General features: G+C 39.6%; 1 protein-coding gene across 9 annotated transcripts; it reads right to left on the bottom strand.

The window, feature by feature from the left end:
- Window positions 1–70,705: 70,705 nt before the first annotated feature.
- On the bottom strand, window positions 70,706–870,796 carry LOC130911219 (roundabout homolog 2-like). Of its 9 annotated transcripts, none has more exons than XM_057829032.1 (30): window positions 870,020–870,796; window positions 499,991–500,317; window positions 240,568–240,725; window positions 240,366–240,486; window positions 237,470–237,608; window positions 220,797–220,933; window positions 218,264–218,275; window positions 208,035–208,159; window positions 202,648–202,819; window positions 192,990–193,195; window positions 186,074–186,155; window positions 184,920–185,085; window positions 184,656–184,822; window positions 179,180–179,301; window positions 171,276–171,507; window positions 158,964–159,088; window positions 158,719–158,890; window positions 151,160–151,348; window positions 148,852–148,878; window positions 137,522–137,564; window positions 127,522–127,649; window positions 125,247–125,519; window positions 122,323–122,448; window positions 107,339–107,492; window positions 103,883–104,146; window positions 99,332–99,546; window positions 82,890–83,048; window positions 82,524–82,781; window positions 78,941–79,135; window positions 70,706–75,722 (listed from the first exon to the last, which is right to left on the bottom strand). In XM_057829032.1, coding segments are annotated over exons 1-30 (4,620 nt in total). In that variant the 5' UTR covers window positions 870,144–870,796; the 3' UTR covers window positions 70,706–75,720. The 9 variants fall into 9 exon arrangements, with proteins under 9 accessions (XP_057685015.1, XP_057685020.1, XP_057685016.1 ...); XM_057829037.1 differs by having other exon boundaries at window positions 78,941–79,090; window positions 870,020–870,655; XM_057829033.1 differs by having other exon boundaries at window positions 82,524–82,778; window positions 870,020–870,654.
- Between the last annotated feature and the right edge of the window lie 109,303 nt (window positions 870,797–980,099).

Below are 980,099 nucleotides of genomic sequence, written 5' to 3'. Positions count from 1 at the left end.
TCAAGATGTTTATTTCTTCCGCCATCATTATTTTTTGAATAATATTTAGCTGGTACCAAGTGAAAGAAGCTGGCCTCGTCTACGGATCATCAGTTAAACAGGTGTCCAAACTTTTTGCAAAGAGGGCCAGATTTGGTGTGGTAAAAATGTTGGGGGCTACCGTGGCTGATTTACATAGAACAATATATTTAAACAAATTTTAGCAAGCCCTTCTGTGTGTCACATTTGCTTTATTTTTTTTTTTTAATTCATAATTTCAACAATCTCGCCTTTGTAGCGTTCTCTTTCGACACTCGGGCTCTTGCGAAATACTGCTGCTGTGAAATGAAACTAGCTTCAAGTTGCTATAATTTCTCGCTGCGTATCTTCCCTGTAATGTTGTTGTACATGTCAGCATGTCTTGTTCGATAATATTATCGCGTCACATCGAACTCTTTGAAAACAGCGACTGTCTCTTTACAAATGAGGCAGACACAGTTGTTGCATATTTTATTGAAGAAATAGTCCAATATCCACCTATCCTTGAAGCGTTGGTCATCGCAGTCAACTTTTTTTTTTTTTTAATTGATTGTCGCCATTTTAGAAAATTGGAAGTAAAGGGTCACACGGGGTAATGTTGCTTAGAGTGCTGGTCTTAAAGTTTTTCAAAGTTTCGTGAGAATAGGCTGAGTTTCTGTGGACAAGATAGTTGTAGATATCAGGGTAGCAGATGTCAGGCAGAGACGGCGAAGACAGCGGGTCGAAAAATATCGATTTAGACATCAAATATGGTATCTGGCGAATGGATCGACCAAAGCTTTTCCACATAATGCCTTTTATGCAACACATCCAATGAGTTTACAGCGTCTGAAAGCACTGGGGCTTTCATGAATTGCACTATAAATTGCACGATAAATTGAGACCGTTGAGAATACGGACACACAATGACGGACAATATGGCCGCACAATACAGCGACACATCATTGTGTGATGTGGTGATTGAGGTCTATAAGCTGCCTAAGTCCTTGAAAAAATCTACTTCCTTTTAATGGCGAGCAAAGGGTCATCATGGCAACAGACAGAGACGTGTGGACATGGGCCCTAAATTGTAATCTTACAAAAGGTCTTGAAATTAGTGACCAACCTGAAAAGAACTGGACATGTGTAAGTAAAATGAGTGACTTTCCATTGCCACTAGTTGGCGCTACAGAGTTGATGCGAATGGCCCCCTACAGGACCCTTCAGGGTACGACTCTTTGGCACAGATATGTTGTATGTCTGCCAAGTTATGACTTCAGAATTTGTGGCGAGACAAAATGGCGACGGTCATTTTCACTTACCTGTTTGCACCCCTCCGCTTCAACGAAACCACAATATTTTTCATCAGGCACCTGAACACGTCTTAAGGCTTCTCTGAAACAGGTTTGAGATTGATAGATTTTTTTCCCTTGGAGGAGGAGCCTGTCTCATAAAAATGGCATTTCCTGTTCTCACTAGGGGGCGCCTGGCCTAATAGGTAATATTTCAATGCAGTCGTGTTCAGGCTGGGATACCTCACATACATGCCAGATATGAAAAAGAGTGAACGTTGTATGAGGGAGTTATTAGTCATTTTCTGAATTTGGTGTTTTGCCAAAAAAATGGCCAACTTTGGCACCCCGCCCAGGTCAGGCCCGTGAATGAAAACTCAGTTTTGAGAACCTAAGATCTCATACGTCTCATGAACATTCTCACCAATTTTGAGGAGGATACAACTAACACTCTAGGCCCGAAGGTCTCAAATGTGCACGCTGTTAATCGAGAAAAAATTCACATTTAATCCAAAATACCCAATTTCCTGTTAGGTTTGGAATATGGGTGCAAGATACTTTTTGGAGCAGTTTTGCACAATGTATCGACTCCCCAAATTTCATCGCTCTTCGTTAAAAAAACCTAAATGGAGAGGCCTTTTTTAAAAAATTCAAGGGGGCGCCACTGAGACATTTTGTTCCTTTTTTTCGCAATGTTGCAAAATAATCGAAATTTACGCGAAGCCGCAGTATGTGCAAATTCTGGTGAGTTTTTGAGCATGTTCAGGCCTCCAAAATGGCCATTTTCATTTGCCGAGGTGAATAAATAATAAGAATCCTTTGCATCACATTAAGGCTCTCGCACATTTAGTGCTCGGGCTCTAATTACGGTTGAAGTAGGCAATGTTTTGACAAAGTTAAAACTGCAAAATTAAAGCAGAGGAACTCACGAAATCTCCATAAATGGATTCAGCAAGATGTAGATGAGACGCAGATGAGACAGTATGATTTTTCTTATCAATTCGTTGATCATTCATGGACAACATTATAACCTGTCAGCCTGTGTTGACATGAGGTATAGATTGATACGCCGGCCACTTGAGTGACTAAAACGAGATGAAATTACACATTATATTACATTTGCCGAATGCAGAAGGGCTGACACGGATTTTGTTGTTACAAGGAAATACTACAAGGTATGTATTGTACATATAAACAAAAAATAGTATGTCATTCTTTTTTATAGCAGATAATGATCGTAATAAAAAAATAAAAAAAAACATTTGGACAACTTGATTCCATTTGTTTCATTTAAAACGATTGGTGCATGTGCAAAATAGGTCAATAAATCACAATTTGTAAAATGTTTAGAAAAATATTAACGAAGGTTGAGCATACGAGGAATGTGTTATCAGACAGCAGAGCTTAAGGGAGCCAAACTTTCACCCGACATTACGAGACCCTCGGTGGCATTCAGACGGGCTTTCTCCCGCTGTTCTCGGTAATTCCAGCTCCAATAGCTTATCTTAAAGTTGCTGGAGTTAAAAAGTTTGTACCGTATTTTTCGGACTATAAGTCGCACCTGAGTATAAGTCGCACCCGCCATAAAATGCCCAAGGGAGAGGAAAAAAACATATATAATTCGCATTTTGGGGGGAAATTTACTTGATAAAATCCAACACATAGAACAAATATGTCATCTTGAAAGGCTATTTAAAATAAAAATACAATAGAAAACAACATGCTGAATAAGTAAACAGTATGATAATGTTACATGATGCATGAACAACAAAATGCGAACGTGGCCGGTATGTTAACGTAACATAGCTATTAAGAGTTATTCAGATAACTATAGCATAGAGAACATGCTAACAAGTTTACCAAACCACCAGTGACACTCCAAAGCACCAAAATAACATTTGAAATGATATAATAATGTGTTAATAATTTCACACATAAGTCGGTCCAGAGAATAGGTCGCATCCCCAGCCAAAATATGAAAAAAAACTGACTTATAGTCCGAAAAATATGGTAGTTGGATCTTGGGATCGAGTTGACAGTCCGCCGCAAGGCGAACCACCGTCTATCCCAGCCCCTGGGTCTTGGCTGCCCTCGGGTCTTGGCCGCCCCCGGGAGTCGAGCTGTCCATCATCAAATGCATGTAGTCTCGATATTTGTCCATCAATGTACAAGTCGTCTACCCTTGCCAAACAAAATTTTCAGCTGTAAACAAACGAACAAAAACTTAGTAGTAAAAACTGTTAAACTTCATAATCACAATCATCATCGTGATATCAATAGCAAAAGTAACAAGTCGTTTCATGTTCCAGATTTTAGGTTTCATATTTTTAATTCAATTCAATTTTATTTGTATAGCCCTATATCACAACAAGGTTGTCTCACAGGGCTTTGCAGATACAGTAGATGAATTAGATGAAGTTCATGTCCTGGGCATCCCCCATCCTTAGACCCTCCATGGTGGCAAGGAAAAACTCCAAAAACCCAGTGGGAAAAGAGAAACCTTGGGGAGAACCACAGTCAGGAGAGATCCACTCCCAGGACGGACAGGCCATAGATGCACCAGGACTGATGATGGGTATTACAGAAGGAGTCCAGTTTGTAGGGATGCAATGGGGTGAGGGAACAAGAGGGGGTCCATCTAGCCAGATGAGACAGGGGGCAACGAGGACATCCATCCAGCCAGGGGTCAGGATAGTCAGGCGGGTGCGGCTGAAGAATAGCCCCTCCCCCAGAGGGGAAAGGGGACACCTCATGACTAGTGATGAAGAGACTAGTCAACTAGATATTAGAATTAGAAAAGAGAAATAAAGTAAAGACAAGTGGTAGGTAGAGTGAGAAACAGGGGATAGGACTCAGTGGCTGTACTTTCCCCAGCATTATAGCTTCTAGTGCAGCTTAGACTGAACTGTGAGTCCAGTCTGTTTTCAACTAGCCTGACCATAAGCTTTGTCAAATAGGAACGTTTTTAGTCTAATCTTAAATGTACAGACTGCGTCGGCCTCTTTAACCCTTGAGAGTCGAAGGACGCGCCGGCGCGTCCTCAGCGCACGTCGTCTTTGAAGTGCCCTCACGTTTTATTTACGTCACCCACATGCCGTTGGTTGGTCTCGTTTTAAAGTTGCGGTTTACTCTCGTTATTATTTGAAGTCAATCGACCAACTAAAACGTGAGATATTGTCATTTAAGTTTTATAGTTTTATTGCCCTCTCAAAAAATCATTAAAACGCTGCATGGATCATTTGTTTATGTCTATATTTCCATCATTTCTTGTCCTTTTTCAAAACGGAAGCTCCATGAAAAAATCACAAATCAAACGAACCCTTTCGAAGTCACAGTGGAAGCACAAAATGCATTTTTTTTTTTTTTTTTATAAATATAACTGCCGTGCGAGGTTCTACCGAACGAGAGGGAGGAGTGTTCTGAAGCAGCGAGGTGGAGAGCGACGGCCGTTTGGATCGAGCAGCGACTTTGTGTGACTTTGAGAATGAACGGAAAACTAAATTTAGCGCAAGCAATTGTGCTTTTTGATCAACTTGAGGAAGAAGGATGATCCAAATTCGTCATCATCGTCTTCTTCGGAAGAGTCCTCGAGTGAAGATAGTGACGGATTTGAACACGTGGGTGACGCCATCGACGAGCAGAGGTAAGCCAACTCATTTTTTTTTTTTTAATGCTGAAAAGGTTTCTTTTGAAAGTTTCTTTTGATATTGCAAGACAAAGTTAATTTTGATGCAATATTAGTGTGTGTTTGTGTATATACAGTAATAATAAAATGTGCATATCAGATCAAAGTCGTACGTGCACTGTGGGTATCCCAGGCAGGAATTTATAATTTGTGGTGTTCTTCTTTCTATATGAAGATTAGGGATGTAGCACATATTCAGCTATGGTATTCTTTCTATTGTCATACATATAGATTTCCATTATTATTTATTGCTGTATATATTTTTATTTTATACTTTATTATTTTCATAAATACTGACTTTTTTCATGTACATTTATAGTGACAATGAAAGTAAAGTGAAATGAAAATGGAAGGGTGGAAGGAGGACCGACACCCCATGGAAGTGTGGGCTGTGTGATGTAGCCCTGTGTCTAATTCCAGGACGAAACTGCTTTTCGGAGTGGCATGCCTGAAAAAAATGTAACTTGTTTATTGTAAATATTTTTGAAAATACTTTTTTTTCCCAATGTTATATATATATTTTTTTCCCCCACAATCAGTCTTCTCAATTTGTGTATATAAATGTGTGTTAAAGAAGCTTGATTGTGTGTACATAGTTTTCATCAGGTGATGGGCCGCAATACCTAAACTCATAAAGAGATGGCCTCTAAACACTTTTTGTGTTAGATGGTATATATTTTTTCACTGTTCTTCACTGTTTGGTCTGCTGTATATAACCTGTTTTGACTAGAGCATGTATAAAGGCAAAAAACGCCTATGGCTATACCTGTTGTTTATGTTGAATTGTCAAATATAAGACTATTTACTCTAAATTTTTTTTGGTTGAATATTCATCCTAACATGTTGAATAAATATTACAAAGTTTCAAAACGGTTCGTTACGCATGTTTGTGTTAGGACAAGGCAGGCAAAGTTGACTTGGACCAAAGTGCGAGCCGGAAACAGATGAAGCGTGAAGTGGTATTTATTGTACAATGGCGATGGTTATGGCTGTGGCTGGGCTTCAGGCTGTGGCTGTTGTTCAGGCTGTGGCTGTGGTTCAGGCTGTGGCGGCTTGATAGGTGGTTGTCCTGGTGGCAAAGAACAAGATTAATCAAGAGATCTAGGAACAATTGTCAAACACTACAGGCGTATTTGGCCGATGTACCACTGGTGATTGGCAGAATCATCTGGCACCTGCTTGCTGCCCAGGCCGCTCCTTATAAGCAGTGTAGATCACTGATGAGCTGCAGGTGCACTCCCAGGTGAGCCAAGTTAGAAGTGATATCTTACATCAAAACAGGAAGTGTTATAACAATAAAAGCCAGCAGAGGGGAGTGTGGGCAAGGACCACCACAGTACCCCCCCCTCAACGGACGCCACCGGGCGGCCTGCCCGGCTTCCCAGGGTTGGCAGCGTAGAAATCCCGCAAGAGGGACGGGTCCAGAATTAAACTTCGGGAGATCCATGACCTCTCCTCAGGGCCATAGCCCACCCAATCTACCAGAAACTGGAAACCACGGCCGCGAGGCCGGACATCCAGAATCTTTGAGACAGCAAATGCCGGGTGGCCATCAATGAGAAGGGGTGGGGGAGGTGCAACAGCCGGAGGGCAGAGGTCACTGGAGGAAACCGGCTTGATCAAGGAAACATGAAAGGTGGGGTGGACATTCATAGATGCCGGGAGGTCCAAACGAACAGCAGATGGGTTAATGATCTTTGTTATTTTGTAAGGGCCCACGAACCGGGGGGCCAATTTGCGTGACTCCACCTGCAGGGGAAGGTCCCGGGCAGACAACCAGACCTCCTGACCCACCTTGTACTCTGGCACAGGTGAACGATGGATATCGGCCAGTCTCTTGTTTTTTTCAGCGGTGCGAGTGAGGGCTGCCCTTACAGTACCCCAGATGCCCCTAATCCTGCTAATGTGGTCCTTCACAGCAGGGACTGCTATTTCCTTTTCCTGCTCCGGGAACAAAGGGGGCTGAAATCCATTGCAAGCCATGAAAGGAGACATACCAGTGGCCGAGCAGACGAGCGAATTATGTGCATACTCTACCCATGGAAGGAAAGTGCTCCAGGAGACCGGGTGATGGGCGGCAACACACCGCAGAGCAGCCTCGAGGTCCTGGTTGGCCCTTTCTGCCTGGCCATTGGTCTGGGGATGGTATCCTGAAGAAAGACTCACTGCCGCACCCACAGCCTTGCAGAACTCTTTCCATACCAATGAGGAGAACTGAGGACCACGATCTGAAACAATGTCTAGAGGGAGGCCATGAAGCCTGAAGACATGCTTAACCAAAAGATTGGCGGTCTCAAGAGCGGAAGGTAGTTTGGGAAGGGGAACATAGTGAACAGACTTGGAAAAACGATCGATGACAGTAAGGATAACTGTATTACCTTCAGATGGGGGCAGTCCGGTGACAAAATCCACTGCAATATGGGACCAAGGCCGACCGGGAACAGGGAGGGGACATAGCAGACCAGCGGGTGGCTGATGAGAGGCCTTTCCCCGAGCACAGACTGTGCAGGCCTTGACAAATTCGCGGGCATCTTTGGCCATTCCAGGCCACCAGAACGATTGTCGGAGGAAACAGAGGGTCCTATGAATACCTGGGTGACAGGTTAGTTTGGAAGAATGGCTCCATTCCAGGACTTGAGATCTCACACCAGATGGGACAAATAAGCGGTTTGGGGGACCGTTTCCTGGATCAGGATTAGCCTTCTGAGCTTCCCTGACCACCGACGTAATCTCCCATCTAGCTGCACCAACCACGCAGGCCGAGGGAAGAATGGGTCCAGGATCTACTGTGCTCGGACATGAAGAATGCAGCCGTGACAGTGCATCGGGTTTGCCGTTACGCGAGCCTGGGCGGTATGACAGTGAAAAATCGAAGCGGGCAAGGAACAGTGATCTGTCCAGATGAGGAATGGAATCTTGGCGCCTTCCAGCCAGTGACGCCATTCCTGCAGGGCCAAAACAACCGCCAGCAATTCCCGGTTTCCAACATCATAGTTCCTTTCAGCAGGGCTGAGCCGTCGGGAGAAAAAGGCACATGGGTGGAGCTTGTGGGTAGTGGGGTCTCGCTGGGACAAGATGGCCCCAACTCCGGTGTCGGACGCATCCACTTCCACAACAAATTGTTGCGAGGTGTCGGGGTGTTTGAGAATGGGAGCAGAGGTGAAGAGTGATTTTAACTGAAAACGCCTTACCAGCAGCTTCGGACCAGGCAAAGGGGTGTTTGGTGGAAGTGAGTTGAGTCAAGGGGAGGGCCACCTTGCTGTAGTCCCGGATGAAGCGACGGTAGAAATTGGCAAAGCCTAGGAATCTCTGAAGCTCCTTCCGGGTACTGGGAGTTGGCCAATCAACAACTGCTTTGATCTTTACTGGGTCAGGTTTGAGGTGCCCCTGGGCGATTATGTAACCCAAAAAGCTCACTGAGGACACATGGAACTCGCACTTCTCTGGTTTAACAAAAAGCCTGTTCTCCAGAAGTCGCTGCAAGACCATCCTGACATGGAGGCGGTGCTCCTCTGGGGAACGGGAAAACACAAGTATATCGTCAAGGAAGATGAACACAAAACGATTCAGAATGTCTCTGAACAGGTCGTTCATGAGTCTTTGAAAGACAGCGGGGGCATTTGTTAGACCAAATGGCATTACTAAGTATTCAAAATGACCAAGGGGAGTGTTGAACGCAGTCTTCCACTCGTCCCCCTCACGGATTCGGACGAGATGATATGCAGTTCGGAGATCCAGCTTTGTGAACAACCTGGCATGACTGAAGGGCTCAAAAGAAGGGTCAATTAGGGGCAATGGGTACTTATCCTTTATTGTTACTTGGTGTAGGCTGTGGTAATCAATGCAGGGGCGAAGAGTGGAATCTTTTTTCTCCACAAAGAAGAACCCAGCACCGACTGGAGAGGAAGAGGGGCGTATGATACCAGAAGCCAAGGAGTCCCTGATGTAGTCTTCCATGGCTGCTCTTTCAGGACCGGATATGTTGTAGAGTCTGCTTGTGGGAAGGGGAGCCCCTGGCAGGAGATTAATTGCACAGTCATAGGGACGATGGGGAGGCAGAGTGTGGGCGAGGTCCTTGCTGAACACCGTAGCCAAGTCATGGTATTCAGGGGGCACATTGGTGAGGTCAGGAGGCACTGGTGGACCTGTTGGCTTACTTACTGGTCTACCAAGTGGGTGCGCCGAGCCAAGACATTCCAAGTGGCAGCGATTGCTCCATCCCACGATCTTTCCCTCCGTCCAATTGATGTTTGGGTTGTGGTGTTTAAGCCAGGGGAGACCAAGGATGACATGCGCTACTGGTGAGGAGATGATAAACAATTGTATTAATTCATGATGATTTCCAGAGACTTTAAGCATGAGAGGGACCGTGCGATGAGTTACTGAGAAGAGCTTTCTTCCATCCACTGCTTCCACCACTTTGGGGGCCTTGAGGGGTTCGAGAGGGATTCTGGCTTGATTCGCAAAACCTTCGTCCATAAAACTGTCATCCGCACCAGAATCTATAAATACCTGAAGTTGCATAGCGTCCAAGCCATTGGAGATGCTAGCAGGGAGTACGAGTCGCGAGCATGAGCCGGAATCGGAGGAGGTTTGGCTCACCAGGGTGCTCCCTTTTATCTGGTTAGCCCGGACTCTTGGCTGAGCAGGGCAGGTGATTGCCAAGTGTCCGGTTTGGCCAAGTTCCATGGCTTCTTCCAACGGAAGAGGGGATGTCGGTCGCGGAATGTTGCTGGGGGATGGTTTGATGGTATCGGCAGAGGGTGACATGAATGGCGGAAACAGACGTGACTTAATAGCTTTCTCCCTCTTACGTTCTCTCATGCGATTATCAATCTTAATTGCTAGGGAAATTAGCTCCTCCAGGGTGGAAGGCTCATCCCGTGTCGCTAGTTCGTCCTTTATGTCTTCCGCCAAATTACGCGAAAAGACTGAAATTAAAGCCAGCTCACCCCAGCCACTTTCGGCAGCCAAAATACGAAAAGAGATTGAAAACTCTGCCACTGATTTAGAACCTTGCTGAAGGGAAAAAAGGCGATATCTGGCCTCTCGCCCACAAACAGGGTGATCAAACACTCTGCGTAGTTCTCCAGAAAAAGCCTCGAAAGAATTTAGCACTGGTGAATTGTTCTCCCAAAGTGCAGTCACCCACTGACCAGCTTTTCCCCTCAAGAGGTTAATACAAAAAGCAACTCTAGCGGCATCAGAGGAATAACTAGAAGGTTGCAAATTAAACACTAGATTGCAGTTAAGTAAAAAACGACGGCAAGAGCCCAACTCCCCGGAGTAACATTCAGGAGTTGGAATGAACACGTCCGGCGGTAGGGGGGGCGGTAGGCCACCAGTAGTACTACTCACAGAAATAGTAGGGCCGGCCCTGGAAGTGGTGGATTGCAGTGTCTTGACCCGTTGCAAGTCCACAGATATTCTCCGGAGAGTCTCTCCAAGGCTACATAGCGTGTGCTCATGCTTACCTAGCATGACTCTCTGGTGTCCGAGGGCCTCTTGGAGGGTGTCGGCGGTCGCTTGGTCCATTTCCAATGGCCAGATGATTATGTTAGGACAAGGCAGGCAAAGTTGACTTGGACCAAAGTGCGAGCCGGAAACAGATGAAGCGTGAAGTGGTATTTATTGTACAATGGCGATGGTTATGGCTGTGGCTGGGCTTCAGGCTGTGGCTGTTGTTCAGGCTGTGGCTGTGGTTCAGGCTGTGGCTGTGGTTCAGGCTGTGGCTGTGGTGGCTTGATAGGTGGTTGTCCTGGTGGCAAAGAACAAGATTAATCAAGAGATCTAGGAACAATTGTCAAACACTACAGGCGTATTTGGCCGATGTACCACTGGTGATTGGCAGAATCATCTGGCACCTGCTTGCTGCCCAGGCCGCTCCTTATAAGCAGTGTAGATCACTGATGAGCTGCAGGTGCACTCCCAGGTGAGCCAAGTTAGAAGTGATATCTTACATCAAAACAGGAAGTGTTATAACAATAAAAGCCAGCAGAGGAGAGTGTGGGCAAGGACCACCACAGTTTGGTTGTCAATTGGACATCAATATTAAAAATTTTGACAAAACGATTTTGGAATTTTTGGTCTTTTTGGGCCCAAAATGATGATTTATAATTGGTCAGTGAAGGAAACAACAGTTTGGACATGAAGTTCAAGGTGTCACAAAAAAGGGACCAAACCAGGCCATCGTAAACAATTCTTTCTTTGAATAATAAAGGCAACTTCAAAGGCATGCAAAATCAGACAAAATAGGCCCAGACCTTAAAGGGTTAATATTAGCTGGAAGATGATTCCATAAGACAGGAGCTTGTTAACTAAAGGCTCTATCTCCTACTGTACTTTTAGAGACCCTGGGAACTACAAGTAAACCCGCATTCTGAGAACGGAGTGTTCTGCGGTATGGAACCAGAGTATCTGTGAGATAAGATGGCCCCACACCATTAATGGTCTTTAAATGTAAGAAGGAGGATTTTAAATTTAATTCTAAACTTGACTGGAAGCCAGTGAAGCACGGGGGCGATGTGCTCTCTTCTATTAGTTCCTGTTAAAAGTCTTGCTGCTGCATTCTGGACTAGCTGAAGACCTTTTAGGGAACTTTTAGGACAAGCTGCGAGTAAGGAGTTACAGTAATCCAATCTTCATGTAACAAACGCGTGAATTAAATTTTCTGCATCGTTTTCGGACAGAATATTTCTAATTTTGGCTATGTTGCGCAGGTGAAAAAAGGCTGCTCTGCAGGTTTGTTTAATATGAGCTTTAAATGATAGGTCTGGGTCAAATAGAAATCCTAGGTTTTTAACTGTGGTGATGGAGGCTACACTCACATTGCCCAGAGTGACTATCTGGGCAGTTAGAGAGTCTCTCACACTTTTAGGGCCTATTATAAGGACGTCTGTCTTTTCAGGGTTAAGTAAGAGATAATTAGTGCTCATCCAGGTATTTACATCTCGGATGCAGGTACTTAGTTTATCCACTTGCCTGATCTGATCAGGTTTAATTGATAAATACAATAGTGTGTCATCAGCGTAACAATGAAAATTAAGTTATGTTTTCTGATGATATTGCCTAAAAGCAGCATATACAACGTATACAAGATGGGCCCAAGGACTGACCCTTGCAGCACACCATAACTGACTGGAATACGGTGATGATTGCTTGTTTACATTGACAAACTGGTACCTGAATAGGATTTAAATCAGCAGAGGGCTGCTCCTCTAATGCCTATGTCCTATTCTAGTCTCCGCAATAAGATATTATGGTCGATTGTGTCAAAAGTTGCATTCAGATCCAACAGAACCAGAATTTTAGAGAACATAACTTCCATAACACAGTAGCAGCATGACTAAACGAACACCCAGGACCCGTGATATATTTACAGCCTGCAGTTTCGATGTCTCCATCTGGTGTTACCCAGCACCCATGGTTAGTGATACGAAGCATTGAGGGACTGGCTTGGTTCTACATCTGCCTTCATGAAGAGAAAATCCCTGTGTTCATGTATGTGGACACATCCAACTTTGTGGCTTTGCAGGTACTGGAATGCCTCGGAGCTTCCTAATGGCGTTTCCATCCACTGTCATAGAGTCCATAAAATACGATAATATTTTACTTGTGGTCACCCTCGGCCACTTCTTCATGTTGTCTACCCATGTCGAAATGGCAGAAGGATGCGGTATTTCCAAATCGTGGTTTTTCAGGGTTTTTAGTGAGTGATGCCACTCCAGCGCCACTGAAGTCAATGGTAAAAAACTGAAAACGGATGTTGTAGGCAGACATGAGGAAGTAAAGAGGAAGTACTTCGGAAACTATACAGTAGGTAATTTAGATTGTCTTCCCATATGTTGTAAGGATAGAATTGACCCTACCATTATTAAGTGAATTACAGTACTTTCATTATGTTCAGACTTCCATTGACCCCTTTTCACTTGCTGAATGTGCCAGTCTTTCTTTCCCTCAAACGCATGTTTGATTGGCTGATGACTTGAACCCCCCCCCCACACACACACACACACACACACGCGCATTCACAGCCTCGACAGAAATACAAAATGATGCCTGCTCCACCCCCTTCCAAGACAAGGGATAATAGAAGGTTTTTTTTCCGCCAGCAGCCACTGTAAGTAGTGCAAAAAGACGTCAATGTTATAGAAGTGGGGAACAGACCACTAATTTTGCTACTGTAAGTCCGACTCGCATCAGACTTTGCATAACATTAATCTCTTCGAACTTCTCAAACTCGAGGATGAAGCTGCTTTGAGAGAAATATCCTCCCACATGTTTTCTACTGTTAACGAATTACCGTAATTTTCGGACCTGAATATATGCAGCCACCCACCATATTTGACCCGAAACAGCATTTGTTCATAGATAAACCGCACCGGATTATAAACCGGAGCTGTGTTCACTGTATTATGGGACATTTACACCAAAAGATATTAACCGGTAAGACTTTGACAGCCGCGTCATAAGACTATCATAAGACCGTCAAAATTATGACATGACACTGTCATGAGCATTAATGAGTGCTTATGACAGATGTCATTTAGGCTAGGTTCATACTACAGGTCTTAATGCACAAATCCGATTTTTGTCATATGTTTTTTTGGCGTGCCGGTTCAGACTGCCTTTGTCCATTGAGACCATTCAAGTATTACGCATGCACACTAATTCGCAGTCCAACACGTGCTGAGCAAGACGACCCGCATGCCCAGAAGCATCAAAACAAATGACCACACGTGCTGGCTGTCATCCGTCATTCGAGGGATATCATATTTTGCTTTTTAAAAAGAGGACACAAATAACAGACATAAATAATCCCAGTTTAGGCTTATATTCAAAGTAAATCAATAGCATGCACGCACTGTCCGTGCATGTCATACACACATACGGGCAGTTTGCCCCGACTCTCGGCCGTGTAAGCCATGTTGAAATATTGCTTACTGTATATGGAGCAGACAGAAAACCGATCATTCTCAGGCTTATCCTCAACCCATTTTTATTTTTTTTATGACTGTTGTCAAGTCCGACCCTTCCTAAAAAGCCATGTTCAAGGCAAGCTAGGCACTAATAACGCACAGCTGCACCGCTACCGTAGCGTCTCTCTCGCTTTTTCATGACATAATTGCTGCATACATTCCGATTTGAGAGACTGGACAGTACAGACCGCCACGACAGTCTGGAAAAATGTGGCCCAGATCGGATTTGAACCACATACGAAAGTGACCCAGATCGGATTTGAAATGGTCCAGTTCTATGCAACTTGTCACGTTCAGATCGTCAAGTTAATGCCTCACTCGAGGCGGAAAAACACGAAAAAATCGGATTCATGCATTAAGACCTGTAGTATGAACGTAGCCATAGTGTCATCCAGCAAATTACAGTGCCTTGCAAAAGTATGCGGCCCCCTTGAACCTTGCAACCTTTCACCACATTTCAGGCTTCAAACATAAAGATATATAATTTTAATTTTTTGTCAAGAATCAACAACAAGTGGGACACAATCGTGAAGTGGAACAAAATTTATTGGATAATTTAAACTTTTTTAACAAATAAAAAACTGAAAAGTGGGGCGTGCAATATTATTCGGCCCCCTTGCGTTAATACTTTGTAGCGCCACCTTTTGCTCCAATTACAGCTGCAAGTCACTTGGGGTATGTTTCCATCAGTTTTGCACATCGAGAGACTGACATTCTTGCCCATTCTTCCTTGCATAACAGCTCGAGCTCAGTGAGGTTGGATGGAGAGTGTTTGTGAACAGCAGTCTTCAGCTCTTTCCACAGATTCTCGATTGGATTCAGGTCTGGACTTTGACTTGGCCATTCTAACACCTGGATACGTTTATTTTTTAACCATTCCATTGTAGATTTGGCTTTATGTTTTGGATCATTGTCCTGTTGGAAGATAAATCTCCGTCCCAGTCTCAGGTCTTGTGCAGATACCAACAGGTTTTCTTCCAGAATGTTCCTGTATTTGGCTGCATCCATTTTCCCGTCAATTTTAACCATCTTCCCTGTCCCTGCTGAAGAAAAGCAGGCCCAAACCATGATGCTGCCACCACCATGTTTGACAGTGGGGATGGTGTGTTCAGGGTGATGAGCTGTGTTGCTTTTACGCCAAACATATCGTTTTGCATTGTGGCCAAAAAGTTCAATTTTGGTTTCATCTGACCAGAGCACCTTCTTCCACATGTTTGGTGTGTCTCCCAGGTGGCTTGTGGCAAACCTTAAACGAGACTTTTTATGGATATCTTTGAGAAATGGCTTTCTTCTTGCCACTCTTCCATAAAGGCCAGATTTGTGCAGTGTACGACTGATTGTTGTCCTATGGATAGACTCTCCCACCTCAGCTGTAGATCTCTGCAGTTCATCCAGAGTGATCATGGGCCTCTTGGCTGCATCTCTGATCAGTTTTCTCCTTGTTTGAGAAGAAAGTTTGGAAGGACGGCCGGGTCTTGGTAGATTTGCAGTGGTTTGATGCTCCTTCCATTTGCAATATGATTGCTTGCACAGTGCTCCTTGAGATGTTTAAAGCTTGGGAAATCTTTTTGTATCCAAATCCGGCTTTAAACTTCTCCACAACAGTATCTCGGACCTGCCTGGTGTGTTCCTTGGTTTTCATAACGCTCTCTGCACTTTAAACAGAACCCTGAGACTATCACAGAGCAGGTGCATTTATACGGAGACTTGATTACACACAGGTGGATTCTATTTATTATCATCGGTCATTTAGGACAACATTGGATCATTCAGAGCTCCTCACTGAACTTCTGGAGTGAGTTTGCTGCACTGAAAGTAAAGGGGCCGAATAATATTGCACGCCCCACTTTTCAGTTTTTTATTTGTTAAAAAAGTTTAAATTATCCAATAAATGTTGTTCCACTTCACGATTGTGTCCCACTTGTTGTTGATTCTTGACAAAAAAATTAAATTTCATATCTTCATGTTTGAAGCCTGAAATGTGGCGAAAGGTTGCAAGATTCAAGGAGGCCGAATACTTTTGCAAGGCACTGTATGTCCCTTGAAATGGATGGAAAAGATCCACTCTGGACATAAATCGAGTTTGTGACGAAATTTGCCAGATGACACTTAATGACATCTGTCATAAACATTCATTAATGCCCATGACAATGTCATGTCATAATTATGACGGTTTTTTGAGGCCGCTGTCTAATAAAGTGCTACCCAAATAAATCAACAAAAAAGCCACATTGGACTATAACACGCAGGATTCAAAATGAGGGAAAAAAGTAGCGGCTTGTAGTCCGAAAATTACGGTAAACTGTAAGAAATGTAGTGATCCAAGTTCCCTCCCTAGTTTTTATTTGATTTATTTGGTCTTAAAGCAGCCCAATGGAGCTTTCATTTTTTGTTGCTATTTAGGTGTAAAATGACCAACTTTTGGATTTATGGTCTTAATAAGAACAAATAGTAATTACTTAAAGTAAATGGAATAATCTCACGCAGTAAACTGTTAACTAGGCTTTAACACTCAAAACAAGATGGAGAAAATTATTCTACTAGATTTAACAAAAAAAATATCAGATTAAGACATTATAAATTTGCAGTGTGAAAGTTTGTATAAGTCAATACAGATTTATTTTGCATTATTCATTTAGTTTATGAATTAATTAGGCTCATAGTAGTAAGAAAGGTCGCTCTGACCCCCGTCCACTCAATCTGTTTGGTTTTATTAATGTCCTGTCCCCAGCAAAAAGTGTACATGCAGGTTATGCTGTTATATGGTCCCTACCAATATTGAGACCAAAACTAGCCTTTCATTCTAACACACTGATATTTTTCACAAAATGATGCTATTGGTCTTGCCCCATTATGTGTGCTGTTTTTATGCATTAACCAATTCAACTCAGTCACTGCCAGATGTTTTCAGAGCAGCCAACCCAATACTGAAAGCTATTTTGGAGCAATTTGATAGATTTTTCAAAGGTTCTTCACTATATACACCAAATTCATGTATTATTTATAGGTCAAAGCTCTGCTTACAGTTCTTCTCATTTCATTTTTTTTTTTTTTTTTTTGTAAATGTACTTTATTCATCTTGTTTTAATATATTGTTTTCTTAATTAAATGTGTAGTTCGCTATGTTTTATAACATTTTTTTCAAAATTACAAAATTTATGTTGTCATGAGTGCAAGTGCCACTCCCATGAGAAAATAATCCCTGATGCACATAACACGATTGCTGAAAAGTGCCATTGTTTTGCTTACTAATTGAAATTTTCTGAACATTTCATCTACTTACAAAAAGAATGCCGTGGTCTATTTATTTTTCGCTCCGAGGGGTACGAGACATGTTTGTGACTGATGCCCCTACTGCTGTTTGGAGTGCAGATTTATGGCAGCACCGCATGTGTCAACCTAATTTGCACTCCTACCTTTTTGCCCATTAATTGTGGTTTCTACATGCTTAATGGGCTGTTTGCATATCAATACATCTGCCTGTTGTGACAGGTCCGGTGATCGATTTAAACAACGAGCGTTTAGTATGCACAAGCAGTAGTACTTTATGCGGCTCAATCTTACCCCTGAAAGTAGAAGAGTCAGATAAATTGCATTTCAGGTCGTAAAAATTCAACGATGTGGCATAAAATTGCATTTGTGTCTTTCTATCTTGTTTAATATTGCACTACACTATACTTCTGTTGCAACTGTGGCTGAAGATGAACCTGTCTTTGGCAACCATAGCAACATAAGAACAGCTTTAAATTGTAGAATTTGCAACGTATTTCAAAATGTAAAGCAAATTGCTTGAACACTAGATCCCTAATGTTGACACCTAAACTCCTTACATGCCAAATCCTACATGTCAGCCTAAAATTTACCTCAAAATGCACCATCAAAGCCCAAACCCTATTCTCTACCACTAACCCCCTAACCCAGGGGTCGGGGACCTGTGGCTCGCGAGCCAGATATGGCTCTTTTGAAAGCTGCATCTGGCTCACAGACAAATCTTTAACTCATTTGCTCCCAAAAAAGTATGAATATGTTCTATTTTTAATTGTTTTAGTGTCCCAAAGACGTATTTATACATCTTTTAGTTTTTTTTTTTTTTTTTCACAAGAGACATCTCTAGGTTCTGATGCAACTTAGCTCTGAAGCACAACGCTGAAAATCCATTTTAAAGCAATAAAACTGGCCACTGAAGGGCGGTAGCGCATTTGGTAAGACCTGCAACCCGATTCAACCGAACGAAGGGTCGGGCCGCACGGCCGGGGCGCCAGCGGAAGACGACCGAATGGACGTACAGGATGCCAGCCGGCGGACGACCGAGCAGAACAACCTGGAGGATGCCCAGGATGGCAGGCGCTGGACGACCGAGCAGAACGACCGGGACCAGCACTGCAGCGGACTATGCCATTGAGTCCGTGCTGCTCGCCGAGCAGAGCTCGTATCGCCGTGCTAGGCCGCTCGCGTCCCTCGCATCCTCCAGTGTCCCGCGAATCAACCGGAAACGCGCACGGCCAAACCAGTTCCCCCCCAGGAACACAAGTTCCCCAGGCGAACTCTGCCACGAGGCAGTGGTCACCACAAAAGAAAGACTCAAAGAAATCCATCTTGATGAGACAGACGGCGATGAGGGAAAAGTTTACCCCGGCTGTCGCAGCCACAACAGCGTCATCTCTCAGTTCAATAGTTTAGTTATGTGTAAATAAATTGTTACTTTGCTATCAAAAGCTCTGTTTGTCTTGTTGTTTGTTATTTTGTAGAAGGAAAACATTATTCAGATGTTTGGGGTGTCACAAAAGCTAAAAATAGCTGTGTTAAAGTCAAAGTTATGTTTGAAATGTATGCTTTTACAAAAAGCTGAATTTCTGTGGAAATTGGAAAATTGCTCAAACTAAGCTATTTTCTAATGCTGATATCTAAAGAATCGAAAAAGATATGAACTTTCTTTTTTCATGCTGAAACAAGAGAGTCTAATCTTTCTTTCGGTGGGTTCCATGTTAAATAGCAATAAAACAGAATTTTCTGTGGGCTTTGCAAAATCAGTCAAAATCCAGTAAAACGGCCTGGAGCGAAGGGGGTTGCTCCTCCGGTGAAAATGGCTGGGAGTGAATGAGTTAATTTTCACAGTCATGTTTACTTGCTATCCGAATGTTTTATGTGAATGAGAGAAGTAAGTATAGTGTTGAAGTGTGCCTTAACAATGTATAAACCTTTTTAGTAGATGACAGTTCCCCAGCTAATAATCTCGTTGTATTCACAAGCCGACGCGAGCTAACCGCTAGCTGCCGAGTGCTAATCGCTAATGCTAATCGTTGGCCCCTTTGGCTACATTGTCGAGGCTTAGAGTTTTTTATGTTTCCAATTCACTTATTAATTAATCTTATTTCCTTTCCTGCTTAATGTGTAGGCTGAATGTTGTCAATGATGAGCATTGTATGCATTGTGTGAGCAATGTATTTCATTTTTATTGTATTTAAAGTTGATCTGTTAATTTAGGCAGATACTAGTATGTTTATACAGTATATGCTCGTGTATATAATATCACTGACATGTTGCATAATGTCATACTGTATTTGCAGAAAAACTACACACACACCTAGGCTCATCATCATTAAAGTAAACAAAATAAATCCTGAACGGCCTGTTGATTCTCTGAACGGAGTCACAACTTCATAACTTTACCGGCTTTATTCCACGCACCCACAGAGAAATCCAAATTAGCGCTCTTTTTCATACATGTCGTTGTGTCTATCGATCTATTTATCTCTCAATCAATCGAGACACTGTTCAAGTGGCGTTGAAGTATTTTGCTTTCGAAAATAGAGTCCGATGTCCGTGAGATCAGTTTTCAGTTTTGTTTTCCGTGTTCTCAGCTAATTTTAGAAACCCTTTTGAGAAGGTGGCAAAAAGAAAAAAAAGACGAGGAGGATCGGACTTTTCAGCAGGACATAAGGACATAAATGCGGCACTGTTTTTTTTCTCTCGCTTTGGATGGGTCAACAGATGTAAGCAATTTATCCCAGTTCAGTGTGATTGCAAGGTTTTGACTATGAAAGGGACGACAAGAGGGGAGGATTTGTTCAAGTCCTTCACTTAGTCCGCTAAAGAAAAAAATCTACCGATGGATAAACATGTTTTGTTGTGCACTGATGGCGCTCCGTGCGTGGTGGGGAAAAACAGGATTCGTGGTGCATCTTTGTGAACATGAAAAGAGACGCATCCTACGTTTCTCAATGCCTGTATGAAGCTTAACCCCTCCAAGTATCAACCAGACTTAAAAGCCATCAGCAAAACCATCCAGCACCAGAAGTTGCATTAATGGTAGGAAATACTCATCATTGATTAGCAACAGCATAACAGTGTTATTAAAAAGAATTCAGAGACTATGTGTACCTTAAAAGTGTAGAACTTAAAATATATTGTATTTTTAGTTTTAAACATATTGTATGGCTCTCACGGAATTACATTTAAAATTATGTGGTGTTCATGGCTCTCTCAGCCAAAAAGGTTCCCGACCCCTGCTCTAACCATATACCCCATACTAATCACCATTACCTTAATCCCAATTTCAAATTTGAACCTAACCGTCACCAAATTGCTTTGAAGTAAAATGGTTTAAACACTGTGAAAAATAAAATTACAGTGGTACTTCTACTCATGTCTCTACAAACGTTATTTTCAGGTGATGACACATTTAAATGGGAAAAATATTGCCTCCTGTTCAGAAAGGGCACTTTCACATCAGACCAAGAGGACCAGGGTCCAGTTGGAGAGCTACCTTGCAGCAACACTTGCAAATGAGTTGTTGAAAAGCTTCAGAATTAACATTGCATCAACCGAACTAGCATCACCTCGACAAAAGGCATGCTTGGACAAAAGAAGAGGAATTACCTCCCTCCTGGGGTGTGAGAGAGCGCAAAGCGTCACAGCATGGTGCTGTGATGCTGCACGTAATTAATGTAGCATAGCATTATTTAAACATATTAAACTGTATATAGTGGGGCAAATAAGTATTTAGTCAACCACCAATTGTGCAAGCTCTCCTACTTGAAAAGATTAGAGAGGCCTGTAATTGTCAACATGGGTAAACCTCAACCATGAGAGACCAAATGTGGGGGAAAAAAAGAAAATCAAATTGTTCGATTTTTAAATAGTTTATTTCCAAATTAGAGTGGAAAATAGGTATTTGGTCACCTACAAACAAGCAAGATTTCTGGCTGTCAAAGAGGTTTAACTTCTTCTAACGAGGTCTAACGAAGCTCCACTCGTTACCTGTATTAATGGCACCTGTTTTAACTCATTATCGGTATAAAAGGCACCTATCAACAACCTCAGTCAGTCACACCCCAAACTCCACTATGGCCAAGACCAAAGAGCTGTCAAAGGACACCTGAGACAAAATTGTAGACCTGCACCAGGCTGGAAAGACTGAATCTGCAATAGGTAAAACACTTGGTGTAAAGAAATCAACTGTGGGAGCAGTTACTAGAAAATGGAAGACATACAAGACCACTGATAATCTCCCTCGATCTGGGGCTCCATGCAAGATCTCACCCCGTGGCGTCAAAATGATAACAAGAACGGTGAGCAAAAATCCCAGAACCACAAGGGGGGACCTAGTGAATGACCTACAGAGAGCTGGGACCACAGTAACAAAGGCTACTATCAGTAACACAATGCGCCGCCAGGGACTCCAATCCTGCAATGCCAGACGTGTTCCCTTGCTGAGGTCAGTACACGTCCAGGCCCGTCTGCGGTTCGCTAGAGAGCATTTGGATGATCCAGAAGAGGACTGGGAGAATGTGTTATGGTCAGATGAAACCAAAATAGAACTTTTTGGTAGAACCACAGGTTTTCATGTTTGGAGGAGAAAGAATACTGAATTGCATCCAAAGAACACCATACCCACTGTGAAGCATGGGGGTGGAAACATCCTGCTTTGGGGCTGTTTTTCTGCAAAGGGACCAGGACGACTGATCTGTGTAAAGGAAAGAATGAATGGGGCCATGTATCGAGAGATTTTGAGTGAAAATCTACTTCCTTCAGCAAGGGCATTGAAGATGAGACGTGGCTGGGTCTTTCAGCATGATAATGATCCCAAACACACAGTCAGAGCAACAAAGGAGTGGCTTCATAAGAAGTATTTCAAGGTCCTGGAGTGGTGTAGCCAGTCTCCAGATCTCAACCCCATAGAAAATCTGTGGAGGGGGTTGAAAGTCCGTGTTGCCCAATGACAGCCCATAAACATCACTGCTCTAGAGGAGATTTGCATAGAGGAATGGGCCAAAATACCAGCAACAGTGTGTGAAAAGGTTGTGAAGAGTTACAGAAAATGTTTGGCCTCTGTTATTGCCAATAAAGAGTACATAACAAAGTATTGAGATTAACTTTTAGTATTGACCAAATACTTATTTTCCACAATGATTTGCAAATAAAGTCTTTCAAAATCAAACAATGTGATTTTCTGTTTTTTTTCCCACATTGTCTCTCATGTTTGAGGTTTACCCATGTTGACAATTACAGGCCTCTCTAATATTTTCAAGTGGGAGAACTTGCACAATTAGTGGTTGACTAAATACTTATTTGCCCTACTGTATATATATCCATCCATATATACATATACTAGTATATGGCGGAAAACACTCAGGTGACTTAAAGTTCCGCTCTGAGACCCCCTGGGTGCGCTCAAAGCGGACCGAGACCCACGATTTTTGAGCGAACCCTTTACCCAGAAACTTATATCCTTATTCTAACATGAACCCCAGCCTAACCCATGAAAGACAAGAACAATGTTTTAATTTTGATCAAACCTTAAAAAAAAAGGCTAAAACCAAACTGTACGAGCACACAAATATTTTAAATAGAAAACAAATCCAGTTAAACAGTTCCCGACATCAAAAAACTATAATAGATGAAACATTTTATACATTTGCTGTTACTCAAAATTCATCCCGTCTTAAAAAAAAAAAAAGATGTCTCATTTTCACATATTTGCATTATTTAATCGTGAAAGACTAAACAAGGTCATGGCTAGCGTAAAAACTCATTTCTTTTTAGTGATTGTGTCTCGTGTCTGATGACCCAAACTGCTTCATTAACATCCTTCCCAAATGAGGAGCTAATTAAGCTAACATCTGCGTGGCTTCATCTTTGGAAAACGCACGTTGCAGATGTACATGTGAAAAAAATTCTGTTTATTTATTTATTCTTGTACTTTTTTTCAGTCTTGGTTTCAGTAAACGCATGTGCTGCAGATCAGGTGTCTTCAGAGTTCTGATTTTAGACAACAGCTGAGAGTAAATCTTGAGATACTTTATATTTGTTAATCTTTCGGCTTTCTTTAATGAATTGAAAAGAAATGGTGATAGTGATGTGATGTTGTAATTTCATTTACACTTAAGAACATGTTATTTCCGTCGACGTACTTCCGATTTGCTGTTTTACATAACATAGAAAATGGCCACTCGCACCTAGCAAACGAATGCGAATGTGTTGAACTGTCATGCCAAGTTGTTTTAAATTTAATTTTTCAATACTTTATTCATAGTGTGAATATATTATCCCTTTTTTTGTCAATTCTCGGTATTTGAGACACCAGAACTGTGACTTGAGTCAAAACATGGAAGCAACCCAGATAGCAGACCGACATTGAACAAGTGTTGATTTTCAATCAAAATCATCAGTATAGTTGACATAGAAATTTTCTGCGAACATTGTTGAATCAATGTATCAAATAAAGTGGTATGAAAAAGTATTCGAACAGTTTGTAATTTCTCACATTTCCGCATAAAATCACCATCATATGTGATCTGATCTTTGTCAAAATCACACAGATGTCAAGACAGTGTCTGCTTTAACTAAACCCTCTGCCTAAGGAGACTTAAAAAAAAACAATTGAAACCAATTTTTTACCAAACAATTTAATTCAGGTGTGTGCCCAATCACTGATGAATGGTTTAAAGCTGCCCTGCCCACTATAAAACACACACCTGGTAAGAGTTGTCTTGATGAGGAGGATTGCTTGATATGCATCATGGCTAGGTCAAAAGAGCTGTCTGAAGACCTGCGATCAAGGATTGTTGATTTATATAAAGCTAGGAAAGGATACAAGACCATCTCTAAAAATCTGGATGTTCATCAATCGACAGTCAGAGAAGTTGTCTACAAATGGAGAGTTTGACACTGTTGCTTCTCTCTCAATGAGAAGCCGTCCTCCAAAGATGACGCCAAGAGTTCAGTGCAGAATAATCAGACAGGTGAAAAAGAACCCTAGAGTCTCTGCTATGACTTACAAAAATAAATGGCCAAGTCCAATATCTCTGTGCACACATCAACTATATGTAAAACTGGAGCCAAGAATGGTGTTTATGGGAGGACTCCACGGAGGAAGCCACTGCTGTCTAAAAAAAGCATTGTTGCTCGTTTAATGTTCGCAAAAAGGCCAGTGGCGCCTCCAGAAATTTTTCATAGGGGTGGCCAGATGAGGCCACTTAAAATCTTGGGGTGGCCAAAACTAAAAGCCATAATTTAAGGTTTTCATTATATTATTTCAGTAAAAATGTCAGGGGAAAACTATCAGAAAGACTTAAGGACACGGCTACTGATATACTTTGGTGTATTGTGTAATATTTGATGTCACTAATAATTTAATGTGCATAGTCCATAACTGTCCAGTCAACATTTTGAGTTCCACAACAATTCTGTTTTATTGTGTTATGTATATATTAGGCATAAGGTGTACATTTAACTAGGGCTGTCAAATGTATAAAATTTTTAATTGAGTTAATCACAGCTTAAAAATTAATTAATCGTAATTAATCGCAATTCAAACCATCTCTGATATATGCCATATTTTTCTGTAAATTATTGTTGGAATGGAAAGATAATACAAGATACATATATAATAATAATAATACAATAATACATATATACATTCAACATACTGTACATAAGTACTGTATTTGTTTATTATAACACAAATCCAAAAGATGGCATTAACATTATTAACATTATTTCTGTGAAAGGGATCCACAGGTAGAAAGACCTGTAATTCTTAAAGGATAAATGTGAGTTTGTATATTGTGACTATGTATGTAAATGTAAATGTAAATGTGATGGTTTACATACTTATTTTTCCCCATCTGTCATTTTCTGCATACTATCCTCATTAAAATATGAAAACCTATAAATGTTTGGGTGGCTTTAGTTAAAGCACTGTTTTTTTTTCATCTGTGCGATACTGACAAAGATCAGATCACATTTGATGGTGATTTTATGCAGAAATGTGAGGAATTCCAAAAGGTTCATATACTTTTTCATACCACTGTACCAATGACACATGGCAGCGACGTTGAAACAACGTTGTTCTATGTGTAACCCAGGTTAACACTGTCACCAAATTAAGAGCCCATTGATAAAGACAACCTTAAAAAGATTACATTATTAAACATTAAATTGGAAAGTTGTTTAAAAATCTATGTTTAAAAAAAATCAGTATACTAACAATTATTTGATTTAAAAGAAATAAAAATTAAAGATTTCCGCTACGCTTTTATTTTGAAAATCTTAATTGGCGAAACGCACTAACCTGTAGAATGCACACTTTCACCGCTATTGCTAATGCTCGTTCATAATTGAGGAAGAGATTAGGGAATCGGTGAGTCCACTTAGAGTACTGCTAAAAAGATTAAAATATCATCAATATATGATACTAAAACATTTTTTTTTTACCGTGAAAGGTGTATTTTTGGATTATTCACAAGCACTGTTCATCTTGGTGACAAACTGCTTGCTGAAAGGGACTTGGTGAGTTCGAAATTTTACTTTGTTATATTTGGTGAATATTGAGTTCATATTGTATTAGTCAGTGTATGCTAAAAGTATTAATTCGTGATATTTCTGTCACACGATTGTTGAAAACCGAGAAAGGGTGGTTAATTGAACGTATGACGTCGCAAAATGTCTCCTTTTTCTCTAGCCTAGCCACCTGCTCTGTCAGTTTATAAACTACGTGTGTCACTGCACTTTTGTCGACTTCACTCGACGATAACTTTACTTTTAGTCATGCTTAGAGCTCTTTAGTGTGCGAATTAGTTTATTTATTTATGTATTTTTGTGAATTCGATAGGCTATTAAAGTTTGATTCAGAAGTGACGGAACAATTGTTGGAGAGAGAAATTCCAACCGAGATACAAGATGGCGAACTAATCCAAAGACGAACCATTGAACTATGCCTCACGCAGGAGCGAGACGCACGCGAGACTTCGGTTTGACATCCTTCAATCTGGTAGGATCCACCATATTTTTTGTTGCCCCAGCAGAGGATTTTTCCCCTCCTCTGGATCACTAGAAAGCAGCCAAAAAGACTGTTAAAAAAAAAAAAAAAAAAAAAAAGGACATTGATACAGCGAAAAGACAGACTCCTTTCTATTGGAGCTGTTCAGCCTTTTGCTGAATTATTTTGAGTTTACTATTTTTGTCAATTTTAATTTTTCATGCATCTGTCTTTAATACTTTAAGTGTTATTGACTTAAGAATTTTGTTGATCAACAAAAGCAAAACCATTTGATGGAAATAATTGAATATTGAAACTCAAAATAGAAAGCAAACGTCTTTAAAATTGAGGAGATTGAAGAAATCAATTGATTAAAAAGGAAAATTAGAAATCTGAAAAACAAAAACAACCCGGGTTGATAGATCCTAAAAATAATCAAAAATAACTGATTATAAGATAGGAAAAATAGTTGATAAATAGATCCTACAAATAATAAAAAATAACTGATTATAAGATAGGAAAAGTAGTTGATTGATAGATCCTACAAATAACGGTAATCAAAAGTAACTGATTATAAGATAGGAAAAGATCTTAACGGGAAAAAACTGACTCATTCAATCAGGGAACAAATTTCCTTTTTTCGAAATTTGTAATTTTCAATTCTTGGTTAATTGTATGTCCATTGTATGTATGTTGTATGTGTTGTTTTGTATATAAAAAAATAGGCCGGCAGTTCAAAACCATAACTTGTCAGAGTCATTTATTTGATTTATGCATATACTGCTTCAGTAATTGAACCTAGAACTAGCCCATAGCATAAATAATTGACTGTAATCACGTCATAGGTGTTACATATGATATGTCAGTCGATAGTTGGGTTAATGTTTTATAGTTGATGAACTAATGTTGACAAATAGTTAATTCGTGATTGACTGGGAAATATGATTGGAAAGTCATCGAATTATGGATGAGCGGGAGTTTTGGTTGAAAAATAGTTGTGTTCTTGGTTGACCAGGAAGACAGCGACTCACCTCGAATGAACTCCACTGGAAATGCCTCATTTAAGGATAGCCATATTTAAAGGTAAGCCTGCTGCACTTTTTCAGTGCCTTTAACAGCAATGACGGTATGGAACGGTAGAAAGAACTGCGTTTGTAATTAATACTTGTATATAAAACCCTTTGCCTGTCGCAATGTGACAAAATTGCTAAAATTGTGAGAAAGTGTGGCATTTGCTGTGATTGGCATTCAAGCGAAGACCTACTTAGCTTGAATGTTAGCTAAGTAGAAATTCAGGCAAACTAAATTCCTTTTCCAATTCAAATACTGAAATCGCTAGATATTACACAACCGAGCCTAGTCTAAATGAATTTATTGAATACAAAGACAGTGCAGGCATTTTTCCATTGTAGCTAGCACCTTTCTCACATGTAGCCCTAATTTGGTTTGAGATTGGTTGAGAAACTCACTTCACCACAAAATACTGAAGCATGTTAAACTAACCCATGATATCTGCTTGAATTCCATGATATGAATTGACAGCGAATGCCGTTTTGTTTGTATTCTTCAGATTCACTGAAGAAGCAGATGGGGATGGACGTGTCAGAATATGCATTCGCTGCTGTTGTGCAGAAGTTGCCCCGCTATGCTCCATCCCGCGTTTGGTGGCGAAGTTCACAGCGAAGCTCGTCAGACTGAAAAGGAGGCATGAGTTGAAATATGTTTCCTAAGCGTTGTTAAAAATAATTTGAAATCGAGACATGTTTTTACTTTAATTATTTATTTAATATAAGTCGGCCTAGCTGTTTCTTCCGTCTGTAAATAAAGCAGGACCTTAAATAAAGGCATATTTGAAAGCAATAATAGTGTCATGGTTGAAAATGAAGGAAAACATAACATTTATTCAGCGTTCTTCCAATACTATTAATAATCAAAATGACATTGAGGTTTTTTAAGGATTTCAATGTTGAAACAACATTAACTGAGGGTGCAACAGTGGTGACAAATCAACGTCGAGTGTCAATGTTGATTGAACGATATAAGATCGAGAGCGGAATGATGATCAAACACCTTTTCAAAGTCTGTCCGCTATCTGGGAAATCTGACTCTTCACATAGAGGTCCTTTCAGTTCTTGTACACTCCTTCTAAGCAGATGGGGGACACCATGATGCTTAGCCTGGAGAAGAAAAACTCCCGAGAAGAGCATTGAGTGTAGGCCATCTTCACACAACCATCTGCTGGGCCAGACTTGCGCTCTATCTCCTTATGTTGCATAGTCTGTTGAGTCTCGTTTTTTCGGGGGGGGGGGGGGGGGGGGGGGGGGGGGGGTTTGGACAGCACAGTGTCAATGTTGTATCATATGTCATGATACTCTTACAGCAACTATAAGAAAAGAGAAACTCTGGACTGGTTGCCTGTGTAGATATATTTAACACACTTACCGTCACTCAGTAGGAAATGAGCCAATGTGGCCTGGACCAAAGTCATGCTACTGTATGTTTATTCAATTTTTAAAAATACAATGGTACCCCTACTTACGAACATCTCTACAAATGGAATTTTCAGGTCACGACATGCCTCGAACGCAATATATTTCCTCCTGTTACGGAAAAAAAAATTCAGGATACAAGAGCCAAAAATGCAGTACAGTACTGTAAAAGATACGTATGTACTTTCTGCTTTTAAATGTTGCGCCATAAGATCCTGCTGCCCTACTTGTCATTATCTTTCCAATCATGCTTCAGTAATGCGATTCTGTTCTCTTATTGGCCTATTGTTGATGACGTTTCAATTTGGGTGTCACTGTATGATGACGTGCACAGGCGTGATGGTGTTGTTGTTATAGCGGGCTCGACATCTTCGCTAAAAGAGCAAAAGTCTTTTCTTTTGTCTCACCAACAGGCATGAAAATCTCTCACCTTTCGGCGAAATTCGCCGTTATGAAGTCAAAAAGGGTAACCTACATGAAATGCGTAGATCCGGCAGAAATTATTTTTGGGAAGGTGGGGGGGGGGTGTTTGGGAGATTTTATTTAATTATTATTATTATTATCATCATGTGATTAATGTAAACTGAGCACTTCAGAAATCAGTCCTTTAAAAAAGTGACACTTGGACAATTAGCAAATCCTTCGGCTGCTTCGCTGACGAGAACCAATCATAGGCCCAAACTGCGTTCCATTATTCCAGTCGTGTGCACGCGCACTCTTTAAGTGTACATGGAGTGCTTGGAGAGCCTTTGGTTGCATTGCAAAGATGCGAAAACAAAAAGCAGGCCTTATCCACACCGGGGCAGACCAGAGCGCAGCGTACACACTTGCCTGCATTTGCCAGCAGATTGAATTTGATGAGTAATGGTTTCAATCGTTTTCATATTTTGCGATATAATGAAGTTACTGCCATTTGTTGCAGCTTGCGTTGAACATCCCAGAGCTAGGCAAATCTCCCGTGAAAAAATAGCTCCCGTTAAATTAGCGTCAAGCTTGTGTATTTAGCGGTAATATAAACGAAGAAACACACTGTTGAGTCAAATTAAGCGGCATGCTCTTGGATGGAGGGGGGGCGCCTCGCATTGCTCCCGTCGTCCGCCTGCGTGTTTAATGTATTTATTCAGATTTTATATTGGAAAAAAAGATACATTTATAAGACATGCCCCCCCCCTCCCCAAAGTATCATTTATAAATGGCATTTAAGCAATTCAAAATGTAAGAATTATGAAAAGTTTTAAACATGTTACTACCCCACCGAATTATTTTTAAACAAGAATAAAGTAGTAATAAAATATTTGGCTTTATTAAATGCTTCATAGTGAGTCTACTCAAACCCTCTCAGGCTGCTCACTTTGTTAAAACGATGGTTGACACATGTGCAGATATTTTCTATGATTTAATTTTTTATTGAGTTTAAAAAAAGTAATAATAAATAAAATTTTTGTTTGAAGCAACTCATTTTTTGATTGAATAATAAAGACACAAATGTCCTAGCCAAAATGTGGCCCTAACGCAAAAACAACATTACTTCAATGGAAAAAGTTCAAGAAAAAAATCAAAGAAAAATGGTTTTCAAATGCTTTTTTGTCTAATTTATTGTTGTAATCAAAAACTTTTTTTTTTTAATTGAAGGGACTGTTTTGGGATTAAAAATATTTTGATCGAAGCAAATTTTTTTTTTTTTTGATTGATTGAATAATAAAGACACAAATCTACCTCCATAGTTATTGAGAAAGAAATTAAGAATGCTTTAAAAATAAAAGCCACCGGGGAGTCTGATTTTTTTTTTTTTTTTCCCCAAGATTTATATTTTATTATATAGACATGCCTCGTAAGGAAAGGAGATTGAGGGATAAAACAAGGAGTTGGATGAGGCTGCTAAAGGGAGTGGATACCTCATCAGCTGAGTGAATGGCACACTTGGTAAGAATAAGTTTGCAAGGATAGTCGGGTATAAAATACAATCATAAACACAATGACAATTGATTATTAGGTGCTAGAGTTGTTAAGTATGGATAATAATGAAATAATAGTTTTGAGAAAACTGTGCCGTTGGTAGCTCAGTGACCATCTGATGTGGTTTTTTTCTCAGATGAACAAGTTGAGGCAGGAAATTTTGATGCAGAGGTTGAAGGAAGAAAAGAGGGAGACTGACTGAGTCACACCCAGAAAGTGTTGATGACAGTGTTGATTTCTATTCACTGTTGCCCCCTCCCAATTAAAGTATGTGACAGTCGAAGCCAATTATTATATAAAGCTGGTTAAAAATGAAGTTATGTTGTTTGAAGGTGTATTAAATACTTGTTCGTGTGCCCCTTTTGATTTACGAGCACCCGCCCCTCCACCGGTCTCTGTATGGCTCTGCTGAAACACAGTGTGGGTCGACAGAGCTCAATATTTTGTTGGGTTATACAGTGTATCGAAACATATTTCCTCCACACCGTTCTCACCTTTTTAATCACTGACCCATTTTCATGCCTGCACCAAGAGTTTTTTTTTTTTTTGTCAGCCCACACAAGGTTCACTACATTAGTAGCACATTAGAGCACAGGTCTCCTCGCGTTTTTGTATCATGAAGAGTGAGATAGGAGTAAGGGACGCACTTTGTCCCGTATTATGATGAAAATTGAAAATAGTGTTTTATTTGTAGAATGAACAAATACTAGTATGGTGCTTTTCAAGAATATGTAGGAGGGCTAATTTCCCCGCCTCTCCTGCTTTCTGAAGAACGAGCTGACAGAACAATGACAATCCTGCTCATCTCATTGGTCGAGGAGGTACTGTCACTTGCCATGAGGAAAACAGAAGACAACAAGCGTGGGAGATAAGAGGTTTGACTGAAGCGCGAGTAAAAAGCATGTTCAAAATGATGATCACTTGTTCTTTTCTGTGTACTTTATTTTCACTATTTGTATTATAGTTTTGTGTTCTGTCAATTATGTTTGCGAAACTGTTACTGGTGCGGAGGTGACTTTAAACGTACCTAAATTGTTAAAAAGAAAATAAACTTCACCTCAATGGTTGCAAATTTTAAAAAGTATTTTTAAAAAAAAAACAAAAACAAAAAAACAACAACAACAACTCAAAAACGCACCCCCAACTCCTACACACAAAAGGCTTCAGACCTTAAGGGTTGAACAGTTTTACATTTTTTTAAATTTAGCATTACTGATGTTAATTTTGTTTGTACTAAAAATGCATTGCTGATGATTGTTTTCAATATGTACCTAATGAATTAAGTTTTGAGTAAAATTGTAGTACTATATAATTTTAGTTAGAAAAAAAAATCACTTATCACATCGAAAAAAATAATCAACTGGTGACTGTTATCGGGCTGGTTGGCTCCACAAATGACGTGTACCTTATATTTTGCTACAATGCAAGCTAACTATATATAAAATGTTACACATTGTTAACATGTGACATTTTCATTTTCGTCTCGTTCTCGTCTTGTCAGACGAAAACTGGCATTCGTCTCGTTATGTTTTAGTCACCCACAAGACATTTTTAGCTTGTTATCATCTCGTTATCTTCAACAAAAAAAGTTATTTGACAAAATATTTTCATTATCGTTGACGAAAACAACACTGGACCTGCAGTCCCAATGAACTGAATTGTAATCCCGCAAACTGGTTTGGACATGGACTTCATTATGTATTGACATGACATATTTCCCATTTACTGCGCCACTCACGCCTTCCTAAAGGGGGCCTTCCAACACTGCGCTTCATTTATTAGCAGCCGATCACATGCCCCGAGCTAACACCGGATTTAGGTTGAAAAAGTATGAAAGCTGTACTGCATACAGAAAGGATGGTCTCAGGAGTGATTTGTTCGAGAATTCAGGTTAATAGTTATATTTTTCGTACCATGCATGCATTTTGAAACGTTGTGGGAAAAAATCAATGGGAGAAATTAGCCACTCCAGCATTGGCATTATACTTTAAATATTTACGCAAAATAAATGCTGTCTGCACTTTTTTTTTTTTCTTTTAACCAAGATTTGAGACTAGTACGTCCATATATATAAAGACTTCAAGGATTTAAGCATTTATTCACAAGAATTTTCACTGGAAAAAGCTCTTTGTTTTACATATGGCGGCCGCTAATTTCCTTACTGACTACCATCATACTTTGCAATAATTACGTAAAATAAATGCTACCTTCACTTTTTTTTTGTTTTTGTTTTGTTTTTAACCAAGCATTGAGGCTCCAGTACGTCCATGTCTATGAAGAATTCAGAGATTTAAGCATTTATTCACAAGAATTTTCACCGGAAAAAGCTCTTTGTTTACATATGGCGGCCGCTAATTTCTTTATTGACTACCCTCATAGTTCGCAATAATTACGTAAAATAAATGCTACCTTCATGTTTTTTTTTTTTTTTTGCTTTTAACCAAGCATTTAAACAGTTTTACGTCCATATCTGTAAAGAAATCATGGATTTAAGCATTTATTCACAAGAATTTTCACCGGAAAAAGCTCTTTGTTTACATATGGCGGCCGCTAATTTTCTTACCAACTAGCCTCATAGTTCGCAATTACGTAAAATAAATGCTACCTTCACATTTTTGTTGTTGTTGCTTTTAACCAAGAATCGAGACTGTTTTAACGTCCATATCGATAAAGAATTCAGGGATTTAAGCATTTACTCACAAGAATTTTCACCGGAAAAAGCTCTTTGTTTACATATGGCGACCGCAAATTTCCTTAATGCCTACCCTCATAGTTCGCAATAATTACGTAAAATAAATGCTACCTTCACGTTTTGTTGTTGTTGATTTTTTTAGCTTTTAAACAAGCATCAAGACTGTTTTACATCCATATCTGTAAAGAATTCAGGAATTTAAGCATTTAGTCACTAGAATTTTCACCGGAAAAAGCTCTTTGTTTACATATGGCGACACGCAAATTTCCTTAATGCCTACCCTCATCGTTCACAGTAATTACAGAAGATAAATGCTACCTTCACGTTTTTTTGTTTGTTTGTTTGTTTGTTGTAGCTTTCAACCCTTTAAGGTCTGGGCCTATTTTGTCTGATTTTGCATGCCTTTGAAGTTGCCTTTATATTTCAAAGAAAGAATTGTTTACGATGGCCTGGTTTGGTCCCTTTTTTTGTGACACCTTGAACTTCATGTCCAAACTGTTGTTTCCTTCACTGACCAATTATAAATCATCATTTTGGGCCCAAAAAGACCAAAAATTCCAAAATCGTTTTGTCAAAATTTTTAATATTGATGTCCAATTGACAACCAAACCTGCGTAACGAACCGTTTTGAAACTTTGTAATATTTATTCAACATGTTAGGATGAACATTCAACCCAAAAAATTTAGAATAAATAGTCTTATAGAGCCTACCCACGTACCACGTGCTCGCTGTATGGTTCCGCCCACTTGTCCGTCAAAACATAGTGTTAACCTGTTACGGCTACGTACATTTCTCCTATTTACGGCGTGTTTTTCTGCTCCTTAACATTAATAATCAAAATGGTGAAGGCGTGAGTGGCTGTTGGTTGCACTAACAGAGAAGATGGAAGGAGAGACTTGAAGTTTTACCGTATTCCGAGGTATCCAAAGAGGAGAGCGAAATGGACGGCTGCAATTCGACGTGAAAACTGGACACCAAAAAATCACCACAGACTATGTAGTAGTCATTTTATATCCGGTAAGATGCATTTAATATATATTTAGAGGGTTTTGGCCTGACAACCACAATTAAGATCATTGCTAGGCTAATCGCCGACAACATACGACGTAGTACGACAGTTTCAAATTCAAGATGTTTGTGACTTCCCTTTCTTCCACCATCGTTATTTTTTGAATAATATTTAGCTGGTACCAAGTGAAAGAAACTGGGCTCGTCTACGGGGCTGACAAATAACCACAATTAAGATCATTGCTAGGCTAATCGCCGACAACATACGACGTAGTACGACATAGTTTCAAATTCAAGATGTTTGTGACTTCCCTTTCTTCCACCATCGTTATTTTTTGAATAATATTTAGCTGGTACCAAGTGAAAGAAACTGGCCTCGTCTACGGGGCTGACAAATAACCACAATTAAGATCATTGCGAGGCTAATCGCCGATAACATACGACGTAGTACGACATAGTTTCAAATTCAAGATGTTTGTGACTTCCCTTTCTTCCACCATCGTTATTTTTTGAATAATATTTAGCTGGTACCAAGTGAAAGAAACTGGCCTCGTCTACGGGGCTGACAAATAACCACAATTAAGATCATTGCTAGGCTAATCGCCGACAACATACACGTATGTATGTAGTGAGTGCTATCGCTAAACCATATAAACATTAAAAGCCCTAGCTCCATTGACAAATGACATGAAATACATTAGACTTGACAGTGGATGTTAGCAAGAACAAAAGATTTTGAATTGAAAATTTCGTAACTCACCTTCCGAGCACAAGATTCCTGCCGAATTTTCGTGGACGAGGACCTGTTTCACCCAACCAGCAACGTAGCATCTATAAGCCTCCAAGCTCTTAAATTTTTTCAAACTTTCGTGAGAATAGGCTGATTTTGTGTGGACAAGATAGTTGTAAATATCAGGGTCAGGCAGAGACAGTGAAGGCAGCCGGTCAAAAATCATCGATCTAGGCATCAAATATGGATCTGGCGACTGTATAGAACGAAGCTTTTCCACATAACGCCTTTTATGCAACAGATCCAGTGAGTTTGCGGCATCAGAAAGCACCGGGTCTTCCATGAAATGCATTTTAAATTCCGCCATCAATTGAAAACAATGCTAATACAGAGTCAAAATGACGGACAAGTGGGCGGAACCATACAGCGAGCACGTGGTACGTGGGTAGGCTCTATATTTGACAATTCAACATAAACAACAGGTATAGCCATAGGCGTTTTTTGCCTTTATACATGCTCTAGTCAAAACAGGTTATATACAGCAGACCAAACAGTGAAGAACAGTGAAAAAATATATACCATCTAACACAAAAAATATTTAGAGGCCATCTCTTTATGAGTTTAGGTATTGCGGCCCATCACCTGATGAAAACTATGTACGCACAATCAAGCTTCTTTAACACACATTTATATACACAAATTGAGAAGACTGATTGTGGGGGAAAAATATATATATAACATTGGAAAAAAAAAAAATTTCAAAAATATTTACAATAAACAAATTATATTTTTTTCAGGCATGCCACTCCGAAAAGCAGTTTCGTCCTGGAATTAGACACAGGGCTACATCAGACAGCCCACACTTCCATGGGGTGTCGGTCCTCTTTCCACCCTTCCATTTTCATTTCACTTTACTTTCATTGTCACTATAAATGCACATGAAGAAAAAGTCAGTATTTATGAAAATAATAAATTATAAAATAAAAATATATACAGCAATAAATAATAATGGAAATCTATATGTATGACAATAGAAAGAATACCATAGCTGAATATGTGCTACATCCCTAATCTTCATATAGAAAGAAGAACACCACAAATTATAAATTCCTGCCTGGCATACACACAGTGCACGTACGACTTTGATCTGATATGCACATTTTATTATTATATACACAAACACACACTTATATTGCATCAAAATTAACTTTGTCTTGCAATATCAAAAGAAACTTTCAAAGGAAACTTTTTCAGCATTAAAAAAAAAAAAAAAGTGAGTTGGCTTACCTCTGCTCGTCGATGGCGTCACCCACGTGTTCAAATCCGTCACTATCTTCACTCAAGGACTTTTCCGAAGAAGACGATGATGACGAATTTGGACCATCCTCTTCCTCAAGTTGATCAAAAAGCACAATTGCTTGCGCTAAATTTAGTTTTCCGTTCATTCTCAAAGTCACACAAAGTCGCTCGTTCGATCCAAACGGCCGTCGTTCGCCACCTCGCTGCTTCAGAACACTCCTCCCTCTCGTTCGGTGGAACCTCGCACGGCAGTTATATTTATAAAAAAAAAAAAAAAAACGCATTTTGTGCTTCCACTGTGACTTCGAAAGGGTTCGTTTGATTTGTGTATTTTTCATGGAGCTTCCGTTTCGAAAAAGGACAAGAAATGATGGAAATACAGACATAAACAAATGATCCATGCAGCGTTTTAATGTTTTTTTGAGAGGACAATAAAACTATAAAACTTAAATGACAATATCTCACGTTTTATTTGGTCGATTGACTTCAAATAATAACGGGAGTAAACCGCAACTTCCGCACTTTAAAACGAGACCAACAACGGCATGTGGGTCGCGTAATTAAAACGTGAGGGCGCTTCAAAGACGACGTGCGCTGAGGACGCGCCGGCGCATCCTTAGACTCTCAAGGTTTAACCAAGCATCAAGACTGTTTTACGTCCATATCTGTAAAGAATTCAGGAATTTAAACATTTATTCACTAGAATTTTCAACGGAAAAAGCTCTTTGTGTTTCCACTCGGTCAGCTTTGACTGAGATAGGCCCCCTATGAATCGGCCCCACGCCTCGTGTCCTGGCAATACATTATGAAGTCTATGGTTTGAATTGTTCCAGTTTAAAACTGAATTGTCCTTGAAGCGTATCGCACCCTGCATCTCCAGATACGTATTGAATCATCCTCAACGGAGGGATGTGCACACAAAAGGTTGTGGGTTTCAAATTTGGCTTTCAAGGATTTGAGAATTCATGCCAGGGTTCTCTGTCTGTACAGGTGTACCTAATGTTGTGTCCCATGAGCCTCTTGTTTGATAGTTGGCTGCCTGAGGAAGTCACTTGGCAAACTCTCAATTGTGGCATTAAAACTCCATCAGTGCCCAATGAAGACTGATGGCTTTTGTTGGTGTAGTGACATCTGCACAACACTGTGGATCACTTCAACTTCTCAGCATTGGCTGCTGGAAGGGGACAAAAAAAAACCAAAAAAAAAAAAAAAAACCCCGAAGACTTAAAAAAAATAGAAGGCCACAAATAGAGAAGAAAGGACATAGTTGAAAAGGGCAAACCATTCGTCACTTTCTTGTCCAGGAAAGAACAATATCATTAGTCTCCTGACATTTCAATATGGTATTAACCTTTCTACTGCTAACTATTCATCCAGTTCATTAGTCTATTTTCTTTTTTTTTTTTTTTTTCTTTTGATAAAATAATAATCGATACAGACGACCCCAGGCCAATCAAACGTGCTTCCTTTATCTGCTCCGAACAATGAAGGCCACTCGCATAAGGTGTGAAAAGAGGCTGAGATGGCTACACGCCAGCTAGGAAAAATCGATTGGATGAAAACAATGAGTCAAGGCCGCAGCAACACTGTGAAAATTTGTTAAATGAAAAATATTTACTCTTTTTCACCAGGCAGAATCAATTATTGCCTTGAAACTCTAATTCTAATTCATTGAATAAGATGTATTCATTGCAATTGTATGCAACTTACTATAATTAAGCTTTTGTATTGGATGTCATTAGAATGTGCAGGTGTCCTTAATGACATGTCTGCTGAGATGTTTGACCTGATGGAACTATCAGCATGTCTTCTGAGCTTTCCATTTTCATCTTGCATGCCCCGTATTAGGTCCAAGTTTTAATCACCTGGACATAATTAGAATGATTCCTTGTCTTAATATATATTTCAATCCATCTGTACAATTCCGATATCCTCCCCCCAACTATCTTCCTCACTAGATCGGCAGCAATTAAGCACCATGTTGAGAGAACGAGGAAATTACTTCTTTTGTGGTCTCATTTTTCACACGCGTCAACAATTAATGCATCACGACAGTGTGTGTACACAAAACCCCTATCACCCCCCCCTATATATTTGCATTTTACACCTTCACTCATTAGCCACACGCTGTTATGAGATGAGGGGTCGTCTTTAGGGCACAGCAGTGCTGAACCGTTGCAGAGGCGTGGCAAGCAGACAGGCAAGAGAGGAAAATGCTCGGAGCCCCGGCTGCTAGGGGCGCCCCGACAACTGCCAAGATGTACTCCACAGAAACGACAAGAATTAGCCATTAGAAATGACACAGTGGTGTCGTTTCAAATGATCAATGGCGTACCGCAAGCAACACGTCACTTTTGCACATTAATATTCATGACGTGAGCAACAGTGGCGGTCTTGGCAATTTTGGGGCCTAAGGCGAACATATCTAGGGGCCCTCTTCATGGGTCAGGGGTTAAAAAGGTGAGAAGGGTGTGGAGGAAATATGTTCCGGTACACTAGGGCTGTCCTAAACGACAAATTTTCTCCTGATTAGTCAGCCGACTAGTTTTACGATTAGTCTACTAATCTAATAGTTTACTTTTTTTTTTTTTTTTTACTAATTTAGCAATGAAATTTTTGTTGACACTTATTAATTCACAAAACCATTTTGGAACACTTAAATTCTTTATTAAATTACAAATAATCATGTAAATAACAATAATTAATCACAAATAAGCAATGAGGTTAAATGCTGATAGGATTTACTAGTGCAAAAGAATGGAAAGTAAACAGATTCAGAACACTGACTTTGCCTTTCCAACATTATTCAAAACAATTCTTTAAAAAAAAAAAATCTAGCATTATTATAGTATACTACTATATATAATAGTAATATAATAATTATAATAATTATTCATTGCCAATCATATTTGTCATAGTGTCATTTGAAAGCTATTCTTAGTGTAGAATCTGTATTCTGTAGTATTTACTCTAAATATTATAATATTAATTCTGAAGTATGTGTGCTTAATTCCAGAAACCGTTATTTATATGACGAACATGACGCGCTTTTATTTTGAAAAGTTCACCGGAGGTACGTTCGCTAAACTGCTAACCGAAAGCGTTACACTCCGTAGAAAAAAACATTCTTCGTCATTGCTTGTGGTGTCACTAATAGATTTAATTTTTTTTTTCGTTAGCAAATGCTGTTAACCAGCTGTTGAGTGTTATTGTATGACTGATTGGAACTGTACTGCATTGTTTCGCCACAGGGTGTGCTGTCGTATATTTTATGTTCGGTGTGAAGAAGAAGAAAGTTAAAAGAGGCATTAGCGTCCTGTTCTCAACTTCTCCCTCACTCACTGCACTTTGGCTCTCATGGAGAGCACGTTCGTTCATCTGTTAGAAATAAACGATAGCCGATGTGCAAATTAGCAAGTGAGCGGTAAAAATAGCGAGCTTGGTGTGAAAAACGCGGGAGAGCGAAGTGAAGCTAACGAACAGCTAAGCGGAGCTAAGCGATGGTAAACGAAGCTAAGCGAAGCTAAACGGCTCTAAATGAAGCTAAGCGACTCAGTCCGTCGTCGTGGAACAGTCCATTGTAGTGTGTGTGTGTGTGTGTGGGGGGGGGGGGGGGGGCGATAATATAAATGCGGCATTCAAATGGCTTTCTTTTTTGTTTTGTTATTTGTTTGTTTGGTATGCTGGCATAATTATACATGACGAATAGTTGGGGGTGCTACTGGCTCCGGTGGCCCAAGCCCTTGTTCGTTGGGGCAAGGGCAGCTGGTTGGGAGCCTCCTACTGGTTGGGGGCCTAAGACTTTGCCTGAAAAGTAGATCCGCCTATGGTTAGCAATTGCTGCTAGGTGGGTCAACCTCCCGTTTGTCCTTAATAGTAAATACATGGAAATAGTGTACAAACAAGTTGTTTACTGAGCTAAACCTACCAATTCTGTCCGAAAATGATGTCCGTGGTGCCCAATTCACTGGTAAAGATGTGGAAGAATATAGAAATGTTCAGTTAAAGAGATGGCTTGAGTGTCGAGGGCTGAAAAAGACTGGGATAAGAGCCGATCTGATCCAGAGTTAGCTTTTTTATGGACAATTTTTTTCTTGTGTGCATTGCCTTTCGCCACTGACAATGACATTCTCCTGTTTCAACAATCTATCCTTTACCACCATATGCCATTTCTTTCTTATATTTTATATCCTCTGGTTGTCTTACGTCTTTGACCTTTCTTGGGGGCAATTTACATTGCTGTTTTTGTGTAGCGATCGCAAATGCTACACAGTGACAGCCAACGAGCACTTTAAATTTTTTCATCATCAACAAATCATAATTCTATCATTAATTGACATTCCCCTCTTACTAAAGGTGTTGTTTTTACAACAGAAAAGGCAACAGTGGCAGTCAGGTATCATTTTAATTTTTTTCAGGTCATTCTTTGTCAGCACGGCAAAACGCCACGCTGAAAAATAAGTAAAAATATCAAAATAGCTTACCTTTTCTTCCTCTGTAGGACCATGGCCCCCAAAAGAATGTTTACTGCATATAAAATGGCTTCACTTTGCTGGCATTAAAACTGGTCTTTTGGACGTCCGCGCAAGTTGATCCATTCTTCACATTTTTTACTCCCAGTTTTTGGTTTCGGGAAACGTATGAAGAAAAGATCCTTCATTTGTCGTAATGTCTAGAGTCGTTTGAACAAGTTCCATAGCAACAGTGTTTGATCGGCATGTTCTTTTTTTTTTTTTTTTTTTTTTTTTTTAAAGATTAACGGAGAAAACAAGCAGAAATAACATGGATTGCATGCGAGGGCGTGTCTATAATGGCCAACTTCCGCGTTACGATGGCGACGTCACAGACTAAAAATAGCATTCGTGTGGTACGCAATTCAAAGGGGGCTTTATCAATGACACCGCCTTAGCAATTACCCTCATGCGAAGCCTCCACTCCATCTGTGGCAATCTGCACTTGACGCCATTATTGGGGACCTCGCTTATGTTTCGTATTGTATTGTAAGTGTATTGATAATCAGACTATTTTTATGTATATGACTTCCCACTATGTCTGGTTTACTTGAAAAAATGAAAATGAGTTATCCTTCTGGAGCTGAAAAGAAAAAGCAGAGAAACGCAATGGAAGAAAAAAGAAAGATGGTGGTAAGTGCATTGCTGTCTACTGTTATTGACTGGTTGTGTCCCTATTACGGACTCAATAGAGCAGGGGCTGAACAAACTATTTCATTCCACAAAGGGCCGTGGTGGGTGCGGGTTTTTGTTCAAACCCATCATGAGGACAGCACTGAAATCTCATTGGTTAAACCAGTGCTTCTCAATTATTTTGTTACACCCCCCTCAGGAAGATGTAAACATTTCACGGCCCTCAACTCTCTGCAACAACTGTAAATAGTACCATTTGACTTATGCCCTATATTCTGCTTGTTTTCCTTAAACTATGGTATAAGTGCGATTTATTTTGTATTGGGTGTGTTAGAGTAATACAAACAGTCAAACAGTAAATACGAGAAACAATACTATTCCCTGATTAATTATATTAACTGTGTTAGGGTAATGCAAAAAGTTAGACGGTGCCTACGAGAAAAGGTACGATCTCCTTCACTCTTTGGCTGCCATTGATGGCAATAGAAGTCCAAACCATTTTAACTGGGATGGGCTGGAAGCCATCATTCGATCTAAGTGGGACATCACTGAAGGGCTACATGTAAAATGCACGGCTCAAAATACAAGCACTTGTACTGGACTAAAAATACTGCGCTGGTAAAAAATTGATACATTTTAATTTTTGACAGCAGTAGAAAATAACTGAAATGTTACTCTTCCAAACATTTGGATCTCTCATACACACTATATTTTCTCCTCTTTGTTGTTGGTATGGACGCGTTGTGATGACATCACAGATGGCCTGACTTTCTTTCATTTCCTCCTGTCGTTTATCATTACCCAGTAGACTGCTGCTATCTCGTCCTCGCAACACAGATCTGTGACGTGTCTACCCAGTCCATCCATGAAGTCCTGAATTAGCTGAAAAGCCAGTTTATCACACTCCTTTTTTTAAGTAGAGACTGTTCAATCAAGGAAGGAAGCGAGAATAAAGAAGAGAACATGGATGTTTGAGGTTTTAAGCTTGGCTACGAAGTAATTCAGTCCAATTTTACCTTTCTGCCATAAACATAAGCTATCTATCTTGATCTATTGTCAGCCTTTTTGGAACATTTAACCTGGACCTTGACCTCCTTCGCATCCTCGCTTTCCTTCTTCCGTGCTGACCCTGAAAGATGCGTCCCATTGCTTCATCACTGTCAGTCCTCTTCATTCTTAGTGATTTGCAACAGACCATTTATGCAGGGGCAGGAAAAAAAATCCATCTATTGATCAATCTGTTAGTAGCTCTATTCATCTGTCAGTCAGTCCGTCTATCCATCTGATCAAGGAAAGTTAAAAAAAAAAAAAAAAAATTCAATCCTAACCTTTGTTTGAAACTCTAATCTACATTTAAAACGCTAAATGTAAAATGGAGACTCTACTGTCGAATATCGGTTTGAACTCATAAATTAAAATCCTAAAGTGCAAAACAGAGTTTTTGGATGTTGATTTTGGGTCAGCTCCTGTGGAGCCATTCCGACTCAGCTTTGAAAGTGAACAGCTCTGAATGAAGAACCCTACATTCAAACCCCAAACCAGTTGCAGTGGTGTGAAAAAGTCTCTGAACCTTTTGGAATTTCTCACATTTCTGCATAAAATCAAAACCCAAACATTTCTAGGTTTTCCTATTTTAAGAGGATAGCATGCAAACAATGACGGGGGGGAAAAAAGTCGGTGAACCCTCTGCCTAAAGAGACTTAAAGAGCAATTGAAACGAATTTTTGGCAAACAATTTAAGACAGGTGTGTGCCCAATCACCGATGAGTGGTTTAAAGCTGCCATGCCCACTATAAAACACACACCTGGTAAGCATTGTCTTGATGTGAAGCATTGTTTAATGTGCATCATGGCTCGGTCAAAAGAACTGTCTGAAGATCTGCGATCAAGGATTGTTGGTGTGTACAAAGCTGGAAAGGGATACGAAACCATCTCTAAAAGTCTGGTTGTTCATCAATCGACAGTCAGAGAAGTTGTCTACAAATGGAGAGAGTTTGGCACACTGTTGCTTCTCTCCCAAGGAGTGGCTGTCCACCAAAGATGACACCAAGAGTTTAGCGCAGAATACTCAGAGAGGTAAATTTAAAAAAAAAAAAAAAAAAACCTGGAGTATCTGCTAAAGACTTACAGAAATCACTGCCACAGTCCAATATCTCTGTACACACATCGTGTATATGTAAAACTATGGCCAAGAATGGTGTTTATGGGAGGACTCCACGGAGGAAGCCACTACCGTCTACAAAACACATTGTTGCTTGTTTAATGTTCGCAAAAAGGCACTTGGACACTCCACAGAGTTATTTGTGGACTGATGAAGCCAAAATTGAATTGTTTGGGAGTAACATACAACGTAATGTGTGGAGGAAAAATGGAACAGGTCACATACATCAACACCTCATCCCCACTGTGAAGCTTGGTGGAGGGAGCGTCATGATTTGGGGCCGTTTTGCTGCCTCAGGGCCTGGACAACTTGCAGTCATTAATGGAAGAATGAATTCAAAGGTTTATCGGGACGTTTTGCAGGAAAACCTGAGGCCGTCTGTCAGACAGTTAAAGCTAAAAAGAGGATGGATGCTGCGACAAGACAATGATCCATAACACAGAATTAAATCAAATTCAGATTGGTTTCAGAAGAACAAAATACCCTTTCTGGAGCGGCCAAGTCAAAGTCCAGAGTTGAACCCCATTGAGATGCTGTGGCATGACCTAAAGACAGCGATTCATGCAGTTTTGTAGTGAAGAATGGGCCAAGATTAGTCCTGATCGATGTGCCAGACTGATCTGGAGCAACAGGAAGCATCTAGTTGCAGTAATTGCTGTCAAAGGGGGGGTGCACAAAATATTAAATGTGATGGTTCACTTGCTTATTTTCCCCCCCTTCTGTCATTGTTTGCATACTGTCCTCATTAAAATATGAAAACCTATAAAAATTTAGCCTTGAACTCCAGACTCACCGCTGTTCCAGCTATAGAGTCTGGCGACCGTTCGGTGGATCAAATTCCCAGGGTGGAGCAAGCCACAGCAAACAGACAGCGGCGTGGACCAATCAGCGACGGGCGGACGTGACGTTGGTAAAGCGACAAGAAACTTTAGCGCGAGGACATAAATATACGAGGAGAGCGGAGAAGTTTATTCAACATGGCTACCGCGAGACAGTTGCTGGGGTTTTAGTGACTGGATGTCCTTTTGGTCATTTAAAACTGAATTTACCGTGGAATGGAACATATTCTCGGCTCTCCCGTTCTTCATCTGTGTTGTTGTAGAGACGACTTCCGACACGCAAGAGTGATGTTGCTCGTTAAGAATACGTCACGCAAATAAATCTGATTGCACAGTCGATTTCATTCGGGCTCGAGAGGCCATTAAGGGGCTGGATCCCAGACTATTCTCACTGTGTTTGAAAAATACAGGGAGAACAGTCTGGTCATGGCAGGAAAATAAATGTTTGGATGGTTTTAGTTAAAGCAGACAGTTTTTTTCATCTGTGTGATTTTGACAAAGATCAGATCACATTTGATGTTGATATTATGCAGAAATGTGAGAAATTCCAAAAGGTTTGAATACTTTTTCACACCACTGTATTTCCTTGATCTGGACACTACAGACTTTTACTGTGCTTTTTGTATTACTTTATGTAACAGGGCTCTCTTTGCAGTACTTTACGTAAGAGTTTGCCAGGTCTCATTTTCATCCCCTATGGGCCGGAAAGTGTCCCGTCAGCTCGGCTTTGTTCACATCACGGCACTCACTGGATCACACGGCGTGAACGTTCTTCTGGTTCCCCTGTCAGTTGCACCAGGACCCGACCTCCACGTCCTCGCTAGTTTGTCTTGTGTTTGTTCAGCCGTGAGATGTGCGGCAGCAGCGTGAAACTTCATGGAGGAAGTGAGTGGGAGCTGCGTCGACTAAGTCTCAACAGTAACCGTTTGTGCTCCAACTCCAAACACTGCTTTATCAGATCAGCTATTCCCGTTTTATTCCTCCCCCATAGCTTATCTTGCTAAGACATTATATAATGAACCATGTCAGTGCCAGTGTTTATATAAATTATACATAACCCAATTAGCCTACATAATGATCTTATTTAAAAAAAAAAACAACAACAACAACAAAAACTGGAAAATGAAACCCTCAGACAGCAGTCAGCAGACAGACAAGTGTGTCAATATTTTTGTTTAATGACGATCCACACAGACACAGGTAATTTTGTCCTCACATAGAGGTACAGTTTGGAATTTAAAAAATGACGAGTAAATGCACAAGCCTCAAATCTTAATCCAGCTACTACCCATAAACTCTAAAAACCTTCTCTCCTGGAGATACATTTGCTGTCAGTCCTTCATCACAATCATCGTGGGGCCAGTTGTCCTTAGTGTTTCTTGGTCATACTTCTTACATCAATTTGGGCGTGATTGGTACATGCATTTGCGGATCTATTATTAAGGCGAAGTAGGTGATCGCCTTAGGCCCCCAACCAGTCGGGGGCCCCTAACCAGCTATCCCTTCCCCAACGAGCAAGGGCCTGGACCACCGGAGCCAGCAGCATCCCCAACTATTTGTCATGTATAATTATGTCAGCATACCAATCAAACAACAAAACAAAAAAGAAAGGCATTTGAATGCTTCATTTATATTATCTCCCCCACACACACGCACTACAATGGACTGTTCCATGACTACGGAATGAGCATAACTATAGAGTAACAATCAAATTTTTTTATTGAAGTTGCTAAGCCTGTCGTGATATGCAATGAATCCATTTATCGCAAGGTAAATAAAAATGAGGGTGGTAATTTTCACGGCAGCATTTTATCACCACATGTGTGCGTGCATACATTTGTGCGTGCGCGAAGATGACATATGAGACTCCAGTTTCTTTCGCAAATGTTTATTGGTCAATCAACACGCCGTAGAATTACAGTTCAGACATAAAAATTAGGAAACACATCTATATTAAACACTGTTAACGTTAGTATCGCTACATTGAGGCTAATGGGGAAAAAGACAACCTACTTAACCTGCTATAAAACATTGTCAGTCTTCTCCAAAACGCAAACTTGTGGTTAAAAGGTGACACTTCAAACATGAAAAATCGCTGGTTAGCAGTGTCATACGCTGGTGATATGATGTAAAGAGCAGACGTGACTTCTGCGGCGTAGAATAACTTTTTTAATACTCAACAACACTTGCGCGCTTCACACTAGATATCATGAACAAGCAACTTAGATGCGCTCCGTTAGATCACTCCAAGTCCCATGCCATTGGCTGCGTGAGTTCGGGTGATCATGGGACACGTAGTCCATATACTACAAACAGCATTTGCTAACAAAAAATGAAAAAAAAAATCTATTAATGACACCACAAGCAATGACGAAGAGTGCTTTTTACAGAGTGTAAAGCTTTCAGTTATCGGTTTAGCGAACATACTTTCAGTGAACATTTCAAAATAAAACCACACCATGTTCGTCATATAAATAACGATTTCTGGCGTTAATCCCACATGCTTAGAAATATAATATGCAAATACTATAATACTACAGAATTCAGATTCTACACTAAGAATAGCTTTAAAATGACACCCTTCATGAAAAACATGATTGGTAAAGAATAATTATTATTATTATAATATTACACATATTATACTTTTTTTTTTTTTTAAGAATTGTTTTGGTGTACTTGGGATGGTATTCATCATCCTTCTTCCCCAAACACTATCAGTGGAATTAAGAACGTAAAGTTCAATTTTAATCTCATTTGACCACATGACTTTCCCCCATAACACCTCTGGATCATCCAAATGGCCATTGGCAAATTTAAAACAGGCGTTGACATATACTGGTTTTAGCAGGGAACCTTCCGTGCCATGCGTGATTTTAATCCATGACATCTTAGTGTATTACCAACAGTAACCTTGGAAATGGTGGTCCCAGCTCCTTTGGGGTCATTAACCAGCTCCTCCTGTGTAGTTCTTGGATGATTCCTCACAATTCTTAGGACATTTGAGACCCTATGAGGTAGATCTTGCATGGAGCCACAGTCTTAGGGAGATTGTCAGTCATGTTTAGCTTCTTCCATTTTCTAATAATTGCTCCAACGGTGGATCTTATATCACCAAACTGCTTGGCAATTGCATCATAACCCTTTCCAGCCTTGTAGAGGTCTACAATTCTGCCTCTGGTGTCTTTGGACAGCTCTTTGGAGTGTATGGTGTGGACAGGTGTTTATATGCAGATAATCGCCTCAAACAGGTCAAAAAGTCAGACTCAAAAATTCCACCTGTCCGAATCAAAATGTATGTTACAGAGTTTGAAAAAACCTTTAAACTTCACATTGTGTGACCTTTTTTGTTTTTTTTGGGGGGGAGAAAAAAACAAAACCATGAAAAATATCACCAGCTACTTTGCCAAGTAATTAATTACTCTTACATCCAGTTAACTGAGTTACTAACACAATTACTTTTTGGGAGAAGTAATTTGTAACTGTAATTAATTATTTTAAAAGTAAGATTAACAACACTGGTGCTGATGAGTACAGATTGGGAGGAGATCACTTTATTTATGGTTTAGTTTATGGATGACTTGACACATTATGCAAGCATTTTGAAAGTAGTTGTGTTCTTTTAGTCTCACAAGGTCGTGGTGGTGGTTGTGGTGAAATTAGTTGGAGCATGCAACTCGGACCATGTTAGGGCACGTAGTGTTTTTCTGTAGTGTTTCAAGCTTTTATAGGTTGGAAATGTGTTGCACTATATGATATTACAATATTTTAAATGTGGTTCAAATAAAGATTTATATAGAGCGAGAAGGGGAAACACCTACAAATCTCGATTACACCCTCTGTTGGTCATCCAAAAAAAGCAATACGGATTATTCATAAGGCAAAATGCACAGCACATACACACTAGTTATTCATCAAATCCAAGTTATTGAAGCTGTATGATTTAACAAATTTCAAAATGGGACAGATGATGTACAAAGCCTCATCTAATAGCCTTCCGTATAACTTGCAAAGTCGTTTCCAGGCTAGGGAATCGAAATACGATTTGAGGGGAGAAAATGTGTTTAAACTTAACTATGCTAGAACAACACTAATATCATTTTCGGTTCCTTACTTTAGTGTAAAGCTTTGGAACAAACTAGATTCTGCTGTGACCAGCCCGGAAAACACCTTAAAGTCTGGATATTGTGGAGGATAGCTAGAGTAGATGGTGGCTGCTGTGTCTGACCACACTCGAAGTGGAACGATATCGAGGATGTTTCCTTTTGGTGCGCTGCTGGCAGCTACTTTTCTGATTGTACCAGGTGGGACAGTGATCGCTGGGACGGTCCTTATGAAGGACCTAGCGACGCTAGTCCCCCAGGCCATGAGTCCACAACCGGAATGGCGGTACAACCTACTACGAAGCTGCGCAACCTTGAGATGAATGTTCGTCGGGAGTCAGAATGAAAACTGCGACGAGGATTAAGTCGACAAAAGGAGGGTGGCGGACACGGCCTACCATCGGTCCTCAGCTATTTCCTATCTTCTGGATCGAATCAACTGAATAAACTAAATACTGAATTAGGAACTAATCTACTGGATCTAATCAACATAACGAGCACATTGCCACGATCGACAATGGACTATTGGGAAAATGAACAATCAGAGGGGATGGTTACTATAAAACAAAACAAAACTTGTAATGACTACGAAATCTGAATGTCAAAAATTGATATTCGATATTTTCTGCGTCCTATATGGTATACAGGGGACGAGTTTCAATAAGCTTCGGCTTCTCCCGTCAGCCCTTTTCGGGTTGAATTAATTGTAAACACATATAAATGCTGTATGTTTGTTTGGACTTGTCATGCCTGAAGGGGAAAAAATATATATATATAAATAAATAAATAAAAAATAAAAAGTGCGGAGATTGGGATAAAATGTCGCAATTTAAAAAACAGCTGCATATTTCGACAGTTTATATGTGAGCTCATCAATATGTTTTTTTTTAATTAAGGTACTCATCAATATGGACCCCCAGGAATTTTGTAGAGCAGACTCTTTCAATGGTTTCTCCATTAATGTTCAAGCAGATTTCTTTGATAGGCTGTTTTTTATAGGAGCGAAACCCAATGTCATTTGTTTTATTGATATTTAGAGAGAGTTTATTACATTTTAACCATGTGTCTATTTTCCTTAGTTCACTATTTATGGTTTGCTCAAGTTCAGAGGGATTTTTATGGGAAAATAATAAATTTGTATCATCAGCAAACACCGTATTGGCCCGAAAATAAGACTGTGTTTTTTGCATTGAAATAAGATTGAAAAAGTGGGGTTCGTCTTATATTCGCGGTCTAGACGTTATACCCATTCACGACGCTGGATGGCGGCAGATACTGTTTCATTGAAGCGATGTTCTGTAATGACACATCTCAGTTACTCTCAAGTTAAACCAGTTTGCATTATTTTATTGCACTGTTTTTCCTCATTCAGATTTGTTTCAAGACTACAGTTACAGTCAGAGGCGTAGCGTCCCATTAGGCATATGCAGGCAATTGCCTAGAACCCCCAGCCAGCAGGGGCCCCCAGAGGGCCAACAGGATTGGCACACAAAGATTAAGCACACTCAGCTTCAACGCACTGTTGTAGCTACAAGTATAGGGAGTGGTTCAATACCATGGAAACATTTGGCAGATTATCTAACAATTCTGTTATCAGTTCCAATTAGTTTACATGTTTAAGCAAGTCCAATCAATTTTATCACTGCATGTATGTACAAAGAGTGATTCACCAAGAACTTTATGAAAAGTCCTTTCTGTAATAGTTTATGTTGGTTTTCACAGGCCACCTCATTATTCATGTGACTACTTAAAGAAATGGTGATTTTTCCAAGAAAGTCTATTAATGGGTCTATCGTATTCCTCGTTGAATACTCTATAAGAAAAAATATAACATATATGCATCTAAAATAATCCTAAACGATTTTATTAGCAATTTTAATACTCCTTTTAGCAAGGTTCCTTGGGGATGCGGTATGCTGCTGCGTACGTTCCCATAGCAACCAGTCCTGTTATTGTCCTACGTCACAAGCATTGCATATTCTGAGAACCAGAATAGGCGTAAGCGTAAGGTGCACATTTCGAGCAGAGGACGGCCAACCCACCTGTTAGAGGATTAATCTGTGCCTCCATGAATGAATGTAAGTATTTCCTCTTCATGCCATAAAGTTCTTATGATAAGTTCTAATGAGCGTTCTTTACATTATATTCGCATTGCACATTTGCTTTAAGAAGGAAGGTGTTCGTTTAGCATCTTAAAATGATGTTGTACACCCATATGAGTGTAAAGTGCTTAGTTTTTGCCACTTTTATGGCCAAGATGACCACACACAGCGCGCACTCGAACCCCCCTCACCTTCATGTTCATTTTACTGCGCAAATATGTATGTGTGTCACGTGACTCAGAGTGAGACTGGGCGGCGATCGGGCCTTTTTTTAATTGGCAAAATGAAGAGAAGTTATTCGTCTGGAAATGAAAAAAGGAAAAAAAAAGCAGAAGGCAAGGCAAGGCAAATTTATTTATATAGCACAATTCAACACAAGGCAATTCAAAGTGCTTTACATCACATGAAGATCATAAAAATCACATTTAAATCAATACAACGTAAAAACCAAGACAAAAGATCGCATTTAATCACAGAATAAAAATAAATAAATAAAAATAAAACAAAAATAAAAACAAAACAAAAACTACTACTAATAATTGAAATCAGCAATGGAGATAAGCACAAGAGGAACAGAAAGCAGGTAGATTGAAATATATAGACAGTTATGGATATGCAGTGCTAAACAAAAGTGGTTTTAACCCTGATTTAAAAGAGCTAACAGTTTGAGCATACTTCAGACGTTCGGGTAACTTGTTCCAGATGTGAGGAGCATAATAACTAAATGCTGCCTCACCCTGCTTGGTTCTTGTTCTTGGAACATGCAGAAGACCGGTTCCAGACGACCTTAGGGGTCTAGATGTCTCATAGGAATCTAACAAGTCAAGCATGTATTTTGGTCCAAGGCCATTAAGTGTTTTGTAGACGAGCAGTAGTACTTTATAGTCTATCCTTTGACTCACTGGAAGCCAGTGTAGCGATTTCAAAACCGGTGTAATGTGGTCCAGCTTCCTTGTATTTGTGAGGATTCTGGCTGCAGCATTCTGTACTAGCTGCAGCTTCCTGACTGATTTTTTATCAAGACCTGTAAATATACCGTTGCAATAGTCCAATATGCTGAAAATGAATGCATGCATAAGTTTTTCCATGTCTTGTTGAGTCAGAAGCCCCTTAATCCTGGTTATATTTTTTAGGTGGCAATAAGCGGATTTAGTGACGGACTTTAGATGGCTATCAAATTTTAGGTCTGAGTCAATAATTACGCCAAGGTTTCTGACTTGATTTGTAGCTGTAAGTGACATTGTGCTAAGTTGGCTGCTTATCTTTGACCTTTCCTTTTTTGGCCCAAAAATGATCACCTCTGTCTTCTCCACATTTAACTGGAGAAAATTCTGGCACATCCATTCATTGATTTGATGAATGCATTTACTCAGGGAGACTAAGGGACTATAATCATGTGGGGACACAGAAATGTACAGTTGTTTGTCATCTGCATAGGCGTGATAGGAGATGTCATACTGTTCCATTATCTGAGCTAACGGAAGCATATAGATGTTAAATAAGAGTGGTCCAAGAATTAACCCTTGAGGGACTCCACACGTGAATTTGGTTCGTTCTGACTGATAGTTTCCGATTGACACAAAGAAATCCCTATCATGTAAATAGGATGTGAACCACTGAAGAATAGTGTCAGTAAGCCCTACCCACTGTTCCAATCTGCTGAGTAGTAGGTTGTGATCAACCGTGTCAAATGTGGTGCTGAGATCCAATAGTAGCAGAACAGATGATTTGCCTGCATCGGTATTCCGACGAATGTCATTTAGGACGAGGAGAAAAGGAAGCAAGACAGCAGTGAGTGTACTATGTTACTGTAGTTTTATGTCCTAATGTATCTGAAGCACTGCAGACTAGTAGTAGTAGTAGTATTTTTATGTCCTAAACCAAATAACCGCCTTGACTTGTTGTAACTAGCTTGTTAGCGTCTGCTAACAGCATTGCAGCGTGCTAGCGTTTCTTCATACATAAAGTCCCCCTTACTTGCACATGCTCAAAGGGCCCCATGTTGGCTGTTGCCTGGGGCCCCCGGGGACCCTTGCTACGCCTCTGGTTACAGTTAGACTTCACTTTGATGGTTAATGCAGTTATTGCAATTTTGTTGTTTTATCACAATGGATTGGTTTATTAACATTTCAAAAACCAGAAGCCATTCATTTACGTATGTGATTGCACTTCAGTTTACATATTTAAATGTTCAGCTATTAAGATCTGAATGAGGCAAAATAACATACTTTTTCTCTCAAATTTAAAATATTGTATAATCATTTGTTTCAGATGTACTGGAATTATTTTCTGTATAAAAATTGGTGTTCAAAAAGTATTTTTTTCAAACAAGTCTTGAAAAAGAGGGGGTCCTCTTATAATCAGGGCCGTCTTTTATTCGGGCCAATACGGTAGTACTTTATAAAACACGGATGGGGAATTAACAAAGTCATTAATGTACATGATGAAGAGGAGCGGCCCTAAGATGGAGCCTTGGGGGACTCCATGATTGATGAGTTTGTATGATGATTCTGAATTATTTTTGTTGACATACTGATGCCAGTCAACGCTAGTGCGAAGCGTGCTAAAGAAAATACAACTTGGAGCATGTACTGTATGAAAAAAAAAACCCTCAAAAGAATATTTCTACTATAAGTAACTTGAGTACAACCCTGGCTGTGGAATGAATTAATCTCTTGCGTCAACATACACGCCACTGAATGAGTCAATCAATTGGCAAATCTCTGAATTCTCTTCATGCCAAGCTTAAAGCTGATAGTGAGAGACTGTACAATGCTACACAGGTTTTATTGCTTCGGCAGAAATAACCATCCGTACGGAAGGTGCAAGAAAAAAAAACCAGCATCGTTCCCATGCATCTTCTCATCATTCCACCGTCTCCTCGTGTTAATTTGCTGCTTCAGTGACACACATCATTGAGGGGGGGGGGCACCTTTTTATGCCCTCCTCCCACCCTTCCTTTGTACAAGTCATACACCCACGCAGCATTCAAATTATGAAGCATAATAACGACAACGATGCACTTATAAAGGCTTTGCTTCCTGCCTGACATGAATGCCGCCATCGTGTTCACGGCACCCACGCGTGCACCGACCTCTGCCACCCACCCACTGCCGTCGCCCTTTCCATATCTCATCTTTAGGAGCAGAGACACGTACCGAGCTGCTGGGTTGAATTATTTCATTTCCATGAGAAAAAAATGCTCGTTTGTTATCATGTCACACATTCAGAGGTGGCCCATATTACAGGCTTTCAAGGAAGGAAGGTGAGTGGGTTCCCCTTCCCCGAGACAAAGTGCCATCATTACTCATTCAGTGATTCATGCACATGACTTATTTTTCTGCTCTCAGCTGCTTTTGTTGTCAAACAAGCCAAACACTGAAGAAAACATTCAAAAAATGAGCTAAATGAGCTGTTTTCCTTGTTGTAGCCAAATGAAAATTAAACCTTGTGCTATTTTATGGCAATCTGCACAAACAAATGTCTCTCCTGAATTCTTGCAATTATTATTATTGTTTCATTCTCTGTTTAACAAGGTAAGCTTTTTGAGAACAGTTTCTAACGTCTGATGCCAACCTGGAGAGAATTTAGGAGTCAGGATTCAAACTGCCACTTGACAACCGCTTTACAACTGAACCACCACTTTGTAGACCGCAGCCATAGACTTTATAATTATATTGACGGGGCGCGTGGCCGATTAACCCTTTAACACCTAAGCTTTTTTGGCCGAATTTGCATGCATTTGATGTTACCTTTATATTTCAAAGAAAAAATTGTTTACAATGGCCAAGTTGGGTCCCTTTTTTCAGGACACCTTGAACTTAATGTCTAAACTGTTGTTTTCTTCACTGACCAATTATAATCCACATTTTGGACCCAAAAAGACAAAAAAAAAAAAAACCCAAAAGTTTTTTCAAAATTTGTAATGTTGATATCCCATTGACAACCAAACATGCTCGACCAACCGTTTTGAAGCTTGATAATATTTATTCAACTTCTTAGGATAAACATTCAGTGGAAAAAATAAGATTGAATAGTTTTATGTTTGACAATTCAACACAAACAGCAGGTATGGTCATAGGCGTTTTTGGCCTTTACACATACTATGGTCAAAACAGGTTATATACTGTGCAAAATAGTGGGGGGAAAAAAACTATATCATCTAACACAAAAAGGGTTTGGAGGATATCTCTTTGTGAAGTTAGGTGTTGTACCCATCACCTTATCAAAAGTATATACGTACACGCAATCAAGCTTCTCGAACACACATCTACATAAAAAGTGAAAAGATTATAGTGAAGAAAAAATATATATATAACATTGAAAAAAAGTATTTGAAAAAATATTGGCAAGTAGTTCAGTTCAATTCAAATTTTTCAGGCATGCGACCCAATAGTTTTTTTTTTGCGCACTCAATAAAGCTTCTTCTTCCAATGTCACACCGCCTACTCTTTCGCCGTTTGCGCGCTGCTGTCACTTCTACCCGCCAAGACGCCGACTCATCCCAAGAAAACAACGACAAATACGGATCATCTTCTTCTTTGAGTTAATGAAATAATGCATTAGCTTGCGCTAAATGTAGTTTTAGATTCATTCTGCACGTTTCAAAGTCGCTCGCTCAAACCAATCGGCTGTTGCTTGCTTCGCATGCCTCCCTTTCAGTAGTTGGCGCCTCGCTCAGAAATTTATTAAAAATGATCACATTTGGTTCGTCCTTCCTGACATCACAACGGCTCTTGGGATATGTAGTCTTTTGTGCTTCTTTCGGTTTTGAAAAAGGACAAGAAATGATGGAAATATGGAGATGGATACATGGTCCGTGCAGTGTTTTAATGCATATTTATGAGTGCAATAAAACTATAAAACTCAAATGACATTATCTCCCATTTTTCTGGGATGATTGACTTCAAATAAAAACTGGTGTGGACATCAACTTCCGCACTTTCAAACGAGACCAACCAGCGGCACGTGGGTGACGTAATTACAGCGTGACGAAGCTTCAAAGCCGATATGCGTAAACACGTCGCTGCCGACACGTTTGGTGTTAAAGGGTTAATAGGGGGCCTGCATTGTTGGCGTGGCCATCCAAGCTGATCGAGTGGAATCACAAAGAGCTTTTTCCGTTGAAAATTCTTGTAAAAAAAAAAAAAAAAGCTTAAATCCCTGAATTCTTTATATTTATGGACATATAACAGTCTTGATTCTTTATTAAATGCAAAGCAAAAAACGTGCATTTACCATTTATTTTACAAAAATATGTCAAAGTACGATGCTAGTCTGTCATTCTATGTGAACAAATCACTTCTGAGACCATCCTTGGTCAAAAACGGTCAAAAAAAAAAAAACGTTTACGTGAATAGGTTGAAGTACAATGCTAGTCTGTCAGTCAATGTTGCGGCCGCCATATGTAACCAGAGCTTTTCCGGTAAAAATTCTTGTAAATAAATGCTTAAATCCCTGAATTCTTTATAGATACGGACGTAAAACAGTCTTGTATCTTGGTTAAAAGCAAAAAAAAATGTGCAGGTAGCATTTATTTTACGTAAATAGGTCGAAGTACGATGCTATTCTGTTAGTCAATGTTTCTGCCGCCATATGTAACCACAGCGTTTTCCAGTGAAAATTCTTGTGAATAAATGCCTAAATCTATGAATTCTTTATAGATATGGACGTAAAACAGTCTCGATTCTTGGTTAAAAGCAAAAAAAAAAAAAAAAAAAAAGTGCAGGTAGCATTTAGTTTATGTAAATATGTCGAAGTACAATCCTACTCTGTCAGTCAATGTTGTGGCCGCCATATATAACCAAAGCTTTTTCCGGCGAAAATTCTTGTGAATAAATGCTTAAATCCCTGAATTCTTTATAGATATGGGCGTAAAACAGTCTCGATTCTTGGTTAAATGCAAAAATAAATGTGCAGGTAGCATTTATTTCACGTAAATATTGCGAACTCGAAGTATAATGCCAATGCTGTAGCGGCTAATTTCTCCCATTGATTTTTTTTCACAACGTTTCAAAATGCATGCATGTTACGAAAAATAAATAATTACCTTGAATCCTCGAACAAATCATTCCTGAGACCATCCTTCCTTTTTGTATCCGGTACAGTACAGCTTTCGTATTTTTTCAACATAAATCCGATGTTGGATAATTGCATGTATCGCTGCGACCGACTGCGAATAACTGAAGCCGATTGTGGGATGGCCCCTTACATGAAGGCTTGGCGGACTGAAGGTCGAATCTGACCCGTCAATATCATTATGAAGTCTATGCTTATTTCATTGGCTCCCGTTAAAGGCAATAGACACCTAATGATCAATTAGACGTGTATCGCTGTCAATGGCACTGAAACATGGGCATTAACTGACACCTTTTCAGTTTAATTGCAGAAGTGGCAAATCTCTTAGGAACAAAAATCTTCCAAAATGATCAGTGATTATAATTAAAAAACGTTCATGTTGCACTTAATCGAACAAGGCTTTTCATTTGCTTTTAAAATAAATATATATATATTAACGCAGCAAACAGATGTCCCGCTATTAAAGACAATTAAAGCAGCAGCTACGCCATCTGATGTCTTCCATGATGAACAAACTAACGAGCGCCAACCAACAAATTTGGAGACAACAGCAACGTCAGACTTTTGTTTTTCTTTAAATAAGTTATTTACCGTATTGGCCCGAATATGACTCCCCTAATTATGAGACAACACCCTCTTTTTCAAGACTCAAGTTTGTAAAAAAGACTTTTTGAACACCAAATTTATTTTTCTACAGAAAATAATTACAGTACATCTGAAACAAATGATTATAACAATATATTTGAGAGAAAAAGCATGTTATTTTGCTTCATTCAAATCTTAATATCTGAACATTAAAATATGTCAACTCAAGTGCAATCACATTCGTAAATGAATGGCTTCTGGTTTTTAAAGTGTAAATAAACCAATCTATTGTGATAAAAAAACAAAATTGCAATAACTGCATTAACCTATCAACCATCACTGTAGTCTTGAAAAAAAAACGGAATGAGGAAAAACATTGCAATAAAATAATGCAAACTGGTTAAACTTGAGAGTAGCTGAGATCTGTCATGACAGAACATTGCTTCAATGATATCTGGTGCCATTTAGCGTCGTGAATGGGGAGAGTAGCTGAGCTCTGTCATGCCAGAACATCGCTTCAATGATATCTGGCGCCATCTAGCGTCGTGAATGAGTATAACGTCTTGACCGTGAATATAAGACGACCCCCTCTTTTTCAGTCTTATTTCAATGCAAAAAACACTGTCTTATATTCGGGCTAATAGTGTAATTTTTTTTATTTACACATAGCATTCACATTCAATTAATTTCTTTTGTATTTGTATGGCATTTGTAGACCACAGTTTCTGCCTCATGTTGCCATGGAAACAACTTGGTTTCATGTGGCATTCTTTTGTATTAAACAGACTGATTTTAACTTGAAACCCCGAACTGAATTCCCCTTGAAACCTCCCACCTCGGTAAAAGAAGCCCCAGAAGTGTTTTAAAACCCTGCGACACCGTTGTTTGCCACTAAAGGCGGCCTTCAAAACAGAGCAATATCAAAGTAAAGCTGTTTAAAACCACACACTTTTATTTTGGATTGTATGCGGAGGCGGCACCATCGTTTTGGGCAATGTTCACAATGTCTTAGAGTGGATCATAAGTGGAAAACACGCTGTTACATTTTTTTTTTAACTTGAATGTAGAGTTGAAACTTGAACACATTGCAGTTTTGTGATAAAGTGATGAATGCAATTTACCAGTGTTGTTTTGGTCTGTTTGCTGCCTCAGGGCCTGGACAACTTGCAATCATTAATGGTAGAATGAATTCAAAAGTTTTTCAGGATGTTTTGCAGGAAAACCCGTGGCCGTCTGTCAGACAGTTGAAGCTAAAAAGAGGATGGATGCTGCAACAAGACAATGATCCATAACACAAAAATCAACTTCAGAATCGTTTCAGAAGAACAAAATACACGTTCTGGAGTAGCCAAGTCAAAGTCCAGACTTGAACCCCGTTGAGATGCTGTGGCATAACCTAAAGACAGCGATTCATGCTGATCTGCAGCTACAGGAAGCTTCTGGTTAAAGTTATTGCTACCAAAGCGGGGCCACAAAATATTAAAATGTGATGGTTTACGTACTTATTTCCCCCCCTTCTGTCATTGTTTGCATACTATCCTCATTAAAATTCTATAAATGTTTGGGTGGTTTCAGTTTTTGCAGACATTGTTTTTTCATCTGTGTGATTTTGACAAAATCAGATCACATTTGATGGTATTTTTTGCAGAAATGTGAGAAATTCCAAAAGTTTCAGATACTTTTTCATACCACTGTTAATACAGTTTCCTTTCCCTTACACTCACACAAAATAACTTCATTCACAAAATAATGCAGAGCTAAAGTCATTTCCTTCACTCAAGACACCTTTATCACTCCAGGCGTGTAGAAACTCAACTTTTCGAAAAACTGTGTGGAGTCAAAGTCTTACTTTCTAAAACTGACAACAGAGCCCATCAAGTTTCCTAAATGCAGGATGACTGGATGCCCATATAATAGGGGTGTGACAAAATATCAAAATAGTGATATATCGTGATACTTTGTATCCCAAAAGGTTATCAATATGCTCCTGTCAAGAATTGAGATATCGTTTCATAAAGGTGTCAATGTTTAAAAAAAACCAACAACAACAACAACAAAAAACATCAAGTTGCTACCAAAATCTTCAACCAAAATAGTGTCTCAGTTAACTCTAAGGCTGCCAGTGACTGTGCTCGACGCCCAATCCATTTCGACAGGGAACGTTCGTTTATTCAAAACCAGATCATTCACAGTCATTCGGTCAGATTTTCGGGGCATTAACAGGTCACTTGCTGTTCATTTTAGGGCATTTCAAGGTCATTTCCTGTTGCATTTGAGTCACTGCCTATTCATTTGGGTGATTCCCAGGTCACTTCCTGTTTTGTAACTCAAAATAAAAAGGAAGTTACTGTAAATCAACAGCTACAGTGGGGCAAATAAGTATTTAGTCAACCACTAATTGTGTAAGTTCTCCCACTCGAAAATATTAGAGAGGCCTGTAATTGACAACATGGGTAAACCTCAACCATGAGAGACAGAATGTGGGTGGGAAAAAAATCACATTGTTTGATTTTTAAAGAATTTATTTGCAAATCATGGTGGAAAATAAGTATTTGGTCAATACCAAAGGTTCATTTCAATACTTTCTTATGTACCCTTTGTTGGCAATAAGGGAGGCCAAATGTTTTCTGTAACTCTTCACAAGCTTTTCACACACTGTTGCTGGTATTTTGCTCCATTCCTCCATGCAGATCTCTTCTAGAGCCGTGATTTTTTGGGGCTGTCGTTGCGCAACACGGACTTTCAACTCCCTCCACAGATTTTCTATGGGGTTGAGATCTGGAGACTGGCTAGGCCACTCCAAGACCTTGAAAGGCTTCTTACGAAGCCACTCCTTTGTTGCCCTGGCTGTGTGTTTGGGATCATTGTCATGCTGAAAGACCCAGCCACATCTCATCTTCAATGCCCTTGCTGATGGAAGGAGATTTTCACTCAAAATCCCTCGATACATGGCCCCATTCATTCTTTCCTTTACACAGATCAGTCGTCCTGGTCCCTTTGCAGAAAAACAGCCCCAAAGCATGATGTATCTAATTGGAAATAAATTCTTTACAAATCAAACAATGTGATTTTCAGTTTTTTTTTTCCACATTCTGTCTCTCGTGGTTGAGGTTTACCCATGTTGACAATTACAGGCCTCTCTGGTCTTTTCAAGTAGGAGAACTTGCACAATTGGTGGTTGACTAAATACTTATTTGCCCCACTGTAAATGACCTTAAATGGCCCAAAATGACGTCATTGCCTGGCATTGGCTGCCACTTACCTCCATAGATGTTCAATCCGTTTGAAGTGGGAGGGATGGCAGCGAATGAACATGCTGCCACCCTCCCAGTTCAAACGGATTGGACGTAACTCATTCCAATTCACAGCAGAAGCTTGTTTTTCTGTTAATTAGTTGTTTGTAGAATATCCTAGAATGATTTCCTGACCAATGTATCGATAATCATTGTATCGCCATATCGTCAGATCATTGTTATCATGAGCTTTGTATCGCAAATTGTGTCGTATCGTGAGGTAACAAGAGGTTCCTACTCCTACTTTATAAACGCATAGGCCCTACAAACAAGAAGTAGATTGGAGAAAAATGCATTTTAGCGTCGCAGAAGTGAGAAAGTGTTGGAGATAAACTAAGCGCAAAAAGTTGCTTAGTCGGCAAAAGAGAGCAGAACCCATTAATGATTCCTGCTGAGCGACCTGACCGCGTTCCCCCCGGAGCGCCTGCACAGGAAGAGGTGTGAAATGGGCCGCTGATGAGTTTGTTTAACGGGTCAGAATGAATGCGCTGAACCTTTGAATTCACAAAGCGTCCACGCCATCAAAGGAAAAATGTCTTTTCTCACTCAGCGTGAGCTCGTCACGCTTTTACTTTTTCACGTTTGTTCTGCAGCCACAGCACAACAGCAACAAAAACTTGTGTGCTTGCAATAAAACAATCCACATTTTCAGGTTACAAGGAATGCCTGACTAATGTGGATTTTATTAACTTATGTAAATGCATGAATAAAATATTTTCATACCATCCCCTTCACACGTACTTGTATATGAAAGTACTTTATTTAGAGTTGCGGATTTAGGCCAAAATGGGTCATAACTAGAAATGTGACCGAAAATTTGGCGCCGAAAACCTTCGGCCGAAAATAGCTAAAATTGCATTTTCGGTTTCCTGTTTAAAGACTGAAAGTTTACCATTGAATAGTGTGAAGAACCGTAGTCCTCTTGTGATGTCATCAAAATACGGCGAAAACCAAAACTACTGGCTTAGAGCTAACATTCCTCAGTTAGGAAGTATTTCGAGGTATCAAAGAAATATAATTTATATGATAAATTTGCTTAATCGCTGTTACACGCGCACTCAGAGGTTACTTTCAATTGAGGTCCTGCGTCACATTGAGTATAGTGCATTTGAGCCTGTTCGTGAGTATTGGAGTTTAATCAAGCGAACGGTATATAAAGAAGTAGTATTTAAATTAGAGGTCGGAATCTTGGAGCACCTAATGATTCGATTATGATTCAGAGGCTATGATCCGATTATAAATCGATTATTGATGACCCCCCCCCCCCCCCCACACACACACACAGTTATTAGCTGCTTTTAATGTTTCGTACATTAGGTACAAAAATTATACAAAAATCCTCTCAGGCTTAAATAAACGACTACTTCAGTATCAAGACAATCAGTTCAAAACAAATAAAATACTCAAGTCCTCATTCTGTATCGGCAGCTTTACACTATATTCAATTCAATGTCAACCATTAAAGTGCCTGTGACAGCATGAAAAAAATCTTAAATAGCATTATTATGTATGTGAATTAGAATCATATTTTGAGACGATTCAACTATACACAACCATTTGGCAAAGCGCAGATGACGAGAATTTAGTCTTTTAATCTGCCGTTTAGACCCGCCTGTCATAGCGCTCTAGCATCCCCAGCTGGAGGATGACGTCGGCAGGGTCAAGAGTTCATCTGATTTCGAATTCAGTCCATTCAGGGGGAAGATTCAGAACAAGGAAAATATGACAAAGGGAGCAGCAAAATGTCATCGTTTCAATCTCTCTACTCCAATATTTTTACAGGATATTCTTTTTATCTATGTATTTTTCCCCAATTGCTAAATAAGTGGTATGGCCATGACAAATAAGTCTTGTGCTAAATCAGGGCTGGGCAAACAAGGGCCGTAGTGGGTCCAGATCTTTGCTTCAACTGATCTAGCAAGGAAAGTTTAACCAATGAGGTTTCTGCTGGAACGTAAAGCACCTGACTGCGATCAACTGATTGCGCTTGCAAGACACCAGCAGTGGCGCCACCAGGAGGTGGCCACGGCCCCCCCTATAAATCTGGCCACCCCGCTTGCCAGTATATTGTTAGATTGTTGTAGCATCAGTTATGCATTTCATTCCATTTGATCCCTGTTGGGAAGTACTTTTTATTTTTTTGTTCATTCAGTAATCATTATTTTTGTGTCACATTAACATTGTGTTGGAAAATATCCAGTTAAGATATGATTGCCTCTGTACTTGCTTTTATTTGTATCGGCCAGCACCTGCTTTTCCCCAGTAATTATTTTGTTTTGTTAAATGTACACCTTATGCCTAATATATACATAACACAATAAAACAATTGTTGTGGAACGCAAAATGTTGACTGGAAAGTTATGGACTATGCACATTAAATCATTTAAAGATGTCGATCGGGTCCGATCATGTCATTTTCAAAGTATCGTAATCGGCAAAAAAATATCCGACATGCCTTTTTTTAATATATATATATATGTTTTTAATTAAATCGTTTTCTAATTGTATTTAACATTACAGACAGAATGTCTTACACTCATCCAGAGTCTTTAGTTTTGGCTTAAAGTAGGGCTATCAAATTTATCGCATTAACGGCGGTAATTTTTTAAAAAGAGTAATCACGTTAAAATATTTAACGCAATTAACGCATGCGCTGCACGACCCACTCATGCATTGTCGCATTCAATCTATAATGGCGCCGTTTTACCTATATATAGAGCTAAAAGGCAGTAAATAATGAGTAGAGTGAATTTTGGCAGTTTTTGGAGCCTTTTTTTAAATGGCTAAAGCCTTACAATCCCTCTCTCAACAATTAGATATACCGTGGGAAGCAATGTGGGGAAGAAAGGAAAGTAGTTGATCTTTTTCTTAACAACCTATGTTATTTCCCAACGCAGAGAAGATATATCAATGGGTGCCACTACGCACAGTCAGGGTTGCACTTCCTATCATGCATTTGGGCAGAACAGTTAAATGGCTACAGTATCATTTATTGAAAGCTCAACAAATACACTAGATGGCAATATTTAGTCACAATATACAAAGTCACATTTATCCTTTAAGAATTACAAGTCTTTCTATCCGTGGATCCCTCTAACAGAAAGAATGTTAATAATGTAAATGCCATCTTGAGGATTTATTGTCATAACAAATACAGTACTTATGTACTGTATGTTGAATGTATATATTCGTCCGAGTTTTATTCATTTTTTTCTTAATGCATTGGCAAAATGTATATGATCGGGTAAAATTATCGGGAATGATTGGAATTGAATCGGGAACAAAAAAAAAAAAAAAGAGCAATCAGGTCGGGAAATAAGGGGATCGGCAGATACTCAAACTAAAACGATCGGGATCGGATCGGGAGCAAAAAAAAAACATGATTGGAACAACCCTAAAATCATTAGTAACATCAAATATTACACAATACACCAAAGTATATCAGTAGCCATGTCCTTAAGTCTTTCTGATAGTTTTTCCCTGACCTTTTTACTGCTATAATATGATGAAAACCTGAAATTATGGCTTTTAGTTTTGGTGTGCCACCCCAAGATTTTAAGTGGCCCCATCCAGCCACTCCTATGAAAAATTTCTGAGGGCGCCACTGGACACCAGATTGGTAAAAAGGTTTCCTCTTGATGGGTTGGAACAGAAACCCGCACCCACTGCGGCCCTTTGTGGAATAGTTTGCCCACTCATGTGCTAAATGGAATATGAAATATTCAAAATGCATCTATTTAGTACAACAGGGAAAAATTACTGCGTAATGGTCAAAACTGTCGACTTCTTGCACCTCTCGAACGATATCTTATGCCATCGGAGTTAGTCTGGCTTTTGTCATTTCCCTGCCCTAGCTTCGGAAAGCATAAACAAAAAAGGAGGCGTGACAGCTAGCCGACATGCTAATCCGAACCGAGCAACGTTTCCAAGTCTTATTCTCACCTTTCTAAAACGAAAAAATTACACAAAAACTACCCTGGATCATGTCACACGGCGGCGGGTGTCGATTGTCTTCACCGATTGGCAACTTCCCGGCGGCGACACCTCGTCGTTTCCCTGCTGCGGGCAGGAGTGCTCCTTGCAGGGGAAGAAGCTGGAGAATGACCGCCGGACAAACCGGCCGACGTCGGAGGAGCGCGTAGCTGCCCGGGCCCAACCTGAGGATAGTCGTCTATTGGTGGACACACGAAGAGGGCAGAAGGGCTGGAAGTCTGGACGATATGGAGAACCGCAAACGAGAGTGGGGGCTGCATAAGCATAAGCCCAGGACAGGAAAACGCATTCTCGGCGGGCACGCGAAGAGGACCGAGGGGGATGTGCGACAAGCCGCCGCCGGTCGTCAGCCGAGTGGCCTTCTCGGTGGACGCATTGAGCATTGTCAGTCACAAAATGCAAGCCACCTCCTTATTAAAATGTGTGCCGTGATCCCAGTATTTGACATAATACAAAACACGTAGTTTACTCACTTCCTCGAAAGTCCAATGCTCCCACAGTTGTCGGACTTGTTTTGGCAAATCTCCACTGTGAACGGCAACTTTTTGAATACCAAAAAGGCTCACACGCCTCTCCCTGGTGCAGCAACAAAAACCTGCAACTTATTTGGCTGACGTGATGCGAAAAATTACAATTTAATCTGCAAAATTAGATGAATCTGCAGTCCACCTGCATGCTACAAAGCACTGCTATATTGTGAGATGCTGACCCAGATGATGTCACATTCCTATTCACCCTCAATCCAGCAAGTCAATGATTTTAATGGCGCTGGATTAAAAAAAATTGAATAGATGAATCGATCGCTTCCACACACATCAAAGCGGTCGATTTCGTTCAGGAGCTAAAGATACCACATGAAATATGAAATAAACATGCTTTTTGCGGTCATAGGCACTTTTAAAGTTGTTAAAATTGCTCCTGTTAACCCATAATTTCCCTTCTGTCAACTTTCGACATGTGAAAGTTTCAAAACTTTTATCATTTAACGAAAGATTCAAGTCAAGATTTTGCTGCCTTAGGAGTATTTTGGATAAAAAGTTAATTAGGTTCGCTCGGAAAAGGTTCGCTACAACAGCCTTCCAGAGAAGTCTACTGCTTTAAGATGGCGGCTGTTTACTAACGCCGCCGAGTCTGTCATTTCGCATCCAGTTCTTTATACATGTGATATCTACCGTAGCATTATCTGTGGGTAGTTTGTAGTGGCTCTCGGCCGCAGTCAGGTATTATTGTTTTGCGTGGCATGAGTTGAGCCACAGCCGTGAGTTGAGCATGATGTTTACTCTCGGTCCGTTCCTTATTGCGTCCTGAAGACTGCGCTGACTGTGCTTTACTTGGCTTATTTCAATAATCAGAATTTAGATTTTTGTGAATCGTTCTTGAATCTACCACGGCCGAATCACGAATAGTCTAAGAATCGGAAATTTTGCACACCTCTAATTTAAATGCACATTTGCTGTAGTTTAGTACAATAATTTTATGGCACGACCACTTTCTCTTTTTGTAAGATTTTTTTCACAGGACTTCCACACTCCATGTGCCAGACACCGTTAATCCGCGTGGAGCGACTTCGTCTGGCTTCGTCGCCGATAGAACTTGCCTGACTCTCAATCGATTCCATTTGTTGCACAAGAAAACACTGAGTCTTATTTTGAGGAGTAGAAAAGATTCTAATAGCCTTGTAAAGAGGTTTATTAGTTTCGGCGAGAGCGGAATAGTTTTTTGTTGTTGTTGTGAGCGACAGTTCCACACAAACATACATCGAGATCTCATTTAGCTTAACAATTGAAGGCATGAGAGCCATTTTTCGAGTGTCCCAAACTTCCAAGTAAGCGTATTTACCAAGGTTTCATTGCCCAGTGACGTGTGTGAACAGAATGCTACAAGGGTGCTGGAAGGCAATCACAGCAGGGGGTGCTGAGGATCTTTTTTAGTGTTTCTCAACCAAAAACAGAAGTTTCGGTCCAAATTTGTCATTCTCACACGTTTTCTCCATACAAGGTGTGCCCAATAGCAGTACGCGCATGCTGAATAGTTTACGTACTACTACTAGGCTTCTACAAAGACACCATTCAATTTCACATACAGTGTGCGTCGGGAGTTTTTGTATTGGAAATAAAATCACCCGTGTATTATCACGCAAATCAGTGCAGCTAGGCGGCGCAATGTCACACTTGAACACATTTGAAAACTAAAAGGTCCAATAAGCCTCAGTTTAACACCTCCTTTTCACAACACTAAAATAAATTGAGGAGCCTGGATATAAATAACTCTCTGACTTCGAACTGAATTTTAGAAAACTTTGTTGTTTTTGTAAAGAAAAAAATGGCTAATTTGTTTTTGCACCATGTTAACGCCTCCTTTTTCAAAGTTACCTTGTCCAGTTGAGCCTTATTCAATGTGACACTGTAGCAAGGAAGTTGGTGACCATATTATTAACAACAACAACAACAAAAATTTCAACGTACAGTGATCTTTCGCGAGTTCGCTCTTCAAATTCCGCGCCCTCAGTCTGTCGCAGATTAGCTGTCTGAGCCAATCGCGTAGTCTCACTCTGACCCCCACCCTCCCTTTCCCTGCTCTTTGTTGGTCAGGCAGTGCACTGGAGTTGCTTATTAAAGTTAACGATGATTGACAGACAGACAGATTGGAAGGTTTGATCTTGCCAGATGCTTACTTCAAGTCAATCATCGTTTAACTCGTTTAAAAAAAAGTGAAAAAACGTGTCTTATATGTATCTCTTTCCAATGCTAAATCTGAATGAATACACACAAAAAAATTAATTTGTTTTGGTTTTGCTACTTCGCGGTTTTTCACTTATGGCGGCGAGTTCTGGTCCCCTTTAGCGGCGAAAAACGAGGGATCACTGTATATATTTAATCCCCAAAGTTAAATACTCTATTGTTTCAATATGTTTTATTTATTTTTCCACAAAAAAAAAAAAGAATCTACCAACAATGGGCACCACACCACTTCTCGTGCCACTGGAATGTTATGACAATGCCAGTACCTTTGCTATGGAACGCGTTCAGAATTTGCCACAAAATGCTCACTGCTGTCGGGAACACACCCTTCCATCGGGTTTCAGAATTTCACCTTTCAAACTAAATTTCTCGAGTCCCCGGGGTTGTACAACCAATGCCAAGGCAGAGGACATCAATCGTAAAATAATGAAATAAAATAAAAATAAAAAAAAATAATAATAATATAATGGTAACACTTTACAATAAGGGTCCCTTCATTAACATTAGTTAATGCATTTTTAGACAATAACTCATGTTTAAGTAACATGACAATAATTCATTTAATCCGCTAACATTTATTAATATATTAATTAACATGAGTTAATGCATTAAGTTAATGCATTAGTTAATGCATTTTAAGACAATAGCTAATGTTTAAGTAACATTACAATAATTCATATAATCCCTTATTTAACATTTAGTAATATATTAATTAACATTAGTTAATGCATAACCAGACAGTAACTAATAGTTTGGTAAAATAAAAAAAAAAAGGCCTATATAGGGTTAGGGTTTGTTAACTTAAGCATTTATAATTTCTTAGTTAAGGGACACTATGTGCTACACTTAACAATAAGGGTCCAAAAAACATTAACTAATGGTTAATTAAGGTTAAGTAATACTTATGAGGTACGTTCACGTGAAATAATACCATACTTAAGGTTAGGTTATAATATATAATATATACATATAATAACATTAATTTACATATACATTAGTGCATTAATAAATAGTTATTAAAGTATACTGGAACTAGTAAGTGATATTTTAAAATGAGAAACATTGCTCTGTGAGTCCTTGGGTGCTGCTAACCCAGTACTTCTCAAATAGTGGGGTGCGCCCCCCCAGGGGGGAGCAGAGCGATGCCAGGGGTGGCGCATGTGACCTCGGGGAACATGTTTTTTTTTTTTTGCCGTAATAGAATAACGTGTATTTGCACATCCACTCAGTGGGTGGCAGTGGCGCTCGCATTTTCAGAGTGCGCGCAGTATTTTTGAACTAAGCAAGAGCACACAGAAAAGAGATATGAAGAGGTGTGCGCCGTTTTCGAAAGCCGTTTTCCGGCCAGACTCACGCAGCGACCCACTGTCTTCTCCAGTTCTCACGTGTCCGCCCGAGAAGTGCCATTTTCGACATGGGATCGTCACGACGACCGCCCTCAACTACGGTTCTCCCTCGGCCGCAGAGAATGCGCTTTTTTCGGGCCGTTTGCCTTTTGGCTTTGACTTTTAATGCAGTGGGAGATGAGAGAAGACCACTGTTTACCGCGTCCAAAAATGATTATAGCGCACAGCCGGAAACCAGATCAATTAACACGCCACTTAAAGTCATTAGACTTCAATCTCATTGATAAGCCGCTTGATTGTTTTTCAGCGAAAACGTACCGAATATTGCCAACAATCTTCCCACTTTGTTAGTGTTATATCAGTAAACCAGTGAGCACTGTTAGCATGGTCAGTGCAAAATAACCCCACACCATTGCAAAGGTGATTCTCTGAGCAGCGAAAATAAAAACTGTCCTTCTGTCCAAAGACATTTTTTTTTTCCTTCTATTCAGCTTTGTTTTTTCGGTCAATTTTTTTGGCATATTGTCCTCATGAGTTAATGTTTCTAATCAATTTGAATTTGTTATTATTTACTGATTTTATTACTTTTTTTTTTCAGTATCAAATGGTCAAAAAATGTACCTTAAGTGAATTTTTATAGTTTGGATGTCTTTTTTTTTCATTCAAGCAAATTGATGCACGTTAAGTCTTTTCTGTTACAAACAAAACAATGCTAATAAAGTTACTTTATTATAATTGGATCTACGCTACTTTTTTTCTTTAATAGGAAAAAAAGGACACAATGTTAGGCAGAGGCGTACCTTACCTTAAACCATTACAGAATGTTTTTTGGACCCTTATTGTAAAGTGTAGCACATGTGTCCCTAAGTAAGAAATTATAAATGCTTAAGTTAACAAACCCTAAACCCTAACCCTTTATAAGCCTACATATATTTTTAATTTTACCAAACTATTAGTTACTGTCTGGTTATGCATTAACTGATGCATTAACTAATGCTTTAGTTAATGCATTAACTCATGTTAATTAATATGTTAATAAATGTTAGATAAGCAATTATATTAATTATTGTAATGTTACTTAAACATTAGTTATTGTCTAAAAATGGAATTAACTACCGTATTTTTCGGACTAGAAGTCTCACCGGAGTATAAGTCGCATTTTTGGGGGGAATTTACTTGATAAAATCCAACACATATAACAGATATGTCATCTTGAAAGGCAATTTAAAATAAAAATACAATAGAGAGCAACATGCTGAATAAGTGTACAGTATGATAACGTTACATGATGCATGATCAACGAAATGCGAACGTGGCCAGTATGTTGTTAATGTAAAATAGTTATTAAGAGTTATTCAGACAACTATAGCACAAAGAACATGCGAACAAGTTTACCAAACCATCAGTGTCACTCCAAAACACCAAAATAGCATGTGAAATGATATAATAATGTGTTCATAATTTCACATTTAAGTCGCTCTAGAGTATAAATCGTACCCCCAGCCAAACTATGAAAAAAAACTGCGACTTATTGTCCGTAAAATACGGTATTTTTAATTTTTTTACGAAACCATTAGTTACTGTCTGGTTATGCATTAACTAATGCATTACCTAATGCTTTAAGTCATGCTAATAATTAATAAATGTTAGATAAGAAATTATTTTATTATTGCAATGTTACTTAAACATTAGTTATTGTCTAAAAATGGAATTAACTAATGTTAATTAAGGGACCCTTATTGTAAAGTGTTACCAGTTTCAGCCAAGAATTTTACTTTCAGTACACCCCTCGTCATAACAGGTTGTAAGTTGTTTTAGCCGGGCTAAACCAGATTGGACCAGTTTGCACTCGCCTGAACCGGTTGACACTTTCATAGGACATTTTCATAAAAAGTATATAAACTCTAGGAGACGTTTCGTCATTTTTCAAAAATATTTTATTTGATATTGAGGCGGGTACAAGGGGGGAAAAAAAGAACATGAATTCATTTTTATCTTACAGGAACATGGCGAGATGTGTACGACCGTCAATTCTTTTTTTTGGACGAGGAGGACATGCAAGTGAATACAGAAGAAGGAGGACGAGGAAAAGATGGCTTACAAAGCAAATAAAGGGACTGTAGAAAGGACGGCGGATCGGGACTGTACACAAAGATTTCACCCGACCACTTTTTTTAACCAGCATTTTTTTCCTTTTCAATTTTTTTTCTTAAGAAAAAGGCAACACACACAAAGGCTACAAAGAACCAACAATATCAAGAGAAAAAAATAAAACCCTAAATTCTTTGGCTCCTGCGCACTGTAACCACTTCACGCAGAGCCTTGCGCACTCGACTTTACAAACCCAAAAACAAAACCAAAAAAAAGACACGTTTCTTACACCACATATCGTTATGCATATTTCACGATGGACTTTTTAATCAGCATTGTCTTTTTAAAATAAATTACAAAATGAAGCCGTGGTTGTCAAGTAAAAGTGGGGAAACAAGATCACTGGACATTTGAATTTCAATTTGGTCTTCTTAATTGTCGGAATGTGGGGGCTGCTTATGAATAGACTATGCATACATATGTATGTATATATAAATATACACATATATACATAAACACAAGCAGATGTAAAAGAACCTGAGATACTCTCTTGCACCTCATTTCAAGAAACACTGGCCACTGTGTGGGTTAAGAAAACATCACAACCTTGAGACCCTTCAGCAATTAAAAAAGCTTATACATTAAAAATAAAACATTTAAAAAAAGAAAAATCCTAAACAGTGAAAACATCGAAGAGCAGCAGAGTTTTGGTAAAAGGCAAAGAAAAAACAAGGACAACATCATCTGATGTTTTCTTTGTGTTTGTGCATGTGTATTGATGCAAAGCTTAGTCAGAATTTATGAGTTGTACATTATGAAAAAAAATACATTGGCATTTTTTTAAACTTTCAATTTTAGACATATTCACATTAAATTAGAATTCTCTTGTAATTTTCGCATCAAATCATAATTGTTTTGTATTTGACAATTCATACTGGATTTCCTGTAGGAAAATCATAGCATTGACACTTTTCAGTCACTTTATGGTCTGATTTTTTCCCTCCTTACAACACTCTGACTTTTATCCCTTTAATAATATTCATTTTTACAATAACATTACAACTGAAGTTGCAAAATGGAATTTCATTCTCATAAAAAGTAGCATTTTGAGTGTAAAGTAATAACAGTAAATTGTTAAAAACACTATTGTAAAGCAGCAGAATTTAAAGGGGAATTTTTGACATTAGGTTTAATTGTCGAGTTAGCGGGGGTATAATTAGTCGGTGGAGTTGCTTTCAACAAATTCCGTGTAGTTTGTTCGTTTTTTTTTTTTTTTTGGTGCAGGGATCCGGAGTGGCTAAGCTAGCATGAGACAATGGTGCTTGCTAGCATGCCAATAAAACAAAACGATATTAACAGATCTAACTGTTCAAATGAAGCCATGTTGTGGTCAAAGAGTAAACAATACGGTGCTTCAGGGTGACTGATTGGGATAGGCAGTCTCCTTCGTTCCAACAAAAAAAAATCAGCGGCTAAAAAAACGTGATATCACTCCGCTCTGCTTACCTCGACAGCCTCTAGCCTGCAGAGCTGCTGCATTACAAATGTTCCTGTTCATACAACAGACATGCACTGGCTTTTTTAAAATAACTTTATCCTGAAAACATAACCAACACTATTGATTTCATGGGTCATCGGCAGAGGTGGGTAGAGTAGTCAAAAATTTTAAGTAAAAGTACCGTTACTTCAAAACAATATTACTCAAGTAAAAATAGTCAGCCAAAAAATTTACTCAGGTAAAAAAAATATTTGGTGAAAAGAATACTCAAGTAATGAGTAACATTGTAAGTAACTGCTTAAAATGTTTGATTTTTTATTTTTTTAGCAATTTAAAAAAAAAAAAAAATTTTAATCTATGTGAACTATTATTATAGCTTGGTGAAGAATAAGATTATACCCGACACAAGCCGCATTAAGAAATAAAAAAAAATAAATAAAATAAAATCATTGAATTCTGGCGAGAGAAAAATATCCAGGAATGAAGCATCATTCATTCAACGAGCATGAATGCCCACTAGTGGGGAAAACATATTGCCTTTTATGAAATTAAAAGTCCGTGGTCAGTCGGTGCCAAATAAAAACTGGGAGAGAGGTTAAAATCTGCACTTTTGAGTAAGGGAGTGCCAAAAATCAATTATAGATGCATTGTGATTCGACCCGTGACAGTTCGATTACGATTCATAAATGTTCAAAAACGATTATTTTTCCCTAATAACTCTGACAGCCGGTCATAGCGGAACAAAATTCAATACACGTCTGCCGCCTGGATACCTTTAACGAACGCACGCACAACGTTATGATGGATGCTGCCGGTTACTAAGCGAGAGATTTACTCCTTTTCAAAAGACTGGAAAATAGATTTGTGTATGAGACAGGCAGGGACCCGGCAGTCGCGCTTCTGTGCGCAAGTTATTTTTTTAGAGCGAGAGGGGAACAGAGATAGTTCGTTGCTCCTTGTCTTTCAGTTGTCCAGCAGCAGTTTTGAGTCGTGTCAATTGAAAAATTTCCTGAGTGTGTTGCCAAGACCCGTGTGCGTCTATAAAAGATGAGTGCAGGAACCCTCTTGTACCGTTTGGCCTTTATTGTTGTTGTTTTTGAGATGTTAACAGGAAGTTCCGGGCGCTAAGCTAATTAGCTCATTCGCTAAAGTCTATTTCCATGTCCATTTGAGCATTGTCTGTTGGTGTGCAAAAGTTACTCCATATGCAGAACGTGTAAAACCATGATTAAGTACAGCGGTAACACTACAAACATGCGAAATAGTACAGAAATCTGGAAAAAAAGTATATTGGTTAATAGAAGTCTTATTTCTAAAGACACTTTGTTTCCAGAAAATGTGGAATTCATTCCACCAGTGTAAAATTGTATTGTAAAATGGTTAATGTTTTTGCACTTTCTTGTGTAAAAAAACAAAACAAACAAAAAGCAATTTAAGGGCAGCTTTTTGTTGTATCGGCACGTTTCCATCGTTCCTGTTGAATCATTAGGATATTCTAAATAAGTAGTGGACTTAAATTTGTTTGGCTACTTTATTAATTAGTAATGTGTGATGCATCGATAATCGTGATAACCGTGATCATCATCAATACCGTAATCATCGTTCAATAATCGAATCGTAGCACCCTGAATCGTAATCGAAACGAATCATAGGGTGCCTAAGATAGCACAACCCTACTTTTGAGTCATAATGATGGCAGCTTTCTATGCCAAATACTTTTACATTTTTTACGATGGTTTAAAGACGTTACATGATTGAACAGGCCGCTGTGATCATAGAATGGCAAGCTTGAGTCTGATTAGGATAATGAAGTAATGTGAGTATTGTTGTGACGTCTCATTGGTGAAACTGGTTGAGCCACTTTTGGCACATCTGGCAAAAATAAATATATGAAATCAAATCTTACATGCAAAATAAAGAGGAAAAAATGTAATGTCTAGTGTAGCCCGAAGTAGCTGAGTAAGAGTAGTGTTTCTTCTTTACAAATCTACTCAAGTAGAACGTATGGCTTAGTAAAACTACTTTTATAAGTACATTTTCCTCAAAAAGTTACTCAAGTAAATGTAACGTGTTACTACCCACCTCTGGTCATTGGTGATTCTCATGTGTTGTTTTTTTATTGGCATGCTAGCTAGCAATTGACTCGCGCTAGATTAGCCACTTCGGAGCCCTGCAACTAACAAATAACTAACAAACTGCATGGAATTTGTTGAAACCAACTCCACCGACTAATTAAACCCCTGCTAACTCGAAAATTAAGATGAATATCAAAAGTTTTGAACTTCCCCTTTAACTGCTGTGTATATTTGTGTTTGGTGTTCCAACGTCCACGGTCCGTCTCTATCGGGATTTAACAAGAAACCTTCTAAAAGCTGCACACAGGCGGCCAATGTGCAAGTGACTCGAATGAGGGTGGATAACATAAATTTCGGAGCATAAAAAGTTTAAGTTCTCCCCAAAAATATAAATCCAAAGTATAAATTACATAATAAACAAAACAGATACAAAATTAACATGTAAACATTTTGGAGATGCTTCACATTTGCCCAAGTGCTGAAACATCACCTCAGTGTGGTCAAATGTTTAAAACTAGAGTTAATAACAAAATAAATACCCCCAAATGAGTATTAAATGTGTAATTGGTCGCCTTAAAGTGACAGTTTTCTTTCCGAGCCCCAAGGACTTCCTGTCTGCCTCACCTTGTCGCCAATCTTTTAAAACAAAACATCTCTCTGTACATTTCTCTGTATATAATTCTCTTCTTCTCTTTACAGTACAGAAACTCCTCTTCACATCATTTTCTTCATGTCAGCAGGAGCTATGGTCTTTTTTTTTTTTGTGCTTATCACCAAAAAGTTGCAGTGCAAAACAACAATAATTAATAATTAATAATAATAATTATAATAATTAATGGCAACTTTTTTTAAAAAGAAAATTTTATGGCACAGCAGCCACACCGTTCACATATAGTACAACAAAAACAATTAAAAAATAAACTGTTGGAGGCTTGCATAGCAACAGCAAGTTGAAAGAAGATATTTACACGGAAATTCTAAATTAAAAAAGGGCGGTCACCAGAAAGTGTGTGTTTTTTCAGACAACCCCTCCCTCCCCAAATACAGTAAAGTTTTTCCTCAAAGACCAAAACCATAGTGAGATGTACAATATGTCTGTGTCTATACATCGTACGTCGAACATGTACACTTGTGACACCCCGTCGTTCCTACCACCAGGATGTCCTTCTTTCAAGGAAGAGGACAAAACGAGAATTGGCAAGACGTCATTGTCGCCTTTGATGAGAACATGGACATGAAGGGTCCACCATCATTTTTTTTCGTCAGATCTTCGTCAAGTGAAACACTCTGCAGGGGGGGAAAAAAAAAACACTGAATAAACGAAAAGCGTAAACCAATCTTAAAATAAGACTGCCCTAAACTATTCAGAAAGATTTTGTCGCTTTTAATAAAGCCCTAAAACATTCAGAAAGATTTTGTCGCCAATAATAATAATAATTTAAAAAAAAAAAGATTTGGCAATTTGAAATGGTAAAACCATAGACTTTATAATGATATTGACTGGACACATTCCCCAGACACTGCGCCACGCCTTCAAGTAGGCCGCTTCAGTCAGTAGAAATCGGTCGCAGTTATTCTCAAACACATGCAGCAATCCAACACCGGATTTAGGTTGAAAAGTACGAAAGCTGTACCGCGTACACGCAGGAAGGATTGTCTCAGGGGTGATTTGTTCGAGGATTCAAGGAAATTATTATATTTTTCGTACCATGCATGCATGTGGAAACGTTGTGAAAAAAAATCATGGGAGAAATTAACCGCTAAGGCATTGGCGTCATAATTCGCAATATTTGAGTAAAATAAATGCTAACTGCCCGTTTTTTGCTTTTAGCCAAGAATCGAGACTGTTTTACATTCATATCTATAAAGAAGTCAGGGATTTAAGCATTTATTCACAAGACTTTTCAATGGAAAAAGCTCTTTGTGGTGCGACAGTGGCTTAACCCTTTAGCACCTAAGCCTATTTTGGCCGAATTTGCATGCCTTTGATGTTGCCTTTATATTTAAAAGAAAAAAATATTCACAAAGGCCAGGTTGGGTCCCTTTTTTCAGGACAACATAACCTCCATGTCCAATCTTTTGTTTTCTTCACTGACCAATTATAATCAACATTTTGGACGCAAAAAGACAAAAAAATCCCAAAATCTTTTTTCAAAATTTGTCATGTTGATGTCCCATTGACAACCAAACATGTTCGACCAACCGTTTTGAAGCTTGATCATATTTATTCAACTTGTTAGCATAAACATTCAATAGAAAAAGATAAGACTGAATAGTCTTATGTTTGACAATTCAATACAAACAGCAGGTATGGTTATAGGCGTTTTTGGCCTTTACACATACTATGGTCAAAACAGGTGATATACAGTGCAAAATAGTGAGAATTAAAAAAATAAAAAAAGATAGAAATAAAAAAATAACATATAGTGGGACTAATAAGTATTTAGTATAAGTATTTAGTCAACCACTAACTGTGCAATTTCTCCCACTTGAAAATATTAGAGGCCTGTAATTGTCAACATGGGTAAACCTCAACCATGAAAGGCAGAATGTGGGGAAAAAAACAGAAAATGACATTGTTTGATTTTTAAAGAATTTATTTGCTAATCATGGTGGAAAATAAGTATTTGGTCAATAACAAAAGTTAATCTCAACACTTTGTTATGTATCCTTTGTTGGCAATAATGGCGGCCAAACGTTTTCTGTAACTCTTCACAAGCTTTTCACACACTGTTGATGGTATTTTGGCCCATTCCTCCATACAGATCTCCTCTAGAGCAGTGATGTTTTGGGGCTGTCGTTGGACTTTCAACTCCCTCCACAGATTTTCTATGGGGTTGAGATCTGGAGACTGGCTAGGCCACTACAGGACCTTGAAATGCTTCTTACGAAGCCACTCCTTTGTTGCCCTGGCTGTGTGTTTGGGATCATTGTCATGCTGGAAGACCCAGCCACGTCTCATCTCCAATGCTCTTGCTGATGGAAGGAGATTTTCACTCAAATCTCTCGATACATGTCCCCATTCATTCTTTCCTTTACACAGATCAGTCGTCCTGGTCCCTTTGCAGAAAAACAGCCACAAAGTATGACGTTTCCACCCCCATGCTTCACAGTGGGTATGGTGTTCTTCAGATGCAATTCAGTATTCTTTCTCCTCCAAACACGAGAACCTGTGTTTCTACCAAAAAGTTCTATTTTGGTTTCATCTGACCATAACACATTCTCCCAGTCCTCTTCTGGATCATCCAAATGCTCTCTAGGGAACAACAGACAGGCCCAGACGTGTCCCCCTGCTGAAGCCAGTGCACGTCTGGCAGTGCAGGATTTTGAGTTTTGTGTTACTGATAGTAGCCTTTGTTACTGTGGTCCCAGCTCTCTGTAGGTCATTCATTAAGTCCCCTGTGTGGTTCTGGGATTTTTGCTCACCGTTTTTGTTATCATTTTGACACCACGGGGTGAGATCTTGCATGGAGTCCCAGATCGAGGGAGATTATCAGTGGTCTTATATGTCTTCCATTTCCTAATAATTGCTAATAAAAGCGTTTTACCTATTGCAGATTCAGTCTTCCCAGCCTGGTGCAGGTCTACAATTTTGTCTCTGGTGTCCTTTGACAGCTCTTTGGTCTTGGCCATAGTGGAGTTTGAAGTGTGACTGACTGAGGTTGTGTACAGGTTTCTTTTATACCGATAATGAGTTAAAACAGGTGCCATTAATACAGGTCACAATTGGAGCCTCGTTAGACCTCGTTAGAAGAGGTTAAACCTCTTTGACAGCCAGAAATCTTGCTTGTTTGTAGGTGACCAAATACTTATTTTAGACTCTAATTTGGAAATAAATTGTTTAATTTTCTGTTTTTTTCCCCCACATTCTGTCTCTCATGGTTGAGGTTTACCCATGTTGACAATTACAGGCCTCTCTAATCTTTTCAAGAAGGAGAACTTGCACGATTGGTGGATGACGAAATACTTATTTGCACCACTGTATTTACGAAAAATAAATGCTAACTGCCCGTTTTTTTGACGCAGACAGGCCCCCTATTTATTGACCTCCGCGCCCCATGTCCCATCAATATACTGTATTTCGAAGTCTGTGGAAAATCACTCCAAAATATCACTCTGTATCACGCTATGAGTTTAAATGTTCCTGATTCGATCACTCGATTTGTCGAACTAACTAGTTGATGGATTCATCGACTACTAAAATAATCGATAGATGCAGCCCTAGAAATAATTAATTTCACCTAAATTCGCAGAGTAATTATAAAATTACAGTTAATTTCCTAAAACCTATGCACGTTAAAATAGAGTGTCAATGAATCCCCCCCAAATTGAAGACTAATATGTAATACAAAGATGAACTCATAAAAACATGACTAATGTTTAGGCTATCACGAGCCCACCTCCCAAATTGCGGCATTTAAAAAATAAATAAATTTTAAAAAACGCTGTAGCTCCCTCAACAATTGCACATTTAAAAAACTGGCTTGCGTGTTGGTCAAACTTACATAACTCTCCTGAGTACTGCCCCTGTCCATTGGTCCCCAGGAAGTCTGCGTGCTCCATGGCCGTCCACTGCTGTGGCTGCCGCGGGCCGTCTGTCTTGCGGGGGCCCGTTGAACCCTTGGAGGAGGTCGTCCCCGATGAGCTGTGGCCACCTGGTGACGGGAAGGACGGTTTATGGTATGGCAGGCATCCGTCCTCTGAGGACACAAACATTGAGACACCATCAAACACCGACGTAAGGAATAGGTTGAAAAATTTGGCGCATTTTCTTTTGCCACGACATGATCACTGCATTGATGTCTGCACAGCTGACATGAAATTGAATGTGGCGAGGTCAATATGAATTATGAGACCTGAACGAGGAAAATCAACGGATAAATAAATATATAGATCTGCAAAAAATTCTCTCAGCTCGTTGTGTTAAAATGTGCAAACAGTAGGACTGCTAGAGTGCGTAAAAACAGGACAGCAAGATTTTGGGAGGGCCGAGAGAACAACGGGCACAGTAAAACTCCTGCGATGACAGCAACAACAGCAACTAATGGTCTGTTTGCAAAGTCACCAGCCTCACTACCGCCAATGAAAAGCAGATAAATGCATGGGGGTCCCGCAGAGTTCTGACGAGCTCGCCCAGATGGGGAGATCACTCTGTCTGCCGCCGTCACGGGGACAATAAAAGCCAAAGTCATTTCATCCGTTTGCGCAGAGCAACGCCTGCCAAACGTTGGCCGCGGCATTGACGAGGGAGGCGGGGAACAGGGGGGTGGCGGAGCATTTTTGAGGCTGAGAGGAGGTGAGGGACACAAGGGGACATTTGGGGGGCCAGCACAAGTGTCAGACAGTGCCATCTGTTGACGACACTGTAGCATGAGCGCTAGCTTTCACAAGGACCAAAAAAGGAGAGAATCCCCCCAACTGTTGGGATATGAGACTGTTCGATGAAGCATAAATGTTAAATTATGCCTTGAAACACAGCACAACAATAGCAAAAGCATTTGTTTCATGCATTCATATCGAAACAAATATTTTTGCGGATGAGACACCAAAAAAGATCATTCATATCATAATATATTGACGGAACACGGGGTGCAGGGCCGATTAATAGGGGGCCTATCTCCGTCAAAGCTGACCGAGTCGAAACACAGACAAAGAGCTTTTTCCGTTGAAAATTATTTTGAAAAATTGCTTAAATCATTGAATTATTTATAGATATAGACATGAAACAGTCTCGATTCTTGGTTGAAAGCAAAAAAACGGGCAGTTAGCATTTATTCTAAGTAAATATGTTAAATGTGCTGCTCGTCTTTAAGCCGCTGTGGCGCCACCTTACCACTACAAAAAGCTTTTCACGTTGAAAGTTCTTGTAAATAAATCTGTAAATCCCTGAATTTTTAATAGACATAGAAATAAAACCGTCTCGTTTCTTTGTTAAAAAAGCAAAAAACCGGGCAGTTAGCATTTATTTTACGTAAATATGTCGAATGTGCTGCTCGTCTTTAAGCCACTGTGGCGCCACCTTATCACTACAAAAAGCTTTTCACGTTGAAAGTTCTTGTAAATAAATCTGTAAATCCCTGAATTCTTTATAGACATAGAAATAAAACAGTCTCGTTTCTTTGTTAAAAAAGCAAAGAACCGGGCAGTTAGCATTTATTTTACGTAAATATGTCGAATGTGCTGCTAGTCTTTAAGCCTCTGTGGCACCGCCTTATCACCACAAAGAGCTTTTTACGTTGAAAATTCTTGTGAATAAATGCTTAAATCCACGAATTCTTTATAGATATGAACGTAAAACAGTGTCAATTCTTGATTAAAAGCAAAAAAAATGGGCAGTTAGATTTTATTTAAATATTGCGAATTATGACGCCAATGCCGTAGCGGTTAATTTCTACCATTGATTTTTTTCACAACATTTCTATATTCATGCATGGTACGAAAAATATAATAATTATCTTGAATCCTCGAACAAATCACTCCTGAGACAATCCGTCCTGTTTGTATGCGGTACAGCTTTCGTACATTTTTCATTTTGGATCGCTGCATGTGTTTGAGAATAACTGCGACCGACTTCGACCGACATAAGCGGAGTGTGGGACGGCCCCTTACTTACAGGCATGGCGCAGTGTCTGGGGAATAATATCCCTATGAAGTCTATGTTCAGATGATAACAAAAACTAATTAAAGTAACTAATTAAATTATTGCATTTGGAAGTATTCCCCCCCTCCCAAAAAAGTGCTTGTCAAAAGTACAAGCAATTTTGAGCAATTTCAATACAAAATTCCTGAATTTTAGTTCGATTTTAGGACAGAATGTTTATGTCTTTAATTATACGTCTGGTTTGGACTGACATTCAATCGCGGATAATTGCCCGGTTAAATCGTGCTCCTTATTGAAAGCGTTCTCCAACTTGCGGCGTTGCATCAAATTAGAGCTGAAACGAATACTCGAGCAACTTGAGAAACTCGAGTTTAAAAACTGATTCGAGTAATTTTATGCACCTCGAGGAATCGTTAAATTTTGCCAGCTCTAAGCATCACGTTTTGCCCGGATTACTTTTAATGCGGGACAACGCGCTGACGTCACGTGCGTAGAGGAAGAAGCAATTAAAAAAAAAAAAAAACTTACTGCAGCCGACAGCCGCTACAAACTACGCTGACGTTGCTAAAAACTACGCCCGCATGATGCTAGTGTGGTAGCAGGTAGTGTCCGATGCGTCTCATAGATATCGCATGTATTTAGGACTAGATGCGAAATGACAGACTCTGCCGCGTCTGGGCAGCGTTAGTAAACAACCGCCATCTTTAAGCAGTACACTTCTCAGCACTAATAAATATAACGTTACTGTCACTCCCTCACGTAACGTTAGCCCTTCGGAGGGCTAGGTTTCTATTGATTATGACCACTGTCGATGCGTGGCTAACGTGTCTTACATACAGGCTTTATTTAATCTGTAAAAACACAGTGCTGTAGAGTGATGAGGGTGTAAAATTAAAACATAATAAAGCTAACTGTCAGTTTTAGCTCAGTAGTCATTGCTGAATAAAACACCAAGTAGCACTGTTCCCTAATGTGCTCCAATACAGCAGGTACATATTATACATTTATTTTGAACACTGCAAAAACTCAAAATCCTATCAGTACTTACAGTTTAGACTAACTTAAAACTTAACTAGAACTTAAAAATAGTTTGACACAAATGGCAATTCAATTGAAACATGTGGGAAAAACACATAGCTTTCAAGTGATGTGTGTTATCAAGCGTAATTACATTTTTAGGTAAGAAATATGTTTTTTTTTAATAAGATTTTTTGAGTGAAAGCAGTGAAATTTTTTTATAGTCACATCTGAGATGCAATTGTTGGCTGTTTTCTACAATGTACATTGGAAATAAAGACATTGATTGACTGAAAATGGTTCAATATTGGATTAAATGTCTTTTTTTCTCATGTATATTTATAATTGCTCTTTACCAAAAAAAAAAAAAAAGTTTTACCCAATTACTTGATTTATCGATAGAATTTTCAGTCGATTACTCGATTACTAAAATATTCGATCGCTGCACCCCTACACCAAATCTCACGTACCAGTCTTATAACCTCTGCGCACATCGTCGCCTCTTTCTGCAGAGCCCAGTCGCTCTTGAGCCTGCCGGTGATGCTCCAGGGTGGCACGTGTCATTTGCCTGTCATCCGCCATAGCGGACAGTGGTCCCGACATGGGCGGGCGCTCCAGAGACGTCGCCTTTCTCTCCGGAGGGGGGATCATGCTGTTGATGCAGCGCCCTGTCTGGGCTCGGGCTTGGCCCTGGCCAGGTGGAGGCTCAGGAGGGGGAGGTAGGTCTGCTTTTGAGAGTGAACACACGTGAAACGTCAATGAAATTGCTGCATAAACAGAATGAAGAACCTCCAAAATACAGATCGAGACCTGTGATTAAATCAATTAGTACCCACCGTCTGCGCCGGCATCTCTGCGGTGGGGTGCCGTGCCTTGGTTCCGGGGTTTGCGTGCTGGCCTTTGGGCCCTCGGGTGGCCCAAGCTATGACTTCCTACTGTGCTGCCATCTGTTGAGAAAGGACTGCCAGGCCGGTGTCTTTGGGACAAGCCTTTATCTGTGAACAGACACACAAAAAAAGCAAAGGGAGGCTGATTAGCAATGATGTTGTCGCAGAGGATCTCGGTCCAGAAGGCGAGGGAGGTTGCAGCCATCAGAGTTGAAAGCCAGGTAGACTCATTCACAATCTAAAAGTGCCATGCACAAGGTCTCAAAAGTGTAAAGAATAAACACCAGGAGAAGCCTTTAGAGAGCAGAAAGGATGAAGATGCGCCCCCACAGAGGTAGAAAGTCAGCGCTCTTGCCAACACACCGACCTCTTTTACACCGACCACGCTTGCTGAGGCTGGTGCCGTCCAGCTGGTAACCTGCTTTGTCCGCAGCGGCCACCAGGGCCTGGGCAAAGCTGCAGTGGGTAAAGATGGAGCCGTCAGACGAGCTACCCAAGCTGGAGTGGTGGCTGGAGAAATTGCGCTCGTCCTCAGAGGCCGAGCCCCAACCGTTCACCATGGAGCCTGGAACACCGCAGTTGGTCCGTAGGTAAGATTTTGTTGGGAATACTTGTGTTCAACTGCTAATGGCTGAAGTAGCTCTCATAAAATAATCACGCAAGTTAAAACCATCTAATTGCAATTAAATACCGGGATTTAAACGGGTAGACATTGGGTCCAAAAGCAATTTTTCAGGTCCACGGACACGGAGATAATGTTCGGGTTTTAAAATCTCGCCCCCATTCCTCCCCCGCACAGAGAGCAGCGAGTCGCCAACACGGAACAAGTCTGAAAGTGTTCAACCCGGATCATTCCCGGAATATCTCCCTATGTCTCAAAGCCATGACACGGGTAAATCCCACGTCATTTTACACAGGAATTTACCGGGCTATAAGTCTGATTGGGGCTTGAGGGGTCTAATGTATTACGGTTTTATATAGGGTTACAAGCCAAAACTGATTGTTCAGCCTGAATCTTACGGTTTAGGAAAACAGTTTGGGAGGGAAAAAACGACTGAAGAAATATTGTTGACAATATTAATGTATAATAATTCATAACAGATGAAATATTTACTTTTGCAACACTATGTACTTAGAGCAACATTTGCAGTTTGTCGGAATAATACAAGAGTAACAAATGTTTATTATTTATTTTCTTTTAAGGAAAGTGAAATATTACCGTATTGGCTCAAACATAAGACGGCCCTGATAATAAGACGACCCCTCTTTTTCAAGACTCAAGTTTGAAAAAAAGACTTTTTGAACACCAAATTAATTTTCATACAGAAAATAATTACAGTACATCTGAAACAAATGATTATAACAATATATTTGAGAGAAAAAGCATGTTATTTTGCCTCATTCAAATCTTATCTGAACATTTAAATATGTAAACTAAAGTGCGATCACATTCCTAAATTAATGGCATCTGGTTTTTGAAATGTAAATATACCAATCTATTGTGATAAAACAACAAAATTGCAATAACTACATCAACCATCAAAGCAAAGTCCAACTGTAAATGTAATCTTGAAACAAATCTGAATAAGGAAAATCATTGCAATAAAATAATGCAAACTGGTTAAAGAGCATACGACAGGAGAAAAAGTCTTAAATGGCATTATTATGTGAATTAGAATCATATTTTGAGACGATTCGACTATATACAACAATTTAGCAAAGCGCAGATGACGAGAAATTAGCCTTTTAATCTGCCGGTTAGCCACGCCTACCATTATAGGGCTTGAGCGTCCCCAACAGATGGATGACGTCAGCGGTAGACTGGGCTCATCGGTTTTACTATTCAGCCCATTGAGGGGAATTATTCAGAACGAGGAAAACGCGACGAAGAGAGCCGCAAAATGTCATTGTTTCAGTCTCTCTACTCCAATATTTTTACAGGATATTCTTTTTATTCAAGTATTTTCCCCAATAGCTATATTGATGGCTTGAGAAGGACCAGTCAGCCCGTCGAGGGGGAACTAATCACAACGAGGAAAACGCGACGAAGAGAGCTGCAAAATGTCATTGTTTCTGTCTCTTTACTTCAATATTTTTACAGGATATTCTTTTTATCCAAGTATTTTCCCCAATTGCTAAATAAATGTCATGGTCATGACAAATAACAGTCTTGTGCTAAATGGAATATGAAATAATAAGAATGCATTTATTCAGGACGACATGGCAAAATTACTCCATAATGGTCAAAACTGTCGACTTCACCTTTACTGTCGCACCTCCCGAACGATATTTTATGACACCTAAATCGGACATATGTAATTTCCCTTCCCCGGCTTCGGAGAATGTAAACAAACCAAAAGGCGTGACAGCTAGCCGACATGTTAACCCGAACAGAGTGATGTTTCAAAGTCTTGGACATGCTAACCCGAACAGAGTGATGTTTCAAAGTCTTCGAAGCGGAAAATCACACATGACGAGCCTAGATTTATTGACATGACGACTGGGTTGTCGATTGTCTTCGCGGATCGGCAAACCGCCCGGAGGAGGGTGGCTGCAGTTGTTGTGCAGCTAACGTGCTGCTAATGTGCATGAGTAGAGCTTTTTACATGCCTATCAATGATCAAACGTAAGTAGTCCTTTATTTAAAGAAAGTTTGTAGTGTTTACTTTGTAATCGCTGTATTCGTATTTGACATAATACAAAACAAGATGTTTACTCACTTCCTCGTAAGTCCAATGGTCCCACAGTAAATTTCCACGGTGAATGGGAACCTTTTGAAACTCCAAAAAGGCGCATACGCCTCTCCCTCATACAGAATGATTTTTCTGCAGCCGTTTGGCTGGCGTGATGCGAAAAATAAACGTATTAATCTGCAAAATCAGCTGAATCCTTTGTCCTCATACACAACAGTACGCTGTACAGTGAAGAGGACGCCTTCTACCGTACACGTCACAGCGCCCTCCTCCTCAATGCAAGACCGAAGCCGGAAGTCACTCATTTTCATGGCGCGGGATTAAAAAAACTAAATAAATATAGCGATCGCTTCCACACACATGCAAGCGGTTCATATTATTCAGGAGCATAAAATGCCGCGTTTATTATGAAATAAACATGCCTTTTCGTGTCCCGTGCACTTTAAACTAGTAGCTGAAATTTGTCATGAAAGAACATCGCTTCAATAATATCTGGCGCCATCTAGCGTCGTGAATGGGGAGAGTAGTTGACATCCGTCATAAAAGAACATCGCTTCAATGATATTTGGCGTCATCTAGCGTCGTGAATGGGTATAACGTCTAGACTGCGAATATAAAACGACTCCCTCTTTTTCAATCTTATTTCAATGCAAAAAACACCGTCTTATATTCGGGCCAATACGGTAGTTTGCTGTCTTTTGACGAAACAAATACATATGTAGTACTTGAGCGATCAAGTATACATTTCCTATTTTAAACTATGCCCCACATGGTCATTCAGTGGACTGGCATGACCAGTACAGCGGCTTGTTGTCTTGTCATGAAACTTTTCACAAATGAAGAAAAAAATGTCACCAGTTTGTCATGGTGTACCCTTTGACCCAACTTTGACCTTCCTCCGCCCTCCTCCCGCATTTGCCTTGTTAGCACTCTGCGCCCCCCAATAATGTGAGCAGAGCACTTGGGCAGACGCCACGTAAGAAACGTGTGCCAAAGCAGGCCCACTGAAAGCTGTCATATTAACTGACTGCTCTCGCGCTCGCCAAAATCCCACATTTTTACTGGCGGGCGGATGCCCCCCCGTTTCTCTAAAAGTGGTCTTGACTTAAAAGGTATACAGAGCACAAAAGATACAGTCCCTTTTCATACACAGACAGCAAAAACCTCAAGCTTGAACCTCAAGAAAAAAATTACAATTGTCCATGTTGATAGTATAAGATGTAGATACAGTACTGTATATCATTAACTGTAATTCAAAAACACATTTAATTTCAGATCATGCAGTGATTCAGACTCTTTACTGGTCCGTTGTGGTGAAAAAGGAGCTGTGCCAAAAGGCGACACTCTTTATTTACCCTTCCATCTACGTTCCTACCCTCACCTAGCGTCAGTGTCATGATCGAAAGAACAAGATCCCGGATACAAGTGGCTGATATGAGTTTCCTCTGCAGGGTGTCTGGCATAAGCGGAGTTTAAGAGCGGGCCAGCCCTCCCGGTGGCCGAAAATTGTCATCGCATGTAATTGACTTTCTATATATGATTTTAAAATTAAGAGTTTTCTGTCTTCTGATATAGTGTCTATATAAGTTGTTAAGCAATGGAACAAATAACAAAAATGAAATGAACAAAAAAAAAGGAATAAAATATAAATATAAAATATATAACAAAAAAACATTTTTAAAATGGGTCACATTTTTTTTTAGAACAGATCATGTGACTAGCACCTTAGACTGTCATTTGCTTTGTTTAGCAAAAACCACCCGAGGACTGAGGACAAGATGGATATATGTAATTTTTTCATACCTAAGCTTTCAAAAGCGACAACTACTACTGAGCATTAACCAAGGATTGAAAATGTGGACGGTGAGCGGAGTTTCAATTTGCCCCACTAAAGACGCACAACAACAAGTAAAACAGAGCCTCCCCCGGTGTCTTGCCAATGTAGTTCTCCCGTCAAAAATTGTGTCCCCTGGCCGCGAGAGCGAACGCACACACATTAGTTGTAAGTTATGTCGACTCAATTATTTAAAGCCAGAAAAGAACCACAGTTGTACATTTTGGACATCAATGTTTATTTAACTGGAGAAACTCTATAGAGGACTTGAATTACAGTAATAACAGTTATAGGTCATCCTACGAGTAAAACAGTGAAGTATTTTATGTTTACTATAACATATGGATGTGGATGTGTTTACTTCTGTGGTGAAGGGTCATATGTACAGAACTTCAAAAGTTGTGTTATAGAAGCCAACCAATGCTTGAGTAGCTCAAGCTAGTGTGCTATGCTATACACATATTAGTTGTGTATATAAGTTTATTGTGCAGTTTGTTGTATATTGAGTATTGGATATGTGTATTTTTCTGTTGTACTTTCACAATATTAAGACCAGTGTCTTCCCATAAAAGCAAGGAAAGACCAAGCCTTGTGGTTTATGGAAGTGCATTCATTTTTAGCTGGCTGTCGGGCAGTGCAGAGCGAACCGCACTGTTTTGTTCATGTCATTTAGAAAAATCTGATGAGATCAAAGGCAAATCTATGTTGAATCCCCCACTAGTTTTTTTTTTTTTTTTTTTAAACCTCCAGGTGTTCAAAAACTTAACTCAAACTCAAAAAAGGTTATACATTTAAAAAATTATTTATTATCGGTTATCGATATAGGTATCGTCTTTGAGGAGCAGGAAGTTATCGATATCGGTTTCAAAAAATGGATATTGTGCACCCCTATTTTTTTTATGGATGGGCCATGTTTTAAAACCTCATAGATAACTACATCACCAAAAATCAAATCAGTGCAGCGCAAGGGATACAATTTTTGATGGGGGTAACTACATTGGCACGACACCGGCGGGCGTACCAAATTCAATGGATGACATCTTGCCGAAAAGTATAGCTGTCCTAAGCAGCCTGATTTAGAATTCCCCTAAGAATGATGGGAAACAAAAACCGCTCATTTTCAACTTAGTATTATAAGTATATTTGTTGTAAGTTAATTTTATTGTTGACATTGCGTTTCGGGGTCATCAACATGTTGTGCCCGCTCTGCCCCAAAAGTCAAACTCCGCCTATGGTGTCCGGGCTCTTTTAGAGATAGGGTGAGAAGCTTAGTCATCCTGGAGGGACTCAGGGTCGAGCTGCTACTCCTCCGCGTTAAGAGTAGCCAGCTGAGGTGGCTCGGGCATCTGGTTCGGATGCCTCATTGACTGCTCCCTGGAGTGTTCCGAGCATGTCCCACTGACGGGAGTCCCTGGGGATGACCCTGGACACGCTGGACAGACAACGTCTTTCCTCCGCGTTAAGAGTAGCCAGCTGAGGTGGCTCGGGCATCTGGTTCGGATGCCTCATTGACTGCTCCCTGGAGTGTTCCGAGCATGTCCCACTGACGGGAGTCCCTGGGGATGACCCTGGACACGCTGGACAGACAACGTCTTTCAGCTGGCCAGGGAACGCCTTGGGATCCCACCAGAAGAGCTGGTTGAAGTGGCTGGGGAGAGGGAAGTCTGGGCTTCCCTGCTAAAGCTGCTGCCCACGCCCCAACCCAGGATTAAACAGTAGATAATGAATGGATTGATAGAGGTTCCACAAGGAGAATAAAATACAAATACAGTGGTACCTTAATGATTGTCTGTGACACAAAATAGCATGTTAATTTCATATTACAAACGATATTTTATGCTCCCGAATGAAATGGACCGCTTGGATGTGTATGTGATCGATATATTTACTCAATTTTTTGAATTCCGCGCCATGAAAATGAGTGAATTCCGGCCGGAGTCTGGATTGAATTGAATTGGATAGAATGCGAATGTGATGTCGGCAGACTAATCATTTTCACAGCACACTATTACTACAGTATGCAGAATAACTGCGTATTCAGCTGATTTTGCGGATTAATTCGTTTATTTTTGCGTCACGCCGGCTCAATGTGCTGCAGGCTTTTGTTGCTACACCAGGCTGAGTGGTGTGAAGCTTTTTGGATTTTCAACAGCTCCTGTTCACGGCAAAGAATGGGCAAAACAAGTCCGACAATCTAGAGACCATTGGACAGATAATGAAGTTAGCATGTCGCTTAGCTCACAAGCCTCCTGTTTTTTTACACTCTTTCCTCTGTTTCCAAAGCCGGGGCAGAGAAATGACAAAAGCTGGAGTAGCTCCGGTGGCATAAAATACCGTTCGGGATGTTTAAGAAGACGACAGTTTTTACCATTATGCAGTAATTTAGCCCTGTCGTACTGAATAAATGTGTACTGAATAAATGCGTTTTTAATATTTCATATTCCATTCGGCACAAGACTTATTTGTCAATACCATACAATTTTTTTAGCAACTGTGGAAAAATACTTAGATAAAAAGAATTTTCTGTAAAAATATTGGAGTACAGAGACTGAAACAATTACATTTTGCTGCTCGCTGTCGCATTTTCCTCGTTCCGAATCTTCCCCCTCAATGAGCTGGATTCTAAATCATCTGAAATCGTTACTCTGACGACGTCATCACCCAGATGGGGGCGCTAGAGCGCTATAATGACAGGCAGGGCTAAACAGATTAAAAGACTAATTTCTCGTCATCTGCGCTTTCCCAAATTGTTGTATATAGTCGCATCGTCTCAAAATATGATTTTAATTCATATAATAATGCTATTTAAGATAAGTCACAGGCACTTTAAACTTACATTTTCAAAATCACAATTTACCTCCTTTATTATCTTGCTTTCATTTTTGCGTCATTATGATGCAAAACACCATTGTCAAATAAACCATGTGTTGAAATAAGAATGTTTTACAGTTTAAGTTAGGAGCAGACTTGGAAAGGATGATGATGCAGTCCAGACCTCACATCAAAAGAGACGAATGAACTCATCTTTTGCAGTATGGATGGTAATGTGATTATAATTTATTTAGATACACTGGGAAATCCCCTTCAAAGAGCTTCCACTTCAAGAGTTGCGCCTTCTCCGGCAAAGGTTGCAACATACTTTCACTTCTGCTGCAGTCAGAAAGTTCTGAGATGAAAGCAAACTTCTCAAAAATATATGCTTGCGTGAGGTAGAGGAAGCTATCAACCGCCCACCCTCTCAGCCACCATTTTTTCTTCTTCTTTTTTTTTTTTTTTTTTTTTACAGCTGAAATCCAAGGTGGTAACTACTTTGAGCCCTCCATCTTGCCTCCTTTTATCCTTCCTTTTTGAAATTCCTTTTCAGAGTTTCTCTACGAGACAGAAAGACAGTGATTTCCACCGGGTCCAATCCTGCCGTGAAGAATAGTACAGATAATGAAGTGGAGGCAGTGGCAGGCAAAAGCTGCTAGAGCTTTGGAGGTGGAACACTGCCTCAGCATATCACATCACAGAATGACTTTTTTTCCTCCGTACGTTCTTTTTTTCCCCCGCTAACAGGCACTTTCTACTGCAGCGCTTCCATTCGGAGAAATAGCGGCGCAATCAAAACTGACGGTATTGTAACGCAATTTGATAAAAATTCAATCAAGTTTTCTCTTTAAGCTCAGGGGAAAAGTTGCTCTGGGTTCAAAACCAATTTAGGATTACTTATGCCACTCAACTTGAAAAGAATACAGGTCTTAAAAAAATTAAATATTAATTGACTTCAACTAATGGGAGCCAGTCCCAGCCATGGTTTGATCCCCCAATGCTGTTAGGCGGCCATACCTTGTCAAACCAGCTGGTGTCTTCCTGATGGTAACATTTAGAGGTGAAAAACAACTTTGAAAAACAGATTACCAAATTTTTGGACTACAAGTCGCACCAGCCAAAAAATGTGCAATGGAAAGGAAAATAACATATATACCATATTGGCCCTGATTATAAGAGGACCCGCTCTTTTTCAGGACTCAAGTTTGAAAAAAGACTTTTTGAACACCAAATTATTTTTTATACAGAAAATAATTACAGTACATCCGAAACAAATGATTATAACAATATATTTGAGAGAAAAAGCACGTTATTTTGCCTCATTCAAATCTTAATATCTGAACATTCAAATATGTAAACTAAAGTGCAAGCACATTTGTAAATGAATGGCTTCTGGTTTTTGAAATGTAACTAAACCAATCTATTGTGATAAAACAACAAAATTGCTATAACTGTATTAACCATCAAAGTGAAGTCTAACTGTAACTGTAAAAACTCACCTTTTTGAACTAGCTTTTAACTTATAATTATTTTCTTTGTTTTGTTCTGTTCACGTTGTTTGCGGTTTCTGTTCCTACTCTAAAGCGTCTTTGAGCATTGGAAAAAGCGCTCTACAAATAAAATGTATTATTATTATTATTATTATTATTAACAAATCTGAATAAGGAAAAACATTGCAATATAATAATGCAAACTGGTTAAACTTGAGAGTAGCTGAGATCTGTCGTGACCGAACATCGCTTCAATGATATCTGGCGCCATCTAGCGTCGTGAATGGGGAGAGTAGCTGAGATTTGTCATGACAGAACATCGCTTCAATGATATCTGGCGTCATCTAGCGTCGTGAATGCGTATAATGTCTAGACCGCGAATATAAGACGAGTATAACCAGAGTATAAGTCGCATTTTTTAGGGGAAAATTATTAGGGCCCGAGCACTAGACGTGCGAAGGCCCTATTGTTTTGCAAAGGATTATTATTATTTTTTTTTTTTTTTTCAGGGCAAATGAAAACGGCCAATTTGGAGGCCTGAACATGCACGAAAAGTCACCAAAATTTGCACATACGTGCGGCTTCGTGTAAATTTCGATAATCTTGTGTCGTTTTGAAAAAATGTCAAAAAATGGCTCAGTGGCGCCCCCTTGACCCTTAAAATTTTCAAAAAGGCCTCTCCTCTCAGGTTTTCAACGTAGAGCAATGAAATTTGGGGAGTAGATACCTTATGCCTAACTGTTCAAAAAAGCCTCTTGCACCCACATTCCAAATCCAACAGGAAATCGGGTATTTTGGATCAAATGTGAAATTTTTATCGGTTCACAGTTGGAGTTTACAATTGGAGGCCTGAACGTGCACGAAAATTCACCAAAATTTGCAAATACATGCAACTTTGCGTAAATTTTTATAATCTACAAAAAAATTTTTAAAAATCGCTCAGTGGCGCCCCCTTGAAATTTAAAAAAAAGGCCTCTCCTATTAGGTTTTTTCAATGTAGAACGATGAAATTTGGCGAGTCGATATATTGTGCAAAACTGCTCCAAAAAGTCTCTTGCACCCATATTCCAAACCCAACAGGAAGCCGGAAATTTTGGATCAAATGTGAAATTTTATCGATTTACATTTGAGACCTTGTCGCTGAAGGAAATAGTTGGATTGTCTTCAAAATTTGTCAGACTATTCAAGAGACATATGAGATCTTAAGTTTTCAAAATGGTGAGTTTTCATTCAAGGGTTTGACCTGGGCGTGGTCCCAAAGTCGGCCATTTTTGGGCAAAATACCAAATTCAGAAAATGATTAAAAACTCTGTGATACAACGTTCGATCTTTTTCATTTCTAGCATGTATATGAGATATCCCAGCCTGAACATGACTGCATTGAAATATTACCCATTAGACTAGGCGCCCCCTAGTGGGAACAGGAAATGACCTCCTTTACGAGACAGGCTCCTCCTCCAAGGGAAAAAAATCTATTGACCTCAAACCTGTTTCAGGGGAGCCTCAAGACATGTGTTCAGGTGCCTGATGAAAAATATTGAGGTTTCGTTGAAGCGGAGAGGTCCAAACTGGAAGTGAAAATGACCGTCAACAATTTGTCTCGCCAAAAACTTTGAACAGTCATAACTTGGCAGATATGCAACATATCTGCGCCAAACTTCCCGTGTTTGTTGAGGGTCATACCCTGAAGGTTCTTGTAGGGGTCATTTGCATCAACTCTACAGTGCCGACTAGTGGCGACAGAAAGGAGTTTTAAAAAAGGCCTTTCCTATTGGGTTTTTTCAACGTAGAGCAATGAAATTTGGGGAGTAGATACTTTATGCAAAACTGCTCCAAAAAGTCTCTTGCACCCGTATTCCAAATCCAACAGGAAATCGGGTATTTTGGATCGAATGGGAAATTTTCATGGGTTCACAGTAGGAGTTTACATTTGGAGGCTTGAATATGCACAAAAACTCACCAAAATTTGCACATACATGCGGCTTTGAATAACGTTCGATAATCTTGCAATGTTACGAAAAAATGTAACAAAATGGCTCAGTGGCGCCCCCTTGAATTTTTCAAAAAGGCCTCTCCATTTAGGTTTTTTTAACATAGAGTGATGAAATTCGGAGAGTCAAAACCTTGTGCAAAACTGCTCCAAAAAGTCTCTTGCACACACATTCCAAATCCAACAGGAAATCGGGTATTTTGGATTGAATGTGAAATTTTTATCGATATACAGTGTGCACATTTGAGACCTTGGCACGGAGGGAATTAGTTTGATCATCCTCAAAATTGGCAAGACTGTTCATGAGACATATGAAATCTTAATTTATCAAAATGGTGTGTTTCCATTCACGGGCCTGACCTAGGCGAGGTGCCAAAGTCGTCCATTTTTTCGGCTAAACGCCAAATTCGGATAATGACTGATAACTCCCTCATACAACGTTCAATCTCTTTAAATCTGGCATGTGTGTGAGGTATCCCAGCCTGAACAGGACTGGATTGAAATATTACCAATTGTGCCAGGCGCCTCCTAGTGGGAACAGGAAATGCACTTTTTCATGGGACACACGCCTCCTCTAAGGGAAAAAAAAAAATCAATCAACCTCAAACCTGCGTAAGGGAAGCCTTAAGACATGTTCAGATGGCTGATGAAAATTATTGAGGTTTGGGTAAAGCAGAAGGGTGCAAAAGGAAAGTGATTATGACTGTCATCATTTTCTCTCTCCACATATTTTGAACAGTCATAACTTGGGAGATGTAGAGGGGGGCTGTCTGCCACCACCCCGACCTGCATACCGTCCGAGTTTGCGTGGCGTCCGAGTTGCGCCAAACTGCGAGGGCCCGTTCAGTCCTGCTTGCAGGCCTAGTTTATCTTTTTGCTTCCTTTTTAAAAAAAAAAAAAAAAATTTTTTAAAACAAACTCTTGCTGTGCTTCTTATTGAATAATGGGTATTTTGGATAATTATTTTACTGTTTTGAATGTACTTAAAAATGAATGAAAGCGGTTGGTTGTAGTTTTTTTTTTTTTTCCCACACAAACATGCAGGTGTGGACGCAATTATTTTCCCCCGACGTAATAGGGCAGAATTCTCATTTTTTAAAAAAAACCCTGCTACGTTTAGACATGGCCTTAGCTTGGGGTGGGGATGTATCAAGTATTCAAAAAAGTACAAGTTATCCAATCTTCTCAATATTTGTCAGACAGTTGCGGGAACACGAACATTTCTTAAGAACATAAAGTCTGGTCCCCATTCGTCTTTATTCTGCTGTTTTACATATTCCTCAGTATGTCTAGTTGAGGAATGATACCTTATGTTGTAACTCTTGAGCAATGCATATTTCTCTGTGCATACAATATACGTATTTTACAAGCATAAACAATGAACGTAAGTTCGCAGCAGTGTTTCTCTCTCTCTCTCTCCCTCGCCCAGAGACTCTGCGTAGCTGTCAGTCTTCTTCTGGCGTGTGAGCGCTCATCTTCGCGTAAACAAGTGGGCGTGAAAGCGCCACAAACTAAAAGCATGCATTTCAATATAAAAAAGTCAATAATACAATTGAACACACATTGACAAAGGCAGAACGCGAACGTGGCCATAGCTATTAAGAGTTATTCAAATAACTATAGCATAAAGAACATGCTAACACGTTTACCAAACCATCAGTTTAAGTGTAAGGACGCGGGTGGAATACCCCACAGCAACAGAAAAGATGATATACACGGGTGTTGCCTCTGTAGAGATATTTTACAAGCATAAACAATGAACGTAGGTTTGTAGCCGTGTTTTTCTCTCGCTAACTCATCCATTCACTCAGAGCTGCGTAGCTGTCAGTCTTCTTCTGGCGTGTGAGCGCTCTTCTTCACGTAAACAAGTGCGAGTGCGCCCACACGTGGGCGTGAAAGTGCCACAAACTAAAAGCATGCATTTCAATATGAAAAAGTCAATTATACAATTGAACACACATTGCCAAAGGGCAATCTTATATGATGCATGACCAACAAAATGCGAACGTGGCCGGTATATTAACGTAACATAGCTATTCAGATAACTATAGCATAAAGAACATGCTAACAAGTTTACCAAACAATCAGTGTCACCCCAAAACACCAAAATAACATGTGAAAAGATAGAATAATGTGTTAATAATTTCACACATAAGTCACTCCTGGGTATAAATCGCACCCCCAGCCAAACTATGAGAAAAACTGCGAATTATAGTCGAAAAATACGGTATATCCACACAATGTTTGTGATATGCTGCACAATGCTCTATGCAAACTACCAATTTTGTATTTGTCTAAAACAATGACAAATCTATCGAGCCTTGACAGGAAGCGTACTGTTATTTGTACAGCCAGCGAACAGTAGCCGCTATAAATCTTCTGCCGTCACCACTGGCACCATTTCTATCTTCCCCTTATCCCCCCCCTGCTATGGGTGTCAAGCGACAGGATGGGGGGGTTGTGACCGACGAAGAGATAGATTAGAAGAAATAGTGCTGTCTTCGGAGTAATACAGTGCAGGCGAGATGCGGCAGATTAGGGCGCCATCGCCACTTTATATTCCCTTAAATACATCAGTTGCAGCATGTGTCAGCACAAGCAAAACCACTGTTCCATCATGCAATGGAAAAGTACTTTACCCGCCACTGACGGGTCGGAGCAGCGAGCCAAACCTTTTATTCCCTTTGGATATTTTCTGCTTCTCCTTTTTTCTCTTCTGCTTTCAACCCATTTCCTGATAGACTTTCTCCACTTAAATTGGTCAAAGGGGAAAGGCGTCCCTCGTTTTACATCGCACCAGCCAATTTGATGGCCAAACGCTGGTTGTTTCTTTTATGTGGTCTTTTGTGGCGGTCAGTGTGTTAGCGGTAGTGGCCATGTCGTGCCCTTCATATGTCCCAACCCTCCCCTCTCTTGACAGATGGCAGTAAAAGTTTTCAGAGAGTTGTAAAAATGGAAATGGTATGGAATGGAAATACTGCCACACGTGAATTTTATTTCAAATCTCCTTCATGAGATACAGCCGCACGGCGCCAGACACCCTTTTAATTTCCCTCTCACTTGCCTGTTTAAAATTCATGGACTTTCTTATCGTCTTTTTTTTTTTTTTTTTTTTTTTGGGGGGGGGGGGGGGTAGGGGGGGTGATAATTATAATTCCCCAGAGTGTGCCAGAGGTGCTTAAAAACTTGATGGAGGGACATTGCTTGTTCATGTTCTTATATAAATTAACCCATTGCAGAGCCATGTGCAACACGCCGCATGAACAACAACAATCAGGAAACTGTCACAAGAGATGAGAAAACAACTGAGACGTGACGCCGCAGCATATTCATTAATGTTGGGAAAAAAAAGAACTGAGGAAGACTGAAACACATTAAAGACTGTGAAATTTTAAAAAACTGACACGTTAAGAAAAGGCAGCCTTAAATACAAGGGCGTACAATGGGGCAAATAAGTATTTAGTCAACCACCAATTGTGCAAGTTCTCCTACTTGAAAAGATTAGAGAGGCATGTAATTGTCAACATGAGTAAACCCTAACTATGAGAGACAGAATGTGGAAAAAAAAAAACAGGAAAACACATTTTTGGTTTTTAAATAATTTATTTCCAAATTAGAGTGGAAAATAAGTATTTGGTCATCTACAAACAAGCAAGATTTCTGGCTGTCAAAGAGGTCTAACTTCTTCTAACGAGGCTCCACTCATTACCTGTATTAATGGCAACCGTCTTAACTCATTATCGGTATAAAAGACACCTGTCCACAACCTCAGTCAGTCACACGCCAAACTCCACTGTGGCCAAGACCAAAGAGCTGTCGAAGGACACCAGAGACAAAATTGTAGACCTGCACCAGGCTGGGAAGACTGAATCTGCAATAGGTAAAACGCTTGGTGTAAAGAAATCAACTGTGGGAGCAATTATTAGAAAATGGAAGACATACAAGACCACTGATAATCTCCCTCGATCTGGGGCTCCATGCCAGATCTCACCCCGTGGCGTCAAAATGATAACAAGAACGGTGAGCAAAAATCCCAGAACCACACAGGGGGACCTAGTGAAAATTATGTCCGCCAGGGATTCGAATCTTGCACTGCCAGACGTGTCCCCCTGCTGAAGCCAGTACACGTCCAGACCCGTCTGCGATTCGCTGGAGAGCATTTGGATCATCCAGAAGAGGACAGTGAATGTGTTATGGTCAGATGAAACCAAAATAGAACTTTTCGGTAGAAACACAGGTTCTCGTGTTTGGAAGAGAAAGAATACCGAATTGCATCCAAAGAACACCATACCCACTGTGAAGCATGGGGGTGGAAACATCATGCTTTGGGCCTGTTTTTATGCAAACGAACCGGGACGACTGATCTGTGTCAAGGAAAGAATGAATGGGGCCATGTATATAGCGATTTTGAGTGAAAATCTCCTTCCATCAGCAAGGGCATTGACAATGAAAATGATTCCAAACACACAGCCAGGGCAACAAAGGAGTGGCTTCGTAAGAAGCATTTCAAGGTCCTGGAATGGCCTAGCCAGTCTCCAGATCTCAACCCTACAGAAAATCTGTGGAGGGAGTTGAAAGTCCGTGTTGCCCAACGACAGCCCCAAAACATCACTGCTCTAGAGGAGATCTGCATGGAGGAATGGGCCAAAATACCAGGAACAGTGTGTGAAAAGCTTGTGAAGAGTTACAAAAAACGTTTGGCCTCCGTTTTTGCCAACAAACGGTACATAACAAAGTATTGAGATTAACTTTTAGTATTGACCAAATACTTATTTTTCACCATGATTTGCAAATAAATTCTTTAAAAATCAAACAATGTGATTTTTTCCCCCCCACATTATGACTCCCATGGTTGAGGTTTACCCATGTAAAAATTACAGGCCTCTCTAATATTTTCAAGTGGGAGAACATGCACAATTAGTGGTTGACTACATACTTATTTGCCCCACTGTAAGTTTGCATAGGGACGGAAGGGCATACCAAGGGGGCAACTGGGTATGTTGTCCCGGGCCTCAGGACCATAGGGGCCCCTGAATGACTACTTTACATTAACATATTTCTTTTTTATTTAAATCATTGTCTGATTAAATATTATGTTCTACTCGATATATACATAAAAACTTTAACATATTCAATACTTCAAATATATATTTTTTCCCCTTTTTTTGCACAACGCCCCCACCCTGTCTTAGCAGAGAATGGTTTGACCCCGCTCTGGCGCACTCAAGTGCTACACATTTTCTTGTCTTTGCCAGTGACTGTAGCTGGAGGAGAGCGAGCCTTCAGTAAAATGAAAATAATAAAAAACTACCTAGGCTCCACCATATGGATGTTTCCGAACTGCGCTTTATGGTAAATTGCGGGGCTCTCAACTCCACACCGTAGTGTGGAGTGGATGGGTGGACGGCTCGCTTGTCGTCACTTTGTCCGGAACTTCCTTCAGGATGGGTAATTTAGATTGCCTTCCATAAAAAATAGTACATTTGCAAAGACTACAGTAAATGCACCACATGTTACACTAATTCATATATTGTAAGACTGCCCTCAAAAACTGGTTGAAAACATCTGCCCACCTGTCAAAGAGCTGTCCAGGTTGTCCATGCTAGACCCCGGCGTGTGCTCGATTCCACGGGGATGCCTGGCTCCGTACCCTTCATCTTCCTCGTCGTCGTCTTCCTCGCCTTCGTCGTCCGGCAGGTCCGTCTCCATGTCGGACACCATTGTGCTTGACACATAGCCCACCGGAGGGGCCGGAGCCTGGGGCGGAAGGGCCCCCCCTTGAATGTGCCTGTCAAGCAAGGAATGTTAGAATTATGAGTGGGAACCTCTTGGTCCCTCACGATATGATACGAATTGCTTTACAAAGCTCACAATAACAATGATCTGACGATATGGCAATACAACGATTATCGATACATTGGTCAGGAAATCATTATTCTGCAAAGAACTAATAAACAGAAAAACAAGCTTCTGCTGTGAATTGGAATGAGTTTATCACTAGTAGACATCCAATCCGTTTGAACTGGGAGGGTGGCCGTCCCTCCCTACTTCAAACGGATTAACGTCTCTGGCCTTCAGTTGCAGCCAATGCCAGGCAATAAGGTAATTTTAGGCCATTTAAGGTCATTTACCTGTTTATTTTCAGTAACCTCCTGTTGATTTTGGGGTATTTTATGGGTCACTTCCTGTTTATTTTGAGTTACAGAACAGGAAGTGACCTCGGAATCACCCAAATGAATAGGCAGTGACTCAAACTCAACAGAAAATAACCTTGAAATGCCCTAAAATGAACAGCAAGTGACCTGTTAATGCCCCGAAAATCAGACCGAATGACTGTGAATGCTCTAGTTTTGAATGAACGAACGTTCCCAGTCTAAATTGATTGGGCGTCGAGCACAGTCATTGGCAGCCTTAGTTAACCGAGACCAGAGGCGTCGCATCCTATTAGGCAAACCAGGCAATTGCCTAGCACCGCCAGCCAACAGGGGCCCTAAGAGGGCCAACAGATTTAGCACACGCAGCTTTACTGCACTGTTGCAGCGACAAGTGTAGGGCGTGTTTCCCAGGGCAGCTGTGGTTACAATAGAAGCTTACATCCTCTGAGTGTGGAGTGAATGAATAACACAATGGGGGTGGGGCACTTTGAGTGTCCTAAAAAGCGCTCTATGAGAGCGAAGCGTTATTAGACTTTTATTAAATATGCTATTGCTCCAAGTCCAACTGTCCCCCTTACTTGCACACGCTCGAAGGCCCCATGTTGCCTGGGGCCCACGGAGACCCTTGCTACGCCTCTGACTGAGACACTATTATGGTGGAAGATTTTGGTAACAACTTGATGGTTCTTTTTTTTATTTTATTTCATTTAAAAAAACATTGACACCTTTATAAAAACGATACCTCAATTCTTTACAGGAGCATATCAATAACATTTTGGGATACAAACTATCACGATATATCACAATTTCGATATTTTGTCACACCCCGAGTAAGAACCAGAATAATCATGCTGTATAAGCATCCCGCTAATTCTACCGAACATACACGATGACCCATTAATGTGGAATGCAAAGAAGTGTGCGTTCCAGAGTCGGAGGAGGGCCGTCGTGCTCTACATTGCTTGTGTTTGATGTTGGCGTGTAATTACCAACATTCTTGTTTTGTCACAAAAGCTCTCGAACCAACTTAGTCATTAATGCAACTAACATGACATCTAGTTCCTGACAATAACCACTCGCTCTGTGCATGATTACCAGTGAATATCCGAATATCAGCATCTGTTCATCCTTTTCAGAAAGAAGCATGGCCTTTATCTGACTTGCATGAGCACAACAGCGCTGGAATGTATTGCATGTTCGTGTGTGTAAATACGAAGACATGGGGTCTGGAAGCACAGTAGCAAGAGTGCCATTAAAATGAAATGATTAATGGGTTTATCTCCACTGCACACACAGGCGACACAGAGAGTAAATGTTAGAGCAGCAAAAGAATCAATCCTGCTGCCGCTGGCGAATATGCGTACAGTAAGCGTTTTAAAATCCCATACAAATATACGTACAGGTTGTGTGTTTTTTAAAATGTCAGGCTGAAGTAGCAGTTTATATTTAATGGTGTGAGTGCATTTTTTTCGCTTGCTGCAGGCATTTTCTCTCCCAGAGAGAATTTGTGCATCGTGTTCTTCAGAGAATTTTACAATTTTCTGGGGGAAGAAAAATTTTGAACAGGAGGGCCTTTTTAAAAAAAATAATAAATAAATAAATAAATAAATAAACAGCAAAACCCTAACTGGAGGTGATAGCAAGTGAGAGCAGAATTAAAGACGCCACAATTTTAATGTGATATTATCGCGTACTTCCTTTTGATCCAAAAACTCCATGTAGCATGTATCACTGAGTGTCAAAATACAGCTGTGAATGGCCACAGCTGGATTTTTGGGGGATTTTATGGGTGAAACATGGTAATATAACAAGGGTCGCGATGCAGAAATCGCAGACATCAAGGAGTGGTTGAGATTTTTTTTCTACATATATTTACCCTTTTAAACGTTGTTTTTAATTTTTCTTTGTTTGGATCGATTATTTATCATCTAATATATCGGAGAAAATGCGACAGTAACAAAAAAAAATACAATTAAGCGATAGTTATGAGGTACATATCCGTGACTTTTTTACAGACACCATTTTTTTCCATTGTGACATTATTTGCTTAAAAGTTTAAAATATGCAAGTGAATAATTTTTTTTAAGTCGTTTTTTTATTTTTAAACAAAATATTGGACATCAATTATTTATTATATATATTTATTAATATTTTTTTTAAGTCTTTTTTTTTTTTTTTTTTTTTAAACGAAATATGAGACATCAATTAATGATTCTAAGTTAAAAATGACAGACATTTTGAATAATAAATATAAATAATTACCTTCGTTTTATGGCTGGGTTGAAACAAAAGCAGTTGCGCGATGTCTGTAAACAGGGGTTTCCAGGGTAAGACGGACAAATTAAAAATAGTTTGGGGGCTTAATGCGCCACGAATCTGCTATGGCAGCATATAGACATATTGTTCTATCAAAAAAACAGTTGTTTTGGCTTAAAATACAGCAGTTTCTTTTAAAAAGGAGTGCAACAGCAGAAACTGCTTTTTCAGTTTTCCACCATATATATATATATATATATATATATATATATAAACAAACTAAACTGTCCGTTTTACCCTGAAAACCCCCGTTTACAGACGACGCGCAACCGCTTTTGTTTCAACCCAGTCATAAAACGAAGGTAATTAATTATATTTATTATTCAAAATGTCTGTTGTTTTTAGCTTAGAATCATTAATTGATGTCTCATATTTCGTTTAAAAAAAAAAAAAAAAAAAAAGACTTAAAAAAAATATTCACTCACATATTTTAAACTTTTAAACAAATTATGTCACAATGAAAAAATGGCGTCTGTAAAAAAGTCACGGATATCTACCTCATAACTATCGCTTAATTGTATTTTTTTCATTACTGTCTCATTTTCTCCAATATGTTAGATGATAAATAATCGTTCCAAACAAAGAAAAATTGGAAAAAAAAACTTTTGAAAGGGTAAATATATGAAAAAGAAGAGCTCGACCACTCCTTGATGTCTGCGATTTCTGCATCGCGACCTTTGTGATATGACCATGTTTCACCCATAAAATCCCCCCAAAATCCAGCTGTGGCCATTCAAAGCTGTGTCTTGACACTCGGTAATACATGCTACATGGACTTTTTGGATCGAAACAAGGTAAGTCTGCGATAATATCTCGTTAAATTCATGGCGTCTGTAATTCTGCTCTCGCGTGCTCTCACCTCCAAATAGGGTTTTGCTGTTTAAATTTTATTTTATTTTTTTCAAAAATGCCTTCCTGTTAAAAATGTTTTCTTCCCCCAGAAAATTAAGATTTTAAGCTTTCCAATGATGTATCACACATGCGTATAGCACAATTTTGAAATTTGACCAAATTGGAGGTCTCAGAGCGGAACTTCAAGTCACCTGAGTGTTTTCTGCCATGTATATATATATATATATATATATATATATATATATATATATATATATATATATATATATATATATATATATATATATATATATATATATATATACTGGACTGTCTCAGAAAATTAGAATACACAATATTCTAATTTTCTGAGACAGTCCTGTATATTGTTCTATGTAAAGGACGTCAGCCAAGGTCGGCCCCCCACATTTTTACCACGCCAAATCTGGTCCCCTTTGCAAAAAGTTTGGACACCCCTGCTTTAAATGGTGGATTAATGTACAGGACTGTCTCAGAAAATTAGAATATTGTGTATTCTAATTTTCTGAGACAGTCCAGTATATATATATATATATCACTTTTTCAAAGTTTACAACAGGTTTGTGACAGTTGACAATCATTGTGAAATTGTAAGATGTTGCTTGTTCGCTGGTGCTGTAACGCTCGAGTGCTGTAAATGCTTACTTTAGTCTATTCAAAAACTTGCTGTAACGCTTGAGTAACGCTCGAGTGCTCTAAATGCTTACTTTAGTACAATATACAATACAAAAACGAATGAAGCAAGCAATCATAGTTGAGTGTACGGTGTTGTTATTATGTTACCATGTTTGCTTGGCCATGTCCATTTGGTAGGCTCGGGTCAGCTCGTCCAGATGTGCCTGGAGCATGGGCTGCATCTCGTCCCGTGGCGACGGGGTGAGGGTAGCCGTGGACTGCTGTCCGAAGGAGACGGCGGCTGGGGAAGACGCCACCCCCCGGACGGGCGGGGTGGGCACACGCTCCTCCTCTTCTTCCAGCTCATCCTCCAAGCCCTGATGGAGGTACGTCTGCACCGGCATCGGCGGACCCCAACCGTCGCTCTCATACCTGATCGGGAAATAAAATGAATTTCAGGAGAATAATTTCTTTAACAAAAGTATGCAGAGGACACACCTAAATATGGGAAATTTCATGTTTACCTAACTCAGTGCTTCTTAATTATTTTCTATTATGCCCCCCACCAAGGAAGACGTAAACGTTTCGCGCCCCCCCAACAACTCTCTTCTGCCACTCTAAATAGTACCATATGTCTCTAAAATTATTATTATTATTATAAGTATAAGATCTGCATATAAAAAAGTAATATAGATCAACTTAGAATAAAGGATAACTTTATTAAAATTGTTTTGTTTGTAAAGGAAAATACTTTTTGGAAAAAAAAGTCACATCCTAACTGTAAAAATACATTCAAGGTACATTTTTGACAATTTCATACTGAAAAATAAAATTTAATAAAATCAATAATAATTAATTCAAATTGATTAGAAACATTATCTTGTGACGACAATATGCCAAACAATTTGAGCGAAAAAAACAAAAAATAGAACAAAATGAAAGTGTTATTGGACAAAGGGCCAGTTATTGTTTTTGCTGCTGGCAGTATCAGCTCCTTTGCTATGGCATAGGGTTTGCACCGGGTATGCTAACAGTGCTCGCTGGTTTACTGATGTACAAAAGGGGACGATTGCTGGTAACATTTGGCGTTTTTGCTTAAAAATAATCAAGCGGCCAATCAATGGGATCGTGGTCTAATGTCTTTAAGTGACTTCTTAATTGATTTGGCTTCCCGCTGTCCACTGCAAACATTTTTAGACATAGTCAAGAGACTGGTCTTTCCTGGTCTCCTACTGTATTAAAAGTCAAAGCTAAAAGCCAAACGCTACATACGCTTCGTTATATATCCTTGTCTATCTCTTCATATCTTCAGTGCTCTTTGTTGTGTGCTCTTGTTTGGTTCAAAAATACTACGCACAATCTGAAAATTAGAGTACCATTGCTACCCACAGTGGGTGTGCAAGCACACTTTATTCTAATACGGCAAGAAAATATGTTTCCCCGAGGTCACACACTTCACCCCCGGCATGGCTCTGCACCCCCCTGAGAGGGCGTGCCCCACTATTTGAGAAGTACTGACCTAACTGTATGGGATTTGCTAGTTCATGACTCATGATAGAAGGAAGAAAATTTACATAAAAGAAATTTGTCAGTGCACCCTAGTGTAGAATAGTACACCTTTAATCTGCTGCCATGAAGAGATTTACAGCACACATTGCCCCTCATTTGGCACCCAACCTAATAAAGGAGATGACTCTCCGAGATAGGAAACAGAGAGCAAGGGGACATGTGAGCTACCTGACAGAGGCACCCCAAAAGAGATGTTTCAGTGTTCGTGACATTCAAGCCATCATCAAGACTCCCATGTGGAATCAGGCAAATAGATTCATTTGAAACCATATGTGTTAGTTGTGGATTTATTCTGCATTCATGAATGCGTCCTATAGATTAGGGCAGTGTTTTTCAACTTTTTCTGAGTCACGGCACATTTTTACATTGGAAAAAATCTCGCGGCACACCACAACCCAAAAATGTAACAAAATTACTTTCTGTACAGTATATTTAATTATAAATTGTTTTCTCAATATTTTTTACTTACTCAGTATGAAACCTGTGTCTGTTTAGATGAACACAATATCCTGGCGGGAATCTTATTCAACAGCTCTCTGTACTTCTCTATTTTTTTTTTTTTTTTTTTTTAGCAGTTAGACTTGAAAAGCTCAGAATTATCAGAGAGGGGGACTTTACCAATGTCTTTAACGCCTTCAGGGCCAAGCATCTCGCTGACAATGGCTTTGCAGGCAGGTAATATTAATATCTCTGCCACAGTGTGGGACTTTTTGGATTTAGCAACAAGTTCAGCAGCAAGGTAACTGGCTTTGAGGACTTTGTAGTTTTTCTCAAAAAAGTTGCCTGTCTCTCTGTGTTTTCATGAAGGCCAACAAACTAGTCCATCGACTTGTTTTGAAGCGATGGGTGTTTCATTTGGAGATGACATATAAGCTCGCTTGGCACCATGGCGCTGTTGGATAGCTGCTAGTGTCGTGTTCAAGAACTGCTCGGATTTCTAGCCATCAGCCACCTTCCTGTCCTCAACAATGTGTTGGAATAAAACACGGGGAGGATTGTCCCATATGGATAAAATGGAAAGGACACTTTCGTGTATATTGACACTTGACGAGGCAAATCAAATGATGTACAGTGCCCTCCATAATTATTGGCACCCCTGAAAAAGATGTGTTTTTTAGCTTTAATATTTTTTTTTAATTCAAATAATATGGGACCTTAATGGAAAAAATGAGAAAATCCAACCTTCAAGACAAGTGCATTCATTCAGTGGGGAAAAGAATCCCACATAAAGAAAAAATTATTTGACATCAAATAATGTGTGTCACAATTATGAGCAAGCCTGGTGTTAATACTTTGTACAACCCCCTTTTGCCAACAAAACAAGGTCTGGGGACTGAGATGGCCATTGGAGGAGCTTGATTTTGCGTCTGGTGAACCATTTGTGTGTAGATTTGGCCATATGTTTAGGGTCATTGTCTTGCTGAAAGACCCAGTGACGACCCATCTTCAGCTTTCGGGCAGAGGGCAACAGATTTTGATTTAAAATGTCCTGGTATTTCAAAGCATTCATGATGCCATGCACCCTAACAAGGTTTCCAGGGCCTTTGGAAGCGAAACAGCCCCACACATCACTGACCCACCCCCATACTTCACAGTGGGTATGAGGTGCTTTTCAGCATGCGCATCTTTCGTGGCACGCCAGACTCACTTAGAGTGTTTGTTGCCAAAAAGCTCAATCTTGGTCTCAGGACCGTGTGTATTTTTGTGTGAGACCAAGAAGACCGGTTGAAAAACACTGGATTAGGGAATGGGTCTGGAGCCATATGCACATTATTATTTTTTTAATGTTATAGATGCTTCTCTTTGCTGCAGATGCACGGCTTTACAAATATCAGCAGTGGTGAAAATATGAAATTCTTGGACAAAAGTATTCCGAAAACTGTCAATTTGACAAAACACAAATTTTGGGTTACATTTTTTAGAGGTAAGATCGGGCCTAAAAAACCCAGCCCGACCCGGCCTGAGCCCGATCAATTATCTTGATTTGCAGGCCCGTATCCTGTATCCTACCTCTAACATTTTTTGCCAGTACTGATATGATCTCATTAAACCTACCCGTCGTGGTGCTCATTGGGATAGTGGTCCATGTCTGTGCCAGGAAGCGGGTGAATGGGGGGAGGGGGTAAGGGGACATTGGCCCAATTGGAACCGTTGACTTTCGGGGGCTTAGAACCGGCCTTTGTCTTCTTCTTCTTTCCTCCCTTGCCACCTAAAACAGACCATTTCTATTAGAGAACACGTAGTAGTAAATATAAATCAGACTACACAAAGAAATTCTTATCCAATTAGAGGCAATTTCAGCACAGGCAAAAAAAAAAAAAAAAAAAGACGAAAACCCTTGAAAATGTCAGTGAATTGGAGGCTTTCAACAAGCTGCTGCCTACACACAAAAATTCAAGGTTGCCTGATGAAAAGCATCCTCCCATTGATCGATTGGCTGAAAAGCCTCCGATCTCCATAGAAACAGCAGCGAGGAGCCGTTGACAGACCTTGGTGCTCCACCCATCTCTCACCCAACCTTCTTTCACTCCACGCTTTTGGTTCCACAGTGGAAAAAAAAAAATCTCACTCTCTGCCGCATCATCATAATGAATGGCTTGTGTGGAGTCGGTGTGGTCCTAATGCAATTCGCCCAGAGTCTATTACTACTTTCATTTCTTTTATTACACCAGAGAGCCACTAACCCCATCCATTTTCACCCGCATCCTTCCAAAAACTGATTCCCCTTCTGTCCCATCCGTCTTTGTACAGCTGCCAGCTGGGTCAGCAACGTGTTTTATACAAGAAACCCCCTTTTTTCCCCTCCTCTGTTAAAAACACACTTCAAAGACTAATTTTGTCGTGGTTCATGCAGTATTATCCCTAAAAGACACCCAAAGGAAATTTTATGCTATTCAAAACTCATTTTCAAGCCATTTTAGATCTGTCACATGAATGTAGTTCCATTTTAAACACTGTTTGGACAAAAAATGTTAAAGTAACACACACAAAAAGGTTAAAATGTCGAACAATGTATTATGCAAAATACCAAAATTTGACTTTGCTACAATACATGCGTAAAGTACATTTACATCTTTGGTAAAACCGTACTACAGATAATATCTAAAAATAATAATAACCAAATAATGAATAAGATTGCAAAAAAATCAAAATGTGAGGAATAACAGACCAAAATATTACTCATTCACTGTCTTTGAAGGATCACATATCAGTCCCCTTGACAGCGATAGAAATTGCATCCATTTTGAATGGGAGGGCTGGCAGCAAATGGATTTAACATTTATTGCCATCAGGAGCAGCCAGCAACTTAATTCACAAAATAACGTTCATGATGTCAAAGAATAGTAGGAAAGTTGTTGATATATATATGTATATACTGTATTTTTCGGACTACAAGTCGCACCTGAGTATAAGTCGCACCAGCCATAAAATGCCCAAAGAAGAGAAAAAAACCATATATAAGTCGCATCGGCGTATAAGTCGTATTTTGAGGGGATATTTACTTGATAAAATCCAGCACATAGAACAGATATATCATCTTGAAAGACAATTTAATATAAAATACAATAGAGAACAACATGCTGAATAAGTGTACAGTGTAATGTTACATGATGCATGAACAACGAAATGCAAATATACTGTCCTCACCAGGACGCTACGGCTCGGTTCTGGCTATACAGTGAGCTAAACTCCAAAATGACTATGGTGGACGTCCATATAATTTGCTGAATCAATTTTGTCCTTGATACCAAACAGGTTCGCATCAACGTAAATAAATGATAATTGGGTGCTATTACAGCAATGACACAAACGTTTAGCATGAGTTCGCTAGCATTAGCACATCGTTCAAACTACCACACAACTGGCTCTAAGTGTCCGATTGTGGGTGGAGAAAACAAAACAACAGAAAAGATGATACACACAGGCGTTGCCTCTGTAGAGATATTTTACAAGCATTAACAATGAACGTAGGTTCGCAGCCGTGTCTCTCTCTCTCTCCCTCTCTCTCGCCCACTCGCTCTCGTAGCTGTCCGTCTTCTTCTGGCGTGTGAGCGCCTTTCTTCACGTAAACAAGTGCGAGTGTGCCCCCACGTGGGCGTGAAAGCGCCTAAAACTAAAAGCATGTTGCCTGGCACAGCCAGACTATTCTCCTTGTATTTTTCAAACACTGTGAGAAATAGTCTGGGACCCAGCCCATTAACGGCCTCTCGAGCAAGGTACAACATCAATCGTCCAATCAGATTCGTTTATTTGCGTGACGTGTTCTTAACGAGTAACGTCTCTACAACAACACAGATGGCGAACGGGAGAGCCGAGAATATGTTCCAATCCGCGGTAAAAACCAGTTTTAAATTACCCAAAACACATCGAAACAAGTCATTGACAACAGTCAACATGGCTCGCGCTAGTCATTTTGAATAAACTTCTCCATTCTCCGTTCACGCTAATTACTTGTCGCTTTAACAAAGTCACGTCTGCCCGTCGCTGATTGGTCCACTCCGCTGTCTGTTTGCTATGGCTTGCTCCGCCCTCGGAATTTGATCCGCCGGACGGTCGCCAGAATCAATCTCTGGAACAACGGTGAGTCTTGTATACCAGGCAAAAAGCATGCATTTCAATATAAAAAAGTCAATAATACAATTGAACACACATTGCTAAAGGCAGAACGCGAACATGGCCATAGCTATTAAGATTTATTCAGATAACTATAGCATAAAGAACATGCCAACAAGTTTACCAAACTTTCAGTGTCACTCCAAAACACCAAAATAACATAAAAAATGATATCATAATGTGTTAGCAATTTCACACATAAGTCGCTCCTGAGTATAAGTTGCACCCCCAGCCAAACTATGAAAAAACTGCGACTTATAGTCCGAAAAATACGGTACATTGATTATGTACACTGCTGGCCAAAAGTATTGGCACCCCTGCAATTCTGTCAGATAATCCTAATAGAAACTAATAGCCAAATACATCATCAATTACTGACAGTTAGGGAAAAAGACTAGTTCGTTATCATCCAATAATTCACACTCACCTTCTATTTGCAGCAAAGTGACGTTCAGTGAAATATTGCAAAAAGAACAAAATTTATTGTATTATTATATTAGATATATTTTCTATGTAGGTTTAAATCAAACGACTGTAAATCTACTAGTGTGTAACTGATCAGATGTACACGAGTCCTTTTCTTCAGTTTATTCTACTGGAGTTTGAACCAATTCTGTTGCTGTGGCAGTCAGGTGTGCTGACTACTGATTCTGACTACATTCTAGCTTCAGCTGCTAATACACTCTTTTAAGCTCTCGGGGAGTCATGTTATCCTAACCTTCTAAACTAGGGGTGTGACAAAATATCAAAATGGTGATTTATCGTGATACTTTGTATCCCAAAAGGTTATCGATATGCTCCTGCAAGAATCGAGATATCATTTTAAATAGGTGTCAATGTCTTAAAAAAAAAGAAAAAAAAAAAAAAAAAGAACCAACAAGTTGCTATCAAAATCTTCAACCATAATAGTGTCTCAGTTAACTCTAAGGCTGCTTTGACGGTGCTCGACACCCAATCCTTTTAGACTGGGAACGTTTCAGGGTATTTATAGGTCACTTGCTGTTCATTTTAGGGCATTTCCAGGTCATTTCCTGTTGAGTTTGAGTCACTGCCTATTCATTAGGGTGATTCCCAGGTCTGTAACACAAAATGAACTGGAAGTGACCCATAAAATACCCCAAAATCAACAGGAAGTAACTGAAAATCAACAGTTAAATCACCTTAAATGGCCCAAAATTAACTCATTGCCTGGCATTGGCTGCTACTGACGGCCATAGACGTTCAAACGGATTGGACGTCTACTAGTGATAAACTGTTTCCAATTCACAGGAGAAGCTTGTTTTTCTGTTTATTAGTTCTTTGCAGAATAATGATTTCCTGAACAATGTATCGATAATCGTTGTATCGCCATTAGTGCTGCAGCGATTAATCGATTAACTCGAGTATTCGATAAGAAAAAAAATATTCAAATTAAGTTTTTTGCCTCGAGTATTCGTTTAATTAAAGTGGCGTTGTAATGGTTTATTTTGTAAGTGTTTACATTTAGTTTTATTGATTAGGGTGGATACAATGCCCTCTGATCTGGCTCATTTCACATGGCTGAATAATTGCTCCCTGTTAAGACCAACGTAAGTTTTTGTTTGGGCTAATGTTTTTTAATGCATTCGTTATTTAGTCTATAGGTATAGTTAGCCGTTTTTGTTGGAATATGAGTCCGAACCATTTGTCAAGAGCATTGTAAAAAAACCGTAAGTATTGTATAGCATTTAAGCTAGCGAACTTTTGCTATGTAAGTTAGCCAATTGTTCTTTTGTTGTACATAGATCCTCATTTTCATTAATTCATTCATTTTCCATGTATTTATTTTTTTATACCGTTTGAGGCTCATCCCAGGTATTTTAATTTTTCATGTTCTTTAAGCGATTACTCGATTATTCGAACTAACTAGTTCATCGATTAATCGACTACTAAAATAATCAATTGCTGCAGCCCTAATCGCCATATCGTCGGACCCTCGTTATCGTGAGCTTTGTATCGCAAATCGTATCGTATCGTGAGGTGTCAAGAGGTTCCCACTCCTATTCTAAACACAGAGCACCTTTTCCAATAAGTCTGCAGATAAAGGTGGTGGTGGGGGGGGGGGCAATGAGAGAAGGTGCGACATGATGTTACCACCATCAAAACTGGTTACATATCAATTCCAATATCATACATAACAATATTTTTATTTGGTAGCATTTTTTAGGTTTTAAAGTACATTTTCCAATCTTAAGGGTTGGAGATAGGCTTTGGAATTAGAATTTCAAAGTATATTTAATGCAGATTTGATACTCCTCGTGAATTAAATGCTTCTTCAGGGCGACACTTGACTTGAGCAATAAACATCAGCAATAATACAAATGACCCTCTTCTGGTTCTTCTTGGAAAAAGGATGGTGGTCTGGCACCACAGTTACCCTCCAAATATGAAAAGTACAGAGCGCGAGGGCTGCGGCCGGGCAGCGAGACATGAGTTACACAAGTAGTCGAGCCATCTTCTCCGACGTACAAACCAAAGGGGCCTCTCTGCTCTTCAGTGAGCTTTCTAAATATAGTCACCCTTTTTCATATTTATACCCCAAGGTTTTTGGGCACTCCCAGCATACCGAGTAAGTGCAGGATGTGCGGGCCTGACTCCCGCTCTGTTTTCATTGGGTGCTGAGATGGGGAAGCCGCAGGGCAGCGACTCTGAGCCGCACATAACTCGTGAGCGGTGACGGCTATCAAAATAACCATAAAGCATCTTGTATTTTATTTGGCTTGGTGGACAAAAAAACAAACAAAACAGTAAGGTGAGATGACAAAGAATATATACGCTATGCTTACGACAGCACTAACACACACAGCACATGCACTGGAACTTTGGAGCAGTCCAAGTTGTTTGGTTTGGTTGGTTCATATCCGTATGTGGACCGAAATAACAGGTTCTCGTGGGAATTTGCTTGGAAATTGTACGGAACGTTAAACACTATTATTTTGTAACATAGCATAACGAGTGTCGATAATGCATCTCCGCATGGAGGAAGATGGCGTATATGCTATGTTATTAAAACATCATTGAAAGTTAGATAGTTTGCCACACAAATGCAGTCTACACCCATGAGTTTTGCAGGATTCAAGACATAATTATCAAACACAAATTCACCAAAATATAATGCCCACTGTATATTAATAGTGCTACTGATCACTAATATACCCTACCCACCGACGTCACAAAACCACGTGCTCGCTGTGTGGTTCCGCCCACTTGTCCGTCATTTTGTCTCTGTATTAGCATTGTTTTCAATTGATCGAGGAATTTAAAATGCATTTCATGGAAGACCCGGTGCTTTCTGATGCCGTAAACTCACTGGATGTGTTGCATAAAAGGCGTTATGTGGAAAAGCTTCGTTCTATACAGTCGCCAGATCCATATTTGATGCCCAAATCGATGTTTTTCGACCCACTGTCTTCGCCCTGTCTGCCTGACATCTGCTACGCTGATATTTACAATTATCTTGTCCACACAAAATCAGCCTATTCTCACGAAAATTTGAAAAACTTCAAGAGCTTGGAGGCTTATAAATACGTCGTTGCTGGTTGGGTGAAACAGGTCCTCGTCCACGAAAATTCGGCAGGAATCTATCTTGTGCTTGGAAAGGTGAGTTACGAAATTTTCAATTCAAAATCTTTTGTTATTGCTAACATCCACTGTCAAGTCTAATGTATTTCATGTCGTTTGTCAATGGAGTTAAGGCTTTTAATGTTTATATGGTTTAGCGATAGCACTCTCACTACATACATACGTGTATGTTGTCGGCGATTAGCCTAGCAATGATCTTAATTGTGGTTATTTGTCAGCCCCGTAGACGAGGCCAGTTTCTTTCACTTGGTACCAGCTAAATATTATTCAAAAAATAACAATGGTGGAAGAAAGGGAAGTCACAAACATCTTGAATTTGAAACTATGTCGTACTACGTCGTATGTTGTCGGCGATTAGCCTCGCAATGATCTTAATTGTGGTTATTTGTCAGCCCCGTAGACGAGGCCAGTTTCTTTCACTTGGTACCAGCTAAATATTATTCAAAAAATAACGATGGTGGAAGAAAGGGAAGTCACAAACATCTTGAATTTGAAACTATGTCGTACTACGTCGTATGTTGTCGGCGATTAGCCTCGCAATGATCTTAATTGTGGTTATTTGTCAGCCCCGTAGACGAGGCCAGTTTCTTTCACTTGGTACCAGCTAAATATTATTCAAAAAATAACGATGGTGGAAGAAAGGGAAGTCACAAACATCTTGAATTTGAAACTATGTCGTACTACGTCGTATGTTGTCGGCGATTAGCCTTGCAATGATCTTAATTGTGGTTATTTGTCAGCCCAAAACCCTCTAAGTATATCTTAAATGCATCTTACCGGATATAAAATGACTACTACATAGTCTGTGGTGATTTTTTGGTGCCCAGTTTTCACGTCGAATTGCAGCCGTCCATTTCGCTCTCCTCTTTGGATCCCTCGGAATACGGTAAAACTTCAAGTCTCTCCTTCCATCTTCTCTGTTAGTGCAACCAACAGCCACACACGCCTTCACCATTTTGATTATTAATGTTAAGGAGCAGAAAAGCACGCCGTAAATAGGAGAAATGTATCTAGCCGTAACAGGTTAACACTATGTTTTGACGGACAAGTGGGCGGTACCATTCAGGAGAGCGGAGTTGTGACGTCACGTGGGTAGGGTCTATACATGTAAGGCTCCTATTTTGAATGTGGGTTTTAGCCTTGGGTTTGGGTTTCAGATGAGGTGTTTGATTTAAAATTTGAGTATCAAGTCTAGCCGCAGTTGACGCCAACAGCAAAACATGAACAGAGAACGTAAAATCTTTACCGAACGTTTGTGCATTCAGGTAGAGCACGCAAAATACGTCCGCCACATCAGAATCCGATTCATTACATAATTACAGGAATTATTATATTATTATTATTACAATTTTTATTTAGAATTTATTCATAACTTTTGTATAATAATTTGTTCTGTTATCTGTCATTGCCAATTGTAATAGTACAATCAGTGTTTACTAAGGAATTAGTGCAGGTTTTTGGGCTGTGGAACGAATTAATGGAATTATAATGTATTCTTATGGAAAAATCCTGCTTGACATACGACCATTTCGACTTACCAACAAGGTCCTGGAACGAATTAAATTCATATGTAAAGGTACCACTGTATATTGCAGGTTGAATTGAAATAATTATTTATATTGCGCAATGAAGCTAATAAATAGTTGAGATAATTGGAACGTTTCACTCTAACTTTTAGGTAGAATTCAGTAAATAATTTGAGGCAAAGAAAGAAATGTTACTGTGTGTTTCAAGTCCATTTGTCTTCTGGATGTAAGCAGTAGAATACACATTGTTGAAAACTATACTGTACAGTGGTACTCTACATATGAATTAATTCCATTCCAGGACTTATGTCGAGCAACAAACACTCTAAGTGGGTCTGGCGTGCCACGAAAGATGCGCATGCTGAAAAGCACCTCATACCCACTGTGAAGTATGGCGGTGGGTCAGTGATGCTGTGGAGCTGTTTCGCTTTCAAAGGCCCTGGGAGCCTTGTTAGGGTGCGTGGCATCATGAATTCTTTGAAATATCAGGACATTTAAAATCAAAATCTGTTGCCCTCTGCCCTAAAGCTAAATTATGCTAATTGCTCATTCTGCGGGTAAAAAATGTTATCTTTAGGGCATTCTGTACCTAACCTAAATATATATTGTTCACTCACTTAGTACTTCAGATTAAGGCAGAAGAGGTTGGGCTTCCACCAAATGACATTGTAATTTACCAATATAGTGTTAGTGTGGCAGGTGGTGGTGAGGGACACCATTAGGGAAGGAAGGGAAATGAGGATGGTACTCTCACCACTCTAGCCAGCCGAGCATCTCAAATGGTAAGTACGAGTGTGCATATGTACAGCTGTCTGTCAGACTCTTATATATATATATATATATATTTAAGCGGTGAATGAATAAAAAAAAAAAAAGAGGAAAACTGTTTCCAATGAGGGTTTCATGCAAGTCTTCCGCTTGAAAACTGTGGTTAGTGTTTAAAACCCAAGATTTCAAATAGGACTATGTGTATTAGATTAATCAACAACTATTTTGTTTTGTCGATTAGTCGGAGACATCGTCGAATTCTAAATTGTCTTATCTTTAATGTTGTATTTTTTTTATGTGTATTTTTTTAAAACATGTTTTTTCAAGAGATTTTTTAAGGAAAAGGAAAACCTACAGTGAAAATTATGCTTCATTTTATATTTTTTAAATCAAAAAAGGAAAAAAAAAATAATTCATGAATTTATACATGCATTAATTGTGTTTATTTTGTAATTAAATATATATATAAATATTCACTGCTTGATGTAGCTTTCGATGAAAACATAGGATTAACTTTGTAATTAATCAATATTACATACAGTGGTACTTCTACATATGAGGTTATTTCGTTCCAGGACCTCGTTTGTAAGTCGAAATGGTCGTATGTTCAGCAGGATTTTCCCATAAGAATCCATTATAATTCCATTAATTCGTTCCACAGCTGAAAACCTACACTAGATCCTTAATAAATACTGTTGGTACTATTGCAAATCGCAACTACACGGAGCAAAACAAATACTGTAAATTATTAATAAAAAATGGAATAATAATATAATTATAGTAATAATAATAATAATACATGTAATAATGTAACGAAACGGGTTCTAATGTGGCAGACGTATTTTGCGTGGTGTACCTAAATGCACCGCGTGGCTGACGTGTCAGCGTGAGGGAGGACTTTTTACTTTCACTTCACTTGTTCAGCTGCGCGGACAGTAGGCATGTTGTGTTGCACAAGTTCTGAAATAAATGAATAAAAACCTGACGAAGCTGGCGATTTCTTTGGCGATGTTACAATAATAATTGTCACTAGAAGCGTGCGAAATTTCCGATTGTGAGATTATTAGCGATTCGGCCGTGGAAGATTCGAGAACGATTCACAAAAATCCTAATTATTGAAATATACCAGGTAAAGCGGAACTAAAACACCGTCAGCGCAGTCTTCGGGACGCAATGAGGAACGGACAGAGAGTAAATATCATGTTCAACTCTTGCCGCTACATTAAAAAAAACAAACAAAAAAACAATAATACCTGACTGCGGCCGACAGCTACTTCAAACAACGCCCAGTTGCTAGTTGCTACAAACATACGGCCACATACGGCTATAGTATATATCACATATATGTAGAACTAGATGCAAAATGACAGACGACGGCGCCAGTAGAACATGTAAAAAGAACTAGATGCAAAATGACACACTTGCCGTTTAGTAGTTGCCGCGTTGTTAACAGCCGCCATCTTAAAGCAGTAGACTTCTCTAGAAGGCTCTGTTGTAGCGAACCTAATTAACTTTTAATCTAAAATACTCCTAAATCGGCAAAATCTTAACTTGAATCCATCTTTAAATGATGAAACAGTTTTAAAACTTTGACATGTCGAAATTAGACAGAAGGAAAATTATGGAATAACGGGAGAATTTTAACAACTTTAACGGTTGATTCACATTATTAAATTAATTGAATGTAGTTTAAAGCTGCTGATACAGAATGGGACTTGAGTATTTTATATACTGTTTTAAACTGTTAACATGATACTGAATTATTAGTTTGGTTTAGCCTGAGAGGATTTTTGAACAATTTTGAAACTAATGTACAAAACAATAAAAGCGCGGGCGGGCGGGCGGTTGGGGCGATGTTTGGTGGGGTGGGGGGGTTAACATCAATAATCCAATTATAATCGAATCGAAGCCTCTGAATCGTAATCGAATCATTAGGTGCCAAAAGATTCCCACCTCTAATTGTCACCTTAACTTATAAAGGCCTGCGAACGGAGGATGACCGCCGAGACCATAGACCGTCTACGGGCGTTTGGTTGAGCCAGTAAATGGATGCGCACCCCACGCTCATATATTTTTTTTTATATCATTTCCATCTTCATCTCAATGGTAAGCCTCACCTTTTTACTTGTTCACCACCTGCACTAACATTGTTGGAACCCATGTTGATTTTTCACGTTTTCAAAATCCTAGGTGAGTCCGTCTTGCTGGAAAACAAAAACTGCGGCGCTGTCATAAATCATTGTATTTCGAGCATATCGTCGGATGTAGAAACAAATGGAGAGTAGGGCTGTCAAAATTATCGCGTTAATGGGCGTTAATTAATTTTTTAATTAATCCCGTTAAAATATTTGACGCAATTAATGCACTAGGCCCGCTCAGACAGATTTAAATGTCAGTACCGTGAAAGGCCAACTTGTTAATTGTGTTTTATGGAGTTTTTCCGCCCTCTGCTGGCGCTTGGGTGTGACTTGCATATGTTATGTGGCGTAATGTCTCCCTCTGCTGGCGATTCAGTGCAGCTGATTATTTGGGCTTCGGCGCGCTTTTCTGACGTGATTATACGTCGACGCGAACTCACACTAATAGACAGTGCTATTCAGACCAGCTAACGTCCGCATCCAGTATTCAGTGGCAGTTCTCATAGCCCATCACACTGTTTGTGTCTAATACATGCATCGCTTGTGAGTTATATTCCTCCTTTGTTTATATTCATGAGCATTAGATAGTTATTGATGATGTGTATTTGAATTTGTTCACATATATGGTGAAATGCAGTTACATTATTAGATGCTTGTGAGCTAATTGGCTAGTGCTACTGCTCAAATGGACACGTGTGTGTACATTTTATGTTATTTTGTGATTTATGCAAGTTATTGACACATTGCCTTGTTATTTTCAGTTTTACAAAAATACAAGAAACGTGCTCTTGTCAAAAAGAGATGACTTCAGTAAAGCCCATGCAACTTTGCCACACCGTCTGATTTCTTTTTGGAACTTATGTTCGCTATCTGTCAATTTGTGTACTCACACACATTGAGAACAGAATAGGGCTACTAGTTTATTTTTTGATTGAAAATTTTACAAATTTTATTAACACGAAAACATTAAGAGGCGTTTTAATATAACATTTCTATAACTTGTACTAATATTCATCTTTTAAGAACTACAAGTTTTTCTATCCATGGATCACTTTAACAGAATGTTAATAATGTTAATGCCATCTTGTTGATTTATTGTTATAATAAACAAATACAGTCCTTATGTACCGTATGTTGAATGTATATATCCATCTTGTCTTATCTTTCCATTCCAACAATAATTTACAGAAAAATATGGCATATTTTATAGATGGTTTGAATTGCGATTAATTGCGATTAATTACAATTAATTAATTTTTAAGCTGTAATTAACTCGATTAAAAATTTTAATCGTTTGACAGCCCTAATGGAGAGTCAAATTTTACATAGGATGTCGAAAATATCGTGTGTCGAAGCCATTGATGTGGAGGTACCACTGTATTTACAAATACTTGCTTTTGCTTTGAAAACAGTTAAGATGTCATAAGTACAACTTTATCCAGCGCATAGTTGAATCCAATGCACATTTACAGTGAAAATGTAACGCACTAAATGGAGAACATTCAATAATATGGTTTATATACAGGAGTACACACAAGTGGTCCGCATGCGCGCATGTGTACTAGACGTAGACAAACGCGCTGGCACTCAACGGCTTCCATACGCTTTTGCGTACCGATGGCTGACCACTGACCACTGTATTTGCAGCAGACACGAGAAAATCACTTCTCGAAATGTGACCCACTTAGTAATTATTTCTGTGTTCCCCCACCCCCGTCAAAAGACAGACACGACAGAGACGTCACCGGAGCTACCGAAAAAAAGGACTTTTGCTGAAAAGTAGCTGCAGGAGGTACCATGGCTAGAAGCAAATGATGCTCGCACAGAAATGTGGTGCAAAATGTGCCGTGAGAATCCCAATGTCACTGATAAGAGCAGCGCATTTTATGTAGGGTCAAAGAATTTTAGCCATCCAAACTTTGAAAAGCACGAAAAAAACAGAGAGCATGTGGCAATTAAGCAAACTATCAATGTCAGACAGGACCCCACTCGCCCTATGGACAAGTGGTGGAATAAAGTTAATGAAGAACAGCGTCATGCACTGACAAACGTGTTTTTGCTCGCATTTCACAAAACTAAACATTCACGTTCAATGAGCTCTTATAAGGAGGACATCCCACTTTTACAAAGGCTTGGAGTTAATGTGGGAGCCGCATATGAATGCCCTTTATTTTGAATTAGTGCTTTTATCTTTATTTCTTTGCATTTCACTTCAAAGTAATGGCAATTTTGTTGTGCCAGTTGATGTTAATCAAGCGTTAATTGTTAATATAATTAATTAAAGGTAATTGGCTCTAGTAAAGCTTGTCATAATTTTATCGCATCAGGCGGGTCGGCTCTCAAGCTCAATGAGGACCAAGTCACATCTCCAGGTCCTCCTCTGAGAACCTGGGCTAGAAAAATATGTGCATCCCTGTTTATATACCAGCCGATTAGTCGACTAATCGCAAAAATAATCTATGATTACCGTATTTTTCGAACTATAAGTCGCAGTTTTTTTACATAGTTTGGCTGAGGGTGCGACTTATACTCAGGAGCGACTTATGTGTGAAATTATTAACACATTATGATATCATTTCACATGTTATTTTGGTGTTTTGGAGTGACACTGATGGTTTGGTAAACTTGTTAGCATGTTCTTTATGCTATAGTTATCTGAATAACTTAATAGCTATGGTGTTCTGCCTTTGGCAATGTGTGTTCAATTGTATTCTTAACTTTTTTATATTGAAATGCATGCTTTTAGTTTGTGGCACTTTCACGCCCACGTGGAGGTGCACTCGCACATGTTTGCGTGGAGAAGAGCGCTCACACGCCGGAAGAAGACGGACAGCTACGCAGTGTCTCTGAGCGAGTGGGCGAAAGAGAGAGACAGGGCTGCGAACCTACGTTCATTGTTTATGCTTGTAAAATATCTCTACAGAGACAACGCCTTTGTGTATCATCATTTCTGTTGTTGTTGTGTGTTTTCCACCCGCGATCGGACACTTAGACCCAGTTGCGTGGTTGTTTGAACGATGTGCTAATGCTAGTGAACGCATGCTAACTGTTTGTGTCATTGCTGTAATAGCACCTAATTATCATTTATTTACGTTGATGCGAACCTGTTTGGTATCGAGGACGAAATTGATTCAGCAAATTATACGGCCATCCATCGTCATTTGGGAGTTGAGCTTGCTGTATAGCCAGGACCGAGCCGTAGCGTCCTGGTGAGGACAGTATATTCGCATTTCGTTGTTCATGCATCATGTAACATCATACTGTACACTTATTCAGCATGTTGTTCTCTATTGTATTTTTATTAGGGCTGTCAAAATTATTGTGTTAACGGGTGGTAATTAATTTTTTAAATTAATCACGTTAAAATATTTGACGCAATTAACGCAAATGCTCCGCTCAGATTAAAATGACAGCAGTGTAATGTCCGCTTGTTAATTGTTACCTGTTTTCTGTTGTTTGGCGCCCTCTGCTGGCGCTTGGGTCCAAATGATTTTATGGGTTTGGGGAGTGAGCATGGTGTAATCACATCAACAATGGCGAGCTACTAGTTTATTTTTTGATTGAAAATTTTACAAATTTTAATAAAACGAAAGCATTAAGAGGGGTTTAAAATAAAATTTCTATAACTTGTACTAACATTTATCTTTTAAGAACTACAAGTTTTTCTGTCCATGGATCGCTTTAAGAGAATGTTAATAATGTTAATGACATCTTGTTGATTTATTGTTATAATAAACTAAAACAGTACTTATGTACCTTATGTTGAATGTATATATCCGTCTTGTGTCTTATCTTTTCATTCCAACAATAATTTACAGAAAAATATGGCATATTTTATAGATGGTTTGAATTGTGATTAATTATGTTTAATTAATTTTTAAGCTGTAATTAACTCGATTAAAAATTTTAATCGTTTGACAGCCCTAATTTTAATATCAAATTGCCTTTCAAGATGACATATCTGTTCTATGTGTTGGATTTTATTAAGTAAATTTCCCCCAAAAATGCGATTTGTACTCCGGTGCGACTGATATGTTTTTTTCCTCTTCGTTGGGCATTTTATGGCTGGTGCGACTTATAGTCCGAAAAATATGGTGGTCAACTATCAAAACCATTGTTTGTGGCAGCCCTGGTGGACAACAATTAATTGGGTCATGGCATTAATTTGAGAAAATGTAATCTTACAAGAGCATGGAAGCAGTGGAGGCTGAGAGACAGCGCAAAGCATCACTGGTGAGAGATGGTGTTAATCAAACCCGCCATGGATGTCAGCTTTGTACATGCAAATTCCAAATCAATGAAGCAATTAGAAGAGCTGTCAATCATAAGGCGGAGAACCCCCGAGGGGGCCGGGGGGGCTGTCCCGGACGCGCGAAAAAAAGAACCAACCAACCTGAGAGACTGCCGCTTCGCTCTGAGCTGTTGTGAGAGCTGGTGGTGCTGAAATCTTGCGATTGGTTGTGTGGAATTCGATTAGACAGCCCGTCGGTCAGTCGGTAGTCGGGAATGAAAAGAAGGGCTACAAGTGGGGAGTTGAAGAGGGCAACAAAAACAAAACAAAAGAAAAGCAAAGCATCACAGTGGCGTCAGGTGACGGGAAGCACGAGCACATGCAAACGCATGCAGTTAGAGCACTGGGCGAGCAGGATAACAAGGTCAATAAGGGTGGGGATTTAACCTTTGTGTTTGCTGTCGGTCGAATTGATTCGTGTTATTTTAACTCATATGCTGCTATTGATGTCACCATCAATGGCACTGAAACAAGATCATCCACTGGCAGCCCTCCCAGTTCAACGGATTGGATGTTTATGGCCGTCAATGGTAGCTAATGAGTTAACCACACTGCTGCTGGATAAAGTGGGCCCATTCGAAAATTCACATTCAGGAAAGAACACATTTTATTTGGATCTGACAAAAGTATTAATTACCTCGTTGAAAAACTAACGCGTATACAAATTCCATCTGCATTTTTTTTCTTGTCTGCAAAGTTATTAAAGCAGGACTGACACACATGGGTAAAAAATGGGTCGAGATCTGAGGGGAAGGATAAAACAGAGGGCTAACAGATGTGTTGGCTTATGTTGCTGACGCCCACAAATTATTTGTAATATTTTTAAAAGGAGGATTAAGAAATGAATTTGAATTCACAAGGTATATCAAATACATTGAACCAATTGATAAGGTAAGATGCTAAAGGAAGTCCGTAGGGCCAATAAATGTACTGTATTAGTTGTCGTAGTATAGAAACAGACATACAAGTAAGTTCCAAAAGACACCGTATGTCTTCCTTCACGGATACAGTGGTATGAAAAAGTATCTGCACCTTTTGGAATTTCTCACATTTCTGCATAAAATCACCATCAAATATGATCTGATCTTTGTCAAAATCACACAGATGTAAAAGCAGTGTCTGCTTTAACTAAAACCAATCAAACATTTATAGGTTTTAATATTTTAATGATAATAGCATCCAAATAATGACAGAAGGGGGACAAATAAGTAAGTGAACCCTTTGCCAAAGGAGACTTAAAGAGCAATTGAAACACATTTTTAGCAAACAATTTAAGACAAGTGTGTGCCCAATCACTGATGAGTGGTTTAAAGCTGCCCTGCCCACTGTAAAACACACACCTGGTAAGAATTGTCTTGATGAGAAGCATTGTCTGATGTGCATCATGGCTTGGTCAAAAGAGCTGTCTGAAGACCTGAGATCAAGGATTGTTGAATTTTATAAAGCTGGGAAAGGATACAAAACCATCTCTAAAAGTCTGGATGTTCATCAATCGTAGGAGAAGTTGTCTACAAATGGAGAGAGTTTGGCACTGTTGCTTCTCTCCCAAGGAGTGGCCGTCAACCAAAGATGATGCCAAGAGTTCAGCGCAGAATACTCAGAGAGGTAAAAAAGAACCCTAGAGTTAAAGTTAGAGTTAAAGAATATCACTGGCACAGTCCAATATCTATGTGCACACATCGACTAGATGTAAAACAAGAACTGGCCAAGAATGGTGTTCATAGGAGGACTCCACAGAGAGAGCCACTGCTGTCTATAAAAAAACTTAGTTGCTCGTTTAATGGTCGCAAAAAGTCACTTAGACACTCCACAGAAGTTTAGGCAAAATATTGTGTGGACTGAAGAAACCAAAGTTGAATTGTTTGGGAGTAACACACAACGTCATGTGTGGAGGAAAAATTGAACAGCTCACCAACATCAACACCTCATCCCCACCATGAAGCATAGTGGAGGTAGCATCATGATTTGGGGTTGTTTTGCTACTTCAGGGCCTGGACAACTTCCAATCATTAATGGAAGAAAGAATTCAAAAGTTTATCAGGATTTTTTGCAGGAAAACCTGAGGCTGTCTGTCAGACAGTTGAAGCTAAAAAGAGGATGGATGCTGCAAAAAGACAATAATCCAGAACGCAGAAGTAAATCAACTTCAGAATGGTTTCAGAAGAACAAAATACATGTTCTGGAATGGCCAAGTCAAAGTCCAGACTAGAACCCCATTGAGATGCTGTGGCATGACCTAAAGACATCAATTTATGCCAGACAGTTTTGTAGAAAAGAATGGGCCAAGATTAGTCCTGATTGATGTGCCAGACTGATCTGCAGCTGCAACTGAGAAAGCTTCTGGTTGAAGTCATTGCTGCCAAAGGGGAGAACCACAAAATATTAAATGTGATGGTTCACAAATTTATTTTCTCCCTTCTGCCACTGCTTGCATGCTGTCTTCATTAAAATATGAAAACCTATAAATGTTTGGGTGGTTTTAGTTAAAGCGTACACAGTTTTTTCATCTGTGTGATCTTGACAAAGATCAGATCACTTTTGATGGTGATTTTATGCAGAAATGAGAAATTCCAAAAGGTTCAGATACTTTTTCATACCACTGTATATAATCATGTTATTCATAATGATAAAAAGTGGAAACATTTGTCACATACCCGTGCAGATTTTATGGCTACAAAGTAAATTCAATTTGTTTTTAGACACTTAGCAAATGAGATCATACATATGCATTAGATTACAGCTAAGGAATACTGATTTCACCATTTACAAGTAATTAATATGTTTATGTGTTGGAATACGAGTCAAGCATAAGTGAATTATAAATCACGAAGGAGCCAAAGCTTGTTTATTCATGCTTGGCGGAAATGTAAAATGACTTATAAAAGAAAACCTCACCCTGGCTATACTATAAAGTGTGGTTATAAATGACTACAGAGGCTTTGCATGGAAAAGAGTTTAACCGCCTTGTTCAAACCACTTTTGAGAGAAGACTATAATCGGAAAATCCCATGCCGCTTCCGACTTACTGTTGTTGCAGGTGTTCTTGTCGGGTAGCGAGTAGCCCAAGTTGGCCATCTCCTGCTTAGCCTGGAGCGAGGCCTTCCATTGAGCCTCAGGAAGATCCACGGCCAGCTCGTGGATGCTGCTCGTGTGAAGGATTTGAGTAGTGGCGTAAGGGGTGGCCTGTGACGCTTGGCCCGGGCTGCTGTAGTTGCCTTTGGTAGTGAAATCGATGCTGCTGTAGATGGCTCCGTCTGAAAGCATGGTGCCTGTTTTGTCACCTTGGTTGCTTGTGATATCTGCAAGATGGAAAAATTTGGGGAAATGTAGAGCGCAAGTTCCAGAGAGCAAAAAACCAGGAAGACACAGATGTTACTGGATTTTCTGACATTGTGGTCTTTAGTTGCGCACTTTCCGAAACTAGTTTCTTCATTGCCTTCCACGTAATTTTGCCAATAAAAGTAATTTATCGGCGGAATAATGCCAACATTTTTCTGTCGTTCCTTTTCAAACAAGACTTATGATACCTGATATTGCTATGTAAGTTGAGTGGGTAGCGAGTCTGGAGTCCTAAAACGTCTAGTCCCAGCAACCTTGATAATGCCTCTAAATATAGATGTCCCGATCAATTGAGATGGATCGCTTCCGATCACGTCATTTTCAAAGTATCAGAATCGGCAAAAAAATATCGGACATGCCTTTTTTTAATATATATACTGTATATTTTTTAATTAAATCGTTTTCTAATTGTATTTAACGTTAGAGACAAAATGTCTTACACTCATCCAGAGTCTTTAGTTTTGGCTTAGAGTAGGGCTATCAAATTTATCACGTTAATGGCGGTAATTAATTTTTTAAAAAAACTAATCACGTTAAAATATTTAACGCAATTAACGCATGCGCTGCACGACCTACTCACGCATTGTCGCGTTCAATCTATAATGGTGCCGTTTTACCTATATACAGAGCTAAAAGGCAGCGTAAAATGAGTAGAGTGAATTTTGGCAGTCTTTGGAGCCTTTTTAATTGGCTAAAGCCTATCAATCCCTCTCTCAACAATTAGAAATATCGTGGGAAGCAATGTGGGGCAGCAAGGTAGTAGTTGAATTTTTTCTTAACACTCTATGTTATTTCCCAACGCAGAGAAGCTATATCAATTGGTAGCACTACGCACAGTCATGGTTGCACTTCCCATCATGCATTTGGGCAGAACAGTTAAATGGCTACAGTATCATTTACTGAAAGCTCAACAAATACACTAGATGGCAATATTTAGTCACAATATACAAAGTCACATTTATCCTTTAAGAATTACAAGTCTTTCTATCCGTGGATCCCTCTCACAGAAAGATGGTTAATAATGTAAATGCCATCATGAGGATTTATTGTCATAATAAACAAATGCAGTACTTATGTACTGTATGTTGAATGTATAAAGTCGTCCAAGTTTTATTAATTTTTTTCTTAATGCATTGCCAAAATGTATATGATCGGGAAAAATTATCGGGAATGACTGGAATTGAATCGGGAGCAAAAAATAAGCAATCGGATCGGGAAATATCGGGATCGGCAGATACTCAAACTAAAACGATCGGGAGCAAAAAAACATGATCGGAAACAACCTATCTCTACCTACCTCTAATGCTTTGTCGGAAGAAATCTAATTCATTGCTTAACTTTAATTTTCTTGTATGGTATATTAGCTGAATTACAAGGTCAATTTTAAAGGCCGACAAACCCTGGATTGGTCGACAATCCATTTATTATAACAAGAATCAGGTTTGTGAACCACTGCACTACCAATTAAGAAAAGACCAATGAAGGCGAACTTTCCTGATGATCCATTAAGGAAATCTCCAATCCTAGTGTCTAAAAGCCCCTCCCTTCCATATTTGTATGCCTCAAGCACATCAGTGGCTCTGAGTCAGAGTGAGCCCGGGAAGTGGCAAGCATCTCCCACCCTGCGTGCATGCCCAACCAAGGGAAGATGATGTAGAGCCACAGCGGAAGCGTCTGCATCTGCGCCAGCCAAGCTGAGCCTGTCCTTCACGACTGGCTGCGCCACACCGTCCTTTCGCACAGCACATCCCTCCCCCACAACCACCATCAACACCATTGCCACTACCTCCCATCTGCAGCTCGGCGGTATGGGGCTGTGACAGCAACAGGATGAAATGTTCTCCATTAGTCACCCCGGTGACAGGGAAGGGTTTACACTGTGTGTGTCCTATGCATATATGCACAGGATTCATCCATGTCGACATCTTGTAGATAAAAGCACGGAAGAGAAATCCCTCTCACCTCCTCGGCCAAAGTTGGTGAGGTCATTAGGTCCTCCGGAGCTGCTGTTGACAGGCAAGCTGGTGGCGGGCCAGGAGTCAGCCAACCAGGGGTAACCTGGGTCGCTGGGATTGAGTAAGCCTGGTCGACTGAAAAGTAATGCAAGAAGAGAAAGCAGAGTTTAGTACAGAAAAGTCGGAAAATCCATTATCAATATTTTAATCTCAGACAAATACCTAACCCCTAACCTCTACTGCAATTATTCATTATACTGTACATACAGTGGTGCAAATAAGTATTTAGTCAACCACTAATTGTGCAAGTTCTCCCACTTGAAAATATTAGAGAGGCCTGTAATTGTCAACATGGGTAAACCTCAACCATGAGAGACAAAATGTGGAAAAAAAAAAAAACAGAAAATCACATTGTTTGATTTTGAAAGAATTTATTTGCAAATCATGGAGGAAAATAAGTATTTGCTCAATACCAAAAGTTCATCTCAATACTTTGTTATGTACCCTTTGTTGGCAATAACGGAGGTCAAACGTTTTCTGTAACTCTTCACATGCTTTTCACACACTGTTGCTGGTATTTTGGCCTATTCCTCCATGCAGATCTCCTCTAGAGCAGTGATGTTTTGGGGCTGTCGTTGGGCAACAAGGACTTTCAACTCCCTCCACAGATTTTTTTATGGGGTTGAGATCTGGAGACTGGCTAGGCCACTCCAGGACCTTGAAATGCTTCTTACGAAGCCACTCCTTTGTTGCCCTGGCTGTGTGTTTGGGAACAGTGTCATGCTGAAAGACATAGCCACGTCTCATCTTCAATGCCCTTGCTGATGGAAGGAGATTTTCACTCAAAATCTCTCGATACATGGCCCCATTCATTCTTTCCTTTACACAGATCAGTCGTCCTGGTCCCTTTGCAGAAAAACAGCCCCAAAGCATGATGTTTCCACCCCCATGCTTCTCAGTGGGTATGGTGTTCTTCAGATGCAATTCAGTATTCTTACTCCTCCAAACATGAGAACCTGTGTTTCTACCAAAAAGTTCTATTTTTGGTTTCATCTGACCATAACACATTCTCCCAGTCCTCTTCTGGATCATCCAAATGCTCTCTAGCGAACTGCAGACGGGCCTGGACGTGTACGTTCTTCAGCATGGGGACACGTCTGGCAGTGCAGGATTTGAGTCCCTGGAGGCGTATTGTGTTACTGATAGTAGCCTTTGTTACTGTGGTCCCAGCTCTCTGTAGGTCATTCACTAGGTCCCCCCGTGTGGTTCTGGGATTTTTGCTCACTGTTCTTGTTATCATTTTGACGCCACGGGGTGAGGAGGGAGTTGAAAGTCCGTGTTGCCCAACAACAGCCCCAAAACATCACTGCTCTAGAGGAGATCTGCGTGGAGGAATGAGCCAAAATACCAGCAACAGTGTGTGAAAAGCTTGTGAAGAGTTACAGAAAATGTTTGGCGTCTGTTATTGCCAACAAAGGGTACATAACAAAGTATAGAGATGAACTTTTGGTAATGACCAAATACTTATTTTCCACCATGATTTGCAAATAAATTCTTTAAAAATCAAACAATATGATTTTCTGTTTTTTTTTCCTCCACATTCTGTCTCTCATGGTTGAGGTTTACCCATGTTGACAATAACAGGCCTCTCTAATATTTTCAAATGGGAGAACTTGCACAATTAGTGGTTCACTAAATACTTATCTGCCCCACTGTATATCTCGCTGGGAATTAAAGAATCAAGAACAAAAAAATGAAAGCAGTCAACATACAAATATGAAATCCACCATATGTAAGCAAGTTGTCAGGTGTTGCGCTTGAAAAACGAAAGAAATACAGCGATATATTTTTCCCTTTCACAAAGTCAGAATTCCATCAGGCACAAATCACTTTTAATCTCTGCTGTTTCTCACAACAAGTCTTTGTCACGCAAGAACATTAATTAATACATTCACTTTCAATTTCCTTAAATGTTTTCTTTTTTATATATTTTGCAGCATTTTCTCCATCAACCTCTCACAGCGATGTCTAGAAAGCCTTAAATTTCTTTTGATGTGACATCAAGCGCCCACCGTGACGAATAGGACCCGGTGTGTGGGATGCTGGTAAAAACAGGAGCTGGGTAAAACGGGGGCGGGTGGCTCCATTGAACAGGTGTTCTGTGCCTCCTTATAGAGGACGTGAACCATAAAAGTCAGCCATTAAGAGTGTAACCTGTCATGGGTGACAGCACCGGGGCCATTAAGGCCAATTTACTGTACGCTCACGTCTGCACTTCATTAGTGTGGGCGACACAAAAAGAATTTGAGTGCCCCCCCCCCCCCCCCCCCCCCCCAAAAAAAAACTTCACCTTTCTATCAAACAAAATTCTGACAATGGCTAATAATTGAGGTATTCACAATCTTATCAATAATATCCATTGTTTTCCTTGAACCGAACTTAACCTAACCTAACCTAACCTAACCTAACCTAACCTAACCTAACCTAACCTAACCTAACCTAACCTAACCTAACCTAACCTAACCTAACCTAACCTAACCTAACCTAACCTAACCTAACCTAACCTAACCCAGTGTTTCTCAATTATTTTCTGTTACGCCACCCCAAGGAAGACGTAAATGTTTCGCGCCCCCCCCCAAACTCTCTGCCGCCACTGTAAATAGTATCATTTGTCTATAAAATTACTATTATAAGTACGCCTCGGCCTAACATTGTGTACTTTTTGTTCTATTAAAGTAAAAAAGTAACATAGATCAACTTATAGTAAAGTATAACTTTATCAACATTGTTTTGTTTGTAACAGAAAAGACAACCTGCAATTTGCCTGAATTAAAAAAAAAAAAAAGTCACATCGAAACTGTAAAAATACACTCAAGTTACATTTTTGACCATTTGATACTGAAAAATTAAAATTTAATAAAATCAATAAATAATAAGAAATTCAAATTGATTAGAAATATTAACTCATGAGGACAATATGCCAAAAAATTGACAGAAAAAAACAAAACTGAATAGAAGAAAAAAAAGAGTGTCTTTGGACAGAAGGACAGTTTTATTTTTGCTGCTCACAGTATCACCTCCTTTGCAGTGGTGTGGGGTTATTTTGCACTGAGCATGCTAACAGAGCTCACTGGTTTGCTGATATAATACTGACAAAGCGGGGTGATTGTTGGTAATATTCGGCACGTTTTCGCTGAAAAACAATCAAGTGGCTTATCAATTAGATTGGGGTCTAATGTCTTGAAGTGGCGTCTCAATTGATTTGGCTTCCGACTGTCCGCTATAATCATTTTTAGACGCAGTAAACAGTGGTCTTTCCTCATCTCCCACTGTATTAAAAGTCAAAGCCAAAAGGCTGGAAAAAAGCGCATTCTCGGCGGCCGAGGGAGAACCGTAGGTGAGGGTGGTCGTCGTGATGATCCCAAGCCGAAAATGGCACTTCTTGGGCGGACACGCGAGAATGCAGAAGACAGTGGGTCGCTGCGTGGGTCCAGCCGGAAAATGGCTTTCGAAAATGGCGCACAGCTCTTCATATCTCTTTTCTGTGTGCTCTTGCTTAGTTCAAAAATACTGTGCGCACTCTGAAAATGAAAGCGCCACTGCCACCCACTGAGTGGATGAGCAAGTACACTTTATTCTACTACGGCACAAAAAAAAAAAAAAAATGCATGTTCCCCGAGATCACATGCGCCACCCCTGGCATCGCTCTGCGCCCCCCTGGGGGAAGTACTATTTGAGAAGTACTAACCTAACCTAACCTAACCTAACCTAACCTAACCTAACCTAACCTAACCTAACCTAACCTAACCTAACTTAACCTAACCTAACCTAACCTAGCCTAAACTGAAACTAAAATTACTATAACCTAAACTCATGATAACTCTAAAGTAACCAAAATGTAACTTTAACTTAATTGCAAACAATAATCTTCGAACCTCCCTAGCCTAAAACAAACCCCAAGCCACTGATAGCCACTGATACTTCATTCTCGCCTTCATCGACCATAAATGTGTTCTTTATATTCCTTCTATTCATATCCCATTTTTTTCCCTTTTCATCCAGAACTAACAAAAGAAAGAAAACCTAATCCACATCTGACTGTACCTTGTACCATAACCTGCTGTTCATCTTCTACTTCTATTGACATACATTTGACTCAAAAACAAAGGCTATTCGAGGGGCAAATGGTCACATCAAAAAATCTGAATTCAACCTGTAACTGAACATGACTTTGTATCTATCACTGAAGGGCTCAAAACTAGAACACACACAATCTAGTATTAGATCCACATGAGGGAAACGGCCAAAACATGCTTTCATTCTTCCTCACCTTGCACCCGTCACCCCTTATTTAAAGCATTACTTGGTAACTTTTCAGTTTTGGTGGATTTTAGCGACTCCGGTGGACAAAAGCTGTCGTGCTCTGCCTTAAGGAAGTCTGCGTTTCAAGCGCTGCGTTTTCCATGAGGACCAGCGCACACCCAAACAATGTCGTACAATCAATCAATCAATCAATCAATCAATCAATCAATCAATCAATCAATCAATCAATCAATCAATCAATCAATCAATCAATCAATCAATCAATCAATCAATCAATCAATCAAAAATCATTCTCCCGGTCGCCTGTAGATGGATCAAACAACATTTTTGTTCCCAGTGGCTGTGTGAAAGATCAATAGTGATAAGGTAATGAATCCAGTTGTGGCTAAACAATACTAGCAGCATATGACTGTAGTATGGCTAAAACTAATCAGCGTTGACGAAATCGGTTAAGCGTGGGGGGGTGTCACGCCAGATGTTTATTGGCCCATGTTTATTCATAGACTTCATAATATATTGACGGGACATGGAGCATGGGGCCGGTTAATAGGGGGCATATCTCCATCAAAGCTGACCAAGTGGAAAGCCGAGCTTCTTACGTTAAAAATTCTTGTGAATAAATGCTTAAATAATTAAATTTATAGATATGGACGTAAAACAGCCTCGATTCTTGGTTAAAAATAAAAAACAGGCAGTTAGCATTTATTTTACGTAAATATGTCGAATATGCTGCTAGTCTTTAAGCCACTGTGGCACCGCCTTTTCACCCTAAAGAGTTTTTCAGGTTGAAATGTCTTGTGAATAAATGCTTAAATCTCTGAATTCTTTATAGATATGGACGTAAAACAGTCTCGATTCTTGGTTAAAAATAAAAAACAGGCAGTTAGCATTTATTTTACGTAAATATGTCGAATGTGCTGCTAGTCTTTAAGCCACTGTGGCGTCGCCTTATCAATACAAAGAGCTTTTTACGTTCAAATTTCTTGTGAATTAATGTGTAAATTCCTGAATTCTTTATAGATATGGACGTAAACCAGTCTCGATTCTTGGTTGAAAGAGCAAAGAACCGGGCAGTTAGCATTTATTTTACATAAATATTGCGAATCATGATGCCAATGCCGTAGCGGTTAATTTCTCCCGTTGATTTTTTACACAACGTTTCAAAGTGAATACATGGTACGAAAAATATAATAATTACCTTGAATCCTCGAAAAAAGTCACTCCTGAGACAATCCTTCCTGTTCGTATGCGGTACAGCTTTCGTAGTTTTTCAACCTAAATCTGGCGTTGGCGTCCTGCATGTGTTTGCGCATAACTGCCACCGACTTCAACCTACTGAAGCAGAGTGTGGGACAGCCCCCTACTTGAAGGCGTGGCGCAGTGTCTGGGCAATGTGTCCCGTCAATATCATTATGAAGTCTATGGTTTATTCTGTATATCCAGGAAGCCTCCCTCTTTCCCTCCTCAGAATTTTTTGGGGTCTCTTTTGTTGCTCTCCGATCTTTACAGAATTCACGCGAAAGCGTTTGCTTCGACATCCGTTGCTATAATGAATGGGGAGAGAGGGTAGTGACGTATGTTTATAGTTTTTTTTCATGTGGCAGGGTTCCTGCTACCCTCCTCAAAGTTAATCAGTGCCAGTGAAAGCGATACAGACCCCCCCTCCCCCCAAGGTATAAAAGAGCTGTCATTTAACCAGTTGTCAGTCGACATGTTATTACAAATGTTATAAAAAATATTTTATAAAGGTTGAAACATGACTGTATTTTTCGGACTACAAGTCGCACCTGAGTTGAAGTCGCACCAGCCATAAAATGCCCAACGAAGAGAAAAAAAACATATACAGTATGTCGCACTGGAGTATATGTCTAATTTTTGGGGGAAATTTACTTGATGAAATCCAACACCAAGAACAGATATGTCGTCTTGAAAGGCAATTTAATATAAAAATTAGGGCTGTCAAAATGATCGCGTTAACGGGCGGTAATTAATTTTTAAATATTAATCACGTTAAAATATTTGACGCAATTAACGCACATGCCCCGCTCAAACAGATTAAAATGACAGCACAGTCATTTTACACACAAGTAACAAGCCAACTTGTTACTTGTGTTTTTTGGAGTTTTGTCGCCCTCTGCTGGCGCTTGGGTGCGACTAATTTTATGGGTTTAAGCACCCATGAGCGTTGTGTAATTATTGACATCAACAATGGCGGGCTACTAGTTTATTTTTTGATTGAAAATTTAACAAATATTATTAAAACGAAAAAGTTAAAAGGGGTTTTGATATAACATTTCTATAACTTGTACTAACATTTATCTTTTAAGAACTACAAGTCTTTCTATCCATGGATCACTTTAACAGAATGGTAATAATGTTAATGCCATCTTGTTGATTTATTTTTATAATAAACAAATACAGTACTTATGTACCGTATGTTGAATGTATATATATATCCATCTTGAGTCTTATCTTTTCATTCCAACAATAATTTACAGAAAAATATGGCATATTTTATAGATGGTTTGAATTGTGATTAATTACGATTAATTAATTTTTAAGCTGTAATTGATTAAACATTTTAATCATTTTAATTTGACAGCCCTCATAAAAATACAATAGAGAACAACATGCTGAATAAGTGTACAGTGCATGAACAGCGAAATGAGAACATACTGTCCTCACCAGGACGCCACAGCTCGGTCCTGGCTATACAGCGAGCTAAACTCCCAAATGACGATGGACGGCCGTATAATTTGCTGAATCAATTTCGTCCTCGATACCAAACAGGTTCGCATCAACGTAAATAAATGATAATTAGGTGCTATTACAGCAATGACATTAACGGTTAGCATGCGTTCGCTAGCATTAGCACATCGTTCAAACAACCACACAACTGGCTCGTCCGATCGAGGGTGGAAAACACACAACAACAACAGAAAAGATGGTCCACACATGCGTTGCTTCTGTAGAGATATTTTAAAAGCATAAACAATGAACGTAGGTTCGCAGCTGTGTTTCTCTCTCTCTCTCTCGCCCACTCGCTCAGAGACGCTGCGTAGCTGTCCGTCGTAAACAAGTGCGAGTGCGCCCCCACGTGGGCGTGAAAACGCCACAAACTAAAAGCATGCATTTCAATATAAGAAAAGTCAATGCTACAATTAAACACACATTGCCAAAGACAGAACGCGAACGTGGCCATAAGTATTAAGAGTTATTAGCATAAATATAGCATAAAGAGCATGCTAACAAGTTTACCAAACTATCAGTGTCACTCCAAAACACCAAAATAACATAAAAAAATGATATCACAATGTGTTAATAATTTCACACATAAGTCGCTCCAGAGTATAAGTCGCACCCCCAGCCAAACTATGAAAAAAAAACTACGACTTATAGTCCGAAAAATATGGTACTTAGTGTTGCTTTAAAGCAGGGATGTTTTTTCTCTGTGGTACTGTGTTGCTCAGGTGTAAGAGACTGCAGAGCACCATTGCTTCGCAGTCTGGCTGCCTAGTGTGCCCTTTTTGTCTTGGCTCCAGTGGGAGCTGATGAGCTGGCTTGGAAGGGACTACAGCAGGTGGGCAGACGCCTCTAGCTCCAAGGACGAGGTGCTACAGGTTCTAATGAGAACAGAGATGGAGGCGTCTGAATCCACAGCAACCCTGGCGAGCTGTGATGGGTTCCTGAATGCCAAAGCAGGGCCGCGGGGGGAGACAAGTCATTCAAATTGATGGCTGTGCACCAGACACATCCTCACCACCTACTGCTATCACTCTACCGTGACCTCATCGACCTCCCTCTACTGAAAGTCGAGGTTTAACGGATGGGCCCAATAGGGTTTTGTGAACCCTTCTGCACAAAAGTCCACGCTAAATAATTAGTCTAACTTGTCCTTCTGCGTGCGCATGTGCGTCCCTCCTCACAACATACCCAGTTTGAAAGACGAGCACCTGACAGCTGAATGGCTGCGTCGTCCTTGTATCCGTCACACTGCAGCACTCCCGCTCGAGATAATTAGAATAAGACTGATTTCTACTGGGGATATTTGTTATACACACTCTGTGTGTGGATGGCGGGGGGTGGGCGGTGGTCATACATCTAATGAAAAGTTGACGACTAACTTTTAATCCCCTGCCAGAGTGAGAACTGATGGCAACCTTGGTGGATCAAATCTCATTGGTATCCAGTTCAGCCGATAAGCACCTCACCATAAATATACCAAGCATGATGATATTTAACGGAGAGAAAGTTCATTAATCAGGTGTTTATTGTCTCCGTCAATAAACTGTATGGAACTCAGATTAAAAGCACTGATGCGAGCAGGCGTCTGGATCAATGAGAATTCATTCTGAGAGCTATCGTTCAGTGTTCAAAGCCTGGAATTGCCATGGCAACAATGTCAACACAATAGCACACCTCGTTCTCGCAGTCTTTAGAAGTGAAATATCGTTGAAATATTGATCAAAGCTAAAATCGGAAGTTATTCTCATGTCTCGTAGAACTATGGAATAAAACTAGGGCTGTCAAACGATCAAAAATTTTAATCGAGTTAATTACAGCTTAAAAATTTTGGACATATTATATTATATGTATATTAACCGATATTGTATTATTATTTCATACAATACTTTATCTTACTTCCTTGACATTCCTCCACTGAAAGTTGATACAGTATTTTAATATATCCTGTTTATATGAAAAACAGTTCGGCCAAACACTGTTTTTTTTATGACAGCACTTATTTTAATGTCTGCACAATGGGTTTGTAAGTTTTTTTTTTACAGAGTTAGCAAAATACAGTCGCTAAAATAACTTGCAGATGAACCAGTAAATGTAGCCAACCTGTTGGACGTCAATTCTGGGAGCAGTCCTATTGACACAAGCCATGCGGTACAAATGCAGAAGAATAGCGAGCCATGGGAGACACCCAAATGAGCACAGAGGTAACTGATGTCATTGAGATATTCTCCGCAGACCTTTCACTAACATGCACACGAATGGAGTGGTCTGTACAGAGAGAGGGCAGGGAGACGCGCGCGCGCACAAGCATACACCTTTCCCCTGGGTAATTATTTTTACATTATTACACGTGCTCAGATCCCGGCCGCCCACGCGAGGTGACAGGCAAATTCATCACTCGGGAGGGCTCCTGGCTTCGCCCGCAAAGATAAATGACAAAATAAAAGCCCTCTCTGCTTAAATTGTTTCGCTTAATTCCTCTGAGGAGATTGATGAGTTCATCTAGCGATGCATGAACACAAAGATGGGGCCGGAATGTATATTTTTTGTATAATGTGCAGCTTTTTTAGGAGCTGAAGGAAGCATAAACATCTGTCGTGTGGCTCACAGGCAGCCCGCAGTGGGGCTTCTTGACGTGTACTGTATGTTGTGGATACTTTGAATTACAATGTGCAGAGCTTAGGGTGGAGGATGACAAATGGAGTAATAAAGTTCCTGCCCAACTTTCTGTGTTTTTGTGGCCCCCAAACAAACAAACATTCATTATATGGTCAAGTAAATTTCTGATGTATTTATGCATTTATAATATAAAATATAACATATTAAACATAATGTGTTGTATGACTTTTGTTGTAATTATCCCATAATAGAAGGTGGGCATCCGTGGCTTATATGTCAACCAATACAGCTTTCTTGTGAAAATTTTGTGGGTTTTTACTCACCTCCCGTTGCTCATTAGACCACCGTCGACTCTCTGGAATGTAACTACAGAAAAGGACAGAGAAAAGAAGAAGTATATTAAATTTCCATCACTGTCTTCAGTAAAAGTATATATACACACTGCTGGCCAAAAATATGGGCGCCCCGGCAATTTTGTCAAATAATCCTCAATTTCTCCCAGAAAATGATTGCAATTGCAAATGCATTGGTAGTTATATCTTCATTTATTTTGCTTGCAATGAAAAGACAGAAAAGAGAATGGGGAAAAAAATCCAATCATTATCAATTTTACACAAAACTCAAAATATGGATGAGACAAAAGTATTGGCACCCTTTGAAAAATCATGTGATGCTTCTCTAATTTGTGGAATTTACAGCACCTGCTACTTACCTGTAGCACATAACAGGTGGTGGCAATAACTAAATCAAACTTGCAGCCAGTTAAAATGGATTAAAGTTGACTCAACCTCTGTCCTGTGCCCTGAATGTTCCTGTGTCTACTGTGCGCAGTGCCATCAATAAGTGTAAAGCCCATGGCACTGTGGCTAACCTCCCTAGATGTGGACGGAAAAGAAAAATTGACGAGAGATTTCAACGAACGATTGTGCGCATGGTGGATAAAGAACCTCGACTAACATCCAAACAAGTTCAAGCTGTCCTGCAGTCCGAGGGTACAACAGTGTCAACCCACACTATCCGTCGGTGTCTGGATGAAAAGGAACTCTATGGTAGGATACCCAGGAAGACTCCACTTCTGAACCCAGAGACATAAAAAAGCCAGGCTGGAGTTTGCCAAAACGTACCTGAGAAAGCCTGAGAAAGTTATGGAAGAATGTTCTTTTTTTGGTTCTTTTTGGAAAAAGGCATCGACGTAGAGTTTACAGGGGGGGAATGAGGCCTACAAAGAAAAGAACACGGTCCCTACAGTCAATCATGGCGGAGGTTCCCTGATGTTTTGGGGTTGCTTTGCTAGCTCTGGCACTGGACTGCTTGACTGTGTGCATTGCATTATGAAGCCTGAAGACTACCAACAAAATTTTGCAGCATAATGTGAGAAAGCTGGGTCTCCCTCGAGGTTATGGGTCTTTCAGCAGGAAAACACATTTCAAAAAGCACTAGAAAATGGTTTGAGAGAAAGCAATGGAGACTTCTAAAGTGGCCAGCAATGAGTCCAGACCCGAGTCCCATAGAATACCTGTGGAGAGATCTTAAAATGGAGAAGGCACCCTTCAAATCTCAGAGACCTAGAGCAGTTCGCCAAAGAAGAATGGTCTAATGTTCCAGCAGAGCATTGTAAGAAACTTATTGATGGATACCGGAAGCGGTCGTTCGAAGTTATTTTGTCTCAAGGTTGTGCTACCAAGTATTAGGCTGAGGGTGCCAATACTTTTGTACAGCCCATTTTTGGAGTTTTGTGTAAAATGATGATTTTTTTTCTTACTCTTTTGTGTTTTTGTTTATCATTGCAATCAAAATAAATGAAGATATTACTACCAAAGCATTTGTAATTGCAATCATTTTCTTGGAGAAATTGAGCATTATCTGACAGGATTTCAGGGGTGCAAATACTTTTGGCCAGCACTGTATATAAAAGAAACAAAAACAAGGACAATATTGAACACAGTGTATTATCGCTTCGCAGATGTTGGAGCCACCATGTCTTGGTCAAGGACATGACAAGCAAAACTCATTTTGTCTTCTTTTTGCTACTGGCTTATTATCATCAGGTGCATGATTAAATCTAAAGAAAATGATTAAAAAAGGCAGCGGGATCATTAATCAAACTGTCTGAATTTGCAGGGGCCGCAGAGATAACAAGCAGCAGCTAAAAAAGTCCAAATGAGACGTCTGAATTGGAAGCTTGTTGTCTCCTGATGACAAATGTTATGACACGCTCTAAATTAAAACCCTAACTCACTTAAAACCCTAATGCAGCATTGAAATCCAAACTTGAAACTAGGGTTGTTCCGATCATGTTTTTTTTCCTCCCGATCCGATCCCGATCGTTTTAGTTTGAGTATCTGCCGATCCCGATATTTCCCGATCCGATTGCTTTTTTTTGCTCCCGATTCAATTCCAATCATTCCCGGTATTTTTTCTCGGTCATATACATTTTGGTAATGCATTAAGAAAAAAATGAATAAAACTCGGACGAATATATACATTCAACATACAGTACACAAGTACTGTATTTGTTTATTATGACAATTAATCCTCAAGATGGCATTTACATTATTAACATTCTTTCTGTGAGAGGGATCCACGGATAGAAAGACTTGTGACTTTGTATATTGTGACTAAATATTGCCATCTAGTGTATTTGTTGAGCTTTCAGTAAAGATACTGTAGCCATGCCCAAATGCATGATGGGAAGTGGAACCATGACTATGCGTAGTGCTACCAATTGATATATCTTCTCTACGTTGGGAAATAACATAAGGTGTTAAGAAAAAGATCAATTGCTACCTTGCTTCCCCATATATCTTCCCAAGATATTTCTAATCGCAGGGAGAGGAATTGATAGGCTTTAGCCAAATAAAAAAAGGCTCCAAAGGCTGCCAAAATTCACTCTACTCATTTTATGCTGCCTTTTATCTCTCTATATAGGTAAAACGGCGCCATTACAGATTGAGCGCGACAATGTGTGAGTGGGTCGTGCAGCGCATGCATTAATTGCATTAAATATTTTAACGTGATACATTTTTTAAAAAATTAATTACCGCCGTTATCAGGATAAATTTAATAACCCTACCTTAAGCCTAAACTAAAGACTCTGGATGAGTGTAACATATTATGTCTGTAACGTTAAATACAATTAGAAAAAGATTTAATTAAAAAATATATGTATATTTAAAAAAGGCATGGCCGATATTTTTTTGCCGATTCCGATAATTTGAAAATGACGTGATCGGACATCTCTACTTGAAACCTTAACTGAATTTTAAAACGCTTAACTTGGAATGGAACCGTCTTAGTAGCGACCACTTAAAAAGTGTCTACTAGTATATCAAATCTTTGATTTCAGGAAGCGCTGAGTGATTTTTTTTTGACGGAAATCATCAACTCATCCCCCCCGCCCCCAAAAGAAAAAAGAAACCAAGTGATCTTCTGATGTTTGTCATTTGCTCCCACTTGTTCAACACGCACAGATGAGACAGTGTGCTGTAAATTCCTCCACAGAAAGCTTTCTACACTGATCAAGGGGATGTCGCAACAAGTTCAAGCCGGCGTGAGTACCCAGAGGGGACGTGGAAGGAAGGAAAGACGTAAGGGTGTCTTTGGAGAGGGCAACGCGGGAAAGGGAAACTCCAACATCAGCCTTCAAGAGTAACTATCATCACTTGGTTGAAATTCATTACATCAAAGCAGCATCTGTTTCTGGATCGAATCCTTAAAAAGAAACCTCGGACTTAAAGAGTTTTAGGCTATAAGAGGCCACAATTGTTCTCTTTTACTAAAATATGTTATAAAAAACACATAAAATATAGCTATTGATTTAAAAATCTATAATATTTTGTACATTTTGACGTACGGCGGGCGCCATGTTTTATGCGCGCAATGGACGAATCTTATGAACAATAGGACTTTTGTCTTTTTAATTTTAAGTGGGCCAAATCAATTACAGTATATTTAAAAGTAAATTGACGGAAATTGTTGCTGTATTTTCATTCTTTTAATAAGCCATGTAACTTGTTATGATCCAAGGTTTTGAACAGGAGTGATACTGGTGTGTGGCCATGGCGTACACATCTGACGTTGCTCACAGTGGTCCTCAGTTTTCTCAGGGAGTTTGTGTGTCTGATTAGACACATGAAAAATCAGAGGGAACATTGCCTGTGTTCTACAATTCCTTCCTACGTGGCGAGACATCCCACACATGTGCAAATTGGTTAAGAGCGGCGGGTACTTCCTATTTGTGTTCTATTTGAGTCTTTTATTACCTTTTCATTGCGTTAAAATACTTTTTGCATGTGTTTCCTTCTCATTTTTTTAGCATTGTGTTTTCTTGTGGTAGCTTTAAAACAGATTGTTAATCTGTTGGCCACATTAGTCAGGTTGCGTATTTAAACCACCCTTATTTGATATTACTACATTTAAGGTTTTTTTTAAGGCGTCTTTAGTACAGTATGTTCTGTCTGTATGCATCTAAACAAATTAGGGCTGTCAAAATTATCGCGGGTAACGGGCGGTAACTAATATTTTTAATTAATCACATTAAAATATTTGACGCAATTAACATACATGCCCCGCTCAAACAGATTAAAATGACAGCACAGTCCAATGCCAACTTGTTACTTGTGTTTTTTGGAGTTTTGTCGGCCTCTGCTGGCGCTTGGGTGCGACAGATTTTATGGGCTTAAGCACCCATGAGCATTGTGTAATTATTGACATCAACAATGGCGGGCTACTAGTTTATTTTTTGATGGAAATTTTTTTACAAATTTTATTAAAACGAAAACATTAAGAGGGGTTTTAATATAAAATTTCTATAATTTGTACTAACATTTATCTTTTAAGAACTACAAGCCTTTCTATCTATGGTTTGCTTTAACAGAATGTTAATAATGTTAATGCCATCTTGTTGATTTATTGTTATAATAAACAAATACAGTGCTTATGTACCGTATGTTGAATGTATATATCCATCTTGTGTCTTATCTTTCCATTCCAACAATAATTTACAGAAAAATATGGCATATTTTATAGATGGTTTGAATTGCAAGTAATTATGATTAATTACGATTAATTAATTTTTAAGCTGTAATTAACTTGATTAAAAATTTTAACCGTTCGACAGCCCTAAAACAAATCAAGTTGAAAGCGCATGGTAGTATTTTGGGTGTCAAACTCACCTCTTGTCTTTTTTTCCCTACATTCGCCTAGTCTCATCCCGTCTTTCCTGTTCATTTTGCTTTTGCTGCTCGTTTTGTGAAATCTCCACAATGCGGTCATGCTCATTAACGTTCCTCTCGGGTTCAAATTGAAAGGGTTGAATTAATGACATTTTTATTTTGCTAGAGTCATACTCTGGTAGCCCGGCAGCGTAACCCAGGGACATCACCACCATGCGACGTCAACAACAATGGCGACCTACCAGTTAATCTAATTTTATAAATTATATAAAAATGAAAACATCAAAAGGGGATTTAATACCAAAATATTTTAACTCATTATAATAGTGCTGCAACGATTAATTAACTCGAGTATTCGCTTAGAAACGAAAAATCGAACTAAATTTTGTTGCTTCGAGTATTCGTTTAATTAAAGTGGCGTTGTAATGGTTTATTTTGAAAGCATTTCGTATTATTGATTAGGGTTGGTACACTGCCCTGTGGTATGTCTCTTTTCACATGGCTGAATCCAACTGCTCCCTGTTAAGACCAACGTAAGCTAAGTTTTTGTTTGAGCTAATGTTTTTTAATGCATTCATGATTTAGTTTATAGGTATAGGTTTTTTGTGGGAATATGTGTCTAAACCACTTGTTAAGAGCATTATAAAAATTTTTTTTTAAAAACTTTAGCATTTTATAGTACTTAAGCTAGGTGAATTTTTCTATGTAAGTTAGCCAATTGTTCTCTTGTTGTACATAGATCCTCATTTAAAAAATATATATATACCGTTTGAAGCTCAGCTCATGTATTTTTTATTTTTCATGTTCCTTATCCGATTACTCGATTATTCGAACTAACTAGTCCATCAATTAATACACTACTAAAATATTCGATAGCTGCAGCCCTACATTATAACGTTTATCTTTTAAGAACTAAAGTCTTTCTATCCGTGGTTCACTTTAACATATCTTCAAACCTTATTTTGAATTGCTCACCCTGTTTAAAAAAAAAAAAAAAAAATCAACTTAAACAGCTATGAACCCATATTTTGAAACATTACCCTAACTCGAAAACCTTTCTTTATTTTTTTTTTATTTTTTAAATTCGAACCATGCTAATTCGACATTGCAAAATCAACTTGAAACCTGTTTTGTAATCCCTCATTGAAAGCCTTAACTCATTCACTCCCAGCCATTTTACCCAGAGCAAGGCCCTTCGCTCCCGGCTGTTTTACTGGATTTTGACTGATTTTGGAAGGCCCACAGAAAATTCTGTTCTATTGCTATATAAACATGGAACCCACCAAAAGAAAGATTACTCTTCTTTCAGCAGAGAAAAAAAGTAAGTTCATATCTATTTCAATTCTTTAGAACTCAGCATTAGAAAATGGCTTAGTTTGAGCAATTTTCCAATTTCTGATGAAAAAACGGAGGAAATAAGATTTTTGTAAACGCATACATTTCAAACATAACTGACTTTAACACTGCTATTTTTTGATTTAGTGACATCCCAAACATCTTAATATTGCTTTCATTTTACAAAATATCACAAACAACAACACAAATAGAGCTTTTGATAGCAATGTAACAATTTATTTACACCTAACTAACTGAAAGATGACACTATTATGGCCGTGACAGCAGGTTAAACTTTTCCCTCATTGTTACCTGTCTCAAAAAGATGATTTTTTTTTTTTTTTTTTTTAAGTCTCTGCGGGCTTTGCTCGCGAGCAGCATGGACTCAAAGGTACAGTATCTAGTGGTCCCAGTCGTTCTGCTCGGTCGTCCGCCACCTGGCATCCATTTGGTCCTTTTCCGCCAGCGCCCTGGCTTTGCGGCTTGGTCGTCCGTTGCCGGTTTTTTTGGGTTGCGGGTCTTACCAAATGCGCTACTGCCCTCCAGTGGCCAGTTTTATTGCTTTAAAATGGATTTTCAGCTTTGTGCTTTGGAGCTAAATTGAATCACAACCCAGAGATGTCTCTTTTAATTAAAAATAAACAAAACGTAAAAGACTTATAAATAAGTCATTGGGACACTGAAACAATTAAAAATAGAACATATTTATCCGTTTTTGGGAGCAAATGAGTTAATCATGCCGCAATTTTCCATTTAAAACCATATCCCTGCTTGAAACAGTTGTTTTCTCAAAACCACTATTTTAAAGTCTTAAACTTGTCTTGAAACCCTAACCCTTGTTGAAAAACTTTCCTTTTTTGCATTGTAATTGAAAGCAACATCTCTTTAAATTAATAACTGCAATCCCAAAAACACTTTCAAGCGGCTTGACGTCTGCGGCCTCTGCCACCGTTTCTGATAAGCGCCTCATCCCACTATGAATGCAGATGAATCCTTTTTAATCAGTGCTAAAGGCAGGCAGGGCATCATCAGTGTATGTAAAAAAAAAAAAAAAGCCATCAAATCTCCTCATCTACTGATTTACCTTCTCTCAAGATGACAGTTTTAGGAGGCCAAGACAGGACACTCGCAATACATCAAGTTGTTGTCAATACCGGGAAGAGCAGAACCACTCTTCAGACTAATGTTGTAAAAATCACCTCACTAATCTTGCCACAATGTTTGACCTTGTTCAGAATTTTTAAAAAGCAGATTAACCACTAAAAAGCGTAACGTAATATCTGATGTAATACACATAAAAAAAAAAAGAAAAAAAAAATACCTGAAATTTTGAGCACGGATTAAAGTAAGTGAAAATAAATATAAATCTAACAAGGTATTTTGTGTCTCACTTATTTTGAAACATAGACTTCATAATGATATTGACGGGACACCTTCCCCAGTCACTGCGCCACGCCTTCATGTAGGGCGCCCTTGTCCCACACTCCGCTTCAGTCGGTCGAAGTCGGTCGCAGTTATTCTCACACACATGCAACGATCCAACGCCGGATTAAGGTTGAAAAAGTACGAAAACTGTACCGCATACAAACAGGAAGGATTGTCTCAGGAGTGATTTGTTCGAGGATTCAAGGTAATTATTATATTTTTCATACCATGCATGCATTTTGACACGTGAAAAAAATCAATGGGAGAAATTACCGCTAGGGCTTTGGTGTCATAATTCACAATATTTATGTAAAATAAATGCTAGCTGCCCGTTTTTTTGTTGTTGCTTTTTTTCAACGTAAAAGGCTCTTTATGGTGATAAGACGGCCCCACAGTGGCTTAAAGACTAGCAGCACATTCGACATATTTACGTAAAATAAATGGTAACTGCCAGTTTTTTTTTTTTTTTGTTTTTTTTTTTTTTTGCTTTTAACCAAGTATCTAGACTGTTTTACGTCCATATACATAAATAATTCAGGGATTTAAGCATTTATTCACAAGAATGTTCAATGTGAAAAGCTCTTTGTGGTGATAAGGCGGCGCCACAGTGGCTTAAAGACAATCAGCTCATTCGACATATTTACATAAAATAGCCTAAATGCTAACTGCCCGTTTTTTGTTTTTTTTTTGCTTTTAACCAAGTATCGAGATTGTTTTACGTCGATATATATAAAGAATTCAGGGATTTAAGCATTTATTCAAAATAATTTTCAACGTAAAAAGCTCTTTGTGGTGATAAGGCAGCGCCACAGTGGCTTAAAGACTAGCAGCACATTTGACATATTTAAGTGAAATAAATGCTCACTGCCCGTTTTTTTTTTTTTTTTTTGCTTTCAACCAAGAATCGAGATACGTCCATATCTATAAAGAATTCAGGGATTTAATAATTTATTCACAAGAATTTTCAATGTATAAAGCTCTTTGTGTTTCCACTTGGTCAGCTTTGATGGAGATACGCCCCTATTAATCAGCCCCGCGCCCTGTGTCCCGTCAACATAATAGGAAGTCTATGTTTGTAACTATCCGACAGTATCAGTAAATTATAAGGTTGTTCCGATCATGTTTTTTTGTTCCCGATCCGATCCCGATTGTTTTAGTTTGAGTATCTGCCGATCCCGATATTTCCCGATCCAATTGCTTTTGTTTTTTTTTTGCACCAATTCATTTCCAATCATTCCCGATAATTTTTCCCGATCATATACATTTTGGCAATGCATTAAACTTGGACGAATACATACATTCAACATACAGGACATAAGTACTGTATTTGTTTATTATGACAATAAATCCTGAAGATGACATTTACATTATTAACATTCTTGCTTTGAGAGGGATCCACAAATAGAAAGACTTGTAATTCTTAAAGGATAAATGTGACTTTGTATATTGTGACTAAATATTGCCATCTAGTGTATTTGTTGAGCTTTCAGTAAATGATACTGTAGCCATTTAACTTCTGCCCAAATGCTTGATGGGAAGTGCAACCATGACTGTGCGTCGTGGTACCAATTGATATATCTTCTCTGCATTGGGAAATAACATAGGGTGTTAAGAAAAAGATAAACTACTACCTTTCTTCCCCACATTGCTTACCACGATTATTCTAATCGTTGGGAGAGGAATTGAAAGGCTTTAGCCATTTAAAAAAAGGCTCCAAAGGCTGCCAAAATTCACTCTACTCATTTTACGCTGCCTTTTAGCTCTATATACTGTATGGGTAAAACGGCGCCTTTATAGATTGAACGCGACAATGCGTGAGTGGGCCGTGCATCGCATGCATTAATTGCGTTAAAAATTGTAATGTGATAAATGTAAAAAATATTAATTCTCGCTATTAACGTGATAAATTTGATAACCTTACCTTAAGCATAAACTAAAGACTCTGGAAGAGTGTAACACATTATGTCTGTAACGTTAAATTAGAAAACGATTTAATTAAAAAATATATTAAAAAAAGGCATGTCCGATATTTGTTTGCCAATTCCGATACTTTGAAAATGACGTGATCGGACCCGATCGATCGGGACATCTCTAGTAAATTATATTGTAATTTATTAAATAGATTCTAAATCATGATTTGCTATTTTACTTTGTAAAATGTAAAAAAAGACAATTGAGTTTATGGAAATTATACTTAAAGATTTCTTGAAAAAATGCATACATATACAGTACACATTGACAATGTACAGTAAATTGCTGTTATTTTAGTCTTTATTTTCCTTTTCAATTTTTTTTTCAAAATGTGAGGTTTTCGTTTCAGCCTCTAATGCAGGGGTGTCCAAACTTTTTGCAAAGGGCGCCAGATTTGGTGTGGTGTGGACCCGACCTTGGCTGACGTCCTTTACGTAAAACAATATATTTAAGCAAATTTTAGCAAGCCATTCTGTGTGTCACATTATCTTTTCGACTCTCGGGCTCTTGCGAAATACTGCTGCTGTGAAATTAAACTAGCTTCAAGTTGCTTCAATTTCTCGCTACGTATCTTCCCTGTAATCTTGTCGTACATGTCAGCGTGTCTTGTTTGGTAATATCGCCTCATATTGAACTCTTTAAAAACAGCGACTGTCTCTTTGCAAATGAGGCAGACACAGTTCTTGCGTATTTTAGTGAAGAAATAGTCCAATTTCCACCTATCCTTGAAGCGACGGCCGTCGCAGTCAACTTTTTTTTTTTGTTGATTGTCGTCATTTTACAAAATTGGGAGTAAAAGGTCACATGTGGTAACGTTGCTTATAGTGCTGCTGCCTTTTAGTGGGTAAATGAGGAGCAGCATTTAGTGTTAAGCTAGTTCTTAGTTTTTAGTTAAACTACTTCATATGCTTGTAGCAGTACTGCTCACCAATTTATTAAGTCTGTGTGCGGGCCAGACGTTTTATGACAGATGATTTTATGACAGAGGATGGGGGCCGGATGAAATTTGACCACGGGTCGCATTTGGCCCCCGGGCCGGACTATGGACATGCCTGCTCTAATGTGTCCTTGCGTGACTTCATGGAATCACCTTAATTACTTTAATTTAGTAAAGCTTACCAAAACATTTTTTTTTTTTTTTTTAAACAAACAAAAGATTAGACAAATATAAAAACTAACTGATGCAAGGTTCAGTTTGGAACGATGGAAATAATCAGCCACCATTAATTTTCCCAGGCAATAGGCATTTTTTTTTTTTTTTTTAACAAAAACCACTGGCCGTAACACGCCCCCACACAAGCAAAACCCAGTTGGCAAACACATAAGAGACATTTATTGGCCACAGCTGATAAGAAACAAGTTCCCAGTTTTTTTGTTTGTTTGTTTTTTTGCTCAAGGTCCACATTACACTATTAACCAAGAACTAAGCAACAATCACAACCCACCCCCGCCCCAAAACTAACCAAATTAAATCATAAACAGTTTAATTTTAATCAAACAAAAGGTCGAAATAAAAACAACAATATGGCAGGACAGATAAAAAAATGTCTGGAGGGCCCAATTCAAAAATGAAGCTGACTGTACATGGCCCCGAGGCCCTACCTTACCCAGTCTGCTTCATCGTCCTTGTAGGATTAGTGTTAGCTGTGAGCATTAGCCTGGCAGATTTTATAAGCGGGCAGAGGCGGACACAGGGTAGGGGGGTGAGCTTTGTGGAGGGGTGAAAAGACGGGACAAATGAACAGTACCTGCAGGGGTGAAGGTGAAGGACTGAACTGCAAAACAAGAAGACAGAGAGGTTGTGTGTTAAAAGCCTGCAGAGAAAGCAGACGCTGCTTTGGGTGAGGTGGGCATGGCTGATGTGGTGAAGGTGGTCTGAGTGGTGAAGCTCGTGTAGGTGGTGGTTTGCAACCCTAACATAAGTTTCAAACACTGACAGAGGCTAGAAAGTGCTAAAACCCGCATTTTCAACTGTAGCGTGTGTTTGAACTCATTGTTCTTGTTTTAAGTACGAACTTAAATCCAACACAGTTGTTTGATATACTTATTAAGGTTTGAAACTCTAGGTTGACATTGGAATTTAAAACACAACCCAGACTTTAACGCCATGCTTAATTTACTACCTCAACTCTGTCTTGAAATACGATACCAAAACCCAATCTAAAACCCTAAATTTTGTTTGAAACCCTAACCCAAACTTAAAACAAATTTTGAAATCATGGCTTTGTCTCGTTACCCAATTTTTATACTCTAACAATTAGAGGTTCTAAAAAAATTTTGATCATTTTTAAAAATGAAAATGACTCAACTAATGTAATTTTACATGTAAAAATGAATTTGGCACTCGAATCTCCATGTCTTTTCCCATTACATGGTTATTTTTAGAGGCGTGCAAAATTTCCGATTCTTAGATTATTCGCGATTTGGCCGTGAAAGATTCGAGAACGATTCACAAACATCCAAATTTCGATTATTGAATTATACCAGGTAAAGCGGAAATAAAACACAGTCAGTGCGGTCTTCAGGACGCAATGAGGAACGGACCGAGAGTAAAAATCACGTTCAACTCATGCCGCTAGATAAAAAAAAAAAAAAACAATAATACCTGACTGCAGCCGTCAGCCGCTACAAACAGCGCCCAGTTGCTAGTTGCTACAAACATACGGCAACATACGGCTATGGTAGATATCACATATATCTAGAACTAGATGTGAAATGACAGACTTTCCCGCGCTAGTAAAAAGGCGCCATCTTAAAGCAGTAGACTTCTCTAGAAGGCTCTGTTGTAGCGAACCTAATTACTTTTTATCTAAAAAAAAAATCGGCAAAATCTTGACTTGAATCTATCTTTAAATGATGAAAGAGTTTTAAAACTTTCACGTCGAAAGTAGACAAAAGGGAAATTATGGAATAACGGGAGCAATTTTAACAACTTTAACGGTTGATTCACAATATTATATTAAGTGAATGTAGTTTAAACTGCCGATACAGAATGGGGACTTGAGTATTTTATTTACTGTTTTTAACGGTTAACTTGATACTGAAATAGTGGTTTGTTTAGCCTGAGAGGATTTTTGAACAATTTTGGAACTAGTGTACAAAAAATTCAAAGTGTGTGTGTGTGTGTGTGTGGGGGGGGGGGGGGGGGGGGTCGAATCGTTAGGTCCCCAAAGATTCCCACCTCTAGTTATTTTATCTAAAACAATGCATCAGTCTGGGTGTGAGGTCACAACCTAGCTAGCTAGCTAGCTAGACAGAATGTTAAAATGGCAAAAACATAATAGAAAGCAATGGATAGCATGTTAGCAGACTGAAAAAAATCTGTCACTTATTTTTTTATGGATTTGTGTCAAAAATATGGTCTACTATCATTTTAAAATACTAGCTGTGGTATTTTATAGCATCTTTATATGCTTGAAAGCCAACCCAGGTTTTGAAAGTTAACACTCTCATTGAAACCTTATTCGAACTTAATTTGAGAAAATGATATGAATACCTATCTAATTAAAAGATACACTCAGACTTTGACATCCTAACATTTGCTTTGCACCTAATCTGAAAGCATATCCTTTGCGTGAAAGTCTGACAAAGGATTTAAACCTTAAATCTGTCTTGGAACTCACATTTAAACAATTACTTAGGAAGGTGGAGATCCCTTAAAAATGTGCTATTGGGTGGCTTAATTGGCTTCTATTGATTGCATCTTAATCAATGGCAATAAACGAGATAAAGTCCTGCCAGTGTGCACAGCCAAAGCCTGAAAAGCAGCTGGAGCTGAGAGGCCACACAAAAGCAATGAAAAACAGAAAAAAAACACAAAATGTCACAAACACAAATGAAGAGCAACATAAACTGCCTTGCACTTATTAAAAATAGTGAATGTCAGACTGCAAAGCCTCCTTTTTGAGTGTGGGTTCAGAGAGGGAGAGGAGAGTTGAACCAGCTCGACCTGGCCGAGAGGGTTCATCCCGCCCACTCGGTTTGAGCGCCCTTTGGCCACAAAACAACACATTAGGTGGGTGAGTGTACTCGGCCTACAGCGCCAGTGGTCCCAACCTGCATAGTTGCTCAGACCCTTCCTCTTCTTCCTCCGCCAGTACAGCCAGATACTGAAGCCCATGAGGATGACCCAGCAGGCGCCCCCGATACCGGCAATGAAGGCCGGCTGCTTCACCACGTCAGTGATCTGCTCTGTGATGCTATTGTTGCGGTTCCCGTGGATGATCACGTCCTGGAAAGCCTTGCCTGCATATGTGGAGAAGTGAAGAAAGCAATCAGGCAAGTGCAAAAAGCAGGTAGGCTAACAGAAATGCCAGCCATGCCAAAATGGAACATACTGTACAAGCCAATTGAGGATTTACTGGCATTAAGGCTACATTTGAAACATTAAAAATCTAACGAACACCCGCCATAGACTCCACCATGAGTTGAAAAGACAACTCCCACAGACTTTTCGTCACGCCTTCCCGTAGGAGGCCGACCCATACAGCGTTGAGGTGTCTTTCACTGCTCACTGTGATAAATTCAAATACACGCCGTGGCCCTCGGGTGGCGCCCGCACGGCGTCTCCGCTAGTCTGCGTGGCTGTCGCGTGTTTGGTGGGGTTCGCACGTGGCTGGATATGATTGGGCGCACTCAGGTGGTCCCAGTGCTGGGATTGGCGATGGGGCAGCATAGAGTCGGTTGCCGACGGGCTTACACTTACAAGGGATTCACACGATTACTGGTTTCTAGATCACAGAGCTGATTTGCGTACACTCCACCCCTTCCAATCACTTAGCTTACAGATTCCCCCACCCCCTCCCCTTCTTTCCCTGGTCAACAGGCCCCCCACATGGTGTCAACCGGAAATACATCTAGCTGACGATAGCACCAACATATTCAAAGTTAGTGTCGGCGTTCAATGTCTTTCTTGTTGTTGTGTTTTTTTTCTTTTCTTTTCTTCTGTTCCCCAATGACTCCTTCCTGTTCACTGCTTTGCCATAATAAACAAGGTATGTTGAATGATCACAATGGGAGTATGTCATACTCTCAATGTGAAACATTAAAACTGTTCAGACCAACCGGACACTTAGACTTCCTTTCTCCGTGTCAAACAGCTGAACAGGACAGGTTAGAAAAAAAAAACGCTGCGTTCTAACACCGGATTTAGGTGGAAATAGGACGAAGCTTTTACTGCATACAAGCAGGCAGGAGTGTCTCAAGATTGATTTGGTCGAGGATTTAAGGTAGTTATTATATTTTTCGCACCATGCATGCACTTTGAAACGTTGAGAATACAATGAAATGAATGGAAAAAAATTAGCCTAACTTTAGTTATAAAACTGCCCGTTTTTTTTTTTTTTTTTTTGCTTTTAACCAATAATCTAGACTGTTTTATGTTCATATCGATAGAAATTTCACGATTTAAGCATTTATTTGCAATAATTTTCTACTTTTATAAGCTCTTTGTTCTGTGACGGCTGCCATGTTGGATTAAACAATACTGTAACTTTGGCTTGAAATATTTACGTAAAATGAATGATAACTGCCCGATTTTGCTTTTAACCAATAATATAGACTGTTTCACTTTCATATCTTTAGAAATTTCACGATTTAAGCATTTATTTGCAAGAAATTTCTACTTAAGAAGCTCTTTGTTTTGTGACGGCCGCCATGTTGGAATAAACAATACTGTAACTTTGGCATGAAATATTTACGTAAAATTAATAATAACTGCCTGTTTTTTTTTTTTTTTTTGCTTTTAACCAATAATCTAGACCGTTTTACCTTAATATCTATAGAAGTTCCGCGATTTAAGCATTTATTTACAAGAATTGTCTACTTAAAAAGGTCTTTGTTTCATGACGGCCGCCATATTAGATTAAACAATACCATAACTTTGGCTTGAAATATTTACGTAAAATGCATGATAACTGCCCGTTTTTTGCTTTTAACCAGTAATCTAGACTGTTTTATGTTTATATCTATAGAAATCCTGCAATTTAAGCATTTATTTGCAAGAATTTTCTACTTAAAAAAGCTCTTTGTTTTCTGACGGCCGCCATGTTGGATTTTGTATCGCTACACAACAGTGGAACTCAACCCAAATAAGTTGTGATTGTATATAGATAAGTGCAAATTTTGCTTTTTTTGGAGTAAAATTAAGATGATTCTGCATGCTTTTCTCAAGTATTAAATTTCTGATGTGAAAATTGAGTGATTTATTTGCTGTTGAAAACTTGCACTAAAGTAAAAAAAAAAATTAAGTTTTTTAAGTATTTTGGGCAAAAAATTATATCATATGTTAAATATTGCTATTGACCCTGAAAATATAGGTGATTATCGCTGCATTTAGTGATTTTAGTGGAGATTTTTCTAGCGTCAAATTTGAGAATTCTATAGCAATTTTAAGTTTTGCTAAAGTTGTATATAAAAAAAAAAATCATCGGGATTTTATTAGGGAACGACTTTGAATTTTTTGTTGGACTGTCAAACGATTAAAAATTTTTAATCGAGTTAATCATAGCTTAAAAATTAATTAATCGTAATTAATCGCAATTCAAACCATCTATAAAATATGGCATATTTTTCTGTAAATTATTGTTGGAATGGAAAGATAAGACAAGACGGATATATACATTCAACATACTGTACATAAGTACTGTATTTGTTTATTATAACTAATCAACAAGATGGCATTAACATTATAAACATTCTGTTAAAGTGATCCATGGATAGAAAGACTTTTAGTTATTAAAAGATAAATGTTAGTACAAGTTATAGAAATTTGATATTAAAACCCCTCTTAATGTTTTCATTTTAATAAAATTTGTAAAATTTTCAATCAAAAAATAAACTAGTTGCTCGCCATTGTTGATGTCAATAATTACACAAACTCATAGGCGTAAACCCATAAAATCAGTCGCACCCAAGCGCCAGCAGAGGGCGACAAAACACCAAAAAACAAGTAACAAGTGCACATGACACTGCTGTCATTTTAATCTGTTTGAGCGGAGCATGTGCGTTAAATGCGTCAAATATTTTAACGTGATTAATTAAAAAGATTAATCACCGCCCGTCAACGCGATAATTTTGACAGCCCTAATTTTTTTATGTCGCTGCTCATGGAGACTCATATATGTCTCAGGAAGGTGTTTGTTTTGGGTTTAGTTCGCTAGCGGCTTTGGTTTTGAAAATATTTAAATTTTAAGTTTTTTAAAATAGGCACCCTACGTATCGGCCCCGAACCCCGTGTCCCGCAACTGATAGAGAAGTCTATGCAACCGCGTATGAATTCTTGACCCTGGCTTGAAAATCTACTTTGTTGCATGTTTCTACACACGAATATCAGTCTTGTGCTCAAGACCACACGATCAGAGACCAAGACTTGCCAGGAACCAAGACGAGACCAAGAATATGAAAATCAGTTAAAACGAATAAAACAACACTGATTTTTTTTAGTCATTTATAGAAGTGATGCAATGTAAATAACAAAAATTGAATGTATTAGAATTTTTTTTTACAAGTAGTTTTTCTTTTCCTTTCCTTCCCACAAAATGTGGCCTTGAGACAAGTCTTAAGAGTAAAAACACATATGATTACTGAGGTGATGAAAGCACAACGACTCTGTAAAGCTTAGTTTTTGATACGACTTTAACATTGCTATGGTGCCAAAGTAATCCAGTGCTGTGGAAACGGGGGTCAGGACATTTTTTAACCTCAAAGAAGATGTGCTGATTTTCAGTGAAAGATATCGATCAAAGGAGCAGGACACGGATTCACGAAGATGTGCACTGAAGTATAACACGGTTAAAAAGAAAAAAGAAAAAAAAACACACAACAAAGCCTATAAGAAAACTCCCTGGGTGGGCAGCTTGTTTGCCGAGCTGAGCTTCTAATTCACTCCACAGCCGCTAAAACACAGCTACGATAAATGAAAGCGGGAGAGAGAAGACTTATCGATCTGTTCGTACGCACGCTTGACACTTTTTATGGCTCCTGGAAAGGTTCGCACGCGCTGACCGTATTGACACAGGAAACACGCTAGGAGAGATTCAGGCTGAGCTCTTATGGAAGGATTATGGAAGTGACGCTGGGGAAATAAGACCAGCTACAGTATGAGTTATGGATCATATTATACGAAAAGGGGGAAAGTTAGTTGAGTCAGGAAAGTATGTAGGAGCAATGGACACTTCATTAGGTACAATGGAACTTTTATTGTCATGAGTAATAAGTCACTGCGCAGAAGAAGAAAACAGGCTTAGACTAACGTATTACTTGCTACGTTAGCAGCATGTCATGTAGAATTGTACTCGTTCATACTTATAGCCTAGTAGTAGTATAACCACCACTCCCTAAAACCATCCGCACCTGTTCTGATCTTCCCACATTCAAAACATTGTTAAAAACTCCCCTTTTTAAACTGTCTTTTAATTTGTAATTCTTTTCTCTATTGTTATGTACTGCCCATGTTGTGTGAGCTTTATTTATATATTTATTTATTTATTTATTTCCTCGACTGTAAAGCACCTTTGAGCACCGGTAAAAGCGCTCTATAAATAAAATGTATTATTATTATTTTATTCTGCCAATTTGATGCCGAACACAATTTGCCTGCAACTATTGCTGATCACTTCTCAGAATTAGTAAAAGAAATGTTCCTGACTCAAAGACTGCATTGGTAAGTTAATTTTATCAATTTATAATTGGACACATTAACAAACTACCTTCAAGTCAAAATGAATTGCCAGCTGAAATGCCATGAAGTGCAGCCATCAAAAGACATGATAGAAATTGCCAAAAGTGCTACATACAATTATAACAAAAGTCACTTTTAAATTTTAGTAATCATGATGAAGCTGAAGATATTGTTCCTTGATTGCACCAGGTTATATGTTACATTATTACCAATAAATTCATATTATTTTATAAATTGAGTTTTATTTTTGTTTCATATTGCACGCCATATAAAAAGTTGTAAGATTAGTCACCAATTTGTAAAGGCATACGTAGGGATGGGAATCGAAATCCGATTCCAATTCGGAACCGGTTCCGAGTGTTTCGAGGCCTCGACATCACAATGAAAAAGCCTTAACGATCCCTTTAACGATTCCTAAAGACGCGTATTGCGTCGTGACGTGTCTTGTTGTCCAGACGCATCAAACTAGCATGGCGCCAAGAACCACTCACTCCAAAGTTTGACTACACTTCACCAGGAAAGCGGGTGAAAATGAAAGGTTACGACGGGTAAGCACGAGCATTGCAGCCATAAACATAACAATGACAGCACGTAGGTTCAAACGCTCAAAAGTGTGTCTTCACTTCACGAGGGAAAATTACAACAAAGCGACTTGCAGTCATTGCAAGGTGGAGATAACTGCATCGGGAGGGAATACGACTGCGCTGTCCTCAAAGAGAGGCTAAGGCTCAGACCTGGCTATACAGCTAGCTAAACTCCCAAATGACGATGCAGAAGACGTTGGTATAATTTGCTGACTTTATTCAACCATCACTTGAAGAGTGAAACTAAGAATAGAAATGAAACAAATCAATTTCGTCCCCAATAACAAACAGGTTTGCATCAACGTAAATCAGCGATGATTAGCTGCTTATAACAGTAATAACAAATGTTTAGCATTCGTTCGCTAGCATTAGCACATCGTTCAAACCACTACACAACTGGATTTGAGTGTCCGATCGCGAGTGGAAACACAACAACAACAACACAAAAGATGATACATACAGGCGTTGCCTCTGTAGATATTAACATTAACAAAGAACGTAGGCTCGTAGAAGTGTTTCCCTCTCTCACTAACTCGCTCACTCGCTTGGATGCGGCATTTCTTCTTCGGGTGTAAGCGCGCTCTTCTTCACGTGAGCGCGTTCTTCTTCGCGTGAGGAAGCGCAAGGGTGCCCCCACTTGAGCGTGTAAGCACCACAACAACTAAAGGGCATGCATTTCAATGTAATGGTAAATAATACACGTTAACCCAGCAGTTCCCAAACTGCGGCCCGCGGCCCAAATACGGCCCGCCTCCACATTTGGTCCGGCCATTTTGAATTTTTTTTTATCTCAATCGTGTTATTTATTTCCTGGCCTTTTCCTTGAAGAATTCCGAGAGGGTTATTTGGTTATTATCTATTTAATTAATAGTGTTTTTATTATTATTATTATTATTTTTATTTTATTTATTTTCATTCCGTGAAGAATCCAGAAAGGGTTATTTGATTGTGGCTTTCTGAAAAACAATAATTTTTTACATTTATGCACTTCTGTAATCGTCACACTTTTTCTGTTACAAACTGACCCCGGCCCCTCATCAGAGAAGGAAAAAGTTTGGGGACCCCTGCTTTAACACATATTGCCAAAGGCAGAACAACAACCTATCTGCCAATATATACCAATATTTTTTATTTCTATTAGATAAATGTTTCAGTAAAATGTTACACATTCTTGTGTATTTGCCACTTATTGCCACAGTTAACATTGACGCTTTGGGCCTCTTTTGATCTTGTTGTGAGTTTGTAAGGTTGTGACTTCTGATTAAACAAACTCGATACCAATCAAAACATTTGTTCTTCTTTTCCCCCAAATTAGAATCGATAAGAGAATCGATAAAGAATCGAATTGTTAAGCAATATCGATAATGGAATCGGAATCGTAAAAATCCTATCAATTCCCATCCCTAGGCATACGTCACTATTTGTAAGATTGCTAACGGCCTCGGGTTGACAGGTATGGCCAATTCGTATGTGGTCTAAATCTGATCTGGGCCACATTTTTACAGAATGTGGCGGCGGACTGCCAAAGTCTCCCAAATCGGAATTCATGCAGCAATTACATTAGCAAAGAGCGAGAGCAGCACGCAAGACAGCAGCAATGTAGCTATTGATTAGCATCAATGCCGAATTTGAACTCGTCTTTTACTACGCACGAGGCGGGCTTGACCGCAGTCATATAAAAATACAATGAAGAAAAGAATAAGCCTGATAATGCTCGGTTTCTTACTGTGCGCCAAATTAGCAATATTTCAGTACTGCTTACATGCTGAGTCAGGGCAAACTGACACACACACATCAGGCTTATGTGTGTGCCTCATGCACGCACAGTGCGTAGTTATTTATTTTTTTATTCTGCTGCTCATGCCGGTCGGTTTGCTCAGCCAGTGTTGGACTGCGAATTAGTGCGCATGCGTAATACTTGAATGATCATCAATCTGAACATATATGATAAAATATCGAAATTGAGCATTAAGACCTGCAGTATGCACCTAGCATTAGTAATGCGTTAGTGACAACACTAATAATAGTAGTAAATCCAAAAACTGCTTATCAATTTTTTCTGCAATAACAAATTTAATATTCAGTCACGGTGATGCAAAATGTGTCACGTGACGTATGTACTTTGGCGCTTTGTGACCTGGAATTGCCACCTAGTACATTTCAGTCAGGTAGTGAAGAAATATGGGTCACACAAATCGGTTTAAGCAAATAAGTACCAGTATGTTGGCATTGTGTGGATATGGCCCTTTCCCCACACACTAAGACATTGGTGGTAGTTGAAGGGTAAAATGAAAGTATTGAAGGCAGATGCGCTGTATTACAGTGTACACTATTTTTCCCAAAGTCCTTACCAATGACAATAGACTGGGGTTCACTCTTGACTCCCACCCCTGCGGTTGTGCTGGCAGCCACTTCCACCCGGTAAACCACACCCACTTGCAGCCCGCCAACTACCACCGAGCGAATAGCTGCGTCCACCGTCTTGTTGACGTGGAAACGTGTTTCGTTCCCAAGGCACCAAATCTGAAGTAAAAACAGAAGAGAATGATGATGATAATTCCAATGCAATCACAGTTTGCCTTTGCTGTAAACTAACCTTGTATTCTTGGATGATACCATTCTGATGGTCTGGCGGAGGGGGGTCCCAGGAGATGCTGATAGACGTGCTGTTCTGGTTTCCAACGGTGAGAACTGTCACCTGCTGAGGTGGAGCACTGGGGGCTGCGAATCAGAAAACGATACAAGTGTTAAGACAAACTAGCATTCAACTAATAGAACAGTGCTCAGACTACCGCAAGTTTGGTACGACTGAAAACTTGATGTTCCCCCCAAAAATATTTGTCATACTACAAAAAAGAAATCTTATCATGAAAAGAAGATATTACTAACTAGAGATGTCCCGATCCGATATTTGGATCGGATCGGACGCCGATATGGGCAAAAAAATGCGCATCGGTATCGGATCGGAACACGGGAAAAATTCCGATCCAGACTTCCGATCCAGTTTTTTTTTAAAAGTCCGGTCCGGGTTTTCCAGCGCACCGGTTTACATAATCCATTCCAGTTTTTGCTTCAATTTCCCTAAAATCCGCTCCGCATTTTACGGCACATCTTCAACACACTACATTTACATTACCGTCTCCCAATTTACCGAGAGACTTTATCAGTAAAAATGTCAGCTGTGTGGGATCATTTCACCTTAAAGGACGACAAAGACGAAGAGGCAGGGAGCAACATATGCCACAATAAAGTCAAGCGTAGTAGTAAAGCTGTAAGAAGTTTTAATACAACCAACCTAATCAAGCAACACAAACAATATGAGGAGTATGTTAAGAAAACCGAAGACAAAAAGAAAGGTCCTACGCAACTAACACTAGCAGAAACTTTTGCTATGCGTGACAAACTGGCACTCGACAGTCCCAAAGCCCAGGGAATAACAGGAGTCATTGCCGAAGAATTCATTCTGGATGACGAGCCATTATCTCACGTGAGTAAAGACGCACCATCCAACACGCGATTCGGCCGTGGAAGATTCGAGAACGATTCACAAACATCCAAATTCCAATTATTGAAATATGTCAAGTAAAGCGGAACTAATACACAGCGCGGTCTTCGGGACGCAATGAGAAACTGACCGCATTGCGTCCTGAAAGTAAACATAACTTGTCTTAGACCCCCGGGTAATGCCAATGCTCAACTCACGGCTTTAGCTCAACTCATGCCGCTGGATAAAAAACACAAGAATACCTGACTGCTGCTGATAGCCGCTACAAACTACGTCAACATCGTTTTACTGGAGATAATAGATATCATATGTATATAGAACAAGATGCTACACGACAGACTCGACTGCGTTAGCAACATTGAAGTATTGAAAACCAGATGTGTTAGTAAACAGCCGCCATCTTAAAGCAGAAGACTTCCCTAGTAGGCTGTTGTGAACCTTCCAAGTGAACCTAATTAACTTTTTATCTAAAATACTCCTAAATCGGCAAAATCTTGACTTGAATCTATCTTCAAAACAATTTTAAAACTTTCACATGTCGGAAGTAGACAGAAGGGAAATTATGGAATAACGGGAGCAATTTTAACAGTTGATTCTCAAAATTAAATGAATTGAATGTAGGTTAAAGCTGCTGATACAGAATGGGGACTTGAGTATTTTATTTACTGTTTTAAAATGTAAACTTGATACTGAAATAGTCGTTTATTTAAACCTGAGAGGCTTTTTATACAATTTTTGTAACTAATGCACAAAACATTAAAAGCATCTAATAGCTTGGGGGATTTGTGGGATTTTCCACTGAGGTTGTTGGTGTGTTTTGCTTTTTTAAGACAGTTTACAATATTATTTGCACGTTTTACTGACTGACTATGCCATTTCTGTTTGTTATTTATAATGTTTTGTGTTTGTCACTGAAAAAACAGGACAGTTTCTTGTTACCAACAGTTATGTGTTATTCATACTCACCGAATTCAGTTGGCTAGTTATCAAGAGTACTAAAACCTTTTTCAACATGAGTCTGACAACTAAGTAAGGAGGCTAAATAACTTTAAACTTTAACACATGCTCAGATAGGTCGGTATTGGTATCGGCCAGTATCGGTATCGGATCGGAAGTGCAAAACAATATTGGTATCGGATCGGAAGTGCAAAATCCTGGATCGGGACATCCCTATTACCAACAGTCCAAGTTTATTCGCATGGGTCCAATAGTCTCGTGGACTAATGCCTTAAGGCAATCTCTTGGTGGAAGTAGTTTATGGCCGTTCTTGTTTTTACTTATTTGTCTACCTCCCTACAAAAATGGGAAAATAAATAGCAGTTTGCCGCAGCATGTATTAAAAATAATGTTTTCTCATTTCCGCAGTGGGGCGGAAGCAGAGCTCAGAATACTGACAGGTCAATTACTCGCACACTGCCTCTCGCGCACCTCGCCACCATCCAAAATGGCACTTGTCACCCGGTAAATCTCTGCTCATCCCTCAGCGCCGCTGGCCACGTGTTCCTAAGATGAATGGGTCCCGTTATGAACCCGCCACCTCAACCAGATTAGAAACAATCTACCCGGCGAGAATCTGATCAAACGGCCGCATTAAATCCAGAGGACGGAGCAGTGGGGCTCGGCGTGCGGCGGGCATCGTGGGCAATGTCGTTCAAAGTTAATGGCATGAATGATTTAGCGACTTATTATCATGCATATTTGTGCTAAACAATTCACATTTTTCATTAGAGGCCGCCCTCAGAGGGGGTGCTAATAGAGCCATTAACCGTATGATGTATGGATGGCGCGAATGTGACCTCCTGTCTCTCATGTCAGTGCCACCGTCGTGCTGGATAATGAAGAAATACAAACAAATCATATCACCGCGCGCGCACACACATGGTAAAAACGCCAGTGGATGATGGGTGGGCATCAACACAAATGAGTTGGCTAAAGGTACCCCTGAGGGTAGTGAACCAGACTGTGCCAGTTATTCATGATAATCACTTCCTTATACACGGGGCCGGCCCAGGCCATTTGAGGGCCCTAAGCAAAATAATGCCAAGGGGCCCATATTTTTGGCCAACCATTTCGTCACAGTGTACTGTGAAACCCATACATGCAATCCAACACATACGTCCATATTTTGTATATTAATCATATTTTGTTGCACTGCATACTTCAAACTTCTCACCCCAAATGACATGTAATGACAAGAAAATGGATGTTTGCATGGATGAACGGCAATACGCGCCACATTATTCGCGATGCTCTATCAAAAACGTATAAAATGAGGTTGCCAGATTGGGGGCCCCCTAGTGGTCAGGGGCCCTAAGCAGCTGCATAGTCTGTGTATAGGCTGGGCCGGCCTTGCTTATACAGGATAAAAAATGGTAATAATCCAAAACATGGACAAAAGTCAAAGTTACGTACACAACTGGCCGATTTAATGGAATGGAAATAGAAATTGCATTTTTTTTCATGCGCCAGCTTATAAGGACGGAAAATGGCGTCAAAGTTTTAAGGATCGTTGTGAGGATTCGCTGTGACAGAGTGGATGCGAGAGCCCACTATTTATAATTGTTTCAGTGTCCAAAAGACATATTTATACATCTTTTACGTTTTTTTTTTGTTTTGTTTTTGTTTTTCAACAAGAGACATCTTTGGGTTCTGATTCAATTTAGCTCCAAAGCACAAAGCTGAAAATCCATTTTAAAGCAATAAAACTGGCCACTGGATGGCAGTAGCCCATTTGGTAAGACCCACAACCCTACTCAACGGCAACGAACGGCTGGGCCGCATGGCGCCGGCGGAAGACGACCGAATGGAGAACAACCTAGAGGACGCCCGGGATCCCAGGCGCTGGACGACCGAGCAGAACGACCGGGACCACCAGTGCAGCGGACGATGACGTTGAGTCCGTGCTGCTCGCCGAGCAGACCCAGCAGAGACTCAAAAAAATCCATCTTTATGAGACAGGCGGCGATGAGGGAAAAGTTTACCCGGCTGTCACGGCGACAACAGCTTAATCTCTCAGTTAGTTATGTGTAAATAAATTGTTACTTTGCTATCAAAAGCTCTATTTGTCTTGTTGTTTATGTTATTTTGTAAAAGGAAAACATTATTTAGATGTTTGGGATGTAACTAAAGCAAAAAAAAAAAAAAACTTAAAGTCAAAGTTATGTTTGAAATGTATGCTTTCATAAAAAGCTCAATTTTCTGTTTTTTCATCAGAAACTGGAAAATTGCTCAAACTAAGCTATTTTCTAATGCTGATTTCTAAAGAATGGAAAAAGATATGAAATTACCTTTTTCCTGCTGAAAGAAGAGAGTCTAATCTTTCTTTTGGGTTGGGTTCCATGTTTATATAGCAATAGAACAGAATTTTCTCTGGGCCTTGCAAAATCAGTCAAAATCCAGTAAAGTGGCCGGGAGCGAAGGGGGTTGCACCGGTGAAAATGGCTGGGAGTGAATGACTTAATCTATGCTTCCTCTCTAAAGGACCATCCTGGGAAATAAAAACTTAGCCACCAGCGCCAGCCATGACTTCCCTCCGTACAGAACAATAAAATAAATAGAGACCTTTCATCTGACAAAAATCACTCCGAGGGAAATCTGTGTGAGTGCTGGCTAATGGTCAGCGAGTTTTAATCACTCTCAAAACTTGACTTCTCAATCCATCTTCGCGGAGTCTCGGCGGACACCAGAGAAGCAAGCTCGTATAGCCTATAAGCTTGGAGCAGGCTTTGCAGCGGACAGTGTTGGAGTTAGAACTGAAATAGATAGTGGTCAATCTCACTGAGGGACCAAGTCGCAGATAGGGCTAAAGCGAGAAGAGTTATCACCACTGGTCATAACAATGACACACAGGTTCTGTAGGCCTTGGGGGAGGCAGGTTAGCAGGTTTTCTCTTAGCTTCGTAGCTGTGTTGACGACAGTTCCACTACAACAGTTGGCAAGTAGGTTGCTGCTGGAGATACGGTCTCTTGGAGGAAAGGTGTGGGGGGTAAATGGACCTGTCACCATGACGGAATGTGAACAACACACGTAAGCCTTCATGTGGTGAGGCGAGATGGCCTTGGTCCTCAGAATAGCCTGACAATTACTTTTAGGTCTGTTGTGGGATGGTTTTTGAACAACACTGAATGTTTTAAATAATAATTTGTAGTTTCAACATGTATTTACAGGCACATAGTGCTATTCTATTTATGATGAATGTTAACACTCCCCTAATCAGTGATTCATGCTACCACCACTTTGCTTTGTAAAAATAAAGATTATGACAACATATATATATAAAAAAAAAAAAAAATCCCGACAGAAAAGTCTTTAACATGCTCTGTCAAGCACAAAAGGCACTACAATTACCGCGATGAATCACTTTTATTCTCAATGAGTAGAACCTTGCACAATAGATATAACCACAAGAAATAATCCAAGGAATCCCTCCTCCCCCAAAATACTGCTTATGACCATAAATTTGTCTCACAGCAAGATGTTTTTTTTTATTATTTGTTCCTCATGCTGACCACACGCCATTTCAACCCTAATATATGTATATACATATTTTTTTTTATATATATATTAGAGCTGAAACGAATACTCGAGCAACTTGAGTAACTCGAGTTTAAAAACTGATCCGAGTAATTTTATTCACATCGAGGAATCGTTTAATTTTGCCAGCCCTAAGCATCATGTTTTGCCTGGACTATTTTTAATGCGGGACAACACGCTGACGTCACGTGCGTAGAGGAAGAAGCAATTAAAAAAAAAAAGAAAAAAACCTACCGCAACTGACAGCCCCTACAAACTACGCCGACATTGCTAAAAACTACGCCCGCATGATGCTAGTTAGGTAGCAGGTAGCGTCCGATGCGTATCATAGGTATAGCATGCATTTAGGACTAGATGCGAAATGACAGACTCGACTGCGTCTGGGCAGCGTTAGTAAACAGCCGCCATCTTTAAGCAGTAGACTTCTCATTGCTAATAAATATAACGTTACTGTCACTCGCTTACGCAACTTTAGCCCTTCGGAGGGCTAGGTTTCTATTGATTATGACCACTGTCGATGCGTGGCTAACGTGTCTTACATACAGGCTTATTTAATCTGTAAAAACATAGTGCTGTGGAGTGATGAGGGTGTAAAATTAAAACATAATAAAGCTAACTGTCAGTTTTAGCTCAGTAGTCATTGCTGAATAAATGTGCTCCAATAGTATCATACATTTGAATACTGCAAAAACTCAAAATCCTACCAGTACTTACAGTTTAGACTAACTTAAAACTTAACTAAAACTTAAAAATAGCTTGACACAAATGGAAATTAAATTGAAACACGTGCGAAAAACACGTAGCTTTCAAGTGATGTGTGTTACCAAGCGTAATTACATTTTTAGGTAAGAAATATGTTTTTTTTTTTTTTTAATAATATCTAGAAGTTTTTGGAGTGAAAGCAGTGAAATTTTTTTCTTGTCACATCTTAGATGCAATTGTTGGCTGTTTTCAACAATGCACATCGAAAATAAAGACATTGATTGACTGAAAATGGTTCAATATTGGATCAAATGTATTTTTTTCTCATGTATATTTATAATTGCTCTTTACCTTAAAAAAAAAAAAAAAAGAAAAAGTTTTATCTGATTACTCGGTTAATCGATAGAATTTTCAGTCGATTACTCGATTACTAAAATATTCGAAAGCTGCAGCCCATATATATATATGTATGTATATGTATATATACACACATATATAGATATAAATATATATACATATACACACACACACACACACATATATATATATATATATATATATATATCAGGGGTCGCGTTAACCGAATATTTTCCGTCGTTGACCGATTTTTTAAAAACGGTGACGGAAAAAACTGAAGTCCATCCGTCATTTTGACCGGTTGCAATTCACACCCCAGACCACAGGGTGGCGAGTGAGCATATTAATTAGCTATTGTCTCTCTTAATGCATGACGTCGTTGGCCTTACTCTGAAAAATGTCAAGGCAACTGAGTGTCCGAAGTTTCTTCAAAAAGCCCCAAAACGACGATGGTGTTGATAAAAGAGGTGAAAAAACAGGGACTGCACAAGCGGGCACGCGATTCAAGTCCATGCACACCAGGAGGAAAGTGTGAGACTACATTCAGGCCACCTACTGGGGCCAGTCAGCTGTTTTTGTCACTGCGGAGAAAAAGTTACATATTCATCTGCTTGATGTGTGATGGCACGGTGTGGATTCTCTGTTAAGCTTGTTCGGACAGAATATTTATTTAAAATGAATGAAAACTAAATACTATTGAATATGTTGAAGCGGTATGCAATGTTAAGAGTCTTGTTAGCTGTAGGCGCACTATCCTATTCCCCTCACTATCCACTCGCGGGGGCCTGCGCTTGTCAGTGATGTTCCTTATTCTCGCTATATGATTATACAACTTTAACATTTGTTAATAATACGCTCTGTGTGTAGTATCATCCATCGCTTTTCCTTTTTAAATGGGCACTTATAAGCGAACGCAAGATGTAACAACGGGAACATTTTTAAACAGGCATTTCACGGGAGAGCATTTCGACTCTTTGGCCAATCATATAGCGAGAGCGAGTGGATAGTGAGGGGACCGCGCGCGGCTCTTAAGTGTCTCTGTCACGTGACTGTCGTAGCCGGTGTAGGTTCACTATCCTCTTCCCCTCACTATCCACTCGCTCTCGCTATATAAGCTATATAATTGGCCGAGGAAATGCCTGTTTAAAAATGTTCCCGTTGTTACTTCTTGCGTTCGCTTAAAAGTGCCCATTTAAAAAGGAAAAGCGATGGATGATATTCCACGCAGAGCGTATTATTAACAAATGTTAAAGTTGTATAAACATATAGCGAGAATAAGGAACGTCACTGACAAGCGCAGGTCCCCGCGAGTGGATAGTGAGGGGAATAGGATAGTGCACCTACACCGGTAACGCGCTCGGCCAAATGGACACACAAGTACGGAAGGTGAATTATGCCAAACAAAGGGTCACCACAATGTCATTATCATCATTTTAAAAATTTGACGGGTAAAAATAGATTATGACCAGATTTTTCTGACCCTGTCAGTCAAAATGACAGACAACGAAAAAGTCTAGCGCAACCTCTGATATATACTGTATATCAGTGTTGTTGGATGCACATATTAGCATTGTGTTTTTCTGAAGGAGGTGAAGCTAAAACGGAGATCATGATTTTTATTACAACTTTTCTGTACTTGTTTTTTGGGATTGTGAAATTTAATTCCCTTTGAATTTAGCAAAGGTGTATCATGAAGACATACCTCGAAACTTAACAGGCGCAACAACTATCTGCCTTGCAGATTAAAATAGAAACTACTGTGTTACATTAACTAATTTACTTGCATATCTACGAGAGCCAGAAAACATGTGAACTTAACCAACATGCCAACTTACGAAAATGGCAAGGTACAAGCATGAGCCTGTAACATAAGCAATGGCAATTGACAGCCGAGAGCATCGGTGACTGATTCAGTTCAAGAACAACCACAAAGGTACAATTATATGAGTGACTTTTCAGGAGCAGGAAAAAACACATGTTGGGAAAATCCCCTGCATCCAAGTACATTACAACGATCTGATGAAAGCATATTTGACTGACTGCAATGTTCTTCAAGGATTGTCTGGTCACGCTCATAGGAGCTGTCGTGCTTCAGCAAAAGTAAAACTTTCCTCAAAACTCATTTGGACTTCAGAAAACGTCATTATTTTAAAGGTTTCGATTGAGGGAAAAAAAAGGTTTGTTTTAGTTTCATCTTCTGTTGATGCTAAGAATGTTAGCATTTACTTCTTTACTGCTGAAGATTTGAAGCGCTGCCTTTATTTAAGTATCAAAATATGAAGCTAAGTTAATCACGAATATTACGCGACCATAGATGAATTATAACATGCATAATTTCCACAAATTTCGGTAAATTTCTGCAATGTAGTTAATAGTAATATTCTTATTTTTGCTTAACAAAGGACCTATTTTTCAAAAGCTTAGAACTAATCTTACCACAAGCTTTTGGTAAATCCTAAAAATGATCATCAAAACCTGACACCACTCATATTCAACAGCATAGGCAGAACACACTTATCACCTATTAGCGTAATTTTCAGAATTTAAGCCTCTTCTTTTTTTCCCTCATTTTATTTGTTGATTTATTTGGGTTAATAGATAACACTTCGACAGCGACGTCACAAGACTGCCATAAGACCATCATAATAATGACATGACACTATCATGGGCATTAGTGAATGCTTGTGTCATCCAGCATATTATGTCACTAACTCCATGTATGTCCAGCTTGGATCTTTTACATCCATTCAAAAGTGAGATAATTTGCCGGATAACACTAAAAAAACATCTGTTATAAGATGGGCTGTCAAAATTATCGCGTTAACGGGCGGTAATTAATTTTTTAAATTAATCACGTTAAAATATTTAACGCAATTAACGCACATGCCCCGCTCAAACAGATTAAAATGATTAATCTCTGCTTGTTACTTGTTTTTGGGTGTTTGGCGCCCTCTGCTGGCGCTTGGGTCCAATCGATTTTATGGGTTAGTACCATGACTGAGCATGGAGTATTTATTGACATCAACAATGGCGATCTACTAGTTTGTTTTTTGATTGAAAATTTTACAAATAAAACGAAAACATTAAGAGGGGTTTTAATATAAAATTTTTATATCTTGTACTAACATTTATCTTTTAAGAACTACAAGTCTTTCTATCCATGGATCGCTTTAAGAGAATGTTAATAATGTTAATGCCATCTTGTTGATTTATTGTTATAATAAACAAATACAGTACTTATGTACCGTATGTTGAATGTATATATCTGTCTTGTGTCTTATCTTTCCATTTCAACAATAATTTACAGAAAAATATGGCATATTTTAGAGATGGTTTGAATTGCGGTTAATTACGATTAATTTTTAAGCTGTAATCAACTCGATTAAAAATTTTAATCGTTTGACAGCCCTAGTTATAAGTATTTATTAATGCCCGTGACGATGTAATGTCATAATTATGATTGTATAATGACAGTCTTATGACACAACTGTCATTACAGTGTTACCAAATACCATAAATTGCAATTAATGAAACAACTGGAACAGTAACTGAAGAAATAATTAGCACAGAACATGGATTTTGATTGTTAGTTACATCTCTAGCGCCGCAATGCATGCTAGGAGGCATGTTGGATGACAAACGTGTTGACAGCAGGTGGCAGCAGAGGTTGCCGGTCTCCCCCAAGGGGCCAGTGATGGCCAAATGAAGCTTCTTGAAGCAATGAAGCAATGCCTTCATAGTGGTTAATTTGGTTTTATGACGGTCGTATGATGTCGCTGTCAATTAAAGTGTTACTGGGTTTATATCTTTTGCTGTAAATATCCCATAATTCCGTGAGGACAGCTGCGGCTTTTAGTCCAGTGCGGCTTACCTATGAACAAATGCCGTTTTCGTGCAAAATTTAGTGGGTGGCGGCTTATAATTTAAACTGTAATAACTTTTACTGTTTGTTTTTATTTCTATTAATGGCCAGGCTCCATCTTATTTATCGGAAATTTTAACCTTCCGTAACTCTGGCAGGACTCTTTGTTCGACCGGCCAGCTTCTCTTACATGTTTCGTGGTCGAAACTTAAACGATGGGGAAGACGATCTTTTGCGGTTGCTACCTCTAGGCTGTGGAATAGCCTTCCTCCTGAAATCCGCACCACAACGGATCTAGGTCTTTTTAAGTCTCGGTTAAAATCACACTTTTTTAGACTCGCCTTTTATACGGATTAGGATAGCCTGGTTTTATTTGCTTTAAGGTTTTTAATGTTTTTGGTTTTTATCGGTTTTATTGTTTTATTTGCTGGACTTCTATTGCGGTGAGCTGTTTTTGTTTCATTTCTTTTTTTCTTAATGTCATTGTATCATCCTTTCCTGCCTTTTATTTATTTTGAGTCATGTTTTGTTGTAAAGCACTTTGAGGGCCTTTCAGGTTTTGTAAAGGGCTATATAAATAAATTTGATTGATTGATTGATTGATTGATTGATTGATTGATTGATTGATTGATAATCAGGTGTGCTTTATAGTGCGAAAATTATGGTACCTGTTTGTCTTAGATGCCTGCCTCAGGTTACTTACGTTTGGGAGTACCATCGCTGTGACTGCCCTGGCCGTTTAACTGTGGTTTTATTTTGAGAAGCTTCCAGTCAGTTGATCATCCCCTCCGCCCGCCGGCTGCCTCCTCTCCCAACGTGACGTACGCTGACTGATGCCGGACGAGCAGACGTCGTGGCCGCCGCTGACTGGCCCCCCGAGGAAGGGCGCCAACTTCAAAAACTAGCCGCTGTCAACATTCTAGGAGGTCGCATTGACAGCATTTGTGCCGCGGTCCTCCTTGCCAGCTGTTTGCTCGTCATCCATCCACTTGTGCATTTGATCGCTAGCTAGTTACACTTCTGCTTTTTTTGGTGAGGTCTTTTGTGTTATTTTGTTATTGGATCATTTTTTTGTTCACACTGTACATAGAAAGCACCGAAGCAGTAGGGGTAAGCTGCCATTTCTGATCAACCCGTTTTCTCCTGTTTTGTTTAGTGTAGAAGCCAGGGTAGTGGCTGTCTTTTTGTTCCTTCTTTTTTACGATCAGGGTTTAGTTAGCGGGTGGGGTTGAAGTATAGATTCATTTTGTTTGTTTTTTTGGCCTGGGCTTAGCCTAAAGCCAGCTTCTTCCACATTTTGCATTCCTTGTTTATTGCGAGTTTGACTTGTGTAAATAAATTGTGTCTACTTGTACACGTGTGACTCGTTTTATGTTACACCTTTAGCGAGCCGTCCGTGGGACGTAACAATCGCCTAAAATTACTTCTAAAGAAAAGATGATCAACTTCCTGTTCAATTTTGGGCATGGAAAACAAAAATGGGAATGTTTCTCCAAATATTTTTCTGAAGATCCAATCACTTGAGGAGTAGTGCGAAGTAGTGTGAGTTTCTGTAATCCTGTATAAGGTTTATTTTTTAAAAAATTTCCTTAGTGGGTCATAAAGAAGCAATTCTGTCATGCAGAGACTTGTTTGTGTGCAACACCACTCTATGGCCTTGTCAAAGCTTGTACGAATCAAACTTGCCCATCATCTTCACATGACAGCATATGTGAGTGCTCCGATCACACCTCGGGCCTACGCCTGCCGGGTGATAGATTCGAAAACTGGATATACAAACGCGCCAATACACAGTCGTAAACAACCCTCATAAAAAAAGGCGCGACAGGCAAAAATGTGTTTTGTCTCAGTTTCCGAGAGATATGATGGGTGTCAGCCTCGGGTGGGCATGAGTCAGCCGTCACATCCCGCAACAAAATGCATCACTCTTAGCAGTCTTTTCGTCGTACCTTCCTCGGTGGTCCGCGCAGTCTTGGATTCACTGTCCATGCCTTGGAACTCGTTGAAGTAAGGTCGGGCCTTGATCTCATACACGATGCCTTTCTTCAAAGATGACAGGACCACGCCGCGCTCCGACGGGACCTTGACATCCTGCGTCTGCCAGTGTCCTGGCGATGGCAGCCCAGACGTCTGCCTGTACAGGACTCGATAACCCTGGATGAATTGGGATTGGCGATCCACCTGAAGTAGGCAGAAGAGATGGGTTGCAGGAATGAGTAAAAAAAGGCATATTTTTTAAATTTATATTGAAGGTTTTGTTCCAATTTTGAAAAAAAATTTAGTGTCTTTTAGAGGTGCACGATAATTATCGGTCCGATAATTATCGGTCCGATAATAGGAATTACGACGTCATCCCAATAAATCCGATAACATAATATATTATCGGCCATATTACTAATATTTTTGGCACAGTGTCGGAATGGGATTTGTGCGTTTGTTTCCACTCCTGTTTTACCAGTATCCAAAGTTTTGTTACTGTCTTTGTTTTGTTCATTATAATAATGTTCATGTCATCATGAAAATTCTGGTTCGGTCAAAAGCAAATCTAAGCTGAATCAACCACTAGTATTTTTTACCTACAGGTGTTCAAAAACTCAGGTGAATATACATTGAAAAATTATATATATATATTATCGGTTATCGTATCGGTATCGGCCTTGAGGAGCAGGAAGATATCGGTATCGGTTTCAAAAAATGGATATCGTGCACCCCTAGTGTCTTTTATTCCTTTATTGCACATGACACTCCTTTTAATTGATTAGCGCAAATAAGTAAATAGTGTTTGTAATTTAATCTTTCATGAAATATTGAGAGGTTTAACATATGTTTGTGATTTAATCCAGTGATCCCCAACCTTTTTTGCACCAGGGACCGATGTGATGCGGGCCTTTTTTTCACTAACCGGCAATGTGTGGCAGAAAAGTACAGTAAATATAAAATAACACGGCGGGGCTAAAAAAAAAAAAAAAAACATTAAGTGCAGGGAAAATGTCATTAACCATACGCTGAATCAACCTTCTTTTTAACAGCGGCCTCACTTAAAGCATGACGTCAAATATCTTTGGTCGCAGGCATAATGAGTTTTTTCTCCAATTGTGAAATGTTTCTCGGCTTTAACAATATGATTTGCCCCGATGTACGATGCTCTCAGTGCATTCACTTTTGTTGCCTTGTTTGCTAGCTTTTAGCCACATATTATGCAGAATGGACTTGGTTGTAGCCTCCTCTTCTGGCTCAGCAGTTAGCCTTTTCCCCGAAAAAAAAAGCTGTCCAAAGACGTCGGTTTTTCAGTCATTTTCGCTAATGTGCGGGCTTATTATTTCCGGGAACAAATCTGATGTGCCTACGTCATTATCGAGGACAAGCGTACATAAGCATAAAAAAAATCAATGCTGTTGCTAGCTCCAATGAATTTCAATGATGACATCCTATCCAGTTTTACTATTTAATCTATTGACTAATCAGAGCAAAACGACTGGAAGTACTCCGTCCGCCATTGCTGAGGTGTGCCGCCTGCAGCACACAGCCAACAGCAGCTAACATTACTGTTTATATTGACTGATGCAGGGCAAACGCCCCAGTAATGGCGACCACATACAGTGGGGAGAACAAGTATTTGATACACTGCCGATTTTGCTGGTTTTCCCACTTGCAAGCCATGTAGAGGTCTGTAATTTGTATCATAAGTTCTCCTCAACTGTGAGGGACGGAATCTAATACAAAAATCCAGAAAATCACATTGTATAATTTCTAAATAATAAATTTGTATTTAACTGCATGAAATAAGTATTTGATACATTACCAACTAGTAAATATTTCGGCTCTTAGTTCTTTTTTAAGAACCCCTCCTGTTCTCCACTCCTTACCGGAAGTAACAGCACCTGTTTGAACTTGTTACCTGTATAAAAGACACCTGTTCACATGCTAAGACAAACAAACTCCAACCTCTCTGCAATTGCCAAGACCAAAGAGCTGTGTAAGGACATCATGGATAAAAAAAAAAAAACCTGCACAAGGCTGGAATGGGCTACAGGAAAATAAGCAAGCAGCTTGGTGAGAAGGTAACAACTGTTGGAGCGATTATTAGAAAATGGAAGAAGTTCAAGTTGACGGTCAATCTGCCTCATTCTGGGGCTCCATGCAAGATCTCACCTCGTGGGGCATCACTGATCATGAGGAAGGTGAGGGATCAGCCCAGAACTACACGGCAGGACCTGGTCAATGACCTGAAGAGAGCTGGAACCACAGTCTCGAAGAAAACCATCGGAAACACATTACGCCGTCATGGATTAAAATACTACAGCGCACGCAAGGTCCCGCTGCTGAAGCCAGTGCATGTCCAGACACGTCTGAAGTTTGCCACTGACCATCTGGATGATCCAGAGGAGCAATGGGAGAAGGTCATGTGGTCGGATGAGACCAAAATTGAACTTTTTGGTCTAAACTCGGCTCGTCGTGTTTGGAGGAAAAAGAAGGATGAGTACAACCCCATGAACACCCTCCCAACCGTGAAACATGGAGGAGGAAACATCATTTTTTGGGGCTGCTTCTCTGCCAAGGGTACAGGACGACTGCACCGTATTGAGGGGAGGATGGATGGGGCTATGTATCGCCAGATCTTGGCTGACAACCTCCTTCCTTCAGTGAGAGCCCTGAAGATGGGTCGTAGCTGGGTCTTCCAGCATGACAACGACCCAAAGCACACAGCCAAGGCAAGTAAAGAGTGGCTCCGTAAGAAGCATCTTAAGGTCCTGGAGTGGTCTAGCCAGTCACCAGATCTGAACACGATAGAAAATCTATGGAGGGAGCTGAAAGTCCGTGTTGCCCGGCAGCAGCCCCGTAACCTGAAGGCTCTGGAGAAGATCTGCATGGAGGAGTGGGCCAAAATCCCTGCTGCAGTGTGTGCAAACCTTGTCAAGGACTACAGGAAACATTTGGTATCTGTGATAGCAAACAAAAGTTTCTGTACCAAATATTAAGTTTGATTTTTGTGATGTATCAAATACTTATTTCATGCAATTAAATGCAAATTATTTAAAAATCATACAACGTGATTTTCTGGATTTTTGTATTAGATTCCGTCCCTCACAGTTGAAGAGAACTTATGATAGAAACTACAGACCTCTACATGCTTTGCAAGTGGCAAAACCAGCAAAATCGGCAGTGTATCAAATACTTGTTCTCCCCACTGTAGACAAATCTCTACTCGGATTAGTCAATAGAGTAGACAGTAGAGCTGGGAATCTTTGGGCACCTAACAATTCGATTACGATTACGATTCAGAGGCTCCGATTCGATTATAAAACGATTATTGATGCACCCCCCTCCCTTTTTTTTTTTTTTTTTATAAAGTTTTGTACATTAGTTCCAAAATTGTTCAAAAATACTCTCAGGCTAAACCAAACTACTATTTCAGTATCAAGTTAACATATAGCAGTAAACAAATATACAAAAATAACATTAAATAAAAAAACTCCAGTCCCCATTCTGTATCAGCAGCTTTAAACTACATTCAATCAATTTAATGTTGTGAATCAACCGTTAAAGTTGTTAAAATTGCTCCCGTTATTCCATAATTTCCCTTTTGTCTACTTTTGACATGTGAAAGTTTTAAAACTATTTTAAAGATAGATTCAAGTCAATATTTTACCGATTTAGGAGTAGTTTAGATAAAAAGTTAATTAGGTTTGCTTGGAAGGTTCGCTACAACAGCATTGCAGGGAAGTTTACTGCTTTAAGATGGCGGCCGTTTCCTAACGCCCGCATCTAGCTTTTTGCAGATGTGCTGCTACCGCTACCGAGTCTATATTGCATCTAGTCCTATATAAATGATATCTACCGTAACATTATGTAGCTTAGCTGTACTTGTAGCAGCTTTTCGGCAGCAGTCAGGTATGTTGTTGTGTTTTTTATCTCGTGGCATGAGTTGAGCTAGAGCCGTGAGTTGAGCGTTGGCATTACCCGAGGCGCCGGTTAATGAGAAGCAGGATGTTTAGCTACTCCCGCTCCGTTCCGTCCCGAAGACCGCGCGGCGCGCTGAGTGTGTTGTACTTCCGCTTTACTTGGCATATTTCAATAATCGGAATTTGGATGTTTGTGAATCGTTCTCGAATCTTCCACGGCCGAATCGCGAATAATCTAAGAATCGGAAATTTTGCACACCTCTAGTAGACAGGCATATTGATGTGTCAAGAGGCGGTCATTAACAAATAGTTTATCATTTCTCTGTACCCCGGAAGCAAATGCGCCACAGACCAGTACCAGTGCTCGGCCCGGTGGTTGAGGATCCCTGATTTAATTCACTGTGGTGTAAAACTTTTTCGTTTGTAACTGTATTGCATCTCAGTTTTGGCCATTCAATCAGTATGATCACACCTGGGAACTGCATAACATGTCCTCTAAGCATGGCCACATTATAAAGAGGACAAGTTTTTTTTTGTGGTAGTGCACTACCTCAGATTGCTTTCACGACACTTTAGAGGCCGTTACTAATTTAATGGGTGCTTTTATCACTGGCTACAGCTACGCTTAGTTTAATGAACGCCTTGACATTAACGCACGCCGGCTGCCTGAAGAGTTACCCCCGTTAGCCGTTTCATAACGCCACCTTGAAGGACGCATGTGTGTATTCGAAATACCAACCAGCACTGAACGACTGGGAATTTGACGGGGATGATAAGAGCAAACGTGTGCCATTAAATAAAGACAAGATGCCCCCCAAACCAAAAGTAACCCCCCCTCGCTCAATGCACTCGGGCAATGGCCACATCATTCATCGTAATGGCTTGTTAACTGTACAAGCAAAAGCCCAGCTTTCCAAACGACATATTAAACAGATGCTTTTTTTTCGCCAGAGTAAATCAGTGAAATGGGATCGGCTGACTTATTAATGGAATGTTTTGGGAATATAAAAGCTCTGAGCGGAGGTTCTCACTGTTTACTGAAGGTGTGCCACACACTGATTGATGAGGGTAGGTCGCGTTTTACGTTTCAATGGATGTCTTTGTCGTTAAAAAAAAAAAAAAAAAACGCCTTCATTTTAAATTAGCTCCGCGAGTCCCGAGGTAAGACTTATTACTCGGGTAAATAAACATGTCAGCAGGAAAACTGCTAATGTGGCATGCGCGCACACACGTCAATAATAGATGCATATACTATACAGGTATGTGCGTCGTGTTGACTTGAGTGATTTATACAATAATAATAAAAATAAAAAATCACTTGAGAGGAATTTGTAGCTGCTCGGTAATTTGTCTCATGCGACAGAATGCGCTGATGCCGTGAAATGTAAGCGTTTGTGCATACGGTGAAGAAAGGAAGATAGATGCGTCATATCATAGCAGGAAAAATACTGTTTACTAAACACTTTATTACCATAAACATTCATTTCTGTCAGAATGAAAATAGATCTTGGGTACTAAAATTAAGATTGAGCAACAACAAGATGTTTCTACATATATTTTTCTAATCGGTTCTACTGTAGGTTAACCCTTTAAGGTCTGGGCCTATTTTGTCTGATTTTGCATGCCTTTGAAGTTGCCTTTATATTTCAAAGAAAGAATTGTTTACGATGGCCTGGTTTGGTCCCTTTTTTTGTGACACCTTGAACTTCATGTCCAAATTGTTGTTTCCTTCACTGATCAATTATAAATCATCATTTTGGGCCCAAAAAGACCAAAAATTCCAAAATCGTTTTGTCAAAATTTTTAATATTGATGTCCAATTGACAACCAAACATGCGTAACGAACCGTTTTGAAACTTTGTAATATTTATTCAACATGTTAGGATGAACATTCAACCAAAAAAATTTAGAATAAATAGTCTTATATTTGACAATTCAACATAAACAACAGGTATAGCCATAGGCGTTTTTTGCCTTTATACATGCTCCAGTCAAAACAGGTTATATACAGCAGACCTAACAGTGAAGAACAGTGAAAAAATATATACCATCTAACACAAAAAGTGTTTAGAGGCCATCTCTTTATGAGTTTAGGTATTGCGGCCAATCGCCTGATGAAAACTATGTACACACAATCAAGCTTCTTGAACACACATTTATATACACAAATTGAGAAGATTGATGTGGGAAAAAATATATATATATAACATTGGGGGGAAAAAAGCATTTTCAAAAATATTTACAATAAACAAGTTAAATTTTTTTCAGTCATGCCACTCCGAAAAGCAGTTTCGTCCTGGAATTAGACACGGCTACATCACACAGCTCACACTTCCATGGGGTGTCGGTCCTCTTTCCACCCTTCCATTTTCATTTCACTTTGCTTTCATTGTCACTATAAATGTACATGAAAATAAGTCAGTATTTATGAAAATAATAAAGTATAAAATAAAAATATATACAGCAATAAATAATAATGGAAATCTATATGTATGACAATAGAAAGAATACCATAGCTGAATATGTGCTACATCCCTAATCTTCATATAGAAAGAAGAACACCACAAATTATAAATTCCTGCCTGGGATACCCACAGTGCACGTACGACTTTGATCTGATATGCACATTTTATTATTATATACACAAACACACACTTATATTGCATCAAAATTAACTTTGTCTTGCAATATCAAAAGAAACTTTCAAAAGAAACGTTTTCAGCATGAAAAAAAAGAGTGAGTTGGTTTACCTCTGCTCGTCGATGGCGTCACCCACGTGTTCAAATCCGTTACTATCTTCACTCGAGGACTCTTCCGAAGAAGACGATGATGACGAATTTGGACCATCCTCTTCCTCAAGTTGATCAGAAGCACAATTGCTTGCGCTAAATTTAGTTTTCCGTTCATTGTCAAAGTCACACAAAGTCGCTGCTCGATCCAGCAGTATCCAACTGGCCGTCGCTCGCCACCTCGCTGCTTCAGAACACTCCTCCTCCCTCTCGTTCGGTTGAACCTCGCACCGCAGTTATATTTATAAAAAAAAAAAAAAAAAAAAAACGCATTTTGTGCTTCCACTGTGACTTCGAAAGGGTTCGTTTGATTTGTGTTTTTTTCATGGAGCTTCCGTTTTGAAAAAGGACTAGAAATGATGGAAATATAGACATAAACAAATGATCCATGCAGCGTTTTAATGTTTTTTTGAGAGGACAATAAAACTATAAAACTTAAATGACAATATCTCACGTTCTAGTTGGTCGATTGACTTCAAATAATAACGAGAGTAAACCGCAACTTCCGCACTTTAAGACGAGACCAACCAATGGCATGTGGGTGACGTAATTAAAACGTGAGGGCGCTTCAAAGACGACGTGCGCTGAGGACGCGCCGGCGCGTCCTTCGACTCTCAAGGGTTAAATGTGTACTTTACCACCTATTCATGTTCATTTACACGTATGAAGCAAACTATAAGAATACATATAAAAAAATACCTAAGATGACCTTATAAGCATGGTCTTGTGTCTAATGCACATTTATGTGTTAAAACGAGTACACTGAAGAATTGAAAAAAAAAGACAATATAATAAGAAAAAAATAAATATTTAAATGAGACCTTATGGATTTGTTAATTTTTTGAACCATTTTGCACTCAAATCGGAAATGAAAATAGGAAGAATGTGTCAATTCACACATTGATCTCTAGTTTGCACTGTAAAGATTTAACAACCAATATTTTTGCATTACAAGTGTTTAAGTACTTTTTGTAACTTATCCATATAGGTTCATACTATTAAACTTAGACTACTTTTAGAGCGTTAGGCATGGCTGACAAAATTTATTTAGTTGATCACATTGTAGAGCGCTGAAATCCCCCCAAATCATTATCCATTAATTCCTGTTTCTGGATCCTTAACCAACCAAAATTGTTTTTGCATTCTCTTTTTTAAACTCACCGTCCATGTGACTTGGATAGCCGTGGGACTCAAGACCACGGGGTTGTGCAAGCGAACGATGACCTCGCCGAGCTCTTTCTGAACGTGTCGGTGGTCCACACCTTGAGCCGGAGGACTGATGTCTGCGATATGAGAGAGATTGAGAACAGGGCTTGAACTGATGAAACCTGCAAACTTGCTAAATCCACTGAAATGCAAAGAAAACTGCTTTTGGAAAAGTTATACTGATAACACACACCCAAAAACATAGATTTTACACACGCATTAGGGCTACTGCATTAAACTTACTGTAACAAGGCACACATGTGAAACTGATTTTGATTCAAAATTGCGTATTTTTTCAATTATTTGAAAAATAACAGTTTACAAAAACAACTAGAGCTGGGAAAAATATCATCTGGTGATATATTGCAATTCTTTAAGTAATGATCCGAGTATTAATACTTTTTTTATCAGTATCGATACTTTTTTTTTAATATGCTGCGCCAACGCAACGCCGGCCACAAGCCGACAAACTAGAGATGTCCCGATCCGATCACTTTCTGTCCTGCTGCTTTTCTTGGTTTGCAGTGTTAACGATGAGTGACAGCTTTGATGTTGCCAGAGAAGCCTGGGAGCGCTATACTTGAAAGACGCCGCATCGCTGAACAGATATCGAGATCTCATTTAGCTTACCAACTGGAGGTGTGAGACCCATTTTTCGAGTCTCCCATACTTCCAAGAAAGCACATTTATCAAGGTTTCATTGGCCATGAAGCCCACCGAACAGAGTTCTACGACTACGCCGGCACCTCGCGTTCAGAATTTGTCACATAATGTTCCCTGCCGCTGGGAACGCACTAGGCCTGAACGATATTGGAAAAAACTATTGCTGCGATTTTTTTGGGGGTTTGCGATATATTGCGATATTATATTGCGATATTAAAAAAAATGTATATACAGTGCCTTGCAAAAGGCACTGTATATACATTTTTCAGTTTTTTATTTGTTAAAAAAGTTTAAATTATCCAATAAATGTTGTTCCACTTCACGATTGTGTCCCACTTGTTGTTGATTCTTGACAAAAAAAATTAAATTTCATATCTTTATGTTTGAAGCCTGAAATGTGGCGAAAGATTCAAGAGGGCTGAATACTTTTGCAAGGCACTGTATATTTTTTTCAAGAAATTTTCACAAGATGACTTAAATAGCTGTTTGGAAAGACTTTAGATGAATGACCATCACCACAGTGTACAGTCATCCCTTGTTTTTCGCGGTTAATGGGGACCAGAACCCGCCGCGATAAGTGAAAAACCGCAAAGTAGCGCACCCCCCCATTTTTTTTTGTTTTTTGTGTGTGTGTGTGTGGTTTTTTTGTGCCCATGCATTTATTCAGGTTTAGCATTGGAAAGAGATACATATAAGACATGTTTTTTCTCACTTCTCCCCCCAAAGTAATTTTAAAAATGTATATAAATAAATGGTTTTTAAGCACTTCAAATGTCATAATTATGAGAAGTTTTAAACATAACTGTCCAACCAAATTTTTTTTGAACAAGAATAAAGTACTGTAGCAGATAAATGCTTGGCTTTATTAAATGTTTCTGTTTATCTACTTTAGCTGTGACCGTTGAAGTGACATGTAGAAATTTCAAACTCCTCATGATCACTTCTGGCATTTAAATGTCTCCAACGTCCCCACAGTACACACATTCATTCCAGCGCGGCTTCCTTGCAACTGTTTAACAAGTTAAACGATGATTGACAGATGCCCGTGTGAAGTCTGCTTCTTTGGCCAGATCAAAGCCATTGTTGTGCAGCAGTGACTGAGAGGATCAAAAGGCTGGGAGAGGGAGGGTAGGAGGCTGTGCGCAGACCAGAAAGTGAGGCGTATGTGGATCAAAAAAAAGAAAAACTATCGCACGTGCTTGCGATGGGACTATCGCGCACACGCACATCGCGATGGCGATGTTTAAACGATATATCGTTCAGGCTTAGAACGCACCCTTCAAGGAGTTTCAATCGGCACCTTTCAAACAAAATATCTCAAGCCTCGGGGGTCGTAGAACATTTTGGAAGATGTTTGAGTACTTGTGAGAAGTACCATATTTTATTTCCGCCTGATTGTAAACAACAACAAAAACAAAAAAGACCAAAACAAAAGGCATTAATTGGAAAATAATTCTGGTAATTTCCGGAATATAACGCGCACTTTTTTCCCCCAAAATCAACTTGTAAAATCATGGTGCGCATTATAAACCGGTACATGGATGAAAACAGAAATATATATACATATATATATATATATATATATACATACAGTATATAAAAAGCGATTTTTAAAATTTTTTTTATTGACACGGCCATGTTGTGTTGAATAAACGTATGCGGCGATCCATTGTCCACCATTACGGTACGTGACGTCACCATTTTGTTTCGGTAATACTTCACTCTGATCGGCCGAATGATTTCGTCTGAGTTAAATTCTGCTTTTTTCACTCTTCATAAAGCACAGTATTTAGTTTCTTGAACTCATTTGAGTCAACGTTTATTGCAGCTCCGCAACTCGGACCATAACAAACGTAACAACACAGACTTCCTGTGTCCGTCAACTATATCTGTCCCTCGGGAAACTCAAACCCAAATAACAATAGTTCCTATTGTAACTGTCGTGTCGACAGCGATGAGCTCTCACGGATTTCCGACTTACGTTCTCACTTTCATTTTACCGTATCAGTCCATGGAGGAAACATTTATTCATCATGATGAAACGAGCAAGTTATACAGCAGCCTTTAAAAGAAAAGTCACATCTGTTTTGTTTTCTCCTGGATTCTGGTGAGTTCAAGAAGTTGTCAGATCATATTTTTACCGTACATATGGTCAGTTTACGGTAATGTTTTGAACTACCAATGTGCTATGCTTGTTTCACCAGTCAGTAAAATGACATTTCTGTATCTGTACACGAGCTCTGTTTTCTTCTATTCTTCTATTTAGTGGTGCTACAATTATGGTGCGCATTATGTATGGGTACAATAATTTTTCCTAGATTTTACAAGTAAATTTGGGGTGCGCGTTATACACGGGTGCGCCTTATATTCGGGAAATTATGGTAAATAAAATAGTATTTTTAAAAAAAAAATGAAATTAGAAAAAAATAATAATTGCATTCACGTGTATTATTCGGCCTTTCGGTTTTCAGCCAAGTGTTTCCAGTACTCGGTTTTCATTTTTGGACAAAAATGGCTTTCGGTACATCCCTAATTTTGAACCAATCAGAGCTAACTATCCATGTTGATCACATGTCAGTATGTTAGCCAACGGACAACTGAGTCCAGGGTGGTTTGCTGCGCGCACGTACACATCGATGCAGCACGTCACACTCAGTTGCCATCATATTTTCGGGATCAGAGCATTGTTCCGCCCCGTTCCGGCCCCAAATCTTTTACCGGAACGGCGTAACGGTCCTTTCCGGCCCACTTTCACCCCTGCTGCTATCGTTATGTCTGTGTTTAATTTACAGGCAACAACAACAACAAAAAAACATGAGTGATGAAGAATATTTTTTAACAGACACGAATCATAGCCAAAGCAATCATGCAGGACGGGCCAAACGCGGTTAACAAATAAATAAATAACGCCAACGTCAATAAACACGTCTATATATTATTCAGAACCCTCTACCTGCATGAAGATGACATTTAAATTGACTCTGCTTTTTATGAAGAGCACGCACTCGCTTTGACGGTATTTAGCCGAAAGGCTGATTATCATATCAATGTAATCAGGAGACTGCGGCCTGGCCGCTACTGTAATAAAATCTCCAACGAGCCAGGAGGTAGTCATTTCTCTCCCTTATATTCATTAACATACCGGCAACAGTCGTAACTCAGTTAGGCCGTCCAAAAGCAGACATACTTATTTTACATAATTGCTTAAGTGTAGGGAGTAATGAGGGCAGAGATGGAGGAGTTTGACCTCTGGGAAAGTTCTGCTGTATTTCAGTGCAAAGAGGATGATCAGTATCACATTTTGAAGTGCTGGGATGCGATGGGTGGGCTATATTGACCTTCCCCTATGAGACAGTTGACAGTCTTAAAATAACACTCTCCAGATTTGGGGGCCGTTTACATGGTGACTCCAGGGGTCGCGTTAACCGAATATTTTCCGTCGTTGACCGGTTTTTTAAAACGGTGACGGAAAAAACTGAAGTCCATCCGTCATTTTGACAGGTCGCAATTCACACCCCAGACCACAGGGTGGCGAGTGAGCATATTAATTAGCTATTGTCTCTCTTGATGCATGACGTCGTTGACCTTACTCGGAAAAATGTCAAGGCAACTGAGTGTTTGCCTGGCACGGCCAGACTGTTCTCCCTGTATTTTTCAAACACTGAGAGAAAAGTCTGGGACACAGCCTCTCGAGTAGGTACAAAATCAATTGACAAATCAGATTTGTTTATTTGCGTGACGTGTTCTTCACGAGCAACGTCACCCTTGCGCGCCGAAAGTCGTCTCTACAACACGGATGGCGAACGGGAGAGCCGAGAATATGCTCCAATCCGCGGTAAATTCAGTTTTAAATGAGCTAAAACACATCGACACGAGACATTGACAACAGTCTGTCTCGCGCTAGCCATGTTGAATAAACTCCGTTCTCCTTGTATGTTTACTTCCGCGCGCAAGTCCCTCGTCCTGCCCTCGTCGCTTTGCTAATGGCACGCCTGCCCGTCGCTGATTGGTGCACTCCCCTGTCTGTTTGCCTCTTGTTAAGCTTGTTCGGACAGAATATTAATTAAAAATGAATGAAAACTAAATACTATTGAATATGTCATTATTATCATTTTAAAAATGTAAGTGACGGGTAAAAACAGATTATGACCGGATTTTTATGACACTGTCAGTCAAAATGACAGACAACGAAAAAGCCTAGCGCAACCTCTGGGTGACTCTCTGAGAATACGAAAAATTTCAAATTTGCATTTACATGGGCCCGTCACCATTCGAACAATGTTGAAATTCAGCATGAAAATGATGTAGTATTCATGCCAGGCCCTAGGGGGCAGTGCAGACTACAAGGTGACAGCGAATCATGCACTTTGACCCCAACAATCGACGCAATGGCATTTTTCTTTTGTTCAAAAAGGCACAAAAATGGGAACATTCAACATATTTGATGTAAAAATATTATTAAAACAGTAAATTAAAGCCGACATTCTGCCATATTTGCTGGTTTTAATGTAGCACCACTGCGCACGCCCAATGTGACGTGTACGAGTGCTGACGTTATCGGCGCGGTCTCGCGCCGCGGGAGCTTTTGGTATTCATACGGAGCAAGCCCCTCTCAAACCCCCGCAATCGAATTCTTCCACTTTGGAGGCAGGATTCAGAATTTTTCGACACCATATGCACGTGAGGTAATTCTGCTACTCAGTCATTGCGTCTTTGTGTCGCAGAGTCGCCATGTAAACTGCCCCTAGAACTCGTGATGACAAAATACCTTGTGTTCTGACGGGCTCCGACATGGGACTCGGATCGCTCACGCCCTGGCTGTTGACCGCTCGGACCATGAACAGGTAGATAGTGTTGGGGCGTAGACCCTTGACGGTGAACTGGGTGGTCTTCACGTGATCTGCGACTGTTTGCCAGCTGTTGCTCACTGACTGGCTGTATTGGGTGACAAGAAGTGTGTCAGTCGGTGTTTAAGAAAAGGATCTGACAGGTTTTCCCAAACGTATCTAATAAGGTAAAGGATGACACAAACCTGAAGGCTTCGATGACAAAGGAACTGACGGGCGACGCGCCAACCAGCCCGGCTTGCCAGGATAGAGAAACGCTGTTCTTGGTGACATCAGTAACCTGAGGTTTGGAAGGCGGTCCTGGGAGCTCGTCGTCATTGTGGTTCTTTGTAAGAGCTATGCCGCCAGCCTCTGCATTACATGACGCCATTTATTTCACTTAGGTTTGATTTTTGATATTAGGATCAGGGGTTGGATTGCAGTTGGTATCGGCATTTCTTGAGGGTATGGTTACGGTGAGTTATTCTAATGCAGTGGTTGTTAACCTTGCTAAAAGTACTGAACCCCACATTTTTCACATGTGGATTCACCGAACCCTTAGAATTAGATAATAAAGCAATTTTTTTTCAAAATTCAAAACTGATGTATCTAAGCTAGTAGGCTAATAATTTAGTAAATATCCATTCAAAATTCTCTTCTTTTGTACAGCATGTTTTATAAACAGGTCAAAATTTGAGACCACACTGCCTATTGGTCTGTTGTATCCCCCTCATACCAAGTGTGCGTCAGCCTTCCACTGAGCAAACCAGTTCCTCCTCCCATCAGATCAAGGACTGGCAGTTAAAATGAATGGATTAAGCCTGTAAATTGGGAGCAATGCAGTCCAGAACCTGGTCTAAGAAGCTACTTTGCCAAGATTTAATCAGCGTACGAAAATAGGACTTTGCATTTCTTTACCATCGCTGAACCCCTTAGACTTACTCACCAACTGAACCCAGGTTAAGAACCACTGGTCTAATTTAAGGGTTTTGCTTGCAAACTAGGTTGGCGTTACTAACAAGGTTCAGGTTCAGTATCAGGAATTTGAGGAAAACAATTACTGTCCATTTTTTAGGTAAGGTAAACTCAGTCCATCACACACCGACTAACTGACAATGACCGAACTATTGTGCTCCAGGTTTTAAACTTAGGTGGACCCCAAAGCTAGACCAACATAACAGCAGTCAATCAAATATGCTATGTCATATCACATGAGGGTTTACATTACATTTCTTGATACAGAGTGAGGTATAGCCATACCAGTTTTCATAGTTACATTGTTTTTTCTTTAAAAACTTAAATTGCCATGTAGTGTAAATGCACGCTGACAAAGATGAAAATCTCCAGGGTCATAAAGTACCTTTAACATCGAGGAAGGCACTCCACGACGTCTCTCCGCTGGAGCTTGTGGCCACGCATGTGTAGATCCCAGAGTCAGAGAGCTTTAATACAACAGACAACATTTTGCGTCATTGAACTCAAAAATGTATAACCCTTACAGTGGGGCAAACAAGTATTTAGTCAACCATTAGTTGTGCAAGTTCTCCCACTTGAAAATATTAGAGAGGCCTGTAATTGTCAACATGGGTAAACCTTAACTATGAGAGAAAGAATGTGGAAAAAAAAAACAAAATCACATTGTTCGATTTTTAAAGAATTTATTTGCAAATCATGGTGGAAAATAAGTATTTGGTCAATAACAAAAGTTCATCTCAATACTTTGTTATGTACCCTTTGTTGGCAATAAGGGAGGCCAAACGTTTTCTGTAACTCTTCACAAGCTTTTCACACACTGTTGCTGGTATTTTGGCCCATTCCTCTATGCAGATCTCCTCTAGCGCAGTGACTTTTTGGGGCTGTCGTTGGGCAACACGGACTTTCAACTCCCTCCGCAGATTTTCTATGGGGTTGAGATCTGGGGACTGGCTAGGCCACTCCAGGACCTTGAAATGCTTCTTACGAAGCCACTCCTTTGTTGCCCTGGCTGTATGTTTAAGGCTGAGTTATACTTCCGCGTCAGACCTGCGCCGTCAAGGAAGACCCGAGTTACGACCCTGCGTCGTAGCCTGACGCGCGCCTCTCGAATTTTCTAACCTTCGCGTCGCGTAGACGTGTATGACGTGGCGAAAACGGACTGTGATTGGTCCGCTCAGACTGTTGTTTCCGGTTTAGCGCGAAATCACCGCCATTGTAGAATAGAATCAAACATTATTTTCTACACGCAAAAATGGACCAAGCCGACGGGAGTATCATCGAAGAGCAAGTCTCGTCAAGACATTATTGTGATTGCCACATGGCAAGGTCGGCGATTGAAAAAAAAATGGAAAAAAAAAAAATGGAAGAACCACCGAGACGTGTGTGTTCGGAATCGAGTGGCCACACGAAGCGGTGACCCAGTCGGCCAAAAACTGCCAACTTTTTATCACTTTATGTCGTATTTTTGGTTGGTGCACTTCATCATTTATTGTGTACATATGTTTGCTGTGAGTCTGTGACTTATTTACGTGTCACACTTCAAGTATATGAAGAATAAAGCACAGATTTGGTGTCAAAAGAGTTGTTTTGATCTTTAATTTTCAATAACAGACAGTTCACACATGATACATCATCACTGATTGAAAGTGCCTTGGTGCTTTTTACGATAACGTTAAAATCAAGGCAACACAGTTTGGGAAGTTCCATAGATGCCAGAAATCTGCTATGGCTTCCCACTGGCTGGTTGTAGGACACGGCAAACAAATCGGGCTGGAGGGCTTTGCAGACCTTGAACGCAGTGCTCGACGCCAGTTTGAAGCTAGCCGCCACAGCTAGCTCTCTCCACCCGAGTCTAAAACTCTCTGTGCGGCATCAAAAGTCGGCCAGACCGCCTCGAAACCATCTTCTGCGTCGCCTGCCCCTCAACATTTGTATGTTCAATATTTATTCAGTGTTGATGAGCAGAATGTTTACTTTCAAGAGTTCCGTCTTGCATTGTTTATTTTTTCTCCGACTAGCGGAAGTCAACAAGCATGCCCCAAAACCGTACAAACATAACGCCACACCCCTCTAGTGGCTTGGCGGTGAAATACAGAGCAACGCGTTCCCTCACTGCAGAACTATCGAATGACGCCGTAGTCGCTGTGCCGTCACCGCAACGCGGGAGTATAACTCAGGCTTTAGGATCATTGTCATGCTGGAAGACACAGCCACGTCTCATCTTCAATGCCCTTGCTGATGGAAGGAGATTTTTACTCAAAATCTCTCGATACATGGCCCCATTCATTCTTCCCTTTACACAGATCAGTCGTCCTGGTCCCTTATGTCTTCCATTTTCTAACAACTGCTCCCACAGTTTATTTCTTTACACCAAGCGTTTTACCGAATGCAGATTCAGTCTTCCCAGCCTGGTGCAGGTCTACAATTTTGTCTCTGGTGTCCTTCGACAGCTCTTTGGTCTTGGCCATAGTGGAGTTTGGAGTGTGACTGACTGAGATTGTGGACAGGTGTCTTTTATACCGATAATGAGTTAAAACAGGTGCCATTAATAAAGGTAACAAGCGGAGCCTCGTTAGACCTCGTTAGAAGAAGTTAGACCTCTTTGACAGCCAGAAATCTGCTTGTTTTTAGGTGACCAAATACTTCTTTTCCACTCTAATTAGGAAATAAATTCTTTAAAAATACAACAATGTGATTTTCTGTTTTTTTCATATTCTGTCTCTCATTGTTGAGGTTTACCCATGTTGACAATTACAGGCCTCTCTAATCTTTTCAAGTAGGAGAAATTGCACAATTGGTGGTTGACTAAATACTTATTTGCCCCACTGTATATTTCATCTCCATGGCTTCACGCAACACTAATGGGAAGCTGTTCTCTGAAACATGTTGAAATCACTCGTGTCCCAATGCCGTAAAAGCGTTGGCGGTGACTTTTACGAGCTACCCTTGCCTTCCGAGTGCTGACGCTAATTTCCTAATGAATTTCATTTCCTACTCAGCACCCTTCCATCACATCCCCAGCTTTCCCCTCCACATTTCACTGCCATCCCGCCGACCATAACAAAGCTAATTAATTTAGGGTGGGCCGCAGAAGCCTCCTGGACCGACGACAGCTGGCTATTCTGTTGGTCCTTCCATCCCTTCTCAGAGCTTTGTTTTGCTTCTGTGTGTGTTCCTTCCATTCATTCAATAACATGTCAGTGGTCGTCAGCTCTGTCAAGCGTAACAGATATTCCACTGAGACCTCACAGTGCGGAGACGAAGATGCGAGCCCTTTAAATTTAATCTACTCTAAATGTTAGTGCGTGTGGACATGTGCACGTGTGTATGTGCATACATGTGCTGTGTATCCTCCAGATGGATTCCATCCAAGCTTGAGTCCTGTTAGAGCTGTCGGTCCAGTCAGTAATACAATCAAACTATTAAGGCCAAAAATCAATGCGGCCAATTCATCTTTTTAAGACTTTTTCATGTCAATCAACTCGATGGCTTGTGTAAAAGTGTGTGTGTAAAAAGTAAAAGCGTAGCGCGATTACATACCGGCCAGACCATTGGGTACACCAGGTTAGTCTTAGTTTTTAACACTTTTAAGCAAGCGTATGAATGTAATTCACCTTTTAAAAAAATAACTATGTAAATTATATTTTATTGTACTTTGGTGTTAAAATTATTTAAACAAATGTTAGTATTGTATATCATTATCATCCATTCATTTTTTTCTGATTGCCATTTTTATTAGAAATGTTTAATCATTTAATAGAACAATTGTAATTATTACAGATTTTTGTCATTTTAATACATTCATACTATGGAAACAATTTATTGTACAATTTATTTATTATACAATTTCTATAAAATATGCCATATTTTTCTGTAAATTATTGTTGGAATGGAAAGACAAGACGGTTATATACATTCAACAGACTGTACATAGGTACTGTATTTTTTTATTTTGTTTATTATAACAATAAATCAACAAGATGGCATTAACATTAACATTCTGTTAAAGCGATCCATGTATAGAAAGACTTGTGGTTCTTAAAAGATAAATGTTAGTACAATTTTTAGAAATTTTATATTAAAACCCCTCTTAATGTTTTCGTTTTAATAAAATTTGTGAAATTTTCAATCAAAAAATAAACAAGTAGCTCGCCATTGTTGATGTCAATAATTACACATTGCTCATGGTGCTATGTGGTAAAATCAGTCGCACCCAACCGCCAGCAGAGGGAGAAAAAACACCAAAAAACGGAACAAGTGGACATGGCCCTGAGCTGTCATTTTAATGTGTTTGAGCGGAGCATGTGCGTTAATTGCGTCAAATATTTTAATGTGATTGATTTTTAAAAAATACCGCCCGTTAACGCGATAATTTTGACAGCCGTAAAAATGACTGTATATAACTTTTTTAACTGTACTATACTATTTCAATATATAAATTTAAAACATGATAATTTATTATTTTTTATGTTAATATAATGGGATTATTTATTTATTTACCTTCTTTTTTGGGGGGTTTCTTTATTTATTTGTTAAATCACTTAAATCCAGAATGTTAAAAAACAAAATCTATTGGGAAGAGGAGATTTACCGTAATTTTCGGACTATAAACCACTACATTTTCCCCTCATTTTGAATCCTGCAGCTTATAGTCCAGTGTGGCTTATTTGTTGATTTATTTGGGTTAATAGGTAACACTTTATTTGACAGCGGCGTCATAACACTGCCATAAAACAGTCATAATTATGACGTGACACTATCATGGGCATTGATGAATGCTTAGAGCAGATGTCATTAAGTATTATCCGGAAAATTATGTCGCTAATGCCGGATGACACAAAATGACATCTGTCATAAGCATTCGTTAATGCTCATGATAGTGTCATGTCATAATTATGATGGTCTCATGACAGTTTTATGGTGCTATTGTCAAATAAAGTGTTACCAAATACCATAGCTAGCAATTAATGAAACAACTGGAACAGTAACTGAAGAAATAATTAGCACAGGACATGAATTTTGATTATTATTTACATCTGTAACATTGCAGTGCATGCTAGGAGGCATGTTAGATGACAATAGTGTTGCTTCATTTCTAATTGTGTATCATATTGCCTCTGTAAAGCCCTTTGAGACATCTGTTGTGATTGAGGGCTATACAAATAAAATTGAATTGAATTGAATTGACAGCAGAGGTTGAATGTCTCCACCAAAGGTGCAGTGATGGCCAAATGAAGCTTCTTCAAGCAATGAAACTTTGAACCAATTGGCTGCAAAGCTTCATGGTGGTTCATTTGGTCTTAGTCTTATGATGCCACTGCCAAATAAAGTTTTACCAGTTAATATCTTTTGGTGTAAATATCCCATAAAACAGTGGGGACAGCTCCGGTTTATAGTCTTATCTATGAACAAATGACATTTTCATGTCAAATTTGGTGGGTGGCGGCTTATAGTCAGGTGCGACTTATAGTCCGAAAATGAAAGTAATCATATGTTCATTATTATGGTAATATCACTAGTAACACGCTGTATACATTATTAACACTAATACAGTATATGGCGGAAAACACTTACTGTGACTTTAAGTTCCGCTCAGAGACCCCCAATTTGTCCAACTTTCAAAATTGTCCCAAATGCACGTGTGATACATCATTGGAAATCTTAAAATCTCAAATTTCTGGGAGAAGAAAATTTTGAACAGGAGGGCATTTAAATTTTATTTTTTTTATTTTTTTAAACAGCAAAACCCTAATTGGAAGCGACAGCATGCGAGAGCAGAATTAAAGACGCCACGATTTTAACGAGATATTATCGCATACTTACCTTGTTTTGACCAGAAAACTCCATGTAGCATGTATCACCGAGTGTCAAGACACAGCTGTGAATGGCCACAGCCGAATTTTGGGGGGATTTTATGGGTGAATCATGGTGATATGACAAGGGTTGCAATGAGGAAAATCGCAGACAACAAGAAGTGGTTGAGGCTTTCTTTTTCATATACAGTGCCCTCCATAAATATTGGCACCCCTGAAAAAGATGTGTTTTTTAGCTTCTAATATTTGTTTATTCAAATAATATGGGACCTTAATGGAAAAAAAGAGAAAAATCCAACCTTCAATACAAGTGCATTCATTCAGTGGGGAAAAAATCCCACATAAAGAAAAAAATATTCGAAACAATGTGTGTCACATTTATTAGCACCCCTGGTGTTAATACTTTGTACAAGACCCAGTGACGAGCCATCTTCAGCTTCCGGGCAGAGGGCAACAGATTTTGATTTAAAATGTCCTGGTATTTCAAAGCATTCATGATGCCATGCACCCTAACAAGGTTCCTAGGGCCTTTGGAAGCGAAACAGCCCCACAGGATCACTGACCCAGCCCCATACTTCACAGTGGGTATGAGGTGCTTTTCAGCATGCGCATATTTTTTTAATTAAAAAAAAAAAATATTTATTAAAATTAAAATTATTAAATTAAATTATTAAATGATCAAATTATTAATTTATTAAAATTAAAATTATTAAAATTATTATTATTATTAAAATTATTAGAAGCTAAAAAAACATCTTTTTCAGGGGTGCCAATAATTATGGAGGGCACTGTAGTTACCCTTTTAAACGTTATTTTTCAAATTTTCTTTGTTTGGATCGATTATTTATCATCTAACATATCAGGGGAAATGCGACAGTAACAAAAAAAAATACAATTAAGCGATAGTTATGAGGTAGATATCTGTGACATTTTTACAGACGCCAAATTTTTCATTGTGACGTAATTTATTCAAAAGTTTAAAATATGCGAGTGAATAATTTTTTCAAGTCGTTCTCTTTTTTTAAACTAAATATTGGACATCAATTAATGATTCTAAGCTAAAAATGACAGATATTTTGAATAACAAATATAAATACTTACCTTCTTTTTATGGCTAGGTTGAAACAAAAGCGGTTGTGCGACGTCTGTAAACGGGGGTTTTCAGGGTAAAACGGACAAATTAAAAATAGTTTGGGGGCTTAATGCACCATGAATCTGCTATGGCAGCATATAGACATATTGTTCTATCAAACACACCAGTTGTTTTGGCTTAAAATACTTAGTTTCTTTTAAAGAGGAGTGCAAGAGCAGAATCTGCTTTTTCAGTCTTGTCTGTGTTTTCCGCCACATACATATGTTTAAATTATGTATTTTTTGTAATTACATATTAATAATCATTTTCAGTAATTTTAGATATTTGTATTCTGATATGCAAAAAATCACAATGAAAAACATCCGATTCTGAATGTTTAACATACTGATTCTTACCTTAATGTTGGTAATCTGCAGACTGCCCAATTCCTGCAGGGACATACGGGGGTCCTTCCCCAGCAAGCTGACGCCATCCTTGAGCCAGCTGACTGAGGGGATGGGGTCGCCCGACGCCTGGCACTTGAGAAGGGCGACACTGTCCACACTCAAAGTCTGGTTGGAGGGGCCTTGGCGGATGATGGGCGGCGGTCTGTCTGACAAGACTGCAACATAAGAAACCGCAACATGAAGAGATTTGAGAGAGGTAGTGGTGGTCTTGCCTGACTATAGCAATATCCTGTACAGATTAGCAGTGGGCACTTTCCGCCTTATTTTTAGACACTACTACTACAACCAGACGAGTGTGTTTGGCTGCCAGTTCCTGCCAAGTGACTCAGTGTGGTTGGGAGAAAATGCATCGTTATGGAATAACACTAGATCCAACATGGGAACCAGCACATGCTAAATACAGGGTGACACATTGTGTCTGTTTTCTGTCATAGAGTCTATGCTGTATTTAAACTCATAAATTGTCTTATCACCAACTAGAATCGGACACCATAAAATACGAACATTTTCCCACAGCTAATGAATAGCTCCAGTGAATTGATCAAAGTGACAAAAAGAGAAGGTCAGATTGGGATTCCTTGTATGAAATAGTGGGTATGTCAGAGGGTGAATTCGGGGGTTAACGGCAGTGCAGCTGCATAGTCCCTCTAGCATATCACACAAGCAATATTAATTAGACACTATGGATTAATGACGCCAGACCTCCAGGGGATAATTAGCCAGTCCACTACCTCTATAACCTTTCAACATGTTATCACACCCTTCCCTTTTTCCTCTGTAACAAAAGGCTTCTTTTGAGTTATGAGAATTATTCCAAATCCACAGAAGATTTAATGCCCGCCAAAAACCAAGTGACTCAGCCGAATCGTGGTGCAGTATGAGGAGTTTGGCACCTACTTTCACACGAGTGGCTGACCATTGGCAAGTGATTTTGATGCAATTTGACATTTGAATTGCAGGTGAACAGTGTTAAAATGTTACAAAAGTAGCAGCCTAACCTCAAAAATGATTTCTCATCGCATTATTTTTCACAACAAAAATGTCAAAACGTATAGAGTTTTACAATAAGAGAATTAATTTGTTCCATGCCCATTAGAGATGTCCCGATCGATCGGGATCGGGTCCGATCACGTCATTTTCAAAGTATCGGAATCGGCAAAAAAATATTGGCCATGCCTTTTTTCAATATATATATATATTTTAAATAAATCGTTTTCTAATTGTATTTAATGTTACAGACATAATATGAGTCTTAGTTTAGGCTTAAGGTAGAGATAAAAGGCAGCGCAAAACGAGTAGAGTGAATTTTGGCAGCCTTTGGGGCCTTTTTTTAATTGGCTAAAGCCTTACAATCCCTCTCCCTACAAATAGAAATATCATGGGAAGCAATGTGGGGAAGCAAGGTAGCAATTGATCTTTTTCTTAACACCTTATGTTATTTCCCAACGCAGAGAAGATATATCAATTGGTAGCACTACGCACAGTCATGGTTCCACTTCCCATCATGCATTTGGGCATGGCTACAGTATCATTTACTGAAAGCTCAACAAATACACTAGATGGCAATATTTAGTCACAATTTACAAAGTCACAAGTCTTTCTATCCGTGGATCCCTCTCACAGAAAGAATGTTAATAATGTAAATGCCATCTTGAGGATTTATTGTCATAATAAACAAATATAGTACTTATGTACTGTATGTTGAATGTATATGTTCGTCCGAGTTTTATTCATTTTTTTCTTAATGCATTGCCAAAATGTATATGATCGGGAAAAATTATCGGGAATGATTGGAATTGAATCGGGAGCAAAAAAAAAAAGCAATCGGATCGGGAAATATCGGGATCGGCAGATACTCAAACTAAAACGATCGGGATCGGATCGGGAGTAAAAAAACATGATCCGAACAACCCTACAACCCTGCCACAATTGTAACGCAAACCACTCAGATGTTAACTCAAACTTTCACCACTGAAATGAATGGAAATGACATTAATCTGTTAAAGCACTTGAGACGTCAGAGGATTTTTTAAACATTTTTTTGTCGAATACAAAATGTAGTCGATAGTATTGAACATTTTGAAAAGATACAGTAATAAATCCTATATCACGGTAACGCTGTATTTACAATCATATAATATTATATTGTTCAATGTATTTCTTGTTTTGTTTGTGTATGTGTTTCTTTTCTTTTTTCTTTTGTATTTCTTTTCTTCTGTCCCCCCATAATCCCTTCCTGTTCGCTGTTTTGTCATAATAAAAAGGTATTTTGAATGATCACAATGGGAGTATGTCAGACTCTCAATGTGAAACATTAAAACTGTTCAGACTATCCGGGCACTTAGACTTCCATTCTCTGTGTCAAACAGCTGAACAGGACAGGTTTAAAAAAAATAATAAAAAATACAATCATATAATATATCTATGGATGGAAAACCAAATTTTTCACTAAAATCCGCAAATACACAGTATAGTACAGTAATTTGGCAAATACCCATTCAAAATTCTTCTCTTTTTCTTTTGACAGCATGTTTTATAAACAGATCAAAATTTGAGACCACGCTGCCTATTGGTCTGTTGTGTTTAGGGATGGGAATTGATAGGATTTTTACGATTCCGATTCCATTATCGATATTGCTTAACGATTCGATTCTTTATCGATTCTAATTTGGGGGAAAAGAACAACAAACGTTTTGATTGGCATCGAGTTTGTTTAATCAGAACTCACAACCTTACAAACTCACGAGATCAAAAGAGGCCCAAAGCCTCAATGTTAACTGTGGTAATAAGTGGCAAATACACAAGAATGTGTAACATTTTACTGAAACATTTATCTAATAGAAATAAAAAATATTGGTATATATTGGCAGATAGGTTGTTGTTCTGCGTTTGGCAATATGTGTTAAAGCAGGGGTCCCCAAACTTTTTCCTGTGAGGGCCACATAACTTTTCCCTTCTCTGATGAGGGGCCGGGGTCAGTTTGTAACAAAAAAAGTGTGACGATTGCAGAAGTGCATAAATGTAAAAAATTATTGTTTTTCAGAAAGCCACAATCAAATAACCCTTTCTGGATTCTTCACGGAATGAAAGTAAATAAAATAAAAATAAAAACATAATAATAATAATTAATATTAAAAACACTATTAATTAAATAGATAATAACCAAATAACCCTCTCTGAATTCTTCAAGGAAAAAGGCCAGGAAATAAATAACACGATTGAGAAAAAAAAAAAATCAAAATGGCCGGACCAAATGTGGAGGCGGGCCGTATTTGGGCCGCGGGCCGCAGTTTGGGCACCCGAAGAAATGCCGCATCCAAGCGAGTGAGCGTGCTAAGTGAGAGAGGGAAACACTTCTACGAGCCTACGTTCTTTGTTAATGTTAATATCTACAGAGGCAACACCTGTATGTATAATCTTTTGCGTTGTTGTTGTGTGTTTCCACTCGCGATCGGACACTTAAATCCAGTTGTGTAGTGGTTTGAACGATGTGCTAATGCTAGCGAACGAATGCTAACCATACTGTTATTAGCAGCTAATCATCGCTGATTTACGTTGATGCAAACCTGTTTGTTATTGGGGACGAAATTGATTTGTTTCATTTCTATTTTTAGTTTCACTCTTCAAGTGATGGTTGAATAAAGTCAGCAAATTATACCAACGTCTTCTGTATCGTCATTTCGGAGTTTAGCTCGATGAGGACAGTGCAGTCTATTCCCTCCCAATGCAGTTATCTCCACCTTGCAATGACTGCAAGTCGCTTTGTTGTAATTTTTCCTCGTGAAGTGAAGACACACTTTCGAGCGTTTGAACCTACGTGCTGTCATTGTTATGTTTATGGCTGCAATGCTCGTGCTTAACCGTCGTAACCTTTCATTTTCACTCTCTTTCCTGGTGAAGTGTAGTCCAACTTTGGAGCGAGTGGTTCTTGGCGCCATGCTAGTTTGATGCGTCTGGACAACAAGACACGTCACGACGCAATACGTGTCTTTAGGAATCGTTAAAGGGATCGTTAAGGCTTTTTCATTGTGATGTCGAGGCCTCGAAACACTCGGAACCGGTTCCGAATTGGAATCGGATTTCGATTCCCATCCCTAGTTGTGTTCCCTCCTACCACATGTGAGTCAACCTTCCACTGAGCAAACCAGTTCCTCCTACCATCAGATCAATGACTGGCAGTTAAAAGGAATGGATTAAGATCAAGAGCCTTTCAAAAATCCACCTTAATTGTTGCCTGCTTTGTCTGTCTGTATTATTGTAAAAGAGCTATCGTTGCCAAGGCATACTGTTTTTCCATAAGAATTATACCAAGCAGTTAATTTGGGTACAATAAGATAATACCATATAAGCAGCACTTTAGGGGACACAATTTTCGAGGTGTGTGAAAGTGATTAATAGACTGCAACTGGTTTCTAAGGCTAGGTTCATACTGCAGATCCTAATGCACAATTCTGATTTTTCTGTCATCTTTTTTTTTTTTTTGCGTGGCCTTTTGTCCATCGAGCCCATTCAAGTAGTACGCACGCACACTCATTTTCAGTCTGTCCAGTTCAGGTCAGTTGTGGTTGGTCATGTCACTTTCTGTGTTAGTTATCAGTTATTTAGTTATTAAAGGGAACCTCGGACTTAAAGACTTGTAGGCTCTAATAAGCCACAATTGTTCTATTTTACTGACATATGTTCTTAGAAACATTATTATTGCCATTGATTTCAAAATCTATAATATTTATTACGTTTTGACCTACGGAGTGCACCATGTTTTATGCAAGCAATGCACACTGGGGGTGACGACGCGGTTGGGTTGGACTGTGAGAAGAGAGAGAAGCTAGTATGATGACCGGCATAATTTAGTCACATTCTGCTGCTGGTCAGATTGTTTTATTACAGAGAAGTGGGATGAATTCCCAGGGTCATACCTGCATCAAATTTTAGCTCATCAGCAGTGTCTTTAAACCGACCCTAGGCGGCTTGCCAAGATATTGACTTGCTGCCAGTTGACAGTTGTTATATCCCTTCATTGCCAGTTGCATCATTGTCGTGTCTTTTTCGTCTGTCTGCCTCTCACCATGGTTTTCCCTCAGTTTTTTTTTTTTTTTAAATTTATCCTGACCTACTGTCACGGACCATTTTTGTGTCTCCCTTATCGCGATCGCGTGTTTTTTTTTGTGTGTGTGGGTTCAATACACACTTTTACGCAATCCCCATGTTATTGTTGTCAGCTTGCTGTCTGAAGAGAGCTGCGTTTTCTAATTCAGTGGTCAAGCCAGCCGTACTTTCTTTTTAGTCGCGTTTCCCTTTAAGGTTTCAACGCACAGACAGCACATGTGGGTTGCGATTGCTTTATAAGTAAAATCATGACTAACGTCATGTGGACGTATAATCCTGTGGTCTACGTGCTCGTCTGTCGCATCGGAAACGCTGGTGCGAATTCCGCTGGAGACCTTCATTTAATTGCTTTTGCTGCTTGCTTTGTTGTGAAATATTGAGAGTGCTGTCCTGCTCATCACTTTTCTGCTTGGTTTCAAATTGGAAGGGCAGAACCAACGACGTGTTTATGTAGCTAACGAGCGACACTGTGGAAATATGGCAGCGCTTCACATTGACGTCACCGCCCAGAGTGCATTGTGTCGTCAACAACAATGGCGAGCTACTAGTTGAACTAATTTTTCAAAATTTTAGAAAACGAAAACATTAAGAAGGGTTTGAATATCAAATTATAAAACTCATACTAACAGTTAATTTTTAAAAACTACTTTATGTCCGATTCCCTTTAAAATAACATAAGATGTACGGTATATAAATAAATATCATAAATATAAAAAAAGAAGTGGGACAGCTTCTTCTTTTCCAGACACTCCCTTTTATCTTTACATAGACCACCTGGCTGACACTAATGTTGTGGAAGAATGGTCTGGATGAGAATGCGGCCGCACGTTTTGGGAATGCGTGGCCGCATTCCGAGCCTGATGGATGTGCTAACGGAATGTGGGACCATAGATGGGAGGTTGGACCAAGGGGCCTTGGATTTCCGGATCAGGAATTTCTCATTACGAATCTCCTTGAACCTGGCGGACACTCCATCAGTAAATCACACAGCGGCAGCATCAACTACAGCTGGTGTGGCCGTGACCCCCTCCTACCTGACACCCTGGTTTTCCGCTTTCACCAAGCCACCCGTCTATGTCACCGGGTTTGTTAATTCTGAGTTCCTAGCCAGACAGAGGGCGTTCATCTATCTCGCAATCACAGTCACTCAATCACAGACTCTCTCAAGCAAGCAATCGTTAAACCTGAAGTCTTAAACTCAAGGACGATGCTTTAGTCCCTCTTCAAAGCAGAAAAATGATAGACGTTATACTCTGTCTTGGTTTGACTAACTGTCAGGATTATAACACTACACTATTGGAAGCACTGACCTTCATTTGCAATGTAAATTTTAATATTTGTATCCTGGTATATTATTCTATTATTTCCAAAGGTTTATTTTCTTTATTTATTGGAGTTTCTATTGTCTGCACTGCTTCCTATCAGGATCAGCAGACCCGTGCCGCCCATAAGGCGAGCTAGGCAACTGTCTAAGGGCGCAGCAGCGTCCAGAAGGATGTCAAGAAAAATATTTAAATAATATTTGATGATAGCAGTATTCAAAAAAATTTACGCAAACAATAAAACTAAAAAAAACAACAAAACCGTTTGTATTAAGTCTTTAAATAATAAATCATTTTTGCCCGTTCACTTTTTCCTGTACCTTCTGCCCGTTTCACTTTTTCCTGTGATGCGATTACCGTAATTTCCCGAATATAACGCTCACTTTTTTCCCCCAAAATCAACTTGTAAAATCATGGTGCGCATTATAAACAGGTACATGGATGGAGACAGAAATATATATATAAATTATATATACTGTATATATAAACCGATTAAAAAAATTTTTTTTTATTGACATGGCCACGTTGTGTTGAAGAAATGTTTGCGGCGATCCGTTGCCGACCATTACGGTACGTGACGTCACCATTTTGTTTCGGTAATACTTCATTCTAATCTGCCGAATGATTTCCTCTGTGTTAAATTCTGCTTTTTTCACTCTTCATCAAGCACAGTTTCTTGAACTCATTTGAGTCAACGTTTATTGCAGCTCTGCAACTCGGACCGTAAAAAACGTAACAACACTGACTTCCTGTGTGTGTCCGTCAACTATATCTGTCCCTCGGGAAACTCAAACCCAAATGACAATAGTTCCTATTGTTACTGTCGTGTCAACAGGGATGAGCTCTCTAAAATTTCCGACTCACGTTCTCACTTTCATTTTACCGTATCAATCCATGTAAGAAACATTTATTCATCATGATGAAATGAGCAAGTTATACAGCAGCCTTTAAAAGAAAAGTCACATCTGTTTTGTTTTCTCCTAGATTATGGTAAATTGGAGAAGTTGTCAAATCATATTATTACCGTAAATATTGTCAGTTTATGGTAATGTTTTGAACTACCAATATGCTATGCATGTGCTGTGTTTCACCAGTCAGTAAAATGACATTTCTGTATCTGTACACGAGCTCTGTTTTCTTGTATTTTTCTGTTTATTGGTGCTAAAATTAGGGTGCGCGTTATAAACGGGTACAATAATTTTCCCTAGATTTTACAAGTATATTTGGGGTGCGCATTATACACGGGTGCGCCCTATATCCGGGAAATCACGGTATTTCACCAAAGACCAGAGTCTCACCACCCAGCAGACCAGCGAGCTATCTGAAGGAGCTATTTTAGCCTCTGCAATTGAGCGACATTACGGTGACAAGTCAGCTTTATGAAAAGACAAAAGCCCTCTGGGTCAGAAGAAAAAGAAGAGAGCACGAACGTGAAGAAAAACAGAGGTTTGTTGTGATGATTTTTTCAATAGCATAAGCATGTATACTTAGCGCAACTGCAAGCTAATGGTTATTTACATAGAGTTTATATGACTTACTGCTAAAGCAAAATTATACTGTATCATTAGCCAGGCTGTTATTTTCAGATATATTTTCAGTATTCAACCAGCTGTGGATTAGTTTGAGTTAAATTTACTCCCCCTCCCATTTTAGAGAAATTTGGACAAAGTCTATGGGGGACTAAAATTGTCTTGCTTATTTTCATGTAATGTGAACCACTTTTACCTTGTGTTAAATTGTGCTTTTCTAATAAATTTGCCTTGCCTAAAAGTGCCAAGGTTAATTGAATAAATACACTATTAAAATATGCAATTAATAATTTTAAACTTCTGTGGTATGAGGGACTAAAAGTGCCAAGGATTTAAATGCAAACATTTGTTATTAAATGTGTCATTAATTCGTTTAAAATGGCGATCATGTTCATGTACAAAAATATATATATATATATATATATATATATATTTTTGTTATCATATATTATTTAATTCCTTATTATTGGATAGTCCTGTGTAGTTGAAGTGCTTCAAGAATTTATTTTCTTTATTTTCTCTACGCCCATCAAAGATAGTGACCGGATCCAATAGACAGGTACAGTAGGTTGCAAGAATTTAGGCGCTATTATGGTTATGTCATGCAGGTTTCACAATCAACAGCTATTTGACTAATATAATGTAACATTCTTCATTCTTAACTTTCTTCTCTTTGTAGATGCTCTTCTGAACGATTTTTCTTCTACCTCTGTAAATCCTGGGCCATCTCTTACAGTGGACTTATCCACATCAGCACCAAGTCCAAGCCCACCAAGTCCAGGAAAGAAGTGCACCTTCCAAAACAACTGTCATATGCATGTGCAATAGATGCTTTTGCATCAGTGAAGACAAGGTGAGTAAGGTCATAGGTCAAGGTGACAATTTTTTTTTTTTTTTTTTTAAGTGTTCTGCGTGTAATAAAAATAATTGTAATAACAATTGTAATTTATTTTATTCATTTGTTTTTGAAGTGTTTTTTATTGGTGATTTTGAATAGTTATTGGAGTATTTTTCTTTTAATTTTTGCACTTGTTCGTTGTTGTCTTTTTTTATATAATAAATTACAAAGAGATAATGTGCTTTTTCAGTGTGAGTGTTTAAATATAAGTGGTGAAAATAGGGGGGGGGGGGGGCACCGCCAAAAAATATGTTGCCTAGGGTACCAAATTGGTCAGGAACGGCCCTGAGGATCAGATGACAGCCGCATGTGGGTCCATGTGAATCTACATTAAAAATGACCTTCCACTAGTTTTTTGTTTTTAGGTACATAATATTCATAGTCCTGTGTTTTTCAGTACATAGTATTTGGTTCCAATTCACATTTCCAGCTAAAATTAAAGTCTATAATTACATAACAGTAAATAATGTGATATTTTTCCTGTATAAGCTGATTAGATTAAGAATTGGTGATTAATCGACCATCAAAATCGTTTGTGGCACTCATTCTGGGGAATAATACCAACGACATTTTAAGGACCATAAAATCTGTCTAGCAACAGCCTGACCAAGAATATGAGCAATTCTGTTCCTCTCCATTACCTTTCGACATGTTTCCTTACATGTTTCAGTGGTTAAGTTTTTAAAGGTGCCACTTTTAGGATTTATTAACATCACCACCTAAGGCAAAATCAGAGTTAAGCAGGGCTTTACCATCTGTGACTTCTAGCTGTGCCTTGGCCAGGATGCTACCTGCGACCGTCAATGCCTGGCATATGTAGTACCCGGCGTCACCCCGCTGCACCGACGTGATGGTGAGGGCGCCACCCGTTGACACGGAAAAGCGGCTGTTGGGCTGCTGGGGCTGGTTTGGAAATAACAAATTCTGTAAGAAAATAAATGGCAAAATTAGTCAATGGATGGCATCCGAAAACAATCAGAGCCAACTTTCAAAAGACAGTCATTGTAAAGTTTCTTCACCCATGACACATCACCATTAATGGAATGCAGTGAGTTAATATACTGTACCTCCTTTAAACAATCTGCATGTTGTTCTGTTTCAAGTAGATTGTAGTATTTTCAACGCAAGAACGCTAACATGTTAAATTCAATACATTCAAATCATTTGAATGCAACAAATTAACAACTGAAATGATCCATTTTAACAAATTACTACTTCTCTCTCTCGTTTAACACTTCATTATCCTCAAGAGTGAGCAGGTGGGGAAAAAAACCCATCATTTTTTGTCACTTGTTCTAATTAATGAGGCTTGTTTTGGCAGTAAATAATTACCATAGCACCTCAGCGGAACTTGCCCGCCTCCATCAAAGTTCAGCGGTAGCAGTCAGACACTTTCTAAAAAATGTTAATATGCTTGTGAGTCAATGTCAGATGTTTGGTGGGAAACATCACGCCAACTAGTGATGACACGCACCTCTTGTGAGGAGCACTTTGACAGCTTGCAGGCTACAGGTGAGTGTGTGAATACATGCATGTGTGTATGTCTGTGTTTGAAGTGTATCCACGGCTGAATCATATCACCGGGCTCATCGACAAGCCCCAACTGGCTCCTAATTGGCGCTGTTGTCAAGTGTTGCGAGGACTCCCAGGTATTTGAATGGTTTAACTGCTCCAGTGAGAGATGGGATCGTTCTTATCAGTGCAATGGGTAACTGTGAAAAGCGATTAGCGCTATAGGCCAGGCACGGCGCCGATGGGTGCGAAAAATTGTGCATAAGCGGTAAAGATACTGATCAAAGATGAACTGTGAAGATCTGTGTCAGTGTGTGGAGCGCTAGAAAATCCAAAGCATTGCTTTAATAGTTAAATTTTTACTGTACGATTGGTTTTAATTGGTTCTACAGTCGTGACAGAGAGGGTCTGGTCAAAAGTGCTATGGTTCAGATGAAAAAAAAAAAAATCGTAAACAGAAAAATATATCAAAAACATTAGGTGAAAACTAGTAGGGGTGTAACGGTACACAAAAATCTCGGTTCGTTACGTACCTCGGTCTTGAGGTCACGGTTCGGTTTATTTTCGGTAAAGTACGAAAACAAAATGCAAAATATGAATGTGCTAGTTGTTTATTACACACTTTTGTGCTTTCAACAATAGGAACATTAGCCTATACAAAGCTAGAATTCTGCTCAAAAAGTAGCGGATATTTAAAGATAATCCAACAACAATTTGCCTTTCAGACCCCGCGTATTGGTCAGCTTTCCTTCTGAAAGAAAGAAGAAAAAAAATGTCCTGTGCTAAAGAGAAAAGCAATCCCAATGACAAAGATTTTAACATGTATTTTACAAATGAAATCCCTCAATGAAACATTTTTTTCCTATGAACGGTTTTAAACAGTTTTATTGGTGGATTTTCTCAAGTTAGAGCGCCACACAGAAATTAATAAATTTGACTGTGTAAGCAGGATGTGTGTATTATTCTTATTATTTAATTACAGGTCTTTTATCTCATTTCAATTTATTTTATTTAAATGGGCTATTATTTATTTTATAATGTGTTTATATTTTACAAATGTGTCTAGTATTCATTTATAGTTTATATTTTATGTTGTATAACTGTAGTTCCTACGTGAATATTAGTTCCTACTTGTTTTGTTTTGGTAGGACCGTAGGAGGGTTTTGTATTGAACGCAGGGCCGAGTTGGTTATTATTATAGCAAAGAAGACAGCAGTAAATCAACAAAGACAAGTCAACTATGCCCCGATCTACCACTCAAGATATCTGATGGACTCAAAAAGTAGGTTACGATTGCATATTAGTTTGAAAATCGACAGGATCCATCGTATTTTTACTCGAGTGACTTCCAGCCCGATCCTAGCTACCAGTAGTAGTATTGACGCAGGAGGGCCGGGCACTGGTGTGCATTGGCTGATTGACTCTAACGCCCGCGTTTCACTGCGTTCTCGCGGCAGCCACGTTGTCGCGCCGTTGACGTTTCTGGGTTATACTGTCCTACCGTGTTGGTCCTCATTATAGTAGAGAAGACGGAGTAAATATAATCTACACAAAGAAACTGTAATCCGATCGACTCACAGCCCGAAAAGTAAGGGTTATATTACGTCAGAAACTCGTTCGGTACGCGTCCGTTCCGAACCGAGCACCACGTACCGAAATGGTTCACTTCTATTACATGTACCGTTACACCCTTAAAAACTAGACTTAAAGTGCCTGTGACGGCAAAACGCATTTTTATTTCAGATTCCACACGGTATTTTATTTTTCCTGAATGAAATGTAATGCTTGGATGTGTGAGGAGCCAATTGATATATTTATTAAATATTTTTTTAATCCTCCGCCATGAAAATGAGTGACTTCCGGCCACAGTCTGGATTGAGGAAGAAGGCGAATGTGACTTCAGCTAATAAGGGTGTGACAAAATATCGAAATGGTGATATATCGTGATACTTTGTATCCCAAAAGGTTATCGATATGCTCCTGCATAGAATCGAGATATCGTTTTAAAAAGGTATCAATGTCTATTAAAAAAAATGAATAAAAAGGAACCACCAAGTTGCTACCAAAATCTTCCACCATAATAGTGTCTCAGTTAACTCTAAGGTTGCATTGACGGTGCTTGACGCCCAATCCATTTAGACTAGAAGCGTTCGTTCATTCAAAACTAGAGCATTTACAGTCATTCTTTCAGGTTTTCAGGGCTTTTACAGGTCACTTGCTGTTCATTTTAGGGCATTTACAGGTCACTTCCTGTTGAGTTTGAGTCACTGCCTATTCATTTGGGTGATTCCCAGGTCACTTCCTGTTATGTAACTCAAAATAAACAGGAAGTGACCCATAAAATACCCCAAAATCAACAAGAAGTAACTGAAAATCAACAGGTAAATGACCTTAAATGGCCCAAAATTACCTCATTGCCTGGCATTGGCTGCCACTGACGGCCAAAGGCGTTCAATCTGTTTGAAGTGGGAGGGATGGCAGCGAATGAACATTTGTTCATTCGCTGCCACCTTCCCGGTTCAAATGGATTGGACGTCTACTAGTGATAAACTCATTCCAATTCACAACAGAAGCTTGTTTTTCTGTTTGTTTTCTGTTCTGTCGTTTGTAGAATATCATTGAATGATTTCCTGACCAATGTATCGATAATCGTTGTATCGCTATATTGTCAGATCATTGTTATCGTGAGCTTTGTATAGCAAATCGTATCGAATCGTATCAAACCGGAGGTACCATGGGGTTCCCACTCCTATCAGCTAATCATCTAATAAACTAGTCATCTTCACTATACAACCATTACTATAGTGGGCAGAACAACTGTGAATTCAGCTGATTTCGCGGATTAATTCGTTTATTTTTCGCATCACGCCAGCCCAATGTGCTGCACGCTTTGGTTGCAGCACCAGGGAGAGGTGTGTGAGGCTTTTTAGGTTTCAAAAAGATCCTGTTCACCGTGAAGAATGGGCAAAACAAGTCCGACAACTATGGGACCACTGGATGGATGAGGAAGTGAGTAAACTACGTATTTTGTATTATGTCACATAATGGGATCATGGCACATGTTTTAATACGGATGTGGCTTGCATTTTGTGGGTGACAATGCTCTCTGTCCACGGAAAAGGCGAGAGTGGCCTCCTCCCTCGGCTGACGACCGGCGGCATGTCGCACATCATGGTCGCAGGCCGATATGCACCTGTGCCTGGGCAGCCACGTGCTCTTGTCTGCGGTTCTCGATTGTGTAGAGACTTCCAGCCCTCTTGGCCCTCATCGTGTGCCTCCCGATAGAGCTCTATCCTTGGCTTGGGCTCGGGCCGTCACGCGCTTTGACGTCGGCCGGTTTATCCACCGAGAATGCGCCATTTTCGGCGTTCATTCCCCAGTTGCGTCCCCGGAGACGAGCACTCCTGCCGGGGGAACGGAGAGCTGAAACTTGCTCGCCGCCGGGGGTTGGCCGATCGGTGAAGGCTATCAGCCCTGCCGCCATTTGGGAAATGAGTCGGGGTAGTTTTGTGTGATTTTCCGTTTTCAAAAGGAGAGTAAGAGACTTGGAAGAGATGTTTGGTTCGGATTAGCATGTAGCATAGCTCTCACACCCCTCTTTTGTTTACACTTTTTCCTTGACTCCGAGTCCCTACTGGGAGAACAGGACTAACTCCGGTGGCATGAAGTACCATTCGGGAGGTTTAAAAAAGTCAGCAGTTCTGATCATTATGCAGTAATTTAGCCCTGTCGTACTGAATAAATGCATTTCTAAATATTTCAGATTCCATTTAGCACAAGACAATACAATTTAGTTAGCAATCAGGGAAAAATACTTAGATCCAAAGAATATCCTGTAAAAATATTGAAGTAGAGAGAAAAAACAATGATGACATTTTACAGTACGCTCTAGTCATCAGCCTCGTGTTTGTTGTCGTTCTGAACCTTCTTTCTCTTCCAAATATGACTCAAACATATACCACAGGCTTCCTCTGGAACGACAATATCACTTGAAAGATCCACACTTGAACCAGAATTGCTGAAAAATGCTTCCTACTCCATTGAGCTAAATTCTGAAATCACTACTCCACCGACGTCATTACCGAGATGGAGGCGCCAGAGCGCGATAATGACAGGCGGGACTCATTTCTCGTCATCTGCGCTTTGTCAAATTGTTGTAGATAGTTGAATCGTCTCAAAATATAATTTTACTTCCAATAATAATGCTGTTTAAGATTTTTTTTTAGTGTGTCACAGTTACTTTAAGAACCAAGTAGCACACCTTATTTCAGTTCAACATGCTACCTATTTTTCCACTCAGAAAAGCTTGCATTTCCCAGCAAAATAAATAAAATGTAGATTTCAAGTGATATTTTTTCTTTAACACCATTGCTCAAGTTACATTTGAATTGTCAGTTTGGATAGGTTCATTTCAGCCTTGTAGGCATTTTATTGTGTTTCCGTGTTAAAAGGTCTCAATAATACTTTCAATTTGGTTGAAGATGTGTTTCTGTAGTATATATTTGTCTAACGTTTCTCATCTACTGTTTGATCCGGGTTTACCTGTCCAGACTATACTTTGGTGAACTGAAGTAATAAAACACCTCTATGTCGAAAAATGGAATTGTGTGCGGTTTTTTGCTCTTACTTGACTTCCTTCCTTTTGCCAGAATACTGCAGGCTGAGGGTTTCCTTTGGTCTCGCAGGGAAAAGTGGCAGTACGTCCTTGCGCCACAATCTGGTCTCTCGGACGGATAACAAACTGCGGGGCAGCTGAAATAAAAACCAGTGAAGTTAGTATTACCAACTTGATGGCAAATATCAGGGTGGTGGATTACTGGAGGTTTAGGAGACAAGCAGTAGACCACATTGTCAAAGCAAAATCCATGCCGCCTCAGCTCATGGATTTTGCTTTGGACGTCAACAACCATTGCCATGGTACCAGATTGGGCCATTCATCCAAAGAATGAATGGCAGTTATATTGACAATCAAAGAGGGAGTACCATTTACATCTGAGACAACATATGACTATGAACATGTGGTCTTTTCTGAGTCGGTGCAAAGGGAGTTAAATTCAAATGTTTTTTAAACCTCGCTGTCTGACAAGTTAAGTGTCAAACTTTGAAATCGAACTGCGAAAAGCCGTCGCGGCCAATACGCGTCGGCTCCATCAGACTCATGCCAGAACCACCGTAACGCACCGCCAGTCGGGCCCGAGTGAGACGTCTCGGAGCTGACAACTTGACAAAGGGGTTTCGATTATTAAGTAAAAGGGAAATGATCTACCTAGATTGAAAATTTAAAATAAAGGTAAAGGAAAGGAATTCTACTCAGTAAAGAAAACAATGCAGTTCAACCTCTAGATGACTGGATTTTGAGTTACTTTCTGCAGAAAGTCACCGACATCTAGTTTATATTTAAGTAATGAATGGCTGTCAATAGGTACATTTCTGTTGCGCTTGTCTCTATCTCATGTCTATCCAGTAAGTCTGTTGACGTGAGAATCTCTGATCTATCAAAAAAAAAAAAGTTCACTCATCTGATTGGATTTTGTAAACTGTGACTTAAAACCAAGTCTGGTATGGAACCCCAAAAGGATCAAAATTAGATAAATAAAAACATTTTGAAACAAATATCATATTGATAAATAACAGAAAATTTGTGTAACATTAAATTGTAAAATAAGGTAATATTATTATGAAAATAAAGAACATTTTTCACAAAGTATTTTTTTTTCTTAATGCCTTTTCTCACAATAGCATTTTTTAGTTCATAATGTTGTTTTTAGCACAATAAGATTTTACAAGATTAAATGGTGTTATACTTGTATAGCGCTTTTCTACCTCTCAAGGTACTCAAAGCGCTTTACACTATATTGCCATCTACCTACTGGTGACACAGCACCAGGAGCAATGCGGGGTTCAGTATCTTGCCCAAGGATACTTAGGCGAATTCATCAGGGTGGAGAATCGAACCCACAGCCTCAGGGGACAACTACTCCACCACTGAGCCACGCCATCCCCAAGTGTGTATGACACTAAAAAGCATGTTTATTTAGTATTTCACGCGGTGTTTTATGCTCCTGAATGAAGCGGACCGCTTGGATGTGTGTGGAAGCGATCGTTTTGTACATTAAATATTTGAATCCGGCGCCATGAAAGTGAGTGACTTCCGGCTTCAGTCTCGGGTTTAGGACGAATGCGAATGTGATGTCATCCAGGTCAGCATCTCACAATACAGCATTGCTTTATAGCATGCAGATGGACTGTGGATTCAGCTGATTTTAAACCCTGATTAATACGTTTATTTTTCGCATCACGCCAGCCAAATGACGGCAGAAAATTGCTACTGCAACTGCGAGAGGCGTGTGAACCTCTTCAAAAGGTTCCCATTCACCATGGATTTTGGCCTAAACAAGCCCTATAACTGTGGGACCATTGGACTTATGAAGAAGTGAGTAGACCTCGTATTTTGTATTATGTCAAATACTGGGATCATGGCACACGTTTTAATACGGAGGTGGCGTGCATTTTGTGGCTGACTGTCCACTGAGTATGCCACTCGGCTGACGGCTTGTTTGCACCCCCCGCCCCCCATACTCGGCTTATTAGCCTCTTCGTGTGCCCGGTGTTCCGTCAAATTTTCAACACAATCAGCAATTGCAACTTTGTGTTAAAAATGGCTGCGAATACAGCGATTACAAAATAAACAATACAAACTTTCTTTAAATAAAGGACTATTTACTAACGTTTGATCATGAACGGACATGTAGAAAAGTTCTCCTCAGACACATCCTACCATGTTAGCTCCACGCCGCTCTCTAACTGTTTATGTCTTCGCCGTGTAGTAAAGCATTATTTTACGCCATATTCGTGTTGACCATGTGGCAGCTACGCGCTCCTCCAACATCGGCCGGTCTGTCGGGCAGTTCTCTCCAGCTGCTTCCCCGGCGAGCTCTCCTGTCCGCAGCAGGGGAACTAGCTGTAACTGGCTTGCCGCCGGGCGGGTTGCCAATTGGCAACCCCGCCGCCGTGTGACATGTTCCGACATGTTTTGTGTGATTTTCCGCTTCGAAAAGCGAAAATAAGACTTTGAGACGTCACGACGGTTCGGGTTAGCATGTCGGCTAGTTGTCACGCCTCTGAGTTTGTTTACATTCTCTGAAGCCGTGGAAGGGAAATGACAAAAGCCGGGCTAACTACGGTGGCATAAAATATCGTTCGGGAGGTGCGACAGTAAAGTCGACAGTTTTGACCATTATGAAGTAATTGTGCCATGTCGTACTGAATAAATGCATTTTTATTATTTTATATTCCTTTTAGCACAAGACTGTTATTCGTCATGACCATACCATTTATTTAGCAATTAGGGAAAAATACTTCGATAAAAAGAATATCCTGTAGAAATATTGGAGTCGAGAGACTGAAACAATGACATTTTGCGGCTCTCTTTGTCGCATTTTCCTCGTTCTGTATAATTCCCCCTCAATGGACTGAATTCTAAATCAGATGAAACCATGACCCTGCCGACGTCATTCTCCTGTTGGGGACGCTAGAGCCCTAAAATGTTAGGCGTGGCTAAACAGCGGACTAAAAGACTCATTTCTCGTCATCTGCGCTTTGCCAAAATGTTGTAATATAGTCCAATCGTCTCAAAATATGATTCTAATTCACATAATAATGCTATTTAAGACTTTTTTTTTTTTTATCTTGTCGTATGCACTTTAAAAGCGTTTTTCACAAAGTAATTTTTTTTAATAATGTCTTTTTTCCACAATGACCTTTTTATTTCTCAATGTTGTTTTTCAGCACAATAAGATTTTACAAGATATAAAGCGTTTTTCACAAAGTAATTTTCTTCATTAGGGATGGGAATTGATACGATTTTTACGATTCCAATTCCATTGTCGATATTGCTTAACGATTTGATTCTTTATTGATTCTCTTATCGATTCTAATTTGGGGAAAAAGAAGAACAAACATTTTGATTGGCATCGAGTTTGTTTAATCAGGAGTCACAACCTTACAAACTCACAACGAGGTCAAAAGAGGCCCAAAGCCTCAATGTTAACTGTGGCAATAAATGGCAAATACACAGGAATGTGTAACATTTTACTGAAACATTTTTCCCATAGACATAAAAAATATTGGTATACATTGGCATATAGGTCGTCTTTCTGCCTTTGGCATTATGTGTTGAAGTGTATTATTTACCATTATATTGAAATACATGCCTTTTAATTTTTATGTTGCTTTCATGCTCAAGTGGGGGCGCCCTTGCGCTTCCTCACACGAAGAAGAAAACGCTCACGTGAAGAACAGCGCGCTCTCACGCGAAGAAGAAGTGCCGCTACAAAGCATCCAAGCGAGAGAGCGAGTTAGTGAGAGAGGGAAACACTGCTGGGAGCTTACGTTCTTTGTTTATGTTTGTAAAATATCTGCAGAGGCAATGCCTGTATGTATCATCTTTTGCGTTGTTGTTGTGTGTTTCCACTCGCGATCGGACACTTAATTCCAGTTGTGTAGTGGTTTGAACGATGTGCTAACGCTAGCGAACGCATGCTAACCGTTTGTGTTATTACTGTATTAGCAGCTAATCATCGCTGATCTACGTTGATGCGAACCTGTTTGTTTAATGGGGACGAAATTGATTTGTTTCATTTCTATTTTTAGTTTCACTCTTCAAGTGATGGTTGAATAAAGTCAGCAAATTATACCAATGTCTTCTGCATCGTCATTCGGGAGTTTACCTAGCTCTATAGCCAGGACCGAGTCTTAGCGTCTCGGTGAGGACAGTACAGACGTATTCCCTCCCGATGCAGTTATCTCCACCTTGTAATGACTGCAAGTCGCTTTGTTGTAATTTTTCTTCGTGAAGTGAAGACACACATTCGTTTGAACCTACGTGCTGTCATTGTATTGTTTACGGCTGCAGTGCTCATGCTAAACCATTGTAACCTTTCATTTTTACCCTCTTTCCTTGTGAAGTGTAGCCAAACTTTGGAGCGAGTGGTTCTTGGCGCCATGCTAGTTTGATGCGTCTTGACAACAAGACACGTCACGTCACGTGATGACGCAATGCGCGTCTTTAGGAATCGTTAAAGGGATCGTTAAGACTTTTTCATTGTGATGTCGAGGCCTCGAAACGCTAGGAACCAGTTCGGAATTGGAATCGGATTTCGACTCCCATCCCTATTCTTCATAATGTCTTTTTCCACAATTGCCTTTTTATTTCATAATGTTGTTTTTCAGCACAATGAATTGTGTTCTGTCCATCACATAAGGCGGAGGCAGTTAAGCGATTGGCTGGATCGTGGAGTCTGGTTGTTAGCATTTGGTAGTGTCGATGAACTGTTAGGTAAACTTCCAGAAAGCATCTCATATAAAAAGCACTGCCTTTCATTACTATCCAGCTGGTTTGCAACTTCTCTGGGTTACGCTACCAAATGCTAACGCTAGCCAGACTACACTATCTAGCCAGTCACTTAACTGACTCCTCCTTATGTATTTGATTGACAAAAGACAATTTATTGTGCATATAAATGACATTACTAAATACAAAGGCGATTGTGGAAAAGGCATTATGAGAAAAATTACTTTGTGAAAAACCTTTTTGTAAAATCATATTGTGCTGAAAAACGACATTATGAAATCAGAAGGCTATTGGAAAAAGGCATTATGATATAAAATAAAAAACATTACTGTGTAAAAATGCTTTTTATCTTGTATAATCTTTTTCATAATAATATAAACTCATTTTAGATTTTAAGGGCCATATTATATTTTGTGCTCGTTATTTATCAAAATGGTATTTCTTTCAAAATTTATTTAATTTTGGCCCTTTTGGGGTTTCATATGTACGTACCCAACTGTGTTATTTTTGTTCCTATGCTTATTTTTCTGTTACGTGTTTCACTAAATTGTTTACAATGCAATGGGTAATGGATTTACTAGACAATTACTGCACTGCAACATTGTGTCCCCTCCCATGCTTCTTATTACTTCTCAAGTATGACAAGGCAGCTGGTTCCAGTAAGGTCCAACTCGGTCCCATTTGGCTGCTTTTGCTGTGTAATCCCTCCGTCAGTGAGGATCTGTGTGTCTGTGCGTGGAGGGGGGGATGTATTTGTGAAAGACACACACACACATCCACACAGTTGGGAATGGTACAGATGGCCACAGATTTACAGCCTTCTCGCTTGGCCTTGTGCAGCTTGGATATCTTGTGGCTCTCAAAGCCCGGGACTGATACTGAGCTCCTAAATCACACTCTGGTGGGGACTCCACTCCCTCCCTGCCTCCCTCGCCTTCCGCCATCCCACACACTGGATTGATAAACACATCAAAAAACCTGCGACGAGCCGACTTGTCCTTTCTCACGCTCTCTCCTTTTCGCCATTTTGAATCATTTACTTCTTTTACAACTAAATCTAACAGCAATATTTATTATTCGATACTTTTTTAACCCTGTATGGATGATATGACTATTTATTAAAAGGACAAATATAAAACATTGTGAGCATTAGCTAACGACTATGACAATACAGGTAGTCCCCGGGTTATGACGTACCCGATTTACGTGATTTCGACTTTACGATGAGTGTCTTCCGCCACCTCTCAGCATTGATAGTAAGTACAGTATTATTTGTCATTTAATTAGCTATTTATTAGGTTTAATTAATCTAAATGGTCAATCTCTAAAGGAATTGCGATGCATATCTGGTATTTCATTATACTACAGTATAGTATGTGCGGTCTGTTTTCCTTTCTTGCACTCACGCTACGCCAGTGCTAGTTTCTGTTAATTTCGAGCGTTGCTTTCACGTTGGGAAGCGGAGGTGAAAATAAGATAAGACTTTATTAATGCCTCATTGGGGAAATTCATGCATTGCAGCAGCCCAGACAGCGTACAATCAAATGAATAACATATCGCCAAACTATAAGAACTATACAAAAGGTATATACAAACAGTGTTGTTAATCTTACTTTAAAAAAGTAATTAATTGCAGTTGCAAATTACTAAGTAACTAGTAATTGTGTTAGTAACTCAGTTACCTGAATGTAAGAATAATTAGTTACTTGGCAAAGTAACTAGTGATAATTTTCATGGTTTTTTCTCAAAAAACAAACAAACAAACAAACAAAAAACAGATCACACAATGTGAAGTTTAAAAGGTTTTCTGGACAATTGGCCCTAGCCCAATTCTTTACCTAAACTTAACTAGACACAGGGGTATTGCGGATATTGCGATAACAAGATAGCAACCTTTGCTATGTGTGGGAGTCATTTAATGTTGTGAATTAACCGTAAAAGTTGTTAAAATTGCTCCCTTTATTGCATTAGTTCCCTTCTGCCTACTTTTGACATGTGTTAGTTTTAAAACAGTCTCGTTTAAAGATAGATTTAGGTCAAGATTTTGCCGACTTAGGAGCATTTTTCATAAGAAGTTACTTAGGTTCACTAGGAAGGTTCTCTACAACAGAGCCTTCCTGAGATGTGTACTGCTTTAAGATGGCGGCTGTTTACTAACGCATCTAGTTCTTTATTATACATGTTGCTAATGGAGCCATGTCTGTCATTTGCGTCTAGTTCTGTACATATGTGATATCTACCGAAGCATCATGTGGGCGTAGTTTGTAGGCGATCGGCTACAGTCAGGTATTATTAGAGCCACCTAGCATAGTAGCATCGAGTTTGCAACGGCATCACCCTCCCTTTCCTCCTCCCCACTCCTGCTCTGCTCTCTCGTCTACGTGAGTCCGTCTTTCTCATTTTCTCGCGTCAGTCAACCAACATAGTAACGCATAGTAACCCACGCCTTTCCCACTTCAGTAACTATAACAGCGTTGCCAAGATGAGAAAAGTAATTCATTAGATTATTCACTACTGAAGAAAATAGTAACGTTAGTAACGCCGTTATATTCTAATGCCGTTATTAACAACACTGTATTCAAATTACCTACGACTAAAGTACAAATGGAATCAAACGACTGCAGATCAGCACTATGTCAGGAACATACAAAAACAGTACCTGTCATTGTTCTTATGTTTAATGTACAGTTAATTATGAGCACAGACCTCTGTTGTTATAAAGTCTAGGCAAAGAAACGGTTAACGGCGTGGGCTAGGCGATACCTCCCACCCTCTCTACCCCCGTTAAATCACTATTAGCCCGCTAGCTTATAAAGCAGCGTTCGTTTTCAGGGTTAGGACCGGCTTGACCGGTGCCACTGATAGCAGCCGTTTTCCAAGATTTGAAACTTATTATTATTATGCAGCCATTGAGGTATGTTTTAGTAAGCAAATATGTCTCTATTGATTTAATTTATAGCATTATTGTATGCTTTTTGTCACCATTATACAGTGGTACCGCTACATACAAAGTTAATTTGTTCCAGGACCTTGTTTGTAAGTCAAAATGGCCAGATGTTGAGCAGGATTTTCCTATAAGAATACATTATATTAACCTGACAAAGCTGGCGATTTGTTTGGCGATGTTACCACAATAATAATTGTCAGCTTAATTTATAAGGACTGGTGAACGGTGATCGGAGGAGGACCGTGGAGATGTATTGTTGAGCCACTTCACGGATGCGCACCTTACGCTCATATTTTTCTTTAATTTGCATCATCATTTCAATGGTAAGCGTCACTTTTTCCTTGTTTCACCACCTGTACCAACCTTTTTTTAAACCTGTGTTAATTCATCTCACAAGAAAATCCGCCGTGTGTTCCTGTGCGGTGCTGTCATGTAGTGGTCTTTCGAACATGTCGTCGGATGTAGAAACAAATGGCCAGTCAAATTTTACGTCGGAAGATCGTGTGTCGAAGCAATCATATGTCGTGGTACCACTATATTATATTTCTAATCATGTATTCATAGTTTTACTGTGACAAATTAATAAATGTCAAAGAAAAACTATGGTGTGATCGGTGTTACCAGAGGGAAATAGTATATTTATCTATCTTAGTTTTTACCGTACTTTCGGACTATAAGTTGCAGTTTTTTTCATAGTTTGGCTGGCGGTGGGACTCGATGGTGGGATCGACTTATGTGTGAAATTATTAACACATTATTATATCATTTCACATGCTATTTTGGTGTGACACTGATGGTTTGGTAAACTTGTTGGCATGTTCTTTATGCTATAGTTATCTGAATAACTCTTAATAGCTATGGCCACGTTCGCGTTCTGCCGTTGGCAATGTGTGTTCAATTGTATTCTTGACTTTTTTATATTGAAATGCATGCTTTTAGTTTGTGGCGCTTTCACGCCCATGTGGGGGCGCACTTGCACTTGTTTACGTGAAGAAGAGCGCCAGAAGAAGAGGGACAGCTATGCAGCTCTGAGCTAGTGGGCGAGTTAGCGAGAGAGAAAACACGGCTGCAAACCTACATTCATTGTTTATGCTTGTAAAATATCTCTACAGAGGCAATGCCTATGTGTATCATCTTTTCTGTTGTTGTTGTGTGTTTTCCATCCGCAATCGGACACTTAGACCCAGTTGTGTGGTAGTTTGGAAGATGTGCTAATGCTAGCGAACGCATGCTAACCGTTTGTGTCAATCCTGTAATAGCACCTAATTATCATTTATTTACGTCAATGCGAACCTGTTTGGTATCGAGGACGAAATTGATTCAGCAAATTATACGGACGTCCACCGTTTAGCTCACTTTATAGCCAGGACCGAGCCGTAGCGTCCTGGTGAGGACAGTATATTCGCATTTCGTTGTTCAGGCACTGTACACTGTACTTATACAGCATGTTGTTCTCTATTATATTTTTAAATTAAATTACCTTTCAAGATGAAATATCTGTTCTGTGTGTTGGATTTTATCAAGTAAGTTTTCCCCAAAAATGTGACTTATACTCCGGTGCGACTTATATATGTTTTTTTCTCTTCGTTGGGTATTTTATGGCTGGTGCGACTTATACTCAGGTGCGACTTGTAGTCCGAAAAATACGGTACTTTATTTATATTAATATGACATACTGTATAATACATGTTTTGGATAGTTAGTTGAGATTTAGGGGATATGTAGGGGTATTTAAAGGGTTAATTCCAACTTCTGTGGAAATTCGGGTTACGTCGCCATCGTAGGACTGGAACTCATTCATAACCCTGGGACTACCTGTATTTTTTATGGTATGCTAGGCTTATGATAAGTACAATAGTGTTCAAAAGATTAAATATTTTCGTGGCCAGTAAAATTGACAGATCAACCAGGTCACCTCTCATCGACTGTCAACACCAGAATTACTAGAATATTAATTCGTAGAGTTGTAAACAAATCAAATCAAAATATGCTGTAAAAATACAGAAAGGTTCTGTTAACATCAGGTCTAGTGATGCTAACCTATGTAGCTTCAGTGTCAATAAAGGAATGCCTAAATTGCCACTACCGCTGGTTCTTTTTGTTTATCACTATGACTTGATTCAGATTTTTACTTGTGTTTGACTCTTTTTTTTGTCTGCCAAGGTTGGAAAAATTAGTTGATCAAAGTGGGAAAATGGAAGCATTTGATAGTTTTACAGCTGGGTTTTTAGTTCAGACCACATTAATGACATGTGAAACTGTTTCCTGTCCACTCCCCAGGAAAAAAAAAAACATTGGGTCCCATATTTAATTCATGACCAGTCACATTGTCAGGAGTGATGAATAGACAGACAGACAGGCAAATGACCACAGGAAACCACATTTAAAAGGTCCAACTGCAGCTTTCTAATTTTTCCTATGGGGGGTGGATAACAATCGTAAGAGAATAGCAATGTGATTGGTCAATTGATTCGGTGATGTGTGTTAAAATCAAAGGTGCATTGGGATGCAAAGACAACATGCGGCATGGATTCAAATCAGAAGGATGGTTACTTACCGACACGGCCGTCTGGAGATGCGACAATGGAAGAGTGGACACATAAACATACAAGAAAAAAAAGGAAAACAAATCAAAGACATTTAACAAAAACAGAAGATAGAAAATATATGAAACCAAAGTCAGAATGAATGACATGTTGAAATAAAGCAAGACAGGAAAGGTCCAGATTTTGCTCGCAAGACACCCACATAATCATGGTTTGGAATTTGTGAATGTAAATAGATTTTAGGTTTTATTCTGGTACGCATGTTCTGATATTAATTGAAAAACAGTTTTTTGTGTCAAAGTAAAAAATATAGAAATGGTGCATTGGTGTAATCTCATGGCATCTTGGTGTCATGGAGTCATGCTGAAGTAAAGAAGGAGCTTCATTTAGTCGCTGGACCTTTTCTGTCTTTGTCAATGAACACTACAATGCTATGTGTGGTTTGCAAAAAGCCAGGCGAGGGTGCGAAAACCTCAAGCGTGCCAATATTTTACTTTTAAATCCCTAGATTCAGCAGAAAGAGTTGCCCCCCCTTCACGGCGCCTTAAAGCGCTCCTCCATTGGGACCTTCAACACTTCTGGTTTAATGGTGGCAAGAGTGCCGACAATAGCGGGAAATTATGGTTAGGACCTTTTTATTAACCCCACAAAACCCCAGGTGAGGCATTGGCGCAGGTGCCGGTAAACTGTGAAATAGCTTCACCAGTGACTGGTTGATTGCCGAGACGACGACAACCGCAGGAGAGAAAAGAAAGGGGGGGTGAAGTGGGATGCCAAGAAAATGTAAATAATTAAACAGATTCATAGACTGCTAAAATCTCTGTAATTCCACGGGCGTCAGCATTCAATGCAAACCTTTGGGTTTGGCCATCTGAATGCTCTGTTTGTTCTAGTTAGAAGTGTAATCAACAAGAAAAACAAAGAGAAGGTGAAAGGGTGAAAAATGCTTATTATTCTTCCTCACACTGCAAAGAAAAGAATACTTAAAAACAAAACAGGCTCAAACATTGATTAGGCATGAGAGTATATATCAGCTTTATCAAATATTTTTGTTGCAAGTTCTGAAGGAAAAAGCATTTTTTGTGAAGATTTTTTCCATTTCGCTACAGTTATCATTCAGAAACAAACGAGGTCATTTGCTTTTGACAGCTCAGGCCTTGCAGCTTTTCTAAACATATTATTCCGTTTGGCATGTCTCGCCAATTCAGAAGCTTAATGGCCGTCACACTGCTCCGACATGTATGTTGAATACAATTGACATTATCCATGGCAAGTTTCTTGAAACAAAAGCTGTACCACCACTTACGAATATACCAAAGCTCAGGCATTTGCAGAAAATCTATTGGTTGGTTTTTACTGTACTTGAAATTGACTGAATGCTTTGCAGAGTGATTAAGCTTTTCTCATTGAGACAATGTTTTACAACGACTTCAAAAGAATATGATTATGCCATAGACTTCATATTGACATTGACACATTCTCCAGACACTGCGCCGCGCCTTCAAGTCGGGGGCCGTCCCACACTTCGCTTCAGTCGGTCGAAGTCGGTCGAAGTTAATCTCAAACACATGCAGCGATCCAATGCCAGATTTAGGTTGAAAAAGTACGGAAGCTGTACCGCATACAAACAGGAAGGTCTCTGGAGTGATTTGTTTGAGGAGTCAAGGTAATTATTATATTTTTCATACCATGCATGTATTTTGAAATGTGAAAAAAGGGTTCAATGGGAGAAATTAACCTCTACGGCATTTGCGTCATAATTCGCAATATTTACGTAAAATAAATGCTACCTGCCCATTTTTTATTTATTTTTTGCTTTTAACCAAGAATCGAGACTGTTTTACATCATTTTAACATTTTAAAAAGAGATTAAAAAGACACTCACCAAGTCACCGCACTAAATGCTAATGCTATGCTAACGCTACTAGTTTAGTGTTTGATGATCAATCAGCACAGATCTATACAGGCTAAAGCAATACGAAATTGCCAAGAAAACAAAACTTACCAAGCACCACTTGACATGTGTTTCACAAAAGGAGCCTGGAATGAGCACATGCGTACTCACCGCCGGTGAGTAAGCCTGTGTGTGTGTGAGGCGCAGCAAATCACATGAGTGACACGGCCAAACACTGCTAAGATGCGTGCCAACTACACATACCATAGGAAAATATCACACAATGTGAACTTATGACGGACACTATGGCGAATTTTCATCTCGTTCTCGTCTCGTCAGAGGACAACTGGCATCCATCTCGTTATGTTTTAGTCCCCCAAGACACATTTTTAGCTCATCATTGTGACGTCATCGCCATGAAAAAATTGTCGTTGACGAAATATTTTCGTTATTGTCATCATTGACGAAAACAACACAGTGGCCAGCTGAAGGCAAGAGAACGATATGCTTACGAAAACTGAGCTGTCAACTGTCGATGGCCTCGTATTTGTATGCATAGAGAAGTCTAAAATATCTTCATTTACGCGCTGAAATGAAGGACCTAACCAATTTAAGGATTCAAGGTTTCTACCTAAACGAGCTTCCGTTACCTCGTACGGTAAGAGTGGCAGAAGCCTCCAGCTTGCCGACGCGGTTCTCTGCCACACAGCTGAAGGTGCCCTCGTCGCTGACTGATGCCTTCTTCACCCTCAGCACGTAGTCGTCCTTGTCGTATTTGATTTCATACCTGTCAGGTGTAACAGACTCAACGTGAGGTCTCAGGAAAAAAATAAGGACAACCAAAGTCCGGCTACTCATTCTAACAAATGGAGTTTGCAAGGCAGATCAATTATTCAACGACGTTTGCTCGGAACCCTGCAAACATCTTCAATATTCATGAAGTGTTTTTTTTCGCAGGGAATGCGTGGTGCATCTTCATAAAGGGAAAGGCGGCCTAGGTCTGACTGAATGCTTTGAGTAAGCACACAAAAGGCAAAAGTGTTTTCAATTCGACAGCAGTAATTATATATGTGTGCATTGTATAAGCTGTTGACAAGATGAGCATGTGGTGAAGAGGGAATGGAGGAGGTTGCTGTGCTGGCTTGAAAAATGTCTGCTATCTTTAATTTACTATAATAAACCAATTGAGATGTATACAAAAGGGGATGTGTGAAGACCAATTAACAGAATGAACAGAATGAATAGCATTGCGTGCTTTTTCACCAAGTGGCATGGTTCAGTTGTTGCGTAGGCAGTAGCACAGTACAGACAAGTGTGCTCAATCCACCTTCCGTTTCAATTTATATGGAACAGTCTAATATTCTGGGAACCCATGATATAAATATGACATTAAAAAAGTACTTTGATAGAAGCACAGCTTTAGTAGCTTCAATTTCAGAATACTTTGGTGGTGATAGCAACTTCTTCAATCTATTAATGTGAACTAATGGGTACGTGAGGCCGAAATATTTTGGGGCCGTTTTTCTCTGACCAAATTGCAAAAAAGACTGTAAAACTGAACATGGGGACACTCTAAGGCTAGGTTAAAACAGCAGGTCTTAATGCACAATTCCGATTTTTTGTCTTATCTGTTTGTTTGTTTGTTTTTTTGCCGTGCCTGTTCAGACTGCATTTGTCCATTGTGTTCGTTCAAGTATTGGGCATGTACACTATGGCTAGGTTCATACTGCAGGTCCTAATGCATTAATTCAGATTTTTTCGTGTTTTTCCCGATTCGAGACATTAACTTGACCGTCTGAACGGGACAAGTCCCATAGAAGTGGACCATTTCAAATCCGATCTGGGTCGCTTTTGTATGTGGCGTAAATCCGATCTGTGACACATTTTTCCAGAATGTGGCGGCGGTCTAAACTGCTAAGTCTCCCAAATCAGAATTCATGCAGCAACTACTTCAGCAAAGAGTGAGAGGCACGGAGGATGGCAGTGATGTAGCTGTAGAGGGAAGAGGCGAGCTTGACAACAGTCAGGAAAAAAATAAAATGGGGGAATGCTCGGTTTTCTTTCTGTGTGGTAAATGTGCAGTACTGTAATTCAATATTGCTTACATGGCCGAGTGTCGGAGCAAACTGACTATGTGTGTGCGTGCATGCAAGACGCACACACATACGGTGCAAGCACTTTATCAATCCTTATAAACTTTGGATATAAGACTAAACGGGATTATTAATGTCCGTTACTTATGTCTTCCTTTTGGAAATTGAAATATGATCACCCTGGAATGACGTACAGCCAGCATGTGTGGTCATTTGTTTGAATCTTCTGCGCATGCGGGTCAATTTGCTAAGCGCGTGTCAGACTGTGAGTTAATGCGCATGCGCAGTACTTGAACATGCTCAATGGACAAAGGCAGTATGAACAGGCACGCCAAAAAAACAAATCGGAATTGTGCATTAGTACCCGCGGTATGAAGCTAGCCTAACTCGCAGTCCGACATGCACTGAGCAAACTGAACTGCATGCGCAGAAGCATCAAAACCAATGACTACACATGCTGGCTGTACGTCATTCCAGGGTGATCATATTTTTGATTTCTAAAAAGAGTTTGCCCCGAATCGGCCATGTAAGCAATACTGAAATATTGCTCATTTGCCGCACAGAAGGAAAACTGAGCATTATCAGTCTTATCATTTTCTTCATTTGATGTTTTCATGACTGTGGTCAAGCCCACCTAGTGTGGAAAAGCCGCGTTCAAGCTAGGCGCGAACGCTAATGCACAGCTACATTACTGCCTTCCTGCCTGCCGCTCTCGCTCTTCGCTGCATTAATACCAACTTGGTAGACTTGACGGTTCAGACCGCCGCCACATTCTGGAAAAATGTGGCCCGAATCGTATTCAAACCACATATGAAAGTGACCCAGATCGGATTTGAAATGATCCACTTCTATGCGATGTATCCCGTTTAGACTGTCAAGTTAATGCCTCACTCGAGTTGGAAAAACACGAAAAAATCGAATTCATGCATTTAGACCTGCAGTATGAACCCAGCCTAATATAGATCATTTCTAACTCTACAAAGTTAAAATACGAGTGGAAACGCAGAAGCACAATCTTCATTTTCAGGCAGCAAAAATGTCTACTGTATTAACCCGAACTGAACTGTGTGGTGGAACTGTAGCTTCATTTTCTTTCATTTCTAATACACAATTTGGATTTTTATGATGCTATGAAACTCAATAATCCGTGTGTGTTTTCAAAAGTTACGCAGCACTCGAGAGTAACTTATAAGGTTCATTGTTGCTTTTGTCCGATGGAGTGGGATTTCATTATACATAGTCATAAAACAGTGATGGACTGTATTCTTTTAAAAGCCCACTGTGTGTACCATGTGCTAGGAAGTGAAGTCGTTTACCGTGGGTGATTCTTTGCACAATTACATCTGGCATGAAAGCACAGTTTGCGGCAATACTTTTTGGAACATTGTCACTACAGTCCATTTCCCCCAAAGCTGGAAAAGCCATACATAGTCCATACACTACATAGAGTACATCATGCACAGTACACCACCCTCCTGATGGCCGCTTGCCACCAGAAGCTCAATCCATCTAGTTGATCCGCGGAATTGTTTTTCTTTCATGACATTTCTCCAGTGAGCGTTCAAAGGCCGCTTTATTGGGAGCGAATTCCTGGCTGCTCCCTGCCAGTTCTACCTCTCTAGCACAGGTACTTAAGAAGCCATAATGATTATTTGACTGAGTCATGGTTGAATGATTTGTTCCTGACAAAGGGGAAGCAATAGTGGATGTATTGTGGGGAGCCGAAAAGTGATGTTTCAGGAAAAAGAGCTGGCTTGAAGGAATGGGAACACTATAGAAGCTAAAGGGTAGTTATTGTCTGCATATTTTAGCTTTTAAATTCTAAAATACCCCCATATGTATGTGCAGTACAGAATATCATGTCTTCATCAACATATTCCTCTACTTGATTCCAAAACACCAACTGAATCTGAGATGTTTTACTAACTTGACTTTTTTGGTTTGTTGAATGGAATCATTTCATGAGGGGAAAAAATATCAGATTGCCTTTTAATAAAATCATGTTGGTCAGTATTTGATTTTGTTTTTCAATTAACTTTTTTTTAGGTGTTAGGGATAGAAAAACACAAAAATATAAATAATACAATAATGTTGATTATTGTCATTCTTAAAAATTTTTTTAAAAAATCATAATAATTTTCTCTTATAGACAAGTTTCCTGAAATAGGGGCAGTGCCGTCTTGGAAAATTTCTGCATCGAACTTCCGGTTTAGAAAAACTTCATGAGTTGTGGTTGAAGTTAGCAGTGTGTTTGCGAGGTTAAAGCCTCACAATCAAGCCAGAGGAACCCACGGAAACTCCGAATATGGATTCAGCACGACGTAGATGAGACGTAGATGAGATTGTATGATTGTTCTTATCAATTCATTGATCATTCGTGGACAAAATTAAAACAACCTGTCAGCCTCTATTGACGTGAGTTATAGATTGATACGCCAGCCACTTGAGTGACAAAATGAGGTGAAATGACAAATTATATGACATTTGCCGAATGCGGATGGGTTGACACAGGTTTTCTTGTTACAAGGAAACAGTATTAGGTATGTACATATAAACAAAAGCAGTATGTCATTCTTTTTAATTGCATATATTGATTGCAGTAAAACATTTAGACCAGGGGTCCCCAACCTTTTTTGCACCACGGACCGGTGTGATTTGGGTCTTTTTTTCACGGACCGGTGTCCTGTCAAATTTTGCACCCTTCTAAAATTTTGCTCCCAAAGCTTTTGTGGCATTGAAAAAAGCCCTCTTTTATATTCAGTTGGACTCTCAATGTTATGCAATGGTGCTAAAAAACTATTTACATCATAAACATACATGTGCAACACGGAAATGGCGTAAATTAACGCTTAACGACACGGCAAAGTCGTTAAGAGAGAGGGCTACGTGCAGTTATTGTGTGCACCTAACATGGCAAACGTAAGTTAATATTTCTTTCTTTAAAGAAAGTTTGTAGTGTGTACTTTGGAATCGCTGCATTCGCGGTCCTTTTTAACGTTACGCGCATGCCAACTTTGTCAGAAAAATACAGCAAATATAAAATAGCATTTGTTTTTAGCCCCGTCGTGTTAAGTGCAGGGAAAAAATACAACTCACCCGCTGAATCAGTAGGAGGCCTGAGTTTGTTTCGTTGAGACGAGATGGTCCCGAGATGGGAGAGTGAGAGAAGCTAGCATCACAAATACACGATGTTGGAAATTGTAGCACAGTTTTCAGCACGCTCCTAGCGATGTCAGGATATTCCGAAATGACTTTAATCCAGAACTTCGGTAGAGTTGTTGTCTCAAATGTACGTTTAAGGTCGCCGTGATTTTGCGATCGCAACAAGCTGATATTCCTGTTGCACAGACATGCTTGAATCACTCGATTTATTCACATACGGGTCACGAATTCATTCCTTCGCAGTTCGTGGGTCTTTAGTGATTGGGAAGTAGCATAAATGTTGTTTTATTCGAGGTTGTAGGCACATCTTCTGGCTCGTCAGGTTCCCTTTTCCCCGTAAAAAGTCTGTCCAAAGACGTCTGTTATTCAGTCATTCTAGTGTAGGGGCTAATTATTTCCGGGAAGCAATGTGATTGTCGACGACCTACGTCATCCGTTATTATCGAGTCCAAGCGCGAATAGATATACAAAACGAGATTTAGTGCTAACAGCCCAATCAATGCATTTCTATGACGACCTCCTATCCTGTAGTTGTATATCGAGAGTAGACAGGGATATTGGTGTGTTAAGTGGCACAGGCCAAAGTCAATTGGCCAAAATGCAGTCGTTAATAAATTATTTATTATTTCTGCGCGGCCCAGTACCAAATGTGCCACAGACCGGTACTGGTCCGCGGCCCGGTCGTTGGGGACCCCTGATTTAGACAACATGATTCCATTTCTTGTTTTATTTAAGATCATTGTACATGTGCAAAACAGGTCAATAACTTAAAATTTATAAAATTATTAGAAAAAATAGCAGACGAGAATGTGATATCAGTCAGCAGATCTCCGGAGCGGCTTGAGATTCTCGCCAAACTTTGACCCGACATAACGCATACCCTGGGCGGCCTACAGACAGGCTTTTTCCCCGCTGTCCTCGGTAATTCCATCTCTAATAGTGTATCTGAAAGTTGCTGCAGTTAAAAAGCTCGTAGTTGGATCTCAGGATCGAGGTGAGACACAGTCTCCAGCAACCCGAGCCTCCTGGCCACCCATGGGGAAAACGCATGTCGTCCTGATATATGTCCATCAACGTACAGTAAGTAAGGCACATCAACTAATCTTCCCTTACCTAACAATGTTTTCCACCTGTAAACAAACGAACAAAAAACTTGTAACACTTGCTTTTATGCATTGACATAATTGTGCCATCTTCACATACTGATTAGCAGCAGGCTAGCAGCAGTGTCGTACATAATATTAAAGATCATCATAATTACATTCAAGGCGGCACGGTGGCTGAGTGGTTAGCACGTCTGCCTCACAGATCTGAGATCAAGGGTTCAATCCCGGGCTTCGGCCTTCCTGTGTGGAATTTGCATGTTCTCCCCGTGCCTGCGTGGGTTTCCTCCGGGAACTCCGGTTTCCTCCCACATTCCAAAAACATGCATGGTAGGCTGATTTAACACTCTAAATTGTCCCTAGGTATGCGTGTGTGCGTGAATGGTTGTATGTCTCCTTGTGCCCTGCGATTGGCTGGCAACCAGTTCAGGGTGTCCCCTGCCTACTGCCCATAGTTAGCTGGGATAGGCTCCAGCACCTCTGCGACCCTCGTGAGGAAAAGTGGCATGGAAAATGAATGAATGAATGAATAATTACATTCATTATCGTAATAACAATATCAAAGGCAACAAGTCGTTTCTTGCGCAAGTTTTTAGCACAGGACACATGAAAATGCAGACATACCTTCTATAACACAGTGGCAACATGGCTACAAAAACACCCGTTTTTTGTGGTGGCATGAGTTTGGTTCCACATCCGCCTTCATAAAAATGTTCTCCTCCCCTTTCGTTATGATGGCAGATGGATGCGGTATTTCTAAATTGTCTTTTTTAAAGGATTTGATGAGCAATGTTACTCCAGCTTTACCGTTGTTTTGAATGGACACATTCTAAATGGAAGTTGCTTGCAAAAATAAGGAAGTAAAGCGGAAGTACCTCAGAAACTTGTCTATACAATTTTTTTGTCCTGACTGAAAATTGAACTTTGTACCACAAAAACAATCCTCTATCCTCAATAACTTAGTAAATCCTCCAACACAGATCCAATAGATATTTTCGGAGGTTACTTGGAAAAAATACCGTATTGGCCCGAATATAAGACGGCCGTGATTATAAGACGACCCCCTCTTTTTCAAGACTCAAGTTTGAAAAAGACTGCTTGAACACCAAATTCATTTTTATACAGAAAATAATTACAGTACATCTGAAACAAATGATAATAACAAATATTTGAGAGAAAAAACATGTTATTTTGCCTCATTCAAATCTTATTATCTGAACATTTAAATATGTAAACTACAGTGCTATCACATTCATAAATGAATGGCTTCTGGTTTTTGAAATGTAAATAAACCAATTTATTGTGATAAAACAACAAAATTGCAATAACTGCATCAACCATCAAAGTCTAACTGTAACTGTAGTCTTGAAACAAATCTGAATAAGGAACAATTTGCAATAAAATAATGCAAACTGGTTAAATTTGAGAGTAGCTGAGATCTGTCATGACAGAACATCGCTTCAATGATATCTGGCGCCACGTAGCGTCGTGAATGGGGAGAGTAGCTGAGATCTGTCATTACAGAACATCGCTTCAATGATAACTGGCGCCATCTAGCGTCGTGAAGGGGTATAATGTCTAGACCGCGAATATAAGACCCCCTATTTTTCAGTTTTATTTCAATGCAAAAAACACCGTCCTATATTCGGGCCAATACGGTAGATAGTATCAGTAAACAGTATCCCTCATTCATCATTTGATTTAATTTTATATTTGCACAATAATCCGGTATTATTCATAATTTTCTCCATTGTAAGAATAAAACTGTCAAAATAAAGCACTGTCAGTACATACTGCTTCAGTTTATCTACTAGATCTATCACTCATGGGTGCTTGGTTGTTTTGGTTTTGCGTCCAGAGATCAAAGGCAGTTTTTATGAACTTCCAATTTTGAGTCTGAATCTCACTATGATTTGCTGAGGCCACATTGAATAAGACACAACAAGGGAACAGTAGCTCTTTCTGTGACCAAAACTCTGTTTTCTATTACAGTATGAATGCCATTACGGAACAGAGCCAAACTGACTCTTCTTTTCCACTTTTCCACTCACACTCACTCACAGAGAAAAGTAGAAAATCACCCAAGACATCTTTTTGGAGTTGTGGGAGTGTAAGCAAGTGTCAAGACAAGAAATGTACTTTCCCATCAGATGTGTTTAGCAAAAAGTGCCTCTGAGATGAAAACCCCTCTACAGTAAATGTAAAATTCCTCACGTGGTTTAAGAGAATCAGCATTTACTGGAGAATAAATTAGGATTTTCCTTCCGAATATAAAATTGCTGTGACATTTTTTTGCTAAAGGGAACCTTGGACTTAAAGACTTGTAGGCTCTAATAAGCAACAATTGTTCTCTTTTACTAAAATATATTACAAGAAACACATAAAATATTGCCATTGATTCAAAAATTGTAGTACATGTTTAGTACATGTTTTGACCTCTGGAGGCTGCCATGTTTTATGTGCGCAATGGACGCTCGGGGTGATGACGTAGTTTGTCACCGATAAGACCAACACTTCCGGTCTTCTGCAATTCCTCCTGCACAGTGAGACGTCCAACACATGTGTACATCGGTTAAAAGCGGCGAGTACTTACTATTTGTGTTTTTATTGAGTCTTTTATTATCTTTTCATTGCCTCAAAATAATTTTTGCATGTGTTTCTCTCTCATACTTTTAAACATTGTGGTAGCTTTGAAGCAGATTGTTGAGCTGTTGACTACATTAGTCACGTAGCATATTTAAACCACCCTTATTTGATATTACTACGTTTAAGTATTTTCTTAAGGCATCTTTAGTATGTTTGTATGGATCTAAACAAAATAAGCTGAAAGTGCACGGTGGTACTTTGGTGTCAAATTCGCCTATCATAAGATATTTCGCCGGTGTAGCACATTTTGGCAAAACACCGGTTTTGTCATACTCTTGTCTTTTCTTACCCCGTCTTTCCTGTCCATTTTGCTTTTGCTGCTCGTTTTGTGAAATATCAGTGCTGTCATGCTCAAAAATGTTCTTCTCGGGTTCAAATCTGAAGGGTTAAGCAGATGACATGTTTATGTTGCTAGAGCAGGGGTCGGGAACCTTTTTGGCTGAGAGAGCCATGAACACCACATTTTTTTAAAAATGTAATTCTTTGAGAGCCATACAATATGTTTAAAACTAAAAATACAAGTAATGTGTGCATTTTATGTAATTTCAACACTTTTAAAGTACAAGTGTTTGGGTTAGTCACTGATTTTTTTTTTTTTTTTTTTAAATAACAACGTTACGCTGTTGCTAATCAATGATGAGTATTTCCTACCATTAATGCGACTTCTGGTGCTTCATGGTTTTGCTGATGGCTTTGTAGTCTGGCTGACACTTGGTGGGGTTAAGCTTAATGCAGACATTGAGAAACTTAGGATGTGTCTCTTTTCATGTTCATGGAGCGCCACAAATCCTGTTTTTCCTCACCACGCACGGAGCACAATCAGTGCACACAGAAACAAGTTTATCCATCGGTTGATTTGGACAACTCTCGTTGTCCCTTTCATAGTCAAAACCTTGCAATCACGCTGAATTGGGATACATTGCTTACATCTGTTGACTCATCCTAAGCAAGAGATAAAACGGTGCCGCATTTATGTCCTTCACTTGCGTTGCCTCAAATTTTATTTGACATTGTGACGGTCTTTATCCGAAAAGTCATCAAAAACTCTCCAGAAAGGCAAATTCCTCTGTCAGTTCCTGCTGAAAAGTACGATACTCCTCGTCTTTTTTTCTTTTTCCTATCTTCTCAAGAGGGTTTCTAAAATTAGCCGACAAATGCGGAAAATGAAACTAAAAACGAGAGAAGTTTACTTCACACACATGCGGACATCGGACGCTATTTTCGAAAGCAAAATGCGGCAACCCCACTTGAACAGTGTCTCTGCCTTATCTGCATTTCCAATGCGATTGATAGATAAATATATAGATAGACACAACGACATGTACGTTTGCCACTTTCCCACTAAAATTACTGCGAACTGGCTTTCTAGTCACCGGTTGTAGTATACGGACTACATGTCCCATGATCACCCTGGGCTCATAGAGCCAATGGTAAGGGACTTGGGGGATCTAACGTAGCACATCTAGGTTGCAATTTGATGATATCTAGTGCAAATTGCACGAGTGTTGTCGAAGCATTAAAAAACATACGCCAAAAAAGTCACGTCTGCTCACTACTACACAACACCAGCATATGCCTGGTGACCGTCGCCGTTTCGCGCAATGCGCAAAGGAGTATGACGAAACTTTTTTTTTTTTTTTTTTTTTTTAATAATTAAAGACTTGTCTGCGAGCCAGATGCAGCCGTCAAAAAAGCCAGCTCTTGCTCGCGAGCCATAGGTTCCCCCAACACCCACACTAGAGTCATACTCTGGAAGCCTGGCAGCGTAACCATGTGACGTCACCGCCCTGCGACCTCAATAACAATGGCGACCTACTAGTTAAAACTAATTTTACAAATTGTATGAAAACGAAAAAATCAAGAGGGGTTTTAATACCAAATTATTTTTAACTCATAGTAACGTTTATCTTTTAAGAACTACGTGTCTTTCTATCTATGGATCCCTTTAAAACAGAACAGGCCCACTCATATACTGACGAACCGATACACGTAAGGCAGCAAGATTATTGACACTCCTTGAGCCAGCAGTTAATACAATAAACTTGACACAAAAATAGGATCTTTGCACTATGTGAAACGTTTGTGACAACATCATCTTGTGGGGTTATTTTGCTGTATGAGGGATGGTTACACTTCACAAAACACTGTAGATGCCGTAATGAAGAAAGAACATTACGTTGTTATACAGTAATTTACTATATATCTTTCAAAATGCAAATTTTCCTTTAAATTTTATCGTTTGTGGAAGTGTGGGGGGCAGAATGCTTTCAGCCTCATACACTAGCGAGAATCTGTCTACTTCCTTCAGCCCACTCTCGGTGTTGTTTCATTTTGACTCATTTCATAACAACTGACCTGGACCTTACCTCAAAACAGATCAAAAGTGTACGAGAACCCAACGACCTATGGGAGGGAATCAATTAACTGCACACTACCCTCAGCATGGCTCTGAAGCGGAGTTGAATCGCTCGAGTTCTTTTCCTTTTTTTTTTTTTTTGGCGCCCAATTGCTGGGACCAAAAGTTCATCAGGTTTTTTAGTGTGGCGAAAATAAAGATGCAATCTGCTCAGGGTCGCTGTGTCACAGAGAAAAATACTAGTATAAGAGACTATTTGCTGCCAATGGGTTGGAAATGAAAAGGAAATACTGGAGGAAATCAACTTGATTAGAATTTCTCTTGTTTGGCATTTTTTTCCTGTAGGAATTTTAGGTCTGAATTTCAGTTTTGTGGACTTCTAAGCCGATTTTTTTTTTTTTTTTTTTCTCCACGTTTGCACTAAACTTTTTAACCTGGCCTCGGATTAAAATGAAAAAAAATAAAAAAATAAAAAATAAAAAATGAAATAGCAAATCTAATGAGTGAATGATTAAAAATAAATAAAATACATAAAAATGCACACAAAAAAATTGAGAAGGATGAAATAATGGGTTGATTCAAGTAATACAAAATGATATTAAGGAAACTGTTAAACAAACAAAAAAAAAAAACCCGAAAAAAAAACAATGATTTTGTTTGTGAGGCAAACAAAAAAAAGACATTTTTGAAAAAATGACGGTGAAAATACAATTTGATAAGGTCATAAAAATAAAATATTATTATTATTTCTTTATTTTAAGTTTTAAAACTCTAAATCTCACATAACTAACACTTTAACGATATAAAAATGAAGCTAGCCAGCTAGCAGCTATTCCGAGCAACTACCGTATTTTTCTGACTATAAGTCGCAGTTTTTTTTCATAGTTTGGCTGGGGGTGCGACTTATACTCAGGAGCGACTTATGTATGAAATTATTAACACATTATTATGTCATTTCACATGGCATTTTGGTGTTTTGGAGTGACACTGATGGTTTGGTAAACTTGTTAGCATGTTCTCTATGCTATTGTTATCTGAATAACTCTTAATAGCTATGGCCACGTGTGGCGCTTTCACACCCATGTGGGGGCGTACTCGCACTTATGCGAAGAAGAGCACTCACACGCCAGAAGAAGACTGACAGCTACGCAGAGTCTCTGAGCGAGTGGGCGAGAGAGAGAGAGAGAGAGAGAGAGAGAGAGAGAGACGGCTGCGAACCAACGTTCATTGTTTATGCTTGTTTATGCATCATTTATTGCTTGTAAAATCTCTACAGAGGCAACGCCTGTGTGTATCATCTTTTCTGTTGTGTGTGTTTTCCACCCGCGATCGGACACTTAAAGCCAGTTGTGTGGTTGTTTGAACAACGTGCTAATGCTAGCAAACACATGCAAACTGTTTGTGTCATTTATTTACGTTGATGCGAACCTGTTTGGTATCGAGGACGAAATTGATTCAGCAAATTATACGGACGTCCAGCATCATCATTTGGGAGTTTAGCTCACTGTATAGCCAGGACCGAGCCGTAGCGTCCTGGTGAGGACAGTATATTCGCATTTTTTTTGTTCATGCATCACGCAACATCATACTGTACACTTATTCAGCATGTTTTTCTCTATTGTATTTTTATATTAAATTGCTTTTCAAGATAACATATCTGTTCTATATGTGGGCTTTTATCAAGTAAATTTCCCCCCAAAATGCGACTTATATTCCATTGCGACTTATATATGTTTTTTTCCTCTTTGTTGGGCATTTTATGGCTGGTGCGACTTATACTCAAGTGTGAATAGTCCGAAAAATACGGTAACTTTTTTTCTGCGTGGTAGCTGTCACTTAGAAGCACTTCTGAATCAATAAATTGCTTATGCAGAATAATTTCAATGCATACAGTGGGTGTTAAGGTTGCACGAGTCTGCTAAAAACAGCATTAAAGGCAAGTCGCAGGCTGCAATAGGTCTGCTTGATGATTCACCTCTGTATAGAATCTCATCTCACATGCTCTATATGTACAATTAGCCTTTTAAAGATGTGATATCTTATTACCTGAGTGGTGTTTTCAATATCATATGTGTAGTGTATTTCCTCACTTTTTGTTCTCCACCATTCTATAATATTCCTTGCATCCATGTAATGAAGCACTCCAAGGAATATATAAGCTCAACCGGCCGTTGAAATAAAGCATCTGTTATGATTTGACAACTTCATTTGCCGTTTATGGATCTTTTCACTGGCTTGTGCCAGATTGCTGTTTTAATTGTTTCTGCATGCGTGCACGCCTTACAATCCTCTGTGGGGTTCTTATAATATTGCAGCAACTGGCCTGATATATTTAGATCATATTACCCAAAAAATGTACTCAAATGAAGACTGTGATTGTGAAAAGGAGCAGCAGCTGATAGTGTCCTGGCGTGAAGAATGGGCCAGCCAGTTTGTATTGCAGCCTCTGACATTATGAATGTGCTATTTGCTCAGCTGAGGCTCCAGCTTGCCTTCTCTGACATCCATGCAAACATGCGAAAAAAATTGGACAGCACATAAGGGAACAAGTGCCACACTTCTGCAATTTATTATTACAAGCTGAAGGCCTGTCAAGGCGCCACTCAACTTGTTATTGTTCTTCATGTGGACTCTAACTTTGAAGTCCGACTCCTCAGTCATTCGTCATCATCTTGAAGCCTGGTAGCTATGTAGCATGGGCCAATATGTATTGATTCTTGGATTTTATTTTTTTTTTATTAGGGTTGATTAATTAAATGCAGCCTAATGCCTATATTGCCTGTAGACTGCAGTTAACCAATAGAGGCCATGTGAGCATTCCTATGAAACACTTGTATTCATAGGAAGGACAGGATCGTATTTTAGAAAAATGGAACAGCTCACCAACATCAACATCTCATTTCCACCGTGAAGCATGGTGGAGGGAGCATGATGATTTGCTGCCTCGGGGCCTGGACAACTTGCAATCATTAATGGAAGTATGAATTCAAATCTTTATCAGGATGTTTTGCAGGAAAACCTGAGGCCGTCTGTCAGACAATTGAAGCTAGAAAGAGGATGGATGCTGCAACAAGACGATGATCCAAAACACAGAAGTAAATCAACTTCAGAATGGATTCAGAAGAACAAAATACAAATCCTGGAGTGGCCAAGTCGAAGTCCAGACTTGAACCCCATTGAGATGCTGTGGCATGACCTAAAGACAGCGATTCATGCCAGACATCCCAGGAATCTGAACTACAGCAGTTTTGTAGAGAAGAATGGGCCAAAATTAGTCCTGATCGATGTGCCAGACTGATCTGCATCTACAGGAAGCATCTGGTTGAAGTTATCGCTGCCAAAGGGGGAGCACAAAATATGAAATGTGATGGTTCACTTACTTATTTTTCCCCCTTCTGTAATTATTTGCATATGATCCTCATTAAAATATGAAATCCTATAAATGTTTGGGTGGTTTTAGTTAAAGCAGACACTGTTCTTTCATCTGTGGGAATTTGACACAGATCAGATCACATTTAATGATGATTTTATGTAGAAATGTGAGAAATTCCAAAAGGTTCAGATACTTTTTCATACCATTGTATCCTAATGTCATAATATTATGATTCTCATTAAAGTTTTACTCTTCTTTGACAGCACTGTTAAACTCTAACTGAAAACATTGTCTACCACACGTTTTTAAAAGCTGTTAAATGCCAGGGACAGACAAAACAAATTATTTTAACTTCACTTACCTTCTATGGCAAGCTACTATTATTGTTATCATGTTTAACTCTTATGCGACTGACTGATGTCTGTCCCATATGGTTCAGTTTTTTGGTCACTCATCTTACTCTGTGAAACCATTTCCAGCGCGAGCTGCCTTTCACAAACTTGTGTAAGTTTTTTTTTTTTTTTTTTCATATCTAAGGGCAAAAAGTCCTGGCAGCCAGTGGAAAAAAAGAAAACCTTATCAGACGCAAACACGCCGCCCACACGTTATCCTTGAGGATGATGTAATCAGCATCTGGAGCGATCACTGTTTAAGTCAGCGGTGTCATATCGATTCCACAAAGGTGCCGCAGTAGGTCCTGGTTTTTGCTCCAGCACAGACAGTTCAACCAATGAGGTTTCTGCTGAAAGAAGCAGCACCTGACTGCAATCAACCTGTTAAATTTGCAAGACACCAGGTTGGTGAAAAGGTAATCATCTCATTTGGTTGGAATTAGGGTTGTCCCAAATGACTAATTTTCTCCCGATTAGTCAGCCGACTATTTTTACGATTAGTAGACTAATCTAATAATTAATTTAAAAAAATTTTTTTTTTTTTTTTTTAACTAATTTAGCGATGAAATTTTTGTTGACGCTTATCAATTAACAAAAATATTTTGGAACACTTAAATTATTTAATGAAGTACAAATAAACACGAAAATAATCATGATAAATCACAAATAAACAATGAGTTCAAATGCTGATAGAATTAACTAGTGCAAAAGAATGGAACGTAAACAGATTCAGAACACTGACTTCGCCTTTCCAACATGATTCAAAACAATTCTTAAAAAAACACCTAGCATTAATATTATAGTATAGTACTATATTTAATAGTATAATAATAATTCTAATAATTGTTCATTGCCAATCAGATTTTTCATAAAGGGTGTCATTTTAAAGGTATTTTTAGTGTAGAATCTGAATTCTGAAGTATGTGGGATTAACTCCAGAAATTGTTATTTATATGACGAACATGACATGCTTTTATTTTCAAATGTTCACCGGAAGTACGTTCGCTAAACAGCTAACTTCAGCTTTACACGCCGCAAAAAAAGCACTTTTTGTCATTGCATGTAGTGTCAGCAATAGTTTTTTTTTTTTCTTTTTTCATTTTTTTCGTTTGCAAATGCTGTTAAGCAGCGATTTTTCATGTTTGAAGTGTCACCTTTTATCCACAAGTTTACTTTCACGAGACGACTGCCAATGTTTTATAGCAGGCTAAAGTAGGTTGCCTTTTTTCCACCATTCACCTCAGTGTAGCAGTGCTAACGTTACAGTGTTTAATATAGATGTGTTTTCTTATTTTGTATGTCTGAACTTTAATTCTACATCGTGTTGATAAGAGAAAGGAACTGGAGTCTCATATGCCATCAGCATGCACGCATGTGCGCAGCGATAAAACGCAGCCGTGAAAATTACCGCCCTCATTTTTATTTGCCGTGCGATAAATGGACATTGGACTCATTGCATACCGCGACAGGCTTAGCAACTTCAATAAAGCATGTCGTTAGTTAGTTAGTTAGTTAGTTAGTTAGTTAGTTAGTTAGTTAGTTAGTTAGTTAGTTAGTTAGTTAGTTAGTTAGTTAGTTAGTTAGTTAGTTAGTTAGATGTACTTACAAACTGGGTGACGGCGCGTTAGGTGTTCATTCACGGCTGACCCGAGCCAAGCTTGGCATTGAAGAGACAGGACACAAGAGTGTACCTTCCTTTGTTTCTTGGAAATCAGTCAATGTTTTGGACACTGTGGTGCGCTTTTTTGACTTTGTGCAGCTTTCCCCACTTGCATACAGAGCGTCCGACATTCTGAACTTTCCACGCATATATTTTTTTAACCCTTCATTAACCGTCGACGGGATGTTGTGCTCGTCGACGGATTTACGTCAGCGATGACGTTGACTATGTCAACTAGTCGGGACAGCTCTAGTTGGAATGAAATTCAGCACCCATTGCGGCACTTTGAAGACCGGTTTGACACCCCTGGTTTAAGCCCGCAATGACATTGATTTTTACTGTTTCACCCCAGAGACTCACAAGAGCCCATGCACAAGTCATAGTAACTGTGAAAATGTATGGAGTTTAGGTCTCCCAAAATATATAATCTGCATATGTGGGCAAAAAAGGTTGAAACAAATTGTTGTATTTATTAGTTTTGGAAAAAAAACACTCCTGTGGGTGTTTTATTTTGAACGTCACAGGTTGGTCAGCTTACCTCCCACGAGGAACATCGACATCGTCCCTCCTCCAGCGCACGTTAGGCTGGGGGTCTCCCTGCACCTGGCAGCGGAACTCTACCATCTCATCTTCAAGCACTACTTGGTTGATGGGGCGGCGGAGGAATGTCGGTCGCTCTGCGAATGTAGAAATATAGTATGCCGTTTTAAAAAGATAATGTACAAAGTACATCTTTGATGGTTACTTTGGGTAAGTCCTGTAAACAAGACAATAGACGTTAGGCCTTGTTTTAGACTGGAAAAGACCGAGCAGCTTACCATATAGAATTTGATAGAGTAAACCCATTTCGCATACTATAAACCATATCTCCTTAAATTAAAATGCAATCTTTTACACATAAAACGAGCAGACATGACACAGCAAAATAAAATAATTTTCACGTAGCACACGTCAGCAAGTGAAACTCAACATGTGTGCTACATACAAATTAGTTTTGAGCAATAAAAGTCGGAATGGCTGATTCGACACCTTAAAGGCCGAAACACACAGAGTCCGCCGCGCTACGCTCAGCTCCGTTCCGAACGACGCAACAAATATGTTTGTATTGTAGTCAATACGAAGTAGTACACATGATCGGCTCAGCTCTGATCCGGATGCGCCTGAGTCCGCCTCTCCGATCCGTCAAAACTAAAATACGTACGAGGTCTATTTTCTTGTCCGTCAACCTGTGGCCGGATCAAGCCCTGCTGTTTAGCACGCACCAAACAGGAAATAGAACGGCAACAATATCCGATCTTTAAAAGTAAATAATGTTATAAAAGTATTATGCATCTAATTTTAACCATATTTTATTGAAATTTACACAAAACAAAATATATACACGTGCAAGGGATGTACGGTGCTCGTGTATCTCCAAACAATATATTTTAAAATGACAAAAGGAAAAGACATTCTTCCTATTGTAGCGTCACTCGAAAGCGCTGCATTGGTCGTCAGCGCGACGTATTGGTGTTTTCGATGAAAGCGATGTTCTGTCATGAAAGATCTCAGCTACTCTAAGTTTAACCAGTTTGCATTATTTTATTGCAATTATTTTCCTGATTCAGATTTGTTTCAATACTACAGTTACAGTTAGACTTCACTTTGATGGTTAACCCTTTAACACCTACGCCTATTTTGGCCGAATTTGCATGCCTTTGATGTTGCCTTTATATTTCAAAGAAAAAACTGTTCACAATGGCCAAGATGGGTCCCATTTTTCAGGATATCTGAACTTCATGTCCAAACTGTTGTTTTCTTCACTGACCAACTTTAATCCACATTTTGGACCCAAAAAGACAAAAAAATCCCCACATTTTTTCCCCAAAATTTGTAATGTTGAAGTCCCACTGACAACCAAACATGCTCGACCAACTGTTTTGAAGCTTCTTAATATTTATTTAACTTGCTAGGATAAACATTCAATAGAAAAAAATAAGATTGAATAGTTTTATGTTTGACAATTCAACACAAACAGCAGCTATGGTCATAGGCGTTTTTGGCCTTCACACATACTATGGTCAAAACATGTCATATACAGTGCAAAATAGTGAGAAAAAAAAATTATATATGTTATCCAACACAAAAAGGGTTTGGAGGATATCTTTTTTTGAAGTTAGGTATTGTACCCATCAAAGGTATATATGTACATGCAATCAAGCTTCTCAAACACACATCTATATAAAAATTGAAAAGATTCATAGTGAATACAAAAATAATAAAAAACATTGAAAAAAAAGTATTTTCAAAAATATTGACAAGTAGTTCAGTTCAATTCAATTTTTTTTAGGCATGCGACCCAATAAAGTTTTTTTTTTTTTTTTTGCGCACTCAATAAAGTTTGTTTTTGAACATGTCACTAAACTGCGTCATATACAACGTCACACAGCCTACTCATCCGCCGTTTGCGCGCTGCTGTCACTTCTACTCGCCGAGACGCCGACTGATCCGAGGAAAACAATGACAAATACAGCTCATTCTATTCCTTGAGTTAATGAAGTAATGCATTAGCTTGCGCTAAATTTAGTTTTCGATTCATTCTGCACGTTTCAAAGTCGCTCGCTCAATCAAACCGCGCCGTTGCTTGCTACGCGTGTCTCCTTTCCCTTAGCTGGCGCCTTGCTCGTCAATTTATTAAAAATGTTCACATTAGGTTCGTCCTTCTTGACATCACAACGGCTCTTAGGATATGCAGTCTTTTGTGCTGCTTTCGGTTTTGAAAAAGGACAAGAAATGATGGAAATATGGAGATAGACACATGGTCCATGCAGCGTTTTAATGCATATTTATGAGTTCAATAAAACTATAAAACTCAAATGACATTATCTCCCGTTTTACTTGACTTCAAATAAAACCTGGTGTGGACATCAACTTCCGTACTTTCAAACGAGAACAACCAGGGGCACTTGTGTGACGTAATTACAGCGTTACGAGGCTTCAAAGATGATATGCGCAAACGTGTCGCATCCGACACGTTCGGTGTTAAAGGGTTAATGCAGTTATTGCAATGTTGTTGTTTTATCACAATAGATTGGTTTATTTACATTTCAAAAAGCAGAAGCCATTCATTTACGAATGTGATTGCACTTTAGTTTACATATTTAAATGTTCAGATATTAAGAATTGAATGAGAAAAAATAACATGCTTTTATCCTCAAATATATTGTTATACTCATTTGTTTTGGATGCACTGTAATTATTTTCTGTTTAAAAATTAATGTGGTGATCAAAAAGTCTTTTTTCAAACTTGAGTCTTGAAAAATAGGGCATCGTCTTATAATCAAGGCCGTCTTATATTCGGGCCAATACGGTAGTTGCTCCTGATTTTAAGACACACAGAATGGTAAATGGTGTTATACTTATATAAGAGAACAGTCGGTGGAAATCAAGCTTACCAAACACGGTAACTTGTGCTGTCTCGCTGTCGCGCTCTCCCACCATATTGGTGCCCACACATATGTACATGCCGGCATCGCTTTTCCTTGTGTTTGAGATCATCAGCTTCCCTCCACGGATCTAAAAAAAAAAAAAAAACATAAAAATGGAATGTTTTGTCCTCAAAGACATTGTCTTTGAATCAGTGTGTTGGGCACTCACCGTGACTCTGTCATCCTTATCCTCAATACGCACTTTGTCCTTCTTCCAGTAGATGGTGGGTTCGGGGTGACCTCTTGGAGGAATGCATTCCAGGATGGCTGGCTCGCCCGCTGCCACCACCACGTCGGTCGGGTTCTGCCGGAAGTCGTCTCGCAGCACTAAAAGGGAGGTTGGAAAATGACAATCTTAAGCTATGTGGATCATTACCATCAATACCATTTCTCTGGCATGTCACTCGCATGATAGCCCTCTGTGTTATGTGTGTCAGACTGAAGGTCTGTATTGTCTAATTTACCAATCAATTCATGAACTCTATTGATCAGGTCAAAATTGTTGATCCACAAACTGATGATTTCTTGGACCCCTTACTGTTGAGTGAACCATATTAATCCTGACTCCTTAAACGACACAAGGCAAAGACACGGGAAGATAATAGGAGGTAATGGGGGTCCCAATGGAGGGAGGAGAACAAACACAGATGGAGTGCCCTGAAGCTGGATGCCATTCACATGTGAAGGATAATAAGGGGGTTGCACATACATGAAGCCCCCTACAGACTGGTGTTGAAGGGGAGAAAAAAAACACTGTAAGTCTGATGCATAAAGGGTCTAATCACCCTCAGGTCGGCCTTTCATCATAGCCAGAACAAACGCTCATCATCAAAAGTGGTCGTCACACATACGTACGTACATGCATACCCACATGTTTGTACACACATTCAGACATGAATGCAAATCAAAGATGCTTTCAACATTCAAGTTAGGTTTCAAACTGATTAGTTTTTAACTCATTTGCTCACAAAAACATATAAATACGTTCTATTTTTAATTGTTTACGTGTCCCAAAGACGTATTTATACATCTTTTACGTTTTTTTTCACAAGAGACATCTCGGGGTTCTGATTCAACTTCCAAAGTACAATGCTGAAAATCCATTTTAAAGCTATAAACTGGCCACTGGAGGGCAGTAGCGCATTTGGTAAGACCTGCAACCCGATTCAACGGAACGAACGGCTGGTCGCACAGCTGGGGTGCTGGCGGAAGACGATCGAATGGACGTCCAGGATTCCAGGCGGCGGACGACCGAGCAGAACAACCGGGAGGACGCCTAGGATGTCAGGCGATGAACGACCAAGCAGAACGACCGGGACCACCAGTGCAGCGGACGATGCTGTTTACCCCCGCCTTCGTGGCCACAACAGCGTCATCTCTCGGTTAGTTATGTGTAAATAAATTGTTACTTTGCTATAAAAGCTCTATTTGTCTTGTTGTTTATGTTGTTTTGTAAAAGGAAAACATTAGTCAGATGTTTGGGATGTAACTAAAGCAAAAAATGTTGTATGTATAATGTTAAAGTCAAAGTTATGTTTGAAATGTATGCTTTCACAAAAAGCTTAATTTCTCTGTTTTTTTCATCAGAAATTGGAAAATTGCTCAAACTAAGCTTTTTCTAATGCTGATTTCTAAAGAATGGAAAAAGATATTTCCTGCTGAAAGAAGAGAGTAATCTTTTTTTCGGTGGGTTCCATGTTTATATAGCAATAGAACAGAATTTTCTGTGGGCCTTGTAAAATCAGTCAAAATCCAGTAAAACGACCGGGAGCGAAGGGGGTTGCACCGGTGAAAATGGTTGGGAGTGAATGTGTGAAGCTTAAGAATACAAAACATGTAATGGTAGTAAATCTAATCCTTTGTCGAAACCTTATCTTAAAACCCTAACCTAGGCTTTAAACCTGATTGAAAAGCCTTACCTTGAACGGTGGCCCTAATTTCAAACCCTAAACCTCAATTGAAATGAGAAACCTTGATAACCTAAAACCCTCATTTCAAACCCTAACTCTTTCTCGAAACTCTAAATTGACTCCTAACTATTGCTTTAAACCTTAACCTTGGCTTCAAACCCTATATTGAAACCTTAACCCTTGTTTCAATCCCTTTTTTAAAGCACAACCCAGGCTCAGAAGAAGAATTAAAGAATCCATAGTCCCATTGAGGGGGGTCACACTGACCTCTTCCCGCTACCTGCTCTCAAACCCCCACCCCCTCCAATGAATCTAATGGCACTTTGGGAATCCCGGATTCCGCAGCCGCATACCTCCTACGGATGAAGAGGTCCGCAAACTGCTTGGAGGATGTTTGAAGATGCTTGAGGGGGGCTAAATTAAGGGCTGGCTACAGGTCCTTATGTAGATTCCGAAGGGGTGATTGTCGCCGGGATTATAAAAGGGGATAACTGACCGATGTGCCCTTCTTAGCCTCTCCACAGAGATATGCCCCTCTTATATATTTCCACTGGGAACAGCGGACGCTTTCAAACCAATTATCCCGAGGTACAGAGTAGGACTTTGGTGTGATGTGAATGCAAATGGAGGTACTCCACAACAGAAGGTGTGTTTCCATGTCTCCCCCATGCAGGACTTGTAAGGTAATTAACCAAAGACCCTAAACACCCCTTTCCAGTATGATGCCCTCCATTTTGTTTGCTTTAGCCATGGATGAACACCGTTGTTTCGTAAAAGTATGGACTGGTGTATGCCACGCACAATATGTTGTTTGTGTTTAACTGTTCCCCTTCATTCAGTCCTGATGGCACCCAAGGGAGTTGAGTCACACACATTAGGTGGATGACTGAACGCTAATCTAATTTTATTTTATCTAATCTGCACATGACTACATGCATCCAAAAACTCGCAATAAAAGCAACAGCCAATGAAAGCTTGATCCTGAGCTTCAAACCCGAATTAATGTGCTTCCAAATTTTTAATTTGGTAAATCTGGGTTGCCTTGATACACCAATTACAAACCCTTATTTGGAACGCTAAACCGAGGCTATAAAACCCAATTTGAAGCCACAATATTTGCTCTGTTTCAATTGTTTTTGCTGTTGTTATTTTCAATTCAATTGCTTAGTTTTACTTCTATTTCCTGTCCCAACTGTCTTTGTTTTTTAACTTTTGTTGTTGTTTTAATGTTATTTTACGTACCACTTTATCTCTGTTTGTGGCTCTTTGCATGATGTAGCAGGGGTCCCCATCTGCCGGGCCGCGGACCGGGGCCGCATAGAAATAATCATTTAATAACGACCGCATTCTGGCTGAATTAACCCTGTGCCCCTGCTTAACACACCAATATCCCTGTCTACTCTAGATATAATACTACGGGATAGATTTGAATGTCGTCATAGAAATCCATTGATTGGACTGCTAGCAGTACAGCTTGTTTGTGTATATAATATATCTATGTGCGCTTGTCCTCGATAATAACGTATTGCTAGGCCGCGGGCGCAGCACACTTGTTCCCGGAAATAATTAGCCCCCACACGAGCGAAGATGTCTGAAAAACAGACGTCTTTGGAGATATTTTTACGGCGAAAAGGGCACCTGACGAGGCTACAACCTCGAAGACCCACAAACTGCAAAGGAGTGGATTCGTGACCCGTTTGTGAATAAACCGAGTGATTTGAGCATGTCTGTGCAACAGGAAGATCAACTTGTAGAGATCGCAAATGACGGCGACCTTATTAAACGTACATTTGAGACAACAACTCTACCGAGGTTCTGGATTAAAGTCATTCTGGAATATCCTGACATCGCTACAAGAGCATTGAAAACCTTGCTACAATTTCCAACATCGTATCTTTGTGAAGCGGGCTTCTTAATTAATGTTTAACGACGAGGCAAAGTCGTTAATGGTGAGAGCGGTGTGAAGTTGTTGTGTGCAGCTTACATGGCAGGATGCATCTGAGGAGAACTTTTCTACAAGTCCTTTCATGATCAAACGTAAGTTAATATTCCTTTCTTTCAAGAACGTTTGGAGTGTTTACTTTGAAATCGCTGCATTTGCTCATTTTGCGGCTTTGTTTAACGTTAAGCGCATGCGCAGAACCGCATCAATGCAATTTTTGATGGGTTGCAAAATTTGTCAGAACACTGGTCCGTGAAAAAAAGACCCAAATAACACCGGTCCGTGGTGCAAAAAAGGTTGGAGACCCCTTATGTAAAGCATTTTGAATGACCTTGTCTGAATTTGTGCTATACAAATAAATTTGCCTTCATATAATGAATTGAAAGCCTAACCTAATCCAATTCAAATTTTAATCAATTCTAATCATGAAGTAAAAACAGTTACTCATTTTTGGACTATAAATTCAGGGATATGAACAAAGATTAAAACCCCATTTTGAAAACCTAAAACTTTCATTGGAAGCGCTAACCATTAGTTAAAACGTACTTGGAAGATCCAGTATGACTTGATTAATTTGAAACCCTAATTTTCAAACCTTAATTTGAAACCTTAAATTCATCCCTCTTCAACATTGCTTATCCTGTCGATGGTGCCTTTCCAAGTTGACATCAGGCAAGAAGGAATACAGTGATCCCTCGTTTTTCGCAGTTAATTGGGACCAGAACCCGCCCTGATGAGTGAGGAACCGCGAAGCAGCGCAACACCTCCCCACCCAAAAAAAAAAACAAACAAAAAAAAAAAAAACAAATACAATAACATTTTTTTTGGGGGGGGGGGGGTGTCAATGTATTTATTCAAATTTAACATTGGAAAGAGAAACATATAAGACGTTTTTTTTCCCACGTTTTTCCCCAATGTATAATAATTATTAAAAAAAAAAAAAAACTATATATATATATACCGTATTGGCCCGAATATAAGACGACCCCGATTATAAGACGACCCCCTCTTTTTCAAGACTCAAGTTTGAAAAAAGACTTTTTGAACACCAAATTAATTTTTATACAGAAACGACCACGGAAAGCTTTTCTCTGACTGTGAGCATTTTTTAGGCGATCTTTTTGAGCTCTCCATCTCCGTACATTACACTCTGTGACACCATATTTCACAGCCGCTTTGCAGTTGTTTGAAGACACCGCCTCATTTATCACCATCAACTTGAAGTTTGCGTCATAACTTCTCCTCAGCTGCCGGTGTTCTGCCAAAATGTCCTACATCGGCGAAACGTCCTACATTAGTCGAATTTGACACCTAAATTACTACCGTGTGCTCTAAACTTGTTTTGTTTAGATGCATACAGGAATAACGTACTAAAGAAATGCCTGCAGAAAATACTTAAATGTAGTTATGTCAAATAAGGACGGTTTAAATACGCTACGTGACTAATGTGGTCAACTGCTTCAAAGCTAACACAAAAAAACACAATGGTTAAAAGTATGAGAGGGTAATACATGCAAAAAGTATCTTTGAGGCTGTGAAAAGGTTCTAAATAACTAAATAAAAACAAAAATAGTGAGTACTCGCCGCTTCCAACCGATGTGCGCATGCGTGTGAATGCATATGCAAGCGCCCTGAGCATTGTGTAGGACGTTTCGCCGCGTAGTAAGGAATGGCCAAACACCGGTTAACCTGGCCAATCTTCGACCCACTTTTCTCCAAATTGTCGCGAAGTTTCTCCATTTTCGGTTATCTCTTCTATTACCGGTATTTTCTTCTCTTTTCCTTCTTACCACTTTCTTCTTCGTGTCAGGGGTTCGCTTTGGCCGCCCGAGTCGCGTTCAGCATTCGATTCATTGATGACTGGCGCCATCAAGCGTCGTGAATGGGTATATGTCTAGGCCGCAGTTTTTTTTTTTTTTTTTTTTTTTTTTTTTTTTTTTTTTTTTTTTTAGGCCGCAGTTATAAGACGACCTCCTCTTTTTCAATCTTATTTCAGTGCAAAAAACATCGTCTTATATTCGGGCCAATACGGTATATATATATATATATACAGTATATATTAGGGCCGTCAAACGATTAAAATTTGTAATCGAGTTAATTACAGCTTAAAAATTAATTAATCTTAATTAATCGCAATTCAACCATCTATAAAATATGCCATATTTTTCTGTAAATTATTGTTGGAATGAAAAGATAAGACACAAGACATATACACATACATTCAACATACGGTACATAAGTACTGTATTTGTTTATGATTAAAATAACTCAACAAGATGGCATTAACATTAAAACATTGTCTTAAAGCGATCCATGGATAGAAAAACTTGTAGTTCTTAAAAGATAAATGTTAGAACAAGTTACATAATGTTTATATTAAACCCCTCTTAATGTTTTCATTTTATTACAATTTGTAAAATTTTCAATCAAAAAGTATACTAGTAGCTCGCCATTGTTGATGTCATTACACCATGCTCACTCCCCAAACCCATAAAATCATTTGGACCCAAGCGCCAGCAGAGGGCACCAAACAACAAAAAACAAGTAACAAGTAACAAGCGGACATTATACTGCTGTCATTTTAATCTGAGCGGGGCATGTGCGTTAATTGTGTCAAATATTTTAACGTGATTAATTTAAAAAATTAATTACTGCCCATTAATGCGATAATTTTGACAGCCCTAATATATATTTATATATATATATATATATATATATATATATATATATATATATATATATATATATATATATATATATACATTTAAACATGTTACTGTCCAACCGAATTATTTTTAAACAAGAATAACGTAGTAGAAAAACGCTGGTCTTCATTAAATGCTTCAATTGAGTGAGTCCACTCAAATCCGCTCAAGCTGCTCACTTACACACAATGAGTTGCCATAGAAACTGTTTAACAAGTTCAACGATGATTTACGCATGTGACACTTTTGAAGTTTGTGTCTCTGGCATGATCAAACACAAAAATCTGTCAATCATCGTTTCACTTTGAAAATCAACTCCAGTGCATGTGCTCGGGACAGCTCATCTGTATTTTTTCATATATTTTTTTTAAATTGAAAAATAATCTGCGATGGACTGAGGGCCCGAAGTAGAAAAGGATCACTGTACTCGACCTTTAACTGGTTGGACTGTGTGGGAACTCATATCAAACTCAGGGTTTCGACCCCTATTTCAAAATCCAACCTTGACTTGAAATCCCAAACTGACAACCAACACCTTGTTTGAAGCTCCAACCTTGGCTTGAAACCCTGTTTTCAAAGCTTAACTTAAAGGCTAGAGCAACAACATCCCAAGTGAATAAAGACTGGTATATCGCTACGTCAACATCATCAACACCAATCAAATGTATCACCTCTAGGGGCACACTATCCGTACACACAGATGCTTTTCAATGTTCTGGAGGCGCATGACTCAATGCTTTTGTTTTAAAAGAACAAAGTATGCTGGCTGATAAGCGAGCGTGTATTTGATGTCAGGAAAGTGAACTCGCTCTTGCTCAATGGCCCTGAAGGCATGCAGACCTGGATCAACGATAATTGCATTTCTATCCACTACGGGAAAGACTCCCAAAAACACCTCGCCTCCTGCCGAGTTCCAGGATTCCACAAACTCTGCCGTCTCGCTTATTAATATTTATATATTTTGTTCCATTTACACCCCCTGCACTCTGTTGGCAAGCGGTATGTGCAAATCGGGCTGCAGGCTAAACAGGATCCGTATCTGAGAAGTACTAATCTCCCTGTATTTTTATTTATGTATTGGGCAAATATGAAAGGAGTGGGCTGGTTCGAACACTGCAAAGCGCAAGTGCAGATCTTCCGCTTGGCTCGCCAGCAACACCTTGAACTCAAGACACTGCAGAGCAGCCCTTGGGTTGTGGGTGTAAGGGGCGGGTGCAGGAAGACGGCCAGAGGTCGTTGCCAAAATTGCTGAAAGTAGACTCCCACACGTGTGTTACTTCGTAGAGCGAATTTTCACATCATTAATGATATGCTAAAGGGAAGTACAAAGAAATAAGTAGTAAAACACTAGGACATCAACATTGTCAGGACGTAAAAGTGTGAGGAAACTAAAATATAAACTTAATCTGACTTGAAACCAAAATTTGGACCACTCATCCTTGCAAAGTTGAAACCCTAAAGTAGGCTTCAAAGTAGGGGTGTGACAAAATATCGAAATGGTGATATATCGTGATACTTTGTATCACAAAAGGTTATCGATATGCTCCTGCCAAGAATCGAGACATCGTTTTAAAAAGGTGTCAATGTCTAAAAAAAAATAATATAAAGGAAACCAACAAGTTGCTACCAAAATCTTCCACCATAGTAGTGTCTCAGTTAACTCTAAGGCTGCATTGACGGTGCACGACGCCAAATCCAGAGCATTCACGGTTATTCTGTTTGATTTTCAGGGCATTTACAGGTCATTTCCTGTTGCATTTGAGTCACTGCCTATTCATTTGGGTGATTCCCAGATCACTGCCTGTTCTGTAACTCAAAATAAACAGGATATGACCCGTAAAATACCCCCAAATCGACAGGAAGTAACTGAAAATCAACAGGTAAATGACCTTAAATAGCCCAAAATTACCTTATTGCCTGGCACTGGCTTCCACTGACGGCCATAGACGTTCAATTCGTTTGAAGTGGGAGGGATGGCAGCGAATTAACGAATGTTCATTCGCTGCCACACTCCCAGTTCAAATTGATTGGACGTCTACTAGTGATAAACTCATTCCAATTCACAACAGAAGCTTGTTTTTCTGTTTATTAGTTGTTTTTAAAATATTATAGAATGATTTCCTGACCAACGTATCGATAATCGTTGAATCGCCATATCGTCAGATCATCGTTATCTTGAGCTTTGTATCGCAAATTGTATCGTGAGGTACTGTGGGGCAAATAAGTATTTAGTCAACCACCAATTGTGCAAGTTCTGCTACTTGAAAAGATTAGAGAGGCCTGTAATTGTCAACATGGGTGAACCTCAACCATGAGAGACAGAATGTGGAAAAAAACAGAAATCGCATTGTTTGATTTTTAAAGAATTTATTTCCAAATTAAAGTGGAAAATAAGTATTTGATCACCTACAAACAAACAAGATTTCAGGCTGTCAAAGAGGTCTAACTTCTTCTAACGAGGTCTAACAAGGCTCCACTCGTTACCTGTATTAATGGCACCTGTATTAACTCATTATCGGTATAAAAGACACCTGTCCACAACCTCAGTCAGTCACACTCCAAAGTCCACCATGGCCAAGGCCAAAGAGCTGTCGAAGGACATCAGAGACAAAATTGTAGACCTGCACCAGGCTGGGAAGACTGAATCTACAATAGGTAAAACGCTTGGTGTAAAGAAATCAACTGTGGCAGCAATTACTAGAAAATGGAAGACATACAAGACCACTGATAATCTCCCTCGATCTGGGGCTCCATGCAAGATCTCACACCGTGGCGTCAAAATGATAACAAGAACGGTGAGCAAAAATCCCAGAACCACACGGGGAGACCTAGTGAATGACCTATAGAGAGCTGGGACCACAGTAACAAAGGCTACTATCCGTAACACAATGCGCCGCCTGGGACTCAAATCCTGCAATGCCAGACGCGTCCCCCTGCTGAAGAAAGTACACAAGTAAAGTTGATTACTGAATTGCATCCAAAGAACACCATACCCACTGTGAAGCATGGGGGTGGAAACATCATGCTTTGGGGCTGTTTTTTTTTTTTTTTTTTTGCAAAGGGACCAGGACGACTGATCTGTGTAAAGGAAAAAATGAATTGGGCCATGCATCGAGAGATTTTGAGTAAAAATCTTCCATCACCAAGGGCATTGAAGATGAGACGTGGCTGGGTCTTTCAGTATGACAATGACCCCAAACACACAGCCAGAGCAACAAAAGAATGGCTTCGTAACAAGCATTTCAAGGTCCTGGAGTGGCCCAGCCAGTCTCAAGATCTCAACCCCATGAAAATCTGTGGAGGGAGTTGAAAGTCCGTGTTGCCCAACGACAGCCCCAAAGCATCAGTGCTCTAGAGGAGATCTGCATGGCGGAATGGGCCAAAATACCAGCAACAGTGTGTGAAAAGCTTGTAAAGAGTTACAGAAAACGTTTGGCCTCCGTTATTGCCAACAAAGGGTACATAACAAAGTATTGAGATGAACTTTTGGTATTGACCAAATACTTATTTTCCACCATGATTTGCAAATAAATTCTTTAAAAATCAAACAATGTGATTTTATGTTTTTTTTCCCCAACATTGTCTCTCATGGTTGAGGTTTACCCATGTTGACAATTACAGGCCTCTCTAATATTTTCAAGTGGGAGAACTTGCACAATTAGTGGTTGACTAAATACTTATTTGCCCCACTGTACCAAGAGGTTCCCACTCCTACTTGAAAGCCTCGTTTGGAACCCTAATTTGAAATATTAATCCCCGTTTTAAACACATTCTTGAAAGATTAATTTAAAACTGAAAGCATTGTTTAAAGCCTTAACCCTGGCTTGAAAGGCATACAATACTGATTGATTAATTACTATAATTAATGGATTAATTATATCTAATGATTTCATCTTTTGCTGGCTGAATGTGGTCAGGCAAAGACGGTGGTTGAGGTGTGATATTATGGTCCAGCATACCCACCTAATATTACTCATGTCGCGGCTATGACACTGCTTGTCAGTAAGATGAGTGGGCAGCCTTGACTGAGGCATCCTTGTAGCCTGCATACTCTGATAAGTGCTGACAAGACACATTCATGCACAGTAGTGCACCTATTGGATGGTTAGAGGGCACCTTCACTGAGACACCAAAGACCAATCCCTGATGGAAAATTAGCAAAACTAGTTTAACCAATCAACATGGAACCAGTCGGACGTATCTGTGTTCTTCAATTCTCTCAGCTTTATTTCAAGATTTTAATTTTCTAGGGTGTAATAACACACAACAAATGCTTCATACACATCCTGCATACATTTTTCCAGGCTTTGAGTTTGTTAAACTTGGTCTGGAATAAAATTTGTTGATCCAAGAATTCTTTCAGAAGATAAAAATTTAATGGGGGCTAACCATTTCCTTTTTGTTTTCTCATTCGTCAAAACTCATTATTTGAGTTGATCCATTTTTCCGACCATGCTTGCTTTTCTTTGTGTTAACAACAGCCCTCTACCTCAGATTGGTTTAACTCTATATTAGCTCATCATAATTCTATTTGCGTTTGTCTTGTACCACTTCAAAAACAACTGCTGCTCTGATAAATTAGCTCAAATGATCTAATAGTCAAAGCAAAACTTTGGGTATTTGACAGCAATCATTATTGCATTATCATGAGAAGAAAAGTAATTTAATAGATGAGCACATTAGTGACAAAGCTTAGTAACATTAGTCACTAACAATATTTATTTAATAGCTACTCCCATCATTACTCCATGTACATTCATAGAGTTTTTACAGATACTCACAATTCCTGGCAAATTACTTGAGAATGTTACACATTCTTGCGTATTTGCCATTTATTTCCACAGTTAACATTGATACTTTGGGCCTCTTTTGACCTCGTTGTGAGTTTGTAAGGTTGTGACTTCGGATTAAACAAACTTGATACCAATCAAAACGTTTGTTCTTTTTCCCCCCCAAATTAGAATCAATAAGAGAATCGATAAAGAATCGAATCGTTAAGCAATATCCATAAGGGAATCGGAATCGTAAAAATCGTATCAATTCCCAACCCTACCGCCTGAGAGTCTCTCCTATGAAGTCACCTACTTGAGAATAAGTTCGAAATTAGATCTATAATAAACTGTAAGATTGCATTTTTTTTTTATAACACATCAAAATTTGTGCGTTTTTCTTTCTTTCTTTCTTTCTTTCTCTTTCTTTCTTTCTTTCTTTCTTTCTTTCTTTCTTTCTTTCTTTCAGCGTACAGAAGAAGCCTACGTGCTTTTATAAAAACTGTTCTCGGGTCAGGGGGCTAAGAAACAAGAGAAGCAGATTAGAACAGCACTTCAAGCCTAGAGGCCTACTCCTGCACCAACCGTCACAGTCTGATTGGAAAATCACACATACACACCCTCGCACACAATATCTGGACTCACTGTAAAGAAGTAGCTTGGAGCTATGATATAATTTCATTGGAGTGGAGTCCTTACAAAGAGTGCTATTACAATGTTTCCAATTCTGCCCTGAGTGGCGAGTTAGTATATATGTCACCAGACAAAATAGACCAGCGTGTTGTCGCCATTTGCAGTAGTCTTGATGCTGAAGGCAGGAGAGGGATAATAACACACTCCATAGAGGAGATGGGCTCAATCTGTTTTCGCCTTCCTCACTGACCTTTGTACTCCTGCAGTCCAGATGCAGAAATTACCCCCTCAGCATGACAGCCAGCAGCAGGTTAAAACACATACACACACCAGAGGGAACAGCTGGAACAAAATCGCCATTTGAGAGACTTGTCATTAGCAAACGTCTTTTTCATCCATTTTCTACATTTTTTTTTCTCCAGCCCGGATGTGCCACTGTGACTGAGGCGTTGCATTTTGCACCATCACCCTCACAACCCTGCTCATTTTCAGTCATCACTCTGACTGTAGATGAAGCAATGCGCACGCTTTCACTGAACCGCGGCCGACTGAGCACCCCGATAGCATCTCCCAATGCCTTCTTCCTCTATCTAAACCGGGGGGACAGTAAATAACACTGTCACTTTTTAAAGTGATAAGATGCGGCCAATGAGGTACGGATGACACTGATACCTCAGTGGGAGAAATTCAAAAGGAGGCGATATGATGGTATGAAATGTGCATCTTTTATATATGTAGGTGCCTCAGAGGCAAGATGGAAGAGCATATGCGCTTTGATGAAAAAGAGGCGAGACAATAGACACAACACTGAGGTGTGATGAGAGGAGGCTTATTCAAGGTCAAACTGAAGAAGCGGTAAAGACTCCAGAGGTTCTGGTTACACGGATGGTGAGAAATTTTGAGAACACATTGTGCTCATTTAGGAAAAAAAGAGAAGTAAACAGCTTCATGCAGTTATTAACTCATTCACTCCCAGCGATTTTCACCAGCGCAACCCCTTTTGCTCCCGGCCGTTTTACTGGATTTTGACGGAGTTTGCAAGGCCCACAGAAAATTCAGTTCTATTGTTATATAAAAATGGAACCTACCAAAAGAAATATTAGACTCTCTTCTTTCAGCAGGAAAAAAAAGTAAGTTCATATCTTTTTATATCAGCATTAGAAAATGGCTTAGTTTGAGCAATTTTCCAATTTCTGATGAAAAAAACAGAAAAATTGAGCCATTTGTAAAAGCATACATTTCAAACATGACTTTAACACAGCTATTTTTCACTTTTGTGACATCCCAAACATCTGAATAATGTTTTCCTTCTACAAAAAAACTTAAACAACAAGACAAATAGAGCTTTTGATAGCAAAGTAACAATATATTTACACATAACTAAACTACTGAACTGAGAGATGACGCTGTTGTGGCCGCGGCTGTATCGGCAAATGGGGTAAATTTTTCCCTCATCACCATCTGTCTGTCTCATCAAGATAGATTTTTTTTAGGGCTGTCAAACGATTAAAATTTTTAACCGAGTTAATTACAGCTTAAAAATTAATTAATCGTAATTAATCGCAATTCAAACCATCTATAAAATATGCCATATTTTTCTGTAAATTACTGTTGGAATGGAAAGATAAGACACAAGACGGATATATACATTTAACATACGGTACATAAGTACTGTATTAGTTCATTATAACAATACATCAACAAAATGGCATTAACATTATTAACATTCTCTTAAAGCGATCCATGGATAGAAAGACTTGTAGTTCTTAAAAGATAAATGTTAGTACAAGTTCTAGAATTTTTTTGTTAAAACTCCTCTTAATGTTTTCGTTTTATTAAAATTGGTAAAATGTTCAATTAAAAAAAAATAAACAATAGCTCGCCATTGTTGATGTCAATAATTACACCATGCTGACTCATGGTGCTGATAGCCATAAAATCAGTTGGACCCAAGCGCCAGCAGAGGGCGCCAAACACCAAAAAACAAGTAACAATCGGATATTACACTCTGCTGTCATTTTAATCTGTTTGAGCGGGGCATGTGCGTTAATTGCGTCAAACATTTTTAAATGATTAATTAAAAAAATTAATTAATAATAATAATACATTTTATGGCGATAATTTTGACAGCCCTATTTTTTTTTCAATCTTTCTTTTGTAGTGACCACTATCTCATAACATAATTCACCTAGGGAACTTGTGTGGGGCATGTGCCTTATGTTTACATCGTTCTCCACATTTTTCTCACGCTTTTTAGTTCTTCCAACTTCCATTTCCTGACGACAGTGATCCCTCGCTACTTCGCGCTGCAAACTTCGCGCCCTCAGTCTATCGCGGATCCGTGTCACTGTCGCTCCCTCCGTCTTTGCCCTCTGATACCTCAGGCAAGCACTGCGTGCATTGGAGTTGCTTATTGAAGTTAACGATGGTGACAGATGATTGCACCGGTTCTGGTCCCCATTAATCACGAAAAACGAGGGATTACTGTATTTCTCTTCATTCATTTCATTTCATGGTCTGATATGAATTCGTACCAAATGCGCTACTGCCCTGCAGTGGCCAGTTGTATTGCTTTAAAATGGATTTTGAGCGTTGTGCTTAGGAGCGAACCTGCATCAGAACCTAGAGATGTCTCTTGTGAAAAAAAAAACCCCGTAAAAGACGTATAAATACGTTTTTGGGACACTGAAACAATTAAAAATAGAACATATTTATACATTTTTGGGAGCAAATGAGTTAAAGGCTCCACACACTCTTTTCCAGATGCAAATACTTGTTGTTAACAAACTTGACCCTACCCAGATTTGGTGGACAAAAAGCTGAGAAATCAGCTGCTCCCCATCTGCTTAGGACAGTGGTTGTCAAACTTTGTTTTACTTTAGTTTTTGTTTAGTTTAAAAGCTGCACTCGAATAATGATTCAAAAAGTTTTTTACTCAGCGGTTCTCTTTGGTGACTCACTTTATAGGAATGATTGAGCAAGCCCACTACACATAAAAACACTCATAATTTTCATTTGTTCTGTTTAAGGAAGTGCCAAAAAAATCGATTTTTAGATGCATCGCAATTCGACACGTGACGTTTCGATTACGATTCATAAATGTTCAAAAACAATGATTTTCCCTTTTAACTTTATGACAGCCGCTCGTAGGGGTACGAAATTCAAGACACGTCTGCCGCCCGGACACCTTTAACGGACGCACGCATAAAGTTATGATTGATGCTGCCGGCTAATGAGCGAGAGATTTACTCCTTTTCAAAAGATTGGAAAATTAATTTGTGTATGAGACAGGCAGGGACCCGGCAGTTGCACTCCTGTGTGCAAGTTATTTTTTAGAGCGAGAAGGGAAGCGAGATAGTTAGCTGCTCCTTGTCTTTCAGTTGTCCAGCAGTAGGTTCAAGTCGTGTTAATTGGAAAAAGTCCCCAGTGTTTTGCTAAGTCCCGTGTCCGTCCATTAGAGGTGAGTACACTAACCCTCTTGTAATGTTTAGCCCAGCGGTGTCTAAACTTTTTGCAATGGGGGCCAGATTAAAATGTGTGATTAAAATGTGGGGGGCCGACCTTGGCTAACGTCCTTTACTTAGAACACTATATTTAAGCAAATTTTAGCAAGCCATTCTGTGTTTCACATTTGCTTTATCATTTTTTTTAATTATTAAATTTCAACAAACTCGCAACTAGCCTTTGTGGTGTTCCCTTTCGATTCTCGGGCTCCTGCGAAATACTGCTGCTGTTAAAATAAACTATCTTCAAGCTGCTTTAATTTCTCGCTACGTATCTTCCCTGTAATCTTGTCATACATGTCAGCTTGTCTTGTTTGGTAATATCGCCTCACATTGAACTCTTTAAAAACAGCAACCCTTTGCAAATGAGGCATACACAGTTGTTGCGTATTTTAGTGAAGAAATAGTCAAATTTCCACCTATCCTTGAAGCGTCGGCCGTCGCAGTTAACTTTCTTTTTTGTGTTGATTGTCGCCATTTTAGAAAATTGGGAGTAAAGGGTCACGCGGGGTAATGTTGCTTAGAGTGCTGCTGCCTTTTAGTGGATAAATGAGGAGCAGCATTTGTGTGTAAGCTACTTCATATGCTAGTAGCAGTGCTGCTGACCAATTTATTAAAATCTGTGTGCGGGCCAGATGTTATTGATTTTATGACCGAGGCTGGGGGCCGGATGAAATTTGACCAGGGGGCGCATTTGGCCCCGGGGCCGGACTTTGGACATGTCTGGTTTAGCCTTTATTATTGTTGTTTTTGAGATGCTATTAGTTAGCGCCGAGCGCTATGCTAATTAGCGACTTCGCTAATATGTATTTACATGTTGCGCATTGTTTGGTGGAGTACATAAGTTACTCCAGATGCAGAATGTTTAAAACCACGATTAAGTACAGCGGTAACACAACAAACGTGCGAAATAGTACAGAAATCTGTGAAAACAAAGTATATTGGTTAAAAGAAGGCTTATTTCTAGAGACAATTTGTTTGTTTCCAGAAAATGTGGAATTCGTTCCACCAGTGTAAATTTAATTGTACTGTTGAGATAAATAAGAACTGCTTTTGAGACAGCTAATGTTTTTGCACCTTCTTGTGAAAAAGAGTATCTCAAGGTCAGCTCTGTGTTGTATGGGCATGTTAAGAAATAAGTACTGCCTTTATTATGGTTAATATATTTGCACTTTCTTGTGTTAAAAAAAAAAAAAAAGAGTTTAAGGGCAGCTTTTTGTTGTATGGGCATGTTTCCATTGTTCCCATTGAATACGTAGGATATTTTAAATAAATAATTGACATAAATTTGTTTGGCTACATTATTAATTAATAATGTACGATGCATCGACAATCGTGATAACCGTGATTATCTTTAATACCGTGATCCACGTTCAATAATGGAATCGTAGCACCCTGAATCGTGATCGAATCGAATCGTGGGGTGCCTAAGATGGCATACCCGTAGTTCAGCTAATTATCCTACAGGGGCGCCAGTTTTGCCAAAACACTACCAATAGGGGCAAATTGGTTGTAATGTCTCCAAATTCAATGTCATTACAGCAGGATTTTGAAAGCTAAGTATTTGTTTGAGGTGCTAAAAAGTGCACCCAAAAAACGAATGTTGCTGCTGTAAAACCATAATTGACTTTTAATGGACCTTTACCCTTCACAGGCCCCAACAATGGAAATACAAACTCACACTGCAGCTCTCTGGTAATGTTTAGCTCATTAAAATGCTAGCTAAAACTCATTAGAAATCACTTGAAGAAGTAATAGCTTCATTACGGTAATGTGCTGAAAAGCAAAGGAAAAGACAAGAAACAAACGGAGACGGCAAGAGACAGCTTTTCTAATCATTTAATTGAGTTGTGAATGGAACTCATTTGCATAATAAATAATGACGTGTCGCAGCCTTCATTGCAGTCGTTAACGCTACATTCTATCGCCTCCCCCAAAATCATTCTGGAGGCTTTTCACTTCTTGTTGACGCTTATGATTGTGTTTTTCGGGGTGGGGGTAGATGATTTGGCTAGCGGGGTTGGGGTTGGCACATGCCTCCAGTGTGCCGTATCCCATGCTGGCTGATACTGATGAACAATGTGCCCGTGGGACTTTGTGCCCACTCCGATAAGGTCCGACGCCGAGTGTGACGGCTGTGCTCAAGTCTTGAGTGGACACTTTGCAGCCAGGAGGGGGTAAAAAGACATGAAGGAGAGCGAAGGAAGGCAAAGGAAGAGAAATGTTGTTGGCGTAAGGGGGGGCAGGGATTGATTTCCTGCCAGCGTTGGCGGAGGGCAGCACAGATTTCGTTCGGGAGCGGGTGCTTCCTGTACTTCAGGGTGTGAAGAGGAAGTCGAGTGAAACGAAAAATTTAAATCTGGATGCTACATTTGAAAGCTATAAAAGAAGGTTCATGGTCTAAGCATCCTACTGTATATATTCAACTATCCTTTCCTGTTTTTTTTTTGGGTTGGCAGTACTGTTGGGATGATGTACCTTCTTTATATCAGGCGACAAGAGTAGGGTGACCATATTTTTTGATTTACAAAAAAGAGGACACTCAGCCCAGCCTCAAGATACTTGAATTTTACTCAAAGTTCACTCAAAGATGCCTATGTAACTTTAATATATTTAAAGGGTGCCTCCCCTGTCTGGATAAAAAAATGCAGTTTTATATTTAAAAAAAAAATATATATAGCTATATTGTATATAAAGAAACAAATTCAAATTCTCAGAGGTTACTCAACAGGCTTTATTATTCCTAGAAAAAATAATCGAACAATAAAAACACAAAACAAAAAAAATGCGATATAAATAATGATTAAAAAAAAAAAATATATATATATATATATATATATATATATATTAGGGCTGTCAAAATTAGCGCATTAATGGGCGGTAATTAATTTTTTAAATTAATCACGTTAAAATATTTGACGCAATTAACGCACATGCTCCGCTCAAACATTAAAATGACAGCACACACAGAGAAATGTGTACTTGTGTTTTTCTGAGTTTTGTCGCCCTCTACTGGCGCTTGGGTGCGACAGATTTTATAGGCTTCAGCACCCATGAGCATTGTGTAAGTAATTATTGGCATCAACAATGGCGTGCTACTATTTTTTGATTGAAAATTTTACAAATTTTATTAAAACGAAACATTAAGAGGGGTTTTAATATAAAATTTCTATAACTTGTACTAACATTTACCTTTTAAGAACTACAAGTCTTTCTATCCATGGATCGCTTTAACAGAATGTTAATAATGGTAATGCCATCGTGCTGATTTATTGTTATAATAAACAAATACAGTACTTATGTACCGTATGTTGAATGTATGTATCCATCTTGTGTCTCATCTTTCCATTCCGACAATAATTTACAGAAAAATATGGCATATTTTATAGATGGTTTGAATTGTGATTAATTGCGATTAAATAATTTTTAAGCTGTAATTAACTCGATTAAAAATTTTAATCGTTTGACACCCCTAATATATATATATATATATATATATATATATATATATATATATATATATAATAATGCAGACCCATGGAAATGTAGTTCAGTCAATACACACACACAGTTGGCTATTTGCCGACTAAACATTTTTATATATTACTATCACGACAATTGTTGTTGACATTGGTATTCCCACTCAATTGTTATTCACATTCAATGTTCTTGATTGCACACAAACAATAACCAAAATAAACTGACAAACAATTCAACCAGCACGTTTCCAAACGCAGTAGTTTAAAACTACATTTCCCACAATGCCTAGCGCGGCTTAGCTCACTGACAGCTACCCTGTTAGCGAGCACCGGTAGCCGAGGCAAAATGAAACATTGCTATAAAAGTTTACAATCTTGGGCAGCGCAACGATGCGACACCAAACGGGACTTTACAGATCACACCAGTACAAAGCCGAAAAGTAAGTTTGGCAAGTGTACATACCGATAGCATGTGAGCTCATGTCGTGACAAAGGTTTGTTTGTGAATTAGAATTCACAACTGATGCCATGATAAAGCTAGCCTGTGACTGCGCACGCATGTGCAAATTTGTATCCAAAGTAGAATAAAGGTATTTTTGTCTTAATTACTCTTGTGGGTACATGAGCATTTGATTATATGCGTATTGTTCGTAATAAAAGTCTTAACAACTGGGCAGGCTCTCTGGGAACACATCACAGGCAGCTCAGTACTGCAGTATTCTGTGCAAAGCATCAGTCAGTTTGAACAAACACTAATTGCTCCCGTGAAAAGTAATGAAAACCGGACATTTTCATGAATTTATAAAACCCCGCCGGACAGGATGTGGAAAGTGGACATGTCCGGGCTTTTGTTCACCCTACAATAGAGTATCATTTAAAGGTAACATTTGAAGGTCATTTGATGGTGTCGACATTCAAAGACTCCTTCAAGCGTGAGATTCCACATTTCCTGAAGCTGATCAAACTGGTAAGTTCCTACTTCTGTACTACATTTTATGGCTACACACAGGGGTAGGGTTAGGGGTTGATTCTAAAAGACTCCCACAAGCGTCCAATCCCTAGAAAGTTGAAAACATTTGGGGACTTCTCGCCTCATTGACATGTTGCTTGCTAAGAAGTGGAACAATCGAAAGAAAGAAGAAAAAAGAAGTCCTGTGCTAAAGAGAAAATGCAATTACAATGATTTTAACATGAATTTTACAAATAAAATGTCTCAATGAATCTTTTTTTTTTCTCATGAAAGGTTTTAAAAAGCATTATTAATGAATGTTCTCAAGTTAAAGAGTGACTTCCGGTCTGCCCGATCCTACCTAGTTCAATTGATGCAGGAGGGTTGCGTCTCGCAACAAATAATAAACTCTACCGTTTGTTTCGGGTGTAACGCGTTGAACGCTTGTGGGATGCGTCTGAAACGCTGGACGCCTCACTGGAGAGGTGGTCCGGGCATGTCCACCTGCGGGAGGAGCTGCGGACGACCCAGGACACGCTGGAGAGACTACAGTGGGGCAAATGAGTATTTAGTCAACCACGAATTGTGCAAGTTCTCCCACTTGAAAATATTAGAGAGGCCTGTAATTGTCAACATGGGTAAACCTCATTGTTTGACTTTTAAAGAATTTATTTGCAAATCATGATGGAAAAAAAGTATTTGGTCAATACCAAAAGTTCATCTCAATACTTTGTTATGTACCCTTTGTTGGCAATAGCTGAGGCCAAACGTTTTCTGTAACTCTTCACAAGCTTTTCACACACTGTTGCTGGTATATTGGCCCATTCCTCCATACAGATCTCCTCTAGAGCAGTGATGTTTTGGGGCTGTTGTTGGGCAACACGGACTTTCAACTCCCTCCACGGATTTTCTATGGGGTTGAGATCTGGAGATTGGCTAGGCCACTCCAGGACCTTGAAATGCTTCTTACGAAGCCACTCCTTTGTTACCCTGGCTGTGTGTTTGGGATCATTGTCATGCTGAAAGACCCAGCCACGTCTCATCTTCAATGCCCTTGCTGATTGAAGGAGATTTTCACTCAAAATCTCTTAATACATGGCCCCATTCATTCTTTCCTTTACACAGATCAGTCGTCCTGGTCCCTTTGCAGAAAAATAGCCCCAAAGCATGATGTTTCCACCCCCATGCTTCACAAAGGGTATGGTGTTCTTTGGATGCAATTCAGTATTCTTTCTCCTCCAAACACCAAAACCTGTGTTTCTACCAAAAAGTTCTATTTTGGTTTCACCTGACCAACACATTCTCCCAGTTCTCTTCTGGATCATCCAAATGCTCTCTAGCGAACCGCAGACGGGCCTTGACCTCAGCAAGGGAACACGTCTGGCATTGCAGGATTTGAGTCCCTGGCGGCGCATTGTGTTACTGATAATAGCCTTTGTTACTGTGGTCCCAACTCTCTGTAGGTCATTCACTAGGTCCCCCCATGTAGTTCTGGGATTTTTGCTCACCGTTCTTGTTATCATTTTGACGCCACGGGGTGAGATCTTGCATGGAGCCCCAGATCGAGGGAGATGATCAGTGGTCTTGTATGTCTTCAATTGTCTAATAATTGCTCCCACAGTTGATTTCTTTACACCAAGCGTTTTACCTATTGCAGATTCAGTCTTCCCAGCCTGGTGCAGGTCTACAACTTTGTCTCTGGTGTCCTTCGACAGCTCTTTGGTCTTGGCCATAGTGGAGTTTCGAGTGTGACTGACTGAGATTGTGGACAGGTGTCTTTTATACCGATAATGAGTTAAAACATGTGCCATTAATACAGGTAATGAGTGGAGCCTCATTAGACCTCGTTAGAAGAAGTTAGACCTCTTGGACAGCCAGAAATCTTGCTTGTTTGTAGGTGACCAAATACATATTTTCCACTCTAATTTGGAAATAAATTCTTTAAAAACCAAACAATGTGATTTTCTGTTTTTTTGTCCCGACATTCTGCCACTCATGGTTGAGGTTTACCCATGTTGACAATTACAGGCCTCTCTAATCCTTTCAAGTAGGAGAACTTGCACAATTGGTGGTTGACTAAATACTTATTTGCCCCACTGTATGTTTCTCGGTTGGCCTAGGAACGCCTTGGGATCCCGCCAGAGGAGCTGGTTGAAGTTGCTGGGGAGAGGGAAGTCTGAGCTTCCCTGCTAAATCTGCCGCGCTTGCAACTCGACCCTGCATTAAGCGCTAGATAATGGATGGATGGATGGATTTCTAATAACTGTGTCCAATCCGAAATGTTGTTAAAGTTAATAGTATGTTTTTTTTTTTTTTTTTTTTTTTTTTTTTTTAAATAATATTTTGAAATCAAATTCTTTACAGGGCATTTACGTGCATGTGAACACCAATCCAATGACATTGAAGTAGGTATTGCCCTTCCACTGCGAAAGATAATCCTCAGTATTAACAGAATGGATTCCAGCACATGCACACAAAGAATGACACAGAGAGACATATGAAAAGTGCGTGGCACACTTTACACAACAATTTCTATACGCAGCAAAGCCCTATGTCCTATTTTTGCAGTCTTCTATCTCCATATAATCATTAATTGCCTCTTTTTTTCCATTAAAAAATTATATTTTACAGCAGTCTATATTTTACACTGTTCGGTTGCTTCCTGTTTTATTGTTTTGCTCAGTAATTGGATTGGCAGTAACGGGCTAGCGAGCAGAGTGAGCTTTTAGGAGCTTATAAAAAGGTGTCACTCGCCGTTTTAATTAAGCTCTCGGCGGGAGATGAGCGCCTCTTATCGGACTTGCTGGTATGATCGCATGACAGTGCAAAAGTAATGCTTGCTAACAGGGAAGGGTTTCAATTTAACCAAGATGGAATAGAATCGTTTTCTAAATACGTTCAAATGTTTTGGTTTAATATGTATTTAATATGTATGCATTTTTATACTACAGTATATTTTTGAAATATTTTTCTACATCTATTTGTGAATTTTGCAAGTAATTCTTGATGATTTACCTTTTTTTTTTTTAATATATATAAAATTGCTGTCTCCTATTATGTCTATTTTTAAACATACATTTTTTAAAATTCATTTTGGTGGATTTTTAATGAGAAAAATCTGTGTTTTAGATATAAATTTGATATAAAATACTGCCTTTTTTGCCATAATATCAGAAATAGACATCATAATGATACTGACGGGTCACATTCAACAGACACTGCGCCACGCCTTCAAGTAGGGGCCCGTCCTATACTCCGCTTCAGTCGGTCAAAGTCGGTGGCAGTTATTCATCACATGCAGCGATCAGACGCCGGATTTAGGTTGAAAAAGTACAACAGCTGTACCGCATTCAAACAGGAAGGATTGCCTCAGGAGTTATTTGTTCGAGGATTCAAGGTAATCATTATATTTTTCGTACCATCCATGCATTTTGAAAAAAATCAATGGGAGAAATTAACCGCTACAGGATTGGCATCATAATTCGTAATATTTACGTAAAATCAATGCTAAGTGCCTGTTTCTTTGCTTTTAACCAAGAATTGAGACTGTTTTACATCTATATCTATAATAAACCCAGGGATTTAAGCATTTATTCCCCAAAAAATTCTACGTAAAAAGTTCTTTCTTGTGATAAGATGGCGCCAAAGTGGCTTAAAGACTAGCAGCACATTTTACATATTTACGTAAAATAACCAAGAATCGACACTGTTTTACGGCCACATCTATGAAGAATTCAGGGATTTAAGCATTTATGCCCAAAAATTTCAACGTAAAAAGCTCTTTGTTGTGTTACCGCGGTGCCACAGTGGCTTAAAGACTAGCAGCACATTCAACATATATACGTTAAATAAATGCTAACTGCCCTTTTTTTTGCTTTTAACCACGAATCGAGACTGTTTTACATCCACGTCTATGAAGAATTCAGGGATTTAAGCAATTATTCCCAAAAATTTCAATGTAAAAAACCTCTTTGTTGTGATAAGGCGGCACCACCGTGGCTTAAAGACTAGCAGCATATTCGACATATTTACGTAAAATAAATGCTAACTGCCCGTTTTTTGGGGTTTTTTTTTTGCTTCAGACCAAGAATCGAGACTGTTTTACGTCCATATCTATAAAGAATCCAGGGATTTAAGCATTCATTCCCAATTTCAACATAAAAAGCTCTTTGTTGTGATAAGGCGGTGCCACAGTGGCTTAAAGACTAGCAGCACATTTGACATATTTACGTAAAATAACCAAGAATCGAGTGTTTTTTTGTCCATATCTATAAAGAGTTAAGGGATTTAAGCATTTATTCCCAAAAATTTCAACGTAAAAATGCCTTTGTTGTGTTAACGTGGCGCCACAGAGGCTGAAAGACTAGCAGCACATTCGACATATATACGTTAAATAAATGCTAACTGCCCTTTTTTTTGCTTTTAACCACGAATCGAGACTGTTTTACATCCACGTCTATGAAGAATTCAGGGATTTAAGCAATTATTCCCAAAAATTTCAATGTAAAAAACCTCTTTGTTGTGATAAGGCGGCGCCACCGTGGCTTAAAGACTAGCAGCATATTCGACATATTTACGTAAAATAAATGCTAACTGCCCGTTTTTTTTTTTTTTTTTTGCTTCAGACCAAGAATCGAGACTGGTTTACGTCCATATCTATAAAGAATCCAGGGATTTAAGCATTCATTCCCAATTTCAACATAAAAAGCTCTTTGTTGTGATAAGGCGGTGCCACAGTGGCTTAAAGACTAGCAGCACATTTGACATATTTACGTAAAATAACCAAGAATCGAGTGTTTTTTGTCCATATCTAGAAAGAGTTAAGGGATTTAAGCATTTATTCCCAAAAATTTCAACGTAAAAATGTCTTTGTTGTGTTAACGTGGTGCCACAGTGGCTGAAAGACTAGCAGCACATTCGACATATATACGTTAAATAAATCCTAACTGCCCTTTTTTTTTTTTTTGCTTTTAACCACGATTCGAGACTGTTTTACATCCACGTCTACAAAGAATTCAGGGATTTAAGCAATTATTCCCAAAAATTTCAATGTAAAAAGCTCTTTGTTGTGATAAGGCGGCGCCACAGTGGCTTAAAGACTAGCAGCACATTCGACATATTTACGTAAAATAAATGCTAACTGCCCGTTTTTTTTTTTTTTTTGCTTCAGACTAAGAATCGAGACTGTTTTACATTCATATCTATAAAGAATCCAGGGATTTAAGCATTCATTCCCAAAAATTTCAACGTAAAAATCTATTTGTTGTGTTAACGTGGCGCCACAGTGGCTTAAAGACTAGCAGCACATTCGACATATTTACGTAAAATAAATGCTAACTGCCCGTTTTGTTTTTTTTTTTTTTTTTGCTTTTAACCACGAATCGAGACTGTTTTACATCCACGTCTATGAAGAATTAAGGGATTTAAGCATTTTTTTCCGAAAAAATTTCAACGTAAAAAGCTCTTTGTTGTGATAAGGCGGCGCCACAGTGGCTTAAAGACTAGCAGCACATTCGACATATTTACGTAAAATAAATGCTAACTGCCCGTTTTTTTTTTGTTTTTTGTTTTGCTTTTAACCATTAATCAAGACTGTTTTACGCCCAAATCTATGAATAATTCAGGGATTTAAGCATTTATTTATAAAAATTTCAAAGTAAAAAGCTCTTTGTGTTTCCACTCAGTCAGCTTTGACGGAGATAAGCTAATAAGTCAACAGGACACCGTTGACACCCACTTTTTAGTATTCAGCTCGCATATAATGTGTTCTTTGTTTGTGTTTATTTGGCAATTTGTATTTGTCTCATTTGCTCTCGGTTGATGGTCATTTTTAAAGCAAAGTGTGATGTCTACCGCAGTAAAGTGAGAAGGATGTCAGGCGGCGGAGCCAGGAAGGTATTTATTTCCACATCAATAACTTGCGTCCACTTAAAGGATATGTGAATGTGCTGCCAGGGATCTTAAATGGAGTGTGAAAAGAAAATGTGCATGTCTTTACAGAGACGTGAAAAAACTGACCAAAGTATTTCTGCATTTTATGTCTGATAATATAATAATATATAATATAATATAATAATATAAATATATGAAAATATAATATTCTTGCCCCATTATTCAGCATTTTTCCTTTAAATAGTTCTAACATTTTTTAGGTTTTTGTTCAGGTCATCCTATCTAATATTTAGGATTTTTGGTTTTTTCCTCCTTTATTTCCAGCCTTATTTTTGTATGTACTTGCACAGAGAAGAGAAAGATGATTAAACTGCAGCATTTGTTTGTGTTGTTGTCTCGTTGTTCTCATTGTGACAATGCCCCACCCATCAGCCTTGTGCAGTCAAGTGGTGCAGACGCAGTTTGCCGAGCAACACAGAGCAAATTGGAATCTTAAGAGGGGGAAAAATGAGCTTGTACTACTGTATGTCATGCAGTAGTGTTTTTTTTTCTTTTTTAGGAGCGACAATGTGCAACAAGGAATGGCTTGCTGTTTTGAGTCCTCTTCTTGAGCTGCAAATGGCACGCTTGGATCGTCTTTCCTTTCGATCGATACTGCCCGAGGGGGTAAAATCCAACACCTCCACTGTAGATTACTAGTGAAACATATGCCATACGGTGAGAACCTTTTGGTCAACCGGCAAATGAAACATAAAAGGTCAATATAGCCCAAACGTAGGATTGTGAAGCCTGGATTCAAGTCGGCACTAAATCAACTGCAGTCCACGTGCGGAGACGTTTAAAAAGATTTATTGATCGCTTTCTAGATCTGAACTCTGGCAGAAGAGCAAATATTATATAGCTAGGGTTCATATAGCCAAGGTTAACTTTCAAACGTGTATAGTACCTTGGCACATGAATTTATAGTGAGGGGCTGAGATACGAGAGAACTGATTGTTTTTGTTTATTTAGCATATCAGAGACTTTTTATAGGATTTGGAGAGAAAGTCTGAGAGGCCAGACTAGGATGGTTTAGGCATATCCAGAGGAGAGATAGTGAGTATATTAGCAAAAGGATGCTGGATTTTCATATACCAGGCAGAAGGTCTAAAGGACGACCAAAGAGGCGGTTTATAGATGTAGTTATAGAGGACATGAAGATAGTTGGTGTGAGCACAGAGGATGCAGAGGACACAGTTAGATGGAGTAAACTGATTCGCTGTGGCGAACCCCGAAGGCAAAAGCCAAAAGGAAAAGAAGATTTACTTTAAAGGGTATGACAACACCTGGGGAAATGCTAATATTCTATCATTTATCCATAAACGCATGCCTTTTGGATTCATATCATGCCACTTCATGTAATTACACATGTCGCAACACCAAGAAAATGATAGGAAATTTGGATCGATTGTCAAGCTAAAAGGACCCGCCCACGAGATCCCGGAAATCTAGCATATTGTGTGCGTGACGTCACTACAAGGAAACAACCGGCTCAGTGCTTGGTACTGAATGGCGGCGATGATAGCAGACAATTTTGTTTCTAGTTGCAGCGACGAATCCGACGTAACGAACATTCTTCAAATGGTGCCGAGGAGAGTTATGAACCTTTCTTTGGTGTTATCAATTTGAGCCCAAATTAAAGTCAATGCAGCCTAATGAAAGGATCATTGAGAGGAGTAATCACACTGATGAAACACCGGCAACATCGTGTGGGAAACACCGAATGGTTTGTTTTGCATTTCTTTTTTGTGAAGCTGATACACCGTGACCGCAAAATAATGTAATGTATGGAATAATTATCATTCATTGTGCTAACATAGGTTTTCGCTCTGCCAACAGACACACATATGAATGGGATTCGAGGATTTGTTCTATATATTTTACGAGCGATAATTTATACATGTGTCCAGTCCTATATCCAATGCGTCATATGTTTTTATTATAAAAGAGTACTCACTCTGGCCATTTCGAGCTTGGCTGCTCCGCTCCTTTGGTTAGCCTGGGGTGGTCTCATCAGAGCCAGTCGTCCTCTTTCTTGATATCGCGGGACATTTAGGTGGCTGCGCGTGTATGGTGGCTGCTTTCATCAGCAATTTCTTAGCAAAACCTGATTTCATTTGTCCATAGTTCGAATAGCTTTCAGGTGTTAAATGCGCACCACACAAAACCGTGCCGGAGGCTGGGTCTGCAAAATTAGCCCTCTTAGCACGGACGAACTTTACTCATTGTCTGCGTAGTCCAGCTATTTTTCTCACGTTTGGGAACTCATGGGTACTACATTGCAACAAATGGCTATTTGTAGACCACAGAGCATGACAGGTTTGAACCATTTTAGCGATTTTTTGACAAAACACGAACGCAACTCTCTCGTCGATAAACAACGAAGGCACCTGCTTCGACCTTTTGTTTCCTTGTTGTGATGTCTCCGCCCCATTCGGCTGTTTCCGGAATACTTTCGGAAATGTTGGTAATTTTCGATTTATTTTCGATAATTGCTCATGAATGCGATTTATTTATTTTTGTTAACTTTATCAATATTTGTTATCTTGCCACATAACGGTTCTATTGATATCTCACAGCTCCTTAGTGTTTTAATACCCTTTAAAGATGGGCTATTGTGTGGCATAGACTTCATAATTGATATTGACGGGGCACGGGGCCTATTAATAGGGGGCCTGCACTGAGCTTTTTACGTTGAAAATTATTGTGCATAAATGCTTAAATCCCTGAATTCTTTATAGATAAGGACACCAAACAGTCTCGATTCTTGGTAAAAAGAAAAAAAAAACGCGCAGGTAGCATTTATTTTACGTAAATATGTCGAAGTACAATGCTAGTCTGTTAGTCAGTGTGGTGGCCGCCATATGTAAACAGACCTTTTCCGGTGAAAATTCTTTTGAATATTGCTTAAATGCCTGAATTCTTTATAGATAAGGACGCAAAAGTCTCAATTCTTGGTGAAAAGAAAAAAAAAACGTGCAGTTAACATTTATTTTACGTATGCTCGCACGGAAATGCGGTACAAAATGTGCCGTGAGAATCCCAATGGCGCCGATAAGAGCAGCGCATTTTATGTAGGGTCAAAGAATTTCAGCCATCCAAACTTTGAAAAGCACGAAAAAAAACAGAGAGCATGTGGCAATTAAGCAAACTATCGATGTCAAACAGGACCCCGCTCGCCCTATGGACAAGTGGCGGAATAAAGGTAATGAACAGCGACATGCATGTGTTTTTGCTCGCATTTTACAAAGCTAAACATGCACGTTCAATAAGGTCTTATGAGGAGGACATCCCACTTTTAAAAAGGGTTGGAGTTAATGTGGGAGCCGCATAATGCCCTTTATTTTGAATTGGTGCTTTTTATTTCTTTACATTTCACTTCAAAGTAATGGCAATTTTGTTGTGCCAGTTGATGTTAATCAAGCATTAATTGTTAATGTAATTAATTAAAGTTAATTGGCTCTAAGTAAAGCTTGTCATAAATTTATCGCATCAGGCGGGTCGGCTCTCAAGCTCAATGAGGACCAAGTCACATCTCCAGGTCCTCCTTTGAGAACCTGGGCAAAAAAATTATGTGCACCCCTGTTTATATTGTATATTTTATGTAGTATAACTTTAGTTCCTATGTGAATATTATTTCCTACTTGTTTTGTTGTGGTAGGAGGGTTTTGTGTTGAACACGGGGCCGTGTTGGTTATTGTTATAGCAGAGAAGACAGCAGTAAATCAACGAAGACAAGTCAGTGCCCTGATCTACCACTCAAGAGATCTGATAGACTCAAAAAGGGTGTTACGATTGCATATTAGTTTGAAAATTGACCGGATCCACCGTATTTTTACACGAGTGACTTCCCGTCTACCCGATCCTAGCTACCGGTAGTAGTATTGACGCAGGAGGGTCGCGTCTCACGTCAAATAAACTGCCATTCTTTTTTCGTGCGTCGTGTTGAGCCGCTTTTGGGACACGTCTAACATGCGGACGCACTGGGACAGGTGTGCATTGGCTGAGTGACTTTAACGCCCGTGTTTCACTGCGTTCTCGCGGCAGCCATGTTGTAGCGCATTTGACGTTTCCGGGTTATACTGTCCTACCGTGTTGGTCCTCATTATAGTAGAGAAGACGGAGTAAATATAATCTACACAAAGAAACTGTAACCCGATCGACTCACAGCCTTGAAAAGTAAGGGTTACATTACGTCAGAAACTCGTTTGGCACACCTCCGTTCCGAACCGAGCACCACATACCGAAACGGTTCAATACAAATACATGTACCGTTACACCCTTAATTATCACATCATTTTTCTTAACGTAAACACTAAACAGTATGCAAGGGCTAAAAATGCGTGGATATCAGAACCACCTTCATGAAGATGAACCAAAAGTGAGTGTTTTACTAAAAATGGAAATATTTCAATTGCAATCTAGTAGCAATGCTGATACAGCAGATCACTGCTCCATTACACTCATGTAAACAAACGATCAATTTCAGTTGTGAGCCAGCACACGCACGCACACACCCCTACACACACACGTGCACACAGCAACTACGCAACAAATTCACTCACGTTTGCTACGAAGAGATTTATCGCAGCTGATCCCGGCCTGGCGTCGTCCCGCCGAGGACCGCTACATATCGCAAGGCGGAGGCGGCGTGACAGGCCTCGCTCGCTTGTTTCGCAATCCAATTTGTGCTAATTGTGTTACGGTGGGAGTAATTGTGTTACTTGCATCTGTAATGGGCTCTCCGGCTTGCTGCACTTGCATATTGTATACATTTACACCGGCCTGATGTAACATTCTAATATGGGGGGGATTTATTTAAAATAGAGACTGGATAAGCATTCTCTCTTGTCTGAGGCAAAGGCATACAATCGAGTAGATTTTCAAAACAGTGGGGCTGTGGGTAGCTGGGTAGGTTGTGGGGCGTGGATCAAACAGAAAAATCCACATTTCCTTTTGACCACCTTTTACGATTGTATTAATCGGTGATGCAGCTGTTTCCATCTCGGCTAGGTTAATCTTTTCAACAAAGGAACAAAGATAATGAGAGAACTCGTAATCTGGAGCTCTGTATACGCAAGAGTTGTGTCAACAGTATCGACGCCACTGCGGAAGGGATGAGATATCGTCCGAGGGCTCCCGTGACCTACATAGCAAGGACAAGACAGCAGCTCCACAACAGCAGCAGTGATCCCGCAGCTCTCAGGGGCACACATTCTGCAAATCATCAGTATGCATTTCCATTTCCATCCCACGCCGTGTCCTTTATGGCTGGCTTTCATATCAACAGATTGCAACTATCCTACATCACTCACTCACAAAATATAGTATTATCAATAGCTGCCACGCAACACGCAATCAATAGTCATTCCTGCTGACAATTGTCAAATAATTCAATGGGCTATGGCTGCTGGGCTAGAACTTGTAAAAGAAAGTAATCACACTTTGTACTTCAAACAACAATAAGTAATTTTTCAACCTTCATAAAATATTTTCATAACATTTGTGATAATATGTTGACTGACAACTAGTTGGATGGCACCTCTTTTATATCTTGAGGGGGTCTGTATCGCTTTCACCAAAACTAACTTTGAGGAGGGTGGCAGGAACCTTGCCACACAAAAAAAAACTACAAACGTGCAAACTACTTTACGGCATACGTTACTTCCCCCTTTCCTCTTTCATTATAAAGACGAAAGTCGATGCAAACAATTTCGCGCGAATTCTGTAAAGATGGCAGAGCAACAAAAAAGACATGGCTGAGTCTTTCAGCATGACAACGATCCCAAAGGAGTGGCTCCGTAGGAAGCATTTCAAGGTCCTGGAGTGGCCTAGCCAGTCTCCAGATCTCAACCCCATAGAAAATCTGTGGAGGGAGTTGAAAGTCTGTGTTGCCCACTTGAAAGTCCGTGTTGCCCAACGACAGCCCCAAAACATCAATGCTCTAGAGGAGCTCTGCGTGGAGGAATGGGCCAAAATACCAGCAACAGTATGCGAAAAGCTTGTGAAGAGTTACAGAAAACGTTTGGCCTCCATTATTGCCAACAAAGGGTACATAACAAAGTATTGAGATGAACTTTTGGTATTGACCAAATACTTATTTTCCACCATGATTTGCAAATAAATTATTTAAAAATCAAGCAATGTGATTTTCTGTTTTTTTTCCACATTCTGTCTCTCATGGTTGAGGTTTACCCATGTTGACAATTACAGGCCTCTCTAATATTTTCAAGTGGGAGAACTTGCACAATTATTGGTTGACTAAATACTTATTTTCCGTACTGTACATGTGTTTTATTGGGCCTTTCGGTTTCGGCCAAGAATTTTGCTTTCGCCACATCCCTAGTTTAAAGCAGCATTTTTTTGTTACAAATTCAGATTTCGAGCTTCAGTTATGGTTTTAGAAAAATAGAAAAACCCGAAAAATCTTAAGTATTTATACTTTAGCTACTACTACCGATGGAGAAAATGGCTGTAAAGTGCTGGTTACAAGAGAGAACATGTATAGGATTAAATATTGTGTAATGATTAAAATAGCCCAGGGGTGCTGTGCTTTCCGCTGACACTGAGTGTCATTGGGAATCTATACATCATTAAAATGATGACTGGCTTGCTTAGTCTGTGCTTTTTGGAATCATCCCTCTGTTACATGATTGTTATCGCATGTAAATCTTATCTCAGAGACAGCATTGAATCAATACTAATTGGTTGCTCTTTCAAATTAGACACACTGGACACACCAATGCATTTATGCCGGTTTTTGACACTTATCAAAACCTTAACGACGTGCTCTCCATTGCACATGAAAACCTAACTTGTTCAGGTCTATTTTATTTTCATTCATTCATTCATCTTCTGAACTGCTAAACCTCAAGGTGGTCTTAGGGATGCTGGAACTTATCTCGGGTAACAACGGGCAGTTTATTTATTTATTTATTTTTTTAATCAAACAGCATACATCATACAGTACCTGCATGCACAGACGGAAACTGAGAAGAAATAAAATTACAAACCAACTGTCAAGTAGCAGTCCAATTTCTCCATTGTGGTGACTTTTTATTATTTTGTTGATTGTTATTAGTCGTGTTCATTTCTACTGTTCTAGGCGGTGGTTACCATGGACCAGTGCTTAATTTGTAAATCATAAGGTGCCGGAACGCAAAGTACATATGACAGCGCAGGGATGACGAGACAGGCACAGGTCCCAGAACATACGCAAAAAATGGTGCTGAAAAAAACACGCAAATGCCCACTTGCCATGCTGTGGGACTTACAAGCCTCAATTTCAGATAATATCCATGGTATAAATGTTATGACAATAGTTTACAATTATTTAGTCTATACTCTGCACAGCCAGCAATTAGTTTCTCAACAGGTCTAACGTGTAAAACATAAAAAAACAGAGATTACAATAAACAGGTGGGTTTGAGGAAGCTGTCTGATTGTTCAGTTGCCATGTATTAATCACGACATACCATGGCTGGATGATTAATACATGGCTAGGGCCTCCTCACTAAATGTATCACTACGCCATTATATTAGTGCCTTGAGTCTGTGGTTTACAAACATATTTATCCTTTAATTCAATTAACCTACAACACCTCCCCGAAGGACGAACCGAACGTAGGAGTGACAACGAATGAGCCACGGAAATCACTGGTCCACATCTTATTATTTCTTTACACGAGAGGTGCCGGATCTGCTCAAATAAGTCCCGGAACACAGGGAGGCCAAAATCAAGGGGTGCCGGATCTCTACACACGTACACGTCTACATTGTGCATTAAGCCCTCCTTTTAGACTGCTATTTTATTTTACTGATGATATTAGGTGTACCTAATGGAGTGTCCCGTTAGATGATGGAGAACCATTTTACGCTCAACTAATGTTTGCCTTTGGGTAAAACTGAACTTTTTATTACCACATTAGATGCTTTGAACCTATAAATTTCCAGGATATCTTCAAACAATAAAGTCTCCCCCTGCCTCGGGCGGGACAAAAACATAAATGGCCATGACTACATCACGGAATCCTTTCAACGGCAGAGACGATTCCATCAAGGCTCGGATCAAAGGTGACTGTTCCTGCCATTTAGGATGGAAGGTGCAATTTTTCCTCTGATTAATTCCGGGTCCTTGAAAGGTCACTCGCGTACAGTGACATTTGAAACGGTCATGCCTCACACCAGAGAGCTCGACGCAAGGGAGCTGTTAGGAACGTCGGTGATGTTTGCAGTCGCTGTTTTAGTCGCCACTCAAGCCGCATTGGGGGTCCCCGTGACTCCCATAGCAGGTGTCCGTATGCGTGCACATGTGCAAGCGTATAAAGAATAGTATGCTACATAAGTGTGTTAACCCTCCCATTCTAGCTCTATGGCTGTGTTTTCAGAAAATAGGAACAAGCAGACGCACTACCCCATGGGCAATAAAAGAGCATTGTGAGTTTGTGCATGCACTTTTATCAGCTTTCTCTGCTGGGAAACATCCATAGGCGGAGTTTGACTTTTGGGGCAGAGGGGGCACAATATGTTGATGACCCCGAAACGCAGTGTCGGCAATAAAATTAACTTTCAAGAATATTTATAATGTAAGTTGAAAATGAGCCTTTTTTTGTTTCCCATCATTCCTAAAGGGAAATCAGGCTGCTTGAGGCTATACTTTTCGCCAAGATCGTCATCCACTGAATATGGTACGCCCACCGGTGTCGTGCCAATGTAGTTACCCCAGTGTGGGTGGAGCCACTGCACTGCACTGATTTGCTTGATTTCCGTGTTTTGCTGATGTAGATATCTACAAGGTTTTAAAACAGGGGTCCCCAAACATTTTCCTGTGAGGGCCACATAACTTTTCCCTTCTCTGATGAGGGGCCGGGGTCAGTTGGTAACAGAAAAAGTGTGACGATTGCAAGAGTGCCTAAATGCAGAAATATATTGTTTTTCAGAAAGTCACAATCAAATAACCCTTTTTGGATTCTTCACGGAACAAAATAAAATAAAATAAAAATATATTATATTATAATAATAATGTATAATAATAATAATAATAAACAATAACACTAAGAATTAAATAGATAATAACCCTCTCTGGGTTCTTCACAGAAAAAAGCCAGGAAATAAATAACACTATTGAAAAAAAAAAAAAAAAAAAAAAAAAAAAAAAAAAAAAAAAACGGTCTCTGGTATTGTTCAGGGGGCCGGACCAAATGTGGAGGCGGGCCGTAGTTTGGGAACCCCGCTTTAAAACATGGCACATCCATCAAAAAAAAACAACATATTTTTCTGTCGAATACCATAACATACGTACTGAACGTTAAAAAAGGCAACGTTTCACTGTTTTACTCGTAGGATGACCTAGAACTGTTCTTACTGTAATTCAAGTCCTGTATGGAGTTTTTCCAGTTTAGTAAACGTCGATGTCCAAAATATATAACTGTGGTTCTTTTTTGGCTTCAATTAATTGTTTAAGTTGACGACCCTCATACCTAATGCGTGCGTGGTAACTACATTGGCAAGACACCGGTGGTGGCTCTGTTGTACAATTAGCGTCTTTAGTGGGGCAAATTGAAACTCTGCTCACCATTTTGACGGTAGTCTCTAGCGTTTCATGGTCCACATTTTCAATCCTTGGTTCTTGCTCAGTAGTTGTTGTCGCTTTTGAAAGCTTAGTTTAAAAAAAAAAAAAAAAAAAAAAGTATAGCCTATCCATCTTGCCTTTTCGGTCCTCGGGTGGTTATGGCTAAGCATACAAATGACCGTCTAAGGTGCTAGTCACATAATCTGTTCGGAAAATAATATTGACCGATTATAAAAATATCTTTTTTTGTTCATTTCATTAATTTGTTTTTGTTTTATTGCTTTACAGCTTTTATTGATAATATTTTATCAGAAAATTCTTAATTTTAAAATCATATATTGTATAGGAAAGTCAATTACATGTAATGAAACTTATCGGCCACCAGGAAGTGGAAGAAGTGAGTAAATTTTGGGGTATTGATGTCAAAGGTCATAGGGGTCAGAAAATGAATTTTGATATTTCTCAACGAATAAAGGGATTATTATCAAACTTGCAGGATATGTTTGTGATATGAAATGGAAGATGCCATCACACCCCAAAGGTAATGAGGCCAAAGGTCACGGGGGTCAGAAAAGGAATTTGGCAATGACTCAAGAACAAAAAAAGGGATTATTATCAAACTTAGAATACAATATGTTTATGATATAAAATGGAAGATCTGGTGATATAAATTTGGGGGTAAAGAGGTCAAAGAGGTCAGAAAAAGATTTTTTTGTGATAACTCAACAAAAAGATATGAATAATATGAAACAGAAGATATCAATACATTTTAGAGGTGATGTCAGAATAGGAATTTCAAGATAACTCAAGCAAAAAAGAAATTATTATCAAATTTACAAGGTACATTCAAATGTGAAATGGAAGAGGTGAGGTCTAAACATTTTAAATGTGGCAGACATTGCACAACGGTTGACTCTCGCTAACCTACTGCAATCACTTTACAGTATTTTCACATCTACAGGCAACAACAAACAGCTACTGCTAGGGCATTAATTTTCTCAGCATGGCTCTGTCTTCATCTTCCACGAATATTAGGTGTTTAGTATTTAAGATTGTACCATAATTGCATCTCCTAGTAAAAGTAAGAGACAGAAATGAATGTTCTTTTTTGTGGCTGTGTATGAAATTGTATGTCTTGACACGGAAATTATGCTGTGGCACCAATCACTTGGTCCATTTTTGACATGGCTTAGCAGTTTTCCCATTTTTACTAATATTCATAATCGATGGTAGCAAATCTGCCGCAATATCTGTCAGCTATAATTAAAATTGTGCTAATTGCTTGACTTCAGGAAGTTTTGCCAATGTGGCAGAGATTGATACTATTTGATTAGTAAAGACCAGCTGATCATTTCCAATTTCTATTAACATTATTGAACACCAGAGGAAATTTGAGTGACTTTTCTATCAATATTATTGACGTTAGCGCTCAATGCAAATTAGAAGCTATGAAGAGAGTGGAAACTAGTTGGAGTGTTTTTGTTGTTCTCCATCTATCAGTATTCAGCCTGCTGCCATGAATAACTGAATAACAGGAGCCATGATAGCACAAAAAGCTGTCTTTTTCATAACGCATGCTGAAAGTGGGAGGGAAGCGATGTTTTAAATGCAGAGCAGGCAAACTGCTCATGCATGACTGCTTCCTCTATGTCCGTTTCCACCCATCACAGGAGAAGACAATGACAATAATGGCACTTTTATAACACGTCTTCCATGAACGAAAGTCGCCAGTGGGAGAAGGCATGTTTGTTGTGTTTGATTTAAAAAGTGGGGCAAGATAGTCTCACTGAGCTACTCGCACACTTCTGAATTAAATACAAGGGGGCCAAAAGCAGGGGTGGAGGTGAAGGGATGTGCGAGATGAGGGCCGTGTGGAAATAACAGAAAGGTGACATGCAAGCACTCTGCCTAGTGTTGTGTTTTCCATGGATGCAAAACAAACAAAAGCATTGTAGTGCACGCTAAAAAGCAGTCATTAACACATAATTTCGCAACATAAAGGCGCTCACGTGACTTTTAGTCGATCAACAAATTGCTCACTAGCTATTACCATAATCGCTTCATGGTTGGCCATACTTTGTAAATGCATGTGCTATTAATGCCAGCAATTACACGCTTTAAATGCAAGTAGGGTGACGAAGGCATTCATCCAAAAAGGTTGTGAGGGACCAAAAAGCTCATTTTGTCATTAGAACAAGTTGGATCCAAGCAGCTTGGGTAGAAGATGTTTTTCATTTTTAATTCTGTACTGGGGTAAGGTAACATTTTTATGCGGCTGTACTCTATTTAAATCTACTATTGTGGCATTGTCGACTTTAACTTAACCCCTTCTTGCCAAACGTATCTAAGTGTATTTTATACACTTAGAATTTCATGATTTTGAGACTAATTCAGAATCTTGAAAGATATATGATGGGAAAAAAAGCAGGATTTAGCAAGTATTATAGATATTAGAGCGCTTATTACACATATTATTTTTACAAATTTGAAAAAAAGGTTTAAGTAAGACCTTATTTTTCAAATTTTGTGATTCTCTGATAATTGCTTCATATTGCAGGAATTAAAGCAGTGGTCCCCAAACTACGGCCCGCGGGTTGTTTTCAATAGTGTTATTTATTTCCTGGCTTTGTTCTGTGAAGAACCCGGAGAGGATTATTTTGTTATTATCTATTTAATTAATAGTGTTATTATATTATATTATATTATATTATATTATATTATATTATATTATAGTTATTATTTTCATTGTATTTTCTTTTGTTCCGTGAAGAATCCAGATTTGATTGTGGCTTTCTGAAAAACAATACATTTTTTCCATTTAGGCACTCCTGCAATCGTCACACCTTTTCTGTTACAAAGTGACCCCGGCCCCTCATCAGAGATGGGAAAAGTTACAGGAAAAAGTTTGGGGACCACTGCATTAAAGGGTTAAAACTTGAAACGCCTAAAAATATATCATTAACTTAATTTAAAACAGTAGTAAAATCATTATTGTGGTCAATACAGTATAAACTGATGGCCAAAAGTATTGGCACCCTCAGCCTAATACTTGGTAGCACAACTTTTAGACAAAATCACTGGGAGCAACCGCTTCCGGTATCCATCAATGAGTTTCTTTCAATGCTCTGCTGGAATTTTAGACCATTCTTCTTTGGCCAAGTGCTCCACGTCTCTGAGATTTGAAGGGTGCCCTCTCCAAACTGCCATTTTCAGATCTCTCCACAGGTGTTCTATGGGATTCAGGTCTCGACTCATTGCTGGCCAATTTAGAAGTCTCCACTTCTTTCTCTCAAACCATTTTCTAGTGCTTTTTGAAGTGTGTTTTGGGTCATTGTCCTGCTGGAAGACCCATAACCTCTGAGGAAGACCCAGCTTTCTCACACTGGGCCCTATGCTGAGAAAAATATGTTGGTCGTCTTCAGATTTCATAATGCCATGCACACGGTCAAGCAGTCCAGTGCCAGAGGCAGCAAAGCAACCCCACCCCAAAACATCAGGGAACCGCCGCCATGTTTGACTGTGGGGACTTTCTTTTCTTTGAAGCCCTAATTTTTTCCCCCTTGAAACGCTATGTTGATGCCTTTTCCCAAAAAGCTTTCTCAGTTTTGGCAAACTCCAGCCTGGCTTTTTTATGTCTCTGGGTCAGAAGTGGGGTCTTCCAGGGTATCCTACCTTAGAGTCCCTTTTCATTCAGACACCGATGGATAGTACGGGTTTACATTGTTGTACCCTTGGACTGCAGGACAGCTTGAACTTGTTTGGATGTTAGTAGAGGTTCTTTATCCACAATCCGCACAATCTTTCGTTGAAATCTCTTATCACTTAACTCACTTATTGATGACACTGTGCACGTTAGATGCTAGAGGCATGCAACATTTCCATTTCTTATATTATTTGCGATTTGGCTGTGGAAGATTCGAGAGCATTTCACAAACATCCAAATTCCGATTATTGAATTATACCAGGTAAAGCGAAACTAAAACACAGTCAGCGTGGTCTTCGGGATGCAATGAGGAACGTACCGAGAGTAAATATCATGTTCAACTCATGCCGCTAGAGAAAAAAACAATCATAACTGACTGCGGCCAACAGCCGCTACAAACAACACCCAGTGGCTAGTTGCTACAAACATACGGCCACATACGGCTATGGTAGATATCACATATATGTAGAACTAGATGGGATTAACAGACGACGGCAGCGTTAGAACATGTATTAGAGAACTAGATGCGAAATGACAGATTTGCCGGTGTTAGTAAACAGCCGCCATCTTTAAGCAGTAGACTTCTCTAGATGGGTCTGTTGTAGCGAACCTAATTAACTTTTTATCTAAAATACTCCTAAATTGGCAAAATCTTGACTTGAATCTATCTTTAAATCATAAAACAGTTTTAAAACTTTGACATGTTGAAAGTAAACAGAAGGGAAATTATGGAATAACGGGAGAAATTTTAACAACTTTAACGGTTGATTGACAACATTAAATTAATTGAGTAGTTGTAGTTTAAAGCTGCTGATACAGTATGGGGACTTGAGTATTTTATGTACTGTTATTAACAGTTAACGTGATACTGAAATAGTAGTTTGGTTTAGCCTGAGAGGATTTTGGAACAATTTTGGAACTAATGTACAAAACATTAAAGGTGAGGGGTGCATCAATAATCGATTTATAATCGAATCGAAGCCTCTGAATCGTAATCGAATCGTTAGGTGCCCAAAGATTCCCTCCTCTAGTAGACACAGGAATTCAGATCTTTGGAAATGAACTTGTAGCCTTGAGATTGCCCATGCTTCCTCACAATTTTGCTTCTCAAGTCCTCAGACAGTTCTTTGGTCTTCTTTTTCTCCATGCTCAATGTGGTACACACAAGTACACAGGACAGAGGTTGAATCAACTTTAATCAATTTTAACTGGCTGCAAGTGTGATTTTGTTTTTGTCATCACCTGTTGTGTGCCACAGGTAGGTAGCAGGTGCTTTTAATTACACAAATTAGAGAAGCGTCACATGATTTTTCAAATGGTGCCAATAATTTTGTCTGGCCCATTTTTGGAGTTTTGTGTAAAATGATAATGATTTTTTTTCCCCATTCTTTTTTGTGTTTGTTCATTGCAAACAAAATAAATTAAGATATTACTACCAAAGCATTTGTAATTGCAATCGTTTACTGGGAAAAACTGAGCATTATCTGACATAATTGCAGGGGTGCAAATACTTTTGGCCAGCAGTGTATGTGTGAAAACCACTTCAAGGTCATAAATATAAAACAATCAGATTACAGTATTTTTCGGACTATAAATCGCAGTTTTGTTTTTTTTTTTTTTCATAGTTTGGCTGGGGGTGTGACTTATACTCTGGATTAACACATTATTATATCATTTCACATGTTATTTCGGTGTTTTGGAGTGACAATGATAGTTTGGTAAACTTGTTAGCATGTTCTTTATGCTATACTTATCTGAATAACTCTTAATAGCTATGTTATGGTAACATACCGGCCACGTTCGCATTTCGTTGTTCATGCATCATGTAACATTATCATACTATACACTTATTCAGCGTGTTGTTCTCTATTGTATTTTTATTTTAAATTGCCTTTCAAGATGACATATCTGTTCTATGTGTTGGATTTTATCAAGCAAATTTCCCCCAAAAATGCGACTTATACTCCGGTGCGACTTATATATGTATTTTCCCTCTTCGTTGGCCATTTTATGCCTGGTGCGAGTTATACTCAGGTGCGACTTATCGTCCGAAAAATACGGTATATATAAAAAAAAAAAAGACACTCAATGTGGTTGTGCTTAAGATGCTGTGAGAAAATTCCACATTGAGAGCTAATAGAGGTTCCATGACTAATACATTTGTGAGACTGAAATGGCTTCGTAGTGAACGCCTTTTTGAGAACTAATGGCTGTTCTAGTCTTCAGTGGAGCATCTCTGAACACTCTCCCATGAGCCCTTGTTTCACTGTCAAACTGGCCCCTTCATTAATAGCAGACACTTAAATGAACACATGGGCTATCAATTAGCTAGGCCAAGGCCATGCACTGAGTGCTCAGTTAGGGCGGATGGAGGCTTGGAAGAAAGCGTTCAGGACATATGTTAGACGTTTATGATGGATAATGTCGTGTCGCCCCTTGTTTATTTTTTTAATATCTAGAATGTGCCCACTTGAGTAATTGTTGCTTATCCATCTGGGAGATGTCTTTTATCTTCCTTTGACCATAAAAACAAGGCAAGACAAGCGTGTACAAAGCAATACTAAAAAAAAAAAAAAAAAAAAAATCAATAAATCAATAAAAAAACAAATAAATAGATTTTTAAAAATAAACTTTTTCATTAAAAAATACTTAAAGTATTGGCACGGATAGAGGGTAGATGAGGCAGGATGATCACTTTAACATTTGCGATAAGCAGACTACAGTAGCATGGATGTATGGATTTACACATGATCTTGCGCATCCATCTCATGTGTCCATCTATCTCACCCGTTTCACTGATGAGTTAATTTCCCTCCCATCACCCGTTGTCTGAGCGCCTCTTGACGAGCCGCTAGATTCTCCTAACAGGACCCTCTCGCTCGGTGCGATTGATCGACTCTGCACCAGGCTGTCAGATGCGATCGATACGTCATTCCTTCAGTAACAAGAGAGCGCTCGTATGCCGCCTCTTCCTTCCCTCCTGCATTGCGTTACCCCCCAACTACGGCTATCTTATTATGATTTCTCGCCGCGAATCGATGTGGTAAAAAACAGGCCCAACGTAAAGCACAATGCAATTAAAGCGGCGGCTAATCTCCTTGTTGATTCCTTGCTGTCTCCTGCACTCTGCAGCCAGCAAATCAAACACAAATGATATTTAAGAGGATTTTGCGCTGTGGTTTGGACTTCTGTTTAGTATGTTTTGAATTTGGGTGTAAGGTTGGATACTTGAGCAAAATTAAGGCACATTCTGCACATTGTGGTCCTAACTGTAAGCTTATCAAATACAGAGGGGCAAATAAGTATTTAGTCATCCACCAATTGTGCAAGTTCTCCTACTTGAAAAGATTATAGAGGGTTGTAATTGTCAACATGGGTAAACCTCAACAATGAGAGACAGAATGTGGACAAAAAACCCAGAAAATCCCATTGTTTGACTTTTAAAGAACTTATTTCAAAATTAGAATGTGTTATGGTCAGATGAAACTAAAACAGAACTTTTTGGTAGAAACACAGGTTCTCGTGTTTGGAGGAGAAAGAATACTGAATTGCATCCGAAGAACATCAGACCCACTGTGAAGCATGGGGGTGGAAACATCATGCTTTGGGGCTGTTTTTCTGCAAAGGGACCAGGATGACTGATCTTTGTAAAGGAAAGAATGAATGGGGGCATGTATCGAGAGATTTTGATTTTGAGATTTAATTTTACACCTTATGCCTAATATATACGTACATAGCACAATAAAAAAATAATTGTTGTGGAACTCAAAATGTTCGCTGGACTGTTATGGACTATGCACATTGTATCATTAGCAACATTAAATATAACACAAAAAAACAAAGTACTGTATATCAGTAGGCGGGTCCTTCAGTCTTTCTGATAGTTTTCTACTGGACTGTTTACTAAAGCAAGTGGCCAACCCTCTGAGAAAATTCTAGAGGTGCAAAAATCAAAGAGAAAAAGACAGAAGCATTTTAAAATGTTTACTGTTTATAGGCAGACTGGATTTTGGATCTTTTTTCATCAGAATTGTAAAGGCATCACCTCATTGGCAGAAGAATTGATAAGCGCTGTTCAGGAATGAATTGACAAGAAATCATGCATTCACAAGGCTAATTTTGTGAGAACGATGCTCTTAACGATGGAATATTACCCTTTTATGCTACAATGCTCCAGAAAACATTATATTTCCTATTCGTGGTTCCAAACAGTCTCATCTGTTTGTGGCGAGAGAAAGATCATTTCTGCAATGTCATCACATTAGCATTTGGTGCAGAGAGGCCAAAAATAGATGCCGGGCTAATTTGATCATTGAATCAAAGATTTAACACATCTATGCAGTCTGGCCTGGGGTTTGATGGGTCCGTCTGTCTGCTTGGTGGTGCGCAGGGCTGTGCAGGTCGGCAATGTGGAACAGCACAAGCAATTAACAGATCCCTCCGTGCACCGGCTCGCTTTGTAGTTCGGCTTTTGAAGGAGGTGCGCTCGGCCTGATTGGTGGCCCCTCTGATGTGTTGTTTGCGAATCTTTCAATAGGGGGAGAATTGCTAACGAGGCCTCATCTATTACGTTGCCATTTGAGATGTACTGTAATTAGTCTAATAAATGGTGGAGATGGACTGGAGCCCAGCCAAACAAGAGCCGCTCAATATGGGCTCCTGTGTTCACCACCGGGTGGCAACAGCAGGGAGATGAAGTGGAAGCAGACTCCCTTGAGGCAGGGAGACAGGTCTGCTATTCAGAGAGTCACAAGGCTAAAACTAGCTGGCAGCGATTTGGTCCGTTAATTACAAAGCTTGCTAGTAAGTTTAGCTAGGCGGATGGTTAGTTAGTCAGTTTGCAAGCTATTAAGGTGGTCAGACTGTTCAGTAAATAACTCACTAGTCATCCAGCATTTTATTTATTTATTCATTTATTTTTGTGGTTAGCATTTTTGCTGTTCGGGTAGCAACAAACGTTTTATAAATAGAGTCACCAGCCCTCCTATTCTAGACATTGAGGCTCTAACATGATGGATTAGTCAGGATTCGAGTCGCGGCCAATCTTTTCCTCGGGTCACAGCGGGGTCGGGTCAGGTGTGACTCTGTTAACCGTTTTAACCGACCTTTCACACCCAGGGGTTGAGTTCCCCCAACACAGGGTGGGAAGGGGCCTCACGGGTCGCAATTGTTTGCATTGGACCTCAAGAGTGATTTACTCGATCATAATGAGCCGTTTGTCTTCAAATTGAAGGTGGGTGGCCAGATCTTTCTTCTTGGATCTTTCTGCTTTCACGCATGAGTCTCTACATTGCAATGACAGGTGGTAAAAAAACAAACACGGCCCCTTTCCTACTCAGTCCACGACATGATGAAAGTGGAAATGGAGTGTAAAGAGGAAAAGGTACTCAATGGAGACAGCAATGTGTTGGTCCATTCGGACTCCTTGACATGAGCAGCAGCTGCTGGCATCAGTATGCAACACTGATCAATCAATGGAGCCCGGAGGACCTTTCCACTCTCTCAACATCATGGCCTGGCCATTAACGAGCAGATCTTAAGGGCTGTCCACTCTTGCTCGTAGACACGTGCTGGAATTACCAGCTGTGAACCAACGCAATGTTTAGGGGGCGAAAGAAAGTTTATAAATCTGCAAAAGCAAGTCGATCAGAGGCTGAACAAAGAATCGAACACAATCAATGAGAGGGGAAAAAAATGAAAAGGTAGCCAATGTGTCAGAGAAAAAATATACAGGGTGTCCATAAAGTCTCTTTACTACAGCTGGGAATCTTTTGGGCACCTAACGATTTGATTACGATTATGATTCAGAGGCTCCGATTCGATTATAAAACGATTATTGATTCATCCCCCCTCCTTTTTTTTTTTTTTTTAAATGTTTTGTACATCAGTTCCAAAATTGTTCAAAAATCCTCTCAGGCTAAACCAAACTACTATTTCAGTATCAAGTTAACATATAACAGTAAACAAATATACAAAAATAACAGTAAATAAAAAACTCCAGTCCCCATTCTGTATAAGCAGCTTTAAACTACATTCAATTAATTTAATGTTGTGAATCAACTGTTACAGTTGTTAAAATTGCTCCCGTTATTCCATAATTTCCCTTCTGTCTACTTTTGTCAACGTTTTAACACTATTTCATCATTTAAAGATAGATTCAAGACAAGATTCTGTCAATTCTGGAGTATTTTAGATAAAAAGTTTATTAGGTACGCTACAACAGAGCCTTCTAGAGAGGTCTACTGCTTTAAGATGGCGGTTCTTTTCTTTTGCCAGAAAGTCTGTCATTTCGCATCTCTGTTCAATAATACATGTTCTAACACTGACGTCGTCTGTCATTTTACATCTAGTTCTACGTATATATGATAACTACTGTAGCCGTATGTTTGTAGCAACTAGCAACTGGGTGTTCTTTGTAGCGGCTGTCAGTCGCAGTCAGGTATGATTGTTTTTATCGAGCGGCATGAGTTGAACATGATATTTACTCTCGGTCCGTTCCTCATTGCGTTCCAAAGACCGCGCTGACTGTGTTTACTTCACTTTACTTTACCTGGTATAATTCAATAATTGGAATTTGGATATTTGTGAATCGTTCTCGAATCTTCCACGGCCGAATCGCGAATAATCTAAGAATCGGAAATTTCGCACGCATCTACTCTTTACCATTTCAAAAATGTATTAAACATGCAATTGATATTTTATTCAGATTTGTTCTATTGTATTCAGCGTTTATTTGTATTTTTTTACCTCTTTTAATACACTTCTACATGGGCACCATTAGTTGCACGAAGCACAAATGACTGTTCTGCAAATGTTTACCTTGACCTTTTAACTGAATGTGTAGCACCAAAACTGAATGACCTTCAACCAACCATTCTTTTTCAGCAAGATGGTGCACCACCACATTGGGGGCTGCAAGTTCGTGGGTTCTTAAATCAAACATTTCCAGACCTCCTAAATCAAACATTTCCAGACCGGTGGATTGGAAAGGGTGGGCCAATTCCTTGGCCACCACGTTCACCAGATACTGTATCACTCCCCTGGACTTCTTTCTATGGGGCTATATTAAAGATATCGTGTATCGAACAAAGATAAGGGACATTAATGACCTTAAGAGAGGGATTACTGATGCCATTGCCACAATTGATGAGGGCTATGCTACAGCGAACATGGCAAGAATTCGAGTACCGTCTTGATGTGCTTCGTGCAACTAATGGTGCCTATGTAGAAGTGTATTAAAAGAGGTAAAAAAAAAACCTCCAATAAATGCTGAATACAATAGAACAAATTAGAATAAAATATCTAATCAATTGCATTTTTAATACATTTTTGAAATGGTAAAGAGACTTTATGGACACCCTGTACTGCCTCTTGTTTGGGTCTACACCAGGGGTCCCCAAACTTTTTTCCAGTGAGGGCCACATAACTTTTTCCTTCTCTGATAAGGGGCCGGGGTCATTTTGTAACAGAAAAAGTGTGACAATTGCAGGAGTAATGTAAAAATGTAAAATGTAAAAATGTATTGTTTTTCAGAAAGCCACAGTCAAATAACCCTTTTTGGATTCTTCACGGAACAAAAGTAAATAAAATATTAAAAAATATATAATATAATATAATTAGGGCTGTCAAAATTATTGCGTTAACGGGTGGTAATTAATTTTTTGGATTAATCACGTTAAAATATTTGACGCGATTAACGCACATGATCCGCTCAGATTAAAATGACAGCACAGTGAAATGTCATGTTGTTAATTGTGTTTTTCGGAGTTTTGTCGCCCTCTGCTGGCGCTTGGGTGCGACTGATTTTATAGGCTTCAGCACCCATGAGCATTGTGTAAGTAATTATCGACATCAACAATGGCGGGCTACTAGTTTATTTTTTGATTGAAAAAATTAACAATTTTTATTAAAACGAAAACATTAAGAGGGGTTTTAATGTAAAATGTCTATAACTTGTACTAACATTTATCTTTTAAGAACTACAACTCTTTCTATCCATGGATCGCTTTAACACAATTTTAATAATGTTAATGCCATCTTGCTGATTTATTGTTATAATAAACAAATACAGTACTTATGTACCGTATGTTGAATGTATATATCCATCTTGTGTCTTATCTTTCCATTCCAACAATAATTTACAGAAAAATTTGGCATATTTTATTGATGGTTTGCATTGCGATTAATTGCGATTAATTATGATCAATTAATTTTTAAGTTGTAATTAACTCGATTAAAATTTTTAATCGTTTGACACCCCTAAATATAATATAATATAATAATAACACTATTAATAAAATAGATAACCAAATAACCCTCTCTGGGTTCTTCACAGAAAAAGCCAGGAAATAAATAACACAAGTAAAAAAAAAAAAAAAATTTTTTAATTGTTCAGGGGGCCGGACCAAATGTGGAGGTGGGCCGTAGTTTGGGGACCCCTGGTCTACACACTCGTAAATTAGAAGCCAAGCACCTGGACAGGTATTCTATTCCCGCTCATTTGAGTGCACAAACACAGTGAAAAGCCATTCAAATGTAAAAGAAGGAATAAAAAGGACAAAGGCTGTAATATTCTAACAGGCCATATTAATTACAGGCATGGTAAAACAATAAAAAGGTAAACAACAGTAAAAGCTGAAGGGGAAAAGGGCTTTTAAACATTTAAGCACGGCGGTGGAGGATGCCGCCGGCTGACCTGTAATGGCAGAGTGAAAAGGGAGGTGGCAGCGGACTTATAAAAGCGTCATAAAATAAGGGAGAGCGTAACCTCACTTGGTTAGCAATTTGCTGTAATCCACAAAACATTTTAACAATAAAATTTGTCAGAATAAAGGTAATGATGTTAAAAATATTTAATGTTAATTAATCTATCTGAAATCCCACCATACACTGCTGGCCAAAAGTATTGGCACCCCTGCAATTCTGTCATATAATGCTCAATTTCTCGCTGAAAATGATTGCAATTACAAATTCTTTGGTAGTAATATCTTTTATCATCATTTATATCATTTATTTTGCCTGCAATGAAAAAAAAAAAAAAAAACTATAGAAAAATTAAATAATCATCGTTTTCCACAAAAATGGGCCGGACGAAAGTATTGACACCCTCAGCCTAATACTTGGTAGCACAACCTCTAGACAAAACAATTGCGAACAGCCACTTCCGGAATCCTTCAGTGAGTTTCTTACAAGGCTCTGCTGGAATTTTAGACCATTCTTCTTCGACTAACTGCTCCAGGTCTAAGATTTAAAGGGTGCTTTCTCCAAACTACCATTTTCAGATCCGCCCACAGGTGTTCTATGGGATTCAGGTCTGGACTCATTGCTAGCCACTTTAGAAGTCTCCAGTGCTTTCTCTCAAACCATTTTCTATTGCTTTTTGAAGTGTGTTTTCCTGCTGGAAGACCCATAACCTCAAAGGAGACCCAGCTTTCTCACACTGGGCCGTACATTATGCTGAAAAAAATGTTGGTAGTCTTCAGACTTAATAATGCCATGCACACGGTCAAGCAGTCCAGTGCCAGAGGCAGCAGAGCAACCCCACCCCAAAACATCAAGGGACCTCCGCCATGTTTGACTGTGGGGACCGTGTTCTTTTCTTTGAAGGCCTCGTTTTTTTCCCCCTGTAAACATTATGTTGATGTCTTTCCCAAAAAGCTCTCTTTTGTGTCATCTGGCCAGAGAACATTCTTCCAAAACGTTTTTGGCTTTCTCATGTAAGTTTTGGCAAACTCCAATCTGGCTTTTTTATGTCTCAGGGTCAGAAGTGGTGTCTTCCTGGGTATCCTACCATAGAGTCCCTTTTCATTCAGACGCCGACCGATAGCACGGGTTGACACTGTTATACGCACGGACTGCAGGACAGCTTGAACTTGTTTGGATGTTAGTCAAGGTTCATTAAACCTACAAGCTCTAATCCAACTAAGGGAATCAAACTACGACCTGAGAGGAACCAGATTGTTTTCCTATTGGGCAACTAGGACAACATTAAAATCTTTCTCGATTACGAACATTGGGGCTCGCCTATGGAATACACGTGATGCAGCGTTTACGATTATAAAATCATTGAGTTACTTCAAAAAGATGTACAAAGAAACTATCATAAATCGTTACATGGACCAAAATGAGACATAGCTGCACTGCACACACACATTCGCAACAAATTGTTCCCACAACAAAAAGGCAAACAAAGGATGATTAAATGTCAGGGACAGAGACTAAGACATAACATTGCATGCTGAAGATATGCCCTCCAGCAAATTTAGATCACTGATCTGCTATAGCAACGTGTGCGCTGTGTTTAACCTGCTGTGAGATGGAGCTCCTTGACTGGACACTAAGCTCATTGGACAAAATATTTTCTACAGTGATCAACCTATCCAATGAACCTACTCAAATTGACAATATTGCGAAATGCCATGGAAATCAATGACTTTTGGAAAGATATATGAGTAAAAAAATGGACTATGCAACATTAACATGCTAGACTGTGCGTCCCGGGCTGTTGGGGGATGGGTATCGATAAGCATATGCTTTTTTTCCCGTCTTCCTTTGTCTGTCATCGTCTTTTGGGGCAAATTACTCCATGTTCTGTGTCAATGTTTCTCTTTCTTGGCCAAACTATCCCACACTCTGTAACTGTCAATGTTACTGATGATGATGACAATGACAATAAATTCATTCATTCAATTATCCACCATCCGCACAATCTTTCGTCGATATCTCTCGTCAATGTTTCTTTTCCATCCACATCTAGGGAGGTTAGCCACAGTGTCATGGGCTTTACACTTATTGATGAAACTGCGCACAGTAGACACAGGAACACAAGTCTTTGGAGATGGACTTGTAGCCTTGAGATTGCCCATGGTTCCTCTCAATTTTGCTTCTCAAGTCCTCAGACAGTTCTTTGTTCTTCTTTCTTTTGTCCATACTCAATGTGGTGCACACAAGGACACAGGGCAGAGTTGAGTCAACTTTAATCCACTTTAACTGGCTGCAAGTGTCGTTTAGTTATTGCCACCACCTGTTATGTGTCAAAGTTAAGTAACAGGTGCTGTTAATTACACAAATTAGAGAAGCGTCACATGATTTTTAAAAGGGCACCAATACTTTTGTCCGGCCCATTTTTGGAGTTTTGTGTAAAATGATGATTAAAGAAAAAAAAAAGAAGAAGAAAAAAAAAAACATTCTCTTTTGTGTTTTTTCTGTTCAAGCAAAATAAATGAAGATATTATGACCAAAACATTTGTAATTGCAATCATTTTCTAGGAGATTGAGCATTATCCGACAGAACTAAAGGGGTGCCAATACTTTTGGCCAGCACTGTATCTGATTGGACTACATGTGGGTAGGAGCTTCTCTAAGTCCTGCGTCCATACCTATATGGTTCTTGAGTTAATATTTTAATTGATTCATGTTAGAGGATCTGGTATTTAATAACTGACTGAAATAAAAATTGTAGGCAAGTCCATTAATATGGTGAACACGTTGGTCATCGTGTGAAGATGAGTTGCATCTATTATTGGCTGCTCCACTACATTAGATAACTTTTCATTATCGTGTTTGGTTGTTTGTTTGTTTTCTTTCCTGACAAGGCGCCAAAGCATATCAAACACTAAAATGTTCGAAATGGGCATCCTTAGAAAAAAAAATTGAGAGAAGGGCTTGGGACAGGACAACTCACTCACCTACCATCTACACTGTGACACTACACAACCATGGGGGAGACGTTCTAATTTTACTGCTGCCTGACACCCATTCAGCTTGAGTGATGAGTGGCTAGGGGTGCACGTAAGCATACAGTGCACGTGTGGAGAAAATAATGGTAAAGCGGTAAACTCCAAGTGAGGTTGCCTGTGTTGACAGGCCCATTAACTGGCCTCTGCCTGCCATTTCAGTCTTGTGTCACGCCGGACCATTCCAGGGGAAATATAGTGGGCTCACAACATGGCTATCTTGGCCTTCGGTACACTCCACCGCGCTGTCGGCCCCCCACTAGGGCCATCCTTATCCACTGTCTGCTTACCAATGAGAGAACCAAACTGCCTTCGTGTAATTGGATTCAATTTCACCTGTCATCAGGTACTCTTCTCTATAAGGCTTGATGAGAATATGCACAGAGCCTTCGGGGCAAGTTAGAGGCAATGGAGGAGATGCGACCAGAATTGTGGGGGAAGCCCCCATGGGGATCAGGAGACCTCCACTGAGATTGACCGAGATGAAGATAAATAGACCATTTTGGTCCATCTATGAAGGGTTCACGTTGGGAAATGGTGGTCGGTTGATAGACTTGAAGCCTAATTGGCTGCATAAGTGACTTTTTAATGATTCCATTAATTGTAAAACACAGCGTTGTTTTCGTCAACGATGACGATAACGAAAATATTTTGTCAATGAACAATTTTTTTCATGACGTGACGTCACGATGAAATGCTGAAAACCTGTCTTGGGAGACTAAAACATAACGAGATGGATGCCAGTTGTCGTTTGACGACATGAGAACGAGTCTTAAATTTACAATGTGTGATATTTTCTTATTGTACGTGTAGTTAGAACACATTTAGCAGTATTTGGTCATGTCACTCGTGTGACGTGCCGTGTCTCCCGCCCCACACACAGGCTTAGGCGTGTGCCCATTCAAGTGCTGCTTGGTAAGTTTTTTTTTCTTATATTGGCTACGCCATGTTTCTTTAGATCTTTAATGGTCTGTGCTGAGTGATCATCACACACTAAACTAACTTGGAGCGTTATCATAGCGTTCACGTTAGCATGGGCATTTAGTGTGATGACTCGGTGTCCTCTCTCGGAAAACATTTTACATACAGTTCGTGGCGTCTAGTTGAGTTTAATTAATAGCAAATAATGTGCTGTTTTCCTGCTGAGTGTGTATTATCATCACGAAAATGTTAATGTCCTTGTAGACTACAGTTACTGTATGTGCTCGTCTGTCATGTCCATTCGAAATTGTTGGAAACCTTTTATTTATTTATTCATGGAATAAAGGTTTATAGACGAAAACATTTTGAGAATTATCGACTAAAACTAGACGAAATTTGAGTTTTCGTTGATTAAAAGTAGACGAAGAGGAACAGAAATGACTAAAATATGATTAAGACTAATACAGTGGGGCAAATAAGTATTTAGTCAACCGCTAATTGTGCAAGTTCTCCCACTTGAAAATATTAGAGAGGCCTGTAATTGTCAACATGGGTAAACCTCAACCATGAGAGACAGAATGCGGGGGATATAAATCACATTGTTTGATTTTAAAGAATGTATTTGCAAATCATGGTGGAAAATAAGTATTTAGTCAATACCAAACGTTCATCTCAATACTTTGTTATGTACCCTTTGTTGGCAATAATGGAGGCCAAACATTTTCTGTAACTCTTCACAAGCTTTTCACACATTGTTGCTGGTATTTTGCCCCATTCCTCCATGCAGATCTCCTCTAGAGCAGTGATGTTTTGGGGCTGTCGTAGGGCAACACACTCTTTCAACTCCCTCCATAGATTTTCTATGGGGTTGAGATCTAGAGACTGGCTAGGCCACTCCAGGACCTTGAAATGCTTCTTACGAAGCCACTCCTTTGTTGCCCAGGCTGTGTGTTTGGGATCATTGTCATGCTGAAAGACCCAGCCATGTCTCATCTTCAATGCCCTGCCCTTCAATTCCTGCTGTTGGAAGGAGATTTTCACTCAAAATCTCTCGATTCATGGACCCATTCATTCTTTCCTTTACACAGATCAGTCGTCCTGGTCCCTTTGCAGAAAAAAATGCCCCAAAGCATGATGTTTCGACCCCCATGCTTCACAGTGGGTATGGTTTTCTTCGGATCCATTTCAGTATTCTTTCTCCTCTAAACACGAGAACCTGTGTTTCTACCAAAAAGTTCTATTTTGGTTTCATCTGACCATAACACAGTCACTCATTCCTCTTCTGGATAATCCAAATGCTCTCTAGCGAACCGCAGACGGGCCTGGACGTGTATTGGTTTCAGCACGGGGACACTTCTGGCAGTGCAGGATTTGAGTCCCTGGCGGCGCATTGTGTTACTGATAGTAGCCTTTGTTACTGTGGTCCCAGCTCTCTGTAGATCATTCACTCGGTCCCCCTGTGTAGTTCTGGGATCTTTGCTCACCGTTCTTGTTATCATTTTGATGCCACGGGGTGAGATCTTTCATGGAGCCCCAGATCGAGGGAGATTATTAGTGGTCTTGTATGTCTTCCATTTTCTAACAATTGCTTCTACGGTTGATTTCTTTACACCAGGCATTTTACCTATTGCAGATTCAGTCTTCCCAGCCTAGTGCAGGTCCACAATTTTGTCTCTGGTGTCCTCCGACAGCTCTTTGGTCTTGGCCATAATGGAGTTTGGAGCGTGACTGACTGAGGTTGTTGACAGCTGTCTTTTATACCGATAATGAGTTAAAACAGGTGCCATTAATACAGGTAACGAGTGGAGCCTCGTTAGACCTCGTTAGAAGAAGTTAGGCCTCTTTGACAGCCAGAAATCTTGCTTGTTTGTAGGTGACCAAATACTTATTTTCCACTCTAATTTTGAAATAAATTCTTTAAAAAAAATTAATGTGATTTTGTTTTTTTTTTTCTCCACATTCTGTCTCTCATGGTTGAGGTTTACCCATGTTGACAATTACAGGCCTCCCTAATAATTTCAAGTAGGAGAAGGTGGTTGACAATTGGTGGTTGACTAAATACTTATTTGCCCCACTGTAAGTATTTTCGTCCAAAAGACTAAGAGTCATACGAAAATTAAAATGGCTGCCAAAAACAATACCGGTTGGTGAAATATAAATATTTAGTGTGCAGCTTATTTCTGAATATTCAGAAATTCCAATTTTGCTGGATTACAATGAAACACTAGGGCTAGGACACTAAATAGCACTTCAACGAGAAATAATATCTCTACCCATGCTTTGGAAGCTAGGTTCGGTGAAGATCTATATTCAGGCACCACTAGAAGAAGAAAAATTATATAAAAATCCGAAGTTTAGCCAAGCACAACACAAATTAGCTTAACTAATTGCATTACTGTCTGATAAGCGGCAAAGTGTTTCTCTATGCTTCACACCCAAAGATCAGCCACATTAATCAACACATGTATCAAGAATGGTGTATGAGGCTACCTCCATACAACAGAAGAAACAGGCTAATTTAAAGAAACAAAAATAATTCGAAGTGATATTATTTGTTATTCTAGGGACATTTTGAGCACTAAAAAAGTTATGAATTGCTTCACATTGGGTGTAAAAAAAAAAAAAAACACATTCTTCTTCTTTGGCCCTTAAAGCCTAAAAACTACTGAAAAGGAGTGACAATCCAACTGCGTGTTTGCCTATGGTCGGTCAAGTTGTTTCACCAAGAATTGGGTACAGTACACCCACTCTAAGAGAGGAAACTAATCTGAGTAATGTTTTGAACATTGACCTCCAGCAGCCGGAAGGAAATCGATCACACGCCTGAATTCATGCTTAATCATAGCACCACGGATTAACTCCAACACAGGAAGATTTGTAGTGTGTTGAGCGAAAACAAGAGAACAGTGTGAACGTTGTAATTCAGTGTTATGGATTGAAGACACCCTCAGACAATAACCCTGCAGAGAGGAGTGTCAACATGCTTCCTCAAACAACAATACCGAGTGGACGTGACAAAAGATGGCACGAATAAGAATGACTCTGCCGTCTGCCGTTGGAGGCTTCCTTCAGTTCTATTGAGACAGGGCCCACTGTCAGCCGGAGGGCTTTTACTGCTGACTGACAGGACTAATCATGCCTGGCCTCTGATTGGAGAAGAATGAGACACAGATAGCCATTAAGGGAATCCATCTGAGAAATGGTTTTAAAGCCTATGATTTGCTACCAAGGCAACAGATGGAAAACATTCATTGTTGTAGACTTGGGCAAAGTCTGAAATAATACTAGGTCACAGGACTGTCAAACACAATTTTCTTTAAAACAGTTTTTAAAGGCCTAATTGTTGATTAAAAAAGGGTAGAACAAACAAATATTCTATTTAGCGTATTTTTCGGACTATAAATTGCAGTTTTTTTTCATAGTTTGGCTGGGGGTGCGATTTATACTCAGGAGCGACATGTGTGAAATTATTAACACATTATGATATCATTTCACATGCTATTTTGGTGTTTGGAGTTACACTGACGGTTAGGTAAACTTGTTGGCATGTTATTTATGCTAGAGTTATCTGAATAACTCTTAATAACTATGGCCACGTTCGCGTTCTGCCTTCGGCAATGTGTGTTCAATTGTATTATTGACTTTTTTATATTGAAATGCATGCTTTTAGTTTGTGGCACTTTCACGCCCACGTAGTGGTGCACTCGCACTTGTTGACGTGAAGAAGAGCGCTCACACGCCAGAAGAAGACGGACAGCTACGCAGCTCTGAGTGAGTGGGCGAGTTAGCGAGAGAGAAACACGGCTGCGAACCTACATTCATTGTTTATGCTTGTAAAATATATCTACAGAGGCAACGCCTGTGTGTATCATCTTTTCTGTTGTTGTTGTGTGTTTTCCACCCACGATCGGACACTTAGAGCCAGTTGTGTGGTTGTTTGAACGATGTGCTAATGCTAGCGAAGGCATGCGAACGCATGCTAACCGTTTGCTGTAATAGTACCTAATTATCATTTATTTACGTCGATGCGAACCTGTTTGGTATCGAGGACAAAATTCATTCAGCAAATTATACGGACGTCCAGCATTGTGATTTGGGAGTTTAGCTCGCGGTATAGCCAGGACCGAGCCGTAGAGTCCTTGTGAGGACAGTATATTCGCATTTCGTTGTTCATACACTGTACACTGTACACTTATTCAGCATGTTATTCTCTATTGTATTTTTATATCAAATTGCCTTTCAAGACGACATATGTGTTCTGTGTTGGATTTCATCAAGTAAATTTCCCCCCAAAAATGCGAAATACTCCGGTGCGACTTATGATTTTTTTTCTCTTCGTTGGGCATTTTATGGCTGGTGCGACTTATACTCAGGTGCAGCTTAAAACACAAATATGTTCTTCTACAATTTGGTTGAATTAAAAACAGGCAAAACAAACAATTGTGTCAAATTATTCAACCCACAACTTGAACAAAACTACAATATAATGCTAAATGATGATTTCAATTCCTTGCAGAAAAGGTAGAGTTTACTTAGATCAAGGGCAATGTTTTATTCATAAAAAATGTATTTATTAAAGGGTACCACGGATAGAAAGATATGTATTTCTTAAAAGATAAATGTTAATACGAGTTACAATAATTTGATATCAAAACCCCTCTTAATGTTTTTTTTAAAATACAATTTGTAAAATCATTTTAATTATTAGGTCGCCATTGTTGTTGGTGTTGCAGGACGGTGACATCACATGGGTACGCTGCCAAACTTCCACAGTATCACTCTTTAACTACATAAACATGTCATCGGTTCTGCCCTTCTAATTTGAACCCGAGTGAAACATGAATGATAATGACAGCAAAAGCAAAATGAACAGAAAAGACCGGATGAGATGAGTAGCGTTCATGTGTCAAGTTCGCCAGTGACAGCACTCTCTTCCTCTAGTGAAGACCAGGAGAGTGTTTGAAGATCTTCACGATAAACTTGTGTGTGATCAAACTTATTCCAATATTATTATGGAGATAGTTAGCATCCAGAGCTGTTGTGTGCTTTTCATATGATTAGGGTATACAGTGAAACACAGCAGTTTGACTATTTTTGCAGACAGCCCGTGCATCACAGCACACGAAAACATTGATGCAGTTTGCCTGTACCAAGACGTCTAATGTTGCTAATGACATCTTACCTTATTTTTGTTACCTAAAAGCAGATGTCCAGATTGTTGATGATCCTGGCGGTGTTCTCAGATTTATCAGACTTATCAGATGTTGCTCCAGAAGCTTGCTTCCCCGTGAATAAGTAACACGTAAAACAAATAAATGTATTAAACTTAGTTTGACTGCTGGCTATTCGAATCATTTTCTGCCCAAAGGATTATAATGACGCCTTATTTTGCACATTGAGATCTATGAGAAAGGTGAGTGGACACAGTCGTTCAGATTCGTAGTTCAGTTTATTGGCATAAGCTTCGGCAACTCCTCCTTCATAACATACAATTGAGCGTAAGTATCATATAGTGAAAATACAACAAAAATAATATTCATATCTCTCAAAAAATAATGTTCAAATTAAGATGCTGGGAGCCATTGTAAGGTGTCTTAGCTTCTCAACATACAATTGAACATCAGGCACAGTGGACCCTTACTGGGGAAGTAAAGGAAAACTACAGCGTCAGTCAAATGACAAAACTCACTCATTGGCTTGATCTCTAATTAAATTAAAACTAGCCAATGACACCTTGTGGCATATTTAAATCACTACCTTACATCGTTAAAGAGTAACACTGTGGAAGTACGGTCACTGTGGCCATGTGACGTCACGGCCCTGTGACGTCAACAGGAATGGCAAGCTACTAGCTAATTTTTAGGTTAAAAATTTGACAAATTAATTAAAATGAAAACATTACGAGGGGTTTTAAATTCAAATTATCATAACTTGTACCAACAATTGTCTTTTAAGAGCTACGTCTTTCTATCCGTGGTTCCCTTTAAGAAATAAATTACACATTATACCACAATTAATGCATGATTCATTTTCGTCAGGCAGCGGGGCAATGGTAAACTTAATCGTCGAAATGAATTCCAAAGTGCTTGTTTAGTACACGACGATGTATTAGTGATACTGCAAATGAGACTACAGACTGCATGTTGTGGCGGCTTTGTAAGGCCTCTGGCTGACGTAGCGGGAAGCCTACACAAAGCAAGGCAAGCGCGATTACACTTTCTGAGAAAATGAAGAGACAAAAGACAAAACGGGACGGACAACAAAACCGTCCGGCTTCAGGGGAGAAATGGGGTCTTTATCTGGAGGCACCATGTGGGAATGATAATGACCATCTTGGATTCAAACGAACAAGCATTCATCTTTAACCCCCAAAACTCCTAATCCCCCTAACACCCGCAGGAAAAGGGGAGAAAATGGCGCTTTGAAGGCCACGCATGGGGATGAAACAAAAGACAAGCCATTCCTCGCCTGCTTCTCGTGGCGAATTAACAAACCCTCGGAATTCCATCCATCTGCTCTTCAGCATTAATACCCTTTTTTTTCCCCCAAACATATACCTTTTAACTGCTTTCCCCGCCCGCTTTACTTGCCTTCAATCACACTAATACCTTTTCCCAAGTGATGAATCATTCAATTCTTTTTTTTATTTCCTCGATTTATCATAGCTAGAAGTCCAGTCTGGTCTGCACCCCAACCCCCAACACACACACTGTGCTTTAGGCTGCTCCAACTGTCCCCTTCAACAAACCAACATTCTTTCCTCCCCACGCTGCCCTTAAAGCAGCCATCAGGAAGAAGAATGGCACAGGTTAAATGGGTCCTTTTTAACCCTTTGACTCTTGATCTCCCAACACTAAATACTACTGTCAAAAGTGAATTAAAAGAACACTTTGTTCTAGTGTAGAAGACATACAGACTGACTCACCTCTGATTGGAAAATAGCCTGACCAAACTCCATCTCCAAGAAAGGCTTCAAATCCTACTACAGGCTTGAGGCCCTAATTTGAAAATCAATAGTGATCCCTCAACTACTTTGCGCTTCAAACTTTGCGCCCTCAGTCCATCGCGGATTATTTTAAAGAAATAAATAAATACAGAGAGCCATCCAGATCCGATCACGTAGTCTCATTCTCCCTCCTGTTGCTCCTTGTTGGTTAGGCAGTACACTGGTGTTGCTTATTAAAGTTAATGATGACTGACAGATGTTTAATGTCTGATCTTCCCACAGATGCTTGAAAGCTGAAACTTCAAAGCGCAATGCATGCGTCAATCGTCTAACTTGTTAAACAGTTGCTGTGGCAACTCATTGTGTGTAAGTGAGCAGCTTGAGCGGATTTGAGTGGACTCACTCAATGAAGCCTTTAATAAAGACAAGCATTTTTCTAATTTATACTTGTTTAAAAATAATTCTGTGGGACAGTAACATATTTAAAACAATAACGGTACACAAAAATCTCGGTTCGGTACGTACCTCGGTTTTGAGGTCACGGTTCAGTTCATTTTCGGTACAGTAAGAAAACAAAATGCAAAATATAAATATGCTAGTTGTTTATTACACACCTTTGTGCTTTCAACAATAAGAACATTAGCCTATACAAAGCTAGAATTCTGCTCAAAAAGTAGCGGATATTTAAAGATAATTCAAGAACAATTTGCCTTTCAGACGTATTGGTCAGCTTTCTTTCTTAAAGAAAGAAGAAAAAAAGAAGTCCTGTGCTAAAAAGAAAAGCAATCCCAATGACAAAGATTTTAACATGTATTTTACAAATGAAATGCCTCAATGAATCATTTTTTTTTTCATATGAACGGTTTTCAAAAGCTTAATTGGTGGATTTTCTCAAGTTAAAGAGCCACACAGAAATAATTTAATTTAATTGTGTAAGCAGGATATGTGTAATATTATTATTTAATTACAGGTGTTTTAGCTCATTTCAATTTATTTTATTTAAACGGGCTATGATTTATTTTGTGTTTGTATTAGGGCTGTCAAAATTACCGCGTCAACCGCCGGTAAATTTTTTTTTTTAATTAATCACGTTAAAATATTTGACGCCATTAACGCACATGCCCCGCTCAAACAGATTAAAATGACAGCACAGTGTCATGTGCACTTGTTACTTGTGTTTTTTGGAGTTTTGTCGCCCTCTGCTGGCGCTTGGGTGCGACTGATTTTATGGGTTTCAGCACCATGAGAATTGTGTAATTATTGACATCAACAATGGCGAGCTACTAGTTTATTTTTTGATTGAAAGTTTTACAAATTTTATTAAAACGAAAACATTAAGAGGGGTTTTAATAAAGAATTTCTATAACTTGTACTAACATTTATCTTTTAAGACCTACAAGTCTTTCTATCCATGGATCGCTTTAACAGAATGTTAATTTAATGCCATCTTGTTGATTTATTGTTATAATAAACAAATACAGTACTTATGTACCGTATGTTGAATGTATAAATCCGTCTTGTCTTATCTTTCCATTCAAACAATAATTTACAGAAAAATATGTCATATTTTATAGATGGTTTGAATTGTGATTAATTACGATTAATTAATTTTTAAATTGTGATTAACTCGATTAAACATTTTAATCGTTTGACAGCCCTAGATTATATTTTACAAATGTGATGTAGGATTCCTTTATATTGTATATTTTATATTGTATAACATTAGTTCCTATGAGAATATTAGTTCCTACTTGATTTGTTGTGGTAGGAGGGTTTTGTATTGAACACGGGGCTGTGTTGGTTATTATTATAGCAGAGAAGACAGCAGTAAATCAACAAAGACAAGTCAACTGTGCCCTTATCTACCACTCAAGAGATCTGATGGACTCAAAAAGTGGGTTACGATTTCCTATTAGTTTAAAAATCGACCGGTTCCACCGTATTTTTACACGAGTGATTTCCGGTCTGCCCGATCCTAGCTACCGGTAGTAGTATTGACGCAGGAGGGTCGCGTTTCACATCAAATAATAAACTCTGCTGTTCTTTTCACGTGCGTCGTGTTGAGCCGCTTCTGGGACGCGTCTAACACGCGGCCGCACTGCGACTGGGGTGCATTGGCTGATTGACTTTAACGCCCGCATTTTACTGCGTTCTCGCGGCGGCCACGTTGTCGCGCAGTTTACGTTTCTGGGTTACACTGTCCTACCGTGTTAGTCCTCATTATAGTAGAGAAGACGGAGTAAATATAATCTACACAAAGAAACTAACTCGATCGACTCACAGCCTTGAAAAGTAAGGGTTACATTATTCGTTACGCCTCCGTTCCGAACCGCACCATGTACCGAAACGGTTCAATACAAATACATTTACCGTTACACCCTTAATATATACACATTTTTCTCAATTATACTTTGGGGAAAAAAAGAGAAAAAATGTCATAAATGTATCTCTTTCCAATGCTAAATTTGAGGAAATGAAAAACAAAAAAAATTGTGGGGGGGTCTCTACTTTGCTGTTTTTCATTGTTCACGGGTGGTTCTGGTCCCCATTAACTGCAAAAAATGAAGGATCACTGTATGCAACCCTAGTTTGAAGCTTTATACCCAGACTAGATACCCTAAACCATGTTTAAAACCCAGTGATTAAAACACTAACCATGGCTTTGAAAATTAATTTGTAACCCTAGTTTTAACCCCTTAATCAGTCTAGTAACCCTGATCCTGGCTTTAAAACCTTATTATTGAACTAATACCATTAAAAAAAAAAAAAACTTAACCCGTATTGGAAACCCAAAGATTGGGTGTGACACCCCAATTTAAAGCCTCATTTTTACCCTGAACGAAACATTCTCATGTACCAATGCACAAATGTCACCAGGAAACACCAATGCAAGAAAAAATGCTCAATTTAAAAGGAATGAAAACTCTCAACAAAAGCAGATATAGGTCATAGTGTGAAGGCAGCACAATTCCACCCGTGCGCTAAATCTGATTATGTGTCAGAAGTGAAGGCAGCAAGCAAAGCTAAATGACCCGACAGATGAGTAAGTGGATAAATAAAGGAGTGAATCTCGCAGTGGCTGCCTGCCACAAGCGCCAGATTATTTGTGTACACAAGCTGCCGCGCTGCCACAGGCTTCGTTCGTTTCCACACTCGGCACAAATTACTGTACGTTCGCTTGAGTTCTGCGTTGGCGAGCTAATTACACCTTGGTTCGCTCTCCATCGCTTTACTGGCTGATGAGGTGAGTCACCAGGGATGCAGATGGAGATGTCAGTTTCTCACCTGAAGGTCTCTCATGCCAAAGATTTAATGGAGAATGGGCTTCAGTGTGGCAAAAAGGATTGGTGTAGCATATAATCGGGCTATTATTAGACCTGACGTTTCTTCCCTAAACACATTTATGGTACTATCCCGTCATCCACTGAGGGGGCTTCTTACATATGAAATTTCACATCCTCCTTTCACCCAAGCCGGATCAAACCACTTTGAGCAAATATAGTTTACAGGTTCTAAAGTGCAACACGGCTTCAAAACCTGCATCTAAATCCGTAAGTGCAACATATTCTTCAGTAAAGTGTACTACGGTCCTAACCTTAACCACATCCCCTTTTAAACATGGCAATCCAAACTTTGACTCTTACTGGACTGAGCCGTTTTGAAGAAATGTACTTTACAGATGACAAACAGCACGTTACTTTAAAAAATTAATGAGTTATAGTTACTCACTACTTCTTACAAAAAGAAACTTAGTCACTGAATTACTCTTTAGTAAAAGTAACAAGTTACCAGGGAGAGTAACTATTTCCGTTACTTTAAAAAGAAGTAAGAATTTGAAATTTTCTGAGCAGTATTCAAGTCAGTTGAATAGAGAAGAACAGACAGGTAGTTGTGTTATTGAACCTTGTAATATTTATTGCACCTCACCAGCAACAGATTTATCCTACACTTGAAGTGCAACAAAATTAAACAGATTTGAATTGCTTACCACATATGTCAAGAAAAAGCTTTGCCCCGGGACATAAATTACACTTTACATGCACATTCTTTCCTTTAATTTCGACCAACTTGAAATAGTGTTAATATCTCCACCTCATATAGGACAAATTTTCCTCTGAATGCTCTGCCATCATATCCCTCTGCATCTGTTTTGCCTGTGTGTTTGCCGCACGCGCTGTTCCAGTTTTTGTGCGAAAACACTGGCTCTGAAGTTTTTGTTTTATTTTTCCCCCGGCTCTGAAGTACGTGCGCCAGTAGGCTCGAGTGTTTACGTCACAGAATGGGGGCTCACGTGAGATTTGACAACAACGCAGCCATATTGGATGCAGGTCTGACTCGCGGGACATTAAACTTTAACTTGCCAGTTCGATAAGGTGACAAACCCGTTACTAAGGCGAAGAACAGGTATGTGATCAAACTTAAGGATGTGAACAATGTTGACCCTTACGAGCAAGCCGAAGACAAATGGAGTAAAGATGTCAACGGGCTTTCACAATAACGCGAAATGGACATTCTGCTGTATTTATTGTTTGGAGTATGTTACTAAACTCATCAGCGATTCCGAAATTACAAATCGCTACAAAGCTACGAACAGTTTTGCTGCGGATGGGTGCAGGACCTGCACATTATGACCGTATGAAACGGCAACTCCATCGTTCTTGCAAAGGTAGGCTATGTGTTTTTACTATTTTCATTGCCATGAACCTGAACGCACCCCACGTCTTGGATGACAAATAAACACAGCAGAGTAGACTCGCTACGGCTGGTAGTTTCTTCAATTTATTCAAAGTAAGTAACACACCGCTTTTGACCGTCAGTAACGGTAATGGCGTTGTAACGGCGGAAAAAATAATTAGTTCGATTACCCCGTTACTGAAAAAATAACGCCGTTACATAACGGCGTTATTCCCAACACTGATGACAAATAATCCCACAACAGACTCTTCCTATCCCAAACCGTTCATATGGGAAGATGCACAAAAAGGACACTTCAAAGAAGCTATTTAAAACTTTTAGCAGGGGCCCATTTGGACAGCATACACATACACACACCCGTACACACACATACAATCAACTATGGACAGTATTAAAATTCTGGTTACATTGGATTTGATATGAGACACCTTAGTAATGTTATTCAAAGAATCAGCATATTATACATACATTAGGGTGACCATATTTTGATTTCCAAAAAAGAGGACACTCGGCCCGGCCTCGAGATACTTGAATTTTACTGGAAGTTCACTCAAAGATGCCTATATCACTTTAATATGTTTAAAGCGTGCCTCCTCCGTTATGGACAAAAAAATTCAGTTTTATTAAAAAAAATATATTGCCATATAGTATATATTATATACAATATGGAATTAAGTTTTTACTCAACAGGCTTTATTCTTACTAAAACATAATAAAAACGCAAAAAAAAAATATGATGCAGACCCTTGGAATATAGTACAGTCAATACTAGGGGTGTGACAAAATATCGAAATGGTGATATATCGTGATACTTTGTATCCCAAAAGGTTATCGATATGCTCCTGCCAAGAATCGAGATATTATTTTGAAAAGGTGTCAATGTCAATGAACCCACAAGTTGCCACCAAAATCTTCCACCATAATAGTGTCTCAGTGAACTCTAAGGCTGCATTGACGGTGCTCGACGCCCAATTCATTTGGACTGGGAATGTTCATTCATTCGAAACCAGAGCATTCGCAGTCATTCTGTCCAATTTTCATGGCATTTACAGGTCACTCGCTGTTCATTTTAGGGCATTTACTGGTCATTTTCTGTTGAGTTTGAGGCACTGCCTATTCATTTGGGTGATTCCCAGGTCATTTCCTGTCCTGTAACTCAAAATAAACCCATAAAATACCCCAAAATCAACAGGAAGTAATGTACAGGTAAATTACCTTAAATGGCCCAAATGATCTCATTGCCTGGCATTGGCTGCCACTACCGGCCATAGACGTTCAATCAGTTTGAAGTGGGAGGGATGGCAGCGAATGAACGAATGTTCATTCGCTGCCACCCTCCCAGTTCAAATGGATTGGATATCTACTAGTGATAAACTCATTGCAATTCACAGCAAAAGCTTGTTTTCTGTTTATTAGTTTTGTCAGGAAATCATTCTTGGATATTCTAGATAATGTCTGAGTTTAAAAAAAACAGAGCAGTATATTTGGACAGTTTATTTGTATCATCAATATGGTTTTTAAAATTAAAGCACACATCAATATGGACCCCCAGGAACTTTGTAGAGCCGACTCTTTCAATGTTTTCTCCATTTATGTTTAGGCAGATTTGTTTAGTGGCTTGTTTTTTTTTTGGAAGCAAAACACAATGTAATTTGTTTTATTGATATTTAGAGATGTATTACATTTTAACCATTTGTCTATTTTCTCTAATTCACTATTTGCTCAAGTGCAGTTGGATTTTTATGGGAAAGGAACAAATTTGTATTGTCAGCAAATATTACTTTATGCAAAACGGATGAGGAATTAACAAAATCATTTCTGTACAGGTTGAAGAAAAGCGGCCCTAAGACGGAGCCCTGGGGGACTCCATGTTTGATGACTTTGTATGATGATTCAGAATTATTCATGTTGAAATACTGATGTCTTCTAGACAGATAACTACGGATATTGAGTTTGTTGTGGACTACTCTTTCTAAAACCTTGGAGAGGGTAGGCAGAATTGATATTGGTCGGTAATTGCTCAGACAATTTTTATCCTCAGATTTAAAGATTGGTGTGATTCGTGCAATTTTTGAGGGACCACTCCAGAGAGTAGAGATTATAGATGATCTTTATTCAGGAGTCACACAGGGTGTCCATAGCACAAAACCGACAGAAAAATGACATAAGAAAACTCAGGAGCAGAAACTAGAAAAGAAAGAACATTAAAAAGGCAAAAACTACATCTATAACTATTTGTAGGGTAGATTGATGCGGTGTGTAAGAGGTGCAGTAATAATGTTGGAGATGCTTTTCAGATGCTTTTTCCTTAACCATAATCCCTCAAACAAATGGACTCGAGAAGTACAAAAGGGATGAAAATGTTGCATAAAAAGGGATGATAGATTACTTGCATTTTCGTTCCTTATGTGGTCCCATTCTGTCACCATTCTGTCTGTGGTAACGCTGGAGTAACTTGATGCGCTGTAAAAACAGCACTGCCAAACTTCCTTCTGGCTTGCCCTGTCTGTCCTTTGTGCCAACAATCACAAGGAGCTCTAATTCAACGGCACTCTTTGAAAGAAAGACTGGCCAAACAAACACTTTCGTGCACAGCCTCCAGTCGGCGAACAGTGTTGTTTCTTAAAAGGAAGATGAGGGGAAAAATGAAAATGAGTACAGATGATTGCCCTTCGTTCTCGAGACATTATTCCTCATTGTGTAACCATTAATCCAATTGAGTACTTCTCTTAATATATGGGCAGACACAATTTTTCTCATTAGCTTGGCTGTAGCATAACGTCAATGATAAAAGTGGTTGGTTGAAAATGTGCTAGGAGATGGAAGCTGATGGTGGACCTTGTGGGTAATTGAGTTCCCCATCCTCTCATTAAAGTGGTAAAGCAATACAGAATAGAAAAAAAAGTTGTCACACTGAGCAAGAGGAATGGGCCACTTCCTAAACATTTGTACTTTGTACAAAATGTTTGGCAGGTAAACAGCATTTCAAGTCACTTTTTTTTACCAGATACTGTGGACATTGTTGTCAGGGCGCAAAGTTGAGGGTGCATAGAAGCACTTTGATGAACTGGTTAATGATTGCAAGAATGAAGCAATCCAAGGTCTCTTGCGTTGACATAGATTATTTTAGCCAAATTTACCTTGTGTTTTCTAATTGCCCTGCAGACTTAACCTTACTTAGTAAATACAGCATGTATGTGTGTGCGGTCTGTTAAATGTAAAGGTTATGGGATATCATTTCCAAAATGTCCTCCACGAAAGACTGGTGGTTTTCAGTCTATCTAGACATGAAGTGACTGGAAAAATCTGTCGCGTAACATAGTAACTCAAATAACAACTTTCCCTGAGGCAGTCAGGCGACAATTGCAGGAATGCATTGTAGTAGAGCTGTAGCTATCCATTATTTTAGTAGTCGATTAATCTTTCAACTAGATAGTTTTGAATAATCAAGTAATTGGATCACGAGCATTCAATGGTTTGCAGAATAAATTTTAGGAGATTAAAACAAAGGCTTGCTCAAGGTTGCACTTTCAAAAGAGCATTAAATGCCAAGTCATAATGAAATTACCGAGTGTTTCTTCAAACTATGCATAAATGCACTTTCATTAAAAGATACATTTAAATACCTGAGCTTATCACCAAACGGAATAAAAAATAAATACATGAGAATCTACAACGAGAGAACAATTGGTTAACTTGCATAGCAAAGTCGGCTAGCTTAAATGCTATAAAATGCTAACTTTTTTTGCTAGCGGCAAAATAAACTAAATTACTAATGCATAAAAAAATAAACGAAACCGACAAAAACACCTTATGTTGATCTTAGCAGGGAGCGGCTGGATTCAGCCATGTTAAATGAGTTATGTCATATTCACTGTTTCCACTAGAGGACAGTGTATCCACCCAAATCAGTAAAACTAAATGCAAACACTTTCAAAACAAACCAATACAATGCCACTCTAATTAAACAAATACTCGAAGCAGCAAAATTTACATTTGAAGCTTTGTTCTAGTCGAATTACTCAAGTTAATCGGTTAACAGTTGCAGCATTACATTGTAGCTTCAATTCCTCACTAAATCACATTAAATGAATGAATCAAAATGACACAAAGCTTACATTATACTAGATCCAACAGGTTTCTTAACCTCCTCCTGGTCAGGTTGCCAGAAATAAACCCACAAATCCACACTCACTCATTCTAAACAACTTCTGGATAGTTTGCAGCTTTTATTCAGACAGTAAAAAAGAAATATGTGGTTTTGGCACAGACACCAAGCGCTTACAGCACGGCTGAGCTGCCGTCTGCTGCGCGAGACGAAAAAAAAAAAAAAAAAAATCAAGCCGCAAAAGTGCGACTGGGGAAGATGACAACGAGCTGAAAGGGTCAGCTAAGAAAGCTTGATGATTTTCTATCCAAAAAGTGAGCATACGGGTACTTTATTTCACACAGGGAAATGGGAATCAACTTTTAAGTATTCATTTGATTAGTGATAACAGACAGCAGCTCAACCGCGTCATAACCTGTTTGCATTAGCAAAGAAGCCCTGATGAATTCCGACTCTGAGGGGGTGACATGTTGCCATATCAATTTGCAGAATACTCAGCATGAGCCACACTGACCAAGAGAATATTTGACAGTATGCTCATATTGCTTATATATATAGAGTGAACACTAGGGTTGGGCATTATTTGAATTTGAACGGTTCCGGTTACAATTCCGATTCCACGTTTTTATTCCGGTTCCAAATGATTCTCGATTCCGATTCTTTTAACAGGCAGGGTCAAAAAAATTGCAAAGTTTATATTAATTTCTTAACTTCTCGATTATTTTTTTTAATTAGATGAACTTTCAATTAAGTTTGCTATGAATTTTTTACAGGGCTATTTTCAACTTGTATATGGTGGAAAACACAGACACGACTGAAAAAGCAGTTTCTGCTTTTGCACTCTTTAAAATAAACTGCTGTATTTTAAGCCAAAACAACTGTTGTGTTTGATAGAAAACAATGTGTATATGCTGGGATAGCAGATTCATGGCGCATTAAGCCCCCAAACTATATTTAATTTGTCTGGTTTACCCTGGAAACCCCCATTTACAGATGTTGCGCAACCGCTTTTGTTTCCACCCAGCCATAAAACGAAGGGAATTATATTTATGATTCAAAATGTCTGTCATTTTTAGCGTAGAATCATTCATTGATGTCTAGTATTTCATTAAAAAAAACAAAAAAACAAAAAAACACAACTTTAAAAAAATTATTCACTCGCATATTTTAAACTTTTAAACAAATCTATCGCTTAATTGTATTTTTTTTTGTTACTGTCGCACTTTCTCTGATATGTTAGATGATAAATAATCAATCCAAACAAAAACAAAAAAAAAATAGGAAAAAAAAAACGTTTAAAAGGGTAAATATATGAAAAAGAAAATCTCGACCACTCCTTGATGTCTGCGATTTCTGCATCGCGGCCCTGTTATATGACCATGTTTCACCCATAAAATCCCCAAAACATCCAGCTGTGGCCATTCACAGCAGTGTCTTGACACCGAGTGCTACATGCTACATGAATTTTTTTGATTGAAACAAGGTAAGTATGCGATAATTTCTCGTTAAAGTCATGGCGTCTTTAATTCTGCTCTCGTGTGCTCTCACCTTGAGATAGGGTTTCGCTGTAATGCCAGCAATATGAAGCAATTATCAGAGAATCCCAAAATTTGAAAAATAAGGTCCAAATGAAACCTTTTTTTCAAATTTGTAAAAAGAAAAGTCAAAATGAATATGTGTAATAAGCGCTCAGATATTTATAACCCTTGCTAAATCCTGTTTTTCTTGTGGAACCTGTAGATGCATGTGTTGACTTGCATCCATCATTTTTTTTTTTTTTTCCCCAAAAAAGAAATGTGAAAATTCTGAATTAGTCTCAAAATCATGAAATTGTAGGTGTATCAAAAATGTGATACATTTGGCAATATAGGGTTAAAATTTCTTTTTTTTTTTTTTCTTTAAATGCCCTCCTGTTCAAAATGTTTCTTCCCCAAGAAAATTGAGATTTTAAGCTTTCCAATGATGTATCACATGCATATCAGACAATTTTGAGTGGGGTCTCAGAGTGGAACTTCAAGTCACCTCTGCCATATAAATATCAGTCTTTGAACTTGAATATAATGCAGTTTCTTTCCACAGGAGTGGTCTTTCACAAAGATATATTTAAGATTATTTTTCAAAAGCTCATGGAGAAAACATTTACACATATTCTTTTGCCTATGTTTTAGAGTGTCTTATGCTTCAGGCATTTATTGTATTGCATCATTTGTTTCAAGTCGTATTTCTACCACTATTCAGTTACCTTTTTGTCATTTATGTGAAGCGAAGCAACATGTTTTTGTGCTAAGCTAAATTAGCCACTTCATTTGATTTGCTGATAATGGAGGTAGTCTTCATGTGGCTTCTCCTTCGTAGTGTTCGGCAGCTATTTTTTCTGTCGGCGGTCACGGCATCGAAACTTCGAATGTTTCCAGGAGAACCGGAGTGTTGGTCCCGGGTCCTCGCATTCTGAATAACCATACGCTACCTTGAAAGCTATCACAAGCAGTGTTGTTAACTCATTCACTCCCAGCCATTTTCACCGGAGCAAGGACCTTCGCTCCCGGCCGTTTTACTGGATTTTGACTGAGTTTGCAAGGCCTACAGAAAATTCTGTTCTATTGCTATATGAACATGGAACCCACCAAAAGAAAGATTAGACTCTTCTTTCAGCAGAAAAAAACTAATTTCATATCTTTTTGCATTCTTTAGAAATCAGCATTAGAAAATAGCTTAGTTTGAGCAATTTTCTAATTTCTGATGAAAAAACAGAGAAAATTAGCTTTTTGTAGACGCAAAAATTTCAAACATAACTGACTTTAACACGGCTATTTTTTGCTTCAGTTACATTCAAAAACATCTGAATAATGTTTTCCTTTTACACAATAACATGAACCAGCCAAATAGAGCTTTTGATAGCAAAGTAACAATTTATAAACACTTACCTAACTGAGAGATGGCGTTTGGTGGCTGTGACAGCGGTTAAACTTTTCCCTCATTGCCGACCACTGTCTCATTCGCCTGGGGATCTTGGGGGGGGGGGGTTGGTTTGGCCGTGTGCGGCGGACCTGAGCAGCAAGCCTGCGGAGGGGCTCTGCTAACTTACTAGCACGGTCACCATAAAGTTGTACTGGTTGAATCGGGTTGAGGGGTCTTACCAAATGCGCTAGTGCCCTCCAGTGGCCAGTTTTTTTGCTTTAAAATTGGTTTTGAGGCTTGTTTTTTTGTTTCTGAGATAGATCGGAAGCTATAAATGCTTCTTGCAAAAAAAAAAAAAAGCTAAGCTAAATTAGCCACTTCATTTGATTTGCTGATTATGGAGGTAGTCTTCATGTGGCTTCTCCTTTGTAGCGTTCGGCAGCTATTTTTTCTGTCGGCGGTCACGGCATCGAAACTTCTAACGTTTCCAGGAGAACCGTAGTGTTGGTCCCAGATTTCATTGACGCTCGATGCCCAACCCTAGTGAACGCCCATATAGATCCCTAACTCATGTGTTCGCACGTTCATACATGATTCATGCAAGAATGAGTCATGCTGAGAAATGCAAGATTTCATTTTAACCCTGATGTCAAAATCTCACGAAAAGCACTAATGTCCCTGGGTCCATTTGACTCTTACTTATTATTACTTTTAAATAATTGTCAGACAATTTATAGTGTTATTTGGCTCTCATAAACTTAATATTCATCAATTGAAATATACTATAAATTATGTACATTAACTGTACGGACATTGGTTACATCATTTTGTTATAAATGTTTAAGTACCTAAAGACCGCATTTTCAAGATCGCAACTCATGAGAGTTTTGCAACTGTTATATAAAAAGTTAAAGCACATTTATATTTCAATGTTTTCGAACAGTGAGCAATCCAAACGAGAAATCAAAATTTTACTTCTCTTGAATTTGTGCCATTTGCCAATATCTGATCCAGAATCCACATGAAAAAGCCATAATACTACCCAAAACACACTCAATGTCAGGAGCACACACGCGAAAAGTTAAATCTGTCAGACGCTGGAAATTTTTGGATCGCTTACTGGCTTGGAAGGGTTCAAACACACACATAGACACACAACTCAAGCGTCAGCAAGTGTGGATGTCCAAGAAAAAGATGGTGACGAACAACCAAGACTTGCTGCACCGCTTCTGCCAACAATCACAAAGAAGCTTCTGAAACACTGCGTTTACTGATAGTCATTTACAGCCTGTCATATCATCAATTACCTCCGGAGAAGAATCATAATAATAAACCTTTGGTTTTATTAAAGGCTGATTGTTTTGACAGTTATTGAAAAATTTCACTTAATCACCTTCCAAGTACGCCTTGGGGGACACAAAACTGAGAATCCAACTCTTAGTGTGTCCATTTAGCAATATGGGATATTGAGTGGGGCAAATAAGTATTTAGTCAACCATCAATTGTGCAAGTTCTCCCACTTGAAAATATTAGAGAGGCCTGTAATTGTCAACATGGGTAAACCTCAACCATGAGAGACAGAGTATGGAAAAAAAAAAAAAAAAAACAGAAAATCACATTGTTTGATTTTTAAAGAATTCCAAATTAGAGTGGAAATAAGTATTTGGTCACCTACAAACAAGCAAGATTTCTGGCTGTCAAAGAGGTCTAACTTCTAACGAGGTTAACGAGGCTCCACTCGTTACCTGTATTAATGGCACCTGTTTTAACTCATTATTGGTATAAAAGACACCTGTCCACAAGCTCAGTCAGTCACACTCCGAACTCCACTCTGGCCAAGACCAAAGAGCTGTCGCAGGACACCAGAGACAAAATTGTAGACCTGCACCAGGCTGGGAAGACTGAACCTGCAATAGATAAAACGCTTGGTGTAAAGAAATCAACTGTGGGAGCAATTATTAGAAAATGGAAGACATACAAGACCACTAATAATCTCCCTCGATCTGGGGCTCCCTGCAAGATCTCACCCCGTGGCGTCAAAATAATAACACGAACGGTGAGCAAAAATCCCAGAACCACACGGGGGACCTAGTGAATGACCTGCAGAGAGCAGGCTCCACAGTAACAAAGTCTACTATCAGTAACACAATGCGCCGCCAGGGACTCAAATCCTGCACTGCCAGAAGTGTCCCCCTGCTGAAGAAAGTACATGTCCAGGCCCGTCTGCGGTTTGCTAAAGAGCATTTGGATGATCCAGAAGAGGACTGGGAGAATGTGTTATGGTCAGATGAAACCAAAATAGAACTTTTTGATAGAAACACAGGTTCTCGTGTTTGGAGGAGAAAGAATACTGAATTCCATCTGAAGAACACCATACCCACTGTGAAGCATGGGGGTGGAAACATCATGCTTTGGGGCTGTTTTTCTGCAAAAGGACCAGGGCGACTGATCTGTGTAAAGGAAAGAATGAATGGGGCCATGTATCAACAGATTTTGAGTGAAAATCTCCTTCCATCAGCAAGGGCATTGAAGATGAGACGTGGCTGGGTCTTTCAGCATTACAATGATCCGAAACACACAGCCAGGGCAACAAAGGAGTGGCTTCGTAAGAATCATTTCAAGGTCCTGGAGTGGCCTAGCCAGTCTCCAGATCTCAACCTAATAGAAAATCTGTGGAGGGAGTTGAAAGTCCGTGTTGCCCAACGACAGCCCCAAAACATCACTGCTCTAGAGGAGATCTGCATGAAGGAATGGAGCAAAATACCAGCAACAGTGTGTGAAAAGCTTGTGAAGAGTTACAGAAAACGTTTGGCCTCCGTTATTGCCAACAAAGGGTACATAACAAAGTATTGAGGTGAACTTTTGGTGTTGACCAAATTCTTATTTTCCACCATGATTTGCAAATAAATTCTTTAAAAATCAAACAATGTGATTTTCTGTTTTTTTTTTTCCACTTTCTGTCTCTCATGGTTGAGGTTTACCCATGTTGACAATTACAGGCCTCTCTAATATTTTCAAGTGGGAGAACTTGCACAATTAGTGGTTGACTAAATACTTATTTGCCCCACTGCATATGGTGTAATGCAACCAAAGGAGCCATGAAAAAAAGCTATTGGGCTATGGTCCAGCAAGATGGAGACCGTCTGGTTGACCTCGGTTTCTCTCTGAGGAGATAATGGCAAAAAGGGTCAAGAGAATTATACCCAAGCAAGAGCAGACATTGGATTTAACAAGCAAGGATGATTTGTTGAGAAGAGTGAAAGCAAAACCGAAAGAGGGAGTAAAGCAACATTGCTACCAAGCAATGCTTTGAATTTATTTTGTCAAAAGATAACACGTTACTTGTTAGGAGTGTGACAAAATATCGAAACGGTGATACATCGTGATACTTTGTATCCCCAAAGGTTATCGATATGTTTCTGCCAAGAATCGAGATATCGTTTTAAAAAGGTTTCAATGTCTAAAAATAAATAAATAAAAAAGGAACCAACAAGTTGCTACCAAATCTTCCACCATAATAGTGTCTCATTTAACTCTAAAGCTGCATTGACGGTGCTCGACGCCCAATCTATTTAGACTAGAAACGTTCGTTCATTCGAAATCAGAGCATTCACAGTCATTCTGTCCGATGTTCAGGGCATTTACAGGTCATTCATTTTAGGACATTTTCAGGTCATTTCCTGTTGAGTTTGAATCCCTGCCTATTTATCTAGGTGATCCCCAGGTCATTTCTTGTTATGTAACTCAAAATAAACAGGAAGTGACCCATAAAATACCCCAAATTCAACAGGAAGTATCTGAAAATCAACAGGTACATGACCTTAAATGGGCCAAAATTTCCTCATTGCCTGGCATTGGCTGCCACTGACGGCCATAGACGTTCAATCCGTTTGAAGTGGGAGGGATGGCAGCGAATGAACGAATGTTCATTCGCTGCCACCCTCCCACTTCAAACGGATTGGACGTCTACTAGTGATAAACCCATTCCAATTCACAAAAGAAGCTTGTTTTTCTGTATATTAGTCGTTTGTAGAATATCATAGAATGATTTCATGACCAATGTATCGATAATCGTATCGTCAGATCATCGTTATCGTGAGCTTTGTATTGGAAATTGTATGGTATCGTGAGGTACCAAGACATTTCTACTCCTATTACTTGTTGCTTACTCTTAACACTTCGCCTTTACCCTCTAATCGCCAAAGTGGCATAATATTTGCAACTCTTGGCTTGTTAAAGTCAGCCATGTTATTGTCGCAATTTTACCACTATAGTGGTTAAAGGGTTGCTGAAGTAGCCTGAACTAGCGTCTTTCCTTTTGCCTTATTCTAACATGAAACCCTAACCAAACTGCACTCAACCACTCAAAGACCCATGGCTTATGGGACCTGTCGATGTGAAAATGATGCCTTTTTATGGCTATAATGGAGCAGGACACAAGGACCAGGACCTCGCCTCCGTAGGGCCAAGACTACGTGGCTGAACCAGCTGTTGAGGGCGGAAGGATCACCGCAAATAAAAGTTTAACGACTCTTTTGACACAACACGGTGCAACTCTGTCCTCCATATGGAGTTGCGGGAGGCCAGGCTTTCTGCCCTATCTCCGCAAGGGGACTCATCAAACTTCTCAGCTGCTCCGCACTAACTGCGTCCATCTGCTGCCAAGTATCCCACCCAAACAGGGACTCGCATTCTGAATAACCATACGCTACCTTGAGAGCTATCACAAGCAGTGTTGTTAACTCATTCACTCCCAGCCATTTTCACCGGAGCAAGGACCTTCGCTCCCAGCCGTTTTACTGGATTTTGACTGAGTTTGCAAGGCCTACAGAAAATTCTGTTCTATTGCTACATGACCATGGAACCCACCAAAAGAAAGATTAGACGCTCTTCTTTCAACAGAAAAAAAAAAGTAATTTCATATCTTTTTCCACTCTTTCCACTCTTTAGAAATCAGCATTAGAAAATAGCTTAGTTTGAGCAATTTTCCAATTTCTGATGAAAAAACTGAGAAAATTAGCTTTTTGTGAGCGCAAAAATTTGAAACATAACTTTGAGTTTAACATGGCTATTTTTTGCTTCAGTTACTTCCAAGACATCTGAATAATGTTTTCCTTTTACAAAATAACATGAACAACCAGCCAAATAGAGCTTTTGATAGCAAAGTAACAATTTATTCACACTTACCTGACAGATGACGTTTGGTGGCTGCGACAGCGGTTAAACCTTTCCCTCATTGCCGACTGTCTCGTAAAGATTGAAATTTTTTTAGTCTTTTTTTTGTGGTCACCACTGTCTCGTTCGTCTGGGGAACTTGTGTTCCTGGGGGGGGGGACTGGTTTGGCCGTGCGCGTTTCCGTGCAGGACACTCGAGCGTGCGGCGGACCTGAGCAGCAAGCCTGCGGAGGGGCTCTGCTAACTTATTAGCACGGTCACCATAAAGTTGTACTGGTTGAATCGGGTTGAGGGGTCTTACCAAATGCGCTACTGCCCTCCAGTGGCCAGTTTTCTTGCTTTAAAATTGGTTTTGAGGCTTGTTTTTTTGTTTCTGAGATAGATCGGAAGCTATAGATGCTTCTTGCAAAAAAAACAAAAAAAAAACGCAAAAGACGTATAAATACGTTTTTGGGACAATGAAGCCTTTAAAAATAGAACATATTTATACGTTTCTGGGATCAAATGAGTTCATAACGGCGTTAGAGTATAACGGCGTTACTAACGGCGCTATTTTTTCCAAGTAGTGAGTAATCTAATTACTTTTCTCATCTTTGCAACGGTGTTACCGTTACTGAGGACGTAAAGGCGTGTGTTATTATGCGTTACTACGTTGGTTGAATGACGTGAGAAAAGTCTCATAGACATGGACTCAGAGAGAGCGCAGAGAGGGAGTGAGGAGGAGGGTAGGGAATTGTGATGTCGTTGGAAACGTGATGCTAAGTGACTCCAGTAATACCCGACTGTAGCCAATAGCCTACAAACTATGCACACATGATGGTACGGTAGATATCACATGTATATAGAACTAGATGCGAAATGCCAGACTCGACAGCATCAGCACATGTGGAGAACTAGACGTGAAACAATAGACTCGCCATCGTTAGTAAACAGCCGCCATCTTAAAGCAGTACACTTCTCAGAAAGGCTCTTTCGTAGTGAACCTTTCTAGCGAACCTAAGTAACTCTTTATCTAAAAAAACTCCTAAATCGGCAAAATCTAGACTTGAATTATCTTTAAATGATGAAACAATTTTAAAACCCTAACCCATGTCGAAAGTAGACTGGAAGGAACTAATGCAATAACGGGTGCACTTTTAAGAACTTTAACGGTTGATTCACAACATTAAATGACTGCCGAACGTAACAAAGGTTACTATCTAGTTATCGCAATATCCGCATTACCCCTGTGTCTTGTTAAGTTTAGGGTAAATAACTGGGCTAGGGCCACTTGTCCCAAAAACATTTTGAATTTCATGTAGTGTGAACTACCGTATTTTTCGGTAAGTCGCAGTTTTTTTTCCATAGTTTGGCTGGGGGTGTGACTTATACTCTGGAGCGACTTACATGTGAAATTATTAACACATTATTATATCATTTCACATGTTATTTTGGTGTTTTGGAGTGACACTGATGGTTTGGTAAACTTGTTAGCATGTTCTTCACGTTTCTTTTAGTTACCTGAATAACTCTTAATTGTTATGTTACGTTAACATATCGGCCACGTTCGCATTTCGTTGTGCGTCATGTAACATTATCATACTGTACACTTATTCAGCATGTTCTTCTCTGTTGTATTTTTGTTTTAAACTGCCGTTCAAGATAGGGTTGCCACCTTTCAGAAATAAGAAATACGGGACGCCCCCCTCGCGCCCAAAGCTGTACAGGCAGAGATAAAAAAAGGGACATCCCCAAAACTCCTAAAATGCATAGAAATGTATCTATTCATTTATATTCCTTATTGATTCAATACGGAACGCAACATTTAATTCCCAATTTCGGATTGTTCCTTATTTTAAGGGACAGGTGGCAACTCTAGTTCAAGATGACCTATCAGTTCTATGTGTTGGATTTTATCAAGTAAATTTCCCCCCCAAAATGTGACTTATACTCCGGTGCGACTTATATATGTTTTTTTTCCTCTTCGTTGGGCATTTTATGGCTGGTGCGACTTATACTCAGGTGTGACTTATAGTCCGAAAAATATGGTTAGTTTTTTTTTTTTTTTTTAATGAAAAGAACCCCCGCCAAAAAACATGAAAAGTAAGACCACTTACTTTTCCAAGTAAAAAATTACTCTTCCATTAAGGTAACTGAGTTACTAACTCAATTACTTTTTTTGAGAAGTAATTTATAACTGTAATTAATTACTTTTTTAAAGTAATATTAACAACACTGCTCACAAGTGCCAAATAAGCTCAATTTACTCAAATTCATCGGACCCTAAACTTCCTAGCTCTTCTTTCCTTTGCGCTCCCCTAGGAGCCCAGCTGGGCTTAAACACACACTAACGGGTGTCCTCCGAACAAATATTAACTCCTCATCCAGGGAGGATTGAGTAGAATCCTATTTCCCAATTGAGTAATTTGTGAGGCGATAGAATTGATGAGGGTATATCCTATTAGCAGCATTAGTTCTAAACCCATTTGTTCCCTTTAGCCTTTTTGCTAACTGTCACAGACACCTCTTCTGAATTAAGGAGTTTCACAGACACAAATATCTATGCAAATGCTATATTTTAAGTAGTATTTAATGTGAATGTTTACTTACCTTTAGAAGCCCAAGAGCATTGTTGTAATGGAAAAGGTGTCAGTAGCAGACATGAGGGGAAAAGAGAAAAAAATAACTGTTAAAACAGGAAAATGTCACAAAAACGTTGCGATTATTTCTTCCAAAAGGGTTAAAAATGATATTAAAAAGATAGTATTCCCTCTTGTGCATTCTGTGCACTGCCGTCTCCTTTCCTTGCATCACGTCTCCTCCTGACATCTGCTAATCCAACCGACCCCTGACCTCCCAAGGAATTGCACTCTCTCAACCTTGACCATTTCCATTCTTTATCCCGCTATGCTTTATGCCTGGCAGATCCCTATTAGCCATTATCATTCCCTTCATCCAATTCCAAGAGAAACAATTTAAATTCCCGTGTGCTGACATGCAGTCGCGGGCTCAACGCAACCAGGGTACATAAGCTGAAAGATTTTATGTGACTGTAGCGAAATCAGGGATAGACTACCCAAGTGTAGGCTTTATTTCTTTTAGGCAGTTCCACAGTTAATATCTAACCAGAAACTCCCATATGGATACTACTTTTTCCAGATGATGTTTGTACTACATGTTAGCTCGGACCCAGTTGGTGATGTCTGCACATTGTGCCACCTGCTCAGAGACCGATGCCAGGTTATTTCTATACGTATGAACATATGGCGTGTCTAGACTGCATCTCCTAGTGGATGGGAATACAAAGATTGTCCACGGGACATCAAACTTATTGCATCCCTTAGTTGAATTTGCAACTCTTATACACCGTTCTCCCTTTTGCTTTGAAGTTGTCATCCATTACCCAACAACGTCGGCTGGTCCTGTATGATTATGAGAATATAATAAGAAGTAGCTCCCTCCATTAAGGGTGACATGAAAAGCCGAAGCAGCTATAAAATTGTTCCTGCCAACTCAGTGGGCTGTGTAAGCTCTTTGACGCTGCATGTCAGAAAACATGATTTTAAACAGAAGCATTGCTCTACAGTGGCGGAGATTAATAGGAGGTATAGCCAACTCTGTTGATTTTTTTTTTTTTTAGCGCTTTCTGGTATAATAGCCTATTAAAGCAAAATGCAAGTGAACCAGGCCGGGATACATGGACTGTCTGATACCACCCTATAGACCTCCGCTTTCCCTCTTGAACCAATCATTTAATTATTCAACTAATTACCGTATTGGCCCGAATATAAGACGGCCCTGATTTTAAGATGACCCCCTCTTTTTCAAGTCTCAAGTTTGAAAAAAGACTTTTTCAACACCAAATTATTTTTTTTACAGAAAATAATTACAATACATCCGAAACAAAATGATTATAAAAATTTGAAAGACAAACCATGTTATTTTGCCTCATTCCAATCTTAATATCTGAACATTTAAATATATAAACAAAAGTGCAATCACATTCGTAAATGAATGGCTTCTGGCATTTGAAATGTAAATAAACCAATCTATTGTGATAAAACAACATAATTGCAATAACTGCATTAACCATCAAAGTGAAATCTAACTGTAACTGTAGTCTTGAAACAAATCTGAATAAGGAAAAACATTGCAATAAAATAATGCAAACTGGTTAAACTTGAGAGTAGCTGAGATCTGTCATGACAAAACATTGCTTCAATGATATCTGACGCCATCTAGCGTCGTAAATGGGGACAGTAGCTGAGAGCTGTCATGACAGAACATCGCTTCAATGATATCTGGCACCATCTAGCATCGTGAATGGGTTTAATGTCTTGACCGCGACCCCCTCTTTTTCAGTCTTATTTCAATGTAAAAAACACCGTCTTATATTCGGGCCAATACAGTTTTACTAGTGCTGTCAAATTCAATGTGTTAACGGGTAGAAATTAATTTTCTAAATTAATCACGTTAAAATATATGACGTAATTAACGCATGTACGGAATGACCCGTTCATGCGTTGCCTCAAACAGTTTACAATGACGCCATTTTAGCACATTGAGCGCATAAAGGCAGTAAAATGTGAGTGGACACAGGTGTTCATTGGACCATGCCTTTTATTGGCATAAGCTTTGCCAACTTTTTCACATCAAACATAACTATTGTGGTGAACGACATGGGGAAGAATGACAGGAGACAATCTTTTTCTTAACACGCTTAATTGAACACAACGCAGAACATACTGTATACAATTTGCAGCCACCACTGACAGTCATAGTTGTCCAACTTCCCATCATGCATTTGGGTGGAAAAGTTAAGTCGCTACAGCATCATTTAGTGAAAGCACAACAAAAATAATATTCTTATCTCTCAAAAAAAATAATGTTCACAAAAAGAAAAGCGCTCAATGCAAAGAGAACTGACATTCCCAATCAAAATAGCTATGCAAAATACACCTTAAACCTACTCAGACTTTGCCTTGGCTGGATCTCTAATTAATTTAAAACTCGCCATTGACACCTTGTGGTGTATTTCAATCACTACCTTTGTAGATAAAGAGACTGTGGAAGAACGGCAGGGACCCGATGTGACGTCCCGCTCGGCGACGTCACCAATGGCGAGTTATTAGTTTATTTTTTGGATTGAAAATTTTACAAATTTTATTAAAACGAAAACATTAAGACGGGTTTTAATATAAAATTACTATAACTTGTGCTCAAATTTATCTTTTAAGAACTACAAGTCTTTCTATCCATGGATCCCTTTAACCGAGAGAATGTTAATAATGTTAATGCCATCTTGTGGATTTATTGTTATAATAAACAAATACAGTACTTATGTACAGTATGTTGAATGTTTGTCCATTTTCTGTCTTATCTTTCCATTCAAACAATAATTTACAGAAAAATATGGCATATTTTACAGATGGTTTGAATTGCGATTAATTACGATTAATTAATTTTTAAGCTGTGATTAACTCAATTAAAAATTTTAATCGTTTGACAGCCCTAATATTACACCAATGTTACACTGAAATCAACAGGTGTTTATTTTGCACATAAAACCAGCAACACTTTTAGTGTTTAGAAATACTGTATTTGACCAATAATTAGATGTTTAGCTAATTTGTGAGTTTATTTTAAAACACAACAAAAGCACAAAAACATCTTACCTCATTTACAACCATTGCTGGTGCAAAAGAGGTAAAATTGTTGAATTGAAGTTTAACTGGGAAAACTGGCAGTGAATGATGAACACGCACCTGCTACTGATAGCAGATACACATCTTAAATCAATTCACTCATCTATACCTACCTATCTCCCAACTATATATGTGCCGATTAGCGGTTTCAAGGTATACCATGGTATGAAAACGTCAGTTTCAAAACCGCAAAAATTTTCCAATATACAGTCCCTATGTTTTTAGCTGGTTTTTATGTCCCAAAAATGCAGGGGGAAATCCCTCGCTTGAAGCTGCAAGGCTCAAACCTCCCCCGCCGGTTGTTGCTCAGCTGTGCTACACGGTGGCTGGAGGAGGTGAAACTCCTGAACTTCTTCCCCTCATCGAAGAAAACATAATTGCTGGTACGGAAATACTTCGGCTACAGAAAAGTTACAGACGGCCACAGCTTAGAGGAGGAGGGCCAACCGACATGTAAAACATGTTTGCCTTGGGTGGCTGCTAAGGAGGCAATACCTCCAATATGATTTCGCATTTATACAAAATTAAAGGTTAGCAAACACTGTCATAAATGCTTCCCACTAGCTACGTGAGTTAACTCAGGTGTTTAGTGTCTCTAGCAGTGGTAAGACATGTTTTTTTTTCTCTCTGGAAACTGTCTGTGTTGACAAAGAAAGTGTGTGTATAGTGTGATACGAGTCATACACACATGCTTCATATGGGAAATAATTCAATTATTTTTTTCTGATGGTAATAATGTTGAGCTGTGGCTGTACACTGATCTAAAGGAGCTGCATTTATTTTAATTTCATACATAATATTTCAGTTATTTTTGTTGTTGTTTTTTTTTAACTTACTTTAGCTTATCATTATAATTATGTTCCAATTTGCTAATATATTTTGATTTAATACAAATCCTGTTTTCTGGGTGTTTTTTTTTTTTTTTTTGGAAACACATATCTCAAACATTTTCCTAAGGTTATCATAGTGTCACAATCTCAGACCGGCACATGCCTACTTTTCACCTGAATAATTGATTAACAATAGTATTTTATATTGATGTGTGTTTTCCACTGGACACCTTTTGAAAAACGGACACCTGGCCATTTCGGAGATACTTGCATATATTTTCCATGGTATGCAATATTACTTTCCACAACTGCAACAAAGATGAGCTGAGAGTAAAGAGAGAGGAAACGGCACCGCCCTCATCTCATTTAATGCATTTCCTCCTTCTGACGGGCTGGTAGAGCTGAAGTGATAGAAGTGAAGTACTGCAGAGAAGTGGATTTGCGTGGAAAATAGCCAAAAGGACGTTGGCTTCATCTCTCTCAGGTCAGCGTACTAAGCGCTTAGAGAAACTACCATCATTCCTAAGTAAGGATAACCAATCAATTTCGATAGCCGCCCCAGGGCAGCCACTATCCTGGACCTGCCACTCCCTATTTTTGCCGGAAAGAGGGAAGCTTATGTGTTGAGTTGATCGGAATTAATTGCTTGAGATGTGACCTTGCACAGTTAGCGGGAGGGTTTTTATTTAGAATTGTTGCAGTTGGAAGGGGATTCTCTGGGCGATTATCTTACAAGAGGAAGGTATACAGCCCAACTTTCCTGTGGGACTGAGAAGATAAGAGCCCCCTATTAGAAGAAAAGGGAAAAGATGCGGATTTAAACCTCCTGGTATATCAGTTGGAGATGGAAACCCATATCCCCATTTATTTGCAATGAAATAGGTTGAAATATGTTTTCATGTTTCAATCTAAAAAGTTTAGCTACAAAAATCAAGCGGAGATCTTCAATTTTAGTCCCCTTGGAAATTAGTGCAAGGCAATCGTTTGTACTAAAACAAATGTTGTATGCTTTATTTTTTTCTCCCTGATCATTGAACTGATATTGCATCTCAAAGTAGACAGCTGAAAATAAAATGATCTGTAAAAAACTCCACCCAAGTAAAGTGATAAAAACACATGGTATTGATTCTCGAATATGTTGTTCAAATTTGGTAGCTTTTGTCTTTCAAGGACTCCAGGTAATAGACAAACAAACTTCGGCTTCAATCTGAAACAGCACGTTCTGTGTCCTTTCTCGGAAGGCTTGCACCGACTTTTTTTTGTGGGTATTGTCATAGCGACAGGGGTGAAAGTAGGCCAGAACGGTCAGGAACACAGTTACGGTATAAGATTCAGGGCCAGAACGTAGTTCCGGTATAAGATTCAGAGCCAGAATGCTATTCCGGTAAACAGTGCTTTGATTCCAAAAATATGACAGCAACTGTCAAAATGCTATGTAAAAAAATATATATATATATTAAAAAAAAATGCCAAGCTGCTACACATGCATTTCAGCTCCAAGAAGAAAACAATCTAACAACATCAGATTTACAAACAAACACAAGTGTTAACAACAAGCATAATAAAGTGCTTGCGTAGCGTAATCCGTTTCCACCAATATTCATTATTGATTTTATTCCACGGACGGCATGGAGGTTTCCCCAGCTGCTGCAGTTATTCGAGTCTGACGATGATGAGCTACGTCAATGTGCTAATGCACGCAGCAAAGCAAAACGGCTGGACTCGTTTATCCGTTCAATTGGCTGACATACTGACATGTGATCAGCAGAGATGATTAGCTCTGATTGGTTCAAATGTGCATGTTTTCTGGAATAGCAAAAAAAAAAAAAAAAAATAGCTAGATGAATTGATGCGACAAAAAAAGGGCAATGCAACATAAAATGGATCAAATCTTTAAGAGCAATGAAAGAGTTGAGGAGACTTATTTATCATATTTAGTTTTATTTACTCTGATGGGGAGGTTCAGAACATCTTAGCTGTCAATGTGCACTTTGGTCTAATATTTGTTCATTTATGTTAGGCTACTTATTCATTTCCTTATGATTTAAAAAAGTCAATGTTTGCGCAATCTTCAAAATATATTCCATTTCACTCTGCATAATATGAGTCATTTGTACTTATTTTTCTGAATGTATGTTACTTATATCTTTATTATAAAAAAATAAATAAATAAAAAAAAAAAGAGTAAATGTTTACATCAACTTCAATTTGAATATATATCCTATGTTCTTAAGTACCGTATTTTTCGGACTACAAGTCACTCCTGAGTATAAGTCGATCCAGCCATAAAATGCCCAACGAAGAGAAAAAAAACATATACAAGTCGCACCGGAGTATAAGTTGAATTTTGGGGGGAAATTTACTTGATAAAATCCAACACATAGAACAGACATGTCATCTTGAAAGGCAATTTAATAGAAAAATACAATAGAGAACAACATGCTAAATAAATATACAGTGTACAGTGCATGAACAACGAAATGTGAATATACTGTCCTACGCTACAGCTCGGTCCTGGCTGTACAGCGAACTCCCAAAAGACAATGCTGGACTTCCGTATAATTTGCTGAATCAATTTGGTCCTCGATAGAAAACAGGTTCGCATCAACGTAAATAAATGATAATTAGGTACTATTAGTAATAAGTAACAGGTTAGCATGTGTTCGCTATCATTAGCACATCGTTCAAACAACCACACAACTGGCTCTAAGTGTCCGATCGCGGGTGGAAAACACACAACAACAACAGAAAAGATGATACACGCAGGCGTTGCCTCTGTAGAGATGATTTAAAAGCATAAACAATGAAAGTAGGTTCGCATCCGTCTATTCTCTCTAGCTAACTCACTCACTCAGAGCTACGTAGCTGTCAGTCTTCTTCTGGCGTGTCACATAAACAAGTGCGAGTGCGCCCTCACGTGGGCGTGAAAGCGCCACAAACTAAATGCATCCATTTCAAGATAAAAAAGTCAATAATACAATTGAACATACACTGCCATAGGCAGAACGCGAACGTGGCCATAGCTATAAAGAGTTATTCAGATAACTATAGCATAAGAACATGCTAACAACTTTACAAAACCATCAGTGTCACTGCAAAACACCAAAATAAGATGTGAAATTATATCATAATGTGTTAATAATTCCACACATAAGTCGCTCCTGAGTATAAGTCGCACCCCCAGCCAAAATATGAAAAAAAACGCGACTTATAGTCCGAAAAATACGGTAGTTAAAATTGAGATTTAGCATTTAGTATGTGAGGAAATGAGGGAAAATACAAATTAGGAGAGTTTGTTAACTTTTATTTTGCAAATCATTAAAAAATACAATTTTGAATGAAAATCAGTTTTTGTATGTGTTATAGAAATAACTGCTAAAACAGTTTTCTTTGCATTTCAGTAGTTAAAGAGGTTTGAACCCCCCCCCCCCCCCCAAAAAAAAAAAAGGAAAGAAAATTTCGGGCTCCGTGGCGACCTTCACGTTGGGGAGTTCCGGCAAGAAATTCTAGCCACTTTCACCCCTGCATAGCAGACATGCCTACCAAAGTGCATGTTGCTAAATGATACTGGCATTAGCGCATTCATTCATCCTCTGAACCTCACAAGGATTGCGGCGGTGCTGCAGCCTATCCCAGCTAAAAACAGGTAGGATGAACGACACACCCTAAACTGGTTGCCAGCCAGTCACAGGGCCTAGCATCATTAAACCAGTTAAAATAAAACAAAAAAAAATGGGGGGGGCGGCGTCACTAAAACAATTTAGCAAATTAAGCTTGAAAAATGCTACCCGCTACTTTTTTTCATTCATTTTGAATCCTGCAGCTTATAGTCCAGTGACCAGTAACCGGCTTATGTATTAATTTATTCGGGTTAATAGGTAACACTTTATTTGACAGCAGCGTTATAAGATCGTCATAATTGTGACATGACACTATCATGGGCATAATTGAATGTTTATGACAGATGTCATTAAGTGTCACTAACTCTAGTTATGTCCAGCTCTGATCTTTTATATCCATTCAAAAGTGAGATAATTTGCCAGATGACACAAAATGACATCTGTCAAAAGCATTCTATAATGTTCATGGCAGTGTCATGTTATAATTATGATAGTCTTATGGCGCCACTGTCAAATAAAGTGTTATAAGAATAACACTAACTAAAACCATAACTAGCAATTAATGAAACAATTGGAACAGTAACTGATGAAATAATTAGCACAGAACAGGAATTTTCATTGTTATTTTCATCTGTAGCGCTGCAATGCATGCTAGGAGGCATGCTGGACAACAACAGTGTTGACTGCAGGTGGCAGCAGAGGTTGATTTTCTCCCCCAAAGGAGCAGTGATGGTCAAATAAAGCTTCTTGAAGCAATGAAGCTTTACATCCAATTGGTTCAAAGCTTCATGGTGGTTCATTTGGTCTTATGACAGTCGTATGATGCCGCTGTCAAATAAAGTGTTACGGGTTAATTGGTTAATATCTCTTAGTGTAAATATCCCATAATACAGTGAGGACATGTGCGGCTTATAGTGCAAAAATTTCAGTACAACTGATTATTACAAGGGAAAAACAAAAATTAAGGTTTGTTCTTAAATTGGTTTATGTTTTTTAATTTTTTTGCATTTTTAGACCTAATCAGTTCTAGCAAGATGCCAGCATTGTTAAGAAAACAAGATGACATGTTTATACTTGTGCACACCCTTTTTTATGTAATCAGAAGTACAACATCCATCTTGAGCCAATTATCTTTGCTAAAATATGCACTAGTGAACTTCAAAGAAAAGATGATACATATTTGATATAATGACATGGTTTTTGCCCCGAATCCTGTTATGAAAGCTCAACTGTGGCTTCTTTTGGGTCTTGTCGCAGTAATTAAACAAGAATCCGTGATGTCTTTGCTGTTATTTTTATGCCAGCCGTCCGAGTCAGGATGCAAAGCAACTCTGCGCGGTCTGCTTGCGGTTCCTGGAGTGAGCCTTGGCATGGATGTGTGTTACAAATACAGCTCTTTCCATCCTTAACTCTACTGGGGCAACACCACGGGCGAGTCTTCTGTTCCGACGGCCCGCATTTGACTCTGACCTTATAACGATGTAATTTTCCACAGTGAAGAAACCAGGTCTACACGCACACTGCATCTTTTTATTCTTGCTGGTCCACATCTGCTTCTGTGTTGGTTATTAGTGTGCACTTAAAAATACACATCCAAAAATAAGGCATCTGCACATGATCAAAGTCTTTGTGCTGTGGTTAAAACAAAGTCGAGAGAGATCCAAGTGGAGCGGGAAGCACAAAAATGTTTATCTTGAAGTGAAAGACAGGAGCTTGGAAGGAGCTGACAGTACATAAAAGAAAAAGAAATACTTTCTATGGTTTGCAAATTAAAAAATGCAGTAAATAGAGTATTTGCACACAAATCATTAACAGACAAACAGAAGGGAAATAAGGTGAATTTGATATTGCTCGTTGCGCCTTTGTTTGCGTTAAGACTCCCGTTTCTGTCTCCTCTCGCAATAATAAAATATATTTAGCATGTTAACACACGCCTAAACAAACACCCACAGCTGCGTGAAGGTCAAAGGTGAGGGAATGCATAATCAGGATGAGCTGTTCAATGATAACTGCTGTAATATAACATCAGCGCTTTGCTGGTAAATCAATTTTTTTTCATGGCCCATACCAATAAAGTGCATTAAGATAACGCTAAGCTGTATGTGTTGAAATTAGCCGTTGATGGGAGATGCCATCTTAACATTTGAAGAATTGTGCTATAAATAAATATATGTCAATGGATTTTTTTCTGGGCCATAGCAATAAACAACATTAGGATTAAAACTAAGATCTATTTAATGTATTTAGCCATCAATAGAAGACACCATTTTAAAAACTTTGAAAATGGTAAAACTGTGCATGCATGAACAGGGTCCGATCACGTCATTTTCAAAGTATCGGAATCGGCAAAAAAATATTGGACATGCCTTTTTAAAATATATATATATTTTTTAATTGAATTGTTTTCTAATTGTATTTAACGTTACAGACATAATGTGTTACACTCATCCAGAGTACTTTTGGCTTATAGTAGGGCTATCAAATTTATTGCGTTAACGGCAGTAATAAAAAATTTTAAATTAATCACGTTAAATAATAAAAGCATGCGCTGCATGACCCACTCATGCATTGTCGCGTACAATCTATAAAGATGCCGTTTTACTTATAGATAGCGCTAAAAGGCAGCATATAATGAGTAGAGAGAATTTTGACAGCCTTTGGAGGTATTTTTTATGTGGCTAAAGCCTTACAATACCTCTCTCAGCAATTAAAATAACGTGGGAGGCAATGTGGGGAAGAAAGGTAGTAGTTGATCATTTTCTTAACACCCTATGTTCTTTCCCAACGCAGAGAAGATATATCAATTGGTGCCCCTACGCACAGTCATGGTTGCACTTCCCATCATGCATTTGGGCAGAAGTTAAATGGCTGCAGTATCATTTACTGAAAGCTCAACAAATACACTAGATGGCAATATTTAGTCACAATATACAAAGTCACATTTATCCTTTAAGAATTACAAGTCTTTCTGTCCGTGGATCCCTCTCACAGAAAGAATGGTAATAATGTAAATGCCATCTTGAGGATTTATTGTCATAATAAACAAATACATTACTTATGTACTGTATGTTGAATGTATATATTCGTCCGAGTTTTATTTATTTTTTTCTTAATGCATTGCCAAAATGTATATGATCGGGAAAAATTATCGGGAATGATTGGAATTGAATCGGGAGCAAAAAAAAAAAGCAATCGGATCGGGAAATATCGGGATCGGCAGATACTCAAACTAAAACGATCGGGATCGGATCGGGAGCAAAAAAACATGATCGGAACAACCCTAACTATAACTAATTACTTTTTTAAAGTAACGTGCCCAACACTGATGATTATAAACAAGATGAAAAATGAATGTCAAACTTGAAAAAACACTTATCCACTGTGAAGGTTGAATGATTTTGAACACAACTGTATATGTATTAAAATATATGTTAAGTATTGATAGGCAACATGTTTTGCGGTATTCCATACGGTCTTTGCTAAAACCCTTCAATTACCTTCTCAAGACCCCTCCCCAACCACGAGGCAGCTTCCTTGCAAAAGGACAGCATCAAGTAGCAATGGGCCGCCTGCCTGAAACTGCCAACATGTCACCACAATTACAGACGGTACCTGCCCCGCCGGACCCACCCACACTCGAGCGGGAGCCTCATTACTTCCACTGGCATCCACTCGGCCGTGAGCTGCAGTCGAGGGCCTAGCCGTGAGCACTTTGCGGAACTGAAGCAGAACCACAGGAAGGGGGAAAAATGTTCCAGTGATTCTGCTGTTTGGAGAGCCAATTAGATTACAGAAGGGCAGGTCTGTGGTTAAAGAGCACCAATTCACAAAACATCTGCTGCCAGGCTGCCAAAGTACACATGGTAAACGTCTGGAGCAGCAGACAGGCAACTTGATTGAATCTCGTGTATAAATGCTACATTGAACGGAAATGAGCGCCATCTAAAAATACTCGTCTTCGAGAGGACAAACGATTACTTGCTGTGTTTAGCTTTTTCTGCAGATGAACCCTTTCGCTTGGCACTGGCACAAAACCTCCAGCTGCGCCTTTGCCGCCATATGCATGAAAAAGGCCCATCAAATAACATATTTCTTTCATTCCAGGCAATTTCCCTAATCCGTGATGAGCTGCAGGGGAGAGGAAACATTATGGCTGGATGGCGGGGGAAAGCAGGTGGTGCAGACACGGGACTTTTGTCGAGTAGCATGTTGCTATGGGTGAGTAGGGGTTTATCTCAATGCATTATTGGGGATTTCTGAGTTGCAAAACATTTTTATTAGATTTTTGCTCCAAGAGAAACATCTAAAAAGTCTTGAAGTGCAACCTAAGGTCTATGAAGCCTCTCATTATCCCTAAAAACCTGGTAAATGAAGTATAATACAGCAAACTGGCTTGTTATAAAAGCTTCAACACAATTGCACTACCGCCAGTGCATCTAGATGGAAAGTTGCCATTCTTTGTTGGAGAAAAACAGAAGGTGATGGTCTGATGACTGGTGGATTTTTTTTCATAAAGTTGAGGTCAGGGTGGTAGTTCTTTGGTTGAAGGGGGGTGGCCTCCAGAAAGAGGTCTGTCTAATGTCTGTCAAGCCACCACAAGCAAGTTTCTGACAGCTCTGAGACGTGAACGGCAATAACGAGGTACAGGGGTGGATTCCACTGTGTCAGCATTTTAATTCTCTGCACTCTGACAAACCTCTGGGCTCTGGAGGGAGACAAGGAGAGGCTGAAAACAGGAAAAGGAGAAAGGGAACAAGCGTTCTGATGGCAGTAGTGTGGAGGTGCCAAGGGCAAGCTTCTTTTTTTCAGTTTGTTTTTGTTAATTTTATTTATTTTTATTTTCTTTTTAGCAAATATCATTTCAACTTGCGATCTGTGATGGAGTCATCTTTTATGTTGTGACTGTAAATATTTAGGGTAAAGTTGTTTTTTCTTTGCTTCAAAGATAAATTACTACTTCAAGATTCACATTGTATCATGGATACTTTATGTTTAAAGCCCGGATTCTTTGGGGGAACTGATATTCACCACCTCTCCGTAAAGTAAAGTACATTTGGATAGACTTCAGATAACCTACGAAACTAATTGGGACAACGGTATTGAAAAGCTTGATAGATGGATTTGCGATGTCTTTAGCAAAAAGACAAGTAACATGATGGTAAACATACAGTGCAGCGAATGCACTAAACTTAAAGTGTCGGCAACCCAAAATGTTAAAAGAGCCACATTGGAGCAAAAAAAAAAAAAAAAAACATACAATATGTCTGGAGTCGCAAAAAAAAAAAAAAATAAAAAGAATGAAAGCCTTATAATGAAGGCATCACATTAACAACACTGGTCATAATTAATACAAAACCTAGCCCTCCGCTAGGCTAACGTTACGTTAGCAAGGCACAGTAACGTTAATCGTATTTATTAGCGCTACGTTAACGTAATTTTATCTTGTCCCGGGTATCGTTCCTCCGCTCTCGGAGTAAATATGGTGCCTTCAGTGGAACGGGGGCTAGGTGGGTTTTTGGAGCGGTCATCGGTCGCAGGGTCAAGCTGGGGCTGTGGAAGCATTGGCCGGGCCGGGCAGGGGGAGTGTTACGCAACAGGGGGTGCAACAGTTCAGTTAGCCCACGGTTCGGTTTGTACCTCGGTTTTGGCATCATGGTTTCGGTTCGATTTCGGTTTGCGTTTTGCTTTTTTTTTTTTTTTTTTAAACTGCTTTTATTTTGCTTTTAATAAAATGAAATAAACACTTAAAATGTAAACATTTTCGACTGCTAAAATGCCTCTTAGCTCTTTGGCTAGTGTAGTGACTGACTACTGAAATACACAGTAGTAAAAAAGTTAACTTGGCAAAGTAACTGGTGTTACTTTTCTTTTTTTTTTTTCTTTTTAAAAAAAAAAAAAAAAAAAAAAAACATAGTTACCTTTGCTATGTTTGGAGGTCATTTAATGTTGTGAATCAACCGTTATAGTTGATAAAATTGCTCCCGTTTTTGCATTACTTCCCCTCTGTCTACTTTCGACATGTGAAAACTTTAAAACTGTCTCATCCTTTAAAGATAGACTCAAGTCAAGATTTTGCCAATTTAGGAGTATTTTAGATAAAAAGTTACTTAGGTTCGCTAGGAAGGATTTTAACATAGGAGCCTTTCTGAGAAGTGTAGTGCTCAAACATGGCGGCTGTTTACTAATGCTACCGAGTCTGTATTTTCACATGTAGTTGTATATGCATGAGATATCTAGGCGTAGATTGCAGGCTGTCGGCTACAATAAGGAAATATTGGAGTGACCTAGCCTAGCATCGCGTTTGCTAAGCGTCACAACAAACACTCTTCCCTCTCCGTGTGTCTGACTTTTCTCGTGTCATTCAACCAGCGTATTAACGCACATTGTCTCGTTGCCGAAACGGTGACAAAATCCGAACAGAAGAAAAAAAAACGTAATGCACGAAAAACGTACAGATTTTGAACGTAACGTACGGCATACACATTTAAAAATCAGTGCTCACTTGTACAAATTATGCCGAGACCGTACAACTTGACAGGTATGAATTATAGTGGACCGTCACAGTTGGGTAGTAGCACTCTGTAGCATGGGACGTGCAACTATCAGTGGTCAGGGCGAAACTATGTGCTTTAGCGAAATCATCTTCGACGACTGCGTGCCATTTCATAAATGTCGGGGATTACGTTGTTGGAGAAATATGTCGGCGAGGGAACAACGTAACGTAGGTCAAGCGTTGCAAATAAATTAACGACGCCCACCGTGTGTTTTCAACTCGTGTCATCTTCGGGGTTGTCCTTCTCTGAGAAAGTGATATCTGTGGGTGATGCCGGCTAAGGTGCCGGAGTCATGTTATAAGTGTTGCCATTAGCATAGGGAACAAGCACTGAGCAATGCTTGCAAATTGTTTAATATTTTTTTCAATATTTTCTCTCCCTCCGCATTGTAGTCCACGGGGAAACCGAAATGTTGCCACACGGCAGATTTGAAAGAAGCCAGTGCTTCCTCAAAATGCGGTCTCTCCACTCCTCCGCTCGCCATAGCTTTTTGTTTTCTTTCTTGTTTCACTTCCACTTCGCTCGTAAGCGAGAGAGGGTGTTACTCGGCTTCTATTACACAGGTGCTTGACAGCAATCGGACATTTACTCGTAGGGCGGGAATTTCTCAACATCTGTGCTTCACGTCACACACAGGCACACAGAGCTCGGCCAATTCATTCCACAAGCGTTCGGAATAAATTAATTGCAAAACCGAAAAGGTGCGGTTCATAAAGGCGTATTGAACCCTACAGGGCGAACCGTACGGTTCGGTTCTGAACCGCAAACCGTTGCACTGCTAACTGTCATACAGTGAAAACATGAAACAGTGTTCGCCTTGATATTCAGCTGGAAATGCTCTCACACTTTTGAAATTTTCAGCTTTTTCTAGGTGCCTTTCACTTCATTTTCATCGGCTTCTTCGTCGTTACCTCTATATTCATGCATGGTTGAAATCAAATATATGTGCTGCCTCTCCCCTCTTCCTCTACACACGTGACATCAGCGCGTTGAGCCACATTAAAGTAGTCCAGGCAAAATGTCATGCTTAGAGCAGGCAACATTAAACGATTCCTCGAAGCGGAGAAAATGCCTCAATCAATTTTTAAAATCGAGTTACTCAAATTATTCGAGTAATCGTTTCAGCTCTACTTTGATGTTGTCGTTAAACCAGGTAATTTCATTCTCAAGCCATTAAATCAACCGCAACTGGAATTTTCTGTCTTTCTTTTAAAAAAACAGAAATGCCTTGTTGCAATGGAGGTAATTTTTGAGAATGGAGAAGACACTAGTTAAATGGAGCTTGTCTCTTCCTCTGCATATGGAATACCAGCTACAAGGGAGTTTCCATTACTTTTTGGCAAACAATTTTGGCACTGACAATAAATAGTGAGGGAGGGAGACAGTGGGTTGGAAAGGGGGGAAATGAAAAATGGCCAACTTCCAAGTCTCCTATCCTTCTCTTTATCTGAACCCTGCCCTCACACTCTGCCTGGCTGCCCGCCAGCAAGACTGATTTATTATTCCTGCATACTGGTTGCATCCTCTCGCTGGCCACTTTTCAACAATATTGCTTTCTGTGCTCCTGTTTTATGTAGCATGTCTCCTACAGCAAACATCATTACTCGCACTGTCTGCATGGCACATCACATGCATCTGCCTCTTCTTTTATAAAAAATATAAGTAATAATAATGTTATAAAACAATAGGGGAGGTAACAGTGGATGTAAACATCAAGGTTATGTGGCAGATTTGGGAAAACATTTGAAAGAAATCTGATCTGATCATTGTAGTTTGTTGTTTTTGATTGTTTCAGTAAAAAATGTTTACACCATGCCTGTGTTTAGAAAAGTATGGCCTAAAGACTAAAATACTGACGGGCAGAGGTGGGTAGTAAAGTGTTATATGTACTTTTTGAGAAAAATGTGCTTTTAAGAGTAGTTTTACTAAGCCATACATTTTATTTTTACTTGAGTAGATATGTGAAGAAGAAACTCTACTCTTACTCCGCTACTTGGGCTACACTAGTTGATACATGTTTTCCTCTTCATTCTACATATTACATTTTACTTCTTACTACTTTTTTGCCAGAGACGTCAAGAATGGCTCAACCAGTTTCAACAATGAGACGTCACAACAATAATTACCTTACTCTATTATACCAATCAGACTCAAGCTTGCTGTTTTATAGTCACGCCGTGTTCAATCTGTTCAATCACGTAGTGTCTTTAAAGCACCGTAAAAAATATAAACTAAAAGTATTCGACATAGAGCGCCGCCGTGAACATGACTCGAAAGCACGGATTTTAATCTCTCTCCCAGTTTTATTTGGCACCGATTGACCACTGAAAACAAGAGATATGATCCTTTTAATTTCTTAATACTAACTATGAAGGAACTATACACTATTCAAACTAACAACTATTTCCTCCACTAGAGAGCACTCATACTCTTTGGACGAATAATGCTTAATTACTGTAGATTTTTTTTCTCTCGACTGAATTCAGTATTTTTGTTGTTGTTTGGCTTATTGTGGTTATGTAATATGTTATAGTTCAGTATCATAATAACAGTTCATTTACATAGATAAGTTTGAACTGAGAAAAAAAAATACCATTGTTTAACCTTTTAATACCGAACGTGTCGGCGGCGACGTGTTTACGCATATCATCTTTGAAGCCTCATCACGCTGTAATTACGTCAACCACGTGCCGATGTTTGCTCTCATTTGAAAGTGCGGAAGTTGATGTCCACACCAGTTTTAATTTGAAGTCAATCGACCATGTAAAACGGGAGATAATGTCATTTGAGTTTTATTGTTTTATTGTACTCATAAATATGCATGAAAACGCTGCGTGGACCATGTGTTTATCTCCATATTTCCATCATTTCTTGTCCTTTTTCAAAACCGAAAGCAGCATGAAAGACTACATATCCCAAGAGCCGTTGTGAGGTCAAGAAGGACGAACGTAATGTGAACATTTTTAATAAATTGCCGAGCGAGGTGCCACCGAAGGAAATTGAGACATGCGAAGCGAGCACCGGACGGTTGGATTGAGCGAGCGACTTTGAAACGTGCGGAATGTATCAAAAACTAAATTTAGCGCAAGCTAATGCATTATTTCATGAACTCAAGGAAGGGGATGAGACCTTTTTGTCGTTGTTTTCCTCGGATGAGTTGGCGTCTCGGCGAGTAGATATATATATATATATATATATATATATACAGTGCTGTGCAAAAGTTTTAGGCAGGTGTCCTGCCTAAAACCTTTGCACAGTACTGTATTTTTTTTTAAAAAATCACTATTTTGCACTGTATATAACTTGTTTTGACCATAGGATGTGTAAAGGCCAAAAACGCCTATGACTATACCAGCTTTTTGTGTTGAATCGTCAAACATAAAACTATTCAGTCTTATCTTTTTCTATTGAATGTTTATGCTAACAAGTTGAATAAATATTATCAAGCTTCAAAACGGTTGGTCGAGCATGTTTGGTTGTCAACGGGACATCAACATGACAAAATTTTGAAAAAGGATTTGAGGATTTTTTTTTGTCTTTTTGTGTCCAGAATGTTCATTATAATTGGTCAGTGAAGAAAACAACAGATTGGACATGGAGTTTATGGTGTCCTGAAAAAAGGGACCCAACCCTGGCCATTATGAACAATTTTTTCTTTGAAATATAAAGGCAACGTCAAAGGCATACAAATTCGGCCAAAATATGCTTAGGTGTTAAAGGGTTAAACAACCAACATACTTAGCAGTTACTTACAATGATACTCATTACATGACTATTTTTTTAGCCAAATACTTTTGTACTTGAACTTTAGTACATTTCTTGGATGATTACTTTTATTTTTACTTGAGTAACATTATTTTAAGGTAACGCTCCTCTTACTTAAGTAACATTTTTGGCTACTCTAACTCTGCTGACAGGTGAGCGATGGTGATAGAGTAGGCACAGAGGAGTGAGTCTATCACTTCTTACTCTTCCCATCAGAGGCCCTGATATGAAGTAGAAACCTGGGAATGAGCGAGCAGGCGCTTGGGAATTGGGAATCATCACTTATGCACATCTGTGCAGTGAGTTGTGGCTTCAGAAAAGATAAATCTACCGTCGGATGACAGATGATGGATATGACAGCCTGGAATTGCCACCAATTGCAACCATCGCGACACCAGTCTAGACCACATGACCCCGGCCAACCAACCCCCACTCCACCCTTGTTCTTATCAAGAGACTTGCCTACCCCAGATTGACATGTACGTACAGGCCACCTCGATCTTTTCAACACTGGAACTGATCTGGTGAAATGGGACATCTAACAATCTCCGTTTAGATCAAAAGCAAAGCAACTCAGATGAAAAAACCCTGGCAACAATAAGATTGGGGAGGGATCCCTGTGTGTTTCAGATCACAGTGCTATCACACTAGGAGTGCAATAAGCCCCCATAATGACAAGAACCCAAATGAAAACACACAGAGATCAATGCGGGATATTGCAGTGCGTTGATTTCCTATTGAGAATTCATGTGAGAAGATTTGTTTGGACAGATTTCCATTACATGAGTGTAATATTCATTGTGAGAGAGAGTATAGAATGTAGTCCAAAAATCAAGCACGTCCGTATTCTCTTCTTCTATGACGCGTGATAATGACCTTTTAAATCACGCTTGACACTTTAAAGCCGTCACAAGGCAGACTCTCTAGCAATATCCCGAGCAGTGATATTAAAACCAGTTCTGGTAATCTTATTGCTTTGTTTGATGACTTGCATTAGGGAACCCATCCCCCTTGTCATCTCATCCCCAGCCACCATATAGCATCCTGCTTTCCCCCTGGAGATCATCCGATCCCACCCAGATTTGCCCTTGTCCTGACACTGGTTGCTATTGGTGCTGTTGCCAAGGGCAGGCCACAACAAGGTGGTTCAGAGTAGAAATTGCACGACAGTTCTTTGGATATTTGTGCGGATTGAGCGTCACAACATGTCTGATTTATTGCCGCTCTCTGTGAAGGTGAAGTCAAATGAGGTGCCAAAACCCATGGTGTGAAATGTACAATGTGGTGCAAGGGCACACGTCAGGCTGATGAGACTCTCAGACTTGAATCGAGTGAAAAGGCACCACAACAGGTTTGCTAATTAGTGTAGCACATATGTCTTCATAATGACACGAAATCACCTGAGCATAGCAGTGACCATACGGCGATGGTCGGGTGGCAAAACAGCCTGAAATACTGCTGGGGAGTGGAATATAAAAAGGACATTATATGCAAAAAAGGCTTTCACAGCTAAAACACGCATGACACAATTGCGAATTGTGTTTGTAGTCTCCGGTGGCATAGTTAGGTGTTGCACCTTGGATTAGAAGTGGCTCTAATTGGCCCGCTGGGTACCATTGGGAGTGGGGAGGGGTCTTGTCGTGACAGTGATTTCCTGCTCAAATATATCATCCACGCTATGTGTATGAAGTCTCAACACTATTTGACTCAATGCTAAGTCTTTTGTCATTTGTGTGAGTATTTACCGATATTGATTGGAACATTTTTGTTGTGGACAAAAGTGTTCACTCCAACATAACACAATCATTTGATCGCTGCATGCCATTATAGCATAATAGGCTTGCATACACGGAGTTTAAGCCCCCGCACCCCACGGTGGCCGAAGAGTGTCTATGCATGTAACTGACTTTCCTATATATGATTTTAAAATTAAGAGTTTTCCGGTAAAATGTTGTCCATAAAAGTTGTAAAGCAATAAAACAACAAAATTGAATGAAATGAACAACAAATATATACATCTTTATAACGGGTTACAATTATTTTCCAACAGATCATGTGACTAGCACCTTAGATGGTCAGCTATAACCACCTGATGACCGAAGAGGCAAGATGCATATATGTAATTTTTTCAAACCTAAGCTTTCAAAAGTGACAACAACTACTGTTTTTTTTCGTGGTTAATGGGGACCATAACCCGCCGCGATAAGTAAAAAAGTAGCGCCACGCTGCAAAAAATACATTTTTTTGTTAGGGCTGTCAAAATTATCGCGTTAACGGGCATTAATTTAGTTTTTTAAAATTAATCACGTCAAAATATTTGCTGCATTTAACGCACATGCCCCGCTCAAACAGATTAAAATGACAGCAAAGTGTCATTTCCACTTGTTACTTGTGCTTTTTGGAGTTTTGCTGCCCTCTGCTGGCGCTTGGGTGCAACTAATTTTATGGGTTTCAGCACCATAATTATTATTGACATCAACAATGGCGAGCTACTAGTTTATTTTTTGATTGAAAATGTTTATTTACTTTACTACTTTTTTTTTTACTAAAATTTTTATTACTTTATTAAAACGAAAACATTAAGAGGAGTTTTAATATGACATTTCTATAACTTGTACTAACATTTATCTTTTAAGAACTACAAGTCTTTCTATCCATGGATCGCTTTAACAGAATGTTAATAATGTTAATGCCATCTTGTTGATTTATTGTTATAATAAACAAATACAGCACTTATGGTCAGTATGTTGAATGTATTAATTCCGTCTTGTGTGTTATCTTTCCATTCCAACAATAATTTACAGAAAAATATGGCATATTTTATAGATGGTTTGAATTGCGATTAATTACGATTAATTTTTAAGCTGTGATTAACTCGATTAAAATTTTTAATCGTTTGACAGCCCTAATTTTTGTGTGTGTGTGTGTGTGTATGTGTGTTCAATGTATTCATCCAGATTTAGCGTTAGAAAGAATATAGAGCTATAAGACAATAATAAATAATAATAATAATAATTAAAAAAAAAAAACAACTTTTCTATATATATTTTAATAAATGGTATTTAGGCACTTCAAATGTAATAATTATGATACGTTTTAAAAATGTCACTGTCCCGAACTATTTTTAAATAACAATAAAGTAGAAAAATGCTCGTCTTTAATAAACGCTTCATTGAGTGAGTCCACTCAAATCCGCTCAAGTTGCTCACATCCACACAATGAGTTGCCACAGCAACTGCTTCACCAGTTAAACGATGATTGACGCATGCGGCGCTTTGAAATTTCGGCTTCCAGGCATCTCGGCAAGATCAAACCTTAAGGTCTGTCAATCATCGTTAACTTTAATAAGCAACTTCAGTGCACTGCCTGACCAAGAAAAGGAACAGGAGGGGGAGAGAGACTACGTGATTGGGACAGCTCATCTGTATTTATTTATTTTTTAATTGAAGAAAAAAAAAAAATCTGCGATGGACTGACGGGTGCGGATTTTGAAACGCAAAGTTACGAGGGATCACTGTACCACCATTAGTTCGGTACCAGTTAGGTTCCTGTTAGTTTTATGCTATGAGGCTTTCCAAAATGGCAATTCATTAGTTATGTTCATCTTAACTAAAACAACAACAATTTTGAGAGAGCCATTGCAATGCCTGAACAATTGGTTTGGTTTACTTTGGTGCGGTTACTCCCTTGAGAGGATGTTGCCTTAGTGAGAGAGGCACAGCCACTGTAATGATGCTAGTCGGGCATGTAGAGGCTTGTTCTCTGTCCCAACTTCCAAAGGGTTACTACATGGAGGGGGGGGGGGGGGGGGGGGGGGAGCACTGAGCTAAAAACACTCAAGGGAACAATGTACTCCCGGGAACTTTCCTTATTTCCAGATTGGATTACATAAACCAGGGAACCCGCACAGGTTGACACGGGTGGGTCGGTGGGAGAGGGCAGGTCGGTGTGGGGGGTTCAATGAGTGTCGTCAGGGAAAAGCCGTACGTGGCACAGACGGAAGCTACGCGTCCTCAAACCCACCACTTAAGCAAAGAGGCACGCTGAGATTCAGATTGGAAGGCTTCAAATTATACCCGAGAGCCTGCAGCTTAGTTAGACGGGAGGGGATTAACGTCGACTTCACATCAAGAGCTTTTCTGGTTGCAATATCCATAAGAAAAATATGCACACACGCACATGCAATTGCTAGAGTTGTCCTCAACCCCAGCGGCGGGCTAGGACAGGAAAGGCAGGGTGCCAACAATGTTAAAACGGTTCATAAACTCTGAAACAGCACTTGGAATTGAGGCCATGCTATCCCTGGGATTCCCCAAGGAGACTGGCGCTGTTTAAAAGAGCTTACCAAAAGTGTAGATCAGTGGTTTGGACAGCAGTAGATGCAGATTCAAGAAATATTATTGAGGGTGGGAGGACAATAGACAAAAAAAGAGAAAAAGAAAAACTGCGCAGTGCATGAAATAAATAGGGAAATCCTAATCTCCACAGCATACTAGGCTTAAACTATTGTGTGGCAAAAGCCTGGTAAATATCTTTGGATTCTTTAGTAATAAACCCCCACCACTGCTACATCTCAAACTCTCTCGGGGGTTTCTGTCTGAGCCACCATATTGTCATCGAAGACCTTGCTGTAGTGAGAAACCCCATGATCACGTCCCAAGAGGTTGGACTATTACGCAGAGGACCGGCTGTTGCGTTGCTCATACAAAGGTAGAGGAAAAAAAGAGGGAAAAAAGACATATTGCCGTCTTAAAATTTGAGAGTTTAAGGGTTCAGGGTTAGGATAAGGTTTATGGTCAACGTTGGTGGTTCAGTCTTTAATCATCTTATAGCTGTGTTCTAAAGTATTCAACCCCACTGCTGTTTAGTGCTTTGACATTTCTGACAGTTTTTTTTTTTTTTTTTTTTTAATCTCTTTCGTAGATAAAATAAGGATTTAAATATAATCTAGACAAATGTAATTGTCAAATTTACAAGTTTTAATTTGATCTGATTAATAATAAAATGAAAAAAATAAATGATACAGCAACACTATACTGCAGTGGGGGTTGAATCACCTTAAACACAAGTTTAAGGAAACTATTTTCCCTATACTGGAAACTAGGGGTGTGACAAAATATCCAAGTGGTGATATATCGTGATACTTTGTATCCAAAAAGGTTATCGATATGCTCCTGCCAAGAATCGAGATATCGTTTTAAAAAGGTGTAAGTGTTTAAAAAAAAAAAAAAAATCTTCCACCATAATAGTGTCTCAGGTTAAGAGCACCATTGACGGTGCTCGACGCCCAGTCCATTTAGACTGGGAACGTTCCTTCATTCGAAATAGTGCTGCAGCTATCGATTATTTTAGTAGCCGATTAATCGATGAACTATTTATTTCAAATAATCGAGTAATCGGATAAGGGACATAAAAAATTAAAATACCTGTGCTTAGCCTCACACGGTATGTACTGTATATATATAAAAAAGATCTATGTACAACAAAAGAACAATGGGCTAACTTACATAGCAAAAGTCCGCTAGCTTAAATGTTGTAAAATGCTAACGCTTTTTTACAGTGCTCTCAACAAATGGTTCAGACACATATTCCCACAAAAAATGGCTAAATATACCTTTAAACTAAATTATGAATGCATTCAAAAAAATCATTAGCTCAAAAAAACACTTAGCTTATGTTTGTCTGAACAGGGAGCAGATGGATTCAGCCACGTGAAATGAGGCAGACTAGACGGCCGTGTTTTCACCCAAATCAATGACAATAAATACAAACACTTTCAAAACAAACCACTACGACACCACTTTCATTAAACGAATACTCGAAGCAGCAAAATTTAATTTAAATCTTTTTTTCTAATCGAATACTCGAGTTAATCGATTAATTGTTAATTCGACACCAGAGCATTCGCAGTCATTCTGTCCGATTTTTCGGGGCATTTACAGGTCACTTGCTGTTCATTTACAGGTCATTTCCTGTTGAGTTTGAGTCACTGCTTTTTCATTTGGGTGATTCCCAGGTCACTTCCTTTTCTGTAACTCAAACAGGGAGTGACCCAAAAAATACCCCAAAATCAACAGGAAGTAACTGAACATCAATAGGTACCGTATTTTTCGGACTATAAGTCGCAGTTTTTTTTCCTCATAGTCTGGCTGGGGGTGCGACTTATGTGTGAAATTATTAACACATTATTATATCATTTCACATGTTTTTTTGGTGTTTTAGAGTGACACTGATGGTGATGTTAGCATGTTCTTTATGCTAAAGTTATCTGAATAACTCTTAAGAGCTATGTTATACTAACATACCAGCCACGTTCGTGTTCTGCCTTTGGCAATGTGTGTTCAATTGTATTATTGACTTTTTTATATTGAAATGTATGCTTTTAGTTTGTGGCACTGTCACGCCCAAGTGGGGGTACACTAGCACTTGTTCAGATGCCAGAAGAAGACGGACAGCTACGCAGCTCTGAGCGAGTGGGCAAGTTAGCGCGAGGGAGAGAAACACGGCTGCGAACCTACGTTCATTGTTTATGCTTGTAAAATAGCTCTACAGAGGCAACGCCTGTGTGTATCATCGTTTTCTTGTTGTTGTGTGTTTTCCACCCGCGATTGGACACTTAGAGCCAGCTGCGTGGTTGTTTGAACGATGTGCTAATGCTAGTGAACGCATGCTAACCGTTTGTGTAATTGCTATAATAGCAGCTAATCATTATTTATTTACGTCGATGAGAACCTGTTTGTTATCGAGGACGAAATGGATTTGTATTATTTCTATTTTTAGTTTCACTCTTCAAATTACGGTGTCATAAAGACGGCCAAAATAAAGTCAGCAAATTATACGGACGTCCAGCATCGTCATTTGGGAGTTTAGCTCGCTGTATAGCCAGGACCGGCCGTAGTGTCCTGGTGAGGACAGTATATTCGCATTTCGTTGTTCATGCATCATGTAACATTATCATACTGTACACTTATCCAGCATGTTGTTCGCTATTGTATTTTTATTTTAAATTGCCTTTTAAGATGACATATCTGTTCTATATGTTGGATTTTATCAAGTAAATTTCCCCCAAAAATGCGACTTATACTCCGGTGCGACTTATGTTTTTTTCCTCTTTGTTGGGCATTTTATGGCTGGTGCGACTTATACTCAGGTGCGACTTATAGTCCGAAAAATAAGGTAAATTATCTTAAATTGCCCAAAATTAACTCATTACCTGGCAATGGCTGCCACTGACGGCCATAGACGTTCAATCCGTTTAAAGTGGGAGGGATGGCAGCGAATGAACGAATGTTCATTCGCTGCCACCCTCCCAGTTCAAATGGATTGGATGTCTACTAGTGATAAACTCTAATTCACAGCAGAAGCTTGTTTTTCTGTTTATTAGTTGTTTGTAGAATATCCTTGAATGATTTCCTGACCAGTGTATCAATAATCATTGTATTGCCACATTGTCAGATCATCATTATTGTGAGCTTTGTATCGCAAATCGTATCGTGAGGTACACAGAGGTTCCCACTACTGCTGAGACCCCAGACATTAAGGAGGGCGACTCAAGAATTTTCCCACTATGCAAGCAAGAACTTTCCCACTATGTTGCGCTTTAAATTAATTGATTTCAAGCTGAATAGTCTGCTAAAGACGAGGCTTTAAACAGCCCCCGTCTCTCTTGAACTATCCACTGGAAGCCTCTCTGGTGGATACTTAAAAAAAATAGAGGCAGGGCCTCAAGATGGAAGCACTATAATCATCTCCCTCTACATGTACGGGAGATGGGTTGTGTCTGGGTGGTCGGAAAAGGGAGGAGCTGGGGGAAGATGCATCCAAAACGAAGGGGCTTTTCTGTGTAGCTTGACAGCGCCTGTGTGTCTACGGCAGATGGACTATTGTCAGCAGAATCCTGGGGAGTGGGTGCCCTGTGTGCCCTGGGTGGCCTATTCTTTATCACGTACTTCACCTTTCTGTCCTCAGCCTTGGGCTTGGCACCGTACTTCTCCTTTTTTGTCTTTTATTATTTTCAGAGAGGTCATTTTTCTCTGTTGGTGTTGTCTGAGGGACACGTCGGACAGACAACAGAAGATTGCTGATTCGACGCGTTTGGCGGTCTGTCCGTCCTCCAGGATACACACACAAAAAAAAAAGCAAGAATCATGGGATGAAGACAAATAATGGAAACACCTTAAAAAACAACAAAAACTAATTTAATATGGTGTAGGTCCGCCTTTTGCGGCAATTTCAGCCTCAATTCTCCCAGGTATTGATTGATACAACTTGTGAAGTGTTTTCAAAGGAATTTTACGCCATTCTTCAGTTAGAATACCATCTCACTCTATTAGAAACGATGGTGATGGAAATGGTAGTCTTAACTGAATCTCTAAAACTGACCATAAATGCTCAATAATGTTGAGGTCTGGAGATTGTGCCGGCCATACGAGATGCTCAACTTCATTAGAATGTTCCTCATGCTATTCATTAACAATTATGTTTAATGATTATAATGCCAAAATGTTAGGTGTATCCATTATTTTGTCCAACCCCTGTACATAGACGTCATAATATATCGACGGGACTATCTCTGTCAAAGCTGACCGAGTGGAAATACAGACAACAAACTTTTTACGTTGAAAATTCTGGTGAATAAATGCTTAAATCCCTGAATTCTTTATAAATATAGACGTAAAATAGTCTCGATTCTTGGTTAAAAGCAAAAAAAAAAAAAATGGGCAGTTAGCATTTATTTTACGCACCGTATTGGCCCGGATATAAGACAGTGTTTTTTGCATTAAAATAAGATTGAAAAAGAGGGGGTCGTTTTATATTCGCGGTCTAGACATTATACCCACCCACAACACTAGATGACGCCAGCTATCATTGAAGCGATGTTCTGTTGACAGAGCTCAGCTACTCTCCCCATTCACGACGCTAGATGGCGCCAGATATCATTGAAGCGATGTTCTGTCATGACAGATCTACGCTACTAGTTCAGGGTTCACTAAATCCGGACCTCGGTGCCACTTTTCCTGTCGTGTTTTCCACGTCTCTCTCCCCTAACACACCTGAATCAAATGATTATGTCATCAGCAACCTCTCCAGAAGCCTGATAATGATCCTGATTATTTTAATTCGGCTGTGTTGAAGGAGGGAGACATGGAAAACACGACAGGGAAATTGGCACCGAGGTCCGGATTTAGTGAACCCTGTACTAGTTTAACCAGTTTGCATTATTTTGTTGCAATGTTTTTCCTTATTCAGATTTGTTTCAAGACTACAGTTACAGTTAGACTTCACTTTGCAATTTTGTTGTTTTATCACAATTGATTGGTTGATTTACATTTCAAAAATCAGAAGCCATTCATTTACGAATGTGATTGCACTTTAGTTCACATATTTAAATGTTCAGATATTAAGATTTGAATGACGCAAAATCACATGCTTTTTCTCTGAAATATATCGTTTTAATCATTTGTTTCAGATGTACTGTAATTCTTTTCTGTATAAAAATTAATTTGGTGTTCAAAAACTCTTTTTTTCAAACTTGAGTCTTGAAAAAGAGGGGGGTCATCTTATAATCAGGGCCGTCTTATATTCGGGCCAATACGGTAAATATGTTGAATGTGCTGCTAGTCTTTAAGCCATTGCGGCGCTGCCTTATCACCACAAAGAGCTTTTTATGTTGAAAATTCTTGTGAATAAATGCGTAAATCCATGAATTCTTTATAGGTATGAACGTAAACAGTCTCAATTCTCGTTTAAAAGCAAAAAAAAAAGGGCAGTTAGCATTTATTTTACGTAAATATGTGGAATGTGCTGCTAGTCTTTTAGCCACTGCGGCGCCGCCTTATCACCACAAAGAGCTTTTTACATTGAAAATTCTAGTGAATAAATGCTAAAATCACAGAATTCTTGATAGATATGAATGTAAAACAGTCTCGATTCTTGGTTAAAAGCAAAAAAAAAAAAAAAAAAACAGGCAGTTAGCATTTATTTTACGTAAATATTGCAAATTATGACGCCGTAGCAGTTAATTTCTCCCACTGATTTTTTTCACAACGTTTGAAAATGAATCCATGGTACGGAAATAATTACCTTAAATCCTCGAACAAATCGCTCCTGAGACAATCCTTCCTATTTGTATGCAGAACAGCTTTCATACTTTTTCAATCTAAATCCGACGTTGGATCGCTGCATGTGTTTGAGAATAACTGCGACCGACTTCGACCGACTGAAGCAGAGTGTGGGACGTCCCCCTACTTGAAGGCATGGCCCAGTGTCTGGGGAGTGTCCCGTCAATATCATTATGAAATCTATGCCCTCTATGTAATCTAAGATACTGGTGTTCACTGGGCAATGCAAACTAGCCATAACAACCTCATTGAAAAAATGGAGAAAATGCAAGTCGAAATTACTACTAAAGTCATCTTACTATTAGGGGTGTAAATAACCAATTTCATTATAATTTCCTTAAAATGACTTGAGATTCTATGCTAAACTACTTTCCAAAATTATTTCGTACTCAGTTCTTTGGTTTATCTCTGGACACTTCAGTGTCATAGTCGTCTATGTCTATATCAGCTAAAAAGATTAAAAAAAAAGGAAATGACTGATAACGAGAGCAAGTACACCTCACTGAACCACCGACATGCATAAGGGCATTGCAGAGACATCAAATCAAAGCCTCCTCCTAATGATCAACCTGGAAGAGCATCACGATGTCTTAAATAACTCAGGCCATTAAATAAGAATCTTGCTACTTGAGCCATATGGTAGCATTTTTCTGCCTCTCTGTGGTTTTCTGTCCCTGCTCTGTTAGAGCCATTAATTACATCACTACTTTAAAGATGAAATACTGTATATCAGGGCAATTCAGAGCGATCCGTTTACAGCCCTTAGAAAGGTTTCCAAGAACACCAAAGACGTTAAAGTTGGTGTCCTGTATCCTCCATGTGGGTGAGACTTTGTTGGGGAAATAAAAATGAAAAAACTCCCATAAAATTCCAGTTTCAAGTCTTTGATGTTGTCTACTTGAGTGTTACAAGGTTGAATGAGGTGCCTCGAATAACAATCCTTAGATGTGCATGTTAATACCTTGAATCAGCAAAGGCTCGTACAGGGAAGTTATCCAATAAATCCTGGGATTATTTACGATTCCCTATAAAAGCTCCCGTTAATTACAGCATTTGAGACTTAAAAATTACAGATTGTGAAGCTCCTGCTATACTTAGAGTAGGAGAGGCATTGCCTGGCTACTCAATGAAGAGGAGAAGAGGAGAGCAGAACAAGAGCAGGAGCAGGATGAGGCCTCATTGACTGATGTGGTTCATGGCCTGGTGCTTGAGTATGGCCCTAAAATGGAGCCATGTGGTGTGCCAGCGTTGGGCATGAGCAGCACACCAAAAGGGTTTATTAACAAAGACCATGTTTCAATCAAATGGCTTACATTTTTTCCAACTATGATGGGATGGAAACAATACAGCACAGTGTCATTGCAATTACCTCCGTAAGCTAAATTTCAACTGTACATTTGTTAAAGGCAACCACGGATAGAAAGACTTGTAGTTCTTAAAAGAAAAAGGTTTGAGTTAAATTAATTTGATATTGAGACCCCTCTCGATGTTTTCGTTTTTATACAATTTGTAAAATTAGTTTATTTAGTTGGTCACCATTGTTGTTGACGTCACAGGGCGGTGACATCACTGGGTTATTCTGCCGGGCTTGCAGAGTATGACTCTGGCAACATAATCATGTCATCTGTTCAGCCCTATAAATTTGAACCCGAAGGGAACATTAATGAGCATGACAGCACTGTCAATATTTTACAAAACGAGCAGCAAAAGCAAACTGGAGAGGAAAGACGGGATGAGACGAGACGAGAGTAGGACAAAGCTGGTGTTCTGCCAAAACGTGCTACACCGGTGAAACGTCCTAAACCCAAAGAGCTACCATAGGCTTTTAGCTTGTTTTGTTTAGATGCATACAGACAGAACATACTAAAGATCAGAGGTGGGAATCTTTGGGCACCTAATGATTCGATTACGATTCAGAGGCTCCAATTCGATTATGAATCGATTAGTGATGTACCATCCCCCAAAGCTTTTAATTTTTTGGACAGTAGTTCCAAAATTGTTCAAAAATCAAAGTTTTTAAACTTCTGGATTTTAGACACTACCAGTGTTGTTGATAACGGCGTTAGAATATAACGGCGTTACTAACGCATTATATTTTCTTCCAGTAGTGAGTAATCTCATTACAACGCCGTTACCGTTACTGAAGCTGGAAAGGCGTGCGTTACTATGTTGGTTGAATGACGCGAGAAAAGTCTGAGAGAGACGGACTCACGGAGATGAGAGAGCAGAGCAGGAGTGGTTAGGAGGCAAGGGAGATGTAACGCCGTTGCAAACGCGAAGCTAGTTGGCTCCAATAATACCTGACTGTCGCGGATAGCCTTCAAAACTACGCCCACATGACGCTACGGTAGATATCACACATTATAGAACTAGATACAAATGGCAGACATGGCGGCATTAGCAACATGTATAAAGAACTAGATGTGTTAGTAAACAGCCGCCATCTTAAAGCAGTAGACCTCTCTGGAAGGCTCTGTTGTAGAGAACCTTCCGAGCAAACCTAAGTAACTTCTTATCTAAAATGCTCCTAAATCGGCAAAATCGTGACTTAAATCTATCTTTAAATGATGAAACAGTTTGAAAACGTACACATGTCGAAGGTAGACGGAGGGGAACTAATGCAACAATGGGAGCAATTTTAACAACTTTAACGGTTGATTCACAACATTAAATGACTTCCACACAGAGCAAAGGCTACTATCTAGTCATCGCAATATACGCAATACCCTTGTGTCTAATTAAGTTTAGGGTAAAGAATTGGGCTAGGGCCAATTGTCCCAAAAACTCTTTAAACTTCACATTGTGTGACCTGTTTGAAACGTGAAAATTATCAACACTGACTTTGCTAAGTAACTAATTACTCTTACATTCAGGTAACTGAGTTACCAACGCAATTACTTCTTGGGAGAAGTAATTTGTAGCTGTAATTAATTACTTTTTTTGAGTAAGATTAACAACATCACACTACTAGCATTCACTCGTCGTCCGCTCGCCATTTATTCGGCAAACACATTTCCAGTCATACATAAACATACTTAACGATTAACATATTTCTGAACTATATTAATACACAGTAAACATCACAATCATCCTAAAATAAAGCAATCCGCTTAGATACACAGTCAAATTATACTCTTTCTCTCACCTGAAACAAGAAAAAAATTACTGTACTAGTTTACAATGTCCGTCTCGCATTGCTACAAAGACGGCTCATTTCGTATTCACTCTAAAATGCAAACATTTATTGCCCATGCACGCCAAGAAGCCAGCGCTTCCCCCTGCTGGTTCAAAACCCTAAGTACAACAGTCTTTTCAGGATGAAATTTGTGTATATTTTCCACAAACATAACAAAATAAGATGAAACAATTTAATCATAGGGTGAGATCGATCTGTGGACACAACAAAATATTAAAATAACTACTTTAATATTATTTATTATTTAATGAATTTAAATTATTATTATTTATATAAGTTATTAAAAATAATTTAGAGGCTTATTGCATTTTAAAACATAAAATGCACATATTACTTGTATTTTTAGTTTTAATCATATTGTATGGCTCTCACAGAATTAGACTTAAAAGTCTGTGCTGTTCCTGGCTTTCTCAGCCAAAAAGGTTCCTGACCACTGGGTTAAGGTAACCTACTTTAATCTGATGCATTTCAAAGTATTTGAAACAATTCTTGGAAGGACGAGTAGCGATTCTCAGCATGTTCTTTGTTTGCGTAATGCTAACCTTAATTACACTTAATTGTGTGTTTAGTTATTTGATTCTTTTAGCATCAAAGGAAGCCCAAATAAATTCATGTCTTCACTCGTAGGTTAGTGGAACAGTATGATATACAAGGATATTCATTGCGTTGTTTGTGGATTTCATTTGAGGCAAAAATTAATTAGGAGGTTACTGAGGACTTAAGCCACAGTAGCGATAAACAGTCACTTAGAACCTATATGTTAGGATGTAGGCGAAAAAGCTTTGTAAATTATCGGCCTCCCATGTGTTAGGGACAAGGGCTTAGTTTTGGTCTCAACATTGGTGGGGACTATATAACAGCATGACCTGCATGTACGGGACATTAATATGACCAAATGCATTGGGTGAACGGGTGTCAGCGCTACATTTCTCACAAATATGAACCTAATTAATTGATAGGTTAAATTAACAATGCAAAATAAATCTGTATTCACTAACATACTACATATTTACGATGCTAACGTTCATATGTATTGGTTCAGGTGATATACCGTCCGATTCAAACATTTTTCAAAAACTACTAAAGAAAAATTTTTTAAAATTCCAGAATGTCTGGATTTTATTACTAAATTTAAATGTTCAATATTTGAACATAACATAAATTACATTACAATACACAATAAAAACAAACTTCTTAATAACCTCTAACTATCTAGGAATGAAAAAAAAAAAAAACATTTGTCTTCAGACCACTCAACATTGTCTAAATAAAGAGATTAAATATAACTGAACAAACTTCTTAGGGAATAACAAAAAAAAAAAGAAAAAAAAGAAAATTGAGCCAACTCTACTGCTTTTGTCCACAAGCACAGCCAAACTCAACAAAAAAATAAAAGCTCCTTCGGGTTGCTTTAAACTCACATAAATAAAATAAAAATACAAATTGGGGAGAAGGGGGTTAACCTCAAATCACTACATTACTCACAGTTTAATTAACGTTAACGTAGAAAACATATACAGGAGGACACTTCTCTCTAAGCAGCTTTCTACTCAATTTTTGCAGGTAAGCAAATTTACACAGTTTAATGTTATGCTAACTCCGATGCAGGTCGGAATTTCAGTAGCAAAATTAGTGGTGTGTTCCTCACCTCGACAACATTGACGTCTTTTTACATAATTGTATTTGTTGTATTTATTGTATTGCATTGTATTTCTGTCAGGACTGTGAATTCAAACGTGCGTTTGAGGAACAAAAATGGAGTTGCACATTCAGCAAGTGAAAAGGGGTAAATGTAAGTCTGAACATAATGAAAATAATTCACTTACTAATGGTAGGTTCAATTCTATCCGTACAACATATGAGAAGACAATCTAATACGTAACTGAACTCATTAAATAATGCAAATAAGGTTGCTTATGCCTTATGCTTATGCCTCACCATTTACCCGTACAACAGCTCCAGTGGAAGAACTTGTAAATAGTTTCAGTTCCAGTGTGATGACTGTAATTGACACTATTGCCCCGATTAAGACAAAAACTTTGTCGAGAAAGAAGAGGTCACCCTGGAGAAATGCCATACTAGCTTTAAAACAAAAGCAAGATTGTAGACGAGCAGAACGCAGATAGCGAAAAAACAAACTCCTAGTTTTTTATGATATCTACAAAGAGAGTCTTCGCAAATACAACCAGGAACTGAAAAATGCTAGACAGTCATATTTTTCAGAGATCATTAGTAGAAACACCAACAATACTCGCACACTATTTTCTGTTGTTGACAAATTGACAAACCCACAAGCATAAATACCTCAGGAATTGGCATCTGAGGTGTCCTGTAATGATTTCGCAGCATTCTTTACACACAAAGTACTAAAGATTAGACAGACTGTGTGCAACTCCAGATTAACAATTGTTACACTAAATGCCTCCCAAAATGTCCCCCACGTCAATCTTAGACAGTTTAGCCTCTTGGACTATGCCACTTTAACAGAGATTGTGTCAAAATTAAAGCCCATAACATGCTGCCTTGACATCCTTCCTTCAAACTTTTTCAAAACTGTTTTTCATTGCATAGCCCCAGACATACTTCGGATTATAAATACTTCTCTCCAAACAGGAGAGTTTCCACAGACTTTAAAAACTGCAGTAATAAAACCTCTCCTAAAAAAACCTAATCTGGATGCCTCAACCATTAGCAATTACAGGGCAATATCAAATCTGACATTCCTGGGGAAAATTATCGAAAGGGTTGTGTTCAAACAGATCCAGACTTTTATGATGCAAAACAATCTTTTTAACTCATTTCAGTCTGGATTTGGGCCACAACACAGCACCGAGACCGTGCTTATCAAAGTCCTAAATGATATTCGTCGGAATACCGATGCAGGCAAATCATCTGTTCTGTTACTATTGGATCTCAGCGCCGCATTCGACACGGTTGATCACAACATACTACTCAGCAGATTGGAAAAGTGGGTAGGGCTTACTGACACGATTCTTCAGTGGTTCACATCCTATCTACATGATAGGGATTTCTTTGTGTCAATCGGAAACCATCAGTCAGAACGAACCAAATTCACGTGTGGAGTCCCTCAAGGGTCAATTCTTGGACCACTCTTATTTAACATCTATATGCTTCCGTTAGCTCAGATAATGGAACAGTATGACATCTCCTATCACGCCTATGCAGATGACACACAACTGTACATTTCTGTGTCCCCACATGATTCTAGTCCCTTAGTCTCCCTGAGTAAATGCATTCATCAAATCAATGAATGGATGTGCCAGAATTTTCTCCAGTTAAATGTGGAGAAGACAGAGGTGATCATTTTTGGGTCAAAAAAGGAAAGGTCAAAGATAAGCAGGCAACTTAGCACAATGTCACTTACAGCTACAAATCAAGTCAGAAACCTTGGCATAATTATTGACTCAGACCTAAAATTTGATAGCCATCTAAAGTCCGTCACTAAATCCGTTTATTACCCTCTAAAAAATAAAAAACCAAGCAGGGTGAGGCAGCATTTAGTTATTATGCTCCTCACCTCTGGAACAAGTTACCTGAACGTCTGAAGTATGCTCAAACTTTTAGCTCTTTTAAATCAGGGCTAAAAACGCTTTTGTTTAGCACTGCATATCCATAACTGTCTATATATTTCAATCTACTTGCTTTCTATTCCTCTTGTGCTTATCTCCATTGCTGATTTCAATTAAATCTGAGTAGTAGTAGTTTTTGTTTTATTTTTATTTATTTATTTTTATTCTACTTGTGATTAAATGTGATCTTTATGTATAATATTATTTCCGGTTTTGATTGTCTTGGTTTTTACGTTGTATTGATTTAAATGTGATTTTTATGATCTTCATGTGATGTAAAGCACTTTGAATTGCCTTGTGTAAATTTAATACATTTGCCTTGCCTTGCTTAAAAGTTGGTGGGGACAATTTGAGCATCCTGAAAAGTTGGTAGTGTTATGTCCCTATCGTCCCTATGCCAACGCCCTTGGTTAGGGATAATATTTTCGAGTTGGGATACTTGGGTAAATTATCTATTGGCACTAAGTCAAAATACAAGCCCATGGATTCATCCAAAAATTAGCTGCTTAAGAACCCAAAACAGATGACAACCTGTTAAATTAGCCTCCCAATTTTCCACTGCCCCGTAATGAGGCTCTAACAAGCGTTAAATCTCCCTTAATTATTTGACTATACGGGCAGCATTAGAGTTTTTTTTTTTTTTTTTTAACTTAACAAGCCACATACACCAGAATGGCTCCCACTGTGTGACATATCTTCTGCCTTATTGATCACCTCTTTGCAGGGTCTGGCCAGGCCGTGAAATGCAGACAGTGGGATGCTAAAGAGGGTTAATCCCGGTCAACTCCGCACTCATTATCTGAATTATCAATGGCCTTTAGTGAGGGAAAAAAAAAAATACTGCAAAATGTGCGGATACAGGGGTGGTCCCCATGTGTTGAGGGAGATAAACCCACTCACTCCCACCACCTCTCCAGAAACGCCCCAAAGCTGCTGAGCACCCCTGAGGACGTCCCTGGTGTCATAGGTCAAGCCAGTGGTCAGATTTAATGCACTGCATAGTGTCAACTCCATCATATGTTCATGTGAATTCTTTTTGACCATGTAGCATTCAATATCAGGACAATTTCCATGTTGGCTGATGGGTGCTCTACTCTCTCTTTTGTGTGTTATTCAATGTGAAATTCATCAGTTATCTAGGGAGGTGAAATATAATTTATAATTTGGACCACTCTGTATATATAGCCTATAATGTTTCCGAGTGACTTTGTAGAGGTCATGGACTCCATCTGAGGTGCTGTTTGTAGAGGTCAGGCCTGCCATTTTTCATTTGCACGCATATGGCCTGAGGGCCTGCGGTAGAGGAGTGAGGTGCGATGTTACACCAGCTCAGACTGCTGATGCCGTGTTGAGAAAGAAAGTCCCTCAGGTGGAGAAAAAAATACTCAACTCTACAGGGCATCTTTACAGGCTTAGCATAAAACTTGACTAATCCCTGGGATTCTACCTTGTTCCAGCCTCGCTTAACAGCTGCCTACTGACTGCATCTGTTTTCAAGCAATACTTACCAAACTGGTATCAGACACTTAAAACAAACCTAATTACAGCGCAACAATGGTGTAATTTGCACAAAATGGCTTCCGCAAAACCAAAATGCATGAGGTCCTATTGAAATCAGAGTACGGTTCTTTCAGACTTCAGACAGACACCAAAGTTCATGTTGTTGATCTGTGGGACTGGTTTATGTGTCTCATTCTATTTTTAATTCATCCCCTCAAAATATTCAGCTAACTTTAAAAATCTCTGTAATCTGGTACCCACATCTTCCTGTATACCAGCTTCCGATTGTGGCTCATTCAGGCACATTCTTTATATGGACTCCATCATTGTAAACAACAATAAATGAGAAAGAATCATTTAAGAAGATTCCATGCATCATGATATTCAAGGCAGATATGTCCACTAATCTACATGTTGAACAATGAAACGTATTGTGGACTAGAGGCGTGCGAAATTTCCGATTCTTAGATTATTCGCGATTCGGCCGTGGAAGATTCGAGAACGATTCACAAATATCCAAATTCCGATTATTGAATTATACCAGGTAAAGCGGAAGTAAAACACAGTCAGCGCGGTCTTTGGGACGCAATGAGGAACGGACCGAGAGTAAATATCATGTTCAACTCATGCCGCTAGATAAAAAAACAATCATACCTGACTGCGGCCGACAGCCGCTACAAACAACGCCCAGTTGCTAGTTGCTACAAACATACATACGGCTACAGTAGATTTAATATATATGTAGAACTAGATGCAAAATGACAGACGACGTCGGTGTTAAAACATGTATTATTGAACAGAGATGCCAAATGACAGACTTTCCGCCGTAGGTAAACAGCCGCCATCTTAAAGCAGTAGACCTCTCTAGAAGGCTCTGTTGAGCGAACCTAATTAACTTTTTATCTCAAATACTCCTAAATCGGCAGAATCTTGTCTTGAATCTATCTTTAAATGATGAAATAGTTTTAAAACTTTGACAAAAGACAGAAGGGAAATTATGGAATAACGGGAGTAATTTTAACAACTGTGTAACAGTTAATTAACAACATTAAATTAATTGAATGTTGTCCAAAGCTGCTGATACAGAATGGGGACTGGAGTTTTTTATTTACTGTTATTTTTGTATATTTGTTTACTGTTATATGTTAACTTGATACTGAAATAGTAGTTTGGTTTAGCCTGAGAGGATTTTTGAACAATTTTGGAACTAATGAACAAAACATTAAAAAAAAAAAATAATAATAAAATAAAAATAGGAGGGGGGTGCATCAATAATCGTTTTATAATTGAATCGGAGCCTCTGAATCGTAATCGTAATCGAATCGTTAGGTGCCCAAAGATTCCCAGCTCTATTGTGGACTTAATTCTACTTGAGTTGTCCGATATTATTGGGTGATAGAAGAAAACATTTTGAGAATTGTCGACTTAAACTAGACGAAATTTGAGTTTTTGTTGACTAAAACTAGATGAAACGAACACATTTTGAAATAACTTACAGTATACCGTATTGGCCCGAATATCCCATTGGCAGTGTATCAAATACTTGTTCTCCCCACTGTATATATTTTTTGCATTGAAATAAGACTGAAAAAGTGGGGGTTGTCTTATATTCGCGGTCTAGACAATATACCAATCCACGACGCTAGATGGCGCCAGATATCATTGAAGCGAATGCTGAACTTGTGGAGTAATGTTCTGTCATGAGCGATCTTAGCTACTCTCAAGTTTAACCAGTTTCCATTATTTTATTGCAATGTTTTTCCTTATTCAGATTTGTTTCAAGACTACAGTTACGGTTAGACCTCACTTTGATGGTTAGTGTAGTTATTGCAATTTTGTTGTTTTGTCACAATGGATTGGTTTATTTACATTTCAAAAACCAGAAGACATTCATTTACGAATGAAATTGCACTTTAGTTTACATATTTAAATGTTTAGATATTAAGATTTGAATGAGGCAAAATAACATGCTTTTCTCTCAAATATATTGAGAATCATTTGTTTCAGATGTACTGTAATTATTTTCTGTATAAAAATTAATTTGGTGTTCAAAAAGTCTTTTGTCAAACTTGAGTCTTGAAAAAGACGGAGTCGTCTTATAATCAGGGCCGTATTATATTCGGGCCAATATGGTAAATGACTAAGACTAATAAGTATTTTCGTCCAAAAGACTAAGACTAAGACGAAAATTATAATGGCTACCAAAAACAACACTGGAGAAGTTATCACCAGTTGGTTTTCATATGTCAACCTTTTAACTCATCCACTACGCTGAAGCTGTGTGCCTTTGCATTTGGACTTGATCCGAAAAACTGATGTTTGCACTATTTTGATTTCAACAATAAATATAGTGGTGCAATACAGGCACTCTTTTTCACAGAAGGTTTATTTAGAAAACCTTGAAGTTGTTACATTTATCATTAATAAAGCATTCAGTGGGGAATCACAATAAATAGTCATTATATATTAAGTCCACGACTGCATATATCGGTATTGGCTTCATATTGGTATCGGATTTTTGGAATTGGACAATATCGGGATATCAGTTAAAAAGTCATTATCGTACAACTTTAATTTCTACTATCAATACAGGGACGGTTACTGGAATGGGCAATAGTGCAGAGTGACGGAATACAACACTCAGCATTTGACCCTCTCCCTGGAGCTAATATGACTACCCCCTCCCTCCGACCAAGCAACTCGATTCTTTACCACAGCCTCAGGCTATGGACCCCTAGCTCATTAGGGGGTGCTGACAGGTCCAGTCGTCACCATGATCCCTCATCATTAAACCATGTAAATATGCCTGTCACACATACGTACGTGTATGCCACTGACACACACGTATGACAGGGCGGGTGAAAAGGGGTTCCAATTGCATTCACCTGAGATATTAGAGGCACTAATACTTGTGTCACCGAGAAGGTCCTGCTCATACATATGATAATAAACGCATGCATGAAAATAAAATCATATGAGATGCTGTCTTCTGACGCTCATGCAGTTGAAGTGGAATAAGGAAAGTCGCCAATAAAAAGTTACTATAGTAGTTTTATCAAAAGAAAACTGATGTTTGGATCAAGAACAGCATCATTAGCACTGACTCATCTCAGGTGTCTAGGCATGTCTACCAAAATCATTACTGTAGGTAATCTTGACGTGAAATGTTGAATCGATCCAAATTGCTTAAAAAGAACCACTGACAGAAAGACTTGTACTTCTTAAAAGATACCGTATTGGCCCGAATATAAGACGGTCTTTTTAGCATTGAAATAAGACTGAAAAAGTGGGGGTCGTCTTATATTCAGGGTCTAGACATTATACCCATTCACGACGCTAGATTGTGCCAGATATCACTGAAGCGAATGCTGAACTTGAGGAATAATGTTCTGTCATGACAGATCTCAGCTACTCTCAAGTTTAACCAGTTTGCATTGTTTTATTGCAATGTTTTTCCTTATTCAGATTTGTTTCAAGACTACAGTTACAGTTAGACTTCGCTTTGATAGTTAATGCAGTTATTGCAATTGTGGTGTTTGGTTTATTTATTTCAAAAACCAGAAGCCATTCATTAACTAATGTGATTGCACTTTAGTTTTAATATTTAAATGTTCAGATATAAAGATTTGAATGAGGCAAAATAACATGATTTTTCTCTCAAATATATTGTTATAATCATTTGTTTCGGATGTACTGTAATTATTTTTTGTATAAAAATTAATTTGGTGTTCAAAACGTCTTTTTCAGAACTTGAGTCTTAAAAAAGAGGGGGTCGTCTTATAATCAGGGCCGTCTTATATTCGGGCCAATACGGTAAATGTTATTATGACTTATAATAAGTTGATATACTAACCCCTCTTAATGTTTTTGTTTTTATAAAATTAGTTTAACTAGTAGATCGCCATTGTTGTTGACGATGCAATGCACCTTGGCTGGTGACGTCACTGGACAGTGCTCCTACTGTGTCACTCTTTAGCTACATATAATGTTGTTGGTTCTGCCCTTCCAAATTGAACCGAGCGGAAAAGTGATCCGCAGGACACAAATGTCGATATTTCACAAAACTAGCAGCAAAGCAATTAAATGAAGGTCCCCAGCGGAATTCGAGCCCGCTTTTCCCGCCGATAGACGAGCGTGTAGACCACAGGACTATACTTCGGTATATCGTTGGAGTCATGATTTTCCTTATAAAGCAATCGCAACCCACATGCATTGTCTGTCTGTGCGGTAAAACCTGAAAACGCAACTGAAAAGAAAGTGCTGGCGGCTAGCTTGACCACGGAATTACAAAACACGGCTCATTTCAGAAAGCAAGCAGACAATGAGAATATAGGGATTGCGTAAAAGGGTTTATTGAACACTCAGAAAAACATGCGATTGTAAAAAGGGAGGCACAAAAAGGGTCCGTAACAGTAGGTCGGGATCAGTTTAAGAAACCCGGTCAGAGGCAGATATAAGGGATATAAAAACTGTCAAATAGCAGTAAGTCAATATCTCGGCAAGCCGCCTAGGATCGGTTTAAAGACACTGCTGATGAGCTAAAATTGGACGCAGGTACGACATTTGGAACTCATTCCACAGCTCTGTAACAAAACAATCTGACCAGCAGCTGAATGTGACAGAATCACGACAGTTGTCATACTAGCTTTGCCTATTAGCTAGCACAGCTATTCTCCCAGTCCAATCCAACCGCGTCATCACCCCGAGAGTGCAATGCGCACGTAAAACATGGGGATCTCGGTAGGTCAAAACATGTACTAAATGATATAGATTTTTAAATCAATGGCAATAATATCTGTTTCTGATAACATATTTTAGTAAAAGAGAAATATTGTGGCTAATTAGAGCCTACAAGTCATTCCGTCCATGGTTCCCTTTAATGTCTCTTTTTAAAAAGACATCCCCACATGCTAGAAAGCATGTGTAAGGCGAGGTAGGCGAAACAAAGGCAGAGAATATGGAGGGCCAAGCATCTGGCGGGTCCCCACTGAAGACTGCTACATGTATAATTCACACTCCTTTCCTTTCCTGCAGCCATGTAAACGAGCCCAGACATAGCATATGGAGACCGAAGAAGGAAGTAGGAGAGGGTTTAAGATTGGCAAAAATACAGAATGAGATGCCACAGGCGGAAAAGAGCTAATGTCGAGGGGGTGCGTGGGCCGGGAAGCAAGCAAACAAGTCTGGCTTGTTGGTTTAACCGCATGACAAAATTCACGCACTGTTCATTACATATTGTGGAAAACTTCCAGCCACAGAAATGAGATGTTTGTCATAATTTTAGAGTAAAGTGAGCAGTATATACTTACTATACATACTATAGCAATACGTTTTTAATTTTGTGTCCATACGTTTTTTTACAGATGCAAATATCTAAATCAGGGGCCCCCCAAACTACGGCCCGCCTCCACATTTGGTCCAGCCCCCTGAATTTTTTTTTTTTTTTTTTTTGTCAATAGTGTTATTTATTTCCTGGCTTTTTTCTGTGAAGAACCCAGAGAGGGTTATTTGGTTATTATCTATTAATAGTGTTATTATATTATATTATATTATATATTTTAGGCTGTCAAACGATTAAAATTTTTAATCGAGTTAATCAAAGCTTAAAAATTAATCCTAATTAATCGCAATTCAAACCATCTATAAAATAGGCCATATTTTTCTGTAAATTATTGTTGGAATGGAAAGATAAGACAAGAGGAATATATACATTCAACATACTGTACATAAGTACTGTAATTGTTTATTATTACAATAAATCAACAAGATGGCATTAACATGATTAACATCGTTAAAGCGATCCATTGATAGAAAGACTTGTAGTTCTTAAAAGATAAATGTTAGTACAAGTTATAGAAATATTATATTAAAACCCCTCTTAATGTTTTCGTTTTAATAAAATTTGTAAAATTTTCAAACAAAAAAATAAACTAGTAGCTCGCCATTATTGATGTCAATAATTACACAATGCTCATGGATGGTGCTGAAACCTATAAAATCAGTTGCACCCAAGCGCCAGCAGAGGGTGACAAAACACAAGTAACAAATGGACATGACACTGTGCTGTCATTTTAATCTGTTTGAGCGGGGCATGTGCGTTAAATGCGTCAGATATTTGATTAATTTAAAAAATTAATTGCCGCCCGTTATAGCGATAATTTTGACAGCCCTATATATTATATTATATTATATTATATTATATTATATTATATTATATTATATTATATTATATTATATCTAGGGCTGTCAAAATTATCGCGTTAACGCGTGGTAATTGTTTTTTTAAATTAATCACGTTAAAATATTTGACGCAATTAACGCACATGTCCTGCTCAGAAATATTCTGCCTTTTGGTAGGTTTTACAGCAAGGCTATTTGTGCTGTCCAACAGCGAACTCTTGTGGTCGCTTTGCGACATGGTTTATTGTTTTCAGTCCAGTTCAATATGGCTGCACGATGTCTCGGGCTGATAATGTTGTGCTTATATGATCCTTGGACAAGATTTGTCCGTAAGTATGGTTGTTGTAAAGAATGTACATATTATGTTAGTAAGCGAAATGTTATATTTTTTGTATGAGACGCTTTTTGTTTATGTTTAGTGAACCTGTATAGCGTGCTAAGCTAACGTTGTTGCTAATGCAATGCTTGTGTACTTTTTTTTTTTTTTGTAGTTTTACGACGGTCTAAAGAGGACAATGGTTTGAGGCCATTTTATTAATAAATCAGATGGAAAAGGAAGAAGTCTAATTATTAAGGCGTCGTTCACTAGCTGTCTAGCTTTGGAAAAAGTAGACGCTTTGGAGTGAGGACAGCATAGACAGATTTAAATGACAGTAGAGTGAAATGCCCACTACAGTCCTTATGTACCGTATGTTGAATGTATATATCCATCTTGTGTCTTATCTTTCCATTCCAACAATTTATTTTACAGAATATATATATAATTTACAGAAAAATATGGCATATTTTATAGATGGTTTGAATTGCGATTAATTGCGATTAATTATGATTAATTAATTTTTAAGCTGTAATTAACTCGATTAAAAATTTTTATCGTTTATATCATATTATTATTTTTATTGTATTTACTTTTGTTCCGTGAAGAATTCAGAAAGGGTTATTTGATTGTGGCTTTCTGAAAAACAATACATCTTTACATTTAGGCACTCCTGCAATCGTCACACTTTTTCTGTTACAAACTGACCCGGCCTCTCATCAGAGAAGGAAAAAGTTATGTGGCCCTCACAGGAAAAAGTTTGGGGACCCCTGAACTAAATACTAAATGCACGTGAGAACAGACTGCCTGGAGATAAAGCTCGCATCAATTATTTTTAAACAGCGAGTTATGAATACAAGGTGGTATATTTATAAAGATTTAGTGAGGGACCAATTGACTCACAAGAGGGAAAACAAAAAAATGGGATATAAATAGATATAACTCACCTGATAGTTGACAATTGCAGCAGCACACCAGGCAACATGAAAGACACAAAAAGAGAAGATAAGTTTAAGCGTATTAATTAACAATTCAACAAATTTAGCACAACACGAGCGGGTCAAACTGAACCACATGAAAATGTAAAACACCCCCATTTTTTTTTTTTTTTTTTTTTAATGACCATTGCAAGAAATCCATGTGATGTGCTCATGATGTGTTTATTTTATTCCAGTTAGTGCAATGAAGTGTGAAAAATAAATTCTGTTTCACCGCCTTTAGAGTCACACGAACAATATCCGACATATTTTTCTACAATTTGTTTTGATATCCGCACACAAAAAGTGGGAGTTGAAATAAACACTGACTGAATAATTAGCATGGGGTTTGGATATCACAATGGTGATCATTTTGGGTCTGCTGAAATAACAAATGTAACAGGAAGTTTCAAGGTCTGCTTATAAATGGACATCAAATATTTATTGGTCTCACCAGGAAGATTAGATTGACATGAGATCCAATACGTCCCTAGAACAGGGGTTAGAATTACATGGAAGCCCCCACTAAAAGGGTTACATCATCCATTCCAACTCCAAGTTATAAATCCAACCTTGCCAATGAAATGCATGGTAAGAGGCAATAACGATGATACTTTCTTTATTAAACCATATCAAATTGAATTAACGGTTAGCGGCTGCTATTTTGAGGAGCAGCTCATTACTATTCCTCATGGACTGCCTTTGAAGTGTTGCATAAGGAACGCATTTATTGACGATGGTGGGGTGACAGGGGTCAGTTGTAGCTGGTGGTCTCCATGCCGACCTTTCCTGTGTATGCCTGCAGCAGTAGCAGATGAAAATCTGCATGTGGTTACGTACCTCCTGTTTCTTTTGCTGTCACTGAATGGTACACAGATGTCACTACAAAGACTTATTTTTTAGGTTGTTGAACTGAAGGGATTTGGGTATTGAATTAGTGTACACTGAGGAAAATAAGTATTTGAACATCCCGCGATTTTGCAACTTCCTCCACTTAGAAATGATGGGCAGATCTTTAAAAAAAAAAAAAAAAAATCACAGTATATGATTTTTTTTTTAACACACAGAGTTTGAGCTTCCTCTAAAGATTTTCTATTGGGTTTTGATATGCTTTTTTATAAAGCCACTCCTTGGTCATTCTGGCTGTCTGCTGCGGGCAATAGTCATGTTGTAAGACACAGTCACGAACCATTTTCAATGCTCTAACTGAGGGTAGGAGGTTATTCCCTAAAACTTCACAATATGTGGCCCTGGCCATCCTCTACTTAATATAGTGCAGTCGTCCAATCCCATGTGCAGAAAAACACCCCAATGCATAATGCTACCACCCCCATGCTTCACAGTAGGGATGGTGTTTTTTGGGATGGTGATCATCATTCTTCTTCCTGTAAACACTGAGTGAAATTTTGATCTCATATGACCACATGACTTTCTCCCATGACTCCTCTGGATCATCCAAATGGTCATTGGGAAACTTAAAACAGGCCTGGACATGTGCTGGTTTAAGCAGGGGAACCTTCCGTGTCATGCATGATTTTAAACCATGACAACTTAGTGTATTACAAATAAAAACCTTGGAAACGGGTTCCAAGCTCCTTTCAGGTCATTGACCAATTCCTCCTGTGTAGTTCTTGGCTGCTTCTTCACATTTCTTAGGATCATTGTGACCTTACAATGTGCATGGAGCCCCAGCCCGAGAAAGATTGACAGTCATGTTTAGCTTCTTCCATTTTCTAAGAATTGCTTCAACATGGATCTTATACTGTATCATCAAGCTGCTTGGCAATTGTCTCGTTACTCTTTCCAGCTTTGTAGAGGTCTGCAATTCTGTCTCTGGTGTCTTTCAACAGCTCTTTGGGGTGCATGGAGTGGACAGGTGTTTATATGCAGCTAGCCGCCTCAAACAGGTCAAAAAGTCAGACTCAAAAAGTCTACCTCCACGCCATTTATTTATAAGAATAAGTGGACTTTTTAAAGGCGATTAACAGGTCTTTCTCACAATTCTAGCTAATAAGCAGGTGTTCAAATACTTATTTGCAGCAGTATAATACAAATGAATTGTTAACATATAAGCAGTGTTGGGAATAACGCCATGATAAATAACGCCGTTTTTCAGTAACACGGTAATCTAATTTTTTCCGCCATTACGGTTACTGACGGTCAAAAGCGGTGCATTACATACTCTGAATAAATTAAAGAAACTACCAGCCATAGCGAGTCTACTCTGCTCTGTTTATTTGTCATCCAAGATTTGGGGTGCGTTTAGGTTCGAGAATAGCGCACGTGCTTTGTGCTTTTTCTTAGCAAAGATGTACCACACAGGACGTGCTGGACACTCTGTTTCTTTAATAGCACATAAAACTTCAACATTAACACAAAAGTACGGCTCTCGGCAGGCCGTGTCTCTAACTCACTCCCGCATCATGTGAGCAAAACAATATTGGCGCCGTGTGCACTTTAGGGTGCCTCGGATAATTCTGTATCAGGATTTTACAGCACGTACATCTTATGACTCCAAGCTGTTTGTCCCTGCTCATTCAATTAGACAATGCTTTCCAAAGCTTGCCAGCGTTTCTGTTTTTGTTACACCTGAATGCTAGCCTCGTTCCCATCCCCCACTGTCAGCCAGTAAGAATGCTGCTTCCATCTTGAGGATGGCAGACGATTTGAGGGTGACAGGAAGAGTAGGGGGACAAGGCTACCTGAATGCACCACCTGGATAGATGCGATGGAAGTGATTGTGATTGGCTGAGAGTTAGAGTCATGTGTCATGTTAAGCCAACCAGAGCTGGTGTTTTCACACACAAACCGGAACAGCGCGTGCGGCAAACACACACACGCAAAACAGATGCAGAGGGATACGATGGCAGAGCATTCAGAGGAAAATTTGTCCTTTACGAGGTGGAGATATAAACACTATTTCAAGTCAAAATATTTGAAGTACAGTAGGCTATGTCTACTTGACCAGTTGTCTCAGGTTGTGGGAGTTAGATTTAATTGATTAAACTCGCTTTATATTGTTTATTGCTGATTGTAATTTTATTATATTGTTTACTGTTTATTTTTGTTGCACTTCAAGTGTATGATAAATCTGTTGCTGGTGAGGTGCAATAAATATTACAAGGTTCTATAACAACTACCTGTCTGTTCTTCTCTATTCAACTGACTCGAATACTGCTCAGAAAATTTCAAATTCTTTGACATACAACTTTTTTTTAAAGTAAAGGAAATAATTACTTTCCTTGGTAACTAGTTACTTTTACTATAGAGTAACTAAGTTACTAACTTAGTTACTTTTTGGAAGAAGTAGTGAGTAACTATAATTACTTTTTTAAAGTAATGTGCCCAACACTGTTTATAAGTGGTAGAACTTGAAAAATTGCAGGGTTTTCAAATACTTATTTCCTCACTCTATGTCCAAATTTTGTGAAACAACAATAAAATGATCATAGCAAACATTTTTAATCCCCTATCCCAGAATCTTACATAAGACCGTTTTACCCGCAGACACTCAGGAAGTTTGATATTGAACAGCCGAGCCCGTCAAATAAATTTATAGTGCGTTATTCTGTTGTTTGAAGGCCAAGTGACAAATCTGAATACCCCCAATTCAAAACATACCACATACCCACAAACAATTGCATGCGGATACAGTCTGTCAACATGTTTATCAGGCTGTCAGTCATTTGCCAGCAGCACCATCACCACCACAATGTTACAAGCGCGCCGGCATTGTTCTGTCATAATCTTGCCTCTAACTGCTAATTTTACTAGCGGCAGATAGGGCAGTAAAGTGACTTACTTCAAAAGACAGAAGGAGGAGGGGACATGGGCAAACAGATAAAAAGCACGGTTGGATAATGGCGACACAGTGGCCTCGGCGTGCTTTTAGCACTAAATAAATATACCTACGAACGGTTAATGCAGGTCGGCAGGGATGATATTTGATAAGCACGCTGAAGTAGATGCTATCAGGGCAGCTCGCTACAGTAGGAGCATTTAATTCCCGTGTTCTGCTCCACTTCAACAGGCAATGCTGGCACTCGTCCTTGTCTCAAGATCTGTTTGTTTTGTTAGATTAAGAGGAACACTGCAGTGCAGGGTTGAATTTTTTTTTCATTTTTTTAATTTATTGATGAGCACTTCCATTTACATGGGTAGTTTTTCCAGTTCAATACATGATTATGGAAAAATACATTTTCCAAAACAATATCTAAGTTCCTCGTGGGGGGTTAAACTGCCATTTCCAATCATTAACAATCGACATTTTAGGAAAAATATGCAGTTTAAGACATCCTCCATACATTTTTTAATCATTGAAATGCCCTGTCATTAACCCTTTAATGCCTGCAATATGAAGCAATTGTCAGAGAATCACAAAATTTGAAAAATAAGGTCTTAATGACACTTTTTTTTCACATTTGTAAAATGAACTTACAGCAGAAGAATGAAGATAGCTTGTTTTTCTGTTTATTAGTAGTTTTGTAGAATATCCTGGAATTATTTCCTGTCCAATTTATCGATAATTGTTATCATCGTTATCGTGAGCTTTGTACCGCAAATCCTATCGTGAGGTACCAAGAGGTTCCCACCCCCACTGTAAATAAGATCAAATTTTAGTTGACACAGTTCACAAAGAAGATCTGAGCTTATTCTAGACGAGGATTTTTTTTACGACTGTTGTAAAATATGTCTGTGCAAGCATAAAAGAGCATTTTAATCTGGTTTAGGGTTTAAGCCTCATTCAGGCCTACATCTTGCACTTGAAGCTTCCTACTCGTGATTGCCTCTGACAGGACGCATGACTGGAAAAGAGGGGTGTCCAAATAATCCCCCTAGTTGACCACGTGGCCTTGCTTAACCTACTTTTGGAAAGGCAGGCATAAGTAATGACCTCATCAAAAGAAGAGGAAATGGGGTCCAGCTGAGGAAAACATTGCCTAGCCTGGTTGGAAGCCCGGGACAGGTGCAGAGGTCAATAGACTTCCTTCCATGACCAAAGTCAAACAAGCGCTTTGTGTTGTTTCTACGTAGACAAACTCCGCTGTTACAATTCCAACAAAGAATGCAAACAAGATGCATACACGCGTGAACACTTTGAGCTCTCCCCTACCATCTAAGACATTGGTCTCGGCGGGTGCGGGGATGGCAGTGAGGTGTGAAGACTCTGATGGGATCACCAGGAGCCGTGGCCTCTTTCATCCAATTACTCAACGATCCGGCCTCGGACTAATCTCCTTTCCCGAAAGCACCGAGGGTCGGAATCCAGGCAGAAAACAGCAGGTCGCCCACCGGGCCACGCGAGCTAATCTTTGGGTCGCTGACATGTGTTCGCTTCATTGCTTTTATACATACTAATACATGTCTGTGTCTAGCAGGTTTGTATAAATCTATTGAACCTCCAGTTTTCTCAAAAGAAAAACATACTGTATGAGGTTTGGATTTTACAGTGAATAGGAAAAGACAGCTTAGGTGTTGAAATAAAGAACAAAACCATGAAAAGCAAGACTAAACTAGGGCTTCTTATACTGAAAAAAAAAAAAAATACTGCACAAATAAGAAAGTCAGATACAAATTGAATGTAAGTTACTTTCTCAATCATGTTTCCATGTACATGATACATTGACCAATTTTAAGACGAATTTTCTGATAACAATGTGTCAGGTTATAAAGGGTAGAGCCGGGCGGTTTACTTAAAATTTACCGTTACCGAAATGGTTCACGATAACCGACGTAATTTTGACCATGTTGGTAAATTCGTTTTTTTTTTAATGAAACGAAAAAATACCATATTGGCCCGAATATAAGACGGCCCTGATTATAAGAAGACCCCCTCTTTTTCAAGACTCAAATGTGAAAAAAATGTTTGAACACCAAATTAGTCAGTTGCGTCAGTTGCGGGGGACAGTAGGCATGTTGTGTAGGAAAGTTCTAAAATAAATGATTAAAAACCTGACGAAGCTGGCGATTTATTTGGCGATGTTACAATAATAATAATTGTCACCTTAACTCACTGGTGTCAAACTGACTCCATAAAGGGCCAAGTCGGTGCAGGTTTTCTTTCCAACCAATGAAGAGGACACCTTTTGACCAATCTGATCTCTTACATGGGTAATCAGTTAAACTTTGTCAGGTGCTGCTTGTTTCAACAGAAAATTAATTGGTTAAACTGTTTGCGCGGTATCGGTTGGAACAAAATCCAGCACCCACTTGGCCCTTTGTGGAACTGGTTTGACACCTATGCCTTAACTTATAAAGACTGGCGAACGGAGGAGGACCACCGAGCTCGTAGCCATTCTACGGTTGTATTGTCGAGCCAGTTTATGCAAGCTGATAGCACGCTCATATTTCCCGATCATTTCAAACTTCATTTAATGGTAAACCTCACCTTTTTTTTCACCACCTGAACTACATCATGATGATTTCTCTCACAAGAAAATCCACCGTGTGTCCGTCTTGTGGGAAAACAAAAACATTGCCGGGCTGTCATAAATCGTCTTATTATGAACATGTCGTCGGATGTAGAAACAAATGGCGAGTCAAATTTTAAGTTGTCTGATACTCGGTCCTCTGTTTGAAGTGTACTATTCAAGCCCCTCTTGCTGTAAGTCATTTGTGTTACAATGACTTTTTTTTCCCCCCCACAGTGGCCATAGCAATATTTACAATGCTGTACATTGTTCATGTCATACAAGTCGTTCTAAATGTTCATACTTGAATGTTTATTGTTTATTATGTTTTAATTACATGTACAATTTGAAAATGTTAAATTGAAAGCTGGTAAATAAATCAACGAGAAACGGTTAATTTGTATTTCATGCATTGATACAGATTTTCAAAATACTATGTCACAGTCCGCTTGGGCGAATTTATCGTCATTTATCGTTATCGAGGTAAATCCACTTAATTTATCGTGATAAGTATTTAAGGCCATATCGCCAGCCCTATAAAGGGGTATTCAAACAGGCCCTCAAGCACCACAGTGGGTGCGGGTTTTTATTCCAACCTATGAAGGAGATAGCTTTTCTACTTGGTTAAATTGTCTGTGCTGAATCAGTCGGAATAAAAGCTTGCACACATAGTTTGTCCACCCGTTGTTAATAACATACAAAGATGTATGTACTTAAGTTTGGAGTGTCTCAGGTTAATCTCACTATGTTGGTATTACTTTCACTCAAAAATAACATGAATAGCTGAAATACACCACCTAATCTTTTATCTTCTACTCATAAACTATGCTAATCTTAAATCTAAAATGATGATTCAATTAAGATGACATGAATAATTTTGCTAAATGGGAGGAAACTGGAGAACCACAGGGAAAAAAAAAACATGTTGGCTCCCGGATTCAAAGGGAAAAAAAGTTTAATGGCCTTTGCAGAATGTAAAACAGCAACTACATATGTAAAAGGGTAGATCCAATCAAAGTCAGGTCAGTGTCGCTTTGCTTGTGGATCCGTCATCGTCCATCCGTCAGCCACCTAATGAGAATTAACACCTCAAAAAACAGGACGGGATTTCCATAAATTAATCAAGATTGAAAATGACTGATGGCTCTAAAGGCACTACTAAAAATACTGAGCGGCCCACAGGCCTGCCTTTGATCCCCGAGCTCAAATTCAATTGATTCTAACGCTTTCAGACAGCTTCCTCTGTGTCCTTCAGATCCCAAGCAATGGTTTCATCAGGCCCTCATTGCACGGCTCTGCCTAGAGCTATCTGCATGGAACCCCCCACCACCCTTAACCCCCAGTTTCATAATCCGGTATTAGAAGAAGCCAGCATTTCTGTCTCAACAAATAAGCAAGCAAAGGTGTTTTCCCAAAATATGTTAAAGGCCTTTTCACATCATCGAAGAATAAAGCATTCTGTGTGAATTCCGAGTTGTGCATCATAACATCCTGCCTGGGTGGTAATGAATTTTTGATTTTCAAGCCGTGGCAGAATGGTTTAATTTACTGTTTAACTAGATTGGTACTCAGCAGAGCGTAGACCCTTTTTCCGACCCCCCGCCGAGGCCAAACAATCCTAATTTGGATCAGCTCCCGTGCTATAACTCCGTATGTTGGAATCTTGTCAAATAGAATTATGTAGTATCAATTGAGAGTGTAAGGTAATACTGAGGATATTAAATGCAAAAAATATACCTATAAAAAGATGTTCTAAGTAGGGGTGTCTTGGATCTGATCATGTGATCAGAAATCAGGTCGATGGCATCGTTTTCCATTTTCTGCAACACTCCCGGAAAAAGCCGAAAAGGAAGTACTGTAAAGAGACTTTTTTTTTTTCGGTATTGGATCGGGAGTCTGTATCGGCAGATTATCAAAATCAGGTGACTCGGACTCAGGTGCAAAATATGCGATCAGGACATCCCTACTTTTAAGTCAGTATTTTTAAAAATAAAAGTAGTTTGGCTTATTAATTCTGAAAAGATTCAAGAAAATTATGGGAAATCACCTCAATATGAAGAATCCTCTCCTGATGGCACAAATACTGCCTCTCAAATGGATGTAGCTGTTTAAACAGTCAATAATTCAGTGTTACATGTGTGAATCTGTGCAATGATGGTTTGTTTGTATTTATCCTTGTGTTTATTTACTTAGTGATTTTTTGTTATATTGATATGCATGTACAGTTATGAATTATATGGAGATGCGTCTTATGTATAAAATTCATTGTATTTTGAATGTGTAAGGGTGGGAACCTTGTAAGCTATACTTCTTCTCACTCCTTTTCAGATGTTTTTGTTATTTCAAATAATAATTTTTGTGTGGATTATTTTGTTTTAACACTTGAAATAAAATCAATCAATCAATCAATAGCTGAATGTTTTGGTTTTTGCCATTCTCAACTCAGTAATGGGGAGAATATGTGCATAGTTCTTGGTGATTGAATGCCCAGGAGTACAAATATAGGTCAGTTTGGAAATGTGGTTCAGAAAAGCAGATTCTCAACTTCTATCTATATCACCATCATATTCAACAAACTATGTGACGTCTAGTTCATCTCAACCTTACAGAGTGAATCTCAGGTTTTAATTTTCTAAGGAAAACTCCTGTCAAGACAAATATTGGTTCAGTGATGGTACAGTGCAGGAATCAGTGAGTAAGTTTGGCCCTGGACAATTTTTTCCCCCTGACAATTCAATAGCGGGCCAATCTTACGTTTTCATCTTGCAAGCCTAGCATTTGCTACTACTAGAATGAATAGATAAAAATATTTCTTCCCATTTATATTACTTATTTTTATATACAAACAACTCTTAATGAATATAATCACTTACACAGTGAAACAATTTCCGTTTTAAATAATAAAACTCGTCAAAGGCCCCCCGCCACCCCATTGAAAAAAACCCAACAACAACAAAACCCCAAATTTTTGGGTTTCGAACAGCGAATATGCGGGATTTCACCAATTATGTATCAGTGGAATTCTGTGGCTAACACATGTGGCGTCAACATGTTGCACAAACAAAAAACAGCATTGACTCTATGCCTGGTAGAATCCAACTGACTGCAGCCAGGCGGCCAGCCTAGATGCCTTCACCACAACAGTTATCCCTCAAGGGCAAAGACGCTGGGTATTTGTTACCCTGGCCATACTGTCACAACCCCAAAACAGCTGCTCCTCATCCTGTAGCCGACACTCACATCTGGTGTCAAGGCTGCCAAAAGGCCTGACAACAAAGACTCCATCTCTAATCCAGCAATCAGGATAGCCCTGCTTTTTTTTTTTTTGGTCAACATACGGTCATTTCAATGTAGCTAAAGGGGAACGTTGACCTCCATCATTCTAAGGGCTGAGCACCTGTCCGCCACGTATCTGAGGGTGCTCCCCCCACGCTTAAAGGTGAAACAATATATTTCTTTTTATAGCAGAGCTTAAGGTCTCCTCCAACAAGCCTCCGACACTAAATTACTCCACACAGCATCACCCGGGCACCCATTAGCCGTTTCAATCTGGCTGCCTTTACCATGACAAGCCCCATGGCCATTCAGAATGGTAATGATGGTGTGTACTCCTCATGCCATAGTCTCCTAGAAATGCAACCCCCCCAAAGATGTGAATCACATATATACCACTCTATATTCAACATTGGTCATGGCATTTTTGTGCGGACTCTGCATGCATGGTATTGACTTCTCCAGTGGGGGTTGTCTTCAAGAGGCAACCCTTGAATCTTGACGTCAACCCCCCCTTGCCTCTTTCTGTCTCTGAGCAGACTCCCCCATCCATTAGCGACGGAAAGGGGCGGACACCCTGTAAATTATAGACGAGCCCCACCAGTGAACAAAGGCCCGTCCATTCTGCATTCACCCCCAGATCTGCATTCCTTTGTGGGCATTTTTGACAAAACGTGACAACATTCTCTCAAAATAAATGAAAAACAACTGAACCGTATGGACGAGTTTCCTGAGCGAAAACTGGGCGGCGTCATCTTTGAAATTTTTTGCTACGGACTTCCGGTTTAGGCAGAACAACATGAAGTGCGATTGAAGCAGTGTGTAGATAAAGTTAAAACTGCAAAATCAAACCAGAGGAACTCATGTATAAGGGTGTGACAAAATATCGAAATGGTGATATATCCTGATATTTTGTGTCCCAAAAGGTTATTGATATGCTCCTGCCAAGAATCGAGATCGTTTTAAAAAGGTGTCAATGTCAAAAAATAAAAGTAAAAAGGAACCAACAAGTTGCTACCAAAACCTTCCACCATAATAGTGTCTCAGTTAACTCTAAAGACCGAGTTATACTTCCGCGTCAGACCTGCGCCGTCAAAGAAGACCCGAGTTACGACCCTGCGCCGTAGCCTGACGCGCGCCTCTCGAATTTTCTAACCTTCGCGTCGCGTAGACGTGTATGACGTGGCAAAAAACGGACTGTGATTGGTCCGCTTAGACTATTGTTTCTGGTTTAGCGCGAAATCACCGCCATTGTAGAATAGAATCAAACATTATTTTCTACACGCAAAAATGGACCAAGCCGACGGGAGTATCATCGAAGAGCAAGTCTCGTCAAGACATTATTGTGATTGCCAAATGGCAAGGTCGGCAATTGAAAAAAAAATAAAAAATGGAAGAACCACCGAGACGTGTGTGTTCGGAATCGAGTGGCCACACGAAGTGGTGACCCAGTCGGCCAAAAACTGCCAACTTTTTATCACTTTATGTCGTATTTTTGGTTGGTGCACTTCATCATTTATTGTGTACATATGTTTGCTGTGAGTCTGTGACTTATTTAGGTGTCACACTTCAAGTATATGAAGAATAAAGCACAAATTTGGTGTTGAAAAGAGTTGTTTTGATCTTTAATTTTCAATAACAGACAGGTCACACACGATACATCATCACTGATTGAGAGTGCCTTAGTGCTTTTCATGATAACGTTAAAATCAAGGCTCCCAACGCAGTTTGGGAAGTTCCATAGACGCCAGAAATCTGCTATGGCTTCCCACTGGCTGGTTGTAGGACACGGCAAACAAATCGGGCTGGAGGGCTTTGCAGACCTTGAACGCAGTGCTCGACACCAGTTTGAAGCTAGCCGCCACAGCTAGCTCTCTCCACCCGAGTCTAAAACTCTCTGTGCGGCATCAAAAGTTGGCCAGACCGCCTCGAAACCGTCTTCTGCGTCGCCTGCCCCTCAACATTTGTATGTTCAATATTTATTCAGTGTTGATGAGCAGAATATTTACTTTAAAGAGTTCCATCTTGCATTGTTTATTTTTTTCTCCGACTAGCGGAAGTCAACAAGCATGCCCCAAAACCGTACAAACATAACGCCACATCCCTCTAGTGGCTTGGCGGTGAATTACAGAGCAACGAGTTCCCTCACCGCAGAACTATCGAATGTCGAATGACGCCGTAGTCGCTGCGCCGTCACCGCAACGCGGGAGTATAACTCAGGCTTTAGGCTGCATTGACGGTGCACGACGCCCAATACATTGAGACTGGGAACGTTCATTCGAAACCAGAGCATTCTGAGAGTCATTCTGTCCGATTTTCAGCGCATTTATCGGTCACTTGCGGTCCATTTTAGGGCATTTATAGGTTATTTCCTCTTGAGTTTGAGTTACTGCCTATTCATTTGGGCGATTCCCAGGTCACTTCCTGTTCTGTAACTCAAAATAAACAGGAAGTGACCCAAAAATACCCCAAAATCAACAGAAAGGAACTGAACATCAACAGGTAAATGAACTTAAATGGCCCAAAATTACCTCATTTATGGCAGTCTTTGGCTTCCAAAGACGGCCATAGACGTTCAATCCATTTGAACATACAGTACATTAGTTCATTCGCTGCCACCCTCCTAATTCAAATGGATTGGATGTCTACTAGTGAAAAATTTCCAATTCACAGCAGAAGCTTGTTTTTCTGTTTATTAGTTGTTTGTAGAATATCCCAGAATTAGTTCCTGACCAATGTATCAGTAATCGTTGCATAGCCATATCGTCAGATAATCGTTATCGTGAGCTTTGTATCGCAAATCGTATCGTAAGGTACCAAGAAGTTACCACTCCTACTCATGGAATCTCCAAAAATGGATTCAGCACGACGTAGATGAGGCTATGGGACTTTTTTGCTGCGTGAACTCCTGGAAGCGCTTATACAGTGCTGCTCGAAAGTTTGTGAACCCCACAGCGATGGTCAGATTTTTTGTAAAAAAAACTAAAATAACCTTATTAAATGTTAAGTTATACCCAAATCCACAATACTGACATTCCAAATAATGGACTGAAACAAAAGAAATAGTTATATTGTCATTCTTTATTTAACAAAAGTGGTTGATTTAAGAAAAACTCAGATATCATGTGTGCAAAAGTATGTGAACCCCTTCAGTTAATAGGATATTGCGCCTCCTTTTGCAGAGATTACCTCAACCAAACGGTTTCTGTAGTGACTAATCAGCCTCTCACATCTACTTTGGGGGATTTTTGCCCATTCTTCCTTGCAGAACGCAGTCAGTTGAGAGAGGTTTGATGGGCGTCTGGCATGAACTGCTCGCTTCAGGTCCCGCCACAGCATTTCAATGGGATTTAGGTCAGGACTTTGACTGGGCCAGTCCAGAACACGAATCTTCTTCTTTTTCAGCCATTCCTTGGTTGTATTGCTGGAATGCTTTGGATCATTATCATGTTGCATGATCCACCTTCTGCCAAGCTTTAACTTCAAAACAGATGGCGTCAGGTTATGTTCTAGGATTTGACAATATTCCTCAGAATTCATGATTCCCTGGACTATGTGGAGTTGTCCAGGTCCTGAGGATGAAAAGCAAGCCCAGATCTTGACATTCCCACCTCCATGCTTCACTGTTGGGAGAAGGTTCTTTTGGTGGTATGCAGTGTTGACTTTTCGCCAGACATGGCGGTTTTGGTTGTGACCAAACAGTTCAATTTTGCACCTACATCAGTTGATGAAAACTCTTTTTAATTTAGTCTCGACAACACAACAGTTAAAAAAACAAAAAAAAACTACTGAATTGATTGATTAGGAAATCAGGTTGAAATAATAGAAAATTCCAAAATGTTGAGGGGGTTCACAAACTTTTGAGCAGCACTGTATATGTGGTTGGAAGTGGAATGTTTTGATCAGCCACCAGCTTGTAGCTACAAAGCGCCAGTGTGGATCTACCTCGCCATACGCCTTAAATCGAAAACAGCAGCAGACAATAAGGATGTGATTTAACCTAAAGAATCCACCTAAAATATTGTATGTTTGTTCTTATCACTTTGTTGATTGTTCGTGGAAAAATTCTTACAATCTGTGCACCCTGTCATATGCGGTGTAGATTGATACGGCGGCCACTTGAGTGACCAAAATGAGGCGAAATTACAAATAATGTTATGGTTGCCCAATGCGGAAGGGCTGACACAGATTTTGTTCTGACAAGGAAATACTACAAGGTATTTTTCATCTGGTTATAGTTATTGTATTATGAGTTTCTCACACATGTACTGTACATATAAACACAAATAGTATGTCATTCTTTCTTATTGCAGATACAATAAAACTTTTGGACAACATGATTCCATTTCTTGTTTTATTTAAAACAATTGGTGCAAGAACAAGAACCAAGCAGGGTGAGGCAGCATTTAGTTATTATGCTCCTTACCTCTGGAACAAGTTACCTGAAGGTCTGAAGTATGCTCAAACTGTTAGCTCCTTTAAATCAGGGCTAAAAATGCTCTTTTCTTCAGCACAGCATATCCATAACTATCTATATATTTCAATCTATTTGCTTTCTATTAAAGTTGCACCGATACCGATACCAGTATCGGCAGCGGGCGCCGATCCGGCCCGAATTGATGGTATCAGTATCGACGAGTACCAACATTTAGGGCGCCGATACCATCTACTGGCATCACTTGAATGCAAATATTCTGTCCTCCCAACGTGAGGTAACTTCCCAAATCATTACATCTGTAAGTCTTTGTCTCGCCATTACCAAACAAAATTTACACCTTCGTCTTCGATATTACGGATGTACACTACAATGCATATCCGTGATGTTTCGCTGCTCATCTAACATGGCATTCACAAACGATTAGCATACGTAAGCTAACGTTTGCTGTTGTAGCGCCGATGGCATCAGAAACATTAAGACCGTGGGAGACTAAGCAAACTCATGGTTTCATGATGAACAATGAGTGGCAAATTAAGAGCACCGTACTTCAAACTCGTCCTGTTTATGAAAGTCGATTGTCATATGTTGTGCAGTAACGAGCAGAAGTGACTTCTGTGGCCAGAAAACACTGAAGCGGCGCAGCGCGCACTCTAGATATCATCAAATAGCAACCTAGATGTCCTAAGTTAGATCCCATGCCAACTCTCACGCGCACACACTAGATATCATCAAATAGCAACCTAGATGTTCTACATTAGATCCCATGCCATTAGGTGCGTGAGCCCAGAGCGACGCTTAGTCCATATACTACATTGATGAAATAGAAACCACCATGACTGAATGGAAGTTAAGCAGGCCAAATCAATCCATACCAGTGACTCTTGATAATGCTGCAAATACTGTTAATTCAGTACATGTTACAGATGGACTCGGACCACAAATAGGATGTTTTGCTTATATGGTTAATATAGCTGCTAAGAGAGCTGCAGCAATCAACAGTGTGCCCCACTTTACAAACAGTAGAGATTGTTCTCAGCACTTATATACAAAATTTCGTCAGATCAGTAAGATGTAAGCACATAAATATTATGCACTAAAATGCTTGTTTATATGATGGCACTGTTATTTTTGCTTGTTAGCAAATAAAAAAAAAATATATATATATAATAATAATAATAACAGTTGTATTTTCTGTTTCAGAGCATTAAATGTATTGAATTGTATCGAAAATCGTACCGAACCGTGACTTAACTGTATCGTTGCATCCCTTATACTGTACGTACACACACACATATATATATATATATATATATATACATTTATATATGTTTTTTTTTTTTTTTGCTAACATAGTGGTATCGGAATGGTATCGGTATCGGCCAATACTGCACGGTATCGGGCCCAAAAAATGGTATCGGTGCAACACTACTTTCTATTCCTCCTGTGCTTTATCTCTATTGCTGATTTCAATTATTGAAATTAGTAGCAGTATTTTTTTGTTTATTTTTTTTCTTATTCTATACGTGATTAAATGCAATTTTTATGTATAATTTTATTTCCTGTTTCGATTGTCTTTGTTTTTACGATCTATTGATTTCATGTGATTTTTATAATCTTCATGTGATGTAAAGCAGTGCTGTATAAATAAATTTGCCTTGCCTTGCCATGTGCAAAATAGGTAAATAAATCACAAATTATAAAATTAATAGAACAATATTGACAAAGGTGAAGGCCCATAGTTAGCTGGGATTGGCCCCAGCATCCCGTGACCCTAGTGAGGATAAGCGGCTCAGAAAATGAATGAATGAATAAATGAATTTTGGTTGTGGTGACTATTAGCCATTTCTTCATGTTGTCCTCCCATGACGGCAGATGGATGCAGTATTTCCAAATTGTCTTTTTTGAGGGATTTTGATGAGTGATGCCACTCGAGCTCTATTGTTTTTTTTTTTTTTTTGGGTTAGAGAACTTGGAAAACGGAAGTCGCGAGCAGAAATGCGGAAGTAAAGAAAATGTACCTTGGAAATTTGTCTACACTTGAATCACTCCATTTTAGGGTAGGGGGTGGATCTGCACTATGTACTGTGACAACCAAAAAGGAAGTCAAGGTGTCACCCATTTAGAGACTTTTCCAATACCTCTAGTGACTGTTTTGAAAGAAGTGACTTGTAACTAGTCCAATGACTCTATGCGGCTTTATTCGAAAATATGAGATATCCTCAGGAGCAGGAAATGTTCACCCCTCCGTGTCCTGACTGCAAATCAATGATGCTTGCACTTGAGCCACCTTTGGCAATTTTAACAATATCCTCATCCCATAAGGCAAGTACTCATAAAGATTCGATTGGATTCTCTCCCAGAGGCTGACTATCATCACCAAGCCACCAAATTACACTCAATACAAATACAGCCTCTCAACAGCCACCATGTCGACAAATCATACGACAAAACATCCAGTTACGTGCCTTGAATCTGTGCTAACACTGCATGCTTACAGAGAAGGTTTTTGATGTAACTTTAATAATAAGGTTAACCTCAAATCGAACAATAGGGCGGTGTCTGTGCACTTTTTAAACAGCAGACAGTTACAGCTGACCTTAGCAAGCCAGAAGATAAATCGGCCTATGTTTGCACAAAGCAGCGTTTATGAGAACAATGAGTCTGAATCATCTGCTCGGGGAAAATGAATGGCGATAATTAACATTGCCCCTCTCACAGCATCCTTTCCCATTAAAACTTGAATTAATGGAAGCACCAGATAAAGACGTGAAATATTCTCTGTCACCCCGATTCTCATTTCCAGAATGAGTCAATTCTTAAAAGGTGCCATTACCGATTATCCTATTTTTTATATGCAATCCAGATGGGATTGAGCGTCATAGGCTCAAACTGACGTCTGTCTGGTTGAGAGTATCTGTCGGGTACAGTCCCAGACTGTGACCAATAAAGTATATCCAGAGAGAAAATTGAATTTAGGATGAGCTAAAAAGTGAGAGGGTTTTCAAAGGTAACACAGCATGAAGCGTCCTCTCAGCCTCTCTTCAGCTTTGTAGTCTTTCTTTCCACCCTCATCCATGAACCCCGTGACCGCCTGGGTGAAGCTGCATTGCAAGGCCTCCAGGTTTAAATGAGATGCCTTCACACCCACCTATATTCCCCCTAGATGCGCTTCCGTCTAATCCTCAAACACTGTGTACGTGTTCATCCATTAGCAGCCTGGCCCGGAGGCCTGTCTGCCGCACCCCCCGACCTCTTCGCCCTCTCCACGGAGAAGATCGGGTTAATATTATATTGGTGAAGGGAGACATTTCTTATTTATTGAAAGGCAGTCTAGCATGAAAGAGTGTTTGCAGGGCAACCCCAGTGAATTACCTGACCCCGTCTCAGCAGTCTATGGCAAGATGGAGGCCCAACCAGAAACTACCTGCAGAACTATGTGGCTTTTCGATGCTAACAAACAGAGCTCTGGCGTCGTAAAGTCGAAATCACGCCAGTTGTGTACGTCGTAACTAGATATGTCCCGATCGCGTCATTTTCAAAGTATCGGAATCGGCAAAAAAATATCGGCCATGCCTTTTTTTTAATATATATACTGTATATTTTTTAATTGTTTTCTAATTGTATTTAACGTTACAGACATAATATGTTACACTCATCCAGAGTCTTTGGTTTCGGCTTAAGGTAGGGTTATCAAATTTATCCCGATAACGGAGGTAATTAATTTTTAAAAAATGTATCACGGTAAATATTTAACGCAATTAATGCATGCGTTGCACGACCCACTCACGCATTGTCATGCTCAATCTGTAATGGCGCCGTTTTACCCATTTAGAGAGATAAAAGGCAGCCTAAAATGAGTAGAGTGAATTTTGGCAGCCTTTGGAGCCTTTTTTTAATAGGCTAAAGCCTTACAATCCCTCTTCCTACGATTAGAAATATCATGGGAAGCAATGCAGGGAAGCAAGGTAGCAATTGATCTTTTTCTTAACACCTTATGTTATTTCCCAACGCATAGAAGATATACCAATTGGTAGCACTACACACAGGAATGGTTCCACTTCACATCATGTATTTGGGTTGAATGGCTGCAGTATCATTTACTGAAAGCTCAACAAATACACTAGATGGCAATATTTAGTCACAATATACAGTCACAAGTCTTTCTATCCGTGGATCCCTCTCACAGAAAGAATGTTAATAATGTAAATGCCATCTTGAGCATTTATTGTCATAATAAACAAATACAGTAATTATGTACTGTATGTTGAATGTACTCTATATATTCGTCCGAGTTTTATTCATTTTTTTCTTAATGCATTGCCAAAATGTATATGATCGGGAATGATTGGAATTGAATTGGGAGCAAAAAAAAGCAATCGGATTGGGAAATATCGGGATCGGCAGATACTCAAACTAAAACGATCGGGATCGGATCGCGAGCAAAAAAACATGATCGGAACAACCCTAGTCGTAACCTGGGGACTACCTGTATTCATTTTTTCAAAAAATGTATTACCATATTTTTCTGACTATAAGTCGCACCTGAGTATTAGTCACACCAGGCATAAAATGCTCAACGAAGAGGAAAAAAACATGGCGGGAAACACAGACAGGACTGGAAAAAGCAGTTTCTGCTCTTGCACTCCTCTTTAAAAGAAACTGCTCCATTCTAAGCCAAAACAACTGTTGTGTTTGACAGAACAATATGTCTATATGCTGCCATAGCAGATTCATGGTGCATGACGCCCCCGAAATATTTTTAATTTGCCCATTTTACCCTGGAAACCCCGTTTACAGACGTCGCGCAACCGCTTTTTGTTTCAACCCAGCCAAAAAGGTCATTAATTATATTTATAATTCAAAATGTCTGTCATTTTTAGCTTAGAATCATTGAAATCTTAAAAAAAATATTCACTTCCATATTTTAAACTTTTAAACAAATGACGTCACAACGAAAAAAATGGCGTCTGTAAAAAAGTCACTGATATCTACCTCATAACTATCGCTTAATTGTATTTTTTTTTTTTGTTACTGTCTCATTTCCTCCGATATGTTAGATGATAAATAATTAGGGCTGTCAAATGATTAAAATTTTTAATCGAGTTAATCACAGCTTAAAAATTAATTAATTGTAATTAATCGCAATTCAAACCATCTCTAAAATATGCCATATTTTTCTGTAAATTATTGTTGGAATGGAAAGACACAAGACGGATATATAAATTCAACATACTGTACATAAGTACTGTATTTGTTTATCATGACAATAAATCAACAAGATGGCATTAACATTATTAACATTCTGTTAAAGGGATCCATGGATAGAAAGACTTGTAGTTCTTAAAAGATAAATGTTAGTACAAGTTATTGAAATATTATATTAAAACCCCTCTTAATGTTTTCGTTTTAATACAATTTGTAAAATTTTCAAACAAAAAAATAAACTAGTAGCTCGCCATTATTGATGTCAATAATTACACAATGCTCATGGATGGTGCTGAAACCTATAAAATCAGTCGCACCCAGCGCCAGCAGAGGGCGACAAAACACAAGTAACAAATGGACATGACACTGTGCTGTCATTTTAATCTGTTTGAGCGGGGCATGTGCGTTAAATGTGTCAAATATTTTAACGTGATCAATTTAAAAACTTAATTGCCGCCCGTTAACGCGATAATTTTGACAGCCCTATATATTATATCATATTATTATTTTTATTTTATTTACTTTTGTTCCGTGAAGAATTCAGAAAGGGTTAATTGATTGTGGCTTTCTGAAAAACAATGAATTTTTACATGTAGGCACTCCTGCAATCGTCACACTTTTTCTGTTACAAACTGACCCGGCCCCTCATCAGAGAAGGAAAAAGTTATGTGGCCCTCACAGGTAAAAGTCTGGGGACCCCTGATCTAAATACTAAATGGTACGCGAGAACAGATTGAATGGAGATAAGGCTCGCATCGATTATTTTTAAACAGCGAGTTATGAATACAGGGTGGTATATTTATGACAATTTAGTGAGGGACCAGTTTACTCACAAGAGGAAAAACAAAAAATGGGATATAAATAGATATAACTCACCTGATAGTTGACAATTGCAGCATCACACCAGGCAACATGAAAGACACAAAAAATGAGAAGTTTAAGCGTATTAATTAACAATTCAACAAATTTATCAATCCATGGATAGAAAGACTTGTAGTTCTTAAAAGATAAATGTTAGTACAAGTTATAGAAATTTTATATTAAAACCCTTCTTAATGTTTTCGTTTTAATAAAATTTGTAAAATTTTCAAACAAAAAGTAAATTAGTAGCTCGCCATTGTTGATGTCAATAATTACACAATGCTCATGGATGGTGCTGAAACCTATAAAATCAGTCGCACCCAAGCGCCAGCAGAGGGCGACAAAACACAAAAAAACAAGAAACAAATGGACATGACACTGTCATTTTAATCTGTTTGAGCGGGGCATGTGCGTTAATTGCGTCAAATATTTTAACGTGATTCATTAAAAATTTAATTACCGCCAGTTAACGCGATAATTTTGACAGCCCTATAAATAATCGATCCAAACAAAGAAAAATTGAAAAAAAAAAAAAAAACGTTTAAAAGGGTAAATATATGAAAAAGAACATCTCTACCACTCCTTGATGTCTGTGATTTCTGCATCGTGACCCTTGTTATATTACCATGTTTCACCCATGAAGTACCCAAAAAATGCGGCTCTGGCCATTCACAGCTGTGTCTTGACACTCGGTGATACAAGCCACATGGAGTTTTTGGATAGAAAAGGGGTAAGTACGCGATAGTATCTTGCTAAAATTGTGGCGTCTTTAATTCTGCTCTCGTGTGCTCTCACCTCCAGTTAGGGTTTTGCTGTTTAAAAAAAATGTTTTTTTTTTTTCAAAATGGCATCCTGTTCAAAATTTTTCTTCCCCCAGAAAATTGAGATTTTAAGCTTTCCAACGATGTATCACACATGCATATAGGACAATTTTAAAATTTGACCAAATTGGGGGTCTCAGAGCGGAACTTCAAGTCACCTGACTGTTTTCCACCATATATAAGTCGCACCGGAGTATAAGTCGCATTTTTGGGGGAAATTTACTTGATAAAATCCAACACTTAGAACAGATATGTCATCTTGAAAGGCAATTTAAAATAAAAATACAATAAAGAACAACATGCTGAATAAGTGTACAGTATGATAATGTTACATGATGCATGAGCAACGAAATGCGAACGTGGCCGGTGTGTTAACGTAACATAGGTATTAAGAGTTATTCAGATAAGTATAGCATAAAGAATATGCTAACAAGTTTACCAAACCTTCTGTGTCACTCCAAAACACCAAAATACCATGTGAAATTATATAATTAGGGCTGTCAAACTATTAAAAATTTTAATCGAGTTAATTACAGCTTAAAAATTAATTAATCGTAATTAATCGCAATTCAAACCATCTATAAAATATGCCATATTTTTCTGTAAATTATTGTTGGAATGGAAAGATAAGACACAAGATGGATATATACATTCAACATACGGTACATAAGTACTGTATTTGTTTGTCATAACAATAAATCAACAAGATGGCATTAACATTATTAACATTCTGTTAAAACGATCCATGGATAGAAAGACTTGTAGTTATTAAAAGATAAATGTTAGTACAAGTTATAGAAATGTTATTTTAAAACCCCTCTTAATGTTTTCGTTTTAATAAAATTTGTTAAATTTTCAATCAAAAAATAAACTAGTAGCCCGCCATTGTTGATGTCAATAATTACACAATGCTCATGGGTGCTTAAACCCATAAAATCAGTCGCACCCAAGCGCCAGCAGAGGGCGACAAAACTCCAAAAAACACAAGTAACAAGTGGACATTGCACTGTGCTGCCATTTTAATCTGTTTGAGCGTGGCAAGTGCGTTAATTGCGTCAAATATTTTAACGTGATTAATTTTAAAAATTACCGCGCGTTAACGCGATAATTTTGACAGCCCTAATAATAATGTGTTAATAATTTCACACATAAGTCGCTCCAGAGTATAAGTCACACCCCCAGCCAAACAATAAAAAAAAAAACTGTCACTTATAGTCCGAAAAATACGGTACTGTATGTATTTTATCCTCTTGGAAAAAGCAAAAAACAAATGAATAAATAAGGTCAGTAGAAGTTCAATTCAAATTTAAATGAATTTGATCTTTAGCGTTATTGCATGAATGTGCCTATAATAAAAAACTCAAAATTGTTTTAAATGATTAAAAATCAACACGACCTTTGATTCAAGGGTCATTATAGTGGCGGAGCCACGCAATGACAAGAAGCACTTGATCGGACGACTGCGAACTCACAAAGGACAAAGAGGGTGTCGAGACAGGAAGTAATCAGGAAACTAAACACACTGACGAACGAGTAGCATTCAAGTGAGGCGGCGGCACGTTATCATAAGTGTGCAAAACATGCCGGCCTTTAGTAGTCTTACTAAAAGCCTCCACAGAGACAATCGTGTCAAGAGTGCTTATCATCATCAAACTCCACCAGACTGAGTACTGCTGCCTAAGTGCCGCCATCGGAAGAAGTCTCTACATTAGTTCCATGCTATCACCATCCTTGGCACATACTTTTTAATCATTTACCGCAAAATGTCGTGTATAGTATGCAGTTTTATGTGTAATGCACCATCAAAATCACCCTTCATTGCCAATCGTGGCCTTGTGGAAGCTGCATCTTGGTTGTTTTTCCTTTGATATGCAGGAGAACTTAGGTTTCAAATGTATGTTCTTAACTGTTATATTGAGAGAAGCCATAGACTTCATAATTATATTGATGGGTCAGATTCGACCTGCACTGCGCCACGCCTTCAGGTAGGAGGCATCCCACAATCCGCTTCAGTTATAAGCAGTCAGTCGCAGCGACACATGCAGCGATCCAACACTGGATTTATGTTGAAAAAGTACGAAAGCTGTACAGCATTCAAACAGGAAGGATTGTCTCAGGAGTGATTTGTCCGAGGATGCAAGGTAATTATTATATTTTTCGTTTTTTCACAAGAATTTTCAACGTAAAAAGCTCTTTGTTGTAAGGCTGCTGTATCAATAGCCACGTTTACATGTTGACTTTTATTCATACCAATTCAAATCATTCCGAATGGAAATTTCACATCAGCTGTTTACATGTCACTTCATCTATTCCGATCCAGCGTTTACATGTGACTGCCTTTATTCCGAAAGGACGTTTGACAACTGCCGTCTGACATGCGCAGATTAATCAAAACAAAGCGTCACGTTGCAAAACATGGAGATCGATCGTCAGATCAGCTGCTGTTTTAACTTTGCGAGTGGAAACAAAACTTCAGAATGATACGCCGTTCATTTAAAAAGTTGTGTGGGTGCGCTGTGCGTGTGCTTGGAAGCCATGTTGCAAGTGACATTACTTACGCAACAAGACACCATTCCGCTTCCCTGTTTACATGATATAATTTTACTTCTAATCGGTTTGGGAAAAGGAATATTCCACCCCTGTGAATCGGAATGAAATTCCATTCGGTTTGGGCCTGTTCATTCCGAATGAGGTGTTTATATGGAACACATTTATTCGGTTTGAACAAATATTCCGATTGTAATTGGAATATTTGGCTCCATGTAAACGTGGCAATAGTCTGATAGACTAGCATCATTCTTCTTTTTCTTTTTTTGCTTTTAATCAGGAATCGAGACTGTTTTACGTCTATAGCTGAAGAATTCAGGATTTACACAATTATTCACAAGAATTTTCAACGTAAAAAGCTCTTTTCTGTGATAAGGCGGCACCACAGTGGCTTAAAGACGAGCAGCGCATTCGACATATTTACATAAGATAAATGCTAACTGCATGTTTTTTGTTTTTTTTTTGCTTTTAACCAAGATTCTAGACTGTTTTAAGTCCATATTCTATAAAGAATTCAGGGATTTAAGCATTCATTAACAGAAATTTTCACCGGAACAGCTGTTTACATAAGAGGGCCGCCACATTGACTGGCACACTAGCATCGTACTTTGCCATATTTACGTAAAATAAATGCTAACTGCACTTTTTTTTTTTTTTTTTTGCTTTTAACCAAGAATCGAGACTGTTTTACGTCCATATGTACAAAGAATTCAGGAATTTAAACATTTATTCACAGGAATTTTTACCAGAAAAGCTCTGTTTACATATGGCGGCCGCCACATTGACTGATCGACAAGCATCATACTTCGACATATTTATGTAAAATAAATGCTAACTGCACATTTTTTTTGCTTTTAACCAAGAATTGAGACTGTTTTATGTCCATATCTATAAAGAATTCAGGGATTTAAACATTTATTCACAGGAATTTTCACCAGAAATGCTAGTTTCAAATATGGCGGCCGCCACATTGACTGACAAACTAGCATCGTACTTTGACATAATTACATAAAATAAATGCTAAGTGCACGGTTTTTTTGGGGGTTGCTTTTAGCTAAGAATCGAGACTCTTTTACGTCCGTTTCTATAAAGAATTCAGGGATTTAAGCCCCCGCGCCCTGTGTCCCGTTAATATGATTATGAAGTCTATGGAACACCTTTCCTAAGGTTTCTTTCGTATCATCCCAAGGCCACCTGCACACCCATTGATCCATTTGAACTTGTCGAAGCTGGGCAATTACAAATTAAAGTAATTGGCCCTTGCACCCCTAATGACTGACCATTTACCAACTCGGCACAACAGAAAAACTTAGGGATGGGAATTGATAGGATTTTTACGATTCCGATTCCATTATCGATATTGCTTAACGATTCGATTCTTTATCGATTCTCTTATCGATTCTAATTTGGGAAAAAAGAAGAACAAACGTTTTGATTGGCATCGAGTTTGTTTAATCAGAAGTCACAACCTTACAAACTCACAACGAGATCAAAAGAGGCCCAAAGCCTCAATGTTAACTGTGGCAATAAGTGGCAAATACACAAGAATGTGTAACATTTTACTGAAACATTTATCTAATAGAAATAAAAAATATTGGTATATATATATAGGCAGATAGGTTTTTGTTCTGCCTTTGGCAATATGTGTTAAAGCAGGGGTCCCCAAACTTTTTCCTGTGAGGGCCACATAACTTTTCCCTTCTCTGATGAGGGGCCGGGGTCAGTTTGTTACAGAAAAAGTGTGACGATTGCAGAAGTGCATAAATGTAAAAAATTATTGTTTTTCAGAAAGCCACAATCAAATAACCCTTTCTGGATTATTTATAATAATAATAATTATAATTAATAATAAAAACACTATTAATCAAATAGATAATAACCAAATAACCCTCTCTGAATTCTTCAAGGAAAAGGCCAGAAAATAAATAACACGATTGAGAAAAAAAAAAAAAAAATTCAAAATGGCCGGACCAAATGTGGAGGCGGGCCATATTTGGGCCGCGGGCCGCAGTTTGAGGACCACTGGAGCACGCATACACCCAAAGAAGAAATGCCGCATCCAAGTGAGTGAGAGAGGGAAACACTTCTACGAGCCTACGTTCTTTGTTAATGTTAATATCTACAGAGGCAACGCCTGTATGTATCATCTTTTGTGTTGTTGTTGTTGTGTTTCCACTCGCGATCGGACACTTAAGTCCAGTTGTGTAGTGGTTTGAACGATGTGCTAATGCTAGCGAACGAATGCTAACCATACTGTTATTAGCAGCTAATCATCGCTGATTTACTTTGATGCAAACCTGTTTGTTATTGGGGACGAAATTGATTTGTTTCATTTCTATTCTTAGTTTCACTCTTCAAGTGATGGTTGAATAAAGTCAGCAAATTATACCAACGTCTTCTGCATCGTCATTTGGGAGTTTAGCTAACTGTATAGCCGGGACTTTGTACTGTGGAGACACACTTTCAAGCGTTTGAACCTACGTGCTGTCATTGTTATGTTTATGGCTGCAATGCTCGTGCTTACCCGTCGTAACCTTTCATTTTCACACTCTTTCCTGGTGAAGTGTAGTCAAACTTTGGAGCGAGTGGTTCTTGGCGCCATGCTAGTTTGATGCATTTGGACAACAAGACAGTCACGACGCAATATGCGTCTTCAGGACTCGTTAAAGGGATCGTTAAGGCTTTTTCATTGTGATGTCGAGGCCTCGAAACACTCGGAACCGGTTCCGAATTGGAATCGGATTTCCATTCCCATCCCTAGAAAAACTAGTGCCACCAGCTTGCTGTGTGTCACATATTCAAACCAATAACACGACACGTTTGTTAGTGGAAAAGAAAATTGAATCTAAAAGTGGAAACCTCTTGGTACCTCAAGATACGATACGATTTGTGATACAAAGCTCACGATAACGATGATCTGACGATATGGCGGTACAACGATGATCAATGCATTGGTCAGGAAATCATTCTAGGATATTCTACAAACAACCAATAAACAGAAAAACAAGCTTCTGCTGTCATTGGAATGAGTTTATCACTTGTAGACGTCCAATCCATTTGAACTAGGAGGGTGGTCATCCCTCCCACTTCAAACGGATTGAACGTTTATGGCCGGTAGTGGCAGCCAATGCAAGGATATGACGTAATTTTGGGCTTTTTAAGGTCATTTTCCTGTTGATTTTCAGTTACTTCCTGTTGATTTTGGGGTATTTTATGGGTCTCTTCCTGTTTATTTTGAGTTACAGAACAGGAAGTGACCTGGGAATCACCCAAATGAATAGGCAGTGACTTAGAAAATGACCTGTAAATGCCCTAAAATGAATAGCAAGAGACCTGTAAATGCCCTGGAAACCGGACAGAATGACTGTGAATGCTCTGGTTTCGAATGAACGAACGTTCTCAGTCTCAAAGGCCGTTTACATGGTGACTCTCGGAGAATAAGAAAAATTTCAAATTTGCATTTGCGTCTCCATTCGAACAATGTCGCAATTTCGCATGAAAACGATGTAGTATTCATACCAGGCCCTAGAGGGCAGTGCAGATTTACAAGGTGACAGAGAATGATGCACTTTGACCCCACCAAGCTCCCTCAGCCCGGAAAAAAAATATGCCCGCCCACTCGAAGCAATGGCATTTTTCTTTTGTTCAAAAAGGCACAAAAATGGAAACATTCAATATATTTAAAAATATTATTAGAATAAAGTACATTAAAGCCAACATTCCGCCATATTTGCTGTTTTTATTATTTATTAGCACCGCTGCGCACGCCCAATGTGACGTGTACAAGTGCTGACGTTATCGGTGCGGTCTCGCGCCGCGGGAGCCTTTGATATGCATGCCGAGGAAGCTCCCCTCAATCCCCCGCAATCGGATTCTTCCACTTTGGAGGCAGGATTCAGAATTTTTCGTCTTCGCCGACAACATATGCACGTGAGGCGAGTCCGCTACTCAGTCAATGTGTCGCAGAGTCGCCATGTAAACTGCCCCTAAATGGATTGGGCATCGAGCACCGTCAATGCAGCTTTACAGTTAACTGAGACACTATTATGTTGGAAGATTTTGGTAGCAACTTGTTAGTTCATTTTTCTTTTTCTTTTAGACATTGACACCTTTTTAAAACTATCTCGATTCTTGGCAGGAGCATATCGATAACCTTTTGGGATACAAAGTATAACGATATATCACCATTATCGATATTTTGTCACACCCCTAATTGAATCTGTCATATAATAATATGAAAGATGGATTGAATCTGGCTCAATACCTAGAATTTTGCTGTGAAAGATCAATTTACGCAACCATTGCACTCCGTTGTCTCGTCGTCTTATACGCAACGAATTGCCGTCAGGAAAAGAAAAACAGACAAGATTGTTATTAGGAATTGTTGAGGATTTGCATTTATTTTGTAAGACCTTAGGATATCCTGCTATCAAAGCACCACTGCACGGTTTTCGACTATTTGCGGCTATTCAGTTGTGATGTTGATAGCAGTAAGGGGGCATTATCCACTTTATTAAATCACCTCTTTTTGCTCAGGGGCATGTTGATGTTTTCACTTCAAAGATGCATAAATATTCACAGTGCCTTGTAATTGATTGCGCTGATTCTTGGCTGATAAGGTAGCACGATTCCAGGATGGGGTTTGAGTTAATAGCTCGGAGGTTAGATTGGGGAGGGGTTGGTTGGTGCGAGTGTATAGCCCCTGACCCGCATACTTACTCCGCTTTTGACAGAGCTGCAGGCCACAGTCGATAATGGAATATTCAGGTGAACGGAAAAGCGAGAGAAGTGTGATTCATTGATGGAATAAGGAAAAATATGCTGATGTTTTATTGTGGATTAAAAAAAAAAATGCTAGCAAAGGTTATGTAGCCCTCTCTTTAAATTGTGTCAGCACACTGTAGTGAGAGGACTCCATCATGTATATTTCATGTTAGCTAGCCCTCAGTCGAACACAAGACACTCAAGCGTTCCTAGATTTCCATACAAACAGAATGCAGCATGTGCATGCAGGCACAAAATGTTCATGCATCCAGTGCAAAAATGTCTAAAATGTCTTGTAGATTACTTATAGTATCAATTTCTACATTTAGAGAAAATTAAATAATATTGTGAATTGATTAATTAGGTTAAACTGAATCATTAAATGAAACAAGGTCTACTCTCGAGTCAGTAGCCACGTTTACATGGAGCCAAATATTCCAATTGCAATCGGTTTAGATGTTCAAACCGAATAAATGTGTTCCATATAAACACCTCATTCGGAATGAACAGGCCCAAACCAAATGGAATTTCATTCCGTTTCACAGGGGTGGAATATTCCTTTTCCCAAACCGATTAGAAGTAAAATTATATCATGTAAACAGGGAAGCGGAATGGTGTCTGGTTGCGTTCTTTCTGCACATGCTCCGTACTGACGTGGTGACGTCACTTGGTGACGTAAGTAACGTCACTTGCAACATGGCTTCCAAGCACACGCACAGCGCACCCACACAACTTTTTAAATGAACGGCGTATCATTCTGAAGTTTTGTTTCCACTCGAAAAGTTAAAACAGCAGCTGATCTGACGATCGATCTCCATGTTTTGCAACGTGACGCTTTGTTTTGATTAATCTGCGCATGTCAGACGGCAGTTGTCAAACGTCCTTTCGGAATAAAGGCAGTCACATGTAAACGCTGGATCGGAATAGATGAAGTGACATGTAAACAGCTGATGTGAAATTTCCATTCGGAATGATTTGAATCGGTATGAATAAAAGTCAGCATGTAAACGTGGCTATTGATGTCACCAACTTAAAACCAAATCAAATTTCTATAGCCTGTTACAAAAACCCGAAAGATCCTCAAAGTGCTTTGCAACAACGATAATTATAGTTCATTAAAAATAAAAGATGGGAAAGTACCGTATTGGCCCGTATATAAGACAGTGTTTTTTGCATTGAAATAACACTGAAAAAGAGGGGGTCGTCTTATATTCGAGGTCTAAACTTTATACCCATTCACGATGCTAGATGGCGCCAGATATCATTGAAGCGATGTTCTGTCATGACAGATCTCAGCTACTCTCAAGTTTAACCAGTTTGCATTATTGTATCGCAATGTTTTTCCTTATTCAGATGTGTTTCAAGACTACAGTTACAGGTAGACTTCACTTTGATGGTTAATGCAGTTATTGCAATTTTGTTGTTTTATCACAATAGATTGGTTTATTTACATTTGAAAAAAAAAAACAGATGCCATTCATTTAAGAATGTGATTGCACTTTAGTTTACATATTTAAATGTTCAGATATTAAGATTTGAATGAAGCAAAATGACATGCTTTTTCTCTCAAATATATTGTTATAATCATTTGTTTCGGATGTACTGTAATTGTTTTCTTTAATATAATTAATTTGGTGTTCAAAAAGTATTTTTTCAAACATGAGTCTTGAAAGAGAGGGTCTTCTTATGATCAGCGCCATCTTATATTTGGGCCAATACGGTATTATACAATGACATAGAGAAAAAAAAAAAAAAAAACACGAAAGCAAAAACAACACATCGCGATAAAAGACAAAACAGCAAATAAAATAAGACAAAAAAAGAGATAAACGAAAGAATTAAACCAGGCTACCCTAGTCTGGAGGAAAGACGGGTCTAAAAAAGTGGGTCTTTAACCGCGATTTAAACAAACCAAGATGTGCAATGGTGCGGATTTCAGAAGGCAGGCTATTCTACAACCTGGGGGCAGCAAACGCAAAAGATCGATCACCACACTATTTAAGTGTTGATCTTGGAACTTGCAAAAGAAGCTAGCTGGTAGAATGAAGAACCCGGAGCTACGGGCTACGAGTTACGGAGGGTTAAAATCCCCAACAAATAAGAAGGAGACTAAAGAGAACTAAAATTAAAAAAAAATAAATAAATAAAAAAATAGAACGTAGTCCCCGGGTTACAAATTCTGTGATTTCGACTTTGCAACGCGTGTCTTGTCTTTTTCTTTTGTTCGTTTGTTCGTTTTTGTTTTTAAGTCACGTAACATTGTTTCATCGGCCACCTCTCAGCACTGATGGTAAGTACAGTATATTATTTAATGTTGTCATTTATTAAATCTAAATGGTGATCTCTACATTCATCGCTATGCATATCTGGTATTTCATTATTCTACAGCGTATACAGCGTTTATTCCGCTCTGAGACCCCCAATTTGGCCAACTTTCAAAATTGTTCGATATACATGCGTGATACATTGGAAAGCTTAAAATCTCAATTTTCTAGGGGAAGAACAATTTTGGACAGGGGGGCACTTTTTTTTTTTAAATGTTTTTTAAACAGCAATATCTGGTGGCGAGAGCACGCCAGAGCAGAATTACAGACGCCATGATTTTAACGAGATATTATCGCGTATTTACCTTGTTTTGATCCAAAAACTATGTAGCATGTATCACTAAGTGTCAAGACACAGCTGTGAATGGCCACATCTGGATTTGTTTGGGATTTTATGGGTGAAACATGATAATATAACAGGGGTCGCGATGCAAAAATCACAGACATCAAGGAGTGCTCGAGATTTCCTTTTTCATATATTTACCCTTTTAAACTTTTTTTTTTTTTTTTTTTTTATACAATTTTTCTTTGTTTGGATCGATTATATATCATCTAACATATCGGAGAAAATGCAGTAACAAAAAAATTACAATTAAGCGATAGTTAAGAGGTAGATATCCGTGACTTTTTTACAGACGCAATTTTTTTCATTGTAACATAATTTGTTTAAAAGTTTAAAGTATGCGAGTTAATAATTTTTTTAAATTCTTTTTTTATAAACGAAATATGATACATCAATGAAAGATTCTAAGCTAAAAACGACAGACATTTTGAATTATATAATTAATTACCTTTGTTTTATGGGTGGGTTGAAACAAAAGCGGGTGCGCGACATCTGTAAACGGGGGTTTTCAGTTTTCAGTCAAATAGTTCGGCGGCTTCATGCACCATGAATCTGCTATGGCAGCATTGTTCTATCAACCACAACAGTTCTTTTGGCTTAAAATACAGCCGTTTCTTTTAAAGAGGAAAGGAAAGGTCAAACATAAGCAGGCAACTTAGCACAATGTCACTTACAGCAACAAATCAAGTCAGAAACCTTGGCGTAATTATTGACTCAGACCTAAAATTTGATAGCCATCTAAAGTCTGTCACTAAATCCGCTTATTACCACCTAAAAAATATAACCAGAATTAAGGGGCTTCTGACTCAACAAGACATGGAAAAACTTATGCATGGATTCGTTTTCAGCACATATTACACACACACGCACACATATTTACGGGTCTTGATAAAAAATCAGTCAGGAAGCTGCAGCTAGTACAGAATGCTGCAACCAGAGTCCTCACAAATACAAGGAAGCTGGACCACATTACACCGGTTTTGAAATCGCTACACTGGCTTCCAGTAAGTCAAAGGATAGACTATAAAATACTACTGCTCGTCTACAAAACACTTAATGGCCTTGGACCAAAATACATGCTTGATTTGTTAGATTCCTATGAGACATCTAGACCCCTAAGGTCGTCTGGAACGGGTCTTCTGCATATTCCAAGAACAAGAACCAAGCAGGGTGAGGCAGCATTTAGTTATTATGCTCCTCACCTCTGGAACAAGTTACCTGAACGTCTGAAGTATGCTCCAACTGTTAGCTCTTTTAAATTAGGGCTAAAAACGCTTTTGTTTAGCACTGCATATCCATAACTGGCTATATATTTCAATCTACCTGCTTTCTATTCCTCTTATGCTTATCTCCATTGCTGATTTCAATTATTATTAGTAGTAGTAGTTTTTATTTTATTTTTGTTTTATTTTTATTTATTTATTTTTATTCTATTTGCGATTAAATGCGATCTTTTGTCTTGGTTTTTACGTTGTATTGATTTAAATGTGATTTTTATGATCTTCATGAGATGTAAAGCACTTTGAATTGCCTTGTGTTGAATTGTGCTATATAAATAAATTTGCCTTGCCTTGCCTTGCCTAAAGAGGTTTTGCAAGAGCAGAAAGTGCTTTTTCAGCCTTGTCTGTGTTTTCCGCAATATGTGGTCTGCTTTCTTTTGTTACACTCGGACTTGTTTGAAGACACTCCAGCGCTGTTTCCTGTTAGTTTCGAGCGTTCTTTTCACGTTGGGAAGCGGGGGTGAATGTCAGGTAACATTTCATGAAGGCAGAGAAACGGTAAACGGCATGGGCTCGGGGATAGTCGCTCGCTATTAGCTCGCTAGCTTATTGAGCGGTGTTTGTTTTCACCGCTGGACTGGTGCCACTAATAGCTGTCATTTTCCTTGTTGAATTGCCCACGATTTGGACCTTATTTCCATCGGTATTATTGTGCAGCCATTGAGCTTTGTTTTTGTTAGCAAATACTGTATGTCTCTATTGATATACTTTATAGCATTATTGTACTTTTCTTTGTTATTATTGTGTTTTATTTTCTAATGGTGTGTTCATAGTTTGACGGTGACAAATTAAAAAAAGTCAATTGTATGAAGAATTATGGTATGATCGGTGTTACCAAAGGGAAGTAATATCTATTACATTTTTTCCTTCATTTTATTAATATTGATGTATAATACATGTTTCTGGATAGTTGGGTATTTAGGAATACTTAAAGTGTTAATTCCGACTGAAGTGGAAATTCGGGTGACGTAGCCAGCGTGGGAACGGAACTTGTTCGTAACCAGGGGACTACCTGTATTTTCAATTGCATTAAGTCGGAAAATTGAGATGAAATCATTAGGTTCATATTTATTAGACAACCTCCTAATGTACAAACTGTCAAAAATGGTTTAGCAATTCTTACTAAAGGGAAGAAAACTTGCCTGGGATAAGAAATGGATTAAGTGCAGCTTTGGGTAAATAAACCTTCTAGTGTGGAGCAGTTGACAAAGCTATTATGATATTAAACCTTCTCAAGCTTGCTCCCTTGACTCATAAACAGACAATCACATCCTACGCTGGCACCAAATTGGGAAATACAGTGCTTGTGTTGCTGTTGTTTTACACAGATGATATGCAACATCTCTTAACACATTGTGAGACAGTGAATAAAGAAGTATATTGTCCACCCCCCACCTTCATCAAGTGCCTGAAACCAAACTCCTCAAGCAAAATAGGTCAGGGTAAATTATTCAGAATGATCAATATTGACACAAGTTTCACATTTTATCGCAATAAATCTTTCACTATGTCACCGACAGGGAATTGTGTCACACAAAATTAGTGGAATTGCTTCACTTTGGCTCATTATTATTAATGCTTGAACATACGACAGCATGCAAGAACAGGAAGTACTGTATCGAACTTTTTTTTTTTTAAATTCCTCAGGAAATAATGTATTTCCCCAATGCCCTTTTATGCATATTTCAGGGTACTTGCAACATTTTACAAGTCCAATTTAATGTTATTTAAGACATTTTTTAGACCTTAAAAATATAATTTAAGACCAAAAAGTGTTCTGATGATTTTTGATGAAGAAAAAATATATATATATATATTTCACTGTAAACACAGCGCTGCTGCCACAGACTGCTGGTGTTTTTCTCCTCTCATGTGCGACTCGACAGCTTGGACCCCCATTGTCCCTAACGAAAGTAACGAAGTCTTTTTGCAGACTTTGCATCGGGCACTGCTGTTATTTTCACTAGATGCCAACCACCTATTAAAGAAACCATCTTCCAACCATTTTTGATTAAATTTATACTTCCCCATCTCTGCATATTCCCACTCACCTCTACAACCGCAAATAACCAGGAAATGGCATCGTGGCGACAACTCTATTCGCTGACGTACACTGAAGTTGCGGACAAAATTTATTAATCCCAAACTCTTGTATTTAGTGAACACCCATTACTAAAATAAATACACATCATTAGAAGTTTTGCAACATATTACAGTATTTAACCTGGAGCATATTCTGGAAATTTAATAGCTACTGCAATTTTCCATTAAATTAAAGACAATTCAAGACCTTGATTATTTGGGTTTTAAATTGAAGACATTTTAAGACTTTTTAACAACCCGCAGCCCTGTATTTGCTTAACTCATTCACTCCCAGCCATTTTCACCTGAGCAACCCCATTCGCTCCCAGCCGTTTTACTGGATTTTGACTGATTTTGCAAGGCCCACAGAAAATTCTGTTCTATTACTATATAAACAGGGAACCGCCAAAACAAAGATTAAACTCTCTTCTTTGAGCAGGGAAAAAAAAAAAAAAAGTTCATATCCTTTTCCATTCTTTAGAAATCAGCATTAGAAAATAGCTTAGTTTGAAAAAGTTTCCAATTTCTGATGAAAAACAGAGAAATTGAGCTTTTTGTAAAAGCATACATTTAAAACATAAGTTTGACTTTAACACAGCTAGTTGTTGCTTTTTTGAAATCCCAAACATCTGAATAATGTTTTCCTTTTACAAAATAACAAACAATAAGACAAATAGAGCTTTTGATAGCAAAGTATCAATTTATTTACACATAACTAAACTATTGAACAGAGAGATGACACTTTTTCCCTAATCACCGCCTGTCTCATCAAGATTGTCCTTTTTTTTTATCTTTCTTTTTTAGTGACCACTACCTCATAACAGAATTCACCTCGGGAACTTGTGGTGGGCATGTGCCTTGTGTTTTACATCGTTCTCCACATTTTCCTCACGCTTCTAACTTCTTCCAACTTACGTTTCCTGACTATTTCTCTTCATTAATTTCCTTTCATGCTCCGATATGAGTTCTTACCAAATGCACTACTGCCCTCCAGTGGCCAGTTTTATTGCTCTAAAATGAATTTTGAGTGTTGTGCTTTGGAGCGGAAAAAAAAAAAAAAAAAAAAAAAAACGAAAAAGACGTATAAATGTTTTTGGGACACTGAAACAATTAAAAATAGAACATATTTCTATGTTTTTGGGAGCAAATGAGTTAATGTGTATTTATATTTCAAATGGCAATATTAAATAGAGGGAAAGAATATGTATACTGTAAATTTTCTGACTAAACCCACACCTAAACAGCATTAACCAAATTTCACAAGAAAGCTTTATTGCTTCATATATAAGCCACACTGGATTATAAATAGCATCTCTTCACGTTATATTATGGGATATCTATATGAAATCTAAACTTATACAGTTAGTCCCCGGATACGACGTACCAGATTTATGTCATTCGTCTTTACGGTTCCGGAGGCTCATCCACCGCTTTGTCTACAGTCGGTTATTTAAAAATATATATATACATGATAATTAAAACAGACGTCTTTAAGTGTCACTGCTATAACACTGTCATCAAACAGTCATAATTATGACATGAGACTGTCATGAGCATTAATGAATGCTTATAACATATTATTTTGTGTCATCCGGCAAATTATCTCACTTTTGAATGGATGTAAACAAGCTGGACATAACTGGAGTTAGTGACATAATTTGCCAGATGACACAAAATAATATGTTATAAGCCTTCATTAATGCTCATGACAGTCTCATGTCATAATTATGACTGTTTGATGACAGTGTTATAGCACCACTGTCAAATAAAGTGCTACCAAAATCCTATAACTGGCAATTAATGAAACAACTGGAACAGTAACTGAAGAAATAATTAGCAAAGAACATGAATTTTGATTGTTATTTACATCTGTAGCGCTGCAATGCATGCTAGGAGGCAAGTTGGACAACAACAGTGTTGACAAAAAGACCCAAAAAGACATGCAGCCCAGGGTAAATACAATCAAATGTACTAAATACAACCACAAAATATGAATAAAAATATGAAAAATATAAAACTAAATCTTTTTTTTTTTTAATCACAAAATTAAATTACATTTAAAAAAGTAATCAAACACATCCATCAAAATGTATCTATAGGTCTTAGAAAGAGTTTAAATGATGTTCCAAGGAAATTAAATATCATTAAACATATATTGAAATGAATCCCTAATTAAACATATTTAATCAGATAACTAAAAGCAACTTAAATTTAATATAATTGGATAACAGAAATAATATAATATTGTAATTCAAATAAAAAAATCAAATGAGATCTGTTCAAAGCAAATTTAACCATTTAATTAAAGTACCCCAAGGCAGAATAGGTCACAATAAATAATTCAGACTGATCAATATTTACAGAAGCATCCCATTTACTGCACTAAATCATTGCACGCTGAAATTCATTGAATTTCACCTATTATGGATGCTTGCATGAACACCCTAAATAAATAAAGGAAGTGTATTTTGACATGAAGTGAGTGTACAGATGAACTTGTGAATATTTCAAGAGGGGCTGCATGAGGTGGAAGAGGAACTGGTAGCAGGTTGGCAAATGTATGCCAGAGATGTTTATACCTTTCAATAAGAGAGCCTGAATGAAAATCAATCCCCCTCACCCTGCTTGAGATGGCCAATCAAAACACGATGTTTAAATGGTTCCCCCTGGATGACGCAAGGGGAAGGTGTCATCCCCGCCGCCGCTAAATATCACTACACCCAGAGGTTCTCGGCGTGGATAAATGAGAAGCGGCACGTCGAACACACTTAGCAGTTAGCAGTAAATCAAAGAGCTTGTGTTTGTGTGAATACGTTTATGTGTACCGTTTGAATCTTCCTCCCAACCTCTAGTTTGTATGTTTGTTTCTTTGGCACAATGGAATTGAATCAAAGTGGACTGTTGTCAGTTTTTGGCTGACATGCCCCTTATAAAGTTTTTTATTTAATTATATTAAAGTAATTCATTGTGTTTTGGCTAAGTGTTAAATCACCCGAGATTATTTTAAGTTTACATAAATGTCGGGTCAAAGTTGATTGTTAGAATAGATTACGTCACATATAAACCATTAACCAAGGATCCGCAACTGTAATGACAAAAATGTGCACGTAAATATCGCAATTGACTTGGATGACCCAGATGAGGATAAGCAGTACCGTAATTTTCGGACTATAAGCCGCTACTTTTTTCCTTCATTTTGCATTTTATAGTTCAGTGCGGCTTATTTGTTGATTTATTTGGGGTAATAGGTAAACATTTTTGACAGCGGTGTAATAACACTGTCATATGGCCATCACAATTATGACATGACACTATCATGGGCATTACTGAATGCTTATGTCATTAAGTGTCATCCGGCAAATTATGTTACTAACTCCATTTTCCAGCTTGCATCTTTTACATTCATTCAAAAGTGAGAAATTGCCAGATAACATTAAATGACATCTGTTATAAGCATTCATAAATGCTCATTACAGTGTCATGTCATAATTATGATTTTCTAATGACTACCTTATGGTGCCACTATCAAATAAAGAGTTACCAAATACCAGAACTAGCAATTAATGAAACAACTGGAACAGTAACTGAAGAAATAATTAGCAAAGAACATGAATTTTGATTGAATTTACATCTGTAGCACTGCAATGCATGCTAGGAGGCATGTTGGACAACAACAGTGTTGACAGCAGGTGGCAGCAGAGGTTGACTCTCTCCCCTAAGGGAGCAGTGATGGCCAAATGAAGCTTTGAACCAATTGGCAAATGGTGGTTCATTTGGTCTTATGACATTCGTATGATGCCGCCGTCAAATAAAGTGTTGCCGGTTAATATATTTTGGTGTAAATATCCCATAATACAGTGAGGACAGCTGGGGCTTATAGTGCACTGTGGCTTATCTATGAACAAATGCCGTTTTTGTGCCAAATTTGGTGGGTTGCGGCTTAATAGTCAGGTGTGTTTTATAGTGCAAAAATTATGGTATGGCGGAAAACACTTGGGTGACTTGAAGTTCCGCTCTGAGACCTTCAATTTTGGCCAACTTTCAAAATTGTCCGAAATGCATGTGTGATATGTCATTGGAAAAATTAAAAATTAAAATCTCAATTTTCTGGGAGAACAAAAATTTTCAACAGGAAGGCATTTTTGAAAAGATTTTTTATTTCTAAACAGCAAAACCCGAATTGGAGGCGAGAGCACGCGAGAGCAGAATTAAAGACGCCACAATTTTAACAAGATATTATCGCGTACTTGTTTCGATACAAAAACTCAATGTAGCATGTTTCACAGAGTGTCAAGACACAGCTGGGAATGGGCACAGCTGGATTTTTTGGGGATTTTATGGGTGAAACATGGTGGTTTAACAAGGGTCGCGATGCAGAAATCGCAGACAGCAAGAAGTGGTTGAGATTTTCTTTTTCATATAGTTACCCTTTTAAACGTCTTTTTTTTTGATCAATTATTTATCATCTAACATACTGGAGAAAATGTGACACTAACAAAAAATAATAATAATAATACAATTAAGTGATAGCTATGAGGTAGATATCCGTAACTTTACAGACGCCAAATTTTTCATTGTGATGTAATTCGTTTAAAATATGGGAGTGAATGATTTTTTAAAGTTTTTTTTTTTTTTTTTTTTTTTTTTTTAAACTAAAATTTAGACATCAATTTATGATTCTAAGCTAAAAATGACAGACATTTTGAAGAATAAATATGATTACTTACCTTCTTTTTATGGCTAGGTTGAAACAACGACGACCGTTAAAGGGGGTTTTCAGGGTAAAACGGACAAATTAAAAATAGTTCGGAGGCTTAGTGCGCCATGAAATTGCTATGGCAGCATATAGACATATTGTTCTATCAAACACAACAGTTGTTTTGGCTTAAAATACAGCAGTTTCTTTTAAAGAGGAGTGCAAGAGCAGAAACTGCTTTTTCAGTCTTGTCTGTGTTTTCCGCCGTATATAAAATTCATGAATGAAAATAATTGTCTTCTAAATTAGGAAATAGGTCAATTTGACCCAGGGGATGTTAACACCTTCGTTTTACGGTCCCCCATCATGCAAGTCACCCTGACAATTTAGAGAAATAGCATTGGTTGACATTTAATAAAATACAACAACAACAACAAAAACATTAGGAGCCATGATGCTAAATTGTACAGCTATTTCTTCTTAGAACGTGACGTTTCATCATTTTATTCCTCCTTACCTGCACCAAATGAATAAAGGAGTCAAAGCGGTGCATTTAATGGGAGTCGACACTATGGGTGGGGGAGAACCTAACCTCTCCGGAGACAACACGGCAAATGAGCTGATAATTAAATTTTTAACTTCATTAGTGAAAGTGTGGAGTAATAACTGGCACAGTCGGACCGCCGTCTACATCTCTATCCTACGGTTGTCTAAACTAGTGAGAGGAGCTTGTCGACACCGCGGGAGACGGAGGACACATTCTCATGCAATCTTAACGCCGGCTTGTCGTTTGAGTTCACTATTGGGTTTACCGAATACAGAAGGCATCTGGCTACAGGTGCATGCATGCGTGTGTGTGTGTAGGATCAGGCAGCTTTAGCCTCCAGCTGCTGATGCCACGGCCCCCACCTTCATGCTCACTGATCCAGGTAATTACCTCGTCCAACTGACCCTCACCTACCGTACACACACAGACGCGCACGCGATCTCACAAACAGCAGTACGCTGGCATAACAACGGTGTAGAGGTTCTCTAACTTTTTACATCAAGTTGCACCAAAAATATACTCAGCTCTGCAAGAACTAATACCATAAATGACATTTAAATACAGTACAAAAGTAGTAAAAGAATCTTTCCACGGTCTTAAAAGTCCAGACACTTCAGATTTTCAATATTGAGGTGAAACAGTCCCACACACCTCCCAGGAAGTGCTGAGGTTTAAAGGGAACCACAGATAGAAAGACTTGTAGTTCTTAAAAGATAGAACGAGTTAAAATAATTTGATATTAAAACCCCTCTTGATGTTTTAGTTTTACAATTTGTAAAATTAGTTTAGTAGGTTGCTATTGTTGTTGATGTCGCATGGCCGTGACGTCAATGGACTACGCTGCCAGGCTTCCATAGTATGACTAGTGACAGAAACATGTAATCTGTTCAGCCCTTTCAATTTGAACCAGAAAGGAACATTAATGAGCAGGACAGCACTGTCGATATTTCACAAAACGAGCAGCAAAAGCAAAATGAAGAGGAAAGACGGGATGAGACAAGACAAAAGTAGGTCAAAACCGGTGTTCTGCCAAAATGTGCTACACTGGCGAAACGTCCTAAAAGAGACGAATTTTGCACCCCAAAGTGCTACTGTGCGCTTTCAGCGTGTTGTGTTTAGATGCATACAGGCAACATACTTAAGATGCCTTAAGAAAATACTTAAATGTACTAATATCAAATAAGGGTGGTTAAAGTATGCTCTGTGACTAATGAGGTAAACAGATCAACAATCTGCTTTAAAGCTACCACAAGAAAACACATTGCTTAAAAGTATGAGAGGGAAACTCATGCAATAAGTATTTTGAGGCAATAAAAAGGTAATAAAAGACTCAATAAAAACATAAAAAGTAAATACCGCTTTTAACCAATGTGTGCATGTGTTGGGCCACTCGCCGCGAAAAAACCATGGCAAGCAACGAAGGGATCAAGAATACAAACTGTCAAATGGCAGCAAGTCAATATCCCAGCAAACTGTCCAAGATCGGCTTAAATACACTGCTGATGAGCTGGAATCGGATGCAGGTACAATGTCGGGAACTCATCCCACAGGTCTGTAACAAAACAATCAACGAGCAACTGAATGTTACAAAATCATGCCAGTCGTCATACTAGCTTCGCTTGCCTGTTGGCACAGCTAAGTCCAGGTCAACTACGTCATCATCCCGAGCGTCCGTTGCGCGCGTAAAACACGATGCCCTCTGTAGGCCGTATTATAGGTTTTTAAATCAATGGCTATATTTTATGTGTTTTATATTATTATTTATATATTCACCCCTGGTTCTAAGACGGTTAAACTGATAAGAATTCATAGATTTGCTCTGAAATTAATGTTAAAAAAATAATAGAAGAGTAGGGACAGACTAAGAGTATCAATTTGCAAACAAAAAGTAACTATTAATTTCCACTATTTATCAGTGGCAAATGTCCAGGTGTTTGAAATCGCTTTATTCCTTCCACCATTCAAACACTGGCGAGCCAACGTGTGCCAAAGTACTCCGCTACCATCTTAATTTCAATCCCCACTTTTGATGGTATTAAAAGTCTGTCAGTAGTTTTTCCCCCAGCAAATAAGATCAGCAAAACACATTACAGTTCACCATTGTGGGGGGTTGAAGTAGATTTACCTTCTCTTTTACAAATGATATCAAATCAAGCAAAGGGAAAATCTGTCAGCTGTGAAATTACAGCTTCTCTCTTGTTTCTCCAGAAAGAAAGCAGAAGATGGCAACTGGAGGGCTCAGCATGGCTCCCATCCTGGCTCGTCGAGGACAATCTCGCTAAGGTTGATTGAGTACGCAGCCCAACCTTGGCCCCCGATGATGGCGGCCACCAAGGCCAGCAAAGGGTCACGACCTTCTCTCCTGGTCTCACCTCCAGGGTCACTTGACTCCAAATGTCTCTCTTTGTATTTACTAGCGCAGACAGCTTTATGTTAGCAGCGATTATTGTTGATTACCCCAGGCAAAAGTGAAAGTGAAACAACTGTATTTTGGCATGTTAGTTCGAAATAAGTAAACATTTTGTGGAGGAGTACTGTCTGTTTAATTTCAAGGTTTATTGAAGCAACCTGAAAATTGAAATAATATTTAAGCAATGATATCCGCAAAGCATAAGCACCAAATACATTCTTAGTTAGTCTGAAAAATGAGAATTTTTTTTTTTTTTTTTTTTTTTTTTAACTGCAGAGACCGTCACCAAAAATCAGAGGTGGGTAGTAACGCATTTCATGTACTTCATCACATTTACTTGAGTAACTTTTTGAGAAAAATGTACTTCGAAGAGTAGTTTTACTAAGCTATACTTTTTACTTGAGTAGATTTGTGAAGACAAAACGCTATTCTTACTCCACTACTTTGGGCTACACAGGAGTCGTTACATTTTTCCTCTTTATTCCACATATTAGATTTATTTTTATTTTTTTGCCAGCAATGCCAAGAGTAGCTCTACCAATTTCACCAATGAGACGTCGCAACAATAATCACGACTCTATTATACCAATCAGACGCAAGCTTGCTGTTCTATATTCACACTAGCCGGGCGGGGGGATTTGTGGTGCATCAATAATCGATTTATAATCGAATCGGAGCCTCTGAATCGTAATCGAATCGTTAGGTGCCTAAAGATTCCCACCTCTACTTTTCCATGACTTTATTAAAAATGTCTTCTATCAACTGGGCTTTATAGCAAATATGGAAGGAAAGTATGCATGTACACTAGAGATGTCCCAATCGATCGGATCGGGTATGATCACGTCATTTTCAAAGTATCGGAATCGGCAAAAAAATATCGGCCATGCCTCTTTTTAATATATATACTGTATATTGTTTAATTAAATCGTTTTCTAATTGTATTTAACGTTACAGACATAATATGTTACATTCATCCAGAGTCTTTAGTTTAGGCTTAAGGTAGGGTTATCAAATGTATCCCGATAACGGCGGTAATTAATTTTTTTTTTTTAATGTCACGTTAAAATATTTAACGCAATTAATGCATGCGCTGAACGACCCACTCATGCATTGTCGCGCTCAATCTGTAATGACGCCGTTTTTACCTATATAGAGAGATAAAAGGCAGCGTAAAATGAGGAGTGAATTTTGGCAGCCTTTGGAGCCTTTTTTTAATTAGCTAAAGCCTTACAATCCCTCTCCCTACGATAAGAAATATCATGGGAAGTAATGTGGGGAAGCAAGGTGGCAATTGAACTTTTTCTTAACACCTTATATTATTTCCCAACGCAGAGAAGATATATCAATTGGTAGCACTACGCACAGTCATGGTTCCACTTCCCATCATGCATTTGGGCATGGCTACAGTATCATTTATTGAAAGCTCAACAAATACACTAGATGGCAATATTTAGTCACAATATACAAAGTCACAAGTCTTTCTATCCGTGGATCCCTCTCACAGAAAGAATGTTAATAATGTAAATGCCATCTTGAGGATTTATTGTCATAATAAACAAATACAGTACTTATGTACTGTATGTTGAATGTATATATTCGTCCGATTTCTATTCATTTTTTTCTTAATGCATTGCCAAAATGTATGTGACCGGGAAAAATTATCGGGAATGATTGGAATTGAATCGGGAGCAAAAAAAAAAAAAAGCAATCGGATCGGGAAATATCGGGATCTGCAGATACTGTAAACCGATCGGGAGCAAAAAAACATGATCGGAACAACCCTATTGTGCACTCTACACCTGTCCTTTTGGCCCATTTTCATTCCATTGCCAATCCACCATGCAGTGGCTGCGTCAGCTGGACAGGACTGGACTAGGGGGGGGGGGGGATCAATGCTGGGGGAAACAGCATCATAATGACTCGGATTAATGATGAAAAATTTGGTGTCATCCAGCCAGCTCCTGGTTATTTATCACATGGGGAACGTGGAGGCTTTGCCAATAGTTGCCTCTTTGCCTGACCTGGCTGAGAGGAGAAAGAGAAGGAGGAGGAGGAGGAAGTGGGCTGGCCGAGTGCAAATGTGGCTCCAGCTGGAGGCCTAATGGTGGCGGTCTCTGGGGCATTCATCCAGAAGAGGATGGATATGCTGACACCGATGCTGAAGCTGTTGCTCCTACTGATTTTAATAAGCTAGAGTAAAGGGTCTATGCAACTGCTGTTGCTAAAGTGTATGGTTTATCAGAAACTGAAAGACTGGACACTTTGTCTTGAATATCCTACACCTATTCTCCATTACAAGAGCTGATAACAGAATGTCTGATTCTGTGGGCGGGGATTTATTCGCAACCTGTGGGCTCCAGATGACTGGGAAACAAGGATTTTACAAGTCTGCTCTGCCTCCAGTATTATGTCTGAAGCCTGCAAATTCTCGGCTCAACTTTAATCCCCAAATCTCATGTTGGTATTTTACAAGCGGGACGTTGAGCCCAAACTGGCTTAGATTGGTAATGGGAAAGGGTTTTGTTGGTGATGGTAAAGGAAGAGAACTTAGGGCTCTTTCACATTAGACCCTGGGTGTCCAAACTATTCCAAATAGGGCCACAGTGGGTTCTGGATTTCATTCCAACAAAATGAGACGACACGTTTTCAACAATCTGGTGTCTTACAAGTGGAACAAGATACATTTTGAAACTTTTTTTTCGGAAAATTGCCGTTTACAGGCGAACGGAAAATGTTTCGGGGCCGTTTGAAAAATTCCCATCGTCACGCGAAAATTCCAGTCGTGTTGATACTTGAACAGTACCGTATTTTTCGGACTCTTAAGTCGCACCTGAGTATAAGTCGCATCAGCCATAAAATGCCAAACTAAGAGGAAAAAAACATTTAAGTCGCACCAGAGTATAAGTCGCATTTTTTGGGGAAATTCACTTGATAAAATCCAACACATAGAACAGATATGTCATCTTGAAAGGCAATTTAAAATAAAAATACAATAATGCACAACATGCTGAATAAGTGTACAGTATGATAGTGTTACATGATGCTTGAACAACAAAATGCGAATGTGGCCGGTATGTTAACTTAACATAGCTATTAGGAGTTATTCAGACAACTATAGCATAAAGAACATATAGGCAGAGTTTGATTTTTGGGGCAGGGGAGGCACAACATGTTGATGACCCTGAAATGCAGTGTCAGCAATAAAATTAACTTACAAGAATATTTATAATAATAAGTTGACAATAAGCGTATTTTGTTTCCGATCATTCTTGAGGGGAATTCTAAATTAGGCTGCTTCGGCAATACTTTTCGCCAAGATCGTCATCCATTGAATAGGGTACGCCCGCCGGTGTCGTGCAAATATAGTTACCACAGTCAAATAGTGTATCCTCTGAATGGAGCCATATGGAGGTAGATTTGTGTCTTTATTGTTCAACCCACGATAAAGTTGCCTAAAAAAAATATATATTTTCAAAAAGAAAAATCACTTCAATCAAAAAAAGAAAAATTTCAATCATAGAAAACGTTTTTGAATGAGAAAAAATATTTGAGATTGAAAAATTTGCATTTGAACACTTAATTTTTCATTGAAAAAGTTTTCTTTGAATGAAGCAATCCTTTTTGTGTTTGGGCCATTTATGGGTAGGAAATTTGGGTCTAAATGATTCAATCCCAAAAAAATGTTAATTCAATCAAAAAAAAAATAAAGTATTTTCAATCAAAGAAAAAAAATCATTTGAAAAATAAAATTGCCCTCCCCTAATTTTTTTTTTTTTTTTAATTTTATGCAAGGCAAATGACCATCTAAGGTGTTAGTCACATGATCTGTTTGAAAAGTAATTTTCATTTCATTCATTTTTGTTGCAGTTTTATTGCTTTACTTTTCAGCCTCCGGGGGAGCCTGCCTAACCCTGGTCCCCCCTTAAAATCCGCTTATGAAAGAACATGCTAACAAGTTTACCAAACCATCAGTGTCACTCCAAAACACCAAAATAACATGTGATGTAATAATGTGTTGATAATTTCACACATAAGTCGCTCCAGAGTATAAGTTGCACCCCCAGCCAAACTATGAAAAAAACTGCGACTTATAGTCCGAAAAAAAAAGGTACAATAAAGTTGCAGAACAACATTATCTGGGCCTTTCCCAAAAGGGAAAGACCCAGATAATCAGTTGACTGCAGTCAGGTGCTGCATGTTTTAGCAGAAACTTGGAAAATTGATTAAACTGTCTGTGCTCGATTGGTAGGAACAAAAACCAGGACCCATAGCGGCCCCCTAAGGACTGGTTTGGACACCGCTGCATTAGACCAAGAGGACCAGGGTCCAGTTGGAGAGCTACCTCGCAACAACACTTGCAAATGACTTGTTGAAAAGGTTCGTATTCATACTGCGCCAACAAATTTTCCGGGTAGCATCACATGGACGGAAGGCGCACACATTGATTGGACAAATTTAGAAGAGAAAATACCTAAAGCGGATCGAGACCCACTATTTTTGAGCGGAACAGAGTTTGTTTGTTTGGTCCGAAGTACGGTTCGGATATGCGTTCACATTTCGAAAACGAAGCGGACTATCTAATAAAAATAACTCTGGTCCGTTTAAAAAGGACCAAACAGTGCTCGTGTGAAAGCGCCCTTACAGTCTTTAGCTTTTTTATCTTCACATTGCATTGCCCACAGTGCTTTACAGGTTCGTATTCACCTATTCTCAGAGAAAATTATGCCACGATGGGCATCGGCAAACTGACTTGGAGCAATTAAGGGTTAAGTGTCTTGTCCGACGACATAGACAAAATGAAACCACTGACCCTTTGTTTACTGGATGACCTGCTTTACTAACGTTTTTACCTTTGACTTTTACAGGCATGCAAACTGGTTCGGGGTGAAAAAGGTGACAATAACATGGACACACGGCATGCGCGGAAAAGTGCATTTCATAGTGCAACCAGAGACATCTCGAATTAAACACAGTACATAATAATTTAACTAGGGGTGTCAAACGATTAAAATTTTTAATCGAGTTAATTACAGCTTAGAAATTAATTAATCGTAATTAATCGCAATTCAAACCATTTATAAAATATGCCATATTTTTCTGTAAATTATTGTTGGAATGGAAAGATAAGACACAAGATGGATATATACATTCAACATACGATACATAAGTACTGTATTTCTTTATTATAACAATAAATCCACAAGATGGCATTACCATTATTAACATTCTTTTAAAGCGATCCATGGATAGAAAGACTTGTAGTTCTTTTTTTTTTTTAAACCTGTCCTGTTCAGCTGTTTGACACAGAGAATGGAAGTCTAAGTGCCCAGATTCTGAACAGTTTTAATGTTTCACATTGAGAGTCTGACATACTCCCATTGTGATCATTCAAAATACCTTTTTATTATGACAAAGCAGCGAACAGGAAGGGATTATGGGGGGACAGAAGAAAAGAAATGCAAGAGAAGAAGGAAAAGAAACACATACACAAACAACAACTAGAAATACATTGAACATCTAAACTAGTTACTAATATGCTGGTGCTATCGTCAGCGAGATGTATTTCCGGTTTACACCATGTGGGGGCCTATTGGCCAGTGAAAGAGGAGAATGGGGGTGGGGGTGTCTATAAGCCTATAAGCTAAGTGATTGAAAGGGGTAGAGTGTACACAAATCAGTTCTGTGATCTAGAACCCAGTAATCGTGTGAATCTCTTATGAGTAAGCCCGTTGGCGACCAACCCTATGCCGCCGCATCGCCAATCCCGGCACCGGGACCCCCGACCCGAGAATGCCCTACCACATCCAGCAGCACGCAGGCCCCACCGGGCGCGCGACAGCCACGCAGACGGGCGGAGAAGCCGCGCGGGCGCCAACCCAGGGCCACAGCCCCCACCCAGCCAGCCCGGGGAGGGAGGGAGGGCGGGCGCGGGGGCGGGGGGCCATGCGAAGCCCATCCCTCCTCCCGCAGCCCAGCAAAGGAGCCATCGTCCCCCCCCCCGGGACCCAGGGTGGTACCCCGGGCCACCCGCGCACCCATCAACCGGCCTTCAGGGATGGCAGGAGGGGACGCACCACCAACCCCACGCCTACACCCACCCCCGCCCGCCCACCCGGGCCACGAGCCACAGCCACAGCCCCCCAACCGGCACGGCACGCCACGGGACCCCCAGCGGCCCACCAAGCCCCAGGCAAGGCAGGGTCCCCCGCCGGTGCAGGCGACACCCCGCTGATACACCGGCGCCCAGTCAGCGACCCGCGACGGAGCGCAGGGCGGATGCCCAGCCAGAGAAGAGAGGGGAAGGCGGAGGCAGGAGAACGCCCAGGAACTGCCACGGGGCGATGCAAGATCGGAGACCCGACCCCCCAACCTACTCCCGCGGCCGGCAGCCGAGGCAGAGGGAAGGCCACACCCCAGGAGCCACGCCATATAAAAAAGTGTGGGACCCACCTACCACCCTATTACTGTGGCTGCCAGGTTCCCGACTGGCAGCCATCACCCAGCACCGTGATGGGGGTGTGAGGGGAGGGTAGTGCAATGTATGCATTAAGATAGGAGAGCTTGGCTTGGGGCAGTGGGACCGCAGCACGGAGCTTCTGCCCAGCCACCCGTCCAACCGCCCTTTGCCAGAGCTCTCCTGTGGAGTATGATGTGTGGTGCATTTAAAAAAGGTGCAGAGATGGTGGGGCCTGTGGTGAGGAGGCAGCCGTGAGGTACCCCCACCCCCAACAGGTCCCAACCATCCCACAACCTTGGTGTGTGGTGCATTAAAAACAGGGGGGAGCCGGGCCGGGACTGTAAAGCCCCGTCCCAACTCTCCCCGGAGAAATGTATGAGCATGTAAGTGCCAAGGTGAAAAATATTTACAGTGCCGAAGTGAGAAGTGCGTGAGTTAAGAGGCAGGCTCCCGCGGGCGTGGCCCCGTCCACCAGAACCACCGGCCGCAGGGCAGAAGAGGCGTCAGGGCGCCGATCAATCTCCGCCCCAGACCACCCACGGCGCCTCCGCGACCGCCCCCCCCCCCCACCCACCGAGCACCCACCCCGCACTCCGAGCAGGCGCCACACCAAGCGCCGGCGACCAGGGGACGTCCACCCCACCGGCAAGGGACAGCAAGCCTCACCCAAGGCCCCGCGGGCCCCAAGAGGCCCCGCCAACGACCCCGCCGGCCGGGGGGCAGCAGCGGCCGCCGCGGCCCAGGGAGGCGGACAGGGCCGGAAGCAGACCAAGGGGACGGAAGCGCGCCCCCCACAACCCACCCCCGGGCCAGGAGGGGCGCGCGGCATGACACCAGAGGGCACCTCCCCGGCACCCGGTACAGGGAGACGCGGCTCCGGCCGGGCGGACCTGAGAGGGAACCATGGCTGCCGCATGCACCCCCCGGCCCCCACCCCAACTCCACCCCACCCCACCCCGGCCGGCCGGGGAAGGGCCGCGGCCCCGGACCGGCACCCGCGCGGCCCCCCCACCCGCCCACGACACCAGCGCGCGCCCGACGGGACCCCCGCACAGCCAGACGCAACCAGACAAGCCCCGGCCGAAAATCCCGGGGGCCAAGACCGGCGACGGGACGGCCCAGGGCAGGACGCCAACAAACTCCACCTGTAAAGCTGACAGAACAAGAGGTTTATCAAACACCATTAGATGTATGCCAAGGACCGGTGAAGTGTATTATTTACGCATAGTTCCTTAATTGTTCCAAGTCTGATAAGTAATATATAGGGTGTTCCAAAAAAAAGTTGCATATGTTCCCCAGCAGCTGGAAACCAAATTGTCTATGAGTATCCTTGTAAAATAAGCCCATTGACCGACTAAACTGTGAAGGAAGAAAGTGTATTTATTACATGCTGTTGGGAGTGTACAAAACAGTTTGGATTTAAACATGTCCTGTTTCCAGCTGCAGAAGGATGCATACAACTTCCCTGGACACCCCGCATACATCAATTTATGTGTACATTTTTATTATTTTTGTGGCATTCCTTCGCAGGTGAGAGAGAATCCTTATTCTATGTTCATCATTCTTGCGACCGTTTCCCACTGTTGTTCGTATTTGTCCATTTTATTTGTCTGTTTGGCAGATATTTTCTCTAATGTTATATATTCAATGATTAGATTTAGCCATTGGTTAATGCTAATGTTTTGTTTGTTTTTCCAATTCAACAATATTGTTTTTTTGGCTATCGTTAGACTTGCTAGTAGTGGACGGGTTTGATGGATAGAGATATTCACTGTATTCAGATCGCCAAGCAGACAAAGAGTTGGAGACAATGGAATCCTGCAGTTCAATAGGAAAGAGAGTTTCTTCGTTACCTGTGCCCAGAAATCTTGTATTGGTTTACATTGCCAAAGAGCATGAAAGTATGTATCTGAAGTATCTTCGTTGCAGTTTGTACATTTATCGGATTGGGAGAACCCCATTTTGTGCATTTTAGATTGAGTAATATGCCATCTGTGCAGTATTTTGAACTGTATAAGCTGAAGGTTCTTATTCTTTGTCATTATAAATGTATTTTTACAGATGTTGGACCAATAGTTATTATCTAATGTTACCGAAAGTTCGTTATTCCATTTTTCGATTGGTAGGCAAGTAGAGTTGTTACATGAGAGGGCTTTATATACTTTTGAAAGTATTTTTTTTTGTTGAGGATGTATATTTATTATTTTATTTACGAAAGGTGGTGGGTCTAACGTACCCGTTAGTGATGGAAATTTGCTTCTGATGGCTGCCCTGATTTTATTGTATTGCAGGAAATTGACCCCTTTGATCTGGAAATCTTGCATTATTTTTTCATATGACATGAATGTATTATCTTTAAACAAATGCTGTAACTGGTTTATTCCCGTATCATCCCATGCGCTGAAATAAATAGGAATTTTATTAACTCCAAAGTCTGGGTTGTGCCAGATTGGTGAGAATTTACACGGGGCTTGTTGTGATTGCGTAATTTCCATACCTCTCCACCAGGCTTTCAAGGTACATGCTATCATTGGGTTTTTGAAGCAGCTATGGTGCTTAATACTAGAGCTAATAAAGGGGAGGTTTGCCAATTGTATTTGGTTGCAGTCTGTTTGCTCTAATTCTAGCCATGACTGTTGTTCAGTGTTAAGATATAACCACCTAATAAGATATTGTATTTGATTTGCTATATAATAGTGTTGGAAATTAGGGGCCTCTAGACCCCCCTCTGGTTTATTTCTTTGCAATTTGGCAAGGCTAATTCTGTTTTTCTTGTTTTTAAAGTAGAATTTTGTGACGGCTGAGTCTAGGTCTTGAAACCATTTTTGAGTGGGTTTAAAGGGGATCATTGAGAACAAATAGTTTATTTGTGGTAATACTTTCATTTTGACTGTTGCTATCCGGCCCAAAAGTGAGATGGGTAGATTATTCCAGTGTGTCAAATCTTCACATATTTTTGCTAAGAGAGGTGTATGGTTTAGTTTAGTTAATTCTGTAAGTTTTGGTGAAATGTTGATTCCAAGATACTTTATATTCCCTATTGGAATATTGTGATTTTGATTTGCAGGATTCCATGAGTTTGTTGATAAGGGCATTATAATTGATTTCGACCAATTTATAGCATAATCTGATATTTGTGAAAATGTCTTTATTAGTTCAAAAGTCTCATGTAGGGAGGATTCTGGTTTTTCTAGATATAATAGTATATCGTCTGCGTATAAGTTAATTTTGTGTTCTGATGTGCGCGAGCAAATCCCTTTGATATTAGCGTTTTGTCTTATTGCAATTGCTAATGGTTCAATAAATAGAGCGAATAATAGGGGTGAGAGTGGACAGCCTTGTCGAGTTCCCCTTTGAAGACAGAAACTTTGTGAAATGACCCCGTTTGTGTTTACAGTGGCTTTTGGGGCGTTGTAGAATATTTTTATCCAGCGGATAAATGGCTCACCGAAGCCAAATTTTTCCAAAACTTTGAAGAGAAAAATCCAGTTGACTTTGTAAGAAAGACTTGTAGTTCTTAAAAGACAAGTTATAGAAATGTTATATCAAAACCCCTCTTCATGTTTTTGTTTTAATAAAATTTGTAAAATTTTCAATCAAAAAAATAGTAGCCCGCCACTGTTGATGTCAATAATTACTTACACAATGCTCATGGGTGCTGAAGCCTATAAAATCAGTTGCACCCAAGCACCAGCAGAGGGCGGCAAAACTCCGAAAAACACAACAAGTACACCTTTCACTGTGCTCTCATTTTAATGTGTTTGAGCAAGGCATTTGTGCGTTAATTGCGTAGAATATTTTAACGGGATTAATTTAAAAAATTAATTCCCGCTCGTTAACGCGATAATTTTGACAGCCCTAAATTTAACATATACAAGTCTAAATCTGTCATCCTGAAATCATAACATGTAATACGCATTAAGTAGCTAATTATACAAAATCTAAATGATAAAAATATAAAGTATGTCCCATTTGTATTAAGCAGAGAACAGCTGTACAGCATAAAATATGAATGTACAGGTACGGTATAAATTCCATTCACTTATTAAGCGCAGGAATTGATCGAACGACACGATTGAATAATTTATGAAGACTATTATAGGCCATTACTCAAATTTTTAGCTTGAAGAAGTTAACAATTTTTGACATTAATCCCTTACCTGGCTGCAATTTCCAACGGGTCTGGTGTTCGGACATCCCTTACTACGCGGCGAAACGTCCTACACAATGCTCAGCGTGCTTGCGCATGCATCCACACGCATGCGCACATGGGTTAGAAGCGGCGAGTACCCACTATTTTTGTTTTTATTTAGTTATTTAGAACCTTTTCACTGCCTCAAAGATACTTTTTGCATGTATTACCCTCTCATACTTTTAGCCATTGTGTTTTTTGTGTTAGCTTTGAAGCAGTTGACCACATTAGTCACGTAGCGTATTTAAACCGTCCTTATTTGATATAAGTACATTTAAGTGTTTTCTGCAGGCATTTTTTTAGTACGTTATTCCTGTATGCATCTAAACAAAACAAGTTTAGAGCGCACGGTAGGACTTTGGGTGTCAAATTCGACTAATTTAGACGTTTCGCCGATGTAGGAGATTGTCAAGAGATGTTGTCAAGAGATGAGAGTGGCGGTGATAGGTCTAGGTCATAGGACTAGAGTAGTTTTGAGCATGGACTACGGTTTTGAAGTTAACGGTTTCACTCGCTCGTTGACATGCCCCCCCGCTCCATTTTTTTCTCCTCGGATCTACGTGATTCAGAAGAATGACCCATTTTGATTTCAAAACGGCGAAATTTCGCCAAAAGGTGGCAAGTTTGCATGCCTGCTTTTAACTTGCATGGGGTATGGTAAAAAGTTTTACGATCTTTTTGAGGGTTTACGAGGGCCAATTTATTATTGTAAATTTTTTTTGCCTTTCCCGCTTCATTGTGTTGATATCTCCTGTAGAAGAAGACGACCACGCTCTCCACCCAACATCAGTGATTCCTTAGCGTTCTGTCTACTGTGTCGTTGTAAACGGCATGCGGACATGGCACTAATGGACACAAGGACACGATCCAGGAATGTGGAGCATAAGCAGATATCGCGACCCAAAGCTGGGATAGCGGGGAGCAATTAACTGTGCATCACAGGAAGAGCACAGGTGTGTGCGCTGGTGATAAGGACACCGGCGCAGCCATTACTCATCAGGCAGCCACAACTGCAAATAGACTGCCAGCGGATGACGACTCGACTCTGGCAGCTCGCTTAAGCTTTTTGCATTTTTCCCCTTTTGCTGGAGAGAAGAGTGTGTGGCGGAACAGAGTGGATAACGGATAAATAGCAATGAAAAGTGCATTTCATCATGCCGGAACGGACAGGAGGGTGGTGGTGGCGGTGGGGGGTGTGGGGGGGTTATTGGTTTATGCAACATTGGTAAGGGAAGAAATCCAGTTTGCTTGCTTAACTGTATTGCTTGGGAACACTTGTATAGAAAAAACAGTGGAGTTTACCAAGGAATCGAAGAATTAAGGAAAATTTAATCCAAATTAATTCAGAATATCAACATAAACTGACTCAAGAAGAAAGAGGAATCCAAATTAAACCTTGAACACATACAGTGGGGCAAATAAGTATTTAGTCAACCACTAATTGTGCAAGTTCTCCCACTTGAAAATATTAGAGGCCTGTAATTGTCAACATGGGTTAACCTCAACAATAAGACACAGAATGTGAAAAAAACAGAAAATCAAATTGTTTGATTTTTAAAGAATTTATTTGCAAATCATGGTGGAAAATAAGTATTTGGTCAATACCAAAAGTTCATCTCAATACTTGCTTATGTACCCTTTGTTGGCAATAACGGAGGCCAAACGTTTTCTGTAACTCTTCACAAGCTTTTCACACACTGTTGCTAGTATTTTGGCCCATTCCTCCATGCAGATCTCCTCTAGAGCAGTGATGTTTTGGGGCTGTCGTTGGGCAACACGGACTTTCAACTCCCTCCACAGATTTTCGATGGGGTTGAGCTCTGGAGACTGGCTAGGCCACTCCAGGACCTTGAAATGCTTCTTATGAAGCCACTCCTTTGTTGCCCTGTCTGTGTGTTTGGGATCATTGTGATGCTGAAAGACCCAGCCACGTCTCATCTTCAATGCCCTTGCTGATGGAAGGAGATTTTCACTCAAAATCTCTCAATACATGGCCCCATTCATTCTTTCTTTTACACAGATCAGTCGTCCTGGTCCCTTTGCAGAAAAACAGCCCCAAAGCATGATGTTTCCACCCCCGTGCTTCACAGTGGGTATGGTGTTCTTCGGATGCAATTCAGTATTCTTTCTCCGCCAAACACGAGAACCTGTGTTTAAACCAAAAGGTTCTATTTTGGTTTCATCTGACCATAACACATTCTCCCAGTCCTCTTCTGGATCATCCAAATGCTCTCTAGCGAACCGCAGACGGGACTGGACGTGTACTTTCTTCAGCAGGGGGACACGTTTGGCAGTGCAGGATTTGAGTCCCTGGCGGCGCATTGTGTTACTGATAGTAGCCTTTGTTACTGTGGTCCCAACTCTCTGTGGGTCATTCAGTAGGTCCCCCCGTGTGGTTCTGGGATTTTTGCTCATCGTTCTTGTTATCATTTTGACGCCACGGGGTGAGATCTTAAATGGAGCCCCAGATCGATGGAGATTATCAGTGGTCTTGTATGTCTTCCATTTTCTAATAATTGCTCCCACAGTTGATTTCTTTCTTACCTATTGCAGATTCAGTCTTCCCAGCCAGGTGCAGGTCTACAATTTTGTGCTTGGTGTCCTTCGACAGCTCTTTGGTCTTGGCCATAGTGGAGTATGGAGTGTGACTGACTGATGTTGTGGACAGGTGTCTTTTATACCGATAATGAGTTAAAACAGGTGCCATTAATACAGGTAACGAGTGGAGCCTCGTTAGACCTCGTTAGAAGAAGTTAGACCTCTTTGACAGCCAGAAATCTTGCTTGTTTTTAGGTGACCAAGTACTTATTTTCTACTCTAATTTGGAAATAAATTCTTTAAAAATCAAACAATGTGATTTTCTTTTCTTTTTTTTCACATTCTGTCTCTAATGGTTGAGGTTTACCCATGTTGAAAATTACAACCCTCTTTAATCTTTTAAGGTAGGAGAACTTGTACACTTGGTGGTTGACTAAATACTTATTTGCCCCACTGTAGGTATGTATCATAAAGAGTAACTCAATTTCACAGAAAATAAAAGTATAATGCTTCAAACTGCCTCTATAGAATAAGATTTTTACCGTGGTCCTGTTGATGTGCAGATATTCTACTTCATCAACAAGATCCAGTGGTTCATCTGCAGTCACAGCAGGGCAGCATCAATGTGCCCCAACTTTCTTAGCTTTGCCGTTCTGACGGTCAGCACATCGTCACTGGGCTTGAGGGGGGCAGAGGACATCCTGTCTTTCTTGTCCGCCCGGTTGGCGATTCAGCACGACAAGCAGATGCGAGCTGCTTTGGTGTGTCACAGCATGCATATGGATATACGGGTTCAGGCACTTGACAAGGGATTGAGACCTGCAAAGGTATTGGCGGCGCTCTGGGACAGGGGGAAAAGGGCATCTCTCTGCAGAGACAAACTCATTGTCATCTTTGACATTTGTCTGCTTCGAGTCAGTGTGCTACCTTTTCAATTCGCCCTGCGTGTCGCAATGACATGATGTATGGAGTAGGACATGCTGGTAATCATTTCAATGTGCGGACAAAGGCAATGAAATGCCACTCGGTAAAGCACAGACCTCCACTGATGAAGATAATCCTGGACCCTGGCCATTGCACAGTTTTGTGGACCAATCAATCGATTTTCTGAGGGGATTTTTCTAACTAGGGTCAAAGTTTACTCATTTGCTCCCAAAAACGTATAAATTTGTTCTATTTTTAATTGTTCTAGTGTCCCAAAGACATATTTATACGTCTTTTACGTTTTTTTTGTTTGTTTGTTTGTTTGTTTTTTTACAAGAGACATCTCTGGGTTCTGATTCAATTTAGCTCCGAAGCACAAAGCTGAAAATCCATTTTAAAGCAATAAAACTGGCCACTGGAGGGTGGCAGCACATTTGCTAAGACCCGCAACCCGATGCAATGGCAACAAACGGCGGGGAGCCGGCAGAAGACGACCGAATGGGGAACAACCTAGAGAACGCCCGGGATGCCAGGCGCTGGACAACCGAGCAGAACAACCGGGACCACCAGTGCAGCGGAAAATGCCATTGAGTCCGTGCTGCTCGCCGAGCAGACCCCACAGAGACTCAAAAAAATCCATCTTTATGAGACAGGCGGCGATGAGGGAAAATTTTCCCCGGCTGTTGCAGCCACAACAGCATTATCTCTAAGTTAGTTATGTGTACATAAATTGTTACTTAGCTATCAAAAGCTCCATTTGCCTAGTTGTTAGTTATTTTGTAAAAGGAAAACTTTATTTTCAGATGTTTGGGATGTAACGAAAGCAAAAAATAGCTGTGTTAAAGTCAAAGTTATGTTTGAAATGTATGCTTTTACAAAAAACTCCATTTCCCTGTTTTTCATCAGAAATTGGAAAATTGCTCAAACTAAGCTATTTTCTAATGCTGATTTCTAAAGATTGGAAAAAGATATGAACTTAATTTTTTTTTCCTGCTGAAAGAAGAGAGTCTAATCTTTGTTTTGGTGGGTTCCATGTTGTTATAGAAATAGAACAGAATTTTCTGTGAGCCTTGCAAAATCAGTCAAAGTCCAGTAAAACACCCGGGAGCGAAGGGAGTTGCACCGGTGAAAATGGCTGGGACTGAATGAGTTAACTGGAGTTAATTTAAATTTACGAGGGATGTGCCATAACCAAAAACCGAATATTGGAAATACCTGGCCGAAAAACCAAAAGGCCAAATAATACACATGTATACAAGTCTTTTTTTTTTGTTTTTTTTGTTTTTTACTTATTCTATTTCATTGTTTTCCTATTAATGCCCTTTGCGGTGGCCTTTTTGTCTTTTTACGATCAGGCGGAAATAAAATAATGTCCCTTCTCACAAGTACGCAAAAATCTTCCAAAATGTTCAACGACCCCTGAAATTCGAGATATTGTGTTTGAAAGGTGCAGATTGAAACCCATCGGGAGGATGCATTACTGGCGGCAGTAAGCATTTTGTGGCAAACTCTTAACACCGCGTCCTATAGCCGAGGTGCCGGCATCATCGTAGCATTCTGTTTGGTTTTGCTGCAAGCGAGGGATTTCTTCCTGCGTTTTTGGGACATAAAAAAATACTAGGGCTATCAAAAGTATCGCGTTAGCAGCCGGTAATTAATTTTTTTAATTAATCACGTTAAAATATTTGACGCAATTAACGCACATGCCCCGCTCAAACAGATTAAAATGACAGGACAGTGTCATGTGCACTTGTTACTTGTGTTTTTTGGAGTTTTGTTGCCCTCTGCTGGCGCTTGGGTGCGACTGATTTTATGGGTTTCAGCACCATGAGAATTGTGTAATTATTGACATCAACTATGGCGAACTACTAGTTTATTTTTTGATTGAAAATTTTAAACTTTATTGAAACGAAAACATTAAGAGGGGTTTTAATATAACATTTCTATAACTTGTACAAACATTTATCTTTTAAGAACGAGTTCTTTCTATACATGGATCGCTTTAGCAGAATGTTAATGTTAATGCCATCTTGTTGATTGTTATAATAAACAAATTAGTGCTGCAATGATTAATCGATTAACTCGAGTATTCGATTAGAAAAAAAATATTCGAATTAAATTTTGTTGCTTCGAGTATTCTTTTAATTAAAGTGGCGTTGTATTGGTTTATTTTGAAAGTGTTTGCATGTAGTTTTATTGATTTGGGTGGCAACAATGAATATGATCTTATGATCCAACTCATTTCTCATGGCTGAAACCAGCTGCTCCCTGTTAAGACCAACATTAGCCAAGTTTTTGTTTTAGCTAATGTTTTTTAATGCATTCATGAGTTAGTTTATAGGTATATTTGACAGTTTTTTTTTTTTCGTGGCAATATGTGTCTGAACCATTTAAGAGGATTGTACAAAAAAAAAAACTAGCATTTTATAGCATTTAAGCTAGCACGCTTTTTCTGTGTAAGTCAGCCAATTGTTCTTTTGTTGTACATAGATCCTCATTAAAAAAAAAAAATTCTATACCGTTTTAGGCACAGCTCAGGTATTTTAATTTTTCATGCTCTTTATCCGATTACTCTATTATTTGAACTAACTAGTCCGTCGATTAATCAACTAGTAAAATATTCCATTACTGCAGCCCTAAAACAAATACAGTACTTTTGTACAGTATGTTGAATATATATATCCGTCTTGTATCTTATCTTTTCATTCCAACAATAATTTACAGAAAAATATGGCATATTTTATGGATGGTTTGAATTGTGATTAATTACGATTAATTAATTTTTAAGCTGTGATTAACTCGATTAAAAGGTTTAATTGTTTGACAGCCCTAAAAAATACCTAATACTTATGGACGGTATGATGGAAAATTTTTACGGTTTTGAAACTGTGTCGCTTCCACACCACGGTATACCTTGAAACCGGTAATCGGCACATGTCTATTGCTGACCCCTGTTATAGAGTTTTCATGAAACCTGTTTTTTATCATTTGGAAAACAAGCAGTAGGCCTAAGCAGATAGTCAACCCAGAAACTCTGGCCTGTGCGGCAGATGTGCTAACCACTACATCAAAGTGCTGCCAAGCGGAAATCAGTACTTAAAGAAAAGTGCTGCAATGAGAACTAGAGTTTGATGGAGATCGGTTGAGCAGTTTATTTTTATTTATGTATATATATTTTTTTTAGCATAATCCTACTCACAGACAAAACAGAGGAACAAACATCAGAAAGCATCCTTTGCAGAGCCAATTTCAGTGTTTGTACCAAAACATCATTTCCATTACTTATTTTCTTCTCAATGAAAAACAGCTTACGGATGCAGATATCAACCACCCTTTGTTCCCCACTCAAACTAGGCTCCGAAAACCCACGGCAGCTTTTCGCAGTTCAATTGCTGGCAAAGAAGAAATAAAAACTGGGTCTTATTTGACTAGAGTGGCGGAGGCGGCGCTGAGGCTATAATTCACGGTGGAAAACAAATCTGGCGCGGTTAAAATATGCAAATGGAATATTCTTGGACTACTTGCACAGACAACGACAAGCAGTGCAAACAAGGAGCAGAAAAAAGCTGGCTGACACCTCAACAGAACTACCCCAAACCCCCTCCCTGAAACCACCAATTGCCGACCCATCACCTGCTTGGCACCGCCTTAGTTTAATTAGCTGGCGGTAATCAAACTGCGTGCAGATTAAGACCCCTTAAAATACTGTAGGCAGATGATAAATCCTCAGGAGAGACAAAGGCCTTGCTGAGCAAAACAAAATGCTGAAACTGTTTATTATGTTGACTTGCGGGTGAAGATTGGAAGCGAGAGACGGGGGAGGGGTTTTGTTAGGGGGCTTATCGCCAATATAAAAAATTTTTTAAAATCCGTGAGGAAGAGTGAGTGATGTGAAAATCCCCAAACACAGAAGAAGAATGTGATAAATAGACAAAATAACTGTGTTAACCAGTGTTGTTTTTGGCAGCCATTTTAATTTTCGTTTTACTCGTCTTTTGGACACAAATACTTATTAGTCTTAGTCATATTTTATTCATTTCAAAATATGTTTCGTTATTGTCTCGTTTTAGTCAACCAAAACTCAGACAAATTTTGTATAGTTTTAGTCGACAATTCTCAAAATGTTTTCGTCTATGAACTTAAAAGTTTTAGTCTATAAATAAATAAATAAATTAGGGCTGTCAAACGATTAAAATTTTTAATCGAGTTAATCACAGCTTAAAAAAATAATTAATCGTAATTCAAACCATCTCTAAAATATGCCATATTTTTCTGTAAATTATTGTTGGAATGGAAAGCTAAGACACAAGACGGATATATACATTCAACATATTGTACATAAGTACTGTATTTGTTTATTATAACAATAAATCAACAAGATGGCATTAACATTATTAACATTCTGTTAAAGCAATCCATGGATAGAAAGACTTGTAGTTCTTAAAAGATAAATGTTAGTACACGTTATAGAAATTTTATATTAAAACCCCTCTTAATGTTTTCGTTTTAATGAAGTTTAAAATTTTCAATCAAAAAATAAACTAGTAGCTCACCATTGTTGATGTCAATAATGATTACGGTGCTGAAACCCATAAAAGCAGTCGCACCCAAGCGCCAGCAGAGGGGGACAAAACACCAAAAAACAAGTAACAGGTGGAAATGACAGTTTGCTGTCATTTTAATCTGTTTGAGCGGGGCATGTGCGTTAAATGTGTCAAATATTTTAACGTGATTAATTTAAAAAATAATACTAATAATTACCGCCAGTTAACATTATAATATGTAAATAAATAAATAAAAGGTTTCCAACAATTCTGAATGAACACAATTCTGAATGAACATGACAGTTGAGCACATAACTGTAGAGTCTACAAGGACATCACATTTTCATGATGATGATTAAAGACGCACCGATACCGATGCCAGTATCGGCAAGGGGGGCCGATCCAGCCCGAAATGGTGGTATTGGTATTGGCGAGTACCAGCGAACAGGACGGCGATGCCATATAGCCATGCCCACCATTATAGGGCTCTAACGTCCCCAACAGATGGATGACATCGGCAGGGTAATGGTTTCATCTGATTTACAATTCAGCCCATTGAGGGGGAATAATTCAGAACACAAAAGGTCATCGTCTCTCTACTCCAATATTTTCACGGGATATTTTTTTTTTTATTGAAGTATTTTTCCCCAGTTGCTAAATAAATGGTATGATCATGACAAATAACAGTCTTGTGCTAAATGGAACATGAAATAATAAAAATGCATTTATTCAGTACGACGGCAAAATTACTCCATAATGGTAACTCCATAAGGGTAAAAACTATCAACTCCACCTTTACTGTCGCACCTCCCCAACGACATTTTATGCCACCGTATTTAGTCAGGCTTTGTCATTTCCCTACCCCGGCTTCGGAGAATGTAAACAAACCAAAAGGCATGACAGCTATGCGACATGCTAACCCGAACAGAGTGACGTCTCAAAGTCTCATTTTCGCCTTTCAAACTGAAAAATCACACAAAACTAGCTTGGCTCATAACACACGGCGGCGGAGTAGTCAATAGGCTTTGCCGATCGGCAAACTGCCCGGTGGCGAGCAAGTTACAGCTCGTTCCCTTGCTACAGACAGGAGACCTCCCTGGGAAAGCAGCTGGAGAGTACCGCCGGACAAACCGGCCGTCGTCGGAGGAGCGTGTAGCTGCCACATGGTCAACACGAATATGGTGTAAAATAATGCTTTACTACACAGCCAAGACATAAACAGAGAGCGGCTTGCAGTTTTTTTGCAGCTAATATGGCAGGATATGGCTGAGGAGAACTTCTCTACATGTCAGTCCATGATCAAACGTAAGTAAATAGTCCTTTATTTAAAGAAAGTTTGTAGTGTTTACTTTGTAATCGCTGTATTTGTGGTCATTTTTCTAACACAATGTTGCCATTTCTGATGGGGTTGAAAATTTGACAGAAAATCGGGCATGCGAAGAGGGCAATAAGCAGAGTATAGTGAGGGTGTGCAAACAAGCCGCTAGTTGTCGGCCGAGTGGCATTCTGGAAAATCAGCCACAAAATGCAAGCCACCTCCGTATTAAAACGTGTGCCATTGAGATAATACGATGTTTACGCACTTCCTCGTATGTCCAATGGACCATTACACAGTACTAGGGCTTGTTTGGCCAATATCTGCGGTGAACGGGAGGCTTTTGAAACCGAAAAAGGCTCACACGCCTCTCCTTGGTGCAGCAACAATTCTCTGCGGCCGTTTGGCTGGCGTAATGCGTAAAATAAACAAATTAATCCACAAATTCAGCTGAATCCGCAGTCCATCTGCATGCTATATAGCAATGCTGTATTGTGAGATGCTGACCCGGGTGACGTCACGTTCGCTTTCGTCCTAAATCCGAGTCTGAAGCTGGAAGTCACTCATTTTCATGGCGCGGGATTCAAAAATTGAATCTATAAAACCATCGCTTCCACACACATCCAAGCGGTCCATTTAATTCAGAAGCATAAAACACCGCGTGAAATATGAAATAAACATGCTTTTTGGTGTCATACGCACTTTCAACAAAGTCTGGAGCCAGGAGAGGACACCAATGAATAAGCGTGTGAGTGTTGTAGCACGTCACACAAGTGGCACGACCAAACACTGCTAAATGCGTTCTAACTCCACATACTAGTGCAAAAAGAAAATATCACACATTGTGAATTTCTGATGGATACAATGGCGAATTTTCATCTCGTTCCGTGTCATCAGACGACAACTGGCATCCACCTGTGATGTTGACGAAAACAACACGGGTCCGAACACCACGCAAGGTATTAAGGTGGGTTTAAAACTAGTCAAGGTTAGGGTATGTAATTAAAGATTCGGGCCAGGGTTAAGTAAGGGTTTCAAATTAATCTATCAAGAATAGGATTCTTGTTAGGAATCCAACTAGGGTTCGAGTTTCAAAGGGATATCGCCAACTACTGACCTGGTTAGCATATTACACCTTCCAAATTTAACAAGGTTGTTGCGATGAAAACCGTTGGGTAGGGTAAGACCATATCCACTATCCAATCTAATCCACTTTTACTGTGTTTTATAAGAACCTTCCCAAGAGGCATACTTGCTGAAAAATTAATGTCCATTAAGAAGGGAAGATTTGCTTACAGCTCCATAAAAAGCACAACACCTAATCAATACGGAGAAGCTCCTTGGCCACGATAAAGACACCTCGTGGTTTTCTCTTTGCATTAACTATGTGGTGCTGGACAAGAATGTTGCCTTTGTAATTACGCTTTAAAAAGGTGCCGCAAGAGTAAATTCATTACACAGCCAACTTGCCCTACAAGCCCACTCTCTCCATCTTTTGTCTGACCCAGCACGATGCGTACAGACAGGGCCCGGAGACACGCCAGCATAGTCAGCAAGCTTCCCCGTAGATCAAGCATCCCTACGGGGCTCCAACCCCCAACTTGGCCCCTTTCTCATTTGAACCCTCCATGTAAACCCTAATGTTGAATACATGCAAAGAAAAGACACATGGTATAATACAGTGAAACATCCATTCATCTTGCTTCGGGCTGCTTTTTTCTTTCCACGAGCTTCCCGACAATGACCCCAATATTTCCCCCACACACATCCATAAGAGGTGCAGCATGCAAATAGTGATCCTGAGGAGAAGTCCTATTCCATATTTTGATGTGCAGTGATCCCTCGCTACTTCGCGCATCAAACTTCGCGCCCTCAAACCATCACAGATTTTTTTTAATTTAAAAAAAAATATATATATATATATATATATATATAACATACTAGTATAAAATAGGGCTGTCAAATTTATCGCGTTAATGGGCGGTAATTAATTTTTTTAATTAATCACGTTAAAATATTTGACGCATTTAACGCACATGCCCCGCTCAAACAGATTAAAATGACAACACAGTGTAATGTCCACTTGTTACTTGTGTTTTTTGGTGTTTTTTCACCCTCTGCTGGCGCTTGGGTGTGACTGATTATATGGGTTTCAGCACCATGAGAATTGTGTAATTATTGATATCAACAATGGCGAGCTACTAGTTTATTTTTTGATTGAAAATTTTACAAATTTTATTAAAACGAAAACATTAACGGGTTTTAATATAAAATTTCTATAACTTGTACTAACATTTATCTTTTAAGAACTACAAGTCTTTCTATCCATGGATCGCTTTAACAGAATGTTAATAATGTTAATACCATCTTGTTGATTTATTGTTACAATAAACAAATACAGTACTTCTGTTCCATATGCTGAATGTATATACAGTATCCGTCTTGTGTCTTATCTTTCGATTCCAACAATTATTTACAGAAAAAAAGGCATATTTTATAGATGGTTTGAATTGCGATTAATTAATTTTTAAGCTGTAATTAACTCGATTAAAAATTTTAATCGTTTGACAGCCCTAGTATAAAATAAATTAATGCTGTGTTTTATAGAGCTGTAGTCTCACACTTTGGCTCCTACCGCCGTTTACATGGTGACTCTCCGAGAATACGAAAAATTTCAAATTTGCATTTGCATTTGCGTCTCCATTTGAACAATGTCGCAATTCCGCATGAAAACGATACAGTATTCATGCCAGGCCCTAGGGGGCAGTGCAGATTTACAGAGCGACAGAGAATGATGCACTTTGACCCCACTAAGCTCCCTCAGCCCAGAAAAAAATATGCCCGCCCACTCGAAGCAATGTCATTCTTTTGTTAAAAAAGGCACAAAAATTGAAACGTTGAACATATTTAATTTAGAAATATTATTAAAACAGTAAATTAAAGCTGACATTCTGCCATATTTGCTGTTTTTAATGTTTCGTAGCACCGCTGCGCACGCCCAATGTGACGTGTATGAGTGCAAAATTAACGGCGCGGTCTCGCGCCGTAGGAGCCTTTGATATGCATGCCGAGGAAGCCCCCCTCAGTCCCCCGCAATCAGATTCTTCCACTTTGGAGGCAGGATTCAGAATTTTCCGTCTTCGACGACACCATAAGCACGCGAGGCGAGTCCGCTACTCAGTCATTGCGTCTTTGTGTCACAGAGTCGCCATGTAAACTGCCCCTTAGTCAGGCAGTGCACTGGAGTTGCTAATTAAAGTTAACGATGATTGACAGATGTTAAGATCTTGCCAGAGACGCTTGGAAGCCGAAAAATCAAAGCACCCGATGTGTCAATCATCGTTTAACTTGTTAAACAGCAGCTGTGGCAACTCGTTGTGTGTACGTGAGCAGCTTGAGCGGATTTGAGTGGACTTACTCAATGAAGCATTTAATAAGGACACGCATTTTTCTACTTTATTCTTGTTTACAAATAATTCGGTGGGATAGTAACATGTTTAAAAAATATTGTAATTATTACATTTAATGTGCTTAAATAACATTTATTAAAATATATATTGAAAACACAAAAGTTTTTTTTTTAATTATTATATTTTGGAGGGAAGAATAGGGAAAAAACATGTCTTGTATGTATCTCTTTCCAATGATAAATCTGAATAAATACATTGAACACAGATTTTTTTTTGGGGGGGGGGGCGGTACTTCGCGGATTTTCATTTATCGTGGCAGGTTCTGGTCCCCATTAACCACGAAAAACGATGGATCTCTGTAAAACCAAAATGCGATTCTGTTTGGGGGGAGTATGTAAGCTGCAGTCCTCGCTAAAAAGAGGCAGAGGTCAATACAAAAATTGATGCCATTGATTCCCCGAGAGTCGGAAAGGTAGAGATGAAATGGAGTGGCAGGTCGCGGAATACTGGTTGATGACCAAGGGCAATTGAATAAAGCGTCAGTCCTTGAGATTGCCGCATAATGAAGCACTGCACGACAATGTGAATCAATGACTTAAGAAAAAATATATATATACAATAATAATAATCTTTTTCTTACGTCAAACCGTTTCACTCTATGACTGTGTTTTGCAAACAGACTGAGTACCGTATTTTTTGGACTATAAATTGCAGGGTTTTTTTCATAGTTTGGCCGGGGGTGCGACTTATACTCCGGAGCGACTTATGTGTGAAATTATTAACACATTATTATATCATTTCACATGTTATTATATCATTTCACATGTTATTTTGGTGTTTTGGAGTGACACCGATGGTTTGGTAAACATGTTGTTTATGCTATAGCTATCTGAATAACTCTTAATAGCTATGGCCACATTGTGTTCTGCTTTTGGCAATGTGTGTTCAATTGTATTATTGACTTTTTTATATTGAAATGCATGCTTTTAGTTTGTTAGCATGTTCTTAATGCTATAGTTATCTGAATAACTCTAAATAGCTACAGTGGGGAGAACAAGTATTTGATACACTGTCAATGGGTTTTCCCATTGGCAGTGTATCAAATACTTGTTCTCCCCACTGTATGTTACGTTAACATACCGGCCACGTTCGCATTTCGTTGGTCATGCATCATGTAACATTATCATACTGTACACTTATTCAGCATGTTGATCTCTATTGTATTTTTATTTTAAATTACCTTTAAAGATTACATATCTGTTCTATGTGTTGGATATTATCAAGCAAATTTCCCCCAAAAATGCGACTTATATGTTGTTGTTTTTTTCCTCTTCATTGCGCATTTATGGGCTGGTGTGACTTATAATCAGGTGCGACTTATAGTCCGAAAAAAAATTTCCTAACTTAGGTTGAGGTGAAAGTGTGCTAACACAATTTAGGTCCGCCTTCTTTTCTGCGTTTTCTCCTCCACAGTCCTTTGACTATGATTTTCTTATCCAATTTTGTGAGGGATGCACTGTTATTATTTTTAAAAACATCTCCCAGCCCAAGACTCTGCATGCTATTGCTTATGCTTTTTAATTTTTTGAGATGTTACGATACAAACCCTCAGAAACCAAGATCAGCATTTAAAATATGGCCTTCGCAATCTGCTTTGTTTAATGGGGTATTCACTGCCATTATCCTTCACAGTATAGTATACAGTAAGGGTGTAACGGTACATGTTTTTGTATTGAACCGTTTCGGTACGTGGTGCTCAGTTCGGAACGGAGGCGTACCGAACGAGTTTCTGACGTAACGTAACCCTTACTTTTCGAGGCTGTGAGTCGATTGGGTTATAGTTTCTTTGTGTAGATTATATTTACTCCGTCTTCTCTACTATATTGAGGACCAACACGGTAGTACAGTATAACCCAGAAACGTCAACGGCGCGACAACGTGGCCGCCCTGAGAATGCAGTGAAACGCGGGGGTTAAAGTCAATCAGCCAATGCACACCAGTCGCAGTGTGGCCGCGTGTTAGACACGTCCCGGAAGCGGCTCAACGCGACGCACGCAAAAAGAACGGCAGAGTTTATTATTTGACGCGAGACGCGACCCTCCTGCGTCAATACTTTTACCGGTAGCTAGGATCGGGCAGACTGGAAGTCACTCGTGCAAAAATATGGTGGATCCGGTCGATTTTCAAACTAAAATGCAATCGTAACCCACTTTTTGAGTCCATCAGATCTCTTGAGTGGTAGATCGGGGCACAGCTGACTTGTCTTTGATTTACTGCTGTCTTCTCTGCTATAATAATAACCAACACGGCCCGTGTTCAATACAAAACTCTCCTACCACAAAAAAACAAGTAGGAACTAATATTCACATAGGAACTAAAGTTATACAAAATAAAATATGCAATATAAATGAATACCACATCACATTTGTAAAATATAAACACATAATAAAATAAATAATAGCCCATTTAAATAAAATAAATTAAAAGGAGCTAAAACACCTGTAATTAAATAATAAGAATAATAGATACATCCTGCTTACACAATTAAACTCATTAATTTCTGTGTGGAGCTTTAACTTGAGAAATTCCACCAATAAAGCTTTTGAAAACCGTTCATAGGAAACAAAAAAATGATTCATTGAGGCATTTCATTTGTAAAATACATGTTAAAATCTGTCATTGGGATTGCTTTTCTCTTTAGCACAGGACTTCTTTTTTCTTCTTTCTTTCAGAAAGAAAGCTGACCAATACGCGGGGTCTGAAAGGCAAATTGTTGTTGGATTATTATCTTTAAATACCCGCTACTTTTTGAGCAGAATTCTAGCTTTGTATCGGCTAATGTTCCTATTGTTGAAAGGACAAAGGTGTGTAATACACAACTATCACATTTATATTTTGCATTTTGTTTTCTCACTGTACCGAAAATGAACCGAACCGTGACCTCAAAACCAAGGTACGTACCGAACCGAGATTTTTGTGTACCGTTATACCCCTAGTATACAGTAATAAAAATGGTATTTGCTACTGATCAATCCATCAGATTTGAGCTGAAACGAGTACTCGAGCAACTCGAGTAACTCGAGTTTAAAAACTGATCCGAGTAATTTTATTCACCTCGAGTAATCATTTATTTTGACAGCTCGAAGCATCACGTTTTGCTCGGACCACTTTTAATGCGGGACAACGCGCTGTCACGTGCGGAGAGGAAGAAGGGGGGGGGGGGGGGGGGGTGACTTACTGCAGCCGACAGCCGCCACAAACGACGCCGACGTTGCTAAATACTAGCCCGCACGATGCTACGTTGGTACAGGTAGCGTCTCATAGAGATCACATGTATGTTGAACTAGATGCTAAATGACAGACTCGGCCGCGTCTGGGCAGCTTTAGATAACAGCCGCCATCTTAAAGCAGTACAGCGCTAAGCGCTAATAAAGAGCGCTAAGCGCTAATAAATAAGATTAACGTTACTGTTCTGAAGTAACGTTAGCCCTGCGGAGGGCTAGGTTTCTATTAATTATGACCACTGTCGATGCTTGGCTAACGTGTCTTACATACAGGCTTTAACATAACATAGCATTGTGGAGTGATGAGGGTGTAAAAAAAAAACTTAATCATGCTAACTATCAATTTTAGCTCAGTAGTCATTGGTGGATAAAACACCAAGTAGCACTGGTGCTAATGTGCTCCAATACAGCCTGTATCACACATTTATTTTGAACACTGCAAAAACTCAAAATCCTATCAGGACTTGCAGTTTAGACTAACTTAAAACTTAACTAGAACTTAAAAATGGCTTGACACAAAGAGAAATTCAATTGAAAGACGTGGGAAAAAATCCAAACTTTTAAGTGATGTGTGTTATCAAGCATAACGGCATTTTTAGGTAAGATATATATATATATTTTTGTAATAAGATCTAAAGTTTTTTGAGTGAAAGCAGTGAATTAGTCTTTTTTTTTTAGTTCTAGTTCCATCTGAGATGCAATTGTTGGCTGTTTTCAACAATATACATCGAAAATAAAGACATTGATTGACTGAAAATGGTTCAAAATTAGATGAAATGTCTTGTTTTCTCATGTATATTTATAATTGCTCTTCACCTAAAAATATATTTGTTTTATCCGATTACTCGATTAATCAATAGAATTTTCAGTCGATTACTCGATTACTAAAATATTCAATAGCTGCAGCCCTACATCAGATACAGCCTTGCTTTGGTGGACAATTTTTTCCCCTGCATTCTACTTTTATGGCTTCGAAAGCCCACTAATGTCAGACATGTCAAATTTAGTGACACCTCAAAAATCTCACATGTCTGGGCTGTATTGACAGCTTCCACGTACATTATTAAGTATGAACAACAACTCTTCTAAGTGATCAATCCGTTTTGAATCATTTACCAGCAAGCCATATTCCCTACATCTCTGAGAATCACACAACCATGTTACAGCCCCTCTATTACTGTATGTCTGTCAGTGTATCTGCCTTTGGGAAAGAATGAAAACAAAAATGCATTCAGCCTCTCATCTCCTCTTCTTCCTCAGCATGTCGGCCTGTGTGTCTGTGAAGATTCATCATGCATCCTTAGGACTCGATCAAGAGGAAAACACCCTCCCTCTTGCTCTGCCTCCTCCGGCTCTTCTTGCCCTCATCCAACATTAATGGTTCTTGGTTTTTTAATGAGGAAGTGAGTGTCCCTGTGCACCATGTCCGTAGAGGGCTTGCAGTGAAAGGGGGGTAGGGTTAGGGTGGTGGGGGATGCCGAAAAGATGTACTAGTGAAAAAAAAGAAAAAAAAAACATCCCCTGGCTCTTGAGCCTCAAATGCCAGCCTAGTGGGATAGGATGGAAAGAAGCAATGGGGGTGGTGTTTGTTAGGCCCAGAGAAGAGTATGTTCGGAGGGTGTATTCTCTCGGTAAATATTGCCATGCCCTCAATCAGCCCACAATGAGGAAAACAAGCCAACTGCAGCGATCTGATCTGGCTGGCTTGGATTAGACGAGTCACGTATGAGTTCTAGCACGCATTGTGAGCCAATAAATGTTTTTGTTTTCTTAATTTTCCAATTTAATTCCTCCATTGTTGACAATTGTAGTGTCCTTCTCTCCCTAAACATAACATACACCTTCAAGACAAAACTTCACAATGATGAGTGATAGCTAATCTCCATTTAAGTGAACCACTACATCATAGTAATACTCCCATTCATCTTAATACCTAATGACTCAGGGGTCAGCAACCTGCGGCTCTGGAGCCGCATGTGGCTCCTTTGCGCTGCCCTAGTGGCTCCCTAGAGCTTTTTCAAAAATGTTTGAAAATGGAAAAAGACTGGGGACGAAAATATAGTTTTTGTTTTAATATTGTTACTATAGAAGGACAAACATGATACAAACATTCTTCTAATTAATTAATATTGTAATGAAGTTAAACTTGAGGCCGCATTGTACAACAGAGTAGTCACGTGGTGCGTCATTCTCTATAGGATGAATCGAAATAAACACTTAAGCATGGAGGCTCATTATGTATTTGTATAGAGCTGCAGCTATTCATTATTTTTAGTCATCGATTAATCTATCAATTAGTTCGAGTAATTGGATTGGGAACATAGGACATTCTTGGAGTTGTAAAACAAAGGCTTGCTAAGATTGCTCTTTCAAAAGAGCATTAAATTAGAACAGAAAATAAAAATTTTCGAGTGTTTTTTCAAACTTTGCAGCTAGCACTTTCATTTCACAAGAGCAATAAATGCATTTCTAAATAAATTATAATACCTTAGCCTCAAACGGTCTAAAAAAATAATGAGGATCAAAGTACAACAAAAGAACAATTGGCTAACTTGCATACCAAAAGTCTTCTAGCTTAAATGCTATCGAATGCAATGCTCTTAACAAATCGTTCAAACATATTCTCACGAAAAACTGCTAAATAAACCTCAAAACTAAATTATGAATGCATAAACAATCATATTAGCTCAAACATAAATTGACAACCTGATGTTGGTCTTAACAAGGAGCAGCTGGATCCACCCATGTTAGATGAGTTTTCTAAAATTGACTTCCCACTAGAAGGTAGTGTATCCACCTAAATCAATAAAACTAAATAGATACATACATCATGGGTATCCTTCATTATAAGGCTTATAGAAGACTAATTTTTTTGCGGCTCCAGACAAATTTGTTTTTTGGTCCAATATGGCTCTTTCATTATTTTGGGTTGCCGACCCCTGCCTCGTGTAGTTGTGTTTCTGGGTTAACATTTCCAATGTATAAAGTAGTTTAATGCGTTTAGTTCATGGGAGTGTGGCTGTTTGTCATTACTCCCCTTGCTATCTAGGTGCTGAATCATCTCGGCAATCACTCACTCGCTCTGGCGTGTTTTTTTTTTTTTTTTTTTTTTTTTAATATCTTAGATTTATGGTTTAATAAGCACTTGGTTGCTCTGTGGAGAATGCTGTTGCTTGTTGTAGAGGCATCACGGCTAAATTAAAGCAACCTTTTTTGCAAACTAAAGGAAAAACATGGGCGGGAAAATTTATGTCACGAAAGTGAACTTTTATTATGTTGAGACGTTGTGTGCTTTGGCGTGGTTTATTTTTGGAAGGATCGCAGGGGTCATTGTCCTTTGTCACCGATTCTGTTCTTAACTTTTATGGACAGCATTTCTAGGCGCAGCCGAAGCGTTGAGGGTGTCTGGTCTGGTGGCCTCAGCATTGGATCTCGTCTCATGATGTGGTGCTATTGATTTCATCGCGCTGTGACCTCCATCTCTCACTGGAGCAGTTCACAGCCTAGTGTGAAGTGGTTGGGATGAAGATCAGCACCTCCAAATCTGAGACCATGGTCCTCCGCCGGAAAAGGGTGGCGTCCCCTCTCCCGAGTCGGGGATGAGATCCTACCCCAAGTGAAGGAGTTCAAGTATCTTGGGGTCTTGTTCACGAGTGAGGGTAGGAGGGAGCGGAGATCGACAGGCGGATCGGTGCAGCATCTGCAGTGATGCGGACTCTGCACTGGTCCATAGTGGTGAAGAAGGAGCTGATCCAAAAGGCGAAGCTCTCGATTTACCAGTCGATCTATGTTCCTGCTCTCACCTATTGTCTTGAGCTGTGGGTCATGACCAAAAGAAAAAGATCCCGGATACAAGCGGCTGGAATGAGTTTCCTCCGCAGGGTGTCCGGGCTCTCCCTTAGAGATAGGGTGAGAAGTTCGGTCATCTGGGAGGGACTCTGTGTTGAGCCGCTACTCCTCCGCATTGAGAGGAGCCAGTTGAGGTGGCTTGGGCATCTGGTTCGAATGCCTCTCTGGAGAGGCGTTCCGGGCATGTCCCACCGACAGGAGGCCCCGGAGAGGACCCAGGACATGCTGGAGAGATCATGTCTCTCGGCTGGCCTAGAAATGCCTTGGGATCCCGCCGGAAGAGCTGGTTGAAGTGGCTAGGGAGAGGGAAGTCTGAGCTTCCCCGCTAAAGCTGCTGCCCCCACAACCCAACCCCGGATTAAGCGGCAGAGGATGGATGGATGGATGGATGGATGGATGCATGGATGGATGGATGCATGGATGGATGCATGGATGGATGGATGCATGGATGGATGCATATTCTGGGGTTTTACCCTTTCAATATTGATTTTCTTTATAATAGTGGCTCTACTTTTAATGCACAATAGAACCAAAAAAAAAAAATGTGTGTTTAAGTATAAGCATGACCATTGATGTCACTAACGCATTACTAAGTAACGCGTCATTGTTATCTGATTACTTTCTTTCAGTAACGAGCAATCTATCGCGTTCATTTTTCCAAACCAGTAATCTGATTAGTTTCCTTAGTGTCTGTGCGTTACTATTTTGTTATTGCCTCATAATGTATGTAGAATGAATATTGTAGTCATGTACGAAGAGCATTTTGAAAGTCAGAAAGGAATCGCTCATAGTTACTTCCTGTTTTGGTTTGGAGTCACACACACTAAGTGATTTGAGACTGAGAAAGGCATGTGGAGCGAGGTTGCACATTCGAGCCGAGTGCAGCCACCATTTTAGATGTGCGAGGGAATGTTGATCTGTGTGTATCCATGAATGAACGTGAGTATTTTTCCTTCATTCTGGAGGTTTCGAGCGATAGGTTGGAGCCGCTAAATGCGCGGCCGCTTCATGGCTTTGCTGTTGCAATGGCGGGTAGTCGGGGAGCATTGTGAACATCATATTCGTGTTGCACATTTATGACTTGAGGCCACGTGTTTGTTTAGCATCTTTGTGATGTGTTGTAAGTCCGATTGAGTGTAAAATGCTTAGTTGCCGCCACTTTTTGCGGCCAAATTGACCGTGTGTGTCTACGGCGTACTTCTGGGTTGTGCACGCGAATTTGCGCCCGCCCCCACCTTTGTGTTTATTGCACTGTGCAATTCATTTGTGTGTTGTTGATTATCGTGCAGTCAATTTGCATTGTTTAACATTGGCACTGATAAACTGTTAAACCTAACCCCTAAACCCTATCCTGAACTTCAGAATTTTTGACATAAGGTTTAATCATTTGTATGTCTCCGGAGTGGCTAAGCTAACACGAGTCAATGGTGGTTGAAATCAACTCCATCGACTAATCAAACCCCGGCTAACTCGAAGATTAAGTCTCATGTGAAAAATTCCTATCCCTTTGAATTCAATTATCGGAAAGTGCGATGACATTTTTCTGATGTCATTCTTATGTTAAGGCAGCAAAGGGAGAAAAATTGATAAAAAGTAACAGAAATTACCTTTAAAGTAACTTAGTTACTTTGATGATGAATTAGTAAAGTAACTACTTTATTGTAATTACTTTATTGAGGCGTAATCAGTAATTAAATTACTTTTTCAAGCAATCTGAAACAACACTGAGTATGAACAATATTATATGAACATTATACCAATATTATAATATTATTATATTTCATTATTAATGAATGAAGAAGCGATGAAGATTTTAAAAAAACCGTAATGAACAAATGTTAAATTGTACTATAATGTTAAAAACTGAACAGCATTTAGACATAATAAGAAGGAACCTACATCGTGAAAATTTCTACTGCTGTACAACAACAAAGGAACACATAATAAGTCCAAATAAAGATCTTAATGTGAAAGATGAAAGCAAATATGACTGGACAGCATTTTCACAACACGCGACCTTTTTGTAATTTGTTATTCAAAAGACACTCCCAGATTAAGCAAACCTTCAGGCGTCAAAAAATAAATTAAAAAAAATAAAAACTAACTCCATACTGTGCGCCGTGTATTAGCACACAGTCCAAACATGCGTAAGACACTTGTTTGATGCACCGCTCAGCCGAGCCCCCGCGCTGTGCTCCGCGTGCTACAAGCACATGGCCCGCATTTTGAAATGATGTGCAACAAAGACACTGAGATGCTGGTAGCCAATTAAATAAAGGAAATGGCCTTCATCATTGTATGATTAATGGAGCGCTCCATTAGTGTGGGATAATGCAACCTCCAACCCAGCATCACTTCTTCCCTACCTGTGTGCGTGTGCGTGCGTGTCTGTCCCCAGGGTGTCGTAGCTGGAGGTATTCATCTCTCCCTCCTCCCTCCCGAGTGATAATTCCGCGGTTATTCAGACAGGAACGGGACGGGGCGGCGGCTGGGCCTGTGATAAAGCACTGTGGCCTTTAGAAATTCATTTACAGACGCTATTCATCGCATTCCCATTCAGTGGCGACGAGACCTGCCGGGCACGCTGGGAGAGTTGTTACCGAGCTGCGATTCGTGCACTCAAGACTCGTCTCAATGTGACAATTATTTTCAAAAAAAAAAAAAAAGAAAAATAGGGTGGCACAAAATGGGAGAAACAGCCCCATCCAAGTAATTCTCCTGCATAAAGGGAGTTACAACTTAAGTGCTCTAGGATGGAATGGAGGAGATAAAATGTGAATGTATGCATATCGGGGGAAAAAAACAGAAAGAATACTTTTTTTTTTTTTTTTTTTTGAACGGAAGAGATTCACGACTTCCTGTTTAAAACTGTACAACAGACTGTTTGGATTGCTAATGATTGGGATCCAAGTCATTTCTGTTCAAACAACAGTGGTACCTCTAAATACGAAGTTAATTAGTTCCAAGACCTTGTTTGTAAGCCGAAATTGTCGTATGTCGAGCAGGATTTTCCCATAAGAATACATTGTAATTCCATTAATTCTTTCCATAGCCCGAAAACCTACACTAAATCCTTAATAAATACTGCTGGTACTATTGCAAATGGCAACTACACATAGCAAAACAAATGAATTATAAATAAAAATTGGAATAATAATACAATATAATAATAATAATAATAATTCCTGTACTAGTGTAACGAATCGGGTTCTAATGTGGCAGTTGTGTTTTGCATGCTGTACCTGAACGCACCGGATGGCTGAGGTACTGAGATAGGTGTGGGGGAGATTTTACTTTCACTTTTAATGTTGTTGTTGGCGTCAACTGTGGCAGACAGTAGGCGTTTTGTGTTGCACAAGTTCTGAAAAAAATGAATAAAAACCTGACGAAGCTGGCAATTTCTTTAGCAATGTTACAATAAAAATTGTCACCTTAACTTATAAAGACTGGCAAACGGAGGTCGTAGGAGGACCGTCAAGATTGTAGACATTCTACGGCCGTGTTGTCGAGCCAGTTCACAGACGCGCACACCACGCTCATTTCCATCTTCATTTCAATGGTAAGCTTTTTCATTTTTTTCACCACCTGCACTAACCTTCTTGGAACCCATGTTGATTTCTCTCACAAGAAAATCCACCGTGCGTCCGTCTTGCGGGAAAACTGTCACAAATCGTCGTATTTCGAGCATGTTATCGGATGTAGAAACAAATGGTCAAAAGTCAAAATTCATGTCGGATGTCGAAAAGATTGCGTGTCGTATGTCCAGGTACCACTCTAGTTTAGGTTTGTGTAAACCATTTCAAATGCAATGCGGGTTCTATTACGCTGACAGCCATTATCAGCTAAACAAGGCACACATTGAGAGTCTCAATCGAAAATGGAGCCTTATTATTATTGAAATAGATTGCCTGATTTGGTAGAGCAGAATCTTTAGCTGCCTAAAATGAATAAATAAATAAAATTAAAATAATTTTTTTTTTTTTTTAAAAAGTTGACATATGTGATGGTTTTTAAATATGATTGAGAAGACACACCGATGAGAATGCATTCGTGCACATCATATCATCAATGTCGGGCCAAAACCCCAGAAATCCAAATCGGCAAACACAAACTTAAACGATGCAGTATTTGGTAACTCGAGCAGAAAGGCATTTTTTGATATTCTGAAAAGTACCGTAATTTCCCGAATATAACGCGCACTTTTTTTCCCCAAAATCAACTTGTAAAATCATGGTGCGCATTATAAACAAGTACAGGGATGGAGAAAAAAAAAATATACAGTGGGGAGAACAAGTATTTGATACACTGCCAATGGGAAAACCCATTTTAAGTATTTGATACACCCAAGTATTTGGGTGTAAACCCACTGTCCCCATCTCCCCACTGTCCCCACTGTGTATATATATATATAAAGACCGATTTTTTTTTTTTTTTTTAATTGACACGGCCATGTTGTGTTGAAGAAACGTATGCGGCAATCCGTTGCCGACCATTACGGTACGTGAAGTCACCATTTGGTTTCGGTCGTTGCGAGCTAGGGAAGGAGTCGGAGGCTCGAACAACGGAGCTAATCCGTGTTGCTTTATTGACATTTAGGCTGCAACAAAATACGGTAGCAATGTCTGTCTCACATGCAACCCGCGGAATATAACTATCTTTCCGGCTGTTCCCTCAAAAAAATACCTCCTCCCGGGAACTATACAACGTGCCAACATAAGTTCCGCCGCTGAATTCTGTTATAACTCGCTACACGGTAATATTTCACCTGATTGGTCGAATGATTTAAGGTTAATATCTGCTTTTTTCACTCTTCATAAAGCACAGAATTTAGTTTCTTGAACTCATTTGAGTCAACGTTTATTGCAAATGTAACACACAGACTTTCTGTGTCCGTCAACTATATCTGTCCCTCGGGAAACTCAAATCCAAATAACAATAGTTCCTATTGCTACAGTCTAGTGTAGAGCGATAAGCTCTTTCCGATTTCCGACGTAAATCCTCACTTTTATTTTACCTTATCAATCCATGGAAGAAACATTTATTCATCATGATGAAAGTTATACAGCAGCCTTTAAAAGAAAAGTCACATCTGTTTTTTTTTCTCCTGGATTCTGGTAAGTTGAAGAAGTTGTCAGATCATATTGTTACCGTACATATTGTCAGTTTACGGTAATGTTTTAAACTACCAATGTGCTATGCTTGTGCTGTATTTTACCAGTCAGTAAAATGACATTTCTGTATCTGTACACGAGCTCTGTTTTCTTGTATTCTTCTATTTATTGGTGCTAAAATTAGGGTGCGCGTTATACACGGGTACAATAATTTTCCCTAGATTTTACAAGTAAATTTGGGGTGCGCGTTATACACGGGTGCGCCTTATATTCGGGAAATTACGGTAGTGCTTTTGTGTACGCCTGACAGCGATGATATGAAAAATTAATAACCATGTTTCTGCTATCACAACGAGATCAACTACTAGTCCAAAAAGCCTCCATCAAATTTAGAATGCTTCCTCTTTCAGACTTCATTGCAGTCTATTTAGATTGTGGTCCGTGGTACAAATTATTGTCGGTCATTTGTACAAGTTAAAGGACCCAAAGAGTGGCTAACAAAACCTCTGGCCTTCTACATCAAAACTTTTCAAAAGGATTATGGTTGAGAGATGAGTATTCCTAAAGGAAGGATTAAGCGTAATCCAAACCGGAATCTGTTTTACCATGTGGAATGGTTTCAGTCTAATAGCAGGCTGGAACATCAAATGTCCTCTAGCATGGTCCCCCAACTGCCCTTCAATGACCGGGTCACACCCCCAACACAAACACACCTCCCAAAAACATCTGTTCACCAAAGTAAACCTCCCACCCCCTTCCGTCTCTAAAGAGCACTCTGCAGCCACACCCCTCCGCCATCAAGTCAAACTCCACTTAGCGGTCCATCCAGACTGGACCCCCACCACCCACACCCCTAAGCAGACCACTCCAGCTGGCCGCTCTACATCCATATGTACTCCCTTCCCCTTCAGCCAAAGCCTCAGGATAGTCCCCCAAAATTAGGGGGTGAGACAGTCTTGGCTCCACAACACAACCCCCACAGAAGTTTCTCCATTGCCAGGCATGCTGATTGGACCCCAACTGCTGGCGCCTGCTAATCGGTGATCCACTCTTACAATCACCCAAAATCCACCGTGCATCCAACCACTACGGAAAATAAACGTGAATATGCGAGCATTAATAGGCATAGCCGTGCGCTAATTGCACACTGGAACAGGATCATGTCTAATCTCAGAATCCATTAGGCGCCAACTGCTGCCAAGGCAGGCAAATAAATGACAACAAATGCGTGATTTTGTCAAGCGTGAAGCAAATGGAGACCGACAGCAACAGGAAGGGTTTGACGCAGCGACGTGGCAGATGTTACTCACACCTGGCAGGGAGGGGGACTGATGATGAGGGAGTGGTTGGTATGACATTTTTATGGTTATCATCACTAGGGCTGCAGCTATCCATTATTTTAGTAGTCGATTAATCTATCAAATAGTTCGGATAATCGAGAAATCGGATTGGGAACATTTAAATGTGTTGCAGAATCAATTTTATGAGATGAATAAACCAAGGCTTGCTAATATTGCATTTTCAAAAGAGCATTAAATGCAAATACTAAATAAAGTTTGAGTATTTTTTCAAACTATGCAGAATTGCACTTTCATTTAAAAATAAATTAAAATACCTGAGCTTAAAATAAATAAATCAGGATCATACCAAAAGTCTACTAGCTCAAATGCTATAAAATGCAAACTTATTTTTTACAATACTCTTAACAAATTGTTCAAACACATAATCCCCCCAAAAACGGCTAAAAATGCCTATAAACTAAATTACGAATGCATACAAGAACAGCTCAAACAAAAACATACCTTATGTTGGTTTTAACAGGGAGCAGCTGGATTCAACCATGTTGAAGGAGTTATGTCATATTCACTGTTCCCACCAGAGGGCAGTGTATCCACCCAAATCAATAAAACTGCAAACACTTAAAAAAAAAAAAAAAATTCCAACGTCACACTAATTAAACTAATACTTGAAGCAGCAAAATTTGATTCAAAGGTTTTTTTCTATTCGAATTACTCGAGTTAATCGATTAATCGTTGCAGCACTAATCATCTCCACATATTTGGCCCTTTCAGAGGTGTGATGGCAAAGATGGGAAGTAACAAAGTAGCTCTTGCTCTTCAAGTAATTTGAGCTTTTCTATCATTTAATCTTTTGGTATAGTGTACTTTTATGCTCACTTTTAAAATCTACTTTGAAAAGGTCAGTGAAAAATGCTATAGAGATGTCAATGAGAATTTGAGGACTTGAAGTAAGGCTGCAACAATGAACCAATGAAATCGATAAATGAATTAGTTGCCAACGAATTTGATCATCGATTTTTGCCGGCAGCTATGAGCAGTCCCGTTTGGGTCCTTGTTTGTGTGTACTGTGAGGCAATGCACGTGCCAGTGATTAGGGCAAAAGATAGAGAGCTCACTGCTACACTCAGGTTGGGTTACTGAATAAATAACATTACGAAGTGTCGAGCGACTATTCTAAGTACATAAAACATGTTTTTGTAGACAACAGTTAAAGCAACACTAGGTAACATTTCAACCTTTATAAAATAGTTCGTAACATTTGTGATAATATGTCCACTGACAACTAGTTGGATGACACCTCTTTTTATCTTGAGGGGGTCTGTATCGCTTTCACCAACAGTAATTAACTTTGAGGAGGATGGCAGGAACCAAGAAAAAATACAAATATGTGCTGACTTCTCTACGGCATACGTCACTTCCCCCATTCATTATAAAGACAGAAGTCAATGCCAACGCTTTCGCGCAAATTCAGTAAAGATGTCAGAGCAACAAAAAAGAAAAAATTTTGTCTGAGGAGGAAAAAGAAAAGAACGGCTACCAGGATATACAGAATAAACAATGGCCTGGCTTTCACTCCCTGGTGCGAACCCACACACCCCCGCCCCCAACCGAATTTTAGCCACACGGTTGCAAACCATCATATGCTATTGTTTAGCCACAAATGGATTTATTACCTTATTACTTTTCATCCTTCACACAGCCGCTGGAAAGAGAAATATTGTTTAATCAATCTGCAGGCGACCGGTAGATTATTTTTGACTGATTGGTGATTTTATGACACTTTTCGGATGTGTGCTGGTCCTCATGGGAAACGCAGTCTTCCTTAAGGCAAAACACTACCTCTTTTGTCCACTGGTGTCGCTAAAATCGACCAAAACTGAAACCTTCCAAGTGTTACTTTACGTCAGGAAGCTGAAATAAAATATTCTTTTTGAAGGAAATACCCATTCATTTTGTCTTCATTGTTACTTAAAAACACGCCTAAAACAACTTCACGTTAAATTTTGAAGGTAATTGAAAAAAGTGACATTTACCCGATAAATTGATTATTCATTTAATTAATTGTTCGCTTAAAGAATAATCATTAGTTACAGTCCTAACTTAAAGTATTATTTGGAAAAACAAGACCAACAGGGATATGGAGAAACACAAACCAGGCAGCATTATAACAAAAAATTAAAAAATGACAGCTCAGCTATTTGAAAACTTTTATTTTCTGTGACTACAAAAGACAACATTAATAAAATAAAGCATTGGCAAAGTCCCAAATGAGCGTGTCACAGGGAAAATTCATTGCTCATTGTTTCATTGATCCTTTGCAAGCTTTCATCTATCATAGACCCGTTCAATATGTTAGTGGCTGAATAGTTGTCGCCACCACATCATAATTCTTCACACTGACAGTGGAAAGCTTCACAATGCAACTTGACCAAAACAAACACATGTTAATTCCGAAATCAATCCTATAGCCTAGTAATTAAGCATCCAAATGAGCATGGAAGTTGATGTTGTAGTGGTACACTGCGGCAGCGGCGGGAAACACGTCTAACATCTGTTTCACATTAATGATTCCTGGTGCCGCTCACAAGCTACTCTAATATTCACAAGGGCTACCAGCTAGGAGAGTAATTGGGATGTTTTTGCAATGTCTTCCGATGTAGCGCCAACATACGAGGCAACACAGAGCTTGCTTGCACATTTTGCAACCAAAGACTCATCAAATATGTACTGAAAGCATGGAGTTGTGGCCAAAAAATCTGCGTGCTGCGATTAACGGGAAAATAATTAGCTATTTGATATTCCACGTTTTGAAATAGTTTAAAAATGCTGAAACAAATTCAGTTCAACAGCTCTTATTTGATTTCCAATTCAATTGTCAGAGCAGGTAATGTGACACGAAATTTCCACGAACGTTTTTGATGGCTGACATCAATTCATTCTTGAACTGATGTTAGAAGAAGAAGCAAAAAATTTTGTAGGAATGTGCCGAAAGCAAAATTCTCGGCCGAAACCGAATATTGGAAACACTTGGCCAAAAAAACCATAAGGCCGAAAAATACACACGTTATACATTTAAAAAAAAACAAAAACATATATATATTACACATATATATGTAAAATTCTTGTGAATAAATGCTTAAATCCCTGAATTCTTTAAAGATATGGATGTAAATTAGTCTCGATTCTTGGTTAAAATAAAATTTAAAAAAAAAAAACATGCAGTATAATTTATTTTACGTAAATATGTCAAATGTGCTGCTCGTCTTTAAGTCACTGTGGCGCCAACAACAACAACAAAGAGCTTTTTACATTGAAATTCTTGTAAATAAATGCTTAAATCACTGAATTCTTTATAGATATGGACGTAAAACAATATAAATTATTTGTTAAAAGAGTAAAGAATCTGGCAGTTCGCATTTATTTTACGTAAATATTGCGAACTATGATGCCAATGACGTAGCGGCTAATTTATCCCATTGATTTTTTTCACAGCGTTTCAAAATGCATGCATGGTACGAAAAATATAATAATTACCTTGAATCCTCAAACAAATCATTCCTGGGACAATCCTTCCTGTATGTATGCGGTACAGCTTTTGCACTTTTATCCTAAATCCAGCGTTGAATCCCTGCATGTGTCGCTGCGACCGACTACGAATAACGTATTTTTCGGACAATAAGTCGCAGTTTTTTTTCATAGTTTGGTTGGGGGTGCGACCTTCAATCAGGAGCGACTTATGTGTGAATTTATTAACACATTATGATATCATTTCACGTGTTATTTTGGTGTTTTGGAGTGACACTGGCTTGGTAAACTTGTTAGCATGTCGTTTATGCTATAGCTACGTATCTGAATAACTCTTAATAGCTATGGCCACTTTCGTTTTCTGTCTTTGGCAATGTGTGTTCAATTGTCATGACTTTTTTGTATTGAAATGCATGCTTTTAGTTTGTGGCGGTTTCACGCCCAAGTGGGGGCGCACTCACACTTGTTTACGCAAAGAAGAGCACTCACACGCCAGAAGAAGATGGACAGCTACGCAACATCTGAGCAAGTGGGCGAGAGAGAGAAACACTAGTGCGAACCTTCATTGTTCATTGTTTTTGCTTGTAAAATATCTCAACAGAGGCAACGCCTGTGTGTATCATCTTTTCTGTTGTTGTTTTCCACCCGCGATTGGACACTTAGATCCAGTTGTTTGGTTGTTTGAACGATGCGCTTATGCTAGCGAACGCATGCTAACCGTTTGTGTCATTGCTGTAATAGCAGCTAATTATCGTTTATTTACGTTGATGCGAACCTGTTCGGTATCGAGGACGAAATTGATTTGTATTTTTAGTTTCACTCTTCAAATGATGGTGTCATAACGACGGCCAAAATACAAGTCAGCAAATTATACGGACGTCAAGCATTTTCATTTGGGAGTTTAGCTCGCTGTATAGCCAGGACTGAGCCATAGCGTCATGGTGAGGACAGTATTAGAGCTGGGAATCTTTGGGCACCTAACGATTCGATTACAATTCAGAGGCTCCGATTCGATTATAAAACGATTATTGATGAACCCCCCCTCCTTTTTTTTTTTTTTTTTTTTTTTTTTTTTTATGTTTTGTATATTAGTTCCAAAATTGTTCAAAAATCTTCTCAGGCTAAACCAAACTACTATTTCAGTATCAAGTTAACATATAACAGTAAACAAATATACAAAAATAACAGTAAATAAAAAAACTCCAGTTCCCATTCTGTATCAGCAGCTTTAAACTACATTTAATTAAATTATGTTGTGAATCAACTGTTACAGTTGTTAAAATTGCTCCCGTTATTCCATAATTTCCCTCCTGTCTACTTTTGTCAAAGTTTTAACACTATCTCATCATTTAAAGATAGATTCAAGACAAGATTCTGCCGATTTAGGAGTATTTTAGATAAAAAGTTAATTAGGTTCGCTACAACAGAGCCTTCTAGAGAGGTCTACTGCTTTAAGTTGGCGGCTGTTTACCTACGCCGGAAAGTCTGTCATTTCGCATCTCTTCAATAATACATGGTCTAACACTGACGTCGTCTGTCATTTTGCATCTAGTTCTACATATATATGATATCTACTGTGGCCGTATGTTTGTAGCAACTAGCAACTGGGCGTTCTTTGTAGCGGCTGTCAGCCGCAGTCAGGTATGATTGTTTTTTTTTATTAATCTAGCCGCATGAGTTGAACATGATATTTATTCTCGGCCCGTTCCTCATTGCGTCCCAAAGACCGCGCTGACTGTGTTTTACTTCCGCTTTACCTGGTATATATAATTCAATAATCGGAATTTGGATATTTGTGAATCGTTCTCGAATCTTCCACGGCCGAATCGCGAATAATCTAAGAATCGGAAATTTTGCACGCCTCTAGACAGTATAGTCGCATTTCGTTGTTCATACATCATGTAACATTACCAATACTGTACACTTATTCAGCATGTTGTTCTCTATTGTATTTTATATCAAATTGCCTTTCAAGATGACATATCTGTTTTATGTGTTGGATTTTATCAAGTAAATTTCCCCCTAAAATGTGACTTATACTCCGGTGCGACTTATAGTCTGAAAAATACGGTAACTGAAGAGGATTGTCGGATGGGCCCCCTGCTTGAAGGCGTTGCACAGTTGCTGGCCGAATTGACCCGTATCTATGATTTTCTTAATCTTTGTATGATTATCATGATATTAGAGTCTGGAACCAGCACATGTCTGGTTATAAGTTAATCAAATTATTTGAAAGGAAACTACACTACTAAATATACAAAGAAGACAAATGGATGAGGTTTGTCACGCTTGTGCAGGAACTTCACAAAAGGATCGCATTCCATTTACACCAGTATCTTCTGCTGGAATCAAAATCAAGTTAGCCATCTCGATCATTAATTGATTGTTAAATTTTCCAATCATTACTCAATGATTGCTTGAGACAGCCATCCCTAATAAGTTTTTACAAGAACATTAATTGCATCCTAAGTCATTCAGCTGCAGTAAATGATGCTTTCTTGGCGGGCTGTTTAACAACAAAGTAATGTGAAGTCGGCCACACAGATTAATGCTTGCTTGGCAGACTAATGGCCTCGGTGCTTTAGATGCGAGAGCAATCGCCTGTACTGCGCCATGTATCAACACTCGCTGACGCGCCCATCCCATGGGCGAGCACCGCACCGCGCTTAGCCCCCCCCAACCCCAACATGCCAACATAATGAATGAACGGACAATTGAAGGCTTGCTAATTGATTACGGGGAAAACAGTATTACTCAGCCGGTGATGGCAGCTCCGAGGGGTTAAGAGACACTTTGTCGATGCTTTATATTGCACTAAGTCCAAGCCAAAAGGCCTTTGAATAGCCCAGCCTGCATGTCTTGTAATGGGGTAGTATTATGGTACACGTAATAGTTGTATTCTTCCATTATCCGCTAACTTGTTTTACTGCTGTAATTTCCATAAATTCAACAGATGAACGTGTTGTACATCTTTGCTGCGGGCGTACACCAAACCCAACCAGGTGTGTCCGCTACTGATGAGAGAGCACACAGGGATTTTTCAAGGCTTAACACCTCCGGGCTTTTGTGCAACGAAGTAGAGAGAAGCCGCTAAGGTAAGAGGTGCATGTAGAGGACCATTGTCTTTGATTAACTAATTAGGAGACATTATCAAAGCTAAACAGAAGTCATTACCAATGGGCTTTGGTGGGGAAGCGCTCATTTCCCCACAGACCGCCAGCCTTTCCTCCTTTCCAAGCTTTCCACCCGCTCGGCCACAAGCTCAAGACACTTATTACAACCATACCAAGTGATAATGCCTTTCAATGGTGAACTTTAATTGACTTTCATGTGAAGAAAGCAATGCAGCTCATACTATTTAAGTCACTGATAGATCATCTGATATGCTACGAGACATCCAGATAATTGGAACCAAATTGTTAACCCCCAGGTTAATGTTTTTTTTATTGTTCGTATGCTTAATGTACATTATTGTAATTAAATCTTGAATTTCAGTCAGATTTAATCGGTAAACCTCTTCATGATGGCGCCACATGCATTTCTGGATAGTCAGAGACTGATTGATCTCTGAAGGCAATAATATTTAGAAACGTCTGTCTCCGAACCTAAAGGTGGTGAGTTCGAACCGTTCGATCCCCTGCCCTGTTGATCATATTGAAGTATCACTAAGCAAGATATTAAATACAATAATGCCCCTGATGCTGCGTCATCTACAGCGGTATGAAAAAGGATCCGGACCTTTTGGAATTTCTCACATTCCTACATAAACTCACCATCAAGTGTGATTTGATCTTTGTCAAAATCACACAGATGTAAAAACAGTGTCTACTTTACCTAAAACCACCAAAAAATGTATACATTTTCATATATTAATGAGGATAGCATGCAAATAATGACAGAAGGGGGACAAAAGAGTAAGTGAACCCTTTGCCAAAGGAGACTTAAAGAGTAACTGAAACCAATTTTTTTTAACAAACAATTTAAGTCAGGTGTGTGCCCAGTCACTGATGAGTGGTTTAAAGCTGCCCTGCCCACTATAAAACACACACCTGGAAAGAATTGTCTTGATGAGAAACATTGTCTTATGTGCACCATGGCTCAGTCAAAAGAGCTGTCTGAAGACCAGCGATCAAGGATTGTTGATTTATATAAAGCTGGAAAAGGATACAAAACCATATCTAAAAGTTTGGATGTTTATTAATCGACTGTCAGAGTAGTTGTCTACAAATGGAGAGAGTTTGGCACGGTTTCTTCTTTCCCAATAAACGGCCTTCCACCAAAGATGACACCGCGAGTTCAGCTTAGAATACTCAGAGAGGTAAAAAAAGAACCCTAGAGTGTCTGCTAAGACTTACAGAAATTACTGGGACAGTCCAATAACTCTCTGCACACATCAACTATATGTAATACTATGGCCAAGAATGGTGTTCATGGGGAGGACTCCACACAGGAAGCCACTGCTGTCTAAAAAAATATTGTTGCTCTTTTAATGCTCGCAAAAAGGCACTTGGACACTCCAGAGAAGTTTTGGCAAAATACTTTGTGGATTGACGAAATCAAAGTTGATTTGTTTGGGAGTAACACAAAACATCATGTGTGGAGGGAAAATGGAACAGCTCACCAACATCAACACCTCATCCCCACCGTGATGCATGGTGGATGGACCATCATAATTTGAGGCTGTTTTGCTGCCTCGGTGCCTGGACAACTTGCAATCATTAATGGAAGAATGAATTCAAAGGTTTATCAGGATTTTTGCAGGAAAACCTGAGGCCGTCTGTCAGACAGTTGAAGCTAAAAACAGGATGGATGCTGCAACAAGATAATTGTCTTAAACACAAAAGTATATCAACTTCAGAATGGTTTCAAAGTCCAAAATTTTAAATGTGATGGTTCACTTACTTTTTTATCCCCTTCTATCATTGTTTGGATACTATCCCCATTAAAATATGAAAACCTATAAATGTTTTGGGTGGTTTTAGTTAAAGCAGACAGTTTTTTCATCTGTATGATTTTGACAAAGATCAGATCACATTTGATGGTTGCTGATGATTTTATGCAGAAATGTGAGAAATTCCGAAAGGTTCGGTTACTTTTTTATAACACTGTGGTTGTGAATGAGGAAACACTATGAAAGCATTTACTGTACCTTCATGGTAGAGAAAGTCTATGAAGTGAAAGCATGTTTACCATTTTTAACATACACTTCGTCATGTCACAGTAAAGCGTAAAAGAAATGCAGCCAAACGTGGCACAATTTTGTAACGGAAAAATTCTCGGAAACGTCTTGGAGTTTACATTTCTTGTGTCGGGCAAGTGCAGGCTGCACGCAGCGCATGTTCATGCAGTTAGGCAATGAGAGGTATAACTGTAATCAAAAAAATATCATAATTTGTTCTAATTATAAGTAAAGGACAGGTATGAAATTGCAATAAACAAAGTTTTCAAAGTGTTGATCATTTCATGTTGCTACTTGAAATTCACAGGAAGAGTTGCAATCTTGTGAAGACTGAGAACACCAGTGCAACCATAATGTTTAGTTTATGGGTTACCGATAAAACGTGATAAAAATTTCAGACGGTTCCATTTTACAGTTTGAAATTGAAACAAGAATTATGACCATGTCGTAATTTCAGTATCTCCAGGGGGGAATGCAGTAATTTTCACAGCATCCACAGTACACCACTAAAGCAGACTACATATATTTGTGTATATCACTCTACTTTAATATTCTACACCACTGAATGTTTGGGACATTTGGTCCATTTTGGTACTGTTAGTATATTGTCTTCTAATTGTCCTCCAATATTTTTTGTTGTATTCACCAATGATGTACGTTCACTGGACTCGGTTGAGGGCAGTTCCCACTAGGCCTGAACGATATTGGAAAAAACTATTGTTGCCATTTTTTGGGGGTTAGCTATATATTGCGGTATTATATTGCGATATTTGAAAAATATGTTTTTTCACTTTTTTCCCCCCAAAGTATGATCTTAAAAAAGGCATATATTATTACATATGATATATTTTAATAAATGTTTTTAAGCAATTCAAATGTAATACTTATGAACAGTTTTAAACGTTACTGTTCCACCAAATCATTTTCAAACAAGAATAAAGAACTGTAATAGAAAAATGCTTGGCTTTATTAAATGCTTCTGTTTACCTACCTTGGCTGTGATTCCTGGAGTGACATGTATAAATTACACTTCACTTCTAGCGTTTATAGCCACGACATAACATGTCCAGCTGCCTCAAACGTCTCGACACACACACATTCATTCCAGCTCGCGCTTCCTTGTGCAGCAACTGTTTAACAAGTTAAACAATGACTGACGTATGAGGCGCATGTGAAGTCGGCTTCTCTGGCAAGATCAAAGACAACCATCTATCAACATCGTCAACTCATTTGCTCCCAAAAACGTATGAATACGTTTTATTTCTAATTGTTTCAGTGTCCCAAAAACCTATTTATACGTCTTTTACGTTTTTTTTTTTTTTTCACAAGAAACATCTAGAGGTTCTGATGCAAGTTCGCTCCAAAGCACAATGCTCAAAATCCATTTTAAAGCAATAAAACTGGCCACTGAAGGGCAGTAGCGCATTTGGTAAAAATTCATTTTGGATGTTGATGAGACAGGCGATGATGAGGGAAAAGTTTACCTCATCTGCCGATACAGCCGCAGCCACAACAGTGTCATCTCTCAGTTCAATAGTTTAGTTATGTGTAAATAAATTGTTACTTTGCTGTAAAAAGCTCTATTTGTCTTGTTGTTTATGTTATTTTGTCGAAGGAAAACATTCAGATGTTCGGGATGTCACAAAAGCACAAAATAGCTGTGTTAAAGTCAAAGTTATGTTTGAAATGTATGCTTTTACAAAAAGCTTCATTTATCTGTTTTTCATCAGAAATTTATTTAAAGAATGGAAAAATATATGAACTTCCCTTTTTTTTCCTGCTGAAAGAAGAGAGTCTAATCTTTCTTTTGGTGGGTTTCATGTTTATATAGCAACTGAATTTTCTGTGTGCCTTGCAAAATCAGTCAAAATCCAGTAAAACGGCCGGGAGTGAAGGGGGTTGCTCCGGTGAAAATGGCTGGGAGTGAATGAGTTAACTTTTATGAGCGAGTGCCACAGTGACTAAGGAACAAAGAGCTGGTAGAGGGAGGGAGGCTGTGCGAGCGCATGAAGTTTGTGAGATAAAAAAACAACCTAAAAAACTCGCACGTCTTTGCGATGGAACTATTGTGCATGCGCACATCGCGATGGCGATGTTTAAACGATATATCGCTCAGGCTTAGTTGCTCAGTCGAGCTATTAATGGTTAAGAGAATGTATAGATATTTTTGCATTATTGTTTCTTTTTGTACTACTTCCAGCATTATTTTGCACATGCACCTGTTAATCCTGCCACTTTTTGCGAGTAAATCTCTTCTGATGCATTCCTTTTAGCAGTATTGATATAATACTGATAACCAGGACTGCTGTACGTGTGGGCTATAGTGGTGGTAAGTTATTTCCATACTGTTTCACTGAGATATCCTGGTATGGATTGCTGTTGTTCATGTGTAGCGAGTGTAGATGATGATCTGAAGGCATCACACCAGGAGAGGTGGTAGAAGGCGAAACAAAGACAAGGCGGCTCGGTCAGGACGGATCCTTCCGACCTAATTAAGTCCTTTGGGCCTTTGGGCTCCGCTGATCAGGGACTTGTTACAGGAATCCGGTTTCATGGTTTCCAAACAAGAAGGTTTCAGAGAAGGGATTTACAGTCCTTTGGGAGCCTCTGCTAACCTTTCTGTGACTTTTGTGCTTTTCTATTGGTTGTTGTCCCCCCAAGTGTTCTTATATGTTGAGTCCAATTATGATCAGACGGAGACACGAGTTGAGTGCGACGATTTAAGTATGATGATCCTTTGTGAAATTTGTAATGAATTGACCGTGTCTAGTATTCATATGAATATACGCATAATTAATTAAGCATGGAATAATGGTCTGTCCACATTAGATGGCATACACAGAGATGGCTTTACAATTCAAATGTCCTTGCTTCTGATCGGGCTCGTTTAAGCGAAACCGCCTGTATGTGTTTGACCATATACTTCACTATCAGTTGACGGGAAACAAGACACAGGGCTGCGCCGTAGTGCGTAAGCGGATTTTAAGGGGGGGCCAGCGCCCCCCCCGTGGCCGGAAAGTGTCATTGCATGTAATTGACTTTCATATATATATATATATATATATATATATATATATATATATATATATATATATATATATATATATATATATATGTATATATATTTAGAAAAACTGTAAAGCAATAAAACTGCAACAAAACTGAATGAAATGAACAAAAAAAAATATTTTTTATAATGGGTCAAAATTATTTTTCTAACAGATCATGTGACTAGCGCCTTAGACGGTTATTTGTTTTGCATATAATTTTCATTAAAATACAAAAATTAATATTAGGGGAAGGCAACTTATTTTTCAGTTGAAAATAATTGAATGATTGAGACACAAATGTCCTACCCTTAATATGGCCCAAACACAAAAAGGATTGCTTCAATCAAAAACTTTTTCAATGAAAAATTAACTGTCCAAAGACAAATTTTTCAATCTCAAATATTTTTTTGCATTCAAAAACTTTCTATGATTGAAATGTTTCTTTTTTTGATTGAAGTGATTTTTCTTTTTAAACATAGATATTTTTTAAGCAATTTTTTGATTGAATAATAAAGACAAAAATGTCCTAGCCAAAATGTGGCCCAAACACAAATCAGCACTACTTCAATTAAAAAAAAAAAAAAAAAAAAAAGAAATCAAAGAAAAATAGCTTCCCCATGCATTTTTTTCTGAGTTTTTTGAGTTTCAATTTTTTTTTTTTTTTACATTCACTTTTTTTAATTGAAGCATTTTTTTGGTTGACAGTATATATTTTGATTGAAGCAACTTTTTTTTGATTAAATAATAAAGACACAAATCTACCTCCATATGGCTTCGCTCAGGGGATACAATTTTTGACGGTGGTAACTACATTGGCACGACACCGGCGGGCGTACCATATTCAATGGATGACAGTCTTGGCAAAAAGTATTGCCTTAGCAGCCTGATTTAGAATTCCCCTCAAGAATCATGGGAAACAAAAAAAAAACGCTCATTGTTAACTTATTATTATAAACATTCTTGTAAGTTAATTTATTGCTGACACTGCGTTTTGGGGTCATCAACATGTTGGACCCCCCCCTGCCCCAAAAGTCAAACTCCGCCTATGCCGTAATGGTCCTATTTTTAAAAACTTAAAATTCAAATATTTTCAAAACCAAAACCGCTAACGACCTAAAACCAAAACAGACACCTCCCTTCGGCATATATGAGTCTGCAGGAGCAGCGACATCAAAAAATTAAAAGTCGATTCCTAATAACATCACGATTAATCCTTTTTATATAAGTATAAAGAAAAAATCCTAAAACAGCTATAAAATTGTCAGATTTTAAGCTAGATGCACAAAAATCACCAAGTGCAGAATTATAAACACCTACATATATTTTCAAGATCAATTGAAATTGGGGCTGTCAAACGATTTAAATGTTTTAATTGAGTTAATCACAGATTAAAAATTAATCATAATTAATTGCAATTCAAACCATCTCTAAAATATGCCATATTTCTCTGTAAATTATTGTTGGAATGGAAAGACAAGAAGGATGTCCGACCGCGAAGGAACAATGTAACGCCGGTCAAGCGTTGCAAATAAATTAACGAAGCCCGCTGTGTGTTTTCTCTGGTGTCATCTTCGGGGTTGTCCTGCTCTGTGAAAGTGATATCTGTGGGTGATGCAGGCTGAGGTGCCGGAGTCATGTTATAAGTGTTGCCATTAGCATAGGGAACAAGCGCTGAACAATGCTTGCAAATTTTTTATTTATTTATTTTTTTTTCCCAATATTTTCTCTCCCTCCGCATCGTAGTCCACGGGGGAACCGAAATGTTGCTTCACCGCAGATTTGAAAGAAGCTGGTGCTTCCTCAAAATTCGGTCCCTCCACTCCTCCACACGCCATAGCTATTTGTTTTCTTTCTTGTTTCACTTTCACCTCGCTCGTAAGCGAGAGAGGGTGTTACTCAGCTTCTATTATACAGGTGCTTGACAACGATGGGACATTTACTTGCGGGGCGGGATTTTCTCCACAGTGGTGCTTCACTTCACACACAGGCACACATAGCTCGACCAATTCATTCCACAAGCATTCAGAATAAATTAATTGCAAAACCCAAAAGGCATTGTTCATAAAGGCGTATTGAACCATACGGTTCGGCTTTGAACCGCAAACCGTTGCACTGCTAATATATATATTTATATATACACACACATATATGGCGGAAAACACAGACAAGACTGAAAAAGCAGTTTCTGCTCTTGCACTCCTCCTTAAAATAAACTGCTGTATTTTAAGCCAAAACAACTGTTGTGTTTGATAGAACAATATGTCTATATGCTCGCATAGCAGATTCATGGAGCATTAAGCCCCCAAACTATTTTTAATTTGCCCGTTTTACCCTGGAAACTCCCGTTTACAGATGTCGCGCAATCGCTTTTGTTTCAACCTAGCCATAAAACGAAGGTAATTAATTATATTTATTAAAAATGTCTCATTTTTAGCTTAGAATCATTAATTGATATCTAATATTTCGTTCAAAAAAAACCAAAAAAACAATAATAATAATAATTCACTCGCATATTTTAAACTTTTAAATAAATTACGTCACAATGAAAAAAATGGCGTCCGCAATAAAGTCACGGATATCTACCTCATTACTATCTCTTCAATGTTTTTTTTTTGTTGTTGTTACTGTCGTATTTTCTCCAATATGTTAGATGATAATTAATCAATCCAAACAAAAAACTGGAAAGAAAAAAAAATAATAAAAGTTTAAAAGGGTAAATATATGAAAAAGAAAACCTCAACCACTCCTTGATGTCTGCGATTTCTGCGTCGCGACCCTTGTTATATGGCCATGTTTCACCCATAAAATCCCCCAAAAATACAGCTGTGTCTTGACACTCAGTGATACATGCTAAATGGAGTTTTTGGATCGAAACAAGGTAAGTACGTGATAATTTCTCGTAAAAGTCATGGCGTCTTTAAAGTGCCTGTGACACGAAAAAGCATGTTTAGTTCATAATACACGCGGTATTTTATGCCCCTGAATGATATGGGCCGCTTCGATGTGTGTGGAAGCGATCGCTATTTTTATTTAGTTTTTTGAATCCCGCGCCATGAAAATGAGTGACTTCCGGCTTCGGTCTTGCATTGAGGAGGAGGGCGCTGTGACGTGTACGGTAGAAGACGTCCTCTTCACGCTACAGTGTACTGTTGTGTATGAGGACGAAGGATTCAGCTGATTTTGCGGATTAATACGTTTATTTTTCGCATCACGCCAGCCAAACGGCTGCAGAAAAATCATTCTGTATGAGGGAGAGGCGTATGCGCCTTTTTGGAGTTTCAAAAGGTTCCCATTCACCGTGGATATTTACTGTGGGACCATTGGACTTACGAGGAAGTGAGTAAACATCTTGTTTTGTATTATGTCAAATACGAATACAGCGATTACAAAGTAAACACTACAAACTTCCTTTAAATGAAGGACTACTTACGTTTGATCATTGATAGGCATGTAAAAAGCTCTCCTAATGCTCATTAGCAGCAGCACGTTAGCTGCACAAAAACTCCAGCCACCCTCCTCCGGGGAACGAACTGTAAAATGCTCTCCGCCGGGCGGTTTGCCGATCCGCTGAGACAATTGACAACCGGGTCGTCATGTCAAATAATCCAGGATAGTTATGTGTGATTTTCCACTTCGAAGACTTTGAAACATCACTCGGTTCGGGTTAGCATGTCGGCTAGCTGTCACGCCTTCTGGTTTGTTTACATTCTCCGAAGCCGGGGAAGGGAAATGACATATGTCCGATTTAGGTGTCATAAAATATCGTTCGGGAGGTGCGACAGTAAAGGTGAAGTTGACAGTTTTGACCATTATGGAGAAATTTTGCCATGTCGTCCTGAATAAATGCATTTTTCTTATTTCATATTCAGCACAAGACTGTTATTTGTCATGACCATGCCATTTATTTAGCAATTGGGGAAAATACTTGGATAAAAAGAATATCCTGTAAAAATATTGAAGTAAAGAGACAGAAACAATGACATTTTGCCGCTCTCTTCGTCGCGTTTTCCTCGTTGTGAATAGTTCCCCCTCGACGGTCTGACTGGTCCTTCTCAAGCCATTTGGGGAAAAATACTTGGATAAAAAGAATATCCTGTAAAAATATTGGAGTAGAGAGACTGAAACAATGACATTTTGCGGCTCTCTTCGTCGCGTTTTCCTCGTTCTGAATAATTCCCCCTCAATGGGCTGAATAGTAAAACCGATGAGCCCAGTCTACCGCTGACGTCATCCACCTGTTGGGGACGCTAAAGCCCTATAATGGTAGGCGTGGCTAACCGGCAGATTAAAAGACTAATTTCTCGTCATCTGTGCTTTTCTAAATTATTGTATATAGTCGAATCGTCTCAAAATATGATTCTAATTCACATAATAATGCCATTTAAGACTTTTTTTCTCGTGTCATATGCTCTTTAATTCTGCTCTCGGGTGCTATCACCTCCAGATAGGGTTTCGCTGTTTAAAACATTTTTTTTTTTTTAAATTAATACCCTCCTGTTCAAAAATTTTCTTCCCCCAGAAGATTTTAAGCTTTCCAATGATGTATCACACATGCATATCGGACAATTTTGAAAGTTGGCCAAATTGGGGATCTGAGAGCGGAACTTCAAGTCACCTGAGTGTTTTCTGCCATATACACACACACACACACACATATATATATATGTATATTAGGGATGTAAAAATTATCACGTTAACGGGCAGTAATTAATTTTTTTTAATCACGTTAAAATATTTGACGCAATGAACGCACATGCCCCGCTCAGACAGATTTAAATGACAGTGCAGTGAAATGCCCACTTGTTAATTGTGTTTTGTGGAGTTTTGCTGCCCTCTTTTGGCACTTGGGTGCGACTGATTTTATAGGCTTCAGCACCATTGTGTAAGCATTGTGTAAGTAATTATTGACATCAACAATGGGGGGCTACTAGTTTATTTTTTTTTATTGAAAATTTTACAAATTTCATTAAAACGAAAAAATTAAGAGTTTTAATACAAAATTTCTATAATTTGTACTAACATTTATCTTTTATGAACTACAAGTCTTTTTTATCCATGGATCGCTTTAACAGAATGTTAATAATGTTATTGCAATCTTGTTGATTTATTGTTATAATAAACAAATACAGTCCTTATGTACCTCACGTTGAATATATATATCCATCTTGTGTCTTATCTTTCCATTTCACCAATAATTTACAGAAAAATATGGCATATTTTATAGATGGTTTGAATTGCGATTAATTATGATTAATTAATTTTTAAGCTGTAATTAACTTGATTAAAAAAATTTTAATCGTTTGACAGCCCTAATATATATATTTTTTTTATTTATTTATTTATTTTTCGTTTCTGGAGACATTGAAAACCGAGCCAAGCCTTACTTAAAGCTGTGTTTTCTTGTAGCCTGGAGCAGAATCGTGTAAGGATGGAGGGGGAGGGGGGGCACAGGAGCCACCTGATGCCATCATGGGTCCTCATGTGGCCTCCTTTTGTAGACCAGAGTGCCAGACCAAAGAGAAATGCAGAGACAAAGAAGAGACACGACTCTTTGCGGGACACCCTTGTGCCATCACATCTCCTCACAAAGCCATCATCTGGCCCCTGACGCCTCGTTAGCCTGCACCCTGTAGCCCTCACGTGGCAGAGGGCTTGACTACAGGCCCCCTGCTGGCTCCGGCCCTTTGCTACAAGCATGGTGTTGGCCATTATGAAATGCACACATAGCATACAGGGCTGTAGAACAAAGCACAGGAGGAGACAGGCAAGTGCAATAAAAAAACACCTGTATAACAAGGGTTTCAAGGTTGTTCGAGAGCCTTTTTCATTGGTATCTGCAAAGGTTGTTAAAGCTGATCCTTTCAGATGATGTTCACAATAAATATGCCTCAAGTGACTGGTGAGGTTCTGCTCCTGCGCATGCTTTAAAAGAATTGTTTATTCTACGAATGAAAAAAATTTATAGCTATTTGTTTGTGGAAACAAAACACGGCCATTTGAAATTTGGCAGTCATTTTCACCACTCCTCACAACTTCATGTGAAGCAGTGTTCCTTATCGCATACAAGAATCAAGCCAAATAAATATACAGGCATTCATTCTTAAAAAAAAAAAAAAAAAAAAAAAATAGCATTGGAATGTGGCTCCAAAAGCCCAGTGAAGCTCATATTGATGCAAATAAATGAATTTCTGCCAGGAGCCAAGCATTATCCATGAATGCAAAGCCTAATAACAGCCGAAATTGAGGGATAAACACTCTGAACACAGACACGCTACATGGAGTTATTGCAGAAATATCCATATCGGCAGTGCTATTGGACACAATTTCATGTGATATTGTGATTTTAGGTGCAGATAAGGTATCAAGTACAGCGGATCATTATAAAATGCATCGAGAGTATATTCCCAACATTACAGAAGTACATAGCCCCAAGACATTACTGCCAATATGCAATTTGGCCTGAAAAAAAGGCTTAAAGGTGCAAGCAACCATGATCATATTGTACCCTCTGACTGTCAAGGGTACACAGAAGTTGAGTTGTTACAGCCACACATTTACTTTAGTAGGGGGCACCTATTAATCTTTTCTGAGTGTGGTCAGCATCACAGACAAAACATTTTCGTACAGCACTCACCTTGTGAAGTTAATAGGGGTGTGACAAAATATCTAAATGGTGATATATCGTAATACTTTGTATCCCAAAAGGTTATCAATATACTCCTGCCAAGAATCGAGATATCGTTTTAAAAAGGTGTCAATGTTTAAAAAAAAAATTTTTTTTAAAGGAACTAACAAGTTGCTACCAAAATCTTCCACCGTAATAGTGTCTCGGTTAACTCTAAGGCTGCATTGACGGTGCTCGACGGCCAATCCATTTAGACTGGGAATGTTTGTTCATTCGAAACCAGAGCATTCAGTCATTCTGTCCGATTTTCAGGGCATTTACAGGTCACTTGCTGTTTATTTTAGGACATTTACAGGTCATTTCCTGTTGAGTTTGAATCACTGCCAATTCATTTGGGTGATTCCCAAGTCACTTATTGTTCTGTAACTCAAAATAAACAGCAAGTGACCATTCAAATACCCTCAAAATCAACAAGAAGTACTGTAACTGAAAATCAAGCACATATCACCTCATATCAATCTCAAGCACATACTGTATTGATCTTTAAATGTACATTTGAAGGCGAAGTGGCTGGTTTCCTTTGATGTTACAAGCATGTTATTCTAGGACTTTTACGTTAGTCTCTGCAGGGGGGAGGGTAGCCAAAAATTGTACTCAACCAAGAGTAGCGTTACTTCAAAATAATATTGCTCAAGTAAAAGTAGTCATCCGAAAAATGCACTCAAGTACAAGTAAAAAAAGTATTTGATGAAAAGAATACTCAAGTAATAAGTAATATTGTGAGTAACTGTTACATTAAAAAAAATAAACAATGGTATTTTTTTTCTGACCACAAAGCTATCTTTATGAACTGTTGTTATGGTCCTGGGCAACAACACATCACATAACTACACTAAGCCAAAGAAAAAAAAGAAAAAAAAAATCATTGAATTCCGGCAAGAGAAAAAAAAAAGACAGAAATGAAGCATTATTTGTCCAAAGAGCATGAGTGCCCTCTAGTGGAGAAAATAGTTCCTAGTTTGAATAGTGAATCGCTCCTACATAGTTAGTATTATGAAATTAAAATGATCATATCTCCTGTTTTCCATGGTCAATCGGAGCCAAATAAAGACTGGGAGAGAGGTTAAAATCCACACTTTCGAGTCATGTTGAGGGCAGCGCTCTATGTGAAATACTTCATTTTCTACGGTGCTTTAAAGACGCCACATGATTGAACAGGCTGGCTTAATCATAGAACGGCAAGCTTGCGTCTGATTGATATAACGGAGTCATGTAATAACTGTTGCGACGTCTCGTTGGTGAAATTGGTAGAGCTACTCTTGGCATTGCTTGCAAAAATTATATATATACAGTACGTAAATCTAATATGAAGTGCAGAGAGGAAAAATGTAATGACTCTTGTGTAGCTCAAAGTAGCAGCGTAAGAGTATCGTTTTTTTCTTCACAAATCCACTCAATCAAAAAGTATGGATTAGTAAAACTACTCTTAGAAGTACCTTTTTCTGAAAAAGTTACTAAAGTAAGTGTAAAGGAGTATATGTAACGTGTTACTACCCATCTCTGGTCTCCTGTGCGAGCTATTGCCATATATTTCTGGACAAAAACAATTTATAAAACCTATTTTGGTGTCTACCCCCCATGAACTTGACTATTACATTCTTTCCCTTTCAACAGCTGTCGCCTCACATGTTGCCATCCTGCTACCTGCCACTGTTCATCACCAACATCAATCAGGCCTTCCATGCTGCGTTCTAATGGGTTTGCACCCACCACCATCCCCCACTTGGACCATCAGCCCTCTCAAAATTACAACAAGGAAAGGTCACCCCATCCAATTAGAGAATCATCTAGGATGCAACACTGGAGGGTCATTCCCAGATCCCTTGGAGCACATCATAGATTCTCCATTTGGCCGAGAAGGAACAACCAGCACTGTTTGGAGTCTGACTGGTTGACTGATTGCAGACAATGGGCAAGATGTATACCATGGTCAAGATTGATACCCAGTGTCGCGGCATTTGAAAGTGCAGCAATTGGTTTGTCCCGTATGATGAAGTGTGTCATTGTCGGTTCATGTACTGACCCCATGGCGACCTCCCTCTAGGGCCAAATCGATAGGTCTCTGATCGGGATTAGATCAAGCACCACCTAATGATTGCATCCTCATTACTATCGGAGAAAGTTGTGTAGCCTCACACTTTGGAACCCATGGTGGATTTAGCATCCACTAGCGAAGAAGAGCCTTTGGAGCCACTGTTTATCTTGGTGCAGGGGAGACGCACAAGAGAAGGAATTATACACACACACATACACACAAAGAAGGATAGGGTGGGTCAGTGGGCTTTGAGCCAATCTGGGCCAATTAGGGACAAGTGACAGCACAGCTACATGCTCTTGACACAACTAGACCATAGAATGCTTCCCCGAACAGTACCCACACCCCATTTCTGTCTAGCTTGAAAAGCAACTATTCTGAAATAAGACAACACTCCACCACATCTGCTGACAAAACAGCTGAGGATGAAGGTTTAACACTGTAGTTACCCCCGGTCCTCTATCCCAAACCTCCAGCTTGACTTCTCTGTCCGCTATGCTCGACCGGCTCTTTTGACGTGTGACGTTGCTGAGCAGCAATTTCGCCGCCCTCTGACCCCTTGGTTTAAAATTTGTGAACCTGAGACAAGAAGCCAACAGCTTGATAGTGGGGGCACATGGATTAAGGGGCAGGGTGCGTGGGGTTGGGTTGGCTGGTTCAAATGACCACTGGCAGCTGTGATTGCCACACTGCCTTCTTGCTGTCAGCACATAATGATGCCTTCCCAGAGTCCAAGGAAGTGGGAAGCCACCTGGTTGTAGGCCTGTTGGTGACTCCGGCACTAGGTCTTGTGATTAATGAGACTGGAAACAGCGCGACAGGGAGCTTGGCAGGACACACCACACCAAAGCTAACACCTAAAAGCCACCTCACGATCTTTGTTAGGCATGAAAAAACAAGCCCAAAAATGCAGGCAAACACTATCCAAGCTGCATCCTCATCTTGTTCACCCTTGACTAAGCATCAAGTGCATAAAATATGTGACTACTTCTGCTGGGTGGGTGGGGAAGAGGCAAGCAATGTGGCTGATGGGGGATGAGGGACAGTCAGTGGGAGGTTGTGGGTCACACTTCACGCCTGCCACTCAAAGAAGTTAATGATACAATGTTACCAAGCCCAGTACATCCCACTGTGAGTGACAGAGGATGAGGGTGGCGGTCATACTGGTACACTGATGTAGTCTGGAAAGGTGGAATGCAAATGTGGGCGAGTTAATAGTAAGTAAAATTGAAAGAATAATTGAACAGGACTTTGTTAGTTGGGGTCCCTCTGAGTCAGAGTGTTTTAACCAAGCTCTGAATTTGTAAAGTTGAGTGATAACACAATTTTTTTGTGGTTTTCAAACTCCTTCAGCATGCTCTGTGTGCAATCAATGATGAAAACCTGTTTGGCAATCCAAGGTCAATTGCGTGTCTATGACTACATGGTCCAAATTTTGTTTAAAAAAAAAAAAAAAAAATGACAAGAACGAAAAAAAATCCAAAACATCTTTGACAAGTCTGTCTTTGGGGGACCCCTTAAAATGGCAAATATCAGCTTTGAAAAGGTTGCTGTATATCAAAATGGGAAACGTTTGCATTTTTACATACATGGTTTCTTTAGACTTTTCATGATAAACGCACCTACTGCATTTTATGTTGTCATATCAACTGACTTTGAAACTAATTAAAAAATATATACATATATCCGAGGCCAACCTTTGAAAGGGTTTTGAAAAGGACAAAATGACAAAGAAATGGCTGCTCCAAAACTAAAATGGAAGGCTCCAAGTTTTTTCAGACAGTGGTAGTCAAGTATAGCAGGTTTACTTACGATAAACATCTTGACCAAGCCTCCCATTTCTACGTTGATCTGGATTAAGGTTTACTTATGATAAACATCTTGACCAAATCTCCCGTTTCTACGTTGATCTGGGTTAAGATTTTCTATATAAATATATATATTTTTTTTTTTAATTATCAGGGTACCCTCTTAAAACTGCATGATTTGGCCATTATCGCCGCGCCTGTCAGCTTTGAATTTGAGACAAACAAAATCACTTTTTTTTTCTTCCCTAGCCAATAACATCTTTGGCTTCATCTGCGTCCTTTATTGAACTAAGCGACCGATTCCACTTGTATTAGAAAAGTGTGCTAATTTAATTTTCAATAAACTGCTATCTAGCCATTTGATTTGTTTTCACCGGTAGAATAGAAGTGTGTTGGCCTGCTGGTTTTAAATTGTTATCAATGACAGCCAGTTAGGGAGCAGCAATTTAGAAAGATGTGGAACCAATAGAGGGAAGAAGGAAAGGGGGAGGATGTTCAAGGAAGACAAGATGCTGAGAACTGATAACCAGTGCAAGGGTGGCAAAGGTCTGGTGTATCCCTGAAGTGTCTGAGGTCCTATTGTCATGTAAAAACAAGCGTGAAAGAGTCGGAAGGGTTAAGACTGGTGGACGTCACAATAGCTTTCGGGAGCCATTTGTCATAAAGCAGGAAATGAGCTGAAACTGACAATGATTTATGTAGGAGTTTGCCACATTCACATGAGAAGCATAGAAGTGTAGGAACAAACACAATGACAGATGCCTCATATCCCCCCGGCCTGAAAATGAAAGATGTCTGCTTTTCTTGGTCTGACAAGAGAGGAACCACTACTGGAGATGTTGCCGTTTTCGGCGCAGTTCTTAGGCCTCCTCGGGGTCGGCTGATGGTCAATCGATGGCCAGTCAGGGGTCGTGTCTAGAGCAGTGCCAAAAGGTCACATATCTGGACCCATCCAGGTTATTAACATGCCATGTATGGAGATAAATCATGCCGACAACTTCCCTGTCTTAGGGATTCCACTGGTTTGATAGGAGCTCTTCCTCCCCCTAGTCTTTTAACTTGTGGACAGAGGTTTTCATTTATACATGTATCCATTTATCTTTATATGATACCACTTACCTGTCACAAGCTAATCACAACTGCAAATGTTTTGTTAAAAAAAAAAAAGTGACATAACTTCATGAATTTTGGATTTGTTCCAAGTTTCAATCCATCCATCAACCAACAGTCAGTCTACTAATTGATTATTTGCTTTATCATTAAAGTAGGGCTGTCAAACGATTACACATTTTTAATCGATTTAATCACAACTTTAAAATTAATTAATCGTAATTTATTGCAATTCAAACCAACTCTAAAATATGGCATATTTTTCTGTAAATTATTGTTGGAATGGAAAGATAAGACACAAGACCGATATATACATTCAAAATACTTTACAAAAATACTGTATTTGTTTATTATAACAATAAATCTACAAGATGGCATTAACATTATTAACATTCTTTCTGTTAAAGGGATCCACAGATAGAAAGACTTGTAGTTCTTAAAAGATAAATGTTAGTACAAGTTATTGTAATTTTATATTAAAACCCCTCTTAATGTTTTCGTTTTAATAAAATTTGTAAAACTGCCGATCAAAAAATCCCTGCCGTTTTTCCACAGTGTCTTTAACTACGTAGGGTAGTGATTGAAATACACCACAAGGTGTCAATGGCGAGTTTTAAATTGCTTAGAAATCAAGCCAATGAGTGTGTTTTGTCCCTCGACTGACGCCGTAGTTCCCTGTTTCCATTGTACTTCACAGGTATTTGAGTCCTGGCTTCACAACGTACGAGACCTCTGATAGTTTGTATATTGTGACTAAATATTGCCATCCAGTGTATTTGTTGAGCTAAACGAAATGTTTGAAAAGAGTTTGACCAAAGTCTGAGTAAGTTTTAAGTGCATTTTGCATAGCTATTTTGATTGGGAATTAACATTATTTTTTTAGGGATAGGATTATTTTTGTTGTGCTTTCACTAAATGATACTTATGTTTGTTGTGAAGAAGTTGCCAAAGCTTAAGCCAATAAACAGCGTGTCCACTCGCCTTTCTCTGCCTCTTAGCTCTCAATGTGTAAAAGACGGCGTCACTGTAATCTGTTTGAGGAAATGCATGAGCGGGTCATTCCGCGCATGCGTTAAATGCGTCAAACATTTTAACGTGATTAATTTTTAAAATTCCCGCCCGTTAACGCAATAAATTTGACAGCACTACTATAAAGCTTGCGTTTTGTGTCAATGTGTGTAAGTTGCAGTGCCAAAACATTCTCAATTAAATCAATAACACATCAGTTGCATGAACTAACAACTACCTAATTGCAAATGTATCCAACTATGCATACTTACAATATTTTTCGCAAGCTAACACTAAGTAACAGCAGCGGCAGCCAAATCGATATTCATAAAGTGTCATAGTTATAATTCACAGGTATGGTCCACATGCACACCACAGGGACCTTTTAAAAGGAAAAAGGAAGGGGGGAAATGAAAATGCAAATGACACAGTTGATGCCAGTGTAGATATGTTGGGCAATTAAGTCTTTCTTTGCTTCATTACTACGTAATGTCCTGAGGTTCATTTTTCTCCATAACTATGCCATTTAGCTCTCAGACGGCACAATGTTCACTTTGCTACTGAGTCTAAAAAAATTTTTCAATGTCAGTTTGTAACCATGCATTAGCACCAATGACTTTAAAAATCCATGTTTAGAAATGAAGTGGATATAAACATTAGAGCATTACGATCAGAAGAGTTAACAAGCCGCAAAAACCTTGTTGATGACTCAAAGTTAGTCCGATCAACCACAACCAAAAGCCAGAACTTAGGGCTGATGCATTCCTTGTAATACTGTCTGTTAAACAACAGATTTCTCCGAATCTTATGCCAGCGGTATCTTTCTAAACATACCCTTTTCTTTAAGCGTAGACAAAGAGAAACACAGGAGGCACCTGCATGTGCGTTAATAGCTTTGCCCCGGACGGTGTTGAGCGAGAAGGCCAGCAGCAGAGGCTACGAGATAAGATTCTGCTTAGCATTTGAATGGGCTTTTTCTGATTTCTATTCAGTTGGCCTTTTGCCACGCTTAAGTGATCTGTGCAAGAAGGTCTGCTTTTCTTGCACGGCCAGCCAATGTGTAGTCTCGTATTTGGCTATAAGGCAACGCATGTCAACGCTACCGTTTTTGGCTGACCGGTCGTCAGTCTTGGTCACAGCTAGTCACGCTCGCACCTGCGCAAGCAGGTGGTCACGCATACCGCAGCCACGATTTCCACTCTTTCTGTGATGTCTTCTGTCTGCACCTGGTCACTATGCATTAAGAATGTATGAAGTAGCCTAAGGCATTCTTAAAGGGAACCTCGCACTTAAAGAGGTGTAGGCGCTAATAGGCCACAATTGTTCTCTCTTAATAAAATATGTTTTTAGAAACACATTGAATATTGACAGTGATTTTAAAATGTTTAATATTTATAAAATGTTTTAACCTACCGAGGGCGCACTGTTTTATGTGCAATGGACGTTCGGGGTGATGAGGTAGTTAGCCTGAACTGGGAGAATAGCTGTGCTAGCTAGCTAGCAAGCGAAGCTAGTATGACAACTGGCATGATTTTGTCACCTTCTTACAGAGCTGTGGGATGAGTTCCCGACGTCGTACCAGCATCAAATTCCAGTTTATCAGCAGTTTCTTTAAACCAATCCTAGCCTGGTTGCCGAGATATTGACTTGCTACCATTTGACAGTTTGTTTTCTCGATCCCTCCTGTGAGAGAATTTTATTCATGCTTAAAACACAACCATTATACATTTCATATTTTGTATGCATTTGCATGAGAACATTATAGCATAGAGTATTATTGTTATAATAATCTGTTGTAATATTTTTGAGCGTGCCTTCTCATAGCCTTGACGATCGTAGACGGTATCACCATATGCCCAAATATGGACTGCTATGCTCTGTTGTTTTCCCAATGTACCCTGATTGAATGCAAGGGAGTACAGTGGTTTCTTATCTTCGTTCGACTCGGCACCAGTGTTCAAGGTCTCAGCTCAAAGATGTTTTTGTATGAAAAAATACTAAGGCTTGTGAGATGATGAGTTTCGTTTCTCGGGGCGCTTTGGCACCGCCCTTTTTAACAGTATAAATGTCCAGCTTCTTTTGTACAGCTTCGTACTTTCTGGCTGATCTCAGCTCCTAGCTGAGTCATATCATTTTGTACATGTGATATATCATGTTATACAAAAGTCTTCGAAGGCAAAGCAGGCAATCCATGGCTGTCTGATTCATTATTCTCATTTTGTTATCTGTTGATACTTGTCTCGGCGTTTAAACTTGAGCTTCCCTGACACCTAGGTTGTTGCCTTGGTTTTTTTACGTGGTGAGACATCCAACGCATACGCACATCGGTTAAAAGCGGTGAGTGTTTACTACCGTAATTTCCCGAATATAATGCGCACTTTTTTTCCCCCAAAATCAACTTGTAAAATCAACTTGTAAAATCATGGTGCGCATTATACACTGGTACAGGGATGGAGACAGAAATATATATATATATAATACATATATAAAGACGATTTTTTTTTTTTTTATTGACACGGCCATGTTGTGTTGAAGAAACGCATGCGGTGATCTGTTGCAGACCATTACGGTACCTGACGTCACCATTTTGTTTCGGTAATACTTCACTCTGATTGGTCGAATGATTTCGTCTGTCTTAAATTCTGCTTTTTTCACTCTTCATAAAGCACAGCATTTAGTTTCTTGAAATCATTTAAGTCAGCATTTATTGCAGCTCCGCAGCTCGGACCATAACAAACGTAACACAACACAGACTTCCTGTGTCCGTCAACTATATCTGTCCCTCGGGAAACTCAAACCCAAATAGCAATAGTTCCTATTGTTACAGTCTAGTGTAGAGCGATAAGCTCTTTCCGATTTCCGACGTAAATCCTCACTTTTATTTTACCGTATCAATCCATGAAAGAAACATTTATTCATCATGATGAAACGAGCAAGTTATACAGCAGCCTTTAAAAGAAAAGACATCTGTTTTGATTTCTCCTGGATTCTGGTAAGTTGAAGAAGTTGTCAGATCATATTATAACCGTACATATTGTGAGTTTACGGTAATGTTTTGAACTACCAATGTGCTATGCTGGTGCTGTGTTTCACCAGTCAGTAAAATGAAATTTCTGTATCTGTACACGAGCTCTGTTTTCTTGTATTCTTCTATTTATTGGTGCTAAAATTAGGGTGCGCGTTATACACGGGTACAATAATTTTCCCTAGATTTTACAAGTAAATTTGGGGTGCGCGTTATACACGGGTGTGCCTTATATTCAGGAAATTACGGTATGTGTGTTTTCATTGAGTCTTTTACTACCTTTTCGTTGCCTCAAAATACTTTTTGCATGTGTTTCCCTCTCATACTTTTGAGCATTGTCTTTTCTTGTGTGAGCTTTAAAGCAGATTGTTGATCTTCTAACCACATTAGTTACGTAGCGTATTTAACCCTTTAAGGTCTGGGCCTATTTTGTCTGATTTTGCATGCCTTTGAAGTTGCCTTTATATTTCAAAGAAAGAATTGTTTACGATGACCTGGTTTGGTCCCTTTTTTTGTGACACCTTGAACTTCATGTCCAAACTGTTGTTTCCTTTACTAACCAATTATAAATCATCATTTTGGGCCCAAAAAGACCAAAAATTCCAAAATCGTTTTGTCAAAATTTTTAATATTGATGTCCAATTGACAACCAAACATGCGTAACGAACCGTTTTGAAACTTTGTAATATTTATTCAACATGTTAGGATGAACATTCAACCAAAAAAATTTAGAATAAATAGTCTTATATTTGACAATTCAACATAAACAACAGGTATAGCCATAGGCGTTTTTTGCCTTTATACATGCTCTAGTCAAAACAGGTTATATACAGCAGACCAAACAGTGAAGAACAGTGAAAAAATATATACCATCTAACACAAAAAGTGTTTAGAGGCCATCTCTTTATGAGTTTAGGTATTGCGGCCCATCACCTGATGAAAACTATGTACGCACAATCAAGCTTCTTGAACACACATTTATATACACAAATTGAGAATGCTGATTGTGGGGAAAAAAATATTTATATAACATTGGAAAAAAAAGTATTTTCAAAAATATTTACAATAAACAAGTTAAATTTTTGTCAGGCTTGCCACTCTGAAAAGCAGTTTCGTCCTGGAATTAGACACAGGGCTACATCACACAGCTCACACTTCCATGGGGTGTTGGTCCTCTTTCCACCCTTCCATTTTCATTTCACTTTACTTTCATTGTCACTATAAATGTACATGAAAAAAGTCAGTATTTATGAAAATAATAAAGTATAAAATAAAAATATATACAGCAATAAATAATAATGGAAATCTATATGTATGACAATAGAAAGAATACCATAGCTGAATATGTGCTACATCCCTAATCTTCATATAGAAAGTAGAACACCACAAATTATAAATTCCTGCCTGGGATACCCACAGTGCACGTACGACTTTGATCTGATATGCACATTTTATTATTATATTCACAAACACACACTTATATTGCATCAAAATTAACTTTGTCTTGCAATATAAAAAGAAACTTTCAAAAGAAACTTTTTCATTATAAAAAAAAAAGAGTGAGTTGGCTTACCTCTGCTCGTCGATGGCGTCACCCACGTGTTCAAATCCGTTACTATCTTCACTCGAGGACTCTTCCGAAGAAGACGATGATGACGAATTTGGACCATCCTCTTCCTCAAGTTGATCAAAAAGCACAATTTCTTGCGCTAAATTTAGTTTTCCGTTCATTGTCAAAGTCACACAAAGTCGCTGCTCGAACCAAACGGCCGTCGCTCGCCACCTCGCTGCTTCAGAACACTCCTCCCCTCTCGTTCGGTAGAACCTCGCGCGGCAGTTATATTTATATTAAAAAAAAAAAAAAAAAAAAAAAACACATTTTGTGCTTCCACTGTGACTTCGAAAGGGTTCGTTTGATTTGTGTTTTTTTCATGGAGCTTCCGTTTTGAAAAAGGACAAGAAATGATGGAAATATAGACATAAACAAATGATCCATGCAGCGTTTTAATGTTTTTTTGAGAGGACAATAAAACTATAAAACTTAAATGACAATATCTCACGTTCTAGTTGGTCGACTGACTTCAAATAATAACGAGAGTAAACCGCAACTTCCGCACTTTAAAACGAGACCAACCAAAGGCATAAGGGTGACGTAATTAAAACGTGAGGGCGCTTCAAAGACGACGTGCGCTGAGGACGCGCCGGCGCGTCCTTCGACTCTCAAGGGTTAAACCACGCTTATTTGATATTACTACGTTTAAGTATTTTCTTAAGGCATATTTAGTATGTTCTGCCTGTATGCATCCAAACAAAACAAGCTGAAAGTGCACGGTACTACTTTGGGTGTCAAATTCGCCTCTTGTCGGACATTTCGCCAGTGTATCACATTTTGGCAGAACACCGGTTTTGTCCTACTGTCGTTTAGTCTCATCCTATCTTTCCTGTGCATTTTGCGTTTGCTGCTCGTTTTGTGAAATGTTGACAGCGCTGTCCTGCTCAATAATGTTCCTATCGTGTTCAAATTGAAAGGGCTGAACAGATTACATGTTTATGTCACTAGTCATACTCTTGAAGCCCGACAGAGTAGTCCAGTGACGTCACTGCTTTATTGTTTTATTTGCTGGACTTTTATTGCGATGCGCCGTGTTTGTTTTATTTTTTTTTGTTTTATTTTTTAAATGTCATTGCATAATATTTTCCTGCCTTTTAGTTATCTTGAGCCATGTTTTGTTGTAAAGCATTTTGAGGGCCTTTTGGGTTTTGTAAAGGGCTATATAAATAAATTTGATTGATTGATTGATTGATTGATTGATTGATTGATTGATTGATTGATTGATTGATTGATTGATTGATTGATTGATTGATTGATTGATTGATTGATTGATTGATTGATTGATTGATTGATTGATTGATTGATTGATTGATTGAGTTCAACTTTTTTGATGTAGATTTGAAAGCCGAACAGAAAGTGTACTAAGAGTCACAAATGAAACCAAGACCTTGTATCTCTTCCTTCCTCTACGAGTTGGAGTCCAACAGGTCTAGGGCAATCGGGAAACCACTTTGTCTTGATCACACAAGGTGAGCCTCAACTCGATGCCTGACTTCCTATTGTAACAATGCAATGGTCAGGCTGCAAACTGTGAATAAAATCAATACTTTATGAGAGTGATCAGATGCTGTATCACTTTCAAGTGGTTGGAGAGGAAGCAAATGACAGGGGGAGGAAGAGAAAGAGTGATAGTGGGAGATGAGACAGGAGAATCAGGTTTCAAACCCTGGCCTGCAGCTGTCCAGGGCAATAAGTGTCCCTTAGAGCGAATGTAATCTGAGCTCAATGCAATTTTGGACTGTGCCGTAAAGAAATCACTAAGTCATAACATATCCGGGGATGCAATAACTCTGAATGGTTATGGTGGTGTGTGGGAAGATTTAATTATTAAGCCAACTGAAACCTATTTGAACAAAGCCAGAGAAATGGCACCTGTTTTAGTAAATGGGTAGTATGTGATCACAGCCTCTCCTTCTGCCTAATTCCATCCTTTTAACCATTCATCTACCTCTCCATCATCTATCCCTATCTATCCTTCCACGCAGACTACATAATGAGGCTGAAATGCAGTCTCCTCCACTCCCATGGGGCTACTTTCATGGGGGATCTGTCCTTAATAGCTGAAAGAAAATCATTTTACTTTAGCTATTTTCGTGTGTGCATTTCAGGTACCTTTACCATCCACACGAGCAGAAATAATGCGGTCGGTGAACACCTTCAAGCCAGATTACGGAACGTATGGTCGCAAGATGTGTAACCAAGGACATGATGCCATTTTCAACCACAAAGCCACACATCATCTCGCCCCCCCCCCCCCCCCCCAAACGCAGAAGGATCAATTCCAACGATATCCACTTCAAAGCCAAATCGTCCAGCACCTGAACTTCAACCCTTAACGCAGTAACCTTTTTCCTCGCGCTCTGTATGATGGATTATCATTTTCCACCGGACTCCAGGGGTCTCTGTGTAGGTGCCCGGGGGAGAGGTTGCATTTTCTGGCCTTAAGAATTATGGTACTAAGGTGGGTGGGGAGAGCAAAAGGTTCTTTAGGGGTCACAAGATCCAGGCAACCCATGTGAGATCTACAGATCTCTGACTGAAGGTCAGAGTTGTTCATTAATAGTATTATGACTGAATTGTTTTCTGACCCACTCGTCAGCAAAAAAAAAAAAAAAAAGACCCGTTATATTCTGCTGTAAGTACTACAGCCTGATAGAACATACTGAACGAAGACTTTGTTCAGTCGTCAAAATAATTCTGCTTCATTGAAGAAAGGCAAATAAATCACACTAATTCATTCAATCTTAAATGTAAAATCTGAGCGGAATTCAGCCATTAAAGCAGAAGCCTTCGAGCAAGTCTGTGCTTTGCAGTTAGTCAATAATCTGCCTGTAGGTTCATATCAATAATTTAGAGTGGTGTCTGCTGGCCAGCAGGCAGGGGCAAGTTCATTTAAATCTCCTATTACACATTTTTTGTGACTCACTGCATGTTAAAACCACCAAAAAAAGCACTCGCCAAAAATAGATAAAATTAAAATCCGTATTTTAACCTCTCACGTCAATTACTTTGAGCACATCTTCTTGAAATTCCTGCTCCCTTTTTTAGCATCACAGCAGGGTCAACATATTTAAACTACATATGGCGGAAAACACATACAAGGCTGAAAAAGCAGTTTCTGCTCTTGCACCCCTCCTTAGAATAAACAGCTGTGTTTTAACCCAAAACAACTGTTGTGTTTGATACAACAATATGTCTACATGCTACCATAGCAGTTTCGTGGCGCATTATGCTAGCGGACTTTTTTTTTTTTTTTTTATTTGTCCGTTTTACACTGGAGACTCCCGTTTAGAGACACTGTGCAATAGAGGTGTGCGAAATTTCAGATTCTTAGATTATTCATGATTCGGCCGTGTAAGATTCGAGAACAATCCACAAACATCCGAATTCTGATTATTGAAATATGCCAAGTGAAGCGGAACTAAAACACAGTCAACGCGGTCTTCCGGATGCAATGAGGAACGGACCGAGAGTAAACATGCTCAGCTCATGGCTCTGGCTCAACTCATGCCACTAGATTAAAAAAAACAATAATACCTGACTGCGGCCGACAGCCGCTACAAACTACGCCCACATAATGCTACGGTATATATCACATGTATAAAGAACTCGATGCGAAATGACAGACTTGGCGGTGTTAGCAACACATGTATAGAAAACTAAATGCAAAATGACACACTCGCCGGCGTTAGTAAACAGCCGCCATCTTAAAGCAGTAGACTTCTCTGGAAGGCTGTTGTAGCGAACCTTCCAGTGAACCTAATTAACTTTTGATCTAAAATACTCCTAAATCGGCAAAATCTTGACTTGAATCCATCATTAAATGATGAAACAGTTTTCAAACTTTCACATGTCGAAAGTACACAGAATGGAAATTATGGAATAACGGGAGAACTTTAACAACTTTAACAGTTGATTCACAACATTAAATTAATTGAATGTAGTTTAAAGCTGCTGATACAGAATGGGGACTTGAGTATTTTATTTACTATTTCCAAATGTTAACTCGATACTGAAATAGTAGTTTATTTAATCCTGATAGGATTTTAGTACAATTTATGCAACTAATGTACGAAACATTAAAAGCAGCTATTGGTGGGGGGGTGGCTTCAACAATCGATTTAAAACGGAATCGTTGCCTCTGAATTGTAGCTGTAATGAAATTGTTGGGCGCCCCTAGATTCCCACCTCTACTGCGCAACCGCTTTTGTTTCAACCGCGCCACTAAAAGAATTATATTATTTGAAATGTCAATCATTTTTAGCTGAGAATCATTAATTGATGTCTCGTCACAATGAAAAAAAATCGTGTCCGAAAATATGAGGTAGATATCAGTGACCTAACTATCGCTTAATTGTTATTTTGGTTTTATTACTGTTGCATTTTTTCCGATATTTTTTATGATAAATAATTGATCCAAACAAAGAAAAATTGGGGGAAAAAAAAGGTAAATATTTGAAAAAGAAAATTTTGAACACTTTTTTTTTGTCCATGATTTCCGCGTCACGACCTTTGTTATATTACCGTGTTTCACCCATAAAACCCCCACAAAGTCCAGCTGTGGGCATTCACAGCTGCGTCTTAACACTGATTAAGGTATGTACGCGATAATAGCTCATCAAAATCAGCGTGTCTTTAATGATGCTTGCTTATGCTCGCACCTCGAGTTACCGGAAAGCCACAAAAACACGTACATTGCAGTCGAACGCTAGCACGCGACTTATGGACATACCAGGCTAACTGACCAGCGTGCTATCCATTATCTTTTTGACCTTTGTTGCAGTTTGGATTGCTTATTATAGGATTATTTCGATGTATTAGATACATTAGATGTTAAATCATAAAGCCTAGGTGCTAGGCTTCAAGGCAAAATACAAGAAATAGATTGTGTTATGTACTAACATTTACATGTTCCCTTTATGCATATGGAGTCTTTTATTCTCAGTCAAAGCAGTCATGCATTCACATTCTTTAATCATAATTGAAAAAATATTTTAAAAACCCACTGCAAAAATGAACATAATACACTATTGGAATTTAACCCTTAAAATTCCCCTGGAAATGTTTTTTCTTTGCACAGATTAAAATCAAGTCAAATCAAAAAATGTATGCAGTAAAGTTAATCATGAAGCTAACTCACTGTTTAGTCACGTTTATTTACAAAATAAAACACTGGGCTAAATTAAATCTACATTTACTCACACACCAATTTCCTTTATTATTGTATATCCACCCACATGTCTAAGTGCATTCATATTGATTATCACAGACTTGCGTAGACAAAGGGGTATCATCTTGATGTTTTCTTTATTTATTATGTACCAGAATAGATGTCCCAAAAACTTTTTTTTTTAATATGAGAAACTTAAAGAAAATTTCAATCTACTTTAGAATGTGAAAAAAAATGCCCTCCAGTTCAATTTTTTTTCCTTCACCCAGAAATTTTTTAAGCTTTCCAATGATGTATCACACATGCATATAGGACAATTTTGAAATTTGGCCAAATTGGGGGTCTCAGAGCAGAACTTCAAGTCACCTGCTCTTGCACTCCTCTTGAAAAGAAACTGCTCTATTTTAAATCAAAAGAACTGTTACGTTTGATAGAACAATATGTCTATATGCTGCCATAGCAGATTCATGACTCATTAAGCCCCCAAACTATTTTTAATTTGTCCGTTTAACCCTGGAAACTCCCGTTTTCAGACATCGCGGAACCGCTTTTGTTTCAACCCACCCATAAAGAGAAGGTAATTATATTTATTATTCAAAGTACCTGTCATTTTTAGCTTAGAATCATTAATTGATGTCTCGTATTTCGCTTAAAAAAACAAATGACTTTGAAAAATTATTCACTCACATATTTTAAACTTTTAAACAAATTATGTCACGAAAAAAATGGCATCTGTAAAAAAAATCACGGATATCTACCGCATATCAGGACCAGCCCAGCCTATACGCAGACTATGCAGCTGCTTAGGGCCGCTGACCACTAGGGGGCCCCCAATCTGGCAATTGTTTGATTTATATTTTGTTTATTACAGTTTGCCTTATTTGACTTTTGTGAGTTTTGATACTTGATTACAAGCTTAAAAAAATAAAAGTTCTTCCTTAACTTCTTTCTTTCCTCTTTTAGAAAAAGGTTTGGCGCTATCTACTGTAAGTACTGACAATCATTTGGGGTGAGAAGTTTGAAGTATGCAGTGCAACAAAATCTGATTAATATACAAAATATGGACGTACGGGTTGGATTGCATGTATGGGTTTCACAGTACACTGTGACGAAATTGTGAGCCAAAAATATGGGCCCCTTTAAATTATTTTGCTTAGGGCCCCCAAATGGCCTGGGCCGGCCCTGCTCATAACTATCGCTTAACTGTATTTTTTTCGTTATGGCGTATTTTCTCCGATATGTTAGATAATAATCGATCCAAACAAAGAAAAAAAAAAAAAAAAAAACGCTTAAAAGGGTAAATATATGAAAAAGAAAATCTCAACCACTCCTTGATGTCGGCGATTTCTGCATCGCGACCCTTGCTATATTACCATGTTTCACCCATAAAATCCCCCCAAAATTCAGCTGTGGCCATTCTGTGTCCTGACACTCGGTGATACATGCTACATATAGTTTTTGGATCGAAACAAGGCAAGTGTGCGATATCATTAAAGTCACGGCCAGTGGCGCCCCCAGGGTGTGGCCACGGCCACCCCTATCAATTTGTTGGCCACCCCACTGGCCACCCCGCTTGCCAGTATATTGTTTGATTGTTGTAGCATCAGTTATGCATTTCATCCCAAATGCAAATCTGCCAGCACCTGCTTTTCCCCAGTAATTATTTTGTTTTGTTAAATGTACACTTTATGCCTAATATATACATAACACAATAAAACAGAATTGTTGTGGAACTCAAAATGTTGACTGGACAGTTATGGACTATGTACATTAAATCATTAGTAACATCAAATATTACATAATACACCAAAGTATATCGGTAGCCGTGTCATTATGTCTTTCTGATAGTTTCCCCCTGACCTTTTTGCTGCAATAATACAATGAAAACCTGAAATTATGGCTTATAGGCTACGTTCATTCTACAGGTCTTAATGCACGAATCCGATTTTTTGTCATATCCGTTTTTTTGGCGTGCCTGTTCAGACTGCCTTTATCCATTGAGACCGTTCAAGTATTACGCATGCGCACTAATTCGCAGTCCGACACGCGCTAAGCAAGAAGACCCGCATGCGCAGAAGCATCAAAACAAATGACAGACGTCATCCGTCATTCCAGGGATATCATATTTTGCTTTTCAAAAGGTGGACACAAATAACAGACATAAATAATCCCCGTTTAGGCTTATATTCAAAGTTTATATGGATCGATAGCATGCACGCACTGTCCGTGCACGTCACACACACATACGGGCAGTTTGTCCCGACTTTCGGCCGTGGAGGCAATGTTGAAATATTGCTCACTTGGAACAGAGAGAAAACTGAGCATTCTCAGGCTTATCCTCAACCCATTTTTATTTTTTATGACTGTTGTCAAACTCAGCCTTTCCCCAAAAGCCGTGTTCACTGCAAGCTAGGCGCTAATAACGCACAGGTGCATCGCTACGGTAACGACTCTCTCGCTATTTGATGACGTAATTGCTGCATTAAATCCGATTTGCGGGATTGGACAGTACAGACCGCCGCGACAGTCTGGAAAAATGTGGCCCAGATCGGATTTAGACCACATACGAAAGTGACCCAGATCGGATTTGAAATGGTCCCGTTCTATGCGACTTGTCACGTTCAGACCGTCAAGTTAATGCCTCACTCGAGTCGGAAAAACACGAAAAAATCGGATTCGTGCATTAAGACCTGTAGTATGAACGTAGCCTTAGTTTTGGTGTGCCACCCCAAGATTTTAAGTGGCCCCATCTGGCCACCCCTATGAAAAATTTCTGGAGGCGCCACTGGTCACGGCGTCTGTAATTCTGCTATCGCGTGCTCTCACCTCCAGATAGGGTTTTGCTGTTTAATTTTTTTTTTTTTTTTTTTTTTGAATGCTCTCCTGTTCAAAATTTTTCTTCCCCCCCAGAAAATTGAGAATTTAAGCTTTCCAATTATGTATCACACATGCATATAGGACAATTTTGAAATGTGGCCAAATTGGGGGTCTCAGAGCAGAATTTCAAGTCACCTGAGTGCTTTCCGCCATAAACAATAAAACTATAAACTGTGACAATGGACCACTTTGAAAACGGTGATCAAACTTTGACGTCAAAGTGTGCCCACAAGTGAATGCAAATTTCTTGAAATGGTTATCACATTTGAGCATTTGCATTCCCCATTGGTCTTGGATACTTGCTTTCGATGAGATCTATGACAAACTTGATCACAATAAAAATGCCTGTCCGTAGCGTGTGCTCTGTACAAATGAAGACACCCACTCTTACGTATTTTGAGCTGTTTTTATGCAAATATTTATTCTTTTCTCAAAGTGGAGAGGTGAGGGCACAAAAATGGGGCAATGCCAAAAGCAAGGCAGACAAAAGCTATGGAGCCTCATTGTTGGCGGTGGAGAGGCCATCAATAACAGTGTCACTATAAAAGAGTGAAAGCAGAAGAGTGTGAGAGGAGGCCGTATAATGGAACAAAAACCACGCAGCCGATGGGTGCTTCGTCTTTGCCGGGCACTAATGGGCGTGAGAAGAGGCGAGCTCAGCATTCGTGCGCTGACAGCTCACTTCTTCCTCTGATGGGCAGCACGGTGTCCGTGTTTAATCCGCTTAATAAACTTTGGTGTGACTTAATGGTAAGAGAAGAAAGAAGAGCGAGAAAAAGGTTAAAGCCTTTCAGGTTGAAATAAGTTATAAAAGCACACACCAGTCTTTTTTTTTTTTTTTTTTGCACAGGTATCCGAAATACAACTTGAGTACAGAATGAGTATTTTCACAACCAGTGGTAAAAAGGCACAAAAATACATTTTATCGTTGGATGCTTGTTGAAATTTGCTCCGATGAGCTTTGAATCTCCAAGTGCGAGTGTGTGAATCAAAACTGATAATAACACCTTCTTCACCCGGGCTGCACGGTCACGGAGATGACATCTCTAATCGGGAATGTGTCCTTGCTCGCACTTTATCGGAGGAAGCTGTTCCCCCACACCAATGCAGCACCCTCCTATCTGGTGACAACATTCTCACCTTTTCTGCTTTAGGTAACGCATCACAGCATATTTATTTGAAAAACCAGTTTTACTCAACAATGTGAATTTAGGTAAGCATGTCTACCATTGGTAGATCCAGTAAAACTGAAAAACGAAATACAGTGGTACCTCTACATACGAAGTTAATTCGTTCCAGGACCTTGTTTGTAAGTCGAAATGGTCGTATGTCGAGCAGGATTTTCCCATTACAATACATTATAATTCCATTAATTGATTCCTCAGTCCAAAAACCTCTCCTAAATACTTAATAAATGCTGCTGGTACTATTGCAAATAGCAATTACACAGAGCAAAACAAAGAAATTATGAGTAAAAATCATAAGAATATAATAATGCCTTTAATTATGTAACAAATCGGGTTCTAATGTGGCGGACGTGTTTTGCGTGCTGTACCTGAACTAGAGGTGGGAATTTTGGGGCAACTAACGATATGATTACGATTCAGTGGCTACGATTCAATTATAAATTGATTATTGATGCAACCCCCCCTGCCCCAGCTATTAGCTGATTTTAATGTTTCGTACATTAGATAGGAAAATTGTACAAAAATCCTATCAGGCTTAAATAAAGCACTATTTCAGTATGAAGTTAACAGTTCAAAAGAGTCAATAAAATACTCAAGTCCCCATTCTGTATCAGGAGCTTTAAACGACATTCAATTAATTTAATGCTGTGAAACAACCGTTAAAGTTGTTAAAATTCCATAATTTCCCTCCTGTCTACTTTCGACGTGAAAGTTTTTTAAATGTTTCATCATTTAAAGATAGATTCAAGTCAAGATTTTGCCAATTTAGGAGTAGTTTAGATAAAAAGACAAAGGAGGTCTGTTAGGAAGGTTCGCTACAACAGCCTTCCAGAGAAGTCTACTGCTTCAAGATGGCGGAAGTTTACTAACGCCGCCACGTCTGTCATTTCGCATCTAGTTCTTTATACATGTGATATCTACCGTAGCATTATGTGGGCATAGTTTGTACGCCTATCTTGGAGACCAGTGTTTGATTCCCACTTTGAGGGTCACATCAGGAAGGGTATACTTCGTAAAAACATGTGGCAATTCTATCCTATAAGACGACTGTTTCACTGTGGAATCCCCTGAGGAGATAAATCCGAAAGGGTGGATGGGACTTAAAGGTGAAGTCATTGAAGAGATATTTCCGATTGCTACCAAAGTTTAACCAAAATGTGAGGATTTTCTTTCATTTATTTATTTATTTTTTTTTTTAGTCCATTTAATAGTTGAATGTAAGTCGTCAGCAATTACTTACATCACTTGCAGCTAGGCATGTGCCGGTATGAGATATTGACGGTATGATAACCTTAAGCAAAAATACCGCGGTTTCACGGTATCACGGTATTGCAATTACAACTCTAAAATGTGTTATTTGGGTTAAAATGGGTTAAAAAAAAACTTTTTTCCATTGAACAGGATTTTTTTATTTTTCAAAACATATTTGCAAATTGGAACATCAACATGAATGTACTGTTAAATAAATAAAATAACAAAAAATAAATAACTGAAATATTTTAAATGAAATTGAAATAAATAGACTCAGCCCACAGCCACAGCTCAAGTTGCTCAACATTAGAACAAGAACACTTCAGTAATATAGAACTGTGCTTAAACAATATATGATCGAATTGATTTGATGTAAAAAACACACCACTACTACTATTAATAAGTTGAATATTAATGGAGAGAAAGAGCCTGTGTGTATGACTCGTATTATTATTTACACATTATACACACAGAGCAAAAAAAACCCACAGGCTATATTATGAAAATGTTATTTTCAATGGCGGAAGACTTTACAAAAGTAGGCTAATGATAGAGAGGAAACTACTAAGCCGTTTTGGCATGCTAACTAGCCATGTTACCTGCCTCATTAACAAGCGTACATTATAGTAATTTTTTTACCATTGCTAGACACTGTAAACATGCTGGAGTGAACTCTTGTAGCTCATGACGGCATTTATTTACCGTAGTTTTCAGGCTCTAAGTCGCACCCGAGTATAAGTCGCAACAGCCATAAAATGCCCAACGAAGAGAAAAAAATATAAGTCGCACCGGAGTATAAGTCGCATTTTGGGGGGAAATTTACTTGATGAAATCCAACACATAAAACAGATATGTCATCTTGAAAGGCATTTTAAAATAAAAATACAATAGAGAACAACATGCTGAATAAGTGTACACTATGATAATGTTACATGATGCATGAACAACGAAAAGTGAACTTGGCCGGTATGTTAATGTAGCATAGCTATTAAGAGTTATTCAGATAACTATAGCATAAAGAACATGCTAACAATTTTACCAAACCATCACTGTCACTACAAAACACCAAAATAACATGTGAAATGATATAATGTGTTATAAATTCTACACATAAGACGCTCCAGCATATAAGTCGCACCCCCAGCCAAACTATGAAAAAAAACTGCGACTTATAGTCCGAAAAATACGGCACCTTAAATTTTGTGTAAAGTGACGGATGACAGTCATGTAAATGTGAAATCATATTGGAGGTCCTGCTGTCCTTCCTCCTCTAAGCTGTCAGTTTCTTTTCGGTAACCGAAGTACCCCATACTAGCGAATTTGCCTTTTTTGAGGGGGGAAAAACTCAGGTGGAGCTTCACCAACAGACACAGGACAGAGCAGCAACCGGAGGGGGAGGGGTGAGCGCACCCACTCCAAGCCACAGATTTGTCGCTGCATTTTCGGGACATATCGCAAATACCGTATTACTGTTTGACGGAAAATTTTTAGTGGTTTTGAAACCATGACATTTTTATACCATGGTAAACCTTGAAACCGGCACAATTCTACTTGCAGCCCGTGTTGAGCAATAGCTCTTACGTACGGTATATTGGATCCCATTAGAACATGCAGGTGTTCCTAATATTGTGGCTGGTGAGGGCATATTTAAATACAAATTAGGCCCAACTAAATGTTCTGATTTTACATCCTAACTGTGGCATGCATCATTAATGTGTGGTAATGATTACATTGTTGCTTGGATCTTCATTAGCTTTCATTATGACTCGAGGAGTTCCACGTGGGATTAAATGAGCGTGCCGGTTTTTTTTTTTTTTTTTCTGTCTTGGCTGTTTGCGTGTTGATTGTGTGCACTTGCCACAGCCACCATCACATTTCTGAAAAATCATAATGAGCCCAGATGAGCTCTTGTGAAAGACTTAAACCTGGCTCCCCACCTGCTCTGCTCCTCCCGGGCCGCTCCCTCTCTTTATTAGCTTCTCCTCCTCTTCCTCTTCGTATGTTTACTACTTCCCTCACTCTTCCCTCTGCTCCATTTCCCTGCTAATTACCTCACCGAATGCAACCGACCTCACCGCTTAATTGGAGAACCGGTACATTAGGTGATATCAGTGGAGACTTTGTTTGAAAGAAAAAATTTCAACCCAATCCCATTTGAGGAAGCATTTAGAAAAGCATCTGTTTCATTTGCATATTAAGTCATTTCCTCACAAATTTAAACAGTTCCCAGGTGTCTTAATAAAAATGTCTGCGACACGCGAGCAGCCAGTTTATGGAACTTCGTGGTTATTTGGATATGTCAGCATATTGATTGTGGGTTTTTATGCTTCTGTTGCTTTCACCAATACTGCAGCTTTGCTTTGCATTATATACAGTGCCTTGCAAAAGTATTCGGCCCCCTTGAATCTTGCAACCTTTCGCCACATTTCAGGCTTCAAACATAAAGATATGAAATTTAATTTTTTTGTCAAGAATCAACAACAAGTGGGACACAATCGTGAAGTGGAACAACATTTATTGGATAATTTAAACTTTTTTAACAAATAAAAAACTGAAAAGTGGGGCGTGCAATATTATTCGGCCCCTTTACTTTCAGTGCAGCAAACTCACTCCAGAAGTTCAGTGAGGATCTCTGAATGATCCAGTGTTGTCCTAAATGACCGATGATGATAAATAGAATCCAACTGTGTGTAATCAAGTCTCCGTATAAATGCACCTGCTCTGTGATAGTCTCAGGGTTCTGTTTAAAGTGCAGAGAGCATTATGAAAACCAAGGAACACACCAGGCAGGTCCGAGATATTGTTGTGGAGAAGTTTAAAGCCGGATTTGGATACAAAAAGATTTCCCAAGCTTTAAACATCTCAAGGAGCACTGTGCAAGCCATCATATTGAAATGGAAGGAGCATCAGACCACTGCAAATCTACCAAGACCCGGCCGTCCTTCCAAACTTTCTTCTCAAACAAGGAGAAAACTGATCAGAGATGCAGCCAAGAGGCCCATGATCACTCTGGATGAACTGCAGAGATCTACAGCTGAGGTGGGAGAGTCTGTCCATAGGACAACAATCAGTCGTACACTGCACAAATCTGGCCTTTATGGAAGAGTGACAAGAAGAAAGCCATTTCTCAAAGATATCCATAAAAAGTCTCGTTTAAAGTTTGCCACAAGCCACCTGGGAGACACACCAAACATGTGGAAGAAGGTGCTCTGGTCAGATAAAACCAAAATTGAACTTTTTTGCCACAATGCAAAACGATATGTTTGGCGTAAAAGCAACACAGCTCATCACCCTGAACACACCATCCCCACTGTCAAACATGGTGGTGGCAGCATCATGGTTTGGGCCTGCTTTTCTTCAGCAGGGACAGGGAAGATGGTTAAAATTGACGGGAAGATGGATGCAGCCAAATACAGGAACATTCTGGAAGAAAACCTGTTGGTATCTGCACAAGACCTGAGACTGGGACGGAGATTTATCTTCCAACAGGACAATGATCCAAAACATAAAGCCAAACCTACAATGGAATGGTTAAAAAATAAACGTATCCAGGTGTTAGAATGGCCAAGTCAAAGTCCAGACCTGAATCCAATCGAGAATCTGTGGAAAGAGCTGAAGACTGCTGTTCACAAACACTCTCCATCCAACCTCACTGAGCTCGAGCTGTTTTGCAAGGAAGAATGGGCAAGAATGTCAGTCTCTCGATGTGCAAAACTGATAGAAATATACCCCAAGCGACTTGCAGCTGTAATTGGAGCAAAAGGTGGCGCTACAAAGTATTAACGCAAGGGGGCCAAATAATATTGCACGCCCCACTTTTCGGTTTTTTTATTTGTGAAAAAAGTTTAAATTATCCAATAAATTTTGTTCCACTTCACGATTGTGTCCCACTTGTTGTTGATTCTTGACAAAAAAATAAAATTTTATATCTTTATGTTGGAAGCCTGAAATGTGGCAAAAGGTTGCAAGGTTCAAGGGGACCGAATACTCTTTCAAGGCACTGTACCTTGTAGTGCTAGCGGCATTAGTAAGAAAAGTAAATTGCCATCTCTTCCCAGGTTGCAGAGATGGAGTGTGAGATAATAGGTGAGTGTGCATGTATTTATTCAGGATTCACTTTTCCTTTACAGAGGCAGCAAAAAAATGGATTGTGTAATAATTCATCATATTTTTCGGACTACAAGTCGCACCTGAGTATAAGTCGCACCAGCCAGTGGCGCCCCCAGGGGGTGGCCATGGCCACCCCTAGAAATTTGTTGGCCACCCCACTGGCCTCCCCGCTTGCCAGTATATCGTTAGATTGTTGTAGCATCAGTTATGCATTTCATCCCAAATGCAAATCTGCCAGCACCTGCTTTTCCCCAGTAATTATTTTGTTTTGTTATATGTACACCTTATGCCTAATATATACATAACACAATAGAACAGAATTCTTGTGGAACTCAAAATGTTGACTGAACAGTTATGGACTATGCTATTCATTAGTAACATCAAATATTACACAATACACCAAAGTATATCAGTAGCCGTGTCCTTAAGTCTTTCTGATAGTTTTCCCCTGACCTTTTTACTGCAATAATATAATGAAAACCTGAAATTATGGCTTTTAGGGGCAGTTTACATGGCGACTCTGCGACAAAAAGACGCAATGACTGAGTGGCTTACTCGCCTCACGTGCATATGGTGTCGGCGAAGACGAAAAATTCTGAATCCTGCCTTCAAAGTGGAAGAATCCGGTTGTGGGGGGCTTCCTCGGCATGCATATCAAAGGCTCTTGCGGCCAACACCGCGCCGTAATGTCAGCACTCGTACACGTCACATTGGGCATGCACAGTGGTGCTACTAAACATTCAAAACAGCAAATATGGCGGAATGTCGACTTTAATTTACTGTTTTAATAACATTTTTGAATTAAATATGTTGAACGTTTCATTTTTTTTGCCTTTTTGAACAAAAGAAAAATGACATTGCTTCGAGTGGGCGGGCATATTTTTTTCCGGGCTGAGGGAGCTTGGTGGGGTCAAAGTGCATCATTCTCTGTCGCCCTGTAAATCTGCACTGCCCCCTAGGGTCTGGCATGAATACTAAATCGTTTCCATGCAGAATTGCAACATTGTTCAAATAGAGACGCAAATGCAAATGCAAATTTAAAATTTTTCGTATTCTCGGAGAGTCACCATGTAAATGTGCCACCCCAAGATTTTAAGTGGCCCCATCTGGCCACCCCTATGAAAAATTTCTGGAGGCGCCACTGGCACCAGCCATAAAATGCCCAACGAAGAGAAAAAAAACATAAACAAGTCGCACCGGAGTAGAAGTCGCATTTTTGGGGGAAATTTACTTGATTAAATCCAACACATAGAACAGACATGTCATCTTGAAAGGCAATTTAAAATAAAAATACAATCGAGAACAACATGTCAAATATGTGTTCAGTGTACAGTGCATGAACAACGAAATGAGAATATACTGTCCTCACCAGAACACTACGGCTCGGTCCTGGCTATTCAGCGGGCTAAACTCCCAAATGACGATACTGGACGTCCGTATAATTTGCTGAATCAATTTCGTCCTCGATACCAAACAGTGGCCTATACTACGAAGCCGGTTTTCTGGCTTAGCAGGGTAACTTCGAGAGTAACTTTATCACGTGCGACGTAAGTTCGCGGCTATGCGAGACTACGAAAGGTGGATATGTTGGAACCGAGAAGTGTTGCCATGGCAACACACGCCACACGCCAAACCTGGTCGTGTCAGAGTTAGATCTTGCTTAACATCAGGATTCCAATTAACCACGCTCTATTTAAACAGCACTCCTCTGCGGACGTGTCCTTCTGACAATGACATCGTACTTGGACGACCCATACGACATTGGCGCGCGGATTGTGAGGGGCTCTCTCCGGAGGGCACGGGTATTTCGGGACCGCCAGAATCCGCTGGCGTACCCGGACGATGTACTCCACGAAAGATATAGATTTTCAGCTGAGGGACTATGTTACCTGTGCCAGCTGATCGAGTCGGACATAACTAATGTAACCCGCCGAAGTCAAGCCCTCACAACCGCGCAGATTGTGTGTGCCTGTCCGTGCGCTCTTTCGCCAGGGACAATACATGTATTCCATCGGTGATGCTGAATATCTGCGTAAGAACACTGTATGCCGTGCGATTCGGAGTGGGGTATGGAAACGCTTCAAATTGATGCATTTATAATAATCATAGAAATATGTAGACTATTTAAACATTGAGAAAACTTGCGTTTTTTCTGCCAACTCGAGGAGATTAAATTAAATGTCAAATCCACTGATAGGACAGACGCACAAATATAAAAGATATAAATGTTTATTGAATATGCATCTTACAGTCTTGTTTAACTGTGAAAAATCGTTACAAAAGACGGGCTTTTATTTACGCAACAACGCATGGCATCCTCGCATTTACTTCTTCTCCTGAGTCCTTAAAAATATATATATATTTTTTTTTTTTTTGGGTGGGGGGGGGGGTCGGGCTCTGGCCTGCAAATCAAGTTTATTGATCGGACTCGGGTCGGGCTGGATTTTTTAGGCCCAAACTAAAAAAAAGAACATACGTGTTCGTACAGTCAAGGGGACTAAACATACAATCATCCTGTTTCGTGTGGTGATGCGTGACAATTATTTCTTACTGTTAATGTACCAAATCTTATTTTATTGTCCTGACAGCAGGCTTTATTTCTTTTCATGGACATAAGTAAACTGGCATATTGACGCATGCACAAATCACACGATCTGTAAATTCGCTGTCAACAGACCCGTTGCGCTCTACTCGCCGAAGCGGTGTTGGATTTCGCGGTGAGGGTGGATTTTAATTCCTCATAATTCCGCATGATCATCGCGCATTCCTCCTCCGTGAAGTAAGGTGCCCGTGTCATCGTCACAAGTAGTGTTTGACTCTGGTCACCGCCCCCTTTTATGTGAACGCGCAGTAACTCTGACTGGGTTGACACAGGTTCGACTAATCAACCTCATAATCAGCGTCGTAGCACCGATTGACCACAAACTAGACAACCAGGTTTTGTCAACTCCGGTAACCCGATGGTAAACTGGATTACTTCTGGGGAGGTTGAACTCGGTTCGTAGTATAGGCCACAGGTTTGCATCGACGAAAATAAATGATAATTAGGTGCTTTTACAGCAATGACATGACACAAACGGTTAGCATGTGTTTACTAGCATTAGCGCATCACTCAAACAACCACACAACTGGCTCTAAGTGTCCGACTCTTGGGTGGAAAACACACAACAACAGAAAAGATGATACACACAGGCGTTGCCTCTGCAGAGATATTTTACAAGCATAAACAATGAACGTAGGTTGGCAGCCGTGTTTGTCTCTCTCTAACTCGCCCACTCAGTCAGAGCTACGTAGCTGTCGGTCTTCTTCTGGCGTGTGAGCACACTTCTTCACGTAAGCAAGTGCAAGTGCGCCCCCACGTGGGCGTGAAAGCGCCAGAAACTAAAAGCATGCATTTCAATATAAAAAAAGTCAAGAGTACAATTGAACACACATTGCCAAAGGCAAGTTATTCAGATAACTATAGCATAAAGAACATGCTAACAAGTTTACCAAACCTTCAGTGTCACTCCAAAACACCAAAATAACATGAAATGATATCATAATGTGTTAATAATTTCACACATAAGTCGCTCCTGGGTATAAGTCGCACCCCCAGCCAAACTATGAAAAAAAACTGCGACTTATAGTCCAAAAAATACGGTACACTTGACAGCAATTCTAAGACCCAAATAGGTCGGTATGATACATCATTTCCCTTTTTTTGAATTTTCATTGTGTGTTTCTTTGCCGATTAATCATGCATTACTGTCACATGAACATTACTCAAAACGAATATAGAGTTACCTCTACATACGAAGTTAATCTATTCCAGGACCTTGTTTGGAAGTCAAAATGGTTGTATTTCGAGCAAGATTTTCCTATAAGAATACATTAAAGTTCCATTAATTCGTTCCACGGCCTGAAAACCTACACTAAATCCTTAATAAATACTGCTGGCACTATTGCAAATAGCAATTACACAGAGCAAAACAAATAAATTATAAATAAACATTGGAATAATAATGTAAAAATACTAATGATAACTAGAAACTGCAATTTCTGGAGAAATTACGATGGGGCTTTGATGTGATAGATACAGATCTATCATTTCACTTCCTTTTGATTTGGGAATATTTCGGGGACACATTCTGTTGATATGATGTCACTTCCAGTTGATCGATTTACTTGGGCACCAGTTAAATGTCAGTGAGCTGTAATAGTAAGTTTTTGTTCAAAAACCACAACCAGTTTTTTCTGCCATTGAAAATGAACGGGAAATTTGGACGTACATGGCCGTCAATGGTATGGACGTGGATGGCTGTCAATGGCATCGACTTACTTGGGTGCCAGATTAATGTCAATTGGCTGTCAAAGTTAAATGGTCAAAAATCACAAAGCACTTGGTTTTCCTTCCATTGAAAATGAATGGGAAATTTGGACGTATATGGCTGTCAAATCACTGACATCTTATTAGAAATGAATGGGCAAGTTTTTGGCTAATTTTGGGGGAACTGTCGATTTTTTTTCCAAATTCTTCAAATTCTCAAACTTTTATACCCGTTACCGTCCTGGAAGTTTTGATGTGTAAATTTTGTGATTTGGTCAAAAATTGTTGGACAAGTAGCGTTTTGATTTTTTTTTTCTTTTCAAATAACCTGTGTTTACGGGTGAACGGAAAATTTGGGGGGGGGGGGGGGTTGGTCGTCCAAAAAAATCCCTACATCGCACAAAAAATTCTGGTCATTTCGATATAGGAACGGTGCCGATCGGTCAAACGGTTAGAGCTGTGCGGCACGCAGAAGCAACGCCATTCAAAAAAAACAAAAAGGAATTTCACTATAGAGGCCTTTGCTTTGCAAAGCCCTATCTAATAATAATACCTGTAATAATGTAACGAATCAGGTTCTAATGTGGTGAATGTGTATAGTGTGATGTACCTGAACGTGGCGTGTTGTGTTGCACAAGTTTTTAAAAAAATGATTAAAAACCTGACAAAGCTGACAATTTCTTCGGCGATGTTACAATAATAATTGTCACCTTTGCTTATAAAGACTAGCGAACGGAGGTCGGAGGAGGATCGTAGAGATCGTAGACATTCTACGGCCGTAATGTCAAACCAGTTCACGAACGCGCACACCATGCTCATATTTTACGATCATTTCCATCTTCATTTCAATGGTAAGCGGCACCTTTTTACTTTTTTCACTATCTGCACTAACATTCTTGGAACTCATGTTGATTTCTCTCACACGAAAATCCACCGTGCGTCATAAATCGTCGTACTTCGAGCATGTCGTTGGATGCAGAAACAAAGGGCAAGTCCAATTTTACGTCAGATGTCGAAAAGATCGTGTATTGAAACGATCGTATGTCGAGGTACGATTGTACAGTACCTTTCAAAAAATGAACTCACATATACTAAAGAGAATGGATTTATATCGTCCTTGGAAAAAAAGAATACAAATAGAAGTTATTGTATCTTAAAGTTTTGTACAAAAGACATCCAGTACAATCGCCATACAAGGGAAAAGGCCAACTTAAGCCTCATTTGTCTAAAATGCAGCCCTGTGCAAGTCAGAAGGCTGAAATAGCATAAAACTATTAAAAGTGCAACTGTTCGCCCTTTCTACTTGTATACTCAGGTGCAAGGGTGTGTAACACTACTTGAAGACATGGAGCCAATTAACATTTACCAAGCGAAGCTCTAGACCCAGGTGTGCAGTGTCACACTGATAGACGCTCACACACACATAGATATATATAGATATGTATACCGGACCAGCAATTTATTCAGCAGCACTGCAGCTAGCGTTCCTGACACACTGGCTTCACAATGATTTATGAAGCTGCTCATTGACCCAGTTCATTCGGAAAAAGAGAAAAGGGGGGCACATCCTTCCTGTTAAGCGACAGATCTATCGCGCCGTGCTGACTCTCGGGCATTTTTGCAGGGTTTGAGATGACATAGCTGCTCACTGAATGTACAGTACTTGTCTTTGAAAGCAAAATGGAAGGAAAACAAAGCAGCCCAAGAACACGGTTCTAATCTGAAGTTGGGGTGTGTATTGCCTCACATCTAGCGATACGATTCGTATCACAACTCACAGGTCATGATTGAATTCAATCCCGATTAATCCCGATACTACGCTTGAAGATGATTATTGCGATATTTGTATACCACTTTAGAAAAAAACAAATCAAAATGGACATGAAAGCATATGAGCAGTTTGACTTTTGTGGGGTGGGGGCAAAACATGAATAAAGAAATTCCAAATATCCATCTTGACTCTAAGGTGCTAGTCACGTTATCTGTTTGAAAAATATTTTTGACCCATTAAGAAATATTTTGTTGGATTTTTGTTGCATTGTGTGTATTTCATTCATTGTTATTTCATTGCTTTACAACTTCTATAAACAACATTTTACCAGCTACGTCTTTATATTAAATTCATATATATATATAGGAAAGTCAATTACTGGAATGACATTTTCGGCCACTAGGGGGCCCTCAATCTCTGCGTATGCATAAAAGCAGATTTTTGTCAATTTATTCCAGAAACCTTAAACTGCTTTTTTATTTATTTATTTGTTTATTTATTTTTACAAGAAAGTGCAAAAACATTAACCATTTTAAAGGGAGTACTTATTTCTCTCAACAACACAATAAAACTTACACAGGTGGAATGAATTCCAAATTTTCTGGAAACAGTGTCTTTAGAAATAAGACTTCTTTTAACTAATAGGCTTGTTTTCACAGATTTCTGTTCTATTTCACAGGTCGTGTTACCGCTGTACGTAATCATGGTTTTACACATTCTGCATATGAAATACACGTTAGCGAATTAGCTAATTAGCTTAGCGCTCGGCGCTAACTATTAACATCTCAAAAACAACTACAATAATGGCTAAATAGTACAGGAGGGTTCGTGTACTCACCTCTTATAGATGCACACGGGTCTTAGCAACACATTCAGAACATTTTTTTAATTGAAATGCCTTAAAACTACTGCTGCACATCGAAAGACAAACAGCAACAAACTCTCTCTCTTCCCCTCTTGCTCTAAAAATAACTTGCGCAGGGTCGTGCTTCTGTCCCTGCCTGTTTCATACACAAATTTATTTTCCAGTCTTTTAAAAAGGAGTAAATCTCTCTCTCAGTAACCAGCAGCATCCATCACAACGTGCGTGCGCCAGTTAACGGTGCCCGGGCGGCAGACGTGTCTTGAATTTCGTTCTGCTACGAGCGGCTGCCATATAGTTATAAGGGGAAAATAATAGTTTTTGAACCTTTATGAATCGTAATCGAATCGTCACGTGTCAAATCGCGATGCATGTGATCATCGATTTTTTTGGAACTCCTCTAATTGTTGTTGAAGTCACAGGGCGGTGGCTTCCAGAGTATGACTCTAGCGACATAGACATGTCATCTGTTCAACCCTTTCAATTGAAACCCGAGAGGAACGTTAATGAGCATGACAGCACTGTCAATATTTAGCAAAACGAGCAGCAAAAGCAAAATGAACAGGAAAGACTGAGACGAGAGTAGGAAAAATAAATAGTGGTCTGCCAAAATGTGCTAAACCGGCGAAACTTCTACAAGATTAGAATTTGAGCTTGTTTTGTTTAGATGCATAAGGAGAGAACATACTATACTACTAATATCGTTTTTCAAATTGTAAAAATGTACCAATATTTCTGAATTATTTTCGTGGTCTTATTTGTATTTATCTCCAAACAAAACTTCATTAAAATCATTGTTTTACATATTTCCCCCAAAAAATACTAATGAAAATCTCCACAGCAGAAGAAAAACCCAGAGCAGTCCATTGCGCCATTCAATGCATTTGTTAGTGTTGCACATAATATTTAAAGAAAACATGGTTAAGACCTACTCCCCAAGATGACTCCTATTAATAATACAGAGAGAGGTGTCTCTTAGAGGCGTCACCCAACCCTCCCCCATCCAGTCTTCCCTTCCTTTTTCCTCCACTTTTCCTTTTTCCGATGGAGCCCAGCGTGATGTCCGACGTTCAACAGCGAAACTCCTCTCTGTGGACACCGACTTCAATCTGTTTCAGAGCTGCAATTCAATTATCTCACGAGGGTCCATGCTCAGCCACTCGTGAACAGAAAGAGGGGGCTGGGGTAGCGGGTGAAGGTGTGCAAAAGGGGGTTAGGGTGTGTAGAAGCTCAGGAGACACGGATGGCTGGGAGGGGACTGATCAGAAGCGCAAAATCATTTTAACATGGATTTAAACGTTACTCTTTCTTGTGCCATTAGCTTCGGTTTTACAATCACTAGAGGGATGTCAGGGCCTGATAAAGCTAATCACGTAGGCAAGCTAAAGGCAGGGAGATTAGGAGGCCCCGCCATCCGTCCACCAAAACAAAATCCCTTAAACCCTTCCTGAAGGTTTTAGTTGAAAGCAAAACATACATAAAGACCTGAAAATGAGATAACTGAATGACCAATAATGTATAATATTGTTGGTGGTACGTATATGCAGTGGTATGAAAAAGTATCTGAACCTTTTGGAATTGCATAAAACTGCATAAAATCACTATTAAACGTGATCTGATCTTTGTCAAAATCACACAGATGAAAAAACGGTGTCTGCTTTAACCAAACCACCCAAACATTTATAGGTTTTCATATTATAATGAGAATAGTATGCAAACATTTACAGAAACGGGAAAAAAATCACATTTAATATTTTTTGGCCCCGCTTTTGGCAGCAATAACTTCAACTAGATGCTTCCTGTAGCTGCAGATCAGTTTGGCACATCGATCAGGGCTAATTTTGGCCCAATCTTCTCGACAAAACTGCTGTAGTTCAGTCGGATTCCCGGAATGTCAAAAGAATCGCTGTCTTTAGGTCATGCCACTGCATCTCAACGGGGTTCAAGTCTGGACTTTGGCTTGGCCACTCTAGAACGTGTTTTTTGTTCTTCTGAAACCATTCCAAAAATGATTTACTTCTGTGTTTTGGATCTTTGTCTTGTTGCAGCATCATCATCTTTTTAGCTTCAACTGTCTGACAGACGGCCTCAGGTTTTCCTGCAAAACATCTGAATAAACTTTTGAATTCATTCTTCCATTATTGATTGCAAGTTGTCCAGGCCCTGAGGCAGCAAAACAGCCCCAAAAAATGATGCTCCCTCCACCATGCTTCACGGTGAGGATGAGGTGTCGATGTTGGTGAGCTGTTCCATTTTTCCTCCACACATTAAATTGTGTGTTACTCCCAAACAATTCAACATCAGTCCACAAAATATTTTTGTCAAAATGTCTGTGGAGTGTCCAAGTGCCTTTGTGCGAATATTAAACGAGCAACAATTTTTTTTAGACAGCAGTGGCTTCCTCCGTGGAGTCCACCCATCAACACCATTCTTGGCCGTAGTTTTACATACAGTTGATGTGTGCACAGAGATGTTGGACTGTGCCAGTGACTTCTGTAAGTCTTTAGCAGACACTGTAGGGTTCTTTTTTACCTCTCTGAGTATTCTGCGCTGAACTCTTGGTGTCATTTTTGGTGGACGGCCACTCCTTGGGAGAGAAGCAACAGTGCAAAACTCTCTCCATTTGTAACAACTTCTCAGACTGTCCATTAATGAACATCCAGACTTTTAGAGATGTTTTTTTTTATCTTTTCCCAGCTTTATTCAAATCGACAATCCTTGATCGCAGGTCTTCAGACAGCTCTTTTGACCGAGCAATGACGCACATGAGACAATGCTTCTCATCAAGACAATTCTTACCAGGTGTGTGTTTTTTAGTGGGCAGGGTAGCTTTAAACCACTAATTATTGATCAGGCACACACCTGACTTAAATTGTTTGGTAAAAATCTGTTTCAATTGCTTTTTAAGTCACTTTAGAAAGAGGGTTCACATACTTATTTTTCCCCTTTCTGTGATTGTTTGCATGCTATCCTCATTAAAATATGAAAACCTATAAATTTTTCAGTGGTTTTAGCTAAATGAGACACTTTTTTTTCATCTGTATGATTTTGACAAAGATCAGATCACATTTGATGGTGATTTTATGCAGAAAAGTGAGAAATTCCAAAAGCTTCAGATACTTTTTCATACCACTGTATTCCAAAATGTTTCAAATATCTGACAGTTTAGTATAACTCTGACCTTTTGCAATTTATTTCTTAGATCTTTTTTTTTTTCGCTTTTCCCTTCAGGGTCGTCTGTAACAGAAAAACCGGTACCAAAACACAAAAAGTCCAGCAGAAGTTTAATTGACTTTTTGTGCTTTTGTATTGGTCTTGCTTAGACAGAACTCAACAAATGCTGAATTTCTTAGCAGGGATGTCATGTTTATGACGATTCATTACTGCGCGATTACCAATATACAGCGTCCAGTATAGAACAGAATCTACAATTTGCCATTTTGGAAAGAACAAAACTTCCAATTGTTTGGAATTTAACATTGCACATTTATCTTTTGCACATTATTTTCCTTTAATAGCAATCAGTCTCTCTGAAGGGCTTACAAACTAAAATAGAAGAGTGCTGATGCTCAGAGGCGTCACGTCCCATTAGGCAAACCAGGCAATTGCCTAGGGCCCCCAGCCACCAGGGGTCCCCAGAGGGCCAACAGATTTAGAACACGCAGCTTTACTGCACTGTTGGAGCAACAAGTGTAGGGAGTGTTTCAATACCATGGAATCATTTGGCAGATTATCTAATGATTCGGTTATCAATCCCAATCAGCAGTAACCATGTCACATAGATTATACATGTTTAAGATAGTCCAATCAGTTATTAATACCACTTGATTGTTTTAAGAGTGACTCACCAAGTACTCTCTGGAAAATCCTTGCCGAGTTGTTTAACGCTGATTTTCACAGGCCACCTCATTTTTCATGTGACTACTTAAAGAAATTGTGATTTTTCCCAAAAAGTCTATTAATGGGTCTATCGTATTCCTCGTCTAATACTCTATAAGAAAAATACAACATACATGCATCTAAAATAATCCTAAACTATTTTATTAGCAATTTTAATACTCCTTTTAGCAAGGTTCCTTGGGTATGCGTACGTAGCCATAGCAACCAGTCCTGTTATTGTCCTTCGTCACAAGCGCTGCGTATTCTGGGAGCCAGAATAGGCGTAAGGTGCGCATTTCAAGCACAGGACGGCCACCTGTTAAAATGTGTGTAAGTACATCCATATGAGTCAGTGTAAAGTGCTTAGTTTTCGCCACTTTTATGGCCAAGATGGCCGTACGTGCACGCACTCGCACCCCCCCACCTTTGCGTTCATTACACTGCACGAGTATATATGTGCGTCACGTGACTCGGAAGGGCCCCATGTTGCTTGTTGCCTGGGGCCCCCGGGAACCCTTGCTACGCCTCTGCTGATGCCTTTACTAGAGATACACATTTTGAGTCTAATCCTGAAAGTTTTAGCTTCCAAATTTCTCATTGAAAGGTGAAACTAGACACGGATGGTGATCTTTGTTTTTGTTGTTGAAACTACTACGGTTTGACATACTGGAAACAATTGAGGCTAAAGTATTAAACTTCACAGCTATCCATTTCTTCCTAAATAATTCAGCAAATTATTTCAGGTCACACATCTTGTATGAATCTATACGTCAATGGTACAGCCAGTCATTTTGTTTTTTACCTATGACATCTACCATTGCAGCCCATGTAGTACAAGATGTTACATTTTTTATAATGTTTCCCTGAGGTCATTCATACTCTGCTTTTTGTATGCTGGTAATTGGCCCAACCTTAGCTGTTTTTATTCGACACTGGATTATACAACAGATAGTTCATGGAATAAGGCAGAAAAATACGACAAGAAGGTAAAACCAAAAATGATTCACTGACTCAATTTTTTATGAATCTTCATTTAGACCCAGAGAGCTCTTCTTATAGCGATCAATAGATCAAGCTGCTGTTGCAGTGTCACACCTGGGGGGGCTTCTTGTAAGGCCCGTGGGAAAGCAGGGGGACTAGATCAAAAGGTGGGAATCACCCCCCACTATATTCTCTAACACATAAGCCAATTTCCTCCAGATCACAAGTCGGGAATAACTGGAAAATACACTTAAAGGTAAATAGAAGATACTACTCAGGGCAAAGGAGCACAAAGAACCACCCATTGTGTCGTTAGAATCAGTCACAGCCAGGTAGTACAGTTAATTAAACCTTAGCCATAACCTTTAAAAAAAAAAAAACATTGCAGAGGAATTATGTTTCCAATACAAAGTAACAGGATGCCTTGATTCCCTGATCCCAAAAGGAAGCCCACCTGAAGCCCTTCTTCAAAGGTCATTTGATCTAAGGATCACATTTTTTGCCCGTCACTCACAACTGACACAACTCACAGAGCCTGGGTAAAAAAATATCCATTACAACTTTGATCCCCGACTGGCGGATTTGCGTCCATGTTCTGTGAGCTGCCTACTAAAGACACTCAATGTTTAAACTCTGCTGTTGCAAGCGAGGAAATTTCCCACCCAAAACAGCAAAATAGCCATGTTCCTCAGTCATATGTCCTTCAGAATTCTTGGTGAGTCTTGTTATTAAATATTAAGGGTGTGACAAAATATCGAAATGGTGATATATCGTGATACTTCGTATCCCAAAAGGTTATCAATACGCTCCTGCCAAGACTCGAGTTATCGTTTTAAAAAGGTGTCAATGTCGAAAAAAAAAAATAAAAAGGAAAAAGTTATAATAGTATCTCAGTTAACTCTAAGGCTGCATTGACGGTGCACGACGCCAAATCAACAGGTAAATGACGTTAAATGGCCCAAAATTACCTCATTGCCTGGCATTGGCTGCCACTGACGGTCATAGACGTCCGATCAGTTTGAAGTGGGAGGGATGGCAGCGAATGAACAGTTCATTCGCTGCCATCCCTCCCACTTCAAACGGATCGAACGTCTACAAGTGATAAACTCATTCCAGTTCACAGCAGAAGCTTGTTTTTCTGTTTATTAGTTGTTTGTAGAATATCCTAGAATGATTTCCTGACCAATGTATCAATAATCGTTGTCTCGCCATATCGTCAGATCATCGTTATCGTGAGCTTTGTATCGCAAATTGTATCGTATCGTGAGGTACAAAGAGGTTGCCACTCCTATTAAATATATTTGTCAACCAAATGCCATATTTCATCAATCAGAATTGTTTCAGAGGACAATATTTTTCTAAAATGTTGTCATAATTAGCCCTTGAAATGGTTAAAAAGACCATTAACGATCCACAATGATGTAAAATCCTCATATTGCTTTTCAATTTGGTACAGCCATTGCTTTCATGATCTAGGCAACTAATGTTTGTGAAGCTAATTTTTAATTGACATTCCAGGGTGCGCTACTAGATGAAAATTCAGGAGTCTTATTTAGGACGCCTGAAATACAAATACCGTGATTTCCCGAATATAACGTGCACTTTTTTCCCCCAAAAGCAACTTGTAAAATCACGGCGATCCGTTGCCGACCATTACGATACGTGACATCACCATTTTGTTTCGGTATTACTTCACTCTAATCGGCCGAATGATTTCGTCTGTGTTAAATTCTCCTTTTTCCCCTCTTCATAAAGCACAGAATTTTGTTTCTTGAACTCATTTGAGTCAACTTTTATGGCAGCTCCGCAACTCGGACCATAACAAACGTAACAACACAGACTTCCTGTGTCCGTCAACTATATCTGTCCCTCGGGAAATTCAAACCCAAATAACAATCATTCCTATTGTTACTGTCACGTCGACAGTGATGAGCTCTCTCGGGTTTCCAACTTACGTTCTCACTTTCATTTTACCGCATCAATCCATGTAGGAAATACTGATTCATCATGATGAAACGAGCAAGTTATACAGCAGCTTTTAAAAGAAAAGTCACATATGTTTTGTTTTCTCCTGGATTGTGGTAAATTCAAGAAGTTATCAGATCATATTATTACCATACATATTGTCAGTTTACGGTAATGTTTTGAACTACCAATGTACTAGGCTTGTGCTGTGTTTAACCAGTCAGTAAAATGACATTTCTGTATCTGTACACGAGCTCTGTTTTCTTGTATTCTTCTATTTATTGGTGCTAAAATTAGGGTGCGCGTTATAGACGGATACAATAATTTTCCCTAGATTTTACAAGTAAATTTGGGGTGTGCGTTATACATGGTTGTGCCTTATATTCAGGAAATTACGGTAATCCTAAGCACAAGAGTTTAAACAGGAACAGTGATAAAACTAAAATAAAGATAAAAATCTCAAATTTAGCAAACTAAATATTAGTTGCGTGTAATATCTCCTGTCTGGTGATACGATTCCTATTACGATTCATAGGTTTTATATCAATTTATTCTTGAAACCTAATCAAGCACTCAAGTAAACATGTTTTTGCCTTGTCACGTTATCTCCATCTCCGCCATGTTGAAACTTATGTTCCGTAGCGCCATATCCTGCGAGACTATAGTCTAAAGAGGCCACCCAGGATAACTCTTGCAAAATGTTGTTGCTTCAGCAGAGGGCAAGACAAGGCAGCTGCGCACTGCCAACTAGTGGACAGGAGTAGAAGTGAAGCCAGTGTATTGTTTCTTTACAACAAAAACACACAAGTCAGGATGAGTAGAGACTGATTCGGAATCGATACGAGAATTGCGTGATGTAATATCACAATACATCTCAGCACCCTTGCTAAACATAGTGGAGACACACATATTTGTGTTAGGAATTTGTATCTTTGTATCATGTACCTTGTATCTTTCATCCATTATTGAGAGTAATTACTACTACTAAGTATAAACTGCATTCCGTCCAATTGCCCTTATAAACATTTTTTTTTACCAAAGAAACAAATGCAACAAGAGGGTTACCTTGTATACAGTAGGTGGAATATTTAAAATCTAAAGAACAAACACTAGTCAATTCTCAAATTTAAGACGAAATCTAGAATGTACTGAATAGCACTCCAAGTAATCATTGCTTTTCCCTCGAATGTACTGAATAACACTCCAAGTAATCATTGCTTTTCCTTGACCTCCACTCATTATGTATAAATAGTGATAAAACACATGCACAGAGAGTAATCATTCAAGCAAATGACTTCCATTTTATGAGCTGAAAGAAATAAAGGGAAGCAGGGCATGAAGGAAACAGCTTCAGGACTCACATGCTACTTCCAAGGAGGCGTTGCGACTGATGGCCTCGCCCAGGTAGTTGCGGGCCACACACACATAGGCGCCCTCATCGGGTTTGCTCCGCCGCCCGTGCACGATACGCAGAAAGAAGAGCGAGCCGCTAGGCAGCAGCATGCGGTGCGAGCGCGGGTCGTCCTTGTCCGTCTCCACCCGTTCACCATCCTTGTACCACTCCACTGTGGGCGTGGGCCGGCCCTCCGCTTTGCAGTTGAGGGTGGCCGGCTCACCCTTGGACACGATCAGATCAGAGGGGTGCTCGACGATCCGAGGTGGTGAGTCCTCCTGGCGCAGACGGGATCCTAGAGGAGTGTGGGGAAATGTAAGCATTTAAAGTTCAAGAAACTGTACAGAATGGACATGTGATTTCACGCCAAAACCGACTCAAATAAAGTCGGCACTGTCAATGTCTGCAATTGAGGGAATCTTTTAACATCAGCTCCAAATATTATTCATGGCTCATGTATTTTCATGTGCCAGCTCGAAAACATTTGTGACTTAATATTTTTTTGTTGGTCAGTAATAAATTCAACTTTTTTTTCAGTTACCAAGTGTTGTACTCAAACTATACAATCAAAGACTTGCCTGAAGCCAGAACTCAATATGACAGGCTGTAGTGGACCACACATACACGTGGACATTGGTGTTTCAACTTAAACTTGAAAATTCAATTTAATAAAGTCACAAAAGAAAACAAATATAACATCTTGGGCCCGACATTAAAGAGGCCAACACAACAAAAGGCTTCAACCAAACTGACCTCTACACACATCTCTGTGGCCGTTTAAATCAGGGCGGACTCAACTAACGACCACCTGAAGGAGGTATGACAAATTAACCAAACATTGTAAACTTAATAAAACGACAACAGATGGAAAATATACATATATTCTAACAATAATTAACTAATGTGCATTTAAACAAACAGTGAAAACTACTCCAAACAGTCATAATTAAAATCAACTTCAATATCCTCCCTTCAGAATGGTAGGTGCCAGATCTTACACAGCTGTGGTCGTTACCTCAAATTGACGAATAAAATCCAGTAAGTATTCAGACAAATATTCACTAAAGTGTGCTCCCATTTGGAAAATACATGTCCAAAAATATCACATAAATAATTAACTAAATCTTGAAACACTAAATTGTGGTGGTAGTGGTAGCCGCCACACAGGCAATACAGGACAATAGAAATCAATTGTTTACTCTGTTAAGGTTGCAGAAATTATAGGGGTGTTGGAATGTTAGTAACACAAAAAACGAATGTTTTTTCTTCTCTTTAAAAACATATAATTTAAAGACAGATAATCCCGAAACTGCCAGCCAGTCAGGTCCAAGATAAGACTTCTGGGAGTCGAGACTGAGACAAGACTAAGAAATTAAAATATTGTCCTGAGACAAAGCGTTACAACACTAACGTTTAAGGGGTGTAACGGTACACAAAAATCTCGGTTCGGTACGTACCTCGGTTTTAAGGTCACGGTTCGGTTCATTTTCAGTACAGTAAAAAAACATAATGCAAAATATAAATGTGCTAGTTGTTTATTACACACCTTTCAACAATAGGAACATTAGCCTATACAAAGCTAGAATTCTGCTCAAAAAGTAGTGGGTATTTAAAGATAATCCAACAACAATTTGCCTTTCAGACCCTGCCTATTGGTCAGATTTCTTTCTGAAAGAAAGAAGAAAAAAGAAGTCCGGTGCTAAAGAGAAAAGCAATCCCAATGACAAAGATTTTAACATGTATTTTACAAATGAAATGCCTCAATGAAACATTTTTTTTTCTTATGAACAGTTTTCAAAAGCTTTATTGGTGGATTTTCTCAAGTTAAAGTGCCACACAGAAATTAATAAATTTAATTGTGTAAGCAGGATGTGTGTATTATTCTTATTATTTAATTATAGGTGTTTTAGCTCATTTCAATTTATTTTATTTAAATGGGCTATTATTTATTTTATAATGTGTTTATATTTTACAAATGTGATGTAATATTCATTTATATTGTATAATTTATGTTGTATAACTTTAGTTCCTCTGTAAATATTAGTTCCTACTTGTTTTGTTGCGGTAGGAGGGTTTTGTATTGAACACGGGGCCGTGTTGGTTATTATTATAGCAGAGAAGACAGCAGTAAATCAACAAAGACAAGTCAACTGTGCCCCGATCTACCACTCAAGAGATCTGATGGACTCAAAAAGTAGGTTACGAATGCAAATTAGTTTGAAAATCTACCGGATCCACCGTATTATTACACGAGTGACTTCCGGCCCGATCCTAGCTAGTAGTATTGACGCAGGAGGGCCACGTCTCGTGTCAAATAATAAACTCTGCCATTCTTTTCGCATGTGTCGTGTTGAGCCGCTTCTGGGACGCGTCTAACACGCGGCCGCACTGCGACTGGTGTGCATTGGCTAATAGACTTTAACGCCCGCATTTCACTGCGTTCTCGCGGCAGCCACTTTGTCGCGCCGTTGACGTTTCTGGACTGTACTACTGTGTTGGTCCTCATTATAGTAAAGAAGACGGAGTAAATATAATCTTCACAAAGAAACTGCAACCCGATCGACTCACAGCCTCGAAAAGTAAGGGTTATATTATGTCAGAAACTCGTTCGGTACGTGTCCGTTCAGAACCGACTACCACGTACCGAAACGGTTCAGTACTATTACATGTACCGTTACACCCTTAGTAACGTTAAAAGTCTCACAAGACAATACTTGGCAAGCTTTTCAGAAAAAAAAAAATATATATATATATATATATATATATATATATGAAATCAATATAGATTTTTCTGGTGGTGTTATCACTTGTTTCGGAACTACGACTCACTAACTCACTAAGCAACACTATGCCTTGGGTTAGACAAATGCATAAAAAACCCATAGCAGATCTTTTAATCAGCATTTGAACCCGGACAAAAAGCAACCATCTGCTCTTCTCTCCGCTACAAGCGCAAGCTTGTGGGTAATTGGACCCAAGGGTGACCAGTGAGCGCAAGCATAAAAAGTGCCCACATCGCTGCTATGTACACAAAAGATATTTCACGAGGAGGTGCAAACAAGTAAAAACTGTTGAGTCCACCATTGTCAAGATCAGCGTGTGATGTGAATATTTATGCTGAGAGGTCTCGGCTCGTGTCAAAAGCTAATCCCCCCCGAGGGGGTGGCGAACCTTGCCCTACTCCCATTTTTATTAGGGCTGGCAGTGGGTGAGCACTGGGAGTCTGGAAGCTAAGATAATACTCTCAGTATTGTGTGTGTGAGTCTGAGTGTGTGTCCATTTCCTGTGACGCTGTATTGCTGTAACATGTTTAAATGGCGAAAGCCAGGGGAACCATTCAATGATCAAAAAGCCGGAGGTCTGCCATCAAACAGTGGAGATGATAAATGAGAAACGGAGCTTTAAACTTTTTACTTTCATCCGGTTGACAGCTAAAATGTTAATACCAATTCTGTTATGGTGTGGGGTCACATTGACTCATGTTGGCAGGAAAACATGTTGAAGTTTTAAACTGGAAATTATATAATTATAATGAAAAAAAGCTCTTCATCAGGGGTCCCCAAACTACGGCCCGCGGGCCGGCGCCTCCACATTTGGTCCGGCCCCCTGAACATTTTTTTTTTTCTTTTTTCCCAGTTGTGTTATTATTATTATTATTTCCTGGGTTTTTTCTGTGAAGAACCCAGAGAGGGTTATTTGGTTATTATCTATTTGATTTATATTATATTTTGGTCTGTCAAACAATGAAAATTTTTAATCAAGTAAATCACAGCTTAAAAATTAATTAATCATCATTAATCGAAATTCAAACCATCTATAAAATATGCCATATTTTTCTGTAAATTATTGTTGGAATGGAAAGATAAGACACAAGATGGATATATAAATTCAACATACAGTACATAAGTACTGTATTTGTTTATTATAACAATAAATCAACAAGATGGCATTAACATGATTAACATTCTGTTAAAGCGATCCATGGATAGAAAGACTTGTAGTTCTTAAAAGATAAATGTTAGTACAAGTTATAGAAATTTTATATTAAAACCCCTCTTAATGTTTTCGTTTTAATAACATTTGTAAAATTTTCCAACAAAAAATAAACTAGTAGCTCGCCATTGTTGATGTCAATAATTACACAATGCTCATGATGCTGAAACCCATAAAATCAGTCGCACCCAAGCGCCAGCAGAGGGTGACAAAATACCAAAAAACACAAGTAACAAATGGACATGACAGTGTGCTGTCATTTTAATCTGTTTGAGCGGGGCATGTGCGTTGAATGCGTCAAACATTTTAACGTGATTAATTTAAAAAAAAAAAATAATTACCACCCGTTAAGGCGATAATTTTGACAGCCCTATATATCATATCATAATATAATATAATATAATATAATATAATATAATATTTGATTGCGGCTTTCTGAAAAACAATACATTTTTACTTTTAGGCACTCCTGCAATCATCACACTCTTTCTGTTACAAACTGACCCGGCCCCTCATCAGAGAAGGAAAAAGTTATGTGGCCCCCACAGGAAAAAGTTTGGGGACGCCTGTTTTAGAACAAATACTGCATAGAGGAGTTCCATTTCTGAAAAAAAAGGCTCCTTGCGTCAATAAATTTAATAAACTATTTTCAACAGAAGCCCCAGGGGGTACATTAATAGTACATTAATATTCCACCCACTTTATTTCATACTAGTTTGACTTTAGAATTTTCCAGGCATGAATATTGGTCAGGGGTTAAAAAGGTGAGAAGGGTGTGGAGAAAATATGTTCTGGTACACTGTACAACTAGGGCTGTCCCAAACGACTATTGTTCTTTCTTTTCCAATTAAGTGTGCAAGAATATATTTTATTCATGCTTATAAAACACATTACTGGTGTGATACTATATTCATTTGTTAGACTGTATTCATCCATGTTCATGTGCTGTATTTTTTTGAACATAATACGAAGTGGTGTTGTTGACTGTGTTATCAAATTTTCCCTCCCTTTTGGTGCCAGCCACGGCCAGGTTCTCAAGGTCGTAAGCTGTGGAAAATCACCAGTGTCGATACTTAAGTTTCACTCTCGTTTTTCCAGGTATCGTTTCACAGTAAGCATCCAGTTTTGAGAAACAACATCAAATAAGGCACTTCCCAAACTGTTGCTATTCTGAACTAACCAATCACTGCACGCTATGTACTCACTTTCTGCATATTCATGTGTTACCATGTATTATCATGTCATTTTGCCAAATAAAAAGCGTGCACGCCGAGAAGGGAGTCAGAGATCGTCCCCGTGCACGTAAACTGAAACTCGAGTGGCTTCTGACTGGGATGTGAGATTTCCGTTTCCTTGTGACTGTCCTTAGAATAGAATACTGGTTGTGTTTTATTTCCTAACATTAAGTTTTGTTGACACAGCAAGCAATTCACAAAAGCATTTCAGAACACTTAAATTCTTTATTAAAGTGCAAATAAACACCTAAATAACAACTATAAATCACAAACAATGAAGTCAAATGCTAATAGCATTAACAAGTGCAAAAGAATGAAATGTAAACAGGTTATGAAGACTGACTTCGCCTTTCCAACATGATAAAAAAAATTATTGAAAAATATATCTACCAGTAGCAATGCTAATGTTTACAGTGTTCAATATAGATGTGTTTCCCTTTTTTGTATGTCTGAACTTTAATTCTATGTTGTGTTGATGACCAATAAACATCTTTGAAAGGGACTGGAGTCTCATATACCATCAGCACACACGCGCGCACGCGCTGCGATGGAACACAGCCATGAAAGAAAAACACCCTCATTTTTATTTACCGTGCAATAAATGGACTCATTGCATATCGCGACAGGCTTAGCAACTTCAATAAAACATGTCGTTGGTTAGTTAGATGGACTTACGATCTGCCAGCTTGTAATTGTCTCCTGTCGTCTTCCAAAATTACAACGGAGTGACGACGCTTTAGGTGTTCATTCACGGCCGACGTGCACCCAAGCTTGGCATTGAAGAGACAGGACACAACAGCGTACCCTCCTGTTTCATTGAAATAAGTCAATGTTTTGGCCACTCTGGTGCGCTTTTTTTGGCTTTGTGCCGCTTTCCCCGCTTGCATACCAAGCGTCCAACATTAAAAAAAAATCTCCTGACCCCCAACCCCCCCTTAAAAAAATTTCTCCTCGGATCTACACAATTCACGTAGGTCACCCTTTTTGACTTCAAAACGGCGAATTTCGCCAAAAGGTGAGAGATTTTCATGCCTGATTTTCTGTCATTCACCCAAAAAATAGCGCTACACAAAGAGTTATTCTAGTAGAGGCTGCATTCTTTTGGTGAATGGTTGAACAAACAGCAGGTCACATTGACCCGTGAATATTTATGTTCAACAAATACAAACATTACATGAGCACTATCCCGCTTTGTCCAGAAATTTGCTGTTGCTTTTGTTGGTTACTGAGCCGAGTTGACGACAGTGCCCTACCCTGAGGCAGCACACAAGGCTAATAGAATGCAGTGTACCACATAGACCATTGTGCATATGTAAGGGCTAATCTCAGAATGGAGTGAAGGGTGAAAAAAAAGAAAGTGGGAAAGGCCAGTGCTTTGTCTGGATAGATATGCACATGTAGCGCTAGCCCATCCACTTAAATCTCCCTGGGGGGGAGAAGGGACAAGCTGCACTCTCCCCAATCGTTTATAGTTCGTCAGGTCTGTGGGAGTGCCAACACTGTGGCTGCTTCTTGGAAGCGGGTTGAAACTTCACTGTTCGGGGATCCGACATCAGATGGTGGCATATTGACCCACGAACAGAAGGTTGTCTGTACTCCCTTCTGCCTAATTTGTGATAATTCCTCCTATTTTCCTGCCATTGATTGATGATCAGGCCTTGTATCTTGCTAAATGAGTCCTCAGACAGGGCTTAAAAGAACAGGTATTGCAGCTACCCCAGTACCTGATTCAATCCAAACATAATTAAAATAATGCAGTTGGAGAAAATGTGAAGCCTAAGGAGAAATTATTCAACCTAACTTCAGCAAATTCTTTAGAGTATTTTAGCGCTACAATGATTAATTGATTAACTCGAGTAATTTGATTAGCAAAAAAGCTTTGAATCAAATTTTGCTGCTTTGAGGATTCATTTAATTAGAGTGATGTTGTTATGCTTTTTTTTTTTAAGTTTTGCATTTAGTTTTATTGATTTGGGTTGATACACTTCCCTCTGGTGGCAGTAGTGAATATGCCGTAACTCGTCTAACGTGGTTGAATCCAGCTGCTCCCTGTGAAGACCACCATAAGGGATGTTTTTGTTTGAGCTAATCTGTTTGTTTATATATTCGTTATGTAGGTTAGAAGTATATTTAGCAGTTTTTTGTGGGAATGTGAGTTTGAACAATTTGTTAAGAGCTTTATGAAAAAAAAAAAGTTTGCATTTTATAGCAATTAAGTTAGCGGACATTTGCTATTCAATTTAGCCAATTGTTCTTTGGTTGTACTTAGATTCTCATTTGTTTTTTATACCGTTTGAGGCTAAACTTAGGTATTTTAATTTGTTTATAATTCATTTATATCTCTTGTGAAATGAAAGTGCGACACTGCATCGTTTGAAGAAACACTCAGGAATTGATTCACATTTTCATTTTCTTTTCAAAGTGCAATTTTCGCATGCCAGAATAAATTTGTTTTACATCTCCTAAAAATGTATTCTGAAACGCATTAAATGTTCGTAATCCGATTACTCGATTATTCGAACTATCTAATTGATAGATTAATCGATAGCTGCAGCCCTAGAGTATTTCCACGAAAAAGAGGGCCCTTTTTCAAATGCCAACAATATGCTATAGGTGCCATAATTATGACTGGCTCAAATTCAGCAATGCACTCTGCAATAGTTGCCACTAAACATTTTCTTGATTGTCCATTAATAGTTGTAGATTAATTTAATAGTTCGTTAGTTGATTCATTAATGGCAGCCGTACTCATCAACTGTGCAAATTACGATACAAAGTATTACGTCAAAAACAATGTGACAGTTGTGTGATTAAGAGATGTGGTAACTTTTAAAATCCAGGGTTTCCCCAACATAGAAAATTTGTGGCGCACCACCACACCAAAATAAAAGCCGCCACGCTTTGAAAATGGGATGTTCTTTTTTTTAAGATACATTCTAATTTATAATTTGTATAATTTAACAATACGTCTAAACGAATATCTATAGCTCATAATTTATGCACTATTTGCCAGAAGTCGTATGAAATAGCACGTCAAATACAAATTGTTCCATTACACGTTTTATTTTGAAAATCACATTGGTTCTCCTGTTGCAAGCGTAAGTCTGACGATGGTGGCGCGGAGTCAGGAGAAAATCCACAGAAAGGTCTTTCAAGTTAATGGATGTAGTTCTGGTTTAAACCAGTGAAAATGACCTTAATTTTGACATTGACATGACATTTAGGTTCTTTTTGGTGTGTTTTTTACCCAAATTGTCACATTCTAGCATAGCATTTGTTCGTTGCTAATGTCACTGGTAGTAATTTTTAGATGAGTATTTTGAAGTATTTAGAAAAGATTTAAGTTGTCAAATGACGAGGGTCCATCAACAGAAGGACTATTATTGTTGTGATAATGTAGTGCTTATTAGGGCCAAATTAAGAAAAAGAAAAGAGATGTAAGTCATACTATTGCTTCGAGGAAAAACAGTCATATTATTAAGTATGAGTATGTAATGTAATGTCATCAGCTACACATTTTACGTACATGTACCATAGCTGAGAGCTACGACAAAGCATTAGTATGAATCGTTCTATTGATTTTAATTTGAGGAAGATGAGGCAAAATATTAAGGATTTCCTTATTTGTTAAACCGATTCTAAAACACAAGACGCTTTCAATATTGTTGATTTTAGCGGAGGCGGCAACATGCTACGTGAAGTACGTAGCTGCTTATTCAGCTACATTAGCCCTACCTAATAATACGATTTTTAATCTCATACTATTGATTCAACATTCATTCTTGTAGTAATAGTTCCACATTTTTTATCTTGCCTCATCTACATCAAATTATTATCCATAGAATGATTCATGCTAATGCTTCATCGTAGCTCCCAGCTAAGGTACATGTACGTAAAGTGCGTAGCGGTTTGCGGCTATATTACACCTACGTAATAATACTTACTTTCCTTTCGGAGCAAATTTAATCTCGTAGTCATTTTATTTATTTATTCGGCCCCAATACTCCATTGTAAATGTAGACAGTCACGTTTCCAAATATTTCATTAGCCTGGCTATTGAAATATTACAAGCAGATCTTTGTTATGGTTCTTGGTGGAAAAAAAAAAAAAAAATGTTTTAAAAAAATTCTCATTAGTCATGATATGAAGCAATTTCGCCGCGGCACAACATGTGGGGCTGTCCGACTTTGATGCAGCCCACACCACCATAGCTTCAAAAAAATCCTTGGGGAAACCCTGAAATCAACGCCTCAAAATGTGTGCTGTACTCAAGTCAAACCAAATAGCGCAGTGTCTTCCCCTGTCTTTCTCTGCAAACGCTAAATTGGGATGACCATATTTTGATTTCTAAAAAAGAGGACGCTCAGCCCGGCCTCCAGACACTTGAATTTTACTCGAAGATCACTCAAAAATGCCTATATGACCCACTTTTTCAGGCTTTATTCTTGAAAAAAAAAAAGGAAAAATGATTAAATATAATGCAGACCCATGGAAATGTAGTCCAGTCAATAAACACACACAGTAGGCTATGTGGCAACTCAACAATTTTTTAAAATTACTATCACGACAATTGTCGTTGACAAATTGTTATTCCCACTCAATTTTTATTGTCATTCAATGTTGTAGACTGTACGCAAACAAAAACCGAAATAAACTGACAAGCTATTCAACCAGCATCTTTCCAAACGCAGCAGTTCAAATCTACATTGTCCATTATGCCTAGCGCGGCTGAGCTCACTGATTGCTACCCTGTTAGCGAGTGCGGGAGCCGAGGCAAAATCAGACTTAACGATAAAAGTTTACAACCATCGGCAGTGCAATGATGCGACACCAAACGGGAATTTACAGATTACACTAGTACAAATCTCCGACAGAAGTCAACAGTTGCCATTACATACGTATTTATCGTAAAAAAAAAACAAAAAAAACCTAAGAACTAAGAAACACAGCTATTCAGAATATAATAATAGCATTCAACCAAATAAACTAACGCAGAACAATTACAAGAATCATACAATATGCTGCATCTCTGTGTACACATATAACCCTATACACAACAGAAGACACGTGATCGACATTAACAGGAGATAAACTTACAGAAAGGTGCATGGAGCCACGTCTTTTAGAGCTTATTGAACTCTTTACTGTAGTCTGATCTTTCACCAAACCGTCAGTAGATGGTGGTAATTCCCCATGAAACAAAGGGTAAACGGCCAACAAAAAAGAAGATCTATTCCTTCCCTACTAGTAGGAGCCATGTGAACGCAGGCAGGCGCTGCCCCTTAGCGGCCGGAGAGATTCTCTTCAAAATTGGTCCCATGAATTATCATAAAAAACTGACATTTTCTTGAATTTATGAAACCGGCCGGACGCTCCGGAGGGCACGTAATAAGAGGACTTGTCCGGGCAAAAGAGGACGTTTGGTCACCCTAGCTAAATGCTGTTTCTGTTGCTCTTTTTAATGCAGTCATTACTGTTGTGCAATCAGGCACCCTCTGAGTTTGCGGAAAGGGCACTTTACCAGGTCTCAAACACACACACACACACACACACACACTCAAATCAAAATGTTGGGGTCACCCACCCAAACCACAAACCAACAGCCTTCTGTTTGCAATAAAACTAGAAAGAGTTTAACAGCCAGTCATCCAACACTGGAGCTAAACAGAAACCCACAGATGAGCAGATAGCTAATGAAATCAGAGAAGGATTACTGAACCAGAAGCCTGCTTTGTTTTCTTTCAGATTACTTATATCAGCTTCACTGGAGTCTGCTGTAATTTTCCTAAGAAATACAACAAAACAGCAAGCGTCAAAAAAGCTTGGGGGGGTTTAAAGTTTAGTGTTTTTAAAGCTCTGAATGGTAAAACACAGCATCTTTGCCAGATTCTAATGACCACAGAGCTACATGTGGTCTTTCCCATTATTCGTCTCACATATTTATTCATGTGCGCAACAGAAGGCGGTGAACCTTTGATGATCATTGTCTAATTACTTTCATTAGCTCCTCAGAGAAATTTGAGCCCACAGACCACAAAACAATTGATTGGCGAGTGCTGGTCTCCAACAGGGCATAGAAAGAAAGGAAGGTCTCCCTTAAGACATATTCTGCCAACAGAGATGCACTAGTGATACTGGTTACCAATAGTAACCACCTACCCTGCCCCCCCCAAAAGTTTTAGTTGCCATAAAAACAGAACAATTCAGCCCAAAAAGAAATGGCTTGCAGAGAAGCAAAAAACCTGCCAGGATAATAAAATCTTCTAAAAATCTAAGGAATAACTCAAAGATTGTCATGGGATGACTGATGCACTTCTACAGACTGTCTCCTTCCCATCCTTCTACCAGACTCATATCCGTCATGTCACTGCAGAGGGAAGTGGCTACAGCAAGGGAATGATGTTATTGACCATGCGTGACTTTGGAGCTGTCCGCCATGACACTTGAATGAAACTGGTCGCTAACCTGAGATTAATCTTCTCACTTTGTCAAATATGAACTGTACCATATTCCCATATTGTGGTTAGAAAGGATCATTTCTGCAGGTGTAGCGTAAGACATGCATGGGAATATTTAATTTTCATTCATCCCAAGAATAACTCCTATGTGTACGCCAATGACGGACGCCTAGCCTCTCTTGATGAGATCTGTTCTACGTGTTTGCTCTGCATACTATCACCCCTTTGTTAGTCAGTCTGCCCTCGAAAGATCTATACTCTACAAGCAAACACAGGGGTAATCCTAGAAGCTACGCTATCGCATCCTGCTTTGCCTCCCAACAACGATCAGATAGAGTTGCACTCAGACGGTGTATTTCTAGACACGGAGTATTGACTTGGCGACGTGATTTGTTTGCCCTCTTCTTTCCCTTTACGGCTAGAATTTATTCATGTAGACGCGTGTGAGAAAGAGAAGATCTGATTCTTGTATTTCAACAAACTTGGTTAGTTTACTCTCACTCCACAATCTCGATTGCAAGCTTGATGCTATCTGTTTTTTAAGCAATCTGGTCTTTAAAAATGTGAAAGGTTGCGAAAGTGAATGTTAAGAAAAATCTTATGAACAAAGTGGAAATATATATTTAAGCATCACTTTACACAGGCCTGAAAATGGGTCAGGGGTTGTTTTCCGAAATTTCCAGGTTCGCGGTGAATCGGTAACAGGCACACTTTTGCAAATTAGACAATGTTTATTGATTAGAAAATGCAGAATAAATGAGATTTATTGATTACAATCCCACAAGAGCAAGCAAACACGCATCAAAAACAAGAACAAATGGCAACGATGACACTAGATTTGAGTTTATCAATCCCAGAATCCCCGCGTTACCGCTACAGCAAAACAGAATGTCCCTTAGAAATGAAAATCGCTTACCGTGACAAATGAGCGGGGAGGCAACACACTCCGGCAAGGCGCCAAAGGAAGTCCGCCAGCGGGTCACGTATGGATCGCCCGGCTTTGTTCCTTCACCGCCTTACAGGAGTGTGTTGGCTCCCCGCTCATTTGTCACGGTAAGCGATATTCATTGCTAGGGGACATTTCTTTTTGCTGTAAAGGTAACGCGGGGATTCTGGGGTTGACAAACTCAAATCTAGCGTCATCGTTGACATTTGTTGATACTTGTTTGCTTGCTCTTGTGGGATTGTAATCAATAAATCTCATTTATTCAGCATTTTTCTAATCAATAAACATTGTCTAATTTGCAAAAGTGTGCCTGTTACTGATTCACTGCGAACCTGGAAATTTTGGAAAACAGGGGTTAAAAAGGTGAGAAGGGTGTGGAGGAAATATGTTCCGGTAGGGCTGTCCCAAACAACTAATTTTCTCCCGATTAGTCAGCCAACTATTTTACAACTTTTTTTTTTTTTTTTTTTACTAATTTAGCAATGAAATTTTTGTTGACGCTTATTAATTCACAAAAACATTTTGGAATACTTAAATTCTTTTTTAAAGTACAAATAAACATTTAAATAACAATAATTAATCACACATGAACACTGAGGTCAAATGCTGACAGTAGGCCTGAACGAATTTGGAAAAAGCAATCATTGCTATTTTTGGGGAGTTTGCGATATTATATTGCGATATTAAAACGAGAAACATTTTCACCAAATAACTTTATAATAATGTTTATAACTCAGTTTAATCCAGGATCTGCACACTTGCAGCGTTCATAAAGTAAAACAAAAGTTTAAATGTTGAAAAAAAGGAAAAAAAATTGCACGTCCTGCGATGTGACTATTGCGCATGCGCACATTGCGATGGCGATGTTCAAACGATATATTGTGCAGGCTTAGATGATAGCATTTACTAGTGCGAAAGAATGGAATGTAAACAGATTCAGAACACTGACTTCGCCTTTCCAACATTATTCAAAACAATTCTTATTAAAAAAAAAAAGTCTAGCATTATTATTATAGTATGCTACTATATATAATAGTATTATAATAATTATAATATTAATTGCCAATCATATTTTTTTTTTTAGAAAGGGTGTAATTTTAAAGTTATTCTTAGTGTAAAATCTGAATTCTGTAGTATTATAGTATTTACATATTATGGTATTAATTCTTAAGTATGTAGGATTAACTCCAGAAATCGTTATTTATTTATATGACAAACGTGACATGCTTTTATTTTGAAATGTTCCCCGGAAGTACGTTCGCTATACCGCTAACAACTTTACACTCCGCAAAAAGCAGATAATGAAGCAGATCACTAAAAGATTTTTTTTTTTTTCGTTTGCAAATGCTGTTAACCAGCGATTTTTCATGGTTGAAGTGTCACCTTTTAACTGCAAGTTTGCGTTTTGGAAAAGACTGCCAATGTTTTATAGCAGGCTAAAGTAAGTTGTTTTTTTTCCCCCCATTAGTCTCAGTGTAGCAATGCTAACGTTTACAGTGTTTAATATTAGAGATGTGATGCCGATCGATCGGGTCCGATCACGTCATTTTCAAAGTATCGGAATCGGCAAAAAAAATATCGGACATGCCTTTTTTTAATATATATATATATTTTTTTTTTTAATTAAATCGTTTTCTAATTGTATTTAACGTTACAGACATAATATGTTACACTCATCCAGAGTCTTTAGTTTAGGCTTAAGGTAGGGTTATCAAGTTTATCCCGATAGCGGCGGGAATTAATATTTTTAAAAATGTATCACATTAAAATATTTAACGCAATTAATGCATGTGCTGCACGACCCACTCCCGCATTGTCGCGTTCAATCTGTAATGGCGCCGTTTTACCTATATAGAGAGCTAAAAGGCAGCATAAAATGAGTAGAGTGAATTTTAGCAGCCTTTGGAGCCTTTTTTTTAACTGGCTAAAGCTTTACAATCCCTCTTCCTACGATTAGAAAATTGTGGGAAGCAATTTGGGGAAGTAAGTTAGTAAGTGATCTTTTTCTTAACACCCTATGTTTTTTCCCAATGCAGAGAAGATATATCAATTGGTAGCACTACGCACAGTCATGGTTCCACTTCCCATCATGCATTTGGGCATGGCTACAGTATCATTTACTGAAAGCTCAACAAATACACTAGATGGCAATATTTAGTCACAATATACAAAGTCACATTTATCCTTTAAGAATTACAAGTCTTTCTATCCGTGGATCCCTCTCACAGAAAGAATGTTAACAATGTGAATGCCATCTTGAGGATTTAATGTCATAATAAACAAATACAGTACTTATGTGCTGTATGTTGAATGTATATATTCGTCTGAGTTTTATTCATTTTGTTCTTAATGCATTGCCAAAATGTATATGATGGGGAAAAATTATCGGGAATGATTGGAATTGAATCGGGAGCAAAAAAAAAAAGCAATCAGATCGGGAAATATCGGGATCGGCAGATACTCAAACTAAAACAATTGGGATCGGATCGGGAGCAAAAAAACATAATCGGAACAACCCTATTTAATATAGATGTGTTTTCTTATTTTGTATGTGTGAACTAATTCTACGGCGTGTTATTGACCAATAAACATCTGGACAAAACAACTGGAGTCTCATATGTCATCTACACGCACGCACAAATGTATGCAGGCTCGCGGTGATAGATAAAACGCAGCCGTGAAAATTACTGCCCTCATTTTTATTTACCTTGCGATAAATGGACTCATTGCATATCGCAACAGGCTTAGCAACTTCAATAAAACATGTCGTTAGTTAGTTAGATGGACTTATCCACCCCCCCCTAAAAATTTTCTCCTCGGATCTACACAATTCACGTAGGTCACCCTTGTTGACTTCAAAACGGCGAATTTCGCCAAAAGGTGAGTGATTTTCATGCCTGTTTACACCAATGCCAGATCCAAAATTCTGAATTTCTGCAATGTTGTGATAGAAAATTGAGTGCTAACATTTCGGTGCTTTTGTTTTCGTACAGTGCATGATAAAAGCTGCTTTGGAGAAATAAACCTAAAAACTCCAAACACTAGAGCGTGTGGCTTCTTGAAAATGTTCCGCTGAGAGAGGAGATGAATGGCATCAATTGTTTCTCGCTTCTCCCTCATTCATTGTAATCGCCTCACCTGCATTGCCGAACGCTCTCAATGGAGAACGGAAACAAGTATGTGTTTGTTACTTCAAGAAATAATACTCATGTCAGTGACATGAGAGGTGTTACCGAGAGAGTAATAGGGTGGGCCGACGTGAGACCGTACTGCTTTAAATCAATGAAGACAACCTGCCTACTTTCCACATCATTCTTTGCTTCACATGTGAGAGAATCTGCCTTCTTTCGCTAGCCAGGGGAGGAACCGGAGTAATGCTTTATTTGTTTAAGGTGCAGCCTTGTAACTAAAATATGGCTCATGATGATAAAGAGAAGGAATAAGACCTTTTCACAGTGATTGTAAAAAAAATGGTGTCATGCCTAGGGGTGTGACAAAATATTGAAATGGTGATATATCGTGATACTTTGTATCCCAAAAGGTTATTGATATGCTCCTGCAAGAATCGAGATATCATTTTAAAAAGGTGTCAATGTCTTAAAAAAAAAAAAAAAAAAAAGGAACCAACATATTGCTACCAAAATCTTCCACCATAATAGTGTCTCAGTTAACTCTAAGGCTGCCTTGACGGTGCTCGACACTCAATCCATTTAGACTGGGAACGTTCGTTCATTCGAAACAAGAGCATTCAAAGTCATTCTATCAGTTTTTCAGGGTGTTTATAGGTCACATGCAGGGCCAGCCCAGCCTATACGCAGACTATGCAGCTGCTTAGGGCCCCTGGCCACTAGGGGCCCCCCAATCTGGCAATTGTTTAATTTATATTCTATTTTGTTTACTACAGTTTGCTTTATTTGACTTTTGTGAGTTTTGATACTTGATTACAGCTTAAAAAAAAAAAAAAGTTCTTCCTTAACTTTTCTTTCCTCTTTTAGAAAAAGGTTTGGCGCTATCTACTGTCAGTACTGACAATCATTTGGGGTGAGAAGTTTGAAGTATGCAGTGCAAAAAAATCTGATTCATATACAAAATATGGACGTATAGGTTGGATTGCATGTATGGGTTTCACAGTACACTGTGACGAAATGGTGGGCCAAAAATATGGGCCCCTTTGCATTATTTTGCTTAGGGCCTCCAAATGGTCTGGTCACATGCTGTTCATTTTGGGGCATTTCCAGGTCATTTTCCTTTTGAGTTTGAGTCACTGCCTATTCATTTGTGTGATTCCCAGATCACTTCCTGTTCTGTAACACAAAATGAACAGGAAGTGACCCATAAAATACCCCAAAATCAACAGGAAGTAACTGAAAATCAACAGGTAAATAACCTTAAATGGCCCAAAATTACTTCATTGCCTGGCATTGGCTGATACTGATGGCCATAGATTTGAACTGGGAGGGTGGCAGCGAATTCGTTCATTCGCTGCCATCCCTCCCACTTCAAACGGATTGAACGTCTACTAGTGATAAACTCATTCGAATTCATAGCAGAAGCTTTTTTTTTGTTTATTAGTTGTTTTTAGAATATCCTAGAATGATTTCCTTGACCAATGTTTCGATAATCGTTGTATCGCCGTATCTTCAGATCATCGTTATCGTGAGCTTTGTATCGTTAACTGTATTGTATCGTGAGGTACCACAAGGTTCCCACTCCTAGTCATGCCACACGGGCTGACAAATATACCCCAAGAGAATTAGAAATAAACCTGTCTTCCTTGCAAATCCAACATTAGAAACAGTTTTCATTTGTCAGTGCTTTTCGGATACAAGCAGCCGAAATGAGTTTCCATCACAGGGCGTCCGGGCTCTCCCTTAAAGATTAGGAGGTTGAGAAGCTCGGTTATCCGGGAGGGACTCGGCGTCGAGCTGCTACCTCTCTGCGTTGAGAGGAGCCAGCTGAGGTGGCTGAGGCATCTGGTTCGGATGCCTCCTGACGTCTCCCTGGAGAGGTGTTCCAGGCGCGTCCCACCAGCGAGAGGCCAGGGGCGACCCAGGACACACTGGAGAGACTATGGCCTGGGAACTCCTTGGGATCCAGCCAGAGGAGCTGGTTCAAGTGGCTGGGGAGAGGGAAGTCTGGGTTTCCCTGCTAAATCTGCTAACCCCGCGACCCGATAAGTGGTACGGTGGGTGGATGGACGGACGGTCGGAGTTCTTTTCATATAGAACTCAGGGGCAGTTTACATTGCAACTCTGCGACACGAAGACGCAATGACTGTGTTGCGGAGTTGCCTCGCGTGCATATGGTGTCAGCGAAGACAGAAGGCAAAGATGAAAAATTCAGAATCCTGCCTCCAAAGAGGCAAGGCAAGGCAAATTTATTTATATAGCACAATTCAACACAAGGCAATTCAAAGTGCTTTACATCACATGAAGATCATAAAAATCACATTTCAATCAATACAACGTAAAAACCAAGACAATCAAAATCGGAAATAAAATTATACATAAAAATCGCATTTAATCACAAATAGAATAAAAATAAATAAATTAAAATAAAACAAAAACCACTACTACTAAAAATAATTGAAATCAGCAATGGAGATAAGCACAAGAGGAATAGAAAACAAGTAGATTGAAATATATAGACAGTTATGGATATGCAGTGCTAAACAAAAGCGTTTTTAGCCCTGATTTAAAAGAGCTAACATTTTGAGCATACTTCAGACGTTCAGGTAACTTGTTCCAGAGGTGAGGAGCATAATCACTAAATGCGGCCTCACCCTGCTTGGTTCTTGTTCTTGGAACATGCAGGAGACCGGTTCCAGACGACCTTAGGGGTCTAGATGTCTTATAGGAATCTTACAAATCAAGCATGTATTTTGGTCCAAGGCCATTAAGTGTTTTGTAGACCAGCAGTAGTATTTTATAGTCTATCCTTTGTCTCACTGGAAGCCAGTGTAGCGATTTCAAAACCGGTGTAATGTGGTCCAGCTTCCTTGTATTTGTGAGGACTCTGGCTGCAGCATTCTGTACTAGCTGCAGCTTCCTGATTGATTTTTTATCAAGACCCGTGAATATACCGTTGCAATAGTCCAATCTGCTAAAAATGAATGCATGCATAAGTTTTTCCATGTCTTGTTGAGTCAGAAGCTCCTTAATTCTGGTTATATTTTTTAGGTGGTAATAAGCAGGTTTAGTGACGGACTTTAGATGGCTATCAAATTTTAGGTCTGAGTCAATAATTATGCCAAGGTTTCTGACTTGATTTGTAGCTGTAAGTGACATTGTGCTAAGTTGCCTGCTAATCTTTGACCTTTCCTTTTTTGGCCCAAAAATGATCACCTCTGTCTTCTCCACATTTAACTGGAGAAAATTCTGGCACATCCATTCATTGATTTGATGAATGCATTTACTCAGGGAGAGTAAGGGACTATAATCATGTGGGGACACAGAAATGTACAGTTGTGTGTCATCTGCATAGGCGTGATAGGAGATGTCATACTGTTCCATTATCTGAGCTAACGGAAGCATATAGATTTTAAATAAGAGTGGTCTTCAAGAAGAATTAGATTGCGGGGGGCTATCTCCGCATGCATATCAAAGGCTCCCGCGGCGCGACACCTCGCCGATAACGTAAGGACTCGTACACGTCACATTGGGCGTGCGCAGCGGTGCTACTAAACATTAAAAACAGCAAATATGGCAGAATGTTGACTTTAATTTACTGTTTTAATAATATTTTTAAATTAAATATGTTGAATGTTTCCATTTTTGTGCCTTTTTGAACAAAAGAAAAATGCCATCGCTTCGAGTGGGCGGGCAAATTTTTTTCCGGGCTGAAGAACTTTGGTGGGGTCAAAGTGCATCATTCGCTGTCGCCTTGTAAATCTGCACTGCCCCCTAGGGCCTGGCATGAATAATACATCGTTTTCATGCGGAATTGCAACATTGTTCGAATGGAGACGGGCCCATATAAATTCAAACATGAAATTTTTCGTCTTCCCGGAGAGTCACCATGTAAATGGCCCCTCAGTGAAGTGGGAGTTCAACTATCCATTCCAGGATTGCAAATACAGTGATAGAGTCTGACGACAGATTATGCAGTTTACATGGTGACGCTGCAACACCAAGACGCAACAATTGTGTTGCGGAATGGCCTAGCCTTTAAATGGCAACAGCGAAAACGTAAGGCGAAGACCCAAACCTTTGATTCCGGGCGCCAAAGTGGAAGGATTCGATTGTGATTGCGATTTAATTTACTGTTTTTCATCATATTTTTGATTTAAATATGTTTAATGTTTGCATTTTTTGAGCCTTTTGGAGAAAAAGAAAAATGCCATTGCGTGGAGTGGTATGTTTTCTTCCGGGTTGAGGAGGTTGATGGTGTCAAGGAAGTGCATCATTGGCTGTCGCCTTGTAAATCTGCACTGCCCCGTAAGGCCTGGCATGGAATCTACATCGTTTTCAAGCAGAATCATGACGTCGTTCAAATGGAGAGGGAACGATATAAATACACACATGAAATTTGTCGTATTCTCGGAGCGTCACCATGTAAACGGCACTTATGTTTTCAACACACACATGTGCCATCTCAGTAAGTCTTTAAACTTCACAATATTGTTGTATCCCTACAAATAGTTGATACATGAAGCATACCATAGCATCTTTAACATTTTCTCAATAAATAGGCGTGGCAGTAATGCCATCATGACTTTGTAAAATTTCTGGCAACATCCCTAAGAATTGCTCTCCAAACACCAAGGGCCTCAATTAGTGGGTTGCCAAACCTCACAACAATTGACAAAAAAATTCACAATTTACTCATTTACTTTCGTTACTTCAAATTTGCACATCAAATCCAACACCTCAGTTCTACGTATATTGCTTATGCACAGGGCAGTAGGTATGGTATTACTTAGGCGGGTGTTGCAGCTAAACTACTTCGCAGTTCAAATGTTCAAGGGCGATATTAAGGCTTCATTCCAATCGAGAGGTTGACTGGGAGCCAGCAGAAGCATTAAATCAACTAAGAAACTCGCCATGATGCCATTTATGAAGCAGCTCTAGGAGGAAATACTTTGAAGCCCTATCATAGCCTATACACCTCTTAATGATTTAATCAGGCATTGAACTGCCCACTTAATGGCTCCCCTGAAAACCTAATTGTGGACAATGTGGGAAAATTTCACGCCAACTAAAGAACCAGTTTGGGTAAAGGTCAGGGTCCCCAGAAACATTTCATATCAATTTTGCTTAACTACAAGTACTTGTACACAAAAGCTAGGTGAAATTAGGCCGCCTATAGAAACATTAGCATATATTAGCACGTGGGTTACACAACAAGGATATTTAGAAAAGTAGTGCCTAAAAATACGCTGTCTGATAACCAAATCAGGACTAATAAATGCAACTGGGAGACACAAAATATAAAGATGTTATTATTCAATCCCATATTAAACAAAAAATAGCGCTGCACTATATACAGTGGGGCAAATAAGTATTTAGTCAACCACTGATTGTGCAAGTTTTCCCACTTGAAAATATTAGAGAGGGCTGTAATTGTCAACATGGGTAAACCTCAACCATGAGAGACAGAATGTGGGAAAAAAAACAGAAAATCACATAGTTTGATTTTTAAATATTTGCAAATCATGGTGGAAAATAAGTATTTGGTCAATAACAAAAGTTCATCTCAATACTTTGTTATGTACCCTTTGTTGGCAATAACAGAGGCCAAATGTTTTCTGTAACTCTTCACAAGCTTTTCACACAGTTGCTGGTATTGTGGCCCATTCCACCATGCAGATCTCCTCTAGAGCAGTGATGTTTTGGGGCTGTCGTTGGGCAACACGGACTTTCAACTCCCTCCTCACCCCCTGGCGTCAAAATGAGAACAAGAACGGTGAGCAAAAATCCCAGAACCACACAGGGGGACCTAGTGAATGACCTACAGAGAGCTGGGACCACAATAACAAAGACTACTATCAGTAACACAATGCGCCGCCAGGGACTCAAATCCTGCACTGCCAGACGTGTCCCCCTGCTGAAGAAAGTACACGTCCAGGCCCGTCTGCGGTTCGCTAGAGAGCATTTGGATGATCCAGAAGAGGACTGGAAGAATGCGTTATGCTCAGATGAAACCAAAATAGAACTTTTTGGTAGAAACACAGGTTCTCTTGTTTGGAGGAAAAAGAATACTGAATTGCACCATACCCACTGTGAAGCATGGGGGTGGAAACATCATGCTTTGGGGCTGTTTTTCTGCAAAGGGACCAGGACGACTGATCTGTGTAAAGGAAAGAATGAATACAGCCATGTATCGAGATATTTTGAGTGTAAATCTCCTTCCATCAGCAAGGGCATTGAAGATGAGACGTGGCTGGGTCTTTCAGCATGACAATGATCCCAAACACACAGCCAGGGCAACAAAGGAGTGGTTTCGTAAGAAGCATTTCAAGGTCCTGGAGTGGCCTAGCCAGGCTCCAGATCTCATCCCCATAGAAAATCTGAGGAGGGAGTTGAAAGTCCGTGTTGCCCAACGACAGCCCCAAAACATCACTGCTCTAGAGGAGATCTGCATGGAGGAATGGGCCAAAATACCAGCAACAGTGTGTGAAAAGCTTTTGAAGAGTTACAGTAAACGTTTGGCCTCCGTTATTGCCAACAAAGGGTACATAACAAAGTATTGAGATGAACTTTTGGTATTGACCAAATACTTATTTTCCACCATGATTTGCAAATATTTAAAAATCAAACTATGTGATTTTCTGTTTTTTTTTCCCACATTCTGTCTCTCATGGTTGAGGTTTAACAACGTTGACAATTACAGGCCTCTCTAATATTTTCAAGTGGGAGAACTTGCACAATTAGTGGTTGACTAAATACTTATTTGCCCCACTGTATCTGACATCTATCGAAACGGTATCAGCATCTTAGTGATAGGATGTTTGGTCACAAGGTCAGGAGCTTTGCCATATTTTTACCTATGGAACATCTGTTTTATAAAAAGATTGCAAACTAAATCACTGTCAATAACTAGCAGACAAACTCATATAGGCCAACATGAATACAGTTTGTGTGTGTGTCACAGGTGTTTATTGTGTTCGTACAGGTGCGTGAGACAGGTGAGGGCATGGTCTTACCCTTACGGTGGCCTCAATCTGCACAGGTGCACGGCCATGTTTGAATTCCTCCCCCATGACAGACACTAGAGCCAATCGGTGCATACGTGCGCCAAGCACAACAAAGTTTTAGCATCTTTAAGTACAAATGAAGGTCATAAATTTCCAACCACCACAGACACTTTGTTGTTCAGTGCTGTCCTTTGAAGGGGAAAACAAAAGATCTGAGACATTTTGAGCCTAAATTATCTGCTTGCACACTGCCTCCTACCTAGCATTAGCATTAAAATTAGCATTCCTTTGATGAAACCCCATTCCAGTCAGTGCTGTCGTGGCAGGGGTCCCTATTGCACTACATAGCAAAATCAAACATTCTTATTATGGGAAGAAAAGCCAAACTGTGTCAAGAAAAACACACGCTGAACATCAACATTAAAAGACAATAATTCAATGAAAACACTCGACCAAACTGTTAGCATGGCAATGCATTACGGAGGGCTAACTTCCATGTCAAGAATTTGACATTACGCTGGTCAAACGCAGTATTACAATAGTGGATAATAAGCTGCAACTGGTAAATTACCAAAAATAGAGAAAAGTAAAGCAATACAGGGTAACAACTTAAACAAGTGCAGTCTTGATATGACTCTACATGTCACTACAGCATGTCCTGAATAAACCATCACTGTATCACCATGCTACCATCAGTGTTGGGAAAATTCATTTTCTACATGAACTAGTTCAAATTGCAGTTCACAAATTTTAAAATGAACTGTTCAGTTCATAGTTCATAATTCAAAATTTTGAACTAAAGTTCATGGTTCCAAAAAATGAACTTTTGTAGTTCAGTTCTTTTTGTTCCCCAAAAATTGTTGCAAGCTATTATTGGCAGTGTCCATATAGAACCACAGACAGCAATTCATGTATCCTTTTTAATACTGAAACTATGTGTCAGATTCATCTTCATATTCAATTTCAAATCCTTGTCCAACCAGGGTTTACACTAGCAATGAGTGGGCAGCCCTCAGATTACTGGGATTTCCATGCTTTGCTGCCACTCATTCAGTCCACACAATAACAGCTCTACAGCTTTTATTTACAGTATATTTTCATAAGCATAAGCAAAACCTTGCTGCTATTGTGCTGCCACAATATACTGTAGAACTAGGTTGTCTAGCTGCGGCTGGAAGAGACAGAAAACGGGGCCACTCTGGTATGCTGTTAGTGGTATTTGGGTGGCAGAGGTACTGCTCTGGCCAACCGTTGCCGTCTCTTTCTTGATCGCACATGCTCGCAGTCGCAGATATCTAGCAAGGCTTGTCGCATGCTTTATTTCGATGTGCCGTTTAAGGTTGGCTAAAGACTTACCGACGTACGGAGGGTCTTCTTCAATCCAGGTGGACAAAGTTTACAAGTAAACGTTATATTTTTGCCATCCGGGTCGGTACTGACTTTTTCGTAAAACTCTTTTAAATGCTGGTACTGTGTAGAAAGTTGCTCTGAGCGGGCCGGGTTTCAAGAGCTGCCAGTTTCTGTGTCCATGCTGCCGTTGTTGTGATGACGTATTTGCTTAAACAATACGGCCGTGACAGGCAGCTTGGGTTGCCAGGTTGGATAATTTTCCGCTATTAAGGTTAATTTTTTTATTGTGTGTTTTTAGCCTATGGCTTTATATGCAGTTTTGTCGGTAAGGCTCTAAATGTGATAAACTCATGAACGAAGTTATGCGCACCGCTCACAACCGCTAGAATGAGCGCGTTCACAGTAACGTTCATGAGACAGAAATATGATGCGTTCAATTCACGTTCGCCGAAAATATGAACGTGTTCATGAACGATCGTTCATTGAACGCGTTCATGCACAACACTGGCTACCATTATATTAACGCTCAATTATATGCCTGCGTATGTAACTTTAGCTTATTGGACTAGGGCTGCAGCTATCGAATATTTTATTAATCGAGTATTCTACTGAAAATTCCATCGATTAATCAGATAAAACATTTTTTTAGGTGAAGAACAATTACAAATATACATGAGAAAAAAAGACATTTCAACAAATATTGAACCATTTTTAGACAATGTCCTTTTTGTAGATGCAGTGTTGTTAATAATGGCATAGGAATATAACGGCGTTACTAACGGCATTATTTTCTTCAGTAGTGAGTAATTTAATTGATTACTTTTCTCATCCTGGAAACGCAGTTACCTTTACTGAGGCGGGAAAGGCATGCGTTACTATACGTTACGATGTTGGTTGACTGACACGAGAAAAGTCTGAAAAAGACTGACTCATGGAGACGAGAGAGCAGAGCAGGAGTGGGGAGGAGGCAAGGGAGTGTGACGCCGTTGCAAACGCGATGCTACTATGCTAGGTGGCTCCAAGAATACCTGACTATAGACCCTACCCACCGACGTCACAAAATCACGTGCTCGCTGTATGGTTCCGCCCCCTTGTCCGTCATTTTGTGTCTGTATTATCAATGGTCTCAATTGATCGGGCAATTTATAATGCATTTCATGGAAGACCCGGTGCTTTCGGATGCCGTAAACTCACTTGATGCGTTGCATAAAAGGCGTTATGTGGAAAAGCTTCAGTTTATCCATTCGCCAGATCCATATTTGATGCCTAAATCGATGTTTTTCGACCCGCTGTCTCCGCCGTATTTGCCTGACATCTGCTAGCTAGCCTGATATGTACAACTATCTTGTCCACACAAAATCAGCCTATTCTCACGAAAGTTTGAAAAACTTTAAGAGCTTGGAGGCTTATAAATACTTCGTTGCTGGTTGGGTGAAACAGGTCCTCGTCCACGAAAATTCGGCAGGAATCTATCTTGTGCTTGGAAAGGTGAGTTACGAAATTTTCAATTCAAAATATTTTGTTATTGCTAACATCCACTGTCAAGTCTAATGTATTTCATGTCGTTTGTCAATGGAGTTAGGGCTTTTAATGTTTATATGGTTTAGCGATAGCACTCTCACTACATACATACGTGTATGTTGTCGGCGATTAGCCTAGCAATGATCTTAATTGTGGTTGTCAGCCCAAAACCCTCTAAATATATATTAAATGCATCTTACCAGATATAAAATGACTACTACATAATCTGTGGTAATCGTTTGGAGCCCAGTTTTCTCGTCAAATTGCAGCAGCCCATCTCGCTCTCTTCTCTCCGGGTCTCTCGAAATCCGGTAGAACTTCAAGTCTCTCCGTCTTCTACGTCTATCTTCTCTGTTATTGCAACCGACCGCCACACACGCCTTCACCATTTTGATTATTAATGTTAACGAGCAGAAAAACACGTCGTAAATAGGAGGAATGTACGTAGCCGTAACAGGTAAACATGATGTGTTGACGGACCATTGGGCGGCACCAGTCAGGAGGAAGGAGTTGTGACGTCACGTGGGTAGGGTCTATAGCCGATAGCCTACAAACTACGCCTACATGATGCTTCGGTAGATATCACATATATACAGAACTAGATGCAAAAGACAGACACAGCGGCATTAGCAACATGTATAATAAAGAACTACATGCGTTCGTAAACAGCTGCCATCTTAAAGCAGTAGACTTCTCAGGAAAGCTCTGTTGTAGAGAATCTTCCTAGCGAACGTAAGTAACTTTTTATCTAAAATGCACCTAAATCGGCTAAACTTAACTTAAATCTACAGTATCTTTAAATGATGAAACAGTTTTAAAACTTACACATGTCGAAAATAGACATAAGGGTACTAATGCAATAACGGGAGCATGTGTTGATTCACAACATTAAATGACTTCCACACATAGCAAAGGTTACTATGTAGTCATCGCAATATTCGCAATACCCCTGTGTCTAGTCAAGTTTAGGGTAAAGAATTGGGCTAGGGCCAATTGTCCCAAAAACTATTTAAACTTCACATTGTATGACCTGTTTTTTGTTTTTTTGTTTTTTTTTGTTTTTTAGGAAAAAAAACATGAAAATTATCACCAGTTACTTTGCCAAGTAACTAATTACTCTTACATTCAGGTAACTGAGTTACTAACGCAATTAATTTTTGGGAGAAGTAATTTGTAACTGTAATTAATTACTTTTTTAAAGTAAGATTAACAACACTGTTTAGGTGTACATTGTTGAAAACTGCCAAAAATTGCTTCTCAGATGTAACTAGAGAAAAAAAAACCGCAAATTCACTACTTTCACTCAAAAAACTTAAAATCTTATTAAAAAAAAAAAAAAAAAAAAAAAATCTTACTTCTTACGTAAAAATGTCATTACGCTTGATAACACACAACGCTTGATAACACACATAACTTAAAAGTTAAGTGTTTTTCCCACGTGTCATGGAGTAAAGTGGTGCCTTCTGTGAAGCGGGGGTTAGGCGGGTGGGTCGGGTTTAGGGTTTGGTTAGGGCTTAGGGGCCGCGGGGAGCCGAGGCCAGGCACAGGTAGTGTTACATGTTAGTGAATACATGAAACAGTGTTCGCCATGGTGTCCAGCTTGAAATGCTCCCACCATTTTGACATTTTCTGCTTTTTCTTGGTGCCTTTTTCTTCGCTTTCGTCAGCTTCTTCGTCGTAACATCTATATTCATGCGTCATTGAAATCAAATATATCTGCCGCCTCTCCTTTTGTCCTCTACGCACGTGACGTCAGCGCGTTGTGCCGCATTAAAAGTAGACCGCGTAAAGCGTCATGCTAAGAGCTGGCAAAATTAAAATATTCCTTGAGGCGGAGAAAATACCTCGATTAACTTTTAAAATTGAGTTACGCGAATTAATCGAATAATCGTTTCAGTCTTTGGTCATCATCTCACTATATCGTTCTATCTTCTGGCGACACACTATTTGCCAAAGTTTATTGACTTTGTCTCTCTTTCACGGCAATGCAGCAAAAACCTGCCAGATGTCAGTCAACAGTAAAGCCAAGACGCCATAAAACCTTCTGTTTTGCTTAAAATTTCCGAAGCTCAAGTGTGATAGAATATGGAGGAATGAGATTCCATAAATCAAATCTACGGCTACTCTTTTAAACATGGCTAACATGACTCATGAGTTATTCTAATTGTTCCTTTTTGTATTCTGTTAAAAAAAACACTAGACTATGTTCAAATAAAAATCTAATCTCATGCAAGCATTAGGTCATTTCTGTTTTTCTTCCTTGGTCTGTAAATGTCAGGGTTATGCTTCACTGATGCTTAATAAAGCAAAGGTAAAACGCGGGCAAAAAGTGTTCACGACCCTGCAATATTTGCCGGTCCTACGGAAAAAAAAAACAAAGAAATAAGCCACTGACATTTCCCCCTTTCTTCTACTTTTGTGAAAAGGTAAAATCATTACAGCGGGAACAAGGCCCAGTGCTGGCTGCTGAAATCCGAGCCTCCCTGTTGCCAGATTTGGCTATTAGCAGATCATAGGAGCTGACAGACCCCAGTGTTACCACTCATGTTGATCCCAACCGAGCACAGGCTCATTCGCACTCTTCATTTGCTCATCTCGCCACTCGCTTTGCTCCTGTTTAACTCTAAATGCCTCTTTACCAAGTCTTTGGTCTTGATCGCCGCTCACTTTTTGATGCTAATCAAAGAATAAACACTGGGAGTCTTGACGAGAGTTTGGCCGACAGTTAGGGGGGGCAAGTGTTTCCAGTGGATCTCAGGATGAACCTTCCTCATTACACCGCGGCCCCATTCGGGCAAATGAGCCGCCATTATGATAACGCAGCCAAAATGCGGTCCACTGATGCAGAACGATCACATTTGGGGCGCAGCGAGACACGGCGGCGGCTCTCCGTCGTGCCTTGGCCCTCACTTTGACTCAAGGAGGCATTAATCCGAAGCTCGCATGACATTCGATTTTACTGTTGGCTTCCAATGTACATCCTCTCCATTTTTTCCTATGATATTTAATACGCCTGTTATGTGGGGGTTAAAACTGACCTATTTTGAAAAGTTGAAAACAAGTTTAAAATTTTTTTGTGGTTCTTGTTGATATTTTTGGTTGTGGGTTGGGGGGGTATGTATAGTTACCGATTACCGCTGTTCAAGTTTCTTTCCAAAAGAATAGTGTGGGGTTCCCTGTTTTGTCTTTTTTCGGTTTAATCTGACACTTTTTTCGAAATGAAAACATTAACCCAGAAAAATGTGTAATTGTTCCTGAGAGAACACCTAACAGCCATTTTCATTTGCAGTACTTTGGCAACTAATTTATTATGAAGTTGATTGTAATGTCAGTTAAAATTATTATAATAATGCTAATGCATATGTTGTTGTTTATAGCACAGCTCATTAGGGCTGCAGCTATCGATTATTTTAGTAGTCGATTAATCGATGAACTAGTTAGTTCGAATAATCGAGTAATCAGATAAGGAGCATAAACAAATAAAATACCTGAGCTGAGCCTCAAACAGTATAAAAAATAAATAAATAAATGAGGATCTAAGCTAAGTACAACTGAAGAACAATTGGCTAACTTACATAGCAAAAGTCCACTAGCTTAAATGCTATAAAATGCTTTTTTTTTTTTTTTTTTTTTTCACAATGCTCTTAACAAATGGTTCAAACACATATTTTCATCCAAAAAAAACAAAACAAAACAAAAATGGCTAAATATACCTATAAACTAAATTACAAATGCATAAAAAAAAAAAAAAAAAATGAGCTCAAACAAAAACAGCTTATGTTGGTCTTAACAGGGAGCATCTGGATTCGGCCATGTTAAATGAGTTCTGTCTAAATCACTGTCGCTACTACAGACCAGTGCATCCACCCTAATCAATAAAAGTAAATGCATACACTTTCAAAACAAACCATTACAACGCCACTTTAATTAAACAAATACTTGAAGCAGCAAAATTTTTATTTGAATCTTTTATCTAATCGAATTACTCGAGTTAATCGATAATCGTTGCGGCACCACAGCTCATATTAATCAAGGGAAATTATTTTAAAGGAACGTAACAATAGGGTTCACCACTTGTGCGTTAATTATTAGGAGTGGGAAGCTCTTAGTACCTCATGATACGATACCATTTGCGATACAAAGCTCACGATAACAATGATCTGACGATACAACGATTGGCGATACATTGGTCAGGAAATCATTCTAGGATATTCTACAAACAACTAATAAATAGAAAAACAAGCTTCTGCTGTGAATTGGAATGAGTCTATCACTAGTAGACGTCCAATCCATTTGAACTGGGAACATTCGTTCATTCGCTGCCATCCCTCCCATTTCAAAAGGATTGGCCGGTAGTGTCAGCTAATGCCAGGCAAATGAGGTAATTTTGGGCCATTTAAGGTCATTTACTTGTTGATTTTCAGTTACTTCCTGTTGATTTTGTGGTATTTTGTGGGTCTCTTCTTGTGTATTTTGAGTTTCAGAACAAGAAGTGACCTGGGAATTACCCAAATAAATAGGCAGTGACTCAAACTCAACAGAAAATGACCTGTAAATGCCCTAAACTGAACAGCAAGTGGCCAGTAAATGCCCTGAAAATCGGACAGAATGACTGTGAATGCTCTGGTTTCGAATGAACGAACGTTCCCAGTCCAAATGGATTGGGCGTCAAGTACCGTCAATGCAGCATTAGAGTTAACTGAGACACTATGGCTAGGTTCATACTACAGGTTTTAATGCACGAATCCGATATTTTCGTGTTTTTCCGACTCGAGTTAGGCATTAACTTGACGGTCCGAACGGAACAAGTCACATAGAAGTGGACCATTTCGAATCCGATCTGAGTCACTTTTGTTAGTGGTTCAAATCTGATCTGGGCCACATTTTTTCAGAACGTGACTGGCGGTCTGAACTGTCAAGATTCCCAAATCGGAATTCATGCAGCAATTACGTCAGCAAAGAAAAAGAGGCACGGAGGACGGCAGCCATGTAGGCATTAGCGCCTAGCTTGAACTCTGCTTTTAAGCACGAAGCGGGCTTGACCACAGTCATAAAAAAATAAAATGAAGAAAAGAATAAGCCTTACAATTTTCGAATTTCATTCTGTGCGCCCAATGCCCAGTCGGGGCAAACTGACGCACAACCGTCATTTCACGCACACACGTCAAGGCTCATGTGTGTGCGTGTATGCGTTCTATCAGTCCATATAAACTTTGAATATAAGACTAAACGGTGATTATTAATGTCTGTTATTGGTGTCCTCTTTTTGGAAATCAAAATATGATAACTCTGGAATGACATACAGCTAGCATGTCACATGTGTAATTTGTTTTATGCTTCTGTGCATGCGGGTCTCTTTGCTAAGCGCATCTCGGACTGTGAATTAGTGCACATGTGTGATACTTGAATGGTCTCAATGGACAAAGTCAGTCTGAACGGGCACGCCAAAAAAACAGATATGGCAAAAATTTGTGCATTAACACCTGTAGTATGAACCTAGCCTATAATGGTGGAAGATTTTGGTGGCAACTTGCTGGTTCATTTTTATTTATTTTAGACATTGACACCTATTTAAAACGATATCTCGATTCTTGGCAGGAGCATATCAATAACCTTTTGGGATACAAAGTATCGCGATATATCACCATTTCGATATTTTGTCATACCCCTATTAATTATAACATTTGATTAGGCTCTGCAACCACATACTTCCCCATAGACTCTTGTGGATTACAGTTTCTCTGAAAACAACCGTGAAACCGCAACCTTAGCTGCCAAGGCGGTCGGGTGGGGGCCATGGACTGCCGAGGCCGCAAAAGACCTACATCCACAGTTATTTATCTGAAAAGTGCAGGTTTCCCACTTTCAGCATCTGTCAGCATGACGTCATGAGAGGCCCGGAATAGCACAGCCACAAGGTCATAAGAGCAGGCTCTTATCCACCTGAGAAAGGAACTCAACAGCTACCGACTAATGGAGTCCTAGAAGTAGATACTGGATTACTTTAGCTCTCAGCGAGAATGTGCACTTGTCACACTTTTTTGCCATTGAAAAGGATAGACGTCAAATTCAGGGGTGAAACGAATCTAACGATACATCCATCTGGATCAATACATCGCTTGGCTAAGCAATGCAGGAATTAACTGCAAAAATTGATCAACAGCATCATCTTTTAGAAGTGGAATTCTCAAAATTGTCAGATGAAATGTTGAAATTGCAGAACATGTTAACATCATATCATCTGATGGACGAAATCAAATCACGACAGACTTTGTAATATCGGCAAATAATGCTTCACCCAAATAACCTATATTGTATCGTATCTAGTGTTGCAAAACTTAATCGATTAACTCAATAATTCAATTAGAGAAAAGATTTGCATTAAATTTTGCTGCTTCAAGTATTTGTTTAATTAAAGTGGCGTTGCAATGGTTTCTTTTGAAAGTGCTTGCATTTAGTTTTATTGATTTGGGTGGATACGCTGCCCTGTAGTGGCAACAGTGAATATGACATAACTCATTTCACATGGCTGAATCCAGCTGCTCCCTGTTAAGACCAACATACGCTGTTTTTTTTGTTTGAGCTAATGTTTTTTAATGCATTCGTAATTTAGTTTATAGGTATATTTAGCCTCTTTTTTTTTTTTTTTTTTGGAAAATATGTGTTTGAACCATTTGTTAAAATATGTGTTTGAACCATTTGTTAAGAGAATTGCAAAAAAAAAAAAAAAAAAAGCATTTTATAGCATTTAAGATAGCTGACTTTTGCTATGTAAGTTGGGCAATTGTTCTTTTGTGGTACTTAGATCCTCATTTATTTTATGTTTTTTTTATACTGTTTGAGGCTCAGCTCAGGTATTTTCATATTTGATTTCATATTACTCGATTATTCGAACTAACTAATTTATCGATTAATCGACTACTAAAATAATCGACAGCTGCAGCCCTAATCGTATTTTCATGAAATTGGTGATTTACACCCCAAGTTGAATTCATTTTGACTGGCAGTAAGCGTTCATTCAATATTGCCGCCAATGACAGCGAAGAATTAACAAGTGAAGCGAAACCTGACTATAACACAACTAACGTGCGTATCCTAAACGTAACGTCTCTTACGTAGCATCCATGGATAACGTCTGACGATGTATAAGCCCCGCCCCTACCCATTAATTTACAATGTACACCCCCTTCTTGAGTCACAACAACATCTCTCGCTCACCTTTTCTCGCCCCGTGTGTTAATCACAGCGCCTGACGCCATTCACAAGCCTTGGCTTTGTTGTTGGAGAATACAACTCCAGACCCCTTTTTTGTCTGCCTAAGTGGACTCTTAGAGGGGAAAGCCCCTCCCAAAGACCCCTCAGATTACCTCTAAAAAAAGGATGGAAGGGGGTGGAGTGGAGAGGGGGCACGTGATTAGGAAGATCCACCGTGACGAGCAATGCCATAGGCCCACTGCTTAGCAACCGGTGGCCCAGCACTAAGAACCCCGAGAAAAAGTACAAGAGAGGGTGGGTCTCCTATACTGTATTTCTGAGCCCTATTGCCCTATGCAAATTTTTTTGGGTTAGGATTAACCGAAATATCCGAGAGCATCCTGCATCTAGAGTTTTTGGGGACTCCGTAGACAAAAGACAGAAACATTCCTTAATCCATCTTTATCGTAACAAACACAAGTGTAGAAGCAGCTGCGATGAACAAAAGCAGCCGTTGACGGGTAGCGGGATTTTGCATTCAATGTACAACAAAAAAACTTTGCATGAACCGTTGGCTTGTATGAACAGAAGCGCCTGACCAGCTATTTGGACTCTTTGAAAGCAGGTGTTTGTGCAACAAGGTGCTGCTGGCGATAAAGTTGACTCAATGTGACTTCAAAGTCTTTAAAAAGCAATAAAACCCGCTGTCGACGTCATTCAGACCACCTGTGTGAGTCATGGTTTCATTCCCTTAAGGTCTCGGTAAAGCGTGAATCACGACGGAGTAAACAAATAGGCACCGCCTTAATTCCACCGGCTGAGAATATAAACAATTTCATATACTTAAAAGATGAATCACCTCACCAGAAAGTAGAAAAACCTCAAAGCCATTGAGTCAGCCTTCCAGTTTTTATCATTGCCTGCCATCGACAGCGATGGTCGTCCAATCCATTTTGACTCAGAGGGGATAAGGTTTTGATGCATTTATTGTGTTCTAGTCATGGGGTTGCTGGTTCAAAAGCCAACATGGGTGGATTTTTGGCAGGGTTATCAGTACAAAGACCATGGAAGATTTGAAACAAAATTCAATTAGCTGTTTATAGTTGATAATAATTTGAGGAAACAACCACTTGGGACAAATTTGGCCAAAATCAAGCCTCATAGTCACAGGTTCTTTCCATGAAATCACATAGCAGTCTACGGCACATATCACCAGCAGTTGACAACGCCTTCATTCCACCGTGAGCCCATCCAGATTTCAGAGAGGTGCTTTCAATTTTATTATAATTCAAATACCAGAAAAACTGTATATGCTCATATCCCAGAGGCAAAGTGATATTGACCAAACAGTGTACAGTGTATTCTCGAATAGTGGAAATCCATGCAGTATTCACAACAGGTTCAAACAACCTTCTTTTGCATTTCACTACCACCACCACCACCATCACCATCATCATCATCATATTCAACAGCAGTTACACTTTATATTCATGTTTTAATTTTAAAATGTTGGCCCTGCATGACAAAGTCAAAAAGTTATTGTTTTTGCTTAGAGTTTTTCTTTTAAATTTGATTATTTTCAAGTCCATTCTGTCACTTTAGTATAATCATATACATCACTTTTTGACTTTTATAATAGAATTATTACTTTAACCTTGAAAAATACGATTGAATGCAAAATTCTGATTTTGTCATTTGAGTTATGGAAGAATTTGGTTATTTCATACATGGTGTCTCATTTTACAAGGGAGAACTACAAACTTTTAGACATTAAGCAAAACCAATAGTTGTCTCTAAGTAGCCTTGGGTTTAAAAACAAAACAAAAACAAAACAAAAAAAACACGTGTTTAACTTACCATCCACTTGAAAGCACAATAATCCACCCACCAGGATGAACGCGAGTGGACTCATTCTAGCATATTAAAACATCCACGATTGGCGCGCAATTCCTCCAATCTTGAACAGTAGGGGGGAATTAACAATGCGTGGATTTATTCCGAGTGAAAAATGACAAAACGACAGTTAGTGTCCTCAAAAAACGAAATGATCCATGAAAAAAGTAGGTCATCCGGCTACTAGGGCTCGTTCCTCTCAAGTCACGTCTCTCTCGGGTTGTGAGTCCCGTTTCGGTCCAGATACTCACGGGGTCCTGCGAGCCCTGCAAACCACTGGAAAAAGTCCACTCAAGGCACCGCGATCGCTTATGCACTTCTTCAGCTCCACTCGTCACACGCGCCCCGGACACCTTACTGCCGTCGGACGTCGTACGTCGGGTGCAGTGACGCACAGCGCGTGCATCAACCGCAACATTCCCCAAAGACAACAGCAAGTTTTTCAACAGGAAAACGAATCCCTCCTGAGCGAGAAGAGTGCTGAAACAGGGTGGTAAGTGTTGGTGAGTCTTATCAGAAGAGCAACAATAACAAAAACATATCTTCCTGTCCTTGTGCCGCCGACACCTCCTTCTTGGACGCACGTAGCGCGCACACTCTTTGCGCAGCCGGCATCGCCCGCACACCAGCAGGGGAAGGGATGGGAAGCAGTAACGGGCGGGGGATGATTAACACTAATAAATCCACTTTGTGACCATCTTCTTTGGAAAGGAGACTTTAAAGGGTTGTATATACTCTCAGAAACGTTTTACGTGTTACTTACAGCTGATTTTGTAGAATGATTTGTTGACCATAATCAAGGGCGTAGTTTTGGTCTCAAAATTGGTGGGGACTATATAATAGCATGACCTACACTTTTTGCTGGGGATGGGACATTAATAAGACCAAACAGATTGGGTGAAAGGGTGTCAGGGCTACATTTCTCACAAATATGAACCTAATTAATTGATAAGCTAAATGATCAATGCAAAATAAATCAATTGATTTCCATACTACATACATACTATACTAAATTTCATATGTATTGGTTCAGGTGATACACTGTTTGATTCAAACATTTTTTCAAACTACTAAATAAACATTTTGAAAACTTCCAGAATAAATGTCTAGATTTTATTAGCAAGAAAATGCAGTCTTCTTTCAGGTAAAACACTACTGCTTTTGTCCACAAGCACAGCCAAACTCAACAAAAAAATGAAAGCTACTTTGGGCTGCTTTAAGATCACATAAATAAACTTCAAATCGCTACATTTCTCGCAATTTAATTAACGTTAACGTAGAAAACACATACACGAGGACACTTATCTCTAAGCAGCTTCCTACTCGATTTTTGCACATTAGAAAATTCACACAGTTTAATGTGATGCTAACTCTGATGCAGGTCAGACTTTCAGCAGCAAAATTAGTGGTGTGTTCCCCACCTCCACATCCAAATCACTTACCGTGACAAACGAGCGGGAGCCAACGCTCCGGTAAGGCGGCGAAGGAAGTCCGCCAGCGGGTCACGTACGGATCGCCTGGCTTTGTTCCTTCGCCGCCTTACCGGCGCATTGGGTTCCGCTCATTTGTCACGGTAAGCGATTTTCATTGCTAAAGGAACACCTGGTTGTGCTTTAACGGTTTCGCGGGGATTCTGGGATTGACAAACTCGATCTAGCGTCATCGTTACCCTTGTAATGCTTGTTTTTGATACTTGTTTGCTTGCTTTTGTGGGATTGTAATCAAATCTCATTTATTCTGCATTTTCTAATCAATAAACATTGTCTATTTTGCAAAAGTGTGCTTGTTACTGATTCACCGCGAACCTGGAAATTTCGGAAAACATTAAGCAAGTGATAAAGGGTTAAATTTAAGTCTGAACATAATCAAAACAATTCACTTAATAAGGGTAGGTTCAATTCTATCCGTACAACATATGGGAAGATGATCTAAATTATCTATATAACTGAACTCATTATATAATGCAAACAAGGTTGCTTAAAAGTCAGTGGGGACAATTTGAGCATCCTGGAAAGTTGGTAGTGTTATGTCCCTACCGTCCCTATGCAAACCTACGTCCTTGACCATAATCCATTTTAATGCCAACCCCTAAACGGGTTTTAATAACCCATTTTGGGTTAATTTCAACCAAACTGCTTGTCAAAAAATAACCAACTACAACTTGGATTAATTAACCCCCACCCCCCAACATTTGGGTTAAGAGCTAACAAATTTGTGTTATTATCAACCAAATTTCTGGTCAAAACGTGATCAGAATTTGGTTCCAAATAATCCAAAACGCCAGTCAATCCCTTTTTCATATAAAGAACTAACCCAATTGTTTTTTAGAGTGAAAAAGCGACACCTTGGAATGTGGGTGTGTGTTTTCAGCAGTGGAATTATAGAACAAAACAAAGAGGGGAAAATACAATTTTACTCAGACACATGTCCTTGAAATGTTTTAAGAATAAAAGCCGTATTTTTGCACCATTGCTTCTTCTAATTGTTTTTTGTTTTTGTTTGATATGAAGTGATCATTTGCTGTGGACACTACATTTGGGCCTGAACACTACAATAAAGATCAAATTTGGCTTTTAAAGTAGTTTTTTAGCGCTAATGTAAACCGGTTTATCATGTGATAATGTTGTTCATCATGTGCACATCTTGAATTATTAATAATTAATGACTTGACTGACCAGAGAGAGCCTCCCTCTGTACCCCGCACCCCTTAAAAAATAGTAATAATAGAACCATGCCAAAACAATGCAATGGGATTTCAATCTAAAGTATTCTCGTTATTCTAATGATTCTTTATGGCTGGCACTGACACACTGAGGCAGCAGTTGTGACACAAGCTGTTGAGGTTCACAGAGAGGGAAGGAAGGGGGGAGGAAGGAGGAAAAAGGGAAGGGCTGCGGTGCATGTGGTCTGCCCAGCAACCTCCTCCTCATGATAGTGAACTTTGAGCTCCCCCTACTGGTGAGATTAGCAACAACCCCCAAGGCCGCCCCTCCATACTATACAAACTATATAAATGATCTTTTTAAAAAAAGAAATATTCATGAAAATATGAATGTTCAGTTCGAGCTTAGCATTAGGTTTATTATTGTCGTTGTGGTGTAGAGCTGCACTGCATCACACTGAGAGCTGTTTTGAATATTTCAGTGACCTTGTTGAGCAACATAATGGATTTCCCCTAAATGATTTTGCCTTAAAGCACCACCACAATGGATTAGCCATAAAATAGTCAAGACGTGATGAAAATGAAGATGTTTGGCTTTCATCTTAGCAATAATATTGCTGCAATTCTGAAATGGGAGGTGGCCTTGAACACGACAAAAATATTCAAACATTTTGCATTTTCATTTTTCAACCTAATGGTTGAGGTGTTATTTGATAGTTAAATGATATACCTTATTATTGAAACAAACATGTAGAAATACACAACAGGACACCTTTATTCACTACAACTACAACAACTAAAAAAAAAAAAGTCTTTAAAGCAACACTAGGTAACTTTTCAACCTTTATAAAATATTTTCATCACATTTGTGATGATATGACGACTGACAGCTAATCGAACGACACTCTTTTATATCTTGAAGGGGTCTATATCACTTTCACCGATACTAATTAACTTTGAGGAGGGTGGCAGGAACCCTGCCACAGAAAAAAAAAAAACTACAAATGTGCTGACTACTTTACAGCATACGTTACTTCACCTTTTCCCCATTTATTATAAAGACGGAAGTTGATGCTAACGCTTTCGTGCAAATTCTGCTAAGATGGCAGAGTAACAGAGACAAAAAGTTTTGTCTGAGGAGGAAAAAAAAGGGCGGCTACCAGGTTATACAGAATAAACATTGGCCCAGCTTTCACTCGCTGGGTTGATGCCCCCCACCACTCCCCCCAACCGAACTCATCAGCGCTGAAGAGTTTGGGTAGGATAGGGGGATTAGCCACACGGTCACATGCTATTGTTTAGCCACAATTAGATTCATTACCTTATTCTCGCTGCTCAGCCTTCACCGTGTACAGATTCACTCTCTGAGCTCCTGAAGCACTCTTATCTTAACCGATAAGCGCTCAGGGCCAGCAAGCTCGACTCCCAGTATGGCTCCAAAGAATTTGAAACCTGGAGACTTCGATGAAATAAAATCCTCCATACAGAAGTTGGTGAAACCTGGAGACTTCGATGAAATAAAATCCTCCATACAGAAGTTGGAGGTCTCCTTGACTGGCCCAAAACCAGAATCAAGAAATTGTCAGAGAGCTCCAGTTAATTCGCGCTGAAAACGAGAAACTCAAGCAGACGGTTGAGGAGAGAGATGTTCGCATCAAGAGACTGGAAATTTTGGCTGATGATCTCGACCAGTGCCGACGCGCAAATGAGCTCATCATTTCTGGATTACAACTGACGCCTGGCCCAGGGGACACAGTGGCGCAACTGGCAATTGCTAAGCTGAAAGAGTATGAAATAAACATGGAACCGCTGGACATCCGTCGCTGCCTTCTGCTCCCATCTGGGGGGAGAGTACCGGCGACGGTGCTCATGAAGCTGGCAGACCACAAGACCAAGACTGCCCTGCTTAACCAGCACCGCCACCTGAAAGGGTCGAAGATTTTTTTGAATGACAACTTGAGTCGCCGAAATTGCAAGAAAAACACGTCAACTTAAGAAAGCTGGGAAAATAGCCAACACCTGGGTCTCGGATTGCAGTCAAGCTATTACGAGTCTTGACCAGCTGACTACAATAGCTGGATAACTGTAAATACCACACCATGCCTGAATGTGCGTCTTTAGTTGTATGGGGGACGGGAAACTGATAAGCATATGCTTCATCCCATCCGCCCTTGTCTTCTTCTTCGGTTCCTTCGGGCAAATCATATCACATTTTGTAATTGTCAATGATTGTCAATGATACCGATGATGATGACAACAAAATTCCATTCATTCATTCATTCATTCATTCATTCATTCATTCATTCATTCCTTTTCATCCTTCACACAGCTGCTGGAAACAAACGTTTAATCCATCTGCAGGCGACCATCATGATTTTAAGACACTATGCGGGTGTGCGCTGCTCCTCATGGGAAACACAGTCTTCCTTAAGGCAAAACACTACCGCATTTGTCCACCAGCTTCACTGAAATCGACTAAAACCTAAAAGTCACCAAGTGTTGCTTTAAGGGTGGAGCTAAAAAGGCGTTTGTGGTCATAAAAAATTGTTACTTGTATTAGCTTTCTCAACGGGCACCACTGATTAGTAGAACATATAGTCATTGGGTAAATAAGAGCCCTTCAATCAGCTGATTTTTGTATCTATAAAATCTGTTGTGGTGTTTGTAAAACGGCAAAATTAAAAATGAAAAATGGCCCAAAAATGCAGAGGAAAAATTACAGTTATCCCTCACTACTTTGCACTTCAAACTTCGCGCCCTCTGTCCATCAATTTTCAATTAAAAAAATAAATACAGATGAGCTGACCCGAGCCAATCGCGTAGTCTCACTCTCGCTCCCTCCCTCTCTCTCCCTGCTCTTTGTTCATCAGGTAGTGCACGTACATTGGAGGTGCTCATTAAATTTAATGATGATTGACAGATGTGTTTCATCTTGCCAGAGTCACTGACTTCAAAAGCGCCGCATGCGTCAATCATCATTTAACTTGTTAAACAGTTGCTGTGGCAACTCATTGTGTGTGTGTGTGTGTGTGTGTGTGTGTGTGTGTGTGTCAGTCAGGCATGAAAATGGGTCAGGGGTGAAAAAGGTGAGAAGGGTGTGGAGGAAATATGTTCCAGTAGCGCTGTCCCAAACTAATTTTCTCCCGATTAGTCAGCCGACTATTTTTACAATTAGTCGACTACTAATTTTTTTTTTTTTTTTACCAATTTGTCATATAAATCGTTATTTATATGACAAACGTGACGTGTATTTATTTTGAAATGTTCACCGGAAGTACGTTCGCTAACAACTTTACACTCTGCAAAAAACACTTTTCATCATTGCTTGTGGTGTCACTAATAGATTTAGTTTTTTGTTTTGTTTTTTTTTTCTTTTTTTTCGTTCGCAAATGCTGTTAACCAGCGATTTTTCATGTGTCACCTTTAAACCGCAAGTTTGCGTTTTGGAAAAGACTGCCAATGTTTTATAGCAGGCTAAAGTAAGTCGTCTTTTTTTCCCCATTAGTCTCAGTGTCCCAATGCTAACGTTTACAGTGTTTAATATAGATGTGTTTCCTTATTTTATATGTGTGAACTGCAATTCTATGGCGTGTTGTTGACCATTAAACATCTAGACACAACAACTGGAGTCTCATATGTCATCTACACGCACACACAAATGTATGCACGCACGCGGTGATAAAACGCAGCCGTGAAAACTGCCGCCCTCATTTTTATTTACCTTGCGATAAATGGACTCATTGCATGTCGCGACAGGCTTAGCAACTTCAATAAAACATGTCGTTAGTTAGTTAGTTAGATGGACTTACAACCCCTGCCCCTAAAAATGTTCTCCTCGGATGTACACAATTCACGTAGGTCACCCTTTTTTACTTCAAAATGGCGAATTTTGCCGAAAGGTGAGGGATGGGAGGGAGGGTGTGTTCCAATTATAGAGGAATCACACTCCTCAGCCTCCCCGGTAAAGTCTATTCAGGGGTGCTGGAGAGGAGGGTCCGTCGGGAGGTCGAATCTCGGATTCAGGAGGAGCAGTGTGGTTTTCGTCCCGGCCGTGGAACAGTGGACCAGCTCTACACCCTCGGCAGGGTCCTCGAGGGTGCATGGGAGTTCGCCCAACCAGTCTACATGTGTTTTGTGGATTTGGAGAAGGCGTTCGACCGTGTGCCTAGGGGAATCCTGTGGAGGGTGCTCCGGGAGTACGGGGTACCGAGCCCCTTGGTAAGGGCTGTTCGGTCCCTGTACGACCGGTGTCAGAGTCTGGTCCGCATTGCCGGCAGTAAGTCGAATTCGTTCCCAGTGAGGGTTGGACTCCGCCAAGGCTGCCCTTTGTCACCGATTTTGTTCATAATTTTTATGGACAGAATTTCTAGGCGCAGCCGAAGCGTTGAGGGGGTCCGGTTTGGTGCCCTCAGCATTGAATCTCTGCTTTTTGCAGATGATTTAGTGCTGTTGGCTTCATCAAGCCGTGACCTCCAACTCTCACTTGGAGCGGTTCGCAGCTGAGTGTGAAGCAGTTGGGATGAAGATCAGCACCTCCAAATCCGAGACCATGGTCCTCAGTCGGAAAAGGGTGGAGTGCCCTCTCCGGGTCGGGGATGAGATCCTGCCCCAAGTGGAGGAGTTCAAGTATCTTGGGGTCTTGTTCACGAGTGACGGTAGGAGGGAGCGGGAGATCGACAGGCGAATCGGTGCGGCGTCTGCAGTAATGCGGACTCTGCACCGGTCCGTAGTGGTGAAGAAGGAGCTGAGCCGAAAGGCAAAGCTCTCGATTTACCAGTCGATCTACGTTCCTACCCTCACCTATGGTCACGAGCTTTGGGTCGTGACCGAAAGAACAAGATCCCGGATACAAGCGGCCGAAATGAGTTTCCTCCGCAGGGTGTCCGGGCTCTCCCTTAGAGATAGGGTGAGAAGCTCGGTCATCCGGGAGGGACTCGGCGTTGAGCCGCTACTCCTCCGCGTAGAGAGGAGCCAGCTGAGGTGGCTCGGGCATCTGGTTCGGATGCCTCCCGGACGCCTCCCTGGAGAGGTGTTCCGGGCATGTCCCACCGGCGGGAGGCCCCGGGGACGACCCAGGACACGCTGGAGAGACTATGTCTCTCGGCTGGCCTGGGAACGCCTTGGGATCCCGCCGGAGGAGCTGGTTGAAGTGGCTGGGGAGAGGGAAGTCTGGGCTTCCCTGTTAAAGCTGCTGCCCCCGCGACCCGACCCCGGAACAAGCGGAAGATAATGGATGGATGGATGGATGGATTATAATGGTGAATTTTTCTATCCAGATGGAGGAGGCACATTTTAACTATATTAAAGTGATAGGCATCTTTGAGTGAACTTCGAGTAAAATTCAACCATCTTGGGGCTGATTGTCTTCTTTGTTGGAAAATCAAAATATGGCCACCCTCGTTTATAAATGCACCATAGACATAGTGCGGACAGTTATAAAATATTTTCCGAATTACAAGGCAAAAAATTATCCGTCCTAGTGTAGATGTAGCCTTAAACATACAGTGGGGCAAATAAGTATTTAGTCAACCACTAATTGAGCAAGTTCTCCCACTTGAAAATATTAGAGAGGCCTGTAATTTTTAATGTGGTAAACCTCAACCCTGACAGACAGAATGTGGGAAAAAAAACAGAAAATCACATTGTTTGATTTTTAAATAATCTATTTGCAAATCATGGTGGAAAATAAGTATTTGGTCAATACCAAAAGTTCATCTCAATACTTTGTTATGTACCCTTTGTTAGCAATAACGGAGGCCAAACGTTTTCTATAACTCTTCACAAGCTTTTCACACACTGTTGCTGGTATTTTGCCCCATTCCTCCATGCAGATCTCCTCTAGAGCAATGATGTTTTGGGGCTGTCGTTGGGCAACACGGACTTTTAACTCCCTCCATAGATTTTCTATGGGGTTGAGATCTGGAGACTGGCTAGGCCACTCCAGGACCTTGAAATGCTTCTTACGAAGCCACTCCTTTGTTGCCCTGGCTGTGTGTTTGGGATCATTGTCATGCAAGACCCATTCACGTCTCATCTTCAATTCCCTTGCTGATGAAAGGAGATTTTCACTCGAAATCTCTCGATACGTGGCCCCATTCATTCTTTCCTTTACACAGATCAGTCGTCCTGGTCCCTTTGCAGAAAAACAGCCCCAAAGCAAGTTTCCACCCCCATGCTTCACAGTTGGTATGGTGCAATTCAGTATTCTTTTTCCTCCAAAAACGTAAACCTGTGTTTCTACCAAAAAGTTCTATTTGTGTTTCATCTGACCATAACACATTCTCCCAGTCCTCTTCTGGATCATCCAAATGCTCTCTAGCAAACCGCAGACGGGCCTGGACGAGTACTTTCTTGAGCAGGAGGGACACGTCTGGCAGTGCAGGATTTGAGTCTCTGGCGGCGCATTGTGTTACTGATAGTAGCCTTTGTTACTGTGGTCCCAGCTCTCTGTAGGTCATTCACTTGGTCCCCCCGTGTGGTTCTGGGATTTTTGCTCCCCGTTATTGTTATCGTTTTGATGCCACGGTGTGAGGAGGGAGTTGAAAGTCCGTGTTGCCCAACGACAGCCCCAAAACATCACTGCTCTAGAGGAGATCTGCATGGAGGAATGGGCCAAAATACCAGCAACAGTGTGTGAAAAGCTTGTGAAGAGTTACAGAAAACGTTTGGCCTCCATAATTGCCAACTAAGGGTACATAACAAAGTATTGAGATGAACTTTTGGAATAGACCAAATACTTATTTTCCACCATGATTTGCAAATAAATTATTAAAAAAATCAAACAATGTGATTTTCTGATTTTTTCCCACATTCTGTCTCTCATGGTTGAAGTTTACCCATGTTGACAATTACAGGCCTCTCTAATATTTTCAAGTGGGAGACCTGGCACAATTAGTGAATGACTAAATATTTATTTGCCCCACTGTATCTTGCCACCATTGTACTTCCCTAATTAGACAAGGTTTTGCCAGTTTTAAGATCATTTAGGGATAAGTTCAAGAGGCAAAAAAAAAAAAAAAAAAAAAGGAAAAATACACAAATTGCTTAATTCATTAGTAGTTGACCACAACTATGCAAGTTATTAATGGACTTAGCCCCCCCAAAGGAGTTTTAGTAATTACAAATGAGGCAATTCCAATAGGGTCCCTCACACTTTTATGCTCAGGCCCCTTAAAAAAAAAAAAAGTCAACGCAGACAAAGAGCTTCAGAAGCAGCACTGAGATGCTTAGATGTGGCTATGCTATGATTTATACTGTCGAACAAAGACCCCCGCAGTCAAAGAGGTTTTGCTCCGGGCTGTGCTGTGAAAATCATCCTCTCCCAATAAAGAACACACAAGAGCAACAACATGACAGTGGCGGCTTTGGCGAGAGGAACCACTTCTGTGGCCTTTAATAACAGCTCTGACAAGCATACAAGGATTCCTCTGTTAAGTTTCCACAGTGGCATGTTGCAGCTTGTTCTACTAAGGCCAACAAAGTTGCTCCAAAGTTTGTTAGTCAGCAGCTAGCAATTTTCAGTCGGCTATACGCATTTGTCTTTGGTCATCTTGTGAGTCAAATAGAGATGTTATTAATGAAAGCTGTGGGCAACCACAATTGTAAATATTTAGAAGGAATTATCAATAAAAAGGTGCCTTGAAAAAACAATTAACTAGAGCTGTCCCGACTAGTCGACATTGTCGACGTAAACGATGACGTAAATCCGTCGACGAGCACAACATCCCGTCGACGGTTAATGAAGGGTTAAAAAAATATATGCGTGGAAAGTTCAGAATGTCTGACGCTCGGTATGCAAGCGGGGAAATCGGCACAAAGCCAAAAAAGCGCACCAGAGAGTCCAAAAAATCGACTTATTTTTAAAGAAACAAAGGAGGGTACACTGTTGTGTCCTGTCTCTTCAATGCCAAGCTTGGCTGCACGTCGGCCGTGAATGATAACGACAGGAGATTGTAAGTCCATCTAACTAACTAATATGTTTTATTGAAGTTGGTAAGCCTGTCGCGATATGCAATGATTCCATTTATCGCATGGTAAATAAAAATGAGGGCGGTCATTTTCACGGCTGCGTTTTATCGCTGCGTGCGCGTGCGTACATACATTTGTGCGTGCGTGCTGATAGCATATGAGACTCCAGTTCTTTTCTGTCATCAACACGCTGTAGAATTAAAGTTCAGACATACAAAATAAGAAAACAAATTTATATTAAACACTATATACGTTAGCATTGCTACATTGAGGTGAATGGGGAAAAAGACGACCTACTTTAGCCGGCTATAAAACAGGCAGCCTTGTCCAAAACTTGCTGTTAAAAGATGACACTTCAAACATGAAAAATCGCTGGTTAACAGCATTTGCAAAAGGAAAAATTACTCTTACTACTATTACTGACACCACATGCAATGACAAAAAGTGTTTTTTTTTTTGCGGAATGTAAAGCATAAGTTAGCGGTTTAGTGAGCGTACTTCCGTTGAACATTTCAAAATAAAAGCATGTCATGTTCGTCATATAAATAACAATTTCTGGAGTTAATCCCACATACTTCAGATTCTACACTAAGAATACCTTTAAAATGACAACCTTTATGAAAAGTCTGATTGGCAATGAATAATTATTATAATACTATTATATACAATATACTATAATATTAAATCTAGGTATTTTTCTAAGAATTGTTTTGAATCATTTTGGAAAGGTGAAGTCAGTGTTCTGAATCTGTTTACATTCCATTCAATTCTATCAGCATTTGAACTCATTCTTTGTGATTTATTATTGTTATTTATCTGTTTATTTGTGCTTTAATAAAGAATGTAAGTGTTCCAAAAAAAATGTTTTTGTGAATTGATAAGCGTCAACAAAAATTTCACTGCTAAATTAGTAAAAAAAAAAAAATGTTTTTGTGAATTGATAAGCGTCAACATAAATTTCATTGCTAAATTAGTAAAAAAATAAAATAAATAAAATTTTTAATTACAAGATTAGTCGACTAATCGTAAAAATAATCGGCTGATTAATCGGGAGAAAATTAGTCGTTTGGGACAGCCCTACAATTAACCTAACTCTGGAGGTTTTCAAGATACGAGGAATTGTCAGGTTGGTTTCATGCTTTGACTTGTGAGCCGAAACTCATCTCACAGGTAACGGATGTGATCCTTCAAATTGTGATCCTTCAAAACGTGTCTAAATCTGTTTGTTACTTATTCTAGTTAAGATTTTCTGTCAAACTGATAATAAAACGAAGAAATTTACAAGTTATGAGGGTTTTGGGTAACAAGCGTAGTGAAGGAACAAATTAAACAAGCCAATATTGGAATTAATAATGATAAAAAGTAGTTTTCCAGACAAATCCTTAAATGATCATTCAGCTCTGATGTAATGTTCTACACATATAGTAAAAGCAAGAAAAGCAAAAAAAATGTTATTTAGACAGATAATACAGGGTTTCCCCTAGGATTTTTTGAAGCTGTGGTGGTGGGCTGCATGTTGATGACCCCGAAACGCAGTGTCAACAATAAAATTAACTTACAAGAATATTTTTTAATTAATAAGTTGAAAACAAGCGTTTTTTGTTTCCCATCATTCTTGAGGGGAATTCGCTTAGGACAGCTACACTTTTCGCCAAGAACGTCATCCACTGAATCTGGTACACCCGCCGGTGTTGTGCCAATGTAGTTACCCCCGTCAAAAATAGTTTGCCCTGGGCGGAGCCACTGCGCTGCACTGATTTGTTTTATTTCCATCTTTTGGTGACGTACTTATCTGTGAGGTTTTAAAAATGGCCAATCCATCAAAAAAAACGTTTTCTGTCGTATATCGTAACGTACGTACTGAACGTAAAAAAAGGCAGTGTTTTACTGTTTTACTCGTAGGATGACCTATAACTGTTATTACTGTTATTGAAGTCCTGTATGGAGTTTCTCCAGTTTAATAAACGTTGTTGTCCAAAATATATACCATATTTTTCGGACTATAAGCCGCACCTGAGCAGGGGCGGACTGGGACCAAAAAGCAGCCCTGGACTTTGACTCAGACCAGCCCACAAGAATCGCTGTACGAAGGGAAACACAGACCCTCTCGGGGGGTCCGGGGGCATGCCCCCCTGGGAAAATCTTTTTTTTTTTTTTCTTACATTTTATTGTAAAATACGTAAATTTCGTGCAGGGTTAGGGGTTAGGGTTAGCCACTCCTGAGTTGCCTTGGCTGTGTGCTTTGGGTCGTTGTCATGCTGGAAGACCCAGCCACGGCCCATCTTCAGGTCTCTCACTGAAGGAAGGAGGTTGTCAGCCAAGATCTGGCGATACATAGCCCCATCCATCCTCCCCTCAATACGGTGCAGTCGTCCTGTACCCTTGGCAGAGAAGCAGCCCCAAAAAAATGATGTTTCCTCCTCCATGTTTCACGGTTGGGATGGTGTTCTTGGGGTTGTACTCATCCCTCTTTTTCCTCCAAACACGACGAGCCGTGTTTAGACCAAAAAGTTCAATTTTGGTCTCATCCGACCACATTACCTTCTCCCATTGCTCCTCTGGATCATCAGTGGCAGTGGCAAACTTCAGACGTGTCTGACATGCACTGGCTTGAGCAGCGGGACCTTACGTGCGCTGTAGGATTTTAATCCATGACGGCGTAATGTGTTTCCAATGGTTTTCTTCGAGACTTTGGTTCCAGCTCTCTTCAGGTCATTGACCAGGTCCTGCCGTGTAGTTCTGGGCTGATCCCTCACCTTCCTCATGATCAGTGATGCCCCACGAGGGGAGATCTTGCATGGAGCCCCAGAATGAGGCAGATTGACCGTCACCTTGAACTTCTTCCATTTTCTAATAATCGCTCCAACAGATGTTACCTTCTCACCAAGCTGCTTGCTTATTTTCCTGTAGCCCATCCCAGCCTTGTGCAGGTCTATTATTTTATCCCTGATGTCCTTACACAGCTCTTTGGTCTTGGCCATTGTGGAGAGGTTGGAGTTTGTTTGTTTGAGCATGTGAACAGGTGTCTTTTATACAGGTAACAAGTTCAAACAGGTGCAGTTACTTTCGGTAAAGAGGGGAGAACAGGAGGGGCACTTAAAAAAGAACTAAGAGCCGAAATACTTACTAGTTGGTAATGTATCAAATACTTATTTCATGCAGTTAAATACAAATTTATTATTTAAAAATTATACAATGTGATTTTCTGGATTTTTGTATTAGATTCCGTCCCTCACAATTGAAGAGAACTTATGATACAAATTACAGACCTCTCCATGGCTTGCAAGTGGGAAAACCAGCAAAATCGGGAGTGTATCAAATACTTGTTCTCCCCAATGTAGGTGGCTCTATTTAGCCAAATATTAATTTATGCCACCAAATGAATCTGGAATGGCGTCAAAGTTTGATGACAATTTCAAAGATTCTCAAGAAAACTCGAAAAAAAAATAGCCCCCGATACCTGCTTTACTGATCGACAGGAACTAGTTTGGTCATCGCAACAATTCTTAATTGAAAATGAACTGAGTTGGCAGAGGGAATTGTTTCAGTACATACTCCTTTGGAATGAATCTACCGTATTTTTCGGGCTATAAGTCGCAGTTTTTTTTCATGGTTTGGCTGGGGGTGCGACTTATACTCAGGAGCGACTTATGTGTGAAATTATTAACATATTATGATGTCATTTCACATGTTATTTTGGTGTTTTGTTGTGACACTGATGGTTTGGTAAACTTCTTAGCGTGTTCTTAATCCTATAGTTATCTGAATAACTCTTAATAGCGATGGCCACGTTGCGTTCTGCTTTTGGCAATGTGTGTTCAATTGTATTATTGACTTTTTTATATTGAAATGCATGCTTTTTGCTTTTACGCCCACGTGGGGGCGCACTCGCACTTGTTTACGTGAAGAAGAGCTCTCACACGCCAGAAGAAGACAGGAAGAGTGGGCGAGTTAGAGAGAGAAACACGACTGCGAACCTACGTTCATTGTTTATGCTTGTAAAATATCTCTACAGAGGCAACGCCCGTGTGTATCATCTTTTCTGTTGTTGTTGTGTGTTTTCCACCCGCGATCGGACACTTAGAGCCAGTTGTGTGCTCTTTTGAACGATGTGCTATTGCTAGCGAATGCATGCTAATCATTTGTGTCATTGCTGTATTAGCAGCTAATTATCATTTATTTACGTTGATGCGAACCTGTTTGGTATCGAGGACGAAATTGATTCAGCAAATTATACGGACGTCCAGCACCGTCATTCGGGAGTTTAGCTCGCTGTATAGCCAGGATCGAGCCGTAGCGTCCTGGTGAGGACTAGGGATGGGAATCGAAATCCGATTCCAATTCCGAACCGGTTTTGAGTGTAAAGGGGCCTCGACATCACAATGAAAAAGCCTTAACGATCCATTTAACGATTCCTAAAGACGCATATTGCGTCGTGACGTGTCTTGTTGTCCAGACGCATCAAACTAGCATGGCGCCAAGAACCACTCGCTCCAAAGTTTGGCTACACTTCACTAGGAAAGAGGGTGAAAATGAAAGGTTACGATGGTTTAGCACGAGCTTTGCAGCCGTAAACATAATAATGACAGCACGTAGGTTCAAACGCTCGAAAGTGTGTCTTCACTTCACGAGGCAAAATTACAACAAAGCGACTTGCAGTCATTGCAAGGTGGAGATAACTGCATCGGGAGGGAATGCGACTGCACTGTCCTCACCGAGACGCTAAGGCTTAGTCCTGGCTATACAGCTAGCTAAACTCCCAAATGACGATGCAGAAGACGTTGGTATAATATGCTGACTTTATTCAACCATCACTTGAAGAGTGAAACTACAAATAGAAATGAAACATATCAATTTCGTCCCCAATAACAAACAGGTTTGCATCAATGTAAATCAGCAATGATTAGCTGCTAATACAATAATAACACAAACTGTTAGCATGCGTCTGCTAGCATTTGCACATCGATCCAAACAACTACACAACAGGATTTAAGCGTCCGATCGCGAGTGGAAACACACAACAACACAAAAGATGATACATACAGGCGTTGCCTATGTAGATATTTTACAAACATTAACAAAGAACGTAGGCTCGTAGCAGTATTTCCCTCTCTCACTAACTCGCTCACTCGCTTGGATGCGGCATTTCTTCTTTGCGTGTAAGCGCGCTCTTCTTCACGTGAGCGCGTTCTTCTTCGCCTGAGGAAGCGCAAGGGCGCCCCCACATGAGCGTGAAAGCACTATAAAAACTAAAAGGCATGCATTTCAATATAATGGTAAATAGCACACTTTAATTGTTAAAGTGTATTATTTCCCCAAACTATGGCCCGCGGGCCGGATACGGCCGGCCCGCCTCCACATTTGGTCCGTCCCCCTGAACAATACCAGAGAGCATTTTGATTTTTTTTTTTTTTTTCCTCCTCAATAGTGTCATTGATTTCCTGGCCATTTTCTGTGAAGAACTCAGAGAGGGTTATTTGGTTATTATCCATTTAATTAATAGTGTTATTATTATTTATTATTATTATAGATATATATATTTTTATTTTATTTACTTTTGTTCGGCAGGCGGCACGGTGGCTGAGTGGTTAGCAAGGCTGCCTCACAGTTCTGAGATCAAGGGTTCAATCCCGGGCTTCGGCCTTCCTGTGTGGAGTTTGCATGTCCTCCCCGTGCCTGCGTGGGTTTCCTCCGGGAACTCCGGTTTCCTCCCACATCCCAAAAACATGCATGGTAGGCTGATTGAACACTCTAAATTGTCCGTAGGTATGAGTGTGTGCGTGAATGGTTGTATGTCTCCTTGTGCCCTGTGATTGGCTGGCAACCAGTTCAGGGTGTCCCCCGCCTACTGCCCGTAGTTAGCTGGGATAGGCTCCAGCACCTCCGCGACCCTCGTGAGGAAAAGCAGCATGTAAAATGAATGAATGAATTACTTTTATTCCGTGAAGAATCGAGAAAGGGTTATTTTATTGTGGCTTTCTGAAAAACAATAATTTTTTACATTTAGGCACTCCTGCAATCGTCACACTTTTTCTGTTAAAAACTGACCCCGGCCCCTCATCAGAGAAGGGAAAAGTTATGTGGCCCTCACAGGAAAAAGTTTGGGGCTCCCTGCTGTAATACATATTGCCAAAGGCAGAACAACGACCTACAGTGCCTTGCAAAAGTATTCGGCCCCCTTGAACCTTGCAACCTTTCGCCACATTTCAGGCTTCAAACAAAGATATAAAATTTTAATTTTTTTGTCAAGAATCAACAACAAGTGGGACACAATCGTGAAGTGGAACAAAATTTATTGGATAATTTAAACTTTTTTAACAAATAAAAAACTGAAAAGTGGGGCGTGCAATATTATTCGGCCCCCTTGCGTTAATACTTTGTAGCGCCACCTTTTGCTCCAATTACAGCTGCAAGTCGTTTGGGGTATGTTTCTATCAGTTTTGCACATCGAGAGACTGACATTCTTGCCCATTCTTCCTTGCAAAACAGCTCGAGCTCAGTGAGGTTGGATGGAGAGTGTTTGTGAACAGCAGTCTTCAGCTCTTTCCACAGATTATCCATTGGATTCAGGTCTGGACTTTGACTTGGCCATTCTAACACCTGGATACGTTTATTTTTGAACCATTCCATTGTAGATTTGGCTTTATGTTTTGGATCATTGTCCTGTTGGAAGATAAATCTCCGTCCCAGTCTCAGGTCTTGTGCAGATACCAACAGGTTTTCTTCCAGAATGTTCCTGTATTTGGCTGCATCCATCTTCCCGTCAATTTTAACCATCTTCCCTGTCCCTGCTGAAGAAAAGCAGGCCCAAACCATGATGCTGCCACCACCATGCTTGACAGTGGGGATGGTGTGTTCAGGGTGATGAGCTGTGTTGCTTTTACGCCAAACATATCGTTTTGCATTGTGGCCAAAAAGTTCAATTTTGGTTTCATCTGACTAGAGCACCTTCTTCCATATGTTTGGTGTGTCTCCCAGGTGGCTTGTGGCAAACTTTAAATGAGGCTTTTTATGGATATCTTTGAGAAATGGCTTTCTTCTTGCCACTCTTCCATAAAGGCCAGATTTGTGCAGTGTACGACTGATTGTTGTCCTATGGACAGACTCTCCCACCTCAGCTGTAGATCTCTGCAGTTCATCCAGAGTGATCATGGGCCTCTTGGCTGCATCTCTGATCAGTTTTCTCCTTGTTTGAGAAGAAAGTTTGGAAGGACAGCCGGGTCTTGGTAGATTTGCAGTGGTCTGATGCTCCTTCCATTTCAATATGATGGCTTGCACAGTGCTTTTTGAGATGTTTAAAGCTTGGGAAATCTTTTTGTATCCAAATCCGGCTTTAAACTTCTCCACAACAGTATCTCGGACCTGCCTGGTGTGTTCCTTGGTTTTCATAATGCTCTCTGCACTTTAAACAGAACCCTGAGACTATCACAGAGCAGGTGCATTTATACGGAGACTTGATTACACACAGGTGGATTCTATTTATCATCATCGGTCATTTAGGACAACATTGGATCATTCAGAGATCCTCACTGAACTTCTGGAGTGAGTTTGCTGCACTGAAAGTAAAGGGGCCGAATAACATTGCACACCCCACTTTTCAGTTTTTTATTTGTTAAAAGTTTAAATTATCCAATAAATGTTGTTCCACTTCACGATTGTGTCCCACTTGTTGTTGATTCTTGACAAAAAAATTAAATTTCATATCTTTATGTTTGAAGCCTGAAATGTGGCGAAAGGTTGCAAGATTCAAGGGGGCCGAATACTTTTGCAAGGCACTGTATATGCCAAGATACCAATATTTTTTATTTCTATTAGAAAAAATGTTTCAGTAAAATGTTACACTTTCTTGTGCATTTGCCACTTATTGCCACAGTTAGCATTGAGGCTTTGGGCCGCTTTTGACCTTGTTGTGAGTTTATAAGGTTGTGACTTCTGATTAAACATACTCGATGCCAATCAAAAGGTTTGTTCTTTTCCCCCAAATTAGAATCGATAAGAGAATCGATAAAGAATCGAATCGTTAAGCAATATCGATAATGGAATCGGAATCGTAAAAATCCTATCAATTCCCATCCCTAGTGAGGACAGTATATTCGCATTTCGTTGTTGATGCACTGTACACTTATTCAGCATGTTGTTCTCTATTGTATTTTTTTATATTAAATTGCCTTTCAAGATGACATATCTGTTCTATGTGTTGGATTTTATCAAGTAAGTTTCCCCCAAAAAGACTTATACTCCGGTGTGACTTATACATGGTTTTTTTTCTCTTCGTTGGGCATTTTATGGCTGGTGTGACTTATACTCAGGTGGGACTTGTTGTCCGAAAAATACGGTACGATCACAAAAAGGTAGTCAAGAAAGATTCTAAGGCTTTTTTGTCTATCTACCTCATGTAACTTAGTGTCAAAGTTTGGCCATAATTTTGAGATTTTATCATGAAAAAAGAGGTGCGAGGGCCCCTTCATCACTGCTTGCTGCTTTAATTTTACTTGCCGTGGTATCAATGAGGACATTTGTGCTATCGCCCATCACGTCTCATCAGGGTGGCTGATGGAAAAAGGGAGGGGGATTGCAGAAAGGTCATTTAGTAAGACGAAAAGCCCGCCTTCAAACATAAACAACGGAGAGTATGGCTCCACTGACGGAAAAGTAACTAGAGTATAATTCTCCCCCCACCTCCGCGAACACCCCCTCTAATGCAGCCATTTCAATCAGCCTAGCAACGACAGCAGCTGATATATTTCACCAGTTCCTAAATATCAGCAAACGTGAATTTATTTTAATTAAAAAAGGCGACTCTGGTGGAACTTAAAGCCATAAAAATGAGATGTAGGGCAGATTTAATGTAATCTTGTGCTCAATAACTATTGTGGTGCCAGCATCAGCAATACCAAACAAACAGGGTTTTTCAATGGATGAGATGAACCGGTCATGAATTAAGGCGATGTCCCCAATTCCCAACAGGGATCATTTGTTATTTTAACGAATCAAGGCACACGCATTGTCACTTTGCTGCTAAGTTATGTGTTTGTAATCGGATGAAAAGTATAATAAAATCACTCCCATTGTTGCGCTTGTACCATCTGCTTGTATATCGATGGATCCCTGGCAGATCTTATTTATTATAGAGATTGTGTCTTACAGAAGCACTGCACAGAAAAAAATTCCAGCTATAGAAATTGTGGGTGTAGGCTACCAAAAGGTAATTCGGAATGTGATTCGGAATCACTGAACCACCCTTAGAAACCTTTCTAAACCGCACAATCAAAGTTTTAGAGCTTCATATGAGTTAAAACAAAATTAACCACAAGGCCTTTTTTTTTTTTTTTTTTTTTTTAAAGAACCCAACTAGAGCTGTCCCGACTAGTCGATGACGTAACTGCGTCGACGGGCAAAACATACCGTCGACGGGTAATGACGAGTTTAAAAAATTTACATGTGGATAAAGTTTAGAATGGCGACGCTCGCGATACAAGCGGTTGTTAATGGAACCCCCAAGGGGCCGCTGTTATTTCAATTTGACCGGCGTTGTCAGATTGAGCAAAGAGGGAGAAAGTGGGCGAGCGAGCGAGAGAGAGGGAGCGAGATCGGTGAGTTGGAAAAGTGCGAGGGTAGCGCCGAGTTGAGTGGCTTCATCCCCTACGTTTTTGTTTTGGTCAATAAAAGTATCCATAACAAGCCATCTGACGCCTCTCGGTGTTTTTATGTACGCCGCCGCCTTCCTGAGGAGGAAATCGGACGAACCCAGACAAACCGACGACAATGAGCCAAGTGAATCGCCGGTGAGGAGTTGAAACACCGCAAATTTCCAAAAAGGGCAGAGTTGGTAACACGTGAAAGCGGCATTAAGCCAAAGAAGTGCACCAGAATAGCCAGAGCCTAGAATTATTTCAAGGAAAATATGGAGGGTGCCACTTTGTGTACTGTTTGCTAAGCTGAGCTCGCATACCACGGTAGCACGTCGGCTATGAACGAACACTTGAAGCAAGTTGCCTTTATGTGCTTCGTATCAACGTGCATTTTTATTTAATAAAATAATTAATATAATTATATATATATTTTTAAAATTATTATTAAATTTATTACGATCATGGAAGCTCCCACTTGGGCAAAATATATACATATATCCTGTATATACATAATATAATAAAAATATATATGGAAACAGCACTGGCCTGCTTACTGTAATCCATGACTGCACTAATGTTAGTTATTTAATATTATAAAGTTTTACATATAGTAGTATACTATAAATTTAATACTATAAATTTAATTTTTTTTTTACTGTGGGTATGTTAGCCTTTCATTCAAAATAATTGTGGTAATATTTCAGTGTGCCCTCCACTTGATCTATTTTCAGATTAAAACAAAAGTTGAACAGATTTTCCCATCCCCCAAAAATGCTCACACAAAGTATTCTGAAAATAGTTGTCTGGGACATTGCAATTCATTTTAACATTTAGAAATATATAGACAATGACATACCACAAAAAGAGTAAGAATTGTTTTGACTCGTGTTAAAGAGGTGAAGTCACAGTGTTTCCGTTTACATTTTTTTGCACTAGTTAATGCCAGCAGCATTTGACCTCATTGTTTGTGATTTATTTTGGGTATTTATGTTATTTATACGTTAATAAAGAATTTAGGTGTTTCAAAATGTTTTTGTGAATTAATAAGCTTGAACAAAAATTTCATTATTAAAGTAGTAGTAAAAAATAAATAAATTAAAAAAATTATTAGATTAGTCGACCAATCGTAAAAATAGTCGCCCCTGACTAATCGGGAGGAAATTAGTTGTTTGGGACAGCCCGAAACCCAACTAGGGCTGCACCTATCGAATATTTTACTAATCGAGTAATCGACTGAAAGTTCTATCAATTAATCGAGTAATCGGATAAAACATTTTTTTTTTTTAATTTTTTTTAGGTAATGAGCAATTATAAATATACTTGAGAAAAAAAGACATTTAATCCAATATTGAACCATTTTCAGTCAGTCAATGTCTTTATTTTCGATTTACGTTGTTGAAAACAGCCAGCAATTGCATCTAAGATGTGACTAGAAAAAAAATTCACTGCTTTCGATCAAAAAACTTCTAGATCTTATAAAAAAAAAACATATTTCTTACATAAAAATGTAATTACGCTTGATAACACACATCACTTGAAAGCTATGTGTTTTTCCCACGTGTTTCAATTTAATTTCCATTTGTGTCAAGCTATTTTTAAGTTCTAGTTAAGTTTTAAGTTAGTCTAAACTGTAAGTACTGATAGGCTTTTTTGCAGTGTTCAAAATAAATGTATGATACCTGCTGTATTGGAGCACATTAGGGACCAGTGCTACTTGGTGTTTTATTTAGCAATGACTACTGAGCTAAAACTGACAGTTAGCTTTACTATGTTTTAATTTTACACCCTCATCACTCTGTAGCGCTGTGTTTTTACAGATTAAATCAAGCCTGTATGTAAGACACGTTAGCCACGCATCGACAGTGGTCATAATCAATAGAAACCTAGCCCTCCGAAGGGCTAACGTTACGTGAGCGAGTGACAGTAATATTATATTTATTAGCGATTAGAAGTCTCCTGCTTAAAGATGGCGGCTGATTACTAACGCTGCCCAGACACAGCCGAGTCTGTCATTTCGCATCTAGCCCTAAATGCATGCGATATCTATGAGACGCATCGGACACTACCTGCTACCACACTAGCATCCTGCGGGCGTAGATTTTGCCAACGTTGGTGTATTTTGTAGCGGCTGTCAGCTGCGGTAATTTTTAAAAAATTTATTGCTTCTTCCTCTACGCACGTGACGTCAGCGCGTTGTCCCGTATTAAAAGTAGTCCGGGTAAAACGTGATGCTTAGAGCTGGCAAAATTAAACGATTCCTCGAGGTGAATAAAATTACTCAGATCAGTTTTTAAACTCAAGTTACCCGAGTTGCTCGAGTATTCGTTTCAGCTCTAAACCCAACCACACGGACAAGCATGTCAGTAAAAAACAGTGTTGTTAATAACGGCGTTAGAGTATAGCGGCGTTTCTAACGGCATTATTTTTTTCAGGAGTGAGTAATTTAATTAATTTAGTTTCCCATCTTTGGAACACCTTTACCGTTACTGGGGATGTGAAGTGGCTCATTACTACAATATGGTTGAATGAAGCGCAAGTTGTCTGATTTTGTCACATATCCACCTGCCTGCCCTGGAGAGAGCAGAGCGGGAGGGCGAGGAGGGAAGGGGCTGGTAATGGCGCGTTAGCATAGCATTCAGGTTCTCGTTAGCATTTGCATTTAGCATGGCAAGCATCATCTTAAACTCTCGGGCATTTTTTTAAAAATTGAATTCGTGGCGCAAAGGTGGGGGACAATTAATTGAAAATAATGCACTGTTTTCCTGCATAGTGTGCATTATTTTTTTATTATTATTATTTTTTTTAATTTAATCTTTATTTTATCAGGCGGTCTCATTGAGATTAATATCTCTTTTACAAGAGAGGCCTGAGCACAAAGAAACATTCACAAATATCAAACAACACAAAGTACACTAACGGAAACAGTTACAATAATCAGTAAAAACATCAGACAAAAGAGATTTAAAATCACCAAGATGAATGATTGACTGTAGTTTAAGAGTACATTGCAATTCGTTCGTATTTACCTGACATGTTTCGGCGAACGCTTCCGCCTTCGGACTCTGACGAAGGCGGAAGTGTTCGCCGAAACATGTCAGGTAAATAAACCACTTACTATTGCCTGAGATGAAAGAAAAGTTTTGACGAATTTATAAGTGTAGGCAAAATGAACTCAATACAACTATGATCAGGGATTGCCATGAGTTAGCTTTCTGCTAACGTCGCAAGCTTCTACTGTTCATTCAACAACACGATCGGGGTTTTATCTCAAGTTACCTTTCGGCTAACGTCGCTACCTTTTACTGTTCATTCCACAACAGTTGGCAGCTCTGTTTTGACAAAGTAATCAGCATCTATCCAAAAATCACACTTACTTTTTTGCAAATCCTTGATCATAAGCAGACCGTTTGAAGAAGCAGGCATCTTCGAAATGTTTGTAGCAGAGAACACTATTCAATGATGGCGTGAAATTCATTCGCTTCGTGCGAACGAAAGATGTCCGTTTACGTGCCCTGCTATCCTTTGGCCACTCATACAATTTTTCTTTAGATTGAGAACAATCCATCGCCACACACCGCCATGGCATCTTACCAAGAAGCAATCCAACAATACTGTTCTATGGCGGACATCCCTCGCAGTTCTCTGTGTGACGCAATTTTCGAAGATTTCCGAAGATTGTCGAAGAAAAGCATTTTTGTTGTCAAGGGCGTTGCTATGGGTTAAAGAATCTGGAAGGGTTGTGTTAAAAAAAAAAAAACGGCAATATGCTCATAATTGTTTAGCCATTGATATTATTCAAAAACATGGTTGGCCAACCTTACTTCACATTTGGTCTTTAACCTTCACCGAACCCCTGAGGCTTACTCACCGAACCCCAGTTAGTGATCCTCTAACTTAAATACATGTAGGCTCTAACAAAACACAATTGTTCTCTTGTACTAAAATATGTTGTTAGAAACACATAAAATGTTAAATCAATGGCAATATTTTATAATATTTAGTCCATATTTTGACCGTTAGTTGGCGCCGTGGTTTGCGGGTTCGCAGTGATGACGTCATTGGGATCTTTCGTGTTCAATAATTGCTTATTGCTGCCTAAACTCTAAATTTTCTGGATCCGACGGTCCCACCGCGTCTGCAATATTGGTTTCGGATCTGTCCATTTTTTTGATTCGTCGGTCCCACAGCGACTTTTCGGATCAGTCTATTTTATGGAATCGACGGCCTAATCGCGGCTGCGACATTGCCATGGTATCGGTCTAATTCCTGGATCTTCGAGTGCGTAAAAAACGCAGATTTGGATTACTATTGCTATCTTTTTTGTTGACTATTCTTCGTGGGAGTTTTCCCCAAATCATACTAAATAATTAAAGCACTATGGCACGCTACAGTGACGACAGTGACTCTGACGTGGACCTTACAACAGTGTTGGGAGTTCGTCAGGGAACGCGTGTTTTCGTACTGCTGAGCTCCCGAGTGAAGAGTGGTCAAGGTGGAAATATTTTTTGTGAATAAATGTGCATAAGTGGAAGCTTCTCCCTTTTTTGGTACTTTTATACACGTATCCTAGCTACCACGCGTTACAATGTACAAGACATGGATTACACAAGGTGTGCTCTTTGGCCTGTACTGTAAGCACACAACAGCTCTGGATGCTAACAATCTACATAATTATATTGGGATAAGTTTGAAAACGCAATATGCTTACCTTGAATATCTGCTAATAAAACCGGACAGCATACACTCTCGCTCACAATCGGACTTCCCAACAGGACTTTCTCGCATCACCAGTTTTACCCAACTTTTGTCTTATCAGGTATTTGCTGCACGCATCTTTCCCTGAAGCTCGTCTTGTGAACGACCGACAGTGCTGTCCTGCTCTTCACTTTTCAGATCTGGTTCAAATAGGAAGGGTAGAACTGATGACATGTTGGGAAAGCTAAGAGTGACACGCTGGAATTTCGGCAACGGGACCAGTGACGTCACGCACTGCGACGTAACAAGAATGGCGACCTAAAACTTAAAATAATTTTACAAACTTTATTAAAACAAAAACATTAAGAGGGGTTTTAATATCAAATTATTATAACTCATACTAACATTTATCTTTTAAGAATTACTTGTCTTAAAAACAGAGGATCCCTTTAAGAACCACTGTGCTAGACTGTTGCCTTGTTTCTCTCCGTCTGAAGATAAATAGAACTGGATTTCCAAAAACATAATCTAAAAGTACAAGAGAAGCGACATGTTCCAGGGGACATTTGCTGTTGCGATCTCAATGCAAAGCACAAACAGGCTGCTGTGATTAGATGTGCACTTGCAGCCAACCTGGGAACTGGGGGGGTTAGACGAAAGTGTTTTTAATTGTGTGCCAGGTCAGAGGTTCAGGTAGCAGCATCACTCATGATCAGATGGGAGTGGTATTTGGGGAGCTCTTAGCGGGATCTCTTTCATGGTCCAAGTATGGCTTCACTGGCTCAGAGCGGGGATGATTAGGAGCTGGATGTTGGCGGGCGTCTGTGGAATGGGGGTGTGAGGGTACGGAGGGGTGATTAATGTAGATGTCAGTAGCGGCCCTCCCTCCTGCGCCGCCTCCTCGGCATGCGTAATGACACCTGGGGAAGGCGGAATAGGCCCTACCTGCCGCCCGGGCTCCCTGAGCAGGGCATGATTCTTCCCCATGATCCTCCTCTGTCAGCACTCCTGTCAGCGGGCTCAGATCAGGGACCCTTATTAATGGCCCTCTATGTCAAACACAGATATTAAGCTGTGCTCTGCAGCGCACTATCCTTTGGCAATAACGCCTACAAACACACACAAAAATCGGCCCTGTGCGGCACATACATACTTTTAGCCTCTTAACATTTACGGATTTATTTGAAAGGAGCTCATGGGTCTATTACATGTGTAATTTCCCAGCCTTTAATCCACATGATAGCGGAAAAGTGACAAACCTCACCGTCCCTAAGATGTATTGGCCAACGGTGCAAATGATTGCCGCTCAGGACGAAATAAGGTCTATGTAGAAAGGTATATTGCTACAGTGTTTCATTTCCACCCACGCGTTTGTGGCATGCGGAACACGTCGCATCAGCCAGGACTCATCGGCCCCATCTATTTCTTTGGTGTATATTACTATGTTGGCAACATGACACATGGATGTGATGTATGAGAATAGTTGAGAGACAAAAGGAAGGTGATTTGACTGGAAAGAGGCCTCAGTTAGCACTTCTGAATGTTAACAAGCTGACAACAAACAGCATTGCATCAAATCTTATAGTTACCTGGTCTTTCCTTTGGAAAGATCAGGTATATGTTATTCTGTTTTTTTTTGTTTTTTTTTGAATGGGAATCCTTCGGCGCGCCGCGCAGCCCGAACCGCTTGACCGATCGGCACCGTTCAAGTGTCGACACGTCCGGAATTTTCGTGCGACGCAGGCTTTTTTTCAAACGGCCCCGGAAAATTTTCCGTTCGCCTGTAAACGGCAATTTTCCGAAAAAAAAGCAATTTTCAAAATGTATCTAGTCCTACAATTTTTGATCAAATTACATAATTTAGTTATCTATAAATTTGGGTACGGCGAGGGGCATAAAAGTTGTATACAGAATTTGGACAAAATTTACGGTTCCCCGGAAATTTGACAAAAACTTGCCCATTCATTTTTAATGAGAAAAAAAAGTATCAACATGCATCTAGTCCTACAATTTTTCACCAAATCACACAATTTGGGCATCAAAAATTCCAGGACGGTGAGGTCCATAAAAGTTATTAACACAATTTGGGAAAAAAATATACGGTTCCCCGGAAATTTGCCAAAAACTTGCCCATTCATTTTTAATGGGAAAAAAAAGAAAAGTTTCAAAGTCTTTCTAGTCCTTCAATTTTTGACGAAAACACACAAGATGGGCATCAAAAATTCCGGGACGGCGAGGGGCATAAAAAGGGCTAATAGGGATGTTTTGTCTCTTCTCAACATTTTTCTAAGGACTTCCTCAGCATCTTAGCCTTAATTCACGACCGGCCCCCTCCTCTGACCTCGTCTGTGGAATTTCCCTGTTCAGGTGAAAAACATCTTTTTTGCCACGCTAATGAGCTGACCTACATTCCCCCTTTCCTCAAACACTTCTGCTTGAAACCCATCACAATTGTCCTCCCCCGGCACGTGACAATGGACCTCGACAACCGGGAGGCATTCGTGACAGAACAGGATAAACAACGGCTGAGCGATGAGCAAGCCAGTTTGCTAATGAGTGAGAACTAAAAAGTCTTGGTGGGAGTGAAAAGGGAGGAAGAAAGGCACTCAAGTATCTCCTTGGCATCCTTATCATTAAGCAAACGGTCTTCCCACACAGAACCCGCATCTGCATGCCTCATCAAGCAGGGCTCCGATGCCTCTGGTCACTCATTTTGCCGACTAAACAACTGACCAGGCAGAAAAAGTTTAAAAGCAACACGCTGGGAGCAGTCGGTGGACAGTTTCAGATGCAGTCAGATGCTGTTGTGCTACTCGTCAAGACGGTAAAATCGCCCACTAGGGTCGTATTGAGCCAGCCTGTCTGAGTTCATTACCAAGAAGAAGAGTTGCATAAAGGCAGGGCTCGTTTAATGCCACAATCTATGTAAGAGAACAAATGAGGATCCGCTTCAGGATGGTAAAAAGTCTCTAAGACACATAAGATGGAATAAAACGTCCGTTAAAACAAATCACCGTATTTTTCGGACTATAAGTCGCACCTGAGTATAAGTCGCACCAGCCCCAAAATCAGTGGCGCCACCAGGGGGTGGCCACAGCCCCCCCTATATATTTGTTGGCCACCCCACTGGCCACCCCGCTTGCCAGTATGTCATTAGATTGTTGTAGCATCAATTATGCATTTCACCCCAAATGCACCTGCTTTTCCCCAGTCATTATTTTGTTTGTTAAATGTACACCTTATGCCTAATATACAGTGGGGCAAATAAGTATTTAGTCAACCACTAATTGTGCAAGTTCTCCCACTTGAAAATATTAGAGAGTCCTGTAATTGTCAACATGGGTAAACCTCAACCATGAGAGACAGAATGTGAAAAAAAAAAAAAAAATCACATTGTTTGATTTTTAAAGAATTTATTTGCAAATCATGGTGGGAAATAAGTATTTGGTCAATACAAAAGTTCATCTCAATACTTTGTTATGTACCCTTTGTTGGCAATAACGGAGGCCAAACGTTTTCTGTAACTCTTCACAAGCTTTTCACACACTGTTGCTGGTATTTTGGCCCATTCCTCCATGCAGATCTCCTCTAGAGGAGTTATGTTTTGGGGCTGTCATTGGGCAAAATGGACTTTCAACTCCCTCGACAGATTTTCTATGGGGTTGAGATCTGGAGACTGGCTAGGCCACTCCAGGACCTTAAAATGCTTCTTACGAAGCCATTCCTTTGTTGCCCTGGCTGTGTGTTTGGTATCATTATCATGCTGAAAGACCCAGCCACGTCTCATCTTCAATGTCCTTGCTGATGAAAGGAGATTTTCACTCAAAATCTCTCGATACATGGCCCCATTCATACTTTCCTTTACACAGATCAGTCGTCCTGGTCCCTTTGCAGAAAACCAGCCCCAAAGCATGATGTTTCCACCCCAATGCTTCACAGTGGGTCTAGTGCAATTCAGTATTCTTTTTCCTCCAAACACGAGAACCTGTGTTTCTACCAAAAAGTTCTATTTTGGTTTCATCTGACCATAACACATTCTCCCAGTCCTCTTTTGGATCATCCAAATGCTCTCTAGCTAACCACAGACGGGCCTGGACGTGTACTTTCTTCAGCAGGGGGACACGTCTGGCGGTGCAGGATTTGAGTCCCTGGCGGCACATTGTGTTACTGAGAGTAGCCTTTGGTACTGTGATCCCAGCTCTCTGTAGGTCATTCACTAGGTCCCCCCGTGTGGTTCTGGGTTTTTTGCTCACCGCTCTTGTTATCATTTTGACGCCATGGGGTGAGGAGGGAGTTGAAAGTCCGTGTTGCCCAACGACAGCCCCAAAACATCACTGCTCCAGAGGAGATCTGCATGGAGGAATGGGCCAAAATACCAGCAACAGTGTGTGAAAAAGCTTGTGAAGAGTTACAGAAAACGTTTAGCCTCCGTTATTCCCAACAAAGAGTACATAACAAAGTACTGAGATGAACTTTTGGTATCGACAAAATACTTATTTCCCACCATGATTTGCAAATAAATTCTTTAAAAATAAAACAATGTGATTTTCTGCCCCCCCCACTTTCTGGCTCTCATGGTTGAGGTTTACCCATGTTGACAATTACAGGTCTCATTAATATTTTCAAGTGGGAGAACTTGCACAATTAGTGGTTGACTAAATACTTATTTGCCCCGCTGATTACATAACACAATAAAACAGAATTGTTGTGGAACTCAAAATGTTGACTGGACAGTGATGGACTATGCACATTAAATCATTAGAACATCAAATATTACACAATACACCAAAGTATATCAGTAGCCATGTCCTTAAGTCTTTGTGATAGTCTTCTTCTGACCTTTTTACTGCAATAATATAATGAAAACCTGAAATTCTGGCTTTTAGTTTTGGTGTGCCACCCCAAGATTTTAAGTGGGCCCATCTGGCCACCCCTATGAAAAATTTCTGGAGGCGCCACTGCCAAAAATGCGCAATGAAGAGGAAAAAAAACATATACAGTAAGTCGCACCGGAGTCGCATTTCGGGGGAAATCTAATTGATAAAATCCAACACATAGAACAGATATGTCATCTTGAAAGGCAATTTAAAATAAAAATACAATAGAGAACAACATGCTGAATAAGTGTACAGTGTAGAGTGCATGAACAACGAAATGCGAACGTGGCCGGTATGTTAATGTAACATAGCTATTAAGAGTTATTCAGATAACTATAGCGTAAAGAACATGCGAACAAGTTTACCCAACCATCAGTGTCACTCCAAAACACCAAAATAACATGTGAAATGATATCATAATGTGTTAATAATTTCACACATAAGTCGCTCCTGAGTATAAGTCGCACCCCCAGCCAAACTATGAAAAAAACTGCGACTTATATCCCGAAAAATACGGTATACTAAGACACTCGGTGAGTGTCCGTGTCATCTCCGTTTAAGTCTTCCCAGGAAATTGCTTGCACACGTGAGGGCTACCCGTTTCAATCCCAGGATTTTAAGGGTGTTTAGGTATGTGTGAAAGGGGCTTTAGTCAACATATTTATGTATAACATTATATCTAACAATATTTTTAACAGAAAATTGTTATTTTTATTGCTTATTATGATTGTAGTGAATAGGCTAAATGTCCCTGGTTGATGTGGTTTAGATCAAGTATGACTGCAAAATGACTCACAAACAATGTCCACGAACCAGAGGCTGAGCTGCACTGTGTTTGACAGAAGAAAGCAGTGACAAAAACATGAATTCACTAAAAGCTTACAGAGTGCAAAACATTGACGGCTTCAAACAGAACGTCCCGCCCTCTCTTTCCAATCAATTGACGGCTGTCTGCATCGGTGCTTCGGCAGTAATCGTTCTCCCGTGAAAAGTGAAAAGTGATTTACAGCCCCAGGTCAGAATCAACCTCAAATGGAGCATTTGGGGGAACCCCCCTATTTTCCAACCAATGCTGCACCAGGGACACAGTGACCTTTTTGGGGAGAAATGATAGACCTACCCCCAACAATCCCCCTAAACCGTCAGTCAGACAAATATTAAGCAACGTGGACTGTACTGACCTCTTCACAAATGCATACTGTATATTAGCTAAGTTCACAAATGTAGAAGAAAAAGGGCAATTTCAGTCAAATGCAATCCTTATTATACAAGTACAGTTGTAATTGACCACAATTTATACAGTGGGGCAAATAAGTATTTAGTCGACCACCAATTGTGCAAGTTCTCCTACTTGAAAAGATTAGAGAGGCCTGTAACTGTCAACATGAGTAAACCTCAACCATGAGAGACAGAATGTGGGAAAAAAAAAAAAAAAAAAAAACAGAAAATCACATTGTTTGATTTTTAAAGAATTTATTTCCAAATTAGAGTGGAAAATAAGTATTTGGTCACCTACAAACAAGCAAGATTTCTGGCTGTCAAAGAGGTCTAACTTCTTCTAACCAGGTCTAACGAGGCTCCACTCGTTATCTGTATTAATGGCACCTGTTTTAACTCATCGTTACAAAAGACACCTGCAGAGAGCGGGACCACAGTAACAAAGGCTACTATCAATAACACAATGCGCCGCCAGGGACTCAAATCCTGTACTGCCAGACGTGTCCCCCTGCTGAAGAAAGTACACGTCCAGGCCCGTCCTCGGTTCGCTAGAGAGCATTTGGATGATCCAGAAGAGGACTGCGAGAATGTGTTATGGTCAGATGAAACCATAATAGAACTTTTTGGTAGTAACACAGGTTCTCGTGTTTGGAGGAGAAAGAATACTGAATTGCATCCGAAGAACACCATACCCACTGTGAAGCATGGGGAAGGAAACCTCATGCTTTGGGGCTGTTTTTCGGCAAAGGGACCAGGACGACTGATCTGTGTAAAGGAAAGAATGAATGGGGCCATGTATCGAGAGATTTTGAGTGAAAATCTCCTTCCATCAGAAGGAGCATTGAAGATGAGACGTGGCTGGGTCTTTCAGCATGACAACGATCCCCAGGGCAACAAAGGAGTGGCTTCGTAAGAAGCATTTCAAGGTCCTGGAGTGGCCTAGCCAGTCTCCAGATCTCAACCCCATTGAAAATCTGTGGAGGGAGTTGAAAGTCCGTGGTGCCCAACGACAGCCCCCAAACATCACTGCTCTAGAGGAGATCTGCATGGAGGAATGGGCCAAAATACCAGCAACAGTGTGTGAAAAGCTTGTGAAGAGTTACAGAAAACGTTTGTCCTCCGTTAATGCCAACAAAGGGTACATAACAAAGTATTGAGATGAACTTGAGGTCTTGTATGTCTTCCATTTTCTAATAATTGCTCCCACAGTTGATTTCTTTACACCAAGGGTTTTACCTATTGCAGATTTCGTCCTCCCAGCCTGATGCAAGTCTACAATTTTGTCTCTGGTGTCCTTCGACAGCTCTTTGGTCTTGGCCATAGTGGAGTTTGGAGTGTGACTGACTGATGTTGTAGACAGGTGTGTTTTATACGGATAATGAGTTCAAACAGGTGCCATTAATACAGGTAACGAGTGGAGCCTCGTTAGACCTCATTAGAAGAAGTTAGACCTCTTTGACAGCCACAAATCTTGCTTGTAGGTGACCAAATACTTATTTTCTACTCTAATTTGGAAATAAATTCTTTAAAAATTAAACTTTCAGTTTTTTCCCCCCACATTCTCTCTCATGGTTGAGGTTTACCCATGTTGCCAATTACGGGCCTCTCTAATCTTTTCAAGTAGGAGAACTTGCACAATTGGTGGTTGACTAAATACCTATTTGCCCCACTGTATTATCGGGCCTATTAATGATATTTTTGGCACGGTGTCGGATTGGAATGTGTGCGTTTGTTTCCACTCCTTTTTTTTTTTTTTTTTAACCTGTCCTGTTCAGCTGTTTGACACAGAGAATGGAAGTCTAAGTGCCCAGGTTGTCTGAACAGTTTTAATGTTTCACATTGAGAGTCTGATATACTCCCATTGTGATCATTCAAAATACCTTTTTATTATGACAAAGCAGCGGACAGGAAGGGATTATGGGGGGACAGAAGAAAAGCAACACAAGAGAAGAAAGAAAAGAAACACATACACAAACAACAACAAGAAAATACATAGAACATCTAGACTAATTATTTAATATGCTGGTGCCATCGTCAGCGAGATGTATTTCCGGTTTACACCATGTGGGGGCCTATTGGGCAGTGAAAGAGGGGGACGGGGGTGTCTATAAGCTAAGTGATTGAAAGAGGTAGAGTGTACACAAATCAGTTCTGTGATCTAGAACCCAGTAATCATGTGAATCTCTTATGAATGTAAGCCCGTTGGCGACCAACCCTACGCCGCCCCATCGCCAACCCCGGCACCAGGACCCCCAACCCGAGCATGCCCTACCGCATCCAGCAGCACGCGAGCCCCACCGGACGCGCGACAGCCACGCAGACGGGCGCAGAAGCCGCGCGGGCGCCAATCCAGGGCCACGGCCCCCACCCAGCCAGCCCGGGGAGGGAGGGTGGGCAGGGGGTTTGGGGGGTCAAGCACAGCCCATCCCTCCTCCCGCAGCCCAGCAAAGGAGCCATCGTCCCCCTCCCGGGATCCAGGGTGGTCCCCCGGGCCACCCGCGCACCCATCAACCGGCCTTCAGGGATGGCAGGAGGGGACGCACCACCAATCCCACGTCTACCCAGCCGCAGCCCCCCAACCGGCACGGCACGCCACGGGACCCCCAGTGGCCCACCAAGCCCAAGGCAGGGCAGGGCCCCCCGCCGGTGCAGGCAACACCCCGCTGATACACCGGCGCCCAGCCAGGGACCCGCGATGGAGCGCAGGGCGGATGTCCAGTCAGAGAAGAGGGGAAGGCGGAGGCAGGAGAATGCCGAGGAACCGCCACGGGGCGATGCAAGATCGGAGCCCAGATCCCCCACCCCACTCCCGCGGCCGGCAGCCCAGGCAGAGGGGAGGCCACACCCCAGGAGCCACGCCATAAGGAAAAAGTGTGGGACCCACCTACCACCCTATCACTGTGGCTGCCAGGTTCCCGGCTGGCAGCCATCACCTAGCACTGTGATGGGATTGTGAGGGGAGGGTAGTGCAATGTATGCATTAAAATAGGAGAGCTTGGCTTGGGGCAGTGGAACCGCAGCATGGAATTTCTGCCCAGCCGGCTGTCCCACCGCCCTTTGCCGGAGCTCTCCTGTGGAGTATGATGTGTGTGGTGCATTAAAAAAAGGTGCAGGGATGGCGGGGCCTGTCGTGAGGGGACAACCGTGAGGTACCCCCCCCCCCCCAACAGGTCCCAACCATCCCACAACCTTGGTGTGTGGTGCATTAAAAACAGGGGGGAGCCGGGCCGGGACTGTAAAGCCCCGTCCCAACTCTCCCCGGAGAAATGTATGAGCATGTAAGTGCCAGGGTGAAAGATATTTACAGTGCCGAAGTGCGAAGTGCGTGAGTTAAGAGGCAGGCTCCCGCGGGCGTGGCCCCGTCCACCACAACCACCGGCCGCAGGGCAGGAGAAGCGTCAGGGCCCCAATCAATCCACCCACGGCGCCTCCGCGACCGCCCCCCCCCCACCCACTGAGCACTCACCCCGCACTCCAAGCAGGCGCCACGCCGAGCGCCGGCGACCAGGGGACGTCCACCCCACCGACAAGGGACAACAAGCCCCACCCAAGGCCCCGCGGGCCCCGTTGACGGCCCAGCCGGGAGGGGGGCAGCGGCAGCCGCCGCGGCCCAGAGAGGCGGACGGGGCCAGGGACAGACCAAGGGGACGGAAGCGCACCCCCCACGACCCACCCCCGGGCCAGGAGGGCCGCACGGCATGACACCAGAGGGCACCTCCCTGGCACCCAGTACAGGGAGACGCGGCTCTGGCCGGGCGGACCCGGGAGGGAACCATGGCCGCTGCATTCACCCCCTGGCCCCCACCCCAACTCCATTCCACCCCGGCCGGCCGGGGAAGGGCCGCGGCCCCGGACCGGCACCCGCGCGGCACCCCCACCCGCCCACGACACCAGCACACGCTCGACGGGACGGGACCTTTGTTTCCACTCCTGTTTTTCCTGTATACCAAGTTTTCTTACTGCTCTGGAGGCCGTATTTTTCCTTCACAGAGTTTGCATTTTGCAGTGTTATGTTTACAAGTTCTTGAGAGGCCTTTTGGTTATGAAGTGCGTTATAAATAAAATGTATTATTATTATTATTATTAGTATCGATAGGCTTGCTGTTCTCTAATTGCCAGGTTAAGAAAGTTGTTTCATGGACCAAGACGACAAAAGTCTCCTCTCCAGTTGCACCAAATGTTTTGTTTGCTGACAAAGCACAATACCTGTTGGGTTTATGTTTGTTTTATATCAGTGCTCATTGATCCGGGGAACACATTGTCAATGATATTGACTGATTGATTGTGATCGACTCAAATTATATTTATTTGAAAAAATTAATATGGGCACTTTATTTGAAGTCAAAACTGTTTTTGTTATATTATTATTATTATTTATATTATAATAATGTTCATGTCATCATGAAAATTCTGGTTCGGTCAAAGGCAAATCTAGTCACTAGTATTTTTGACCTACAGGAGTTCAAAAACTCAGGTGAATATACATTGAAATATTATACATATGTTATTGGTTATTGTATCAGTATCGGCCTTGAGGAGCAGGAAGTTAGCGATATCAGCATCGGTTTAAAAACATGGATATCGTGCACCCCAAACGTTACACACAAAAACTTGAAACATTTCTACACAAGCTGTGAAAATTTGAAGTCATTCCAACAAAAATCGTCAAAAATATTGGCCTATGAAATGGAGTCAAACATTTTGGAACACACTCTTCCACCAGCCGACCTACCCGCACAGAGAGTGCCGAGTCGGTAACACGGGACAAGTCTGTGAAAGTGTCCAACCCGCGTTTTTCCCGGGATATCTCCCCATGTCTGAAAGTTATGACACGATCAAATCCCGCATCAGCTTAAACGGGAATTTACCGGGATATAAGTCTGACAAGGGCTTATGTGACTGTTTCTCTTGCCAGTTACTCATAGTGACATATACCAAGCGTATAAGAAATATAATTTGAGCAATAATCGACAGAGTCAAAATCCGCCTTTTGTCTCTGAGCCGCTATATCACACGTAGTATGGATCGTCACGGCACCCTCTAATGAAGCCAGGTTTGTTCCGGCTCCATCCCTCAGGGCCACAGCGGCCTCATACCCTGGCCTTGCCACTTCACACTCTAATTGCTGCCTCATAAGCAGCAAATCCACTTAACAGCAGCAGCATATTGATCGCTGGCAAGCACGCACCGAGGCGGCCGGGCACCTCTCGGCCTTGGGTTGCCGGATGAGGTGCAGGGAGGGAGCTTTTACAACCTGAGGGACAGCCTGCGCCCAATAAAGAGCAGGTCCCTGTGACAAAATAAATACCAAAAGAGGGTCAAAGTAATGCAATTACTGCTCCGCAGCCCTGACCCCGACTTTAGCGGAACAATAGGCGGCAGGATGAAGCGCGTGTCATTACAGAGCCAAGCCAGGCGACCTGTTCAATTTGCTTCAATAATGAGCACTGAAGAAGCACTTCCCTCCATCCCAGCAGAGCCATTATGACAGCAAGCGAACTTCGCACCTAGACGCAAACACACCTGGAAGCTGAGGATGGCAAAAAGAGATGCCTGTAAATTTCCAATCAATACAAGAGTGCTACCTTTGCAGTTAAAATGCTTCCCATTAATCTAAATTTCTCAGCACAGAACATGCGCCGTCAATTAGTACCTTTATGCCAGCTGTTTTGGACCATTCTATCCTTTATAAATCAACAATAGAACACTGGTTCATTTCACAAAACGTTTGAACAAAACGTGTGTGTATTTGTAAAAAGAAACATAGTCAGAATAAAAGTGACTTTGCTTCAGGTAATTATTCAATCGCAATCAAAATGACAAACAGAGAACTACTCCATAATATTTATCTTAAAGTGCCTACGACAGGATAAAAACAAGTCTTAAATAGCATTATTATGTGAAATAGAATCATATTTTGAGACAATTCGACTATATACAACAATTTGGCAAAGCGCAGATGACGAGAAATTAGTCTTTTAATCTGCCGTTTAGCCACGCCTACCATTATAGGGCTCTAGCGTCCCCAACAGGAGGATGTCGGCAGGAGAATGATTTCATCTGTTTTACTATTCGCCCAATTGAGGGGAAATAATTAAGAATGAGGAAAATGCGACGAAGAGAGCTGCAAAATGTCATTGAAGTATTTTTCCCCAGTTGCTAAATAAATGGTATGGTCATGACAAATAACAGTCTTATGCTCAATGGAATAAGAAATATTAAAAATGCATTTATTCAGTACGACATGGCAAAATTACTCCATAATGGTTAAAATTGTCCACTTCTTGCACCTCCCAAACTATATTTTATGCTAGCGGAGTTAGTCCGGCTTTTGTCATTTCCCTGCCCTGGCTTTGGAGAGCGTTAACGAAACAGGAAGCGTGGGAGCTAGCCGACATGCTAACCCGCACAGAGTGATGTTTCAAAGTCTTATTCTCGGCTTTTGAAACGAAAAATCACAAAAAACTATGACATGACTATGACTAACATGTCACACAGCAGCGGGGGTTTTCAATTGTCTTCGTCGATCGGCAACCCGCCCGGCGGTGACCAAGTTACAGCTGATCGGACTCGTTCCCCTGCTGCGGGCAGGAGAGCTCATTTGCCGGGGAAGCAGCTGGAGAATCACCGCCAAACATACCGGCCGACGTTGAAGTCAACACGAATATGGCGTAAAATAATGCTTTGCTACACGGCGAAGACGTAAACAGTGAGAGAGCGGCGTGCAGTTGTTGCGCAGCTACCATGGTAGGATGTGTCTGAGGGGAACTTTTTTACATGTCTGTCTCTGATCAAACATAAGTAAATAGTCCTTTATTTAAAGAAAGTTTGTAGTGTTCACTTTGTAATCGCTGTATTCGTGGCCATTTTTAACACAAAGTTGCAATTTCTGATGGGATGGAAAATTTGACAGAACACCAGGCCCACGAAGAGGGCAATAAGCAGAGTATACCACTCTCCCGGCAGGCACGCATTCTCGGTGGACAATCAGCCACAAAATGCAAGCCACCTCCGTATTATAATGTGTGCCATGATCCCAATATTTGACATAATACAAAATACCATGTTTACTCACTTCCTTGTAAGTTCAATGGTCCCACAGTAGTAGGGCTCATTTTGGCCAATATCCGCCATGAATGGGAACCTTATGGGAACCTTTTGAAACCCAATAAGGCTCACATGCCACTCCCTGGTGTGGAAACAATTTTCTGCAGCAAATTTGAGTGGCGTGATGCGAAAAATAAACGAATTAATTCGCAAAATAAGCTGAATCCACCGTCCATCTGCATGCTATAAAAGCAATGCTATATTGTGAGATGCTGACCCGGTTGATGTCACATTCGCATTCCTCCTCAAAACAGGAAGTTATTCATTTTCATGGCGCGGGATTTAAAAAATTGAAGAAATAAAACGATCGCTTCCACACACATCCAAGCGGTCCATTTCATTCAGGAGCATAAAATACCATGTGAAATATGAAATACACATGCTTTTTGGTGTCATATGCACTTTAACCTCTCAACCTTAAATGGCGTACCGCAAGCAACACGTCACTTCCGCTCATTAGCCACCGTTTGTCCCTAATAGGAAATGAATGGAAATCATGTACAAAGGAGATGTTTAGAGAGCTTAACCTACCAATTCTCTCCGAAAATGATGTGCCTGGTGCCAAATTCACTGGCAAAGATGTGGAAGAACATAAAAATGTTCAGTTAAAGAGATGGCTTGAGTGTCGCAGGCTGAAAAAGACGAAAAAAACGAGCCGACCTCAGCATAGCCGACGCGACTGACAATGACATTCTCCTGTTTCAACTAGCTATCCTTTACCATCAGCCCTGTCTTTCTTATTTAGCCTCTGGTTGTCCTACGTCCCTTACCGTTCTTGGAGGTAATTTAGTTAGCTTTGTGTAGCAATCGCAAATGCTTCTTAGTGACAGCCACCGAACACTTTTAATTTTTTTATTGATAAAAAATCTTAATTCTATCATTTATTTACACTTCCCCCTTACTAAAGTTGTTATATATATATATTAGGGCTGTCAAACGATTACATTTTTTAATCGAGTTAATTACAGCTTAAAAATTAATTAATCGCAATTAATCGCAGTTCAAACCATCTATAAAATATGCCATATTTTTCTGTAAATTATATATTTATATTCTGTAAAATAAACTGTTGGAATGGAAAGATAAGACACAAGATGGATATGTACATTCAACATACGGTACATAAGGACTGTAGTGGGCATTTCACTCTACTCTCATTTAAATCTGTCTATGCTGTCCTCACTCCGATGCGTCTACTTTTTCCAAAGCTAGACAGCTAGTGAACGACGCCTTAATAATCAGACTTCTTCCTTTTCATCTGATTTATTAATAAAATGGCCTCCAACCATTGTCCTCTTTAGACCATCGTAAAACTACAAAAAAAAAGTACACAAGCATTGCATTAGCAACAACGTTAGCTTAGCACGCAATACAGGTTCACTAAACATAAACAAAAAGCGTCTCATACAAAAAATATAACATTTCGCTTACTAACATAATATGTACATTCTTTACAACAACCATACTTACGGACAAATCTTGTCCAAGGATCATATAAGCACAACATTACAACGTAGGCATCAACCCGAGACGTCGGCAGCCATATTCAACTGGCAAAAAAACAATAAACCATGTCGCAATGCGACCACAAGAGTTCGCTGTTAGACAGCACAAAAAGCCTTGCTGTAAAACTTACCAAAAGGCAGAATACTGTCTGAGCGGGACATGTGCGTTAATTGCGTCAAATATTTTAACGTGATTAATTTAAAAAATTAATTACCGCCGGTTAACGCGATAATTTTGACAGCCCTAATATATATATATATACAACAGAAACGGTAACAGTGGCAGTCAGATACCATTGTAATTCTTTTCAGGTCATTCATTGTCAGACAGAAGCAGTACGGCACAACGTTACGCTAAAAAAATAAGTTAAAAATATAAAAATGGCTTACCTCTTTGTCCTCTGAAAGACCATGCCAACACAACAAAATGTTTACTGCGCATGAAATGTGAATGGATTCACCGAGCTGATATTAAAGTTCCGCGCAAGTTGATTCGGTCTTCACATTTTTTCCTTCCGAGTTTTTGGTTTCCGGAAACGTATGAAGAAAACATCCTTCATATGTCGTAATGTCTAGAGTCGTTTCTACAAGTTCCAAAAAAGCAATGCGTGATCAGCATGTTCGTCTTTGAAAGATTACAAGAGAAAAGTAGCACAAATTACGTTGTTTCTATGCGAGGGCGGGTCTATAATGTTCCACTTCGGCTTTACTTCCGCTTTACGATACGACGTCACGGTCTAAAAATAACATACGTGCGGTACGCCATTAAAGGCGATATAACAGTGCCATCTACTGAGATCTGCTAGTAATTACAGTTTTGACAAAGCTGAGTTTCACAGACAAGTTTCGTGGGGCCCTTTGGTGGGCTTATCTTTCAATTAGATGCCACAAAGAACAATTGAACAAAAACATGACAGTTACCAGCTGTGCATTGAAGGCACGGTCTCATAGCATTCAGTGTCAGTTCCTCAGCAACCCAGCATACACCTGCATGTCGACTGTCCATGACAGCTTGACCCGCTCTGCCTATCCTGCCCTTCCCGACGACGCCAGTCTCCAACCTGATCACCCTGCTCAGCATGACCTACTCAACCCGACAACACCATTTCTCCAATTCCTGATGATTTTCTTTGCCCAAAAAAACTCAAAACCTCAAAAACTTAAATTATAGGCGCTATAAAAGTGCCATCTACAGAGATCTTTTAGTAATTACACTTTTTACAAAGCTGAGTTTCACAGACAAGTTTGGTGGGGCCCTTTGGCGAGCCTATCTTTTGAAAGATATCCTTGATATTTAGATGTTGATGAAAATAAATGGATTCTAGTTGACGAATACAAAAGGTTTGCAGTATAATACAATATATGTACAGTATGTTAAGTGGATGTATAAAAATGTATTCAATCATGCCTCTTGCCAGTCATTTGTGACAATAGAAATAAACAGAGCAACAATAAATTAAAGAACACCAAAACCCATCAATGCTGCCTTTTTCATGCGCCGAGTGACGGAATGAGGTCAAGAACGAGAAGCTTAGCGCTGCTTCCGCCAAAGATGATTATCCTCCCTCGTTCGTACGGCGAAACATCAAAGTCGAAAGCAATCAAGATTTGGTATTTTTTAATTCGGTAATCTGCTTTAACGCGGGACTAAACGATTCTTCTATCCCGCCTTTGTTGTCTTAATCTGGCTTATTTTCAACCCCCGACGTCTGCTCCTCCGAGAATAGCTTCTTTATCCCGATCGCAGTGATTTAAAAACGGCATGATAGACATATACTTTCGTCTAAACCCATTTTGTTGTTGAGTTTTAATGAAACCACGTAACAGACACTATTCCTTTAATTAAATGGGTCAAGAGAGAAAAGATGAAGTCATAAAATCAGAGAGAACTCACCTAGACTCGCACTTTCTGCCATTCAGCAGTGCCTCATCATTATTAGAAATATATATATGGCAGAAAACACTCAGGTGACTTGAAGTTCCGCTCTGAGACCCCCAATTTGGCCAACTTTCAAAATTGTCCGATATGCATAGGTGAAACATCATTGGAAAGCTTAAAATCTCAATTTTCTCAGGGAAATTTTTTTTGAATGGGATGGCATTTAAAAAAAAAAAAGAAAGAAATTAAACAGCAAAACCCGAACTGGAGGCGAGAGCACACGAGAGCAGAATTAAAGACACCACGATTTTAACGAGGTGTTATCGCGTACTTACCTTGTTTTGATCCAAAAACTCCATGTAGCATGTATCAATAAGTGTTAAGACACAGCTGTGAATGGCCACAACCAGCTTTTTGGGGGATTTTATGGGTGAAACATGGTCATATAGCAAGGGTCGCGATGCAGAAATCGCAGAAAACAAGGAGTGGTCGAGATTTTCTTTTTCATATATTTACCCTTTTAAACCTTATGTTTTCATTTTTTTTTTTTTTGAATCGATTATTTATCATCTTACATATTGGGGAAAATGCGACAGTAACAATAAAGGAAAAAACATTTAAGTGATAGTTATGAGGTAGATATCTGTGACTTATTTACAGACGCCAATTTTTTCATTGTACGTAATTTGTTTAAAAGTTTAAAATATGCGAGTGAATAATGTTTTAAAGTCTTTTTTTTTTTTTTTTTTTACTTAATATTAGACATCAATAATAATTCTAAGCTAAAAATGACAGACATTTTGAATAATAAATAATAATTACTTACCTACTTTTTATGGCTAGGTTGAAACAAAAGCGGTTGCGCGACGTCTGTAAACGGGGGTTTCCAGGGTAAAGCGGACAAATTAAAAATAGTTTGGAGGCTTAGTGTGCCATGAATCTGCTATGGCAGCATATAGACATATTGTTCTATCAAACACAACAGTTCTTTTGGCTTAAAATACAGCAGTTTATTTTAAAGAGGGGTGCAAGAGCAGAAACTGCTTTTTCAATCTTGTCTGTCTTTTCCGCCATATATATATATATATATATATATATATTTTTTTTTTAGAGCTGTCAAAATTATCGCGTTAACGGGCGGTAATTAATTTAATTAATCACGTTAAAATATTTGACGCAATTAACACACATGCCCCACTCAGATTAAAATGACAGCAGTGTAATGTCCGCTTGTTACTGGTTTTTTGTTGTTTGGCGCCCTCTGCTGGCGCTTGGGTCCAAATGATTTTATGGGTTTGGGGAGTGAGCATGGTGTAATGACATCAACAATGGCAAGCTACTAGTTTATTTTTTGATTGAAAATTTTACAAATTTTAATAAAACGAAAACATGGTACATGATAAATACAAAATTGAATTCAGTAATGAGTAAAATCACAAAACTGATGAGTATATACAATAAACCACTTATTTAGAAGTAAAAATACAAGGGCTGTCAAAATTATCGTGTTAACAGGCGGTAATTAATTTTTTAAACTATTTACATTAAAATATTTTACGCAATTAACGCACATGCCCCGCTCAAACAGATTAAAATGACAGCACAGTGCAATGTGCACTTGTTACTTGTGTTTTTTGGAGTTTTGTTGCCCTCTGCTGGCGCTTGGGTGCGACTGATTTTATGGGCTTCAGCATCCATGAGCATTGTGTAATTATTGACATCAACAATGGCGGGCTACTAGTTTATTTTTTGATTGTAAATTTTACAAATCTTATTAAAACGAAAACATTAAGAGGGGTTTTAATATAACATTTCTAGAACTTGTACTAACATTTATCTTTTAAGAACTACTAGTTTTTCTATCCATGGATCGCTTTAAGAATTACATTGGAAGTAAAAATACCGTATTTTTCGGACTATAAATCACACCTGAGTACAAGTCGCACCAGCCCAAAAATGCGCGATGAAAAGGAAAAAAAAAACCATATAAATCACATGGGAGTATAAGTCCCATTTTGGGGGGAAATTTACTTGATAACATCCAACACATTGAACAGATATGTCTTCTTGTAAGGCAAATTAAAATAAAAATACAATGAAGAACAACATGCTGAATAAGTGAAAAGTATGATAATGTTCCATGAAGCATGGACAACGAAATGCGAACGTGGCCGGTATGTTAACGTAACATAGCTATTAAGAGTTATTCAGATAACTATAGTATAAAAAATATGCTAACAAGTCTATCAAATCATCAGTGTCACTCCAAAATACCAAAATAACATGTTCAATGATATCATAATGTGTTAATAATTTCACACATAGGTCGCTTCACAGTATAAGTCGTACCCCCAGCATAACTATGAAAAAAACTGCGACTTACAGTCAGAAAAATGTAGAAGTGCATGTGCATTTTTTAGTGCATTTGAGTACAGTGAACTCATTAACATGTTCGAGAAACTAGTCTGATATGATTTGAGCTTTATGACGCAGCGCGGTAGCCTGCTTGAAATAGCAATCAGAATACTGTGGTCATTAAGGGATGGACATGGTCAGCAACAAGACTCAGAATGTGGGATTGCAACAATGTTCAGGATGTACTAAGGGGCCCAAAGTTTGTCAATAAAATTTCCCTCACATCATTGTAACACCATCACCAGCCTGAACTTTTTATTAGGGCCCGAGCACTAAGCGTGCGAAAGCCCTATTCAAATGCAAAGGTTATTATTATTTTTTTCTCGTCAAATGAAACTGGCCAATTTGGAGGCCGGAACATGCTCAAAAACTCAAAATTTGCACCTACACGTGGCTTTGCATAAATTTCGATAATTTTGCATCGTTGCGAAAAAAAAAAAAAAACGTAAAAACTGGCTCAGTGGCGCCCCCTTGAATTTTTAAAAAAATGCCTCTCCATTTAGGTTTTTTCGACGTAGAGCGATGACATTTGGGGAGTTGATACCTTGTGCAAAACTGCTCCAAAAAGTCTCTTGCACCTATATACCAAACCCAACAGGAAATCGGATATTTTTGATTGAATGTGGAAATTTTATCAATTTACAGGGTGCACATTTGTGACCTTGGTGCCTAGAGAGTTAGTGGGATTCTTCTCAAAATTTGTGAGAATGTTCATGAGACATATGAGATCCTAAGTTCTCAAAATGGTGAGTTTTCAATCAAGGACCTGACCTGGGCAGGGTGCAATTTTTTTCTGGGCAAAACACCGAAGTCAGAAAGTGACTAATAACTCTCTGATAAAACGTTTAATCTTTCAATGCCTGGCATGTATGTGAGGTATCCCAGCCTGAACACGACTGCATTGAAATATTACTCATTCGGCCTTCTGCCCCCTAGTGGGAACAGGAAATGCCTTTTTTTACGAGACAGGCTCCTCCTCCAAGGGAAAAAAATCTATTGACCTCAAACCTGCATCAGGGGAGCCTTAAGACGTGTTCAGGTGCCTGATGAAAAATATTGAGGTTTCGTTGAAGCAGAGGGTCCAACAGGAAAGTGAAAATTAAGGCGCCATTTCGTCTTGCCAAAAATTTTGAAAAGACATAGCTCGGCAGACATAAAACATATCTGCGCCAAACTTCCCGTGCTTGTTGAGAGTCTTACCCTGAAGGATCCTGTAGGGCCATTTGCATCAACCCTACACCGCCAACTAGTGGTAACAGAAAGTCACTCATTTTACTGATACATGTCCAGTTCTTGTCAGGTTGGTCATTGTAGTTACAAGAACTTTTGTAAGACTACAATTTTAAGGCCCATGTCCACGTTTCTGATGTTGCCGTGATGACCCTTTGTTCGCCATTAAAAGGAAGTATATTTTTTAGAGACTTAGGCAGCTTACAGAGCCACGGAATTTGGCACACTTGGTCAAATTTGCCCAATTATAATATTCATTTTGGTTTTGAATAAGGGCATCATTGCACAGCTCAGTAGCGCCTCCTTTTTTGAAGTACTCTATAATAAGGTTTTTTTTTCCCTCCTAGGTGTGTAAATTTATTTCTCATCCCAAAAAAAGGCGAGTTTCAAGCAGTTTAGGTTCTCATTACATGATCAGAAGGGGGCGATCTGCCACCACAACGACCTGCGTGCCGTCCAAGTTTGCATGAAGTCTGAGTTGCGCCAAAATGCGTGGGCCCGTTCAGTCCTGCTTGCAGGCCTAGTTTTGTTTTATTTCTTGTTCTTGGCTTTCTCATTTGACTACCAAATGTTTTAGTTTTACCTTGGTCTCGGTAGGTTGAGGTTTTGGGAAAGTCTTGGTCTTGGGGAGTGTGGTCTTGAGGGCAAAACTATTTTTTTAATACTGTAATATTCAAATTACCGAACGAGAGCAGCAACAGAGTATTTATTTGTCCGTAGGACAAAACTAACCAATTAGCGATTTTAACTAACAGCTGCAGATATTCAGATAAATAAAAGTCATCAGGCATCAATGAGAGTGACCATGACCAGCGGCTTTCAACACAAATGGGGCCAGCGTGGCCAGTGAACAGCAAGTGTTCCTTTTTCCGTCTGTTCAATTATAAAACACCTGAATAGTTTACGTTCTATGACACCTGTCTAGAAAGGTGTCAAGACAGGAACACTAAGTGCTTCTGGAAAAAAAAAAAAATTAAAAAGCAGAAGAAAAAAGACTGTTTGCTACGGAACTCAGCCTGCCGTTTTGTGCTGTTGGTATTAAAGGCTTCGAGAAAACAAAGAAGCAGCCTTGAATCTACAAGCTTATTTATAGTTCACTGCATGCTGCGCCATTGAGAAGGCGACCCTGAGACTTTACTGTTTGCCATCAAGGTCCAACACATAAAACTGAAAAGTTCATCTCGGCTCTAAAGTCGTGATGTTGTTATACCTTTACAACGAGAGGAGATGGAAGGCCACGGACAACGTTTTTACTAGCCAACTTTTAAAAAAACATGGGCGAGTACAAGCTATAGGATAAGACCTGTAAAATATATCCATGTCTGTATGTACAGGTCAGTTCTTCCTTGCTGTTTCCTTCCTTTTCCTGGTTGAGATATTTTGTATATTTCCATTGTGCAAGGTTCTGGATATTCTAAATAACTCATGAAAGCTGCCGATACCAAGTTTTCCAGACAGTACGAGTACTGCACTGAGATCGCTGCTACAAAGTAGTTATGTGTACTTCATAATAATTATTCGCTATTTAGCTTTGTTGCAATTGACGATGATAAACAACAAATTTATTTGAACTGGATTTGAAATGGATCAATTTGAATCCATTTGATAGGAATGACATCCAGTGATCACTCTTAATTTTATGGCACCAATATATGACAGGTTAGTAATGATATCTGGAGTCAAAGTAATGGAAATTAATTAGAGTACAGATGCAGAATAATGGCTGAGATACCAACTAGGCCTGAACGATATTGGAAAAAACTATAATTGCAATTTTTGGAGGGTTTGCGATATATTGTGATTAGGGGTGTAACGGTACACAAAAATCTCGGTTCGGTACGTACTTCAGTTTTGAGGTCACGGTTCGGTTCATTTTCGGTACAGTAAGAAAACAAAATGCAAAATATAAATGTGCTTGTTGTTTATTACACACTTTTGTGCTTTCAACAATAGGAACATTAGCCTACACAAAGCTAGAATTCGGCTCAAAAATAGAAAATACAATATTCTGAAATGTAGATATTTTGAAAAACAAAATAAAAATAACTTTGGCTAAGACTTTTTCTTTAAAATAAATATCTGATGTGCAAAATTGAACAGTTGCAACACTAAAGTGAAGAGTTGTTGCATCTATATTCTTTTTTTAAATTTGAATTCCCCACCCAGAGGGCCAACCATCTTCCATGTTAACATTTAACCGTTACCCACACTGCTCACTGCACTTCTGAGTGGTGCGACGGCCCTGGCCGTTTAATTGTTATCTTTTTTGAGACTGTCAGTCATCTGATCACCGCGTCCGCCAGCTGGCTGCCTCCCCTCCCAACGTGGCGTACTCTGATTGACGCCGGACGGGCAGACGACGTCACCACCGCTGACGGGCCACCCGAACTAGCCGCTGTCTGACATGTTTCCATTATGCAGCGCTTTGTTTACATTTGTGGCAATAACGACACTTGCTTTACTGCAGCTAATCCGATACATGGTAATACGGCTCTATTAGGCCGTTGTTTGAGCTTGCATACCCGCGTGTGTTGTATTGTGCCTGAGTCTTGTTAACCAAATAAAGGCAGCGTTAACAAAAGTCATCTGACCGCTCGTCATTTTACAGTCAACAGAGTTCGCAACTTGGCATTTGACAGCATACGTGCCGCGTACCCCCTCACCAGCTGTTTGCTCGCCATTCATTCACCTGTGCATTTGATCGCTATTTTGTTACACTCCCACTTTTTCCGTGAGGTATTTTGTGTTTATTCGTTATTGGATCGTTTTTGTTCACCACTGTAAATAAGAGCACCGCAGCAGTAGAGGTAAACTGCCGTTTTCGTTTAACCCGTTTTGTTTAGTGTAGAAGCCAGGGTAGTGGCTGTATTGTTTTTTTCCTTTTTTTATCAGGGTTTACTTAGCGGGTGGGGTTAAAGTGTAGTTTCATTTTGTTTGTTGTTTTGGCCTGGGCTTACGCTGAAGCCAGCTTCTTCCGCATTTTGTATATTTTGTTCATTGCGAGTTCGACTTGTGTGAATAAATTTGTGTCCACTTGCAACTTGTGTGCGTGGCTCGTTTTATGTTATGCCCTTAGCAGCAGCCGTCCGTGGGACGTAACAGTGGGATTATGGGAAGCATGAGCGGGCATTCCGCGCTTGCGTTAAATGCGTCAAATATTTTAACGTGATTAATTCAAAAAATTAATTACCGCCCGTTAACAGGCTAAAGGACTATCAGAAAAACTCGTCAAAAACTCGTTCCCTTAATTGTGATATTATATTACGATATTAAAACTACAAGAATTTTCACCAGATAACATTAATAGCTCTGTTTGGGATAGGCCTGAACGATATGAGAAAAAAATGAACATTGCAATTTATTTTGCCAAGGCTCCACACTTACTTTTTGCATTGGTTGCACCTAATGTTTTTCCAAGGGTGCACCAGCACAAAATGTTGGCGCACCCACATTTTTCATTGCATCACCTTTAACGCCACAGTTTTAATTACTTCCCAAAACATTCAAATAATTCCTTTATTCATTCATCTTCTGAACCGCTTATCCTCATCCACTCGCTTAACTCCAGGCATAAGGCGGGGTACACATGAACAGGTTGCCAGCCAGTCGCAGAGCACATACAGTGGGGCAAAAAAGTATTTAGTCAGCCACTAATTGTGCAAGTTCTCCCACTTGAAAATATTAGAGAGGCCTGAAATTGTAAACATGGATAAACCTCAACCATGAGAGACATAATGTGAAAAAAAAAATAAAAAAAAACAGAAAATCACATTGTTTGATTTTTAAATAATTTATTTGCAAATCATGGTGGAAAATAAGTATTTGGTCAATACCAAAACTTCGTCTCAATACTTTGTTATGTACCCTTTGTTAGCAATAACTGAGGCCAAACGTTTTTTGTAACTTTTCACAAGCTTTTCACACACTGTTGCTGGTATTTTGGCCCCTTCCTTCATGCAGATCTCCTCTAGAGCAGTGATGCTTTGGGGCTGTCGTCGGGCAACACGGACTTTCAACTCCCTCCACAGATTTTCTTTGGGGTTGAGATCTGGAGACTGGCTAGGCCACTCCAGGACCTTGAAATGCTTCTTACGAAGCCACTCCTTTGTTGACCTGGCTATGTGTTTGGGTCATTGTCATGCTAAAACACCCAGTCATGTCTCATCTTCAATGCCCTTGCTGATAGAAGGATATTTTCACTCAAAATATCTCGATACATGGCCCCAATCATTCTTTCCTTTACACAGATCAGTCGTCCTGGTCCCTTTTCGGAAAAACAGCCCCAAAGCATGATGTTTCCACCCCCATGCTTCACAGTGGGTGTGGTGTTCTTCGGATGCAATTCAGTATTCTTTCTCCTCCAAACACGAGAACCTGTGTTTCTACCAAATAGTTCCATTTTGGTTTCATCTCACGATTCCGATCCTGTGAAAAATGGCATGATCGGATCGGGGACATCCCTAATTTGTTTGTTTAATCCAGGCGTGCTGTATATAAAAGGGATCCAGGATGTGGACACTTGCTGCTTTTATGAAGTAAAACAAAAGTTAACATGCTAAAAAAAAAAAACACACACAAAAAAACAATTGCATATCCTGCTATGTAACTATTGCGCATGCACACATTACGATGGCGATGTTCAAACAATATATTGTGCAGGCCTAATACCAACACCAGTATTTGTAATAGTGTGGCCTCATTACATGGCTGAAAGAGAATATTCGGGGCAACAATAAATGTGCCCAGGTCAAATGCGGCAATTCAAAACATGACAAATGGTCAGAGCAAAGTGTAACGATGCCTGAGAGGCAGTGTCATACTGGCTTTGAGAAGAAAACAGCTTTTGCTTTAATAAGGCTGGTTGTTCCGAAAGCAACTATTGATTTCCACAGTGACAGCTCGTCGGCCGCTGACTGACCCATTCTAGATCTCCGCTCCTCGTCACCAAAGCTAAATTGAGCTACAAACAAGTTGGCTTTGTCACTGAAGATCCCAGCTCGGCGCCGAACACAATCACAGGCCAATTTATTTCCATCAGTCGGAACTTTATTTTCCTTCATTCCCCCTCTGGAAATGTGAAATTTCACTATAATAGATCCATGACTTGACAAGCCTAACGCACAATTCCATTTTTATTGCCTTCATCCTGATGAGAGATTCATTTAGTGTTTTTAGGGTAGGGATTATGTCACAAGCCACTTAACTCATTCACAGTCATCAACGGAAGTAGATGCCTAATCCATTTCAACTGGGAGAGGCTCCCAGTCCGAATGGATTGGACGTCTGTCATAGTCCAAGGCAGCCAATGAGTTTGAATTTCCAAAAGAAAAAATATTAGAGAATATATTTAAAAATCCAATACATTTAAAGTAGGGCTGTCAAATTTATCGCGTTAACGGGCGGTAATTAATTTTTTTAATTAATCACGTCAAAATATTTGACGCTATTAACGCATGCACAGAATGGCCCACTCACGCATTGCCTTAAACAGATTACAATGACATTGAGAGTGAAGAGAATGCCACCGGCCGCTTGGGGGCAGCGCGGTTCCATACTAATGTTATTCCTTCTAATACTGGGAGAATTATTAGTTGTGAGACGTTAATGCTGTTGCATTGTGCTATTTGTGCTCCACACATACAGTTGTGGTCAAAATTTTACATACACTTGTGAAGAACATAATGTCATGGCTCTCTTGAGTTTCCAGTTATTTCTACAACTCTTGATTTTTCTCTGATAGAGTGATTGGAACAGATACTTCTTTGTCACAAAAAACATTCATGAAGTTTGGTTCTTTTATGACTTTATTATGGGTTAACAGAAAAAGTGATCAGATCTGCTGGGTCAAAAATATACATACATGGATCTGAAAAAGCGAGTCATTGACTTGAACAAGTCAGGAAAGTCACTTGGAGCCATTTCAAAGCAGCTGCAGTTCCCAAGAGCAACAGTGCAAACAATTGTTTGTAAGTATAAAGTGCACGGCACTGTTTTGTCACTGCCACGATCAGGAAGAAAACGCAAGCTATCACCTGCTGCTGAGAGAAAATTGGTCAGGAGGGTGAAGATTCAACCGAGAATCACCAAAAAGCAGATCTGCCAAGAATTAGAAGCTGCTGGAACACAGGTGTCAGTGTCCACAGTCAAGCGTGTTTTGCATCTCCATGGACTGAGAGGCTGCCGTGCAAGAAGCAAGCCCTTGCTCCAAAAGCGGCACCTTAAGGCTCGACTGAAGTTTGCTGCTGATCACATGGACAAAGATAAGACCTTCTGGAGGAAAGTTCTGTGGTCAGACGAAACAAAAACCGAGCTGTTTGGCCACAATGCCCAGCAATATGTTTGGAGGAGAAAAGGTGAGGCCTTTAACCCCAAGTACACCATGCCTACCGTCAAGCACGGTGGTGGTAGTATTATGCTGTGGGGCTGTTTTGCTGCCAATGGAACTGGTGCTTTACAGAGAGTAAATGGGATAACGAAGAAGGAGGATTACCTTCAAATTCTTCAAGATAACCTAACGTAATCAGCCCGAAGATTGGGTCTTGAGCGCAGTTGGGTGTTCCAACAGGACAATGACCCCAAACACACATCAAAAGTGGTAATGGAATGGCTAAATCAGGCTAGAATTAAGGTTTTCGAATGGCCTTCCCAAAGTCCTGACTTAAACCCCATTGAGAACTTGTGGACAATGCTGAAGAAACAAGTCCATGTCAGAAAGCCATCAAATTTAACTGAACTGCACCAATTCTGTCAAGAGGAGTGGTCAAAGATTCAACAAGAAGCTTGCCAGAAGCTTGTGGATGGCTACCAAAAGCGCCTAATTGAAGTGAAAATGGCCAAGGGACATGTTACCAAATATTAGCGCTGCTGTATGTATATTTTTGACCCAGCAGATTTGATCACTTTTTTCTGTTCACCCATAATAAAGTCATAAAAGAACCAAACTTCATGAATGTTTTTTGTGACAAAGAAGTATCTGTTCCAATCACTCTATCAGAGAAAAATCAGAGTTGTAGAAATAACTGGAAACTCAAGAGAGCCATGACATTATGTTCTTCACAAGTGTATGTAAACTTTTGACCACAACTGTATTTCTGTAGGTTTAATTTCTTTTAGTGGCAATTATGTGTCTCTTTTTGGTATTTTGGGCAAGATATGTACAGAGATATACTGTATATGTTATAAAGGCGAGTGGACACAGGCGTTCATTGGACCGCACCTTTTATTGGCATAAGCTTCGGCAACTCTTTCACAACAAACATAATTATCATTTGGTGAAAGCACAACAAAAATAATATTCCCATCTCTGAAAAAAAAAAAAAAAAAAAAAATTAACAAAAAGAAAAACACTTCGGTCTGTAGTAATGAGGCCCTATTCTCACACAGTTAAACAACAATGCAAAGTGAACTGGCATTCCCAATCAAAATAGCTATGAAAAATACACATTAAACTTACTTAGACTTTGGTCACTCTATTCTTATTATTGTTATTTTTATTCTTATTATTATTATATCAACTCTACTTTTGATTGAAAATTTTACAAATTTTATTAAAACAAAAACATTAAGAGGGGTTTTCATATGAAATTACTATAACTTGTAACTATAACATTTATGTTATAAGAACTACAAGTCTTTCTATCCGTGGATCCCTTTAACAGAAAGAATGTTAATAATGTTAATGCCATTTGTGGATTTATTGTTATAATACAGTACTTATGTACAGTATGTTGTATGTATACATCCGTCTTGTGTCTTATCTTTCCATTCCGACAATAATTTACAGAAAAATATGGCATATTTTAGAGATGGTTTGAATTGCGATTAATTACGATTAATTTTTAAGCTGTGATTAACTCGATTTAAAATTTTAATCGTTTGACAGCCCTAATTTAAAGGAAAAGATACATCCAAGGTCATCCTCCACTCTTGGTGGCAAAACATTTCAGCATGCAATGCTGCGGTCGACGTGGCAAATTCATAGCTCAAACCAATTTCACCCGAGGAATCAATATGGCTGAAATATTGGCTTTTTATGAGTTGCTACATATAGCTATGGGCCAAGTCTGTGCAGTAATGTGTTCATTCAGATTTGATTTAAACAGCCATAGACTGAAGGAAAGTAACTTACAAGACAACGATGGAGGATTAAAACAACAGCTGTGACTATTATCATTACAGTATATTCAGACAACAACGTTCACCGCAAATGATCCAGAATAATGTAATGTCGCAGCAATGTGAACAGGCAGATACTGCTCGCTTCACTGGCATGTTTGAAAGGGGTTATGCAAGTACAGTGGTACCACTACATAGGCAGTTAATTCGTTCCAGGACATAGGCGGGGTTTGACTTTTGGGGCAGTGGGGGCGAAACAGGTTGATGAGTCCAGTGTTGTTAATAACGGCGTTAGAATATAACGGCGTTACTAACGGCGTTATTTTCTTCAGTAGTGAGTAATCTAATTAATTACTTTTCTCATCTCGGCAAGGCCGTTACCGTTACTGAGGCGGGAAAAGCGTGCGTTACCAACATAGGCAGAGTTTGACTTTCGGGGCAAGGGGGGCACAACATGTTGATGACCCTGAAACGCAGTGTAAGCAATAAAATTAACTTACAAGAATATTTATAATAATAAGTTGACAATGACCGTTTTTTGTTTCCCATCATTCCTGAGGGGAATTCTAAATCAGGCTGCTTTGGCAATACTTTTCGCCAAGATCGTCATCCATTGAATATGGTATGCCCGCCGGTGTCGTGCCAATGTAGTTACCCCAGTCAAAAATTGTATCTCCTAGGCGGAGCCATACAGGGGTAGATTTGTGTCTTTATTATTCAATCCCAAAAAAAGTTGCTTCAATAAAATGTTTTTTTAAAAAAACATGCTTCAATCAAAATAAATATTTTCAATGAAAAAAAAAGTCGCTTCAATTAAAAAAAAAGTGAATGCAAAAATAAAGTTGAAACTAAAAAAAATGCATGTGAAAGCTTTTTTTTTTTATTATTTGAGTCAAGTTTTTTTCTGATTGAAGTAATGTTTATTTGTGTTTGGGCCACATTTTGGCTAGGACGTTTTTGTTTTTATTATTCAATCAAAAAATAAGTTGCTTCAAAAAAAAAAAAAAAAAAGTATTTAAAAAAAAAATCACTTCAATCAAAAAAAAAAAAACAAAAAAAAAATTTCAATCATAGAAAGCGTTTTTAAATGCGAAAAAATATTTGAGATTGAAAAATTTGCATTTGAACACAAAAATATCAAAGAAAAATCTTTTTTTGGGGTGGAAATTATATGCAAAGCAAATGACCGTCTAAGGTGCTAGTCACATGACTTGGTCGAAAAATAATTTTGACCCATTATGAAAATATATTTTTTCATTTTTGTTCCAGTTTTATTGCTTTACAACTTATATATATATGTATAGGAAAGTCAATTTCATGCAATGAGACTTTTCGGCCACAAGGGGGGCCCTCGCCCCCCCTTAAAATCCGCTTATGGTTACTAAGCGTTGCGATGTTGGTTGTCTGAAAAAGACGGACTCACAGAGACGAAAGAGCAGAGCAGGAGTGGGGAGGAGGCAAGAGAGTGACGCCGTTGCAAACGCGATGCTACTATGCTAGGTGGCTCCAATAATACCTGACAGTAGACGATAGCCTACAAACTACGCCCATATGATGCTTTGGTAGATACCACATATATACAGAACTAGATGCAAATGACAGACACTGCTGCATTAGCAACATGTACTGTATACTAAAGAGGTAGATGCGTTAGTAAACAGCCACCATTTTAAAGCAGTAGACTTCTCAAGAAGGCTCTGTTGTAGAGAACCTTCCTAGTGAACCTAAGTAACTTTTTTTCTAAAATACTCCTAAATTGGCAAAACTTAACTTAAATCTTTGAATGATGAAACAGTTTTAAAACGTACACATGTCAAAAATAGACAGAAGGGAACTAATTCAATAACGGGAGCAATTTTAACAACATTAACGGTTGATTCACAACATTAAATGACTTCCACACATAGCAAAGGTTACTATCTAGTTATCGCAATATCCGCAATACCCCTGTATTTGGTTATTAAGTTTAGGGTAAAGAATTGTAGTAGGGCCAATTGTCCGAAAAACCCTTTAAACTTCACATTGTGTGAAAAATGAGTGTTTTTTTGTTTCCCATCATTTTTGAGGGGAATTCTAAATCATGCTGCTCAGGAAAGCTATATTTTTCGCCAAGAGTTATCCATTGAACATGGTACGCCCGATGGTGGTAGAGCTGTTGTACAATGAGCGTCTTTAATGGGGCAAACTGAAACTCCGCTCACCATTTTGGCGGTCCTCTCTGGCATTTCATGGTCCACATTTTCAAGTCTTGGTTCTTGCTCAGTAGTTGTTGTCGTTTTTGAAAGTTTAGGTTTGAAAAAATTACGTACTATATCCATCTTGCCTCTTCAGTCCTCAGGTGGTTTTGGCTAAGCAAAGCAAATGACCGTCTAAGGGTCTAGTCACATGATCTGTTCGAAAAATAGTTTTGACCAATTATTAAAATAATTATTGTTGATTTATTTTTGTTGTTTGTTTTATTAATTTACAACTTATATAGACAATATTTTACCGGAAAACTCCCGGCATCCCCCCTGACTCCCCCTTAAACTCCGCGTATGCTCCAGGACCTGGTTTGTAAGTCAAAATGGTCGTATGTCGAATAGGACTTCCCCATAAGAATACATTCTAATGGCGTACCGCAAGCAACACGTCACTTCCGCTTAATAATATTAATGGCGTTAGTCAAGGCCGGCCCAGCCTATATGCAAACTATGCAGCTGCTTAGGGCCCCTGACCACTAAGAGCCCCCAATCTGGCAACCTCATTTTATAGGTTGTTAATAGAGCATCATGAATAATGTGTCGCGCATTGCCGTTTATCGGTGCAAACATCCATTTTCTTGTCATTACAATCTGGCAACCTGGGGAGTGACGTTGAACCTGCTTTGCAATGATTGGTGCTCAAACTTGCTTGAAAAATAGATGCATAAATATGTCAAAGAGAATGTACCCTTCTGGAGCAGAGAAACAAAAAATCTGATTAATATACAAAATATGGACGTATGGGTTGGATTGCATGTATGGGTTTCACAGTACACTGTGACGAAAAATATGGGCCCCTTGGCATTATTTTGCTTAGGGCCCCTAAATGGCCTGGGCCGGCCCTGGCATTAGTTACTGTTGCTACGGAACCTGAGTTTGTCTCACCACCGTTTGCCTGCCCTCGCATAGAAACAATGTTAATTCTGCTACTTTTCTCCGGTAATCTTTCAAAAATGAACATGCCGATCACTCATCGCTTTTTTGGGAACTTGTAGAGACGACTCTAGACATTACGACATATGAAGGATGTTTTCAACATACGTTTCCTGTAACCAAAAACTGGGAGGAAAAAATGTGAAGAATGAATCAACTTGCGCGGACTTTTAACGGCAGCTTGGTAAATCCATTCACATTTCATATCCAGTAAACATTTTGTTGGGTTGGCATGGTCTTTCAGAGGACAAAGAGGTAGGCCATTTTGATATGTTTAACTTATTTTTTTAGTGTGACGTTGTGCCGTGCTGCTTCTGTCTGACAAAGAATCAGCTGAAAAGAATTCAAATGGTATCTGACTGCCACTGTTACCTTGTCTGTTGATGAAAAAAAAAAAACTTTAGTAAGGGGGCAGTGTAAATAAATTATAGAATTAAGATTTGTTATCAATAAAAAAATTAAAAGTGTTCGTTGGCTGTCACTGAGTAGCATTTGCGATCGCTACACAAAGTATAAATTAACCCCAACAACGGTCAGAGACGTAGGACAACCAGAGGATATAATTTATAAGAAAGACAGGGCTGGTGGTAAAGGATAGTTTGTTGAAACAGGAGAATGTCATTGTCAGTCGCATAAGAAAAAGGTGTTGATTATAAAGCTAAGACTATGCTTAGGTCGGCTCGTTTTTTTGTCTTTTTCAGCCCTCTACACTCAAGCCATCTCTTTAACTGAACATTTTTGTGTTCATCCACATCTTTGCCAGTAAATTTGGCACCAGGGACATAGTTTTTGGAGAGAATTAGTAGGTTTAGCTCTGTACACATCTCCGTCGTACACGATTTTCATTCATTTACTATTGGGGACAAGCTCACATTTGTCCCACGCTTAGCAACAGTAGCTAACGTCATGAATATTAATGAGCGGAAGTGACGTGTTGCTTGCGGTACGCCATTGCCACTGCTAAATTAGCACATTGTTTTACTATCTGAATAACTCAGCACTTTACACTGACACCGACAATAGGGTTAGCGGTGCCTTGCCTGGTCAGCCAGCAAAAAAGCAGCCAAAGAGCAATTGTTATGGCAATGAGATTCCATCCAAGTCAATAGATTTACATTATTAACATAGTGCTGCTTTAAAGCCTGCTGGAATGAGCGTCACTGACCCAGCCCCCCCAGCAGTGTTACACTCATTAACGACCTCAATTTGCCTTAATGGGTTTCTCTATCACGAGTTCCATCCGTCCATCACGCCAGACTGTATATTTCTGCTCATGTAATTAATCCATTCATCTCAGAAAAGACACGATCAATGCGGTCCCCGGAATGAGAACCGGCCACGGGACCCCGGGCGAGTGAAAGAATGTGACGACAGAACTATGTTTAGTTTGCTTGCATTGACGGAATAAATGTCGCGCACAAGCCTTCAGCCTCTAATGCGTGTTACAAAAGTCAATACACATTGAGCTCTGCTCCGTATGATAATGTTTTTCCGAGTAAATCTGCCTATTATGTTTCCAAGCTAAATGTCATGCGTGGCATGTACTAATATCAAAAAATCAATTCCAAATATATGTATCAAAAGGGAAACTAATGGAGTAGTTTCTACTGGAACCATAATATTGAACATGATGTTTTTTGCTTAAAAAAAAGAAAATACATGTTTGGGTTGATTTGATTCATTTTGAGGTGTGTTTGCTGTGTGGCAATCATGTACCACAGTCACTCCCACTGACCCCAACGTTGAACCCCACTACCACCACCCTTCTAGATTTGGCCTGAGGATCAATAAGTAATTTTTTGGGGCTGATTAGTTTGCAGCAGGAAGGTGGTTACTGTCGTCTCTGTCCTGAGGATATAATCAAACACTACAAAAAAAAGAGGTAATATCGCTGCTGTTCTTGGCCTAATAGTATGGCACGCGATGTGTTTTTAAAGAGGATTATTAGAGGCAATGGTGTGGAAAAAAAGAGTAGCGAGCAAGGGAACAATAGTAATATTAGTTGTGCAGTGTTTGTTGTTTAAACAGATACACTGGTACCTCTACATACGAAGTTAATTCGTTCCAGGACGTTGTTTGTAAGTCCAAAGGGTCGTATGTCGGGCAGGATTTTTCCATAAGAATACATTATAATTCCAATAATTCGTTCCACAGACGAAAAACCTACACTAAATCCTTCATAAATACTGCCGTTACTAGGGGTATAACGGTACACAAATCTCGGTTCGGTACCTACCTCGGTTTTGAGATCACGGTTTGGTTCATTTTCGGTACAGTAAGAAAACAAAATGCAAAATATAAATGTGCTAGTTGTTTATTACACACCTTTGTGCTTTCAACAAAAGGAACATTAGCCTATACAAAGCTAGAATTCTGCTCAAAAAGTAGCGGGTATTTAAAGATAATCCAACAACAATTTGCCTTTCAGACCCCTCCTATTGGTCAGCTTTCTTTCTGAAAGAAAGAAGAAAAAAGAAGTCCTGTGCTAAAGAGAAAAGCAATCCCAATGACAAAGATTTTAACATGTATTTTACAAATGAAATGCCTCAATGAATCATTATTTTTCTCTTATGAACGGTTTTCAAAAGCTTTGATGGATTTTCTTAAGTTAAAGCGCCACACAGAAATTCATAAATTTAATTGCGTAAGCAGGATCTGTGTATTATTCTTATTAGTTAATTTCATCATTTCAGTTTTCATCATTTCAATTTATTTTATTTTAATGGGCTATTATTTATTTTATTATGTGTTATTAGGGATGTCAAAATTATCGCATTAACGGGCAGTAATTAATTTTTTAAATTAATCACGTTAAAATATTTGACGAAATTAATGCACATGCCCCGCTCAAACAGATTAAAATGACAGCACAGTGCAATGTCCACTTGTTACTTGTGTTTTTTGGAGTTTTGTCGCCCTCTGCTAGCGCTTGGGTGCGACTGATTTTATAAGCTTTAGCACCCATGAGCATTGTGTAATTATTGACAACGATAGCGGGCTACTAGTTTATCTTTTGATTGAAAATTTTACAAATTTAATTAAAACGAAAACAATAAGAGGGGTTTTAATATAACATTTCTATAACTTATACTAACATTTATCTTTTAAGAACTACAAGTCTTTCTATCCATGCATCGCTTTAACAGAATGTTAAAAATGTTAATGCCATCTTGTTGATTTATTGTTATAATAAACAAATACAGTACTTATGTACCATATGTTGAATGTATATATCCATCTTGTGTCCTATCTTTCCATTCCAACAATAATTTACAGAAAAATATGGCATCTTTTAGAGATGGTTTGAATTGCGATAAATTACAATTAATTTTTAAGCTGTAATTAACTCGATTAAACATTTTAATCGTTTGACAGCCCTAGTATATATTTTACAAATGTGATGTAGCATTAATTTATATTTTATATTTTATGTTGTATAACTTTAGCTCCTATGTGAATATTAGTTCCTACTTGTTTTGTTGTGGTAGGAGGGTTTTGTTGAACACGGGGCCGTGTTGGTTATTATTATAGCAGAGAAGACAGCAGTAAATCAACAAAGACAAGTCAAGTGTGCCCCGATCTACCACTCAAGAGATCTGATGGACTCAAAAAGTGGGTTACGATTGCATATTAGTTTGAAAATCGACCTGATCCACCGTATTATTACACAAGTGACTTCCGGTCTGCCCCATCCTAGCTACCGGTGGTAGTATTGACGCAGGAGGGTCACGTCTCGCGTCAAATAATAAACTCTACCGTTCTTTTCGCAAGCGTCGTGTTGAGCCGCTTCTGGGACGCGTTGGTTGCCAGTATTTTAACGAACTTCTTGCGTTTCTTGTGGTTCAAGGACAATGATCCATCAAGCGACATTTTGGAGTACCGGATGACAGTCCACGTTTTTGGTAATAGTCCATCACCTGCAGTGGCCATCCATGGTCTCCATCAATCTGTCCAACTCAGTGAGCTTCATGTTGACCCCGATGTCAAAAGTTTTGTCATGCGAGATTTCTACGTCGATGACGGTTTAAAGTCTTTGCCGACAGTCAAGGCTGCCATCGATCTGCTAAAGAGAACTCAGGATGTTCTCTCCAAATCCAACCTGCGACTACACAAATTTACAGCAAACTGCAAAGAGGTCATGGAAGCTTTTCCAGTTTACATACGGCCTTTTTTTTTTTTTTTGGGTGTACCGTCATATCTTTTGCATTGTCGCCGTATATTTAACGGTCAACTACTGGCGACCACAGCTGCCAGTATTTTACCAGAAATTTTACAGATTTTTTTTAACAGTATTGGCATGAGCATCCATATGCTCATTTCCATGGGGATAGCACTGTTAACCGATTGACAGTAGGGCGCAGGTTGTTATGCAGATATTTGCATGCGCACCTCGATGCTGATCCTGCAACCTAATTCAAACAAGCCAACTCCCCGGAGGGGTCTTGGGATTCACATCAGGCAAAAATGGGCCAAATACATGTACAATTGTCGTTTATGTATTCTCTTCGGGTTCGAAAATCAAGATAAGACCTTTGAACTACACCATCAGGTCGTAAATCAGTGGTCTTGCAAAGTCACAAAGACTTATTTAGTACATCAAAGCCATGCGTTCTCAGTCTTCTGTGTGTAAATGCATGATCAACTTTCATGTGCCGGGGTGCTGCAGAACCACGTTAAAACTACCCTCCCCTGGGTCCCATAATCTGGCCCATAAATTGGGTGAGTGCTTAACAGCAAGTTGGGGACTGGTTGTCGCATATCATACTTTAATTTAAATCTGAGTACACCTCTAATGATTTATGAGCAGGTTGTTAAAAATTACAGATTGGATGTGCGAGATAGCGACTTGTTGGGATGATGTTTGTCCATGCATGAAAATGATTGGCCATTTTTTAAGGTTAAGCCACATGTAGAGGCTAAAGTTGAACATAGGGTTGCTACAGAGAACAATCTTAAGGGAAACCTCAGAGTTAAAGACTTGCAGAACCTAATAAGCCACAAGTTTCCCCTTAAAATAAAATATGTTATTAGAAACACATAAAATATTCCCATTATTTTAAAATGTATAATATTTAGTACATGTTTTTACTTACAGAGGGCGCTATTTTTTAAGCGTGCAATGGACGCTCGGGGTGATGAAATAGATTGCCACTGTCACTTGACAAATACTACCGGGTTACTGCATTTCCTTCTACACATGCCCTCATCTGTTAAAATCAGCGATTAGTTACTATTTGTGTTTTTAGTGAGACCTTTATTACCTTATCAATGCCTCAAAATACTTTTTGCATGTGTTTTCCCTCTAATACTTTTAAGAATTGTGTTTTTTCGTGGTAGCTTTAAAGCAGATTGTTGATTTGGTGACCACATTAGTCACATAGTATATTTACACCACCCTTATTGGATTATACAACATTTAAGTATTTTTTTAAGGCATATTTAGTATGTTCTGTCTGTATGTATCTAAACAAAACAAGCTTAAAGCACATGGTAGTACTTTGGGTGTCAAATACGCCTCTTGTAGGACGTTTTGCCAGTGTAGAACGTTTTGGCAGAACACTTTTCCCCCCCTACTCTCGTCTCGTCTCATCCAGTCTTTCCTGTTCATTTTGCTTTTGCTGCTCGTTTTGTGAAATATAGACACTGCTGTCATAGTCATTAATGTTCCTCTCGGGTTCAAATTGAAAGGGTTGAACAGATGACATGTTTATGTTGCTAGAGTGATACTCTAGAAGCCTGACAGTGTAACCATGTGGCGTCACCGCCCTGCGACGTCAACAACAATGGCGACCTACTAGATAAACTAATTTTATAAATTGAATAAGAACAAAAACATCAAGAGGGATTTCAATAGCAAATTATTTCAACTCATAATGACATTTATTTTTTAAGAACTACAAGTCTTTTTTTTTTTTATCCGTGGATTTCTTTAAAAATTACTTTGCTCTCCAACTAGCTACCTCCAACAAACCATTAAATAGAGTAAAAATTTGATGTTTTCTTCTCCCTTTAAAAAGTAGATATTGACTGCAAGGGACTACAAGGTCTAAGGAGATCATCAATGAGATAGGGAAGATGTATAAAGCAATGAGGCTGGTTCTACGGGATAGTGGATTTGACAAGGTGGGCTGAAGATTTGTTTATCGTCAAAAACTGAAAGTAGTGTAAACAACTTTTAAACAATCTGCTGCCAATGTTGTGTCACTCATCCCTAATAGGCACTGAACATTAATAGGAGGGCTCTTGATAATATGCAGACCCAACTGGAGTGCATTTACTCAAGTATTACTCTGGTACGGCTCCCGTTGAACACATAACATGAAATGGCTCTTCCCCAGTGTTTAATCTATTTGGTGTCAAAAGACCAGCTCCCAAGGGAGCCACAAAAGGAGTTGCTTCATGAGCTGAAAGCGCACTACACCACCTTCATAGATTTATCACACAAATGACCAGGTAACCAAAATTAAGCATTCCTTCCAATTTTCCTGTTTCGCCCCCCCAAAAGATAAAAAAAAAATCAATGTTCACCGTGACAATACATGCTCTCTCTTGTCTATACAATTGCTATAAGAACAGTAACACTGTTGGTATGTTTTGCCAAATAAACTTGCAAAAATTTGCAACTCATTTTCGTCCCATGAGATTTCAGCATCTCATAGTTTTAGGGCTGTCAAACGATTAAAATGTTTAATCAAGTTAATCACAGCTTAATTAATTCATCGTAATTAATCACAATTCAAACCATCTCTAAAATATGCCATATTTTTCCGTAAATTACTGTTGGAATGGAAAGACACAAGACTGATATATACATTCAACATACTGTACATAAGTACTGTATTTGTTTATTATAACAATAAATCAAAAAGATGGCATTAACATTATTAACATTCTGTTAAAGCGGTCCATGGATAGAAAGACTTGTAGTTCTTAAAAGATAATGTTAGTACAAGTTATAGAAATGTTATTTTAAAAACCCTCTTAATGTTTTCGTTTTAAGAAAATTTGTAAAAATTTTCAATCAAAAAATAAACTAGTAGCTTGCCATTCTTGATGTCGCCGAGCGGTGACGTCACAAGGGCTCCCTGCCGTTCTTCCACAGTGTCTTTAACTATGTAAGGTAGTGATTGAAATACACCACAAGGTGTAAATGGCAAGTTTTAAAATTATTTAGAAATCAAGCCAATGAGTGTGTTTTGTCCCTCGACCGATGCCGTAGTTCCCTCTTTACTTCCATCCAACGTATGTATATCATTTGAGTGCTGGCTTCACAACGTACGAGACCTCTGATCGTTTGTATACTGTGACTGAATATCGCCATCTAGTGTATTTGTCGATCTAAACGACAGCTAAACGAAATGTTTGAATAGTTTGTCCAAAGTCAGAGCATCATTAATACAGATAGAAGCGCTTTTCTTTTTGTGAACATGATTTTTTTGAGAGACAGGAATATTATTTTTGCTCTGTATTCCGTCCTCAATGTCTCCGAGTACACAAATTGACAGATAGCGAACAACAGACGCTCCAAAGAGGAATCAGACGTTAAGGCAAAGTTGAATGGGCTTTACTGTAGTCATCAATTCTCTTGACAGGGGCACATTTCTGATTATTGTAAAACTGAAAATAATAAATATTGATCCAATAACTAACCAAAATAACACAAAGTACACACACACACACATTTCCATTTGATCAGTAGCACTAGCCAATTAGCTCACAAGCAACAAATAATGTAACTACATTGCACCATATATGTAAACAAAATGAAATGTACATCACCAATAATTACACAATGCTCATGAATATATACAAAGTAAGAATGCAACTCACAAGTGATGCATGTATAAGAGACAAACAGTGTGATGAGACAACGAGAACTGCCACTGAATACTAATACATAACAAAGTATTGAGATGAACTTTTGGTATTGACCAAATACTTATTTTCCACCGTGATTTGCAAATAAATTCTTTAAAAATCAAACAAAGTGATTTTCTGGTTTTGTTTTTTCACATTTTGCCTCTCATGGTTGAGGTTTACCCATGTTGACAATCACAGGCCTCTTTAATATTTCCAAGTGGGAGAACTTGCACAGTTAGTGGTTGACTAAATACCTACGGTATTTGCCCCACTTTATATCCCACTTGGCAGAGCATAAAATTCTGACCATGAAAGGGCCACTGCCAATTCTGTGGTGGAATGGCAATCAAAATTTATTTACATTTTTCCAGTACAGCCACAAAAAAAAAAAAAAAAACATGGCAAGTTCTGCATTAAAGACATGCACTTGCATGAAGTTGTGAATTTTCGGACCTGCCCATCACAAATGACTGCAATTGAGTGCCACTATGAGTTTATGCTAAAAGGTTGAAAGCCGTTTTTCTTGCTCAATGTGCTACAAGACTAGTGGAGGGTGGGTGAGGCATAGAAAAGAGGCTCTGAGGAGCACCCACCGTCATGGCTATGGTTTTACAAGCAGCGCCCAAATGAAAGCAATTACGTCGTAATGCGCACCATAAACCTGAAAGAGAAGGGCCTCAGGGAGGTTCTTTGGGGGGCAGAGGGTGGACGGGACAAAATACATTTACATGCACATAGCTTTAAAGTGAGTTCATGGCCATATTAACAAGAAAACTGAATTAGGAATATACAGACACTCAAAGTCGTATCATGTAATCGTATCAGCCCCCTACCCACCGTTGCCTGATGGAAACCGTGGGGAACCTACGCGTAACGGAAAGGATTTCAAACAATCTCGATTCCCATTTCAGGGGGTTAATTGCTTGGTGCAATGCCAAAGTGATGCAACGAGAGAGAAAATTTCACTGGGACTGTTTCGATTGAATCCAAAGAAAAACCTTGAAATGCAGCAGCCTACGAATCTCGTCGAGTGTGATCACAACAAAGCCATGTTTTGCCAAAAAGCCGACAGTACGCAAAGGTCAGCATCGTGAAGTGGTGTTATGATGTCCAGCTATGAAAGGAGATAAGTCCATTACAGATAGGGGAGCATGAACTACATGGAAGAAACACAGCAGTTTGGTGCCGAGGCATAGCTGTAATTTTAACAAGGGCTGAGTGATGGCGTAATAGAAGCTGTTTCCTTTTCGTGACCCCACCTCGTCCGCTGGCTAAAGGCGGCCATAAATAAGAAAGACCTAATAATGATGACAGGCTGAGCAAAGGCCAATTGGATGACCCAAATCTTGGCCAGTTAAAACCTATAATAGCTACTAGGAGTGGGAACCTCATGTTACCTCACGATACGATACGATTTGCGATACAAAGCTCACGATAACGATGATCTGACGATATGGCGATACAACGATTATCAATACATTGGTCAGAAAATCATTGTAGGATATTCTACAAACAACTACTAAACAGAAAAACAAGATTCTGTTGTGAATTGGAATGAGTTTATCACTAGTAGACGTCCAATCCATTTGAACTGGGAAGGGTGGCAGCAAATGAACATTCGTTCATTCGCTGCCATCCCTTCGACTTCAAACGAATTGAACGTCTATGGCCGTCATTGGCAGCCAATGCCAGGTAATGAGGTAATTTTGGGCCATTTAAGGTCATTTACCTGTTGATTTTCAGTTACTTCCTGTTGATTTGGGGGTATTTTATAGGTCACTTCTTGTTTATTTTGAGTTACAGAACAGGAAGTGACCTGGGAATCACCCAAATGACCTATAAATGAACAGCAAGTGATCTGTAAATGCCCCGAAAAATCGGGACAGAATGACTGCGAATGCTCTGGTGTCTGGTGTCTTAGTGCTGCAACAATTAATCGATTAACTTGAGTATTCGATTAGAATAAAAGACTTAAATTTTGCTGCTTCGAGTATTCGTTAAATTGAAGTGGCGTTGTAATGGTTTGTTTTGAAAGTGTTTGCATTTATTTTAATTGATTTGGGTGGATACACAGCCCTCTAGTCTTCCTCATTTTACATGGCTGAATCCATCTGCTCCCTGTTAAGACCGACATAAGCCAAGTTTTTGTTGAGGTAATGATTTTTTTGAATGAATTCGTAATTTAGTTTAAAGGTATATTTAGCCATTTTTTGTGGGAATATGTGTCCGAGCCATTTGTTAAGAGCATTGTAAAAAAGCATTTTATAGCATTTAAGCTTGCTGACTTTTGCTATGCAAGTTAGCCAATTTTTCTTTTGTTGAACATTGATCCTCTTTTTTTATATACTGTATATACCATGTGAGGCTCAGCTCAGGTATTTTAATTTTTCATGTTCCTTATCAGATTACTCAATTATTCAAAATAGTTAATCGATTAATCGGCTACTAAAATAATCGATAGCTGCAGCGCTATTTCGAATGAACGAACGTTCCCAGTCTAAATGGATTGGGCGTCGAGCACCGTGAATGGCAGCCATAGAGTTACCTGAGACACTATTATGGTGGAAGATTTTGGTAGCAACTTGTTGGTTCCTTTTTTTTTTTTTTTTTTCAAACACTGACACTTTTAAAAACGATTATCTCGATTCTTGGCAAGAGCATATCGATAACCTTTTTGGGATACAAAGTATCACGATATGTCACCATTTCGATATTTTGTCACACCCCTAATAGCTACAATATATAAATGGTGAGATGCTATTTGGCAAAAACACACAGCAGTAGCATTAATATCTCTTACTCTGAACAACTGCATTTCCACAGAACTTTCATGCTTCTAATCAAGGGGCATCAGAACAAGACAGTCTACTATTGACTTTTGACGGCAATTAACGTCCAATCCTTTTGGATTTGACACCCATTGCTCTCAATTGCCTAAAATTTCACCCATATTAAAGCGCAATCTGTCCATGTTATTCGCAATCTGAACCTATGATTTTTTAAGAATTTGCCATCTTTTATAAGCTTTTAATTTCGTGGTTTCTTTCAACCAGTGGCAGCCCGCTCATAAACAATTTTCAGTAACACTTTGCAATAAGCAGACATGAAAATCTCTCACCTTTCGGCGAAATTCGCCGTTTTGAAGTCAAAAAGGATGACCTACGTGAATCGTGTAGATACGAGGAGAAAATTTTTTAAGGGGGGGGTCGTTTGTAGGCATGTGCCAGTTACCTTCACGGATTACCATGCTATGAAAACGTCGCGGTTACAAAACCACTAAAATTTTCCGTCATACAGTAGTACGTATTCGTTATTTTTCATGTGTCGAAAATGCAGCCAGAATTAGCTTGGCGCGGCAGCGCTTACCCCTTCCCCTGTTTGATGCTGCGTGTGTCAGTGACGCTATTCCAGCAAACCCAAAAACAAGCACTCCAAACGCAAGGCGTAAATTCTTCAATTTATTGATCTCTCAAATCGTGGTAACTGAAATATACCAAATGAATACATTTAAAACGTTGTACACTCGTATTTTTCCACATGTGAGTAGCTTCAACAGTTTAGCTTCATGAAAAAGTTCGTCAAAAACAAAACACACATTTTCCTTTCAAATTCAATACACAAAGTTACTAAAAACTTACAAAGACGAATGATAGGCAAGGCTTAGCTAGGACAGCAACTTCATTGAGGTTAATCACACACAGCCGCTGAGAGAGAAACAAGTTTGTATGCGGGGAGGGGAAAAAAAAAAAAAAAAAAAAAAAAAAAAAAAAAGAGCGTCAAAGATCGCTAATTGCGACAGATGATCTTGTACTAAGCACAAATTCACATTCGCTGGAGGAGGTAAAGTATCACTCCCAATTGTTTTTAGATGAATGCATTTGCCAGCATATTGAATTTAGTGAGTAATGGTTTTCGTTTTCATATTTTGTGGTATGACAAAGTTACTGCCGTTCGTTGCAGCTTGCGTTGAACACTGCCGGAGCATCCGGTGAAAAAATAGCTCCCGTTAAGGTAGCGTCAAGCTTGTGTATTTAACGGTAATATAAAAGCAGTGTTGTCAATAACGCGGTATCGTAATGCGTAACTAATCTGATTACTTTCTTTCAGTAAAGAACAATCTAACGCGTTCATTTTTCTAAATCAGTAATCTGAGTAAAATTACTTTCCTTGATGCCTGTGCGTTACTATTTTGTTATTGCCCCATAATGTGTGTAGAATGAAGAATACTGTAGTCATGGGAGTGACATCACATGTCACATTTTTTAATCGGGGATGGAACAAAAAGGGTCACATGTATTACCATGATGCGTGAGCGCTGGGAGTTTGCGGCCAAAACAACATAGCCTTGCTACCTCGCCAGGATGCAATGAAATAGGCAGGAGATATACTACAAATGGCTGCATTTGCACACTGGAAACACAGCCATTACTTCACATTTTTGTCCAGTAAAGATAACAAAAATATCTCAGTGCGCTGCAAACTTTGCGCTGGCTCAAAAAGACTGTCCACCGCTATAAGCATCCAATTCAAGCACCACTTGGAATTACAGCACAACAGGTAACACGACAGCCAGGACTTTTTGATACTGCTCGTGCTCAATCCTCGGTTCAAGCTCAGTTGTTGTTGAGGGATTTGAAAGCTTAGGTTTAAAGAAATTCTAAATATCCATCTTGCCTCCTCAGCTGTAGTTTTGGCTAAGCAATGCAAACGGCTGTCTCTAAGGTTCTATAGTCACATGATCTGTTCGAAAAATAATTTGGACCCATTATGAAATACTTTGAAGGATTCCTGTTCATTTTATTCATTTGTGTTGTTTGTTTTATTGCTCTAAAACTTTTATAGACAACATTTTAAGGGCCATATTCAATGGTCTTTATTTTAAAGGGGAAGTTCAGAATTTTTTACATTAGGCTTAATCTTTGAGTTAGCCGGGGTTTAATTAGTCGTTGGAAATTATTTGAACAAATTCCATGCAGTTTGACAGTTATTTGTTAGTTTCAGGGCTCCGGAGTGGCTAAGCTAGCGCGAGTCAATGGTGGTTGAAATCAACTCCTTCAACTAATTAAACCCCCCTTAACTTGAATATTAAGCCTTATGTGAAAAATTAAAATGGTCAAATTCGCCACATGTAGGCAGGGGCGGACTGGGACTAAAAAGCAGCCCTGGACTTTGACTCAGCCCAGCCCACAAGAATCGCTATACGAAAGGAAACACAGAACCCCTAGGGGGGTCCGGGAGCATGTCCCCCCGGGGAGATTTTTTATTTTTATTTTTTTTTACATTTTATTGTAAAATGCACCAATTTCGTGCACTTTGAGAAAAAATTTAAGAAAATGTGTCTAGACTGTGACTGTCTGACTTGGGGCGCTCAAAGTACTGCAAGTCTGAACTGGAGTTGGATTCATTTTCTGTACTAGCTCTATGATCAACCTGAATAAACAAATTAAAGAAATTATTTTTCAAAGCAAGTTTTATGTATCCAATTGATTATAATATATCTCTATATATCTCTGTCTATAAAATGACTTCATTGTTTATGCCATAATTCAGTGGTCTCCAAACTATTCCACATAGGGCTGCGGCGGGTGCAGGATTTCATTCTAACAAAACAAGACAACACCTCTGCACCGATCTGGTGTCTTACAAGTGTAATCAGTTGATTGCAGTCAGGTGCTGCTTGTTTTAGCAGAAACTTCATTGGTTAAACTGTCGGTACTCGATCGGTTGAAACAAAAACCAGGCCCCACAGCGGCCCTTGAGGACCGGTTTGGAGACCCCTGCCATACAAATAATAAATTTCAATGAAAATACAATAAACATTTCAAGACAAATCCTGTATACATAACCTTCACTGGAAAGTATTAACCAGAAAACAAAACGATATATAAATGATTAAAAATATACTGTATATTATATCAGTTTAACTACCTAAACTTTAAAGTAAACCCATTCATTTTATTAATATCTTGTTATATTTCTTCTGAATTAATATTGCTATGCTGCGTGTGCATACATTGTTTTACGGCTAAAATATTTTTTCTTAGGAGTGGGATAGTAGGACTAGCATACTGTAACTTGACACGATTGCAAACGGGTACATCGACTAGCTGGCACTAACCCTTTAATTGTCATTTATTTCATTTAAAATGTAGCTACCTGGTGGATAACAATTGCCAGTATACCGAGCAAGTAACCCTCTTCATCCCAATTTACTTGCCCTGCGCTTGTCTGGGGAACTTCCACCAGCTTACCTCCCTCTTCTTTTCTCTCTCCCTGCACCGGCTGCACGTCAGAGTGGCTGCCGCTCCCTCTCACCATCGCCGGGAGCTGGGCTGTTGTTATCCGACGTGGCCGTTGCAGCCAGACTGCTGCTTGCTGCTTGCGAAAATATTTGTCGACTTATGACATTTTAATGCTTTACTCTCCAGTTTAATTTTTTTCTCCCTAACCTTCTCCGCGCCATCCTGCTCTTTTCTGTTTTTTTTGCCACCACCATCCATATTGTGCATTAACGCTCGTCGCTATTTTGCTTCCACAAGGAAGGAACCAATGAAGGCTACTCTGTGCTTTCTTCGTTCCTAGTCTATCAGATTGGCAGTGAACAGCCAGGCGCATTGCTGCCACCTGTCGGATTGGATGTGAACTGTAGATAATCAGAGGATAGAGGGGATAAAAACAGTGATGTATAATGAATGGCGGCCGCCGGCCGTCCAGGGCACCGGCTGTTCTGTGATCCTCCAGAACCCACAGATTACCAGTCCGCCCCTGCATGTAGGACGTTTTGCCGACGGCGGACATTTAGGCAGAATGCCGGAACATATTTCCTCCACACCTTTCTCACTTTTTTAACCCCTGACCCATTTTCATGCCTGAATAAGGGTCCCTTAATTAACATTAGTTAATGCATTTTTAGACAATAACTAATGTTTAAGTAACATTACAATAATTCATATAACTGCTTATCCAACATTAATATATTAATTAACATGAGCATGCATTAGCTAATGCCTAAACATACAGTAACTAATTAGTAACTAAAATTAATTAAAAATTAGCTAATGCCTAAACATACAGTAACTAATTAGTAACTAAAATTAAAAATTTAAATTTAAAAAAATATATACAGTGGGGAGAACAAGTATTTTGATATGGGAAAACCCATTGGCAGTGTATCAAATACTTGCTCTCCCCACTGTATAGGCCTAGATGGGGTTAGGGTTTCGGGTTAGGGTTTGTTAACTTAGCATTTATAATTTGTTAGTTAAGTGACGCATGTGCTACACTTTACAATAAGGGTCCAAAAAGCATTCAGTAATGGTTAATAAAGGTTGGGGGGGAGGGGACTTAAGCATTTAGAATTTCTTAGTTAAGGGACACATGTGACACACTTTACAAAAGGGTCCAAAAAATTCAGTAATGGTTAATTGAGGTTAAGTAATACTTATGAGGTACGTTCACGTGAAATAATACCATACCTAAAGTTAGGTTAGCAGGACCCAAGGACTCACAGAGCAATGTTTCTCATTTTTAAATAACAATCACTTACTAGTACCAGTATACATTAACAACTATTTATTAATGCACTAATGTAAATGTGAATTAATGTTACGTATTATATATATTATATATTATAACCTAACCTTAAGTATGGTATTATTTCACGTGAACATACCTCATAAGTATTACTTAACCTTAATTAACAATTACTGAATGTTTTTTGGACCCTTATTTTAAAGTGTAGCACACGTATTCCTTAAAACAGGTCCCCAAACTACGGCGCGTGTGCTGGATATGGCCCGCTTCCACATTTGGTCCGGCCCCCTGAACATTACCAGAGAGCATTTTGATTTTTTTTTTTCCCCCCAATAGTGTTATTTGTTTCCTGGCTTTTTCTGTGAAGAACCCAGAGAGGGTAATTTGGTTATTATCTGTTTAATTAGTAGTGTTATTATCATTATATTATTATATTATATTAGTATTTTTAATGTATTTACTTTTGTTCCGTGAAGAATCCAAAAAGGGCTTTTTGATTGTGGCTTTTTAAAAAACAGTACATTTTTACATTTAGGCACTCCTGCAATCGTCACACTTTTTCTGTTACAAACGTACCCCGGACCCTCATCAGAGAAGGGAAAAGTTATGTGGCCCTCACAGGAAAAAGTTTGGGGACCCCTGCCTTAAGAAATAATAAATGCTTAAGTTAACAAACCCTAACCCTATATAGGCCTATATATTTTTTATTTTATTTTACCAAACTATTAGTTACTTTCTGGTTATGCATTCACTAATGCATAAACTCATGTTAATTAATATATTAATAAATGCTAGATAAGCAATTATATCAATTATTGTAATGTTACTTAAACATTAGTTATTGTCTAAAAATGCATTCGTCGTCGTCGTCTCCAGCTTATCCGAATCCGGGTCACGGGGGCAGCAGCCTCAGCACAGAGGCCCAGACAGCACCTCTCCCCAGCCACTTCCACCAACTCATCTGGGAGAATCCCAAGAAAGTTCCCAGGCCAGCCGAGAGATATAATCCCTCCAGCGTGTCCTGGGTTGGTCTCCTCCCAGTTGGACATGCCTGAAACACCTTCCGAGGGAGGCATCCAGGGGGCAGCCTAACCAGATGTCCAAACCATCTCAAATGGCTCCTCTCGACATGAAGGAGCAGCGGCTCTACTCCGAGTCCCTCCCGGATGACCGAGCTCCTCACCCTATCTCGAAGGCTGAGCCCGGCCACTCTGCGAAGGAAACTCATTTCAGCCGCTTGTATCCGCGATCTTGTTCTTTCGGTCATGACCCAAAGTTCATGGCCATAGGTGAGGGTAGGAACATAGATTGACCTGTAAATCGAGAGCTTCGCCTTCCGGCGAAGCTCCCTCTTCATCACGACAGACTGATTAAGCACCCGCAACACAGCGGACGCCGCCCCAATTCGCCTGTCAATCTCACGTTCCGACCTACCCTCACTCGTGAACAAGATCCCGAGATACTTAAACTCCTCCACCCGGGGCAGGAACTCACCCCCGACCTGGAGCGAGCAATCCACCCTCTCCGGCTGAGAACCATGGCCTCAAACTTGGAAGTGCTGATTCTCATCCCAGCCGCTTCACACTCGGCTGTGAACTGTTCCAGCGAGAGCTGGAGGTCGTTGTGTGATGGAGCCAGAAGGACCACATCATCCGCAAAAAGCAGATATGAGATCCTCCCACCACCGAACTCGACCCCCTCCACCACCCGGCTGCGCCTAGAAATTCTGTCCATGAAAGTCACGAACAGAACCGGTGACAAAGGGCAGCCCTGGCGGAGTCCAACCCTCACTGGGAACAGGTACGACTTATAACCGGCCACACGGACCAGACTCATACTCCTGTGGTAGAGGGACTGGATGGCCCCCTAGCAGAGGGCCACGCCATACTCCCGGAGTACCCCCCACAGGGTGCCCCTGGGGACACGGTCATAAGCCTTTTCCAAATCCACAAAACACATGTGGACTGAAATGGCAAACTCCCATGCCCCCTCAAACACCCTCGCGAGGGTAAAGAGCTGGTCCGTGGTTACACGGCCAGGACGAAAACCACATTGTTCCTCCTCGATCTGAGGTTCAACTATCGACCGGAAATAATGCATTAACTAATGTTAATTAAGGGACCCTTATTGTAAAGTGTTACCCAATTTTCAGACAATTTCCCACAGCACACCTGATGATTTTAAACGGCACACAACTAAGAACCACTGTTATCCATAATAACTAATTCCATGTCCACCAATTAGTTTATTAACCTTTACAGACATCCATTTGGCCAAACCACACAATAAACACCATAACAGATAGGGGCCGCATCTCATCTTCGCCTCATTCAAGACTGAGCGCCTTATCTTCAGGAAAACACATTTCCGACATAGTTTTTCCTGCTGACTACAGGCTTGTAGGGCTTAAGCCCGAGTTCAGCGCACCGCGTCTCCCATTTGTAAGTGCTGCATCTTCCCCATCCCCGCCCGTCTCAACCTGAGAGGAAGCCTCAACAACAGGCCAAGACACTGGGTCTGCACCAACGGTTATTTACAGAGCATGTCGAGTTATTAAATTTTAAACCCACTAAGAAGAGCATATTCCGACAATGAATTATAAATGACACAGTCTAGAGTCTCATATTATGACCTCTATTCCAGTAAACCTATCACGGTGGTTTTTACTCAATCGTAATATCAACTGAGAGAGTGAGCAAAAAGGTATATATATGATAGCAGTATGAAGTGGAATTTAATCCTGCTGTGAATTGCAGGGTGCAAGGGTTTGCGGGTCTTAAACCTCCGCTAATTAAGAAATCATCACATGGTCTGAAACCAACAATTTTATTTGTTTGGTCTTAAGGGAGTTGAATTGGATTGCCCGTTTACCATCTGTCCAAAATTGGAAAATTCATTAGAGACCCATTGTCCTTCAGTGAAATTATATTTTTACTCGGTAAGCCCTTGAGTTGGGAATTACAGAGCTCTTCTCCTGACAACATTATAACACTGTTTCAAAACATTTATTTGGAACAAAGTCACTGTTATATTGCTCGAAGAAAATTCATGCTAATCTTTCTCATTGTTATTAAAATAGCATCATTTTTCACCTATTGGAGAATAGCTTCATTTCATTAATAACGGCATTTAGCTCATTCGTTGCCATTGACTCCAACAGATGTCTAATATTTTTTAACTGGGAGGACTGGCAGTGAATGTTCCAAGCTACTAATACTACTACTCCAAACAAAAAATCTAGTGTTCCAAAATAGCAGTATGCATATACACACACACACAGATCCCACATACAGCCATGTGAAAAAATTAAGACACCCCATTAAATGTTCAGTTCTTTATTAAGAAATGGTCACATATCAATGTCTGATCTTGTTTTTCTTTATCACCGAAAAAGAAAGTAATTTAATTGCAGGTAGACAACAAAAATTAACATTGTTTTACTCTTTGAATCAAATATATCAACAAAAACACTTATTCTGAGGAAAAGGTAAGGACACCCTACCGCATAATATTGAGTGCAGTGGTTCTTAACCCTTTAACACCTAAGCCTATTTTGGCCAAATTTGCATGCCTTTGATGTTGCCCTTATATTTCAAAGAAAAAAAAATGTTCTGATTGGCCAGTTTGGGTCCCGTTTTTCAGGACACCATAACCTCCATGTCCAAACTGTAGTTTTCTTCACTGACCAATTAAAATCAACATTTTGGACCCAAAAAGACAAAAAAAAAAATTCCCAAATCTTTTTTAAAAAATTGTCATGTTGATGTCCCATTGACAACCAAACATGCTCGATCAACTGTTTTGAAGCTTGATAATATTTATTCAACTTGTTAGCGTAAACATTCAATGGAAAAAGATAAGACTGAATCGTTTTATGTTTGATAATTCAACACAAACAGCAGGTATGGTCATAGGCGTTTTTGGCCTTTACACATACTATGGTCAAAACAGGTTATATACAGTGCAAAATAGTGAGATTTTTATACATATGGCGGAAAACACAGACAAGACTGAAAAAGCAGTTTCTGCCCTTGCACCCCTCTTTAAAATAAACTGCTGTATTTTAGGCCAAAAGAACTGTTGTGTTTGATAGAACAATATGTCTATATGCTGCCATAGCAGATTCATGGCGCACTAAGCCTCCGAACTATTTTTAATTTGTCCGTTTTACTCTGAAAACCCCCGTTTACAGATGTCGCGCAACCGATTTTGTTTCAACCTAGCCATAAAAAGGTAATTATATTATTTATTCAAAATGTCGGTCAATTTTAGCTTAGAATAATTAATTGATGTCTAAATCAACTAAATCTACTGGTAGTTCCCAGGGTTTCTAAAAGTACTGTCGGAGCTAGAGCCTTTAGCCACCAAGCCCCTGTTTTATAGACTCATCTTCCAGCTAATATTAAAGAAGCCGAGACAGTCTGCACATTTAAGATTAGATTAAAAACGTTCCTATTCGACAAAGCTTATGCTAGTTGAAGTCGGCGTAGACTCACAGTTTAGTCTAAGCTGCTCTAGAAGCTATAATGCTGGGGGAAGTACATCCACTGAGTTCTATCTCCTTTTTCTCACTTACCTACCACTTGTCTTACTTTATTTCTATTTTCCAATGTTAATATATAGTTGTCTAGTCTCTTCATCACTAGTCACCCGGCGTCCCCTTTCCCCCCTCCCCTCTGGGGAGGGGCTATTTTTCAGCTGTAGCCTCCTGACTGTCCGGACCCCTGGCTTGATGGACGTCCTCGTTGCTACCCCCGTCTCATCTGGCTAGATAGACCTCTTCTTGTTCCTTTAGTCCACTGCATCTTTACGGACTGTAACTTCGCCTGCTAATTCCCATTAGCAGTCCTGGGGCTTCGTGTCTATCCGTCCTGGGAGTGGATCTCTCCTGACTGTGGTACTCCCCAAGGTTTCTCATTTTCTCTCAAAGACTCTGGAGTTTTTGGAGTTTTTCCTTGCCGACATGGAGGGTCTAAGGATGGGGGATACCCAGGACTTGAACTTTATTTATTCATCTTTGTTGCTTCATTTGCTGTTTCTGATTGTGTATCAAATTGCCTCTGCAAAGCCCTTTGAGACAACCTCGTTGTGATCCAGGGCTATACAAATAAAATTGAAAATTGAAATTTTAGTTAAAAAAAAAAAAAAAAAAAAAACGAATTTAAAAAATTATTCACTCGCATATTTTAAACTTTTAAATGGATTGCATCACAATGAAAAATTTGGCGTCTGTAAAAAAGTCACGGATATCTACCTCATAACTATCACTTAATTGCAATTTTTTTTTTTTTTTTTACTGTCGCATTTTCCCGATATGTTAGATGATAAATAATCAATCCAAACCAAAAATATTGAAAAATAACGTTTAAAAGGGTAACTATATGAAAAAGAAAATCTCAACCACTCCTTGTTGTCTGCGATTTCTGCATCGCGACCCTTGTTATATCACCATGTTTCACCCAAAAAAAAAACAACAAAAAAAATCCGGCTGTGGCCATTCACAGCTGTGTCTTGACACTCGGTGATACATGGAGTTTTTGGATCGAAACAAGGTAAGTACGCGATAATATCTTGTTAAAATCGTGGCGTCTTTAATTTTGCTCTCGTGTGCTCTCGCCTCTAATTAGGGTTTTGCTGTTTGAATCTTTTTTTTTTTTCCAAAATGCCTTACTGTTCAAAATTTTTGTTCTGCCAGAAAATTGAGATTTCCAATGATGTATCACACATGCATTTCCGACAATTTTGAAAGTTGGCTAAATTGAGGGTCTCAGAGCGGAACTTCAAGTCACCTGAGTGTTTTCCGCCATATACATCATCTAACACAAAAAGGGTTTAGAGGATATCTCTTTGTGAGGTTAGGTATTGTACCCATCACCTTATCAAAAGTATATACATGCAATCAAGCTTCTCGAACACACACATCTATATACAAATTGAAAAGATTGATAATGAAGAAAAAAAAAAATCAAATATAACCTTGAAAAAAAGTATCTTAAAAAATAATGACAAGTAGTTCAGTTCAATTTTCTCAGGCAAGCGACTCAATAAAGTTTTTTTTTTGCGACTCAATAAAGTTTCCTCTTTCACAGGACACAGAGCTACGTCATACACGTCGCACAGCCCACTCTTCTGCCGTTTGCGCGCTGTCACTTCTACTCGCCGAGACGCCAACTGATCGGAGGAAAAACAACAACAAAAACATCTCATCCTCTTCCTTGAGTTATTGAAATAATGCATTAGCTTGCGCTAAATTTAGTTTTCGATACATTTCGCACGTTTCAAGGTCGCTCGCTCAATCCAACCGGCTTCGCATGTCTCCCTTTCCATAGGTGGCGCCTCGCATTTTATCAAAAATGTTCACATTAGGTTTGTCCTTCTTGACCTCACAACGGCTCTTGGGATATGTAGTCTTTCGTGCTGCTTTCGGTTTTGAAAAAGGACAAGAAATTATGGAAATATTAGATAAACACATGGTCCATACAGCGTTTTAATGCTTATTTATGAGTGCAATAAAACTATAAAATTCAAATGACATTATCTCCCGTTTTACTTGGTCGATTGATTTCAAATTAAAACTGGTGTGGACATCAACTTCCGCACTTTCAAATGACAGCAACCAGCGGCACGTGGGTGACGTAATTACAGCATGACGAGGCTTCAAAGATGATATGAGTAAACATGTCGCCGCCGACATGTTCGGTGTTAAAGGGTTAACCTTGTTGTTCTACTGAACCCCACCAATTTCACATGCGCATTCACAGAACCCTACTTTAGTGTTAAATAAAAATGTTTTTTTTTGGTTCGGTTTGTTAATGGATACAAATCAAAGAGCAGGCAGAGTGCCCTTATCCCCAAATTTGGCTCTCTTCACCATGAACTCAGCAAACGTTGTGTTCTTATATTCCCCATCTCCATGAAGCTTCTCGAAGTGTTCCTTTAGTTTTGCCGGTGCGAGGCTAGAGTTGCTCAACTTGGCATTGCAAATCATGCAGCTAGGATGCTGACTTCCATCCCGTTCCTGATACATGAGAATCCATATTGTACATATTCTTCCGACCACTTTCTTTTTGCACGACAAAGTTAGAATGGCTTAAAATATGAAGAAAGTACCCGTATTGGCCCAAATATAAGACAGTGTTTTTTGCATTAAAATAAGATTGAAAAAGAGGGGGTCGTCTTATATTCGCGATATAGACATTATATCCATTCACGACGCTAGATGACATCAGATATCATTCAAGCGATGTTCTGTCATGACAGCTCTCAGCTACTAGTTTAACCAGTTTGCATTATTTTATTGCAATGTTTTTCCTTATTCAGATTTGTTTCAAGACTACAGTTAGACTTTGATGGTTAATGCAGTTATTGCAATTTTGCTGTTTTATCACAATAGATTGGTTTATTTACATTTCAAAAACCAGAAGCCATTCATTTACGAATGTGATTGCACTTTAGTTTAAATATTTAAATGTTCAGATATTAAGAGTAAAATGAGGCAAAATAACATGTTTTTTCTCTGAAATATATTGTTATAATCATTTGTTTCGGATGTACTGTAATTATGTTCTGTAAAAAAATTTATTTGGTGTTCAAAAAGTCTATTTTCAAACTTGAGTCTTGAAAAAGAGGGGGTCATCTTATAATCAGGGCCGTCTTATATTTGGGCCAATACGTTATTCAAATTAGACTTATGGTGAGCGGTCGTTTCCTTTCGACCAATTTTCAAACCACTGAGTGCATCTTCAAGCACACAGATATGACCAAAAGTATCTCCCCTCTTAAAGTACAAGAGTTCAATCAGTGCTTCTATTTTTTTATTTTTGCCAGTCGTAACCCCCCCCCCCCCCCCCCAAGAAAAAATGCTTCAACTCAGTACTTCCACTTACTCTAACTTATTGTAATTGCAGTGTGCGTATACGTCATCTGATTTCCCCAGCAGCTGCAAGAAGTTTATAGACTATTTGTTTTGTATTTTGCATCACTTGCTGTAAATTAGCAGCCTCGGAAAGAGAAGGTTCGACTGAGAAGATTGGAGAGGAATGCGTGTTTTGGTTGAAGGGAAGCAGCTGTTTGAAGACTCTAAACACTTCCATGATGACGGCCATGCACACTTGACAATGATGACCCTGAAACTATTAGTCTGAGAATCTGGGATTTGACATCCATGCCCTGCTATTTGGCCGTAATGAGAGGCAGGGGCGCCGTATAGGGGTGAAAAGTGATATTGATTCTAAGGGCCCATGCCCGTATGGGGCCCACAAAGAAATTTAGAACATTAGGGAATCGTTTGCAAAATAAAATATTAATCATTATAAATTTAATAGAAATAAAACAAAGGGTTGCTTTTTCTTGTTTTGTTTTTGGCAAAAAGTAAACACCCAGAGAGCATATGTATTTCCAGTCACCCCCCGCCCCAACCCCCGTATCTTCATTAAATGGTTTGGTCCGCCCTTCCTTCGATCAGATCGGGAGCAGCGGTGCACATTTACACTAGTCAATGACTAGTCAATGAGTGTGTGGTACTGCAAAAATGTTTTCAAAACAAAAATCGGGTAATCAAAAGAGGAAAGAAAAGAAAGCAAAACAGGAGAGGGGTAGAAAAGGCCAACAGGATGTGACAAAGTACTTCACAAAGGAAGGTTGGAGTCTTGTGTCAGTGTAGCGCTGAAAATTAACCTGTTATCTTAGCCCACTCTAGCCCCATCTGGAACCTCGCGATGTCTATTACAAAGCTCTGAAGCGAGGAATAGCTGAGGTCTGTCATGACAGAACATTGCTCCAATGATATCTGGCGCCATCTAGCGTCGTGAATGGGTATAACGTCTAGACCGCGAATATAAGACGACCCCTTTTTCAGTCTTATTTCAATGCAAAAAAACAGTCTTATATTTGGGCCAATACAGTAATTTGATCAGAAAAGAGGCAAAGATTCTGTGATCCACAGACTTGAATGACATACTATTTGTGTTTATATGTAAATGTGTGATGAGCTCATAATATCATCACTATAATCGAACCAGATGAGCAATACCTAGTAGTATTTCTTTGTAACAACAAAATCTGTGTCAGCCCTTCTGCATTCGGCAACTGTAATATTATTTGTAATTTTGCCTCATTTTGGTCACTCAAGTGGCCGGCGTATCAATCTACATTTCATGTTAACACAGGCTGCACAGATTGTTGGAATTTTGTCCACGAACGATAAACAAAGTGATAAGAACAAACGTACAACACAGAAAGTCCTCATCTAAGTCATGCTGAATCCAGTTTTGGAGATTCCTTGGGTTCCTCTGGTTTGATTTTGCAGTTTTAACCTTGTCTACACACTGCTTACATCAACTGCACTTCCTGTTGTTCTGTCTAAACCGGAAGAAAATGTCAAAGATGGCGCCGCCCATGTTTCGGAAACTTGTCTATAAAATTAATGTTTTAGCAGGTATGGGTACTGAAACTGGATCACCCACTGATTCAAGGTACCAGATTTTCTCATTGGCCTATTTTAAGAAGTTGCTTAATTTCGTTTAACTAATAATAATAATAATAATAATAATACATTTTATTTCTAGAGCGCTTTTCAAAACACACAAAGACGCTTCACAAGAGACATGGAATCCCAGTACGATAAAAAGGTATTAAAAGGATAAAAAAATTAAAAGCACAATAAAAAGAAGTAAAAATATAACAGCCAGGGGTTATGGTGGGTAAGAAAGAGTGAACAGGTGTGTTTTCAGTCTAGATTTGAAAAGTGATAGAGTAGATATGCTGCGAAGATCAGGGGGTAGGGAGTTCCAGAGCTGGAGGGCGCAATGACTAAAAGCTCTGGAACCAAAGCTGGAGAGGCGGACACGGGGGACGGAGAGGGGAAGAATAGTGGTAGAGCGAAGTGAACGGGTTGGATTGTTTAGACGGAGAAGATCGCAAAGGTAGGGAGGGGCCAGGGCATGGAGTATTTTGAATGTGATGATGAGGATCTTGTAATTGATTCTTTGTTTGACGGGAAGCCAGTGAAGTTGACGGAGGATGGGGGTGATGTGGTGTGTTGCGGGGGTTCGAGTGATGAGGCGTGCTGCTGAGTTCTGGAGGAGCTGCAGTTTCTGGAGGGACTTGTTAGGGAGACCGAAGAGCAGTGAGTTGCAATAATCGAGCCGGGAGGTTATTAGATTACAGACCAGAGCGGAAGCAGTATGGCGGGTGAGAGAAGGGAGGAGGGAGAAAAGTTGCGAAAGTGGAAATAGGCTGATCTGGTGATGCTGTTCATATGTGACCGGAAGGAAAATGTGCTGTCGAGGATGACACCCAGACTCTTAACCTGAGACGAAGGAGAGATCGGTAAATTGTTGATGGTAATAGAGAACTTATGGACATTAGAGAGCGTTGCGGTGGTACCAACTAAGAGGACTTCTGTTTTGGAGCTGTTAAGTAGGAGGAAGTTGGAGGAGAAGCAGGAGTTAATGTCATCTAAGCAGAGGGTGAAGGAGGAAGATGGGAGGGAGGCGGTTGGTTTTGAGGATATATAGAGCTGGGTGTCATCCGCATAACAGTGAAAGTGAATGTTGTATTTGCGGAAGATGGAACCGAGGGGTAGAATGTGGATGATGAAGAGGAGCGGCCCCAGGACAGAGCCCTGGGGCACACCAGCGGAAACAGGGAGGGAACTGGATTGATGGGGGCCAAGTTTGACGAATTGTGTGCGGTTGGAGAGGTAGGAAGTGAACCAGGAAAGGGGTGTGTGGGTGATACCAATGGAGGAGAGTCGGTTGAGAAGGATTGTATGGGAAATTGTGTCGAAGGCGGCAGTGAGGTCGAGGAGGACGAGAATTGATAATAAACCCGAGTGGGATGCTATGAGGAGGTCGTTCGTAATTCTAAGTAAGGCTGTTTCAGTGCTATGGAGGGGGCGGAAACCGGATTGAAAGTGCTCGTAAATGTCATTGGTTTTGAGATCTAGGTACACCAATTTAAAGGGAATGAGAGGGTTCAGTTTGATTGGCAGCAAATGGAATCAAAATAGAAATAATCTTTCAAATTCACCTGCATTTGCACATAATTATCAACAACACCCCACAATGAAAATTCTTGAAACAGCTGATGAAGATCAAGTAGGCCTAATCACGGTTTCAACTCTGGGTAACTTCTTTTTTTACCTAATCTGGTTTGGTGGCAAGATGCAATAAGTTGCGGCATACTGGTTGGTACAAGTAAAAACCACATGATGTCATATATATCTCCTCAGGGTGTTCAAATTTGAGCAGAGCAAAAAAGAACATCAGCGTGGCACGTGTGATGCATCTTTCTGGCAGTAGCTTTCTTCTTCAGACACACCCGTCAGCATGGTGGAGCCACACTGTGCTGGAGCAAACATGCTATTTACCACGTCATGCGGATATGATTGTGTTTGTGGGTAAATGACTGGTGGTTATCATAAGTAGTGAAGGCAACTGTGCCTGCAGAAGGTGAGAGTCATGCTGAAAAAAAAGATTACCGTTACAGCTCCCTCCCCCTAACTGGATAGCTGACATTATTTTTGCAACACACCATTTGAGGCGAAACACATCATATGCAGGTTTCCCTTCCGATAAAATGTGAGAAGCAAGTCAGTGTTTGTAATTGCATTATCATCTGTGACATATAGGTATTTAAAAAAATAAGTCAATTCTGTCATGGCAGTGGTCGGGTTTCACATGGTTTATAATTGCTCGATTTCCATTTAAATGAGGTTCACAACACACTGTTGGGGGGCCGAGAGATGTTTGTGCTTTCATGACGTTGAGCATATTAACAAAGGCAGAGGACATTTGAAATCTTCCGCTGTGAGGTGAAAAAGATAAACTAGGAAATTGCAATAAATTTAAAGGGCAGTTACATTGTATTCAATGGCTGAAATTGCACGATGGAGTTCAACTGACCCAAATCCATCATGTAGCCCATAAATAGTTTATTTTACAGCTTGGATGTGTTGTTTTTAGGACACAAACAATACTGGCGAGGGGAAACAGGGAAAAATACAAACGGTAACACTAATTATGTTATAACTAGTTAATAGATAATTAGTAAACTTAATGAATGATTTATTGTTGATTTGTTAAGTGTTTATTAACAGTTAACAATGTAAATGATGCCTTATAGTTAATATATGATAAATAATCTGATTCTTAATGAGTAATAAATGACTTGTAAGATGTATATCAATGATTTATACCTGCACCTTATAAATTAGTAATAGAGTGATCGCTCGTCTTTCGTGGTTAATGGGGACCAGAACCCGCCGCAATAAGTGGAAAAACTGCGAAGTGGCACCCCACCCCACCCCCCATTGTGTGTGTTCAATGTATTTATTCAGATTTAGCATTGGAAGGAGATCCATAAAAGACATGTTTTTCACTCCCCCCCCCCCAAAAAAAAATATAATTAAAAAACAACAAAAACCTTTCATATACTTTATATTTTAATAAATTGTTTTCAAGCACTTGAAATGTAATAATTATGATAAGTTTTAAGCATGTTGCCATCCCATCGAATTTTTTTTTAAACAATAATAAAGTAGAAAAATGCTTGTCTTTCTTTCTTAACAAGCTTCTGCTGTGAATTGGAATGAGTTTATCACTAGTAGACGTCCAATCCATTTGAACTGGGAGGGTGGCAGCGAATGAACCATTCGCTAAACATGCACGTTCAATGAGCTCTTATGAGGAGGACATCCTACTTTTACAAAGGCTTGGAGTTAATGTGGGAGCCGCATAATGCCCTTTATTTTGAATGAGTGCTTTTATGTTTATGTCTTTACATTTCACTTCAAAGTAATGGCATATTTGTTGTGCCAGTTGATAATCAAGCAATAATTGTTAATATAATTAATTAAAGGTAATTGGCTCTAAGTAAAGCTTGTCATAGTTTTATCGCAGGCGGGTCGGCTCTCAAGCTAAATGAGGAGGACCAAGGCACATCTCCAGGTCCTCCTCTGAGAACCTGGGCAAAAAAAATATGTGCACCCCTGATTATGATGGAAGATTTTGGTAGCAACTTCGTTCATTTTTATTTTATTTTTTTTTAGACATTGACACCTTTTTAAAACGATATCTCGATTCTTGGCAGGAGCATATCGATAACCTTTTGGGATACAAAGTATCACGATATATCACCATATTTTCTCACACCCCTAGTGTGTACTGTAGGATGCGAGAGAGTCGACGGCAGTGTCCGCTGACATACACAGTATGATATGAATGGGATACCATACGCGGTGCCCAGACTACCGTAAGTGCTACATCCAATTTTCTTTGGATGGGCAGAGTGTGTCCGTGGGCGGGCACTGCCCACCCCTGCGTCCCCCCGGTAACGCCCCTGCCATGATTGATCAACTTATCGCCAATTATCACATTAATCAACTATTTTGGTGGTCAAATGTTTGGAGACAAAATTCTCTTTTGAATCTCTCTTTTTTTAGCATCTTAATTGTCAATATTGTCGCATGCATTTGTCTTTTATTCTCCCCTCCACATTTTTATATTTAAAAAAAAAAAAAAAAACGTAATTATTTTTATTCATTTATTTGAAAAATTATCTTTTAATTAAAAAATAAAAATAAAATTTAAAAATAAACGGTAAATAAGCATACTCTCATATCTGTAGTCCTCATTGATAATCTTTGTCATTAATCAAAATTAGAATACTTTGTTTTTTCTGCTTTGTTTTTTGTTCCACTCAGGGGTCACGTTTACCGAATATTTTCCGTCGTTAAGCTGGTTTTTAAAACGGTGACGGAAAAAACTCAAGTCCGACCGTCATTTTGACAGGTTGCAATTCATACCCAAGACGACAGGGTGGCGAGTGAGCATATTAATTAGCTATTGTCTCTCTTAATGCATGACGTCGGTGGCTATTCTGTCAGAATATTGTAGCGTCACCGGGGTCTGGCGGCGGCACCGTGATTGACACATCAACGCGAGGTTCTTATTGGTGCACCCGGTGTGCCAGCGCGTCATCCAATTGGTGGACTAGATTGCCGCCTGTGTATAGACCCCAATCACATGACGTCACAACTCCGCCCCCCTGACTGGAGCCGCCATATTGTCCGTCAGCTCGTCGTGTTTACACATTACCGCTACGTACATGCCTCCTATTACGGCGTGTTTTTCTGCTCGTTAACATTAATAATCAAAATGGTGAAGGCGTGTGTGGCGGTTGGTTGCAGTAACAGAGAAGAGAGACGGAGAGACTTGAAGTTCTACCGTATTCTGAGAGACCCGAAGAGGAGAGCGAGATGGACTGCTGTAATTCGACAAGAAATCTGGGCACCAAACGATCACCACAGACTATGTAGTAGTCATTTTATATCTGGTAAGACACATTTAATATATATTTAGAAGATTTTGGGCTGGCAACCACAATTAAGATCATTGTGTGACGTTGGTGATTGGGGTCTATATAGTTGCCTCTTTTTCTTTGGGGGCGGAGTTGTTGTTTTGTTGGTGTTGTTGGCGGTAAGCAGAGTAAAAAGAGGGAGAAAAATACCACGACTTCAGTGTTTAATTTTTCGCCGCCAAGCAAGCGTTACAATATATTAAAAATGAATGAAAACTAAATACTATTGAATATGTCATCATTATCATTTTAAAAATTTAAGTGACAGGTAAAAATAGATTATGACCGGATTTTTATGACCCTGTCAGTCAAAATGACAGACAACGAAAATGTCTAGCGCAACCTCTGGTTCCACTATACATTTTCAGCTACAATGTTAATCCCAGTGCAATGAAAAGTAACATGTACGCTACATATGAGCCGGTTAGTCGAGTATAAATCTACGTTTGTGGAAGCCCTAGTGTCACTGGCAATGACAAGGTTAAACTACAAAGGCCCCTTTAGTCATTTTAGTTACGATTACATCCCGACAAACTCTTTATCTTTGCTCCAGTAGCAGAGTAAACAGTTCTTGGCAATACAAACAGCAAGTGAGGCGCTGACTACAGGACCCCTTACAAATGGCTGTGATTGAACAACAACAAAACAGAGCATGATCCCCGGGTCAGCCGAGCAATGCGCAGCGTTCTCTCTTCTCTTCTGCACTAGTTTCATCCAGCACTCCTGACCACTCATTACAGAGGCTCGGCTTTCCCCAAAGAAGCCATTATGTGGTCCCCAAGTGTACTCACATGCCGCGTCACCGTCGCAGAAAACAGGAGAAGGTGGATTAGGTGGGCAGCAAAAGTGGCTTATTTCCAAGTGACACACCGTGGCTTGACACAAACACAGGGACCGAGTAAAGCACAGTAGTAGGATTGGAAAAAGATGAGAAACTGCAGTAGAGAAGGCTGACTGGTTTCTACTGTAAAACACAAACATAGTTATTCTCGCAGTCGGACATCCGGGCATTATATGTCGTCAAGCGTCGCCATATTGAAAAGGGGGCAAAACACGAGTCACAAGCAGTTGCTCTGTCGTGCATTGTAGCTCAAACGCGTGGAACCTTTGTCCTATTTGCGGCCTTTTTTTCTGTCGGAATGTCTAAAAGTTGCTGTGTTGCGGGTCGTAACACAAGGAAGAGTTCGGAGCCGCATTTGAAGTTCTTCATTCTTCCTCATGAGAAGAAAAGAAGTAAATGGCTGAAAGCAATCAATCGAGGAACAGTAAAGGAAGACGATTCCGTGGACCATTCTCGCCTGTGGCCCCAATTAGCTGCTAGGATTCAATAGACTAGGCAGTGGTTATTATTACCATAACCGACAACTTGCAAAGCGTTATTTTTGTTTTGCCGTGAACTGCTCTGATTGGTCCATCGGTATATTATTGGCCTGGTGGGAATTGGTTATTTTGCCGTGACGTGACTCATGGACGGTGTTTTTGCCTCGTGACACCCCATTTAGCTCTACCAAGGTTCATGGCTAAATAACGCTTGGAGGGGAATTATCGGTTACGGCAGAAATAATCACTTTGTATATACTACCAATTTTCTCAGTTCCTCACAGTACATATTCCACGTATTATTGCAAGTCATTGTTGTGGTCCCCAATTAAAAATAGTCACTTTTTCTCTAGGTGCTATGGTCAACATGGAGAACCACCCATATTGCATCCATTGACTGAAATGCCTTACCATTTATTTTTATTTGTTTAAAAACAAAAAATGCCTACAATTGATGAAGGTCAACTTACTGGGTAACATTATGAGGTAGTTGTAGATGTTTCCGAACTCCACTGCAGGCCATTCCTTTGGATTGTTTATCCAGCTATCAGCTGCGAATTTGTATGAGCAGATTTGCAAGCCAATAAACGCTAATTTTAAGTTGTATCGCCTCCTCGCGTCTGTCGGTAATGACTCGTGATAATAATAAGTCATGTTAAAGACGTTTTTATGAAAAAAAGACGCAAAACACAGCTGAAATATACGAATTTCAGACGTTTGTCTACGGATGTTTACCTGTGGGTGCCCCCATTTCAAAATGTCGACACGTTGCTATGCGAGATGACGTCATCGTGACATCACGCCGACTGCGAGAATAGTTCTTAACACATTCATTCCAATTGACAGCAATAGACATCTAATCGATTTCAACTTGCAGGGTACATTCATCAAGCGTGACCCAATTTAGAGCAACGTCTGAGAATGGTTTTTCTTCTAGATGCTCATTTCTAACACCCACACCCTCATATCGTCGTCCACGACAGCTTTTCTTCTTCCGTCACGTCAAGGACAATCAGTCTCAGGCTGTGTTCAAAATGGATGAGATGACTCGTTTTGAATGTCGGTGAATGTACTGTAGTCAGTGCTAGATTCCTTACATTCATGCTACATGTGAAAATAGGGCCTTTGGTCTCACATGTATTATTTCAATACTTATTTTTACCTCCAACTTATATAAAGTACCAGTATATTAAAAAAAATGAAAAATAGGCAGGGTTTCCCCTACAGTTTAGATATTGTGGCGCACCGCCACAACAAAATAAAAGCCGCCATGCCATGCAAAAGAGATGTTTTATTTATTTATTTATTTTTTTTAAGGCCGTTTCAAACTAATGGCAAACTACCGTAATTTCCATACCATTGAGCGCCCCGGATTACAAGCCTCACCCAGTACAATATTAAAGGAAAAAGCATTTTGTACATACATAAGCCTCTCCTGACTATAAGCCGCGTGTACCCACATAGTAAACTGAAATATTTATAAAGAAATACACAGTTTTCTAAGTTTAAATACCATATTTTAACGAATCGGGTTATGGTACAGCGCGTGACTTACAGGTAAGGGAGGTGCGGAAGAGCAAGAGACGTGCTGTTGTTGCGGGTGTGTCTGTGTGTGCGCGTCGGCTGCTAGAGGCAGCAGTCGTGTGTTGTTCGACGAGTTTCCAAAATAAAGAATTTCAACCTAACTTAACGGGTTACTCTTTGTCATCGTTACAATACCTTAACTTTTCTTTCCAAACAGCGCCAGCAACGCGGCACTTAGCTGACTCCTCAAGCTCACTCCTTAGCGTGTCGTCCTCTTCGTCACGTAGCAGACCGGCTTTTCGAAACCCGTTGGTGATGGCGGATTTTTTTTCACGCTGCTCCACGCTGTCAAACTTTTGAAAAGTTGCTCTTCGCATACAGCCACTTTTGTAAACGATCTGACGCCGCTGGCCATCCAAGCCTTCAATTCAACTCGGCACGTCATATCCATTTCTTCTAGCATGATGCGGGTATGCTAATTCTACTAATGCACAAAGATGAGGGTCTGCTACTTTTATTTGTGCACAAAGCACAAAGTTAAAATACGGGTAAGAGTGCCAACTAGCGTCTTCCTCGACACATATATTCCACGTGTCTTATGCTTGCATTTTATGCTCGAGTGCTCCTGGCGGTCATTAGAAAAATTGATAAACTGGCCGCATCATTGCATACGCCGCAGGATTCAAAATGAGGGAAAAAAGTAGCGGCTTGTAATCCGGAAATTACGGTAATGTAAGGGGCTCAACGGCAACCTATTCATTGTGTATTGTAATGTCCGTAACTATACGAGCCCACCTTAAAAAGTGACGATCAGACGGGGAGCTGGGACATAGAGGGAAGCGAGGAAGAGATAGCGGTCGCATGTCGTGGAAGCCCGCCGTTATTTTGTTATTCCTTTTCTTTATTATTGTTGCCACAATAAAGTGGCTAAGCCAATACAGACTCCTGTCCTTCTTCCTCTCATCCGGGGCACTACTGTATTTTGGATCGGACTTTTCGGCGAAAGTGAGCAGTTGACGGCCGTCTTGGACTGAAAGGCATGTTTGAATGAATTTGCGCTGAGCGGCTGGTCAGAGTGTCGCCGTGCTAATGTGTCAACAACTCATTCAATCGCAGAAAATGCAGGGCTGTTACAGCGGACGCATATGTGCAATCACGGCTGACGAACCCTTGATAAATGCGCTTTTTTCCCCCCAAGTTTCACGAGCTCCGGGACACTTGAAAAATGTCTCTCATACCTCTCCTTGCTAAGCTAAATGGTACCTCGATGTGCGTTTGTGTGGAAAAGTAGTTCACGAACAATGACAACAACATAAAAAACTATTCACTTTCTCACCGAAATTAGTAAAACTCTTTACACGGCAATTAGAATTTCCCCCTACACCTTGAAATGGCTCCATTACAAGGACGTAGGTTTGTTCTCAATATTGGTGGGGACGCTATAACAGCATAACCTGCATGTACACTTTTTGCTGGGAACAGGACATTGATAAAACCAAACTGATTAGGTGAACGGGGATCAGGGCTTAATTTCTCACCAATATGAACCTAATTAATTGATAGGCTAAATGATCAATGCAAAACTAAATTTTTAATGACTTGTACTAATTTTCACACTGCAAATTTATAACGTTTCAATTTGATGATTTTAAAAAAAATCTATTCGAATAATTTTTTCCATGTTTTTTTGAGTGTTAAAGACTAGATTACAGATTAATGGGTCAGAATACTCAATTTATTTTAGGTAAATATTACCATTTGTTCTTATTAAGCCTATACATCTGAAGGTTAGTAATTTTCACCAGAACCAAGGGGAAAAATGTTTTCAAATAATGTTTTGAACAATATCACTTGTTGAATTAAGAACATTCCTGACGAAATAAAAAAAAGGTTTTTATTTATTTTTTATTTTTTTGCTTAAAATAAGTGTGTTAAAAAATAGCTGTCTGAAAATAATCTTATTTCAAGAAATCTGAGTAAAATTTACTTAAAGAACTGGCAGATAATTTCACTTATTTCTAGTAGATTGAAAACAAGGGAATTTAGTCATCTGCCAATCAAACGTGCGTTTGAGGGGGAAAAAATGGTGTCGGTGTAAGTCTGAACATAATTAAAGTAATTCACTTAATAATGGTAGGGTCAATTCTATCCTTACAAAACATATGAAGACAATCTAAATGACCTCCATAACTGAACTCATTATATAATGCAAAAAGGTTGCATAAAATTTGGTGGGGACAATTTGAGCATCCTGAAAAGTTCCTAGTGTTATGTCCCTAACGTCCCTGTGCAAACCTACGCCATTGGTCCATTAACAGAAGTACTATTACTGTTGTGTTAATGTAGTACATGTTAAGGCCAGGGAAAAGGAAAAAAAAGGACTACGAAATGTAAGTCATACAATTGCTACGAGAAAAAACATTCGTGTTATTACGTAGGATAATGTAACTGTCATCAGCTACGCATTTTACAGTACGTACATGAACCGTAGCTGAGAGCTACGACATTAGCCTGGCCCATGAAATATTTCAAATAGATCTTTGTTATGGGTCTTTTTGGGAAGCAAAATGTGAAAAAAAGTCGTGATATGACGCAATTTTGCCGTGGCACGACATGGTGAGGCAGTCAGACTCCGATGCAGCCCACCACCGCAGCTTTAAAAAAATCCTAGGGGAAACACTGATAGGCATGAAAATCTCTCACTTTTTGGCGAAATTCGCCGTTTTGAAGTCAAAAAGAGTGACCTACGTGAATTGTGTAGCTCAGAGAACATTTTTAGGGGGGGTTGGGAGATTTTTTAAATGATAATTATTATCACCATTATGTTGTGATTAACTTAGTAAGGGTGCGCCAAAAACGATTATTAGATTCTTCTTCTGTGCTCATTATTTTTTAGAGCGAGAGTGGAAGAGACATAGTTCGTTGCTTCTTGCCTTTCATTTGTCCAGCAGTAGGTTCAGGTCGTGTTAACTCATTTGCTCCCAGAAACGTATAAATACGTTCTATTTTTAAATGTTTCATTGTCCCAAAAACGTATTTATATGTCTTTTGCGTTTTTACAAGAAGTATCTATAGCTTGGGATCTATTATGAGAAACAAAAAACAGGCTCCAAAGCCATTTTAAAGCAATAAAACTGGCCACTGGAGGGCAGTAGCGCATTTTGTAAAGACCCGCAACCCGATTCAACAGCAATGAACGGCCGGGCAGCACGGTCGGAACGCTGGCAGCATGATGCCAGGCGGTGCTCCGACCGAACAAAACAACCGAGAGGACGCCTGGAAGGCCAAGCGCTGAATGACCGAGCAAAACGAGTGGGACCCCCAGTGCAGCAGCTCGCCGAGCAGACCCCGCAAAGACGCAAAAATACTCCATCTTTGTGAGACAGACAACGATGAGGGAAAAGTTTACACAGCTGACGCGGCGATAACAGCGTCATCTCGGCGACAAAGCGTCATCTCTCAGTAGTCATGTGTAAATAAATTGTTACTTTGCTATCAAAAGCTCTATTTGTCTGGTTGTTCATGGTATTTTGTAAAAGGAAAACATTATTCAGATGTTTGGGATGTAACTAATGCAAAAAATAGCTTTGTTAAAGTCAAAGTTATGTTTGAAATGTATGCGTTTACAAAAAGCTCATTTTCTCCGTTTTTTCATCAGAAATTGGAAAATCGCTCAAACTAAGCCATTTTCTAATGCTGATTTCTAAAGAATGGAAAAAGATATGAATTTTTTTTTTCTGCTGAATGAAGAGTCTAGTCTTTCTTTTGGTGGGTTCCATGTTTATTTGCAATAGAACAGAATTTTCTGTGGGCCTTGCAAAATCAGTCAAAATCCAGAAAAACGGCCGGGAGCGAAGGGCCTTGCTCAGGTGAAAATGGTTGGTAGTGAATGAGTTAATTGTAAAATGTCCCTGGTGTGTTGCTAAGTCCCGTGTGCGTCTACAAGAGGTGAGTACACGAACCCTCTTATAATATTTAGCCTTTAATGTTGTTGTTTTTGAGATGTTACAAGTTAGCGCCGAGCGCTATGATAATTAGCGACTTTGCTAACATGTATTTCCATGTCAAATTGTGCGTTGTTTGGTGGTGTACAAAAATTATTCCAGATGCAGAACGTGTAAAACCAGGATTAAGTACAGCGGTAAAACTACAAACATGCGAAATAGTACAGACATCTGAAAACAAAGTATACCACCTTGAGTTTGACATGTAGCCTATAATCTGCGAAGACTCACACAAATTTACACTCCCAACCGAGAGTGTACAAACACTACCATGACGATTTCTCACTGTTGCCCATCCTGCAGTGTGACTAATCACTTCATTTCACATCGTGTCACGCAGGAATGTAAAAGAGAGGAAACGCTAACACAATAACAGAGCTTTCTGGATTCATGTGGTCACCTTCGCCGTTACAAATCTAATGTCCCTTAACTCCCAAAACCAGCCCAGTTTAACGCTGTTGGCTGACCTGCCTTGATTGTAAATCGAAGAACCAAAAGAGCTGGCCACTGAATAAGAATTATTATAGAGACAGAACATGTGTTATCTTGTCAATCATCTCTTCTAGCGAGCAAGTCTTCCCCTCTGTCAATATTTTGTCGTTAACGAACAGGTGTTGTAATACGCGCCTGATAGTTTACACCCAGGCAAACAAGTGAGCAGACGCAAGACCCCCGATGCATTGCTTAGCCACATTACCCGATTCACATAGGCCCAAATTTGATTACAGACTCATTACCGGCTAGATCTCGGGCATGGAATCATGGTGCTGCATCATAAAGTGTTCATTTAATGCCAGATGAACCGAGCTACGCTGTCAAACATGGCTTGACTTTCATGGTAAGACATGAACAAAGCATTCAGTGGTTATAATCTAGGTTAACATTGATAAAGAAGACCAACTATGCGTGCAAGGCTGCATTTATCAATTGGCGATTTTGTGTTTTTTATCATTTCAATCGAATAAATTTGTACGCTTACCTAGTTCCATAAGGTACCATCCAGGACGAGCGCCAAAGGGGGGAAAAAAAAAAAGAAAAAATTGAAGTTAGTTTTCAGGGTTGTTCTTTTTAGATATGGCAATCAGAAAATTGGAATTGTCATCACAGGTTGACACCACAAAGAAATGTTCCATTAGAAACCATGGACAATTTTAGTTTTGCTATGAGAGCATTAGGGCAATAATATTATGAAACATCACCGTTTTTAACCCAATTACAGCATTTGTCCAAAATAGAGACGGAATGTTGTCATATATGATGTTAATTTTAATCATGTGTTAATCAAGCCAGATCATTTAAGAGAAAAATTTACTGAAATACCTCAATAACTGAGTGACTGTCAACCAAACTAAGGCATTTCACAAAAAGATAGGTGTGTCATGGTAACACTTTATAATAACTATCCGTTTTACTAGTTAATAGATCATTGGTAAACCGTTGATAAATGATTTATTGTTGATTTGTCAAGTATTTGTTAACAGTTTGTTAAGCATTTACAGGGTGTTCCAATATGGTTGACCCCATTCTAAATGCCCATGCTAGTTGATGGATCTTAATAAAACGATATACACTTCATGTTGAAGGTTACACACAAAAACTTGAAACGTTTCTACACAAACTGTGTTTCAGGTTAAGAACTGCCATTCACCTCAAAAGAAAAGGCATTTTGATAAGGCTTTTTGCAGGTGGCGTTCATATTAAACATTTATGAAAATCTGTCACAGAACCAACAAATATTTGTACTTTTCTTTGTAAATTTAACCAATAAAACTTATGACCTTCAACATAAAGTGTATATAGTTTTATTAAGATCCATTAACTACCATGGGCATTTAGAATGGGGTCAACCATATTGGAACAACATGTAAATGCTTAACAAACTGTTAACAAATACTTCACAAATCAACAATAAGTCATTTATCAACGGTTTACTAATGATCTATTAACGAGAAGAACGGATAGTTATTATAAAGTGTTACCTGTGTCATATACCATATGCATTTTTACAAGGGCTGTCAAATGATTAAAATTTATAATCGAGTTAATTACAGCTTAAAAATTAATCGTAATTAATCGCAAATAGAACCATCTCTAAAATATGTCATATTTTTCTGTAAATTATTTTTGGAATGGAAAGATAAGACACAAGATGGAGATATACAGTGCCTTGCAAAAGTATTCGGCCCCCTTGAACCTTGCAACCTTTCGCCACATTTCAGGCTTCAAACATAAAGATATAAAATTTTAATCTTTTGTCAAGAATCAACAACAAGTGGGACACAATCGTGAAGTGGAACAAAATTTATTGGATAATTTAAACTTTTTTAACAAATAAAAAAACTGAAAAGTGGGGCGTGCAATATTATTTGGCCCCCTTGCGTTAATACTTTGTAGCGCCACCTTTTGCTCCAATTACAGCTGCAAGTCGCTTGGGGTATGTTTCTATCAGTTTTGCACATCGAGAGACTGACATTCTTGCCCATTCTTCCTTGCAAAACAGCTCGAGCTCAGTGAGGTTGGATGGAGAGTGTTTGTGAACAGCAGTCTTCAGCTCTTTCCACAGATTCTCGATTGGATTCAGGTCTGGACTTTGACTTGGCCATTCTAACACCTGGATACGTTTATTTTTGAACCATTCCATTGTAGATTTGGCTTTATGTTTTGGATCATTGTCCTGTTGGAAGATAAATCTCCGTCCCAGTCTCAGGTCTTGTGCAGATACCAACAGGTTTTCTTCCAGAATGTTCCTGTATTTGGCTGCATCCATCTTCCCGTCAATTTTAACCATCTTCCCTGTCCCTGCTGAAGAAAAGCAGGCCCAAACCATGATGCTGCCACCACCATGTTTGACAGTGGGGATGGTGTGTTCAGGGTGATGAGCTGTGTTGCTTTTACGCCAAACATATCGTTTTGCATTGTGGCCAAAAAGTTCAATTTTGGTTTCATCTGACCAGAGCACCTTCTTCCACATGTTTGGTGTGTCTCCCAGGTGGCTTGTGGCAAACTTTAAACAAGACTTTTTATGGATATCTTTGAGAAATTGCTTTCTTCTTGCCACTCTTCCATAAAGGCCAGATTTGTGCAGTGTACGACTGATTGTTGTCCTATGGACAGACTCTCCCACCTCAGCTGTAGATCTCTGCAGTTCATCCAGAGTGATCATGGGCCTCTTGGCTGCATCTCTGATCAGTTTTCTCCTTGTTTGAGAAGAAAGTTTGGAAGGACGGCCGGGTCTTGGTAGATTTGCAGTGGTCTGATGCTCCTTCCATTTCAATATGATGGCTTGCACAGTGCTCCTTGAGATGTTTAAAGCTTGGGAAATCTTTTTCTATCCAAATCCGGCTTTAAACTTCTCCACAACAGTATCTCGGACCTGCCTGGTGTGTTCCTTGGTTTTCATAATGCTCTCTGCACTTTAAACAGAACCCTGAGACTATCACAGAGCAGGTGCATTTATACGGAGACTTGATTACACACATTTGGATTCTATTTATCACCATCGGTCATTTAGGACAACATTGGATCATTCAGAGATCCTCACTGAACTTCTGGAGTGAGTTTGCTGCACTGAAAGTAAAGGGGCCGAATAATATTGCACGCCCCACTTTTCAGTTTTTTATTTGTTAAAAAAGTTTCAATAATCCAATAAATGTTGTTCCACTTCACGATTGTGTCCCACTTGTTGTTGATTCTTGACAAAAAAATTAAATTTCATATCTTTATGTTTGAAGCCTGAAATGTGGCGAAAGGTTGCAAGATTCAAGGAGGCCGAATACTTTTGCAAGGCACAGTACATTCAACATATGGTACATAAGTACTGTATTTGTTTATTATAACAATAAATCAACAAGATGGCATTAACATTATTAACATTCTGTTAAAGCGATCCATGGATGGAAAGACTTGTAATTCTTAAAAGATATATGTTAGTACAAGTTATAGAAATTTTATATCAAAACCCCTCTTAATGTTTTCGTTTTAATAAAATTTGTAAAATTTTCAATCAAAAAATAAATTAGTAGCCCGCCATTGTTGATGTCAATAATTAAACAATGCTCATGGGTGCTTAAGCCTATAAAATCAGTCGCACCCCAGCGCCAGCAGAAGGCGACAAAACTCCAAAAAACACAAGTAACAAGTTGGCATTGCACTGTGCTGTCATTTTAATCTGAGCGGGGCATGCGCGTTAATTGCGTCAAATATTTTAACGTGATTAATTTAAAAAAATTAATTACTGCCCGTTAACACGATAATTTTGACAGCCCTAATTTTTACCACACAAAAGTGCACTTATACGCGTATTTTCAAAACATAAACATTTGGCATTAATCATGCATATTTTTACCATGTGTCAAATTAACCAAATTAGAGGGTTTGACCTAAAAATATACTCAACATGCATCAATGTGTCAACCAAATTAAAGCATTTTTACATATATTGCAGTATAAAAATTAGGGGTGTGACAAAATATCGAAATGGTGATATATTGTGATACTATGTATACCAAAAGGTTATCGATATGCTCCTGCCAAGAATCGAGATATCGTTTTAAATAGGGTTGAGATCTGGTCTATTTGCAGGCCATGACATTGACTGGATGAGTCTTTCTCCAAAGAATGCTTTAACAGTTTAAGCTCTGTGGTATGATGCATTGTCATCTTGGAAAATGACAAACATATTTTCAATTGAAGGGATAAGAAAGCGGTCTAAAATTTCAATGTAAACTTGAGCATTTATTGAAGATTTAACCACAGCCATCTCCCCAGTGTCTTTGCCTGACATGCAGCCCAATATCATCAAGGACTGAGGGAATTTTGATGTCTTCTTCAGGCAATCATCTTTGTAAATCTCACTGGAACGGCACCAAACAAAAGTAGGGCTGCAGCTATCGAATATTTAAGTAATCGAGTAATCGACTGAAAATTCTATCGATTAATCAAGTAATTGGATAAAACATTTTTTCTTTTTCTAGGTAAAGAGCAATTATAAATATACATGACAAAAAAAGACATTTAATCCAATATTGAACCATTTTCAGTCAATCAATGTAGGGCTGTAGCTATCTAATACAGTGGTACCTCTACATACGAAGTTAATCCGTTCCAGGACCTTGTTTGTAAGTCGAAATGGTCGTATGTCGAGCAGGATTTTCCCATAGGAATACATTATAATTCCATTAATTTGTTCCACAGCCCAAAAACCTGCACTAAATCCTTAAAAAATACTGCTGGTGCTATTACAAATGGCAATTACACGTAGCAAAACAAATAAATTATAAATCAAAATTGGAATAATATAATAAAACGAATAATAATAATTCCTGTAATCGTGTAACGAATCGGGTTCTAATAAGGCGGACGTGTTTTTTGTGTACCTGAACGCACCGCGGGGCTGACGTGCCAGAGACGGACCGGTGAGCTTGAGTTTCACTTTCACTTTGAATGTTCTCTTGAGAACACCGTCAATTGCGGCAGACAGCAGGCGTTTTGTGTTGAATAAGTTGTGAAAGAAATGATGAAAACGTGGCGAAGCTGGCGATTTCTTTGGACATGTTACCACAATAAGAATTGTCAGCTTAACTTATAAAGACTGGCGAACGATGGTCGGAGGAGGACCGTGGAGATGTATTGTTGAGCCATTTCACGGATGCCCACCCCACGCTCATATTTTTCTGTCATTTGCGTCTTCATTTAGAAGGTAAGCATCAACTTTTTCCTTGTTTCACCACCTGTACCAACCTTTTCTGAAACCTGTGTTTATTTGTCACACAAGAAAATCCGCCCTGCATTCGTCTGCGGTGCTGCCATTGTCGTCGTATTTCGAGCATGTCGTCGGATGTAGAAACAAATGGCGAGTCAAATTTTACGTCGGATGTCGAAAAGTTCGTGTGTCGAAGCGATCGTATGTAGAGGTACCACTGTATTTTAGTAGTCGTTTAATCGATGGACTAGTTAGTTCGAGTAATCGGATAAGGAACATAAAAAATTAGAACACCTGAGCTGAACCTCAAACATTGTAAATTTATTTTTAACAAATGACAATCTATGTAAAACAAAAGAACAATTGGCTAACTTACATAGAAAAGGTCCACTAGCCTAAATGCTATAAAATGCCAAAGTTTTCTTTTTTACAATGCTCTAAACAACTGGTTCAGACACATATTCCCACCACAAAAAAAACGGCTAAATATACCTATAAACTAGATTATAAATGAATTAAAAAAAAATTAGCTCAAACAAAAACTTAGCTTACGTTGGTTTTAACAGGGAGCAGTTGGATCCAGCCATGTGAAAAGAGGCAGACCAGAAAGCAGTTAATCCACCCTAATCAATAAAACTAAATGCAAACACTTTCAAAATAAACCATTACAACGCCACTTTAATTAAAGCAATACTCGAGGCAACAAAATTTAATTCGAATATTTTTTTCTAATCGAATACTTGAGTTAATCGATTAATCGTTGCAGCACTAAACAAAAGTTCCAGCATCATCACCTTGTCAAGAGTCAAGAATCTGCATTGGACAAGGTGTCAAGAGTCAAGAATCTGTATTGGACTGTGTGATGATGCTGGAACTTTTGTTTGGTGCTGTTCCAGTGAGACCTTAAATAGCCCAAAATTACCCAATTGCCTGGCATTGACTGCCACTGACGGCCATAGGCGTTCAATCCGTTTGAAGTGGGAGCCACCCTCCCAGTTCAAATGGATTGGACCTCTACTAATAATAAACTAATTCCAATTCACACTAGAAGCTTGTTTTTCTGTTAATTAGTTGTTTGTAGAATATCCTTGAATGATTTCCTGACCAATGGTTCGATAATCTTTGTATCGCCATATCGTCAGATCATCGTTATCGTGAACTTTGTATCACAAATCTTATCGTATTGTGAGATACTAAGAGGTTCCCACTCCTAATAAACATATACTGAAATATTGTATATAGTGACGTTAGTAAAATGACGAGGGCAGGACGAGGGACTTGCGCGCGGAAGTAAACATACGAGGAGAGCGGAGTTTATTCAACATGGCTAGCGCGAGAGACTGTTGTCAATGACTCGTGTTGATGTGTTTTTGGTCATTTAAAACTGATTTTACCGTGGATTGGAACATATTCTCGGCTCTCCTGTTCACCATCTGTGTTGTTGTGGAGACGACTTCCGACGCGCAAGAGTGACGTTGCTCGTTAAGAGCACGTCACGCAAATAAACGAATCTGATTTTTCGACTGATTTTGTACCTGCTCGAGAGGCCGTTAATGGGCTGGTTCCCAGACTATCCTCTCAGTGTTTGAAAAATACAGGGAGAACAGTCTGGCCGTGCCAGGCAATATACTGTACCATGTGCATTTCTTTCAACAGAGCATTTATCTCCCCCAACCAGGAAAGTTCAGAATTTTGTTCTGTGCCATGATTATTTTCCCCACATATTGACCTAATTTCTGCAACAATATACCGAAATACTAGGTTTTGCCATGCCTTGAGTTGACTTCTGTTAAGTTTGTGCCCCAGTGTGTCTTGTACATGTGATTACCCACTGATTTAACATGTTGTGGCCTGCTCCTTGTGTGTGTTGACCAATCCGCTGCCTCTTGTGTCACCCACCTGTGCCTCATTGTCTCGTTACCCCATGTCTGTATTTAGGTTCCCCATGTGCTGTCTGTTCTTGAAGCGTCATTGTCCCAGTGTCTATTTCAGTGTCTCAGCCCCTCGTATTCCTGTAACCTCATCCTGTTTGGTTTTTGTTTTTATGCTAGTCTTTTGTTTGCCTTTCTGTTCTCTTTTTTTGATTCCATTGTCTTTTGTTTGTACTTTGTTTTTGTTAACTTCAATTAAAGCAGTTTTAGTCGTATCCACCACCCTCTTGCCTTGCCTCTCGATATGCTCCCACCAAGAATCCATTCAAAAAGGTGTCACTGGGGAAAAAAAAAAAAACCTGGTTGATACCAAAATCTTTCAGTAGAATAGTGTCCAAATTAGCTTACTGGCTGCTATTGACAGCACTAGACATTCACTTTATTTTGACTGAACCGGACGTCCAGCGCTGTCAATGGCACTGAAACCAGAGCATTGAGTCAGACTTGTGGGCACTTACAGGTTACTTACTGTTGATTTTGAGTCTCTTCTTATTTATTTGGGGACATACCGTAATAGAGTCGGTTCCTTTTCAGTAATCCAAAATTAATAACGAGTAAAGGCCCCAAAAGTAAAACCAAGTAATTAAAAATTTGCAGGAAATGACGTGAAACCCCCAACAAGATAAACTCTAGTTTATCTAGTGATAAACTCATTCCAATTCACAGCAGATGATGAAAATACCTTGTTTCTCTGTTTATTACTTGTTATGTAGAATATCCTTGAAGGATTTCTTCTATGTATGTATCCTGTACTGTATGTATTCCATGTATCGATAATTGTTGTAACGCCATATCGTGAGCATTGTATTGCGTATCGTATCATGAGGTACCCAGAGGTTCCCATCCCTAAGAAATACCCTTTCTGCCATGTGCATTCTTTCTACTGTAAAATAAAATTTAAGCTTCTCTCTAAAGAATGCTAAAAAAAAAAAAAAAATTCACTCATTTGCTCCCAAAAACGTATAAATACGTTCTATTTTTTGTTTTTGTTTTTTGTTTTTATTTATTATTTATTTATTTATTATTTTTATTTATTTTTTTCAAGAAGCATCTTTAGGTTCTGTTGCACCTAAACTGCAATCCACAATGCTCAAAACTCGTTTTAAAGCAATAAAACTGGCCACTGGAGGGCAGTAGCGCATTTTGTAAGAACTCATCTCGGGCCAACAAAGGCAGTGAAGAAAAATAGTCAGGAAACGGAAGTTGGAGGGATCTTGTGAAGACGCGTGAGAATTTGAGAAAAATGTGGAGAACGATCGGGAAAAAAAAGACAAACGGCACTGGAGGAGTGTTTTGAAAAGAAAAACGAAACAGTGGTCAAAGAAGGATTAAAAAAAAAATCTATCTTGATGAGACAGACTGTGACGGCCACAACAGCGTCAGGTTCCACACGTGTTCTGCGGAGCCCACGTTGAGTTACTCCTGAGCCCGAGGTTGAAACCAACGATGAAGATGGTGAAAAAAGTGAAACCGATCTTGATCCGGACTCATCACATTACTGGGAGCCACCTCTTTCATCCGGGAGCAGCCAAGAGCCTTCCCCGTTGGTATGTGCGCAAATAGTCCAACAATTCAATAGTTTAGTTATGTGTAAATAGTTACGTTGCGATCAAAGCTCCATTTGTCTTGTTGTTTATGTCATTTTGTAGAACGAAAACATTATTCAGATGTTTGGGATGTCACAAAAGCGAAAAATAGCTGTGTTAAAATCAAAGTTATGTTTGAAATGTGTGCGTTGACAAAAAGCTCATTTTCTCCGTTTTTTCATCAGAAATTGGAAAATTGCTCAAACTAAGCTATTTTCTAATGCTGATTTCTAAGGAATGGAAAACGATATGAACTTTTTTTTCTGCTGAAATAAGAGAGTCTAATCTTTCTTTTGGTGGGTTCCATGTTTATGGAGCAATAGAACAGAATTTTCTGTGGGCCTTGCAAAATCAGTCAAAATCCAGTAAAATGGCCGGGAGCGAAAGGCCTTCCTCCGGTGAAAATGGCTTGGAGTGAATTAGTTAAAATGAATAAAATATTTCCAGTGAAGCTTTAGCTTTGCCGAAACAAAATAGCAACCTTTAAACTTTCTTCCACATTCACAATTTATTGTGTCCAGTTGGCAAACCCTAAACAATCAAACATTATTCCATAATTTAGCCCCAGTCCTAATAGGCTAGGTCATCATTGCATGTAGAGAATCGCCATTGTGATCGAATCAATAGAAATGGAAGGCAAGCGTCGTGACCACTTTACTGCAAAGGATGAAGGCAGCATCATCTTTCATGTTAACAGTCGACTGCCATTTCCTTTTTTTTTTTTTTTTTTTTTTTAGCCGGCAAAGATCTGTTGAGGAGCCACAGTGGGTTCTAATGAGATGTCACTTGATTTAGGGCCAGCTTGGCTGCAAGACTACACTGTAGCCCCCCAGCTCCCGCCAGTCGATAGGAATCAATAAGGCCCCCGTGCAATTATTAATACAGTCCCGGGCAGTTAGATGCGAATGAGACAGATGACATACAGACTAGATTGATCGAGAGGAAAATGGATTTCATAAAAGCGCTCAATGCCTTCATTATATTGCACACAATGGTCACCGCATTGTAATTCCATGTAGAAACATGAAGGGGAAATTGACTTGATAAATGTTGTGTTATAACAATGCATTAAACTACAGAGTGAAATCATTTTTTAAAAATGTAGTGCACCTGCTGGAAAAAAAAAAAAATCAATTTTCCACATCCAAATTGAAGCACAAATATTTTTTCCTATCACTTTGGCATTATTACGGCGAAATAAATGTTCATTTTAGTGCTTTCCCATTCTTGTGTGTGTTTACGTGAAAATTGGTTGGAATTTATGTGCGCGATTCCTCAGAATTGGCTCAAAGGCACCCCTAAATTTTTCTGAGGGATAAAATCTATCGATAAAGCTAAGTTGAAGTTAGTAACATGAAATCTGGTCGACATGTATGTGGACTCACTTCAAAAGAAGCATATGATATACAGTGGGGTAAATAAGTATTTAGTCAACCACCAATTGTGCAAGTTTTCCTACTTAAAAAGATTAAAGAGGCCTGTAATTGTCAACATAGGTAAACCTCAACTATGAGAGACATATTGTGGAAAAAAAAAACAGAAAATCACATTGTATGATTTTTAAAGATTTCCAAATTACAGTGGAAAATAAGTATTTGGTCGCTTACAAACAAGAAAGATTTCTGGCTGTCAAAGAGGGGTAACTTCTTCTAACGAGGTCTAACGAGGCTCAACTCGTTACCTGTATTAATGGCACCTGTTATAACTCATCTAGGACATCTGTCCACAATCTCAGTCAGTCACACTCCAAACTCCACTATGGCCAAGACCAAAGAGCTGTCGAAGGACACCAGAGACAAAATTGTATACCTGCACCAGGCTGGGAAGACTGAATCTGCAATAGGTAAAACGGTTGGTGTAAAGAAATCAACTGTGGGAGCAATTATTAGAAAATGGAAGACATACAAGACCACTGATAATCTCCCTCGATCTGGGGTCCAATGCAAGATCGCTCCCCGTGGCGTCAAAATGATAACAAGAACGGTGAGCAAAAATTCCAGAACCACACAGGGGACCTAGTGAAAGACCTACAGAGAGCTGGGACAACAGTAACAAAGGCTACTATCAGTGACACAATGCGCCGCCAGGGACTCAAATCCTGCACTGCCAGACATGTCCCCCTGCTGAAGCCAGTACACATTCAGGCCCGTCTGCGGTTCGCTAGAGAGCATTTGGATGATCTAGAAGAGGACTGGGAGAATGTGTTATGGTCAGAAGAAACCAAAATAGAACTTTTTGGTAGAAACACAGGTTCTCTTGTTTGGAGGAGAAAGAATACTGAATTGCATCCGCAGAACACCATACCCACTGTGAAGCATGGGGGTTGAAACCTCATGCTTTGGGGTTGTTTTTCTGCAAAGGGACCAGGACGAGGGATCTGTGTAAAGGAAAGAATGAATGGGGCCATGTATTGAGAGATTTTGAGTAAAAATCTCCTTCCATCAGCAAGGGCATTGATGATGAGATGTGGCTGGATCTTTCAGCATGACAATGATCCCAAACACACAGCCAGGCAAACAAAGGAGTGGCTTCGTAAGAAGCATTTCAAGGTCCTGGAGTGGCCTAGCCAGTCTCCTGAGCTCAACCCCATAGAAAATCTGTGGAGGGAGTTGAAAGTCCGTGTTGCCCAACGACAGCCCCAAAATATCACTGCTCTAGAGGAGATCTGCATGGAGGAATGGGCCAAAACACCAGCAATAGTGTGCGAAAAGCTGGTGAAGAGTTACAAGAAAACGTTTGGCCTCCGTTATTGCCAACAAAGGGTACATAACAAAGTATTGAGATGAACTTTTGGTATTGACCAAATACTTACTTTCCACCATGATTTGCAAATAAATTCTTTAAAAATCAAACAATGGGATTTTCTGTTTTTTTTCCCCCCACATTCTGTCTCTCATGGTTGAGGTTTACCCATGTTGACAATTACAGGCCTCTCTAATATTTTCAAGTGGGAGAACTTGCACAATTAGTTGTTGACTAAATACTGATTTGCCCCACTGTACATGTGAAAACAATTTCCCGGGTCGGCTGACACAGAGATGACACGGATATTTACAGAGTTGTGTCTTAGTATAATGTCCGGGACTTTCCCAGGAAGCGGTTTGTGGGAAAGCAGGGGTTAAATTCACGGGTCACAGCACGATGGCTGATGACGTAAACATCACGGTGGGCCGATCGTCACTTCCTCTTTCTTCACAGTACAACAAAAAGTGGTACGCAATCATCGCATTTATCAACATAGCAAGCTGGAAATGGCAAAATTAAACTGAAAACAGAGAAATGAAATTGCTATTGGATCATAGAGCTGAGGAAGAGTCCATCTTCCATCTTTGGAAAGTGTGTGCAACTGCGGAAACAAGGTTGTACCTCAAAGCAAAAAACAATGGAGGGATGACTTCAAGGGTTTATTAAATACAAATAAAAATACATGTAATCGCGGAAAAGGGGAATAACACAATGGGTCGGTGACAGTGGGTGGACGGGGATCATTAGTACTAACCTAAGCGGTAGGCAGAGAGCTGATAAGACAACAAAACAAATACTCTCAAATACCAGCACAATGTCGGGGATTTCAAAACAAGGGTGACAGACGAACAAGCTAACAAATGCACGAAATTCAAGAGTACAATCTGTCGAATGGCGCCCAGCAAGTTAATATCTCGGTACCCTTCTCTTGGATCGCCTGGGCTTAAATTCAGTCTTGATGAGCTTGAATTGACTGCGGGTATGACGTCGTGAACACACCATGCATGCACTTTAAAACGTGGGGAAAAATTTAAATGAATGGCAAAAAAAAATTGAGTAACTTTAGCTTGAAATATTTACGTAAAATGAATAATAACTGCACGTTTTTTTGCTTTTAACCAAGAATCTAGACTGTTTTACGTTCATATCTATTAAAATTCCTGGATTTATTTACAAGAATTTTCAACTTAAAAAGCATTTTGTTTTGTGATGGCCGCCATGTTGGATTTTGTATCCATACACTTTTTGCGGAACTTTACATTCAAATAATGAGGTCATTTTTGGCTAACTCCCAGTTTTTGGCAAATTTTGGCAAAATTTGGTCATTTAGACATTTCTGCGTCCATTAAAAAAATATATATATATAGTCTTTTACGTGTTTTGTAATGTAAAAATGACGTGGGTCAGATAGCCGGCAAAACGTGCTGAGGCAATAGTGACATTGGAATTTAACCTAAAGAAGTTGTGATTATATATAGAAAAATGAAAAATTAGCCTTTGTTGAGTATAATTAAGATGATTCTGCATGCTTTCCTCAAGTATTAAGTTTCTGATCTGAAAATTGAGTGATTAGCTATTGAAAATTTATGTCAAAGTTGCACTAAATTAAAAAAAAAAAAGTCGCTATTTCGGGCAAAAATTTATATGTTAAACATATTTATCCTGAAAATATAGGTGATTATCCCTGCATTTGGTGATTTTTATGCATCTAGCGTAAAATCTGAGAATTCTATAGCCATTTTAAGTTTTACATAAAAAAATAATCAGGATTTTATTAGGGAACAACTTTGGAATTTTTTTTATGCCGCTGCTTGTGGAGACTCATATGTGCCTAAGGGAGGTACCTGTTTTGCTTTTAGGTCACTAGCGGCTCATGTTTTGAAAATATTTGAATTTGAAGTTTTGAAAACTTCAAATTCAATTCAAGCTCCATTTCCCGTCGACTGATAGCGAAGTGTATGGCCAAATATTTCCTCTGATTGGAGATCAAAGATCAAGTGTACACGGCAATTAGGATCTCTTTCAAAAATTGCTGCGGTTAGCATGAATTCTAGGATGATTTTATGTTGTAAGTTTGAAGCACTAAAAAAATGAATGTTATCTAAATATTTCACAGCATCTTTAAAACAGTTGAAACCCAAAAGATTAATGGTTTGTAAAAGAGCAACCATAAAAAACACAGAAAAATATCAACAAAAGAATGCTTTGAGAAGAAAGTTCATGCTCGGAGAGACCCAGTCAAATTCTTGACTTCAACTCGCTAGAAGATATGTGAAATGAATGAGACATTAAGAATGACTGCATTCAATATGCAGCCTTCACAGAAACAATGCAGTCAATATCGCACATCCATCACGTTGCTACTGGAGACCGAGGTTCTCGCTTGTCTGAGGGAGTCTCAGGTGTCTCTCCCAAACGAATATTCACCCCGCAGACAAAAAAGAAATCCTGGCTCTCCCTGTGGACCCGGTGGTACTAAATAACAGCGCATTAGCAGCAGTAAAGGCAAACACAGCATTGGGCTTTGTTTGAATAACCTCCAACTCTCCGGCTCAACGCAGCGAGTGCTAATAAAGCCGGCTTAAGAGTCGCTAAACCCGACAGCTTCATCACTGAGAGAAGAGATTCAAACCAGGCGATATTTTGTTGTTGACCCTGTGCGTCTTTTATTTATTTAAAGGTGCACAATGTAGGATTTGCTCTTCAGCTATTCTTGAAATGCCCATAATATTTCAAAAGATTTTAAAGCAACATGTTTTGGGAAAATACTTCTAAAACGTATTTTCCCATTTTAAAAGACTATTTACGCGTCGCAAATTTGTTCCTGTTTTGCTTCCGTGTTTATCATCTGCCAATGATTAGACCAGTTCCTAGTGTTTGTCCAGGTTGCCACAGTTCTTTAGGCACCGTAAACTACGACTGCGCCAACTATGACAAATAGTCTGAATTACTATATGTCTACCATTCAAGCAAAAAAACTAGAGATGTGACCAGAAATAGTTAAAATGTCATTTGCGGTTAAAAGCAGGGGTGAGAGTGGGCCGGAACCGGCCGGAACTCTGTTCCGGCAAGAGATTCGGCGCCTGAATGGGGCGGAACGGTGCCGTGATGCCAAAAATATGACAAACTGTAAAAAACCCATGCTAAAAACAACCTGTCTGGCTGTCACACAAGCATCTCCAAGAGGAAAACGATCTACTAAGGTCAGGTTAACATACACAAGGGTTAACAACAAGCATAATAAACTGCTTGTCTAGCGTCATCCTTTTCCAGTGATATTTATTGTTTATTTATTCCACGGACAGCACTAAGTTCTCCCAGTGTGTTGTGTCGATGTGTGCATGCGCTTAGCTAACCACCCTCCCTGGCTGGGACTCCAGTTGCCGGTTCAATTAGCTGACTTACTGACATTTGATCAGCATGGATAGTTAGCTCTGATTGGTTGAAATGCACATGCAAAAGAACCACCTTGTTGAATTAATGCGATAAAAAAGGGCAATGTAACGGAAAATGGATCAGATCTTTAAGAGTTGAAAAGACATTTTAGTTTGTCTGATGGGGAGGTTCAGAACAAGACGTTAATAACTCTAATGCCTGACCCCAGAAATAATGAACAGAAAATTCAGATTTTTTGAATTTGAAAGCTTTGAGGTCCTTAAACATAAAAAAAATATAAACATTTTTTAAAAATTAATTTGTGTATATGTTCTCTAATTTATATCCTAATGTATCATAATTGTATCAAATATAACTAAAGTGAGATTGAACACAATATTTTTTTTTTTTTTACTGCAATGAGGTCCAAAAATGCTCATCTCATATGTGAGACATTTGGCAGTCAAGTTTATGTGCACTTTGGACTAATTTTTGTTCATCTTTATTCATTTATTTGTTTCATTTAGGCTACTTATTTCCTTCATAATATATATATATATATTTTTTTTTTCTAAAGTCAACATTTATGTTGTATTCAAAATATATTTCGTTTCACTGTGCATAATGTAAGTCATTTGTATTAATTTTTGTCAGTTATGTTACTTTAAAATACATTTTGAATGAAAATGTTTCTCATGTATGTCTTGTTACATTAAGTTTAATGCAGTAGCATGTGTAAAACCATTTTTTGTTTCATTTCTGTGGTTTTAGGAGATTTGAACCCCCCCCCCCCAAGAAAAAAATCTCAATTGATTCCACTTTTGCACAAAAAAAGGGCAAATCTTATTTCGAGGAATACAAGGGATTGTAATAACCTTTGAAAGAGCTTTACTAGTTTCGGCGAGAACAAAACAGTTTTTTGCTGTTGTTGTGAACTACAGTACCACTCAAACGTACATCGATATCTCATTTACAGTGGTATGAAAAAGTATCTAAACCTTTTGGAATTTCTCACATTTCTGCATAAAATTACCATCAAATGTGATCTGATCTTTGTCAAAATCCCACAAATGAAAAAAAACTGCTTTAACTAAAACCACGCAGAAATGTATAGGTTTTCATATTTTAATGAGGATAGTATGCAAATAATGACAGAAGGGGGGAAAATAAGTAAGTGAACCGTCACATTTAATATTTTGTGCCCCCCCCTCTTTGGCAGCAATAACTTCAACCAGACGCTTCAGATCAGTCTGGCATATCAGTCAGGACTAATCTTGGCTCTTTTCTCTCTACAAAACTGCTGTAGTTCAGTCAAGATTCCTGGGATGTCTGGCATGAATCGCTGTCTTTAGGTCATGTCACAGCATCTCATTGGGGTTCAAGTCTGGACTTTGACTTGGCCATAGTGATGGCCAAATGAAGCCTTATGAAGCTTTGCAGCCAATTGGTTTGCACATGTAGCAAAGCTTCATTGTGCTTCATTTACTCTATGGCGCCATCAAGTGGTCTACAAGCCCAAGAGGTCAACATTGTTAAGAATTCAATGGTTATTTGATTATGAGAAAGATATGAATGTGCTTATGTTAGTAATTTAGTATGTGAACAAAATAACAAAACAAAAATAACAAAACAAGTACTAAGGATAATTTGTTATTCATTTTTGTTGAGAAATAATAGCTTTCCCACAGTGGCTGGCTTTAAACGGTTTCTTTTTTTTGGACAATATTTCACCAGCTTTAGAAAATATTCTTCTTTCACAAGGCACAGATGAAGCTGGGGTGCTGATAAATGTGAGTGTCAGTTTTTATAAATTTGGGTAGGTATTCTTTTGTGCCTCCCAGTACACTAATGGATTGTTCATTCTGTTGATGTTTGGTTCAGATAGGTACACACACTCACATTTATATTAATGTAGTTCTTCTCCCTTACCTTATTAAAAGCAATCAAATGAAAATGTTCCCATACAGGGGAGGATCGCTTTTTTTTTTGCGCAATTTCCATCGCAAGCAAAGGACAAGGCTCGAAAAAAGATTGCACTGGTTGCACTGTTGCGCACAGATCATGTAACAAGTACAGGAGCCCGAAATGCACAAAATGTGAGATAACAGGCGATCGCCATTGCGTTTTGCAACCAATTTATACCGTAGTCTGTAGCCTACTGTGTTTGCAATGCGCGCCGAACGTCGGATCACTTCCGAAGCGTACATCAGCTTCAGCCGGCCGGCGAGGCTTCTCACGTCATCATTTCCGGGTTCTGCCGAAATGACGCGCGCCTCGCTACAAGCCTCGTGGAAACACCCCTCCCATTACTCGACACAAGCTTCGGAACCTCGGCCCATTTCGTCCCATCACTACTTGGCCACTCCAGAACGTGTATTTTGTTCTTCTGATACCATTCTGAAGTTGATTTTCTTCTGTGTTTTGGATCATTGTCTACCATTGTCTGTGTTTTGGATCATTGTCTGACAGACGGCCTCAGGTTTTCCTGCAGAACATCCTGATAAACTTTAGAATTCAATCTTCCATTAATGACTGAAAGTTGTCCAGGCCCCGAGGCAGTAAAACAGCCCCAAATCATGATGCTACCTCCACCATGCTTCACGGTGGGAATGAAGAGTTGATGTTGGTGAGCTGTTCCATTTTTCCTTCACACATGATGTTGTAAGTTACTCCCAAACAATTCAACTTGGGTTTCATCAGTCCACTATTTTTATTTTAAATTGCCTTTCCAGATGACATATCTGTTCGGTGTTGTATTTTATCAAGTAAATTTCCCCCAAAAATGCGACATACTCCGGTGCGACTTATATGTTTTTTTCCTCTTCGTTGGGCATTTTATGGCTGGTGCGACTTATACTCAGGTGCGACTTATAGTCTGAAAAATATGGTAGTCTGTAATTGAAATTAAAATGGATGGAGCAATGAAATAGTCTTTGCGGATGCTTTGTGGAAGTTCTTTGCCTGGTTGCTTATATATGTTGAGAAAAGTAGCCCTCCCTCACCTCTGGTGATATAAACTAACTTGGCTCTCGAATCATGGCTCTTTTAATCACCATTACTAAATGCCGGCATTATTACATTGAAAACATCTTGTATAAAAATTAAAAAATAAGATACCTTCTGCAGAGGACTCGTCGCTTGCCACTTAAAGTTCTTTTCCTGCACTTTCTACGATGTGAAGCAGTATTCTGGCAACCCGAAGGGGGAGGGTTTTGTGCCAGTCAATATTGTGATCTAGTTGCAGTAGCAATTTTGTCCAACAATCCTACATTGTGTACCTTTAAGTCCAGTGTGAGAGAATTTTATTCATGCTTAAAACACAACCATTATACATCATATTTTGTATGCTTTTGTTATGCTTGCATGAGAACATTGCAGCATAAAGCATCATTGTTATATCAATCTGTTTGAGTGTGCCTTCCCATAGACTGTATCACAATATGCCCTGAATGAATACAAGGGAGGACTGTGGTTTCTTATCATCGTTCTAGCCGGGACCGGTGTTCAAGGTTTCAGCTCAAAGATGTTTTTGTATGGAAAAATACCCAGGTTTGTGAGATGATGAGTGTTTTTTTCTTAATTTTCTTAATTTCGTAATTTTCGTTTCACGGTGGGCTTCCGCACCGCCCTTTCAACAGTATAAATGTCTAGCCTCTATTGTACTTCTTCGTACTTTCTGGGTGATCACAGCTCCTGGCTGTGTCACATCGGTTTGTACCCGAGAGCTCTTGTTCATAAAGTCTTCGAAAAAAAGCAATCCATGGTTGGGGTCGTATTCATTTCTCTAATCGAGCTATCGAGGTAACACTTGTCTTGGAGTTCAAAGTTGAATTTCCCTGACATCCAGGAGTATACATGTTATTTGAAAACAACTTCAACAACATCTGGATGAAATGGTGTATTTGATACGATTTTAGCAATAATGCTTATCTTACTAAAATAATTTTTGATTTATATATGCTTGGAATGGTTGAGATTTTGGAGGTTAAATCTCGTTTTGTGTGTGTTCTACTGTATGTTTATATCGCATCAATTAAAATTAATTTAAACAAAATTCATAATTTGTGAAAAATAAATTTATCCCAGAATCGATTAGAGAGATTTTCTGTTTATCTAATAAAATAGTTATTGACATATATATGATTGATAATTGAAATTATTGTTTATGATGATTTCTTTGGTCCAACTTTCAAAACTGGATAGAGAATTCTAATCCAAATAATACCACACCAGTAATTGCACATCATATGCGGGATTAGATGAGGAGGGGTAAAATTCACACACATCATTATTATAATGATACAACGTTTAAGCGTCTGACTACAAGCGGAACACTGTTTAATTAACATGTAGACGAGGGTAGCATCACGGCAATCCCCCCTGCTGGGGTTTAAGTTGAGCTTTAGCAGGAAAATATATGTAATGTCAAGAATGTGTTGCAGCTGAGATATCAATGCAGGTTGCATTTGTACACGTTTATTCTGTGCATGAACTGCTGTGTGAAACCAGCAAAAACTACTTATTGATCTGGCTTTGCCTCATGATTATGATATAATAGAGGCTGACTCCCCATCATCCCTTTAATGAAATTAGCTCGTGTCTTAGCAGAAAAATGTCCGTTGGCAAAGCGAGGCGACAAAGACTATCATCTTCAAAAGGTTACTCGCTGAATGCAAGTTCATCGCTGTCCCGCAGCCACAATCGTAATGTTAGAAGGCGAGGGCTTCAATTACGTCTCAATTTAATTTCAGCTCATTAACTCAATGTGATTGCTGTATTTTAATATTATAATAGCGGGCCAAAACTCATTTGTCATAGAGATTTCAGCTAAGTGAAGATTTGCTGTTAGAGTTGGCTGTTTGTGACAAAAGGATATCTATCGGTGATGGTTGGAAGAAAACGAATATAAAATTCAGAAATATTAACTAGAAATAAATGGTACACTTGCTGAGTTACAAGAGCCTCAGGCCCATACGGTGACATCACAGGAGGTGCTTACACTGTCATGAGGCCACACTCCCTAATTCAGTGTTTTTCAACCTTTTCTGAGTCACGGCACGTTTTTACATTGGAAAAAATCTCGCGGCACACCACAAAAAGAAAATGTTCCAAAATTACTTTCTTTACAGTAAATTTATTTAAAAAAAAAAAATATATATATATATATATATATATATATATATCAGGGGTCGCGTTAACCGGATATTTTCCGTTGTTGACCGATTTTTTAAAACGGTGACGGAAAAAACTGACATCCGTCCGTCATTTTGACAGGTTGCAATTCACACCCCAGACCACAGGGTGGCGAGTTAGCATATTAATTAGCTATTGTCTCTCTTAATGCATGACGTCGTTGGCTCTTCTGTCAGAATATTGTAGCGTTACCGGGGTCTGGCGGCGGCACCGTGATTGACACATCAACGCGAGGTTCTTATTGGTGCACCCGGTGTGCCAGCGCGTCATCCAATTGATGGACAAGATTGCCGCCCAATCACATGACGCCACAACTCCGCCCCCCTGACTGGAGCCGCTATATTGTGTGTCAGCTGTTCATGTTTACACATTACCGCTACATACATGCCTCCTATTACGGCGTGTTTTTCTGCTCGTTAATATTAATAATCAAAATGGTGAAGGCGTGTGTGGCGGTTGGTTGCTGTAACAGAAAAGATAGACGGAGAGACTTGAAGTTCTACCGTATTCTGAGAGACCCGGGAGGATGAGAGCGAGATGGACTGCTGTAATTCGACAAGAAATCTGGGCACCAAACGATCACCTCAGACTATGTAGTAGTCATTTTATATCTGGTAAGATGCATTTAATATATATTTAGAAGATTTTGAGCTGACAACCACAATTAAGATCATTGTGTGACGTTGGTGATTGGGGTCTATATCGTTGCCTCTTTTTCTTTGGGGGCGGAGTTGTTGGCGGTAAGCAGAGTAAAAAGGGAGAAAAATACCACGACTCCCGTGTCTAATTTTTCGCAGCCAAGCAAGCGTTACAATATTAATTAAAAATGAATGAAAACTAAATACTATTGAATATGTCATCATTATCATTTTAACAATTTAAGTGACCGGTAAAAATAGACTATGACCGGATTTTTATGACCCTGTCAGTCAAAACGACAGACAACGAAAATGTCTAGCGCAACCTCTGCTATATATATATTTATATATATTAGCGCTGTCAAACGATTAAAATTTTTAATCGAGTTAATTACAGCTTAAAAATTAATTAATCGTAATTAATCGCAATTAATCGCAATTCAAACCATCTATAAAATATTGTAAAAATATATAATTATATATATATATTCTGTAAAATAATTTGTTGGAATGGAAAGATAAGACACAAGATGGATATATACATTCAACATACGGTACATAAGGACTGTAGTGGGCATTTCACTCTACTGTCATTTAAATCTGTCTATGCTGTCCTCACTCAGAAGCGTCTACTTTTTCCAAAGCTAGACAGCTAGTGAACAACACCTTAATAATCAGACTTCTTCCTTTTTCATCTGATTTATTAATAAAATGGCCTCAAACCATTGTCCTCTTTAGACCGTAGTGAAACTACAAAAAAAAAAAGTACACAAGCATTGCATTAGCAACAACGTTAGCTTAGCACGCTATACAGGTTCACTAAACTTAAACAAAAAGCATCTCATACAAAAAATATAACATTTCGCTTACTAACATAATATGTACATTCTTTACAACAACCATACTTACGGACAAATCTTGTCCAAGGATCATATAAGCACAACATTACAACGTAGGCGTCAGCCCGAGACGTCGTGCAGCCATATTGAACTGGCAAGAAAGCAATAAACCATGTCGCAAAGCGACCACAAGACTTCGCTGTTAGACAGCACAAAAAACCTTGCTGTAAAACTGACCAAAAGGCAGAATACTGTCTGAGCGGGACATGTGCGTTAATTGCGTCAAATATTTTAACGTGATTAATTAAAAAAATTAATTACCGCGCGTTAACGCGATAATTTTGACAGCCCTAATATATATATAATATAGTATATAGAATATTCAATGCGATATTGGATAATTTCACACGATATCGGATAATTTCTAGTGGCACACCAGACGATCTCTGACGGCACACCAGTTGATAAACACTGCCCTAATTAATCAAATACATCCATCCATCCCTATCGGCTTTTAAAAAAATCTATATACTGTACTCCTTCCTTCCTACTGCAACTCCGCCCAATGACGTAAAAAAAACAAAAAATTCGATATTTGATAATTCCACACAATGTCGGATAATTTATCGCGGCACACCAGACGATCTCTCGCGGCACACCAGTTGAAAAACACTGCCCTAATTAATCAAATTCATCCATCCATCACTATCGGCTTTTAAAATATATATATATATATTATCATTGTGATTGGGTATAATGTTATACATGTGCATTTTGTATAGCTTTATGAAATCGTCAGAGCCTGGCATGAGAACATGTTTCCAAAAAATACCGCAATGAGAAATGCCTAGAAGCATATTTACGACCTATTTCTGTATTAAATACGTATGCAGATTAGTATAAGTTTTATGTTGTCATATTAAATATAATGCATTCCGGATAATGGAATGACCATGAGGAAATTTTTTTTTTGTTTTTTTTGTTAAAGACTGATACAATGACAATATTGTAAATACTAGTACATGCATGTTAATACGGAAAAGGTGGTGGCCTAATAACTTCATAATCATCGAGTTAGTGGGGGTTCAATTAGTTGGCGGAGTTGAGTTTAAAAAATTCAGTGCAGTTTGTCAGATATTTGTTAGTTTCAGGACTCCAAAGTGGCTAAGCTAGCAGGAGTCAATGGTACAATCTTAGCATGCCAGTAAAAAACGATATTAACAGATCTAAAATTGTCCAATAAATTCAAAATGCATGTCATTGTTCGAAATACCCATGCAACCAAAACAATGTCACACAAAACTGCCGTAATGAATTTAATTCTGCGGATTATTTTTAAAATTCGCAATGCGACCACAATAAAGAGGAGTACTTCAGTTCCTCGTGCTCATGCTGCATTTGAGGAAGGTGGGAAATCAGACTTATCCCACTCGGATGGTGCCAGTTGTGACCTCATAGCATTCTAAGCGAATGTAAACAGCAAAAATGACTGATCGTGACAAGTTGTTTCTTTTGGTCATCAAAAGACATATTGAGCTCCAGCAAACCTGCTTTCTCATAAGCGATCAAATAGTGGTAGAAAAACGAAGACTGAGAAAAATAGTACATACTGTAAACTGTAGGAGTGGGAACATCTTGGTATCTCACGATACGATTTGCGATACAAAGCTCACGAAAACGATGGTCTGACGATATGATAATACAACGATTATTGGTCAGGAAATCATTCTAGGATATTCTACAAACAACTAATAAACAGAAAAACAAGCTTCTGCTGTGAATTGGAATGAGTTTATCACTTGTAGACGTCCAATCCATTTGAACTGGGAGGGTGGCAGCGAATGAACATTCGTTCATTCGCTGCCATCCCTCCCACTTCAAAAGGATTGAACGTCTATGGCCAGTAGTGGCAGCCAATGCCAGGCAATGAGGTCATTTTGGGTCATTTAAGGTCGTTTTCCTGTTGATTTTTAGTTATATCCTGTTGATTTTGGGGTATTTTACTGGTCTCTTCCTCTATATTTTGAGTTACAGAACAGGAAGTGACCTGGGAATCACCCAAATGAATAGGCAGTGACTCAAACTCAACAGAAAATGACCTGCGTATGCCCTAAAATAAACAGCAAGTGACCTGTAAATGCCCTGAAAATCGGACAGAATGACTGTGAATGCTCGTTTCCAGTCTAAATGGATTGGGTGTCGTGCACCTTCAATGCAGCCTTAGAGTTAACTGAGACACTATTATGATGGAAGATTTTGGTAGCAACTTGTTTGTTCATTTTTATTTTTATTTTAGACATTGACACCTTTTTAAACAATATCTTTATTCTTGGCAGGAGCATATTGATAACCTTCTGGGATACAAAGTATTACGATATATCACCATTTCGATATTTTGTCACACCCCTAGTAAACTGCCTCTTTTAGTTTAACTCAGTGCTTCTCAATTATTTTCTGTTACGCCCCCCTCCCCCACAAAGACGGAAATGTTTCACGCCCCCCCCGCCTCCCAACTCTCTGCCGCCATGGTAAATAGTACCATTTGTCTCAAAATTATAAGGACACCTCTTCATAACATTGTCCTTTTATATTAAAGGAAAAAAGTAATATAAATCAACTTACAAGAAAGTATACCTTTATTAACATTGTTTTGTCTGTAACAAACAGGCGCATCAATTTGCCTGAATAAAAAAGTCACATCCAAACTGTAAAAATACACTACAGGTACATTTTTGACCATTTGATACTTGAAAAATAAAACTTAATAAAATCAATCAATAATAAAAAATCCAAATGAAACGACAGTGTCATTGGACAGAGGGACAGTTTTTATTTTTGCTGCAGGCAGTATCAGCTCCTTTGCTATGGTGTTGGGTTATTTTGCACTGAGCATGCTAACAAGCAGTGCATGCTGGTTTACTGCTGTAATCATTGTTGTGACCTCATAGCATTCTAAGCGAATGTAAACAGCAAAAATGACTTATCGTGACATTTTGTTTATTTTGGCCCTCAAAAGACAATTAGGACCTCCAGCAAACCTGCTTTCTCGTAAGCGATCAAAAAGTGGTAGAAAAACGAAGGCTGAGGAAAATAGCACATACTGTAAACTGCCTCCTTTAGTGTAACTCAGTGCTTCTCAATTATTTTCTGTTACGCCCCCCCCCCCCACACACACACAAAGAAAAACGTTTCACGACCCCCCCACCCCCCACTAACCCTCTGCCGCCACGGTAAATTGTAACATTTGTCTCAAAATTATGATAAGTACACCTCTTCATAACATTGTACTTTTATATTTAAGAAAAAAAAAACAATATAAATCAACTTAGAATAAAGTCTACCTTTTTTAACATTGTTTTGTCTGTAACAGAAAAGAGTTCAGGCACATCAATTTGCCTGAATAAAAAAGTCACATCCAAACTGTAAAACCCTACACTACAGGTACATTTTTTGACCATTTGATACTGAAAAATAAAGCTTAATGAAATCAATCAATAGTAATAAATTCAAATTAAACGACAGCATCATTGGACAGTTTTTATTTTTGCTGCAGGCAGTATCAGCTCCTTTGCTATGGTGTTGGGATATTTTGCAATGAGCATGCCAGGGGTCGCCATCTGCCGGGCCGTGGACTGGTACCGGTCCGTGGCGTATTTGCTACCAGGCCGCACAGAAATAATCATTTATTAACGACCGCATTCTGGCCGAATTAACCCTGTGCCCCTGCTTAACATACCAATATTCCTGTCTATTCTAGATATAATACTACGGGATAGATTAAAATGTCGTCATAGAAATCCATTGATTGGACTGCTAGCAGTACATCTTGTTTTGTGTATATAATATATCTATGTGCGCTTCTCCTCGATAATAACGTGTTACTAGGCCGCTGGCGCAGCACATTTGTTCCCGGAAATAATTAGCCCCCACACGAGCGAAGATGACTGCAAAACAGACGTCTTTGGAGATATTTTTTACGGCAAAAAGGGAACCTGACGAGCCAGAAGATGAGCCTACAACCTTGAAGACCCACGAACTGCGAAGGAGTGGATTCGTGATCCGTTTGTGAATAAACCGAGTGATTCAAGCATATCTGTGCAACAGGAGGATCAGCTTGTAGAGATCGCAAACGACGGCGACCTTAAACGTACAACTCTATCGAGGTTCTGGATTAAAGTCATTCCGGAATATCCTGACATCGCTACGAGAGCATTGAAAACCTTCCTACAATTTCCAACATCATATCTTTGTTAAGCGGGCTTCATAATTAATGCTTAACAACAAGGCAAAGTCGTGTGCAGTTGTTGTGTGCAGCTAACATGGCAGGATGTATCTGAGGAGAACTTTTTTACATGTCCTTCCATGATCAAACGTAAGTTAATATTCCTTTCTTTAAAGAAAGCTTGTAGTGTTTACTTTGGAAGCCGCTGCATTGGCGGCCATGTTTAACTTGACGCGTATGCGCAGAACCGCATGGTTGCAATTTTTGATGGGTTGCAAAATTTGTCAGAACACCGCTCCGTGAAAAAAAGACCCAAATAACACCGGTCCGTGGTGCAAAAAAGGTTGGCTACCCCTGTGCTAACAAACAGTGCATGCTTGTTTACTGCTGTAACATTGACAAAGAGGGACAATTGCTGGCAATATTCGGCACGTTTTCGCTGAAAAACAAGCGGCTGATCAATGTGATCGGGTTCTAATGTTTAAGTGACGTTTTAATTGATTAGACTTCCCGCTGTCTGCTGCAAACATTTTTACACACAGTAAACAGACTGGTCTTTACTCATGTCCTAGTGTATTCTTTTGTGTGTGCTCTTATTCCGTTCAAAAATACTGCTTTTCGACTACTCCTTTTTTTTCGACTTCGCAACTAAGACCTCCCAGTTCGAGTGGCGTTCCAATGATATATTTCCAAGTCGGAGGTGGGAAACTCAGACTTCCCACCTTCATCGAATGCAGCATCAATCTGCTGAGTTGACTGAAAGACGGCAACGTGGAGAAATGTGCATTTAGAGCAGACATGTCCAAAGTCCGGCCCGGGGGCCAAATGCGGCCCGTGGTCAAATTTCATTCCGGCCCCCAGCCCCTGTCATGAAATCAATAATGTCTGGCCTGCACACAGACCTAATAAATTGCTCAGCAGTACTGCTACCAGCATATGAAGTAGCTTACACACTAAATGCTGCATCTCATTTACCCACTAAAAGGCAGCAGCACTCTAAGCAACATTACCCTGCGTGACATTTTACTCCCAATTTTCTAAAATAGCGACAATCAGCAACAAAAAAAACGTTGACTGCGATGGCCGATGCTTCAAGGATAGGTGAAAATTGGACTATTTCTCCACTAAAATACACAAAAACTGTCTGCCTCATTTGCGAAGAGACAGTCACTGTTTTTAATGAGTTCAATGTGAGGCGATATTACCAAACAAGACACGCTGACATGTACGACAAGATTACAAGGAAGATACGTAGCGAGAAATTGAAGCAACTTTAAGCTAGTGTAATTTTACAGCGAGAAGAGTTGAAAGAACGCCACAAAGGCGAGTTGCAACACTTTGTGGAAATTATTGATTAAAAAAATAATAAAGCAAATGTGACACAGAATGGCTTGCTAAAATTTGCTTAAATATATTGTTCTACGTAAAGGACGTCAGCCAAGGTCGGCCCCCCACATTTTTACCACACCAAATCTGGCCCCCTTTGCAAAAAGTTTGGACACCCCTGATTTAGAGGCTTTAAAACCAGACACAAGAAATGGCAAAGGAAAGTTTCCACAAATTCTATATGAAAAACGAGGAACAATATAAACTGTGTTTAACTCATTCACTCCCAGCTATTTTTATCCGAGCAAAGCCCTTCGCTCCCGGCCGTTTTACTGGATTTTGACTGATTTTGCAAGGCGCACAGAACATTCTGTTCTATTGCTATATAAACATGGAACCCACCAAAAGAAAGACTAGATTCTTCATTCAGCAGAAGAAAAAAAAAGTTAGTTCATATCTTTTTCCATTCTTTAGAAATCAGCATTAGAAAATAGCTTAGTTTGAGCAATTTTCCCATTTCTGATGAAAAAACAGAGAAATTCAGCTTTTTGTTTTCCTTTTACAAAATAAACAACCAGACAAATAAAGCTTTTGATAGCAAAGTAAAAATATATATGCACATAACTGAGAGATGACGCTTGGTGGCCACGACAGCGGGTTAAACTTTTCCCTCATCGCCGCCTGACTCGTAAAGATGGATTTTTTTAAAGTCTTTCTTTTTTGGTGACCACTGCCTCGTTCGCCTGGGGAACTTGTGTTGCTGGGGGGGGAACTGGTTTGGCCATGCGTGTTTCCATGCTGGACAATGGAGGGTACGGGGCACGCGAGCGGGGAGCACGGCGGCGCGGGCTCTGCTCGGCGAGCAGCACGGACTCAACGACGCTGTACTGGTTGAATCGGGTTGGGGGTCTTACCAAATGCGCTACTGCCATCCAGTGGCCAGTTTTATTGCTTTAAAATGGGTTTTGAGCTTTGTGCATTCTATCTTAGATACATGGGAACCTATAGATTGTAAAAAAGAAAAAAAAAGGCATAAGACGTATAAATACGTTTTTGGGACACTGAAGCAATTAAAAATAGAACATATTTAGGGAGCAAAGAGTTAATTGTGCCATTGACTCGTGCTAGCTTAGCCGCTTTGGAGGCCTGAAACTAACAAATAACTAACAAACTGCACAGAATTTGTTGAAATCAACTCCTGAGACTACTTAAAACCCCACTAACTCGAAGAATAAGCCTTAATATAGCTATTTCTCGCAGTCGTTTTCAGTGAAAAAAACTTACCATCCTCCTAATGGACCATTAACTTAATGACACAGTATGACATAACAATCACCCTCGCTATAGCCACATCCAAACAAAATATTCAAAACTATGTCACTTCTTGCTGCACACTAGCATCATGCAATGGGGTAAATGATGTTGCAAAAAATCCCACTATATTCCATTATAAACCATACTAAAGCCACTACATACATTTAAAACAAGAATTAGGATTATCAGCAAGCTTTTGGTACGCCATTGTTTTAGCAATTTGAAAAAAAAAAACGACTAAAGCAATAATTTTACTTTAATGCCGTAACATGTGGACAAGGAGCACTTTCTTCTTATGACAAAACAAAATGTTGGAACTTTTCCAACCCTTCTCAATGAGGCCTACTTTCAAATCTGGATTCCAGGTCTTTTAATATCACAAAGCAACATGATAGAGCAAAATCAACACCACTGTTTTTTTATGTTTGCACTGGCACACACCAATGAATACAAACTTTGAGGCAACTGTTGTTGGCAGGAATTTAAAGCGACACATCTGGCGGCGGCCCTGACACGTTTGTGCTTGGCCGACTCAAAGTGACCCAGCGGGGGCCGCTCTTCCAAATAAAGCCTTCTGTCTATTGGAGCCTTCCAAATGCAATTACCTTGCACGTTTCATTGAAAGGTGTGATCGGGCCGATCAATCCTTTTTTTTTTTTTTTTTTTTTTTTAAACGCGCACGTGTTTGAGCGGTCACCTGCCGGCCAGTTGGTGGCCCGCTCATATTCTTTTGAGGCGAGGCGGGAGGTTAATTAAGCAATTGTTAGTGAACACACAGGTCATCAGCTCAATTCATCTGTACCTCAGTCCAACTAGAACAGAAACGACGCGGTGCCTGTTCGCTCCACCGCATAAATCCCATGTCAAGAAAATGAGCGCATATGGCACAATAGCCAACATGTGGCAAATGAGCAATTTATCTTCAGCGGCCCGTTTGCTGTACTGCCACAGCCGAGTGTTGCTATAGCAACAATGTGACTACCAGAGGGGAACTTTGGGAGGGGGCATATTACAGCCCATTATTTTACACACAGGCAAGGCCGAAAAATGCTTGACAGATTACAACCGGTTTCATTATTAGACTTTTTGTGACGTTCAGAGGCAGGGGCGCCGTATAGGGGTGAAAACTGATATTGATTTTAAGGGCCCATGCCCTGATGGGGCCCACAAAGAAAACTAGAATATTAGGTAATCGTTTGCAAATTTAAATATTAATCAATATAATATTAATAGGAATAAAACAAAGGGTTTCTTTTTATTGTTTTGTTTTTGGCAAAAAGTAAACACCCAGAGAGCATATGTATTGCCAGTCATTAAATGGTTTGGTCCGCCCTTCCTTCGATCAGACCGGGAGCAGCGGTGCGCATTTACACCAGTCAATGACTTGGAGCATGTGGTACTGCAGAAATGTTTTCAAAACAAAAATCAGATTATCAAAAGAGGAAAGAAAGCAAAACAGGAGAGAGGTAGAAAAGGCTAACAGGATATGACAAAGTAATTCACAAAGGAAGGTTGGTGTCTTGTGTCAGTGTAGTGCTAAAAATGAACCTGTTATCTTAGCCCACTCCAGCCCCATCTGGAACCTCGCCATGTCTGTTACAAAGCTCCGAAGCGAGGTCCCAGCTCACTAAGAAATACAGGATTTTCCCGGCCTCAATGAGCGACATTCACCAATTCAAAAACATGAATTTCAAATAGTGACAGCATTTTTTGGTAGCCTACAGATGTTGAAAGTTGGTGTGGAAATTTTTTTTTAAATCGACTTGGATCCAGTTTGTCAAGAATTTATTGAATTTAGTTCGTCATCAATTGAATTTAGTTTGTTAACAAGGGACCTCGCTTCAGAGCTGTAGCCTATTGTGAAGATCGCAAGTTTCCAGGTGGCGCTATGCCTACTCCATAATGAAATACTGTAATTGTTTGCTAGCTAGTGTTTGCTTCACTTTTAGCTTACATTTAGTCCGTACAGCAGGCAAACCCTTAGCAAGCTCTTCATACAAAAACAGTTGTATACTGTATACTGTAATGTATACTGCAGGATAGTTAAATTAAAACATTTCTTCTAAGTCATTCTTGTATTTGCTTTGAGAATATTTCTAATTATATTTAGATTGTAAAAGATGGCCTTCAGTACATTTCTTATAGATGATATCAGCCTATTCATTATTGGTCTATACCAGTGCTTCTCATTTATTTTCTGTTATGCCCCCCATGGGAAGACGTAAACCTTCCCCGCGCCCCCCCAACTCTCTGCCGCCACTATAAAAATACTGTAGTATCATTTATATATAAAATTCTTATTATCATAAGTACACCTCTGCATAACATTGTGTTCTTTTCAATATTAAAAGAAAAAAGTAATAAAGATCAACTTTCAATAAAGTGTAAAAAAAAAAAAAAAAAACATCCATACGGTAAAAATCCGGTCAATTTGCATAGTTTGACCATTTGATACTAAAAATTAAAATGTATTAAAATCAATAATAATAAATGTAAATTGATTAGCAACATTAACTCATCAGGATAATATGCCAAACAATTAGACCGAACAAACAAAAATTAATAGAACAAAAAGGACAGTGTCATTGGACGGAGGGACAGTTTTTATTTTTGCTGCGAGCAGTATCAGCTCCTTTGCTATGGTGTTGGTTTATTTTGCACTGAGCAACTAGGTATGCCACCTTATATGATGCTGACAGTGCTTGCTGGTTTACTTAGGTAACACTGACTAAGCGGGAGGATTGTTGGCAATATTTGGCTCGTTTTCGCGAAGAAAAAAAAAAAAAAATCCTGCTGTCCTCTGCGAACATTTTTAGACAAAGTAAACAGACTGGTCTTTCCTCATCTCCCACTGTACTAAAAGTCACAGCCAAATGCTGCATACGCTTCATCATATTTCCTTGTATTAGCTTTTCATATCTCTGGTGCTCTTTGCTGTGTACTCTTGTTTGGTTCAAAAATATTGCACACACGCTGAAAATGAGAGCGGCACTGCCACCCACTGAGTGGATGTGCAATGACACTTTATTCATGTATGGCAAAAAAGTATGTTCCCCAAGGTCATACGTGCCACCCCAGCATCGCTCTGCGCCCCCCTGGGGGGGCTCACCCCACTATTTGAGAAGTACTGCTCTATACGTTGTATGTTTACATAAATATATTTTCATCTTAAATTAATGCAGAAAATGCACAAATTAATGTGGATTCACCAGAATGCAGGAAATTACGTAGTTGATACTCTAAATGTGTGTGTGTGTGTGTGTGTGTGTGTGTGTGTGTGTGTGTGTGTCCCAGCATTAGTGGTGGTGAAAGTGATATCTTTCATGGGGCCCAAAATCCCTGGCAGCGCCCCTGTTCAGAGGGCATGCATGTAACCAGTCATGAGGGGTATAAGTGGGCCGGAACATTCCGATGTGCCGTACCGGTAAAAGCTTAGGGACTGGAACGATCTGGTACGGTGCTTCGTTCCTGAAAATATGACAGCAACTGTCAAACCCCCATGTTAAACAACCTCCGAGGCTGCCGCACATGCACTTCCAAAAAGAAAATCTACTTATGTCAGATTTACTTACATGACAACAACTGACTTAAACAACAAGTCTAATAAAAAGCTTCTGAATTGTTCCAGTGTACTTGTGTAGCATAATCCGTTTCCATCTATATTTATGTTTTATTTATTCCACAGAGTTCTGTCCACCAGCTCCATCTTAGTGTACAGTATATGTAGCGTCACATCGATGTGCGCATGTGCGCTGCAAACCATCCTGGACTCGGGCTACTTCTACACTAGGAAAGGTAACTTTCTCCAGGGTATTTTGCCGACTATTTTTATACCTATCCGCACTATGTTTAAGGTGCGTTTAAGGTCCCCCCGCTTCTGCAAGGTACGCCTGCATTTGAGCAAACTACGCAAGTGAAGAAAAGAGCACTCTCATGTGTTACGTCATCGCCCGCACGGTTTACCTCCAGTGTTGTTATTTTTTTCAGTAGTGAGTAATCTAATTACTTTTCTCATCTTGGCAACGCCGTTACCGTTACGCCCACGTGATGCTAGAGTAGATATCATATATATAGAACTGGATGCAAATGACAGACACTGTGGAATTAGCAACATGTATAAATAAAAACTAGATGTAGACAGCCGGCATCTTAAAGCAGTAGACTTCTCAGGAAGGCTCTGTTGTAGAGAACCTTCTTAGCGAACCTAAGTAATTTTTATTTATAAATTGCTTCTAAATTGGCAAAATCTTGACTTAAATCTATCTTTATATGATGAAACAGTTTTGAAACTTACACATGTCGAAAGTAGACAGAAGGGAACTAATGCAATAGCGGGTTTAAAGTTTAACAACTTTAACTGTTGATTCACAACATTAAATGACTTCCACACATAGCAAAGGTTACTATCTAGTTATCACAATATCTGCAATACCTCTGTGTCTAGTTAAGAATTGGGCTAGGGCTAGGGACCTAGTGAATGACCTACAGAGAGCTGGGAGCACAGTAACAAAGGGTACCATCAGTAACACAATGCACCGCCAGGGACTCAAATCCTGCACTGCCAGACGTGTCCCCCTGCTCAAGAAAGTACACGTCCAGGCCCGTCTGCGGTTCGCTAGAGAGCATTTGGATGATCCAGAAGAGGACTGGGAGAATGTGTTATGGTCAGATGAAACCAAATTAGAACCTTTGGGTAGAAACGCAGGTTCTCGTGTTTGGAGGAGAAAGAATACTGAATTGCATCCGAAGAGCATCATACCCACTGTGAAGCATGGGGGTGGAAACATCATGCTTTGGGGCTGTATTTCTGCAAAGATCTGTGTAAAGGAAAGAATGAATGGGGCCATGTATCGAGAGATTTTGAGTGAAAATCTCCTTCCATCAACAAGGCCATTGAAGATGAGAAGTGGCTGGGTCTTTCAGCATGCCAATGATCCCAAGCACACAGCCAGGGCAACAAAAGAGTGGCTTGGTAAGAAGCATTTCAAGGTCCTGGAGTGGCCTAGCCAGTCTCCAGATCTCAACCCCATAGAGAATCTGTGGAGGGAGTTGAAAGTCCGTGTTGCCCAACGACAGCCCCAAAACATCACTGCTCTAGAGGAGATCTCCATGGAGGAATGGGCCAAAATACCAGCAACAGTGTGTGAAAAGCTTGTGAAGAGTTACAGAAAACGTTTAGCCTCCGTTATTGCCAACAAAGGGTACATAACAAAGTAGTGAGATGAACTTTTGGTATTGACCAAATACTTATTTTCCACCATGATTTGCAAATAAATTCTTTAAAAATCAAACAATGGGATTTTCTGTTTTTTTTTTTTTCCACATTCTGTCTCTCATGGTTGAGGTTTACCCATGTTGACAATTACAGGCCTCTCTAATATTTTCAAGTGGGAGAACTTGCACATTTAGTGGTTGACTAAATACTTATCTGCCCAACTGTATTCCATATCAGTGTCAACAATTTAAGAGTCATTTAGAATCATTTTTGCTATTTTATGTTCTTAAATTATATTCTAAAGAATATTGAGGTTTTTTTTTTTTTTTTGTTATTGTCCATCGCAAGATTTGTGGAAGCAGCAATTTGATGTCAAATGGGGGCCACAAAATAAAGTCCCTTCTTCAAAATAAGTATCTGTAATTTTAAAAACTACCTGTTGATTAGGGAATAAGTCAAGTCTCTATCAAATGAATATTTCACATATTGCTTTTACTCCATTTCAGGTTTCACTCATGTTCTCTACCCTGCAGGGCCAGACACAAAGAAAAGCCAAGATTGGGTTTGGCCCATCAAGGACATAATGGCGCTGCAGGATGGATTATTAGATCTTCAGCTACAGCTGGGGTACAAACTGCCGTGTTGCTCCTCCATGGGGACCGGCTCCAAGCATCTAATGCAATCAGTGCAACAAATCACATGTTCGGGTGTCGCACCCGGCTCACAAAGACTTTCGCAGCAGGTCAAGTTATCAGCGTTACAATGTGATTTGGCTTCCGAGAGTTCTGATTGCAATTCACTTTATTCTTAACCGAGGGGGAACCATATTCAAGGTTAGGGAAATAAAACCAACACAAACAACAGTATTTTTAAATGCTAGTGTTTTTAAACTGCTCTGCTACTTCAAACAGCATACTGTAAAAAACGATTTTGAATATTTAGCATGTGTGTTACAAACTGGTATCAAATTCTCGATGTTTGCTTCAAAAAAAAAAAAAAATAAAATAAAAAATAAAAAATTCAAAAAAGACTGAAAATAACCAATTTGACTCCAAATGGCTCTCTTAAATAATAATGACAGTCTTACGCTGTCTTGAAAAGAATGCCTTTTTGAGACCATTTGAGGGCCCACAAATGTAAAGAAACGGACCTCCCAAGAAATCTGTAATTTCTAGTTCTCACTAATAATTCTGATGTATTCTAGAAATTTGACACATTATTTCCAAAAGTTCTGAGGAATGTTTGTGGGTTTGCTGTGAGTTTGCCAGGGCTAGCAAATGTAACCATGGGAAGCACTTTGCGGATGGTCAAGTGTGTTGATACTTAAGGTATGTCCAGTCATTAAATTTACAAATAACAATGAAAAAAAAAAGGCAATTCCATCATACTGTCTGTTATTGAATATTTAAACTGCAGGCAAAAAGTATTGGCACCCCAGCAATTCTGTCAGATAATGCTCAATTTCTCCCAGAAAATGATTGCAATTACAAATGCCGTGGTATTAATATCTTCATTTATTGTGCTTGCAAAAAAATACAAAAGAGAATAGGGGAAAAAAATCATTCATAATCGTTTTACACAAAACTCCAAAAATAGGCCAGACAAAAGTATTGGCGCCCTTTGGAAAATCATGTGATGCTTCTCTAATTTGTGTAATTAACAGCACCTGTTACCTAGCTGTGGCACATAACAGGTGGTGGCAACAACTAAATCACACTTGCAGCCAGTTAAAATGGATTAAAGTTGACTCAACCTCTGTCCTGTGTCCTTGTGTGTACCACATTGAGCATGGAGAAAAGAAAGAAGACCAAAGAACTGTCTGAGGACTTAAGAAGAAAAATTGTGAGGAAGCATGGGCAATCTCAAGGAAACAAGTCTATCTCAAAAGACATGAATGTTCCTGTGTCTACCATGCGCAGTGTCATCAAGTGTAAATGTAAAGCCCATGGCACTGTGGCTAACCTCCCTAGATGTGGACGGAAAGAAAAAATTGACGAGAGATTTAAACGAAAGATTGTGCGGATGGTGGATAAAAAACCTCGACTAACATCCAAACAAGTTCAAGCTGTCATGCAGTCCGAGGTGCAACAGTGTCAACCCATACTATCCATCGGCGTCTGAATGAAAAGGTACTCCATGGTAGGATACCCAGGAAGACCCCAGTTCTGACCCAGATAAAAAAAGTCAGGATGGAGTTTGCCAAAACATACCCGAGAAAGCCAATAACGTTTTGGAACAATGTTCTCCGGTCAGGAAACAAAAGTAGACCTTTTTGGGAAACGGCATCAACATACTGTAGTTTACAGGGGGGAAAAAAACCGAGGCTTTCAAAGAAAAGAACACTGTCCCCACAGTCAAACATGGCGGAGGTTCCCTGATGTTTTGGGATTGCTTTGCTGCCTCTGGCACTGGACTGCTTGACCATGTGCATGGCATTATGAAGTCTGAAGATAACCAACAATTTTTGCTGCATAATGTAGGGCCCAGTGTGAGAAAGCTGGGTCTCCCTCAGAGGTCATGGGACTTCCAGCAGGACAATGACCCAAAAACACGCTTCAAAACGCACTAGAAAAATGGTTTGAGAGAAAGCACTGTAGACTTTTAAAGTGGCCAGCGATGTGTCCAGAACTGTAAAATCTGAGACTTTTATAGCCATTTTAGGTTGTGTTATACTTATATAAAAAAAATAATTAACTGGGATTTTATTAGCGAACGACTTTGAATTTTTTGATGCCGCTGCTCATGGAGACTCATATATGGCTAAGGTGGGTGCCTGTTTTGGTTTTAGGTCGGTAGCGGTTTTGGTTTTGTAAATATTTGAATTTGAAGTTTTTGAAAATAGAAAAACAAAAAATGCGATATTGGATAATTTCCCACGATATTGGATAATTTTTCGCGGCACACCAGACGATCTCTGACAGCAAACTTGTGTGCTAGTTGGAAAAACACTGCCCTAATTAATCGAATACATCCATCCATGACTATCGGCTTTTTAAAAAAAAAACATTTTCATTGTGATTGGGTATAACGTTATACACGTGCATAATGTATAGCTGTATGAAATCGTCAGAGCCTGTCGTGAGAACAAGTTTCCAAAACATACAGCAATGAGAAATGCCTGGAAGCATATATACGACCTATTTCTGTATTAAATATGCAGATTAATATGTCGTCATATTAAATATACCGTATTGGCCCGAAGACAGTGTTTTTTGCATTAAAATAAGACTGAAAAAGTGGGTGTCTTATATTCGGGGTCTAGACATTATACCCATTCACGACGCTAGATGGCGGCAGATATCAATTGAGCGAATGCTGAACTTGAGGAGTAATGTTCTGTCATGACAGATCTCAGCTACTCTCAAGTTTAACCAGTTTGCATTATTTTATTGCAATGTTTGTCCTTATTCAGATTTGTTTCAAGACTACAGTTACAGTTAGACCTCACTTTGATGGTTAACGCAGTTATTGTCATTTTCTTGTTTTATCACAATAGATTGGTTTATTTACATTTCAAAAACCAGAAGCCATTAATTTACGAATGTGATTGCACTCTAGTTTGCATAACGTAATTTCCATAATATAAAGCGCATTTTTTCCCCCCAAAATCAACTTGTAAAATCATGGTGCACATTATACTCGGGTACAGGGATGGTGACAGAAATATATATATGATATACATATATAAAGACAGATTTTTTTTTTTTTATTGACACGGCCATGTTGTGTTGAAGAAAACGTATGTGGCGATCCATTGCCGACGATTATGGTACATGACGTCACCATTTTGTTTTGGTAATACTTCACTCTAATTTGTCCAATGATTTCGTCTGTGTTAAATTCTGCTTTTTTTCACTCTTCATAAAGCACAGAATTTAGTTTCTTGAGCTCATTTGAGTCAACCTTTATTGCAACTCGGCAACTCGGACCATAACAAACGTAACACAACACAGACTTCCTGTGTCCGTCAACTATATCTGTCCGTTGGGAAACTCAAACCCAAATAACAATAGTTCCTCTTGTTATCGTCTACAGCAGGGGTGTCCAAACTTTTTGCAAAGGGAGCCAGATTTGGAGTGGTAAAAATGTGGGGGGCCGACCTTGGCTGACGTCCTTTACGTAGAATATATTTAAGCGAATTTTAGCAAGCCATACTGTGTGTCAGATTTGCTTTATTATTATTTTTTTAAATTAATAACTTCAATAATCTCGCAACTAGCCTTTGTGGCGTTCGACTCTCGGTATCTTGCTGCTGTGAAATTAAACTAGCTTCAAGTTGCTTCAATTTCTCGCTGCGTATCTTCCTTGTAATCTTGTCGTACATGTCAGCGTGTCTTGTTTGGTAATATCGCCTCACATTGAGCTCTTTAAAAACAGCGACAGTCTCTTTGTAAATGAGGCAGACACAGTTGTGGGTATTTTAGTGAATAAATAGTCCAATTTCCACCTATCCTTGAAGCGTCAGCTGTCGCAGTCAACTTTTTGTTGTTGTTGTTGATTGTTGCCATTTTAGAAAATTGGAAGTCAAGCGCCACACGGGGTAACATTGCTTAGAGTGCTGCTGCCTTTTAGTGGGTAAATGAGTAGCAGTATTTAATGTGTAAGCTACTTCATATGCTGGTAGCAGTACTGCTAACCAATTTATTAAGTCTGTGTGCGGGCCAGAAGTTATTGATCTTATGACAGAGGCTGGGGGCCGGATGAAATTTGACCACGGCCGCATTTGGCCCACGAGCCGCACTTTGGACATGTCTGGTCTACAGCGATGCGCTCTTTCCGATTTCCGACTTCAGTCCTCACTTTTATTTCACCGTATCACTACATGGTAGAAACATTGATTCATCATGATGAAACGAAAAAAAGTCACATCTGTTTTGTTTTCTCCTGGATTCTGGTAAATTGGAGAAGTTGTCAGATCATATTATTACCATGCATATTGTCAGTTTACGGTAATGTTTTGAACTACCAATGTGCTATGCTTGTGCTGTGTTTCATTAGTCAGTAAAATTACATTTCTGTATCTGTACACGAGCTCTGTTTTCTTGTATTCCTATATTTATTGGTGCTAAAATTAGGGTGCACGTTAAACACGGGTACAGTAATTTTCCCTAGATTTTACAAGTAAATTTGGGGTGCGCGTTATACACGGGTACGCCTTATAATCGGGAAATTGCGGTAATTAAATGTTCAGATATTAAGATTTGAATGAGGCAAAATAACATGCTTTTTCTCTCAAATATATTGTTATAATCATTTGTTTCGGATGTACTGTAATTATTTTCTGTATTAAAATGTGATGTCCAAAAAGTCTTTTTTTCAAACTTGAGTCTTGAAAAAGAGGGGGTCGTCTTATAATCAGGGCCGTCTTATATTCGGGCCAATACGGTAATGCATTCCGGTTTGAGAGAAAGCACTGGAAACTTTTAAAGTGGCCAGCAATAAGTCCAGACCTGAATCCCATTGAAGGTTGTGCGACCAAGTATTAGGCTGAGGGTGCCAATACATTTTTGGACTTTGAACCCCACGTTGCTCCTGGTGCTGCGTCACCAGTAGGTGGATGGCGAGATAGTGTAAAGCGCTTTGAGCGCCTTGAAAGTTGGAAAAGCGCTATATAAGTATAACACCATTTACCATTTGTGTAAAATGTAGGGCTGTCAAACGATCAAAATTTTTCAATCGAGTTAATCACAGCTTAAAAATTAATCGTAATTAATCACAATTCAAACCATCTATAAAATATGCCATATTTTTCTGTAAATTATTGTTGGAATGGAAAGACAAGACGGATATATACATTCAACATACTGTACATTAGTACTGTATTTGTTTATTATAACAAATCAACAAGATGGCATTAACATTAACATTCTGTTAAAGCGATCCATGGATAGAAAGTCTTGTAGTTCTTAAAAGATAAATGTTAGTACAAGTTATAGAAAATTTACATTAAAACCCCTCTTAATGTTTTCGTTTTGATAAAATTTGTAAAATTTTCAATCAAAAAATAAACTAGTAGCTCGCCATTGTTGATGTCAATAATTACGCAATGCTCATGGTGCATAAAATCAGTCACACCCAAGCGCCAGCAGAGGGAGACAAAAAACAAGTAACAAGTGGACATGACACTGCTGTCATTTTAATCGGTTTGAGTGGGGCATGTGCGTTAATTGAGTCAAACATTTTGACGTGATTAATTAAAAACATTAATTACCGCCCGTTAACGCAATAATTTTGACAGCCCTAGTAAAATAATGATTTTTTCCCCCCGTTCTGTGTTTTTTCATTGCAAGCAAATTAAATCAAGATATTACTACCAAAGCATTTGTATTTGCAATCAGTCTCTGGGAGAAATTGAGCATTATCTGACAGAATTGCAGAGTGCCAATACTTTTGCCCAGCAGTGTATATCACAACTCATTTTGATCTGAGAATCTTTCATTTGCTAGACTGCTCGCAGTTTCAGTTGATAATTTTTAAATTATGAATGTTCTCGTGACTAGTATATTTTTTCAATAAATAAGAAATGGACACAGATGAACGAGACACACGCTCCCTCTCACCTCCCATCATTTTAATTCATGTCACATGCTAATGTAATTTTTGCAACCGATGACCTTGAGCTGCCAACATACTGAAAGTACTTTGTGTGTTTTTAATGAGACAAAAAAGTAATGACCCCATCGTGCAAAGCACATACACATAGAGCAGCAGCAAAGTGACAACATTCCGATGTGCATCATTCCAATGGCACACGCCAGAGTGCCCATCTGTTGTTGTAAATTATGAATGAGCCATTAAATTTTTATCCACCTTAAATACCTTCCATTTTTTTCCCCGTGATGAGACATCGGGGTGCCCCCGCTAGAAATTAGAGTTTTAATTTCCATTATAAAAACGTGCAGTGTCTGTCTGGCTGTCTTGCAAGCTTTTTGACTGAGGCTCTAAGGAAGCGCATGTAATACATTGTCTGTGCATAAATGCTGCCACCTGGTGATACATCCAGGCATGAGAACTAGGACGCGCCTCTGAATTGTGTGAGGGTGTGTCATGCCACAACCTCACCATTACCGTCAGATGCAACACATTTGACAGGAACCATGCCTATTCAAAAAGGAGACTCATTTTAAATGAACAGAATGCTGAGGTCAGTGCTTCTGGGGAAATATATTCTTGGAATATACTGTTCAATTGGGTTTTGCAACAGCAAGGCAAGTTCAGAAATATGTGTTTCAATGGGAAGCTTGGTAAGGTAATCACACAGAATGAATGAAAAAAGGCATTACTAAATGTGAGAAAGCAAGAGCATCCTGTGAATACTGTTATAATGGATTCTGGTTAGGTTGTATCCTGGGGGTCCACGCATCAATTTAAAATAAATAAATAAACACACTCACACACAGACAGAAAGCTGATAGTAATCTGCTTCTGTGATGGGGGCGCATGCAATTCGTCATTGTTTTTATGGCTAAATCGGCAAATGATAGTTTTTTTCTAGTGGTGTAAACTGAACATTACCATAGAAATGGCCTCTTATAGGCATGCGTGAGGGCAAAACTGGATAGAGGTGGGGGTGAGGTAGTGGATATATATGGTGGTGCTAATCCTGTTAGCTTCCCCCAGTGGCATCTGAAAAGCGCGGCGGCCACCAGGAGGGACATTTTAGCAACACTGCCTCAGGGTGTGTAATATAGCCCTCTAATTTCATAACTTTGCTCTAAAATCCCCATTTTCACATGTCAAAAAAAGAGCACTTCAAGCTGAGTAAATGACTTGCAAACAGCCATATAAAATGTTAATTGTCCATCTAATAAGCAAGAATGTGAGGGGTTCACTGCAAACTTATTTGCAAATCTACTTTATTGTGTCTTCAAGAAGATTTATGAGAAACAAATCACTCCCCGCTAGTTACATGGAGGAATTAGCTACTTTCATACAAATTATTACTGAATAAAACTTAAAGGGAACCTCAGACTTAAAGACTGGTTGGTTCTGATAAGCTACAATTATTCTCTTTTACTAAAATATGCTATTAGAAACAGAAAATATTACCATTGATTTAGTTGCCTACGACAGGATTTAAAAAAGTCATAGAATTATTATGAGAATTAGAATCATATTGAGACAATTAGACTATACACAACAATTTGGCAAAGCGCAAATTACGAGAAATTAGTCTTTTAATCTGCTTTTTAGCCACGCCTACCATCAAAAGGCTCTAGCGTCCCCAACAGGAGGATGACGTCGGCAGGAGAGTAGTAAAACAGATGAAACCATTCACCTCACTGAGGGGGAATTATTCACAATGAGGAAAATGCGACGAAGAGAGCCATAAAAATGTCATTGTTTCAATCGCTGTACTCCAATATATTTACAGGATATTCTTTTTACCAAAGTGTTTTTCCCCAATTGCTAAATAAATGGTATGGTCATGACAAATTTTAAGGATTGTATTTTCTTGTGGTAGCTTTAAAGCAGATTGTTGATCTGTTGACCACATTAGTCCCGTAGCATATTTAAACCATCCTTATTTTATAATACTACATTTAAGTATTTTCTTAAGGCATTTTTAGTATGTTCTGTATGCATCTAAAGAAAAAAAGCTAAAAGCCTACGGTAGTACTTTGGGTGTAAAATTTGCCTCCTGTTGGAAGTTTCGCCGGTGTGGCACATTTTGGCACAACACAAGTTTTTTTCTACTCTCATCTCAACCAGTCTTTCCCGTTCATTTGGCTTTTGATGATATATCGACAGTGCTGTCATGCTCATTAATGTTACTCTCGGGTTTAAGTCGAAAGGGTTGAACACATGACATGTTTATGTCGCTAGAGTCATACTCTGGAAGCTCGGCAGCGTAACCATGTGATGTCACCGCCCTGCGACATCAACAACAATGGTGACGTACTAGTTAAACTAATTTTACAACTTGTATAAAAACGAAAACATTTAGAGGGATTTCAATATCAAATTATTCTTCATTAATTATTCATGTCTTTCTATCCGTGGATCCCTTTAAAAAAAAAAAAAAAATATATATATATATATATTGGTTGCTATTGTTTGCTATTGTTTGCTGTTCCTACCCTACATGGTGCCCTGCGCGACAAGACGCTTTGGCAACCCCCTTAAAAAAAAAAAAAATATATATATATATATATATATATATATGAGGGTTGTTCCGATCGTGTTTTTCTGCTCCCGACATTAATAAAACATACACTCATGGACGAAATTATTGGCACCCCTGAAATTATTCCAGAAAATACAGCATTTCGCACAGAAATTAATGAAATTACAAATGTGTTCAGTATGAATGTGTTTATTTCTTGGATGCGCATTGGAAAAATAAAAAAGCTGAATAGAAAAGCCAAAAAGTACACAATTCTACACATAATGCAAAAAATGAGTGGACAAAATTGTTGGCACTCTCAACTCAATATTTGGTTGCGCATCTTTTAGAAGAAATAAAGGAAAGCAATCACTTCCTATAATCATCAAGTTTCGTGCACCTCTCAGATGGAATTTTGGACCACTCTACTTTTGCGAACTGTTCCAGCAATTTTGAGATCTCTCCATAGTGTTCAATATAATTACGATCCAGACTCATCGATGACCCCTCAAAATTCTCCAGCACTTTGTCTCCAACCATTTCTTGGTGCTATGTGAGGTATTTTTTGGGTCATTGTCCTGTTGGATCAGTCATGAAGGCTGACGCAGTCCTAGTTTTCAGACACTATACCCTACATTCTGGCCCAAAACTTTTTGATAGTGTTCATTTTTCATGACTCCTTGCACAGTCAAGGCACCCAGTGCCAGTGGTAGTAAACCAACCCCAAAACATCATTGGACCTCCACCATGTTTGACTATAGGCACTAGAGATGTGCGAAATTTCCGATTCTTAGATTATTCCCGATTCGGCCCTGGAAGATTCGAGAACAATTCACAAACATCCAAATTCCGATTATTGAAATACTGTATGTCGAGTAAAGCGGAAGTAAAACACACTCCGCGCGCCGCGCGGTCTTTGGGACGCAATGAGGAACGGAGCGAGAGTAGCTAAACATCATGCTTGTCATTGCCCGGCCCCTCGGCTAATGCCAGTGCTCAACTCACGGCTCTAGCTCAACTCATGCCGCGAGATAAAAAAAAAAAAAAAAAAAAAAAAAAAAAACAACAACAACAACATACCTGACTGCTGTCGACAGCTGCTACAAAGTACGTCCACATAATGGTACGGTAGATATCATATTTATATAGGACTAGATGCAAAATAGACTCGGTGGCATTAGCAGCATATGTACAAAAAGCTAGATGCGACCGTTAGTAAACGGCCGCCATCTTAAAGCAGTAGACTTCCCTGCAAGGCTGTTGTAGCGAAACTTCCAAGCGAACCTAATTAACGTTTTATCTAAAATACTCCTAAATCGGCAAAATATTGACTTGAATTTATCTTTAAAATAGTTTTAAAACTTTCACATGTCGAAAGTAGACAAAAGGGAAATTATGGAATAACGGGAGCAATTTTAACAACTTTAACGGTTGATTCACAACATTAAATTAATTTAATGTTTATTTATTTATTTAAGCCTGCGAAGCTTTTTTTTTTTTTTTTTTTTTTACTAATGTACAAAACATTAAATGTGGCTAATAGCGGGGGTGGGGGGGTGTAATAAATAATCGATTTATAATGGAATCGTAGCCTCTAAATCGTAATCGAATCGTTAGGTGCCCAAAGATTCCCACCTCTAATAGGCACTGTGTTCTTTTCTTTGTAGGCCTCATTCTTTTTTCTGGCATTAAACCCCCCCCCCAACCGAACCCGTTAGCGCTGGCGAGTTCAGGTGGGGTGGGGGGGATTAGCCACATGGTTGCTAACCGTCATATGCTACTGTTTAGCCACAACTGGATTCATTACCCTAAACTATTTATCCTTCACACAGCCGCTGAAAACAGAAATGTCGTTTAATCCATCTGCGGGCAACCGGGAGTTCATAATTTTACAACACTGTGCGGGTGTGCGCTGGTCCTCATGGGAAACGCAGTATTCTTTAAAGCAAAACACATTCACAGTAGAGGGATGATTGGATGTCACATGGCTGGATGTCTATCGCTGTCATTATCACTAGTGAGGAAACTACAAAAAAATATTAATTTGAGGCTGTTTGTAACATCATAGAATAGCAGCCCCATGTTGGGGCCTAGAATCATACTGGAGCGCAAGTTATCAATGCACATTATCCATGCTATTAAACACCAAAGGGGTAAACAAACCATTTTCATGGAAATATACCAGAACAGGCTGCAACCTGTTATCAGATAATACTGTCTTTGATGTTTAGACATAGTGAGGCAGCATGTTACTTGTATGCCAAGGGTTAATTTCATGCACTTGTTTCCGAGAACCGTAAATAATTGACTATTAATAATTAAATAACAATAGAATTTACCAAATCCTAGAGAGTTACAGCACATAGTCCATTATTAAAAAAAATCCCACTTTAGTGTCTTGGTGTATTTATCATCCTTCTATGTGCAGCAGAGTGGCATCACATAGTGCTGCTGCCTGTGTGTCCTCCTACCCCACCCTGTGGTCCGTCTTTGTTCTGCTCCTAACACAGTGATTCGAAGGGAAAATTGTAATACACCGGGGTTAATACATCAACGCATGAGGGCAGGCGGGGGGTTTGTTTGGTCTAATCAATCAGGGCAGCCGGGGAGGGTGGAGCACATTAGGAGGGAACTCTGTGCTCATTACCCCGACAAATCATACACCCTGTGTGATGTATTACGCATTGATAATCCAGCCAGTCTTATGGTAAATATGTTTGGTTTCATGTCTAAAAGTGAGCCGCAAGTGGAGCCCTTTGAAAAGAAGTCGTTACGCCAAATAACATCCGTCTAGACTCAAGCACCCTCAGCCTGGCTCTCAATATAAGTAATATAGGCTGTGCGGTAAACAAATGTACGCTTCCAAAATGTGTAGCTTCGTAGCGCGGCCCGGAAATCAGCGTGGCAGCCAAACATCATTTTGAGCCACCGGTCTTTTACGGCAAATAATAAGGACACCTTTTGTTTTTGACAGAACAAGCATTGTATCGCTAAGAGGCTTACGCATGTTAAATTTAGTTGGTGACTGGAAGACTGGACCTGTCAGGAGCTGAGGCTCATCCTGTCCTATACTGTATGTCTCAACAGAGGAATTATTCAGCACTAGAAGAGGGAAACCGTGCTTTTATGTGGAAGCAAAACAACAGCGACAACAACAAAAGAGCTGAGACCCCCGAACACAATACAATAAACACGAAAAGCCAATACATCATTGAACATTACACATGGTAAAAATGCACGAGGGGCATTTGAATATATTTTTTAACAAATGTTCTAATCTGGTTGCTGCACAAAATGCACGTGGCGGGCTATGAACAATGAAATACAGTGTGTTTGGGGTAAAATTATACATGGGATATTAGACATTTATGTATTTATCGATTTGATTACATCATTGCTTAATTTATCAATGTAGCGATCCAGATTAATGCACTGTATCATTATAACCATAGCATACAGTATGTTATGGCGAAACGCTTCAAGATGCTATGACCATGTCAAAAAATGAAAAAGACTGCAAAAATGCATACGCGGAAATTATGGGGGGGCCATAGGGGCATAGCCCCCCTGGTGGCAGAAAATGCCATTGCATGTAATTGACTTTTCAATATAGTATATAAATTTAAAACACAGGCTTTGTAATGTATTGACGGGCGACGGGCACGGGGACGATTCATAGGGGGCCTATCTCCGTCAAAGCTCACCGAGTGGAAACGCTAAAAACTTTTTTCGTTGAAAATGTTAAAATGTTAAAAATGTTAAAATCCCTGAATTCTTTATAGATACGGACGTAAAACAGTCTCGATTATTGATTAAAAGCAGAAAACGTGCAGGTAGCCTTTATTTTACGTAAATATTGCTAACTATGAGGCTTGTCAGTAAGGAAATTAGTGGCTGCCGTACGTAAACAAAGAGCTTTTTCTGTTGAAAATTCTTGTGAATAATTGCTTAAATCCCTGAATTCTTAATAGATATGGATGTAAAAGAGTGTCAATTCTTGGTTCAAAGCAAAAAAAAAAAACATGCAGGTAGCATTTATTTTACGTAAATATTGCGAAGTATAATGCCAATGCTGTAGCAGCTAATTTCTCCCATTTATTTTTTTTCACGTTTCAATGCACGCATGGTATGAAAAATACAATAATTACCTTGAATCCTCAACCAAAACACTCCAGAGACAATCCGGTTTGTATGCAGTAAAGCAGTTTGCAGTTTTAAATTAGTCTAAACTGTAAGTACTGATAAGATTTTGAGGTTTTTGCAGTGTTCAAAATAAATGTATAATACCTGCTGTATTGGAAAAATTAGCGACCAGTGCTACTTGTTGTTTTATTCAGCAATGACTACTGAGCTAAAACTGACAGTTAGCTTTATTATCTTTTAATTTTACAACCTCATCACTCTACAGCGCTTTGTTTTTACAGATGAAATAAAGCCTGTATTTAAGACACGTTAGCCACGCATCAACAGTGGTCATAATCAATAGAAATCTAGCCCTCCGAAGGGCTAACGTTACGTGAGCGAGTGACAGTAACGTTATATTTATTAGCACTGAGAAGTCTACTGCTTAAAGATGGCGGTTGTTTACAAACGCTGCCCAGACGCGGCCGAGTCTGTCATTTCGCATCTAGTCCTAAATGCATGCGATATCTATGAGATGCATCGGACACTACCTACTACCACACTAGCATCATGCGGGCGTAGTTTTTAGCAACGTCGGCGTAGTTTATAGCGGCTGTCGGCTGCGGTAAGTTTTTTTATTTCTATTTTTTATTGCTTCTTCCTCTACGCACGTGATGTCAGCGCGTTGTCCCGCATTAAAAGTAGTCCTGGCAAAACGTGTTGCTTAGAGCTGGCAAAATTAAACGATTCCTCGAGGTGAATAAAATTACTCTGATCAGTTTTTAAACTCGAGTTACTCGAGTATTTGTTTCAGCTCTACTTTAGTCCAGAGGACTGTCCCACTCTGTTGAATAATGTCACTCCAGTGTATGACTTCAGCCAGCATCTCATGACGACCGAGGTGGCGCATAGAGGCCTCTAAATGTCAGAGACTCCACTGATGACGGCTTTTAGCGGAAAATTCCGGCATTTTGCACAGTTTATGAAAAAACCTGAGGGTTTCAGCCTGAAACGTACCTTCCTAATCCTCGCAACAGGAATTCCTAGCAGGTAAAAGCCGTTCATCACCTGCTAAAATGACATTAAGCTTTGTCCATCATATCTTCTGGTTTTGAACAAGTCTTGTTTGATGTCAAAATGCAAAGCCCGTGCACGGTCACATCTGCTTAATGTGTTTTTAAGTATTTGTCCGCATGGTTGTCAGTTCATGACAGTCACTCCCTACCAGCACCGCCAGTCAGGCAGTGTGAGCGGGAGGCAACTGTGTGGAGGAAGGAAGCTTGTCACAACTGTCTCACAGGCTGATGTTAATATGGCAACGCTAAGCTGGCACCGGGTTTAAGCAGCTTACAAAGTAGCGAGGAATGAACTTCGATGATTCCACAACAGTTTTTTGCGAGACTTTTTTTTTTTTTTTTTTTAAATCCCAGAGAGTGCCAGTACGTAACCGACTCTCATGCTGGCCTCTCGTGTCAAAAAAGTGCACATGGTATATGAGGAATTCCAGTGTATTTAGGGATAAATCAGTTTGACACAAGGGCGTAGGTTTGGTCTCAACATTGGTAGCGACCAGTGTTAATCTTACTTTAAAAAAGTAATTAATTATAGTTACAAATTACTTCTCCCAAAACGTAATTGCGTTAGTAACTCAGTTACCTGAATGTAAGAGTAATTAGTTACTTGGCAAAGTAACTGGTGATAATTTTCATGTTCCCCCCCCCCCCCCCCCCCCTCAAAAAAAAAACAGGTCACACTATGTGAAGTGTAAAAGGTTTTTGGGACAGTTGGCCCTAGCCCAATTCCTTACACTAATTCACCCTTTACCCTGAATCAACCGTTAAAAGTTGTTAAAATTGCTCCCATTATTGCATTAGTTCCCTTCTGTCTACTTTTGACATGTGGAAGTTTTAAAACTGTCAACTATCATTTAAAGAGAGATTCAAGTCAAGATTTTGCCGATTTAGGAGTATTTTAGATAAAAAGTTACTTAGGTTCGCTGAGAAGATTCTGTACAACAGAGCCTTCCTAAGAAATCTACTGCTTTAAGATGGCCGCTGTTTACTAACGCATCTAGTTCCTATACTGTACATGTTGCTAACGCCCCCGTGTCCGTCATTTCGCATCTAGTTCTATATATATGTATATTTATATATATATATATATATATATATATATGTGTGTGTGATATCTACCATGTCCACCATATCTACCATATCATGTGGGCGTAGTTTGTAGGCTATCGGCTACAGTCAGGTATTATTGGAGCCACCTAACATCGCGTTTGCTCAGAGTCACAACTTTTTTGCCTCCTCCCCACTCCTGCTCTACTCTGTCGTCTCGGTGAGTCCGTCTCCCTCAGACTTTTATCGCGTCATTCAACCAATGTAGCAACGCATAGTAACGCACGCCTTTCCATCCTCAGTAACGGTAACAGCGTTGCCAAGATGAGAAAATCAATTAGATTACTCATTACGGAAAAAAATAACGCCGTTAGTAACGCCGTTATATTCTAACGCCGTTATTAACAACACTGGTGGGGACAATATTACAATGCAATTACAATGCAAACAATGATCCAAATAAGGGATGAGTAGCTTGACTTTGTTGTGCCATGTGGAGGCTGGCCTGACCGCAGTAGTTTTGACGGTTAGCAAGTTTAATGTTATGCTAACTGTTGCAGGTCAGACTTTCAGTAGCAAAAACAAAAATAATAATAATAATTAAAGATACACGATAATATCGGTCGCCGATAATTATCGGCCGATAATGGCAATTATGACGTCACACAGATAATCCAGATAATAAAAAAAATTCAACCGATAATGCAATCCGATAATTATATACTTGATTTAGCCTCCAAATGTGCGCAACCGAAGAATTCAGCACGCCGCCTCCTCAACCCCTCCCCTCTCTGAAGCCCCTGAGGGAGGAGAGGTTGAGGAGGCGGAGTTACACAACAAGAAGTAGTTGAATATTATGGCGACTGTTACTAAAAAAAAAAAACGACGCTCTCGCCATCTGCGGAACATGTACCGTAGAAGTTCCACGAGGCAGAAAGGAAGCGTCCTCATTCAAAACCACTAACCCAGCAGCCATTTAAAACTGCTCCACAAAGATTTTTGGAATGAATACGAGGATGCTGCTAGCGGGAATGCTAAAGCTATTGTAAACACTAAGTTAAACTACAGGGCTTGTGACGATACAGAGTCGGGCTGTTTGGGAATGCAGGCCAAGGCGGGTGGTAAATTCGCATCTAAGGCTACCGACACGACTGGAGACCGATAGTCGGCAAGTAGCCGTCTTCCGACGGAGCCCGCCGCTCTGGCTCTCGCTCAGGCCGCCGCCGCCTCGCCGTAGCCGGGGCGGGCCGACCGCGGTTCCCCGGCTTCGGGACCTCCGGCGGACACCCCGGTTTCTCGAGCGTTCCCCCACGGCGTGCGAGCAGAGCCAGGAACCGAATACGCCGCGGCGAACCGGCTGGGGCGGGCGGATTATCCGGTACGAACGTAGCTGCCGCCGAGACGAGACACGTTTTTTTTTTTTTTTTTTTACCTAAATGACCCGAAAACCAAAGCACTGGATAAAAAAAATAATGCAGTTTATACGACCACCATTCTTCATGAAAAAGTGATGTCCAGTAAGCAAGCTTATCATGACGGCACAGTGGTTAGATGATAATTTAAACATGGAGAAAACGAAGTCAGCCAGTCAATAATGCATTCAGAATGTAAAATGACGAGCGGTCAGATGACTTTGTAACGCTGCCTTTTTTTTCGGCTTAACAAAACTCAGGCACAAAACAACACGCACGCGGATGCGAGCTCCAACCCCGTCCAAATAGTACTGCCGGTTTAGCTGCTGTAAAGCAAATGTCGTGAAAGCCGCAAATGTAAACAAAGCGCTGCAGAATGGGTACATGACATCTCGCTCTTTTGAGTTAATCATTTTCACAGTGTGCAACAAAGCATATAACATTAGCAATCACTTTTCAAATTATTTAACTTATTTCTCTGATCAATTACAGTCACAGTAGATAATCAAATTCTTAAATCTATATTCTGTAGCCACAAATATTATTCAAAATCTTTCCTTCCAAGTTTTTTTTTTTTTTTTTTTAGGATTAAGTATAATAATGTATTGCTTAAAACAAGGGTGTTAAGATTATCAGCTAGCTATTTTTCTTCCAAGAAATCTGAGAGAAATACACTTGAAGCGATGGCAGATAATTTCACTTATTGCCAATAGATTTACACTTAAAACTGACTAGTTTTAAGGAGGTGTGTTTTGCAAAGTATTAATATTATATATGTTAGGAATGGCTTACTTTTAAAGGCATTTTTGTGCAACTTAGGTATTTACTCTTTAAGTAATTGTTGCCAAAGGTTTAGCATTACACAATGTCGGACAATCTGTCATTATTTAGATGTTTGAATTGACGACTTGTTCATATTTTATGTTGAAAAAAAAGAGCAATAAATTATATTTTTGCACAGTAATATTTTCTTTTGTGTGTACTTTAAAATTTTGCATAAATCTTTTAATAGAATTATCGGCTTGACATTATCGGTTATCGGTTGGAATGAGGAGGAAATTATCGGTATCGGTTGAAAAATGTATTATCGTGCATCACTAATAATAATACATTTTATTTATATAGCGCTTTTACCAATGCTCAAAGACGCTTTACAGTTGAAACAATGAAAAGGCTCACACAACATGAGCAGTACAAAACAACGGCGAAAACAATTACAAATTAATAAGCCTATTTAAAAAGGTGAGTTAACAATTTTTTGGATGTGAGAAGCTCTGAACAGGTGCAGATGGGTTTAAGGAGTGAGTTCCAAAGGGAAGGGGCAGCACTGGAGAAGGCTCTGTCCCCCCCAAAATTAGTGGCGTTTCCCCCACCTCCACAACATTATCGTCTTTTTACATGACTTACGGTGGTTGCTGCTGGCCGGAAAAAAAAAATTTTAATCCCTCCTCTCCGAAAGGGGTGGCATGTTGTCAACATGAATCTGTTGGGGTTGTGTGAGTATGTCTTTGTGACCCGACGGTGGGGGCTTCAAGTCATCTGCCAACCAAACGTTTGTTTGAGGGGGAAAAAAATGGACCGGCACATTCAGCAAGTGAAAAGGGATAAATAAGTCTGAACATAATGAAAATACTTCACTGAATAATGATAGGGTCTATTCTCTCCTTACAACATATGGTAAGACAATCTAAATTACCTATACAGTATATTTAAACTCTTTACCAAATGAAATAAGGCTGCTTAAAAGTTGGTGGGGACAATTTGAGCATCCTGAAAAGTTGCTAGTGTTATGTCCCTACCGTCCCTATGCAAACCTACGCCCTTGGTTTGACACTTGGTGAAAATGGACAATATAAGAGGAGTCTGAGTAAGTTTTGGATAGAAATGCTCTAATATGTTTGACACATGGTTTAATTTTTTTTTTTTCTTTTAGGGGAAAATCCTCTTTCTTGGTTGACGCGTGGTAAAATGCACCTGTATGTAAGGAATTTCGATATTTTTGCGCACGTAATTTGATTGACCACTTTAATTGCCTGCTTCACCTCCATGCCTGCGGAAGCCTGTAGAAATCAATACTCATCTGGTTCATTGCAAATCCCTCAATTAACTCGGGGACCAAGTGAAAAATCTAGCCTGTTTCGTGCTTTCCATGTAGTCTCTTATCTCCTGCTGAGGGGATGATAATAAAAACGCCTTCCAGTGCAAGCACCAAAGACCTGATCAATAGGAATTGGCAAACAGGAGGAAACGCCAGCTCATAAATTTAAAGCTGTGTCAGGACATACATTTTCCTCTTTGCTGTAGAATCCTATGAATGGCTATTAAAACTATCAATCTGTCCGATGGCACTGGTAGTTAAAGGTGAAATGTAATTCCAGGTGTTAGATACGATATGAAGAACACCACGTGTCCATCATCCTGATGTCAGGATGGGCTGAAGCAGACGATATTTTATTGTTTAAGCGTTATGCTTTTATGGATTTCCTGTCACTTTGTCAGACATCAGCCGTGACCCCAAGATGGACCTTGTCAGATCAGGGGTACGGGATATGATACCCACACCCCAGATACTTGCCCCTTTTGTTTTCATGGCTTTGACACCCCTCCCCCTTTTTTAATTCATTTTTTCTCCTCCAAGATGCTTTTGTTGAGTTATGGTAAAAAAAAAAAAAAAAAAAAACATTAATAATTTTTTGCACAATGCACAAATTCGACTGACGTTCATTTTCACTGCAATTTCACTGCAATTTGTAGACCCTTGCTAAAATGTTAACTCATTCACTCCATTTTCACCGGCGCAACTCCCTTCGCTTTAGGCCATTTTACTGGATTTTGACTGATTTTGCAAGGCCTACATAAAGTTCTGTTCTATTGCTATTTAAACATTGAATCGAAAAGAAAGATTAGACATACATACAATTAACTATTGAAAATTTCATTCTGATTACATCGGATTTGACGTGATACCTTAGTAATGTTATTCAAAGACTCAGCATGTTAAGAATACATGGCAAGGAGGTGAGTTTTCAGTTTTTTCATAAAATGGAGATGGAATGTGACATTTTAAGTGTTTCATCCAGTTCATTCCAAATCTGTGGTCCTCTGCACACAATGCCAAAACTTTAGCCTTCTGCTTTTCCCAGTGATGTTATTTTTTTCTTCTGGTAGTATATGCTTGCTAAGGAGTACAGATTGTGATGAGATCACTTAATTCATGGTTTAGTTTATGGATGACTTGATACATTATGCAAGCATTTTGATAGTAGTTGTGTTCTTTTAGTCTCAGAAGGTGGTGGTGGTGAAATATTAATTTAGTTGGAGCATTAAATTCAGACCATGTTAGGGCATGTATAACTTTTTTCTGTAATATTGCACCATAGGCAAGGCAAGGCAAGGCAAATTTATTTATATAGCACAATTCAACACAAGGCAATTCAAAGTGCTTTACATCACATGAAGATCATAAAAATCACATTTAAATCAATACAACGTAAAAACCAAGACAAAAGATCGCATTTAATCACAAATAGAATAAAAATAAATGAATAAAAATAAAACAAAAATATAACAAAAACTACTAATAATAATAATAATTGAAATTAGCAATGGAGATAAGCACAAGAGGAATAGAAAGCAGGTAGATTGAAATATATAGCCAGTTATGGCTTTGCAGTGCTAAACAAAAGCGTTTTTAGCCCTGATTTAAAAGAGCTAACAGTTTGAGCATACTTCAGACATTCAGGTAACTTGTTCCAGAGGTGAGGAGCATAATAACTAAATGCTGCCTCACCCTGCTTGGTTCTTGTTCTTGGAATATGCAGAAGACCCGTTCCAGATGACCTTGGGGGTCTAGATGTCTCATAGGAATCTAACAAGTCAAGCATGTATTTTGGTCCAAGGCCATTAAGTGTTTTGTAGATGAGCAGTAGTATTTTATAGTCTATCCTTTGACTCACTGGAAGCCAGTGTAGCGATTTCAAAACCGGTGTAATGTGGTCCAGCTTCCTTGTATTTGTGAGGACTCTGGCTGCAGCATTCTGTACTTCCTGACTGATTTTTTATCGAGACCCATAAATATACCGTTGCAATAGTCCAATCTGCTGAAAATGAATGCATGCATAAGTTTTTCCATGTCTTGTTGAGTCAGAAGCCCCTTAATTCTGGTTATATTTTTTAGGTGGTAATAAGCGGATTTAGTGATGGACTTTAGATGGCTATCAAATTTTAGGTCTGAGTCAATAATTACGCCAAGGTTTCTGACTTGATTTGTAGCTGTAAGTGACATTGTGCTAAGTTGCCTGCTTATCTTTGACCTTTCCTTTTTTGGCCCAAAAATGATCACCTCTGTCTTCTCCACATTTAACTGGAGAAAATTCTGGCACATCCATTCATTGATTTGATGAATGCATTTACTCAGGGAGACTAAGGGACTATAATCATGTGGGGACACAGAAATGTACAGTTGTGTGTCATCTGCATAGGCGTGATAGGAGATGTCATACTGTTCCATTATCTGAGCTAACGGAAGCATATAGATGTTAAATAAGAGTGGTCCAAGAATTGACCCTTGAGGGACTCCACACGTGAATTTGGTTCGTTCTGACTGATAGTTTCCGATTGACACAAAGAAATCCCTATCATGTAAATAGGATGTGAACCACTGAAGAATAGTGTCAGTAAGCCCTACCCACTGTTCCAATCTGCTGAGTAGTATGTTGTGATCAACCGTGTTGAATGCGGCGCTGAGATCCAATAGTAACAGAACAGATGATTTGCCTGCATCGGTATTCCGACGAATATCATTTAGGACTTTGATAAGCACGGTCTCGGTGCTGTGTTGTGGCCGAATATGATATTACAATTTTGTCAATGTGGTTCAAATAAAGATTTAGAGTGAGAAGTGCGGAGGGTGGGCTATAATGTCGCACTTTAAAAAACAGAGCTGCATTTTTCGACAGTTTATTTGTGAACTCCTCGATGTTTTTTTTTTTTAATAATTAAGGTACTCATCAATATGGACCCCCAGGAATTTTGTATAGCAGACTCTTTCAATAGTTTCTCCATCAATGTTTAAGCAGATTTGTATGATAGGCTGTTTTTTTATAGGAGCGAAACACAATGTAATTTTTTTAATTGATATTTAGAGAAAGTTTATTACATTTGAACCATGTGTCTATTTTAGTTCACTATTTGTGATTTGCTCAAGTTCAGAGGGATTTTTATGGGAAAAGAATACATTTGTATCATCAGCGAATAGTACTTTATGAAAAACGGATGAGGAATTAAAGCCATTAATGTACACAATGAAGAGGAGCGGCCCTAAAATGGAGCCCTGGGGGACTCCGAAGTCCCTCTCTCTCACTCCGTCCCTGTGACCCGGGAATTTAACGCCTGCTTTCACACATACCGCACACATAACTGCTAGGTAATTGAAAACTACAAAATGTTTTTAGGCAAGTGACATTTTTTTGACGAAAGGTAAAAACGAACACAATGCATGAAAAATTAACATTTGGGACTAATATAATTTGGTTGTTACATGGTACAACATGCATACAAAGTATGAGGAGTTTCAGTATTTTTTGCATTTGTATTTTAGATAAACATTTATTTGACATGGTAAAATGCATACTACGTATGATGTCAGGAAATAAGGTTTGTTTTAAACAATATATAAACCTTTTTTAATCTACTGTAGTTTAACATGATAAAAGTGTACACAGTATACCAATACATGGAATTTAAACATTTTCATACAAATGTTCTAATCTGGTTTAAAAATGGAAATAGTTTAACTGCATCTCAAGTATATTCAGGGAAAACTATTTAATTCCATGACAAATGTGCAATGGAAAACCTGCCCCTTCTCACTGCTACCTACCCCATCATCAACATCACCCCACACCCATTTGCCCTTTCTAAGTGGCAGGAGATTCCAGGCGTCCCCACACTTTCACCCAAATTTCTCCCTGCAATGATAATACCCCCCAATAACAGGCATAATCCCAGCATGCTGTGCTCCTCAATTACAGTCTTTAGGAGGATGGGATTAGGAGGAGAGGCGGCGGGAGGGAGAGAGGGGGTTGGGAATGGGAAGGATGCTGGAATGAGGGTGAGTTGGGGTGGTGGGGTGATGGGTCCGGGCTATTTTTTCCTGCCATGAAAGGCTGCAGATGAAGAGACAGGCACAGCAGCAGTGGGTAAATCCCAAATAGCCTGTCACCAGCCGACAGCGCAGCGAAGCGTGCAGAGCGCAGACTGGCAGGCCAGCTTGAGCTAGAGGGAACGGGAGGTCGCTTGGAGATGTTAAAGCTTGGCCAATTTGACTCCGGTGCAGGAAGTTGAAGAGAGAATGACGTGACATTAAAAAAAAAAAAATTTATTATATGGAAATTCAGTATGCTCTGATTGGTTGTCACGTGATAAAAATGTGCATGTTGGATGAGGATTTCCAGTATGGGGGAAAATGTAATATTGTTAACATATGGTTAAAAATTTAATCTAATTGAGGAATCACCGTGTAGATTTTGAAAAGCTGGTAACTACCATAATTTTCGGACTATGAACCTTTTTTATTCACCCACTTTGAACCCTGTGGTTTGAAGTCCAGTGCTGCCCTTTAAAGGATTTTTACAGTCTCATGAGCTTTGGTTTAAGAATTTCATAATTGAATGTGACACCTGTGTTTTATAGTTCAGTGCACCTTGTAGTCCAGAAAGTACAGTATTTTTCTTAAGATGTTAATAATTAAAATTGATATGATGCATTTGGGGTCCTTGCAGATTTTGGGGGCAAATCTTCTATTTATATTTATTCTGGGACATATTTTAATTAAAGTTCACATATGGTAAAAAAACATCACTTTGTATCTACCATCTCCCTGCAGCTATATTATGGACAAATGCCATGTGGTTTACATTAGGCATGTGCCGGAATGAGATTCTGACGCTATGATAACCATAAACCAGAATATCTCGGTTTCACGGTATTCACAGCTCTAAAATGTGTTACTTTAAGATACGGTATCTGGGTTTAACCCTTTAACACCGAACATGTCGGATGAGACACGTTTACGCATATCATCTTTGAAGCCTTGTCACCCTGTAATTACTTCACCCACGTGCCGCTGGTTGCTCTCATTTGAAAGTACGGAAGTAGATGTCCACACCAGTTTTTATTTGAAGTCAATCGACCAAGTAAAACGGGAGATAATGTCATTTGAGTTTTATAGTTTTATTGCACTCATAAATATGCATTAAAACGCTGCATGGACCATGTGTCTACCTCCATATTTCCATCATTTCTTGTCCTTTTTCCAAAACCAAAAGCCGTCTCGGCGAGTAATAGTGACAGCAGCGCGCAAACGGCGGAAGAGTAGGTTGTGTGACGTGTGTGACGCAGCTCAGTGGCCTGTTCATGAACAAACTTTATTGAGTGCGCAAAAAAAAAAAAACCTTTATTGGGTCACATGCCTGAAAATTTTGAATTGAACTGAACTACTTGTCAAAATTTTTGAAACCACTTTTTTTCAATGTTATATATTTTTTTCTTCACTATGAATCTTTTCAATTTTTATATAGATGTGTGTTCGGGAAGCTTGATTGCATGTACATATATACCTTGGATAAGGTGATGGGTACAATACCTAACTTCACAAAGATATCCTCCTCCTTGCTAAGGAATTATGCTACATTCAGACCAAAGTTATAACATCGTGTGAAAACGTCTTGTTCGTCGCCAAAAGCACTTTTGTGTTAAGCCTTTATGAAGCCAACAGTCAAAGTCCGCAAAACCAACTAATTCCGGATCACGTCACGTAAAAACAAAGGCAGTAATGTAACAAATTCGGTTGCATGAGTGCTTCTGGTTGCAATGTTGCTATGTTTAATGTTGTGTTTTCTGGGCTGTCCCTAAACACATCGCATGTCTGACCAGCATGAGACGGAGGAGTGGACTAGTTGGATGGAGGAAGAAGGCCGTTTTGGTATATGTTTTGGTTTTGTTGGAGTCTGCTACGGCCCACAGTAGTCGTGTTCCGTGCTTTTGGTTAAAAATAAATCATTGAAAACCCTAACCATCCATCCATCCAGTAATAATAATACAGCATCTCATTTTTTTTTTGTTTTAATACATACAATTGTTTTGTTTTTGTTTGTTTTTTTAGTATTTTGATTTAAATTTCGATTAACGGTGAAATCTTATTTACATGAAAATTTAGTTTACGTCGCTAGAAAATTGACAAGTGGTAAAATACAGATGGATTATGACTCATTTCAGTAAATTTTGCAAAATTCTCTTTTAGATTGAAATGGTATACAAGGATTAAAGTATTATAGTGGATATTTGCCATAATTTTGTTGTCACAGTGTAAAGGTCATGATTTTTCTTCAATTTTAGCAGAGGTCTGAAATAAAGCAGTTTGAAGTCGTCAGTCAGAGAGCCACATAGATGTGCACTTTGAAATAAGACGCAGAGGGCTTATATCCCTTTTTCACTCCCCTCACAGTCCCCGCGTTTGGCATTTAGAGAATCCCATAGCTCAAATAAGCATCCCCCCTACCTTTCATCCTCCCTTTTTACTGGTGGATGCTGAGAGAGGCGAGATGAGAGCTCATCAACAAAGAGGCAGAGTAGCGGCAGTCTCAATCCCTGTCACACTAGCAGCCAAGAAAGCCAAGTGGCACATTTGACTAAACCCGGCAACCCGTATTTCATGAACTAGAGTCACAATCCACATTCATCAGGATGCACATTTACAGACGAACTCACCATTCATTCGATATATCAGGATCACAACAGGCGATCAAGTTAATCGCAGTTATTCTGAGGCACGTAGTGGACCTTGCCCGAGACTGATTGGCAATCAGTTGGGAACTTGTGAATGGGGCACTGAGTAGCGAGCTGCAAGGAAATCTAGTTGTGTGAACCACTAAATTATCACTGCACCTAAGCCTATAGCTGAATTTAAATTGCTTATCATATCTGCAATTGTAAACTGCTGCTAGCTATATGAAATCCAGGTATGTGAACCACTTGAACATCCCCTGCCAAGGCTGTACTGTAACCATGCAGTCACTGCTGATCTTACCTTTTACTTACAACAGTCATGCGTCCAAATGCATTACTATCAATTCTTTTGTTGAACTTGAGCCTAGGCCAATTTTCTTTGGCAAAGCAGAAAATTAAAACATCCAATCTATATTCGCACCTTACCAATCACTCACAAACAAAATATAGGACTAGAACAGGGGTGTCCTAACTTTTTGCAAATGGGGCCAGATTTGGGGTGGTACAAATGTGGGGAGCCGACGTCCTTTACGTGGAACAATATATTTAAGCAAAATGTAGCTAGACATTCAGTGTGTCACATTTGCTTTATAATTTTTTTAAATGAATAATTTCAACAATCTCCCAACTAGCCTTTGTGGCGTTGTCTTTCGACTCTCGGGCTCTTGCGAAATACTACTGCTGTGAAATTAAGCTAGCTTTAAGTTGCTTCAATTTCTCACTGCGTATCGTCCCTGTAATCTTGTCGTACATGTCAGCGTGGCTTGTTTGGTAATATCGCCTCACATTGAAATATTTAAAAACAGCAACTGTCTCTTTGCAAATGAGGCACGACACAGTTGTTGCATATTTTAGTGAAGAAATAGTCCAATATCCACCTATCCCTGAGGCGTCGGCCATCACAACTTTTTTTTGTTGATTGTCGCCATTTTAGAAAATGGAAGTAATGGGTCGAACGGAGTAATGTTACTTAGCCTTTAAATACCTGCAACATGAAGCAATTATCAGAGAATCCCAAAATTTGAAAAATAAGGTCCTAATGAAACTTTTCAAATTTGTAAAACGAAATGTCAAAATGAATATGTGTAATGAGCACTCTAATGTCTATAACCCATGCTAAATCATGTTTTTTTTTTCTCAAGGAACCTGCAGATGCAGGTGTTGACTTGCATCCATCATTTTTTTTTTCAAAAAGAAATGTCAAAATTCTAAATCTCAAAATCATGAAATTTTAGGTGTATCAAATGTGATACATTTGGCGATAAAGAGTTAAAGTGCTGCTGCCTTTTAGTGGGTAAATGAGGAGCAGCATTCCGTGTGTAAGCTACTTCATATGCTGGTTACAGTACTGATGACTAATTTATTAAGTCTGTGTGCAGGCCAGACGTTATTGATTTTATGACAGAGGCAGGGGGCCAGATGAAATTTGACCACGGGCCGCATTTGGCCCCCGGGCCAGACTTTAGACATGTCTGGACTAGAATGTTGTACACTTTGATGTCTGTGCTCTCATTTAGCATCAAAGTTTGCTGGAGTGCACTTTTCACACTGCACATCATTTAATACTGCAGGGTCTCATTGATTGATCAGAAATTCAAATGCATGAGTTTTGCTTTGTCGGCTTTATAGTATATTTGCATACATACAGTACTTATACATGTAATATTACAACATATTTTTTATATACTCACATACAGTGTATCACAAAGTGAGTACAACCCTCACATTTCTGCAGATATTTAAGTATATCTTTTCATGGGACAACACTGACAAAATGACACTTTAACACAATGAAAAGTAGTCTGTGTGCAGCTTATATAATAGAGTTAATTTATTTCCCCCCCCAAATTAACTCAAAATATAGCCATGAATATCTAAACCCCTGGCAACAAAAGTGAGTACACCGCATGGGAACTACGTAAATCCCTAAATGTCCAAATTGAGTACTGCTTGTCATTTTTCCTCCAAAATGTCATGTGGCTCATTACAGGAGTGCTGTCAGCATTGCTGCAGAGATTGAAGAGGTGGGGGGGTCAGCCTGTTAGTGCTCAGACCATACACCGTGGTGGATGGTTTTAGTTAAAGTGCGTACGACAGGAGAAAAAAAGTCAAATAGGATTATTATCTGAATTAGAATCGTATTTTGAGACGATTTGACTATATACAACAATATAGCAAAGCGAAGATGACGAGAAATTAGTCTTTTAATCTGCCGGTTAGCCATGCCTACCATTATAGGGCTCTAGCGTCCCCAACAGGTGGATGACGTCAGCGGAGTCACGATTTCAACTGATTTAGTATGCAGCCCATTGAAGGGGAAATATTCACAAAGAGGAAAACGCGACGAAGAAAGCCGCAAAATGTCATTGTTTCAGTCTCTCTACTCCAATATTTTTACAGGATATTCTTTTTATCCAAGTATTTTCCCCAATAGCTGAATAAATGGCATGGTCACGACAAATAACAGTCTTGTGCTAAATGGAATATGAAATGATAAAAATGCATTTATACAAGACGACATGGCAAAATTACTCCATAATGGTCAAAACTGTTGACTTCACCTTTACTGTTGCACCTCACGAACAATATTTTATGCCACATAATCGGGCTTATGTCATTTCCCTTCCCCTGCTTCATAGAATGTAAACAAACCAAGAGGCGTGACAGCTAGCCGACATGCTAACCCGAACAGAGTGATGTTTCAAAGTCTTCGAAGCGGAAAATCACACATAACTAGCCCGGATCATTTCACATGACGACTGGGTTGTCGATTGTCTTCGCCGATTGGCAAACCGCCCGGCGCAGAGCAATTTATAGCTCTTTCCCCAGCTACTAAAGACAGGAGAGCTCGCTTGGGAAGCAGCTGGACAATGACCGCTGAACAAACCAGCCGGCATCGGAGGAGCGTGGAGCTAGTCCTTTATTTAAACAAAGTTTGTAGTGTTTACTAGGTAATCGCTGTATTTGCGGCTATTTTTAACACAAAGTTGCAATTTCTGATCGGTCAGAAAATTTGACAAAACACCAGGCACGTGAAGAGGGGAATAAGAGTGTAGTGCTCTCCCGGCGGGGGGATGTGCGACAAGCCGCCGGTCGTCGGCCCAAATACATGATGGGAAGTGGTGCAACCATGACTGTGTGTGGTGGCTGTAAATGCTATATATCTTCTCTGCGTTAGGTACACCACAGGGTGTTCAGAAAAAGATCAACTCCTGTCATTCTTCCCCACATCGCTTCCCACAATATTTATAGTTGCTGTGGGAGAGATGACAAAGCTTTTGCCAATTAAAAGCACGGCCCCAATGAATGCTTGTATCTACTCCACTCACTTGACACTGCCTCTGATCTGTGTATATCAATAAAACGGAGCCATTGTAGGCTGTTTACGGCAATGCGTGAGTGAGTCGCACCGCAAATGCGTTAATTGCGATAAATATTTTCACGTGATTAATTAAAAAAATTAACTACCGCCCGTTAACGCGATAAATTTGACAGCCCTACATTTAACAAAATAAATTAAATGCATTAATTTGGGATGAAATGCATAACTGATGCTACAACAATCTAACGATATACTGGCAAGCGGGGTGGCCAGTGGGGTGGCCAACCAATTTATAGGGGTAGCCGTGGCCACCCCTGGCCAACCCCTGGTGGCGCCCACTGACTAAAGAGTGGTTCAAAATAATGCTTGGCACATCTAAGAGGGAACTTTGCTTAAAGATAACAACATGAACAACTGCATTAGTTTTGTCTTCGCTTCCACACCAAGAAACCAAAAAGTACTAAGTGAAAGTGCAATGTGATTTTTTTAACTGGCTCCCAATTAACCACTAAATACAGTATATCAAATTACTTCACAGCACCTGCACAGGTGGTCAGACGAAAACCTTGGATTTGTACAATGTGGGGGGAAAAAAGAGCATTCCATTAAACATTGAAAATCAGCCTGCTCGGCTGAACTACAAAGCAAAAAACAATAAAAGATTTTTCATTTTAGTTACAAAGGCGACTGATGATTGAGTTTTCGTCAGTTCTTTACCATCTAAGATAAAATAATTTTTAACAGCGAATCAAATATTTTAGCTGCTGCTTTGGTACCTGACGTCCTTCAGAGAGAACCCTTCATGTTCTCCTCTCAAGTTATGTTCCACTGATCCGGCACTGTCCTCATGTCAAATTCGAAAGCACATAGACGCACACCCTGATCGCCGTGGCTACTGAAGCGTGATGAAAAAAAATATGTGTGGAAAAAGACAGAGGAGAGTTGAGACGCTGGTAAACAAAAGAGAAGCCGATGAAGCTGATAAAGTGTTTTGATCAGATAGCTGCCGTGCTCATTGGTCCGGTGGGTCCAACGCGCTCGCTGATGTGCATCGGTCGGACATGCCAACCGGCTAAACAAATACACAACTGAGGCTAAACTGACACATCCGTCTCATATTTGTTTTTCACTGCATACAGGGTTCTATTTTGAAGCTTGTCTGTCAACCTGATCTCTCATTTCACCCATTAAACGGGGCAGAGAACAGATAGTCTTTTCCAATGAAGCGCACACTTTAACACAATGCTTTCCATTAGCCTGTTTTAATCAAGTCCGAGTGGCTCTTCAGATCATGAGATTACCGCACACAAATCTCTATGTTGCCACTAAATACACTTAATGCTATAAATGCACTGAGATAATTGAGTCACACCATTCCTATCCCCAGTTAAATACACTGAAATATAAACTAAAGGTAAAGTATATTATTTATTAAGTGATTTGCCCTGTTGAACCACATAGGCTTGATACAGTAAAGTGTGTGTTGAGTTATTGAGGTTGATTTCCAGCAATCAACTGTTTGTCTAGGAGGTTGAACAAGCCGTCTGGTTTATAGATTCCCTCAGAAGGGACTTGCGATTAACGAAAGGGATTAACGTTAAGACACAGAAGGTGGGTTTTTGAATCACTTTCTGCTGAGAACTGCTACCCACTAAGATGAAAGAAAATAGCAAAATAACTAAGATGGTCAACATTTCAGAATTCTGGCTTCGGAAAAGTCAATGAATATTTTGTAACAATGTGGGTTAAAAAAAAATAAAAATCTCAGCCGATAGGGGTGTTGAACTGACTTAGTGCTGCAACGAATAATCGATTAACTCCAGTAATTTGATTAGAAAAAATATTCAAATTAAATTTTGCTGCTTCGAGTATTCGTTTAACTTGCAATTTCAGCCATTAGCTGAGGAGGGGGTTGGGTGAAACCTTCCTGAGTCAGGCAACTTTCAGACACTGTTACTTCTTACTTGACACTAAACTGCTAAACTTCTGAGGATATATTAATAATAGTATTTTAATAATTCTAATTTATTCGGATGTATTTGTTTGAATACCCTCTACATGTTAAAAAAACATTTTTGAAAAGATAATTTAACAATTTGCTGTGGATATACATTGATTCACATAGATTATTTAGAAATACTAAAACTAAGCACACCAAGCAACAGTGGTAAAAAGAAAAGCACCTCACATGAAATTGCTGGAAGAAAAATACAGTGGGTCAAATAAGTATTTAGTCAACCACTAATTGTGCAAGTTCTCCCACTTGAAAATATTAGAGGCCTGTAATTGTCAACATGGGTAAACCTTAACCATGAGAGACAGAATGTGGAGAAAGAAAAAAAAAAACAGAAAATCCCATTGTTTGATTTTTAAAGAATTTATTTGCAAATCATGGTGGAAAATAAGTTTTTGGTCAATACCAAAAGTTCATCTCAATACTTTGTTATGTACCCTTAGTTGGCAATAACAGAGGCCAAACATTTTCTGTACCTCTTCACAAGCTTTTCACACTGTTGCTGGTATTTTGGCCCATTCCTCCATGCAGATCTCCTCTAGAGCAGTGATGTTTTGGGGCTGTCGTTGGGCAACACGGACTTTCAACTCCCTCCTCACCCCGTGGCGTCAAAATGATAACAAAAACAGTGAGCAAAAATCCCAAAACCACACAGGGGGACCTAGGGAATGACCTACAGAGAGTTAGGACCACAGTAGCAAAGGCTACTATCAGTAACACAATGCGCCACCGGGCACTCAAATCCTGCACTGCCAGACGTGTCCCCCTGCTGAAGAAAGTACACGTCCAGGCCCGTTGGCTGTTCGCTAGAGAACATTTGCAGTGTTTCCCACCAATGAAAGAGACTGTGGCGGGCCCAAACGAGACTGTGTCTCGTTTGCGCCCCCCCCCGCCGAAAAAAAAAAAAAAAAAAGATACTAATCAGATGCGTCAGTCAGCCGATTACACAGCTGTAGCCCACTCCACTCTACTACCCGCGCGAGTGAGAGCAGCATTTTAGAGCAGGGGTTCCCAACCTATTCCACTAAGGCACACTGTGGGTGCAGGATTTCATTCTTACCAAACTAGATGACAACACTTTTTCCCCAATCTGGTGTTTTACAAGTGCAATCAGTTGATTGCAGTCAGGTGTGGCTTGTTTTAGCAGAAGCCTCATTGGTTCAACTGTCTCTGCTGGATCGGCTGGAACAAAAACCAGGACCCACAGTGTGCCTTGAGGACTGGGTTGAAAACCCCTGTTTTAGAGTAGTATTTTATTTATTTATTTATTCATTTAAGAGACGCAAGGGGAACGAGTAGGAAGAATGGGAGAACGAGCGAGATAGCGAGAGATAGCGGTCGCATGTCGTAGCAGCCCGCTGTTATTTTGTTATTGTTTTTCTTTATTATTGTTACCACAATCAAGTGGGTAAGCAAATACAGACTTCTCTCCTTCTTCCCCATATCCGGGGCATTACAATAGTTTGGATCGGACTTTTCGGCGAAAGTGAGCGGTGGACGGCCGTCTTGGACGGAAAGCAAACTTTGATTGAACTTGCGCAGAGAGGCGGGGCCCAAAATAAAGCCTTGCTCTATTTTCAGAGCGTTGGTCACAGTAAAGTATTTATTAGTTCAAGCAGAGTAAAATGATACATATTCACGGTACAAGAACGTCGTTTCCGTGTCCATCGATTGGTAAGAAAAGGCTGTTTGTACGAGTAACGTGTGGGCGCTCCCGTCGGGGGGACATTTCGCGTGGAGTGGCTATTTTTCGGCACAACACCGACGCGCCAACTTCAGACAATTACGGCTGACGAAAGTTGGATAAATGCGCCCCCCCGCCCCCCCAATTTCGCGAGCTCTGGGACACTCGAAAAATGACTCTCATACCTCTCCTTGCTAAGTTAATGGTACCTCGATGTGCGTTGGTGTGGAAATTTAGTTCACGAACAACGGGGAAAAAACTATTCACCTTGTCACCGAATCAAGAAAAACTTTACACGGCCATTAGAATTCCCCCAGTCCTGTAAATGGGTCAGTTGACAGAAGGACTGTTATTGTTGTGGTAATGTAGTACTTATGAGGGTCAAATAAAAAGGAAAAAGGAGGGCTACGACGGCGGTCTGAAACCCGCGGCTCTTGGGCCGCATGCGGCTCTTTAGTGCTGCTTCGGAGCTTTTTTTTTTTTTTTTTTTTTTTTTTTTAAATGGAAAAAGATGGGGGAGGGAAATATATTTTTTGTTTTAATAGGATTTCTAGGAGGACAAACATGTTACAAACATTCTTTCAATTCATTAATATTGTAATGAAGTTAAACTTGTGGTGTCATCGTACAACAGAGTAGTCACGTGGTGCGCTATAGGATCCACTGCAGAGAAAATAAACATTTAATCATGAAGGCTAATTATTTATTTCTAGCCAACTTATTCATTTTTATAGTAGGCTAATATAGCTAGTATTGATAATTATAAGGCTTGTACAAGGCTTTTAATTTTTTGCTGCTCCAGACATACTGTATCAGTTTTTTTTTTTTTTTGGGGGGGGGGGGGGGGGGAGTCAAATATGGCTCTTTCAACAGTTGGGTTGCCAACCCTGAGTCACTACGAGATGTAAGTCGTACTATTGCTACGAGAAAAAAAAGTCGCATTATTACATAGGGTAACGTAGCTGTAATCAGCAACGCATTTTACATACATGTACCGTAGCTGAGAGCTATAACATTAGCCTAGCTAATGAAATATTTCAAATATATCTTTGTTATGGTTCTTCTTGGGGGGAAAAAATAATGAAAAAAAAAAATAAAAAATCGCCGTGGCACGACATGGTGTGGCTGTCCGACTCCGATGCAGCCCACCACCACAGTTTCGAAAAATCCTATGGTCAGAGAGCCTCTCACCACAGTCTCCTAAAATCCTGTGGGAAACACTGATTTGGATGATCCAGAAGAGGACTGGGAGAATGTGTTATGGTCAGATGAAACTAAAAAAGAACTTTTTGGTAGAAACACAGGTTTTCGTGTTTGGAGGAAAAAGAATACTGAATTGCACCACACCCACTGTGAAGCATGGGGGTGGAAACATCATGCTTTGGGGCTGTTTTTCAGTAAAAGGACCAGAACAACTGATCTGTGTAAAGGAAAGAATGAATGGGGCCATGTATCGAGACATTTTGAGTGAAAATCTCCTTCCATCAGCAAAGGCACTGAAGATGAGACGTGGCTGGGTCTTTCAGCATGACAGTGATCCCAAACACACAGCCAGGGCAACAAAGGAATGGCTTCGTAAGGAGCGTTTTAAGGTCCTGGAGTGGCCTAGCCAGTCTCCAGATCACAACCCCATAGAAAATCTGTGGAGGGAGTTGAAAGTCCGTGTTGCCCAACGACAGCCCCAAAACATCACTGCTCTGGAGGAGATCTGCATGGAGGTATGGGCCAAAATACCAGCAATAGTGTTTGAAAGGCTTGTGAAGATTTACAGAAAACATTTGGCCTACGTTATTGCCAACAAAGGGTACATAACAAAGTATTTACATGAACTTTTGGTATTGACCAAATACTTATTTTCCACCATGATTTGCAAATAAATTCTTTAAAAATCAAATAATGTGATTTTCTGTTTTTTTTTCCCCACATTCTGTCTCTCTTGGTTGAGGTTTACCTATGTTGACAATTACAGAACTCTGTAATATTTTCAAGTGGGAGAACATGCACAATTAGTGGTTGACTAAATACTTATTTGCCCCACTGTAGAGCCTGAAACTCATCCCTCAGATCGACAAGGTCAGCGCCTAACCAAATCTGATGATATCCCTACCCGAAAGAGATTCCTAGGCAGTTGGAAATTTATAGATAGCCCTGCTCCCATAGTCCTCAAACTCTATTAAAGACAGCATTGAGTCCCCACTTTTTAATTATCTTTGTTATCATCCACGTCTGAGCAAGTAATGATTGAGCGCTGCAAGTACAGTAGCATCCTTCCCCAGAGATCAGTAACAACACATCTATCTGCCTGTCCTTCATATGCTGCTGTCATGTGTGACACCATGTCCTTGTTGCCAAGAGAGCCCGGCGAGATAAATGTGTTTCCTAACCTTTACCGATGTCTCTCGCTTTACCGTCTGTCTCCTTCGAGCTCTTAAGTTCAATCTGTAGGTGTTACAGATGTTAGCACGTTAGTGGTGTCGCCACCGGGTTGCGCCTTGATTCTTACAACAAAGATTTTCATGACCAAAACTTTTAAAATGGGTAAAAGGCTGTTTTCTAACTAAAATGGCAAACTTTGAGAGTCTTTTTGGGCCTGGGCGTTTAGACGCTTTTGTGGGTCAACTGATGATAGACATACCTCCCAAATTTCAAGCTGCTAGGTGAAACTGCTTCTGTCAGAGAGGGGCTCCCGCCATGTCGTAATTGATGGACACAACAGTACTGAGTCAAGGTCGGTTGCAGAATTGTCACCTCACACTAAAACGGATCCAGGTTTAACCTCACCCACACTGTCAAAGAGTGCAGTATGTGCACCCTCTCAATATATGTCAGCACTGTAATTGACTGGTGAGTCTTCATAGGTGGAAACCCACCTCTTGCCCCTCACCCAATGTCAGTTGGGACAGGAATAACAGGACAAGTCCATCCATTATGGATGGATAGTATGGGAGTGACAATCCTTGTATTCCATTACACTAGAAATATTGTGACATCACAGGACGCGTATCATTTCACCCTTCAGGCCATATTTAAGAAATTATTTCTAAAAATATACATATGCAGGTGTTGGACAAAATAATGGAAACACACGACATTTTCGCATCAAAATCATTGAACATAATTGTTAAAGAATGGCATGAGGAACATTCGAATGAAGTTGAGCAACTCGTATGGCCGGAACAATCCCCAGACCTCAATATTACTGAGCATTTATGGCAGACATGTCCAAAGTCCGGCCCTGGGGCCAAATGCAGGTCGTGGTCGAATTTCATCTGGCCCCCTCTCTCTGTCATAAAATCAATAACGTCTGGCCCGCACACAGACTTAATAAATTGGTCAGCAGTACTGCAACCAGCATATGAAGTAGCTTACACACGGAATGCTGCTCCTCATTTACCCACTATAAGGCAGCAACACTTTAACCCTTTATCACCAAATGTATCACATTTGATACACCTAAAATTTCATGATTTTGAGATTTAGAATTTTGACATTTTTTTGAAAAAAAAAAAAGATGGATGCAAGTCAACACATGCATCTGCAGGTTCCATGAGAAAAAAAACATGATTTAGCATGGGATATAGATATTATAGTGCTTATTACACATATTCATTTTGACATTTCATTTTAGAAATTTGAAAAAAAGGTTTCATTAGGACCTTATTTTTCAAATTTTGGGATTCTCTGATAATTGCTTCATGTTGCAGGTATTTAAGGGCTAAGCAACATTACTCCGTGTGACACATTACTTCCATTTTCTAAAATGGCGACAATCAACAACAAAAAAAAGTTGTGACGGCTGACGCCTCTGAGATAGGTGGAAATTGGACTTTTTCTTCACTAAAATACGCAACAACTGTGTCTTGCCTCATTTGCAAAGAGACAGTTGCTGTTTTTAAAGATTTCAATGTGAGGCGATATTACCAAACAAGACACACTGACATGTACGACAAGATTACAGGGACGATACGCAGTGAGAAATTGAAGCAACTTAAAGCTAGTTTAATTTCACAGCAGTAGTATTTTGCAAGAGCCCGAGAGTCGAAAGAGAATGCCATAAAGGCTAGTCGGGAGATTATTCATTTAAAAAAAATTATAAAGCAAATGTGACACACTGAATGGCTAGCTAAATTTTGCTTAAATATATTGTTCTACGTAAAGGACGTCGGCCCCCCACATTTGTACCACCCCAAATCCCCACCCTTTGCAAAAAGTTTGGACACCCCTGATTTATGGTCAGTTTTACAGATTAAATTAAGATCGCCATCGTCTCTAAAAGAGTTCGAGGGTATTCCAACTGAAGAATTGCTTAAAATTCCTTTGGAAACAATTCACAAGTTGTATGAAGCAATACCTCGGAGAATTGAGGCTGTAATTGCCGCAAAAGGCAGACCTACACCATATAAAATTAGTTTTTGTTGATTTTTTAAAGGTGTTTCCATTATTTTGTCCAACCCCTGTATATTTTGCAAATATATAACATCATGCCAATTTAGAAAAACAAAAAAAAAACAACTAAGAAAGAGCACGGTCAGAGTTGCCACTCTTGGTCTAAACCAGTTCCGTATTTATCGGACTATACGTTTTTTTTTTTTTTTTTTTTTTTTTTTTTTTCTTTTTCTCTCCATAGTTTGGCTGGAGGTCCAACTTATACTCAGGAGAGTCTTATATGTGAAATTATCAACACATTATTAGATCATTTCACATGTTATTTTGGTGTTTTGGAGAGACACTGATGGTTTGGTAAACTTGTTAGCATGTTCTTCATGCTATACTGTAGTTATCTGAATAACTTAATAGCAATGTTACGTCACATTAGGGATGTCCTGATCCAGGTTTTTGCACTTCCGATCCGATACCGATATTGTTTTGCACTTCCGATCCGATGCTGATACCGAACTATCTGAGCATGTGTTAAAGTTATTTAGCCTCCTTACTTAGTTGTCAGACTCATGTTGAAAAAGGTTTTAGTACTCTTGATAACAACTAGCCAGCTGAATTAGGTGAGTTTGAATAACACACAACGGTTGGTAACAAGAAACTGACCTGTTTATTCAGTTATGATTAGCTTGGTTGTATTAAAACTTCTCACAGCTTTACCACTACGCTTGACTCTATTGTGGCATATGTTGCACTCTGCCTCTTCTTCTTTGTCGTCCTTTAAGGTGAAATGATCCCACACAGCTGACATTTTTACCGATTTAGTCTCTCGGTAAATTGGGAGACGGTAGTGTAAATGTAGTGTGTTGAAGGTGTGCCGTAAAATGCGGACCAGATTTTAGGGAAACCGAAGCAAAAACTGGAATGGATTATGTAAATCAGTGCGCTGGAAAACCCGGACCGCACTTTAAAAAAAAAAACTGGATCGGAAGTCTGGAACGGAATTTTTTCCATGTTCCGATCAGATACCGATACGCATTTTTTTTCCCATATCGGCGTCCGATCCGATCCAAATATCGGATCGGGACATCTCTAGTTAACATACCGGCCACATTCGCATTCCGTTGTTCTTGCATCAAGTAACATTATCATACTGTACACTTATTCAGCATGTTGTTCTCTACTGTATTTTTATTCTAAATTGCCTCTCAAGATGAAACATCCGTTCTATGTGTTGGATTTTATCAAGTACATTTCCCCAAAAAATGCGACTTGTACTCCGGTGCGACTTATACTCATGTGCGACTTATACTCCGAAAAATACGGTACATACACTGATCTGTAAAAACCAGTACTCATTTTAGCATTTCTTCAGGTATGCGCCACAGAAGTGTGGACACCTGGCCTTCATTTTTCCTTTGCAAGCTTAAACATTTGCTTTTCTCCGAATTATTTATAGCTCATAAATATGTAAATGTGTCACAGCAAGCGTTGAGGGTGTGAAGGAAATGGTTTTAAAATCGCCGCACTAGAACTTTATTTTCCATGCATATCTTTCTCTGCTTTGAAGGCTGCCGAGACTGAGAGTTTGAATCAAACGTTTTTTAATAGATCATATTTTTTGGGGGGGGTGGATACGCAAAGATAGGCGCATTATATCCTTCTCTAGATGAGATGATTACACTTCAGATTGACAGAAAAGCAATGGAAATGCTTTTACCTGCCCACATTGGAGGCTAAAAATCTGTATTAGGTATCAAAATGTGAGTACTTTTGTTACACTATATGCTTCAATGTGTTTGTAGTCTGTGTTTGTGTGTGGGGGGGTGCATGTGTGTGTGGTCACCAGTCACTCCCAACACAAACAAGTTTGCCTTGTTTACTCTTTCGTGTCAAATTAAAGCTGTGATTCAACATATTGCATTTTTACCAAATAGTGGCCAGGGGGTGTATGATATATTTACACAAGGACAGATGGGATGAAGCGTTGTTTGTGGGTTGTGGGGGGCTTTATTTGTTCAAATTCTTAGATTAATATGAAACATTGGTGATTTTAGATTGTTCTAATCAGTGTTGTCACTAACGCGTTACTGTGTAACACATCATTGTAATCTGATTACTTTCAGTAACGAGCAATCTGACGCGTTCATTTTTCCGAACCAGTAATCTGATTAGTTTCCTTACTGTCTGTGCGTTACTATTTTGTTATTGCCTCAAAATGTATGTAGAATGAAGAATATTTTCGTCATGTATAAAGAGCATTTTGATTAGAAAATGTTAGGTTCCCACTACGCGTTCGTTTTCATGGTAACCGCTCATGGTTACTTGCTTTTTTGGTCTTGAGTCATATGCGCTAAGTGTTTTGGGATGCGTGAGGATCGCGAATGCAGATTCGGGCTGAGTGCAGCCACCTGTTGAGATGTGCAAGGGAATGTTGATCTGTGTGCGTCCATGAATGTATTTTTCCTGCATTCTGGAGAGTTCCAGCGATACTGCATGCGGAACAGTTTCGTAGCTATGCCGTTGCAACGGTAGGTTGTCATTGGCAAGCGTTGTTTACATTGTATTTGTGTTGCACATTTATACCGTGAGGTGACGTGTTTGTTTCGCATCTTTGGGATGTGTTGCAAGTCGGATTGAGTGTAAAGTGCTTAGTTGCCGCCACGTTTTGTGAGAAAATTGACCGCATGTGTAAACGGCGTATTTCCGGGTTATGCGCTCGCATTCGTGCCTACCCCCACCTTTGTGTTTATTACACTGTGCAATTTGTGTGTTGTTGATTATTGTACAGTCAATTTGCATTGTTTTACATTGGCACTGATATGCTATGTTAATCCCGAAACCCTAACCCGACGTTCAGAATTTGAATTAGACTAAATCGTCAAGTTAGCGGGGGTTTAATTAGTCGGTGGAGTTTATTTCAACACATTCCATGCAGTTTGTCAGTTATTTGTTAGTTTCAGGGCTCTGGAGTTACTAGGGTAGCTTGAGTCAATGGTGGTTGAAATCAACTCCATCGACTAATAAAGCCCTCACTAACTCGCAGATTAAGCCTTATGTGAAAAATTTTTATCTTCCCCTTTAAATTCAATTATCAGAAAGTCAATTGAATGCATTTTTCTGTTGTCATTCTTATGTTGAGGCAGCAAAGGGAGAAAAATTGGAAAAAAATAACCGATAAATTACTTTTAAAGTAACTTAGTTACTTTGATAATAATCAGCAAAGTAACTAGATTACGTTTTTGAGGCATAATCAGTAATTAAAATCACTTTTCCAAGTAATCTGTGACAGCAATATAATATAATTCAGAATTGCTCAGTTACTATAGGAAAGCAAGCTATTGATGTTGCACTTTCATAAAAACAAAAGATTTGTGTGGCTGCGTATCATCTTTATGAGGTTGCATACATTACTGTTCTATTAGTTGCAATTACAGTTGCATTCGGCATAGTTTGTTTCCACAAAATAAGATGTTGTTGTCGATGTCTGTGTGGTTGATTACCTAAAATGACACTTTTACTTGCACTGTTCTGAAAAACACAATGAATATAAATATTTGCCTTCATTAGTACGGCATATTTGAGTATCTTTTATTAGTTAAGAATTTCCATCTTCTGATCTGTCGTTTGGGATCATGAACAATTCAATTGGACCCCCCTCCCCCCACACTGTAGTAATTCTTGTCCCTGATCTGATCACTTGATCGGAAATCGGGCCGATCGGTCCATTTTTCAGAGGTTTGGAATCGGGTGAAGAGGATCGGGTTTTTAATTAAAATCAATCAATAAATAATTAAATGGCTAAAAAGTAACAAAATAATCCAGAAACACAATGGCATTGCCAAAGAAACAAGAAATATATACATTTTATAGTCAACAACACTGCCAGAAAAAGCGGAAGAGGTCGCACTGTAAACGGTACAGTACTGTAACATTTAAAAAAAAAAAAAAAGAAAAAGAAAAAAAAAAAAAAAAAAGCAGCAGTCAGCAATGTTAGAATTCAAGTTGAATTCTTTGTGTAAACACTTATTGAGTGGGTTTATCCTCTTTGGTTTGTATAAACAGTTACCGGAAATTACAAGACATTGTGTGACTCATTTTAGATTTTTACTTTACCGCTTCACACTGACTCACACTGAAAAAAGGAGCAATTTCCAATGAAAACAATTGTAAATGCAAATAACCTGTTAGGAACCAACTGTTTTAAGTGCTTTTTTTTCTCATGATCCACGCTTTCCTTGCTACTTCTTCCCTGTCCATCATCCCTCCCTGCTGTAGCTATAAAAAATACCCTCCACCCAACAGACACCATGTAAGAGTACACTGTGGTATGATGGAGCGTGTTGCACTGCATCCATATTTCAGAGGTGTATCTCCGGTGTCACGCTGTATCTCGTCTGCTGAGGCAAACCTAGAGGATCCGACCCCCCATTTTAAAGTTGGTGGCTTGTTTTGTGGAAAGGGTGGGACAATATCCATGGATGTATTATTAAAGTTTACCCATTTACCCAAGTTTGGTGTATAAAGTGTAGTGTATATTCATATAAGTGGAAAAATTACAAGACCAGGATTTTACAAGGGATTAGATACTGTAATGTATTAAAATGCCTGTGACACGAAAAAGCATGTTTGTTTCATAATACACGCGGTATTTTATGCTCCTGAATGATATGGACCGCTTGGATGTGTGTGGAAGCGATCGCTATATTTTAGGGCTGTCAAAATTATCGCGTTAACGAGCGATAATTAATTTTTTAAATTAATCCCGTCAAAATATTTGACGCAATTAACGCACAAATGCCCCGTTCAAACAGATTAAAACGAGAGCACAGTGAAAGGTGTACTTGTTGTGTTTTTCGGAGTTTTGCCGCCCTCTGCTGGCGCTTGGGTGCGACTGATTTTATAGGCTTCAGCACCCATGAGCATTGTGTAAGTAATTATTGACATCAACAATGGCAGGCTACTAGTTTATTTTTTGATTGAAACTTTTACAAATTTTATTAAAACGAAAACATGAAGAGGGGTTTTGATATAAATTTTCTATAACTTGTCTTTTAAGAACTACAAGTCTTTCTATCAATGGATCGCTTTAACAGAATGTTAATAATGGTAATGCCATCTTGTTGATTTATTGTTATAAAAGAAGAAATACAGTACTTATGTACCGTATGTTGAATGTATATATCCATCTTGTATCTTTCCATTCCAACAATAATCTACAGAAAAATATGGCATGTTTTATAGATGGTTTGAGTTGCAAGTAATTGCGATTAATTACGATTAATTAATTTTTAAGCTGTAATTAACTCGATTAAAAATGTTAATCGTTTGACACCCCTACTATATTTATTTAGTTTTTTTAATCCCGCGCCATGTAAATGAGTGACTTCCGCCTTCGGTCTTGCATTGAGGAGAAGGGCACTGTGACGTGTACGGTTGAAGGCGTCCTCTTCACTTTCCAGCCGTACTGTTGTGTATGAGAACTAAAGATTCAGCTGATTTTTTGGATTAATACGTTTATTTTATGCATCACGCCAGCCAAACGGCTGCAGAACAATCTTGCTGTATGAGGGAGAGGCGTGTGCGCCTTTTTGGAGTTTCAAAAGGTTCCCACTCACGGTGGATATTGGCCAAAATAAGCCTGACTACTGTGGGACCACTGGACTTACGAGGAAGTGAGTAAACATCTTGTTTTGCGTTATGTCAAATACGAATACAGCAATTGCAAAGTAAACACTACAAACTTTCTTTAAATAAAGGACTACTTACGTTTGATCATTGATAGGCAAGTAAAAAGCTCTCCTCATGCACATTAACTGCACGTTAGCTGCACAACAACTGCAGCCGCCCTCCTCCGGGGAACGAGCTGTAAATTGCTCTCCGCCGGGCGGTTTGCTGGTCCACAAAGACAATCGACAACCCAGTCGTCATGTCAAATAATCCAGGCTAGATACTGTATGTGTGATTTTCCGCTTTGAAGACTTTGAAACATCACTCGATTCGGGTTAGCATGTCGGCTAGCTGTCAAGCCTCTTGGTTTGTTTACATTCTCCAAAGCCGGGGAAGGGAAATGGCATATGACCGATTTAGGTGTCATAAAATATCGTTCGGGAAGTGCGACAGTAAAGGTTAAGTCGACAGTTTTGACCATTAAATAAAGTAAGTAAATTTTGCCATGTCGTCCTGAATAAGTGCATTTTTATGATTTCATATTCCATTTAGCACAAGACTGTTATTTGTCATGACCATGCCATTTATTTAGCAATTGGGGAAAATACTTGGATAAAAAGAATATCCTGTAAAAATATTGAAGTAAAGAGACTGAAACAATAACATTTTGCAGCTCTCTTCGTCGCGTTTTTCTCCTTGTGAATAGTTCCCCCTCGACGGGCTGACTGGGCCTTCTCAAGCCATTTATTTAGCTATTGTGGAAAAATACTTGGATTAAAAGAATATCCTGTAAAAATATTGGAGTAGAGAGACTGAAACAATGACACTTTTGCGGGTCTCTTCGTCGCGTTTTCCTCGTTCTGAATAATTCCCCCTCAATGGGCTGAATAGTAAAATTGATGAGCCCACTCTCCCACTGACGTCATCCACCTGTTGGGGACGCTCGAGCCCTATAACGATAGGCGTGGCTAACCGGCAGGTTAAAAGACTAATCTCTCGTCATCTGCGCTTTGCTAAATTGTTGTATATAGTCAAATCGTCTCAAAATATGATTCTGATTCACATTATAATGCTATTTAAGACTTTTTTTCTCCTGTCGTATGCTCTTTAAGGACTAGATGAAGCAGCATGTGTTTTGTGGCCCAAGGGGCTTCTTCTGTTCCAGGTAACTGTAAATAATAGTATGTTTGTGGTCTCAAGGTGGCTCAGACCGGTGCTTCTCAATTATTTTCTGTTACAACCCCCCCCCCCCCCAATCACTTACACGTTTCGCGCCCCCCCCAACTCTCTGCCGCCACTGTAAATAGTATCATTTGTCCATGAAATTATTATTATTATAAGTACACCTCTGCCTAAAAATGTGTCCTTTTTTTCTATTAAAGAAGCAAAGTTACACAGATCAACTTACAATAAAGTATAACTTTATTAATATTGGTTTGGAACAGAAAAGCCTTAAACCGCAATTGAAAAGAAAAAAAAAAAGTCACATCCAAACTGTAAAAAATACACTCAAGGTAAATTTTTGGACCATTCAATACTGAAAAATGTAATAAAATCGATAAACAATCATAAATTTAAACTGATTAGCAACATTAACTCCATTGGACAATATGCAAAACAATTTGACCGAAAAAACAAAAATGAATAGAACAAAAACGACAGTGTCACTAAGGAAAAGTTTTGTTTCTCCTCGCATTATCAGCTCCTTTGCAAAGGTGTGGGGTTATTTAGCACTGAGCACACTAAAAAGTGCTCGCTAGTACTGGTATAACAATAACACTAAAAAAGCGGGACGATTGTTGGCAATATTCGGCACGTTTTCGCTGAAAAACAATCAAGTGGCGTATCACTGAGATTGGGGTCTAATGTCTTAATCGATTTGGCATCCCGCTGTCCGCCACAAATATTTTTAGACACATTAAACAGAATGGTCTTTTCTCATCCGTCTCCCACTGTATTAAAAGTCGAAGCTAAACGGCCCGAAAACCGCACATTCTCGGCGGCCAGGGGAGAACCGGAGGTGACGACGGTCGTTGTGATGCTCCCAAGCCAAACATGGCGCTTCTCGAGCGGAAACGTGAGAACCAGAGAAGGCAGTGGCTCGCTGCGTGCACACAGCTCTTCATATCGCTTGCTGAGTGCTCTTGTTTACTTCAAAAATACTGCGCACACATTGAAAATGAGAGTGCCACTGCCACCCACTGAGTAGATGTGCAACTACACTTTATTGTAGTTGCAAAAAAAAAAAAAAAAGTACGTTCCCCAAGGTCACATGCGCCAACCCTGGCATTGCTCTGCGCCCCCCTGGGGCGGGCGCGCCCCACTATCTGAGAAGTGGCGTATTTTTCGGATTATAAATCGCACTAGCCATAAAATACCCAACGAAGAAAAAAAAAAACATAAATCGCATTTTTGGGGGAAATTTACTTAATGAAATCCAGCGCATAGATATGTCATCTTGAAAGGCAATTTCATACATAAATAAAATAGAGAACAACATGCTGAATAGGTGTACAGTATCATAATTAGAGATGACGCCGATATGGGCAAAAAAATGCGCATCAGTATCGGATCGGAACACGGGAAAAATTCCGATCCAGACTTCCGATCCGTTTTTTTTTTTTTTTCAAGTCCAGTCCGGGTTTTCCAGCGCACCAATTTACATAATCCATTCCAGTTTTTGCTTCCGTTTCCCTAAAATCCGGTCCGCCTTTTACGGCACACCTTCAACACACTACATTTACATTACAGTCTCCCAATTTACCGAGAGACTTTATCGGTAAAAATGTAAGCTGTGTGGGACCATTTCACCTTAAAGGAAGACAAAGACGAAGAGGCAGAGAGCAACATATGCCACAATAGAGTCAAGCGTAGAGGTAAAGCTGTAAGAAGTTTTAATACAACCAACCTAATCAAGCATTTCGCGAAATACCACCACAAACAATATGAGGAGTATGTTAAGAAAACCGAAGACAAAAAGAAAGGTCCTACGCAACTAACACTGGCAGAAACTTTTGCTATGCGTGACAAACTGGCACTCGACAGTCCCAAAGCCCAGGGAATAACAAGAGTCATTGCCGAAGAATTCATTCTGGATGACGAGCCATTATCTCACGTGAGTAAAGACGCACCATCCAACACGCGATTCGGCCGTGGAAGATTCGAGAACGATTCACAAACGTCCAAATTCCGATTGTTGAAATATGTCAAGTAAAGTGGAACTAATACACAGCGCGGTCTTCGGGACGCAATGAGAAACTGACGGCATTGCGTCCCGAAAGTAAACATAACTTGTCTTAGACCCGGGTAATGCCAATGCTCAACTCACGGCTTTAGCTCAACTCATGCCGCTGGATAAAAAACTCAAGAATACCTGACTGATGCTGACAGCCGCTACAAACTACGTCAACGTCGTTTTACTGGAGATAATAGATATCATATGTATATAGAACCAGATGCTACATAACAGAATCAACTGCGTTAGCAACATTGAAGTATTGAAAACCAGATGCGTTAGTAAACAGCCGCCATCTTAAAGCAGAAGACTTCCCTAGTAGGCTGTTGTGAACCTTCCAAGTGAACCTAATTAACTTTTTATCTAAAATACTCCTAAATCGGCAAAATCTTGACTTGAATATCTTCAAAACAGTTTTAAAACTTTTACATGTCGAAAGTAGACAGAAGGGAAATTATGGAATAACAAGAGCAATTTTAACAACTTTAGCAGTTAATTCGCAAAATTAAATGAATTGAATGTAGTTTAAAGCTGCTGATACAGAATGGGGACTAAAGTATTTTATTTACTGTTTTAAAATGTTAACTTCATACTGAAATAGTCGTTTATTTAAACCTGAAAGGCTTTTTATACAATTTTATTAACTAATGCACAAAACATTAAAAGCATCTAATAGCTTGGGGGATTTGTGGGATTTTCCACTGAGGTTGTTGGTGTGTTTTGCTTTTTTAAGACAGTTTACAATATTTGCACGTTTTACTGACTAACTATGCCATTTCTGTTTGTTATTTATAATGTTTTGTGTTTGTCATTGAATAAACTGGTCAGTTTCTTGGTACCAATCGTTGTGTGTTATTCAAACTCACCTAATTCAGTTGGCTAGTTGTTATCAAGAGTACTAAAACCTTTTTCAACATGAGTGACAACTAGTAAGGAGGCTAAATAACTTTAACACATGCTCAGATAGGTGGGTATCGGTATCGACCAGTATCGGTATCAGATCAGAAGTGCAAAACAATATCGGTATCGGATCGGAAGTGCAAAAACCTGGATCGGGACATCCCTAGTCATAATGTTACATGATGCATGAACAACGAAATGTGAATATCCTGTCCTAACCAGGACGCTACGGCTCGGTCCTGGCTATACAGCGAGCTAAACTACCAAATGACGATGCTGGACATCCGTATAATTTGCTGACTTAATTTTGGCCGTCATTATGACACCATCCTTTGAAGAGTGACACTAAAAATAGAAATAATACAAATCAATTTCGTCCTCGATACCAAACAGGTTTGATTCAACGTAAATAAATGATAGTTAACTGCTATTACAGCAATAACACAAACGGTTAGCATGCGTTCGCTAGCATTAGCACATCGTTCAAACAACCACACAACTGGCTCTAAGTGTCCGATCGCAGGTGGAAAACACACCATAGCAGAAAAGATGGTACACACAGGCGTTGCCTCTGCAGAGATATTTTACAAGCATAAGCAATGAACGTAAGATTGCAGCCGTGTGTCTCTCTCTATCTCGCCCACTCGCTCAGAGGCTGCGAGTCGCACCCCAGCCAAACTATGAAAAAAAACTGCGACCTATAGTCCGAAAAATACGGTATGGGTGTCCCGAGCTTGCCTTGGAAGTTGTTTCTGTTAACAGCCAAATCTTAATTTAATTGATATTGCTAAACTCAGAATTTAAATCCACACGTTAGCATTTTATTTTGTCGTCATGAAGCAAACTTTAACCAAGCATGTCTTGTGAAGGGTGCTGGAACCATTGGAAAAAAACAGCACTCGGCAATTAGGCGTTCATTTGTCACAGCAGCTCGCTCTGTAATTAAATGTAGCATCAGCAGTGGGGAACTGAAATATGGTCTTATTAAAGTGATGACCGATAATGGGGAGCTGCTAAAAGGGGGCCTGCACACCCAGTGTATAAACCTGTGCCCCACTGAAAACTGGTAACACGGCAGATTAGCCTTTAATCCCTACACGCACCCTACTCGTCGGGAAAACACGGTTTACTAATTACCTTTTAAAGTACATGAAATTAGCGCCTACCTATATTAAATTATTCTGGTATGATGTGGAGGATGGAGATTTGGGAAGGAGGGTTGCACAGTGATAGGCCGGATGACCTCATTAATTATGAAGTTGCCGGGCAGGATTGGGTCGACGTGGGAGCGTTAGAACGCCACTATGTGGATTAACCATACGGCTTTAAAACCACTACCATGGGAACTGTAGGCTGAGTACTCCATTGAGGAATTGTTGCCTTCTGGGTAAAAAAAAATCCACACACCAACACAAAGATGGCTCATTTGATAGTGTCAGGGATTATGGATTTTACATAATTTGGGATTAAAAGGGAGATTTGCAATGAAAGCCTTCCATAACATATTCAAGCGGCGATTCTGCTCTCTCAGAATGTTACTACCAGGTTTTTCTGTGTTAAAATGTACAAGTCACATGCATTAAATAAATCAACTGGATTGAAGTCAGTCAGAAAATCACCCTTAGGCATAATTAGACATTCAATGGCGTACCGCAAGCAACACGTCACTTCCGCTCATTAATATTCATGACATTAGCTACTGTTGCTAAGAAGGGACAAGCCGCCGTTTGTCCCTAATAGGAAATGAATGGAAATAGTGTACGAAGGAGATGTTTACAGAGCTAAACCTTCCAATTCTCTCTGAAAATGATGTGCCTGGTGCCAAATTGACTGGCAAAGATGTGGAAGAACATAAAAATGTTCAGTTAAAGGGATGGCTTTAGTGTCGAAGGCTGAAAAGGACGAAAAAAACGAGCCGACCTAAGCATAGCTTTAGCTTTTTTTATCGACGCGACTGACAATGACATTCTCCTGTTTCAACAAGCTATCCTTTACCATCAGCCCTGTCTTTCTTATATATCCTCTGGTGGTCCTACGTCTTTTACCGTTCTCGGGGGTAATTTAGTTAGCTTTGTGTAGCGATCGCAAATGCTACTCAGTGACAGCCAACGAACACTTAATTTTTTCATTGATAACACATCTTAATCCTATAATTTATTTACACTTCCCCCTTACTAAAGTTGTTTTTTTATACATATATAACAGAAACGGTAACAGTGGCAGTCAGATAGCATTGTAATTCTTTTCAGGTCATTCATTGTCAGACAGAAGCAGTACAGCACAACGTTACGCTAAAAAAATAAGTTAAAAATATAAAAATGGCTTACCTCTTTGTCCTCTGAAAGACCATGCCAACCCAACATAATGTTTACTGCATATGAAACGTGAATGGATTCGCCGAGCTGGTGTTAAAGTCCGCGCAAGTTGATTCGGTCTTCACATTTTTTCCTCCCGAGTTTTTGGTTTCCGAAAACGTATGAAGAAAACATCCTCATGTGTCGTAATGTCTAGAGTCGTTTCTACAAGTTCCAAAAAAGCAATGGGTGATCGGCATGTTCGTTTTTGAAAGATTACCAGAGAAAAGTAGCACAAATTACGTTGGGTCTATGCGAGGGCGGGTCTATAATGTCCCACTTCGGCTTTACTTCCGCTTTACCATGCGACGTCACGGTCTAAAAATAGCCTGCGTGTGGTATGCCATTGTCATGATATTATTGCTCGCTGTTTGCTTCACTCTTTTTGCAAATTGAGCATAATTTACATTACCTTGCTCAGGAGAAATACATACAAAATGGCCTTATGGTTAAAAAGGAAAATGGGAATTTCATGTCATTGTCATTTTGTGAGCCCTCAAATGTCACCACGTCTTTTTCTCAGTAGAATCTTTTGCTGCATGAAGATGATCATAGGCAGGGGCGGACTGGGACTAAAAAGCAGCCCTGGACTTTGACTCGGCCCAGCCCACAAGAATCGCTATACGAAGGGAAACATGGACCCCCTAGGGGTCCGGGGGCATGCCCCCCCCCCCACCCCCGGGAAGACTTTTTTTTTTTTTTTTTTTTCATTTTATTGTAAAATGCATCAATTTCGTGCACTTTGAGAGAAAATGAAGAAAATGTGTCTAGATTGTGACTGTCTGACTTGGGGCGCTCAAAGTACTGCAATGCTGAACTGGAGTTGGGTTCATTTTCTGTACTAGCTCTATGAACAACCTGAAAAAACAAATGAAAGAATTTATTTTTCAAAGCAAGTTTTATGTATCTAATTTATTCTAATATATCTCTGTCTATAAAATGATTTCATTGTTCATGCCATAATTCAGTGGTCTCCAAACTATTCCACATAGGGCCGCAGCGGGCGCAGGATTTCATTCCAACAAAACAAGACAACACCTATGCACCAATCTGGTGTTTTACAAGTGCAGTCAGGTGCTGATTGTTTTAGCAGAAACTTCAATGGTTAAACTGTCCGTACTCGATCGGTTGAAACAAAAACCAGGCCCCACAGCGGCCCTTGAGGACCGGTTTGAAGACCCCTGCCATAATTAATCTTGCCATACAAATAATAAATTTCAATGAAAATACAATAAACATTTCAAGACAAATCCTGGATACATAACCTTCATTGGAAAGTATTAACCAGAAAACAAAACGATATATACACGATTAAAAAAAAAAAAAAATCATATCAATTTGACTTACTAAACTTTAAAGTAAAACCATTCATTTTATTAATATTTTGTTATATTTCTTATGAATTAATATTGCTGCTGCGTGTGCATACGTTGTTTTACAGCTAAAATATTTTTCTTTAGGAGAGTGATAGTAGGACTAGCATACTGTAACTTGTCACGATTGCAAATGGACTAGCTGGCACTAACCCTTTAATTGTCATTTAAAATGTAGCTACCTGGTGGATAACAATTTCCGGTATACCGAGCAAGTGACTCTCTTCATCCCTTTTTACTTGCCCTGCGCTTGTATGGGGAACTTCCACCAGCTTATCATTACACCCTCCCTCTTCTTTTCTCTCTCCTTGCACCGGCTGCACGTCAGAGCGGCTCCCGCTACCCCTCTCACCATTGCCGGGGGCTAGGCTGCTGTTACCCGACATGGCCGTTGCAGCCAGACTGCTGCTTGTGAAAATATTTGTAAACTTAAGACATTTAAATGCTTTGCTCTCCTGTTTCTTTGATTTTTTTCTCCCTAACCTAAGTTCTCCGTGCCACCCTTTTTTTCTTATTTTTGCCACCACCATCCATATTGTGCATTAACGCTCGTCGCTAGTTTGCTTAGTACAAAGAACCAATGAAGGGTACTTTGTGTTTTCTTCGTTCTTTTATCAGACTGGCAATGAACAGCCAGGCGCATTGCTGCCACCTGTCGGATTGGATGCGAACTGTAGATAATGAGAGGCTAGGGGGGATAAAAACAGTGATGTATAAGGAATGGCGGCCGCCGGCCGTCCAGGGCACCGGCCGTTCTGTGATCCTCCAGAACCCACAGATTACCAGTCCGCCCCTGATCATAGGACAAGTAATTAGTACGAACAGATGGTTGTCAAAATAATAAATTGTCTCACCAAATAAACAGCAGAACCCTAATAAAGGTTCCAAACAATCTGTCGTGCTGCAAACAATGTTTATGTCAATGTCTATTTATCACCATGTGTGAAAAAAAATGTCAATTTAATATATCTATAAACTATTAGATTGATCTTCCTGCTACAGCGTTTACGTGATCTCGTTGGCAATGACTGGCATCTTTTCATCCTAATCACGACAAGTTAACCTTGATATGAAACGCTACCCAGGGGAGCTCAGGCACTTTTTTCCCCCCACCCATTCCAGTTTCTGAAGGCTGACAGCGTTACCAATAATAGCAATAAAAGGACATAACTGTCTGATGATAAATGGCCAGATAAAGATGGGCGGGTTAAAAAAGGAAAGCTAATGATGGAGATTTGAAGAAGAAAAAAATCTGCAATCATTTTGCATTAGGGAACTAAAACGTCCACTGTTGATTGACGTTTCTCCAAGAAACCTCTTATATGGAATGATTTTGTTTCTAATATGGGGCATCGTTGCCATCTGGTGGCAGTTTTGCAGAAGTAAAATTGTTTCCAAACTTGCCATTCACAAGACTGTGTTAAACCCTTCCCCACACCTCACCTGTGAAAACCGAAATTGACAAGTGAACTCATCAATGGGAGCGAAGGGAGGTCAACAACTCATAAGAGGTACAATCACGTTAACTTTTTCAGAGATGACGATAAACATTAGGGGTGTGATAAAATATCGAAATGGCGATATATCGTGATACTTTGTGTCCCAAAAGGTTATCGATATGTTCCTGCCAAGAATCGAGATATCATTTTAAAAAGGTGTCAATGTTGAAAAAAAAAATTAATTAATTAATTAATTAATTTAAAAAAAAAAAAAAAAAAAAGGTTGCTACCAAAATCTTCCACCATCATAGTTTCTCAGTTAACTCTAAGGCTGCCATTGACGGTGCTCGACGCCCAATCCATTTAGACAGGGAACATTTGTTCATTCAAAACCAGAGCATTCACAGTCATTCTGTCCGGTTTTCCAGGTCACTTACCGTTCATTTTAGGGCATTTACAGGTCATTTCCTGTTGAGTTTGAGTCACTGCCTATTCATTTGGGTGATTCCCAGGTCACTTCCTGTTCTGCAACTCAACATAAACAGGAAGTGACCCATAAAGTACCCCAAAATCAACAGGAAGTAAATGAAAATAAACAGGTAAATGACATTAAATGGCCCAAAATGAATATTGATGTCTTCTTCAGGCAATCATTTTTGTAAATCTCCCTGGAACGACACCAAACTAAAGTTCCAGCATCATCATCTTGTCAAGAGTCAAGAATCTGCATTGGGCAAGGCGTCAAGAGTCAAGAATCTGCATTGGACAAAGTGATGATGCTGGAACTTTTGTTCGGTGCTGTTCCAGTGAGACCTTAAATGGCCCAAAATTACCTAATTACCTGGCATTGGCTGCCACGGACGGCCATAGACGTTCAATCTGTTTGAAGTGGGATGAACGAACGCTCATTGCTGCCACCCTCCCACTTCAAATGGATTGGACGTCTACTCGTGATAAACTCATTCCAATTCACAGCAGAAGCTTGTTTTTCTGTTTATTAGTTGTTTTTAGAATATCATAGAATGATTTCCTGACCAATGCATCGCAAATCGTTGTATCGCCATATCGTCAGATTATCGTTATAGTGTGCTTTGTATCGCAAATCGTATAGTATCGTGAAGTACCAAGAGGTTCCCACTCCTAATAGACATCCAATCGTGCAGCTGTTTTCACCCTTCTACTGTGAATTAAAAATGGGTTTGTCGCTGGTAGACGTCCAATGAGTTGAGAACTTGACAAGTATGTATTTAAAAGTGCATGTGACACGAAAAAGCATGTTTATTTCATAATACACGCGGTATTTTATGCTCCTGAATGATATGGACCGCTTGGATGTGTGTGGAAGCGATCGCTATATTTATTTAGTTTTTTGAATCCCGCGCCATGAAAATGAGAGACTTCCGGCTTCGATCTTGGATTGAGGAGGATGGCGCTGTGACGTGTACGGGAGAAGGCGTCCTCTTCACTATACTGCGTACTGTTGTGTATGAGTACGAAGGATTCAGCTGATTTTGCGGATTAATACGTTTATTTTTCGCATCACGCCAGCCAAACAGCTGCAGAAAAATCTTGCTGTCTGAGGGAGAGGCGTATGCGCCTTTTTGGAGTTTCAAAAGGTTCCCATTCACCGTGGATATTGGCCAAAACAATCCCGACTACTGTGGGACCATTGGATTTACGAGGAAGTGAGTAAACATCTTGTTTTGTTTTGTATGTCAAATATTAATACAGCTATTACAAAGTAAACACTACAGACTTTCTTTAAATAAAGGACTACTTACGTTTGATCATTGATAGGCATGTAAAAAGCTCTCCTCATGCTCATTAGTAGCACGTTAACTGCACAACAACTGCAGCCGCCCTCCTCCGGGGAACGAATTGTAAATTGCTCTCCGCCGGGCGGTTTGCCAATCCGCGAAGTCAATCGACAACCCAGTGGTCATGTCAAATAATCCAGGCTAGTTATGTGTGATTTTCCGCTTTGAAGACTTTGAAACATTACTCGGTTCGGGTTAGCATGTCGGCTAGCTGTCACGCCTCTTGGTTTGTTTACATTCTACGAAGCTGGGGAAGGGAAATGACATATGTCCGATTTAGGTGTCATAAAATATCGTTCGGGAGGTGCGACAGTAAAGGTGAAGTCGACAGTTTTGACCATTATGGAGTAATTTTGCCATGTCGTCCTGAATAAATGCATTTTTATTATTTCATATTCCATTTAGCACAAGACTGTTATTTGTCATGACCATGCCATTTATTTAGCAATTGGGAAAATACTTGGATATAAAGAATATCCTGTAAAAATATTGAAGAGACAGAAACAATGACATTTTGCAGCTCTCTTCGTCGCGTTTTCCTCGTTGTGAATAGTTCCCCCTCGACGGGCTGAATAGTAAAACCGATGAGCCCAGTCTCCCGCTGACGTAACAGTTTGACCTGTTGGGGACGCTAGAGCCCTATAATGGTAGGCGTGGCTAACCGGCAGATTAAAAGACTCATTTTATCGTCATCTGCGCTTTGCTAAATTGTTGTATATAGTCGAATCGTCTCAAAATATGATTCTAATTCACATAATAATGCCATTTAAGACTTTTTTTCTCATGTCGTATGCTCTTTAAGCCTAATGTCAAAAATTCTGAACTGCCCCTTTAAAATAGAGTGCTGTGCACTTCGTTTCCTTAGAAAAGATTACTCGTAATCATTGTATTTATTCCTATTATGCAAGTTGGCAGAAATCATGAATAAATTATGAATTGTGTTAATTTAAGACGTTCAACAATACATTGTTTGCACTTTGCCCACATATTCATCACCTACTGGCCGTAATCCTCCGTTTGACTGCAATGAATTAGGACTGTATAGTAATTAAACGAAACTCTGGCTGGCTTTGTTGAGAGCTTATCTAGGCTTTAGAACGATCACAAGTGCCTCCTCAGCTCTTCATCCATTGCATAGAAGCCAAGCTCTGAGTTTTGCATCAGAGACATCTCCTTGGTTCTGCAAAATAACATTCGTCGATGTTTTACGACCAAGAGTTTGTTGGAGGTCACTTAGCGCATTTATAATCAGGTGAGAAAGAAGCTTAGCCAAGGTGACAAAGACAGACATCCTTTTTGTGGAGCCATTGAGTTTCTTCAAGTAGACTAATTAGGAGCAAACCAAGGAACGTGGGTTCGCCGGTCAATCCTTGAGCCCTCATCAGCCCCACCCGGTGGCCCTGGCTTATCGATGAAACATGGCCCGCATGAGAAAGTTTATGAGACAGCACACAGACGCACACATAAAAAGATGGAGGCCACACAGAGAGCACCAGACGGCTGGCGTAAATTGACCAGCTGCCTCAGCTGGCAAATAAGTTTAGTGAGGGACAGTTTTGTTGTTTGGATGCGGGTTGAGCTATACTTTATACTTTTATTCATCTGTATAAATCTGTTGACTGTGGTCATGAGCAAACGCCAGAACTGCATTACACTTTTAGTTAGGGTTGTCATAGCCTTGGAACATAAGTTTTGTCAAAACCTCAGGCATTGAACAACATTCTGCATCACCCTCTACTTCCATTGCAAACCAGCAATGACCCATCACCTTTATGCTTTCTATTAAGCCTATGGTGAGCCTGAGTGATACGTCATTAAATTACAACTGTAAGGGATGTGAAAGTAGCTCATTCATGGATCAATGCATCAATGAATCCCAATTCACGCAACAGCAATACAAACAGGTGAAGGTAAAACATGAAATGTTAAATGTTAAACAATGGTTTTACCAAGTTGACCTGTGTCACATTCTGCTGCTGGTTAGATTGTGTTTTGTTGCAGAGCTGGTTGTGGGGGCATTCCCAACGTCGCACCTGCATCCAATGCCGCCTCATGAACAAGGTATTTAAACACTGCTGATCCAAGAGAAGGGTACAGACATAGGCGGATCTACTATTCAGGCGAAGTAGTATCAGTTTTAATTTACCATCAGTGGGCATGAGAAAAAACATTTTCACTCATCCTCTGAATCCTCTGAGACAACAGTCACTTAATCAGCACATAAACTAGAGCAATTAGAATGCTTTTTGCTTGAAGAAATAAGCACATTCAAGCCCTCTTAAATGTGTGCTCAGATAAACAAAGAAATTAAAGTGTTTTAAGGAGGACATATTGCAGGAATTTGATATTTTAAGGCTTTTACACAAATTGTCGGATCTTGATTGTAAAATAAACAGCCCAATAAATCTTTGATGAGCTGCCCATTTGTAAGAGTACGTGTAATTGTTAGCTGTAACAAAGTTCACAAGAGTGTAACCAAGATAGCCACCATTTTCAAGTAAAACCAAATATGTCAGGGGAAAAAAACAGAGCTTCATTCTTTGGCTTTGCTTCCGATAAAGGCAGTGGCGCCACCAGGGGGTGGCCAGGGGTGGCCACGGCCACCCCTATAAATTGGTTGGCCACCCCGCTTGCCAGTATATCATTAGATTGTTGTAGCATCAGTTATGCATTTCATCCCAAATTAATGCATTTCATTTGTTTTGTTAAATGTAGGGCTGTCAAATTTATCGCGTTAACGGGCGGTAATTTTTTAAATTAATCACGTGAAAATATTTATCGCAATTAACGCATTCGCGGTGCGACTCACTCACACATTGCCGCAAACAGCCTACAATGGCTCCATTTTACTTATATAGACAGATCAGAGGCAGTGTCAAGTGAGTGGAGTAGATACAAGCATTCATTGGTGCCGTGCTTTTAATTGGCAAAAGCTTTGTCAACTTTCCCACAGCAACTATAAATATTGTGGGAAGCGACGTGGAGAAGAATGAGAGGAGTTCATCTTTTTCTGAACACCCTGTGGTGTACCTAATGCAGAGAAGATATATAGCATTTGCAGCCACCACACACAGTCATGGTTGCACCACTTCCCATCATGTATTTGGGCAGAACAGTTAAGTCGATACAGTATCATTTACTAACAAGCTCAACAAATACACTAGATAGCAATATTTAGTCACAATATACAAACTCACATTCATCCTTTAAGAATTACAAGTCTTTCTATCCACAGATCCCTTTCACAGAAAGAATGTTAATAATGTTAATGCCATCTTGTGGATTTATTGTTATAATAAACAAATACAGTACTTATGTACAGTATGTTGAATGTATATATCCGTCTTATCTTTCCATTCCAACAATAATTTACAGAAAAATATGGCATATTTTAGAGATGGTTTGAATTGCGATTAATTACGATTCATTTTTAAGCTGTGATTAACGCGATTAAAAATTTTAATCGTTTGACAGCCATAGTTAAATGTACACCTTATGCCTGATATATACAGTACATAACAATAAAACAATTGTTGTGGAACTCAAAATGTTGACTGGACAGTTATGGACTATGCACATTAAATCATTAATAACATCAAATATTACACAATACACCAAAGTATATCAGCAGCCATGTCCTTAAGTCTTTCTGATAGTTTTCCCCTGACCATTTTACTGCCATAATATAATGAAAGCCTGAAATTATGGCTTTTAGTTTTGGCCACCCCAAGATTTTAAGTGGCCCCATCTGGCCACCCCTGTGAAAAATTTCTGGAGGCGCCACTGGATAAAGGTAATACTAGGTTGTATTTGTGTTTGCCTATTTGTAGCCTAAAGAAAATATGAAAGTCTTAACCCAATAACAACACTAGAAGGCATGAGTGACATTTGAAAAAGTAATTGTTATTCACAGACTCACGGCTGTGACCTCAGCGCATGCGCACTTCCATTTAGAACGTTGGCCTTTCTAACTGAGGAGACAAAGTTTTGTTCGCTCCAGAAAAAAAAAAAAAGCAAAACAGAAAAAATTGACGGATGCATCAACTGCTGCCCAGCGTCATGTCTTTTGTTCAAAGCTAATTCGAACAGTCGCGTGGTGTAAATACTGAGCAGAGACCACTCTAAGACGTGGAAACAATTCGCTAATTCGCTAATACTAAATTTACATTCATGTCTAACAGCTAGCGCCTTATTCATCCAGGCCAAAAGTATGGTGGCCGAGAGGTATCAGGTGAAATGCAAAGTCCAGGCACTTTGCAAATAGAAAAAAGCACAAACCCCAATAGTAAACACTTAAAAAAATTTTTATTTTATTTATTTATTTTTTTTTAAATGCCCGAATGCAAGCTGCCACAACACGATCCCCAATTCCTAAAGCGCGTTTCCAAATTGGCAGAAGCACGAACTCCAATTGCCACAACACAACAGCAAATGGGTCGCAGCACAAATGCAAAAGGCTCGCAAGACGATGACGCAGCCTATCAGACGAAAATTTATATAAAAATGATGTCAGTCGTTTGTGCTGCAACAGTTTTGTAGACACAGTGTCATGCTTTTATTGAGATATTAATTTCGAATGGTGACGTCACTTGTAGCTTTTCCTTACCTTAGCTCCCCGCGGCTAAAGGAGCGTACCAACTCCCTCAATTTGTGCATTTCTGCTTGTTTCTTTTGCAAAGCGTTTGCAATTGGGGTTCATGCTTTTTTTCTATTTGCAAAGTGTTTGGACTTTGCATTTTGCCTGACACCTCTCGGCCACCGTACAAAAGCCTTGTGTGACAGCAAGAGGACCAGGCGTCGTCAGTTAAGACTATTGGGTGAGATATTTTTTTCTTAAAATGTACGGCTGTTTAAAATGTTGTAATGTAATTTACGTTTTGTGTTATGAAAAATGTCATTTATTGCACACAAAATGCTTAGGAATGAATAAAAGTTTTTTTTTTTGAGTGATTACTCAATATTGTTTGAAAATGTTTTACAACATAAATGAAACTGAAAAGATCGAAACTAAAAATTGTACACAGGATCTGTGTTAAATACAGGTCAGGTTTATTTTCTGATTGGAAATGGATGAGAAATGGATCATCAGAGTGAATTCACTATGTCGAGCTACCCAGAGTGATTTGACAAACCAAAAACATCGACAATTCTGGAATAACAGATGGACTGTCTGTCTGGTAGGATTGTGTCACTCATCGGAATGATACATAATCCCCCCCCCCCCAAAAAAAGTGCACTCCAACGAACATTAGGAAAAACTATTGCAATCGTAAAAACTTCAGATATTGATTGGACGCCAATGCAGCTAATGTTGGAAAATTTTTACTTTAACATAGCAAATTCACTGAGACCCAACACGATTATTTTTTGTTGTTGTTTTAAAGTTTTGTTTGTTATTACCAGTTCATCGTTGTTAAATGTTGAAATTTTATCATATTGTTCATTAAAAAAATATACACAAATAGGTTTCCAACTGCCTAAACCTGATGTTTGACGTGGTCATCGTATCTAAACCAGTAAAGCCGAACCTAGAACACAGTTCCTATCGTTGTACATACAGAAGGGTATAGATAGGGGTTTGAAGGGAATAGTTACCTTTCTCGCACACACCATATATTTTTTTGCATTAGTCTAACACATTCATTATAGTACAGCATGTAACCATAGTTTAGGCAGACTTCACTCCATGCCCTTTGACACAGTAAAGTGAAGCACCATATCAGCCCTCGCCTGATAAAACGAAGGAAAGGACATCAACCGCTCTTCGGTGGGTCAGGGCACTCTTGCCCTACCGAGGCAACAACACGTTGACGCCTTGGACGTCAAGACATGCGTTGGTAGCCGTGGCAACCACGAAAGATGACGCACAGACTTGACCGCGGGAGGGAGGATCCCAAGACAACACCCAGGCACGCCTTCGGCCCGGCCCACTCCACCGTAGCAAACAAAAGACTGAACATTTAGATAACAACTGTCGCTTCTCAGGGACATTTCTATGTAGCCGTTGTTTTGCCGACTCTGGATCCAGCATTGTCTCTCCGTCTTCTGTTTTGCCTTGTTTTTGACCATTGTCGACGAATAAATTGTCAACCTGTTTTCGGTGAGCGTTCTTTAAACTGTTCAGAATGGAATCAGTACAAAGGGTTAACACTGGAGTGGATGCGCGGAATATTGGCCACTCCCGGCCGATTTGTGCGAGCGGTGCCAGCGGAACACCATTTGGTTTGCCGGTCGCAGTTTCCGCGGCTTGGCCGGGGGACCGAATTCCTTCAGGTTACATATGCATTTATAATTTGTATTGATCTACCATAAAAAAGAGCTGCAACCATGAGTTAAAATCCTAATGGCGGTTGCCAGTTGATTTCAGAACACATATCGACAAGCATTTAAACCCTACGGGCAGTTTAGTGTGTTAATAATTTCAGATTATTGGTATTTTTACAAAAACATGCCACAAACTTGTAGTAAAGACCAGTGTTGGGAATAACGCTGTTATAAATAACGCCGTTACATAACGGCGTTATTTTTTCCGTAACGAGATAATCTAATTATTTTTTCCACCGTTACAACGCCGTTACTGTTACTGACTGTCAAAAGCGGTGCGTTACTTTGAATAAATTGAAGAAACTACCAGCCGTAGCGAATCTACTCTGCTCTGTTTATTTGTCATCCTAGACTTGGTGTGCGTTCAGGTTCATGGCAATGAAAAGAGTAAGCACACATAGCCTACCTTTGCAAGAACGATGGAGTTGCCGTTTGATACGGTCATAATGTGCAGGTCCTGCACCCATCCGCAGCAAAACTGTTAGTAGCGATTTGTAATTTCAGAATCGCTGATGAGTTTAGTAACATACACCAAAAATAAATACAGCAGAATGTCCATTTCGCATAATTGTGGAAGCCCGTCAACATCTTTACTCCATTTGTCTTCGGCTTGTTCGTAAGGGTCAGCATTGTTCGCATCCTTAAGTTTGATCACATATCTGTTCTTCGCCTTAGTAACGAGTTTGTCTCTTTATCGAACTGGCAAATTAAAGTTTAATGTCCCGCAAGCAAGACCTGCCTCCAATATGGCTGCGTTGTTGTCAAATCTCACGTGAGCCCCCATTCTGTGACGTAAACGCTCGAGCCTAATAGCGCACGTACTTCATAGCCGGTTGTTTATATGGGAATTGTCTCGCCCTATGTTTGTATATGTGTATTTGTTGTTAATAAAGTTTTTTTTTAAACAAACTTCAGAGCCGGTGTTTTCACACACAAACCGAAACAGCGCGTGCGGCAAACACACAGGCAAAACAGATGCAGAGGGATATGATGGCAGAGCATTCAGAGGAAAATTAGTCCTTTACGAGGTGGAGATATAAACACCGTTTCAAGTTGGTTGAAATTAAAAGGAAAGAACGTGCATGTAAAGCAGAGGTTGCGCTAGACTTTTTCGCTGTCTGTCATTTTGACTGACAGGGTCATAAAAATCCGGTCATAATCTATTTTTACCTGTCACTTAAATTTTTAAAATTATGATAATGACATTGTGGTGACCCTTTGTTTGGCATAATTCACCTTCCGTACGTGTGTGTCCATTTGGCCGAGCACGTTACCGGCTACGACACAGTCACGTGACAGAGACGCTTAAGAGCCGCGCGCGTTCCGGCTTGAATAGAGAGTTCACAGAGAGCAGCAGAGCTACAGCGGCTGGACACAGCAATTCGAGCTAACAAGACTCTTAACATTGCATACCGCTTCAACATATTCAATAGTATTTAGTTTTCATTCATTTTAAATTAATATTCTGTCCGAACAACCTTAACAGAGAATCCACACCGTGCCATCACACATCAAGCAGATGAATATGTAACTTTTTCTCTGCAGTGACAAAAACAGCTGACTGTGGCCCCAGTAGGTAGATTACATATGGAACAATGAAATTAACAGTTCACCTGCTGTGGCCTGAACGCAGTCTCACACTTTCCTCCTGGTGCGCATGGACTTGAATTGCGTGCCCGCTTGTGCAGTCCCTCTTTTTTCACCTCTTTTATCAACACCATCGTCGTTTTGGGGCTTTTTGAAGAAACGTCGGACACTCAGTTGCCTTGACAGTTTTCCTAGTAAGGCCAACGACGTCATTCATCAAGCGAGACAATAGCTAATAAATATGATCACTCGCCACCCTGTGGTCTGGCATGTGAATTGCAACCTGTCAAAATGACAGATGGACTTCAGTTTTTTCCATCACCGTTTTAAAAAATCGGTCAACGACGGAAAATATTCGGTTAACGCAACCCCTGATGTAAAGTGTAATTTATGTCCCGGGGCAAAGCTTTTGTCGACATCTGTGGTAAGCATTTCAAATCTGTTTATTTTTGTTGCACTTCAAGTGTAGGATAAATCTGTTGCTGGTGAGGTGCAATAAATATTACAAGGTTCTATAACACAACTACCTGTGTTCTTCTCTATTCAACTGACTCAAATGCTGCTCAGAAAATTTCAAATTCTTTGACATAAAACAACTTTTTAAAGTAACGGAAATAGTTACTTTCCCTGGTAACTAGTTACTTTTACTATAGAGTAATTCAGTTACTCAGTTACTTTTTGGAAGAAGTAGTGAGTAACTATAACTAATTACTTTAAAGTAACGTGCCCAACACTGGTTAAGACACTTGGGGACCTATTTAAAACAATTCTTCAACACGGAGTATTGTTTTGTGCCTCACTGTAAGGTGAACTCATCATTGCAGCAACTCCTGAAGCTGGAGGTTCGAAAGGAAGATAGGCGTAATGAAGGAAACGCAATAAGGAAGCAATAACGCCGGACGGGCAAGTCAGTCGGGCCCAGGGCATTTCCTCTGTTGAGTCATAGATGACCTGCTTTCCCGTTATCAATAATACATTCACACACTTGCAGTTGTGGCAACAGTCAGAAATGTGGACTTGATATTAAAGGCCCTCCCTAGTTATGTTCAGTGAAGCGTGTACTGGGAAAAAAGAAAACTTGTCCGGCAACTTCGTCGAACAATGGAACTTGTGCCCTTTATCTGAACTAATGCTAATAAGTACATGCAAATATACTGCTATCTTTTGACTCTGAAATTCGTGTGTAGTCTGTAAGAGAAAATAGATCTTTTCCATGGGAGCTGTCAGGTTATGGGCAGAGAAACTCCTTTCTCATGTTCTGAACGACTTGATTGAAACCACACCACAGATTGACTCGGTTGTGTAATTTCACACTTGATGGATGGGCATGCAATCTTGAGACCAAACTATTTGTACACAGGAAAAAGCATTTAGGCCTGTCTATTTTCCTGTGTTCTTTCAAGACTGAAACAACGCTAGTCATTATAGGCAGGTCTTTTCAAGCATCGGTCAGGCAAAATTTCAAGGCCAAAGTCTACCGGACCGTAGCTTTAACAACTCTGATGCAGACAGGAATGAGTTGAGAACTTGACAAGTATGTATTTTAAAGTGCATGTGACACGAAAAAGCATGTTTATTTCATAATACACGCGGTATTTTGTGCTCCTGAATGATATGGACCGCTTGGATGTGTGTGGAAGCGATCGCTATATTTATTTAGTTTTTTTTTTTAATCCTGCGCCATGAAAATGAGTGACTTCCGGCTTCGGTCTTGCATTGAGCAGGAGGGCGCTGTGACGTGTACGAGTGAAGGCGTCCTCTTCACTAAACAGCCGTACTGTTGTGTATGAGGACTAAGGATGCAGCTGGTTTTGCGGATTAATTCGTTTATTTTTCGCATCACGCCAGCTAAACGGCTGCAGAAAAATCTTGCTTTATGAGGGAGAGGCGTGTGCGCCTTTTTGGAGTTTCAAAAGGTTCCCATTCACCGTGGATATTGGCCAAGCCCTACTACTGTGGGACTATTGGACTTACGAGGAAGTGAGTAAACATCTTGTTTTTTATTATGTCAAATACAGCGATTACAAAGTAAACACTACAAACTTTCTTTAAATAAAGGACTACTTATGTTTGATCATTGATAGGCATGTAAAAAGCTCTCCTCATGCACATTAGCTGCGCGTTAGCTGCACAACAACTGCAGCCGCCCTCCTCCGGGGAACGAACTGTAAATTGCTCTCCGCTGGGCGGCTTGCTGATCCGCGAAGACAATCGACAACCCAGTCGCCATGTCAAATAATCCGGGCTAGTTATGTGTGATTTTCCACTTCGAAGACTTTGAAACATCACTCTGTTCGGGTTAGCATGTCGGCTAGCTGTCACGCCTCTTGGTTTGTTTACATTCTCCGAAGCCGGGGAAGGGAAATGACATGTGTCTGATTTAGGTGTCATAAAATATCGTTCAGGAGGTGCGACAGTAAAGGTGAAGTCGACAGTTTTGACCATTATGGAGTAATTTTGCCATGTCGTCCTGAATAAGTGCATTTTTATGATTTCATATTCCATTTAGCCCAAGACTTATTTGTCATGACCATGCCATTTATTTAGCAATTGGGGAAAATACTTGGATAAAAAGAATATCCTGTAAAAATATTGAAGTAAAGAGACAGAAACAATGACATTTTGCAGCTCTCTTCGTCGCTTTTTCCTCGTTGTGAATTATTCCCCCCCGACGGGCTGACTGGTCCTTCTCAAGCCATTTATTTAGCTATTGGGGAAAAATACTAGGATAAAAAGAATATCCTGTAAAAATATTGGAGTAGAGAGACTGAAACAATGACACCTTGCGGCTGTCTTTGTCGCGTTTTCCTCATTCTGAATAATTCCCCCTCAATGGGCTGAATAGTAAAACCGATGAGCCCAGTCTACCGCTGACGTCATCCACCTGTTGGGGACGCTAAAGCCCTATAATGGTAGGCGTGGCTAACCGGCAGATTAAAAGACTAATTTCTCGTCATCTGCGCTTTGCTAAATTGTTGTATATAGTAGAATTGTCTCAAAATATAATTCTAATTCACATAAATAATGCTATTTAAGACGTTTTTTTCTCATGTTGTATGCTCTTTAAGTCTCGCACAATATTCCATAGGTGGCGGCCAAACGTGCTGAAGGAGGTCAATTCTGGGTTTTGTCTGTGCGCTTCGCATGGCTGATGGCAGTAGAAGTTGCATACGCCTAATAACTGTCATAAAAGAAACAAAAGGCAACTAGAGACCAGAAACGGCAATAAATGACACATCCTCCCGGTAGTGTAATAACTTCGCCATCCATCAGTCAACCCGCGTCCACATTTCTCCCTCTTCAGTCGCACTTTTTCCTCCCTGGGGACGAATTACTTCAACGGACAAAAGGGATTGATTGAGTTCGCCCACTGTTTGATGTTTGTTTTAGCTGGAATGAAATCTTGCTGTCCCCCTGCTAGACCTCTGGCAAAGACTATATCTGCGCTATAAATTACAATATGATACCGCGCCCCGGTGTAACAAACAGGGCCGCGTGTTTGGCCTTGAAATTCATCCGCCACCTTCTCTTCCCTCCCAAATTCACCCCTGTGCTAGCGGTGAGATCGATTTCACACAAATTGTGTATGAATGATGGCTGGCACGTCTCCAGTTCCCTACTGAGACGGCAGGGTGGTTACACATAGACATGGGGAGGTTGTGGGAGAAGGGTAGGAATGGAAAGCAACCTTGAAAAGGAATTTGAGCCATTAAAAACAATGCTGACGTGTTAAACTTGAAACTGAAAGAACAAAAGCATACATTCATCATTTTTTTATATATAAATCAACACCACAGGTGACAAAAAAAAAAAAAAACAGGTTAGCATGGTTCCATGTGTGCTGCCATGACAAGCATAACTATGGCTTGACGACAACTAAGATTTCTAATATTTTTGACTGTTTTCTTTCTTTTTATCAACTTACAGTGGGGCAAATAAGTATTTAGTCAACCACCAAGTGTGCAAGTTCTCATACTTGAAAGGATTAGAGAGGCCTGTAATTGTCAACATGGGTGAACCTCAACCATGGTAAATGGTGTTATACTTGTATAGCGCTTTTCCGCCTTTCAAGGCCCTCAAAAAACTTTACACTATCTCGCCATCCACCTACTGGTGACGCAGCACCAGGAGCAATGTGGGGTTCAGTATCTTGCCCAAAGACACTTAGAAGAGTTCATCAGGGCAGGGAATTGAACCCACAACCTCTGGGTTGGGGGACAACTACTCTACCACTGAGCAACGCCACCCCATGAGAGAATGTGGAAAAAAAAAAAAAAAAATCACATTGTTTGATTTTGAAAGAATTTATTTGCAAATTAGAGTGGAAAAGTATTTAGTATTTAAGTAAATTATTTAGGTATTTGGTCACCTACAAACAAGCAAGATTTCAGGCTGTCAAAGAGGTCTAACTTCTTCTAAAGAGGTCTAACGAGGCTCCACTCGTAACCTGTATTAATAGCACCTGTTTTAACTCATCATCGGCATATAAGACACCTGTCCACAAGCTCAGTCAGTCACACTCCAAACTCCACTATGGCCAAGACCAAAGAGCAGTCGGACACAGAGACAAAATTGTAGACCTGCACCAGGCTGGGAAGACTGTATCTGCAATGGGTAAAATGCTTGCTGTAAAGAAATCAAATGTGGGAGCAATTATTAGAAAATGGAAGACATACAAGACCACTGATAATCTCCCTCGATCTGGGGCTCCATGCAAGATCTCACCCCGTGGCGTCAAAATGATAAAAAGAACGGTGAGCAACAATCCCAGAACCACACGGGGGACCTAGTGAATGACCTACAGAGAGCTGTGACCACAGTAACAAAGGGTACTATCAGTAAAACAATGCGCCGCCAGGGACTCAAATCCTGCACTGCCAGACGTGTCCTCCTGCTGAAGAAAGTACACGTCCAGGCCCGTCTGCGGTTCGCTAGAGAGCATTTGGATGATCCAGAAGAGGACTGGGAGAATGTGTTATGGTCAGATGAAACCAAAATAGAACTTTTTGGTAGAAACACACGTTATCTCGTTTGGATGAAAAAGAATGCTGAATTGCACCATACCCACTGTGAAGCATGGGGGTGGAAACATCATGCTTTGGGGCTGTTTTTCTGCAAAGGGACCAGGTTTGGAGAAGAATGCATCCGAAGAACACCATACCCACTGTGAAGCATGAGGGTGGAAACATGTTTTTCTGCAAAGGGACCAGGACTTATCGAGAGATTTTGTGTGAAAATCTTCCATCAGCAAGGGCATTGAAGACAAGACGTGGCTGTGTCTTTCAGCATGACAATGATCCCAAACACACAGCCAGGGAAACAAAGGAGTGGCTTTGTAAGAAGCATTTCAAGATCCTGGAGTGGCCTAACCAGTCTCCAGATTTCAACCCCATAGAAAATCTGTGGAAGGAGTTGAAAGTCCATGTTGCCCAACGACAGCCCCAAAACATCACTGCTCTAGAGGAGATCTGCATGGAGGAATGGGCCAAAATACCAGCAACAGTGCGTGAAAAGCTTCTGAAGAGTTACAGAAAATGTTTGGCCTCCATTATTGCCAACAAAAGGTACATACCAAAGTATTGAGATCAACTTTTGCTATTGACCAAATCTTTATTTTCCACCATGATTTGCAAATAAATTCTTTAAAAATCAAACAATGTGAGTTTCAGGTTGTTGTTTTTTCCACATTCTGTCTCTCATGGTTGAGGTTTACCCATGTTGACAATTACAGGCCTCTCTAATGTCTTCAAGAGGGACAACTTGCACAATTAGTGGTCGACTAAATACTTATTTGCCCCACTGTACCTTTTGAAATTTAAGTACAGCAGGCATTAGGTCTCACTTTGAAGCAGCTTACCTCACGTCACATCTTTTCGAATTACAGTTGTACCGCTACATACGAAGTTAATTCGTTCCGGGACCTTGTTTGTAAGTCGAAATGGTCGTAGGTCGAGCAGGATTTCCCCATAGGAATACATTATAATTCCATTAATTCCTTCCACAGCACGAAATTTAAATCCTTACTAAATACTGCTGGTACCATTACAAATGGCAATTACACATAGCAAAACAAATGATTATAAAAATCGTAATAATATAATAATAATAATTCCTGTAATAATGTAACGAATCGGGTTATAATGTGGCGGATGTGTTTTGCGTGCGGTACCTTAACGCACCACTTGGCTGACGTGACAGTGAGATAGGTGCGCAGTAGAATTTTCATTTTTAATGTCCTGTGGTTTTTGGTGTCAACAGCGGCGGACAGTAGGCTTGTTGTGTTGCACAAGTTCTGAAATAAATGATTAAAAACCTGACGAAGCTGGTGATTTCTCTGGCGATGTTACCACAATAATGATTATCGCCTTAACTTATGAAGACAAACGGAGGTCGGAAGAGGACCGTCGAGATCGTCGACATTCTACAGCTTTATTGTCGAGCCACTTCACGGACGCGCACACCACGCTCGTATTTTTCCATCTTCATTTCAATAGTTAGCGTCACCATTTTCCTTTTTTCACCACCTGCACTAACATTCTTGGAACCCATGTTGATTTGCAAGCTCTGCAGTTGCCTGATAACAATCCTGATAATTTGATTCAGGTGTGTTGGAGGAGGGAGACATGGAAAACAAGCTGGATTGCGGCTCTCGAGGACCAGGGTTGACCACCACTGTTTTAGAGCGAGAGGGGAAGAGATAGTTTGTTGCTTCTTGTCTTTCAGATGTCCAGTTGTAGTTTCAAGTCATGTCAATTGAAAAATGTCCTGAGTGTGTTGCTAAGACCCGTGTGCGTCTATAAGAGGTGAGTACATGAACCCTCTTTTAATGTTTAGACTTTATCGTTGTTGTTGTTATTGAGGTGATAATGGTTAGCGCCGAGCGCTAAGCTAATTATCTAATTCGCTAACGTGTATTTTATATGCAGAACGTGTAAAACCATGACTAAGTACAGCGGTAACACTACAAACATGCAAAATAGTACAGAAATCTGAAAACAAAGTATATTGGTTATAAGAAGTCTCATTTTTAAAGACACTTTGTTTCCAGAAAATGTGGAATTCACCCAATTTTATTGTATTTTTGAGCGAAATAAGTACTCCCTTTAAAATGGTTAATGTTTTTGCACTTTCTTATATGAATAAATAAATAAATAAAGGAGCTTAAGGGCAGCTTTTTGTTGCACGGGCATGTTTCCATCGTTCCTGTTGAATCATTAGGATATTTTAAATAAATAATGAACAAAATTTTGTTTGTCTACTTTATTAAATAGTAATGTACGATGCATCGATAATCGTGATAGCTGTGATCATAGTCAATACCGTGATCATTGTTCAAGATTCGAATCGTAGCACCCTGAATCGTAATCTAATCGAATCGTGGGATGCCTAAGATGGCACACCCCTAGTGGAAAAATCACCAGTATCATTGCTGCTGCTATGTTCGCTGTGGATAGTCTTCTCTTTGCATATACGTCACACCTCCGGGTTTGGGCAGGAACTATTAACAGAGTGCAAAAAAACTAAAAAACGCAAATTATCCTCGTAGTTATGCGTTAAAAATGACTTGGTTGTTTTGACAAACTCGTCCAAAGTTTATATTACATATCCGAAAAGCTTTTCAGCTGCCCTTTAAGAGAAATTGTGAAAAGTTCGACTTCACACATACTAAAGTTGAAGATTAGTGTATTTGTTCATTAGATTAGTTCCTAATGGATGTGACAGATTATGTTCATTGTCTTCTCCTTTCACACGGGACCTCGAGGCAGAACAAATTTTATCACCAGGGATATGCCGGGTGTCTCCTCGAAAGTGGTGAGGCATTGACCAGATCTCCGTAAATCTTTCCAATCTGACAGCTCACCATACACCTATACAAATATGTACAACCACATCAAGGATGCTACAAGCGGTAGAAATTTGCAGTGTAACATACATCAATGCATCATGCAAGATGCATCAGGAATAAATAAAGCCCCAAATGTTTCTTGAGTTGTTTTCAGGTGCGGTTTCACCTCACCCGCTTTTTCCACTCTCATCATTTGTGGGTGTGAAAAAACCATAGCTTTGATGAAATTACTTCATTTTTGCACACGTAATGGCAGGAGAGAAAGTTGAAATCACATCCAGTTTAGATCCCCTCAGCATTAATATTGCATACGGGCCTTTATCTTCCCGCTCTGACCTCTTAAATCACATCACAAAGGCGCGGTCGTAGAGTTAAGACCTGCTATGCCTCCATCCATTCTTCTTCATTACCCATGATTGTATCTTTTTCCCCAAGAATCTCAAGGATTATTCACAGGAAACTTTTCTTCCGTTTCAAAATGGCCTGGTTTGAGTCATATGATCGTGAATACGATGGAAATGCACTGTTTACGGTCACGATGTGGACCCAAATGCAGGGAATTTCAACACTTGTAGCCCAGAGAAAACTAATATGAAGTTACATTTAGGCAAATTAGCTTTAATTAAATATGTCGCAGTAATCAGAGGTTAAGGCTAGTAACAAAGCATCTATGGTGACATCACTTTATTCATTACATTTATCTTTTGGTTTTGATGTAATAGCGATTCTCTTTTGCCCTGGAACCTCGGCCAGTCTAGCTGATCATGTCATTGACTGAGGATCTTGTTGTCCTGGAGGTTATCTATTACTGAGTGAATGTCATGTCCAGCTTTGGCCTGTTCTAAAAAGAAAGCTTCAAGGTAGGCTAGGTGGACAAGGGACTTCATGAAAACTGGGAGATTTACAACATTGCCCCATTTGTCATACCAGTGTACACAGTGAAAATGTGATGAATCGTCTAGTTGGTGGCATCCGTCAGGCGTGCGGTGATTTATGACCTTAATAACCAAGTACATTCGCAAGCCTGTTATTTCTTTGTTGCTGTTTTGACAGAAATACAGCAGGCAAAACAAAAAACCAGCTCCATTTAGCCTCTTTCAAAAACACATAAACCCCCCAACTGTGTACTCTCAAATGAACCATTTGAGCCTTTGGGCAGAAGTTTTCCTATTTGTTGCTGAAAAAGGTAATGAAAAGTGCGCCTGTTTTGAAAAATAAGATTAACACCGTTAATAAACTCAAATAATCCGTGTTGCGCAATGTGAGTGTGACTAGAAGACAGTGGATTGACAAAAGTGTACCGGTAATTGGGATTTTTGTTTTTTTTGAAGAATTAAAGTAGAAATCCACCAGACATTTACCTGACTCCTACCAATCTAATCCTTGATACTTAATATAAAAAGTAGGGCTGCAGCTATCGAATATTTTAGTAATCGAGTAATCTACTGAAAATTCTATCGATTCATCGAGTAATCGGATAAAACAAATATATTTTCAGGTGAAGAGCAATTATAGATATACATGAGAAAACAAGACATTTGATCATTTTCAGTCAATCAATGTCTTTATTTTTTATGTATATTGTTGAAAACAGCCAACAATTGCATCTCAAATGTAACTAGAATTTTAAAGACTAATTCACTGCTTTCACTCAAAAAACCTTTAGATCTTATTTTTTAAAAAGTATATATATATATATATATATATATATATAAACACACCTAAAAATGCCTTTACGCTTGATAACACACATCACTTAAAAGTTAGGATTTTTTCCCACGTTTTTCAATTGAATTTCTATTTGTGTCAAGCCATTTTTAAGTTCTAGTTAAGTTTTAAGTTAGTCTAAACTGTAAGTCCTGATAGGATTTTGAGTTTTTCACTGTTCAAAATAAATGTATGATACAGGCTGTATTGGAGCACATTAGGGACTAGAGCTACTTGGTGTTTTATCCAGCAATGACTACTGAGCTAAAATTGATAGTTAGCATTATTGAGTTTTTATTTGACACCCTCATCACTCCACAACGCTATGTTATGTTAAAGCCTGTATGTAAGACACGTTAGCCACGCATCGAGAGTGGTCTTAATTAATTGAAACCTAGCCCTCCGCAGGGCTAACGTAAGGTGAGCTAGTAGTGACAGTAACGTTAATCTTATATATTAGCGCTTAGCGCTCTTTATTAGCGCTTAGCGCTCTACTGCTTTAAGATGGCGGCTGTTTGCTAACGCAGCCCAGACGTGGCCTAGTCTGTCATTGTACATCTAGTTCAACATACATGTGATCTCTATGAGACTCATTGGACGCTACCTGCAACTAACGTAGCATGTGCGGGCTAGTATTTAGCAACGTCGGCGTCGTTTGTAGCGGTTGTCGGCTGCAGTAAGTTTTCTTTTTTGCTTCTTCCTCTACGCACGTGACATCAGCGCGTTGTCCCGCATTAAAAGTAGTCCGAGCAAAACGTAATGCTTAGAGCTGTCAAAATAAACGATTACTCGAGGTGAATAAAATTACTCGGATCAGTTTTTAAACTCGAGTTACTCGAGTATTCGTTTCCGCTCTAATAAAAAGTATACATTAAAGCATACTAGGGGTGTAACGGTACATCAGTCTGGATCAGTACATCAGTTGATTAAGCTTCGATACAATTGCATTGGTTGAAACGTAAAAAAAATAAATCAAATAAAATAACATGGTCATCATTTAGACGTGCTATTTTCATAAAAAAAGTTTTCATTCAAAAATCCAAAATGCTTCCGCAACAAGATTGCCAAAAATATGAAAATTACTTTTCTATTTCTATACATTTCTATCTATCTTCTATGTGAAATGACTAGGGATGGGAATCAAAATCCAATTCCAATTCGGAACCGGTTCAGAGTGTTTCGAGGCCTCGACATCACAATGAAAAAGCCTTAACGATCCCTTTAACGATTCCTAAAGATGCGTATTGCGTCGTGACGTGTCTTGTTGTCCAGACGCATCAAACTAGCATGGCGCCAAGAACCACTCGCTCCAAAGTTTGACTACGCTTCACCAGGAAAGAGTGTGAAAATGAAAGGTTCGACGGGTAAGCACGAGCATTGCAGCCATAAACATAACAATGACAGCACGTAGGTTCAAACGCTCGAAAGTGTGTCTTCACTTCACGAGGAAAAATTTCAACAAAGCGACTTGCAGTCATTGCAAGGTGGAGATAACTGCATCGGGAGGGAATACGACTGCGCTGTCCTCAAAGAGAGGCTAAGGCTCAGTCCTGGCTATACAGCTAGCTAAACTCCCAAATGACGATGCAGAAGACGTTGGTATAATTTGCTGACTTTATTCAACCATCACTTGAAGGGTGAAACCAAGAATAGAAATGAAACAAATCAATTTCGTCCCCAATAACAAATAGGTTTGCATCAACGTAAATCAGCGATGATTAGCTGCTAATAACAGTAATAACAAATGGTTAGCATTCGTTCGCTAGCATTAGCACATTGTTCAAACCACTACACAACTGGATTTAAGTGTCCGATCGCGAGTGGAAACACAACAACAACAACACAAAAGATGATACATACAGGCGTTGCCTCTGTAGATATTAACATTAACAAAGAACGTAGGCTCGTAGAAGTGTTTCCCTCTCTCACTAACTCGCTTGGATGCGGCATTTCTTCTTCGGGTGTAAGCGCGCTCTTCTTCACGTGAGCGCGTTCTTCTTCGTGTGAGGAAGCGCAAGGGCGCCCCCACTTGAGCGTGTAAGCGCCACAAAAACTAAAAGGCATGCATTTCAATGTAATGGTAAATAATAGACGTTAACCAAGCAGTCCCTAAACTGCAGCCCGCAGCCCAAATACGGCCCGCCTCCACATTTGGTCCGGCCATTTTGAATTTTTTTTTTTTTTCCTCAATCGTTTTATTTATTTCCTAGCCTTTTCCTTGAAGAATTCAGAGAGAGTTATTTGGTCATTATCTATTTAATTAATAGTGTTTTTATTATTAATTATTATTATTATTATAATGTATTATTCTTATTTTTATTTTATTTACTTTCATTCCGTGAAGAATCCAGAAAGGGTTATTTGATTGTGGTTTTCTGAAAAACAATAATTTTTTACATTTATGCACTTCTGCAATCGTCACACTTTTTCTGTTACAAACTGACCCCGGCCCCTCATCAGAGAAGGGAAAAGTTTTGTGGCCCTCACAGGAAAAAGTTTGGGGACCCCTGCTTTAACACATATTGCCAAAGGCAGAACAACAACCTATCTGCCAATATATACCAATATTTCTTATTTCTATTAGATAAATCGTTCAGTAAAATGTTACACATTCCTGTGTATTTGCCACTTATTGCCACAGTTAACATTGAGGCTTTGGGCCTCTTTTGATCTCGTTGTGAGTTTGTAAGGTTGTGACTTCTGATTAAACAAACTCAATGCCAATCAAAACATTTGTTCTTCTTTTTCCCCAAATTAGAATCGATCGATAAGAGAATCGATAAAGAATCGAATCATTAAGCAATATGGATAATGGAATCGGAATCGTAAAAATCCTATCAAGTCCCATCCCTAGAAATGACAACATATTATAGTAAATAAATTAATGAATGAATTAGGGCTGTCAAATTTATGGCGTTAACGGAACAGGCGCCGCACCTTTTACTGTCTTAACCTTTGGCAGTCACTACTAACAGTCATGATTGCCCAACTTCCTATCATGCATTTGGGCAGAGCAAGAGACTATCTTTTTCTTAACACGCTTAATTGAACACAACGCAGATCATATTGTATACTAGTTGCAGCCACTACTGACAGTCATGGTTGCCCAACTTCCCATATTGCATTTGGGCGGAGCAGGAGACGATCTTTTCCTTAACACGCCTAATTGAACACAACGCAGAACATACTGTATAGCAGGGGTCCCCAACCTTTTTTTGCACTGTGGACCGGTGTTCTGACAAATTAACCCATTAAAAATTACAACGATGTGGTTCAGTGCATGCGCGTAAAATTAAACATGGCCCCAAATGTAGCAATTCCAAAGTAAACACTACAAACTTAAAGAAAGGAATATTAACTTAGTTTGATCATGGAAGGACATGTAGAAAAGTTCTCCTCAGATACATCCTGCCATGTTAGCTGCACACAACAACTGCACACCTCTCTCCTCGCTCTCTCACCATTAACGACTTCGCCTTGTCGTTAAGCTCATGATGTTAATGAAGTATTAATTGCACGTTTTTACAGTTGTAGAACTGCATTGCGACACTTTAAGAGGCCTTCGTAATATTCTGAAATTACATGAAACATTCATCCGATAAATTATTTCCTTCAATTTCAGTGTCCTTAAGTTTTGTTCACCACTACTTTTGCTTTGCATTAATTTTTTGGTTTTATCTCCATTTCCTGATTTATTTATTTATTTATTTATTTATTTATTTATTTACTTTTTTAACTGCCTTGATGATTTAATGCGACTTTAGTGTGGCATTTTATTTGTGTTTTTTGGATTTAAAGCAACACTTTAGCAAGCAACAAGTTTCAGTTTTGGTTGAATTTAGCGATGCCTGTGGACAAAAGCGGTCGTGTTTTGCCTTACGGAAGACAGTTTCCCATGAGGACCAGCGCACACCCGCAAAGTGTTGTAAAATCATCAATCAAAAATCAACCCTAACCTGCAGATGGATTAAACAACATTTCTGTTTCCAGTGGCTGTGTGAAGGATGAAAAGTAATAAGGTAATAAATCCAGTTGTGGCTAAACAATAGTATACAACGGTTAGCACCCGTGTGGCTCAGTGTTGCTAAATCCCCACCAGAAATCGTCAGCGCTAACGAGTTCAGTTGAGGGGGGGGTTGGGGGGGGTTCACGCCAGCTAGTGAAAGCCTGGCCAATGTTCATTCTGTCATAGACTTTATAATGATATTGACGGGACATGGGGCAAGGGGCTGATTAATAGGGGGCCTGCATTGTTGGCGCGGCCGTCAACGCTGACCGAGTGGAATCACAGACAAAGAGCTTTTTGCATTGAAAATTTTTGTGAATAAATGCTTAAATCCCCAAATTTTTTATAGAGATGGACATAAAACAGTCTCGATTCTTGGTTTAAAGCAAAAAAAAAAAAAAAAGACGTGCAGTTAGCATTTATTTTATGTAAATATGTCGAAGTACGATGCTAGTCTGATAGTCAATGTAACCATAGCTATTCTGGTGAAAATTCTTGTGCATAAATGCCTACATCCCTGAATTCTTCATAGATATGGACGTAAAAGTCTCGATTCCTGGTTAAAAGGAAAAAAACAAAAAAAATGCAGTTAGCATTTAGTTTACGTAAATATGTCGAAGAATGAAGCTAGTCTGTTAGACAATGTGGGGGCAGTCTTACAACAAACAGCTTTTTATGTTGAAAACTCTTGGGGGGAAAAAAACAAAAAATATAACAATTACCTTGAATCCTCGAACAAATCACTCCTGAGACCATCCTTCCTGTTTGTATGCGATACAGCTTTTGTACTTTTTCAACATAAATCTGGCGTTAGATTGCTGCATGCATTTGTTTGAGAATAACTCCTCTAGATGTGGGCAGGACTCCTACTAGAAGGCGTGGCGCAGTGAAGGTCGAATCTGACCCGTCAATATCAATATGAAGTCTTTGATTCTGTATATCCTGGAAGCCTTCCTTTTTTTCCCCCTCCTCAAACAAAACTTTTTGTCTCCTGTTTGCTCTACCATCTTTACAGAAGTCGTGCAAAAGCGTTCACATCGACCTCCGTATTAATAATGAATGGGGAAAGGGGGAAGTGACGTGTGCTGTAAAGCAGTCGGCACATTTGTAGGTTTTTTTTTTTTTTTTGCTCCTGCCACCCTCCTCAAAGTTAGTGTTGGTGAAAGCGATGCAGACCCCTTGAAGATATAAAAGAGATGTCATCCAACTAGTTGTCAGTCTACATTTTATCACAATATTATGAAAATAATGAATTTTGGCAGCCTTTGGAGCCTTTTTTTAAATTGGCTAAAGCCTTTCAATCCCTCTCCCTACAAATATCGTGGGAAGCAATGTGGGGCAGAAAGGTAGTACTTGATCTTTATCTTAACACCCTATGTTATTTCCCAACGCAGGGAAGATATATCAATTGGTACCCCTACGCACAGTCATGGTTGTACTTCCCATCATGCATTTGGGCAGAACAGTTAAATGGCTACAGTATCATTTACTGAAAGCTCAACAAATACACTAGATGGCAATATTTAGTCACAATATACAAATACACATTTATCCTTTAAGAATTACAAGTCTTTCTATCCGTGGATCCCTCTCACAGAAAGCGTGTTAATAATGTAAATGCCATCTTGAGGATTTATTGTCATAATAAACAAATACAGTACTTATGTACTGTATGTTGAATATATATTCATCCGAGTTTTATTCATTTTTTTCTTAATGCATTGCCAAAATGTATATGATCGGGAAAAATTATCGGGAATGATTGGAATTTAATCGGGAGCAAAAAAAAAATAAAAAAAATCAGATCGGAAAATATCGGGATCGGCAGATACTCAAACTAAAATGATCGGGATCGGATCGGGAGCAAAAAAACATTAGCGGAACAACCCTAGTTAAAAAGTTGCCTATTGTTGCTTTAAATGTAAAGTAAACCACTTGGAATTACCTTGTGTTGAATTATACTTTACAAATGTGCCAAGTCTTGCCTTGCCTTACAATAATGAGCAAACTTTCAAGTGTGTACAAACCATAACTACTGTTCATTGATATTAGAATGGAATGTGAAGTTATTGACATAGATATATGTACCAAATGTTTGTGGAAAAAGTAGGATAAATGCACCTGTTTCCCCTCCCGCCTAGGGTGTAATATAGACATATGCGGCATCTCGAATCGTACAATGGGGGCATCCATTATACATGCAAAGCAATAAAAAGATAATTAGGAATCCCCCGACCGTGTGCCGTCATTTGGCAAGGCTCTTTAACGCGCATACGTTCTGATGAGCCCCGGCTAATCTTCACAAGAGACGAGGAAATTGGCTTCCTTTGCGTAGCCTGTACGCTTCCTTGTTTCATCTGTGGACCTGCCAGCTTTGAAATCCACATGAAAGATTGGCGGTTGGAACAGAGGGGGAAAAAAAACACTCAGCAGCAGGCGTTCTAAAGTGTTTACCTACTTAGCCTTACCGTGAGGACCGATTGCTTTGTTTAGTCTGAACCAAAGATAGATGAAGCTAATAAGTGAGAAATGAATTAATGTGTAATCAAAAGTTGATGAGCGCAGAAGACTCACAGCCAATATTCCACTGTGTGTTGGCATAAGTTTGAAAAAGCCGCTACTAGATCGAAAACTAGCATATTTCTTCGTCAACGTCAACCCCGACAGTCCCGTCTCAGTGACTTACGTACAGGACAGCCATAGGCGGAGTTTGACTTTAGGTGCGGGGGGGCGCAACGTGTTGACCCCAAAATGCAGTGTCAACAATAAAATTAACTTACAAGAACATTTATAATACGTTGACAATGAGCGGTTTTTGTTTCCCATCATTCTCGAGGGGAATTCTTAAATCAGGCTTCTTAGGCAATACTTTTCGCCAAGATCGTCATCCATTGAATATGGTACGCCCGCCAGTGTCATGCCAATGTAGTTACCCCTGTCAAAAATTGTATCCCCTGGGCGGAGCCATATGGAGGTAGATTTATGTCTTTATTATTCTATCCAAAAAAAAGTTGCTTCAATCACAAAAAAAAAATGTGAATGCAAAAATAAATCTGAAACTCAAAAAAAAAAAAAAAATGCATGTGAAAGCTATTTTTGTTTGATTTATTGATTTATTTATTTATTTATTTATTTTTGATTGAAGCAACTTTTTTGATCGAAGTAATGTTGATTTGTATCTGGGCCACATTTTGGCTAGGACATTTTTTGTCTTCATTATTCAATAAAAAAAAATTGCTTCAAAAAAATATATATTTTCAAAAAGAAAAATAACTTCAATCAAAAAAAAAGAAACATTTCAATCATAGAAAACGTTTGTAAATGGGAAAAAATATTTTAGATTGAAAAATTTGCATTTGAACACTTAATTTTTCATTGAAAATTTATTTGATTGAAGCAATCCTTTTTGTGTTTGGGCCATATTATGGGTAGGACATTTTTGTCTAAATCCTTCAATCCCCAAAAAAGATGCTTCAATCCCAAAAAAAAAAAAAAAATACATTTAAAGAAAAAAATCATTTGAAAAATAAAATTGCCCTCCCCTATTTTTTTTTTTTGTTTTTTTGTGAAAATTATATGCAAAGCAACTAACCGTCCAAGGTGCTAGTTGCATGATCTGTTCGAAAAATAATTTTGACCCATTATAGAATTTTTTTTTGTTGTTGTTGTTCATCTCGTTCATTTTTGTTGCAGTTTTATTGCTTTACAATTTTATATATATAGGAAAGTCAGTTTCATGCAATGACACTTTTCAGCCACCAGGGGGGCTGGCCCCCCTTAAAATCCGCTTATGAGGACAGCGAGCTAACTTAGCATGAAAGGGGCCATCATAGACATTTTTGTATCAAAATATAGACGACTGCAGGTGACAGGCAAGTTACTGAGCCAGAATTCTGACTTGATCCCCCGCTCATCAAGTCAGTCCGATTCTTACATTATGTTTATCCAAGAATGTCCCGATTCCTTAGCTCTGACTCGAGTCCATATTCTAATTGCGATGGAGAGACAAATGGGACTGTTGATAATGGCAGCAACCAAGTGAACAATGGTGCTTTTGGCGGAAAAAAAAAAAAAAAAAAAAGGTGCACTGCCAGCGCCACCACCTTGATGGATGACCATGCCTCCAGTTGTGTGTCTAAAACATGCACTCGCACAACAGAGAGTGTGATTAATTACTTCAAGCGTCCCTCTACCCTGTGACTCAAAACAAATTAGCCACCACCTATGGCAGCAATGTACAGTACATGCCTGCATTGTAAAACATAAGAGAAATCACACAAAGAAGACTCATGCTGATAGGAGCCCTTTTTTTAAGAGTAACACATTTTCAAAGCAAAGTATATATATATTTTCTAAATATTGTAATGTAATACGTAACAGTCTTGCAAGACCATGTTTTACTGGAGAAATCACAGTATTAAAGGGATCCACGGATAGAAAGACTTCTGGTTCTTAAAAGATCAACGTTATTATGAGTTAAAATAATTTGATATTGAAACCCCGCTTGATGTTTTCGTTTTTATACTATTTGTAAAATTAGTTTAACTAGTAGGTTGCCTTTAGGGATGTGACAAAATATCGAAATGGTGATATATTGTGATACTTTGTATCCCAAAAGTTTATCCATATGCTCCTGGCAAGAATCGAGATATCGTTTTAAAAAGGTGTCAATGTCTAAAAAAAATGAAAAGGAACAAACAAGTTGTAGGCTGCATTGATGGTGCTTGACGCCCAATCCATTTAGACTAGGAACGTTCGTTCATTCGAAACCAGAGCATTCACATTCATTCTGTGATTTTTAGGGCATTTACAAGTCACATGCTGTTCATTTTAGGGCATTTGCAGGTCATTTCATGAGTTTGAGTCACTGCCTATTCATTTGGGCGATTCCCAGGTCACTTCCTGTTCTGTAACTCAAAATAAACAAAAAGTGACCCATAAAATATCCCAAAATAAACAGAAAGTAACTGAAAATCAACAGCTAAATGACCTTAAATGGCCCAAAATTACCTCATTGCCTGGCATTGGCTGCCACTGACAGCCATAGACATTCAATCCGTTTGAAGTGGGAGGGATGGCAGTGAATGAACGAATGTTCATTCGCTGCCACCCTCCCAGTTCAAATGGATTGGACGTCTACTAGTGATAAAATCATTCCAATTCACAGCAGAAGCTAGTTTTTCCTTTCATTAGTTGCCTGTAGAATATCCTAGAATGATTTCCTGACCAATGTATCGATAATCGTTGTATCGCCATATCGTCAGATCATCGTTATCGTGAGCTTTGTATCGCAAATCGTATCGTATCGTGAGGTACCAAGAGGTTCCAACTCCTAGTTGCCATTGTTCTTGACGTCACACGGCAGTGACGTCACATGGTTACGCTGCCAGGCTTCCAGAGTATGACTCTTGTGACATAAACTTGTCATCTGTTCAACCTTTTCAATTTGAACCCGAGAGGAACATTAATGAGCATGACAGCACTGTCGATATTTCCCAAAACGAGCAGCAAAAGCAAAGTGAACAGGAAAGACAGGAAGAGACAAAATGAGAGTAGGAAAAAAAAAAAGTGGTCTGCCAAAATGTGCTAAACACGCAAAACGTCTTATAAGAGGCAAATTTGACAGCCAAAGTACTACCGTGCGCTTTCATCTTGTTTTGTTTAGAGTTATACGGACAGAACATACCAACGATGCCTTAAGAAAATACTTAAATGCAGTTATATCAAATTAGGGTGGATTAAATTGCTGGGTGAATAATGTGGTCAACGGATGAACATTCTGCTTTAAAGCTTTCACAAGAAAACACAATGCTTAAACATATGAAAGGGAAACACATGCGAAAAGTATTTTGAGGCAATGAAAAGGTAATAAAAGACTCAAAAACAGAAACAGTAAATACTCGCCGCTTTTAACCGATGAGCGCATGTGTTGGACGTCTCAGCGCGTAGAAGGAATTGCAGTAACCCCGTAGTATTCGTTGGAAATAGTACCTTTTCTCGTAGGCACCGTCTAACTGTTTGCATTACTCTAACACACTTAATATAATCAGGGAATAGTATCGTTTCTCGTACTTACTGTTTGACTGTTTGTATTACTGTAACACACCCAATATAAAATAAATAGCTCTTATACCATAGTTTAAGGAAAACAAGCAGAATATAGGGCATAAAGATACATGACGCCTTCTTATCACGGAAGCCCAACGTGTGCGTCATGCAATTGACTCGCAATCATTTCTCCCAGACAGTCCAGAACAACTGGCAGGACGCTCTGTCCCTACACAAGGAACACCAGAGATCACCCGATATCCAACTGATAACACGACTAACAAAACTCCAAGAGCCCCTTTGACGCTGAGGTGGCAAAATCCACAACCTTCGTTGCTCAGACAACAGTAACTCCCCGAATCCTACTGTCCAATACACAAACAGACAATAATCCCAAACACACCCTTCTCCCTGCCCACAGCCCGCCCCGCGAGAGCCTTCAAAAGACTGAATGTTTAACTCATTTGCTCCCAAAAACGTATAAATACGTTCTATTTTTAATTGTTTCAGTGTCCCAAAGACGTCTTTTATGTTTTTTTTCATGAGAAACATCTCTGGGTTCTGATTCAACTGAGCTGAAAATCCCTTTTAAAGCAATAAAACTGGGCACTGGAGGGCAGTAGCGCATTTGGTAAGACGCGCAACCCGATTTAAGGGCAACGAACGGCCGGGCCGCACGTTCAGAGCGCCGGCGGAAGGACGCCAGGCGGCAGATGTCCGAGCAGAACGACCGGGACCACCAGTGCAGCGGAAGATGCCGTTGAGTCCGTGCTGCTTGCTGAGCAGACCCCGCAGAGACTCAAAAAAAATCCCTCTTTATGAGACAGGCGGCGATGAGGGAAAAGTTTACCCGGCAACAGCGTCATCTCTCAGTTAGTTATGTGTAAATAAATTGTTACTTTGCTATCAAAAGCTGTATTTGTCGGAAAACATTCAGATGTTTGGGATGTAGCTAAAGCAAAAAATAGCTGTGTTAAAGTCAAAGGTATGTTTGAAATGTAAGCTTTCACAAAAAGCTCAATTTCTCTTTTTAATCAGAAATTGGAAAATTGCTCAAACTAAGCTATTTTCTAATGCTGATTTCTAAAGTTTTGGAAAAAGATATGAACTTAATTTTTTCCTGCTGAAAAAAAAAACTGTAATCTTTCTTTTGGTGGGTCATGTTTATATAGCAATAGAACAGAATTATCTGTGGGCCTTTCAAAATCAGTCAAAATCCAGTAAAACGGCGGAAAACGTTTCGGTGAATATGTCTGGGAGTGAATGAGTTATCTAATCGTGGTCATTTGACTGACCTTGCCTCCCCACCTGAGTGTTTGTTTCGCCTTGTCGTTATGATCGCTGTCGACCTGAATAAATTGTCAACTTGTTTTTGGTGAGCCTTCTTTAAAACTTTCAAAATGGAGTCAGTACAAAGGGTTAAGACTAAGGTGAACGCACGGAGTTTGGCCTTCGGGCCGGATTGCTGGGTTATCGCCGGCCCGGACCGGTTCGGCTGGCGTAATTCCAGCGATCTGGCTGAAAGGTCAGATTCCTTCATTGTCGAGTGACGGTGACAATCTACGACATCACCCCTAGCGTCCACTGCAGGTATAAAAACATGGCGCCCTCCGTAGGTCAAAACATGTACTGAATATTATAGATTTCTAAATCAATGCCAATATTTTATGTGCTTCTAATAACATATTTTAGTGAAAGAGAACAATTGTGGCTTATTAGAGCCTACAAGTCTAAGACCGAGGTTCCCTTTAAAGAGTGATGATTTTACAAACTGATTTATTCATTACCATGTTAGGTCAAGACTAAAGGCTTGACAGTATTTTAAAATCCTACAATACCAGCAGATGCCTGAATGCATCTGTCAACATTGCTATTGCCATCTTTTTCAGAATAACAGTTTAAAAAAATAATAATAATAAAAAAAAAGCGCTGGCTTGGAGTTGATAGACTTTTTTTCTTTCGACTGCTTTTCAGCTCGCCTTGAAATGTTGGCGCAGATACTAATACAATTCCGTTTGACAGACAATTTGAGCCAAAAATAGATCTGTCAGCATCCACAGTATACTTAACACACACCCCAACGACTGGCTTATACACAGCATGTGCAGCTCTTGCTTTGAGACCTTGATGTGACAAAACTCAAAGAAAGAGCGCCGCTTTCGCCCCCACAAGGCTGATCGCTGTGAAATGGAATGGAAACGATGCTACCTGTAGCCTGCAACAAGAAGACAAGTGGGTTGGGATGGGGGGAAAGTTTGGGGGTGCTAAGGGCGTCATTTTATCCAAAGCTGTCGTTAGATGGACACGCTACAGGGTGGCGGCAGCCACTTCAGACGAGCATCTCTCCTCGCATGGGAGATTAACGCTTCCAGGGAGCGGTCACGCCAGCAATGGATAATTCCACATCAGCATTTTAGTAACACAACGCTAGACTATGCGCGGTTGAGATGAAAGACTGCATCTCCCCGTCCACATTTCCTGCCATCACTTGTTTACTGAGCAACCTTCAGACTGTAGCTTGGCGCCAAAGTCGAACTGGCGGGGTTCAAACAAAATGCCTGCTCGCTAATTATCTGCAATTCCTCATCAGAGGACCCCAACTCTCTCCCCACCCCTACATACTACATAAAGTCTTTTGCAATAGAAGCCATTTGCATAATAATTGCAACTTGGCTGTGCACAGCGTGAATAACGGAGAAAACGGCGCTGGCTACTTAGAGAACAGATAAGGCTTCTTAAGGAGTTCTATTGTTTATTGGTCATCTGTGTGTGATTACTGGTTATTATTAGCAATGAACATTTGACTATGAGGAAAACAAATTATTTGAACAGAATACAGTAATCGCCTGCATATTTGTGGCTAAATTTGGATAATTCGTTATTTGGTGAACACCTATTTTCCATTTTCGTGCCATTTTTAAGTAATACCAAGAGCTTTACGAAGTCAGGCCACACCATAAGAAAAACATGGGCAATTACAAACATTTGGAGTGGGCCTTTGAAAAAAAAAAAAAAAAAAATTATATACTGTATTTGTGTTGCAACTAGAGATGATATCGAATCGGACGCCGATATGGGCAAAACATGCGCATCGGTATCGGATCGGCCAAAACGGAAAAATTCCGATCCAGACTTCCGATCCAGTTTTTTTTTTTTTTTTTTTTTAAGTCCGGTCCGGGTTTTCCAGCACACCGATTTACATAATCCATTCCAGTTTTTGCTTCGGTTTCCCTAAAATCCGGTCTGCATTTTACGGCACACCTTCAACACACTACATTTACATTACCGTCTCCTAATTTACAGAGAGACTTTATCGGTAAAAATGTCAGCTGTGTGGGATCATTTCACCTTAAAGGACGACAAAGACGAAGAAGTAGAGTGCAACATATGCCACAATAAAGTCAAGCGTGGTGGTAAAGCTGTAAGAAGTTTTAATACAACCAACCTAAATCAAGCATTTAGCGAAATACCACCACAAACAATATAAGAGGTATGTTAAGAAAACCGAAGACAAAAAGAAAGGTCCTACGCAACTAACACCGGCAGAAACTTTTGCTGTGCATGACAAACTGGCACTCGACAGTCCCAAAGCCCAGGGAATAACGAGAGTCATTGCCGAAGAATTCATTCTGGATGACGAGCCATTAACTCTCGTGAGTAAAGACGCACCATCCAACACTTAGAACCACGGTACAACATGCCCAGCCGTAATTACATCCTTGAGCGATCCGGCCGTGGAAGATTCGAGAACGTTTCACAAACATCCAAATTCAGATTATTGAAATATGTCAAGTAAAGTGGAACTAATACACAGCGCGGTCTTCGGGACGCAATGCGGTCAGTTTCTCATTGCGTCCCGAGAGTAAACATCATGCTTGTCATAGACCTGGGTAATGCCAGTGCTCAACTCACAGCTTTAGCTCAACTCATGCCGCTGGATGAAAAACACAAGAATACCTGACTGCGGCTGACAGCCGCTACAAACTACGTCAACATTGTTTTCCTGTAGATAATAGATATCATATGTGCTGTATATAGAACTAGATGCAAAATGACAGCGTCGACGGCGTTAGCAACATTGAAGTTTTGAAAACTAGTTGCGTTAGTAAACAGCCGCCATCTTAAAGCAGGAGACTTCCCTAGTAGGCTGTTGTGAACCTTCCAAGCGAACCTAATTAACGTTTTATCTAAAATACAGTTTTAAAACTTTCACATGTCGAACGTAGACAGAAGGAAAATTATGGAATAACGGGAGCAATTTTAACAACTTTAACAGTTGATTCGCAAAATTAAATGAATGTAGTTTAAAGCTGCTGATAGGGGACTTGAGTATTTTATTTACCGTTTTAAAATGTTAACTTGATACTGAAATAGTTATTTAAACCTGTGAGGCTTTTTATATAATTTTTGTAACTCATGCACGATACATTAAAAGCATCTAATAGCTTAGGGGGTTTGTGGGATTTTCCACAGAGGTTGTTTGTGTGTTTTGCTTTTTTAAGACAGTTTACAATATTATTTGCACGTTTTACTGACTGATTATGCCGTTTCTGTTTTTTATTTATAATGTTTTGTGTTTGTCGCTGAATAAACAGGTCAGTTTCTTGTTACCAACCATTGTGTGTTATTCAAACTCACCTAATTCAGCTGGCTAGTTGTTATCAAGAGTACTTAAACCTTTTTCAACATGAGTCTGACAACTAAGTAAGGAGGCTAAATAACTTTAAACTTTAACACATGCTCAGATAGGCCAGTATCGGTATCGGCCAGTATCGGTATCTGATCGGAAGTGCAAAACAATATCGGTATCGGTTTAGAAGTGCAAAAACCTGGATCGGGGAATCCCAAGTTGCAACAATTCATCGGTTACCTCGAGTAATTTGATTAGAAACAAGATTCAGACCAAATTTTGCTGCTCTGAGTATTCGTATAATTAAAGTGGCGTTGTAATGGCTTATTTTGAAAGTGTTTGCATTTTGTTTTATTTGGGTGGATGAACTGCGTTCTAGTTGCAACAGTGAATATGACATAACTCATTTCACATGGCTGAATCCAGCTGCTCCCTGTTAAGACCAACCAGATGTTTTTGTTCGAGCTAATGGTTTGTAATTTAGTTTATAGATATATTAAGCCATTTTTGTGGGAATGTGCTTGAACCATTTTTTAAGAGTATTGTAGAATTTTTTTTGTACCATTTTAATAGCATTTAAGCTAGCTGGCTTTTGCTATGCAAGTTAGCCAATGTTTCTTTTGTTGTACTTAGATCCTCATTTATTTATTTTTTTATACTATTTGAGGCTCAGCTCAGGTATTTTAAGTTTTTTTTGTTCCTTATCGGATTACTTGATTATTCAGACTAACTAGTTCATCGATTAATCGACTACTAAAATAATCGCAGCCCTATACTGTATGAATGTATAACATAAAATATTTTATTTCGTGGCAGGACTCAATCTGTTTTATGAAATTGTGTGAGCTGAACTGAAATATCATATGATTTTGTGATAGTGAACGAAACTAGCAACAACCAACCTATAGTCTGTTCAAGCGATGCATGCGCCGATTTGCTTAGTTCTTTTCCTCATAACTATTTAATATGATCTGAAGACAAAATTTAATGTCCTCTCGTTCAGAATGCGGAACCATTAGTGCTGAGGACTTGTTAATATTTTAACATAAGGTTTTGTGGCTACTTTCCCAGAAGCCGCTTTCGTACTGAGGCCTGTGTAATATTTCCTGAGGAATTCATGAAATTTTCAATAGGCGCCATACCTTAGGAAGTAGATGGCAAAAAAAAAAGAAAATTTTAATAATAATAATAATAATGGCGTCAACTCTGCTAAATGCCTGTCGTAAGACCCATTTAAGGAAATCAATGAACTCTTTAAAAGAATACAAGAGTTTGGCCAGCACAGTAGAAAGTTTTTTATAGACCCTACTCACCTACATCACAAAATGATGTGTCGCTGTATCCGGCCGCCATATTGTCCGTCATTTTTAAGCCCTATTCTCAATGGTTTCAATTAGTCGTGCAATTTATAGAGCAATTCATGGAAGCCCCGGTGTTATCTGACACTGTAAACTCATTGGATGCGTTGCATAAAAGGCTTTATGTGGAAAAGCTTCAGTTTATCCATTCGCCAGATCCATATTTGATGCCTAAATCGATGTTTTTCCACCCGCTGTCTTTGCCCTCTCTGCCTGACATCTGCTACCCTGATATTTACAACTATCTTGTCCACACAAAATCAGCCTATTCTCACGAAAGTTTGAAAGCTTGGAGGCTTATAAATACTTCGTTGCTGGTTGGGTGAAACAGATCCTCGTCCAGGAAAATTCAGCAGGAATCTATCTTGTGCTCAGGAAGGTGAGTTACAAAATTTTCAATTCAAAATCTTTTGTTCTTGCTAACATCCACTGTCAAGTCTAATGTATTTCATGCCATTTGTCAATGGAGCTAGGGCTTTCAATGTTTATATGGTTTAGCGATAGCACTCTCACTACATACATATATAATATGTAATAAATATGAAGTGCGATAGCACTACTCCAGATTGTCTCTAGTTGAATTTATTTTTTGGCTTTTGACCTCAATAGTGAAATTGTAAATTAATTGTAAGACAACTCTCTTATTATCCCTTATAATTATATATTTTCAGGTAGTTCATTCACAACGTCTGAGTGTATGTTGTCGGCGATTAGCCTAGCAATGAGCTTAATTGTGGTTGTCAGCCCAAAACCCTCTAATTATATATTAAATGCATCTTACCAGATATAAAATGACTACTACATAATCTGTGGTAATCGTTTGGAGCCCAGTTTTCTTGTCGAATTGCAGCAGCCCATCTCGCTCTCCTCTCCGGGTCTCTCGGAATCTGGTAGAACTTCAAGTCTCTCCGTCTATCTTCTCTGTTTTTGCAACCGACCGCCACACACGACTTCACCATTTTGATTATTAATGTTAACGAGCAGAAAAACACGCCATAATAGGAGGAATTTACGAAGCGCTAATGCAATAACATGACGAGTATACGGACAACATGGCGCGGGGGCGTGGCTGTGACGTCACGTGAGTAGGGTCTATAGCACTTTGCAGGACACTCAGATACTTTACTCCGCATTATTCATTCACTCCACACTAGGTGGCAATGAGCTATATGCAGGGGCAGACTGTGGGATGGGGTGGATAGGCCCGGGATTCATTGAAAGACTTCATGGATGGTGTTGGAAGCCATCCAGCCAGCAAGACAGAGAGAGACTACTAATATTCACTAACCTTGGCCAGAACTTATTCAGAACTGTGGATTTACAGTTCCACAGAAATGAGAATTGTAAACTGTTCAAAGTATGCATGTAGGACTTTAATTCAAATGTTGCCCACCAGGGAAATCCCCATATGCCAGTTCGCCCTTGGCTATATGGAATGTTCCCTGCAAGAAACAGACTAAGAACTAAGAAAAAAAATCAGAATGAACTTACACTCGCTGTGATAACCTCTAGCTCAACTATATACTGTAACTAAAAACTAACCACGCCAAAGTCAATTAAACATGGCCCAAAAGTGCAAATAATTAAAGAACTTTCCCAGTTATTACACACACACGCACACACACGTAGCGATTAATGATTTGCCATTTTAAAGAGTGCAGCCAAATTAATTTTCCCTGCCAAGGAGGTTATGTTTTTATTGCTGTTCCATAAAACTTTGTGAAGTTCAGGAATATGGGCCAAAATGGAACCAAAGAAATGCTTATGTCAATTAGTGAATTTGATAATTGCATATCACCATTTTCATCTCAATCACAACACCTGGAGCATTTTTTTTTTTTTTTTTTTTTTTTTTATGGCTGTCAAATGATTAAAAAAATGTTAACAGAGTTAATTACAGCTTCAAAATTAATTAATCATAACTAATCGCAATTCAAACCATCTCTAAAATATGCCATATTTTTCTGTAAATTATTGTTGGAATGGAAAGATAAGACACAAGATGGATATGTACATTCAACACACGGTACATAAGTACTGTATTAGTTTATTATAACAATAAATCAACATGATGGCATTAACATTATTAACATTCTCTTGAAGCGATCCATGGATAGAAAGACTTGTAGTTCTTAAAAGATAAATGTTAGTACAAGTTATAGAAATTTTTATATTAAAACCCCGCTTAATGTTTTCATTTTAATAAAATTTGTAAAATTTTCAATCAAAAAATAAACTACTAGCTCACCATTGTTGATGTCAATAATTACACAATGCTCACTCATGGTGCTGAAACACATAAAATCAGTCGCACCCAAGCACCAGCAGAGGGCGACAAAACACTAAAAAACACAAGTAACAAGTGGACATTACACTGCTGTCATTTTAATCTGTTTGAGCGGGGCATGTGCATTAAATGGGTCAAATATTTTAACGTGGTTAATCTAAAAAATTAATTACCGCCCATTAACGCGATAATTTTGACAGCCCTAGTTTTTTTTTTTCTTCTTTTTTTTTTTAATAACAAGAACGTAATTAACGCAATTTTAAATGTCATTCAGTTATATATTTTTGTAGTTTTTCCCTTGACTGTACAGTACTCCGTGTGAACCAAACCAGGAACTAAACAGCAAGATACGTGGCAGTCTATTTTTTATGCTAGTTTGGCACTTCCTTTTTGCTGCCAAGTCATTTAAACCTTTTCAAATACAGTGTTACCTCTACATACGAAGTTAATTCGTTCCAAGACCTTGTTTGTAAGTCGAAATGGTCGTATGTCGAACAGGATTTTCCCATAAGAATACATTATAATTGCATTTATTCGTTCCACAGCGTGAAAATCTACACTAAATCCTTAATAAATGCTGCTGGTACTATCGCAGATAGCAATTACACAGAGCAAAACAAATAAATTATGACTAAAAATCGGAATAATATATGTAATAATATCGTATTTGTCCGAATATAAAACTGTTTCTATGCATTGAAATAAGATTGACAAAGAGGGGGTCGTCTCATATTCGCGGTCTAGACATTATACCCATTCACGACGATAGATAACGCCAGATATCATTGAAGCGATAATCCCATGACAGATCTCAGCTACTAGTTTAACCACTTTGCATTATTTTATTGCAATTTTTTTCCTTATTCAGATTTGTTTCAAGACTACAGTTACAGTTAAACTTCACTTTGATGATTAATGCAGTTATTGCAATTTTCTTGTTTTATCACAATAGATTGGTTTATTTACATTTCAATAACCAGAAGCCATTCATTTACGAATGTGATTGCACTTTAGTTTACATATTTAAATGTTCAGATATTAAGCTCTGAATGAGGCTAAATAACATGCTTTTTCTCTAAATATATTGTTATAATCATTTGTTTCAGATGTACTGTAATTATTTTCTGTATAAAAATTAATTTGGTGTTCAAAAAGTCTTTTTTCAAACTTCAGTCTTGAAAAAGAGGGGGTCGTCATATAATCAGGGCCGTCTTATATTCGGGCCAATACGGTAATACCCGTAATAACGCATACCTGTCAACCCAAGGCCATTGGCAATCTTACAAATATGCCCTTACAAATTGGTGACTACGGTAATCTTACAACGTTGTTATATAGTGTGCAATATGAAACAAAAATAAAACTCAGTTTAATTTATTGTTAATATTGTCACATATAACCTGGTGCAATCAAAGAACAATCAATATCTTCAGCTACATCATGAGTACTATAATTTAACCGTGACTTTTGTTATAAATGTATGTAGCACTTTTGGCAATTTCTATCATATCTTTTGAAGGCTGCACTTCATGGCACTTCAGCTCGCAATTTAATTTGACTTGAAGGTAGTTCGTTAGTGTGTCCAATCATAAATTAAAAAGGTCAATTGATAAAATTAACTTACCGATGCGATCTTCGAGTCAGGGAATATTTCTTTTGCTAATTCTGAGAAGTGATCAGAAAAAGTTGCAGGCAAATTGTGCTCGGCAACAAATTGGCAGAATAAATCTCCGCCTTGGTCACTTTTCATTCTGCAGACTTCATCTTTATGACCAGTGTTGTTAATCTTACTTTTAAAAATGAATTCATTACACTTATAAATTACTTCTCCCAAAAAGTAATTGAGTTAGTAACTCAGTTACCTGAATGTAATAGTAATTAGTTACTTGGCAAAGTAACTGGTGATACCCCCTCCCCTTTTTTTTAACCCCTAAAAAAACAAAAAACAAAAAAGATAAAAATTGTAACCTTTGCTATGTTTGGAAGTCATTTAATGTTGTGAATCAACCGTTAAAGTTGTTAAAATGGCTCCTGTATTTGTATTAGTTCCCTTCTGTCTACTTTCGACATGTGAAAGTTTCAAAACTGTTTCATCCTTTAAAGATGGATTCAAGTCAAGATTTTGCCGATTTAGGATGATTCTTAGATAAAAAGTTACTTAGGAAGGTTCACTACAAACAGCCTTTCTGATAAGTCTGCTGCTTTAAAATGGCAGCTGTTTACGAACGCCGCCGAGTGTCATTTCGCATGCATGTGATATCGAGGCGTAGATTGTAGGCTGTCGGCTACAGTCAGGAAATATTGGAGCCACCTAGCCTAGCATCGCGTTTACTACAGCGTCACAACCAACACTTCTCTCTCCGTGTCTCTGACCTTTCTCGCGTCATTCAACCAACGCAGTAAAGCAGATTGTCTCGTTGCCGAAATGGTGACAAAATCCGGAGAAAAAAAAACAGTGCTCGAAAAACGTACAGATTTTGAACGTACAGCGTACACATTTAAAAATCAGTGCTCACTTGCACAAATTACGCCGAAACCGTACAACTTGACAGGTATGAATGATGTAACGAATGGCGTTCTAATGTAGTGAATGTGTTTTGCGTGGTGTACCTGAACGCACCGCGCGGCTAACTTGACAGAGTGAGGGAGGGAGGATTTTTTACTTTCACTTTGTTCAGCTGTGGTGGACAATAGGCATGTGGTTTTGCACAAGTTCTGAAATAAAGGATTAAAAACCTGAGAAATCTGGCGTTTTTTTGGTGATGTTACCACAATAATAACTGCCACCTTAAATAATAAGGACTGGCAAACGGGGGTCAGAGGGGGACCGTCAAGATTAGACATTATACGGCCGTATTGTCATAAATTGTCATATTTCGAGCATGTTGTCGGATGTAGAAACAAATGGCGAGTCAAGTTTTACATCAGATGTCGAAAAGATCGTGTGTCGACGCAATCATATGTCGAGGTACACCTGTACAGATCAAAGACAAGATTAACTAATCAAATATCAACTTCACAGGATAGGGGGTTTATTTTGCAATAAGATACTTCTAATGAAGTCAATAATGCAGAATTGATAATCAAGGACATGTAAAAAAGCGTGGGCATCTATGAAGCTGTACAGACTGGGCCCGATCCAAATTGAGCCCGCTCAGCCTTGGCAGTAGTTTCTACCAACAGCAAAAACAATCTGATTTGTGAGCCAAACGGAACATCTGAACAAAACAAAAAAAAAGAGCACGCAACAAGAAACAAACTCAAAACAACATTATTGTTTGTGTTAATTAAAAACGAAAAGAAAGGGAAACAAGCAGTGAGTGTGTGTTTGTGTGTGTGTGGGGGCGTTGTTCCCTTTTTTAAAAACTCTTGGAGGAAAATATTATACATTACATATTTTCTCTTTTTGGAATTTACAACATCAATAAGGAAGTGTAGCTCTTTACCCTTCTCTCTTAATCTACAATCATCCCAAAATTATAATTCCTAGCTGCTTATTATTAGCTAAAAAGATGGTTACATCGGTTACATTACTTACAGACCACGGTAGTTACAAATTGGCACACTCCACCTTCTTAAGCAGTATTTTTGGGAAAGTTCATTTTCCACATGAACTAGTTCAAATTGCAGTTCGCGAATTGTAATATGAACTGTTCAGTTCATAGTTGAAAATTCTGAACTTTTGTAATAATAATAATAATAATAATCGTAATACATTTTATTTATAACACACTTTACATTTGAAAAACAAATCTCAAAGTGCACATTACCATGTAAAAAAAATAAAAAGACAAATAAAAGGATAAAAGCAAAGACAAACACAGTTAAAATCAGATACAAATCAGATAAAAGATAAAAAGGTTCGTTTTTAGTCCCTTTTTAAATGCATCCACTGTCCCACAGACAGCAATTGTTTAATCCACTCTAACACTGAAGCCGTGTTAGATTAATCTTCATATTCAATTTCAAATCCACGTCGGTACTGACCTGTTCGTGAAACTCGCCTAAATGTTGAGAGACAGTGAGAACGAAAACTGGTATTTGCCATGTGGCAAAATGGATTTAGCAATGTGGAATTTTTTTGCAATGTTACAAAATGGATTTTGCCATGTGGCAAAATGGCTTTTGACATGTGGCAATATTGATTTTGACCTGTGGCAATATTGTTTTTGCCATGTGGCATTTTTTTGGTATGTGGCAAAATGGATTTTGGTTTGTGACATTTTTATTTTATTTTATTTTTTTTGTATGTGCCATTTTTTTGGGGTGTATGGCAGTTTTGCAGGCCATGCACGTCCATGCCATTGACGGCTTTGCAGGTCCAAATTTTCCATTTATATTCAATCGAAGAAAAATGTGTGGCTGCGATTTATGACCATACACTTAACGTTACAGCATTGACATTCAACTGGCAACCAAGTCAGGCTATGCCATTGACGGCTATGCATGTCCAAATTTTTAATTCATATTAAATGGCAGAAAAACACGTGTGGCTGTGATTTTATACCCCCCAAAAAATGCCACAAACCAAAATACATTTTGGCCAAAAAAAAAAAAAATGCCACATGGCAAATCCATTTTGCCACATGGCGAAATCAATTTCGGCACATGGCAAAAAAAAACTGCCACATGGCAAAATTTATTTGCCACATGGCAAAAAAATACCACATGGCAAAATCCATTTTGCCACATGGCAAATACCACTTTTGGTTCTCGGCCCTACTGTAAATGTTGGTACCGGGCCGGTGTTGTCAGACTTTTTTAACCCCATCAGAAATTGCAACTTTGCAGTTCTGCACATGCGCGTAACATTAAAAAAGGCTGCGAATACAGAGATTCCAAAGTCCATCCATCCATTATCTACCGCTTAATCCGGTACATTCCGGTAATACTTTCACAACTTCAGGATATATAGTATCGAATCTGTCATTCAGCACCACACGTTAATCAATAACAGACTTTACAACTTGCGGATAAAGTGAGTACATATAGAACTCCCTCATAAACCCAGAACCACATTTGCACGCGCCATTTCACCCCTAAAAGACAAGCGGGTGTAACTTTCCACATCATAAGCAGCTGTGCTCCAGCACCAGCAGGGAAGCTGCAAGCTGGAGATCTTGCTCTCCTTTCAGGGGAATCCTTTATTAGCCGCGAAGCCTGTTTCGGATTTCAAGCATCTCCGTATACTTCTGCCCCCCGTCGGGGCCTGATGAGAGCAGTAGACCCTCCCCAGGCAACTCGAGTTCTTTACCGCCTCCCACCCGGCAGCAGCACCGCCGAGCACGGTCCCGCCACGGCTCTAATCTGCGATTGGAAGCTGCGATGGGCTAATGCTATTGGACACCCTCCCACCCGCTTCCAAAGCTCACCTCTCGAACAGTTGAATAGCATGTAAGATGGGTGGGACGATCACAGTGGGCTACAACTTCTCTCCGGAGAAGAGAAGGAGGATTATTCAAGAAGGGGGGGGGGGGGTGATTCACCCACTCAGTTAAACCGTAGCAACGATTTTGGAGAACAGCCCACACAAGCTTAGAGTGGGAATGAACAGGTGACTGATCTCGAGAGTCCTCTCGGGATGAAGTGTTACAAGCTTCATACAGAAACGGTCACTTCAAGAAGTCTGCAATGGAGCGAATGATTGGATGATTCAAAAAGCCTCCTGACACAGTGCGTAAAGTTTTGGAACTTCTAAAAGAGGCACAGTGCCAGACGCAGGCTCTTGAAATAGTAAAAACCACAAACAAGTGCACATAAATCACTGCAGGTGAGCATCTGAGCAAAACACAACAGCGACAACTTTCAGATCCCTCGCATTGCGCTGAGTGGGAGTTGTACCCGCCAGGGATGGGTTTTTTTTTCCCTCCACAGCTTGGGGATTGTACATCTCACATAAATCTCTTTAGAAACTGGGACACCTCTGTTTGAAATATGTGGACCATCAGCAGCTGCATATATTCCAACTGAAGTATAAGTTCTTACAGTGTTTCGCTACAAATATCGGGTTCATCAGTCATGGCACCTCCGTTTTGCAGAGTTGCATGTCATGAATCAATTGGTCACGGAAATCCTCATTCAAAACAGAAATCTCATCGTGATCAGAAGTCTTGAACTGATTTTTTTTTTATATGTTTATATGTTTTATAATATACTTAGCTTGACCTGTAGGTCAGTTAACTTTCCACGGGACAAGGTTCTAACTCAATTTACTAACCTATCAGTTAGGCCTGTCGTGATAACAAATTTTAGTCGGCGATAAATTCTCTCATAAATTATTGCGATATGCGATATTATTGCGCCCCCCGAAATTTTTTTTAACCAATTTACAATAACACAATAAGACTACAGTATATATTAATAATAGGGCTGTCAAAATGATCGCGTACACGGGCGATAATTTTTAAAAATAATCACATTAAAATATTTGACGCAATTAACGCACATGCCCCGCTCAAACAGATTAAAATGACAGCAAAGTGCAATGTCCACTTGTTACTTGTGGTTTTTGGAGTTTTTCGCCCTCCGCTGGCGCTTGGGTGTGACTGATTTTATGGGCTTAAGCACCCATGAGCATTGTGTAATTATTGACATCAACAATGGCAGGACACTAGTTTATTTTTTGATTGAAAATTTTACAAATTTTATTAAAACGAAAACATTAAGAGGGGTTTTAATATAAAATTTCACTTGTACTAACATTTATCTTTTAAGAACTACAAGTCTTTCTATCCATGGATCTATTTAACAGAATGTCAATAATGTTAATGCCATCTTGTTGATTTATAGTTATAATAAACAAATACAGTACTTATGTACCGTATGTTGAATGATCCATCTTGTGTTATCTTTCCATTCCAACAATAATTTACAGAAAGATATGGCATATTTTATAGATGGTATGAATTGCGATTAATTACAATTTTTAAGCTGTAATTAACTCGATTAAAAATTTTAATCGTTTGACAGCCCTAATTAATAAGTAATATTAAGTACACTCATTTAAACGCAATAAACATTTACTCTTAAATTAAAAAATACTTTTTAAGAAATCACAACTAAAAATAGACCATGCCTCTTTTAAGTAAAAGACAACAATATCAATACCGTACAGAAATACAGAATAAATAAAATGTCGTTTTCAAGGAAAGCTAAAATTGCACTTCAATAACTTAAGCATTTAGGCACAGAGGTATAAAGTTGTAGTAACACCAACAACTGCACTTCATTAACAACAGAGAAAAATAGATTAATTAAGCAGCAGTAACAAAAATTTGGCTTCTCTAAGGCTAGGTTCATACTGCAGGTCTTAATACACATATCCGATTTTTTGTCATGTCTGTTTTTTTTTTGGCGTGGCCGTTCAGACTGCCTTTGTCCATGGAGCCCGTTCAAGTATCACGCATATGCACTAATTCGCAGTCCGGGATGCGCTCAGCAAAGTGACCGCATGCGCAGACACATCAAAACAAATTACACATACTAGCTGTATGTCATTCCAGGGTGATCATATTTTGATTTCCAAAAAGATGACACAAATAACAGACCTTAATAATCCCCGTTTAGTCCTTTATTCAAAGTTTATATGGACTGATAGAACGCATACACGCACGCACATAAGCCTTGACTTGTGTGCGTGACATGACTTGGGTGTGTCAATTTGCCCGGTCTCGGACATGTAAGCAATACTGAAATATTGCTCATTCGGCGCATAGAATTAAAATAGAAAATTGTCAGACTTATCCTTTTCTTCATTTATATTTTTATGACCGTGTTTAAGCCCGCTTCGTGCATAAAAGCAGAGTTCAAGCTAGAAGCTAATGCACAGCTACATTCCTCCCATCCTGCCTGCAGCTTTCACTTTGCTGAACCAGTGTTTCTACCAAAAAGTTCTATTTTGGTTTCATCTGACGATAACACATTCTCCCATTCCTCTTCTGGATCATCCAAATGCTCTCTAGCAAACCGCAGACGGGCCTGGACGTGTACTTTCTTCAGCAGGGGGACACGTCTGGCAGTGCAGGATTTGAGTCCCTGGCGGCGCATTGTGTTACTGATAGTAGCCTTTGTTACTGTGGTCCCAGCTCTCTGTAGGTCATTCACTAGGTCCCCCTGTGTGGTTGTGGGATTTTTGCTCACCGTTCTTGTTATCATTTTGACGCCGCGGGGTGAGATCTTGCATGGAGCCCAGATCGAGGGAGATTATCAGTGGTCTTGTATGTCTTCCATTTTTTAATAATTGCTCCCACAGTTGATTTCTTTACACCAAGCGTTTTACCTATTGCAGATTCAGTCTTCCCAGCCTGGTGCAATTTTGTCTCTGGTGTCCTTTGACAGCTCTTTGGTCTTGGCCATAGTGGAGTTTGGAGTTTGACTGACTGAGGTTGTGGACAGGTGTCTTATACCGATAATGAGTTAAAACAGGTGGCATTAATACAGGTAGCGAGTGGAGCCTCGTTAGACCTTGTTAGAAGAAGTTAGACCTCTTTAGCCAGAAATCTTGCTTGTTTGTAGGTGACCAAATACTAATTTTCAACTCTAATTTGGAAATAAATTATTTAAAAATCAATGTGACTTTGTTTTTTTTTTCCACATTCCGTCTCTCATGGTTGAGGTTTACCCATGTTGACAATTACATCCTCTCTAATCTTTTCAAGTAGGAGAACTTGCACAATTGGTGGTTGACTAAATACATATTTGCCCCACTGTATAAAAACATGGCGCCCTCCATAGGACAAAACATGTACTGAATATTATAGATTTTTAAATCCATGGCAATATTCAAGTGTTTCTAATAACATTTTAGCAAGAGAACTGTCGTGGCTTATTAGAGCCTACAAGTCTTTAAGTCAGAGGTTCCCTTTAAAGCAGACATGTCCAAAGTCCGGCCCAGGGGCCAAATGCGGCCCGTAGTCAAATTTCATCTGGCCCCCAGCCTCTGTCATAAAATCAATAAAGTCTGCCCCACACACAGACTTAATAAATTGGTCAGCAGTACTGTTACCAGCATATGAAGTAGCTTACACACTAAATGCTGCTCCTCATTTACCCACTAAAAGGCAGCAGCACTCTAAGCAACATTACCCCGTGTCACCCTTTACTCCCAATTTTCTAAACTGGTGAAAAAACAAACAAAAAAGTTGACTGCGACGCCAGACGCTTCAAGGATAGGTGGAAATTTGACTATTTCCTCACTAAAATCCGCAACAACTGTCTGCCTCATTTGCAGAGACAGTCTCTGTTTTTAAAGAGTTCAATGTGAGGCGATATTACCAAACAAGACACGCTGACATGTACGACAAGATTACAGGGAAGATACTTAGCGAGAAATTGAAGCAACTTGAAGCTAGTTTAATTTCACAGCATTTCGCAAGAGCCTGAGAGTCGAAAGAGAACGCCACAAAGGCTAGTTGTGAGATTGTTGAAATTATTAATTAAAAGAAATAATAAAGCAAATGTTACACACAGATTGGCTTGCTAAAATTTGCTTAAATATATTGTCCTACATAAAGGACGTCAGCCAAGGTCGGCCCCCCCACATTTTTACCACACCAAATCTGGCCCCCTTTGCAAAAAGTTTGGACACCCCTGCTTTAAAGTGTCCTTCGTTGTTTGCAGGTGTTATTGTGTGCTTGATTATCCATCTTATGTTAGCAAATGCGAGCCATTTTTCATTTTATTTATGAAGTCTAATTCAATTGTCACTCACTATTGAATTTGTTACTTGTGAACACATAGAGAAAAGACCACTTTTATGTGTTTTTTTTAATTAAATAAGTGTTACAAAGCTTTAGCTGGTTGCCTTTGTAATAATTCTTTAATTGTCTTTGACTAATATCCCATTATTGAAGACCACTGTGATCATTTTGATTACATTTCCACGCTGTTTGGTCTCTAGTTGTAAATATGGCTCTTTTTTTTTCCCTCTCCCCTGTTCAAATTGTGGCTTTATGAAGACCGGGATGACAAATGAAACGTAAAAGGCAAGCTGAAGGACGACGGATGGCGTGAGAATCAGTCATTCTTCGCCCTTAATTGCACACGACATTTCATTTCGGAGAGTGGCGTGTCATTTAATCAGATGTATCCTCGAGTATCTAATTAGTCAAGGTGAAAAATAAAGAGCATAAAAATGCCATTTGTTTTGTGGCGTTTAAACACTGAGGCATCACCATACAAGGATGAGTAAAAAGTGGGTTTCGCTGCTGCTGTGAAGCATAGACTGCGTATTGGGGGTGTTAAATGCCACCGAGAAAGCTATTTGCAGACATTACGACCTCGCAAATAGAAAACTTCCGGCCGACTCCTTTGTCCATCAACACCGAACCCGGTCGAATAAATGAAAAAATGACATCCCCACCTCTCTTCGGAAAGGCAATTAATGTCAAGTGTAAAATTGTCAGGGTTGTTGAAGCCCGGAAAGTATGGCTAATATCCCTCATTAGGATAATAAGGGCTCAAACTCTTGTATAGGCTTCATTCTGGCTCTTGTGTGGCTAAAGAGCATACAACATCATTCAGTCAATGCAAGCCAGTCATTTGCTAGATAGAATTTCCTCTCCATAAATTTCTCCGTAATACTTCTAGGCACAATTGCTTGCTATATTGAACCTCCTTAAAACCGGGCTGTGACATTAAAATGCAGCTCGATCAGGCCTGGACCTAATGAGACATTTTTCCCTATTCTTGCTGTAGATGGTTGATGTTCTCCAATGAGTTCAAACTGCCACTGTAAGGAGGGGAACGAAACCTCCCCAGACTTCACATCAACGTGGGTCCTAAAGAAGTGTGAAGTGTGAAAACACTTAACAGAAAGGTGGGTTCATTTTCCAGCTGCACAGCCAGAAGATATGCAGCTTTCATTAGTACTAATGTCCAAATAGACAACGCAAATGCATTCACGCTTTACTTTCAGATAACTAAGAGCCACAGGAGGGCTTCAACTGCAGGAATTGTGTGGTTATATGAGTTCGAGTCCTCCCGCTGTGGATTAGATTGACTTTGATTTCCGAGCATTGATTGTTCATTCAAATACCTTGAAGCACTATATAAATGGATTTTTCTTTGTTCTTCAGATGATATGGGATATGACAAATTCAGTGGTGTTACCCGGATGCCAGGTTTGGGTGGGCATTTGTCTTACCTGGGGGCGGGGGGCAAAAAAAAAAAATCTACAATGCTCAAGTACGTCGAAATCCAGCATAGGGCTACTGCACCTTAAAACATGTTTTGTTTTCTCGAGATAACTGTTGTTGTGATTTGGTCTAAACAAATAAAAGTTGATTTGATTTGATTTGACTTAGAACCAAGGGCGTAGGTTTGGTCTCAAAATTGGTAGGGACGCACTAACAGCATAACCTGCATGTACACTTTTTGCTGGGGACGGGATATTAATAAGACCAAACAGATTGGGTACATTTCTCAAAAATGACTGGTTCCTACATACAAAAAAAGTTATTATTATTTTCATTCTTTTTTTTTTTTTGGGGGGGGGGGGGGGTATGTGCATAGGCTGCAAAGATTTTTTTTTTTTTTTTTTAATGATGTAGAAAATACATTTTAATTAACGAATAAATGCAGAAAATGCACAGGTGAATTAACATTAACGGTACAAAACATACAGGAGGACACCTCTCTAAGCAGCTTCCCACTCGAGTTTTACAGGTTAGCAAGTTAACACAGTTTAATTTTATGCAAACTCTGATGCTGGTTGGACTTTTAGTAGCAAAATTATTAGTGGTGTGTTCCCCACCTCCACAACATTGACATCTTTTTACTAGGGCTGTCAAAATTATCGCGTTAACGGGCGTTAATGAATTTTTTTAATTAATCACGTTAAAATATTTGACGCAATTAACACAGATGCCCCGCTCAGACAGATTTAAATGACGGTACAGTGAAACGCTCACTTGTTAATTGTGTCTTATGGAGTTTTGCTGCCCTCTGCTGGCGCTTGGGTGCAACTGATTTTATAGGCTTCAGCACCCATGAGCATTGTGTAAGTAATTATTGACATCAACAATGGCGGGCTACTAGTTTATTTTTTTGATTGAAAATTTTACAAATTTCATTAAAACGAAAACATTAAGAGGGGTTTTAATATAAAATTTCTGGAAATTGTACTAACATTTTTCTTTTAAGAACTACAAGTCTTTCTATCCATGGATCGCTTTAACAGAATGTTAATAATGTTAATGCCATCTTGTTGATTTATTGTTACAATAAATAAATACAGTCCTAATGTACCGTATGCTGAATGTATATATCCATCTCGTGTCTTATCTTTCCATTCCAACAATAATTTACAGAAAAATATGGCATATTTTATAGATGGTTTGAATTGCGATGCCCGAGCCACCTCAACTGGCTTCTCTCAACACGGAGGAGTAGCTGCTCGACACCAAGCCCCTCCCGGATGACCGAGCTTTAGGCTGTAATTAACTTGATTAAAATTTTTAATCGTTTGACAGCCCTACTTTTTACATTACTTACAGTGGCTGCTGCTGGCCGGACAAAAAAAACTAATATCCCTCCTCTTCAAAAGAGGCGGAGGAGGTGGCATAATGACATGCATTTCTGTCGGGATTGTGAATGTGGGGTTTCCAGTCATCAGCCAATCAAACGTGCGTTTGAGGGGAAAAAAATGGACCGACACTACTAAATAGCAAGTGAAAAGGGGTAAATGTAAGTCTGAACATAATGAAAGTAATTCACTTAGTAATGGTAGGGTCAATTCTATCCTAACAACACATGGGAAGATAATCTAAATTACCTTTATAGCTGAACTAATTGTGTAATGCAAATAAGCTTGCTTAAAAGTTGGTGGGGACAATTTGAGCATCCTAAAAAGTTGGTAGTGTTATGTCCCTACCGTCCCTACGCAAACCTACGCCCTTTCTTAGAACACATCCATAACTGAACACTATGGACATGCAGGGGACAATGTTTTTTTTCAGGTAACCTATTGTGGTTCCTCGGTTTTATTATTATTATTATTATTATTATTGTAGTTATTCTTTGTTCCACAGCCCCTTTGAGCTCAATTTGACCCCCCTATTATGTTTTAAAATACACCAATATTGCTTGACACAAATGGAAATTCATTTGAAACACGTGGGAAAAACACCTAACGTTTAAGTGATGTGTGTTATAGCGTAATGACATATTTAAGTAAGAAATAAGATTTTATTTTATAAGATCTAGTTATTTGAGTGAAAGCAGTGAATTAGACTTTCTAGTCACATCTGAGATGCAATTGTTGGCAGTTTTCAACAATGTACATCGAAAATAAAGACATTTATTGTTTGAAAATGGTTCAATATTAGATTTAATGTCTTGATTTCTCATATATTTATAATTGCTCTTTACCTAAAAAAAGTTTTATTCGATTAATCGATCGAATTTTCAGTGGAATACTCGACTAAAATATTCGATAGCTGCAGCCCTAAAAAACACAACAACAAAACATGTTCCTCTGCTTACACTGTACAACCACTATAGCCTACTACCTTTTAGACAGTTGGTGGATTAAATACTGTTTGCAGGGGTCAGCCAAGCGGTTACTTTGCTTTCTCCAAAAATCACAGCCAATCGTCACATCATAGGACCGAAGGTAAAGCATCAGTGGCACACTGGAAGTGTTTGAAAGAAAAAGCTTCAATATATCTAAACATCCCAGGTTACTGTGGCGGCCAAACAGCGAGCATTCGAAAACATCAAACAGCAAACACGGAACAGGAGAGGCTGCCAGTTTTGAAATCAGGTAGCGCAGCGTTGCCGTGGGAAGTGCCGTTTCACTGATGCCCTGGCCATGGCACCCTAAATCTCTTGTCAGCCTGTCGGCTATGGTAAAGGCCAACCTGGTGGTTTATACACGCTTTGATATTTCAGACATGCGGCCTCCCTTCTGGCCTTCCAAACCGTGGGTGAAGGATTAGATGTGGTGGGATTGCGGAGGCCCCCCAACCCCAAAGTGAGCCTTTTTTTATGCCTGCCTTGCTGCAAGCTGTTTCTTGACTTCCCAATGTTTGACTTCCGCCATTCTAATTTGTCTAAAAAAATAAAAATAAACTGAGCAGCACGACAGACAGAGCCCCCACAAGCTGCCTCATCGAGTTAAGAAGGTGATTCTGATCCAAAGCCACTTGGCCCCTCCATCTGTTTGGCCCCGGAACCTGGGCATCTGCTAGCTTCTATTGTTGGGCTACGTCAGATGACAGGCCAGGACCTCACGGGGGAGGCTCGGTCGGCTCTCACGGACAGTTACGGGTGTTCGTGCGAGAGCATAAATGTTTGCGACTGCCTAAAAGGGGCCAAGGAGCAAGGCCAAGTGTTGGCTACCGCCACAGTCTTTGTTATGACGGCAGGCGAGGTTGGGAAGCGACAGTGGCCGACGGGAAAGGGGGCCTTTAACCCTCCCGGCACAATTGCTTGGGTGACCTCCAGCAACACAGTAACAACTCTTTCAAAATGGGAAATGGTGACATTGCCAGGAGGGCTGGGAAGATTCCAGATGCACTAAGGCAGATTTACCTCAATTCAAGATGTAACGTAGCAGACTTTTACATATACAACTGAGATAATGCATTCAAAGTGGTGAATTTACACAAAGTAGCACAATATTCTGTAAAAACATTGCCTGGACGTCTAAGTGTCTTTTGATGTGTAGCGTATGCTGAATCAAAACATGTTTAACTTGAAATTGCAATTTCTGGAGAAATTACTATGGGGCTTTGCTGTTGGGAGATACAGATCTTAGCCCCGCCCAGGTTGATTTAGGCACTTTTCAGGAACAATATTTGGGGATACAAGTTTTTTTTTGCTATTAGAAATGAATGGGAAATTTTGACTTCCATGGCCGTCAATGGCATCGACTTCCATATGCGTCAATGGAATCGGGGACATTTGGGGGACACGTCCTGTTGATAGCTTATCATTTCCTGTTGATTTGGGATATTGGTTTTTTTTTCGCCATTGAAAATTAATGGGAAATTTGGACGCCCATGGCCGTCAATGGCATCGACTTACATATGCATCAATGGAATCAAAGTACATTGGCATCAATAGAATCGACATACATGGCAGTCAAAAGCATTAAACAAAGTAAATGTCATTGGAAATGAATGGGAAATTTGGATGTCCATGACAGTCAATGGCATCGAAATTTGGTAAAAATTTGTAGGACTAGAGACATTTAGAATTTTTTTTTTCTTCGAAAAATCGGCAAAAAAAAATCTGCATTTACGGGTGAAGGGAAAGTTTTTTGGCATCATTAGAAAAAGCCCCTGCGTCGCGCGAAAATTCTGGTCGTTTCAATATTTGAACGGTGCCGATCGGTCAAACGGTTCGGACTGTGCGGCGCGCCGAAGAAACTCCATTAAAAAAAAAAAAAAAAAAAAGAATTTTACTATCTGGCCCCTTTGCTATAGCATAGCTCCATATAATAAGATAACTGCTCTCTGTCTGAGATTAAGCCCAAATTCAAGTGCTTCCAAACTTTAGGAAAATGTCACAATTATACTATTTTTTTGTTGTTGTTGTTTATTTAACTGAAAAATGTAAAGCACCTGAGTATAAGTCGCACCAGCCATAAAATGCCCAACAAAGAGGGAAAAAAAAAAGATATATAAGGCTGAAACCACACAGGTGACTGACTTGAAGTTCCGCTATGAGACCCCCAATTTAGCCAACTTTCAAAATTGTCCGATATGCATGTGTGATACATCATTGTAAAGCTTAAAATCTCAATTTTCTGGGGGAAGAAAATTTTGAACATGAGGGCATTTTTTTTTTTTTGTTATGTTTTTTAAACAGCAAAACCCCATCTGGAGGTGAAAGCACGTGAGAGCCGAATTACAGACGCTATGACTTTAACGAGATATTATTGCATACTTACCTTGTTTCGATCCAAAAACTCCGTGTAGCATGTATCACTGAGTCAAGACATGGCTGTGAATGGCCACAGCTGGATTTTTGGGGATTTTATGGGTGAAACAAGGGTCGCGATGCAGAAATCGCAGACATCAAGGTGGTCGAGATTTTCTTTTTCACATATTTACCCATTTAAACGTTTCTTTTTTTCTCTCTTTTTTTTTTTTGTTTTTTTTGTTTTTGTTTGGATCGATTATTAATCATCTAACATATCGGAGAAAATGTGACAGTGACAAAAAAATAAAAAATACAGTGAAGCAATAGTTATGAGGTAGATATCCGTGCCTTTTTTACAGACGCCATTTTTTTCATTGTGACATAATTTGTTTAAAAGTTGAAAATATGTGAGTAATTATTTTTATTTTTTATTTTTTTTATTAAATATGAAACATCAATGATTCTAAGCTAAAAACGAAAGACATTTTAAATAATAACATTCATTACCTTTGTTTCATGGCAGGGTTGAAACAAAAGCAGTTGCGCGACGTCTGTAAACAGGGGTTTTCAGGGTAAAACGGACAAATTAAAAATAGTTCGGGGGCTTAATGCCCCATGAATCTATTATGGCAGCATATAGACATATTGTTCTATCAAACACAACAGTTGTTTTGGCTTAAAATACAGCAGTTTCTTTTAAAGAGGAGTGCAAGAGCAGAAACTGCTTTTTCAGTCTTGTTTGTGTTTTCCGCCATAAGTCGCACCGGAGTATAAGTCGCATTTTTGGGGGAAACTTACCCTGATAAAATCCAACACATAGAACAGATATATCATCTTGAAAGGCAATTTAAAATAAAAATAGAATAGAGAACAACATGCTGAATAAGTGGTCAGTATGATAATGCTACATGATGCATGAACAACGAAATGCGAACGTGGCCGGTATGTTGACGTAACATAGCTATTAAGAGTTATTCAGATAACAATAGTATGAAGAACACGCTAACAAGTTTACCAAACCATCAGTGTTACTCCAAAACACCAAAATAACGTGTGAAACAATATAATAATATGTTAATAATTTCATACATAAGTCGCTCTAGAGTATAAGTCGCACCCCCTGCCAAACTATGAAAAAAAAAAAAAACGACTTATAGTCCAAAAAATACGGAAATTAGCCACATAATTTAGATAATTCTCTTACTACCTTTTAATTTTCACTGTGATCCGGCAGCCCTCACACCACATTATGTCCCGACTGCTTCAAGTTCTCCCAGCGGGACTGCTGTTCCGGGTCAAAAATTTCTTCTGCATCATTTAGGCCATTCTGTTCTCATGCCCCGTATTAACTTTTTTTTCATCAGGTAATTAATCCCGTACTTTTTCCCTCTTGGATGCTTTTAACTGCCAGTGACGGAAGAAAAGTTGCGAGGAGCAGCGGTGTTGCACGTTTTAAAAACCCACTCTGTTTGGTTCCTTTATTCAACTATTCTGCTTCTTCTACATTTAACTTTTCATGCATTTTGCAGGGGTGAATAATTAAGAATGTTGATTCCCTCATCATGAAATATTAATGCACTGGGGATGCATAATTAAATACTATAATTCCAGGATTTCTGACATGCTCCTTGTTTAATTATCATTTTGGGAGACTGCTTGAATATAATGGGAGGAGACAATAAGAAGGAATGAAAAATACAGCAGGCAAGTGGGGGAAAACATGACTTATCTAATACAAAACATTCCAGTGTCTGACATAGACCGTCCTATCATTTGAAAAGATTTACAGATGATCAAGGTGAGTGACCGATAATTCTAAAAGATTAATTGTTCAATGGTGTACAACAATATTGTCATTTTCCCATCTTTTAAAATACTGTAATCCAAAACCAAAACCCTAACCTCTAAAAACACAGTTTTAAGAATTGTTTTTCCAATTGTACTTGACTTAAAAAGTTTAACATGATGATAGAAACTTAAGTTTTAAATACGTCTGAACCTGAAGGAATCTGACCTTTTTAGCCAGACTGCCAGAATCACGCCAGCTGAACCACAGGACCCGCGCTGGCGCAGCTCCAGCAAACCGGGTCGGCGAGAGCCAGACATCCCGGCCAAAAGCCCAAACTCCGCGCGTTCACCTTAGTCTTAACCCTTTGCACGGACTCCATATTGAAAGCTGGAAAAAGACTCCGAAGCACAAGTTGACAATTTATTCAGCTCGATAGCCATCAAACAGCAAGGCGAAACAGAAACAGACTCAGGCGGGGAGGCAAGGTCACCCTATCACACGTCAACAAAAGTTCCAAAGAAAAATGACAACGCTTAGTTTAACATTCATTCTTTTGAAGGCTCTCGCTGGGTGGGCCGTGGACAGGAAGAAGGGTGTGTTTGGGCGTTAAGGTCTGTTTGTGGATTGGACAGGAGGACTCGGGAGTTTCTGCTGTCAAGGCAACCGGGGTTGTGGATTTTGCCACCTCAGCGTCAAAGGGGCTTTTAGAGTCTTGTCAGTTGTGTTATCAGTTGGATATAGACCCTACTCACCAACGTCATAGAATGACGTGTCGCTGTATCCGGCCGCCATATTGTCCGTCATTGTTTATCCGTATTCTCAATGGTTTCAATTTGTCGTGCAATTTATAGTGCAATTCATGGAAGCCCCGGTGCTTTCAGACGCTGTAAACTCATTGGATGCGTTGCATAAAAGGCGTTATGTGGAAAAGCTTCAGTCTATCCATTCGCCAGATCCATATTTGATGCCTAAATCGATATTTTTCGACCCGCTGTCTTCGCCCTCTCTGCCTGACATCTGCTACCCTGATATCTACAACTATCTTGTCCACACAAAATCAGCCTATTCTTACGAAAGTTTGAAAAACTTTAAGAGCAGCACTCTAAGCAACATTACCCCGTGTGACCCTTTACTTCCAATTTTCTAAAATGGCGACGATAAAAAAAAAAAAAGTTGACTGCGATGGCCGACGCTTCAAGGATAGGTGGATTATTGGACTATTTCTTGAATAAAACACGCAACAACTGTGTGTGCCTCATTTGCAAAGAGACAGTCGCTGTTTTGTAAAAGGTTTGGAAACACCTGTTAAACTGATGATCCGTAGACGAGACCAGCTTCTTTCACTTGGTACCAGCTAAATATTATTCAAAATATAATGATGGTGGAAGAAATAAGCATCTTGAATTTGAAACTGCATGTTGTCGGCGATTAGCCTCGCAATGATCTTAATTGTGGTTGTCAGCCCAAAACCCTCTAAATATATATTAAAGGCATCTTACCAGATATAAAATGACTACTACATAATCTGTGGTGATCGTTTGGTGCCCAGTTTTCTCGTCGAATTGCAGCAGTCCATCTCGCTCTCCTCTCCGGGTCTCTCGGAATATGGTAGAATTTCAAACTTTCGTGAGAATAGGCTGATTTTGTGTGGACAAGATAGTTGTAGATATCAGGGTAGCAGATGTCAGGCAGAGAGGGCGAAGACAGCGGGTCGAAAAATATCGATTTAGGCATCAAATATGGATCTGGTGAATGGATAGACTGAAGCTTTTCCACATAACGCCTTTTATGCAACGCATCATATGAGTTTACAGCGTCTTAAAGCACCGGGGCTTCCATGAATTGCTCTATAAACTGAACGACTAAATGAAACCATTGAGAATAGGGCTAAATAGAGACGGACAATATGGCGGCCGGATACAGCGACACGTCATTCTGTGACGTTGGTGAGTAGGGTCTATAGGGCGTTCTCCGGTGTTCCTTGTGTTGGGACAGGTTGTCCCGCCATTTGGTCTGGACTGTCCGACAGAACTGATTGTGAGAGTTGGTGGTGCAAACGTGGGATTGTCAGCATCAATCTTGCTCAGTCAATTGCATGACTCACACGATGGGCTTCCGTAATAAGAATGCATCATGTATCTCTTATGCCATATATTCTGCTGTTTGTTTTCCTTAAACTACGGTATAAGTGCTATTTATTTTTTGTTGGGTATGTTAGAGTAATACAAACAGTCAAACCGTAAATACGAGAAAGTATACTGTTCCCTCATTGATTATATTAAGTGTGTTAGAGTAATACAAACAGTCGATCGGTAAATACGAGAAAAGGTACTATCTCCTACCAACATCTCAATCACTGGTAATAGTGGTCATCTAGCCCATGGTCATTTTTTAAAGTCTAACAATGTCAAGCTATTTTTATGTTTGTCCCGCTTGATTGGATGGTTAGCACAGAGGACACGATGTCAACTCGGCCTCTACAATTTTTATTCATTTGAATAATTCACATAGCAGAATAGCAGGTTGAAAACCTTGAAGGAAAACGAAAAAGTGAAAAGAGTGAAAAATGTGTGTACTTTTTATAGTGAAATATTTACATTCAACTAATAAAAATATTGGTGTCATTAACTTAAACAATTCCTCACCTGTTTTTAAACTAGACCAACTGATTAGTCAACTTATTAATCATCATTAATTTCCTAAATTCAGTCAAGCCTGTTTTACCATAAAGTAGCCTGTCATTGTTTTACCTCCCAAACCTAAATATAACGTGTTTTTTTTTACCTGAAAATAAAGATCTTTTATCATGTTTTTCTAAACAAATTCTAACAGAAAACACCTACAGAAACAAAGGGCACCATCTCAGGCCACAAACATATTACAGGCTGCCTCCATACCTAAATTAAGAATCGTCAGCCTATAGGCAAGTTTCCTGAGTGAATTATGGGCGGCTCCATCTTGGAAAATGTCTGCTCCGAACTTCCGGTTTAGAAAGAACAACATGAATTGCGGTTGAAGTAAGCAGTGTGTTGACAAAGTTAGAACTGCAAAAATCAAGCCAGAGGAACCCACGCAATCTCCAAAAATGGATTCAGCACTACGTAGATGAGACGTAAATTAGATTGTATGATTGTTCTTATCACTTCGTTGATCATTGGTGGACAAAATTATAACAACCTGTCAGCCTGCGGTGACGTGAGGTATAGATTGATACGCCGGCCATTTGAGTGAGCAAAATTAGGTGAAATTCCAGAAGGCAGAAGGGCTGACACGGATTTTGTTGTTACAAGTAACTACTACAAGGTACTGTATGTACATACAGTATAAAAAAAAGTACTAAGTCATTCTTTCTTTATTGCAGATATTAATCGCAATAAAACATTTAGACAATATGATTCCATTTCTTGTTTTATTTTAAACGATCGGTGCATGTGCAAAACAGGTCGATAAATTGCAATTTATAAAATTATTAGAAAAAAATATCATTTGAGAATGTGATATCAGACAGCAAAGCTCCAGAGCTGCTTGAGAGTCTCGCCAAACTTTGACCCGACATTACGCAGACCCTCGGCGGCCTACAGACAAGCTTTCTCAAGTTGTCCTTGGTAATTCCAGCTCCAATAGAGTATCATAAAGTTGCTGCAGTTAAAAAGCTCATAGTTGGATCTCTGGATCGAGCTGTTGGCCCGCCGTGAGGCAAGTCTCCGTACAGCAGTTGTAGTAAATATTATTAAAGATCATCATATTTAAAATCATCATCGTAATAACAATGTTAAAGGCAACAAGTCGTTTCATGCGCAAGATTTTAGCTTTAGTATTTTTTGAGCCCCGGACACATGACAATGCAGGGATAGGAAGAACATATCTTCCATAACACAGTAGCAAATTGGCTACAAAAACACCCGGTTTTTCTGGTAGCACGAGCTTGTTTCCACATCTGCCTTCATGAACATGTTGTCCTTCCCTGTCGTGATGATGGGAGATGGATGCAGTATTTCCAAATTGTCTTTTTTAAGGGATTTTGATAAGTGATGTTACTCCAGCTCCACTGTTGTTTTGGATGGAGAAATTCTACAACGGAAGTTGCTTGCAGACATAAGCAAGTAAAGCGGAAGTAACTCGGAAAATTATTTATAGCTCTCCAACTTCTAAACTCATTAAGGCTCTTATTTTAGCAGCCTGATCACTCATTTTTAGTTTTCACTGGAATGAGAAAGTTCTGCAAACTCACCAGCAACGTCTCTGTGCTCTTCCAGTGCTATCTTGTATGAGTGCTTACAGACGCACCTGATTTCCATTCCCCATCAGTGGAGCATTAGGTGAAGGTGGCGTCCACCTAGTGGCACCAGGGATTACTACATTGAAGTTCTCAATCAGTCAGTCAGTGGTAGAGACAGAAAAGGAAAATTCATGGAAAATAGACAAAAGTGTGAAGATTTGCTGAAGCTGGATATTTGGATCTTTCTTCACTACGACAGACAAAAAAACAAAAAGACTTTTGTCAGGTGACTTTTGGCAGGTTTTTTGAATCACTGCACAGTACAAGAAAGTCAACCGGTTAATTTCTCCCTTGCTTTAAATGATAGATGGCTGCTATTAGGAGGTGAATAATATACGTCGAGAGGATTTATTGCATACCGCGTGGCAAAATGCTCACTACTGGCAAACACCAGCAAACAACTTCCTTTGTGAGTGGCTACATGCCTGACGATCAATGACTTGTAAGCAATTCATTCAGACTTGTTATCATTAAATGTGATTAATATTTCACTGCCTCCTACTGATGGAAAGAATGCCAAGAAGGGCTAAATATTTAACCTTTAAAGCATCCTACGAGAATATTTCTTGAATGATTTGTAACTGCTGCTCCTACAATTAGGCCAAAATTGACTACAGATTTGTCCAAATGGGAGTTATGTTATCACTTTTGATCAGTCAATAGGATATCAAAGTAAAATCTGATGAAATGCCATCTACCATTTAGTAGAACAAGCTGTGCTCTCCTGCTGTACTCGCAACGGGACAGAAAACACTGGCGGCAGCTACATTTACCAAACACTAATGATGGAACATGGAATTTTTAATGACTTTTAATATATTTTACATTACATGTCAAATAGAAACACCCTCAGTGACTCTGCCATTTTACGAGTCTTGCCTGGCAATTGCGCCTGATGAGCAATTTTCTCAGTTTAACAAAAAAATGCATGTACGCAATGAAACAAGACTATTTTGAGGTGTTTTTTTTTTCCTTTTCACTTGCATTTTCTAGGATGGCAAACAAAACACATATCCATAGCAACTCAAAAAGTAAATCCTTTAAAGGGAACCACGGACAGAAAGACTTGTAGGTCTTAAAAGATAAACATTATAATGAGTTAAAATAAATTGGTATTGAAACCCCGCTTGATGTTTTCGTTTTTATACAATTTGTAAAATTAGTTTAACTAGTAGGACACCATTGTTGTTGACATCACAGGGCGGTGACGTCACAGGGTTACCCTGCCGGGCTCCCAGAGTATGACTTTTGTGACATAAGAATGTCATCTGTTCAGACCTTTCAATTTGAACCCGAGAGGAACATTAACTCATTTGCTCTCAAAAACGTATAAATATGTTCTATTTTTAATTGTTTCAGTGTCCCAAAGACGTGTTTATACGTCTTTTACGTATTTTTTCCACAAGAGACATCTCTAGGTTCTGATGCAACTTGGCTCCAAAGCACAATGCTGAAAATCCATTTTAAAGCAATAAAATTGACCACTGGAGTGCAGTAGCACATTTGGTAAGACCCACAACCCGATTCAACGGAACGAACGGCCGGGCCGCACGGCCGGGGTGCCGGCGGAAGACGACCGAATGGACAACCAGGAGGCCAGGCGATGGACGACCAAGCAGAACGACCGGGACCACCAGTGCAGCGGACGATGCTGTTGAGTCCATGCTGCTCGCCGCGCAGAGCCCGCACCGCCGTGCTCGGCCGCTGGCGTCCCCCGCTACCCTCCAGTGTCTTGCGACTCAGCCCGAAACGCGCACGGCTAAACCAGTTCCCCCCCAGGAACACATCATGCCCCACACAATTCCCCAGGCGAACTCCACCACGAGGCAGTGGTTACCACCACAAAAGAAAGACTACCAAAAAAAAAATCCATCTTGATGAGACAGGCGGCTGTCGCAGCCACAACAGCGTCATCACTCAGTTCAATAGTTTATTTATGTGTAAATAAATTGTTACTTTGCTATCAAAAGCTCTATTTGTCTTGTTGTTTATGTTATTTTGTAGAAGGAAAACATTATTCAGATGTTTGGGATGTCACAAAAGCAAAAATTAACTGTGTTAAAGTCAAAGTTATGTTTGAAATGTATGCTTTTGCAAAAAGCTCAAGTTCTGTTTTTTCATCAGAAATTGAAAATTGCTCAAACTAAGCTATTTTCCTATGCTGATTTCTAAAGAATGGAAAAAGATATGAACTAACTTTTTTCCTGCTGAAAGAAGAGAGTTCAATCTTTCTTTACGTGGGTTCCATGTTTATATAGCAATAGAACAGAATTTTCTGTGGGCCTTGCAAAATCAGTCAAAATCCAATAAAACGGCCAGGAGCGAAGGGGGTTGCACCAGTGAAAATGGCTGGGAGTGAATGAGTTAATGAGCATGACAGCACTGTCGATATTTAACAAAACAAGCAGCAAATGCAAAATGAACAGGAACGACAGGATGAGACGAGACGAGAGTAGGACAAAACCTGTTTTCTGCCAAAATGTTCTATACTGGCGAAAGGTCCTACAAGAGGCGAATTTGACACCCAAAGTACTATCGTGCACTTTGCGCTTTCAGCTTCTTTTGTTCAGATGCATATGGACAGAACATACTAAAGATGCCCTAAGAAAATACTTAAACATTGTAATATCAAATAATGCTGGTTTAAATACACTACGTGACTAATGTGGTCAACAGATCATAATATGCTTTAAAGCTACCACATGAAAATGTATGAGAGGGAAACACATGCAAAAAGTATTTTGAGGCAATAAAAAGTTAATAAGAGTCAATAAAAACACAAATAGTAAGTACTCGCCGCTTTTAACCGATGTGCGCATGTGTTGGACGTCTCGCCGCGTAAGAAGGAATTGCAGTAACCCGGTAGTGTTCATCTACTGACTGTGGAATAATGGTGCCACCAGGTGGGTGGCCAGGCCTGGCCAAAATCCCCCCCACCCCCCTCCCCCCAATGAATTTGTTGGACACCGCACTCGCCAGTATAATGTCAGATTTTAGTAGCTGCGGAACTCAAAATGTTGACTGGACTATTATGGACTATGTACATTAACACAATATAATAGTATACAATATACAATACAACACAATCAACAAAAGTTATGTCAGAAGGTGTGTCTTGAAGTCTTTCTGACAATTTTCTACTGGCCTGTTTACTACTACAACATAGTAAAACCTGAAATGATGGCTTTTATTTTTTTGGTGTGCCACCCCAAGGTTTTAAGTGGCCCCATTTGGCCACCCCATGAAGAATTTCTGGAGGCGCCACTGATTTGGAATAGGCAGGATAGCACTACTCCAACCACTTGTGGTCGTTCCATGATTTTCTTGCCTGTGAGTGAACGAGGGCAGGTGTGTTCCATTTACGTCTTTTGCTCCCCCTCCGCCCACTTTTCCTCCGCCCTCCAAGTGGCCTCAGTGTGATGTCATAGCAAGTGCTCAGGGCAAGTGAGCGAGGGCAACTCAAACCGTGATTGGAACGCAGCCAGGGTTAAATTTCTCGTCATTTCATCGTCGCTTTGCCAAATTGTTGTATATAGTCGATTTGTCTCAAAATATGATTGTATTTCACATAATAATGCTGTTTAAGATTTTTTTAATGCTGTCGCAGGCACTTTAAAACATTACATTTTTCATCTTTTAATTTAATCAAAATGGCCTTTACATATACAGTTGTGGTCAAAAGTTTACATACACTTGTGAAGAACATAATGTCATGGCTCTCTTGAGTTTCCAGTTATTTCTACAACTCTGATTTTTCTCTGATAGAGTGATTGGAACAGATACTTCTTTGTCACACACAACATTCATGAAGTTTGGTTCTTTTGTGACTTTATTATGGGTGAACAGAAAAAAGTGATCAAATCTGCTGGGTCAAAAATATAGATACAGCAGCGCTAATATTTGGTAACATGTCCCTTGGCCATTTTCACTTCAATTAGGCACTTTTGGTAGCCATCCACAAGCTTCTGGCAAGCTTCTGGTTGAATCTTTGACCACTCCTCTTGACAGAATTGGTGCAGTTCAGTTAAATTTGATGGCTTTCTGACATGGACTTGATTTTTCAGCATTGTCCACAAGTTCTCAATGGGGTTTAAGTCAGGACTTTGGGAAGGCCATTCGAAAACCTTAATTCTGGCCTGATTTAGCCATTCCATTACCACTTTTGATGTGTGTTTGGGGTCATTATCCTGTTGGAACACCCAACTGCGCCCAAGACCCAATCTTCGGGCTGATGACGTTAGGTTATCTTGAAGAATTTGAAGGTAATCCTCATTCTTCATTATCCCATTTACTCTCTGTAAAGCACCAGTTCCATTGGCAGCAAAACAGCCCCACAACATAATACTACCACCACCGTGCTTGACGGTAGGCATGATGTACTTGGGGTTAAAGGCCTCACCTTTACATATTGCTGGGCTTTGTGGCCAAACAGCTCGATTTTTGTTTCGTCTGACCACAGAACTTTCCTCCAGAAGGTCTTATCTTTGTCCATGTGATCAGCAGCAAACTTCAGTCGAGCCTTGAGGTGCCGCTTTTGGAGCAGGGGCTTCCTTCTTGCACGGCAGCCTCGCGCTTGACACACGCTTGACTGTGGACACTGACACCTGTGTTCCAGCAGCTTCTAATTCTTGGCAGATCTGCTTTTTGGTGATTCTTGGTTGAATCTTCACCCTCCTGACCAATTTTCTCTCAGCAGCAGATGATAACTTGCGTTTTCTTCCTGATCGTGGCAGTGACAAATAAGTGCCATGCAGTTTATACCTACAAACAATTGTTTGCACTGTTGCTCTTGGGACCTGCAGCTGCTTTGAAATGGCTCCAAGTGACTTTCCTGACCCGTTCAAGTCAATGATTCGCTTTTTCAGATCCATGTATGTATATTTTTGACCCAGCAGATTTTATCACTTTTTCTGTTAACCCATAATAAAGTTATTAAAGAACCAAACTTCATGAATGTTTTTGTGACAAAGAAATATCTGTTCCAATCACTCTATCGGAGAAAAATCAGAGTTGTAGAAATAACTGGAAACTCAAGAGAGCCATGACATTATGTTCTTCACAAGTGTATGTAAACTTTTGACCACAACTGTAAATGATACGAAAAGGAAATTAATATTCAGTAATTATGAAACTTCACTGTAGTGAAGGACTAAAATCAGTGCTAGTACTTTTACTCGTGTTTTTTAACAATGATCTGAACACAGTGTGACTAATTTTGCCACTTCTGGGATTCAGTGGGAATTTTGGAAGAAACATCACACTTGGCGTGTAAAGTGTGTCAAGTGTGTCTCCTGTACATGTGAGGGTGGGAAATGTGGGGCGGACGGGGAATGAAATTAAAGACACTTGAGACATTAAATGAGTGCATATCGACAGGATATGTTCTCAGGTAGCATCAAAAGTAGCATCCGATGCCCTGGGAGGAGCTACCGAGATGCAGGGACGCAACAAAAGGCGGCCGTTAACTCCTCCACGCGTTAATTAGCACCCAGAGGAAGTAAAGGGAGTACGTTGAGGGGTAAAGTGGGACAGGGCGTTTGGGAGGATGATGACTGCGAGGTTAGCAGGGGATCCCCCATGGTGGAGCATGCACTCCAGAGAGGATGCGACTATGGGAAAAATAATATAATTCTAAAATGAATGCCAGGATGACATACTGAAATTCTACCTTATTTCCTCCTCAAAAGATGAAGGAACAAAAAAAAAAAAAAAACATTGATAAAAACCACCAATACACAAAAACATTTTAAAAATAAAAGTACAGAAAGTGAAAAATGTTTTTGATGTGATTTATTTATTAGAGTTAGTGGGAATTGTTTGGCTGTGTGAGCAATATGGTTATTTTACCGTGGCAAACTTCAACCACTCACTGTACGAGCCAATCCACAGATAAATTAATTAATTCTGCTTGTCGCAATGCATAAATAACTGTGACATGAACGTTTAACACTGTACTTTTTTTGTTCTTAACAGCTACGCAAACAGTGGCATCCAACTGCTTTCGCCAAGCTTGCGGCAGAGAAATGTGAGAGCATCGGTGTGTGAGGGGCGACATGGCAGAAGAGACCATCTGTGCTCAATATAACATACTTGGGTAAATAAATTGTGACAGGAAAAAAATGTCTTTCTCACCCAAGTTTTCACTTATATGATTTTTTTTTTTTTAGCCTGAACATATCCATAGAGGAAAAACACACAAAACACAAAACTCTCGGTTCGGTACGTACCTCGGTTTTGAGGTCACGGTTCGGTTCATTTTCGGTACAGTAAGAAAACAAAATGCAAAATATAAATGTGCTAGTTGTTTATTACACACCTTTGTGCTTTCAACAATAGGAACATTAGACTATACTAAGCTAGAATTCTGCTCAAAAAGTAGCGGGTATTTAAAGATAATGCAACAACAATTTGCTTTTCAGACCCCGCGTATTGGTCAGCTTTCTTTCTGAAAGAAAGAGGAAAAAAGAAGTCCTGTGCTAATTAGAAAATCAATCCCAATGACAAAGATTTTAACGTATTTTACAAATGAAATGCCTCAATGAATCTTTTTTTTTTTCTTATGAACGGTTTTCAAACGCTTTATTGGTGGATATTCTCAAATAAAAGTGCCACACAGAAATTAATAAATTGTGTAAGCAGGATCTGTGTATTATTCTTATTATTTAATTACATGTGTTTTAGCTCATTTCTATTTATTTATTTAAATGGGTTATTATTTATGATGTGTTTATATTTTACAAATGTGATGTAGTATTCATTTATATTGTATAGTCTATGTAGTATAACTTTAGTTCCTATGTGAATATTAGTTCCTACTTGTTTTGATGTGGTAGGAGGGTTTTGTATTGAACGCGGGGCCGTGTTGGTTATTATTATAGCAGAGAAGACAGCAGTAAATCAACAAAGCCAAGTCTACTGTGCCCCGATCTACCACTCAAAAGATCTGATGGACTCAAAAAGTGGGTTACAATTGCATATTAGTTTGAAAATCGACCGGATCCACCGTATTTTTACACGAGTGACTTCCGGTCTGCCCGATCCAAGCTAATGGTAGTAGTGTTGACGCAGGAGGGTCACGTCTCGCGTCAAATAATGAACTCTGCCGTTCTTTTCGCGTGCGTCGTGTTGAGCCGCTTCTGGGACGTGTCTAACACGCGGCCGCACTGCGACCGGTGTGCGTTGGCTGATTGACTTCAACGCCCGCGTTTCACTGCGTTCTCGCGGCGGCCACGTTGTCGCGCATTTGCCGTCTCTGGGTTATACTGTCGTACCGTGTTGGTCCTCATTATAGTAGAGAAGACGGAGTAAATATAATCTACACAAAGAAACTAATTTTCCCTCCAAAATGTCACCTGACTCGTGACAGGAGTGCTGTCAGCATTGCTGCAGAGATTTAAGAGGTCAGCCTGTTAGTGCTTAGACCATACGCCACACTCTACATCAAATTGGTGTGCATGGCTGTCTCCCCAGGAGGAAGCCTCTTTTGAAGACGGTACACAGGAAAGCCTGCCCGTCTCATCAGACCATAGGATATGGTTCCAGTAATCCATGTGGTTTGTTGATATGTCTTCAGCAAACTTTGCGGGCTTTCTTGTGTACCGTCTTCAGAAGAGGCTTCCTCCTGGGGTGACAGCCACGCACACCAATTTGATATATGGTCTGAGCACTAACAGGCTGCCCCCCCCCCCACCCCTTCAATCTCTGCAGCAATGCTGACAGCACTCCTGTAACGAATCACATGACATTTTGGAGGGAAAATGACAAGCAGTACTCAATTTGGACATTGAGGGATGTACATATTTACTAAGGGGTGTACCCACTTTTGTTGCCAGGGGTTTAGATATTAATGGCTATATTTTGAGTTATTTTGAGGGGAAAATAAATTAACTCTATTATATAAGCTGCACACGGACTACTTTTCATTGTGTCAAAGTGTTATTTTGCCAGTGTTGTCCCATGAAAAGATATACTTAAATATCTGCAGAAATGCGAGGTGTGAGTACACACTGTATGAACGTAAAACAGTCACGATCCTTGGTTAAAAGCAAAAAATGGGCAGTTATCATTCATTTTACGTAAATTTTTCAAACCAAACGTACATTAATTTTTTCCATTGATTTTTTTTTTCAAAGTGCATTCATGGTGCTTTTTAATATAATCATAACTACCTTGAATCCTGGACCAAATCACTCTAGAGACATTCCTGCCTGCTGATATGCAGTAAAACCTTTGTCCTTTTTCCACCTAAATCCGGCGTTAGAATGCAGCGTGTGTTTGAGTTTATCACAGTGAACGCCAACTCAACGTTCTGCTGGGGTCAGCCCCCAAACGGAAGGTGTGGCGCAATGTCTGTGGGAGCTGTCTTGTCTCTTGACGGTGGAGTCTATGGGTAATTTAAATAATGATCTAATCTCATGGCCATGTAAATCACTGCTTTAGTTTTTTTGGGGGGGCTGTTGCTTTTTCCCCCAGACAATTCTGTTTGGCTGTACTGTATATTTATCTTGAATAACTACCCAGGTTCTGTTTGGCAGGCACAGGCAAAGTCAAGATAAAGAACACCTGATATGCAGCAATTTGCAAGGAAGACCGTACAGTAGAGGTTTATGATTATGTCTTTATTTTTAATCCAAAGTATTTACCATAAAGTAAAACACATTCATGCTGGTTCATGTTTGTTGCTACATGTTCAAACACACAACTGTCGATTACTTCTAGTCATTTTGTTTATGTCTATTAATTCCCGTGTTATGCGAGAGCTTTCAGAAATAGAGTAATTATCAACGAACCTCGGTCGTTTTAAACCCAAAACAAATGAATGAGATCCCACCAAATGAATGCAGCGATCTACATGAGATGCAGAAGAAATACTTCGGCGGTGCGCTTTTGTCAGCCAACGGCAACATTTCTGCTTTCAAGGAATAATTAAGCCTCCCATTATTAGGACTATGGGTGTAGCGCTGGTAATTATCACTTCATAGATATTCCATTCCACGAGAACTTGCCTCGTGCGTGATTTTAATATTCTATTTCTTTTTTTCTTCTAACTAATCCTGTCATGCAAAGAAAATGGTTTGCCATCTGTGCGAATACTATACTTTAAATTTGCTTATCACTACTGATTTGTAATAGTGGCTAGAAATCCAAATGAGAGGGGTGGGTAAAATTCTAGTGGTTTAACTCTTTAAAACCTGAGCCTATTTTGTCCGCATTTGCATGCCTTTGATATTGTCTTTATATTTCAAAGAAAGAATTGTTCACAATGGTCTAGTTGGGTCCCTTCTTTCAGGACACCATAACCTTTATGTCCAACTGTTGTTTTCTTCTCTGACCAATTAAAATCAATATTTTGGACCCAAAGAAGACAAAAAAAATCCCCAATTTTTTTGTCAAAATTTGTAATATTGATTGATTCATTCATTCATTCGATATTGCCTCATAATGTATGTAGAATGAAGAATACTGTAGTCATGTACGAAGGGCATTTGAATAGAAAATATTGCTCTTGAGTTGGGAAGTGACATCACATCTCACGTTTTCTCAACGGAAAAAAAACGGGTCACGTGTATTACCATGCTGTTTAAGCGCTCTCTGTCACGGCGGTCAACAACATAGCCTCGCTGCCTCGTCAGAATTCTACCAGTGAAAGACAGGAGATAAACCACAAATGGCTGCATTTGCTCACTGGAAATAAGGCCATTACTTCCCTTTTCTGTCCAGTAGAGATGACAAAAATATCGCGCTGGCTCAAAAAGACTGTCGACCGCTAAAAACTCGACATCCAATTCAACAAGGAAGCGCTTGGAATTACAGCACAACGTGACAAAACTCGAAACAAAGCCTACAGGTTACGAGACAGCCAGCACTTCCACAGTTTGTAACCAGGCTTTTTGTACATTTTACAGTTAGAGTTTGTACTTACTTTTGTAGGACTGGGGACAAAACATACTGATGACTCTGAAACAAAAGTCAAAAGTTTGTTTGTTTTCTTTTCTTTTCTTTTACGCTTTTGTTTTTCATTTATATTTTGTTTGTAATTTTTTGTTTTTATATGTACATTAAAACTTGAATTAAAATATTTGAAAGGAAAAAAAGTTTGGACATACTTCATTTTTGCGTACTATTACATATTTTCACAACTATTGTAAATACTACGAACGAACATGTAGAATGGCAAAAAAAAAAAAAAAAGGGAATATTTGAAAACAGGTTTTATATTCTACATTCTTTACACCTTTTCGGTGTCTCCAAACTTTTGGCCACTGTATATTGTATACATACTGTATATTCATATACACATCTTGACACTGTTCGTGTTCAACTGTTCAAGCTCAGTTGTTGTTGGTAGCGTTTGAAAGCTTAGGTTCTAAATATCCATCTTGCCTCCTCAGGTGTAGTTTTGGCTAAGCAAAGCAAAGGATAGTCGATAATGTGCTAGTCTAGTTGTGCTAGTAGTGCTAGTAGTGATCTGTTCGAAAAATTATTTTGACCAACTATGAAATACGTTGTAGGACTCTTGTTCATTTTAATAGTTTTTGCTATTTTTTTTTTTTTTTTATTGCTTTACAACTTTTATAGACAACATTTTAACAGCTAGGTCTTTATTTTAAAGGGAAAGTTCAAAATTTTTGACATTAGGCGTAATCTTGGAGTTAGCTGGGGTATAATTAGTCGTTGGAGTTGATTTGACTAAATTCCGTGCAGTTTGTCAGTTATTTGTTAGTTTCAGGGCTCCGGAGTGGCTAGGCTAGCGCGAGTCAATGGTGGTTGAAATCAACTCCACCGACTAATTAAACCCCCACTAACTCAAAGATTAAGCCTTATGTTAAAAATTCAATTACATGCGATGAAATTTTTCTATTGTCATTTTTATAATGAGGCAGCAAAAGGATAAAAATTGTTAAAAGGTAACTGATAAATTACTTATAAAGTAGCTTAGTTACTTTGATAATAAAGTAATCAGTAAAGTAAGTAGATTACTATTTTAATCAGTAATCAGTAATTAAATTACTGTTTAAAGCAATCCGCGACAACACTGCCCACTGACAACCAAACATGCTCGACGAAGCGTTTTGAAGCTTGATAATAATTTATTCAACTTGTTAGGATAAACATTCAACAGTTACAAAACGAAAAAAAGTTAAGGGTAGGGTGAGGATTAGGGGACTGATTTAGTGTGAGGGTAAGTATTGACAATAATGGTGACGATAGTCATGGTTTGAGGTGAGGTTGGGTTGGCATTGACTTTAGGATTATAGGGATATAGGTTAGAAATCAGTAGAAATTGAGGTGTAGGATTTAAGGTGGGTGTGTTGATGGGGGGTTTTAGGGTTTTGGGGACAAAGCAGGGAAACTTAAATAAGGTTTAAGGATAGGATTAGGGTACGGTTCAGAATAGAATAGAATAGAATAGAATAGAATAGAATAGAAAGCCTTATTATACGGATATACTGTATAATAATAATAATAATAATAATAATAATAATGTACAATATATTATTGTACTGAGTACAAGATTTAAAGGTTCGCCATACCATGCACCACATCAAACAAAACTACAGTAAAGCTAATAACACAATATACTTTCTCGAATGGAGTCGTTGATTCATATTCTATATTAACCTTGGAATAGAATAGATTGCCTTTATTGTCATTTGATGACCGGGTTAGGTTAGTGTTATGGCCATAGTGTTTCAAATCGGATGACACCAGTTATCATTTTCTAAGAGGTAGTAAAGCTATTTGGATCATTTCGCACCAAAAGTGGGTCACTGTCCATATAAACAGGAAATACTTCATGCCAGATTATTAGCTACCTGCAGCCGTCATGGTGGAGGTGAAAGGAGAGGATGTAGTGGGGGAGGATTCTGCTATTTATTAGCCTCCGGCAATTAGCCGGGAAGTGCTACAGGCCCTTTTGATCGCAGGGATGCTTAAATATGGAAGAGATAAGAGAGGCACAGATGTAGAAGCCCCACACCTCGAGGTAGACACTAGCTAGATAGATAGCAGAAGCTCCTAAAGGCTCAGATAGGCCACACAGGACCGATCCGGTGGTTGATAACATCTGTCAATCAGGCCTGGAGCTTGATTAATACATGCAGCTCGCAGGGGAGAAAACGAGGCCAACTTGGGGTTCACGGGGTTGTGCTCTGCCAGCCGGGTCGACTTTGCTTGTCACTTCGACTGCTCCATTCAGGCCAAGGTCAAAGCTGATCTGTCAGGGTCTTATGGTTTCCATCACTGCTGTGATGAGAGACTAGCTACTGTCCACGAGCCTGTGTGTCACTGTCATATTTGAAGTCTATCATGCTTCAGGGAAAATCCACCACATACATTCTTTATTTTTGCTGTTGTTTCACCATAACATTTGGAGTTGAATAACTGAAGCACATCAAGTCAGAGAATATTACCAAAAGATATCAGATTTTATTTTACAGTTGTACCTCTACTTACGAACGTCTCTATATACGGAATTTTGGGATTACAACGCACCTCAACTGGAAAATATTGCCTCTTTTTACGAAAGAAATTTCAGGATAGGAAAGGCAAAAATACAGTACTGGATATTACTCAAAGCTCCGAATATAAGACGGACCTGATTATTTTCAAGACTCAAGTTTGAAAAAAGACTTTTTGAACACCAAATTAATTTTTGTACAGAAAATACATACAGTTCATCTGAAACAAATGATTATAACAATATATTTTAGAGAAAAGACATGTCATTTTGCCTCTTTCAAATCTTAATATCTGAACATCTAAATATGTAAACTAAAGTGCAATCACATTCGTAAATGAATGGCTTCTGGTTTTTGAAATGTAAATAAACCAATCTGTTGTGATAAAACAACAAAATTGCAATAACTTGCTTAACCATCAAAGTGAGGTCTCACTGTAACTGTAGTCTTGAAACAAATCTGAATAAGGAAAAACATTGCAATAAAATACTGCAAACTGGTTAAACTTGAGAGTAGCTGAGATCTATCATGACAGAACATCGCTTCAATGATATCTGGCGCCATCTAGCGTCGTGAGTGGGTATATTGTCTAGACCCCGAATATAAGACGACTCCCACCTTTTCAGTCTCATTTCAATGCAATAAACACCGTTTTATATTCTGGCCAATACGGTACTTATAGCTCTTCTGCCATTGGCTATTGCCTAGCATCTTCCTGGCATTCCATTGGCTAAGAGGCAACTCTACTGTATGTGCATATCCTATGGTCCTCTTCATTTGCCTGTTCTGACAGCTTTACATGAGTGTATTAACTTTTATTCACTATGGACCCCATGAAAGTGATTGCCATTGTTGATAATGAAAACAACCATCATTTTTATATTTTACTACATTATGCACAACTCTCATTTTATGTTTATTGTGCAATGATCGAATTGTTACATGTATGTGCTACATGTTTTGATCGAATTTTTACATGTATTTGCTACGTTTTGATGCATTTGTATGCTTTAAAAAGATTTGTCTGGATTTTGGGGGGATTGGAACAGATTAGGGCATTTACTGTACATGGAAAACGTGTCTCTCCTTACTGAATTTTCAGTTTACGAAACTACTTCCAGAACCAGTTAATTTTGTAAGTAGATGTACCACTGTATTTTATTTTTTTAATCTTTTTATATATTTTTTTAACCTGTCCTGAGTCTGAGTGTCCTTATGGTCTGAACAGTTTTAATGTATTTATTTATTTTATTGTCATCATAATCGGTATCATTGCAGATACAAGCTTTGTGATATGATTAACCTAAAGAAACAAAACCGAAGAAAAAAGACAAGGGCTGATGGGAGAAGTATATGCTTATCAAGTCCCGTCCCCTTCAACCAACCAAGGACGCACAGTCAATACATGGTAGCATTATACATTGCGATACATGAACAGCTTTTTGTTTTTGTTTTTTTTTTTGTCTTCACATGAATTTTCTTCCCAAGAGTCATTGATTGGACGTAACACTTAGTTAAAGTTGTTGATCAATTGTGAGTTCATCGATTAGTGTGATTGTCAGATTTGTAAATCCAGACGTGAAATGGGCGTTGGCTTGATGTAGGTCGCATTGTTGACGAAAAAAATAAATAAAATTCTGTCCAGAGAACTCAGCGACCAGTTCAGCAACTCCATTGTACACAATTGTTGCAGTTCAAATCAAGTAGACAGCATGCTAGTCAGCAGTTAATGTTCTGCATTTACTACGGGGCTTATTTTTAGGGGAACACTATGTTGTCTCTGTGTGTCTGGCAGTAGTTTTATAGTATTAAGGTAAATCATGGTAGCAACTCATAATACTGTCCTTGTATATCCTTTTAAAGGCAGCTAGTGACCCTATGCTGGTCAGTGCTGGGTCAATAGCATTCCAGAGGCGAGCGCCAATGTTAGTAACCAAAAATGATTTTAAGGTAGTTCTAACTTTGCGATAAGTCAACAACCTGCTCTCTCTAAAGTCGTAATTGGATTCCCTCACTTGGAATCGAATTTGTAAGTAAAACGGGAGACAATTTGAGTGGGCCTTGTACATCATCTGAACAGTTTTGAAGTGTATCAAATCATGAAATTTTAAAAGCTTGGATTTGATGTATCACATGGGAATATGATATACTCCCATTATGGTTATTCATTGTTATTTTTAATTAGGAGAAAGCAGCCAGCAGGAAGGGGTTATGGAGGGACAGAAAGGAAAACAAGAGGAGAGACAGAGGAGGAGAAGAACAAACAACACAAATACACTAAACGCCACACTACCTATGAATATAGTGGTGCTATCGTTAGCTAATTGTGTTTCCTGTGGACACCATAAAAACATAGAGAGATTTTAAGATTTTAAATGGTGTGGTTAAGGGGTTTGGGTTTGGTTCCATTAGGTCAGCACTTGTCAAATAGTGGGGTGCGCCCCCCTTGAACCCTGTGAAACGGGCATTGCTTTTGCCATGTAAAGTGTAATCAAACATCCATGGCAGCAAGTAGTGCAGTTATGTGCCTCCAGGCAGTGCGGGACTGTATGGTGAAGACAGCAACTATAGGGTTAATCTTGTCAAACCTCTTAGCACTTTAGCGCTGACTGACGTCGGCAATATAAAAATTAAGCTGTCCTCAGGCCACTGTCACTGAGGTCTCTAACAAACCCCTCGAGAGACACCATGAAGAAGTCTCCCAAAAGCTAAAATGAGGAGATATGACGAAGCTTATCTGGCGCTTGGCATTATAATAAATACCGTGGGACATGATGAAAGACCGGTGTGCTTGCGTTCTTAAAACTTTAGCAGCAACCAGCCTTTTTTTCTCTTTTGAGGGGTGGGGCCTTTCCAAAAATAATTGAGAAGCACTGCATTAGGTAGTTCCTTTTTTTTTGAGGGGGTTGGGGGTTAATACATTGATTTCGGATGAATGACACATTGTCTCAATTCCATCCTTTGCATGGAATGACGCCTTGTTATATCAATTCCATCCATTGCATTGAATTAAATGATAATGACACCAGATTATATTTTTCCATGCCAGCTTGCATAAAACCAGCCAGTAGCTCCAGTTCAACGATGCAAACTTTTGCCAAAAGCTCCCTCCCCTTATCTTTGGATTACCAGTGACCACATTTTAATTGGAAAAATATCTCAAGTAATTAAAGCGACTCCAAACGAACTCCTTAATAAGTTTACCACACATTTTATTGAAGCACCGCCAGGCTGATCCGCTTTGTTTTACTGCACCTGTCCTTGAAGCCTTTGTACTAAATCACTAACATCTTTACGTTACAGCATTCGCCTCAATGACCCGAGAAAGAAAAAGTAATTCTCTGTAAGTTTTTAATGTTTGATTAAGATAAAGCCCAGCTTGTCTGCTCTCATTCCCGACTCTCCTCTGGAGTCAATTGTGTTTGGTGGGGAACTGCGGCAGATAAAAGGCGAGAGCCGATGACTTCTCTAATCAGTCTTTTGGGGCGACGCGGGAGAAAGGAGTACGCTCACCCCACAACGGTGAGGGGGAGGATGAATACCCCACACACACATTTGCACTGGCTGGGCAGGACAGTAGTTTATTTTTCTTGTAGAAGTTGATGGTTACCATAAAGATGACACATTCTGTGTGGACTTTCCTGGAATCTAGATTATAGCCGGAATACAGTGGGGCAAATAAGTATTTAGTCAACCACTAATTGTGCAAGTTCTCCCACTTGAAAATTTTATAGAGGCCTGTAATTGTCAACATGGGTAAACCTCAACCATGAGCGACAGAATGTGGGAAAAAAAATCACATTGTTTGATTTTTAAAGAATTTATTTGCAAATCATGGTGGAAAATAAGTATTTGGTCAATATCAAAAGTTAATCTCAATACTATGTTTTGTACCCTTCGTTGGCAATAATGGAGACCAAACGTTTTCTGTAACTCTTCAAAAGCTTTTCACACACTGTTGCTGGTATTTTGGCCCATTCCTCCATGCAGATCTCCTCTAGAGCAGTGATGTTTTGGGGCTATCGTTGGGCAACACAGACTTTCAACTCTGTGGCGTCAAAATGATAACAAGAACGGTGAGCAAAAATCCCAGAACCCCACGGGGGGACCTAGTGAATGACCTACAGAGAGCTGGGACCACAGTAACAAAGGCTACGATCAGTAACACAATGCGCCACCAGGGACTCAAATCCTGCACTGCCAGACGTGTTCCCCTGCTGAATAAAGTACACGTCCAGGCCCGTCTGCGGTTCACTAGAGAGCATTTGGATGACCCAGAAGAGGACTGGGAGAATGTGTTATGGTCAGATGAAACCAAAATAGAACTTTTTGGTAGAAACACAGGTTCTCGTGTTTGGAAGAAAAAGAATACTGAATTGCACCATACCCACTGTGAAGCATGGGGGTGGAAACATCATGCTTTGGGGCTGTTTTTCTGCAAAGGGACCAGGACGACTGATCTGTGTAAAGGAAAGAATGAATGGGGCCATGTATCGAGAGATTTTGAGAGAACAAATCTCCTTCCATCAGCCAGGGCATTGAAGATGAGACGTGGCTGGGTCTTTCAGCATGACAATGATCCCAAACACACAGCCAGGGCAACAAAGGAGTGGCTTCGTAAGAAGCATTTCAAGGTCCTGGAGTGGCCTAGCCAGTCTCCAGATTTGAACCCAATAGAAAATCTGTGGAGGGAGTTGAAAGTCCGTGTTGCCCAACGATAGCCCCAAAACATCACTGCTCTAGAGGAGATCTGCATGGAGGAATGGGCCAAAATACCAGCAACAGTGTGTGAAAAGCTTGTGAAGAGTTACAGAAAACATTTGGCCTCTGTTATTGCTAACAAAGAGTACATAGTATTAACAAAATATTGAGATGAACTTTTGGTATTGACCGAATACTTATTTGCCACCATGATTTGCAAATAAATTCTTTAAAAATCAAACAATGTGATTTTCTGTTTTGTTTTTTTTCCACATTCTGTCTCTCATGGTTGAGGTTTACCCATGTTGACAATTACAGGCCTCTCTAATATTTCCAAGTGGGAGAACTTGCACAATTAGTGGTTGACTAAATACTTATTTGCCCCACTGTATGTGGTAAAACTGTGACTACAGTTACAATCTACTGTTTTGTATTGAATGGATATCTAATTGACTAATCGTTCTCGGCAATTGTCCATCTCTATTCAAACATTCAAAGGAGGAGTGTAGCAAACTTGAGAATATGTCCTTGTTTTCACGTGAACTAAAAGTATCCAGCTTTTGGTGTCTTTAATGAGACATTTTCAATTTCTGGCACACATCCATCCATTACCAACTGCTTAATCCGGGGTCGGGTCGCGGGGGCAGAGAAGCCCAGACTTCCCTCTCCCCAGCCACATTAACCAGTTCCACCGGCAGAATCCCAAGGTGTTCCCAGGCCAGAGGAAAGACCAAGGCTAGGTTCATATTACAGGTCTTAATGCACAAATCAGATTTTTTGCCATATCTGTTTTTTTGGCGTGCCGGTTCAGACTGCCTTTGTCCATTGAGACCGTTCAAGTATCATGCATGTGCAATAATTCACAGTCTGAGATGCACTCAGCAAAGGGACCTGCATGCGCAGAATCATAGTAATAATAATAATAATACATTTTATTTGTAGAGCGCTTTTACCAATGCTCAAAGACGCTTTACAGAAGGAACAGAAACAGCAAACAACGTGAACAGAACAAAACAAAGAAAATAATTATAAGTTATAAGCTAGTTTAAAAAGGTGAGTTTTTAACAGTTTTTTTAATGTTGGAAGGTCTGAACAGGTACGAATGGGTTTTGGGAGTGAGTTCCAAAGGGAGGGGGCAGCAGCGGAGAAGGCTCTGTCCCCCCTAGTTCGGTGTGTTCTTTGTTTGGGCGGTGCGAGGATGTTTCCATTAGAAGAGCTGAGGTGACGGGAAAGGGTGTGGGGACAGAGAAGGTCTGTGAGGTAGGGCGGGGCCAAGTTATTGAGTGCTTTGTAAGTGAGAAGGATGATTTTGAACTGAATTCTGTATGAAATAGAAAGCCAGTGCAGTTTGTGGAGGACGGGGGTAATGTGGTTTCTATAGGGGGTCCGGGTGAGAAGGCATGCAGCAGAGTTTTGGATATATTGTAGTTTATTGATGAGTTTGGATGGAGAACCGAAGAGAATGCTGTTGCAGTAGTTGTCATATTTGTGTGTGTCTCAGTTCTTTTTCTTTCCTTTATGCAGCACCTGATTGAGCCAGATTGGCGGGGTAATGCGACACACCTGTGCTTGATTAGGAAAGCTCAGTATTTAAGGAAGCTTGTCACCATCTGCAAGTGTCGGACTATTGCTTGCTATTTGCCTTGCTTACCGCCTGCGTGTTCATCGTCATCCTTCGAGTTTCCCGACGTTCTACGGTCGTATTCTGGTTTGGTCATCTTTACTTTAGTGCTCTTTTGGGCTTTGTAGTCAGATTCTTGTACTGTGTTATATTCATGCATTCTAGCGTGCTCCCTTAGTTGTACTTAGTTAAACTCGCATTTTTCGCGTGCTCCCTTTGTTGTATTTTATTATATCCGCGTTTATTGGCGTGCTCCCTTTGTTGTACTTTATTATAATCGCGTTTATTGGCGTGCTCTCTCAGTTCTACTCGCATTTTTGGCGTGCTCCCTTTGTTGTACTTATTAAATACAAACATTAGCTCTACCTGATCTCCTTGTCTGTTTTTGGGATCCAAATCAACGGCTTGCCGTTCATAACAGTAGTCAAGTCTGGAGGTTATGAAGGCATTGATGAGGGTTTCAGCAGTAGAGAAGATGAGGGAGGGGCGAAGACGGGCTATGTTCTTGAGGTGGAAGAAGGCAGTTCTGGTGATATGGTTGACGTGGTGGTCGAATCTGAGTTTATTGTCAAAAATGATACCAAGATTGCGGGAATGTGTTGAAAGAGGCAGGGTGCAGTTGTTGAGGGTGAGGGAAAATTGACTGTCTCTGATTTGGGCTGCAGGGTCGAAGATGATTATGTCTGATTTGTTACTGTTGAGTTGAAGATAGTTTTCTTGCATCCAGGAATTAATTTCACTGAGGCAGTTTTGAAGTGTGGATTGGGTACTGTGCGAGATTTGTTGTGTGGTTATGTAAATTTGGATGTCGTCAGCGTAGCAGTGAAATTGGAGTCCATGTGTGCGGATGATCTGACCAAGGGGGAGGATGTAGAGAATGAAGAGGAGGGGACCTAGAACTGAACCTTGGGGGACACCTTGTGGTAGGGGAACAGGAGGCGATGTGCAATGATTGATGGCGATGAATTGTTGTCAGTCAGTGAGGTAGGAGCGAAACCAGGAAAGTGCGGTACCAGTGATGTGTAAAGATTCTAATCTGGAGAGCAGGATGGTGTGGTTGAAACATCAAAACAAATTACACATGCTAGCTGTATGTCATTCCAGAGTGATCATATTTTGATTTCCAAAAAGAGGACACAAATAACAGACATTAATAATCCCCGTTTAATCTTATATTCAAAGTTTCTATGGACTGATAGAACGCATACACGCACACACGAGCCTCGAAGTGTGTGCGTGAAATGACGTTGGTGCGTCAGTTTGCCCCGATTCGGCCATGTGTGCAATAATAAAATATTGCTCATTCAGCGTACAGAATGAAAATCGAAAATTGTAAGGCTTATTCTTTCCTTCTTTTTATTTTTTTTTATGACTGGTCAAGCCCGCTTCGTGCTTAAAAGCAGAGTTCAAGCTAGGCGCTAATGCCTACATGGCTGCCGTCCTCCGTGCTTCTTGCTGACGTAATTGCTGCACGAATTCTGATTTGGGAGTTTGACAGTTCAGACCGCCAGTCATGTTCTGAAAAAATGTGGCCCGGATCGGATTTGAACCACATACGAAAGTGACTCAGATCGGATTTGAAATGGTCCACTTCTATGCGACATGTCCCGTTCAGACCATCAAGTTAATGCCTGACTCGAGTCAGAAAAACACGAAAAAATCGGTTTCGTGCATTAAGACCTGTAGTATGAACCTAGCCATAGTCTCTCCAGCATGTCCTCGATTGTCCTCCGGGTCTTCCGCCGGTGGGACATGGCCGGAACACCTCTCCAAGGAGGCGTCCAGGAGGCATCCGAACCAGATGCCCAAGCCACCTCAACTGGCTCCTCTCAACACGGAGGAGTAGCGGCTCGACAGAGTCCCTCCTGGATGACCGAGCTTCTTACCCAATCTGCAGAGGAAACTCATTTCGGCTGCTTGTATCCGGGATATTGTTGTTTTGGTCACGACCCACAGCTCATGACCATAGGTGAGAGTACAAAGGTAGATCGATTGGTGAATCGACTGCTTCGCTTTTTGGCCAAGCTCCTTCTTCACCACTACGGACCGGTGCAGTCCGCATCACTGCAGACGCTGCACCGATCCGCCTGTCAATCTCCTGCTCCCTCTTACCCTCTGGGACACCTAGCAACCTTTTTTGAATGCAACATTTTGCTGTCCTTCAGCTCAATGAACAAGTTCGGTAGCATTAAACACTGTGTACAGGCGTCAAACAGCATAAAAATTCCTGCAGAACAAATTACAATGAAACGTACAGTTGAACAAAGGAAAATAGCCATCTATACCCAAGGGAGCTAATATAAGATTCAAGACTTCAACTGTTGTTTCATCTTTCTGGAGCTTTAGTCTGTCCCAGACATTGTCTTGAGATTTAGGAATTCGGTCCATTGCGTCCTGAAGCTTTTGCTTCTTAAGTCCCTGAGAACTATTTTCCCTCTAGGAGTGTTCTGCCCAATTCTGTGTCATTGCCTTGAAAGGATATGTGATATAAAAGCTTTATGCCATGAAGTACATGTCATTTGCACAGCTGACTCAAGTATTCCTTGCCAAATAGCTGAAACAGAATTTATTCTCCATTCATGTCTGCATCCTTTAGAGTTGCCAGGAGTGTTAATACTAGACGGTTGAAATGTTATGCAACTTTAAATCAAATGCGCTATGAACTAACTGCTACAGCAACTGCCTGGGTAAAAAAATTAATTAATTAGTACAAAAAAATAGATTACCGGTGCATAAATTAACATTTGTGCTGGTAAACCTGATTTATGACTGTATTTTAATTAGCAAATATCCTTCCAAAACCATTTCTATCTGGCATATGCAAAATGTTTCCTCTAAAAATTGAGAATAAATATCAAGAAATAAATACCGTATTGGCCCAAATATAAGACGGCCCTGATTGTAAGATCACCCCCTCTTTTTCAAGACCCAAGTTTGAAAAAAAGACTTTTTGAACACCAAATTAATTTTTATACAGAAAATAATTACAGCACATCTGAAACAAATGATTATAACTATATATTTGAGAGAAAAAAACTTGTTATTTTGCCTCATTTATTCAAATCTTAAAATCTGAACATTTAAATATGTAAACTAAAGTGCAATCTCATTCGTAAATGAATGGCTTCTGGTTTTTGAAATGTGAATAAACCAATCTATTGTGATAAAACAGCAAAATTGCAATAACTGCATTAACGATCAAAGTGAAGTCTAACTAACTGTAGTCTTGAAACAAATCTGAATAAGGAAAAACATTGCAATAACATAATGCAAACTGGTTAAACTAAAAAAAAGTAGTTGAGATCTGTCATGACAGAACATCGCTTCAATGATATCTGGCGCCATCAAACGTCGTGAATGGGGAAAGTAGCTGAGATCTGTCATGACAGAACATCGCTTCAATGATATCTGGCGCCATCTAGCGTCGTGAATGGGTATAATGTCTGGACCGCGAATATAAGACGACCCCCTCTTTTTCTGTGTTATTTCACTGCAAAAAACACCGTCTTATATTCAGTCCATTACGGTAAATATATTGTACTGAGATAAATGGCAATGTGATATGGCAGATATTGTATTTCTCAGGATTAGAGGCTGGCCTTAAACCCTGTATGCCCACTCTGTCTTTCATTTCGGAGGACCCAATTCACAGCTAAACATGTCAAACCACATAAAAATTAAATATTAATTATTAATATTATATTAATATTAATTAAATATGATTATTTTATTTCATTATTAATCATTATTATTATATGTTTTTGTTCACTATTTTTGGTAAAAATAGATTTTTGTTTGCCAGTGTCTGGGTGGCTCAGGATCTATCTACCTGTGCTAGGACCAAGTTGACCAAAATTGTGTTGGACCGCCTGCACCCAAAATTACATGTGATTTAAAGTGCGTACGACAGGAGGAAAAAAAGTCTTAAATAGGATTATTATGTGAATTAGAATCATGTTTTGAGACGATTCGACTATATACAACAATTTAGCAAAGCGAAGATGACGGGAAATTAGTCTTTTAATCTGCTGGTTAGCCACGCCTACATTGTAGGGCGCTAGGGTTCCCAACAGGTGGATGACATCAGCGGAATCATGATTTCATCTGATTTAGTATGCAGCCCATTGAGGGGGAATTATTCACAACGAGGAAAACGTGATGAAGAGAGCCGCAAAATGTCATTGTATCAATCTCTTTACTCCAATATTTTTACAGGATATTATTTTTATCCAAGTATTTTTCACCAATAGCTAAATAAATGGCATGGTCATGACAAATAACAGTCTTGTGCTAAATGGAATATGAAATAATAAAAATGCATTTATTCAAGACGACATGGCAAAATTACTCCATAACGGTCAAAACTGTCGACTTCACCTTTACTGTCGCACCTCCCGAACTATATTTTATGCCATCTAAATCAGACTTACGTCATTTCCCTTCCCTGGCTTCAGAGAATGTAAACAAAACAAGAGGCGTGACAGCTAGCCGACATGCTAACCCGAACCGAGTGATGTTTCAAAGTCTTCGAAGCGGAATATCGCACATATCTAGCCCGGGTCATTTCACATGATGACTGGGTTGTCGATGGTCTTCGCCGATCGGCAAACCGCCCAGCGGAGAGCAATTTACAGCTCGTTCCCCTGCTACTACAGATAGGAGGGCTCGCCGGGGAAGCAGCTGGACAATGACCGCCGAACAAACCAGCCGACATCGGAGGAGCGTGTAGCTGCCAAATGGTCAACACGAATATGGCAAAATAATGCTTTACTACACGGCGAAGTCATAAACAGCGAGAGACTCAGTGGAGGAGGGCGGCTGCAGTTGTTGTGCAGCTAACATGTGCAGCTAATGTGTATGAGGAGAGCTTTTTACATGCCCATCCATGATCAAACGTAAGTAGTCCTTTATTTAAAGAAAGTTTGTAGTGTTTACTTTTTAATCGCTGTATTCGCGGCTATTTTTAACTCAAAGTTGCAATTTCTGATCGGTCGGAAAATTCGACAGAACACCAGGCACATGAAGAGGGGAATAAGCCGAGTATAGTGTTCTCCCGGTGGGGGGGATATGCGACAAGCCGCCGGTCATCGGCCGAGGGGACAATGAGCATGTCAGCCACAAAATGCAAGCCACCTCCGTGACAAAATGATCCCAGTTTTTGTCATAATAAAAAACACGATGTTTACTCACTTGCTCGTAAGTCCAATGTCGCAGTTGTCGCACACTTGTTTTGGCCGATCTCGGCGTGAATGGGAACTTTGTGAAACCCAAAAAGGCTCACACGCCTCTCCCTGGTACAGCCACAAAAGCCTTCATTCGTTTGGCTGGCGTGATGCGAAAAATAAACGAATTGTTCCGCAAAATCAGCTGAATCCGCAGTCCATCTGCATGCTATAAAGCAATGCTGTATTGTGAGACGCTGACCCGGGTGACGTCACGTTCGCATTCGTCCTAAACCCGAGACTGGAGCCAGAAGTAACTCATTTTCATGGCACGGGATTCAAAAATTGAATCTATAAAACGATCGCTTCCGCACACATCCAAGCAGTCCATTTTATTCAGGAGCATAAAACACAGCGTGAAATATGAAATAAACATGCTTTTTGGTGTCATACTCACTTTAAGGCCATTTTTCTGGGCATATCATAAAGGACACACCCTCTCTACACCCGTGTTGTTTTCTTCAACGATGACGATAACGAAAATATTTCGTCGACGAACATTTTTTTCATGATGATGACATCACGATGATGCGCTAAAAAATGTGTTATGGGAGACTGAAACATAAGGAGATGGATGCCAGTTGTCGTCTGACGAGAAAAGAAATGAAAATTTGCCATAGTTTCCGTCATAAGTTCACAATCTGTGATATTTTCTAATTGTATGTGTAGTTAGCACGCATCTTGCAGTGTTTGGTCATGTCACTCATTTGACGTGCCTCCCCCCGCACCACACACACGCGCGTATGCCCATTCAAGGCTCCTTTTGTGAAACACGTGTCAGGTGCTGCTTGGTAAGTTTTGGTTTCTTATTTTGGCAATGCCTTGTTGCTTTAGCCCAGTACTTCTCAAATAGTGAGCCCAAACCCCCCCCCCCCCCCCCCCAAGCAATGCTGGGGGTGGCGCACGTTACCTTGTGGAACATACTTTTTTTACGGTACTAAAATAAAGTATAATTGTATATCCACTCAGTGGGTGGCAGTGCCGCCACAACGACAGCACACAGCAAAGAGTAATGGAGATATGAAAAGCTAAGACAAGGAAATATGACGAAGCGTATGTAGCATTTCGCTTTTGGCTTTGACGTTTAGTACAGTGGGAGACGAGGAAAGGCCAGTCTGTTTGTCTAAAAATGTTTGCAGCGGACAGCAGGAATTATTTTTTTCAGCAAAAACATGCCAAATACTTCCAACAATCTTCCCGCTTTGTCAGTGTTACATCAGTAAACCAGCAAGCACTGTCAGCATTAAATAAGGTGGCATACCAAGTTGCTCAGTGCAAAATAACCCCACACCATAGGAAAGGAGCTGATACTGCCTGCTGCAAAAATAAAAACTGTACCTTTGTCCAATGACATTGTCGTTTTTGTTCTATTAATTTTTGTTTTTTCGGTCTAATTGTTTGGCATATTGTCCTTGTGAGGTAATGTTGCTAATCAATTTGAATTTATTATTATCTATTTATTTTATTACATTTTATTTTTCAGTATCAAACGGTCAAAAAATGTATCGAGTGTATTTCTAAAGTATGGCTGTTTTTTTTTTGTTTTTTTTTACACTTTATTGTAAGTTGATCTATATTATTTTCTTCTTCAATATTAAAAAGAATACAATGTTATGCAGAGATGTACTTACAATTAGGGTTGTTCCGATCATGTTTTTTTTTGCTCCTGATCCGATCCCGATCGTTTTAGTTTAAGTATCTGCCGATCCCGATATTTCCCGATCCGATTGCTTTTTTTTTTTTTGCTCCCGATTCAATTCCAATCATTCCCGATACTTTTTCCCGATCATATACATTTTGGCAATGAATAAAACTCAGACGAATATATACATTCAACATACAGTACATAAGTAAAGTATTTGTTTATTATGACAATAAATCCTCAAGATGGCATTTCATTATTAACATTCTTTCTGTGAGAGGGATCCACGGATAGAAAGACTTGTGACTTTGTATATTGTGACTAAATATTGCCATCTAGTGTATTTGTTGAGCTTTCAGTAAATGATACTGTAGCCATGCCCAAAGGCATGATGGGAAATGCAACCATGACTGTGCGTAGTGCTACCAATTGATATATCTTCTCTGCGTTGGGAAATAACATAAGGTGTTAAGAAAAAGATGAATTGCTACCTTGCTTCCCCACATTGCTTCCCATGATATTTCCAATCGTAGGGAGAGGGATTGTAAGGCTTTAGCCAATTAAAAAAAGGCTCCAAATACTGCTAAAATTCATTCTACTCGTTTTACGCTGCCTTTTATCTCTCTATATAGGTAAAATGGCGCCATTTCAGATTGAGCGTGACAATGCGTGAGTGGGTCGTGCAGCACATGCATTAATTGCGTTAAATATTAAAACGTGATACATTTTTTAAAAATTAATTACCGCCGTTATCGGGATAAATTTGATAACCCTACCTTAAACCTAAATTAAAGACTCTGGATGAGTGTAAAATATTATGTCTGTAACGTTAAATACAATTAGAAAACGATTTAATTAAAAATTATATATATATTAAAAAAAGGCATGGCCGATATTTTTTTGCCGATTTTGATTCCGATACTTTGAAAATGACGTGATCGGACCCGATCGATCGGGACATCTCTACTTATAACAATATTTTTATACAAATGATACTACAGTATATTTACAGTGGTGGCAGAGAGTTGGGGGGGGGCGGCGCGGAACGCTTAGGTCTTCCTGGGGGGGGGGCATAACAGAAAATAATTGAGAAGCAGTGTTTTACCCTTTGAACTCTGTGCTGAGTGATCACCACACACTAAACTAACTTGTAGTATTAGCATAGTGTTTGCGTTAGCATAGCGTTTGCTTTAGCATTAGTATTTAGCGCGGTGACTCGGTGAGTGTCTTCTTAAACTCTCGGAAAACTTTTTACATACAGTTTGTGGCATCCAGCTGAGTTTAATTAATTGCAAATAATGTGCTGTTTTGCTGCTGAGTGTGTATTATCATCATGAAGATGGTAATGTCCTTGTAGACTATAATTATGTGCTCATCTGTCAATGTTCATTCGAATTTGTTGGAAACCTATTATTTATTTATTCATTTATTCATGGACTAAGACTTTTGAAGTTTATAGACGAAAACATTTTGAGAATTGTCAACTAAAACTAGACAAATTTTGTCTAGGTATTCTTTGACTAAAACTAGACGAAGACGAACAAATTTTGAAATGACTAAAATATGACTAGGATAGTATTTTCATCAAAAAGACTAAGACAAAAATTAAAAGGGCTGTCAAAAACAACATTGCTCTACACCTACCACCCAGTATGGCACAGAACGGTCTTCCAAATTGACTCACAGGTGCACAAAATTCCATATGTACCAGTTTTACCCTTGATCTTGAGCTGCGCTGTCTATACAGGCTGAAACACTGTAAAATAATCATATGAGAAGCTGACGGGCTGCCACTGTGAAGACGTGTTGAAAAAATACAAAATGATTTTACTTCTTTCCCCCTCATCTTTTCCACAATTCACCTATGCAGTCACCACCCGTCACCTCGCATCTGCTCACTCATCTATTTGAGTCACAGGCAATCCCTTCAGCTGTTACCTCGATACAGATTTGGGGGGCGTGCATGGGCCCGAATGATCTCGTCTTAATTGGAACAGTGCACCGATATGCAAATTACAAATCAGAAAAAAAGTGCAGCGGGCAACTGGAGACGATATCAGTAGCAGACGTCGAACGCTGCCAGCTCTTGTTTTATCAGCAACAAATGGAGGGAAAAAGAGGCTGTTGGTGTTTTGTGCGTGGTGAGCAATGTGTATCAACAATTAGGTCAGCGGTGGCTTGAGTGACAAATGCATTGAACTGGCTCAGCTTGAAAATGAAGATTTTGCAGTTTTACTTCATTGAAAGCCCTCCTTTCTTTTCAGAACTTTCTTTAAATAGGTGCTTGAAGAATTCGCTTCATGTAAAAGCAAAAGGTTTTGAGGTGTTTAAGGTGGGATGTCATTAGATTAGCTGCATTATTGACCTAATCACAAACAAAATACATCACCAAGGTCTTACAGTTGAGCAGTGGTGGAATGTAACAAAGTAAAACTACTTTATTACTCTACTTACATTTTTGTCTATTTGTACTTTACTTGAGTACAAATATGAAAGGGTACTTTCTACTTTTACTTCACTACATTTTACAGCAGTTATCTTTCTCTCAAACCATTTTCTAGTGCTTTTTGAAGTGTGTTTTGTGTCATTGTCCGCCTGAAAGACCCATGACCTCTGAGGGAGACCCAGCTTTCTCACGCTGTGCCCTACATTATGCCGAAAAATTTGTTGGTAGTCTTCAGACTTCATAATGCCATGCACACGGTCAAGAAGTCCAGTACCAGAGGCAGCAAAGCAACCCCAAAACATCACACATCAGATGGGGGTGGGGGGCAACTTCACAGAGGTCCATAGAGATGGTCACAAAGCACATATAGCAATATATAAAGTGTCGTCCTTTTTTTTTTTTTTTTTTTTTTTTTTTACTTCCGGGTCGTCCTCTTGCAGTTATGCATTTGTGCGGTGGCTTTTTGCATTCGTCTTGCAAGCCATTCACAGTCAAGTTGCGAGCCATTTGCATTCATTTTGTGGTAATTGTGGTTCGTGCTTTTGCCAATTTGCAATCGCGCTTTGGAAAGCGTGAGTCGTGCTGTGCCAGCTTGCATTCATGCTTTTTTTCTTTTGCAAAGCATTTGCAATAGTATACCGCACAAATGCTATTTTCAGACCGCAAGGCTACATGACAACACCATCGTAAACCGGAAGGGGGTCAACATAGAAGCGCGCTCGCATTCAACCCATGCCAGTACTGCTTGTTTTCTGGTGGTGTTATATGGTGTTATACTTGTATAGCGCTTTTCCACCTTTCAAGGTGCTCAAAGCGCTTTACACTACATTGCCATCTACCTACTGGTGACACAGCACCAGGAGCAATGTGGGGTTCAGTATCTTGCTCGTATTCTTGCTCTTACTTAGGCGAGTTCATCAGGGCAGAGAATCGAACCCACAACCTCTGGGTTGGGGGACAACTACTCTACCACTGAGCCACGCCACCGTTTTCTGCCGGTAATCATTCAAAAAAGACCATGCCGAGTAAACACTGCTGCTATGGAACTTGTAGAAACGACTCTAGCTATTACGACATATGAAGGAGGTTTTCTTTAAACGTTTCCCTAAGCCAAATAATGTGAACAATGGATCAACTTGTGTGGACGTCCAAAAGACCAGTTTAACGCCAGCAAGGTGAAGCCATTCACCTTAACATGGAGTAAACATTTGGTGGGGGCCATGGTCCTACAGATGACGATGCTGATCCATTGCCTGCCACAGCCTGCCCCGAAGAGGTAAGCCGTTTTGATATTTTTATTTATTTTTTAGCGTGGCGTTTTGCTGTGATGCTTCTGTCTGACAATGAATGACCTGAAAAAAATTAAAATGGTATCTGACTGCCACTGTTGTTACTACCTTTTCTCTTGTAAAGAAACAACTTTAGTAAGGGGGAAGTGTAAATAAATCATTAGAATTAAGATTTGTTATTGATGAAAAAAATTAAAAGTGTTCATTGACTGTCACTGAGTAGCATTTGCCATCGTTACACAAAAATAGCAATATAAATTTGATACATTTTGAAACTTTTTTTTTTTTCGGAAAATTGCCGTTTACGGGCGAATGGCAAATTTATCGGGGCCGTTTGAAAAATTCCCTGCGTCGCGAAAAATTCCGGTCATTTCGATACTTGAACGGTGCCGATCAGTCAAGCGGTTCGGGCTGTGCAGCGCGCCGTTTTTTATTCATTAAAAATTAATAGGAAAATTTATGGCAAATTTCCGGAGAACCTTAAATTTTTTCCAAATTCTGTATACTTACTAACATACATACTAACTTTTATGCCCCTCACTGTCCCGGAATTTTTGATGCCCAAATTATGTGATTTGGTCAAAAATTGTAGGACTAGATCCATTTTGAAACTTTTTTTTCTGAAAATTGCCGTGTACGGGCGAACGGAAAATTTTTCGGGGCCGTTTGAAAAATTGTCTGCGTCGCGCAAAAGTTCCGGTCATGCCGATACTTGAACGGTGCCGATCGGTGCAACGCTCCGGGCTGCACGGCACGCCGAAAAAACGCGGAGAATAAGATTAATAAAGAAAGAAATAAAGAATAAGTAGGCTAAAGTTGCAGAACAACACTATCTGGTCTTTCCCATTGGGAAAGACCCAGATAATTACCCCCAAGAATGGTCAGAGACGTAAGACAACCAGAAGATATAATATATAAGAAAGACAGGGCATATGGTGGTAAAGGATAGCTTGTTGACATGTCATTGACAGTGGGGTAAGGCAATGCACACAAGTAAAAGGTTTCGATAAAAACGCTACCTCTTTTCCCCATCTTTTTCAGCCCTCGCCACTCAAGCCATGTCTTTAACTGAACATGTTTGTGTTCTTCCACATCTTTACCAGTGAATTTGGCACCAGGGGCATCATTTTCGGACAGAATTGGGTTTAGCACAGTGAACATCTCGTTAGTACACTATTTACATGCATCTAGCATGAGGGACAAAAAGTTTGCCCCCACTAGCAGTTACGTGTTACTTATGGTACGCTATTGGGGTTGGTGCATTTTTCTATTTGCAAAATGTTTGGACTTTGCATTTCACCTGAAACCTCCCAGCCATCGTAAAAGTACCTGTTACCTCTCGCGAGTGGAACAGTAGGGTACAATTGCCAGTTAAGCCCATGTTCTGTACTAGGGTCCCCCAATCATCCAGAATATTAACAACATCACAATGAATATTTAACATCAACACTCCTATTGTAAGAAAGCAAAAGGTTAAACATTTTACATAAAAATGGTTTGATAAGGAATTGCTTAACTTGTTCAAGTAGTTTATTAAGTCTTACCTAATCGTTAATTTAAGCAGTTGTGTAAAACCACTTGAAATCAGGTTCTGGCATAAATACTATGTTCCATTTTTTGAGTGTCTCTGGAATCCAAAGATGTGTAAAGTGTGAAAGACACTTTGTGAAATTCAAACTTGTAAACCACTCAGTCATTTTTTCATGACTGTAAATCTTTAACACTAGAAAACCCAGCAGAGGCCGACTTGGCCTTTCCCAAGACAAGTACTCCTAATATTCTCCTCTTCTCACGACACAAATTCAGCCTGTTACTGTTTTTTCTTCTACTAACTTCAGACACAATGACCAAAATTCATGCTCCATGCCTCTGAGTCAGTCCTTCTAAATTATAGACACAATTCCACTCAAATTGCAGTTCTAAAACGCTATATTTCAAAACAATGTACACATTTGGCCATTTTTTTCTGTTTTTCTGTGTAGTGTAGGAGAAGTGAGTTAAAAAATGTATGAAAAGTGCAAAACTCCATAAATAAATGGAAATAAATAAATCGGACTATTAGGAGTACCAGAATTCTCGGGGACTTCTAGTGTTAAATAAACGATTGTTTTGCTCGCAAGAGCCCTTTCTGAATTTACTGAATATTTGTAGCTACTAGGGTTATTCCGATCATGTTTTTTTGCTCCCAATCCGATCCCAATCGTTTTAGTTTGAGTATCTGTCGATCCCGATATTTCCCGATCTGATTGCTTTTTTTGCTCCCGATTCAAATTCCGATCATTCCCGATAAATTTTCCCGATCATATACATTTTGGCAATGCATTAAGAAAAAAATGAATAAAACTCGGACGAATATATACATTCAACATACAGTACATAAGTACTGTATTTGTTTATTATGACAACAAATCCTCAAGATGGCATTTACATTATTAACATTCTTTCTGTGAGCGGGATCCACGGATAGAAAGACTTGTGACTTTGTATATTGTGACTAAATATCGTCATCTAGTGTATTTGTTGAGCTTTCAGTAAATGATACTGAAGGCCATGCCCAAATGCATGATGGGAAGTGGAACCATGACTGTGCGTAGTGCCACCAATTCATATATCTTCTCTGCGATGGGATATAACATAAGGTGTTAAGAAAAAGATCAATTGCTACCTTGCTTCCCCACATTGCTTCCCATGACATTTCTAATCGTAGGGAGAGGAATTGTAAGGCTTTAGCCAATTAAAATAAGGCTCCAAAGGCTGCCAAAATTCACTCTACTCATTTTACGCTGCCTTTTAGTTATTATTACCTTAAACCTAAATTAAAAACTCTGGATGGGTGTAACATATTATGTCTGTAACGTTAAATACAATTACAAAAACGATTTAATTTAAAAAATATATATATATATTTAAAAAAGGCATGGCCAATATTTTTTTGCTGATTCCGATCCTTTGAAAATGACGTGATCGGACCCGATCGATCGGGATGCCGATTGGGGCATCTCTAGTAGCTACGATAAAACTCATGAAAAGGTTAGAAACAGGTTTTTCGGTTAAACAGATCTGCATTCACCATTCACTTAATGAAACACAACATAAAATCCAAATCAGCTCTGCATTGTCTGTTTCAGAGACATATCATGTGCAACCCAACGAAAAATTGACTAAATTAAAAATAAACACCATACACTTTAAATGCGCAATTAATACTGTCTGCTTTTGAGTACATAAATGCCCTCAGCTGCTGTTTGAAGACATAGGATGACATGCAAAATGGTCTTTAGATGGCAAATAAACACTTATTCCATCTCTAGAAGTGTAAGAGTGGGTCCAAATGGCGCCTCGCAGCGCATTAAAGTCTCCTGGTTCCAGTCGGCATTGAAGCTAAAGGATAAGAGCTTCTCTGAGAGCCAGACGGCTTTTCTTCCGCTAGATTTGCATAACCGACCGAGACGCGGCTGGCTCCGAATTCAAAGGGAACGGAAAAGGAAACAAACAGCCACAAAAGCAAATGAAGGTTTTGTGTTGGAATAATCCAAGGACTGCTCTCCAAATCTTTGAAATAGTTTGCAGTAGGCGTCCGTGTTTCGCAGAAAGAAATATTTGATGCCTGGTACGTGCTCGAGAATGAACGCAAATTGAGAGATTGAACTAGTTACCAAAACAGAAGTTCTAAAGTCTCCAGGATTTTGTCATTTTAAAAAGAAAAATAGCCACGACATGTGCTTTTTTTTATCCTAGTTTTGCTGATTGATTCGTTTCTCGATTGTAAAGCTCTTAAAGTAGGAGACTGCGGAGTCGTCGCCTCTGTGGCAATGCTGATCCCCACCCAACCTTCACCCCCAAAAATTATTCCAACCCCTGCTCCATGGATTAAGGCTAGTGAAACGATTCAGCTGTGACATGCATACCTGCTGCGAAGCGCTACAAGTATGTTTTTCGCACGGTCGCTAAAATTTCAAGACGAAATCAAAAGCTGTCAGGGGAGAGCAGAGAGACACTCGAGGTTGGGAGGGGGTTCTCACTGACTTTACTGACTGAGCGCACATTTCTGCTCTTCATCACTGCACCGAGTAGCAAAACAAGGTGATTTGATGTGTCATCAGATGCTGTTTTCTAAGCTTCTTTGGGTAGCACTCCTTGCCGATGATAACCTGATGCCTTCTGCTTTGTAGTTTGCATCAGCTCAAGACTGAGCATCAGGGGCGTTACCGGGGGGGGGGGCAGGGCAGGGCAGTGCCCACCCACGGACATGCTCTGCCAACCCAAAGAAAATTGGATGTAGTACTAATGGCAGTCTGGGCACCGCGTATGGTATCCCATTCATATTAGGGATATCCCGATCCAGGTTTTTGCACTTCCGATCTGATACCGATATTGTTTTGCATTTCAGATCCGATACCGATACTGGCCGATACTGATACCAGCCTATCTGAGCATGTATTAAAGTTTAAAGTTATTTAGCCTCCTTACTTAGTTGTCAGACTCATGTTGAAAAGGGTTTTAGTACTCTTAATAACAACTAGCCAGCTGAATTAGGCGAGTTTGAATAACACAGAATGGTCGGTAACAAGAAACTGACCTGTTTATTCAGTGATAAACACAAAACATTATACATAACAAACAGAAATGGCATAGTCAGTCAGTAAAACGCGCAAATAATATTTTAAACTGTCTTAAAAAAGCAAAACACACAAACAACCTCAGTGGAAAATCCCACTAACCCCCCAAGCTATTAGCTGCTTTTAATGTTTTAATGTGGGTTTTAATGTAAAAATTGTATAAAAGCCTCTCAGGCTTAAATAAACGACTATTTCAGTATCAAGTTAACAGTTTAAAACAGTAAATAAAATACTCAAGTCCCCATTCTGTATCAGCAGCTTTAAACTACATTCAATTAATTTAATGTTGCGAATCAACTGTTAAAGTTGTTAAAATTTCTCCTGTTATTCCATAATTTCCCTTCTGTCTACTTTCGAGGGGGTCAAAGTAGGGCTCAAAGTGTCGGCGGGACAAAGAATGACTGCTAGGGGGCGCTACATAGTGTATTTGGAATTTGTCTTTACGCGATATCAAAGACTGTACCTGTCTTGACCTGCCTGTCGATTGTGGTGCATTTTGAAGCATTCTAAGGGGTTAAAATTGAGCTAGAAGGGGCTGCGGAACAAAGAATAGCTATAATAATAATAATAAAACCAAGGAACCACAATAGGTCACCTAAAAACAAACATTGTCACCTGCATGTCCATACTGTTCAGTTATGGATGTGTTCTAAGTCAAATAAAATCAAATCAACTTTTATTTGTTTAGACCAAATCCTAACAACAGTTATCTCAAGGAGAAAACAAAACATGTTTTAAGGTGCAGTAGCCCTACGCTGCATTTCAACCTACTTGACCATTGTAGCTTTAAAAAATTTTTTTTTTACATCCTGGTACTACTGAGCATTAAGGGCTCGACACACAGGAGACGAAATGCAAAACTCATCGCCGTTGAGCTGAAAGCCAACACATGGGGCGCAGCGTTGCCAACTCTCCAGTCAGGAAAATAGCTATTGGCTGTCCTGAAAGTTGCTATATGTTGCTAGATGACGTCATCACCTAATTTGCATGTAATTGCAATGGACACTGTAGGAAAGAGGAATAACATCGCGGAAAAAGCTAATAGTGACTTAAAAAAAAATACCAGAAAAGTCCTTAGTTTTGTCGCTAGTCACTTTGGAAAGTCACCAGATTTAGCGTGAAAGTCGCCAAGTTGGTGTAACCGGCTTGTAACGTGCCGCACCCCGACGCGATCCGCTCCAACCTCTCTGACTAGGCTGGTACACGAATCCAAGCTCCGCTGCACGACGCGCTCACTGTCGACAGTGTAGGGACGCTAACCACATAAAGCTCGAGCCAACGGCACAGCCGCCAACAGTGTTGTTAATAACGGCGTTACAATATAACGGCGTTACTAACGGCGTTATTTTTTTCAGTAGTGGGTAATCTAATTAATTACTTTTCTCATCTTGGCATCTTGGCAACGCCGTTACCGTTACTGAGGACGGAAAGGCATGCGTTACTATGCGTTACTATATTGGTCGAAAAGTCTGAGGGAGACGGATTCACCGAGACGACAGAGGGGGGAGGAGGCAAGAAAGTTGTGACGCCGAGCAAACGCGATGCTAGGTAGCTCCAATAATACATGTTGTAGCCGATAGCCGACAAACTACGCCCGCATGTTATGGTAGATATGGTAGACATGGTAGATATCACATGTACTGTATATAGATATAACTAGATGCAAAATGACAGACATGGCATTAGATGCATTAGTAGACAGCCGCCATCTTAAAGCAGTAGGCTTTTTAGGACGGCTCTGTTGTAGAGAACCTTCCTAGCGAGCCAATTGTACCAAAAACCTCCACAAAAAACTTCACATAGTGTGGCCAATGTTTTTTTTTTTTTTTTTTTTTTTTTTGAGGGGGAAAAAAAAAAAAAGTAATTATCACCAATTACTTTGCCAAGTAACTAATTACTCTTACATTCAGGTAATTGAGTTACTAACGCAATTACTTTTTGGGAGAAGTAATTTGTAACTATAATTAATTACTTTTTTTCAGTAAGATTAACAACACTGGCCGCCAACATCCCTACTTGAAGGCACTGGAGAAAAGGTTTTCCACGCTCTGCCTCACACACACAGACGTGCGTGTACCCGTCGCACTCACCCCCTGAAAACCTTCGCTGCCGATCCGGGTCACGGCACCAATGTAACCGGCTTGAAATGCGCCGCAACCTCTCTGACTAGGCTGGGACGCGAAACCCAAGCCGCGCTGCACGACGCGCTCAATATCAACAGTACAGTTGTACTGTATGTATGTATGTATGTATGTATGTATGTATGTATGTGTATGTATGTAGTATGTATGTGTATGTTTCCACAGCCTCTAAATGCACATTGAATGAATGAATGAATGAAATATTTATTGTCATCATCATCGGTATCAATGACAACATTTCGCCATGTTGCCGGCCGTCAGTTAACTCAGCAGACTGATGCTGCATTCGAGGAACGTGGGAAGTCAGAGTTTCCAACCTCTGATCTGGAAAAATATCATTAGTACGCGTCCACTATTTGATCGCTTATGAGAAGTCAGGTTTGCTGGAGGTCAAAATGTCTTTTGAAGGCCAAAATAACAAAAAAACTTGTGGCGATCAGCCATCTTTGCTGTTTACATTCGCTTGGAATGCTTTAAGGTCGCAACTGGTACCCTCCGAGCGGCATAAGTCTGACTTTCCACCTTCCTCAAATGCAGCGTGAGAACAAGTGACCGAAGCACTCCTCTTTATTGGGGTCGTATTACGCATTTTTAAAAAATTATCCTGTAGAATGAAATGAGTTACGGCAGCTTGGTGTGACATTGTTTTGGCCGTGTGGGTGTTTTGAAAAAATGGTCTGTTTTGAATTCATTTGACTATGTTGGATCTGTTCGTAGATCTGTATCGTTTTTTTTATTGGCATGCTATAATGATGCCATTGACTCGCGCTAGCTTAGCCACTCTGAAGTCCTGAAACTAACAAATAACTTGCAAATGAAACGTAATTTGTTGAAATCAACTCCATCAACTAACTAAACCCCTGCTAACTCGAAGATTAAGCCTAATGTCAGAAATCTTGAGCTTCAGCTTTAAGTACCTCTATATACAAAATAACAGTCCAAAAACATGTATTTTACATAGTAGGGAGGGGAGAGAGGGGGCTCATGGCCGCTCAGGTCACCTCTCTTAACACGAGCCCACTGTCCAAACTCAAAAAACGGATTAGGACTCGCAAGATAAGTCAGCGCTGGTGAAGAAGCAGCAGCATAAGAAAAAGAAAGTAGGAAGTCCAAAAAAGGCACATTGTCGGCCAGGGAAGAGCCAGTGGTTGGGGCAGGCGTCATGACTTTCCCAAGCCGAAAAGGGCACTTCTCAGGCGGATACATGAGAACCGGAGATGACAGCAGGTGGGACCTGACGCCATCAGGAACTGCAGGACGGCGGCGACGGTGCTTGGGGAGAACGCATAGCAAAAACTAGGTACTGTTTACCCGACTAAAAAAAAAAAAAAACACGACTGGATACAGAAACTAAACTAACGAAACTTTGGCCTCGGAAAGTCAAAATCGTGTATTTCGGGTACGTCGTAACTACCTGTATTGTTATATCGTTTCGCTGGTCCGGAATTTCACGTGCACGAACGTTACGTGTCGCTTCACCAATAAGAGGGTTGGCGATTTTCGCCTCTTCTCGCCCGTGCCATAGAAGTTGTATTGGACGCGAGAGACGTCGCTTCCCTTGTGTCAAGCCCATTAGACTGAGCTGATGCCAATATTTTGAATGAAGCACTAGTAACCTGTGTTTTGTCAGCCACCATTTCAGGGTGTGCCGCGAATAATCAATCAGATCAATCAAATTTATTTATATAGCCCTTTACAAAACCCGAAAGGTCCCCAAAGTGCTTTACAACAAAGACATACATGGCTCATAGTAAATAAAAGGCAGGAAAGTATTATAAATGACATTACGAAAAAAAAAGAAGCGAAACAAAACAACGCATCACGATAAAAGTCAGACAGCAAATAAAACAGATCAAATCCGAAAACATTAAAAACCCTTAAGAAATAAAACCAGGCTACACTAATCTGGGTGAAAGGCGAGTCTAAAAAGGTGTGTCTCTAACCGAGATTTAAAAAGGCCTAAATTCGTAGTGGTGCGGATTTTAGGGGGAAGACTATTCCACAACCTGGGGGCAGCAACTGCAAAAGATCGGTCTCCCCACTGTTTGAGTTTGGACCTCGGAATGTGCAAATTAGGTTGGCCGGTAGAACGAAGAGTCCTGCCAGAATTACGGATGGTTAAAATATCCGATACGTAAGAAGGAGCCTGGCCATTAATAGAATTAAAAACAAACAGTAAAAGTTTGAAATCAATTCTAAAATGACTGGAAGACAGTGGACTAATGATAGCATGGGGGTAATACGTTCACGTCTAGGTGTATCTGTTAAAAATCGAGCAGCAGCATTTTGAACAAGTTGGAGACGAAAAATTGAGGACTTGGGAAGACCAACATAAAATGTGTTGCAGTAGTCCAGCCTTGACCTTATAAAAGCGTGAATTGCTTTTTCAAGATCGTGGCGACTAAGAAAAGGCTTCACTTTGGCCAAGAGGCGGAGCTGGAAAAAACTTGCTCTTACAACAGAACTAATCTGTTTTTTTAAAGTTGAGCCTGCTATCAAATATCACTCCGAGATTTTTAACATGTGTCTGCGTTGGGAAAGAATAAAGGGTGTTAAGAAAATGATCAACTACTACATTTCTTCCCCACATTGCCTCCCACAATATTTTTAATTGCTGAGAGAGGGATTGCAAGGCTTTAGCCAAATAAAAAAAGGCTCCAAAGGTTGTCAAAATTCTCTCCTCATTATACCCTGCCTTTTAGCTCTATATACAGGTAAAACGGCGCCTTTATAGATTGAACATGACAATGCCTGAGTGGGTCGTGCAGCGCATGCTTTAATTATTTAATGTAATTAATTAACAAATTAATTATCGCCGTTAACGCAAGAAATTTGATAGCCCTACTTTAAGCCAAAACTACTCTGGATGAGTGTAAGACATTTTGCCTGTAACGTTAAATACAATTAGAAAACAATTTAAATTAAAAAAATATATATATATTAAAAAAAGGCATATCCGATATTTTTTTTGCCAATTCCGATACTTTGAAAATGACGTGATCAGAGACATCTTTAGTCTCAGGGGCCGATACAGCTGCAGGTCATCAGCATTAAAATGAAAAGAAATATTATGTTTTTTTATTATGGATCCTAAAGATAGGAATAAGGATCAGTGTTGTAGAAAATGATAGAAAACTATAGTTTACATAATATGAGTCGAGATGATAATAATAACAGAAGCAGTAGCTACTAACATATTCACCTCAGCATAACTAATGGCGAAGGAAGTACAGGGATGAGCAAAACATGCTTGGACAGAGATTAATTACCTGCAACGTTATATGTAAATGAAAAGGCCGAGTTGCGCCAGTAAGTCAAGCTGCCGGCGCAGCGGTAACGTTTTCCTCACTGATGCTCCTGCACAGCTGGACACGGCTGGCCAGCCATCGTGCCAGATTGGGGTCACACATTCAGCCAACCTAGCGCACTGGTCAAGTGGAAATAGGGAGAAATTTAGTTCAATTTTTCTTGTCATTTTTAGCTGGTTTTGGCGGGAACCATTGGTTCATACAGCTTTAGCATTTTGAGTCCTGAGCTGGAATACTGTCATCACTTTGATTTGCTCAGACAGTCGACACAGACATTAAAGCATTTGAAACACTTCAGTGTAAACCATTAAGGCCGAGTTATACTTCCGCGTCAGACCTGCGCCGTCAAGGAAGACCCGATTTACGACCCTGCACCATAGCCTGATTGATTTTTCAAACCCTAGCGCAGTGCTTCTCAATTATTTTCTGTTACGCCACCCCCAAGCAAGACGTAAATGTTTCGCGCCCCCCCAAACTCTCTGCCGCCACTGTAAATAGTATTATTCATCTATAAAATTACTATTATAAATACGCATCTGCCCAACATTGTGTCCTTTTTTTCTAATAAAGAAAAAAAGTAACAGATCAACTTATAATAAAGTATAACTTTATTAACATTGTTTTGTTTGTAACAGAGAAGACTTGACGTGCATCAATTTGCCTGAATTAAAAAAAAAAAAAAAAAAAAAAGTCACATTCAAACTGTAAAAATACACTCAAGGTATTTTTGACCATTTGATACAGAAAAATAAAATGTAATAAAATCCGTAAATAATAACAAATTCAAATTGATTAGAAACATTTACTCATGAGGACAATATGCCAAAAAATTTGACCGAAAAAACAAAAATGAATAAAGGAAAAAAAGAGTGTCCTTGGACAGAAGGACAGTTTTTATTTTTGCTGCTCACACTCAGTATCACCTCCTTTGCAATGGTGTGGAGTCATTTTGCAATGAGCATGCTAACAATGCTCACTAGTTTACTGATGTAACACTGACAAAGCAGGACTATTGTTGGCAATATTTGGCACGTTTTCGCTGAAAAACAATCAAGCGGCTTATCAATGAGATTGGGGTCGAATGTCTTTAAGTGGCGTCATAATTGATTTGGCTTCTGGCAGTCCGCTATAATTATTTTCAGACACAGTAAACAGTAGTCTTTCCTCATCACCTCACTGTATTAAAAGTCAAAGCTAAAAGGCAAACGGCACGAAAAAAGCGCCTTCTCGGCGGCCGAGGTAGAACCGTAGGTGAGGGCGGTCGTCGTGACAATCCCAAGCAGAAAATGGCACTTCTCGGGCGGCGACGTGAGAACCAGACAAGACAGTGGGTCGCTGCGAGAGTGAGTCCGGTCGGAAAACGGCGGCGGCGTACTGCTCTTCATATCTGTTTTCTGTGTGCTGAGTGCTCTTCCTTAGTTCAAAAATACTGCACGCACTCTGAAAATGAGAGCGCCACTGCCACCCACTGAGTGGATGTGCAAGTACACTTTATTCCAGTCCGGCAAAAAAAAAAAAAAAAAAAGAAGAAAAAAGCATGTTCCCCGAGGACACATGCGCCCCCCCTGGCATCGCTCTGCGCCCCCCCAGGGGGGCGCGCCCCACTATTTGAGAAGTACTGCCCTAGCGAATGACGTGGCGGAAATTGGCTGTGATTGGTTCGCTCAGACTGTTGTTTCCAGTTCAGCGTGAAATCACCGCCATTGTAAAACATTATTTTTCTCGACGCAAAAATGGACCAAGCCGACGGGAGTATCATCGAAGAGCAAGTCTCGTCAAGACATCATAAAGTTTGCCAAATGGCAAGGTCAGCGATTGAATAAAAAATGGAAAAACCACCGAGATGTGTGTGTTCGGAATCGAGTGGCCACATGAAGCGGTGACCCAGTCGGCCAAAAACTGCCAGCTTTTTATCACTTTATGTCGTATTTTTGGTTGGTGCACTTCATCATTTATTGTGTACATATGTTTGCTGTGAGTCACTGACTATTACGTGTCACACTTCAAGTATATGAAGAATAAAGCACAGGTTTGGTGTCAAAAGAGTTGTTTTGATCTTTAATTTTCAATAACAGTTCACACACGATACATCATCACTGATTGAGAGTGCCTCGGTGCTTTTTATGATAACGTTAACATCGGGTGACCAAACGTCCTCTTTTGCCCGGACAAGGCCTCTTATTATGTGCCCTCCGGAGCGTCCGGCCGGGTTTCATAAATTCATGAAAATGTCCGGTTTTTATGATTTTTCACGGGACCAATTTGAAGAGAATCCCTCCGGCCGCTAGGGGGCAGCGCCTGCCTGCGTTGACATGGCTCCTTCTTGTAGGGGTGGGAGAAGGAGTAGATCTACTTCTTCTTTTTTGTTGGCAGTAGAGCTGTCCCGACTACTCGACATCGTCGACGTCATCGATGACGTAAATCCGTCGACGAGCACAACATCCCGTCGACGGTTAATGAAGGGTTAAAAAATATATGCGTGGAAAGTTCAGAATGTTTGACGCTCTGTATGCAAGCAGGGAAAGCGGCACAAAGCCAAAAAACGCACCAGAGTGTCCAAAACATTGACTTATTTCAAAGAAACAAAGGAGGGAACACTCTTGTGTCCTGTCTCTTCAATGCCAAGCTTGGCTGCACATCGGCCGTGAATAAACACCCAAAGCGCCGTCACCCAGTTTGTAAGTCAATCTAACTAACTAATGACATGTTTTATTGAAGTTGCTAAGCCTGTCACGATATGCAATGAGTCCATTTATCGCACGGCAAATAAAAATGAGGGCGGTAATTTTCACGGCTGCCTTTTATAGCTGCGCACGGGCGTGCATGCATACATTGGTGCGTGCGTGCTGATGGCATATGAGTCTCGAGTTCCTTTCTGTTATCAACACGCTGTAGAATTAAAGTTCAGACATACAAAATAAGAAAACACATCTATATTAAACACTGTAACGTTAGCACTGCTACACTGAGGTGAATGGGGGAAAAAGGCAACTTACTTTAGCCTGCTATAAAACTTTGGCAGTCGTCTCGTGAAAGCAAACTTGCGGTTAAAAGGTGACACTTAGACATGAAAAATCGCTGGTTAACAGCATTTGCAAACGAAAAAAATGACCAAAAAAAATCTATTATTGACACTACATGCAATGACAAAAAGTGCTTTTTTTGAGGAATGTAAAGCTCAAGTTAGCGGTTTAGCGAACGTACTTCAGGTGAACATTTCAAAATAAAAACATGTCATGTTCATGACATAAATAGCGATTTCTGAAGTTAATCCCAAATACTTCAGAATTCAGATTCTACACTAAGCCTTTAAAATGACACCCTTTATGAAAAATCTGATTGGCAATGAATAATTATTATAATACTATTATATATAGTACTATGCTACACTATTAATGCTAGGTGTTTTTTTAAGAATTGTTTTGAATCATGTTGGAAAGGCGAAGTCAGTGTTCTGAATCTGTTTACATTCCATTCTTTTGCACTAGTTAATTCTATCAGCATTTGAACTCATTGTTTATTTGTGGTTTATTATTGTGATTTACGTGTTTATTTGTACTTTAATAAATAATTTAAGTGTTCCAATATGTTTTTGTGAATTGATAAGCGTCATCAAAAATTTCATTGCTAAATTAGTAAAAAAAAAAATTGTTTAATTATTAGATTAGTCGACTAATCGTAAAAATAGTCGGCTGACTAATCGGGAGAAAATTAGTCGTTTGGGACAGCCCTAGTTGGCAGTTTACTCTTTGTTTCATGGGTAATTACCACCATCTACTGACGGTTTGGCGAGAGATCAGACTACAGTAAGGAGTTCAATAAGAAGTTCTAAAAGACGTGCATCCATACACCTTTCTGTAAGTTTAACGCCTGTTAATGTCGATCACGTGTCTTCTGTTGTATTTAAGGTTATATGTGTACACAGAGATGCAGTATATTGTGTCATTCTTGTACTTGTTCCGCGTTAGTTTATTTGGTTGAATGCTAGTATTATATTCTAAATAGCTGTGTTTCTTATGAGTTTTTTTTACGATAAATACGTATATAATGGCAACTGTTGACTTCTGTCGGAGATTTGTACAGGTGTCATATGTAAAATCCCGTTTGGTGTCGCATCTTTGCGGTGCTGATGGTTGTAAACTTTTATAGCAAAGTCTGATTTTGGCTCCCATACTCGCTAATAGGGTAGCAATCAGTGAGCTCAGCCGCGCTAGGCAATTTATGGGCAATGTAGTTTTGAACTGCTGCGTTTGGAAACATGCTGATTGAATAGCTTGTCAGTTTATTTCGGTTATTGTTTGCGTACAATCTAGAACATTGAATGAGAATAAAAACTGAGTGGGAATAACAATTTGTCAACGACAATTGTTGTGATAGTAATTTTAAAAAATGTTCATTTGGTACATAGCCTACTGTGTATGTGTATTGATTGGATTACATTTCCATGGGTCTGCATTATATTACGAGGGGCATTCAAAAAGTAATGCACTCAAGTGCATTGCTCGTACAGGATTTTACCAATCTTGTTTATATTTGGCACAAACATGATAGGACACACCTTTTTGCGATTGTTATATATGTTTTTTTTTTTTTTTTCAGATTTTTAAAGCTTAAACTAGCTTCCAAAATGGCTGCCCCTCTTGAAGCTCGTCAGAAACAAAGAGCTGTAATCGAATTCCTTGTTGCAGAGGGAGAAACCCCTCTGAAGATTCACAACCGGCTGGAATATGTCTACAAGGATGATACCATAGACTATAGCACTGTAAAACGATGGGTACATTGATTTTAAAAACAGTACCGAAGACCATGAAGAGGTGGGTAAAGCCAGCATAGCCGATAAACCCCGTAGTGGTTGCCCATCCACCTCTGTCAATCCTGACAACAAAACTTATGCTGATGAGTTAGTTTAAGCTTTAAAAATCTGAAAATAAGAAGAACACATATAACAATCGCAAAAAGGTGTGTCCTATTATGTTTGTGCCAAATATAAACAAGATTGGTAAAATCCTGTTAGAGTAATTACTTTTTGAATGCCCCTCGATGATTTTTTAAAATCATTATCCTTTTTTTTTTTTTTTTTTTTTTTTTTTCATTGTTTGATTATTTTTTTAGGAAGAATAAAGCCTATTTAGTAACCAGTTGAGTAAAAAAAAAAGTGGGTGATATAGGCATTTTTGAGTGATCTTCGAGTAAAATTCAAGTATCTCAAGGCCGGGCCGAGTGTTCTCTTTTTTGGAAATCAAAATATGGTCACCCTAGTTAACATCAAGGCTTCCAACGCAGTTTGGGAAGTTCAATAGATGCCAGAAATCTGCTATGGCTACCCACTGGTTGGTTGTAGGACACGGTAAACAAATCGGGCAGGAGGGCTTTGCAGACCTCGGATAAAACGCTGGACGCAGTGCTCGACGCCAGTTTGAAGCTAGCAGCCACAGCTAGCTGGTTTTCACCCGAGGTTAGAAGAACTCTATGCGGCATCAAAAGTTGGACAGACCGCCTCGAAACCGTCTTCTGCGTCGCCTGCGCCTCAACATTTGTAGGATCAACATTTATTCAATGTTGATGAGCTGAAGATCCACATTAAGCGTTCCATCTTGCATTGTTTATTTTTTTCTCCATTAAACTAGACAAGAGGAAGTCAACATACATGCCCCAAAACCGTACAAACATAACGCCACACCCCTCCAGTGGCTTGTTGGTGAATTACAGAGCAACGCGTCACCTGGCCGGAGAACTATCGAATGTTGAATGACGCCGTAGTTGCTGCGTATTTTTGGTTGGTGCACTTCATCATTTATTGTGTACATATGTTTGCTGTCTGTGACTTATTTACGTGTCACACTTCAAGTATATGAAGAATAAAGCACAGATTTGGTGTCAAAAGAGTTGTTTTGATCTTTGATTTTCAATAACAGACAGTTCACACACGATACATCATCACCGATTGAGAGTGCCTCAGTGCTTTTTATGATAACGTTAAAATCAAGGCTCCCAACACAGTTTGGGAAGTTCCATAGACGCCAGAAATCTGCTATGGCTTCCCACTGGCTGGTTGTAGGACACGGCAAACAATCGGGCTGGAGGGCTTTGAAGACCTTGAACCCAGTGCTCGACGCCAGTTTGAAGCTAGCCGCCACAGCTAGCTCTCTCCACCCGAATCTAAAACTCACTGCGCGGCATCAAAAGTCGGCCAGACCGCCTCGAAACCGTCTTCTGCGTCGCCTGCCCCTCAACATTTGTATGTTCAATATTTATTCAGTGTTGATGAGCAGAATATTTACTTTCAAGAGTTCCATCTTGCATTGTTTATTTTTTTCCCCGTTAAACTAGACTAGCGGAAGTCAACAAGCGTGCCCCAAAAACGTACAAACATAACGCCACACCCCTCTAGTGGCTTGGCGGTGAATTACAGAGAAACGCGTTCCCTCACCGCAGAACTATCGAATGTCGAATGACGCCGTAGTCGCTGCGCCGTCACCACAACGCGGGAGTATAACTCAGGCTTAACTCAGGCTTTAGTCCACCATGTTTCTATTTCTAGCTGTGTTGATCATCCACGCATTGCCTTGTCTCTCAAATTAGCTTCATCAACTTAAGCCATGTTTTCGGCACTTGAACATACTCTCTTGACAACATATCCTTCTTCAGAGCCTTTCAGATATAAACTTTTGTTCTTTTCATTTTTTCTAAACACGCACTGAAGCAGACCCAAGGGCTAGTGGAAATTACTACTACGTCAAAGGCAAAAGCTACTTCCGAATAATTCTTGACCACCTGCTTGGGCCAAAACTAATGCCTTTTGCCTCCTATTTTGAAGCTGAAAGCCAACAATGTCCCAGAGCTACCATTCTCTCCTCGTATTTGAGGAAGTGGCAGCAAACAAGACATCCATCACACTGACAGACAAAACAAATTACAAGGGAAACAGAACCTTAATATGTCAGCAGAGCTAATGGTGTCAGGGCGAGGAGAGGGGGTGTCTATCCAGACACGAGCGCTTGCACAGCCCTTTGCTTATGAGTGCATAAAAACACCAAAAGGCAGGGGTTGAGGGGATGGGTGACTTTTGGATACACGCTATTAACGTTGCATTAGAGCAAGATTCATAAACGTCCATTACGGCGCAGGCTAGAGCGCACAGGTGAGGGTTTTTTTTCTTTCTTTTTTTCAATGAATGATGCAGTGTGACTCCAGACAATAAAAGTGTAATTACATGCCTCGGGCTTTGGTGGCGGTGCTGGTGACAGGTGGGTAGAAATGAGGAAGAAGGGATTACCTTCACTTTTCATTGAGCTACAGCAACGTCACCCCCGCCCAGGTGGGGGGGGGGGGGGTCACCTTGGATGAGAGGCCATCATTTTTACCAGTCATTAAACCCCTAATCCAACCTGGGTGTACACACTTGATCTCATCTTTCACAGCGCCCCTTAACTTCAAAACAAGGCATCATTCGTGGGAAAGGCAACAGTGTACCAGAGGTCCTAAACAGCAGGACACGGGACCCGATCTGGAACCTGAAGCTTTTTTTAAATGAAAGCAGAAATATTTACTGTGGTATGAAAAAGTATCTGAACCTTTTGGAATTTCACATATTCCTGCATAAAATCACCATCAAATATGATCTTTGTCAAAATCACACAGATGTAAAAACAGTGTGTGCTTTAAATAAAACCACCCAAACATCTATAGGTTTCCATATTTTAATAGGGATAGCATGCAAACAATGACAGAAGGGGGTGAAATAAGTAAATGAACCCTCTGCCGAAGGAGACTTGAAGAGCAATGGCGTACCGCAAGCAACACGTCACTTCCGCTCATTAATATTCATGACATTAGCTACTGTTGCTAAGTAAGGACAAGCCACCGTTTGTCCCTAATAGGAAATGAATGGAAATCGTGTACGAAGGAGATGTTTAAGGAGTTAAACCTACCAATTCTCTCCGAAAATGATATGCCTGGTGCCAAATTGACTGGCAAAGATGTGGAAGAACATAAAAATGTTCAGTTAAAGAGATGGCTTTGGTGTCGAAGGCTGAAAAAGACGAAAAAAACGAGCCGACCTAAGCATAGCTTTAGCTTTTTTATCGACGCGACTGACAATGACATTCTCCTGTTTCAACAAGCTATCCTTTACCCTCAGCCCTGTCTTTCTTATATATCCTCTGGTTGTCCTACGTCTCTTACCGTTCTTGGGGGTAATTTAGTTTGCTTTGTGTAGCGATCGCAAATGCTACTCAGTGACAGCCAACGAACACTTTTAATTTTTTTCATTGATAACACATCTTAATCCTATAATGTATTTACACTTCCCCCTTACTAAAGTGTTTTTTTTTATACATATATAACAGAAACGGTAACAGTGGCAGTCAGATACCATTGTAATTCTTTTCAGGTCATTCATTGTCAGAAGCAGTACGGCACAACGTTACGCTAAAAAAATAAGTTAAAAATATAAAAATGGCTTACCTCTTTGTCCTCTGAAAGACCATGCAACCCAACATAATGTTTTATGCATGTGAAATGTGAATGGATTTACCGAGCTGGTGTCCGCGCAAGTTGATTCAGTCTTCACATTTTTTCCTCCCGAGTTTTTGGTTTCCGGAAGGGTATGAAGAAAACATCCTTCATGTGTCGTAATGTCTAGAGTGTTTCTACAAGTTCCAAAAAGCAATGCGTGATCGGCAAGTTCGTTTTTGAAAGATTACCGGCCAAAAGTAGCACAAATTACGTTGAGTCTATGCGAGGGCGGGTCTAAAATGTCCCACTTCGGCTTCCGCTTCACGAGTCGACGTCACGGTCTAAAAATAGCCTGCGTGCGGTATGCCATTGAAACTAAGAGTGTGACAATATCTCGATACAGCGATATATCGCGATATTTTGCAACCCGATCAGTTATCGATATGCTCCGCCAAGTATCGATACTTTTATTTGACATATTGGCGATTGGATGCTGTAAACTGCTCAATGTTTGTTGAGCAATTCCTTGGCGGTCCACTAGGGGCGCTTGAGAGTGGCGGTGAAGGTAAAGTGCGCACAAGTCATCTAGAGAAGAAGAGAGGAAGCTCCAAGTGGGTTGAAAAAAAATATAAAAAGCTTCGTGAGAATGGTGGAGGAAAAAGTGAGAAAAATATTGCTACAAATCACACATATGGACACACTTTAAATTTTACACCAACAAGAAAGGAAGTAAGGTGAACAAGGACTTTGCTGTATGCAAGAATTGTCTAACAAAAATAAGGTTCACTCGCGGCTTGTGACGAATTGGGCACTGGATTTCTTCACTGCTTCCCTTTCATCACTTGAGGTAAGAAAGTTTTACAATGTAATTGATTTTTTAATTTACATGTATTATTTTGATGGCATTTGGTGTTGAGTGATATAAAATAAACAAGCACCCTAAACTGGATGAAAATGAATATCGAACAACCCTACATGATTTTACTGATTTATTTGATATTTTTTTAGAACCACTTTCCATCTAGTTTACGACACAAACTGTTATTACTGCCATTTTGATACAATAAGCCATAAAAATGGCTTGAATAGCTTCCAAGATATATAAGGTGATGTGCATGATAATTAATGTAGCCTACATATTAAAATTAGGTAATTATTGCATTTTTAATTTCTATACATTCAATTCATATTTTTTTTAATTCACTCAATGCTTCCAAAACACACAAAAATCAGGATTTCAACTCAAAAGCTATTAAGTAGCTAATATTTTTTAAATTTATTTATTTTGTTTTTAAGGTGAGGAAGAATGTGACTGACTGAGTCCGACATCTCAAATGCTGAAGCAGATATGTTCAAACCAATACTTTTGGCAACAAAGGTCATATACGAATAAAAGACCCACCAATTTTATCATTGCCCCACTCCAAGCTCAACTGATGGCTGACACCTACAGCACTGTTAAAATGTTTTCAAAAGATTTAAAACTTCAAAGAAATTAAGGGTGCCATTCATTATGATCTGTCAAAGAAATATCAGTGGTTGTTGTTTGTTTCCTCTATATGTGCAGGGACACAATTTGCAGTAGATTTATATTTTACAGCAATGTTGCACTAAAAATGTGTCACTGTTTAATAAATGACTTAAACAGTATTTTCTTCTATTTAAAAAAATTTTTTTTTCATTTCAACTGTTGTATCGTAGAATATCCTGTATCAAATTTCTGACCAATATATCGATAATCGCTGTATCGTGATATCGTGAGATAATCGATATTGTGAGCCTTGTATCGCGAATCGTATCGTATCGTGAGGTGTCCTGAGGTTCCCACTCCTAATTGAAACCCATTTTTACCAAACAGCTTAAGTCAGGTTTGTGCCCAATAACTAATGAGAGGTTTAAAGCTGCCCTGCCTTCTATAAAACACACACCTGGTAAGAATTGTCTTGATGAGAAGCAATGTCTGATGTGCATCATGGCTCGGTCAAAAGAGCTGTCTCAAGACCTACGATCGAGGATTGCTGATTTGTATAAAGCTGGGAAAGCCAAACCATTTCTAAAAGGATGTTTATTTATCGACAGTCAAAGAAGCTGTCTACGAATGGAGAGAGTTTGGCACTGTTGCTTCTCTCCCAAGGAGTGGCCATCCACCAAAGATGACGCCAAGAGTTCAGCGCAGAATACTCAGAGAGGTAAAAAAAAAAAAAGAACCCTAGGATGTACTGTATATATACACAGGACTGTCTCAAAAAATTAGAATATTGTGTATTCTAATTTCCTGAGACAGTCCAGTATATATGGTGTTATATGGTGTTATACTTGTATAGCGCTTTTCCACCTTTCAAAGTGCTCAAAGCGCTTTACACTACATTGCCATCTACCTACTGGTGACACAGCACCAGGAGCAATGTGGGGTTCAGTATGCTAAAGACTTACAGAAATCATTGGCACAGTCCAATATCTCTGCGCACACATCAACTATATGTAAAACTATGGCCAAAAATGGTGTTCATGGGAGGAAGCCACTGCTGTCTAAAAAAACATTGTTGATCGTTTACAGGCATGAAAATGGGTCAGGGGTTAAAAAGGTGAGTAGGGTGTGGAGGAAATATGTTCCGGCGTTCTGCCAAAATGTCCTCCGTCGGCAAAACGCCCTACATGAGGCGAATTTGAAAATTTAAATTTTTCACATAAGGCTTATTATTCAAGTTAGCAGGGGTTTAATTAGTTGAAGGAGTTGATTTCAACCACCATTGACTCGCGGTAGCTTAGCCACTCCGGAGCCCTGAAATGAACAAATAACACGCAAACTGCACAGAATTTGTCCAAATCAACTCCAACGACTAATTAAACCCTGGCTAACTCAAAGATTAAGCCTAATGTAAAAAATTCTGAACTTCCCCTTTAAAATAAAGACATTGAATATGGCCATTAAAATGTTGTCTATAAAGGTTTTAGAGCAATAAAACTAACATCAAAAATGAATGAAATGAACAAGAATCGTTCAAAGTATTTCATAATGGGTCCAAATTATTTTTCGAACAGATCAAGTGACTATAGCACCTTAGAGACAGCCGTTTGCTTTGCTTAGCCAAAACTACAGCTGAGGAGGCAAGATGGATATTTAGAATTTCTTTAACCTAAGCTTTAAAAACCTTCAACAACAACTGAGCTTGAACCGAGAATTGAGCACGAGCAGTATCATAAAGTCCTGGCTGTCTTGTTACCTGTTGTGCTGTAATTCCAAGTGGTGCTTGAATTGGATGCTTTTAGCGGTTGACAGTCTTTTTGAGCCAGCGCAAAGTTCGCAGTGCACGGAGATATTTTTGTCATCTTTACTGGACAAAAATGTGAAGTAGTGTGAAGTAGAAGAAGTAATGGCTGTGTTTCCAGAGTGCAAATGCAGCAGTTTGTAGTATATCTCCTGCCTATTTCATTGTATCCTGGCGAGATAGCAAGGCTATGTTGTCTTGGCCGCAAACTCCCAGTGCTCACAGCTCACGCATCACGTTTTTTTTCCATCCCCGATTAGAAAATGTGACATGTGATGTCACTCCCAGGACTACAGTATTCTTCTTTCTACATACATAATGGGGCAATAACAAAATAGCAATGCACAGGCATCAAGGAGAGTAACTTTAATTAGATTACTGATTTAGAAAAATGAACGCGTTAGATTGCTCTTTACTGAAAGTAATCAGATTACAGTTACGCATTACTCACATAACACATTACTGACAACACTGCTTTTATATTACCGTTAAATACACAAGCTTGACGCTAACTTAACGGGAGCTATTTTTTCACCAGAGATTTGGCTAGCTGTCATACCGCAAAATATGAAAACGATTGAAACCATTACTCACCAAATTCAATATGCTGGCAAATGCATTCATCTAAAAAAAAAATTGGGAGTGAGACCTCTCCTCGTCCAGCGAACGTGAATTTGTGCTTAGGACAAGATCATCTATCGCAATTAGCGATCTTAGACGCTCCCGCTCCACCCCCCCCCCCCCACCCCCCGCATTCAAACTTGTTTCTCTCTCAGCGTCTGTGATTAACCTCAATGAAGTTGCTCTCCTAGCTAAGCCTTGCCCATCATTCGTCTTTGTAAGTTTTTAGTAACTTTGTGTATTGAATTTGAAAGGAAAATGTGTGTTTTGTTTTTGGCGAACTTTTTCATGAAGCTAAACTGTTGAAGCTACTCACACGTTGAAAATACGATTGTACAACGATTTAAATGTATTCATTTGGTATATTTCAGTTACCACGATTTGAGAGCTCAATAAATTGAAGAAAAGTACGCTTTGTGTTTGGAGTGTTTGTTTTTGGGTTTGCTGGAATAGCGTGACTGACACACGCAGCATCAAACAGGGGAAGGGGTAAGCGCTGCCGCGCCAAACCACTTCTGGCTGCATTTTTGACACATGAAAAAATAACGAATACGTACTACTGTATGACGGAAAATTTTAGTGGTTTTGTAACCGCGACGTTTTCATAGCATGGTAAACCGTGAAGGTAACCGGCACGTCTACACCTGACACCCCCCCCCCCCCCCCTTAAAAAGTTTCTCCTCGGATCTACACGATTCATGTAGGTCATCCTTTTTGACTTCAAAACGGCGAATTTCGCCGAAAGGTGAGAGATTTTCATGCCTGGTTTAATGTTTGCTCTTGGACACTTCACAGAAGTTGTGGCAAAATATTTTGTGGACTGATAAAAACCAAAGTTGAAATGTTTGGGAGTTACACGCAACGTCACATATGGAGGAAAAATCAAACAGCTCACCAACATCAACACCTCACCCCACCGTGAAGCATGGTGGAGGAAACATCATGATATGGGGCTGTTTTGCTGCCTCAGGACCTGGACAACTTGCAATCATTAATGGAAGAATAAATTCAAAAGTGTATCAGGATGTTTTGCATAATCATTCACTACAAGCCTTATCTGTAGAATTAGATTAATATTTTTTAAAAAGGTTTATTTTCATTAAAATACTAGCAACTTGGAAGTCAAACAGTTTCAAACAATGGATAGTGTTCTATGTATAGTTATTACAGTTTGCCATCATTGTATTTATTTATTTTTTTTTTTTGTCGTTCAAAATATGTCATAAGAACAACTAATGCTTCACATGCAAAGCTATATACTGCTTTGTTCTAAGCAAAAGCAATTCCGGTTTCTGCAGTGCTTTGGACGTGATCGGAAATCATGCCCCCAGACCTTTTTTGTCAGGTATCTGCTATAAAATTATCTATATTAATTGTTTGAATTAGGGTTGTTCCGATCATGTTTTTTTGCTCCCGATCCGATCCCGATCGTTTTAGTTTGAGTATCTGCCGATCCCGATATTTCCCGATCCGATTTGTGATTTTTTTGGCTCCCGATTCAATTCCGATCATTCCCGATGATTTTTCCCAATCATATACATTTTGGCAATGCATTAAGAAAAAAAATAATAAAACTCGGACTAATATATACATTCAACATACAGTACGTAAGTACTGTATTTGTTTATTATGACAATAAATCCTCAAGATGGCATTTACATTATTAACATTCTTTCTGTGAGAGGGATCCACGGATAGAAAGACTTGGGACTTTGTGTATTGTGACTAAATACTGCCATCTAGTGTATTTGTTGAGCTTTCAGTTCAGATACTGCAGCATGCCCCAAGGCATGATGGGAAAGTGGAAGCATGATGGGAAGTAAAACCATGACTGTGAGTCATGCTAACAATGGATATACCATCTATTTTTTGGGCAGCTAGATATGGTGTACAGACAAAGAGATATTGCTATTTAGCTTTCCCGCATTTCAACCCATGATAATTCTAAATAAATGGAGAGTTTGCAAGGTCTTAATCAATTGCAGAGTAATTTCAAAGATTCGCCAAAAATCGCTCTATGTAAGTAGTGCTGAATATTATCTCTCTATGTAAGTAAAATAGCGTCACATTAGATTGAGTGTGTCAACGAGTGAAAGGGTTGTACAGCGCGAATATTAATAGCTTTAAATACTTTAATGTGTTACATTGATCAATCAAGGAAATACCGCTGTTTTCGGGATATTTATGATAACCCTACGATAAGCCTAAACTAAAGACTCTGGATGAGTGTAACTTATTATGTCTGTAACGTTAAATACAATTAGAAAACGATTTAATTAATATATATATATATATATATATATTAATAAAAGGCATGGCCAATATTTTTTTTACCGATTCCGATACTTTGAAAATGTCGTGATCGGACCCGATCGATCGGCCTCCCGATCGATCATCGATCGACATCTCTAGTTTAAATGTGTTGCGCTGCACTTGCAAGGCAAAGCAGTTACTGAACATGTTTTCAGATTGAGGGCAAGACCCCCCTCCAACAGACAAAGTGAGCATGATGAATCAGACAATAAAAACTCAAGTGTTGGTTGCTCGTCTTGATTCTTCTCCAAATATTGCATTGTGTTGATTACGTTCATTTACAATATCATCCTTTGAAATACCTGAGGCAATGCACAGGTGCGTATCATACATTTGCGGCAATTAATTGGCGTTCCCTTCATAAAACATTAACGACTGCATGTTTAAACATAAATCAAACTGTATATATACGGCAATAAAATTGTCACATAGGAATTTAATCTTCTTTGTTCAGAAAAAAAGTTTATTTATTTGAGCAAACATTTAAATTGGTACAACCTTTCAGAGATAAATGCCAGCTTTGATAGGGAGCATATAAAAAATACAATGAAACTCATCATGGCCAACCCTACTGGAAATTTTTTTATGTCCCTATCATTTTGAAGAAAAGGATAGAATAAGGTTATTTTTACCAACCTTCGCCATCTAAATGCAAGCAATGAGCGAGGTTCACACGGAAGAATAGCATTGCCATGCTCAAACAAGGCTATTTAAATTGCAATAAAGATGAGTGAGAGTGATTCTGCAAGTAGGAAAAGGAGCTTTTCATAGGTGGAAAACAGAAAATGCAATGACACACAACAGCGCTTGTATAAAATACATTTTTCATTTTACATTGCATTGGCTAAGGCCTAAACACTTAAAATAGGGCTGCAGCTAGGGTTGGGCATCAAACATCAAGCATCGATGGGACCCGGTTCTAACACTCCAGTTCTCCCGAAACCGTTTGAATTTTTAAATTTCGATTCCATGTTTCGATGCCCCGACCGCCGAGCGGAAAAAAATTGCTGCCGAAAAAGCGAGTGTTTGTTCATTACAACTTGATTACAACCAAGGACACGGTGAGGCGACGCTCAAAAGTTTGGCTTAACTTTACAAAAAAAAAAAAAATTACCAGTCAGCTTAGTGCAACATTTGCAACACAACTTTATCATGCAAAGGTGGCTGCACGAACAATTATGCACGACCGGCTTCAATACGAGTGCCAATTATATAGCTAGCTGAGTGCTACGTATTTGACACACTTCGCCGTCAGAACCAGATAAGTAAAACAATACATTACGTCTGTCTTCTGCTGTCTCAGCGACACGACCCCGGATTAAGCAGTGGATGGATGGATGGATGGATGGATGGATGGATGGATGGATGGATGGGTGGGTGGATGGATGGATGGATGGATGGATGGATGATGGATGGATGGATGGATGGATGGATGGATGGATGGATGGATGGATGGATGGATGGATGGATGGATGGATGGATGGATGGATGGATGGATGGATGGATGGATGGATGGATGGATGGATGGATGGATGAATAGTACGAGAATAAATCGTATTATTTCGTCGGGGTATGGTCGATGTCATGTATATAGAACTAGATGTGAAATGACAGATTTGGCGGAGTTAGATCATGCAAAGAGAACTAGATGCGAAATGACACTCGCTAGCGTTAGTAAACAGCCACCATTTTAAAGCAGTGTTTATTCCGTTAAGGTAAACAATATTAAAAGGATATTTGTTTTAGAATCTGTTGTGTTGCCTATTTAGAAATATGCAGCCATATGAAGCGTTCAATTACTTTTTTAATGAACTCGTAGCAGTGAAAACGTAGCATCACATCACATTGCATCCTTGCCAGACGCTCTCATCTCTTCTTCTCCGCGTTATACGTATACTCCTGCAGCGCCACTCACTGGCCTAACTGGTATTGTCACAACATAAACATATTCTGTTCTGTTTACAGACACATGCAATGTTTTTAAAAATAAGGAAACCTTATTATTTTGCCTCATCTACATCAAATTATAACCGATAGAAGGATTTATACTAATGCTTCGTCATAGCTCCCAGCTAAGGTACATGTATGGCACAAAAATATGAGTAAATGTTTTCTCCGTGAGCTTTTGAAAAATAAACATCTTTGTGAAAGTGCACTCCCGTAGAAAGAAACTTCATCACATTCAACTTCAAAGACTGATATTTATATACAAGTTAAAAATAGCCCTGAGAGAAGCTCATATAATTCATGAATTTCATTTTGATTGTATTAAAAATAAATGATCATAAAAATAAATAATGAAATGATAATGATAATAATCAATTATAAATTCATATAATTAAAAAAATCGAGAAGTTAAGACATTAATTTAAACTAATAAATACTTAAAACTATAAATTTCTTGACCCTGCCTCTTTTTTTGTTTTGGTTTTTTAGTTTGTTTGGTTGACCCTGCCTCTTATAAGAATCGGAATCGAGAATTGTTTGGAACCGGAATCAAAACATGGAACCTGAATCGGAACCGGAATCGTTCAATTTCAAACGATGCCCGACCCTAGCTGCAGCTATCGAATATTTTAGCCATCGAGTAATCGGATAAAACTTTTTTTTTTTTTTTTTGTAAAGAGCAATTATAAATATACATGAGAAAAACAAGACATTTCACTATTTCACTCAATATTGAAACATTTTTAGACAGTCTTTATTTTAGATGTACATTGTTTAAAACAGCCAACAATTGCATTTCAGATGTCACTAGAAGAAAAAAAAAATCACTGCTTTTACTCAAAAACTTCCTAATTCTAATCTAAAAATGTCATTCCGCTTCATAATATACATCACTGAAAAGTTTTTCGCTTGTGTTTGAATTTCCATTTGTGTCAAGCTATTTTTAAGTTCTAGTAAAGTTTTAAGTTTGAGTCTAAATTGTAAGTCTTGATAGGATTTTGCATTTTGCAGTGTTCAAAATATATGTATGATACCTGCTGTATTGGAGTACATCCATCAATGACTACCGACCCAAAATTGACAGTTAACTTTATTATGTTTTTATTTTACATCCTCATCTCTCTACAGCGCTGTTTTTACAGATTAAATAAAGCCTGTATGAAAGACACGTTAGCCACGCAACGACAGTTGTCATAATTAATAAACTAGGGCTGTCAAACGATTACAATTTTTAATCGAGTTAATCTCAGCTTCAAAATTAATTAATCGTAATTAATCACAATTCAAACCATCTCTAAAATATGCCCTATTTTTCTGTAAATTATTGTTGAAATGGAAAGATAAGACACAAGACGGACATAAACATTCAACATACTGTACATAAGTACTGTATTTGTTTATTATAACAATAAAACCACAAGATGGCGTTAACATTATTAACATTTATGTGTATTTTGCATCACTATTTGATTAGGAATGGCATTTCTCTTTGCATTGAGCGCTTTTCTTTTTGTGAACATTATTTTTTTGAGAGATAGGAATATTATTTTTGTTGTGCTTTCACTAAATGATACTGTAGCGACTTAATTGTTCGGCCCAAATGCATGATGGGAAGTTGGGCAACCATGACTGTCAGTGGTGGCTGAAAATGGTATACAATACATTCTGCGTTTTGTTCAATTAGGCGTGTTAAGAAAAAGATTGTCTCCCGCTCCGCCCAAATGCATGATGGGAAGTTGGGCAACCATGACTGCCATTAGTGGCTGCAAATAGTATTCAATACGTTCTGCGTTGTGTTCAACTAAGCATGTTAAGAAAAAGATTCTCTTGCTCCCCCTAAATGCATGATGGGAAATTGGGCAACCATGACTGTTAGTAGTGGCTGCCAAAGCTTAAGCCAATAAAAGGCACGGTCCAATGACCGCCTGTGTCTACACGCATATCTCTGCCTTTTCGCTCTCGATGTGCTTAAATGGTGTCATTGTAAACTGTTTGAGGCAACGCATGGATGGAATGAACCGTTCATGCGTTATTTGCATCAAATATTTTAAGGTGATTAATTTTTTTTTTTAATTACTGCCTGTTAACACGATAAATTTGACAGCCCTATAATAAACCTAACCCGCTGCAGGGCTAACATTACGTTAGCAATGTATAGTAATGTTAATCTTATTTATTCGCGCTACGGTAACTTAATTTTACCTTGTCCCAAGTATCGCTCTGCTCTCGGAGCAAACGGGGTGCCTTCGGTGGAGCGGGGGCCGGTTTCAAGGCATCAAAACCACACAATCAAAAAGGTTTTTCACTGATGTCGTTTTTTTCCATGGTCACAGAACATAAGTAATTATTCTGCAACCTAGAGTAGCTTCTCTCATCTCGTGAATCAATGGAGCTTTGGGGGGGAAGAATGAAAAGGGAAAAAAAAATACTTCCGTCACATCAAGACGCAGTTCGATACTTGTGCTTTTCAACCCAAAGACCACGCTGCAAACACGGATCCTGACTACACACAACAAGCACACTTTTACACTCACTCAAACTGACACTAATACTCCAAGAGACCCAAAATCAGGGTCTTCCTGAGCACTTAGCAGTAGGAAATAACATCTATTCCAGACAGGAGGTGCCAAAACAACCATCTGTGATCTTTGGATGGATGTGCTCTAAATAGAATTCTGATTTTGATATGAATCATCCATAAAAGTGACTTTTTAATTGCTTAAATGCTGTACACATATTTGGGTCTCTGGAGTGTGTGTCCACCAATTAAATGGGAAATAGCACAACCAAGACCATTTTGTTGTGAGCTGCCCATGGAAAAAAAATGTTAAAATATGACAAATGAAATTATAATAAAGCTCAAATTTCACCTACAGACAGTAAAGTTAACCCCCATTCATTATGTTACAGATCTATTCGCAATAGGCAATAATCTATAATATTGAGAGACCATTTAAGGATATATACACATGGGGTCACAAAAACAAACAAGAGGCTACATGTTTGATTTTTAAAGAATTTATTTCCAAATTACAGTGGAAAATAAGTATTTGGTCACCTACAAACAAGCAAGATTTCTGGCTGTCAAAGAGGTCTAACTTCTTCTAACGAGGTGTAACGAGGCTCCACCCGTTACCTGTATTAATGGCACCTGTTTTAACTCATTATCGGTATAAAAGACACCTGTCCACCAGAGACAAAATTGTAGACCTTCACCAGGCTGGGAAGACTAAATCTGCAACAGGTAAAACACTTGGTGTAAAGAAATCAACTGTGGGAGCAATTATTAGAAAATGGAAGACATACAAGACCACAGATCAGCTCCCTCGATCTGGGGCTTCATGCAAGATCTCACCCCGCGGTGTCAAAATGATAACAAGAACGGTGAGCAAAAATCCCAGAAGCACACGGGGGACCTAGTGAATGACCTACAGTGAGCTAGGACCACAGTAACAAAGGCTACTATAAGTAACACAATGCGCCACCAGGGACTTAAATCCTTCACTGCCAGACGTGTCCCCCTGCTGAAGCCAGTACACGTCCAGGCCCGTCTGCGGTTCGCTAGAGAGCATTTGGATGATCCAGAAGAGGACTGGGAGAATGTGTTATGGTCAGATGAAACCAAAATAGAACTTTTTGAAACACAGGTTCTCGTGTTTGGAGGAGAAAGAATACTGAATTGCATCCGAAGAACACCATACCCACTGTGAAGCATGGGGGTGGAAACATCATGCTTTGGGGCTGTTTTTCTGCCAAGGGACCAGGACGACTGATTTGTGTAAAGGAAAGAATGAATGGGGCCATGTATCGAAAAATTTTGAGTGAAAATCTCCTTCCATCAGCAAGGGCAGTCTTTCAGCATGACAATGATCCCAAACACACAGCCAGGGCAACAAAGGAGTGGCTTCGTAAGAAGCATTTCAAGGTCCCGGAGTGGCCTAGCCAGTCTCCAGATCTCAACCCCATAAAAATCAGTGGAAGGAGTTGAAAGTTCGTGTTGCCCAACGACAGCCCCAAAACATCACTGCTCTAGAGGCGCTCTGCATGGAGGAATGGGCCAAAATACTAGCAACAGTGTGTGAAAGCTTACGAGTTACAGAAAACGTTTTGCCTCCGTTATTGCAAACAAAGGGTACATAACAAAGTATTGAGATGAACTTTTGGTATTGACCAAATACTTATTTTCCACCATGATTTGCAAATAAATTATTTAAAAATCAAACAATATGATATCCTGGGTTTTTTTTCCCACATTCTGTCTCTCACGTTGAGGTTACCCATGTTGACAATTACAGGCCTCTCTAATATTTTCAAGTGGGAGAACTTGCACAATAAGTGGTTGACTAAATACTTATTTGCCCCACTGTATACTAACAATGTATGACACTAGTCGTGACAATCCTCTATATCGCTATGCAACATGTGAATGTTCCACATTTGGAACAAATGGAATCGGTGTTCTCAAACCCACAGCAGCGCAAATCACCCACCAGATCAGCATTAGGCAGGAAAATAGTGACCACATTTTTAAAACACATCTGAACCAATTAAAACACACTTTCATGCTGTTTGTGAGTTTCCCACAAGATCACCTCGGGAACAGTTGATTTGGTCCGCAGTTTGCATCCAAATGTGACTCTCATTAAAAAAATTAATAAAATAAGCAAGAGTTGGATTAAAACAAACTAAAAGTCTGATAATCTATGTGAAAAATGCTTTGTATTGAGGCGGTATCTGTAAAAAACGAGCATGACTTCCTATTTGCGGCAATCTGACTGAAACGAGGGATTCCACTCGCGCTCATGGTCAACTCAATCACAGCAACTTTTTGATAGCGCAGTCATAACTGGAACATAACCGATAACAGAGCCACGATTTTAATCAATCAATCTTAGTAATGAAAATGGGAAGTTAATCCATTGTCACGCATTATTGGACTGCAAATGAAGGTCTTTGGGGTTAATTAACTAGCGGGCTAAGGACAATGTTAATATAAAACGGCCCTAATGCGGGGCAGGTAATCACGCTCTTGGGAACATTCTGCTTCACTTAGTCTCAATGTAGGAAAAAAAAAGTTTAAGCCTTAAAGTTATGTTATACTATAACTTCCATTTTAGGTTAACTTTCTGCTGAAAACTGACACCCTATAATACTCCAGAAGAGTAACGACTTGAAAATGTGTTGAAACGAAACAAATGGTCACCGCCTCTCATTTGATTAAAACTCAATTGCCCAAATCCACCATTTCCCAAGCCTGTGAACCAATTAATTTCATCATCATTGACTGGCTGGAGGAATCTTTATTACTCGGTAATGAGCAATGCTTGACAAGATGATTGGTGACTAGCAGTATTACTTTACTCGTCATTTCATGCAGTCAGATGACTGGGCGAAGAATCCCATTACGTGAATGATTACCTTCCGTTATGAAGTTTTCTTCAAAAGTCTGAACAATTACATTAAATAAAGCTGCAATCAACAATAAATCAGTCTCACCCCCTCCGAGTCATTTTTGCATTTGCGTGTTGAGGACTTAATTACATTATGCATTTACGGAATTTTACAAGGATACACCAGATGCAAACAGAGTTACGTGGCAGAGCATCAGGATATTAGAAAGATAGAAATTCCAAATAGAAGTATGCTGCTCTTTTCTTCATATTGAGACATTATCTCCTACTCTGTGCGCTACGATTTTGTACAAATCTTTATTTGAACCTCATTTGCAATACTGTAATATCATATGGTCAGAGTTGGGTACAGTAGTCAAAAATTTGACTCAAGAGTAGCGTTACTTCAAAATAATATTACTCAAGTAAAAGTAGTCATCCAAAAAATGTTCTCAAGTACAAGTAAAAGAGTATTTGGTGAAAAGAATACTCAAGTAATGAGTAACGTGAGTAACTGCATACAATTTTGTTTTTTTAAACATTTTTTTTTCTCAACACAAGGTTACGTATCTATATGAACTGTTGTTATAATGATACTGTACAATAACCCATTACATAACCACATCAAGCCAAAGAAATACAAAAAAATAAATGATTAAATTTCATCGAGAGGAAAAAAAGGACAGAAATGAAACATTATTTGTGGACTGTTTTTCTGTTCAGTATGCAATGGACGTTGTCTTTGTAGATGCTACAATATAATGATAATTTGTTTTTTGTTTTTATTACCAAAAAAACAAATAGTCACTTGCCCTAAACTTTTCTTGAATGACGTATCCATGTGTGTGATTTTTTTCAATCAAAACAACTAAAGCAAAGAAGAAGAGGGAAGAGATTTAGAGCCTAACCTGCATATTGAAAAATCTATCTATATACTGTATATTAGGGGTGTAACGGTACACACAAGTCATGGTTTCGTACAAAAGGAAAAAGGCTTTTTTTTTTCACAGCATTTGAAACTTAGTTTGTATACCGTTACACTCGTATATAGGTGAAATTAAAAAAAATAAAAGTAAAACGGTGAGCCGGTTTTTTTTTTTTAATGTAAAAACAGTTCAATTCAATCAGTTAATATAAGGCAGAAAACACAGACAAAACTGAAAAAGCATTTTCTGCTCTTGCACTCCACTTTAAAAAAAACTGCTGTATTTTAATCCAAATCAACCGTTGTGTTTAATAGAACAATATGTTTATATGCTGCCAGAGCAGATTCATGGCGCATTAAGCCCTAAACTATTTTTAATGTGTACGTTTTACCCTGAAAACCTCTGTTTACAGACGTCGCGCAACTGCTTTTGTTTCAACCCAGCCATAAAACAAAGGAAATTAATCATATTTATTATTCAAAAAGTCTGTCATTTTTAGCTTAGAATCATTAATTGATGTCTCATATTTCGTTAAAAAAAAAAGACTAAAAAATTATTCACTCACATAATTTAAACTTTTAAACAAATGACGTCACAATGAAAAAAATGGCGTCTGTAAAAAAGTCACAGATATCTACCTCATCGCTATCCCTTAGTTGTAATTTTTTTGTTACTGTTGCATTTTCTCCGATATGTTAGATGACAAATAATGGATGCAAAAAAAAAAAAAAAAAAAAAAAAAAAAAAAAAAAAAACGTTCAAAAGGGTAAATATATGAAAAACAAAATCTCGACCACTCCTTGATGTCTGTGATGTCTGCATTGCGACCCTTGTTATATTACCATGTTTCACCCATAAAACCCCCAAAAATCCAGCTGTGGCCATTCACAGCTGTGTCCTGACCCTCAGTGATACAAGCTACATGGAGTTTTTGGATCGAAACAAGGTAAGTACACGATAATATCTCATTAAAGTCATGGCGTCTGTAATTCTGCTCTCGCGTGCTCTCACCTCCAGATAGGGTTTTGCTGTTTAAAATTTTTTTTTTTTTTTTTTAAATGCCCTCCTGTTCAAAATTTTTCTTCCCCCAGAAAATTGAGATTTTAAACTTTCCAATGATGTATCACACATGCATATTGGACAATTTTGAAAGTTGGCTAAATTGGGGGTCTCAGAGCGGAACTTCAAGTCACCTGAGTGTTTTACGCCATAAACATATGTGATGTGAAAGACGTTATAGAATGGATCGGGCAATAACATGTAAAACATGAAAAGTAATGCCAGTTATTTTGCAGAGTAACTAATTACTCTGACGTTGAGGTAACTGAGTTACTAACTCAATTACTTTTTGGGAGTAGTAATTTGTAACTGTAATTGATTACTTTTTAAAGTATGATTAACAACACTGTGGCAACTTCGATCAACAGCCTCTACTAGTTCAAATGGATTAGACCTCTACTGCTGGCAGACAAATGGTATGGTCTAACAGTACGGTATTGAAACGTGGCAGCACACAATAAGCAAGTGTCTCCAAGGTGGTCAGATAGATGAATAACATTTTTGTCAAAGTGTCAAAGGATCCAACTTGGCGGCTGATGCGATTGAAATACAGAAAAAAAGCAGCACAGTGTAATGTAAAATGCATAGGTGGCCTTTGTAGACCTTAATCTTAGCTTTCGAAATCCCTGACTTCCTATAAATACTGCACTGACGTGCTTCTTGCAAGGCTCACTCCGCATCTCCTGGTGTCTAAAGAAAAGAAAGCGACTGAGCGAGAGTGAAACCAAGGGAGTAAGAGAAATTGTAGTCTTTTTATCCAACCTTTAGATGTGGACTTAAATTACGTTCTCTAGGCTTGAGGAAATCTTGAGTAGTTAATGATTGAAATGTAAATGCGCTTGATGTTGTAGTTTTGATTCTGGAGTTGCAACCAAAGTTACAGCAATTGTACTGTATTCAGGTTCTTCAGTATAGTAAAGTCACAACTTTAACCCCATACAATGTCGATGTGGCTAATCGGTAGACAAACTCCATGCAACTCAGCTTCTGGCATGAGGGACATCCCTACGGTGGTGTGTCAAGCAAAATGTCAGTGCATCACTCAAGAAAAAAAAAACGGTGAAAACCCAACATTGAGTGGCATTTACTGTAAATGGCCTCTACTTGGCTTTCCTCATTAAATAAAAGCAATAAAAATTGCTTGTGTTGTAACTCTCATAGGTATAGCTCTCGAGACTTGTCTTAAGTCAACATTTAGTGTCTTGGTCATATTACTGTCTCGACTAGGGCTGCAGCTATCGATTATTTTAGTAGTCGATTAATCTATCAATTTGTTAGTTCGAATAATTAAGTAATCAGATTGGGAACATTTAATGTGTTGCAGAATAAATTTTAGGAGATGTAAAACAAAGGCTTGCTAAGATTTCACTTTCATAAGAGCATTAAATGTGAACACAAAATTCCCAAATGTTTCTTCAACCTATGCAGAATTGTACTTTCATTTAAAAATAGATTTAAAAACTTGAGATTAGCCTCAGACGGTATAAAAATAAATAAATGAGGATCTAAGTAGAACAACAACAAACAAACAAAAAAACAATTGACTAACTTGCGTAGCAAACGTCCGCTAGCTTCAAAGCTATAAAAAGGTAACTTATTTTTTGTTTTACAATACTCTTAACAAATAGTTCAAACACATGTTCCCACAAACACAAAACAGCTAAATTTGCCTATAAACCAAATGCACAAAAAAAGCTTATGTTGGTCTTAACAGGTAATAGCTGGCTTCAGCTATGTTAAATGAGTTATTTAATATGCACTGTTGCCACTAGAGGGCAGTGTATCCTCTAGGGGTGTGCCATCTTAGGCACCCCACGATTCGATTTGATTACGATTCAGAATGCTACGATTCGATTTTTGAACGATGATCACGGTTATCACGATTATCATTGTACATTACCAATTGATAAAGTAGCCAAACAAATTTATGTCCATCATTTTTTAAAAAATATCCTTCAACAGGAATGATGGAAACATGCCAATTCAACAAAAAACTGCCCCTAATCTGCTATTTTTTTTTTTTTTTTTTTTTTTTGCAATTGCAAAAACATTAACCATTTTAAAGGCTGTACTTATTTCTCAAGATGCCAGACAACACACAACTGAATTGAGATACTCTTTTTCACAAGAAGGTGCAAAAACATTAGCTGTTTCAAAGGCAGTACTTATTTCTCTCAACAATACAATAAAATTTACACTGATGGAATTAATTCCACATTTTCTGGAAACAAACAAAGTGTCTTTACATATAAGACTTCTTATACCATACCATATATCATATACCATATTGGCCTGAATATAAGACTGCCCTGATTATAAGATGACCCCCTCTTTTTCAAGACTCTAGTTGGAAAAAAGACTTTTTGCACACCAAATTAATTTTTATACAGAAAATAATTACAGCACATCCGAAACAAATGATTATAACAATATATTTGAGAGAAAAAACATGTTATTTTGCCTCATTCAAATCTTAATATCTAAACATCTAAATATGTAAACTAAAGTGCAATCACATTCGTAAATGAATGGCGCCTGGTTTTTGAAATGTAAATAAACCAATCTATTGTGATAAAAAAACAAAATTGCAATAACTGCATTAATCATCAAAGTGAAGTCTAACTGTAACTTTAGTCTTGAAACAAATCTGAATAAGGAAAAACACTGCAATAAAATAATGCAAACTGGTTAAACTTGAGAGGAGCTGAGATCTGTCATGACAGAACATCGCTTCAATGATATTTGGCGCCAGCCAGCGTCGTGAATGGGTATAACGTCTAGACCGCGAATATAAGACAACCCCCTCTTTTCATTATTTTAATGCAAAAAACACAGTCTTATATCCGGGCCAATACGGTACTTTGTTTTGACAGATTTCTGTACCATTTGGCATGTTTGCAGAGTTACCGCTGAACTTAATCCTGGTTTTAAACGTTTTGCATCTGGAGTAACTTACGTATGTACACCACCAAACAACGCACAACCAAGCGAAGTCTCTAATTAGCATAGCGCTCGGCACTAACTAGTAACATCTCAAAAACAACAACATTAAAGGCTAAACAATACAAGAGGGTTCGTGTACTCACCTCTGATAGACTGACACGGGACTTAGAAAAACACTAGGGACTTATTTCAATTAACACAACTTCAACCTACTGCTGGACAACTGACAGACAAGGAAAAACGAACTCTCTCTCTTCCCCTTTCGCGGGGGGCCTGCCTGTCTCATACACAAATTATTTTCCAGTCTTTTGAAAAGGAGTGAATCTCTCGCTCAGTAACCGGCAGCATCTATCATAACGGTGTGCGTGCGTCCGTTAAAGGTGTCCGGGCGGCAGACGTGTCTTGAATTTCGTCCCGCAACAAGCGGCTGTCAAAAGTTATTAGGGAAAATCATCATTTTTGAACATTTATGAATCGTAATCGAATCGTCACGCGTCGAATCGCAATGCATCTAATAATCGATTTTTTGCTACTCTCTTAGTATCCACCCAAATCAATAAAACTAAATCCAAACGCTTTCAAAACAAACCATTATAACGCCACTAATTTAACGTATACTCGAAGCAGCAAAATTTTATTTGAAGCTTTTCTCTGATTGAACTACTCGAGTTAATCGATTAATCGTTGCAGCACTAGTCTCGACCTTCAAAGTCTTGGTCTTGACATGAACCAGGTGGGTGTCTTGGTGTCGAATTGTTACATTGACGGACATGGACGTCCAATTTTCCCAATCATTTCTAATGGCGTTTACTATGTTTAATGCCGTTGACTGGCATTATTGTCCATTCTATTCATAGACCTGAGTGGGGCTAAGAACTGTATCTCCACAGAGGAAAGACCCAGGTGCAATTTCTCCCGAAATTGCAGTTTCTAGTAAATAATTAATGTTTCATTGTTCGCACTTCTTCAAAACTGTTGGTTGAACAAAGAAGATTTCAAGACTGCTTTGTGGCAGTATAGTAGCCATTTCTAAAAGGACCGTCTACTTCAATCAATAGGCTATTGAGAATACATTTTCTTCATGTATCCATTAGTGTTCAGTTGTGTTTAAGTAAATGAGTCAAACATGAATTTCTACTTGAAAGAGTGAAAGGCTTCAATCATCATTAAAGTCATTCATCTTGTTTTGTCAAGGGTTCTGCCTTGGTCAAATGGCACATAATGGTTTGTTTACTCTGTCTTGAAATCTGTCTTCAACCATTAGGAAGTACATCTAACGTCAAGCTGAAAAGGTTAATTAAAACTTATCGTCTTCCATTGACGGCATTAGACGTCCAATTCCGTTTGCTGGTAATGGCAGTGAAATATTAACTGCTAGGCCTCCCACTCCAAATATCCACTTGTCCAAAATGAAACATTGGAACTGACTTCAGCCCAAATCAAAATGGATCACAAAATGAATGCTAGTTTCACTTTTCCACACACAACTGTAAGTCAGCTTTGCGTTTACATGTTCCTCCTGTCTTCTCCCTGAAGTGTAACATTTTGAAACGCATTCCCGCCCCTGAGCCGGAAGAGGCTGTTTCCTGACACGCCATATTGGACAAGACAGTAACACGGAACATTTAGAGGCGGACGGCAAGGGTGTAGTGCGGCGGACGAGCCTAGCCAGCTGCGATAATGATGTATAATTTAATTGAAGGCTGTGCTTTTCTATCCTCTGTAGGACTCAAACTGCTCTTCTCTCTCACCCATGCATTATTCAGACTAATGGTGACCCTGAAATAGAAAAAAAGCTTCTTATGTCTTTAAACTTTTATCGTCGAGAGCAAAGAGAGGTAAGGCGGTACGCCGAGAGAGCGAATGAGTCAGAGTAGGTCGAGTCGCGGATAAACTTACTTCCGTTTCCATTCCTGACTGCAGACGTCATTGTCCCGGCAACTGGTGCTGTAACACTCATGTGTTGTGACCACATTTTTAAAGTCTTGGTCTCATCTTGGTTGTGGATGGTCAGGATTTTTTGTTACTGATTTTCTAATCTTCAATTTAAATGATTTCTTCTTAATCTTGTGTTCCTAAATTTCTAACACCCTTGTAAATAACTGAAAACTAAAAGAGTCAGACAACATTTGTCAGGAAACGAGGAGGCAGGTGGTGTGTGGACCCAAACGCAGGAAAAGGGAAGCGAGGCAAAAAAAGGTGGTGCAATAATGTTTTAATGAATGCCAACAAAAAAAAAAGTACCAACAAAATGACCGGGGAATCCAAAAAGTCTTAACAAACAAAAGTCAGGCTAACAAATCAACTTACTTTAGAAGCAGGACGAGGAACACGAAAACTGGGGAAAACGCTGTCATGAATGTGGACATGCAAATTGAAAATGACGCAACAAGGAGTGAAAAGAAACTGGGAGCTTATATACACACACAGAAAAGGGTTAACGACACGATGAGGAACAGGTGAGGATGCAGTTAAAGGATACACTAGGAGCAGGCATAACAGGTGAAATCAATGGGCAATCACAGGGACAAGTCACACGAGGAGAAAACCAACATAAAACCTAACAACATTTGTAAATTGTTTCATATGGTCTTAGGCTAGGTTCATACTACAGGTCTTACTGCACAAATCCGATTTTTTGCCATATCCGTTTTTTTTGCGTGCCCGTTCAGACTGCCTTTGTCCATTGAGACCGTTCAAGTATCACGCATGCGCACTAATTCACAGTCCGAGATGCGCTTAGCAAAGAGACCCACATGTGCAGAAGCATCAAAACAAAATACTAGGCGCTAATGCCGACATCGCTGCCGTCCTCCATGCCTCTTGCTCTTTGCTGACGTAATTGCTGCATGAATTCCGATTTGGGAGTCTTGACAGTTCAGACCGCCAGTCACGTTCTGAAAAAATGTGGCCCAGATCGGATTTGAAACGGTCCACTTCTGTGTGACTTGTCACGGTTAATGCTTCACTCGAGTTGGAAAAACACAAAAAAATCGGATTCGTGCATTAAGACCTGTAGTATGAACGTAGCCTTAGTCTTGGTCTCGTTTTGGTTTCAAGCAAAACTCTTGGATAGCGTGGTTTTCAGTACAACATTACTACAACGGTTGAGAAAACCTGTAGGGCAGTGCAACAGCCCTTAACACTAGCAAGAAAGCAAAGGATGTTTTTCACCATCTCAAATATATATGGTGGAAAACACTCAGCTGGCTCTAAGTTCCGCTCTGAGACCCCCCCAGTTTAGCAAAATTTCAAATTTGTCGTGTATGTATTTTTGATACATCATTGGAAAGCCGAACAATTTTGAACAGGAGGACATTTAAAAAAACATTAAATCCCTAAACCCTAACTCGAGGTGAGAGCATGAGAGAGCATAATTAAAGACACCATGATTTTAATGAGATATTATCGCGTACTAGGGGCGTTACTGGGGGGGCCAGGGACACGCTCTGCCCACCTAAAGAAAACTGGATGTAGTACTAACGGCAGTCTGGGCACCGCGTATGGTATCCCATTCGTATAGCACTGATGTGTTCTAAGTTTTAACCTTTGCGTTGTTACCTCCTCGTCCACCTTTAAAAAAAAAAAAAAAAAATGTTGGTTTTGTTCCTAAAGGACGCTATACACATTTACACATATTTTGATTTTTTTTTTTTTTTTTTTTTTTTTTTTACATTTTATCAAAGTTTTCACCAGAATTCACCTGACTGTTGAGTTTGGTGAGTTTTGAAGCATTCTGAGGGGGTCAAAGTAGGGCTCAATGCGTCGGCGGGAAAAAGAATGACTGCTAGGGGGCGCTACATAGTGTATTTGGAATTTGTCTTTACACGGTATCAAAGATTGCCCCTCTCTTGACCTGCCTGCCAATTTTGGTGCATTTTGAAGCATTCTAAGGGGGTCAAATTGAGCTCAAAGGGGCTGCAGAACAAAGAATAACTATAATAATAATACAACCGGGGAACCACAATAGGTTACCTACAAAAACATTGTCACCTGCATGTCCATACTGTTCAATTATGGATGTGTTCTAAGTCAAACAAAATCAAATCAATTTTTTATTTACTAAGGATGCAGCTATCGAATATTTTAGTATTCGATTAATCGATAAACCATTAGTTCGAATAATCTAGTAATCGGATAAGGAACATGAAAAATTAAATTAACTGAGCTGACCCTCAAACGGTTTAAAAAAATAAATAAATTAGGATCTATGTACAAAAAAAAAACAATTGGCTAACTTACATCGCAAAAGTCCGCAAGTTCAAATGCTATAAAATGCTAAAACTTTTTTTAATGGTCTTAACAAATGGTTCAGACACATATTCCCACAAAATAGGCTAAATATACCTATAAAATAAATTACGAATGCATTAAAAAAAAAATTCCTCAAACAAAATTTTGCTTATGTTGGTCTTAACAGGGAGCACTTGGATTCAGCCATGTGAATTGAGGCCGAATAGAAAGCAGTGTATCCACCCTAATCAATAAATCTAAATGCAAGCACATTCAAAATAAACCATTACAACGTCACTTTAATTAAACGAATACTCGAATCAGCAAAATTTAATTCGAATTTTTTTCTAATCGAATACTCGAGTTAATCGATTAATCGTTGCAGCTGTAGTTTAGACCAAATCACTACAACAATTATCCCAAGGAGAAAACAAAACATGTTTTAAGCTGCAGTAGCCCTACGCTGGATTTCGACCTACTTGAGCATTGTAGCAATTTTTTTTTTTTTTTTTTGCTTTTTTCTCCACCCCCCCAACCCCAGGTAAGACTAACGCCCACCCACACCTAGTATCCTGGTAACACCACTGTTGCGTACTTACGTTGTTTCCGACCGAAAACTCCATGTAGCATGTCTCACCGAGTGTCAAGACCCAGCTGCGAATGGCCACAGCCTAACTTTTTGGGGATTTAATGGGTGAAACACAGTAAAGGGTCGCAATGCAAAAATCGCAGACATAATCAAGGAGTGGTCGAGATTTTCTTTTTCAAATATTTACCCTTTTAAACGTTTTTTTTTTCTTTGTTTGATCGATTATTTGTCATCTAAAATATCGAGGAAAATGCAAAAGTAACAAAAAATACAATTAAGCGATAGTTATGAGGTAGATATCTGTGACCTATTTACAGACTGTTTTTTTCATTCTGACGTAATTTGTTTAAAAGTTTAAAATATGCAAAGTGAATGACTTTATAAAGTTTTTTTTTTTGTTGTTAACCAAATATTAGACATCAATTAATGATTCTAGGCTAAAAATGATAGACGTTTCGAATGATAAATATAATTACTTACCTTCTTTTTATGGCTGCTTTGAAACACAAAGCTTTGCACAGTGTCTGTAAACGGGGGTCTCCAGGGTAAAAGGGACAGATTGAAAATAGTTTGGGGGCTTAATGTGCCATGAAATTGCTATGGCAGCATATAGACATATTGTTCTATCAAACACAACAGTTCTTTTGGCTTAAAATACAGCAGTTTATTTTTAAGAGAACAGAAACTGCTTTTTCAGCCTTGTCTGTGTTTTTTACCATATCTAAGTGACTATCTAGTGCTTTTAGTTTTCAAAACCCTTCAATGTCACTGACCAAGGCAGAGTGATTGAAAAAACAAGATAAAATGCTCTTATGTTTTTTTTTTTTTTCTGTAGAGATGTAAAGTAGATAGGATAATATTCGTTTTACATCAATAGTCTGCTATCTTTGAACGCAAGGGAGGCCAAATGCTCTGATTTGACCTGATAGTCTGCAAGTGCGCTTAAGACGCTCATGTTTAAAAATACCTACTTCTAAATTTTTTACAGCAAAACGTGTACTACTTCCCTGCCATCATCTCCCACCATGTGAAGAGAAGCAAGATGGAGGGCGGGAATTTAGAGCAGAATGAGCAATCATGCATGAGTAACGCCATAAAGACAATCTTCTACTGTACATATGATGGAAAGCAGCTGGGTTTAGCCAAGTCAAGAATGAGTTGAAGGCCCAGTTGTGGGTAAGGGAGAAAAAAGACTTCACCTGCCATAATTATACGATTATACGGGCATCTAATTTGTCGTGATGGCAATTAGGAGCCTGGCAATGAGCACTGGACTGGGCACTCGGTGTGAATCCATTATTTTACAGCCAACATCAACAATTGCTCATTACCTAATAACCAAACTTTTGAAAATGTACACAGTGCATATCAATCAGGAAAACACAGGAGTTAAATGTTTATTTCATATTTCACACGGTATTTTATGCTTCATAATAAAATAGGACCGCTTGGATGTCTGTGGAAGCGATCGATATATTTATTCAATTTTTTGAATCCCGTGCCATAAAAATGAGGCACTTCCTCGATTGAGGAAGAATGCGAATGTGACGTCAGCGAACTAATCATCTTTTGTATACAACCAATGCTAAAGTATGCAGAACGACTGCGGATTCAGCTTATTTTGCGGATTAATTTGTTTATTTTTCGCATCACGCCAGCCCAATGTGCTGCAGGCTTTTGTTGCTGCACCAGGGAGAGGCGTGTGAGCCTTTTTGGGTTTCAAAAAGATCCCGTTCACCACGGGGAATGGCCAAAACAAGTCCGACAACTGTGGGACCATTGGACCGATGAGGAAGTAAGATACTGTACATTTTTTATATTATGTCAAATACTGGGATCATGGTACACGTTTTACTAAGGAGGTTGCTTGTATTTTGTGGGTGATAATGCTCCCTGTCCACCAAGAAGGCCACTCGGCCGACAACCGGCGGCTTGTCGCACACCATGGTCGCCGACGGATAAAGGCGTGGTCTCGTCTCCGGTTCTCAATAGTGTCCAGACTTCCAACCCCTCTTGGTCCTCTTCGTGTGCCCACCAATAGAGCACTATCCTCAGCTTGGGCTCGGGCAGCCACGCAATCCTTCAGAGTCGGCCGGTTTGTCTGGCGTTCATTCTCCAGCTGCGTCCCCGGCAACGAGCACTACCGGGGCCGCAGCAGAGGAACGACGGGCCGAAACTTGTTCGCCACCAGGGGCTAGCCGATCGGTGAAGGCTGTCACTCTCCCCGCTGTATGTGACGTAAGTCGGGGTAGTTTTGTGTGATTTTTCGTTTTCGAAAGGTGAAAAAGAGACTTGGAAGAGCTGCTCGGTTCTGATTAGCATGTAGCCTAGCTCTTACGCTTGCTTTTTTATTTACACCCGTTCCTCCATCTCTAAATCGCTGGGAAGGAAATGACAAGAGCCGCCACTAACTCCGGCGGCATAAAACACCGTTCGGAAGGTTTAAGAAGTTGGCAGTTTTGACCATTATGACGTAATTTAGCCCTGTCGTACTGAATAAATGCATTTTTAATATTTCATATTCCATTTAGCACAAGACTGTTACTTGTCATGACCACACAATTTATTTAGAAATCAGGGAAAAATACTAATGGGAGGAGTTCGACGAGGCCATGGAAAACGACTTCCGGACGGTTTCGAGGAAATTCTGGTCCACCATCCGGCGCCTGAGGAGAGGAAGGTGGGCTCTTCGATCTCTGGGGTTGAAGTCACTGAGGCGGTTGGAGAGCTCCTCGGTGGCAAGGCTCCGGGGGTAGATGAGATCCGCCCGGAGTTCCTAAAGGGTCTGGATGTTGTAGGGGTGTCGTGGCTGACACGTCTCTACTAGGCATGTGCCGGTATGATATTTTGACTGTACGATAACCGTGAGCAAAAATACCGCGGTTTCACGGTATCACGGTATTGTAATTATAGCTCAAAAAATTTTTGAGATGTATGGGTTAAAAAAAAAAAAAAATTTTTCCATTGAACAGGAGGTTTTTTTTTCAGACCATAGTTGCAAATTGGAACATGAATATATTGTTAAAATAAATAATCAATAAAAAAAAATATTTTAAATAAAATTAAACTAAATATAACTTATAGACTATACTCACAGCCACAGCTCAAGTTGCTCAAGATTAGAGCAAGAACAAAATAATTTCTATGAAAAAGTAAAAACACTTCTGAATAAATTTTTTTAGAAATTTATACTGCATGACTTTTTTTTTGAGGGTGGAAAAGTTTCACCATTTTCAGCGACTATGTCAACTCTAGTCTACATGATGCCATGCCTTTGTGTTAAAAAGAACAAAGAATTCATAAGTTACTTAAAAATGTATAAGTTAGTTAAAATGTCAATATTGTTGTGGAAAGGTTTCATCTAAAAAATAAAATTAAAAAAACATTGGGAGTGAGACCTCTCCTTGATCCAGCGAACGTGGATTTGTGCTAAGGGCAAGATCATCTTTCCCAATTAGCGATCTTTGACGCTATCACTTTTTCCCCTTCATTCAAGCGACTCAAGCTTGTTTTCTCACTCTGCGGCTGTCACACTCAACGAAGTTGCTCTCCCAGGTAAGCCTAGGCTAACAATCGTCTTTGTAAGCTTTTAGTTAGTTTTTATATTGAATTTGAAAGGAAAATGTGTGTTTTGTTTTTGGCGAACTTTTTCCATGGTGCTAATCTGTTGAAGCTACTCACATGGAAAAATCTAATTGTACCACATTTTAAATGTATTCATTTTGTATATTAGACTTACCACGATTTGAGAGCTCAATAAATTAAAGAACAGTACGCCTTATGTTTGGAGTATCTGTTTAAGGGTTAGCTGGCTGGCTAGCCGATAGCGTCACTTTCACACACAGCAACAAACGGGAGGGGGTGAGCGCTGCTGCGCCAAGCCGCTTCTAGCTGCATTTTTGACACAAGAAAAATAGCGAATACCGTACTACGGTCTGACGGGAAATTTTAGTGGTTTTAAAACCGCGACGTTTTCACACCACGGTAAACCGTGAAACCGGTAACCGGCACATGCCTAGTCTCTACAACATCGCGTGGACATCGGGGACAGTGCCTCTGGATTGGCAGACCGGGGTGGTGGTCCCCCTTTTTAAGAAGGGGGACCGGAGGGTGTGTTCCAATTATAGAGGGATCACACTCCTCAGCCTCTCTGTTAAAGTCTATCCAGGGGTGCTGGAGAGGAGAGTCCGCCGAGAAGTCGAATCTCGGATTCAGGAGGAGCAGTGTGGTTTTCGTCCATCCGTGGAACAATGGACCAGCTCTACACCCTCGGCAGGGTCCTCGAGGGTGCATGGGAGTTCGCCAGATCAACATGTGTTTTGTGGATCTGGAGAAGGCTTTCGACCGTGTGCCTCGGGGAGTCCTGTGGGGGGTGCTCCGGGAGTACGGGGTACCGAGCCCCTGGGTAAGGGCTGTTCGGTCCCTGTACGACCGGTGTCAGAGTTTGGTCCGTATTGCCGGCAGTAAGTCGAATTCGTTCCCAGTGAGGGTTGGACTCCGCCAAGGCTGCCCTTTGTCACCGATTTTGTTCAGAATTTTTATGGACAGAATTGCTAGGCGCAGCCGAAGTGTTGAGGGGGTCCGGTTTGGTGACCTCAGCATTGAACCTCTGCTTTTTGCAGATGATTTAGTGCTGTTGGCTTCATCAAGCCGTGACCTCCAACTCTCACTGGAGCGGTTCGCAGCTGAGTGTGAAGCGGTTGGGATGAAGATCAGCACCTCCAAATCCGAGACCATGGTCCTCAGTCGGAAAAGGGTGGAGTGCCCTCTCCGGGTCGGGGATGAGATCCTGCCCTGTTCAAGTATCTTGGGGTCTTGTTCACGAGTGACGGTAGGAGGGAGCGGGAGATCGACAGGCAAATCGGTGCAGCGGCTGCAGTAATGCGGACTCTGCACCGGTCCGTAGTGGTGAAGAAGGAGCTGTGCCGAAAGGCACAGCTCTCGATTTACCAGTCGATCTACGTTCCTACCCTCACCTATGGTCATGAGCTTTGGGTCGTGACTCGTGACCGAAAGAACAAGATCCCGGATAGAAGCGGCCGAAATGAGTTACCTCCGCAGGGTGTCCGGGCTCTCCCTTAGAGATAGGGTGAAAAGCTCGGTCATCCGGGAGGGACTCGGCGTCGAGCCGCTACTCCTCCGCGTAGAGAGGAGCCAGCTGAGGTGGCTCGGGCATCTGGTTCGGATGCCTCCAGGACGCCTCCCTGGAGAGGTGTTCCGGGCATGTCCCACCGGCGGAAGGCCCCGGGGACGACCCAGGACACGCTGGAGAGACTATGTCTCTCGGCTGGCCTGGGAACGCCTTGGGATCCCGCCGGAGGAGCTGGTTGAAGTGTCTGGGGAGAGGGAAGTCTGGGCTTCCCTGTCAAAGCTGCTGCCCCCGCTACCCGACTCTGGAACAAGCGGAAGATAATGGATGTGTTAGGGCTCCTGCTCCTCCCTCCTGAGCCCTGGCCCACCTCCTGCAGGTGTGCCTGTTTTTATTTTGATTACAGATTGCACGAGACGGGGTGAGCGGCCACAGGTGATGGTGATGATAATCAGCCCTCTTTAAAAGCAGTGGACGCCGCCACCTCGTCGCCCGATCAACGTGTCTGTTTGCTAAGTCAGTTGTATCTCGCATTCTTTACTTATTTCTCTGATCACCGGCTCACGACATTTTTTGCTCTTGTCCCAGGTCCTGTTTTTTGCGCGCCCCTTGTCGGATTTCACGCCTGCCTCCTTCCCGAGCTTCATCGCCTCACGCCCACTCGGCTACCCCGATCAGGAAGTTCCACTGCTTTTGTGTTGGACACAATAAAGCATTTTTATTCATTGCCACACCGTGCCTGTGTCTGCATAAAGATCCCCTCCATTCCGAGAATCCTAACAGTTTGATCGGGCCACGATGGATCTCGCAGACAATCCTTCCGGCTCTCCCAGGTCACTCCGGGACCAACACCAAGCCATTGACTTCCTCTTCCATAAGGTAACGGCCATTTCCCACTCACTCCGGGCCATACAAGCACAACTAGCCCCGTCACCTCTTCGCCACGCCGCCGCCTCGCCAAGCCGCGTTCCAGCAAGTAACCCGCCGTCATTTGCTACGGGCCGAGAGCCTCACGTCCCCGCTCCGGCGCCGTACAATGGCAACCTCGGCACTTGTCGCGCCTTTCTGTTGCAATGTAGCCTAGTTTTCGAGCTACAGCCACACACATACCACGAAGATAGAGCGAAAATTGCCTACCTTATTAGCTGCCTAAGCGGGGTTGCTCTCGATTGGGCGTCATCAGTCTGGGAGCAGGGATCCCCCGTGTGTCGCTCGTACGCGTCCTTCACCGAGGAGATTCGCAAAATATTTGACCACCCAGTCCGCGGCAAAGAGGCAGCCAAACGGCTCATGTCGGCTCGCCAAGGGTCTCTGAGCGTCGCCGAATTCTCAGTGGAGTTCCGGACGTTGGCCGCTGAGAGTCGTTTTAACGACGCGGCCCTACAAGAGGTATTCCTCCGCGCATTGAACGAGCCTCTCAAGGACGAATTGGCCACCCGGGACGAGCCAGATTCCCTGGACAATCTCGTCAGCCTGTCTATCAAAATTGACAATCGCCTGCGTGAACGCCAGAGACAACGCAGGGTGCGGCCGGACGCCCCGCATTTGCCCCTCACAGTCTTCCCGCGACCATCCCCGCTTCCTGTCCTGGCCACTGACACGGCGCCAACGACATCACCCCCTGCTGAAAGGACCGCGCCAATGCAGTTTGGCCACACCAGGCTGTCGCAGGAGGAGCGTACACGCAGGTATCTTGCACAATTATGTATTTACTGTGGTCAAGGTGGGCACTTTATTTGCAGCTGCCCGCTGCGTCTGGGCTCACCCAGAAAAGGGGGACTACTCGTGAGCCACATGTCCAATCATTCCTCAAGCCGGCTCCAGCTCACAGCCACACTCACCTGGAAGGACCAGTCCCGCACAGTGACCGCCCTTGTGGATTGTGGTTCTGACGAGAACTTCATGGATCGTGGCCTCGTGGAGCAGTTGGGGCTGGTTACGCATCCGCTTCCTGCCCCGTTAAAAACCACAGCACTCGATGGGCGTCTCCTTTTTAGTGTGAGTCATAAAACAGAAGCCGTCGACGTCATCTTGTCCGGAAACCACAGAGAGGTGAGCTCCTTTCTAGTTTTCCATAGTCCCGGCACACCGTTGGTCCTCGGCCTGCCATGGCTAAAAACACACAACCCTGCCATAGACTGGACACACCCCAAGCTAACTGCGTGGAGTGACTTCTGCCATGCTAACTGTTTGAAATCCACTTTAGTGCCTGCTCGTCCTGTCCAGAGCATGGGACAACCTGACCTGTCCGCGGTACCAAAATGCTACCACAACCTGGGGCAGGTGTTCGATGAAGACCGCGCAGCATCGCTCCCCCCGCACCGTCCTTATGATTGTGCTATCGACCTCCTTCCTGGTGCGGCTCTTCCCAAAGGTCGCCTCTTTAACATCTCGCTACCAGAAAGGGAGGCGATGAAAAAATACATTACAGAGTCCTTAGCAACTGGTGCCATTCGCCCTTCGTCTTCCCCTGTAGGTGCGGGATTCTTTTTCATAGGCAAGAAAGACGGCGGCCTGAGACCCTGCATAGACTTCCGAGGCCTGAACGAGATAACAGTAAAAAACAAGTACCCTCTTCCCCTTCTTGATTTCACGTTCACCCCCCTCCAAGGTGCTGCTATTTTCACGAAACTCGACCTACGTAGCGCCTACCACCTTGTCCGTATTAGGCAGGGCGACGAGTGGAAGACCGCCTTTAATACACCCATGGGCCATTATGAGTACTTAGTAATGCCATTTGGACTCACAAACGCTCCAGCGGTTTTCCAGAACCTCATTAACGACGTCCTGGGAGACATGATTAACAAATTTGTGGTGGTCTACTTGGATGACATCCTCGTGTTCTCCCGCACACCTCAAGAGCACGAGAACCACGTCCGTCAAGTGCTCCAGCGGCTCCTTGAGAACCGACTGTACGTCAAGGCAGAAAAGTGTGAGTTTCATGTCCCGGAGACCACGTTTCTCGGCTACGTCGTAGGGCAAGGTGAGCTACGCATGGACCCGGCAAAAGTCACGCCAGTTCCAGACCACCGAACCCAAGGAGGAACCTGCCCCCATTCTTCCACCAACCTGCTTCCTCGCCTCAATGGAGTGGGAGATTGAGCGGAAGGTGAAGGACTCCCATGGTGAGCACCCAGACCCCCGAACTGGCCCGCAACCTGACCTGTTTGTGCCCCAAGCTCTCCGTTCCCAGGTGCTGGAGTGGGCTCACTCCTCCCGGCTGTTCTGCCACCCCGGCATACGTAGAACGATGGCTGTGCTGCGCCAGCGGTTCTGGTGGCCGTCAATGTCGGAGGACACCAGATCCTTTGTTTTGGCATGTACAGTCTGCGCCCGCAGCAAAACTACCACCAAGCCCAGCTCTGGACTTCTCCGCCCGTTACCCATTCCGAGCCGCCCTTGGTCTCATATAGCGCTAGATTTCGTCACCGGTCTGCCTCCTTCCAAGGGTCACACAGTCATACTCACCGTCGTGGACAGGTTCTCCAAAGCCGCCCATTTCATCCCCCTTCTTAAGCTCCCGTCAGCCACAGAAACCACAACCCTGCTCACTGACCATGTATTCCGTTTGCACGGCATTCCGGCAGATATAGTCTCTGACCGCGGACCACAATTCACCTCACAAGTTTGGAAGGCTTTCTGTGCGGCCCTGGGCGTGAGCGTGAGCCTCTCCTCGGGTTACCACCCACAGACCAATGGCCAGTGCGAACGGACTAACCAACAGCTCGAAGCGGCCCTCCGTTGCACTACTCAGGCTCACCCCAGCACCTGGAGCGATCAACTGCCCTGGGTCGAATACGCGCACAACTCCCTGCCAAATGCCTCCTCGGGTATGTCACCGTTCTTGTGTTCCTTGGGTTACCAACCCCCGTTGTTCCCCTCACAGGAACGTGACCTCGCCGTCCCATCGGTCCAAGGACACATAGATCGTTGTTCCAGGGTCTGGGAGCAAGCGCGCGCTGCACTCCTCCGCGCCTCTGAGAAATCCCGTGCCCAGGCTGACCGTTGCCGCACACCTGCACCCAGCTACGCTGTCGGCCAAAAAGTGTGGCTGTCTTCAAAGTCCCTGCCACTGAAAACTGAGTCTGTTAAGCTTTCCCCCCGGTTCGTTGGCCCTTTTGAGATCACAAAGTTAGTGAACCCTAGTGCTGTGCGCCTTAAGCTCCCTGCCCATTTCAGAGTCCACCCTACCTTCCATGTCTCCCAAGTCAAGCCGGTTTCCACGAGTCCCTTGGCCCCCCCTGTTCAGCCGCCTCCGCCACCTGTCTCGGTCGATGGGGGTCCTGCCTACCGTGTGGAGCGGCTTCTCGACGTCCGCCGTCGTGGCCGGGGGCTCCAGTATCTGGTGGACTGGGAGGGTTATGGCCCGGAAGAGCGGTCCTGGATTCCAGCCGGTGGGTGTTGTCCCGCGAGCTGATCCGTGATTTCCACCGCACCCATCCTGGAAGTCTTCGTCGGGCGCCAGGTGGCGCCCGTAGGAGGGGGGGTCCTGTTAGGGCTCCTGCTCCTAGCTCCTGAGCCCTGGCCCACCTCCTGCAGGTGTGCCTGTTTTTATTTTGATTACAGATTGCACGAGACGGGGTGAGCGGCCACAGGTGATGGTGATGATAATCAGCCCTCTTTAAAAGCAGTGGACGCCGCCACCTCGTCGCCCGATCAACGTGTCTGTTTGCTAAGTCAGTTGTATCTCGCATTCTTTACTTATTTCTCTGATCACCGGCTCACGACATTTTTTGCTCTTGTCCCAGGTCCTGTTTTTTGCGCGCCCCTTGTCGGATTTCACGCCTGCCTCCTTCCCGAGCTTCATCGCCTCACGCCCACTCGGCTACCCCGATCAGGAAGTTCCACTGCTTTTGTGTTGGACACAATAAAGCATTTTTATTCATTGCCACACCGTGCCTGTGTCTGCATAAAGATCCCCTCCATTCCGAGAATCCTAACAGGATGGATGGATGGATGGATGGACGGACGGACGGACGGACGGACGGACGGATGGAAAAATACTTGGAGCCGAAGAATATCCTGTAAAAATATTGGAGTAGAGAGAAAACAATTATGACATTTTATAGTATGATGTAGACATCAGCCCACTGTTTGTTGTCGTTCTGAAATGTTATCCTCCTCCAAATACCACTCAAACATAGGTATATGGCTGTATGCCACAGGCTTCCTCTGGATCGAGAATATCACTTGAAAGATCCACACTTGAACCAGAATCGTTGAAAAACTATTCTTTCTCCATTGGGCTGGATTCTGAAATCATTACTCGGCCCACATCATCACCCAGGTGGAGGTGCCAGAGCGCAATAATGAGAGGTGGGGGTAAACTGCATATTAACTCATTCACTCCCAGCCATTTTCACCGGTGCAACCCCCTTCGCTCCGGCCGTTTTACTGGATTTTGACTGATTTTGCATGTCCCACAGAAAATTCTGTTCAATTGCTATGTAAACATGGAACCCACCAAAAGAAAGATTAGACTCTCGTCTTTCAGCAGGAAAAAAAGTTAGTTCATATCTTTTTCCTTTCTTTAGAAATCAGCATTAGAAAATAGCTTAGTTTAAGCAATTTTGCAATATCTGATGAAAAAACAGAGAAATTGAGCTTTTTGTGAACGCATACATTTCAAACATACCTTTGACTTTAACACAGCTATTTTTTGCTTTAGTTACATCCCAAACACCTGAATAATGTTTTCCTTTTACAAAGTAACATAAACAACAAGACAAATAGAGCTTTTGATAGCAAAGTAACAATTTATTTACACTAGGGCTGTCAAACGATTAAAATTTTTAATCGAGTTAATTACAGCTTAAAAATTAATTAATAGTAATTAATCACAATTCAAACCATCTATAAAATATGCCATATTTTTCTGTAAATTATTGTTGGAATGGAAAGATAAGACACAAGACGGATATATACATTCAACATACGGTACATAACTACTGTATTTGTTTATTATATCAATAAATCAACAAGATGGCATTAACATTATTAACATTCTCTTAAAGTGATCCATGGATAGAAAGACTTGTAGTTCTTAAGATAAATGTTAGTACAAGTTATAGAAATTTTATATTAAAACCCCTCTTAATGTTTTCGTTTTATTAAAATTTGTAAAATTTTCAATCAAAAAATAAACTAGTAGTTCGCCATTGTTGATGTCAATAATTATACCATGCCCACTCATGGTACTAACCCATAAAATCAATTGGACCCAAGCGCCAGCAGAGGGTGCCAAACACCAAAAAACAAGTAACAAGCGGACATTACACTATACTGTCATTTTAATCTGTTTGAGCGGGGCATGTGCGTTAATTGTGTCAAATATTTTAACATGATTAATTTAAAAAATTAATTACCGCCCGTTAACACGATAATTTTGACAGCCCTAATTGACACGTAACTAACTGAGACATGCCGCTGTTGTGGCCTGGGGTAAACTTTTCCCTCATCGCCACCTGTCTTATAAAGATGGATTTTTTTTTTTTGTCTTTCCAGCACGGACTCGACGGCTTCGTCCGCTGCACTGGTGGTCCCGGTCGTTCTGCTCGTTTGTCCAGCGCCTGGCATCCCAGGCATCCTCCCGGTTGATTTGCTTGGTCGTCTGGCGCCTGGCATCCTGGACGTCCATTCGGTCGTCTTCCGCTGGCGCCCCGGCCAGGCGGCCGGCCGTTCGTTCCGTTGAATCAGGTTGGCGGTCATACCAAATGCGCTACTGCCCTCCAGTGGCCGGTTTTATTGCTTTAACATTGAATTTTAGCTTTGTGCTTTGGAGCTAAGTTGAATCAGAACTGATGTCTCTTGTTAAAAAAAAATCAGTAAAAGACGTATAAATACATCTTTGGGACATTGAAACAATTAAAAATAAAGCGAATGAGCAAATGAGTTAAAAGACTTGTGCAGAGTCGAATCGTCTCAAAATATTATTTTCCATTCAATAATAATACGATTTAAGTTTTTTTATGCCGTCACAGGCACTATAAGTGTTTGTTAATGTTGTTAAGTAAACTATATTAGGTAAAATGAGTTTTTCAATGGTGTTACCATTATTTGGTAATTGGTGTTACCTCATTCATTTACTTATTTACTTACTTAGTACGTATTTTTTAACCATAGTAAGATATGATTGATCAGTCAAGACTTGCTCAATTACAATCAAACATAATATAAAAGCCTTAATATTTTTCTTTTTCAGAAATATATCAAAATGTGTATCAAACTGTTGGAACTGTGTGCAAATCATTTCGACAAGCTGAAGTCGCAAAGAAGTAGCTCTCAGTCGTATTTCTGCTCAACTATGACCAAGCCTTGCCTGCAATCTGAAATCACAAAGATCAAGTAAAGATCAAGGCTTTTGCGAGTCAACACCAAGACCAGAATGAGATCAAGGCTGAGTCTTTTGGGAATCGAGTCCGGGACCAGACCAAGTCCTTCAAAATGTGGTCTTAAAGCAAGGCCGGTGTGTACAACATTAACTCTTAATTTCAAAAAGGTTCCAGATTTTGCCAACGGATTAGCAAAGTCATATCTAGACATATGAATGCCACCTAAATTATGAGTTTTTTTTATCATGCTGTACACAGAATTAGCTGTGCTATTGCTGAGGAGTGACATCACCACGAAACAACCAAATGCTAGCAAGCCACACTAATGGACAGTCATTCTCATCTGAAATTGTTGAAAAAGATGAGACACTGAATTATTAATCATCAGCTGATGTATAAATATAGCTATGTAAATTCATCCCTTTTTGTCTTCTGCCACAAGGGAGGTGCACGACGGTTAAAGAGTTATATAACAAAACTTGGACAAACATAGCAAAAGGCATAATGTAATTATTTCCTTAGCCTTGAAAATCTCATAACAGCTCCGAGCAGGGCCGCAACATCCTTTGCTTAATGACAAGCTCGTCCTCTTAGTACCCGCGTATGTATGCAGTTGCTCCCACGCAATTCAGCTGGTACATGTGACATGTATTTTTCAGAAAGTGTGGGCGTTGGTGAAAGTTATTCTTCTTCACATGTGAATTCTTAATTATGATGCAGGTATGAACAGCAGCCCTAGCTCGTGCCTTTCTTGCCCTTTAAATTATCAGACAGGAACTTTGTTAGTCATCATTTTGCTGGCTTGTAAGTACTTGAAAAAGAACAACAAATCATCATCATCTCATCAGTCAAAAAATAACAAATGACCCAAGATCACACAGCATGTCAACACAAGAACAGAGTGTGAGTGATTTTACCCCCGATCCACCACAGCCCTCACTGTGCCCCCTTTACCCCCCGGGACACGAGTCAAAACACATTAATTAAAATTAAAGACACTGATTTCATTTTTCTGTCAGGCTGTTGCCTAATATTCCGCCCAATTAGTTTGTACAGCAATTCAATCCCTCTGGCCAACGCTGTGCTGTCCTGCTGTGGCCCAGAAGCGAGTGGCATCATGGGGGGGATGTTGTACTTGATTCACTATTATTCATATTCAAAATTAAACATTGCCACAAAGTTAAACCGACAAGAAAAAAGTTAATGGATTGAGGTTTCACATGTAAGCCTTGGTGGCAGTTAAAAATTTTTCAATGGTTATTTTAATTATCGTCTTGTTTGGGGGGTTTTTTCCCCCCGCAAATCACTTTTTTACGCCTGACTTTTTGTTAAATTGCGAGACAAATAGATGAGTTTTAAGTTTTTTTGAGTTTTGGTTAGGGCCAATTGCCGCAAAAACCCTTTAAACTTCACATTGTGTGACCTGTTTTTTTTGTTTTTGTTTTTGTTTTTTTTTTGAGGAAAAAAAAAAAGAAAATTATCACCAGTTACTTTGCAAAGTAACTAATTACTCTTACATTCAGGTAACTGAGTTACTGACACAATTACTTTTTAGGAGAAGTAATTTGTAACTGTAATTAATTACTGTAATTTCCCGAATATGAGGCGCACCCGTGTATAATGCGTACCCCAAATTTACTTGTATAATCTAGGGGAAATTATTGTACCCGTTTATAACGCGCACCCTAATTTTAGCACCAATAAATAGAAGAATACAAGAAAACAAAGCTCGTGTACGGATACAGAAATGTCATTTTACTGACTGGTGAAACACAGCACAAGCATAGCACATTGGTAGTTCAAAACATTTGATTTGACAACTTCTCCAACAGACCAGAATCTAGGAGAAAACAAAACAGATGTGACGCTTCTTTTAAAGGCTGCTGTATAACTTGCTCGTTTCATCATGATGAATAAATGTTTCTTCCATGGATTGATACGGTAAAATGAAAGTGAGAACGTAAGTTGGAAATCCGTGATAGCTCATCGCTGTCGACATGACAGTAACAATAGGAACTATTGTTATTTGGGTTTGAGTTTCCCGAAGGACAGATATAGTTGACGGAAAAAGGAAGTCTGTGTGCTTACGTTTGTTATGGTCCGAGTTGCGGAGCTGCAATAAACGTTGACTCAAATGAGTTCAAGAAACTAAATTCTGTGCTTTATGAAGAGTGAAAAAAGCAGAATTTAACACAGACGAAATCATTCGGCCGATTAGAGTGAAGTATTACCGAAACAAAATGGTGACGTCACGTACCGTAATGGTCGGCAACGGATCGCCGCATACGTTTTTTCAACACAACGTGGCCGGTCAATGAAAAAAATTGGTTGATATTAGGGGTGTCAAACGATTAAAATTTTTAATCGAGTTCATTATAGCTTAAAATTAATCGTAATTAATCGCAATTAATCGCAATTCAAACCATCTATAAAATATGCCATATTTTTCTGTAAATTATTGTTGGAATGGAAAGATAAGACACAAGATGGATATATACATTCAACATACGGTACATAACTACTGGATTTGTTTATTATAACAATAAATCAACAAGATGGCATTACCATTATTAACATTCTGTTAAAGCGATCCATGGATAGAAAGACTTGTAGTTCTTAAAAGATAAATGTTAGTACAAGTTATAGAAATTTTATATTAAAACCCCTCTTAATGTTTTCGTTTTAATAAAATTTGTAAAAATTTTCTATCAAAAAATAAACTAGTAGCCCGCCATTGTTGATGTCAATAATTGCTTACAAAATGCTCATGGGTGCTGAAGCCTATAAAATTGGTCACTCCCAAGCGCCAGCAGAGGGCGATAACACTCCGAAAAACACAACAAGTACACATTTCACTTTGCTGTCATTTTAATCTGTTTGAGCGGGGCATTTGTGCGTTAATTGCGTCAAATATTTTAACGTGATTAATTTGAAGAATGAATTATATACAGTGGGGAGAACAAGTATTTGATACACTGCCAATGGGTTTTCCCATTGACTGTGTATCAAATACTTGTTCTCCCCACTGTATATATATATACATATATATATATATATATATATATATATATATATATATATATTTCTGTCTCCATCCATGTACCCGTTTATAATGCGCACCATGATTTTACAAGTTGATTTGAGGGGGGAAAAAAGTGCGCGTTATATTCGGGAAATTACGGTACTTTTTTAAAGTAAGATTTACAACGCTGCTAATATACGACCAAGGCTAATAAGTATTATTGTCCAAAAGACTAAGACTAAAACAAAAATTAAAAGGGCTGCCAAAAAAAAAACACTGGTTCCATGTTAGAGGGCGTAGTTCATTTGAACTTTTGATATTGAGAAAATAAAACCAAATTAGTTCGTAATGCAGAAATATAAGAAATTGTAAAAGGTTCACACATTTTCCCTCCAGCTTTATTTTATTTACTCTCAATAAATTCTAAAGAAAGTTTGCAATGTTGCCATTCTTTTTCCACTTTGCGTTACATGTACTGGTGGCTTTTTATTCGCTTTCTAGTCTATTTTTGTCTGTACCCAACCTGTTCAGCGACAGAGCCAATAACTTGATGTGTCATCCATCAATAGGAGGCGACTCTGCCGCCGACTTACTCCTTCTTCAGCTTTCCAGATCTGATACACTAACTCCCATCCCAGATGTCACAAACAGTATGTTCGACTGTGAGCAGGACCTAGCGGTATTGTTGCACGCTTCCTTCCTGCCTGCCTCAGCAAGCCGCTGTTTAGTCAGACAGGCTTTTCGTAAGCCCGGCAGCAGGTGGGCTCAGGATATAGCCAAGTCAATTTCCCCAGACAGGCTAACAGGTATTCAGGGGGCGCTTACCTCATGTCAACAGAGCACATCGGGTGGTGGTGATGTGCGCTCGAAAATAGGTGGGTTGTCTGTTTGAACCACGGGTGGAAAATGTATAGTCACGTTCAGGCCGAATTTACACCTTACGGTGCGAAATAATTCACTGGTTTCAATTCAGGGTTTCACAATTTTGAACTTTTGGAAGGTTGAACTAATCCTTAACCCATCTAAAAAAAAATCCCAACCAAATCTACACAAACATTGTTTCTCTCCTTTTTTTTTTTTTTTTTTTTTTCAATGAATTGAAATGTAATGTAATGAAAAGGCACATCTGACCGGAAGCCGCACACACTTATTTTTACAAGACAACAGTACGGTTTTTGTAGATACTTTATACAAGCCACATAAGCAGTGCTTAATTTGTAAATCATAAGGTGCCGGAACGCAAAGTACATATGACAGCGCAGTGGTGACGAGACAGACACAGGTCCCGGAATATAAGCAGAAATGGTGCTGAAACAACATGCAAATGCCCACTTGCCATGCTGTGGGACTTATAAGCCTCAATTTTAGATAATAATAATAATAATACATTATATTTCTAGAGCTTACATGCAATGATGAACTATGCAATGAGCGATGCCAACTTGAGTTGATCATTCATTTGATGCATACAATCAGAATAGATTTACTTTTGTTCTCGTAACATAAAGTACATGGCACAGTAAAACCATAAACTTCCCGAAATGAATATTTTTTATTTCCATTTTCCATCCATTTGCCACAGAAAACACCTAAGTGTCTGTGACAAGCAGTTAAACGCTGCCTTGCTGCTGCTGATTCTGTTACACGCTTGTATTTTGATATGCCATCTTTAAACTATGTGTTCCGTGTGCATCATTGCCTCCAAATAACAACCTGCACGTTTTCACTCTGATTTCATCACCCAAATCCTTCAGTATTCCTTCTTAAAAGCCCTTCGGACTTGAAAGGTGACAGTAAAGTTTATCATTTCCATCTCCTGGCGAACGGCAGCTGTGATTGTACCCGGCTCTGAAGAGGAATACAATGCAATCCTGAAAGCAGTGTGTCATGACTAGAAGGGAAAAAAAAAAACTAACTCCCCGCAGCTATTTTGATCATTTTCCAAATTGAAAACTCGCTGCCAGCGCAATAAAATGTAACAGACACGAATTTAAGATAAAGATTTAGAGTCCTTCTCCACGTGAAGAGCCAAATAGGAGGTTTACCCCCTAAAGGGATTTGTATCGCTCAATAGATAGTGATATGGACTCATTTAGCCCAATACCATCACAAGCGGAGGAAGTAACCAATAGGAAAAAAATGTATCTTTCAAAAAAACCATAGACTTCACTATCAGTTGATGGGACAAAGGGCTCGGGGCCGATTCATAGGGGGTCTATTTTCAAAAACTTAAAATTCAAATATTTTCAAAACCAAAGCCGCTAGTGACCTAAAACCAAAACGTGCACCTCCCTTTGGCATATATAAGTTTACATGAGCAGCGACATCAAAAAATTCAAAGTTGTTCCCAAATAAAATCCCGGATCAATTATTATTATTATTTATTATTATTTTTTTTTTTTTATACAAGTATAGCAAAACTTTAAAATGGCTATAAAATTCTCCAATTTTATGCTAGATGCACAAAAATCACCAAATGCAGACATAATTACCTATGTTAAATATTGCTATTGATCCTGAAAATATATCATGTTTTTGCCCAAAATAGAAACTTAATTTTTTTAATTTAGTGCAAGTTTAACAGCTAATAAATCACTCAATTTTCACCTCAGAAACTTAAGACTTGAGGAAAGCATGGAGAATCATCTTAATTTTACTCGACAAAAGCAAAATTTGCATTTTTCAACATACAATCACAACTTATTTAGGTTGAATTCCAATGTTACTATTGCCTCAGCATGGAGGAGTCTTGCCGGCTCTCTGGCCCTTGTCGTTTTTAAATTGAAATGTTACAAACAAACAACAAAAACATGTAAAAGGCGAATTTTTTTTGTATGGACACGGAAATGTCTAAATTACTTTTTGGGGGGGGGGGGGGCAAAAAAGGGGCAGTTGGCCAAATATTACCTGATCATTTGAATGTAAAGTTCCGCTACTGTGTATGGATACAACATGGCGGCCATCATAAAACAGAGCTTTTTAAGTTGAAAAATCCTGTGACTAAATGCGTACATCCTAGAATTTCTATAAATATGAACATAGAACAGTCTAGATTCTTCGTCAAACCCTTTCTTTTATCCCAGGCAATTGTAGGTCGTTTTATTTACCTGACATGTTTCGGCGGGCACTTCCGCCTTTGTCAGAGGGTCACTGATGTTGGTGTGACGCGTCTTTATCAGCTGATGGATGAAGGCGTGACTCACCTGCCAGAATGACAGGAGAGTCACGCCATCTGCTGCCCATTCACTCTTCCAAGATGCTGTTCCAGGTCGTAGAGAGCATGTATGGCCCCTCGTCCCTGTTGATGGTCCTCGGGCCCCGCTTGCGGATCTCAATGGCCTCCCTGATCCAGCGCTGATGTTTGTTTTCTTCGGTGCGGATGACTCTGGCCTTTTCCCAGTCCATGATGTGGTTTTCCCTTTTGCAGTGATCGGTGATGGCTGATTTGTGATGTTCTTGTTGTGATTGTTCTTTTATTGCCCTTGTTTGTCTCATTGTTGTCTCCTTTTCACATTCCTTCTTGTGTTCTGTTTTTCTTGTAATGAAGCTCCTCCCTGTCTCCCCGATGTATGATTTATTGCATGATTTGCATGGAATTTCATATATTGAGTTGCATTTGTTTTCTGGATGGATTTTGTCCTTTGGGTGGACCAAGTCGAGTGAATGGGCAGCAGAGGGCGTGACTCTCCTGTCATTCTGGCAGGTGAGTCACGCCTTCATCCATCAGCTGATAAAGACGCGTCAGACCAACATCAGTGACCCTCTGACGAAGGCGGAAGTGCCCGCCGAAACATGTCAGGTAAATAAAACTACCTACAATTATCTGGGATAAAAGAAAGTGTTTGACGAATTTATAAGTGTAGGCAAAATGAACTCTATACAACTAGTCTAGATTCTTGGTTAAAAGCAAAAAACGGTCAGTTATCATTCATTTTACGTAAATATTTCCAGCTACAATTACGCTATTGTGTAAAGCCAACATGGCGGCCATCACAAAACAAAGAGCTTTTTAAGTTGAAAATTCTTGTAAATAAATGCGTACGTCCCCGATTTTCTATAGATATGAACATAGAACAATCTACATTCTTGGTTAAAAGCAAAAAAAAAAAACAGGCCGCTATTATTCATTTTACGTGAATATTTCGAGCTAAATTTGCGCACAATTTTAACATGCATTTTTTTCACATTGTTCAAAGTGCATGCATGGGGCTATTTTATCTAATAATAACCTTGAATCCTCAACTGAATCACTCTTGAGACACTCCTGCCTGCGTGCGTGTTGTAAAACTTTTGTCCTTTTTCCACCTAAATCCAGCTTTTGGACGCAGCATTTGAATTTATCACAGTAAAAGCCAAACGCTATGCTTGGATTGGCTCCAACGGGAAGGCATGGCGCAATGTTTGTGCGAGCTTTCTTGTCAACTGATGGTGAAGTCTATGAAAAAAAACACACACTAAAAGTATCAAGGGGATGTAGGTTTAGGCATAGTCTTCATAATTATATTGACGAGCCGCAGGGCTGATTAATATGGAGCTTATCTCCGTCAAAGCTGAGCAATTGGAGACACAAAGAGCTTTTTACGTTGAAAATTCTTGTGAATAAATGCTCAAATCCCTGAATTTTTTATAGATATGGATGTAAAACTGTCTAGATTCTTGGTTAAAAGCAAAAAAACAAAAACAAAAAACGGGCAATTACCATTTAGTTTACGTAAATATGTCGAATGTGCTGCTCGTCTTTAAGCCACTGTAGCGCCACCTTATCACCACAAAGAGCTTTTTACGTTGAAAATTCTTGAGAATAAATGCTTATATCCCTGAATTCTTTACAGATATGGATGTGAAACAGTCTGGATTCTTTGTTAAAAGAATAAAGAACCGGGCAGTTTATTTTATGTAAATCAGAAGATCCATGCCAGTTCGTATCTCTCGAGAAAACATGAGGCTCGCTGGCGATACTTTGGTAGTTGCGTGCACAGATGTTCGGTATTTGAGGAGAAATTCGTGTAGTCTCTGATGGAGTGTACTTTGCCCTTGTGATGCCTTGAGAGCATGTTTGAGGGTCTGCACAAACCTCTCTGCCAAGCCGTTGGTTGCCGGGTGATAGGGAGCCGACTTAATGTGTTGAACCCCATTGGCTTGCAGGAATTCAACCATTTCCTTTGATACAAATTGGGGCCCATTGTCTGAGACGAGTTGTGCAGGGGCTCCGAAACGACTAAACATCTCCCCTAACTTCTCAATTGCCTTTTCCGATGTGGTTGATTTCATGATAGCTACCTCTGGCCACTTACTATGGGCATTGATAGCAACCAGAAACATTCGATTTTCAAAAGGCCCCGCAAAGTCAATATGAATGCGGTGCCAAGGGTCCTGAGGAAAATCCCAAGGATGAAGTGGGGCTGCAGGTGGATTGTTGCGAATCTTCTGGCAAGATGAACAACTTTTTACCGTCTCTTCGATCTGTTTATCTAATCCTGGCCACCAAAAATAACTTCTCGCCATTTCTTTCATGTTAACAATACCACTGTGACCTGCATGCAGTTGCGCAAGCATTTTAGCACGCAATGACTGTGGCACAATCACTCTCCTTCCCCACAGCAAACAACCCGATTGAACAGAAAGTTCCCACCTCCTATCCAAAAAAGGTTTGAGAGCGGTGTTCTCACACTTGGTTTGTCCTTTAATTACCATGTCCATGACGACTGACAGGTCGGGATCGTTCCGAGTTGCACGTTTCACTTGCGACGCTGAAATTGGTGCATGTTCAACATTTCGGAAATAGAATATGTCCACTGAGGTAGGCTCATGTTTGGTGACAGGAAGCGGCAACCTCGAAAGTCCATCAGCATTGCAATGCAAATCAGATTTACGATACTTGATGTCGTATGAGTGAGCTGACAACAACAAAGCCCACCTCTGAAGACGTGCAGCAGCCAGTGAAGGGATTCCTGCATGAGGTCCCAAAATCGTTGTCAGTGGTCTGTGATCCGTTAACAGAGTAAACTTCCTTCCATACAAATATTGGTGGAACTTCCTCACACCAAAAATAATGCTCAATGCTTCTCGTTCTAATTGAGCATATCTGCTAGTCTTTAACCCACTGTAGCTTCGCCTTATCACCACAAAGAGCTTTTTACGTTGAACATTATTGTGAATAAATGCTTAAATCCCTGAATTATTTATAGATATGTACGAAAAACCGTCTCCATTCTTGGTAAAAGCAAAAAAACAGGCAGTTAGCATTATTTTACCTAATAGTGCGAAGTATGACGCCAATGCCATTTTGGTTAATTTCTCTCATCGATTTTTTTCAGGTTTCAAAATGCATGTATGGTACAAAAAATTTAATAATGACCTTGACTCCTCGAACAAATCACTCCTGAGACAATCCTTCCTGTTTGTATGCGGCACCGCTTTTGCACTTTTTCCACCTAAATCCGGTGTTGGATCACTGCATGTGTTGAATAACTGCGACAGACTGAAGCGGACTGTGGGACAGCCTCCTACTTGAAGGCGTGGCGCAGTGTCTGTGGAATGTGTCATGTCACTATTATTGTGAAGTCTATGGCTAAGCCTTAAACGATCACTACCAGCCGTCTTAGGTCAAATAAATGGATGTCTTTGGCCGTCATAAGCGGCCAATGAGTAAATTGGCGCACAATTTACCAAAAAGACAAATGTGTTTCTAGTGAAGCGCTTCAATAACGTTTGTAAAAAACATATAAACACCCTTGCTAAAATGTAATGACTTACTCTAAATAGTTCCTCAAACAGTGATCCTCACGACCATTCAATGTAACATCCATTACCTTTGAAAATACTTATGGCGGAAAACACTCAGGTGACTTGAAGTTCCGCTCTGAGACCCCCAATTTGGCCAAAATTCAAAATTGTCTGATATGCATGTATGATACATCATTTGAAAGCTTAAAATGTCAATTTTTTGGGGGAAGAAAAATGTTGAACAGGTGGGCATTGTTAAAACAAACAAAAAAATTTTTAAACAGCAAAACCCTATCTGGAGGTGAGAGCACGCGAGAGCAGAATTACAGATGCCATGACTTTAACGAGATATTATCGAGTATGTACCTTGTATCGATTCAAAAACTCCATGTAGCATGCAGCACTGAGTGTGAAGACACAGCTGTGAATGGCCACAGCTGGATTTTTTGGTGTTTTTCTGGGTGAAACCTGGTAATATAACAAGGGTTGTGATGCAGAAATCGCAGACATCAAGGAGTGGTCGAGATTTTTCATATATTCACCCTTTTAAATGTTGTTTTTTTTTTTTTCTTGTTTGGATCGATTATTCAACATCAAACATATCGGAGAGAATGCAACAGTAACAAAAAAAATACAATCAAACGATATTTATATTCACTCATTCATTTTCCATGCCACTTTTTCCTCACGAGGGTCACAGAGGTGCTGGAGCCTATCCCAGCTAACTACATGCAGTCGGCAGGGCACACCCTGAACTGCTTGCCAGCCAATCACAGGGCACAAGGAGACACTCATACCTACAGACAATTCAGAGTGTTCAATCAGCCTACTACACATGTTTTTGTGATGTGGGAGGAAACCGGAGTTCCCAGAGAAAACCCACGCAGGCACAGGGAGAACATGCAAACTCCACTCAGGAAGGCCGGAGCCCGGGATTGAACCCTTAATCTCAGAACTGTGAGGCGGACGTGCTAACCACTCCACCACCGTGTCACCATTTTTTTAATCGTGACATAATTTCTTTAAAATATTCAAATATGCGAGGGAATAATTTTTTTTAAGTTTTTTTTTTTTTTTCGTCATCATCAATTAATGATTCTAAGCTAAAAACGACAGATATTTTAAATAATAATTATAATTATTTACCTTCGTTTTATGGCTGAGTTGAAACAAAAGCGGTTGCGCGACGTCTGTAAACGGGTGTTTTCAGGGTAAAACGGACAAATTAAAAATAGTTCGGGGGCTTAATGCGCATTGAATCTGCTATGGCAGCATATAGACATATTGTTCTATCAAACACAGCAGTTGTTTTGGCTTAAAGTACAGCAGTTTCTTTTAAAGAGGAGTGCAAGAGCAGAAACTGACGTTTCAGTCTTGTCTTTGTTTTCCACCATATTTGATTTTGAAAAAAAATACCCCAAAATTGCATGTATAAATACCACTAATACACCACAACTACCACAGTTTTACATCCACTATAAACAAACTTTTGACAAAATCTTCTGGATTGTTTCTTGATATACAGTATGTAAACAGCTGAAATCATGAATAGTGAACTGCAAATAAGCAGACAATTGCTGTATTATATTTTACTGTTTGCAACTGTGATTGTTATTAGCACTATTGCAATAGTACCATTGCTGCTGTGGTCATATCGGTCCTAACAATAATCTAGACCTGACATTTTTACAATGTTTCATATCTCTAAATGGGTAAATCCGTTTTGAGTAAACTGGTGTTTTTTCTTAGGATAACTGTGCTCACATATAGAGCTCTTACAGTCCGGTTATAACTGCGGAGGTCACTGCCCTCTATTTCACCAGAGGACGCACATAGCAGGAGGCTCACACTCTGATTGCATTCTCCCTTAGTATGGATTCATTTGTGTGCCAAACTATTTGATTCATCATCGCTAACAACCGCCTGATAATCCACTGAGTCCTTCAAAGTTTCATCTGACAGAAAATAACTTGATTCTCGACCTACTTCCTATGTTAATTTGAGAATTAATGCAGCATATAAACACAAAGTAGGAGGGGTAAAAGTGGACATAAAAAGAGAATCTCTTTCATTAAGCAAAATTGCGCAGCGTGAAATATCAATTGAAGAGCGAGCGCCAACTCATTAGGGGTGAACTTCAGTTCGTGGCATCTGAGAAGTGCAAGGTGGAAAACATCGGGAGCAGAAAAAGAGTCAAACTAGTGAGGAATAAAATAGCTGGTCCTGGGCACTGTGGCTCTTTGAAGACACTCAGAGATCCCACTGAGCGCTAACAATGTCAACGGGGCTGCATCTCAGCCTCCTTGCCGAGATTAGAGGGTCCCTTTAATCCGACAAAGGGGATTAAATCCGATAAGAGAGCAAAGGGGTAACGCTCTCACGGAGGAGAGTCGTCACTGCGCTAGGTTGTTCTTAGAACCAAACATCACAGGTCATAGACATTGAGCATCCAAGGGGAACTGCATAGGCTACTGAAATGATACTAAATTAGTTTTTAAGAACAGAGATGACCAAACTGTGAAGACAGTTGTTCTAACAAGTATGTCTAAAACAAACAAAAAAACTCAGTGATCTCACTACTAACTCCATTCCTAAGCATTTCATTGCAAATGACTTTTCAAAGTACAGCAAATGGCTGATTTAGCCCTCTGATTTTGCTGGAACGACACTAAGGTTCCTGTGCTAATTAAACTCTGACGCATTTCTAATCAACTGTGAAGGAACTAAATTAAAATCTCACATTTAACTCCATTATTAACCACTTCATTGCAAACTAGTTGTAAAAGTACAGTAAAAACCTGACCTCCTGTTATGTTTGTTTTCCGGTAATGGCATCAATGTCCCGGAGTCAATTTGCCCACAAATTTAATGACCCAAACTTGTCAGAAAACAAAACAAAACCAATCAAATTGATCCCACCGAAAACTCCATCACTAACCATTCCACAAATACTTCCTCAATGAATACAAATGGCTGATTTTGTCCCATCATTAAGCAAAATAGTTGCTAACATACAGCAGACGGCTGACTTAGCCCTTCTTTTGAGTCTGTCCCAGGAATTGCATTGATGTCAATGGGTCAGTTTGCCTTTAGGTGTGTTAAATTATTCAGACATCAGAAATGTAAAAAATGTTTTCAAATTTTGTCTCAAAACTAGCTAGAGAGTTCAGATAGATGACATTGGCAGTAATAGCGAGCCTTCAAAAGTCTACTGAGGCAAAGTCAGCTTTGGTGTCATCAGCATCCCACTCAAGACCACCTCGCATAACATCATATCTTACCTCCCTTGTTCCATCTCCCTTTAGTCCGAGCCTGGCAGGTGGCTTCGGGACACCCGGAGAGCACCAGAAGAAACAAAACAAGTTCAAACGTGAGAAGAAATCCAGACTTGGCCCTGGAAAACATGTCCAAGAGTTGCTGGTAGCCTGAGACACTCTCACATGGCTCCTGGAGCGGGAAGCCACGCGCGGGCTGTCATCCGTCACGCTGGTGTCAGCAGTTAGGTCTGCAGCTCGGCGACCATCCTGCTGGTGCTGCTGCTCAAGCTGCTTCTGTGCGATGCCTCCAGCCGGGGGCTGGTCCTCACTGGTGCTGATGCTTCATCTCAACCTTGTGCTGAAGAGCTGTGGGGCAACCGACGGTAACGCGCAGCCTGCCACGCGACAACACCACACTCGGCGCAGTGCATCGGAACTCACGCTCGCACACACCCACCCACCACTCTCTCTCCACCGCTCTGTGTCGCCTGATGCCGCCGCTTCGGATGCCGACACTGCTGCTGGAATATTCTCCCTCCTCTATCACATAGTGGGGGAAATTCATTCCATAGCAATCAAGCTTCTTCTGCTAGAGGTGGGAATGTTATTCCCCTTCTGCACTCTAAGAAGGGTGGATGGGAAAAAGAAAAAAAAGGTATCGCAGGGGACCAAAGGTTGTCCTGAAAAAAAATAAATAAATAAATAGAAACACATCCACTTTTGTTTTGATGACCTTGACCGGCAATGTGGACAAGATTAACCCCAGCAGTGTACGCTTAACTGGAGGCAAGAGGCACAGGAACAAGAAAAGGTGGGGAGGGCAAAGAGGCAAACTAAATCCCTGAGTAAATTTAGTGGGAGGTACTCGGCTCCAAGCCTGTCAAATTTTCCAAACTAGATTCTAACTTAATTTTAAAATGACTAACTACAGTGACAGGGCCGTTCCTGACCAATTTGGTGCCCTAGGCAACATATTTATTGGCGCCCCCCTCCTCCCTATTTTCACCTCATATATTTAAACACTCACACTGAAAAAGCACGTCATCTCTTTGTAATTTATTACATAAAAAAGACAACGAACAAGTGCAGAAATTAAAAGCAAAAAATGCTCTAATAACTATTCAAAAGCACCAATAAAAAACACTCCAAAAACAAATGCAGTAAATAAATTACAATTGCTATTACAATATAATTAACACCCAGTGTGGAGAAGACAGAGGTGATCATTTTTGGGCCAAAAAAGGAAAGGTCAAAGATAAGCAGGCAACTTAGCACAATGTCACTTACAGCTACAAATCAAGTCAGAAACCTTGGCGTAATTATTGACTCAGACCTAAAATTTGATAGCCATCTAAAGTCCGTCACTAAATCCGCTTATTACCACCTAAAAAAAATAACTAGAATTAAGGGGCTTCTGACTCAACAAGACATGGAAAAACTTATGCATGCATTCATTTTCAGCAGATTGGACTATTGCAACGGTATATTTACGGGTCTTGATAAAAAATCAGTCAGGAAGCTGCAGCTAGTACAGAATGCTGCAGCCAGAGTCCTCACAAATAGAAGGAAGCTGGACCACATTACACCGGTTTTGAAATCGCTACACTGGCTTCCAGTGAGTCAAAGTATAGACCATAAAATACTACTGCTCGTCTACAAAACACTTAGTGGCCCTGGACCAAAATACATGCTTAATTTGTTAGATTCCTATGAGACATCTAGACCCCTAAGGTCGTCTGGAACGGGTCTTCTGCATATTCCAAGAACAAGAATCAAGCAGGGTGAGGCAGCATTTAGTTATTATGCTCCTCACCGCTGGAACAAGTTACCTGAACGTCTGAAGTATGCTCAAACTGTTAGCTCTTTTAAATCAGGGCTAAAAACGCTTTTGTTTAGCACTGCATATCCATAACTGGCTATATATTTCAATCTACCTGCTTTCTATTCCTCTTGTGCATATCTCCATTGCTGATTTCAATTATTATTAGTAGTAGTACTTTTTGTTATATTTTTGTTTTATTTTTATTTATTTATTTTTATTCTATTTGTGATTAAATGCGATCTTTTGTCTTGGTTTTTACGTTGTATTGATTTAAATGTGATTTTTATGATCTTCATGTGATGTAAAGCACTTTGAATTGCCTTGTGTTGAATTGTGCTATATAAATAAATTTGCCTTGCCTTGCCTTGCCTTGCCCACCAACACAAACCTATTTAAAGACACACAGAACACTTTAAAATTAAACTTTTTGGTAACACTTTATAACTATCCGTTTTACTAGTTAATAGACCATTAGTAAAATGTTGATAAATGATTTATTGTTGATTTGTGAAGTATTTGTTAACAGTTTGTTAAGCATTTACAGGGTGTTCCAATATGGTTGACCCCATTCTAAATGCCCATGCTAGTTGATGGATCTTAATAAAACTATATACACTTTATGTTGAAGGTCATAAGTTTTATTGGTTAAATATACAAAGAAAAGTACAATTATTTGTTGGTTGTATGGCAGATATTCATAAATGTGTAACATGAGCGCTGCCTGCAAAATGCCTTATCAAAATGCATTTTGTTTTGAAGTGAACGGCATTTCTTATAGATGGAAGATAGAAATGCCAAACGTTACACACAAAAACTTGAAACGTTTCTACACAAACTGTGTTTCAGGTTAAGAACACCCTGTAAATGGTTAACAAGCTGTTAACAAAAACTTCACAAATAAACAATAAATCATTTATCAACAGATTACTAATAATCTATTAACTAGTAAAACGGATAGTTATTATAAAGTGTTCCCAACTTTATCAACAGTTTACTAATGATCTAACTAGTTAAATGGATAGTTATTAAAAAGTGTTACCAACTTTTTTTTTTCACCTTGACCTATAACTTTACTCACCTTGTCTTCACTGATGCAAAAGCATTTAATGCACTTTCATATAACCGTTGTTTTGGAAGGTGCACTTCTTTCCTGGACTTGGACTTGGTGCTGATGTGGATAAGTTGGCTGTAAAAGATGGCCCAGGATGTACAGAGGTAGAAGGAAAATATTTCAGAAGAGCATCTACAAAGAGAAGAAAGTGGAATGTTACATTTTATTAGTCAAATAGCTGCTGATTGTGAAACCAGCATGACATAACCATAATAGAGCCTAAATTCTTGCAGCCTACTGTACCTGTCGATTGAATCCAGTCACTATCTTTGATGGGCGTAGATGAAAGAAAATAAATTCTTGAATCACTGTAACTACACAGGACTATCCAATAATAATGAATTAAATAATATATGATAGCAAAAAAAAAAGAATATATTGAATATTTTTTTTTAGGGCTGTCAAAATTATCGCGTTAACTGGCGGTAATTATTTTTTTTAATTAATCACGTTAAAATATTTGACGCAATTAACGCACATGCCCCGCTCAAACAGATTAAAATGACAGAACGGTGTCATGTCCACTTGTTACTTGTGTTTTTTGTTTCCCTCTGCTGGCGCTTTGGTGCGACTGATTTTATGGGTTTATGCACCATAATGTAATGTAATTATTGACATCAACAATGGCGAGCTACTAGTTTATCTTTTGATTGAAATTTTTACAAATTTTATCAAAACGAAAACATTAAGAGGGCTTTTGATATAAAATTTCTATAACTTGTACTAATTTATCTTTTAAGGACTACAAGTCTTTCTATCCATGGATCGCTTTAACAGAATGTTAATGTTAATGCCATCTTGTTGATTTATTGTTATAAAAAAGAAATACTTATGTACAGTATATTGAATGTATATATCCGTCTTGTGTCTTATCTTTCCATTCCAACAATAATTTACAGAAAAATATGGATTATTTTAGAGATGCTTTGAATTGCTTTTAATTACGATTAATTAATTTTAAAGCTGTGATTAACTCGATTAAAAATTCTAATCGTTTGACAGCCCTAATTTTTTTACATGAACGTGATCGCCATTTTAATGAATTAATGACACATTTAAAAAACAAATGTTTGCATTTAAATCCATGGCACTTTTAGTCCCCCATACCACAGAACTTTGAAATTATTAATTGCATATTTAATGGTGTATTTATTTAATTAACCTTGGCACTTTTAGACAAGGCAAATTTATTTGAAAAGCACAATTTAACACAAGGTAAAAGTGGTTCACATCACATGAAAGTAAGCAACACAATTTTAGTCCCCTATAGACTTTGTCCAAATTTCTCAAAAATTGGAGGGGGAGTAAATTTAAACTAATTTAAACTGAAACTAATCCACAGCTGGCTGAACACTGAAAATATTTCTAAAACAACAGCCTGGCCAATGATACAGTATAATTTTGCTTTAGCACTAAGTCATATAAACTATGTAAATAATCGCTAGCCTGCAGTTGCGCTAAGTCTATGTGCTTATGCTGTTGAAAAAAATCATCACAACAAACTTCTGTTTTTCTTCACGTTTATGGTCTCTTCTTTCTTTTTCTTCCGACCCAGAGGGCTTTCGTCTTTTCATGAAGTTGACTTGTCATCGCAACGTCGCTCAATTGCGGAGGCTAAAAATGGCACCTTCAGGTTGCTCGCTCGTCTGCTGGGTGGTGAGGGAGACTAGGGTCTGTGGTGAAATTACCGCATCACAGGAAAAAGTGAAACGGGCAGAAAGCACACGAGAAAAATTATTTCATTATTATTTAAAGACTTATTATGAACAGTTTTGTTGTTCTTTTGTTTTAATGTTTTGTTTAATTTTTTGAATACTGCTATCATCAAATATTATTTGAATATTTTTCTTGACGCCCTTAGGACGCTGCTCCACCCTCAGGCAGTTGCCTAAATCGCCTTATGGGCGGCACGGGTCTGTACAGTGAAAGTCCAACTAAAACTCTTAATCAGAGGTCATCAACCAACAAACCATTATCGCCTTACAATAACTCCATCCCTTATTCTTTGTAATCTCTCCTTCTAGTGCTGCAACGATTAATCGATTAACTCGAGTAATTTGATTAGAAAAAAAAGCTTCAAATCAAATTTTGCGGCTTCGAGTATTCGCTTAATTAGAGTGGCGTTGTAATTGTTTGTTTTGAAAGTGTTTGCATTTCGTTTTGTTAATTTGGGTGGATACACTGCCCTCAAGGGGCAGGAGTCAATATGACATAACTCATTGTACATGGCTGAATCCAGCTGCTCCCTGTTAAGACCAACATATGGTAGGTTATTGTTTGAGCTAATATGTTTTTTAGGTATTACAGTAGTTTGGTTCAATCACTTACACATTGTGGTGTCTAGCGGTAGCATTGACAGTCGTGAATGCTTTCTGTTACGTTTCCACCTCGGAAATATATGTATGTATTTTATGTTTACTCTTACATATGGATGTGCAATATATGTTTACTTCTGTGGTGAAGGGTCGTATGTACAGAACTTCATAAGTTGTGTTATAGAAGCCAGCCAATGCTTTAGTAGCTCAAGCAAGTGTGCTATGCTATACATATAATAGCTGTGTATATAGATTTATTGTGCAGTTTGTTGTATATTGAGTATTGAATATGTCTATTTTTCTGTTGTACTTTCACAACATTAAGATGAGTGTCTTCCCATAAAAGCAAAGAAAGACCAAGCCTTGTTGTTTATGGAAGTGCATTCATTCTTAGCTGGCTGTCGGGCAGTGCAGAAGTGAACCGCACTCTTTTGTTCATGTCATTTTGAAAAATCTGATGAGATCAAAGGCAAATCTATGTTGAATCCACCACTATTTATTTATTTATTTATTTATTTTTTTAAACCTCCAGGTGTTCAAAAACTCAGGTTATACATTTTTAAAATTATATATTTTTTATCGGTTATCGGCTTTGAGGAGCAGGAAGTTATCGGTATCGGTTTCAAAAAATGGATACTGTGCACCCCTAGTTTTAGTTAAAGAAGACACTGTTTTTACATCTGTGTGATTTTGACAAAGATCAGATCACATTTGATTTTGATTTTATGCAGAAATGTGAGAAATTCCAAAAGGTTCAGACACTTTTTCATACCACTGTATTGTCCAACGCATTACATTTTCCTAAGCCGATTACTCGATTATTCGAACTCACTAGTTCATAAATTAATCGACTACTAAAAGTAATCGATAGCTGCAGCCCTATCTGCTTCTATTAAATGTAACCATCCATCATCCGATATTATTTACCATACCTGGTGACTAAACCACAAATCAGTCTTCTAACCTGAAGTAGCACTTATTCTAAGAATTCACTAGTCCACTTTGAACCATGGACCAATGTGAAACACTGTATACTAACTAGTAAGTGTCTCACAGGACCAAAAGGTAGCCTGGCAAAAATAAGTTATCGTTTGCATTTGTGTAAACGACCATGACTGGCAGCAGTGGCGACTGTATCACCCCCGGTGATGAAAGGTTTAACCTTGACCTAAGGCCAGGAGACACAGAAACAAGAAATTGTGTAAAAGCTAGAGTCAGTCCATAGTACCCAATCTTACAATAAAGCTGACTTGCCCAAATATTGTTTTGCATACCTCAAGGGACTCTGGTATGCGGGCACAAGATGCATCTTCCATATTACTCTCCACTACAGCATCTCCTTGTGTAGAATTTGCTGAATAGTTGGGCGATGCATAATGACACGATCTACAGCAATATCTTGTTTTAGGTAGGGCTGTCAAAATTATCGCGCTAACGGGCGGTAATTAATTTTTTTAAATTAATCACGTTAAAATATTTGACGCATTTAACACACATGCCCCGCTCAAACAGATTAAAATGACAGCACAGTGTCATGTCCAATTGTTACTTGTGTTTTTTGGGGTTTTGTCGCCCTCTGCTGGCGCTTGGGTGCGACTGATTTTATGGGTTTCAGCACCATGAGCGATGTGTAAATATTGACATCAACAATGGCAAGCTACTAGTTTATTTTTTGATTGAAAATTTTACAAATTTTATTAAAACGAAAACTTGTCTACGTCCAGTACGCATGCGCGCATGCGGACCACTTATGTGCACCCCTGTATATATATATATATTATATATAAACTAGGGCTGTCAAAATTATCGCGTTAACGGGCGGTAATTAATTCTTTAAATCAATCACGTTAAAATATTTGACGCAATTAACGTACAAATGCCCTGCTCAAACAAATTAAAATGACAGCAAAGTGAAATGTGTACTTGTTGTGTTTTTCGGAGTGTTATCGCCCTCTGCTGGCACTTGGGTGTGACCGATTTTATAGGCTTCAGCACCCATGAGCATTGTGTAAGTAATTATTGACATCAACAATGGCGGGCTACTAGTTTATTTTTTGATTGAAAATTTTACAAATTTTATTAAAACGAAATCATTAAGAGGGGTTTTAATATAAAATTTCTATAACTTGTACTAACATTTATCTTTTAAGAACTACAAGTCTTTCTATCCATGGATCGCTTTAACAGAATATTAATAATGTTAATGCCATCTTGTTGATTTATTGTCTTAATAAACAAATACAGTACTTATGTACAGTATGTTGAATGTATATATCCGTCTTGTGTCTTATTTTTCCATTCCAAAAATAATTTACAGAAAAATATGGCATATTTTATAGATGGTTTGAATTGCGATTGATTACGATTAATTAATTTTTAAGCTGTGATTAACTCGATTAAAAATTTTAATCGTTTGACAGCCCCAGTTTTAGGTCTTTGGAGTTGGTCGGTGGGTTGCCTCTGCTTATCTGAGTTTTTTTTCTCCTGTCTCTCCACGCCTTAACTAGAAAAAGTGGCTGTGGTCTTCCATTTCTTCACTATATTCCTCACAGTGGAAACTGACATCTAAAATCTTTGAACCACCTTTTTGTATCCTTCCTCTAATACCCTTTCTCATGATTGGCTTCAGCTGTGTATGTAGGTCAAAAATCAATTAGCTTACTTAACAAAACTTGAGTTCCAATAACTAGTGATAAAGATACTCAAATTAAGTCAACAACTGTGCCAAATATGTACCCAGCTTCTTAGGTATAAATAACCAGTGGATACTTTAAGTATTTTTTATGGACATTTTACTTTGCAAATATTGCTGTGTTCGTCTGTTGATGATACGGTATATTTAACTCAAATAGCTGATACAGAGGACCAATGAAATAAAAGGAAAATCTAAAAACTTATCAGTGGTGCCCATGCATTATTTGTATATTTTTTAGGGCTGTCAAAATTATCACGTTAACGGGCGTTAATTATTTTTTAAAATTAATCCCGTTAAAAAATTTGACGCAATTAACGCACTTGGCCCAGCTCAGACAGATTTAAAAGACAGAGGAGTGAAAGGCCCACTTGTTAATTGTGTTTTGCGGAGTTTTGCTGCCCTCTGCTGGCGCTTGAGTGCGACTGATTTTATAGTGTAAGTAATTATTGCCATCAACAATGGCGGGCTACAAGTTTATTTTTTGAAAATTTTACAAATTTTATTAAAACGAAAACATTAAGAGGGGTTTTAATATAAAATTTCTATAACTTGGACTAACATTTTTCATAAAGAACTACAAGTCTTTCTATCCATGGATCACTTTAACAGAATGTTAATAATGTTAATGCCATCTTGTTGATATATTGTTATAATAAACAAATACAGTCCTTAAGTACCGCATGCTGAATATATATATGTCCATCTTGCATCTTATCTTTCTATTCCAACAATAATTTACAGAAAAATATGGCATATTATATAGATGGTTTGAATTGCGATTAATTACGATTAATTACGATTGATTAATTAATTTTTAAGCTGTAATTAACTCGATTAAAATTTTTAATCGTTTGACAGCCCTAATATTTTTGTATTGTTTTTCTCTTTACCCTTCTTGTAGCAGTTGAATTTGGCATGAAAGAAATAAAATAAGATGAGGTAATGTTGGGTAAAAGTTTTAGGATGAAATCTTTTTTAAGAGAATTTTTTTTTTTTTTTTGGGATGTTTTTAGCTTTGTATGAGAATCACAAATGTTCAGCCTCTTTTCAAAAAGATGAGAATCACAAATGCTCAGCCTCTTTTCAAAAAGATTTACATTAAAAACTGTGATCTGGATTGAATCCTCCATGAGTGTTTCAAAGCAACATAACACCTATTGATATAGTAATAAAATCACATGAGTAGACGACATGTCAGTCAACCTATCTACTTATGACAGGCCAACAGCAAAAAAAAAAAAAAAAAAATGTCGCACTTCAACAAACTGGCAGTAGGAGTCCCCCTCGTTTATCAAAAAAAAAGCCATTAATGTTCTACTTACGTCTTTGGAAAACCAAGGTTGCATTGTTGTAGGTTTTCAAAGCTGTCGTGGCTGAAATGATGAAAACAATGAGCCGATTGGGGACCTGTATGCATGCTAACAAAAACGGTCCAAACCTTTGCAGGAGAAGTTTTTTTTTGGACCACTCCTAGAGTCTCAAGTCTTCCTGTGAGTAATTCATATCGCTACACATCGAGATGGCATGACGAATCCCGCGAGTAAAACCCAGAAAATGTTTGCAATATATGGCGAGGATAGCGTGGTGCTATATTTCCGTGTTCAGAGTGGTGGCGAGGCTTCCTGGAAGTTACGTCACGAGGTAGGAGTCGGCAGGACGGCGCGTCCCTCGTTGCTATGGTGTTGCTATGGCCATAACTAAAAAACTACGCGGTCAATTATTTTTTTTTTTTTCAAGTGACTTTTTGAGAGCGAATGACGCATTTAATACAATTCAACTGAGTAAAACACTTAAGAGCGAAATCTGAAAAGCTCTTCAGTTCCCCTTTAAATCAAAAATACATTTTTAAAAAATCACTGACTAAAAACTTCTACTATTGACTATTCAGAAAACTTAAATGAGAAATATTAACATTACACAACATCAACTTTATCAAATCAATGTTTTTCAATTCATGTTTTGCAGATAGGTAGTTTTACTGGAATCTTATTCTTGAAAATAAACTTTATCACACTAACCCAAACATTTTTAGTTCCTAATCTCTACAACTAAATTTGTGATTTAATTTCCTGCACTAACAAAAAATGCACATGCACTATTTTAAGTTTTGAATAGGTGTTTTTGATTGTATATACAGTGGAGCAAATAAGTATTTAGTCAACCACCAATTGTGCAAGTTCTCCTACTTGAAAAGATTAGAGAGGCCTGTAATTGTCAACATGGGTAAACATCAACTATGAGAGACATAATGTGGAGAGAAAAAAAGCAGAAAATCACATTGTTTGATTTTTAAAGAATTTACAGTATTTCCAAATTAGAGTGGAAAATGAGTATTTGGTCACCTACAAACAAGCAAGATTTCTGGCTGTCAAAGAGGTCTGAGTTCTTCTAACGAGGTCTAACGAGGCTCCACTCGTTACCTGTATTAATGGCACCTGTTTTAACTCATTATCAGTATAAAAGACACCTGTCCATAACCTCAGTCAGTCACACTCCAAACTCCACTATGGCCAAGACCAAAGAGCTGTACACCAGAGACAACATTGTAGACCTGCACTAGGGTGGGAAGACGGAATCTGCAATAGGTAAAATGCTTGGTGTACAGAAATCAATTGTGGGAGCAATTATTAGAGCAATTATTAGAAAATGGAAGACATACAAGATAAAGGGAATAGTTACCTTTCTCGCACACACCATATAACTGTTTGCATTACTCTAACAAAATCTTCCACCATGATAGTGTCTCAGTTAACACTAAGGATGCATTGATGGTGCTCAACACCCTATTCATTTAGACTAGGAACGTTCGTTCATTCGAAACCAGAGCATTCAGTCATTCTGTGATTTTTAGGGCATTTACAGTTCACTTGCTGTTCATTTTAGGACATTTCCAAGTCATTTCCTGTTGAGTTTGAGTCACTGCCCATTAATTTGGGGGATTCCCAGGTCACTTCCTGTTCTGTAACTCAAAATAAACAGGAAGTGACCCATAAAATACCCCAAAATCAACAGGAAGTAACTGAAATTCAACAGGTAAATGACCTTAAATGGCCCAAAATTACCTCATTGTCTGGCATTAGCTGCCACTGACAGCCATAGACGTCCAATCCATTTGAACTGGGAGGGTGGCAGCGAATGAACATTCGTTCATACGTTGCCTTCCCTACTAGTGATAAACTCATTCCAATTCACTGCAGAAGCTTGTTTTTCTTTTTATTAGTTGTTTGTAGAATATCCTAGAATGATTTCCCGACCAATGTATCGATAATCGTTGTATCTTCATATCGTCAGATCATCGCTGTCGTGAGCTTTGTTTCGCAAATCGTATCCTATCGTGAGGTACCAAGAGGTTGTCACTCCTAAGTGAGCCTGTGTTCTGTGTTTACTTAAGGGATGCAAAGTCCCTCTGTTACCTGTCGCGAGCGCAACAGTAGGGTACAATTGCCAGTTAGGCCCATGTCCTATTGTAAGAAGACAAAAGGTGGGTACACATTTTCCATTCGGTCGTCTTCACGGTCATTTGTTCCATTGAATCGGGTTGCGGGTCTTACCAAATGCGCTACTGCCCTGCAGTGGCCAGTTGTATTGCTTTAAAATAGATTTTCAGCATTGTGCTTTGGAGCTAAGTTGGATCAGAACCTAGAGATGTCTCTTGTGGAAAAAAAAATGTTAGACGTATAAATACGTCTTAGGTACATTGAAACAATTAATAATAGAACACATTTATACGTTTTTGGGAGCAAATGAGTTAAGGAGTACAAGACATTGCAATAGCCTTGTAAAGAGCTTTACTCGTCTCGGCGAGAACGGAATAGTATTTTGTTTTTATGAACACACTATTGTTCCACACAAACGTACATAGAGATCTGATTTAGCTTAGCAACTGGAGCTGTGAGGCCCATTTTTTTGAGTGTCCTAAACTTCCAAGAAAGCGCATTTATCAAGGTTTCATCGGCCGTGACGTCCATCGAGCAGAATGCTACAATGACGCCAGCACCTCTGGACGCGTTCAGTTACTTGTGAGAAGAAACAATATTTAAAAAAAAAAAAAAAAAGGGGGGGGGGGGGGCAAAGGGCATCAATCGGAAAATAATGAAATAATTTAATTTTTTTTTTTTTTTTTTTAAATGAAATTTATACATGTGTATTATTCAACCTTTCGGTTTTCCGGCCAAGTGTTTCCAATATTCGCTTTCGGCCAAGAATTTTGATTCCTGTGCATCCCTAATCTTAAAGGGCAGTTGAAGAGCTTTTCGCATTTTGGTGTAATTTTAATAATGAGGAATATACCGGTAAACTTTGGACGAGTTAGTCGAAACAACCACGTCATTTCTTACACGTAACTGCGAGGATAATTTACATTCTTTAAGTTTTTTAGCACTCCATCAATACTACATTCCCAAACCTGGAAGTGTGACATACAGTGCTGGCCAAAAGTATTGGCACCCCTGCAATTCTGTCGGATATTGCTCAATTTCTTCCAGAAAATGATTGCAATTACAAATGCTGCATTTATTTTGGTTGCAATGAAAAAAACCAAAAGATAATGAAGAAAAAAAATTAAGTCATTATCATTTTAGACAAAACTCCATAACGGGGCCAGACAAAAGTATTGGCACCCTCAGCCTTATACTTGATAGTACATGGTCCCTTTAGACAAAATAACTGCGAACAACCGCTTCTGGTATCCATCAGTGAGTTTCTTACAATGCTCTGCTGGAATTTTAGACCATTCTTCTTTGGCCAACTGCTCCAGGTCTCTCAGATTTGAAGGGTGCCTTCTCCAAACTGCCATTTTCAGATCTCTCCACGGGGATTCTATGGGAGTCAGGTCTGGACTCATTGCTGGCCACTTTAGAAGTGTCCAGTACTTTCTCTCAAACCATTTTCTAGTGCTTTATGAAGTGTGTTTTGGGTCATTATCCTGCTGGACGACTCATGACCTCTGAGGGAGACTCAGTTTTCTCACAAATTTGTTTGTAGTCTTCAGACTTCATAATGCCATGCACACGCTCAAGCAATCCAGTGCCAGAGGCAGCAAAGCAACCGCAAAACATCAGGAAGCCTCCGCCATGTTTGACTGTGGGTACCGTGTTCTTTTCTTTGAAGGCGTCCTTTTTTTCCCCTGTAAACTCTATATTGATGCCTTTTCCCAAAAAGGTCTACTTTTGTCTCATGGTGCTATACTTATATAGCGCTTTTCCACCTTTCAAGGTGCTCAAAGCACTTTACACTACATTGCCATCTACCTACTGGTGACGCAGCACCAGGAGCAATGTGGGGTTCAGTATCTTGCTCAAGGATACTTAGGCGAGTTCATCAGGGCAGAGAATCTAACCACCAACCTCTGGGTTGGGGGACAACTACTCTACCACTGAGCCACGCCATCCCCATCTGTCTCGTCTCATCTGACCAGACAACATTTTTCCAAAACATTTTTGGCTTTCTCAGGTAAGTTTTGGTTAACTCCAGCCTGGCTTTTTATGTCTCTGCGTCAGAAGTTGGGTCTTACTGGGTATGCGACCATTGAGTCCCTTTTCATTCAGACACTGACGGATAGTACGGGTTGACACTGTTGTACCCTCGGACTGCAGGACAGCTTGAACTTGTTTGGATGTTAGTCGAGGTTCTTCATCCACCATCCGCACAATCTTTCGTTGAAATCTCTCATCAATTTTTCATTTCCGTCCACATCTAGGGAGGTTAGCCACAGTGCCGTCGGCTTTATACCTATTGATGACACTACGCACGGTAGACACAGGAACATTCAGGTCTTTGGAGATGGACTTGTAGCCTTGAGATTGCTTCCTCACAATTTTGCTTCTCAAGTCCTCAGACAGTTCTTTGGTCTTCTTTCTTTTCTCCATGCTCAATGTGGTCCACACAAGGACACACGACAGAGGTTGAGTCAACTTTAATCCATTTTAACTGGCTGCAAGTGTGATTTAGGTATTGCCACCACCTGTTATGTGGCACAGGTAAGTAACAGGTGCTGTAAATCACACAAATTAGAGAAGCATCATATGATTTTCAAAGGGTGCCTGTTAGGTTTTGTGTTGGTTCCCTCCTAGTGTGTCCATGTGATTGCCCATTGATTTCACCTGTTGTACCTGCTCCTAGTGTATCCTCCAACCTGCATCCTCCTGTGTCACCCAGCTGTTCCTCGTTGTCTCATTACCCTAGGTCTGCATGTGTGTATATAAATAAGCTCCCAGTTTCTTTTCACTCATTGTTGCGTCAATGTCAAAGTCGAAGTCCTGTCCAAGCCCTCGTGTACCAGTACCACCGAATATGTAAGTTTTGTTTGAACATTGCCTTTTTGATCCCCAGTCCTTTTGGTTGTACTTTGTGTTTTTGTTAAACGTTTTTTGAGTTCACCGCCACCTGCCTTGCTGCTTTTTGTTACCCTGCATTTGAGTCCACACCACCTGCCTGCCTCCCTTGACAGTGCCAATACTTTCGTCGGGCCCATTTTTGGAGTTTTGTGTAAAATGATAATGATTAAAGTTTTTTTTTTCCATTCTCTTTTGTGTTTTTTCTTATTGCAAGCAAAATAAATGAAGATTACTACCAAAGCATTTGCAATTGCAATCATTTTCTGTGAAAAATTGAGCATTATCTGACAGATTTACGTGGTGCTATACTTTCGCATTGGAGTACTGGCGAGGCCTTCGGGAATTGACGTCATCAAGTAGCGGCCGGCAGAGAGGCGCGCCCCCTGTTGGTAAGGTGTTGCTATGGCAGTAACTCAAAAACTACGTGGTCAATTAAAAAAAAATTGGGTAATGTGAGTTTTAAGACAGGGTAAAGAGTTGACTGACATTAATTATTTATTCCTTTTCATGACCGTGTCTGTTTCGGTTTCACGTATTGCGTTCAAGAGAGTGTTGAAACCCACTGATTGTACAATAACCTGCGGGTTTATTGTGTTCTCTTCACCTTCTATCTTTGCCCAGTATTATTTTTTTCCATCAAGATAGCGTCCACACTTCAAAGCCTCATAACCTCGGAGCTTTGTCAGCGCTACAGCGCCTGCTGCTCCCAAGTTCATAAAACAGGCTTCTCACAAGTGGGTGGCTCCAATAGGGATCAACACCTCAGATTTAATGTCCTAATTACAGCTTTCCGAGCCATATTTTTTGTTCATAAACGCGGCACAAATTAATATTCACACATAATCCTTGCTCATTTTCTACCTGCCCACCTGATTTTACCGTTCCGTCACGCTCTCCCAGGCTTCCCGCTAATAACAATCAGTGAGAACATAATTAATGTTTCCACACACTCAGGGAGAGAGAGATGTCTGTTGTTCTGTTCCAAGAATTTAACGGGAACATCTGTCAGTTGCACAAACATTATTACTAAGAACCACTTATCATCTTTTATTCTGTCAGAAGATACATTTTGTAGCAGGCAAGGTAAAAGCTCTGACTGGACTCGGAGCTTTCTTTGGAAGGTTGAAATGTTTCCTCAAGCGTTCACTGTCAAAGGTAACTGTTTTTAAAACTAACAGCCCTCAAGTGCATGTAAAAAAAACTCATGTCTCTTAAGAATTTAATATTTTTCAGAATAAAGTTAGATATGGCATGAACTGTATTTTCAATGAAATATGACCTGACAGCTTCCAACCATAATTAGGGTTGTTCTGATTTTATACTCATTAGGCACTTTATTAAGTACACCTTGCTAGTACCGGGCTGGACCCCCTTTTGCCTTCAGAAGTGCTTTAATCCTTCATGGCATAGATTCAATAATTTAGTGGAAACATTCCTCAAATAGTTTGATCCATACTGACACGATAGCATCAGACATTCAATTCACACACCAAAGGTGCTCTATTGGAGTGGGATTCAGTGACTGTGAAAGGCCATTGGAGTACAATCAACTCAATGAGATGTTTAAGAAACTAGTCTATGATTCGAGCTTGACACCACAAGCCTGAACTGTTGATACGAGGCTGTTGGATCCGTGCTTTCATGTAGTTGACCATAAATTCTGTCAAGTTCTGTTTTCTTTAACGGACTATTTTCTGTAAACCCTTGAGATGGTGATGCACAAAATGCCATAAAACAGCATGTTCTGAAATACTCAAACCAACCCGTCTGGCACCAACAACAAGTGTTGTCATTAACCCTTTAACACCGAACGTGTCGGCAGCGACGCGTTTACGCGTATCGTCTTTGAAGCTTCGTCACGCTGTAATTACGTCACCCATGTGCCGCTGGTTGGTCTCATTTGAAAGTGTGAAAGTTGATGTCCACACGAGTTTTTATTTGAAGTCAGTCGACCAATTAAAACGGGAGATGATGTCATTTGAGTTTTATAGTTTTATTGCGCTCATAAATGTGGATTAAACGCTGCATGGACCATGTGTCCATCTCCATATTGCCATCATTTCTTGTCCTTTTTCAAAACCAAAAGCCGTTGTGATGTCAAGAAGGACGAACCTAAAGTGAATATTTTGAATAACTTGCGAGGCATGCAAAGCGAGCAACGGCCGGTTGGATTGAGCGAGCGACTTTGAAACGTGTGGAATGAATCGAAAACTAAATTTAGCGCAAGCTAATTCATTATTTCATCAACTCAAGGAAGACGATCGCCCGTATTTGTCGTTTTCCTCGGATAAGTCGGCGAGTTAGAAGAGCGACAGGCTGACAGCAGTGCGCAAACGGCGGAAGAGTAGGCTGTGTGACGTTGTGTGTGACGTAGACGTAGCTCCATGTCCTGTTCAAGAGAAAACTTTGTTTTGCAGTCCTCAAAAAATTTAACTAACTAGTTTGTCAATATTTTTGAGAAGAATTTTTTTCAATGTTATATTTGATTTCTTTTCTTCACTATCAATCTTTTCAATTTGTATATAGTTGTGTGTTCGAGAAGCTTCATTACATGTATATACTTTTGATAAGGTGATGGTGTCATGGACGAGACGGAGGACCCAGTTGCGTATCGCAGACACAGGATTTTATTGATCTTGACAGGCAAAGGAAACAATGAGGTCAAGCGGTAATGGCTACTTGGCATGCAAACATATGCTGAGTCGCTGAGGACCTGACACTGAATGTTGTCTGTTCGAGGCTTATATAGTGTTCTCAGTTGTTCTTTGCGACATAATAAAGGGTACACAGGACATGTGACGGAAGCCTTGTGATGCATGAGTGTGATGCAATACGCTGAAACATTAATAGCAGCAACATAATACATGACAGATGGGTACAATACCTAAACTCACAGAGATATCCTTCAAACCCTTTTTGTGTTAGATGATATATATATATATATATATATATTAGGGCTGTCAAACGATTAAAATTTTTAATCGAGTTAATTACAGCTTAAAAATTAATTAATCGCAATTCAAACCTTCTATAAAATATGCTATGTTTTTCTGTAAATTATTGTTGGAATGAATAGATAAGCCACAAGATGGATATATACATTCAACATACGGTACATAAGTACTGTATTTCTATATTATAACAATAAATCAACAAGATGGCATTACCATTATTAACATTCTGATAAAGCGATCCATGATTAGAAAGACTTGTATTTCTTAAAAGATATATTAAAACCCCTCTTCATGTTTTCGTTTTAATAAAATTTGTAAAAATAAACTAGTAGCCCGCCATTGTTGATGTCAATAATTACTTACACAATGCTCATGGGTACTGTAGTCTATAAAATCAGTTGCACCCAAGCGCCAGCAGAGGGCGGCAAAACTCCGAAAAACACAACAAGTACACCTTTCACTCTGCTGTCATTTTAATCTGTTTTAGCGGGGCATTTGTGCGTTAATTGGTCAAATATTTTAATGGGATTAATTTGAAAAATTAATTACCGCTCGTTAACGCGATAATTTTGACAGCCCTAACATATATATACATATATTATATTTTATTCTGATTTTGCACTGTATACAACCTGTTTTGACGATAGTATGTGTAAAGGCCAAAAACGCATATGACCACACCTGCTGTTTGAGATGAATTGTCAAACATAAAACTATTCAGTCGAGCATGTTTGGTTGTCAATGGGATATCAACATTACAAATTTTGAAAAACGATTTTGGGATTTTTTTTGTCTTTTTGGGTCCAAAATGTTGATTATAATTGGTCAGTTTGGACATGAAGGTTATGGTGTCCTGAAAAAAGGGACCCAACCTGGCCATTGTGAACATTTTCTTTGCAATTTAAAGCCAACATCAAAGGCATGCAAATTCGGCCAAAATATGCTTAGGTGTTAAAGGGATAACCAGTGTTGATACCCTCACTTTAAAAAAGTAATTACAGTGACAAATTACTTCTCCCAAAATGTAATTGAGTTAGTAACTCCGTTACCTCAACGTAATAATGATAAGGCTAGGTTCATACCACAGGTCTTGATGCACTAATCCGATTTTTTGTCATATCTGTTGTTTTGGCGTGCCCGTTCAGACTGCCTTTGTCCATTGAACCCGTTCAAGTATCACGCATGTGCACTAATTCGCAGCCCGAGATGCGCTGAGGAAACTGACCCGCATGCGCAGGAGCATCAAAACAAATGACCACAGCTCTCCTATTTTAATGCATACATTGCACTACCCTCCCCACACAATCCTATCACGGTGCTGGGTAATGGCTGCCAGCCACAGTAATCAGGTGGTAGGTGGGTCCCACACTTTTTCTCTATGGCGTGGCTCCCGGGGCGTGGCCTCCCCTCTGCCTGGGCTGCCAGCCGCGGGAGTGGGGGGGGTCGGGGCTCCGAACTTGCGTCGCCCCGCGGCCTGGGTGTCCGCCCTGCGCTCCACCAAGGGTCGCTGGCTTGACGCCGGTGTATTGGCTGGATGTCGCCTGCTCCGGCGGGGGACCCTGCTCTGCCCTGGGCTTGGTGGGCTGCTGGGAGTCCCACTACGTGCTGTACCGGTTGGGGGGCTGCAGCCGTGGCTCGTGGGCCGGGTGGGTGGACGGGAGTGGGGGCGGCCGTGAGGTTGGTGGTGCATCCCCTCTTCCGATCCTTGAGGGGCGGTTGATGGGAGCGCGGGTGGACCACCCTGAATCCCGAGGGGGGGCGACGATAACCCCTTTGCTGGGCTACGGGAGGAAGGATGCAGTCACGGTTCAGTACAACAGGAAAAAGGCTTTTTTTTCTCAAAGCATTTGAAAGTTAAGGTTTGTATACCAATGCCTTTTATATAGGTAAAATTTTAAAGTAAAAAGGTTGACCTATGTTTTTTTAGAATGAAAAAGACCGTTCAATCAGTTACTAATAAACATATTTGTTGTGAAAGACGTTATAGAATGGATCATGTAATAACGCGTAGAACATGAAAAATAACGTCAGTTACTTCGACGAGTAACTAAGGTTCATATTGCAGGTCTTAATACACGAATCCGATTTTATCGTGTTTTTTTGACTCGAGTGAGGCATTAACTTGACGGTCTGAACAGGACAAGTCGCATAGAAGTGGAACATTTCAAATCCGATCTGGGTCACTTTCGCACTGTATGTGGTTTAAATCTGATCTGGGCGACATTTTTCCAGAATGTGGCGGGCAGTCTGAACTGTCAAGTCTCCCAAATTGGAATACATGCAGCAATTACGTCAGCAAAGGGCGAGAGAGACAGGGCGCTACGGTAGCGATGCAGCTGTGCGTTAAGAGCGCCTAGCTTGCATTGAACTCGGCTTTTGGGGAAGGCCGGGCTTGACAACAGTCATAATAACATAAAAATGGGTTGAGGATAAGCCTGAGAATGATCGGTTTTCTCTCTGCTCTATATGAGCAATATTTCAACATTCTTTACACTGCCGAGAGTCGGGGCAAACTGCCCGTATGTGTGTGTGACATGCACAGAGAGTAGGAGTGGGAACCTCTTGATACCTCACGATATGATACGATTTGCGATACGAATCTCACGACAACGATGGTCTGGCGATATGGCGATACAACGATTGTCGATACATTGGTCAGGAAATCGTACTAGGATATTCTACAAACAACTAATAAACAGAAAAACAAGCTTCCGCTGTGAATTGGAATAAGTGTATCATTAGTAGACGTCCAATCCGTTTGAACTGGATCCTACTTCAAACGGATTGAACGTCTATGGCCGGTAGTGGCAGCCAATGCCAGGCAATGAGATAATTTTGGGCCATTTAAGGTCATTTACCTGTTCATTTTCAGTTACTTCCTGTTGATTTTGGGGTATTTTATGGGTCCCTTCCTGTTTATTTTGAGTTACAGAACAGGAAATGACCTAGGAATCACCCAAATGAATAGGCAGTGACTCAAACTCAACAGAATATGACCTGTAAAAGCCCTAAAGTGAACAGCAAGTGACCTGTAAATGAATGAATGAATTTATTGTCATTGTCATCATCATCAAAATCATTGACAGTTTCAGAGTGCGGAATTTGCCCGAAAGAAAAGACTGACTGACAAAGGAAAGACAGGAAAAGCAAATGCTTATCGATACCCATCCCCCAACAGCCAGGGACGCACAGACAGCATATTTGTGTTACAGTCCAGTTATCATCTTCTTTTTATTTTATTTTTTTTGTTTTTTGTTTTTCACATATCGTTCAAAAGTCATTGATTGCCATGGAATTTCACATACTGTCAATTTGAGTGAGTTCATTGTATCAGTTGATGTCCAAGTAGGTGTAGGGAGGGAAGGTCGGGGGTGTCATGGAGGCTCACGTCTGCTGTATCCGCTTCAGAAGATTAGTCATCATCCTCCCTTGCCCGGTTTCCTCGAGCGAGCCTTTCGTAACCCTGGAGCTCCGTGATGATTTTTGTGACCATTTGAGCGGTGGCATCACTTAACGCTGCTTGTTCCTTCGTCACCTGTGACAATTTGTCGCAACCTCCATTGCCTCGTTGAGTTGACTCTTCATTCTCCTCGATAATCGGTGAACCCAGAGGGCACCAAGAAGCAACAGGAAGGCGAGCGCCATCAGAGAGCCAAAGATAAAGAGGTCCTCGACGTCCTCAATCTGGAGAGACGTTAAGCATATTGGCCTCCATTTTCCCCAAGCATCCTCCACACTACCAGACGTGAAGGTGTTGGCCGGACATGGCCGTTGGCTTGGTGTAGGTCTCATCGTAGAAAATATTTTGTCCAGAGAGTTGAGTATCCAGTCTACAAGCTCCATCTTACAGCTAAATGACCTGAAAATCGGACAAAATGACTGTGAATGCTCTTGTTTCGAATGAACGAACGTTCCCAGTCTAAATGGATTGGGCACCGTCAATGTAGCCTTAGAGTTAACTGAGACACTATTATGGTGGAAGATTTTAAAAAATATATATTTTTAGACACTGACACCTTTTTAAAACGATATCTCAATTCTTGGCAGGAGTATATCGATAACCTTTTGGGATACAAAGTATTACGATATATCACCATTTCAATATTTTGTCACACCTCTAACGGACAGTGCGTGCATGCTATCAATCCACAGAAACTTTTAATAGAAACCTAAACGGGGATTATTCATGTCTGCTATTTGTGTCCTCTTTTTGGAAATCAAAATATGATTGCCCTGGAATGACAGATGACAGCCAGCATGTGTAGTCATTTGTTTTGATGCTTCTGTGCATGCGGGTCTTCTTGCACAGCGCATGTCGGACTGCGAATTAATGCGCATGCGTAATACTTGAGCGGTCTCAATGGACAAAGGCAGTCTGAACGGGCACGCCCAAAAAACATATGACAAAAAATCTGATTTGTGCATTATAACCTGCAGTATGAACTTAGCCTTAGTTATTTTGATAATAAAGCAATAAGTAAAGTAACTAGATTACCATCTTGAGGCGTAATCAGTAGGGGTGTAACGGTACACAAAAATCTCGGTTCGGTACGTACCTCGGTTTTGAGGTCACGGTTCGGTTCATTTTCGGTCCAGTAAGAAAACAAAATGCAAAATATAAATGTGCTAGTTGTTTATTACACACCTTTGTGCTTTCAACAATAGGAACATTAGCCTATACAAAGCTAGAATTCTGCTCAAAAAGTAGCGGGTATTTAAAGATAATCCAACAGCAACTTTCCTTTCAGACCCCGCGTATTGGTCAGCTTTCTTTCTGAAAGAAAGAAGAAAAAAGAAGTCCGGTGCTAAAGAGAAAAGCAATCCCAATGACAAAGTTTTTAACATGTATTTTACAAATGAAATGCCTCAAGGAATCTTTTTTTTTTTTTTTTTTTTTTTTCATGAACGATTTTCAAAAGCTTTATTGGTGGATTTTCTCAAATTAAAGCGCCACACAGAAATTAATAAATTTAATTGTGTAAGCAGGATCTGTGTATCATTCTTTTTATTTAATTACAGGTGTTTTAGCTCATTTCAATTTATTTTATTTAAATGGGCTATTATTTATTTTATTATGTGTTTATATTTTACAAATGTGATGCAGTATTCATTTATATTGTATATTTTATGTTGTATAACTTTAGTTCCTATGTGAATATTAGTTCCTACTTGTTTTGTTGTGGTAAGAGGGTTTTGTATTGAACACGGGGCCGTGTTGGTTATTATTATAGCAGAGAAGAAGCAGTAAATCAACAAGGACAAGTCAACTGTGCCCCAATCTACCACTCAAGAGATCTGATGGACTCAAAAAGTGGGTTACGATTGCATATTAGTTTGAAAATTGACCGGATCCACCGTATTTTTAGACAAGCGACTTCCGGTCTGCCCGATCCTAGCTACTGGTAGTAGTAGTGACGCAGGAGGGTCGCGTCTCGCGTCAAATAATAAACTCTGCCGTTCTTTTCGCGTGCCTCGTGTTGAACCGCTTCTGGACGCGTCTAATACGCAGCCGCACTGCGACTGGTGTGCATTGGCCGATTGACTTTAACGCCCGCGTTTCACTGCGTTCACGCGGCACCCACGTTTTCGCAGCGTTGACGTTTCTGGGTTATACTGTCCTACCGTGTTGGTCCTCATTATAGTAGAGAAGACGGAGTAAATATAATCTACACAAAGAAACTGTAACCCGATCGACTCACAGCCTCGAAAAGTAAGGGTTACATTACGTCAGAAACTTATTCGGTACGCTTCCGTTCCGAACCGAGCACCACGTACCGAAACGGTTCAATACAAATACATGTACCGTTAAACCCTTAGTAATCAGTAATCAGTAATTAAATAATTTTTTCTAGTATTCCGTGACAACACTGCCAACGACCATGTCACATTCAAAGTCATATAAATTACCCTTTTCCCTATTCTGATGCTCGGTTTGAACAGCAGCAGATCTTCTTGACCACGTCTCCATGCCTAAATGCATTGACTTGCTGTCATGGGATTGGCTGAAGTTTGCATAAACAAGCAGTTGGGCAGGTGTGCCTAATAAAGTGGTCGGTGAGTGTATGTTGCGCATTGTGTTCTATGGTAAGAGCTTGTGTGTGTGTAACCTTTGCGTTAAATTGTTGCATACCCTCGATTTCCTGAATTGATGGATTATTTCCACAATGTTGTGCAATGTAAATCAAATTATGTGAGTTTGTATTAACGGTCAGCCAATCTCTTAAATGTAGCTACATAATAATTAACCCCTAGAATCAATATTAATCACATGTGGAGTGAAGGGTAAAAATATGATGAGTCAACTATATAATTAATCAGTTATACATTGATGACAAGCCCTCTGAGGGCAGCCACCATGCTGACAATCGTTAAGATTGTTTAGATTTCAGGTTAAAAATGTGTGAATGTTTTTTTTTTTTTGCATTAAAAAGCTATATAGACAGATCACTCAAAGCATTGGCTAGAAGTTGTACAGTAGATGCTGTGATTGAATCAAACTCTGGGTTGTGTCATCAGGCTGGCTTTGATGTGTGAGGGGCCCCCTTGTGTAAAATTAGCTGGCACAGACAAGAATCTGGCGAAAGCATTGCTGGAATTAGCATTCAGCGGCTTTGTTTTAGGTCCCCTGTGAGCCGAGATTCTAAAATAGTTTTTACATCAAAACATGGAGGAACGAGACAAAGAATAAAAGACCACATTCCCTCATTTGAGCTGAAGTATGGTAGATAGTTGAATAATTGAGCTATTTACTAACATTTTGTGAACAATGGGCTGAACTGATAATGCGAGGACACGACCCCTTCTGCACCTTTCGACATTATTTAAACATTGCATCAAGATGATTGGTAATAGGCTTGCACAATGTATATCGTTTTAATATCGCCATCGTAGAATTTACGATCATTATCATTTTTGTTAACACAAAAACTTTTGGCTTACTTCATAAAAACAGAAAGTGTGCGGAGACATGGATTCCTATATCCCTTTTGTATACAGCAATCTTCATCATTTACAGATAAACCCCCTTAGCCTGGATTAAACCGTATTATATCGCGTTTAGTAATTTTTTGCACTTTCAGTTCTTAAATGAATAATAAATGAATAAATACATTAAAGTAAATTGAAGGACCTTGAATCTATAAGAATAAAAAAATACAGAACCTAAGATAAAATTTTAAATTTTAGGAAATTCAGATGTAATACAGTAATTATGTACAGTAAGTTTTAAACATGTTACTATCCCACCGAATTATTTTTAAACCACTCTCTAAATCCACTCAAATCTGCTCATGCTGCTCACTAACACACAATGAGTTGCCACAGCAACTATTTAACAAGTTAAACGATGTTTGACGCATGCGGCGCGTTGAAGTTTCGGCTTCCAAGCATCCGTGGGAAGATCAAACCTTAACGTCTGTCAATCATCGTTAACTTTAATAAGCAACTCCAGTGCACTGCCTGACCAACAAAGAGCAGCAGGAGGGAGAGTGAGACTACGTGATCGGCTCGTCTCATCTGTATTTTTTTTTTTTTAATTGAAAAAAAATCTGCGATGGACTAAGGGTGGGAAGTTTGAAGCACAAAGTAGCGAGAGATCACTATACTGAATGAATACACTAATACAAAAACATGGTGAGTCAACCAAGTCTTCCCGCACAGAGCTATTCAAGTCATCTGGTGAGCTCCGTCGCGGGGCGCTGGCTGGGCGCCGGTGTATCGGCTGGATGTTGCCTGCTCCGGCGGGGGACCCTGCCCTGCCCTGGGCCTGGTGGGCCGCTGGGGGTCCCATGGCGTGCCGTGCCGATTAGGGGCCTGCGGCTGTGGCTTGTGGGCCGGTTGGGCGGGCGGGGGTGGACATGATGTTGGTGGTGCATCCCCTCTTGCCATCCCTGAAGGCCGGTTGATGGGTGCGCGGGTGGCCTGGGGGACCACCCTGGATCCCGTGGGGAACGATGGCTCCTTTGCTGGGCTGCGGGAGGAGGGATGGGCTGTGCTGAACCCCCACCCTCCCTCCCCGGGCTGGCTGGGTGGGGGCCGTGGCCCTGGGTTGGCGCCCGCGTTGTGTCTCCGCTCGTCTGCGTGGCTGCTGCGCGCTTGGTGGGGCTCGCGTGCGGCTGGATGTGATAGAGTGCTCGGGTGGGGAGTCCCAGTGCCCGAAGTCGTGATGGGGCGGCGTAGGGTCAGTCACCAACGGGTTTACGCTCACAAGGGATTCGCACGATTACTGGGTTCTAGATCACAGAGCTGATTTGTTTACTCTACCCCTTTCAATCACTTAGCTTATAGACTTCCCCAACCCCGTCCCACTCGTTCCCTGGTCAACAGGCCCCCCACATGGTGTCAACCGGAAATACATCTAGCTGACGATAGCACCAACATATTAGTAGTTAGTGTAGACATTCAATGTATTTGTTGCGATTTGTTTGTGTTTCTTTTCTTTTGTTCCCCCATAACCCCTTCCTGTTCGCTGCTTTGTCATAATAAACAAGGTAAATTGAATGATCACAATGGGAGTATGTCATACTCTCAATGGGAAACATTAAAACTGTTCAGACCAACCGGGCACTTAGACTTCCATTCTCCGTGTCAAACAGCTGAACGGGACAGGTTTTAAAAAATAAATAAATAAATAAAATAAAAAATAAAAAGTTTTAATATTGTATATCGCAAACCCCCCAAAAGTCAAAATGTAAGTTTTTTCCAATATCGTTCAGCCTTAATAGGTAATGTTGTCTTTTCCATGGTGACCATCAAATCATAAATGCATACTAGTAGCTGCTTTAAAATAGAGCTGTTTTCATTCTGGATTACACAGGTACCTATCCCAGGCCTATAGACCCTACCCACGTGACGTCACAACTCCGCTCTCCTGACTGGTGCCGCCCACTTGTCCGGCAACACATCGTGTTGACCTGTTACGGCTACGTACATTCCTCCTATTTACGACGTGTTTTTCTGCTCGTTAACATTAATAATCAAAATGGTGAAGGCGTGTGTGGCAGTCGGTTGCAATAACAGAGAAGATAGACGGAGAAGACGGAGAGACTTGAAGTTCTACCGGATTCCGAGAGACCCGGAGAGAAGAGAGCGAGATGGGCTGCTGCAATTCGACGAGAAAACTGGGCTCCAAACGATTACCACAGATTATGTAGTAGTCATTTTATATCTGGTAAGATGCATTTAATATATATTTAGAGGGTTTTGGGCTGACAACCACAATTAAGATCATTGCTAGGCTAATCGCGGACAACATACACGTATGTATGTAGTGAGTGCTATCGCTAAACCATATAAACATTAAAAGCCCTAGCTCCATTGACAAATGACATGAAATACATTAGACTTGACAGTGGATGTTAGCAAGAACAAAAGATTTTGAATTGAAAATTTCGTAATTCACCTTCCGAGCACAAGATTCCTGCCGAATTTTCATGTACGAGGACCTGTTTCACCCAACCAGCAACGTAGCATTTATAAGCCTCCAAGCTCTTAAAGTTTTTCAAACTTTCGTGAGAATAGGCTGATTTTGTGTGGACAAGATAGTTGTAAATATCAGGGTCAGGTAGAGACGGTGAAGGCAGCCGGTCAAAAATCATCGATTTAGGCATCAAATATGGATCTGGCGACTGTATAGAACGAAGCTTTTCCACATAACGCCTTTTATGCAACACATCCAGTGAGTTTACGGCATCAGAAAGCACCGGGTCTTCCATGAAATGCATTTTAAATTCCTCGATCAATTGAAACCAATGCTAATAGAGAGACAAAATGACGGACAAGTGGGCGGAACCATACAGCGAGCACGTGGTTTTATGACGTCGGTGGGTAGGCTCTATACCACATGTTCCGGAAGTATTATTTCTATCTTAGTAGAATTAAAGTGAATTCTCAGCATATTGCGCCCTGACCCTGAGCACTAACAAGAGACCACTCAAGGAGGTTCTCAGATGGTTCATATGATATACTTCGGCATGAGACTCCGAAGAGACTTGCCCACCCACAGAGATGCTGTAATGTCTTTTCTGTGACAGACAGCGCAAAGACTTGAGCACAGGTACAATGCAGCCATATTTCTAGGATCTCGTCAGGGCAGACAGCCAAGTGAGAAAGCTGTTACAAGAGTCGAACCTGCTGTGGACATACGCTTGGATTAGTTTGTCCAATTCATTTTTGTGACCTACTTACTACCGGAGGTGGGTAGTAATAGATTGACCGATATGGGTTTTTTAGGACCAATACTGGTCATTAGTAGTTGGAGGGGCCAATAACTGATTTTTGGAGCCGATATTCATTTGCAATAAAAGTGTAAAAATTGGCGTAAAAATTTGAATAATGCAAGCACTGAACTTCGTTGAACTGCCTAAAGTTGGGGTCGGCACCCAAAAATGAAAGAGCCATATTGGACCCAACAAACAAATATGTCTGGAGCCGCCAAAAAATTAAAAGCCTTACAGCAACACATGCTGTATATATCTGTGTTAGCTATAGTAGCCTACTATCAAAATAACTAAGTTGGCTAAAAATACATAATGATTAAATGTTTATTTTTCCCTGCAGTGCATCCAACGCACCACGTGACTACTCTTGTATGATGCCACCTTAAGTTTAACTTTATTACAATATTAATGAATTGTTTCATTGCTTTCATGTACTCACCATCTGTGAACGATTTTCCACGCTTTATTATCTCCCGGTTTGCAACAAAACTTGCAGCAGTAGTGGAGTTTTGCGCTGCAATCCACTTCTTAAATTTAATTTTGCGCTCCTCTAAACTTCAGAAGAAATGCAATCGCACTTTTTCTCTCACTCCCACCAACAAGGTACTCGGCTGCAAATGTTGCATGCCTTCCTTGGAAAGGTCTTACATTACTCTTTTTGTTATTTGACAACTTCTCGCCACAGAGTAAACGTTCAGGCAATCCTTCCGCATTGGCAATGAATGCAACTGATTCGGTCCAAGAAACGTTGAATACTCTTTTCTCCTCAGTTATTTTTCTCTTTTTCCCTTTCGGATCCATGACCCATCACACAGCTGCTGGTTTGTTTACAATAGCCACCTCCCTGTCATCCCGCCCTGCTGATAGAAACATGTGCCGCAGTATTTATTCTACACATTTTTACAGCATTGAAAAACATTAAAGTGATCCTCTAAATTAAATACATGTAGGCTCTAATGAACCACAATTGTTCTCTTGTACTAAAATATGTTGTTAGAAACACATAAAATGTGAAATCTTTGGCAATATTTTATAATATTTAGTCCATATTTTGACCGTTAGTTGGCGCCATTGTTCGCAGGCTCGCAGTGATGACGTCATTGGGATCTTTCCAAATGTGTAGCGTGTTCAACAATTGCTTAATGCTGCCTAAACTCGCGAGGTAAATGCCACGATGTGCTGCTTTTGTATGCAATTTTCCAATGAAATGGAAACAGGGGGACTGAAGTGAGTGGTCAAGGTGGAATTATTATTTTTAGTGAATAAATGTGCATAAGTGGAAGCTTCTCCCCCTTTTTGGTCCCTGTATGCACGTATCCTACCCACCACACGTTACAACTGGCGCCCGAACATTTTTCCTGGATCCTCAGTCAAGTAAGGGATCGGTCTATTTTTTGGATCCGATAGTCCCACCGCGTCTGAAATATTGGTTTCGGATCTGTCCGTTTTTTTGATTCGTCGGTCCCACAGCGGCTTTTCGGATCAGTCTATTTTGTGGAATCGACGGCCTGATCGCGGCTGCGACATTGCCATGGGATCGGTCTAATTCCTGGATCTTCGAGTGAGTAAAAAACGTGGATTTGGATTACTATTGCTTTTTTGCTTTATTGCTTTTTTTAAAATTCTTTTTTGTTGACTATTTTTCTTGGGAGTTTTCCCCAAATCATACTAAATAATTAAAGCACTATGGCACGCTACAGTGACGACAGTGACTCTGACGTGGACCTTACAACAATGTTGGAGTTCGTCAGGGAATGCGTGTTTGCGTAGCCTGGTACACCAGACTCACCGCTGTTCCAGCTATTGAGTCTGGCCACCATTCCCGCGGAAACAATTTCCAGGGCGGAGCAAGCCACAGCAAACAGACAGCGGAGTGGACCAATCAGCGACGGGCAGCGCAGACGTCACGTTATTAAAGCGACGAGGGCAGGACCAGGGACTTGCGCGCGGAAGTAAACGTACGAGGAGAGCGGAGTTTATTCAACATGGCTAGCACGGGACAGACTTGTCAATGACTCGTGTCGATGTGTTTTTGGTAATTTAAAACTGATTTTACCTTGGATTGGAACATATTCTCGGCTCTCCTGTTCAGCTTTGTTGTGGAGACGACTTCCGACGCACAAGAGTGACGTTGCTCGTTAAAAACACGTCACGCAAATAAACGAATCTGATTTGTCGATTGATTTTGTACCTGCTCGAAAAGGCTGTTAATGGGATGGTTCCCAGACTATTTCTCTCAGTGTTTGAAAAATACAGGGAGAAAAGTCTGGCAGAGCCAGGCAAGTGTTTGCTTACTGCTGAGCTCCCGAGTGAAGCGTGGTCAAGGTGGAAATATTATTTTTTGTGAATAAAAGTGCATAAGTGGAAGCTTCTCCTCTTTTTGGTACTTTTAACACGTATCCTAGCTACCACGTGTTACAATGTACAAGACATGGATTACACAAGGTGTGCTCTTTGGCCTGTACTGTATGTAAAGCACACGACAGCTCTGGATACTAACAATCTACATAATTATTTTGGGATAAGTTTGAAAACGCAATATGCTTACCTTGAATATCTGCTAATAAAACCGGAGTTCCGACCAGCATACACTCTCGCTCCCAACCGGAGTTCCCAACAGCACTCTCTCGCATCACCAGTTTTGCCCAACTTTTGTCTTATCAGGTATTTGCTGCACGCATTTTTCCCTGAAGCTTGTCTTGTGAACGACCGACAGTGCTGTTCTGCTCTTCACTTTTCAGATCTGGTTCAAATAGGAAGGGTAGAACTGACGACATGTTGGGAAAGCTAACGAGTGACATGCTGGAATTTCGGCATCGGGGCCGGTGATGTCACGCACCGCGACGTAACAAGAATGGCGACCTATCACTTAAAATAATTTTACAAACTTTATTAAAACAGAAACATTAAGAGGGGTTTTAATATCAAATTATTAGAACTCATACTTACATTTATCTTTTAAGAATTACTTGTCTTAAAAATAGAGGATCCCTTTAAGAATGTTTTTTTTTTTTTTTGTTCTCCTACAAGAAACCATAACAAAACAAAAAACATACAGTATTTCCCTCCACCATCTTTTTCCATTTTTAACATTTTTGAAAATGCTGCAAGGAGCTACTAGGGCAGCGCTAAAGAGCCACATGCGGCTCTTAAAACACGGGTTGCCGACCCTCGGCCTAAAGCATGTTTATTGAATCACAAAAATAGAATAGCTCCAAAAGTGCTTGAATTTCCTGGACTCAGAAACATCTCTTGTAAAGTTGAATAAAAGGTTAAATAAATAGCTCTCTGAAATGTTTCAACAGAAAATAGTCCTGATGACATCGTCTAAGTATCCATGAGCAAGATATTAAACCTCACGTTGCTCCTGGTGCTGCGTCACGTGTAGATAGATGAGGATATAGTGTGAAGCCCTTTGAGGGCCCTAAAAAGGTGGAAAGGTGCAACACAAGTGCAACTCCATTTACCATTACCATTTAAGCAATCAGAGGACATGGTGAATACTAGTGTAGGAGACAGAGACGTGGCTGCATCTGAGCCAAAATAACCTAGTTTAAAATGGATTTATTCATATTGGCCTTTCGGATTTTTAAAAAAATAAATAAATAAGGCAGATACCGATATACGGTCAAATAATCGGTTTATCTCTAGGAGTAACGCGTGACATTGACTAAGTTACTTGAGTAACTTTTTGGAAAAAAAAACAACAACTTCTAAGTAGTTTTACTAAGCCATACTTTTTAATTTTACTTGAGTAGACTTGTGAAGAAGAAATGTTACCCTTACTCCCCTACTTTGGTCTACACAAGCCGTTACATTTTTTCCTCTGTATTTTCCATATTAGAGCTTACTTTGTTTTGCCAGAGATGGCAACAGTGGCTTAACCAGTTTCACCAATGAGACGTTGCAATAATAATCACATGACTCAATTATGACAATCCGACTCAAGCTTGCCATTCTACGATCACGCCGGCCTGTTCAATTACGTGGCATCTTTAGAGCAGCGTAAAAAAAAAAAAAAAAAGTGATCCCTCGCTACTTCACTCTTCAAACTTCGCGCCATTGCAGATTTTTTTTTTCACTTAAAAAAAATAAATGAGTAAATACAGTATTCTAAAGAGGCGTCCCGATCCGATCACGTACAGCCTCTCTCTCCCTCCTGCTGCTTTTCTTGCCCAGCAGGCAGCTGGAGACTAAGTTTGCTTGTTAAAGTTAACGATGATTGATAGGTGTTAAACTGTGATCTTGCCAGAGAAGCTTGGGAGCGCTAACTTAAAGGCGCTACATATGTCAATCATTGTTTAGCTTGTTAAACACTAGCGGTAGTGTGCTGTGGCAACTCGTTGTGTGTCTGTAAGTGAGCAGCGTGAGCGGATTTGAGTAGACTCACTCAGTGAAGCATTTAATAAAGACAAGCATTTTTCTAAGTTATTCTTATCAAAAATAATTCAGTGGGACAGTAGCATGTTTAAAACTTATCATAATTATCACATTTGAAGTGCTTTAAAACCATTTATTAAAGGGCAACTGAAAACCTGTCCGGATTTTGGTGTGATTTTATGAATATAAACTTTGGACGAGTTCGTCAAAACAACCATGACATTATCAACACCTAATTGTAAGGATAATTTGCGTTTTTTTAGTTTTTTTGCACTCAGTTAATGGTCCCCTCGCAAACCCGGAAGGGTGACGTAGATTGCCCAACGCAACAGAGAAGACTATCCACAGCTAGCATAGCAGCAACAACGATGTCAGTGATATTTCCACCAAAGGTAACCATTCAGGATCGCTCTTTCATGACGCTACCGATGGCAAAGGCTCCCAGGAAAGATGAACTACAATTAATCCCTACATGTTTGAACCTGAGGCGTCAGATGACGGCGATTTACTTGACACAGCAGATGGCGTCATGACGCCATTTGACAGCTCGACACTTCACGAACGGGAGAGTGAGTGGTAAGCCTAAATCCAGCATCGTGATTTTTTTATTAGAGAGAATGCGATTACATGGTTGTATATTTTTCCATGCTCTCCACATAGCTAAAACTGGATATTAGGTAATGGGACAGCTCCTACCGATCTAAATATGGTAAAGCTAGCCCAAATGTGGCTAAATGAATGATATGTTATTGAAAAATAAATCACAAAATAAATGACAAAACGATTTTATTTTCCAGGTGTTGCTGTAAACCGTCAAGTAATTACCCTTCCAACATTATGCCTGTGTCGTCAGGAGATCCCAGACGTGAGAGCCAAACTTGAGGAGGCTGAAGCACTGACAGGGGCATGAATTACATAAAAAAAAATAAAACCAATAATTGTAAACAACATTGACACATTTTGTTGGCTGTTTAATGTATTCTATTGGTATATAATATATTGTAATTATTTTACATTCTGAAAAAATATTCAATAGGCCACAATAATAAATGATACCAGATTTATGTTGAATCAGCATCAGCTTTCGCTGTCATATTGTGACACAACATATGAGCTAAGTTATACCAAGCACACAATGGCACACATAAAAGAACATAAATTTAGTAAGCAAAACAAAGTTAGGATAGCAACGGACTAGCGCAACATTTAAAAATGATCATGGCAGTGGGAAATATGTATTTATATGATAAATATGTATTATATATGAAGGTAACTAGATTTTTCTTTTAAAAAATTTGTACTGTATATATGACTAGTTTATGATTTCATGTCATCAAAATTTGCTACATTTATTTCTCCTAAGTCATCGTCATCTGATGTCACAGACGGAAGAAATTCAGCATCTGGCAGGCCTCATAGGATCTCTTCAGTCGTCATCCCTGGACACCGAATCACTTGGGTCATCATATGACTCGACCCATTCTCTCTTGATTTTGGGAAACTGGGTGGCGACTGACTTGCAACGCTTTTTTCATCGTGTTGAGGGTTTCCGCCACTTAATTTTTTATGTTTGGCTTCCTGGAGAAAAAAAAAATCACAGCAGCATGAAAATATTGGATGAATCCTAATTTTGATTTAATAATAATTTCATGGTGATCAAATAATAATGCCCCAGTCAAAGCAGCATCTATTTGATGCTATTGTTCCCTCTTCAAATAGGCAGACCTTGATGTTGAAGTATAACAAGTTATTGTTTTATTGAGATGTATTTGATACATTAGGGCCTGACAGGTGGATTGTTTTGTTGTTATAGGCTTTATATCTACCCTGTGACAGGCCAAAAAACAATGCACCAAGGACCTATTTGGTGCTGGGGACATTTGAATTTACATAATACCTATTGATGTAGTAATCAAATCACATGAGTAGACGACATGTCAGCCAACCTATCTACTAATGACTGGCCAACAGCAACAACAAAAAAATGTTGCACTTCAACAAACAGGCAGTAGGAGTCCCCCTTGTTTATCAAAAAAAGCCATTAAAGTGCCTGTGACACGAAAAAGCATGTTTATTTCATAATACACGCGGTATTTTATGCCCCTGAATGATATGGACCGCTTGGATGTGTGTGGAAGCGATCGCTATATTTATTTAGTTTTTTGAATCCCGCGCCATGAAAATGAGTGACTTCCGGCTTCGGTCTTGCATTGAGGAGGAGGGCGCTGTGACGTGTACGGTAGAAGACGTTCTCTTCACTATACAGTGTACTGTTGTGTATGAGGACGAAGGATTCAGCTGATTTTGCGGATTAATACTTTTATTTTTTGCATCACGCCAGCCAAACGGCTGCAGAAAAATCATTCTGTATGCGGGAGAGGCGTATGCGCCTTTTTGAAGTTTCAAAAGGTTCCCATTCACCGTGGATATTTACTGTGGGACCATTGGACTTACAAGGAAGTGAGTAAACATCTTGTTTTGTATTATGTCAAATACGAATACAGTGATTACAAAGTAAACACTATAAAATTCCTTTGAATAAAGGACTACTTACGTTTGATCATTGATAGGCATGTAAAAAGCTATCCTCATGCTCGTTAGCAGTTAGCTGTTAGCACGTTAGCTGCACAACAATTCCAGCCACCCTCCTCCAGGGAACGAACTGTAAATTGCTCTCCGCCGGGCGGTTTGCCGATCCACAAAGAAACTCGACAACCGGGTCGTCATGTCAAATAATCCAGGCTAGTTATGTGTGATTTTCCACTTCGAAGACTTTGAAACATCCCTCGGTTCGGGTTAGCATGTCGGCTAGCTGTCACTCCTTCTGGTCTGTTTACATTCTCCGAAGCCGGGGAAGGGAAATTACATATGTCCGATTTAGGTGTCATAAAATATCGTTCGGGAGGTGTGACAGTAAAGGTGAAGTCGACTGTTTTGACCATTATGGAGTAATTTTGCCATGTCGTCTTGAATAAATGGATTTTTTTATATTCCATTTAGCACAAGATTGTTATTTGTCATGACCATGCCATTTATTTAGCAATTGGGGAAAGTACTTGGGTAAAAAGAATATCCTGTAAAAATATTGAAGTAAAGAGACAGAAACAATGACATTTTGCCGCTCTCTTCGTCGCGTTTTCCTCATTGTGAATAGTTCCCCCTCGACGGGCTGACTGGTCCTTCTCAAGCCATTTATATAGCTATTGGGGAAAAATACTTGGATAAAAAGAAAATCCTGTAAAAATATTGGGAGCAGAGAGACTGAAACAATGACATTTTGCGGCTCTCTTCGTCGCGTTTTCCTCGTTCTGAACAATTCCCCCTCAATGGGCTGAATAGTAAAACCGATGAGCCTAGTCTACCGCTGACGTCATCCACCTGTTGGGGACGCTAAAGCCCTATAATTGTAGGCGTGGCTAACCGGCAGATTAAAAGACTAATTTCTCGTCATCTGCGCTTTGCTAAATTGTTGTATATAGTTGAATCGTCTCAAAATATAATTCTAATTCACATAATAATGCCATTTAAGACTTTTTTTCTGGTGTCATATGCTCTTTAATGTTCTACTTACGTCTTTGTAAAACCAAGGTTGCATTGTTGTAGGTTTTCAAAGCTGTCGTGGCTGAAATGATGAAAACAATGACCCGATTGGGGACCTGTATGCATGCTAACAAAAACGGTCCAAACCTTTGCAGGAGAAGTTTTTTTGGGACCGCTCCTAGAGTCTGGAATCTTCCTGTGAGTAATTCATCGCTACACATCGAGATGGATTGACGAATCCCGCGAGTAAAACCCAGAAAATGTGTGCAATATATGGCGAGGATAGCGTGGTGCTATATTTCCATGTTCAGAGTGGTGGCGAGGCTTCCTGGAAGTTACGTCATGAGGTAGCGGTCAGCAGGACGGCGCGTCCCTCGTTGCTATGGTGTTGCTATGGCCATAACTCAAAAACTACGCGGTCAATTATTTATTTATTTTTTAATGTGACTTTTTGAGAGAGCGAATGATGCATGTAATACAATTCAACTGAGTAAAATACTTTAGAGCGAAATCTGAAAAGCTCTTCAGTTGCCCTTTAATATACTAATATATTATTATATATACACATAAGATTTGTTTTTGGGGGGCGCATGTCTTATATGTATCGCTTTCCAATGCTAAATCTGAATGAATACACTGAACACACAAAAAAATATGGTGGGGTGGTGTTCCCCATTAACAAAGAAAAACGAGGGATCACTGTACGTATATGACATAGAGCGCTGACATTAATATAACTCGAAAGCACAGATTTTAATCGCTCAGTCTTTATTTGGCACAGATTGACCACGGGAAACAGGAAATATGATCATGTTGTTTTCATTATAGGAAATATATGTTGTTCTTTGGAAAAATGATGCCTTATTTCTGAAGATTTTTATTCTCTTTCGCCAGATTTCTTTTTTTTTTTTTTTTTTTTGTATTTCTTTGGCTTAATCTGGCTTTGTAATAGGTTATAGTGCAGAATAATAATAACAGTTTATATAGATAATGCTGTTCTGAGAAAAATACCACTGTTAAAAAAAAAATATATATATATCGCAAGCAATTACAATTTAACATTACATTACATGAGTATTTTTTCACCAAATAGACAAGTTTCCGAAGTACTTCCGCTTTACTTCCACATTTCTGCTCACTACTTTCGTTTTACACTTTCTCTAACCAAAACAACAGTGGAGCAGGCGTGGAATTACTCATCAAAATCCCTCAAAAAGACAGTTTGGAAATGCTGCATCCGTGTGTCATCATCGCGACACGGCAGGACAACATGGCTAGGAGTCGCCACAACCAAAATAAGATTTGTATTTTATTGATTTAATGGCAGTGGATGGAAACGCAATCAGGGACCTGAAAAGCTCTGAAGCATTCAGTTGAATCTAATACATAAATATGGGAATTCTGTCTTCATTAAGGCAGATGTGGAACAAAGACAGTGCCAACACAAAGCAATAACATGTAAAAATATGTTCAATTTGACCACAATTCTACAGTATGTTGTGTCACATCTGAGACATCATTAGTTTTGCATTAGTTTCAATGATAAAGAAATGGAAAACATGGTCATACACGGGCTTTTAACCCTAAATGCATAAATTCAAGTGTTACACGTTTTTTGTTCATTTGTTTACAGGAGGAAAACACTGTTAGGCAAGGGAAGACATCTTAATGTGCCTCACAATAACACTTATGTTGATGGACATATATCAAGATTTCGTGCATTCATGCTCCCTTGATGATGGAAGGCTCGATTTATGCTCCACCTTCGTTAATATTTTTCTAATAATTTTAGAAATTGTGGATTTATTGATCTTTTGCACATGCATCAATTGTTTTAAATAAAATATGAAATGGAAACATGTTGTCCAAAAGTTTTATTGCGATCAATATCTGCAATAAAAAGCAATGACATACTATTTGTGTTTATATGTACTTTTGCGATGAGCTCATCATACATACCATAACTATAACATAACTAGATGAAAATGACCATATAGTATTCCCTTGTAACAGCAAAATCCGTGCCAGCCCTTCTGTATTCGTCAATTGTAATATTTTTTATAATTTCTCCTCATTTTGGTCACACAAGTGGCCAGCGTATCAGTCTACACCCTATGTTAACACAGGCCGCACAGATTGTTAGAATTTTTTCCATGAACGATCAACGAAGTGAAAAAAAACATGCATCTTTTACATCTTACATCTTTTTGGTGGACCCTTTAGCTTTAAAACACATCCTTAACTTATTGTTTGCTCACGTACGACGAGGTAGATCCACACTAGCGCTTTGAAGTTGGACGCTGTTCAAAACATTCCACTTCCAAGCATATACGTATATATAGGCGCTTCCAGGAGTTCACACAACCAAGTACAGTCAAAGATGGCACCGCCCAGTTTTCGTGGAGGAAATTTGTTTATACTTTTTTTACTTCTACTTGAATACATTTTTTTTTGGACGACTATTTTTCATTTTACTTGAGTAATATTATTTTGAAGAAGCGCAACTCTTACTTGAGTAAAATATTAGGCTACCCTACTCACCTGGATGACATATTTTTATGGGTTGTTTTTTTTTTACTTGCAAAAATCCACTATCCACTTGCACTATAGAGGGTGACAGTGAATCCTAAATCAGCCGCATGGGCCAGTCTAAGCCTAAAACAAGACCAGAACGTTTGGGAGTCGAGACAGACACAAAAACCATTATAACGTGGTCTCGAGAATGGAGTCAAGACCACCCTTGAGAGTTACAACACTAGAAACTAGAAACTGCAATTTCTGGAGAAATTACTCTGGGTCTTTGCTGTGTGGAGATACAGATCTTAGCCCCGCCCAGGTTGGTTTGGGGACATTTCGGGAACAATATCTGGTCACTTCCTGTTGATTTGGTGACATGTGGGGGCCTGGTCATATCAGGTCATTTGGGGACGTTTGGGGGGCGTGGTCTAGTCATATCTGGTCATTTGCGGGCGTGGCCTGGTCATATCAGGTCATTTGGGAGGAGTGGCCTGGGCATATCAAGTCATTTTGGGACATTTTGGGGCGTGGCCTGGGCATATCAAGTCATTTTGGGATATTTAGGGGGCGTGGCCTGGTCATATCAGGTCATTTGGGGCGTGGCCTGGTCATATCAGGTCATTTGGGGACAATTTGGGGGCGTGGCCTGGGCATATCAAGTCATTTTGGGACGTTTAGGGGGCGTGGCCTAGTCATATCAGGTCATTTGGGGGCGTGGTCTGGTCATACCAGGTCATTGGGGCCGTGGCCTAGTCATATCAGGTCATTTGAGGGCGTGGCCTAGTCATACCAGGTCATTTGGGGACATTTGGGGGGCGTGGCCTGGTCATATCAGGTCATTTGGGGAGATTTGGGGTTGTGGCCTGGTCATATCAGGTCATTTGGGGACTTTTGGGGGCCGTGGCCTGGTCATATCAGGTCATTTCTGGACAACTGCTGCTGCGGCGTATCTTAGTGAGCTATAGTAGCACCTGAATTGGCTTCACATAGTCAACTCATTGATTACCATTGACAGCGATAGAAGTCAACGGCATTGAAACGTGCCATTCACCCTCTTCATTTGTCAATAGTTAATGTTCAGTTTTTAGCTTCTGCCACTTGCATGACCCCTGATGTTAAGACGGCCTTTAGAAAACAGCACCTGGACTCTACAGTTAACGCCTATATGACTGTAAAAGAACCCTCACAAGAATAGCCCCTCTACAACTGGCAACGGGTGCAAAGCAGTCAGGATGTGTCGCAGAAGAGAAACGCTCCGCATCCGTCCTGTTACGTTTGACAGCTTATCACCCCCAGACAAGAGCCCTCTGGATAAATGTGGTCAAGCAGGAGAGGAGGCCGACTGCTGGCTGCTACTGTTGCAGCGGCGTGGGTGCAGAGCGCCGATAAGGATGAAGCTCTACTGGGCAAAATGGGGGAAGCGAGGCGAGGGGGGCCCGCGGGCCGAGACGCTCAGCCAACAGCCGTGCTTGTCTCCAGCTAAGGTTGGCTAAACCTCTTTAAAAATTTACACCCAGGCATTTACCATACTCAGCAAATATGGGTTAAAGCACACGCGTATGTATTTTCTGTCGTGTGTCACGTTTTTATAGCAAGCCAGAAAGGATGGCGTGCAACGCTGGAGAGTGTAGGAGGACGTTAAAACAAAAGATGGGGAAATTTTGTCGTCTTGACTTGACGATGGCGTGAAATTTGCTTTCTTGGTGAAAGCACAATGAATTGAACCCCCCCCCCCCTCCATTGCCTTGATGGAGATCTGGCTCTTTTTTGTATGTGTTTTTCCTCTTCGGCGCATCTGCCTGCCTAGATACTGGATAATCTGCTGGCTCGCAGCGTTCTTAATCCCAGCAGCCAGCTCACTCCGCCCATCCGGGACGGGAGCAATTTTGGGAGAGTGAGGATGCTGTGTGGAAAGCATCGGGAAAACTAATTTCAATCTAAACAAACATGACACTTCTTGCCATTTTGCTTTTTCAACAAAAAAAATAAAATAGAATCACCTTTTTGGTGGAAAAAATAGTTCATTTTAACTACATCCAAACTAGATTTTTTTTTTTTCTTTAAAAAGCGTGACATTTTCCACAAAAAATATATACAACCCCTAACAAAAAATATGGAATCACCAGTCTCGGACGAGCACTCACTCAGGCATTATATTATGTAGAACAAACACAGATAAAAAGCTTGAAAAAATAGTGAATTGGTTCAAAAGTGCAACTCTTTAGCTTTCAGAAACACTGAAATGAATAAAAAACATAGTGGTGGTCAGTAAATGTTACTTTTATAGAGCAACTGCAGGGAAACATATATGGAATCACTCCATTCTGAGGAAAAATATATGGAATCCACCACAGGTTTTCAATAATTTGCAGGCCATGACATTGACTGGATGAGTCTTTCTCCAAGGAATGCTTTAACAATTTTAGGTCTGTGGCGTGATGCATTGTCATTTCGGAAAATGACAAACATATTTCAATTGAAGGGATAACAACAGCAAGCAACATGGGGCCCTTCGAGCCTGTGCAAGTTGGACTTTGAGCAATAGAAGAAAGAGTAGCAACACAAAAATACCACCATCGGATGCGGCGGTATATACCTTTGTGTCAAATTAGTAGTCAGATTGGCCCTACGACCCACCAAATTCAAAGTATTCCGTAAAAACCACTGATTGGTGGACTACCGACCGAAATGAGTATTAAATTTGCTAATAAAATTGTTTAGGATTATTTTTAATGCATATATGTTATATTTTTGTTATAGAGTACTCGACGAGGAATACAATAGACCCATTAATAGACTTTTTGGGAGAAATCACCATTTCTTTAAGTAGTCACATGAATAATGAGGTGGCCTGTGAAAATCAACGTATAAAAATTCGGCAAGGACTTACCAGGGAGTACTTGGTGAGTCTCTCTTTCAACAATTATGTGGTATTAATAACTGATTGGATTTTCTTAAACATGTATAAATTACGTGACATAGTTAGTGCTGATTGGGACTGATAACAGAATTGTTAGATAGTCTGCCAAATGATTCCATGGTATTATAACACTCCCTATACTTGTCGCTGCAACAGTGCAGTAAAGCTGCGTGTGCTAAATCTGTTGGCCCTCTGGGGGCCCCTGCTGGCTGAGGGTTCTAGGCAATTGCCTGGTTTGCCTAATAGGACGCGACGCCTCTGGCAATGGCGTCACCCTCCCTTGCCTCCTCCCCACTCCTGCTCTGCTCTCTCGTCTCCGTGAGTCCGTCTTACTCAGACTTTTCTCGCGTCAGTCAACCAACATAGTAACTAGGGGTGTGACAAAATATCGAAACAGTGATATATCGTGATACTTTGCATCCCAAAAGGTTATCGTTATACTCCTGCTAAGAATCGAGATATCGTTTTAAAAAGGTGTCAGTGTTTAAAAAAAAACAAAGGGACCAACAAGTTGCTACCAAAATCTTCCACCACAATAGTGTCTCAGGTAACTCAAAGGCTGCCATTGACGGTGCTCGACGCCCAATCCATTTAGACTGAGAACGTTCATTAATTCGAAATAGGGCTGCAACTATCGATTATTTTACTAGCAGATTAATCGATGAACTGTTGATTTCGGATAATCGAGTGATCGGCTAAGGAACATAGAAAATTAAAATACCTGAGCTGAACCTCACACGGGTTATATTAAAAAAAAAAAAAAAAGAGGATCTATGTACAACAAAAAAACAATTGGCTAACTTACATAGCGATAAAATGCTAATGCTTTTTTACAATGCTCTTAAAAAATGGCTCAGACACATATTCCCACAAAAAATGGCTAAATATACCTTTAAACTAAATTACGAATGCATTCAAAAAAATCATTAGCTCAAACAAAAACTTAGCTTATGTCGGTCTTAACAGGAAGCAGATAGATTCAGCCATGTGGTCTGAGGTAGACTAGAGGGCCGTGTATCCACCCAAATCAATGAAAATAAATGCAAACACTTTCAAAACAAACCATGACAACTCCACTTTAATTAAACGAATTAGGGCGGCAGCTATTGAATATTTTAGTAATCGAGTAATCGACTGAAAATTCTATCAAGTAATCGGATAAAACAAACATATTTTTAGGTGAAGAGCAATTATAAATATACGTGAGAAAACAAGACATTTCATCTAATCTTGAACCATTTTCAGTCAATCAATGTCTCTATTTTCGATGTATATTGTTGAAAACAGCCAACAATTGCATCTCAGATGTAACTACAATTTTAAAAAAAGACTAATTCACTGCTTTCACTCACAAAACCTTTAGATCTTATTAAAAATATACATTTTATATAATATATATACCTAAAAAAAATGCCGCTATGCTTGATAACACACATCACTTAAAAGTTAGGATTTTTTCCCACGTGTTTCAATTGAATTTCTATTTATGTCAAGCCATTTTTAAGTTCTAGTTAAGTTTTAAGTTAGTCTAAACTGTAAATCCTGATAGGATTTTGAGTTTTTGCAGTGTTCAAAATAAATGTATGATACAGGCTGTATTGGAGCACATTAGGGACCAGTGCTACTTGGTGTTTTATCCAGCAATAACTACTGAGCTAAAATTGATAGTTAGCATTATTGAGTTTTTATTTTACACCCTCATCACTCCACATCGCTACGTTATGTTAAAGCCTGTATGTAAGACACATTAGCCACGCATCGACAGTGGTCATAATTAATAGAAACCTAGCCCTCTGCAGGGCTAACGTTATGTGAGCTCGTGACAGTAACGTTAACCTTATTTATTAGTGCTTAGCGCTCTTTATTAGCGCTTAGCGCTCTACTGCTTTAAGATGGCGGCTGTTTACTAATGCTGCCCAGACGCAGCCGAGTCTGTCATTTCGCATCTAGTTCAACATACATGTGATCTCTATGAGACTCATCAGACGTTACCTGCTATCAACATAGCATCGTGCGGGCTAGTATTTAGCAACGTTGGCGTCGTTTGTAGTGGCTGTTGGCTGATGTAAGTTTTTTTTTTTTTTTTGCTTCTTCCTCTACACAAAAGTAGTCCGAGCAAAACGTGATGCTTCGAGCTGTCAAAATAAACGATTACTCGAGGCGCATAAAATTACTCGGATATGTTTTAAATTCGAGTTACTCGAGTTGCTCGAGTATTCGTTTCACCTCTAAAACGAATACACAAAGCAGCAAAATTTAATTTGAATCTTTTTTTCTAATCGAATACTCGGGTTAATCGATTAATCGTTGCAGCACTAATTCGACACCGGAGCATTCGCAGACATTCTGTCCGATTTTTTGGGGCATTTACAGGTCGCTTGCTGTTCATTTACAGGTCATTTCCTGTTGAGTTTGAGTCACTACCTAATCATTTGGGTGATTCCCAGGTCACTTCCTGTTCTGTAACTCAAAATAAACAGGAAGTGACCCATAAAATACCCCCTAAATCAACAGGAAGTAACTGAAAATCAACAGGAAAATAATGGCATTGGCTACCAATGACGGCCACAGACATTCAATCCTTTTGAAGTGGGAGGGATGGCAGCGAATGAACGAATGTTCATTCACTGCCACCCTCTCAGTTCAAATGAATTGGACATCTACTAGTGATAAACACATTCTAATTCACAGCAGAATCCAGTTTTTCTGTTTATTAGTTGTTTGTAGAATATCCCACAATGATTTCCTGACCAATGTATCGATAATCGTTGTATCGCCATATTGTCAGATCATCGTTATCGTGAGCTTTATATCGCAAATCGTATCATATCGTGAGGTACCAAGAAGGTCCCACTCCTAATTCAAAGACACTCTATTTTACCTCCTTCTACATCTCATTCGAACCATTCCAAGTCTCACATTCTATTGTACATTTCAGCAAATCCATTAATGCATCCAATGCATCATTCACACGCAGTTTCTAAAGAAATTGCAGTCTCTTCACTTATTTATGTTATTATTACACTTGCATTATGAATAAATATAGTCAAATATTCAAAACATAAAGGACCATTTATTGCCTCTAAATCCCATATAAGTGTGCTCAATCACTTTTCGATGAACATTTGTGTGGAAACAACAAACAGTAAATGATAACGTGTCAAATAATCATAAATTACGTTGGTCACAGCCCCTGCCCTGTATTACACTTATCAGCAATTCAATCAAAATGTGAGTACAGGCGACTCTACTCCATATGCAAATGTTATGTGCAGGCAGGCGCAGCTATTCAGAAAACACAGTGGGTCAAAGCGAGGCAAAGTGCAATTACCTTAGGATTACATTCCCTTACATACGGCATAAACTTGTACACACAGTATGCGCTTAAATGTGTGTGTGTTATGGTCCAAGCTCAAAGAACAGAAGCGTAATAAGAATCCCAATGAGTTAGTGATGGCTGTCATAAAGTACAGCACGGGCTTCTATTTACAACCCGCCATAAAAGTGCCTGCCGGGCGATTTGTGGAGGAGGAGCTCCACCTTTTTTGTGTGCCAAGGGCGGGTTCATAATAAACATTTTTGTCTAATAGTTTTTGTGACCTCTCTCTTTAAGATTTGTGGTCACCTCCCCCAATCATAGCAGCACTAAATGTGTGTTTGTCAAAGAAAAGTGAAGCTGGAAAATTTGGGGAAACATTCTAACCCCGGTTTTACAACAGGCGCGTCGGCAACGCCTCTGACACTCGCCCCCAATTTTAACAGGATGCGTGTTACGAGCAGAGCGTCTGTGGAGCGGTTCAATCGATTCCTGCGATGATTCCAGGATCATGAGAGAGTCGGAGCAAGGCCGGCCCAACCTATACGCAGATTATGAAGCTGCTTAGGGCTTCTGACCACTAGGGGGCCCCAATCTGGCAACCTCATTTTATACGTTGTTAATAGAGCATCGTGCATAATGTGGCGCGCATCGCCGATTATCTATGCAAACATCCATGTTCTTGTCATTACAATCTGGCAACCTGGGGAGTGACGTTGAACATGCTTTGCGATGATTGGTGCTTAAACTTGCTTGGAAAATAGATGCACAAATATGTCGAAGAGAATTTATTCTTCTGGAGCAGAGAAACGAAAGAAGAAGAAAATTGGGAGAAGCAAAGAAACAACAGTATCAAGGTAATAGAGCATGTTGTTTATGTTGTTGTTGTTGTTGTGCAAGACACCCTGACTTGAGCGTTGTTGTCAGCTGAGCTTGTCAATATGTCGTACTGGTAATTGCCATTAGCCGCAGGGTGAAGGCCCGGAGTGAATCAAGTAAAGCCGAGCAGGTTGTCACCTGTCGGCAACGGCAAATGTATGGCTTCCGCTGATTGTAGTAAAACGAAATATTGGCATTTGGACTGGAGAGCGTGGATATAGGAAAAGTCTACACTAGGAATGGCATTAAACGTGTAATTACTTGGGTTATACCACATGTCGGCTACACTAGTATGCCTATTATCGGGATTAGTTGTTAGACGGGTAATGTTACCCGCCGCCTACGCGCCGCTTAATATGGACTGCTGTCACTGTACAACATTCGGATACTCAGCAAGGGACGTCATGCCGTCACTGTTTTTAGTGCGGCATGACAGCATCGTAACAATGGAGGCGGACGATCATGACGTGGCATTCCTGCTCTTTTCTTTCCACACATTTTTCTTGAACCTTCAAACTACGTCTCAATAATATGCTTCAATTCAGGGCCCATTTGGGGTCCTGCCATCGCGGATGAGGTGGAGATGAGCGTTTTTTAGAGCCCGTCTCCAGAGTTGTCTCCGATCAGCCAGCAGTGGGGCTGGCCCCTCCCAACTCAATGTCGACCAACATGAGTACTGTAAATAAAATGCGTAGAGGAAAATTAAACCCCGAAAAGTGACCTGCCTAGTACTCCCAGTCAAAGAGGCGTGCGATCAGTTTTTCCCAGACATAAGGATGTCAGGCTTCCGTTGTTTTGTAAAGATTTATTTCAATCACAACACGGCGCCTGCACGTAAAAGCAGAGCATGCTCTCCCTTCCACTCTCGCTCCTCTGTGATGCATTTAATTGGTATCACGAAAAAAAAACAGTGATCACAAAATAATGACAGTCTAGAAGAAGTATGAATTTCGAAATTTGGCCTAGGAATGAGCTTCCGTTTCAGAGATAAGCCGCGCGGGCGATGACGTAACACATGAGGCTTCTCCTTTTTATGCATGCGTAGTTTGCGCAAATGCAGGCATACCTCGCAGAAGCGGGGAGGCCCTTAAATGCACCTTGAACGAAGTGTGGACGGGTATAAAAATAGTCGCAAAATACCCTGGAGAAAATTATCTGTCCTGGTGTAGACGTAGTCATTTATAGTCATTTCATTTATATCGGACATTATTATCAAGTAGTATAGACCCTACTCACGTGACGTCACAGCCACGCCCCCGCGCCATGTTGTCCGGATACTAGTCATGTTAATGCATTAGTGCTTCGCAAATTCCTCCTATTATGGCGTGTTTTTGTGCTCGTTAACATTAATAATCAAAATGGTGAAGTCGTGTGTGGCGGTCGGTTGCAAAAACAGAGAAGATAGACGGAGAGACTTGAATTTTGACCGTATTCCGAGAGACCCGAACAGGAGACCGAGATTGACTGCTGCAATTCAACGAGAAAACTGGGCTCCAAACGACTACCACAGATTATGTAGTAGTCATTTTATATCTGGTAAGATGCATTTAATATATATTTAGAGGGTTTTTGGGCTGACAACCACAATTAAGATCATTGCTAGGCTAATCGCCGACAACATACACTCAGACGTTGTGAATGAACTACCTGAAAATATATAATTATAAGGGGATAATCAGACAGTTGTCATACAATTAATTTACAATTTCACTATTGAGGTCAAAAGCCAAAAAATAAATTCAACTAGGGACAATCTGGAGTAGTGCTATCGCACTTCATATTTATTACGTATTATATATGTATATAGTGAGAGTGCTATCGCTAAACCATATAAACATTAAAAGCCCTAGCTCCATTGACAAATGATATGAAATACATTAGACTTGACAGTGGATGTTAGCAAGAACAAAAGATTTTGAATTGAAAATTTCGTAACTCACCTTCCGAGCACAAGATTCCTGCCGAATTTTCGTGTACGAGGACCTGTTTCACCCAACCAGCAACGTAGCATTTATAAGCCTCCAAGCTCTTAAAGTTTTTCAAACTTTCGTGAGAATAGGCTGATTTTGTGTGGACAAGATTGTTGTAAATATCAGGATATCAGATGTCAGGCGAAGCCAGCGGGTCGAAAAACATCGATTTAGGCATCAAATACGGATCTGGCAAATGGATAAACTGAAGCTTTTCCACGTAACGCCTTTTATGCAACGGATCCAATGAGTTTACAGCGTCAGATAACACCGGGGCTTCCTTGAATTGCTCTATAACTTGCTCGACTAATTGAAAACAATGAGAATAGGTCTGAAAAAGAGGTACAATATGGCGGCCGGAGACAGCGACACGCCCATTTTGTGACGTAGGTGAGTAGGGTCTATATGCCATGTATCAGCCTACGGTGAATCTATTTAATTAGTTGCGCACTCCCCACAGTACACTTTTTTTTTTTTTTTTGACAAATATTTTCCTGGGCTGAATTTTGTTTCATGTAATCATATTTTGTTCTTTGGATGAGTAGCGAGTATTTAAACAGGGTTCTTACAGGTTTCTTCAAGTTAAATTTAAGACTTTTTAAGACCTAATTAAGACAATTTAAAAAAAACTTAATACCTATTTGAATGAATGAAATGTTTATTGTCATCATCATCAGTATCATTGACGATTAGAAAATGTGATATGATTAGCCCGAAGAAAGAAAGAACCGAAGAAAGACAAGGGCGGACGGGAGAAGCATATGCTTATCAATACCCGTCCCCCTACAGCCAAGGGCGCACAATCAAACATGGTAGAGTTGCATACATCACATTACATGAGCTTTTCTTTTTTGTTTTCTTTTTCACATGAATTAATTATTTGTGAATTAATTAATTGAGAGTCAAAGTCCAGGGCTGCTTTTTCGTGCCAGTCCGCCCTCCGGCTGCAGCTCTAGCTGCTAACTGGCTAGTGTTAGCTGCGTTCGCTTCGCTTACATGAGCAACTTGCTGGCTGGCTTTGGCTTCTGTCTTTTCAACATTGTGAGCAGCTGGCTAGCTAAAACAGGCAGATTGAAAAACGCCAGCAATGAAGGGAGTTAGTTTCTTTCCTCTCATGGAAGTTATGTGTTTGGACGATTTAGCATGGGACTCTAGCGCCTTCATACTCAATGTACCCAGCTGAATTTCTTTTTTTTTTTTTTTTGCATACGATGCAAAAAGCCTCGAACACACTGCTATCTGCTAGTTTGAGCCAAAGGTGAAAGGATTGGTTACTCAACCATGCTTTGTTGTATTTACATTTCCCCATCTCTTTAATATGAAATACATGGCTAGGTGTAAAAAAAAAAACGTGTCTGTAGTGTAGAGCATGACATTTTGTCGGGACTCCCGTCGTGACACGGCATTCACGCGGGAATTCCGAGGTCGGGACGGGACGTTAATGAGCATGCAGTAGCGGGAGTGACATCGATCTGTCTAATATCAGTGATATTTTTCAGCTGGTTGCACAGCACACGTAATTGAAGAAGCAGCCATATTTGTAGTCATAATTCAGTGACCCAACGCTGTTTTGACTTGGGTAAGTAAGTCAAAAGAACTACACAATATCCCATAATCCATCAGTGCTTGTGTGGCACACAGTTAAAGTCAAAACAGCTATTTTAATATTTTGTTGTGTCCACAGATCAGGAGTGGGAACTTCTTGGTACCTCACGATACGATATGATTTGCGATACAAAGCTCACGATAATGATGATCTGACGATATGGCGATACAACGATTATCGTTACATTGGTCAGAAAATCATTTTAGGATATTCTACAAACAACTAACAAACCGAAAAACAAGCTTCTGCTGTGAATTGGAATGAGTTTATCACTAGTCGACGTCCAGTCCCACTTCAAACTTGAACGTCTATGGCCGTCAGTGGCAGCCAATGCCATGCAATGAGGTAGTTTTGGGCCATTTAAGGTCATTTACCGGTTGATTTTCAGTCACTTCCAGTTGATTTTGGGGTATTTCATGGGTCACTTCCTGTTTATTTTGACTTACAGAACAGGAAGTGACCGGGGAATCACCCAAATGAACAGGCCGTGACTCAAAATCAACAAGAAATGACCTGTAAATGCCCTAAAATGAACAGCAAGTGACCTGTAAATGCCCCGAAAATTGGACCGAATGACTGAATGCTCTCGTTTTGACTGAACGAACGTTCCCAGTCTAAATGGATTGGGCGTCGAGCACTGTCGATGGCAGCCTTAGAGTTAACTGAGACACTAATATGGTGGAAGATTTTGATAGCAACTTGATGGTTCCTTTTTTTTTTTTTTTCCCAAATATTGACACCTTTTCAAAACAATATCTCGATTCTTGACAGGAGCGTATCGATAACCTTTTGGGATACAAAGTATCACGATATATCACCATTTCGATATTTTGTCACACCCCTACCACGGATTGATTCACACTATGTTTAAAATGTTTCATTTCATTCAGAACATGAAAACCATAGCATAGCATGAGAACCTGAAACTGAGAAGGTTGGGTGTGATAGGGAGCGTGCCCCCAATAACTGTAACCGGACTAGTGTCCCGGTACACGGTGCTTTGATTCTGAAAACATGACAGCAACTGTCAAAACGCTAAGCTGCCACATATGCATTTCAGCTCCAAGAAGAAAACAATCTACCAACATCAGGTTTACATACACAAGTGTTAACAACAAGCATAATAAAGTGCTTGTAATCCGTTTCCACCTATATTTATTATTCAGTTTATTCCACGGACAGCATGGAGGTTTCCCCAGATGCTGCAGTTATCCAAGTCTGACAATGACGTGTCAAGTCAATGTGCGAATGCACGCAGCAAAGCAAACGCATGGACTCATTTATCCGTTCAATTGGCTGACATACTGACATGTGATCAGCAGAGATGGTTAGCTCTGATTGGTTCAAATGTGCATGCTTTCTGGAACAGCAAAAAAAAAAAAAAAAAAAGCTTGTTGAATTGATGCGACAAAAAAAGGGCAATGCAACATAAAATGTATCAAATCTGTAAGAGCACCGAAAGAGTTGAGGAGGCTTATCATATTTAGTTTTATTTGCTCTGATGGGGAGGTTCAGAACATCTTAGCTGTCAATGTGCACTTTGGACTTATATGTGATCATTTACGTTAGGCTACCGTATATTTCGGACTACAAGTCGCACCAGCCATAAAATGCCCAACGAAGAGAAAAAAAAAACACAAGTCGTATAAGTCGCATTTTGGGGGGAAATTTACTTGATAAAATCCAACACATACAGTAGAACAGACATGTCATCTTGAAAGGCAATTTAATATAAAAATACAGTAGAGAAGAACATGCTGAATAAGTGTACAGTGTACAGTGCATGAACAACGAATATACTGTCCTCACCAGGACGCGACGGCTCGGTCCCGGCTATTAAGCGGGCTAAACTCCCAAATGACGATGCTGGACATCCATATAATTTGCTGAATCAATTTCGTCCTCGATACCAAACAGGTTCGCATCGACGTAAATAAATGATAATTAGGTGCTTTTACTGCAATGACACAAACGGTTAGCAGGCTTTCGCTAGCATTAATACATCGTTCTAACAACCACACAACTGGTGTTTCCGATCGTGGGTGGAAAACACACAACAACAACAGAAAAGATGATACACACAGGCGTTGCCTCTGTAGAGATATTTTACAAGCATAAACAATGAACGTAGGTTCGCAGCCGTGTTTCTCTCTCGCTAACTCGCTCACTCAGTCAGAGCTACATAGCTGCCGGTCTTCTTCCAAAGCTCTTTTCTTTTCCATTCAGGAGTCGCCAAAATGAATCCGTTGTCTCCATCAAACCCTGTCCTCTGCATTTTACTATTCTAAAATTTTCACATTTTCTCATCTTTAAAAAGACCATTAAAGACTATGAACAATCTTCACGGTGAAGCTGCACCTTTTTGTGAAATTGGCATATTTTTGCGCCATACTTGAAAATTCTTGATCTTTTTCCCCAATTTAAAAAACATATTAGGGCTGTCAAACGATTAAAATTTTGAATCGAGTTAATCACAGCTTAAAAATTAATTAATTGTAATTAATCGCAATTCAAACCATCTCTAAAATATACCATATTTTTCTATAAATTATTGTTGGAATGCAAAGATAAGACACAAGATGGATATATACATACAAAATACTGTAGATAAGTACTGTATTTGTTTATTATAACAATAAATCCACAAATGGCATTATTACCATTCTTTCTGTTAAAGTGATCCACGGATAGAAAGACTTGTAGTTCTTAAAAGATAAATGTTATAGTAATTTTATATTAAAACTCCTCTTCATGTTTTCGTTTTAATAAATTTGTAAAATTTTCAATCAAAAGTAGAGTTAATATAATAAAAATAAGAATAAAAATAACAATAATAAGAATAGAGTGACCAAAGTCTGAGTAAGTTGCCTGTTCATGCCAGTTCGCTTTGCATTGTTGTTTAACTGGGTGAGAATAGGGCCTCATTACTACAGACTGAAGTGCTTTTCTTTTTGTGAACATTATTTTTTTTGAGAGGGATAGGAATATTATTTTTGTTGTGCGTTCACTAAATGATACTTATGTTTGTTTTGAAGGAGTTGCCGAAGCTTATGCCAATAAACAGCGCGGTCCAAAGAACGCCTGTGTCCACTTGCATTTATAACATATATATCTCTGTACATATCTTACCCAAAATACAACAAGAGACACATAATTGCCACTAAAAGAAAGAAAACTTACAGAAATATGCGTGGAGCACAAATAGCACAATGTAACAGCATAAACGTCTCACAACTACTAATTCTCCCACTAGTAGAAGGAATAACATTAGTATGGAACGGTGCTGCCCCCAAGCGGCCGGTGGCATTCTCTTCACTCTTAATGTCCATAAACGGCGTCATTGTAATCTGTTTGAGGCAATGCATGAGCGGGTCATTCAGTGCATGCGTTAATTGCGTCAAATATTTTAACGTGATTAATTTTTAAAAATCAATTAACGCCCGTTAACATGATAATTTTGACAGTCCTAAAAAATGTTTTGTATTCAGTCGTTTTCTTGCAAATCTTCCTATTTTTATGTTTAAAAATAAAACGTTTCCACTACGCATGATGTGAAATGATCTTCGCTCGCCTGCCGTCGAGGCCAATTTTGGATTCCACAATTTGGATGAAGAGCTCCGCTGCCGGCACGGCCGCTGCTGATCAAGGTCATCGGCTCTTCAGACAAATAGCGGCGCGCACTCGATATCACCACACTCAATTTAATAACACTTTTCAACAGCTCGCGCCCTCGCTCTGTTCCCCTCTACCCCTCCCAGCCCGCTCATTTCTCAAAACACTATAACGTCTCAATTACACACGCTGCTGCGGTCGGCAGAATTAAAATAGTGTTATCCAAGCCCTGCGCATTAGCGGCGCGCCATAAAGCAACGTTACATCAGTCACTTGTAATAGACGCTAACCTTAATGACACTATTAAGATCGGTCGCTGACGGAGGAGGTAAGTCACACGTTAGCGCAAAAACACATTATCGTTAAGCTAATGCAAGGAAAAACAACTGACCGAGTTTCCTAACTGATTCCAAGAAAGAAGTGCAGAAGTTGATTTATTTTCTTACTCGGTTTGAAAAAACATGTCAAGATAAGCATAGGTGGGTAGAAACAAGTTACATGTACTCCGTTACATTTACTCGAGTAACCTTTTTGAGAAAAAATTTACTTCGAAGAGTAGTTTTCCTATGCCATACTTATTACTTTTACTTGATTAGATTTGTGAAGAAAAAATGCAAGTCTTACTCCGTTACTTTGGGCGACACAAGATTTGTTTCATTTTTCCTCTTTATTATACTAAACATATTAGATGTATTATTTTTGCCAAGAGTAGCTCTACCAATTTCACCAATGAGACGTTGCAACAATAATCAGATGACTCCATTACACCAATCTGACGCAAGCTTGCCGTCCTATGATCATGCCGGCCCGTTCAATCACGTGGCGCCTTTAAAGCACCGTAAAAAATGAGGTATTTCACATAGAGCGCTGCCCTCAACATGATTCGAAAGCGTGGATTTAGACCTCTCTCCCAGTTTTTATTTGGCACCAATTAACAACAGAAAACCGGAGATATGATCTTTTTAATGAACTATGAAGGAACTACTCACTATTCAAACTAGGAATTATTTTGTCTACTAGAAGGCACTCGTGCTCTTTGAATGAGTATATGCTTCATTTGTTTCATTTATCTCTCGCCGGAATTCAATAATTTTTTAAAATTATTTCTTTGGCTTAATGTGGTTATGTAATGGGTTATTGTACAGTATCATTATAACAACAGGTCATATAGATACAGTGGGGCAAACAAGTATTTAGTCAACCACCGATTGTGCAAGTTCTCCTACTTGAAAAGATCTGAGAGGCCTCTAATTGTCAACATGGGTAAACCTCAACCATGAGAGACAGAATGTGGAAAAAAAAAAAAGAAAATCACATTGTTTGATTTTTAAAGAATTTATTTCCAAATTTAGGGTTGGGCATTGTTTGAAATTGAACGATTCCGGTTCACATTCTCGATTCCGATCCTTTCAAGAGGCATGGTAAGAAAAAGGTTTAAAAAAAAAAAAAAAAAAGCAGCATCAAAAAAATTGCATCGTTTATATTAAAGTCTTAACTTCTCGATGATTTTTTCAAATAAAATGAACTCACGGGGCTAATTTTAACTCTTATATAAATATCAGTCTTTGAACTCGAGCATTTTTTTTCCGCTCGACGCTCAGGGCATCAAAACGAGAAATCGAAATTTAAAACTTCTAACGATTCTGGGAGCATTGGAATGTTAGAACCGGTTCCCAACCAACCCTATCCAAATTAGAGTGGAAAATAAGTATTTGGTCACCTACAAACAAGCAAGATTTCTGGCTGTCAAAGAGGTCTAACTCCTTCTAACGAGGTCTAACGATGCTTCACTCGTTACCTGTATTATTGGCACCTGTTTTGACTCATTATCAGTATATAAGACACCTGTCCACAACTTCAGTCAGTCACACTCCAAACTCCACGAGGGCCAGGACCAAAGAGCTGTTGAAGGACACCAGAGACAAAATTGTAGACCTGCTCCAGGCCGGGAAGACTGAATCTGCAATACGTAAAACGCTTGGTGTAAAGAAATCAACTGTGGGAGCAATTATTAGAAAATATAAGACATACAAGACCACTGATAATCTCCCTCGATATGGGGCTCCATGCAAGTTCTCACCCCGTGGCGTCAAATTGATAACAAGAATGGTGAGCAAAAATCCCAGAACCACTAGGGGGGACCTAGTGAATGACCTACAGAGAGCTAGGACTACAGTAACAAAGGCTACTACCAGTAGCACAATGCGCCGCCAGGGACTCAAATCTTGCACTGCCAGACGTGTCCCCCTGCTGATAAAAGTACACGTCCAGGCCCGTCTGCGGTTCGCTAGAGAGCATTTGGATGATTCAGAAGAGGACTGGGAGAATGTGTTATGGTCAGATGGAGCCAAAATAGAACTTTTTGGTAGGAACACAGGTTCTCGTGTTCGGAGGAGAAAGAATACTGAATTGCATCAGAAGAACACCATACCCACTGTGAAGCATGGGGGTGGAAACATCATGCTTTGGAGCTGTTTTTCTGCAAAGGGACCAGGAAGACTGATCTTTGTAAAGGAAAGAATGAATGGGGCCACGTATGGAGAGATTTTGAGTGAAAATCTCCCTCCATCAGCAAAGGCATTGAAGATGAGACGTAGCTGGGTCTTTCAGCATGACAATGATCCCAAACACACAGCCAGGGCAGCAAAGGAATGGCTTCGTAAGAAGCATTTCAAGGTCCTGGAGTGGCCTAGCCAGTCTCCAGGTCTCAACCCCATAGAAAATCTGCGGAGGGAGTTGAAAGTCCATGTTGCCCAACGAGAGCCCCAGAACATTACTGCTCTAGAGGAGATCTACATGGAGGAATGGGCCAAAATACTAGCAACAGTGTGTGAAAAGCTTGTGAAGAGTTACAGAAAATGTTTGGTCTCTCTTATTGCCAACAAAGGGTATATAACAAAGTATTGAGATGAACATTTGTTATTGACCAAATACTTATTTTCCACCATGATTTGCAAATAAATTCTTTAAAAAATCGAACAATATGATTTTTTTTTTTCCACGTTCTGTCTGTCATGGTTGGGGTTTACCCATGTTGACAATTACAGGCCTCTCTAATCTTTTCAAGTAAGAGAACTTGCACAATTGGTGGTTGACTAAATACTTATTTGCCCCACTGTATGTTTGCATTGTTGTTTAACTATGTGAGAATAGGGCCTCATTATTACAGATTGAAGCACTTTTCTTTTTGTGAACATTATTTTTGTAAGAGATATGAGTATTATTTTTGTTATATTTTCACTATATGATACTTGTGTTTGTTGTGAAGGAGTTGCTGAAGCTTATGCCAATAAACAGGACGGTCTGAGCTCTCTCTGCCTGACACCCCATTGTGGACTAGAGTCAATCAAGGGACAAAACGCACTCATTGGCCTGATCCCTGATTAATTTAAAACTCGCCATTGACACCTTATGGCGTATTTAATTCACTACCTTACATAATTAAAAAGTGACACGTTTTTTTTTTGGGGGGGGGGGGGGGGGTGACACATGGAATTCCGACAGCGTGGCCATTTTACGTCACCACCCAGCAACATCAACAACAATGGCGACCTATTAGTTAATTTTACAAATATTATTGAAACGAAAACATTAAGAGGTGTTTAAATATCAAATTATTATAACTCATACTAACATTTATCTTTTAAGAACTACATGTCTTTCTATTCGTGGTACCATTTGGAAACAAATAAAAGACAAAGATAATCGTTTTACTTCTGTCTTATTTTCAGTGTCCCAGAAAATTCCTTCTTACATTAATCATTTTAATAGTGATCTCAATGTATATGTATGACATAGTTCTACCAAGGCTAAAAATAAATCAAACTGGTTGGGCTCTGATTTTGGAAAAACATTAAATGGGGTTTGTAACAAAATCCAAGAAAGAAGCACATAGTCTTTGATGAGACAAGGTTGATGGATTTAGTCGCTTGGTTTGAACAATGACTGGCATTGTTGATGTCTCAATGTAAAAAAAACAGAGAAAAGGAAATCAAATTAAGCACTAACTGCGCCACAAAGTCTAAACTGCATTTTTATCCTCTCAGCTTTTGTCACAGTGGTCGCCCACACAAATCACTGTCAAAGCCGGGAGAGGCTGAGAAAGTAGATAAAATGGCGAAAAAGAGAAATGTTGCTTGTCAAGGAGGCGCCGTGACAAACGTGCAATCAGGCTCCGGAGTCGTCTCGATTGCCCGTCGATATCGTAAATCTCCTCCCGAGGCAACGGTGGAGAGGAAGTTTAGGAGAAACGCTGGCACGGGACATTTGCAAATGCAAACAATGCTCAATGTTAAATGCTGAAGCTGAGTTACAGTGTTGTTGGCTGCACCCATTTGCGTCAAGAAAGTGTTTACATATAATTTTATTTTTCTTCCTACAAAATATGACATTTTTTCCCCCAAAAATCCAGACTTATTCATTTTCTCAAAAATGTCAATTTTATTCTTTAAGGATTTTGTACGCTTATATGGCTTTAAATGAAACTAGCCTTGCAATCAAGATTGTACCTCCTGATTAATTGATTCATCATGCAGTCATACGCAAAGCTTAATGGGAGGCCGGGGGTCATAGCCCCCGCTGGTGGCCCCAACATGTCATGGCATGATTGACTTTCCAAGATATGAATTTAAAATTAGGACTTTCGGTAAAATGTTTTCTATAAATATTGTGAAGCAGTAAGACAGACAACAAAAACAAATGAAATGAACAAAAAAATAATAATAATTTTTAGGGCTGTCGAAATTATCGCGTTAACGGGCGGTAATTATCTTTTTTAATTAATCACGTTAAAATATTTGACGCAATTAACACACATGCCCCGCTCAAACAGATTAAAATGACAGCACAGTGCAATGCCAACTTGTTACTTGTGTTTTTTGGAGTTTTGTTGCCCTCTGCTGGCGCTTGGGTGCGACTGATTTTTATGAGCTTAAGCATCCATGGGCATTGTGCAATTATTGACATCAACAATGGCGGGCTACTAGTTTATTTTTTGATTGAAAATGTTACAAATTTTATTCAAACGAAAACATTAAGAGGGGTTTTAATATAAAATTTCTATAACGTGTACTAACATTTATTTTTTAAGAACTACAAGTCTTTCTATCCATGGATCGCTTTAACAGAATGTTAATAATGTTAATGCCATCTTGTTTATTGTTATAATAAACAAATACAGTACTTATGTACCGTATGTTGAATGTATACATCCATCTTGTGTCTTATCTTTCCATTCCAACAATAATTTACCGAAAAATATGGCACATTTTGCTAAACCAAAACAAACCACTTGAGGACAGAAGAAACAAGATGAATATTAGGATTTTTTTTCAAACCTAAGCTTTCAAAAGTGAACACAACTACTGAGCGAGAACCAAGGATTGAAGATAAGGACCATGAAACGCCAGAGAGCACCGCTAATATGGTGTGCAGCGTTTCCAGTGTTGGGAATAACGCTGTTACATAACGCCGTAATGTTTTTCAGTAACGGGGTAATCTAACTAATTATTTTTTCCGCTGTTACAACGCCATTACCGTTACTTACGGTCAAAAGCGGTGCGTTACTTATTTTGAACAATTTGAAGAAACTACCAGCCGTAGCAAGTCTACTCTGCTCTGTTTATTTGTTTATTTGGGGTGCTTTCAGGTTCATGGCAATCAAAATAGTAAACACACATAGCCTACCTTTGCAAGAACGATGGAGTTGCCGTTTGACACGGTCATAATGTGCAGGTCCTGCACCCATCCGCAGCAAAACTGTTCGTAGCGATTTGTAATTTCGGAATCGCTGATGAGTTTAGTAACATACACCAAAAATTACAGCAGAATGTCCATTTCGCGTAATTGTGGAAGCCCGTGGGCATCTTTACTCCATTTGTCTTCAGGTTGTTCGTAAGGGTCAACATTGTTCACATCCTTAAGTTTGATCACATATCTGTTCTTCGCCTTAGTAACGAGTTTGTCTCTTTATCGAACTGGCAAGTTAAAGTTTAATGTCCCACGAGCCAGACCTGCTTCCAATATGGCTGCGTTGTTGTCAAATCTCACGTGATCCCCCATTCTGTGACGTAAACGCTCGAGCCTAATAGCGCTCGTACTTCAGAGCCGGTGTTTTCACACACAAACCGGAACAGCGCGTGCGGCAAACACACACACACGCAAAACAGATGTAGAGGGATATGATGGCAGAGCATTCAGAGGAAAATGTGTCCTTTACGAGGTGGAGATATAAACACTATTTCAAGTTGGTCGAAATTAAAGGAAAGGACGTGCATGTAAAGTGTAATTTATGTCCCGGGGCAAAGCTTTTGTCGACATCTGTGGTAAGCAATTCAAATCTGTTTATTTTTGTTGCACTTCAAGTGTAGGATAAATCTGTTGCTGGTGAGGTGCAATAAATATTACAAGATTCCATATCACAACTACCTGTCTGTTCTTCTCGATTCAACTCACTCGAATACTGCTCAGAAAATTTCAAATTCTTTGACATACAACAACATCTTTTTAAAGTAACGGAAATAGTTACTTTCCCTGGTAACTAGTTACTTTTACTGTAGAGTAATTCAGTTACTAACTCAGTTACTTTTTGGAAGAAGTAGTGAGTAACTATAACTAATCACTTTTTAAAGTAACGTGCCCAACACTGGGCGTTTCAGTTAGTCCCACCAACGACGCTAATTGTATAACAGAGCCACAACCAGGCGTAGCATATCCAATGGACAATGATCTTGGCCAAAAGCATAGCTGTACTAAGCAGCCTGACTAAAAAATGATGGGAAACGGAAAATGCTCATTTATAATGTATTATCATAAATATTCCTGGCTGCAATATTCAGTCAAAAAGGATGCCGTCTTCTGTTTTTCCTGCCGCCATTTTCAAACTCACCACAAAAATCTTCTCCACAGAAAAACGCGCATGCTCGCACACGTACGCACACTGACACACACATAGCTGGGATGCCTGTATCAACGAGTATGGGCTAAGCTACTAACCGAGCATGTACTGTATCTTGTAAGTTAATTTTCTTGCTGACACTGCAGTTCGGGGTAATCAGCATGTTTTGCCGCCCCCCGCCACAAAAGTTAAACTCCGCCTATGCATGCAATAGTGTCTTGCAAACCTCACTTGTCCAACCACTTCTTCGGTCATCTGATGTTCCAGCCAATCAGGTGCAAGAAGCGGGAGCTTTAGACTTGACAAGGAAGCAACTAACGGTTTGAATACAATGTCGGAGTGCAAAGGGTTCTTGTAGATGGTTCAAATTGCTGACATTTTGTCAGCGATTCACTTCATTTTCTCGTTAAAAGAGGAAAGATCGTCACTAAAAGCTTTTCAAACGGCAAACAAAGTTTTCTCAAGTGTGACGAGAAGAGACATCGTCCAGTCAGCAGCCGTAAATTTTTTGAAGGTTCCTCCCATGAATCAGGTCTCGATTGGATCTTTCCCAGATTGATATACAGTGGTATGAACAAGTATCTGAACCTTTTGGAATTGCTCACATTTCTGCATTAAATTGTCTGCTTTAACTAAAATCACCCAAACATTTACAGGTTTTTATATTTTAATGAGGATAGCATGCAAACAATGACAGAAGGGGGAAAAATAAATAAGTGAACCCGCTGCCTACGGAAACTTGACGAGCAATTGAAACCAATTTTTACCAAACAATTTAAGTCAGGTATGAGCCCAATCACTGATGAATGGTTTTAAGCTGCCCTGCCCACTATAAAACACACACCTGGTAAGAATTGTCTTGATGAGAAGCATTGTCTGATGTAGGGCTGCAGCTATCGAATATTTTAGTAATCGAGTAATCAACTGAAAATTCTATCGATTAATCGAGTAATCGGATAAAACAAATATATTTTTAGGTGAAGAGCAATTATAAATATACATGAGAAAACAAGACATTTCATCTAATCTTGAACCATTTTCAGTCAATCAATGTTTTTATTTTCGATGTATATTGTTGAAAACAGCCAACAATTGCATCTCAGATGTAACTAGAATTAAAAAAAAAAAAAAAAGAATAATTCACTGCTTTCACTCAAAAAACCTTTAGATCTTATTTTTTTAAAAATTATATATATATATATATATATATATATATATACCTAAAAATGCCGTTACGCTTGATAACACACATCACTTAAAAGTTAGGATTTTTTCCCACGGGTTTCAATTGAATTTCTGTTTGTGTCAAGCCATTTTTAAGTTCTAGTTAAGTTTTAAGTTAGTCTAAACTGTAAGTCCTGATAGGATTTTGAGTTTTTGCAGTGTTCAAAATAAATGTATGATACAGGCTGTATTGGAGCACATTAGGGACCAGTGCTACTTGGTGTTTTATCCAGCAATGACTACTGAGCTAAAATTGATAGTTAGCATTATTGAGTTTATATTTTACACCCTCATCACTCCACAACGCTATGTTATGTTAAAGCCTGTATGTAAGACACGTTAGCCACGCATTGACAGTGGTCATAATAATAGAAAAATAGCCCTCCGCAGGGCTAACGTTACGTGAGCTAGTGACAGTAACGTTAATCTTATTTATTAGCGCTTAGCGCTCCTTATTAGCACTTAGCACTCTACTGCTTTAAGATGGCGGCTGTTTACTAACGCTGCCCAGACGCGGCCGAGTCTGTCATTTCGCATCTAGTTCAACATACATGTGATCTCTATGAGACTCATCAGACGCTACCTGCTACCAACGTAGCATCGTGCGGGCTAGTATTTAGCAACGTCGGTGTTGTTTGTAGCGGCTGCCGGCTGCAGTAAGTTTTGTTGTTGTTGTTGTTGTTGTTGTTTTTTGTTTTTTTTTTTTGCTTCTTCCTCCACGCACGTGACATCAGCGCGTTGTCCCGCATTAAAAGTAGTCCGAGCAAAACGTGATGCTTAGAGCTGTCAAAATAAACGATTACTCGAGGTGAATAAAATTGAATAAAATCAGTTTTTAAACTCGAGTTACTCGAGTTGCTCGAGTATTTGTTTCAGCTCTAGTCTGATGTGCATCATGGCTTGGTCAAAAGAGCTGCCTGCGATCAAGGATTGTTGGTTTGTATAAAGCTAGAAAAAGATACAAAATCATCTCTAAAAGTGTGGATGTTCATCAATCGACAGTCAGAAAAGTTGTCTACAAATGGAGAGAGTTTGGCACTGTTGCTTCTCTCGCAAGGAGTGGCCGTCCACCAAAGATGATGCCAAGAATTCAGAGCAGAATACTCAAACAGTATTTACTCCTAGAGTGTCTCCTAAAGACAGGGGATCAGGGCCGTGCTGTGGAATGCCTCTTCAGTCTCTCACTCATCTCATTTGACCTCTCTCCTTTTGTATAATGGGGAGAGCGCCTTGATTGCATTTGCCTCATCAGGTGTTACCTGCAATTGCCTGCAGGTGGGTGGTCGCCTCCCAGGGGTGTCGCCATCTAGGGTGCTGAACCTGTGGTGAAGTATTGGCACCCTCAGCCTAATACTTGGTAGCATAACCTTTAGACAAAATAACTAAGAACATCCGCTTATGGTATCCATCAATGAGTTTCTTTCAATGCTCAGCTGGAATTTTATACAATTCTTCATTGGCCAACTGCTCCTGGTCTCCGAGATTTGAAGGGTTCCTTCTCCAAGCAGCCATTTTCAGATCTCTCCACAGGTGTTCTATGGGATTCAGGTCTGGACGCATTGCTGGCCACTTTAGAAGTCTCCAGTGCTTTCTCTCAAACCATTTTCTAGTGCTTTTTGAAGTGTGTTTTTGGGTCATTGTCCTGCTGGAAGACCCATGACCAATGAGGGAGACCCAGCTTTCTCACAGTGGGCCCTACATTATGCTACAACATTTGTTGGTAGTCGTCAGACATAATGCCATGCACACGGTCAAGTAGTAGAGTGCTAGAGGTAGCAAAGCAACCTCAAAACATCAGGGAACCTCCCCCATGTTTGATTTTGGGCACCCTGTCCTTTTCTTTGAAGGCCTCTTTTTTTTTCTTGTAAACTATGTTGATGCCTTTTCCCAAAAAGCTCTACTTTTGTCTCATCTGACCAGAGAACATTCTTCCAAAACGTTTTTGGCTTTTTCAGGTAAGTTTTGGAAAACTGCAGCCTGGCTTTTTTATATCTCTGGGTCAGAAGTGGGGTCTTCCTGGGTATCCGACCATAGAGTCCCTTTTCATTTAGACGCCGACGTATAGTATGGGTTGACACTGTTGTACCCTCGGACTGCAGGACAGCTTGAACTTGTTTGGATGTTAGTCGAGGTTCTTTATCCACCATCCGCAAAATCTTTAATTGAAATCTCTCTTCCGTTCACATCTAGGGAGGTTATCAACAATGCCGTGGGCTTTACACTTATTGATGACACGGTAGACACATGAACATTTTGGTCTTCGGAGATGGACTTCTAGCCCGAGAGATTGCCCATGCTTCCTCACAATTTTGCTTTTCAAGTCCTCAGACAGTTCTTTGGTCTTCTTTCTTTTCTCCATGCTCAATGTGGTACACACAAGGACACAGGACAGAAGTTGAGTCAACTTTAATCCATTTTGGCTGGCTGCACGTGTTGCATGCATTACATGATTTTTCAAAGGGTGCCAATACTTATGTCCGGCCCATTTTCGGAGTTTTGTGTAAATTGATCATGATTTTTTTTTTCATTCTCTAAACAAAGATATTACTACCAAAGCATTTGCAATTGCAATTATTTTCTGGGAGAAATTGAGCATTATCTGACATAATTGCAGGGATGCCAATAATTCTGTCCGACAGTGTGTATGAAAAATCAATCTGGCGTGCCAGGTTACCTAAATACAGCCTATTTTTAAAAGTTAAATAAGTTCAGTGGTAAAATGTAAATACTTTTTTTCACGTGATATACTGTAGCCTATATATATCTATCTATATATATATACAGTATATCTATCTATCTATCTATCTATCTATCTATCTATCTATCTATCTATCTATCTATCTATCTATCTATATACTGTGTATGTATATATATTAGTGGTGGGACTCGATTAAAATTTTTAATCAAGTTAATTACAGGGTCTGTAATTAATTAATCGAAATTAATCGCATTCTAATTGAAAACCATATATTGACAAAAGAAATCGTGTTCTCAATAAAAAAGCCTTTTTGAGCTTAACAACAAATTTATTACTGTTAATATGTAATGTCATCAGCATACAATTGGTCAAAGTGCTCATACAGCTATTCAGGTTTAAAGTGTTTCAGGCACCCGGATTATTTATGTTCTTTGAAAACATTTTTCTTTAGATAGTTACTGTTTTTTAACTGTATACATAACTACTTTTCAGTAGTTACAAGATAAAACTATGAGGCATAAAATATTGCCAAATATTTTCTTTCAAATAGTGAAATGTAAACACTGATAATTAAACTGCAAGAAAATAACAAAGTGCAACACTTCAACATTAAGTTATTCAACAATCCGTACCAATTGTTGTGACTTTTCGTTCAATCTCCCAGGACTCAGCTACCGAAAAAAAACTGGTCTGCACAGTTTACTGTTTAGCGTCTGTCGTTGGCTTTTTGCACAGTCAGGACGAAAGACGCCAAATGCCATTCATTGTTGACGACTTGTATTGGATGTGCGGTCACTCCGAGATAGTTAGAATTGCTCAAGAAAGTCCAGTGGTCCCGTGTCAAACCAACATACTCGACAGACTTCAATCGGTCTTCTTTGGTCTGCTTTTCATCATCGAATAGCAGCTTGCACAAGCGCCGGCCGAGGCAGCCCGGCAGGTGTCAACCGTGACCGCCAAGCTGACCGCGCCGGGACCCTCGCCGCCGCCGCGCCCTGGTTAAAGGGCGGGCGGGAAGAGGGGGACGAGGAAGGCGTGCGGCCGCGTCGGCAGCTTGCACAAAACAATGCTCTTGTCCATTGTCCCATCAGGATGCATTTTATAGGGGAAAACTAGCCCCTAACTGTCCAAATAAAATGTCGCCTCCCATCACTGCTGCTGTTAGTGTTTGTTTGTGTGCGTCAGATTTACCGGCGTACCAGAAACACATGAGTAGGAAGGTTCCGCATGCGGACAAATGGAACTGAAACAATTAATTGCGTTAAAATTTTTAACGCGTTAAAAGCTTTATAATTAATTAATCGAAATTAATGCGTTAAAGTCCCAGCCTTAATATATATATATAAACATATACAGTGGGGAGAACAAGTATTTGATACACTGCCGATTTTGCTGGTTTTCCCACTTGTAAGCCATGTAGAGGTCTGTAATTTGTATCATAAGTTCTCTTCAACTGTGAGGGACGGAATCTAATACAAAAATCCAGAAAATCACATTGTATAATTTTTAAATAATAAATTTGTATTTAACTGCATGAAATAAGTATTTGATACATTACCAACTAGTAAATATTTCGGCTCGTAGTTTTTTTTTTAAGAACCCCTCCTGTTCTCCACTCATTACCGGAAGTAACTGCACCTGTTTGAACTTGTTACCTGTATAAAAGACACCTGGTCACATGCGCAAACAAACGCCAACCTCTCCACAATGGCCAAGACCAAATAGCTGTGTAAGGAATAAGCAAGCAGCTTGGTGAGAAGGTAACAACTGTTGGAGCGATTATTAGAAAATGGAAGAAGTTCAAGTTGACGGTCAATCTGCCTCGTTCTGGGGCTCCATGCAAGATATCACCTCGTGGGGAATCACTGATCATGAGGAAGGTGAGGGATCAGCCCAGAACTACACGGCAGGACCTGGTCAATGACCTGAAGAGAGCTGGAACCACAGTCTCGAAGAAAACCATCGGAAACACATTACGCCGTCATGGATTAAAATCCTACAGCGCACGCAAGGTCCCAGTGCTGAAGCCAGTGCATGTCCAGACACGTCTGAAGTTTGCCACTGACCATCTGGATGATCCAGAGGAGCAATGGGAGAAGGTCATGTGGTCGGATGAGACCAAAATGGAACTTTTTGGTCTAAACTCGGCTCGTCGTGTTTGGAGGAAAAAGAAGGATTAGTACAACCCCGAGAACACCATCCCAACCGTGAAACATGGAGGAGGAAACATCATTTTTTGGGGCTGCTTCTCTGCCAAGGGTACAGGACGACTGCACCGTATTGAGGGGAGGATGGATGGGGCTATGTATCGCCAGATCTTGGCTGACAACCTCCTTCCTTCTCTGAGAGCCCTGAAGATGGGTCGTGGCTGGGTCTTCCAGCATGACAACGACCCAAAGCACACAGCCAAAGCAACTGAAGAGTGACTCCATAAGAAGCATCTTAAGGTCCTGGAGTAGCCTAGCCAGTAACCAGATCTGAACCCGATAGAAAATCCATGGAGGGAGCTGAAAGTCCGTGTTGCCCGGCAGCAGCCCCGAAACCTGAAGGCTCTGGAGAAGATCTGCATGGAGGAGTGGGCCAAAATCCCTGCTGCAGTGTGTGCAAACCTTGTCAAGGACTACAGGAAAGGTTTGGTATCTGTAATAGCAAACAAAGTTTTCTGTACCAAGTATTAAGTTCGATTTTTGTGATGTATCAAATACTTATTTCATGCAATTAAATGCAAATGTATTACTTAAAAATCATACACCGTGATTTTCTGTTTTTTTTTTAATTAGATTCCGTCCCTCACAGTTGAAGAGAACTTATGATACAAATTACAGGCCTCTACATGCTTTGCAAGTGGGAAAACCAGCAAAATCGGCAGTGTATCAAATAATTCTAACCATTACCTCAAAAAATATTCATTTTAAGGACCATGAGCCAGCCATGGAAAGTGGAAGGATTTAGTGAGTTGCTTTCAATTTGTTGAAAAACTGCACCATCTGGATCGTCTGAGACAATAGGATAATTTTTCTCGAAAGGGTTCCCATTTAACTCGTTGGCTACCATTGAGGGTAAGAGTGTGACAATATCTCGATACAGCGATATATCGCGAAATTTTGCAACCCGATCGGTTATCGATATGCTCCCGCCAAGTATCGATACTTTTATTTGACATATTGGCTATACCAGGGGTTTTCAACCCAGTCCTCAAGGCACACTGTGGGTCCTGGTTTTTGTTCCAGCCGATCCAGCAGAGACAGTTGAACCAATGAGGCTTCTGCTAAAACAAGCCACACCTGACTGCAATCAACTGATTGCACTTGTAAAACACCAGATTGGGGAAAAAGTGTTGTCATCTTGTTTGGTAAGAATGAAATCCTGCACCCACAGTGTGCCTTAGTGGAATAGGTTGGGAACCCCTGGGCTATACAATGGTGTATGGAGGCTGTAAACTGCTCAATGTTTGTTAAGTAATTCCTTGGCGGTCCACTAGGGGCACTCAAGAGTGGCGGTGAAGGTAAAGTGCGCACAAGTCGTCTAGAGAAGAAGAGAGAAAGCTCCAAGTGGGTTGAAAAAAATAATAAAGCTTCATGAGAACGGTGGAGGTAAACGTGAGAAAAATATTGCTACAAATCACACATGTGGACACACTTTAGATTTTACACCAACAAGAAAGGAAGTAAGGTGAACAAGGACTTTGCTGTATGCAACAAAACAAAAATAAGGTTCACTGGCAGCTGGTGACGAAGTAGACACCGGATTTCTTCACTGCTTCCCTTTCATCACTTGAGGTAAGAAAGTTTTACAATGTAATTGATTTTTTTTTTTTATTTACATGTATTATTTTGATGACATTTGGTGTTGAATGATATAAAATAAACCAGGACCGTAAACTGGATGAAAATGAATATCTAACAAGCCTACATGAATTTACTGATTTATTTGATATTATTTGAGAATGACTTTCAATCTAGTTTACTACACAAACTCTTATTCCTGCCATTTTGATACAATAAGCTATAAAAATTGTTTGAATAGCTTCCAAGACATATAAGGTGATGTGCATGACAATTAATGAAGCCTACATATTAAAAATAGGTAATTATTGCATTTTTAATTTCTATACATTCAATTCATATTTTTTTTAATTCACTCAATACTTCCTACATTAAAAAAAAAAAAAAAAAATCAGGATTTCAACCCAAAAGCTATTAGGTAGCTAATATTTTTTTGTTTTATTTTGTTGTTTTTAAGCTGAGGAAGAATGTGACTGACTGAGTCCGACATCTCAAATGCTGGAGCAGATGGTGGAAGTGCTCAAACTAGGGCTGTCAAACGATTAAAATTTTTAATCGAGTTGATTACAGCTTAAAAATGAATTAATCGTAATTAATCGCAATTCAAACCATATATAAAATATCCCATATTTTTCTGTAAGTTATTGTTGGAATGAAAAGATAAGACACAAGACGGATATATACATTCAACATACGGTAAATAAGTACTGTATTAATTTATTATAACAATAAATCAACAAGATGGCATTAACATTATTAACATTCTCATAAAGCGATCCATGGATAGAAAGACTTGTAGTTCTTAAAAGATAAATGTTAGTACACGTTATAGAAATTTTATATCAAAACCCCTCTTAATGTTTTCGTTTTATTAAAATTTGTAAAAATTTTCAATCAAAAAATAAACTAATAGCTCGCCATTGTTGATGTCAATATTTACACCATGCTCACTCATGGTGCTGAAAGCCATAAAATCAGTTGGACCCAAGCGCCAGCAGAGGGCGCCAAACACCAAAAAACAAGTAACAAGCGGACATTACACTCTGCTGTCATTTTGATCTGTTTGAGCGGGGCATGTGCCTTAATTGCGTCAAATATTTTAACGTGATTAAAAAATTAATTACCGCCTGTTAACGCGATAATTTTGACAGCCCTAGCTCAAACCAATGCTTTTGGCAACAAAGGCCATATACGAAGAAAACACCCACCAATTTTATCATTGTCCCACTCCAAGCTCAACTGCTGACTGACACCTACAGCACTGTTAATTTTTTTTTTTTTTTTTAAACATTTAAAACTTTAAAGAAATTAAGGGTGCCATTCATCATGATCTCTCAAAGAGATATCAGTGGTTGTGGTTTGTTTCCTCTATATGTGCAGGTACACAATTTGCAGTAGATTTGTATTTTACAGCAATGTTGCACAGAAAAGGCGTCGCTGTTTAATAAATGACTCAAACAGTATTTTTTTCTATTTTGAATGATCTTTTTTTTGTTTCAACAGTTGTATCGTAGAATATCATGTATCAAATTTCCGACCAATATATTGATAATCGTTGTATCGTGATATCGTGAGATAATCGTTAGCGTGAGCCTTGTATCGCGAATCGTATCGTGAGGTGCCCTGAGGTTCCCACTCTTTATTGATGTCAATGGCTGTAAAACAGAATCACTTAATCCCAACAATCCCAGTTCAAATATACTTGATGCCTATCACTGTCAGTGGCAGTGAATAAGTTAACCAGCATTTATCTTTGAATTTACAGTTACATTTCACGCACGTAAACCTTTAGACGTGATCAAATTCCACATACAGAATGCGGACGCGTCGAGCAGAAAATAGCAGGATGCGGACGCGTCGAGCAGAAAATAGCAGTAGATAATGCTATGGAAAGGAGAGAAATGGGCAGTTATCTGAAGTCAATGTGCGTCGACAAATAAATCATGATCTCACTTCAGCTGCGGGCGCTCATTCATTTGAATGGCGCACGTTCGCAACGCGCCAGACTGACGGCCAATCGATCATCGGGTAAGGTGCCGATGTGTTATGCGTTCTGCTGCTTCGTTTGCCGCGAGAATGTAAAGTGACTCTGGCGGGCTTGTTTGTAACACAAAAATAATAACGCTGGCGGAAATGTCAAAGGTAGACTCGGGGATCGGGGGTAGAAAAGCTCATGAAAAAGGTTGTGTTCATTGGTCAGGTCAATGGAATAGTGTGTTCGATGTAATATATGCGCACCGAATCGACCAAACTTGCAGACAAATAGTTTGAGTCTTTTCCATTATTTCGTAATTATATGTAGAACATGGGGTTGATTCATTAAATGCAGCCACTTCTCCAAAAAGAACTCCCATTTGGAGTCATATGGCAATGATTTTTGTTGCCACCTTTTAACAGTCTGGATTTTGACTCAGCCCAGCCCACAAGAACCGCTGTACGAAGGGAAACATAGACACTCTAGGGCAGGGGTCTCCATCCGCCGGGTCCGTGGCGCATTTGCTACCGGGCCGCACAGAAATAATTAGAGATGCACGATAATATCGGTCACCTATAATTATCGGCCGATAATGGCAATTATGACGTCACACAGATAATCCAGATAGAACGAAATTCAACCGATAATGCAATCCGATAATTATATACTTGCCTCCAAATGTGCGCAATCAACAGTTTTGTCCAATTCTGTTAGTTTTAAGGAGATGTTTTTGCAGTGTAGTAGTGTGATATATGTTAGGAATGGCTTACTTTTAAAGGCATTTTTGTACAACTTGGGTGTTTACTCTCTAAGTAATTGTTGCCAAAAGCTTACCATTACACAATGTCATTGCCATTGTTTAGATCTTGGAATTTATTACTTGTTCACATTTGATGTGGAAATAAAAAGCACTAAATTACATTTTTGTACAGTAACATTTGATCTTTGTATACTTTAAAATTTTACATACATATTTGAATAGAATTATCGGTGTGACATTATCGGTTATCGGGTGGAAGGGGCAGGAAATTATCGGTTCTCGATATCGGTTGAAAAATGTATTATCGTGCATCACTAGAAATAATATTTTATTAACGACCGCATTCTGGCCGAATTAACTTTGGCCTATGCCCCTGCTTAACACATCAATGTCCCTGTCATCTCTAGATATAATACTACAGTATAGATTAGAATGTCGTCATAGAAATCCATTGATTGGACTGCAAGCAGTACATCTTGTTTTGTATATATATAATATACAGTGCCCTCCATAATTATTGGCACCCCTGAAAAAGATGTGTTCTGATATATTTTTTAATTCAAATCATATGGGACCTTAATGGAAAAAAAGAGAAAAATCTAACCTTCAATACAAGTGCATTCATTCAGTGGGGAAAAAATCCCACATAAATAAAAAAATATTAGACATCAAATAATGTGTGTCAAAATTATTAGCACCCCTGGTGTTTTATTTACTTTGTACAACCCCCTTTTGCCAACAAAACAAGGTCTGGGGACTGAGATGGCAATGGGAGGAGCTTGATTTTGTGTCTTGTGAACCATTTCTGTGTAGATTTGGCCATATGTTTAGGGTCATTGTCTTGCTGAAAGACCCAGACCCAGTGACGACCCATCTTCAGCTTTCGGACAGAGGGCAACAGATTTGGATTTAAAATGTCCTGGTATTTCAAAGCATTCATGATGCCATGCACCCTAACAAGGTTCCCAGGGCCTTTGGAAGCGAAACAGCCCCACAGCATCACTGACCCACCCCCATACTTCACAGTGGGTATGAGGTGCTTTTCAGCATGCGCATCTTTCATGGCACGCCAGACCCACTTAGAGTGTTTGTTGCCAAAAAGCTCAATCTTGGTCTAATCTGACCAAAGCACACGGTCCCAGTTGAAGCCTGGGACCGTTCGTATTTTTGTGTGAGACCAAGATTGAGCTTTTTGGCAACAATGTCCACAATTCAGAATTGTGGACATTAGGCTTATTCTTCGAGTTAGCGGGTTTAATTAGTCGGTGGAGTTGATTTCAATAGATTCCATGCAGTTTGTCAGTTCTTTGTTAGTTTCAGGGCTCCATAGTGGCTAAGATAGCTTGAGTCAATGGTGGTTGAAATCAACTCCATCGACTAATTAAACCTCCACTAACTCGAAAATGAAGCTTTATGTGAAAAATAACTGATCTTCACCTTTAAAATATATTACCGGAAAGTCAATTACATGCGAACGACATTTTTCTGTTGTCATTCTTATGTTGACGCGGCAAAGGGAGAAAACTTTTGCCTGGCACCGCCAGACTATTCTCCCTGTATTTTTCAAACACTGTGAGAATAGTCTGGGACCCAGCCCATTAACGCCCTCTCGAGCAAGAACAAAATCAACCGTCCAATCAGATTCGTTTATTTGCGTGACATGTTCTTAACGAGCAACGTCACTCTTCCACGTCGGAAGTCGCCTCCACAACAACACAGATGGCGAACAGGAGAGCCGAGAATATGTTCCAATACACGGTAAAATCAGTTTTAAATTACCAAAAACTAGGGCTGTCAAATTTATCACGTTAACGGGCGGTAATTAATTTGTTAATTAATCACGTTAAAATATTTGACGCAATTAGTACATGCACGGAATGACCCGCTCACGCATTGCCTCAAACAGATTACAATGACGGCGTTTATGCACATTGAGAGTGAAGAGAATGCCACCGGCCGCTTGGGGGCAGCGCCGTTCCATACTAATGTTATTCCTCGTATAATAGTGGGAGAATTAGTAGAAAAATAGTGTTCACAAAAAGAAAAGCACTTCAATCTGTATTAATGAGGCCCTATTCTCACACAGTTAAACAACTATGCAAAGAGAACTGGCATTCCCAATTAAAATAGCTATGCAAAATACACATAAAACTTACTCAGACTTTGGTCACTCTATTCTTATTATTGTTATTTTTATTCTTATCATTATTATATTAACTCTACTTTTGATTGAAAATTTTACAAATTTTATTAAAATGAAAACATGAGGGGTTTTAATGTAAAAATACTATAACTTGTAACTATAACTTTTATCGTTTAAGAACTACAAGTCTTTCTATCCGTGAATCCCTTTAACAGAAAGAATGTTAATAATGTTAATAGCATCTTGTGGATTTATTGCTATAATGAACAAATACAGTTCTTGTTAGGCCTGAACGATATTAAAAAAACTATTGCTGCGATTCTTTGGGGGTTTGCGATATTATATTACGATATTAAAAATATATATTTTTTTTTTTTTAAAGAAATTTTCACTTGATGACTTGAATAGCTGTTTGGAAAGACTTTGGATGACGCACAATGATCAGTGTACAGTGATCCCTCGTTTTTCGCAGTTAATGGGGACCAGAACCCGCCGCGATAAGTGAAAAACCGTTAAGTTGCGCCCCCCAAATTTTTATTTTTTTGTGTGTGTTCATTCCAAAGCGACTTCCTTGCAGAAACTGTTTAACAAGTTAAACGATGATTGACAGCTGCTGCGCTGTGATGTCCGCTTCTTTGGCAAGATCAAAGATACCAGCATCGTTAACTTTAATAAGCAAGTGCTGCAGTGACTGTGAGGTTCAAAGAGCTGGGAGAGGAAGGGTGTGAGGCTCTGTGCAGAGCAGAAAGCAGGGCGTATGTGGATTAAACAAAATAAAAACTATCGCACGTCCTTGCGATGGGACTATCGTGCAAGCACACATCGCGATGGCGATGTTAACGATATATCGTTCATGCTTAGTTCTTATGTACAGTATGTTGTATGTATAGAACCGTCTTGTGTCTTATCTTTCCATTCCAACAATAATTTACAGAAAAATATGGCATATTATAGATATGGTTTGAATTGCGATCAATTATGATTAATTAATTTTTAAGCTGTGATTAACTCGATTAAAAATTTTAATCGTTTGACAGCCCTACCAAAAACACATCGACACAAGTCATTGACAACAGTCTGTCTCGCGCTAGCCAGGGCCATGCTTGTCGCTTTACCAACATCACGTCTGCGCGTCCGTGATTGGTCCACTCCGCTGTCTGTTTGCTGTGGCTTGCTCTGCCCTGGAAATTTGATCTGCCGGACGGTCGCCAGACTCAATCGCTAGAACAGCGGTGAGTCTGGTGTACCAGGCAAAGAAAAATTGGTCAAATGTAACTGATTAATTACTTTTAAAGTAACTTAGTTTTTTAAATAATAAAGTAATCAGTAAAGTAACTGGATTACTTTTTTGAGGCGTAATTAGTCATCAGTAATTAAATTACTTTTTCAGGTAATCTGTGGCAACACTGCATATGACACACAGAGAAAGTGCTGACAATTTTCTAATCAGACGGATACTGGCAAATCATCCAAGAAATGTGTTATCGTTATGTCATCGCCATGAAGAAAAAAAAAACGGAACGTTTTCATCATCCTCGGCGTCAATGAAGACAACACTGGTCAATCGCGGTCAAGTTAAGAAAAGGAGCTTCCCTTGTTGGTAGTTTGAACTGACAACAGCTGGTGCCATCAGTAAAAACCCTGTCATCTTACAGACAGACACATCCTGGTTAACTCAAATCCCCTCAGGCTGCAAGCATCCCAGCTTCACATTCCACGAGCACGTTTGATCACTCCAAATTGAATGAGTGGAATAATAAGCTCGTCTGTATGATATGTACCCCCTCATCCCTTTTCCTCCTCCTTTTCTATATCTCCGGTTGAAAATGAGACTGCAGGAGAAGTGCACTCTTACTGAAGTCAGGTGTTTCTATAATCACATTCCCCTTCCTCAACACTCTTTTGCTCTCTTGCAGAAAACAGGATCAGTTTTCATGCGGAGTTGGGGGCAGGGGGAGCGGCACAGCCTTCTGGTGTTCATTTGTTGGCTTATGCAGGGGAGAGCATGCCTGCCTTGAACACAGCACCACAAAGCGGGGGATACACCTGATGTGTCGAAATAAGCTTGGCTAACCTTTGTACCATCCATCGCAGAGGCGCCCAACACATCCAACGCGATCGACTATTTCCAGGATAGTGTCACTCCATAGTGTCCTCGTTTGGAATTAAAAAAAAAAAAAAAAAAAAGTCAGTCAGTCCTTTCTTGCCTCCTACACTGCTGGCACCCCTGCGATTCTGTCAGATAATGCTCAATTTCTCCCAGAAAAAAATTAAATCAGCACCCTCAAATCAAATTAGAACCCTCAGCCTAATACTTGGTAGCACAACCTTTAGACAAAATAACTGCGAACAACCACTTCCGGTATCCATCAATGAGTTTCATACAGTGCTCTGTTGGAATTTTATTAGGGCTGCCAAACGATTAAAATTTTTAATCGAGTTAATTACAGCTTAAAAATTAATTAATCGTAATTAATCGCAATTCAAACCATATATAAAATATGCCATATTTTTCTGTAAATTATTGTTGGAATGGAAAGACACAAGACGGACATATACATTCAACATACGGTACATAAGTACTGTATTAGTTCATTAGAACAATAAATCAACAAGACATTAACATTATTAACATTCTCTTAAAGCGATCCATGGATAGAAAGACTTGTAGTCCTTAAAGGATAAATGTTAGTACAAGTTATAGAATTTTAATATTAAAACCCCTCTTAATGTTTTCGTTTTATTAAAATTTGTAAAAACTTTCAATCAAAAAATAAACTAATAGCTCGCCATTGTTGATGTCAATAATTACACCATGCTCACTCATTATGCTGAAAGCCATAAAATCAGTTGGACCCAAACACCAGCAGAGGGCGCCAAACACCAAAAAACAAGTAACAAGCGGACATCACACTCTGCTGTCATTTTAATCTGTTTGAGCGGGGCAAGTGCGTTAATTGCGTCAAATATTTTAACGTGATTAATTTTAAAAAATAATTACCGCCCGTTAACGCGATCATTTTGACAGCCCTAAATTTTATACAATTCTTCTTTAGCCAACTGCTCCAGGTCTCTGAGATTTGAATGGTGCCTTCTCCAAACGGCCATTTTCATATCTCTCCACGGGTGTTCTATGGGATTCAGGTCTAAACTCATTGCTGGCCACTCCAGAAGTCTCCAGTGCTTTCTCTTAACCATTTTCTAGTGCTTTTTGACATGTATTTTGGGTCATTGTCCTGCTGGAAGACCCATGACCTCTGAGTGAGACCCAGCTTTCTCATACTGGGCCCTACATTATGCTGCAAAATTTGTTAGCCATAATGCCATGCACACGGTCAAGCAGTCCAGCGCCAGAGGCAGCAAAGCAACCCCAAAACATCAGGGAACCTCCCCCATGTTTGACTGTGGGGACCGTGTTCTTTTGTTTGAAGGCCTCGTTTTTTTCCCGTTAAACACTATGTGATGCCTTTTCCCAAAAAGCTCTACTTTTGTCTCATCTGACCAGAGAGAATTCTTGCAAAACGTTTTTGGCTTTCTCAGGGAAGTTTTGGCAAACTCCAGCCTGGCTTTTTATGTCTCTGGGTCAAAACTGGGTTCTTCCTGTGTATCCTACCATAGAGTCCCTTTTCATTCAGACGCCAACGTATAGTACGGGTTAACACTGTTGTACCCTCGGACAGCAGGACAGCTTGAACTTGTTTGGATGTTAGTCGAGGTTCTTTATCCACCATCTGCACAATCTTGCTTTGAAATCTCTCGTCAATTTTTCTTTTCCGTCCACATCTAGGGAGGTTAGCCACAGTGCCATGGGCTTTACACTTATTGATGACACGGTAGATGCAGGAATATTCTGGTCTTTGGAGATGGACTTGTAGCCTTGAGATTGCCCATGCTTCCTCACAATTTTGCTTGTCAAGTTCTCAGACAGTTCTTTGGTCTTCTTTCTTTTCTCCATGCTCAATGTGGCCACAAGGACACAGTTGAGTCAACTTTAATCTATTTCAACTTGCAAGTGTGATTTAGTTATTGCCACCACCTGATATGTGCCACAGGTAAGTAACAGGTGCTGTTAAATACCCAAATTAGAGTAGCATCACATGATTTTTCAAAGGGTGCCAATACTTTTGCCTGGCTCATTTTTGGAGTTCTGTGTAAAAATGATAATGATTAAAAAAATTTAAAAAAAAATCCATTCTCTTTTGTGTTTTTTCATTGCAAGCAAAATAAATGAAAATATTACTACCAAAGCATCTGTAATTGCTGAAATTGATCATTATCTGACAGAAATGTAGGGGTGACAACAGGGGTGTTACCAAGATGCCAGATGTGGGTGGGCATTAGCCTTACCTGGGGGGGGGGGGGGGGCAAAAAAAAAAAAAAAAATATATATATATATATATATACCTACAATGCTCAATTAGGTCGAAATCCAGCGTCGGGCTTTGGTCTCAACAAATAAAAGTTGATTTGATATTATTTGACTTAGAACACATCCATAACTGAACAGTATGGATATGCAGGTGACAATGTTTTTTTAGTTAACCTATTATGGTTCCTCGGTTTTATCATTATTGTTATTATAGTTATTCTTTGTTCCGCAGCACCTTTGAGTTCAATTTGACCCACTTAAAATGCTTCAAAACGCACCAAAATCGGCAGGCAGGTCAAGATAGGTGTAATCTTTGATGCCTTGTAAAGACAAATTCCAAATACACTATATAGCGCCCCCTAGCAGTCATTCTTTGTCCCGCCGACGCTTTGAGCCCTACTTTGACCCCCTCAGAATGCTTCAAAACTCACCAAACTCAACAGCCAGGGGAACACTGGTGAACACTTTGATAAAATGTATAAAAAAAAAAAAGTATGTGTAGCGCCCCCTAGGAACAAAACCAACATTTCTTTTTTTTTTTTCTCTTTTTTATTTTTTTATTTTTTTTTTATTAAGGTGAAAGAGGAGGTAAATGTTAACGCAAAGGTTAAAACTTAGAACACATCGGTACAATATGAATGGGATACCATACGCGGTGCCCAGACTGCCGTTAGTACTACATCCAGTTTTCTTTGGGTGGGCAGAGCGTGTCCACCCCCCGGTAATGCCCCTGGATGCCAATATTTTTGGCCAGCAGTGTATATGATTTGTTCGACATGATCGATTGCTATGCAGTGGTTCCTTTACATACAAATTTAACAACAAACAATGAAATTGTCATAAATCGTCATATTTCGAGCATGTCGTCATATGTCGAGACAAATGACGAGTCAAATTTTCCATCGGATGTCGAAAGGATTGTATGTCGAGGTACCACTGTACAGGTACTGTATACCATTCAAGCTCTCCCGGAGCAACCAATGTCAGCGCCCCTTTAGCCTATCACCCACCCTTCCTGGCAGTTAGCCTTTGACTGACATATATTACAGCAAACTAGATCTTGTTTTTGCATGACATACAACACGTGGTGCTTTCGATCTTGTTCACAAGTGTAAAATATCAGTAGCATGCGGTAAATTTGAGAGCGGGAGCCTAATCAAATAAAACAATACATATCACTTCTATATGGAATGGTACAATGAACCCAGCCCCCCCCCCAAACTCCTTATAATGTCATATTGGCGCACTTTTGGGACATTTCATACCTCCAGGACATGAAGTACCGATGAAGACGTAGCTGAGACAGAGAAAGGTAAAAGAGTGAAACTGTCACATCATACTATAGTTACTTTTTTTTCGAGGCTGTTTTTCAAAGCACTTTTGCTGTGAATGGGTTTCCATTCAGTGAACAACATAATGACAGTAAATATTTTCAATTGTTGTGTGCCGTCAGGGTGAAGTGTGCTAAAATACAGTATATTTGTGTGCACAAAAAAAACTAAGCACCAGGTTTTTTTTTGTTTGTGTTTTTAATCAGTTTTGATATCATATCCCTATTTTCAAATGGCTTTACCTCCTGCCACTCCGAACACAATGAACCAAAGCATTGGCTCTAGTATGTGTTGCTTGTGAACCTGTGTTGATTTCGTCAGCGATGACGATAACGAAAATATTTTGTAAACGAAAACTTTTTTCATGACGATGACGAGGCGATAACCAGCTAAAAACGTGTTTTAGGAGACGAAAACATAACGAGCCTAATGCCAGTTTTTGTCTGACGAGATGAAAATGCACAATTGTTTCCATCACATGTTCACAATATGTGACATTTTATGTGTCGTTAGCCTGCATGGTAGCAGTTTCTGCTTGTGTCACTGTTGTGACGTGCTGCCCCCCCACCACCACCACCAGTGCAGTGTCCTCTAGTCACAAGGCTTGCACACGTGGTAGGATTTGTTTTCTCATATCTTAGCCAGAGAGAATATGCAATGTGGCTTTAGCCCAGGGGTCTGCAAGTCCGGTCCTCGAGAGCCGCTATCCAGTTTGTTTTGTATGTCTCCCTTCTTTAACACACCTGAATCAAACGGATCAGCTCATCAGCAAGCTCTGCAGGAGCCTGATACCGATCCTGATTATTTGATTCAGGTGTGTTAAGGGGAGGGAGACATGGAAAACAAGCTGGATAGCGGCTCTCGAGGACCTGACTTGCAGACACCTGCTTTAGCCTTTAAAGGTCTGTGCTGAATGATCATTACACACTAAATGTAACTCGTAGCATTAGCATAATATTAGAAGCTAACGGTGAGGGTCCTCTTAAAATCTCTGACAACTTTTTTTACATACAGTTCATGATGTCCAGGTGGGTATGATAAATTAAAAATATACTGTTTTCCCGCTGAATGTGTATATGTGCTTGTCCGTCAGTGTTCATTCAAAATAGTTGGAAACCTTTATCTGTTTATTTATTTTGGAAAACATTTTGGTAGCCTGGACTAAAACTGGACAAAATTAGTCTCGTGTTTTCGTCAACAAAAACAAACGGATTTTTGACTAAAATATGACAGACTAATAAAGGGGTATCAAAAAGTATCTTAATCTTTTGGAATTTCTCACATTTTTGCATAAAATCACCATCAAATGTGATCTGATCTTTGTCAAAATCACACAGATGGAAAAACTGTGTCTGCTTTATCTAAAACCACCCAAACATTTAAAGGTGTTCATATTTTGACGAGGATAGCATGCAAACAATGACAGAAGGGGGAAAAATAGGGAAGTGAACCCTTTGCCTAAAGACACTTAAACAGCAATTGAATTTGAAACCAAATTTTTACCAAACAATTTAAGTCAGGTGTGTGCCCAATCACTGATGAGTGGTTTAAAACTGACCTGCCCAGTATAATACACACCTGGTAAGAATTGTCTTGATGAGAAGCATAGTCTAATGTGCTTCATGGCTTGTTCAAAAGAGCTGTCTGAAAACCTTGTATAAAGCTGGGAAAGGATACAAACCATCTCCAAAACTCTGGATATTCATCAATCGCCAGTCAGAGAAGTTGTCTACAATGGAGAGAGTTTGGCACTGTTGCTTCACTCCCACGGAGTGGCAGTCCACCAAAGATGACGCCAAGAGTTCAGCGCAAAATACTCAAAAATAAAAAAAGAACCCTAGAGTGTCTGCTAAAGACTTACAGAAATCACTGGCACAGCCCTATATCACGTCAACTATATGTAAAACTATGGCGAAGAATGGTGTTAAAAAAACATTGTTCCCCGTTTCATGTCCGCACTTGGACACTCTACAACAGTTTTGGCAAAATGGACTGATGAAAGTTGAATTGTTTGTTAGTAACACGCAACATCATGTGTGGAGGAAAAATGGAACAGCTCACCAACATCAACACCTCAGTCCCACCGTGAAGCATGGTGGAGGGAACGTCATGATTTTGGGCTGTTTTGCTTCCACAGGGCCAGGACAACTTGCAATCGTTAATGGAAGAATTAATTCAAAGGTTTATCAGGATATTTTGCAGGAAAACCTGAGGCCATCTGTCAGACAGTTGAAGCTAAAAACAGGATGGATGCTGCAACAAGACATTGAGCGAAAACGCAGAAGTAAATCGACTTCAGAAGGGTTTCAGGAGAAAAAAAATACAGGTTCTGGAGTGGCCAAGTCAAAGTCCAGACTTGAACCCCACTGAGATGCTGTGGCATGACGTAAAGACAGCGAATAATGCCAGACATGCCGGGAATCTGACTGAACTACAGCAGTTTTCGAGATCAGTTGTGATCGATGTACCAAACTGATCTGCAGCTACAGGAAGCGTCTGGTTGAAGTTATTGCTGCCAAAGGAGGGGCCACAAAATATTAAATGTGATGGTTCACTGGCTTATTTTCCACCTTCTGTCATTGTTTGCAAACTGTCCTCACTAAAATAGGAAACCCTGTAAATGTTTGGGTGGTTTTAGTTAAAACAGACAGTTTTTTCATCGGTGTGATTTTGACAAAGAGCAGATCACATTTGATGGTGATTTTATGCAGACATGTGAGGAATGCCAAAAAGTTCAGATACTTTTTCATACCACTGTAAGTATTATCGTCCAAAAGACTAGGACGAATATTAAAATGGCTGCCAAAAACAACACTGTTGAGGTCTGTCAAGCAGCACAGACTCGCTGGTACTACGGACAGACACAGCGTCACTTTCTGTCTCACTGGACAACTGATCGACTTCATCAGAGAGTGAATATTTCTCTGCAGAATCAGAGTTATCCATGACTTGACGATATATATCGGTAAAAACGGTTTTAAAAACAGTTCCTCTGGGCATAGTAAGTAGTAATAATAGTCATAGTTATCTGCCATCTTTTGGTTCAAAATAGTAACTACATGAAGCACCATATTTGCAGCTCTGGCTTGTTAAAGTCAGCAATGTTGTTTGCTTAAGTAGTTAAATACATATTGAGATACAGTAATATATTACGTACAGTATATAGTGTGGTATAGATTATAGGTTATACAGCACAGGTTAATCATTTTGAGTTAAAGTAATTCCTTGACAAAAATGCATTACTTTACTATTTGACATGTTACAGACAGACCAAAGAAAACCTCAACTGCATTATAGCAAGAAAGTGTCAGGCACTCGACAAGAGAGTTCTGGGAAAAACACATTTGAGCTCTGTGGGGCTTTGAGCCTGTGCTAACAGTGCTGACAGTTGGCCCGAGTGACTGGAAAGTAGCTCAAAATCGAATGAAAGCCACCCGCAAAGGGCAGCAATATATTTTTGACATTTGTCATTGTGCTTTGTATTTTGTCCTTCATGCCAAGGAAATCTAGCTTGGAGATTTTTGGATAAGAGGAAGGTCACGTTTTGGAAGAACAATGGTGATTCGAGATGAAAGTATAGAATTTGTTCCGTGACTTTGCATGTAATTTGATACTCTCTGTAACGAAGGGGCATCAAACTCATTTTAGCAACATATATAGCAATGTGATCTCAACCGGACCAGACCATAATACACTTATCTTGTAGGAAAGCTTCATTCAAATCATACAATAAAATACAGTGGGGGGTTGAGTTAAATATGTCAGTTTACATTGCATATGTCATTGACATTTTTTTATCACCTTTCAATGCGCTCAAAGCACCCTACACTACATCACCATCCACCAACTGGTGACACAGCACTAGGAGCAATGTGGGGTTCAGTATCTTGCTCAAGGATACTTAGGCAAGTTCATCAGGGCAGAGAATTGAATCCACAACCTCTGGGTTGGGGGACAACTACTCTACCACTGAGCCACGCCATCCCCGTAGGATGGGGCCCAATCTTTGAGCTTCCTCGCACATAGCCACGCCATCCCCATATTTACTGTTTTTTGTGCTTAGTTTATAATATGGTAGATTTCTTCAGTGCCACCATGTGGCATTTTGAGTACAAAATTAAAGTGCCTGTGACAGCAAAAGGCATGTTTATTTTTCGTGTTCTACACAGCATTTTATGCTCCTGAATGAAATGGACCGCATGGATGTGTGCGGAAGCGATCGATATATTTATTTATATTCAATTTTTGGAATCTCGCGCCATTAAAATTAGTGGCTTCCTGCATTTACGAAGAATGAGAATGTAATGTCATCAGGATAAATATCTTGAGTATACAGCAAATACTACAGTATGCAGAACGACAGCGGATTCAGCTCATTTTGTGGATTATTTCGTTAATGTTAAAATCACGCCAGCCCAGTGTGCTGCAGGTTTTTGTTGCTGCACCAGGAGAGGTGTGCAAGCCTTTTCGGGTTTCAAAAAGTTCCCATTTACCACAGATAATGGCCAAAACACATCCGAAAACTGTGGGACCATTGTGAGGTGAGTAAGCTGCGTGTTTTATATTATGTCAAATACTGGGATCATGGCACACATTTTAATAAGGAGGTAGCTTGCATTATGTGGGTGAACTGAAAATACTCCCTGCCCACCGAGAAGGGCACACGGCTGACAACCGGCGGCTTGTCCCACACAATGGGCGCCGTCCTTTAAAGTCGGGCCCGCCGAGAGTACGCTTTTCTCAGCTTGGCCACGAGCAGCACCAAGCTCAGATGTCGGCCGGTTTGGCTGGCCGATCCAGCCCGCTCAGTCCTATTCGCGTGCCCGCCGAGAATGCGCTTTCCTCAGCTTGGCCACGAGCAGCACCCCACTCCGACGTCGGCCGGTTCGTCAAGAAAGGACTATTTTCGGCATTCGAGCACTGCTGTGGCCGCAGCAGAACGACGGTCTTTCCTCCGTCTCCCCGGGCAGGGAAATGACAAAAGTCGGACTAACTCCGGTGGCATAAAATACTGTTCGGGAGAGGAAGAAGTAGCCAGTTTTGACCATTATGCAGTAGTTTTGCCCTGTCGTACTATACAAATGCAATTTTAATATTTCATATTCCATTTAGCACAAGGATTTTATTTGTCATGACCATACCATTTATTTAGCTATTGGGGAAAAATACTGGGATAAAAAGAATATCCTGTAAAAATATTGGGAGTAGAGAGATTGAAAAATTCATGACATTTTGCGCATGTGCACTCGCTGCTACTAAACATTCAAAACAGCAAACATGGTGAATTGTCGGCTTTAATTTACTGTTTTTATAATATTTTTAGTTCTAACATATTTACTGTTCTTATTTTTTTTGTGCCTTTTAAAGCAAAAGAAAAAATGGTGGACGCTTTTGCTTCGAGTGACGGGGTATGTTTTCTTCCAAGCTGAGGTAAAACTGTACTGCCCCCTAGGGCCTGGTGTAACAGGGGTATATCAAACTTGCAAATATTGTGTGTTTTTATTTTTTAATTACACAAAATTTGTTATCTTATTTTCTATTTCATTTTCGTCAATCCTCCTTCAAAGTTGGAACTTCTTGTTTGTATGTTGTTTGTTTCCCCTATGTCGGTTATTACCGCGACACCTGCTGCTTTAAGTTGAGTGCACTTTATTAGTTCTCCCCTTTTCTGTGTGGATGTCAAAGGGGAGGTAGGTGCCTTTTGGCTGCAGAGAGTTTTGTTGGAAAATGTCATTTCCAGGCATGCATTCATGTATAAAATCGCGTCGCATCTTTTTTTTTTTTTTTTTTTTTTTTTAATTTTGAATTTGAACTTCTATGCGACTTGTCCCGTTCAGACAGTAAAGTTAAGGCTTCACTTGAGTTGGAAAAACACGAAATAAGCGGATTTGTGCAGTAAGCAGAGGCGTCGCGTCCCGTTTGGCAAACAGGGCAATTGCCTAGGGCCCCCAGCCAGCAGGGGCCCCCAGAGGGCCAACAGATTTTACACACGCAGCTTTACTGCCCTGTCGCAGCAACAAGTGCAGGGAGTGTTTCAATACCATGGAATCATTTGGCAGATTATCTAACGATTCTGTTATCAATCCCAATCAGCACCACATGATTTTTTAAGGAGTGACTCACCAAGTACTCTCTGGAAAGTCCTTGCCGAGTTGTTTTACGTTGATTTTCACTAAAGATGCACCGATGCCGATACTGGTATCACCAGGGGGCGCCGATCCAGCCCGAAATGGTGGCATCGGTATCGGCGAGTACCAACAAAGACGGCGCCGATACCATTTACCGGTCCATTATTATAACGTTTAACCGCAGCCTTTTTTTTCCTCCTGGCGCTCACTACACTCTGTCTCTGTGTTGTGTGATGACACGTGAGCACCAAGCAGCTATCGCTATTGGCCTGCTCCAGACCAATGAGAGCGGGCCAATAGCCACTCCTAACCAGTGACAAGGCCGCTTTTTCATATGGAGGAAACACAAACCAGGAGAAATGGCGGCGGTCGGGAAGTATTTCAAAATAGAAATCCTGTCGATTAAAATCAATGACTGCATGCAAGATTTGCGGCCTGAAAGTTTCGAGATGTGGAATTAAATCGGCAGTTTCAATACCTCGAACCTGATAAAACATTTGAAGACTAAATGTGAATGAACACAACGAGTTTGAGCCTGCAAGAGCAGGAGTGGTATCCAGAAGAAGGGCGCTGGACCAGAGCAACAATCTCTGGTCAGTTCACTACGTCTACTTTACTTTTATTGTGTTTCACTGAAAGAAATGCCGCAGTAATTTGGGAACTGTTTCCAAAGTAGGGTTGCCACCTTTCAGAAATAGAAATAAGGGACTCCCCCCCTCCCGAAAAAGGAGGCTAATAGAGAGACGGGATGCTGTGGTCAATTATTATTACTTATAATTGTTAGCGTCCACAAAGGACACAAGGTTGGAACTCGAAGCAGACAGCAAGCGAGGGATACATACAAGGGTTTAATGATTGCAAACAAAAAATAACACGCAATCGCGGGATAGAAGAAATAAGAAAAGGAGTCCGTGACAGCAGGTCGACTACAAACTCGAAGGTTAACTAAGACGATAGGCAGCGAGCCAAAAAGCCAAAATAAAAACACTCAAATACCTGCACAGGGTAGAGGTTACAAACGAGAGCAGCACACTAACAGAAAAAAACCCAATGCAGGGGCGTAACAAGCAAATGTAGCGAGACTATAGTGCAAGATGTCAAATGGCGATCAGCAAGGCAAACATCTTTGAGATCACCCGTGCTTAAATGCTGCGCTGATGAGCCTGCGTTGGATTCAGTTGCGACGTCAGGAAAGCCCCCATGACCAGCCCAGCAACAAGACACAATCTAACCAGCAGCAGAATGTGACAATAATTTCATGAAAGTTGCACTGTTTGGCCTTTGAGAGGTTTAAAAAGGTTTATTCAGTTCATTCTGAGTTTATTATCATGAATTCTTTGGGGGGGGGGGGGGGGGGGGGAGAATAAATAAATAAATAAATAAAATAAATTAAATAAAAAAATAATAATAATATATATATATATATATATATATATATATAAAACAGGGTGGTATCGGTATCGGCCGATACTGCACAGCCAGGTGTCGGTATCGGTCTCAGGGCCAAAAAATGGTATCGGTGCAACACTAATTTTCACAGGCCACCTCATTATTCATGTGACTACTTAAAGAAATTGTGATTTTTCCAAAAAAGTCCATTAATGGGTCTATCGTATTCCTCGTTGAATACTCTATAAGAAAAATATAACATGCATCTAAAATAATCCTAAATGATTTTATTAGCAATTTTAATGCTCCTTTTAGCAAGGTTCCTTGGGTATGCGTACGTTCCCATTAGTGACGAGATTTGTCGTTCACTTGAGCAAACGAATCCATTCCGGTTCGTTCAGTAAAAAGATTCGTTCAAACAAATCGTTCAACGAATCGTTCGCCCCCCTCATCTCCCTCCCCGCCCAAACGAATCGTTCGGTTACTGAACGGGAAGTGACGTTGCCGAACGAATCACCAAAGACCGCTTCGCAGTATAACTGAACGGGAAGTGACATTGCTTGGTCCCGCCCTCTCTTCCACATTGACCACTCGTCGTAGTTTCAGAAATGAGTGACAGGCGGTATCATTCTGCTTTCACAGACAGCCTCGTCTCCCTCCTGCTGCTGCAAAAGCGAGGGAGAACTTCCGCGTCGTCTGTCCTAGTTCTATGGGCTCAAAGTCATGGCTCGTGCTTGCATTTCGATTTAGGACACGGTTAAACATTTTCCTTTTGTGAGGGGAGTAGGGGGCGGGGGCGCATGGACTTTCTTTAGCAGGTTCTTGATCACACATACAATCACATATACAGCATGTTTGCTGTCACGAAAATAAAAATACATCGAAAGTTTAATTTCTGAATATGGAACGACCAACACATCATATTTACATCTCGCTCTGTTGTATTTTTGTTTTTTAGTATTAAGATGATCGTGTTGAATTTTTGCACTGGTATTAATAAATAAAATAATCCGGTCAGCTCCCCTGTCGTCCCCGGATCTCAGATCGTCAAATGCTGACGAGAAATAATTGTTTGCTCTTTACGATGTCGCCTTTCTACTCTCATTAGTCTGTTAAGAAAAATGTAGAGATATTGCGACATCTCCCGTGTCCGCGTGCTTTGTTTTTTGGGCGCTTGAGTAGCACATGATGGACGGATTGACATAATTTGTCAAACCAACCAACACCTGACACGAAGAAAAAAGAAAAAAAAACACTCGGAAAAAAATTACATGTATATACAGTTTCATTGCAAATCAGTATTATGGTGATCATATTGTTTTTTTGCACTGGTATTAATAAATAAAATAATCCGGTCAGCTCCCCTGTCGTCCCCGCATCTCAGATCGTCAAATGCTGACGAGAAATAATTGTTAGCTCTTTACGATGTCGCCTTTCTACTCTCATTAGTCTGTTAAGAAAAATGTAGACATATTGCGACATCTCCCGTGTCTGCGTGCGTTGTTTTGGGCGCTTGAGTAGCACATGATGGACGGATTGACATAATTTGTCAAACCAACCAACACCCGACACGCTGACACGAAAAAAAAAATAAAACACTCGGGAAAAAATTGACATGTATATACAGTTTCATTGCAAATCAGTATTATGGTGATCATACTAAATATTTTTTTCTGTGCACATATGAGGTAAATATCGCTGCCATGAAGCCTCCATATAGTGACAGTTCTCTGCCCGCTTCACTGCCGTCACGCGACCGCAGCTCAGCTTTTGCTTGCCTCGTAGCTACCCGTGTTTTAAATTACTGTAAATTTGATAGTATGTCGTCATAGGCAGTCACGAGTTTGTTGAGAAAAGTACTACTCTAAACAATGCTCGCTAGATTTGTGTGGTGTTTTTGTCTGTTTGAGCAGCATTTGATAGGCTCCACGTTAACAAATATGTGACAAAGTCATTTCCTTTCATTTTCTGATTCATTCACCGCATAGTCATTACTGGAAAATCAAGTTAGCAGCAAGCTAGGTCAGGAACCGGAGGACCGAGTCACTGAACGGGAAGTGACAAAACTCAGTCTTGCCCCCCTGCCTGCACGCTGGCTGCTTATTGGCCACACGTGGACGTGAGTGACAAACGCCCTGATTCTATTTCCGGTCCCTCCCCTGCCCGCGATGAGGCTGGCGTCTGATTGGTCGTGTGCGATGTCAGAAGACGCTGCCGCTTGCTCAACGCCCTCCCACGCAGCGAACAAGCACCACCTTCATAGAACGAATCAGTGCAGATGATGATTAGTTCGGTCTCGTTCACCAAAACAATTCGTTCAAAAAGAACGAATCGTTCGCGACCGATACAACACTAGTTCCCATCAGAGGTTGCGCTAGACATTTTCGTTGTCTGTCATTTTGACTGACAGGGTCATAAAAATCCGGTCATAATCTATTTTTACCCGTCACTTAAATTTTTAAAATGATAACGATGACATATTCAATAGCATTTAGTTTTCATTCATTTTTAATATTTTAATGCTTGCTTGGCGGCGAAAAATTAGACACGGAAGTCGTGGTATTTTTCTCCCTCTTTTTACTCTGCTTACCGCCAACAACACCAACAAAACAACAACTCCGCCCCCAAAGAAAAAGAGGCATCTATATAGACCCCAATCACCAACGTCACACAATGATCTTAATTGTGGTTGTCAGCCCAAAATCTTCTAAATATATATTAAATGCATCTTACCAGATATAAAATGACTACTACATAGTCTGTGGTGATCGTTTGGTGCCCAGATTTCTTGTCAAATTGCAGCAGTCCATCTCGCTCTCCTCTTCGGGTCTCTCAGAATACGGTAGAACTTCAAGTCTCTCCGTCTATCTTCTCTGTTACTGCAACCAACCGCCACACATGCCTTCACCATTTTGATTATTAATGTTAACAAACAGAAAAACACGCCGTAATAGGAGGTATATACGCAGCGGTAATGTGTAAACACGACAAGCTGACACACAATATGGCGGCTCCAGTCGGGGGGCGGAGTTGTGACGTCATGTGATTGGGGTCTATACACAGGCGGCAATCTAGTCCACCAATTGGATGACACGCTGGCACACCGGGTGCACCAATAAGAACCTCGCGTTGATGTGTCAATCACGGTGCCGCCGCCAGACCCCAGTGACGCTACAATATTCTGACAGAATAGCCAACGATGTCATGCATTAAGAGAGACAATAGCTAATTAATATGCTCACTCGCCACCTTGTGGTCTGGGGTGTGAATTGCAACCTGTCAAAATGACGGACGGACTTCAGTTTTTTCCGTCACCGTTTTAAAAAACCGGTCAACGACGGAAAATATTCAGTTAACGCGACCCCTGGTTCCCATAGCAACCAGTCCTGTTATTGTCCTACGTCACAAGCGCTGAGTATTCTGGGAGCGAGAATAGGCGTAAGGTGCGCATTTCGAGCAGAGGACGGCCACCTGTTAAAATGTGTGCGCCCATGAACGAATGTAAGTACATCCATATGAGTCAGGGTAAAGTGCTGTTTTTGCCACTTTTATGGCCAAGATGACCGCATGTGCACACGGCGCTCACTCGCACCCCCCCACTTTTGTGTTCATTATACCACGCGTGTATGTATGTGTGTCACATGACTCAGAAGGGCCCCATGTTTAAGAGGAGGAGCTTTGTTTATTCAGGCCATAGGCCTGTCTAATGCAATTTAGAATTTTTGACTGCGAACATGAACAAATGACCCGCAGATTGTCCTCTTTCCTGTTTGTTGAACGTGTGAACTTTCCTTGAAGGTGAGCCAAATTATTAACGGGAAATATGGCCGCCGCATTGATGGACAGCGGCATTACATTTAACAGTCCTACTTGCCCTGATTAACGAGACAGGCCGACGTGATTAAGATGTCTCTGATTGTGCTGTCAATCTTCCAAATGGACGGGACCCCAGCGCTCACCCCCATGCCGTCGCGGTCTAAATGGGCCGACAGAGGGGAGGCGCCGCCTGCCTTTCCAGCTCTCGGTCATTTAAAAAAACCCGCCACTCGTCACTAAATCTCCGCCGGCCCATCTGTAGATGGGGATGCGAGTCCACTCGGGCTAGCCATCACCTTTACGGTCCCTCGTTGATACGGCACTCCATTAGCATTAACGCCAGGCTACAAGCTGGGAAATCGAAGATGATCTCGGAGAGGCAGTAATAGCAGAGGTGGAACACTCTGCATTTGATGAGGGCATGTTTAAGTACTTAGTATGTAATATCAGCTTTGGCTTTTCTGTTCTGTGAGGTGCACTAGCCTTCAAAGTGGAACTCAATACATTTCAATGACGATGAGTAACTCGTTTCTATTTGGAATTTACATTGAGAATCATCAAATCTTTCCAAACAATGTTGAAAACAGTGTTGTTAATCTTACTTTAAAAAAGTAATTAATTACAGTTACAATTTACTTCTCCCAAAAAGTAATTGAATTAGTAACTCAGTTACCTGAATGTAAGAGTAATTAGTTACTTAGCAAAGTAACTGGTTTTACTTTTCATGTTTTTTTTTTCCATTTAAAAAAGAAAGGGTTTTGGGACAGTCACCCTAGACCAGTACTTCTCAAATAGTGGGGCGCGCCCCCCTGGGGGGGCACAGAGCGATGCTCTGCCAATGCAGAACATGCTTTTTTTTTTTTTTTTTTTTTTTTTTTTTTGGGCCGTACTAGAATAAAGTGTACTTGCACATCCACTCAGTGGGTGGCAGTGGCGCTCTCATTTTCAAAGTGCGCGCAGTATTTTTGAAGTAAGCAAGAGCACACGGAAGAGACTCATGAAGAGCTGGAGACTGAGAGCTGTGCGCCGTTTTTGATAGCCGTTTTCCGGCCGGACTCACGCAGCGACCCACTGTCTTCTCCGGTTCTCACGTGTCCGCCCGAGAAGTGCCATTTTCGGCTTGGGATCGTCACGACGACCGCCCTCATCTACGGTTCTCCCTCGGCTGCCGAGAATGCGCTTTTTTCGGGCCGTTTGCCTTTTGGCTTTGACATTTAATACAGTGGTAGACGAGGAAAGAGCACTGTTTACTGTCTCTTAAAATGATTATAGCGGACAGCCGGTAGCCAAATCAATTAAGACGCCACTTAAAGAAATTAGACCCAATCTCATTGATAAGCCGCTTGGTTGTTTTTCAGCGAAAAACCGAATATTGCCAGCAATCGTCCCGCTTTGTCAGTGTTATATTAGTAAACCAGTGAGCACTGTTAGCATGCTCAGTGCAATATAACCCCACATCATTGCAAACTGGAGGTGAAACTGGGAGCAGCGAGCAGCGAAAATAAAAACTCCTTCTGTCCAAAAACACTTTTTTTTTCTTCTTCTTCTATTCAGTATTGTTTTTTCGGTCAAATTTTTTTGGCATATTGTCCTCATGAGTTAATGTTTCTAATCAATTTGAATTTGCTGTTATTTACAGATTTTATTTTTCAGTATCAAATGGTCAAAAATGTACCTTGAGTGTATTTTTGCAGTTTGAATGTGAGGGGTTTTTTTGTTTTTGTTTTTTAAATTCAGGCAAACTGATGCGCGTCAAGTTTTTCTTTTCTGTTACAAACGAAACAATGTTAATAAAGTTATATTTAATAAGTTGATCTCTGTTATTTTCTCGAATAGAAAGAAAGAATACAATGTGAGGCAGAGGCGTACTTATAATAGTAATATTATAGACAAATGATACTATTTACAGTGGCGGCAGAGTTTGGGGGGGGCGCGAAACATTTACGTCTTCCTTGGGGGGGGCGTAACAGAAAATAATTGAGAAGCACTGCCCTAGTCCAACTCTTTACTCTAAACTTAATTAGACACAGGGGTATTGTGGATATTGCGATAAGTAGACAGTAACTTTTGCTATATTTGGAAGTCATCTAATGTTGTGAATCAAATCTTTCATTTTTTGATGAGTTTGGCTGTGCTTGTTGACAAAAGCAGTAGTGTTTTACATGTAGGAAGGCTCCTTTTTATTTATTTTGGTTATTTCCTGACTAATATGTTTTTGCAGTTACATTTAATCTTTATTTAGACAATGTTTGGTGGTCTGAAGATAAATGTACAGTGGGGCAAATAAGTATTTAGTCAACCACTAATTGTGCAAGTTCTCCCAATTGAAAATATTAGAGAGGCCTGTAATTGTCAACATGGGTAAACCTCAACCATGAGAGACAGAATGTGGGGGAAAAAAACAGAAAATGACATTTTTTGATTTTTAAAGAATTTATTTGCAAATCATGGTGGAAACTAAGTATTTGGTCTATACCAAAAGTTCTTCTCAATACTTTGTTATGTACCCTTTGTTGGCAATAACGGAGGCCAAACGTTTTCTGTAACTCTTCACAAGCTTTTCACACACTGTTGATGGTATTTTGGCCCATTCCTCCATGCAGATCTCCTCTAGAGCAGTGATGTTTTCGGGCTGTCGTTGGGCAACACAGACTTTCAACTCCCTCCTCACCCCGTGGCATCAAAATGATAACAAGAAGGGGGAGCAAAAATCCCAGAACCACACGGAGGGACCTAGTGAATGACCTGCTGAGAGCTGGGACCACAGTAACAAAGGCTACTATCAGTAACACAATGCGCCGCCAGGGACTCATATTCTGCACTGCCAGACGTGTCCCCCCGGCTGAAGAAAGTACACGTCCAGGCCCGTCTGCGGTTTGCTAGTGAGCATTGGGATGATCCAGAAGAGGACTGGGAGAATGTGTTATGGTCAGATGAAACCAAAATAGAACTTTTTGGTGGAAACACAGGTTCTTTTGTTTGAATGAAAAAGAATACTGAATTGCACCATACCCACTGTGAAGCATGGGGCTGGAAACATCATGCTTTGGGGTTGTTTTTCTGCAAAGGGACCAGGACGACTGATCTGTGTAAAGGAAAGAATGATTGGGGCCATGTATCGAGAGATTTTGAGTGAAAATCTCCTTCAATCAGCAAGGGCATTGAAGATGAGACGTGGCTGGGTCTTTCAGCATGACAATTATCCCAAACACACAGTCAGGGCAACAAAGGAGTGGCTTCTTAAGAAGCATTTCAAGGTCCTGGAGTGGCCTACCTACAGTAATCTCCAGGTCTCAACCCCATTGAAAATCTGTGGAGGGAATTTAAAGTCCGTGTTGCCCAACGACAGCCCCAAAAAATCACTGCTCTAGAGGAGATGGAGGAATGCATGGAGGAATGGGCAAAAATACCAGCAACAGTGTGTGAAAAGCTTGTGAAGAGTTACAGAAAACGTTTGGCCTCTGTTATTGCCAACAAAGGGTAATAACAAAGGATTGAGATGAACGTTTGGTAATGACCAAATACTTATTTTCCACCATGATTTGCAAATAAATTATTTAAAAAATCAAACAATGTCATTTTCTGTTTTTTTTTTTCCACATTCTGTCTCTCATGGTTGAGGTTTACCCATTTTGACAATTACAGGCCTCTCTAATATTTTCAAGTGGGAGAACTTGCACAATTTGTGTTTGACTAAATACTTATTTTCCCCACTGTATATTTGATTTTTTGCTTTCTTGGATAGTTAAGAGAATATAAACAAGTTTGCATTTATTGTGTATGTTAAAGTATTGCAATTTAAATTTGCTAATTAGATCCAGATATTTATTCTGGAAGCTTTCAAAATCTTTAATAGTTTTTGAAAACAAAGGTTTGAATCAAATGGTGTATCACCTGAACCAATACCTGGGAAATTTTGTATAAGTCAATACAGATTTATTTTGCATTGATCGTTTAGCCTTTAAATTAATTAGGTTCATATTCGTGAGAGATTTAGCCCTGACCCCCGTTAACCCAATTTGTTTGGTCTTTTTAATGTACCGTCCCCAGCAAAAAGTGCAGGTTATGCTGTTATATCGTCTCTACCAATGTACCAAACCTACGCCCTTGCATGAGCCATTATACATTTCACCATACGATAATCGCAGTAGCATCTGCTTGTGAAAATTGTGTGCTTGTATTTCATTTCAATGAATTTCATTACACGTGATCAAGCCGCAAACATCTTTCTTTGTTGCTCTCTAACGTCTCACAAGATCTGTTCTCAACTTTTGATCTTTGAGGCTCGCAAGTATTTGTTGCTACATTCCATCACTTACACACACAAAAATTTAGTCGTAAAACTTTGCTAAAAATTACCAGCAAAAATAATGAAGTGCACACATGCTGGGCAATAAATGAGTTCAAAGCTGCTTAAACAGCAAACAAGCTCTAATTTATGAGGGTGGGGAACATTTGCCAGCCGACTGTAAATACATAATCCTTAGAGCGGGCACGATATTGTATTGTTTGATCTGACCACTGGAGCATGTTGTCTGCCGAGCGTGTTTTCATTTGGATTTGCTCTCCAAACATAATGTCATCATCATTAATCAGCTGAGCTTTTCGTTCCTTAATGTGATGAATGGCCCCTCCTGCTGTGTTTGTATGTGAGCAAACAACATACGGACGCGTCGTTTATCAACAAAATCCAATGCGAATGTTAAAGTTCATGTAGCGGCACGAGGATAACTAATGGTGAGGCAATAAGATGAAAATGTCAAAGAAAGCCAGAAACAAAACTAATTGTATACACGCGTTGAAATGACATGTGTAGAAAAGCTTGACAAATGCACTGACGTGTCGTTTTGGAAGAGAAGGCTGCGGTGTAATGTGAATATACTCCAGTATATTAGCGGTGCAACGGTTTGCGGTTCAAAGCCGAACTGTACGGTCCGCTCTGTACGGTTCAATACGCCTTTATGAACCGCGCCTTTTCGGTTTTGCAATTAATGTATTCCGAACGCTTGTGGAATGAGTTGATCGAGCTAAGTATGCGTTTGTGTGACGTGAAGCACCACTGTGGAGAAATTCCTGCCCTGCAAGTAAATGTCGGATCGCTGTCAAGCACCTGTGTAATAGAAGCTGAGTAACGCCCTCTCTCGCTTACGAGCGAAGTAAAAGTGAAAAAAGAAAGAAAAAAAATAGCTATGGCGAGCGGAGGAGTGGAGAGACTGAATTTTGAGGAAGCACCCGCTTCTTTCAAATCTGCGGTGTGGCAACATTTTTGTTTCCCCGTGGACTACAATGCGGAGGGAGAAAAAATATTGAAAAAAAAATAATAATTGCAAGCCTTGCTCAGCGCTTGTTCCCCATGCTAATGGCAACACTTTTATAACATGACTCCGGCACCTCAGCCGGCATCACCCACAGATATCACTTTCTCAGGGCAGGACAACCCCGAAGATGACACCAGTCAAAACACACGGCGGGCTTTGTTAATTTATTTGCAACGCTTGACCCGCGTTACATTGTTCCCTCGCGGACATATTTCTCCAACCACGTAATCCCCGACATTTATGAAATGGCACGCAAAGCCATCGAAGATGATTTCGCTATAGCACATAGTTTCGCCCTGACCACAGATAGTTGGACGTCCCGTGCTACTGAGTGCTACTACCTAACTGTGACGGTCCACTATAATTCATACCTGTCAAGTTGTACGGTCTCGTCGTAATTTGTACAAGTGAGCACATATTTTTAAATGTGTACGCCGTACGTTATGTTCAAAATCTGCACGTTTTTCGTGCATTACGGTTTTTTTTGTTTTTTTTATTCATCCGTTGGGATTTGGTCACCGTTTCTGCAACGAGACAATGTTCGTTAATACGTTGGTTGAATGACGCGAGAAAAGTCAGACACGGAGAAGGAAGAGTGTTTGTTGAGACACTGTACCAAACGCGATGCAAGGCTAGGTGGCTCCAATATTTCCTGACTGTAGCCGACAGCATACAATATACGCCTAGATATCTCATGCATATAGAACTACATGCGAAATGACAGACTCGTTAGTAAACAGCCGCCATTTTAGAGTAGTAAACGTCTCAGAAAGGCTCTGTTGTAGTAAACCTTCCGAGCGAACCTAAGCAACTTTTTATCTAAAATACTCCTAAATCGGCAAAATCTTGACTTGAGTCTATCTTTAAAGGATGAAACAGTTTTCAAATATTCACATGTCGAAAATAGACATAAGGGAACTAATGCAAAAACGGGAGCAATTTTATCAACTTTAACGGTTGATTCACAACATTAAATGACCTCCAAACATAGCAAAGGTTACTATGTTTTTGGGTTTGTTTGGGGTTTTTTTTAATGAAAAAAAAAAACAAGAAAGGTATCACCAGTTACTTTGCCAAGTAACTTTTTTACTACTGTGTGTGTATTTCAGTAATCAGTCACTACACTAGCAAAAGAGCTAAGAGGCATTTTAACTGTCGAAAATGTTTACATTTTAAGTGTTTATTTCATTTTTTTAAAGCAAAATAAAGGCCGTTTTTTTTTATTTAAAAAATGCAAAACGCAAACCGAAACCGAACCGAAACCGTGATCCCAAAACCTAGGTTCAAACCGAACCGTGGGCTAACTGAACCGTTGCACCCCTACAGTATATACAGTCATGTGAAAATATTAGGACACCCCATTAAATATTCAGTTCACATATCAATGTCTGATCTTGTTTTTCATTATCTCTGGAATAGAACGTGATTTAATTGCAGCTAAACAACTAAAATTAACATTATTTTACACATTAAACCAAATTTATCAACAAACATGCATATTCTAACTGAGGAAAAAGTTAGGACACCCTACCACCTAATGGCTAGTGTTACCCACATTGGCCAAAATAACTTCAGTGAGACGCTTTTTGTAGCGTCTACTAGTCTTTGACATCGGTCTGAACAAAGTTTGCCCCACTCCTATACGCAGAGTACTTTCAACAGTGACTGCCTGTTGAAGTGAGAGAAAACAGCATAGTGAGATCAAAGGAGCTGTCTGAGGCCTTCAGAAATAAGATTGTAGACACTTCTGAGTCTGGTAAGGGATTTCAAAAGATCTCAAAAGAATATAAAATCAGCCATTCCACTGTCCGGAAAATAGTCTACAAGTGGAAGATATTCAAAACAACTGCCAACTGGCCCAGGTCTGGCCGTCCAAACAAGTTCACTCGGAGAACAGACCGCAAGGTGCTAAAAGAAGTCTTAAAAAACCCTAAAATGTCATCACTGGACCTACAGCAAGCTCTTGCTACTGTTGATGTGAAAGTGCATGTCTCTACAATCAGAGAGAGACTTCACAAGTTTAACCATCATGAGAGGTGTGCAAGGAGGAAACCTTTGTTCTCCAAGAAGAAAATGAAGGCCAGAATGAGGTTTGCCAGAGTGAATGTAGCCCGGGGTGAGCATGGGACACGTAGTCCATATACTACAACCGGTGACTAGAAAGGCAGTTCGCAGTCATTTTAGTGGGAAAATGGCAAACATACATGTTGTTGTGTCTATCTATTTATCTATCTATCAATCGCATAGGCAACGTAGATGAGGCAGAGACACTGTTGAAGTGGGGTTGCCGTATTTTGCAGTCGAAAATATCGTCCGACGTGCGCATGTGTGTGAAGTTACGTCCGTCGTTTTTAGTTTCGTTTTCCGCGTTTTTCGAAATTTTAGAAACCCTTTTGAGAAGAAGAAGAAGAAAAAGACTAGGAGTGTCGTACTTTTCAGCAGGACATAAGGACATAACCGTGGCACTGTTTTTTTCTCTCCCTTTGGATGAGTGAACAGACGTAAGCTATTTATTCCAGTTCAGCGTGATTGCAAGGTTTTGACTATGAAAGGTGTCAGGGAAGTTCAAGTTTGAACACTGAGACAAGTATCAATCAATAGCTCAAATAAGAGAAAGAATCAAACCCAGCCAAGGGTTGCCTGCTTCGAAGACTTTATAAACAAGATATACTGTATATCAAGGGCACAAATGCTGTGATCCAGTCAAGCGCTGTGATAACGCAGAAGTACAATGAGAATACACAAGTCAAGGGTTTATATGCTTGTTGAAAGGGCGTTTCTTATTATGAAATGATACCTGCTATGTAAGCAAAGATTAAATTTATTACAGCCCAACTCTGGTGATTTTCCACAGAAAAACATCCTGAGTTATGGCCTTGGAAACTAGCGCTAGCTGGTACAAGAGGAAGTAAAATCAGATAAGGCAGTCGACAGAAACTCTTTGTATTATGTTTAAAGAAATACATGTGGATACGGTCTCACAAATGAATATAGTATCACAGCATCTATGTGTTTTATAAGGATGAATAAAATATTCTTTCACAAAAGGGACAACAAGAGGGGAGGATTTATTCCAAGTCCTTCACTGAGTTCGCTAAAGAAAAAAATATCTACCGATGGATAAACTTGTTTCGGTGTGCACGGTGAAGCTTAACCCCACCAAGTATCAACCAGACTACAAAGCCATCAGCAAAACTATGCAGCACCAGAAGTCGCATTAATGGTAAGAAATACTACTCATCACCAAGGGCGTAGGTTTGGTCTCAACATTGGTAGCGACGATATAGCAGCATAAACTCCATGTACACTTTTTGCTGAGGACGGGACATTAATTAGACCAAACAGATTATTGAACAGGGGTCTGGGCTACATTTCTCACAAATATGAGATAAACGAGGATGATCAATGCTAAATAAATCTGTATTGACTTAAACATAACTTTCATGCGTATTGGTTCAGGTGAAACGCTGTCAATTGAATCCTTTTTTTTTATTTTTTGTTTTTTTTTCAAAAACTACTAAAGAACCATTTGAAGTGTAAGTCCCTTTATTTAAAAAATGGGGATCTATCCAAGAATGGTTCCACTTTTGGGGGACACTGGAGCACCCCAAGACTCAGACTAAAATATTGTAACATAAAAGTGGTTTGGGAAAAAAAAAATCAATGACAAAAATATGAGATGTCCAAAGACCGATGTACATCTGAGCCATACTAGACTACTCCAAGACTTTAAATACTTGCACTCTGAAGCCCCCGTGCGGCATTACCGTGATGCACATAATGCAGATAATGATCCAAATGAAGGATGGCTAGCTTGAATTCGTTGTTCCTTGCGAAGGCTGGCTTGACGGCAGTCGTTTTGCAGGTTAGCAAGTTCACACAGTTAAATGTTATGCCACTTCTGATGCAGGTCCGATTTTCAGTAGCAAAATTAGTGGTGTGTTCCCCACCTCCACAACATTGATGTCTTTTTACATTGCTTACTGGCTGCTGCTGGCGGGAAAAAACTTCTAATATCCCTCCTCTTTTAAGGGGGCCGAGGAGACGGCATGTTGTCGAAATGAGCCTGTCGGGCTTGTGTGAATCTGCGTGTGTGTGTGTGTGGCGGGCGGGTGTGGGGGGGGGGGGCATTGGGTACAAGTCATCAGCCAATCAAACGTGCGTTTGAGAGGTGGGAAATGAACCGGCACATTCAGCAGTTGAAAAGGGATCAATCTAAGTTTGAAAAAAATTGAAAATAATTCACTTAATAATGGTAGGTTCTATTCTATCGTTACACCATATGTGAAGATCATTTAAATTTTTGTCATATAAATATAATTATTATTATTATTATATAACTGAATTCATTATGTAATGCAAATAAGGTTGTTAAAGTTGGAGGGGACAATTTGAACATCCTGAAAAGTTCGTAGTGTTATGTCCCCACAATCCCTATGCAAATCTACGCCCTTGCTCATCACTGATTAGCAACAGCATAACAATGTTATGAAAACGAGTTCAGAGACTTATTCAATTCAATTCAATTTTATTTGTATAGTCCTAAATCACAACAAGGTTGTCTCAAAGGGCTATGCAGAGGCAATATGATACACAGTCAGAAACAACAAATAAATAAACAAAGATGAATAAATAAAGTTCAACTCCTGGGCATCCCCCATCCTTGGATCCTCCATGTGGGCAAGGAAAAACTCCAAAAACTCCAAGCTCTTTGTGAGAAAATGAGAAACCTTGGGGAGTACCACAGTCAGGAGAGATCCACTCCCAAGATGGATAGACAGGATGCACCAGGACTGCTAATGGGAATTAGCAGACGGGGTTACAGTCTGTAAAGATGCGATAGAGTAAAGGAACAAGAAGAGGTGCATCTACCAGATGAGACAGGGGTGGCAACGAGGACGTCCATCCAGCCAGGGGTCCGGATAGTAAGGAGGCTGCAGCTGAAAAATAGCGCCTCCCCAAAGGGGAGAGGGGAAAGGGGACACCAGGTGACTAGTGATGAAGAGACTAGTTAACTAGATATTAACATTGGAAAATAGAAATAAAGTAAGACAAGTGGTAGGTAGAGTGAGAAAAAGATAGAACTCAGTGGCTGTACTTCCACCAGCATGATAGCTTCTAGTGCAGCTTAGACTGAACTGTGAGTCTAATCAGACTTCAACTAGCATGTCCATAAGCTTGGTCGAATAGGAACGTTTTTAAACTAATCTTAAATGTGCAGACTGTCTCGGCTTCTTTAATATTAGCTGGAAGCTGATTCCATAAAACGGGCTTGGTGGCTAAAGGCTGTAGCCCCGACAGTACTTTTAGAAACTCTGGGAACTACCAATAGACATGCACTCTGAGAGCGGAGTGTTCTGTTGGGGCGATATGGAACCAGAGCATCGGTGAGGTAAGATGGCCCCAACCCATTAATGGTCTTAAATGTAAGAAGGAGGATTTTAAATTTAATTCTAAACTCGACTGGAAGCCAGTGAAGGGCCTGGAGCACAGGGATGATGTGCTCTCTTCTATTAGTTCCTGTTAAAAGTCTGGCTGCTGCGTTCTGGACTAACTGAAGACCTTTTAGAGAACTTTTAGGACAGGCTGCAAGTAGGGAGTTACAGTAATCCAATCTAGATGTAACGAACGCATGAATTAGTTTTTCTGCATCGTTTTTAGATAAAATATTTCTAATTATGGCTATGTTGCGCAGGTAAAAAAGGCCGTTCTGCAGGTTTGTTTAATATGAGCTTTAAACGATAAGTCTGGGTCAAATAGAACTCCTAGGTTTTTAACTGTGGTGCTGGAGGCTACACTTACATTGTCCAGATTGACTATCTGGGCAGTTAAAGAGTCTGTCACACTTTTCGGGCATATTATAAGGACTTCTGTCTTTTCAGGATTAAGTAGAAGATAGTTAGTGCTCATCCAGGTATTTACATCTCGGACGCAGGTGCTTATTGTACTTTAAAAGTGTTGAAATTACATAAAATGCACATATTACTTGTATTTTTATTTTTAAAAATAAGTATGGCTCTCACAGAATTACATTTCAAAATATGTGGTGTTAATGGCTCTCTCAGCAAAAAAAGGTTCCCGACCCCTATGGTAGGGTGTCCTAACTTTTTCTCAGGTAGAATATGCATTTTTGTTGATATATTTGGTTTAAAACAATGTTAATGTTGGTTACCTGCAATTATATCACTTTCTTTTCCAGAGATAAAGAAAAACAAGATAATTGATATGTGAACATTTCTTAATAGAGAACTGAATATTTAATGGGGTGTCCTAATTTTTTCACATAACTGTACAAGTTAAATAATTAGACTTTGCACAAACCACTTCCTCACCTCAATTATGTCCTCAAACTGTGAGTATTTTTACTTTATTTTAGTTGTATCACCTCCCTGGTGGTGTCAATCAAAAGTGAGCATCATCATTGTAAAGGCAGCTCTTGTAGAGGATTTCCTCAGGGAATTTCACAAGGAGAATGCAGCGTAGCAGCTCGGGGCCAACTCCTTACCGGTGAGAGCTGGAGGAAGGTGACGCCGAGGAGAAAAGAGTGACAGGCGAGGAGGGACAGTGGAGGTGTCAGCGTTGCTTTAGAAGGCGAAGAGTAACAGGGGCTGACAGGTGAACTCGGAAGGGGGACTCGAACAGAGTGCATCCAGCCAGCCGTCAAACGAGAGCTCATCTGGCACCGGCAGAGCTCATGTGTCAAACAAGGGTGGCGGTGTTGGCAGTGTTGACGGCGGGTGGACAGAAGGACGCCTGCATATGGCTACACTGGTACAGCTTTGGGCCAGCTCCCCCACGCTAAGCGGCTTTAATGAGCGACATGTAACAAACAGCAGAGGACACGAGGACATGGTAGTGATCATCTCGTCACACATGCTGATGGTTGCCATGCCTGTAATCTGACTGCCAATACTGTTTATTGTCACATTAACAGGAATGGATGAGCGGCTGACTCGTAAAGCTTAGAGGTGACGTAGTCTGTTCTAAAAATGGCAACATGAGCTAGTCCTAAAAATAGCTAAGGATGCAGGTAAAAAAAGAAAAGGACAAATGAAAGCATTTGAATATTTGGTCTACCTGACTTGTATGGTTTGTCGTTATTATTTTTAGGTTGTTAGTCATAACAAAAATGGGGCGCTCCAGTGTTATGGCCTTACTGATGGTTGTGACAGCTGCAGGGCTTGTTGGAGGAATGTTCACAACATTTAACTTGTTATAAATTGCCATGGTAGGACAGGCTGCTGAGATTTTACCCAAAGGGAGTTTCAGGTAAACATGATTTTAATCCGACTAGAAGCCAGTAAACCATTTAAATTGTATGATTATCACAGCCACCAGATTTGGGAAGGTAAACTGCCAAGGCCAAAATGTTGTCTTGATTCAGTTTGAGGAATATGAGTATCTCGTGCATGGAATTTCTCGGTCTCAGGCTGCTTCCTCCAGCTGTGCAGGGTGGGGGACTACCACGTTTCACCTGGTGAGCTTGCCTGGTACACCAGACTCACCGCTGTTCCAGCTATTGAGTCTGGCCACCATTCAGCGGATACAATTTCCAGGGCGGAGCAAGCCACAGCAAACAGACAGCGGAGTGGACCAGTCAGCGACGGGCAGACGTGACGTTAGTAAAACGACGAGGGCAGGACGAGGGACTTGCGCGCGGAAGTACGAGGAGAGCGGAGTTTATTCAACATGGCTAGCGCGAGACAGACTGTTGTCAATGACTCGTGTCGATGTGTTTTTGGTAATTTAAAACTGATTTTACCGTGGATTGGAACATATTCTCGGCTCTCCTGTTCACCATCTGTGTTGTTGTGGAGACGACTTCCGACGCGCAAGAGTGACGTTGCTCGTTAAGAACGTCACGCAAATAAACAAATCTGATTTGTCGATTGATTTTGTACCTGCTCGAGAGGCCGTTAATGGGCTAGTTCCCAGACTTTTCTCTCAGTGTTTGAAAAATACAGGGAGAACAGTCTGGCCATGCCAGGCAACTGGTGAGCAGCCCCTCCTAGTTTTTCGAAGCACCCGAAATCCTCACCAAAGAGGAAACTGTGACATGTTCTTAGTTGATCCCTCATCGAAGATCTATCGAAAGCGAAATGTCTCTACTAGTTTTTTGTCCTTCCCCAATGTCCAAACTTTCTACCCTCTCTCTGAAGTCAAACCCTAAAACTGAGCCTAGCCTTTACCATATCCTCATCATAGACTTCTCTCTCAGTTGACAAGACAGCTCCCACAAACATTGCGCCACACCTTCACAATGGGGGCCAATCCAGGCAGAGATGGGTTGGCTTTCACTGTGATAAACTTAAACACACGTTGCATTCAAACGCCAGATTTTGGTGGAAATAGGACAAATATTTTACTGCATACAAGCAGACAGGATTGTCTCAAGACTCAAGCTAACTATTATATACAGTGGGGCAAATAAGTATTTAGTCAACCACCAATTGTGCAAGTTATCCTACTTGAAAAGATTAGCGAGGCCTGTAATTGTCAACATGGGTAAACCTCAACCATGAGAGACTTAATGTGGAAAAAAAACAGAAAATCACATTGTTTGATTTTTAAAGAATTTATTTCCAAATTAGAGTGGAAAATAAGTATTTGGTCACCTACAAACAAGCAGGATTTCTGGCTGTCAAAGAGGTCTAACTTCTTCTAACGAGGTCTAATGAGGCTCCACTCGTTACTAGGGATGTCCCGATCCAGGTTTTTGCACTTCCGATCCGATACCGATATTGTTTTGCACTTCCGATCCGATACCGATACTGGCCGCTACTGATACCGGCCTATCTGAGCATGTGTTAAAGTTTAAAGTTATTTAGCCTCCTTCCTTAGTTGTCAGACTCATGTTGAAAAGGGTTTTAGTACTCTTGATGACAACTAGCCAGCTGAATTAGGTGAGTTTGAATAACACACAACGGTTGATAACAAGAAACTGACCTGTTTATTCAGTGACAAACACAAAACATTATAAATAACAGAAATGGCATAGACAGTCAGTAAAACGTGCAAATAATATTGTAAACTGTCTTAAATAAGCAAAACACACCAACAACCTCAGTGGAAAATCCCACAAACCCCCCAAGCTATTAGATGCTTTTAATGTTTCGTGCATTAGTTACAATAATTGTATAAAAAGCCTCTCAGGTTCAAATAAACTACTATTTCAGTATCAAGTTAACATTTTAAAACAGTAAATAAAATACTCAAGTCCCCATTCTGTATCAGCAGCTTTAAACTACATTCAATTCATTTAATTTTGCGAATCAACTGTTAAAGTTGTTAAAATTGCTCCCGTTATTCCATAATTTCCCTTCTGTCTACTTTCGACATGTGAAAGTTTTAAAACTGTTTTGAAGATAGATTCAAGTCAAGATTTAGCCGATTTAGGAGTATTTTAGATAAAAAGTTAATTAGGTTCGCTTGGAAGGTTCACAACAGCCTACTAGGGAAGTCTCCTGCTTTAAGATGGCGGCTGTTTACTAACGCATCTAGTTTTCCATACTTAGACATTTTGCATCTAGTTTTATATACATATGATATCTATTATCTACAGTAAAACGATGTTGACGTAGTTTGTAGTGGCTGTCAGCAGCAGTCAGGTATTCTTGTGTTTTTTATCCAGCGGCCTGAGTTAAGCTAAAGCCTTGAGTCGAGCATTGACATTACCCGGGTCTATGACAAGCATGATGTTTACTCTCGGGACGCAATGCGGTCCGTTTCTCATTGCGTCCCGAAGACCACGCTGTGTATTAGTTCCGCTTTACTTGACATATTTCAATAATCGGAATTTGGATGTTTGTGAATCGTTCTCGAATCTTCCACGGCCAAATCGCTCAAGGATGTAATGACGGCTGGGCATGTTGGACCGTGGTTCTAAGTGTTGGATGGTGCGTCTTTACTCACGAGAGATAATGGCTCGTCATCCAGAATGAATTCTTCGGCAATGACTCTTGTTATTCCCAGGGCTTTGGTACTGTCGAGTGCCAGTTTGTCATGCATAGCAAAAGTTTCTGCCAGTGTTAGTTGCGTAGGATCTTTCTTTTTGTCTTCGGTTTTCTTAACATACTCCTTATATTGTTTGTGGTGGTATTTCGCTAAATGCTTGATTAGGTTGGTTGTATTAAAACTTCTTACAGCTTTACCACCACGCTTGACTTAATTGTGGCATATGTTGCACTCTGCCTCTTTGTCTTTGTCGTCCTTGAAGGTGAAATGATCCCACACAGCTGACATTTTTACCGATAAAGTCTCTCGGTAAAGTGGGAGACGGTAATGTTGTGTGTTGAAGGTGTGCCTTAAAATGCGGACCGGATTTTAGGGAAACCGAAGCAAAAACTGGAATGGACTATGTAAATCGGTGCCCTGGAAAACCGGGACCGGACTTTCAAAAAAACTGGATCGGAAGTCTGGATCAGAATTTTTCCGTGTCGGCCGATCCAATACCGATGCGCATTTTTTTGCCCATATCGGCGTACAATCCGATCAAAATATTGGATCGGGGCATTTCTACTCGTTACCTGTATTAATGGCACCTGTTTTAACCCATTATCGGTATAAAAGACACCTGTCCACAATCTCAATCAGTCACACTCCAAACTCCACTATGATGAAGACCAAAGAGCTGTCAAAGGACACCAGAGACAAAATTGTAGACCTGCACCAGGCTGGGAAGACTGAATCTGCAATAGGTAAAACGCTTGGTGTAAAGAAAGCTGCGGGAGCAATTATTAGAAAATGGAAGACATACAAGACCACTGATAATCTCCCTCGATCTGGGGCTCCATGCAAGATCTCACTCCGTGGCGTCAAAATGATTCAATGCTGAATTTTTATATAATAATTACCTTGAATGCTCGACTAAATAAGTCTTGAGACAATCCTGTCTGCTTGTATGCAGTAAAATATTTGTCCTGTTTCCACCAATTCATTCAATGGATGACGATCTTGGCGAAAAGTATAGCCTAAGCAACCTGATTTGGAATTCCCCCAAGAATGATGGGAAACAAAAAAAAAAACGCTCATTTTCAACTTATTATTATACATTTTCTTGTAAGTTAATTTTATTGCTGACACTGCGTTTCGGGGTCATCAACATGTTGTGCCCCCAACACCCCAAAAGTCTCTCCGCCTATGCTATCAAAATTTCTTTCTATTAAAATGTGTCCCGCAACTTTTTTTTTTTCATATGGCCTTATACATTACTTATTTATTGTGCGTTTATGTGTGCAAAAACAAAATTTTTGCAGTGTGCACAAGTGGGATGGGGACCACAGGGATTTCTTGCCTGAAGCCCCAAGAGACCCCAGCAATGTCACTGTTGATTCGAAATACCCAGCAAAGGGGGGAAAAATCCCCCACATTTGAGTCATGGAAGAAACTATCTGCAAGGAAATCCAAACATACATATTTCTTTTACAGTAGTTTACTAGTTTACTACAGGTGCAACCTGGAGACATTCCTCATAAATGCCTGAACCACCTCATGGGTTTCCTCTCTGTGCAACGGAGAGATGTGCCTAGCACCTTGAATTTTCCTGAATGTTTCTTTTTACCCCATTTATTGAAGCTCTATCTCTTAATTACCGTAATTTCCCGAATATAAGGCGCACCCGTGAATAACGCGCACCCCAAATTTACTTGTAAAATCTAGTAAAATTACTGTACCCGTGTATAACGCGCACCCTACCTTAAGCACCAACAAATAGAAGAACACAAGAAAATAGAGCTTGTGTACAGATACAGAAATGTCATTTTGATAACTGGTGAAACACAGCACAAGCATAGCACACTGATAGTTCAAAACATTACCGTAAACTTACAATATGTACGGTAATAATAGGATCTGATAACTTTTTGAACTTACCAGAATCCAGGAGAAAACAAAACAGATGTGACTTTTCTTTTAAAGGCTGCTGTATAACTTGCTCGTTTCATCATGATGAATAAATGTTTCCTCCATGGATTGATACGGTAAAATGAAAGTGAGAACGCAAGTCGGAAATCCGAGAGAGCTCATCGCTGTCTACACGACAGTACCAATAGGAACTATTGTTATTTGGGTTTGAGTTTCCCGAGGGATAGATATAGTTGACGGACACACACAGGAAGTCTGTGTTTTTACGTTTGTTATGGTCCGAGTTGCGGAGCTGCAATAAACGTTGACTCAAATGAGTTCAAGAAACTAAATTCTGTGCTTTATGAAGAGTGAAAAAAGCAGAATTTAACACAGACGAAATCATTCGGCCAATCAGAGTGAAGTATTACCGAAACAAAATGGTGACGTCACGTACCGTAATGGTCGGCAAAGGATCGTCGCATACGTTTCTTCAACACAACATGGCCGTGTCAAAAAAAAAAAAAAAAAACGTTTTTTATATAAGTTATATAAATATTTCTGTCTCCGTCCGTGTACCCGTTTTTAATGCGCACCATGATTTTACAAGTAGATTTTGGGGGGGGGGAGTGCGCGTTATATCCTGGAAATTACGGTAACTCATTCACTTCCAGCCATTTTCACAGGTGCAACCCCCTTCGCTCCTGGCCGTTTTACTGGATTTTGACTGATTTTGCAAGGCCCACAGAAAATTCTGTTCTATTGCTATATAAACATGGAACTCACCAAAAGAAAGATTAGACTCTCGTCTTTCAGCAGGAAAAAAAAGTTAGTTCATATCTTTTAGGGCTGTCAAAATTATCGCGTTAACGCGCGGTAATTAATTTTTTAAATGAATCACGTTAAAATATTTGACGCAATTAACGCACATGTCCCGCTCAGACAGTATTCTGCCTTTTGGTAAGTTTTAAAGCAAGGCTTTTTGTGCTGTCCTACAGCGAACTCTTGTGGTCGCTTTGCGACATGGTTTATTGTTGTCTTGCCAGTTCAATATGGCTGCAGGACGTCTCGGGCTGACGCCTACGTTGTAATGTTGTGCTTATATGATCCTTGGACAAGATTTGTCCGTAAGTATGGTTGTTGTAAATAATGCACATATTATGTTAGTAAGCGAAATGTTATATTTTTTGTATGAGACGCTTTTTGTTTATGTTTTGTGAACCTATATAGCGTGCTAAGCTAACGTTGTTGCTAATGCAATGCTTGTGTACTTTTTTTTTGTAGTTTTACGACGGTCTAAAGAGGACAATGGTTTGAGGCCATTTTATTAATAAATCAGATGAAAAAGAAAGAAGTCTGATTATTATGGCGTCGTTCACTAGCTGTCTAGCTTTGGAAAAAGTAGACGCTTCGGAGTGAGGACAGCATAGACAGATTTAAATGACAGTAGAGTGAAATGCCCACTACAGTGCTTATGTACCGTATGTTGAATGTATATATCCATCTTGTGTCTTATCTTTCCATTCCAGCAATTTATTTTACAGAATATATATATAATTTACAGAAAAATATGGCATATTTTATAAATGGTTTGAATTGCAATTAATTGCGATTAATTACGATTAATTAATTTTTAAGCTGTAATTAACTCGATTAAAAATTTTAATCGTTTGACAGCCCTAATCCTTTTCCATTCTTTAGAAATCAGCATTAGAAAATATCTTAGTTTGAGCAATTTTCTGATGAAAAAACAGAGGAATTGAGCTTTTTGTGAAAGCATACATTTCACACATAACTTTGACTTTAACACAGCTATTTTTTGCTTTAGTTACATCCCAAACATCTGAATAATGTTTTCTTTTACAAAATAACATAAACAACAAGACAACTAGAGCTTTTGATAGCAAAGTAACAATTTATTTACACATGACTAACTGAGAGATGACGCTGTTGTGGCTGCGACAGCCGGGGTAAACTTCTCCCTCATCGCCGCCTGTCTCTGCTCGGCGAGCTTCACGGACTCAACGGCATCGTCCGCTGCACTGGTGGTCCCGGTTGTTCTACTCAGTCGACCGCCGCCTGGCATCATGGATGTCCATTCGGTCGTCTTCTGCCTGCACCCCGGCCGTGCGGCCTGGCCATTCTTTCCGTTGAATCAGGTTTTACCAGATATGCTACTGCCCTTTAGTGGCCAGTTTTATTGCTTTAAAATGGATTTTCAGCGTTGTGCTTTGGAGCTAAGTTGAATCAGAACGCAGAGATGTCTCTTGTGAAAAAAAAAACGTAAAAGACATATACATACGTCTTAGGGACACTGAAACAATTAAAAATAGAACGTATTAATACGTTTTTGGGAGCAAATGAGTTAAAGATAACTGTGAAGACAACAGCACAGGTATGTTGAAACTTTTTTTTTTTTTTTTAAACATGTCCTGTTCAGCTGCTTGACACGGAGAATGGAGATCTGAGTGTCCGACTGATCCGAACAGTTTTAATGTATGGCATTGGACTATGACATACTTCCATTGTGATCATTCAACGTGCCTTGTTTATTAGGAAAACGCAGCGAACAGGAATCGGTTATGGGGGAACAGAAGAAAAGAAGGAGACAAAGTAGCTTTCAGAGCAGGTGGAGGCTCAAGTGTAGACCAACCAAAGATTGTGTAGGACCCTTTGGGTTCTGGTGCATTATCTGATGTGGTGTTGACTGTCTAAAACAGCATACAATTGTTGACTCAATGTTTTGAACTGATTCTGTTTCACAAAACTGGCATACATGAAGACAATTTATATATTTAAAATTTTCCAAATATAAGTTGCACCTAAGTATAAGTCGCACTGGCCCAAAAATGCGCAATGAAGAGGGGGAAAAAAAACATATATGTCACACCGGAGTATAAGTCGCATTTTTGGGGGAAATTTACTTGATAAAATCCAACACATAGAACAGATATGTCATCTTGAAAGGCAATTTAAAATAAAAATACAATAGAGAACAACATGCTGAATAGGAGTGGGAACCTCTTGGTACCTCACGATACGATAAGCGACACAAAGCTCATGGTAACGATGATCTGACGATATGCCGATACAACGATTATCGATACATTGGTCGGAATTTCATTCTAGGATATTCTACAAACAACTAATAAACAGAAACACGAGCTTTTGCTGTGAATTGGAATGAGTTTATCACTAGTAGACGTCCAATCCATTTGAACTGGGAGGGGGGGGGTTGAACGTCTATGGCCATCAGTGGCAGCCAATGCCAGGCAATGAGGTAATTTTGGGCCATTTAAGGTCATTTACCCGTCAATTTTCACTTACTTTCTGTTGATTTTGGGGTATTTTATGAGTCACTTCCTGTTTATTTTGGGTTGCAGAACAGGAAGTGACCTGGGAATCACCCAAATGAATAGGCAGTGACTCAAACTCAACAGGAAATGACCTGTAAATGCCCTAAAATGAACAACAAGTGACCTGTAAATGCCCTGAAAATTGGACAGAATGACTGTGAATGCTCTGATTTCCAAACAACGAACTTTCCCAGTCTAAATGGATTGGGCGCCGAGCACCGTCAGTGCAGCCTTAGAGTTAACTGAGACACTATAGACCCTACTCACCAACGTCACAGAATGACGTGTCGCTGTATCCGGCCGCCATATTGTCCGTCATTGTTTATCTGAATTCTCAATGGTTTCAATTTGTCGTGCAATTTATCGTGCAATTCATGGAAGCCCCGGTGCTTTCAGACGCTGTAAACTCATTGGATGCGTTGCATTAAAGGCGTTATGTGGAAAAGCTTCAGTTTATCCATTCGCCAGATCCATATTTGATGCCTAAATCGATATTTTTCGACCCGCTGTCTTCGCCGTCTCTGCCTGACATCTGCTACCCTAATATCTACAACTTTCTTGTCCACACAAAATCAGCCTATTCTCACGAAAGTTTGAAAAACTTTAAGAGCAGCAGTCTAAGCAACATTACCCCGTGTGACCCTTTACTTCCAGTTTTCTAAAATGGCGACAATCAATTAAAAAAAAGTTGACTGCGATGGCCGACGCTTCAAAGATAGGTGGATATTGGACTATTTCTTCAATAAAATACGCAACAACTGTGTCTGCCTCATTCGCAAAGAGACAGTCGCTGTTTTCAAAGAGTTCGATGTGATGCGATATTACCAAACAAGACAGGCTGACATGTACGACAACATTACAGGGAAGATACGCAGCGAGAAATCATA

This window comes from Corythoichthys intestinalis, unplaced genomic scaffold (genome assembly GCF_030265065.1).
Source record: "Corythoichthys intestinalis isolate RoL2023-P3 unplaced genomic scaffold, ASM3026506v1 HiC_scaffold_23, whole genome shotgun sequence".
Classification (NCBI taxonomy): domain Eukaryota; kingdom Metazoa; phylum Chordata; class Actinopteri; order Syngnathiformes; family Syngnathidae; genus Corythoichthys; species Corythoichthys intestinalis.
The sequence above is the reverse complement of the archived record's forward strand: the minus strand, read 5'-3'. Positions and strand labels throughout refer to the sequence as shown.

What these genes read in the sequence shown, in the direction of transcription:
- LOC130911219 (XM_057829032.1), bottom strand. Translation starts at nt 870,143, where the DNA reads ATGTTTTCCAGGGCCAAGTCTGGATTTCTTCTCACGTTTGAACTTGTT. An exon ending in ATAAGGATGACAGAGTCACG is followed by an intron (nt 240,487 to 240,567) that starts GTGAGTGCCCAA and finishes TTTTTTTTTTAG; the next exon opens with ATCCGTGGAGGGAAGCTGAT. An exon ending in CTTCACCTTCACCCCTGCAG is followed by an intron (nt 137,565 to 148,851) that starts GTACTGTTCATT and finishes CCTTTTCTGTAG; the next exon opens with TTACATTCCAGAGAGTCGAC.